Source organism: Lithobates pipiens, unplaced genomic scaffold (genome assembly GCF_037356315.1).
Source record: "Lithobates pipiens isolate NorthernLeopardFrog02 unplaced genomic scaffold, aLitPip1_a1.2 Scaffold_18, whole genome shotgun sequence".
NCBI lineage: Eukaryota > Metazoa > Chordata > Amphibia > Anura > Ranidae > Lithobates > Lithobates pipiens.
Window position 1 is genome coordinate 144,381,225 of NW_027507758.1, and position 1,153,433 is coordinate 145,534,657.

Sequence of the window (1,153,433 nt, forward strand, 5' to 3'; positions counted from 1 at the left end):
AGGTATTTTAGTTTTTGTTTTGACAAACGATAACGAAAGCACAGAATCCGAAAAATGAAAGATCCAACATAAATAAATGCTTTATTTTCGTTTTTGTTGTTACAACAGTTCGATATAGAATAGGAGATTCAACGTGACTCTGACAATAATAATCTGTCTATAGAACCTGTGGTCGAATGTGCCTAACCTTAACTCTATTAGTCCAAGATTATATAGACAAAATATTCGACAAAGAAAAAAGATTTGACAGAGAGAAAAGATTCTGCAAGTTACTGTCCTAAAAAGTGTTTGGGTACCTGGATCCTGCCCCAGGGGACATGTATCAATGCAAAAAAAAGTTTTAAAAACGGCCGTTTTTTTGGGAGCAGTGATTTTAATAATGATTAAAGTGAAACAATAAAAGTGTAATATTCCTTTAAATTTCATATCTGGGGGGTGTCTATAGTATGCCTGTGAAGGGGCACATGTTTCTGGTGCTTAGAACTGTCCCTGCACAAAGTGTCATTTATGCAGGAAAAAAAGTCCTTTAAAATCACTCGCAGCTATTATGAATTGTCGGCTCCGTAATACAGAGAACACTCATTGAAAGTCATTGATAAAAAAAAAAAAAAAAAAAAAAAAAAGCGTGGGGGTCCCCCCAATTCAATTACCAGGCCCTTCAGGTCTGGTATGGATATTAAGGGGAACCCTGCGTCAAATTGAAAAAAAAATTGACGTGGGGTTCCCCCTAAATATCCATACCAGACCCTTCAGGTCTGGTATGGATATTAAGGGGAACCCTGCGTCAAATTAAAAAAAAATTGACGTGGGGTCCCCCTAAAAATCCATACCAGACCCTTTATCTGAGCATGCAACCTGGCAGGCCGCAGGAAAAGAGAGGGGGCGAGAGAGCGGCCCCCCTCCCTCCTGAACCGTACCAGGCCACATGCCCTCAACATTGGGAGGATGCTTTGGGGGTCTGTGACCCCTCAAAGCACCTTGTCCCCATGTTGATAAGGACAAGGGCCTCATCCCCACAACCCTGGCCGGTGGTTGTGGGGGTCTGCGGGCGGGGGGCTTATCAGAATCTGGAAGCCCCCTTTAACCCCCCCGTTTGAAATGGTAAGGGGGTACAAAAATACCCCTACCATTTCACAAAGAAAGTGTAAAAAATAGTTAAATAAGACAAACACACTTTTGAAAAATTCCTTTATTAAAAAAAAAAAAAAAAAAAGATTCCAGCGGTGGTAATCCACTTTTGCTATCCAGCGACGGATGTCCAGCGATGGCTGATCTGATCCAGCGCAGCAAATCCATCCATCTTCTGTCTCCACAGAGGAGACACTGCGGGGATCCCGGCGGCCTGACGTTTGTTATATGTGGAGGGCGGGGCCACCTGTCACCTGACCCCGCCCCCCTCTGACGCAAGGGGATCAGGTGACGGGTGGCCCCGCCCTCCACATATAACAAACGTCAGGCCGCCGGGATCCCTGCAGTGTCTCCTCCGTGGAGACAGAAGATGGATGGATTCTCTGCGCTGGATCAGATCAGCCATCGCTGGACATCCGTCGCTGGATAGCAAGAGTGGATTACCATCGCTGGAATCTTTTGTTTATTTTTAATAAAGGAATTTTTCAAAAGTGTGTTTGTCTTATTTAACAATTTTTTAACACTTTCTTTGTGAAATGGTAGGGGTACTTTTGTACCCCCTTACCATTTCAAACAGTGGGGGCGGGATCTGGCGGTCCCCTTGTTAAAGGGGGCTTCCAGATTCTGATAAGCCCCCCGCCCGCAGACCCCCACAACCACCGGCCAGGGTTGTGGGGATGAGGTCCTTGTCCTCATCAACATGGGGACAAGGTACTTTGAGGGGTCACAGACCCCCAAAGCATCCTCCCAATGTTGAGGGCATGTGGCCTGGTACGGTTCAGGAGGGAGGGGGACCGCTCTCTCGCCCCCCCCCTCTTTTCCTGCGGCCTGCCAGGTTGCGTGCTCGGATAAAGGGTCTGGTATGGATTTTTAGGGAGACCCCCACGTCAATTTTTTTTAAATTGACGCGGGGTTCCCCTTAATATCCATACCAGACCTGAAGGGTCTGGTATGGATATTTAGGGGGAACCCCAAGTCAATTTTTTTTTTATTTGAGGCAGATTTCCCCTAAATATCCATACCAGAGCTGAAGGGCCTGGCAATTGAATTTTAAAGGACTTTTTTTCCTGCATAAATGACACTTTGTGCAGGGACAGTTCTAAGCACAGGAAACATGCGCCCCTTCACAGGCATACTATACACACCCCCCCCCCCCAGGTACGAAATAGGAATATTACACTTTTATTGTTTCACTTTAATTATAATTAAAATCACTGCTCCCGAAAGAACGGCCGTTTTTAAAACTTTTTTTTGCATTGATACATGTCCCCTGGGGCAGGACCCAGGTCCCCAAACACTTTTTAGGACAGTAACTTGCATATTAGCCTTTAAAATTAGCACTTTAGATTTTGAACGTTGGAGTCCCATAGACTTTAATAGGGTTTTAAAGTTCACACGAAGTATGCTATATACTAGCTCCGTCAAATCTTCTTTATACATTCGATAGACACCATAAGCCTTTAAAGACAGATTCGACCGTAATTCATGTGGATTTTCGGACGAATGCAATTTTTGAACGAAAAACTAAATAAATAAAAACGAATTTCGGGAGTAACTAAATAAATTAATTTTTCGGACGAAAACGAAATTAGGAAACAAAATATTTTACTATGCATATGTCTACTGTTTAAGTCTTTTTACGATGTGCATGACTTCGAGGCTGCCTAGCTTTGAGGGTGTTCAATCATTTCATCTGGAAGAATGTTTTTGGTATAGGTTTCATGGGCACAATGAACACCCAAAGAACAATTTTTCTGCACCTGTTTGACAGGTGCATATCATTGCAATTTTTTACAGCTAGGCCAAATCTTGCTTTCATCAAGATTACCTCTATAGGGTTACAGTAGGAAGGCGCCATGACACCAAAAGACCAATTTTTATGCACCCGTTACTTCTATACAAAGTCAAAGTGACACCAGAATGTATCCAAAAAATCTCTAATCTTGTTCCCAGTACACTACATTGTGGCCTCATCATACTCACTGGCACCCCAGCTGTTGCTGAGCAAAATAAAGGCAGCTTGGAGGGAATATTTCATTTTTTTGGGCTTTATAAATGCACTATATTGGAAGAATTTTTAATTTTTAGGCTTTCACTTTAAAAATCAAAAATCATTGCTCATTTAAAAATTTTTCACAAACTTTTTTTTTTTATTGATACATGTCCCCCAGGGCAGGACCCAGACCCCTATAACCATTATATCCCCAATTACTTGCATATAAACCTTGAAAATGGGCACTTTTGATTTTTGAAATTCGGGTCCCATTGACTTTAATGGGGTTCATTATTTGGGTCCAAACTTTTGCAGTGTTCAGAAGTTCTGGTGCAAACCGAACAGGGGTCCATTCGGCCCATCGCTAGTTGGGATGTTTCACAACTTAAAGTGGAAGTAAACCCACTTTTTTAACTTTTACCTACAGGAAAGCCTATAATAAGGCTTACCTGTAGGTAAAAAAAATATCTCCTAAACCTGTACGGTTTAGGAGATATTCCCCTCGGTATGCGCCGCTGACTGCAGCGGCGCATGCGCACAAGGGGGTTCTCTCCGCGAAAATCCGGCAGCGCTCGTCCGGCCGGATTTAAATCTCCCGCGCGCATGCGCGGGAGTGACGATATCGCGGCTCCGGCCACTCACAGCGCCGGAGCCGCGATACCCGGAAGAGACGCCGAGGGAGCATGTCGGCTTCCTCGGCGTGGATCGGGCGAGATGTCGGGGCCTCGTTCTAAGGTAAGTATTTCATAATGAGCTAGTATGCGGTGCATACTAGCTCATTATGCCTTTTGCTTTGCAGGTTTTAAAAAAAAAAAAAAAAAATGCGGGTTTACTACCGCTTTAAGCCATCAAGGGATAAAGAAAAAAGCCAAGCGTACTTCAACTTGCCAGCCGCTACACACAACAGAAAGTTAAATGAGCTAAAGGGAGGAAGGAATCCAATAGGAGACAATGATAAACAAAGTTATACACACAACCACCAATTGTAAGCTTTCTGGAACAGAAAGGTCAGCTCCTCAAAAAAGGGGGAATAAAAAGGGGAATTTTTGGGACTTTAAATGAGGTATATGGTCAAACGAGCATACACCTCCATCCCTATTCATTGTTAAGAAAAAAAAAGGGGGGGGGGGGTTGGCCTATGAGTGAGATGTGGTTCTGGACAAAAATAAACAAATTGCACAATAAAGAGGAAGTTTATTTATGTAAATACACACGGGACATGGCACATAGCAGATATGATGAGCTGATTCGCATATAATAGACAAAAAATAAAAATGCAATAATAACGGCACATGATACATGAAATAAAAAAAACAGGGTATGATGTACCGTATTTATCGGCATATAAAACGTGCCAGCGTATAACACGCACCCCAAGTTTAGGAGGGAATTTTAAGAAAAAAACTTTTAGGAGGGAAGTTTAAGGAAAAAAACTTACATTTTAATGCCCATCAATGCAGCCTTATCAGTGTCCATCTACAGCCTTGTCTATCACTGCAGTCTTGCTCATTGTCCATCTGCAGCCTTGGCCAGTGCCTTTGCAGCCTTGCCCAGTGCCTTTGCAGCCTTGTCCAGTGCCTTTGCAGCCTTGCCCAGTGCCTTTGTAGCCTTGCCCAGTGCCTTTGCAGCCTTACCAGTCTCTTTGCAGCCGCTGATTATTTAAAATTGGTGCCGATCTCCGCTGACTGTGAGTGGAGATGAGCGAGCGCCGCCGACATACAGAAAGCAGAGTGTACTCGGCTAGACTCGGCTCCTCTCACAGTCCCGCCCATCTCTGCTGACTGTGAGGGGGCGGGACAGCGAGAGGAGCCGAGTCTAGCCAAGTCGACACCTCCCATCTCTCCCCTCAATTGTGGTGTTTTCCCCCTTGGCTGGCTGCAGTTTTATGCCCCCACAGCTCCCGGAAGGGATATTTCCCAGCTTTCCTCAAGTATCAGGTTTTAACGTTAGAGCTGATATGTAAGTAACTTTGGGGTGTTTAGTTTTCTCCTCCTCTTACATCCCTATTTAATTTCCTTTGAGTAGTTTGAAATATTTTTTTATAGATGTGCACTCTGCACTTGCTTCTGAAGAAGTGGAACTTCATCCACGAAATGCGCCAAGCTTTTAAATGCAGTTTTTTCATTCAATCATGTGTTTACATCATACCCTGTTTTTTTTATTTATTTCATGTATCATGTGCGATAATGGAATTTTAATTTTTTGTCTATTATATGCCCATCGGCTCATCATATCTGCTATGTACCATGTCCCATGTGTATTTACATGAATAAACTTCCTCTTTATTGTGCAATTTATTTATTATTTATATTTATTTTTGTCCAAACACAAATCTCACTCAAAGTCCCAAATCCTCCCCTTTTTCTTAATATACCGTATTTTTCGGCGTAAAACACACGCCGGTGTATAACACGCACCCCAAGTTTAGGAGGGAAGTTTAAGGAAAAAAACTTTTAGGAGGCAAGTTTAAGGAAAAAAACTTACATTTTAAATGCCCATCAATGCAGCCTTCCACTGTTCACCTGCAGCCTTGCACTGTCCCCCTGCAGTCTTGAACTGTCCTCCTGTAGCCTTGCACTGTCCCCCTGCAGCCTTGCACTGTCCTCCTGCAACCTTGCACTGTCCCCCTGCAGCCTTGCATTGTTCCCCTGCAGCCTTGCACTGTCGCCCTGCGTCCCCCTGCAGCCTTGCACTGTCCACCTGCAGTCTTCCCCAAAATTGCAGTTTTAAATTTACCGCCAATGAGATTTTCGGCTCCTCCTGCTGCCGCCGAGATTTTCTGCTCCTCCCACCACCGACATAGACCAAGCTGAGCTCGCAGTAACACCCCCGTCCCGCCTCTTGTCCTGGCTCCTATGATGGACACAACACCGGGCCAATGGCGGGACATAAAGGCTAGGAGGCGGGACTGGGCGTGACTGCGAGCAGAGCCGAGTACACAGTACACTCGGCTCAGCTCGGTAAATGTCGGCGGTACTCCACAGACAGAGCAGATCAGCGGGGGATAGGCTTATAGCACGCACCCACGATCTTCCCCTGATTTTAAGGGGGAAAAAAGTGTGTGTTATACGCTGATAAATACGGTACATAAAAAACTGTGCACATATAGTCTCAAATGCTTCTGAATAACATTTCAGTTATGGATTGCCAAAACCACATGTCCTGCATACTAGGAACATATGCAAAACTAACAAACATACAGCTTGTTCTCATGATACACTGTGGCAGCATTAGCGTGTCATAGGAACATACACGAGATGATTTTAGTGCTAGTTATGCCCCTGGATTTGATATTTCTTACCTGAAAGACACATGGGACATACTGTACATTACTCTGGGGGAACAGGGTGCAACTGAATGGAAGTTCCCACCAGAAATGTGTTACTTCTGTTTCCTTTCCAACTACTGTGCAGGCAGTGTTCTAGAAAAGGTGTCCCCTTTTCAGAGCAGGATTTTAGTTCCATGCTGCGGCTTAAGGTATCATATAAACGATACAATATAAACTTTATTTTTAAAGGGGTGTCTATTTTTATACATTCTTTACATCAATGGTGCTCCTAAGTAATAATAATAGTATTATTGGGGGGCCACATTTTGCAAACAGCACCCCTACTTCCCAAATTGGTTTTGTTTATGACTGTTTTACATGCAGAGTAAAGGTATGCAATGTTATTTGTTTCCCAATAGGGAAGAAAAACCTGTATCGGATATTTCTTATTATACTGTTGTCATTACGATTGTGTTGTTTACTATTATAGAGCTTGAATGTTGCTATAATCCTGATGAAGCGGCCATGAGCCCGAGAAAGTATCAAAGTCACAGAAATACTGGGAATGATGAGTGATGATATATAATAGTTTTTCATGTACTTACAATGTTTACATGTAATATCGTTGTCTTCTTAAAACATTATATATATATATATATATATATATATATATATATATATATATATATATATATATATATATATATATATATATATATATAAATATATATATATATTTTTTTTTTTTTTGTTTGTTTTTTTTTTGTTTTGTTAATATTTGTAGAATAAAGCATTGACTTCTTTATACAAATATATTGTACCTTTAAAGTCCTCTTTTCTATAGCTAGGTTTTTCTTTGTATACACACAACAAAAATGAATTTCAGGTTTAGTAAGTCTCTAAAATGTGTCTCTAGCCACAACATTTTTCTTGATATTGAATAGATTGAGGAAGGATTACAACTCCAGTGCGGTTTTAATGTCATTGAAGACTCTGTTGGAGAGATTTCTTCACTTTCTCTCTGGTAAAATGGTTGTCCCCAGGACAGAAAGTGAAGGGAAATATCTCTAACAACAATAGAGACAAAAGATTTTTTTTTTTAAAGTTAAGTAGGGGAATGTTATAACTTCTATAACTTTTGATGTTGCCTGTCTCTCTGTTGCATATTTACCCATACGTTGTACCCAAAACAGAAAGCGAAGAGAAAAGTCTCTAACAGAGCCCTGGATAGCAGTAAAACCTAACCTATCAAAAAAAAGAAAATAAAATTGTGGTACAAACACTTTAAATTGCTCTTAATGTAGTGGACCTATCTCTAATCCAACTTAAATTTATTCTAACAATAATTATGCATGAATAAATTCCTGGCATAGCATATTGAACAGCAACATTACAGATCACAGTAGTATCACAAATACTACTACATAAACATCAGAATTCACATGATTGTGACTTTATGGGAAGGATTTTTTCCAGGAAAAAGATTCTGCCCCTGGACTATCCCTAAGCCCAGCCTTTTAAGTAGAAAAAAGATGTAGGCATCATCAGGAAGAATACTGTATTTTCTTTGAGTCGTTAGAAATACACTTTATGGCCAAAGATTTGTGGACAACCCTATTAAACACCCCCAGGACACACTGAATCATCATTTGCAAGTCATGTCTTCCTGTCAACGTCAGTAACTGACTCACAAATGCTATTCCAGCTGAATGGACACACATTATCATGGACACACTCAAAAGAGTGGAAGCTTCTAAAGCCATGGGGGTTGGGGCACCATATTGTTGCTCATGGTTTTGGAATAGGATGTCAAACAAGCTAGCGTAGATTGGAATAATCAGTTGTATACAAACCTTTGGTCAAATAATACACAGTACCTGCAAGGGCTAGATGTACACATTACTTTTAACATAGGGAAATATATCCTACTCTACTAGGTTTATTTAGAAAGTAGTATAAAGAATGTAGTAATGGTATTTTTTAACGTCCTACAGTTTATACAAATTATTCACCTAGTTCAGTTGGATACATACAAAATAAGTTACATTTATGGCACCATTTGCTGCACTTTGTGATTTTATAGCCATATCTTACGCATGTTTATATTGAGAAATTTTACTGTCTCTCCTGGTAAGAACATTTATTAATCTGAGAATTTTTGGCACTTTATTATTCATTGTATTTATTAAAAAAAAGTACATAAAGTAATCCAGTTAAGGTTGAACTGGATGGACTGATGTCTTTAATAAACCTTACCAACTATGTAACTATGTAAAATATTTGAAAGTAATAAGGCATATTTATTCAAGCATTAGTTTGCATTTATTCTACCGCTGTCAATTGTTTGGTCACTTATAGTTTTTAATGTACAGTACATATCATCATGTTTAAAGGGAGATCTTTAATAAGTAGTCATGGAAAATGTAGCGAGAACCTCTGGTACCTGCTTTTTTATACCTAGTGGTTGCAGTGAAAATCTTGGGACTGCCATATGCAGCCACTAATTCCACTCATAAAATTGCATGGTTGAGGATGCATCAGAGAATTGTATAGGGCCTGGGCGCAGTGGCTAGAAAACATCTTTACTGGGATGATTCCAAACTCTTTTTCATGCTGAGTTGTTGCTTTTGTATTATGAAACACTACTTTAGCCCAGAGGTCCAATGTGTTATTTAGACACAATAGTTGCCCACAGGGCTATACTTTTATAGCCTTCTAATTAAACACGGGCCATGCACATGAAAATACTGAAGACATGTGTAGATCTGTTTTTTTGTCTTATGTTGTTAGTTTTGCTATTATATACTTAATTTGTACTTGGGGCTAAGTCTATTAGTGGCACTGGCTACACCACCTATTTCTCCACATGCTAGTTGAAGATTGACTGGTGTTCCCCTGCATAGGTTACACCACCTTATTGGAGTGTGTTTCAGTCCTTTATTTTGGCACTGTTTGTATAAAACCTTAATAAACAGAATTATTAAAAACAAAAAAAAGCACACAGACTGCAAGAACCAAGGTAATGATATTGCTGCACCCTCCACCCAGTTTTCAATGATCTCTGCCATTAAAAGGAGAGCATGGAGGAACAGAACTTTTAACAAGCCCATTGCACTCACCTCCCCCTGTCCTCTCCAAAAATGATTACTGGATATCTCCTTTAAAAACATTAAAGTTCTTATCTCGTATGTTGTTACAATTTAATTTTGCAATACCATTTTAATCTTTGGTCCTTACGTTACACACGCTCTTCTAATCTGAACCATAAAGAGAAGACTCAAATTTCTAGGTCACACTCTGAAATAAAATCATAAGCAATAATAAAATAGGTTATTACTACACGTCACTTTCTGTTTTACACACTTTCAGTCATTCCAACAGGCTCCCAGTGGTATCAGAGATAAAATGAAGCAGGGCTGAGCCACTCTAAAGCTTGCAATACGTTAGATTTAAAGGATCAGTAAACTCTACATTTAAACCATGAGATATGAACAACCAGAATGTTTTCAGTTAGGATATTTCGAAAATGTTTTAACACAAATCTCATACAAAGTGAATTCTTCAGTCCAGAATGCTGAGGACTCATATGTTGAAGAAAGCATCTTAATGGTATTGTACGCTTTCAAATGTTTTTATTTTAACTAGGTATTAGTGTAGTTATGTTCCTTGCGTTGTTTGCCTTTCTACAATAATGAGTGGCTCACATGTTATGGCGGCAGTTTGTGGAGTTATGTCTAATCCATTCCCCTATGTCCATGTATTCATTCACCTAGCCTGTCCCTAATTACCAAGGGGGTTAGACAACTTTCTGTTTCAGGTCACACAGCATCTAGTGCATGTGCTGCCAATCACTTTGTATCATATTACAAATGGGAATACTATTGTACTGTGTCAGTAAATGCTCTGCCTGCTTGTAGCTATGTCAGATCTAATTATTGTTTGACTCACACCCGCCCCAGCACTAGACTGAGAGACCCAAGGATAGTGGAATATGTATTTTGTTCACAGGAAGTGTCAGTTCTTAGACTAAAGACAGAGGTCATCCCGTCTTCTTCGCCCTTCGAATGATGATGAAACATGTTAGGGCGTGACCATGCGGCTCTCCTGTCAGTCAGTCTCAGTGTATGTCTTCCCGGTTTCCATCGTAGCCAATACCATCTAGGAGGCAGTGAGATTGACACATGCTGTGCCATACAGACGTTTTAATCACATTCTGTTTTATTCAGTGTTTCTTGTAAGCATATATTATTGTGTGTGCGGGTGATTTCCAAAATAAAAAACAATATTATGCTATTTTAGCCCCCTTCTTGTTTTGCATGATGCACCTTATGAACTGCCCTATGAATGAACCAGTTTAATCCAGGGACAGGAGTCCTCCCCAAGTACAAGAAGATAATAGGCTCTAGTGATTCTAATATTGTACCATTCCTGGAGGAATCTAAGGACAGGTGATCATCGAACAGTGTATTGTGATACAAGGCTCCTTTATCATTTACTTGTGGTGAGTTTATTACCAATGGGGATTATGCGTGCACGAGGTGTCTTCTGGTGATGGTATTCAGATGAGGAGTCTTTTGATTTGCTACTGAGGGGATACAGAACACCACTTATATTATAAGAACTTTACATGTTTTTCTGCATCTCGACATAGAGAACATGCAACTAATGCATTAGCAGCCAGCCTCTTGGACTTTTTAGGCAGAAAAGAGTATAAAGGTATGGAAGTATATAAAAGGTAACTTCCGTATTTATCGGCGTATAACACGCGCCAAGGTATAACGCACACCCCAAGTTTAGGAAGGCATTGTAAGGAAAAAAACATTTGGGAGGGAAGTTTAAGGAAAAAAAACGTACATATAAATGCCCATCAATGCAGCCTTATCAGTGTCCATCTGCAGCCTTGTCCATCATTGCACCCTTGTCCGTGTAATTTTTAGCCTTGTCATGCAGCCTTGTACATCGTTGCACCCTTGTCAGTGTCATATGCAGCTTTGTCATGCAGCCTTGTCCATCGTTGCACCCTTGTCAGTGTCATATGCAGCTTTGTCATGCAGCCTTGTCCATCGTTGTACCCTTGTCAGTGTCAAATGCAGCCTTGTCCATCATTTGCAGCCTTGCTAGTTTTATTTGCGGCTTTTCTTTTAAAAATGGCGCCGCCGAGATACACAGCTGGATGTCCTGTGTATCTCGGTGGCGCTCGGTAGTTCAAGGTGGCTTGCAGTTGCCTTCAGCTGTTCTCGGCAGCTTTCGGCCACCTTCGCCCGTTCTTGGCAGCTTTTGGCCACCTTCGGCCATTCTCAGTGGCCGAAAGCTGCCAATAAGGACTGAAGGCGGGCAAAAGCCGCTGACGAGGGCCAAAGGTGGCTGAAAGCCGCCCAGAGGCTCACAAAAAAATAATAATAATATTTTTGAATTGTTTTACATTTTATTCTTACTGTAATTTTTTTTTTTACATACTGTGACCAGAACAGTACAGTATTACCATATTGACACTGTACTGCTCTGGGGGAGGTGATACGGATTTGTTTTACAATATGATTACTTATTACAGTAATGCTCACTGTTAAAGGCAATTATTTTGATGAATGGCATTCAATCATTTGCCTTTGTGTGCTATTGTGCTAGCTATGATTGGCCACAGCTATCACATGGTACAGGCCCCTGTACCATGTGATCACTGTGGCCAATCACAGTGGAATGACCAATCACAGAGATCCCAATAGTACACAATGAATGGCAATGAAGAAAATACATTGGGGCTGATTTATTAACATGAATGCGCTGAGCCGGTTCATACCTCCATTTGTGCGTCAGGTAAATTTTCAAGTGAGCGCATGAACCGGCGCATGCATAAGCGCAACACAGAATATGCCGGCGCAATTTATAGTAGTGAGTGACGTATCATTAACCCCCCTGGCGGTATTCCCGAGTCTGGCTCGGGGTGGAATTTTCATACCAAAAGCGGTATCCCCGAGCCAGACTCGGGACTGCATCGCTGGATCCAGGAGGAGGTTTACTTACCTTCTCCCTCGGATCCAGCGTTGTCTCCCCGCTGTACGAGCGAGCCGTGTCTCGCTCGATGCATCACATCGCCGATCTCCGTGCCCTGCGAGCGTTGCGACGCACGGGGACGGAGATCGGCGCCAAATTCAAAAAGTGAAACAAACAGTAAACATACAGTATAATGTAATCTTACAGATTACATTGCTGTATGTAAATATTTCACATCCCCGTTGTCCCTAGTGGTCTGCCCAGTGTCCTGCATGCAGTTTTATGTAATAAAAACTGTTCTTTATGCCTGGAAACTGGAGATTGTCCATAGCAACCAAAACTGTCCCTTTACATCAAAAATGGTTTTAGACCAGCTAGAAAACAGCGATAATAAATTGTAATCACTCGCAGAATTGAGCGATAGTGATTTGTGGGGAGATCCGTCATCAAATACTGAAAAGTAATGACAGTGACAGTTCTGCAACTGAGCAAATTTCAGTGTTTTTGATTTGATTACATTATTGAATATTTTTTATTATTGTTATATTATTTGGTACAATTATTTATAATTATTTATTATATTATAATTTATGATTTCATTTTTCAAACTTTATTATACCCGGGATGTCTGCTAGACTCTGGTTTGGACAGATTTAAGTGAGTTATTCCTAAGAATTGCAGGACTACAATATAAAACACCAAATTTTCATGCAAAATAATGGTACCGCTTTTAGCACCTAAAATCCGAAATAATCGTACCGCCAGGGAGGTTAACAGTGCATTCACGCAGGGGCAACACGACTTCCAGTGCGACTTTGGGAGACAACTTGGACACGACTTGAGTGTGAATCACAGAGCGACTTGCGGCGACTTACAAAATAACTTTAAGTCGCCCCAGGCCAGGCGACTTTAATTAAAAAAAAAATGGCATGGGTTCCCCTCCAAGAGCATACCAGGCCCTTCAGATCTGGTATGGATATTAAGGGGAACCCAGCGCCAAGAAAAAACAAAAAATGGTACGGGGGTCCCCCTCAAAATCCATACCAGGCCCTTCAGGTCTTGCATGGATATTAAGGGGAACCTCGCGGCAGAAAAAATGGAGTGGGCCCCCCCCTCAAAATCCATACCAGACCCTTATCTGAGCACGCAACCTGGCAGGCTGCAGGAAAAGAGGGGGGACAAGAGAGCGCCCCCCCTCCTGAACCGTACCAGGCCACATGACCTCAGCATTGGGAGGGTGCTTTGTGGTAGTGCCCCCCTGAAAGCACCTTGTCCCCATGTTGATAAGGACAAGGGCCTCATCCCCACAACCCTGGCTGGTGGTTGTGCGGGTCTGCGGGTGGGGGGCTTATCGGAATCTGGAAGATTTCCCCAGATCCCGGGTCCCCCCATGTGAAGTGGTAAGGGGGTACCCTACCATTTCACCAAAATAGTGACAAAAGGGTTCAAAATGACAGGAGACGATCTTTGACAAGTCCTTTATTAAAGTCTTCTTCCGTCTTCTTTTCTTTATCCTTCGGTTTCTTCATCTTCTTCCTCCATCTTCTTCTTCTTCCTCTGATCCACTTCTTCTTGCTCCGGTGTTCTCATCCGGCATCTTCCTCCATGGCGTCTCTTCTTGGTTCTCGGGCCACTCCGCGCAATAGGAGGCTCCCGCTGTGTGACGCTTCTCTTCTTCTGACAGGTCTTATATAACGGAGGGTGCGGCCACCCGGTGACCCCACCCCCTCTGACGCATGGAATGTGCAAATAGCCTTAAAAAACCCATAGAAGTTAACCAGCGCAAAAAAAAAGTCAAGTTGAGTGGTGCGCCTGTTCAACTTATGCAAATTAACCTATGTGACTTGACATTTACTAAAATTTTGCGGGCGCAGTGAACCAGAGCACTTGAACGGGCGCAAATGCCGTTTGCGCATTCGCAGTGCATAAAAGGATCTCACGCAGTTCCAGTGTATTTGCAGGTGCAGTAGGCTTGCTCAGAGAAAGTTTATATTCCAACCTATTTTGGCCATATTTGTTACTTGGACAGTCATATCTATACTTCCTCACATCACCCCACATCACCCCCATAATATTCGCACTTCCAGCTTCTTTTAATACTAAGTTGAAGATGCCGTTCGCCAGGTCTATAGCGGTGCACAGATCGCGGCCGCCCGTGCGCCGGCAACATGATAGTAAATGGGGAATTGCACTGTGTTACAGGCGCAAATGCTTTGTGAATACAAAAACGGACGTTGTGTATCAGCGTGCGTCGCTACTCATGGCGCAAATGCTTTGTAAATCAGTCCCATTGTGTACAACTGACATGTGATCATTGTGACTGTTCACAGTAATCACATAGTACCAGAGCCAGCCTGGTACAATGATCTTCCAAAGTGTCCGGTGAACACAACAAGTGACAGATCACGTCGCTGCATAGCACAAGAGGTGAGTGCCTGGAGGTTGTCATATGACCAACCAGGATAGTGGCGCTCTTGCCTGGCCATATTATTATAATAGGCCCAGAAGAGAGGTGGTCATTGGTTAATTCTGTAAGGTTTAACCTCCCTGGCGGTACGATTATTTCGGATTTTAGGTGCTAAAAGTGGTACCATTATTTTGCATGAAAATTTGGCGTTTTATATTGTAGCCCTGCAATTCTTAGGAATAACTCACTTAAATCTGTCCAAACCAGAGTCTAGCAGACATCCCGGGTATAATAAAGTTTGAAAAATGAAATCATAAATTATAATATAATTAATAATTATAAATAATTGTACCAAATAATAATATAACAATAATAAAAATTATTCAATAATGTAATCAAATCAAAAACACTGAAATTTGCTCAGTTGCAGAATTGTCACTGTCATTACTTTTCAGTATTTGATGACAGATCTCCCCACAAATCGCTATCGCTCAATTCTGCGAGTGATTCCAATTTATTATCGCTGCTTTCTAGCTGGTCTAAAACCATTTTTGATGTAAAGGGACAGTTTTGGTTGCTATGGACAATCTCCAGTTTCCAGGCATAAAGAACAGTTTTTATTACATAAAACTGCATGCAGAACACTGGGCAGACCACTAGGGACAACGGGGATGTGAAATATTTACATACAGCAATGTAATCTGTAAGATTACATTATACTGTATGTTTACTGTTTGTTTCACTTTTTTTTTTTTTTTATTCCTTTATTCAGTTTTCAATGCAGGACAGATACAGTAAACAGAACAATCGCAGATAAACCTGGTCCTGCACATCCTTACCATAAACATATACTAGAAAGAAGTATGCATGTACATAAACAGTCTCACATATAAGAGGTATTTGTAGTCGTTAACCTATGATGACAAACAATACCCTCCTACGCGTTTAGAGTAACAGGCCGAGGGGGGTGTACGTGAACCACGCGACACCCCTCTCGTAAACATCCACCGACCTTCGCCATTGTAACGGCTATATGGACACTATGGGTCCGCAAGACACACCACGGACCTATTCAGGTCAAAATTGAGTCAGTCAGAAAAGAAAGACAGAGAAAGAAGAGGAAAGAAAAGAGGAAAGAAAGAGAAAAAAAAAAAAAAGGGGGGGGAGCAAATATTAGGGGGCCCCACGAAAGCCCATCCCTACCTACAGGGCTAGGGCAGCACACCCATCTCCGCATGCTCTAACAATGACAGGAGCCTCTAATCGGCCCCCGAGTCGGCAGAAGATACCCTCTCCCGCAAGTACTCCGTTGTACCCGTAAAGTACCTCCATGGTCTCCATTTCTCGCGTAATTTTTCTTCTGTATTGTGGAGGGTGGCAGTCAATTCCTCCATACGGAGGATACAATTAATTTTGGAAAACCACAGGGCCCTGGACGGGGGCCGAGATTGCCTCCACATTGCAGGGATGCATACCCGCGCTGCGTTCAAGAGTTGCATTGTCAAGGTCTGTTTATATTTTTGCACAGGTCTATTCGTCAGATGGAGTAGGCACGCCGCCGGGTCTCCCCGTAAGTCCACCGACGTTAGTTTCTTAATTGTCGCCGCCACATCATTCCAGAATGCGCCTAATGCAGGGCATGACCAGAAGATATGGACCATGGACCCCGTCGCAGATTGGCATCTCCAACAACTGTTGGGGATTGAGTTGTTCATCTTGTTCAGGAGATATGGGACCCTATACCATCGGGAGACTATTTTGTATCCCGACTCCTGAATATAACTAGCGATGGAAGCCTTGTGGGTCAAAAGCAATATCTTCCTTATCTGCTGTGGGGTGAAGCGGGTACCCAGATCCTTTTCCCACTGGTGAATGTATGCAGGTGGTGATCCCCCATCTAGAGAAGCCAGTAGATTATATAGCAAGGAGAGTGAGTGCCGCACAGGTTCCGCTTCATGACACAACGTCTCGAAAGAGGTAAGGCCTCTGGGCACATAGGGGGTCTTTTGGATCGCCAGCAAGAAGTGCCGGAGTTGGTATGCGCTGAACGCGTCGAGTGGTGGCTCTGTAAGTCTCGCCACAGCCTGTAGACTCGGGAGATCCCCAGCAGGCCATGCCCCTCGCTTACCTGAATCCACCAGCTGCCGCAACCGTTTGTTGGTGAAACCCGGGGGAAAGTCCGGGTTCCCCACTATCGGGGTCATTGGGGAAGGGAGGGGCGAGATATCGGTGGTACGGAATAACCTCCTCGTCACTGCCAGTGTTGCCCCGATGAGCGGGTGGTCCCGCAGATCCCTGGGTGGGGATGCCAGAAGCCACGTGGAGGTCAAGAGAGGGATGGGCGCATCTTCCATCTCCATCTTCACCCACTGTTTGTGTGGACCGTGGCAATGCCAATCCACGACCCTGGTCAGCAGAGTCGCCCTGTAATACCTACACAAATCGGGGAGACCCACCCCCCCTTGGTTTTTGGGTCTAGCAAGGGTCTGGAGTTTGGCCCTGGGAGGCTTCCATGCCCAGACGAATTTCCTAAGGAGGATCTGCAACTGCACAAAGAATTTCGGAGGAACGCGAATAGGTACAGTCTGGAAAATATATAGGATCCTAGGCAGCTCCGTCATTTTAAAGGCGCTGCAACGCCCAAACCAGGTTAACGCCAGGGAGTGCCATCCCTCCAGGTCGGACTTCAACCGGTGCAACAAGGGGGTATAATTATGCAGGTACAATTGCGCTGGGTCCGAAGTAACATTGATCCCCAAATATCTAATAGAATCGGCTGCCCAGTGGAATTTGAAAGCTGAGCGAAGACCACGAGTCTCCGCTTCTGGGACAGAGACGTTCAGGACTGCGGACTTGGCGCAATTGACCTTGTAATTCGACAAGGCTCCGTACACGCGGAGTGCTTCCAAAATATTCAGAAGGGAGACATGGGGAGTGGAAACAAAAAAAATTAAGTCATCCGCGTAGGCCGCGAGCTTGTGGTGGGCCGAGGGCTTCCGAAAACCTGTTATGTTTGGATCATTGCGTATATGGCACATGAAGGGTTCTAGTGTCAAAATAAAAATAAGGGGGGACAGGGGGCAACCCTGCCTCGTCCCATTCGTAATTGGAAAAAAGTCAGAGCGCCAATCGTTCACGCGCACAGCCGCCGAGGGTTTGGAATATAACGCCAATATCCAGCCCTGCATGCATGGGCCCAGGCCTATATGTGACAGAGTGGCCCGCAAAAAATGCCAGGCCACTCTGTCAAAGGCCTTCTCCGCGTCGGTGGAAAGCAGTAGAAAGGGCCTCCCCCCCACTCGAGCTGCATGAATCAAGTTGATGATCCGGGTCGTATTGTCTCGGGCCTCTCGCATGGGGACAAACCCCACTTGATCGAAGTGTATTAAATTCAGGATATGAGGTGCTAGTCGGTTGGCCAGGATCTTTGCGAAAAGCTTCAAATCAACGTTCAGGAGTGCAATTGGGCGGAAGCTCCCACACTGCGACAAGTCCTTGCCTTCCTTGGGAAGCAAGGATATGTATGCCCTAAGCGAGTCCATATGCAGTCCATCGCCCCCCTTCGCTGCATTAAACGCCCGCAGGAAGTGCCGTGCCAGAAGGTCCGTGTAAGTGCGGTAGTACGACAAAGTGAGGCCGTCAGGACCTGGTGCCTTCCGAGGCTCCATCTGAGCCAATGCCACCTGAAATTCCTCTGCGGAAATGTCCACCTCCAGGGAGTCACGGACCTCCGCAGGAAGGGTCGGCATACCAGAGGCCCCGACGTACCCACCTGCCGCCACCTGTCTAGACGCGATTGCTTCTGCGCTCTCCCCCCGGTGGAGATTATAAAGGTCATGATAATAGTCAAAAAACTCCCTCGCCATGTCCTTAGACGTATTAACCCTAGAGCCCTGTCTAGTAGTAATATAGGGGATAAAGGTGCGCTGTCTCGGACCCCGAAGTGCTCTCGCCAGCATCGCACTGGGCTTTTTGGAATATTCAAAGAATGAACGTTTCGCCCAAGCCAACCGAGAGACCGTCTTCTGATACAGAAGGCCCCGCAGGTTCTCCCTGGCCCGGGCCAGAGCCTCCAGATGAGTCGCCGCTAGAGACCTCTTATGCAGAAGTTCAAGAGAGCGCACCTCCCTGATCAATGCTTCAATTTGCCTATTTCTCTCCCGTTTTTTCTGCGCTCCAATCCGAATCAGCACCCCTCTCACTACGCACTTATGTGCCTCCCACACGCTCGAAGGGCTCACGGCCGGGTCTACGTTCTCCCGAAAGTAACACTTAAGTGTCTCCCCTATCTCTGTCCGAGTGTCGGGGTCCTGCAGCAGGGATTCATTGAGCCGCCAAGTGGGGGGCGAGCGGACGTCTAAGTCCCAAGCCAGAGTCAAATGTATTGGGGCGTGGTCCGAGAAAGAAATATGGTCAATCTGGGCAGAAGTCACCATGGAGAGGTCTTTATGTCGGATCTGAAAGCAATCAATCCTGGAGTAAGTATGATGCACCGGGGAGAAGTAAGTATAATCCCTCTCCGCCGGGTGCAGGACCCTCCAAGGATCAATCAAGTTCAGACCATGCAGTTCCGCCCTCGGTTTTTTGAGGCAGGAATAGGTAAGATGTGACGCCCCCCTGGACACGTCCACCAGTGGTTCCTGAGCGTAGTTGAGATCCCCACCCATCAAGAGTACCCCCTCACTAGCCTCCAGGAGTATAGGGGCCAAGGCTCTCATAAAACCTAAGTGGTTCGAGTTCGGAAAGTAGACATTCAGCATGGTAATAATATCATCCCTAATTTTACCCTTTACCAGTAGGAAACGGCCCTGCGGGTCCACCCGCTGTGCCAACAAGGTCCAGGGCACCGACTTCGCAATCAGGATGCTAACCCCTTTAGATTTCGAGATGGGGGAGGGTGCATGGTACACCGTGGGGAAGCCTCTGTTACCCAACTTGGGGACCGCCCGTTGCCTGAAGTGCGTCTCCTGTAAAAACGCTATTTGGGTGTGGGACTTTTTCAGATCTGACAGGAGCCTGGACCGTTTTTCAGGGGTAGATAAGCCCCGTACATTTAAAGACGTAAATTTGACCCCCTGGGGTAGACCCCCCAATCGTGGACTGCAGCCTGGGCGACATATTGCCCCAGGCGGACCCTGGGGAAAGAATGTAAAAAAAAAAAGGGGGGGGGGAAGGGAGGAAGAAGAAGGTAAGTAAGAGAGAAAGAAAAGCTGGCACCAAAGAAGTGTGGTGACTTAGGCAACCACATCGGCGCCCTTCTAAATCACAAGGAAAAAATCTTGCGCGCACTAGCGCAACCTATTGGTGGAGTGTGGGAGACTGGCACGGTCTAAAAGTTGGGAGACGTGCGGACCAGCCCAAATCACCGGTTTTAACGAGCACAATGAACATAACAAACCAGAAGCCTATACCCATTCCGGGACTACCCACAAACCCCGCCCACCCGACCCCCGGCACTCATCCTCCCCGCTTCCTGCGCCCGCCCCCACCAATCGCCACCAGTGAGAATGCCGGGGCGCACCCCTCCACCCGCCCCGTGGGACTAGGCCCAAATCCAGTACAGCTAATTTAGGACTAGCAGAAAAAGCAAAAAACACAAACCCCAAAAGTAACTTCACTGTAATCAGCCCCCGGGGAGCAAGAAGTCCCAACCTCCCCCCAGGTGCACCCGGGTAGGCTCCCCCTCATGAGCCCCAATCCTGTGTAACAAATATAATAAGAAAGTCCACTTATCAACAGTAGTCCACCAGCTGGGTACTTCAAGGTTCCGGAGAAGCAAAGTCGGCCCTGGGGGCCTGCTGAGATCTGGAGCGGCGGCGTCTCCTGCCATTCTGCTGAGGCCTAGGTGGAAGGGTCAAGGGGCTGTCCGAGAGGGGCAAGCAGTCCAGCCAGTTCGGGACAGGGGATGCAGGCACCCCCAGAAACGTGAACAGGTCCGGGAGTTGGTCAGGCCATCTCAAAGCAAAAGAGTCGCTCCCCTTAATGACGATTAGGTGAAAGGGGTGCCCCCATCTGTAGGTAGCCCCTATCCCCCGAATGGAATCCAACAAAGGGCGCAGCACCCCCCGCATCTTCAATGTCAGACGAGACAGGTCTGGGAGCACCTGTACAGTGGCACCATCGAAGTCCATCTGGCCTTTAGCCCAGGCCTGACGCATAATCTGCTCTTTAACAGAATAAAAATGGACCCTGGCTAGAACATCCCTCGGGGCAGCAGGATCCCCACCTCTAGGGCCTTGTGCGCGATGGACCCGGTCCAGCTCCAATTCCTCCGCCGGGGGCATGTCACGATAAGCATTCAAAATGGCCGTCACTGTGGATTTCAGGTCACTGCCCGTAGTCGCCTCGGGGAGACCACGGATCCTCACATTATTCCGTCGGCTACGGTTTTCCCCATCATCCATGGACAACTGCAGCGAGATCAAGCGACGAGCATGGGACCCTTGGGCGTCCTCCAGGGCCTGTACCCTGGCTTCCAGCGTGCCTGTAACCTGCTCCACAGTGGTCACCCGTGCGTCTACTGAGTCTATATGTTGCTTAAGCTCATTAATCTCCCTGGACAGGGTACTCACAATTGTAGCAGTAGACTCTGCAATGTCCTGTTTCGTGGGGAGAAGCGAGATCAGCTCTCTCCAGGCCTCCGGCGGTGGTTGGCTCTGGGAGGCGAACCCTGTCACTGCATGCGGCCCCTCCGTGAGGATGTCTGGAGAGGGGATCGGGGAGTCAGCTCTCGGCTCCGGTGACCGCTGTCCCGCCTGTGCGTGCTGTGATCCTTTACCCGTCTTCCTGCTGTGAGATGCAGAGGCCGCAGAGGTGCGCGGCGGCGCCATGCTGGCTTCCGCGGCCTGAGGCAATGCGGCCGGATTGCGGAGGAAATACGCCGCGATGTCGGCAGATCTGCAGGCGGTCGGTGTCCCGGGAGCGAGGGCTGCTGCGGGCATAAGCTAGGCTGGTAAGCCGCCGACTGGATGCGGTGATCGGGCCGGTCTCGACATGGAGCTCCCTCTTGGCACGTCCTCACAGCGCCATAGTCAAGCCACGCCCCCCCTTGTTTCACTTTTTGAATTTGGCGCCGATCTCCATCCCCGTGCGTCGCAACGCTCGCAGGGCACGGAAATCGGCGATGTGATGCATCGAGCGAAACACGGCTCGCTCGTACAGCGGGGAGACAACGCTGGATCCGAGGGAGAAGGTAAGTAAACCTCCTCCTGGATCCAGCGATGCAGTCCCGAGTCTGGCTCGGGGATACCGCTTTTGGTATGAAAATTCAACCCCGAGCCAGACTCGGGAATACCGCCAGGGGGGTTAACAGATTTCACCACATGAAACACTATAGGATTGATTTACTAACAAAGGATAGTGCAAAATCTGGTGCTGCTCTGCACAGAAACCAATCAACTTTCAGTTTTTTTTTTTGTCAAAGCTTAATTGAACAAACTGAAGTTAAAACCTGAATGGCTTTCATGCACAGCTCACACATATTTTACACTCTCCAGTTTTAGTAAATTAACCCCTTTAAGTTTAACTACTAAAGGATTTGAGAATGTTCACACAATAATAATGTTCATACATAATGTGAAAAGCAAATTCCCATATACATACAGTATTTCATCTGCACATTATTGGATAACGTAAAGTGGTTCTAAAACCTTAAAGTTTTTTGCATTCTATGCATTAAGGTACAAAAACATTTGTGCCAGAGGACCTCTCCCCTAGCCGCCGCTTATACTTACCTGAGCATGATATCGATCCAGAGATGTGCACAAGAGCAGCAATTCTCTCAGCTCTCTCCAACTTCACTGGGCAGATTGATAGCAATGGGAGTTTTTGACTTCCACTGTTGTCAATCAAATTTTGTGAGGAGGGGGCTGGGTTGAGCCACACTGTATCTATAGATGCAGACAGGGTGGCTCTGGAGAGAGCCCACAGAAAGGCCCCCATAGAAAGCGGTTTTCTATGGAAGGCACTCACTGAAGAGGAGGATCCAGGGTACCCCAGAAGAAGAGGATCGGGGCTGCTCTGCACAAAACCATTTCACTGAGCGGGTATGTGTAGCTTGTTTATTATTTTAATAATAAGAATATAGCTATAAGTGAATCTTCATGCATTTGTATCTCAAATCCTTTATTAACCACTTTCAGACCGGACCGTTTTGCAGGACGATGACCAAACCACTTTTTGCGATTCGGCACTGTGCCGCTTTAACTGACAATTGCGCGGTTGTGCGACATGGCTCCCAAACAAAATTGACATCCTTTTTTTCCCACAAATAGAGCTTTCTTTTGGTGGTATTTGATCGCCCCTGTGGTTTTTATTTTTTGCGCTATAAACAAAAAAAAGAGCGACAATTTTGAAAAAAAAGCATTATTTTTTACTTTTTGCTATAATAAATATCCCCCAAAAATATATAAAAAAAAACATTTTTTTCCTCAGTTTAGGCCGATACACATTCTTCTACATATTTTTGGTAAAAAAAATTGCAATAAGCGACTATTGATTGGTTTGCGCAAAATTTATAGCGTTTACAAAATAGGGGATAGTTTTATGGCATTTTTATAAAATTTTTTTTTTTACTAGTAATGGCGGAGATCAGCAATGTTTATTGTCACTGCGACATTATGGCGGACACATCAGACATTTTTGACACATTTTTGGGACCATTGTCATTTATACAGCAATCAGTGCTATACAAACGCACTGATTCCTGTGTAAATGACACTGGCAGTGAAGGGGTTAACCGGGGGGGGCAGTGTAGGGGTTAAGTGTGTCCTAGGGGCATGTTACTAACTGTGTGGGGCTGGGCTGTGTGTTAGTGAACACTGATCTCCGCTCCAATCACAGGAAGCAGAGATCAGTGTCACTTGTTGCTAGGCAGAACAAGGAGATGCTGTTTACAATGGCATCTGCCCGTTCTCCTTCCCCGTGAGATGATCACGGGTATCTCCTCGGCGTTTGAGTCCATGGGACCCGCAACCAGACTCACGGGGGTCCCAACCGACGCGCGCGTGCGTCGCCGGCAGCACGCATGCAATGGCAGGGTGGCAAATTCAACTGGACGTACCTGTACGCCAGTTTGCCTGCCCGTGCCATTTTGCTGACGTACATCATCGTGCGCCGGTCGGGAACTCGTTAAATAAGTCTCCCTATATTTAAATAAGTCTCCATATATTTTTTTCTTGTTATTGAAATGTTTGATACATTTTTGGGTTCAGGTTTTATACTTAGTAAAATATCTCTCATTATTTCCATTAGAAACATGTCATATGGTGGACACATTTGTAGATTTTAAAGTGGCCCTGTTAGTATAAAGACATTCCCAAAGAGGGCTATCTACAAAAAGAGAGTTAATACTTACCTTTCCCACTGCTTGTTCTGCCAGAACTCCACTCAATTCTAGTTATACAGTATCTCTCACTGGGAAACCTGCACTTGAATTTACTTTGAATGGTTCAACGTATGGTGGCACAGGCAAAGGTATATACACTAGATTGTCAAAAGTATTAGGATCCCTGCCTTTACACACACATGAACTTTAATGGCATCCCAGTCTTAGTCTGTAGGGTTTAATATTGAGTTGGACCACCCTTTGCAGCTATAGCAGCTTCAACTCTGCCAGGAAGGTTGTCTACAAGGTTTAGGAGTGTGTCTATGGAAATAATTCTGGAAAAATTGTCAAATATTCCTATATACACACTCCTAAACCTTGTGAACAGCCTTCCCAGAAGAGTTACAGCAGTTATAGCTGCAAAGGGTGGGCCAACTCAATATTGAACCCTATGGACTAAGACTGGGATGCCAGTAAAGTTCATGTGCGTTTAAAGACAGCTGTCCCAATACTTTTGACAATATCATGTATTTACTTTCTTCTTTTGTAGTTAGCCCTGTTTGTGGATATTTTTTTACTGACATGGTCGCATTAAAGAAAACTTTAGCATGCTGTTCTTGATGATACCTGTGTTGTAACCATAAGCAGCCTCATAGTAATGTCTGAATTCTATACAATATCCAGAATAGGTATAGAAAAAAATAGGCCCAACTCTTGCCCTATCTCAGTATGCAATTAGAAGAAGCCTCAGCGCTATCACTTGGTATGGTGTCTAAACCTATGAAAATATGACTTTAGTCATAGACTTTATTTGCATAGGAACTATGTGGGACTTCAGCACTGCTGTGAGATACCATCTGGCAACTCTCAGAGCCTACTGTTTAGCAGTAATCTTAGTTAGAAAGATATTTTATAACTATGGGTTTCTTTTGAAGTGGATGCTACCAAATGGTGAGGTCATACTATTTATGAAAAAAATTATGTAAAAGCACTGTCGCTGAGAACTAGAGTCTGGGGAATAAGATAGCAGAAAGCAGAAGTAACAAATGAGCTGCCAGCTGGCCAGAATTTTTTGGACAGGCCATAGATGACAAGGACTAATTAAGGCTGTTTCTTTTTCCCTGTATTTGTTAGCCAGGCATAATGTTTATACCACAACTTAATAAGATGCTTAATATAAAATACAGTAAATTTGAGAATAGCCAGCCAAATAAAATTGCCAAGCTCTCCACAACCTGCCTAGGCACTGAAAAACATAATAGTTATATGTTATAAGATCATTAGTAACATCCTGCTTATAAAGGTATTCTGCTAAAACTAATATCATATCATCATTGCAGCCATTATAATATTTCTATTGTTATGTGTATGTGATATTTTTGGGCATTTGTCCAAAAATAAATGTATATTTTCTTTGGGCATCCTGAAGGGGCCTAAACCTCTACAATGACGTGAACCGAAAGAGGGTGGGACTTTATATGAGGCACACGGGAGCAAATCAATAGATCGGATATATGAAAAAGGAAATATTTTTATTGGTTAATACTGCTATATAGTTCCATATCTAAATAATTTTTTATTTAATTGTTTTTTATTACTTTGAAAACACATGGTTGTTTTTTTGTTGGCCCTACTGATCTTTTTTTTGTTTCAAAATATTTTATTGAAGAAAACAAGCAAATTGACATTGTACATAGTTATTTTTTCAGCATGAATGGTACATCAACAGTGGATAAAGGTATGTATATGAACAGTCAACTTCCCTTTTAGGTTACCCAGCATTACTCTTGGCATTTTAGATCTCACGACAAGACCTTAGTTGAGCTGTGTCTGATGTGTTTGGCAATATTTCCCCCAATTACATGTCATTATTGCAGTTGCGCCATTGCGCGCATATATGAGAGAAGATAGTTCACTCTCATAACTAACTGGTAGGTTCGGTGTACTAGCTAAAGTATCTTTCAGCTGTAGTGAAGGGTTTAATGTCTTAAGGGTCTGTGGTATGTGTTGGGCGGCCCTCAAGATAGTGAGGTGCATGTATTACTGTATCAAATCACATGAGAGGTACTTGCCTCCTCCAAGACGTCATTGTTATGCTACTTTGTATCTTGTGTTTGAGTGGTCGAGGCATTCAATTGGGCAAATTCCATTGTTGTATGGAAGTGTGTCCAGCATGCCCATTTTATTCCAAATTTTTTGGTGTGTCCTGTGCAATTTGGATCAGTTCTTCAATTTCAGCTATTCTTTTAATTCTATTAAACCATTCTTTGAGTGATGGGATGGTTTGGGATTTCCAGTGTATTGGGATGCATTGTTTTGCCATGTTAATTAAGTGCATCGCCAGTGATCTGCGGTAAGAGTTGTGCCATATGGGTGAGTGGTGCAGAAGGAACTGAGCTAGAGACAATGCCAGATCATAGGATGTGATATGTGAGGTTATACAGTGTACCTCTTTCCAAAAATTGTGGATATGTGGGCATGTCCACCAGCTATGTATCAGTGTTTCACAGTCATTGAGGCATCTCCAACATACATCTGGTATTGTGGATTTGAATTTATGGAGTAGGGCCGGTGTGCGCTACCAGCGCGATTGAATCTTGTACCCATTCTCTTGTCCGGAGACATTGGTAGCGCCCTTGTGTATGTTAAGGTAAATTTTTGTCCCAATCTTCTGGTGTCAGGGGTATAGATAGATCCTTTTCCCATGCTTTACATGCTGCTGAGTTATTGAATTGGTGCTCCGAGAAGAGAAGGAAGTGAACAGTGGAAATGAGATGGTTTTGAGGAGGTGTTTGTGTACATAGCCATTCGAAAGGCGTTAGTTATCGTAAGCATGAAGATTTTTTGTCTAGCAATCTGAGATAGTGTGAGATCAGTAGATATGTCCATGCTGGGATAGAGGGTTTGATGGTTAGTGTGGCAAGATAAGGGGCTGAACAAGGCTTCCCTTGATCATAGAAGTGATGTGCCAGGATGTGCTCTTGTGACCAATACTGTTGGAAGAAGCTATTGCTCAGACCTGGGGGAAAGTCTGGATTCTGTGTTATCTCAGTCATCGGGCCCTGTTTGGACTATAAGGAGGTATGTTTACATACTCTGTGAAAGCATAGTATTGTAGCTCTGATGAGTGGGTGCGAACCTATCTCTGGGTATGAATGATTTCCTTGCATCCATGGGAGAGAGTGAAGAGACAAGCTTGTAAGGGATGCCTCCAGACCGACCCAGTCTTTGGTGGATGCTTGTATATTCCAATCAATTATTCTGATTAAGTGGACCACAGTAGTTCTGGGAGACTTATCCCACCTAAGTGTTTGGGTAGAGAGAGTTGTGCATAACTAATTCTTTGTTCCCCCCAAATGAATTCTTATAGAATTCTTGGTAAGGCATTCATTTTCAGGATCGCTGCTCTGCCAAACCATGAAAAGAGTGTTTTGTGCCAGTTTTTCAGGTCTATAGTCAGTTTGTTCAGGATAGGTAAGTAATTTTTCGCGTATATATCTGTTAGCTTGGCGGGATTTGTAGTCCTAGATATGTAATCATGTCTGATTTCCAGAGGAAGGGGCTCAAAAGGGATGGTTACAAATATAGTTCTTCAGCTTTTTATACAGATAAAGTTAAAAATGGCAGTCTATGTATGGCATGTCCCCAACAAACAAGTCACCTCCTACAAATCATCTTTAACTAATTATTTCTACATTACATATAGCCATACTGACCTCTAAATTATATTGTCATAATTAATCAATCTTATAGTGGCACATAGGGTGCTTTCCAACTAGGGTTGTTATTGCATTTTGTTCTTTCCGAGAAAAAGGGTCAATGTACCGCCAAGCTGTCCAGACATCAATTGGCAGGACACTGCCTTTTCGCAATATTTTGAAATATTTCCTAATACACAAAAACTGTTTGGAACATATGAGAGGGGGAACTCCAGACTCCTAAGAACCACTGAAGTATATATAGTTCAATAATAAGAGGAACTCCAGACTCCAGAAATTCGATATCCTAACACTTTACACTGTGTTACTAGTGGCGAGGGTAGGGAAATGTTCAGGGCAAAGGGTTTGGAAAAGTTTATTTTGAGGCTGGAAATCAAATTATAGTGCTTGAACTCTTCTAATAATACTGGTATTGTGGTATGTGGGTTTTTGAGAAATAGTAATATATCGTCTGCAAAGGTAACGAGTTTGTATTCTCTCTTATCGGTTTTAATGCCTTGAATGTCAAGGTTTTGTCTTATACTACATAGGGAGGGTTCCAGGGTGAGGATAAAGAGGAAGGGAGACAGGGGGCATCCTTGTCTTGTCATGTTATGGATGGGGAAGGCATTTGACAGGGTGTTATTCACTCTAATCTTCGCTGAAGGATTGGTGTATAAGGAGTGAATGAAGTTGAACATTTGAGGGCCTATGCCCATAGTTTGAAATACCGCCATTGTATAGTCTCATGCTACCCTGTCAAATGCCTTCTCTGCATCTAGGGAGAGAAAGAAACCTTTTTGCTTGAATGTCATTGTTTGGTGGTGTAAGTTGATGGCCTTTATGGTGTTGTCTCTGGCTTCACGGCCAAGGACAAAGCCCACTTGTTCATGTGAGATAATGGGGGGGAATAGTGGAAGGAGTCTGTTGGCTAGAATTCTTCGTTAAGTAGTGATATAGGCCTATAATTTGTGGCTTGCGTAGGGTCTTTGTCGTCTTTGGGGATCGCTACTATATGGGCTTCCAGCTTCCCAGGATTTAGTGGGTTGGAGAGAGATATGGAGTTGAAGGCCCTCTGGAATAGGGAGTGTTTCCATAAACGTTTTGTAATATATGACCGATAGGCCATCAGGGCCTGGGCTTTAGCCAGTTTTTATTTGTTTTAATGCTACATCCCATTCAAGATTGGGTGATCGGGCCTTCAAGGTTATTAGTAAGGTCTGAAGAGGGTATCTTGGGGAAAAACTTGTCTAAGAATGTCTTGATTTTGATGGCTCTGGTCACTTGGGATGAGGCGGAGGGGTCAGATTTGTCAATGTTATATAGGGTTGTATAAAATCATTCGAACTCCTGTACAATGTCTCTATTTTTCGTGTAGGTTGCTCCCGTAGAGGAGTATAGTTTGTGATTGGTTGTTTTCGATTTTCTCGAGTGTAGTGCCTGAGCTAGAAGATGTCCTCTTTTATTTCTAAATTCATAAAAGTGTTTTTGTGAAAGTGTAAATTTCTTCCTGATGTTTTTACCTACCTCATCTTGTATTAGTGTGCGTATCTCAGTAAGTTCCCTGTGGGATTGTTGGGCCAGAGTTTGTTTGTGTAGGGCTTCTAAATTCTTGAGTTTGTCGAACAGTTCTTATAGTCAAATTTTTTTTTTCGTTTTTGATTCTGGCTGCCAATGAGAGAAGTTTTCCTTTTATTACACATTTATGCGCTTCACCCTGGGTGATGCTTGATGTGTCAGGTGTGTCATTTTATGTAAAATAGTTTATCAGGCATTTTTCTGTTGTACGCATTGTGTCGGTCAGTATGGTGGGGTCTAGTCTCCAGATTTGGGAATGTGCAATCCTTTCCTGGAAAATCAGCTTTATAGAGATGAAGTGATGGTCTGACAGAGTCAATGGTTCAATTGTTGCTTTTGTCAGAGAGGGGAAATCGTTTTGTGTCAGAAAGAAGTAATTGAGTCTAGAATACCTGTTGTGTGGTGTTGAAAAGAACATAAAGTATTTTTCTTTGGGGTGGAGTGTGCGCCAGGTATTGTGAAGCAGGAGGTTCTGTAAGTACAGTCTTATTTGGTTTAACGCCCTACATGGTAAGTGTGAGGTTCCTGCGGACGTATCGAGAAGGGGGTCTAAGGGGACATTAAAGTCTCCTCCTAGGAGTAGCACTCCCATCTGGAAGGGGGATAATCATTGAGTTATGCCATGGAAGAATGTAACTTGGGACGTGTTGGGACTGTAGATGTTGACAAATGTAATGGGCCTGTTGTGCCATGTGCCTTTAAGGAAGATGTATCTTCCTTGTTCATGAATAAGTTTGTCAGTTACGTGGAAGGGTATATGCTTGGAGAAGTGGATCCTGACCCCTTTAGATTTAGAGCTTGGGGAGGTTGCAAGATAGAATTGTGTGTAGTAGTAATTTAATAGTTTTGGCACAGCATGTGAGCAGAAGTGGGTTTCCTGCAAAAAGACTATGTCTGCCCCCATACTCTTCATACTGGTTAGGACTCAAGAGCGTTTCTCTGGTATGTTAAGGCCTTTGACATTTAGAGAGTTAATTTTGAGGGTGGGGTATTTGGATTTAGTCTTAGGTGAGGCCATGATGGAGTAGAATAAGCAGTCTCTGGGGGGAGAGCTCATCTGGGGAGCAAGAAAGGGTGCTTAAATGTGATAGTAGTAGAAGGGTGAAAGGAGGGGATAGGGAAGAAGAAAGAAAGAAGGTAAGGGGGAGACCAAGAGATGGAGATCTCTTGGGCTACCAGGGGCTGGGATGTGTGGTTTCAGGGGATTGTGGGGGGGTAGTTATGTCAGCTGGAATCGGGTACAGACCGCTGGTTCCACTCGAGAAGGACAATTCCAGAAGGGGTCAATTGGATCTCACAGAGTCCACTGTGTGTGATGGCAGTTGGCAACAGTTCCTAGAGGGAGTCAATCTCGTGTTCCTGAGAGGTATGGATGGTGTAGAGCAGTGTTGGGTAGTTCAAGAGGGGTATGGGGTAGACATGTGCACCGTCAATAAATTTGTTTCGTATTAGAAGTCCTGGGTTGGGCTGGGTTATACACACAGGACAAGCTAATTTCTGTCTCACCTTGGTACACCATGCACTATTGGATCATCGCTCTCATTCATTCAGCAACAGGTATCTATTCACTCACACTATTCATTGGAGTTTGGTTCTTCTTCACTTTTTTTCCCTCCTAGTCCTTCATTTTCTCCTTTCTTCCTCCTTTTTTCCCTCTTCTCTTATTTTCCTGCACTTCACATTCTACTCTTATACTTCAAACACACTGGTCACATAATTTCATACACATTTTTTCTGTTGCACGCCTTTTTTCACAGAGGTCCTGTTTGGGTTCACTAGTTCAAGTGCACAACCGGATTATATAATACACCCTGACTCGCCTTGGATGTTGTTTATGTTGGTTGTTGTCACCCTGCACGCCACCTCAGCTCCCGGAGATGATGTCCTTGGCTGGTTTGCGATCCTTATTGCCGCACTACCAATACATAGATGTGTCTGTAAGTTTTGTGCAACTAAGCGGATTCTCCCACGCTATAAATATTACAACACAATTATAATTTTTTGAGCACCTTTTTATTTTTCTGATTTTGCTAGATCATTTAGACATGATTGTCCTTTCTATTCATAGATAATCACTACGGTTCTGCTCCTGATGAGTGGCTAAAAGGCTACGAAAAGCATTGAGCTAACATCTACCGTATCCAGTATCAATTATCGTAATTCTAAAAATCTATTAGGTCAACAGGTTGCATGGGTATCAACTGCAATATGTGTAAATTATGTCTATACTGTATGTATCAACTATCCTATGTGTCTGTAAATATGAGTTTTTATTGGATTGTCAACCGGTATGTAATATTAATTTCAAATGTAATGTAAAGACTATTAATACAAAACAATGTGCTAAAATAATTTAGATATGGAACTATACAGCATTATTAACCAATAAAAATATTTACTTTTTCATATATCCAATCTATTCATTTGCTCCTGTGTCCCTCATATAAAGTCCCATCCTCTTTTTGTTCCCTTTCAATAATGTTAGGGATGGAGGCACAGGCCTATTAGGCTCTTGCTTCATATAAAGTCCCAAACAACCCTCCTTTTTCACTACTCTACAATGATGCATATTAACATTTAATATTAACATTAATATTAACATTTGTATATTACTCATTTTGTAAATGGTGCCTATTTAATCTCCAGATAGGTGCACTTCCTCCAATGGAATGGTAGCGGTTCTGTCCTTGTATTATATTGAAGCATAAAAACATTAAATAGTGGAATCTTCTGCATACTTACAGAGGTAAAGAGATAAGGGAAGACAGTTATAGGCAATAGGGCTTTAATTACTGGAGCAACACAAATGCGTTGCTCCAGTAATGTTAAAGACTTAAAGGCATTAAAAAACCTCTTATCTGCACCTCGTGGTTTTCACCTGCACAAGAGGTGCATTGATCATATAGTTTAATGGTGTCATGTACTGCATTGCATGCACAACCTATAGTAGAGTAAATCTTAACATTTCTATGTCAGAACTTTCAGTTTGTATTCAAACATGAGGCATGTGGAACAGCACTGCACAAGTTAATGCATAACCTCTGTCTGTAGTGTGAGATCTGACACTTCCTGTGAAGAATCTGCATATTGCACAATCCCTGGATCTTTCAGCTTAGTGTTCTGAAGGTTAGAACTACATAGGGACTAGGTCTGAAAAAGGCAGAGCGTGAATGGAAGAGATGTGTTTCATCACATTATCACTCCAACATATGTGATGCAACACAGGAAATGGCGAGGCATCGACTGGGCACTGTGTAACCCAGAACGAGTCGTTTCCTGTTCCTTAACAACTCACAGCTGGCACCTGCCAGCCCTTTAAGGGCTTTCGAATGCCAGGAGGTGGGGCAGGGCTTATGGTCATTTGAGCGCTGTGATCGACTGTCATGGCAGTCACATGATCCAAAAGCTCTCGATTACAAGCAGCAAACAGGAGCTTTCAGTTAGGCGCCGGTAGCTGTATCAGGAGTGCTCAGGATTTCCGTTCTTGGCACAGCTCTAACAGTGCTATTGTGCTATTGTGCCAAGGCCTGGCCGCCAAGATGCAGCATATTTAAGTGCGCTCAGCATGAAGCGGCTAGGCAAATAGGGGCAATCAAGATAAATAAATGCATGGACACAATGGGATCAATCAGCCATGATACTACAAACTGCAGCCAAAACATGTGAGCCCATCATTATAAGGTAAGGCAAACACAGGACACATGGAACCTAACTATACCAATTCCTAGTTAAACAGCAAAAATATTTGAAAGGGTACAATGCCTTTAACATTCACATCTGTGTGTTGTGGTGCACTAAAATGCATGTGTGTTGTGGTGTACAGACAGGGAGTGTTGCATAGGCATTCAAAATACAATCAGTTTAATAAATATACTTATTAAAGCGGGAGTCCACCGGGACTCCGCGTTTTTTTTTTATTTTTTAAAAGCCAGCAGCTACAAATACTGCAGCTGCTGACTTTTAAATAGTGACACTTACCTGTCCAGCGCGCCCGCGATGTCGGCACCCGAAGCCGATCGCTCGCTCGGCTGCCGGGTCCCGCCGCCATCTTGGGTATGGGAATCAGGAAATGGAGCCTTTCGGCTTCATTTCCCGGTTCCCTACTGCGCATGCGCGAGCCGCGCGGCGCAATCCGGACGGTCCCCGCTGCCTCTGGGAGCTGTGTGTTTCCCAGCAGGCAGCGGGGCACTTGCTGAAGGGGGCGGGCGCTTGCGGAACGGGGCGTAACGTACGCCCCGTTCCGCAGAGAGCTAGCCCGGAAGTGGGTGCAGTTACCTGGATTATCCAGGTAACTGCACCCCCCTCCCCCCTGAAAGGTGCCGATTGTGGCGCCGGAGGGGGGGGGGATTCCGATGAGCGGAGGTCCATTTTAGGGTGGACCTCCGCTTTAAGTATCATTGGAAATGAGGTGGAGACACAAATTTCTGTGTGGAAACCTCAACCCTAGTATCTCCAACATAAAATAATATACAAGGGGAACCACCATCTTTCGACTTGAAACACAAATAGCAATTTTTTGGCTAGCTGAGCTTTTTGGATTAAAGTAAACAATGTGTGTGTGTATGTGTTTCAAGAAAGAAATTCATAAAACCTACAAAATACAAATTTCGTTAAAAAAAAAATAATGTTCTTGATTTGCTTTAGCCTGACGCAAATCCATTATCATAAGGAAACGAGAATTCTCTTTTCTTTTGTTACCTGTCATGTCATCCTGTAATTAATTCTGAATACTCTCTTTTTATTTCACACAACAAATTGAAAAGACAAAATTTTTAAAAAAAAAATCTTAAGGGGGATCTATATATTGTGATGAATTTCAATACCCAAGATGTGTGTCTTCATCAAAGACCATCAACGTTGAGAAGAAAGGAGCAGAGGATTAAAAAAAAACGGTTTTTAGACAACCTGAAATAGAATTTGCCTTGCCTTCCCACTGGAAAACAACAATAGAAGATAAATGTCAATTATTTCCCTATTGTCGTTTTATTTTGAAAGCAGAGATAGATCATTAGGGCAAATACAACGATCAGATTATCATATGACTGTTTTTCGTGACAGGAGAACAGTCAGAATGTTTATCATTGGGAATTTTTAAACATAGCATTCGTGTTCTGATTTCAATTTTCCCCTCATAAATGCATAATCAAACAGTTTACCAGGTGGTGTTTCCTTGGAGGAGAAGGTTTTTTTTTTCTGTTATTGTTACATTGAGATATGGGATGTATTGCTTTGTGTCAAAAATAAAAAGTAGAACTGGAAGGCAATAGGAATTGTCTGCCATTATAGATAGACATTATATTTTGCTATAGCCACCTGTTTTCTCTTAATAATGAATGTCAGTCCTATTTGTAGAGATTAAAATAATCTAATATTTGATCTGATGGATAGCAGATCTCTAGGCAAATAGCTAAATACACAATAAAAATACACGTTTACCCTTTTACCTTCCAAAGAATGTGTAATTCCTTTTGATTTACACATCTGTGCCACACCACGCAGTCAAGCAGATGACCCCCCCCCCCCCCCCCCACAGCCTCCTCCATGACCTCATCATCTCCAACCTGCAAAATATTGGCATCATAACATCCCGTGAGCAATAGCTGACTCGGTACGAAGTAATGCTAAATCAGGAAATAGCAGACTGATCTTCCTATCCAGCAGAGACATGCATTATCTCATAAATGGCTTAAGACTTGGTAGGCAAAGCAGAATTTAAGTGTATTTGAGTTGGTTGTCTAATTTCCTCTATAAATATATCCTAAACATTTGAAAAAGATCATATTTAGCAAAAGAGTGGGACTGCTTGTGGGAATTAGAGTTGTACCTTCACTCCCAAGGACACAGAAATGCCACGTACACGCGGTACGATTTTCCGACGGTAAATGTTGGATGTGAGCTTGTTGTCTGAAAGTCCGACCACGTTTATGCTCCATCGAACATTTGCTGTCGGACTTTCCGCCAACAAATGTTGGCTAGCAGGTTCTCAAATTTTCCTCCAACCAAACTTTGTTGTTGGAAAGTCCGATGTACGCGGCATAACAAGATAACTTATGGCACAAAGACAGGGTGTAAATTCTAAAAAGGAAGGCTTTTCCTATGTGTATTTGCTGTATGCAGCTGATTCCACTATGTAATGTGTTTATGCTTCCAGTTTAATCCAAGCACAAAACCACTACCATTCCTTTGGAGGCAGTCCGCCTACCTGGAGATTAAAAAAGGTACCATTTTCAAAATACATAAAAAAACATACATAATTGTAGCGATTTAGGCCCCTCCAGAATGCCAAAAGAAAATTTAATTTTTTTTGGACAAATGTCCAAACATATCACATACACATAACAAAAAAAATATTATAATGGCTGCAATGATGGTATAATATTAGTTTTAACAGAATGCCTTTATAAGCAGCACGTTACTAATGATCCTATAACATATAACTATTGTGTGTTTCAGTGCCTAGGCAGGTTGTGGAGAGCTTGGCGGTTTTATATGGTCGGTTACCCCAAGTATACTGTATTTTATATTTAGCATCTTACAAACAGCCTGTCAGATCTTTCTACATGCAAATACTGCTAGTGACTATAGCCACTAGAGGTAATCATTGCGTTCTGCCGACCCGCCCCCCATCAGCAGAACACAATAGCACTGCAGGAGGCATTCCCCAATCATCACTGACTGTGTACAACCACTTATGACTGCTAATGTTCAACTAAAGTGTTTCTGTCCTGTCCTTCTCTAAAGAGGAACTGCAGTCTGCTCACAAAATTAGTAATAAAAACATCTTTACCATTCTGAAGCTTCCCTCCGACCACTTTGCATATTATTTTATATATACTGTTATTCTGTACTTGCCAAATATTCTGCAGATATCTCCCTCCACTGAGTCAAGCAGCAACCATTTTTACTGTGGATAGCTGAAGCTGCTGCCTGTTCATTTCCTGGATTAACACAGACACACACCTCCAGCTCTGCAGCTCTCATTGGCCCTCTTATGACTCATCCTCCTCCCTTCCTGGCAAACTCTCACGAGAGTGAGAGAGGGAGAGCTGTGTATGATGTCATACGCCTAGGCTTTTTTCTAGACAAGAAAGGTTATTTACTGGCAGAAAGAGAATGTTTCACTATCCAAAGTTAATACAACAAGAGCAGAAGATTTAATAGATGGAAAGATAAAAAAAATAACTGAAGTTCTGCTTTAATGAAACTCCAATCAAGGTTAAAATCACCACTAATACCTTAAATCTATATGTATAAGATATTCAATTTGAGTTTAAGAAGCTAGACTGTATAAAGCAGGGGTGTCCAAAATTTTTTCAAAGAGGGCCAGATTTGATGAAGTGAACATGCGTGAGGGCCGACCATTTTGCCTGACATTCTTTGGACCATTAAAATGCGGTCTAAGTGTGTTTGTTTGAGCACTAATACACTGCCAAACAAGAATTCTCTTGCCTTTGTGGGCTATGTGTGAGTAAAGAGAAGAGCTCAGGCGTATTATTTGGTGTATAACATGCACCTTCACTTTAGGGATGCTTCAGGAAAAAAAAATGTAGTTTTAAATAAAGAACTGTGAAGCAAAATAAGTCAGTGCCCCAAATTGCCATGAATACAGCACCACCAATTGCCAGGAAAGCAGAACCCACCATTGCTAGGAATGCAGCACCCACCATTGCCAGGAATGCACTCACCATCGCTAGGAATGCACTCACCACCGCCAGGAATGCAACATCCATCATTGCCAGGAATGCAGCACCCACCATTGCCAGGAATGCAGCCCCACCATTGGCAGGAATGCCCTCACCATTGCCAGGAATGCAGCACGAACATTGCCAGGAATGCACTTACCATTGCAAGAAATGCAGCCCCACCATTGCCAGGAATGCACTCACCATTTGCCATCAGTGCAGCCTTGGAGGGGACATGGAGGGGGCAGGACGAGCGCCAAAGATATCCTACAGGAGAATCTCCTGTTTACACAGCGGCCTCTTTAAGTGAAAGTCCCGCCTCCTTTGATGGACAGAACAGTCGTCCAATGGCAGCGCCGGAGAAGGGACTTCCTCTTACAGAGGCTGCCGTGTAAACAGGAAATACTCCTCCTCTGTGCACGGTGCTTGTCCCACCTCCTCCCTCCGAGGCAGCCAGACTATTTATCTTTTGTAGCCCCGGCGCTGGGAGATGGTCGAGGCCGCAAAAGATATATATCTTTAGATAACCAGGCGGGCCATTCAAAACTGGGCCGCGGGTCGCGATTGGCCTAAAGATTGACACTGAGGACTCATAAGAAGACTGCAGGTATAGATGAAATTCGATTGAAGAATCCTCTGGTTTCAAGTAAATGTGACCACATAAAAGACAAGCTAGCCAACCAATCCATGTTGTCCATGTTGTCAGATGCTCCATTAGTGCTTATCAACCTCTTGGCAGTTTGCAGTGACTTCTGAAATACAGAAAAGACTTTCTCTAACAATTCCCCTAAAAAAAATGGCCTCTTGGAAGCTTGTAAAAATAGTGACAGCATTGTCCGTATGCTGCTGTTACCAATTTTTTCTAAAGCCCCGTACACATGATCAGAAATTCTGCCAGCAAAAGTCGGATTTAAGCTTTTGGTCAGAATTTCCGACCGTGTGTATGCTCCATTGGACTTTTGCTGGTAGAATTCCAGCCAGAAAAAGATTGAGAGCAGGTTCTCTATTTTTCGGTTGGAAAAAGTTCAGATCAGAAATTCTGATCGTCTGTACAAATTCCAACGCGCAAAATTCCTACGCCTGCTTGGAAACAATTTGACGCATGCTCGGAAGCATTAAACTTAATTTTCTCGGCTTGTTGTAGTGTTGTACGTCACTGCATTCTTGATGTTCGAAACTTCAGAGAACTTTGTGTGACCAAGCGTATACAAGCTAAGCTTGAGCGGAATTCCGTCAGAAAAACCATCCAAGATTTTTCAGACAGAAGATCCGCTCCTGTGTTCGGGGCATAAGCCACTGATGATGATGCTAGCTTCCCCACTGTCACACACCCTTAAAGGTTAATCAAATCCACAAGTGCTTTTTCATCCCACTACTATTCCTTTATATTGGCTTTTAACATTTACAAATGCAGCCATTTAAAATTTGGATGAAAGGTTTAGCACTGGGAAATACTTTTTGAAAGATAAAAAAGTGCATTTTATATACAACTATATAGATCAGACCAAAATGAGGGACACATGAGGAGGAAAGAGGGACAGAAGGACTTTGTTCCAAATCAGGGACAGTCCCTCAAAATCGGGGACAGTTGGGAGCTATGTTATTGCTATCACAAGGTATGAACAACAGGGCTTACGTGCCCTGTAGAAGTGATCGGGTGGCTGGGGTGCCACTTGGATCACTTCTACACTAAAGCCCTGTGTGAACATTTTTATACTGTAGCTGAAGCTGCAGCCATGATCCGGTGTAAACACTTCAATCTGAGGTCGTATAGGTATGTCCTAAGGACGTGAATTGGTTAACGTGTGATATTCAGCTTCTTTTAAAGCCATATCCCCAACAATAAAGCCACACCCCCATTAAGCAGCATACAATGAAGGATCGGCCACATACTGATAAGTTAATCGGCTCTGCATTTACCATAAAGAACATAAAGGAATGGCGCTACTTGCATATAACAAACAAGCGACACGTCCGGTTGTGTATCTGTGGTATCTGGAATGCATGCCGACTGGGCTATTACAGAAGAGCTGCCTGTGATGGTGCTCACCTAAAGCACTGTCAAATCTAAGTGGATTACTTGCGCTTTTTTCTATTATTTTAATCTTGATTGGAGTTTCATTAAAGCAGAACTTCAGTCATTTTTTTTATCTTTCCCTCTATTAAATCTTCTGCCCTTGTTGTTTTAACTTTGGATAGTAAAACATTTTTTTTTCTGCCAGTAAATACCTAAGGCCGCGTACACACGGGCGGACTGTTCGTCCAACTTTGTCCGCTGAACAGTGTTTCAGCGGACAGTCCGCTCGTGTGTGGGCTTCAGCGGACAGTTTCAGCGGACAGTCTGACGAACAAAGTTTTTCTGAATTTCCGTAAGACTGTCCGCTGAAACTTGGTTTGAGCGAACAGTCCGCTCGTGTGTAGGCTTGTTCGGCAAACTAAGTCTCGCGCATGCTCAGAAAGAATTTACACGGCGAAGGTTGCATTGCAGTGTATCGGACGCCGAATTTCTCGTCCCGTCGTACGTGCCGTTCACGTCATCGCGCAAGTTTTCAGCGGACTGTTCGTTCGTCGTGTGTGGTCAAGTCTGCTCATGCTAATTTTGAGCGGACTGTTTGTCAAACTGTTTGACGAACAAAGTTGGGCGAACAGTCCGCCCGTGTGTACGCAGCCTTATACAGCCCACTTGCTGTTTCTTGTTTAGAAAAAAAGCCTAAGCTTATGATATCATGTACAGCTCTGTCTCTCACTTTCGTGAGAGTTTGCCAGGAGGGGGAGGGGGGTGAGTCATAAGAGGGCCAATGAGAGCTGCAGAGCTGGGGGTGTGCCTCTTTTTAAATCCAGGAAGTGAACAGGCAACAGCTTCAGCTGCCCACAGTTAAAATGGTTGCAGCCAGACTCCGTGGAGGGAGATTTCTGCAGCATATTTGGCAAGTACAGAATCGCAGTATATACTGTATAAAATAATATGCAAAGTGGTCGGAGGGAAGCTACAGAATGGCAAATATATTTTTATTACAAATTATCTGAGCAGACTGCAGTTCCTCTTTAAGTGAATTTATATGAGCACATTATCTGTTTGAGGCAAGGTGATTGGAAGACACTTGGAGGACTTAAAGCTGGAGTCCGCCGGGACTCCGCGTTTTTTTTTTTTTTTTAAGTCAGCAGCTACAAATACTGCAGCTGCTGACTTTTAAAATGGTGACACTTACCTGTCCAGCACGCCCGCGATGTCGGCACCCGAAGCCGATCTCTAGATCGTCACTCAGGTGCTGCCGCCGCCATCTTGGGTATGGGAATCAGGAAATGGAGCCTTTCGGCTTCATTTCCCGGTTCCCTACTGCGCATGCGCGAGCCGCGCGGCGCAATCCGGACGGTCCCCGCTGCCTCTGGGAACTGTGTGTTTCCCAGCAGGCAGCGGGGCACTTGCGCAAAGGGGCGGGCAGTTGCGGAAAGGGGCGTAATCTACGCCCCTTTCCGCAGACAGCTATCCCGGAAGTGGGTGCAGTTACCTGGATTATCCAGGTAACTGCACCCCCCTCCCCCCTGAAAGGTGCCAATTGTGGCGCCGGAGGGGGGGGATTCCGATGAGCGGAGGTCCATTTTAGGGTGGACCTCCGCTTTAATGTATGGACCTATGGTACGAGTTTTAGATTTTCACATATATGCTTTTTTACACTTTTACACTTATCCACATAGAGATGAGGCTGTATCTTTATCACAATATATTACTATGGCTCTGCATTTTTGCTGTTAGCACATGTACATAAGACCAAGGTCTGAATGCCGCTGTGCAAGGGACGACAGGAGGCTGATATCAAGACAGATTCAGGTACCTATGCTAGTTGTGTGTAAAATGCATTTACATCTTTTTATAAGAAGTTCAAAGCTGCATTAAATTGTGTTTTTAATATCTGCCTGGAGATCAGTTTTAACAAGGTTGCAGAAAAAAATATTGAACTTCAAGCAAGTGAGTTGATAACTCACAGGCAAGACAAATCCAAGATAGCTAGAGATCAGCATGCCAAACACAAACTAGCAAAATGCTTCAGAAAACCCCTGGATCAAAGAAAGGGAATAAACACCCAGGAGATCCCAGGAGATAGAAGATCAGACACGAGTAAAGAGAGGCAGACAACCAGAACAAGAATGCCAGAGAATACGCACTTAATAAATAGATAAAGGCTACCTTAGGATACGCAGGTCCCCAGGCCCAGGACCCACCCTACAAGTGCACCCTTTTTATAAAAAAAACAACCCTGTCATACATCCTCCATGTGAAGAAAACATTCCCCAACATGCAGAAAAATGCACTACAGTGAACACAAACACATTATTAATGTTCAGCAAGACTAAACACTACAATTAGTGTCATAATAGACCCGCTCAAATGCACATTTTAGGATTTTTTTACAAAAGACAAATAGGCTCTTCACTTTTTTTAATTACATACATGGGAAAAAAAAACATTTTGATTGCACATGATTGGATGATAGGTGTTAGCAGAACCCTACCACATTCATTAAGCTCTGGGGCAAAGTTCAGTTTCCCTTGCAAAATAATCAGCCTTTTTGCTTTATTATATCAAAACCTCGCTCTTTTACTGAAAAAAAAAAATCTGAAATGGCTAAAACGCATATAGCTTTAATAAGAAAATAATTAAAGTGATATTAAACCTTTTTTTTCAATAAAAATAACAAACATGTCATACTTACCTGCTCTGTGCAAAATGATTCTCTACTTCTGTGGTCCCCTGAAAGCATTTCAGCACCTTCCTCTTAGGCGAGCACCCCCACGGAAACCCGCTTTCCATCAGTAGTGGTGTGGCTGAGCCAGTTTGCACCTTCATTTGCACCATAATTTGCTTGTTGAGACTAATGTCCCATAGACACGGTTGGACATTCCAACCACAAAATCCGTCTAATTTTTTCTGACGGATTTTGGGCCAAACTTGTCTTGCACACACATGGTCGCACACAAAGTTGTCGGAAAATCCAAACGTTCAGAACGCGGTGACGTCAAACACGTACTCCGGGAGTATAAATGGGCCAGTAGCCAATAGCTTTCGTCTCTTAGTTTATTCTGAGCATGCGTGGCACTTTGTCCATTGGAATTGTCTACACCCGATCGGAATTTAAACGATCGGATTTTGTTGTCGGAAAATTTTAGATCGTGCTCTCAAACTTTGTGCGTCAGAAAATCCGATGGAAAAGTCCGATAGAGCTCACACACGATTGGATTTTCCGACAACATAATCTGATCAGACTTTTTCCGTCGGAATTTCCAACCGTGTGTATGGGGCATAAGAAATGCTTTAGGTTGAAGGATGGTGTGGCAGTTGTAAGCTGATGGTGTCAGGCAGGGGTCCCTAAATAGGCAGGACAACAGTCACACATTGTACCTGATGTCCTTCTGTCCTTATAGTTTCACAGAGTCACATTGTGAAGCAGGCACCAGCAGGGACTGACTAAGGAACTGGGATCAAGGATGAGACTTAATGTGAGTGGGTATAATTAGGCATGGTTTAATAGCAGAGGCTTATTGTCAGCATAGAAAAGTAGGACCAGATTGAGGAACATATTTTTCCATGAAGGTTTTTCAGAAGCATGTTTGTTGACCCTAACTGCCATCTCCTGTTACTATTTACATGTTATAAGAAACTAAAAGTCGTTGAGTTTTTAGAAGCCTAACTAAGGAATTATCAAGCTATGCTGGGCATCTGTTTTGCCATTTTTCCCAAAGCAGATAGTTTCCCTTCCTGCCCTTGATAGGCAAGTCTCTCTCTCCTATCCAGTTAAGCACAGTTCAACCACCTCTACCACCTCAATTATATCCTTTAAAATACAAATAAAAATACAGTGATGGCTTGCTTGGATCACTCTATGGCTCCAGAAAATGTAACTGATAAGCCCATAAGGATGCAAACTAGACCAGTTACTTGATCTCACCTAGCCTAAAGCCCGGGTGCTCGCATGCTCTCCTGCCAATATTCTTTCTGAAATAATTTATAGCATGGCAGGAGGCATTGACAGACAAAACCAAACAATGTATTTTCCAGTCGTGGTGGACAGCCTCAAGGACCTATAATGGTATGAGGAGAAGGTGGGCTGCCTTGGTAACTAAGCAAGGAACTATCTATTCAAGTATTTCAGGATTTGGGGTATCTGGGCTTTAGGAGATTAGCAGCTTTTTAAATAAACAAGCATACTATAACTGCCAATTTGTATTAAGGCAGCCCTACACTGTATTTGAGCACTACAAACCAAAACTACTATTTAATTGTTAATATTTAATGCAATCTCCCCCATCCATTAATGTCTGCATATAAATACCCCTCTAACATTGCTGGTTGTGGCCATCTTGAGTAAGGGCACATGATTCATGTACTGTTTACTTCCTTAATTCCATCTACCCTTAGATCAGGCATGCAGGCAGGAGTTTGTGCTTAGCAGAGAAAACTCCCCCTCCCTCCTGAAGACTCCTAGGATATATGACATCATTTTCTTAGGTCTGAAAACCAGGAAGTAACTGAAGTAATGTAAAAAAAAAAGTTTAAAACAAGTAAATATGATATACTTACCTATCTATTTACTAATGCTAGCAGCATAATAACTAACTAACTAACACTTTAAGTTGATGATGTTCATGTTGTCAGTGTATGTTGCTGATCATAACTCAGGAGGCAAAGGGAATGTATTTACAAAGTTGCTTGGGCTTCCAAAGAAAAATATTAGGCTAATACTGCACCAGTATTACCTTATTCCAAACCTTTACTTTGCCTATGCAGGGTATAGTCACCGATTTGTGACTTTGAATACCCAGTGTTCCCAGGTATAAAGGAATATGTGACTTACTACATAAGACAAGAAGCACCAGGGAGTCAAAATTAGACAGGCAGCTTTTCCTGCTACTAGCAGCAAAAATGAGATGCGGGGGAGCAACAGGATACTGGGGAGGCGGGCAAATTCGTGTGTGTCCATTCTTTGCATGGGAAAAACTCAGGTTGACTTTCATTAAACAATCAGTGCAGGGAAATCAATCACTTTTTGTCATTTAAAACACATGTACTAGGAAGATTTACCTGAAATTAATATTTGATAAAAGTCATATTCACTGTTTAATAAATAAAGCTCTAAACTACACACTTTTGATGTTTTCACCATCAGATTGTACTTTATTCTCAATTTTCATTACTATTTTATTCTGTTTGCAAACAAGTTTTTTTTTTATTTAACACAATGATCTGATCCTTCCTGGTCATTAAAACAATAAAACCGCATGCATGTGAATACCAAAAAACAAAGCAAACACTTTTATGCAGGAACACTTTCATTTTAAATCTGAAGATCTTCAAATCTGAAGATTTGGTAAATATATAAAAGTCTAACAAAACATTCCCTTCCTAGATTAATTCTCAAGTTCCAACAATGATGTTTAATGAGATGAATGCACTCAGGGGCGGACTGGCAACTTATGGGGCCCCCGGGCAATAGGAGATTAACGGGGCCACACAGTATACACACACACAGTATACAATCACACAGTATACACATACATGTACACACAGTAGACATAGACATGTTTCTATTGGCTGAGAAGATACTGGAGAGGTGGGCCAGCTATAATCTCAGGATTTTTAGACCAAAAGGATGTCAGTAAGGGACATTTTAGAGATAGATGTAAAAAAAACACAGATTTTTACATACTGTCCCTGGTTTTACTGAGGCTGGCAACCCTGATGGGGCCCCCTAGTGGCTCGAGGCCCTCGGGCAGTGCCCGAGTGGCTGAATGGTCAGGCCGCCCCTGAATGCACTACATGAGTGTTCAATATTCCTGTAAGCACATAGAATTTAATTTTAAATTTTAGTGATTGCAAATCTATGAAAATGTCTATTTGTGCTGATTTCTGTCCTTGCCAACCCAACCCAACCTGTCTTATCTTAATGTTATACTAGCAATTTACGCAAAGCAATTTTATTTTTCCTGTATTCTTCGCATTGTAGCGTTGAAAGGGAAATATAGCTCTAGTAATGAAACATTTTCTTAGAGATTTACCATTCAGCAATGCTACATGAAAACAGCACTTATGTAATATAAGTTTATTCAGGAGAATTTGCAGTTAATTTAGTAAAACTGGAGAGTGCAAACTCTGGTGCAGCTGTCATAGAAGCCAGAACCAAAATCAGCTTCCAGTTTTTTTTTTGTCAAAGCTTAAAGTGAAAGCACCACGGATCTAACATTATCCTCTCTATCCCTGTAAAGAAAAAATTAATATACATACCTTTTTGGAAGCCGATCTGACCCACTCCAACACGCCCATACAGTGAAGCCATGGCTGACAGCTCAGTATTGGATCCGGTCAGAACAGGTTAGATCGGCTGCCAAAATGGTATGTATACTACTTTTTTCTTTACAGGGATAGAGAGATTAGTGTTAGATCTGTGGTGTCTATAGATGCAGGGAATTTCGTTTTTTGCATGGACTTTAATTAACTAGTTGCTGACCGCCGGCCGTCAAATGATGGCCAGGCGGCGCACCTATTGTGGCGGGAGGCCGTCATATGACGGCCTCCCGTTTAAACAGCGATCGTGCGCGCGCATCCCTGTTTCTTCGGTGGCGGCGTGTCACGGAGACACCGCTCGCCACCGAAGGGGGTGAACAGCCATTCGTTATGGCTGTTTACCACGTGATCGGCCGTGATGAAGTCACGGCCGATCACAGATGGTCACACCCCGAACGTGCACGGCGCATGTGCGCGATCGCGAGCGCGCTGCGCGTGCACGCCGGTGGTGGCGTGTTCCCCGGGAACACTGCTCGTCACCGACTCTGGTAAACAGCCATTGGCCGGCTGTTTACCCACGTGATCGGCTGTGATCCTTTCACAGCCGATCACAAAAATGTAAACAAACTGCGGTAACGGGATGTTACCGGGTTCTCCTCCTCACACACCGATCGTGTGTGAGGAGGAGATTGCGGTAACATCTCGTTACCGCATACAGTGTACACCAATCATACTGATTGCCCCCCCCAACAAAGAGGACCTGTCACCACCCCTCATAGTACCTGTCAATCACAGTCCATCAGAGTACCTGTCACAGTCCATCAGAGTATTTGAGTACCTGTCACAGCCCATCAGAGTACCCGAGTACCTGTCACAGCCCATCAGAGTACCCGAGTACCTGTCACGGCACATCAGAGTACCCGAGTACCTGTCACGGCACATCAGAGTACCCGAGTACCTGTCACGGCCCATCAGGGTACCCGAGTACCTGTCACGGCCCATCAGGGTACCCGAGTACCTGTCACGGCCCATCAGGGTACCCGAGTACCTGTCACAGTACATTAGAGTACCGAGTACCTGTCACAGTCTATTAGAGTACCGAGTACCTGTCACAGTCCATCAGGGTACCCGAGTACCTGTCACAGTCCATTAGAGTACCGAGTACCTGTCACAGTCCATTAGAGTACCCGAGTACCTGTCACAGTCCATTAGAGTACCGAGTACCTGTCACAGTCCATTAGAGTACCGAGTACCTGTCACAGTCCATCAGGGTACCCGAGTACCTGTCACAGCCCATCTGAGTACCCGAGTACCTGTTCCAGTCCATCTGTGTACCAGAGTACCTGTCACAGTCCATCTGAGTACCCGAGTACCTGTCACAGTCCATATGAGTACCTGTCACCGCCCTTCAGAGTACCCAAATACCAGTCACCAAACCATCAGAGTACCTGTCACCAGGCCATCAGAGTACCCGAGTACCTGTCACCAGGCCATCAGAGTACCCGAGTACCTGTCACCAGGCCATCAGAGTACCCGAGTACCTGTCACCAGGCCATCAGAGTACCCGAGTATCTGTCACCAGGCCATCAGAGTACCCGAGTATCTGTCACCAGGCCATCAGAGTACCCGAGTATCTGTCACCAGGCCATCAGAGTACCCGAGTACCTGTCACCAGGCCATCAGAGTACCCGAGTACCTGCCACCAGGCCATCAGAGTACCCGAGTACCTGCCACCAGACCATCAGAGTGCCCGAGTACCTGTCACCAGACCATCAGAGTACCCAAGTACCTGTCACCAGACCATCAGAGTACCCGAGTACCTGTCACCAGACCATCAGAGTACCCGAGTACCTGTCACCAGACCATCAGAGTACCCGAGTACCTGTCACCAGACCATCAGAGTACCCGATTACCTGTCACCAGGCCATCAGAGTACCCGAGTAACTGTCACCAGGCCATCAGAGTACCCGAGTACCTATCTCCAGCCCATGTCTCATAGAATATACGTTGGGGTGTTTGCTTTCCAAAATGGGGTCATTTTGTGGGTAATTTCACTGTCCTGGTGGTCCAGGACCTTCAAAAGTGTGATGGGTAGGAATGAAATGAGATGTGTCATTTATGCTCCTAGAACGCCTGAACGTACTACTTCAATGTTCGGCCTCTCTATGTGGCCAGGCTGTGTAAAAGTCCTACACATGTGGTATCGCCATACTCGGGAGGAGTAGCAGAATGTATTTTGGGGTGTAATTTTTGCTATATACATGCTATGTGTTAGAAATATCTTATAAATTGACAATTTTGTGTAAAAAAAAAATGCGTTTTAATTTTTTTCCACATATTCCAAAAACTTCTGGAAAAAAATGAACCGATCAAAAGACTCATTATGCCTCACAGATTATACGTTGGGGTGTTTGCTTTCCAAAATGGGGTAATTTTATGGGAAATTCCATTGTCCTGGTACTCCAGGGCCTTCAAAAGTGTAATAGGTGGTTGAGAAATGAGATGCGTAATTTTTGTTCGTAGAACGTCTGAAGGTACTACATCAATGTTAGTGCTCTGTATGTGGCCAGGCTGTGTAAAAGTCATACACATGTGGTATCGCCGTACTCGGGAAGAGTAGCAGAATGTATTTTGGGGTGTAATTTGTTGTATACATATGCTGTGTGTGAGAAATAACCTGATAATATGACAATTTAGTAAAAAAAAAAAAAAAAAAAAAAAAAAAAAAAAATCTTCATTTTGCAAAGAATTGTGGGAAAAAATGACAACTTAAAAAAACTCACCATGCTACTTACTTAATACCTTGGGATGTCTACTTTGTAAAAAGGGGTCATTTGGGGGGTATTTGTACTTTCCTGACTTGTTAGTGTCTCAAGAAATGAGGTACACCTGATGTACTGAAGGCCTGATCAGAAGTGATCAATTTTCAGTGATTGGCACCATAGTTTGTAGACTCTATAACTTTCACAAAGACCAAATAATATATACTAATGTGGGTTATTTTTACCAAAGATATGTAGCAGTATAAATTTTGGCCAAAATTTATGAAGAAAAATTACTAATTAGCAAAAATTTATGGCAGAAACGAAGAAAAAGGCATTTTTTTCACAAAATTTACGTTTTATTTTATTTATAGCACAAAAAATAAAAAACCCACTAGTGATTAAATACCACTAAAAGAAAGCTCTATTTGTGTGGAAAAAAGGACGCAAGTTTCATATGGATACAGTGTAGGATGACTGAGTAATTGTCATTCAAACTGTGAGAGCGCTGAAAGCTGAAAATTGGTCTGGTCAGGAAGGGGGTGTAACTGCACTGTATTGAGGTGGTTAAACAAGCTGAAATTATAAGCTAATTGGCTATAATACACAGCTGCACCATATTTCGGAAGCTCTAGTTTTAGTAAATCGACCCCTTTGATAGTATTTTATTGCAGAATGCAGAAAAATGTTTTTTGTTTTTTTTAATTCACAATTTCTTCTAAATAAGAACCTAGAAAGTAAAAATATGTGCATGCAAATCTGCTGCTAAAATTCCTATCTGTTTCTATCTATATAATATTTTAGGGTAGACTACAAATGTTAAAAGGCAGAAGATAATGTACAAACCAAAGGGTTCATAAAAAAGTTCATAGGGAAGATTTTCCTTTTTCTTCTTGAAATCGATTGTCTACGAACCTGGAAGAAGATGCCCAGGAAGTTGCTGCTCAGGGACAAGGATGTCACTATTTACCAGTAGAGATGGGCCAAACACCCCTTGTTCAGTTCGTGACAGAACTCTTGAACATTGCAAAAGTTTGGTCGGAATCGTGACCCAAATGTGAAAAATAAAAAGTCCCCATTTTAAAGGTTTATATGCAAGTTATTGGCTATAAAAAGGGTATTGGGGCCTGGGTACTGACCTGGGGGATATGTACCAATGTAAAAAAAAACATATATTAAAAATATAATTTTTTCCCCCTCTCTGTAGGCTCATGTATTCCCTTCCTCTACCTCAGAACCAACATCAGAATCAAGTAATGTGTGTACATCCTCAAGAAGCAAGTGGCTGATGCTGTGTTCAAATAATTCAGCTGACTCCTCCATGCATGATGCTGGGGCTATGGTAGGAGTAGCTGTGGACAAGGAAGCAGAATAAGCCTCTCTGGCTTTGGTGGACTGTGCACTAGTAAGCCAGTCCACCACCTCCTCTACATGTTGTTGGGGGATAGCATGGGCAACATCATTAGAGACACATGTGCCCTGCTTGAGGACAGACCACATCCACTAATGCCTGTGGACACAGACTCTGACGGGCAGAAATGTATACAACATGAGGGAAACTCCCCTTGGAAACTTGTCACTGAAACAGGTGTCAGGTGCAAGATTTACCCTCACCTCTTGAACTAATGACAACTGTTTTATAGATTTTCCATCACTTTTTGCCTCGTGACAATGGCCACAAGGATAAATAATGAAGGCAAATCTACCCAGTGAAGACACAGTAAAAAATAAAAAAATGACCTGGGTTCTAACCCTTATTATTTCAAACTAAGCTATACCTATACATATGCTTTATTGAAAAAGGGTTATTGAGCTGTTTTGCTGGCTTCCAAGTACATGTCTCTTTTTATTTCATGGAGACATTTTGTGGTAAATTTCATGGTAAATTTTGATTTAGGCCGTGTTCAGAAAGACACACTTAAAGGACAAGTTTACCTTTTGAAACATGTTACACCCATATTCAGGGTGTAACATGCCACATGTTACATGTGCACCAGGCCCCGTTCTTCCCTGATCCTCCATTTGGACAGCTTGCAGGGTATCTTCTCCCCCAGCTAGTCGTCACAATCTAAAAAAGTTCCGCCTGCCTGGCCACGTCACCCATTCACAGTGCTCTGTGAATGGGAAAACTACAAGGTCTGACAGCCTTTGCGGATGTTGACTTATAGTTCTCAATATACTACCATGGCACTGGGGTAATTCAGTAAGCTTGCTGTCTCAAGTGTAGGGATGAGCCCCCCAGTTCGGTTCGCACCAGAACTTTCGAACGGACCCCAAATTCGTACGAACGTTAGAACCCCATTGAAGTCTATGGGACTCGAACGTTCGAAATTAAAAGTGCTAATTTTAACGGCTAATATGCAAGATACTGTCCTAAAAAGGGTTTGGGGACCTGGCTCCTGCCCCAGGGGACATGGGTCAATGCCTAAAATGTTTTTAAAAATGGCCGTTTTGGCAGGAGCACTGATTTTAATGACGATTAAAGTGAAAAAAAAGTGAAATATTCCTTTAAATATGGTGCTTGGGGGGTGTCTGTAGTATGCCTGTGAAGTGCCATGTGTTTCCCGTGTTTAGAATAGTCCCTGCACAAAATGACATTAAATGGAATTAACACCATTTAAAACTGCTTGCGGTTTTAATGTTATATCTGGTTCCTGCAATATGGTTGAAAATCATTGAGAAAAATGGCATGGGTAGCCCTCCCTGCCCATTACCAGCCTATTTGGGTCTTGTACGCATATTAAGGGGAACCCTGTACCCATATTTAAAAAAGGAAATGCGTGTGGCCCCCAGGCCCTATATACTCAGAACAGCAGTATACAGGCGGTGCAAATAAGACAGGGACTGTGTAGGTTTGTTGTGTTAAGTTGAATCTGTTTGTAATTTTCAACTGGTACATTTTTAAAGTGTAGCTCCAGTCAAAAAAACTTTTTAAGCTTTTTGGAAAACATAGGGAAGGGTTATCACCCCTGTATAATTTGTTTTGTCGTCCATCTTTTTTCATCTCACTTGCTGTTGTCTCCTTCCGTTTGTAAGTAGGAGATGTTTGTAAGTTGGATGTTTGAAAGTAGGGGCCTGCCCTATATGCTCTGCAGAAATGGCGTAACAAGGTGTTGGTTTTGCCACAACATTGTAAGCCCTCAAAGTGACTCTTGGTGGGCGCTGGAGTGCCCTGCTGTGAACGATTATATCAAGAATTGTAATTACATGCCATTGTTGAACAGTGGTAGAAAAATTGACCTTTGGTGGTTGTGGTGCTGGTGCCACAACACTATAAGTCCTCACCGTTACTCTGGGTGGGCACAGGAAGGGGCCCTCCTGTGAAATATTATATCAAGAATTGTAATTACATGTCCCTGTTAAACAGGGGCAGAAAAATTGGGCCTTAGGCACTGGTGCTGGTGCCACCACACTGCAACCTCTCCCATATACTCTAGTTTTATTGCAGGAATTAGCCCTGCTGCAAAGCATTGCATCAAAAATTGTAATTAAACGCCCCTGTTAAACAGGGGCAGAAAAATTGGGCCTTAGGCACTGGTGCTGGTGCCACCACACTGCAACCTCTGCCATATACTCTTGTTTTATTGCAGGAATTAGCCCTGCTGCAAAGCATTGCATCAAAAATTGTACTTAAACGCCCCTGTTAAACAGGGGCAGAAAAATTGGGCTGATGGCATCACCCAGAACCAGAAATGTTCTTCCAACATATCAGCGGAGGAGGAAGAGGATAGACAATCAACATAACAGTACAGTCACTCAGCATAGGCAGTCTTGAAGGGATGTGATATTTCAAAACAAATTATTCTGTTACATCAGCTTCAGGTGCTTGGTAGCTGTGGGTGATCCAAGACTGATTCATCTTGATGAAGGTCAGTCGATCAACTGATTAGGTGGACAGGCACACCCTGTGATCGGTAACAAAGCCACCAGCAGCACTGAAGGTGCGTTCCGAAAGAACGCTGGATGCAGGACAGGCTAGTAGCTCAATTGCATACTGTGCAAGCTCTGGCCAGTGATCCATCCTCAAGACCCAGTAAGCCAGAGGATTTTCGGTGGGAAAGGTGTCCAAGTCTGACCTTGCCCCTAGGTATTCCTGCACCATGTAAATCAGACGCTGGCGATGGGTGCGGGAAACCGATCATACCTTGGGGCTGCGGACTAAAAAATTGTCTGAAAGCATCAGTCAGACGGCCACCTTCTCCACCGCTCCTTCTGACCGATGCCTCAGCAACACGTTGTCCAGGACCAGGAGTTTGTAACCTCCCAGTCTCTGGGAACGCGTTGCACAGACCTTTCTGCAAGGCCTCCCGGAGATGTCTCATCCTCTGCTCCCTCTGCGATGGCAAGATAAGGTCGGCAACCTTACCCTTGTACCGTGGATCAAGGAGAGTGGCCAGCCAGTAATGGTCCCTCTCCTTGATCCGAAGAATGCAAGGATCCTTCCGCAGGCTTTGCAGGATCAGGGAGGCCATGCAGCGTAGGTTAGCTGAGGCATTCGGTCCAGAGTCCTCTGGGTCACTAAGGGCAACATGATCAACTTTAGGTGGATAGCACAAACTATTATGCTGATACTAATTAAATAAGTAGAAGGATTATAAGAAATGATTTATAGCACATTTTAAAAATAATTGTAGTACTAAGTTTAGAAGTCATCCAATTTATATACATAAAAATGAAAAAGATGTGTTTTCATTAGCCCAGAATTCTATTATAACGTTACTTACATAGTTGGTTAGGCAAAAAAAAAATATTCATGCAGCTGATGGATTTATGCTGTGAGCCATTTCAGAGAAAAGGATGAGCGAGGCTGACAGTGTTCCGTCCAATGGCCGCAATCTCCTTTGTGTCTATATTTGTACACCTGCATTCAGGCAGAGTGTGGCTTCATGCATATCAATGAGTAGTCTGTTTTAGAAATGTTTTATTGCTATACACTACAGTTAAAGAGAAAAAATATTTTTTTATAAAGTCTATTGATCCCTGATTGTATCAACTTTGGTGCCCTTAGATACAATCACACCCCATAAATTAGAAAAGTCAGCCACTAGACCTTGGATTAATTGGTGTTGATTTACTAAGGATGTTTGTTGCCTCGCCAAGCCATTTATTTGCTGTAGCACTGAAGGGAAACCTTCTCTGTTCTACCAAAATTGAATTTGACACTTGCATTAAAATAGACATGCATACCTGGCTTGGGACTGTACAGTGTGTATACAAGTTCACTTTAAGTGAAAGTGTACTCTATGTTAAAGTTCTGCTTTAAGGGAATATGTCACAAAAATTGATGTTAAAAAAAAAAAGTGTCCCTGCAAAAGGAGACATTAACCACTTCAGGGCTGGCATTTTACACCCCCTTCCCTTTCAAGGGCAATTACAGTAGAGATGGGCTGAACTCCCACCCCCCGTTCGGTTCTATCCAAAACTCTTGAACATCGAAAAAGTTCGGAACTGAACCGCAACCCCTTTTAAAGTCTATGGGACCCGAATTTGAAAAATCAAAAGTCCTAATTTTGAAGGCTTATATACAAGTTATTGGCCATAAAAAAGATATGGGGGCCCATGTACTGCCCTGGTCAACATGTACCAATGCAAACAAACCTAAAAAAAATAGTTTTTAAAGGAGCAGTGATTTTAATGATGTTTAAAGTGAAACAATAAAAATCAAAAATGTCTTTAAATATAGTGCATGGGGGTCCCCTTAATCTGTGTCAGGGCTGGGCTCAGCCCTTCCTTCCTCTGAGCTGGCCACTCAGCTGTCCACTAATTGCCAGCTCCTATCTCTCCACAGTGACTCACCTGTTTATATCCTGCTCGTTAGTCCTGCCTACTTAAGCTGTCCAGCCCCTATGATCTCTACCTTCACCTTGGTCAACTTCACAGAGACTATCTCCTGTGTTTCTGTTAAGACTTGCTTGGCTGACATTCCTTCTGGCTCCAGATCCTGCTTGAGGTTTCACTATGCTGATCTCTGGCTTCCTGACTTTCTAGCTTGTCTGAATATCCGTTCAGGTTACCGAACTTTGGCTATGTTTTTACTACGTTTGTTCTATTTACTTGTATCATTAAACAAGTGTGATTTAACTTTACTTCTGTCTTGGTCTGATTCTGACAGTGGGCGAAGACCATGAATTCAGAAGATGCAATCCACTTGTTGGTAATATTATTTCCAGAATGGATGAGCAGGATCACCACATGGATCAGTTTGTCATGGCATTACGAATGCTCCTGAGTCGCACGGCTCACCTGGAATCTCCCACTGTGGCTGCTCCAGTACAACCTGTGTTGCAGGCTGTCCCTGCTGCTGTGCAGGCACCCGCCTCGAGTATTACCTTTATAAGAGGTATGTCTGGTTCCGCTCCGCTTCCCCACAGTTTGGGGGAGAACCAGTCCAATGCAGAGGGTTTCTCAACCAGGTTGAGATATACTTTGAGATGCTGCCCCAGGCATTTCCCACAGACAGAAGCAAAGTAGGTTTTGTGATATCTTTGCTTTGTGAGAGAGCCTCGGCCTGGGCAAACCCTCTATGGGAAACACAAAAACCTGTTGTCTTCCGTTACCCTGAGTGTGTGGCTTCTTTTAAAAGGGTATTTGACATTCCCGAATGCTCTGCTTCTGCTGCCAAGTGCCTCATGTCCAAAAAGAGTACGAGAACTGTTACCGATTCGATTACACCATTAAATTCTGTACTCTGGCAGCAGAGGTTGCTTGGAACAATGAGGCCCTCGTGGCTGCTTTTTCTCATGATCTCTCAGATACCAGTAAGGATGAGATACAGTAGCAGCCTGAGATATACCCATTGAGCTGGAGGAGTTGATCACGTTTGCCATCCTCATTGACTCAAGACTCAGAGAAAGACTCTCTTTTAGGCGGGGTTCACACTATAGCGATGCGGGAATGCCGCGAATCCGCTGCGTTTACCCGCATCGCACACCTCCCGCCGGCAGTTCACACTGCCCTATGCGGACGGCTGGGAGTGTCAATGATATGTTAATGACACCCCCAGATCCGTCCGCATATCGCAGTGCGATCTGCCGACTCGCACAGGAATCGGATCGCATGGTGTGAACCCCCATGCGATCCGATTCTGTTGCGGACCCAAAAAAGGGTCCCGTGCGAGTTTGCTGCGGGAGCGCTGCGAATTCAGCCATACTATCTGTATGGCTGAACTCGCATCGCTACGGAGATCGGATGTGATTTGCTGTGCGAATCACATCCGGATCTCCCCCCGCAGCGGTGTGAACCGGGCCTTAAGGAGCACTTGCGGAAGCCTCCTGTACATTTGTTTCCAAGCATTGCAGTCCCAACCATGCCTCCCTCACCTCCCATGCCTCCTGGTACCGAGTCAGTCAGGGAAGGTGAACTCTTAGGAGGAGGGAGAGATTGTGCCTTTATTGTGGCCAGGCAAGTCACTTTTTGAAGTCTTGTCCTACCTGTCCAGGGAACGCCCGAACCTTGAGGTCCTGTCACGGACAGACCTTAGGTGGCATTGTTTTGTCCCCAGTTATCCAGAAGGCTAAGCCCCTGGTTTTGGTTACCCTTTCTTGGGTAGTTTTCTGTTGAGATACAGGCTTTACTCGAATCTGGGGCTGCAGGCTTGTTCATTGATGCTGCCTTTGTATGAAAGCACTCGATTCCGCTGCAGCTGCGTGACACTCCACTTGTCATTGAGGCTCTTGATGGGAGACCTCTACAGCCTGCCCATGTGACTCATGATACTGTTCCGATGTCCATGGCTGTAGGGGCTCTTCACCATGAGATAATCCAATTTCAATTTATTTCCTCACCTAACCTCACCCTGTGCTGGTTATTGGTTATCCTTGGTTACAGAGGCACGACCCCTCTTTTGATTGGCTCCTTGCTGAGGTTCTCTCCTGGTTGCCACAATGCAGTAAGACGTGCTTCCAGAAGGAAGCCAAGGTTCTTTGCACCTCTTCATTCTCCTCTTTGCCAGAGGAGTACCGTGATTTTGCTGGTTTCTTCTTTGTGAAGAGGAAGAGTGGTGAACTGAGACCTTGTTTTGATTATAGGGGTCTCAATAATTTTATGATTAAGAATGCCTATTTGATTCTGTTGATTACGGAGTTATTTGACCACCTCAAGGTAGCAACGGTTTTGACAAAGCTTGATTTGAGAGGAGCATACAATCTAGTGATGATTAAGGAGGGCGACCAGTGGAAAACTGTGTTTAATACCAGAACAGGCTATTATGATTACCTCGTAATGCCTTTTGACCTTTAGAATGCCCCAGCAGTTTTCCAGGAATATATTAACAATGTCCTCCGAGATACAGTTATATGCGGTGGTTTATCTTGACAATATCCTCATATTTTCAAAGTCCCTGGAGAGCCACCACACAGATGTCTGTCGTGTGCTTCAGAAACTAAAGCCGCGTACACACGGGCAGATTGTATGGCCTACTTAGTCCGTCATACAATCCGACGGACAGTCCGTCCTACTTTCGAATGAACGGACTTGACCACACACGGATGCACAAACAGTCCGTCGAAAGCTTGCGCGATGACGTGTACAGCACGTACGATGGGACTAGAAATAGGAAGTCGAATACACAGCAATGCAACCTTTCGCCGTGTAAATCCTTTCTGAGCATGCGCCATTCTTAGTCCGTCGAACTAGCCTACTGACGAGCGGATTGTCCGCTGAAACCAAAGTATGACGGACAGTATTTCGAAAAATCCGAAATACTTAGTACGCCAGACTGCACGCTGAAAAAGTCCGCTGAAGCCTACACACGAGCGGACTGTCCGCTGAAATGTGTTTAGACGGACTAAGTAGGCCATACAGTCCGCCCGTGTGTACGCGGCTTCAGAGAGAACCATCTCTAATGTAAATTGGAGAAGTGTGAATTCCATTGTGAATGGGTTAAATTCCTGGGTTATGTCATTTCCACTGCTGGTTTTTTGATAGACCCAGAGAAACTTTCAGCAGTCCCACAATGGCCTTTGAGAGTCTCAAGGCTGCCTTTGTTTCTGCTCCTGTGTTGGCACATCTGAATCCTCCATTACCTTTTATCCTTGAGGTTGATGCTTCTGAGACTAGAGTTGGTGCCCTTGTGTCTCAACGTCCTAGCTCTGAGAGGGGTATGCATCCTTGTGGCTACTTTTCCAAGAAATTGTCACTTGCGGAGTGAAATTATGAGGTTGGTGACAGAGAGCAGTTGGCAATCATTTTAGCCCTGAAAGAATGGAGACATCTTCTCGAAGGTACCACTGTGCCAGTTCTCATTCTTACTGACCATAAGATTCTCACATTCTTGTCTGAGGCTAAACGCCTCTCTCCCAGAAGGGTACAATGGGCTCTTTTCTTGTCAAGTTTCAATTACATTGTCTCATTCTTACCAGGTACTAAGAATGTAAGGGCTGGCGCTTTGTCATGACAATCTTCCTCCACTTTCAAGATGGAGTCGGTTCCTATTCCTGTGATTCCTCCTGATCGTATTTTGGCTATGGTTTGCACCAGTCTCACTTCTCCTTTGGGTGACAAAATTCTTGCTGCTAGGGGTCCATGCTCCTCCTGAGAAACCTTGTGACCACTGCTTTGTCCCAGAGGGTCTCCGTATTGCCTTGCTCCAGACTTACTATTCTCCCAAGGCTGCTGGCCACCCTGGGAAGAATCAACTCTTTTGGGACATTTCCCAACAATTCTGGTGGCCTAGTACGTGCTGATTCAACCGCCTTCGTAGCTGCCTGTTCCATGTGTGCTCAGAGCAAGACTGCGACACCTTCCAGTGGTCCTCCTACAACCCATTCCCAATGGAGAGAGGCCCTGGACCCACCTGTCTATGGATTTAATTGTGGAGTTACCCAACTCCCAGGGCAACACAGTTATCCTTATGGTGGTTGTAATGTTCTCAAAAATGTCTCATTGTATTCCACTTAAGAAGTTGCCCACTTCTAAGGAACTGGCTTCCATTTTTGCTCAGGAGATCTTTCACTTACACAGGCTACCCAAGGTGATTGTCTCGGACAGGGGTAGTCAGTTTGTGCCCCGGTTCTGGGTGAACCTTTTGTGCACAGTTGGGAATTCAGCTTGCTTTCTCCTCTGTGTATAACCCGCAATCTAATGGGGCAGCAGAACGAGCCAATCAGTCCTTGGAGCAATTCCTATGTTGCTATATTTCTGACCCTCATAACTGGTCAGACCTCTTACCATGGGCAGAGATTGCTCACAATAGTGCCTTGAATTCTGCTTCCCGATTGTCTCCGTTTATTATGAACTATGGTTTCCAAGCTTCCATGTTGCCTGACTCATTTGTTCCACAGAGTATTCCTGCTTTAGAGGAGAATCTCCGTGGTCTTCATTCCACTTGGGCACAAATCCATGCTGACCGAAGATGCTTCCTGCGCCTTCCTACCAGGTTGGGAACAGGGTCTGGCTGCCATCTTGCAACCTCCGACTTCGTGTTCCCTCGCTCAAGTTTGCACCTTGGTTTATGGGCCTTTCTCTATTCTTCGCAGGATTAACCCAGTGGCTTACGCATTAGACTTTCCTTCTAATATGCATATCTCAAATGTACTTCATGTCTCCTTATTAAAACCTTTGGTCTGCAATCGCTTTACCACCTTGGTGCCACATCCTTACCCTGTACAGGTTGAGAACCATGAGGAGTATGAAGTACTCTATTTACTTTTATTATTAAACAAGTGTGATTTAACTGTACTTCTGTCTCAGTCTGATTCATGGTTTCTGACAGTCTGTCTGTAAAGTGGCACATTTGTACCGTGTATAGAACCTGCTGCAGCAAGACTGACTGATTTATAAAGAAAAAAAATTACATATAAATTGATTTTCCCTGTAAGCTTTCTTTATTTTGACAAGCTGGAATTTAGATGCTGGGCATGTGATGTGGGTAGCAGGGAGTATATATTTTTTTTCGATTCTGCAGCTGGGACAAAGAAATTTGCCTGCAATTTTCTACAACTGGTGGTGTGCTGCTGACAGATGTGTTGCAAGGATCTGTGACACAATTTTCTATACCATAATCTCTGTCAGTGGAGGCTGCTGAGAGGTCATGAGATATAGTGGGGGTAGACATGAAAGGTGAGGAGCGAGGAGGAGAAGAATTGTGTCCCTTTTGTGTGGCTTTTAGGTGCTCTTGTCAATGGGCTGAGTGGTGAAAGTTTAAATGCCTTGTCAAGCATATGGTACCCAAATGGCTGTTGTTTCTGCCACGCTTGATCTGCTTGCAGCAGAGATTGCAATTGCATGATGGAATAGAGTGGCTGCTCTATACTCTTCTATGATAGCTGCCTCTGGAGGATGTCCTGCCTCGTTGGAGTTATGCCTCCCCCTCACTTTCCTGCTCTGCTCTATCCAGCACCCAAGTCACGTCAGTGACCTCATGATCATCATCTCCTCCATCCTCATCATCACTGGAGCCAACTTAGCAACACGCTGAGGCTGGGGAAACATGACTGCCAATTTGTTGTTTATCAGTGTTCTCCCCTCTCTGTTGTCTCATGTTACTCCCTTCCTCTACCTCAGAACCAGCATCAGAATCAAGTAATGTCTGTGCATCCTCAAGAAGCAAGTGGTTGGCACTGAAATCAAATAATTCAGCTGACTCCTCCATGTATGATGCTGCAGCTATGGTAGGAGTAGCTGTGGACAAGGAGGCAGAATAAGCCACTCTGGCAGCTGTGTTGGACTGCATACTAGTGTAAGCTTGGGTCATAGAGGATGAGGATGGTTTAGTAAGCCAGTCCACTACCTCCTCTGCATGCTGTGGCTGGATAGCATGGGCAACATCACTAAACAGAGACAAATGTGCCTTGCTTGAGGATGAACCATGTCCACCTTTGACTGTGGGCACAGACACTGCTGCCCCCCTCATAGTGGCATGGGAACGCCTGTCTCTCCTTGTTGGCCTCCCAGACATGATGAGGGACTTACTACCCAAATTTAATAGAAACTGGGAAATGTGTGATTGGATGCACTTTATTGAATGAAAAGTGGTGTTTGGTGCACTTTAAATTGAGGTAACAGAAATGTAAAAACTATAAGAAAAATAAAAAAGAGGGAACACCAGCATCGCAGTCAGAAAAACTGCATCTGACAATATTTTAAAAAGGGGGCAGGCAGGGGACAAAGAAAAAAAGACAAAAAAAAAACACTCAGCAACCAAAAAAAAAAAGATATACAGCACTGTATACAGCACTACATGTTTGTAATGCTGTGTTAAACACTGCACTACACTAACACACTACACTATACTCACACTATAGTCACACTATACACTATACTAATGGCGTGTACATACGACCAGACTTTCCGGCAGACTAGGTCTGATGGAATCAGTCCATCGGACATTCCGATCATGGGTGGGCTAATCCAATCGTTTTTCACAAAAAAAAATCAGATGGACCTAGAAATAGAACATGTTTCAAATCTGTGCTACGGACTCAATTCCTATCGGGAAAACCGTTCATCTGTATGTTGGTCCGACGGACCAAATACAACGCAAGGGAAGCTATTGGCTACTGGCTATTGAACTTTCTTTTTTAGTCCCGTCTTACGTCATCAAGTTCAAAGTGAACGGACTTTCGAACGGACTTAGTCCATTCGTGTGTGGGCAAGTCCTTTAGTTTGGAAGTCCTTCGGGAACTCTGCCGAAAGTCCGTCAGGAAGACTGTCAGACCTTTTCCGCCGGAAAGTCTGGTCGTGCGTACAGAGCATTACACTCTACACTCAGAGTCACAATAACTCGCTAGTAGCGAACCGAGCCCCGCTCTATTTATCTCCACTCCAACTCCGCTCTATCTATCTTCACTGCAAAAGCTTCCTGTGGGATGGAACCTTTTATAGTGTAGGGTGGGACTATGAGCACTGAGCCAAGATTGGACAAAGTCATCATCACTTTGTCCAATCAAGGCACTAACAGTGCTCTGTGTCCTAATTGTCAAAACCTTGCATTTGATCAGCAGTCAGGTGCAAGATTTCATCCAATTAAGGTCCTAGAATGCAGGTGAACATCCCGCTGATCGCCCCGTAAATTCGTGTGATCAAGTTTTGTTGTCAGAAAATTTGAGAACCTGCTCTCAACATTTTTTTGGCGGAAATTCCGCCAACAAATGTTCTATGGAGCATATACACAGTCGGACTTTTGGACAACAAGCTCACATCCAACATTTGTTGTCGGAAAATCCTATCATGTGTACAGGGCATGAATGTTCGAGGTCTTAATTTCCCTCTTAAACGCACGAAAGCTTTACGCTCTTTTTCCAAACTCATGGGTCATGGGGTTTGCTTACAGGAAACACACTTCACAACACAGTCCTCTCCCAAATTCTTTAGTTGTGCTTACCCTAAGGTATACACAGCTTCAGCTGACACAAAACAAAGAGGCGTACTGTTTGCTTTCCATCGCACGACTCCATTTACCCTCAGTAAGGAACTCAAAGACCCTGAAGGTTGATACCTAATATTATCTGGTCTTCTGTTAGACAACAAAGTTATGATTGTCTCCTTCTACACCCCTAATAGAAACTCAACATAATTTCTATCTCATTTATTATCTGTAGTGGAATCCCATAAAATAGGCACCCTCATACTTGGGGGAGATTCCAACCTAACATTATACCCTTTTTTGGACAAATCCCCAACTCCGATTGCCCACCGCCTTTCTTACCAACTACTTCTCAACCAATATTCCCTCATTGACTCATGGCATGAACAACACCCAGCTATACATCAATATACCCATTATTCCCATCCCCACAATTTTCTAGAATAGATCATTTATTTGTGAGCATGGGCTCCTCAGCACTCATCTAAGATTCACTTATTATACCTTTCTCTTGGTCTGACCATAATATGGTCTTGACTACCTTTTCATCATTAATCCCAAGGCCCAATCTCTGTACCTGGTACATCAATGATATTTTGTTGGCTAACCCTACCTATCATTAGGATGTTGAAAGGGCTATCAAGAATTATCTGGTTGATAAAAAAAAAGCCACTGATACAGGCCCCCTGACTCACTGGGAAGCACTCAAGCCTTATATTAGAGGTGTCTGTATCAGTCAAGCATCTCACTATCGTAAGCTGAAGAGGCAGCTTCAAAAATGATTAGAGGATGCTTTTTATTTGGCTTCAGAGAATTTTCAAGCCACATCCTCTCCGTCTAATAAAATGTTGTATGATAAAGCACATTTGGAAATTGATCTTTTCTTGACAGAATCGACAAAAAAGATACTCCATAAGTTTATACGTGATTTCTATATGAAAGTGAACAAACCAGATACCTTTTTAGGCTTGGCTCTATGTAGGGCAGCCTACAATCCGAAACCTATCCACGTAAAATTAACTAAAGATAATTACACTAGTAACCCACTAAAAACCATGTATGAATTAAAAAGAAAAATCTCTGAACTATATAAACACACTAATGAGTTTGACCAATCCAACCTAGATACACTCCTGTCCACAATTAATCTCCACGCCCTCTCCTCATCCCATCAGGAATCTCGAGAAGATCCTATCACAGAAATTGAGATTCAGAACACTATAAGGTGATTGAAACCTCGCAAATGCTTATCCGCCACCTATTATAAACACTTTGCAACATTTTTGTCCCCTCTCATGGTTGCAGCCTTTAATCCCCTCATCCAAGGTCACTCATTCTGTACAGAATTTCTCACATCCTCCATATCTATGATCCCAAAACTGAATACAAATATTACATCCTGGTCCAACTACAGACCAATATCAATTCTCAATATAGACATTAAAATATTAGCTAAAATTCTTACTACCCATCTCCATCCTATTATTGGTACCCTGATATACAAAGATCAAACTGGGTTTATCCCCTGTAGACAAGCAGGTGACAATATCCACTGGGCTATACTCCTAGCTCATGCAGCACAAACTCACTGCAACCGTGTCTGTTTCCTCTCTCTTGATATAAGAAAGGTGTTTGATTCATTAGTCTGATCCTATCTAAATTCTTTCCTTCGACATTGGGGGTTTAGTACTAATTTCCTAGGGTGGATTGCTGCCCAATATCACCATCCTAAAGCTTATTTATCCTACTCTGGTTATTGCTCTGACGCCTTTACCATTGAGAGAGGAACCCGACAGCGTTGCACCCATCCCCTATCCTCTTTGCGCTAGCAATTGAACCCCTAGCCCAACTTATCCGGTCCAACTAAAATATTAAAGCTCTAGAGCTTGGAGGCTATTACCATACAATATGCATGTTTGCGGATGACGTTTTGATATTTCTCACAATTCCTTTATTATAATCACCGGCTCTGATGGATATCCTTTCTAAATATGGACAATATCGGACCTAATGATAAATCCACAAAAATCCAAAGCCTTAAACATATCAATCCCATCTGCTCAAAACCAACTACACAATTCTCTCCCATTCGCCTTGGGTATTAACTTTACAGCAAACCCAAAGGATCTCTATTGCAATGAATTACCCTCCTTTATTAACTTAAATTTCTAAACTCCTTACAATCGGTCATCCTTGCCATTAGCATGGATAGGTAGGATAACAATAATCAAAATGTTTATCCTTTCTAAAATTCTCTACCCGTTTAGAGTACTCCAAGTAATGATTCCTTCACATTTTGTACGCATTTTACAACGCAAAGCCATACAATTTATTTGGGACAAACTCAGACTATGTTTACCTAAACCAGCCCTATATACCCCCTGAATTTGGGACAAATTAAAAACCCACTTCGGTCTTTAATCCAAGCATAACCCACTCCTCTACTTCCTCCATAATCCATGATTTGTGCCCACCATTTCTTTCAATCTCATATTATTCCTCCCTTCCCTACCTTCCCTGTGATCTCCCTTCTTTAGAAAACTTCCGTTATTTATACTTTTTTTTTTTAAGTTATTACACCCCCCCTAACTTGACAACCCCTGATTTCACAGTCTTTGAAACACAGCTGTATATCAGACCCACATAGACAAGGTCTTATTTCAGATTTATATGCACAGCTACTCTCACACACTACCTCCTCTCCCCTATCTTACACAAGCAAATGGGAGACTGACCTCCATCTCCAACCAGAAGAACTGAATTGGGCCCAGATCTGGCAGGCAACTAAATTGGCCACTCCAAACATAGTGGCTCTTGAAACCAACTATAAAGTTCTTACCAGGTGGTATTTAGTCCCTGGCAGGATAGCCAAATTTTGCCCCCATTAATCCTCTCACTGCTTCCGTGGTTGTATTACCCCAGGCATACATATCCACATCTGGTGGGAATGCCCCATTGTCAGTTCCTTTTGGTTGGAGGTTTTTCAAATCCTTTTTACTTTGTTTTCTACCACCTTACCTCCTGACCTAGCTGTAGCACTCTTGAATAGCAAACCACATCCCGTTACTCACCGTCAATTTAAACTTCTGCTCTTTGTAACCACGCAGCAAAAAAATCATAGAGAAAGCATGGGAAATACAGACTAATGCAAGCCATGATGCATGCAAAAACAGAAGCTATTCTTCTTAGAATTGAATCTTTGAATTAATGTGGAAACCTTGGGTTGACCATTACCTACCCTCAGGCTTCAACAATTCACTGCTACTACCCTGAATGCAAGTAATATTCTCCTCCCTGTTACACTTACCATATGAGTGGATATCTTTACTCTTTTACCTCACGGGAGACTTCTTTCTCCCTTCTCCCACTATATTATTTGATTTCAGTAGGGAACATTAGGTACGGCTTAGGTTATTGATCCTCTCACTGGGATAAGCCAGGCCATAGTGTTGGAACCTGGCCCTGATGAGATCTGACAACCTTCCATTCTGTCCCCAATTAACTTCTCCTATACACCCACTGGCATCTTTGCCTTCTTAATGTATTTGTTTTGCATATATTTACAATAGTTTTTTTCCATGCTCATTGTTAACACATTTCGGAACCACAGCTCACAAAGTTCCCAACTGATATTCTATTATATCACGATATTATATTCATTGATTTAGCTTGTTAACTCACCTCTTTTCTTGTTCCTTGTAAAACTCAATAAAATATTTGAAAAGGAAAAAAAATAAAAATTTAGGGTAAAAATTGTAAAAAATAAATAATTACAGACAACACATCTAAGTATGAGTACAGTAAGTAGAAATATATTACATTTCTGTTCTTGGGTTAAGATACCGTATATACTCGAGTATAGGCCGACCCGAATATAAGCCGAGGCCCCCAATTTACCCCCAAAAAAACTGGCAAACTTATTGACTCGTGTATAAGCCGAGGGTGAGACATGCCTGTCCATCCCTGTGTGTGTGTCCGTCCATCCCTGTGTGTCCGTCCATCCCTGTGTGTCCGTCCATCCCTGTGTGTCCGTCCATCCCTGTGTGTCCGTCCATCCATCCCTGTGTGTGTGTGTGTCCATCCATCCATCCATCCCTGTGTGTGTGTGTCTCCATCCATCCATCCATCCATCCCTGTGTGTGTGTGTCTCCATCCATCCATCCATCCATCCCTGTGTGTGTGTGTCTCCATCCATCCATCCATCCATCCCTGTGTGTGTCTCCATCCATGTGTGTGTGTGTGTGTGTGTGTGTGTGTGTGTGTGTGTGTGTGTGTGTGTGTGTGTGTGTGTGTGTGTCCAGCCTACCTTTGTCCCGAGCCTCCGTCCCGTGCCTTGCCTCCTTGCCTCCGTCCCGTGCCGTGCCTTGCCTCCTTGCATCCGTCCCGTGTCGTGCCTTGCCTTGCCCCCGTCCCGTCCCGTCCCGTGCCGTGCCGTCCCGTGCCCTCTTCGTCGGCGGCCATTGTAAAGTTCAAAAGCTGCGCCGCCGCCTTCGCCTGTGATAGGCGGAACACTGAATTTCCCAGCAGCCTGTGTTCCGCCTATCACAGACGTCGTATCATCCTCGTCCGTAGTACGAGGATGATACGATGTCCGTGATAGGCGGAACACAGGCTGCTGGGAAATTCAGTGTTCCGCCTATCACAGGCGAAGGCGGAGCCGGAGGCGCGGCTTTTGAATAGAATGGCCGCTGTCTGTCTGCTCGACACGCTGATCGAGCGGGCAGACAGCGATGACTCGAGTATAAGCCGAGGGGGGCACTTTCAGCCTCAAAAAAGAGGCTGAAAATCTCGGCTTATACTCGAGTATATACGGTACTCTATAAATATAGTCAATTCTCCTGCTGCCTGCTGCCGGCTGAAGCTTCTGCAGAATATGATAGACATGTGTGCTTCGTTTTGTTCCGAACTGAAATTTGGACGAATTTTCATATTTTGGAAAATTTTTTATTTGGGTGTAACTGAATTTCCGAATTACAATAGTACCAAATTTAAACGAATTGGAAAAAAATCTGTATGAAATTCGAATCGTTTTCAAATTCGAATCATTTTCAAATTTGAATAGTTTTCAAATTTCCAAAGTAGTGAAACAGAAAATAATAGACTAGAATATAATAGAAACAAATAGAATAGAATAACATAGAAAGAATATAACCATCTTCTGAAATTCGAATCTCAAATAGAATACATTTGAATTTGAATACATAACAAAAAAATTTGAACAGAAAATAATAGAATATAAAAAGGAAAAGAATAGAATAGAAAATACTAAAATAAAATAGAAAAGAAAAGAATAAAAAAATTTAATAGAATAGAATGAATATAACCATCTTCCAAAATTATAATTTCGAATAGAATACATTTGAATAGAAAAAATAGAATAGAATAGAACAGAAAATAAAATAGAATAGAAAAGAATAGAACAGAATGGAATAGACAAATAGAAACATAATATAATTAAAAAAAACAATAGAATAGAAAGAATATAGCCATTTCAAATTTGAATAGATTATATTTGAATTTTGGAAAATTGTTATTTTATTTATTTTCTATTCTATTCTATTTTTTTTAAATTCTATTCTTTACTATTCTATTCGAATTCCAGACTATGGTTATAATCTATTTAATTCTATTTTTTTATTCCTTTCTATTCTATTCCATTCTCTTCTTTTACTTTCTGGGTTTTTTTTCTATTTTTTTCCTTTATTTTCTATTCTATTTTAGTCTCTTTGGAAATTGGAAAACGATTTGAATTTGAAAACTTTTTCAAATCGATCCAATTTTGAACTAGAAAATTCAAATCAATTCACATATGAATAAATTAAACAAATTCCTCAAATGAAATAAATGGATTAAAACAAATTTAACTAAACCAATTTATGTAAATTACAAATTGAAACAAAACAAAACAAATTCTTTCATTCTGCACATGTCTAGAATCCGACACTTCCTGGAGTGTCGGATTCCTGGTCTCTCACTGTTATCAGTGGTTTGATATGATGGGGCCTATGTACAGCAGTAACATGGGGGCTGCTGGCAGGAATCACAGCACTCAGCAGGGACCAGAAAAAGATTTACCAACCATCACGAGATTCAAGGACAGTTTGTAAAATCCAAGATTTTTACATTTGTCCATAAATGTTCATTATGGGCATGTAATCTGCATGTCCATAATAGACATTCACAGGCAAATGTAAAATCTGTGATTTTACAAACTGTCTGTGAATTTACTGACAGCTGGCAAACCTGACTTCTGGGAGCGCCAGAGTCTACAGGATTGTGGTTTGCTTATCAGCAAGAGGGGCAAGCAATAAATATTTTCTTAGCAGCAAACATTTTTTTTCAAACATATATTTTAGCAACAGAGTTGCATTAAGACCCCTTTCACACTGAGGCGTTTTTCAGGCTAAAAATAGCACCTGTAGAGCGCCTGAAAAACGCCTCCCCTGGAGGACCAGTGTGAGAGCCAGAGGGCTTTCACACTGGAGTGGTGCGCTTGAAGGACGTTGGAAAAAGTTTTGCAAGCAGCACCTTTGGGGCAGTGGAGGAGCGGTGTATACACCGCTCCTCCACCGCCCCTGAAATGAATGAGCACCATTGCTGAAGCGCCTGCAAAGCGCTTCAGCAGCAGTGCTTTTCGGGCACTATTAACCCTTTTCTCGGCCGCTAATGGCCAAAAAGCGCCGCTAAAATGATGGTAAAGCGCCGCTAGAACTAGTGGCGCTTTACCGCTAATGCGGCCGCGCTAGCGGTGTGAATGGGGTGTAGTGTAGAAACCACAAGATGTTCGTTTTTACCTTTATTAGCTCCTCTCTTATTTAAAGGAGAAGTACAGCCAAAGCTCGTTTGACTGTGCTTCTCCTGTGGTTCGTTCTGACATCACAGAGCCGGTCCAGGCTCAGGAAAGATCTCAACCATATGATGGGGATCTGCTCACATGCCTGGACATCTGGCTCAGTCTCTTAGCAAGCTACTGAGGGTCTGAGCCAGATACTCCCACCCCTTCCACAGCCCAGTGCTCGAGTGAGTGAGGGAGGGGGTAGAGCAGAGAGTAGGCGACTGACTGTCACCAGCTCTCTGATCAGGGAGCACTGAGAACCATACGAGCGCTTGGTTGTCAGCCTTAGACCGGCGGTGGGCAAATGCAGCATTTACGTAGGTAAGTATGATTCAAATATAAAAATAATTCCCATTCTTCTCTTTTAACTTTGTTTAACTGTGTAACAGTGTCCTGATTTTCCCTGATTTCACAGGCTTTACTAGCTGTCATTCGCTTATCCAATAAGAATATCCCTCACTGGGCACTGCAGCACATCACTGGACAGTGGAAAAGCAGTTGGCAGGACATGAAAAAAATCAGAGGGAGGCACAGAAAACATTGTTCTGACTAATAAAGGGAGGAGCAGGCATTTTGTTGTTTCTGCTCTTATGTAGGACTTTTAAAGTTCTTTTAAAGGCTTAAAGTGTGCATTCACCTTTACATAAAATCTGTAATGCCGCGTACACACGATCAGACTTTCCGGCAGACTTGGTCCGGTGGACCGGAATCCATCAGACAATTCGATCGTGTGTGGGCTCCAGCGGCTATTATTTTTCCCAAAAGTCAGACGGACCTAGAAATAAAACATGTTTCAAATCTATCCGACGGACTCAAGTCCGACGGACTAAAAATCAGGAAACCATTTGTCTGTGCGCTAGTCCGACGGACCAGATATGATGCAAGGGCAGCTATTGGCTACTGGCTATTGAACTTCCTTGTTTAGTTCCGTTTACGTCATCACGTTCAAAACAAACAGACTTTCGAACGGACTTAGTCCCGTGTGTGGCCAAGTCTGTTTCGTTTCAGAAAGTCCATTGGACCTCCGCCGAAAGTCCATCGGGAAGACCGTCGGACCTAGGACATTGAAAAGTCCGGTCATGTGTATGCGGCATTAGGTGAACTTGGACACTGGACCACCTCCCTATCCCCCCCCCCATTTCTGCTGTACTGGAGTCCCACAATCCCCCGCTGTCAGGCACCGGGACACTGCTTCACTGGTCTGGGGATTTGAAATTCCTGCGGCATTCTAGTTGGTCAGAACGGTCACATCAATGGCGCTGATCAATCAGAACCTACCTAGCCCATCCTGTCAGTGCTGGAGGAGAGAAGAGAAAGCCAGGGGGATTTCAAATCCCCAGACGGGTAAAGCAACGTCCTGGTGCTCGACAGTGGGGGATTGTGGGACTTCAGTATTAATATAAAATATAAAATATTAATATAAAATATTCCACGATCATCTCCTTCAAAGCCCCTTATAAATACTTAACTGATACAAATCTCTCATTCCTTGCTGAATGTGGAGGCAGCAATGAGAGCCACTGGCTTCTGCTGTAGTCAATCAAATCATGTGAGTAGGGAGCAGGCACACACAGCCCAGCTCAGAATCGAGCCTGCACAACCGCCTACATAGCAAGCTCTTGCTATGGGAGCCAGACAGAGAAAAGGAGGAGCCCAGAAGACTGGCAGGGAACCCCAGAAGAGGAGGTTTGGGGCCAAGTTGTGCAAAACCATTGTACAGAGTAGATAAATGTGGCATGTTTGTTATTTTAACTATTGCTTTTTTTTTTTTTAAATGTACAGGTTCAATTTAAGTCCAACAGGCATTCCTATGATCATAGCGATAACCTACTTCCAGAGATATACCTCTATGCCTCAGAAGAGCAGGCAAGTAGGGATTTTTACAATATGCTCATGCAATTTTAATCTTGGATATTAATTTTCATGGTTATTATCAATTATTTAGAAGAAAAACTGTGTCATTAGAAAGAGTTAGAAGTTTACAAGTAAATAGCACCTCATGTGTAATTTTAATTACCATTTGTTATCATTCTACAAAATATCTAAAGACAATGACTACAAATGGGGGAACAGGATTTTCTTGGTACCGTCCTAAGACATTACAAAAAAGGAATATTAAAATTAACAATTTTTTATTTTGTATATATCGTTTTATAAAACAATATATAAAAAGATCATGTAAACATACAAAATATAGACTAGTTTTTATCCCTCGTGATGGTCACTACATCCCCAGGGTAGGAGACCCTTTTACCTGGGAAATACTCCAAAGGAGATCAAAAAGTGTAGGCCGACATGTTTTGAGGTGGAGGGAGCAGGACACTAATAGAATACATAACAAAGTCATAGTATCAAGGGTAACAAGAACACCATAGTATCCTAAATAGCAGAATATCACAACAAAGAAGAGGTACAGGGAATGCTTACCCCAAGATCAGGCTGGGTTCACCTGTAGCAAACATGGAGGCACCAAAGGATAAGTCATCGGGCGAGCAAGAGAGCAAAGACAAAATGGCAACTGAGAGATCTATATATGTATAGATACATGAAATATAGATTCAGTCTCAATCTATTCATATATATAGATATCTCAGTTGCCAATTTGTCTTTGCTCCCTGATGACTTATCCTTTGGTGCCTCCATATTAGCTGCCGGCAAACCAAACCTGATTTTGGGGTAAGCATTCCCTGCACCACTTTTTTGTTGTAATATTCTGCTATTTAGTAGGGTTGAGCTGAACACCCCCTGGTTCGGTTCGCACCAGAACATGCGAACAGACAAAAAATTTGTACAAACAAGCAAACACTGTTAAAGTCTATGGGACACGAACAATCAAAAGTGCTAATTTTTTTGTTTACAAACTATTTTTATTATGTAAAAGGTCAAGGTAAAAGACAATTACAATGATGGTACTGGTATAAATACAAATATCTTTGACAGTGAATGTTGTACAGGAAGAGACAAAGGGTAATGGTTAGTCAGGTAAAGGAAAAAAAAAAAAAATTTGCACAGTGCTATAATCGAGTCATTCGAGAGTAGTAGTGGAGGGAAGAAATAAATAACAACCAATGCGTATATGTTAGGAAGGGGAGGCAAGAGAAAAAAAAAGATCAGAATCAAAACTCCCCCTTCCCCTCTCTCCCCCTCCCCTCCACACCCCACACCTCCATCCCCCCTCCTAAGTCAAAGAGGTAGTATCCCATAGAATCCATTTTTTTTTTTGATAGAGGGGCATTGAATCATATAACATGTGGTGAATTCTTTCTAAAAGTTTGATGGTCGTCATGCGGTTCAGAATTTGTGGCCAAGGTACTGTAGTAGAGCGCCAATTAAAGGCTATGGCCCAATGTATAGAACTAAGGAATGTATGGATTAGGCTTGTGTTAATCTTTGGAATATCTTGTATAGGGGAGAATAGGAGACATATTTGGGGCGTAAGAGCAAACTTTCTACCGGATATTTTTTCTATAAATGTGCTGGCCTTGTGCCAGATGTTTTTTTATGTGGGGACAATCCCAAAAGATATGTAAACGTGTTCCCTGAGAAGGGCAACACCTGAAGCAGAGTGGGGAAAGTGAGGGATAAAATGAGTTAAGTTTGGCAGTGGTAAGATACCATCTATATAGCAATTTGATGGCTGATTCTCTGATCGAGGTAGTTTTGGTACATTTATGTAGATTTGTAAAAATAGAGTCCCATTGCTCAAGAGTAAATGAGGTATTAAAATCAGATTCCCATTGTAGCATGGGGCATGTTTTCTCGGGCATATCGGTCTCATTTAAACACTTATATATTCTGGAGATTAAACCCCTATCTCGAGGGGAGGAGATGGAAATTTGTTCAAATTGTGTATATGGGGGATGGAGTGTAAGTGAATGATATTTCTGATAGAATTGTCTTATATTTGTATAGTTTTCTAGTTCAGTAGATGGGAAATCATATTTTGTTTGTAGACAAAAATGTAAAGGTGAAGAATTAATTATTGTGAGAGAGAGATTTTAAATGTGTTATGTTATGTAATTTCCAATTCATTAGAAAGTTTTGATCTTGAGCTCTGTCTGGGGGGGGCGGGGGGGACGAGGTTCCCCCAGAAAGGAAGCAAGGGGGGAGTGTCAGAGAATAACTTGAATTTAGTGACTTGTCTGTTCCATAGTTGAAGGGTGTGAGTGACGATAATGTATTAGTGTCTTAATTTCTGTGGTGGGATAGTCTTGGACCAAAGGAGTCCTTGTAGATTGTAGGGTAGGATAGATTCTTCCTCAAAATGGAGCCAAGGGATATGGAGTGAAGGGGCATACCACTGGGCTAATTGGGTGAATCTGGCCGAAAGATAATAAAGCCAAAGGTTGGGGATGCTGAAGCCTCCTTTTATTTGGGGTCTAAACATAAGGGAATAGCTAAATCTGGGTTTCTTGTTTAGCCAGTTAAATGTGTTGATGTCTTTCTGTAAGGATTCTAATGTTTTATAGATAGAATAAGAGGAAGGGCTCTAAAGAAAAACAAAAGTTTTGGTAATATCATCATTTTGACAGCCACTATTCTGCACAAGAATGAAATCTGGTATAATGACCAAAGTTTAAGTAGATTTTTAATACTGTTAATTAAGGGAGGGTAGTTTGCTTGGTATAATGATTTATATAATGGTGTAATCTGGATACCTAGATATCTAAACGAATCCGCATTCCAATTGAATGAGAATTTATCTTTAAGTGACGATATTAAGGCTGGGGGAATATTGATCGGTAAAGCCGAGCATTTAGATAAGTTTACACACAGACCTGTCAGGTCATGAAAGATGTCAAGGGTTTTAGTTAGATTGGGTAGGGAGATGAGAGGGTCAGTTATAAATAGAAGCACATCATCAGCATAAAGACTTAATTTGTATTCTCTGGATCCCTAATGCCCCGTACACACGAGCGGACTTAAGTCCGACAGACTTCCAAAGGAGTTCCGTCGGAGTTCTGCTGGAATTCCGACGGAGTTCTGACAGACTTTTCGGCCGAACGTACTTGGCCACACACAATCACACTAAACTCCGACGGATTCGAACGTGATGACGTACGACTGGACTCGAATAAGGAAGTTCATAGCCAGTAGCCAATAGCTGCCCTAGCGTCGGTTTTAGTCCGTCGGAGTAGCATACACACGAGCGGAGTTTTCGAAGGGGACCGGGTCCGGCGGAGTTCCGTCGGGAAAATTTGAAGCATGCTTCATTTCTAAAGTCCGTCAGACTTTGGCGAATCAAAAGTCCGTTGCAGCCCACACACGATCGGATAGTCTGACGGACTCGGTCCTTCGGACTTTGGATGTTGAAAAGTCCGCTCGTGTGTACGGGGCATTAAAGTATCCTTTAATGTGTTGTTTCTAATAGCGCAGGCTAAGGGTTCTATCGCAAGTGCAAAAAGTAGAGGGGAGAGGGGACAACCCTGTCTGGTGCCATTGGTCAGGGGGAAAAAGTCAGAGTTGTTGCCTGAGAGTTTAATATGTGTTTATGGGCTGCGATAGAGAGCCTTAAAGCCATGTAAGAAATCATTGTTAATGCCATATTTGGGGAGTAGAGTGTCAAGATATGACCAGGAAATGCTATCAAAAGCTTTGTGTATATCAAGGCTAAGTAGTAGTGTGGGTTTGGAATGTATGTTGGAGTCTTGAATGATGTTTGAGGTCAGTCGTATATTATCTGTTATTTGTCTGTTTGGAATGAAACCTGTTTGATCGGGATATACTAATGGAGATAAGAGTAGATAGTCTGTCTGCCAAAATACGGCCAAATATTTTTAAGTCGTTGTCAATAACTGATATTGGGCGGTAGTTTTGGGGGGTGGTGTGGTCTTTATTTGGTTTGGGGAGAAGGGACATATTGGCTAAAAGCCTTTCAGATGGGAAATGGCCGCCTTGTAAGATATTATTGTATAGTTTAGTAAGGTGTGGAGTAATAGTAGAGGCAGATTTTTTATAATAGGACGTAGAAAAGCCATCCAGGCCAGGGGCTGTGGATATCTTTAATGTTCCAATGATTCTGTTAATTGTGTCAGTACATGGGGCATTGAGGGATTTGATTTGTTCCCTAGAAAGAGTGGGTAGAGTAATATCGTTGAGCCAGTCTAAGGAGGATTGTTTGGGAGAGGAAAGAAGATTTTTATAGAAGTCTAGAAACAGTTTCATGACTTCTTTGGGATGAGACACTGTATGTGTTCTTCAATTTGTATGTGTGGGGTGGTTTCATGGATTGATTTAGTTTTCTAGCGAACATGGTGGAATATGAATTGCTGTTGAGTACAAATCTAGCTTTAGACCATCTGATTGCTTTTTCGGTCTCCGATGTTAATATTGCGTCTAAAGTAGTGCGTTTCTCTTGAATTTGTTTAAGAAGGTCACTAGATGGATTTTGGTTGTTTCTGTGATATAAATGGTCTAGATCAGGGATATGCAATTAGCGGACCTCCAGCTGTTGCAGAACTTCAATTCCCATGAGGCATAACAAGACTCTGACAGCAATAAGCATAAAACCCAGAGGCAGAGGCATGATGGGACTTGTAGTTTTGCAACAGCTGGAGGTCCGCTAATTGCAGATCAGTGGTCTAGATCCTTTGTGTGGGACCTAATGGCTGCGAGTTTGGATTTGTTTTTGATTGAGGCAATGTTTATCAAATGGCCTCTCATCACCGCCTTATGCGCCATCCATATATTTGTAGGAGACATGTTCAGTGTTACGTTATGAATAATATTGCTCAAGGTGAGATAGTATTTGCTGGTTGCTTGCCGGATCAGTGAGCAAGGAATCGTTAATTCGCCATGAGTGTGTTGTATTGGCTAGACCTATGCATGAAGTGTCAAAGGAGACTATGTGGTTGTCAGACCAAGGTCATGTATGTATATCTGCCTTAGAGGAGTTGGCAAGTAGGACCGGGGTGCAGAAGATATAATCCAGTCGGGCGAAGCTGTTATGCGAGTAGGAATAGAATGTGTAGGATTTGACGCCTATGTTATGGGCTCTCCAAGTATCTACTAATTGATGATTATATAGTGATCTGTTCAGAGATTTTGGAAAAACTTTAGAGGATGGGACAACTCTACTTCTGTTCAGAGCCGAATGAGCAGCTAAATTGAAATCACCACCCACTATTAAATGCGTGGAATAATAATTGCCTAGAATATCAAAAAATTTGTTGAAAATGTTTGAATGGGCATCATTTGGAGCATAACCGAGGCGATAGTGACTGATTGTCCTTTAATTGTGCCTTTCAAAATCAAATAACGACTGTCTGGGTCTTTATAGACTTTCTGAATCTCAAAAACTACCAGGTTCCTGATGAATATAGCGGTTCCTATTGATTTTGTGTTGTAAGTAGTACAATAAAATTGGCTGAAACATTTGTCAAAGAATTTAGGGTGTTTGTCTGTAGCGAAGTGGGTTTCTTGCATTAAGATTATATCCGCTCCCAATCTTTTATTGTGGCGAAAGGCTTTCCTTCTCTTGTGAGGTGAATTAATGCCCTGGGCATTGTGAGAGATCACCCTAAGATCCATTGTAGCAGTGAAAAAAGGCAACAATGGTTATGAGGTAGTGAGGTAGAAAATGGATCACAAGGCCCAGGGCAGGGCATATAGTAGAGTTGGTGTGGTGTTAGTAATATGATTGACACCATTAACATTAAAAATAAAAAATTACCTGAGATAGAGAAAAATCTGGTGATCTATGTGTTGCCATCCATATTTTCAAAAATACCATATATCAAAGTATACATCAAAATCTTGCATATGTATTTACTAGTTTACCTTTTTCTAATGAATAACATATTGTACCTATTGCAGTGAACATTGGAGATTGTGGAACTGTAGAACCCTAGGAATAATCAACTCCTAGAAAGTGGGAGTGCTGCATAGCACAATGACGCACCATCATAATGCCTTAAGTAAAATAGAGAATATTTGTTTGACCTTTTCAAAAATATGTAAAAATAGAGTATTTTAGTATAATTATAAGAAATATTATTAATAACTCGGGTATTAGTGTGAGAAGCACTAACTGAACAAAAAGAATTTTGTTGTGGACAATACTGTCCGTTACTCACAAATGGAGCATCCACCAATAAAACAATGGATAGCAGGATCAGCCGTAGAAGTGTATCCACTAGTTGAACCATGCTTTAGGAGTCCTTTGCGAGTAGGGGAACAAACTAGCAGAGGCGGAGTAGAACAACCTCAGCGAGGAATCTATAAACAAAAATATAAGACCATGCTGTAACGTGTTGGAAAAATTAGTAGGGGAGAGAGAGAAATTTTTTTTTTTAAATAAAACCCTCATCAGCGTGAAAAAGAAAAAAAAAGTTAGGTTTATAAGATCACATGAGATCACATAGAAGGAATTATGTTATACCAACCCAATACCTTTTAAAGGTGTAGAACTGCTGTGTACTAATCACAATAAGTCGAACTTGTAAATGTTTAAAACTATAAAAATTGTTCTTAGGATCATGTGAAAGACAACAAAAAAAGGAGAAAAAAAAAAGCATGGAATAAGGGTGAAGTTTTAGCCACCGTTAAGCGGCAGATATATAGCTTCAGGCATCCAAATTTCTGATTGATGGACGCCATCTTCCTTGTCCGCGACGTGTGGCTGGGGTGGCCCAGATAGGTGAAGTATGAGGAGTGGCAGGAGGTCTTGCAACTGTACCTGGATCCAGGAGACCCAATTTTACAAGGAGATCTTTACCTTCCGAGATGTTGAAGACTGTATAAGTGGTGCCATTGTGTGGTACTGTTAATTGAAATGGGAAACCCCACCGGTATCTAATATGAGCCGATTGTAATACCGCAGTTATCGCTTTCATTTTGCGTCTCCTCTCCAAGGTAGCTTGTGAGATATCTGGAAATATTTGAATTCTTGTGCCATTCAATTCAATGTTATGCATATTGCTAGATGCTCTAAGTATGCTTTCTTAGGATGCATTAAGGTGAAAAAATGCAAACCTTTACAACCCCTTTAAGTTTCAATCCAGAGAATTCCACTGCAGTACATTTTCTGCCACTAGATGGATGAAAGCCCCATACGCACTATCAGATTTTATGCTGATTTTTTCCTTCAGGTTTGCCAAAACCATATAATATGAGGTCATACCTTAGGAGTTTATCTGTAGTAATACTTAGGAGTAATCTGTATGCTTCACAAAGGGTCAAGAAGGGGATAAAGGATGAAGAATTTACAAATTTATGCATAGTCAGAATATTCAGGGTTGCCCATGCTCTGAAAGATCTGGGAGAGACCCATGCAAGGTAAAAGGCAGGGTTTTTATAGAATGAAAGTAGAGGATTGTGTAAGGATTGAAAATGATTTCAGACTTTGAATCTATCCCAAAGGGAAACAAAGTGTTTGGTAATAAGGTTACGTAAACCTCTACGGTCTTTTGGTGAAATCCAAAGTAGGTTGGAAATTGATAGGGGGTCACATTTGGTTGCTTTGGTTGATATCCATAAAGGGGATTCTTGTTGTGCGTGATATTTAGTTAAACTTGCTATATGTGCTGCTCTATAGTAAGATGCAAAATTGGGGCAACCTAGACCTCCATTTATCTTGGGAAGGTAGAGTGTGTGTAGTTGTATATGTAGTTTAGAGGAACCCCATATAAATGTTGTTGCATTTTTCTGTATAATTCTCAGGTAATATGCAGGAATCAGAATTGGTAGGACTCTGAATAAATATAATAGTTTGGGTAGGATCGTCATTTTAATGGCGTTCATTCTTTCAAACCATGATAATGGGAGGTGGACCAAGATTTCTTTAGATTCGTTATAGTTTTCAGCATCGGAGGGTAATTAACTGAAAAAGTTCCGATAAAGAGGCAGTGAGATGCATCCCTAAATATGGAATAGATCTATCTGCCCAGGTAAAAGGAAGACCTACTTTTGCTGAACTTAGTTCCAAGTTTGAAAGAGATATGTTTAGTGCTAAACATTTTTTAGGATTAATGGATAGGCCAAAGAAAACAGCAAAATCGTTAAGGATTGGAATGAGGTTAGGGCCCGAAACTTGTGGGGATGAGAGAAATAGAAGGATATCATCCGCAAACAAACAAAGTTTATGTTTGTATCCCCTAATTTCAATTCCGGTAATGATGGGGTCTGATCTGATAAATTCTGTTCTCATTTGAGTATCCCATATTGTTGCTGGAATACTCCTCTCAAGATAAGTTTGTGTGCTTCTCAGAGTGTTAGTGGGGAAATTTCTGAATTTATATTGTTGTGTGTTAAATATTCTTTCCAGGCTTGTTCAGTTGTAGGGCGATATGTTGGGTGTTTAAGTAGTATATCTGGGAGGTTCCATGTTGGATGCGCCTTAGGTATGGTAGAGGCAATGGTGGTAAAGACTGCATTATGATCTGACCATGGGATAGGGATTATAGTTGATGTGAGAATTTCTGGTACCATTCCTATGGTTAGAAATATATGATCAATATGGCTGAATGTTTGGTATGGGATGCATTAAAGTGAAAAAACGCAAACCTTTACAACCCCTTTAAGTTTCAATCCAGAGAATTCCACTGCAGTACATTTTCTGCCACTAGATGGATGAAAGCCCCATACGCACTATCACATTTTATGCTGATTTTTTCCTTCAGGTTTGCCAAAACCATATAATATGAGGTGTTTGCTAGACCACGTGTCTGTGGTCAGATATATCTTTGGCACCGACAGTGTGTGTCAGAGATACATTCACTTGCCACTGAATATGGCCATATAGCTCTGGGATGCCCTTCTGTGAGAAATACTTCCTTCCTGGGACCTTCCATTGTGGTATTCCAATGGCCACACATTTTTGAAAGGCCTCCGAGTCCACCAGTTTATATGGCAGTAGTTAGCGGGCTTTCAGTTCTGACAAGCCAGCCATCAACCATTGGGCAAGAGGGTTATCCGGCGTTATCATTTTTTTTTTACGCTCAAACATTTGGCCCACGGAAGCCTGCCTTTTTCCACAAAAAAGTGAGGATGGCATGATGGAAGGTGGAGTGGAGGACAATTGTGAGGAGAGAGGAGAAGGAGAAGTAGAAGGCTGGATGGTGAGAGCCTGGAGTGTGGTTTTGTGGGTTCCGTTGCTCCCACTGGGCTCGGTGATGGCAGCTCATGTGCCTTCTTAAGGCGGTCGTCCCTAGGTGAGTGTTGGGCTTACCACGACTTATGCATTGACTGCAAAGATTGCAGATGGCAACACTATTGTCAGCAACGGACACGTTAAAAAAAGCCCACACTGCGGAACCATGTGCTGGCATCCTGGGAGCGCCAGATGTGACTGTACATGGTTGATGCCTCACTCCTTATACATTAGCAGTCTGCTTTGTCCCTCCTGTGCAATGTAAGTTGCGCCTGCTTCTCCTCCCTATCTGCTGGTCCATATCTCCCTCTGAACTCCCCTCCTCTTCCTCTCTTGTGGGCACCCACGTGACATCACTAGACACGTCATCATCGACGTCACCTTCCCCACCACTATAATTAGAGATCTCGGAGTAGGAAGCAACACTGGGGACCAACCTCCTCCTTGGGCTGATCTGGGTACTGTCGTCAGACTGCTGAGTGGCGGTTGTTGCTACCTCCGCTTCCTGATCCAATGCCAAGAGTGTCTGCGCATCAGCAATGTCTTGTGATGAAACGGAAAATAATTCCTGTGACTCAAGCGGAGGGTATATGGTGGTGGTGTTGGTGGTAGTGTCTTTGGGGGTGCACACAGCAGAGAGTGAAGAAGAGGGTGCAGATCGAGAGGATGAGGAGGGTGCAGAACAGTAAGGCTGAGTGAGGCACTCAACCAAGTCTGGTACGTCCTTTGACGTAATCGAACGCACCTTCTGCAATTTCCCACTTTGGCTCAAGCCTGTTGCTCCTGCCCTACCCCTACCACCCCTGCGGAAGGGCCTGCCTCTTCATCTGCCTGTCATTTTTTAAAGACCCTGTGACAAAAGTCTCTAGAGAAGTTCAGTATGTATGTGGAAGAAGGTATATAACACCCCGCTTCAATCGGTCGTTTTGGGGGGGGGCACTGGTCTATCACACCATTTATAATATTTTTATTTTTATTTTTGTTTGTCACTCTTTGTAGTATTGCTGCAGAACCGCTCAGCAGTCACAATGCTGCACAGTGGAAATGCACTATAGTATGCTTTCTATATTTGCAAGTATTTTATACGTGTATTACACCCCTATATACTGCACACCAAATAGTACACCTATACCAGTCCATAAAAGGACCTTTGTGGACCTAATAGTAGCTAGCTAGTAGCTAGTGAATTGCAGACTGTCCCTGCTCCAAACACCAAACTGTCTCTCCCTACACTAAGAAACGACAGCTGCAGAATCAGTCAGCAGCACAGCAGTGCAGTGCTCTATAATATGCTTTCTATATTTGAAAGAAAGTATATTATTTGTGTACAATCTTATATAATGTACACCTATACCAGTCCTTAAAAGGACCTTTGTGGACCTAGTAGCTAGTGATTTGCAGACTGTCCCTGCTCCAAACACCAAACTGTCCCTCAGTCCCTACACTGATAAAAGACAGCTGTCAAATCGGTCAGCACTCAGCAGTCAGCAGTGCACCATAATGTACTTTGTATATTTGAATGAAAGTATATTATTATACGTGTACAACCCTATATACTGTACACCTATAGCAGTCCTTAAAAGGACCTTTGTGGACCTAATAGTAATAGCTAGTGATTAAACTGACCGTCCCTGCTCCACACAGCGTCCTTTCCCTAGACTGACAGAAGACAGCTGCAGAATCGGTCAGCAGTGCACTCAGCAGCACAGCAGTCAGCAGCATTGTACCAGAATATACTTTGTATATTTGAAAGAAAGTATATTCTAAGTGTATTACAACTCTATATACTGTACACCTATACCAGTCCTAAAAGGACTTTTGTGGACCTAATAGTAATAGCTAGTGATTAAACTGACTGTCTCTGCTCCACACAGCGTCCTTTCCCTACACTGACAAAAGACAGCTGCAGAATTGGTCAGCAGTGCACTCAGCAGCACAGCAGTCAGCTGCAGCGCAACAGAATATATTTTGTATATTTGAAAGAGAGTATATTCTAAGTTTATTACAGCCCTATATACTGTACACCTATACCAGTCCTTAAAAGGACTTTTGTGGACCTAATAGTAATAGCTAGTGATTAAAGTGACTGTCCCTGCTCTACACAGTGTCCTGTCCCTACACTGACAAAAGACAGAATGTAAAATGGCCGCCAGATCAGGTCTATTTATAAGGTGGGGGTATGTCCAATTGTCCATGTGCTAAAATGTCTCAATTGGCTGTCCTGTACCCCATGATGGATGTGTCATCATGGGTCAAAGTTCTTCACAATGTAAACGCATATGTCCGCCGCGCGAACAGTGCCAGAAATCCGCCGGTTTGGCGAATCGCGAACAAGCAAAATTTGCGGCGAATCGACCGCTGGGCGAACCACAAGGCCATCCCTACACAGGATCACGTTATATTGCACCATTAGTATTTCTTGGTGTTGAAAGAACATTTGTGGGCACTCTTTTATGCATTCACCGTCTAGTACGGTGTGACATTTTATATATATTTTTTAATTTTTCTTTCTGTATTTTCACTTGGGAGACGAGCACTTGGTTTTTATGCACCAATATTTTGCAGCTATCATTATTTGCATCATTTGCACTTATATTTTGGATTCATTGTATACCTTTTAAGCTTACATGCAATATGTAATGTTTATGGACACTTCTATTTTGTATTTATTTTATTGATGTGATATTTTTAAATTTTTTTCTAAAACTACACTTCTTGACTATAGGAGCTGACAATTATTCATCATAAACTCTCATTTGTCACTATCATTTTAGTACCTCTCTGGGACTTTTGCACAGCATGTATTCCTCTCTGCCGTGTATACTGTATACCTTTGTGTTAGAAGCATATTAATCTTCTAGCACAGCGCACCACTACTTCTTTTAACTATGTTTCTATTGGGCTCAGATATTCCCCTCAGTGTGTGCAGCAGTACGCCAGGTTCTACCATTTGTGTTGGCGCAGGAATACCCTTTTACTATTTTCCATTAGCAATACACATTGCCGTCTTCCTTCCCTGGTAGAATCAAGAATTTCATAACTTCTGAAAGAATTACAGTACAGCCAGGATAAGGAATTGTTCACCTCTATCAGTTAATTAGTAGTGTTTTCAGATACAAGTTTAACAATATTATAATGGGGAAGTTATATATATTCTGGGCGTTATGTCAGATGAATTGCGGTTAGTAAAAAAAGGAAGTGATTTAAAGTTGCATAATTCTATGCACTAGAATGACACACATGTTTACTGATTTGGGTATTAGCATGCTGAACAAAGTACACAAACACGCCGCATTTGGCTCAGGTCTTAAAGTGTCAATCAAAAAGGGTCTGCTCCTATCACACATAGAGTATAGAGTAATGGAGCTTGAGATGTTGTTATTAGGCCCAGAATCCTCACAGGACAGTAAAAAGGTAGCTCCTCTCATGATGGCCTCTGACACACTGCATCTGTGCCCACCAGTACCAGCTCCACTTGTCTGCTACAACTGTGGAAGGCCCGGCCAACCCAGAAGGGAATGCCGAAGCCCCCGGAAATTCACCCACAGTCAACCAAGCCCCAACCGTGGTCCACATGAAAACTCTCAGTACCAGGGAGATGACACCACACCTCACCTACACGCCCGCTCTTCTCCGGATCACATGGACCTTCTCCACTAGGATTCAGGCAAGCCTGTGTCACCTGCCTGACTGTTATGCCACAAGGTGCCCAGAACTCCCCCTCCCAATTTGCCAAGGCAATGGCCCTCATTCTGGACACCTGGATGCATTTACACCCAGACATTGTACTCCTTCAGTATGTAGATGACCTCCTGCTTTGTGCAGATACACTTGGTGTTGCCTTAATCTTCTCTGAAAGCCTCCTCCACTACCTGGCTGAGTGGGGATGTAAGGCCTCAAAGCAAAAGGTCCAGTGGTGCAGAGAGAAGGTTTCCTTGGCCACTGCATCTCCCAAGGCACCCGACATCTCACTGAAGAAAGAGTTGCTGCAATCAAGGCCATCCCTTTGCCTCAAGGTCAAAAGCCCCTTCATATCTTTCTAGAATGAATCTCCTACTGCCGTTCTTGGATCCCAGCAGCCTCCCTCTTGATGCAACCCCTCTACGATTGCCTGAAATCTGACCCTTTCCTGCTTTCCCCAGAAGCTGTGGACAATTCTGAAGTTCTGAAGGAGATCCTCTCAACAGCCCCTGCTCTGGGCCTCCCAAACTAGGAAAAGACTTTCAAACTCTTTGTCTCAGAGAGACATGGACATGCCACAGGAGTTTTGGCTCAGGCCCAACTTGTATCATGGCAACAGACTCAGACCCACCTTGCCCCTCATGACATAACTGCCATACTAAACCAAGTACAGCCCAAACATCTGTCCTCACAGAGGCACCTCAAAATCCAGTGTGCCTTGCTTCTCCCTGATAACATCACCATCCTCCGAATTGATACCCTTAACTCATCCACTCTGCTTCCTCTTCTCGAGGGGGGGAACCTCTTTGGAGAATGACCCTCACCGTCCATGACTGCTTTGAAGTGATGAAGATGGACATCACACCTGCCGACAGTCAGTGAAACAGCCATTAAGAATCCTGAATTGACAGTTTTTGTGGATGGTTCCAGGTATGGCCCTAACCATGGTATGTATATTGGCAGAAGGAAAAAGAGCCACCATTTATACAGACTCAAGATATGCCCTTGGTGTGGTCTGCGATTTCGGTATCATCTGGAAAACCAGAGGGTTCCTGGCAATAGCACCTGTAAAACACAGTTCAGCTATCAAGGACTTAATGGATGCTTTACTTCTCCCAACGCAAGTGGCTATACTAAAGGTAAAGGCAGATAGCAAATTGGTATCCCAAGAAGCACTGGGCAATCACCTGGCAGATACCGCTGCAAAAAACGCTGCAAATGGAATGCGAGAAGTGGTCAGTAGAGTGAATGCACCCATCCTGGATGACCCAATAGATATACCTGAAGAGACTGTGCAAACCACCATGATTCTACAAAACCCTCCTGCGGACAGGACTCTGCAAGAGAAACAAGTGTGGATCAAAAAGGAGCCACAAAAGTTGAAAGAATCATTGAATTAAACAAGAGACCGTGTCTGCAGTGGTACAGTGGGCCCACAGTGCCGCCCATCTGTTGAGGCCTATCCTGTCACCAACATGACAGCAAAGAACACAGATTAAAGACTTCAAACAGAAATAGCATGCAGATATGGTGTCCCAGAGGTTATAGAGAGTGACCGGGGGCCGGCTTTCACGGCCTCGAGGAACCAAGGAAATATGGGCAGTTTAGGGGTCACACTAGCTTTCCACATCCCATACCATCCTCAGAGCAGTGGAAAGATTGAATGGCACAATAAAATCTAGAATGCTAAAAATGTCTCAGGAAACAGGAATGAGTTGGCCAGACTGCCTACCCATTGCCTTATTCAATGTTAGGTACACTCCAAGGGGAAACCAAGGCTTGTCACCCTATGAGATATTGTTTGGTTCAGCCAGCAGACTGGGTTGTTATTTCCCACAGCAATTACAGCCCCAATCTGATGTAATAACTTATTATGTTACTGCTTTATCTTGAGAATTAACCCGTATCCATTCGCAAGTGTTTTCTTCCATTCCAGATCCTGAGCTAGATACAGGAACACACAATCTGGTCCCCGGTAATTGGGTCCCGATAAAGAAGTTTGTGAGAAAACATACTCTTGAACCCAGATATGATAGTCCTTTCCAGGTCTCCTAACAACTGCCACATCGGTCAAGGTGGCCGAGAAAAACATGTGGATACACACCTCCCACTGCAAGGTAACAACTGTGATTCCTGGGGAGCAGTGGGATGCAACACCATAGGATTACAGGGACAGACAGTACCTGACTGCCCTTCTCTAACCTGTATGGCGGGGGATAAGGAGTTAGTCGCTGCTCTCCTCTATATACAGCCCAAAAGAGTTACTGAAAAAGAATGGGCCAGGTGAGTAGGAACTTCAGTATGAGGGAGAGTTTGAATAGTTGAATAGACACTTCAAGGGGGGACTGTAATGGATATGATTAAGAGAATAATGAAATGTCTACCCCAATGTATACAAGAGAACATGTTTTATATATTATGCCTGGCATATCAGCTTCAGTTTATCAGCCTTAAAAGACATATTCATATATTTTGCAAAAGCTCACTCTTGCCTAGGAGCTGCAACAGTTAACAGAAACATTTGCGCCTGCTTCCGAGAATACATTCAAAATATAACAAGATAACACCAATGTTTTAAAAGAAGCAAAGAACATTGCAAGGACATAGCTACTTCCTCATATAGATGAGCCAGCTAAAGCCAATATATGTATTTATATATGTGTGGTTGTTTTGTGGCTTCAATGCGTTTGTTTTATTGACGTATCTTAATCTTTAACGAAATTGAATAAAAACTCTGAAAAAAGAGGAAATAAAGGCAAAAAGTATTTTACTCTGAACTGAGTGTCAGCGTATTACTTCAGCGCGTGCACGCTTTATATTTAATTTGACCAGGGGCAGAAATAATAATACCGGACTTTGGTTCTGGTTCTGTTCCAAAACAGGTATTCAAATATATTGATACCTATAGTATTAGCGGCCCATCCATAGGGGGCGCATGGGTGCCACCCCACCCTGATCCCAGTTGTTCACAAAAAAAATGTGATCACGTTAGGAGTGACCAGGCACTGGACACACAGTGGCCTCTGGGAAGCTTCCCAGCCTGCAATCAGCTAGGGATTTTTCAGGGTGCAAGCTATGCGCCCGCAAACACTCCCATTCTCCGATCATTTGTCTCTGGCCCCCTGTGATTTATTTTTATCGGCGGGGGCCAGAGAACGATGGGCGGTGCTTTTGCAGCACTTCCGGTTTCCCGGATCACTGTGCTGTGGACTGTAAGACGGACTGTACTCATGGTGTATTAGGAAGCTAAGTTGTGTGATTCCGGGCAAGGTAAGGCTAATTTAAGTGTGCCGTGGGACTCAGTCTCCTGACTGACACACTCTGACAGCCACAATCCGCCCCCGCTGACACTTCCCTGCTCGCCTCTCACTCATTCTCCAGTCTTCACTTAGACAGCGCACACTGCAGACTGGGCAACATGAAGGATATGAAAAAAGGATTCACCTGGAGTAGGGTTGCCACCTCATCCTTTAAACCCGAACACACATGAATTACACAGGTTCTGTGGCTGATTAAGGTGGTAATTAAACTCACTTGGTGCCTTATCAGCATCAAATTAGCCTCAGAATCTGTGTAATTAATATGTGTTCGGGTTTAAAGGGATGAGATGGCAACCCTAACCTGGAGCTGAGGAACAGAACGTTGTACGATGTAAGATCTGCTGATTCCACTCACATGGCACACACAGTACACTGTGAGGATGATGGTCAGCAGTAGAAGCTGCACAGTACACAGCTCACTGTCTAGCACATACATGGGCCGCTGTTTTTTTTTTTTTACTTTGCCAGGCACTGTGACAGCATGGGCTTGCTTTATTTCTTTCTTTATTTATTTAGTCTTTTCTGACCGTTGCCCTGACCAGAGGTTTTACATTTCTGATTTATTGGTGGGGGAGGGAGGATATATAGGAGGCACTGTTCTCCACCTGCAGAGCCTGTTTCCACTCATAGTGTAATGTGAACTCTCCCATTGGGGGAATGTCAGGTGTTACATGGGGCAGTAATAAAAATAAAGAAATGTGTGCTTTGGTGGTGCTTTGCACAGGCTGAAGTGTGAGGAGAAGTGTGGAGGATTGAGCAGTGTTCCGGAATCAGATTGTAGAGTATTATCTGTGTATGCATGTTACTTCAGGATTAGGGCACTGCCATTGTGTGTGGACCCTGTTTTCACAGACAGCCTGTGTATAACACCCTCTTTGGCCCGTGTATGTATGCCATCCAGAGTGTATACCCCTTGTCTTCAAAGACATGCTATGTGTGGCACCTGTTTCCAGACATGGCACATGGCACCAGTGTGGTATCTGTATATATGGGACCCAGTGTAGCCCCCATTTTCATAGACATTCTATGTATGACACCAAGCGTGACCTCTTTTTTCATAGACATCTTGGGTATGATATCAAGTGTGGCCCCTGTTATGTACTGTACCCAGCTTCCATAGATTCTAGACATGCGCACACTGAAATATTTTGATTCGGAATTTCCTTTTCATCCGAAAAATAAAATGTATTTAGTTACTTATAAAATTTGTTTTTATTTATTTTGTTTCGTTAAAAAACGCAGTTGTCCAAAAATCCAAAATAATTTAGGTTGAATCTGTCATTGAAGGCTTATGGTGTCTGTCAAATGTTCTAAGAAGATTCGACGCAGCAGCTAAACTGTACGATGCTGCCATCGTACATTTCCGGCCGAATGTTCCGCCTACAAGCTATAGTAGAATTCTAATGTTGTATGACACTAGCAATAATTATATTTATTTATTATTACTAGTCAACCAACATTAGAATTCTTCTATAAACTATGGGCGGAGCATTTGGAATACAGGGGACGGAGTGGGTGGATTCTATAAGGGGTGGGGCTTATGAGAAATGGGAGGGGTCAAAAAGGAAGGTTGGGGTCCGGCGCCCCCCCCCCCCCCATCCTTTAACTTCACCAGCCGCCACTGATCTATAGAAAACTGTATCTGGGACATAGTAGTAAACTGATAACATCCCATGGCCATTCTGCTGCTTAATTGGTCAGATCCTTTCTGTCAACACCCCCTCACATACAAGAAAAGAGAAACTGCCCTGCAGTTGACAGCCCTTGTTTAACCATCAAAAGAAGGAAAACCATCTTCCTTATTGGATTAATGAGTAAAAAAAAAGAAAGGTCCCTTTCACATGGGTGCCTCTGTTTTGCGGAATCCGATTGCTCAGTGGGGGATCGCTCCACTGATCCCCGCTGAGCAGATGGATGACAAGTCCGTCTCCGCTCACTGTGCAAGGCAGACATGGACACAGCCCTGCTCTCCTCCTTGGGGAAATTGGGTGGATATGGACTGCCAGTCCATTTTCATCTGATTCTATCCAATCCAAACTGCCAGACGGATGGAAAATAGGACCACCATCTGTCTGGATTTTTCAGGCAGGATCAGATCAGATACTTGATAAGGTATCCGCCACTTCATAGGGGAGACTGCAATGTCCTGTCAGTTTTTCAGATGGACCTGATCGGAAAGCTTGTGTTAAAGGACCCTAAGGAAAAGAAAAGATTTTAGGAAAAAAAAAATGGTATTTCTATATAGTATATAAGCCATGGCGTAAAATTACTGGAATGACAGTCATAGTTCTGGAACTTATCCTGACAGTTGTTGATGGCTGAAATGAAATTCTAGCACTGATATACACTGTATATAAATTCCAGAACAACCAGGAGGTGGTTAGGAAATTCTCTCAGCATCCAATAGCAAATTTAGATGTAAATGACATCGGAAGCCCCCTTCCTAGGCTCTATAGCAGCTGCAGCCCGGAAAGATCAATTATATAACAAAGAAGTACACAAATCAAACATTATTTCTTTCATTAGCACCATTGTCATTTGTTCTTGAACAGTTCTTGATAAACCCCTGCAAATACGTTTAATTGTATGTGCTGCTTCCAGCCTAATGCTATATCAGAAAGTGCAATCCCATCAATAAGGCAGTAAGCCACGACTGCTATAATAAACAAGACAGCACTTTGCAGGATATTATATTGCTTTAATCAGTTTTAGAACTGCATCTAGTACTTGTACTATTTTGGTATATTTGTTGCATTACTTATTACAAAAGCAATATTCTATTTAACAGGTTGTATGGGAGCTTTTATATGTTTGTTCATAATACACCAGCAATATGAGCTGACTGTTAAGGTGCCTGCAACTTTCCTGAAATAATATATTTCTTTCATAAAAAAAAAGGTAAAGCCAGTTTAAACTAAATTGCCTAGATTTGGCACTATTCACCAAATTGTAAGATGTTTAATGTCAAAATAAAAGGACTTGCAAGCAAAAATAATAATCTCCAAGATCCTGTCAATCTTTTGTTATATGCTATATTGTAAAAACAATTAAAGAAATTTTGAACAAGAAAAATAATAAACTCCTTCTCTTCATTTAATGCTTTAATTCAACAACCCTTCTACCAAGTTTAAGGGCTTATGCACACAGGATGTTTAAAAAAATGCCAGGGCTGCTGCCAGGAAAAAGCAATGTTAAAAACACAGTGTTAGCCATGTTTTTGAATAATGTTTATGGGCATTAGCGTTTTTTGGCAGTAAAAACACCCCCCTATATTGTTAAAATGCCTAAAAATGCTAAATGTGGCTAACAGCTTGTTACAGTGTTTAGCAGCGTTTAGGGGCGTTTTTGGGCGTTTTCCATTTTTACAGCTCGTTTTTACTACTCCTAGAAGCACAGGCTGTTTTTTTTTTTTACTGCCCCTAAATGCTTATGCCTCCAAAGGCCTCTGACAGTTTATGTGTGCATGGACACATAGACTAACATGGAGGGGCTTTTAGAGGCAGTTAAAAAAAAAAATCAGACGCCCCTAGCAGCAGCTGTAAAAATCTCCTTTGTGCATGAGCCCTTAAACTTGTGCACTCAGGATTTGGTAGGAGCCAATCAGCTTCTAAATTCAGCTAGTTCAAATAAGCTTTGACAATAAGGCTTCATTCACACTTGAGCCGCGATTCTGTCCAGGATTCAAAATCGCGAGACACTTGCGCAATGCCATTACGTCTTAATGGCACCCTAATTGCGGCGCTTGATAAACTGTGGAGCTTGACAAACAGCGCTGCAATTGCAGCAAATCACAATGCGTGAAGGAGGAGCTACTTTTGAGTGACAGCAACACACGCTGCAATTGCAGTGCAATTTATCGAGCGACAATCGCAGCAAAATGGCAATGCACAAGCCTCCCGTGATATGCAGCGATTCCACCTGCGATTTGGAACATTCAGCTGTAAATGGAGCCTAAAATCTGGAATCTGATTGGTTTCTATGCAGAGCTACACTAGATTTTGCAAGCTCCAGTTTTAGTAAATCCCACCTTAGAGTAACGGGTAACATACACATACATGTTACTAAAGGAATAATGTTAAAGTTCAGCTTTCTTAGCCACCACTTCAACCTGCTTATTGGACCAATGGGCTGCAATTTAACAAGATCTCCCCTCTCTCCTCCTCTAAGCCTGTTTAGTGTTAGATTGACAAGCACTGCTCAAAGCAATAGATCCCTGTTTGACTGAGAGTTTTGCCCATCTATCTTTCAATAACTAGGGATGAGCCCTATGTTTGAGTCGAATGTAAGTTCGACTTGAACATCTGGTGTTTGCCTTTTCGCCGAATAGCAATTTGGAGTGTTTGCGGCAAATTTGAAAGCCACGGAACACCTTTTAAAAGTGGGAGAAATCAAAAGTGCTAATTTTAAAGGCTTATATGCATGGTATTGTCATAAAAAGTGTTTGGGGACCTGGGTTCTGCCCCAAGGGACATGTAACAATGCAAAAAAAAGTTTAAAAACTGCCGTTTTTTGGGAGCAGTGATTTTAATAATGCTTAAAGTGAAACAATAAAAGTGAAATATTCCTTTAAATTTCATACTTGGGGGGTGTCTATAGTATGCCTGTAAAGTGACGCATGTTTCCCGTGTTTAGAACAGTTCCAGAGCAAAATTACATTTCTAAAGGAAAAAAAGTAATTTAAAAGTACTCATGGGCACAGCTATAATGAATTGTCGGTCCCAGCAATACACATAAAACTCATTGAAAAAAATGGCATGGGATTCCCCCACAGGGAAACCCCAAACCAAAATTTTTTAAAAAAATGTGTGGGGGTCCCCCCAAATTCCATACCAGGTCCTTAAGGTCTGGTATGGATATTAAGGGGAACCCCGCACCAAAAGTAAAAAAAATTGAGTGGGGGTCCCCCTCAAAATGGTATGGATTTTAAGGGGAACCCTGTAAAAAAAATCCATGCCAGACCCTAATCTGAGCACGTAACCTGGCAGGCCGCAGGAAATGAGGGGGGATGAGAGAGCACCCCCCTCCTGAACCATACCAGGCCACATACCCTCAACATGGGGAGGGTGCTTTGGGGTAGCCGCCCCCCCAAAGCACTTTGTCCCCATGTTAATGGGGACAAGGGCCTCATCCCCACAACCCTTTCCCGGTGGTTGTGGGGGTGTGAAGGCAGGGGGCTTATCAGAATCTGGAAGTTCCCTTTAACAAGGGGACCACCAGATCCCGGCCTCCCCCTGTATGAAATGGTAATGGGTACAAATGTACCCCTACCATTTCACAAAAAAAAGTGTCAAAATAATAATTAAAAAAAAAACACAAGACATGGCTTGGGACAATTCCTTTATTTAAAAAAAAAAAGTGTCCCATAAATTCCATTCATCTTCTTCTCTCGCTCCGATGGACCAAAAAGAAAAAAGAAAAAGCTGCACACTGCCACCGATCTGCCTCCCGCCATTATGACAGCCTCTCAGATGACAACGTGGGGCCACACGATGACATCCCTAAGGCTTTCCCATAGCGTCAGAGGGGTCGGAGCCACCCGGTTACATTTTTTAGTTTGGCTCGATTCACATTAATGCTTTTTTTATGCATTTTGCATTTTTGCAGAAAATTGTTAAAGGGGGCTTCCAGATTTCGATAAGCCCCCTGCCCGCAGACCCCGACAACCACCGGGCAAGGGTTGTCGGGAAGAGGCCCTTGTCCCCATTAACATGGGGGCAAGGTGCTTTGGGGCAGGGAGGGAGAGCCCCCCCTGTCCCAAAGCACCCATTCCCCCACGTTGAGGGCACGCGGCCTGGTATGGTTCAGAAGGGGGGGGACGCCCGCTCGTCCTTATCCGACTGCATGCTCGGATAAGGGTCTGGTATGGATTTTGGTGGTCACTTTTATTTTATTTTGGTGTGTGGGTGTCCCTTCCAAATCCATACTAGACCCAAGGGCCTGGTATGGACCTGGGAGGGACCCCACGCTGTTTTTTTTCACAATTTTTTTTGTAGCCTGCATTTTTTTTTTTACATTAACCGGGAAGCCAGCTGACAGCTGACGACTCATCAGTTGTTAAGGATGTAGCGGCCAGCTTCCCGGCCCCCTCCTTAGCAACCGGCTATATACAGTGTAAAAAAAATAAAAATAAAAAAAAACACAAATCGCAGCAAAATCACGACATACGAGTCCATTGAATTCTATTGCATGCAAAACGCTGCATTTTGCGGGGAAAAAGTCCCTGACCCTTTACAAAAAACGCAGAGGCACAAAAATGCATTGATCTGAACATGTTCCATAGGAGCACATGTTAAAAATTTCCTTAAATTTATGCAAAAATGCTTTTAAAAAAATGCATTAATGTGAATCGAGCCTAAGGCTGGATTCACACCTATGCATTTTTAGTGCTTTTTGCATTTTGCAGATTTACTCTACAGAACATGTTCCATAGGAAACCATGTTAAATGGACTGCAGTGCAAATCTGCAAAATGCAAAAAGCACTAAAACTGCGTAGGTGTGAATCCAGCCTAAGTCCTAAAAACATTGTAAGGCCTGGTTCACACCTTTGCATTTTTTTAGTGCATTTTCAGTTTTGCCGAAACACACTACAGTTCATTTATCATGGTCTCCTAGGGGTCACGTTCACATTTGTGCATTTTATGGAAAGAGCCAGGTACTTTTTTCTGGTTTTTGGTTCCATAGACTTCAATGGATCAAAAATAGGCTCATTCACACCAGTGAGTTAGAAAATGTACAGGTTTTAATCAAAGTGCATGATGCATTTTGATGCCTGATTCACACCTATGCAGATTACACTTTGCATATTCCAGGTGCATTTTTCAATACACATTTTTGATCCATTGAAGTCTATCTAACCAAAACCAGAAAAATTCCCCTGGCCCTTTCTATAAAATGCACAGATGTGAACTACATGCATAGGAAACCATGTTAAGTGGACTAGTGTGTTTCTGCAAAACTGAAACCACACTAAGGCTGGATTCACACCTATGCATTTTTAGTGCTTTCTGCATTTTGCAGATTTGCACCACAGTCAATTTAACATGATTTCCTATGGAACACGTTCTGTAGTGCAAATCTGCAAAATGCAAAAAGCACAAAAAATGCATAGGTGTGAATCCAGCCTAAAAAAACTATTTTTCAGAAATAAAAAACTGATAATTGACATGTGCGTATATTCACCCCCTTTGTTATGAAGCTCATAAAAAGCTCTGGTGCAACCAATTACCTTCAGAAGTCACATAATTAGTGAAATGATGTCCACCTGTGTGCAATCTAAGTCTCACATGATCTGTCAGTACATATAGACACCTTTTTGAAAGGCCCCAGAGGCTGCAACACCTAAGCAAGAAGCACCACTAACCAAACACTGCCATGAAGACCAAGGAACTCTCCAAACAAGTAAGGGGCAATGTTGTTGAGAAGTACAAGTCAGGGTTAGGTTATAAAAAAATATTCAAATCTTTGATGATCCCGAAGTGCACCATCAAATCTATTATAACCAAATGGAAACAACATGGCACAACAGCAAACCTGCCAAAAGACAGCCGCACACCAAAAACTCACGGACCGAGCAAGGAGGGTATTAATCAGAGAGGCAGCACAGAGACCTAAGGTAATTCTGGAGCAGCTACAGAGTTCCACAGCAGAGCCGGGAGAATCTGTACATAGGATGACAATAAGCTGTATGCTCTATAGAGTTGGGCTTTATGGCAGAGTGGCCAAAAGAAAGCCATTACTTTCAGCGAAAACCAAAAATGGCATGTTTTGAGTTTGTAAAAAGGCATGTGGGAGACTCCCAAAATGTATGGAGGAAGGGGCTCTGGTCTGATGAGACTAAAATTAATCTTTTTGGCTATCAAAGAAAACGCTATGTCTGTCGCAAACCCAACACATCACATCACCCAAAGAACACCATCCCCACAGTGAAACATGCTGGTGGCAGCATTATGCTGTGGGGATCTTTTTCAGCAGTCGGGACTGGGAAACTGGTCAAAGCTGAGGGAAAGATGGATGGTGCTAAATACAGGGATATGCTTGAGCAAAACCTGTACCACTCTGTGTGTGATTTGAGGCTAGTACAGAGGTTCACCTTCCAGCAGGACAATGACCCCAAACACACTGCTAAAGCAACACTTGAGTGGTTTAAGGGGAAACATGTAAATGTGTTGGAATGGCCTAGTCAAAGCCCAGACCTCAATCCAATAGAAAATCTGTGATCAGACTTAAAGATTGTTTTACAAGCGCAAACCATCCAACTTGAAGGAGCTGTGGCAGTTTTGCAAGGAGGAATGGGCAAAAATCCCAATGGTAAGATGTGTCAAGCTCATAGAAACGTATCCAAAGCGACTTGGAGCTGTTATAGCCGCAAAAGGTGGCTCTACAAAGTATTGACCTTAGGGGGCTGAATAGTTATGCACATTGACTTTTTCTGTTATTTTGTCCTATTTGTTGTTTACTTCACAATAAAAAAAATAAAAAAACATCTTCAAAGTTGTGTGCATGTGCTGTAAGTTAAATGATGCAAATCCTCAAACAATCCATGTTAATTCCAGGTTGTGAGGCAACAAAACACAAAAAATGCCAAGGGGGTGAATACTTTTGGAAGGCACTGTAGTTAACCTAATACCAACACAATATAAAAACTACATAAAAAATCTGCATCATAAACCAGCTTATGGGACATTGTACTTGAAACACATGGTAATTAAAATATTTGTTGCATTTAAGCTCAAAGCAGAACTTAAAGACTGGGCCCTACACAAATTTTCCTGGCTAGGAAGGATAAACACGATCAAGATGATGCTTCATCCCAAATTACTATATCTCTTCAGATCCCTCCCGATTCCCTTGAGGAAAGATCACCTATGAAAATTTCAAGGCAAACTTTGAAATTTATCCCAGGAACCTTGGACCACCTTCTCAAAGAGAACTCTATATAGATCAAGAACACAGAGAGGATTGGGGGTTCCTAACTTACCGTGGTACTACCGAGCTGCATGCTTGGCACAACTATCAGTAATCTATATGTGCCTAGAAAAACCTGATTGGGTACATATAGAGCGACAAGCAGTTCCAACTCACATGTTGAATTTTCTTCTATGGTGTCTTCCAACACACCGCCCACCAATTATGTCTCCAGTGCTGTCTAACTCAATAGACCTTTGGGATAGCCCAAAAAACCTCCCCTTTCTAACTTCAGATATTCAACTGTTAGCACATATTTTTCATAACCCCAAATCTACCCCTGGTATGAACATACAGGCCTTACGCTGGTTGTTGGATGAGGGGTTATACAGCATTAGACACTTTCTAACTCCTAAGGGTCTGCTCTCGCTTAATAATTTAAAAAAGAAACTGGAAATGCCAGAATTGGAGCGGTATAGATTTCTACAAATTTACTATTTCCTAATTTCCCTATGGAAAAACAAATCAGAATCCCCAAGATGAATGACATATGAACAATGGTGTGGCCAAGTCTTTTGATTTGTATTTTGATTATTTATCTGTCACTTTCCACGCATAGCACCAAACTACCTTACATGCACGCATGGGATAACGAAGTCCAATTCTACTGGAATATCGAAACCTGCAATAAAAACTTTCTTCGAGCCTACAGAGGCATACGATATATCGCTCTTATAGAGGCGAACCTCAAAGTGATTACTAGATGGTACTTAGTCCCAACTACATTAGCGAAAATGTTTCTGTCCTCCTCACCTCACTGCTTCAGAGACTGGGCATCATCAGGATCAATGATCCACCACTGGTGGGAATGCCCCAAACTGAGGGGATTTTGGAACAGAATCTTCCATATGATCTGAAAGGGAGCAGGATACTAAATCCCCAAGAGCCCCTCTATAGCCTGGTCAATGAGCATTTACCTGACAACAATAGAGCTACCAGGGACTTAATCTTTGTCTTTTTGGGTGCTAAATTTACCATAGCAAGAGCGTGAAAACAACCAAATGTCCTTTTTTTCAGCAGCTAAAGGGAAAATTTCCTGGATAATGGTTGGTAGCTGGGACTCCTGGGCGACCCACATAGATATTTCAGGATGAAATGGTACGCTTCAGAAAATGTGGAGTGCTCATGACAGATTAGCTGAATTGCTTCCTTTTTTCCTTTTTCTTCTTCTCTTCCCCTTTTTTACCTTCTGAAAATCTCCTTTGTACTCTTGTACTGCACTTCAGTAATTGATCTTACATGTAAAATCAAAGATCAATCTTACAGCAGCATTCCTAATGTAGCCCTATTGCCATACAAGTTTTGTTCATTAATTTTCTTTGTTAGTTAGTATTTTCTTTATTATTGAGCAAGGAGATACTCACCTCTTATTACAGATAGTCTAGGCAAGTTGCCTAACATGCGAGAGTAAAGATGAGACATGTTGACTGAAATGTTCTGTATATCTTGATCCTCTTTAATGTCACATGTGACCCGCAGGTAACACCTATAGTATAACCTCTTCTCTAACCTAACACACTGATGTGAACAGTGCGATAGCTTTAAAGAATACTTGGTAACCTGCTTTCATCGGTATTTAACCACTTAAGGACCGCCTCACGCCGATGTACGTTGGCAGAATGGCGCGGCTGGGCTCAAGCACGTACCTGTACGTTGCTTTTTAAGTGCCCAGCCATGGGCCGGGAGCGCGCCGCCAGAGGCGCGCTCCCGACCCGGTCCTGTGCTCCATGACTGTGGCCGCGGGACCAGCAGACCCGATCGCCGCTGGTGTCCTGCGACCGGGTCACAGAGCTGAAGAACGAGGAGAGGTCTGTGTAAACAAACCTCTCCCCGTGCATCCCTGTGTGACTGTCAGAAATTGTTGCTCTATTTTTGTTTATAACGCAAAAAAATAAAAACCGCAGAGGTGATCAAATACCACCAAAAGAAAGCTCTATTTGTGGGAAAAAAGGATGCCAATTTTGTTTGGGAGCCACGTCGCATGACCGCGCAATTGTCAGTTAAAGCGACACAGTGCTGAATCGCAAAAAGGGACTTGGTCCTTTGGCTGCAAATTGGTCCGGGGCTTAAGTGGTTAATGATCCTGAATTGTAGCACACATAAAACACATTGGTATGAACAGATCCTAAGGAATAGCAGCCCAAGTGTTTCTTTCACGACAAGTTTCTATTAATGCAGCAACTAGAGGCACAATCATCTGCCAACACATTTGCATGTTTGTCATGGGGAAAAAACAAAACTGTCGCAGGTAAAAGAAAATAGAGACAATGAGATGTGTCTGCACTTTTATGCACCACTGTCACAAGCCCCCCTGTCATGGCTGATTGCTGTTTTGATGGGTCAAGGCATGTCACTTTCTAAAAGTGCCAAAGCTTCCTTGCCCCTTCCTGTAAAGTCCAAATGGCCAGTGAGGCTGACAATCATAGATATGGGTAAATAGGAATATACAGGGGTGAGACTAATGCCGCGTACACACGATCGGACTATCCAGCGGACTTATTATACTTTGCAGTGGAGGTCCGCTGGACTTTCCGAATGAGTGGACCTGCCCACACACGACCGGACTTTTCAGTTTGTTTACGGCCCCCCAAAAATTAGAAAGAAATTTTGACTCAAAATTGTCTGCCGGACTCGGCAGTCCGGCGGACAATACACCCATCTGTGTGCTAGTCCGCCGGACTTTTGAAATGAACGGACTTGTCTGTTAATTTTGAACGTGGCTCCAAGTAGACGGGACTAACAAAGGAAGTCAATGTCGCCACCTCCATCGGCGAGATTCACACCTCGCTAGCCCCCTCACCTGGTATGGAAAAAAACGGCGTGCCCCCCCAAAGTCCATAGCAGACCCTTATCTGAGCACACAGCCCGGCCGGTCAGGAAAGGGGGTGGGGATGAGCGAGCCGTGTGCCCTCAACATGGGGGGGGGGGCTTTGGGGCCCCCCACCCCAAAGTACCTTGTCCCTATGTTGATGAGGACAAGGGCCTCTTCCCGACAACCCTGGCCATTGGTTGTCGGGGTCTGAGGGCAGGGGGCTTATCAGAATCAGGAAGCACCCTTTAATAAGTACCCCTACCCATTCAACTGGGGAAAAAAAGTGTACATTAAAAAAACACAACACAGGTTTTTAAAATACTTTATTAGACAGCTCCGGGGGTCTTCTCTTCTTTTGTCTTCGGGGGTCTTCTTGCCGGACTGCTCCGCTATCTTCTGCTCTTTTGCTAGCTCTTTTACTAGCGGAGGAGCCCGGATTTCTCCTTCATCGCCGCCGCTTTCCAGAGGGTCTTCTTCCAACTTCAGGGTCTTGTCCCGCTCTTTGGGGGTCTTGTTCCACTCTTCGGTTCTTCTTGCCGGACTCCACTTTCTTCTTCCAGCTCTTTAACTAGCTTTGGCCTGGTCTTCTGTCACTGTCGCCGACGCTACCACCTTCTGCTTCTTCTTCCTCCTTCTTCCGATGTTGACACAACGCTCTCTCTGGCCGCAATGGCAGGGACGCGTTGTGCGACGACTTATATAGGGACAAGGGGCGGGGTCACCGAGTGATGTCACGTGGTGACCCCGTCCCTTATGATGTCACAGTCCCAGAGGATGCTGGGACCGTGGAGATGAAGGGGAAAGCCGGGCTTCTCCACTAGTAAAAGAGCTAGCAAAAGAGCAGAAGATAGTGGAGGAGTCCGGCGAGAAGACCCCTGAAGACGGAAGAAGAAAAGACCCCAGGAGCTGTCTAATAAAGTATTTTAAAAACCTGTGTTGTGTTTTTCTTTATGTACACTTTTTTTCCCCAGGTAAATGGGTAGGGGTACCATGTACCCCATACTCATTCACATAGGGGGGGCCGGGATCTGGGATCTGCCCACAGACCCTGACAACCAATGGCCAGGGTTGTCGGGAAGAGGCCCCTGTCCTCATCAACATGGAGACAGGGTGCTTTGGGGTGGGGGGGCGGCCCCCCTTCCCCAAAGCACCCCCCATGTTGAGGGCACGTGGCCTGATATGGCTCGGGGGGGGGGCGCTCGCTCGTCCCCACCGCCTTTCCTGACCAGCCGGGCTGCGTGCTCAGATAAGGGTCTGCTATGGACTTTGGGGGGAACCCCACGCCGTTTTTTTGCCGTAGGCTTTCCCTTTAAATCCATACCAGGTGACGGGGCTAGCGAGGTGTCAATCTCGCCAATGGAGGCGACGACTTTGATTTCCTTCGCTAGCTCTGTCTACCTGGAGCCGCGTTCAAAATGACTTTACTCAGTGTGTGGGCAAGTCCGTTCATTTCAAAAGTCCGGCCTAGCACACAGACAGGCGGATGGTCCGCTGGACTGTCGAGTCTGGCAGACAATTTCAAGTCAAAACTTCTTAGTTTCTAAACTTCTAAGTCCGCCGGACTTTTGGGAAGAAAAAATCTGTCGGAGTGTCTATTTAAATGCCTATTTAAAGCCTATTTAAAGCCTATTTAAAGCCTTCCTGATCACTTTTCATTTGACTTCACGTTGGTCACATCACAGGGAACCATCTCCAGCTGTTTGTTTCAAGACTGGCTTGCTGACATCCCACCTGGCTTCTTATCCTGCTTACGGTTGCTCTCCATGGATCCCTGACTACCGGCCTGGCTGATTACCCGATCTGGTTAATGAACTTTGGACTGGCTGACTACCCGATCTGGCTACAGGACTCTGGCTATGCTTGACTACGATTTTTTCTATTTACCTTTTATTTTTATTAATAAACAAGTGTGATTTGATTGTACTTCTGTCTGTTTCATGGTTTCCGACACGGAGCCCACACACGGCGGTTTGTCCGGTGGACTCTGGTCCGCCGGATAATCCGATCGTGTGTACGCGGCATTAGAGCTACTTGGGATCTGAGCGTTACAGGAGGGTTAAAGTGGCTTGTGCAGACATTTGCAGGTTTCCTTAGGTCAGTGGCGGCTGGTGCTCAAAATGTTTGGGGGGGCGTAAACAAACTGAAAATTCAAAAAAAAAAAAAACATCAATTGCAACCTCACTGTGCCCATCAAACGCTACCACTGTGCCATCAAACACAGCCACTGTGCCCATTAATTGCCGCCACTGTGCCCATCAATTGCCACCTCTCTTTCCATTCATTCCTATAGCAACAAATACGTAACTTCTTTATCCTTATACTTAACACGTTCTGTAGAATGCACAGGCGCTGAATGACTTTACATTAGACACCAATTAGTAGGTCTGGGACATTGATGAACAACCTGTGATAAATATCCCCTAAGGGGACTTTTTCATCATAAAATGTAATGTCTTGTATTGATAACATTACTTAACCAAGAAAAATGTCAATTAAGCTATGTTTTCTTCCAAACCTAGCTTTTAAGTGCCACATGAGTGTAACCACATTCATTCACTACATCAATAAATGTCATAGGTACCACAGAGATTCATTAAATTTGACAATGATGGAGACACTGAAAGAAATGGAAACAAGAATGTAATGATTCTACACATGCACATGCAATCTATGGTCTTAGTGTCAAGGCCCTAGGCTTGTCAAGGCTTGACACAAATCTCAACAATAACGTATTGCAGAGCTTGTTTGGTGGGTTACTACTGTAGTTCAATGACAGTAGACATCACTCAAGAGATTCATTCTTTCTTGTACTTCTTTAAGACTGAACAAAAATTGGACTTGAGAGATGTTTGAAATACACATCGAAAGATCAAACTAGCAACAAAAACATGTTCTTAGAGGCCTTACATCTGATAGTCATATGTTTCTGGTTTCCAATCTTTCTTGATAAATGGTGGTGCAGTGAGCAGTATTGTTACTATCAAGTGCAGGGACTGTAAGCTCAGTTCCTTGTCTACATTATATCTTTGGGGTTCCTCTGAAGGCACATGTTCCTTCCTCTGATTACTAGAATATTTGATTTTGGTTTTGTTTCATCCCTACTACAAATAGCATTAATAGTTTGTATATCCTGTAGCCCCGCAATTACCATGAAAGGCTGGGATGCTGAGGACTCACACATCAAGCAGCCACAAAACAGATATTTCAGATACTGAGTACAGCTCAGTATAGTTGAGTACAGCTCAGTTTCTAGTTCAATGATAATTTGTATATTACTAGCCATAGTGTCATTGTGACAGTGTTGGTTAAAGAATATGTAACCCCAACATTTCACATTCCTGATATATGCCTGCTGTACCATGTACTTGTATGAAAAAGTATCCTGTTCTTTTTGTATTCCTTCCTTTTGTGAAATAATTTATGTTCCTGCCATTTCCTCTGCTTTCCTGTTGACAACTGACCACACTAAGCATGAAAGAATAGTGTGGTCTGTTATCTAGCTGTGCTGGGAACTCATTGTGCTCTCCTCCAATGATCAGGCTTATGCTGATAGCAGTATAGTCAGTGTTTATCTGGCACTCCAAATAGAGTAACGGTGGGTATAGTCTGTGGCTGTAATAGCTGGATGGTGATGTATCCATAGGTTGGGTGGTTGGAAAAGAAAGGGATACTAAGGGTTAAAAAGGAAGGCAACCATCCTTTAGAGTGTGTCCAGAACTCTGCAAGACATGTAAGGAAAAAACAGGGAGGGGGACACGCCGACCTGAGTGTAGTATTAAAATGATGACTTTAATAGGATAAGGCCGCGTACACACGCGGGGACTGTTCGCTCAACTTTGTCCGTCAAACAGTTTCAGCAAACAGTCCGCTCAAAATTAGCATGGACGGACTTGCCCACACACGACGAACGAACAGTTTGCTGAAACCGTGCGCGATGACGTGAACGGCACGTACGACGGGACTAGAAAACGACGTCCTATACACTGCAATGCAAACTTCGGCGTGTAAATCCTTTCTGAGCATGCGCGGAACTTAGTTTGACGAACAAGCCTACACACGAGGGGACTGTTCGCTGAAACAAAGTTTCAGCGGACAGTTTTTCGGAATTTCCGAAAATCTTTGTTCAGCAGACTGTTCGCTGAAACTGTCTGCTGAAAGCCCACACACGAGCGGACTGTCCGCTGAAACACTGTTCAGCGGACAAAGTTGGGCGAACAGTCCCCGCGTGTGTACGCGGCCTAAGATTAAAAACACTTACAAGATGATAGAAGATGAATGCTCGTTAAAGTAAAGTGCAGTTCCAGCATTCCACATGGCTCTGTGGGTCTCACCACTGTTCTGGATAGCTGGAAAGGATTGGGCAGCTGACTGGAATGGATCACAATGTTCTAGAGGCCAATAAAAGGAGCAGCGAGCTCCGAGCGCATAGCCTTCACCACTGCAGCCCTGATTGACAAGATTCCAGCCCTGCCTTGGTCCAATCAGATACCGATGACATCACATCCTGTTCCGCGGTCCATGCTGGTCAGTGTGGAGCTTCTTGGTTCCTTTCTCCTGGAGAAACACTGTGATCCATTCCAGCTGGTTGCCCAATCCCTTCCAGTTATCCGGAACAGTGGTGAGACCCGCAGAGCCACGTGGAATGCCAGGACTGCACTGGCCGTGCTAAGAGTGGAAATATTTTTAAATTGGACTGTGTCACTGTGAAGACTGCCGCTGCTGACCAAGAAGTAATCAGGCAGGCAGACACATTTTCTGACACTGCGTCTGTAGTTCTAGCTGGTGGCTGAAGCAGCTCTGACAGTCCCCTTGGAGTGATATTCATCTGCTCGCTGCCTCTCCACATATCTCTGCCTGCAAAGGACAGCCTTCACTCTGTTTTACCCACCCAAGGACATCCTGTAATTCTGTATAGAGTAGGGTTGCCACCTGTCCGGGATGGAATCATGTGTCCGGGTTTCAAACTGCTTGAAACCCGGACACATTATTCAGACTGGACTATGGCTTGACAGCAAGGTTGCTGGCTGCAGTTGTCCAAGCCAAGAGTGTCTGTTATGCCGCGTACACATGACCAGACTTTCCGGTGAAAAAGGTCAGACGGTCTTCCTGACGGACTTTCGACAGAGTTACGATGGACTTCCGAACGAATGGACTTGCCCACACACGAGCGGACTAAAGTCCGTTAGAAAGTACGTTCATTTTGAACGTGATGCCGTATGACAGGACTAGAAAACAAAGTTCAATAGCCAGTAGCCAATAGGTGCCCTTGCGTCGTATTTGGTCCGATAGACCAGCATACAGACGAATGGTTTTCCCGATAAGAATTGAGTCCGTCGGACAGATTTGAAACATGTTCTATTTCTAGGTCTGTCTGATTTTTTTAAAGAAAAACGATCGGATTATCCCACACATGATCAGACTATCCAACGTAATGATTCTGTCGGACCTAGTCTGCCAGAAAGTCCAGCCGTGTGTACGCGGCATAACACTCTCTTTCACACTGCCCAAAGCCAGCACTAACAGTTCCCCCCACATACAGATGGGCTCGATTTGCTCCTCTTCCTCCTGCCCCTACCCCTCTGTGTCTACTCACACTCCAATCTGAGCACTGTGCCTCAGAAAAGGGAAGTGGGGGGAAATTTGAAGCCCAGCAGGCTCACCATCCATCCCTGTCTGTGACTGAAGTCTCCCCCTTCTCTCTCCTGCCTTAGGGTTCTTAGAGCACACCCTCTATCACAGTTCCCCTTTACACCAGAGGCCACAGTGTTCCCCCTACATCAGAATCCTCACTGTGCATCAGAGTACTCAGTGTTCCCCCTTAAATCAGGGTTCCCAGAGCATCCCTTATGTTAGAGTCCCCAGAGTTCTCCCTTACATCAGAGTCTGCAGAGTCCTGCCTTACAGTGTATGGGAACTCTGCAGTTTCAGATGTAAAAGGGGAACCCTGTGGACTCTGATGTAAAGGGGGACTCTAGTGATTAACTTCATATGATTAGAAATGTTATTTAATTGCAAAATATATGTAAAGTTTTCCCCCAAAAAAAAAAAAATGCTGTGCATTTTTTGGGTTTGACTTGAAGAAAAGGTGGCAACCCTAATATAGAGGTGAGTGGAAATGCAAATTAAATGGAGTGACAGGCATAACGTTTTGATCAATGAGGTGCCCCTTCTATTTAGCAGGGGCCCAGCATTGTAAAAGCGATGGGGTTTTGTCTGAGCTGCCATCATGGACATGCAGGAATATGTACGGGTTCGTTCACAGGTGCATTGATTTCTGAATTGCTCTTCAGAGAGCATTTGACAGGTGATGAGGAGGCATTGTCCCGCCTTCTCACCGCCTGATTTAAACCATTGAACTTCATACTAGCATCCTGCAACCACATGCAGTGCACAGGGTTGCGGGGCACTTGCAGATCAACCCCATTCACTACCCCTGCCAACAGCAACAGAGGGTATAAATCCTGCAGCTGCATGTCTAGATCTCTGACTACCTTTCTCTGTTCACAATCAATATTCCAGAGCCCTGCAACCACCCACAGTCAAAACACACTGCTAATCAACAATGCGCTGGGCTGCCATTCGTTCTTAATGGTACCCCCACGCATCTAAAAATGAAGCTTGTTTGGAGGTGCAACAACCACAGGGAAATCGCATACTGCAAAAGATCCACATGATTTTCCAGCAGCTGTTTTTTTAAAATGCTGCAGAAAGTTTTTTCCTGCGTGAAATGCAAGCACAGCAGCCCATTCAAATTAATGGGCTGCCGTACCCACGCAAATGCAGGCCTAATACAGCAATTATAAACACTGTCCACAAGTTAGATCGATTAAAGTGAATTGTTACTTTTCTTTCTTTAGTCTGAATATGAGGTCAGTTAAAACAATATGACAAGTAAAAATATATATATATTTTATTAACTACACTTGGTACCTATATAACTGATAATTAACATTTGATTTATCCGATTCAATTTCCACTAACTAAAATTTTCTTGCCACATTAATAAAATGTGCAAAATTGTGTTTCATTTGTAAACAAAGTTGTAGTGCTTTGTGCTAGAATCCTATTTTTATATACATTTTTTTGATCAGTACTCACCTCTCTCCGCCAGCTTCCAGGTCTCCAGGGAGTTCCGTCGGAGATCCGGAGACGTCACGGACATCGACATCACTGGACTCCTCCCCACTTCCCCAAGTGCCTCCTTCTGCTAACAAAGGGAAGGGGGGAGGAGTCCAGTGACGTTGAAGTTCTGACTGAATGTAACGCGTACAGGGAGGAGCTACGCATATCGTCACCCGCTGCTGCCCTACGGAACTAACACGATTGTCGGCTTTACATGCTGTGTTTTTATCATCTTTATGTGAGTAGTTTGTGTTTTAACACAAAAATTAAATCTTATACTTAAGCAGTGATCACTTAGATCTTTTCTTTCTACCCATGACCTGCTGAGATCTAAGGAGATGTGAGAGAAGTTTATGGTCCGTGTTAACCCTTTTGATACCCGCTTGCATGACCACCTGTTTGCACAGGGGTCCATGCCATAAGGTGAGAGTGATTAGTTAGACCGGAGGTGGAGGGATTGTCACGCTACTGTGGAAAAAGAAATTAACTTACGTCAGTGCTACAGTTTGAATTTAAAACGTATTTGTGTGAACTGTGAAGTTAAGTCATGGATTGTGGAAACTAACTAGTGTCGGGTGATTGTATATAGTATATACCACGTTTACCACTGACTAATAAATTGCAATGCAAGGAGATCAGCTAAAAGTAGTTGGATCTGTATGTGCGTTCTAATTAATCGAAATTAGTCAATTAATCGATAAAAAATGATTACGAACACAAACATTTTAATCAGTAACAGCCTTAATACATATATATATATATATATATATATATACATATACAGTGCCTTGCGAAAGTATTCGGCCCCCTTGAACTTTTCAACCTTTTGCCACATTTCAGGCTTCAAACATAGAGATATAAAAATTTTATTTTTTGTGAAGAATCACCAACAAGTGGGGCACAATTGTGAAGTGGAACGAAATCTATTGGATTTTTGAAACTTTTTTAACTAATAAAAAAATGAAAAGTGGGGCGTGCAAAATTATTCGGCCCCCTTGTGTTAATACTTTGTAGAGCCACCTTTTGCTGCGATTACAGCTGCAAGTCGCTTGGGGTACGTCTCTATCAGTTTTGCACATCGAGAGACTGAAATTCTTGCCCATTCTTCCTTGCAAAACAGCTCGAGCTCAGTGAGGTTGGATGGAGAGCGTTTGTGAACAGCAGTTTTCAGCTCTTTCCACAGATTCTCGATTGGATTCAGGTCTGGACTTTGACTTGGCCATTCTAACACCTGGATACGTTTATTTGTGAACCATTCCTTTGTAGATTTTGCTGTATGTTTGGGATCATTGTCTTATTGGAAGATAAATCTCCGTCCCAGTTTCAGGTCTTTTGCAGACTCCAACAGGTTTTCATCCAGAATGGTCCTGTATTTGGCTGCATCCATCTTCCCCTCAATTTTAACCATCTTCCCTGTCCCTGCTGAAGAAAAGCAGGCCCAAACCATGATGCTGCCACCACTATGTTTGACAGTGGGGATGGTGTGTTGAGGGTGATGAGCTGTGTTGCTTTTACGCCAAACATATCATTTTGCATTGTGGGCAAAAAGCTGGATTTTGGTTTCATCTGACCAGAGCACTTTCTTCCACATGTTTGGTGTGTCTCCCAGGTGGCTTGTGGCAAACTTTAGACGAGACTTTTTATGGATATCTTTGAGAAATGGCTTTCTTCTTGCCACTCTTCCATAAAGGCAAGATTTGTGCAGTGCAAGACTGATTGTTGTCCTATGGACAGACTCTCCCACCTCAGCTGTAGTTCTCTGCAGTTCATCCAGAGTGATCATGGGCCTCTTGGCTGCATCTCTGATCAGTCTTCTCCTTGTCTGAGCTGAAAGTTTAGAGGAACGGCCAGGTCTTGGTATATTTGCAGTGGTCTGATATTTCAAAATGATCGCTTGCACAGTGCTCCTTGGGATGTTTAAAGCTTGGGAAATCTTTTGGTATCCAAATCCGGCTTTAAACTTCTCCACAACAGTATTACGGACCTGCCTGGTGAGTTCCTTGGTCTTCATGATGCTCTCTGCGCTTTCAACAGAACCCTGAGACTATCACAGAGCAGGTGCATTTATACAGAGACTTGATTACACACAGGTGGATTCTATTTATCACCATCAGTCATTTAGGACAACATTGGATCATTTAGAGATCCTCGCTGAACTTCTGGAGTGAGTTTGCTGCACTGAAAGTAAAGGGGCCGATTAATTTTGCACGCACCACTTTTCAGTTTTTTATTTGCTAAAAAAGTTTAAAATATCCAATAGATTTCGTTCCACTTCACAATTGTGTCCCACTTGTTGGTGATTCTTCACAAAAAATTAAAATGTTATATCTTTATGTCTGAAGCGTGAAATGTGGCAAAAGGTTGAAAAGTTCAAGGGGGGGGGGGGGGGGGGGCGAATACTTTCACAAGGCACTGTATATATATATATATATATATATATATATATATATATATATATAAAACCTTGTTATCTTAAAATAGAAATCCAAGCTTTTCCTAAGCATACTTAAACCTTCTCACTCCCAGGGCCGATCCTATTTGCAGTGCCCCCACATGGGTGTGGTCATCGTACTAACTCCTCCCCTCTACAAATGTTTCTATGACAATCGTACTAACTCGTACTAACTCCTCCCCTTTACACATGTTTCTATGACAATGACTCAAACACAGAGATGTTTGTTATCCTGGGATCCTTCTATGATATCTTAACAATAAAAAAATACAGGAAGATAAGCAGGGTACTCTAGTGGGACCTGGAGGGAGGGGGAGTCTCTCTAGTGGACAGAGAAAGGGTTTATATTAGAAAGTCTGTTAGATAGAGCCCCCAGACATACTACAGACCTGCTACAGGAGATGGTTAGAGATCACATACATGATACAGAAGATGGTTAGAGACTGCAGACATGCTACGGGAGAAGGTCAGAGACTGCAGACATGATACAGGAGATGGTCAGAGACTGCAGACATGATACAAAAGATGGTCATAAACTGCTGACATGATACTAGAGATCAATGCAGCCTCACCAGTGCCTGTCAAATGAATCCTTATCAGTGACCACCAAATGCAGCCTTATCATTGCCCACCAAATGCAGCCTTATCATTGTCCACCAAATGCAGCCTTATCCTTGCCCACCAAATACAGCCTTATCATTGACCACCAAATGCAGCCTACCAGTGCCCACCAATTGCAGACTCATCAGTGCCCACCAAATGCAGCCTACCAGTTTCCACTGTCTAAAACCAAGCTTGTACCTCCTTCACAGTGAGCCTGTAATGTGATGGGGCACAACGTGAAGGATGTCACATACCACTGAAAATGGAACTGTGCTGAACTTCCACTAAACAGCAGTGTGCAATGAGGGGGTGGGGTTAGGCATTCCTCACTTCCTCTCTCTGCCACAGGCAGCTGAGGCCAACTAAAACTTCCAATGGCCAGGTCCCCCCCATAAGAAAACTCCCAGATCACACCCCACAGATACACCTACTTTGATCACACCTCCCCAGATACTTCCACCCTAATTATACTCCCATATACCCCCCATCCTGATCACACCTCCATGAATATTCCTACCCCGATTACAACCCCAGATACCCCCCACTCTGATCTCACACACCCAGATACCTCTACACTGATTACACCCCCAGATACCCCCCACTCTGATCACACCCCCAGATAACCCATCCCACCCTGATCACACCTGCCCAGATACCACTGATTACACCCCTAGATACCCCTCTACAAAATGCAGAGCACTCCATCTATATTGAAGGGGGCTAAGAGAGAGGGGGTTGAGAGAGAGAGAGGGGGCGAGAGAGAAAGAGCGGCTGAGAGAGAGGGGGGCTGAGAGAGAGGGGGGGTCAGTGAGGGGGCAATGAAGGCACAGAGCGAGGCCACAGTACCCTCAACTGACGTGCGCTCTAGGCAGCCAGAAGCAGCTGCTGCTGGCCATACAATACTAACTTGGCTCGAGGCAGCACACTGGGACTGATGGTGCCCCGATATTTTGGCGTCCCCCCTCCTGCAGTGCCTGGGTGCCACCGCGCACCCGCCCAGGATAGGCCATGTTCACGCCCCCCTTTCTAACTCCTATTCTAACTAGCCTTTGAAAAGAAGATGTTTGCATTTACCTTTTCACATAGAACTCTAGTCTGGTCATATGATCTCCTCAGTGGCCAGCTTCGGGGAAGAGGAGAGATCCCCAACAATGGTTGAAAGGCCTGGGAGGTGACATCACTGATAAGCTTGCTATGGGATGTCCCTTGTTGGCTGTCCATCCACCTCCTCCAAAAGCCACCACTGGGAGCAACCAGACCAGCGTGCCCTCAGAATAAACAGATCTTTCTTTCACAGGGTAATAAGACTTGGAGTTAAAACGGGGATGGGAGCAGGTTTTAGGCATAGTTAGTAAAAGCGTGGACTTCCACTTTAAGCATTGCAAAGTTATTGCTGAATCAATAGGTCCATAGTAATGTAAAAAAATTCTCTGGTCTAGAGTGTCTGCAGGTTTGGGAGCTGATGTGGTTAACCTACATTAAAAGTATAGTAAGCAAAGTACAGGTTGGCATTAAAGTGTTACTAAACCCAGGACCCTGCATTCACTAAATATGGTCTCCCACGGTACATAGAACACAGAAATGCAATTATTTTAATAAATTTAAACTGCTAAATACCTTTTCTCTTCAAAAGTATATAGCAATCTTGTGATTTCAATAATTTCCTGGTAAAGCTTATAGGAGGTGTTTTTATACTGCACTAAGCTGTCGAGATCTAGGACACCTGACCCTCTGTGTGGACAGTGCTGATTGGTCCTTTGCTGATCAGATGCACTCTCCCAAGAAAAAACTCTCTAGCAATACACACCAAACTGAGCATGTGCAGCCTGACTCCAAAGGCTCTGTATTATTTGGACATGTTCTGGAGTCAGTGGAAGAAGAGGAGGGTCTGTGCATACAGGAGCAAACAGCCTTTTTACACAATGTGGGGGATTAACCCCTTAGGTTTCACAGTGAGTATAACAAGCATGCTTTACTGCATATACAGACTGATTTTACTGTTGTGGGTTTAATAACACTTAGAATAAACAATTAAACCATGAATTTAGAGAAACACGTTAACCACTTCAATACAAGGCATTTATACACCTTCCTGCCCAGACCAATTTTCAGCTTTCAGTGCTGTCGCACTTTGAATGACAATTGCGCGGTCACGCTACACTGTACCCAAACTAAATTTATTTATTTTTTTTCTCAAAAATAGAGCTTTCTTTCAGTCGTATTTGATCACCTCTGGGATTTTTATTTTCTGCTAAACAAATTTAAAAAAAGACTGAAAATGTTGAAAAAAATTTTTTTTGGTTTCTGTTACAAAACTAAGTAAGTTTTCTCCTTTACTGATGGGGCTGCACTGACTGTCATATGACTTCCGGTCAGGATATCGCAACCACTTTGCTGACATCATATTGCTATATGGTGGGCAGCAAGTAGTTAAAGTAGGAAGGCTGCACACCCCTATTCTCTGGCCAAGCAATCAAATCAACCCCCCCAAATTAGTCCATCAGTTAAGTCACAATCTATAATAGGAAGCAATAATTATACTCTGGAAAGATAAAACACCTAATTTTAAGAGAGCTTAAGAGAGTTGCACTCCAAGACTTAGAGCCGGTTCATACAACATTGCACGCTTTCGAATATGTGTGTTTTTGAGCATTCCTGTGCATTTCAATATTCACAGCACATTCATTTCAATTTTCTGCCAAACACACAGGAATGTGCAAAATGTTTTGCAGGTACTTCTTTTACAAATCATGCCACACAAAACAGCATGGTACTGCAGTGCCATGTGGTTTGGTGGCTGCAAATACTCCACGTTTGCTAAATGCATTTTCATGGGCAGCGAGTTTGCATGCGGTGTGAGAAATGCACAGAGAAATGCAACTTTTCTGCAACACATTCTGGTGTGAACAGGCCCTTAGATTGGGAGGGAATATTGTCATTGAAGAGCACACAACAGAAGTTATAACAGAAGTTATCACCATTTAAAAGTTAAAATAATATAACACAATGGGGGTTATTTATGAAAGCAAAATCCACTTTGCACTGCAAGTGCACTTGGAAGTGCAGTCGCTCTAAATCTAAGAGGTAGATCTGAAATGAGTGGACGCTCTGCTGATTTTATCATCCAATCATGTGCAAGCTAAAATGCTGTTTTTTTATTTCCCTTGCATGTGCCCCTCAAATCTACAGCGACTTTACTTCCAAGTGCACTTGCAGTGCAAAGTGGATTTCCCTTTAGTAAATAACCCCCAATATGTGAAAAGGAAATCATGGCTGCATGAATTCAGAATAACAGGTTGCAAAAGAGAGTAGGACAAGCCAACATTTTTTTTCAACTGTATTAATAATAAATAGACTGGGTCTGAGCATGTAAGCCTTTTATACGATAATTTAGAGTTTGTGACTGGGGACAAAGAGAAGGCAAATTAAAAGGCATGGAGGAGTTCTGCTATGAGGAAAGATTTTAAGGCGGCTATGAGGACACTCTTAAAAAAAAGCAATTAGGTGGTACCATGTGACCGCTCTAACCAATCACAGCAGGTCACATGACAGTTGTATACAATAAATGGCTTCCTTTCAAGCCATCCATTGTGTACAATTGCGTTGCTAGATGTGATTGGTCACTTTAATCACATGGTACAGACTGGGCTCATCTGCCCATCTATTCCATGTGATCAGCTGTGGCCAATCACAGTTAATCACAACCAAACAAACTAAATTAAATGATTTCATTCAGTAAAATGCTTGCATATAGCAATTAAATTCAATGCTATAAGCAAACATAAAATGTGTAAAAAAAAAAAAAAAGAAAAAAAAAGGTGACTTCCCCAGAGTAGTACCACTGTAGTACCATGTTATTATGGTAAAATTATATTGCTCTGGCCAAAGTGTGTTTTAAAAAAATCATAAAACAAAAAGGGGGTAATTTGGAGGATATCTCAAGAAATGAGACGGGATTGATACATTTTCAGATAAATACCATAGTTAGCCTAAATGTTTTAAGAAAAATAATTTATTTGCAACATTGTATAACAGAAACAAAGATTTTTTCCTTTATCTAGCAAAACAAAACAAAAAAAAAAACAGTGGTGATTAAATACCACCAAAAGAAAGCTCTATTTGTGTGGAAAACAATATAAAAATGTAGTTTGGGTACAGTGTTGCATGACCGCACAATTGTCATTCAAAATGTGACAGCGCTGAAAGCTGAAAATTGGCCTGGGCAGGAAGGGGTTAAAAGTGCCCTGTATTGAAGTGGTAAATACATAAGTGACATCTTATGAAATTTGTGTAGAGTTATTCATTAGGTCATCACAAAAGATAAGGAGGCACTCTTTACATCTGGAGGAAAAGAGATTTAACCTCCACATACAGAAAGGCCCCCACTTGATAATGTCCTATTTGACTAAATGCATTGGGAAGGAGTTGCTAGTGCTGGCGTGAGGCCACTGTCTGGTCAGAAGCAGCTTTTCATGTAAGATTCTGACTGTTTTTTAAATGGCTGAAATATTTTATTGTTACACATTAAATATTGCACTATCAAAGTATCTTCTCAGGTATTAGTGAGCTTTATTTTCTGCAGCTTGGCTGTAGGGATGGCCGAACTGTTCGCCCGACGGTCGTTTCGCAGCGATTCGCCTGATCGGCGGACTATTGCCGCTGTTCGCCCGGTCATATGTGTTTACAGTGTGAAAGAACTTTAACCCATGACACATCCCTCATGGGGTACAGGACAGCCAATTGAGACATTTCAGCACATGGACAATTGGACATTCCCCATACCTTATAAATAGACCTGATCTGGCGGCCATTTTACATTCTGTCTTATGTCATTATAGGGAGAGGTTGCTGTGTGGAGCAGGGAGAGAGTGTAGTGACACAAATCGCTAGCTATTAGGTCCACAAAAGTCCTTTGAAGGACTGGTATGGTATAGGTTTAGTACAATATATAGGGTTGAGTGCACTGCTGTGCTGGTGATTGCAGCAGCCTGTCTTTTGTCAGTGCAGGGAGGGACAGGACGCTGTGTACAGCAGGGACAGTCAGTTTAATCACTAGATATTACTATTAGGTCCACAAAGGTCCTTTGAAGGACTGGTATAGGTGTACAGTATATAGGGTTGTACACGTATAATATACTTTCTTCCAAATATAGAAAGAATATTATACTTGACTGCTGCCCTATTCTGCAGCAGCCCTTTATCAGTGTAGGGATTGATGTACAGTCTGCAAATCCCTAGCTACTAGGTCCACAAAGGTCCTTGTAAGGACTGGTATAGGTGTGCATTATATAGGATTGTGGTGCACTGCTGCCCTATTCTGCAGCAGTCCTTTATCAGTGTAGGGACTGAGGTACAGTCTACAAATCACTAGCTACTAGGTCCACAAAGGTCCTTGTAAAAACTGGTATAGGTGTACAATATATAGGATTGTGGTGCACTGCTGCCCTATTCTGCAGCAGTCCTTTATCAGTGTAGGGACTGAGATACAGTCTACAAATCACTAGCTACTAGGTCCACAAAAGTCCTTGTAAGGACTAGTATAGGTGTACAATATATAGGGTTGTGGTGCACTGCTGCTGACTGCTGCCCTATTCTGCAGCAGTCCTTTATCAGTGTAGGGACTGAGGTACAGTCTGCAAATCATTAGCTACTAGGTCCACAAAGGTCCTTGTAAGGACTGGTATAGGTGTACAATATAAAGGGTTGTGGTGCACTGCTGCCCTATTCTGCAGCAGTCCTTTATCAGTGTAGGGACTGAGGTACAGTCTGCAAATCACTAGCTACTAGGTCCACAAAGGTCCTTGTAAGGACTGGTATAGGTGTACTATTTGGTGTGCAGTATATAGGTGTGTAATACACGTATAAAATACTTCACATATAGAAAGCATAGTATAGTGCATTTCCACTGTGCAGCATTGTGACTGCTGAGCGGTTCTGCAGCGATACTACAAAGAGTGACAAACGCAATAAAAAAAAGTATTATAACTGGTGTGATAGACCAGTGGCCCCCAAAAACAACAGATTGAAGCGGGGTGTTATATACCTTCTTCCACATACATACTGCACTTCTCTAGAGACTTTTGTCACAGGGTCATTTAAAAAATGACAGGCAGAGGAAGAGGCAGGCCCTTCCGCAGGGGTGGTAGGGGTAGGGCAGGAGCAACAGACTTGAGCCAAAGTGGAAAATTGCAGAAGGTGCGTGCGATTACGTCAAAGGATGCACCAAACTTGGTTGAGTGGCTCACTCAGGCTTACTCTTCTGCACCCTCCTCATCCTCTCAATCTCCACCCACTTCTTCACTCTCTGCTATGTGCACCCCCAAAGACACTACCACCAACACCACCACCATATACCTTCCGCTTGAGTCACGGGAATTATTTTCTGATCCATATCAAGACATTTCCGATGCGCAGCCACTCTTGGCATTGGATCAGGAAGAGGAGGTAGCAACAACCGCCACTCAGCAATCTGACGACAGTACCCAGATCAGCCCAAGGAGGAGGTTTGTCCCCGCTGTTGCTGCCTACTCTGAAATCTCTAATTATAGCGGTGGGGAAGGTGACATCGATGAAGACGTGTCTAGTGATGCCACGTGGGTGCCCACAAGAGAGGAAGAGGAGGGGAGTTCAGAGGGAGATATGGACCAGCAGATATGGAGGAAAAGCAGGAAGAACTTAGATTGCACAGAAGTGACAAAGCAGAATGTGAATGTATCAGGAGCGAGGCATCAACCATGTACGGTCACATCTGGCGCTCCCAGGACGCCGGCACATGGCTCCGCAGTGTGGGCTTTTTTTAACGTGTCCGCTAATGACAATAGTGTTGCCATCTGCAATATTTGCAGTCAATGCATAAGTCCCGGTAAGCCCAACACTCACCTAGGGATGAACGCCTTAAGAAGGCACATGAGCTTCCATCACCGAGCCCAGTGGGAGCAACGGAACACACAAAGCCACACTCCAGTCTCTCACCATCCAGCCTCGTCTTCTACTTCTCCTTCTCCTCTCTCCTCACAATTGTCCTCCACTCCACCTTCCATCATGCCAAGCTCACGTTTTACTGCAAAAGGGCAGGCTTCCGTGGGCCAAATGTTCGAGCGCAAAAAAAATGATGACGCCGGATAACCCTCTTTCCCAGCGGTTGACGGCTGGCTTGTCAAAACTGATAGCCCACCAACTACTGCCATATAAACTGGTGGAGACGGAGGCCTTTTCGAAAATTTGTGGCCATTGGAACACCACAATGGAAGGTCCCAGGAAGGAAGTATTTCTCACAGAAGGGCATCCCAGAGCTATAGGGCCATGTTCAGCGGCAAGTGAATGTATCTCTGGCACACAGTGTCGGTGCCAAGATACATCTGACCACAGACACGTGGTCTAGCAAACACGGGCAGGGAAGGTATATCACTTTTACTGCCCACTGGGTGAACCTTCTGACGGCCGTCAAGCATGTAACCCGTGGCACCCGTGTAGATTTGGTTTTACCGCCACGGATTGCATGCAGGCCTGCCTCTTCTTCTCCTCCTACTCCTACTCCATCCTCCTCCTCTCCTCCTCAGCTGACTCCTCCTTTTCCGCTGCTAGCGTCTCTTCCGCTGCGCTGCCCAACCTCCCCAGAACCTATTTGACATGTCAGGTGAGACATTGCCATGCCGTGCTGCGTCTGTTGTGCCTGGAAGCCAAGAGCCACACTGGCCCGGCACTCCTTTCAGCTTTGCGTTCACAGGCAGATCAGTGGCTAACACCGCTCAATTTGACAGTTCGTAAAGTGGTGTGTGACAACGGTGCCAATCTGCTTAGCGCATTGAAACAGGGCAAAATTCCGCACATGCCATGCATGGCATACGTCTTAAACTTGGTCGTGCAGCGATTCGTTGTCAAATTCCCTGGGGTCCAGGACATCTTACGGCAGGCAAGGAAAATCTCGGCCCATTTCAGAAGATCTTATACAGCCATGGCTCGTCTTGCTGACATTCAGTGGTGACACAATCTGCCGATCAGACGTCTTATTTGCGATTGCCCGACGCGATGGAACTCAGCCTTCTATATGCTTGATAGGCTGCTCCAGCAGAGACATGCAGTTAACGTCTACCTGTATGACCTCTGCGGCAGAACAGGTTCTGGGGAGCTGGGTTTTTTTCACCGCGCCAGTGGCTTCTCATGCGCGACACATGCAGACTTCTGCGGCCATTTGATGAGATCACCAAACTGGTCTGTCGCAGCCATGGTGCCATCAGTGACATGGAACCTTATGCCTTCTTTATGGAGCGTGCATTGCGTCGTGTCATTGATCAAGCCGTGGAGGAGCAGGAGCAGGAAGATGAGGAAGTCGCAATGCTGGATGAATTCCCAGGGGGGGCTACTCTATCTGAGACAAGTCAACAACAGGAGTCTGAAGAGGAGTCAGAGGAGGATGGTGCCGGGGCGGATGAGGAGGAGCAAGAAGAGCATGCTTTAAACCTTTCTGGGATCCCTGTTGTTGTGCATGTTCTGGGATCCCTGTTGTTGTGCATGGATGGGGAGAGGAGAACGAGGAGGACGACATTATCCTGGATGATGAGCAGGAGCCTGGCCACCACACCGCTTCCAGTTTAGTGCAAATGGGGGCCTTCATGCTCCAGTGTTTTAACAGGGACCCCGTATAAAAAGCATAAGGGTCAAGGACCAGTACTGGGTGGCAATGTACTTAGACCCCCGGTACAAACACAAAATAGCAGAAATGTTACCACCGTCACAGAGGGCTGTCAGAATGGAGCACTTCCAGGCCTTGCTTCAAGAAATGCTGCATTCTGCTTTTGCATGCGCTGGCAGAGCAGCAATTCCCACTCCCAGAGAAAGAGTTGCGGGTACCAATCCAACAGTGCCTGCAAGAAGAGGGCGGTTTGAAGATGTGTTGGTGACTTCTGATATGAGGTCATTCTTTCAGCCGACCCATCGACAAGTCTCATCCGGATCCAGCATCAGGGAACGCCTTGGCCTGACAGGTGTCCGACTACATCGGGTTAACGGACGATGTGGATGCTCTGAGGAGTGATGAACCCCTGGACTACTGGGTGGGCAGGCAGGCTTGACCTCTGGCCAGAGCTTGCCCAATTTGTCCTGTCCGAAAGGACGTTCAGCGCAGCAGGGGGGATCATGACCGATAAGCGCACTCGCCTAGCTCACGACAGTGTTGACTACCTCACATTTCTAAAAATGAATGAGGCATAGATCTCGGAGGAATTCAACACATGTGACCAGTAGACCATGTATATCTCTATAAACTATTTATTTAATCGAGCACACAGACCTTTTTTCTACATTTGGCTCACTTCCTTATACAAAAAAAGCACACCGTACTATATGCCCGTACTCTCCTGTATGAAGAGGTATAGCGGTGTCATATTTTTGGGGCCCAGCAGCGAGTTGCTGGTATCAGTGCTGCTGTTAGTGCTCTCTATCTCGGTGCTGGTGTCAGTGCTCTATATCACAGTGCTGGTGTCAGTGCTCTATATCACAGTGCTAGTGTCAGTGCACTCTATCACGGTGCTGGTGTCAGTGTTCTATATCACGGTGCTGGTGTCAATGCTCTATATCACAGTGCTAGTGTCAGTGCACTCTATCACGGTGCTGGTGTCAGTGCACCCTGTCACGGTGCTGGTGTCAGTGCACTCTATCTCGGTGCTGGTGTCAGTGCTCTATATCACGGTGCTGGTGTCAGTGCTCTATATCACGGTGCTGGTGTCAGTGCTCTCTATCTTGATGCTGGTGTCAGTGCTCTCTATCTCGGTGCTGGTGTCAGTGCTCTATATCACGGTGCTGGTGTCAGTGCACTTTATCTCGGTGTTGGTGTCAGTGCTCTCTCTCTCTGTGCTGGTGTCAGTGCTCTATATAGCGGTGCTGGTGTCAGTGCACTCTATCACAGTGGTGGTGTCACTGCTCTATATCACGGTGCTGGTGATCATCTCCTGCACCATCTTCATAGCCTACCCTGACCTTTCCTCTCCTCCATTGCCTTCTTGCGCTCCTGAGTCCTGAATTGTCAAAATTTCACATATAAAAAAAGAATGCTTGTAGTTGTCGATCCCAGATTCACTTCATACATGTGTTATGTCAGTGGCCATGTGGTGGGACTATGTGTGCACAGCTAGTAATTATTTTGTGGCTGCAAATATGACCTGTAGGTTTTTAAAGTTTGCCTGCCATTGTAGTCAATGGGGCCCGACGCGAACTTTGCGGTCTGCTAACTTTCGGCCGCGTTTGCGGTTCGCGAAACATCCTGTCGGAAGTTCGTCCATCTCCACTTGGCTGTATGGAGGAGAGTCTCAGAGGTGGACATCGCATGAAGCTCTTAGACCTGCTGTGGACCTCTGAACACTCTTTTCAAATAACCTTTTAATCTCACCTGGGAAGGTGTTGGATCTTTTCTACACAATTTCTGTTCACTAGATGAGAGATTAGAATTTTGGACTTTTTCTATATTTATTATTGCAACATTATTATTATTAATTATTGCAACATTGTAAGAATATTTGCACATGATGTTTTTTGTCACTTAATACTGTTATGCATTATTGTTTAACCACTTGCCGACTGCTGTCAGCAAATATAAGTCAGCAGAATGGCACGGCTGGGCAAAGTAAGGTACCCCTAAGTTACTTTGAATTCCCCGCCGTGCGCGCGCGCCTGCTGCAAGCTCCGTGACCGTGCCCGCGGGACATCCCTTCTTAACCAATGACACCACAAAGCTTCTAATTCATTCCCTGGTTATCACTCACCTCACGTCGACTACCTCAATTCCCTTTTCGTTGGATTACACAGGTTATCCCCCCCTGCAGTCCATCATAAATTCCGCTGCCAGGCATTTTTACTTTATCAACTGTTCAGTGTCTGCTACTCCTCTCTGCTGAACTCTTGAATGGATTCAGCTCACCCAACAAATGGAATTCAAACTACAAACATAAACTTACAAAACCATCCACAACTCTGCCACAAGCTACATCAACAAACAACCTTGTCTCAAAATACCAACCAAATCTTTCTCTTCATTCCTCCCAAGAACTTCTATGCTCTAGCTCTCTTGTCACCTCCTTCCATGCTCACTTCCTGGACTTATCCAGATCCTCTCCCATCCTCTGAAATTCCCTACCCCAATCAATGCAATTATCTCTTGCTCTGTCTACTTTTAAGTGACCACATATCTTTAGAGAAGCCTATCCTGCCTCCATGTGACAACTGTACTTTTATTTTGTCCATCAGCTCATGCCCCACAGATATTACCTTTTGTATCTCCTGACCCTTCCTTTTAGATTCTAAGCTCTAATGAGCAGGGCCCTCTGATTCCTCCTGTATTGAGTTGTATTGTAACTGTACTGTCTGCCCTTATTTTTCAATGTGCTGTGCAAACTGTTGGTGATTTATAAATGCTGAATAATAATAATAAAAATATAAAATGGGCAATAATTTCACTTTTGCTTGAGTTTTCCTTTTTTGTAGACAGCCCCTTAATTTGTACATTTTGGATGGAAATTTTCAAATACAATATTTTTAATGAAACAACTTTGATTTAAAGTTTTATTACACCCACGAGGTATCAAATCTAATGTAGCAGCATCACTCACATTGTTTCTGAAATGCTGGTTTGTTTTTTTCTCTGCATCCTTTTGAAAAGGAGAGCTAGAACTGCTTGCCAAGAACACTTCAGTCTATAGGGTGGCCATGCTGCCTTTTATGGTCTCCTTGGAGTCCCAGTACAGCAATCCAATCGTGCGCGTGCCAAGCCAGGTCAATGCCTGCTTATGATTACATCAATTTGTTGGAGCACTGTACAAAAAAAGTAAAGTAAATTTTAAAAGTTTATTGGAAAAAATATTGGCCACCACTAGGCAAACTAGGCAGCTGCCTAGGGAGGAGGCATGGCCTCTTGCTGACCAGTAATTTACCCATACATCGCTAGACTTCAAGCAGTTATATTGGAATGATCACTCTGGTACCGTTTTTTAGAGCCGGCAGTCGGCTCTCTTGTAAAAGCAAACCTAGCTGCTAACTAGGCGCTGGATTGCAGGAAGCAGTGAAAGGGGGCACCCCCACTTCCACCACCTTCCGAGGCTTGCTCTGGCTGTCCTGTCCCACCGGTAAACCCAATCGATCAGCCAGTGGGTCTGCCAGGTGGTCGGACAGCCAAACAAAGCTAGGGTCAACTTTGATCAGCTTTCCACTATGGTAACCTGGAAGCAATGATATCACATCACTTCCGGTTTACCAGGATGTCAACGGCGCTATTTTTCAAAAATAAAAATTATTCAAAAACACAGATCTTGGTGTCTTGACTTCTTTTAATTGCAGAGGAGGGATTTGGGGTTTGATAGACCCCAGATCTATCCATAAAAAGTACCTGTCTATTGCTGTCACAGGGATGTTTACATTCCTTGTGACCGCAATAAAAGTGATTTTAAAAAATGTAAAGCAAGAGTGTAAAAATAAAAAACTAAATAAATGAATAATTAAAAAAAAATTCAAGTCCCCCCATACTCACGTGCATTGAGATGGAGCCACCTAGGGTCAATCCCCAACTTTGATTGGCAGAGGGCAGGCCTCCTTAAATACCCAGGGTTAGCCCGGCTGGGGAGGAGTTGATCAGGTGGAAGAATGGAGATGGAGTGTTACGCTGTTGGGGCCTTTGAGGGAGCTTCCCAGTCTGGGGGGTGACTTGGGGCCTGGGCTTGGTGTGCGGACGGGTACCTCTAAGAAAACATGGAGGTGTCCTGGACAGGAGGCACAGCGGGAGAGAGAACACAGAGGAAGAAAATTTTCAGGCAAGTCTCCAGGAGTTCCACAGCAGCAGCCAAGAGGGCTGGTGAGTGTTCACATAATTGGCGGGGACTAGGAGGCATGCCTGAGAGGACTGTTGTGGAGCAGTCTGGGATGGGTGCAGAGCCAGTCTGGAAGATTGGGGTGGCACGGGCAGTGGAAAAGTCCAGCTGCAGCCAGGAAGGCTGGCAGTGCCTGAAGAGGGGTTGCTGAGGGCAGTGACCACAGGGACAGCTAGCACTGGGACTTTCCTATTTTTCTACACCATAGGGCCCTGCCTGTAAAGGGCATTTGCTTTAGGCCTGGCTAAGCCAGTGTCAGGCCTACCAAATCAGTACTAGCTAGTCTGGAGAGGAAAAGAGAGGAAGTGATGTGCAGGAGGAGAAATGGAGTGATGTATATACCGGATGTATATAAAGTCCCAAATTGCAATGTTTTGATCACCCAGGCATCTCATCCCTATCCAAGTTTAATATCCCTCAATAAAACAAACAAAAAACAAAATGCAAGGACTGCTTTCTTTTTTCTGAGGAGTGAAAAAAGTGTGTGCCTGACTGGGCAGGGTGACAGACAGACCACAATACTCGAATGGCTCCTATGGGGGCACCACTACATACACAATACTTCACCCACAATTGATCCAGAGGCAAACAATCCCAGCAAAGCACGATCCAATTTGCTACAGCAGGGAAAAAAATCCTCCCTGATCCCCTGAGAGGTAATCAGATTTTCCCTGGATCAACTTTACCTATAAATGTTAGTACCCAGTTATATTATGTTCATTCAGGAAAGAATCCAAGCCTTTTTAAAAGCAATCTTCTGATCTGGCAAGAACCACCTCTGGATGGAGTCTATTCCATATTTTCACAGCTTTTATTGTGAAGAAACCTTTCCGTATTTGGAGACAAAATTGTTTTTACTCTAGACGTTAAAGACCTTAAAGTGAATAACTCAACATCAAGTTCACTATATGGACCACTTATGTATTTATACCCGTTGATCATATCCCATTTAATCTCCTCTTCTCAAGAGAGAATAAATTCAGTTCCTCTAATCTTTCCTCATAACTGAGTTCCTCCATGCCCCTTATCAGTTTGGTTCACATTCTCTGTACTTTCTCCAGTTCCCCAATATGCTTTTTGAGAACTGGTGCCAAAAACTGAACTGATTCCAGATGAAGTCTTACTAATGATTTGTACAGGGGCAAAATGGTATCGCTCTCTCTGGAGTCCATACCTCTCCTAATACAAGAAAAGACTTTGCTCGCTTTGGAAACTGTAGCTTGGCATTGCATGCTATTATTAAGCTTATGATATACTAAAACCCCAAGGTCCTTCTCCACTATGGATTCCCCCATTTGTACTCCCAGTAGTATGTATGATGCATGCATATTCTTAGCCCCCAAGTGCATAACTTTACATTTATTAACATTAAACCTCATTTGCCACACAGATGCCCAATTAAACAGTGCATTGAGGTTGGATTGTAAGTTGGAGACATCCTAAATGGACATTATTTCACTGCATAGCTTGGTCATCTGCAAACACTGAAATGGTACTTTTAGTCCCAGACCCTATATCATTAATAAAGGTATTAAAAAGTAAGGGTCCCAACAATGAACCCTGGGGTACACCAGTGATAACCTTAGACCATTCAGAGTAAGAATCATTAACCACTACTCTTTGAATTCGGTCTTTTAGCCAGTTTTCTATCCATTTACAAATTGATCTTTCCAAGCCTCTAGACTTTACCTTATCTATTAGCCAGGTAAAATGGTTAATAGAGGAAAAGAGGGGAAAGGTGCTTCTAAGTGCAGACAGGTAAAACATATTTACTGGGTGAAGAAAATTCCAAAAATGGCAACTCAAGGCTGCATTAGCAGATTTGTTAAGAAGTTTATCAGTAGTTGGACTTGGACTGCAAAGCATATGATAATTGTTTCATCATGGTAATATATTTTTATTTTTTTGGAGGGGGGGATGCATGTAGCTGGTCTTGCCTAGGGTGCAAAATAATCTAGATCTGGCCCTTCATAAAGGTATTTACTCATTTGACACATAATACAATCATTAGCTGATCATATGCACAGTGTGTGCCCTCACCGGCAATTCGGGGACACAGCTGGGAGAGAGAGATACCGGCAGTCAAATTTTAAAGTGGTAAAAAAAGCTTTGGGCAAAAAACATAAAAATAAAACCTTGAAAATATAGCTAACAAAGTGTAGCTAGGCAGAGTCATACATTAATAACAGAGGGTTTATTACTACTTTAAATGTCATAAATAATTCCTCCGCTCATCAATCTTCTCTATATGCAACTCCGCAATCTTGTGATGTTTATTAGCAAAAACCGCTGAAGTAATGCTAATGAGATCACCAATTTCATTTATTCTCAAACAGCGTAGATTGTACACAGTGTTTTTTTTTTTTAAACCAGTGTTCTTTAACCTTCTTAAGGCTTGGACTGCATTTTTCATGGTAAAGAAAAAACGCATTTAGTAGCACTATCTTTATATAGAAGCATGAAAACTATTTAGCATAGAAATGTACTTTATGCACTATTTATAGTGCTTTCTAATGTTTGCATACTCAGTGAGGTGACTGAAATCCCATTGCTTTACCTGCAGTCTAATTCATTTGGGAACATCTGGGATAACGTTACCAGGCCAGTGATCTGTCTCTCTAGTATTGGTTTTTAATTGTAATATTCTCACCACCTGCCATTGCCCTCTACCAGACTTCGGATCTCTTAATGTGCATATACATGCACACTACATATAGAATATGAGAAAAAAAGCACTGTAATGTAGCAACTTTGTCTGATCGGTAAAAAAATACCCACTTATCAAAACCCCATTTGCAGTTTTTGTAAAGTAGTAAACCTATAAAAATCAGTGAGTTGCAGAAGAGTTCACACAAGCATCATGTCTGTGTGGCTTCCCTCACCTTGAGCAAGTTAGCGCAGGCAGTTCAGAGTCATATGGATTCTGGTCTTTATTCACTGCAGGTGTAAGCCCCTGTACACACGGTCGGAGATTTCCACAACCAAATCCGTTGGATTTTGCCGTCGGATTTTGTCTGTCGGATCTTGTCCGAAACTGTTGCATACACACGGTCGGACAAAGTTGGCGAAAAAATCCGATCTTTCAGAGCGTGATGACGTAATTTTGTTACGATGGGACTACATTCAGGCTAGTAGCCAATAGGTTTGATGTAGGAATTTGATCTGAGCATGCGTGGCACTTGGTCCGATCAAAATTCGCTACACATGATCGGAGTATGTCCGATCGAACCAGTTGGTCGGGAAATATTTCCAACATGTTGGAAAATTGGGTCCGATGGATATTCGGACGGAATCAGTCCGATGCATACCACACACAGTCGGATTATCCGACGACACGGTCCGATAGGACACATTCCGACGGATTCTCCGACCGTGTGTACAAGGGCTTAGACTTCTTGCACATGGGCATGTGAAAATATGCTGCATTTGTTATGCCAGAACTTGGCAGAAAAAATGCCTATTTACACAAAATGTAACTGTAAAGCAAAAAAGCAGCTGGCACAACATTGATATAAATTGTGTATAAATAAATAGTAAACCCAAAGTGCTGCAATTAACCACTTCAGGACCGCCGTATTGCCATTGTACGTCAGCACAATGGCACAGGCAGGCAGAATCACGTACATCTACGTGATTGCCTTCCAGCGGGTGGGGGGTCCCATCGGACCCCCTCCCGCTGGTTACGGCGGTCCGATTCGGTGCAGGAGCGCTCCGTGATGAGGGGATGGCCGTTCGTTTTCGGCCACCCCCTCTGGATCGCTCCTGGCCAATGAGAAGCTTCCTCCCCTGTGTATTGTTTACACAGGAAGGAGGAAGTGATGTCATTCTCCTCGGGGCGGTCTTTTTGACCGGACTACGAGGAGAAGAGTAAAAGTAAGTCTGCACGAACACTACACTGACATGTAGGTACACACAGGCACACAAACCCCCCCCCGATCCCCCCCCCGATCGCCCCCCGATCCCCCCCCCGCCCCCCCTCCCCCCCCAGTCACAGTGTCACTGATTGCATTGATCATTTCTTTACTGATCAATGCATTCAGTGTCAGTTGTGACAGTAAAAACTGTCAGGACAGTTAGTGTTAGGTCCAGGGTAGCCCCCTATCACCCCCCAATAAAGATTTAACCCCCTGATTGCCCCTAGAGTTAACCCTTTCACCCCCTTTTGCCAGTGTCACTAAGCGATCATTTTTCTGATCGCTGCATGTGTCGCTAGTGTCGCTAGGTAGCTAGTTATTTTTTTAGGTTCACCGCCAGGTTTTTATATCGCTAGGTACCCCGATATACTACCCAATAATGTTTTTAACCCCCTGATTGCCGCTAGTTAACCCTTTCACCCCCTTTTGCCAGTGTCACTAAGCGATCGTTTTTCTGATCGCTGCATTAGTGTCGCTACAGTCGCTAGGTAGCTAGTTATTTTTTTAGGTTCACCGCCAGGTTTTTATAGCGCTAGGTACCCCGATATACTACCCAATAATGTTTTTAACCCCCTGATTGCCGCTAGTTAACCCTTTCACCCCCTTTTGCCAGTGTCACTAAGCGATCATTTTTCTGATCGCTGCATGTGTCGCTAGGTAGCTAGTTATTTTTTTAGGTTCACCGCCAGGTTTTTATATCGCTAGGTACCCCGATATACTACCCAATAATGTTTTTAACCCCCTGATTGCTGCTAGTTAACCCTTTCACCCCCTTTTGCCAGTGTCACTAAGCGATCGTTTTTCTGATCGCTGCATTAGTGTCGCTACAGTCGCTAGGTAGCTAGTTATTTTTTTAGGTTCACCGCCAGGTTTTTATAGCGCTAGGTACCCCGATATACTACCCAATAATGGTTTTAACCCCCTGATTTCCGCTAGTTAACCCTTTCACCCCCTTTTGCCAGTGTCACTAAGCGATAATTTTTCTGAACGCTGCATCAGTGTCGCTAGTGTCGCTAGGTAGCTAGTTAACTAGGCTCCCAAAAAGTCCCCCACATGTGGTATCCCCGTACTCGGGAGAAGCAGCAGAATTTATTTTGGGGTGTAATTTGACTTCTGCCCATAGCATGTGTGAGCAATATATCATTTAGTGACAACTTTGTGCAAAAAAAAAAAAGTTTGTAATATTCCCGCAACTTTTGGCAAAATATAAAATATTCCATGGACTCAACATGCCTCTCAGTAAATAGCTTGGGGTGTCTACTTTCCAAAATGGGGTCATTTGGGGGGGTTTTGTGCTATTTTGGCATTTTATGGCCTTCGAAACTGTGATAGGTAGTGAGGAGTTAAATCAAAAATTTGCACCCTTAGAAATCCTGAAGGTGGTGATTGGTTTTCGGGGTGCCGTGCGCGACTAGACTCCCAAAAAGTCCCACACATGTGGTATCCCCGTACTCGGGAGAAGCAGCAGAATGTATTTTGGGGTGTCATTTCACATATAACCATGGCATGTGTGAGCAATATATCATTTAGTGACAACTTTTTGTAAAAAAAATTTTTTTTTTTTTTTTTTGTCATTATTCAATCCCTTAGGACAAAAAAAATAAATATTCAATGGGCTCAACATACCCATCAGCAATTTCCTTGGGGTGTCTACTTTCCAAAATGGGGTCATTTGGGGGGGATTTGTACTGCCCTGCCATTTTAGCACCTCAAGAAATGAGATCGGCAGTCATAAATTAAAAGCTGTGTAAATTCCAGAAAATGTACTCTAGTTTGTAGACGCTATAACTTTTGCGCAAACCAAAAAATATACGCTTATTGACATTTTTTTTACTAAAGACATGTGGCTGAATAAATTTTGCCCTCAATGTATGACTAAAATTTAGTTTATTCGATTTTTCTTATAACAAAAAGAAGAAAATATCTTTTTTTTTTCAAAATTTTCGCTCTTTTTTCATTTATATCGCAAAAAAAAAAAATCGCAGAGGCAATCAAATACCATCAAAAGAAAGCTCTATTTGTGGGAAGAAAAGGACGCAAATTTCGTTTGGGTGCAATATTGCATGACCGCGCAATTACCAGTTAAAGCAGCGCAGTGCGAAATTGCAAAAAGACCTCTGGTCCTTAAGGTGTTTATTGGTCCGGAACTGAAGTGGTTAAAGTGAAACATATATAAGGTATAAACATACAATATATGTGAAATTAATCCAGTGCTAATATAGAATTAGATAATAAAATCTCTTACCAGAATTAGTGGAGAAAGAGTCAAACAGGCACATAAATCTCAATGGTCACCAGCATGGGAGATAGACATCTTCTGAGTCACCACCATATCCTTATAGCCATCACATCAGCAAACAGAGATACTCCATGTCATCATGTAAAGAAGACGGGGAAACCACATAGCATAAAACTGTATATAATATTTATTAAAAACATGTACAGACTAGTTAAAAATTCAGAGGTAAAATGTGCTTAAACAATCATTCCCGGGAGATGATCGAGTCACTTCCTGCTTTTGAAAACTGTCATAACGTCAAAAGTTATAGCTCCATCCTGTGCGTTTGGTCACATCTGATGTCATCATGAGGGCATGGGAGCTGGGCTCCGTGATCACACTATATATATGTGTATATATTATATGTGTGTGTGTGTATATATATATATATATATATATATATATATATATATATATATATATATAAATCAAACAGGGGGTAACTGGAAGGGGAAGTAAAACCACATGCGATCCAAGCCTCTCTTCGAATATTCAGACTACATACATATATACTATACTGACTGAATCATCGGTTGATGAGTATAACATTGAAGAGACACCAGAGACAAAAAAAAAAACATTGATCACAAACACTATATAAACAAAAATACTAGTGCGCTCCACTTGCCTATTATCCTGATTCCCTTCCTCATAAACTATAATGTCACAAAATGTAAATAAGAAATAGTGATAAACCTATGTGCAAAAAAAACAATGTGCAAATCAGCAAAACCAAAATAACAGCAAAAACAATACTGTGCAATATAATGCAATCAATAAAGTGCAAATGCAATATAATAAAAATAAAAGTGCAATATAGTCCATAAAAACCACACAAATGATCAGTGCAGTGCAGTTTCCAATTGGCAGCAGCGTTCATAAAAGTACAAAAAGTGCAAATGGTTTATAAACCACACAGGCAATCAGTGTTATCAGTGTGTACAATAAATTCCAATATAAATGCTGTGATCCTATGGTAAATCCATGCAGTGGAATAAAAATTAAAGCTGCTCCAAATCATGTGACAGTGCTCCATTAATTCAATGCTAAACTTGTGCACCACCTGTTTCCCCCAGCCTCTCACCTCCAATGGAGACCATCAATGGCCAAATCAAGCGTAATACAGGGGACCCACTGGCTATTTTCTCCTCTCCTCATAATATCAGCCCATCAATGTAGATAGTTCACCAGCCATACACCGGATAATAAAAAACAAGAGGGGGACTCCCATATGTAGAACGTAATGTAAAACACTTTATTCAAACAATATCCACACTTACAGTTAGGTAGTAACATTCGCGAAATAGTAAACACAGGAACTTCTGGTCTCGGCCGTGACCGGAAGTGACGATCGTGACACCTGGCTCCTCCTTGACGCGTTGCGTCACATCCACGTGACTTTTTCAAAGTGTGAACTATGGCTGGTGAACTATCTACATTGACGGGCTGATATTACGAGCAGAGGAGAAAATAACCAGTGGGTCACCTGTATTACGCTTGATTTGGCCATTGATGGTCTCCATTGGAGGTGAGAGCCTGGGGGAAACAGGTGGTGAACAAGTTTAGCACTGAATTAATGGAGGACTGTCACATGATTTGGAGCAGCTTTAATTTTTATTCCACTGCATGGATTTACCATAGGATCACAGCATTTATATTGGAATTTACACTGCACTGATCGCCTGTGTGGTTTATAAACCATTTGCACTTTTTGTTCTTTTATGAACGCTGCTGCCAATTGGAAACTGCACTGCACTGATCATTTGTGTGGTTTTTATGGACTATATTGCACTTTTATTTTTATTATATTGCATTTGCACTTTATTGATTGCATTATATTGCACAGTATTGTTTTTGCTGTTATTTTGGTTTTGCTGATTTGCACATTGTTTTTTTTGCACATAGGTTTATCACTATTTCTTATATACATTTTGTGACATTATAGTTTATGAGAAAGTGGGGTAGCGCCGCATATTTCTTTTTATATATTGATCACAAACACTACAGTAGACCAAAACAGGGCTTTTTTTTCTCAGAAAATAGGTGCAGGAACTTAACCACAACAACCCAAAGCCCCCTTCCCCCTACACACACACCCTCCAATCTTGATCAAATAGTGGGTGTGGTCAAATTTCACTAACAGTGGGAGGGTCTTAAGGGGCATTAACTACCAGGAGTGTATTATCTACAGAGTGCAGAGTTTGGGGGTGCGCTATGTAAATAGTGCAGATTTCACTGGTGCGCTACATACAGAGTGCAGAATTTAGCCTTCTTTCACAGCTGCTTACCTCTGCATCTCCCATCCACATCCCACTTTCAAACCTCTTCAGCTCTCACTTCTCCATGCAACCCCCTCCCCCTCACTTAAAAGCTCCACCCTTGTTTGCATGTCTTACTTTTGTAGCTGTATTAGGCAGAAGCACCCAGCTGGCTTTAGTACCTCCCCACACAATGTAGGTCTCTCTGCTTCTCTCACTTGCAAGGAGATTATCCAGTGGGGGTATCGACATCTGTACTGCACCCCAGGCACCTACATCTCCCTTGTCCCCATCCTGCTCAGGAGTTCAGATCTGTGGGAGCCGTTGAGAGACAAGCTGTCACTTGGAAAGACAGAATCCAGACTTCTGTGTTTACAAGTGATAGTGGTAGTCGGGAGAAGAGGGCCTGAGCCAGGGGTGTTGGAACTGAGTTCGGCTAGCTGAAAAAAATCCCTGCACCAAAATATTCTAAAACATGAGTAATCAAAAATTAAAATGTATAATATAATAACTACGGAGGTAAGTGAATATAAATGTGATCAGGTAAATATTAAAACAATCTATAAGACATAAATTTTTTTTTTTAAAAACGTTGTCCCCTATTGTTAAGAAATTACAATGAAAAATTACAATAGAAAATGGAAAAACCCCAGTCGTGCATAACATACATGGGGCAGATAGAATACAACAGAATAAGCAAGGTAGTATGGAGAGAAAGGACTGGTAGTGTCTCCAGCTGCAATGTGAAGATGACAGCTGGCAGAATTCAGGGGGCACATGGGCAGCACGATCATGGAAGCCCGTACTTTTGGCTATAGTGTGGGCTGCAAGCAGTTAAAGGCTTGTCTTTTAAAAAACAAACAAAAACACGTTATACTTTCCTGGTTTCGTGGTTTTGCACAGAGCAACCCCGATTCTTCTCTTCTTGTGTCCTCTGTCAGCTAGGGTTTCCAACTTATCCTTTTAAAAATTATTTTATAGGTTCTGTGGCTGATTAAGGTGGTAATTAAACTCACAGTGCCTTACCAGCATTAAATTAACCTGTGCAATGAATATGTGTTTGGTTTTAAAGGGATGAGGCGGCAACTCTACTGCCGGCGCTCCTGGCTCCTCCCACTTGCCGAGTGCCCTCAGAGCACCTGAGCAGGGTCACTCTGGCGCTTCTGCTCTGTGTGCCCATTCACACAGAGCCGAAGCTAGGCCACAACCCCACTATCTCCTCATTGGTTCACTGGCTTTGATTGACATCTGTGATTAATACCTTTTACCAACAGATCTATGGCTAGGATTACAGTAAGGATAGGATTATTAACAGAGCTAAAATTTGAGTTGCAGGTAGGGTTAATACTAGTAGGTAGAGTGAGCTGCAAGCAAGAGGAAGATGTGAGAAAAGCACCACCGCAAGCATTGTCTTAAAAGCAGAATTGATATATTTCCAACAATTTAGGCAGCACTTTACTGTACATACATTCACCTTAGTCCCTGCCTTTAAGGCGCTTACAATATAAAGTTTATATCTCACATGAATGCATACAAATACACACATACTGGGGCCAGTTAAGACAGGAGCCAATTAGCCACCAGCCTTTTTTTTGGAGTGTGGTTGTAAACCCACACAAGCATAGGGAGAACATGCAAACTCCATGCAGGCAGTGTCCTGACTGGGATTCAAACAGGAGACCTCAGTGCTACAAGACAGAAGTGCTAGCCACTCAACCACTGTGTTGTACTTTATTGTAAAACACAACATAACTCCTTGCTCATTAAAACAGAAAATGACCAACTATCGCCACCTTCCCTCCTAAGATCCTCTTCTCCTACTGATAAAACTACATAACAACAGTCAGAGGTGTAGCATAATGGTAACTTGAACACTACTGAGAGCAATAACAGATGTAATACAAGTCTCTGACTCTTTCCACATCACAGAATTCCAATATCACTAGAGTTACTGCCACGTTGTTCAGATTGTATATATCTCTGAAGAGTGTTCTCATAAATTATCCACAAACCTCTGATCTCAGCAGGTTATAATTTTTACATATCTCAGAGTATGTAATTCAAATAAAGGGAAGTAATATGCATGGAACCTCCACTGACAGCTATTGCAATCAGATAACTGCAGCAGGTTAAAGAGGACGTAAACCCTGATGGGTTTACTTCCTCTTTGTTTCCCTGCAAAGGCAAAGCATAATGGGCTACTATGCATCGCATAGTAGCCTATTATGTGTCACTTACCTGACACAGGAGCCAGCGATGTTACCGATTTCCTCGCTGGCACGAAGCGTCCATCTTCCTTCCGGGGTCACAGACTCCGGCTCTGTGACTAGGCCGGAGTCGCGTGACGTCACTCCCGCACAGGAGCCGACAGTCACGGCATTTCGTTTAATGAAAATGGCACGCAGTGACCCTTCTAAAGTGCGCATGCGCCGAGTACATCGGCGCATGCTCAGAAGAAATCCTTGTACAGGGAAATGTAAATATCTCCTAAACCATGTAGGTTTAGGAGATATTTGCAGCACCTACAGGTAAGCCTTAATCTAGGTTAAAGTGTGTTGTAAGGGTTTACAACCACTTTAAGCTAACAATTTTCCACCTTTGAATTTTTCCACATGGTCATTGCAACCACAACGCAAATCACCACAGGTGTCTTTGCGAAGCTTCCAATCCCTTCGCTCCCTTCAGGCACAACACTTTCAGGAGGTTTCTACAGGATGAGCAGGAAGGCCACGATGATTTAAGTTTTTTTTTTCGCTTTGACTGGGCTTCACTTTTGGTATTTGAATTTGAGTCGTTGGTTGTGAGGTATCATCCGCAAATTTGGACTGTTAACCCTTTTGCCCTGACCTACACCGTTATGACTTTAATATTACTATATTTTTTTTCCCTACTGGTTTCACTGGTTTTACTCCTCACTGGCCAGGCCCTTGCCACAGACTTTTGTTGCTTTACTAATGCTTGCCCTTGGCGGACCTGTTCATGTTCCCTAACTGTTTTCAGTATGAGCCCACAGTTTATTCATGTTATAGTTCATAAATCCCTTTCTAATGGCCACCTTGTCCTGCGTTGTAGGCTTGCTTTCATTGCTGCACTACAGGTCCCACCTGCTCCCTCATTTCTCTTCCCAATTGCTTTTGATTTTATTTTTTTAAGCTCAAGTAGAGAAGAGGAAGATGTATGTACAGGTGAAACTCGAAAAATTTGAATATCATGCAAAAGTTCATTTATTTCACTAACGCAACTTAAAAGGTTAAACTAATATATGAGATAGACTCATTACATGTAAAGCAAGATAGTTTGTGATTTGTCAAAATTGTGATGATTATGGTTTACAGCTCATGAAAACCCCAAATCCACAATCTCAGAAAATTAGAATATTACATGCCATCAATAAAACAAGGGTTGTACATAGAACAATATCAGACCTCTGAAAAGTAGAAGCATGCATATGTACTCAGTACTTGGTTTTGGACCCCTTTTGCAGCAATTACTGCCTCAATGCAGCGTGGCATGGAATCTATCAGCCTGTGGCACTGCTGAGGTGTTATGGAAGACCAGGATATCTCAATAGCGGCCTTCAGCTCTTCTGCATTGCTCAGTCTCATGTCTCTCATCTTTCTCTTGGCAATGCCCCATAGATTCTCTATGGGGTTCAGGCCAGTTTTCTGGCTAATCAAGCATAGTAATCCCACAGTCATTGAACCAGGTTTTGATGCTTTTGACAGTGTGGGCAGGTGCCAAGTCCTGCTGGAATATGAAGTCAGCATCCCCATAGAGCTCATCTGCTGAAGGAAGCATTAAGTGCTCCAAAATCTCCTGGTAGACGGCTGAATTGACTCTGGACTTAATGAAGCACAGTGGACCAACACCAGCAGATGACATGGATCCCCAAATCAACACAGACTGTGGAAACTTCACACTGGACTTCAAGCATCTTGCAGTGCGTGCCTCTCCATTCTTCCTCCATACTCTGGGTCCTGAAAATAAATTGTACTCCAATGGCCTCCACATTCACCAGATCTCAATCCAATAGAGCACCTTTGGAATGTGGTGGTATGGGAGATTTGCATCATGGGTGTGCAGCCAACAAATCTGCAGCAACTGTATGATGCTATCATGTCAATATGGACCAAAATCTCTGAGGAATGTTTCCAACACCGTGTTGAATATATGCCACCAAGAATTAAAGCAGTTCTGAAGGCAAATGGGGTCCAAACTAGTACTAGCAAGGTGTGCCTAATAAAGTTGCTGGTGAGTATATATATATATATATATATATATATATATATATATATATATATATATGTATATATATATAGTCACACACACAGCATCTCACAAAAGTGAGTTCACATTTTTGTAAATATTTTGTTATATCTTTTCATGTGACAACACTAAAGAAATTACACTTTGCTGCAATGTAAAGTAATGAGTGTACAGCTTGTATAAGACCCCTTTCACACTGCGCTTTACAAGTGCTACAGCGCTAACGCCTGCATAACGCCTGTAAAGAGCAGCTCCTGTCTCTCCAGTGTGAAAGTCTGAGTGCTTTCACACTGGAGCGGTGCACTTGCAGGACATTAAAAAATCTCCTGCAAGCAGCATCTTTGGACCGATGAAGGAGCGGTGTATACACCGCTCCTAAACCGCTCCTGTCCATTGAAATCATGGGGCAGTGTGGCTATACCGCCAGCATAGTGCTGCAGCAGCAGCACTTTGCAGTGGTTTTAACCCTTTCTCGGCCCGCTAGCGGGGGGTAACTGTGCCTCGCTAGCAGCCGAATATAAATGCGAAATTGACAGTAAATCGCTGATAAAAATAGTGCCGCTTTACTGTTGATGCACCCACCGCCCCAGTGTGAAAGGGACCTTACAGTGTAAATTTGCTGTCCCCTCAAAAAACTCAACAAACAACCATTACTGTCTAAACCCATGGCAACAAAAGTGAGTACACCCCTAAGTGAAAATGTAAAAATTGGGCCCAATTAGCCATTTTCCCTCCCCGGGGGCATGTGACTCGTTAGTGTTACAAGGCTTAAGGTGTGAATGGGGTGCAAGTGTGTTAAGTTTGGTGTTATAGCTCTCACTCTCTCATACTGGTCACTGAAAGTTCAACATGGTATGGAGTACAAAGACAAGTGTGTCTTGACTACAGTCAAGCGAGGTGGTGGGAGTGTGCAAAAATCCTACCAAGCAGTGTAGAATGAGCGGCGCTAAATACACAGTGAATATGCTAATAATACACAATCTCAACTCAAATGTATCCAATAAAGTATACACATAACATAAATAACATCGATTGTTACCACTTTAAACTATAATAGCAACACCGTGTGAAGTGAATAGTTGCAATAAATTCTATGAATGAATAAATAAATAAAGCGTCCAGTTTTTAAACAGAAAGTCCAACGTTTATTAGATAGTGACCAGTGAATCAATTATAATTATAATTCATAAAGACTTCCAGAAACACTCCTCCACCACACCACTGTGACTTCAATCCCCTTATGTGCACACACTCACCAGCTGATTATGCCTCACACTGCCGTGTTTGGCTATAGACGCTTAAACCCTCTTTTCACAGGGATGAAGAGTGACAGATCTTCAGGTGTCAGTCAGAGGCAAATACACAGCTCCCGATTAATCCTCTTTACACACAGCTGTTTATGCCTCACACTGCCGTGTTTGGCTTTAGACGCTTAAACCCTCTTTTTACAGGAATGAAGAGTGACAGATCTTCAGGTGTCAGTCAGAGGCAAATGCACAGCTCCCGATTAATCCTCTTTACACACTCCACATGTAAATGAAAAAAACACAGCCTCTGATAGTGTAAAACCTTTACACACTTTAATCTCATAAAATTTCACTGCATTGCACTCACATGTGGAATATCAAAGGCACACCATAAACAAATTGCACAGCACTCCAAGACCAAAGTAGCTGGATAATGGATGGCCACAACAGACCCAGTGCTAACGAGATAGCAAGATAGCAGCTGTAAGACTCACCACTCCTCGTCCCAGCCCAGTAGCCACTCTGTGTATGTTGGTCAGTGTTCCGTGTCTACCTCATTGATCACTCTGCAGCCAAGCCCCTGACATGTTTCGTCATAAAATTGACATAATAATGGGATTGGCTACCCACCAGAGCAATCCCTCTTTATCCCATAACCCCACCCCCTGAGCGGAGAGAACACATCACACACAAGTGCATTTCCTGTGTTCCCGTCCCATCAATACACCAGCCCTTGGCAGATCCAGTGTTATTGAGTGCATAAGCAATGTAGCAATAGATAATATAGGAACATACTAAAGCTATAAACTCCCACACAGTCCCTCAGCGCATAACAAACAGTAGTGTCCCCATACATTAAACAGCTACAGCGCCTGCCTTAAACAGTTCCCACAGGTTTGATTATACAGAGATTTGGACATAACATCCTATCAACCTGCATATTAAACCAGTTAAAATAATCCTAAACAATTGCAAAATAAAATCTTAAAAGGATATTTTAAAATTATATTTTAAAAGGCTTGATGCACCAGCACACAAGCACACAAGCACACATCTCCTGTGCCTCAGCGTGACCCCACCAGTCATACAGTGCAGACATGCTGATCAGCACAGAAAATGATAATAAGAAAGCTGAATGGTTAAACAGAGAGAGCTCAATATAACAATACTCATGCAGCCTTCATATTATATGCATATAACCCAAAATGAATTGCTTCAAAGTGCCATAACAAAATTTAGACATACATTAGGTGGTGGGAGTGCCGTGGTCTGGGGCTACATGAGTGCTGCCGACACTGGGGAGCTACAGTTCATTGAGGGAGAGTATGGATGGTGTAGAGAGCCCGGGGGCAGCAGTAATAAGCAGGATAGGAGGAGCGGTGGGGGTGGCTGCATATAGAACAATCATTCTCTCCATCTTCCTCCTGCAGTCTCCTGCTTCTCCTCTACCTCTCGCAGGCATTCCGATACTGCAGGAGGAAGATAGAGTGAATGATTGTTCTATATGCAGCCGCCTCCACCACTTACTGTTTTCCGGTGTTCTGCTAGGACTCAGCAGCAGGTGTCTGCTCTGGCTCCTCCCCCTTCACAGTCACGCCCCCTGTCAGGCTGGCTCCGATGGCCGACCTATACGGCCGAAGGCTTCACATCTAGCTCCACTCCCTCTATGTTTACATCCTCCCGATGCCGATGGGCTGAGTTTCGCTGGCAACTCTGCGGCCGCGGAGAAGCTGCATGAGCGGCGCGGGCTCAAAGAGCCCCGATTTGTACTTGCAGCATGGTGGCCCCGGCGGCCGCGGCCCACCGGCCAATTGCCCGGTTTGCCCTATGGCCAATCTGGGCCTGGCCGCAGGGCAGTATTCCAATATGATAACGACCCTAAACACACCTCCAAGATGACCACTGCCTTGCTAAAGAAGATGAGGGTAAAGGTGATGGACTGGCCAAGCATGTCTCCAGACTTAAACCCTATTGGGCATCTGTGGGACATCCTCAAACAGAAGGTGGAAGAGTGCAAGGTCTCTAACATCCACTAGCTTCATGATGTTGTCATGGAAGAGTGGAAGAGGACTCCAGTGGCAACCTGTGAAGCTCTGGTGTACGCCAGGCCCAAGAGGGTGCTAGAAAATAATGGTGGCCACACAAAATATTGACACTTTGGGCACAATTTGGACATTTTCACTTAGGGGTGTACTCACTTTTGTTGCCAGCTGTTTAGACATTAATGGCTGTGTGTTGAGTTATTTTGAGGGGACAGCAAATGTTTGCTGTTAGGCAGGCCATACATGGGTCGAATTTCGAAACAATTTCCTTTCGAAAACCTTATCTAAGAATTTTCATTCGAATTTCGCACCATTAGTGGGCAGCAGCAACAGCCGATTTTTGCGCAGCCATTGAATTTGAGTAATCGGGCATTTTGGAAATTGTTTGAAAAACTTACGATTTTCTAATCAATGATGGGAGAATCGTGCGAGAAATGTAATTGAAAAAGAAATATGCATGTGCAAGAAAAGAAAATTCCCAGAAAGAATGGAAGATTCACATTCTTTTCTTTTCAAATGTTTTTATTGAGATTTTTAGCAGAGTTAGTTACAACAAGGGTTACAAAAAAAAAAAAAATAATATATAGTAATAAAAGTAACATAACACAGTATAATGTAGTGACAGGGTTTTCTCAGCATAATATAGCATAGAAACAAATAATCCACAATAAAGAATAAAGTAGTATTCCTAAGTATCTAATATTCATAGTCATAAAGGGACTCGAACAAGAGTAAGTCTCTTAAAATTTGTATAATAAAGTCTGTAATATAATTATTGTAAGATTTATAAATAGCGATATGGATAATGGCCACTTCTGGACCCCAAGACACCCCTCACAGGGATCTATCTGTGTCTTGGAGTACCTAGGCCAACATCCTAAAGGAAATTCAAACACAGTAGTTATCTTTTATGAAGGAAAATAAAGATCTATTCTTACTCCGCAGCTCAATTCAGATAAACAAATATGTGATATATTTGTCACTTTGCTTTGAAATTATTTTTAAAGCCATCCAAAAAAAAAATATTAAAACGCACAGGAGTTCTTTCTTCTATATGATTAAAGAATCAGCATTATCTAAATTGTGGAAGTATAATTTTTGTACCATGTACTCCAAGGTTCCCATAGTTGTTGTTCCTTAATATATAGGGATTTGTCATTAGGAAATAATTCATAGGAGTGGTGGAGTTGGGTTAATTCTATAACTTCTGTCATAGTAGGAAGAGAGTCAGTTTTCCATTTTCTAGTTATGGATAGTCTCGCAGCTAAAAGTATATGTGTTACTACTTTACGATATTGTTTGGGAATCGTATGTAAATTCATATTCAGAATGGCTAGTTCTCGTGAAAGTTGAAGGACAATACCTGTTACGGAAGTGAGTAAATGGGAGATTGCCTGCCAGTAGTTATGTAAGCTTGGGCAGTCCCACATAATATGAAATAGGGTCCCCAATTGGGTACAATTTCTCCAGCAATTAGGTGACGAGTTCCCCTTGAATTTTGCTAGGATATGTGGAGTCAGGTATTGTCTTTGAACAATTTTTTGTGCCAGTTCCCATAGTGTAACACATGCAGTGGCCCTATATATGCTTCGTAGGGAAGCCATCCATTGTTTAATTGAAAAGTCTTGCCCCAAATCTTGTTCCCATTTAAGGAAGGAAGGTAGTTTGCTGGGTATGTTTTTTTCCCCTAGAATTGGGTATATTGTAGCTACTCCTTTCTGTGAGGTGGCATGGTTATTGAGGAAAGACCATATTTTAACCGGGATTGAAGCTCTGAGTTGTGGATTGTGTAGCAGACACTTTTCTATTTGAATATATGTAGATCGCTCAGAATTCGGAAGCTGTAATTCATTACTTAACTGAGAAAAAGACTTTAATGAGCCCTGTTGGAAGAAGGAACTAAGTTTGATATCCCCACCCAAATTCCAGTCGTGTATTTGTACGCCAGGAATTAATGTTGGTATAATTGTTAGAGGAGGGTTTAACACCGTGATTGGAGTTTTATCCCATTTGTATGTGATGATTCTCTGCCAAGAGTGTAGCGTCGTTTTCACCGTTGGTGGGTATTGAGCTGTAATTGTGGACTTAATTTTCCTACTAAGTAACCAGAATTGCATATTAGGCTGTCGTGTGATGTCTTTCTCAATTTGTCCCCATAAAGTTTTAGGAGTAGGCAAGAACCATTCTTGCAATTGGGTCAAAAGAGTTGCGTCATAATAATCCTGTAGATCAGGTACGGTCGCACCACCTATATTTCTATGTTTAATTAGTATATGGTATGCGCAACGGGATTTTTTGCCATTCCATAGATATTTTCCCAAACTGCTTTGTAAGGATTTAAAGTAGTATTTAGGGATACATATTGGAAAGGACCTGAGTTGATATAATAATTTTGGTAAGGTCATCATTTTGAAAGCTGCCAGGCGACCAGCCCATGTAAATTCGAATTTACTAAGTGTTGTCAGATCTGTTTCAAAATGTTTCTTAAATGGTAAAAAGTTTGTTTTAAATAACTGTTTTGTTTTGTTAGTGAGAGTGATTCCTAAGTAAGAAATCCCCTCGTCTTTCCAGTGGTAGGGGTATTTATTAGACAATAACTGCCTGGTTGTGTTATCTAATCCTAGGTCTAAAATATTGGACTTAGTTTCATTGATTTTATAATATGATGCTGCTCCAAATGTCGTTAGTATATTTTGTAGATTCGGGAGAGATGAAATAGGATCAGACACTATAAGCACTATGTCATCTGCGAACAGACTTATTTTATTATCTATTTGCCCAATTTTTATACCAGATAGTTTTGTGTCAGATCGTATACGTTCTGCTAGAGGTTTGATGGCTAAATTAAATATTAAAGGAGATAAGGGGCAACCTTGTTGTGTTCCATTCGAGATGCCAAAGGGCCTAGACATCATATCATTTGTGTATACTCTCACTGAGGGGCCCTTATACAGTGCAAAAATTGCCGATAAAATATTTCCACGAAAGCCAAATTTTAAAAGCACTGACTGTAAATAGCCCCAATGGACCCTATCAAACGCCTTCTCTGCATCCAAAGAAAGGAGCAGAGAAGGCGTTTGATGTCTCTCAGTGAAGTGTATAATATCAATTAGACGTCTTGTTGCATCTGAAGATTGTCGACCTTTAGTAAAGCCAGATTGATCTTTGTGAATGAGGTCTGGTATGTAGTTCATCAGTCGATTCGCTATTGCTTTGGCGTATATTTTGATGTCAATGTTCAATAATGAAATCGGTCTGAAATTTTGGGGAGCATTGGGATCTTTGCCTGGTTTCGGCAGTGTTATGATCAGCACAGATCAGCACAGAAAATATATTTTCAGAAAATGCACCTTTTCGGCATTTACCTATTTTTCTCATCAGGCCATTCAGAAAATGGGATTGCCTTTTATTAGGCGCATACACATTTACCAATGTAGTAAGTGTATTATCAATGGTACATATTTTTCTCAGCCGGAAATTCTGATTTGGATGCCGCTTCGTTAAAAAGTGAGCATAAGTGGGGAGCCAGTATATCTCGAAGTAATTTATAGTATTCTCCTATCATTCCATCTGGGCCCGGAGATTTATTGTTGGGCAGGGAGTCTATAGTTCTAGCAATTTCTTCCACTGAAAATGGGACGTTAAGATCAGATATTTGATCAGTAGTTAATGATGGGAGACTAATAGTATCTAAGAAATCACTTATTATCTTTGGGGTAGGTGTGGGAGTTTGAGAATCATCTTTAAGATTGTAAAGGGAGCTATAATAACAGCTAAATGCATTCGCTATGTCTTGGGGGTCTTGCAATTTTTCTCTAGTAATAGGGTGGTATAGATATGGAATCTTTGATTTGGAATATCTGCCTTTGATCCGAAGTGCCATGTTTTTTCCTGCTTTGTTGCTAGTATGGTAATATTTAGCTTTAAGTTTTCTAGTATGTTTTTCAAATGTATCCAATAAAGTCGTTCTGAGTTCCTGTCGTAATATTTGTAGTTTAGTTTTCAGTTGTTGTGATGGGTGAGATTGGTTTTGGGAATCTAATGTTTTAATGTCAGCAGTAAGTTTCTCAATGAGTTTCGTTTTATTTTTCCTGAATTGAGCATTCAGTTGCATTAGGATTCCCCTACTAAATGCTTTATGAGCACCCCATAGGGTGGCGGAGTCTGACACCGATCCCACATTATATTTAAAGAATTCAGTTATCTGGTTTTGTATAGCTGTAGCATAGGTAGGCATTTTGATAAGATATGCATTTGTTCTCCATAGAAAATGGGTCGTTTGAGAGTGTTTAGGTAGAATAGTCATACTAATTGGGGCATGATCAGTCCAAGTGATGGGTGCAATGTCAGACTCCCTCACCCGCTGCAATAACCACTTATCCGTAAAAATATAATCGATACGAGTATAGGTATTATGTACCAGGGAATGATATGTGTATTCACGATCTCCAGGATGATGGCATCTCCATACATCATAGAGATCGCTTTTATTCAAAAAAGTTTTAAGTGCACAGTTGGTTCTGGTTTTGGGATTAGAAGTGTCTAGTTCTTGTTCATGTATTGTGTTGAAGTCTCCACAAATTATTAAGGCACCTTTTCGGCATTTACCTATTTTTCTCATCAGGCCATTCAGAAAATGGGATTGCCTTTTATTAGGCGCATACACATTTACCAATGTAGTAAGTGTATTATCAATGGTACATATTAATATGAGGTATCGTCCATTGGTATCTACAATAGATTCATGCAATTGAAAATTAACTGAATGATGTATGGCAATAAGTACTCCTCTTTTTTTCTGTTGGCCTGATGCTGTAAATATTTGAGGAAAGTTCTTATGGGTGCAAGTGGGAGTAGCGCCTGTTTTGAAATGGGTTTCTTGTATACACAATATTTGACATCGCTGGGTGTTAGCCATTTGCCACATCGACGCTCTTTTTGCTGGATGGTTAAGACCATTAGTATTTAAAGATATTAACTTTATACTCATAAAAGGATATTAATAAGATGGAAAAAGTAAGTACATACTACCCTGATAATAGCTTTAAATTCTACTTCCATGTGAACAATCTGTAGTCTGAAATGACTATGAATGTCCAAAAATTTAGTGACTGAAAAGTTTTGATTCAAATTTTGTAGGTTCACAACATACATGTCCCTTTGAATGCTATGAGTTGTGTATAGGATACTGTGAAGAAAAAATAAAAGTAAAAGCACAAACAAAAATATAACCAAACATTAAACTTAACTTGCAGTGGTAAACATTTCAATGTATACTGCAACATTAGAATGGGGAATTAGTTCAAAGGTCAGCTGTTCCAAAGATTTAGTATCGCACGGCACGGCGGGCAAGCTGATACATCGGTTTCCTATAGATAGGATTGTATTTTGACCGGATCTAGTCAATGAAAGCTAATGCCATTGTGGCGTAAGTTTCTCCAGATTCTTATTAGCTCCGATAGGTGGAGTTGGTTCGGGGATAATACCCCATGCGTGAAGTAACTTAATGCCTTGTTCCACAGAAGTGATTGTATGGTAGGTGTCGTTCTTCTGTATCAGTAGTTTAGATGGTTGTTTCCAACGGTATTCAATTTTATGATTACGCAGAGCTTTTGTAATCGTGGAAAGTTGTCTTCTCATATCTAGAGTATGTTTAGACAAGTCAGCATAAATCTGGATTGTATTATATGGTTGTGGAAGTTGTCCTAGATGTTGCACTTTATATAGGATTTGTTCTTTAACATGGTAGAAGTGTACTCTAAGGCCTCGTGCACACGAGACGCAGTTAAACGCGCGTTCAGATGCAGTTGGACAGTTTTTTCAACTGCTCCTGAACTCATTCAATGTTATCCTATGTGTCCATGCACACAGTCTCGTTTTTTTCCGTTTTTATGCAGTTGCGTTTAATCTCGTTTTTCCAGAAGCAAAAAAATGCGTTCAGAAGCAAAAATTTCCATGTTTCAGACGCAAAACGCGGCAAAACGCGGTAAAACGCGGCAAAACGCCGCTACCGCGTTTAGCCGCGTTTGCGTTTATATGCGTTTTTAAAGGTGACCTTTTTTTTTACATTAAAAATCTCAAAAATGATTGCAAATGATGAAAAACCATTAGAAAAATATTTTAAACAATTGCAATTGCAAGTGGACAATCCACAACGTGTGGCAAGTGACAAGGCAGGTGGCAAGTGACGTGGCAAGTGGACAATCCACAACTTGTGGCAAGTGACGTGGCAGGTGAAGTGGCAAGTGACGTGGAAAGTAGACAATCCACAACTTGTGGCAGGTGACGTGGCAAGTGACCTGGCAGGTGACGCGGCAAGTGACCTGGCAGGTGACGTGGCAAGTGGAAAATCAACAACTTGTGGCAGGTGACTGGCATGTGACGTGGCAAGTGGACAATCCATAACTTGTGGCAGGTGACGTGGCAAGTGGACAATCCACTTGTGGCAGGGGACGTGGCAAGTGACATGGCAAGTGGACAATCCACTTGTGGCAGGGGATGTGGCAAGTGACGTGGCGAGTGGACAATCCACAACTTGTGTCAGGTGACGTGGCAAGTGGACAATCCACAACTTGTGGCAGGTGATGTGGCAAGTGATGTGGCAAGTGGACAATCCACTTGTGGCAGGGGACGTGGCAAGGGACGTGGCAAGTGGACAATCCACAACTTGTGGCAGGTGACGTGGCAGGTGACGTGGAAAGTGATGTGGCAAGTGGACAATCCACAACTTGTGGCAGGTGATGTGGCTGGTGACGTGGCAAGTGGACAATCCACATCTTGTGGCAGGTGACGTGGCAGGTGACGTGGAAAGTGGTGTGGCAAGTGGACAATCCACAACTTGTGGCAGGTGATGTGGCTGGTGACGTGGCAAGTGGACAATCCACAACTTGTGGCAGGTGGCATGGCAGGTGACGTGGAAAGTGGACAATCCACATCTTGTGGCAAGTGACGTGGCAGGTGATGTGGCAAGTGACGTGGCAAGTGGACAATCCACAACTTGTGGCAGGTGACGTGGCAGGTGATGTGGCAAGTGATGTGGCAGGTGATGTGACAAGTGGACAATCCACATCTTGTGGCAAGTGACGTGGCAGCTGACGTGGCAAGTGACGTGGCAAGTGGACAATCCAAAACTTGTGGCAGGTGACGTGGCAAGAGACGTGGCAGGTGACGTGGCAAGTGACGTGGCAAGTGGACAATCCACATCTCGTGGCAAGTGACATGGCAGGTGATGTGGCAAGTGACGTGGCAAGTGGACAATCCACTACTTGTGGCAGGTGACGTGGCAGGTGATGTGGCAAGTGATGTGGCAGGTGATGTGACAAGTGGACAATCCACATCTTGTGGCAAGTGACGTGGCAGCTGACGTGGCAAGTGACGTGGCAAGTGGACAATCCACATATCGTGGCAAGTGACGTGGCAGGTGATGTGGCAAGTGACGTGGCAAGTGGACAATCCACAACTTATGGCAGGTGACGTGGCAGGTGATGTGGCAAGTGATGTGGCAAGTGGACAATCCAAAACTTGTGGCAGGTGATGTGGCAAGTGACGTGGCAGGTGACGTGGCAAGTGACGTGGCAAGTGGACAATCCACATCTCGTGGCAAGTGACGTGGCAGGTGATGTGGCAAGTGACGTGGCAAGTGGACAATCCACAACTTGTGGCAGGTGACGTGGCAGGTGATGTGGCAAGTGATGTGGCAGGTGATGTGACAAGTGGACAATCCACATCTTGTGGCAAGTGACGTGGCAGCTGGCGTGGCAAGTGACGTGGCAAATGGACAATCCAAAACTTGTGGCAGGTGACGTGGCAAGTGACGTGGCAAGTGGACAATCCACATATCGTGGCAAGTGACGTGGCAGGTGATGTGGCAAGTGATGTGGCAAGTGGACAATCCAAAACTTGTGGCAGGTGACGTGGCAAGTGACGTGGCAGGTGACATGGCAAGTGACGTGGCAAGTGGACAATCCACATCTCGTGGCAAGTGACGTGGCAGGTGATGTGGCAAGTGACGTGGCAAGTGGACAATCCACAACTTGTGGCAGGTGATGTGGCAAGTGATGTGGCAGGTGATGTGACAAGTGGACAATCCACATCTTGTGGGCAAGTGACGTGGCAGCTGACGTGGCAAGTGACGTGGCAAGTGGACAATCCAAAACTTGTGGCAGGTGACGTGGCAAATGACGTGGCAGGTGACGTGGCAGGTGACGTGGCAAGTGACGTGGCAAGTGGACAATCCATATCTCGTGGCAAGTGACGTGGCAGGTGATGTGGCAAGTGACGTGGCAAGTGGACAATCCACAACTTGTGGCAGGTGACGTGGCAGGTGATGTGGCAAGTGGACAATCCCCAACTTGTGGCAAGTGACGTGGCAAGTGACGTGGCAAGTGACGTGGCAAGTGGACAATCCAAAACTTGTGGCAGGTGACGTGGCAAGTGACGTGGCAGGTGATGTGGCAAGTGACGTGGCAAGTGGACAATTCACAACTTGTGGCAGGTGACGTGGCAGTTGGACAATCCACAACTTGTGGCAGATGACATGGCAAGTGACGTGGCAGGTGATGTGGCAAGTCACGTGGCAAGTGGACAATCCACAACTTGTGGCAGGTGCCGTGGCAAGTGACACGCTAAATACAAGTACACTGCAGCTCTCACAGCTGCTGCTACTCACTCTGGTCTCACAAAATTGCTGAAATAGTTAATTTTTGAGCTGGGGAGGGTCTATGATGTTAGCTTAACTAAACGCTTCTAGACGCAAACGCGGTAAAACGCGGTAAAACGCCGCTAAATCGCGGTAAAAATCGCGGCAAAACGCGCGTTTCTAAACGCCGGTTTCAACATGTGTCCAGCAGCGTTTGCATCTGCGTCTCGTGTGCATGAAGCCTAAGTAGTACATCACGTGGTATCTGTGGAGGGAGAAATGACGGTTTCGGAATCCGATGGATACGATCAATTGTGAGCTCTAAGGCTGGTATAGCTGGCAGCAAGTTGGAGAATAAGTCAGTGGCATATTTTTTAAGATCAGACTGCTGTATATTTTCAGGGATACCCCTGATTTTGAGATTGTTCTTCCTTGAGCGGTCTTCTAAATCTGCGATTTTAAATTTAAGCCACTCTTTTTCAGCTTTATTTTCTTCATGAGCATCTATTAAATCATTAATAGTATTGGTCATGTCTCCCATAGAGTTCTCAATAGTGTGTACTCTTTCACCTAAGGAGTTCACTGCTTTGAAGAATTGATTTGTGAGTTGTAAAATATCCGTATGAAGCGAAGTATGTAAAGTTAATAGCATTTCTTTTAATTGGGTGTCCAGAATAGGCTGGTTATTAGTGGGGAATGCGGCTATAGGTGAAGCTATAGGAGTTATGACTGTGTTATCTTGACTAATATGAGGTATTTTATAGCTTACCTCCTGGCCTGTGAAATCCAGTTTGATACGAGTTTTAGCCGGGCTGCGACATGTAGGACTGAGGTAATCTTCCTCATGAGGAGATTCCAGATATGTTTTCTGAGGTGATTCCTCTAGAGCAGCATCAGGCCTGTCAGTGTATTGCGCTCTCCCTGAGGAGGCTGTTGCTGGTACAGCAACTGTGAGAGGATCTGTGCCATCTTTTTTTCTCCCTCCCGCTGACTGAGAGGAGAATGTCGTTAGTTTTTTCATTTTCCGTTCGTCTTTCCGCTTTTTTGACATCACCTTCGGATTCAGGAACTCTTCCGTTGTCTGTTCGTATCTTTTTTACCGATATTCGCTGTGAATTGTCGCTAATATGCCCGTTCGTGTCACAGAGCTCTCTCACAGAGCTTCCATTCAGCTCATGCGCTGGCCACACCCCCTCGATTCACATTCTTTTCTGTAGCAACAGGAGGTGAAATTGAAGGCTTGGTTTCCCGAATTTCGAAATTAATGGTGGCACCATCAGATCAAAAAACGCACAAAATTTCTGATTTTCAAAAGAAAATTCTTTCGAAATTTAACCATGTATGGCCAGCCTTGTACAAGCTATACACTACTTTACATTGTAAAAAAGTGTAATTTCTTCAGTGTTGTCACATGAAAAGATATAATAAAATATTTACAAAATGTACTTTTGTGAGACACTGTATATATATATATATATATATATATATATATAGGGATGAGCCGAACACCCTCAATTCGGTTTGCAGTAGAATAGGGATGAGCTTCGAGTTTGAGTCAAACTCATGTTTGACTTGAACATTGCCTGTTCGACCATTCGCCAAACAGCAAACAATTTGGGGTTAGTTAGTAAGGTTGAATAAAGACACCAGTCCATCCTGAGTGAGTGTCAACAATTATCCCTATCCCTGCACATTCACATAATTCCTTACCCTCAAGGAGCCCACAAACCAAGGCCCCCATTCATATACTAAGGCCAATTTTTGGACAGAAGCCAATTAGCCTACCTGCATGTCTTTGGAGTGTGGGAGGAAACTGGAGTACCTGGAGGAAACCCACATAGGCACAGGGAGAACATGCAAACTCCAAGCAGGTAATGTCATGGTTGTGATTCAAACCAGCGACCCTTTTTACTGCTAGGTGAGAGTGCTAACCACTACACCACTGTGCCACCTTGAAAAGCTGCGGAACACCCTGTAAAAGTCTATGGGAGAAATCTAAAGTGCTGATTTTAAAGGCTTATATGCAAGTCATTGCCATAAAAAGTGTTTGGGGGACCCGCGTACTGCCCCAGGGGACATGTATCAATGCAAAAAAAGTTTTAAAAACTGAAATTTTTTCGGGAGCAGTGATTTTAATAATGCTTAAAGTGAAACAATAAAAGTGTAATATTCCTTTAAATTTTGTACCTGGGGGGTGGGTATAGTATGCCTGTAAAGGGGCGCATGTTTCCCGTGCTTAGAACTGTCCCTGCACAAAGTGTCATTTCAGCAGGAAAAAAAGTAATTTAAAAGCACTCACGGCTATAATGAATTGTCGGCTTCCCGTAATACAGAGAACAATCATTGAAAGTCATTGATAAAATAAAAAAAATATGTGAGGTTTCCACCAAATTCAATTACCAGGCCCTTCAGGTCTGGTATGGATATTAAGGGGAACCCCACGTCAAATTTAAAAAAAATTATGTGTGTCCCCCCCAAATATCCATACCAGACCTGTCTGGTATGGATTTTAAGGGGAACTCCACGCCAAATGTAAAAAAAAAAAATGGAGTGGAGTTTCCCCCAAAAATCCATACCAGACCCTTTATCCGAGCACGCAACCTGGCAGGCCGCAGGAAAAGAGGGGGGGACGAGAAAGCGCCCCCCCCTGAACCGTACCAGGCCTCATCCCCACAACCCTGGCCGGTGGTTGTGGGGGTCTGCGGGTGGGGGGCTTATCAGAATCTGGAAGCCCCCTTTAACAAGGGGACCCCCAGATACCGCCCTCCCCTGTTTGAAATGGTAACGAGTACATTGTACCCCTACCATTTCACAAACAAAGTGTAAAAAATTGTTAAAAAAAGACACAGACACTGTTGGGATAAGTCCTTTATTAAAAATAAAAAAAATGAAAAAAAAAGATTCCAGCGGTGGTAATCCACTCTTGGTATCCTGCGATGGCTGATCTCTTCTCCGGGGTCCAGCAATGGGTGATCTCTTCTCTGGGGTCCAGCGATGGGTGATCTCTTCTCTGGGGTCCAGCGATGGGTGATCTCTCCCAATGATGTCCAGCGCGCGCATCCTGTCTCCACCGGAGACACAGCGGGAATCCCGGTAGCCTGACAGGTCTTAGCTGAGGTGGACAGGCCATCCGTCACCTGACCCTGCCCCCCTCTGACGCAAGGAGAAACCCGGACTTCCCCAGTGACGTGCGGGTGACCCTGCCCCCCTCTGATGTAACGGAAACCTGCGTTACATCAGCGTGGTCCTTGATCCGTGATCCATAGGACCCAGTGGTCACAGATGTTCTTGTGTGCGTGGGGGAGCGCAAGAGCGGTATTATCGGAGGACATCACTGTACACCCTCCCAGAGTTAAGCAACCCCCCCTGTAGCCTTCATTCGGCTATGGGCCAGTTGTTAAGTGGTGAAATAATCAGATGACACCCATTTTGGAGTAAATTGGCCTCAACGGCTATTTTATTAACATAACAACATAACCTTTATATATATATATATCAACTATGTTGAGGATTATTGGAGGCCCAGACCAAATTTTCTTTGTGTCAGCGTGTTCACACAAGGCCCCCAGTCGCAGCTTGCTGACTCGAGGACAAAACCGCTCTGCACCTTACAACGCTGACACCCATCTCCCAATGCCAGTTAAACCTTGGTTAACTGGCATCACCAGAGGTTCCCATACCATGATGGTTCCCCAATTATGCCATCTTGTACTTACTTTTTAATGCCTCCAAAGATCCCCAACTGCCACAGACCACAGGTGTGACACCTTACACCTGAGGACGCCCCAAACAACGTAATGCTCTCTGAATGCCATCCTGCAGTCCCAAGCACCACATATCAATGCCCACTACATTAAGATGAACACCATCCCCTCTGAGATACCGACTAGTCTCCACCTCTAACTCATGGTCAACGTACCACTAAGCCTCCATTCCTGACAATAAATCTGCCCACCTCCTTGTTCACTTTTATTTGGGTCTTGTTGATTTATTCCACTGACCTTGCCCATCGCCAGGACGTGCGGCCAACCATATCAGAGCACACAACCACAGTTTGAGGGAATTCTGTGCGAATTCTCAGACAATCAAACTTGATGCCCCTGATCAAGTGCCTCATGGACCTAACCCCCATGTCATTACCCCCAACATGTAAAAGAAGAACATAAGGGGCATGATCCAAACAGGCATATTTATGAACTTCAGGCAACACCCTGCTCCACGGCATGCCCGGCACTCCAATCCACCGGACCACAGCTGTGTACTTGTTCGGCCATACATCAGCCCACTTTGCCCCCCAAAAGACAAAAGAGTGTCCCATGATCCACACAAGACCAGCCGCATCATCTGAAAGAAAAAATGCAGCACATAGCACAAATAACTCCAATAACCAACAGAAAGGCATAACACATTACACTCATTCTTTCTTTACACCAAATGGGGACGAACATAAAGCCTAAATCTGTCCGACTCCCACCGCCATATGCTCTTGATTACCGCTGTGTCCAATCCCCATCTGGCTGCCTCAGTAGCAGCCCCAATGCGGAAGAAATTAGATGTGTAACCAGATGGATCGTGGCCCACCGACATCAAATACTTATGAAAAACAGAACAAAATTGAAATACTGGCAATGACATCCCATCTTGATGAACCAAAAATGAACCCCCACTTGGACAACCAAGAAGTCCTGAACAGCTGTCACTGGACAAACCACCTCCCCCAGGATTCCATACACATGTATATACTTACCTTTTCCCGTTTTTGACCGACAGAGGAATATGGCCACTGAAGAACTGCTACAATGCACATCAGACACCTGGATACCCCCCGTAGTGTTCCTAGCTGGACTGACCAGTTCCCCCAAACTGAAGGTCCCATAAAACGCCAATGAGAATGCTGCCTTAAATAGACTGGCCTCGTAAATGGAAGTACACACGTACTCATTTGTAACATCAACTCTCGCAACATGGCAAAAGTGACTGAGCGCCTGTTGTCACGTCTCTTATTGCCATTCTTCAAGGCTTGTCTGACCATGAATTCTTGTGTAACATCCCTGCTCCTTGTCAATTTAAACCAAAAGACCAACCCTGCCATTTTACGGTCAATTAATGATACTCATGTTCCCTGTTCATAATTTAAACCAATAAAGTATAAAAAAATAGTGACAACTCCTTCTCCCATCACTTGTCCCACCCGTCCCAGCAAGTCACACCATTCCTGCCAAACTTTTGCATACGCTGACCAAGTACCCTAGCTTACGGACTTCCTGATCAAACCCGTGATGACTCCAATGCGACTTGCCACAGCTGTGGGGGGACAAGGACTCCTGTGTTGCTCTGCTTCCAGTGCCAGCTCTTGGAATTTTTCGCACTGAAACCGAGAAAAAGCATCAGCCATTGCGTTAGTCGTTCCTGGAATGTGCACTGCATACATAAAAATATTTAATTGCATACAACGCAACACCAAATGACGCAACAATTGCATCACTGGTGCAGAAAAGGCCGTCACATGGTTGATGACCTGAACTACCCCCATGTTATCACAATGAAGCCTTATCTTCCTGTCCCAGAAGATGGACCCCCAAATCTCCACTGCCACAATCACCAGAAACAGTTCCAGAAATACCAGGTTCTTGAGGAACCCCGCCCAGTGCTAAGACTCATGCTACTTCTCTGCACACCACTGCCTCCCAACATAAGCCCCAAGACCGGTCGACCTGGCCACATCGGTATAAAAAATCAAGGTGAAAGTTGCTCACCGGCCCCTCCATCCACAAAGAACAAACACTATAAGAGTGCAGGAAGACCCACCAAACTAGCAAGTCCTCCCAGTGCTTTCATGTCAGAGTAATAAAATGCTTGGGAGAAGAAACGCCCGCAGTCGCAGCCGACAAGTGCATAATTCTGCACACAAAATTCAACTTACCTTGCAAGGACTCCAGCTAAGTTGAATTTTCCGTTTTCCCACCACTAAGCCGATCTCCACTTGTAGTGCATGTAACTTGTCTTGTGGTGTTCAACACTCCATAGCCAGTGAATCAATTATTATACCCAAAAAATGAATCTCAATCACCGGTTAACTGTTTTAACCGGTGCCAGTGGTGTAACGAAATGTTCAGCAATATGCTGCAGCATAGCTAGCAAAATCCAGCCACTAAAGCAAATAAACCAGATATGACGCTGGCCAAAAGTTTGCATACTTTTGCTCCCAAATTTACGTTTTGACCGCCAAGATTGTGATGCTTCCTAAACCTGATTGTGACCATTCCTCTTGGGCTAATTTTAGGTCTATCTCTTTAATTAATAATGATATGAAAATCCTCACAAAAATCCTAACCAATTGTTGAAACTCTTTTTTGACTTGTTTAATCAAAAAAAGAGCAAGTTGGCTTTCTTCGGCAATGATAGGCCAGAGATGCTATTCGCCAAGCCCTCCATTTGCAACATTTGGCCTAAAGTGGCTCAGTTAAATCAAAAGTTAAAAGGAAATTTTAACACAGCAATAAAAACTTGATGAGAGATTGGACTTATTCCAACTCTATTCAAATTCTTGAAAAATCATAATATCTGTAAATGTATTAAAATGCAGCTTCAATTTTGAGCGCACATTCCCCCACCCTGCCGACCCTTGAGGACACCTTAAACCTAGGATACGTGTATGACCCACAAGAAAATTAGCATGGGGTACCACTGCTAACAAACAGCTCCATTTTGAACGCAAGGCTATCAGCAAAACCTACTTAATTATTGAGACATGGTAAATAACTCTACAGAATTACAAGAGCCCGGTGAATTATTCTAAGTGACAAATGATGCTGTCTAAATAAATTATATTCAACTTTTACAAGAGGCACTGTTGAGTTATATCCCCCACAATGCACATCTATCAGCTGGCATGGCTCCAGTTACTCCCTTGACTGCAATATTATATAAGTTGTCTAAGCAATGCACACTTATCACACTAAATTTAGCAAAAAAAGCAATAAATAGTAGATTGCTTTTGTAATGGCATAGAAGAGATGGCGCAAAAGAGAAAATTAATGGGGTTTCTAATACATTTCCAAAGAAAGGGGTCGGTATTGATTAGACTGCTGTATTCATAAATGAGAACACTAGAACACAGCAATATAACACAAATCAATCAATACAAGTTCACATCATATAATATCTCAGATATAGAAGGCATCAGAATTCTTAAGTAGATACAAAAATTAAAAAGTATGACTCATGTAAAAGGCTTCTAGTTCATCTCTTCTATTAACTTTTCCATGTGAACAAAGCACTACAGCCCTGCGTGACTTATCAATGCCACTGTCAACATATTTTTTTATTTCAAGCCTGCGTGCTGGAAATTTATCGTCCCCACCTACTAACCACACACTGCTCAGCGCTTGAGGAAAAGAAAAATGTAGCAAACTTTAGACTAAACCTTAGGATTGCTAAATTATTCTATCAATTAAACTAATAATAATAGTAGCTGCTGCTTGTTAAAAATAGCACTTCATATAGAATATATACATAAGAAAATGTATAGATAAAACTTCAAAAAGTCCACAATTCAAATATATATATAGCAGCGCTCAATATGCAAAATCTTATTCAGATGTTTGTTCATATGTGCTCTTGAAAGAATGGTGATAGAGTCCAACACGTGAAGAGAAGAAAAGAGATCAAAGCCACTTTCCACCTGGCGTTTCTCCACCTTATGTGCTCTCCAAAAACGAACCCCCCAAGGGGATGCACTCACCAGAAAATCAAGGATATATGAGCCTTCAATATACCAGACCACTGAATTTCTTTAGTCATGGGAAATCAAAGATATAGGAGCCTTCAAAACTTTAAATTCTTTGGTCGCTTGATGTCACCATAATAGGGTGGTCCAAAGCACATAAAGGAAACAAGATCGTACTGACATAGTGTGATACTGTTTTAAAACCTTTATTATAGACCCCCCATACAAAATAGGCGTACCAAATATAATCAAACAATTCGCATAGAATAAGTGTACTGTGCCTGTGTTACTCGTGGTGAGCCCCTTCGGTTACCGCGAACGACCGTCCTGTACGTTCGGCTTACTTCCTGGTACCTTGGTAGGTTCACGATCGAGTCACTGGAACGCACACGAAACTTCCGGTGTGTGTTACGCCCTGACGCGTTTCGTCATTTCCGACTTCGTCTCGAGGGAGTAACACACCACGCCGGAAGATGATACATATACACATCGGGAACCAATGAAAACGAGTATTCGTTGAGAGCGACAAGAGCCAAGATCCGCCCAGACTAACCTACTGTGATCTGGGTTTTTCGTCACTCTGCAGTCACCATTCGACATAATCACTGAACCCGATGCGTGGTTAAATAACATGCAATACGATCTCATTAGACCCGATGTGCAGTTAAATGACATGCAATAAATACAATCTCGCAAATGCATATATATACACCAGGATCATAATAAAACCAGGTTAACAGGACCATGCTTATCAGTATGCCAATAAACTAGCAAATAAAATAGCAAATAAAACCATGATCCATTAATGCGAGTTTCTTAACATATAAATATATAATATCTTAAAATCTAAAAACATAGAGACCAATAAGTAAAAACATCCAACAATGCTTAATAGATATATCACGTTATATCCTATACCTACATGTATAGATATATGCGCCAATTAGTGTCCTATATTTAGCTCCTAAAATGATCTAATTTTTATTCTACATGGGGCATGCTTAATCAATAAGATAAAAATTAATAAGGTAAAAATTAACCCTTTTATAAAACCGGAAAAATGCCCATTAAAAATAAAAATAAAAATAAAAATAAAAATAAAAATAAATAAAAATAAAAATAAAAATAAAAATAAAAATAAAAATAAAAATAAAAAAATAAAGAATAAAAATAAAAATAAATAAAAATAAAAATAAAAAAAATGAAATTCAAAATAAATAAATAAAAAAAAAAAAAAAAAAAAAAAAAAAAAAATAAAAATAAAAATAAAAATAAAAATAAAAATAAACAAATAATAATCAAATAATGATAAATAAACCTAATAAAATCTACAGGAGACAATCAGTTAGAAGCTTAAATAAACCTAATAAAATCTACAGGAGACAATCAGTTAGAAGCTTAAGTGTCACTGATAAAACAGTTTATATCTAATTCAATGTTTAAACCCTTAGGATTTAAAACGTCAGTTAAAAATATCCAATGGGTTTCTTGTTTTGACAATTCGCGAACTCTATTAATTCCCCTCCAATAGGGTTTAACCTGTTCAATCCCCCAAAAACGCAATTCAGTTGGATCTCTATTGTGCTGAAGATTAAAATGCAGGGATACATTATGGTCTTTATAGCCTATCTTAATGTTATGTATATGTTCTGCTATCCTAACTTTCAATTTCCTCTTCGTCCTCCCAATGTACATCAGGCCGCATGGGCACATAAGGGCATACACAACATGAGTACTATTGCATGTAATGAATTGATTCAGGGTAAATTCTCTGTTGTTCGAGGTAGAAGTAAATTTAACAAGATTTCTAGTAGGGTTCCTAATTTCCCGACATGCTTTGCACTTACGACATGCAAAGAAACCATTTTTATCCCAGAATGTACGAGGAGGAGCCGGTGGATCTACAACTTTTTTTATTATTTTATCGCCGAAACTCGGCGCTTTCCGATAAATGAATTGTGGTCGAGTTGGTAGTACTGGATTCAGCTTTTTATCCAATAAAAGAACAGGCCAATGTTTTTTAAAAATATTTTCTACTTCTTTATATTGTATGTGGAAATTAGAGATAAAACCCCATTCTTTATTATTTAAAGGGTTCATTCTCTTGTCAACCACCGTCGACAACGGCCTTAGATGTTGTTCTTGCAGACATTCTGTTCTTGGAATCTGCCCCACATCTTCAATAATTTTTTGCATGTCATGGGGATTATATCCTCTGGCAATAAATTTATTACTCAGAACAGTGGCCTGAGATATATAGTTATCGAAATTGGTACAATTCCTGCGGACCCTCATTATTTGACCCTTAGGAATATTTCGTAGCCAATTTGGATGATGTCCACTAGATATGGGCAGATAGCTGTTCCGGTCTGTTTTCTTAAAGAAAACCTTTGTTTCAAGTTTATCTCCCTTACGATATACAGTCACATCTAGGAAATTAATCTCATTTTTATTAGAATCTGAGGACAGAACAATATTGTGACTATTATTATTTAAATTATTGAGAAAACCATCTAATTGGGCTTGGTTACCGTTCCAAATGAAGAACAGATCATCTATGTACCGTTTGTAAAAAAGTAATTCCACGGGTCTATTATTAAAAATAACCTTATCCTCCCACTCTGACATGAAGAGTTTAGCTATGCTCGGTGCGAATTTTGCCCCCATAGCTACCCCTCTTTTCTGTAGATAAAATTCTCCATTATATCAAAAATAATTATGATTTAGACAAAAGTCCAAAGCATTTCTCAAAAAAACTTTCTGGGCATGAGGGAGATCATCCCTTTGACATAGTGCCCAGTTTAATGCCAATAGAGCATCATCGTGCTGGATAATGGAATACAAGGATGATACATCCGCTGTTACCAAGAGAATATTATCTTTAGCTTTAAGGTCTACTACATCTATGAGGTTTAAAAAGCTTTTCGTATCCTTCAAATATGCCTTAGTGCAAGTAACGCTTTTTTGTAAAAAATGAGATTAATTTCCTAGATGTGACTGTATATCGTAAGGGAGATAAACTTGAAACAAAGGTTTTCTTTAAGAAAACAGACCGGAACAGCTATCTGCCCATATCTAGTGGACATCATCCAAATTGGCTACGAAATATTCCTAAGGGTCAAATAATGAGGGTCCGCAGGAATTGTACCAATTTCGATAACTATATATCTCAGGCCACTGTTCTGAGTAATAAATTTATTGCCAGAGGATATAATCCCCAGGACATGCAAAAAATTATTGAAGATGTGGGGCAGATTCCAAGAACAGAATGTCTGCAAGAACAACATCTAAGGCCGTTGTCGACGGTGGTTGACAAGAGAATGAACCCTATAAATAATAAAGAATGGGGTTTTATCTCTAATTTCCACATACAATATAAAGAAGTAGAAAATATTTTTAAAAAACATTGGCCTGTTCTTTTATTGGATAAAAAGCTGAATCCAGTACTACCAACTCGACCACAATTCATTTATCGGAAAGCGCCGAGTTTCGGCGATAAAATAATAAAAAAAGTTGTAGATCCACCGGCTCCTCCTCGTACATTCTGGGATAAAAATGGTTTCTTTGCATGTCGTAAGTGCAAAGCATGTCGGGAAATTAGGAACCCTACTAGAAATCTTGTTAAATTTACTTCTACCTCGAACAACAGAGAATTTACCCTGAATCAATTCATTACATGCAATAGTACTCATGTTGTGTATGCCCTTATGTGCCCATGCGGCCTGATGTACATTGGGAGGACGAAGAGGAAATTGAAAGTTAGGATAGCAGAACATATACATAACATTAAGATAGGCTATAAAGACCATAATGTATCCCTGCATTTTAATCTTCAGCACAATAGAGATCCAACTGAATTGCGTTTTTGGGGGATTGAACAGGTTAAACCCTATTGGAGGGGAATTAATAGAGTTCGCGAATTGTCAAAACAAGAAACCCATTGGATATTTTTAACTGACGTTTTAAATCCTAAGGGTTTAAACATTGAATTAGATATAAACTGTTTTATCAGTGACACTTAAGCTTCTAACTGATTGTCTCCTGTAGATTTTATTAGGTTTATTTAAGCTTCTAACTGATTGTCTCCTGTAGATTTTATTAGGTTTATTTATCATTATTTGATTATTATTTGTTTATTTTTATTTTTATTTTTATTTTTATTTATTTTTTTATTTTTATTTTTATTTTTATTTTTATTTTTATTTTTATTTATTTTTATTTTTATTTTTATTTTTATTTTTATTTTTATTTATTTTGAATTTCATTTTTTTTATTTTTATTTTTATTTATTTTTATTTTTATTCTTTATTTTTTTATTTTTATTTTTATTTTTATTTTTATTTTTATTTTTATTTTTATTTTTATTTATTTTTATTTTTATTTTTATTTTTATTTTTAATGGGCATTTTTCCGGTTTTATAAAAGGGTTAATTTTTACCTTATTAATTTTTATCTTATTGATTAAGCATGCCCCATGTAGAATAAAAATTAGATCATTTTAGGAGCTAAATATAGGACACTAATTGGCGCATATATCTATACATGTAGGTATAGGATATAACGTGATATATCTATTAAGCATTGTTGGATGTTTTTACTTATTGGTCTCTATGTTTTTAGATTTTAAGATATTATATATTTATATGTTAAGAAACTCGCATTAATGGATCATGGTTTTATTTGCTATTTTATTTGCTAGTTTATTGGCATACTGATAAGCATGGTCCTGTTAACCTGGTTTTATTATGATCCTGGTGTATATATATGCATTTGCGAGATTGTATTTATTGCATGTCATTTAACTGCACATCGGGTCTAATGAGATCGTATTGCATGTTATTTAACCACGCATCGGGTTCAGTGATTATGTCGAATGGTGACTGCAGAGTGACGAAAAACCCAGATCACAGTAGGTTAGTCTGGGCGGATCTTGGCTCTTGTCGCTCTCAACGAATACTCGTTTTCATTGGTTCCCGATGTGTATATGTATCATCTTCCGGCGTGGTGTGTTACTCCCTCGAGACGAAGTCGGAAATGACGAAACGCGTCAGGGCGTAACACACACCGGAAGTTTCGTGTGCGTTCCAGTGACTCGATCGTGAACCTACCAAGGTACCAGGAAGTAAGCCGAACGTACAGGACGGTCGTTCGCGGTAACCGAAGGGGCTCACCACGAGTAACACAGGCACAGTACACTTATTCTATGCGAATTGTTTGATTATATTTGGTACGCCTATTTTGTATGGGGGGTCTATAATAAAGGTTTTAAAACAGTATCACACTATGTCAGTACGATCTTGTTTCCTTTATGTGCTTTGGACCACCCTATTATGGTGACATCAAGCGACCAAAGAATTTAAAGTTTTGAAGGCTCCTATATCTTTGATTTCCCATGACTAAAGAAATTCAGTGGTCTGGTATATTGAAGGCTCATATATCCTTGATTTTCTGGTGAGTGCATCCCCTTGGGGGGTTCGTTTTTGGAGAGCACATAAGGTGGAGAAACGCCAGGTGGAAAGTGGCTTTGATCTCTTTTCTTCTCTTCACGTGTTGGACTCTATCACCATTCTTTCAAGAGCACATATGAACAAACATCTGAATAAGATTTTGCATATTGAGCGCTGCTATATATATATTTGAATTGTGGACTTTTTGAAGTTTTATCTATACATTTTCTTATGTATATATTCTATATTTTTTTATTTATGTAGGTTCCCCAATGCAGTGGAAAAATAATATACACCATATATCGTGATATACTGTATGTAATGTAGATATTCTATATACCCTAAAATGTATGTAAAAAACCCTAATGCCGCATACACAGCAGCACACTGAGTATCCCAGTGAAAGGCTGTGCAGGAGGAGGTGTGTTAGGACAAGTCTGATCATTGGAGGAAAGCACAGCTAGAGAACAGATAAAGGTGTGTTCTCCTGCTTAATGTGGTCAGTTTTTAATATGAAAGTGGGGGGACTGGCAGGAACACCAGGGATTTCACATAAAGAAAGCAATACAAAGAGAACAGGATACGTTTACATGCAAGTACATGGAACAGCAGGCACCTATCAGGAATGTGAAATGTTGGGTTTACATACCCTTAAATTGAGGCACAGAGAGCAATACAAACTGACATCCAAAACTAAAAAAAAAAGTTTTGCCTTTATTTATACTTTAATCACTTGCTGACTGCAATACGTATATATACTGTAAGTTGCAGTTTGCAAGTGGTTTACCAGGGGTATGGTTGAAGCTGTCAGCCATAACCGCCATGGGCGTAGCATAAGGGGTTGCAACGGTCACAACTGCAACCCCAACCTAGCTCCAGGGGGCCCCTGCAGCCTCCCTGACATATTATCATATCCTCCACAAAATCCAGCTCCAATCTGCCCTAGGGCCCCACAGCCACGCTCTAGCACTGGGCTTCTACTTTGCCACACCCCTCTGTTCCCATTGGCTGGGGAGAAGCTGTGAGCCATTTCCTGAATAGAGAGGAGCATGAGGTGAGAACAACCCAGGATGAGGAAGTGTCTGTGCTGTGTGCTGGCAACATGGAATGGTAACCAAGCTCAGCAAGACAAGAGGAGGAGAGTGCTGCCCTACAGCCACGATGGGACCAAAGTCACTGGTGAGGTATGACACTGCTCAGTGTCTCCTAGTCATCAGCTGGGATTCTCTGTACCCCCCCCCCCCCACCCGGGGATGTCTACTTACCCCACTTCCCTGACAATTGGGGAAAAGACACATACCTCTGGGAGGTGACCTTCCAACACCTGCCAACACTGACAGAGAAACCTTCATAAATTGCTAAAATAATCCCTTAACACCTCTGCGTGGGGCCCCTGAAGGGCTGCAGGCTTCAGATTTTGTGTCACATTGCTTTGCCCTCCCAGATCTAAGTTGCCCCCCCCCCCCCAAAGCCCCCTGACCACCCCCTCCACCCTGCATGTTATGCCCGGCTGCTGAGCTTCTTTCCAATTACAGCACTCTATACTGTTCCTCCTCCGCAGGGCTAAAATCCCATTACTTTACAACACAGCCAGTTAGCCATAAATCTGCACAGGGTGTATCTGCCTACTGCAACTACACTGTCGTTCTGACCAGAGAATTTCACAGGTCAGAAGAGCAACATAAAAGCCAGATATACCCTGTGAAGACTAACAGACTGTGTGTAAAGGAATGTGATTTCAGCCCTGTGCAGGGGCGTACCTAGAGTATTTGGCACCCGGGGCGGATCCTACATCTGGCACCCCCCCCCCCCCCATTTAAAATGAAAAAACACCCACGATTTATTTTCCATTTTCTCAAGAATATTTATTGTATACAGCACACGCCTGGATTCTGCACCCTGTATATAGGACATATCTGCATTCTGCACCCTGTATATAGGACATATCTGCATTCTGCACCCTGTATATAGGACATATCTGCACCCTGTATATAGGACATATCTGCACCCTGTATATAGGACATATCTGCATTCTGCGCCCTGTATATAGGACATATCTGCACCCTGTGTATAAGACATATCTGCATTCTGCGCCCTGTATATAGGACATATCTGCATTCTGCGCCCTGTATATAGGACATATCTGCATTCTGCGCCCTGTATATAGGACATATCTGCATTCTGCGCCCTGTATATAGGACATATCTGCACCCTGTATATAGGACATATCTGCATTTTGCACCCTGTATATAGGACATATCTGCATTCTGCACCCTGTATATAGGACATATCTGCATTCTGCGCCCTGTATATAGGACATATCTGCACCCTGTATAAAGGACATATCTGCACCCTGTATATAGGACATATCTGCACCCTGTATATAGGACATATCTGCATTCTGCACCCTGTATATAGGACATATCTGCATTCTACACCCTGTATATAGGACATATCTGCATTCTGCACCCTGTATATAGGACATATCTGCATTCTGCACCCTGTATATAGGATATATCTGCACCCTGTATATAGGACATATCTGCACCCTGTATATAGGACATATCTGCATTCTGCGCCCTGTATATAGGACATATCTGCACCCTGTATATAAGACATATCTGCATTCTGCGCCCTGTATATAGGACATATCTGCATTCTGCGCCCTGTATATAGGACATATCTGCACCCTGTATATAGGACATATCTGCACCCTGTATATAGGACATATCTGCATTTTGCACCCTGTATATAGGACATATCTGCATTCTGCACCCTGTATATAGGACATATCTGCACTCTGTATATAGGACATATCTGCATTCTGCGCCCTGTATATAGGACATATCTGCACCCTGTATATAGGACATATCTGCACCCTGTATATAGGACATATCTGCACCCTGTATATAGGACATATCTGCATTTTGCACCCTGTATATAGGACATATCTGCATTCTGCACACTGTATATAGGACATATCTGCATTCTGCACCCTGTATATAGGACATATCTGCATTCTGCGCCCTGTATATAGGACATATCTGCATTCTGCACCCTGTATATAGGACATATCTGCATTCTGCGCCCTGTATATAGGACATATCTGCACCCTGTATATAGGACATATTTGCATTTTGCACCCTGTATATAGGACATATCTGCATTTTGCACCCTGTATATAGGACATAACTGCATGCTGCGCCCTGTATATAGGACATATCTGCGCCCTGTATATAAGACATATCTGCATTCTGCGCCCTGTATATAGGACATATCTGCATTCTGCACCCTGTATATAGGACATATCTGCATTCTGCGCCCTGTATATAGGACATATCTGCACCCTGTATATAGGACATATCTGCACCCTGTATATAGGACATAGCTGCATTCTGCGCCCTGTATATAGGACATATCTGCACCCTGTATATAGGACATATCTGCACCCTGTATATAGGACATATAACTGCATTTTGCACCCTGTATATAGGACATATCTGCATTCTGCACCCTGTATATATATAGGACATATCTGCATTCTGCACCCTGTATATAGGACATATCAGCATTCTGCACCCTGTATATAGGACATATCTGCACCCTGTATATAGGACATATCTGCACCCTGTATATAGGACATATCTGCATTCTGCACCCTGTATATAGGGCATATCTGCACCCTGTATATAGGACATATCTGCACCCTGTATATAGGACATATCTGCACCCTGTATATAGGACATATCTGCATTCTGAAATCCCCCCTCCCTATCAGGTCAGCTACACTATACACATGCCAGGGGGAGGGGGTGATGGACACAGCAGTCACCCCGACTCCCCTCCCCTCAGACCAGCACAGGTTAGACACAATACTCCAGCCTCTTCTTACATCAACCCCCCCCCCCCATCAGCTACACTATACACATGGCAGGGGGAGGGGGACACAGCAATCACCCTGACCCCCCCCAGACCAGCACATGGCAGGGGTAGACACACTCCTCCAGCCCCTTCTTACATCAACCCCCCCCCCCCCAATCAGGTCAGACAGCTACACAATACACATGGCAGGGAGAGGGAGTGGTGGATATAGCAATCACAGTCGCTGACCCCCCACCATAGACCAGCACAGGGGTAGACACAATTCTGCAGGCTGCAGCCTCTTCTTACATCAACCCCCCCCTCCACTCACCACCTCAGGCTCTCAGTCGGCTAGGGAGGACTCTGTATTCACTGTGTGGTAGCAGCCGCCCCAGCGGAGAGAGATGAGACAGACACACACAGGCAGCAGCAGTGGTGGGTGGAGGCGGAGCTAGCAGGAGGGAATACAGTCACTCACTGAACAGTCTGGAACAGTCCATTGTGGTCATGGCAGGGGGGTGTTCTAAAAAAAACTAAAGTGAAAATGAGCAACCAGAGACAGCAGGGATGCCCTTGAGATGATCTGATGGTGTCACCCCGACTTGGGTGCAGAATTCACCCCCATATCAAAGTCACTTGGCCACTGACACCCCCCCAAAGTGTGGCACCCGGGGCGGACCGCACCCCCGCCCCCATATTGGTATGCCCCTGGCCCTGTGTAGTGTGTGGGGGGGGAGCTGTATACAGTACTGGGATGGGAAAGGAGCTCTGCCAAGTGACCTGCTAGGGGTCCCTGTTAGTGATGAGCCGAACACCCCCGGTTCGGTTCGCACCAGAACTTTCGAATGGACCCCAAATTCGAACGAACTTTAGAACCCCATTGAAGTCTATGGGACTCAAACGTTCTAAATTAAAAGTGCTAATTTTAACGGCTAATATGCAAGATACTGTCCTAAAACGGGTTTGGGGACCTGGCTCCTGCCCCAGGGGACATGGGTCAATGCCTAAAATGTTTTTAAAAATGGCCGTTTTGGCGGGAGCACTGATTTTAATGATGATTAAAGTGAAAAAAAATAAGTGAAATATTCCTTTAAATATGGTGCCTGGGGGGTGTCTGTAGTATGCCTGTGAAGTGCCACGTGTTTCCCGTGTTTAGAACAGTCCCTGCACAAAATGACATTAAACAGAAATAACATCATTGAAAACTGCTTGTGGTTTTAATGTTATATCTGGTTCCTGCAATATGGTTGAAAACCATTGAGAAAAATGGCATGGGTAGCCCTCCCTGCCCATTACCAGCCCCTTTGGGTCTTGTACGCATATCAAGGGGAACCCTGTACCCATATTAAAAAAAGGAAATGCGTGTGGCCCCCAGGCCCTATATACTCAGAACAGCAGTATACAGGCGGTACAAACAAGACAGGGACTGTGTAGGTTTGTTGTGTTAAGTTGAATCTGTTTGTAATTTTCAACTGGTACATTTTTAAAGTGTAGCTCCAGTCAAAAAAACAATTTTTAAGCTTTTTGGAAAACATGGGGAAGGGTTATCACCCCTGTATAATTTGTTTTGTCGTCCATCTTTTTTCATCTCACTTGCTGTTGTCTCCTTCCGTTTGCAAGTAGGAGATGTTTGTAAGTTGGATGCTTGAAAGTAGGGGCCTGCCCTATATGCTCTGCAGAAATGGCGGAACAAGGTGTTGGTTTTGCCACAACATTGTAAGCCCTCAAAGTGACTCTTGCTGGGCGCTGGAGCGCCCTGCTGTGAACGATTATATCAAGAATTGTAATTACATGCCATTGTTGAACAGTGGTAGAAAAATTGACCTTTGGTGGTTGTGGTGCTGGTGCCACAACACTATAAGTCCTCACAGTTACTCTGGGTGGGCACAGGAACGGGCCCTCCTGTGAAATATTATATCAAGAATTGTAATTACATGTCCCTGTTAAACAGGGGCAGAAAAATTGGGCCTTAGGCACTGGTGCTGGTGCCACGACACTGCAACCCTTTCCCATATACTCTAGTTTTATTGCAGGAATTAGCCCTGCTGCAAAGCATTGCATCAAAAATTGTAATTAGACGCCCCTGTTAAACAGGGGCAGAAAAATTGGGCTTCAGGCACTGGTGCTGGTGCCACCACACTGCAACCTCTCCCATATACTCTAGTTTTATTGCAGGAATTAGCCCTGCTGCAAAGCATTGCATCAAAAATTGTACTTAAACGCCCCTGTTAAACAGGGGCAGAAAAATTGGGCCTTAGGCACTGGTGCTGGTGCCACCACACTGCAACCTCTCCCATATACTCTAGTTTTATTGCAGGAATTAGCCCTGCTGCAAAGCATTGCATCAAAAATTGTACTTAAACGCCCCTGTTAAACAGGGGCAGAAAAATTGGGCCTTAGGCACTGGTGCTGGTGCCACCACACTGCAACCTCTCCCATATACTCTAGTTTTATTGCAGGAATTAGCCCTGCTGCAAAGCATTGCATCAAAAATTGTACTTAAACGCCCCTGTTAAACAGGGGCAGAAAAATTGGGCCTTAGGCACTGGTGCTGGTGCCACCCCACTGCAACCTCTCCCATATACTCTAGTTTTATTGCAGGAATTAGCCCTGCTGCAAAGCATTGCATCAAAAGTTGTACTTAAACGCCCCTGTTAAACAGGGGCAGAAAAATTGGGCCTTAGGCATTGGTGCTGGTGCCACCACACTGCAACCTCTCCCATATACTCTAGTTTTATTGCAGGAATTAGCCCTGCTGCAAAGCATTGCATCAAAAATTGTACTTAAACGCCCCTGTTAAACAGGGGCAGAAAAATTGGGCCTTAGGCACCGGTGCTGGTGCCACCACACTGCAACCTCTCCCATATACTCTAGTTTTATTGCAGGAATTAGCCCTGCTGCAAAGCATTGCATCAAAAATTGTACTTAAATGCCCCTGTTAAACAGGGGCAGAAAAATTGGGCTGATGGCATCACCCAGAACCAGAAATGTTCTTCCAACATATCAGCGGAGGAGGAAGAGGATAGACAATCAACATAACAGGACAGTCACTCAGCATCAGCATAGGCAGTCTTGAAGGGATGTGATATTTCAAAAAAAATTATTCGGTTACATCAGCTTCAGGTGCTTGGTAGCTGTGGGTGATCCAAGACTGATTCATCTTGATGAAGGTCAGTCGATCAACTGATTCGGTGGACAGGCGCACCCTGTGATCGGTAACAAAGCCACCAGCAGTACTGAAGGTGCGTTCCGAAAGAACGCTGGATGCAGGACAGGCCAGTAGCTCAATTGCATACTGTGCAAGCTCTGGCCAGTGATCCATCCTCAAGACCCAGTAAGCCAGAGGATTTTCGGTGGGAAAGGTGTCCAAGTCTGACCTTGCCCCTAGGTATTCCTGCACCATGTAAATCAGACGCTGGCGATGGTTGCTAGAACCGATCATACCTTGGGACTAAAAAATTGTCTGAAAGCATCAGTCAGACGGCCACCTTCTCCACCGCTCCTTCTGACTGATGCCTCAGCAACACGTTGTCCAGGACCAGGAGTTTGTAACCTCCCAGTCTCTGGGAACACGTTGCACAGACCTTTCTGCAAGGCCTCCGGAGATGTCTCATCCTCTGCTCCCTCTGCGATGGCAAGATAAGGTCGGCAACCTTATCCTTGTACCGTGGATCAAGGAGAGTGGCCAGCCAGTAATGGTCCCTCTCCTTGATCCGAAGAATACGAGGATCCTTCCGCAGGCTTTGCAGGATCAGGGAGGCCATGCAGCGTAGGTTAGCTGAGGCATTCGGTCCGGAGTCCTCTGGGTCACTAAGGGCAACATGATCCGCAGCTACCTCCTCCCAGCCACGTACAAGTCCATGTGTTTCTTGGGACTGTAAATCATCCCTACAAGACTGCTGATGCTGAGTGCCAGCCTCCACCTCCATGCTGACACAATCATCCTCCTCCTCCTCTTCCTCCTCCTCATCCTCTTCCTGTGTGATGGGTGGCACAGCAGGAACACTGTCTAGATAAAGGGGGCCTTGAGAGGCAAGGAAGTCCTCCACTTCCTGCCTCTGTTCTGCCTCAAGTGCCCTGTCCATTATTCCACGCAGCGTATGCTCCAAGAGGTGGACAAGAGGTACAGTGTCACTGATGCATGCACTGTCACTGCTCACCATCCTTGTGGCCTCCTCAAACGGTGACAGGACAGTGCATGCATCCCTGATCATGCCCCACTGGCGTGGTGAGAAAAAACTGAGCTCCCCTGACCCTGTCCTGGTGCCGTAGTCGCACAGGTACTCATTGATGGCCCTCTGCTGTGTGTGCAGCCGCTGCAGCATGGCCAACGTTGAGTTCCACCTGGTGGGCATGTCACATATAAGGCGGTTCTTGGGCAGGTTCAACTCCTTTTGGAGCTCAGCCAGCCGAGCACAGGCATTAAATGATCGGCGGAAATGCACACAGACTTTCCTGGCCTGCTTCAGGACATCCTGTAAGCCGGGGTACCTGCCCAAGAACCGCTGCACCACCAGGTTAAGGACGTGAGCTACACAGGGCACATGGGTCAGTTGTCCCTGTCGGAGGGCGGAGAGGAGGTTGGTGCCATTGTCACAAACCACCATTCCTGGCTTAAGCTGGCATGGCGTCAACCACCTCTCGGGCCTGCCCCTGCAGAGCTGACAAAACATCCGCCCCAGTGTGGCTCCTGTCCCCCAAACAAACCAGCGCAAGCACGGCATGGCATCATTTTGCCTGCGTACTTGCGTAGTCCCTGGAACGCCTACGGAGCACCGCTGATTCTGAGGACAGAGCACTGGAAGAGGCCATGGAGGAAGAAGAAGAGGAGGGGGTGGAGGCGAGAGGTGTGTCACAACCAATAGTAGCATTTTGGAGGCGTGGTGGCGGAACAACCTCCAACACTACTGCACCTTGTCCTGCATCCTTCCCAGCTGCCAGAAGAGTGACCCAATGGGCCGTGAAAGACAGGTAACGTCCCTGTCCATGCCTGCTGGACCATGAGTCAGCGGTAATATGCACCTTACCGCTGACCGCCCTGTTCAGCGAGGCAAGGACATTGCCTTCCACATGCCGGTAGAGAGCTGGAATCGCCTTCCGTGAGAAAAAGTGGCGTTTGGGGACCTGCCACTGAGGAACCGCACATTGTACAAACTCACGGAAGGGGGCCGAGTCTACCAACTGAAAAGGCAGCAGTTGAAGTGCTAGCAATTTAGCCAAGCTAGCATTCAACCGCTGGGCATGTGGATGGCTGGGAGTGAACTTCTTTCGCCGGTCCAGCAGCTGGGGCAGGGACATTTGCCTGCTATAATCAGACGTGGGTGTACTGCTAGCAGAGTGCCCGGAAGCACTTGGCTGTGACACACCTAATTCTACACCTTCATTCCTCTCAGAGCAGGTTTCAGAGAGGACTGAAGGTCTAGTGGGGTTGGAGATGCCAGCTGATGAGGAGCAAGGAGAGGTCCGCTTTGTTCTTTGGTGTGGGTCTTTGAGGTACGCTTGCCAACATATGTCTGGTCAAGCATGTGGTGCCCAAGCGGCTGATGTTTTGGCCACGCGAGATACGCTTGAGACATATGTTGCAAATAGCAGCGGTGCGATCTGATGCACTCGTCTCAAAAAAGGCCCACACCAAAGAACTTTTAGAATAATGCGCAGAGGCAGCGCCCTGCACAGGCGGAGCTCTGCGGTGTGATTCAGTCGGTGTGCTGCCCCTAAGCTGGCCCCCGGAGGGCATCCTGCCTCGTTGGAAATGTGCCTCCTCCTCCTCCTCCTCCTCTCTCCTACCAGGCACCCACGTGGAGTCAGTGCCCTCATCATCCCCTCCCTCTTCATCGCTGTAGCAAACCTGGCAGTATGCTGCAGCTTGTGGAACATGACTGCCAGATTGCTGTCCTTCTTGAGCATCCCCTCTCTCTGCGCTCACGCTACTGCCTTCCTCTAGCTGAGTGTTATCATCAGAGCCTACAAAACACTGGGCATCCTCCTGGAGCATGTACCCAACACTGTGCTCAAAGAGTTCCGGAGACTCCTCAGGAGGATGTGGTGGGTCTAGGGAAGGAGTCACTGATGATGACATTGAGAGGAGGGAAGACGATGCGTTGGCAGCTGCTTTGCTAGTACCCTGAGACTGGGTGAGAGAGGATGAGGAGGATGAAGAGGGCTTGGTCATTCACTCTACCAAGTCGTTGGCATGTTGCGGTTCAACATGTCCAGCTGCCGAAAAGAAGGACAAGCGTGTCCCATGGCCACGTGCTGATGACAATGCACCGCGTCCACGACCAGCACTGTTGTCTCTAGACACAGAGCCTGCTTGCCCTCTTTTATCGGCTCGCGCCTGTCTGCCTCTCCTTGCTGGCCTTCCAGACATGTTAATGGCCTGAAGGGAGTTGGGTAAAACAGCAGTGTAATGGAGTCACACAACACCCACTAAGCCCTGCAGATGGCTCTATTAGAGAACAGCAATAAACGGTAGATACAGGTGTATATTGTGCTGGAGTCACACAACACCCACTAACTCCTGCAGATGCTTTATTATAGAACACCAGAGATAAAGGGGTATACTGTAATTGAGTCACACAACGCCCACTAAGCCCTGCAGATGCCTCTATTAGAGAACAGCAATAAAGGGTAGATATAGGTGTATATTGTGCTGGAGGCACAAAAAACCCACTAACTCCTGCAGATGCCTTTTTTATAGAACACCAGAGATAAAGGGGTATATACAGATGTATACTGTGCTGTGCTGGAGGCACACACAACTTCCAATAACTCCTGCAGATGGCAAGTGGGCTCAAATAGAGAAGAGCTATGTAGGTGGATATAGCGGTGTGTACTGGGTACAGAGCACGCAGACAGCACGCACAAGCTCCTAACACTACTGACTGCAAGCTCTATTATAAAAGATAGATCACTAGCTATATAGGTGAGGTGAATATAGCGGTGTATACTGCGGTCAGGGCAAGCAGACAAAAACCACTACAGAAGAGCAAGATCGAAAATCGGCAGATAACGATCGGTGTGTACTGTGTTGAAGGTACACAGAACACCCACTAACTGCTTCAGACGCCAACACACTACACTAGGCCGCCGCGCTGGCGGCCTTATATAGTGTGGGGCGTGTACTACACAGCCAGAGCTATGATTGGCCACGGGCATCCTGCCTGTGGCCAATCATGGCTCTCCTCGCTGCTGGCGCTGTGATTGGCCAAGCATGCGGGGTCACAGTGCATGCTTGGCCAATCATGAGCCAGCAATGCACTGCGATGACGCAGTGCATTGCGGGCCATGAGCGCCACACGAATTTGGCGCGAACGGCCCATAACGTTCGGAATTCTCCGAACGGGCGAACAGCCGATGTTCGAGTCGAACGTATGTTCGGCTCGAACACGAAGCTCATCCCTAGTCCCTGTCCTCTGATTCTCCAGCGGTAATCCCTATCCTCTGATGTAAAGAGGAACTCTGGGAACTCAAAATTCTTAAGCCAATTTGAGTATCTTTGCATGCAGTGGATGTATCTGCATGCATATTGGAAGTAGTGGGGGGGGACAGGTCAACTTTTGCATCAGGGGCCCACAAGCTTCAAGCTATGCCCCTCATGACCCCAGTATTGTTTTTTTCAGCCGGTGGCTGGCTTTCTCAGGAAAGCGATTTGAGTGGCTCATTAGCCACTTGATCCCTTTCCGAAGTGGCCGGAGGGGGCTCATCTCCCATCCCTCACCCATCACCGCCGCTCACCGGTGTTTTTCGAGCTTACCGCTTACACATGCCTGGGAAGCGATCAGACGGTGTGGCTACCTGGTCACAGAGACAATGAAAAACTTTCATTGCCTTCTATGACCTTGGAGGACCGGAGTAACATCTTGATGCTCTGGTCAAGGGGTGGAAGTAAAAAAATTTTTTAAAGGTAAAGAATAGATATGTGCTATTTTTGAGCTCCACATCTCTCCATCCAGAGGACCTGTCACCCTTTTTTCTATTATTAGGGATGTCTACATTCCTTGAAATGGGATTAAAAGTGATAAAAATAAAAATAAAAAATTAAATAGACAGTGTAAAAATAAATAAGAAAAAAAAACATTTGAATGTGCCCCATCTCTCTGTGCTCAAGTTCATAAGTGAACGCATACATAAGTGATGCACGCATATGTAAATCATATTTCCACCACGTGTGTAAGGCATCGCTGCTAATGTTAGAGCAAGAGCAATAATTCTAGTGCTAGATTGTGTGCAATTTTAAAGTGTAAAATCATCTTTCATATTTTACAGAAAAAACTGGGTATATATATTGTGTTTTTTTTTGTTTGTTTTTTTAAATTCATTAAAGTGTATCTTTTCCAAAAAAAAGTGCCTTTGAAAAACCACTGCACAAATACCATGTGACTTAAAAAATTGCAACGAACGCTGTTTTTTTCCCTAGGGTCTCTGCTAAAAAAAATATATAATGTTTGAGACTTATAAGTAGTTTTCTGGCAAAAAATACTGATTTAAACTAAAAATTGTATTTCCACTTTTGCAGGCAAATTTGAGCAAACACTACTTTATGTTTGTTATGTGTTCCGGTTCACGCAACATACTATTTTTTAAGTATTTTTTTATCTTTTAGATGATTCTAAGGAGAAGATGTCAGGAATGATTTTAAGAATTTCTGCATATTTTCACAGTGGCTCTGTCCTGGTTGTATTAGCAGACATTGCAGAAGAGTGGTTTCTAACTTTGTAAACCTTTGTTAGGACAGATAGTAGTCAAATCTGATAATGAAGACCTACAAACAGAGTACAGCCAGGGTAAATTATGTTAAACATACTCCACAGCCCCCTCCTTAACATCACAAAAATTGGAGAGCATGTAGGGATTTTTAGGCAAGTAAAAAGCACGTAAATGGTAACCACCAATTTCTAATGATATGTTAAGGAGAACATGGACCACATATAAAGCATCCTAATTTGGCTGCAAAAGTGGAAATACACTTTGAAGCAGAAGTAAATGTGCAATCTTTGCCACTTCTGGTGCTACCACAGCTCAGTGTGCACTGGATGTAGAACCCTTCAGTGTTGTTCATGTCATTCTGTGCATTGTTGTGGTACTTTCTATTATGGGGTGACAATGCTCTCCCTCTTTTTCAGTTGTGATCATGTTACAATTCTCCAGTGGAGACTACAAATAGTCATTTTAACACACCTTATGCAGGCATGGCTCATTATTGTTATCGTCAAGTATTTTATTAAAAATGTATAAATGGTGATTATTTTTTATACAAAGTGCTTTGAAAATGTAATATAATTCAGTTAGGGATTAAATCTACTTTAGGTCCACCTATTCCCACCTCCCATCCCTCAGTCTTTATCAATGAACCTGTCCGTTCCTGTGATTATTCAATATGGACCTTTTACTAGCGGCTTGGGGAGTGTATCATCACAAGCCCTGAGCCCTGAGCCCAGGCAGGAAATAGGTGTATTATATGGTATATTTGGCCAATGTAAACTATTGGTCAGGAGGATGCACATTTTTTGCTCTTCTCATTGCTTCTGGTCAAACACTGGACCTTAGCTATGTATATAAGAGCCAATAATAGCTTGCCCTTTTGACATATTTAACCATACTACATTGCAATCTAGAGTTTGGAAATATAAAAGCTTCCCTCATAGAAACGGAAGTGCTCCTACTTATTTTCAAATGTTGGCAACTTTGACAAACACATAAACACACCTACCGGTATGTATGCACTTATGTTTATGTGAAAGTATGCTAATAATAATAATTCAAATTCAGAATACTAACTTATTAAAATACAATTATACTCAATGAAGAACAAAGTAAAACCCTGTAACAAACAAAACTAAAAAACAATAACAAACATAACATAAATCACCACTAACAACAAATTAATATATACCGTATATACTCGAGTATAGGCCGACCCGAATATAAGCCGAGGCCCCCAATTTACCCCCAAAAAAACTGGCAAACTTATTGACTCGTGTATAAGCCGAGGGTGAGACATGCCTGTCCATCCCTGTGTGTGTGTCCGTCCATCCCTGTGTGTCCGTCCATCCCTGTGTGTCCGTCCATCCCTGTGTGTCCGTCCATCCCTGTGTGTCCGTCCATCCATCCCTGTGTGTGTGTCCGTGTGTGTGTGTGTGTGTGTGTGTGTGTGTGTGTGTGTGTGTGTGTGTGTGTGTGTCCAGCCTACCTTTGTCCCGAGCCTCCGTCCCGTGCCTTGCCTCCTTGCCTCCGTCCCGTGCCGTGACTTGCCTCCTTGCATCCGTCCCGTGTCGTGCCGTGCCTTGCCGCCGCCGTCCCGTCCCGTCCCGTGCCGTGCCTTCCCTTGCCTCCGTCCCGTGCCCTCTTCGTCGGCGGCCATTGTAAAGTTCAAAAGCTGCGCCGCCGCCTTCGCCTGTGATAGGCGGAACACTGAATTTCCCAGCAGCCTGTGTTCCGCCTATCACAGACGTCGTATCATCCTCGTCCGTAGTACGAGGATGATACGATGTCCGTGATAGGCGGAACACAGGCTGCTGGGAAATTCAGTGTTCCGCCTATCACAGGCGAAGGCGGAGCCGGAGGCGCGGCTTTTGAATAGAATGGCCGCTGTCTGTCTGCTCGACACGCTGATCGAGCGGGCAGACAGCGATGACTCGAGTATAAGCCGAGGGGGGCACTTTCAGCCTCAAAAAAGAGGCTGAAAATCTCGGCTTATACTCGAGTATATACGGTACTATATAATAATAACTATCCAAATGTAGCACTAACCCCCGAATAGGGATGAGCTTCGAGTTTGAGTCGAACTCATGTTCGACTCGAACATTGCCTGTTCACCTGTTCAGCGAACAGTGAACAATTTGGGCTGTTCGCGGCAAAATTACTGTCCTAAAAAGTGTTTGGGGACCTGGGTCCTGCCCCAGGGGACATGGATTAATGCAAAAAAAAGTTTTAAAAACTGCAGTTTTTTCAGGAGCAGTGATTTTAATAATGATTAAAGTGAAACAATAAAAGTGTAATATTCCTTTAAATTTCATACCTGGGGGGTGTCTATAGTATGCCTGTGAAGGGGCGCATGTTTCCCGTGCTTAGAACTGTCCCTCCACAAAGTGTCATTTCTGCAGGAAAAAAAGTCTTTTAAAATCACTTGCGGCGTAATACAGAGAACACTCAATGAGTGTTCTCTGTATTACGGGAGCCGACAATTCATTCATTGATATAAAAAAAAAAAAAAAGCGTGGGTTCCCCTAAATTCAATTACCAGGCCCTTCAGGTCTGGTAATTGAAAAAAAAATTACGTGGGGGTCCCCCTAAAAATCCATACCAGACCCTTTATCCAAGCACGCAACCTGGCAGGCCGCAGGAAAAGAGGGGGGGACGAAAGAGAGCCCCCCCCCTCCTGAACCATACCAGGCCACATGCCCTCAACATTGGGAGGATGCTTTGGGGGTCTGTGACCCCTCAAAGCACCATGTCCCCATGTTGATGGGGACAAGGGCCTCATCCCCACAACCCTGGCCGGTGGTTGTGGGGGTCTGCGGGCGAGGGGCTTATCAGAATCTGGAAGCCCCCTTTAACAAGGGGACCCCCAGATCCCGGCCCACCCTGTTTGAAATGATAAGGGGGTACAAAAGTACCCCTACCATTTCACAAAGAAAGTGAAACACACTTTTGAAAAATTCCTTTATTAAAAATAAAAAAAATTAAAAAAAGATTCCAGCGGTGGTAATCCACTCTTGCTATCCAGCGATGTATGATCATCTCTCCGGGGTCCAGCAATGGCTGATCTGATCCAGCGATGGGTGATTTTCAGTCCAGCGCAGTCCATCCATGCATTCATCTTCTGTCTCCACTGAGGAGACACTGCGGAGATCCCAGCGCCTGACGTTTCTTATATTAGGAGGGCGGGGCCACCCGCCACCTGACCCCGCCCCCATACATCATTGGGTAACCCCTGGCTTCCCTCGCTAGCTTCAGGGGGGGGCCCAGGTGCCGGTTGCCCCTGCCCTCCTAATATAAGAAACATCAGGCGCTTGGATCCCCACAGTGTCTCCTCAGTGGAGACAGAAGATGGATGCACAGATGGACTGCGCTGGACTGAAAATCACCCATCGCTGGATCAGATCAGTCATCGCTGGACCCCGGAGAGATGATCATCTGTTGCTGGATAGCAAGAGTGGATTACCACCGCTGGAATCTTTTTTTTTTTTTTCTTTTTTTTTTATAAATTCATTTTTCAAAAGTGTGTTTATCTTATTTAACCATTTTTTACACTTTCTTTGTGAAATGGTAGGCCATTTCAAACAGGGGGGGCCGGGATCTGGGGGCCCCTTGTTAAAGGGGGCTTTCAGATTCTGATAAGCCCCACGCCCGCAGACCCCCACAACCACCGACCAGGGTTGTGGGGGTGAGGCCCTTGTCCCCATCAACATGGGGACATGGTGCTTTGAGGGGTCACAGACCCCCAAAGCATCCTCCCAATGTTGAGGGCATGTGGCCTGGTACAGTTCAGGAGTGGGGGGCGCTCTCTCATCCCCCCCTCTTTTCCTGCGGCCTGCCAGGTTGCATGCTCGGATAAAGGGTCTGGTATGGATATTTAGGGGGACCCCCAGGTAAATTTTTTTTAAATGTGATGCGGGGTTCCCCTTAATATCCATACCAGACCTGAAGGGCCTGGTAATTGAATTTAGGGGAACCCCACGCTTTTTTTTTTATCAATGAATGAATTGTCGGCTCCCGTAATACAGAGAACACTCATTGAGTGTTCTCTGTATTGCGCCGCAAGTGATTTTAAAAGACTTTTTTCCTGCAGAATTGACACTTTGTGCAGGGACAGTTCTAAGCACAGGAAACATGCGCCCCTTCACAGGCATACTATAGACACCCCCCCAGGTATGAAATTTAAAGGAATATTACACTTTTATTGTTTCACTTTAACCATTATTAAAATCACTGCTCCCGAAAAAAACTGCCGTTTTTAAAACTTTTTTTTGCATTGATCCATGTCCCCTGGGGCAGGACCCAGGTCCCCAAACACTTTTTAGGACAGTAACTTGCATATTAGACTTTAAAATTACCACTTTAGATTTTGAACGTTCGAGTCCCATAGACTTTAATAGGGTTCTAAAGTTCACATGAAGTTTAGATCTGTTCACAGGTTCTGGTGCGATCCGAACAGGGGGGTGTTCGGCTCATCCTTAGCCCCCGAAGGAGCTGCAGGTTATTTTTTTGGGCTTACTGTTACCTTTCCGCTCTCCTTGTTGCACATCTAGGGGATGTCCCGTGGTAGATGACCCAGTAACTTGAGACTGACAATAAATCTACTTAAATGGATTTTACTTGCAAACTTAAACCAAGTCTTTTAACTTGGGATCAGAGGGTTGGAAAGGAAGTTCAGTTACTCTCAATGTCAAAGTCCAAAAACGTTAAAGAACTTGCTTACTTTGACTGCATCCAGAGAATAGCCACTCGCAGCTGGATGAACACTCAGGTTGGACAGTCCCTCTCTCACAAGGCCTAGCAGCCAACAAGGTGCTTACTCAGGAACAAAGTCTTTGTCACAGACGTTGTTGCAGAACACGTAGGGAAACTAAGCTTTAGAACACTTGTAGGATACCTGGATTCAGCCTGCTTGGGGATATCCACAAAACCGGATTCTTTCGGTAACTTCAGCCCTTTCAGGCTCTTATTAAGCAAAACCAACCCATACGTGGTGTTCTTCTAAAGAGTCCTCCCCTGGAATGCTCTAAGTACAATGGGTCTCTCCCGAACTGGAGACGGCACCCAACCACCTCAGAATCCTCCTTTAGTTTCTTTGCCCTGGGCTAGCCAGCCCCGAGGCATTACAGTCGGGTAGATCCGCACCTCAGGCCATAGTCTTCTTGGGGGCTGGTCAGGAGGACCAAGTTCAAGTAGTCAGCACATCATACTGGACTGGAACCCCGAACCACGTGAAGTCCGCATCTTAAATGCCCTCTAACAGAGAGCAATCAGCACAGTGGGAGGGCCACTCCCACTGACCTGACTCCAAGGGAGAGAGTAATTTAAACACCTGACCAGACCATAGTTCCACGCCTGCCAGAAGAGACAGTGCCCCCTGTGGCCAGGCTGAACATTTCACAGTCCAGTCAGACTAATACAGAAGTCAAATTTAGACAAATAATACCCAGACCTAACTGCAGTTTTGGTAGAGTTTCATTTTGAAAAACACATAGCGCCTGCTCTTCAGGAGCCCACCGCTACACTAATAAAACACTGCATTGAATCAATAACACCGTTGAAAAAAATAAAAATAAAAATCTCACTACAAAAATGCAAATATTCAAAAATGCAAATGATAATATACAGGTAATATTAATGATGATAATATAAGGTTTAAGAATAGAAATATATCCATAAAATACATTTCTTACTACAACGTACTACTGTATGTCATGATGGAGCTAAGACCAGCTCCCCAGTATTTGTCAGTCAGCATCACTCCTGGTCTGCTTCTCCACGCTCATTGGAGTGATGAGCTGTAAAGGGGCGGGCAACGGCCATCTCAGCATCACAGTGGCTCGCTGAAATTGCCATCAATCAAGGTAGCTGGTGGATCCAAACTTGGGAAGTCGGGATAATGCACTGCCTTGACTGATAGCAGTGACATCAGCGGAAAGCGGATTTCAGACAGCTCTCCACTGAAAACTGTTCATAGGAGTGCACTCCTGTGACCCTTAGGAGAAGCCCAGCCTAAAAAGATCTGGCTGGACTTCTCCTTTAAGGGTACTAGTAGTATTTCCAATAAGAAATCATAAAATGGAGTTGATGATGTCCAGGGCTATTTTTGTTTGTAATACATCACACATAAATAGGGAATGTGTATATTGTGTTGCTTGCTTACTTATATATAAATAATTAAAAGAGAAAATTCACGAATGTCTCCAGAACTCATTAGCCAAGCACAGTACGCTGATTGCTGGAGGGTCATTGCAAAAACATAGCAGGAACCCGTATTTTATTGATTACCATTCTCTTTCAGTGGCTGTGTAATGAGAAGCGAAGGTATGCATTTCACGGCTTGTTTATTCTACAAATGCTGACTCAAAATTACACTGCTGATTATGACTTGGAAGTCAATGTAATGATAGTGTCATAAGTATAATAATAGCTCTGTTTAATCATAAAACTACTGAAAGGCCAAAGCTAGGCTCAGTGGGTGGTTTTGTCACCACAAATAATTGTATAATGCAGTTTTCATAACATTTTCAGACAAATTTTAGACAAACAAGTGACAGTAACAAGACAGGTGCAAGGCTGAATCAAAGTATAATTAGAATAAGGCATACTTTACCTCTGCTCCACTTTTATGGGTTTTTTTTTTTATATTGTTTTTATTAAAGTATTTTGTATAATACAACACACAGAGTACAAGTAGTACAAAAGATACAAAAGGTATACATTCAAAATATATACATGGGTAAAGTTATGCTCATAGGTCACAAATGTGAAAACATACAACAGATATAGATTTACCTACATCTAGAACCAAGTAGGTGCAGTAGGGGCATTAAAGCTGAGGGGAGGGAGCTGGTGATAAAAGGGAGGATGCATACCTGAAAATGATAATCGCAGATTAGCAATAACAAAATAAGAAAATGGAAAGTTAATAAAATAAAACATAGGTTAGGGTGTAAACAAAATTGAAATGGAGATATACGTTGGTCTGACATCTACATGAGCGAAGAGAAATAGGTAAGAAATTATTATCAGAAGGGGATAAACTATCAGTTTACTTTAAACCATTCTTTTCATTCTTTCAATTGCATATCAAACTTTTTACTGGTACCACATTTACTAGCCAGTAATGATTCATAAACATAGTGAGACTGAGTAGTCTTTAATACTTCGGAAATATTGGGTGCCCTGTCAGATTTCCAGTGTTTCGCTATCAAAGATCTAGCAACTAGAAGAACATGTGTAACCGCAGTGCGGAGGTCCAGGGGGAATCTTCTCAATGCCTATGTTTAGCACTGCCAAACTTGGATCGGGGATGTCAAGATTCCGGTGATGTTCGAGATACATTGGAATATGAATGCCAGAAACCGGTCAGGTGTTTGCAGGACCAGAACATATGTAGAATGTTGCCTATTGCTCCATAGTTCCTCCAGCATAAGGGGAAGTAAGTTTGGCAGAATTTGGACAACCTGTAGATCGTAAGGTACCACCATAGGGCTATTTTTTTGCGATAGTTCCCAGTGGTGTACGCATTTAGAGGCCTTGAAAAAATTGTTTTGAATGTGTGTTGCCACTGGGAAGAGTTTATGCTGGAAGAAGTTGTAAAAGAAGGAAATACCCTTAAGAGGCTTGGGGAACGTAGTATAGAGTTGCCATATTGCATCTGGCAGATATATATGATGGGTTTTAATAGATCTCAAAAGGTGCGTAATTTGATTGTATTTGTAGCAATCTGTGGACATTAGGTTGAATTGTTTCCGAAGTGCACTAAACGGTTTGAGGGTGTTGTTGTCGTACAGATCGACAATCCAAGTTATGCCTTTAGCCTGACAGTCTGTGCTTGGGAAGTTTGGAATTGCATTTGCAAGGATAGTAATGGGTATAGGGACATCTGAATTATTAGATGTTAAGGGCGGTAATTTGCGAAGGTCTCTCCAAGCCAAAAGAGAGGCTTGTATAGTGGGTGGGAGGTGTTGTATAGGAAATGGTTTCCATACATCCAAGAGCAAGAGTCCATACTTGGGCTTAGAACCTGCTCAATTCTACTCTAAAGAACATCAGGGGAGGGAGTGAACCAGTTTTTAAGTTGGGTGATGATGGAGGCACAAAATTAATCCTGAATGTCAATTAGTCCCATACCTCCCGCAAGTCTGTGTTTGATCAAAAGGGTTCTGGAGCATCGTGATCATTTTGAGAACCAAATAAATTGTGTAAGAAGGGAATTTAAGGATCTAAGATGGCTACTACGTGGGATGGGGAGTGTTCGGAAAATATACAATATTTGAGGAAGTTAAAGAATTTTGAACGAGGCTAAACAGGCAGACAGGATAGTTCCACTTAAGCTCATCTCTTTGTCTCTTAACCACTTGACCACTGGGCACTTATAACCAGACCAATTTTCAGCTTTCGGTGCTCTCAATTTTGAATGACAATTACTCAGTCATGCGACACTGTACCCATATGAAATGTTTGTCCTTTTTTCACACAAATAGAGCTTTCTTTTGGTGGTATTTAATCGCTGCTGGGTTTTTTATTTTTTGTGCTATAAAAGAAAAAAGACAGAAAATTCTGTAAAAAAATGAATTTTTCTTTGTTTCTGTTATAAAATTTAGCAGATTAGTAATTTTTCTTCATACATGTTGGCCAAAATGTATACTACTACATATCTTTGGTAAAAATAAGTACAAATTGGTGAATATTATTTGGTCTTTGTGAAAGTTATAGAGTCCACAAGCTATGGTGCCAATATCTGAAAATTAATCACACCTGAAGGACTGATGGCACATCTCATTTCTTGAGACCCTAACATGCCAGAAAAGTACAAATACCCCCCAAATGACTCCTTTTTGGAAAGAAGACATGCAAAGGTATTTAGTAAGAGGCATGATGAGTTTTTTGAAGTTGTCATTTTTTCCTACAATTCTTTGCAAAATCAAGATTTGTTTTTCCTTTTTTTTTTCACAAAATTGTCATATTATCAGGTTATTTCTCACACACAGCATATGCATAACACAAATTACACCCCAAAACACATTCTGCTATTACTCCCAAGTATGGCATTACTACATGTGTGAGACTTCCACACAGCCTGGCCACATACAGAGGCCCAACATGCAGGGAACAACATCAGGCCTTCTGGAGCACCCAGGCCAATTCTGACATTTCTCTCCTACATGTAAAAATCATCATTTATTTGCTAGAAAATTACATAGAACCCCAAAACATTACATATGTTTTTTTTAGCAAAGACCCTATAGAATATAGTATTGCAGGGTATCGCAGAGTATTGGCAGGATATTGGGTATTGCAGAGTATTGGCAGGGTATTGGGTATTGCAGAGTATTGGCAGGGTATTGCAGAGTATTGGCAAGGTATTGGGTATTGCTGAGGATTGCTGGGTATTGCAGAGTATTGGCAGGGTATTGGGTATTGCATAGTATTGCAGCCAGGGTATTGCAGAGTATTGGCAGGGTATTGCAGAGTATTGGCAGGGTATTGGGTATTGCCCAGGGTATTGCAGAGTATTGGCAGGGTATTGCAGAGTATTGGCAGGGTATTGGGTATTGCAGAGTATTGCATGGTATTGGGTATTGCAGAGTATTGAATAAAAACCTAAAAAATACAGCGCTGTTCCTATGTAAACTTAATGTGAAGTAATGAAACAAAAAATAAAATAAAATAAATTGTGAATTATAAACGCAGCAGCAGCTTTAACCGTGAGATACCCACAATTCAAATAATTATTCCCAAATAAGCTGCGCTATACTGATCCGATAAATGCTATGTGAAGCAAATGAGTGAATAAATAAAGCATGAAATCAAAAAATATTAACAAAGTGCAGACAGGGAAATGCATATACTAATGTTCAAATATTAGTCCATCATCCCATCAACAAAAAACGTTTTGCTTGTAATCTCCAACGTGTTTTAAACACACCACACCGATATAGGAAAAGTGTCATCAGAGTTTGCAGGAAAAAAGAGGACTTCCACCACCAACACTACTGCCGCTTACCAGCTACACTGATCCCATCTCAGAGACCAGATATCGCCAAATCAAAAACGCTTCCTCTGAGTCAGGACTGCATGGAGGGTGTATCCTCTTTAAGCGCTTGGTTCAAATGGTTAGAAGAATCCTACGGCCACACCGCTTATTCCAATGGTTAGAAAAATCCTACGGCCACACCGCTCATTGCCCAGCACATATAATAAAGAAAGGAATCGCCATAGTGTGATATAGTCACGAAATTTAATATAATAAAAAAGATTGCACTTACATCAAGTAGAAAAAACTTTGCTTTGTAAAACAAACAAATTCGCCGGCCGGCTTAGTAACGCTGCCCGTCGCTTCCGGGTCCAGCGTAGATCGCGGTGACGTCAGTACGTCGCTCCTCCCTACGCCGTTTCGTTATAGGTAACGTCTTCCAGGGGCGTACTGACGTCACCGCGATCTACGCTGGACCCGGAAGCGACGGGCAGCGTTACTAAGCCGGCCGGCGAATTTGTTTGTTTTACAAAGCAAAGTTTTTTCTACTTGATGTAAGTGCAATCTTTTTTATTATATTAAATTTCGTGACTATATCACACTATGGCGATTCCTTTCGTTATTATATGTGCTGGGCAATGAGCGGTGTGGCCGTAGGATTTTTCTAACCATTGGAATAAGCGGTGTGGCCGTAGGATTCTTCTAACCATTTGAACCAAGCGCTTAAAGAGGATACACCCTCCATGCAGTCCTGACTCAGAGGAAGCGTTTTTGATTTGGCGATATCTGGTCTCTGAGATGGGATCAGTGTAGCTGGTAAGCGGCAGTAGTGTTGGTGGTGGAAGTCCTCTTTTTTCCTGCAAACTCTGATGACACTTTTCCTATATCGGTGTGGTGTGTTTAAAACACGTTGGAGATTACAAGCAAAACGTTTTTTGTTGATGGGATGATGGACTAATATTTGAACATTAGTATATGCATTTCCCTGTCTGCACTTTGTTAATATTTTTTGATTTCATGCTTTATTTATTCACTCATTTGCTTCACATAGCATTTATTGCAGAGTATTGCAGGGTATTGCAGAGTTTTGGCAGGGTATTGGGTATTGCAGAGTATTGCAGGGTATCGGGTATTGCAGAGTATTGGCAGGGTATTGGGTATTGCAGAGTATTGGCAGGGTATTGCAGAGTATTGGCAGGGTATTGCAGAGTATTGGCAGGGTATTGGGTATTGCAGAGTATTGGCAGGGTATTGGGTATTGAAGAGCATTGCTGGGTATTGCAGAGTATTGGCAGGGTATTGCAGAGTATTGCCGGGTATTGCAGAGTATTGGCAGGGTATTGGGTATTGCAGAGTATTGCAGGGTATTGCAGAGTATTGGCAGGGTATTGGGTATTGCAGAGTATTGCAGAGTATTGGGTATTGCAGAGTATTGCAGGGTATTGCAGAGTATTGGCAGGATAATGGGTATTGCAGAGTATTGGCAGGGTATTGGGTATATCAGAGTATTGCAGGGTATTGGCAGGGTATTGGGTATTGCAGAGTATTGCGGGGTATTGCAGAGTATTGGCAGGGTATTGGGTATTGCAGAGTATTGGCAGGGTATTGGGTATTGCAGAGTATTGCAGGGTATTGCAGAGTATTGGCAGGGTATTGGGTATTGCAGAGTATTGCAGAGTATTGGGTATTGCAGAGTATTGCAGGGTATTGCAGAGTATTGGCAGGATAATGGGTATTGCAGAGTATTGGCAGGGTATTGGGTATTGCAGAGTATTGCAGGGTATTGGGTATTACAGAGTATTGGCAGGGTATTGGGTATTGCAGAGTATTGCAGGGTATTGCAGTGTATTGGCAGGGTATTGGGTATTGCAGAGTATTTTAGGGTATTGGGTATTGCAGAGTATTGCAGGGTATTGGGTATTGCAGAGTATTGGCAGGGTATTGGGTATTGCAGAGTATTGCAGGGTATTGCAGAGTATTGGCAGGATATTGGGTATTGCAGAGTATTGGCAGGGTATTTGGTATTGCAGAGTATTGGCAGGGTATTGGGTATTGCAGAGTATTGCAGAGTATTGGGTATTGCAGAGTATTGGCAGGGTATTGGGTATTGCAGAGTATTGCAGGGTATTGCAGAGTATTGGCAGGGTATTGGGTATTGCAGGGTATTGCAGAGTATTGGCAGGGTATTGGGTATTGCAGAGTATTGACAGGGTATTGGGTATTGCAGAGTATTGGCAGGATATTGGGTATTGCAGAGTATTGGCAGGGTATTGGGTATTGCAGAGTATTGGCAGGGTATTGGGTATTGCAGAGTATTGCAGAGTATTGGGTATTGCAGTGTATTGGCAGGGTATTGGGTATTGCAGAGTATTGCAGGGTATTGCAGAGTATTGGCAGTGTATTGGGTATTGCAGAGTATTGGCAGGGTATTGCAGAGTATTGGCAGGGTATTGGGTATTGCAGAGTATTGGCAGGGTATTGGGTATTGAAGAGCATTGCTGGGTATTGCAGAGTATTGGCAGGGTATTGCAGAGTATTGCCGGGTATTGCAGAGTATTGGCAGGGTATTGGGTATTGCAGAGTATTGCAGGGTATTGCAGAGTATTGGCAGGGTATTGGGTATTGCAGAGTATTGCAGAGTATTGGGTATTGCAGAGTATTGCAGGGTATTGCAGAGTATTGGCAGGATAATGGGTATTGCAGAGTATTGGCAGGGTATTGGGTATATCAGAGTATTGCAGGGTATTGGCAGGGTATTGGGTATTGCAGAGTATTGCGGGGTATTGCAGAGTATTGGCAGGGTATTGGGTATTGCAGAGTATTGGCAGGGTATTGGGTATTGCAGAGTATTGCAGGGTATTGCAGAGTATTGGCAGGGTATTGGGTATTGCAGAGTATTGCAGAGTATTGGGTATTGCAGAGTATTGCAGGGTATTGCAGAGTATTGGCAGGATAATGGGTATTGCAGAGTATTGGCAGGGTAATGGGTATTGCAGAGTATTGCAGGGTATTGGGTATTACAGAGTATTGGCAGGGTATTGGGTATTGCAGAGTATTGCAGGGTATTGCAGTGTATTGGCAGGGTATTGGGTATTGCAGAGTATTTTAGGGTATTGGGTATTGCAGAGTATTGCAGGGTATTGGGTATTGCAGAGTATTGGCAGGGTATTGGGTATTGCAGAGTATTGCAGGGTATTGCAGAGTATTGGCAGGATATTGGGTATTGCAGAGTATTGGCAGGGTATTTGGTATTGCAGAGTATTGGCAGGGTATTGAGTATTGCAGAGTATTGCAGAGTATTGGGTATTGCAGAGTATTGGCAGGGTATTGGGTATTGCAGAGTATTGCAGGGTATTGCAGAGTATTGGCAGGGTATTGGGTATTGCAGGGTATTGCAGAGTATTGGCAGGGTATTGGGTATTGCAGAGTATTGACAGGGTATTGGGTATTGCAGAGTATTGGCAGGATATTGGGTATTGCAGAGTATTGGCAGGGTATTGGGTATTGCAGAATATTGCAGAGTATTGGGTATTGCAGTGTATTGGCAGGGTATTGGGTATTGCAGAGTATTGCAGGGTATTGCAGAGTATTGGCAGGGTATTGGGTATTGCAGGGTATTGCAGAGTATTGGCAGGGTATTGGGTATTGCAGAGTATTGGCAGGGTATTGGGTATTGCAGAGTATTGGCAGGATATTGGGTATTGCACAGTATTGGCAGGGTATTGGGTATTGCAGAGTATTGGCAGGGTATTGGGTATTGCAGAATATTGCAGAGCATTGTGTATTGCAGAGTATTGGCAGGGTATTGGGTATTGCAGAGTGTTGCAGGATATTGCAGAGTATTGGCAGGGTATTGGGTATTGCAGAGCATTGGCAGGGTATTGGGTATTGCAGAGTATTGGCAGGGTATTGGGTATTGCAGAGCATTGGCAGGGTATTGGGTATTGCAGAGTATTGGCAGGGTATTGGGTATTGCAGAATATTGCAGAGTATTGGGTATTGCAGAGTATTGGCAGGGTATTGGGTATTGCAGAGTATTGGCAGGGTATTGGGTATTGCAGAGTATTGCAGGGTATTGCAGAGTATTGGCAGGGAATTGAGGGGTTAATTTTCGGTGAGCAGCACTGTGGGCACTGCAGATGCAGCCCACAGCTCTGCTGACACCGTTCTCTTTCCCCTCCGCTGTACCGATTGGTACAGAGAGGGGAGGGAGGAACCAGCGTCATAACATGACGCGGGTTTGTTTACAAGTGATCGCTCCGTCATTTGATTTGAGCGGCCGATTACCGTGATCTGTGATGCAGACCCGGCGGTCATGGATGCTCTCGAGTGCGTGCCCCAGGGGGCGCGCAAGAGCGGAATTCTGGGAGGACGTCATATGACGGCCTCTTAGAGTTAAACAACCGCCCTGTACCCGTCATTCGGCTATGGGCCGGTTGTTAAGTGGTTATGCTATTTTATCTATTAAGGTTAAGTAGTTGGCATCTGCTAGTTTCAAGGAGTCTGCTGTTAATTGCAATCCTAAGTATGATATGCTTGACTTACTCCATGCGTAGTGGAGGGAGGATTTTAGTTGAGATTGGAGTGATGAAGAGACCTAATTCCAAAATGAGTGACTTTGTGAAATTGATGTTGTAGAAGGAAATCTGGCTGAACTCATTGAGGATGGCATAGGCATGAGGTAGGGATGTAGAAGGGAAAGTGTCAGGAAAGGTTTCACCTGCTTGTGGTGCTGTCAGATCTATTGGCCGCAATACTGGTGTCCGCCAGTGGGTGGCCCCCGGTAGTCTGGAGTCTCCTGCAATTAGGCATCACCTGAGGCTGATTGCAGGAGGTGTAGTTATACCCAGCAGATGCGTACACTCATCGCCTTGGTATTGTTCCTTGAGTCTTGACCTGTGTTGCTATCCTGAAACTCGTATGCCTGTATCCTGTGATTCTGTTATCCTGAAGTCTGTATCTGTTCCTGGACTCCTGCCCTGCAGCCTTCTCCCCTGTCTCCTGTTACCTTCTCCCTGTCCTGTTTTGCTCCATGTGCTTGATCTCCCATGTATGATCCTGGCTTGTTTATGATTAGGATTGTATCTTTCACTTGTATATACATTTGGTTTGGGTAGCTATTTGTGTGTTTCACTGTGGTTGGTTGCCGGTTTATTTTATTGTTGGTCACATCAGAGGTGAGTTTACTTTGGTGTATTACTTATCCTCATAATAAATCATATTATTATTACTTTACATGCGTTTGGTCTTCCCTATCACAGTCCACACATTTCTGGTCACACCAGTTTATGACAGGAAGTTAGGAACAGAATAATGTCATCAGCAAATAGGTTTATATCGTGGGACCTGTCATGGAAGGGGATATTGTTATATTGGGATGTTATATTGGAATGAGATCTGACCTATGAGGAGGTTGAAAATCGAGATGGGCACCCTTGTCTTGTGCCATTGGATATGGTAAAGGGAAGCAAAAGCATGTTTGATGTGTACAGGGAGATGAGAAAAGAGCCAGAATGGCGGAGAGGATCAGTCCTGTGAAGACAAATTTTTGGAGGGTGCGTGTCATGTAGCCCCAAAGAGAGGAGCAAAGAAGGTATCCATTAAGATTTAGAATATTGTATAATGTATTGTATATATTGTATAATGTTGATGACTCTCCTTGTGTCATCAGATGCCTGTCAGATGCCTGTCTACCTGAAGTAAAGCCAGTTTGATCAGATTTGATGAGAGTAGGCAGGATGGGAAGGAGTCTGTGAGCTAAGATCTTAGCACACAGTTTGACATCTGTGATTAGCAATGAAATGGGTCTAAAAATCGAAGGACTAGTAGGTTCCTTACCTGGTTTAGGGATGTTAACAACATATGCTTTAAGCATTTCAGAGAGGAATAAGGCAGAGACAATGCATCAGAATAGATTGCCTTTAAGGTTGGGGAGAGTATGTTTTAGAAGGTTTTTAATAGTCATTTGTCAACCCATCAGGTCCTTGTTTTTATCGCTTTTATGATCTCAGGCTCAGTAATGGGAGTATTGGGAAATGTTAGTTGTGTGAGAGAGAAGGGAGATTGATATCTGTCAAGAAAGTGTGTATGGCATCATCAGTGGGTTGTGAGGTGTTAGGATCATCTTTAAGATTATACAATGAGGACTAGTATTCAGCAAAGGGATTCGCTGTCTTTTGGATTGGGATGAATTAAATAGGAGATGTTTGTTTGGGTTCTATGTTCTTTGAGCTTCTGAGCAAGAAATTTGCCTGCTAGGTTTCCAGATGAGTAATGGGACAATTTGAGGGAGTGTCTGTTGTACTGTCCTGGCATGCGCTGTAGACATCGGTGGCCTATTTAGGAAAATATCTCCTTAAACGTGTAGGTTAAGGAGATACTTCTTGCACCTACAGGTAGGCCTTAATCTAGGCTTACCTGTAGGTTAAAGGGGTCTGTAAGGATTTACAACCACTTTAAGTACCATAGGTGATGGGTAAATAGAAATGATACTACCTTAGCGGATCCATGGTGGTTCCAAGAGGGGCCAATTAGATAGGGTGAGCATTTTTAGACAGTTTCTGGTAGTTGTGAAGTCCATCTCAGATAGGTCAGACCTGTGAGAAATAGGAGAGGAAAAAAAAAGGAGGGAACAAGATAACAAAATCAAACAAAATGAATATGGACAGTTTGGTAAAAAGGTAGATTCAAACATGAATCTGGAGGCAGAATTACAGCCTATTACTCAGGAGGGGAAAGTTTGTGCACTGTGGGCTCCATAGTGCTTCAGGAATCAAGTAGGTTGATAATCATTTAGTGGATGGGGTATTTATGTATTGTGCTTTTTGTTTTTTTTTCCTATGTGATACCACTTGCCAATTGCCCTTGGTGTTCAGCCTGGTAGGGGAGGATGAGCTCTTGGGGGCTTGGTCAGGTAGATTGTCCCAGGAGCGGAGCATTGTGTGAGGCCTTCATCAAGGCTTGTTATTGCTGATGAGTTTCCATTGCGAGTAATAGTTTTGTTGGGTAGCCCCAGCGCTAGACGTTGTCATGGTTGCATAATGCTTTCATCACAGGTAGTAGGGATTTGCATTTTTGCATCGTATATTGCAAATGGTCCACATATAGCTGAATGCATGAGTATTTCTCAGAAGGTTTGCTAGTTTTTATGAAAATCTACCATGAGCTGCTCCTTCATATGAACATCCCTGGGGATGTTATCTGGGAGATGGGATGGCTTGGGTAGCAGGTGGATTTGATCAACAACCAGATCTGACTCAAATACTGAAGGTAGGAAAGCTTTCATGAGGTCACGGGTATATTGCTGTAATTGCACAGGTTGTACAGTCTCAGAGACCCCACATATTTTTTTTACGTTGTTCCTATGTGACCTGTCCTCCTTTAGCTCTAAGCCAGGTTATGTCATCGGACTGGTCATTGTGGGCATCCACCAGCAAATTATGAGAGGAGGAAAATTCCTCCATTTTCTTTTCAATATGATTAATCCTTCCTCCCAATTCCCCCCTTCAGCTTTAAAGTTGCTCATGCATTCCATCATGTCTGCATGCAGGGAGCTGCAGAGGGCGATAAGCTGGTTGGTAGTGGGGAAAGTGATTGATATCGGCAGCCATGTGTGGTTTGGATTTTGCTGGGCTGCAGGAGAGTGGCGTAGAGGCATCAGGAGAATGTTGGGTTGATCCGCCTTCTGAGCTTGGACTCGGTGTGGCTGGGAGAGAACCGCCAGAGGAGGCTGGGGATCTGTCACCGGCACCATCTTGGGCAGTGCTTCAGGCCGCTGGCATGAAGAAGTGTTGTAACTTCTTCAGCTAAGACGCCTCTTTTCTCTTGCGGGTCATCTAGGGTGCAAGGCTGATCCTTCAGGCAGGTGTTGGTGTATGTAGGATCAGTCATGGATACCCCAGGATGTGTAGATTCCTGTCTCTGGAGCGGAGCTGTGGATTCAGACATCTATGCAGCAGCACGGTAGCCAACCCCCCCACACACACACATATACCCACAAACTTTTATGTTTTGAAGTACAAGAGCTGCATAAATGAAGACACCACACAATACCCAATTTATTACCCAGAAAAGTTTCTTCTATGATTTTTTTTATTTACATTTATTATAAATATTTATTAACGTGATTTATATATGATTTGGACTTACATTTATTACCCAGAAAAGCTTCTTCTATGTTTTTTACTCTGAGTTTTGTTTGCTACCAGAGCTCAACTTCCTTTGACTAAACTGGTGTAAAAAAAAATAACATTCTATTCAAGTATGTAGTTTTAAAGTGTTTGTTACCCTAAAAAAAAATGGATCCTGTTCCCTTAAACCATGTTATACAGCACAGTGCTTGTGGTGTGTAATTTGGCCCCTTGTATAAACTAAAATGCCTGGCTAATCCTGTCTGGTTCTGCCCTCCCCCTTGTAAACTGACCACGGTTTATCATGGCCCTGACACCGTGGTCAGTTTATGTGCCTCTCTGTCATCCGCAGCTCTCCTCTCTGCTCTCCCTCGTCCTCTACCCCTCCCTCCCTGACAATAATCTTGCTACAATCCCCTCTGCTATATTAAATAATGTCCCCGGTGCATGTGTTTTTTTTTTTTAATGCCGCTTTGTACTTCATTTCAGAGCAGCGAATGGTGCTCACATGACCAGCTGTCTCTCTCCTCCTCTCCTCCTCCTGGCTGACATCAGCCCTGCCTGCTTTGCTGTCAGATTGAGAGAGGAGAGAGGCGGCTGGTCACGTGAGCGCAGATTGGTGTTCAGAAACAAGGTACACAGCGGAATTTAAAAAATCAAACAAATGCACTGGGGACATTATTTAATATAGCAGAGGGGATTGTAGCAAAGCTGTTGAGTGGCTTAACAACCACTTTAACCCAGAAAAGTACCATGTATTGCTCTCAGTCTACTCTGAAAATCTGAAATCCTCTTTTTTTGGCTTCTGTGATCTGGCTTCCTCCTTTGCCTTCCCCCGAACTGGGCTAAGGACTGTGGACTATGGGATTTGTAGTGTGCATAAAGCACTGCACATGACTGCGTGTGTTTCGACTGTAGTTGTTTTAATATACAAGTGTTGACTTTCGATTCTTCCTTGTCCCCTACCCCCTCTATGACAAGGCTGAGAGGAGTGTCTCTAACTGTGTTTAAGGTGCATGTTTGGTTTTAAACAGTTTATGCTTTGGATGTTTAACCCTCAACACCTGTGTGGCTTGTCTCGTGATTGAGGGGTTAAAGGCTGGTTATGGTGAGTCTGCAGGCTGCGGGTGCGTTTGGAGGACAGGAGACACAGGTCTGGCAGAGATGCTCAGCAGGGGTATCTGAGATCCATCAGTGGTGGCAGCCGTAGGATGTCTACTGCAGTCTGGGACATCCAAATCACCGCTGGGATTCAAGATCCGGGCAGCCGCCGAGGAGCGATATGGGGACCAGCCAGCATGAGAGCAGAGTTCGGGAGGAGGCTGCAAGGCATGTGGAAGCAACATCGGGGACCAGCGACAGAGCACACCATCCTCGGTTGGGAGGATGTGATCTGCCGGCAACTCTGGCAAGAGACACTAAGCCACGAGTGGCACCATCAGGGGAAGATCCTTCCCTCCTCGACAGAGATGTGCTGGACGCATTACCGTGCGCGGGAGGTGTTCCTGAGGGAACAACCGCAAGATGAGTGGAAGACGGAGCTCGGAAGATTGGTCTAGGAGGAGATGATGCTGGATGCCAGCTACAGAGCCCTCCGGTGGTTCACGGCTCAACTGTGGCCAGGTACAGCAGATGGCAGCCCGACAGAAGGTGCTGGCTACGGCGGCGTGGGGCTGCTGTATAAAAAATGTATGGAGACCCAGGCTTTGGGAGCATCGAGGAGTGGCGGCTGGAAGACATCCTGGACTTCCGAGATAAGGAGCTGGACCTCCCAGAAGAGGCATGTAACCTGGAGGAATTGAAGTTCCTGGTTGAGCAGGAATGGGAGCTCGAGATTGCCTACAAGCGGCTGTTTGACGGTGATCAGCAGCCCGCCATGGCTCCCGTTGCCTGGGACTGTCCGGGAGAAATAGCGGACAGTCGCGAAGATGCGGAGCAAATGGGGCCAGGGGTGCCCCTACGTTTTCCCGTCCTAACCGCAATGGAAGAAGCAGCGATGATACAGCAGGCTTCGCGAGTGCTAGAATGTCTGAACGCATCCGGGGTTCCTCAGGCAGCGAGACAAGCTAATAGCATAAAAGTCTCAGAAGGGGGAGTTGAGACGGTGTTGGAAGGCTGGTAGAAGTGCTGGCTACAAGGCAGAGTGTCGCTGGCCGCTGGCCCCTGCCCACCCTCAGAGTTAGATCCAGGGTGTCCGAGGGATGACCTCAGTGAGCTGTTTCCCCAGCAGCAAATATTCCCACTGGTAGTGACAAAAGCAATTCTCCCTCCCAAGCACTTGGACCCTACCCCAGTGTTTATATCCCCAACAGAAGCGCTGGCGATGGAGCAGAGCGCCACTGGCCTCTACCCACCCTTTAGAATTGGATCCGGAGAAACTGAGAGATGATCTTCGGGAGCTGTTTCCCAAGCAGCGGATATCCCCACCGGGAGTGGAGAAAGCCATTCTACCTCCCCAGCACTTGGACTAAAAAATAAAACAAAAGCGTGTGGTTCCCACGCTGTTTAGGGCATGTGGCCTGGTACGGTTCAAAAGGGGGGCGCTCTCTCATCCCCCCCTCTTTTCCTGCGGCCTGCCAGGTTGCGTGCTCGGATAAAGGGTCTGGTATGGATTTTTAGGGGGAACCCACACATCAATTTTTTTTTTTTACATTTGACGCGGGGTTCCCTTAATATCCATACCAGACCTGAAGGGCCTGGTAATTTAATTTTTTATCAATGACTTTCAATGAGTGATCTCTGTATTATGGGAGCCGGCAATTCATTATAGCCACGAGTGATTTTAAATGACTTTTTTTCCTGCAGAGATGACACTTTGTGCAGGGACAGTTCTAAGCACGGGAAACATGTGCCCCTTCACAGGCATACTATAGACACCCCCCAGGTATGAAATTTAAAGGAATATTACACTTTTATTGTTTCACTTTAATCATTATTAAAATCACTGCTCCCAAAAAACGGCCGTTTTAAAAAAAAAAAATTGCATTGATACATGTCCCCTGGGGCAGGACCCAGGTCCCCAAACACTTTTTAGGACAGTAACTTGCATATTAGCCTTTAAAATTAGCACTTTAGATTTCTCCTGTAGACTTGTACAGGGTGCTCCGCGGCTTTTCGAATTTGGCGCGAACACACCAAATTGTTCACTGTTAGGCGAACAGGCAATGTTCGAGTCGAACTCGAAGCTCATCCCTACTCAACACCTGTGTGGCTTGTCTCGTGATTGATCGGTTAAGGGCTGGTTGTGGCGAATCTGCAGTCTGTGGGTGCTTTTGGAGGACAGAAGACACAGGTCTGGCGGAGATGCTCAGCAGAGGTATCTGAGATCCGTCACAATTTCAGTATGGAGTGAAGGTATTTACCCCATGACTATGATAACCTGGTTTACAGGAAGTGGGTTGAAGAGCACTTGCTGTCATTCTCCCTGGAAGAAAAACACAGTCTTGGAGCCAAGTTTCTGTAGGCAACAGTGCTAGAGACAAGTTGAACATTCCAGCAAGAGTTGCATTTATTATTTAAAAAATGGTTTTGCAATAGAGAAATCTAAAACTGCAGTTGAGCTTTAAACTTTCTCTATGCAGTGAGGGGGCAAGATGGCAGCATTCAACAGGGTAATAACTGGATCTCAAAGAGACAAACCTAAAGCAGAGCTCCGCCCAAAAGGGAAAGCTCCACTTGTTTGCTTCCTCTCCCACTCTGTTGCCATATTTGGAACATTTGGAGGGAGGGGGGAGTGGGTACCAATTTTTGATAGGTACCCGCCTCCACTTCTGGGAGACCTCACCACAGCGAGATAGCCTGGAAGTTCAGCCCCCTCCTTCCACCACCACCAGGCTATTCAGAAAGCGCAGCACACTCTGCAAATGCACATGCACAGTAGGCAACCAGCTGTGAAGCCGCAAGCTGTGAGTAGTATGTACATGAGAGGGGTGCAAAGTGTATGATGGGTGGGTAGTATGATATGAGAAGGGTGCTGAGTGTATGGCGGTGAATAGTATGTACATGAGAGGGGTGCAGAGTGTATGGTGGCTGGGTAGTATGTTATGAGAAGGGTGCTGAGTGTATGGCGGTGAATAGTATGTACATGAGAGGGGTGCGGCGTGTATGGTGGTGGGTAGTATGTACATGAAATGTGTCCGGAGTGTATGGTGGTGGGTAGTATGTACATGAAATGAGTGCGGAGTGTATGGTGGTGGGTATTATGTACATGAGAGGGGTGTGATGTGTGTGGAGGTGGGTGGTATGTACATGAGAGGGGTGCACCATATATGGAGGTGGGTGGTATGTACATGAGAGGGGTGCCCATGATAGGAAAGTGGTATATGGTGTGAATGAGTCCTAATTTATTGCTCCATCACTACAGAGACCACCTTGCAGTGGCATGCATGGAACAACTGAAGTTAGCAGTACAGCACCAGAACTTGCCTCCCACCCTGCTGCAGACACTGCACTGACCGCTCCCTCCCACATCTTAAGTCCCTGCACAATGCACACAAGTCTCAAGTTCTCCCACAAAGCTGTCAGCTCACCTCTCTCCACACATCCGGTGTCCTGTCGCAGAACAAACTTCTGCATGTGCATGCATCCTTTTTTGGTTTTGTAGCGGCCTGCAGCTCCGCCTCCACCTCTACAATCTGTCTGCAGGCGGCGCTGGAGGACACTGAAAGGGTGGCGCTGGAGAGTGCTAAGAGAGAAGACTTCAGGTCGGCATGGTGCTGGTGATATAGAAGTGCTGTAGCTTGCTCAGCCATCCAGCTCGCTCAGTTCTCGACACTGACCGGGGGACATTCCCTCACATACATGTCAGGCAAATTAGGTGGCTTTGAGGTCCAAGGGGACTGCCTCATTTGCCTAATTAGAAAGCCTCTGCTCAGGGTGCAGTGCTTTGCACTCTGCGCTCACCCTTTTCTGAAGCGTGGCTCTAATCACGTGGTAAAAAAAAAACAATCCTCATTGGAATCCATGCGTCCAACGCACTGCATGTAGATGGATGGGCCACCACTGGTTACATGGTAGAAATAGCTTCCATTTTCCCTCAAGGGGTTTTTTAGCAGCAAAATTTATGTTTGAAAAGAGAAGAAATACATTTTTCATAAAAATATATATTTATTTATTTGTGTCATGGTATCAAAAAGTATGTCCATAAATACACAGGAAATACATTTTGATACCATGACACAAATAAATAAATATTAGTTTTTATGAAAAATGTATTGCTTCTCTTTTCAAACATAAATTTCGCTGCTAAAAAACACCTTGAGGGATTTTCCATTTAATACAACAAAATGGGGCGTGCAGCACCTACAACTCATGTATATGTGTTATCTATTCGAAATAGCTTCTATCTCCTTAACATGTTTCACAGGATAACGTGCTTTCTCAGGAGCAGATATTAGTTTAGATGCTAAACCTGCAACAGACTAGATGTATGAGTAAGCAATAAGTAAAAAATTCACGTAAGAGTCTTACAACCAAATCTATAGTGTGCATAGTATGCATTTAGTTATTTGAATGTGCCGCCATGTGTTCCCAATCATATGTTTTCCTAGTGGCTAAAGAACTATTGGTTGCCTTGGTTACATATTTGCAGAGGATTAAAGCCCAAAGGATAAATATTGTATAGTGTTCCTTATAAAGTAAGATAATATAATAAGTAATATGGGTATTCACTTGCAGAGCTGCTGTTAGAAATCATGGGGCCCCATACAGCCCCCCCAACCACACCTACACCCCACCTACCCCAAGTATGGGTGAGGGTGTGGTCTAGTAAAATCCATTTATTAATTTAGCAGACATGAACAATGAAGCTGCCCTGGGCCCACCTCTTTAGCTGATGGAGCCTGGGCCCAGTACAATAGGACTGGTTGTATTGCCTTATTAGTGGCCCTGCTCACTTGGATATAGGAGACTACCACAAATCCTATATAGTAACTGTTAGTTAGCCTTTTACACATATACACTGTATGTGTCCTAAGTAAAGTAATATAATATCATCTCAGTTGGGAAATAACCCAAACTTATCAAGGTTCAACATATTGTAACATCCCAGTTCTCACATAAAAAAGTTGCATATGTACTGCGCTACACCGGCGGGGAAGGTAAACCGCAGCACATCAGTGTGAAAGCAGCCTTATAGGGGGCTCAGAACAGTAAGGGTTCATTTACATTAGCAGTTTGGGAGGTGGTAAAACCCCATAGTTAAGATGTGCTTTTACCATTCCCACCCCAACCGCATCCCCTTTAGCTTCAGTGGCCAGGGGTGTACACATGTTGCATCAGAAGTTATATGCCCTGTCATGGTTGGTAGGTGCCAAGCATGACCCATTCGAGTGGATGAGGCCACTCTGTAAGTGCCCTGCAACCTTGTGCAGTACAGTAAACAAGGGGATAAAGAAGCCAGCATTGTGTTGCTTTCTCATCACCTGCTTTAACTTCTTGGACCCTGCAGAAGCATGCAATTGCATGGCATTTGCAGAGTGGGTCGTGAATGGCAGGCGGTAGCACCCATCAAAAGCAACAGGGGGTTTCATGCTGTGGCATGTATACAGGTTTTGCTGCTGCCGCAGCAGCTAATTGGAGTGGGGGTTGGAAGCAGTTTTACCACCTTCCAACTTTAGGTATGAACGAACACTAAGGGTGGCCCTGCGGAATGTAACTAAGGGCTTATTCACAAGTTCAACAGACACTACTGTGCCTCTGAAAAGTGATCTGAGTGTTTGAATCAGACTGATCAACTTTCCTATGTCGAGCCCCTCCGGCGCAGTTTGTTCCCAGATGGGGCTTGGAAGCGGCGAGACAGGGCCATAAGTCTCGTTACTTATCTTTGTTTTGGACAATGATACTACCTAATAACATTGCATTATAACACATTTAAGTATGATTGTAATATGTCAAAGACAGTACAGTGGTTGTTTGTTGATAACTGTTACTAACTGTGTTAAAAGACACTGTATTGTATTTGTTAAAATTCCAATAAAAAATATATATATTTTAAAAAAAAGTGATCCGAGTGTGCTTGACAGGTGGTGAAGAGGCGATATGTGGCCTCCTCACCACCTGATTTGTCGTGATTGTGACACGGTAGTGTGGCAATTAGAGGATTAAATAAGGTGTAAGGAGGCGACACTGGGCAATACTGTGCCTGGTGATCTGTGACTTCTCCCATGTTGCTCAGGTAGATCTCCACCCCTTTAAGGTTGCCTACCCCTGATCTACAACATATTACTTTTTTTGGGGGGGGGGGGGGGGGGTAATACCATAATAATTTTTCTAAGCAGTAAGTTTTAACACAATAATTTTACCCTTAGTCAAGTGTGTAATTCCCTAGGGGCTAACTGAATATAAGAATATAAGTATATAAAGAGCTAAAAAAGAATGTGAAACTGGTTAATGTGTAGTGATTTTACATCAGATTTTTGTAGCTACTATCATAAAAATGTTCTAACTGCTGTAGTCGTTAATGAAAGGAAAATGTCTTTTACCGGAGCAAAGAAATTTCACAATTTTCTTGCATGGTCTGCAGAAAATTACAGTTTAAAGTTTACTAAGCCCTATTAAATAATATTGCTTCCACAGGAACAGTAGCAAATATCCAGTAATACAGCCTATGTAAGTGCTTTGTCAGCAATTTGGAGTATACCTGTCCATATTCTCAGATCAAATCCCTTGACAAATTTGGCTTTAAGTCAATCTGCCTGAGTAAAACACAAATGAAGCCTGTTACTTCACTTGTAGGTAGCCGATCTCCGGATGTACACCTCCTATTTGTGCTATAATCAACAGCCCCTCTATTGATTTAAATGCATTTTCTGTTACATTTCAAATATTTTTTATTCTTTTAAAAAGACACAGTCACAGTCAGGCATATAGCAGATTGAAAGGAGCAGCGTTATCACAGGCCCAACATGACTTTAATAACATACAATGTATAGGATGTCATCCACAAAAAAATCAATGAAACATCAATGGCACATAAGGGAATGATAGTTCCAAGAAAAAATATAGTCAACTCCTCTCTAGAAATAACACAAAAATGTGGCCTACGTATCACAAACACGTCACATGGAGGAACTTTTCAACTGAGGTGAGTCAGCAAGGAAAAAAACATAAGAGAGAGTAAAAAGGAAATACAAGTATAAGGGAGGAAGTAAGAAAAGAGAATAGAAGGGGGGCAATTGGGTGGAGGGGAACAAGGGACAAAAAGTAAATTAAAAATGTCACGTCATAGGTGTTGGTAGAAATAAATCAGCCTATGGCCATTTGCAACCTTATTCCCAGGCACATGAAAAAACTGACAATCAACAAATGCTAAGGCATAACTGAGATAAAACATGAACAGTATTCCTTAAAGAGCCATGTATGTTTCTCATATATCAAAAAAGAATGAGATGTATTAAGCCACAACTGAAGGGCTTAGAAAACTGAGGGTCATAGACCATTTAGGCAGCCAAAACTGTGAGCTACAAAATGGTCTATGCAAGAGAGACCATCACAGCAAAGTAAAGTCACCCATAGGGTAAAACAGTCCAAGCCCAAAAGGCACTTAAATAAGGAGAGGGCACAGGTAAACCAGGTTGCTCATGAAGTAGTCCCGGAAGAGGACTTTTGCATCTGGATGGAGTGACTGAAGCCCATTGATCAGGGACAGAAAGCTCTTGGAGCTGGGAGGCTGGTGGGTCCAGCCACGGCTCCAAGTCCACAGACCCCAATTGAAGCTTTTTGGTAAAGACAGGTAGATCCTCAGATTACCAGAGGAAGGTCATCTTGCCATTTCTACAGACTCTTAGCTGGAAGGGATAACCCCAGCTGTAGGGTATGCCCTTCACCCTCAACAACGATGTAAGGAGGTGCAGGGCTCTGCACTTGCTAGAGTCCTCCTTGATAGATCAGGTAAGACAGTGACAGTGGCCTCATCAAAATCCACCAAGCTCTTTTCATGTGCTTTACTCAATACTCATTCCTTCCTCTTGAAAAAATGGATCGGTGGAGGGCGGCTCCATCCCCTGTTGCTCTGTTGCCATCTTGGAGCCACCTGCCACTACTTCAGACTGTCTTCCAGTGCTGACACTGGGGGGCATAGCCTTGTGTTGTTTTGAAGGAGGGCACTTTTTCCTTTTTTCACAAATTTTAAAATGGAATTTTATTCATTCTTGTTGACCAGAGCAGACCTGTGGTACAAAAAATGGATGGCGATTTCAGGTGAGCTGTGGTGCACTGCAGAAAAATGCAGCACATCTGCATTTTTCCACAACCAATAATTATTAAAAAGTGCAGCGCTCAAAAATAAGCTACACACAAGTTCATATAAACATAAATACATACATTAATATAAAGAGCTCAATTATCATGTGAAAAAAATATTATATCCATAAAGCAAACAAAATGAATCGCAAAAAATGCACCTCACGGCCATGCAACAAGACCACTCCCCCGATGACGTCCGCTGTGATGAAACATGTCGGGCGGGCCAGTGAGAGTGACACCATCATGCCAGCTGGGACCCGGAAGTGGATGTATTGCACGAGGAGAGAGTTCCCATGACTTGCAACATACAATGTCGCTTGTTTTAACATTTGCTTTGTAAATAGTTTTAATTGTTTTTATTAAATTGGTTTATCTATATACTACAACATGAGTGTTTCTTTCCATTTCTCCTGACCTTTGACGAATGATTTTGAGTGATACAAGGAAGGTCTTTCTTTGAGGTCCAGTGACTCCCTTGCCATATGGAGTAAACATACACAGAGCATGTTTGACCACCTGACATTGATGGTCTTACCTTCTGGTAAGGTGCATTTATTCACAAGAGCACTTTTTCTGGTGGAGGCTTTTCTTTTACCACTTCGCTTGCCAAAAGGGATTTTGTCTCTGAGGATTCACTACTTTTTTGTTTTGTTGTTTTTTTTGTTGTTTTTTTTACTATTTATTTGTGTGGACTCATCACATATATTAACTTATGCTGTATATTTTTTCACATTTGTGGAGGTGCATTTCTCTGTATGAATATAATATTTTTTCACATGATAATTGATATTTTTGTATCAATTAATGTAATTATGTGTATATGAATTTATTTTTAGTTTATTTTTGAGCAGTGCACTTTTTAATAATTATCTGATTTTGGGTTAGTATCAAGGCCTATAGTGCTGACAGCTATTTTCACTATATTTACACCTGAGCACATAGTTTTTATTTTTATTTTTCCACAACAAAGTACTTGAAGGCAGTGTTGCAGTGTGAATGGTTTTAAAGCCCCATTCACACTAGCCATATGTTACAAAGATCAGTTTTAGCACGTGGCCTATTGTATGTTTTATGTCGGTGTTGGGAAGCAATGCTTTGGATGGCTAAAATGCAATGCATGTTTTACTCTTTTTTTCTAGTTTTATTAAAATATCAAAACAAAATTAGTTTTCATTGCAGTGCACCTCAGCGGACCTGCAGTGTGAAAATGAATAGTGACTTTGGGTGAACTCTGGTGTGTTGTAGAAAAATGCAGCATGGCTACAACTCTCCTGAAGACAGCTGTACAGGAGCAGGAAGGCAAGGGAGCTTAAAGTGGGGACAGCATAAATAGAATATCATTGTGGCTGGGGATAGGCTTTTAAGAAACTCTAATGCCGAATACACACAACCAGACTTTCCGGCAGACTAGGTCCGAAGGGATAAGTCCATCGGACAATCCGATCGTGTGTGGGCTAGTCCGATCGTTTTTTGAAAAATAAATCAGACGGACATAGAAATAGAACATGTTTCAAATCTATCCGATGAACTCAATTCCGACGGGCTAAAATCGGGAAAACCATTTGTCTGTGTGCTGGTCCGACGGACCAAATACAATGCAAGGGTAGCTATTGGCTACTGGCTATTGAACTTCCTTGTTTAGACCCGTTTACATCATCGCATTCAAAACAAACGGACTTTCGAACGCACTTAGTCCGTTTGTGTGTGGCCAAGTCCGTTCGTTCAGAAAGTCCGTCGGAACTCCGCCGAAAGTCCCTCGGGAAGACCGTCGGACCTAGTCTGCTGGAAAGTCCAGTCGTGTGTATGTGGCATAACACATTTTCGTGTATAAATCATGCATTCAGAAACCCGGGTAACTTATAATTGTTATAACAGTTCACATCTGTAGATAAGATGTTCCACCTGTGCATGTGTGGGTTTCCTCCTGTTCTACCTGTGCCCGCATGGGTTTCCTCCGGGTACTAAAGTATATCACCCATGCTCCAAAGACATGCTGATAGTTTTAATGGCTCCTGTCTAAATTGGCCCTATTGTGTATACATGAATGTGAGTTAGGGACCTTAGATTATAAGCTTCTTGAGGACAGGAACTAATGTAAACATACAATATATATGTCAATCACTGCATAATTTGTAGCTGCTTGATAATTACCTGTAAATATATAGACAGACCAATATTTAATATATATCATGAGACAGAAATAATTTTTTTTTTTAATAATCACAGCAGCCTGCTTGGTAGGCAACTTGAAAATGTAATGAAAAGAAGAGGTTATTTCTTTCTGTAGGTTGCTACAAGCAAATATATATTGAGGAGTCTTGTCTTTCTCACTAGGCAGCTCCTCCGCCCTCTCCAACGCAGATGAATGAAGAAGGCATTTGAAAAGACAGCGTCCCTGTCACACAAAGCTGAGGCAGCACATGCAGGTTTTTTTAGATAGCAGTTAAGAAAAGTAGAGACTGAAAAGCTTATTAGAAAGATAATTGTATATTTCAAATGTGTTAATATAACCAGGTACACCAATTACCTCCATTCACACTTTGTTTTTCTTAAAACCTGCAGAAAACACACAGTTTTTTTAGAAACACCCTGCCAACATGCATCGCACTTGCGGTGCCATTAATTGTTAATGGCACCACAAACGCGGTTAGCAGACATGCATTTTTCCTGCTATGTGTAGGTGTGAATGAAACCTATGATACAACAGCTTAAATGGGTTGCAAACCCTTAAGGTATTTCACCTTAATGCAATCTATGCTTTAAGGTAAAAAACCTCCTTTAACGTAGCAGCCCCCCAGTACCCCCGTTTTACTTACCTGAACCCTGTCTTTCCCATGCCAAGAATGAGCACACAGCTCCAGCCAGTGGCTTGTGTCCTGATTGGATAGATTGATAGCAGCACAGCCATTCATTCCTGTTGCTGTCAATCAAATTCAATGCTGCGGGAGCTGGGGGTGGGGCATAGTCCTGCTGTCTGTGTCAATAGACGCAGCAGCAGGACACCGGAGCATGCCTGCATGGGTGCCCCGAGGGGGAACGCTTCACTGACGGAGCACTCGAGAATAGGAGGAGCCAGGAGCACCGCTGAGGGACCCCAGAGGAGGAGGATCAGGGCCACTCTGTGCAAAACCAACTGCACAGAGGAGGTAAGTAAAAACAAAATTTCCTTTAGATATCCTTTAACTCTGATTTTCTTTTCAAATGGTTTGACAACTGTAATCCCAGACCCAGTCAAGTATAATCATTACTTGTTTACATTCAGCTTTTTTTCAGACTAGGTGATCTACACAGCGTAAAGAAAAAAAAAGCTCAGACGAGGACTAAGTAGAAGGATCTAATCTGAAAATACTCTAGATATGTATTCTGCTGTCTACATTTGGCTGAATCATGTGGGGATAACAGATTTTGAGAATTAAACAGATGCAGGTTGCCTTTTTCTAGCAGTTAGTGGTCTCTTTCTCTAGCGATTACATATGTGCAGCACTGTGTAGATATATATTCTGGTTCCTGGCATAAAAAAACATTTGGGGTTATTAACTAAAACTGCATGGTGTAAAATATGGTGTAACTTTGCAGAGAAACTAATCAGCTTCCAGGTATTATTGTCAAATAAAAATTTGGTGTAAAATCTTGTGTAGCTTTGCAGAGAAATCAATCAGCTTCCAGGTTTCATTGTCAAAGCTTAAAGTGATTGTAAAGGCTCAAGGTTTTTTACCTTTATGAATTATATGCATGAAAGTAAAAACCTTCTGTGTGCAGCTACCTAACCACCCCTCCTCAGAGTGAGTAGGCAACGGGAGCCATTGGATCCCGCTACTGTCAATCACAGCCAGTGAGCCAATGAGGAGAGAGAGGGGGCAGGGCCAAGCCGCAGCTCTGTGTGTGAATGGACCCACAGAGCCACGGCTTGGGATCATGCCTGCTTAGGTGCCCCCATAGAAAGCTGCCTGCTGTGGGGGCACTCGGCAGGAGAGAGGGGCCAGGAGCGCCGTGGGGGAATCAGAGAAGAGAAGAATCTGAGCTGCTCTGTGCAAAACCACTGCTCAGAGCAGGTAAATATAATATGTTTGCTTTTTGTTTTTTAAACAAGCCTTTATTATCACTTTAATTGACAAGCTGGATTTTGATGCTGATTGGTTACTTTTCTGCCCCAGATTTAGTAAATCTCCCCCAATGAATTGTACAGTTTGCTGCTCTCTATGCTTTATGTTGATCCTTTGCTTACACTGGCCTGTGAATAATAGTGTTCCTGCTTCTGGGCTGGTTCGTCTAGTAATAATGAGATGGATGCTCGGGTAAATGCCATTTTGACAAATGTAAACCACAAGCAGACAGCGTATTTACAAGCCTTAATGCTGGTGTGAGATAACCAAGGAATAAAGCCATCTGTTAATATTTTCAGCTATGAAGATATATCATCAGCTGTGTCACTTGAGCATTAGTTTTGACTTCATTGGTCTTGTCAGTGTTGAAGATGATGTACAGTATTTTCAAAAGCCTATAATACAGTCACATTGGTTAGGAAAGCTGAACTGTTCAGTGTCCAAGTGGCTATTGAACCCACCAGAGGTAGCTCTGATGAGCCCTAATGAAGAGCAACATTGTGGAATTTTGGCACAGTTAAAACATAGAACATCGCATTTGAATGCCTACTGCTATAATAAAAATGTGAAATAAGTGCATTAGTGCATAAGTGCATTAGTGGTAAATGACAATGCACATTACTAATCAGAATAGTAAAATAAACTTAGAGGGGCGCCAGACTAAGTGCAGCATGTTAGTAAAAGATCAAACTGGCATGTGTAGAATCTCGTGGCCAACCTTACAAGTCTAACCGGCATCAAGATAGTGGAGCGGTGATCCTGGATTGCAGCAGGAAGTGGCCAATCGCTGCATTAACCAGCATGGAACTGGACTCGATGTTACTTGAGAGACAGTGCTGACATGTAGGGGGTGGTAACGCGCTTTGAAGCTTCCACTTCTTTGTCAGATGGTGTCAGGTTTTATTTTAACCAGGATGGTTTTACAGGTCTTGATTTATTATTGGGTCAATACTCTTGACACTGGACCTGCCTAGAGTGTATATAAACCCTAATGCCCTTGTCACGTACCTGATGGTTGAGCCCACGGATGCAAGGAGCGGTTTCTCGTATTCCTCTGGCTCGAGAACTCCTGATAGAGCAGCCAGAGGTTCAAGAGCGCAGAAGGGGCACAAGTGCCTGACAGGTCACAGATGCAAGGGCTGGTCCAGACTCCAAGAAGCAGAAGGAGAACCAGATGCCAGCTGGAACTGGGACCAGTGGTGAGCAGGAGCAGCAGGAACACTCAAACCGGATCAGAGAGAGAGGTGTCTTGTAGATTAGGATACCAGCGGATCTCAAACAGGCCAGGTCGAATACTGGCAGGCATCAACAGTATCAAGGTGGCAGGCAAGGTGTTGTCATCGTCAAGCCGGGTCATACACAGGCGGGCAGGATCGGTACCAAAGCAGCAGGCAGAAGAATAGTCAAGACAAGCCGGGGTCGGTGGCAGGCAGCAAACACAGAGTAGTCAGAGGCAAGCCGGGTAACAGGTATCAGGTAACGGACAAGGTAATAGCAGGAGGTCTCTCAGGAATGCTGTAGACCAGACAGCAGGGAGGCAAGGTGACAGGATCCTTTAAATAGCCCCTTTGGTGGCAAGATCCGTCATACTGCGCATCCGCGCACGTTTGCGCAAACCCACGCATGCCTGTGAGCACGCGCGCATACTCGTGCGCATTCGCACGCTCTCATTAACGCTACCACGCACACACACGTGTGCCCATTAGCGTCAGCGTGCATCCACGTGCGCCCATTAGCATTAGCACTCACCTGTGTGCGCCCAACAGCGTTAGCGTGCACCGGAATACTCCCGTATGTGCCCTCGTGCACCTGCGTGCGCCCACCTGCGTTAATGTGCACCAGTGTGCGCTGGTTGGCTCTTCTGCTGGGGATTCTATGGGTAAGACTTCTGGAAACAGCTGGGTGATCAGAACGTCCTTCTTGACAGCCCTGTACACACAACCGTTTTTCCAGTTGGAATAAACTCTGAAGGTTTTTCTGACGGAGTTCCAATGGAATTCCGCTGAAACTGTCTTGCATACACACGATCAAACCAAAGTCCAACCATCAAGAACGCGGTGACATACAACACGTACGACAGGACTAGAAAAGGGAAGTTCAATAGGTTCAATAAGTTCAATAGGCAGTAGCCAATAGCTTCTGTCTCATACTTCAGAGCATGCATCATTTTTGGTTCGTCGGAACAGCATACAGACGAGTGTTTTTTCCGATAGGAATTGGTTCTGTTGGAAATATTTAGAACATGTTTGATTTCTAGGTCCGTCAGAATTTTCGACGTGAAAAGTCAGATGGGGCATATACATGATCAGAATATACAATGAAAAGCTCCCATCAGACTTTTTCTGTCGGACATTCCGCTCATGTGTACACAGCATAACTATGACCTTTTCCTATTTTGGTCTGTTAACATAGGTGTGCGCAGCATATTGCATTAGGATGTGCACTCCAAAGCTCAAACACACATGCGTGCGTGTATGTGTGTGTATATATACACACACACACTTTTTATATATATTTTTATAAATAAAAATGTATTAAGACATACTGTGCATGCACAATTAGCGTTGCTTTTTTGTTTTTGTGTCAGTCAGTAGAGCAGTGAATGGTGTCAGTTGTGCAGAGGTTGGTGTCAGTAGGACAGTGGATGGTGCCAGTCAGTAGAGCAGTGGATGTGTCAGTAGGGCAGAAGCTGTAGGACAGTGGATGGTTATGGTGTTAGTTGGGCAGAGGTTGGTGTCAGTAGGACAGTGGATGGTGTCAGTCAGTAGAGCAGTGGATGGTGTTAGTTGGGCAGAGGTTGGTGTCAGTAGGACAGTGGATGGTGTCAGTCAGTAGAGCAGTGGATGGTGTCAGTCAGTAGAGCAGTGGATGGTGTTAGTTGGGCAGAGGTTGGTGTCAGTAGGACAGTGGATGGTGTTCCGGGAAATTTTATAGATAGACAACTCCTAGCCTCATATTGACTAGTGGTTTCCTTCCAAAATGTGCTAGTTTCCATTGGACTGATTGTATCATCGACATTATACAGGTGATGAACAGCACATTAATTCAATTTTGAGTTTTAGGTATTGCTTGATCCATATGTTTCTCTGCTTCGCTCTTGACTATTTGACACATTGTCGGACATCAAACAAATAGAATGCAACTTTAATCTGTTAAGTTTTGTGCTATGTTATACTGTAATGCCATTTGGGCATCTGTGAATGCCTTATACATTTTTTAGATCATATGCTCTTACAATTGATTCAAGTATGTATCAATATTTATCTATAACCTTGTCAATATTTCATTTATAGGTTATTATAATATTTGTATCAAATTTGTGCTACTTTAAGGCCCTGACAAAGAGTGGCTCCCCGCGAAACGCGCAGGCCATCTGTTTTGATCCTTTCTGCCAGGATCAGCACCTTTTGGACCGAATAAAATAGTAAACTTTGATTTTAACCTGTTATAGTTGTAGAATGTTTTTTTATCTAACCATTGATATATGGTAAATAAAGTATAATTATTTTTATTATTTGGTATATATCTTCATTTAAACCCTAAAGGGGTACATACAAAGTCCCACTCCACTTTACTTTTGCTATTGATTTTTTTTTAAGTTTCTCTTCTTAGCTTCATTTTGTTCTGCTAAAAACACTGGAGAAAGTATTTTGTTTTATTTGCTTAATAAGTATAAAGAATACCCATTCCTGTCCTGTCAGAAATCCAGTGAGCTTGTAAATTCCTGTGCACTTTGCCTCTGCTGCAGTTCTTGCAGTGTTCACTTCATAGTTTACCATCTCTTCTTGCACCTTTCTATCTTTCCACCAGGTGAGAATAAAGGAAAAGAGAAAATAAATGCAGTCACCATATCACAGGACTGGTAAGATACAATAAATCAAATTTTTGTTTACATTTAGATACACCTTAGGCTCATTGTTGAGTGAAATGTGTCAGATGGAGGAACCCAGGTTGGTAGAGCATGATCCCTGGATCAATAAAGTTTTATTACAGGAGTTTGGTATGGGATTTCTATTTTTCTGTTTTGTCCTTCCACCAATAAAGATGCCCAAACTATGCAGACCGGGTGGCTGTCTGGAGACTTTTATTATACACAGGAATGTGAATGTGACTGTCAATGTTTTCTCCAAAAAGTAGTGCAAACCTTAGAGTGATTGTAAACAATCACCTTGTAAAACAACCTATTCAGTTTAAAATAGAAATGAAAGGCAAAACATTTTTTATAGACACAAAAAAAACCTTATAAATACCTTTCCCCCCATTTTTCATAAATGATCACATTCCATCTTTTCTCAGCTACATAAGAGCTGGGGGGAGGAGAAGCAGCGGCACACTGAGCCGTGAATGGCTGTGCAGCAGGGGCGTGTCAGGACAAGTCTGATCATTGGAGGAGAGCATACTGATTTCCCAGCATAGCTAGCAAACTGACCATGCTGTGCTCTCCAGCCTAATGTGGTCAGTATCTAATAGGAAAGCAGAGAAACTGGCAGGGACACCAGGCATTTCACACAAAGGAAGCAATACAAAGCAAACAGGATACTTTCTCATACAAATGAATGGTACAGCAGGCACATATCAGGAATATGAAGCGTTGGGGTAACAAACACTTTAAGAAATATGTGCCTGGTGCCTTTGTGAGGGGTCATTGTCATTTGTTCTCCAAAATTGTAATATGCAAACAGGTCTTTTGAATAATAATAATAGCTCTTTTATTTTTGTTGCAATAGGATATTATTGTTGATATGGAAAATTTAACAACGCAAAATATCTTGCTGGTTAGATTTCCCATAGAAGAGCCACTTGTTTATGTTTCTGGGGCAGCATGGATCTGCGTGCAGTCAGACTGTGTTAGTCAATTGAGATGCAGCATCTGTACAGACTTACCCACACATCTGAGTTTGACAGATACACAGAAATGGCCCTGAATGTGAACTGCATTCATGCAGGGAAGTACACCTATCTGTGCATACCTGGCAAACTTGGATGTGTGGGTTAGTTCATTCAGCTACTATATGTCAATTGACTAGCGCAGACTGACTGCATGTGCAGCTCCACACTGCTCTGGAAACATAAACAAATGGCTCTTCATGTTGTTCAAGCCTCTGCGCCTGTATGAATGAGCCCCAGCAGGTGACACCAGTTGGGTATGGGGTCTATAAACATAACACATCTACAAAATTTGCTTAGAACAGGTATTAAAAGGGCTACCCTCTAAATTTAGTAATGATTGGGGGGAGGGGGGTAGACAATCCAGCTGATTTATAGTCTACTTGTTCATTTAGTTGCCCCCTAAATTCAGTGAACCTGTGGTTTCTCCCTTCGGCCAGTAGGTGTCCCTGATATATCTTGAATGAGTAGCTACACTAAAACTGATATTGTGTAATTATGGGATTTTTTAGGTGCAAGCTCAATATATCCATAAAGATTTAATCAAAATATATACATTTTATTGATAACAATTAAAAAGGTAAGTATTCCATAAAAGCAACATTACAATAGACTCATACAATACAGTCCTTGTGGGTACAGCAAGGTAGCATAGTTCCCAACATGTTTCGCCCTACAGATGGGGCTTCTTCAGGTGTTGCTGTCCACTTGAGCCTTCTAACAAGAGAAACAAAAGAATACATATATTGTCACAAATTAATTTCACAGTTACATTATTTTAACATCAAAGATAAAGAGGATGTAAACCCTGATGGGTTTACTTCCTCTTTGATTCCCTGCAAAGGTAAAGCATAATGGACTACTATGCATCGCATAGTAGTCCATTATGTGTCACTTACCTGACACAGGAGCCAGCGAAGTCATAGCTTTCACCTTGTGTACGGAGCCTCCATCTTCTTGGTGGGTCTCGCTGCTCCGGCGCTGTCATTCGACGAAGCCGTGATGACGTCACTCCCACGCATGGGAGCCGCCACTCGCGGCATATCGCCGTTGACAGTGGCGCGCTCAGTGCAGTGCCTGTGTTTTGGTAAATATCTCCTAAACGGTGTAGGTTTAGGAGATATTTCTTGGACCTTCAGGTAAACCTTAATCTAGGCTTACCTGTAGGTCAGGCATGTCCAAAGTCCGGCCCGCGGGCCAGTTGCGGCCCGCGGTCCGGTTTTGAACGGCCCGCCTGCTCTTTCTCAATTTATTGTGCCATGGGAGCAGGGCTGTCAGATCAGCCGATCCCTGGCACTGTGAGAAGCTCCGTGAGCTTCAAAAGTGAAAGTAAAGTGCAGAGGATTGTGCTGTGCTCTCTGCTTCCCCCTACAGTGCAGTACCCGGCTGAATGAGGAAGCTGCAAAGATACTGTACTACAAGCTAGATTAGTGTTAAAAAGGCCTTTATTCATGTGTGTGTATGTATGTATGTGTATGCATGTGTCTGTATTTGTGTGCATGTATGTCTGTATGTGTGTGTGTGTGTATGTGCACATGTGTCTGTATGTGTGTGTGCACATGTGTCTGTGTGTGTGCACGTGTCTGTATGTGTGTGTGCACATGTGTCTGTATGTGTGTGTGTGTGTGTGTGTGTGTGTGTGTGTGTGCACATGTGTCTGTGTGTGTGTGCGCACATGTGTCTGTGTGTGTGTGCGCACATGTGTCTGTATGTGTGTGCGCACATGTGTCTGTATGTGTGTGTGCACATGTGGTTGTGTGTGTGTGCGCACATGTGTCTGTATGTGTGTGCGCACATGTGTCTGTATGTGTGTGTGCACATGTGGCTGTATGTGTGTGTGTGCACATGTGTCTGTGTGTGTGCACATGTGTCTGTATGTGTGTGTGTGCACATGTGTCTGTATGTGTGTGTGTGTGTGCACATGTGTCTGTATGTGTGTGTGTGTGTGCACATGTGTCTGTATGTGTGTGTGTGTGTGCACATGTGTCTGTATGTGTGTGCGCACATGTGTCTGTATGTGTGTGTGTGCACATGTGTCTGTATGTGTGTGTGTGCACATGTGTCTGTGTATGTGCACATGTGTCTGTGTGTGTGTGTGCACATGTGTCTGTATGTGTGTGTGCACATGTGTCTGTATGTGTGTGTGTGCGCACATGTGTCTGTATGTGTGTGTGTGCACATGTGTCTGTATGTGTGTGTGTGCACATGTGTCTGTATGTGTGTGTGTGCACATGTGTCTGTATGTTCGCGCGTGTGTGTGTGTATGTGTGTGTGCGCGTGTGCGCACATGTGTCTGTGTGTGTTTTTTTTTTTTTTTTTTATTGCACTGCACCAAAAGCACCCTACATTTTCCAATGTGTGGGGTACCATTAAGAATTAACGGTGCCCCCTAAAGTGCAGAGCATTCGTCTGTGTGTTGGGAACGAGTGCGACAAAGGCAAGAGAATTCTTGTTGGGCCGTGTATTAGTGCTCGGATGGACACACTTAGACCGAATTTTCAATGGTTCAAAGAATGTCAGGCAAAATTGTCGGCCCTCAGGCATGTTCACTTCATCAAATCCGGCCCACTTTGAAAAAAGTTTGGACACCCCTGCTGTAGGTCAAAGTGGTTTGTAAGGGTTTACAGCCACTTTAATGTTACCACATGTGTGCGTGTATATCTCAAAGAATCCCCACTTACCACAGAATATAGCGTTTGCAGTTATTGATGGTTCAGGGAGTCAAACCGACACCATATGACCAGACAACTAATTGCACTTAAACATAGGAGACATTAAAGGACCAACTACAAAAAATAATATTTTAATCAAAAAAAGGCAAAATGTTAGTGTATCGATAATATTGATTATTACAGCAAAAAATGCCCCAAATTGAGTCAAATTTGCAAAAACAGAAGAATGGTGTAGATATAGGATACTCCAAAATGCCCAGCACAATAAGTAAGGGGCATTTTTCTGTCAGTAAAGATAGCAAAGTTTGGCTCTCACAGCTGGGAACCATTAGATTGCTTCAGATTAAAGTCTCACAGCTGGGGACCGTGAGATAGATTAACCACGTCAATACAGGGCACTTATACACCCTTACTGCCCAGACCAATTTTTAGCTTTCTCGCACTTTGAATGCCAATTACTTAGTCATACAATATTGTACCCAAACAAAAATGCTATAATTTTTTTCACACAAATAGAGCTTTCTTTTGGTGGCATTTAATCACCGCTGTTTTTTTTTTTATTTTGTATGACATACGTGGAAAAAGATTGAAAATCTGGGGGAAATTTTTTTTTTTTTCTATGAAAATTTTTGCAAATAAGTAATTTTTGTTCATATATTTGGGCCAAAAATTTACACTGCTACATATCTTTGGTAAAAAATAACCGAAATAAGTGTATATTATTTGATATGTGTGAAAGTTTTATAGTCTACAAGCTATGGTGCAAATCATTGAAATTTTTTTTTTTTTTTTTCAACAAATTTTTATTAGGATTTTTGTTTACACAGAAGGACAAAAGTTACATATAATAATAGACAATTGTTGCATTGGTAAACAGTAAAATCAGAAAAACAAGGAAGAAAATACCAATGAGATCCCATAGCAAAGACAGGATTGCAGGGGAGCAAATTACAGACAAGATATCCTAGAGTCCATTAAGGGTAAAAACCTATGAAGATATACTAGATAGGGAGAAAACTAACTTCTGCTATGTCTAGAAGTATCATAAAAGAGGGCTATGAACGCTTGAAATGAAGAAGCTATTCTCTATACGCCCATTTCCAGTCACCCCTAGAGGGATCTGACTGTGACCGGAGGATAGGTATTGAGAAGCACCCTGGGTTGGATATAAGTTGGTACTACAGTAAGAGGCAAAGGGGCAAAGGGGCGTCATCTTTAGGTCAGTGGCTGAAAAGATGTTAGCTCTTGATGTATATATAAAAATAACTGTAAAGATGTCCCGTCGAAGACCGCCAAAGTGGGAGGATTATCGTGTGGTACTGAAATTGAGAAGAACGCCAAAGAGTGGGCATCCTACCGGCGTGGGGAACAAAGGCATTTATGAAGCTGTGGGGATTGGTGGGATGGTTAGTGTTCTCACCATCCCGGCGTCAGTGGGATTACTAAACAAGGTGGAATTTTGGAAATGTTTCCAGCACGCCCAGGTTTTCCCATATGCGGTCGGGGTATCATGAGCCTGATGTATAAGTTCTTCTATTTTGGCTATGGTGTCTACCCGTTTCATCCATTCAGCTAGCGTGGGCAGTGTGGTACTTCTCCAGTGTACAGGGATGCATTGATTGGCCGCATTAATGAGATGTATGGTCAATGTTTTGGTGTAGGCATGTTTAGTAGTGGGGGTGTGGTGTAGTAGGAATTGGGCAGGAGTGAAGTATGGGGTATATGTTGTGATTTTAGTAATCAGGCTATGGATTTCTTTCCAAAATGTTAGTATGCTAGGGCATTCCCACCAGATGTGAAGTAGTGTCCCAATGGGACCGTGGCATCTCCAACAGGTAGGGGAAGTTGTGGGGTGGAATTTAAGAATTTTATCCGGGGTCCTGTACCAGCGCGAGAATATTTTGTATCTGCTTTCTTGTGTGGTGGCGTTTACAGAAGCTTTGTGAATGTTGTGATACATTTTTTCCCATTCATCAGTGGTAAGGTCTAGATTGAGGTCAGATTCCCAACGTTTAACTAAACTGACTTGTTTGATGTCATGTGTTGAGAAAAGGAGTGAGTAAGCCGCCGATATAACGTGTCTTTGGGGTTCATGACTGTTACATAAGGTTTCAAAAGGTGTGAGGTCTCTATGTCAGCTTGTGCTGTGGTTGGAATCTTGAAGGAAGTGTCGAATTTGTAAGTATTTGAAGAAGGGGATGTGGTAATCCGGAAACTTTGAGGACATATTTGGGTGTGAGAGTAGTTTCCCATTTTGGAAAAAGCTGTCCGGAAAGGACTTGTAGGGAGGTCCATAGTGGTCCACGAACCCTTCGGTGACTGGGACAGCTGAAACTACTGCTGCTTTCCGGATCATCTGAGATAGAATGACGCAAATCCTTAATGAGGTGAGTGGGGCTGTGCGGTGGTGTATTCAACGATCGGTTGTTCCGCAATACGGACATCAGGGTATATGGCGGCCTAGTATGAATATGGCCGTGTCCATTTTGGTGCTCAGAGAGCAGGGTCTAGGAGCTGTTATGTTTCCGGAGCAGCACATGTACTCACTGATCGGAACCTGCCGATGACCTCCTGCGTGGTGCGTAGAAGCAGCCGCACGGGATTGTGGGGATTGTAGTAAGGAGCGTCCAAAACCGGAGTCTTAGGGAGAGCGATCAAAAGACTGAGTTGTAGTAATCTGTATGCAGCAGTGAAAACACACGCAGAGTACAGGATAAGGAGCTGTTAACAGTGCCATTGCAGAAGGTATAAACGGCTTCTTATATGTCCTGCGGAGCTTTGCTATAAGTAAAGGCGTATCAATATCCAACAGTAACATGGAGAAAAACTGAAAACTGTAACTCGTGAAGCTCAGTCAGATTTAAGCAATAAGGATAATAAAAGATAAGAATAAAACAGAAAAACTGGGAAACAAGGGAAATTCATCCAGCCGAAATGGTGTTCCGAAAGACAGGAACAGATTACCTGGGGATGTAATCAGCGGTCCCTTCTAGCTCTCTGGGAACTGGGAGTGTAGCACGGGCTATGGTTGCGGCGTGAGCCCCTGGGTGAGTTATAGTTGTCTGTGGCAGAAGGCGATCTGCGCCGTCGTAAGCTACCTTCTTGAGCTTCCATGGGGTCCGCCCTAGGTAGGTCCTTCTTCACTGCCGAGCGACGGAAGTCAACGAGTGGAATATTGAGAGTGCAGCAAAACTGAGGTAGGTCTTCGGGCACTTTCAGGAGTGCAGTACGACCCAGTGCTGATGCTGAGAGACAGAATGGAAATTTCCATTTGTAAGCAATGCCGTTGGCACGGAGCACATCTAGTAAGTGTCTCAAGTCCCTCCGGTGTTGTAAGGTGATGCTGGAGAGATCCTGATAGATTTGGATCGCTGAACCCGCAAGTGTAATTTGTGGTACCCCTCTGGCTTGTTTGAGGATTTCTCCTTTTAATTTAAAATCCGAGAGACAGCATACTATATCTCGTGGGGGGTCCGATTCCCTGCCTCTTGGTTTCAGGGCATGGTGGATCCTATCCATAATTATGGGGGTCTGTGGAGGCCTATTCAAGAGGGTGTTAAAAATGCCAGTCACTGAGGGCAAGATCTGGTCCCCTTCAATCGTTTCTGGAAGGCCTCTGACTCGTAAATTGTGACGTCTTCCTCTGTTATCGATGTCTTCCATATGGATGTGTATTGCTCTCAATTGCAGGGTGTGTGTGTCTACATGATGAGTCGTCTTCCGAAGCTGTGAATCTTGTTTGGACACTACATCCTCTATCACTCCCACCCTGTCAGTCAGGGAGCGAATATCCAAGCGTAGTTCTGAAATGGCCGCCGAAAGCGTGTCCTTAATGTCCGCCGCAATGGTCCTCAGATCGTGAATGCTGAGTTGCGGTTGTGAGGGCGGAGAGGCATGGTGTAAACTCTCAGTCTCCACAGTTAGTGCTGAGGTGGATGTTAGTGGCGTACCGTTCAGGGCAGGCGCCAGATCCTGTGAGTGCCTGTTAGTTGCGGTCGCCATGTTCCCTCTATTGGAATTCCCCCGGGGAGAGCGGGAACGCGATGCAGACTTCCGTGAAGCAGTCCCCATCAGCAAGCAAGCTTAAGGTGGCGGTTATCTCCGATAGTCAGCTAGCTTGTCGCGATACGGCTGGAGCTGTGGAATTAAGCGTCCATTTTCCAGTCAGGCCAGGCCACGCCCCCCATTGAAAATTGATCACCACACCTGGTGTACTGATGGCCCTGAAACACCGGGAAAGTACAAATACCCCCCAAATTACCCCTTTTTGAAAAGTAGACTGTCCAAGGTATTTAGTAACAGGCATGCTGAGTTTTTTGAAGTTGTAATTTTTTCCCAGAATTCTTGGGAAAATGAAGACATTATTATTATTATTATTATTATTTTATTTTTTTTATTTTTTTTTACACAAAATTATCATAATAACAAGTTATTTCTTACACACAGCATATGCTTCCAATTACAACTCAAATACATTCTGCTACTCGTCCTCAGTATGGCGATACCACATGTGTGAGCTTTTTCACAGCCTGGCCACACAGATAGGTCCAACATGCAGAGAGCGCTCTCAGGCATTCTAGTAGCATAAATGACACATCTAATTTCCTAATGACCTATCACAATTTTGAAGGCCCTGGAGCACCAGGACAATGGAATTACTTACAAAATGACCTCATTTTGGAGAGCAAACAGCCCAACATGGCTAGTAGGGTAGTTATTCCTGCGCTGCCACTATTATGAGATAGATCGAGGAACTGCTGCGTTCACCGAGATGGATCAAACCAAATCCACTTAGTTAAAACGTGAGGGTAGGTTTGTGTCTTGCTGTTCTGGTTTAAGGTATTACACGGGAGGGGATAGTTCCCTATATTACTCACTCAACAAATATGAGTGGGAGAGGTATTTCTCACTCAAAGATATGGGGGAGGGGTATTATCCCTTAACACAATATGAAACTCTTCCCCTCTAGCTAGAAGTGCATATAATATAGTTATATTTATATAAATTATCAGACACTGAAATAAACCCAGGCTATTAAAAAAAGAAAAGATTTTTTTTTTAATTAGTAAATGCACTACAGGGGTGCCTGCAACAAGCATTATATTTCTTGTGTGGGGTCTAGGTGCGGGCACCCCTGTAGTGCATTTACTAATTTAAAAAAATAAAAAAAATAAAAAATAAAAATCTTTTAATTTTTTTAATAGCCTGGGTTTATTTCAGTGTCTGATAAATTATATAAATATAACTATATTAAATGCACTTCTAGCTAGAGGGGAAGAGTTTCATATTGTGTTAAGGGATAATACCCCTCCCCCATATCTTTGAGTGAGAAATACCTCTCCCACTCATATTTGTTGAGTGAGAAATATAGGGAACTATCCCCTCCCGTGTAATACCTTAAACCAGAACAGCGCGACACCAAACAGCCCAACATATATTCTATGAGGCATAATTAGTCTTTTGAATGGTTCATTTTTTTACAAAAGTCTTTGAAAAACATGGAAAGAAAATTAAAACTTTTTAAACTTTTTTTACACAAAGTGGTCAATTTACAAGATATTTCTAACACACCGCATGTACATAGCAAAAATTACATCCCAAAATACATTCTGCTACTCATCCCGAGTATGGCGATACCACATGTGTGAGAATTTTTCACAGCCTGGTCACATAGAGAGACCCAACATGCAAGGAGCACCATCAGGCATTCTAGGAGCATAAAAGACACATTTAGTTTCCTGACTACCTATAACGCTTTTGAAGGCCAGGACGATGGAATTAACCACAAAATTACCCATTTTGAGAAGAAAACACCCCAATTGGTAACAGGTACTCGGGTACTCTGATGGGCTGGTGACAGGTAATCGGGTACTCTGGCGGGCTGGTGACAGGTACTCGGGGTACACTGATGATCTGGAGATAGATACTCGTTTACTCTGATGGGCTGGTGACAGGTATGCGGTTACTCTAAAGAGCTGGCGGCAGGTATTCGGGGTACTCTGATAAACTGGTGATAGGTACTCAGATGGGCTGTTATGGGTACTCAGATGGGCTGTGACTTGTACTCAGATGGGCTGTGACAGGTACTCAGATGGCCTGTGACGGGTACTCAGATGGGCTGTGACAGGTACTCTGGGGCTGGTGACAGGTACTCAGATGGGCTGTGACAGGTACTCCTGATGGGCTGAGACAGGTACTCCTGATGGGCTGTGACAGGTCCTCTTTATTTGGGGGTCAATCGGGCACATTCCAGCACTTTTTCAGCCAGGTCTCCTCCTCACACACTGAGGAGGAGAACCCAGAAATGGCGCTACAGCTATTTGTTGACATTTGTGATTGGACACAGCTGGTCACGTGGTAAAGAGCCAATTTAATTGGCTCTTAGCATAGGAAGGACACATGACAAGAGTGATAGTGATGCTGCTGCCCCAAATGAATTACAATATGGGAAGAGCTCCCCCCAGTGGGGGTTTTTCGCAGCAAAAATACAATTGATTGGAAAAATAGTTAAAAATAATTATTTATTGAAAACTGACAACGTAACATGGACACATAGGTGTTTAAAATATGAGCTCTGGCCGGGGGATGTAACACCATTCAAAATTCTACAAGAATATGGAGACATACAATAGTACACAGCATCATGTTACGTTGCCAGTTTTCATTAAAGAATTATTTTTAACTATTTTTCCAATCAATTGTATTTTTTTGCTGCGAAAAAACCCCCACTGGGGGTGATCTTCCCATATTTCATTGGCTTTTTACCCTGATCGGGGACGCTGCACACCCCCCGGGGGAGCGCACGAGCGGTGATATTGAGCAGAATAAGTGTGACCGGTGTGATTGGACACAGCCAGTCACCTGGCTCTTTATCCTGATCGAGGAGGGGCTGTGTCCCAAGGGACACGCCTGATTCCCCTGGGGGCCCGCAGTAGAGGCGAGAAACTGAGGCTGTCATATGATGTCCACCCGAGATGGCAGGGTGTTTTTGCAGACGTCATTTGACAATGGCCCGGTATGTAAGGGGTTAAGGAGCAGTCAAAAGCCTTACTGCTGGGAACCATAAGGCAAATCTCACTGGCATCTAACAGTAGGAAAAGTAATGATTTTTGGGTGCTGTACAGCTGCAGAAAGTCCAGAATTTCAAAACGACTATATCTACAGACTCGATCCTCTGGTAGAGAAGTCCAGCACTCAGATTCAGGATATTCCCAGGCCTCCAGCCCAGCAACAGACAAGGTCCAGTAGAACAGCAAATCAGTCCAAAAGCAGCCCTCTGAAGCTCAAGGAACCATTCCTGACAAAGAAGTCTCCTCTGGGTTTCAGGCTAATTAATACCTTCTGGGCCACCTCCCCAGGGATTGGCCAGGGCATAGTAAATATTCAGGCCAGTCATTGAATTCTCCTCCTCTAAGCTCTGGAAGCTTCTTTCTGAGACAGGGGCAAATTATCAGCCTGTGAAACCATGATCAGACTACAGCAACCCAGATAAATTCTCAGCCTGTGAAACCATGATCAGACTAAAGAAACCCAGTTCAGTTCAGTTGTGGGCCCCAATTCACAAAAAGGATATCAGGGAACTGGAGAAAGTGCAAAGAAGAGCAGCCAAACTGATTAAAGGCATGGAGGAGCTCAGCTCTTGGGAAAAGGAGATTAAGGGGGAATCTGATCAACATGTACAAATACATAAGTGGTCCATATAGTGAACTTTATGTAGAATTATTCACTTTAAGGTCATCACTGCGGACAAGGGGGAACTCTTTATGTCTGGAGGAAAGGAAATTTAATCTTCAAATACGAAACTTCACAGTGAAAATGTGGAAAAGAATCCCTCAAGAGCTGGTTCTGGCCAGCTCAGTAAATTGCTTTAAAAAAAGGCCTGGATTCTTTCCTAAATGTACATGATATAACTGGATACTAACATTTGTAGGTATAGTTGATCCAGGGAATATCTAGTTGCCTTTTGGGAGATCAGGAAGGATTTTTCCCAATGCTGGATTTGCATAATTGCATTATGCTTTGCTGTTTTTTTTTTCCTTCCTCTGGATCAACTGAGTATAGGATTGTGTATACAGGATTGTACTTTTTTCCTTTTATTGGTTGAACTGGATGGACTTGTGTCTTTTTTCAACCAGACTAACTATGTAACTATGTAACCAATCCCTGTTCCTCTAAATTGCAGAGTGAGCCAAACTAAATTTACCTAACATCCTATACTAGGAAAGATACTAAGAGTGGGATACACCAAATTAACCAAACATTGCTAAATATTAGGAATGCACCAATACCATTTTTTTTACTAGCACAAGTACAAGTACAACTTCCGATACTTTTTTTTTTTTAGCGCTTGCCGATACCAATTACCGATACCTGAGGAGAAAATTTGATGCACAGAGCTTGAACTTTTTAGGCAAGACAAAGCATAATATACAAAAATAATTTTATTATAGAAGAGCAGGGAACAAACATATATTAAAGTGGTTGTAAACCCTTACAGACCACTTTGACCTAAAGGTAAACCTAGATTAAGCCATGCCTGTAGGTCCAAGAAATTTCTCCTTATTTTCCAAAAACTGGGCACCGACGTCTACGGTGCATGCGCATGTCTACGGCACAGGCGCACTGCACACAGCACAAGTAAAGCCGAAGATGCCATCAATGACGGCTCCCGCACATGCAGCGGAGTGACGTCATTGCAGCTCCAGCCAGTCACAGCACCGGAGCCACAATATCCGGAAGTCACTCCGGGTATCATGGCGGCGACGGAGGGGGTGGCCGAGGACCGCTGCGGGGGCTTCTATCTCAGGTAAGTAATTCATAATGAGCTAGTATGCTATGCATACTAGCTCATCATGCCTTTGCCTTGCAGGGTGTAATTTTTTTTTTTCTCCGACTTTACTTCCTCTTTAAAATACACATAGACCAGCCAGTGGTTAAAAATTGTTGCAAACTGTAACCTTCAATCTAAAATTCACAGTTGATAGCGACTCCCACCATTATGTTTCTGGATCTTACGATTTTCAAAGATCAAGACAACTGTCTAGCCTCTACGCTGTTTAGAAAACAGACAGCAGGTACATTGTTACACGCTGATAGTGCACATCCAGTGATATTCATTCCTAGCATTCCTAATGCTCAATATTTGAGGCTACGCCAAAATTTTACACACCTTGAAGATTTCAAAGCACAGGCTAACCTTCTCTGAATCCGACTCCGCTCTAGGGGTTACAGCAAATCACTGTTACGCAGTGCCTATAATAAACCACTGTGTCAGGCCCTCAGTTCACGTCCTTTTAAGCCCAAGACAAGATCTAGCTCTGCGATAAAATATATTACAAGATACTCTGATCAACATCAGGAACTACGTAATATGCTAACAAATCATTGGCCACTATTACAGGTGGACCCTATCCTCAGCACATATATTGGCCTATGCCCTGAAATTACTTTCAGATGGGATAGATCACTGAGAGACAAATTGGTGTCTAGTAACTATTCCCCCAATTCTATTTTCAGACAAGTTCAACATTAAAAAATGTGGCAAATGCTTCTTCTGCCCATGGATTTCCATGGGCACTAGATTGTTGCTCCCGAATGGAGACATTTTTCCCCCTATTGCAGACTGTGATACACAGGGTGTTGTATACCTCATGCTTTGCAAATATGGAGCCTTCTATGTGGGGAAAACAGCAAGGCAATTTCGTCAAAGAATGAAGGACCACATATATTATTCAGCTAATGTTAAAATGTTAACTGCCGTCAGCAGGCATCTGGATCTCTACCATAAAGTTGATGTCACCTTGGTTTCTTTAATTGCTCTGGCTGTAATCCCCAAAAACCCCAGAGGGGGCGAATGGGACAAACATAACCTCATAAGGAAACCATTTGGATTGAGCATCTTGATGCCACATATGCTTCTGGCATCAATGAGGCTCAATCATATAAACCCTTTTTATATATAAAATAAATTACCTTTATATAATTTTTTTGATCAAATCTGTAGGGTATCGTGTGCTTTTTTCTGTATCCACTTCAGACAATTTTTCCACCCCATTGTCTGTTGTTGTTGGTGCCTCTGATCTGTTATGAACCTAGCTTTATCTACAACCACTATTGGCTAGGTTTCCTAATTGCAATAATCTATTTCATTTGTTACATATTTTCTGTATCTATGCCCCTAAAAAGGGGCATAGATAATTACTTAACATTGTTCTTTATTCATGTCATTTTGTATCATTCTATAATTGTACACAGACTGCTTTATATGCATATATATGATATACAGGTTGTTTATTTCAATATTGGCCATTTTTCAGATTTTTCTGTTATTTGATATTTTCAGTAATTGTTACCATAAATATCTCTAAATAGTTTTACTGTTTTGTTTGGTCTCTGTTTCTTTCTTCCCTTGGTGGTCACTGCATAGGATTCTTCATTGGCTAATTCTGGCTTTATCCCATCACTATGCAGCCGCCCGGTGCCATATCCTGTTTACCTTTAGTATATGGGATGTGGCGCGTGGAAGACCAGCTAGAGGGCACTGTCCTCTCTCTTGGTCCTCATACATCACTGCTAGCCTGGATGTTCATGGTCTGCGCTATGCTATTACACCATCTGGCTAATGTGCAGGCGTGGGTCATGGCGCATGCACAGTGACGTTTTGCGGCCGGTCCGGATGACCTCATCCACGGCGCTCACCGATTGGTTGACTACGGGCTTGACGTACATACAAATGGATGCTGCTCCCAGCATCCTATTTGTTAACACTCATTTGGTGTGTCATTGCAGTGGCGGCTGGTTTATCTGGGGAGCTCTCGTGTCAGGTATTTTATATTGCAGCACCTTTACAACTGCTGTTATCCTTATGATAAGGTGACCATATTTTTAAAATGAAATCCGGGGACATTTTGTTTTTTTACTGGTAATGACGCCAATCAGCAACTCTCTGCCCATCGCCGCCGCCGCCCGCCTCACAGCGTGTCAAGGCTTACTCTCCAGGGCCCGGCTACTACTGGGTGGGGAGCAGAGGAAGATCACACCACCAGGGAAGGCAAGGAGATAAGCAGGCAGGTGACTGGCTGGGACTTGAGCCAAGGCAGAAGAACATGCGAGCAGAGCTGAATGGGCAAAACTGAAGAAATATTCCCTCCGTTCCGACCAGCACATGATCATCAGAAAGAGGCACAGATAATGGAAAAAAAATACACCCCCCTAAGCTAGTAGGAGTGGCAGAGCGTGTGTAATTCTGATTTTTTTTTTTTATTCGCACTGACTGTCTTTGAAATTGCCCCAGTCCCTGTTCAAATCCAATCCAGGGACAAAACCAGGGACAGACTTGGTCCAAGGACAGTGTCCTCAATCTGGAGACTGTCCCTGGAAACCGGGGATGTCTGGTCACCCTACCTTATGAATACTATGTCCATTTGCACTCGTGTGACAAACTCCCCCTTTTTCCTCTCTCATTCTCAGATGATATAGTGTCTGCCTGGTTGAATGAATGAATAATTTGTATAGCGCTACAATGTGAACTGAATCGCCTCAAGGCACTGTATTCGTGCTTTGTTGTCACGCTTCTTAGAAGAGGTAGGTCTTGAGTTTTTTCCTGAAGACCTGATGGTTTTCTTCCATGTGGATGTAGGTCGGTAGAGCATTCCAGAGCTGTGGTCCTTGGACAGCGAATCTCCGTTCCCCCTTTGATTTGTACCGGGATTTGGGAATGAGGAGGAGGTTTTGGTTAGAAGATCGTAGACTGCGGTTGGGAGTGTAGTGTTTTATTTTCTCAAGTATATATTGAGGAGCATCTCCATGAGTGCATTTGTGGGTGAGGCAGAGGGTCTTGAATGTGATCCAATTCTTTACGGTTAGCCAATTTAGGCTCCTCAAGGAAGGGGAGATGGGTTCCCAGGGTTTTTTTTCTGTTATCAGCCTTGCGGGTGTATTTTGGATAAGTTGTAAGCGCGCAAGTTGATATTGGGGTAATCCTATGTAAAGGGAGTTTGCGTAGTCAAGTCGTGAATTAATGACTGTTCCAACTACCACCGCTTTGTCCTCCTTTGGAATGAAGGGGATGAGTCTACGTAGTAGGCGGAGCAGATGTTGAGAATCACTGACTACAGCTCCTATTTGCACGTCCATTGACATTTCTGAGTCAAAAGGTGACCCCGGGACGCTTGGCCTTGGTCTTTGGGGAGATGGTCTGTCCGAAGATGGTGGGTGGTGTCCAATGGATCTTGGTTCAGGAATTTTGGTTTGAGTGTAGGATAAGAAGCTCTGTTTTCGATTCGTTGAGTTTAAGGGAGTTAGTGGTCATCCAGTCGTCTATCCAAGTGAAGCAATTTTCTAGTTGCTGATGATGGTCTTTTTGTCCAGTGATACGAAAGTAGAGTTGCCTGTCGTCAGCGTATGAGTGGAAGCAGAGGTCTGATATTCTGATGATTTTGAGGAGTGGACGGATGTATATGTTATGTTAAAGAGCACTGGTGACAAGGGGGATTCCTTGAGGGACTCTGCAAGAGACTGCCCGAGTTTCAGAGGAGAATGCTCCTAGTTTCACTGTCTGAGAATGATTTCCTAAGAAGGATGCGGACCATTGTAGATCTGAGTCTGCGACTCCTGCTACTTCAGTGAGTTTTAGCTGCATTTCCCATTTCTCTACTGTATAGTAAGTGTATGATTGGTTGATTATTATTGTATCTTTTGTATATATTCTATCTGCAGCCAAGACAATGGGCATTACTTGGTTGTCCCAAGGAGAGGACTTTATCATATATACATTCAATAGGTAATTTTGCCTTTGGCCCTTCCCCCCTTCTTTCCTCTCCCCCACTCCCCCCTTCTTTGTTTGCATTTTATCTCTCCCCCCCCCCTCCCCCACCCACTCTGGGAGTCACTGTTACTATGGAAAATTTTCTCCTCCAATATTCCATGTAGTTCTATTAAGATTATATACAATTGGCAACAATTCTTAACCATGGGCTGGTCTATCTATGTGGATATATGTTTGCTCCCTGCTCTTCTATAATAAAATTATTTTTGTATATTATGATTTTCTCCTCAAACTCAATAGGACATGGCACTTTTTACCTTATGTAGTATCGGCAGTACCACTCTGTGATGATACATAATTTGTCTAATTACCGATACCTATCGCAACTATTTTGTTTACACTTTAGCTGTCAGCAATGGTACAAAGCATTGAAAAATTGTTTACAAATTAAATAAAATTTTATTTATTTTTACATGTTGTGCTTTTATCAATGTGAAATGTGTGAACATATGTTAACAGTAGGGATGAGCTGCGTGTTCGAGTCAAACCCATGTTCGACTCAAACATCGTCTGTTCACCCGCTTGGCGAAATCCGAACATTATGGGCCGTTCGTGCCAAATTCGCAGCTCACGGCCCATAATTCACTGTGGCATTGCAATGCATTGCTGGCTGATGATTGGCCAAGCATGCACTATGACCCACATGCTTGGCCAATCACAGCGCCATCAGCAAAGAGAGCCATAATTGGCCACAGGCAGGATGCCTGTGGCCAATTATGGCTCAGGGGTTTAATACACGCCCGCACTATATAAGGCCTCCTGCGCGGTGGCCTTGCGTAGTGTGTTGCGTCGGGCAATTGCTAGTGTTCTGCTGGTCCTATACCACAGGCAGCTGCAGCAATTATAGTGAGTGTATTGTGCCACCTGCACAGTATACACCTAAAGATACCCCAATTGCTGGTGTTCTGCTGATTCTATCCGCAGGCAGCTGTATCAATTGCAGTCGGTGTACTCTGTCATCTGCACAGTTTGCACCTAAAGCTAGCCCAATTGCTAGTGTTCTGCTGATCCTATACCGCAGGCAGCTCCAGTAATTACAGTTGGTGTATTGTGTCATCTGCACAGTGTACACCTAAAGCTACCCCAATTGCTGGTGTTCTGCTGATTCTATCCGCAGGCAGCTATTGCAATTACAGTCGGTATACTGTGTCATCTGAACAGTTTGCACCTAAAGCTACCTCAATTGCTAGCGTTCTACTGATCTTATACCACAGGCAGCTCCAGTAATTACAGTTTGTGTATTGTGTGATCTGCAAAGTATACACCTAAAGCTACCCCAATTGCTGATGTTCTGCTGATTCTATCCGCAGGCACCTGTAGCAATTACGGTCGGTGTACTGTGTCATTTGCACAGTTTGCGCCTAAAGCTACCCCAATTGCTGGTGTTCTGCTGATCCTATACCGCAGGCAGCTCCAGTAATTACAGTTGGTGTTTTGTGTCATCTGCACAGTGTGCACCTAAAGCTACCCCAATTGCTGGTGTTCTTCAGATCCTATACCACAGGCAGACAGCTGCAGTAATTACAGCTGTATATTGTGAAATCTGCACAGTGTGCACCTAAAGCTACCCCAATTGCTGGTGTTCTTCAGATCCTATACCACAGGCAGACAGCTGCAGTAATTACAGTTGGTGTATTGTGCCATCTACACAGTGTGCACCTAAAGCTACCCAAATTGCTGGTGTTCTTCAGATCCTATACCACAGGCAGGCAGCTGCAATAATTACAGTTGTGTATTGTGCCATCTGCACAGTGTGCACCTAAAGCTACCCCAATTGCTGGTGTTCTGCTGATCCTATATGGCAGGCAGGCAGCTGCAGTAATTACAGTCAGTGTATTGTGGCATCTGCACAGTGTACGCCTAAAGCTACCCCAATTGCTGGTGTTCTCATAGTAATAATACTACAGGCAGACAGTTGATTCTGCTAGCTGCAGTATAATCAGTATATATGTCCCAGCTTTCTGCATCTACATCTCCCTGCAGGCCCTTGGTATGTCTGGAAGGCCAACAAGGAGAGGCAGAAAGTCACGAGCCAATAAAAGAGGGCAAGCCAGCTCTGTGTCTAGAGGCAACAGTTCTGGTCATGGACACAGTGCATCCTCATCAGCATGTGGCCATGGGACACACTTGTCCTTATTTTCGGCAGTTGGACGTGTTGAGCCGCAACATGCCGAAGACTTGGTAGAGTGGATGACCAAGCCCTCCTCATCCTCCTCATCCTCTCTCACCCAGGATACTGGCAAAGCAGCTGCCAACGCGGCCTCTTCCCTCCTCTCAATGGCATCAGTCATTCCTTCCCTAGCCCGACCATGTCCTCCTCCTGAGGAGTCCCCCGAACTGTTTGAGCACAATGTTGGGTATATGCTCCATGAGGATGCCCAGCGTTTCAAAGGCTCTGATGATGATACCCAGCTAGAGGAAGGCAGTAACGTGAGCCCAGAGACAGGGGATGCCCAAGAAGGACAGAAATCTGGCAGTCATGTTCCCCCAGCTGCAGTATACTGCCAGGTTTGCTCCAGTGATCAGGAGGGAGGGGATGATGAGGTCACTGACTCCATGTGGGTGCCTGATAGGAGAGAGGAGGAGGAGGAGGCACATCTCCAATGAGGCAGGATGCCCTCCAGGGGCCAGCTTAAGGGCAGCACACCGACTGCATCACAACGCAGAGCTCCGCCTGTGCAGGGCGCTGCCTCTGTGCGTTATTCCAAGAGTTCTTTAGCGTGGGCCTTTTTTGAGACGAGTGCATCAGATCGCACTGCTGCTATTTGTAACACATGTCTCAAGCATTTCTCACGTGGCCAAAACATCAGCTGCTTGGGCACCACATGCTTGACCAGACATATGTCGACCTGCCATGCAGTTAGTTGGAAAGCTTACCTAAAAGACCCACACCAAAGAACAAAGTGGACCTCTCCTTGCTCCTCATCAGCTGGGATCTCCAAACCCACTATACCTTCAGTCTTCTCTGAAACCTGCACTGAGAGGAATGAAGGTGTAGAATTATGTGTGTCACAGCCAAATACTTGTGGGCAATCTGCTAGCGGTACACTGAAGTCTGACTGTGCCAGGCAAATTTCCCTGCCCCAGCTGCTGGACCGTCAAAAGAAGTTCACTCCCAGCCATCCACATGCCCAGTGGTTGAATGCTAGCTTGGCTAAATTTCTAGCACTTCAACTTCTGCCTTTTCAGTTGGTAGACTTGGCCCCCTTCCGTGAGTTTGTGCAATGTGCGGTTCCTCAGTGGCAGGTTTCCAAAAGCGATTCCAGCTCTCTACCGGCATGTGGAAGGCAGTGTCCATGCCTTGCTGGACAGGGTGGTCAGTGGTAAGGTACATATTACCGCTGACTCATGGTCCAACAGGCATGGACAGGGACATTACCTATCTTTCACAGCACATTGGGTGACTCTTCTGCCAGCTGGAAAGGATGCATGACAAGGTGCAGTCGTGTTGGAGGTTGTTCCGCCACCACGCCTCCAAAATGCTACTACTGGTGATTGTGTCACACCTCTCTCCTCCACCCCCTCCTCTTCTTCTTCCTCCATGGCCTCTTCCAGTGCTTTGTTCTCGGAACCAGTGGTGCTCCGTAGGCGTTCAAGGGTCTACGCAGGTACGCAGGCAAAAAGATGCCATGCCTTGCTTGCGCTGGTGTGCTTGGGGGACAGGAGCCACAAGGTGGCAGAGATTCTGTCATCTCTGCAGGGGCAGACTGAGAAGTGGTTGACGCCACGCCAGCTTAAGCCAGGAATGGTGGTTTGCGACAATGGCGTCAACCTTCTCTCCACTCTCCAACAGGGACAACTGACCCATGTGCCCTGTGTGGCTCACGTCCTTAACTTGATGGTGCAGCAGTTCTTGGGCAGGTACCTGGGCTTATAGGATGTCCTGAAGCAGGCCAGGAAAGTCTGTGTGCATTTCTGCTGGTCATATAATGCCAGTGCTCGGGTGGCTGACCTCAAAAAGGAATTGAACCTGCAAAGAACTGCCTAATCTTTGAAATGCCCACCAGGTGGAACTCAAATTTGCCATGCTGCAGCGGCTGCACATGCAGCAGAGGGCCATTAATGACTACGGCACCAGGGCAGGGTCAGGGGAGCTCGTATCTTTTTCCCCACGCCAGTGGGCCATTATCAGGAATGCATGCACTGTTCTGTTATCAGTTAAGGAGGCCACTAGGATAGTGAACAGTGACAGTGCATACATCAGGGACACTGTACCTCTTGTTCACCTGTTGGAGCACACACTGCATGGAATAATGGACAGGCCACTTGAGGCAGAACAAAGGCAGGAAGAGGAGGACTTCCTTGCCTCTCAATGCCCCCTTTATCCAGACAGTGTTCCTGCTGGCCTACCAATCACACAGGAAGAGGACAAGGAGGAGGAGGAGAATTGTGTCAGAATGGAGGTGGATCATGGCACTCAGCAACAGCAGCAGTCTTTTAGGGATGATTTACAGTCCCAAGAAACCCGTGAACTTGTACGCGGGAGGAGGTGGCTGCGGATCATGTTGTCCTTAGTGACCCAGAGGACTCCGGACCGAATGCCTCAGCTAACCTACACTGCATGGCCTCCCTGATCCTGCAAAGCCTGCGGAAGGATCCTCATATTCAGCGGATCAAGGAGGGGGATCATTACTGGCTGGCAACTCTCCTTGATCAATGTTACAAGGGTAAGGTTGTGGACCTTATCTTGCTGTCGCAGAGGGAGTAGAGGATGAGACATCTTTGGGAGGCCTTTGAGAAAGGTCTGTGCAATGCGTCCCCAGAGACTGGGAGGTTACAAATTCCTGGTCCTGGACAATGTGTTGCTGAAGCTTTGGTCAGTCACAGAAGGAGCAGTGGAGAAGGTGGCCATCTGACCGATGCGTTCAGATAATTTTTTAGTCCGCAGCCCCAAGGTATGATCGGTTCCAGCAACCATCGCCAGCGTCTTATTTACATGGTGCAGGAATACCTAGGGGCAAGATCAGACTTGGACACCTTTCCCACTGAAAATCCTCTGGGTTACTGGGTCTTAAGGATGGATCACTGGCCAGAGCTTGCACAGTATGCAATTGAGCTACTGGCCTGTCCTGCATCCAGCGTTCTTTCGGAACGCACATTCAGTGCTGCTGGAGGCTTTGTAACTGATTACAGGGTGCGCCAGTCCACCGACGCGGTTGATCGACTGACCTTCATCAAGATGAATCAGTCTTGGATCACCACCAGCTACCAAGCACCTGAAGCTGATGTAACCGAATAATTCTTTTTGAAATGTCACATCCCTTCAAGACTGCCTATGCTGATGCTGAGTGACTATCCTGTTATGCTGACTGACTATCCTCTTCCTCCTCAATGATCCTGCTGATAGCTTGGAAGAACATTTTTGGTTCTGGGCGCCACCACCAGTGGCCAATTTTTCAGCCCCTGTTTAACAGGGGCGTGTAATTACAATTTTTGATGCAATACTTTGCAACAGGGCTCATTCCTGAGCTCCAACTAGAGTATCTGTGAGGGGTTGCATTGTCGTGGCACCAGCATCAGTGCCTAAGGCCCAATTTTGCAGCAGGGCTCATTCTTGCTCTCCAACTAGAGTTTCTGTGAGGTTTTGAAGTTGTGGCACCAGTGACTAAGGCCCAATTTTTCTGCCCCTGTTTAACAGGGGCGTGTAATTACAATTTTTGATGCAATACTTTGCAGCAGGGTTTATTCCTGCTCTCCAACTAGAGTTTCTGTGTGGTGTTGCAGTGTTGTGGCACCAGTGCCTAAGGTCCAATTTTTCTGCCCCTGTTCAACAGGTGCATGTAATTACAATTCTTGATATAATATTTCACAGGAGGGCCCATTTCAGCGCCCACCAAGAGTATCTGTGAGGACTTACAGTGTTATGTGTTTTTTCTACCACTAGTCAACAATGGCATGTAATTACAATTCTTGATATAATAGCTCACAGCAGGGCATTCCAGCACCCACCAAGAGTCACTTTGGGGGCTTACAGTGCAATACCGACACCTTAGGCCCAAATTTCTGCAGAGCATATAGGGCAGGCCCCTACTTTCAAACATCCAACTTACAAACGTCTCCTATTTGCAAACGTAAGGAGACAGCGAGATAAAATCTACCCCTAGGAAGGGAAATTCTCTCCTGTAAGAGTCGATACAGGAAAAACATGTCTCCTCTCCACTGATGCTTTATCCTAATCCTTGTTTTACTAAAAACCCCAAATTTTCAAAAAACATTTGTCATTGGGACAGAAAGTGAGGTGAAATCCTCTGAAGAGGTGCACAGACGGAAAAAAAAAATGTTTCAGGGGTGATAAGCCTTCCCTATGTTTTCCAAAAAGCTTAAAAATAGATTTTTTGACAGGATCTACACTTGTACCAGTTAAAAATTACAAACAGATTCTACTCAACAACAAACCTACACAGTCCCTGTCTTGCTTGCACCACCTGTATACTGCTGTTCTGAGTATATAGGGCCTAGGGGCCTCACGCCTTTCCTTTTTTTAATTTGGGTACAGGGTTACCCTTAATATCCATACAAGACCCAAATGGGCTGGTAATGGGCAGGGGGGGCTACCCATGCTATTTTTCTCAATGATTTTCATCCATATTGCCGGGACCAGACATTTCATTAAAACCGCAAGCAGTTTTAAATTACTTTTTTTCCATTATAAATGTCATTTTGCGCAGGGACTGTTCTAAACATGGGAAACACATGCCACTTCACAGGCATACTATAGACACCCCCCAGGCATGATATTTAAAGGAATATTTCACTTCTTTTTTTCCCTTTAAGCGTCATTAAAATCAGTGCTCCCGAAAAAAACTGCCGTTTTTAAAACGGGTCCCCAAACCCTTTTTAGGACAATAACTTGCATATTAAAGCGGGATTCCACCCTAAAGTGGAACCTCCACTGATCGGATCCCTCCCCCCCTCCGGTGTCACACTTGACACCTTTCAGGGGGGAGGGGGGTGGAGATACCTGTCAAAGACAGGTATTTTCACCCACTTCCGGGCATAGACTCCTGTGGGAGTCTACGCCATTTCCTGCCCTGCCGCGCTGTCTGCTGGGACACACACGGGTCCCAGTGACAGCGCAGAGATTTCCTATTGCGCGGTGCGGCTCGCGCATGCGCAGTAGGGAACCGGGAAGTGAAGCCGATTCGCTTCACTTCCTGATTCCCTCACCTAGAATGGTGACTGCAGCAGCCGAGAGCCGAGCGATCGATCGGCCTCGGCTGCCGGCATCGCTGGAACCCGGGACAGGTGAGTGTCGATTTATTAAAAGTCAGCAGCTGTAGTATTTATAGCTGCTGGCTTTTAATATTTTTTTTTTTGGTGGAATCCCTCTTTAAGCTTTAAAATTAGCACTTTTGATTTTGAACATTCGAGTCCCATAGACTTTAGTGGGGTTCTAAAGTTTTCGCAAATTTTAGGTCCGTTCGCAGGTTCTGGTGCGAACTGAACCGAGGGGTGTTCGGCTCATCCACAAATATTAACGAACAAAGCAAACAAAAAAAACTTTTAATTATTAATAATTTATAAAAAAAGAAGTGAAGTGCAAAAAAAATCAGCAGGAACATAATAATTAAATGGAGAAGAACAAGGAGTTAATTAAGGCAGATTAGAGAAAATTTAGGATTAGTAAGGGGTCAAACAGCAGAACATTTAATAAAAAACACACAAAAAATGTTTTTTCACTTAACAGTTTGCGTTAAACTGTCTTTATCTTTAGATTGAAGTTCTGTAGCTGAATAAACAGAAATGTACAAAAAGAAACAATGTTTCTTTTTATCTTAGTGTTTCAGCGGCTGAGCAAAGTTGTCAATAAACATTGCCCGGCTGCATTTTTTTGACAGATCCAATTACTTCATAAGGGTCCTTTTTTGGATATCCGTTTGCTCAGCGGGGATCACTCCGTCGATCCCCGCTGAGCAGGGAGATGACCGGTCCGTCTCTGCACACTGCGCAGGGACGGATCTGTCACAGCGCCGCTCTCCCCTATGGGAGATCGGATGACGACGGACCACAGTGCCCGTCGTCACCCGATCCGATCCGCAGACGGATGGAAAAATAGCTTTTTCCTCCGTTACACTTTTTCGGATCGGAGCGGGTCGGATGTCAGCGGACATGTCACCGCTGACATCCGACGCTCCATAGACCTCTATGGAGCACCCGTTCAGGTCCGCCTGAAAAACTGACAGGCGGGCCTGAACGGGACGTCAGTGTGAAAGAGGCCTAACACTTCAGCTGTCAGCAGGGGAACCTCACTTACAGCTGAATGACTTATCGGTTGTTAAGGACGCAGTGGCCCCGCTCCTTAACAACCAGTCATTTCCGTCATTTTGTTTTTCTTTACATTTCAGCCTTCAGTGGGGGAATCCTCGCTGACAGCTGAAAGTACCAAGTCTGAAAGTATTGGTTTCAGGTATCGGTGCATTTGCATGAGTAGCAATACTCGTCCAAATGCTTAGTATCGGCACTGATACCAGTCTCGGTGCAACCCTACTAAATATAACCAAACTTTGCTAAATAGCAGCAATGTTTGGTTAAACTGAGGAGGCATGCAGTGCATTATCCATAAATCCTTTTTTATTTATAACAATTTAAAACAGCAATGAATAGACATATTTACTGGATAAGCCATGCTTCAAGCCAATAACTGGCCCTTGCTCGAGCTCATAATTTTGGAGAGTTAGTGACAATCTGCAACATGACATGTTGGTGAATGTATGCTGTCTGTGGCTGTCTTAACACACTAGGGCTACAATCTATGTTGGCTATGTAGAAATCCATCCATGGCTACCCTGAAGAGCAATGGACACTGTGCACCTATATTACCTTGGTGACAATTGCTTATTTTATGCTAATACAATACATTTCATTCCACTGACAGAAGACTGAATAGCACCCACTACAATTACTCAACAAACAATTAGATTAATGTCACCAGCAGCAGTTGGTAGTGACCCTAGAGACAAGAAATGAGCACAGCAGACTCGCTTCCAAGTTCAGTGCCAATACACATCAGAGGTATATTCAGCCTCCTGGCACTGTGCCACCTTTACAAAGAGAATTTTCACTCTGCTGATAAGTGAACTGGCAATGTGCAGTCAAAGTCATTATCTCAGCTCCGATAAGGATGGTGACAACTATTTTAGGTGACTGCTAATATGCTTAAAGTGTAAAATTTTGCTGAGGAAATGACAGCGGCGGTACAAGTCATCCTGACATATCCCAGCCATGTCAACTCACCCTTGTTTTTTTACCCCCTCGACCTGCCACCCTGCGTGATGTACAAATCTCCCTTGATACCTGAACAGTAAAATCGCCAGTGCTAATTTAACTCTGTGGGAGTTATGTATATTTAATCCACACTGTTCAGAGTTAAATTAGCATTCATAAGGCCCCTTTCACACGATCGGACCGATTGGATCCGCCTGTCCATTTTTCAGGCTGATCTGAGCAGGCCACCCATTGACTTCTATGGGCAGGCAGATGTCAGTAGATATGTGACCGCTGAAACCCGCCTGCCAGCTGATCGGGAAATATTTGCTCAAAACAGACAGATGGTGATACATTCGCTATCCATCCAGCGGATTGGATGGGATCGGATGAAAATGGACAGGCTGTCCATTTTTATCCGATCTCCCCATAGAGAACAGCATGGGTCTGACAGGTCTGTCTCATCACAGCGAGTGAGGACGGACCTGTCATCCGCCTGCTCAGCGGAGATTAGCGGCGGAATGATTCCCTGCTCAGCTAGTGGAGTCTGTCCAGTGGATCTGCCCCATGTGAAAGGAGCCTAAAAGTTGTTAACTCTGTATTTTTACTGGATAGAGAGGATTGTTTGCACAAATTCCCCGTGTTTCACAAACGGGGAACATAGTTAACCCCTTGATCGCCCCCGATGTTAACCCCTTCCCTGCCAGTGTCAGTGCAATGTCAGTGCATATTTTTAGCACTGGTCACTGTAATAATGTCACTGGTTCCCAAAAGAGTTTCAAAAATGTCAGTTAGGTGTCCGATTTGTCCACTACAATGTCACAGTCCTGCTAAAAATCACTGATTGCCGCCATTACTAGTAAGAAAAAAATAAGAATAAAAATGCCATAAATCTATCCCCTATTTTGTAGGAGCTATAACTTTTGTGCAAACCAATCAATATTATTGGGATTTTTTTTTTACCAAAAATATGAAGAAAAATACATTTTGGCCTAAACCGATCAATACATTTTTAATACTTTTTTTTTTTATATGTATTATAGTAGAAAGTAAAAAATATTGTTTTTTTCTCAAAATTGGAGGCAAAAAATAAAAACCACAGAGGTGACTAAATGCCACCAAAAGAAAGCTCTATTTGTGGGAATAAAAGGACGTTAATTTTGTTTGGGTACAGCGTCGCACACCCGCGCAATTGTCAGTTAAAATAATGGAGTGCTGTATAGCAAAAAAATGGCCTGGTCATTAGGGGGGTAAATCCTTCCAGGGCTGAAGTGGTTAAGCAAAAGATGATTCTGATGTTAGCAGTAGCAGCACACAGTCACACACCTGTCTGTACTCACACCTGTCTGTCTTACACACCTGTCTGTACTCACTAATAACCTTGGATACAGTGGGGCAAATAAGTATTTAGTCAGCCACCAATTGTGCAAGTTCTCCCACTTAAAAAAAATGAGAGAGGCCTGTAATTGTCATCATAGGTATACCTCAACTATGAGAGACAAAATGTGGAAACAAATCCAATCACATTGTTTGATTTTTGAAAGAATTTATTTGCAAATGATGGTGGAAAATAAGTATTTGGTCAATATCAAAAGTTCATCTCAATACTTTGTTATATATCATGTTGGCAATGACAGAGGTCAAAGTTTTCTGTAAGTCTGCACAAGGTTGTCACACACTGTTGCTGGTATGTTGGCCAATTCCTCCATGCAGATCTCCTCTAGAGCAGTGGTGTTTTGGGGCTGTCACTGGACAACAAGGACTTTGAACTCCCTCCAAAGGTTTTCTATGAGGTTGAGATCTGGAGACTGGCTAGGCCACTCCAGGACCTTGAAATGCTTTTTACGAAGCCACTCCTTCGTTGCCCGGGCGGTGTGTTTGGGATCATTGTCATGCTGAAAGACCCAGCCACGTTTCATCTTCAATGCCCTTGCTGATGGGAGGAGGTTTGCACTCAAAATCTCAGGATACATGGCTCCATTCATTCTTTCATGTACATGGATCAGTCGTCCTGTTCCCTTTGCAGAGAAACAGCCCCAAAGCATGATGTTGCCATTCCCATGCTTCACAGTAGGTATGGTGTTCTTTGGTTGCAACTCAGCATTCTCTCTCCTCCAAACACGACGAGTTGTGTTTCTACCAAACAGTTCTACTTTGGTTTCATCTGACCATATGACATTCTCCCAATCTTCTTCTGGATCATCCAAATGCTCTCTAGCAAACCTCAGACAGGCCCAGACATGTACTGGTTTAAGCAGTGGAACACGTCTGGCACTAGCGGCGTAATGTGTGACTGATGGTAGACTTTGTTCCGTTGGTCCCAGCTCTCTGCAGGTCATTCACTAGGTTCCCTCGTGTGGTTCTGGGATTTTTGCTCACCGTTCTTGTGATCATTTTGACCCCACAGGGTGAGATCTTGCGTGGAGCCCCAGATTGAGGGAGATTATCAGTGGTCTTGTATGTCTTCCATTTTCTAATTATTTCTCCCACGGTTGATTTATTCACACTAAGCTGCTTGCCTATTGCAGATTCAGTATTTCCAGCCTGGTGCAGGTCTACAATTTTGTTTCTGGTGTCCTTAGACAGCTCTTTGGTCTTCACCATAGTGGAGTTTGGAGTGAGACTGTTTGAGGTTGTGGACAGGTGTCTTTTATACTGATAGCAAGTTCAAGCAGGTGCCATTAATACAGGTAATGAGTGGAGGACAGAGGATACAGATACAGGTCTCTGAGAGCCAGAAATCTTGCTTGTTTGTAGGTGACCAAATACTTATTTTCTACCATAATTTGCAAATAAATTCTTTCAAAAATCAGACAATGTGATTGTCTGGACTTGGTTCCACATTTTGTCTCTCATAGTTGAGGTATACCGATGATGACAATTACAGGCCTCTCTCATCTTTTTAACCACTTCCCACCCGGCCAATGCACATATACGGCCGGGTGGGAGCCGCCTACTCCTGATATGACGTTCAGGAACGTCATTCAGGAGTAGCGGGATCGCGCGCGCGCGCGCCCGCGCAGCGGCGCGATCCCGATGCGCCCGTGTCACCCGGACACGGCGCATCTCAGATCGGCAGGAGGGCTCTGTGATTGGCCCTCCTGATCACATGACGGCCGTGTCCAATCACGGCCGTCATGTGATGTAAACAAACAGCCGGTTGCTAGGCAATCGGCTCCTCCTCTCCTCACACAGAAGTCATCGCTGTGGAGAGGAGAGCAGATCGCTGCAGCCGGCTGCTGATCAGTGAGTATGGGCTGCTTTTTACAGCTTTTTACTCACTGATCACCAGTCTAGTGTACACAGTAAACACACCACACAGTAAACACATCACACAGTATAAACACAATGTCCCCACACATGTCCCCAAAACATACATGTCCCCAAATAATAAAAACACATGTCCCTAATAATAAAAACATGTCCCCCACATATGTCCCACTAAAATCACATGTCCCAATGATTATCTGCACACATATGTACGTGATCACCTGCACACATATGTACATGATCATTTGCGTACATATGTCCGTGATCACACAAACCAATTATTATACACTTAACGGATTTTTTTTTACCAAAAACATGTAGCAGAATACATTTTGGCTTAAATTTATGACAAAATTTGATTTTATTGGATTTTTATTGAAGTAGAAAAAAGAAAATCGTTTTTTTTTTTCCAAATTTCCGCTTTTTTGCGCTTATATCGCAAAAAATAAAAAACGGAGTCGTGAATAAATACCACCAAAATAAAGCTCTATTTGTGCGAACAAAATGATAAAAATTTCATTTGGGTACAGTGTAGCATGACCGCGCAATTGTCACTGAAAGCGCTAGAGCGCTGAAAGCTGAAAATTGGGCTGGGAAGGAAGGGGGCGAAAGTGCCCTGTATTGAAGTGGTTAAGTGGGAGAACCTGCACAATTGGTGGCTGACTGAATACTTTTTTGCAACACTGTAGCTGGATATCTCCTTCCAATATCTGCCAGATATGTTTCCTGTGCATTCTTACATTGGATATTACATACCTCCCAACTTTCTGAGATGGGAAAGAGGGACACCTATTAGAAAAAGTATGTAGACATAGGACAACCCCCGCCACGCCCCCTTAAAAGAGAAATAAAAGGTTGAAATAAAAATGATTAGTTAAATCCTCAAGTGCTTTTTTCCACCACTACTATTTCTTTATATTGGCTTTTGGAATTTACAAATGAAGCAATTTAAAAAATTGGATGAAAGGTTTAGCACTGGGAAACACTATAGATCAGACCAAAATGGAGGACATGAGAAAGAAAGAGGGACAGAGGGACTTTGTTCCAAATCAGGGACAGAGGGACTTTGTTCCAAATCAGGGACAGTCAGGGCTGCTATTAGAAATCACTTGGCCCCATACAGCCGACCTGACAGGGCCCAACCCCCCCGCTGGAAATGACTGAAGACACAGATTTATAAATCCCTTTCTTTGCGGCCTGAGCTGCACAGATTAAGGAATTATAAGCGCTCTGAGGCATCTTGATCATTCACAAACTGAAGCATAGTAAACTGAGTTTACTATGCTTTGGTGATGAATGGACACAGGAGTGATTGGTACCGATCACTCACTGTGTCCGTTCAGGAAAGGGCCAATACATTATATCTTTACCAGCCCCTTCCCCTGCTCTCCATCCTGAAACATCCCCTTGTGTGCCCGCAGAAGCTGCCAGCAAGAGAGGAGAGGAGAGAAGCTGGCAGCGCTCTGGTGGAAAGGGGCACACAGGAGGACCCGGACCGCAGACGGAAGGAGCACATATGCTAGAGCCAATCCCCTTAAAGTGAAGCCGGAGAAAGAGTAGGAGAAGCTGGCAGGGCTGCAGGGGGAGGCAGAGAAGGATTGGTGTCTGCAATAAGACAGTACATCAGGCGCCTGGGACCCCCCTTTTAAACTGATGTGGCACGGGCCCAGTACAGGAGGTCTGGCTAGACTGCCTTATTAGCGGCCCTGGGGACAGTCCTTCAAAATCAGGGACAGTTGGGAGTTATGCATCCAGTGGCGCCTGGTCTTCCTTCTGGGTTTGCAGACTTTGGCCATCTGAATGGGTGAGCCATGATTATGTCATGCAATGGTGTCATGCATGTCAGTCACAGAGACTTTTCATTTAGCGTATTTATCGGCGTATAACATGCACTTTTTCCCTTTAAAATTGGGAAAATCATGGGTGAATGTTATATGCCGATCCCCCACTGATTGTGAGCTTCTCGTGGCTTTTGGCCGGTTTCGGCTGCTCTCGGCCGTTTGGGGCAAGAACGGCCGAGAGTCGGTGAGAATGGCCGAAAGCCGCTGAAAGCCACGAGAGCTACCGAGCGCATCGCCATTTTTAGATGGCAAGGCTGCAAATGACACTGGCAAGGCTGCATAACAAGGCTGCAAATGACACTGACAGGGCTGCAAATGACACTGACAAGGCAGCAGGTGGACACTGACAAGGCTGCATTGATGGGCATTTAAATGTAAGTTTTTTTCCTCAAACTTCCCTCCTAAAAGTTTTTTTCCTTAAAAATTCCCTCCTAAACTTGGGGTGCGTGTTATACGCCGACGTGTGTTATACGCCAATAAATATAAGTGTTAAAAAGAAAACTGCGCTATTTTCACATCACCCAAACCCCACCATAATGCAGTGGGGTGAACAAGGCATACTGGAGACAAAGCAAGGAATAACTACCCAACACAGTTCCACTGCATCTGGGATGAAGATACCCTTATGCCGCGTACACACAATCAGACTATACGGCGGACTTAGTCTGGCGGACAAACCGACAAAAAGTCAGCCGGACTTTCCGAACGAGCCGACCTGCCCACACACGACCGGACTTTTTTCCGCCAGACTAGGTCCGCCGGACTATAGCGGGAGTCTGCCGTACTTTTGAAATGAACGGACTTGCCCACACACGAAGGAAAGTCCGTTCATTTTGAACGTGGCTCCAGGTAGCCAGGACTAGCGAAAGAAGTCAATGCCGCCGCCTTCGACGGCGAGATTGACACGTCCCTGGTCCCGTCACCTGGTATGGAATTAAAGGGGAAGCCCTATGCCGAAAAAACGGCGTGGGGGTCCCCCCCCAAGGTCCATATAAGACCCTTATCCGAGTACGCAGCCGGCCGGTCAGGAAAGGGGGTGGGGATGAGCGAGCGCCCCCCTCCTGAGCCGTACCAGGCCGCGTGCCCTCAACATGGGGGTTGCCTTGGGGAAGGGGGGCCACGCGGCCCCCCCACCCCAAAGCACCTTGTCCCCATGTTGATGAGGTCAAGGGCCTCTTCCCGACAACCCTGGCTGTTGGTTGTCGGGGTTTGCGGACGGGGGGCTTATCGGAATCCAGGAGCCCCCTTTAATAAGATACCGGCCCCCCACCCTATGTGAATGAGTATGGGGTTCAATGTACCCCTACCCATTCACCTGTGAAAAAAAATGTAAATAAAACACAACACACAAGGGTTAAAATAATTTATTGCACAGCTCCTGAGGTCTTCTTCCATCTTGGGGGGTCTTCTCGCCGGACTCCTCCACTATCTTCTGCTCTTTTGCTAGCTCTTTTACCAGCAGAGGAGCCCGGCTTTCTTCTTCGTCGCCGCCCGAGGGTCTTCTTCAGACTTCAGGGGTCTTGTCCCCCTCTTCGTTTCTTCTTGCCGGACCTCCGCTCCTTCTTCCAGCTCTTTTACTGGCGGTGGCCCGGTCTTCTTTCACCGCCTTCTGTTCTTCTCTTCTTCTTCCTTGAGATGTTGATTCATCGCTGTCTCTGGCCGTAATGACAGGGACAATGGGCGGGGTCACCGGGTGACCTCTGCGTGCTCGGATAAGGGTCTGATATGGACCTGGGGGGGACCCCCGCGCCGTTTTTTGGGCGTAGGGCTTCCCCTTTAAGTCCATACCAGGTGACGGGGCCAGTGACGTGTCAATCTCGCCGCCGAAGGCGGCGACATTGACTTCCTTCGCTAGTCCCGGCTACCTGGAGCTGTGTTCAAAATGAACTGACTTTCCTCCATGTGCGGGAAAGTCGATTCATTTCAAAAGAAGTGCGGCGAACTAGCACACACACGGTCAGTTTTTGGGTCAAAACTACTTTCTAAGTCCGCGGGACTTTTGGGGAAAAAAAGTCAGTCGGAGCCCAGACACGGGCGGATTGTCCGGCGGACCCTGGTCCGCCGGACCAAGTCCGTTGGATAGTTTGATCGTGTGTAAGAGGCATTATGCTACTTGCACATCCGGGATTTAACCCTATGTGTAAAATCCCAGCGTTTTCCTGCACCCGGGAGGCATAGGTGCAGCATCCAACTACACTGCCTGCCAAACTCGACGACAGGATAAAATATGTTGCCACTGGACGCTGTTCCATGCGGTACTCATGTGTATATCCCTATGAGCTCAGGGACATACAGTGGGCCTGGAATGCAGATATCTGCAGCCTTTTTTACTTACCTTAAAGTGGTTGTAAACCCTATACATATACTCAGTGAAGTGACTGGCCCCAGGTGATACACAGAGATGAAACAAATCCTCCTACATAAGTTGTACATGTTTACCTGCAGTCTTCTCTTCTCTACATCGGCACAAAAAGTACAGAATTTATAAGATTGATTGAGCTTTCCAAAAAAAGGGTGTGGAGAGCTGAAGTTACACTCTGCAGAGTTCAGTGAGGAGAGCTCTGAGAGCTGGTTGGAGGGAAGGGGCACACGCCCCTCAACACAGCAGACAGGAACAGAGCTGAGGCTGTCAATCAGCTGGAGATCCCTCCCCATCACCATTCTTCTCTTGGTGTCAGGAAAACTTGTCAGAAATGACTCATGCTGATAGCAGAGGAAGGAATCAGCAGATAGAAATTACCCTTCGTGTGCTTAATTGAGACTAACGATGAGCTGAAACACCCTCCTGTTTGGTTTGCAGCAGAACATGTGAACAGGCCAAACATTTGGCAGAACACACGAACACTGTTAAAGTCTATGGGACACGAACATGAAAAAACAAAAGTTCTAATTTTAAAGGCTTATATGCAAGTTATTGTCATAAAAAGGGTTTGGGGCCCTGGTCCTGCTCCAGGGAATATGCATCAATGCAATTTTTTTTTTAAATGACCGTTTTTGCCGAAGTAGTGATTTTTTTAATGCTTAAAGTGAAACAATAAAAATTAAATATTCCTTTAAATATCGTACCTGGGGGGTGTCTATAGTATGCCTGTAAAGTGGCACATTTAGAACAGTACCACAGCAAAATTAAATTTCTAAAGGAAGAATTGTAATTTAAAACTGATCGCAGCTGTAAGGAATTGTTGGATCTTGGCAATATAGGTACAACGCATTGAAAAAAAGAGCATGGGATCTCCCCCAGTCCATTATCAGGCCCTTTGGTTCTGGTATGAATATTACGGGGAACCTCAAACCAAATTTTTTTTTAAATTGCGTGGGGGTCCCCCTAAAATCCATATCTGGCCCTTTGGGGGAATTAAGGGGAACCCAGTGTCAAATTTTAAAAAAATGGCGTAGGGGTCCCCCCAAAATCCATACCAGACCCTTATCTGAGCATGCAACCTGGCAGGCCACAGGAAAAGAGGGGGGGCGAGAGAGCGCATCCCCCTCCTGAACGGTACCAGGCCACATGTGCTCAACATAGGGTGGGTGGATGGGGACAAGGGCCTCCGCCCCACAATCCTTGTCGGGTGGTTGTGGGGGTCTGCGGGGGGCTTATCGGAATCTGAAAGCCCCCTTTAACAAGGGAACACCCAGATCCCGCCCCCCCCCCCGTGTGAATTAATAATAAGGTACCCAATCGTACCCCTACCATTTCTCAAAAAAAGTGTCAAAATGGTAAAAAATAAAAAAACAGCTTGGGACAAGTCCTTTATTAAAAAAAAATAAAAAAAAGTCCCATGATGTAAGTTTACACCGCCCGATGGAGTGAAAAAGAAAAAAAAAAGTCACAAACGATCCGCCTCCATGGGAGTGTCATGAATTGGTATGACCAGACTGTGTGGATTGCACAAAGAGAACCAAAACGCATGTAACTGAATAATAAATAATATATATACCTTATTTGTATATACCTCATAGTCAGCACAGATTGCTTTGCTAGTGCATTAGTGCACACTAGACATGTGAGATTAGTTTCGTACGAATCGCAAATTCGTACGAATTTCCCTAAATTCGTACGAATTTCCCTAAATTCGTACGTTCGGGAGGATCCGGAATATGAATTGCCATACGTCCGAATTTTGTACGCAATACGAACTTTTGTTTACGAATTTTGGATCAGTTGTCGTCGAATCGACGACTCAGTCATTTTGCTTATTATGAGGGGCTCCCACCATCCTTGTGCTATGCTGACTTCCTCCTGGGGCTGTACCTCTGCTGTGCTCATTATGAGGGGTTTCCACCATTCCTGTGCTGACATACTGAGCACAGCAGGGGTACAGCCCCAGGAGGAAGTCAGCACAGCACAGGGATGGTGGGAGCCCCTCATAATGAGCACATGGCTGCCATGCACAGCTGCTCCATTTTTTATCCCCTGCACTGTACGGGGTCAGCGGGGATGTGCGAGGTCACTGGGAATTGTTTGGTGTTACCCCAAACAGTGTGGGGTGATCAAGCGAAAACTGGACCAGCGATGCATGGCAGACAATCCGCTTCTCTCTTGTATTTTCAAATCTTAACGGAACAAACTGAAGAGAAGCTGATTGGTTACCGTGGGCAACTGCTCCAGATTCTGTTCGCTTCAAGCTTGATCAATTTCCCTAAATGTCTTTTTATCTGTTCTAGCAGTCATATGTGTAAATGAGAAGAATGGTGGGGGCACATCAGGGCACATTGGAGCACATCAGGGCACATTGGAGCACATCAGGGCACATTGGGGCACATCAGGGCATATTGGAGCACATTGGGGCACATCAGGGCACATCGGGGCACATCAGAGCATATTGGAGCACATTGGGGCACATCAGGGCATATTGGAGCACATTGGGACACATTGGGGAACATCAGGGCACATTGGGGCACATCAGGGCACATTGGAGCACATCAGGGCACATTGGGGCACATCAGGGCATATTGGAGCACATTGGGGCACATCAGGGCACATGGGGGCACATCAGGGCATATTGGAGCACATTGGGGCACATCAGGACATATTGGAGCACATTGGGACACATTGGGGAACATCAGGGCTTATTGGGGCACATCAGGGCATATTGGAGCACATTGGGGCACATCAGGGCACATCGGGCACATCAGGGCATATTGGAGCACATTGGGACACATTGGGGAGCATCAGGGCACATTGGGGCACATCAGGGCATATTGGAGCACATCGGGGCACATCAGGGCACATTGGGGCATATCAGGGCATATTGGAGCTCATTGGGACACATTGGGGAACATCAGGGCACATTGGGGAAATTCAGGGCACAGCGTTTACCAGCCAGCATGCAGAGTAGCGCAGGAAGCGTGTGTAATAAGTTCTCTCTCCGCTCCTCCCTGGTGGCACCTCCTCTCTTCTCGTCCATCCCAGATGATGTCACAAGCAAATAGGGGTAGATGAGAAGCGAGGGGAGGGATTGTGTGGAGGAGGGACAGGGACCAACTACTAAGACCAAATGGCCATCTCTGCTGCAGACAGTCAGTTCAAGGAATGTTCAGAGTGAGGGAGGGGTACCTCAGCTTTGGCAAATTGATTTTCAAAAATGCTAACTGCTCCATTAGCTGGGGGGACAACTGGGATCTTTGGGGTGACAGGATGTTTCCTGTCACAGAAAACACCCGCTCACTCTGGACACTTGTCGGAGGGCAGGACAGTAGCTCCTTGGCAATATCTGCGAGGGTAGGCCACTCCTCGCTCTTCCCCTGCCAAAAAAACATTGGATCTGTGGTGGGGTGCACTGGTGGGGCTGACAAATAGGACATGACAACCTCCTTTGCTGATATGGGTTTCTTGGGGTGCACTATGCTGGAGGTTCCCATTAAGGTGTCAAGTGCCTCAGCCAAGACAGAAGATGCTCCGCTGGCAGGAGCTCTGCTCACTTCACTAGATGTAGATGATGCATGGGAGAGGGGGTCTTCAATATCTTCTTCCTCCTCTTCCTCTTCTCCCAGACTTACCATCTGCCTTTCCCTCTGACGCACCCTGTCGATTAGTCTGTCCAGCCATGTTGTCAGAGCACTACACTGCACAGCCATTTTGCCCTTGATGCGAGGGTCACACATGGCAGCCAGCATCAGTTCTGGGCAAGAGGCGGTCAACTCCTGCGTGCGCCTGCCCAACTCCATCAGAAATGTGTTTAGCAGAGCCAACACATCAGGTTCAGGGCCACCACCAGGCAAAGGTTCCTCAGCCGACTTGAACCGCTCCAATTTGCTCTGAAGGTGGTTGAAGAGTGGGAGCACATGACCAATGCTGGCATCCTCACGGCTTAGGTGTTCTGTGACAGAGAGGAAAGGCTTGAGGACTGCCACAATCTGCCCGATTATGGCCCAGTCCTCCCTGCCTAAAGGTCTCTCTATGCCAATGTTATGATCACAGGCCATGGCATGGAGAGCCTTCTGCTGCTCAAGGATGCGTTCCAGCATTGCTAGGGTTGAATTCCACCTAGTCCCCACATCCTGTTTTAGGCAGTGTTCTGGAAGGCCTGCCTTCCTCTGTTCCACCCTGAGGAGGTGGCTGTCCCTCACACTCCGATGGAAGTGGCCAGCCATCTTCCGACAAGAGTCCACCACTTTGGACAGCCTTCCATCGCTGCCAGAAATGGTCTCCACCAACTGAAAACTGTCAGTTACCACCTGATGGCCCCGCCGCCTGGTATGGACTTAAAGGGGAACCCCAACGCTGAAAAAAATCGGCGTGGGGGTCCCCCCCAAGTCCACAACAGACCCTTGTCCGAGCACGCTACCCGGCCGGCCAGGAAAGGGGGGCGAGCGAGCGCCCCCCCCTCCTGAGCCGTACCAGGCCGCGTGCCCTCAACATGGGGGTTGCCTTGGGGAAGGGGGGCCACGCGGCCCCCCCACCCCAAAGCACCTTGTCCCCATGTTGATGAGGACAAGGGCCTCTTCCCGACAACCCTGGCCGTTAGTTGTCGGGGTCTGCGGGCAGGGGGCTTATCGGAATCCGGGAGCCCCCTTTAATAAGGGGGCCCCCGATACCGGCCCCCACCCTATGTGAATGAGTATGGGGTACAATGTACCCCTACCCATTCACCTGTAAAATAAAAGTACAAAAAAAAACACAACACACGAGATAAAATACTTTATTGCACAGCTCCGGGGGTCTTCCGTCTTCGGGGTCTTCTCGCCGGACTCCTCCGCTATCTTCTTGTAGCTCTTTTGCTAGCGGAGGAGTCCGGCTTTCTTCCTCGCCGCCGGCCTCTTCTTCCGACTTCGGGGGTCTTGTCCCCCTCTTCGGTTCTTCTGCCGGGCCACCACGCCTTCTTATAGCTCTTTTACAGGCGGTGGCCCGGTCTTCTGTCGCCGCCGCCGCCTTCCGTTCTTCTTCTTCTTCTTCTTCTTCTTCTTCTTCTCCTTCTTCTCCAGGAGATGTTGACTCGACGATCTCTCCGGCCACAATGCCAGGGCCGCGCTGCGCGGCCACTTATATAGGGACAAGGGGCGGTGTCACATGGCTTTATGTTACATGGGTTGGTGTCACATGGTGACCCCGCCCCCTTACGATGTCATAGTCCCCATGTGACATCAACCCATGTGACCAACCCATGTGACATAAAGCCATGTGACACCGCCCCTTGTCCCTATATAAGTGGCCGCGCAGCGCGGCCCTGGCATTGTGGCCGGAGAGAGCGTCGAGTCAACATCTCCTGGAGAAGAAGGAGAAGAAGAAGAAGAACGGAAGGCGGCGGCGGCGGCGGCGGCGGCGACAGAAGACTGGGCCACCGCCTGTAAAAGAGCTATAAGAAGGCGCGGTGGCCCGGCAGAAGAACCGAAGAGGGGGGACAAGACCCCCGAAGTCGGGAGAAGAGGCCGACGGCGAGGAAGAAAGCCGGACTCCTCCGCTAGCAAAAGAGCTACAAGAAGATAGCGGAGGAGTCCGGCGAGAAGACCCCCGAAGACGGAAGACCCCCGTAGCTGTGCAATAAAGTATTTTATCTCGTGTGTTGTGTTTTTTTTTGTACTTTTATTTTACAGGTGAATGGGTAGGGGTACATTGTACCCCATACTCATTCACATAGGGTGGGGGGCCGGTATCCAGGGGCCCCCTTATTAAAGGGGGCTCCCGGATTCCGATAAGCCCCCCGCCCGCAGACCCCGACAACCAACGACCAGGGTTGTTGGGAAGAGGCCCTTGTCCTCATCAACATGGGGACAAGGTGCTTTGGGGTGGGGGAGGCACGCGGCCCCCCCTTCCCCAAGGCACCCCCCCATGTTGAGGGCACGCGGCCTGGTACGGCTCAGGAGGGGGGGCGCTCGCTCGCCCCCCTTTCCTGGCCGGCTGGGTAGCGTGCTCGGACAAGGGTCTGTTGTGGACTTGGGGGGACCCCCACGCCGATTTTTTTCGGCATTGGGGTTCCCCTTTAAGTCCATACCAGGCGGCGGGGCCAGCGACGTCTCCTTCGCGGGCCCCGCCTACCTGGATACCCGCTCGAAATGAGCGGACTTTTCTCCGGGCGGGAAAAGTCCGCTCATTTCAAAAGTACGGCGGACTGGCATACACACGGCCGGATTGTCCGCCGGAATGCGAGTACGACGGACAGAATTTCGAAAAAAACGAAATTATTAGTACGCCGGACTGCACGCTGAAAAAGTCCGCTGAAGCCCACACACGAGCGGACTGTCCGCTGAAATGTGTTTTTTCGGCGGACTAAGTAGGCCATACAGTCCGCTCGTGTGTACGCGGCATCAGATCTCCGTCACAGTGTACTCCAGCAAGATGTTCCAATATAGCTCAGAGAATAAGTATAAGAGCAACCATAGTGTAGTATGTTTTTAAAAATCACTACTTTATTAAAAGGTTAAAATTACTCACGAACGAAATGGGGTAAATAGGCAGCATTAGTAGAGTGGTGCCAGTGTCACTTCCGGTCTCCGTATCCAACGCGTTACACCACTTCCAGTGACTTCAGTTGAAGTCACTGGAAGTGATGTAACGTGTAGGATACGGAGACCGGAAGTGACGCTCGCACCAGAGTGGTCGATCTGAACTGTTTTGCTGCTAATGCTGCCTATTTACCCCATTTCGTTTGTGAGTAATTTTAACCTTTTAATAAAGTAGTGATTTTTAAAAACATACTACACTATGGTTGCTCTTATACTTAGGCCGCGTACACACGCGCGGACTGTTCGCCCAACTTTGTCCGTCCAACAGTTTCGGCAAACAGTCCGCTCAAAATTAGCATGGACGGACATGGCCACACACGACGAACGAACAGTTTGCTGAAACCGTGCGCGATGACGTGAACGGCACGTACGACGGGACGAAAAATACGACGTCCTATACACTGCATTATAACTTTCGGCGTGTAAATCCTTTCTGAGCATGCGCGGAACTTAGTTTGACGAACAAGCCTACACACGGGCGGACTGTTCGCTGAAACAAGGTTTCAGCGGACAGTTTTACGGAATTTCCGAAAAACCTTGTTCGTCAAACTGTCCGCTGAAACTGTCCGCTGAAAGCCCACACACGAGCGGACTGTCCGCCCAAACACTGTTCAGCGGACAAAGTTGGGCGAACAGTCTGCGCGTGTGTACGCGGCCTTATTCTCTGAGCTATATTGGAACATCTTGCTGGAGTATACTGTGACGGAGATCTGAGAGTGTCCCCCTGAGGCCCCCCCTTCCACCCCCTTTCCTGGGACTCCTGGTATATCCAAGAGGAGGCTGCATATATGCTATATTTTATATAGCGGAAAGGTAATTACCCAGTGTGCACACTTATGCGTGGAATCACTTATGTGGAGGAAGAACCTCTGAGATATTTCCCAGCACAGAATCACTTTAGATGTTTATGTGACATCATCACGGGACTGTGTTCACGTCATTAACAGCTGGATATAGTCCAATTTTTTGCACTCGGCACTTTCTGTTTATGGAGTTTTGTTCTATAGTTCGATTATTATATGTTTTTTATTAATATTTTGTGTTGCATTTTTTGCACTTTATTTTTGCTTGCTTGCATTTTTTGCACTGTAGTTTTGCATTTTTTGCACTTTATTATTGTCACTAGTTTGCGCTTACGTAGCCAGTTAACTGTTTATATTTCAGTCACTTTGGTTTTGCTATGATGCACTCAGCACTTTCTGTCATAGAAGTCTGATTTATAGTTAGACCACTGTATGTGGTTTTGCACTATTTTTATATCATAGAGATATAAGTTGCACTTGGGATTGTGACAGTGATTATTGTGTACACACTGTTGCAGGCACTATTGATAGAAGAATTTCTACATTAGGATAAGAGTTCTCCCTTACTACTTTACCATACTAGTTTGAATATATACCATCTGACATATCTCCATCTGAATAATTAGCTCTATAACATTTTCATGTAAGGTCCCCTTTTTTTGGAAGCGCAGCACCACCATTTTTTCTTTTAGTCTATATACATGAGCTGGTGTCTCATGAAAGTGCTTGCGGCATCCACTAAATAAGAGCTTTCCTCACAAATCCCATTTAAGCGCAGAAGTCCATTGAATATTTATTGATTCATGTATGGTCTCCCATTGACCAGGACTGTCAACTTGCATGCAGACTCTGGATATCAAATTATGGTTTGCAACAGTGAGTGGGAGGATACAGGACATTGCCTTTCATTCAAATCGCTGGCGTTTCATGCCGCATACATAATGTGACTGTACCTTTCAATTCCATATATCTCCCTCTAGACCACTGTTGACCCAGGGTGTCATCCCCTTCCCCTGTTCATACCTCAGCAATTGCCCCCTTTTGGATACATCAAGGTATTAACAACGTTCACCACAAACAATATGCCAACGTGCCTCTTTCCCAACATCCAAGCCTGATCTTCCTAGGATGTATTTCCCGTTGGGAGACAACTTAGCTCCACATCCTATTCACATGCATGAAATTTCTATGTTTCAATTTATTATTGCTGCTCAGGATTGAAGATATTGTACTTTCACATTCCTCAATATATATATATTACTGTCACTGGATAGGGGCAAGAATGGTGGACATTGAGTTTTTATCGCAGTATAATTGACACGTTGTGAATAATTCAGTTTTGTTTATTGGTTTGGTTATTCCATTTATGTGTTTTCGATATAATACATTTTGACTTTTTGTACTTGCACAGTGGGCTGTGTACTTCCTTTTCTCTTTTCCTTGTCCCCTTTATGTCATTGGAGTCAGTTGAGTCCAAAAAGGGTTTTTATTATGAGGTTTTTTTTTATGTCGCAGCTGTACTGATCATCAGGATTATCAGCATAGATGTCTCTTTTCACACTGTGACAGCATGTGGAGAGGAATGCCAATATCTGACAAGCAGTGGTGGCTGGTGCTCAAAAATTTTGGGGGTGCAAATAAACTTAAAAATTGTTAAGAAAAAAAACATCAATTGCAGCCTCACTGTGCCCATCAACTGCAGCCACTGTGCCCATCAACTGCAGCCACTGTGCCATCAATTGCAGCCACTGTGCCACCAAACGCAGCCACTGTGCTCATCAATTGTTCAGCCACTGTGCCCATAAATTGCAGCCACTGTGCCCATCAACATCCACTGTGCCCATCAAATGCTGCCACTGTGCCATCAAATGCTGCCACTGTGCCATCAAATGCTGCCACTGTGCCATCAAATGCTGCCACTGTGTCATCAAACGCAGCTGCTGTGCCCATCGAATGCTGACACTGTGCCATCAAATGTTGCCACTGTGTCCATCGAATGCCACCACTGTGCCATCGAAAGCTGCCACTGTGCCTATCAAATGCAGCCACTATGCCCATCAAATGCTGCCCCTGTGCCAATCGAATGCTGCCACTGTGCCATCAAATTCTGCCACTGTGCCATCGAATGCCGCCACTGTGACCCACCTGCCCACTCGCCATCTGCCCGACACTTACCTTGTCTTTGCGAGCGGTGTCCTCCATGCATTTCCTCCAGTCCTCTCCTCCTGATAGGTGTCCAATCACAGCACCTGTCCTTTCAGCCAATCATGTGACGGGTAGCAGACCTGAGCACCTGGCGGAGATGCAGTTCAGTGTTAGGAAAGTGAATATTCATTCGCTTCTCTAACACACCTGGGTGGACTGCGAGCATCAAGCATGGCGCTCGCAGTTCACCTGTTTTGAAGCCTATTAGAGCCTATGGTTCTAATCAGGTGCTTCAAAAACACCCTCCATCAGGCGCCTGAATAGGGGGTGGCAGTGGCGGCCATGGATAGATTCATGCTATGCATGAATCTATCCATTGGTCATATAGGGGTGGCTGGAGAGAGGGGGCGGCACCCGTGCACCCTTATGGACGCACCCCCGCTACTAGCAAGTGTGTTTACATTGTGATCAGCTGTGATTGGACACAGCTGATCACGTGGTAAAGGGCCAGTGATTGGCCCTTTACCCCCATCTGTGATCAGCTGTGATCCGCTGTGTCCATGCGGCTTGGTCTGGGACGTTAATAGACACCCTCCTAGAACTGGACAACCGCGCTGTAGCCGTCATTTGACTATAGCGCGGTCAGTAAGTGGCTAGAAACACATTTTCAGACAGGAGCTGAAGGACACTTTAAAGACTTATATTGCCTCCTCACCACCAGTTTTAACCATGTAAATGCTGCACCGGCATGCCGCTAACATGTGCATTACATGCAATTGCCTTATTCACTTGAATAGATGGGTGAACGTGACATGGGGTGTTATTTTTGTATGCATGCTGGCTACATTCCTAGCAGCAAAAATGTGGCTCAACCGCCTGTTCTCAACACCGCTGACTGCAAGCGTAAACAAGCGCTTACTGTGTGGGTTATTTTCTTGATAAATGCCCGCCCCTCCCCCCAGTTTGTGCCTCACAACCCATGCCCCTCCTTATCACCCCTCCTTATCGCCCCTTCCTTATCACCCTTCTTTATCACCCCTCCTTATCACCCTTCCTCATCACCCCCCCCCTCATCACCCTTTCCTTATCACCCCTCCTTATCACCCTTTCCTTATCACCCCTCCTTATCACCCCTTCCTTATCACCCCCCTCCTTATCACCCCTTCCTTATCACCCCCTCCTTATCACCCCTTTCTTATCAACCCTCCTTATCACCCCCTTCTTATCGCCCCTTTTTTTTGTCACCCCCTCCTTATCACCCCTTTCTTATCACCCCTCCTTATCACCCTTTCCTTATCACCCCTCCTTATCACCCCTCCTTATCACCTCCTCCTTATAACCCCTTCCTTATCACCCCCTCCTTATCACCCCTTCCTTATCACCCCCTCCTTATCACCCCTTTCTTATCACCCCTCCTTATTACCCCCTCCTTATCATCCTTTCTTATCACCCCTCCGTATCATCCCCTCCTTATCACCCCTTTCTTGTCACCCCCTCCTTATCACCCTTTTCTTATCGCCCTTCCTTATCACCCCTTTCTTATCACCCCACCTTATCACCCTTCCTTATCACCTCTTTCTTATCACCCCTTCCTTATTACCCCCTCCTTATCACCCCTTCCTTATCACCCCTTTCTTGTCACCCCTCATTACCCCCTCCTTATCATCCCTTTCTTATCACCCCTCCTTATCACTCCTTTCTTATCACCACTCCTTATCATCCCTTTCTTATCACCCCTACTTATCACCCCTCCTTATCACCCCTTTCTTATCACCCTTCCTTATCACCCTTCCTTATCACCCCTTCCTTATCACCCCTTTCTTATCACCCTTCCTTATCACCCCTTTCTTATCACCCCTCCTTATAACCTCTTTCTTATCATCCCCTCCTTATCACCCCTTCCTTATCACCACCTCCTCATAACCTCTTTCTTATCATCCCCTCCTTATCACCCCTTTCTTATCACCCCTCCTTATAACCTCTTTCTTATCATCCCCTCCTTATCACCCCTCCCTTATCACCCCCTCCTTATCACCCCTTTCTTATAACACCTTCTTATTACCCCCTCCTTATCATCCCTTTCTTATCACCCCTCCTTATCACCCCTTTCTTATCACACCTCCTTATCACCCCCTCCCTATCACCCCTTTCTTGTCACCCCCTCCTTATCGCCCCTTTCTTTTCACCCCTCCTTATCACCCCTTTCTTATCACCCTCCTTATCACCCCTCATTATCACCCCTTTCTTGTCACCCCCTCCTTATCACCCTTCCTTATCACCCCCTCCATATCACCCTTCCTTTTCACCCCCTCCTTATCACCCCTCCTTATCACCCCTTCCTTATCTCCCCTCCTTATCACCCCTTTCTTATCACCCCCTCCTTATCATCCCTTTCTTATCACCCCTCCTTATCACCCCTTTCTTATCACCCCTCCTTATCACCCCTTTCTTATCACCCCTCCTTATCACCCCTTTCTTATCACCCCTCCTTATCACCCCTTTCTTGTCACCCCCTCCTTATCACCCTTCCTTATCACCCCTTTCTTTTCACCCCTCCTTATCACCCCCCGTCCTTCCAGGCTACATGGAAGCTGGATGGAGTCCGGGGTGATCAGATCTGCGGCGTCTATGGATGGGAAGGTGGGACGTGCGCGGACTGAGGATTCGTTCTCCTCCATGACAGCCGCCTGTATACGGAATGCGGTGCCATAAAACAGCGATCTTATGACAGGCGATCACAGCGATCCTATGACAGGCGATCATAGCGATCCCCGGAGCCGGCAAATGACTGATCAGCTCGCTCTAAGACCGGGAAGGATCCTCCCTCGGAGTGAGTCTACCTCTCCTGTGCAGGGGCTGTAAATTACTGCTGGCTGCCCTCCTCTCCTCTCCTCTCCTCTCCTCTCTTCTCTTCTCCTACCTCCGACTCCTCCAGCATCCCCCTCCCCCTCTTCTCTGCTCAGCACCAGCAAATGTCCTGACAGCCAAGCAGGCTGCAGGGAAAAGTTGGCCTCGTCTATCCCAGCAGATCAGTGACTGCAGATCCCAGGAGTCTTCTTCCTTCTATGGACTGATCGCATGTACTCCGCTCCCTCCCTGCCAGCGCTATCTATCACCCCCCCTTGGTGTCATCTCATCCAACAAGTCCCAGGCTGACATCGCTTGCATGGATCGGATGGAGAAGTCCTGCCATCATTAGCACAAGTTTTGTCCCTTCTCCTGAGCTTTCACCTTGTCAAGGTAAGGTACCCCTGCACCCCCTGCACCCTATGCTGTCTATGATCCCCCATCAATGGACCTTTATGTTCAATGAAATCAGGATTTTTTATTTTTTATTGGATTGCACCAGATCAGCTGTGATGAGGATTGCTGTATGTGGATGCTGCAGCATGTTTTAGTGGGAGATCATACACCCCTGGAAGTGATCATGCAGCAGATAGGTTGTTTATAAGAGGAAGAAATGAATGGGGACATTGCATCTGCTGCTGGAGAGTGCAGGGGAATTCAATGACAGGACTGTCTGGATCGATGTCAGTGTGAGCAGGCAGGATTCCCCCTCTACAATAGTGCAGGCTGGAACATCAGCACTGCACTAAACTGCTACTATTTCATCCTGTTTGTATTTATATAATAGAGTGATTAATCAATTGATTCCTTTGGAGATGTTGACACTTTTTTTTTTATAAGTGTGTAGCTGTTTTTATAAGAAAAGTTTTATATTTGGATACTGCTTGCAAAACAACTTCATTAAACAGCTACTTAGCTACATATAGGAAATGCTGCACATAATAAGCTATGGGAAATGTGCAACACCCTATAGACTCGAGCAACTCTTCACCCATATTTTAGTTTCTTCATCTTCACATCAGATAGTTTAGTAGATCAATTTATACACTTTGCACTGTGTTGTTGTACTTTGTCTATGGCAAATGACATTGATTGCTGCAGTTTGCATGTTTTTTCTGCTGCACTTTTTTGCTACCTTGTCCGGCTTACTGCACTTTGCACAGCCGGTGCACTTTACACCACTTTGTCTTTGGCTAACATCATGGCTTACTGCACTTTGCACAGTGTTGTTGCGCTTTTTGCCATTTTGTCTTTGGCTAATGTCATGGATTATTTCAATTTGCACAGTCACGTTGCACTTTATACCACTCTTTCTTTGGCTAATGTCACGTCATACAGCAATTTTCATGGTGTTGTAGCACTTTATACCATTTTGTCCTTGGCTAACGCCAAGGGTTGCTGAACATTGCACAGTCTTGTTGCATTGTATACTGCTTTGTCTTTGTGTTGCAGGACGTTGCATGATGTAGCACTTTGTACCACAATGACCTTTGCTAATGCCATTGGTTACTGCACTTTGCACAGTGTTGTTGCACTTTATACCACGTTGTGTTTGGCTAATGCAATCGGTTACAGTAAATTTCATGGTGTTGTAAAACTTTATACAATTTTGTCCTTTGCTAACACCATACAGTAGGTTGATGACGTTTGCACAGTCTTGTCACACTTTGTATTGCTTTGTCTTGCAGCACTTTGCATGATGTAGCACTTTATACCACATTGACTTTTGCTAATGCCACAGGTTACTGCACAGTTTTGTTGCACTTTATACCACTTTGTCTTTGGCTACTGCCATAGGTTACTACGATTTTCATGGTGTTGTAGAACATTATACCATTTTGTTCTTGGCTTACGCCATGGGTTACTGCCCTTTGCATAGTCTTGTCCAGGGTTCAAGTCCTGTGGGAACGCATGGGAACGGAGTTCCTGTACTTTTTCCACAACAGGAACTCAGTTCCCGTTAGGAGCCATGTCCTGCAAGACTTTGAAATATGCGAGCTGTGTGACAGGTGCTACACCAGCAGCTGCCGACAAAGCTCACAATAGTAAGTTCCGCACACCTGACCATTCAGGCATTGCCAGTAGGGGGCCCCATGACAGCTTCCGCTTCGATCTACCTGTCAATCACCGCTAGCTGATGAGTAGATCAGGTCCCTGCTGCTAAGAGATTGTATTTAGTCAGACCTCTCGTGATACGATCCTCCCCGTCGGCCCCTCCTGATTTTCTGTCTCCTCATCTCCCCCCCCCCAGTCTCCTGCATACTTTCTCTGTGTGTCCCGCTGAATCCCCCCCCCCCCCCTCCTCTCCTCTATCTTCAGTGCCATATGATCAGAGAACCCAGAGGAGGAGCTATTCTGCTCACAGGACATGCAGGGAGAGAGGTGAGCTGAGGGAGAAACATCAGTTTGGGGTGGTAAGCTGAGCACAATACCTGGCATAGTTTAATGCCAGGAGGGAAGTTTATGTGGAAATATGTGAAGGGTTGGAATAGCAGCGAGTGTGTGTTAGAGCCCTGCAGAGTTTGCAGCCCCCCAAGCTAACATACATCTCCTAAGCAGGAACACATCACTAACTCCCTAAGCATATGTCCAGATAATGTGCAGTTCATTTATGACCTTTCCGTTTAACCCTGTGTTATCCAAACTCTGTTCAATGAAAAGTGTAAACTCACCACATAAACACTCTATATACAAAATAACATTCCCCAATAAAGATCAGAACATGATGTTCACATTTGCATGGAAGCACAATTGAATGAATGCTGATTATTCAGAGAATTACTGTATTTATGTTTATTGAGGATCATATCGTTCGTGCATATGAGCGTATAATTTTTTTTTTTTTTTGGTAGGCGAGTGGATCTTGGGTGGGAGTTCCCACACTTTTTTCCCCAAGACTTGACCCCTGGTCTTGTCACACTTTATACTGCTTTGTCTTTGTGTTGCAGAACTTTGCAAGATGTAGCACTTTATACCAAATTGACCGTTGCTAATGCCACGGGTTACTGCACTTTGAACATGGTTGTTGCACTTTATACCACTTTGTATTTGGCTAATGCCATGGGTTACTGTATTTTGCACAGTCTTGTCACACTTTATACTGCTTTGTTTTTGTGTTGCAGCACTTTGCATGATGTAGCACTTTTTACAGCATTGTCTTTTGCCAATGCCATGGGTTACTGCACTTTGAGCAGTCTTGGTGCACTTTATGCCATTTTGCCTTTGGCTAATGCCATGGGTTACTGAAGTTTTCATGGTGTTGTATCTCTTTACCATTTTTTTCCCTGGCTAGCACCAGGGGTTACCTCCAGGGGTTACCTGCACTTTGCACAGTTGTGTCGCAGTTTATACTGCTTTGTCTTTGGGTAATGCCATGAGTTACTCCCCTTTTGCACAGTGTTGTTGCACTTTATACTGCTTTGTCCATTGTTAATGTCATGGGTTACTGCGCTTTGAACACAGGCATTACACTTTGCTCTGCCATATTTAAAAAAAAATACGTAGTGATTATACTAAACAGTGGATTTTGCACAATATTGCACAATAGTGCAAAAATCTGATGCAACTTGGATGTGGTTTGCATATTCCATGGGACCAGAATCATGCTGTAATTGCACCAAAGTAGCACCAGACTCCAAAATCGTACTACAGTAATGTGGACAGGCATCATGGAAAATATTGTGATTTCCATTGTCATGTAATTCTGTGCGACATAAGTCAGATCTGAAATTGAACTAGTGTGAACCAGGCCCTAGTACAGGCCTTAGTACAGTGCTCATAAGTTTACATACCCTGGCGGAATTTATGATTTCTTGGCCATTTTTCAGAGAATATTAATGATAACACAAAAACTTTTCGTTCACTCATGGTTAGTGTTTGGCTGAAGCCATGTATTATCAATCAACTGTGTTTACTCTTTTTAAGTCATAATGACAACAGAAACTACCCATATGTCCCTGATCAAAAGTTTAAATACCCCAGTTCCCCGTGCATTGCCCCCTTTAACATCAATGACAGCTTGAAGTTTTTTGTGGTATTTGTGCATGAGGCTCTTTATTTTCTCAGATGGTATAGCTGCCCATTCCTCTTGGAAAAAAGCCTCCAATTTCCGTAAATTCTTGGGCTGTCTTGCATGATCTGCAAATTTGAGATCTCCCCTTTCAAGGAGTGGTTCAATGATATTGAGGTCAGGAGACTGAGATGGCCACTCCAGAACCTTCACTTTATTCTGTTGTAGCCAATGACAGGTCAACTTGGCCTTGTGTTTTGTATCATTGTCATGTTGGAATGTCCAAGTATATGCACAGCTTCCTGGCTGATGAATGCAAATGTTCCTCCAGTATTTTCTGATAACATACTGCATTCATCTTGCCAACAATTTTGACCAAATTACCTGTGCCTTTGTAGCTCACACATCTGCAAAACATCAGCGATCCACCTCCGTACCTTTCATCATAGGCCTTGTTGATGCCTCTCCAAATGTAGCATTTATGGTTGTGGCCAAAAAGCTCAATTTTGGTCTCATCGCTCCAAATGACTTTGTGTCAGAAGGTTTGAGGCTTGTCTCTTCACTGTTTGGCGTATTGTAAGCGGCATACTTTGTGGCATTTGTGTAGTAATTTTTTCTGGCGACTCGACCATGCAGCCTATCTTTCTCCAAGTGCCTCCTTATTGTGCATCTTGAAACAGCCAAACCAAATGTTTTCAGAGAGTCCTGTATTTCACCTGAAGTTATTTGTGGGTTTTTCTTTGCATCCCAAACAATTTTCCTGGCAGTTGTGTCTGAAATTTTAATTGGTCATCCTGACCGTGGTTTGGTTTCAACAGAACCCCTCATTTTCCACTTCTTGATTAGAGTTTGAGCATTACTGATTGGCATTCTCAATTCCCTGGATATCTTTTTATATCCCTTTCCTGTTTTATACAGTTCAACTACCTTTTCCCGCAGATCCTTTAACAATTCTTTCGCTTTCCCCATGACTCAGAATCCAGAAACGTCAGAACAGCACTGGATGAAAGATGCAAGGGTCTGTCAGGAGTCCAGAAACTCATTGACCTTTTATACACACACATATTTACACGCAAACAGGTCACAGGTGAAGATGGTTACCTTTAATAGCTATTCAATCCCCTTTGTGTCAACTTGCGTGCTTATTATCAGACCAAAATCACCAGGGTATGTAAACTTTTGATCAGGGTCATTTGGGTAGTTTCTATTGTCATTATGATTTAAAAAGAGTAAATACATTTGATTGATAATAAATGGCTTCAGGCAAACACTAACCACAGTTGAAAAATGTTTTTGTGTTATCAATCATATTCTCTGAACAATGGCCAAGAAATCATAAATTCTGTTAGGCCCCTTTCACACTGGCGCTTTACCGTAATTTTCGTGGCGGTCTACGACCACTAGTGGGGTGGTTTTAACCCCCGCTAGCGGCCGAAAAAGGGTTAAAAGCGCCACTGCAGCGGCGCTTTGCCGGCGGTATAGCCGCGCTGTGCCATTGATTTCAATGTGTAGGAGCGGTTTAGGAGCGGTGAATACACCGCTCCTTCACCACTCCAAAGATGCGGCTAGCAGGACTTTTTTCACTGTCCTGCTAGCGCACCGCTCCAGTGTGAAAGCCCCTCGGGCTTTCATACTGGAGTGAAAGGGGCCGTTTTTTCAGGCGCTACACAGGTGCTATTTTTAGCGCTGTAGCACCTGAAAACCGCCCCAGTGTGAAAGGGGCCTTAGGGTATATAAACTTATGAGCACAACTGTATATACTTTTTGCTGCTGCAGTGGTCCTGAAATTATATAGAGTAGCAATATTTTATTTTTAGTCAGTTATAATTGGTGTTGTTTGCATACAGTCCCCCCTTATTTAATGCGGAAAAAAAACTCCATCCCTGGACCTAGAACCTCCCATCCAGGCGTTTACTTACCTCTCAATGACTGATGTGACCTCCTCCATTGTTTATATCCTCAGGCGTAAACCTTCAATGGTATTGACTACACCTGCTTAATAACTACCTAAAGACTTGAAGGCAGGCATACTGCACCAAAGGAGGCCCCCACTATGGCAGAGAGTTAAATTAGTCCCTGGGTGTTTTGATTTCATTCGTGGGCTAGGAAGAGTGGTCTGTTTTTTTGTTTGTTTTGTTTTGTGCATATTTGTACTTTAATTCCTTACTAACTTACTAACTGCTCCCACAGGCTCTTAAGAGGTTCTTCATGCTGAAGGCATTACTTGGGCTTCCTGATCATACAATCATTGTGATTGGCTGTAACAATGATCATGTGCTTGGGAGCCTGTCCTACTGGCTTCTGATTTTACCCGAAAGTCATCAGCGTGCTCACAGTGCTGGAGGCACATCTTTGAACATACTCCCAGCACAAAACATATGCCAGCGGTACATACTGTATATATGTGGCAGCACAGCATAAAACCCAATTGTGTACTGCCGCATATACTGTATGGCCGCACCTGGCAACGAGAGGCTCAATGACAACTTCATCCTAAAAAAGTTGACTGTTAAGTATTTTACCAAGTGGACTGCACCCAAAGAAAAGGGCAGTTTCAGGTATGGGAAAACAGCAGCACTCTGGACTTGAGTGACCAATCACCAAACCACGGCTCTGTCACATAAAGGCATAGCATAGACTGTTACTGGTCATTATTTGTATTGTTTTAATATTTATCACAGATTTTATATACCTGTATACAATTGTACTAGCATGGCAGCTTGCAGTGAGGTGCATTTTGCTGTGAATAAATAAATGCCTAATGGAAAAAATTCTGAACATTTTGTTTTTGCTGCTTTCTGCTACCATATATCATATATCATACATCAGCTTTCCTAAATGTAATATACTTTATACTATTATTTACAGGGTTAAAGTACAGTAACCTATAACAATTAGAAATAATCTCTTATTTCAACAGTTCAGATTTAATGGGTTATGTAGCTCATTGCTTAAGTTGGCCATAGACATAACTATCGGATCTTTCAATGTGGTAGGTGCTACAGAGATCATTGGTGGCAACAGAAGACAATCGATCAATAAAGAATTGTTTTCATGGAAAAGGTAGGATCAGTTCTGGCAGAAAATCCAATCGAATTCAGCCACATTGATTTTGTTTGTCTTGTCAAATGAGCATTTTCAATGGTTCATTTATAAGGATTGACTCATTTATCTTTATGTCTGGCTAGCGAAAGCCATTGCATTTTACTTTGCTTTATTAATTAAGATGTTTTTTTATGGATTTAGTCACTTTAGAAATGAAAATCAGATTGATTGGCTTGTTGAAATTTATAGTGTCTTGGTATGTGACCAGTTTGTTAAATGCAACCCCATTGGTCACTGTATTAGCTACTCCTATCTAGTAACAGGTTGAATTGTCATTGCGTTGATTTAGAAAATAATTATATTGATTCGCATGGTATATGCCGCAGAGGCCACCATTATCATAAACATGACCGGCTCCTGAAGAGATGGATACCTCGGTTGTTACAGCAGCTGCTGCCGTTTCCGAGATATCCATCTTCAAAATGCCGACATATATGTACAGGAGCGGGTCGGCAAGTGGTTAGGGATTTTGGTCACTGCTGATCTGTCAATATACTACCATGACAAGCTTGAACTTTTGATCTAAGACAAGATGGATCCATGGATCCGTGATCCTTCCTCCTGTAATTGAGACTCACCAGACCAGACACTTTTTTTGCAGTCTTCAGTCCGTTTTGGACTTCCTATACCTATTTTGGGCTAATTTCTTTTTCTCAGCTCATAAGCATGGTCTTGAGGTTCAATAGCCCATCCACTTCAAGGACTTTCTGCAAACGAATATTGTACAGTCTGTTTAAAGAGGAACTACATTCTGCTCACATCATTTTTAATAAAAAAAAATCTTTGCCATTCTGAAGCTTCCCTCCAACCACTTTGCATAGTATATTTTATATATACTGTCATTCTGTACTTGCCAAATATGCTGCAGAAATCTCCCTCCACTGAGTCTGGCTGCAACCATTTTAACTGTGGGCAGCAGAAGCTGCTGCCTCTTTATTTCTTGGATTTACACAGACACAAAGAGGCACACCTCCAGCTCTGCAGTCCTGCAGCTCTCATTGGCCCTCTTATGACTCACCCCCCCTCCCTTCCTGGCAAACTCTCACGAAAGTCAGAGAGAGAGCTGTGCATAGGCTTTTTACCAGACAAGAAACATAAGGTATAAAGTATTGTATACGGTATTTAATGGCAGAAAAATACATATTTTACTATCCAAAGTTAAAACAACAATGACAGAAGATTTCATAGATGGAAAGTTGAAAAAATGATTGAAGGTTCGCTTTAAGCAGAAGTGTATGGACCCGATTCACCTGCTGGTGGCACTGTGCTTCCCAGAGTGGAAGGTTGTAGTTTTGGTGTCCACCAGCGGGTGTCTCCCAGCAACCAGCAGATCCCAGTAATAAGCTTCCACCTGAAGCTGTCTGCTGGGAGGGTATTTAGGTCCTCCCTGCTTTTCTCTGTTTTCATTTTTTTATATATTGTATATAGTTTATTGCTAGTCATGCTTTCTGTTTGTTTGGTCGTTTGGTTAGGTATTCTGTCACCGGGTTTTTGGTTCACTTATATCTTTATGTTTGCTGTGTGCTGGTGTTTGGATGGATTTTGGTTTACTGTAAATAAATCTTACTTTAAATATACATGATCTGGTCCCAGTTTCCTGAGTGTAGCTACGCATATTTGGCCATCGTACTGCTGATTTCCTGACAAGTGATTGACTTCCTATCAACTTTAACAAATCTGGTTGTTCCACTATGATACCTCTCACAAACAATTCCATTACATATTATTTTTTGCACCTACGCATACCTCCTAACTTTTTGAGATGGGACGAGGGACACCTATTAGCAAGAGTATATAGGCATAGGACACATCCCCTGCCATGCCCACTTAAAGGAGAATTAGGAGAAAAGAGGCTGGGACTTTAGATGAGGTGCGTGCGAGACAGTTGAGAAAAAATGTGGATGAGACACATAAGTGAATCATATGTATATATATAGTCAGATATCAATACATATAAAAGATAGTAATGTTGATGACTAGCACTGCCCAGGTCATGGTGCAGCTCCCCTCTTGTTGAGAATGCTAGCGCAACACTGGGAGGTACCTGTTTCCACACTATTGGCATAAATACCACTCTCTCAAAGACTTCAAATCTTGGCTTGCTTTCTTCCGTACTTCGTTGGGACATTTTGCACCATACCCTGGAATATGGTTACACCAGGTCTAATTAGGTATTCAAACTGGTTTCTGTTGTTTTCTTTTTCTTTGGGTTTGACATTTGTAACCCTTTATTTCTTTTCCCCTTTTTTACTCTGGTTATATGTTCACTCACATATATTTGGACTTTACTGTCATGATTGGTCTGATCTATGAGTATCGTTCATACTCCTGGTAAGTTACACTAGGTACATTCTTCCCATGGTGCTTTTTCTTCTGGGATCTAACCAACAGTCACATGATCTATGTTAACTAGCCATACTTTTATATTGATGCTGTATACATAAAACATTTTTCATAGACCTCTTTTGGGATTGTTGATTATGTCACCACTGGCTACACAATGGAGCTCTGCATTTCTTGTGAGGTCCTCCCATATATGCCTTGATGTGTACGGGCAGCACTCCCACAATTCCGGATACAGACGTCCGCAAATGGTCCTCTGTCTACGTGTTTACCTTTGAGCTGATGTGTGAGTTTATTAGGAAAAGGTACTCTTTCATTTGCGTGGGCTGTTCTCCTCTTCCCCCCTCCCTTTCCTCTGTTGTTGCTTAAACCATTCGATTACAATGTTATATATTGTTTTTATAGTTACATACGTTGCACTTGCTCCTGAGGAAGTGGAATGTACTCCACGAAACGCATTAAGCTTAAGCCTGCTAAGATGCAAGCATTACAACCATGCATATATACAGTTCAGTCCATATATATTTGGACACAGGCACAATATAAATTTTTTCAGGTATTTACCAAAACAAAGTCAAGCTATAGTTATATAATGGATATGGGCTGAAAGTGCACACTCTCAGGTATAATTTGAGGGTATGTACATCTAAATCGGAGGAAGGGTTTAGGAATTACAGCTCTTAAGAATAGCCATTGTTATTTATTTATTAATTAAGCAGGTTAAAAGTATGATATTTGCATTTGGAATCTGTTGCTGTAAACCTACATCGTGTGTTCAAGGGAGATGTCCATGCAAGTGTAAGGCTTCAAAAATTAAACAAATCCATCGAAGAGATGGCAGCAACATTAGGAGTGGCCAAATCAACAGTTTGGCACATTCTGAGGAAAGAAGAACGCACTGGTTACCTCAGAAATATAAAAAGGCCTTGATATCCACAGAAGAAAACAGTGGTAGATGATCGCAGGTTCCTCTTTATAGTAAAGAAACCCCCCATTCACAACATCGAGTCAAGTGAAGGACACTCTCCAGGAGGTGGGCATATCATTGTCAAAGTCTCCAGTCAAGAGAAGACTTCACAAGAGCAAATACAGGGGGTTCACCATGTGCGAACCATTCATAAGTATGAAGAATAGAAAAGCCAGATTAGACTTTGCCCAAAAAAATCTAAAAAAGCCAGACCAGTTCTGGAAAATCAATTATTTTTGATGGATTAAACTAAGATTAATCTGTACCAGAATGATGGGGGGGAATGTGGAGAAGCCTTGGAACAGCTCTTCATCCAAAGCATACAACGTCATCTATAAAACTTGGTGGAGGCATGGTGTGATGGCATGGGCATGCATGGCTTCCAGTGGCACTGATTCATTTGTGTTTATTGATGATGTGACAGAAGACAGAAGCAGCTGGATGAATTCTGCAGTGTTTAGAGATATACTGTTAGCCCAGATTCAGCCAAATGTAGCAGAGTTGATTAGACGGCGCTTCACAGTACAGATGGACAATGATCCAAAACACACTGCAAAAGCAGGATCTTTTGAAGGACAAGAAGTGGAATATTCTGCAATGGCCGAGTCAGTGATCTAATCTCAACCCAATTGAGCATGCATTTCACTTGCTGAAGGCAAAACTAAAGGCAGAAAGACCCACGAACAAAGAACAACTGAAAACAGCTATAGTTAGAGCCTTCCAGTGCATTAGAAAGGAGGAAACCCATAGGTTCCAGACTTCAGGCAGTAATTGCCAGTACATGATTCTCATCAAAATATTAAAAATTAACTAATTATTTATGATTATATTGATTTTACATTTGAGTCTCTGAAAATGGAGGGACTGTGTATAAAAATGGTTGCGGTTCCTAAAAGTTATACTTGATATTTATGTTCAACCCCTTGAAATAATGCTGAAAGTCTGCACTTCAAATCCATTTAGATTGTTTTGATTAGATTTTTCTTTTGGTGGCATACAGAGCAAAAAGTATGGAAATTAGGCCTATGTCCAAATATATGGACCTAACTGTATGTTTGATATTTTATACATGATTGTATCAAATCTACCTACATTGTCAGCTCTTAATCCAACATCCACACGTCATAGTGTGTTATGATCCTATTGAATCATCGAGGCAATGTTTTTATCACATGTGCAAATCACTGTAACTATGTATTTTTCTATATTCTGTAGATGAGACTGTCCAATAAAATCTGTTCTCAATGTTAATATCTTTTATATGTATTGATATATGACTCTACTATATATACATATGATTCACTTTTGTGTCTTATCCACATTATTTACCAACTGTCTCGCACGCACCTCATCTAAAGTCCCAACCTCTTTTCTTTTCTTGAATCCAATAGAGATGGAGGCCTAATGCGCTATGTTCTTCACTCAGATTCCCAAAAACCCGAATTAAACAAAAAGATTAGTTAAACCCAAACTGCTATTCCTTTATATTGGCATTTGAAACTTACAAATTCAGCAAATTCAGCAATTTAGAAATTGGATGAAAGGTTTAGAACTGTGAAACAATTTTTTAAAAATAGTGCATTTTATATACAACTATATAGATCAGACCAAAATGAGGGAAAAATGAGGAGAAAAGAGGGTGAGAGGAACTCTGTTCCAAATCAGGGACATTCCCTCAAAATCAGGGACCGTTGGGAGCTATGCTTATGTTAAAACTTTACAATGTAATGCGTGAAAATCCCAGGTCATAGCTTCAGAGATGCTGCAACTGCCTTATTTAGTGCCAAAAATGTTTCCTCAATCAAAGTCTCTTATATCACATATCTTCCTTCTTTATGTGTTCCATTACCCTTGTACTTTGCCCATTCAAAACAGAGTAACAGGTTACTGCTGATACTTGTAGTTCTTGCATCCACCTGATGCAGCCTCAAGAAAAAAACATGTATTTCTAGGTGGGTTTGACTTGGAGCTTACAAAAAATATAACCTCCCTTTTTCTCCTCGTGACAGATTGGGAAGGCTACTAGTGCTGCATTATGAAAGGTAGGGGAGAGAAACAAGGCTTTGTTGGAAGAACAGGTGGCGGAGTAACATGGGTAAATATCAGCATTGCAGCTTTGCTTTAAACAACATCTGTACTTGTAGTCCAGCCTTTCTCAACTTGTTCCTCCTCAGTGGAATCCCTAAAACAATTCCAGGTATTGAGGAACCCCTGTTTAAACCAATAAATCAGGGGATACAGTGAGAAAAATTCCCCTTACATTGATGATTAGTAGAAAAATGGTAACTCTCACATTGGCGGTCAGAATGCTACCCATGTAGGCAGATTAAAAGATAATTGGTGTCATGCTGCTGCCTCTGTCAACTTACATTGGCTCTGGACCTATGCAGGCACCAGCAAATGGGAGGTCAGTCAGCCATATCTCAAGGAACCCCCAACAACCTTTGACAGAACTGCAGGGCTCCACAGAACTCCAGTTGAGAATAGTTGCTCTAGTCCATGTCTGCATGTATTACTTTGCAGCAATAAGATTTGCTGTTTGGCAATTTGCATTAGTTAGTAGGGATGGGTGAACGGTTCGACCCGAGCATAAGTTCAGGTCGAACTTTCGTTGTTCGGTCTTTCAGGGCCCTGAACCAACCACAATGCATTGCGGTGCTGAACAGTGCATTGCAAGCCCCGATTGGTGGAAGCAGTGAAAGCTTCAGCCAATCAGGGCACAGGGCACTGTCAGAATCATGATTGGACACAGTCATCATGACTTTATCCAATCATGGCTCATTCCGCTCCACAGTATAAAAGTATTCTTTCAATGGCAGCCATTTTCAGTGTGATTTCGGCATGGAGAGAGATAGAACAGGGCTCTGTTCAATGCTATTAGTTAGTTAGTGTGCTATACTGTGCTATTTTGTTTTACTTGTGAGTATAGAATATTCATTTAGTGTCAGTCTAGGGATAGTGTGAGTGTAGTGAGGAGGACCATCATTCAACTTTGCATAGTGTGCAGCTAGAGTATGGACAGCTCCGATAGTTTCACTGTAGTGTAGTGAGACCGTGTCATTCATACATACATACATTAGTGTAGAGTTGGGACAGCTCAGATAGTTTCAGTGTAGTGTAGTGAGACCGTGTCAGCAATCTTTACATTAGTGTATAGCTAGAGTAGGGACAGTTCAGATAGCGTCAGTGTAGTGACATTTGAATACCGTCTATTTGATTGCGTTACTGCCAGTTTAACACCATTTACTTCTGTGTGCATTACTGCCAGTTTAACGCCATATAGTTTTGTGTGCGTTACAGCCAGTTTAACGCCATATAGTCTTGTGTGCATTACTGCCAGTTTAACGCCATATCGCTTTGTGTGCATTACTGCCAGTTTAATGCCATATAGTTCTGTGTGCGTTACTGACAGTTTAACAGCATATTGTTTTGTGTGAGTTACTGCCAGTTTAATGCCATATAGTTTTGTGTGTTACTGCCAGTTTAACTCCATTTACTTCTGTGTGCATTACTATGAGTTTAACACCATATGATTTTGTGTGCACTGCTGCCAGTTTAATGCCGTATAGTTCTGTGTGAATTACTGCCAGTTTAACACCATATAGTTCTGTGTGCATTACTGCCAGTTTAACGCCATATAGTTTTGTGCGTTACTGCCAGTTTAATGCCATTTACTTCTGTGTGCATTACTGCCAGTTTAACGCCATACCGTTTTGTGTACATTGCTGCCAGTTTAGCGCCATATAGTTCTGTGTGCATTACTGCCAGTTTAACGCCATATAGTTCTGTGTGTTACTGTACGTTTGATGCATTATATTGCAGTATATTAAAGTGTATCCGTGGAGTGTGTCTGTGTAGTGTGAGTACTCAAATTAAAGTGCACCAAACACCTCTTTACATTGATTAAAGTGCATCTTTCAGCACATCTGCAGCAGATCGCACTGTTGCTATCTGCAAACTGTGTCTCAGGCACATCACACGTGGCAAAAACACCAACCATTTGGGTACCACATGCTTAACAAGGTATTTAACGTCCAACCACTCAGCTCGTTGGCAAGAGCACCTAACAGCCACACAAAAGGGGCACAAATCAGTCCCTCCTTCTTACCCACTTCAGTCTGCCCCTGCGATACCGAGTCATTATCTCTCAGCAGCCTCCACTGATAGGCATGATGGTATAGAACAGGGTGTCTCAGGTCCTAGCAGCACATCTGCCAGCAGAACACCACCAGCTGTAAACTGTAGCGGGCAAATTTCTCTGCCCCATCTGCTGCAGCGGAAAAAAAATACAGTCCCTGCCACCCACATGCCCAGAGTCTGAATGCATCCCTCTACAATGACATGGAAGGGAATGTTCTGGCATCGTTCGGCAAGGCAGTCAGCCATATAATCCACCTTACTGCTGACATGTAATGTGACAATATATTTTGTACACAGTACACTGGGTAACGCTGCTTGCAACTCAAAATGATGCAGAACAGGGCTCTGTCCTGCAGCTTGTTGTGCCCCCATGCCTACATACAGCCCTCCTCCTCCTCCACAACCTCCATGCCCTTCTCTGCAGAAATGACCTATGAGCATCAAGTACCCCCTAAGCATTCAAAGGGCTATTCCCAGAGTCAGGCTGTTCGGTTGGCTTAAATTCAGCGGGAATTCCATCTGCCCATAAACCGCCTAATTTGTTATATGTCCACTAGGTGGAACTCAACTTTGGGAATGCTGCAGTGGCTATACATGTAGCAGAGGGCCATCAACGAGTACCTGTGCCAGTACAGCATGACGACAGGCTCAGGCTGCCTCGGCTTCTTCCCCATGCCAATGGCTGATCATTAAGGTTGCATGCACTGTATTGTCACCATTTGAGGATGCCACAAGGTTGGTAAGCAGTGACAGTGCATGCATCAGTGACACAATCCCTGTTGTGTTCCTGCTGGAGCAGACTCTGCATGGCATTATGGACAGGGCACTGGAGGCAGAGCACTGGAGGCAGAGCAGCAGGAGGAAGAGGTGAATTTCCTTTTTCTTTCCTTTCAAGGCCCACTTTATCCAGACACCATCATTCCTATGTCACAGAACACACAAGAGGAGAGAGGGGAGGAGGATGAGGAGGAGGATTCTGGCACTTTCATAGGCTTCGAAGAAGAAGAAGACATGCATCAATCTGTAAGCGATTGCTTTCCAACCCCAGGCTTTACAGCCCCAGGATCCTTGGGAGTAGTACGTGGCTGGGAGGAGAAAGTTCCAGATGCTGTTATCCTGAGTAACCCCGGGAGTCTGCTTCTCAAGCCTCTGCAAATTTGAGGCGCATAGGCAACCTCATGTTTCAAAGCCTGTGAAAAGACCCAAGAATTTATGGCATAAAGAAGAAGGATGATTACTGGTTGGCAACCCTCCTTGACCACCGTAATAAAGATAAGGTCTCAGAACTCATCCCGTCCCCACAGAGAGTGCAGAAGATAAAATCTCTTGAGGACACGTTAAACAGGATTTTATTACAAGATCTTTCTGACTCCAGTAGGTTACAGTGTCATGGAAAACGTTGTTTTGAGTCTTCTGTTGGTCAAGAGAGGAGCACTGGAGAAGACGTCTGCCTAAGTGAGGCATTTTGGATTTTTTTTTAGTCCTCACACACCAGGGTTGTCAGCTTTCACATTCCATTGGCAGCATCTACATCACATGGTGGACGATTACCTTGGGGCCAAAACAGAGATGGAGAGCTTTCCAGCTCATGATCCACTGACTTACTGGGTCATGAGAATAGACCACTGGCCAGAACTTGCCCAATATGCTATTGAGTTGGGCTGCCCTGCATCCAGCGTGCTTTCAGAACAGGCATTCAGTGCTGCAGGAGGTTTCATTACTGATGATTAGGGATGAGCCAAACACCCCCCGGTTTGGTTCGCACCAGAACTTTCAAACGGACCCCAAATTCGAACGAACTTTAGAACCCCATTGAAGTCTATGGGACTCGAAACGTTCAAAATTAAAAGTGCTAATTTTAACGGCTAATATGCAAGATACTGTCCTAAAAAGGGTTTGGGGACCTGGCTCCTGCCCCAGGGGACATGGGTCAATGCCTAAAATGTTTTTAAAAATGGCCGTTTTGGTGGGAGCACTGATTTTAATGACGATTAAAGTGAAAAAAAAATGAAATATTCCTTTAAATATGGTGCCTGGGGGGTGTCTGTAGTATGCCTGTGAAGTGCCACGTGTTTCCCGTGTTTAGAAAATGACATTAAACAGAAATAACATCATTGAAAACTGCTTGCGGTTTTAATGTTATATCTGGTTCCTGCAATATGGTTGAAAATCATTGAGAAAAATGGCATGGGTAGCCCTCCCTGCCCATTACCAGCTCCTTTGGGTCTTGTACGCATATTAAGGGGAACCCCGTACCCATATTAAAAAAAGGAAATGCGTGTGGCCCCCAGGCCCTATATACTCAGAACAGCAGTATACAGGTGGTGCAAACAAGACAGGGACTGTGTAGGTTTGTTGTGTTAAGTTGAATCTGTTTGTAATTTTCAACTGGTACATTTTTAAAGTGTAGCTCCAGTCAAAAAAACTATTATTAAGCTTTTTGGAAAACATAGGGAAGGGTTATCACCCCTGTATAATTTGTTTTGTCGTCCATCTTTTTTCATCTCACTTGCTGTTGTCTCCTTCCGTTTGCAAGTAGGAGATGTTTGTAAGTTGGATGTTTGAAAGTAGGGGCCTGCCCTATATGCTCTGCAGAAATGGCGGAACAAGGTGTTGGTTTTGCCACAACATTGTAAGCCCTCAAAGTGACTCTTGGTGGGCGCTGGAGCGCCCTGCTGTGAACGATTGTATCAAGAATTGTAATTACATGCCATTGTTGAACAGTGGTAGAAAAATTGACCTTTGGTGTTTGTGGTGCTGGTGCCACAACACTATAAGTCCTCACAGTTACTCTGGGTGGGCACAGGAAGGGGCCCTCCTGTTAAATATTATATCAAGAATTGTAATTACATGTCCCTGTTAAACAGGGGCAGAAAAATTGGGCCTTAGGCACTGGTGCTGGTGCCACGACACTGCAACCTCTCCCATATACTCTAGTTTTATTGCAGGAATTAGCCCTGCTGCAAAGCATTGCATCAAAAATTGTAATTAAACGCCCCTGTTAAACAGGGGCAGAAAAATTGGGCCTTAGGCACTGGTACTGGTGCCACCACACTGCAACCTCTCCCATATACTCTAGTTTTATTGCAGGAATTAGCCCTGCTGCAAAGCATTGCATCAAAAATTTTAATTAAACGCCCCTGTTAAACAGGGGCAGAAAAATTGGGCTGATGGCATCACCCAGAACCAGAAATGTTCTTCCAACATATCAGCGGAGGAGGAAGAGGATAGACAATCAACATAACAAGACAGTTACTCAGCATCAGCATAGGCAGTCTTGAAGGGATGTGATATTTTAAAAAAAATTATTCGGTTACATCAGCTTCAGGTGCTTGGTAGCTGTGGGTGATCCAAGACTGATTGGATTGGAGTGAACTTCTTTCGCCGGTCCAGCAGCTGGGGCAGGGACATTTGCCTGCTATAATCGGACGTGGGTGTACTGCTAGCAGAGTGCCCGGAAGCACTTGGCTGTGACACACCTAATTCTACACCTTCATTCCTCTCAGAGCAGGTTTCAGAGAGGACTGAAGGTCTAGTGGGGTTGGAGATGCCAGCTGATGAGGAGCAAGGAGAGGTCCGCTTTGTTCTTTGGTGTGGGTCTTTGAGGTACGCTTGCCAATGAACTGCATGGCAGGTCAACATATGTCTGGTCAAGCATGTGGTGCCCAAGCGGCTGATGTTTTGGCCACACGAGATACGCTTGAGACATATGTTGCAAATAGCAGCGGTGTGATCTGATGCACTCGTCTCAAAAAAGACCCACACCAAAGAACTTTTGGAATAACGCGCAGAGGCAGCGCCCTGCAGAGGCGGAGCTCTGCGGTGTGATTCAGTCGGTGTGCTGCCCCTAAGCTGGCCCCCGGAGGGCATCCTGCCTCGTTGGACATGTGCCTCCTCCTCCTCCTCCTCCTCTATCCTACCAGGCACCCACGTGGAGTCAGTGCCCTCATCATCCCCTCCCTCTTCATCGCTGTAGCAAACCTGGCAATATGCTGCAGCTTGTGGAACATGACTGCCAGATTGCTGTCCTTCTTGAGCATCCCCTCTCTCTGCGCTCACGCTACTGCCCTCCTCTAGCTGAGTGTCATCATCAGAGCCTACAAAACACTGGGCATCCTCCTGGAGCATGTACCCAACACTGTGCTCAAAGAGTTCAGGAGACTCCTTAGGAGGACGTGGTGGGTCTAGGGAAGGAGTCACTGATGATGACATTGAGAGGAGGGAAGACGATGCGTTGGCAGCTGCTTTGCTAGTACCCTGAGACTGGGTGAGAGAGGATAAGGAGGATGAAGAGGGCTTGGTCATCCACTCTACCAAGTCGTTGGCATGTTGCGGTTCAACATGTCCAGCTGCCGAAAAAAAGGACAAGCGTGTCCCATGGCCACGTGCTGATGACAATGCACCGCGTCCACGACCAGCACTGTTGTCTCTAGACACCAGAGATAAAGGGGTATACTGTAATGGAGTCACACAACACCCACTAAGCCCTGCAGATGGCTCTATTAGAGAACAGCAATAAACGGTAGATACAGGTGTATATTGTGCTGGAGTCACACAACACCCACTAACTCCTGCAGATGCCTTTATTATAGAACACCAGAGATAAAGGGGTATACTGTAATTGAGTCACACAACACCCACTAAGCCCTGCAGATGGCTCTATTAGAGAACAGCAATAAAGGGTAGATACAGGTGTATATTGTGCTGGAGGCACAAAAAACCCACTAACTCCTGCAGATGCCTTTATTATAGAACACCAGAGATAAAGGGGTATATACAGATGTATACTGTGCTGTGCTGGAGGCACACACAACTTCCAATAACTCCTGCAGATGGCAAGTGGGCTCAAATAGAGAAGAGCTATGTAGGTGGATATAGCGGTGTGTACTGGGTACAGAGCACGCAGACAGCACGCACAAGCTCCTAACACTACTGACTGCAAGCTCTATTATAAAAGATAGATCACTAGCTATATAGGTGAGGTGAATATAGCGGTGTATACTGCGGTCAGGGCAAACAGACAACAACCACTACAGAAGAGCAAGATCGAAAATCGGCCGATAACGATCGGTGTGTACTGTGTTGAAGGTACACAGAACACCCACTAACTGCTTCAGACGCCAACACACTACACAAGGCCGCCGCACTGGCGGCCTTATATAGTGTGGGGCGTGTACTACACAGCCTGAGCTATGATTGGCCACAGGCATCCTGCCTGTGGCCAATCATGGCTCTCCTCGCTGCTGGCGCTGTGATTGGCCAAGCATGCGGGGTCACAGTGCATGCTTGGCCAATCATGAGCCAGCAATGCCCTGCGATGACGCAGTGCATTGTGGGCCGTGAGCGCCACACGAATTTGGCACGAACGCCCCATAATGTTCGGAATTCGCCGAACGGGCGACCAGCCGATGTTCGAGTCGAACGTATGTTCGACTCGAACACGAAGCTCATCCCTACTGATGATAGAACGCCTCTCCCCACAGACTCTGTGAACCATTTGACTTTTATAAGAATGAATCAGTCCTGGATTACCAGCGGATGAAGGGGATGAAGCCCCTGATGCCGAAGGGGAATACTAGGGGATGAAGCCCCTGATGCAGAAGTCACTGATTAAGTCTTTTTGGGATGTGAAATCTCTGCAGGACTTCAAGGTTCTCTAGCTTCGATGTGCAATCATTTCATCTGGAAGAATGTTTTTGCCCAATTACTTATTAGCCTTCAAAATGGGCACTTTTAATTTTTGACGTTCGGGTCCCATTGACTTTAATGGGGTTCGTTATTTGGGTCCAAACTTTCACAGCATTCAAAAGTTTTGGTGTGAACCGAACAGGGGTCCGTTCGGTCCATCCCTATTAATGATTTTTAAATAAGTGGCTACAGTATTTATGCCATCAGAACATATGTAGCCATTAGCAAGTACTTTAGTTTGATTTTTTTTTTTACTTTTTTTATGCGTTTTGTTTTCTGTTTTAAGATAGATCTATAAGTCTGGGGTTACTTTACTCTGATATACATATATAGACACTGATGTAAAGGACATTTATTATAATTTTTTTCTGCACATAATTACTTGTTTGATGATGCTTTTTTCCTGGCATACACCAGCAATATACCATTTTCTCAGGGGAAATCATGAGTACAAAATCTATTCACTTCTTCACTTAGTAGAAATGCAAACCTGCCACTGTGTATATAGAGCTATGAGAATCCTATAATGTTGTCCCCTGAGAACCCCAGTTATGATGTCATTGATATGAACATGCTGTCTATTTTTTATAATGAGAGACCTCTATGTCACTGTTTTTTTCCTAGTGAAAGCTGCAGGTAAGAAGGTTACCAGCCATGACATTTACACACTGATGCTGTGACAATGATTACCTAGACATGTACACTTCCCTAAACTCTACATAAACTATATTGCCAAACGTATTGGGACACCCTCCAAATCATTGGATTCAGGTGTTCCAATCACTTCCATGGCCACAGGTGTATAACATCAAGCACCTAGGCATGCAGACTGCTTCTGCAAACATTTGTGAAAAAATGGGTCGCTCTCAGGAGCTCAGTGAATTCAAGTGGTACTGTGATAGGTTTTCCACTTGTGCAATAAGTCCATCCATGAAATTTCCTTGCTACTAAATATTCCAAGGTCAACTGTTAATGGTATTATAACAAAGTGGAAGCAACTGGGAACAACTCTGCCAGAAAGTGGTTGTAAAATGACAGAGTGGGGTCAGCGCATGTTGAAGCTCACAGTGCGCAGAAGTCACAAACTTTGTGTGGCAACAGTGCTAGAGAGCTTCATAGAATGGGTTTCCATGGCCAAGCAGCTGCATCCAAGCCTTACATCACCAAGTGCAATGCAAAGTATCAGATGCAGTGGTGTAGAGCACATGCCACTGGAGTCTAGAACAGTGGAGACATGTTTGGCAGTTGCCAGGAGAATGGTACTTACCTGACTGCATTGTGCCAAGTGTAAAGTTTGGTAAGGGAGGATTATGGTGTGGGGTTGTTTAAGGGATTGGGTTTGGCCTCGTAGTTCCAGTGAACACTTAGAGCCGGTTCACACAGGGGAGACTCAGATCCGACTTCAGGTCGCCCCTGGTCGCCTTAATTCGCGCTACATGTAAAAATCAATGTAAGTGAATGAGAGCCGTCTTAATGCACACTACTGAAGTCGCTCCTACTTCAGGAAAGGTTCCTGTACTACTTCAATCCGACTTGTAGGCGACTGGTACCCATTGATTTCAATGAAGGTCGCCTCCAAGTCGGATCTCCGTCTTACAGAGGCGACTCTCACAGAATTATCAGCTCTCAAGAGGGAACTTCACGCCAAATTTCTTTAAAAAATTTGGTGTGGGTTCCCCCTCCGAGAGCATACCAGGCCCTTAGGTCTGGTATGGATTTTAAGAGGAACCCCCTATGCCGAAAAAATGGCGTGGGGGCCCCCCCCCAGAAACCATACCAGACCCTTATCCGAGCACGCTACCCGGCCGGCCAGGAAAGGGGGTGGGGACGAGCGGCGTGCAGCGACTTATATAGGGACATCAGCGAATGATGTCCCTGCCCAGAGGATGCTGGGACTGTGACATCATAATGGGCGGGGACATCATCCGGTGATGTCCCTATATAAGTCGCCGCACGCCGCGTGTCCTGTCATAGTGACCGGAGACAGCGACGAGGCAACATCTCCAGAACAGAAGAACAGAAGACGGCGACAACGGCAGTGGCGACAGAAGACTGGGCCACCGCTTGTAAAAGAGCTAGAAGAAGGCGCGGTGGCCCGGCAAGAAGAACCGAACAGGGGGACAAGACCCCCGAAGAGGGGGACAAGTCCCCCGAAGTCAGAAGAAGAGGGCGGCGGCAAAGAAGAAAGCCGGGCTCCTCCGCTAGTAAAAGAGCTAGCAGAAGATAGTGGAGGAGTCCGGCGAGAAGACCCCCGAAGACGGAAGAAGACCCCCAGATCTGTGCAATAAACTATTTTAACCCTTGTGTGTTGTGTTTTATTTTTATTTTTCACAGGTGAATGGGTAGGCGTACATTGTACCCCATACTCATTCACATAGGGTGGGGGGCCGGGATCCAGGGGCCCCCTTATTAAAGGGGGCTCACGAATTCCAATAAGCCCCCCGCCCGCAGACCCCGACAACCAACGGCCAGGGTTGTTGGGAAGAGGCCCTTGCCCTCATCAACATGGGAACAAGGTGCTTTGGGGTGGGGGCCCGCACGGGCCCCCCTTCCCCAAGGCACCCCCCCATGTTGAGGACACGTGGCCTGGTACGGCTCAGGAGGGAGGGCGCTCGCTTGTCCCCACCCCCTTTCCTGGCCGGCCGGGTAGCGTGCTCGGATAAGGGTCTGGTATGGATCTGGGTCGGACCCCCAAGCCGTTTTTTCGGCATAGGGGTTTCCCCTTAAAATCCATACCAGACCTAAGGGCCTGGTATGCTCTTGGAGAGGGAACCCACACCGTTTTTTTTTTTTTAAAATTTGGCGTGGAGTTCCCCCTTGAGAGCTCATTCTCTGATTGGCCACGGCAAAAGTCGCCTGGCCTGGGGCGACTTACAGTCGTGTTGTAAGTCGCTCCAAGTCGTGTTGATAAGTCGTGTCCAAGTTGCCTCCAGAAGTCGTGTTGAAAGTCGTGTTGCCCCTGTGTGAACCGGCTCTTAAAGTGTCAGCATACCAAGACATTTTGAACAATTTCATGCTCCCAACTTTGTGGGAACAGTTTGGAGATGTCCCCTTCCTGTTCCAGCATAACTGTGCACCAGTGCACAAAGCAAGGTCCTTAAAGACACGGATGAGTTCTGACCTCAACCCAATAGAACACCTTTGGGATGAATTAGAGGGGAGAGTGCAAGCCGGGCCTTCTCGTTCAACATCAGTGCCTGACCTTACAAACTCACTTCTGTAAGAATGGTCAAACATTCCTATACACACACTCCTAAACCCTGTGGACTGCCTTCCTAGAGTTAAAACTGTTATAGCTTCAAAGAGTGGGCCAACTCTATATTGAACCCTACGGACTAAGACTGAAATGCCTATAAATTTCATGTGCCTGTAAAGGAAGGCGTTCCAATGCTTTTAGCAATATAGTGTATGTGAGTATCTTGAAGATTTATGGTTCCACTGAACATGAATCTACCTGAAATTGTATCTAAACCCCCCAAAAAACAAAAAAAGAACATATTGCAGCTAAGCAGTCTTTACATGTGGTGGTTGCATTTGTTTTCTTTTTTAAGGATGTTTTTCTTTTTTTTCACCTGATAATCCTGCCCCACTCAGACAGGCATGTGACCATTTCAGCACTGCCTCTTCTTTAAGGCGCTCTGGCTGCAGTCACAATCCAGCCCCTTTTATCAACAATGGGTTACAAGAGTTAATAACTCTGTGCTGCACATAATGGCATTAAGGGACCAACCGCAGACCACAAATAAAGCCTTTGCAATTTGACACTGAGCATGGAATTCAAAAAGGTAATCGTAGACCAGGGTTTCTCAACCAGGCGTTCATGGAACCCTAGGGTTCCTCCAGATGTCACCAGGGGTTCCTTGAGAAATGAACAAGTTCTGCCTTACAGATAAGTTGTCACTGATCATAAGTTTATACCACTGACATTTTTAGCTATCTATAAGGGGGTAATTATTCCCAGTGACAACAAGTGTAAGGGGCATTCTTCTCAATGACCAACCCACTAATGTATCATGAGTTGTAGATAGTCATTTTTAGGGGTTCCCTTACACTAGAAAGTTATTTAAAGTTATTTCAAAGGTTCCTCTGTGTTAAGAATGTTGAGAAAGGCTGTCACATCACATGTACATAAGTGTTCACAGCCTTCACTCAATTCTTTGTTGAAGCACCTTTGGCACCAATTACAGCCTCAAGTCTTTTTGAGTATGATGCTACAAGCTTGGCATACCTATTTTGGGCAGTTTCTCCCATCCTTCTTTGCATGACCTCTTAAGCTGCATCCGGTTGGTTGTAGAGCATCGGTGCACAGCCATTTTTAGATCTCTCCAGAGATGTTCAATTGGGTTCAAGTCTGGGCTCTGGCTGGGCCACTCAAGGACATACAGAGTTGTCCCGTAGCCACTCCTTTGTTATCTTGGCTGTATGCTTAGGGTCATTGTCCTCTTGGAAGATAAACCTCCACCCTAGTCTGTGGTCCAGAGCACCCTGGAGCAGGTTTTTTATCAAGGATGTCTCTTTACACTGCTGCATTCATCTTTCCCTCGACCCTGATTAGTCTCTCAGTTCCTGCTGCTATCACTGTAGGGATAGTATTGGCCAGATGATGAGCGGTGCCTGGTTTCCTCCAAATATGATGCTTATCATTAAGGCTAAAGAGTTCAATCTTTGTTTCATCAGACCAGAGAATTTTGCTTCTCATGGTCTGAGAGTCCTTCAGGTGCCTTTTGGCAAACGCCAGGTGGGCTGTTATTTGCCTTTTACTGGTTAGTGGCTTCTGTCTGGCCACTCTATCATACAGACCTGATTGGGGGAGTGCTGCAGAGAGGGTTGTTCTTCAAGTCTGGGCTCTGGCTGGGACACTCAAGGACATTCACAAAGTTGTCCCGTAGCCACTCCTTTGTTATCTCGGCTGTGTGCTTAGGGTCATTGTCCTGTTGGAAGATAAACCTTCGTCCCAGTCTGAGGTCCAGAGCACTCTTTATTTTTAATAAATTTGCAAATATTTCAAACAAACTTCTTTCACATTGTCATTATTTGGTATCATTTGTAGATTTTTTAGGAAAATAATGAATTTAATCCATTTTGGACTAAGGCTATAACATAAAATGTGGAAAAAGTGCTGTGAATACTTTCCGGATGTACTCTATATACCTCCACTTTCTTATCACTGTTATGGTCATATTTCTTAGTTTGTTGTACTCATAGCGCTGAAACGTAAAAGTGTCACACATACTGTAAGAACTAAATTAATTTGTTGCATTTGCCAGAAATAGCAAGAAAAATGTCACACAACTTTCATAAATTTGGCACAGGACTTTTTACAATGCCAGAAAAGTGTTGCAAAAGCTTTTTTGAATTGCCTCTTTTGTGTCTTCTGTGATTATTTGTAGTAAATACTCAGGTCAGTGATGTACCCAATACCTGCATTTATTGACCTTACCGAGAATCCAGGTCTAAAGTGCTTATTATGTTTATTTTCACCTCCCATAGATAAACTGTCCACCCAGTCTTCCCCCCAAGTAATGTAAATAGATAAAAGACTCTAGAACAGCCTTTCTCAACCTTTTCAACACAGAGGAAACCTTGAAATAAACAATTAAAAGGACCAATAGTGTCAGTGGGAACTTACCTGAGGGCATATATTTCCCATTGCTCAAGGAACCCCTGGCATCCTCTGGAGGAACCTTAGGGCTCCAATGAACATTGGCTGAGAAACCCTACTATAGTGTAATACTGTTAAAACCTCCCTTTATTAAATAAAAACCAAAAAGGTTACTCATTAAAAGGTGCTATAGACCACATTAGATATCAAAGGCTTAAGAATGTGGGAATCCCCTGCTGCTGATATTAATAATGTTGCTCCCCAAAGTCTCTTACCTGCGTGGTGAGACTGTACTGTAATAGCATTTGGCGTCCCCCTCAGCCAGCTGGGATTCTATACAAGTGCAAGTCCCTCCTCCCAATGCTTTCAATCTCTAAAGGACTTTTTCAAAGGATGGGGTTGCTTGAGCATGCTTTCCATATAAAACATTTAGCCAGACCACCTGCCTCACTTACCTCACTTCCTCCTTTATGACACAGTGGACATTGGTTCTGTTCAGCTACACATCATGCTTATCATTAAAATAGCGAATTAACAATACATACATTTTCTATAAAAACATCAGTAGAAATGTTGTCCCCCCCTAAGAAATTTACATGCCATATTCTAAAGAATAATAAACAAATAAAACAAGAAAAGAAAATTATTAAATGTTTTAAAATAAAATATAAGCGCACAGATTACAAAAAAATAAAATTAAAATGAATGTTAATACATCAAGGTCTGAGAAAAACAAAATTCTTAGGTGTCCGTTTAGTATATTTTGATATTTTACATCTCTGGAGTTCTCTGCTCTTCTCAGAGATATTTGTTCTCACCCATGTGGCAGTTTAATATATCATGTAGATCACTTCTCCCACTGAGAATAGAAGTGATCTACAAACGCTCTGAGAACCCTGAACGGCTTCTGTTTCTGTAATCTCACAATAGCTCAGGAGATTTCAGTATCAGAATCCCAAAGTGAAATACGAAGCCCTCCACATACACTGCACATATTAAGTTAATAATAAAGATATAATCCCCCTACCCAATAAACAGACACCCCATAACTGTAAAACATTCTAATTAATACATAACATATGTGCATACTTATGCGAATGGTGTATTCTGAAATGATAGTACCCTATTTGTCATGCAGATATGCACCATTCATATAAAAACAATAAATATATATATTAAATAGTTCAAAGTAATTTTAAAAAAGCATAACAATAAAAATATGAATTAATTAATATTATATAATTAATTTATATTAATATTAATTAATATTAAAAATATTAAATTAACAATTAAAATAATAATAAATAAATACATAATAATAATAAATATAAAAAATAAATAATACCGGCGTATTAACATATACACTTATGCAAACGCAGTGTGTACTGGACTCATCTGATGCTCTGAATTTTACAGCCACCTTGCGTTATCAGCGATGCATCATCTGCGCAGCTGTCAAAATTACAGCATCAGTTGTACTTCTGTAGCCACAACACTGCCTTTATATATATGCCTATATATATGTGTATATCTGTGTGAGTGTATGTGTGTGTGTGTGTGTGTGTATGTATATATATATATATATATATATATATATATATATATATATATATATTAGGGGTGCAACAGATCGTCACTGATCCGTGATTCGAATGGGTCACCCTGTTCGGATCGGCACACACAGCGATCCGCGGTCTCGGCCTTAGGAAAGGTTGTGGCTTCGGCCTAGCTCTGGAGCGGCAGCTATCTTGGTGCACCCATCAGCCGTTTACGATTCGATCACTCTGTCAAATGATGGAGCGATCACTTGTAAACAAACGTGGGTTCCTCTCTCCCTTCTGTAAAGTGGAGGGGAGAGATCGGATAGAAGCAGCACTGTGGGTAGGGTTGCCACCTGTCCAGGATTCACCCGGACAGTTCGGGTTTGGAATCATGCGTTCGGGTTTCAGACTGCCTGAAACCCGGACACATTATTTAAACTAGACTATGGCCTCCCAGCCGGGTTGCTGCATGTAGTTGTCTAAGCTGAGAGTGCCTGTTACACTCTTTAACACTGCCCAAAGCCAGCACTAACAATCCCCCCCAAACATACACAGGAGTGTCTGCCCACACTCCAATCCCTGGTGCTGAGCCCCAGAATAGGAAAGTAAGTCTGGGCCAGAAATTTGAAGTCCAGCAGCCTCAGATACATCTGGATGAGAGGTGGTGAGTGAGCTCACCATCCATCCCTGTCTGTGACTGAAGTCTCCCCCCTTCTCTCTCCTGCCTCTGAGTAAGTACACTAAGGCAAATCAGGGTTCTCAGAGCACCCCTTACATCAGATTTCCCCTTTACACCAGAGGCCACAGTGTTTCCCCTTTACATCAGAGTCTTCTCCGTACATCAGAGTTCTCAGGGTCCCTCCTTAAATCAGGGTTCCTAGAGCATCCCTTATGTTAGAGTTCTCCCTTACATCAGAGTCTGCAGAGTCCCCTATTACAGTGAAAGGGAACTCTGCGAGTTCAGATGTAAAAGGGGAACTATGTGGACTCTGATGTAAAGGGGGGGCTCTTGTTCTTAACTTCATATGATTAGAAATGTTATTTAATAGCAAAATATATATATATAGTTTATACTATAAAAAAAATTGCTGTGCGCCGCAAAAGTGTTCGGGTTTGACTTGAAGAAAAGGTGGCAACCCTAACTGTGGGCTGGATCTGTAGTGTCCACAGCGCTGCTCTGTAACAATTGCAGTCACAGTCATCCCTCCATACTCTGCCAATACTCTGCAATTCCCTGCCAATACCGTGCCAATAGTCTGCCATACCCTGTCAATACTCTGCCATACCCTGCCAATAGTGCTATACCGTGCCAATACCCTGCCAATACTCTGCAATGCCCTGCCATGCCCTGCCAATAACGTGCCAATACTATGCCAATACCGTGCCAATACTCTGCCAATACTGTGCCAATACTCTGCCAATACCGTGACAATACTCTGCCAATACCGTGCCAATACTACGCCAATACCGTGCCAATACTCTGCCATACCCTGCCAATACTGCCATACCCTGCCAATACCCTGCCAATAACGTGCCAATACTCTGCCAATACTCTGCCATACCATGCCAATAGTCTGCCATACCCTGTCAATACTCTGCCATACCCTGCCAATACTGCCATACCCTGCCAATACCCTGCCAATAACGCCAATAACGTGCCAATACTCTGCCAATACTCTGCCATACCATGCCAATACTCTGCCATACCCTGCCAATACTGCCATACCGTGCCAATACCCTGCCAATACTCTGCAATACCCTGCCAATAACATGCCAATACTCTGCCAATACCGTGTCAATACTCTGCCAATACCGTGTCAATACTCTGCCAATACCGTGTCAATACTCTACCAATACCGTGCCAATACCGTGCCAATACTCTGCCAATACCGTGCCAATACTCTGCCAATACCGTGCCAATACTCCGCCAATACCGTGCCAATACTCTGCCAATCCTCTGCCATACCCTGCCAATACTGCCATACCGTGCCAATACCCTGCCATACTCTGTCAATACTCTGCAATACTCTGCCATACCCTGCCAATACTCTGCCATACCCTGCCATACCCAGCCAATACTTGCCAATACCCAGCCATACTCGGTAATACCCAGCCATACTCAGTGATACCCAGTCATGCTCAGCCAATTATTATTTGCTGATCCGAAAAATTATCCAATCCGTGACTCTGATCCCAGGAACGATCTGTTTCGTGAGTTTTTTGAAAATATATATACACACACAAATATAAATATATACACACACAGATATATATATATATATATATATATATATATCTGTATGTATATATATATATACACATATAAATATATGTATATATGTGTGTGTGTGTGTGTATATATATATATATATAAATACACATATATATATATATATATATACATATATATATATAGATATATATACATATACATATATATATATATATATATATATATATATATATATAATCTCTGTGTGTAATTGTATAGTTATTGTATTTGTAACCTGCTGTTGGTGTATTTTTCACTGCAGTTAAGAAAGTTTTTACTTTCATTTTTGGCCACGGGAGAAGGAAAAAGCTATTCTCTGGCAGAGATCTCCTGATATCTCCACCTCTGGGCTGGAGAAGCCAGAAAGGAGAACTTGAAAGAGAAGCACAGAGAAAAAGTGGCATCTCTGTATACTAAACATGCCGTTTCTGTTGCAGTCAATGCAGCCGTTCTGTGTTCTGAGATGAGAAGAGAAAAAATAGTTCTCCAGCACTGATCTCGGTATATTAAACCTGCAATGCTCTGAGATAAGCAGAGATCATCCTGATCTCAGCTTATCAAAGTTTACTAAACGGACACCTTAACTAGGTAAAAGGGTCGAGTGTATACAGTATGTCCATTTTGTTCAGCTTGAGAAATAGCATGATTTAAATTTCCACCCCTCCAGCCCATTCCAACTTTTTCTCTACCTCAAGACTGATTTTACTAGCCTCCCAGATCCCAAGGGACATATGATGTACATTGGAGCAAGCCTCTTGGTTGGCAATTGATTGATGCACTGGTAAGCTACAGGATTGGATATACAGATTATATTTACAATTGTGCCTGTCTTGACCTCCTATGATCTGGAGGTCGGTTCCAGGGTGATCAGATTCCCAAACACGAATGTTTGAGGTGGTGTGACAGGAGGAGGCGTTCACTTGTTCACCAGAAAGATTGCGGTACATAAAGAGTGCAAATGATTTTGAAGGATCATAGAACATTTTTCTTTTCACATTTTTTCCACATTTTTGGAAAAACACGGACTTTAATGTTTTGGTTATAACGCACAGTATTTGTAGGTGTATGTACACACATGTTAATACGTATATTGTATTTAAATTGTGTATATTAGTAGTATTTAGCACTGCACAATTGTTTATATTTATTCAATTTAACCACTTCAAGACCGCTGCACGCCGATATACATCCTAATTTAGCTGCCATAACCTCAGTATTCTCTTGTTCGGCCAGCGGTCCGTTTTCTGATAATAGTGGTCTCTGCCGCGCATTCACCACATGATCACTTTTATTGGTGGCGGGAGAGGGGCACCCCTCCCGCCTCGCTCCGGTGCCCTCCGCCGCTTACCAAAGCCCTTGGCAGCGAAGGAGGAGATCGGATTCTTTCTCCTCTGTGGCATGAAGTTGAGTGAGGGAAAATGGCCCCCACCCGTCTCCATAGCATTGCAGGGCGGAAGCGACGTCAAAACGTCACTTATGCCCATGGCTTTTAAAGGGCCATATAAAAAAAATAAAAATTAATTACACATTTTTTTTAATTGTATTTTAGTGTAACTGTGAGATCTGTTTACATTCCTTGTAATAGGAATAAAAGTGACACCATTTTTTTAAAAATAAAATAAAAAATAAAAGGTAAAATAAATAAGGAAAAAAATATTTAAACACGCCCGTCCCGCCGAGCTTACGTGCAGAAGTGAACGTATACGTGAGTAGTGCCTGCATAAGAAAACTGTTTTCAAATCACACATGTGAGGTATTGCTGTGATCGGTAGAGCGAGAGAAATAATTCTAGCTCTAGACCTCCTCTGTAACTCAAAACATGCAACCTGTAGAATTCTTTAACCACTTGCCGCCCGCCCTATTACAAATTGACGGCGGCAAAGTGGTTTCATTATCCTAACCGGACGTCATATGACGTGATTAGGATAATGAGCCGCTGCGCGCCCCCGGGGGCGCGCATCGCGGCGATCGTTGTTGCGGGGTGTCAGTCTGACACCCGGCAACTACGATCTCGGTAAAGAGTCTCCGACGGAGACTCTTTACCATGTGATCAGCCATGTCCAATCACGGCTGATCACAGTGTAAATGGGAAGAGCCGGTGATCGGCTTTCCCTCACTCGCGTCTGTCAGACGCGAGTAGAGGAGAGCCGATCGGCTGCTCCTCTGACAGGGGGGGTCTGTGCTGATCGATTATCAGCACAGCCCCCCCGAGGATGCCCACACTGGACCACCAGGGACACCACTAGACCACCAGGGAAAAGGTAATAAAAATCCATAATCCTCCCTAGACCACCAGGGTGCCAGTCAGCACAATGGGTGCCAATCAGTGCCCATAATGGATGCCAATCAGTGGCCACAATGGGCATCACTGATTGGCATGCATTATTGTTTGGCACTGATTGGCATCCATTACTATAACACCGATGCCGCCTATGAGTGGCCCACCTGTGCCGCCTATGAGTGCCCACCTGTGCCGCCTATGAGTGCCCACCTGTGCCGCCTGAGTGCCCACCTGTGCCGCCTATGAGTGCCCACCTGTGCCGCCTATCCATGCCCACCTGTGCCGCCTATCTATGCCCACCTGTGCCGCCTATCTATGCCCACCTGTGCCGCCTATCCATGCCCACCTGTGCCGCCTATCCATGCCCATCCGTGCCGCCCATCCGTGCCAGCTATCAGTGCCAATTTGTGCCACCTATCAGTGTCCGTCCGTGTCGCCCATCTGTGTCGCCCATCCGTGTCGCCCATTCCGTGTCGCTCATCCGTGTCGCTCATCAGTGCCGCCTATCAGTGCCACTTCATTGGTGCCACATTGGTGCCCATCAGTGCCACCTTTATCAGTGCCCATCAGTGTAGCCCATCAGTGCCCATCAGTGAAGGAGAAAACATACTTATTTACAAAGTTTTGAAACTGAAACAAAAAAAAACATTTTTTTTTTCAAAATTTTCGGTATTTTTTATTTGTAGCGCAAAAAATAAAAACCGTAGAGGTGATCAAATACCACCAAAAGAAAGCTCTATTTGTGGGAAAAAAATGATAAAAATTTCATTTGGGTACAGTGTAGCATGACCCGCGCAATTGTCATTCAAAGTGCGACAGCGCTGAAAGCTCAAAATTGGTCTGGGCAGGAAGGTGTTTAAGTGCCCTGTATTGAAGTGGTTAAAGTTCACCTATGGAGATTTTTAAGGTAAAAGTCCACGAGTGGGGCGTAACTTTGAAGCTTGACATGTTGGGTATCAATTTACTCGGCGTAACATTATCTTTTACAATATATAGCTAACTTCACTGTTGTCTTATTTTTTTATTCAAAAAAGTGTATTTAAAAAAAAAAACTGGAGCTTGTAAGACTGCTGCGCAATACAGTGTGTCATAAAGTATTGCAACGACCACCATTTTATTCCCTAGGGTGTTAGAAAAAAATGTTTAATGTTTGGTAATTTTCTAGCAGAAAACCTGATTTTAACTTGTAAACAACACATCTCAGAAAGAGGCTTGGTCCTTAAGTGGTTAATATATCTGTGTGTGGTTCACAGAGTGTGCTGGCTTGCTTTTGATTTACAGCATTGATAACACTTTGTTGTGCGATGACATTTATTATTCATTATATGCTCCAAGACTGCAAACGTTCTGGATTTTTATTGGGAAATTTCCTATAATATGCAAAAACACTTTTATTCTTGTACCCCTTTTTATATTATAATTATGCTTTTGATAATCCTTTTTGCCAGGGCTCTCATAGTCCATCTGACATATTGGCACCCATACGGGCATTGTAGTCCACAAATCTTTGTATTGCAAGAAATTAATTGTCTAATCTTCTTTTTTTTTTTATCACCTTTGTTATAATACACATAAAATATAATACAATTAATTAACTAAGTAAAAAAAAGTAACCCCCCCCCCCATTTCCTGTGCATGCACATATGAGCACACAGATGCAGAAACAATTACTGTGCAACACATTAAGTATCGCCGCACATGAGCAAAACATTTTTTTTAGGGTCAGTATTTATGGTTAGCTCTGAATTGATGAACTGTAAAGATATTTTACATTTTGATTATTATACTCTGTTCCTGTTTCATGCTGTTGCTGTGCTCACAATATTTTAAGGTTCTGTTCACATTTGAGCGAATCGCTGTGGTGTTTGCACACAATTTCAAAATCGAGCCAAAACACACAAAGCATTTTTTTTATATTTATTTACCAAATTATATTCTATTTTATTTTACAAATGCTTGGAGATTTTATTGTGTTTGCTTAATGCAATTTGTACAGTAAAATATAAGTTTGATAAACAGCTTTCCTAATATTGTACGCCATAATAAAAATCCAACTGCCATCATTTTAATGTATGGGTCCTCTGCTTCTGAAAATATATGGTAAATCTTTTGGGGTTTTAAGTATGTTTTAATGGACAAAATGTATATTTAAATATGCGTATAGAAAATTACAAAAAAATCGCTTTGGCAGCGAGATTGTTAAAAGTTAAACCTTAACATAACAAAGTGGATCAATGCTACATACAAGGAGTTGGTTCAACTGATGTAAAAATAACAGATTTTTGGTTCCATCTTTTACTAATTGCTAAAGTGAACATTAAATGCCTTGATCTTGGATTATTTTTTTTGAGGTGCGGCTTCTCCTGGATGTATAAAATAACCAAGAGCATATCACATTCTTCTCTAAGGGCTCTTGCACATGGGCTTCCTGAGCCCATTCAGTGTAATTGCTGTTGAATTTTCTCAGTCCAGGCAGCTCAGAGGCAATGAACAGCCTGGCATTGACATGAATGGCTTTGTGCTGCTGTACTCATGTATATGGCAATACTCTTGTAATCAAGAGTACAGCATGTACTACTTATTGCATACGCCCACCATACGCTGTACTCATGTTTGGCACATGATTGCAGCAGTGAACAGCTATCCATGTCAGTGGAAGACTGTACGCTGCACCTAGGTTGCTGGGCAGAGGAAACATGCCGGCAATTACACTGAATGTACTCAGTCGGCCTGTGTGCATGAGCCCTAACAGCAGATTATAGTAAGCTACTAAGAATATCTTTCCAATCCCTTATCCTGGTAAGAATTGTAAACATGAATTTAATGTTCTTACCATCATGGTTCTTTTCTACCCCTGATATGTAACTGTATCTTATACAAGTTATATTAGCTAACTGATACCTGTCCAGATGAGATTGCTGGATTTTAATATAAAAAGAGATATGCAAAGAAAAGGTGTATGCAGTAAAATGAATATGCTCTATTTTATTTCAACATGAAACATTGACACAGCAGTAACATCTTTTCATTGCAAAATGCATTCACTGTAACGTATACGTATGTAACATCAATTCCCCCTGAACATGCCAAGAATCTTTAATTGATTTACCAAATTTTTATATATTACTTTATATCATTTGACTAAAAAGTGAAATTTAAAACAAGTGAAAAGGAGGGGTTTTGGGACTTTGAATGAGGTGGGTAGGTGGGGCCAAAGGATCAGTCACCGTTGTAAAAAATAATTTTATTGGTAAAAAATACCGTAAATGATGACATGATAAAAAAAACAAATGTCGGATAACAGTCACATAATGTATACGCAAGGATATATACGTTGTGGACAAGGTAACAACCCATATATGATGCAGGGCAATGATCCTTAATAGATTATAAAACCATTCTAAAATACACATAATCACAAAACTGCTGGATAAAACCATACTGATATAAAAGACCTTATTGGAAAAATGTATATTTTGGTGCATGGCGTAAGTTCAATGCATTTCATGTATCGAACACTCTTCCGGGGCTTTTTACACCAAAATCTACAAATAATAATATATATAGATAGATCAGTGGAGTACAGTGTGCATTGTTAAAGGGGAGGGTATACATATGGGGGAAGAGAAAGAATCACTCATCCAAAGAGGGCTCATTACCAATAAAATTAATTTTTACAATGGTGACTGATTCTTTGGCCCCACCTACCCAAAAAGTTCAAAGTCCCAAAACCCATCCTTTTCATGCATTTAATAGGGATGGAGACTTGCGTTTCATTTAAAGCCCCAAACCCTCCTCTGTAATGTTTAAAACAAGGAATTTTTAAACCAGTTGATTTTAATTAATGTGGTAATTATTTGTCTCCTAAGTGACTTTTTTTTTTTATCTGTAGTACAGAATAGGTAACTTAAAGTATACCTAAAATTAACTTTTTTGGTTTTGCATAGAATAAGGACCAGTAAAACCCCTGTTTTTCTTTTTATCTGTGCCACATTTAAGAGATGCTCCTTCTCTTTCTGACTTGTATACACGGCAGGGTGAGAGGACTTCTCTCTAAATTAGAAGAAATCTCCTGTTGGACAGCTGTATTGTGTACAGCTCTACTGGAACAAATGGCCTCATTTGAAGATTTTCCTCTCTCTTTCAGTTCTAATCACAGCTCAAAATTGTCCCGTGAGGGCCGCTTAAAGATTCTGTACCCCGCTGGTTGCCTTGACCTTGCAAGTTCTCTAACTCTTCAGATGCTCTGGGTTCTGACATTCTTGTTGTAAATAAAGGGACTTAAAGGCACACACATGCAAAGTAAACCAGTTAGATTTGTTTACTGTAAGATTAGTGGCAAATTAATTTAGCAACAGAAAATTGGCAACATGCAAGAGATAAGATACGGTTAATACACTTGATGACAAAGACAACCAAGAAAATAGACAATTATAACACTTTTAGGACATATAACAAGAAAAATAAACCCTGAACAGGGTCTATGGCTAGAGGCTGAAAAGGGAAGAGCAATGACTAAGCTTCCATCAGACCTCTCCCTTTTGTCCCTTGACACCACAGTCCCAAGAATATGTAAACTCGGAATTCAAATAAAACAAACAACTTTAGAGTCTTTGTCCCTATTCTCCAATAGGTGAAGTCCTTAGTTCCTGTTTTGGCCTAGGTAGTAAAAAAGTGAAGCGACCTGAAAGGCTTGCGTCTTCAGATAGCTCTTTAAGATAGGTGTCCTGGCAGGTAAGATGAACACTAGATTCTCTCAATGTGAAACAAAGTTAGCAAAAGTTCCCTCACAGGCTTTATGGAATGAATAAGGCTATGGTGTCTACATTCAGTGTCCTTTTGATATAAAGAGAAAAATGGGCAAGTGCCCGCTCACCAATCCCAGTGACCTTCTGTTTCAGAGAGTAGCGTCAAGACTTCACCACAGGCCTCTGCAAAGTTTGGCTCAAGGGACAGCATTTGACCCCATGTCACTCTGTGCTACCATCCAGCTGGATCTGAAGTGAATGTGATGAGGGTGACTTCCAGGCTGCCTCCAAATGATCAGTTGTTGCTGGCACCGGATGCACCCACACCCGCTCACAATGACTCTCTTTCCTAGCACAGGCCTCAATACAGCCACAGCACAATCTACTGTCCGGGTCACTGCTTGCAGACCTAGGCTTTGGTTCCAAGAGATAATGATCCCATGGCTTTATATTACCTCCCCCTGCATTCTGCTGTCCTTCCCCGGCCAGGTGGTACATGTAGAACCTGGCTCTTCGGACTACATGTCCCAAGATCATTTGCTCCACTCTGCATTCAGGACATGACACCATAGGATCCATGCTGAACATTAGAGTAAACAACCACGCTGTGGCAAGTGCTGCAGAGTATCTCTTGATCGCACAGGCAATTTTAGCCAGCTCCTGGCTACATTTGTTTAATTGCAGTCCCAGTCACAATGGTGGCCAGGAAGAAAGTGTGAATTTTGCCAGCAGGGACACTGGTGGCAATAAAAACTTGATAATGGCATATCTCTTCCATACTTTGTCCAAAACTACAAAAACTTTGTAATTTAAATCCTCGAACTGATTATGCTAATATAGACAGGGCTGTATTTGCTATAGGGAAGCCATAAGCCAATACCTAACGCAAGAGTGTAAGCTGAGGGCAAGACAAAGCCTTAACAATTAACAATTGTGATACCCTTTTCCTAATTTTGTTTCACTCTTCTGGCCTCCTCTGAACATTCGGCACTTGTTTGTTGTCTCTTCAATTAAAATGTAGCTATGACTATAAAGTAAACCACACACTTCTTCAGTAGTCATCCTTGCATTAATTGAAATAAAATAATTGTAAGATAAAAAAGACAGAGCTAGCACAAAGGGGTGTCATCATTCAAGTTCCCTGGAGTCTAGCACCTTGAAATTTTTACTGCAGATGAAATGGATGTTACTTTCAATGGCATTGATATGCTTTTGAGTCAAGCTTAGTACAGTGGTTGGCAGGTAACACCAGGTAGCTAATCTTTTATGGGCTACCTACCTTAGCTTTGTGTGGTTGCTTTCCATTTGAGTAAAGTAAAGTAAAGCTCCACCTTTAGTTGGGTGATTTCAAGTAATAAGAATGGTGCAGTTATGTTGAAATGGTTACTTGAGCCGAGTATATACATTGGGGGAATTCAATAAAGCTGCTGTACCACTTTTCTGTCATCAATCCTCCTTGATAATGTATTGTACCAAATTCAGGAAGCATTTGCATCACATCTGGTTCTGACAGCGACTCATGCACCAAATTCAAATAGTTCTAAAATGCGCTGTGTTGCATTGAATGATCCAAATGTAAAAGTGGAGCCAATTAAGGCCAACTATCTTTTGGCATAAAGAGAGAGAAACTGGCTCAGACAAATTTTGCTAGTTCTGGATAGGTACATGACTTTAGTGCATTGTTCACCACTTTTAGAATGCATGAGACACTTTTGCAAAATCTGTCTGAATCATTCTTTATGAATTCCAGGGATTACGTGGTGTCAAAATTGGGGCAAATTAACACTACAGAAAAAGTGGGGTGGCTGTAAGTACTGTATGTTCAGGGCCTCAGGAATCTACCTCCTTGCAGGATGAAGTGTGATTAAAGCTGATGTTATGGGAAAAGGGTATACAGTGTTTCAGAAATTTCATGCTGTAGGCAATTGTATTCCTCCATTGTGTGCTCGACACCCTTCTGGATGCACAGGATAAACAAGATTGAACTGTTATCGTACAAGTATTATGCAGAGCAGGAGACTGTCACGCCTTGTTAGAAAAGTGAGAAAAACTGTCTTTTATATCTCACTATCCAGTCGTGCCCCAGGAGCAGACTGTTGCTGTTTTGAGAGTATCAGCAAAGAAGGACTTTATGTCAGTTTTAAATGTTCATGCCCTCAAGTTGTGCATGTGAAAGTTCTTACTTTAAGTTGTACAGTAATTACTGTTACTTCTGCGTAATCCATTGGCTTCCACAGTGTGTACATTAGAATTTTCCCAGAAAGCTCCTTGTGCTGGGTGAATGTTAACTAATGTTTCTGCTATATTGCAGCTAAACAGTCCTTTATAAGCTGGGGAGCTAGGCTACTTTTACAAATCGTGAAGAAGAGATCTCAATCGCATTACTGAATGCTGATTAACCAATCATAATAACTTAAAATGTAACTGTCACAGACCCCCCCATCCTCAACAGGATTATGTCCACCATATAGGCTCCCTTCCCTGGTACTAGCACGATCCAAGGTCCCTTAGCCCACCCAATCACTTATCAAGACAGCAGTGTTGGGTGGAAAAACACGTTTATTTAAACACAGGCACAAAAGGATATATACTCAACAAAAAGATATATACTCAAGAGACACCCCCCCCCCCCTTCTTTGCATAATGACACAGGGTGAGCTAAACTTTACCTCCTCCGATAACAAGAGACAAACAGGTGTATTCAACTTTTCTACAGTAGACCTCCTTATCAGCAGGGAGGTGTCATGGTTATGCAGTAATCTTCCTCTGTTTGCTTACCTCTTCTCATGTGTTCAAACTAAGAGGCCAGCCACTTCTACCTGGTGGTTTTTATAAACTCTCCTCTAAGCAAGGCTCCACCCCAGGCCCTATCAGGGAACCCTATATTAACCCGTGCACTGTAAGCCAGCGGTGCTGATCAACCATTGTGTATCCATTGTGTGTTTGGCTTCCTGTTTCCTGCTTGCCGTTTGCTCTACGTTTGACTCTGCTACTGACCTTGGTGTGTTCTCAACGATTCCCGTCTGCTTGTGACCTTGACCTTTTGGCATGTCCCCGACCATCCCTGTCTGCCTGTGACCCTGAACCTTTGTGTACTCTGTTGTTCCTGTCTGCTAGTTGCCTTATCCCCTTACTATCCTTGTCGTTCCAGCCTACTGTGAGCGTGAGCTGTGAGACCCTAGGGGCCACGACCTGGAGCCAGACTGCAGCGAAGTCCATCCTCACCACTGGAGGCTCTGGCAAACACCCGCTGGCTCTTAGACTCCCTGCCCTGGGAAATCTATACTCCAGCTCCCATTGGGATCTGTGTTAGTGATCCTGTAGACCTGTGTCCTGAATCTCCCTGGGTACAATCCGCAGCAGTCAGTCCTGAGGTACACTACCTAGCAGTACACTTCCGACTCCTACCGAGTGCATCTGTCACCTGGTCTCAGGTGACCTGACAGGAGGGCTGCTGGAGGAATTCCATCCATCCTTTACATAATGACACAGGGCAGGTTAAACTACATTCAGTAACAAGAGACACACAGACAACCTTTAGGTGTGGCTGCAGGAGAACCATTAACATGTTTCATTAACATGTAAGCCAAGCCACCTAAGCATATACATCCCATAATACCTTTCTACCAAGGCAGACATAAACAATAGAACAGTGGGATACAGCCACACCTGAAACCATCTAGTAAAAAGTCTACAACAGTTTATGAAACCAAGGTCATACAGTATTCCAGCAGTTGGAAAGGTGGAATTTATCTTCATGTATTTCTTGAGGGATATTGTTCAGAAATATTACTGTTTAAAGTAAAAGAGCCCCTTCATTTTTTCAACACAAACCACACATATAAGACCCAGGATAACAGGGGTAAAAGGAAATGCTGAGTCTGGTGTGGTTGTACGGTGAGTCTGATTAGTGGGGTTCCCGGGGTGTCATCAGGATCACTAAATTTAGTGTCACAATTGTAAGATTTTCCCTCTATTAGAATTCTGACATCAACCCAAGATTTTCTTTTACTTTCTCTTTTGATGATAATGGCAAATAGGACAACGACAGAGGGTGAATCGCACTAATTGAGGCACAGACAGCAATGAAAAAATGACAGGTATTGTAATACCTCTCCACTCTGTCCAAAATGTTTTCAGCCTTTAGGCTTGGCAGTTCCATGTAGGCTTGGGTCCCGGGGAGATTGGTTATGCAAAACCATATAAAATCCTCCCAAAATGAGATAAGAAAGCAGGGTCCAGCATCAGCTCCTATGGATTTAGCTTGGATTTGGAAAGATGTTGCTTGGCATCTAGACTAGTGGATTGGTTTCATATGGATTTGGAGAAGATGAAATGTGCATCAGCGGCTGTTCAAAAAGCAAAGCAGAAACCTAGGCAAGTGGAGAATACTTGCCAGTCTTTTGAAAACCTAAGCTTTACATAAATGAGTATACAAATTGTTGTAAATATTAAAAAATGACTATACGAGTTTGCATTTTTTTTTTTACTTTTAGGTTATATAGTGCCATTATATGTATTATACCTTTTATCTGCACAGAGCATAGAAGCTTACAATTTATTCATTGGCTGGGATGGGGAAACAGACATATAAAACATTGAGGGGGAAAATATTACACATTTTTCATACAGTGTGTGCAAATTAAAGTTTAAAACTTAAAGAAGAACTTAATTTTTTCACACGCTTCCCAAATAAACTGTCCTCACTAACCTATGAGGCCGCTGGATGTGTGGTATAAACTGTATGTAGCTACATAAAACATACAGCGATGTGTTCTGGGTGTGAGACAAGATTTCCTGTCCCATACCTGGAACACAGAAGGTTCTACCATATTCTAGCAATGAATACAAAGCTTCCTTGCTCAGCCAATCAGAGGAAGCTTTGTATTCATTGATAGAATACATGGCTTGCCCTGAGTGGCTGAGCGCTGCTGCAGTAGACTTTCCTGTGTTGCAGATATGAGACAGGAAGTCTCGGCTCGCACCCAGAAAACAGTGTGGTATGCTGTATATAGCCACATTCAGTGGCCTCTCAGATTAGTGAGGGATTTAGTTTGTTGGTGCAGCTTGTCCCAAACAAACTATGGAAAGTAGGTCGAAAAATGGAGATCTTCTTTAAAGCTGAGGCTAAAGCAAACATCTAGCTAAAATACATATAAGGGAGCTGATTTACCTGCCAAAGTATTTGTATTTCTGTATATCCAATCCTTAGATTTACAAATCCCCCCCACATTCAGGTGAATAACACTACTTGCAATTAAGGAATACAGTGATGTCCTCTCTCCACCTCCAGGTTGCTGACTGGCAAGTGAAAGAGCAGCAGCAAAATGGTGAGATTACTCTTATACTTTGTCTGTACACTTCTCTCATCAGAATTTTTCTTTGCAGTATATTTGCATGCAACATAACTGATTGGCTGCCAGTCCTGTGACTCCCTCTCTCATTATGTTGCTGTATAGGGGATTGCAAAAGGCTGATACTAAGGCAAATTTAAGTATTTACATCAGCTGTATTTAACCACTTAAGGACCATCTCATATGTATGTCGGCACAATGGCACGGCTGGGCACAAGCACGTACCTGTACGTTGCTCTTTAAGTGCCCAGCCGTGGGTCGGGAGCGCGCCGCCGTCGGCGTGCTCCTGACCCGATCCTGAGCTCCATGACCGTGGGCTGGTGTCCCGCGATCGGGTCACAGAGCTGAAGAACGAGGAGAGGTATGTGTAAACAAACCTCTCCCCATGCTTCCTACTGTGGCTGTCACCGATCGTCTCTTCCCTTTTATAGGGAAAGACGATCAGTGACGTCACATGCCAGGCCACGCCCCCTACAATAAAAAACACATAACGTCATACATAACACCTACACTGCCCCCTAGTGATTAACTCCTTCACTGCCAGTGTCAATTACACAGGAATCAGTGCATTTAAATAGCACTGATTGCTGTATAAATGACAATGGTCCCAAAAATGTGTAAAAAATGTCCGATGTGTCCACCATAATGTTGCAGTCACAATAAAAATCGCTGATCGCCGCCATTACTAGTAAAATTATAAGTAATATTTTGTAAACGCTATAACTTATGCGCAAACCAATCAATAATCGCAAATTGCGATTTTTTTGTTACCAAAAATATGTAGAAGAATACGTATCAGCCTAAACTGAGGAATTTTTTTTTATATATATTTTTGGGGATATTTATTATAGCTCTATTTTTGTTTATAGCGCAAAAATTAAAAACCGCAGAGGTGATCAAATACCACCAAAAGAAAGCTCTATTTGTAGGAAAAAAAGGATGGCACTTTTGTTTGGGAGCCACGTCGCACGACCGCGCAATTGTCAGTTAAAGCAACGCAGTGCCGAATCACAAAAAGGGGCTTGGTCCTTTGGCAGCAAATTGGTCCGGGGCTTAAGTGGTTAAAAGTTACTTTTAATGACTTATTAAAGTGTAAAATAACTTTCCAACAAAGTTTCTTTATCCTTACCGCCACCCTCTAAGTGGGTCTAGCCCTCCATCCAAATTATTACACTTGAATTAATCTCACTCCAAGAACCGTGGCATTGTTTGTATTCCTCCACAGGCTTCTTAAAGCAGACCTTCAGTCATTTTTTCAACTCTCCATCTCTTAAATCTTCTGTCCTTGATGTTTTATCTTTGGATAGTAAAACATTTTTTTTCTGCCAGTAAATACCTGATACAGACCACTTCATGTTTCTTGTCTGGTCATTAGCCTAGGCGTATGGCATCATGAACAGCTCTCTTCCTCTCACTCTTGTGAGAGTTTGCCAGGAAGGGAGGGGAGTCATAAGAGGGCCAATGAGAGCTGCGGGGCTGCAGAGCTGTAGGTGTGTCTGTGTAAATCCAGGAAGTCAACAGGCAGCAGCTTCAGCTGCCCACACTTAAAATGGATGTAGCCAGACTTAGTTAAGGGAGTATTCTGCAGCATATTTGTCAAGTACAGAATCACAGTATATATGAAATAATATGCAAAGTGGAAAAAAAAGAATAGAAAAAGAGGGTGCATAAGCCTTGTGCATTATCCTTTAATATATTTATTAGAAGAAAAAATATTAAAAACTACTCACAAAGAAAACCACACTATAGCGATATTTGGCTTGTGACAATGAATGAATGAGTGACTTGTATAGCGCTACATATGCAAACTGAATTGCCTCAGGGTGCTTTCTTGCCACTGGTGTACAACTGCAGCTTTTATGTGGTCCTTTAACCTGTAGGGTCCCAACACACTTACAACATTGACATACACATATTATGGCCAATTGTTTTATTTAGTTTTTTTGGACAGGGTCTAATTAACCTACCAGCATGTCTTTGGAGTGTGGGAGGAAACCCACGCAGGCACAGGGAGAACATGCAAACTCCAGGCACATAGTGTTGTGGTCAGGATTTGAACCAGCAACCCTATTGCTGCTAGGTGAAAGTGCTAACCACTACACCACTGTGCTGCCCTTCTGTCTACTGATAGCAGTCTCCAGATCCTGAAGAGAGGACATGCGAACTGCTGCTGGCTGATGTGCTTCGAAGGATTACCTTCTTCCTCAGAGCCTGCTACTTTTAATATGCAAAGTGGTTGGATGGCAAAAACATGTTTTATTACAAATTATCTGAGCAGACTGCAGTTCCTCTTTAGTATGAGGTCTACATATGCAAAATTTGATCTTGTAGATCTCTACTGAAGCTGCTGGATGGATTGAATGCAATTTGTTTAGATCTAGGTAAACATAGTGATATGGGGGACGGGTGGGCTAGATCTACATATCCTACAGCTGCATTAATTTGTGTCTTTCGTTTCTGCCCAGAAATTGGCTTTAAATTAGTATGAAAAAGTATGGATAGCACTTGGTCTGCTATTTTTACAGCTGACAAATATTTTAACCTTGGTTACTTAGAGAAGTCCAGAAAATTTGTAATGCCTCCCATGATAAATTTAGAAGACCTGTAGTTCACTGTCTCAAAGCAATTGCATAATCTCTACGCAACACCGAAGGTGATTCGCTAACCACCAGCCTAGAAGCCAGGAAATGTCTACTTCAATTCATCTTCTCCACTCTGTAAAGCTTATTGCAATATTTTTTTTTCTGCCTTGACATAAGGTAAGACTTATTACTTCATGTATCATACAGTACGTAAAGCAAGAAATACCTTTGATGAATGATGTTCCATCCCAGAGTATAAAAAGGACTTGGTAGTAGTTTTAGAACAAGCATAAATGCACTTGTTGGCCTAAAAGAGAAATTCAACTCTGTAAGCTGGTCCCAAAAAAGGCAGCCAAAACACTAGTCACTAGTATTGTGTGTGATTTCCATGCAGCCGATCCTTCACCCAGTACTGACTTACATTGCTTTGTTCTATACTTATACTCTATTACACTGCGTGGAAGTGGCCAACTTGGTAGAGGCAGGTTTTTGCTTCCTCACAGGGGCGTAACTATAGGGGGTGCAGCAGTCACGACCGCAACTGGGCCCTGTGCTGCAGGGGGCCCATGCAGCCCCCTCTACATATGGCCGGCAGCAGCATAGGCAGCTAGGGGTACCAGTGCACCATGCACTCGGGTGGCTGGAGGTGGAGGGTGACTAGCAGAGCTCCATGCTCGACTATCACACTGGCTGCTCTTTAGTTGTGCATTCCCCGCATGACCTGTGTCCTCGGCTGGCTCCTCAGAGTACCGCGGCCGCCCCGGCCTCCAGGAACCCTCCACGTCCCGTGCCAGGCTGGCCTCTCTTGCTCCATGCATTGCCGCTCAGTCCGATGTCTGTTCTGCCCAGCCAGAGTCCCCCCCCCCGAGTCCGGCCCACACTGCACTGCATACTTCTCCCGGGTAAACAAACTTTAAGCACACAGATGCAGTGCAGCCCTATGAGAGCCGGCTCCCCGGAGGACACTGCAGGCTTGTCTGCCAGCACCCCTGCTCCCCCGTCATATACAGATGATGAAAGGTCTTTCTGGGAGATATGCTGATCACCCGTCCAGCACACTGGATGGAGCCCAGGCCAACATGGATGAGTGCGCGGCCTGCAGCTTGGTCATGGTGATTGAGAGGACCCCATCCCCCACACACCATTACTTACCCCCTCCATCTCCCCCTGGGGACAGGGGCCCCTTCTCACGTGGGGACAGGGACCCCATCTCCCCTGGGGACAGGGACCCCTTCTCACCTGGGAGCAGTAACTTCATCTGCCCTGGAGAAAAGGACCTCATCTCTTCTGGGGACGGGGACCCCATCCTGCCTAGGGACAGTCCCCCAATGGGGCACCTAAAAATAAAAAATAAAAATAATAAAAAAAAACTACTGATGCCAGTGGTGGAACTACAGGGCTCACAAAGGTCATACCTGTGACCATGCCCTGGAGTTCCACTGCCGAACTCGGAGGGAAGGGCCCTGGCTGGGGTTCAGGGGGGCCCTTCATGGTTTCTTGCATCAGGGCCCTGAAGGTTCTAGTTATGCCACTGCTTCCTCATGATTGAGCTTCAAACAAGGAGAACTGTGGACAGCACAGTATTGACATCACCAAATCTCACATGACATTTGTATTGTCTGACACTTCTACCCTTCCATATCTCCAAACCCTTCCCCCCCATTAACCAGACCAGACTGAGTTTGGAGTAAATGGCCAACGGCCTTGATTTATTAACCAAAATGTATAAATAACAAATATATAAACTTTTATAAATAACTTTTAATAATAACACCTTGTAAACTTTCCCTTTAACACTGGAACATGGGTCCTTAGCATATCAAGGACCCTACTGGTCACTGCACCATCTATTTTACCTCTTGACCTCCAGACGGTATCCCCTGTCTCGGAGGCTAAACCCAAACCAAGCAGTGACCCACCCCTTTTCTCCTCCGGTTACCCCCTTGTAACCAGGAAGTACATCAACCACCATCCCCATCCCCCTGGATGGGTACAACCTAATTACCACTAAACTGACCCCCCAAACAACCAGCACACCCCTACACCAACCTCCTACCAAACCCCAGGGGAGGGTGGGTGGGAATCGCTTCCTCCTCCGCTCCACGAGTGGCCTAGCTTCCGCTCGGCTTCCCGCTGTACGCCTAGGCTCCGCCCCCTGCTGCCCCGCCTCCCGACTTCTTAAAGCGGCCCCTTGTAATATGTTAAAAGCGGCGACAGTGCATGCAAACGAAATGTCATGCTGTCCCTCCGCTTAGCAGCCTACGGCTGCTGCTCCGTGCCTCTCTTGACATTTGTATTGTCTGACACTTCTACCCTTCCATATCTCCAAACCCTTCCCCCCCATTAACCAGACCAGACTGAGTTTGGAGTAAATGGCCAACGGCCTTGATTTATTAACCAAAATGTATAAATAACAAATATATAAACTTTTATAAATAACTTTTAATAATAACACCTTGTAAACTTTCCCTTTAACACTGGAACATGGGTCCTTAGCATATCAAGGACCCTACTGGTCACTGCACCATCTATTTTACCTCTTGACCTCCAGACGGTATCCCCTGTCTCGGAGGCTAAACCCAAACCAAGCAGTGACCCACCCCTTTTCTCCTCCGGTTACCCCCTTGTAACCAGGAAGTACATCAACCACCATCCCCATCCCCCTGGATGGGTACAACCTAATTACCACTAAACTGACCCCCCAAACAACCAGCCACAGCTCGAAAGGTGGTAAAGCCTTACCCTTTCGAGCACCGCCACACACACAGTCCCCTCTGAATCCCCTCCTGCAGGCCCAACGCCCACAAGTCCGTCCCCACCTCATTTAAATGAACCCCGTCACTTCTCAAGTATCGCCAGATCTCACACTCCAACTCCCGATGCCTGATGGCCAACCCCCCGGTCCTGCCGAAAAACCTGCTGACCTCTTTGTTGACCTTGACCCGGGCCCTATCCACCTTCTTGTCTGACTGCGCCCACCTCCATGACATCCTGCCCACCATGTCCGACCATATCAAGACCATGCCTGGGTAGGCAGCCTTCAACCGAAGGCTGTCGCACTTGATATCCCGTATGAGGTCCCTCATGGACCTGACCCCCATGTCATTGCCCCCCACATGGAGGATCAACACGTCAGGCGGCCGGTCCAAGCGGGCAAACCTGTGGACTTCCCCCAGCACCCTGTTCCATCGCATACCAGGGACCCCAATCCATCGAACCTGGGCTTCTTGTCTGGGAATCCCAAGCTGTCTCCCGTTAGGACGAACATCAGCTCTCTTCACTCCCCAGAACACATATGAATGTCCCAGAATCCAGACCAAAGCCACCTCCGATCCTGTAAATAAAACCCAGTAAATACATGACAACCAACAACAGATGTGCTATGTCGAGTATGTCCCCCCCTGTTCCACCCCCCCCCCCCCCCCCCGCCTGATCCGGCCTAAACCAACAGCTGTGGCCGAACATACAGCCTAAACCTCCCAGATTCCCACCGTCCTATTCTCTTCACCGCCTCCGCACTGAGCCCGGCCCTGGCCGCCTCCGTAGCCGCCCCTATTCGAAAAGAGTGCGACGAAAAACGGCCCCGGTCAAACCCCGCTGCCGTGACGCACTTCTGCAATATGGCATTAAACTGAAACTTGGACAAAAAGGTACCATCCGCATGTATAAAAAAGGGGCCCGCCACCCGTGGCCGGACGCCCAGGAAAGCCGCCACCGTCCCCACCGGACATATGTCCCTCTCCGCAATGGGGGCCACTTCCACCAGTACCCCACTCCCCTCCTGATCCGTCTTTGACTTGCGCAACCAAATTCTGACCCCCTCCTGACCCCATTCCACATCGCACGCCTCCAACCCCCCGACCCGATACTTGGCCGGGCAGAACAGCTCCCCTATCCTGAAAGCCCCAAAAAACATCAAAGAAAAAGCCACCCTAAAGAGGCACTGTTCGTAATAGGACCCGCACACCGCCTCCACCACCTTGCACAGACCCCGAAGCATCTGAAAGGAAACCGGGCACCGCCCGTCCCTCCGTCTATGCTCCCTTCGATACCCCTTTACCGCCTGTCGCAGCCAAAACTCCTTAGTAAAATCCGGACTCCCTTCCCATTTAAACAAGAAGGCCAACCCCAGCCAGCTTCCTGTCTATGGATGCCGCCGAAACCCCCCTGTCCATATCCCTGCAAAGAAAGTAAAATACAGCTTGAGCCATGCCTGCCTCACCCGGGGCCATGCCGATCGCCGCAAGACATTCCAACCACTCCTGCCAAACCTTTGAATATGCCCTCCATGTTGCCTTACACACCGACCTCTCAATCAACCGCGCTGCAATTCCACTGCTATGTTCCACATCCAAGCCGGGCATGCGACCCCGTGACGCTCTGCCTCCGGTGCCAGCCCCCGAAACCTGTCCCACTGAAAACGAGACAGAGCGTCAGCCAAATTGTTCTCCACTCCCGGCAGATGCACAGCATAGATGAACGCATTAACCTGCAAACAACGCAAAACCAAGTGGCGTACTAGCCTGACCACCGGCCCAGAGGCCGCCGTCAGCCGATTAACCACATGCACCACCCCCAAGTTGTCGCAATTGAAGCGTACCTTCAAATTCCGAAAAGACTCCCCCCAAATCTCCAAGGCCACCACAATGGGAAACAGTTCAAGCAACACCAGGTTCTTCAGGAGCCCGGCATCCGCCCACTCCGCAGGCCACGGTGCTGCACACCACTGGCCCTTAAAGTAAGCGCCGAAACCCGACGACCCCGCCGCGTCAGTGAACAACTCCAGATCCCAATTGCTGATGGGACCCGACATCCACATTGCACGCCCGTTGAAGGAGGCCAAGAAGGCCTGCCACACCCCAAGATCGTCCTTGTGCTCCTGTTTTAGAGTCACGAAATGAGTCGGTGACCGGACCCCCGCCGTGGCCGAGGCCAACCGGCGGCTGAAACCCCGCCCCATCGGAACAATCCGACACGCGAAGTTGAGCTTGCCCAATAAAGATTGCAACTGCCGTAATTGCAGCTTGCGAACCCCAATTGTCGCCCGCACTTCCTCCTGCAAAGCCTCCAGTTTGTCCCGCGGCAACCTGCATTCCATCCTGTCAGAGTCGATCACGATCCCTAAAAACGTAATGCAGGCCGTGGGCCCTTCCGTCTTCCCCGGCGCTAGAGGGACCCCAAAGCGGCCCGCCAAGTGTTGTAGCGTCCCCAAGAGGACGGCGCAAACGTTCGATCCGGCCGGGCCTATACACAAGAAATCATCCAAATAATGAATGACTGAGTTGATCCCCGACACGTCCCGCACGGACCACTCCAAGAAAGAACTGAACTGTTCAAACAATGCGCAGGAAATGGAGCAACCCATGGGCAGGCAACGGTCGACGTAGAACCCCCCCTTCCAACAGCACCCGAGAAGCCAAAAGCTATCCGGATGCACTGGCAAGAGCCGGAAGGCCGATTCGACATCCGCCTTAGCCATTAAGGCCCCCCGTCCGTACCTCCGCACCCAGGACACCGCCGCGTCGAAGGACGTGTACGTCACTGCACAGTCCTCCGGCGAGATGGCGTCGTTAACTGAGCCTCCTTTCGGAAAGGACAGGTGATGAATCAACCGGAACTTGTTGGGCTCTTTCTTGGGGACTACCCCCAGCGGTGATACCACCAACCGGGGGAGGGGCAAATCCGTAAACGGGCCGGCCATGCGGCCCAATGCCACCTCTTTGTTCAACTTGTCCGTCACCACCTCCGGGTGCTCCAGCGCGGACTTCAAATTATTGGCCACTGGAGGAGGGGCAGCCAACGAACTGGGGATCCTAAAACCGACCGTAAAACCCTCCTCTAGCACCCGTGCCCCCCCCCGATCTGGATATCTATTGAGGAAAGGCCGCATCTTTTCCACCCGCACCGGGGTCGTCCCTCTTCGGGACAGCATCTCCCGCGCGTCCCTTCCCTTTTTTAAAACATCTGGTGAGGGGGTGGGACCCACCGCAACCCGAGCACGAATGCTTGAAGCGGCAGGTGGGTCCAAATTTGCAGGTGCCCTCGTTGAACTGCCAGCAGTAACCCCAGCGCTTCTCGGTCGGCTGTCCGGGGGTAGCTGAACCTCCGACCCCGTGTTGAAAAAACGGGTTGGGAGCCCTCGCCGCCGTCATCAACTTCATCCACAGGCTGATGTCCTTGTGGTCCCAGCGAAGCGAGGGTCTGACCGCCATCCGTTGTCGGAACTGTTCGTCATACCTGAGCCATGCTACCCCACCGTACGTCCTATGCGCCTCACTGATAGCCTCCAGATACACGAACAACGCAGAGCAATGCTCCGGTGCCTTCTCTCCCACGACGCTCGCCAGAATGGCAAACGCCTGTAGCCAATTAGAAAATGTCCGCGGAATCAACCGATACCTCCGCTTCTCCTCGTCCTCCTTCTTCCGCTCCTCCGGCTTCAACCGGTCAAGGTTGAACTTTTCCAGAGGAAGCAGGGTAAAGATCTCGATGTACTCACCCTTCCAGATCTTCTCCTTCACCTCCTGCTTCAAGTGCGCCCCCAAGGGTCCCTCGAAGCAGACGTACACCTCGCTCTTAGCCGCGTCCGCCAACCTGACCCGGTCCGCGCTCTGATCCCCAGCCTTCGGCGAAACCCCTTCAGCGGCGGGGGCCGCCTGTGCTGCCCCCCCCGCTGCTGGGACCCCCAGAGCCACCGCCGGCGCGGACTCCGCGTCAGAAGAGACCGCCCCGGCGGTCGCCGAGGCGGCCGCCGGTGCCCACGCCTGGGCCGGCCCTCCCTCCAATCCCCCCTCAAATTTCTGAACCAGTGCCTTCAGGCCCGCCAACAACCCCCCTAGGCCCTCCTGCTGCCGTCCCGCTGCCGGCTCCCCGGGTTTTGACGCACCTGCCACTCTCGCAGACCCACTACCGGCCGCCGGCGCACCCCGTCCACCCCCCTGCCCCAACAAGTCAAGCAACAGTGTAGATATGGAAAAAGAAGAGTCACACTCACCGGGCTGCCCAGGACTGGGCCCTGCAGCCGCCGCTCCGGGACCCATCGCCGACTCCGCGTCACGGACCTCACCGCCATCGGACTCCGACAGTTCCCCTTCCGATCGGTCGCTGGCCACTGCCGTCTCCGGTCTGTAAGAAGGATACCCCGATGGGCCCGCTCCGCCATCCGGGGTTCTGCGATGCACTTCTCTAGGGGCCCGGCCCGCCCGACCGCCCGCTCCACCCACGGCGCTAGCTGAAGGGCTCCTGCAACGCACAGCTCGCCGGCTCCTCGTCCCCTGCCCCACGGCCAGGCTGCGTCCATCTTCCAGGCTGCCACCGGAAAGCCCTCCTTCTCCCCTGGGACTGGGGGCCGCCACGCCGGGCCGTACCCCCACCCGCTGTCCAGCCGAACGCTGGGGACCGACCTCTCTCTCCCCCCCGGCCTGGCCCATGCATCTACGTCGAGCAGGGGGCGCTGAATCCAGGGGCGATCCCCCTTGCCTCCCAGCCACGCTCCCCAGACCCCTCCTCCTGGCCCTGCTCCTGGCCGAGTACCTGCTGCTCCCTTCCCCCGATGGGGTGGAGGTCGCCGGCCCAGTCCTCCGCTGTGGATCCCGCTCGCCGCCATCCTCGTTCGCTGCAGACGTGGGCACCCCCCGCGGGGGCCCCACGCGGCCCGCTCCGGGACTGTACCGCTCGGGCGGCCTGGAACGCCGCGCCCGGGGTGTCACTGGCGTCCCCCCGTCCGTCGCCGACTCCCGCTCTGCCGCCAAGGCCGCCACTTGCCCCTGTAGCCATGCGGCGCCCTCCTGTGCTATAGCAGCCCTGAGCTGGGCCATCAACTCCGCGGACGCCATCTTGGATTAGCTGAGGAGCGGCGAGGGTACGTCCAATCGCTTCCTCCTCCGCTCCACGAGGGGCCTAGCTTCCGCTCGGCTTCCCGCTGTACGCCTAGGCTCCGCCCCCTGCTGCCCCGCCTCCCGACTTCTTAAAGCGGCCCCTTGTAATATGTTAAAAGCGGCGACAGTGCATGCAAACGAAATGTCATGCTGTCCCTCCGCTTAGCAGCCTACGGCTGCTGCTCCGTGCCTCTCTTTAGATCCCATGAGACTAGCAGTTAGAGGCAGCAGTGCCCTATTTCTCGCATTGCAGATATGTAACTGAGACTTCAGGCACAGGTGTGCCTAGGCACCTTCAAATACACGGAAGTGCACTGATATTTATTAGGAGGAATTCAAAATGAAAATGATAATTTTTCTGGGTACTTCTTAGGTACAATTACCATATCAATTTTCCCTAAAACATAGCAAATCTGCACTATAAATAGTGCAGATATTGCTGAATCCCAGTTCCAAAATGTGACAAAATGTCGCTGCAGTTGTGCATTGGAGGCAACTACAATGTAGATCTGCTGCAAACCATGTGACCTAAGGGTGAGACCTAAACTGACATGATCCCGAGTGCCACAGGACAGGGAATAGTTTGTGCTCATTCTTATACCCCAAACCACCATTTCCCACCTTTCTTATAAGTGAGGTTTAGTTAAAATATATGAAGTTAGAACACAAGAGACATAACTTACCTAATAGTGTACCCTACGTACTGCCGGCTGCCCTTTAAAGTAAATATCCTTCCTTTACTGTTGCCAGCTTCTCATAGCAGAGCACTTGTGGCACTTTGGGGGTTAAATTGCACCAGTTGTAATGATGAATGATTGCAACATTTGCCTTCCCCCTCCACCCTTCTCCACCATTCACTTTTTGTTTTTTTCTCGTAATAAAAAGCGTTTTTTGAATGGCTTAGAGGCAGTTGAATGACAGAATGACCCTCCTCCGATAACAGATTGCTTTGCATTCTGAGAAAATAATTCAGAGAGTTTTGTGAATGGAAGACAGTTGTGGATAAGGAAGGTGAGCCAAGACAAGTTAACACATACAGTAAATAGTAGCCAGCAGGTTGTAGGATTGTGTCTCTGGTGCTGTATCCCCCCAACAATTTAACTAATTTAATATTAGTATTATTATTTTAGGTAAGGTATAGGTGTATAGCAGGTACCATAAGGTTCCTGGTTTTGCCCCTACTGCACTTATTTTACCTGGATCTTTTGTCCTTCTCCAACCTCCCTCAGTCCAGTGCTAATAGCAATGTTTTGAAAGTTGCTTTTTGCATATGGCTTGCCACACTTTGTCCTTCCCATCCAGTAGGATGGCATTCAGGCCCAGCAATTGGCTACTCTTTTACCAAGTCTTGTAATTTGGGAGGCAGGGTAAGAGTATGACTGCCTTATTCTTTTTTTTTTTTTGACAGCAGATTGGGGTAGCTGGGGACAGGGCCTGGACAAGGGGTGGGCAGGAGGGGCAGCTGCCCTGGGCACTGTGGTATCATGTGAGGTGGGGGGGCACCACAAGGAGATTTGGGGGAAGGAATTTGTGTTGAGGGGCCAGTGTCAGGGTGTAAGAATTGTTCTAGGAGGGGTGTGCTAGGAGTTTTGATTTGGGGGGATTTTGTTGGGAGGGGGAATGGGTGAAGTGGATTTGTGCTAAGAGGGGGGATTTGGGGGCTATAGAAGGTAACATGGTGGGATGGGAGGGATTTGTGCTAAGTTCGGAATTTTTTGGGAGGGTTGGGGGTTTATGTTATTGTGTATTTGTGCTAGGAGGGGGGTTTGGAGTAGGGGGAGAGAATTTGTACTCACCAGGGAAATTTGAGGGGTAGTGGATTTGTGCTAGGAAGAGAGAGTTTTTTTTGGGGGGGGGGATTTGTGCTGGGGGCATATGTAAAAGAGAGAATTTGAGCTGGGGGGGAATATTTGTGCCAGGAAGGGGTATTTTAGCATGGGGATGGGTTTGTACTGGGATAAAGAAAGGGTTTATGCTTGGGGGGCATACAGATTAGTGCTCAACTTTTTTTTTGGGGGGGTGGGGGTTTATGTTAGTAGGGATGATTGAGGGGTATTTGTGCTAGGAGGGGGGGGGGGTGGAGTGGGAGGAGAGGATTTGTGCGCACAGGGGACATTTTAGGGGTAGAAGATTTGTGCTAGGAAGTGAGTTTTTTTTGGGGGGGGGGACTTGCGCTGGGGGCATATGGGACAGAGAGAATTTGAACTGGGGGGAATATTTATGCAAGGAGGGGGGTTTCAACAGGGGGGGTGGATTTGTACTGGGAGGAAGAAAAGAAGCATGCAGATTAGTGCTCAACTTTTTTTTTGGGGGGGGTGGATTGTTGCTGACACATAATCATTTATCTTGGGGGGAGGCATGTTCTCCCTGGGCTCTAGAAGATTCTGTCCTGGCACTAGCTGGGGAGATCCCTTAAAGTGATTGTATCACTTATAAAACAACCCATTCAGTTAAAAATAGAAATGAAAGTCAAACTGTTTTGTATAGATATGGAAAACATTATAAATACATTTTTATGCCTTTTTTTGATCACATTCCCTCTGTTCTCAGCTGCACGAGAGCTGGGGGTAGGAGGAAAAGCAGCAGCTAACTGAGCTTCCCAGCGACGGGCTGTGCCGAAGGGGTGTGTCAGGACAAGTCTGATCATTGGAGGAGAACAAGTTGAGTTCTCAGCATAACTAGAGAACTGACCAGGGTGTGTTTTATTGCGTAGTGTGGTCAGTTTTTAATAGGAAAGCAGATAGACTGGCAGGAACACCAGGGATTTCACATAAAGGAAGCAATACAAAGAGAACAGGATATTTTCTCATACAAGTACATGGTACAGCAGGCACATATCAGGAATATAAAATGTTGGGGGTAACAAATGTTTTAAGGTAAAAGCAGACATGCTGCCTGCTAAACACCTTCAGTTCCACCCTAAAATGTTCGTCCTCAATATAGTTTTACTTGAAGCAAACTCAAACTTCGACTTCAGGATCACTTTAAACTCAGATGCTTCAACGCTAGATTAATGCGGAGCTCTTGTTTCTCGCATGTTGTAAATACATCATTTATGTTGCAGTTATAGCTTCCTCTAAATGTGGATTGATCCTGCTATCAACAAATAAATGTCACCTTTAAGCAAACACAAATTCATGGCATCAAAGCTTTAAGAGTTACAGTGGCAGCCCACAGAAAACCAATATAAGATTTAACTAATATGCTGCCGCAATTTACCCAAAGCATCAAAACAGTGTTTTCTTGGAAGTACGTGGTTGCCATGGAAATAAGAAAGCCTGGAATAAATCACGTAGTCATCCTGATCTCTCACAGGGATGGGAGTTTCAGTATGATCCTTGCGAGTTACACGGGTCAAACTTTGCCGAATAAAGGCCATAGAATGCATTGAGCGCTAAGATTGCATCTGTTTAATGATCGCCTTATTTTCCTTTTTTTTTTCTTTCTTGTAGATAAGGAATCCCATTAAACCTGAAATGTGTTAAGATCTTGAGAGGTTTGAAAACATGTAGTAGAAATTAGGCAATTAGAAATAATTGCCGTATTATCCCCTTATTTTGACTGTTTTATGAAGACTTGGCCAGCATGTAGTATGCAATGCAGTTGCTTTGTCTGACATATTAAAGGAAACCTTAAATTAATAAAACGCTGATGGTCTCCTAAAAATGCTAGTTGTCTTCTGCAAATCTGTTTCTCCTCCATACAGGGCTGGTGCAAGGATTTTTGACACCTTCATTTTGCCGCCCCCCTCGGCTCCATCTCCGACTCCACCCCCTTTGCCCTGCCCATGTATACCCCACCTTTTTAATGAAGCGCTCATCAAATGCAGCCTTACCAACACCCATCAAATGCAGCCTTACCAACACCCATCAAATGCAGCCTTACCAACGCCCATCAATGAAGGTTTGCTTGCTTCCATTCCTCCACTGCTCCTCTAAAACTATGTGCAAATGGAGTGGCGGCTGCCTGCTGATGCTGAGGTTTAGTTGCTTGCTGCAGAGAGAAGAGAGTAGGAACCCCAGTGGCCGAGCACCCTAGGTGGCAGTGCGCCCTAGGTAACTGCCTGGTTTGCCTAGTGGTAGCACCGGCCCTGCCTCCATAAGCTTTGTTGAAGCAAGTGGTGAAGGCACTCCACCTAATTTCCTGTGTCTTTTGCCTCCTGCTGGGGCATAATTATAGAGCAGGAGACAAAACGAATCGGGGGGAAAAAAAAAAGCATGTGAAGTGTGTGTACCCCTTGCTTCAGTAAAGCTTATTGGAGAAAATAAATGTGTTATGCAAATTTATAGTGGGAGGATACAAACAGTAGAGTAGACATGGCACCTGCAGGTTGTGGGGCATTGGGACAACGGAGCACAGACAGAGGTGGTTGCATTTTCCTGGCTGTCATGTTGATCTCGTGGCTTTGACAACTACAGAGACACTAAGGCGCTTTTCACACTGGGGCGGTGCGGGCGTCGGCGGTAAAGCGCCGCTATTTTTAGCGGTGCTTTACCGTTGTTTTAGCGGCAGTCTGCAGCCGCTAGCGGGGAGGTTTTAACCCCCACTAGCAGCCGAAAAAGGGTTAAAACCGCCCACAAAGCGCCGCTGCAGCGACGCTTTGCAGGCGGTATAGCCACGCTGCCCCATTGATTTCAATGGGTAGGAGCAGTTTACGAGCAGTGAATACACCGCTCCTTTCACCGCTCCAAAGATGCGGCTAGCAGGACTTTTTTCACCTTCCTGCTAGCGCACCGCTCCAGTGTGAAAGGCCTCCGGCTTTCACACTGGAGTGAAAGGGGCTGTTTTTTCAGGCACTACACAGGCGCTATTTTTAGTGCTGTAGCGCCTGAAAACCGCCCCAGTGTGAAAGTGGCCTAACCCAGAACTCCTTAGTTGCTTTACTTCGTATTGAAAAGCATCAAAGCCTTTGTATCAATATGACAGCCAAGAAACCAACATTTTTTAGAAGGAGACGTTGGGACTGGAAACCTGTTTACTTCTTTCAGCACAGGTTTTCTTAAAGTGATTGTAAAGTCTCTTTTTTTTTATAACAAACATGTCATACTTATATGCTCTGTGCAGTAGGGCAACCCAGATCCTCCTCTTCTCTGGTCCCTCTTCATTGCTTCTGGCCTCTCCCTCCTGTTGAGTGCTCCCGCACCAAGCAGCTTGCTTTGGGGACACCTGAGCTGAGCTGAAGCGCCGAGTGTCCATTCAGACACGTAGCTGTGGTTCGGCCCCACCCCCTCTCTCTCCTGATTGGCTAACTGACTTTGATTGACAGCAGCAGGAGCCTATGTTGTCGCTGCTGTGTCTCAGCCAATCAGAATGGAGAGTCCCAGACAGTCGAGGGACTCGTGGACATCGCTGGATAGAGATGTGGCACAAGTAAGTATTAGGGGAGCTGAAGGGGGGCTGCTTCCCATAGAAGGCTTTTTATCTTAATGCATAGAACACATTAGGATAAAAAACCTTCTGCCTTTACAACCACTTTAAAGACTAAAGTCCGCTGTACTTATCTCTCCCCTAGCTCTTTTTCCACTGCTGACATCTTTACCTGGTCTACTTCCAAGTTCAGCTTCTTTGGCCACCTTGATTGCTCAGCCTTGTTTAACCACTTGCTTACTGGGCACTTAAACACCCTTCCTGCCCAGACCAATTTTCAGCTTTCGGTGCTCTCACAATTTGAATGACAATTACTCAGTCATGCAACACTGTACCCAAATGAATTTTTTGTCCTTTTTTTCCCACAAATAGAGCTTTCTTTTGGTGGTATTTGATCACCTCTGGGGTTTTTATTTTTTGCGCTATAAATGAAAAAAGACCGAAAATTTTGAAAAAAAACGCATATTTCTTTGTTTCTGTGACAGAATTATGCAAATTATTAATTTTTCTTCATAAATTTTGGCCACAATTTATACTGCTACATATCTTTGGTAAAAAATAACCCAAATCTGTGGATATTATTTGGTCTTTGTGAAAGTTAGAGAGTCTACAAGGTGTGGTGCGAATCGCACAAAATTGATCACATCTGATGTACTGGTGGCCTATCTCGCTTCTTGTGACCCGAACAAGTCAGGAAAGTACAAATACCCCCCAAATGACCCCTTTTTGGAAAGTAGACATTCCAAGGTATTTAGTAAGAGGCATAGTGAGCTTTTTGATGTTGTCATTTTTTTCCCACAATTCTTTGCAAAATTAAGATTTTTCATTTTTTTTTCTCCACAAAATTGTCATTGTAATAGGTTATTTCTCTCACGTGGCATGTGTATACCACAAATGACACCCCCCAAAAAATTCTGCTACTCCTCCTGAGTATTACAATACCACATGTGTGTGACTTTTTCACAGCCTGGCCACATAGAGAGGCCCAACATGCAGGTAGCGCCATCATGTGTTCTAGGAACATAAATTACACATCTAACTTGTTGACTATTTATTACACTTTTGAAGCACCAGGACAATGACACGTGACACTGATGACAGATGGCACTGATACGTGGCAATGATGACACTTATACGTGGCACTGATGACAGGTGGCACTGATGACAGATGGCACTAATATGTGGCACTGATGACAGATGGCACTAATATGTGGCACTGATGACACGTGGCACTTATACGTGGCACTGATGACATGTGGCACTAATACGTGGCACTGAAGACACGTGGCACTAATACGTGGCACTGAAGACACGTGGCACTAATACGTGGCACTGAAGACAGATGGCACTAATACGTGGCACTAATACGTGCCACCGATGACAGATGGCACTAATACATGGCACCGATGACGCGTGACACTGATGACAGATGGCACTGATAAGTGGCATTGATGACACGTGACACTGACAACAGATGGCACGTGACACTGACAGGTGGCACTGATGACAAATGGCACTGATACGTGGCACTGATGACAGATGGCACTATGTGGCACTGATGACACGTGGCACTGATGACAGATGGCACTGGGGGCAGGTGGCACTGGGGGCAGGTGGCACTGGGGGCAGGTAGCACTGGGGGCAGGTAGCACTGGGGGCAGGTAGCACTGGGGTGGATGGCACTGGGGGCAGGTAGCACTGGGGTGGATGGCACTGGGGGCAGGTAGCACTGGGGTGGATGGCACTGGGGCAGATGGCACTGCTGGGGGCGGATGGCACTGCTGGGTGAGGATGGCACTGCTGGGGGAGGATGGCACTTTTTATTTTATTTTTTTACTTTTTTTTTTTTTTTTTACTACAGGCAGAACGGCTGCCGCTGCAGCCGTTCATCTCTCCCCTCTCACACTGTCTGTGCGAGGAGGGAGAGCGGCGCTGAGAGATGATCTCATATGTTTACATATGAGATCATCTCCCATTGGACACGCCGATCACGCTGTAAACGGCCGCTGTGATTGGCCGTTTACAGCGATCTGTGTTTGCCTGTCCCCGGGGGACACGGCGAACACAGAACTTCTGCGATGCGCGCCTGCGGCGGCGCGCATTGCGGAAGTAAACATCAGGACGTCCAGGGACGACCACCCGGACGAACGCGCCTGCTCTACGGCCGTCATTCGGCCATAGGGCGGGCGCGAGGTGGTTAAAGTGGTAGTAAACCTCGTACATAAAATATAAACAAAGCATATCCCTTTATAGTGTGCACTTGTTTCAATTATGAGCACTAAGGGGTTAATTTACCAAACCTGGAGAGTGCAAAATTGGGTGCAGCTGTGCATAGAAACCTATCAGCTTCTGGGTTTTATTGTCAAAGCTTGATTGAACAAGCTGAATTTAGAAAAAGATTGGTTACAATACACAGCTGCACCAGAATTTGCCTTCTCCAGTTTTAGTAAACCAACCACTAAGTGCAATTTCTGTCTGCTGCTTTGTTCACCTGCTAACAGCCTGTGATTGACAGCCTCTGCTCTGTTCCTGTGAGCTATGTGGAGGGGGGAGGGGTGTGTGTCTCTTTTCTCCAATCAGCTCTCAGACCTCTCCTCACTGAGCTCTGCAGAGTGTAACTTCAGCTCTCCATCCCCTTTTTTCTGTACTCTCAGACAAGCTTTATAGTTCAGAACTTTGAAGGGATGATGAAAAGAGAAGACTGCAGACAAGCAGATAAAACTTATGTAGGATAATATGTTTCATCTCTGTATGTCACCTGAGGCCAGTCACTTCACTGGGTATATGTAAGGGTTTACAACCACTTTAACATAACCTCTGTGCATATGCATGAGAGTTAATTCATTCCTGCACCAAGAATGTACACATGGCTGTGCACGCGTACTCAGTGTACATTTGGAATAAACACTGCTGGTAGCAGAAGAGCTTTTATTGCAGATGAGACGCACAGCCACTTCTAAAACTATTTGCCAGTAACCTGCCTCATAAGGCCCTTCCTCTACAACAGTCTTTCTCAACCTTTTCAAGACAGAGGAATACACTTTCCGGTATCAGGGGACCCCAGCTAAAAATCACTATATCTACAACTCATGATACATTACATGGGAAGCAGGCTCCTTACATTTGTGGTCATTGGGAAGAATTGCCCTCTTACAGATAGCTAAAAAGATCAATGACGTCAGTGGGAACTTATCTAAAAGGTAGAAATTGCTCATTGCTCAGGGAACCCTTAGCACTCTCTAGTCTAGAGGGACCCCAGGGTTTAATTGAACCCTGGTTGAGAAACCCTGCTCTACAATTTTGTTCAAATGAAACTGCCTTTCTTACTTAGAGAAGGTAGGAGGGGGGAATAAGTGGCATATGTATGTATGTTGCAATACAGCATTTTGCGCCAGCATTGCATTGCAGTAAAGGGACTCTGTGTGAAATTATACCCGAGGTAAAAATGGCATCAAAGAAGGTGCCACAGGTAGAGTAGAGAGACACATATGAAGTGTGATACCAGGGTCTCAGCTGTGAAATAAGTATATTTTCCATCAATTTTACATCAAGGCATTTGGTGACTTTCTTTAAAGTCAAAAGTGTCCAAGCATACCCTACCTTTTCATCTTTTTCGAAATTACGATATAAAATAGGACATTTAAATCGTAATCTTCTTAAATGCTGTATAACTTTTTTTTAATATTGACTACTTGGTATACACAGGCTCTTTCATTATCCTTTGTGTTCATAGGGAATTTTAATTTTTCTATTTGTCATCACGGTCTTTATCCATATACAGTCATCTGTAGTTGGCTTTGGCAATTGTTACTATAAGTGTGCCATTCTGCCATGTATAAGACCTAAGCAACAGGTTATTCTCATATTCCATAATTCATTTCTTACAAATGACATTAGTAATTATTGAAAATATAGCATAGCTTTCAGTAGTAAACATAAAAAAGTTAAATTATCTGAATACTATGTTGACAGGATAATGGGCTTCCTAGATTTAGGATTAATAATTGAGTTTGTCCATAATCGCCATCCAGATTGTTCCTGGCATTTTTACAACATAATGTAGATTAGAAAAGAAATGAAATAATTTTTCTGTATTTGTGAAACAAATGGAGCTTGGATATCATCTTTATTATCATATACTACACAGTAGATTTAGATGTATATCTAAATTTGGGGCTGAGGATGGTTTGCTTGTTTGTGAGTTATGCCCCGTACACATGATCGGACTTTCCGAATGAGCGGACTTGCACACACATGACCACACACGAACGGAATTTCCGGCGGACTAGAGAAGGAAGTCAATCTTGCCACCTCCATCGACGAGATTGACACCTTGCGAGCCCCGTCGCCTGGTATGGTTTTTAAGGGTGACCCCTAGGCCGAAAAACGGCGTGGGGGTCCCCCCAAAGTCCATACTAGACCCTTTAGTCCCGTCGTACCTGGAGTCACGTTCAAAATGAACGGACTTTAGCCCGTGTGTGGGTAAGTCTGTTCGTTTGGAAAGTCCGGCGGATTAGCACACAGACGAGCGTATTGTCCGCTCAAAAGTCGGCGGACAATTTTGAGTCAAGTCTTCTTTCAAAGTCCGTCAGACTTTTGGGAAGAAAAAGTCAGCCGGAGCCCACACATGATCAAATTGTCCGGCGGATAGTCTGATCATGTGTACGGGGCATTAGACATAACCTTTGACAAATCAGTTCCTAAAAACCATTATATGACTTATTTCTGGACTCTGCAAAGGTGCCAAAAGGAGTAAGTTATAATGCTTGATATTTGATACAGGTATTTTAATAATATGAAAGGTTAAGGTTAGATTTCTACCTTTTGATAATACTGATATTCCACTTTGCATTCTGCACTATTCAAAATATATTTATTAACTTAGTGAAGCTCTACACGATGGAATGGCAGCAATTTCAACTGGACGTACCTGTATGCCAGTTTGCCTGCACGTGCCATTCCGCCGACGTACATCATTGTGTGCTGGTAGAGAACTGGTTAAATCATTTATTTCAGGTGTATCAAGTCACATACATTTACTTTGTATTTCATTATCACTCACCTGCCCTGTTTTGCCTTCACAGTCCTGATTTTTAAACCTAAGGGGTGCAGAATAGTTAAAGTGGCTGTGCACAAATGACATTTTAGTGATAAAAAGTTAGGCTTTTTTTAAAAAAAAAGTCTGCTGCAGTTATTTTTTGTAACATGTCTGGAATTTATTTGTGCAGGTTTGCAAAGTTATCAAAAAGTTAACTTTATGGAAGGGTTAACTTCAGTGACAACATTATAAGTACTTAATCGTTCCAGAGACATAAGCTGCTGAAGTCATTATCAGTTGTTTCTTTAAATAATATAAAATAATTATATAATATTATTATAATATTAAATATTAATATAGTCGTTGTTTCTTTAAACATTGACATGGCCCTTCTCCCTCCCACCCACCAAGCCTAATATTGATCATTAAGGGTGCCTATCACAAAAAATTAGATATATAAATGTAACAGCACTGCTAATGAATTAATAGATAAAAAAATATGACAATCACATTTGAACAGTGCATAAAATTGAATAAAAGTCCAAAGGTGACATAAAAATAATAATAAATCAAAGTGAAAAAATTGTGGGTAAATTGTGACTCCACACCACTTGTTAAGGTGCTCCCACCACTGAGTGCAATGCACGCTCACCTCCTGATAAGACCCTGCAAGGGGTCAAACACATCTTGCAATTCTCCTTTAAGGATGGCTCCACCCTGGTCCTCACTAGTTCCTGGTAAGCTTTGTAATGGTATAGCTCACTCTGCACCCAATGCAGTAGCCTGCCAATGTAGCTGCTTTAGATTTGGCTCCACATTATCCTCCAGCGAATTAAAATGACATGCTAAAGACAAAATTTCCTCCAATAGTGCAGTATCCTCAGTGTCTCATCAGAACCTCATCACTCCAGCTAATATTAAACTCACATTTATTTAAAAGTAATAAGCATAAATATAAGATCCAAACAGGTCTCACTTGTAGCAAACAAGGTTCCACCGCCAGACTCCACCTCTACTAGTTACGCCACCTACCTTGTGGCTTCATCTGGAGGGTAATGGTGATATACTGGCCAAGCATATTTCACACCTAAACCCTACCGAGCATCTGGGGCATCAATGCTCAAATAGAAGGCGGAGGAGTGCAAGGTCTCTAACATCCACCAGCTCCGTGATGTCGTTATGGGGGGGGTGGAAGAGGACTCCAGTGGCAACCTTTGAAGCTCTGGTGAACTACATGCCCAAGAGGGTTAGGGCACTGCTGGAAAATAATAGTGGTCACACAAAATATTGACACGTTGGGCCCAATTTGAACATTTACACTTAGGGGTGTACTCACTTTTGTTGCCAGCGGTTTAGACATTAATGGCTGTGTTGCGTTATTTTGAGGAGACAGCAAATTTATGTACTGTTATACAAGCTGTACACTCACTACTTTACATTGTAGCAAAGTGTAATTTCTTCAGTGTTGTCACATGAAAAGGTATAATAAAATATTTACAAATTTGTGAGGGCAAACATGACTATAACCACTGCTCATGATGCGATAGCATCATTCGTAATAAAATATTTGGCTTACGGTATTTAACATACAGAGAAGATACATTTTAATCTGCTCTGCTTTGTGGTCAATGAAATAAGGATCCAATTATATTGGCTGTCATTTGGAGAAGGACCCCCCTACATTTTTGGTCAGTCGGAAAAGGACCCCATTTACATGAGTGGTCCTTAGGAGAGGGACCCCCTCATGTTGGTCATTGGGTGAAGGGCCCCCTTACATTGTTGGTCAGTCAGGAAGGAACCTCTACCATAAACAATGATTGGAAATAATTCACTGTTACATTGGTGGTCAGTAGAGGAAGGACCCTCTTATGTTTGCTGGGTAGGGAGAAGGATGTCCATCTTAAAGTTAGCTAAAAAGATCATTAATGTAATTTGTTACTTACCTGAGAGATAGGAAAAAAGCTAAACTGTTTCCATGCCACCGACTTTTACAAGTGACATTGGTGCTGAAACTTAGAGGCATCCGAAGAAGGAACCCTATGGTTTCAAAAAAACTCAGATGAGAAGTCTACTATAGAATGGAAAGAGCTACACTAGCTAACTCGTGACAGCTATGTTTAAACTGAAGTTGACAGTTTGGCATTGTTGAATAAGTCAGTTCCCCTGCAGCAAAAATGTATTTTTTGGCTAGATATTCCAAATAGGAAATCATGTCTAAAGAGATGCAGACCCTGCAATTTTCCTTATTAGAGCCCTGCAGGTTCAGCAGCTGATTAATAATTATGAAACCACTCCCATAAGATACGCTTTTGCATGGACACAGACAAACACACAAGGATTTCTTCAGGAATCTGCAACAAAGTTTTTTTTAAATCCTTGTAATGTACCGTATTTATCGGCATATAACACAAAATTGTGGGTGCGTGTTATACGCTGATCCCCGCCGATCTCCCGCTGATTGTGAGTAAAGGAGCAAGCGGAGCCGAGATACAGAAAGTCAAGTGTACTTTGGCTAGACTCGCCTCCTCTCTCAGTCCCGCCCACCTCCACTGATTGCAAGAGGAGCGAGCGCCGCCGACATACAGAAAGCCAAGTGTACTTCGGCTAGACTCAGCTCCTCTTGCAGTCCCGCCCCTGACTGTGAGCAGAGCCAAATCTAGCCAAAGTACATTTGGCTTTATGTATATCGTTGGCGCTCGCTCCTCTCACAATCAGTGGAGATGGGCGAGACTGTGAGCAGAGCCGAGTCTAGCCGAAGTACACTCGGCTTTGTGTATCTCGGCTCCACTCGCTCCTCTCCGCTCAGTCGGCACCAATTTTAAATCAGGGCAATGCTGCAAATAGACTAGCAATGCTGCAAAGGCACTGGGCAAGGCTACAAATGACAGTGACAAGGCTGCAGATGGGCACTGGACAAGGGTGCAATGATGGACAAGGCTGCAGATGGACAAGGCTGCAGATGGACACTGATAAGGCTGCGTTAATGGGCATTTAAATGTAAGTTTTTTTCCTTAATATTCCCTTCTAAACTTGGGGTGCGTGTTATATGCCGGCGTGAGTTATACAACGATAAATATGGTACATAGATCACCCAGAGGGATTTTTTTTTCTCAATAAAAGTGGAGTTGCGCTTTAAATTAATTTACAAAGCTGAACGGGTAATGTCATTTATATAGTTTTGCAAGGTGTGCTTTAGTGCATGAAATCTTAATTGTCTCACACAGCCCTGGCATTTAATCAGTGCCATTTTAACAGTACAATAGCTGCAGTTTTTGGATTTTGTCTGTTATTTTTGTAAAAATGTATATACCTATCTCACTATGCAGTCATTTTAGAAGATGGAACTGTCTGGAGGCCCAGGTTTACCTGCTATTCCTTTTACATAGTGACATTGCTTTTCAATAAATTCAATTCATCTTCTGTCTTACTATCTACTGCCTGAACCTGTAGGTAGATAACTAAAAACAACAACAACAAAATAAAATAAAATAATGAGGAGCCCAAGGGCTGAAGGAACCTTTCAAGGTCTTTCTATAAGAAGGGATGAATCATATCCGACCTACTCCAAGGTTTGTGATTTGTATTTACAGCTTTTTCATTAATATGTACATATGGCGTTATGAAAAGTCTTTAAAAGTGACTTGTTTTTAATTAAAACATAAAATGTGCAGTAGTAAACAGTAGTCTATTTAGTAAAGTCTGTGGAAATATATTCAGTAGGGGCATGTTTTATAAGGACAGGGGCATTACTGTCCTAAATTTTAAAGTGTTTGTAAAGGCACAATGTTTTTTACCTTCATGCATTCTATGCATGAAAGTAAAAAACATTCTGTGTGCGGCAGAACCCTCAGACCCCCCCTCCCCCCTCAATACTTATCTAACCCCCTCTGGATCCAGTGATGTCCATGAGAGCCTTACCTCTCTGAAGGATTTACACTCCTGATTGGCTTTTGGCAGCAGCGGGAGCCATTGGGCACAGCCAGTGAGCCAATCAGGAGACAGAGGGGGTGGGGTCGATGTTTGAATGGACACACAGAGCTGCGGGTCGGGAGCATGCCTGCTTGGGTGCCCCCAGAGCTAGCTGCTTGCTGTGGGGGCGCCAGGTAGGAGGGAGGAGCCAGAAGCACATTGGCGAGGGACACGCGAAGAGGAAAAATTGGGGCTGCTCTGTGCAAAACCACAGCATAGAGGAGGTAAGTATAACATGTTTGTTATTTAAAAAAAAAATGGCTTTACTATCACTTGAACTATAAATAAACTATTGTAAACTGATGTAAAGCAACAACCTTTTTAAATTGATTGTTGGGCATAGGAAAGGGAAAGGAAAACTTTCTTCACTTTAAGTGGACCTCTGAAGTTGGGATATGGAATGACTTGCTGAACCTATGACTGCTGTTATTGGCTCTCACGGCAGTCACATGATTGGGAGCCAGGCTCGCTGCTTCCTGATCAAAAGCTGAGGATTCAGTCAGTCACACAACTGAGACCAACATGGATGCATAAACGTGTGGCTGGACGTTAAGACCCACTTTTCCGGTCGCCACAATAATTCATTACATGGTCAGGAAGAGGTTAAAGTTTTGACATATTCTAAACAAGCAGTAAAGGGGCTTTAAAACAAGCCCATCCCTAACATCTCCAGCTGCATGTACTGTGAAGTAATGCATCCTCAACGATCACAACAAAGGCTTATGCCGCGTACACACGACCGGTTTTCCCATCGGAATAAACTCCAAAGGTTTTTCCAACGGAGTTCCGACAGAGTTCTGCTGAAAGTCCGATCGTTAAGAACGCGGTGACGTACAACACGTACAACAGGACTAGAAAAAGGAAGTTTAATAGCCAGTAGCCAATAGCTTCCATCTCGTACTTGCTTCAGAGCATAGTTTTTGGTCCGTCGGATTAGCATACAGACGAACGATTTTCCCAAAACCGTTTGTTCCGTCAGAAAGATTTAAAACATGTTCTATTTCTAGGTCCGTCAGAATTTTCATTTAAAAAAGTCCGATGAGGCATACACACGATCGGAATATGCGATGAAAAGATTCCATCAAACTTTTTCTGTCAGACATTCCGTTCGTGTGTACGCGGCATAAGATGTCTAGTTTCACTAGCCACTTCCAAACAGCTTACAATGCCTACTGAATGTTTTACATTAGAGGGCTGCCACGTTTTTGCTCTGTACTGAAAGTAAGGGAAAAGATGTTAAAATCAAATTGCCTTTGTTGCAAACTTTGAAGATGAATTTCTCGACAATGCCTGAAGGTACTGAGGTGAATATAAGGGAAAATTTAAAAAAATAAATAAAATAATGTAGCTTCCACATCCAAGAAGACGTAAGCTTTAATATATTAAATCTTTTGTTTAGACCCAGTTTGAGTACCTTTTATGTTACTTCTTTTAACCACTTAAGCCCCAGACCAATTTGCAGCCAAAGGACCAGGCCCCTTTTGTGATTCGGCACTGTGGCGCTTTAACTGACAATTGCGCGGCCATACGACGTGGCTCCCAAACAAAATTGGCGGCCTTTTTTCCCACAAATAGAGCTTTCTTTTGTTGGTATTTGATCACCTCTGCGGTTTTTATTTTTTGCGCTATAAACAAAAATAGAGCAACAATTTTGAAAAAAAATGCAATATATTTTTACTTTTTGCTATAATAAATATCCCCCAAAAAATATATAAAAAACATTTTTTTTCCTCAGTTTAGGCCGATACGTATTCTTCTACATATTTTTGGTAAAAAAAAATCACAGTTAGCGATTATTTATTGGTTTGCGCAAAAGTTATAGCGTTTACAAAATAGGGGATAGTTTTATAGCACTTTTATTAATATTTTTTTTTTTTACTAGTAATGGCGGTGATCAGCAATTTTTATCATGACTGCTACATTATGGCAGACACATCGGACATTTTTGACACATTTTTGGGACCATCGTCATTTATACAGCAATCAGTGCTATTTAAATTTCACTAGGGGGCGGGGATGGATTAAGTGTGACGTGTGTGTTTTTTGTTTTTTTACTGTTGGGGGCGTGGCTTGGCATGTTTTGTCACTGATCGTCTTTCCCTATAACAGGGAACAGACGATCAGTGACAGCCACACTAGGAAGCACAAGGAGAGGTTTATTTACACAGATCTCTCCTCATTTTTCAGCTCTGTGACCTGATCATGGGACACCAGCAGCAGCCATCGGGTCTGTGGGTCCCACGGCCACGGTCATGGCGCTCAGGACCGGGTCGGAGCGCGCCGACGGTGGCACGTGCGCGACCCATTCTGCCGACGTAAATGTGCAGGAGGCAGTCCTTAAGCGGTTAATAATCATGCAGCAAGGGGAGTCTTACTGAATGCAAAACTAGTCAGAATATCCACATGACAGGTAAGCAATTAGCATATAAAGGACAGTTCAGTAATGGCTGCCTACATTTTTTTTTAGGACCTGCTTTTTTAATTTAACTACTTTCCACTTGGCCAATATATATATATATATATACGGCCAGGTGGGAGCCTCCTCCTTCTGACTGGACGTTCAGGACGTGCAGCGGCGCAATCCCGATGCGCTCGTGTCACCCGGACACGGCGCATCTCGGATCGGCAAGAGGGCTCTGTGATTGGCCCTCCTGATCACACGACAGCAGTGTCCAATCACAGCCGTCATGTGATGTAAACAAACAGCCGGTTGCTAGGCAAATGGCTCTCCTCTCCTCACACGGAAGTCGTTGCTGAGGAGAGGAGAGCAGATTGCTGCAGCCGGCTGGTGATCAGTGAGTATGAGCTGTTTTTACAGATTTTTACTCACTGATCACCAGTCTAGTATAAAACACACATGTCCCCAAAACACACATGCCCCCCACATATCTATAATAAAACCACATGTACCCAAATAATAAAAACACATGCCCCCCACATATGTCCCACTAAAATCACATGTCCCAATGATTATCTGCACACATATGTCCGTGATCACCTGCATACATCTGTACGTGATAATTTGCGTACATATGTCCGTGATCACACAAACCAATTATTATACACTTAACAGATTTTTTTTTTACCAAAAACATGTAGCAAAATATATTTTGGCTTAAATTTACGACAAAATTTAATTTTATTGGATTTCTTTTAAAATAGAAAGAAGAAAATATTGTTTTTTTTTTCCAAATTTCCGCTCTTTTTGCGCTTATATCGCAAAAAAAAAAAAACGGAGTCATGAATAAATACCACCAAAATAAAGCTCTATTTGTTCGAACAAAATGATAAAAATTTCATTTGGGTAAAGTGTAGACCGCGCAATTGTCATCGAAAGTGCGAGAGCGATGAAAGCTTAAAATTGGGCTGGGAAGGAAGGGGGCGAAAGTGCCCTGTATTGTAGTGGTTAAGTAACTTAATAATGTGACTTATGAAATTAGTGATTACACGAGGCACCTTCAAATAATGTAAGAGAAAGGAGGAGTATACAAAAATCAGTGTTACCAAGTTATTCAGTTTTAAATTTTATGTTCACACCAGATATACAGTAGTATAATAACTTATGAACATATGTACTTTTATATTAAATGAGCTTTCTTGTGTATTTTCTTTATATATTTTTGCCATATTGAAACAGTCTTGTAGAATTTCCATAATAAGCCCTGACTAACACAGAGAACTTCTGTGTTTAAGAAAGGCTTATTTTGTGCTTTCACATAGGAGACATCTGTCACTTGAACACAGATTATTATATAGAAAACCAGCATCTCAAATATTACAGGAATTGGCTTCTGCTAATCTAGTCAATCAAATGTCGTCACAAGGAATGAAATTGCTAAAAGGATGACTAATATGGAAATCCATTGTCAATGAAAAAAAAAAACACTCTTTGCTGTAACATTTAAAGAGAAGTTGTCACTTTAACCACATGCCAACCAGCGCACAGCAATATACGTCGGCACAATGGCACAGCTGGGGCAATGGGCGTACAGGTACATCCCCTTTAAGATGTGGCATTGTGGGCAGTGTGACCGGGGGTCCCGCAGACTTGATGTTCCTTTGGGCGCCCGCGATCGTGTCACGGAGCAGAAGAACGGGGAGATGCCTTTGTAAACAAGGCTTTTCCCCCTTCTGCCTAGTGACATGACAGAGATCACTGCTCCCTGTCATGTCAGTGGTAGCCCACCCCCCCCCCCCCACAGTTAGAATCACTCTCTAGGACATACGTAACCCCTTGATCGCCCCCTAGTGTTTAAGCCCTTTCCTGCCAGTTTCATTTACACAGTAATCAGTGCATTTTTATAGCACTGATCGCTGTATAAATAACAATGGTCCCAAAATAGTGTAAAAAGTGTCCGATGTGCCATAATATTGCAGTAACGATAAAAATCGCAGATCGCCGCCATTACTAATAAAAAAAAATGAATAAAGAAAATGCCATAAAACTATCCCCTATTTTGTAGAAGCTATAACATTTACGCAAACCAATCAATATACACGTATTGCAATTTTTTTTTTGTAAATATGTAGAAGAATACATATAGGCCTAAACTGAGGAAAAAAATGTGTTTTTTTTAATATATTGGGGGATATATGGGGATATATGGCGCAAAAAATAAAAACCGCAGAGGTGATAAAATACCACCAAAAGAAAGCTCTATTTGTGGGGAAAAAAAGAACATCAATTTTGTTTGGGTGCAACGTCGCACATTTGTGCAATGGTCAGTTAAAGCGACGCAGTGCCGAATCGCAAAAAGTGCTCTGGTCAGGAAGGGGGTAAATCCTGAAGTGGTTAAAAAAAGAGAGCTGCTAGCAAAAATATGAAAAAATGACCTAGAGTCAGCAGCTCTCATTTCCCTCTGTTATGTCCAAATGCTGGGCTGTTCCGAATGGGCAAAGTTCAGACCCTTCCCACTAGTCTGCCCATCACTATGATGCAGGGCCATCTTGATGCATGGACACCCCTGGGCACTATCCAGGGGTCCCATGATAATCTTGCATTACACCATATTTGCCAACTGTCCTGGATTTGCTGGGAAAGTCACGTTTTTTATTAGGTTGTCCCGGGATAGCTGTATCCCAGGCAATGTCCCAGAACCTGTACTGTGCAGTCTTGATCCCAGTATTGTGCCCTCATCAACCCCCCCCCCCCCCTTTTTTGCCTCCCCCTCTGTACTAGAGCTGCACGATTATGGCCAAAATGAGAATCACAATTTTTTTTTCTCCTTAGAGTAAACACATTCACGTTCACATTATACGAAAAAATTGGGCTAACTTTACTGGTTATTTTTTTTTTTTTATTCATTAAAGTGTAATTGCTTCCCAAAAAATTGCATTTGAACGACTGCTGCGCAAATACAGTGTGACATAAAATATTGCAAAAAACACGATTTTATTCTCTAGGGCAGTGCTGGTGAACCTTGGTACCCCAGATGTTTTGGATCTACATTTCCCATGATGCTCATGCACTCTGCAGTGTAGTTGAGCCTCATGGGAAATGTAGTTCCAAAACATCTGGGGTGCCATGGTTCGCCAGCACTGCTCTAGGGTCTCTACTAAAAAAAAAAAAATATATATATATATATATATATATATATATATATATATATATATATATATATATATATATATATATATATATATATATAATATTTGGGTGTTCTAAGTAATTTTCCAGCAAAAATTTTTTTTTTTACTTGAAACCAACAAATGTCAAAAAAAGGTTTAGTGTGTAAGTGGTTAAACTTCCCTCATTTACACACCAAATTGTATTCCTTTGATCTAAAGGACAAATCGTTACAATGTTTATAATTAAGTTCCACTGTTAAAGAATGTTGTGATTCTTGGCAGACTGCCCAGTTTTTTTTTCCTTTCGTTTGACTGCTGTCAGCTTTAGCAGAGCAGAGAGAATTCTCTACATAGAAAGAATCTGGAAATACTTTGTCAAGATCGCAACGTGGAACAAATCGCGATAATGATTTTTAACAATTAATCGTACATTTCTACTCTGTACGGTGCCCCTCGTGTTGGTTAGTGTTTGAGCTATTGCATGTTTTCTTATTGCTTACATTTGAAAGTACTAATAATATTTGTTTAATTATATCAGCTATTTATACTTTAATTCTTGGGAGTACAGCAGCCCGGTTGTCGAGGCGAGGAGTTCATTGAGGGGTCCTGTTGTTCCCCCTCTCCCTCAAGGATACCCTAAACTCTTGACTAGAGTTAGTGGAAAGACACTCTGGAATTTCTGATTGGATTAGTAGAAGATTACGGCTTATACCACTCTCTTCTCCTGCCTTATATATATATATATATATATATATATATATATATATATATATATACGCTTGAAGTTCTTTGCTCACTTGTGGGCTCCTCTATATACGATATTTTGACTACAATACCATATACCATTCTACTTTTGTTGAGACATCTTTTTTCCTTTCTTTTGGGCTATCCAAAGGGAATAAAAATGATAAGCTCCTGATGAAGCGTTATGATGAACGTGAAACATGTAGAGCAGGGGTCTCAAACTGGTGGCCCTCCAGCTGTTGCAAAACTACAAGTCCCATCAGACATTGCAAGGCTGACAGTTATAAGCATGACTCCCACAGGCAGAGGCATGATGGGACTTGTAGTTTTGCAACAGCTGGAGGGCCACCAGTTTGAGATCCCTGATGTAGAGCATCTAAATATGTTTGAGCTGATTCTTAATTGTTATACCTGTCTAAACAAACTATTTTCTGTATTGATGGTTAATCTTTCCTTAATGTTCCTATGTTGGATATGTATAGGAATATATATACAATATGATGTACCTCTAACACGCTAGACAGGATAAAAAATATTGAGATCTGGTGTGTTTTTCTCTTTTTAGAAAAATAAAAATTGTTTTGAATTTATTTACTTCCCCCCCTTCTTTTTTCTTTATATTTATATCTATGTCTAAAAAGTCCAGTATGGTCAACAATTTTTGTTGAGGTTTTGTGTTTTTCTTTAAAAAAAAAATTCTTGGGAGTAGGTGTGTAAATTGGGGCAGGCTGGTTGGGTTCCCAGTGCATTACTTTGCCCAGGGGCCCATGATGATATTACGACGGCCCTGCTATTATGAGCCACCTTGTTGGCTAGTAGGAACTTGTGTAGGGGATGAGAAAACTTTTGGATTGCCAGAAATTGCTGGAGCTTTGTCTGTTCTTAAGGTCTGGCATTTGATCATAATAGAAGGGAGTGAGGCTTTCACACTGGGGTGTTTTTCAGGCGTTTTTCAGGCGCTTTAACGTTTAAAAAAAAGTGCCTGTAAATCGCTTGAAAGAAGCCTCATCTGCAGTCCCAATGTGAAAGCCCAAGTGCTTTAAGAGCCCTTTCACACTTCCAGCGCCCAAAAAACGCTCGTAAAGCGCCGCTTAAAATGTTGGCGCTTTAGAAGCGTTTTTCGTGTGCTAGTGGGGCACAAAGCGCTGCTGCCAAAAGCACTTTCCAGGCGCTTTTCATGCGTTTTGCAGGCGCTTTCCATTGATTTCAATGGGAAGGGGCGCTTTAGGAGCGGTGTATTCACCGCTCCAAAAGCACTGCAAAGAAGCTGCTTTCACATTGGGATTGCAGTTGCGGCTTCTTTCAGACGCTTTACAGGCGCTTTTTTTTTAAAGCTAAAGCGCCTGAAAAACGCCCCAATGTGAAAAGGGTCTTACTGCAGGTGTTTGTAGGCACCTTGGGGGGCTCATTTTTGTACCTGCTGGCAGTTTTATTTTTATAAAAGTCACCAGGACAAATGGTGCATACAAACAGCAATAAATATCTGACCTACTAGGTTTTGACTAGAGATGCACTGTGACATGTTTTCCTAATAAACGACAAACACTTGGGACAACTCATGATAGCTAAATTGAGAGATCGATGTTGCCTATATTATTTTATGAGCCCCCCAAATAATTAAATTCTTGTATTACAGAAAGTAAAGATAAATATATTGCTTCTTTAAAAGAGATAGTAAAAACGAATAGACCTCTGACATCTCCAAATTTTCATACGTTGGAATGTCATTTGTTCTGCTTATGCTTCAAGCTATCTTCTCTATATCATATCATTTCTGCAACGTTTTCCCTGCAATATGTCTCTGGCAATGCTATAATCATATTTCTTTATGAATAACCAGGCAACACTTGACCCATGCATTAAAGGAAAAGCACACAGTAAAGATCCTGAAGAAAAATGACTGCAGGGTTCAGTGTGCAGTTTTTATTACACTGTTTGGCAGTTTACTGAAAATTTACTTTGAACCTTTGTGATATATTCTGTATATTTTATCATGACTAATGTTTCTTCATATAGCGATGAGTATGTAGGCCGCTATTATATATTATAGAAGACATTTAGTAATGCACATTTAAAATGATACTAAAGTCTTGTTTTTTGGGGTTTTTTTTTTTTTCTTTTTTTTGCTGGCTTAAGACCACAGCACTTTTTGCGATTCGGCACTCCGTCGCTTTAACTGACAATTGCGCGGTCGTGCAACGTGGCTCCCAAACAAAATTGATGTCCTTTTTTTTCCACAAATAGAGCTTTCTTTTGGTGGTATTTAATCAACTCTGCGGCTTTTATTTTTTGCGCTATAAACAAAAAAAGAGCGACAATTTTGAAAAAAAACGCATTCTTTTTTACTTTTTTGCTATAATAAATATCCCCCAAAAATATATAAGTTCAGGCCGATACGCATTCTTCTACATATTTTTGGTAAAAAAAAACGCAATAAGCGATTATTGATTGGTTGGCGTTTACAAAATAGGGGATAGTTTTATGGCATTTTTATTAATAATTTTTTTTTTTTACTAGTAATGGCGGTGATCAGCGATTTTTATTGTGACTGCGATTATGGTGGACACATCGGACATTTTTTACACATTTTTGGGACCATTGTCATTTATACAGCAATCAGTGCTATACAAATGCATTGATTCCTGTGTAAATGACACTGGCAGTGAAGGAGTTAACCAGGAGGTGGCAGTGTAGGGGTTAAGTGTGTACTATGGGGTGTGTATATAACTGTGAGGGGCGTGGCTGTGTTTTACAGATCACTGATCTCTGCTCCAATCACAGAGTGCAGAGATCAGTGCCACTTGTTCCTCCCCGTGAGACGATCGCGGCTATCCCAGCGGCGATTGAGTCGCGGGGCCCATGGTCAGACTCACGGGGGTCCCGACCGGCAAGGCGGCAAATTCAAAGGGACGTACCTGTACGCCCATTTGCCTGTCCGTGCCATTCTGCCGATGTACATCGTTGTGCACCAGTCGGGAAGCCGTTAAATAACAATCTAAAGCGTCATACACACGATTGGACTTTGTACAAACTTTCCCGTGGACTTTTGTACAAAGGGCGTAGTCCACAAGTTTGTATTGCATACACACGATCAGACTTTTTGACGACAAACACAAACGTAGTGACGTCACAACGTACTGACGACACTTCAAAAGAGGACGTTCAATTACTCCAGCGCCACCTTTGGTCAACTTCTGTATTGTTATCTGATCTTTTGCATTGGTTCTAAGCATGCGTGTTTGTACCTTGTACAAAAGTCCGATGGTTTTGCGTACACATGATCGGACTTTGCTCCATCGGACTTATGTTGTCAAAAAGTTTGTCCGTTTGCACAGCCAACAAAAGTCCGATGAAAACTGAAAAAGTTTGTCCAATGGAGCGTACACACAGTCGGATGTTGCTCCAAAACAGCTAATTTGCATGTTTGTTGTCAAAAAGTCTGATCGTGTGTACGGGCCTTAAGTAAGGCCTCATGCACACTGGGCATTATAAACATGCCAGTAACGTTAGCTGTAGAAAGCTGTAGCTGTAGAATGAGTTTTGCTGCGTTTTTGCAGCAGCATTTTTCAGTGTTTTTTAGCTGTAGTGTTTTTAAACTTTTTTTTTGCAAAACTATACTCCCACAAAAGCTTATGGCTCAAAAATGCTGATAAATCCAGAATAGCCATGTTTTTGGGCGTTTTTAAGCTTTTATCAGAGTAAGAGCATTTTTACAGCTGAAAAACTCCTCTTAAAACCTACTACTTCTGGGGGTTTTTTCAAGCCAGAAAACACCCCTGCTAAAAAACGCTGATAAAAGCCTATGTGTGCATGGACGCATGCTGGGGAGTTTACTGGCTGTAGAAAAAAAAAAACGAAACCAAAAAACATCAGCCATATATTAACGTCCAGTGTGCATGAGGCCTCATATTACCTGCTCTGTGCAGCCCAGATCCTCCTCTTCTCAGGTCCCTCTTTGATGCTCGTGGCCCCTCCCTCCTTTTGAGTGCCCCCAGAGCAAGCAGCTTGCAATGGGGGCACCCGAGTCGAGCCACAGCTCCCTGTGTCCGTCCAGGCATAGAGCCATGGACTGGTCCCGCCCCCTCTCTCTCCTCATTGGAACCCTGACTGATTGACAGCAGCGGGTGCCAATGGTGCTTCACTGCTGTCTCAGCCAATGAGGAGGGAGAGTCCCAGGCAGCTGAGTCTTCCGTGCAACGTTACTGGATCAAGATGGTGCTCAAGTGTTAGGGGGGCTGAGGGGAGCTGCTGGACACAGAAGGCTTTTTATCTTAATGCAAGTGTGGGCAACCTCGGCCCTCCAGCTGTGGGGAAACTGCAAGTCCTACAAGACATTGCAAGACCCTGACAATCACAGGCATGACTTCAAGAGGCAGAGGCATGATGGGATTTGTAGTTTCACTACAGCTGGAGGGCGCGAGATTGCCTACCTCTGTATGCATAGAATGCATTAGGATCACTAAAGGCAAAAAAAATTAAAATTAAAAATAACAAACATGTTATACTTACCTCCACTGTGCAGCTCGTTTTGCACAGAGTGGCCCGAACCTGCTCTTCCGAGGTCCCTCGGTGGCTGTCTCGGCTCCCTCCCGCAAGGACTCCACAACTTCATGTGAGCTCCCTCGCATAGTGTGGAGTGCTTGCGGGTGCATATTATGCATATTATTACATATTATGAGAAATTGTTATTTTATGTACTTTAAATCCAAGCTAAATTCAGTATTAATCAGCTACATACATTTTAAGTGCATTGAAACAAATGGTGTTCAAAGTAGTACAGTTAATTATACAAAGCAGCTGCAAAAAAAACTGTCCCCTGTCAGCATGCTGTAGAAAAGGATCCTTTCTCTCTATTAAAAGCAGTGGGCTCTCTGCAGAGAACCAGCATGGCCCCTGCTCAGGCAGAGCTAGTGCTTTACAATCGTTAGGAGACATGAGCTTTTTTGATTGTATTGCTATAGGTCTGACTGAGACCAAAGGCCCTTTTCTGAAGAATGCTGGCAGGGGACAGGCTTTTCTACACAGTCTGTTGCTTCCCTCTAGAAAAAAATAATAAAAAAGCATCCAAGAAGTTCTGGGACTTTGATGTGAGATCATACAAAATAGCGAGAGGGCAAAAATCATTACCAGAAAAGAACAGGCACAAATGGAAGGCGCGTCAGACCAAAGTATAACAGAATCCAAATTGAACCACTTGCGACCGGCTCACACCGATATACGTTGGCAAAATGCTTCTGCTGGGCGAAACCCTGTATGGGTAAGTTTTCCTCTTTAAGAGCCGAGTGGCGGGCACGATCACCACCAGCTACCCATGCTCGCGGGCAAGAGAGCCAGTATGTTCTGCACTAGAGCCTCCCTTGTTCTTTCAGGGGAGAGGAGACATATCGTTTGTTCCTACTAAGTAGGAACAGTGACATGTCTTCTCCCCCAGTCAGTTCTAACCTTACAGTTAGAAGCACTAACTAGGGAACACAGTTAACCCCTTAATCACACCCTAGTGTTAACCCCTTCCCTGCCAGTGACATTTACACAGTAATCAAGGCATTTTTATAGCTCCGATCGCTCTATAATTGTCAGTGGTCCTAAAAATGTGTCAAAAGTGTGTGATCTGTCCGCCACAATGTCGCAATACTGCTAAAAATCGCAGATCACTGCCATTACTAGTATAAAAAAAATTGTTTGTATAACTTTTGCGCAGACCAATCAATATATGCTTATTGCAGATATTGCAAAATTATGTAGAAGAATATATATTGGCCTAAACTGATGAAGAAATTTGTTTTTTTTAAAACAATTTTGGGGATATTTATTGGGGATATTTATTATAGCAAAATGTAAAAAGCATTGTTTTTTTTCTTTTCAAAATTGTCGTTCTTTTTTTGTTTATAGGGAAAAATAAAAACCGCAGATCAAATACCACTGAAAGAAAGTGGGAAAAAAAGGACGCAAATTTAATTTGGGTAAAGCATTGCATGACCGCGCAATTGTCAGTTATAGCGATGCAGTGCCAAATTGTAAAAAGTACTCTGGTCAGGAAGTACCGTATATACTCGAGTATAAGCCGAGATTTTCAGCCTCTTTTTTGAGGCTGAAAGTGCCCCCCTCGGCTTATACTCGAGTCATCGCTGTCTGCCTGCTCGATCAGCGTGTCGAGCAGACAGACAGCGGACATTCTAAAATTCAAAAGCCGCGCCTCCGCCTCCGCCTTCGCCTGTGATAGGCGGAACACTGAATTTCCCAGCAGTCAGTGTTCCGCCTATCACGGACATCCGCTCATCCTCGTACTACGGACGAGGATGAGACGATGTCCGTGATAGGCGGAACACAGGCTGCTGGGAAATTCAGTGTTCCGCCTATCACAGGCGAAGGCGGAGGCGCGGCTTTTGAATTTTAGAATGGCCGCCGAGGCGCCGACGAAGAGCGGCGATCCTGGCAAGGCACGGGACGGAGGCAAGGCAAGGCACGGCACGGGACGGAGGCAAGGCACGGCACGGGACGGAGGCAAGGAGGCAAGGCACGGCACGGGACGGAGGCAAGGAGGCAAGGCACGGGACGGAGGCTCGGGACACAGGCTCGGGACACAGGTAGGCTGGACACACACACACACACACACACACACATGGACACACACACACAGGGATGGATGGATGGAGACACACACACACAGGGATGGATGGATGGAGACACACACACACACAGGGATGGATGGATGGAGACACACACACACAGGGATGGATGGATGGAGACACACACACACAGGGATGGATGGATGGAGACACACACACACAGGGATGGATGGATGGATGGAGACACACACACACAGGGATGGATGGATGGATGGACACACACACACACAGGGATGGATGGATGGATGGACACACACACACACAGGGATGGATGGATGGATGGACACACACACACACACAGGGATGGATGGACGGACACACAGGGATGGACGGACACACAGGGATGGACGGACACACAGGGATGGACGGACACACAGGGATGGACGGACACACACACAGGGATGGACAGGCATGTCTCACCCTCGGCTTATACACGAGTCAATAAGTTTGCCAGTTTTTTTGGGGGTAAATTGGGGGCCTCGGCTTATATTCGGGTCGGCCTATACTCGAGTATATACGGTAAGGTAAAATCTTCCCTGGTTGTAGCAGTTAAAGAGTCCAGATACTGCTGATCAGCAACTATCCTGATTCAGCAATTGGCTTCCATACAACATAGATCCACACAGGAAAGCTCTGTTTTGAGTCCATTCAAGGTTCTTTTTTTAACTGAAGCGCTGATGAAGGGGGTTTCTCTGGTGCTGAATCGCGTTGGCTGTTTTTTTTTTTTGTATAAACTAATTTGCACTCCTTTATCCTTTTGTCAGGCGCTCTTTCCATTAGGCTCATACTTATGCAGTTTTAGTGCTTTTTGCATTTTGAAGATTTCTACTATAGTCCATTTAACCTGGTTTCCTATGGAACACGTTCTGTAGTGCAAATCTGTAAAATGCAAAAAGCACTAAAAATGCATAGGTGTGAATCCAGCCTAAGTGCATGTTCTCTAGACAAAATGAGCTGCAAAAACTTTAAACACTTTTTACTTTGATGTGCCTGCCATGTATTTAGCTGATTTAGGCTGGATTCACACCTATGCATTTTTAATGCTTTTTGCATTTTGCTAATTTTCACTATAGAACATGTTCCATAGGAAACCATGTTAAATGCAAATCTGAAAAATGCAAAAAGCACTAAAAATGCATAGGTGTGAATCCAGCCTTAAGCAGTAAATGCAATTGGGGTTAAAGTAATATTTGATAAGGCTTTCACATTTTAACACGCTTGCTCAATGGCTGCCAGTAAATTTACTCTTGTATTGACCCCCATGAGATTTTAGTGATTACGTTTATACATATACTTTAAGGCTGGATTCACACCTATGCATTTTTAGTGCTTTTTGCATTTTGCCAATTTTCACTACAGAACGTGTTCCATAGGAAACCATGTTAAATGGACTGTGGTGCAAATCTGCAAAATGCAAAAAGCACAAAAAATGCATAGGTGTGAATCAGGCCTAAGTCAAGCACGGGTTTAAAATTGATCATTAAAGACCACACACAAGTCACAAATTTGTTCATTATCTACAAAAAGCACCTGTGTGCCACGGCTCTAATACTGGTCAGTGTTATCTGCTGACAGGTTAAAGTAGTTATGTTGTACTGAGTGCATACAAGCAAGCAAACGCTATATGTTTTTTTAATCTCAGGGCTATCTCTATGAGAAGTGAGGTCTGCAGCAAATATGAAATGTGGAGCCTGAATGCAGTTTTTATTTCTCTGTGTGTTGCCAGCCTGTGGTGTCAGTGAAAATTCTGCTAGCCGGCTGAGTCTGTAAAATCCCATTGCCAGCTCTGATGTCAGTAAATGCATAAAGCCAACCCCTGGTGCCTGTAAAAATATAATGCTAATCTTCTAGCATCAGCAAGAAGATATTGAGATCCCTAGTGCCAGGAAATGTGTATAGTAATACCAAATTCTTATATATTGCAAAAATAATGTAAGCCATGATGCCAGTTACTTATACTTATTCTTTAATATAGCTGGTTACATATGCTTATATTGCAGTATTCCAAAGCCTGTTTAGAAAGAATGCAAACTTCTCATACTAAAGAAAATAGAATTCATTTTCCATGGTCGGTATACTCCCCCAGCCTTCATTTGCTGTCATTCTGAAATGTGTACCTCTGAGACCTAGGAGAATACAATGAGAGGCTTTGGTATCAGTATATACTGCAGGTCACCAGCGTCAGTACAGCTGAAGTACGGACCCCTGAGTGCTCATCTCTACTGTACTCACTTTCAAACTCTTTGTCAGTGAGTGACAAAGCAATATACCTTGCTACTGATGCGTGGCTGGCTTTTAAGCCCAAGTCAATTGCCGGTGTGACTTTGTCACATGAACTGAAAAATAAAGTTTTTCTATGTTATAGGAAACATCTGGAAGTTTTAATTGTACCCCGGCAGTACCATGATAAAAAAAAATGACCATATTGTTTGGACAAGCATTGCACTTTACGTGACTAAACACTCCAGTACTTCAAGTGTTACTAAGCCCACAACAGTAAAATCTGTCTGTATATGCAGAATAGCATTTTTGTTATACTCACTGTGGAACTTAAGGGGTTAATCCTCTGTATTGTGTAAAAAGGCTCTTTGATCCTGTATGGACAGATCCACCCCCTCCTGCAGGGTCTCTCTTGGCAAGGCCAGATAAGACAGTCAGAGTAGTAAAGCTGCACGTGCTCAATTTGGTCTCTGTTGCTAGAAAGAATATTTCCTTGTTGGGCTGAGCTTTTCAGGTCACATAGTATTGACATCCTACATGTTGGGCGTGTATACAGACCCTAAATGACAGCCCAGTCTCTTCATTCTCTTCATGCCCAGTAACTAAAAAAGAACACAGTGGGTGGGATGTTACATAGTGATTCATGGATGATCTGCCTCCCATAACAGCATGAGGTTCTGTAGTGGAAATCTCCTCCTACCTGAACGCTCAGCACTCAGGCAGAACCTGCAGTTTATCATATGACTGTGGTATACAGATCAGCTCAAAAAGTATATAGTGGCAGTATTTTAATGTGAAAAAGAAGATTTAAAAGCCGTTGACACTGCGGAAGCGGATTAACTATTTTCATATTACTGGGCTTAGTAACCTTTTCTTATAGGTCAGAGAGTATATTCTGGTATGGTTGATATGGTGTAATGTAAACAATAGTTGCTGCACATGTCTTCCTTGTTTCTCCAAAGAGCCCCTGATGAAGTAATGATGCAACGTGTAGGGCAGAGCAAGGTGTCACAGTACTTGGGACGTTCAGCTAACATGCCAGTAGTGGTGATGTCGCTCTGCAGAGTGAACCTTTAGATTTTTTTTTTTATGCTGTTAAGTATTTGGTACACGATCTGGTGCATAGACCCGTGTAGTTATATTACATATTTTAATAAATATGGTACCTACTTTATGGAAAGAGTTATGGGATCTCTGTTTTTTTATTTAATGACATTGTTTATTATTGTGGAGAAAACAGTGAATACAGCTGCCTGATTTTGAGTGTACTATACCAATTACCCCTATTAATGGGAAAAGTCTTCTAAGCCCTTGTACACACGGTCGGACATTCCAACGGAAAATGTCCGATCGGACCGTGTTGTCAGATAATCCGACTGTGTGTGGCTTTTTTCCGTCGGAATGTCTGACCAACAAAGTTTGAGAGCTGGATATAAAATTTTTCCGACAACATGATCCGATCGTTTGTAGAGAATTCCGATCGGGGCAAAGTGTGCCACGCATGCTCAGATAAAATTCCTAGACCAGAGCTATTGGTTACTAGCCTGAACGTAGTCCCGTTGTAACTAAATAACGTCATCACGTTCCGAATGATCAGATTTTCCGACAACTTTGTTGGACCGTGTGTATGTAGCACCAGTTTCAGACAAAATCCGTCGGACAAAATCCGACGGATTTTTTTGTCGGAATGTCCGATCGTGTGTACAAGGGCTAAGACCTTTTATCATATAAGGTCCATTTTAGAAGGTGAGGTCTTGTCCACTGGAGGTGTTTCATGGGATCACAGGATATTTTTACGCATTGTTTGAAGTTGACCACAGAATAATTTGTTGCACTGAGAGTAATGAGTAATTTTATTTGTGAAACTTTTTTTTTTCTTTTATTGCATGTAATTGATGATGGCTTGAAGTTTATTTGTTTCAGAATACAATATACTTTTATGGATAATTTAATATTTAGATAAATGCCTTTTTTAAGTATATATTTCATAGGTCTTCTTTTTTCTTACTATATTGTTTTAATTATATATATTTTTTTCACAGACACATTTAGTACTGGGATTGTATTCACCTTCTGTTTTTGTAGATGACAGCTGTATCTATTATTAGCTGCCTGTAGTGAATAAGAAAAACAAAATGACATTTTAAGGTTATCCGCATATTTGTCGCAAATATATCACTTGGCTACCTGTTGTGCAAATTAGAAAATTCTGTAATTAGTCAATAGATGTATTAAATTTGCCCTGCAGGACTTCAGTTAATCCTCCAAGACATACTTACTAAGTCCCACAATGTCTCACCCTTGCTTCTACTCAATCCCCAGTTGGTAAACCAAGTTTGATAGCCAAAATATCATCACGTGTGATGGAGCTGCTAACTGAAAGCTTTAGATATCACTTTTACAACTGGCTATCATTGATATTGATCATTGATAGAAACCATCTTACATTAAAATCGGTTGCAGCTGTTACATACAGATCACATGCTGTAGAAACCCGTTTAGTGAAATTAATTTTTTATTTATTTATTTTTTTACTTAAAATTTTTATTTGTTGTTACATTTAGAAAATACAGCTTTATTGATAACAAACAGTGCCGTACATATATTGCTTATCAGTGCTTATTATATATTGCTTATACTCAAATAAAAATAAACATATTGTGAAAGAGTAACAAGATAGTTTCATTTTTCTTGATAACCACGTCTTGCCTTTATAATTATTATTATATTTATTATTATTTATTTTTTAAATACATTTTTATTTAACCTCCTATACCCTTTATAAACATTTTTGTTTCCTTATTTGTTAGTGTTCTTCTGACCTCAATCACTTTTTCTATTTTATTGGGTGCTATATGTGACTAGTACTTACTACAAGGCCTGTGTACAGAATCATAGGATCATTCCAGACGGAGAAAAAAAAATGCCAGTCATGCACGCTGCGACCTCAGGAAAGAAGCAGTGGATGCAAGAAAGAATACAGTTTATGTTATATCACACCCACATAATACCAGAAGCAGAAAAGTTTGTATGCATAATATAGGGAATTTACTACTCATTGTGCGCTACTCATTTCCGCTATAAAATATGACGATTATTTTCTACAAACAACTTGTTTAACTGTGGTATAAATGGCATTTTCTTTACATTCCCGCATGTTTTAAAGCACTCTATTAGATGTAATGTCTTTTGATGCTACTGTGTAATATATGCTCTTTTAAAGTATGCCACTGCTACTAAATGCAAATGTAAAGGGAAAAGAACATTCTGATAAATATTCAAAGCCCACTTTCTGTCTCGTGTGCTGCAAAGACTGCTATGGTAACTGAGACGTGCACTTTATCATTTGATTTACTGTTTGTACGTGAATTCCATTTGGTTATTGTTCTGCCTTCATTTGCATACAACAATGCAAGTGCTATTAAAGTGGATGTTATGCCGAAGAAGACAAATTATATCATGATTCATATTGAGTTATCGTGAAAAAAACTTTTAATGTACCAATGAATTCTAAGTTATCAACATATCTTATCAAATTGCTACATTCTTGTTAGAAAGTAGTTTCTTTTTATTGAAATATCATATTTTTAAAGGCCTCTTGCACATGGTAGTGATGTCGGAGCATCTGTTTTTTTGGACGTAATTTCAGCATATCTACGTGCGGATTTGCGTTTATATAAGCGCTTGCGTATTTGCGCGCACAATATATTCCTAGTGAAAATTAATTAAAGCCCCATACACACTATCAGTTTTTCTGCTGAGTTTTTCCTTCAGGTTTACCAAAACCATGTAGTGCAAGGGCCTGCCTGATTGTATACAAATTGAAACTCCTAAGGTTTGACCTCATATTATATGGTTTTGGTAAATCTGAAGGAAAAACTCAGCAGAAAAACTGATATTGTGTATGGGGCTTTAAGAGTTATGATCATTTGCACGTATTTGCACACATTTCAGAGTATTTGCACGTACCGGTGCAAAATACTGATCGGGAAAGCAGATTTTTCTAGTTTTCTTTTTACTCAAGAATAAGCAGCGCTTGTTTATGTGTACAGGCACGTTGTAAACACATTGTAAATAATGGGTTGCATTTTAGATCAGTAGAAAAAAAAAAAAGCGCTGTATTGAGTTTTTTCAAGCTGCAATGTTTTGCAGTACACGCCTGTGGTCTATAGCACAGTGCTCATGGAAACCTGTGAGAACATTTAAAAAAAGAGTAGGGTATGGTAAAACCCCTATCAGCCAAATGTGTCCCTTTGGGAAATTTCCCTTCATTCCCTGACCTGTAGACATAACAGTTGTTCCTCAAACAAGTAAACTCATTGGAGACGTTCCCTTCTATTACTCTTCCAGTTATCATTTTGAATTTTTCCTCACTTTCATCCTCATTGACAATGGCCATCAGGACAAATAAAGAGAGTAAATATCCCTTAGATACAGGCAACAATAAAAAATTGGATTCTTATGGCTCACAACTCACAATGTAAAAATGATATGTTGGCTTTGGGTGAGCTTTAAAACCCAAGGCAGAAGGCAGAACTTTTTAGTTTTGGGTAGACTTTCAAAGAGTAAATACATAAATCAAGTTTTATTGCTCAAACAAGTTGAAATGAGGTGGTGGATTAAAATCTTTAGAAGATTGATCAGATGTAACAAGGCACAGAGGTTGATTTATTAGAACTGGAGAGTGGAGCTCTGCATAGAAACCAATCATCTACCAGGTTTTTTTTTTTTTTTGTCAAAGCTTAATTGTACTTGCTGACATTCAAAGCTGTTTGGCTGCCATGCAAACTGCACCAGAATTTGCACACTCCAGTTTTAGTAAATCAACCCGTCAGTGTCTCTGGTGAGGCAGCTCTCAGCCAAAATGGAGTGTCCCTCAAACAAGGAGTCCCACTTTAAAGATTCACTTATACAGAATCCAATGGGAGAGCCAATCAAACAGTCAGAGAGTCCAAAAACCTATGAGACCTTGCCTTCTTCAGGATAAGGACGCAGACATGAACACATATGAATCTCCATATAAATTATTTTAAAACTACAGTGGGTATAGAAAAGAAGCACCCACCTTTAAAAGAATTACATTTTGTTGATTTGCAGCCTTAAATAAAGATACACTCAGTTTTTGTTTTATCCAGCTGTATTTACTTTAGTGCAACTTATAACATCCAAGTGAAAGATACAACACCAACATGTCAGAAAAAAATACCATTAATTCAAAAACAGAATCACTGACTTAGAAAAAGGATCACTCCCTTTTGTCAGTATTTTGTTGAACCACCTTTTGCTTTAATTACAGCCTTTGGTCTGTTTTAATATGTCTCTACTAACTTTTCAAATCTAGACTACCCAATATTTGCACACTCTTCTTAGCAGAACTGCTCAAGTTCAAATTAAATATGATGGTGATAATTTGTGGAATGCAGTCTTCAAGTCATTCCACAGATTTTCAATGAGGTCTAAGTCTGGGCTCTGACTAGGCCATGCAATAACATTCACACTTTTCTCCTTTAACCACTCTGTGGTCATTTTTTGCCGTGTGCTTTAGGTCATTGTTATGTTGGAAGGTAAATCTTGTTCCCATTGACAACTTTCTGGCAGAAGGCAGCAAGTTTTCCTCAAGAATTTAATGGTATTTTGCCCCATCCATTTTTACTTCTATCCTGACAAATGCTCCAGTCCCTGCTGCAGAGAAATACCCCCAGTATATTTTTTCCATGCTTTACTATAGGAATGGTGAGCTGTACTGGATTTCCACCAAACATATTGTTTTGTGTTGGGGCCAATTCATACAATTTTAGTTTCATCTGACCATAACACCTTTTTACATGAGGCCTCAATCTTCAAGGTGCAGTTTGGCAAAACTCAGTCATGACTGCATGTGGTCTTTCTTAAGGAATCGCTTTTTTCTTGAAATCCTCCCAAACAAGCCACATTTGTGAAGAGTTTGTGATATTGTTATCTTATGCACATATTGACTTTGTCATAAATTCCTGCAGCTGCTTCACAGTAGCTGTAGGCCTTTAGGTAGTCTCTCTGACCAGTCTCCTCCTGGCTCTTTCATCCTGTTTGGAACAAAGTCCTGATCCAGGGAGGGTCTGTGCTGCCCCAAATACCTTCCAATTCTTAAAGAGGAAGTAATCCCTGATGAGTTTACTTCCTCTTTGTTTCCCTGCAAAGGTAAAGCATAATGGGCTACTATGAACAGGAGCCAGCGATGTCACCGCTGTCCCCTGTAGCATGAATCATCCATCTTCTTCCAGGTATCGCTGCTCCGGCCACTCACAGCACCGGAGCAGCGATAACATCACTCCCGCGCATGATCACGGGAGCCGCTACTAACAGCATATCGCCATTAGCAGCGGCAGGCTCAGTGTGCCGCTGTCTACGGCACATGCGCCATAGACAGTGGTGCCTGTCTTTTTGTAGATATCTCCTAAACCGTGTAGGTTTAGGAGATATTTCTTGGACCTACAGGCCTTAATCTAGGCTTACCTGTAGGTCAAAGTGGTTTGTAAGGTTTAAAACCACTTTAATAATAGACTTCACTGTGGTTCTAGGCCAGTGATGGCGAACCTTGGCACCCCAGATGTTTTGGAACTACATTTGCCATGATGCTCCACTACACTGCAGAGTGCCAGAGCATCATGGGAAATGTAGTTCCAAAACACCTGGGGTGCCAAGGTTTGCCATCACTGTTCTAGGCATTGCTAAACCTTTGAAAAAAAATGTTTTATCCATCTCCTGACTTGTGCCTGTCCACAACTTTATTCCGGAGATCTTTTGACAGTGCCTTGCCACCCATAGTTGACTGTTTGCTTCAGTTGCACTACCAGGGACGAAGTGCTTCAGGAAAGCTCTTTTCATGCTGAACTCATCAAAGTGACCACAGCTGATCACAGTTGAAAGTCAAATGGCTTTGTGTGCCATTGAGAAGGTGATTAGCTACACCTGATTGAGTTTACAAGTCATTTTAGGAGGGATTATCCTCTTTCCAACTCAGTGATTCTGTTTTTTATTTTGTTTAATTTTTTTTCTGACATGTTGGTGTTATATCTTTCACTTGGATGTTAATAGATGCACTGAGTAAATACAGTTGGATAAAACCAAAACTGTGTCTGTCTTCATTTTAGGCTGCAAAGCAACAAAATGTGATTATTTTAATAGGAGGTGATTCATTTCTATAACCACTGTACTGTATATTCTACTTTATTATGAACCAATATAGAAATTAATTTGTGTTTATTTCTGGTTAAAGCCCCGAAGATAGGGAAAATCACTGAGCCCCTGGAAACGTGTTAGCTTGTTTGTGAACCAATACTGTTATAAAAGGTTTTTGGTCTCTTGGACTGTTTGGTGCTCTCATTGGACTTTGTACAGGTTTTTATTGCTGTCTGTAATCCTATTGGGGGAAATCCCCTTACTTTTTGTCCCTGTGACATCCTGCTACCAGAGGACAAGAAATGGGGGGAGACAGCTGCAACTAGGAAAAAAAGACATACATAGATAGCAGTACTAACCCTAAGGGCTTTAATGCAGGGGTCAAGTCCTGGGGAAAAAAGTGTGGGAACTCCCACCCAAGATCCACTCCCCCACCAAAAAAATAAATAAATAAATAAAGGTACGCTCATATGCATATATATTTCACAGAAAATACAGTACATTTATTGTAAAGTGCCAGTTTACAAATACAAAATAAGTTAACTTGTCAAACAGAATAATCAACACAATGGGTGATGATATTTCCCTCGCAGGGAATTTCTAACACAAATACACCCTGTTTCAAATTCAAATACAGCAAATTAGAAAATATCACACAAACTGGAATAACGTTACCCTTGCCGTGCAAGATTATCGGCAACAGATCAAAAAACTCACGGATCGGATCATTCCTTGGATCTGAGTCACAGATCGGATCTTTTTTCGGATCAGCAAATAATAATTGTAATTGCAAAAACCTGTGAAAAATTTCACCACCATATAGTCCCCACTGCAATATACATCTCCCCTACTGTAATATCCACGTCATCTCCCCCAATAATATTTTGGCTGAGCATGGATGGGTATGGCTGGGTATTAGCAGAATATGTATTGGCAGGGTAAGTATTGGCAGGGTATTGCAGAATATTGGCAGGATAAGTATTGGCAGGGTATTGCAGAGTATTGGCAGGGTATGGCAGATTATTGCTGGGTATTGCAGATTATTGGCAGGGCATCGCTGGGTATTGCAGGGTAAGTATTGCAGAGTCTTGGCAGGGTAAGTATTGCAGAGTAAGTATCGGCAGGGTATGTATTGCAGAGTATTGGCAGGGTATTGCAGAGTATCGGTGGGGTATGTATTGCAGAGTATTGGCAGGGTAAGTATTGCAGAGTAAGTATCGGCAGGGTATGTAATGCAGAGTATTGGCAGGGTATGTATTGCAGAGTATTGGCAGGGTATTGCGGAGTATTGGCGGGGTATTGCAGAGTATTGGCGGGGTATTGCAGAGTATTGGCAGGGTATTGCAGAGTATTGGCAGGGTATGTATTGCAGAGTATTGGCAGGGTATTGCAGAGTAATGGCAGGGTATGTATTGCAGAGTATTGGCATGGTATTGCGGAGTATTGGCAGGGTGTTGCAGAGTATTGGGTAATGCAGAGTATTGGCGGGGTATTGCAGAGTATTGGTGGAGTAATTCAGAGTATTGGCAGGGTATAGCAGAGTATTGGTGGAGTAATGCAGAGTACTGGTGGAGTAATGCAGAGTATTGGCTGGGTATTGCAGAGTATTGGGTAATGCAGAGTATTGGTGGAGTAATGCAGAGTATTGGCGGAGTATTGGTGGAGTAATGCAGAGTATTGGTGGAGTAATGCAGAGTATTGGCGGGGTATTGCAGAGTATTGGGTAATGCAGAGTATTGGTGGAGTAATGCAGAGTATTGGCGGAGTATTGGTGGAGTAATGCAGAGTATTGGCGGAGTATTGGTGGAGTAATGCAGAGTATTGGCGGAGTATTGGTGGAGTAATGCAGAGTATTGGCGGAGTATTGGTGGAGTAATGCAAAGTATTGGCGGAGTAATGCAGAGTATTGGCGGAGTAATGCAGAGTATTGGCGGGGTAATGCAGAGTATTAGTGGAGTAATGCAGAGTATTGGCGGGGTATTGCAGAGTATTGAGTAATGCAGAGTATTGGCGGGGTATTTCAGAGTATTGAGTAATGCAGAGTATTGGTGGGGTATTGCAGAGTATTGGGTAATGCAGAGTATTGGCGGAGTAATGCAGAGTGCTAGTGACTAACCTGGTTTACTTCTCGGGAGAGCACTGGGTAGAGGGGAGGGAGGAGACAGTCCGTATCCCAGCGGCGTGTGTCTGTCGCTGGCTGCGCTGGAGGCCGTATGCGCACTGCCCACTGACTCCAGTGCGTGCCCACGTGTACGGCCGACGTCATGTGACCGGTTGCTAGACGCGGGGCGGCCCTAGCCTAGAAACCAGTTACTCGGGCGGCAGAGGAGCGGCGGACTACGCACTGGCGGCGGGCTACTCAGGCGGCTAATGGGAACGGCGTTCCCGTTGTGGAAATAGTACTGGAACGCCGTTCCCATGCGTTCCCGCAGGACTCGAGCCCTGTTTTAATGAATCATGTTTAAATGATAATCTGTTATTTCAAAATCCTTTGTAATTGTGTTAGAAGAACCAAAACCTGTTATTCTATTCAAAAGCAGGAACATGGGAGGGATTTACTAAAACTGGAGCATATAGAATCTGAAGCAATCAGCTTCAATCTTCAGCTTGCTCTGTTAAGTTAAAGCTGATTGGTTGCCATGTATAACTGCCCCAAATTCTGTCTGCTCTAGTTTTATTAAATCTCCAAAAGGTGTTTAATGTCTTGCAGTCTGGCTTCTTTCTAAAACAGCCACAACATGACCACTACCAGCATGCTGCAGAATTAGCTATATGTGCAGAAGCAGTGATCTCTACAGAGGTCCAAAATCTGCACAACTGAGGCAGAGCTAGAGGTCTCCAATCAGTGGGAAGCATGAGTTTTACTGATTGCAGTAAGCTCAGAGGGTCTGTCAGACATCTGCAATGAGACTGCTGCTTCCCTACAGATAAGAAGGATAATTTTCTGCAGCTGCTGTGAGGTAACAGGCTTTTCTACTCAGTATGTGCCTGCTTTAGGGCTGCATGCCACCCAACTCCTCATATTACTGCAGTGGGTATGATCAGGTGTGTCCACAGACTGGAAGCCTGAGTAAATCAATGACAGGCTGATAGTACCTGCAGATGTTTATATGTAATTGCACCTGAAGCAATCACTTGCATTTAGAGGATGTATGTATGCCCCTGAATGCACGCAGTTTGTGTCCAGGGGGGTACATTAAAATCAATGGCACCATGGTTCGTAGATTACTGTGCATGCATTTTATTGCACTTTATTTACTTATTTATTTATTTATTTACTGCAATGTGAGCTGCTGAATTTTATTTTTAGAATGGGAGTCAAAAAGTGGTGCAGTGGTGTGTCTGATTTGTAATGCTTTACTAAGATACATGTTAAATGTATTATGTGTGATAATGGTGATCTGTATAAGATAGTGTACTGTACTGTAAATGAAGAGGAACATAGTTTATCGGGCACTAATTATTTAGTTGTCTCCATCCCTGATACTTGTAAAAGAAGGGGAATAGGGGAAAATATATGTGGGACTTTATATGAAACACACCAGTAGAATATTATAAATCAATTAATTTAAATGACATTTATTTGATACAAATTGGCATACTGGGCAGTGAAAAATTCATCACAAGAAGTAGCGTAAGAATATAATGAACATGATTGGTAAATCACATAATATAACATAATTAATAATTGCTAAATAATAATAATAATTACATAATATGCATTAATGTACCCAAATATTTACATAATACAAATGGTAATAGACCCAAGTATCTACATACATGATTAACATGATAATATAAGGCCATGGTAAGGTATAATTGATTCATGATTCTGGGAGATAAAAATTAAATTACATGGTAACGCATAATTGCTGTGACACTATTGTGAGAAATCTCTGCCTAAGGTAAGAGGTCAGACCAGTTGCTATGGTAGTCAGAAATATAGCAATGTAGAAACTGCTCCAAGGCTTGGTTGGCTTATTCTGTGGTCCCATTGGACTGCGGGTGATATGCAGAGGAGCAGGAAAGTTGAATTCCTAACTGTGCAAAAAAGGCTTGCCAAAACCTGGAGACAAACTGACTACCCTTGTCCAAGATTATAACCTTGGGTAGCCCATGTAAACCGAAAGATCTTCCAAGCAAAAATGGATGCCAGTTCTTTGGATGTGGGCAACTTCTCCAGTGGAATACAATGAGATGTTTTCAAGAACAAGCCAACCACCATAAGAATAACTGTGTTGCCCTGGGAGTTGGTTGACTCCACAATAAAATCCATAGACAGCTGGGTCCAAGGCCTCTCTCCATTAGGTATGGGTTGTAGGAGACCCACTGGAAGGTGTCGTGGTATCTTACATTGAGCACCCACAGAACAATTGGCTATGAATGCAGTCACATCAGTGCGGAGACTAGGCCACCAGTATTGTTGAGAAATTGCCCAAATTAGTTAATTCTTCCCTGCCAGCTGTCTTGGGAGAATGGTAAGTCTGGAGCAAAGCAGTGCAAACATTCTCAAAGCAGCAGTCACCAGGTTTCTCGAGAGGGGAATGGATCTGAGAGGCAAGAATTCTGTCATCCAAAGGTGAAGTGAGACTAGTATGAACAGTGGCCAAAATACAATCGTGTCACAGGAACAGGAACCAACTCCATCTTGAAAGTGTAGGAAAACTGTTGAGACAATGTGTCAACCCTTACATTCTTAGTACCAGGTAAGAATGAGACTATGTAATTGAAGCTTGACAGAAAAAAAGCCCATTGTGCCCTTCTGGGTGATAAGCGTTTTGCCTCGGACAAGAATGTGAGATTATGGTTAGTCAATATGAGGACCAGCACAGTGGTACCTTCGAGGTGATGCCTCCATTCTTCAGAGCTAAAATAATAGCTAAAAATTCTCTGTCGCCTATAATCAATACTACAAGGTCTCAGTTTACCACTCTTCTTTTTCACAAAGAACAAACCAGCACCAGCAGGAGACGAGGATTTGCAGATGAACACTTGAGAAAGCGTGTCGGCAACATACTCCTCCATGGTTATATCCTCTGAGACAGACAAAGGGTACACCCGACTATGAGGAGGACATGGCACCAGGTTGAAGGTCAATTGTGCAATCATATGACTGGTGTGGAGGTAAACTACTGGCTTGACCTTTGTCAAAGTCATCACTAAATTTGCGGTATTCCTCTGGCAAGGAGGAGAGTGAAGAGGTGTACAAGACCTTAGCCACTTTCTGAAAACATGTTTTACTGCATTGTGGCGATCAGGAAAGAACCTCAGCATGAAACCAATCAAAAGAGGGGTTGTGCCTCTGTAACCAAGGATAACCAATAACCACTGGGAAATGAGGTGAGGAAATTTCTTGGAATTGGATTATCTCATGGTGAAAAGCCCCTACGGCCATGGTCAATGAAGCAGTCTCGTTAGTCAAATGGGCAGGCTGTAGAGGTCTTCCATCAATAGCCTCAGTGGGGAGTGGAGTGGCACGAAGCTGCAGCGAAATCGAGTGCTTAGACACAAAGGTACTATCTATGAACAGGAATGCAGCCCCAGAGTCAATTAGAGACTGTGTCTCGATGGATGACGCAGACCAAGAAATGTTAACCGGAACTAAAGGCTTATCCTTCAGGATAACTGGGTACATAACAATGCCACCTAAAGTCTGTCCCCTACAGGACCTTAGACTTATAGGACAAGACTTCAAAAAGTGACCTGCATGGCCACAGTAAAGGCACAATCTCACCCTCCTCCTAAAGTCCCTTTCATCTGCAGAGAGAGATGTGAAGCCCAACTGCAGGGGTTCTACCTCACTGGCGGACTCGGTACCAGGAGGAAAGGGAGGTGAGGGAGGCAATGGTGGGATTACAAATATTGGAGATAACTGTATAGGAGGCTTCCGCAAACGCTCCTTACAGGAAGGTCTCTCTCGGAGTCCAAAGTCAATGAGAATGGCAAACGTGATCAACTTCTGTAGAGCCGTAGGTATGTCTCAGGCTCCTATCTCATCTTTGATTTTATCCAAGAGACCATGTGAAAAAGCAGCCCCAAGGGCCTCATTGTTCCAAGCGACCTCTGCCAGAGTATGGAATTCATTGGCATTATCGGCAACAGTTCTTGTACTCAGTTTGATGGACATGAGGCTCTTGGCAGCAGAAGTGGAGCATGCGGGAACGTCACATTAAATCATTTTAAAGGAAGCCACAAACTCAAGACAAAGGGATTTTTGCATCTCCCATAGAGGGTTTGCCCAGGCCAAGGCTCTATCAGAAAGCAAATAAGTAATGAAGCCTACTTCACTTCTGTCCATAGGGAATGCCTGGGGCAGCATCTCAAAGTATACCACAACCGAGTTGAGAAACCCTCTGTATTGAACTAAATCGCTGGGGAAGCCGAGCAGAACCAGGCATACCTCTTACAGAGGTAATATTCGCCTGCACAGAGACTGGAGCAGCAGCAGTGATGGCCTACAACACTGTACTGGAACAGCCACAGTGGGATGATCCAGGTGAGCAGTACAAATCAGAAACGTCTGTAACCCTATGACAAACTGATCCATGCAGTGATCCTGCTCATTCAATCTGGAAAAAATATTACCAGTCAGTGGATTGCCTGCATCTTCTGAATTCATGGCCTATACCTACTGTCAGGAACCATAATCAGATGGAGACAGAAAATGCAGTAAAAATCACACCCTTCAATATAATGGTAAAAATGGTACATAGTCAAAACAGCCAGGGTACAGTAGCCAAAGCATGTAGTCAGAGCAAGCCAGTAAATCAGGAAGACAGAGATCAGCATAGTCAGCAGACAGGATCAGGAACCAGAAGGGACATAAGTCAGTCAAGTCTTTAACAGGGACACAGCAGAGAGTCTACAGATATGCTTGTCCAAGAGGAAGGCACGGAAAAACTGAACCAGGTAGTTTAAATAGCCCAGAAGGGTCTGGCTATAGACTGGACTGACGAGCAGGAAATTATCACCAGGTGAGCCACTGTAGAACAATGAGTAATGGCAATTAACCAATGGCACGCAACCTGAGCACTGAGAAGAGAAGGCTGAAAGCCCAGCCCTGACACCCATCTAGACAAAATGATCTTTATCTATCCCGAGTTGGGCTTTATAGCTACAACCAGACTAGAGTTAAAGGTTGAGCACCGTATGAGATAAAAGAGATAAAAAACCTTACCAACAGCTGTTTCATGTTTATGACATGCTTTTTTCAAGTCATGCATTGGACTTTTCTAGATCTGAAGGGTGCTTTAGGAAAGCAGCACCATTCTTTTTAATGTTATAACCCGTCAAATTCTCTATTATGTTTAAATATTATGACCTGTCAAAGTCACCATCTTTCTGCTGCAATAAGCATAGTGAACTCCATGGGGTATGCTCTACACCACAGCCCTCATTTTATTCATGAGATATAAAATTTGTGCCGTGATGAAGACCTGCACACTGGAGTATAACAGAAAGTTGATAGTGATATCTGCTCTATGTTATAAATTGACCCGCAAAGTGAAATTATTTTAATGTCAAATCTACTAATCATTACCTCCCAGATTCATTTGGCATCCAAAACATCCAGTGTTTTGTCTCCTCCATTATGAGACTCCAAAGACAGAAAAGAAGAAAGGCTCCCTCCAACTTTTTATATTGATGTACTTTTAAATTTCAAAGCTCTACATAGGGTAAACTTGTTACTGGGGTTGGGGGAATCAAATTGTCCTTCATGGGAGGTAGGTAGATTGCACATAAGCCCTTTCCCTCTTTTTTGACAACCTCTTCTGGGCACTTGGTATGTTAAAGAGCCTGGTGCCTGGCATGAGAAAGGTAGCTACACTTTTTATTTGCAATTTATTAAAATAAAAAATAGCCTTAGCCCTTGTACACACGGTCGGAGATTCCGACGGAATGTGTCCGATCGGACCGTTTTGTCAGATATTCCGACTGTGTGTGGTCTCCATCGGACTGTTCCATCAGAGTATCCGACGGACCAAGTTTTCCAACTTGTTGGTAAAATTTTCCGACAAAATGCTCCGATCGGACATACTCCGATCATGTGTAGACAATTCCGATCGGACAAAGTGCCACGCATGCTCAGATCAAATTCCTACACCAAAGCTATTGGCTACTAGCGTGAACGTAGTACCGTCATAACAAAATAACGTCATCACGTTCTGTTTCCGACAACTTTGTCCGACCGTGTGTATGCCACAGTTTCGGACAAAATCCGACGGACAAAATCCGAAGGATTTGGTTGTCGGAATGTCCGACCGTGTGTACAAGGGCTTAGAAGTGCTAAACATAGTGTAAAACACAGGTGTAGCCCTGTGCATAGACAATCCGATTTATTATAAATTGCATTGATTCAACCCTGGTGAATTGAATATTTAAATGTGTACTGAACTTCAAAAAAGGTAACATTCACCCTTTTCTAAACAAGACAAATGTTGGGGGGCGTGGCCTGCAGCGGCATGGAGTAGGACGCTCTTTCTGTGAGCTCCGGCTGCCCTTTATCCGTTCTTTCATCCTTGCGGACCCCATCGGTTCCTTCACCCGGTGAACTGCACTATCTCCATCGGGAGCACCGCGTGCCCGAATGTCGCCGCCGAAGAAGTCCCAGGGAGCCCTCGCGAAGCTGGGAAGGTTCCGTGCAGATGCCCCGGACCTCGTGGAGGAAGATGGCGTCGCTCCGGGCCCGGCTGCTGACAATCCTCCTTCGGGCGACACGGCACGTATCCTTGAGGCTGTAACCCTCTGCCGCACTTCTCTCACCTCCAGGATTGAGGAGGTGAAGGTCGACATCTCCCTCATTCGCCAGGATCTGCATAAGCTGCGCGAGAGGGTCGGGGAGACGGAGCGCAGGCTGGGACAGGTGGAGGATGACATCCCCCCCCTCCAAATATCCGCCGAAAGAATGCAGCACCAGCTCTCCGCTGTCCTAGCTAAGCAGGACGAGCTCGAAAACAGGATGAGACGTTCCAACCTTCGCTTTGTGGGGCTGCCTGAGAAGGCGGAAGGCAATGACCCCCCACCATTCCTAGAGCGTCTATTGATTGCCAATTTTGGTCGTGAGGCCTTCTCACTTACCTTTGCGGTCGAGCGTGCCCACCGCCTGGCCTCTAGACCCCCGCCTCCTGGTGCTCCACCACGCAATTTCATCGCGAAAATGCTCAATTACCGCGACCGGGACGCGGTTCTACGCCTCACCAGGGAAAAAGGTAACATCCCCTATGAAGATAAGCGTATCGCGGTGTTCCCGGATTTCTCCGCGGAGATCCAGAAGAAGAGGGCTCAGTTCACGGAAGTAAAGCGCCAGCTCCGCACCCGCCACCTGGTATATGCTATGATGTTTCCTGCACGGCTCCGAGTAGTGCGTGATGGCAAAGCTCACTTTTTTGAGGATCCCTCGGCTGCTCTTTCCTGGCTGGAACAACGCCCGGATGATGCCCCTGCTTGACTGATGGCCTCTGCGTGACTTTGCCCTGGCTGCGCTGTCTACTTATGATGGCCGGCTTTACCCCATGCAGTGAGTAACTTTGCACTTCTGCCACCTTCCCTTGTTTTGCTGGCCCCCTCCCTTTCCTTAATCCCTGGCTGCCTCGTTCATGCTCCTGTGTGCCTCTGATCAACATCTGCATGCCCACGCTTCAGTCGCATGTTCTCCCCTTTTTGTTTTGCTACACATGGGTCCCACTGTTCCCTAGACACTTTGGCAGCCGGGAAAATGGACACCGGTTTTGACTGAGACTTTTCCATGCCGTGTCCCCCTACCCGGCTGCACAGCACAGTTGACTCTTGTTCGCCCCTTCCCCCGGCTGGGAATGTGTCTGGCCACTCTCGCCCTGCGGATCTGGATTTTCCTCCTGTGGACCGAGATGGCCGGGCACGGCCCCTCCTGTCACTTCAAAGTGTGTTTCCCTGGCCGGCCTCAGTTCCCCTGTGGTTAGTGGGCTACTGTGTGTTCTGCCTGCCTTGCCGGTCCAGTGTAGGCACTGTTCTGCTCTATTTTACCAGTTTTAGTTTCTGTTTAATGTTTATGCACCATGCTTTTTTTATGTTTGTATTTTCTAATCCATGTCTGCCAATTGTCCCGCTGCTCGCCCCCGTGCCTCCAATACTGCGGAGGCTGTCCCTGACCTTGGTATATACTGAGCGGGCAGCCCCTGCGCAGGGTGGTGGTGGCGTGTCTGCCCTGTCTGCTTTCCCTCGCAGGGGCTCCCTGATGGGGGTTGCTGGGTCTGTATGGCCACCATCTGTCTCCTTATTCCTGCATTGCACCCTCCAGTTGTTATGGCGACCCTTAAGGTAGTCACGTGGAACGTGCGTGGCCTGCGGGAAAAATCAAAGAGGGTTGCGGTGCTCTCCCACCTCAAGCAGATGCGGGCTGACATCATGGTACTTACTGAGACACATATCACGGGTCAGTTACAGCTCTCCCTTAAAAAACCTTGGGTGGGGTGGATGTACCATGCCCCCTTTACTAATAATTCCAGCGGAGTGGCTGTCCTGGTAGCCAAGTCCGTTCAGTTCTGCCTTCACGATTTACACTCTGACAGGCGGGGTCGCTATTTATTTCTGCACATCACGGCAGGGGGTCTCGAATTTTTGCTATTAGCTTTTTACATTCCCCCACCCTTCCAGTTTGAGGTCCTCCAACATGGTGTTAATTTTATGTTGCGGCATCCCACGTTGCCGTCGCTATGGCTGGGTGACTTTAACTCCGTAGTGTCCCCTGCCTTGGACAGACTCACCCATTCCCAGGCCCCCTCCTCTCCCCCGGATCGGACCAGGTTCGGCAATTTTTTAGCCGAGTTTGCTCTGACGGATGTTTGGAGGTATAAACACCCCTCCCGCAGGGAGTATTCCTGTTTTACGCCAGCGCATGATGCAATGTCCAGGATAGACCTGATCCTGTTTTCCCCTACCCTGCTTCCGTGTCTTTTGGATGCGGGGATTGGGACTAGGGTCTTGTCTGATCATTCGCCGTGCTGGGCTCGGCTTCGCCTGCCCTCCGTACCGGCTTCCCGCTTGTGGAGGTTGAACCCGTTCTGGCTGACGGCTCTCCCCGATTTGGAGGCTGTCCAGAGGGAATGGGTTCATTATTTTCAGACAAATGCGGACTCTGCACCATTCGGGCTGGTTTGGGAGGCTTTTAAATTGCATGCCCGTATGTTTATGTCCATGCGCATTAACCAGTTTAAGAAATCCTCGGGGCTCGCTATCCAGCAAGCTGAAAAGCTGTTGGTGGAGCTGGAAGGCGCATTTTTGGCGCATCCCACCCCCTCCAATTCCTCTAAACTACGGCAGCAGTCTAGGCTCACTGACCAACTACACCTGGATAGAGCGGGGAGAAAGGTTTTTTTCACCAAACAAAAAGTCTATGAATATGGGGAGAGGGCAGGGGGTCTGCTGGCTTACTTGGCTCGCCTGGATCACGGCCCCCCGGTTGTGGTCCAGCTTATGTATGCGGCGGGAATCACGCTGTCGGATCCACAGGAGGTAGCTCAGGAGTTTCGGCGCTTTTTTGCTGACCTGTACACTTCTGAGGCCTCTGGCTCCTTGGACGACTTGCGTGCCCTGCTGCAGACGGTGGATTTCCCTGTCCTCACTGACTCGCAGGTGGAGCTTTTGGAGGCTCCCATTACCGAGGACTGCATAGCGGAGGCTATAGCATGCCTGCCACCTTCCAAGGCCCCAGGGTCAGACGGCCTCCCTCGGGAGTTTTATAATCAGTTTCAGGAGACCCTACTCCCTAAGCTCCGCCAGCTGTACGCTCACATTTTTGACACCGGTGTACTCCCCCGCTCCATGAATGAAGCGCTGCTTGTCCTCATCCCTAAGCCTGGCAAGGACCCTCTCTACCCTGACTCCTACCGCCCCATCTCGCTCCTGCAGCTGGACGTGAAGATTTTGGCCAAAATCCTCGCCCTCAGACTTAATAAGGTGATACTCCATCTCATACACACTGATCAGACCGGCTTTATGCCCCGCAAAAACACGGCCTTCAACTTACGCAGACTGTTTATGAATCTACAGGCTTCCCATGACAACGTGGGTACTAGGGTGGTTGTTAGTCTAGATGCCGCAAAGGCGTTCGACTCGGTGGAGTGGGGGTACCTGTGGGAGTGCTTACACAGCTATGGCTTTGGCCCTAAATTTGTGCGCTGGATACAGCTTCTTTATCAGGCCCCCACTGCCCGAGTTCTCGTCAATGGTCAGATCTCTAGTCCCTTCCCTTTGACAAGGGGCACCCGCCAGGGATGCCCCATTTCGCCCATGCTGTACACGCTGGCGGTGGAGCCCCTGGCTCTGGCCATCAGGGCACACCCGGATATCCACGGTCTCCGCAAGGGCCAGCTGTCGGAGGTACTTAGCCTCTATGTGGATGACATGATGCTATATCTGGAGGATGCCGGCCCCTCCTTGGCGGCGGTTTTGGAGGTGGTTGGTCGTTTTGGGGTTTTTTCGGGCCTCCGCATTAATTGGTCTAAATCACAAATTCTCCCTATCGACCTCGCCGCCCCTATGTGTACGCAGGCCTCATTGCCTCTCGAGCGCACGGACCGCATTAAGTACCTCGGCATTCACTGCTCTCGTTCCCTTACAGACTACATTAATCTTAACCTCGAGCCCCTTTTTCACCTGCTGAAGCGGAAGACCCAGGTTTGGTCCAGGCTCCCCCTCGGGGTCATGGGCCGCTTGGGTCTTTTCAAAATGATTCTTCTCCCCAAACTCCTCTACGTTTTTTGGCATGCCCCAGTCCGTATACCGTCGCGGCTGTTCCGAGATATGGAATCGATCCTCAACTCCTTTGTCTGGGGCTCTTCCAGGCACAAGCTGGCCTGGCAGACCCTCAAGTGTCCGGTCCGTCTTGGCGGCGCTGCGCTTTCCGACATAGAGACGTACTACCTGGCCTCCCAACTCTCTCATTTTTACTACCTGAACACGCATGACAAGCTGAGATACTCCCTCCTGGTGTGCACCTCGGTGGCGGATATCATTGCGCACCCCTTCCAAATACTTTTTTGCAAACATAGAGCTAGCCCTGTTACGAACTGTAAGCGTACCATGATTGCGCACCACTGCCGATTGTGGAGTGTGGCGCGGTCTAGGTCTGGGGCACCCCCTCTGCATGCACATACGCCTCTCTGGGATAACTATGATATCCCGGAGCTGCTGGGGATTCCGGATTATAAGCTGTGGATATGTAAGGGGATTATCTATGTATCTCACTTCTACACACCTCAGGGTATTAAGACCTTCCAGGCACTTAAAGACGAGTTTGGCCTCCCGAATCAGGTGTTTTTCCGCTACCTGCAGGTCTGCCACGCCTTGCAGGCTCAATTCGGGAATTGGCCTCCGCTCCTGGTGAGTACCCCCCTGGCGGGCCTGATTTTTGGCAATGACTCTTATAAGCTCACTTCCATTATTTATGCACTCCTCCTCACTCCTCGGGTTACGACCCACGCATATAGTCTCAAACCTAAATGGGAGGTTGATGTTGGCCCGATGGAGGATGAGCAGTGGGGAGAGATACTATCGGTATCGACGGAGGTGTCCCCCAAAATGTCGGATAGGTTGACGCACTTATACGTGCTTCACCGAGCCTATATCACCCCTGGGCGGTTATCTAAGTACAGACAAGGATTTGACCCTGTATGTCCCCGTTGTGGCGACCCGGCCAGTACATTCTATCATCTCATTTGGACTTGCCCCCCCATTCAGAGGTATTGGGCTCAAATAATCCAGTTCCTACATGACCATATGGGGTCCCCCCTCACGCTCTGCCCACGACAATGTATACTCGGTCTCCTTCCCCTTCAAGATGAAAGTAAATATCTTAGAATATTCTTACAGGAGACCCTCTTTGCTGCTAGGATGCAGATAGCCAGATTGTGGCTTAGACCTGATCCCCCAACGCTCCAGCAGTGGAAGAGGGCTGTTAACCAAACTCTACCCTATAAAAGACTAATTTATGCCAACCGAGGTTGCCCTATGAAATTTCATAAGATTTGGGATGAATGGATGAATAGTCCTCATTGCTGTACGGGATAAATGTTGTGCGCGGTTGGTGGCAGTATTCCCCTTTAATAAATTCGCCTAGAGACTCTGTTATATGTATATGTGTATTACCTGTGGTCATGCTACTGTGTACACTGTATTTTCTAGTCAATCCTGCTGGACATGGACTGTGTCTTTCTTCATGGTGCTTGGCGCTTGTTGCGCCTTCCCCCCCCCTTTTTTGTTTGAGTATTGCTATGTAGTCTTCTTTTTTATGTATGCTCAATAAACTTTACTCTGGTTAAAAAAAAAAAACGGGGGCGTGGCCTGGACAGAGACCGTGATGGACGCCTAACGAGTGAGCTCCTGCGTCCCGGGAATACTTTGCCTGCTTACACGGGAGCCTACCTCCTTTCCCTGCTATGAACAGGTCTACCAGGAGCTCGTCCACCTCCCGCACCCCTAAGAAGCCCAAGACCGCTCAGGGGAGGCACATCCCGGACATATTCCGGTCGCAGCGCTACCAGGCCCTCGAGCCTTCACAGGCCCAATCCCCGGCCTCACCTGACGGATCCTCGCCTGCCCACATGCCCGGGGCGTCCATACCTGGACCTGGGGGTTCCCAACCCCCGAGCCTCCTTGATCTGGAGAAAGTCGCCCAGGACATTAAGTGCACGGTGACTGCAGCGATCGCGGACCTCAAGACGGACCTACTGGCAGTTGCCCGCCGCATGGACAACGTGGAGCAGACTACTCAGACCCACGCGGCGGCCATCCGCCAAGTGCAATCCGCGTATGACTCCCAGCTTTCTCAAGTCTTCGAACTCCACAGACACGTCGAGGACCTGGACAACCGCGGTCGGAGGCATAACATACGGGTCCGGGGTGTCCCCGAAAGCATCGAGCCAGACGCCATTCAGCCGACCCTATGCGCCATATTTAATGATCTCATGGAGCGCCCCGCTGATTCCCCTATCGACATGGAAAGGGCTCATCGGGCCCTTCGCCCCCCACCCAGAGACTCTGAGCCACCCAGAGACATCATCTGTGCCATTGTCAACTACCCTTTGAAAGAGGAAATTCTTCGAAAAGCTCGCATGAAGGGGCGTATTGTGTACAACGGGGCAGATGTGAAGCTCTTCCAGGATCTCTCACAGATCACTCTCCAGAACAGGAAAGCGCTCCGTCCGTTACTGGAGGCCCTCCGCTCTAGAAACATCCAGTACCGCTGGAGATTCCCTTTTGGCCTCTCAGCCTCAGCCAGAGGGCGCTCTGCACTTCTTCGCACCCCAGAGGATCTCCCAGCCTTCTGCGACCAACTTGACCTGCCACTCATCGAACTCCCGGACTGGTATTCGACCTTTTTTCCGACGGAGCCCTGGCGTCCTGTGTCTCTCAATCCTTCACCGAAAGCCGCGCGTCAACGTTCGAGACATCGCCGCCTGGATCCGAGGTCTCCTAACGACCGTCCTCTCCGACGGGAACTGCGCCAACGAAGCCTCTCACCTTCGCTAGCACGAGGCGAAGCCCTGGAGGACTAAGAGAGATTTCAGCCGTTCGTTCTACGTTCTGAGTGAGTACCCTGCCCCGCTTCCCTCCTGCCCTTCCCCCGAGACTCACCTTTGTCCACCTCGCCCTCTCTCCTTCCTTCCCCGTGCTCCCTTAACCGACTGCTTTTGGCTTCCATACACCAAGCTCCATTGCGCCCTGCATGGCCCGCAGGTGTCTCCCTGGCCACCTCTCACCTACCTTTCTCAACACTCCTCACTCCAGAAATGGGACTTCTCGCCTCGACAAGGATCCCACGTCCCCTGCTGCCGTCCGGACTCTTGGAATCCATCGACTTTCCTCTGTGAAATAATCCTGCTCTGCGGGGATTCACCTATGCATGTGAGACCCCCCCCCCTTTTTTCTACTGTACCTTGATTTTGCCTCTAACCCCCGAGGTTTGCTTCCCTCCCGGCTCCAAATTCTCTAATTGCAGACTCCTTTCTCATCTGGAAGAGTAAGAGACGGACACGGACTTTGGCTTACTACGCTTGCCCCTCCTATACCGGGTACTATGTATCATTGCTTGGATGTGTGGGTGGGGGGAGGGGGGGGGAGAGGTTTTGAAAACCCTCTTTTTCTTTGGATCTCTCTGTTTTATACTTGCTGCCCTCCCCCTCCCTTCCCCTACCTCTCCTTCCTTCCCCCTCCCTACTTCCCCCCCTCAAACCCCTACCCCCCTCCTGCCCTCCTCCCCGTCCTCCCCTCCGTCCTCCCCCACCTCCCCCCCCCTTACCCTCCTTTCCCCCCCAACCCCCGCCTCATATGGGGTAGGTACTCGACCGAGACTTCTCTCTGGCTTATCAGTCTTAGGCTATTATACTGATGTTAATATTGTTTCTTTTTTATCTGTTAAGTTATGTTATTTGTGCATCCTTACTCCACTTTCTAGGATTTGAGACCCATGACATGCCTCTTTCACCTCCAGCCACGGCTCCATCACGTTCTATTACTCTCTGTATAGTCGCTAATACCTAACAGTAGACCCTCCTTCCCCCTTTTTTCTCCTATTCCCCTTTATTGTTGGTAGGCTCCCCTATACGCCTGGTCCCTCCCCAATACAAATGGGCGGGACCCCTTTCATACTCACCTAGATTCCCTGGTTCGCAAACGTCATGTTTCTCTCGTCTACCCCACTGTTCCCGCACAGCAGTCTCTCCTAGACTAGGCTGACACACCAGATTTCACCACCCGTCCCTCTAGGTAGATAGCTGGTCTAATTCTACCTCTGGTCTTTTTTTTGTCCTTTTCTTCCCCCCTGATCCCCTGCCCGTCCCTTCCCTTTCCTACCTTTCCCTAACTCCCTGTCCTCTCTCTCTTCATCTCTACTTCTCCGCCCCTTTCCCCTTTCTCTCCTTCCCTTGCCCCGGGGTCTGTGGTCTCCTGCCCCACGTCCCCCTCTATAAGCCTCTATTCCAGTATTCCCGGCACAAACCTTTTCCACCTGCCCAACCCCTCAGGATGCAGCCTTCATCCGCGAATAGCGTTCCCCTGCAACTGAAATGTGTTTCCCTTAACGTTAAGGGACTCAACCTACCGGAAAAAAGATCTCAAGTTTTATCCTCATTGACCAAGTTTAAAGCACACTTTGTTTTCTTACAGGAGACGCACTTCCGCTCTGACGCTATACCTAAACTCTCGAACCACGTATATAAGACGGCCTTCCATGCCACCAATCCTGCAGCAAAAACGAAGGGTGTGTCCGTCCTTGTCTCCAGGCACGCTAACTTTCATCTCTCCGACTCCCTGATAGACCCGGAGGGCAGGTATGTCTTCCTTAAGGGCACCTACGCTTCTACACCGATTACTTTAGCCAACATCTATTGCCCTAACGAACACCAGGTAACCTTTTTCCGCACGATCTGTACCCTCTTATCCTCCTTCCAGAGTGGGCTGCTTCTTTTAGCGGGAGACTTTAATGTCCCTCTGAACCCTCTTCTTGATACGTCCACTGGGACATCCTCGCTGACTTACAGAGCCCTCCGCCAGATTAAAGCGCAGCTCCAAGCTTTATCACTTCACGACGCCTGGCGTACGCTTCACCCCTCCTCCAAAGACTACACCTTCTACTCGGCTCCCCACCAAAAATATTCCAGAATTGATTTTTTCTTCTTGTCCCAGAGGGACCTCCCTCTCCTTCAACACTCATCCATTGAGCCCATGTTTCTCTCTGACCATCACCCTATCACCGTCACGCTCTCCCTCCCCGATTCTTGCCCCAAAACTAAAACCTGGCGCTTCAACCCGTCCTTGCTTAAAGATTCCCTCGCCCTGGAGCGTATTCGCTCGAGCATACGACTGTTCTTCCAGGAGAATTCGGGGTCCGTTGCTTCCCCGGTTTCTCTCTGGGAGGCCCATAAATGTGTAATTAGAGGGGAACTGCTGGCCCTATCTTCCCAAGCCAAAAAACTACACCAGGAGCGCGTGAACTCCCTTTTGACTAAGCTGAAGACGTTGGAAACGTCCCACAAATTATCTCAGGCCCAAGCTACCCTCAATGAGCTGATACACACTCGCACTCTGCTCACAGATGAGCTGGGCAAACGCACTAAAAGACGTTATGTCTTAGGCCAGAGGGTCTTTTACGAACACGGCAACAAATGTGGCCGTCTCCTGGCTCGGTCGGTCCAATCAGCTAAATTATCTCCCTCTGTCCATAGCCTGCGACATCCCTCGGGATCCTTACTTACTAAAAATGAGGATATTGCGAAGGAATTCGAAAACTTCTACACCAAACTTTATAACCTTCACCCTTCTCCCCTCTCTCAGACCGCAAGAGCGGCCCGGGACGCTCTTATCGCAGATTTTCTTTCGTCACATAGCCCCAGCCCTATCTCTCCCCTGTGTGCTCAATCTCTGGAGGCACGATTTTCCTCCCTGGAACTGGATACTGCACTGAAGCAGATGAAGGTTGGCAAAAGCCCGGGGCCAGATGGTTTTTCCCTCCAGTACTACAAATCTTTCCTGGACACCCTCTCCCCGCACCTTCTTCTCACCTTCAATGCCCTCGCGGACCCCCAGGTGAAGTCAGATCAAATGTTAAAGGCTCACATAACTGTGATACCCAAGGAGGGCAAGGATCCCCTCTTGCCAGCAAACTATAGGCCAATCTCACTGTTAAATGTTGACATCAAACTTTATGCCAAAATTTTAGCCAACAGATTGCTCCCCTTGATCCCCAGCCTAATCCCCAATGACCAGGTGGGGTTCGTCCCGGGAAGGGAGGCTCGGGACAACACTATCCGCGCCTTGAACCTTCACCATTGGCTCACTTCTTCCAAAACCCCTGGTTTCTTCCTCTCCCTCGACGCCGAGAAGGCGTTCGATAGAGTGGCCTGGGACTACATGCGTGCAGTCTTAACAGCGGTGGGCCTGGGCGACCGCATGCTAGCTTCTATAATGACCTTATACGCGGGCCCTACTGCAGCGGTGAGAGTCAACGGCCACCTATCGGACGCCTTCCCTATCAGCAACGGCACTCGTCAGGGCTGCCCCCTCTCACCACTGATATACATCCTCACTCTGGAGCCACTTTTGAATAAACTCAGAACGAACCCGGATATTAGGGGGATCTCGATTAAGGAGAGGGAGCTCAAGGTTTCGGCCTTTGCGGACGACATCTTGCTCTCTCTGACTGCGCCGCGCACTTCTCTTCCATCACTGCTGCAGGATCTAGAAGTTTTTGGTAAGATCTCCAACCTTAAGATCAACTACTCCAAATCCCAAGCCCTAAATGTCTCCCTACCCCCCCGGGAAGTATCCCATTGCCAGGCAGCATTTCCCTTCCATTGGGAACACACCGCTATCTCATACCTAGGCATCAAAATTCCTCGCCTCCTTTCTGACCTTTACTCCCTTAACTTCCACACGGTCCTGACCCACACCCAAACCTATCTTAAGGACTGGATCCACCTTAACGTGTCTTGGTTCGGGCGAGCGGCCTTAATTAAAATGATCATCTTGCCCCGCTTTTTATACCTGTTCCAGACCATCCCTATGGCCCTGCCCTGTAGTTTCTTTTCCTCCTACCGGAAGGTCTGCTCGTCCTTTTTGTGGAGAGACTCCCCCCCGAGGATCAAATATTCCAGGCTCACCCTCCCCAAATCCAAAGGGGGGATCGCCCTTCCAGACCTATACAAGTATTATGTCGCCTGCCACCTTACCAGGGTAGCGGACTGGCATATCCACTCTCTTGACAAACTGTGGGTATCTCTAGAAGATGCCTTCTCCACAGTCCCCATTCACCTCCTCCCCTGGTTGCTCCCAAAACAATGGCCCCTTTCCCTCGCAACACACCCATTTATCCACACTTCCCTGATGCTATGCAGAAAAATTTCTGCCTCCGTACCTATTGCGCCGTCCCCGGGCCCCTTAACCACACTGAGATTCAACCCTGACTTCCCCCCTGGTTACTCACCCAGCTTTCTTCGACAGGTCTGGCCTTTTGAGGACGTCCTGGCCCTTCATTTTTTCCAGGGGGGCAAAGTTCTCTCCTTGGACGCCCTTCGTAGCCTCCCGAACGCCTCCTCCTTCTCGTTTTGGACGTACCGCCAGGTTCACCATTTTCTTTCCACCCGGGCCCCTTTGAAGGAGTGGATACGACCACTCACCCCGTTTGAAGACTTATGCAACCGTAAGATACCCCAAAAACACCTTGTCTCCCTCCTGTATACCCTCATCGCGGACCCGGCTGCCCCGACCCTTTCCCCCTCTCAATCCTCCTGGCATAGGGATCTACCGACTCCTCTAACACCGTCGGAATGGACTAGAGTCCATGAATATACTCATAAAGGCTCGCTGAATGTAGCCATACAGGAGAATGGTTACAAAATTTTAACCAGATGGTACAGGACCCCCTCCCGCCTTCATAAGTTCTCCCCCTCCACCCCGAATGTCTGCTGGAGATGCAACGCTGATATTGGGACAATGCTCCACATTTGGTGGACGTGTCCGATCATCCAACCCTTCTGGAGGGAAGTCCACAGACTCATCCTAGCCGTTACTACTCTTGATCTTGATTACACTCCGGCACAATTCCTCCTCCATCACACCTCCCTTTCTCGGAGAACCTACTTGAAATCCCTGGCCATGCATATGGTCAATGCTGCCAGGTTGTGTGTTCCCAGACACTGGCGGTCTACGCGTGCCCCTTCATTGGCCGAATGGTTTTCGACTATCTCCAGGATTGCTGGCATGGAGGAGCTGATCCACATCTCCCAAGAGAGATTCGAGAAATACTCCTTCACGTGGGCCTGTTGGTCTCATTTCACAACTACTCCTGAGTATAAACAACATGTTCCTCCTGGCTGAAGGCTGACCTCCACCTGATTCTCTACCAACCGTCTATTACTTCCCCTGAGCCCCCCCCTGGGGCGGGAGGCCGCACACCCCACACACCCCCTTCCTCTCTCCTTCCCTCCTCCCTCACTTTCCCCCCTCTCCTTCCCTTTCTCCTCTCCCCCCACCCATTTCCGTCTTTCTCTCTCACTTCTTTGCTCCCTCCCCCCCCTCCTCTTCTTTCCCCAAGACCCCTCCCCTGTTGACACCTCTTCTCTCAGGTCTCCCTTTTTCTTTTTTCTCTCGACACTTACCTTTGCCCTTACCCTATACCCTTTGTTCTCCCTGGGGTTTCTCGGGTGGGCGCAGGTAGCCACCCGAGCTGTCCCCCTCCCGCGGCTGTGAAGCCATCATAATTAAACTTGATGTAGTACTGATATAGTGATTGGAACAGTATTCAAGCCTATTCTTCTGCTTAGTACCGTTGGGAGGTCCCTGTTGGCTGCTCCCCCACCGTGCATTATTTCCTTGGTGTGTTTGGCCTCTTGACGTGTACCTGTTCACTTATGTTGACCTGTTCCTGTAAACTGTTACACTTTTCAATAAAATCTTTATGGAAAAAAAAAAAAAAAAAAAAAAACAAGACAAATGTTACAAGAGGCAACTTTTCCAAAGTCAAAAACCAACTTCAAAGTCAAAAACCAATGTTTCCCAATGTCAGTGAATGTATTTTCACCAAAATTAAATGCAAAATTAAATGCAAAATTTAGCGAGTGTCGCTTGATAACTATACCCCTAAATTACAGTGGCTTGTAAAGCAATTATATAGGGTATATCAAATGTTTAACATAATTTTATCTAACAATATCCCCTTTTCTCTCATTTACTCATTTCTACTTACTTTAGCCTTCCTAATACTAAAACTAAGACTTTTTCTCTTTTGCAGAGGTTTTTAAATCAACACAAAATCATTCTCTTTTGTAAGATTTTATATTATGTCATTTGGTAAGGGTACAGAGGCCTTTACAATTAGTTAAGGTCAGTTTGAGATAAGTTTGTGCTTTGCCTTTATTTCTGAATTCAAGTGAATGAGATTACATTTCAAAGATTAAGTCTGATAAATAAGACATTTTCCATTAAAACATTTTATTTAAGTTGAGTTTAAAACCCCTGTAAAGTTTGTATTACTATGTGTTTCCTTGCTAGGGAGATTCGTCCTCTCTGTTATGCCGCATACACAGGATCGGAATTATGGTTGGAAAAAGCTCTGATGGTTTTCCCGATGAAATTCCACTCAAGCTTGTGTTGCCTACACATGGTCACACCAAATTCCCACAGTCAAGAACGCGGTGACGTACAACACTACGACAAGATGGGAACATGAAGTTCAATGCTTCTGAGCATGCGCCGAATTGTTTCCAAGCATGCGTAGGAAGTTTTTCGTGTCGGAATCGATACAGATGATCGGAATTTCCGATCAAAACTTTTTCCGTCTGAAAAATTGAGAACATGCTCTCAATCTTTTGCTGGCCGAAATTCCTCCAGCAAAAGTCTGATGGAGTCTACACACGGTCGCATTTTCCAATGAAAAGCTCTCATCAGTCTTTTGCTGGCCGATTTTCCGATTGCGTGTACGTGGCATTAGTCCTGGTATTCATTGTCACCAAGACAGAAAGCGAGGGAAAATCTAACATTTTAAAGTTCACCTGAACAAGAAGTGAGGGTAGCATCTGCTCTGGTGACAACTGTCTAAAAGAGGAAATGTCCCTCATGCTCTCATGCTCTTAGGTGCATTCATATTACCTTTGAGACCATTTTGAGATACCTGTGAGATCCTTGTGTGTTCCTTCTCTGGGGCTTCTGACCTTCTTCTAAGCTGTCTTTGAAATTCCTTTGACTTGTAATGGGAGAAAAGCAGTTCTGGCATTAAACAAATAACAAGCTTTAAAGCAACCCTGTTGTGTGGGAAACATGAAGGTTGCCAATGCCAGTCTTTTCCCTGAAAACGCTAGTTGTTTGACTCCCATGATTGCCCTCTTGACTTAGTACCCTTATCATGTTTGACAATAACAAGCAAGCAGTAAGGACTTGTTTTGGGTCAGTAGCTCAAAGAGTAAGGAAGTCAGAGAATCAGTATGAATACCAGGCAATCAGCATTTTCAAAAGCAGGTCAGCAATGTCAGCCCTTATATATCTTCAAAGACAAGTTTACTTAAAACAGAGGTCTAACACCTTTGGGATGAGAAGCTCCCATGATATGACCTAACATGAAAAGTTCCATGTCATACAAATTGCAAACTGCAATCTTTACAACAAATATGAATCAAAAAAGGCCTTATACCACAAAGGAAAACTGTGAATGTAATTAATCATCAAAATTGTCAGTTCTGGCCTTATAAAAAAGAAGAAAAGTTTGAGTTCATATATAGTCTGTGAAGATGACAGCTGTGTTATTTGAAGAGGAAAGATAGATGTGACAGGTCATAAGAAAAGTAAGGCATGCCTGTGCCGAGAAAAGAAAAATACTTAAAAAAGAAACATGAAAGGTAGGAGGAGAACAATTTGGTTTCTTCACTCTTTACTGAAATTTAGCGGATCATGCCAATCAAGAAGTGACAGTTACTTTCTTTTATGGTCGCCATTAATCCTAATACAGCACTGTGGCATTTTTATCAACTTTAAAATGCACAGAAAGTTTCCTATATATTTGTACTATATGTAGGAATTCTCGCATTTTTATATTTTTATAATACTACATTTCGGGCCCAAGCCCAAAATTCCTGGGTTGCTGGGCAGGTATTTTTAGGCATAGACTGCATAAAAAGCCCATTTAACCACTTACAGACCGGACCATTTTGCTGGTCAAAGACCAGACCACTTTTTGCGATTCGGCACTGCGTCGCTTTAACTGACAATTGCGCGGTCGTGCAACGTGGCTCCCAAACAAAATTGACGTCCTTTTTTCCCACAAATAGAGCTTTCTTTTGGTGGTATTTGATCACCCCTGCGGTTTTTATTTTTTGCGCTATAAACAAAAATAGAGCGACAATTTTGAAAAAAACACATTATTTTTTACTTTTTGTTATAATAAATATCCCCCAAAAATATATAAAAAAACATTTTTTTCCCTCAGTTTAGGCCGATACGTATTCTTCTACATATTTTTGGTAAAAAAAATCGCAATAAGCGATTATTGATTGGTTTGCGCAAAAGTTATAGCGTTTACAAAATAGGGATAGTTTTATAGCATTTTTATTAATAATTTTTATTATTATTTTTTTTACTAGTAATGGCGGCGATCAGCGATTTTTATTGTGACTGCGACATTGTGGAGGACCCATTGGACATTTTTGACACATTTTTGGGACCATTGTCATTTATACAGTAATCACTGCTATATAAATGCAGTGATTCCTGTGTAAATGACACTGGCAGTGAAGGGGTTAACCAGTGGGTGGCAGTGTAGGGGTTAAGTGTTCCTAGGGGTGTGTTACTAACTGTGGAGGGGTTGGGCTTTCATTTAGTGAACACTGATCTCTGCTCCAATCACATGGAGCAGAGATCAGCGTCACTAGTTGCTAGGCAGAATGGAGAAATGCTGTTTACACGGCATTTCCTCCATTCAGCCGTCCCGTGAGACGATCGCGGGTATGCCCGCGGCGATTGAGTCCGCGGGTCCCGCGACCGGACTCACGGGGGTCCCGACCAGCGCGGGAGCGCGCCGCCGGCGGCGCGCTCCTGATGGCAGGGCGGCATTGAAGATTGGACGTACCTGTACGCCAATATGCCTGCCCGTGCCATTCTGCCGACGTACATCGTCGTTCGCTGGTCGGGAACCGGTTAAAGTCCATTTCCCTCTTCCCTCCCCTGTTAAAAAGTGCCAAACTATACTCACCCTTTCCATTCTCATTCTTTATGGTTCTGGAGCTGGGGACTTCTTATCAAAATTATCACATAAAATAAAAACAGTTTTGTGCTTGTTTACGTATCTTCATTTGTAAAAGAAAAAAATAATAATCTTGGTTAGTAAAGCAAAGCTCTTTAATCTCAAATGTTCTCTTTATAACCTGTATTGGGTAGCTTAATGCAGCCTTTTTCAACCAGGGCATGCTGAAGTGCCTTGAGGTTTCTTCAGGGATGCCTTGGCAAAATGCTGAAAAATGTATCAAAAATTGTGAACAAGCCAGCAGGTGGATGAAGCCTGCCTTTAAGTTACACAAAGCCACGGGTTTGGTTTATGCACCATTACGACTTTCTAGACACTGGCATCCAAACAACCAATGATGTCATCAGTTAATAAGGAGGATGTCTGTTGCCTCCAAAGCATCCTTGTTTGACCCTCCTATGCCCCTCTTCTCAGCACTGTGGTAATATTAGCTGACTGACGGAGAGAAATTGAAGGAGAAGAGAAATATTGGAATACTAGTCAGCACCAGTATAAAGCGACTGGAATCATTTTTACATTTTAGAATGGGGTGCTTTAACCTCCCTGGCCGTATGATTCAGTCTGGAATTAGGTGCTGAAAGCGGTACAATTATTTTGCATGGAAATCTGGCGTTTTATTTTGTAGTCCTGTAATTCTTAGGAATAACTCTCTTAAATCTCTTCAAACCAGAGTCTAGCAGACATCCCGGGTATGATAAAGTTTATAATATAATAAAGAATAATAAAAATTATTCAATAATGTAATTAAATCCTAAAACACTGAAAAAGGGACACGTTTTGGTTGCTATGGACAATCTCCAAATTCCAGGCAGAAAAAACAGTATTTATAATATAAAAGTGCATGCAGGGCACTGCACAGACCACTAGGGATAAAGGGGGTGTGTATTTTGTAATACAGCACTGTAATCTGTAATATTACAGGGCTGTGTGTGTTTTGTGTCTATTTACTTTTTTAAATTTGCCGCCGTTCTCCTCTCCCGTGCGCCGTAACGCCGCAGGGAATGGAGCTCGGCGGCATTCGGCACTGTGAATCGAGCGGAGGACAACTCGATCACACAGCGCGGGGGACATCGCTGGATCCAGGGAACAAGGTAAGTAACTCTCCCTTTGTCCACCCCGGCATCCAGCGATGCGATCCCGAGTCTGGCTCGGGGTTACCGCTCCTATCAGTAAATTCCTAACCCGAGCCAGACTCGGGATTACCGCTAGGGGGGTTAAGACTGTCCATCATTTTAAAGAGATTGTCCATAATGTTAAAGGGTGCCTTGACTGAAAAATGTGGAGAAACACTGGCTTAGTGGTCAAGATTTTAGCTTTGCAAATCTGGAGTATGAGTTAAGTACCCATTTTTTTCATGGAGTTGATCCCACTATCCAACTTCATACTGATAGCTTAAATAATAATCTCTTAAATTTTATGACATCATCGATTATGACATTACAGGTCCTCTTTGGCTTCTTCAAAAAGGAAAGAGGGTGCCCAAAGGACAAGCTGAGCTAGCTGCACACCCCATAACAAACATGGAAGAAAGAGAAGAATTTCCCCGTGGGGTTTTTAGGCAGCAATGAGGATGCAAAAGATTCATAAAAACGTACTTGGTTTTATTGATCAAAAAACTAGTCATACCATATACAATACATGCAGGAATTAAAATGTGAGCTCAGGGAACTTTTTCTCTTTCTTCCCTCTTTGGCTTCTTCTTCCACTGGTGGGCAGATGTTAAATATAAAGACCTTGTAATGACCAGGGTACAGGAGGGAACCATGAGAACCTGGGCTCACAGGAATTAGGTTAAATGATGATGGGTGTCATTCACCCCAGAAGATATTTCTGAATCAGTGACTGGGTGACAGTGAAATACAGTTACATAGATTGGTTGGCTATAGCATCCAGAGCTGTGTTTTTATTTTTAAACTGTGCTGGGTAGACTTTTTTAAATTTAATTTAAAGGGGTTGTAAACCATTGTTTTAAAAAAAAAAAATAAAATAAAAAATGTCATACCTCCACTGTGCAGTTCATTTTGCACAGAGTGGCCCTGGTCTACCTCTTCTGGGGTTCCTCGGTGGTGCTGGTGGCTCCTCCCTGCATCAAGTGTCCATGTTGGAGAAGCACTCTCCTGGGTGGACACCCATGCGGGCATGCTCCCAAGTACCGCATCTGTGTCCGTTCACACAGAATGCAGGACTCGGCCCTGCCCCCTGGTGTTGCGTCATTGGATTTGATTGACAGCAGCTATCAATCTATCCAATCAGGAGATGAGACACCAGCTAGAGCTGGTGTGCTCGTTCCAGGGCAGAGAAGGATCTATGTCAAGTAAGTAAATCGGGGGCTTGGGGGGGCTGCAGCACCACAGAAGGTTTTTAATCTAGAATGCATTAAGGTGAAAAACCATAAGCCCTTGTACACACGGTCGGAGATTCCGACGGAATGTGTCCTATCGGACCGTTTTGTCGGATAATCCGACTGTGTGTGGTTTCCATCGGACTGTTTCCGTCGGAGTATCCGACGGACCAAGTTTTCCAACTTGTCTGTAAAATTTTCCGACAAAATGCTCCGATCAGACATACTCCGATCATGTGTAGCCTACTCCGACGGACAAAGTGCCACGCATGCTCAGATCAAATTCCTAGACCAAAGCTATTGGCTACTAGCCTGAACGTAGTCCCGTCGTAACAAAATAACGTCATCATTGTACAATCGGATTTTCCGATAACTTTGTCCGACCAAGTGTATGCAACAGTTTCGGACAAAATCCATTGGACAAAATCCGTCGGACAAAATCCAACGGATATGGTTGTCAGAATGTTTGACCGTGTGTACAAGGGCTAAGGGTTTACAACCCCTTTAAGCCAAAGATGAACTTGGGCTACCATGCTTTATTTTTGAGCCACAGCCTACAGTAGAGACGTTGTATAACCAATGTTAACATGCTGTAAGAAATTCAGAAGAGCAGCAGAATCGAATACCTCTTTCTTTACAGATTTCTGAGGAACTTGAGCATACTGAGCATACTGTACATTTATTCTGTATGTATTTTACACTTTTTTTTCTGTACTTTTTAAATCAAATATAATTTTTTTTCCACAAGACTACAATTGTATATTTATATTCTCAGCACTTTCTATACCAACCTACAAATGGCAGAGTACAAGAAAATCAGGACAAATTAAATTACTATTGAAAGACGCATTGAAAATTCTAGCCTTCTTGTAGAAAATGTATGATTCATTCTTTAATAATTTAATACTGCCATCCATTGTTTGAGAACAGAGAAAAAATGCTGCTGGGATAAAAAGAATCAGCATGGTAGATATTTACAAAATTACCTCTATGGAAACATTATTAACTAAGTGTTTCTGTATTGAACTAAATTGGCTGATTACCAGTCGCTGTTGGTGATAAAATTTTCGAGAATAAATTATCCTGACTGTGTCCAAACAGAGGGAGATTGTCATCTGATACAGATTATTTTAGTTCCTTCGCATAACATAGTATGTACTAGAAACCATGACATAAGGCTATCAAAGTACTTAGAAAAAGCACTGGCCATTTAGAAATGAGTTTATGGAAATAGAGTACCGGTAGTTGGCAATTAGATTGAATATTGATTTGTATTTGCACTTTTTTTTCTTATTTTACTGCCTCTGTTAATGGGAAAAATAAAATTAGGTATTAATGTTGCTGTTTGATTCACTAGTATTAAAGTGTATGTAAACCCTAATGATGAACTTCTCTTATTTAGTACTTTTTGGACTGTTAACTGTACAATTGAAAGTGTTTTATTATCTCTGTTTTATAAGTTTAAAAAAGTACTTGTTGATCTTATTGGAAATCTTGTGAGCTAATAGCTTTGTGTGTTCTTTGCCTGTGCTCACTGTTATCAGTGACATTGTTCTCTGCAGACCTCAGGACCCCTGTCTCTCTAGGGTAGTCCTATCTTGTTTCTGTTGTCCTGATACAGAAAGGTGAGAGAATGTTGTCAGCTTAGGACTGGAAATGTTTTTCTGCCTAATCAGGTGAAAATAAACAAACAAAAATAGCTTGATGACAGAAAACGAATGCATCAACCACATCTAAGATCTGGTAAGCTGCTGATCTGGTATATTATGTTGTACATTTTTGGTTTTGAGTTTAGATATGTTTTAACGCAGCCATTTTTGTTTTTCCCCATCCCTTTTATAGTTTTTTTTTTAGCAAAAAAGAAAAGAAAAAGAAAAAAAATGTTGCTGTAACTGCATAAAAATGTCATATGTGATGTATTCTGTCACTAATACAGCAGGCTTTGTTTTTCGATGTCGCCCCTAAAATAATTCCTGTAACTTGGTGATAATGCTGTATTTTCTGCAGTGCATTGTTGTCCCACTGTACAAAGGGTAGTCTTAGATGAACATATATTAATAAGCAGACTTTCATTGAAAAAAACATAAAATTATTACTCATTTCTAGCTAATATTTTTAACTACTTCCCGCCCACATAGCGTAATATGACGTCGTGGACGTGAAGTGCCTATATCTGGATGATGCCTGCAGCTACAGGCATCATCCAGATATCTTTGTTTTCAGCTGGTGATTCCCTATACTCTAAAAGCCATCCTAGTGGCTGATTAGCTACTGGGTGGCTTTTTCAGGCAGCCGGAGGGAATGACCCCCTCCCACTACCCATTGACTCCTCTCCTGGCTCTCCCATTCAATTGGGAAGCCACAGATCCGATCCGGCGAAGGCACCGGGTTACCACAGAGCTGACCAAGGATCGGATGGTCCCTGGCCATCTCTATGACCCTGGGAGGGCGGAAGCAACGTCATGACATCACTTCCAGTTCTGGCAGATGTAAACAGTGCCATTTTTCTCTCCTAGAAAGTAGCGATCAATGTGTTTTTTTTTTTTTGATCTCATGCTTTCCAGGGTAGAGGAGATATCTAGGTTCTTATAGACCCCAGATATCTTGATAAAGAGGACCTGTCAGGCATTATTTCTACCGCAAGGGATGTTTAAATTTCTTTTAATTGGAATAAAAGTAATTAAAAAATAATTAAAGGGACAGTGAAAATAAAAATAAAAATTAAAACAAAATAAAAAAGAATTTAAAAAATGTTTAAAGCATCCCCACCCCCTCGTGCTCCCCCGCAGAAGCGAACACAGAAGTTTGTATCACACATGTGAGGTATCGCCACAAACATTATAGTGAGAGCAATAATTCTAGCATGAGATCTGCTCAGTAATTCTAAACTGGTAACCTGTATACATTTTCAAAGTGTCACCTATGGAGATTTTCAAATTTCGTAGTTTGGCGCCATTCCACGAGAATTAGTAATTTTAAAGCTTGACATGTTAGGTATCTATTTACTTGAAGTAACATCATATTTTATATTTTAGAACAATTTGGTTATATATTGTGGGTTTTTTGCATGAAAATAATGAAAGTGTATTTTTTTTTTTTTTTTTATTGCATTTGAAAAAACTCTGCGCAAATACCACATCACTTAATAAATTGAAACAATCACCATTTTATTCTCTAGGGTCTCTGCTAAAAAAATAAATAAAAATAAATAAATAAATAAATAAAGGAAGCAGGAGATCAAAAGAATGACTTCTAAATGTCTGATTATTTTGAGGGCAAGACTCATATTCAGTCATTTATTACCAGTTTACTAGTGGTTTATTTCTAAAAGCAAAACTAAACTTTAGATTTTATTGCAGAGTGGAATAGTATTTTTACTGCTAGTAGTAAAAGGCATATGTTATTTATTTAATAACCAGGGGGTAGCTGTCCGATTGGACGCTGTTGTCCCATGTGACCTCGGCAGCTATCTTGGGTCAGGGCAGTGTCTATTTAGGACTCTGGCTCCTGGATTTGGCACATTTTCTGCAAGTGGCTAGTGTGGGGCCAGGTACCCCATCTGTCAGGGACATTGCATAGTGTGAGAGGAGAGGTTCCAGAGGAGTAGGGAAAGTGCAGGAGTTATGCTATCTCCACTTAAAAAACCTCTCATTTGGGTGTGGACCAGCCAGGCCGCATTCCCGCTTTTGCATAAGTTGTCAACGTCATCTCAGGATTCGCTCCTCTGCTACAGTTTTGTCAGTGGCTCTGGTCAGCTATGCCTACCCACCGACCTAGTTGTGCATTGTTGGGCCTTTCTTAATACAATGTTCTCAATCATCTTGGCCTCTGTGTGATCTCTGCTCGCAGACACACCATGCTGCACCCTACTCACAAGATGTCATACTGTAGCTATAAAACAAGGTTGAACTGAAAAATCCCTGTAGAAGCTGGAAATCACTGTAGTGGGCAGCTTCCGGTTCCAATGCAGAGTGGCTGCCTCGCTGTATTGTGAACAGAGGAGGTCACTTACTTGGCATGGGTGGCCTTCGGGGGAACAGTTTGCATTTTCTCTATGAATGCAAAGCATTCTATGATTGGATGAAGTGGAGAGGCAGAACATCAAGAATATTTTAAACCAATATTGTTTTTTTTCTAAAATAAGACCAGTGGCAAAGATGTGAGCAAATATCTCTCCACAGCATTAACCTGCTTGGGTAATACAGTAGTAGTGTTCTCTGAACATGGGGCTCATGCTGAGCGAGAAACCTCCTGTGTTCGGTAAGCAGCAGGGCAGCCATTTGGCACAAGACCTGGAAGCTAGCGGCAATCACTTTGGAAGCAGTGCCTACTACAGTGATTTCCAACTTCCCCAGGGATCCCACATCTATGGCACATACATACCTACAGCCATTTGGCACAGGACCTGGAAGCTAGTGGCAATCATTTTAGAAGCAGTGCCTACTACAGTGATTTCCAGCTTCCCCAGGGATCCCACATCTACGGCACATTCATACCTACTTATGATCTTATGATCACCCCACTATATTTCTTTGCTGTCATGTGCTTCATGTAAAGTCCCATCTGCCCCGGGTGCAGACCCCTTCCTCTCTTGACATACATACCTACAAATATCCAAGCTGGACCAATGTAACTTTGTAAAAATTGCCACACTAAAAACTTCAGCTTTTAGGAATAATTCTTAAGATATCTAGTATCATAAATAAAAATAATAATTTTAAATATAAGACACAATCCACATGCAAGCACCATTTTCTTGCTGTTGCTGGATTTCCCTTTAGTTCCCACTACAAATAAATCTGTCTTCACTTGTTATGTTCCCATACAATATATAGAATATACAATGGACTAATTAGCCTCTGACTAAAGCCTGGTACACGTTATGATTGAGTGGCATACACACAGCCGAATGTTAGCTGTTTTTTTTTATGATGATTCCCAACGGGGAGACGGGGCTTAAGTTTATCCTAGTGAAAGTGTGTGTGTGTATGCGTGCGTGTGTGTGTGTGTGTGTGTGTCTGTGTGTGTGCGTGTGTGTGTGACTTTATGGACTGTGGACTGTGGTAGGAACATAATAGGGTTATCAGATTATGAAATTCTTTTGGAAAAGAAAGATCTGCATGGCATTGTCTATTCAGGGTCAAGTTTAATGCTGAGCTCAAGGCAAACAGCTAAATATACAAATACAGTATGTTCATGTAGAGAAACAGATAATAATTAAAGGGGTTGTAAAGGTTTGTGTTTTTTCACCTTAATGCATCCTATGCATTAGGGTGAAAAAACACCTGTCAGTGACCAGGCCCCCCAGCCCCCCCCCCCTCCGTTTTATTTACCTGAGCCCTAGAACTTGTGATGTGCTCTGTCTCTGCCCAGGGTTCTCGGCTCTTGATTGGATAGGTTGATAGCAGCGCAGCCATTATCCTCTATGGATTCCGGGGAGTGGGGCCAAGTCCTGCATACGGCCTCTATGGAACCCGAATGCTGGACTTGGGAGCGCACCCGCAAGGTAACCCCCTGGGAGAGCGCTTCTCCCAGGGGGTTATCTGATGTGGGGAGGAGCCGCGAGAGCCACCAAGGGACCCCAGAAAAGCAGGTTTGGGGCCACTCTGTGCAAAATGAGCTGCACAGTGAAAGTTAGTATGATATGTTATTTAAAAAAAAAAAATACCTTTACAATCACTTTAAAGTGATTGTAAAGGTTCGTTGTTTTTTAAAAAAAATAATTATTTTTTAACCTCCCTAGCGGTAATCCCGAGTCTGGCTCAGGTTGGGATTTTAGTATCATAAGCGTATCATAAGCGGTAACCCCGTGCCAAACTCGGGATCACATCGCTGGATACAGGGAGGACACAGAGAGAAGTTACTTACATTGTCCCCTGGATCCAGTGATGTCCTCCGCGCTGTGTGAGCGAGCTGTCCTCCTCTCGATTCACACAGTGCCCGAATGCCGCCGATCTCCATTCCCTGCTACGTTACGGCGCACGGGAGCGGAGATCGGCGCCGAATTCAAAAAAGTAAAAACACACAAAACACACACAGTACTGTAATCTTACAGATTACAGTACTGTATAAAAAAATTAAACACCCCCTTTGTCCCTAGTGGTCTGTCCAACGCCCTGCATGCACTTTTATATTATAAATACTGTTTTTTTCTGCCTGGAATTTGGAGATTGTCCATAGCAACCAAAAAGTGTCCCTTTATGTCATAAGTGATTTTAGACCAACTAGAAAACAGCGATAATAAATTATAATCACTTGCAGAATTGAGCGATAGTGGTTTGTGGGGAAATTCGTCATCAAACACTAAATCTAATGACATCAACAATTCTGCAAATGAGCAAATTTCAGTGTTTTTGGATTTGATTACATTATTGAAAATGTTTTATTATTATTTATTATATTATAAACTTTATCATACCCGGGATGTCTGCTAGACTCTGGTTTGAACAGATTTAAGAGAGTTTTTCCTAAGAATTACAGGACTACAATATAAAACGCCAATTTTCCATGCAAAATAATTGTACCGCTTTCAGCACCTAAAATCAGAACTAATCATACAACCAGGGAGGTTAATAACAAACATGCCTATACTTAACTGCTCTGTGCAAGGTTTTTTTCACAGAGCAGCCCTACCCTCTTGGAAGAAGAAGAATTGTCTTGGGTCACACATAAAATACGCTAGCAATAAGGATAGCTGATGAGCAGAAAAAGTCAGATCACAGTTTAATGATTATGTACCTGAGTAAAAAAACTTAATTTTTTTCTATTTTGTTTTTATTATAAAAGTAAAAACTAGTGTAATATTTGACAATGTTTTTGATAAACTAACACATCAATATCTAGTTGGATGGATGTCGTAGCAATTCTCAATTAATTCTCAAGGTGCTTATCACATATTTTGATTTGATTTTGCACCCTGTATGCTTCATCCTCAAAAATAGTTTTTCCCAAATAATGGTGCTGAAAACTGATGACATGAATAAGGCCTGATTGTGAAAATATTTTTTTTGGGGCAGATAAAGCTTATAAAAGCCCAGTAAAGAGACACTATCAAATATTTCTTCAGCCACATGTGTTTGCTAAATGTAAATGCATTTTTAAAAATAAAAAGCAAAAACACACTTTTAAGTAAGTTTAAGATTTTGTGTTGGGCTGGAGGCTGGAGGGTGTGCTTATCTGATAAAAACCCTTTAACCACTTGCCGACCAGCACACGACGATGTACGTCGACAGAATGGCACGTGCAGGCAAATGGGCTCCCGCGCTGGTCGGGACCCCGGTGAGTCCGGTCGCGGGACCCGCGGACTCGATCGCCGTGGGCATCCCCGCGATCGTCTCACGGAGCGGCCGAATGGAGAAGTGCCGTTGTAAACAACATTTCTCCATTCTGCCTAGCAACTAGTGACGCTGATCTCTGCTCCATGTGATTGGAGCAGAGATCAGTGTTCACTAAATGAAAGTCCAACCCCCCCACAGTTAGTAACACGCCCCTAGGAACACTTAACCCCTACACTGCCACCCACTGGTTAACCCCTTCACTGCCAGTGTCATTTACACAGGAATCACTGCATTTATATAGCAGTGATTACTGTATAAATGACAATGGTCCCAAAAATGTGTCAAAAATGTCCGATGGGTCCCCCACAATGTCGCAGTCACAATAAAAATCGCTGATCGCCGCCATTACTAGTAAAAAAATAAAAAATAAAAAATTATTAATAAAAATGCTATAAAACTATCCCTATTTTGTAAACGCTATAACTTTTGCGCAAACCAATCAATAATCACTTATTGATTTTTTACCAAAAATATGTAGAAGAATACGTATCGGCCTAAACTGAGGGAAAAAAAATGTTTTTTTATATATTTTTGGGGGATATTTATTATAACAAAAAGTAAAAAATAATTTGTTTTTTTTCAAAATTGTCGCTCTATTTTTGTTTATAGCGCAAAAAATAAAAACCGCAGGGGTGATCAAATACCACCAAAAGAAAGCTCTTTGTGGGAAAAAAAGGACGTTAATTTTGTTTGGGAGCCACGTCGCACGACCGCGCAATTGTCAGTTAAAGTGACGCAGTGCCGAATCGCAAAAAGTGGTCTGGTCTTTGACCAGCAAATTGGTCCGGTCTGAAAGTGGTTAAACAAGTAAATATTGTATACCTTCTATCTATTTACTAAGGCTAGTAGCATAACGATTCAAATTAGTTAATGTTGATTAGAAGATTAGGAGAGTAAAGTTCCGCTTTAAGATATATATATATATATATTGTCATAGTTTCCAACATTGTAAAAAAAATTATAGGGACACTTTTTTGGCTGTAGGCGGAGTCTTATTATAATCAAGGGAATGCGTGTTGCAGGTGTGACATAGCAAAAAAAAGAAAAATGCGGTGTTCCCAGCACACCGCGCCGAACAATGGGGGTGGTTTATGTGAAATAGTGGGCGTTGCTTATATGGGCGTGGTTCAAATGGGAGTGTGGTTAGAGTCTGAGATGAATGCGAGATGGGGAAAGAAAGAAGAGGGAGGGAGGGAGAGAGAAATAAGGAAAGATGGAGGGAAGGAGAGAGAAGGAAGGAAAGCGGGATGAAGGGACAGCAGGCCCAGATCCTACTCCATAATAGAAATGTGTATTCCAGAGTTTAGCAAATCAGCAGATAAAGATAATCCAAACACCTGGTGTTAGCGCTTCAATCATCCCGGCACCATGGTTGTTATGGTATCAGGATGATTGAAGTGCATTATTTTTATTATTACATTGAAATATAAAATGAAATAGTTCAACTCACCATGATGCAGAATCTGTGTTAGCCTTGAGCATGTCACTTGTCACATCGCCTGCCACCAGATGCCATCAGGTGCCCCTAGCAGAGTCCCTCCTCACATCTGGTGTTCCCAGCAGTGGAGCCCCTCATCACATCTGCTGTCCCCAGTAGCGGAGCCCTTTATCACATCAGGTGTCCCCAGCAGTGGAGTCCCTCCTCACATCTGGTGTCCCCAGCAGTGGAGCCCCTCATCACATCAGGTGTCTCCAGCAGCGGAGTCCCTCACATCTGGTGTACCCAGCAGCAGAGCCCCTCATTACATCAGGTGTCCCCAGCAGCGGAGCCACTCATCACATCCAGTGTTCCCAGGCAGCGGAGATCCTCCTTACATCAAGTGTCCCCAGCAGCGGAGCCCCTCATCACATCAGGTGTCTCCAGGCAACGGAGTTCGTCCTTACATCTGGTGTCCCCAGGCAGTGGAGTCCCTCCTTACATCGGGTGTCCCCAGGTAGCAGAGTCCCTTCTTACATCTGGTGTCCCCAGGCAGCTTAGTCCCTCCTTACATCTGGTGTCCCCAGGCAATGAAGCCCCTCCTTACATCTGGTGTCCCCAGGCAACAAAGCCCCTCCTTACATCTGGTGTCCCCAGGAAACAGAGCACCTTCTTACATCTGGTGTCCCCAGGCAGCGGAATCCCTCCTTACATCTGGTGTCCCCAGGGAGTGAAGTCCCTCCTTACATCAGGTGTCCCCAGGCAGCGTAGTCCCTCCTTACATCTGGTGTCCCCAGGCAGCAGAGTCCCTCCTTAGATCAAGTGTCCCCAGGCAGTGGAATTCCTCATTACATCTGTTGTCCCCAGGCAGCAGAGCCCCTTCTTACATCTGGTGTCCCCAGGCAGTGGAGCCCCTTCTTACATCTATTGTTCCCAGGCAGCGGAGTCCCTCCTTACATCTGGTGTCCCCAGGCAGCAGAGCCCTCCGCATATCTGTGGTGTCCCCAGGCCGCAGAGCCCTCCCCACATCTGTGGTGTCCCCAGGCAGCGTAGTCCCTCCTTACATCTGGTGTCCCCAGGCAGCGGAGCCCCTTCTTACATCTGGTGTCCCCAGGCAGCGGAGTGCCTCCTTACATCTGGTGTCCCCAGGCAGCGGAGCCCTCCTCACATCTGTGGTGTCCCCAGGCAGCAGAGCCCTCCTCACATCAGCGTCCCCAGGCAGCGACGATCTCCTTCATTACAGTGTATGTCCCCAGCAGTAGCAGCTACAATTCCTTTCACGTGCGTTCAGTAGAGAGGGGTGGTGCCGTGCAGCCAATAGGCTTCAGTGTACAAGAGAACTGTCCATTGTACACTGAAGAGAGCAGCCAATTGGCTGCCCCTCCCCTCTCCACTGAACACAAGGGGAAATGCGGCGCCCCTGTTTTGTAGCCCGCCGGCCATCTTTTGCCTAAAACATTCCCGATTTTCCCGGGACAAAGGCAAAAACCCGGAAAATTAATCAGGACAAGCTCCGATTGGGACGAGGGTCCCAAAATCGTGATTGTCCCGGGAAAATCGGGACTGTTTGCAAGTATATATTGTACTAACTGCGTCCAGGTTCATAGTTTTACCTCCATTTTCAAGTTATAGCCGTTGTGGTGCCCGAATATGACCAAAAGGCCCTTGAGTGTGACCACACTGCCTTGTGCACCCAGTAACAAAACTAGTCAGACACATCCTCCATGTTCCTCAGCATTGTAGGGATGCCCCCCTGACAAGGGGTGTGGATGCCAACAGAAAGCACTGGAGTGGTAGTGCAGGTAGTGCATTTTCATAAGGACAAAAATAATTGCTAGAGAGTAATTTGTTTTTAAAGTCTTAACAAATGATTAGGCTTAGCGCTTCAATTATTTCTAAATGAAGATGAGATTTTGATGTAGCATATGTTGTTGAATTGAATTTTTATGTTTGTGTTAACACCCTTTCTGTCTCCATAGGTTTGAAAACTTGAATATGCTATGTCTTGATATGAATAAAAATGTATGATATCATAATTTAGAGCGTATATGTTATTTAAAGAATATTTATTGGATTAGCATGGAAGGGAAAAATCTAAAATATCAAGCTGAACACCAAGCAAATGGCACACAATTGATACATGTATATGATAGCCGTTTTAACTGCCAAAGGATTTGTAGTTTCATCTTGTCTTGGTGCTTACACATTCCTGATAGACCGCACTGCCAAAATACTATGACCCAACTTTTCTCTATGCAGTTAAGCAAAATAGCTTGGTCACCTCACTGTCCTACGCCTGTGAATGGACAATGAAGAGCTGATTGAGGAGCTCACCCCTCTATCTACCGTACTTACTCTGCTCTTTTCGCCTTTCACTTCACTTCACTTTTCTCTGGTCACTGTCAGAGCTTGTGTACTGCAGCATGCCTGATTGGCTTAGAGTACTGCCCTCTTCCTAATCTACTACAGGCATACCCCATTTTTAAGTACACAATGGGTATTATTTACTAAAGCTGGAAAGTGCAAAATCAGGCTCAATTCTGCTTAGAAACCAATGAACTTCTAACCCCAGCTTGTTCAATTAAACTTTGGTAATAAAATCTGGAAGCTCATTGGTTTCTTTCAGCCATGAGCCTGATTTTGCACTTTCCAGCTTTAGTAAATAAACCCCATTGTGTACATAAAAGAGGGGTATGCCTGTATGCAGCAGACAGCAGGAGCGGTGGCAGCCTGCCCATTGGGGGCACAACCCCCCTAATCTACATGCAGGGCACCAAACGCATGGATTTCAATGTGGGTTTTTTTTCTTTGAAGCACGTGATTAGAGCTTGAGGCTCTAATTGGCTTCAAATAGGGTGGGCTCGGGGCCACTGTACAGGAGGTCGATTCAAAATCAAATTCAGGTACTTGTTGCATTTAGTGATTCTTACATCTTACAGAATATATACGGTAACTGCATTCATTGGAGTTTACCTGTAGTTGTGCTTTAAATCAGTTTTAGCACTACGTTTTCTCAGATTTGCAAACAAGAGCATTCATTGTATGTTAATTTCAGTAAAGAAGTAATTAAAGTGGATCCAGGGCCTCAAGATATTCACCTTAATGCATTCTATGTTTTAAGGTGAAACAACTTCTGTGCTGAAGCTTCCCCACAGACCCCCCCACCCCCTTTCTCTTACCTGAGCCTGAACCGATCCAGCAATATGCACAAGCACAGCTGCTCTGGCTGCTGTCTTTCACCTCATTGGCTCCGGCTGCTGTCAATCAATACCTTTGACAAGGGAGTATGGGCGTCAAGTCCCACTGCCTGTGTCAATGGAAGCAGCAACAGGACTCGGGAGCAAGTCCGCATGGGTGCCGCCAGGGAAAGCGGCTTTCTGTGGGGGCACCCAATGACGAGGAAGGGCCTTGAGCGCCAGTGGAGGACCCCAGAAGAAGAGAACTGGGGCTGCTCTGTGCAAAACGATTGCACAGAGCAGGTAAATATAGGCATGCTTGTTATCTTTATAAAAAAATAAAAATCAAAGGTTTACAACCACTTTAAAGAAAAGTAATTAAGATTAACATACCTGTACATTGCCCTTTAAGAGGCGGCTTGCGGGCGTATGTGCCTACTGGGAGCTCCGTTTCACAGTGAGGAAGAACAGGGAGATGCTAATGTAAACAAGCATCTCCCCGTTCTGCCTAGTGACACCGTCACTGTCTGATCAGCGCTCCCAGTAATCGGGAGCGGTGATCAGTGATGTGTCACACACAGCCCCCCCCCCCCACAGTTAGAATTACTCCCTAGGACACACTTAACCCCTACAGCGCCACCTGGTGGTTAACCCCTTCCCCGCCAGTGACATTTTAACAGTAATCAATGCAATTTTTTAGCATTGATCACTGTATTAATGCCAATGGTCCCAAAAATGTGTCAAAATTGTCTGATATGTTTTCTATAATGTCGCAGTCCCGTATAACTTTTGCACAAATCAATCAATACACGCTTTTTGAGATTTTTGTTTTACCCACAATATGTAAAAGAATACGTATTGGCCTAAACTGTGGAAAAAAAAAGTATTTTTAAATATTTTTGGGGGATATTTATTATAGCAAAAAGTAAAAAATAATGTGTTTTTTTCCAAAATTTATGATAAAATACCACCAAAAGAAAGCTCTATTTGTGGGAAAAAATAGGACATCAATTTTGTTTGGGAGCCACTTCGCACGACCACGCAATTGTCAGTTAAAGCGACGCAGTACCTAATCGCAAAAAGTGGTCTGGTCAGGAAGGGGGTAAATTCTTCCAGGGCTGAAGTGATTACGGAAGTTGTGTCCACTCCTTCAGCAACTGCGTCTGTCACACTGACAGGTGCATGCTTGAGGAGTTTTGTTCTGGGGTGGAGATGAGAGACTAGTTCCCCATCAGGTCTGTTTTACTTCTAATTGACAGCGCACAGTAGAAGGCAGATCCATAGCCAAATAGGTCAACAATTCCCAGGCACCAGCCCAACTACCCACCTGATCTTCTCCCCCAATCTCTGCACTCAGCACCAGTACAAGGGGTGGGGGACAGGAAAAGTGTCAGTGGTAGAGAGGAGAGAGTTAGGAGGAGGTGCAGGCTCTCTGTGCTTTCTTTCATCCTGTCAGTCGAGCACTCGTCCATACAGCAGATTACACAGGATCGCTCTTAGTTAGAACGGTACACAGCTTAATTACCCGAGCTGGGGGCAGGTAATCACGATGTGTACCGTACGTTGTAAGCACCGCCTGTATAATCTGGAGCGCTGTTATGACAGATGGTGGGAGAGCACAGACAACCTACATCACCTCACTACTCCTGTAGTTTCCGCCTGTAAGACTGGAAGGGGGGCTTGTGGACGAGGAGTGATGGGGGGCTGTTTGTGCTAGGAAGGGAAGGGTAATGGGGGAGGGGAATTTGTGCTAGCAGGAGGAATGGGCAGGAGGGTGTGTGTGTTAGAAGGCAGGATTTGGGAAGATTTGTGCTAGTAGGGGGGAATTGGGGGGGGGGGGGTATTTGTACTGGAAAGGGTCATTTGGATAGGGCTGTGCTAAGAGGAGGGATGTGGAGGGTTTGTACTAGGATGAGGGATTTGGGAGGAGAGGATTTGTGCTAGGATTGGGAATTTGGTGATATGATTTGTGTTAGAAGGGGTATTTGAAGGGGGGTTTGTACTAGGAGAGGGGATTTGCGGTGAGAATTTGTACTAGGAGGGGGATTTGGGGGGAGGATTTACACTAGGAGTGGGATTTAGGGGGAGGATTTATTCTAGGAGTGGGGATTAAGTTGAGAGAATTTGTACTAGGAGCGAGGATTTGGAGGAGAGGACTTATGCTAGGAGGGGGGATTTGGGGGGGCTTTGTGCTAGCAGGGAGGATTTGGGGGGAGGAATTTTACTAGGAGGGGGATGTGGAGGATTTGGGGGAGGGCAATTAATGCCAGGAGTGGGGATTTGGGGGAGAGGATTTGAGCTAGGAGTGAGGATTTGGGGAGAGGATTTATGATAGGAGAAGGGATGGGGGGGTCTGTGCTAGGAGGAGGGATTTGTACTAGGAGGGAGGATTTGTACTAGGAGGGGGATTTGGGGAGAAGATTTACGCTAGGAGTGGGGATTTGGGGGAGAGGATTTGCACTAGGAGGGGGTATTCGGGGGGAAGAGTTACACTAGGAGGTGGGGTTATGGGAAGAGAATTTACGCTAATGCCATGTACACACAATCGGAATTCCAGCCAGAAAAAGACCGACGAGAGCTTTTCATCAGAAAATGCGACCGTGTGTATGCTCCATCGGAATTTAGCTGTACGAATTTCCGCCAGCCAAAAATTGATAGCATGTTCTCAATTTTGCAGACGGAAAAACTTTCTATCAGAAATACTGATCGTGTATGCAATTCCGACCCTCCAAAAATCGCGCGTGCTCAGATTCAACTACAAGATAGAAGCTACTGGCTATTGAACTTCCTTTTTCTAGTCCTGTTGTACATGTTGTATGTCACCGCATTATAAACGATCGGAATTTGGTGTGACTGTGTGTAGGCAAGACAGCTTGAGCGGAGTTCCGTCGGGAAAACCATCAGAGGTTTTTCCGACGAGAATTCCGATCATGTGTACGCGGCATTAGAGTGGGGATTTGGGGGAAAACTGGCTCCTAACTTTTTTAGTTGGCTCCTAGATTCAAAGTACATTTGTCAAGACATAAACAAGGATAGCAGGTCCTCACAGAGCGCTAATCAATCTGTCAGCGGCAGACCTCCTATGGAGCACGAACTGGCTAAGCATTGGTAAAACCCTATGCGGATAACAGCATAACCAGCAGCAAATGCTCCGGGGTGAGAATGTTTGGCGGCTGAAACTACACCATTTGGAAGTGACAGCATCAGAGTGCAAGGATTCCTTATACAACCAACTTGCTCACCGGCTGAATTTGATCTCTACTAATCAGCACCCACCTGGAGATATTCGGGAGTGGTAATGTAACCAATGAGACATCAGTTACACTTGTTATATCAAACACATGCTGACAGCGTATTAAATCTGTGGATATCAGCAGCATTTCATAGTGAGATCTGAAACAGCAATTTATGTAATTTTCTAATAATCTGAGTACAATGTATCTACCGAAGAAACTTACTAAACATATGTAGCGTGGAAAAACCTGATGAATGACTGAGCTATAAATTACGAAAACAATTAAGTGTTCACTACAAATTTAATACTGGTAGTATTATCCGGTTGCCTGTTCTTCTTGCATAGAGGTTTTTAGAAAAAAGAATGGTGTTTACTTCCAGATCTGTCATAGAAAACACTTCATGGGATTTCCAAACAAAGTACCATCACACCTGCAGAGAACATGGATTATGACTTTTAAGGAATCAGTTTATTACTTCTTTCAGATTCAACTTATTTAGCATGAACTCCTGCAAATACGTGTAGGATCTAATAGCTACCGATCCATTCAGGCAGCTCGCTTGAGAGATATAATCTGTAGTTTATCTACTCATTAATTGCAATTTCCATACTATTGATTACTGCTACCATAGGGACCACATACGTGTCGATTTCCCATTAACGTCATTTCGTTTAAAAATCTATACATGCAAGGTGGCATATCGGCATGTGTATGGTCATAGAGGCGCCTCATCCGTTCAATGTTGTATGTATGTCATATGTGTGTCTTTTGTGTCTGGTGATGTCAGTGTATATTGTCTATGTTGGTTGGGATGATTTAGTGTTATAGCGGATCATATTTTTGGAGCACCTAGGATCGACTTTTAACAAAGCTATTATGCTGGGTCAAATTTTTTTTTTATCTGTATATAATTTATTTTTGATAGAAATAAAATATTTGGATATAAATACTTTCCCAAATTTTTTATGTGTCCGCCAATGCCATAAGTAGCTACTGTTATCCTTCCCTGGACATCCTTTCTCTTAGCGCTGCCCAGGAGTGGGAGAAAAATCCTTCTTATATACATTTGTCAAGCCCTGACATATCCTGTATCCCCGTTTTACATTTATCTTTCGGCCGGGGAATCTCTCAGCCAACAGTTGAATGGGGCTGGGATACAGCACTGTACAGGACGCGGGCACATACATGACAGCTTCCCAGCACAGACACTCTTTCCTAATCTGAGAACCGAAGGTAATCCTTTAAGCGTAACTCCACTTTTGTTGAGAAAAAAACATTCCCCCCCGGGTGATCGCTATACATTGCAAGGATTACAACAACCTTAGTTGCAAATTCTTTCCTTTTGTTATTCTGATGAAATCAATGTGTGTTTGTCTGTACCTCTTTGCTAAGTGGGTCTAATGGGAGTGATTTCATAATTATCAGTCAGCTGTGGCAGCTGCAGAACACTGATGAGAAATTCTGCTGTGCCGGCATCCCTTTAGACGTGTACCTATTGGAAGTGTTGCACCAAAAATGACATATTTGTTGCAGGGGATGCCTGAAATCTGACTTGTATCTTAGGCAGACTTCAGGGAAAATTGGTGAGCCAATCACACAAGCAGGAAATTATGTTTCTGGGGGGTGGTAAACTCTGTGTACAGAACAACTCCATGTAGCCATATTGCATTGCATTTATTGAAAATTACAGTGGCTACAGATTGAAAAGAAAAGGTCATTTTTAATGACATTCAATTACAATATGACTTGTGTTGCAGTTGTACATGCTATATTATTTTTTCTTTATTTGCTACCCACAAAAGTGGAGTTACCCTTTAAGAATTTGTTGCTGCCATACCAACAAATTTGTAAAGTGGTGGTATTAAGAACTACCTGAATTTACTGTGTAGTAATGTTACTGACACTGGCAAAAATGTTTACCTGAATTAGGCACAGTTGTAGTGTTTTTTAAGGGAACTACAGTATTGCCATAAACGTGATATTAGGGCTGATCGTGTGCCCTTACCTCCTTTTTTGATATCACAACACACTACCCGGAATTTATAAAGACTGGTGCAGACAAATTTTGTGTCTCGAGTGTGTTTTTGGAACCAAAAGTATCGCAGATGCTTCATGGATTTGGTGTAACACATTAAGAGAGGGATTTATGCCAGAAAAGTGTTACAGCAGCTTTATTGAATTCCCTTACAACAGCTTTATTGAGTGATTTCAGCTTTGAATTTTAAATCGTGTTTTGTCAGCCCTGCCTGGTCCAATTCTGATGAAATATAGAGAACAGAGACATCTCCTCTTCCTCCTCATCACCATAACCTCTCCTTGTGCACAGGCAGAAAGCACTGGAATTTATCAGCTCACTAGATTTCTGGCAGAATCAACAGGATATTGAATTCCAATCAAATACTATTTAGAATTAAACTTGCTTCCACCCCCATTCGAAAAAGCCTATTCTATCCACCATGTAAAGAAAAAATTTCTATTTTTACCTATGCTGAGGGTGCTTTGTACCGGTCACATGATCTCTCCAGTTGCCGGATACAGTGAAGACGAGAGATCCCCAACAATGGTTGCAGACCTTGGGTGATGACATCACCTATAGGCTTATTATGGGACAACCATCATTGGCTGTTCCTCCTCTACACTGAAATCGGCACTGAGAGCTGATTATGTGACCAGACCCGGTGCACCCTCAGAATAGTAGACATCTTTCCTTTACATGGTAGTTAGAGACTTAGAATGGGGGTAGGAGCGGGTTTAGGCATAGTCAGTATTTTACTGGAATTCTACTGTGACGGAGGTGTGGAGGGAACAGAATTCACAAGGAGACCAAGCGGGATTTTAGGGCCCCTGACCAACTAGTTCTTTATTTTGGTGGTTAAAAAACAGGGAGTCAGATACGGGGAAGGCCACAGGGCAATAATTCCAACACCGTCAGGGACATTCAGAAAAATAACAGGGTGGTAATAGGGCACATACAGAAGTAAGTCCAGAGGCACAGGGCAGCAATCTAGTATAGCAGGGACTTAGTCCAGAATCACAGGGTACAGGTACAGTGAGTAGCAGGCTAGTCCTGGATCACAGGGCAACAATCTGGGCACAGTGAGTAGCAGGCCACAATCCAGTACAGCAAAGTTCAGGGGCACAGGGTAGCAATCTAGTACAGCAGAGACTTAGTCCAGAATCATAGGACACAATCCGGGTACAGTGAGTAGCAGGCTGCAATCCAGTACAACAAATTCCAGGTGCACAGGGCAGCAATCTAGTACAGCAGAGACTTAGTCCAGAATCACAGGGCACAATCTGGGCACAGTGAGTAGCAGGCCACAATCCACTACAGCAAAGTCCAGGGGCACAGGGCAACAATTCAGGGACTCACCAGCCAACAGGGCCTCATTAGAAGAAGTCGAGGCAGCTTGACAGGGAAAAGGAGGTCTTGGCAGGCAGAGGTCCTTCATAGGCACATCACGGGTCCTCAGGGGCTGTGTGTGCTGGGCACAGCATCTGGACCACACAGATAATGCAGGACTACAAGTCCCAGCAGTGCAGAAAGCAAAGCACAGCCCATATGGAACAATCAGTCTCCACAGTTCCATGTGTCTTTTAGCCTCCTAGTGAGACCTGCAGCCATGAGGTCCTCCGTCCATCACTGAAGAGACTCTCAACAGTCTAACCCTGTCTGCCAGCATAGGGAAATTAAATTGTACTTTGAATTCAGCTAAGACTAGCATATAACACCCAGTGCCAGAACATGTGGCTTCTCTAGCTACAGGACAGCATGTTGTCTATACTGCAGTGATCAACCTCATCTCCCACCACCTGTGGGGCACAGGAACTCATAGATTACTTAAGAAGATAAGATGACTGCTTACACACTGTTAATTTCAACAAAACAACACAAAAAAAACAATAATAATATTTTTCACCTCCGTTAAGTCTACTTTGGGTTTTTTCCTTCATCTTTACTTGGTGGTCCTGCCATAAAATATTCACTGTGCTAGGGTGACAACACGCACTCACTGTAGTATACCTATGAAAGAACAGGCTTGTTACTCTAGGACAGGAAATGTGTTAGCCCTTGTACACACGGTCGGAAATTCTGACGGAAAATGTCCGATCGGACCATGTTGTTGGATAATCCGACCATGTGTTGGCTCCATCTGACTTTTTCCGTCGGGATTACCGACCAACAAAGTTTGAGAGCTGGATATAAAATTTTCCGACAACATGATCTGATCGGACTTTGTCTGATCGTTTGTAGAGAATTCCGATCGGACAAAGTGCCACGCATGCTCAGATCAAATTACGAGACCAAAGCTATTGGCTACTAGCCTGAACGTAGTCCCGTCATAACAAACGAACGTCATCACGTTCCGAACGATCGGATTTTCCAACAACTTTGTCTGACCGTGTGTATGCAACACCAGTTTCGGACAAAATCCGTCGGAAAAAATCTGCCGTGTGTACAAGGGCTAAGGACTACAGAACCTGCCCCACCTCCATAACATAGTAGGGTTGAATTTTGTAGTGCACAGAGATGCTGATAACACTGCTAAAGATAACACTGCGGACTGCCCATAAATATCCAAGATCACTAGATTTCTGGCAAAATTAACAGTTTTTTTTCTTTTTTTGCACTTTGCACGAAACTGATTCTGTGGTTTATTTAACAGACCGCAAGGGAGCACATATGGATTTTTAGGGTTTACATAAACTTCTCAGCCAAGTTTTGTTCAGCTTTATGAAATAAATGCTGCCATTTATGTGTAGATTGGCTATACTGTATAACAAAGAGTCACTGAAAGTACATTTTTGTACAGTTCATGTTGTCTTACAGATATTTATATAGCTCTCTATCTCAAGCGCCATATATTTTGGAACTAAGCTCTAGGGTAGGTGACCTCCCATGCAACAATGGTACAGTGTACACTTCAGCATCCAGCAGAGCATGAAAGACTAAATGTTCACCTTTCTCTGAGCTGTAAAATGAAAATGCTAATTACAATAAGAATCGCTACAAAAATACTAAAGATTGATCAGCAAATACATCTAGTACATTTGATGACAATACAGTTCACTTGTATTCTACTGATCCTATTGTAATTTTAATTTTCATAGAAGAAGTAACATAGAAGAGTAATGGTATAAAAAAGACCAAGTCCATCATGAGTTTTGTTTCTTTGTTTAGTTTTTTAGCCTTTTATATCTGAGTATAGATTTTTGTCTCAAGTACATTTAAAGTGGTTGTAAAGCCTTCCATATACCCAGAGAAGTGACTGGCCTCAGGTGATGCACATAGATTAAACAAATCCTCCTACATAAGTTGTACCTGTCTATCTGCGGCCCTTTCTTCTCTACAGTCGTTCAAAGTGCTGAATGTTAAAACTTGTCTGAGAGCTCAGAAAAAAGGAGGCAGAGAGGGGCTCTGCAGAGCTCAGTGAGGTGAGCTTTGACAGCTGATTGTAAGGTAAGGGACACACCCCCCTCCACACAGCACTCAGGAACAGAGCTGAGGCTGTCAATCAGCTGAAGGTCCCTCCCCTGTCACCATTTTTCTCTTGGTGTCAGGAAAACTTGTCAGAAGTGATTTATGCTGATAATAGAGGAACAAAGCAGCAGATAAATGTGACACTTCATTGAGTGCTCTAAATTGAGGCAAGTACACACTATAGAGAGATATGCTTTGTTAATATTTCATGTCTGAGGTTTACAACCACTTTAAATTCACTTACTATTGACTGACTCACTACATCTGCTGGAAGCCTGTTTCAAGTATCAACTATTGTTTTGGGAAAAAAATTCTAACGTTGGTTTTGAACTTTCCTTCAGCTATTTTTTTTTTTTATCCTAAAAATGCATCTTTTAAAAAAGCTGGCAACTGTTTTAAAGTGGACCTTTCAGTAAGGCCCCTTTCACACTGGGGTGGTTTTCATTCGCTACAGCGCTAAAAATAGGGGCCAGAAAAAAATAGGGGCCTGAAAAAACCGGCCCCTTTCACTCCAGTGTGAAAGCCGGAGGGCCTCCACACTGGAGCTGTGCGCTAGCGGGACGGTGAAAAAAGTCCTGCTAGCCGCATCTTTGGAGCGGTGAAAAGAGCGGTGTATTCAATGCTCCTAAACCGCTCCTACCCATTGAAATCAATGGGGCAGCGCGGCTATACCGCCGGCAAAGCGCCACTGCAGCGGTTTATTGCGGGTGGTTTTAACCCTTGTTTCGGGCGCTAGAGGCCGCAGACCAATGCTAAAACGATGGTAAAGCGCCGCTAAAGATAGCCACGCTTTACTGCTGATGCCCGCACCACCCCAGTGTGAAAGGGGCCTAACTTTACAAATCTGCATGAATAAATTCTTCAAAAATACAGCAACAATATATGTATTTTTTTACTAAAAGAATCATGCTTTTTTCCATAGACAGCAGCCATTAAGACCCAGACAAGTGACTTTGCCAGGCTTAGATAATGTCATCAGTCTACTGCAAGCAGGATGAAGTATTTATTCACACACACACACACTCTGCAACTTTGTAGAAAGAACTGCACAGGCACCAGGGTTTGCATGATTGTTTCATCTCTGAGTCTGCAGCTCAGTGCGAAGACAGATCCATCTTTCTGGAGAGAAAAGCAGATTTATGGTGGCCATACATTATAAGAAAAATCGGCCAAAGCCATTTTTGAAAAATGAACATTCAGCCGTGAGCACAAACATTAGCGCCATCATGTAATGACCGATAAATCGTTCAGTGGACATAAATGAATCAATTTTTTTGCTCGTTTTTTTACATATACCTAGTGCAGACAGTTCGGAAAGGAAACACATTAACCTTTCAATTTATCGTAAAAATTTCCAAACTTGTCCTTCATTTTTTTTGTTTAAAAACGCTCCAATGATTATTGATTTTCTGCCCATTAACTGCCCGAAAAACGAACAAACTGTCTAAATGACCAAATTTCAGACAATTTTTTTGTATAGTGTATGGCCAGTATAAGACTTGCCAGGGAGTGTAGTGTGATCCCTATGAGGAGTAATAAATAGTAAATACATACAGGTGTTACTATTGTGCAAGACTTAGCATGCATGTAGATAACATACCGTATATACTCGAGTATAGGCCGACCCGAATATAAGCCGAGGCCCCCAATTTACCCCCAAAAAACTGGAAAACTTATTGACTCATGTATAAGCCGAGGGTGAGACATGGCTGTCCATCCCTGTGTGTCCGTCCATCCCTGTGTGTGTGTCCGTCCATCCATCCATCCCTGTGTGTGTGTCCGTCCATCCATCCCTGTGTGTGTGTCCATCCATCCATCCATCCCTGTGTGTGTGTGTGTGTGTGTGTGTGTGTGTGTATCCATCCATCCATCCATCCCTGTGTGTGTGTGTGTGTGTATCCATCCATCCATCCATCCCTGTGTGTGTGTGTGTGTGTGTGTGTGTGTGTGTGTGTGTGTGTGTGTGTGTGTGTGTCCATCCACTCCTGAGATTTTACACGGTTTTACCATATAGCGCAGACAGACTGGTGACCTGACATATATGTGTTGTAGTTAAGAAATACAGATAGGTCAACTTCCTGCCCTTAGCCTGTGAAAGGATTGTACAAAAAGCTGTAATAGTTCACGGTTCCTCCTGTTTTCTCCTCATCATATTTCTTTTCAGCACATGTACTGCTCACAACTCATTGGCTCTTAGTTCTACCCTTTCCTGTATCAGTCTGCAGTGCTGGGGACCACAAAATACCAATATCATGACCAATGCATGTACTTGCACATTGGTTGCATTTAAAAATACATCCATCCCTGTGTGTGTGTCCGTGCAGCCTTGTGTGTGTGTCCAGCCTACCTGTGTCCCGAGCCTCCGTCCCGAGCCTCCTCCGTCCCGTGCCTCCTCCGTCCCGTGCCTCCTCCGTCCCGTGCCTCCTCCGTCCCGTGCCTCCTCCGTCCCGTGTCGTGCCGATGGATCGCCGCTCTTCTCGGCGGCCATTCTACAATTCAAAAGCCGCGCCTCCGCCTCCGCCTGTGATAGGCGGAACACTCAATTTCCCAGCAGCCTGTGTTCCGCCTATCACGGACATCCTCTCATCGTCGTCCGTAGTATGAGAATGAGCGGATGTCCGTGATAGGCGGAACACTGACTGCTGGGAAATTCAGTGTTCCGCCTATCACAGGCGGAGGCGGAGAAGGAGGCGCGGCTTTTGAATTTTAATGTCCGCCGTCTGTCTGCTCGATACGCTGATCGAGCAGTCAGACAGCGGTGACTCGAGTATAAGCCGAGGGGGCACTTTCAGCCTCAAAAAAGAGGCTGAAAATCTCGGCTTATACTCGAGTATATACGGTAACTTTATTGGATTGTTTTCAAGTAAACCTGGAAATACATTGATAGTTTTTTTTTTTTGTTCAGCCCACTATACAACACAAATGGATGAACTACCCAATGCGGTTATTGCAGTTGGACAGCTGGCCTCGCCAAATCTCAGCATGCCCGAATAGTGGCTGAATCTGATTGGATGCAGCCACTGTTCAGTCCAACATTTTCTAGCAGGTTTCTTCACCAAACGTAATTAAATGATATTAGGACACCCACCAAGCAAATTTCCTCAAGAACTGGACACAATTGGCACAGTGTATGGCCGAATTTAGATGATAACAGAAATCATTGGTTAGTGATATGGCTAATACAAAGCTCCCAATTGTCCCTGAATTAGAGGGACTGTCCCTGATTTTGGAACAAAGTCCCTCCGTCTGTCTTTCCCCCTCATTTTGGTTTGATCTATGTAGTTTTATATAAAAGGCACTATTTATCTTTGCAAAAGTGTTTCCCAGTGCTAAACCCTTAATCCATTTTCTAAATTGAAGCATTTGGAAATTTCAAAAGCCAGTATAAAGGAATAGTAGAGGTAAAAAAAAAAAAGAAACACTTGTGGGCTTAACTAATCACTTTTTTTTTGTATAATTCTCTTTTAGGCCGGGTTCACACCGCTGCGATGCGGGAACGCTGCGAATCCGTGGCGTTTTCCCGCATCGCATTACTCCCGCCGGCAGTTCACACTGCCCTATGCGGACGGCTGGAAGTGTCAATGATATGTTAATGACACCCCCAGATCCGTCCGCATATCGCAGTGCGATCTGCCGACTCGCACAGGAATCGGATCGCATGGTGTGAACCCCCCATGCGATCCGGTTCTGTTGCGGACCAAAAAAAGGGTCCCGTGCGAGTTTGCTGCGGGAGCGATGCAAATTCAGCCATACTATCTGTATGGCTGTACTCGCATCGCTACGGAGATCGGATGTGATTTGCGGTGCGAATCACATCCGGATCTCCCCCTGCAGCAGTGTGAACCCGGCCTTAAGGGGGTATGGCAGGGTGTGTGTCCCATACTTTTGCTAATAGGCACCCCTCATTCCCATCTCACAAAATTAGTATGCATATATATTATGAAACATTAATACTGAAAGCCTTGTTTAGTAAAGTGTTGTGTTCATTGACCATCTTTTTTAAACTTTTAACAGTTCAGCAGTAGATTGTGATGTGTTACTTACTGTTGGATGAATTATCACTTTCCAGCTACCAATCAATTGTCAAAATATTTCATTATTTTTTTGCATCACAGCTGACAGTGATAGCTTGGGCATCTATCCAAACTGTCATCAACAAAGGAGAATTGTGAGTGACCTCATTTTAACATATCCTACCAAGGTTGTGACCTAGAGCTCTCAATGCCACAAGGACATCCACACATAACATTGCTGACCATTGAGGACCGTTGTTTTCCCATGTATAATGTGGAAAATATGCATGGGCTGCACGCTGCACTACCCAAAGATGTTAATAGTTGATAAGAGATCTATATATACAGTACTTTAAAATCTCTTTGTGTCCAGGCATTGTTGAAGGTACACAATAGTCTAGCCCTGATAAAGAAGGAGTTTGTGAACCCTAAAGCAGGTGCGGATCCAGAGTCTAATCTCGGGAGAGGCATTGTCAAAATTTTTGTGGCCAATTTGTCGGGGCAATGGCTGGTGTTGGCAAGTCAGTCATCACGGCATCATGGTTGATATGGTGTCAGGATGATTGAAGAGCATTATTTTTATTTATACTTTGTAATATATAATGAAATTACTCAACGTACCATAATGGAGAATTAGTGGGAGCCCTGAGCATGTCACTTTTCACCGTTGCCTGCCACCAGATGCCGAGTGTCACTTGCCACCGTCGCCTGCGACCAGATGCAGTGTGTCACTTGCCACTGTCGCATGCCACCAGATGAAGATTGTCACTTGCCACCGTTGCCTGCTACCAGATGCAGCATGTCACTTGCCACTGTCGCCTGCCACCAGATGCAGATTATCTCCTGCTATGTCCCTGCCAACAGATGCAGCTTGTCACTTGCCACGTCGCCTGCCTACAGATGCACTGTGTCACTTGCCACAGTTGCCTGTCACCAGATGCAGCGTGTCACTTGCCACCATTGCCTGCCACTAAATGTGGATTGTCACTTGCCACCGTTACCTGCCACCAGATTCTGATTGTCACTTACCACTTCGCCTACCATCAGATGCGGATTGTCACTTGCCACATTGCCTGTCATCAGATGCGAATTGTGACTTGCCATGTCGTCTGTCATCAGATGCAGATTGTCACTTGTCACGTTTCCTGTCATCAGATGCGAATTGTCACTTGCCATGTCGCCTGTCATCAGATGCAGATTGTCACTTGTCCCATTTCCTGTCATTAGATGCGGATTGCCACTTGCCATGTCGCCTGTGATCAGAAGCGGATTGTCACTTGCCATGTCGCCTGTCATCAGATGCAGCTTGTCACTTGCCACCATCACCTGTCATCAGATGTGGACTGTCACTTGCCAGTGGCCAGTGACAGTGTCCCTGTAGTCCCAGAGTGAGGGTGGGCAGTGAGAGATTATGTAATCTCTCTGCTGCCCGCACCTGCACAGTAATGGCAGTCTTCTTTTAGATGCAGAACTGCGGTGATGCAGGGGGGAGGTGAGAGATGATATGATTGCTCTGCTCACCTGCCCGCTCAGCAGCCTGCCAGCCTGCTCCATCACCCACTGGCCCACCAATTCACCCGCCTGTCTGCTCACTGACCAGCCCACTAGCATGCTCACTCACCCGCGATGCAGGCCCGCTCAGCAGTCTGTCTGTCCAGTCACCCGCTGGCCTGCTAAGTCACGTGATAGTCTGCTCACTATTTTTTCAGGGGAGGGGGGCAATTGCCCCGTTGCCCTCCGGATCAGCCTCTGCTCTGAAGCATGTTGACTGCTCTACTCTTCTAGCAATTGTTTCACAGAGCAGGCAAACTGGGATTGATTTACTAAATTTACTCACTGTTGATAGTGGCACCACTGGGTAGAAAATCCATGAATAAAGCCACGTTTGTCCCAGAAAACACTTGCCATCACTTTACCTGCAGATGCAATTATTTAAATTTATTTTGGTGGTGCTTTCAATGCGTTGATGCTTGTTTTAATTCCGGAGTGAAAAATCACATACCCAGATTTTGTCACGTGTAATAATGCGATCCAGAAAATCCTGGCCTTCCCTGTCAAAACGCTCCTTCAATGCTCCTTTAAAAGCGGAAAGCTGTCTTGATACGCAAGTTACACTAACTTTTTGAAAATCCACATATTCATGAATGATTGTGTTCACTGTTCCCACAGAAATATTTGTCTCTTGTGCAATTTAACCACAGATTATCCAGGATCAGCGATCCACATGCTGAATGTTCACAGGAATGAATGCTGTGGGCTGGGAACTGGCCATCTTTGAAACGTTTTCACCATTCAAATATCTTACTGCAGCTGAGCGTTTCATCACTGTACTGTCCTTGAAGTCTTCTGTAGATATCTGCGAGTTTTCTTCCTTTGTTCACAAGAAACTTCATCACCACACGCTGTTCCATGCACACACTAACACTGTTGTCTGCCATGCTGATTAACGGTCTCTGGACTGGCATGTGTGCCACCTATCAGTAATAGGACATTGCTAGGGGGTGGCTATTGGGGCTATAGTCCCGAATCTGGGGCCCATAGCCCCGAGTCTCTTGCTGCAGGGTCCCTGCCTAATCAGCAGGTTGTGGCTGCTGCGGCAGGCAGGCTGGCTGCATGAGAGAGGTGGAGGAGAGGAGAGTAGAGAGCGGGCGGAGGAGCAGAGATGACATCTCTCTCCACCCGCTCCACATCAGGGCTCTTCACAGTCGGGCCTCTTCAATTTGGGAGAGAGGTGCAGCAAACAGAAAAGAGATGACATCTCTCACTGACCGCCACACATCAGCAATCTTCCGCCCTCACAGCACGGTGGAGTGGAGGTCACGCGCTTCCTGTCAACGTGGAGCTCCACTTTGCAGCCAGAACCCCTTGCTTCAATGTCTGATTCCACAGACCAGCCATCCCCCGTGAAAAATTTCTTACCACCAGTCCCCCCAACGGGCATGCAAAAAAGTTGGTGACCGCTGCTGTGGGCTCTAGCCCCAGATCTTTTGCAGACCTAGCAACGCCCCTGACTGTAACTCTAGCATCCATTTTTATACCTGTAAAATTAAAAGTCCCAGTTTGACTTGAACGGCCCTCGTTGTAGATAATTAATTAATCTAAATAGTGGTTGGCAAGTATGTTGTTATATGTGAAATTTAACTAGATGTAACTTATGCATAGTGTATAGAACTTTCAAGTACAGTTGGGTAAGGCCATAATAAAGCCCTCAGTCAAGGAAATTGATGAACTTCCTACATAGGTTTTCATTATCCATTCAACAATAGATTTCCTATAATTTTATGTGTCACTGAACTTGGTGTGATTGGTTCTTAGTGGAGTGTGACTGGAGAGAAGTGTATTCCACTTCTCTGCATCTGTCTACAGATAGTGCTGCAGGAGGGCAATAAAAATGATGGATGAAGATGTTGCAGCAATATACAGCAGTCTGGATTTACTGCAGAGTGCATCATTCTCTGTTTTACAATCTACTTAGAAATTATATATGTCAAACAACTTCTATAACGCTTGCTGAAAAAGATCATCGGACTGTTTTTTTCTCCACCTCCACAGCCTTATTTCTCATTTACATTTAATGACTGGTAAAGTATTATGATTAGCTTCTGTACATCAGCTTTGAAGACAAGGCTTTCTTTATTAGCAATGACTGCAGTGATGGATCTGGTTTGTTGCATTATCTTCTTAAGTTAGACAATTATTCAAAGCCAGTGGCCTAAAGCATAGTATATATAGAACAGTATTTTGTGTACCAAGGATGAAGTGACTTTATTTATTAACATTCAGACAGTGTAATGAGTAATGTGCCAAATATAAGTAACCTATAATGGCCAATTAGAAATTATTTTACTGAAGTTGTCCAGCTGCACTTTGCAAGTTCTTGACTTTTTGCATTGCTGTATTGAAAAAGGCAATTTTTCTGTAAAGTGGTTCTAAAGACAAAAGTGTTTTTTTTTTTATCTTAATGCATTCTCTGCATCAATGTAAAAAATAACTATCTATGTCAGCTCTCCCCAGCCCCCCATTAAATGCTTGGTTATCTGAGCCCTCTCTTGATACAACGCTGTGCCCGTCTGCATCGCTGCTCCTTTCTCCCCTTCTAAAAGGAGGCTTGGCAGTAGCGGGAGCCATTGGCTCTTGCTGCTGTCAATCAAACCTGTGAGCAGAGAGCGGGAGACGGGGCTGAGATGCGCTGTTTGTGTCTCAGTGGAGACAGCACACAGCTCAGCTTGGGAGCTGGCCCACAAGTGTGCCCCAATAGCAATTGGGATGCTATTGGAGCACACTCAGAAGAGGGGGATCCCAACGCGCTGGCAGGGGACCCAAGCAAAGGAGGTTTAAGGCTGCTCTGTGCAATACCTTTGCACAAAGCAGGAAAGTATAACATATTTTTTTATTTTAATAAAAATAAAATACCTTTGCAATCACTTTAACGTGCAAGTAAACCCCCCTATTGTTTTCAGTCACGGAAGCTGCCATGTTTGACCCTGTTTAATCTTCAACTGCCATGGTGCTGCACATGTGATCAGTTATGACACCAGCCATTGGATGGTTTGATAGTTTGACTGAGAGCACAACCAATGTGCAGTTAGCATTCCTGGCATGCCGGGAACGTAACTGTTTTTTGAAACTGTTAAATTGATGGGTTTACTTCCACTTTCATCTAGATTTAATTGCATATTAAGCATAGCAAAACATTCTTAAAATGAACATGCCATCATAGTTACATAGTTAGTTACATAGTTAGTCAGGTTGAAAAAAAGACACAAGTCCATCTAGTTCAACCAATACAAGAGGAAAAAAAATCATACAATCCCATATACCAAATTCATTCACAACCATCACCTAATGTTGCAGCAGGATGATGCACGGCCCCATGTTGCAAGGATCTGTACACAATTCCTGGAAGCTGAAAACATCCCAGTTCTTGCATGGCCAGTACACTCAATGAACATGTCACCCATTGAGCATGTTTGGGATGCTCTGGACAACCTGATAAACTATATGTGAAGGAGATGTGGTGCACTGCATGAGGCAAATGGTGGTCACACTAGGTACTGACTGGTTTTTCAAACCCCCTGAACCCCCACAATACAGTAAAGCTGCACATTTTAGAGTGGCCTTTTATTGTGGCCAGCCTAAGGTACACCTGTGCAATAATCATGCTGTCTAATCAGCATATGGATATGCCACACCTGTGAGGTGGATGGATTATCTCAGCAAAGGAGAAGTGCTGATTAACACAGATTTAGACAGATTTGTGAACAATATTTGAGAGAAATAGGCCTTTTGTGTACATAGAAAAAGTCATAGATCTATGAGTTCAGCTCATGATGAATAGGGGCAAACACAAAAGTGTGGCATTTATAATTTTGCTCAGTGTATGTACATTTAGGAAAAATGGTTGCCCTTCTCTGCACTTTCTCTTTGGACTTTGCTCGCTTTGGATACTGCAGCTTGGCATTGCATGCAATTATTAAGCATATGTTTCTCCAGAACCCCCAGATCCTTCTCCACTATGAATTCGCCCAGTTGCACTCCTCCTAGTATGTATGATGCATGCATATTCTTAACCCCCAAGTGCATAGCTTTACATTTATTAACATTAAGGCTGGGTTCACACTATTGCAAATTGGATGTGGGTTTCCCTGCATCCAATTTGCATATTAGGGGATTGTGACCAGCTCTCTATGGAGCCAATTCACACATCTTCGGAATGGCTCTGGTGCAAATTGCAAGAAAGTCCTTTGTGTCTTCTGGCCCGTTTCAGGTCCGAATTCAGACAGAAATTCGCTCTGAAATTGGACCTGAAGCGGTGAACAGGGATGCACCGGACCCCTTCTGTGAGCCGCTCCATGCTGCGATGTGAACCCAGCATGAACCTCATTTGCCACATAGTAGCCCAATTAAACAGTGCATTGAGGTCTGCAGTGCTTGTAGGTTGGATACATCCTGTAGGGATGTTAATCTACTGCATATATGGTGTCATCTGCAGAGACTGAAATGGTCTTTTAATTGCAGACCCTATATCATTTATAAATATATTAAAAATTTAGGGTCCCAACACTGACCCTTCGGGTACACCAATGATAACCTTAGACCATTCAGAGTTAGCCCTTGTACACATGGTTGGACATTCCAACGGAAAATGTCCGATCGGACCGTGTTGTCGGATAATCCGACCGTGTGTGGGCTCCATCGGACTGTTTCCATCGGAATATCCGACCGACAAAGTTTTAGCTGGGCTATAAAATTTTCTGACAACATGATCCAATCAGACTTTGTCCGATCGTTTGTAGAGAATTCCGATCAGACAAAGTGCCACGCATGCTCAGATCAAATTCCTAGACCAAAGATATTGGCTACTAGCCTGAACGTAGTCCCGTCGTAACTAAATAACGTCATCACGTTACGAACAATCAGATTTTCCGACAACTTTGTCCAACCGTGTGTATGCAACACCAGTTTCGGACAAAATCCATCGGACAAAATCCGACAGATTTGGTTGTCGGAATGTCCGACCGTGTGTACAAGGGCAAAGAATCATTAACCACTATTCTGTCTTTTCAGCCAGTTTTCTATCTATTTACAAACTGATCTTTCCTATTCGGTAGACTTTACCCTACACATTAGCCGTTTGTGGGGAACTATGTCAAACTCTTTTTGAAAATCAAAGGATACGTGGTCTTTTATTAAACTCTCCAGTATCATCCCGACTATAGAAGTTAAACTAACGGGTCATCAGTTCCATCTTGTTTAACCACTTCAAGTTCATGGCATTTTTAAAATGGCCTAAGAAAGTGATTATATGAAGTGATTAAAGAGACCCTGTCACCACCTTGTAATCAAAGTAAAGGCAGAAAGGAAATCTGTTGTAGCAGTATTTACAGTAACACTGCCCACTTCAGTGATGTAACTGCAGTCATCAGACATATTTTTGTGTCAATCCTTCAAAATGTACACTTCTGAGAGTGTCAGATATAGGGGCCTCTGACCTTACTATACAGTGACAATCCTATGAGAGTTTTCTTCATGTGGTTAAAACACACTGATATAATGGTCAGGGTTTTTCAGCTGTAATAGATGCACTACATGTAAACTCACTAATAGAGAGAAAATAAATAGCCTAATAATTTAAATCAGCCAGGGCAAAGGAAATTATCTACATTGACTATTTACACCCCCAGATGATGTCTTATTAGACGAAACGTATCAGAACGGGCTCTGCTGCTGCCACTGTGTCATATTTTATATCAAGCATTTTTTATCTTCAAAAATGTCAGTGTTCCTTTTGTCCATTAAATAAGCGTTTTTTTTTAAACTAAATTACACTATGTGCCCCTTTCTTCTTCTTTTCTTATAACCACACTATTGGGAGCAACCATTCTTCTGCCCCCCCCCCCCCCCCCCCCCCCTCAAAAAAACCCTATTGTAGGCTAACGTCTGGAGAGTCACTGAGAGGGGCCATTGAAGCATATCTCCAAACCGGAGTTCGTGTTTGCTGTGGCTGTTTTTTCCTGGTGCATTACACCACAATATTGACATTAGGCGTATGCCTGTTTGAGTTCAATCGTTTTGGTAAGCCTTCTACTTATTGGTGGTGGATCATCTATCTGCAATTTTTCTTCACTTCAAGTCACATGATGAGTAGTTTATTCTCCAATGGATTTTGATTTACTTTTCACTGTTATATTGCCTATTTGCTTTGTTGGCTGCAATAGACTGTTTCACTCATTGGTGTTATGTTATGTACTCACTATATTTGAGTACAAAGTGTCCTTTTATTTAAGTTTTATTTTTTCACACTAGTTCACTACAATCAATGTGTTTGTAACTACATGTGTTGATTTTGTTTCTCCACTGTTTGCGCTGCATATCACAGTGTAAACTTGGCACATTTTTCGACCTCAGTTTATGCTGAGACCACTCATTAGCGCTGCATTTATTTTACACATATTTCACATGTTAAATTGGCCATACATGGATCATTTTTCTTTGATCAGCCAGCAGGATGATTGAAAAAAAAAAAACGGATTCCCCCATACACATGTAGCGCCGACTCCTGAAGAGCACGCGCTATGTGTTTTGTCATTTAACTTTTCCTGGAACCGCAGTTTGGTTTTGGGTTTAATTACTCTACATTTTGACCTCAGTACCAGTCTGGCTGGACTTCATGGTGTTCTGCCTGACCATAGGTGGCGCTGTCATCCCTGGCAGGGTCAAGAACGCAGTCTAGTTGGGTGCATTAAGGGTTTACTCTCTTGGAACCAGCCCAGTGGGAGTGTCACTCTTGCTGTGCATTCTGGGACAGGGTACTTAAGGTGCTTTGGGGTTCCTGTCCAGAAGTGCTTTCTGGTTGTTTGGTCCTGGTCCTCCTGACCAGCCCCTAGGGCTCTCATGGGCTGGGGTGCAGATCCACCCGACTACAAGTCTCGAGGCTGGCTAGCCTGAGGCAAAGAAACTGAAAGAAGGATTCAGAGGGTGTCCGGTGCCGTCTCGGTTTTGTGGAGAGGCCCAGCAACTGTGAAGGTATCCAGGGGAGGACTCTTTGGTAGAATGCCACGCAAAGGTTGGCTTCTCAGCAAGAGCCTGGATAAGTTGAAAGACCCACAAGTGAACCTAGTCTCGTGTGGTATCATCGGACCGGCTGCAAGACACTGGTACCACATGAGGGTTCTCTGAGTTGTCTACAGCTTTCAGTTCTGTTCAAGTGTTTTACAACAAGTCTGTGGCAAAGACTTTGACCAAGTGTTCTACAACAAGTCTGTGGCAGAAACTGTATCTGATTGAAAAACCCTGTTGGCTGCTAGGCCTGGTGAGAGGAGGACTATCCGATAAGAGTGAGGATCCAGTTGTGAATGGCTATTCTCTGGATTTCCTAATGGGAGACTTTTCCTATTTGGCTTAGCACTAAGTACCTGGACTTTCCTACCTAAGCCCTCTAACCCTATGTTGAGAGACTGTGTTCGTTAACTATTTTTGCAAATAAAAATCCCTCTAAGTGGATCTGGTGTCAGTTTCTACAGTTCTTGGGCCATCTACCTCAGGGAACCCCTAGACACACACAAGGTCAAGAAGGTAACAGTAAGCCCAATTAAATCAGCCGCTCCTTCTGGGGTCAGTGCTACACACACAATTGAGGTGAATGCAGGAATCCTGCCCGCTGCACTATTCTACTCTGCCAGTTAGATCTCCTTCATTGTCAGAAAACGATGATGAGGTCTGCAGTCCATTGGCTGCATGTGCTGATCACATGAAAATTTACTATCAGTCCCATTCAGGAGAAGTTAATCATTAGATTGACTCCTCTTGAACAGGAACGGCCATAGATGGGTCGAATTTACGCTGGTCCCTGCTGAACCGGACTATTTTGAAGGCAAATGGGCTGATCACTTTGCAAGGAAATTTTCATTTCGCTTAGTGAATCTGGTGAAAATTCAAAGAATTTACTAAGCTAGGGGAAAATTCCCTTGCAGAGTGAATAGCCTATTATCCTTAAGGATATTGATACCTTTTTATAATTATACATGTGTCTCAATGCCACCAGTAAAATTTAGAACTGTATTAAAAGCCTGAATGTGATTGGCGATGAAGGAAGCAGAAAAGGAAGAAGTTGTGAAGCACAATCTTCAAGAAATACACTCCTGATGCTCTCCTTTTGACCCTTTTAGATGATTATGTAGAACTCAGATTAAGACAATTTGAGTGAACCTTTTGATTTTATGACATTTGCTGTGTTAATTTGGTAGTGGCATATTGATTGCTTGAATCTATTACCTACATTTCTCTTTAACTGTGTAATATTCTTAAACAGTTATATCAAAAATAGCTTGACACACTGTTATTTTAATTCGATAAAGTTTATTTACCGTAGCTATAACTGCCAGATAACATTTTCATTTTTCCAGTGCTGAGACCAGTATCTTATTATTCAAATATCAATTGCCCTTACAGTGAGTACATGATATACTGTATATTCATTGAATGGCCATTTGCATGTCCCAGATACTTGTCATTTGAGTCTGCCACCCAATGGCTGGCTCCTTCAAAATTCATTGTTTTTTACATTATATTAATACTAGTACCTTATAAAGCATTATTGAGTTGATCATAAGGTAAAATGTAAACTTCATTCACATTTTTTTTGCATGTCTTATTTGTTAAAGTTTACTAGATTTCTTTGGTTAATAATTATGGTATTTCTTTATATGTGAACCGTAGCAAAATTTAATTCTATAATTGCATGTGGACTAAAATATAAATACAATGTAATTGATTGGAGTTACATGTTTATAATACAAAGTAGGTTATTACAGGATATCACAGAATAATTATTTTATATTACTGCTGGCCCTTTGACCAATTTACCTTGATATTGATTTTTTTGGGGGACACATGCCACAATTTTGCACAGAATTTCATCATGCTCCTGTTTTTGTAATGCAGCTCTTATCATGTCATTTGCTGTTGGATGCTTTTAATATCTCTAAATAATCAGATTTTTTTGCTGAAAAAACTTCCCTATAGATATATTTCCAAATTGTAGCAACTAGACTGACTTGCCAGCAGCCGATTTTCTCATCTAAAATCGCAAAGATTTGTTTGGATTACAGACATCCTCAGGTATGAGCCTGGAAAATACTGTCTTTTGATCTATTTAAAATCACTTTCCTAAAAAATACTGTAGACTGTTAATCCGGGGAGCATCATACTACCTTAAGAGATCGGGAAAGATATTTTTTCCTTTTGGGGCAAATTGGAGGACAGTTTAATAGTTTTTTTGCTTTGTTTTTGCCTTCCTCTGAATTATATGCCGGATTCAGGTTCTAAAGATGTGGGTTTTTAATAAACGTATTTTTGTATAATTTTGGTACATTTGATGGAAATGTATCTTTTTAAAACATGACTATATAATTATTCAACTAAGTACTGGCAAAGGGGTCTTTTTTAAACATAACTGTAAGTTAAGATAAATGTTTTGGATAGAGAGGGGAAAGGCGTAGAACTACTGTCAGGTTTTTACTGGTGTCTGGGACTCCGTTAGAGAAGTCCTGTCCTGCTGATAGAGAACGCTCCAACAGTAATAGAGATAGATATAGTATAGATACTTAGTATAGTAGATGAAGGCTGTAACGTCTATCAAATTTTTATTTTGGTCTGTGTTCCTGTTTCAGATTTTTTCTCACTTTCTATCTGGTAAAACCATTGTGTGCAGTACTAGAAGTGGTAGAAAATCTCTCTAACAGGAAAACAGGGTTCTAATACTTTCAAACTGTCTCTAAAACTAGAAAATAAAATAGCTTGATATGCACTTTAAAGCTTGGTCAAACTGGGAGCCACATATACTATCGTGACCACCTGGATTTATGGACCTAAGGACTAAGTAAATGATATTTTAAGCAGGTTCCTATGCTGCCACTTTGTATGGCAGTTTCACCTCCTTGGTGCCTGTAAATTGGAACTGCTGCATGGGGCTGGAGTCTGTGGTATCCAACCTATCTGTGAATAGTTCATTTTTCAGCCCCCACAATTTCAATTTTGTTTTATCAAGACATTTTACCCATTGTGTGCTCTGCCAGTGTTTGCTTTATATTATCCATTGTGACATTTATATAGCCATGTATAATGGACTAACTGATTTGTCCACATGAATGTGTTTGGTTGGAACACTAACATTTTCAAAAACTTTAGATAACTTTGCTATGAATTCCTCTTTTTTTCAACCATATCATATCCCAGTAAATGCTGAAGTTTGATATGTACTTTTGCATTCAGAATAAGTGTGGCATTCTTATTTGTGTAGAACAAAATGGTGGGATTACTTTCTGACCCTCTGCCATTACTGGTAACCTTTTATATCCATTAGAAATCCATTTGGCATTTCCATATGACCCTAAGGCTTGATCAACCTTTAAATTGTAAAAGGCAGTATTATAATATACGCAGTTCTGCCACCAGAAAACTGCCATGGACTACCCTTCAATAGTCCTAGTTAAACAATGTAGCTGAAATGGAAAATTCAAATAATCATTGGTTGTCCAATGGAGTGGAGTGGAGTCTGTGGCAATATTCTGGTGGCAGAGTCAAGTGGGAGCCCATTAAAATGCTGTAGGGATAGAATTTTAGAGATGTTGAGTGCTATGTATTTACTGATATCACTGGTAAGTGGCTGTTCTGCTGCAACAATAGTGCCGATATGTATAAATGCACCAGCTGGAGTGATGTGGTACTAGGCTAGTCTATGATTTACACTAGCATATAATACAGTAGAACCATTGGGCATGCTCACCTACCTTGGGTTTCCTTAAAATATCCCAGACATTTCATTGTTCCCCCAGGGAGCATTACTGGTCTGCAAATCTACCATGTTATATCTAAAAGGCCAAATGTGCAATATCAACCTTCTTCTACCCTCCTAAAGAAGCTTAAGTGTGAAACACATTAAGGCAAGAGACCACTCCCACCTAAACCTTTATATGATTTAATAGTTGAAGAACTGGAAAAGGGAATGGTAATTGATGTAACATATACTAAAGAGAGAGAAGAAATAAAAAAAGTTACTATGCATTTTATGACATACAGTGGTGTGAAAAAGTGTTTGCTCCCTTCCTCATTTCCTGTTCCTTTGCATGTTTGTCACACTTAAGTGTTTCGGAACATCAAACCAATTTAAACAATAGTCAAGGACAACACAAGTAAACACAAAATGCAATTTGTAAATGAAGGTGTTTATTATTAAAGGTGAAAAAAAAATCCAAACCATCATGGCCCTGTGTGAAAAAGTGATTGCCCCCTAAACCTAATAACTGGTTGGGCCACCCTTAGCAGCAACAACTGCAACCAAGCGTTTGCGATAACGTGCAATGAGGCTTTTACAGCGTCCTGGAGGAATTTTGGCCCATCGTGGTGTCCCTCTACCAATCTAAACACTCACCAGATGGCAAATCATAACAGGTCTTGAACCGCTAGTATGAAGCATGGTGACATCATGTTCAGGTATAGAGATCACTTGATGGACTCCAAATGGGAACAGATACTGTGCAAAAAAGCTCACCCTCAGGAGCCATATGATGCTCATATAGTGTAGAAATTATTTAAATTAAAGGGTACATAAAATTCTGCAGCATACAAATAAACATGTCCAAACAAAACTCACAAAAGATTGCCGCCGCTCTTACCACGAGGATGCGCCAATGATGACATCAGTGAATAGGTCCCTCCCGATGCATTGCATACATATTCTCAAGGAATCTGTCTATGTAAGTTGCTAATTGCTACTGCTTTTATAATAATTTTTACCATAACATCTACACTTAAAGGTGCCTCTATGTTTTTCTCTTTCTTTCTATTAAAAACTCGGAGACTGCTTCCGCTCCTTATGTGAGGCTTTCCCTAAGTGGCTGGACATCTATATTCTACAGTCCCCACTGAAGTATGGACTTTTTTTAATAACAATTGAGACTATTAATGCTGATTTTTTTTTCTACTCTACCAGCAAATGCGCCTTTTCCTTGTTTGTCCATCACATTTAGAGTAAGAAGTTGAATGGTTAGGTAGATTGTACTTATGTTCACTCTTGTTTTATTCACTTGTGGTTTTCTGTTAACTTTTACTACTGTTTGTAACATGCTTATCTTTGGCAGATTCTGTACTCTGATTAAAAGATACAACTTCATGTCTCTGATATATTTTTGTTTGCAAATGTTCTTTTTAATAAAAAAGTATAATCTCCTCGGCTTACTTAGAGTTCAGACATTTTCCATTAAATACCTGGCTGCATGTTGAAATCTATTTTAAAATACTATGTGGTTAAGTCATCTAATCTTCTGATATCATGTAGTATATTTCAGATTAGCATATTATATTCTGGAAGAATATACTCTATTGTACATCACTGTAGAATTAATAGGCTATCTGGAAATGTGAGTTTTGGTATTTTAGGAAATAAATGAATTATTGGAATGGTGGCAGAAGGTAATATCTCTAATGAAGTCCTCATATCAGGACATAGATTAAAGAGGAACTGAAGTCTGCTCACATAATGTGTAATAAAAACATCTTTGCCATCTTGAAGCTTCTCTTCAACTACTTTGCATATTATTTTATATATACTGTGATTCTGTACTTGCCAAATATGCAGGAGAAATCTCCCTCCACGGTGTCTGGGTGCAACCATTTTAAATTTGGGCAGCTGAAGCTGCTGTCTGTTCACTTCCTGGATTTACACAGACACATAGATGTACACCTCCAGCTCTGCAGCTCTCATTTGTCCTCGTATGGCTCACCCCCCCTACCTGGAAAACTCTCAGGAGAGTGAGAGAGAGCAATGCATGACATAATAAGCCTAAGCTTTTTACCAGAAAATAAACAGGAAGTGTGCTGTATAAGGTATTTGCTGTCAGAAAAAAAAAAAAAATTAGTATCCAAAGTTAAATTAAAAAGGGCAGAAGATTTAAATGCAAAAATGGGTCAAAATTCCACTTTAAACTGCAGGCACAAGAACAGGACGATGTAGAAAGCTCACAGCTATGTAACCTGTAACAAACTAGAGATTAATAGATTTTTTTTTTGTTCACAAATGTTTTTTTATTTATGAAATAAAATAAAGTATTGTATAAGTAGTTCGAACAGAAATTATACAATAACAATAGGTAGAACAAGGAAAAAGTACAGTCATAATCCAATCGACCATGGATAAACCTAATCAGTAGATCTAGTGTCAAGTCCTGTCTCTCGTCTACAAGGCAATATTTTGGTCAAGCATCCTGGGTAGTACTGTTATGTTGTCTTACTTAAGTGTAATAGGATATATCATAGCCCATTATCTTTGAGAGAATAACGTGTATGTGGAAGTCTAATGAAGCCTGAGTTGGCTCTCACTAGGAGGAGGGTTTTTTCTGTTGTCAGGGTATATGTGGTGTACGGCGGTGAGAGAATCTTATATGGAATATGCAAGGTATTTTATCAGTGATTGCTTGGTGGGATCATGAGATATCGGACAGGTAAGGGAAGAGAAAGTGGTGGGAGGGGGAAGAGGAGAGAAAAAGAGGATGGGGGAGAGAGAAGGAGGGGAAAAAAAATAAAAATAAAATAAAAAGGGGGGTGGTGTAGGGTATTGAGGTTAGTCGTCTCTTACTTTCCTCCCCAGGGATTGATTATTTGCGTATAGTTCCATCAGAAACTAAATTGTTGCACGGATGAGGTGGTCCTTAAGGGATTGGGATTGTAGGTCTCCAGTTTTAGATAATGAGAGGGGTGTATGTCTCTTCTGCAAAATAATTTATAGAGTACGATAACTCTAATATTTAAGTAGTTAGAGTATTTAGTCGGGAGAAGTCCGCTGTTGTCTGGAAGTGTATTCAGCACACCCATTTGGTCCCGATTTTTTTAGAAATATCACGTGCAATGTAAATCAGTTCTTCCATTTTAGCAATTCTTTTAATACTACTAAAGCATTCATTAATTGATTGAGTGCTGGGAGATTTACAATGTACACGGGATACATTGCTTTGCTGCATTAATCAGGTGCATTGCTAGTCATTTGTGGTAGGATTTGTGTGGTAGAGGTGAATGGCGTAGAAGAAACTGAGCTGGAGATAATTCCAAGTCATAGGATGTTACCTGAGCGGTAATGTGGCGTACTACCTTCCAGAAGGTTTGGATACGTGGGCAGGCTCACCAGATGTGTCACAGCGTGCCATGTTCATTGTGACATCTCCAGCATACTTCCGGGATTGTTGGCTTAAATTGATGTAGTAGGGCTGGTGTGCGATACCAAAGCAATTGGACTTTGTGTCCATTTTCTTGCGTGGAAACATTAATAGAGCCCTTATGGATATTAAGGTAAATTTGTTCCCAATCTTCTGGTGTTAAGGATATGTCCATTCCCCATGCCTTACAGGCTGTGGGGTTGTTGGGGTGATATTACGTGAAGAGAAGAGAATAGATGGTGAATATGAGGGGATTTTTGTGTACAGAGCTGTCTTGAATAGGAAGAGTTTTTGTCTAAGGATCCTAGGTAATGTGAGATCACCAGGTATGTCCACGGGGGGATAGGGGGTTTGTCCATTAGGGTGGATAGGTGAGAGACGGGTTGAAGCTTCCCTCGATTGCAAAAGTGGTGGGCTAAGATTTGATCATTTGATAAGTAAGGCGGTATGTTTACACACTTTGCAGAAGCATTGTATAGTAGGCCCGATTAGAGGGTGGGGGCAAAGACTTATGGGGAGGGCCTGTGAAAGATGCTTCTAGACTGACCCAGTCTTTGTTGGGTGCGTGTATATTCCAGTCAATTATTGTGGTCAAGTGCATGGCTTTGTAGTACTTTAGAAGATCCGCGAGACCTATCCCCCCTAGGTGTTTGGGTAAAGAGAGTTGAGTGTAGCTGATCCTAGGTTTATGTTCTACCCAGAGAAATTTTGAGCAGAGGCTTCTATAGGTTTTGAAAAAGGCCGGTGATATGTGTATAGGTACTGTCTGCATGATGTATAGCATTCTATACATCATTGGTATGTAGTTTTTCACGTATAAGTCCGATAATTTGGCAGGAAGTTGTATGCCTAGGTATGTGATTGTATCTGATTTCCAGTGGAATGGGAAGGTATCTTTGTATTGGTCAACCAAGTGTTGTGGTAAAGATATATTAATGGCAAAGGACTTAGAAAAGTTTATTTTGAGAGTGGAGAGTAGTTTAAAGTGCTGTAATTCCTCTAGTAGGACTAGAAGTGTGGTAAGTGGTTTCGTGAGAAATAATAAAATATCATCACTGAAGGCAGTGAGTTTGAATTCTTTATTGCTGGCTTGGATCCCTTAAATGTCAGGGTTGTGTCTTATGCAGCAGAGACAAGGTTCAAGGGTAAGTGCAAAAAGGGATAGGGGCAGCCTTGTCTTGTCCCTTTGTAGATGGAGAAGGCAATCAACAGGGTTTTATTAACTTGAATCTTGACTGAGGGATTGGTGTATAATGATAGAATGAGGTTTAGCATATATGGACCTATGTCCATGGTCTGTAAGAGCATAAGCTTTAATGTAGTCCCACACCACCCTGTCAAAGGCCTTCTCCACATCTAGGGAAAGAAAGACACCTTTTTGGTCTGACAATGTATTTTATGGTGTTGTCCCTAGCCTCTAGGGATGAGCTTCGAGTTCGAGTCGAACTCATGTTCAACTCGAACATTGCCTGTTCGCCTGTTCAGCGAACAGTAAAAAATTTGGGCTGTTCGCGGCAAATTCGAAAAGCCGGAACACCCTGTACAAGTTTATGGGAGAAATCTAAAGTGCTCATTTTAAAGGCTAATATGCAAGTTACTGTCCTAAAAAGTGTTTGGGGACCTGGGTCCTGTCCCAGGGGACATGGATCAATGCAAAAAAAAGTTTTAAAAACGTCAATTTTTTCAGGAGCAGTGATTTTAATAATGATTAAAGTGAAACAGTAAAAGTGTAATATTACACAAATTTCATACCTGGGGGGTGTCTAAAGTATGCCTGTGAAGGGGCACATGTTTCCCGCGCTTAGAACTGTCCCTGCACAAAGTGTAATTTCTGCAGGAAAAAAAGTCTTTTAAAATCACTTGTGGCTATAATGAATTGTCGGCTCCCGTAATACAGAGAACACTCAATGAGTGTTCTCTGTATTACGGGATACGAAATTGGTAGCTTTGGGCGTAGTAATTGTTTGATAGTGTGTTTGTGTAGTGGACATCGCCCGGCGCGTGCTGGTGCGCATGCGCGTGCACAAGGGACCACAGATACCCATGCACACTTATTGCGTGTGTGCAGCGTACATGCACAGGAGCGTGCCTTAGTGCCAGTTGGTGCCAGACGGCCTGGTTAAGGGGGGCCCCAGCAACTGATCGGTGCTGACTGGTCTTCAGCTGCGTTCCTGTTACTCTGAAACCTGCGTTTATCTGTTTGATTTCCTGTTGCTAACCTTGGCTCCTGTTGACCCCGCTCTGAACTCTGCTATACCTAATCTCTGGTTCCTGATCCCGGCTTCCCATCTGACCCATCTCTGTCCGATGTTCCAGTACCCTGCTGAATGCCTGTTGACAAACCCGGCTTCCCATCTGACCCACCTCTGCCTGATGTTCCGGTACCCTGCTGCCCGCCTGTTGACGAATACGGATATCCCTGTGACCTTGTTCTGGTGCTCTGCTTGGCCCAGAATTACTACCCAAGTGTCTGCAACTACAGTCCTGCGACCAGCTGCGACTTCCTGCTCTGCAAATACAGTCCTGCGACCAGCTGTAACTTCCTGCTCTGCAACCTCAGTCCTGCAACCAGCTGTGACTTCCTGCTACAGGATGCTGGTTCTCTATCTGCAGGCATTCGTGTGCCTCCTGTCCTTTGGCTCCTTCTGTTCCACTCTCAGCGGGACCTGGACTTGGCTTGAGATACAAAAGAGGCCGCCCTCGTCATTTCAGTCTCCCTTCAGGTATGTGACAGTACCAGTCAGCCAGTAATGGAGTCTGAAAGGGAGGTCTCTCTGCTGTCAACCCTCTGCCAGACTGTAACTGCCCTCTCCCACGTAGTGCAAGGGTTGGTTATGGACTTTTCCCGCATCCATAACCAACTTCAGTATACATCCAGCTTTACCCCCACTTCCGAGCATCCAAGAATCAAGGATTCCTTTGCTCAAACCATGACTTTTTCCCAAGCTGAACTATCTTACCTTCCTGAACCCAGGGTACCCTTGCCTGAATGGTTCTCTGCACTAAGCACTAAGTTACAGTCTCTGCACTAAGCACTAAGTTCCAGTCAATACCACACCATGCTGCCAGTTTCCCTTCAGTTAATCGGAAAGACTATTACAGTTTCTGCCATTGTGGACTCTGGGGCCTGTAGCTGTTTTGTGGATTCTGCCTTTGCAACCATGCACGCATTCCTGAGGACAATTCTTGGGAACCCTTCTCCAATGTGCACTCTCCACAACTGGTTCAAGCCTATATTCGCCTCCATCCTGAGAAGAAATCCTTAGTGGGCATTCGGAGGCTGCCCTTAAGGGGGGCAATGTAAGGAAACCAGTGGACATTGCCCAGAGTGCGCTGGTAAGCATGCGCGAGTGTGCACAGGGGACCTTGTGTGCCTCCTGTCCTTTGGCTCCTTCTGTTCCACTCTCAGCGGGACCTGGACTGGAGATACAAGAGTGACCAACCTCGTAATTTCAGTCTCCCTTCAGGTACGTGACAGTTTGGGGACAACTTTTGCGCAAAAGTGAGTCTCATGTAGGAAGACTATATCTGGCTTCATGCTCCGCATACTGGATAGGACTTGTGAGCGCTTCTCTGGTATGTTTAGGCTTTTGGCATTTAAAGAGATCAGCTTGAGGGTGGGGTTTTTAGACTTGGTTTTAGGTAAGGCCATGGTGAATTAGGATTGGTATGTCTAGAGTAGTTACTTGTTTGGGGAGGGAAAGAAGAAAGGGTGACTTGGATAGTTGAAGGAGGGAAGAGAGAAAAAAAAAGAAAAAAAGGGGGGGGGGGTGCTTCGGAGAGTGCTGGAGCAGGGAGAGAAGAAAGGTATAGAAGATGGAAGAACTCTTTTGAGGGTGGGGTGGGTGTGTTTGAGGAGTTGTGGTGAAGGTGGTTATGGTAGCCGGATGTGGGTATGGACCTGCAGTCCCACCTGTTAAATAGGAGTCAAGAAAGGATCAGCTGGAACTTCCTGAGTCCGCTGTGGGTGAGGGTAGTTGGCTACGGTTCCTAGTAGGAGTCAGTCTCGTGTTCCTATGAGGTCTGATTGGTTTAGAAAGGTGTTAAGGGCAGATAAAGATGGGGGTTAAAGGTAGGAAGTGTCTGGTATGGATATTTGGGGGGAACCCCACGTAATTTTTTTTTTAATTTGACGCGGGGTTCCCCTTAATATCCATACCAGACCTGAAGGGCCTGGTAATTGAATGTGGGGGGAACCCCACGCATTTTTTTTTTTTTTAATCAATGACTTTCAATGACTGTTCTCTGTATTACGGGGAGTTACAATTCATTATAGCCGTGAGTGCTTTTAAATTACTCTTTTTCCTGCAGAAATGACACTTTGTGCAGGGACAGTTCTAAGCATGGGAAACATGCGCCCCTTTACAGGCATACTATACACACCCTCCAGGTACGAAATTTAAAGGAATATTACACTTTTTTTATTTCACTTTAAGCATTATTAAAATCACTGCTCCTGAAAAAACTGCAATTTTTAAAAGTTTTCTTTGCATTGATACATGTCCCCTGGGGCAGGAGCCAGGTCCACAAACCCTTTTTAGGACAATAACTTGCATATTAGCCTTTAAAATTAGCACTTTTGATTTTGAACGTTTGAGTCCCATAGACTTTAATAGGGTTCTAAAGTTCACACAAATTTTAGGTCTGTTCGCCGGTTCTGGTGCGAACCAAACCGGGGGGTGTTCGGCTCATCCCTAGTCTAGAACAGAAAAGCTTGGGATTATCCAGTGGGAAATATTGGAGTAGTCTTTCTGTGAGCCGGGGTGTAGTTGACAGCCTTGGATAAGGTAGGTACTATTGCATTGTGAGGGGTAATAAGGGATGGGTCTCTTTTCTTCTTTCTTTCCAAGTATTTGGGGATACTGAGGTGAGTTTTGTGGAGTTGGGTCTGTAGAGTAGCTCCATGGGTATTGCAAAGATAAGAGGATATTGCTCACATTAGGGAATGGTCTTTTTCAAATGGGTGTGTTTGTTTCTAGCTGGACATGACAGTTTAACCGTGACGATCAGCAGTCCAAGACTGATTTTGGGATAAGTTCTGGGATAAAGTACAGGTGATGTGAGTAACCCGGGATAGCGAGAGTCTCATTCTCACTTCTGTACTAAAGAAATGGAGTTCCTACTAGTAACACATAGAGTATAGTGAAAGTTGGGGCGGGGCTCTTGGATTTACTTGCATATAAAAAGAGAAGGCAATATTTTTTGTGTCATGTTGAAAGCAGTGAAAGTAAAAGATCCACTGTACCAGTCGGGTAGATCGATCAGCGGGATGTTCAGAGTGGTACAGAAATGCTCCAAATCCTTGGGTACTCTAAGATTTGCTGTGTGTCCGTGTGCAGTTGCTGACAAGCAAAAGGGACATTTCCAGCGGTAAATTATGGATCTTGCTTTTAGTACATCAAGTAGTGGCCTCAGTTCTCTTCTCCTTTGTAGTGTAATATTGGAGAGGTCTTGGAAAATCTTTACTTCGGTGCCCTGGATTGAGGAGTGTATCAGATTTCTAGCTTTACTATGAATTTCTTCTTTTAAGAGGAAGTCAGTGAGACAGCAGATCACATCTCTGGGGGGGTTTGTGTCTCTTCCCCTCGGGTGTAATGGTCTATGTATTCATTCCAGGGTAACTGGTGTGTCAGGGGGCCTCTCCAGGAGGTCGTTGAATAGGCCAGTGAGCTAGTTAGATCTATGGACTCTGGGAGGCCTCTCACCTGAAGATTGCGGCATCAGCCACGGTTATACAGATCCTCCATGTGGCGGTTGATATCTCTGAGGTGGATGGCACGAGACTCTGTGACCTGCTGCACTTGGCACAGTGAGGCGTCATGAGGGGTTTGCATCTCCTCAACTTCCTCCACTCTCAGTACTATGGCCTGGATGTCTGAATGGCCGCACAGAGTGTGCTTTTTATGTTTGCTGCCACAGTGCGGAGGTCGGCTAGGCTCAGTGCAGAGGCTGAGCAGAATTTGCGGAGGCAGGGCTGTGGGTCCGGATTTGTGTTGTGCATCTCTGAGGCCTGCGATGCAAGCATGTTGTCCCTGGGCCACGTCTGGAATATCTCAGGATATGGTGGCTTATCTGTGTATCTTGGTCTCTGGAAGATCGCGACCGTGTTGCCGAGGTGTGCTCCGCATGGTGGATTTGTGTGCTGGCTTCTGTGGGCAGATAGCAGGACCTCGTGGAGCAGGAGCTCTGGGATTAAGCATCCCTCTTGAAACTGAACCAGACCACACCCCTTCCTAAATTTTATATTGCCAGTTTGTAATACATATTCCTTGTGCTAAATACAAGTCTCAGACCCAAGTAGAAGGTTAAAAGCAGTAGACATTGTTAGTATCAAATTAGAAATGTATATTATGTTTTTTATCAGTCTAACAATACTAATTATGTTATTAGGTTATAATGTTTACAAATATACTGTATATATGTTTGAATGAGAAGGGCCCTAAATTATTGGTCTCTGTAATTTTAATTTTTCCCAGGTTTGGAAAGCAAGATTAGACTATGTTTAGTCTATGTAAAATGTTTACATGGTATATAAGTTATGAATACTATTTTTTCCTAATTAGGCATACATATATGAAAGAACAGTATTTTGTGTACAACTGTATTGCTAAGTGTAATATTATGTAATGAGGCTGATACCTTCTCCCCATCCCTTTGTTTACTGGTTAACTGGTCCTTGAATAAAAAGATTGTAATTGACTGTTACATACAGTATATCTGCTCTGTACAAGCATTGTGTGGCACTACCACTCACGCACACACATATTTTTACGCATATCCTCATACACAAGTTGACCCTTTCCCACTTTTTACATGTATTATTTTATGTTTTTAACTATTTTATTTAACCTGTAATCATTTGCTGTTTGCTATTAAAACACATTTTTTTATTTTTATGAAAGTAAAGAAGTACTTTTCATCGTAGTGCTTCTTATTTTAGTATCAAGTGTACCAAAGATCATGTTCTTTTTTTCTTTAATTGGTTTCCCATCTGTTTAATCCTGTAGTGAACACAAAGGGGAAAGGCTAAAATGACTGACCCAGACTTAGCTTCAGAACAAACATGAATTCCAAGCTATACCCAGGACAGATAGGACATTTGATCATGCCAAAGTGTTCTAGCTTAGCTTCTGGTCTCCTTCATATTATACATGTTTCATAAGTTCTTAATTAGGCCTCTCAGGGGTATGCTCACCTTGCTCTTATCTTTTTGGTGGCTCAGGCATTTTGAGACAGCAAAACTTCCCACCCTATCAACAAAACTAAGTTAGAAACTACTGTATAAGGGGAAATATTGGTTTCATTTAACAAGAACAAAAATGAATGCTATCTATATGCTTGGAAACAATCACATTACTGAAATACAACATTGCACCAGATGGTATTTAATGCAGCATTTTAAAACTTGCTTTTATTTTATTTTATACCAACAAAACATGCAGTACATTGTTTTTTTTTTTTTTTTTTTTTCATTTATCCAGTTGTGAAAGATATATACAGTATGTTACTTGTATTTCTGGAATTTTTGGGTTTGTCACGGTCGGTATAGTCAAGATCACTGTTTACAAACTCAAAGCAAAGCAATCATTAATCATGCAAATTATACCTAATATGCATCTCCCCAGAGAGCAATCTAAAACAGTAGTCAATTTAAAGACAATTTCCGCTGCTAGAAGACTATTTATTTTTGCTTTACAGGTTACAATACCATATCAGTGAAAAGGTTATCAATGTGTACAACAGCTTGGAAACTACCTGTACTCACTGCTGTTAGATTATCTTTTTTCTTATGTTTGATATATAGAATCCTTATGTCTTTCCAGATTTTAATCAGTTTATTGCCAAGTAGCCATCTGTATTTAAGTTGAGGAACGTTGGTTTTGGACAGTTTGTATTAGCCATCTGTCAGCATTCTCGTCTGATTTTGGACATGACCTTCATCCCCGTTGTTAGGCTTGTAACAAAAACGAAGATAGAAAATTCCAAACCTTAAGTGAAATTTGTTTATTGCAATGTTTTAGATATACAGTATCTCACAAAAGTGAGTACACCCCTCACATTTTTGTAAATATGTTATTATATCTTTCCATGTGACAACACTGAAGAAATGATACTTTGCTACAATGTAAAGTTGTGAGTGTACAGCTTGTATAACAGTGTAAATTTGCTCTCCCCTCAAAATAACTCAGCACACAGCCATTAATGTCTAAACCGCTGGCAACAAACGTGAGTACACCCCTAGGTGAATATGTCCAAATTAGGCCCAATTAACCATTTTCCCTCCCTGGTGTCATGTAACGTGTTAGTGAATGGGGAGCAGGTGTGGTAAATTTGGTGTTATCGCTCTTACTCTCTCATACTGGTCACTGGAAGTTCAACATGGCACCTCATGGCAAAGAACTCTCTGAGAATCTGAAAAAAGAATTGTTGCTCTACATAAAGATGCCCTAGGCTATAAGAAGATTGGCAAGACCCTAAAACTGAGCCGCAGCATGGTGGCCAAGACCATACAGTGGTTTAACGAGTCCGATTCCACTCAGAACAGGCATTGCCATGGTCAACCAAAGCAGTTGAGTGCACATGCTCAGTGTCATATCCAGAGGTTGCCTTTGGGAAATAGACGGATGAGTGCTGCCAGTATTATTGCAGAGGTTGAAGGGATGGGAGGTCAGCGTGTCAGTGCTCAGACCATACGCCGCACACTGCATTAAATTGGCCTGCAGGGCTGTCGTCCCAGAAGGAAGCGTCTTCTAAAGATGATGCACAAGAAAGCCCACAAACAGTTTGCGGAAGACAAGTAGACCAAGGACATGGATTACTGGAACCATGTCCCATAGTCTGATGAGACCAAGATAAATGTATTTGGTTCAGATGATGTCAAGCGTGTGTGGCGGCAACCAGGTGAGGAGTACAATGACAAGTGTGTCTTGCCTACAGTCAAGCATGGTGCTGAGAGTACCATGGTCTTGGGCTGCATGAGTGCTGCTGGCACTGAGGAGCTACAGTTCATTGAGGGAACCATGAATGCCAACATGTACTGTGACATACTGAGGCATAGCATGATCCCCTCCCTTTGGAGACTGGGCCACAGGACAGTAGGGCAGTATTCCAACATGACGACCCCAAACACACCTCCAAGATTACCACTGCCTTGCTAAAGAAGCTCAGGGTAAAGGTATTGGACTGGCCAAGCATGTCTCCAGACCTAAACCCTATTGAGCATCTGTGAGGCATCCTCAAATGGAAGGTGCAGGAGCGCAAGGTCTCTAGCATCCACCAGCTCTGTGATGTTATCATGGAGGAGTGGAAGAGGATTCCAGTGGCAACCTTTGAAGCTCTGGTGAACTCCATGCCCAAGAGGGTTAAGGCAGTTCTGGAAAATAATGGTGGACATACAAAAAATGACACTTTGTGCCCAATTTGGACATTTTCATTTAGGGGTGAACTCACTTTTGTTGCCAGCGGTTTAGATATTAATGGCTGTGTGTTGAGTTATTTTGAGGGGACAGCAAATGTACCTGTTATACAAGTTGTACACTCACTACTTTACATTGTAGCAAAGTGTCATTTCTTCAGTGTTGTCACATGTAAAGATATAATAAAATATTTATAAAAATGTGAGGGGTGTACTGTAGGTAGATATGGTAATTAAGATTGCAGCAATTGTTTAATTATTTTCACATCATCTTATATAATAAAAACAATAAACTTGTATTTTGCCCATGCAACAAATTTGCCTGCCTTCCTAGCAGCACATACTGACATTTCCTATACTCTACCCCCCTTCAGTCAGCCACTCAGAGCTAAGAAAGACAGCCCTGTGTAACCTCTGAGTTGATCCAATTGGCGTTTCTACAGTACTGAGCAATCTTTCCCCATCCTCAGGTGACACCATTAAGATGATCACCAAACGCCAGTGTTGTCACTTAAATTCATATGCTTCTCCATACCCAAAAGTGCCAAGAATTTGCATGACTCCCAATGGCTAAAAAGAGCATTTGAAAAGAAAAGAAAAGGTAAGTTTGTATTGAAGAAGAGTGGAGACACTAAAGCAAACCTTTTGTTTGCCCTGCCTAGGCAAAGTACAGGTTTGCTTGTATATATCCTGCCCTCTTACCAAGAAATTCAAAACTTTTAGGATTATTTATTCTGCTAGATTTCTGTTGCCAAGACTGTAAGTGAAGAAACATTTATAGAAAAAAAAAAGAGGTGAATCTCCTTTTTATATATTGGCGAAACTTTGACCACTGAGAACGGAGACAGTAGAGAGACAGCTTCATAGAAGATTATGGGGTTCACTGCACAAGGGTGGGCAACATTGAAGACATAAACAAAGAAGTAAAACTGCTGTTCAGAGTAGGCCACAGCTGTCCTAAAAAAAGAAGCAGCTGGGGTTGATGTTTAATGGATAAAATAGATCAGGAGGTCTGTGAAAGCAGAGGGGGTTAGAATATTTGTATTAAATGCACCATTACCATTTAGCCTAATCATGTCATTCTGATCATAGGCATAAGCGTAAATAACCACAATTATGTTCAATGCCAAAATTTACATACTAGAATAAAAAAAGAATCTATGTTATGTGCACTGGTCATTTTATATATGCAGAGCTGAACATAAATCTAGTTAAGGTTCTTTGCCATTGTGGGTAATTACTGTTTTTTTTCCACAGTGGCTTAATTTGAAAATTCAGTATCCTACTGATGCTTTTACTTCCTTTCACTTCCTCATTATTTTAGCAATTCAGGATAATTTGAATGGAAGCAGAGGACGATGACTAAAGAGGAGTGGTATTGATTTAATGGTTGAACTATTCTTCAGCGACGGGATTTAAAATCACTGTGCTTCTGAATGCAATGACTGTCCCCAAAAAAATCTTGTTTTTTGAAAGTTCGTTTTGTTACAAAACATTTAATGTGACAATGACCGTTATTGCTTTAGACATTGGGTTATATGCATAACATGAAATACAGCCAACATATAAAATCCATTTAGTGTTAAGTTTTGCCTCATCTTGCTTCATACATTGTTGTGTGCTTTGGTGTGTTTATAACATGCGTGTTAACATGCATTAGAACATATTAAGCTATACAAAAAAAACAAAAATATGCTAGCTGAAATCAGGCAAGAAATAGCAAATTACTGAGTATAAATAGAGCTTAAAAAGTTGTGGTTGGGTGATGAAAAGGAGTGGTCAAAAAATGTGGTAAAGGAATGCACATACAGTATAGCCCAATTATAGTCTCAAACCTTCTTTATTCTTCTTAGTCCTGTAGTATTGGATTTAGGCCTTGATTCTTAATTATTTTGGTACTTAAAATACCTCTAATGCCACGTACACAGGAGCAGACTTTTTGACAGACGAGGTCTGACTTTCCGAACGAACGGACTTGGCCACACACAAACACACCAAAGTCCAACGGATTTGAACGTGATGGCATACGACCGGACTAGAATAAGGAAGCTCATAGCTAGTAGCCAATAGCTTAAAGTGGTTGTAAAGTCACATGTATTAATTACTTTGATTCTCTCAGATTTAGGTCAATGTTCAGTAAAAGTGTGTGTTTTCCTGTGCTGTCATGTGACCTCCGTCTGCTTCCCTTCCCCAGTAAGTGAGTAGAGTGGGAGGGGCTATTTCCCTTTGATGAATGCAAACTAGCAGAGGGAGGTCACATGTCTGCACAGCAGGGCTCTGCAAAGAAGGTATTTAGCAGTATTAGAAAAACACACACACTGTACTGAACAAGGACCTAAACAGAGAGGATCAAAGTAATTAATACTTTATTTTTTTACACAGGCATGACAGGAGAGGGGAGGAGAGGAGAGTGAAGGGGAGGGGCGGGGAAGAGAGAGGCTCTCACACAAACTAGGGAAGAGACAGGAAGAGAGGGAGAGGGAGTGGGGGAGATGCAGAGACACTGAGGAGAGAGCTGAATAACAGAGGCACATAAATGAACCACGCTATCAGAGATCAGCAGCCTTGATAAACGTGGTCAGTTTACAGAGGGGAGACTGGAATAGACAGATTCAGCCAGGTATTGTACAGCATAGAAAGGGACAATTGGCATGGCAAAAGCACTGTGCTATATCTTGTGCCTTATGGGGACTGGAGCATGTTTTTTTTTTTTTTTCAGGTTACAAACACTTTAATGTGTGCTTTAAATTGCCCACATTCCAAATGTAAAAAAAAAAATGTTGCTGAAGTTTTACTTTTGCTGTGATGATTCATATTCTGATCATTACATTGAAAGTGATTTTGTCTCATTTTGTCTTAGTAGTTCTTATCCTTGTGCCTCCTCACCTTAGATTCTCACAGCTGCCACAATATTGGCTCATGCACATTGGCAGGAGGTTCAGCAGCACATCAAAGGTGGTGCACTTTTGTGTTACTTTGATTCATATTTGAGTTACTTTGACCTTCTGTTGACTTGTCTCTGGACTTCTTATGATTAGCAAGTTTCTTCATTTTGTTGTTAATTGTTTAAGGATTTTAAAGGCAGAAGGTTTTTTTTTATCTTAATACAATCTATGCATTAAAATAAAAAGCCTTCTTTGTGCAGCAGCCACCCTCAGCCTGAGCTTACCTGAGCCCCCTCTCTATCAGCGATGTTCACGAGTGCCTCGGCCATCCGTGACTCTTCCTCCTGACTAGCTGAGACACAGCAGTGGTGCCACTGGCACCCGCTGCTGTCAATCAAAGTCAGTTAGCCTATCAGGGGGAGAGGGGGCAGGGTCGAACCGGGCCTCCTTGTTTGAATGGACACATGAAGCTGCAGTTAGGCTCGGGTGCGCCATAGCAAGCTGCTTGCTGTGGGGGCACTTGACAGGAGGAAGGGGCCATGAGAGCCAATGAGGGACCTGAGAAGAGGAGGATCTGGGCTGCCCTGTGCAAAACCACTGCACTGAGCAGGTAAGTATAACATGTTTGTTATTTTTATAGAAAAGAAATCAAGACTTTAGAATCACTTTAAGCTACTTCTGAGCTACATTTGAGCTTCTTTGAGTTGCATCTAGTGTGCTTCAAACCATTTTTATATTTTGATTAACTTATGTGAAGAAGGAAAGAAATTTAGGGATTTCTTAGTTATTTTCTTTTGTTTTCTCTTTTGCTCCTTCCATATAATAAAAGAAAAAAAAGAAAACCATGTTGTGTGCAAGCCAGAAAAAGTAACATGTTGTGAATCACCATAGACTTGTGAAAAGCCATATGTGCAGTCTAGAAGAAAAAAAATAACTACTGGCATTAGTCCCAAAATGCTGTGATATTTTACTTTTTGTTTTTCCAAGCAAACAAATACTTTTGATTAATAGTAGCAAAAAAAATCTACTTTGGTTTTAGGTAAAAAATTATTTAAAAGAAGAAACTCGGAAGCGCTCAGAAGTATAGTGAATAAAATAGCTGCCAACACTTATCGATTTTGATACAAAATCCTATACAAACATTCATAAAGATGTGTAGTGCTGATGAAAACATATGTGAGCAAACAAAATTAAAAAAAAAAAAAACATTTATAAATCAAGTGAAAAATAAAACGTGAGAAGAGATCTGTCCATCTAAGGAGAAAAAAGTACAAACTCCACAGAAGTTAAAAACAACGTGAAAAATTATCTACCGGTATATAAAGTTCATACATGTGATAAATCCATACAGATTGAAAATTCAGTTAAAGGAAAAGTCCAGCCAAAGCTTGTTTACTGGGCTTCTCCTACGGATCACAGGAGTGCACTCCTGTTACCCATTTTCAGCCGCTCTTTGCTGACATCACAGAAATCAGTCCAAGCACCGCGTAATCCCTACAATGGGAGTCTAGATCCACCAGGTGCCTGGACTGACACCCATCTCTGCCTCTCAGCAAGCTGCTGAGAGCCTGAGCGGGCTGTTCCCCATCCCTCTACAGCTCAGCGCTCCAGTGCACGAGGAGGGAGTAGAGTGGAGAGCTGCCAATTGACAGTCAGCAGCTCTCTGCTTGGGAAGCTGTGAGAACCAAGCCATTGGCGGTGTTTGATAGCTCAGTTCTCAGTGCAGAGGCGCTGGGGGACAGATGCAGCATCAGACCGATGCTGCATCCACCTAGGTAAGTATGAAACTGAAATAAAAATAATCTTTACTTCTCTTTTAAGGGAATATCCAGCAGATTAATAACAAATCTTCCAAAGCAGTTTCTCTGCTAGCAAATAAAGTGAAAAAGCCTCCATCACACAAAAGTGCTTTAGTTAATATATGCACCTTACCAGAATGTTTGACCACCTATAACAGATGGCAAAACAAGATTTTGTGTACACTCCAAGTAGTAGGGAATCATCAGACCTTCAGATAGCAGCTTTCCAGATAATCGCTCAAATGGAATCCATCCAGGTTAAGGGAAAAGCAAAAGAGCTCTCATGGTGTAGTACAGGGATATGCAATTAGCGGACCTCCAGCTGTTTCAGAACTACAAGTCCCATGAGGCATAGCAAGACTCTAACAGCCACAAGCATGACACCCAGAGGCAGAGGCATGATGGGACTTGTAGTGTTGCAACAGCTGGAGGTCCGCTTATTGCATATCCCTGGTGTAGTATTTTGTGTTACTCACAAGTCCAATATGACAAATGAGTGGTATATAATATCAAAACACAGGGATCCTGATTCCTTCCTCACATTGCGCATCAAACTTCTGGGCCTGGCATGATCGCGTCACTCTCGTTGGCCCAATCCAATGCATTTCGTCACCATGGACATCATCGGGGGAGTGGCCATGAGGAGGCGTAAGAATAATTTTACATATAAACAATTGAAACTATTTTAAAATATTGAGGTATACCAAGTACATTTGCAAATAATAAAGTTTATTCCTGGCAAAACTTTTTGTTTTATTTTTTTGTATAGTGGGAAGGGTAAAGTAGTGTATACACAGACAGAAAATTGGCTGGTTCAGCAGGAACCATCCAAATGTCACTGTCACTGTCTGTTCAACAGAAGCTGGTCCTTAGAAAACCAGCATTCATTCAGTGGGTGTAGCCAATGGCTTCTGCGCTGATCTATGTATTGGGACAGGGGGGAAGTACCTGCTGTCAAAATACAATAGCACAGTGGGAGAGATGTGGATATGGGGATCTGTGTGGCTTTTTTATATTGTTCACCCTGCTGGTAAAGCCCCTAAAAAAAAATTTAAGGTGTATATTCAGCTTTAGACCCTCTGTTAAGTTTTAAATGCTGTCTGTGTCCCCAACAGGGATATTCACCCTTAGTGATGGCCGAACGGTTCGCCCGGCGGTCGTTTCGCGGCGAATTTCCGACTTTCGCCGTCCGCGGGTTCGAACGCCTTTTTCCGTCGTTCGCCCCGGCGGACTTACGTGTTTAATGTATACAAGAACTTTAACCTTTCGTGACACGTTTATCATGTGTTACAGGACAACCAATTGAGACATGACAGCTCATGGACACTTGGACATTCCCCCTAACCTATAAATACACCCGATCCGGTGGCCATTTTACATTCTTTCTTCTGTCACTGTAGGGAAAGGATCCTGTGTGGAGTAGGGACAGAGAAAACGCTAGCTATTTGGTACACAAAAGTTCTTTTCAGGACTGGTATAGGTGTTAGGTCAGCAGCCTGAGTTTCTTTTGTCAGTTTAGATAAAGGGACAGAGCGCTGTATGCTGCTATTTTAGGGACAGCTCAGCCAGATTAGTCTTTCTTCATCATCATCATCATCATCATCATTAGCTGTTACTATCAGGTCCACAAAAGAGCTGTTCCAGCTAATCGTTCCAGCCTACTCTTTTTTGCCAATTTGTATAGGGACAGGCAGGAAGCAGTGTGTCAGGCAGTGAGGATAATTTTAAAGACTTGCTGTTACTATTAGTTCCACAAAGGTTCTTTTCAGGACTGGTATCAGTGGTACGGTAATAGGCTTGTACACGTATAATATTCTTTCTTCCAAATATAGAAAGAATATTATACTTGACTGCTGCCCTTCTGCTGCAGTCTGCTAATCATTCACAACTCACTTGTTCCACAAAGCTCTTTATCAGGACTGGTAACTTGGTCTGTCTAGGGTGCTACGGTACATAGGCTTGGGTGCGGTACAGTCTGCTGTTCTGTAAGGACCGCTATCGGTCCACAATACATAGGGTTGCCGTGCACTACTGCTGACCGCTGCCCTATACTGCAGCAGTCCTTCAGCGGTATAGGGACTGACGCACAGTCTGCTAAACACTAATACACAACCTGCTTGGTCCACAAAAGTTCTTATAAGGACTGGTAACTTGGTATAGGGTGCTACGGTACATAGGCCTGAGTGCAGTACAGTCTGCTGTTCTGTAAGGACCGCTATCGGTCCACAATACATAGGGTTGCCGTGCACTACTGCTGACCGCTGCCCTATACTGCAGCAGTCCTTCATTGGTATAGGGACTGACGTACAGTCTGCTAATCACTAACACACAACCTGCTTGGTCCACAAAAGTTCTTATAAGGACTGGTAACTTGGTATAGGGTGCTACGGTACATAGGCCTGAGTGCAGTACAGTCTGCTGTTCTGTAAGGACCGCTATCGGTCCACAATACATAGGGTTGCCGTGCACTACTGCTGACCGCTGCCCTATACTGCAGCAGTCCTTCATTGGTATAGGGACTGACGTACAGTCTGCTAATCACTAACACACAACCTGCTTGGTCCACAAAAGTTCTTATAAGGACTGGTAACTTGGTATAGGGTGCTACGGTACATAGGCCTGAGTGCGTTACAGTCTGCTGTTCTGTAAGGACCGCTATCGGTCCACAATACATAGGGTTGCCGTGCACTACTGCTGACCGCTGCCCTATACTGCAGCAGTCCTTCAGCGGTATAGGGACTGACGCACAGTCTGCTAAACACTAACACACAACCTGCTTGGTCCACAAAAGTTTTTATAAGGACTGGTAACTTGGTATAGGGTGCTACGGTACATAGGCCTGAGTGCAGTACAGTCTGCTGTTCTGTAAGGACCGCTATCGGTCCACAATACATAGGGTTGCCGTGCACTACTGCTGACCGCTGCCCTATACTGCAGCAGTCCTTCATTGGTATAGGGACTGACGTACAGTCTGCTAATCACTAACACACAACCTGCTTGGTCCACAAAAGTTCTTATAAGGACTGGTAACTTGGTATAGGGTGCTACGGTACATAGGCCTGAGTGCGTTACAGTCTGCTGTTCTGTAAGGACCGCTATCGGTCCACAATACATAGGGTTGCCGTGCACTACTGCTGACCGCTGCCCTATACTGCAGCAGTCCTTCATTGGTATAGGGACTGACGTACAGTCTGCTAATCACTAACACACAACCTGCTTGTTCCACAAAAGTTCTTATAAGGACTGGTAACTTGGTATAGGGTGCTACGGTACATAGGCTTGAGTGCGGTACAGTCTGCTGTTCTGTAAGGACCGCTATCGGTCCACAATAGATAGGGTTGACGTGCACCACTGCTGACCGCTGCCCTATACTGCAGCAGTCCTTCAGCGGTATAGGGACTGACGTACAGTCTGCTAAACACTAATACACAACCTGCTTGGTCCACAAAAGTTCTTATAAGGACTGGTAACTTGGTATAGGGTGCTACGGTACATAGGCTTGAGTGCGGTACAGTCTGCTGTTCTGTAAGGACCGCTATCGGTCCACAATAGATAGGGTTGACGTGCACCACTGCTGACCGCTGCCCTATACTGCAGCAGTCCTTCAGCGGTATAGGGACTGACGTACAGTCTGCTAAACACTAATACACAACCTGCTTGGTCCACAAAAGTTCTTATAAGGACTGGTAACTTGGTATAGGGTGCTACGGTACATAGGCTTGAGTGCGGTACAGTCTGCTGTTCTGTAAGGACCGCTATCGGTCCACAATAGATAGGGTTGACGTGCACCACTGCTGACCGCTGCCCTATACTGCAGCAGTCCTTCAGCGGTATAGGGACTGACGTACAGTCTGCTAAACACTAATACACAACCTGCTTGGTCCACAAAAGTTCTTATAAGGACTGGTAACTTGGTATAGGGTGCTACGGTACATAGGCTTGAGTGCGGTACAGTCTGCTGTTCTGTAAGGACCGCTATCGGTCCACAATAGATAGGGTTGACGTGCACCACTGCTGACCGCTCACCTATACTGCAGCAGTCCTTCAGCGGTATAGGGACTGACGTACAGTCTGCTAATCACTAACACACAACCTGCTTGTTCCACAAAAGTTCTTATAAGGACTGGTAACTTGGTATAGGGTGCTACGGTACATAGGCTTGAGTGCGGTACAGTCTGCTGTTCTGTAAGGACCGCTATCGGTCCACAATAGATAGGGTTGACGTGCACCACTGCTGACCGCTGCCCTATACTGCAGCAGTCCTTCAGCGGTATAGGGACTGACGTACAGTCTGCTAAACACTAATACACAACCTGCTTGGTCCACAAAAGTTCTTATAAGGACTGGTAACTTGGTATAGGGTGCTACGGTACATAGGCTTGAGTGCGGTACAGTCTGCTGTTCTGTAAGGACCGCTATCGGTCCACAATAGATAGGGTTGACGTGCACCACTGCTGACCGCTGCCCTATACTGCAGCAGTCCTTCAGCGGTATAGGGACTGACGTACAGTCTGCTAAACACTAATACACAACCTGCTTGGTCCACAAAAGTTCTTATAAGGACTGGTAACTTGGTATAGGGTGCTACGGTACATAGGCTTGAGTGCGGTACAGTCTGCTGTTCTGTAAGGACCGCTATCGGTCCACAATAGATAGGGTTGACGTGCACCACTGCTGACCGCTCACCTATACTGCAGCAGTCCTTCAGCGGTATAGGGACTAAGAGTTTTGTCACAGGGTCATTTAAAAAATGACATGCAGAGGAAGAGGCAGGCCCTTCCGCAGGGGTGGTAGGGGTAGGGCAGGAGCAACAGGCTTGAGCCAAAGTGGGAAGTTGCAGAAGGTGCGTTCAATTACTTTAAAGGATGCACCAGACTTGGTTGAGTGGCTCGCTCAGCCTTACTCTTCTGCACCCTCCTCATCCTCTCGATCTGCACCCTCTTCTTCACTCTCTGCTATGTGCACCCCCAAAGACACTACCACCAACAACACGACCACCACCACCACCACCACATACCTTCTGCTTGAGTCACTGGAATTATTTTCCGATCCATATCAAGAGGACATTTCTGATGCGCAGCCACTCTTGGTATTGGATCAGGAAGAGGAGGTAGCAACAAGCGCTACTCAGCAGTCTGACGCCAGTACCCAGATCAGCCCAAGGAGGAGGTTGGTCCCCGGTGTTGCTGCCTACTCTACTTATAGCGGTGGGGAAGGTGACGTTGATGATGACGTGTCTAGTGATGTCACGTGGGTGCCCACAAGAGAGGAAGAGGAGGGGAGTTCAGAGGGAGATATGGACCAGCAGATAGGGAGGAGAAGCAGCAATGACTTACATTGCACAGCAGGGACAAAGCAGACTGCAAATGTATCAGGAGCGAGTCATCGACCATGTACGGTCACATCTGGCGCTCCCAGGACACCGGCACATGGCTCCGCAGTGTGGGCTTTTTTTAACGTGTCCGCTGCTGACAATAGCGTTGCCATCTGCAATCTTTGCAGTCAACGCGTTAGTCGCGGTAAGCCCAATACTCACCTAGGGACGACCGCCTTAAGAAGGCACATGAGCAGCCATCACCGAGCCCAGTGGGAGCAACGGAACACACAAAGCCACACTGCAGGCTCTCACCGTCCAGCCTCGTCTTCTACTTCTCCTTCTCCTCTCTCCTCACAATTGTCCTCCACTCCACCTTCCATCACGCCAAGCTCACATTTTTCTGCAAAAAGGCAGGCTTCCGTGGGCCTAATGTTTGAGCGTAAAAAAATGATGACGCCGGATAACCCTCTTGCCCAACGGTTGGCGGCTGGCTTGTCAGAACTCATAGCCCGCCAACTACTGCCATATAAACTGGTGGACTCGGAGGCCTTTCGCAAATTTGTGGCCATTGGAACACCACAATGGAAGGTCCCAGGAAGGAAGTATTTCTCAGAGAAGGGCATCCCAGAGCTATATGGCCATGTTCAGCGGCAAGTGAATGTATCTCTGGCACACAGTGTCGGTGCCAAGATACATCTGACCACAGACACGTGGTCTAGCAAACACGGGCAGGGAAGGTATATCAGTTTTACTGCCCACTGGGTGAACCTTCTGACGGCCGTCAAGCATGTAACCCGTGGCACCCGTGTAGATTTGGTTTTACCGCCACGGATTGCATGCAGGCCTGACTCTTCTTCTCCTCCTCCTACTCCATCCTCCTCCCTCTCCTCCTCAGCTGCCTCCTCCTTTTCCGCTGCTAGCGTCTCTTCCACTGCACCGCCCAAGCTCCCCAGAACCTATTCCACATGCCAGGTGAGACGTTGCCATGCCGTGCTGCGTCTGTTGTGCCTGGAAGCAAAGAGCCACACTGGCCCGGCACTCCTTTCAGCTTTGCGTTCACAGGCAGATGAGTGGCTAACACCGCTCAATTTGACAGTTGGTAAAGTGGTGTGTGACAACGGTGCCAATCTGCTTAGCGCATTGAAACAGGGCAAAATCACGCACGTGCCGTGCATGGCACACGTCTTAAACTTGGTCGTGCAGCGATTCCTTGTCAAATACCCTGGGGTCCAGGACATCTTGCGGCAGGCAAGGAAAATCTCGGCCCATTTCAGAAGATCTTACACGGCCATGGCTCGCCTTGCTGACATTCAGCGGCGACACCATCTGCCGGTCAGACGTCTTATTTGCGATTGCCCGACGCGATGGAACTCAACCTTCTATATGCTTGATAGGCTGCTCCAGCAGAAACGTGCAGTTAACGTCTACCTGTATGAACTCTGCGAAAGAAACGGTTCTGGGGAGCTGGGTTTTTTTTCACCGCGCCAGTGGCTGCTCATGCGCGACACATGCAGACTTCTGCGGCCATTTGAGGAGATCACCAAACTGGTCAGTCGCAGCCATGGCGCCATCAGTGACATGGTACCTTATGCCTTCTTTCTGGAGCGTGCATTGCGTCGTGTCATTGATCAGGCTGTGGAGGAGCAGGAGCGGGAAGATGAGGAAGTCGCAATGCTGGATGAATTCCCAGGGGGGGCTACTCTATCTGAGACAAGTCAACAACAGGAGTCTGATGAGGAGTCAGAGGAGGATGGTGCCGGGGCGGATGAGCAGGAGCAAGAAGAGCATGCTTTAAACCTTTCTGGGATCCCTGTTGTGCGAGGATGGGGAGAGGAGAATGAAGAGGACGACATTATCCTGGATGATGAGCAGGAGCCAGGCCACCACACCGCTTCCACTTTAGTGCAAATGGGGGCCTTCATGCTCCAGTGTTTTAATAGGGACCCCCGTATAAAAAGCATGAGGGTCAAGGACCAGTACTGGGTGGCAACGTACTTAGACCCCCGGTACAAACACAAAATGGCGGAAATGTTACCGCCGTCGCAGAGGGCTGTCAGAATGCAGCACTTCCAGGCCTTGCTTCGAGAAATGCTGCATTCTGCTTTTGCGTGCGCTGGCAGAGGAGCAATTCCCACTCCCAGAGAAGGATTTGCGGGTACCAATCCAACAGCGCCTGCAAGAAGAGGCCGGTTTGAAGATGTGTTGGTGACTTCGGATATGAGGTCATTCTTTCAGCCGACCCATCGACAGGTGTCATCCGGATCCAGCATCAGGGAACGCCTAGACCGTCAGGTGTCCGACTACATTGGGTTAACGGCCGATGTGGACGCTCTGAGGAGTGATGAACCCCTAGACTACTGGGTGGGCAGGCTTGACCTCTGGCCAGAGCTTGCCCAATTTGCAATCGAACTGTTGGCTTGCCCCTCATCCAGTGTCCTGTCCGAAAGGACGTTCAGCGCAGCAGGGGGGATTGTGACCGATAAGCGTACTCGCCTAGCTCACCACAGTGTTAACTACCTCACATTTCTAAAAATGAATGAGGCATGGATCTCGGAGGAATTCAACACATGTGATCAGTAGACCATGTATATGTCTATAAACAATTTTTGGAATCAAGCACACAGACCTTCTTAATTCATTTGGCTCACTTCCCTGACCCAAAAAAGCACACCGTACTATATGCCCCTACCCTCCTCTTTGAAGAGGTTGAGCGGTGTCATATTTCTACTGGGGCTGCTTATTATGAGGGGTTCCCACCATCCCTGTGCTGTGCTGACTTCCTCCTGGGTGTTCTTATTATGAGGGGCTCCCACCATCCCTGTGCTGTGCTGACTTCCTCCTGGGGGTTCTTATTATGAGGGGATCACACCATCCCTGTGCTGTGCTGACTTCCTCCTGGGGCTGCTTACGGTGCTGCTGTCAGCGCTGTATGTCACGGAGCTGCTGTCAGCGCTGTATGTCACGGAGCTGCTGTCAGCGCTGTATGTCACGGAGCTGCTGTCAGCGCTGTATGTCACGGAGCTGCTGTCAGCGCTGTATGTCACGGAGCTGCTGTCAGCGCTGTATGTCACGGAGCTGCTGTCAGCGCTGTATGTCACGGAGCTGCTGTCAGCGCTGTATGTCACGGAGCTGCTGTCAGCGCTGTATGTCACGGAGCTGCTGTCAGCGCTGTATGTCACGGAGCTGCTGTCAGCGCTGTATGTCACGGTGCTGCTGTCAGCGCTGTATGTCACGGAGCTGCTGTCAGCGCTGTATGTCACGGAGCTGCTGTCAGTGCTGTATGTCACGGAGCTGCTGTCAGCGCTGTATGTCACGGAGCTGCTGTCAGCGCTGTATGTCACGGAGCTGCTGTCAGCGCTGTATGTCACGGTGCTGCTGTCAGCGCTGTATGTCACGGAGCTGCTGTCAGCGCTGTATGTCACGGAGCTGCTGTCAGCGCTGTATGTCACGGAGCTGCTGTCAGCGCTGTATGTCACGGAGCTGCTGTCAGCGCTGTATGTCACGGAGCTGCTGTCAGCGCTGTATGTCACGGTGCTGATGTCAGTGCTCTGTATTACGGTGCTGCTGTCAGTGCTCTGTATCTCCTGCACCCTCTTGTTTGCCTACCCTGGTCCCTGACCTTCCCTCTCCTCCATTGCCTTCATTAGCTCCATAGTCCTGAATTGTCAGAACAATTTCCCAAATAAAAAAAAAATGCTTGTAGTTATCGATCCCAAATTCACCTCATACATGTATTATGCTATTGTCCAGGTGGTGGGACTACGTGCTACCCCCTAATAATTACCCCGTGGCCGCAAATTCGACCTAAAGGTTTGCGAAATTCGCCTCCCATTGAAGTCAATGGAGCCCGCGGCGAACGGTCGTTTTCGCGAACGTTTGTGTCCGTTCGCGTTTCGCGTTCGCGAAACGTCCCGTCGGAAGTTCGTCCATCACTATTCACCCTTCTATTTTGCTGGTAAACATTGTCACCAAAAAGAAATTGAGGAGAAACCTTACATTTTAATATTGTCCCCAGAACAAGAGATAAGGGAATAATCTTCCAATGTGGACTCCTGATTCCAGGACAACTCCAGGACAACTCTTAGCCCTTGTACACACGGTCGGACATTCCGACCGTGTGGGCTTCATCTGACTTTTTCCGTCGGAAAGTCCGACCAACAAAGTTTGAGAGCTGGATATAAAAATTTTCCGACAACATGATCCGATCTGACTTTGTCTGATCGTTTGTAGAGAATTCCGATTGGACAAAGTGCCACACATGCTCAGATCAAATTCCTAGACCAAAGCTATTGGCTACTAGCCTGAACGTAGTCCCGTCGTAACTAAATAACGTCATCACGTTATGAACGATCGGATTTTCCGACAACTTTGTCCGACCGTGTGTATGCAACACGAGTTTCGGACCAGATCCGTCGAACAAAATCCGACGGATTTTGTTGTCGGAATGTCCGACCGTGTGTACAAGGGCTTTGAGGGGAATTCTTCTCACTTTCAGAGATTTCCTTTTACTTCTCGTTGTGTCTCCTGGACAGGACATGAAGGAAAATTTCTCCAAAAGTACACAGACAGCAATAAGACTGGGATTTTAACCCTTTACATACATTTTACCTTTGACTTTTCTTTCCCAGTTTTTGAGATGGCATTGCAGGTTTATGGCAGTGCAAACACGTGCTGTGTTTTAATTTAGTACAAATCCATCTGCACTGGAAATACAGAAAAGGAGTGAGAGCAAGGAAAGCATTCAGCTATTTATACATGTCTAGTATGTCCAAAGTCTGAAGAGAGTAAAACAAGCTCATGGCAGGCACTAGCAGCAGTGCTGTTTCTATCAGCAGATTCAGGGTTTTTATATAAAAACTGTCTTGTACCATATTCCAGGGTAAAACCTCCAATATCTCCTCTACCCCTCCACCAGGAGCTCACCGATAGCTGTAAGCATGGGAGCTCTACTCCTATCACAAAGGACAAGAAATGATGTGCTGCTCCTTCTGAATACCATTACTCCCCTGTTTAGGTTTCTGTTTAGAACTCCAGCTATGCATGCCATTAGGGATGAACCAAACACCACCCGGTTCAGTTTGCACCAGAACCTGCAAACGGACCCAAAAATTGTGCAAACTTTAGAACCCCATTAAAATCTATGGGACTCGAATGTTCGAAATCAAGTGCTAATTTTAAAGGCTAATATGCAAGTTATTATCCTAAAAAGGGATTGGGGACCCGGCTCCTGCCCCCGGGGACATGCATCAATGCAAAAAAAAGTTTTAAAAACTGACGCTTTTTCAGGAGCACTGATTTTAATGACGCATAAAGTGAAAAAAAAAGTGAAATATTCCATTACATATTGTGCCTGGGGGGTGTCTATAGTATGCCTGTGAAGTGGCACATGTTTCCCCTGTTTAGAAAGTCCCTGCACAAAATGATATTTCTAATGGAAAAAAAGTCATTTAAAACTGCTTGCGGTTTTAATGTAATATCTGGTTCCAGCAATATGGATGAAAATCATTGAGAAAAATGGCATGGGTAGCCCCCCCCTGTCCATTTTCAGCCCCTTTGGGTCTTGCACGGATATTAAGGGGAACCCCATACCCAAATTAAAAAAAGGAAAAGTGTGGGGCCCCAGGCCCTATATACTCAAAAAAGCAGTATACAGGCGGTGCAAACAAGACAGGGACTGTTAAGTAGAATCTGTTTGTAATTTTGAATTGGTACATTTTTAAAGTGTAGCTCCAAAAATGTTTAAGCTTTTTTGAAAACATAGGGAAGGGTTATCTCCCCTGTAACATTTTTTTTTCCTTCTGTGCACCTCTTCAGAAGATTTCACCTCACTTTCTGTCCCAATGACCAATGCTTTTTGAAAAATTTGAGTTTTTAGTAAAACAAGGATTGGGATAAAGCATCAGTGGAGAGGAGACATGTTTTTTCCCATATCAACTCTTACAGGAGAGAATTTCCCTTCCCAGGGGTAGATTTCATCTCACTTCCTGTTGTCTCCTTCTGTTTGCAAGTAGGAGACGTTTGTAAGTTGGATGTTTGAAAGCAGGGGCCTGCCCTATGCTCTGTAGAAATTTGGGCCTAAGATGTTGGTGTTGCCACAAGTTAACACTGTAAGCCCTCAAAGTGACTCTTGGTGGGCGCTGGAGCGCCCTGCTGTGAACAATTATATCAAGAATTGTAATTACATGCCATTGTTGAACAGGGGCTGAAAAATTGGGCCTTAGCCACTGGTGCTGGTGCCACGACACTGCAACATCTCACATATACTCTTGTTGGAGCACAGGAATGAGCCCTGCTGCAAAGTATTGCATCAAAAATTGTAATTACATGCCCCTGTTAAACAGGGGCTGAAAAATTGGGCCTTAGCCACTGGTACTGGTTACACTGACTGTAATTGCTGCAGCTGCCTGTGGTATAGGACCAGAACAACACCAGCAATTGGGGTAGCTTTAGGTGCACACTGTGCAGGTGGCACAATACACCGACTGTAACTGCTGCAGCTGCCTGTGGTATTGGACCAGAACAATACGAGTAATTGGGGTAGTTTCCGGTGTACACTGTGCAGGTGGCACAATACACTGACTGTAACTACTGCAGCTGCCAGTGGTATAGGACCAGAACAACACCAGAAATTGGGGTAGCTTCAGGTGTACACTGTGCAGGTGGCACAATACACCGACTGTAACTGTTGCAGCTGCCCGTGGTATAGGACCTGAATAACATGAGCAATCGGGGTAGCTTCAGGTGTACACTGTGCAGGTGGCACAATATACCAACTGTAACTGCTGCAGCTGCCTCTGGTATAGGACCAGAACAAAACTAGCAATTGGGGTAGCTTCGGGTGTACACTGTGCAGGTGGCACAATACACCGACTGTAACTGCTGCAGATGTCTGTGGTATAGGACCAGAACAACACCAGCAATTGGGGTAGCTTCAGGTGTACACTGTGCAGGTGGCACAATAGACCGACTGTAACTGCTGCAGCTGCCTGTGGTATAGGACCAGAGCAACACCAGCAATTGGGGTAGCTTCAGGTGTACACTGTTCAGGGGGCACAATACATCAACTGTAACTGCTGCAGCTGCCTGTGGTATAGGACCAGAACAGCACCAGCAATTGGGGTAGCTTCAGGTGTACACTGTGCAGGGGGCACAATACACCGACTGTAATTGTAATAGCTTCAGAGGAAATAAACACACTGTCTCTCCGTCTATCTCTCTCTATGAGCCGCAACACACTGCGCAAGGCCGCCGAGCATGCAACCTTATATAGTGTGGGGCGTATATTAAACCCCCCTGAGCCCTAATTGGCCACAGGCATCCTGTCTGTGGCCAATTATGGCTCTCTTCGCTGACGGCGCTGTGATTGGCCAAGCAGGCGGGTCATAGTGCATGCTTGGCCAATCATCAGCCAGCAATGCACTGCGATGCCACAGTGCATTATGGGCCATGAGCTCCACTCAAATTTGGTGCGAACGGCCCATAATGTTCTGGTTTCGCTGAACGGGCGAACAGCTGGTGTTCAACTCCAACACTCAGCTCATCCCTACATGCCATTTTAGCTGGGAAAAGTAATTATCCACATCTAATCTGCAAAAAAGGCAGTGTTATTAAATATGCCCCATTACCTCTACAAAGGGAGTATACACTGATCAGCCATAACATTATGACCATCCATCATAACCTGTTTAGGCATGGACTAGATCTCTGAAGGTATGTTGTGGTATCTGGCACAAAGCTGTCAAAAGCAGATACTTCGGGGGTCATTTACTATAGCGCCAATATGTGATCCTGCAGTCCATGAAAATACCACCCAGTTAAAGCCAATTAGGACTTCAACTCTCAGAAACTGGGCGGACATGCAAATGGCAATTGCACTATTGCTGGCGAACACACCTGTCAGATCAGCATATGCAGGAATAGTTGAAGTCAATGGGGCTCAAACCTGCAAAATCAAAAGTCCTCACTGAAGGCTTGTATGCAAGTTATTTGCCATAAAGAGTGTATGGGGACCCGAGTATTTTCCTAGGGGACATGTATCCATTAATATTTTTCTTTTACAAACAAACATTTTTTTCAGGAGCAGTGATTTTAATAATGCTTAAAGTGAAACAATAAAAATTAAAATTCCTTTGAATATCGTGCCTGGGGGTCCCCTTAGTCTGCCTGTAAAGTAGCATATCTGGCTGAAGTGTAGAACAGTGCCCCCCCTCCTGAACCATACCAGGCCACATGCCCTTTACATTGGGAGGGTGCTTTGAGGTCCCCCTAAAGCACCTTGTCCCCATTTTGATGGGGACAAGAGCCTCTTCCCGACACCCCTTGCCCGGTGGTTGTCAGGGTCTGCAGGCGGGGTCATATCGAAATCTGGAAGCTCCCTTCTTCCTCTGGTCTTCCTCCGGTCTTCTCCTTATTCCTCAAACTTCTTCTTCCCCCACTTCATTCTTCGTTTCTCTTCCTCCACCACCACTCTCACTGAAGATTCAAAAAACAAACGTCCTCTGCAGCTCCGATGGGGCAGATGAGGTCATTCAGAGACCCCACCTCTTGTGACTTCACCGCCTGGGCATGATGGGTCTGTGATGTCACAAGGGACGGGGTCTCGGGATGACGTCATCCAGTGACCATGCCCCATAGTTATATATGGGATGTGCACTATGGAAGCAAAGGATTGGCTGGCCGCAGCGTTGAGGGAGGGTCTTTTTTTCATGTTCAGCGGGTCGGTGGCGGGAGCGACAGTGGAGGAAGAAGAAGAAGACCAGAAGAAGAAGCTAGAGAAGAAAAAGCTGGAGGAAGACCGAAGGAAGCAGGAGAAGACCAGAGGAAGATGCTGGGAAGGAGAAACCAGAGGTGGCTCAGAGGAAGACCAGGGGAAGAAGGAGAAGACCAGGAGAAGAAGCGAGGAAGAAGACATTTTTAATAAAGGAATTGTCAAAAGCAGGCTATTGTCTTTTGTCACATTACACTACTTTTTTGGTGAATGGGTAGGGGTACAATGTACCCCATACTCATTCACATGGGGGGGTGGAATCTGGGTGTCCCCTTGTTAAAGGGGGCTTCCAGATTCCGATAAGCCCCCCACCCGCAGACACGGATAACCAGTGGCCAGGGTTGTCGGGAAGAGGCTCTTGCCCCCATCAATATGGGGACAAGGTGCTTTGGGGGGACTCCAAAGCACCACCCCTTTGTAGAGGGCATATGGCCTAGGATGGTTCAGGAGGAGGGGGTGCTTGCTTGTAGCCCCCTTTCTTGGCCTGCCAGGCTGATTGCTCAACTAAGGGTCTGGTATGGATTTTGGGGGGGACCCCATGTCAATTTGTTTTTTAATTTCGGCATGGGTTCCCCTTAAAGTCCATACCAGACCCAAAGGGCCTGGTATGTACTGAAGGGGGACCGATTAAGTTTTTTTCCTCGATGTTTGAATAGCTGGATTTTTGGAATTCCACACCATAATATTATTGAATAATTACATACCATTGCCTGCATTTGAAGAGTAAAAATTATGGAATAAATCAAACTGATGTGCATTGGCTAAATATAGAGTATAGAGTATAGAGTACTATGCACGTTTCCAAGAGGTGATGCTATCGGTTGTATGCGAGCCCATGGGCAGAACCTTGGAAGATAGCAGGGCATACTACTACGCTATGGAGCTGAGCACAATCACACATAGACAATACAATTACTAATGTTTGATTATTTTCATTCTATACAATAATGTTTTGCATTTGAGGCATTAATATTATGGTACCAACCATGCACATATGGCATTGGCTGTTAGACATTCGGATGTAAGCTTTGCGTTTTTTATTTTCACAGTATATAGCTGGTTGCTACGCATGGGGCTGGAAAGCCAGCTGCCATGTCCTTAACAACTGATGAGTCCTCAACTGTCAGCAGGGTGAATCTAAAAAAACAAAAACTTGCCCAAAAAAATGTGAAAAAAACGTCTTCTTCCCCAAACCATCTCCCCTGCCGCCATCTTCTCCTGCCGCTGTCTCTCCCATCACAATCTTCTCATGCCGCTGTCTTCTCCATCCACCATCTTCTCCCCAAGCTGTCTCTCCTGCCGCTGTCTTTTCCATCCGCCATCTTCTCCCTGAGTCATCTCTCCTACCGCCGTCTCTCCTGCTGCTGTGTTCCTCTGCGCCGCCGGCTGCGCGTTAATAAAAAAAAAAGCCGCTCTTCTTCTGTGCCTGTCTTCCTCGGCTGTGCTGTCCTCTGCTGTGTGGTATCTCTTACATATTCTTGAGGCATGGCCATCCAATGACATTACCCGGAGAGCCCGCCCCATGGCTATGTAAGAGACACCACACAGCAGGGGACAACCCAAAGCACCCCAGTTCTGGATTTGGTGAAAACCCACACTTGCTAGATCTATAATGCGATTTCTTGGGGTTTCATTATATGAAAACCATCAAAAATGTTAGCACTGGTGATAAAGAAAGTTTAACACCACAACATATAAACCTCTAGCCAGCTAGCAGGATATGGAATCAAACCAAGAAACCCAGTACTGCAAGGCTGAAGCTCTAGGCTGTGAGCCACCATGCTGTTTTCCATGTTATTAGGCTGGTGTCAAACTGCCCTAAGTCATAGGGGTTCAAGAAGTTATTCAGTGCAGATGTAATGTGGAAGGCCAGAGAGCCAGTAATTTTGTGGGTTTTGGATTTCTAAGATGCTGCAATTAGTGGTGAAGGGGAAATGTTAAGGCTGATTATAGTTCTTGCCCATGGAAAACATGACACAATTTGCAATAGTGGTGGAACTTTCACACATAAATACTACATTTAGACATATTTTAGGGAAGTCCCTGAGTCAGGAGTTATGTTTAACAATATAGGAAGAATAAAACTTTTTGCATGGAGTGGCATGTTTGTGATGCAAACCCAGAAACTCAATGCTGATAGGCAGAAATGCAAACCTCTAAGCCACTGAGCTGCCACATGTGGTTCCCTCCTACACATAAATACACATGTATTTATGTGTAATAATCGCTTTTTCTCACAGTTTAAAAGCAGGTTATCTTTAAACAATATAATGCATATTTCAATACCATTTAGGCAATTATATCATGCTCTAAACATTATTTCCATGTGCAATAGTCATGGTCCTAACAAGAGTAAGGGTTTTGTGATATTTGTTTTCAGGGAGCTATAGTAAATTTGTTTTTGAGAGTATTTTTGCACCAGGGCTATAGAGAATATCGGCATGATTAGCGCTATATAGCACAGGGTACTATAGTAAATGACCCCCTTTATGTCCTGTAATTTGTAAGGTATGGCTTGTTTTTCCAGCACAACCAACAGATGCTCAGTTGAATTGAGATCTGGAGAATCTGAAGGCCAAGTCAACACCTCAAACTCATTGTGTTCCTTAAACCATTTCTTATGCTCACATGCCCATTGTAGCCACTTTTGACTGTGGACATGGGTCAGCATGGGCACCCTGTCTGCTCTGCGACTATGTAGCCCATACACAACAAACTGCAATGCACTGTATGTTCTGACATCTTTCTGTTGGCAGCATTAACTTTTTTTTGCAGTATGAGCTACAATACCTCTTCTGTTCGATCAGACTACACAGGCCAGCCTTACCCCACCACATGCATCATTGAGCCTTGGCCACCAATGACCCTACCACCAGTTTTCCTTCCTTGGAACACTTTTGGTAGGTCCTGACCACTGCAGACTGGGAACATCCCACAATAGCTGCAGTTTTGGAGATGCCCTGACCCAGTCGTCTAGCCAATACAGACTTTCTGGAAGACCAGCATTCATCACTGTTGGCAGCCAATGGCTGCAGTGCCAATCAGTGTATTCTAATGTGAATGGGTGGGGGAGAAGCCCCACTGTCAGAATACAAAGACACAGCAGGAGAAATCAACATCGTTTGTGTGGATGAGAGAATCTGTGAGGTTTTTTTTTGTTCAACCCCACTGAGGCTGAATGCTCATGCTTGCTGACTCTTCTAAACATGTGCTTCTTAATCTTTTCAAGACCAAGACCCCAAATAAGCCATACTATTTAATGGAAGCCCACATTGCAATCTATTGGCAAACATTTTTAGAGCTATAGGCAAACCTTTTTTTACTTCCATTTTGGATGGAGTAAGGGAGGGTTATTACTCCTGACAGATTTTTTTTTCTCTTGCTGTGTTTGTCCCATTGGGGAGATTTAACTTCACTTCCTGTCCCATAGCCAAAACAGGAAGTGAGACATTTTGTAGATGTTAATGACATTTGTAATGCTGTGTTATTCCAAAACAGGAAGAAAGAGGAAGTACCTGCAAATTAAGGGAATACTCCCCCCCCCCCCCAGGTCACCAGAACTAATGTCTCCATTGGAAGTTTTCCCCTCTATTATTTTTTTTTGGGGACAACCCATTTTCTTTTGCTTTCACTTTCAATGTAAAAACAGTTTTCCTTTAGTTATACTTTAAAGAGAAATTGTTTTCCAGATTTAGATTTTTGCTCAGTAAATGATTAACAGATCTCCTGAAACTCCCGTCTTTATATGTACATAAACGTTAACAATGCTCTTCAACTTCCTCTTCCTCTCAAACTTCTCACATTATAGTTACACAAAAAGTTCCCACAGTGATTCAAGTGTCCTATTTTTTTGTTCTCCAAAGTCCCACTTTTTCCTTTCTAAACCGCCATTTCCTCAATCCTTTTTTCTGCTTGTTCCCCTCAGATGTATGTGTTGGACATTTTTTCTGCATGTACGCTACGAGCTTCAAAACCTGCAGGAAAAACACTGGATAAAAATGGTAAAAATGTGTGTTTTTTGCTGGTGTCTAGCAGTGTTTTCAGCAGTGTTTGTGAGCGGTAGCATTTTTGTTAAAGAGTGGGTGGCTGGCAGCCTCCTTAACCACTTACAGACCGGACCATTTTGCTGGTCAAAGACCAGACCACTTTTTGCGATTCGGCACTGCGTCGCTTTAACTGACAATTGCGCGGTCGTGCAACGTGGCTCCCAAACAAAATTGACGTCCTTTTTTTCCCACAAATAGAGCTTTCTTTTGGTGGTATTTGATCACCCCTGCGGTTTTTATTTTTTGCGCTATAAACAAAAATAGAGCGACAATTTTGAAAAAAACGCATTATTTTTTACTTTTTGTTATAATAAATATTCCCCAAAAATATATAAAAAAACATTTTTTCCCTCAGTTTAGGCCGATACGTATTCTTCTACATATTTTTGGTAAAAAAAAATCGCAATAAGCGATTATTGATTGGTTTGCGCAAAAGTTATAGCGTTTACAAAATAGGGATAGTTTTATAGCATTTTTATAAATTATTTTTTATTATTTTTTTTTTTACTAGTAATGGCGGCGATCAGCGATTTTTATTGTGACTGCGACATTGTGGGGGACCCATCGGACATTTTTGACACATTTTTGGGACCATTGTCATTTATACAGTAATCACTGCTATATAAATGCAGTGATTCCTGTGTAAATGACACTGGCAGTGAAGGGGTTAACCAGTGGGTGGCAGTGTAGGGGTTAAGTGTTCCTAGGGGTGTGTTACTAACTGTGGGGGGGTTGGGCTTTAATTTAGTGAACACTGATCTCTGCTCCAATCACATGGAGCAGAGATCAGCATCACTAGTTGCTAGGCAGAATGGAGAAATGCTGTTTACTCTGCATTTCCTCCATTCGGCCGCTCCGTGAGACGATCGCGGGGATGCCCGCGGCGATCGAGTCCGCGGGTCCCGCGACCGGACTCACGGGGGTCCCGACCAGCGCGGGAGCGCGCCGCCGGCAGCGTGCTCCCGATGGCAGGGTGGCATTGAATATTGGACGTACCTGTACGCCAATATGCCTGCCCGTGCCATTCTGTCGACGTACATCGTCGTGCGCTGGTCGGGAAGTGGTTAAAGTGGTTGTAAACTGTCCCTCACAACTTTGTCCGATGTAAATCACCATAAAACACCCTAATGAACACTGCTTGTAGATATCTCCTTACTTTCTTAATATTGTTATAATCCTTTTTGTTCTTTAGAATGATGTCACTGAGCATGCCCAGATCTCCCCTGATTTACGGCACACTCTCTATGTGCTTGTCTATCTGTTATCAGGACTTCCTATGGCACACCACTGATATCCCGGGAGGCTGCAGAATCATTCAGAGCTTCCTCCTACACGCCATGTGACCATGTGACATCACATGCAGCGTAAACCTGGCCATTACTGCAGTCTTATCAGCTGAAGCTGATAAGACTGACAAAGGCAAACATTAGACACTGGTTGCTAGGGATGCCGGCAGGCTGCCCACTAAGAAAAAAAAGATGCTGGAAACTGGCGCTGTGCAGTGCTTAGCAGTGTTTAGGAGCTTCTAGGAGCTGTAAGCTTTTTTTTCTGCTGGCAAATCACTCCCAAAAACGCAAAAAAAAAATACGCCTCTAGAGTAAAATAGCATGCATGGACACATAGGATAATACGATTTGCTTCTAGAAGCAGAAAAAAAATGCTCAAAAGCTTCTGCTAGGAGCATTTTTTTAAACAATTTATAAAAGTTAAGAGGCAACCAGCCTTTGAACTTTGACTATGATTTGCCATAAAGTTTTAGTTAAAGCCAACAGATTTGCTTTGGAATGCAATCGCAGCCTCACAGTGCATAACACCTTCAGTGCTGTGTCCAGCCTATAAAATTTGGGCTGTAAAAGGGGATGGAGCTACATCCAAGATATAGATATGCATTTTGGGGACCATGTTTCACTTGGTCTTCTAGGTTGGTAAAATGTTTTAAAAATTGTAACGATAGTTGTTTAAAGTGAAACTCCTGGCAAATATAAAAGACACTCAATAAATGTAATTTTTTTTTTTTTTATAATATAAGCCACGTCAGTACTTGTAAAAGTAGGGCTAGAAGAAGCAGGGCAGGAAGAAGCAGGGCAAAGAGCCAATTAGCTCATGTGGTGTCAAGAAGCATTCTGATAGGGAGAGAGAGCAGAGTAACACTGTCCGGTTACAGGCTAGGGTGGGTCCAGGACAATCTGAGATCAGAGGAAGTGGGTTGAATGATGCTGGCTATCAAAATGAGGACATCTAGTGGCAGAAAAAAAGTATTGAAGGGGAAATCTCTGAACTAAAGGTGAATATTGCAGTAAATGCTAGTTTTGTTATTGTATCTTAACCACTACGTCCCCTTAATGACCAGGCCCTTTTTTGTGATACGGCACTGCGTTGCTTTTACTGGCCAATCAGCACGCACCCATGCTGTCTATTGCACAAAATGTTGTACAGGTCCGTCATTTTGCACAATAGGGCCGACCTGCCACTGTATATGTTCCAAGGCCAGTCGGCAAGTGGTTAATGGGCTCTTCATTTTACATTCTGTTATTTTGGCTGTAAAAAAAAAATGATTTTGTATAATATACACATACAGGTTAAATGATCAAAATAGCAATAATCTTCAAACCATGTGGTCTCTGCTTGACTGAGTAATATTACAAAGAACCCTGTAGGACCTACTGTGTAAAAGTAAAGATGTGTATACTTGCCTATTCTGAAGCCGCTCTGGTCCGCTCACATGACTGGCTTCCAGTGTTGGCTTCCGTGTAGAGGAGGGACAGTCAAAAATGGACGACTCATAGTAAGCCTAAGGGTGACGTCATTATGCAGGCTCTGCAGCTGTTGTTGATGCCTCTCCTCTACACTGAAGCTGGCGCTGGGACCCGATCATGTGACCAGACCAGAGTGGCTTCAGAATAGGTAGGTATAGACATCTTTTCTTTTACAGGGTAGATAGAATAGTCTTAGAATGGGTGTGGGAGTAGATTTTACTCCAATTTAAGTTATATGGTTGTTAGGTCACTTTCAAAAAGTAGGCCGATTGTAGATGATTTGACAAGGATAATTTAGTTATAAAGTGTGGGTGATTAGCAGATTTTGGCTATCCCCAAAAACTTGGCAGATATATTACATTTGATTAAATTAACATAGAAATCATTTTAGTGAAATGTTCACTGGTGTATTAATAATGAGATTCATTCAGCCAGAATCTGTTTCAAGGGCACGAGCAATGTCTTACGTTAGATCATGTAATGATACATTAGTCATAATATATATATATACTAGCCTTTTCATCCTGCATATCACAAGGTCACTCATATCTGAACTTACTGTATATGCACTTTTTTTGACATGACAATCACGTCAAACGATTAGAATGATATTGATGGCTAGCAATTAAATCAGATATTTTGATCATAGTACTTTGTACATATGAATTGGTGAATAAACCATTTTATTGATTTTGTAACATGAATGGACATTTATCATAGATTTTATAGATATTGTCACAAGTATTGGTCATAGTAACAACCTTAAAGTAGTAATAAGTCCTCAGTTTTTTAGTTTAACACATTAAGCACAATGAAAAAAAACATTTCCCAGTAAACAATTTGTTAAAATTCTTATTCCAGCACTTTACAACTTTCATTGTTGCTGGCTCCAGCTCTCGCAGTATAGAGACATAAAGAGCAGTTGCGGCTGGTGCTCCATTTTTTGAGAATATGGTTCATCGGTTGCCCCCGGTCGATCGAACCAGGCTCCCCCCCATCACTTGATCTTCTGCCCACCAGCCTGGCACTTACCCAATCTAAGTCGCAGGCAGCGATTCCTCCTCGACGGCTTCCCCTGAGTCTCCTCCTCCTCAGTGGCCAATATAATCTGCTGGCAGCACATCTGTAGGAGTGTCAGCTGCTGTGAGAAGCGTGGTCCTGCTGTCCTCCCTAAAGCTGAGTGGATCTGGACATCCAGGATAGACAGGTGGCACCCCTGGTGCTGGGCTCCATGTTTTCGGTCTCCTGTCCTGATTGGCCGGGGCAGAAAGGCCATTCGCTTGGATCGCAGGGTGGGAGGGTCCCCCCCCCCCCCCCAAGGACAGCATAAAACTGCCCAATTGGGGCTATGGCTGTGGTCATGTGCCTGTGAGGGGGTGACGGACCAGGTAGAGCCCTGTTGGTCCAGCTTCCCACGCAGTGCATGGCCACAGAGATGGTGTGGCCACGGGGGCAGCACCCCTGCATCCCTTTTGGACTGGTCGCCACTGGTAGAAAGCTTTCCAGTGACTGCACACCATACCAAACTGTAAGTCAGAGAAATGGTAGCAACTTCAACACACTCTGCCTAGGCCTTGGCTCCAACATGTTTCCTCCTGTCCCCAGGACTTAGTCATGGAGGTTACCTCCATGACTAAGCCCCGGGGCTGGAGAGTCAAGTTGGGGCTTGCCATATATGGAGTGAGCTGAGGTTGTTACCATCTCTCTGACATACGGCTTGGTATGGTGTGTGGGTACCGGAAAGCTCTCTATGCCTCTATAGTATGATTTGAGTAGGGAAGGACTCGGTTCCAGTCTGCACCCTTCAGCAGAGCCTATTGAATGGGACTTGGGAAGCTGGAGCGGCGTTGCATTAAGGTTCTGCTCTCACAGTGTTGCTTCTCTGAGCTTTTGGTCTTCATAGGAAGGAGGTAATAGTGGACAGTGTAGGCTCCAGTAAGTCTGTTAGTTTGGAGGGGAGAAGTAGAGAGAATTTGGAAAGTTTCTTACCATCCAAGGTTATCTGAATGTGTGTTTCTATTGATGCACACAATGTAGGGAGACAAAACTCCCTGCATGACTCCATAGGACACTGCAAGAGAAAGCAGTCACCTTGAAACAGGAAACCTGTGACAGTAGTCATGGCACCAGCTTTAACTAAAACACAGATAATAATTAAAAGATGAAGAAGCTGCATACTAACTACGTTAATGAAATCAGCTGCTGAAAGTGCTTAAAGTGTAATTTCAACCAAATACTAACTAAGCCCAAACTTACTCCCACTCCCATTCTATGCCTATTCTATCTACCCTGTAAATAAAAGAAGTCCACACTTACCTATGCTGAGGCCGCTCCAGTCTTGTCACATGATTGGATCAAAGGACCAGCTTCAATGTAGAGGAGGGACAGCTGACTGCAGATGCCCCATAGTAAGCCTATGAGTGACATCATTGCCCAGGCTCTGTAGCCGTTGTCACTACCTCTCCTCTACATTGAAGCCAATGCTGGGACCCAATCATGTGTCTGGACCGGAGTGACCTCAGCACAGGTAAGTATAGACTTATTTTCTTTATAAGGTAGATAGAATAGGCTTAGAATGGGGGTAAGGGTAGGTTTAGGCTTAGTTCATATTGAATGGAATTACACTTTAAAAACTGAGGGTTTAATATCACTTTAAAGTTATTATCGTATTGCTCACTTATAATATATAAAAATACATATTTTTGCTATTTGTAATCAAAGTTAATTTTAAAGTTGAACCCCATGCAGATATAAACGCTACAAATGAATACAGCCCTGTAATCATTAATACATCATGAACAATATTTTTAATACTAGCAGGGTAAGTATCTGAATTTGGCTTGGTATCATCCTCTTCCATTCTATGTAGATGATGTAACAGGGGAGGGAGAAGCAGCACAAGGAGCCAATCAGTTGTGCCACAGTGCATGGAGCATCCTGACAGGAATGGAGAGCAGAGTCACAGAGAAATAAGCTTACCAGAGCACTGCTTCTTTTTTCATTGTTACAGGATAAGGCTTCATGTACACTTGGCTGTCATTTACTGCGACCACGGGAAATTGAAAAATGTGGCGCAATTTTGCCACGGTTTGTGTTTTCCCACGACGGGGGGTCAAAACGTTCCTCTCCTGAACCTGATTCTTCTGCATTCAAGAGAGGGAGGTTGAACCTCACATAACCGCAGCAGCTCCTAAACTCTGTTAAAAGCCTATGAGGCAGATTTACTAAAACTGGAGCATTCGGAATCTGGTGCAGGTGTGCATGGTAGCCATCAGCTTCTAACCTCAGCTTATTCAATTAAGCTTTGACAATAAAACCTGGAAGTTGATTGGTTTCTGTGCAGAGCTGCGCCAGATTTTGCACTCTCCAGTTTTAGCAAATCAACCCCTATGCGTACATTGACACATAGCCTTTTATGGAGTTGAGTTTAGGAGCTTTCACAAAAAAAGCTTCTAGTGTACATGAAGCCTTATGCCCTGTACACACGATAGGATTTTCCGACTGAAAATGTGCGATCGGAGCTTGTTCCGACCGCATGTAGGCTCGATCGGACTTTTTCCATCGGAATTTCCGACACATAAAGTTTGAGAGCTGGATCTAAAATTTTCCAACAGCAAAATCCATTGTCAGAAATTCCGATCGTGTGTACACATTTCCGAAGCACAAAGTGCCACTCATGCTCAGAATTAAGCAGAAGAGCAGCCCTGGCTATGGAACTTCATTTTTCTCGTCTCGTTGTACGTGTTGTACATCACCGCGTTCTTGACATTCAGAATTTCCGACCAACTTTGTGTGACCGTGTGTATGCAAGACAAGTTTGAGCCAACATCCGTCGGGAAAAAATCTGATGGATTTTGTTGTCGAAAAATCCTATCGTATGTACAGGGCATAAGGGTGGGGGGACCTGAAAGTGAAAATGAAACTGCAGCAGAGACAAATGAGGAGACCCTTCCCGTCTAGACAGGGCTGGACTGTGTACATATCAGGAATAGATGAGCACCAATACAATTCCTTTGGAGGGTAAAACAGTTCTCATATTTTTTTCATCTGTGTAATTTGGCTGTTTGCCTGGAGTTCAGCTTTGTTTCATTTCTTTACATGTTAGTAGAATCAATAGAATTTAGTCTTGTACAAGTGTACAAAGACTAAAATGTTTCCATCTAGCTGAGAAGAAAAAAAACCCATAATTTAGTTTAATCTTGTAGAACAAGAAAGAAAAGGCACAGTGAAGTAAAATGCAATATTGCTATAATTATTATTCCTAGAAACATTTGAATCCAGTAACGGTATTTCCCATAAAAAAGCAATATTTCAGATATATTATTGGCCATGTTTTACTGGGCAAAGCAATACATTATGTAAAAATTACTTTACTTTTGCACATTGTACTTTTGTGTGATTGCTTGTTTTTCCTAAAACTGCACCTTAAAGGGGGTAAATTAAACTCCTATACGCATTTAAATCTGTTGACAGTTCTCTTCCCAGAATACCAGTCATATGTTATAGCTACTCTTAGTGCTTGTACATAAATCACTTTATTAAATGAAGTAGCGTAGATGAAAGGTATGCATGTCTTTAACCCTATATACTGTAGGTGCTTTATCACGTAAATGTGTATAGGCTTCTCCTTTGGATCTCAGAAATAAATGACATTTGTTTCCTAGAGGCAAAGTCTATGAATTAATATCATATAAGTACAATTTCATCTTTGGTCGATTACACGAGAAAACTATTACAATCTCTGTGGGACATCATTCCTTTAATCCCTGTGGCACCCCCTGTCGCTTTAATCATAAAATTGCCAAACTAGATTTGCTGTGTTCCAGAATCCTTTGATGTTGATGCGAGTTTTCTGTCATGTGTTTGTATTGTGGTAATTTAATCCCTGGCCAAAGAGCACAGGTAGTATCTAGGATATACAGTAGATTCATTGAACTAGCAATAACTCAGTTATTCCTTAGAGCTACAATACAGCTAAATATTTTAGCAAATGCTTTAGGCAAATGCAATCATGCATCAAACCAAAATTTGTAAAACGAACTTGATTCGTTGGGAATCCGATCTGAGCACCTCTTTCACACAGAACCTATGACAAGTAGCCTTCCAAGAGATTCAAAAAGCTTCCCATTGCATTAACCATTGGGAGTTGATGTTTAAGATAATTAATAAATGGTATCTCATACCCTACAGGTTAGCTAAAATGTTTCCAGTTAACTCCCCTCTATGCTGGAGAGGCTGCGGTCAGGTTGGTAACCTACTCCATGCTTTTTGGGGTTGCCAAAGCTTGACAAGCTTGACAAGCTTTTGGAATCAAGTTTTCCAAGTTCTTTCTTTCTTAGCCCTTGTACACACGGTCGGAGATTCCGGCGGAATGTGTCCTATCGGACCATTTTGTCGGATAATCCAAATGTGTGTGGTCTCCATCGGACTGTTTCCGTCGGAGTATCCGACGGACCAAGTTTTCCAACTTGTCCGTAAAATACATACTCCGATCATGTGTAGCCTACTCCGACGGACAAAGTGCCACGCATACTCAGATCAAATTCCTAGACCAAAGCTATTGGCTACTAGCCTGAATGTAGTCCCGTCGTAACGAAATAACGTCATCACGTTACATACAATTGGATTTTCCAACAACTTTATCCGACCGTGTGTATTCAACAGTTTCGGACAAAATCCGTCGGACAAAATCCAACGGATTTGGTTGTCAGAATGTCCGACCGTGTGTACAAGGGCTAAAAGGGAATTCTCAGGCCACCCAACCAGGGTTTAGTCATACTTCATATTGGTATTGACACATATCCCCCGATCTTTTAGACAGGTAGTTACACACATACTATTATCAGCTCGCACACTCACTCTCAAAACATGGAATTCACAAGACTCTAGTAATATCTCAGACATTCTGGTTATGGTCCAACAAAATTATACCTTTGAACGCATGCTAGCTATCAACTCTCACACTACAGCATCCTTCAAGCATAACTGGGCAATCTGGTCGCATGAACCTATCTCTTATGCCACGTATACATGGCCGGACTTTTTGACAGCGAAGGTCTGACGGAACCAGTCCGTCTGACAATTTGATCGTGTGTGGGCTCCATCGGACCTTTGCTTGCCAAAAATCTGGCGAACTTTAGAAATAGAACATGTTTTAAATTTTTTCACCCGAACTCCGCCGAACCAAGAAATACGTTCGTGTGTATGCTAGTCCGACGCACAAAAACTGACGCTAGGGCAGCTATTGGCTACTGGCTATGAACTTCCTTATTCTAGTCCGGTCGTACGTCATCACGTTCAAATCCGTCGGACTTTGGTGTGATTATGTGTGGCCAAGTCCGTTCATTCAGAAAGTCCGTCGGAACTCTGCCGAAAGTCAATCAGAAAGACCGCCGAACCTAGTCCCTCGAAAAGTCCAGTCGTGTGTACGCGGCATAAGATTAAATGAGAATCCTCTTAGTCTGTTTGGCCTTCTTTCCATCTACCCCCTTGATGTAACTGGTGTTCATTCATTGTATGTTCGAATACTCCTTTGTTCTAAGTATTATTGGTTTCTTCTTTTTTCTGTAGAGTGACTTACATGTATGTTTAATTTCTTGATTTTACATCATTTTCAAAGTTCAATTGTACTTTCTTCTTATTCTCAATAAAAATGTTTTGCAAAACAAAAAACAAAAATATGTATCAGGTTTAGTGCAACTTCAAGGTCTGTAGTACTGGTTGTGCACATTTAGAAAGGCTAGCACATGCCTATTTGAAAAATATACCACACACAGAAAATTCTGCTAGTACCCAATATAGTAAGATTTAATACATTTAAAGCGCTAGTAAAGTCATTAAAGTCCAAAAAAAATGTTCTTCCGCAAGTTAATGTTACAGTGCGCTAGTCGCATCGTATACAATATCGCATACTTACCTTAAAACAAAGTCCTCCAGCAGAGCACTGTCTCCACTGCCAGGGCTTCCATCTTCACCCGGTCTTCCTTCCAGGTTTGCAAACTCTGGCTGTATAAATAGCTGAGCCGCAATGACGTCACTCCCACACATGCGATTGGGAGTCATAGCCGCGTCACTGAGTTCCGAAGGTACAGCACGGGTATGTCGTCCTTTCAGAATGCATGTGGCGGTGTCGTCACTGGCTGTATCCCATGTGAATATCTTCTAAAGAGTGCAAGTTTATGAGATATTCAGTGTACCTACAGGTAAGCCTTATTATAGGCATACTTGTAGGTACAAGTTAAAAAGTGGACTTTACTACCACTACCTGTACTTTACTGCTACTACCACTGCTGTACTACCATATAGCAAACTACTGATCCTAAGTGTCTGTGAAGGTTTTCATTTATCCAGGTCATGGAATATCTAGTAGTAGTTAGTCACAGTCAGCTGAGTTTGTTCTGTAATGTTGAAGATGTTTCAAAGCTTATGAAGCCACTTCTTCAGTTCTTATGTCGCGTACACACGATCAGAATTTTGGTCAGAAAAACTCTGATGGTTTTCCCGATGGAATTCCAATGGGATTTCACTCAAGCTGTCTTGCATACACTTGGTCACACCAAATTCCGACCTTCAAGAACACAGTACACACGACGTACAACACGTACGACGGGACTAGAAAAAAAGAAGTTCAATACCCAGTAGCCAATATCTTCCATCTTGTAGTTGAATCTGAGCATGCGTGAGTTTTTGCACATCGGAATTGCATTCACACACAAACACATTTTCAGATAGGAACTTTTTCCGACAGAAAAATTGAGAACATGCTCTCAATCTTTTGCTGCCGAAATTCCGCCAGAAAAAGTTAGATGGAGCATAAACACAATTGTATTTTCCAACGAAAAGCTCTCATCTGTCTTTTGCTGGCTGAAATTTCGATCATGTGCACGGGGCACTAGAGTATCAGGAAGACACCCCAGCATTTACACTATATTGTCAAAATAATTGGGATGCCTGCCATTACATGCACATGAATTTTAATAGCATCCTAGTCTTAGTCTGTATGGTTCAATATTGAGTTGGCCCACCCTTTGCAGCTATAACAGCTTCAACTCTTTTGGGAAGGCTGTCCACAAGGTTTAGGAGTGCAAATGTTTGACCATCAGGTATGAGGGTAGGACTCCGTGCAGGCCAGTCAAGTTCTTCCACCCCGAACTCACTCATCCATGTCTTTATAGACCTTGCTTTGTGCACTGGTCTAAATCATTTAGAGGAGGATTATGGTGTGGAGTTGTTTTTCAAGGGCTGGGCTTGGCCCCTTAGTTACACGGAAGGGAACTCTTAAGTTGTCAGTATACGACATTTTAGACCATTTTATGTTCCCAACTTTGTGGGAACAGTTTGGGGATGGCCCCTTCCTGTTCCAAGATGACTGCTCACCAGTGCACAAAGCAAGGTCCATAAAGACATGGAGGAGTGAGATTGGGGTGGGGGAACTTGACTGGCCTGCACAGAGTCCTGAACTCAACCCGATAGAACACCTTTGGGATGAATTAGAGCGGAGACTGTGAGCCAGGCTTTCTCCTCCACATCAGTGCCTAACCTCACAAATACGCTTCTGAAAGCATGGTCAAACTTTCTCATAGACACACTCCTAAACCTTGTGGACAGCCTTCCCAGAAGAGTTCAAGCTGTTAGAGCTGCAAAGGATGGGCCAACTCAATACTGAACCCTGCGTGTAAAGGCAGGCATTCCAATACTTTTGACAATATAGTGTATATTCACACCTTATGACACTGTAATCCAACACATGGAACATTATGAATGTCCAAGAGCAGGATGGGAGGTTTGCAATTGGTGGTACCATCCTATCCTAGTTATATAATCTCTTTGTGGTGTCAGGAAGCCTGTGTAGGTCTTAGTTCCTCAATTTACATAGCTAAAGGTTTGCGTTATTATCAATTCAGGGGGTGGAGATTGTAAAATGGCATTATATGGGGAAGAAAGATGGTGACAAAGACTGTCACCCGGTTCAGGGATGGCTGACCTATTTTGACATAGATGTTTTTTTTTAACCAGTTGTCCTCTCTGTAGAAAATATGCACTTCAGGATAACTAGCTGCATTCCTCACTATACTGTACTACACACTTGGTATATGCAGTACAATATGATGAGGAGTAAAAAGAACAGTTCATTGAGGAGAGAGCCAATCAACAAATTAATGGTCCAGTATAGAAGGTCAAATTATAAAGGCCAAGACTCAGCAGTCTTTCTACACCTTAAAACACTATTAAACCCAAAAGCAAATATTTATTATATTGCAGCTTACCGATCCTTAGATGTGTTTTGTGCATTTGCTTTCTTTTTTGTCTTTTTTTCTTTTATTTTCATCTGGTGATCCAACCAGTAGATCTGTTGTTTTTCAAAAGAACAAGCTCTCTTCCAGATGTATCAAGTTACAGAGGTGGGGCAAATCTTTTAACACTGGCAGCAATGCTTATAATGATCAGCTTTTATTTATGTAAAACTTTTATTGCAAAAGTGGAAACAAAAATGGTTACTGTAACAGATTACAAAGTATGAGCTGAAGTTTGGCTTCACTTTGTTAGTGTATTTAAGTCAGCTAGTACATCTAACACTGCCCTTCCCTTAGACTGACAATGCTGCTTTCTGGTATACCTCTGTGCGCATTCATCCAGGGTTGGGGGTGGGGGGCTGCTCTAATACAGGAGGTGTGTTACTGGCCAGATCACCAGGTGAAAACAGAGGGAAAAAAGGCCTAAAAAGATTGATTTTGGGTTTACTACTGCTTTAACCTCTTCATGCCAATCCAATGCACATATGCGGCCTCTCGGCATGTGGGCCTTCACACAGAGCGGCCACATATATGCGGCTCTGTGTAAACCACTTACTGTGCTGAGAGCGCGCTGCCTGCCCGCTCCCAGCACAGTAACTGGATTTTACTAGAAAGCTCCTGATGCATACGAGCGATGGGGAGCGTTCTGATCATGTGACCACTGTGACAGCCAATCACATAACCCAAATGCCCGCCTCTGCCTCCCGGCATTTAGAAACCTTAAAGGGTTGGAAGGCGGCCTGCGGAAAGGGGTTAAGGAAAAAGGGGCATTCTTTTGAGGGCAGTGAAATGCATCATTTTGTCAGAGGAGGCAACTGGTTCTACAGCAAAATGTTACTATTCCTGAACATGGGTAGGTGCCTTCATCACCAACTTTCTTCCACAGATAATGACATTATAAAATCTCTACCCCAGCGATATGACATCACTTGGCACCTTTAGCCATGTAAATTGGGGAACTTCTAATACCTATGTAGACTTCCTGACACCAATAATGCACTTGCACACTTCCCATCCTGCTAATCAACATTTACACATTCCATGATGAATGGATTAAGGTGTCCTAAAGTGTGAACATAACTACTAGAATATCTTTCTGACCCTCTAGGAACTGAAGAAGTGGCTTAATATGCTAAAAAACATCATCAACATTATAGAACAAGTCCAGGTTTGACTAACCATTACTAGATATACTCATCTTAAGAAAAACATGAACAAAAGTTTAAAAAAAATTGAAAATGTGTTAGGTCATCATGCAACCAATGCCATTACTGTATACTTAGGAGAGAAATCTTTGCCATGATGCATGTTGACAAGGACACGTTTGCACACTTGACTACTTGTTGCTGTCACGTACCTGGTTAGAGGCTGAAGTGATGAGAGGGCTTTTCTTGCTCTTCTGGCCTGAACACCCCTGGAGATAGTGACAGGGAGTGCAAGACGAAAAGTCTAGTTCACTGGTGGCTGCTCCTGGAGGTGGTCAGAGGGGTAGCCCACTAGCCAGGAGATGGGAGTCTCAGAGGGATCATAAAGAGACATTGTAAGGGAGGCTCAATAGCTGAAACCTGCGGTATAAAGGAATGATGCAGGATATGACCATCAGGGAAGAAATGGAGAGTATCGATGTCTAGTTCAAGAGCCAAGCTGAGGTCATGCACAATATAAGATAACACATGGGTGGTCAGTAGAGTTGGCGATAACGGAGTGGTCAGGAGCTAAAGTCAGGGTCATACGTGGTTAAAACAAGGCCCTAAATGAACCAAAATCATAACTAGGAATCAGACAGAGGGAATTTCAGGGGCAGGCTGAGTCAGTAACAGGAAATCAGGATAACCACAAGGATATATAGAAGGAGAAGAGGTAACGGACTAGCTGAAGATCATCCAGCTACCATCTATCACTACTCCTTTCTTTTGGGCTGGCTCACGCTAGAATGCAGTGCACGTTTCTGCCTTTGCAAGTTGCTGCGGATGCCAATACATTGTTATCTGCCCCAAACACAGATTACAAATGCTGTGTTTTTACCTGCACCAGATTGCATGGTACTGTGGATTGCATAGTGTAGTGCATGGGTTTTTGAATAGTAGTGCCTGCACTACTTTTTGTGCAATCCAGTGTGGTTTGCAGCCCATTCAAATAAATAGGCTGCAAAATTGCACCACACTGAATTGCACATGTTGAGGTTCAGGTGTGAAATGACCCTTAATTTGGGTGTTTGGCATCAGGTCTGGAATTAGATGTGTGCATACAAGCGCCTGTATACGCAGACATTCGTGCATGTTTTTGCACAAACGAGTATGCCCATGCAGAATACTAGTGGAAATTCCTAGCCTGCACATTGGCGCACACACTTCTCTGTTATGGAAGGCACCCTAATGCCGTGTACACACGACCGAACTTTCCGGCAGGAAAAGGTCGACGGTCTTCCTGACAGAGTTCCGACTGACTTCTGAACGACTAAAGTCCATTTGAAAGTCCATTCGTTTTGAATGTGATGACGTACGACGGGACTAGAAAAGGAAGTTCAATAGCCAGTAGCCAATAGCTGCCCTTGCGTCATATTTGGTCCGTCAGACCAGCATACAGACGAACAGTTTTCTAAATCTGTCTGATTTTTTTTAGAAAAACGATCGGATAATCCCACACATGATCAGAATATCCAAAGGAATGATTCTGTCAGACCTATTCTGACGGAAAGTCTGGTCGTGTGTACGCGGCATGACAGTTACATTAAATAATTATGTGTCTTGCATTTTCATACTATGTTTAGCAATCAGATTTTGTTAAACTTTGCCAAATTGTATTTGGAATTATTTTTTCCCTACATAAAAAAATATCTTCTTGGATACTTCTATTGTTAAGTTGTAATTATACCATTTAGTTCTACTAATGTCAGTGTTCTGTCAGTAGATGATATGCATACACAGGAAGTGACTGGATGATAATATCTCTCCAATACAGTTGAAAGCCCCCCATTAAAGTAAAGTGACACTTTGGATAATGGCCTAGTGAGCTTCACACCACCCCTGGACATGCAATGGTTAAAGTGTATCTAAAGCCAAAACTTTCTTCCTTTTCTTGTGATTACAGTGTGAAAGAATTAAAACCCTTTGTCAGGTTTTTATTGCTAACATTTACTATCCTGTCTGCACTGTTGCCCACAATCAATACAGAAGGGTGTGCAGCCAACGCACAGTATAAATTCAAATAAAAGGAGTACCAAGCACTCCTCGAACATGGTGTATTAGCCCTTTCATTGCCAAAGCCATTTTTGTATTTTTTGCACACATGTTAAATGCATATTTTAGGCCTGTAGATTAGTTCCAAACATTATATATTTTTCTAAAGCAGAGACCCTGGAGAAAAGTGGTAGTTTAAATGTTTTATGTCAGATGATAGTTCAGCCATTTATCAAATGTTTTTTTACACAATATTGTCCATAGGAAATGCTTTAAAAGGTCATTAGTTTAGAGTAAGGCAACTTTCACACTGGGGTGTATTAACGGTAAAGCACCCCTAGCTTTTTCGTTGCTTTACCGCTGTTATAGCAGCACTTTTCGGCTGCTAGCAAGGCGATTTTAACACCTGCTAGCAGCTGAGGAAAGGGTTAAAAGCTCCCGAAAAGCATCGCTGCCTAAACGTTTTGCATGCGCTTCGGCAGCGCTGTCCATTGATTTCAATGGCAGGAGTGGTTTCGGAGCGCTGTATACACCACTCCCACGCCGCCCCAAGGAAGCAGGACCTTTTTTCCCGTCCTGCAAGCGCACTGGCCCCAGTGTAAAATCACTTGGTCTTTCACACTGGGGAGACATGAGAGGCACTTTTCAAGTGCATTATAGGCGCGATTTAAGCTCTGAAACACCTGAAATGTGCCCCAATGTGAAGGGTCTTAACTGCTGCAGCCCCAGAAGATGTTACCCTTTCTTGACCAGAGCATTTTTTGCTATTCGGCACTGCGCTTTAACTGACAACTGTGTGACGTTGCACCCAAGCAAAATTGACGTCCTTTTTTTTTCCACAAATAGAGCTTTCTTTTGAGGGTATTTGATCACCTCTGCGGTTTTTACTTTTTGCACTATAAACAAAAAAAGCGACAATTTTGCAAAAAAAAAGCAATATTTTTTACTTTTTGCTATAATAAATATTCCCCAAAATGATATGACATTTTTTTTCCCTCAGTTTAGGTCGATATGTATTCTTCTACATATTTTTGGTAAAGAAAATTGCAATAAGCATATATTGATTGGTTTGCGCAAAAGTTATAGCGTCTACAAAATAGGGGATAGCTTTATGGCATTTTTATTATTAAATATCTTCTTTTTTTTTTTCAATAATAATGGCGGCTATCTGTGATTTTTATCATGACTGCAACATTATGGTGGACACATCGGACACTTTTGACATTATTTTGGGACCACTGTCATTTATACAGCGATCAGTGCTATAAAATTGCACTGATTACTGTGTAAATGGCAGAGAAAGGGTTAAACACTAGGGGGCGATTCAAGGGGTTAAGTGTGTCCTAAGGAGTGATTCTAACTGTGGGGGAGGGGCTTCCACTCACATGACAGCGATTACTGCTCCTGATGACAGAGAGCAGTGATCTCTGTCATGTCACAAGACAGAACGGGGAAATGCCTTGTTTACATAGGCACTTCCCCATTCTGCGGCTCCGTAACACGATCGCCAGGAAACCGCCCATTTGCCCACCGCTGCCATTGTGCCAATGTATATTGGCAGGCAGCGGTCAGCAAGTGGTAGAGTATAAGTTCATCTTCGGGATGACTTTCAGAAAATCCTCATATGCAATTTTAAATCCAATAAATAGTACATACCAGAGCTTCTTCTACTGGAAATGGTGAAGTTTCTCCCATTACAGATGTGGCTGTTTGGGTTCTCTCCAGAAAAATTGGTGGCCACTCATACCTCTTTTTGCTGGATGGTCTAAATATCACAATAATGTGCAGTCTAGCGGCCATTTACATTGCATGTGTGCGCAGTGTGTCCTCTCCTGGCTGCAGCTTAGTACATGGTCTCCTTTTGTAGCTGAGAAGTAGAGATCCTCATCTCTTGAACTCAGCATCTGGTCAGCTGCAGCCTGAATGGTTGTGCTTTCCACCAATCATCTTGAAGGCTGCTCAGGTGGTCCTTGATCCCCAATGGATTGGGTGTCCAAAAAGCTAGCATTCAGATTTAAAGCATAAGTCAAGTTCCTAACTGATTTTTCTCTCTCCATATGCAGTTTTTCATCTTTCCCTATTCTTTCACTACAACAGTTTCCAATACACTGACACAATGACTTCACTCTAACAAAAGAGAAGAGGGGAAGAAAGCTGCCAAGCCTCTGCCCACTCTTTTATAATGAGTAGGGTGGCTTATCCAAAAGTTTCCTTATTGGCTCTTCTAAGCCTTCAGGCCCTTGTTCAGGCCATGCAATGCACTATGGTCTTACTGTTTTTTTCACACCCATGATAGCAGTGAATGTTCTGCTTCCAGCAGGATATTGATTAAGTTGTTCTGCCTACAATATCAGATTTGACCACAAGATGGAGCTGGTGGTAAATTTACTGTTTTTGCAAAATCTAGAAACTGTTCAGCTTTAATAATATTTCCCATTATCCTTCAGTCAAGAAAAGAAAACAGGTGCATCCTTGGAGCTCAGACTCCACCTTAAAGACTAGCTAGAAGGAACCAGCTATCTGAGCACATGTTGGATTGGAACTTACATCTCTTTACATCCACTAATGGCATCATCGCTGGTGAGAATTACTGACATTCACAGCCTACTTGTTCATTGTATTTTCTGTATATTTCATATACTGATTATATGTACTTCACCCCACCCTGTTTTGTTAATAAAGCTTCAAGATTACATTCAATCTGGCTTATTGCAGAATAGGAGGGTTTAGCTGCATGTTGAGTTACACACAGGGAAACATGTAGGGAGGTCAGAACAGTGAACCCAAATCTGGATTGTTGTAAACACCCCTGTCTGTATTACATGGTTTGTCCCAACTCCTGTAACTCACTTTTTCTGGACAGTTTGGTCTGTATGTAAATGTGGAGGGAAAGAAATCTGAAAATGCAAAATAAAAACAGATATTGATAAAATACATATTATAATTGCAATTATTAACCCCACACAGTTATCAGAATACAGTCGTTTTTTTCATAGTGATCTGTTAAAGCATTTTTTCTTTTACAATGCAAACGCTGAAATTTCAAAATGAAAATTGTGCATGCATGCATAGTTTCCAATTTGTGGCATGTGTTGAATTTTTATATTTTAAATGATCAATATGCCATTGTGTTTTTTAGCAAGTGGAAGGTTATGAAGGAGTGGTACCACATGTGATGTAATCATTCTGTTAGGCCCCTCTCACACTGTCAGTTTTTTAGGTAGACCTGAATGGACGCTCCATGCAGGTCTATGGAGCGACGGATCTCAGCGATGACATGTCCGCTGACATCCGATCCGCTCTGATCCACTGAATCCAGACTGATGGAAACCTTATTTTCCATCCGTCTGGTGGATCGGATTGGATGAAAACGGACAGATTTTCATCTGATGTCCTATAGAGGAGAGCGGAGCTCTGACAGGTCTGCACAGTGAGCGGAGAGGGACCTGTCATCTGCCGGCTCAATGGAGCGATCCCCGCTGTGCAAGTGGAGTCCATCAAAATGCACAGCCCCATGTGGAAGGGGCCTGACAGAAACTTCTCTGTAGGAACTTTTTTCATTCTTTTTCCAGGATTACATTAGTATGTAATTTCTTGCTGGTTTACTATCAACAGATGCTAAGGTAGAACATAGGGCAAGATTGGGAAGGTCCACATTGTTCTGTGGAGTGATCGTCCAAAATGCCATATGTATATATATATATATATATATATATATATATATATATATATATATATATATATATATATATATTTATATTTATATATATATTTATATGTATGTATGTATATATATATATATATATATGTATATATATATATATATATATAGGGGGGGGTAAACGGCTATTTCATTACCACCACTAATATTTATTGGATCCAAAAGACAAAAACATACTCACAAAAATTAAAAAGGAAAACATTTCACATCACAACGCCAGTCGTGAGGCATGATGTCGTCTGTGTGTGCCACAGTAGGAAGGCTAATATACTAAGAGGAATAAGTGTAAAACCTATGACCTCTGACCTGTGTAGACTGCAGAGCTGAAGCCAAGTGGTCATATGGAATCTCAGATGCCCGCACAGCAGCTGGAAGTTCTTTTTGGTAAACAAGACATTTATTTCCTATGATCATCAGCTCCATATAATGGCCACAATACATTGTTTTCCTGATTTACTTTATTGTATATAAATGAATCACATTTAACGTGTAAAGAATATAGCCTAGTGACATTCAAATTTCCCCCCTATTCCTATTCCCCCACGCAGAACAAATATATTTGCAGTTTCTCAATAAAGACAGCTCTGCAAAAGCACAGCACATAATTCTGCAAGTGAGCATGCAAGCTATTGCAATCTTTTGCAAAGTGTTTACAGCAAAAAACAAAAACAAAACAACTTTAACTACTTCAGGTCCACCCTATAGCAGTTTTACTGCTACATGGCGACACCTGTGTGTCGGATCACGTATGTATCCAGGTAGAGGGTGCACATGTGCGCTACCGGCAACTCGCTTCCATCGATCCTCGAGCAGAGAGGCTGAACCAGCGGTCTGCCTATGTAAATAAGGCAGATCACCATTCTGATCGCTGTGTCTCTGCAAAGCAAGGACTAGGATCCATGTCCTTCCCTAGTAAAAGCACCTTCCACTATTTAGCAAAACACTGGCTAGGCATATATTTAACCCTTTGTTCACCCCCGATGTTGACCCCTTCCCAGCCAGTGTCATTAGTACAGTGACAGTGCATATTTTTTAGCACTAATCATTGTATTAGTGTCATTGGACCCCAAAAAATGTCAGTAAGTGTCAGACTGGCTGCCGCAATAGTGCAGTCCTGCTATAAGTCGCTGATCACTGCCATTACTAGTAAAAACCCCAAAAATGTAATATCCCATAGTTTGTAGGCACTATAACTTTTGTGCAAACCAATACATATTGGTCTAAACTTACAAAGAAATTTAATTTTTTCAATTATTTTATTGGATGTGTTTTATAACAGGGTGCAAAATATTGTTTATTTTTTTTTTTCAAAATTGTCGGAAGCTCAAAAAATAAAAATGCAAAAAAAGTAATCAAATACCACCAAAAGAAAGCTCTATTTGTGGGAAAAAAAAAGGACATACATTTTATTTGGGTACAGCATAGCATGACTACGCAATTGTCAGTCAAAGTAACGTAGTGCCATATCGCAAAAAATAGCCTGGTCATGAAGGGGGGTAAATCCTTCCAGAGATCAAGTGGTTAAGTTTGTATGAAAAGAAGTTTGTAAGAAAAGTTAAAGAGGAGGCAGACTAGAGACAAAGCTATGAATGAGTTAGGCCGGAATTAGGAATAGCAAGAGATTGTGACCAGCTCTCTATGGAGATGGCGCACATGTCTTTGATGCGGCCCTGGTGCAAATTTGCACCAGATCCCTGTGCGTCTTTTGATCCATTTCAGGTCCAAATTCAGCCCAAAATTTGGGTTGAAATCAGACCTGAAATGGTGGACCAGGACGCACAGGACCCCTGCTGTGTGCTGCATCGGCATGCAGTGTGACCCAGCCTTAACGTTGCTTTGATGGAAACAATTAATGTACATTTGCTGCATTATTTTGCTAGAGGTTAGTTAGGAGAACTGACTGTATAGGAAAAGCTCAGAGGAACTGTTTTTATGTTTTCCTGTCTAACATTTTGTTGAACTGTTTACCCAAGCCTGAAGCTGCTGTGGTATCATGGAACTGTGGATTGTCCACAATAAAGCACAGGTGAAGACCTGGCTTTACCTTGATACTGGTGGTATTGTCTCTTGTGTGCAGACTGATCCAGCTATATCTGCCCCATGACACTGATCTCTTACAATATATATACAGTATATATTGCGTCTAGTGTGGCTAAATAATTGCCAAAGGAAACTAGAATGTTTAGAGAGGGATGCTGTGTGAGTCTGTCTGTAAATATTCCTGGCATGCTGTAATCTTCTTGCTAGAGAAGAATAGAATTTCTGTTGCCATCGTATTGATTTTGTTTGAGGCAGGAGTGAAGGAGGAAGTGGTTTTATTAATGTCAGGCACCGCTTTCGATAACATTGATGAACGTTGTAATGCTTGAAGAGCTGAAAGGGATTGGATTGTGTTCACAGAGATAGATGTTTTTTCTATGTATTTCATAGATGGTCAGCAAAACACAAGGATATGAATAAAAAACAATGATCTTCTATTTTGTGATTGTTTTCAGTTTTATATTGCTAGTGATTTCAATGTTCTGCAGTTGTGATAGGGCCCCGAGAACTGGATAAACCCACAATGGACTATTACCTGTTATAAGCCTGGAAGCCATCATACATAATTATTTTGTCGATTGGGGACATCTGATGCTCAAATGCAGTGTAGTGTTTGATACGTTCTTAAAGGGAACATTTGCATTTTAACAATTATATAACGTCTTTCATCTCTGCATTGAAATCACAATTTTTCTGCCATGCTCAAAGATGCTTTAAGAAAATGAATAATCTAAGGCCGCGTACACACGCGGGGACTGTTCGCCCAACTTTGTCCGTCAAACAGTTTCAGCGGACAGTCCGCTCAAAATTAGCATGGACCGACTTGTCCACACACGACAAACGAACAGTCCGCTGAAACTGTGCGCGATGACGTGAACGGCACGTACGACGGGACTAGAAAACGACGTCCTATACACTGCAATGCAAACTTCGGCGTGTAAATCCTTTCTGAGCATGCGCGGAACTTAGTTTGACGAACAAGCCTACACACGAGGGGACTGTTCGCTGAAACAAAGTTTCAGCGGACAGTTTTTCGGAATTTCCGAAAAACTTTGTTCAGCAGACTGTCCGCTGAAACTGTCCGCTGAAAGCCCACACACGAGCGGACTGTCCGCCGAAACACTGTTCAGCGGACAAAGTTGAGCGAACAGTCCCCGCGTGTGTACGCGGCCTCAGAACTCTTTGAACCTTTCAATTCCCTGTAACCTCTGCTATTTATAATTCCTTATAAATAAAGGTGTGGCTATAACTTTGCTAACTTCTTTGAGAACCCTTGGGCGTAAGCCATCCAGTCTTGGTGATTTATTTACATTAGGTTTTTCTAGTCCTTGAACACTGGTCTCTGTCAGCCAGAAGGGTACATTCACTATGCTTGAATATGCTGTATATTCACTCAAGGTGAATTTTACAAGTTGAAGTTAAATGCTGATTGCTTGATTGGCCCAGCTGCACCCGATTCTCTGTGCACCAGTTTTATTAAATTTCCCTCTATGACATGTTGTCATGCACATAAAGCAGATAAAAAAATAATAAATAAAAAAAAAAATATATATATATATATATATATATATATATATATATGTATATATATGCATATATATATATATATATATATATATATATGTATATATATGCATGTCCCATGCAGACTTACCACTCTAAAATCTATTGCCGCTTGTCTTTGAGATTTCATGATGTCTGGCATCATCATACCCACTTTCCATGGTCCCTGACATGGACACAAACACCAGGGGGTACATCATCACGCAGCCAAGGCTCATAGTACCTCTGAACTGAGCGATGCTCACACATCATTACATGAACGCCACTAAGTAGAGTAAAGACTTATCACTAGCTTGACTTTCTTTTTTTTTTTAAGTATCAATGAAGGACTTCTTAAAGGGCAAAGGAGTTTAAAAAACTAGTTTTGCGCCAGCTCCTGAAGAGCATGCGTTATGTGTTTTTGTCATTTAACTTTACCCTTAAACCACAGTTTGGTTTTGGGTTTAATTGTTCTAAATTTTGATCTCAGCACCAGTCTGACTGGACTGCAGGGTGTTCTGCCTGGCCATAGGTGACGCTGTCACTTTTGGCAGGTATTGAAACACAGTCTAGTTGGGTGCATTAAGATTATTCTCTCTCGGAACCAGCCCAGTGGAAATGTCACTCTTGCTGTGCCTTCTGGGAGAGGGTACTTAAGGTGCGGATGTCACATGTTTCGGGGTTCCGGTCCAGAAGTGGTTTTTGGCTGATTGTCCTGGTCCTCCTGACCAGCTCCCAGGACTTCCATGGCCTGGGGTGCGGATCCACCCGATTTTATGTCTTGGGGCTGGCTAGCCCGAGGCAAGGAAACTGAAAGAAGGATTCGGAGGTGGTCCAGTGCCGTCTTGGTTATTGGAGAGGCCCAGCAACTGTGAAGGTATCCAGGGGAGGACTCTTTGGGAGAAGGCCACGCAAAGGTTGGCTTCTCAACTAGAGCCTGGACAAGTTGAAAGACCCAAGTGAATCCAATCTCGTGTGGTATCGCCGGACTGGCTGCAAGATACTGGTACCATACGAGGGCTGAACAAATTTTCATTTTACCAAAGTGATCTACATAAATTCTGTGGCAGAGACTTGTTTTTGATCTGAGCACCCTGTTGGTTGCTAGGCCTGGTGAGAGAAGGACTATCCATAAGGGTGAAAATCCAGCTGTGAATGGCTATTCTCTGGTATTTACTAATATGAGAGACTTTTTCATAATAGCACTAAGAGTACTTGGATTTTTCCTACCTAACCCTCTAACCCTATGTTGAGAGACTTTATTGTCAACTATTTTTTGCAAATAAAAATCTCTTTAAGTGGATCTGGTGTCAGTCTCTATAGTTCTTGGGCCATCTACCTCGGGTAACCCCTAGACACACAAGGTAATGGTAAGCTCAATAAAATGAAAGCCCAAACTAGTGTAGCGCTGGCACCTGAAGAGAATGCGCTATGTGTTTTTGTCATTTAACTTTACCCTTAAACCACAGTTTGGTTTTGGGTTTAATTTTTCTAAATTTTGATCTCAGCACCAGTCTGACTGGACCGCAGGGTGTTCTGCCTGGCCATAGGTGGCGCTGTCACTTTTGGCAGGTATTGAAACACAGTCTAGTTGGGTGCATTAAGATTATTCAGTCTCTAGAGTTCTTGGGACATATACCTCGGGAAACCCCTAGACACACACGAGGTGAAGAAGGTAACGGTAAGCCCAATAAAATCAGCCACTCCTTTGGGTGTCAGTGCTATACTAGAGTTATGCTATAAAAAACAAACAAAAAAAAACCCAAATGCCTTGCCTGTAGGTAATAACAAGACCCTCCTATATAGTCATATAGGAGAACATATCTATAGAAAAGAGTGTAAACATGTCTCTACAATTACTAGGGATGAGCTTCGTGTTCGAGTCGAACGTACGTTCGACTCGAACATTGGCTGTTCGTCCGTTCGGCGAAATACGAACTCTTGGTCCGTTCGAGTCAAAATTCGTGTGGCACGCACGGCCCACAATGCACTGCGATGGCGCAGTGCATTGCTGGCTCATGATTGGCCAAGCATGCACTGTGACCCCGCATGCTTGGCCAATCGCAGCGCCAGCAGCGAGGAGAGCCATGATTGGCCACAGGCATCCTGCCTGTGGCCAATCATAGCTCAGGCTGTGTAGTGCACGCCCCACACTATATAAGGCCGCCTTTGAGGCGGCCTCGTGTAGTGTGTTGGCATCTGAAGCAGTGGGTGTTCTGTGTACCTTCAAAACAGTACACACCGATCGTTTTTGGCTGATTTCCTATCTTGCTGTTGTGTAGTGGTTATTGTCTGTGCCCTGACCGCAGTATACACCACTATATTCACCTCACCTATATAGCTAGTGGTCCATCTTTAATAATAGAGCTTGCAGTCAGTAGTGTTAGGAGATAGTGCGTGCTGTCTGCGTGCTCTGTACCCAGTACATACCGCTATAATCCACCGACATAGCTGTTCTCTATTTGAGCCCAATTGCCATCTGCAGGAGTTATTGGAAGTTGTGTGTGCCTCCAGCACAGCACAGTATACATCTGTATATACCCCTTTATCTCTGCTGTTTTCTGGTTATTGTCTGCGTGCCCTGACCGCAGTATACACCGCCATATTCACGTCACCTATATACCTAGTGATCTATCTTTAATAATAGAGCTTGCAGTCAGTAGTGTTAGGAGATAGTGCGTGCTGTCTGCGTGCTCTGTACCCAGTACACACCGCTATATCCACCTACATAGCTGTTCTCTATTTGAGCCCAATTGGGGTTATTTCCTGCATATTCCTGCAATAAAACAGGGCTTATTCCTGCAATAAAACTAGAGTATATGGCAGAGGTTGCAGTGTGGTGGCACCAGCACCAGTGCCTAAGGCCCAATTTTTCTGCCCCTGTTTAACAGGGGCGTTTAAGTACAATTTTTGATGCAATGCTTTGCAGCAGGGCTAATTCCTGCAATAAAACTAGAGTATATGGCAGAGGTTGCAGTGTGGTGGCACCAGCACCAGTGCCTAAGGCCCAATTTTTCTGCCCCTGTTTAACAGGGGCGTTTAAGTACAATTTTTGATGCAATGCTTTGCAGCAGGGCTAATTCCAGCAAAAAAACTAGAGTATATGGAAGAGGTTGCAGTGTGGTGGCACCAGCAGCAGTGCCTAAGGCCAAATTTTTCTGCCCCTGTTTAACAGGGACATGTAATTACAATTCTTGATATAATATTTCACAGGAGGGCCCCTTCCTGTGCCCACCCAGAATAACTGTGAGGACTTATAGTGTTGTGGCACCAGTACCACAACCACCAAAGGTCAATTTTTCTATCACTGTTCAACAATGGCATGTAATTACAATTCTTGATATAATCGTTCACAGCAGGGCACTCCAGCGCCCACCAAGAGTCACTTTGAGGGCTTACAATGTTGTGGCAAAACCAACACCTTGTTCCGCCATTTCTGCAGAGCATATAGGGCAGGCCCCTACTTTCAAACATCCAATTTACAAACATCTCCTACTTGCAAACGCAAGGAGACAGCAGCAAGTGAGATGAAAAAAGATGTACGACAAAACAAATTATACAGGGGTGATAACCCTTCCCTATGTTTTCCAAAAAGCTTAAAAATAGTTTTTTTGACTGGAGCTACACTTTAAAAATGTACCAGTTGAAAATTACAAACAGATTCAACTTAACACAACAAACCTACACAGTCCCTGTCTTGTTTGCACCGCCTGTATACTGCTGTTCTGAGTATACAGGGCCTGGGGGCCACACGCATTTCCTTTTTTTAATATGGGTACAGGGTTCCCCTTAATATGCGTACAAGACCCAAATAGGCTGGTAATGGGCAGGGAGGGCTACCCATGCCATTTTTCTCAATGATTTTCAACCATATTGCAGGAACCAGATATAACATTAAAACCGCAAGCAGTTTTAAATGGTGTTATTTCCGTTTAATGTCATTTTGTGCAGGGACTGTTCTAAACACGGGAAACACGTGGCACTTCACAGGCATACTACAGACACCCCCCAGGCACCATATTTAAAGGAATATTTCACTTTTTTTTTCACTTTAATCGTCATTAAAATCAGTGCTCCCGCCAAAACGGCCGTTTTTAAAACTTTTTTTTGCATTGACCCATGTCCCCTGAGGCAGGAGTCAGGTCCCCAAACCCTTTTTAGGACAATATCTTGCATATTAGCCGTTAAAATTAGCACTTTCCATTTCGAACATTCGAGTCCCATAGACTTCAATGGGGTTCTAACGTTCGTAACGAAAGTGGGGTCCGTTCGAAAGTTCTGGTGCGAACCGAACCGGGGGGTGTTCGGCTCATCCCTAACAATTACCAATAGCATTGGTCAAAATTTGATTTTGAACAATGTTTTTAAAAAGCTTTAAGTCATTAATATACTGATCACTTCCAAGAATATCAAGGATATCCATATATAGTATATTAAGAATGTGAGTATGCAATGTATATTTCAATACTTAAATGAATTCTATAATGAAATTTGCTTGGCTTGTAGAATGTGACTTGCCACTGAACCATATGCCTTATTAAGGCTGAAATATCAAGCAAAGAACAGTTTTCAGGTGGCAATTCCATTATTCCTCAGATTAAAAGCAGTGATCCATTAAAGAGGCCCCGGCTCCCTTTTATTTGGCCATTATATTGGACATGGCTGCTAATCACAAGTTCTTCAGCATTATCAAAATATGAAAATCCTTTATGGGTCAAATATTCTAAGAGCTCCACACTATTTCTTTTCTGAAATATGAAAGGAATATAGAAACTGTAATATGCTTTAATTATATGCATAGAGTTATAATGCAACTTTTATCATTCAGTCACATGTTTACGCTGGAACAATTTAAAGATTAAAATGACATTAGGTTAAGCCATTTTGCAATTTCTTGCAATTTACTCCACAGTGACCTTCCAAGGATTGCCATGCATCAGTAGCTCAGAAAATAACAACATACTGCAGAAACAAAGCAGTGCAAACTACATAAATCTACCATATTGTACTTCATGTTTTTGACTGTGTGATATTGTGTTTAGGAACCGGAGAGCTGTTCTGTGTATACATGCTACCAGTTTGTAATGTGTAAGATCTGGAAACGTATCATTTCAAAGTGACAAAGGTTGGTTACGTTCTTTAGGGCTTTGCATCAAGACATGATTTCCATCCTGCCAAATGGGTTATTGGCCTTGGAGTCTTTTTCTACTAACTAGTCTGCCTTTGCTGCTTTCTTCTTTATTTTCATCAGGCTAGGGCTGGTTGTTATCACAGTAGAGTACGTTCACTGGTTTTCTGATCTGCTGTGGTGGTAATACCATGCCATCAATAGATGTATTCCAGTGCTTCAGCATGACATTGGATGGATCTTCCCCACTTTGCGTTTGCTAATCAAAGTAAACATTTAATAGTTTGTATCAGTGGCGGTGCGTCCATAAAGGGCTGCCTCCCCTCTCCTGCAATGCTGTAATCACCATGGTCGCTGCTGACACCCCCTATTCAGGTGCCTGGCCCATTTTCGGGCGCTTGGCATCTGAATTACACCAGCGGGGGTGTTTTTTTGGAAGCACCCGATTAGAGCCATAGGTGGGGATGAGCGAGCAACCCCCCTCCTGAGCCGTACCAGGCCGCGTGCCCTCAACATGGGGGGGTGCTTTGGGGAAGGGGGGGCGCGCGGCCCTCCACCCCAAAGCACCTTGTCCCCATGTTGATGAGTACAAGGGCCTCTTCCCGACAACCCTGGCCATTGGTTGTCGGGGTCTGCGGGCGGGAGGCTTATCGGAATCCGTGAGCCCCCTTAATAAGGGGGTCCCCAGATCCCGGCCCCCCACCCTATGTGAATGAGTATGGGGTACAATGTACCCCTACCCATTCACCTGTGAAAAAAAATGTAAAAAAAAAAACACAACACACAAGGGTTAAAATAGTTTATTGCACAGCTCCGGGGGTCTTCTTCCGTCTTCGGGTGTCTTCTTGCCAGACTCCTCCACTATCTTCTGCTAGCTCTTTTACTAGCGGAGGAGCCCGGCTTACTTCTTCATCGCCGCCCTCTTCTTCCGAGTTTGGGGGTCTTGTCCCCCTCTTCTGGGGTCTTGTCCCCCTCTTCGGTTCTTCTTGCTGGGCCTCCGCGCCTTCTTCTAGCTCTTTTACAAGCGGTGGCCCGGTCTTCTGTCGGCGCCACCTTCTGTTCTCTTCTCTTCTTCTCTTCTTCTGTTCTTCTGTTCTTCTCTTCTTGAGATGTTGCCTCGTCGCAGTCTCTGGCCACAATGACAGGCACGTGGCATGCAGCGACTTATATAGGGACATCGCTGGATGATGTCCCCGCCCATTATGATGTCACAGTCCCAGCATCCGGCAATGTCCCTATATAAGTCGCCGAACGCTTCCTTCCCTGGTCCCGGCTACCTGGAGCCGCGCTCAAAATGTACGGACTTTCCTCCGTGTGTGTGGGTAAGTTCGTTCATTTCAAAAGTACGGCAGAAAAGTCACGTGTGTGGGCAAGACCGCTCGTTCGGACAGTCCGGCGGACTTTACGGCGGTTTGTTCGCCAGACTAAGTCCACCGGATAGTCTGATCGTGTGTACGCGGCATTAGTCTATCGCTTTGGCTACGAATAGCTGTATTTTGAGAACTATATGCTTTGGTAAAACGTTCAAATTCCATTGCATCAAACTGAGGACCATTCTCTAATACAGTAACTTCTGGAATTATGAGAGCCGCGGTTTAGTTTTGTTTAAGGCCTTGTGGAAGGTGTCCTTCTTTTCCCTGTACTTTTTTCTCCCATTAACTAAAATGAAAGGGACTGTGCTGGCTTCAGAGTCCCATAGCAAGCAACGCACAAAGCACATTTATGAAGTACTCACAGTTCTTTTTAAATGTGTCAGAGTGAGAAAAGTAGCGGTATGGCCAGGGTTAGGGCACATTGCTTTACAAATTGGTCTTTATAGTTCTATAAATAAAAGCTTTCACTTTTTCAATGCCAGTGGATGTCAAGGTGTTTTTAAAGCATATCAAGCATTTCTATGGTCAAAATTTTAAAGCATATATTAATTTCCACATTATGTTTTAATTTACATTTTTATTTCTAGCCTACTTCCATATATTAACCTGAATGATCACGATGTTTATAAACTTACTTTGTGAGGATCCTCACTCATTTACGTCCTTGAATTCTGTGACACGTATTCACTATGTCGTGTGAGTAGGCCTTGCTGTGTCACATATTTCACAGAGCCTGCCTTCTGAACTGCAAAGGTCCTCAGAGGAGGAGTTTCAGGGGTCAGTACAGGAATCACTACTTGCAGGCAGCAAGGTACCATGGGATATGTAGTCCTTAGAAACTGAAAGTAAACAGCAGAGATGGCCAGCAAACAGGGAACACTCACAACATGAAAATAGATTTTCCAAGTAAGCTTATACTGGATTGTCAAATATAATTATCGTTTGTATTGCTATTACAACACTGATGTTATAAAATAAAAATATATGCTGTGACCATAGATTTGCTTTAACCGCTTGCCAACCGCCTCACGCCAGAAGCGCTTGTACAGGCAAACTAACTTACCTGCACGTTGCCCTTTAAGAGGCGGCCAGCGGGCACCCACAGCATGCTCCGTGAGTTGGGTCGTGGGTCCCGCGGACTCGATCGCCCCGGGGATACCTGTGATCGCCTCACGGAGAGGAAGAACGGGGAGATGCTAATGTAAATAAGCATCTCCCCATTCTACCTAATGACAGTGTCACTGATCTCTGCTCCCTGTGATAGGGTGCAAAGATCAGTGATGTGTTACACGTAGCCACGCCCCCCCACAGTTAGAATCACTCCCCAGGACATACTTAATCTCTACACTGCCCCCTAGTGGTTAACCCCTTCACTGCCAGTGTCATTTACACAGGAATCAGTGCATTTGTATAGCACTGATTGCTGTATAAATGACAATGGTCCCAAAAATGTGTCCCCTATATGTCCCCTATATGACAATGGTCCCCTATATGTCTGATGTGTCTGCCATAATATTGCAGTCACAATAAAAATTGCTGATCGCCGCCATTACTCGTAAAAAAAAAAATTATTAATAAAAATGCCATAAACCCCTCCCCTATTTTGTAGACGCTATAACTTTTGCGCAAACCAATCAATAAACGCTTATTGCGTTTGTTTTTTCCAAAAATATGTAGAAGAATACTTAACGGCCTAAACTGAGGGAAAAAATATGTTTCTATATATTTTTGGGGGATATTTATTATAGCAAAATTTAAAAAATAATGTGTTTTTTTTCAAAATTGACGCTCTTTTTTTGTTTATAGCGCAAAAAATAAAATCCAGGATTGCAGGGGCGATCAAATACCACCAAAAGAAAGCTCCCAAACAAAAAGAGGACATCAATTTTGTTTGGGAGGCACGTCGCACGACCGCACAATTGTCAGTTAAAGCGACGCAGTGCCAAATCGACAAAAGTGCTCTGGTCAGGAAGCGGGTTAATTCTTCCGGGGCTGACGTGGTTAAGGGATCCCTGTAAGAATTCAACTTCTTTTTTTGCTTTTCCACAACCAGAGAACAATTTACAATTCTTAACACAGGGCACGATGCTAATTTTTACCATGGTTATGAGATCTTGCTTATAGGTTTCCTTTGATAAGATGTTCCATGCTGGAATCTGTGGATGTTGCAGGACGATTTGTAGAATTTAAGCATTCATTGCTGGCCAGTAAAATATAGTCCATGCTTACTAAATTTTATATTTTTCAACTCCCAAGGGCTCTTGGTCTGATAAATTTAGCCTTTAGGTTTTGCATATCAGATCTTCCAAGATAACCAAACTCTCCAAAGTTGCAGATTTCTGCCACTCTTGGTACATGTGTTGGTATTTGGCATTTGCCAGCCAGTTAGTATTGCATTTTTCAGTGGTAACAAGTGCAGGTAATTAACACAAATCATGTTATTTTTTCTGAAATATGAAAGCTGGACATAATTAAATGCAGTTGAACCTCATCTCAACCTTAACCTTTCATCATCATTTCCCTTTGAATTGTGTGGTGACTGGAATCAAGATTACATTTCCAAGCTTGTGTAGCATTACAATATTACATTTTGTAAATGTAGCATCATCTTTTGTAGCGCAGCTGGGGCAAATCATGTAAGACTGTTTTTCATAATAACTTTCTAGGGCTTCTGATCTGATCCAGTTTTTCACTTATATATATGTAGCTATACTGATGTTCTCATACAGCAACAATGTTATGCATATATTTTTCTGATTAGGTATAATACATTTCTGTTACATAGAGCCATAGCCCAATATTGTAACAATAGAGCACCAAGTGCTTGTTCGGATCCACCATACCCCAATTGTCACTTCTGTTGACATGCCATAGTATAGTTTCAGTATTTGTAAGCAGTTGTTCCATTTTCTCAAGGGCATTATGCCCTTCATATTGAGTGAGAGGTCAGTTCTATGCATTTTAGTGTGAACCATTTAAGAAAAATCCATACGGCCACAATGGGGTTGATTTAATAAAAGTAAATAGGCTGTTCACTTAGCAAAATACATTTTCACTTTGCAAGCAAAATTTTCCCCAAGCTTAGTGAATGAGGTGAAGCATTGTAGAATCCAATCATGCCAGCAAAAAATTCTGTATTTACATTTTTTTTTGCTTCTAACACTCTGTGCAAAGTGAATTTTCAACATATATGCTAAACTAAGTGAAAATTCCCTTGCAAAGTGAATACTGATTTTACAAAGTGAACATGTTCCTCATTAACCAAAACTGCAATGTTTATCCTCAAGACACGTCACAGGAAGCACCCTTGTGGCTAACAGCAGGATAACATTCCGGCGTGCGCCCGCGGGGGCATGCAGCAAGGCGATCGGAGGTGCTGTGTGTGAGTCTGACACACTGCATCTCCGATCGTGGTATGGAGCCTCTGACGGAGGCTCCTTTCCACGTGATCAGCTGTAACCAATCACAGCTGATCATCACGTGAACCAGGAAGTGCCGGTAAACGGCATTTCTCAGTTCGCACTGACAGGGAGAACCGACTGGCAGTGGCGTCTCTTGCTTTCATATTTAGGGGGAGCACATGGGAGGATAAGGACAAAAGTAGGGGTGCCAACCATAAAATGGAAATTTTATACTGCGTAGAGGGTTCTTTACTGTAAGAGTGGCTAGGATGTGGAATTCCTATCCACAGGCAGTGGTTTAAGCAGGGAGCATCGATATTTTCCAAAAACTATTAGATATTAGATAAGCACCTGAACGACTACAATATGCAGTTTTCAGACATATAATCACACACATGTTGGACTTGATGGACTTGTATCTTTTTTCAACCTCGCCTACTATGTAACTAATTAGAAATGGGCCGAAACACTCCCTGTTCAGTTTGGATCTGACAATACAGGCATTACCTGCGTTGTAGCCCCTCCCTCGCTTTAAAGTCTCATCAATTCGCATCAAAGTAGTCCTTAAGTTGCATCAAGACTCCAGCAAATCGATGTGCCTGGCAAAGTCACACCCTAATGCCCCGTACACACGGTCGGAAATTCCGCCGGAAAAAGTCAGATTAGATTACGTTGTCGGAAAATCCGATCGTGTATGGGCTCAATCGTACTTTTTCCGATCGTATGTAGAGAATTCCGACGCACAAAGTGCCACGCATGCTCAGAAAAATTTTGGAGATGAAAGCTATTGACTACTGGCCTCTACCTAGTCCCGTTGTACGTTTTGTACGTCACCTCGTTCCGAACGATCGGACTTTGTGCGACCGTGTGTATGCAAGACAAGTTTCGGCCAAAATCTGTCAGAAAAAATCCGACGGATTTTGTGGTCGGAATGTCCGACCGTGCATATGGGGCATTCGTCTCGCAACATTTGGGTTGCAGTAGTGTGAACTGAGCCTGAGTGTTGTTTGGATGAGATCCAAATGATATTAGGAACTAAGCATATATTTCTTGTCACTTTCCTAATTGATAGAACGCTGCACCTGTTGGAATATTAACTATTATTATGTCATGTTCACCTGAGCGCAGATTTTTCACTCTTTGTTTCACTGTATTCTCAGCAGGCCAAGAATGATTTGGAATATACAGCGCATGTTAGACATGTGCATTCGTTTTCGTCCGAATGCATTTTCGTCCGAATTTCAGCTATTTTCGTTTTCGTTTTGAAAAACGATAACGAAAGCACAAAATCCGAAAAACGAAAGATCCGACATGAATAAATGCTTTATTTTCGTTTTCATTGTTACAACAGTTCGATATAGAATAGGAGATTCGACATGACTCTGACAACAATCTGTGTCTATAGAACCTGTGGTCGAATGTGCCTAACCTTACCTCTATTAGTCCAAGATTATATAGAGAAAATATTCGACAGAGAAAAAAGATTTGACAGAGAGAAAAGATTCTGCAAGTTACTGTCCTAAAAAGTGTTTGGGGACCCGGGTCCTGCCCCAGGGGACATGTATCAATGCAAAAAGAAGTTTTAAAAACGGACGTTTTTTCGGGAGCAGTGATTTTAATAATGATTAAAGTGAAACAATAAAAGTGTAATATTCCTTTAAATTTCGTAGTGGGGGGTTGTCTATAGTATGCCTGTGAAGGGGCGCATGTTTCCCGTGCTTAGAACTGTCCCTGCACAAAGTGTCATTTATGCAGGAAAAAAAGTCCTTTAAAATCACTCGCAGCTATTATGAATTGTCGGCTCCGTAATACAGAGAACACTCATTGAAAGTCATTGATAAAAAAATAAATAAATAAATAAATAAAGCGTGGGGGTCCCCCAAATTCAATTACCAGGCCCTTCAGGTCTGGTATGGATATTAAGGGGAACCCTGCCTCAAATTTAAGAAAAAATTTGACGTGGGGTTCCCCCTAAATATCCATAACCAGACCCTTCAGGTCTGGTATGGATATTAAGGGGAACCCCGCGTCAAATTAAAAAAAAAATTGACATGGGGTTCCCCCTAAAAATCCATACCAGACCCTTTATCCGAGCACGCAACCTGGCAGGCCGCAGGAAAAGAGGGGGGATGAGAGAGCGGCCCCCCCTTCCTCCTGAACCGTACAAGGCCACATGCCCTCAACATTGGGAGGATGCTTTGGGGGTCTGTGACCCCTCAAAGCACCTTGTCCCCATGTTGATGAGGACAAGGGCCTCATCCCCACAACCCTGGCCGGTGGTTGTGGAGGTCTGCGGGCGGGGGGCTTATCAGAATCTGGAAGCCCCCTTTAACAAGGGGACCCCCAGATCCCGGCCCCCCCCTGTTTGAAATGGTAAGGGGGTACAAAAATACCACTACCATTTCACAAAGAAAGTGTAAAAAAATGGTTAAATAAAACAAACACACAAAATTCCTTTATTAAAAATAAAAAAATAAAAAAGATTCCAGCGGCGGTAATCCACTCTTGCTATCCAGCGACGGACGGTCATCTCTCCAGCGATGTCTCATCTCATCCAGCGCAGCGAATCCATCCTTCTTCTGTCTCTGTGGAGGAGACACTGCAGGCATTCCGGCGGCTGACGTTTCTTATATACGGAGGGCGGGGCCACCCGTCACCTGACCCCGCCCCCTCTGACGCAAGGGGAAACCCGGGGTTCCCTGTGACGTATGGGTGACCCGCACTCCTCTGATGTAACACAGGCAGGTTTCCGTTACATCAGAGGGGGGTGGGGTCACCCATACGTCACGGGGAACCCCGGGTTTCCCCTTGCGTCAGAGGGGGGCGGGGTCAAAGTGACGGGTGGCCCCGCCCTCTGTATATAAGAAACGTCAGCCGCCGGAATGCCTGCAGTGTCTCCTCCACGGAGACAGAAGAAGGATGTATTCGCTGCGCTGGATGAGATGAGACATCGCTGGAGAGATGACCGTCCGTCGCTGGATAGCAAGAGTGGATTACCGCCGCTGGAATCTTTTTTTTATTTTTAATAAAGGAATTTTTCAAAAGTGTGTTTGTTTTATTTAACCATTTTTTACACTTTCTTTGTGAAATGGTAGGGGTACTTTTGTACCCCCTTACCATTTCAAACAGGGGGGGGGGGCGGGATCTGGGGGTCCCCTTGTTAAAGGGGGCTTCCAGATTCTGATAAGCCCCCCGCCCGCAGACCTCCACAACCACCGGCCAGGGTTGTGGGGATGAGGCCCTTGTCCTCATCAACATGGGGACAAGGTGCTTTGAGGGGTCACAGACCCCCAAAGCATCCTCCCAATGTTGAGGGCATGTGGCCTGGTACGGTTCAGGAGGGAGGGGGGCCGCTCTCTCGTCCCCCCCTCTTTTCCTGCGGCCTGCCAGGTTGCGTGCTCGGATAAAGGGTCTGGTATGGATTTTTAGGGGGAACCCCACGTCAATTTTTTTTAAATTTGAGGTGAGGTTCCCCTTAATATCCATACCAGACCTGAAGGGTCTGGTTATGGATATTTAGGGGGAACCCCACGTCAAATTTTTTCTTAAATTTGAGGCAGGGTTCCCCTTAATATCCATACCAGACCTGAAGGGCATGGTAATTGAATTTGGGGGACCCCCACGCTTTTTTTTTAATTTTTTTTTTTTTTTTTTTATCAATGACTTTCAATGAGTGTTCTCTGTATTACGGGAGCCGACAATTCATAATAGCTGCGAGTGATTTTAAAGGACTTTTTTTCCTGCATAAATGACACTTTGTGCAGGGACAGTTCTAAGCACGGGAAACATGCGCCCCTTCACAGGCATACTATAGACAACCCCCCCCCCCTACGAAATTTAAAGGAATATTACACTTTTATTGTTTCACTTTAATCATTATTAAAATCACTGCTCCCGAAAAAACGTCAGTTTTTAAAACTTTTTTTTGCATTGATACATGTCCCCTGGGGCAGGACCCGGGTCCCCAAACACTTTTTAGGACAGTAACTTGCAAATTAGCCTTTAAAATTAGCACTTTAGATTTTGAACGTTGGAGTCCCATAGACTTTAATAGGATTCTAAAGTATGCTATATACTAGCTCCGTCGAATCTTCTTTATACATTCGACAGACACCATAAGCCTTCAAAGACAGATTCGACCGTTATTCATGTGGATTTTCGGACGAATGCAATTTTTGAACGAAAAACGAAATAAATAAAAACGAATTTCGGGAGTAACTAAATAAATTACGTTTTCGGACGAAAACGAAATTCCGAAACAAAATATTTTACTCTGCACATGTCTAGCACTTGTGCCTTGCAGTGTATATAGATACAGAAAAATTGTGTGGAGCAAAGTTTTTTTGGAAGAAAGGGACTTTGCATGCCTCTTTTGCCAAAAGAACGCTCGCTCTCTCAGCTTTTTCAGAGTTGAACTTTAGTTCTGCATTATTTATGGGTCCTCTTTAAGTGAACCACTTTTATAACATCACCTATTGGTGTTTGAGGCTTTCAATAGAGTATGCACTATAAATAGCTATTGTCCAAGAAACACTTGGCTTTAGAATATACAGTGCTGGCAAAACATTGATTCTGGATATTCAGATGCAAATGTACCCAGGCAGAGCTTTCAAGTATTGGCAAGTGTTTTTCTCACCTCTGTCTCTTTTTTCTATTAATACTGACAAGTATACTTAACATTTTCTCTTAGAACTGATTACATTTTTATTTGTCTTTTACCTTGAAGACAAATAGTAAGTAAGATGAGCAGTCACTATTTGAATAGTTACAGTACAATAATAACACACATATTTTCTAGACTGTATAACACACATATTTTCTAGACTGCATAGCAGACTTGTGCTTAAAATGTAAATGTGTTTAAGCCCTTGTACACACAGTCGGAGAATCCGTCGAAATGTGTCCTATCGGACCGTGTTGTCGGATAATCCGACTGTGTGTGGTATGCATTGGACTGATTCCGTCGGAATATCCGTCGGACCAAATTTTCCAACATGTTGGAAATATTTTCTGACAAACTGGTCCGATCGGACATACTCCGATCATGTGTAGAGAATTTTGATCGGACAAAGTGCCACGCATGCTCAGATCAAATTCCTACACCAAAGCTATTGGCTACTAGCCTGAACGTAGTCCCGTCGTAACGAAATAACGTCATCACGTTCTGAATGATCAGATTTTCCGACAACTTGGTCCGACCGTGTGTATGCAACAGTTTCGGATACAATCCGTCGGACAAAATCCAACGGATTTGGTTGGCAGAATGTCCCACCGTGTGTACAAGGGCTAACAGGGATTCATTAGCAGAATTTAATGTGGCAAACCAATCAGTAAAAAATTTACCCTTAAGCCTCATACCCACGATCTGATTGTCTGCCAAAACAACCGTGGAATTTTGTCTGAATTTTGGCTCAAACTTGTCTTGCATACACAACAAATGGCCAACAATTACGAACATAGTGACAGACTAGACGTACTAAGTGTTTTTTCAGCTCTTTAGTGCCACCCTTTGGACTCCTTCTGCTAATTTTGTGTTAGTTGAAGCTTGGTGAGTGTTGATTCACTCTTTTCTTTTTGCGCTTTTCCTTTCATGCTTTTCAGTTTGTTTCTGAATGGCCGTTCGTCAACCAGACATGTTTCGGAATCGGAAGAGATAACATGTTATTTATTATTGGCCTTGGAGTTATTGCTTTGACATTATTTTTTTGGTTGAATAATGATTTGATTTTGTATATTTTCTATATTTTTGGATGCATAGAATGCACTTTTTGGTTAAGTTCTAATGGCAGATAGCATGTCTAATTTTATTTATTTTCTTTTTTTTTATGCACAATATAAAAAATTGTGGAGAATAATACTTGATATGTGTTTTACTTCAAAAGACAGTTTGGGAGTAGGCAGTTACATTTTAAAAAATACGATGTAAAATTGACAAGGGACAACAACATAGTTGTATCTTTGATCTTAAAAACTATGGTATAATGGTGTTGTGGTAACTTGCACCAAAAAAAAGAAAAAAGAAAAAAGCTTGATAATATTATACTTGATATCACTAAAAAAAAGCCTTTGAAAATTAGTTTGCAATAACTCCATCAGTATCACCAGCAAAGCAGCTTCATTATTATCCCATTAACCTCCCTGGCGGTATGATTATTTCGGATTTTAGGCGCTAAAAGCGGGACAATTATTTTGCATGAAAATTTGGCGTTTTATATTGTAGTCCTGTAATTCTTAGGAATAACTCACTTAAATCTGTCCAAACAAGAGTCTAGCAGACATCCCGGGTATGATAAAGTTTGAAAATGAAATCATAAATTATAATATAATAAATAACTATAAATAATTATACCAAATAATAATATAACAATAATAAAAATTATTCAATAATGTAATCAAATCAAAAACACTGAAATTTGCTCAGTTGCAGAATTGTCACTGTCATTACTTTTCAGTATTTGATGACGGATCTCCCCACAAATCGCTATCGCTCAATTCTGCAAGTGATTCTAATTTATTATCGCTGTTTTCTAGCTGGTCTAAAATCATTTTTGATGTAAAGGGACAGTTTTGGTTGCTATGGACAATCTCCGGTTTCCAGAGATAAAGAACAGTTTTTATAATAAAAAACTGCATGCAGGACACTGTGCAGACCACTAGGGACAAAGGGGATGTGAAATAATTACATACAGCAATGTAATCTGTAAGATTACATTATACTGTATGTATACTGTGTGTTTCATTTTTTGAATTTGGCGCCGATCTCCGTCCCCGTGCATTGCAACGCTCGCAGGGAACGGAGATCGGCTCCGTGATGAATCGAGCGGAGGACGAGCCGCTTGTACAGCGCGGGGTCATCGCTGTATCCAAGGGAGAAGGTAAGTAAACCTCTCCCTGCATACAGTGTTGCGGTCCCGAGTCTGGCTCGGGGTTAACGCTTTTGGTGTAAAACTTCCACCTCGAGCCAGACTCAGGAATACCGCTAGGAGGGTTAAAGAAGAAGAGAATTGTGAGCTGGTGGTTTCATAATTTGCCACGTCACAAATCTTAATTCTCCATTACGAATGCTAGTTTACAAGACCGTTTCTGCTTCTGAGCATGCGTGTTTGTACTTTGGACTTTTGTCTGATGCACTTGTGTACACACGCCCGGAAAATCTGACAACGCACATTTGTTGGAGGAAAAATTGAAAACCTGCTAGACAAAATTTGTTGGCGGAAAGTCAGACGACAATTGTCCTATGGAGCATACACGCGGTTGGATTTACCGCCAACAGCCTATCTTCGAACATTTCCCGTCGGAAAATCCAGTCGTGTGTACGTGGCTTTAGTATATTCACAAATAGATTTGTGAATATTGTAAATTCACAAATAGAATCAGTAGAGGATTTCTATATATGTGATAGTTACTCAGTATATTTCATTCCTCGAGCCCTGGAGTGAGCAATTCATTTTTTCATTGGACCACATGAGAAACTGTACTATTGTGGAGGGCGGAGCTTAATTCTGCTCAATATTACATTTTGACCTGGGAAAGTCTGTAAGTATGCAAATATATAGAAAATAAATACCTAGGAATAATAGGTATAAAATAGGTCATGAAATAGGTCTTTCAAATGGGCGGTCAGAGGGAGGTAAAATTACGTGGCGGGGATGCAAGCAATTAAGGCATGGTAGTGCAGAATTATCAGGTTACATCCAGCAGTGGGGTGGTGATATAACTCCTCCTCACTGCCTGCCAAATGCCTTCTGAAAAACACTGTGACGGGAAGGAGAGAGCCTGAATTGGTGGAGCGGGGATTTCTGTAGATGCTGACCTTGAGTGAAGAACAGGTGCACAGCTCCTGGGGTTTTGTAGCATGCAGATGCTAACACAGGAAGAACACAGCTGGGTAATAGAGTAGCAGGAGAGTCTTGTCATATAGTAAGGATGAGGAGTGATAATTATTATTATAATTATTTTTGTTGAGGCAAGAGTTCGCTAGCCGGTATGGAATGCAAAACTCCTCTATCCAAAAGTGAATTATTCCTGCAGCAGCTTGGTTCATTCAGAGAGATGCATTTATTTAGACTTCAGGACAGCCAACAGAGGTACAGACAAGGTAGATGACGGGATTATAATATATTAATGAATATGAATATTCATGCAGCAATCAATCAGACACCTTCAGAGAATCCAGTTTCTCCTGTCATAACTTAGCCAAAAGAACCTTTGCTAGTATACACAATTTCTTTATTCTGTAATAAGGTCAAGCAATCTGATTGGCCAGTTTTAGTAGCCAATTTAATCTTCTGAGTGACAGATAGTGCCTCTTGGATGTGGACAGCTGTAGCAGTGGCAGCCCGCTCATTAGGGGCGCTTCCCCCCTCATCCATGCGTCTGGCCCTTAATTTCTATTCAGAGTGCGGGACGCATGTATTTCAATGTGTTTTTTTTTTTTTCTTTTTTCGAAGCACATCATTAGAGCCTGTGGCTCTAATTGGCTTCAAAAAAGGGTGGAGAGCACTGCGCACCGAGCCCACCCACTTGTGTAATATGTTCAGAGGTGGTTGAAGTGGAAAAGTAGAGAGGAGGAGTAGAGGATCGGAGGAGGAGGAGCAGGTGGTGGGGGGAGCTGCTGGCAGCCAATGAGCGAGCAGTCTCCAGTGGTGTCATGTGCAGAGACAGAGTTGCCGTGCAGCCTAAGCTGGGAGAAGAAAGATGTCGATGTCTGTCGTTGGAGCGTGCAGTAGCCTGGCTCTGTCCACATGCTCTCCTACTGCTTTGTCCATCTGCTGTGCAAGGACTTCACAGTGGCTCAGAAGGAGGGGAAGCCGTGACCATGGATGGAGTAAGTGCAGACTCGGCAGCAGTCTGTTTGCCGCCCCTCCCCCCAAAAAAATGAAGCACCAGCCGCCACTGAGCTGCAGTCATAAAATCTAATCAAAGTTGTTCAGAAATGTCCTAACTTGCATTCATTTACTACTAATTAGATGAACACGTTACAATTGCTATTTACCATAAACAATAAATACTTACGACCCAACTTTTTTTTTTTTGTAAAATCTCTATTTTTCTTGCAACCCATTTTAAAGTTCAGTTATCATTATTAAATACTCACATTTATTGTTAATGGCCTAATTTCATTCCTAAACGAAGACAAACATTTTTTAACTTGTTTTTCTTAAACTTTACGATTCCTTTCAAGTCTGACAAGACCACCTGCAGTTCGCACCCCTTTGCAGATTTGCCAATCGCCTACCTTTGAACTGTTTAATTAGATTGGCCCTCAAGGGCCAAGGTGGTCTTGCATAAAATGAACACAGCGATAAGTCATTAGCTATCCTTTTGTTATGTAGAATATAGCTGGTTTGGTCAGACCCTGGCTTGGTCAATATGTCAGCTCTAATACTGTATTTGTTTGTAAAGATAAATAGAATGTCTTACAGAGAGCATCGGGACATCTCTTAGGCAGTGCTCCTCTGCCAGAACCGAGCCTCCCCGCTGCACAGATCAGTTTCTTAAGCCCCGTACACACGAGAGGACTTATGTCCGACAGACTTCCGAAGGAGTTCCGTCGGAGTTCTGCCGGAGTTCCGACAGAGTTCTGACGGACTTTTCGGCTGAGCGGACTTGGCCACACACAATCACACTAAACTCCGATGGATTCGAACGTGATGACGTACGACTGGATTCGAATAAGGAAGTTCATAGCCAGTAGCCAATAGCTGCCCTAGCGTCGGTTTTAGTCCGTCGGAATAGCATACACACGAGTGAATTTTTCGAAGGGACCGGGTCCGGCGGAGTTCCTTCGGGAAAATTTGAAGCATGTTCCATATTCTAAAGTCCTTCGGACTTTGGCGAGTCAAAAGTCCGTTGCAGCCCACACACGATCGAATAGTCTGACGGACTCAGTCCGTCGGACTTTGGATGTTGAAAAGTCCGCTCGGGTGTACGGGGCTTTAGGCTCTCTGCCTCAAGGTCTTATAGCTGTCCACACCGATATCTGTCAGTGTGATTTCTTGAGCCTATTAGCTTCCTCAAAGAGGCATGCTGATAGTGGAGGCATCGAAGGCCAGATAGACAGCTAAAGGGCCATCCATTCCTCTTTCTGATTAATGAATTACATTGAAGTTGTGACCGAAGGGGCTGGGTAAGCAAGCTCCTGGGCTAATAACAATTGTAGCAAGCCTGGTGCAAGGTGCTATGTCATTCACAACTGCTTTATCACACACTAATTAACCCTTTTACTGTCATCCACATAAGGCATATGGTGGAACAGAACTGCTTCCAGCTGGTCAGGCCAGTATGCTGCCTGACCAGTATGGCCAGATTCCCCACTCTGTGGTAGTGTTTGGTCACTTCAGGGACCATGAGCTTATATCAGAATGGTCCTTCTGACTGTCCTGATTAAATGAATAGCTGTTATCAGCAACTGACAAGCGGCTGATAGTAACTTTCGCCACTACTGCCAAGGTCTGACACGTTGTCATCATGGATCCTCCCCATTGGGTGCAGGCAATAAACATAATTCTGTCTTCCCTGCACTCATTCCCCTGCCATGCCCTTTAATTCCCCCACTGCTCTACACCACTTATAGCAGGGGAGACAGTTGTTCTTTTTTTACAGATCCTTTGTTCTAATGTCGGGTACACACGTCCGGAATTTTCAACGGACTAGGTCTGACGGTCTTCCCGACGGACTTTCGGCAGAGGTCCGATTAACTTTCCGAACGACTGACTTGCGCACACAGGAACGGACTTTCCAGCAGATAGTCTGCTGGACTTCCCGACGGACTTTCAAAATTAACAGACTTGCCTGTTCATTAATTTTGAACGTAAAACAAGGTACGATGGGACTAGAAAGGGAAGTCAATCTTGCAGCTTTCATCAGCGAGATTGACACCTTGCGAGCCCCGTCACCTGGTATGGATTTTAAGGGGAACCCCTACGCTGAAAAAACGTTGTGGGGTCCCCCCAAAGTCCATACCAGACCCTTATCGGAGCACGCAGCCCGGCCGGTCAGGAAAGGGGGTGGGGACGAGCGAGCACCCCCCGAACCGTACCAGGCCGCATGCCCTCAACATGTGGGGGTGGGTGCTTTGGGGAAGGGGGGTGCCCTGCGGCCCCCCCACCCCAAAGCACCTTGTCTCCATGTTGATGAGAACAAGGGCCTTTTCCCGACAACCCTGGCCGTTGATTGTAGGGGTCTGCGGGCGGAGGGCTTATCGGAATCCGGGAGCCCCCTTTAATTTAAAACATGTTCTATTTCTAGGTCCATCTGACTTTTGGGGAAAAAAAGTCAGACGGAGCCCACACACGATCGAATTGTCCGATGGATTCTGGTCCGCCGGACCAAGCCTGCAGGAAAGTCCGATAATGTGTATGCGGCATTAATGAACACCAGTCTGTTCAGTGTTGATCGCTTGCTGTTCAAATAAATGCTTACATTCATGTTTACTACATCATCTTTTGTGAATAAAAAGGAAGCGTTCTGTACAAAGCACCTTCGGTGTCTGGGTGCCCCTGCAGCTGCAAAGAAAAAGGAGATTGAGGACTCTCCTTCTCCTTTCAAAAGTAAAATATCAAGGGTTTCGTCAAAACCCTAATATGTCACTAAAGCTCCCAGTATTAACAAAAAAATAATTATTTACATATTTACAGGTGCGGCCGATATTGTGTCAATCTCGCTGCTTCTATTGACACCCTACGAGCTCTGTCGGGGAGCCAGCGCCGAGCTGGCTTGCATCTGGAAAGGAAAAATGTTTCTTTTCCTTTCCAGATAAGCGAAAAGCATCGCTGGCCGGGTTGACACTGGTGCTGGGATCCGAATTGGATTCCCACCAATACCAGGCACTGTTTGGTATGAATCCTAAGGGAGAACTCCACGCCAAATGTAAAAAAAAAACGGCATGGGTTCCCCCTTGGGATGCATACCAGGCCCTTAGGTCTGGCAGGGATTCCTGAGCCGTACCAGGCCATGTGCCCTCAACATGGGGGGGTGCCTTGGGGAAGGGGGGGCCGCGCGGCCCCCCCACCCCAAAGCACCTTGTTCCCATGTTGATGAGGACAAGGACCTCTTCCCCACAACCCTGGCCTTTGGTGACATCAACCAAAGACCCCGTCCCTTGTCCCTATATAAGTCGCCGCGCCGCGCGTCCCTGGCATTGCGGCCGGAGAGAACGTTGAGTCAACATCTCCAGGAGAAGAACAAGAACAAGAGTGGAAGGTGGTGGCGGCGACGACAGAAGACCGGGCCACCGCTAGTAAAAGAGCTGGAAGAAGAAGCGGTGGCCCGGCAAGAAGAACCGAAGAGGGGGACAAGACCCCCGAAGTCGGAAGAAGAGGGCGGCGACGAAGAAGAATGCCGGGCTCCTCCGCTAGCAAAAGAGCTAGCAGAAGATAGCGGAGGAGTCCGGCGAGAAGACCCCCAAAGACGGAAGACCCCCGGAGCTGTGCAATAAACTATTTTAACCCTGTGTTGTGTTTTTTTTACTTTATTTTACAGGTGATTGGGTAGGGGTACATTGTACCCCATACTCATTCACATAGGGTGGGGAGCGGTATAAGGGGGCCCCCGGATTCCGATAAGCCCCCCACCCGCAGACCCCGACAACCAATGGCCAGGGTTGTCGGGAAGAGGCCCTTGTCCTCATCAACATGGGGCCGTGCACCCCCCCCTTGCCCAAGGCACCCCCCCATGTTGAGGGCACGCGGCCTGGTATGGCTCAGGAGGGGGGGGGGCGCTCGCTCGTCCCCACCCCCTTTCCTGACCAGCCGGGCTGCGTGCTCGGATAGGGGTCTGGTATGGATTTTGGGGGGGACCCCACGCCGTTTTTTTCGGTGAAGGGGATTCCCCTTAAAATCCCTGCCAGACCTAAGGGCCTGGTATGCCCCCGAGAAGGCATGCAGGCTTCATGAGTGAAGCGACATTGTCGCCTCGCTCTGGCTGCTATAGGAAAATGACATTTTCCTATTGCAGCCAGCGCAATGGGATCGCGCTGGTTAGAGAAGCCTGCCGCCGGGAACCAGCGTGATACTGTCGTGCTGCAAAAACAATGTCGGCAGCACCTACTGTATGTGCAATGTGGGAACGCATGCAACATTGTGCACCTTGTTGCAGCAAAGCAGGGACACACTTGTTCTTGTCCTTGTGTGCTATGTTGCCATTCATTGTTAAGCGCTTCCAAACATGCTTTGCTAACACATGTGCATTACAGTGCACCATTACCACTTATTATCAAGTGTCATGGTGCACTACATTTAATGAAAGGCACAGTACCTTGCAAAAGTATTCACCCCTTGGCTTTTTACCTATTTTGTTACATTACAGCCTTCGGTTCTATTTTTTATTTTTATTTTGAATTATATGTGATGTATCAGAACACAATAGTCTAAATTGGTGAAGTAAAATTTGAAAAAATATATACATATAACTATATCCAGAAAGAAAAAACTGATAATTAGCATGTCCGTATGTATTCACCCTTTATTATGAAGCCCATAAAAAGCTCTGGTGCAACCAATTACCAAGTCACATAATTAGTGAAATGATGTCCACCTGTGTGCAATCTAAGTGTCACATGATCTGTCACTACATATACACACCTTTTTGAAAGGCCCCAGAGGCCGCAACACCTAAGCAAGAGGCACCACTAACCAAACACTGCCATGAAGACCAAAGAACTCTCCAAACAAGTAAGGGACAATGTTGTTGAGAAGTACAAGTCAGGGTTAGGTTATAAAAAAAATCCAAATCTTTGATGATCCCTAGGAGCACCATCAAATCTATCATAACCAAATGGAAAGAACATGGCACAACAGCAAACCTGCCAAAAGACGGCCGCACACCAAAACTCGTGGACCGGGCAAGGAGGGCATTAATCAGAGAGGCAGCACAGAGACCTAAGGTAACCCTGGAGGAGCTGCAGAGTTCCACAGCAGAGACTGGAGTATCTGTACATAGGACGACAATAAGCCATACACTCCATAAAATTGGGCTTCATGGCAGAGTGGCCAGAAGAAAGCCATTACAAACAAAATGGCACATTTTGAGTTGGCGAAAAGGCATGTGGGAGACTCCCAAAATGTATGGAGGAAGGTGCTCTGGTTTGATGAGACTAAAACTGAACTTTTTTGCCATCAAAGAAAATGTTATGTCTAGCGCAAACCCAACACATCACATAAACCCAACTTATTAGTCAAAGATTTAAATATTTACGGATTGGTCATACAATCAGTTCTGTTGATGACCATAATGCCATGTACACACGGTCAGACTTTCCGACAGAAAATCGGATCAGATCTTTTTGTCGGAAAATATGATTGTGTGTGGGCTCCATCAGACTTTTTCCGTTGGAATTTCCGACACACAATGTTTGAGAGCAGGATCTAAAATTTTCCGACAACAAAATCAGATCCTTTAAATTCCGATTGTTTGTAGACAATTCCGACGGACAAAGTGTCATGCACGCTCAGAATAAATTACGAGGCGATAGCTATTGGATACTGCCCTCTTTATAGTCCCGTCGTACGGTTCTACGTCACCGCGCTCAGAAAGATCGGATTTTCCGACAACTTTGTGCAACCGTGTATATGCAAGACAAGTTTGGGCCAAAATCCATCGGAAAAAATCTGTCGGATTTTGTAGTCGGAATGTCCGTCGGACCTAGTCTGCAGGAAAGTCCGGTCGTGTGTATGCGGCATTAAAGTTGATGAAGCAATATCAGTAAGAGGGATGCTAAGGAATAGTTTCCACATCTGACCATTAGTTGGCAGCACACTAAAATATAACAATGTATCAGAAAAGTTCAGAAAAGAGTATAAGGGAGCCCAGAGGATTGCAGCAAACAAAGTTAAAGGCCATAGCTGAGGAAAGCGAGTAAAGGGGCACTCTGCAACATTAATAAAAATCATGGGGTTTCATAGCAAGCAAAGAGCTGGCACTGATTACCTCTCTCTTCAGAGCCCAACATTTTACAGTGCTGGCCAGTGGTATGCTTATTGCTGCCCCTTTTACATTTGGTTATGTTGTTAGTTTTGCAACCCTGTAAGTCCCAACTGTACCCTCCACCATAGGATCTTGCATTAGCCAGTTGGACAGTGGCTATAATAATGTTTTTGTTAACTGTTACTTTCCAACTGTTCCATTAAAATGACTTTTTTTTAGAGGGCACGTTCATAAATGAGTGTGTGTCAGTGACAACAAACTAAAAAGTCCTTGTATAAAAATTCTGAATGCTGGCATAAAGTGGCAAAACAGTATTGTTGTCTGTATTTTATTTTCTGTATATAGCCTCATTGGCCTCACTTCACTATATGATGTTATTGTGACCATGGATATTACAGCACTGATTATTAGGGTGAAAAGAACATTTCAATGGATGACAAAATAGCTTTCTTCTGCAATAATATTATGTTAGTTTCTTTATAGTTATACTCCTTCATAAACTGAATGCAATATTCGCCTACAGTGTCCATCATGAAAAATATATTTGCTGTATTCTTCATAATGATTTGAAGGGTACTAGAAATTTTGAAGAACAATGGGAAGAAATATATCATCAGAAAAATATGCATATTTCCACTTTTGTAGTCAAATATGGAAAAACCCCACTATATGTTCCCATTCACACAGCATACCCCCCCCCCCCCAAAAAAAAATAAAAATAAAAAATAAAAATAATAATGACCTTACCTTTTGAATTTCTCAGAAGAATGTGTCATTGTAGGCTGTAAGGATTTCTGAACAAAGTCAGAGTGAGTCTGCCTGAATTGAAAAAAATGATATACCCCTGCATTCACATAGCCTTATATTCCCCATTAAGCTACTGCAATAGAATGGTCCACCCCTGAGCATCTGGATATAAACATAAACCAAAATTATTAATAATTATTAAAGAATAATTATTAAATGCGTGAAAAATGGCTCAGCTTATATGACCACAAATATCTCCTCAATTCTAATACCCTAACAAAAGCCAGCCATACATGGATCCAAATTTAGTGGGTTCAGCAGGGACTGGCCAAGTTTTGAATAATGTATGGGCACCCTGGTTGTACAGAAGTCGGTCTACCAATTGCCTTCTGTACAACCAGCCTGTTGTTTTTTTCCCAATCGATCAGTGTCGATGGCAGCACTGATCATTGTATTCTGACGGGCACTGTCAGAACACAATATCGTGGCGGGAGGAGTTCCACCATCCACATCAAGTGTGTGAATGAGGGAATCAAAGATAATGTATGCGCTGCCTAAATCGTTGTTTAAAGTGGTAATCAACTTGCTCTGTACAATACTCACATAAACTAATAATGCAATAATGATACAAATTATAACCGATATCCAAGTGCAATAAACAATATGTACCTCCGTGTTGTGTCAGCTACCATATGTGCTATCAAACTGCAAACTACAAAGACCTCGAAACACAAATCTTCTATGGATATTTGCTTAAAAACTGTGCCACACCTCACATCCATGATTTAAATATGATCCTTATGGTGACCCAAAATCAACCACCACTCACCAGATGTCATTGACCTTTTAAATAAATAGCAAGATCAGAATGTTGTTACTCCTTAGTGGAGGACAGTGTCCTAAGCTGAACCAGTATAACTGTAAAAATTGCCATACCTAAACTTCAGCTTTAAAGCTCAAAATCAGACAAAATTGTTTTTGCAGCTTTGGGTAGACTAGGGAAGAGTATTTTTTTTTCTGTCAAGCTTTTGTTGCTGTCTGTAGCCTCATAGGAGTGATTTCACCTTACTCACATCTATGATAGCAGGAAAATTATGAGGTCAACAATTGTCACTGGAGCAGGAAGACCAATCAGCCATAGCATTATGAACAGCTACCTAATATTGAGTAGGTCCCCCCTTTTCCTGCCAAAACATCGCTGATGAGGCAAGGACTCCAAAGTAACATCCACATAAATGGCAGGGCAGCAAATTTCCCCAAACCATCACACTGCCTCCTCTGGCTTGTCTTCTTCCCAGAGTGCATTCTGGTGTAATTTCTCGCCCAGGTTAGGGACACACACATACCTGGCCATCCACATAATGTAAAAGAAAATGTGATTCATCAGACCAGGCCATCTTCCTCCATTGCTGTGTGGTCCAGTTCTGATGTTTATGTGCCCATTGTAGGCGCTTTAGGCTATGGACATGGGTCAGAATTGGCACCCTGACCCGTCTGCAGCTCTGCAGCCCCATACACAAAAAACTGCAATGCACTGTGTGTTCTGACACCTTTCTATGGGAACCAGCATTACCTTTTTTCAGCAATGTGAGCCACCGTAGGGCCGCGTACACACGCGCGGACTGTTCGCCCAACTTTGTCCGTCCAACAGTTTCGGCAAACAGTCCGCTCAAAATTAGCATGGACGGACATGGCCACACACGACGAACGAACAGTTTGCTGAAACCGTGCGCGATGACGTGAACGGCACGTACGACGGGACGAAAAATACGACGTCCTATACACTGCATTATAACTTTCGGCGTCTAAATCCTTTCTGAGCTTAGTTTGACGAACAAGCCTACACACGGGCGGACTGTTCGCTGAAACAAGGTTTCAGCGGACAGTTTTACGGAATTTCCGAAAAACCTTGTTCGTCAAACTGTCTGCTGAAACTGTCCGCTGAAAGCCCACACACGAGCGGACTGTCCGCCCAAACACTGTTCAGCGGACAAAGTTGGGCGAACAGTCCGCGCGTGTGTACGCGGCCTTACTCTTCTATTGGATCGGACTACACAGGTCAGCCTTTGATCCCCATATGCATCAGTAAGCCATGGTCTACCATGATCCTGTTGACAGTTTGCCGGTGAGGAACGCTGCTCCACCTACACAGCTGTGTCATTCATTCACAGGAATCTTCCCATCTTCCACTGCGGTAAACAGATTGTAGCTATCAATTAATGCAGCTTTCAAACTGACAGCCTGTAGAGAGGTATGGTCTGAAAGCTGTGGGGCTTGTCTGCCGGAGCCTGCTATTGTACCTGTGATCTACTGATTGCAGGTGCAATGCTTTGCATGCTTCTGTGGGAACAAATAATAAATTAACTTTTCTCTGTAAAAATATGTGCATTTATTATTTTTTTCACAAACAGGGAACTTAGCCTTTATTCATTTCCCATTTTACTGAAAAAAATGTTTTGTGTAGTGAGGTGTCCCCACTATAGAGTTTTCCCATCGTTTACTGTCCTGAATAGAAATCTCATAAGTGGGAATACAGACCACAACTTAAAGCAGTAGTTGATACTGCTTGCTGACTTGTACCTACAGGTAAGCTTATAATAAAGGTGTACCTGTAGGTGCAAGCAATATCTCCTAAACATGCACCTTTTAGCAGATATTCACTACTTCTGTAGCTGGAAATGCATCTTAAGAACACTTGGAATTTTTTAGGTGTAAATGGATCCTGAGCACAAATGAGCCAACTTCCGTGAAGATATGTTATTTGCAGGGCGCATAAAATGTACTTCAGTCTTAATAGATTTTGTCATCTGCTACTCAGTACATAGCTTGGTATGAGGTATTCGAAAATAACAAAAGCTTATAATGTTTCTGTCAGAACAGCTTTACTGAAAGGGAATTAAAGATATCAGGAGTAATCCTTTGTATAAGGATAACCTCTGTGAGAAAAAAAGGGCTAATCTGCAGATGATTTTCCTTTACACTTCATATATCCTGCTGTGAGCTCACTGTTAATCTTTCATTTTGGAAATAGCGTGTAATATCATTAATTCTGAACTACTATGCAAATGTGAGTTAAACATATACATTTATTGTATTTTTTCAGTGTATGTATACACAAAACACAGTTTTTTCCAAAGCAGAAGAGCTTTTCAAAAGGGTACTATTAAGTCATTACTTTAAAATGTCCATGTATTTGTTGGAGTTGTTTTTTTTTTTTTTTGAGGGCTCACTATAAAAAAAAAAAAGGAAATCAGATAGCAATTCAAAACAGAAATTTGACAATCAACAGGAAATGTTTATATCATGCAGGCACTGATGGGGACACCTGAAGAAGGTCCCTTACAGGAAGTTAACAGAAGAGCAGAAGACTTGGGGGTTGCACTGGCACGTGACCGCCACTTAAAGTTGAACTAAAGTTCCCAATACTTACCTCTCCTTCAACTATCGTAATTCCCTCGCCAGTGCCGAAATCTTCTACCTTGATGCTGGGCTGTGACCCCCTTGGTTGACCATCATGGGATGACATTACTCTTGATGCGTGATCAGGAGTTCAGTCATCCTGGCAGACAGGATCTATGCTAGAATATAAACTGAGCTGCGCTTGTGTCTGGTGTGTCTGCTTGCCACTGTCTGGTTTGATACCGTTGGTTTTGTTGGAAGCATTGCTATATGGATTGTTGAGTAGCCTGGGTTAAAATTTTCCATGTTGCTGCTTGATCTTTGTTAGAAAACCATTTATCCAACCTAAACCATAAGGTCATATCATGACTTTGGTTTTGGACAATTACTGTTTAAAGTTGTATTCATTTACTGTAGCCTGGGGCACTACACAGTCTTAATATGACTTTGTAGCCATGTATTCATTTCTATAGTGAATTATTTAGATATCATAAATAAAATATGTTATAAGTGTTGGTAATGTTGTTATGTAGTCTTCAGACTGACAGTGAAGAAATGTTGCCACCTTATTAATTCACTGAAGATATATAACGGGTATATGTGCAGTTAACTCTTTAGTCTGAAGCTCAGCCTGCTGATTTAATGCAGACATTTTATGCATTCAATTAATTTAAATTTTCTTGGTTCGTTAGTGAAGAATTGTTAGTTCTATTAGTGAAATATATTTTGCTTCTACTCAGCATGTTAAGTTTAATTTATCCTCCTGTCAAATGTATACATTACAATTTTGACTTCTGAATAGTTTCTAATTATTAGTAAATGTGCGCGGCTGAGTGGAGGGTTACTAGTAATAAAAATGTTATGTGTCCTTTATTAAGCTACTGTGTATTTTTAGTATATAGTTTATTTCTTTTGTCATGTACTTATTGTTCATAATCTTTAATGCCCTGTACACATGGTCTGAAATTCCGATGGAAAAGTCCGATTGGATTATCTTGTCGGAAAATCCGATCATGTGTGGGCTCTATCGGACTTTTTCAGTCGGAAATTCCGATGGAAAAAATTTGAGAGCAGGATCTCAAATTTTCCGACAAAAAAATCTGATCAGACTTTTTCTGATCGTTTGTAGAGAATTCCGATCGGACAAAGTGCCACGCATGCTCAGATCAAATTACGATACCAAAGCTATTGGCTACTAGCCTCAACGTAGTCCCGTCGTAACGAACGAATGTCATCACGTTCCGAACTATCAGATTTTCCGACAACTTTGTCTGACCGTGTGTATGCAACACCAGTTTTGGACAAAATACGTCGGAAAAAATCAGACGGATTTTGTGGTCGGAACGTCCGACCGTGTGTACAAGGCATTAGGCTCACATGGGATGGATTCTGTTATGATCAGCAGGGGATCAATTTGCTGAGCCCCTGCTGATCAAAGAAGAGCAGGAAGATGACAGGTCCGTGTCTGCTCAGTTTCTGCCAAGGGGAAAAGGACAGAACCTGCTCTGCTCTAAGGGTGGCTGGGTGAAAACAGACTCTGTTATCCACCTAGATGGTGGAGGATGGAACCCCTTCAATTTTCTTTTGCAGACTAGACAGGATTGGAGGTATGCGGGTGTAAATGTACCATCTGATCAAGTCCACCTGAGATACTGACAGCAGGACCTGATCAGAACAGTTGAGTGAAAGGGGCCTAAAGATGATCATATGTAGAATGACCTTTCAGAAATGAATTGTTAGCAAAGATTCCTCCATCCATGCTGATTAGCATGGATGGGATAATTTATTTGATTCTCCCTAAGGATCTAAGCTGGCCATAGATAGATCAAAATTTGGCCAGTTCAATAGGGACCCATCGAATTCAAATCTATGTGTGACTGTCCACGCTCAACAGAGGTCGATCAATTGATCGACTTTTGACGAAAGCACAAGTTGGAATACGTTTGTCAATCAGTGGCTACAGCTTCTTGGAATAAAATGTCCCAGGGCAAGGGGATTTTTCTATCCACTTTATTTGTGTGGATGGAGGAATCTGTTGTTTTTTTTGTTTTAATTTGTATAGCCCTCATCTTTGGGCAGCTTTAGTCCATTATATATAAGGCCTCATTGGTCACATGCTACTACATTCCTGTATTTCTCTCCAGTAACAGAGAAAGTGGTATCATTATTTTGGTTTTTCTGAGGATCAGTGTTGTGTATTTTCTTTAGCATTTACTTGACAGTAAAACAGATCCTTTGGCAGGTAAAAAACTATATTATCTTTCATTTTAGCTGTTTGCCTGGAATTCAGCTTTGAACTTTTGTTTGTACAATTTTTTTTATAATAATAAAAAATGATATTAAATGCCAGTTTATTAAATTGTAAGCATTCCAAACAGAAAAGGAAAATCAATATGAGCCCCCAATATGAGCCCCCATGACCTTGGTTCCACTAAATGCTCAGTTTATTTATGTGCGTTACAGATTTACAAAAAAAGTCTGCTCAAAACCTTGTTTTGATTCTTGTCAAATTTGAGGTTTCTATGCATGTCGCCGATACAGTTGATCCATCAATTGATTTCAGTACAACCAGCCTGTTGGATTTTTGGCGATTACTGGCTGTGGTTATAGCTACTAGCAGTTATCATGGTGTTCTGAAGGTCGGGAAGGCTCCCCAGGTCCCAGATTCCTCCAGTTACAATACGTACTCACAGCCCCTTCTGCTCTCACAAAGGTCTTTTAACTTCTTGCCGACCACATAAAGCATATGTTTGGCTTTAATAGGAGTGTGCCATAAGCCACATGCGGAACACACTGCATGCTCCCAGCGAAGTGGTCAAGCTGTTATAGAAAGCTCCTGCTGATAAAATACAAACACATTCACATTTCTTTTTATATGTAAAGGATTCTCATAAAAGATCTTCACTTTCTATGCTTCTTAACTGTGTATTTCCAAAAGAGAAAGAATTCACCTGGAGGAAAACTGGAAAGATCCCCAGCAATCCTTCCTAGTCAGATAAGGAATATTGGTGAGTACGCTGATGCATAAGAATCCTTGATAGCATAAATCCATAGAGGGGCTCACTTTAAGGGCAACTCATAATTCCAGAGTCCTCTCACCTCAGTCACAAAATGATTATGGGTTCCGATCCATGGCCAGGTGGGTATTTTGATTGGAGAAGAGAAAATCAAAACATGATGGCAGCAGGTAGATTAGGTTGAAGTTCCACTTTAACTAATTTGACTTCTTTACATTTAATCTTATCGTGAGATAACTTAATTAAAAAAAGTGCACATTTTAAAAACAGGTAGCCTGATACCATGGTAGTATAGTATACACTGTATGCATCTAGTGGTTGGTTTATGAAAGTGTCTTTATGTAGTACTTAAAATGCAACAACCTTCGTTTTAGTAAATAAGCCAATAAACACCTGATGACAAGCAGTTTGCTAAGGTTGCAGAAATTTAGAGAAGGAGAGCTTTTTGCTGTAAGCTTAACCACTTTCAGACCGGACCATTTTGCTGGCTTAAGATCAGACCACTTTTTGCGATTCGGCACTGCGTCGCTTTAACTGACACTTGACGTTGCTCCCAAACAAAATTGACATCCTTTTTTTCCCACAAATAGAGCTTTCTTTTGGTGGCGTTTGATCACCCCTGCGGTTTTAATTTTTTGCGCTATAAACAAAAATAGAGCGACAATTTTGAAAAAAAGCATTATTTTTTACTTTTTGTTATAATAAATATCCCCCAAAAATATATAAAAAAAATTTTTTTCCCTCAGTTTAGGCCGATACTTATTCTTCTACATATTTTTGGTAAAAAAATTGCAATAAGGGATTATTGATTGGTTTGCGCAAAAGTTATAGCGTTTACAAAATAGGGGATAGTTTTATGGCATTTTTATTAATCATTTTTTTTACTAGTAATGGCGGCGATCAGCAATTTTTATTGTGACTGCGACGTTATGGCGGACACATCGGACATTTTTGACACATTTTTGGGACCATTGTCATTTATACAGCAATCAGTGCTATTCAAATGCATTGATTCCTGTGTAAATGACACTGGCAGTGAAGGGGTTAACCAGGAGGTGGCAGTGTAGGGGTTAAGTGTTCATAGGTGTGTATTACTAACTGTGGGGGGCTGGGCTTTGTGTTAGTGAACACTGATCTCTGCTCCAATCACATGGAGCAGAGATCAGCGTCACTTGTTACTAGACAGAACGGGGAGATGCTGTTTACAACGGCCTCCCCGTGAGACGATCGCAGGTATCCCCGCGGCGATTGAGTCCGCGGGACCCGCAACCGGACTCACGGGGATCCCGACGGCTACACGAGCGCGCTGCCAGCAGCGCACACACAATGACAGGGCGGCATATAAAACTGGACGTACCTGTATGCCAATATGCCTGCCCGTGCCATTCTGCTGACGTTCATCGGTGTGCTCCGGTCAGGAACTGGTTAAAGGGGTTGTAAAGGTAAAAAAAATTTCACCTTAATGCATTCTATGCATTAAGGTGAAAAAACATCTGGCAGTGCTGGCCCCCTCCCCCCCCCCCGTTTTACTTACCTGACCCCTCGAAAGTCCCGCACTCTCCTCCGACATCCTCTTAGCCTCTCAGCCTGGCCGTTGATTGGCCAGAGTGGATGGATTGAAAGCAGTGCAGCCATTGACTCACGCTGCTGTCAGTCACATACAGTGGAGTGGCGTGCTCACATGAACATGAGAAGTACTTAAGGGGGAAGCCGAGACAGCCGCCGAGGGACCCCAGAAGACCAGGTTCAGGGCCACTCTGTGCAAAACAAGCTGCACAGTGGAGGTAAGTATAACATGTTTCTTATTTAAAAAAAAAAAATGAAAAATTCCCTTTACAACCCCTTTAACACAATAAAAAAGATGAGATGCAATAACCCAGGAAAAAGGGTTACAGCAAACAATGTGCATTTGGATAAGGGCTGGCATGATAACTGCTGTGGATGATTTTTGACTAGTAAAGAGGAACAAAAGTAAAATGGTAAAAAATAGAAAGGTTGGGGTTCAGGTTAAACCGTTTTATCTTGTGATAGTTATAGTGATTGTAAAGTCTTGTTTTTTTTCTTAGAAAAATAACAAACATGTTATACTTACCTTCTCTGTGCAGTGGATTTGTACAGGGCAGCCTGGATCCTCCTCTTCTCGGGTCCCTCTTCTAGGTTCCTGGGCCCTCCCTCCTGTTTAGTGCCCCCACAGCAAGCAGCTTGCTATGGGGGCACCCGATCTGAGTCATTCAGACACAGAACCCTGCCTTGGCCCCGCCCACTCTCTCTTCTGATTGTCTAGCGGATTTTGATTGACAGCAGCAGGAGCCAATGGCGCTGCTGCTGTGTCTCAGCCAATCAGAAGGGAGAATCTCGGGTGGCTGAGTGGACATCACTGGACAGAGAGGGACCTCAGGAAGGTGTTAGGCGGGGGCTGAGGGGGGCTGCTGAACACAGAAGGCTTTTTATCTTAATGCATAGAATGCATTAAGATAAAAAACCTTTTGACTTTACAATCCTTTTAACTTAGCTCGTGGCACAGCTGTAACATGATATACCTTACAGTATGTCCTGTATATTGCTATATGTTGAATATATTAGGGCAGTAGTTTTCTATATCATTGTGTGAGGAAAAACAAAACAGGAATAAAGTTATAACTTAAAATTAAATTGCATAAAACCCAATGAAAATGAATTATATATAGGTATATTTAAATTAATTTTCTATATAACTACATATTTATTTGTGGTCATCAGACTTTTGTTCCATTGTTCACAGCTATTTATCATTTTTTTTAGGAATTCTTTTTGTGTTGTCTGCCATTAGGTTCAATTTAGTTGTGCTAGATACGCCAGATTCATTCAGATGTTATTTGGTGGGTAATTTAGGTATCATATCCCAGCATGGCAAACATTAACACCCCAGGTTGATACTTAAAGCTGCAGTCCAGGTAAAAGTAAAACTACAAAACATTTAATAGAGATCTGGTCATATTTGTGTTTACTAGAGAAAAATAATTTGCCAAGATTTTCCTATCATGTTTAACCACTTAAGGGCCGAGCCTCTTTCTGAGATTTAGTGTTTACAAGTTAAAAACATTTTTTTTGCTAGAAAATTATTTAGAACCCCCAAACATATATTTTTTTCTAACACCCTAGAGAATAAAATGGCGGCCGTTGCAATACTTTCTGTCACACCGTATTTGCGCAGCGGTCTTACAAGTGCACTTTTTTTGGAAAAAATACACTTTTTTTAATAAAAAAAATAAGACAACAGTAAAGTTATTTTTTTTATATTGTGAAAGATATAATGCTATGCCTAGTAAATTGATAACCAACATGTCACGCTTCAAAATTGCACCCGCTCATGAAATGGCAACAAACCTTTACCCTTAAAAATCTCCACAGGCGACGTTTTAAAAAACTCTACAGGTTGCATGTTTGGAGTTGCAAAGGAGGTCTAAGGCTAGAACTATTGCTCTCACCCTAACGATCATGGCGATAACTCACATGTGTGGTTTGAACAACGTTTTCATATTTCACGTATGCGTTCGATTCTGCATGGTGGGACAGAGCGTGTTTAAAAAAAAATTTTTGTTTTATTTCTTATTTATTTTACCTTTTATTTCTTATTTTTACACTGTTCTTTTTTTTCTTTTTTCTTTTTTAAATGGTGTCACTTTTATTCCTATTACAAGGAATGTAAACATCCCTTGTAATAAAAAAAAAAGCATGACAGGACCTCTTAAATATGAGATCTGGGATCAAAAAGACCTCAGATCTCATATTTACACTAAAACTATTTACGCTAAAATGTAATAATAAAAATAATTGTCATTTGAAAAAAATAAAAAAAGTCTCTATGGGCGGAAGTGACGTTTTTATGCTGCTTGTGCCCGGCAATGGTATGGAGACAAGTGGGGGCCATCTTCCCCTAACGCAGCTCCATAACACAGATGGGAGCAGACACAATCACCTTCGCTTCTGCCGGTCAGCTCCAGTAAGCGACAGAGGGCACCGGAGCATGGTGGGAGGGGGGCCCTCTCCCGTCACCCATAAAAGTGACCTCGTGGCGAAGACCATTTTTATCTGAAAGCGGACTGCCCACTGAAGAAGAGGATACCGAGGCTATGGCAACTAGCTGCTGCCTTAACAACGATATCCCTCTTCAAAGTACAGACATATATAATGACGGCAGGCAGTCCGTAGTGAATTTATAGTGTTACTAAACCCAGTAATATGAAAATAGTTAATCTGCCCCCTCACCCCCCCCCCCCCCCCCCCCTACAACAGTGGCCACAGATTATAAATCTTCTTTTTACATTAAAATATTGCCACTATATATCTTTTTGTCTGATCTGTACACCATGGTCAATGATAAACTGCACAGTTTCTCCTGTGCTAAGAGTTCAGGTAGGAGGAGATTTCCACTGCAGCCTGTATACACGCCCACATGTGTGATGTCAATATCATGGGACCTGGCTAGCTCTGAGAACAAGTAAATGTTCTCTCCAGCATAAAAGACACAACTGAGCATGTGCAGGTTGGCTACTGCCTGTGTGTTTGCTGGCCTTCTCAACATAGACAATGCAAGAAGGGAAGGATCTGTGCATACAGGATACAACAGCCTTTTTACACAATGCAGAGGATTAACTCCTTAAAGCGGGACTGCACTGCGGAAAAAATTATTAAAAGCCAAATACAAATACTGCAGCTGCTGACTTTTAATAAATGGACACTCACCTGTCCCGGGGTCCAGTGATGCCGGCAGCCGAGGCCAATTGATCGCTCGGCTCTCGGCTGCTGCCGCTACCATTCTAGGTGAGGGAATCAGGAAGTGAAGCGAATCGGCTTCACTTCCCGGTTCCCTACTGTGCATGCCTGAGTCGTGCAGCGCAATAGGAATTGTCCGCGCTGTCTCTGGGACCCGTGTGTGTCCCAGCAGACAGCGCGCAGGGACAGGAAGAGGCATAGACTCCCGTGGGAGTCTTTGCCCGGAAGTGGGTGTAAATACCTGTCTTTGACAGGTATCTGCACCCCCCTCCCCCCTGAAAGGTGCCAATTGTGACACCGGAGGGGGGGAGGGTTCCGATCAGTGGAAGTTCCACTTTAGAGTGGAACCCCGCTTTAAGTTGCACAGTGAGTATAACAAGCATGCTATGCTGCATACACAGACTGATTTTACTGTTGTGTGTAGTAACACTTTAAAAACAATATTTGGTTCATGTTTATACTGTATATTTCATGTTCACCAGTTTTCCTGAATGCAATAGGGTTCATTATTCATATCCACAAAGTTTAAAGAGATATCTAAATGTAAAACAAAATAAAAATAACACAGCAATTAAATAAATAATAATTATTTTCTAGAAAAGAATTATAAAACAAACTTATAATTGAAGGGTATAATGTATTTAGCTAAAGAGTTTATAATTTATGTTATAATAATTTATATTAAACACATCTGTAGTTGATGATGAAAAGTACACCTCCACGATAATATGACTTGACAAATGATTGTTAGGGCCGGTTCACACTGCGGCGCGAGGCGAGGCGACACGGCTCGCCTCGCCTCGCTCCCGCAAGTCGCCCCCATTCTGTACAATGGAACCGTTCTGAGAGGAGCGACTCGAGTCGCTCCGACTCAGAAAAAAGGTTCCTGTACTACTTTGGGGCGACTTCGGGGGCGACTTGCATTGACTTCTATACAGAAGTCCTCTGCAAGTCGCCGCTGAGGTCCGTGCAGGTCGCGGCGAGGCAAGTCGGAGACGCCTCGCCGCGCATCGCTGTGTGCACCGGCCCTAAGTTGGTTTATATTCACTTATGTACTTGTTTTATGTTCAGCTGTGATAAAAATAAATATTTTTTCCAAGTGAAACAATATAAAGTGACTAATCTTTCCTTGTGGTCTGTTTGCATTGCACAATTCACAAAATTGTTCTACTTCAGTATGACCTTGTCTTAGGTAATGGTTTACCAATTTGGCAGGTTCATGTTGGTTTTTAGGCGCACAAGTGGTTCGCAAATAGACCTAAATTTGGACCGACAATTATGAAGACAGTTGCAGAATTTGCATAATGAAATCTGGCAATGTATTCATTTGAGTTTTGTGTACTGTAAAACACAACAAGGCAATTCATCAAATGAATTAATAACTTCTTTTATCTCTTGTGTTTGCCAGCACAGTTACGCAGCAATCCCCCTATTTTTAATGTCATATGTTCATATGAGTAGCAGAGAATTTTTAGATTAAGTCATTTAATTCAATTAAGACATTAAATATCAGTGAGTCATAGTACAAGGGTCGTAGTTGTTAGAACTAACCGCAACTGAATTATGGGGTAAGGTTAAAATGCAACATGTGTTATCAAGCTTAATGACTAAATTATATTGACTTGACTGAATATTCATTTTGGCTCGCATTCCTGTTTTTCTTACATCATTTATTTTTACTGCTTTCAGGAAAACCAAAGCCATTAGGCAAATGTGACCTGCATTTCCCTCTATAACTGGAGCCACAGAAAAAAGCAAAACACATACGCAAAATATGGATGGTTTAATTGAACAGAACAGTGTGCTTATGCATAATAAAATCACAGAGGCTGGAAAAAGGAATGGCTTAATCAACACAAGAAATTTAATGGCAGAGAATAAGGATGGAATGGTGTCAGTTTATCCAACTCCCCAATATCAAAGTCACATTGTTGGAACTATTTCAACACAGACTGCTATAGACAACATAAAAAATGACCCAGTTCAACAACTGTTGGATCCTAACATGTTGCAACAGACTGTGGAGTCCCACTATCGCCCCAACATTATTCTGTATTCTGAAAACGTCTTACGTTCTTGGGGAGAGAATGTCAGCACGGAGTGCTGTGAAACCACGTTTATTGAAGACAGATCACCAACCAAAGACAGTCTTGACTACCCAGATACCAAGTTCATTGACCTTTCCTCTGAAGACATCAAAATCCACACCCTTTCCTATGATGTGGAAGAGGAGGAGGAATTTCAAGAGTTAGAGGTTAGTTTTATCCGTCAACAGGCCGCAAATCATATCAAAATAAGATTGATTACAGTTGGTAGGAGCATGTCTTTTACAATAATTATAATTATTTTATAGAGGTACAGATCATAAAAGTATTTTTTTGCTATTATATGGTTAAGCACATTTGTTTTAAATGTACTCCATCTATTTTTAGTCTTGGAAAAAAAAATGGCAAATTAGCACTGCTATATTGGGCTCTGTTAAAGGGATTTCCATCTCTAATGCCCTGTACACACGGTCGGATTTTCTGACAGAAAAGGTCTGATCGGATTATATTGTCGGAAAATCCGATCATGTGGGCTCTATCTGACTTTTTCCATCAGAAATTCAGACGGGAAAAAAATTGAGAGCAGGATCTCAAATTTTCCACCAAAAAAAATCCGGTCTGACTTTTTCCGATCATTTGTAGAGAATTCCGATTGGACAAAGTGCCACAAATGCTCATATCAAATTACGAGACCAAAGCTATTGGCTACTAGCCTCAAAGTAGTCCCTTCGTAACGAACGAACGTCATCACGTTCCGAACAATCGGATTTTCCGACAACTTTGTCCGACCATGTGAATGCAACACCAGTTTAGGACAAAATCCGTCGGAAAAAAATCAGACAGATTTTGTTGTCGGAATGTCCGACCGTGTGTACAGGGCATTACTGTGCCAATGGCAAAGATGCTACCAAACATGAAATGACAAAAAATACGCAGCAGAGACACAATCAACAAAAAAAAGCAGACAAAAGTGGCACTCCTGTGCTACTTAGTGTTTGCAAATACGTAAATCAAAAATAAAAGATACAAGGATAATAAGGCTGTCCAAGTGTAACTAAACAATAGCTAAAGTTCAAAGGATAAAGCTTCCATTCCCTGTAGTGTCCCCACATACAAACAGTAATAATCACAATGTATGGAAAGGCGCTAAATCTGCAAAAATATATAAAGTATTCACATGTAAACTATGAATAAGCAAAATATTAGCAGAAGAATAATATTTTATCAAGTGAAAAATAATCTTCATAAGTGGTCACCACAAAAATATTAAAAAAGATCCAGCAATTTGACACAAAGTGCCAAATACTGGTCAAAGGTGACTTTAAGTGAAAAATGCCAAATAAGTAAATAAATAAAAGCTCAGTGCAAAAATATGTGTCAAAAAGGCACAGTTCTAAGTGACAGTGCTGAAAAAGTTAAAAATCCGGAGATAAAATATTGTATAGTGCTTAATCCAGGAAAACAAGTGAAATCCACCAATATGTGCAATGACCGCTCACTTTAGTAAAAAGAATATCAGGCAATGAGTCAAACACTGATCTCTGTGCAATCTCCGTCACTCCATCAGGTGATCAATCCGCTTGCACATATGAAAAGCAATGAAACACCTTATGGTGTAGTATCAACAACTAATTTTGTAAAAAACAATGCAGAGACTTACAGTATACAATTATAACATACAGCAGGATCTGGGACCAAGGGGTTACACACAAGTTGGATGCTGACACAATCCGAACTTCCGGTCTCGACGTGAAGTCAGCTGCCTCCTCCTCATCACCGCTATTGACTTTATCAAGGGCTGGCCCTTGATAAAGTCACATGTTAGTGACGCAATACGTCAGAAGGAGTCGGGTGACGTCACAACCAAGATTTTTATTCTGCTTACATTATTTGGCTTATTCATATTTTACATGTGAGCACTTTATATCTTTATGCAGATTTAGCGCCTTTCTATATATTGTGATTAATAAAAAGCTGATGGTGGTTCTAACCTTTCCCTGCTATAACCAAAATTTAAAAAAAAGTTTAGTTGCACATACACTCTAGCCTTTTCGAAATGAAACATAGAGACTGATGTTGCTGGCCCCCTTCTGCAGTAACTAGTTGCTTGGCTATTATGTAAATCTTCTGGCATCAGTACTTTCACTACACTCCAGTGTTCTCTGCTTGCATGTTCCCATATATTCCCACATTCAGGCAGTGACTCTGAATTGAGCCCCTCGGGTTAAGAGAAGTTATTTTGGTAAAATTATAGAGATCTCAGACGATGAGCAATTGAGATGGGTACCCGGGCCCAGCTACTCTGCCTGTCACACATATACAAAGAATTAAAGCCACACCCCCTCAGCACAAGCTTCCACATGCACACTTGTAGTGCTGAACAATAGAAGGGATGTGGCTGACCAGATCTTAAAGATAATTAAGTGCACTTTACAGTGTGGTCAATCTCTGGTGCCTATGGGACTATGCACTCAGATATAAAAAGGTTGGTTTATCTTTACTGAAAAACTGCCTAAAAAACTGCCTATGCAGGTAAGGCATGCCTATAAATAAAAACAACCTGTACAACTCTGACTATAGATGAATAATGCCCTTGCTATAGGTGTAGGCCATAGACATACCTCCCAAAGCCTGACTGAAATATTCCCAGGACTTTGCTAGGTGAGGCCTAGTCATTAATGCTCACCTCCACCATCAGAGGAGTTAGCTCTCAAACTCTGAGCTCAGAGTTACCGCATCAGGGGAAAGAAAGCACATGTGAGGGGTTTGAATCAGAGAAAGAACGTACCCCTGTGATGGTGAAGGTAAACATTAACAGGTAGGCGTTCCTTAGCAACATCCTGGAAGTGTTCCAGTCAGGCTTCAGAAGGTATGTAAATGTCCTACACCTATAGCAAGGTCCTTATTCAACTTTAGTCAGAGCTGCACACTTTGTTTTATCTATAGATGTCCGGTACCTGCATGGGTTTTGTTTTTTTTTGGTAAAAGTGAACTAACCATTTCAGCTGGCTATGCACTGTTATTTATTTTTATTTTTTTTACCCCCATCCATACACACTATAAGATTTTCTGCTGATTTTTTTTCCTTCAGATTTACCAAAACCATATAATATGAGGTCAAACCTTAGGAGTTTCAATTTGTATGCAATCAGGTAGGCCCTTGCACTACATGGTTTTGGTAAATCTGAAGGAAAAAATCAGCAGAAAATCTGATAGTGTGTATGGGGCTTTAGTCTTTTTTTTTCATCCCCCTGTCTGGGCAAAAAAAATAAAAAATTAACAGTGGATAGCCAGCTCAAATAGTTCACTTTTACCAACAAAAAAAAACAACCCATACAGGTACCAGACATCTATAGATAAAATAAAGTGTGCAGCTCTAACTAAAGTTGAATAATGAAAAAAAAAAATGAAAGAAATCAGCAGAAAAATTGATAGTGTGTCAGGGGCTTAACAGATTCCTCCATCCACAGAAAATAAGATGGATGGAAGAATTCCTCTTGCCGGGACGCTGGCTGTAATTGTAAAATTTCTCCAATATATCCCTTCAATAGTCAATCAATTGATCAACTTCTGTCAAACAGGGACCACCACACAGTGTTTTAAATTTGTTCAGTCCCTGCTGAACCAGACTATTTTTGTTCAGTGTATGGCAAGCTTTAGGCTGCCCAATTGCTAGAACAGTTTAATGCTGGAAATAGTATATGAATGGAGTCTGTAAATACATTGTCTATATAACGGGATTGTGATCTTTGTGACTTCAGATGGGCTTTAAATACTTCCTTCCATGCTTTCTGTGTACTACAGTTGAACTATGGTTTGCTGTCCAATGCGAGGAAGTGTATTTAGCACAATGTTTTATGGCATTATTGATTTAAATATGTCATATATATCTGCAAAAAAATATTAATTGTTGACATATTCAAACCTTTTTCATAAAGTGAACAAACAACATATTGTAGTTGTGGCCTGGTGCAGCTTCATCACTGACGTACCCTACTGGATTGCTTTGCTATATTTGAACCAAATGTTATATTTAACTGCTGTATATTTTAAAGAAAATAATTGACATGAGATGATAATATGACATGGTTCTCCAGTAATTTTATTTAGAAATATAATGATGAGTTGAGGTTTGATGACTTGTCACTTCTAATAACACTCATCACTTGTCACTTATCATCTGCCACTTCTCATACTGATCATTGTTGTTTCTCTGTGACAAGTGATGTTGGACTGTAGAAAATTCCAAACTAAAATAGACACTGAGGCATAAGCCAAGGCTAGTTTCTAAGCATTTTAATTAATGTATTTCAAGATGCAGAATAGCATGGTTCTCTCTGAAAATTAACATTAGTGCAAAGGTTTGCTGTTAAATATAATTTAAGTTCTCATCCTTGCAATCTGGATTCTCACACAATATGGCCAGTGTCAGCATAGCTGTATAACATCATTAGTTAGGTGGGTTGAAAGAGATTAAATGATTGCAAGGTATAGCTACATGCACTGAATATTGTATAAACATGTCAGGGAAGGAAATAAACTTCTGAAGAACGTTGTTAATAGTTGCATGAAAAGTAAATAATCAGACGAGTCTTGGAATGGAGGAATACACAACATACATTTATAAACTCAATTGTAGCGCGGCGCTACCTACAGTTACCACTCTTGTGTATGTACCTTATTCCAACCTAAAAATGACATCAGCAAACAGAAAAAAAATGTATATTTTAAAAACAAAATGTTAAAACAATTTCCAGTATGATGGTAATTTGGACAACAATGTGAGCTTATAGTGATACACCTTTTTATCGTGAAAATATAATCAAAAATAAGTCCAAAAAAAAGTCCAAAATAAAGTCTCTTGATAGTGGTCCACCGTTGTCTTGAATATAATTTGGAACACCTCTTCTATATTCCCCTCGTGCCGATCACACCATGCTCTGTAAGTCTCATATTAAATTCTGACCCATACATCATACAGGGCAAATTAGCTTTTTACCCACTGCAGGGGGCAGAATGCCTCAGAACTCTTCCTCTCACACTCCCAAGGATGTACTATAGCCCCTTTAGAATTCCTCTGTTCAGAGTGCCTCCTGGTACTTCCTTCTCTTGTTGATGATTATGTTAGCTTCACCATGCAGCAGAAATGGAAAGATTGAGCATTTCTCCATTTCTAAAGCATGATGAAACTAACAGATGGTAAGGAGAGAAAGTAGTACCAGGAAGCATTCTGAATAGAAGAGCCCTGAAGGGGAATAATACATCCTTGGGAGTGTGAGAGGAAGAGTTGTGAGACATTTTGCCCTCCAGAAGGGAAAGATTTTTTTAACTATATGATATATGGGTTGACGTTTAAACGTGTTACTAATCCCTCCATTCACTATATCTGATCTCCCACAGTGCACAGAACAAGGAAATGTAATTATTTTAGTAAATATAAACTGATAAATACCTTATCTCATCACCTGTTGGAGCATTCTTGTGACTATCAGTTAAAGCGGGAGTCCGCCGTTTTTTTTTTTTTTAAAGCCAGCAGCTACAAATACTGCAGCTGCTGACTTTTAAAATAATGACACTTACCCGTCCAGCGCGCCCGCGATGTCGGCACCCAAAGCCTATCTCTCGATCGTCTCTCGGGTGCTGCCACCACCATCTTGGGTATGGGAATCAGGAAGTGGAGCCTTGCGGCTTCATTTCCCGGTTCCCTACTGCGCATGCGCGAGTCGCGCTGCGCAATAAGGATGGTCTCTGGGATCCGTGTGTTTCCCAGCAGGCAGCGGGGGAGCTTCGGAAAGGGGCGTAGATTCTGCGGAAAGGGGCGTAGCTTCTGCAGAATCTACGCCGGAAGTGGGTGCAGATACCTGTACTGTACAGGTACCTGCACCCCCCTCCCCCATGAAAGGTGCCAATTGTGGCGCCGGTGGGGGGGGGAGGGTTCCAATGAGCGGAAGCTCCACTTTAGGGTGAAACTCCGCTTTAAATATATAGGAGGAGTTTTCATTCTCCCCTGATTGTCCTATGAGGACCCCTGACCCTCTGTCTGGACAGTGCTGATTGGCCCTGTGCTGATCACATGCACTCTCCCAAGAAAAAAAAAACCTCTCTAGTGATACACAACAAACTGAGCATGTGTAGCTTGCCCCCAAAGTTTTGTTCTATTAGAAGTCAGAATCAAACAGCCTTTTTACACAATGGAGAGGATTAACCCCTTAGGTTCCACAGTGAGTATAACAAGCATGCTTTACTGCATATACAAACTGATTTTACTGTTGTAACACTTTAAGGTGAGAACATACAGAGCATGGTGCAAATGGCATGAGAGGCTACATTTTCACAGCAAAGGTATATCACTATTATGGACCAAATTACTTGGAGGCTGGAATTTTTTTTCACATTTTGTGCTTAAAATAATTTTTTTGCTTGTTTTCTGTTTGCTGATGTAATTAAGAGATTGGAATACAAACATATGAGTGGTAATTCTATTTACTTGGACAACAAGAGCACATTACATAATAATTATTTTATACAACATATGTTGCTGCTTTCTAAAACATAATAAAAAATTTAACTACTGTGTTACTGTGCAGAAGACGGTAGGATGCTAGTATATAGACAAAGTCAAGTAGCTTTACTAGATGTGTATTAAAATAATATTTTTTTTTATGAATACATTACTAAACCTACAGTATTTGTTTGGTTCAAAACGAGTAACCAAGAATCATCAGAAAAATACATAATCAAAGTGCACTGGGATACCCAGATTAATTTGGAAACACAGATAGTAAATATTATAGATACAATTTATATTTTTTCTGCTGTAAGAAAATTAAAACAATTATCCGGGCGGTTGCTGGGGACGTTAACCATATTTATTACCAGTGGAGGCCCATCCATTAGAGGCACAGGGGTGCCGCCCCCCCCAATTAATGCGCCCAGCCCCTAATCTACATGCAGGGTGTATCGGACGCATTGATTCCAATGGGGCTTTTTTTTAGGCATATGATTAGAGCCTGAGGCTCTAATTGGCTTCAAAAAAGGGTGGACTCTGGGTGCAGAGCACTAGACCCTGAGCCTGTCCAGTTATGTGACAATAGTGAATTAATATTTGCTATTGTCTTCCTGATTTACCTCTTGGCCAATCAGGAAGCTGGTCTTGTCATCCGATTGGCCAGGGAGTCTCAGGACTCACTTCCTGTTTGGCCAGAAGGAGAAGCCTCGGCTCTTCCCTTGTCATGCTCATGTCTTCATCTCGGCTCAGCTCAGATTCCATCTACCTCCTTACAGTAAGGCCTCCGATCACAGCCTCCCGTCTGTCTCAACTTTTTATTTTTGCTGTTCTACAAATTGCCAAAGCCAAAAAGTTGTCTCAGTTAACCATAATTTAGACTGCCCAAGACTGAACAGGGCTTTCAGAAAGCCCAGACCACTGCCTAACGTGTGTCATTCTGTTCTACATACAATATATTTTTTCTCGAAGCATCTAAAAAAATGTAACACGTAACCTATGTGTAATGACGCTTGTAACGAGAGTGTGGTGGTCAACTAGGAAGGTCAGGAAGAGAATTTTCACTAAGGGTAAAAGGGTATTTTTAGGCATTTCTACGTGACATTCAGTTCAATATCAAACATATACATAACATAGGTAATGAAGAAAGAAAAAGATGTGAGACTTCAATTTGATTTAAAGTGGAACTACACTGCATATGAGCACCACAACCCAAAAAGGCTATTTAATTAATTTGTTATATTCAAATTCATCCATGTCTCCATGCTTTATTTTGTTGAGAAATTATTTTGAAAAACACCCCCTTAGCATTTCTGGTCATGGCCATCCTGAATAAGGGCAGATGATTCTTGTAGCATTTACTTCCTGAAATCCATCGGCCCTTAGCTCAGGCATGCAGGTAGGAGAGTGTGCTTAGCTGAGAAAACCCCTCCTCCACTCTCGAAGACTCCTGGTATTTTAATATAATTTTCCTAGTAATGGAAACCAGAAAGTAGCTGAATAAATGTAAAAAAAAGTTTAAAGCAAATAAATATGCTTTACTTTCTTATCTATTTACTAATGCTATCAGCATAAGGATTAAAAATATTCAATGTTGATTGGCACTTAAATATAAGCCTTTTCCTTTGCATGTAATTCCATAATTAATATATGATTACAGGTTGAATATCCCATTATTTTTGAAAGAGAATTTGTCCCTATATAAATAAAAAAAACAGTTAATAATTGCAATGTAAGCTATTTGTAAGGGAATCTGACATCTATGAGATCTTCCAATGCCTAGGGAAGGGGTTTGGAGAAAATAAGATGTATTTCTCTGTATTGCCATAGCTTTTGTTAATGATAACAACAAATTATTTTTATTCAAAATTCTGATCTAACAATTATAAATTGCAATTTAAAATTTGGTATGCAAGCTCAAACAGTACAGAATCTTCATTCACAATATGTTGAAATATTTAAAAAAGATACCTTTTTTCATACTGTTATTATCATAAGTTTCAATATAAATAGCAATGCTCCCACTGTAGTGCTGCCTTATTATACACTTCTATAATGCCAACGGCATACATTGTATAATAACAAGAAAAAAGAAAAATGATCTGTCTATAGTTTCATAAAAATACAACTTCATGTATGAAAAATTCCAATAATAGATGTTTTTTTTTTAATTGTTCTGTGAAGCAGGAGTAGCATCAATATGCTTTTTTAACTATATCCTTCATCTGTATAGTAAAAATGAATTACCTCTGTATTAAAAGGAACTCTTCATGGCACATTGACAGATTTTGGCAGATCTTTTGACAGAACAACTCCACAATCCACTGATACTCACCAGCCCTGCACTTCCCTGTGGTTCTATTTACCTGTCACAGTTGGAAATCCAAGCCCTCTGTAGGCTCCATGTAGAACTTATGGAGAATTAATGACTTTACACTCTTCCTCGCGTTACAGTGTTCGAACCTGATTACTGCCTGCTCATTTCCAAGAACATCATCCTCTATGGTGTAAGAATTAATTTAGGGGCCTATGTTGATGGGCTTTTGTTCTCTTTGAAAGAGTTTTGTATTCCCAAAAGTCTGTGGGGAGAATGCAGGTGAAGTGCAGGCCAGGAGGAGGCCATTCTGAATTATATCAGAGACATTATAAAAACTGATGTCAGAGTAATGCCACCAACACAAACACAAAGCAAATCAGCACAGGTCCTAAAACAGACATTTTTAAAAAAGGTAACACATTAATGTAGAAGGGCATTTGGGCTTGTGTCAATGGCATCAGTTGACATCAGGCCCTTCGGGGATCATTCAGAATTCATTGACATGTGCATTTGAGCTGAAATTGGTTTCCTTCTGATCTGTATTTGACCTTTTTCCAGCTGATTTTACATCCCCATAGACTTGTATGGGAATGCAAAAAGCATCTGAAATAAACAAAAGCCCACTGAGACAGGGCTTAAAGTGTTTGTAATGTTTTTTTTTAAATAAAAATAACCAGGGTGGATTTCATTTAAATCAAGTAGATTTAAATCATGGGTTAAATCATGATTTAAATCACTAGTTAAAAGGCTTGATTTAAATCATAATTTTTAAAGCGCAATTGTCATCTCCTTTTAAACATTTTATTGAAGATAATACAGTACATATTATTTGTACATATTTTACAATAAAATACGATATATAATATGAATAGAGAAACTTCTCAACTAAACATATAAGAGTAAAAATAACAAATTCATGTCTTAAAGATAAGGTATATGAGTATGTGTAAACTTTTCTGCACTTTTCAAATTATAATTATTATTGTTAGTACAATACTTGGTGAGTTTAAGATTAAACTAGAAGAATAATAGTACAATATTTATAAAGATTGATTAAACAAAGTATTGTCTATTTATGACAGATCATCTATCTAGGGACCGTCAGGAAAGGAGTCCAAACGGGGCCAGGTTCCAGCTATTGGCCTGGTTTGTCCCATATGAATGGACAATGATCCCGGCCATCCCAAGTATGTCTTATGTAACTTTACCTATAGTAATAAATATAAATCTATAATCTACTATATGGTTGAATAATATAAGATGGAATTAAAGAGTTTAATGTAAAGTAAGAGAGGGGGTAGGGTGGATCTTCAGAAGAATCAATGAATCAATGATGTTATGGATCATATAGCAGTAATGGGGGTGAATATCAAGTGATCTCAAGGAAAGAGGAGGGAATTATTAAATCCTGGTGGTAGATAGTTTTTAATCCAGGGGGTGCAATTTTCATCTCTGACCCGCTGTTGACTCACCGACAGTCCCATTTCCTTTAATGGGACGGCTGGTGATGCGGCAGTGACACAACAAGGTGAGGGACGTGGCAGCAGCAGGTCAGTGGATGCCCACTAACAGGCACTGCCATGATGGATCTGAAATGACAGGTGCTCTTTAAATGTAAGGACTTATTCTTGCTGGTATTTAGAATATTTAATATTTGTAAACAAAATTAAGGTTTCCTATTTAGAATAATAAGCCGTCAGATTAGTAAAATATCGATATCAGAGCCGATTTTAGGTTAATAGGTTAATCACACATAGTTGGAGAACTACTCAAATTATTTTATTTTATTAAAACAATAACTTTATATTACATATTTTCATATTTTCTTAAAAATCAGTGTTTAGTAATTGAAGTGCATAAACAATAATATCTTTGAAAAAGAGAAAACAAAAAAAAAAAAAAAAACTTAAACTGAATATATCAGCTAGGTCTACAAAAAAAACTTCAAACATGGTCCTTTCATCAGAGCACTTCTTCTCATGATGTTGTTTCATTCAGACCACCAAGCCTTGCATCAATTTGTTGCACTGCTTGCATTTTGCACGCATACCTGCTTTACCCATGGGTAGAGGAACTTCATTAAAATATTCCCAAACTATGTCTCCTTTACGGTCTGCTGCCATTTTGCTCCTCAATGTGCAGAAAGATAACAAGGTTTATAAGCTGCTTAGAAGGTTTCATTTTTACTACTTGCTCTTCCTCCTTACATTTGGATCTTACAGTTTGCAATGTACATAGATTTGCAAAACAATGGGATATTCCTGAACTTTGTTTTATCTCATGGTTACTGTGAAATTGTGTGAATGCATCAAAGCAGTGCATGTTATCTCAGCTTACAGAGCTTGGATTTATTAAACGAGTTTTCCAAAAATGTAAATATTGCAGAATATACAGCTTCATGCTATATAACTAAGCTCCATCTCATGCTGAATAAACTAAATTATTAATGTATCTTAAATAGAAAACTATCTTTAGAAATAGTTTTACTCCAAAAGTATTTTATTAAAATACATTTTTTAAAAATCAAACAAAATCTGATTTAACCACTTGCCGACCACTGCACACCGATATAAGTCAGCACAATGTCAGTGGTGGGCAAATGGGCGTGTCTGTATGTCCCCTTTAATTGGCAGGGCTAGCGGGTGCACCCGCCGTATACAGGGTGACCATGCCTGTGGGACAGGCGGACTCGATGCCCGACGGTCTCCCGGTGATCGTGTCACGGAGCTGCAGAACAAGGAAGTGCCTACGTAAACAAGGCATTTCCCCATTCTGCCTTGTGACATGACAGAGGTCACTGCTCCTTAGCAGATAGATGAGCACAATTGTTTTTTTTAATTATAAACATGACTATCTGACCACATCTAAGCCCCCTACTCCCCAAAGCTTGCATCACCCCCACAGACCACTTTATACATCCAGCTGATGAACATCACTCAGACCCTTATCTACCCAACATCACTCCCTGGTCACCCCACAGCCTGCCATTAAAATAAATCCTTCCCCATTCTGCCACTGTCATACCCTCCACACTCCTCTCCTCTACATACTGGAGGGATTACACCAACTGGATTTGGGCTGTACTGATGGCACAGAAAGGATAGAAGGACTACGGAGAGAGGACACTGTGAGAGAAGACCGACATAGAGGGGAGATGAGACTGGAGAAGGATGACATGGGATGGGGTAGGAGGACATAGAATGAAGGAACAGGAGGACATGGGAAGGCGGAGATGGGACTGCAAAAGGAGGATGATGTGGAACGGAGGAGATGGAACTGGAGGAGGAAGAAGACATGGGATGGGGGACAAGGGACTGGAAGAGGAGCACATAGGAAAAGGAGGACATGTGATGGAAGATTTGGGAGTGGAGGAGGAAGAGGACATAGGATGGAGAAGGACATAGGATGGGGGGAGAAGGGACTGAAAAAGGAAGAGGAGCACATGGGATGGAGGTGAACATGGGGTGAAGGATATGGGAAGTGGAGGAGGAAGAGGACATGGGATGGAGGATATATTGGGTTGTAAGAGTATTAAAATAAAAGTGGGTGCACTGTAGGGGTTGATGGGATAGCCAATGGGTGGATTTGATGGGACAGACAGTGGGCAGTCTTGAGGAATGTTTGTGGTCAGGCCCGGGGGGGCCCAGCTGTGTAAGGGGCCCCAAAATTTCTGATGGCTGCCCTGCTTTCGCCCATAGCTCTTAAAGGGACATTTTTTATTTATTTTTTATTGCATTTTAGTGTAAATATGAGATCTGAGGTCTTTTTGACCCCTGATCTCATATGTAAGAGGTCCTGTCATGCTTTTTTTCTATTACAAGGGATGTTTACATTCCTTGTAATAGGAATAAAGGTGACACATTTTTTTTTTAAAAGAACAGGGTAAAAATTAAAAACAAAAGGTAAAATAAATAAGAAAAAAATGCGCCCCATCCTGCCGAGCTTGCGTGCAGAAGCGAACGCATACGTGAGTAGCACCAGCATATGAAAACGTTCAAGTGTTCAAACCACACATGTGAGGTATCACCATGATTGTTAGAGCAAGAGTAATAATTCTAGACCTAGACCTTCTTTGTAATTTAAAACATGCAACCTGTAGAATTTTTTAAACGTCGCCTATGGAGATTTTTAAGGGTAAAAGTTTGTCACCATTCCACGAGCGGGCGCAGTCTTGAAGCGTGACATGTTGGGTATAACAATTTACTTGGCATAACATCATAGTTCACAATATAAAAACTTTTGTCTTATTTTTTTAATTAAAAAAAGTGAATTTTTTCCAAAAAAGTGCGCTTGTAAGGACGCTGCACAAATAAGCTGTGAGATAAAGTATTGCAATGACCGCCATTTTATTCTCTAGGGTGTTAGAATATATATATATATAATGTTTGGGGGTTCTAAGTAATTTTCCAGCAAAAAAAACTGTTTTTAACTTGTAAACACCAAATCTCAGAAAGTGGCTAGGTCCTTAAGTGGTTAAGGACCGGGTGGTCCGTAAGTGGTTAATAAATCACTGGGACCAGATGGCTTGCACCCAAGGGTTCTTAGGGAACTCAGTCAAGTAATTGCCAGACCATTGTTCCTAATTTTTACTGACTGGAATGGTACCAGCTGATTGGAGAAAAGCCAATGTAGCACCAATATTTAAAAAGGGCCCAAAATACATCCATGGGAATTACAGACCAGTTAGCCTAACAACATCAATAGCATGCAAGCTCTTGGAGGGGATGATAAGGGACTATATATAAGATTTTAGTAATGATAATGGTATCATTAGCAGTAATCAGCATGGATTCATGAAGAATTGTTCTTGCTAAACCAATCTATTAACCTTCTATGATGAGGTGAGTTGCCATCTAGATAAAGAAAGGCCTGTAGATGTGGTGTATCTGGATTTTGCAAAAGCATTTCGCACAGTTCCCCATAAACGTTGACTGTACAAAATAAGGTCCATTGGCATGGACCATAGGGTGAGTACATGGATTGAAAACTGGCTACAAGGGCAAATTCAGAGGGTGGTGATAAATGGGGAGTACTTGGAATGGTTAGGGGTGGGTAGTGGGGTCCCCCAGGGTTCTGTGCTGGGACCAATCCTGTTTAATTTGTCCATAAACTACCTGGATGGGGTAAAAGGTTAAATCTCTGTATTTGCAGATGATACTAAGCTAAGCAGGGCAATAAATTCTCCGCAGGATGTGGAAACCTTGCAAACAGATCTGAACAAATGAATGGGGTGGGCAACTACATGACAAATGAGGTTTAATGTAGAAAAATGTAAAATAATGTTTTTGGGTGGCAAAAATATGAATGCAATCTGTACACTGGGGGAGAACTTCTGGGGGCATCTAGGATGGAAAAGGACCTGGGGGTCCTAGTAGATGATAGGCTCAGCAATGGCATGCAATACCAAGCTGCTGCTAACAAAGCAAACAGAATATTGGCATGTATTAAAAACGGGATCAACTCTAGAGATAAAACGATAATTCTCCCGCTCTACAAGACTCTGGTCCGGCCATACCTAGAGTATGCTGTCCATTTCTGGGCACCAGTCCTCAGGAAGGATGTACTGGAAATGGAGCGAGTACAAAGAAGCGCAACAAAGCTAATAAAGGGTCTGGAGGAAATTAGTAATGAGGAAAGGTTGTGAGCACTGAACTTATTCTCTCTGGAGAAGAGACGGTTGAGAGGGGATATGATTTCAGTTTACAAATACCTTACTGTTGACCCCACAATAGGTAGAAGGGAGTTTAACAAGACACGTGGCCACTCATTAAAATTAGAAGAAAAGGGGTTTAACCTTAAACTACATAGAGGGTTCTTTACTGTAACAGCAGCAAGGATGTGGAATGCCCTTCCACAAGCGGTGGCATCAGCGATGAGCATCAATAGTTTAAAAAAGGATTAGATGAGCACCTGAACGACCATAACATACAGGGATATACAATATAATACTGACATATAATCACATACATAGGTTGGACTTGAGGGAATTGTGTCTCTTTTCAACCTCACCAACTATGTAATTTCAGCGATCCCTTCCTCCAAGCTGCTTGGAGGATCGCTTCCTTTACAGTTTTGAAGTGGACCGGACATTTCTTGGTTCTATTTGAGAGGGATTGCGAGTAGTTGGAATTCCGTGGACACGATCTAGTTTGATTGCAGTATCTGAAAGGTTCTTCAATAGTGTGCTAAAGATAGCAGTTACAGTTGAATGTAGGTCAGCTCCCATTATAGCTTCTGGTATTCGCCAGAGCTTTATATTATTGTGGCAGCTACAGTTCTCTGCATTTTCTACCTGCACTGGGAAATAAGCCGCTTATGATGACCTAGCAATCTACTTTCTATTGCCTCCAAGCGTGATGATGACTCTGTATGTTAAGATTCAAGGGTTTGCATCCTCTGATCCACTATTGCTACTGTTCCTTTAACAGTCTCAATCTCCTCCCGTAAAACTCCCCAAGAGTGCCACCCTTGCTTTTGTTTTTTTGAGGATGACAGAATACTTTGTTACTTTGTGACTGAGTGAGCGTATCCATATCAATCTTCCCTGGAATCAAGTTTGGATGTAACATACCTCCTTTGTTCACTGCAGCCAGCATCGGGAGTAGCAGTACAACTGTACAACTACCTGGTCGGATGACACTGTAACCACCCCTTCAGTGCTGCCCTCTTGTTGGAAAGTCCCTGATCTTAGCGACAGCATGGCATTCGCATTATTCTGAACCGACTCTGGCAAAGGCAAGAGTGCAACAGGAAACTGTGTCTGTAACACAGCTTCTGAATTTACACCCCCGGGATGCAGCGGCTGTGAGAGCTCCGGTGAGTGCTTAGACTCTGGCGTTCCTGGCTGTGGCGCCTTATTTGAATCCCGGCTCGGACAAGCTGGGACTCTCCTTCCTGTAAGGTACCCTGTAATGTACAGGTGCTGAGGGGTACTGGCGGCGGGTCTCAAAGTCTTCCCCCACTTTCCCCTCCTCAGCATGGGGTGAGAGAGGCGAGGGAGGCCGATAGGAACGGCGGTCTGCTCTAGGAGCTATGTGGGAGTACGGAGCTCAGAACAAGCAGATCCTCATGCCGCCATAGTTAGGCCACGCCCCTCCCCTCACCATTTTTTCTATTCTCTGCTAAAAATATATATATAATGTTTGGGGGTTCTAAGTAATTAAAAAAAGTTTTAAATAAAGTAGATTTTTACATGTAGGAGCAAAGTGACAGAATTGGCCTGGATGGCAAGTTGTTAAAGTAGGATGGGGCTCAGTGGAGGAGAAAACTTACACTTAGGAGTTACTATGTTCATGGACAGTTTTTTTTTTTTGTTATTTCTACCACAAACCATATGAAACTTGCAAGGCTCTGATTTTTCCTGATTTAGAAAATTATTTAAAACATTATTTTGTAGTGTTTCGGCAATACATTAAAATCATATTTGTGTTATAATATGGCTATAATAAAGGCCTAGACTGAATAAAAACATAACTGTGCAAATCTTAATGGGTTTATTCTGCTTCTTAAGTTGTAAAATTAGGAGGCATATACCGTATTCTCTGTTCCGCATCCAAAAAATGAAGCATTGTGAGCAAACCTGCAGGGAATCTGCAAATTAGACTTCTGTTTTGCTGCCAGATATTAAAGAGCAATTCACATTTTTCTTAGTCATTTGTTGAAGTGTGACTTTTATCCTTTAGCTTCCAGGACTAGGTACTGCACAGTGGTGCTGATAAATGTCTTCTTTAAAATGAATAATCATTGCAGGAGGGGAAGCCCTAGGCAAGTCTTTTCTATTGTGATGCAAAAGGAAAAGGCTTGACATAGAATTTTCTTTTTAGTATAGTATAATCACCCAAAGTACATTTCTAGGACTAAAGTATTAATCTGCAAACCATTTGTCCAAAGAACTTGCACAGTAAAGGTTTGCTTGATATTTTTTGTACAAAGAATTCAAGCAAATGAATGTGTTGGGAGAAGATTGGATAGTAAAGAGGTAAATGGCAATCTTCATTATCCTTATTTTATAAGCGAATGAGGGACTAATAATTAAAGGGAATGTACACTGTTTGATATTTTTTGTATTATACATTATGGCCATGACTAAAATAAAATAAAATAATGGTTGAGCCTGCTCGTGGAATGGCGACAAACTTTTACCATCAAAAATCTCCATACTGTAGGTGACTTTAAAATTTTAAGGTTTATTAAGGTTAATATGAAAAATCACAATGCTCTTTAATTCATCCAGGAGGTGGAGCTCTAGGCTGCTTTATACATGATTTTTAGTTGCTCCACACTACAGTGTTGTAAAAAGCCTGAGCAACTTAGTGTAAGTTAACGCCAAAGTATTTTTTTATTTTATTTTACTTTTAGGAAATTCATAATTTTATTTTATAAAGCATCTATAACTTTATAGGCAATCTCTATTTGCCAGACAGAGTTGTATGCATCTTTGGTAAAGGACTGCTGCTGCAAAAAAATAAATAAAGTGAGCCTGTAACTAGGATAGGGACATTCACACATTTTCATATTTTTAACAAGCAGTAAATATGCTTTTAACAGCAGAAGCACTGAAGCAACCCATTCAAGTCAATGTCAGCAGCTGATCCAAATCTGTCTCTCCCTCCCAGAGCAAATGATCTGTGTTTGCACTAGAGATTATAAGGCTGGAAGGCTGCCAAGCTACTTCTGGGAGCAGAGTTGCTGAGAGGATGATTTGATTGGTTTTAGTTCTGAAGAATGATTTTTCCATATTGCCTGCAGCTATGGAGGTCAGTGAAAGCTTGTGCTTAAGCTAATTTACCGCTTGTTAAGAAAATGCAAATACTTGAATGTGTTTTGCCTGGCAACAGGTTTACTTTTAAATGAATGTGCTTTCCTTATATAGTACAAAACAACATGTTTAATTAACAGTTTCCCCAACAGTTGCTCATCTTTAAAGAGGAGGTCCAACCTCCTCACAAAAAAATAAAAGTCAGCAGCTACAAATACTGTAGCTGCTGACTTCTACTATATGGACACTTACCAGTCCAGGGCGCCCGCAATGTCGGCACCCCAGTCGATCTTCGGATTGGCTATCAGGTGCAGCCACTGCCATTCCTGTTAATGGAACCCGGCAGTGAAGCCTTTTGGCTTCACAGTCAGTTCCCTACTGCGCATGCGTGAAGCACGCTGAACTTTCTAATTGGTCTGGCGGTGGAGGCAGGAAGAGGGGGCTGAACTTCCGAGAGATGGCACCTCGGCCCCATCTCCCAGGAGTAGGGAATGGTACTTGTCAAAAACATATACTCGCCCCCGCATGAAAGGTGCCAAATGTGGCACCGGAGGGGGGGGGGGGGGAGACAGATTAGCGGAATTTCCACTATTAAGTGGATCTCTGCTTTAAGCTGGCCATACATGGGTCAGTTTTTTTGTTCTGACCCAAAAACTGACTTGATTCCCCCATCCATACATTAGAGTTGGATGGGTGGAATCCTCTCCACTGTGTCATTGTAGAAGCTCAGTTTAAGCACCAAGTTGCAACACTGATGAAGAACCTTTTGTAGGACAGTGTTAAGGGGCAGAACTTCTTTGATTGCTCACCATGGTGCTGTTGAGAGAACAAGCTATATAGAGTAAGGACTCTATGGAGTTGATTTACTACTATGCACTTTGCAAAGTACAGTTGAACTCTGCAAGTGCAGTTGCTCCAGAGCTTAGTAAATGAGCAGAAGCTCTGCTGACTTCCATCATCCAATCAAGCAAAAATGAAGTTTTTTTTAATTTTCAGTGCGTGTGATTGAGTATTCTTTGCAAAGTGAAGCTTTACCTCATTTACCAATCTCTGGAACAACTGCACTTGCAGACGGCACCTGCACTTTTCAAAGTACACAGTCTATTTGCCTTTAGTAAATCAACCCCTATATGTAGAGTCCGGCCATGCACAACGAAAATGGAGTCTATTTCTGTGCACATGAGTCAGAACTATGTGTGTTCAGCCACTTGTACATGTCAATGACAGGCTTTGGCTATAGATGGTAAATGCACATCTAAGCATTTATATGCATATAGGCAAGGCCATCTTTAAGGCAAGGCAAAGGGGCAGCCATGGGCCCCATTATTGTTGTAGGGACCAAAGCATCTGCTTCATACTTGCCAACTATTCCAGTTTAAATTCCCTTGTCCCTTGAAGTTTTAGTCCCGTGCTTTGTCCCAATATCTCAGTGAAAAGTTCTGTTACTAATGATTCCCAGCTTTGCCCTATTGCCTTGTATAGATGACTCACCTACAGACCCTGTGTTTACATGTAAATAACCGGCATTGATATGTAAATAGTGGCAGCATAAATATGTAAATAGCCACGGATCGGGGGGCGTGGCCTGACTGGGCATGTGAGCAGCGGTGTTTTACGGAGCTCCCGCTGGTGATCCTCTATTGATCCTCTCCCCGCCGACAATACAGCCGAAATCAGGGTGGATCTGCCGCACACTAACGCCCCGACCCTCAGGGACCACACCGCTGCTCGCAGAACGGACGGGATGACCCGCAAAAACCGGGGAGAAACCGCAGCTGCGGCCTCCGCACACAGCCAAGATGGCGCCTGGCAGTCACAGCCACACAGCACGCTGCGCGGCCAGGACAAGAAAGCTTCACAGGGGGGTAAGTCATCTAAACCCCCACAGGCTAAAGACCAGCCTAGGGACATGTTATATTACGCCCAGAAGCTTACAGGAACACAGGACATTTCCCCAGAAGCATCGCTGTGTTCAGCGTCCATTGCAGAACAGGCCTCCCCGCTCCATGCTGATGGGGATGACAGTGGTGCCCCTATGGATTCTATTCCTGACCCTATGCATGGTATACTTGAGGAGCAGACAGATGATGCACCCCAGCCCACACTAAGTGAGATTTTGCATGCAGTACAGAGATGCACAGCATCTGTGGATGACCTTAAGGAGAAATTTGGGGGGCTGAAAGAGACTGTGTCATTGCTGCGCCAGGATATACAAAAAATCAGGGAGAGAACCACGGCAGTTAAGGGGAGGGTGAGTGATATGGAAGACCAACTACCTCACCTGAACCGCGATGTGCGAATCGCAACGCAGCAAGCAGACTTAGCATTTGACAGAACAGACGACATTGAGAATCGCCTAAGACGCAACAATGTCCGGATAGTGGGGTTGCCGGAGAAGGTGGAAGGTAGGGACCTCACTGAGTTTATGGAAAACTGTCTGCAGGAAGTTTTTGGCAAGGAAGCTTTTTCCCCTTTATATGCAGTGGAGCGGGCGCACAGAGTCCAGCCGCAGCCCCTTCCGCCGGGCGGCCCCCCAAGAGCGATGATGGTCAGACTCCTGAACTACAGGGACCGGGAAGTTGTGTTGCGGTTGGCCAGAGAGAGGGGTTCGGTGCAATTTCAAGGCAGTAGAATATCCTTCTATCCGGACTTCTCTGCTGAAGTGCAACGCAGACGCTCTAAGTTCGTCAACGTTAAAAAGCGTCTGCAGAGGCTGCAACTGAAATACGCTATGCTGTTCCCGGCGAAGCTTCGTATCACCGCCATGGATCAGAACCATTTCTTTGAAAATGCGCAAGATGCTGCCCGATGGCTTGACCACAATGAGAACGTCATCCGTCACAGAGCAGAGGATTGATTTCACGATGTCTTTCTATGGAGGGTTCGGGAAGAGTTGACACGTATCTACCTGAGATGTTTTACACAGATACCAAGGGGACATTACTTGATGGTCGTTATCAGCGAACTTATCTCCATCCACGGTTTGCCTTAGACGGTGACGAGTTTTATGTTCGGTTGGAATGTGGTTTTACATCTGCTCCCTACAACCACGGTGGATGTCAAGCTGCGATGGAGCCCACGTGTGCCCGGCTGCCAAGCTGGAGGCGCACTTGGGTCACCCCTATGTTGTCAGGGTGAATGTTCATCCTGCCCGGTTGGCAGGAGCAAGATTACAAGTTGATCAGTACGTCTATTGTTGCTGCTTAGTCGGTACGGCTCGGCAGCGGAATTACAAGGTTTTTTACCACTCAGCATTACATATCCAGTGCACAGGATACACTCTTTTTGCCGTTACGGGCTACATTTTTTTTGCTACCATGGGCTTGACGCTCTTTGTACCAGTCCCTCCTGTCTGTTCGAGAGGTGCAAGTCTGGCTCCGGTGGGAGAGATGTTTGGAGGCTCGGGAACCCCCAGTAGGTACAGTAGATTCTACACAACTGGTTTATGTCCGCTACACCCATAGTGACTTGGAAGGTCCGGGGGGTAAATGATCCTCTGAAAAGGACCATGATTTCTGCAGGTTTACGAAAATTCCACCCGGCCATTGTAGGCCTTCAAGAGACGCATTTACAGGGGGACACGGTGAAGTTTCTCAACTATGCCTGGGTTGGGAAGGCCTATCACTCCACTCATACCTTGTTTTCTCGTGGGTTGAGTGTTCTGATACATCGGGCACTGGCATACCAGGAACTGGACTCACTTATTGATGTGTCTGGCAGATTTGTTTTTCTGTATTGTAAAATATATGCTTTTACTTTAATTCTTGCTTTTGTATATATACCCCCCCCCCCCCCCGTTTTCATGGGAGGTGCTTCAGCTGCTGATCTCATATCTGGCCAATAAATAGGAGGTCCCGGTTTTAATTTTGGGGGACTAACTGCTACCTAGATCCCAAAATGGACAGACACCCCCCAACGGCGCCTCCTGGGGGCAAGGGGGGTACTGCCCTTAGTAGATTGCTGACGGAAGTGGGGTGGGCTGACATATGGCGGATCCGAAACCCAGACTGTAGACAGTTTTCGTGTTTTTCCAAAACCCATGGATCCCTGTCCCGTATAGATCTCTGTGTGGGTACTCCCAACATGGTGGGGTTCACCTCGAGGGTGGAATACTTCCCTCGGGGAGTGTCGGACCACTCCCCCTTGGCTCTGTGGCTAACTACTCAACCCCCCAGTACGCTGCCCAGGGCCCCGTGGAAGCTGAATGCCTTCTGGCTCAAGCTGTTCCCCTTGCCGGATAGGATAGCATCCCAAATCCGGGGTTTCTTCCAGACACACCGCCACCCCAATGACCTTTTGACGTGGGAAACTTTTAAGGCATTTTTGCGGTGGGGGTGTTTGTCCATGAGATACACCTAGTAAAGCAGAACTCCACGGCACTGCTTGAGCAGGCGGGAGACTTGGTGAAAAGGTTGGAAATAGAGTATGTCACGGGGCCTACTGACTCGGCAAGGGAGGCATGGATGGCGGCACAAGATTCCCTTGACCGCCTGAGATCCTCCACTGCAGAGCGTAAATGATTCTTTACGAAACTGGCGTTTTATGAAACGCCAAAAACGGCAGGTGGTCAATTCTCAGGAGATCATTATATCCGAGCTGGCTGACTTCTACCAGGATCTTTACAGGTCGAGGGAAACCTACTCGGATGACGATCTACAATCATACTTGGCCACAATAAATTTACCCGGGCTCTCGGAAGAGGCCGTGCGTCATCTTGACGCCCCGATCACTCTAGAGGAATTGATGGCGGCCGCCGGCTCTTTCCCCACCTGCAAAGCGCCTGGGGCAGATGGTATTCCCATGGAGGTATATGTACAGTACGGGGAGGATATTCTGCCTGAACTGTTGAAGGTGTTTAATGCATGCTTGGAGGTTGGTGCCCTCCCCGAATCTATGTCAAAGGCTAATATTGTTTTATTGCTTAAGCCGAGGAAGGATCCAGTGGATCATATAGACCCATCTCTTTGCTGCAAAGTGATGTAAAGATCCTGGCCAAGGTCCTGGCACTCCGGGTAAACGGGATAGTGTCCACTATTATTCACCAAGATCAGGCTGGCTTTATGCCACATAAGTCCACGGCAACCAACCTTAGGAGATTATTTCTAAACATGCAGCTGCAGGCAGATGATGGGGAAAGTAGGGCCCTTCTGTCCCTTGACGCTAACAAGGCGTTTGACAGTATAGGCTGGAGGTACCTGTGGGCGGTGTTAGGTAAGTTTGGCTTCGGACAGCGCTTTATTGCTTGGGTTAAACTACTGTACGCCTCCCCAACGGCCAATATTAAGCCGCGTACACACGGGCGGACTGTCTGGCCAACTAAGTCCGTCAGACAATCCGACGGACAGTCCGTCCTACTTTCGAATGAACGGACTTGACCACACACGATGAACAGACAGTCCGTCGAAAGCTTGCACGATGACGCGTACAGCACGTACGACGGGACTAGAAATAGGACGTCCAATACACAGCAATGCAACCTTTCGCCGTGTAAATCCTTTCTGAGCATGCGCCATACTTAGTCCGTCCAACTAGCCTACTCACGAGCGGACTGTCCGATGAAACCAAAGTTGGACGGACAATATTACGGAAATTCCGAAATACTTAGTCCGCCAGACTGCACGCTGAAAAAGTCAGCTGAAGCCCACACACGAGCGGACTGTCCGCTGAAATGTGTTTCGGCGGGCTAAGTTGGACAGACAGTCCGCCCGTGTGTACGCGGCTTTAGGATGGCGGACAAGATGTCTGCCGATTTTGCCTTGGCCAGGGGGACGCGGCAAGGGTGCCTGCTGTCTCCCTTGCTTTTCGCAATCGTGATAGAACCTCTTGCCGCCCTTATAAGAGACAGCGTAGGAATACAGGGATTTCAGTATGGGGCTGTTCACGAAAAGATCATGCTCTATGCGGATGATATGCTGCTTTTCCTGGCCAACCCCAGCCAGTCCCTGCCGCAGGTGATGACCATAATAGAAAAGTTTGGAGGGTTCTCTGGTTTGACCATTAACTGGTCTAAATTGGCCATGTTGATGTTGGATGGAGGAGAGGTGGCGGTCCCAGAGTCCTGTCCAGTGCCAGTAGTGACTAGTTTTAAATACTTGGGGGTACAAATAACGTCCAAAGTAGGGGACTACTGCTCAGTGAATATATGCCCATTGCTGTCGAGATTCCGGGACAGGATAAATACATGGAACACCCTTAGGATGTCCCTGGCCGGGAAGGCCAATCTTATAAAAATGATTTTAATGCCCCAATTGCTCTATTTCCTCCACAACTCACCGGTTGTAATACATTTAAAAATCTTCAGAGTAGTGAATACGCTATTCCGGAAGTTGTTGTGGAACACGAAACCCCCTAGGATCAAGTTGGAACAGCTGCAGCGCTCCAAGGACAGCGGAGGGTTGGCGGTACCCAACCCTTGGCTGTACTATGTTGCGGCCCAGTTGCAACATTTGGTGGGCTCCATGTCGCATGAACCGGCGGGCTCATCAGCCAGGCTGCTGCTTCATGCGTCAGGGGCAGAGACCATCCCTATGGGACTGGAGGCCCAGATGTTTAAGAGCTCCAACAAACTAACCCCTACGCTGTCCATGATACAAAAAATATGGAACAAGAGTAGACAGCTGCAGGGGGTGCAGGGATTCACAGAATATAGTCCGATATGGGGTAATCATACATATGTAGAGATCGCTAAAATACAGCCTGACCCTCGATGGAGTGCCCATAACGTAAAAATGCTGTCCCATATATTTCAGGATGGAAAGCTTCTCTCCTTTGCAGCCATGCAGCGTAAATTTAACCTTACAGAGGCTATGATCTTTCCCTACTTGCGGCTAAGGCACGCGGTGGCCGTGCAGGGGGACTCGGGAGAATGGGTATTGTCGCCCACCCCGTTGTACCATGCATTGCCCTCTGCGGAAGGCACGAAGGGTATAATCTCACAATGCTATCAGATGCTGCTGGTGCGGCACCTGCGTGACCACCCGTGCAAAGCAATGCCGCTTTGGGAAAAGGATGTAGGTACACTCACGGGTGAGCAGTGGGAGGAGGCAATGCAGGCCATCACCTACTATTCACTGAATGTGGCGCAAAAAGTCTTACAACTTTATATCATACTGAGAGCGCATTACACACCGGTTAGGTTGTGTAGGATGGGTGGGACGGCTGATCCCTTGTGCGGTAGGTGCAGGCAACACGAGGGGGATCTTATCCACCTCATGTGGCGCTGTCCGAAGCTCCACAGATATTGGAAGGAGATAGTGGACACTGTCAATATGGTGTTTTACACGCAGATACCTTTGGATCCCATATGTTGTATTCTAGGGATACTGGAGGATGTGGTGTCTTTGGAACCAATCAGGGTGGCGGTCTCCAGGGCGCTATTCCAGGCTAGGAAACTTATTTTGCTGGGCTGGAAATCTGCGGAATCCCCAGCAGTGGCGACCTGGATAACCCATATGGGCAGGACCCTTATCATGGAGAAATACATCTATCAGCACAGGGGATGCCCGGGAAGGTTCGAGCGCCTGTGGTCACATTGGCTTGATACACCTGGGCTAAGCACAAATGAATTAATATTGTCCAGATTACTGTAAGACGTGTGGCAAAGGGCGGACAAGGGATGCTTAGTTCGGAAATGATATACCTGCTGGGGAACTTTGTGCAATCATGGGGTGGAGGGAGGGAGTCCTGGGCTGATGTATTGCCTGTGTGTACATTGACAATTGTGTATCAAGCGGCTGTAAGTGTGCACTGGAAATTGTTGTATACCTGTAACTTCAATAAACACCTTTTTGATAAAAAAAAATAAAATAGCCGCGGATCGGGGGCAATGATATTTAATTAGAGGCAACATTCATATGTATACCATGCCCCCTGAGGTCAAATTCACCTTCACTTCTACTGAATGCTGCCCACTGGGGAGATAAAGGGGCATGCTGAAAAGTCCTGACTACCATCAGCCTGTTCTACAAAGGTAAGCAAATTGGAGGTGGAACCCTCTGTAAAAATAATACGGTGCCACACCACTGTGAATGTGGTACATGTTAATACGCACCTCTCAGCAGAAGCATGAGGGTGTCATTAACAATTAATGGCACTGCTGTGTATCTGCTAAATGGCAACATGCTTCTTTGGTGTCAGGAAAGTGATTTTGCATGCATTCCCGACACACAAATGTGAAAGCAGGCTAAATGTCTCAGTTACATTGGTGATCAGTGTAAATCTTCTCACTGTTTTGGGGCTTGGTATACAATCCTTTCATTTACACTAGTGGCCAGTGTGAAGGTCCCCCTTACAGTGGGGGTCAGTGTAAATCCCTCCTTACATTGGTGGTTACTGTGAATGCCCCTATTACATTAGTAGTCAGTGTAAATCCCCATTACATTAGTGGTCCTTGTAAATCCCCCTTACATTGGTGCCCATGGTAGAAACTGCTCTTTATATTGCTAATCAGTAAAAAAAAATCAAACTTGTATTTGTGGTCACTTTTGAATCCTCCCTTACATTGGTGGCCCATGTAGAAGCACCCTTTAAATTGGTGGTGAGTGTGAATCCCCCCCATACATTGGTGGCCAGTGTAGAAATCCCTCTTTATTGGTTGTTGATGTAAAATCCCTCATTACATTGGTTGTCAGTGTAAATTCTTCATTACATTGGTGATCAGTGGACATTTCCCTTTACATTGGTGGTAAGTGCAGAATTGCCCTTACACGGGTAGTCAGTGTAAATCCCCCTTTACATTGATGGTCAGTGTAACTCCCCCCTAAAATTGGTGGTTGGTGTAGAAGTGTCACCTTACATTGGTGGTAAGTAAAAATCCCCTTGACAATGGTTGTCAGTGCAAATCCCCCCTCCCATTGGTGGTCAGTGTAAATCCCTCTCACATTGGTGGTCATTGTAAATTCCCCATTAAATTGGTGGTCGGTGTAGAATCCCCCACCTTATACTTGCCAAAGATTTCCAGCTTTGCTTTACACGATTCAGAATTTGCCACACTGTATTGCCTCCTAACTCCAACACCACTGCCACTGATCCCATCAACCCTCCAGAATTACCACTGATCACACACCCCCTCCCCCAGCATTGCCACCGATCCCAGGAGTCCTAGGATCCCTCACCTCCCCAGTCCATGGTGTGCAGGCAGTGAGGAGATGATGTGCTGTAACCTTTAGCAACCAATCAGTGAGCAGTAATGATGTGCACTAACCTCTTGCAACCAATCATTGAGTGGTAAGGATATGCAGTTAACTCTAGCAACCAATCAGTGAGCAGCAATAATGTGCAGTAACCTTTAGCAACCAATTAGTAAGTGGTAAGGATGTCCAGTAACCTCTAGCAACCAATCAGTGAGCAGCATTGATGTACAGTAATCCCTAGCAACCAATCAACAAGCAGAAATCATGTGTTGTAACCTCTAGCAAATAATCAGTGAGCCATAATGTGTTCTGTAACCTCTTGCGCCAGTCAGTGAGTGGTAAAAATACACTGTAACCTCTGGTGACCAAGCGCAATCGCTGCCTGATCTGATTCATTAAACTGATTTTGAGTCTGCTATTTATTGTTTTAGAGCAGGTGGAAAGTGAAATTGCATGGAAGGGGGCAACAATTTTTTTTTACCAAGGTCCAATCAATTATAAACATGATCCTGCATATAGGGATGGATGCTCGCTCCTGGACACAGATAGTTTCTGTCCATGGCTGTTTATCTATCCCTGTAAGCATGTGAATGCTCCAAACTGTGGTTACCAATGTTCAGCCTTAGTCTGTCAGTGATTTGTACAGACTGCTTCCCACATCTGTATGCAAACACCTGTGACTCCTGGTCATAGAGATATGCTCTTTTTTATGGTGTATGGCCCTCTGCACCCGTGTGAATGAGCGCTAAGAAAACCTAAGTACTTTTCAAGTACCAGCCAAATACAATAATTTTTACTCCACTACAGCATGCCAAACAAAGTGAGAATTCAAATAATACAATTCCCATACCTACTCATGTGAGAATAAACTATTTGCAGATTTGAGTTTCTTATAATTTAATTGACAGTGCATAATGTTAATGAGTTGGCGTGCAAGCCCTGTGACTTATAGGATATAATATCAACTAAATTCATTTTGGGTTTCTTAAGGGCATTAGTCTCAGCTCCTGAGTAAACATGATTTCTTTTCCATGGTACAGTGGGATCCCCGCAGTTTTACTTTGTGAATATAAATTAATTTTCATTCCAAACAAATGCCTACACTGACCGACACATTTCCCATTACATTCCCTTAGCTGAATATCTTTTCACGGCATGAATACTGTTTAGGATAATGTATTAAACCTCTGCTCGGTGCACTCAATATTTAAAATGTATAATTCAGTTTATGATTATGTGTAAGTATATAGCATTAGTCAGTTAAAACGCAACATGACTGTTTTAGCCACAGATGCCTTTCTAATTATATAGGGTAGTGAACAAGAATTTTCTATTTGCATGATTGGATAATTAAAGTGAATACTCACACAATTTTTTAAACGAAGATTCTCTGACATTTTTATAGAACTAAACTTTTTGACCCTTCTGTCACAACACAGGGAGGTAGATTTACTAAAGGCAAATATACTGTGCACTAGAAGTGTAAGTGTATTAGTAAATCAACCCCAATATCACATCAGCTACCCCTAAACCACACATAACATTCAGCAGAATGTTAAAAGTAGCAGCTGGTTTTGTACCCACATGGTGCTGTCAGCAAAACCTGAAGAAGTACCTATGCCATCTGTTTTAGGTCCCTGTTCAGTACAGTGTGTGTTTCTCTAAAATTATAATGCTAAATACTTTCTTTGCAGAGCTCTGCTGTGCAGACATGTGACCTCCCTTTGCCAGCTTGCATTCATAAGAGGGGAACCTCAGCCCCTCCCACTCTACTCACTTACTGGGCAAGGGAAGCAGAGGGAGGTCACATGACAGCACAGCAGGGCTCTGCAAAGAAGGTATTTAGCATTATAATTTTAGAAAAACACAAACACTGTACTGGACAGGGAACTAAAACAGAGAGAATTGAAGTATTTAATGCATGTGACTTTATAATCACTTTAAAGGATACAGCAAAAGTAAAATGTAAAAATGTTATAGTTAAAGTGTCACTAAACCCACCCACTAAACTATCAATAAATGGTGTATTACATGCTGTTCATACTCACTCGTGATCTTGCTCGTGATCTCCACCTTCTGTTCATGTCCCCAATTCAGCTAGAGATTTTGCAGCTGTAGTGGCAGCTCTGCTAGTGCTCAGTTTTCAGTGAGTTTCTATGTTGAGCATATCCTCCCTATCACATATGAGCAACCCATGAGTCACACATGTGGGTGTATACACATTTGGTAAATGACAGCCCACTCCCTCCTCCTTCTCCATGCCCATTAACTAGCTAAACACAATGGGGGTGAGATATTACTGTAGATTAAGCCCTTCCTGACCAGCCGCCGCAGTTGTACTGCGCCAGGTTGGCTCCCCTGGGTAAAATGTTGCTTTGCCTTTTTACCACTAAGGGGGCGTGCCCGTGGCACGCCGCTGGAGCCGATGTGAGCTTCCGGCGGACATAGTGACCGCCGGGCACCCGTGATCGCTCGTGACAGAGTGTAAACACACAGATCCTGGTTCTCTCAGGGGAGAGGAGACATCGTGTGTTCATACTAAGTATAAACACTGATCTCTCTCTCCTCCTAGTCAGTCCCCCCCTCCCCCCACAGTTAGAACATACACTAGGGAACACAGTTAACCCCTTGATCGCCCCCTAATGTTAACCCCATCCCTGCCAGCAACATTTATACAGTAATCAGTCCATTTTTATAGCACTGATTGCTGTATAATTGTCACTGGTCCCAAAAAAAGTGACAAAAGTGTTTGATGTGTCTGCCACAATATCAGAGTCCCATTAAAAATGACTAGTAAAAAAATAAATAATAATTAAAATGCCATAAATCTATCCCCTATTTTGTAGACGCTATAACTTTTGCGCAAACCAATCAATATCCACTTATTGTGATTTTTTTCTACCAAAAATATGTAGAAGAATACATATCGGCCTAAACTGAGGACAAATGTGGAATATTTATTATAACAGAAAGTAAGATATGGGGGGTTATTTACGAAAGGCAAATCCGCTTTGCACTGCAAGTGTACTTGGAAGTGCAGTCGCTCTAAATCTAAGGGGTAGATCTGAAATGAGTGGAAGCTCTGCTGATTTTATCATCCAATCATATGCAAGCTAAAATGCTGTTTTTTATTTTCTTGCATGACCCCCTCGGATTTACAGCAACTTTACTTCCAAGTGCACTTGCAGTGCAAAATGGATTTTCCTTTAGTAAATAACCCCCATTGCGTTTTTTTCTAAATTGCCGCTCTTCTTTTGTTTATAGCGAAAAAATGAAAACCGCAGAGGTGATAAAATACCACCAAAAAAAAGCTCTGCTTGTGGGAAAAAATTTGTTTGGGTACAGCGTCGCATGACCACGCAATTTCCAGTTAAAACGACACAGTGCTGTATCGCAAAAAATGGCCTGGTCATTGAGCAGCCAAATCTTCCAAGGGGTAAACTGGTTAATGCAGGCTTCTCCTCCCTGTTATTCTGGCAGAAATCTGCCCACAGCATGTTATTTCCAAAAAAATAATAAATATGTGGTTACAAATATATATTTTTATGCCAATTTAAAACAGTTTATTGATATAATAGTATTTGTATTTATTTTTACTCTGTATTCCAAAGGCGTATTTTTATTTATTTTTTGAACATGTAACCAGCAGTAAAAGATTAGAAGTTCCTCCTGCTTATGTTTCCCTGCAGACAGGCTGGGAAAGATCTGGGTCATGTGACAGCTGTATATCGATTAGGAAAAGGACTTTTTTTTTTTATTAAAATAATTACAGAACCATCATCCACTTCCAGAAATAGAAGGGGCAATGTAAATTAAACGGTGTGTGTTTAGTATCACTTTAAGGAGAAAATATATAATAAATAACTGCAGTCTGCCTGTCCCCATCATAAAGTCAGCATATGTCACAATTTTCCATAGAAAACCAAGGCACGCAGCAAGTAAACACTGTACTGGCCCGAGGCAGAATGGACAGTGGTGCATAATATTTCTTCAAAATAGAGGTGCACTTTTCATGTGCTTGAATGCTACAGAGAACAGAGAGGCCAAACTCATTTTTCCACTAAGGTGTACTTATCCTTTAAGTTGCTACCCAAACTGTCCTTTAGATTTTGCAGTGTGCAGAGCCATTTAATGTGTCATATGCACAGGGATGGTGAAAGGGCATATAACACCTAATCCTCACAACCTAAGCAAATCGTTTCTCATTCTTCCTCCTTGAAACATGTTATTAAGAGAATAATACATTGTGGTGCTCCTTCTGCTCTCATCCTTAACAAAAGCTATGAAGCTTTTGAAAGCAATTCCCTGAAAATTATTGCTGTTGTATGCAGCTCTGTTAAATGGAGGGAAAAATGATCTTTCAAAAAGAATATGAGCTAATCATTTTGCATGAGACATGGCAGAATGTGTGTGCATTGGTTGTCACTGTAACAGGAACCTGTGCTGAATCAGTTTATTTTAGAACGAATATCTGCTGCTTTATTATACCAGGAGTCTCCAAACATTCTGAACAAAGGGCCAGTTTATTGTCCATCAGACTTTTGGGGGGTCAGATTTTGGCCAGTGGGAGTGGAAATTTTCCTGGCATCAGTGGGAGTAAAAATCTGGTATTAGCGGGAGGAATAGTGCCCCATCGTTGGTATCATAGTGAGGAATAGTGCCTCATTAGTGGTGTCAGTGGGAGAAATGGTGCTCCATTGTAGATGTTAGATGGCAGAATAGGGTCTTGTATCAGTGGGAGAGATAGTGCCCCAAGGGCTGGATAAAGGCAAGCAAAGGGCCGCATCCAGCCCTCGGGTCGCAATTTGGAGACCACTGTATCATACCATTATGCAGCCAGAATGTTACATGAAAACTAAGTTCTAGAAAGATTTAAAAAAAAAAACAGTTTACAGCTTACAACTACAACTACAGCAACCATAAGGATCTTTATAACTTTTCCAGATCAGTTATTATAGCTCATTGTTACATGTTTATCTGCACCTAGGATTCTCACAGGGCATTGTAACAGAGGTTGGACAACTGTGTACAGCACCATATATGACAGTAGATGTAGCAAACAATATCTATTTACCTTTATATTAAAATCTACAGTGATGATTTAAGCTCCTCATTAAGGATGAACCGAACACCCCTCGGTTCGGTTCACATCAGAACCTGCTAACAGACCTAAATTTCTTGTGAACTTTAGAACCCTATTAAAGTCTATGGGACTTGAACATTAAAAATCAAAAGTGCTAATTTTAAAGGCTTATATGCAAATGATTGTCCTAAAAAGTGTTTGGGGACCTGGGTCCTGCCCCAGGGGACATGTATCAATGCAAAAAAAAAGTTTTAAAAACTTAAATTTTTCGGGAGCAGTAATTTGAATAATGCTTAAAGTGAAACAATAAGCCCATGTACACACGGTCGGAGATTCCGACGGAATGTGTCCTATCGGACCGTTTTGTCGGATATTCCGACTGTGTGTGGTCTCCAACGGACTGTTTCCATCGGACCAACTTTTCCAACTTGCCGGTAAAATTTTCTGACAAAATGCTCCGATCGGACATACTCCGATCATGTGTAGCCTACTCCGACGGACAAAGTGCCACGCATGCTCAGATCAAATTCCTAGACCAAAGCTATTGGCTACTAGCCTGAACGTAGTCCCGTCGTAATGAAATAACGTCATCACGTTATGTACAATCAGATTTTCCGACAACTTTGTCCGACCGAGTGTATGCAACATCACTTCCGGACCTCTTCCAGAATTAATCAGTCGGAATTACTCAGACGGATTTGGTTGTCGGAATCTCCGACCGTGTGTACAAGGGCTGAAAGTGTAATATTCCTTTAAATTTCATACCTGGGGGGTGTGTATAGTATGCCTGTAAAGGGGCGCATGTTTCCCGTGCCTAAAATTGCCCCTGCACAAAGTGTCATTTCAGCAGGAAAAAAAGTCATTTAAAAGCACTCGCGGCTATAATGAATTGTCGGCTCCCCGTTATACAGAGAACAGTCATCGAAAGTCATTGATAAAAAAAAAAAAATTTAAAAGCGTGGGGTTCCCCCCAAATTCAATTAACAGGCCCTTCAGATCTGGTATGGATTTTAAGGGAAACTCCATGCCAAATAAAAAAAAATGGCGTGGCGTTCCCCCCAAAAATCCATACCAGACCCTTTATCCGAGCACGCAACCTGGCAGGCCACAGGAAAAGAGGGGGGACGAGAGAGAGCCCCCCTCCTGAACTGTACCAGGCCACATGCCCTCAACATTGGGAGGATGCTTTGGGGGTCTATGACCCCTGAAAGCACCATCTCCCCATGTTGATAGGGACAAGGGCCTCATCCCCACAACCCTGGCTGGTGGTTGTGGGGGTCTGCGGGTGGGGGGCTCATCAGAATCTGGAAGACCCCTTTAACAAGGGGACCCCCAGATCCTGCCCCCCTGTTTGAAACGGTAAGGGGGTACAAAAGTACCCCTACCATTTCACAAAGATAGTGTAAGAAATTGTTAAAAAACACACACACACACAGTTGGGAAAAGTCCTTTATTAAAAATATATATTTTTTTAAAGATTCCAGCGGTGGTAATCCACTCTTGCTATCCAGCGATGGGGGATCTCTTGTCCTGGGTCCAGCGACGGGTGATCTCTTCTCTGGGGTCCAGCGATGGGTGATCTAATCTCTTCTCCTGTGTCCAGCGATGGGTGATCTCTCCCGATGGTCCAGCGCAGCGCATCCATCTTGTCTCCACTGGAGAGACTGTGGGAATCCCGTCAGCCTGACACGTCTTAGCTGAGGAGGACGGGGGCTTTCCCCCTGCGTCAGAGGGGGCGGGGCCAGGTAACGGGTGGCCCCATCCTCCTCAGCTAAGACGTGTCAGGCTGCCGGGATTCCCTGCTGGACCATCGGGAGAGATCACCCATCACTGGACCCCGGAGAAGAGATCAGATCACCCATCGCTGCCGCTGGACCCCGGAGAAGAGATAACCCATCGCTGGATAGCAAGAGTGGATTACTACCGCTGGAATCTTTATTTTTTATTATTACTAAAGGACTTTTCCCAAGTGTGTGTGTATGTGTTTTAACAGTTTTTTACACTTTGGTAGGGGTACTTTTGTACCCCCTTACCATTTCAAACAGGAGGGGGGGGATCTGGGGGTCCCCTTGTTAAAGGGGGCTTCCAGATTCTGATAAGCCCCCCGCCCGCAGACCCCCACAATCACCAGCCAGGGTTTTGGGGATGAGGCCCTCGTGCCCATCAACATGGGGACATGGTGCTTTGAGGGGTCACAGACCCCCAAAGCATCCTCCCAATGTTGAGGGCATGTGGCCTGGTACGGGGACGCTCACTCGTCCCCCCCTCTCTTCCTGCAGCCTGCTAGGTTGCGTACTCGGATAAAGGGTCTGGTATAGATTTTTGGGGGAACTTTTTAAAAAAAAATTGGCGTGGAGTTCCCCTTAAAATCCATACCAGACCTGAAGGGTCTTTTTCTCATTACATAAAAAAAAAAAAAAAAAGTAAATTTGAGGCGGGATTCCCCTTAATATCCATAATAGACCTGAAGGGCTTGGTAACTGAATTTGGGGGAACCCCACACTTTTATTTTTTTTATCAATGATGTTCAATGACTGTTCTCTGTATTACGGGGGGCCGACAATTCATTATAGCCTTGAGTGCTTTTAAATGACCTTTTTTCCTACAGAAATTACACTTTGTGCAGGGACCGTTCTAAGCACGGGAAACATGCGCCCCTTTACAGGCATACTAAACACACCTCCCAGGTACAAAATTTAAAGGAATATTAAACTTTTATTGTTTCACTTTAAGCATTATTAAAATCACTGCCCAAAAAAACTGCAGTTTTTAAAAGGTTTTTTTGCATTGATACATGTCCCCTGGGGCAGGACGAAGGTCCCCAAACACTTTTTATGACAATAACTTGCATATAAGCCTTTAAAGTTAGCACTTTAGATTTCTCCCATAGACTTTTACAGGGTGTTCCGCGGCTTTTAGAATTTGCCGCAAACACCCCAAATTGTTCGCTGTTCAGCAAACAGGCGAACAGGCAATGTTCGAGTCAAACATGAGTTTGACTCGAACTCGAAGCTCATCCCTACTCATTATAATGTCTCTAAAGCTAAGGGAACTGCAGGTTTAGAGATTACCTGCATCCCTGAATTCCACCTAGTGCCCATTTTGACTGAAAGGTTGACAAGTGGAACGGATTAAGCACCAAGATTATAGGAAGCATGTTCCATGTTGCCTAAAGCCCCGTACACACTATCAGATTGTCTGCTGAGTTTTTCCTTCATATTTACCAAAACCATATATTATGAGGACAAACCTTAGGAGTTTCAATATGTATGCAATCAGGCAGGCCCTTCTACTACATGGTTTTGGTAAATCTGAAGGAAAAACTCAGCAGACAATCTGATAGTGTGTACGGGGCTTTAGTTATTGCAGTGTCAATGTTCTACATGAGAATTGGAAAATCTGTGGATCGCTATGTGTTAAAATTAAAGGCATTTTCAAGGGAAAACAAAAAAACAAATAAAATAAAAAATATAGCATATACAATTGTGCCTCAAGTCATATTGTAATTGAATGTTATTAAAAATGACCTTACCTTTTTAATGCAACACTGTAATTTTCTGTAAAATGCAATGCAATATTACTACCTGGAGGTGTTCTGTACACTGAATGTGTACAGAGCACCCTTAAGCCGCGTACACACGGGCGGACTGTCTGGCCAACTAAGTCCGTCAGACAATCCGACGGACAGTCCGTCCTACTTTTGAATGAACGGACTTGACCACACACGATGAACAGACAGTCCGCTGAAAGCTTGCGCGATGACGTGTACAGCACGTACGACGGGACTAGAAATACGACGTCCAATACACTGCAATGCAACCTTCGGCCGTGTAAATCCTTTCTGAGCATGCGCCATACTTAGTCCGTCCAACTAGCCTACTCACGAGCGGACTGTCCGATGAAACCAAAGTTGGACGGACTGTATTACGGAAATTCTGAAAGACTTAGACCGCCAGACTGTCCGCTGAAAAAGTCCGCTGAAGCCCACACACGAGCAGACTGTCCGCTGAAATGTGTTTCAGCGGACTAAGTTGGACAGATAGTCCGCCCGTGTGTACGCGGCCTTAGAAACATAATTTCCTGCTTGTCTTATCGGCTCACTGATTTTCATAGAAGTCTGCACTAAGATTTAAGTCAGATATCAGGCATCCCCTGCAACAAAAATTTCATTTTTGGTGAGATACTCCCAATAGGAAATCACGTCTAAAAGGATACAGACCCTGCAAGTTTCCTCATTAGAGCCCTGCAGGTGCAGCAGCTGGTTGATAATTAAGAAACCACTCCCATTAGATACCACATGGACATAGACAAACATTCTTCAGAATAACAAAATGTATGAATCTGCAACAAAGTTTGCTAAAAGCCTTGTAATGAACACAGATCACCTAGAGGGGAATGTTTGTTTTTTTTCAACAAAAGTGGAGCTACTCTTTAACCACTTGAGACCCGCGCTATAGCCGAATGACGGCTACAGCGCGGATCTCCTTTTCCGGGACTACGTCTATTGACGTAGTCCCGTGCACGAGCGGCCTGCGCGCCCCCTGAGCTCTGTGATCGACGAGTCTATGAGACTCACCTGATCACCGATCCATGCAAGGGGTCGATCCCAACCCCTTATCACGTGATCAGCTGTCAGCCAATGACAGCTGATCATGTGATATAACAGAGACGGTAATCGGCTATTATTCCTCCTCGCGCTAACAGCGCGAGGAGAAAAAAAAAAGCCGATCACCGGCGGCCGTGATCGGGACGTCAGTCCCGATCACGGCCAGCCCTGCCAGTGCCCACCTACCCCCTGCCAGTGCCCACCTGCCCCCTCATAACTATACATAATAAAAAATTAGTGCCCCCCGTCAGTGCCACCCAGCAGTGCCCATAGTGCCACCCAGCAGTGCCCACAGTGCCACCCAGCAGTGCCCACAATCTGCCTCAACAAATGTGCTGCACCCCAGTGCCACATACCCGTGCCCATCTATGTCATCTACCAGTGCCCATCAGTGCCCAGCAGTGCCGCCCATCAGTGCCCAGCAGTGCCACCTATCAGAGCCACCTATCAGTGCCACCTATCAGTGCCCATCAGTCCCATCTATCAGTGGTACCTATCCGTGCCACCCATCTGTGCCACCCATCCGTGCCCATCTTTGCCCATCAGTGCCGCCTTATCTGTGCCCATCGGTGCCGCCTTATCTGTGCCTATTAGTGCCGCCTTGACTATGCCTATCAGTGCCCACCAGTGCAGCCTATCAGTGCCCACCAATGCAGCCTATCAGTGCCCACCAATGCAGCCCATCAGTGCCCACCAGTGCAGCCTATCAGTGCCGCCTCATCAGCACACTTCAATGAAGGAGAAAAATGACCTGTTTACAAAATTTTATAACAAACTATTAAACATAGAAAGGGGGGTGGTGTTGCGCTCCTATTTAATATGTTTAGTACAATATTAGCAAAGTAGTGCAATTAGCTACCTAATATATGTCGCAATAATAGGTAAAGTGCAAAACAAATTTCATTAATAAATAAATATATAAAAAAACTATAGTAATTATGACACTTGTGCAAAAATAAATAAAGCGATTATTAGGTGATATAAAAAATATATCCACATTAAAAGTGCAACTATAGGTGATTATATCACTGTGCAAAATGTATGGCGCATACGTGAATAATTCATATGGTGACTAATATAGAAATATATAAAACAAATTAGCAATAAAATTAAAAAACGACAGAAAAGTAGTAATTTAAATCATCTAGCTAGACAAATAGCCAGTGCGGTATTGGACTTTAAAATCCTTAGTCCAATGTGCAAAAAGTGCAAACGTGCAGAGTGTTTCGCTGGAACACTGTGTATCGCTGTCTCTGACTTATAGGTGACACTGTGCAAATACAAAAGGAAAATCTTCAGCGTCACTGACACCCGTGGTAAAAATGAATGGTTACCTTACTGCTGTAAGGTAAACAGCGTATAGCAGATAAAGGAGGAGGGGAAAGTTCCCTTCAGCTTGATCCTTTCCTGGATGTCCGTTTTCACTTTTAAGTGCAGACAGGGGAGGTGGGGGAGGGGGGTAAGGGTGATTCTTATCTTCCTCTCTTTCCACTGGGTGCTTCAGATGGTGTGGTTCTCAGTATACATTAAAAAGATAAAGGAGGTCCACCATAGTGTAGTATTTTAAAATGGGAATAAAGATTTTTATTTACATCTATAAAAAAAACACTCACATTTTTCAAGGAGTTACAGTGGTATTGTAAAAACGAGCACCGAGCTCGTGTCACAGTCTGAGCGTCTGTTCCGTTATCTGAATGGCCTCGGGTCCTACGCGTTACCTCACACACGTGACTTCAACTGGGATGCAGCACTTGTTTCTTTGCTATTTTTATATTCACAAATCCATTTTAGCGCAGGAGTACCCACTTTTACAAACTATTAAACATGATTTATTTTTTTTTGCATCTTTTTTTGTTTGTTTAGCAAAAAATAAAACTCCCAGCTGTGATTAAATACCACCAAAAGAAAGCTCTATATGTGGGAAAAAAATGATAAAAATTTCATTTGGGTACAGTGTTGTATGCCCGCGCAATTGTCATTCAAAATGCATCAGCGCTGAAAGCTGAAAATTGGTCTGGGACTGAGGGGGGTTTAAGTGCCCAGTAAGCAAGTGGTTAAGAAAAAAAATCAAACAAATTGGTATTTAGAAATGTAGGCTACAGAGCAGGAACACATGAGTCCAGGAGCTGCTCCACTTTATATGTCTTTTGATGATCTGTAACTTATATTGTTCATTTTGTCCTAAAGTGCACCTCTCAAGACTTAGGTACATTGACTGATTACAGAGGTATAAAACAAGCCATTTAATGGCCTTTAATGTGAAGTTATCCTCAAAAATCACAACATGGATTGCTTTGCAAAGTGAACAGGCAAGTAGGTTGTGCACTTTGAAAGAAAATGTTCCATTAGCTTAGTAAGTGAAGTGAAGTTCTTGACTTCTATCATCCAAATCATGTTCAAGCAAAAATATTGTTTTTCTTTGTTTTTGTTTTTTGCATGTGATTGGGTATTCTTTGTTAAGTAAATTTTCATTACGTGTACTAAGCTAAAGAAAAATTTTCTTCCAAAGTGAACAACCTTTTTGTCTTTAGTAAAGGAACTCTAAAGCAGGGGTCTCAAACTAGTGGCCCTCCAGCTGTTGCGAAACTACAAGTCCCATGAGGCATTGCAAGGCTGACAGTTACAAGCATAACTCCCACAGGCAGAGGCATGATGGGACTTGTAGTTTTGCAGCAGCTGGATGGCCGCCAGTTTGAGACCCCTGTTCTAAAGACTCTAGCGTTGGGCTTCATTTGGTTTTGGCAGCTTAGGCCTCATTCACATGGGATGGCAATTATATGCATTAATATGTATTTATAGGGCATTTTTAAATGTCCTATGAATGCATGTAATGATTTTAAATGGTATAATGCACACTGTGCATTTACTTGCATTCAGGTGTATTTGGTTAAAGCAGAATGAAAGCCTTTGATTTTTTCCCCAAAACAGTTACATTCAAGGCATGCCGTAAATGATCACAGTTGCCTGAGATCTTAACCCGAACTGTCAAGCCATCAAATGGCTGGTGTCATAACTGATCACATTCGCAGCACCATGGGAACTGCAAATCAAACAGTGGCTAAGATGGCAGTTTCCTTGGCGTAAAAGACAGATGGGTTTACTTTAATCTGCATTAAAAAATATTTAAGTCTGTTCATTTAGGGGCAGATTGGACATGCTGTACTTACTTGTATGTGTAAATACCTATACATTTAAACAAAGGAGTTCTTGATCTGGGAAGTATAAAGTTTGTTTATGCTTCCCAGCTCAATTTTCCTGCTTCTACATAAAACAAGTCTACTTTATTTTTAGAATGCAGGAGACTCACAGACTCAGATTTGATCTGTTTTGCAGGATAAATCAGGGGGTGTTCTTTTCGACAGTAGCAGTGCTCAGTGGCACAGAACCTCTGCCAGACTTTATTGTGTCAGGGCACCATGGAAGCCACTGTTGCTCAGAACGTGGGTCCTGGAAATGCAATCTTCATTTATTACTTTTTTTTTATCCTACATGTAAGTCTTTTAACTAACAGTGAAATGCAGAGGTAGCTCAAAATATAAATATGTGGTAAACATATGTCTTGCCTTTTATAAATTCTACAAAACATTAGGTTCAATTCATTAGATTCTACAGCATGTATTATTTGCCATAGAGGCCAATATTTTCAGACCCCATTGGCATTCACTGCTGAGAATAACAATCTTTCTTTAACCACTTGCTTACTGGGCACTTAAACCCCCCTCAGTCCCAGACCAATTTTCAGCTTTCAGCGCTGATGCACTTTGAGTGACAATTACGCGGTCATACAACACTGTACCCAAATGAAATTTTTATCATTTTTTTCCCACAAATAGAGCTTTCTTTTGGTGGTATTTAGTTACAGCTCGGAGTTTTATTTTTTGCTAAACAAACAAAAAAAGATGCAAAAAAAAAAAAAAAAAAAAAAAAAGTTTTAATAGTTTGTTATAAAATTTTGCAAACGGGTCATTTTTCTCCTTCATTGAAGTGCGCTGATTAGGCGGCACTGATAGGCTGCATTGGTGGGCACTGATGGGCTGCATTGGTGGGCACTGATGGGCTGCATTGGTGGGCACTGATAGGCTGCACTGGTGGGCACTGATAGGCATAGTTAAGGCGGCACTAATAGGCACAGATAAGGCGGCACCGATGGGCACAGATAAGGCGGCACTGATGGGCAAAGATGGGCACAGATAAGATGGCACGGATGGGTGGCACGGATAAGTGGCACGGATGGGTGGCACGGATGGGTGGCACGGATGGGCACTGATAGGTACCACAGATAGATGGGACTGATGGGCACTGCTAGGTGGCACTGATAGGTGGCTCTGATAGGTGGCACTGCTGGGCACTGATGGGCGGCACTGCTGGGCACTGATGGGCGGCACTGCTGGGCACTGATGGGCGGCACTGGGGTGCAGCACCTGAGGCAGATTTTGGGTGGCACTGTGGGTGGCACTGCTGGGTGGCACTGTGGGTGGCACTGTGGGCACTGCTGGGTGGCACTGTGGGCACTGCTGGGTGGCACTGTGGGCACTATGGGCACTGCTGGGTGGCACTGACAGGGGGGCACTTACTTTATTTCAGGATGGCACTGCGGGTGGCAGGTGGGCACTGGCAGGGGGCAGGTGTCCTTTTAACCACTTTCAGACCGGACCATTTTGCTGGTAAATGACCAGAGGTCTTTTTACACTTTGGCACTGCGCTGCTTTAACTGGTAATTGCGCGGTCATGCAATGTTGTACCCAAACAAAATTTGCGTCCTTTTCTTCCCACAAATAGAGCTTTCTTTTGATGGTATTTGATTGCCTCTGCGATTTTTATTTTTTGCGATATAAACGTAAAAAGACCGCAAATTTTGAAAAAAAATGATATTTTCTACTTTTTGTTATTAGAAAAATCCAATAAACTCAATTTTAGTCATACATTTAGGCCAAAATGTATTCAGCCACATGTCTTTGGTAAAAAAAAAGTCAATAATTGTATATTTATTGGTTTGCGCAAAAGTTGTCACATCTACAAACTAAGGTACGTTTTCTGGAATTTACGCAGCTTTTAGTTTACGACTGCCTATCTCATTTCTTGAGGTGCTAAAATGGCAGGGCAGTACAAAACCCCCCCAAATGACCCCATTTTGGAAAGTAGACCCCCTAAGGAAATTGATAAGAGGCATGTTGAGCCCATTGAATATTTTATTTTTTTGCCTCAAGCGATTGAATAATGACAAAAAAAAAAATTTTTTTTTTTTTTACACAAAGTTGTCACTAAATGATATATTGCTCACACATGCTATGGGCGTATGTGAAATGACACCCCAAAATAAATTCTGCTGCTTCTCCTGAGTATGGGGATACCACATATGTGGGACTTTTTGGGAGCCTAGCCGCGTACGGGGCCCCGAAAACCAAGCACCGCCTTCAGGCTTTCTAAGGGCGTAAATTTTTGAGTTCACTTCTCACTACCTATTACAGTTTTGAAGGCCATAAAATGCCAAGATGGCACAAAACCCCCACAAATGACCCCATTTTAGAAAGTAGACACCCCAAGCTATTTGCTGAGAGGCATGTTGAGTTCATGGAATATTTTATATTTTGCCACAAGTTGCGGGAAAATTACAAACTTTTTTTTTTTTTTTTTTTTTTAACAAAGTTGTCACTAAATGATATATTGCTCATGCATGCCATGGGCATATGTGAAATGACACCCCAAAATAAATTCTGCTGCTTCTCCTGAGTACGGGGATACCACATATGTGGGACTTTTTGGGAGCCTAGCCGCGTACGGGGCCCCGAAAACCAAGCACCGCCTTCAGGCTTTCTAAGGGCGTAATTTTTTGATTTCACTCCTCACTACCAATTACAGTTTTGAAGGCCATAAAATGCCAAGATGGCACAAAACCCCCACAAATGACCCCATTTTAGAAAGTAGACACCCCAAGCTATTTGCTGAGAGGCATGTTGAGTCCATGGAATATTTTATATTTTGCCACAAGTTGCGGGAAAATTACAAACTTTTTTTTTTTTTTTTCACAAAGTTGTCACTAAATGATATATTGCTCACGCATGCCATGGGCATATGTGAAATGACACCCCAAAATAAATTCTGCTGCTTCTCCTGAGTATGGGGATACCACATATGTGGGACTTTTTGGGAGCCTAGCCGCGTACGGGGCCCCGAAAACCAAGCACCGCCTTCAGGCTTTCTAAGGGCGTTACAGTTTTGAAGGCCATAAAATGCCAAGATGGCACAAACCCCCCCCAAATGACCCCATTTTGGAAAGTAGACACCCCTAAATTTAGGGGTACACTAGTGAGACTAGGTAATAAATGGCGGGTGCCCTGAAACTATAAAAAAATAACTAACCAACCAGCGTCACCTGTAACAGTTATATGGTGATCACTGGTGAAAGGGTTAACTAGGGGGCAATTAGGGGGCTTTATGCGGTAGTATATGGGGGTCCCTGGCGCTATAAAAAGCTGCAGCGAACCTAAATACCTACCTGCCTAACTAGCGTCACCTGTGACACTAATACAGCGATCAGAAAAACGATCGCTTATTAGGCTGGGTTCACACTGGAGCGATGCGGGAACGCCACGAATGCGCGGCGGGTTCCCGCATCGCATGCCTCCCGGCGGCAGTTCACACTGCCCTATGCGAACTGCTGGGAGTGTCAGTGAAATGTTACTGACACCCCCAGATCAGTTCGCATATCGCAGTGCGATCTGCAAACTCGGATCGCATGGTGTGAACACCCATGCGATCCGATTCTGCTGCGGGCCAAAAAAAGGGTCCCGTGCGAATTTGCGGCGGGTGCGGCGGGTGCGGCGAATGGCTGAACTCGAATCGCACAGAGATCGGATGTGATTTGCACTGCAGTGCGGTGCGAATCACATCCGTTCTCATAAACCGCTGCAATGTGAACCCAGCCTTAGTGACACTGGCGACGGGGGGTGATCACGGGGTTAAACCTTTATTGGGAGGGTTAGGGGGGTACCTTAGAACTAAAGGGGGCTAACCCTAACTGCCCTAACAGTTATTAGTCACAAATGACACCCGCCGGGTGATCAGGGGGTTAAACCTTTATTAGGTAATAAATGGCGGGTGCCCTGAAACTATAAAAAAATAACTAACCAACCAGCGTCACCTGTAACAGTTATATGGTGATCACTGGTGAAAGGGTTAACTAGGGGGCAATCAGGGGGCTTTATGCGGTAGTATATGGGGGTCCCTGGCGCTATAAAAAGCTGCGGCGAACCTAAATACCTACCTGCCTAACTAGCGTCACCTGTGACACTAATACGGCGATCAGAAAAATGATCGCTTATTAGGCTGGGTTCACACTGGAGCGATGCGGAAACGCCGCGAATCCGCGGCGGGTTCCCGCATCGCATGCCTCCCGGCGGCAGTTCACACTGCCCTATGCGAACTGCTGGGAGTGTCAGTGAAATGTTACTGACACCCCCAGATCAGTTCGCATATCGCAGTGCGATCTGCAAACTCGGATCGCATGGTGTGAACACCCATGCGATCCGATTCTGCTGCGGGCCAAAAAAAGGGTCCCGTGCGAATTTGCGGCGGGTGCGGCGGGTGCGGCGGGTGCGGCGAATGGCTGAACTCGAATCGCACAGAGATCGGATGTGATTTGCACTGCAGTGCGGTGCGAATCACATTCGTTCTCATAAACCGCTGCAATGTGAACCCAGCCTTAGTGACACTGGCGACGGGGGGTGATCACGGGGTTAAACCTTTATTGGGGGGGGTTAGGGGGTACATTAGAACTAAAGGGGGCTAACTCTAACTGCCCTAACAGTTATTACAGTCACAAATGACACCAATGCAAAAAAAAAAAAAAAAAAAAAAAAAATGACATTGGTGTCACTGTGACTGGGGGGCAGGGGTAATTGGGGGGGTGATCGGGGGGTAAAGGGGGGGTGTGAGTGTGCCTGGCATGTTCTACTGTGTGTGTGAGTGTTGGTGCAACTTACTGATCCGCTCTCCTCCGTGTCGCGAGGGGGTGGCCATGAATGAATGGCCGTCCCCTCGTCCGGGATCGCTCCCGTACGAATACCGACCGCCGCAGGCACCGGGCGGGGGCCCGATCGGGCCCCCGACCCGCGGGAGGCAAGGGACGTACATGTATGTCCTTATGCCTGCCCGTGCCATTGTACCGACGTACATCGGCGTGCGGCGGTCGGCAACTGGTTAAATTGCTGGCCGTGATCGGGACTGATGTCCCGAACACGGCCGCCGGCGATCGGCTTTTTTTTTTTCTCCTCGCGCTGTCAGCGCGAGGAGGAATACTAGCCGATTACCGGCTCCGTTTTATCACATGATCAGCTGTCATTGGCTGACAGCTGATCACGTGATAAGGGGTCGGGATCGACCCCTTACACGGATCGGTGATCAGGCGAGTCTCACGGACTCGCCGATCACAGAGCGCGCCGCGCGCGCCCCTCAGGGGGCGCGCAGGCCGCTCGTAACCGGGACTACGTCAATAGACGTAGTCCCGAAAATGTGGGTCCGCGCTATTGCCGTCATTTTGCAATAGCGCGGATCCCAAGTGGTTAAATTAATGACCATTATTGCTCAGTCAATTAAGCCTATTTTGTGTTTGCCTTTGCCATTCATGTATTGCTATCTATTTTATATTCACCCACGCAGCATCCCCATCAACCACACAACATCCCCCCTGTCAGATTGCGGCCATTTGTAAATTTCCTGTTTCCCATTACTGAAAAAGGTTATAAAGTCATGACTCTATGACCTGTTTGAGTCCCTGTTCATCTCTGGAAACTTAGCTATTTTACCAGCATTAACCAGCAAAAGTCAACAGATCATGACTATGTACACATGTTTTCAGTCCTCTCTTGGGGGATGCATTAACTGCAGATTTAAAATCAATCAAAATAAGTAGAGATAATTAACTCCACACAGTCCTTTGAGCTGTATGCATTCTTTCCCTCCTGTCAAAGGACCCCTTATGGTAAGTGGAAAACCATTCTAATCTTTAGCAATCTGTAATAATTATCACTGTACACATGAGTAATCACTAACTGGTCCTACATAGCTCCTTCATGTGGTCATCTGACTGTCATTTGACTACTTTTCTGCAATAAAAGTTCAAATGTTAAAAGTTAACCTGAATGGACAGTCATATTGCCTTTGCAGTTGCACGTGGGATAGCAAAAAGCTGGCCCATCAAGGGACCAGGAAACCTACATGAGAGGGGCAGAGTAAAAGGAAGATCGGACAAAAGAGGACATTGTTTTAATACCTTCTGCCTGATTGCCCCATTTATTTTAACCTTTCCTAAGAGAAATATTGGTGTTGCCATTGCTGATTTCTTCTTAAAGTGTGAGTTGCCTGTAATGCTTATCCTCTAGTACAGGGGTGTCCAAACTATTTTCAAAGTGAACATGCGTGAGGGCCAACCATTTTGCCTGACATTCTTTGAACCATTAAAATTTGGTCTAAGTGTGTTCGTTCGAGCACTAATACACTGCCCAACAAGAATTCTCTTGCCTTTGTGGCTGTGTGTGGTAAAGAGATGAGCTTGAGCGTATTATTTGGATATACCGTATTTATTGGCGTATAACACACTCCTTCACTTTAAGAGGGAAGTTTTTTTTTTGTTTTTTTTTAAATAAAGAACTGTGAAGCAAAATAATGGTCAGCGCCCATGAATGCAGCCTAATCAGTGCCCATCTGCAGCCTCACAAGTGCCCACCTGCAGACCCACCATTGCCATGGATGTAGCCTCACCATTGCCAGGTTGCAGAACCCACCAATGACAGGAATTTCAGAACCCACCATAGCCAGGAATGCACTCACCATAGCCAGGAATGCACTCACCATAGCCAGGAATTCCCCCACCATAGTCAGGAATGCCCCCACCATTGCCATGAATGCACACCCATAGCCAGGAATGCACAACCATAGCCAGGAATGCACAACCATAGGCAGGAATGCCCCCACCATAGCCAGGAATGCCCCCACCATTGCCAGGAATGCACCATCATAGCCAGGAATGCACCACCATAGCCTGGAATGCACCATCATAGCCTGGAATGCACTCACCATTGCCAGGAATGCCTCACCATTGTCAGGAACGCAGCACCATTGCCAGGAATGCACTGACGAGTGCCAAAGATTACTTACAGGTGAATCTCCTGTTTACACGGCGGCCTCTTTAATAGAAAGTCCCGCCTCCTTTGATGGACAGAACAGTCATCCAATGGCAGCGCCGGAGACGGGACCTCCTATTACAGAGGCTGCCCGTAAACAGGAAATTCTCCTGTGTGTGTACGGTGCTTGGTCCTGCCTCCTCCCTGTCCCTTCCAAGGCATACACATCTTTTGTGGCCCTGGCGCTGGGAGATTGTCGGGGGCCACGAAAGATATATATATACAAATATATCCAAATAACCAGGCGGGCCGTTCAAAACGGGAATGCGGGGCATGATTGGCCTGCAGGCTGGACTTTGGACATGCCTGCTCTAGTACTTTCTGATTCATTGGCCCAGAGCAAATATGCATATCAGGATAATCGGAAACGTTATTGACTTTAACTACTGAATTAAAAAGACCCTTTTACCAACTTTAAATTGCAATTAAAATCACAATGAAATCAAGTATATTACATTTCTACTTAGAGTGTTTTCCTTTCAATAAATGATTTTGTATTGACTTGTAATGTGCCTCTGAACTTCCTACGGAATTGACACTCCAGAACGTGTCAGTTTCTTGTCACGGCCCCCTCCTCTCATGCATGTCATAGCTTTCTCCTCTTTGAGTGTCTAATTAAAATCTGTGCTGACCAAGCCCATCTGACTGTCCCTTCACCTCCCTACCTAACCTTTTATGTGGTAACCAAGGGAGGCATGAAGGATAATACTGTAGAGTATCACTTGAGTGACAGCTCTGAGTCTTCTGGGGCTGTTGACATCCCATCCTAGCTTTTACAAGTAAATAACATGCCAAAAATATGTTAAATGCAGATATGATCTTTTTTTTTTTTAACAGTTTTTTTTTTATTTACAGTATCTCATAAAAGTGAGTAAACCCCTCACATTCCTCTCCAAATGCAATGCGATAAAAAAAGGGTCTTGTGTGATTTTACAGTGATGCGTTGCAAATTTAGTCTCCATAGACATCAATGTAAAGGTGGAATCACCTTGTTGGTTCAGATATCTGCGAATTCCACCACACTACTCTCCACAAAAAACAGGAAGTACACAGGAAGTTAACACCTTTTTTTTTTACATTATGATTCCATTGGCTAGAACATCAATCGCAGCTATGTCCAACTCCTGAAATTCACGGTAAAATCGCAGTAAAATCGCTGTAAATTCGCACCTCACACAGGGCAAAAAAAGGGAACAAATTCACAGTGCAGCAGTGTGAACTGAGCCTTAAGAAATGACACTTTGCTATAATGTAAAGTAGTGAGTATACAGCATAGTAGTGTATAACAGTGTAAATTAGCTTTCCTCTCAAAATAACTCAACACACAGCCATTAATGTCTAAGCCACTGCCAACAAAAGTGAGTACACCCCTAAGTAAAAATATCCAAATTGGGCCCAATTAGCCATTTTCCCTCCCCGGTGTCATGTAACTCATTAATGTTACAAGGTCTCAGGTGTGAATGGTGAGCAGGTGTGTTAAATTTGGTGTTATCGCTCTCACCCTCTCATACTGGTCACTGGAAGTTCAACATGGTACCTCATGGCAAAGAACTCTCTGAGCATCTGAAAAAAATAATTGTTGTTCTACATAAAGATGGCCTAGGCTATAAGAACATTGCCAAGACCCTGAAACTGAGCTGCAGCATGGTGGCCAAGACTATACAGCCGTTTAACAGGACAGGTTCCACTAAGAACAGGCCTTGCCATGGTCGACCAAAGGAATTGAGTGCACATGCTCAGCATCATATCCAGAGGTTGTCTTTGGGAAATAGATGTATGAGTGCTGCCAGCATTACTGCAGAGGTTGTAGGGGTGGGGGGTCAGCCTGTCAGTGCTTAGACCATACGTCACACACTGCAACAAATTGTTCTGCATGGCTGTCATCCCAGAAGGAAGCCTCTTCTAAAGATGATGCACAAGAAGCTTGCAACCAGTTTGCTGAAGACAAGCAGACTAAGGACATGGATTACTGGAACCATGTCCTGTTGCCTGATGAGACCAAGATAAACTTATTTGGTTCAGGTGGTCTTAAGCATGTGTGGTATCAACCAGGTGAGAAGTACAAAGAAAAGTGTGTCCTACCTACAGTCAAGCATGGGGGTGGGAGTGTCCTGGTCTGGGGGCTGCATGAGTGTTTCCGGCACTGGGGAGCTACAGTTCATTGAGGGAAAAATTAATGCCAACATGTACTGAAGCAGAGCATGATCCCCTCCCTTCGGAGACTGGGCCGAAGGGCAGTATTCCAACATAACGACCCCAAACACACCTTCAAGATGACCACTGCCTTGCTAAAAAAGCTGAGGGTAAAGGGGATGGACTGGTCAAGCCTGTCTCCAGACCTAATCCCTATAGAGCATCTGTGGGACATCCTCAAATGGAAGGTGGGGGAGCAAAAGGTCTCTAACATCCACCAGCTCCCTGATTTCATTCTGGAGTAGTGGAAGAGGACTCCAGTGGCAACCTATGAAGCTCTGGTGAACTCCCATGCCCAAGAGGGTTAAGGCAGTGCTTAAAAAAAATGGTGGCCACACAAAATATTAACACTTTGGGCACAGTTTGGACATTTTCAATTGGGGGTGTACTCACTTTTGTTGCCAGCGGATTAGACATTAATGGCCCTGTGTTGAGTTATTTTGAGGGGACAGCAAATTGACACTGTTATACAAGCTGTATACTCACCACTTTAAATTGTAGCAAAGTGTAATGTCTTCAGTGTTGTCACATGAAAAGATATAATAAAATATTTGCAAAAATGTGAGGGGTGTACTCACTTTTGTGAGATACTGTATTTAAGAAAATTTTCAGTACATATAAAGAGAAAGTGTTAATACATGGGGGGTGAAAAATGAATAAATACAGTTCTACAACGCTTCCTGGGGAAGGAGTAAGGCATAGTGATCAGTCCACAACAGTAACATATCATGTATATGTACAGAGGCAAGTGATTCAGTGAAATTTGGCGTTGAGTTGTAGACCTAGCCAGGACGCTGACAGGACAACAAGCATAATAAATGTTGGTTAGGAAAATAAAATTGTATTGGGAGTTTTAACTGAAGTGAGAGTGAATTGAGGGGGAAAAAAAGGAAGAAGAGAGGAAAAGAAGAAAATAGGAGGTGCGAGAGTATCCGATGTCCCCTGGGACCTGTTGGGATCCACAAATCCACCATCCAATCCTTGGGCAGAAATAGAAGCCCATGTTACTATCCAAGCATAGTCAAGGATGGTATTTCATGATATGCCACAGCTCCCATACTTTATTATGTTTGTCAGGAGAGTCATTGAAGATGGCCGTTAAGTATTTCATACTTTGGATATCTCGGATCCTAGCATGAAGCTCTGTCAGAGATTGTTGTTTCCATTTAAATGCTACCATGAGAATATGTGACAACAGTCAGTTAGATGTTTTAAAGTAATTAGTAGGGGGTAAACACAAGAGTTATATTTTAGGCGTGTTAAGGCACATATAATCTTATTGGCATATTGTTTTTAAAAAGAATGATCTGACTCTTCCGGGTAGGAGGCGAGCATGCGCACCGCCAGAACCTCGCTCCCACTGTGATTATATACAGCGGAAGCCAGTTGGCGGGCACTGCAGACTCAATGTCTACCTGGCACCCGCAGATCATCAGGCAGAGAGGCAGAATGACAGTCTGCCAAACAAGGCAGATCACCGTTCTGATCAGGGAACAAATTCCATCTCTTCCCCTACTAAAAACACCCCCCAAAGTGTAGTAAAACACTGGTTAGGCACACAGTTAACCCTTTGATCGCCCCAGATGTTAAGCCTTTCGCAGCTAGTGTCATTAGTACCGTGACAGTGCATATTTTTTAGCAATGATCACTGTATTATTGTCACTGGTCCCCAAAAAGTGGCAGAAGTGTCAGTTTCCTAATGTCCGCTGCTATATCGCAGTCCCACTATAAGACACGATTTACTGCTATTACTAGTAAAAAAAAAATGTAATAAATAAAAATGTCCTATAATTTGTAGACTCTATATATTTTGTGCAAACCAATCAATAGTGATGACCGAACGGTTCACCCGGCAGTCGTTTCGCAGCGAATTTCGGCTGTTCGCGATTCGCCCGATCGGCGGACTATTGCCGCCGTTCGCCCGGCGGATTTCCGTGTTTACTGTGTAAAAGAACTTTGACCTATGATGACACATCCATCATGGGGTACAGGACAGCCAATTGAGACATTACAGCACATGGACACTTGGACATTCCCCCTAACTTATAAATAGACCCGATCCGGCAGCCATTTTACATTCTTTCTTCTGTCACTATAGGGAGAGGTTGCTGTGTGGAGCAGGGAGAGATTGCAGTGACCCAAATCGCTAGCTATTTGGTACACAAAAGTTATTTTCAGGACTGGTATAGGTGTTAGGTGTATATAGATTTGCTGTGCTACTGATTGTTGCAGCAGCCTGAGCGTCTTTTGTCAGTTTAGAGAAAGGGACAGGACGGTGTGTCTGCTGTAGGGACAGTCAGTTTAGTCATTAGCTGTTACTATCCGGTCCACAAAAGTGCTATTCCAGTTATTGTTCCAGTAGCCTCTGTTTTGTCAGTTTATATAGGGACAGGCAGGAAGCAGTGTGTGAGGCAGTGAGGGTCAGTTTAATCAGTAGCTGTTACTATATTAGGTCCACAAAGGTTCTTTTCAGGACTGGTATCAGTGGTATGGTAATAGGCTTGTACACGTATAATATTGTTTCTTCCAAATATAGAAAGAATATTATACTTGACTGCTGCCCTTCTGCTGCAGTCTGCTAATCATTCACAACCTACTTGTTCCACAAAGGTCCTTTATAAGGACTGGTAATAGGGTGTAGGGTGCTATAGTACATAGGGTTGAGTGAGGTACAGTCTGCTATTCTATAAGGACTGGTATAGGTCCACAATACATAGGGTTGAGGTGCACTACTGCTGACCGCTGCCCTATACTGCAGCAGTCCTTCATCGGTATAGGGACTGACGTACAGTCTGCTAATCAGTCACAACCTACTTGTTCCACAAAGGTCCTTATAAGGACTGGTAAGGTATAGGGTACTACAGTACATAGGGTTGAGTGAGGTACAGTCTGCCATTCTATAAGGACTGGTATAGGTCCACAATACATAGGGTTGAGGTGCACTACTGCTGACCGCTGCCCTATACTGCAGCAGTCCTTCATCGGTATAGGGACTGACGTACAGCCTGCTAATCAGTCACACGCAACCTACTTGTTCCACAAAGGTCCTTATAAGGACTGGTAACTTGGTCTGTCTATGGTTCTACAGTACATAGGGTTGAGTGAGGTACAGTCTGCCATTCTATAAGGACTGGTATAGGTCCACAATACATAGGGTTGAGGTGCACTACTGCTGACCGCTGCCCTATACTGCAGCAGTCCTTCATCGGTATAGGGACTGACGTACAGTCTGCTAATCAGTCACACACAACCTACTTGTTCCACAAAGGTCCTTATAAGGACTGGTAACTTGGTCTGTCTAGGGTTCTACAGTACATAGGGTTGAGTGAGGTACAGTCTGCCATTCTATAGGGACTGGTATAGGTCCACAATACATAGGGTTGAGGTGCACTACTGCTGACCACTGCCCTATACTGCAGCAGTCCTTCATCGGTATAGGGACTGACGTACAGTCTGCTAATCAGTCACAACCTACTTGTTCCACAAAGGTCCTTATAAGGACTGGTAAGGTATAGGGTACTACAGTACATAGGGTTGAGTGAGGTACAGTCTGCCATTCTATAAGGACTGGTATAGGTCCACAATACATAGAGTTGAGGTGCACTACTGCTGACCGCTGCCCTATACTGCAGCAGTCCTTCATCGGTATAGGGACTGACGTACAGTCTGCTAATCAGTCACAACCTACTTGTTCCACAAAGGTCCTTATAAGGACTGGTAACTTGGTCTGTCTAGGGTTCTACAGTATATAGGGTTGAGTGAGGTACAGTCTGCCATTCTATAAGGACTGGTATAGGTCCACAGTACATAGGGTTGAGGTGCACTACTGCTGACTGCTGCCCTATACTGCAGCAGTCCTTCATCGGTATAGAGACTGAGAGTTTTGTCACAGGGTCATTTAAAAAATGACAGGCAGAGGAAGAGGCAGGCCCTTCCACAGGGGTGGTAGGGGAAGGGCAGGAGCAACAGGCTTGAGCCGAAGTGGGAAGTTGCAGAAGGTGTGTTCAATTACTTTAAAGGACGCACCAGACTTGGTTGAGTGGCTCACTCAGCCTTACTCTTCTGCACCCTCCTCATCCTCTCGATCTGCACCCTCTTCTTCACTCTCTGCTATGTGCACCCCCAAAGACACTACCACTAACAACACCACCACCACCACCACATACCTTCCGCTTCCGAATTATTTTCCGATCCATATCAAGACATTTCTGATGCGCAGCCACTCTTGGTATTCGATCAGGAAGAGGAGGTAGAAACAACCGCTACTCAGCAGTCTGACGACAGTACCCAGATCAGCCCAAGGAAGAGGTTGGTCCCCGGTGTTGCTGCCTACTCCGAGATCTCTACTTAAAGTGGTGGGGAAGGTGACGTCAATGATGACGTGTCTAGTGATGTCACGTGGGTGCCCACAAGAGAGGAAGAGGAGGGGAGTTCAGAGGGAGATATGGACCAGCAGATAGGGAGGAGAAGCAGGAATAACTTACATTGCACAGGAGGGACAAAGCAGACTGCAAATGTATCAGGAGCGAGTCATCGACCATGTACGGTCGTATGCTCCCAGGACACCGGCACATGGCTCCGCAGTGTGGGCTTTTTTTAACGTGTCCGTTGCTAACAATAGCGTTGCCATCTGCAATCTTTGCAGTCAACGCATTAGTTGCGGTAAGCCCAACACTCACCTAGGGACAACCGCCTTAAGAAGGCACATGAGCAGCCATCACCGAGCCCAGTGGGAGCAACGGAACACACAAAGCCACACTCCAGGCTCTCACCGTCCAGCCTCGTCTTCTACTTCTCCTTCTCCTCTCTCCTCACAATTGTCCTCCACTCCACCTTCCATCACGCCAAGCTCACGTTTTTCTGCAAAAAGGCAGGCTTCCGTGGGCCTAATGTTCGAGCGTAAAAAAATGATAACGCCGGATAACCCTCTTGCCCAACGGTTGAAGGATGGCTTGTCAGAACTGATAGCCCGCCAACTACTGCCATATAAACTGGTGGACTCGGAGGCCTTTCGCAAATTTGTGGCCTTTGGAACACCACAATGGAAGGTCCCAGGAAGGAAGTATTTCTCAGAGAAGGGCATCCCAGAGCTATATGGCCATGTTCAGCGGCAAGTGAATGTATCTCTGGCACACAGTGTCGGTGCCAAGATACATCTGACCACAGACACGTGGTCTAGCAAACACGGGCAGGGAAGGTTTATCACTTTTACTGCCCACTGGGTGAACCTTCTGACGGCCGTCAAGCATGTAACCCGTGGCACCCGTGTAGATTTGGTTTTACCGCCACGGATTGCATGCAGGCCTGACTCTTCTTCTCCTCCTCCTCCTACTCTATCCTCCTCCCTGTCCTCCTCAGCTGACTCCTCGTTTTCCGCTGCTAGCGTCTCTTCCGCTGCACCACCCAAGCTCCCCAGAACCTATTCGACATGCCAGGTGAGACGTTGCCATACCGTGCTGCGTCTGTTGTGCCTGGAAGCCAAGAGCCACACTGGCCCGGCACTTTCAGCTTTGCATTCACAGGCAGATCAGTGGCTAACACCGCTCAATTTGACAGTTGGTAAAGTGGTGTGTGACAACAGTGCCAATCTGCTTAGCGCATTGAAACAGGGCAAAATCATGCACGTGCCGTGCAAGGCACACGTCTTAAACTTGGTCGTGCAGCGATTCGTTGTCAAATACCCTGGGGTCCAGGACATCTTGCAGCAGGCAAGGAAAATCTCGGCCCATTTCAGAAGATCTTACACGGCCATGGCTCGCCTTGCTGACATTCAGCGGCGACGCAATCTGCCGGTCAGACGTCTTATTTGCGATTGCCCGACACGATGGAACTCAACCTTCTATATGCTTGATAGGCTGCTCCAGCAGAAACGTGCAGTTATCGTCTACCTGTATGAACTCTGCGGCAGAACAGGTTCTGGGGAGCTGGGGCTTTTTTCACCGCGCCAGTGGCTGCTCATGCGCGACGCATGCAGACTTCTGCGGCCATTTGAGGAGATCACCCAACTGGTCAGTCGCAGCCATTGCGCCATCAGTGGCATGGTACCTTATGCCTTCTTTATGGAGCGTGCATTGCGTCGTGTCATTGATCAAGCTGTGGAGGAGCAGGAGCGGGAAGATGAGGAAGTCGCAATGCTGGATGAATTCCCAGGGGGGGCTACTCTATCTGAGACAAGTCAACAACAGGAGTCTGAAGAGGAGTCAGAGGAGGATGGTACCGGGGCAGATGAGGAGGAGCAAGAAGAGCATGCTTTAAACCTATCTGGGATCCCTGTTGTGCGTGGATGGGGAGAGGAGAATGAAGAGGACGACATTATCCTGGATGATGAGCAGGAGCCAGGCCACCACGCCGCTTCCAGTTTAGTGCAAATGGGGGCCTTCATGCTCCAGTGTTTTAATAGAGACCCCCGTATAAAAAGCATAAGGGTCAAGGACCAGTACTGGGTGGCAACGTACTTAGACCCCCGGTACAAACACAAAATGGCGGAAATATTACCGCCGTCACAGAGGGCTGGCAGAATGGAGCACTTCCAGGCCTTGCTTCGAGAAATGCTGCATTCTGCTTTCGCGTGCGCTGGCAGAGGAGCAATTTCCACTCCCAGAGAAGGAGTTGTGGGTACCAATCCAACAGCGCCTGCAAGAAGAGGCCGGTTTGAAGATGTGTTGGTGACTTCGGATATGAGGTCATTCTTTCAGCCGACCCATCGACATGTGTCATCCGGATCCAGCATCAGGGAACGCCTAGACCGTCAGGTGTCCGACTACATTGGGTTAACGGCCGATGTGGATGCTCTGAGGAGTGATGAACCCCTGGACTACTAGGTGGGCAGGCTTGACCTCTGGCCAGAGCTTACCCAATTTGCAATCGAACTGTTGGCTTGCCCCTCATCCAGTGTCCTGTCCGAAAGGATGTTCAGCGCAGCAGGGGGGATTGTGACCGATAAGCGTACCTCCCTAGCTCACGACAGTGTTAACTACCTCACATTTCTAAAAATTAATGAGGCATGGATCTTGGAGGAATTCAACACATGTGACCAGTAGACCATGTATATGTCTATAAACAATTTTTTTAATCAAGCACAGAGACCTTCTTTCTTCATTTGGCTCACTTCCTTGTCCAAAAAAAGCACACCGTGCTATATGCCCGTACCCTCCTCTTTGAAGAGGTTGAGCGGTGTCATATTTCTACTGGGGCTGCTTATTATGAGGGGCTCCCACCATCCCTGTGCTGTGCTGACATCCTCCTGGGGCTGTACCTCTGCTGTGCATATTATGAGGGGCTCCCACCATCCCTGTGATGTGCTGACTTTGTCCTGGGGCTGCTTATTAAGAGGGGCTCCCACCATCCCTGTGCTATGCTGACATCCTCCTGGGGCTGCTTATTATGAGGGCCTCACACCATCCCTGTGCTATGCTCATTATGAGGGGCTCCCACCATCCCTGTGCTATGCTCATTAAGAGGGGCTCCGACCATCCCTGTGCTATGCTCATTATGAGGGGCTCCCATCATCCCTGTGCTATGCTGACTTCCTCCTGGGGCTGCTTACGGTGCAGGTGTCAGTGATGTATATCACGGTGCTGATGTCAGTACTCTCTATCACGGTGCTGCTGTCAGTGCTGTATATCATGGTGCTGGTGTTAGTGCTTTATGTCACGCTGCTGATGTCAGTGCACTCTATCACAGTGCTGTTGTTAGATCACTCTATCACGGTGCAGGTGTCATTGCTGTATGTCACGCTGCTGATGTCAATACTCTCTATCACGGTGCTGATGTCAGTGCTGCATTTCACGGTGCTGGTGTTAGTGCTTTATGTCACGCTGCTGATGTCAGTGCTCTCTATCACAGTGCTGTTGTCAGATGACTCTATCACGGTGCAGGTGTCATTGCTGTATATCACGCTGCTGATGTCAGTGCTCTCTATCACGGTGCTGCTGTCAGTGCTGTATTTCACGGTGCTGGTGTTAGTGCTTTATGTCACGCTGCTGATGTCAGTGCTCTCTATCACGGTGCTGGTGTCAGATGACTCTATCACGGTGCAGGTGTCATTGCCGTATGTCACGGTGCTGATGTCAGTACTCTCTATCACGGTGCTGCTGTCAGTGCTGTATATCATGGTGCTGGTGTTAGTGCTTTATGTCACGCTGCTGATGTCAGTGCTCTCTATCACGGTGCTGTTGTCAGATCACTCTATCACGGTGCAGGTGTCATTGCTGTATGTCACGCTGCTGATGTCAATACTCTCTATCACGGTGCTGCTGTCAGTGCTGCATTTCACGGTGCTGGTGTTAGTGCTTTATGTCACGCTGCTGATGTCAGTGCTCTCTATCACGGTGCTGTTGTCAGATGACTCTATCATGGTGCAGGTGCCATTGCTGTATGTCACGGTGCTGATGTCAGTGCTCTCTATCACGGTGCTGCTGTCAGTGCTGTATTTCACGGTGCTGGTGTTAGTGCTTTATGTCACGCTGCTGATGTCAGTGCTCTCTATTACGGTGCTGGTGTCAGATGACTCTATCACGGTGCAGGTGTCATTGCTGTATGTCACACTGCTGATGTCAGTGCTCTCCATCACGGTGCTGCTGTCAGTGCTGTATATCACGGTGCTGGTGTTAGTGCTTTATGTCACGCTGCTGATGTCAGTGCTCTCTATCACGGTGCTGTTGTCAGATGACTCTATCACGGTGCAGGTGTCATTGATGTATGTCACGCTGCTGATGTCAGTGCTCGCTATCATGGTGCTGATGTCAGATGACTCTATCATGGTGCAGGTGTCATTGCTGTATGTCACGCTGCTGGTGATCATCTCCTGCACCCTCTTCTTTGCCTACCCTGGTCCCTGACCTTCCCTCTCCTCCATTGCCTTCATGCGCTCCACAGTCCTGAATTGTCACAACAATTTGGCATATAAAAAAAGAATGCTTGTAGTTGTCGATCCCAGATTCACCTCATACATGTGTTATGTCATTGGCCATGTGGTGGGACTATGTTTGCACAGCTATTAATTATTTTGTGGCTGCAAATTTGACCTGTAGGTTTGCGAAGTTCGCCTCCCATTGAAGTCAATGGGACCCGCCGCGAACGTTTCGGTTCGCGAACTATCGGCCGCGTTCGTGGTCCGCGTTCGAGAAACGTCCCGTCGGAGGTTCGTCCATCACTACCAATCAATATATGCTTATTGTGATTATTTTTACTAAATATATGTAGTAGAATACATATTGGCCTAAGTTTTTGAAGAAATAAGATTTAAAAAAATGTTTTATTGGATCTGTTTTTATTGAATATATATATATATATATATATATATATATATATATATATATATATATTTTTTTAATTGTCTGCCTTTTTTAGATTACAACACAAAAAATAAAAAAAATCCAAGGGTAATCAAATACCACCAAAAGAAAGCTCTATTTGTAGGTAAAAAAAGGGCATACATTTTATTTGGGTACAGCATCGCACGACCCCACAATTGTCAGTTAAAATAGTGCAGTGCCATATCACAAAAAAAAGGCCTGGCTTTGAAGAGGGTAAATCTTCTGGAGGTCAATTGGTTAAGAGAGCTAGCATGATATTCAAGCAAGTAACAATTTTACAATTGAAAACTCTGCAGTGGCAGATTTTTTTTAGGAAAGGTTCCCTAGCTTGCTGGGAAAAATCTCGGGCTTAGAGGATTTATGAAAGTAACCAGGTGTGCCAATCATTATTCATTTTCCCAGAGGTAAGAGAACACTGGAGCTGTCTGCCCACAGTGTTCTCTCCTACTTTTTACATTTTGTTAAACATGCACGCTTGGGCATGAACACCCATTTGTGACATAAACAGTCGGAACAGTAAATTGGAGAACAGTAAGATCACGTAGGTAGCGTTGCATAATTCTATTTATTATACAAAAGTAACAGCATTCACAAAATACATTCTCCAGCAGTACAATTTGTTCAGTGTTGGATCTGTATCCAGGAATTCAAATGAATAGCTCTTTATGATATTTATTGAGGAGGAAGATCACAAAACACTTTTGCAGAAAATCTTGAGAATGAAAGTTTGAAATAATAAAATCGTCAAAGTGACTGACTGCCAGTCAAAATGTCAGCCTAATGATTTCATTATGCAACATATGTTGCTGGCAGTTTTATAAACATCTGTTCTATGTTTCTAATTTCATTTATAAGTAAATTTAGTGCCTGTAAAAAAAACATTCAAATTGATGGATCATCTTTTCAAAATAATTAGAAAGTAAGGCTTAATTTGCAGATCTAACGCTGCAGCTAAGATTAGTTTTCCCTTGATAATGACACTATGTCATCTATGTATCTAAAGATATGGATACACAAACACTCTGTACAATTACAGAATGTAGCTTTGGGATCTCTGCGCTAATTCACTCTGTTTTTTCTGAATGTAACTTTACAGGAAGTACTTGTGTTAGCCTTCAGAGGTCTTGTTTAAAGAAAAAAGAAAGTTTGTTGGTGCAAAGTGATTAGCTTCTTGTATTTTTGAGCTGCAAGAACAACAGAGTTCATTACTGGGAAAAAATAAAAAATTTTATATGAAGAACAAGCCCTGTGTTGAAATTTTTTCCCTCAACTTCTAGCTGGTAGAACATTTTAATTTTTGTGAAAGTAAAGCTGGCCATAAACTGACCAAATTTCATCCAAAGAGACTTTTGGCAAAAATATGAGCCATGGGTGGCTCTGCTAACCCCATCCATCTTGACAATATTTAATCGAGAAATCGAAGGAACCAGGCAAAAAAAATAAAAAATTGGCAAATTAGTTGCAGTCATTGGGTTTTTCTGGCACTGCTTAGCTTGGATGGGGGCTTTAGCCAGTTTAAGAATGGAGAATCTCTCTGTCAGAGAGCCCTGGATAGCAGAGTAAACCCAATATGGATTTAATGCTTTTCTGTCATCCGCCTATTTGGGTTTGTTTACCCTTCTTCTTCCTGTGGGTCTGTTGCTGAAATGTTGGTTGCTTTGTTGTCTACCCCTTGATTTATTGGTTGGGGATGTCCTATGACTGTGTTCTATACCATAATAATATAATATACATTTTTGCATACCTATATCCATACCTTGCAGTGCAGTTACTGCTCACAAAATTAAAAACTGGAGCCTCATGGTGATGGGAGTGTCTAATCACCTGGAAGTGGCATAGTATCCATGATCTAAGAAATAGAATTTACAGGTATGTCAAAATTCCCATTTTCTGGATAAAGTGTAGTGGCATATAAATATGCCCTTGAGAATAGTGTCTGCATTTGCTAATTGTGAATTATTGGGCTCTTACTTTTTGGGCTGAATCATATATGTCTAGACTATGTTCCACAGAAGTGGACTTCACTAATGCCCCTTACACAGCAGCGGAATTTCCGTCAGAATAATCTTGGATGTTTCTTCCGATGGAATTTTGCTCAAGCTTGGCTTGCATACACACAAAAGTTCTCTGGACTTTCAACCGTCAAGAACACGGTGATGTACAACACTACTACGAGCCAAGAAAATTAAGTTCAATGCTTCAGAGCATGCGTCGAATTGTTTCCGAGCATGCATAGGAATTTTGCATGTCGGAATTGGAACAGATGATCGGAATTTCCAACCGGAACTTCTTCCAACTGAAAAATTGAGAACCTGCTCTCAATATTTTACTGACGAGAATTGATGTGCGATCAGATCGCGTTGTCGGAAAATCCAATTGTGTGTGGGCTCCATCTGACTCAGAATTTCCGACAACACAATCGCGTGTAGACGATTCCGATGGACAAAGTGCCACACATGCTCAGAATAAGTTAAGAGACACAAGCTAATGGCTACTGCCCTCTTTATAGTCCCTTTGTACGTGGTTTATGTCACCTCGTTCTGAACGATCGAACGAAAGACAAGTTTGGGCCAAAATCTGTCGGAAAAAATCAGATTTTGCCGTTGGAATGTTCAACCGTGTGTACAGGGAATTACTCTTTACTTGACAACAAAGCTGAAAATTAATTATTTGGAACCTGATTTAGAACTGTGCATATACAGAAGTCCCAACATACTAACTGGAATTCCATAGGAAATGCCAGCAGAAAAACATTTTAACCTCTTGAGATCCGCGCTATAGCCGAATGACGGCTACAGCGCGGACCTCCATTGCCGGGACTACGACTATTGACGTCGTCCCGTGCACGAGCGGCCTGCGCGCCCCCTGAGGGATGCGCGCGGCGCGCTCTGTGATCGGCGAGTCAATGAGACTCGCCTGATCACCGATCCGAGCAAGGTGTCGATCCCGACCCCTTACCACGTGATCAGCTGTCAGCCAATGACAGCTGATCATGTGACAAAACAGAGCCGGTAATCGGCTATTTTTCCTCCTTGAGCTGACAGCGCGAGGAGAGAAAAAAAAAGCTGATCACCGGCGGCCGTGATCAGGACATCAGTCCCGATCATGGCCAGTGTATCAGTGCCCACCTGCCCCCTGCCAGTAACCCCCAGAGAATTAAAAAAGTGCCACCCAGCAGTGCCACCCATCAGTGCCCATAATGCCACCCAGCAGTGCCATACATCAGTGCCCACAGAGCTATACATCAGTGCCCACAGTGCCATACATCAGTACCCACAGTGCCACCTATCAGTGCCCACAGTGCCACCTATCAGTGCCCACAATCTGCCTCAACAACATTGCTGCACCTCAGTGCCACATATCCGTGCCCATCAGTGTCATCTACCAGTGCCCATCAGTGCCCATCAGTGCCGCCCATCAGTGCCCAGCAGTGCCACCTATCAGAGCCACCTATCAGTGCCCATCAATCCCATCTATCAGTGGTACCTATCAGTGCCCCTTAGTGCCACCCATCTGTGCCACCCATCCGTGCCACCTATCAGTGCCCATCAGTGCCGCCTTATCTGTGCCCATCAGTACTGCCTTATCTGTGCCTATCGGTGCCACCTTATCTGTGCCTATTAGTGTCGCCTTAACTGTGCCTATCAGTGCCCACCAGTGCCGCCTATCAGTGCCCACCAGTGCTGCCTGTCAGTGCCCACCAGTGCCACCCATCAGTGCCCACCAGTGCCACCTCATCAGCGCATTTCAATGAAGGAGAAAAATTACCTGTTTGCAAAATTTTATAACAAACTATTAAACATGATTTTTTTTTTTTGCATCTTTTTTTGTTTGTTTAGCAAAAAATAAAACTCCCAACTGTAATTAAATACCACCAAAAGAAAGCTCTATTTGTGTGAAAAAAAATGATAAAATTTTCATTTGGGTACAGTGTTGTATGGCCGCGCAATTGTCATTCAAAGTGCATCAGCGCTGAAAGCTGAAAATTGGTCTGGGCAGGAGGGGGGTTTAAGTGCCCAGTAAGCAAGTGGTTAAAGAACTAGTCAAGGAAATAATCCAAAAGCTAATTTGTGTGTGCATTGTACATTCTATAGCAGATTATTGTAAACGGAAATAAACAGAAAACCACAAGAGACTGCTGGGATGGTGTTTATTATATAATCAGTATTATATTAATTAAATCCAGTTCAAATGCATAAACCTTAGAGGCAGCAGTGTATAGTATATAACATTAAATTAGATCTCAAGGGAGAGCTGAAAAACTAGATTTATATGCATCACACAGCTATATACTGTAACCTAAATACCTAAAGGTGAAAAAGAATAGCTTGAGTGGGTGGGTGTTGTCATCTCAGAATTGTCAAACCAAAGCTTAAACTAACTTGCAGTAAGCACTGCTGTTTAACCCCTACAGCTCTGTCATAAATACTACGGCATCATAGTTATAGGATGTAAACAATAAAAAACGTGTAGCTCCACTATAAAAAGTGTACAAATTGCAACTTATAAAATAACAAAACACTGTGCAAAAATCAATCAGCAAATTATCTTTGATTCATTTGCTGATTGATTTTTGCACATTGTTTTGTTTTGTTATAAGTTGCACCTTGTACACTTTTTATAGTGGCGCTACACATTTTTTATGGGTTTGTATACTTGTGACGCATGCATGTCACATGCTTGTGTACCTTTGTCGGTCCCAGTTTTCCCAGCCACTCTATCCCATTCAGTCCTGTCTCTCACTTCAATTACTTGTCACATGCCTTCTGAAAGATGCCGCTAGAAGATAATTTACACGCCCATTGGCCCTTCTGTGTTTGCCAGTGCAATGGGATTGCGGTCAGATGACTGCATAAAAAAAGGTATAAAAGCAGTGATTTTTAGCTTTTGAACATATCAGAAAGGTTAAATGTTTGTAAAGGGTCACTTTTTTAAAAATAGCAAACAATTCATGCTTACATGCTCCTTGCAATCAGTGGCCACCAATGCTGCCAATCAGTGCCCACCAGTGCTGCCTATCAGTGCCCACCAGTGCAGCCAAGCAGTGCCCACCAGTACTGCCTATCAGTAACCAGTTCTGTCAATTAGTGCCAACCAGTGCTGCCAATCAATATGTTTAATAGTTTATTATAAAATTTTGCAAACAGGTAATTTTTCTGCTTCATTGATATGCACTCATGAGGTGGCACTGGTGGGCACTAATAGGCTGCACTGGTGGGCACCGGTGGGCACTGATAGGCTGTACTGATGGGCACTAATAGGCACAGTTAAAGCGGCACTGATAGGCACAGATAAGGTGGCACTGATGGGGACAGTTAAGTCTGTACTGATGGGCACAGATAAGGCGGCACTGATGGCCACTGATAAGATAGCACTGATGGGTGGCACGGATGGGTAGCACAGATGGGCACTGATAGATACCACTGATAGATGGCACTGATTGGCACTGATAGATGGCACTGATAGGTGGCACTGATGGGCACTGATAGGTGGCACTGATGGATGACACTGATGTGCAGCACTGTCCAGGCACTGATTATGGGCACTGACAGATGGCACTGTGGGCACTGACAGGTGACGCTGGTGGGCACTGACAGGTGGCGCTGGTGGGCACTGGTAGGCAGCACTTTTAGGGGGCACAGGTGGGCACTGAGGATCTGGGCACATCGCAGTGATCGGGACTGATGTCCCACTCACTGCCACCGGTGATCAGCTTTTTTTTTTCTTGCGCTGTCAGTGTGAGGAGAAAAAATAGCCGATTACCGGCTGTGTTGACATCACATGATCAGCTGTCATTGGCTGATCACGTGGTAAGGGGTCGGGATCCCTTACTCCGATCTGTATTCCAGCGAGTCTCACAGACTCGCTGATCACAGAGTGCACCGCACGCGCCCTTTAGGGGGCGCGCAGGCTGCTCGTGCATGGACGACGTCAATAGATGTCGTCCTGGCAATGCAGGTCCGCACTGTAGCTGTCATTCGGCTATAGCGCGGATCCCTAGAGGTTAAGTTAACTTTTTTTTTTTTTAAGTTCATAATTTTTTTAACTAGTTAATTCATTTTTTTTAAAGCGTTATTAAATTAAAAAGCAAAAATGTAATATATTACAGATTACCAATCCTGAAATCTGGTGGTTGCATTAGTTTTATTTTTTAGGCTTTTCTCTTTTTATTTTCACTTGGTGATGCTTCCTCTAACACTGGCTGTCTTTGGATGTTTCCACCCTGGATGGAGGAGCAACAAGGACACCTTTGGATAGCAGCAATGCAAATCTGGGGAGAGGAGAGTGTCAAATGTACTAGCAGATTTAGATGGACTTCACTATCAAATTAAGGCTAGATGTCAGCTGTAACTTTTTTTTTGGGGGGGGGGGGGTAGGGAATACTAATTTTACATAAATGAAATATGTGGACCATTGTAAGAATCCATGTCAGAGATAAATTAAATAAAAGAAAAAAATGAAATTAAAAAAGAAAACGAATGCAGCCACTACATCTATGAATTGGTAAGCTGCAATGTATAGAATTTTTGTTTTTAGGTTTAATACTGCTTTAACCACTTCAGCCCCGGGCCTATTTTTTACACTTGTTTACAAGTTAAAATATTTATTTTTTTGCTAGAAACTTACTTAGATGTCATGCTTCAAAACTGCGCCCGCTCATGGAATGGCGACAAACTTTTACCCTTAAAAATCTCCATAGGCAATGTATTTCTCCCACTCGAACAATTGTGGCAATACCTCACATGTGGGGTTTGAACACCATTTTCATATGCCGGTGCTACTCACGTATGCGTTCGCTTCTGCATGTGAGCTCGTTGGGACGGGGTACTTTAAAAAAAGTTTATTTTCTTTTGAAAAAAAAATAATTGAGTCAATTTTATTCCGTTCCATGTCCAAATGCAGCCCAAAATTCGGGCTGAAATCGGACCTGAAACGGTGAATGGAGATGCACTGGACTCCTGCTGTGAGCTGCTGTATTCTCTAATATCAACCCAGCTAAAATCTACTTACAATCAATAATAAATATCTGCCTTCACAGTACAGACAGGGTTAATTATGGAAAACACAGCTGACATAAACAAAGAGAACTATGTAGGATTTTCCTTCCTGTAGGGTCCAAAATACAGCATTTAAAAATGTAAGCTGCAAATTTTAAGTAATGCTATGTAAATAGGGACATGTAACAAATTGGTTGTTATCCCAATTTGGCTGCAAAAGTGGAAATACACTTTAATTTTTTACTTTTCACACTGGTTTTGTTATTATCTTACTGTTCGTATGAAAAATGTATTTAACAAACAAACATTTTACACAGCTGTGCACATATCATACTTGTATCATCTGTGACATCAGCTGACATTGAGCTTTAACTCATTTCCTTTTTTAAGTGATCACGTGATCTCTGTTCTCAGCTGCATATGAGACTTAGAGAGCTGGGAGTGGAGAAACAGCAGTAAACTGATCTTCCCAGTTAATGGTTGTGCAGGAGATGTGCCAACACAAGCCTAATAATTAGGGGACCATGTTCAGATGGATGTGCTCTCATGCCTAGCATGGTCCATTTTAAACAGGAAAAGAGGGGGGCTCCCAGGATCTCTGCATATATCACACTATTTTAACACAAAAACATGGCAGACACATATCAGGAATAATGAAATGTCAGGGTAACATAATCTTTAATGAAAATAAAACATAATATTGAATTACATTGTATCAGAAGAGGAGCAGCACACAGTTATACAGAGACAAGGATAACAACACTGAATGTATTGTACCACACTGTTATCTTCAGCTGTGCCCGTGTGCGTGTTGTTCATCTTCTGATACAATGTAAATGGATACTATCTTTTGTTTTTCATTAAAGTTGCATGACTCTGACATTTCCTTGCACCCTTGTCTTTCTTTCGTGTTGTTGAGCTGTCTGGATTCTCTCTAATACTGTTTGCAAGGTGCTACGGGTGATGTTAACCCTTCAGTTGCCAAAAGATCTTTATACTTGTTTGGTCCATAGCATACATGGTTGTATTCTTCAGCTCTGAGGTTAATAAAAAACGCAGAGGTGATCAAATACCACCAAAAGAAAGCTCTATTTGTGGGGAAAAAAGAACATACATTTTGTTTGGGTACAACATCGCACAACCGCACAATTGTCAGTTAAAGCGATGCAATGCCGTATCGCAAAAAATGGCCTGAAACTTTTTTTATCTTAATGCATTCTATGCAATAGGATAAAAAGCCTGTGTGCAGCAGCCCCCCTCAGCCACCCTAATATTTACCGGAGCCCCATCTCTGTCCAGCAATGCCCACGAGTGTCTCGGTTGTCCAAGACTCTCCCTCCTGATTGGCTCAGACACAGCAGTGGTGCCATTGGCTCCCACTGCTGTTAATCAAAGTCAGGCAGTCAATCAGGAGAAAGGGGAGGGGCCTAAATGGACACAGGGAGCTGTGACTCAGCTTGGGTGCCCCCATAACAAAATGCTTGCTGTGGGGGCACTCAACAAGAAGGAGGAGCCAGGAGCAGACAAGAGGGACCTGAGAAGAAGTGTACCAGGGCTGATCTGTGCAAAGCCACTGCACAGAGGAGGTAAGTATAATATGTTTGTTATTATATTGAAAAAAAAACAAGACTGTCGGAGTATAGATCTATGTTTGTCCCAAGCATGTTTGAAGCCATTTACTGTTGACTTTCTCACTACTTCTGCTGGAAGTTCATTCCAAGCATCAATTACACTCTCAGTAAAATATTCCTTTCTAAGATTAATTTTAAACTTCCCTCCAGTTAGCTTGAAGTCATGTCCTTGTGTTCTTGATTTTGGTTTCATATCGAAAATACTGCCCTCCTGAACCTCATTCACCTCCTTGATGTAAGTAAAGGATTCAATCCTGTCTCTCCTTTGGTTAAATGTGAGGGTTTACATCCACTTTAAGTTTCTGAAGTCTCTCCTAATCAGTGGCGGCCCGTCCATAGGGGGCGCCCGGGCGCCGCCCCCCCTGTGTGGTCACAAAAAAAAAAAAAAAAAAAATGTAAAAAAAAAAAAAAAGTTTTAAAACTGCCCCTTTAAAAAAAAAAAAAAAAGTTCTTTAAGGAAGTGCTCGAGCGCCGGTCACAGTGCACGCTGGGAAACGCCACGCCAATGCAATCATGAGATTGCAGGCGTGGCGCTTCATTTGCGGGCGTTTAGCCCGCCTCAGGGCGCTTTCTGAAGCGCTGAGTAGCTTCCGCCCGGCGCTGTAGTATGTGTTACTACGGCCGGGCGGGCAGTTTGATTGACATCTGAGTTGACTCAGATGTCACTTCCTGTCTTCTCTCTCCCATTTCACCTGAGAGAGGAAACAGGAAGTAAGAGGAGTAGAGCGGTGTGCAGGAGAGGAGCGGCTGCGGAGAACACCGGAGAGGAGCACACAGTCAGGTAAGTGGGCTTCGGGTGTGTGTGCGGGTCCTGGGCATACATGGGATCGTGTCCCACTTCCTGCTTGCAGCCAGCTGTGACTGGACCTTGCCCTAATTGAGATGTGACGTTAGCTGTTGGGGGGGAAAAGTGTGGACTTTGGATACTGAGTGGGTGTCTCTGAACTCTAGATGCCGTGTGTCTTGATCATCTGAAGCATTGCTGAAATACAGATGAGGGTGAAATCTGAAGGCTCAGAAATGCAGACTGTTGTGGCTCTGGGGCAACACAGAAGCAAACTGAATTTTACAATGAAGATTATGGGTTAAGTCAGTGCATGGTGGAGTCCTCTCCAGATTTAATTGAATGAGGTGCAAGAGCTGAGTGGTTGTTGCATTGACTTGCTATATTAAAGTAGACCTGCCAGGATATGTAGCCCCTGAAGAATTTGGACCTTTGTCATATTGCCTTTCCAGGAAGGTTGCTTTCTGCTCAATGGCAATGATTAGTGGGGGGAGGGGCACTTGTTTTGTCACTTGTCCATGGTGGGCTTTTCCCACAAACTGACAGGTTTTTCTAATCTGCCCAGGAAATCTAGAAATCTGGTCTGCCAAAACCTATTGTTCACACTTCACTGGCCACTCTGACCTGTCCTCCCTGTAATGTGCCTTGCGGAGGAATGGCCACAGGAGAGCAACAGCACACCTATGTGTAACATTATTCAGGATTACAGACTTCTGGATAGACATATCTGTGTGTATATATGTGTACCACTACCCAGGATTGCAGAGTGCTGTATAGATATATACTGTGTATTTATAGGTATACCATTATTCAGGATTGCAGACTTCTGTATAGCTATCTATGTATAGGTGTACTATTATCCAGGATTGCAGAGTGCTGTGTATATATATATCTATATATACTATTCATAGATATATATACAGCACTCTGCAATCCTGGATAATAGTACACCTATACATATAGATACCAATACAGCACTCTGCAATCCATGTGAGTCTGCAAAACCTGCATAATATCACATCTATACATAGATAGCTATACAGAAGTCTGCAATCCTGAATAATGGTATACCTATAAATACACAGTATATATCTATACAGCACTCTGCAATCCTGGGTAGTGGTACACATATATACACACAGATGTGTCTATCCAGAAGTCTGTAATCCTGAATAATGTTACACCTATACATATAGAACTCAGTAATTCTGAATACACAGCTACAATGTTACACTACTGTTTTAATATATACAGTTTCTATACAGCTCTCTGCAATTCTGGGGCAATGATACGCCTATACACAGGTATGCCTATACATAACCCTGTATTTCTGGATACATAGATAATGTTAGTACAGTATGTCTATGTACACAGCTACTGTATTTGCAGGACAATGAAATTCTGGATACACGCCAATATCATTCTACAAATTCTGGGTGTGGCTTATGAGAAGTGGGAGGGGCCAACCGTGGATGGGCGGGGTCTTGCGCCCCCCCATCCTAAAACTTCACCAGCCGCCACTGCTCCTAATATGTTTTATCCCCGAGACTATTCACCATTTTTGTTACCTTTCTCATTGAATCTTATCAATGTATTTTTGTAAGCGGGGTCTCCAGAACTGGACACAATATTCTAAATGAGGTCTCACTAAAGATCTACAAAGAGGAATCAGGACCTCCTTTCTCCTGCTGGTGATCCCTCTAGTGATGGATCCTAGAGTTCTATTTGCTTTTCCTACTGCATGGTCACACTGGGGAAGATTTACTAAAACTGGAGCACTCAGAATCTGCTGCAGCTGTGCAAAGTAGTCAATCAGCTTCTAATTGCAGCTTGTTAAATTAAGCTTTGACAATAAAACCTGGAAGATGATTGGTTTCTATGCAGAGCTGCACCAGATTTTGCACACTCCAGGTTTGGTAAATCTCCCCTCTGCTCATTTTGCAATCATCTGAAATAAGTACCCCGAAATCATCTTCATCTGCAGTGCTTCCCAACATTGTACCCCCAATACTGGACTCTCTCAAGGGATTATTTTCCCTAGGTGCATTATCTTAAATTTAGAAACATTGAACTGAAGTTTCCACTGGTTTGACCAATTTCCAGCAATGCCAAATCATGTTCCATGTTACAGACACCTGCAGGGATATCAAGCCTATTACACACCTTTGTATCATCAGCAAAAAGACGTACAGAGTACAGAGCTTTGTGGTACACCACTAGTGACAGGTCTCTGTTCCGAGTGAACCCCATTTACAACCACACTATCTTGTACAACTTTTGTTTTAGATCAGTATGTGGAACTGTATCAAATGCCTTGCCGAAATCAAGATGCTTTGTCCACAGCACCACCCTGGTCCAAAACATCAGTAATATAGTCAAAAACTCAATCAGATTAGTCTGACATGATCTGCCCTCAGTAAAGCCATGCTGTTTTGGGTCCACCAAATTGTATATTTTTAAGTTATTAATATGACGAATAGGTAGTATAAGTAGAATGGTATTGCCTACTATATTGTGCACACTTTGGGTAGTTTCATTTGTATATATTTAAATCAGTCTCCGGCAGGCAAATAATAGATGGAGAAAACTGTTTCAATGTAGTAGTTTCAACATACGGTAATGTCTTTATACTGGGTCCAGGATTCCAGGATACCAAAACTTGCATTAAAGCTGACATATTGCGATAATTTCAAGTTTAAAGCTGTGTTCCACCCAAAAAAAAAAAAATTAACCACTTAACAACTGGCCCATAGCCGAATGACAGCTACAGGGTGGTTGCTTAACTCTGGGAGGACTTCATATGATGTCCTCCCAGAATTCTGCTCTTGCGTGCCCCCTGTGCCCCCCTCATCGCGGATGTTTACCACGTGATTGCTCCATAAAATGACGGAGCGATCACTTGTAAACAAACCGGTGTCATGTTATGACGCCGGTTCCTCCCTCCCCTCTCTGTACCGATCGGTAGGGGGGAGAGATCGGTGTCAGCAGCACTGTGGGCTGGATCTGCAGTGCCCACAGGGCTGCTCACCGACAAGTAACCTCTCAATTCCCTGCCAATACTCTGCAATGCTCAGCAATGCCCTGCCAATAATCTGCAATACCCAGAAATAATCTGCAATACCCAGCAATACTCTGCGATAGCCTGCAATACTCTGCAATACCCAGCAATGCCCTACCAATACTCTGCAATACCCAGCAATACCCAGCAATACTCTGCAATACCCTGCAGTACTCTGCAATACCCTGCCAATACTCTACAATACCCTGCCAATACTCTGCCAATACTCTGCAATACCCAGCAATGCCCTGTCAATACTCTGCAATACCCAGCAATGCCCTGACAATACTCTGCAATACCCGCAATACTCTGCAATATCCAGAAATAATCTGCAATAGCCTGAAATACCCTGCCAATACTCTGCCATAAATTGCCATACCCAGCAATGCCCAGCCATACTCGGTGATACCCAGCCATACTCGATGATACCCAGCCATACTCGTTGATACTCTGCAATACCCAGCCATACTTGGTGATACCCTGCAATACCCAGCCATACTCGGTGATACCCTGCAATACCCAGCCATAGTCGGTGATACCCTGCAATGCCCAGCCGTACCCGGTGATACTCTGCAATACCCAGCCATACTCAGCCATGCTCAGCCATACTCGGTGATACCCTTTAATACTCGGTAATACCCAGCCATGCTCGGCCATGCTCGGCCATGCTTTGCTGTACTCAGCCTCTGTATGTAGCCAGGCTGTGGAAGTCTCACACACGTGGTATCGCCGTACTCAGGAGGAGTAGGAGAATCTATTTTGGGGTGTCATTTTTGGTATTTACATGCTATGTGTTAGAAATATTGTATAAATGGACAACTTTGTGTTAAAAAAAAAAATGCATTTTAACCACTTCCCGGCCGCCGGCCGTCATATGACGTCCTTGACTTTGTGCAGGGATATCTGAATGATGCCTGTAGCTACAGGCATCATTCAGATATCAGCTTTTTCAGCCAGCGATTCCCTACACCATAAGAACAATCATAGCGGCTGTTCCACTGCTTGATCATTCTTACAGGAGGCGAGAGGCTACATCCCCCCCCGCTGCCCTCTGGTGCTTCTACTGACTCACCAATACGATCAAAGCCAGAATAGTTTTTTTTTTATTATTTCAGGCTTCCCAGCCTAGAGGTGAGATGTGGGGTCTTATTGATCCCATATCTCTCTGTAAAGAGGACCTGTCATTACATATTCCTATTACAAGGGATGTTTACATCCCTTGTAATAGGAATAAAAGTGATCAAAAAATGTATTTTTGGAGACAAAATGAACAATGAACAATACATTTTTTTTTCTAAAGCACCCCTGTACCCATGTGCTCGCATGTAGAAGCAAACGCATACGTAAGTCCCGCCCACATATGAAAACAGTGTTCAAACTACAGATGTGAGGTATCGCTGCGAACGTTAGAGCGAGAGCAATACTTTTGGCTCTAGACCTCCTCTGTAACTCAAAACATGTAAAAACCAGTAAAAAAATGTCATGTGTCGCCTATGGGGATTTTTAAGTAGCGAATTTTGGCGCCATTCCACGAGCGTATGCAATTTTGAAGGGTGACATGTTAGGTATCTATTTACTCTGTGTAATTTCATCTTTCAGATTATGCAAAAACATTGGGCTAACTTTACTGTTTTGTTTTTTTAAAGTACAAAACAGTTTTTTTTTTCAAAAAAAAGCATTCGAAAAATTGCTGCGCAAATACCGTGTGAGATAAAAAGTTGCAATGACCACCGTTGTATTCTCTAGTGTCTTTGCTAAAAAAATATATAATGTTTTGGCTTTCTATAAAATTTTCTAGCAAATAAATGATGATTTTTACATGTAGAAGAGAAATGTCAGAATTGGCCTGGGTGCTCCAGAACGCCTGATGGTGCTCCCTGCATGCTGGGCCTCTGTGTGTAGCCACGCTGTGTAAAAGTCTCACACAGGTGGTATCGCCATACTTGGGAGTAATAGAAGAATGTGTTTTGGGTTGTACTTTGTGGTATGCATATGCTGTGTGTGAGAAATAACATGATAATATGACAATTTTGTGAAAAAAAATCTTGATCTTGCAAAGAATTGTGGGAAAAAAATTACAACTTCAGAAAACTCAGCATGCCTCTTACTAAATACCTTGGAATGTCTTCTTTCCAAAAAAGGGGTCATTTGGGGGGTAATTATACTTTTCTGGCATGTTAGGGTCTCAAGAATTGAGATAGGACGTTATTACTTCAGGTGTGATCAATTTTCAGATATTGGCACCATAGCTTGTGGACTCTATAACTTTCACAAAGACCAAATAATATGCACCAATTTGTACTTATTTTTACCAAAGATATGTAGTAGTATACATTTTGGCCAAAATGTATGAAGAAAAATTACACATTTTTTTTACAGAATTTTCAGTCTTTTTTCTTTTATAGCACAAAAAATAAAAAACCCAGCGGTGATAAAATACCACCAAAATAAAGCTCTATTTGTGTGAAAAAAAGGACAAAAATTTCATATGGGTACAGTGTTGCATGAATGAGTAATTGTCATTCAAAATGTGATCGCACCGAAAGCTGAAAATTGGTCTGGTTATTAAGGGGGTTTAAGTGCCCAGTGGTCAAGTGGTTAAAAGCCAGCAGCTACACATACTGCAGCTGCTGGCTTTTAACAATAGGACACTTACCTGTCCTGGAGTCCAGTGTTGTCAGCACCACAGCTGATGTTTCCATCAGCTGTCGGGTCCCGCCACCGACAATTGCAGGTAAAGGTAACCGGCAGTGTACCCTTACGGCTTCATGCTGGGAACCCTCTCTCCTACTGGCCCAGCGACAGGGAGAGGAGGAGGGAGCCCCAGCCTGGAATCCTGGAAGCGGGAACAGAATACCTGTCAGGAGACAGGTATCCTGTTCTCCCTCCCCCTGAAAGGTGCAAATTGCATCTTAGGGAGAGGAGACAAATGAGTGGAAGTTTCACTTTTGGTTGGAACTCTGCTTTAAATACAAAACCCTCAAATATCCTCTATGGTTAAGAGGTATAATATTGAAAAAGCTCCAATTTATAAGAAGTACCAATTTCAATAGTATCACTAGGCAAAAGTCTGTTAAAGTTGTTTGTGATATAAAGGTTTCTATATACATGTTAATTATCTGGTGTGAGTGTTTGGCAATACATATATATAGACATCACCATATGTGCACTCTAATTCCAATATCTATAAGCTGATCGAAACAAAAAAAAAAATCCTGTGTTCTATTCTCAATTCAAAACACATAGTGACAGTTGATTAAATGTAATTTCCAAAGTATTAACATGTGCCTATAAAAATTCCAGAGGGCATGGATATATCGATGTTGTCCGGTAGTTGTTTTAAAAAAAAAATACTAAACAAATAATTCCCACGGGAAAAAAATACGGAGTCCATTCTATAATTTACTGGACTCTCTCCCCTGGCTCTATATATTAGAAAAAATAAATCTGATTAGCTCCCAATTCTTTGCATGAGTTAAATAAAAATAGATGGAAGAAGAAGAGAAAAAAAAAAACTAATTTTAATTACCCTTTACCTTTTCTCTCCTTGTCCTCCTCCCTCACCCCTCTCCTTTACATTATAATCGTATTCTATTTATTGTAATGTCTGTCTAACCATTTAGTGGTGGCAAGTGGCGTATCAAAAAAATGAGCAGCTTCATTTGCTACCACTCTAAGTTTAGCAGGGTATAACATTGAGTATGACAATTGCAATCTCATTTTTTTCCACATTCTGAAATTTATAACGCTGTTTCTGTACTTCTGGGGAAAAAATCAGGAAAGAACATAACTTTAGTCCCATTGAAAAGAACTTCCTTTAGTAATCTGACTCTCTCAAATAAGATCTCTGTCCCTTTGATTAAGTAGCTGCACTAGAAATGGCCGTGGGGGGGCTCCTGATGGAAAAGGCCAGCTAGGTACTTGAGTGCTCTTTCAATCAAGAGGGCAGAGTGTGATGTGAGTGGACATGTGTTGGGCGTTCTCCGGATTTTTCATTCTGCTGATTATCCTGATTGACCTCCCAAGATCTACGCCCAGTGTGATTGGGGAGTAGCTGTCTTGTTCTGCCCCACCCTCCCCCAGCTCGAACAAACTCCTTGTTCTTAAAATGCAACCATATGCTAGTTATAAACTAATGTGGACACTGCAGGATAAATTGATTGGATTGTGCCTGACAATCTGAAAGTTTTTTCTTTTTTTTCTTCATTTGTTGCATACCATCTCCTTCCCCCTGCTTCTATCAAGTGCTGCCGCCGTTTCCTTCAAGTGGCTGTCCAGGGAGGCTCCATCGAACCTGCCCTCCATTCAAGGGTGCTGTCCTGTGGCTGGTGGCTATCTGTCCCTGTCTCTCTCCGTGGACTGTGCCCAGGACTGTGAAGCTTGGAGTGTCGGCGGTGCTCAGCTGGCGTTCAGCCAGCACTGGCTGGAATCAGCAGTGCTTGGGAACATTCCGGTGAGCCTCAGGAGACATCAGTGAGGCTCCAAGTGTCACATTGGTGCTCCCGCTATAGCTCGGTGGTGTCAGGAGCTGTGGCCGGCAGAGCTCGGCAGTGCTCGGCAGGGCTCGTGGAATCTCGAATGGAAAGACTGGTAACCTTTATAAGTAAAAATTTAAGAGTTGGGGAGAGCAGAGCTGCAAAGCAGCAGAGCAGTGGAACATTAAATAATGGAGAATTAAGAAAGGGGAAGGAAAAAGGAAAGAAAATAAAAAAAATAAAAAAGGGGAAATAAAACTATAAAAACTTTTTAAAAACTTTAAAAAGGATGAGGGGAGGAAAGAAGCAGAGGAAAAAAATTGCCTATATACATTAACATCACCATCAACATCTCTAGAGCCCACCTTATTAGATTTGCTAAAAGCAGTGCCAAATTATTTATGCAACTTAACCGGCCAAGTAAAAGGACTTAAAGAGGAATTTATCTTTCTTCATCAAGATGTACAGAAAATATGGGAATGAACACCTGCTCTGGAAGGCCTTATTAAAGAGCTAGAAGACACATCCCAGTCATTAGGTAAAGATGTCAGAGGCAAGAAAAAAAATCTGACATCAACGCTCATAAACTAGAAGACCTGGAAAACCTCCTTTGATGTAATAATATCAGACTGGTGGGTCTCCCAGAGCATGCTGAGGGCACTAATCCTATAGAGTTTGTGGAAACTTCGTTATGGGAGACTATTGGGAAAGACCACCTTACTGTGACCTTTTCGGGTGAAAGGGCACACCGAAAACTTTTATTTTTGGATATGATTTTTCTGTTCTTATTTTAATATAAAACCAAAGAAATTGGTTATCACCAGAACCCTCATTTTCTCCCACCTCATCAGACCTCATTTGTCAGTACTAAGTCTAGAGTATGATCACCTTGGGTTGGGCTTTTTACTGTTTTAGAGAAACACCATTTTATGTCTCCATTATATTGCTGTTCCTGCTTGTAATAGCAGTTTGACAATTCCAGTTAATGTCAGGCATGCTGAAGTCACCCATAATAAAAATGTCTCTCTTCATTGCCATTTGAGTTATCTCGATAATCAACAAGTTATCGTAATTCTCAGTCTGTCCTAGTGGTCTGTAAATTGTACCAATTTTAAGGGAAGATTCCTCTCTGTTTGGAAGGCAGAAGGGTTTTGAGTTATTTGTTTTTTTAAATAATGTTAGCGTTATGCTATTTGTGACGTATATGACAACTCTACCTCTCCTCCTCCCAACTCTGTCATTCCTGTATAGTATATACCCCGATATAGTTATTTTCCAGTCATTTGAATCCTTGAACCATGTCTCTGTAATTGCAACAAGGTCAACGTTGTCCCTAGACATAAGAGATGTTAGCTCACAAAGCTTGTTGCCTAAACTACAAACATTAGTGCACATGACATGACAAACACTACTATCCACTGCTTTATTTCTACCTTAGAAAACCTTAACTGAAGTGATCACCCCATCAGCCCAGTCCTTAGCCACACAAACCCTCACATTTGTTTCAGTCTGCTGGGGACAGAAATGCTCTTCGTCAATTACATCTCTGCCCCCATTTCTCAGTTTAATTGCATGTCCAAAAACTCATAATTCCCTACTAAGAATTTCATTGCCCTTGTGTGAGGGATGCAGACCATCTCTTTTACAGCTCAATGTCACACCACCTGATAGCATCTTGACTAACATTAAAACCTTCAACTTTGTACCATTCCTTTAACCAAACATTGAACTCTGTTGTACAAAGTATACTTTCTCTTGTTGTTTATTAACCATAGGTAAAACCTCTGAAAATGTAATAGTACACCCTAACTGTTGAAGATCCTGGCCAAAATTCTGAAATTCCTTCTGTACAGAATACAAATCATTTTGGGACAAATAATTTTTCCTAAGTGATCAACAACATCAACATTGCACTCTTCACTAGCTTTTTTGCAAATGATTAAAATGCGCCTTTTATCTGTTCTCACAGTAGCACCAGGTAAACACCTAACTTCCTTTGACATTGCCACATGATTTCCTGAAGAAAAACCTCTTACAATTTAGTCACCAACAAGAACGTGACTTTTCCTTTTAGGAGCCTTATCCACAACAATTGCCTGATTTGCAATCTCAGTTAAAAGTTACTTTTGGCATTGCAATTTTTTCTCAGGGTCACAAGCAGCTATATTTGCAACCTTTGTGTCTGCTTTTAGCTCAGAAAGAACACTATAGGGGTTATGCAGTGTCACACCAAAAGCTACATGTTTATGGTCCACATGCCTAACTCTTCCTGATTCAAGAGCTGTACACACTGGCCTTCTCCCAGGGGCGGACTGACCAGTCGGTCACTCGGGCACCGCCCGAGGGCCCGAGGTCATTAGGGGCCCGGTCTCGGCCACATTAGAGACCACTTGAAGCGGCTGTGCCCGTATCACATGCCGCGATCATGCCGATTACAATACGGCGCGCTGCTCCCCGCCGGCCCCTCCTTCCCTCCCGTCCGTCCCAGGTGATGTCACAACGCATACAGTACAAGCACCTGGGACGGACGGGAGGGAGCAGCGCGGAGTTAGCCGTATTGTAATCGGCATGAGATACGGGCACAGCAGAAGTGTGCAGGGGCCGGCGGGGAGCAGCACGGAGTTAGCCGTATTGTAATCGGCATGAGATACGGGCACAGCAGAAGAGTGCAGGGGCCGGCGGGGAGCTGCGCCGTTAAAAGTATTATCGGCATCCGCCGGTAAGTAAAGCCTGGGCCTGCTACAAGTTCTGGGGGGGTGGCGGTACAGATGCATGGGGCCCCGGATCTCCCCAACTCAGTGTCCCCCCTGTGTGTGTGTGTGTGTCCCCCGTGTGTGTGTGTCCCCCCTGTGTGTGTGTGTGTCCTCCCCTGTGTCCTCCCGTGTGTGTGTGTCCCCGTATGTGTGTGAGTGTCCCCGTATGTGTGTGTGTGTGTGTGTGTGTGTCCCCGTATGTGTGTGAGTGTCCCCGTATGTGTGTGAGTGTCCCCGTATGTGTGTGTGTGTGTGTGTGAGTGTCCCCGTATGTGTGTGAGTGTGAGTGTCCCCGTATGTGTGTGAGTGTCCCCGTATGTGTGTGTGTGTGTGTGTGTGAGTGTCCCCGTATGTGTGTGAGTGTCCCCGTATGTGTGTGTGTGTGTGTGTGTGTGTGAGTGTCCCCGTATGTGTGTGAGTGTCCCCGTATGTGTGTGTGTGTGTGTGAGTGTCCCCGTATGTGTGTGTGAGTGTCCCCGTATGTGTGTGAGTGTCCCCGTATGTGTGTGAGTGTCCCCGTATGTGTGTGTGTCCCCGTATGTGTGTGTGTGTGTGTGTGTGTGAGTGTCCCCATATGTGTGTGTGTGAGTGTCCCCGTATGTGTGTGTGTGTGTGTGTGAGTGTCCCCGTATGTGTGTGTGTGTGTGAGTGTCCCCGTATGTGTGTGTGTGTGTGTGTCCCCGTGTGTGTGTGTGTGTGTGTGTGTGTGTGTGTGTGTGTGTGAGTGTCACCGTGTGTGTGTGTCCCTGTGTGTGTGTGTCCCTGTGTGTGTGTGTGTGTGTGTGAGTGTCCCCGTATGTGTGTGTGTGAGTGTCCCTGTGTGTATGTGTGTGTGTGAGTGTCCCTGTGTGTATGTGTGTGTGTGTGTATGTGTGTGTGTGAGTGTCCCTGTGTGTATGTGTGTGTGTGAGTGTCCCCGTATGTGTGTGTGTGAGTGTCCCCGTATGTGTGTGTGAGTGTCCCTGTATGTGTGTGTGAGTGTCCCCGTATGTGTGTGTGTGTGTCCCTGTGTGTATGTGTGTGTGTGTGAGTGTCCCTGTGTGTATGTGTGTGTGTGAGTGTCCCCGTATGTGTGTGTGTGAGTGTCCCCGTATGTGTGTGTGAGTGTCCCCGTAAGTGTGTGTGTGTGTGTGAGTGTCCCCGTATGTGTGTGTGAGTGTCCCCGTATGTGTGTGTGTGTGTGTGTCCCCGTGTGTGTCCCCGTATGTGTGTGTGAGTGTCCCCGTATGTGTGTGTGTATCCCCCTGTGTGTTTTTGTGTGTGTGTGTGTGAGCGTGTATCCCCCTGTGTGTTTTTGTGTGTGTGTGAGAGTGTATCCCCCTGTGTGTTTTTGTGTGTGAGAGTGTATCCCCGTGTGTGTTTTTGTGTGTGTGAGAGTGTATCCCCGTGTGTGTGTATCACCCTGTGTGTGTGTGTCCCTGTGTGTGTGTTTGAGAGAGTGTGTCCTCCTGTGTGTGGCGTGTGAGTGTGTCCCCCCCTGTGTGTGTGTGTATCCCCATGTGTGTGTGTGTGAGAGTGTATCCCCCTGTGTGTGTGTGTGAGAGTGTGTCCCCCTGTGTGTGTTTGTGAGAGTGTGTCCTCCCCCCTGTGTGAGCGTGTGTGTGCTTGAGTGTATCCCTGTGTGTGTCCCCCCCCGTGTGTGGTGTGTGTGTGAGTGTCCCCGTGTGTGTGTCTCCCTGTGTGAGAGTGTGTCCCCCTGTGTGTGGTGTGTGAGTGTCCACCTGTGTGTGTGTCTCCCTGTGTTTGTGCGTTCTCCCTCCAGTTTCCCCCTGTGTGCTCCTCCTCCTCCCCTTGTCTCCCTGGCAAGGTGTGGCGCCCAAGGGGGCCCCATGAGCTTCTTTTGCCCGGGGGCCCCATTAGTTGTCAGTCCGCCCCTGCCTTCTCCTGTGCAGTCTTTGAGAAAGAAGTGGCTTTTTGCAGGGCAGCTCAACAGAACAAATTGTCTTAGACAGCCTCCTGATCTCAGACTGCAGGGCAAAAACCACGGAATTTAGAAAAGCAATGTCATCACCTAGACTAAAAATCTGCATACAAATGACACAGCATCTCAGCTTCCAAAATGTACCACAAAAAAAAACAAAAAACAAATGCCAAACAAGTACTGCACTGAACTAAACCAGACATTTAAAAAAAAAATCTTGAATTCAAACAGACACTAACCAAACATGGCTGTCTTCAACTCCTTCTGTTTTCAAACTACTGATATTTAAACTATACATTTCTGTCCTGCTGCACTTTGAAAGAGCAAAGTTTACAGAGTAAACGCTACAGTGTTGCTACCCCACTTACATACAACACTAATTAGGCAACCATTAGAACAAAAGCACACCTCTCTTACATATGCTAATTGATAACACCCAGTACTCAACACCTCAGCATCTAGTACTCAACACCTCAGCAGTACATAGTTACTCCCGTACTTAGTAAACAATCCCCAATGGCAACACAACCAAAATACCAATGTTAAAATAGTAAACATATTAAGAAAAGCAATTAGAAATACTTTAACGTGGTTGTAAAGTCAGTAGGTTTTTTATCATAATGCATTCTATGCATTAAGATAAAAAGCCTTCTGTGTGCAGCAGCCCCCCTAATACTTACCTGAGCCCATCTCTATCCAGTAATGCTGCACGAGTGCCTCAACTTTCTGGGACTCTCCCCCCTGATTGACTGAGACACAGCAGAGGTGCAATTGGCTCCTGCTGCTTTCAATCAAAGTCAGTTAGCCAATCAGTAGAGAGAGGGTGTGGGGAGGGCCAGGAGTGCCAGTTAGGAACCATAGAAGAAGAGGATCCAGGCTGCTCTGTGCAAAATCACTGTACAGAGCAGGTAACTATAACATGTTTATTATTTTTAAAGAACAATAGACTTTAGTATTGTTAAATCAGGTTAGGGAGTATTAAAACAAGATCTTTTAGATGAGACAATGAGTCCAAATTGATGAAGGAATAGGTGCAATTTATTCCATACTCTGCAGTGGAGAGACACAACACACAAAGAGACCCAGCTCCTTTGAGCCAAGTAAAAGGAAGTATCTCTGCCTTACAAACATCAAGTTAAACAATTTAGATTTATGAATATGCATAAGGTCTAGACGTGTTTTAGGCTGTAATCTAGGTGTGACCGTATAGTTATTGAAATCAGAATTCATATCTTCTTAGTAGCAAACGGACAGTTAAATGGGTGTTAACATCATGTGACTGATAGAAAGTGAAACTTGAAATTGAGGCCGTCATGACAGTTCTAGCTCAAACTGGTTAGATAAGAAAATCCATTCTCGGAGCAGAAGGGGAGTAGACTGTTACTCTTATCTGGCTCTGAAGGTCGTCCAAGGCTCAAAATGTTGCTTCTAAAAAGAGACAAGCAAGTGCATTATAAATTCTTAAGCCGCGTACACACGGGCGGACTGTATGGCCTACTTAGTCCGTCGAAACACATTTCAGCGGACAGTCCGCTCGTGTGTGGGCTTCAGCGGACTTTTTCAGCGTGCAGTCTGGCGTACTAAGTATTTCGGATTTTTCTAAATACTGTCCGTCATACTTTGGTTTCAGCGGACAATCCGCTCGTCAGTAGGCTAGTTCGACGGACTAAGAATGGCGCATGCTCAGAAAGGATTTACACGGCGAAAGGTTGCATTGCTGTGTATTGGACTTCCTATTTCTAGTCCCGTCGTACGTGCTGTACACGTCATCGCGCAAGCTTTCGACGGACTGTTTGTGCATCCGTGTGTGGTCAAGTCCATTCATTCGAAAGTAGGACGGACTGTCCGTCGGATTGTATGGCGGACTAAGTAGGCCATACAATCCGCCCGTGTGTACGCGGCTTTAAAGTGACAGTCTATATATATAACTCAACATTATCAGATCCCTATATTCCTACTCATTTCCCTCCTCTTGACCCCTATGATGGGGCACTACCATATCTTCCCTACCTAATCTGATACTAGAGGGTCCACAGTGCCACTTCACTACTAAGTGGAGCAAAATTATTTTTGGATAAATTATGTGGATACATATCTTTACTCGCATCATATCTTTATTCGCATCACCCATCTCGGCATCATATGAATCTGCTAATCTGACTATCAGATACTGTAACACCTTATCTCTTCCTTGGGGTCATCTTCCTCAGTTCTACTGCCATTGTAGTAATCTTTTGTATTTCACATTTAGCACACCTGAAAAACAAATAAGCATGCAATCCCATAACGATGATTCATATGAGGACAAAAAGAATTTGTTGAATCCATGAAAATTTACCATCTCTAAACCAAGTGTAATCTGGGTTTGTCATCATTTCTATCATAATGTCACATTGTATACTTTTCCCCTTACTAAACAAGAGGATATTCCCAAGGGCCTTAAGTTATATTGAGCATCAAATTTATTTTTACAATAATAGAACATTTGTGTTATCGCTTGACATACTGGTATTTGGGCAGCTTTGTATTGCTTAAAATCAGAATGAAGGTAAATAGGTTTAATGTCTGAGACCTTGTTAACCACTTAAGCCGCGGGCCATTTTTGCTGGCTTAAGATCAGAGCACTTTTTGTGATTCGGCACTGTGACCTTTTAACTGACAATTGCGTGGTCATGCGACGTGGCTGCCAAACAAAATTGACGTCCTTTTTTTCACACAAATAGAGCTTTCTTTTGGTGGTATTTGATCACCTCTGCGGTTTTTATTTTTTGCGCTATAAACAAAAAAAGAGCAACAATTAAAAAAAAAAAAAAATTTTGCTATAATAAATATCCCCAAAAAATATATAAAAAAATTATTTTTTTCCTCAGTTTAGGCCGATACGTACTCTTCTACATATTTTTGGTAAAAAATCGTAATAAGCGATTATTGATTGGTTGGAGCAAAAGTTATAGTGTTTACAAAATAAGGGATAGTTTTATGACATTTTTATTAATATTTTTTTTTACTAGTGATGACGGTGATCAGCATTTTTTATTGTGACTGCGACATTATGGCGGACACATCGGACATTTTTGACACATTTTTGGGACCATTGTCATTTATACAGCAATCAGTGCTATACAAATGCACTGATTCCTGTGTAAATGACACGGGCAGTGAAAGGGTTAACCAGGAGGTGGCAGTGTAGGGGTTAAGTCTGTCCTAGGGTCGTGTTTCTAACTGTGGGGGGCGTGGCTGTGATTTACAGATCACTGATCTCTGCTCCAAACACAGGAAGCAGAGATCAGTGTCACTTGTCCCTCCCTGTGAGATGATCGCGGGTATCCCTGCGGCGACCAAGTCCGCGGGACCTGCGGTCGGACTCACAGGCGTCCCGATCGGCAAGCGCGCACGAGATGGCACGGCAGCAATTTTAAATGGACGTACCTGTTCACCAATTAGCCTGTCCATGCCATTCTGCCGACATACATCGTCGTGCGCCGGTCGCGAAGCGGTTAAGGCCAATTTGTGGCTTGGCCCATAAAGATACAGTATCCAGGTGGTTAAATTAATGGGAATGGGTACCATGTGTATGCCTTTGGAACTGTCCGGTCTATGTTAACAAATCCAGCAATTACTCAAATGCCCCTTTGTGCCTGCTAGCATGTGTAATTTGTACAGGTGATTTTCCTCTATAGCCTTGACTGCTAGGATCAAGCAAAGGCATAACAGTAATTTACTCATCTGTTGAAATTGGCTTTTTCTTTCTTGAAATGGCTGGCATGTATCCACATTTATTTTCCTTAAAACTTTACAGCTATGGCAGTTGCCAGGAGCACTTGGTAGGGTCCTTCCAACTTTGGTCCCAAAGGTACTTTCACATGTTCTTTTGCTAGGACCCAATCACCTGGTTGTAAATCATGTGTTCCGGTTACTTGATCTGGATCTGGAATTCAATCAAAAACAAGCTTGTGCATCGTAGTTAGTTGATTGTATTAGACAATTACACAAAAAACAAAATCATTATACATTATAGCAGTCTGATGTGGAAAATACAACCCTGTCTAGGTCGGCCCCCAAATAAAATTTCTCAAGGGTTCAAGTTCTTTGACTTATAAGTAGGGGTAGCCTTGATGCTGTAAAGAACCAGAAGCAACAGTTCTGGCCATTGTTTCTTTACTGGCCCTTCCTCCCTTTCCTGCATTCATTTAGCTAGCCTCTCTTTAATGATTTCATTATATTTTTCTACCTACCCTGATCTCTGATGATGGTATGGGTATGGAAGGCCTGCTCAATTGCCAAGTCCATGCATATAATTTGCATGATTTGTCCAGTAAAATGTGTTCCACTCTATGGTTTCAGGGACTCCAAGCATATTATTTCAGAAAGGAGCTTTCTTGTTGTTGTCTTGGCATTTGCTTTATTCACTGGCCAGGCCCAAAAACATGTCTAGCACACCAAAGCATATTGGTATTGGCCTGGCCTGGGCAATTGGATGTAATCTAAAGTCTTTGGAAAGGGAAAAAGTGGTTTGGCTAAATGTCTTTGTGTTACTCTGGTCAGTTTCCCTGGGTTTTTTTTAGCACAGATTATGCATTCCTTAACAGAGACTTGACATGAGTTTCTGGCGTATTGAATAAACCATAGAGTAGGGATGAGCCGAACACCCCCCTGTTCGGTTCGCACCAGAACCTGCGAACAGACCTAAACTTCGTGTGAACTTTAGAACCCTATTAAAGTCTATGGGACTCGAACTTTCACAATCTAAAGTGCTCATTTTAAAGGGTAATATGCAGGTTACTGTCCTAAAAAGTGTTTGGGGACCTGGGTCCTGCCCCAGGGGACATGGATCAATGCAAAAAAAAGTTTTAAAAACGGCCGTTTTTTCAGGAGCAGTGATTTTAATAATGATTAAAGTGAAACAATAAAAGTGTAATATTCCTTTAAATTTCGTAGCTGGGGGGTATCTATAGTATGCCTGTGAAGGGGCGCATGTTTCCCGTGCTTAGAACTGTCGCTGCACAAAGTGTCATTTGTGCAGGAAAAAAAGTCTTTTAAAATCACTTGCGGCTAAATTGTCGGGTCTCCGTAATACAGAGAACACTCAATGAGTGTTCTCTGTATTAGCCGACAATTCATTCATTCATTGATTAAAAAAAAAAAAAAAAAAAAAAAAGCGTGGGGGTTCCCCTAAATTCAATCAAAAGGCCCTTCAGGTCTGACATGGATATTAAGGGGAACCCCGTGTCAAATTAAAAAAAAAAATTGACGTGGGGGTCCCCCTAAATATCCATAACCAGACCCTTCAGGTCTGATATGGATATTAAGGGGAACCCCGCATCAAATTTTTAAAAAAAATTGACGTGGGGGTCCCCCTAAATATCCATACCAGACCCTTTATCCGAGCACGCAACCTGGCAGGCCGCAGGAAAAGAGGGGGGGACGAGAGAGCGGCCCCCCCTCCCTCCTGAACCGTACCAGGCCACATACCCTCAACATTGGGAGGATGCTTTGGGGGTCTGTGACCCCTCAAAGCACCTTGTCCCCATGTTGATAAGGACAAGGGCCTCATCCTCACAACCCTGGCCGTTGGTTGTGAGGGTCTGCGGGCGGGGGGCTTATCAGAATCTGGAAGCCCCCTTTAACAAGGGGACCCCCAGATCCCGGCCCCCCCCCTGTTTGAAATGGTAAGGGGGTACAAAAGTACCCCTACCATTTCACAAAGAAAGTGTCAAAATGGTTAAATAAGACAAACACACTTTTGAAAAATTCCTTTATTAAAAATAAAAAAAATAAAAAAAAAATTCCAGCGGTGCTAATCCACTCTTGCTATCCAGCGACGGGTCTCCGGGGTCCAGCGATGGATGATCATATCCAGCGACGGGGGATCTCTCAGTCCAGCGCTGTCCATACCTCCTTCTTCTGTCTCCACTGCGGAGACACTGCAGAGAGCCGAGCGCTGACATTTCTTATATTGGGAGGGCGGGGCCACCCGTCACCTGACCCCGCCCCTCTGACGCAGGAGAGGGAAGCCAGGGGTTCCCCAGTGACGTGTGGGTGACCCCGCCCCCTCTGATGTAACGGAAACCTGCGTTACATCAGAGGGGGCGGGGTCACCCACACGTCACTGGGGAACCCCTGGCTTCCCTCTCCTGCGTCAGAGGGGCGGGGTCAGGTGACGGGTGGCCCCGCCCTCCCAATATAAGAAATGTCAGCGCTCGGCTCTCTGCAGTGTCTCCGCAGTGGAGACAGAAGAAGGAGGTATGGACAGCGCTGGACTGAGAGATCCCCCGTCGCTGGATATGATCATCCATCGCTGGACCCCGGAGACCCGTCGCTGGATAGCAAGAGTGGATTAGCACCGCTGGAATTTTTTTTTTATTTTTTTTATTTTTAATAAAGGAATTTTTCAAAAGTGTGTTTGTCTTATTTAACCATTTTGACACTTTCTTTGTGAAATGGTAGGGGTACTTTTGTACCCCCTTACCATTTCAAACAGGGGGGGGGCCGGGATCTGGGGGTCCCCTTGTTAAAGGGGGCTTCCAGATTCTGATAAGCCCCCCGCCCGCAGACCCTCACAACCAACGGCCAGGGTTGTGAGGATGAGGCCCTTGTCCTTATCAACATGGGGACAAGGTGCTTTGAGGGGTCACAGACCCCCAAAGCATCCTCCCAATGTTGAGGGTATGTGGCCTGGTACGGTTCAGGAGGGAGGGGGGGCCGCTCTCTCGTCCCCCCCTCTTTTCCTGCGGCCTGCCAGGTTGCGTGCTCGGATAAAGGGTCTGGTATGGATATTTAGGGGGACCCCCACGTCAATTTTTTTTTTAAATTTGATGCGGGGTTCCCCTTAATATCCATATCAGACCTGAAGGGTCTGGTATGGATATTTGGGGGGACCCCCACGTCAATTTTTTTTTAAAATTTGATGCGGGGTTCCCCTTAATATCCATATCAGACCTGAAGGGTCTGGTATGGATATTTGGGGGGACCCCCACGTCAATTTTTTTTTTTAATTTGACACGGGGTTCCCCTTAATATCCATGTCAGACCTGAAGGGCCTTTTGATTGAATTTAGGGGAACCCCCACGCTTTTTTTTTTTTTTTTTTTTTTTAATCAATGAATGAATGAATTGTCGGCTAATACAGAGAACACTCATTGAGTGTTCTCTGTATTACGGAGACCCGACAATTTAGCCGCAAGTGATTTTAAAAGACTTTTTTTCCTGCACAAATGACACTTTGTGCAGCGACAGTTCTAAGCACCAGAAACATGCGCCCCTTCACAGGCATACTATAGATACCCCCCAGCTACGAAATTTAAAGGAATATTACACTTTTATTGTTTCACTTTAATCATTATTAAAATCACTGCTCCTGAAAAAACGGCCGTTTTTAAAACTTTTTTTTGCATTGATCCATGTCCCCTGGGGCAGGACCCAGGTCCCCAAACACTTTTTAGGACAGTAACCTGCATATTACCCTTTAAAATGAGCACTTTAGATTTCTCCCATAGACTTGTACAGGGTGTTCCGGCTTTTCGAATTTGCTGCGAACAGCCCAAATTGTTCACTGTTCGCTGAACAGGCGAACAGGCAATGTTCGAGTAGAACATGAGTTCGACTCGAACTCGAAGCTCATCCCTACCATAGAGCCTTGATTATGTTTCTCTCCATTTCTTTAGGGCCTACATGACCTGCGCCATGGCCTAGTTGCATGATCATCTTCTTTGTTTGATGTGGGGAACATATTCCATTTTGTTTGCACAAGAGTCCATCTTGGTCTTTCTTTGCTCCATCCCTTTCCATGATTTCATTCCAATCATCAGGTGAAAATTCTTGCAATTTTTTAATCAATTATTTTTCTTTCTGTATTTGTTCTTTTCTTTGCTTCAGTCATTTACAGGCTTCTTCTTCTTCCTTTGAAAAATCAGTAATTAGGGTCATGATCGCTTCCACTGATGTTTCAGCAGTCTTCCTGGCAGTATTATCAGCCAGCTGGTTGCCTTTTTCTTCCATGGTTTGTCCTCCAGTATGTGCCTTGACCTTGGCTACTTCTTTTGGGAGGGCAACTACTTCAAAAGGTTCTTGAACATATTACCAGTTTTGAATTGGTTCTCCTGTAGCAGTTGTGAATCCTCTGTTCTTCCATATGGGTCCATAATCATGGACTATTCTGAGAGCATACCTGCTATCAGTGTAGATGTTGGCTGTTTGATTCTTTGCGGTCTCACAGGCCCTGGTGAGTGCTACCACTTTGGTAACCTGTGCTGAAAGAGATGAAGTGAGTAGTTGGGTCTCAATCACTTCCTCCAAGGTTTTCACCGCATATGCCGTTCTAGGGACTCCATCTTTGTACAGGCATGAAAGTCTACAAACCGGATCAGATCAGGATTTTCAAGAGGAGTGTCCTTTACTGGGGAGATTTGCTGCATTTCTTCTTCCATGAGTTCCAAGCAATTGTGGTCACCCTCCTCTTTGAGAGCTTCTTCTCTCTCTGTGAGAAAGCTGGCATGATTGATTGTAGTATATTTGTTTTCACTTCTATTTCTCCTGATTCAAGCAGGATTGCTTCATACTTGCTCAGCCTTGCTGATCTCAAATGTTTTGCCCTTTGCTCTTTTTAATGTCAATGTGTTTGCTTCCAGGGCCTAGACAGTGACCAAGGAATTCCACATGATGTCTGCATCATTGTACCTTGTCCTTTGACACCCTGCAATTCTGTTCACTGAGATATTTCAACAGAAAAAGAGAATCTTGTTCACAATATTGCTTTGTACATTTCCTGGTTTCTCTTTGAAAAACATTAGCACCTTGAACATCATCCTGAGCTATAAAAGCATTAAGTCTGTTGTCTTTTCTCTCAGATTTTTCTGTCAGTAAATAACTTGTGAAGATAACATGCTTTTTTCTCTTCTAAAGAAACTTGCCTTTCTGCCAAAAGCCTTTTAGTTACAGTTGATTCCTGGACAGAGACTTTTTTCTTATACAATTCACCTTCCAAGCCCTACATTCTGGACTCTTGAGAAGTAATCTGCTCCATCAGTCTATTCTTCTCCACTTTCATATTTGTTATCTGCTTCTTTAAATCATCAATAACCTTCTTATTTCTCCCTTCAGGTGTGTGTTTTCTTGTCCAACTACTGCTCTACCTCATATAGTCCCTTTAATATTCTGGCATGCTGAGGAACGAAATCAACCAGATCTTTATCAGTGGGTGGAACCTTCTCCCTTTCCATGCCCAGTAAGCTGGAATGGAGAACTGGGCTGCAGAGAAAGTTCATAAAGCACTTAGGCACTGATATAAACTTGTTCTTGGTGTTAAAGGAAGACAGACTTATCATACGTGAAATAGTTAAAACAGCCTATACAAGTTCTTTGAAAGAATGTGTAGTTTATAGAAAAACAGTTTAAAATGTACATGGTATCTGTCGAACCGAGTGCCAAAGTGTCAAACCACAGATGTAATATATCCATATGGTCCTGCCTGTTTCTGGATGGAAAGATCCCAGATATGTCACTGTGCGCCAGTAATGTTGCTGGTGTGGTAGTCAATAGCACAGTGGAGGAACCACTTTCTCTATCCTGGGTGGCTGTGAAGCCAACCGGAGCACCTGGGGATGTCTATACATGGAGACCATGCAGGGGCGGCGATGTGCTGACCACCGTCAACTGCAGGAAGGATGGTCAATGGAGAACCTCTGTATTGTGCACGATGTGACCTGTAACCCAGCTGGATTCTCCTCCTTGATCACCCCCTAGTGTTAACCCCTTCCCTGCCACTGATATTTATACAGTAATCAGTGGCTATTTTTAGCTCTGAGTGATGTATAAAAGTCAGTGGTCCCAAAAAAAGTGTCAAAAGTGTCCAATCTGTCTGCCGCAATGAAGAAATTTGTTTTTTAAATTTTTTGGGGGATATTTATAATAGCAAAAAGTTAAAAATATTGTTTTTTTTTCAAAATGATCATTCTTTTTTTGTGTATAGTGCAAAAAATCAAAACCGCAGAGGTGATCAAATACCACCAAAAGAAAGCTCTATTTGTGGGAAAAGTTTTGTTTGGGTATAACATTGCAGGACCGTGCACTTGTCACTTAAAGCGATGCAGTGCTGTATCGCAAAAAATGGCCAAACAGAGCTGTTTTTGATCTAAAGAGCACAAAATCTAAGGAGATTGTCCTGTATTTAGATGTACCATATCATCAATGCCTAAAAACTCAGTGTAGGTCATTGCCAGTTTTTGTGAAACTGCATCATGTAGCTGCATCCTTGTGTTCCCTACATTGTAGTAGTTGACTGACAGAGGATGAGATGGACAATTGATGGCATACAGATTAGTGTTGGTGTGTGAAAGTGATCATATCTGCATTGGGCAGGGACACATTTCATTGCCAGTGGGAAACTGTGTGCATCTATGTGTGTGGGCAGTGGGAAAGCTTACTGCATAAGGATTTCAGCTAACAGCATGGCTTGGGGAATCTTTGAGGCATGGTTGTGTAGCCTAGCTGCTACACAACCATTAGAATTCACCAGATTGTAAGTGCGATGTGTACTGCTTGTGTGTGTGTGTGTGTGTGTGTGTGTGTGTGTGTGTGTGTGTGTGTGTGTGTGTGTGTGTGCAACCAGCTAGATTTTAATAGTCTTCCTCTAGTGTTGGCTGGTGGTAAGAGATTACAAAAGTGTGTTTGCATTAACACTGTTAGCCCTTGTACACACGGTTGGACATTTCGACAACCAAATCCGTCGGATTTTGTCCAACGGATTTTGTCCGAAACTGTTGCATACACACAGTCGGACAAAGTTGTCAGAAAATCTGATCGTACTTAACGTGATGACGTTATTTCGTTATGATGGGACTACGTTCAGGCTAGTAGCCAATAGCTTTGGTCTAGGAATTTGAACTGAGCATGCGTGGCACTTTGTCCGATCGAAATTCTCTACACATGATCGGACAAAGTCCGATCGGAGCATGTTGTCAGAAAATGTTATAGACAAGTTGGAAAACTTGGTCCGTCGGATACTCCGATGGAAACAGTCCGATGGAGCCCACACACTGTCGGATTATCCAGCAACATGTTCCTATCGGACATTGTCCATCGGAATATCCGACTGTGTGTACAAGGGATAAGTGTTATTGCCTGGTTAAGCTAACCTGTAGTTAGTGAAGGCGGTTTGTGTATAGACTGCAAAAGCCAAAGTGTCTCTCCGCTGGAGAGCATACTGACTAGATATGTCAGTAACAATTGTAGCCCTGTTATAGGTGGGGGGCCGTATGAAGTTGTCTTCTCCACACAGGCAATGGTGCTAACCTGCAGGTAACCAAATGAGCCAGAGCCTTCGCTAAAGGAAGTGTGGACTATGAATATATAATTGACAGTGCCTCCACCTAGAACATGGCTCCAGCATATATAGAGATAATCCCTTTCTAGGACAATAACTAGTAACTCACCCAAAATAACTGACAGCAGTAGTACTTATACACCCAGCATAGATTTCTAAGGCCGCGTACACACGGGCGGACTATCCGTCCAACTAAGTCCGTCAGACAATCCGACAGACAGTCCGTCCTACTTTTGAATGAACGGACTTGACCACACACGATGAACAGACAGTCCGCTGAAAGCTTGCGCGATGACGTGTACAGCACGTACGACGGGACTAGAAATACGACGTCCAATACACTGCAATGCAACCTTCGGCCGTGTAAATCCTTTCTGAGCATGCGCCATACTTAGTCCGTCCAACTTGCCTACTCACGAGCGGACTGTCCGCTGAAACCAAGTTTGGACGGACAATATTACGGAAATTCCGAAAGACTTAGTCCGCCAGACTGTCCGCTGAAAAAGTCCGCTGAAGCCCACACACGAGCGGACTGTCCGCTGAAACACGTTTCAGTGGACTAAGTCCGTCAGACAGTCCGCCCGTGTGTACGCGGCCTAAGAGTAAAGATATATATACATACCAGCAGGTGACTAGTGTAACTTTATATATAATAAAGTGATGGCATTACATAGAACCAAATCAATAACAGGAAGAATGTACATATGTGTGAGAAGAACAGTGTATATATGTATCTTTATATCGGGATATATAACTAAAGGCCTTTAACAGCAATACCTTCAATTAGGCCCTGTGGCACAGTTTGGTTGCAGGGGCCCCTGATGAGCTGACTTGCATGGCGTAACACAATCCGGCTTGAGAGGATGAACGATGATGTTTCTGTGAAGTGGCTTTCTGGGGACACTTGTATAGACGAACACACTGAAGATGAAGAAGTCTGGAATGTACCACCTGCAAGGCAAATCAGGCCTTTTTTAGCCTATCTCTTGGTCCCTATCCTGACTATAGGCTATCAATGCCTCTACCCATCTAAATGGCCATCAGAACCCTATCCTGTGGATACCCTGAGATGTTTACCATTCCCTAGGCTAGTACTAGCTAGGAACCCCCAGGCTAAAAAGGGACACTGTTGCTTTAAATGATGAAATGGCAGATATACACTTCAACACAAACCAGTCACTTGATAGATTATAATCAAATGATCTTTGCTCTCATACACTTGAGAATAGCCCAAGTATATTGTAGTATGCAAATAGAACATTTCAGTGAATCAGAGAAACCTCTACCGGTATCTCTGATCCCCACACATGAGCGATCACATAGGAGTGACAGTAATATAACAAACAGTGAGCTATACAGGGCAGTAACACTTGCCTATTGTCTCTTTTCAGTCTGGATGGATACAACACAAAATCAGCTTTCGGCACCTCTGGCTTGCACAGTATGTGGCTGACCATACTCTCCTTCACTTCCTGTAAGACATCCATATACCTTCAGGGGTTTCCTGACCCTTAAGCAGGGTCAGGAAACAACCTCTTAACAGGAAGAATATGTTTGTAACAAGAACTCTGTGGTAGTTACCAGGCATGAATGTAAACAAACTAATAGACAGTGTACAAAAGAACACTTCCCTACACAAATTTTCTCAAAAGCCTATCATTTGTGTGTAATGTCAGCTTGGATATTACTGTGTGTCCATATTAGGGAACATTTGGTTGGAGTCATTTTATATTTCTCAATATGCTGGTCAATTTCTGAGAATGTGTAATAGACAGCAATAACTCAGGCATGTTTTGGCTTCTCATGTCCATGTACCCTCAGGACCATAATACTGTATGTGACAGATTTAAATATCAGCATCTTACAATATGGCTTATACTGTATAAATGAATGGCCAAGTTGACAATGTTTGTGCAGAGTCCACCATCCAACCATGTTATATTCAGCTCTTCAGTGCCTCATTGCTACTCTTTACTGTGTCACAGCTAATACCAAAATACCCAGTGTCAGCTGCTGTCTCAGCTCAGAGGGAGCTGTGAGAATACATTATGTAAGGAAATCAAATGCTCCCCTATACTCAGAAGCACTAGTATATGGTGGTCACTGATGAAAGAGCAGTGTCAGAGCATTGTAGAGGGGATATAATGTGGTCAGGGGTACACTTTTTGCAGACACTTTAATTGTACCCTAAGGTGAGACGGTTTCATCATGGTATGTTCTATAAGTTGGCTGGTGCCTTAGGTCTTTTGGGATCCTAGCAATATCTCTGATAATGCCAAAACAAATATGGAACTATTATAGTATCTAGAATTTAGATGACGGTATTCTTGCGTGGGGTGGGGTAGGGTACGGTGATCTCTGAGAAGCAATAAATACATGCAAGTATTGCACATTGTTACAGTGGGGATCGAAAGTTTGGGCACCCCAGGTAAAAATGTGTATTAATGTGCATAACGAAGCCAAAGAAAGATGGAAAAATCTCCAAATGGCATCAAATTACAGATTAGACATTCTTATATTATGTCAAAAAATGTTAGATTTTATTTCCACCATTTACACTTTCAAAATTACAGAAAACAAAAAAATGGCGTCTGCAAAAGTTTGGGCACCCTGCAGAATTTATAGCATGCACTGCCCCCTTTGCAAAGCTGAGGCCTGCCAGTGTCATGGATTGTTCTCAATCATCGTCTGGGAAGACCAGGCGATGTCAACCTCAAAGGTTTTAAATGGCCAGACTCATCTGACCTTGCCCCAACAATCAGCACCATGGGTTCTTCTAAGCAGTTGTCTAGAAAACTGAAACTGAAAATAGTTGACGCTCACAAAGCTGGAGAAGGCTATAAGAAGATAGCAAAGCGTTTTCAGATGTCAGTATCCTCTGTTGGGATTGTAATTAAGAAATGGCAGTCATCAGGAACAGTGAAAGTTAAAGCAAGATCTGGAAGACCAAGAAAAATATCAGACAGAACAGCTCGCTGGATTGTGAGAAAAGCAATTCAAAACCCACGTTTGACTGCACGATCCCTCCAGAAAGTTCTGGCAGACACTGGAGTTGTGGTACACTATTCCACTATAAAGAGATACTTGTACAAATATGGTCTTCATGGAACAGTCATCAGAAGAAAACCTCTTCCACGTCCTCACCACAAAAATCAGCGTTTGAACTTTGCAAATGAACATATAGACAAGCCTGAGGCATTTTGGAAACAAGTTATGTGGACCAATGACGTTAATATTTAACTTTTTGGGCCGGAATGAGCAAAGGTACGTTTGGAGAAGAAAGGGCACAGAATTTAATGAAACAAACCTCTATCCAGCTGTTAAGCATGGGGGTGGATCAATCATGATTTGGGGTTGTATTGCAGCCAGTGGCACAAGGAACATTTCACGAGTAGAAGGAAAAATGGATTCAATAAAATTTCAGCAAATTTTGGATGGTAACTTGATGCCATCTGTGAAAAAGCTGAAGTTAAAGAGAGGATGGCTTCTACAAATGCATAATGATCATAAACACACCTCAAAATCCACAGGGGATTACATCAAGAGGTGTAAACTGAAGGTTTTGCCATGGCCTTCACAATCTCCTGACCTCAACATTATTGAAAATCTATGGATAGACCTTAAAAGAGCAGTGCGTGACAGACAGCCCAGAAATCTCAAAGAACTGGAACACTTTTGTAAGGAAGAATGGGCAAAGATACCTCAAACAAGAATTTAAATACTCTTGGCTGGCTACAAAAAGCATTTACAAGCTGTGATACTTGCCAAAGGGGGCAGTACAAGATATTAACTCTGCAGGGTGCCCAAACTTTTGCAGACGCCATTTTTTGGTTTTCTGTAATTTTGAAAGTGTAAATGATGGAAATAAAATCTAACTTTTATGACATATTATAAGAATGTCTAATCTGTAATTTGATGCCATTTGGAGATTTTTCCATCTTTCCTTGGCTTCGTTATGCACATTAATACACATTTTTCTCACTGTACATAGTTAGTCAGGTTGAAAAAATACACAAGTCCATCCAGTTCAACCTTAAAAACAATAAATAAATAAAATAAAAAATATACCAATTTTATACCACAGTTGATCCAGAGGAAGGCAAAAATAAAACAGCAGAGCATGCTCCAATTTGCTACAGCAGGGGAAAAAAATTCTTCCCAACTATATAAGTTAAACTAACAGGTCTATAGTTACTTGGTAAAGACTTTGATCCCTTTTAAATATAGGCACCACGTTCGCCCTGCGCCAATCCAGTGGTACTATTCCCGTCATTAATGAGTCCCTAAAAATTAGATACAATGGCTCTGAAATTACAGAGATCAATTCTTTTAGGATCCATGGGTGAATGCCATCAGGGCCAGGTGCTTTATCCACCTTTATTCTGTCTAAATATTTCTGCACCATATCACTTTTGAGCCATTGTGGATCATTTGGGACTGTCACTACATTATGGACATGAGCTCCTCCATGCTCTTTTGTATACACAGAGCTGAAGAAAGTATTTAATAAATTAGCCTTCTTTTTGTCCCCAGTCACCCACTCTAGATTATTTTGTAAAGGACCTACATGCTCAGACCTGACCTTTTTACTATTAATATATTTGAAGAATTTTGGGGGGTTTGTCCTACTATCTTTTGCAATCTGTCGTTTGTTTTGAATTTTTGCATCCTTGATTTCCTTTTTACATATTCTGTTAAATTATTTGTAACATTTAAATGACACTAGTGTTCCTTCATTTTAATATTTTTTAAAAGCTCTTCTCTTATTGTTTATAGCTTTTTTAACTTTGGCCGTGAGCCACATAGGTTTTGATTTTAGCCTTTTAAACGTATTGCCCATGGGAATATATTTTGCAGTGAGGTCCCAAACAGTCTTTTTGAAGAACTCCCATTTCTGTTCTGTGCCCATTGATGCCAATATTCTCTCCAAGTCTAAGTCCTGGAGAGCAGCCCTCATCCTTGGAAAATTTGCTCTCTTGAAGTTAAGTGTTTTTATCTTACCCGTTTGAATTTCTTGTTTAGTGCTAACATCAAATAAAAAAATGTTATGATCACTGCTACCCAGGTGTTCCTTTATCTGGAAATTAGTAATAAGCTCTGCATGGTTTGAGATTACCAGGTCCAACAGAGCTTCATTCCTAGTTGGGGCCTTAATAAACTGGACCATAAAATTTTCCTGTAATAGGTTTATAATTTTTTCCCCTTTAACTGTCCCAGCAGTGCCATTACTCCAGTCAATTTCTGGGTAGTTAAAACCCCCCATTATTATCACTGTCCCAGCCCTTTCAGCCCTTTCCATCTATGCAAGGAGCTGAGTCTACACCTTCTCATTAACATTGGGCGGTCTATAACAAACTCCAATGATTGACTTTGAACTGCGCCCATCTATATGCAGTTCCACCCATAATGCTTCAGACTCATCACACTCTGTCAACCAGGTCCTCTTTCACACTTGCTTTGAGATCACTTCTCACATAGAGACATACCCTACCACCTTTCCTTTTTACCCTGTCTCTCCAAAAGAGTGCATAGCCAGGAATATTAATAGCCCAGTCATGTGAGGGTTGTACGCACATACATGCATACATTTAGCCAGTATTAAGTCCACTATAACATTACAACTTTTCATTTATTCACCAGTTATTAGAAAGAAATAAAAACATCAGTTGTTTATTTAAGACAGTTTACCATTTCATATTTTATGCTGCTTGATTTTGTCATAGTGTTTACATGCTTTGAAGCTTCAGTAGATTCTTTACCGCTCCACTAAGGGCCATAGAGACAGAAAGATGTCAGAAGGTTTCAGAAAATGTAGAGTTTAGCATTTTCCAAACCTCAGTGGGCTCATCCAATGCATGCACCAATGTTGATGAAACAACTTCTGACAGGAAGAGTTCACCAAACCATCAATCACTGCAAAGTAGCATTTTGCATTTGTAAGTAAAATTCTTTATATCAGGGTCAGAGTGACAACAGGAGAAAAGGGTGACATGGCTCCCTGACTGAAAGCTTCGAAAGGCAACATGAAGCTTGATTTTGTTATTTGCAGGAAAATCGTGTTTCTTTGGCCCTTAGGAATCATGATGTCCCTGTGCTATGGATTGGAGCTAGGAATTAGCCAGCTGAAACACTCCAGTATGCTTGATTAATGGGACTTTCTTGAGATTCATCCCAAAGGTTCTAACTTTGAAATGCCTTATGATATTTTACACTTGTGATTTCTGAACCCATATTGCATGGTTCATGAGTAAAGTTGATCAAAGTATAATCTCTTGATGTTAAAAATGTGTGAGGTTCTTGAACCAGCATAGAAATTACAGATTGCCAAGTGCTCTTGCCAACCCAGATACATCCCTAGCTGCAGTAATATATTACAGGAACACTATTTCACTGTATTTTACTTCTAGTTTCATAGAAAGCAGATGTTTCAAGTTCACTAACGATGCAGTTACTGTAAGAAAGTAAATCCTTGTATGATCACAATTCTGTGATTTAGCTGGATTATATAGAAGCCATTACATGATAAAATGTTTAGTACTGTAATCTTTCATAATGCCTTTTATGCTACTTTTTACCTTTAGTTTATTTGAGTTTGTGTTTTATTTATAAATTATTCTCTACCAGTCACAATTGCTTCACTTCTGTCAATTGCATATTCACCAATAAGGATAAGCTCCCAGTTCAGTCCAAACACAGAATCAGACCAAGCTTTTCTTTTTGGCGTTTGTCCATATGCAAGACCTTGAGCCCATTCAGCAGGAGCCGAACATCATATACTGCATAGTAGTGGGTTTTTCTCCCACTACTGTATACAACCCCAGTTCCCAAAAATATAAGAGGGGATGCTACTCCAGAAAACATGGCCCTGTACCAACTTAAGATTTGTTGTTGGCATCAATTTTAAAAGCACCCTATTTGTTTCCTAAAATGGTATATTTTCTTAGTTTAAACATTTAATAGGTTTTCTTTTTTCTATTGTAAATAATGTATGGATTAATGAGATTTGCAAATCATTGTATTCAGTTTTTATGTCCCAACTTTTTAGGAATTGGGGTAGTATAAGAGGTTCCACTGTCAAGATTATTAAGGAAGGGGTGCGTGTCAGTCCACCCTAGCAATGTAGGTACCCCTCCATGTTGAGGACATGTGGCCCAGTATGGTTGAGGTGGAGAATGCATGAAAATTGTGAAAGGACCCCATGCCCTTTTTTTGTTTTATGTTGGGTCCTCCTTAAAATTCATACTATTCGTTCCCCTGTCAGAACATAATAGCTCAGCAGGGAGAGTGCTGTACTAACATCAGATTGTTAGTACAGGATATCCTCCCAAGCTCTTCCGTTTTTTTACATTCAGCCCACTGGGTTTAACAAACAAACATTGTAGCATGTAGTAGGCTTTAGGGCAAGGGTCATGGTAAATAAGTAATTCCCCTCAAGCAAGGATGGGCAGATATCATCTCGTCTGCTGTTCTTTTGGAAGATATCTGCAATCGGGTTATCATTAATATTTGTCAGTGCAGTGATAAGAACTAGTATTTAGCATTGTTCAATATCTCATCTGTACATGTGCACTCTATTGAAGGGAAGCCCCTAAGTAGGAACATGCTGGAGATGAAATTTATTTAATTTCAATAGATTTTTATTGAAAGCTTAAATACAATAACAAATTATATTTTAATACAGTGCACACTTGTATTATAAAAGTCAATAGAATACCGAATCTACAGAAAATAAACCCTGATAGTTATTGAGCAAGGCAGAGCAGTATAAGGTATCTGGTGAGAATCAGGCAAAACTTGAAATAAACACTGTTTTCATAACAACATCTTCATAGCATTAGAACCAATGATTCCAGAGAACCCATAAATGAACTTAGAGGACGAGCCTCGTGGATCCGACACCCCATATGGGAACATTGCTGTGTCGGGACCCCTGAGACCCCAACTAACCCAGGCTTTGGGTTCCATGAAACCTCCTACTGAAAAATCAATATCGGTAAATGAATGCATCGAAATGGAGGACAATGAATAAAATTAAACTAAAGATAACTAATCCAAGTGAACCAGATAGGATAATGAAAATCAAGATACAGATCTGAAGCCAGAGGTTTATGATCTTAATGAGGGTTTAAGCCTCATGATGTACCTATACTAGGCCTGATAAGAAGCACTAAATCATAGGTAAAATATAACCAAAAGAAAGAAGAGAGAAAGAGAAGAAAAGAAGAGAGGAAAAGAAAAGGAGACAGAAAAATGATAGCTAAAAAGGAAGCAGGTCTCTCTCACCCTACAGCAGCCTGGATTCCCCGATCAAGATAGACACTTAGCGGTATAATTTATCCAAGGATCCCATATCGCTGTATGTTTGTCTACCGTATCAAGGAATATGCTTACTGTTTTTTCTTGTACCATGATCCAAGAAATTTTTCTTTTGACCACTCTCAGGGAGACCGTCGTTTTTTTCCAAGCCCTAGCAATAGAGATTTTAGTTCCGACCAGAATAAATCTAATGAGTTGTTGAGTTGATTTCGGGACCCCATGCAAGGGGAAATTGAGTAAAGCTATTTGAGGTGTTTTATGAACGGGGAAGGTTGTGATCTTCCGAATGATGTGGAAAACCTTGTTCCATATATGCCTAATTTTCGGACAATCCCACCAGATATGTAACATAGAACCTATATGGCCACAATTTCTGAAACAAAGGGGAGAGGCATTCGGATAGATTGTAGCTAGTCTCATGGGCACCATGTACCATCTCATAAGAATCTTCAAGTTAGCTTCCATGAGAGTCACATTCAGAAAGCCTTTGGAGGCCATAAGAGACGCCGTATGCCACTCCTCTAAGGACCATTGTTGTTGTAGATCTGTTTCCCATGCCCGCATAAAAAGTGTTTTACCTTCCGCCCTGGCAAGAGCGCGATAGATCACCGATATCCCTCCCTTCTGCTCCATGGCTTGTCCACACCAAAGTTCGTATTCAGTGATAGAAAGAGGGGGGTCAGTTGAAGACCGAAACGACTTTAGAAAGTGGTAAATTTGATTGAATCGGAATCTTTCAGTATCGGGCAGATGATGCTTTTTAATATAGTGTTCCAGAGAGAAAGGACCAGAGGGCGAGATAAAGTGACCAATCCTATATAAACCTTTATCTAGCCACCAACGGAAGGCCATAATATCCTGCCCCGGAGGGAAGAGTGGATTCCTAAAAATGTGGGAGAGTGGTTTCCAGTGTGAAGTGATATTATGATTATTTTTCAAAGAGTCCCAAAGTGCTATGGAGTGGGAAAGGGTAGGAGCCATCACGGCTGGTCTGGACTTAGGTGTGCTCCAGAGGAGGTAATCTAAAGTATGGTTAGGTACCGCCTGTCTCTCCATGTGAACCCAATCTGGCAGAGAAGTTTTAAAGTAAATAGTAGATAATTGTGAAAGCTGCGCCGCCTGATAATATGCAAGGATGTTTGGGACCCCTAGACCCCCTTGATTTTTATTGCGAAAAAGCGTATTTTTAGAGATTCTGTGACCCTTGGATCCCCAAATAAATTTCAGGATTCTAGACTGAAAACTACGAATGCGGTCCTTAGGGACAGGGATAGGTAACGACCGAAAGAGATACAATATCCTTGGAAGAAGCGTCAATTTAACTGAATTAACTCTTCCCAGCCAGGATAACTTAAGGGTATCCCAGAAGGCCAGATCTTCCTCTAACTTTCGGAATGTCTGGGGGAAATTATCTGAGTACAATTTGTCAATTGAAGCCGTAAGGAATATCCCTAAATAAGGGAGGTTCGATTCCGACCAATCAAAGCGGAAAGTATGTTTAAGGTGTGAAACTAGAGTAGGTGTAAGGTTGATATTAAGCACTAAGGACTTGGCATAGTTGACCCTTAACCCAGAGATATCGCCAAAATCATTAAGGAGTTTGCATATTACTGGGAGCGAGGTGGACGGAGAGGAAATGAAAAGTAAAACATCATCAGCAAATAGAGCACACTTGTGAGTTTTCGGTCCACAGCTTATACCCTTAATATCAGGGTTCGCTCTAATTGATATGGCTAGTGTTTCAATGACCATGGCGAAAATCAATGGAGACAAGGGGCACCCCTGCCTTGTGCCCCTGAGGATCGAGAAGGGGTTCGAGAAATATCCCTGCATCTTTATTCGAGCCTCTGGAGTCGAGTAAAGTGCGTGGATGATGTTCATGAAATATTGTCCAAATCCCCACTTTTCAAGAGTAGGGAACAGGAACGACCAGGAAACTGAGTCAAACGCCTTCATTAGATCCAGTGATAGGAGACACCCCTGTTGAGAAGGACCCCCGTCCCACTTGGACTGCATCAGTGAGATTATGTCCACGGCCCTCCTTATTTGATCTGGGCCTTGTCTCCCCGGGATAAAGCCCACTTGGTCAGCATGTACGTAAAAGCTAATGAATTTAGAGAGACGATTCGCCAAGAGCTTAGTTAAGATTTTAAGATCGTTGTTGATCAAAGATATGGGTCTATAATTAGACACGCAGCTGGGGTCCTTCCCAGGTTTGGGAATAACCGTGACAAAAGCTGAATTTAGGGCTTTATCCAAGGGAGAGCCAGATCTGAGGTGATTAAAGAAGCGTGCTAGATATGGGGCAAGAGTTTGCGAGAAATGTTTATAGTAAGGCACCGAGAAACCATCTGGCCCCGGTGCCGAATTTGACTTAAGGTCCTTAATGACCCCTTCTATTTCTTCTGCAGAAATTGGAGCTTCCAAATCGTCCCTGTGGTGATCCTTCAATGTGGGGATTTGAATTGACTGTAAGAAAGAATGAATGGCGTCGGAATGCGAGCCACTATCTGCCTTGCCATAGAGGGAGAGATAGAAATCATGAAATGCATCCAAAATTTTAGGGGGATTCTGGGTTAGTGAACCATCCTTCATTCGGATTTTGGGAAGTGAAAACATTTTGGTTTTAGGGGTAAGACGTCTAGCCAGACGGGTACCAAGACTATTATTATGTTGGTAATGGCGTCCTCCCTCCCATCTGAGTTCTTTTTCAGCCACCGCAGTAAGTGCAAGATTTAAAGCGTTGCGGGCTACATCCATCCTATCTAACGAGAGTTGTGTTGGGTTAGCTTTATGACTTCTGCTAAGGGAAGAAAATTCCCTTTCAAGATTGCGAATTTCTGCCTTACGAGCCTTGCGTAACCTAGAAGATATTTGGATGAGGACTCCCCTAATGGTGGCCTTATGAGCTGCCCATAGCATTGAGGGGGAAATGTCTTCCACATCATTGATGCGGAAGTAATCTTGGATATGTTGTTCTATTTCCGTAACATGTACAGGGTTGCTGAGAATGGAGGCATTTAAACGCCAATGAAACTCTGAACGAGGGATCGAACCTCCCTGAATGGATAGCAGGACCATGGAATGGTCCGAGTAAGCAGAGTCCCTAATGAAAGACCGACACACTAGTGGGATATGTTGTTGGAGGATAAAGAAATGATCAATTCTTGCAAAAGTTTGGTGAGGACTAGAGTAGTGAGTATAATCCCGAACCTTGGGATTAAGTTCCCTCCAGGCATCGATCAGACCATAGTGATATAATTGTCTGGCTACCTTAAGGCTCTGCTTAGTCGGACGAACCCTATCCCTTCCGTGGGGTCGTGATTTGTCCACCCCATAATCAAAAGCTAAATTAGAATCACCGCCGTAAATAACTATTCCTTCCGTCAGTGGAGACAAGGTGCTAAGCATGGATTGGAAAAACTTTGCTTGCCCCTTGTTGGGAGCATAGTATGAGATAAGAGAGTAAATTTGTTCATCAATAATTATTTTAAGAAGAAGAAATCTACCCCCTGGGTCTTTAAATTCGGAAACTAGAGAAAATTGCACCCTTCCGGAAAAGCAAATACCTACCCCCTTGGTTTTGTTGTCAGAATTAGCTAAGTAAAATTTGGGGAATTTTGCGTGAATGAAAGAGGGTTGATAAGATTTCGGGAAATGTGTTTCTTGAAGAAGGAGGATATCAATTTTTAGGGAGTGACAATGCTGGAAAATCTTTTTACGTTTGATTGGTGAGTTAAGACCCTGCACATTATGGGAGGCTAGTCGCAATATTGGTTTGTGGTGGGGAATGTTAGCCATGGAGCAGAAAGGTACAGAAGGTAGGGATATCCTTATGACCTACCTTCTCGCTTGTTACCAGCTGCAGACTGCGAAACGCCGGGGACAACCACCATGCTTCCCTAGGAACCATAAGGGAGAGAGAAACCGCTTCTTGAGCTATAGCATGGAGAGAAAGGAGGAAAAAGAAGAAAATGAAGCAGACAATAAAGAAAAACAAAAACAAAACATACACAATTTTCCCTGGTGGGGGATAATATCGGCTCCTCCCACCGAAGGAAGACGACATTTCTATCCTCACAACGGAGGAAACGTCCAGTCTAGATGCAACAGGCCCCTCAGGGACTGTCCCACCCAGAAAGGAAAGAGTGCTCAGTAGGAACGTCCCAGCCCCCACAACACCAATCTAAAAGCAAGCAGTATAAAATTAGCAGAGAAAACTGAACACCTGTAGCAAGCCATAACTAATGAATGTGATATATGACTTGGACACCACTTAGGCGTTGTAAAGGGGTAAAAACGATATAAAACAGCAAACCGAAGGTCCTGAAACCAAAGAACCTAAAAAGGTTCAGACTCCATCAAAAGAGAAGAAAAAACCACAAGGAGTCCCTTAGAAAAAGAAAATTTTTGTGCCAAAAATAGGACTATGTCCTTATCATGGAGGAAGACCATCTTTAGCTTTCTTGTGTTTGGGGGAGATCCAGAGTGAAGTGAGAGGGCTGGATGGTGGCGGACGTTTGGCCATCCCAGAAGAAGCAGTCTGCATGGGGGACGGTGGATCCGCAGGGAGGAGGCCTAGCTTGCGGAGCAGCAGTTCTCCTTCATGGAATGAGGTGAAGCGGTGAGGTTTACCGTTAAAATCAAACTTCAAGCCAAATGGGAATAACCACCAGTACTTAATGTTCTTCTGAGTCAGGATTGTCAGCAATGGTTTGAGTGATCGCCTTTTTTGGATAGTAAAGGGAGAAATGTCAGCATATAGTTGAATTTGGTGACCCAGAATTTGTAGTTGGGGTGATGATCGAGCTCTCTTCATCACCTCTTCCTTGACGCTGTAGTAGTGCGGTTTAACCACTATATCGCGTGGGAGCCCATCCTGACGTGGGGGGCCCAGTGCTCTGTGAGCGCGATCCAGCTCCATTCGGTGTGATCTGATATCAGGGATTAGGGTCTTAATGAGTGAATGAACAGCGTCATGTACATCTGTTACCGATTCAGGGAGCCCCCTGATGCGGAAATTAAGTCTGCGGGATCTATTTTCCAAATCGTCGATTTTGGCGTAAGCCCCCTCAAGTTGATCGTGTAGTTCCTGGAAACGATCGGAATTCTGGTTCACTCGATCGATCGTGGCATCCAATTTAAGTTCAATACTTTCAATGCGGGAGCCTAGCATATGGAGATCAGATTTAATATCAGAGGTAATTCTAGATGCCGTCTGCGCTAGCCCCTTATCAAGCAGCTCTGCAAATCTGGAGAACATAGCAGACATGTCCTGTGATTGAGGGGACTGGGATGGCTGAGGTATGAGCTGTGCTGCGTTTATAAAAGCTTCTGTATGTGGTGATCTGTGTTCCCCTTCAGGAGATAGGTTAGGAAAGTCCTCCAGTGTATGCTGAATGAGTGAAATTGTGGAAGCAGGGGACTGTGGACCTCCCTGGAGCTGTTGGGGGAGGCCCCCTCCACATACCTCTGCATGGAGTCTGTCCCTCCAGGGAGAAGAGCCTGTCGCTCCAGTGAGGGCCTCGTGAGGCGGCTGCTCCGCCGCCATCTTGGCTATGTCGGCCGCTCCGGGGAGGACAGCGAGACGGGTGCTCAGCCCTCTCCTCGCTTTCCCTTTAGGCATCCGCTAGTGCCCTTGTGTCGGTGGGAACCTCCGCCGTACAAGGCGCCGAGTTATTCGCCGGCGTTCAGCTGCTGGGCGAGCGGAAAGGCTGGGACGTTGCGGAGCCCTGTGTTCAGGCGACCATCACAGGGCGCCGCGCATGCGCACTTCCATGAAATTTATTTAAATTTCATGTTACATAGCATGATGACATAACAAATACTGTTATTTAATCCAGGTCAAGATCATTGATTAATGAAATAAAATGGCAGTATATTTTCAGTGAGCAAAGATTTTGAGTAATTATTGCAATTCTCCTCTTAAAGTAATTTTTGACGTGAATGTCACATTCTATATTTCTGCTTCTGTTCATAGTATTTTTGTCATTGTGCTATAATTGCATATTTGTATATAAGCCACTAAAGGAAACCCTGCATTAAACTACAGTCCCTCAAAAATCCTTTTATACCATTGTAACCCTCACCCCCCCCCCCCCCCCCCCACCAAATAAAAAAAAACAAAAAACTTTTTTTTTCTTGCTTTAGCCCCTCCCCCTTTCTCCATTCTCACCTAGGCAAGAATGACATGGACCCTGCTTCTGGGGCCTCTCGGGGATATACACGTTACATACCCACAAAGCATTGGCTTCTACACTAGGGCTGGAGGAGGCAGAATCCTGATAGCAGTGCAGGGCCCAGTATGTGGCAGCAGAGCAGAGGATCATGGCAGATCAATGCTGGATTTACTGGCCATGTAAGTATTTTTATAGTGGATAACCTAGGGAAAACGATCAGATTGGAGGATTATAAAAAATAAGAAAAAAAACACGAGGAGTGAAGTTCCTCTTTAAATGCAGTTACGATAAGATATCAGCCACATAGTGAATGTATTGTTTTCATTGGGTCTCCAGAGCTATAGACTTCCATTATAAGAAGGAGGAATAGAATAGAGCCTACATATACCATGAAAATATGGCTGACCCCAAGTACCTAAATAATTACAAACTATACATAGAGAGGACTTAAAATTTTTAACGCGTTTTGATAAGCTGATCTCTTTTACACATCTAACAAAAAATAAACTATACTTTCCCCTTAATAAAGTTATATTTTAAACATCTTCACCTTTATTGAGTACCTGCATCTTAAACGCTTATGCTACTGGATGCTTAATATACTTGGTTTAACATCTCCATCTCCATTGACGTGGGACAATTGACATACCGAATTGTTTTAGTGAAGTTACAAAGGAATGCGTGTTGCAAATCTGTCAATCACCCCCGTGCTTCTAAAACTTCCATTCTGCAAATCTTGGCATCACATGAGACGAACACTCTATGGCACAACTTTATAAGTCAAAGTGCTGACTGATAGGCACTTACAATGATTGCTTTCCTATTGCTAAGCCACAGACTGCAACTTCTGCCTCCTGACTCATCACTGTTTTCCGTTCTTTTGCTATTGTGCTTATCTCTTCTATTTCTTCAAGCATCTTCCTGTTCCAGCCAAATTTTCTTTATGTGCTTAAAAATACTTGCTTTAATAACTAATTATCCTTACAGTTAGAGAACCCACACACACCTCCTCCCTCCTGTCATCTCCTAGTTTTTCATTAAAGCTGAACTCCAGACAGATAAAAAAAATAAAAAAACAGCAATTCATGCAGCTATGTATTCATTAAAAGATTACTTTATTTTTAAATACAATTAGTGTTAGTACCCACATTTAACCACTTCAAGACCAAGCCTATTTGTGACACTTGTTTACAATTTAAACACTTCAATACAGGGCATTTTCACCCCCTTCCTGCCCAGGCCAATTTTCAGCTTTTCAGCGCTGTAACATTTTGAATGACAATTGCGCAGTCATGAGACATTGTACCCAAATGAAATTGTTATAATTTTTTTCCCCACAAATAGAGCTTTTTTTTGGCTGGTATTTCTCACCTCATTTTTTTTTTTTTGCGCTATAAACAAAAAAAAGAGTGACAAGTTTGAAAAAAACAAAATTTTTTTTAGTTTTTGCTATAATAAATATCCCAAATTTAAAAAAAAACTAAATTTTTTTTTCTGTTTAGGCCGATATGTATTCTTCTACATATTTTTGGTAAAAAAAAAATCACAATGAGCATATATTGATTGGTTTGTGCAAAAGTTTTAGCGACTGCAAAATAGGTAACAGGGAATAGATTTATGAAATTTTATATTTTTTTACTATTGATGGTGGTGATCTGTGATTTTTATCGTAAATGTGACATTGCAGCAGACATATCGGACACTTTTGACACTATTTTGGGACCATTGACATTTATACAGCGATCAGTGCTATAAAATATCCACTGATTACTGTATAAATGTCACTGGCAGGGAAGGAGTTAACACTAGGGGGCAACCAAGGGGTTAAGCGTGTTACCTAGGGAGTGATTCTAACTGTGGGGGGATGGGACTGACTAGGGGACTTGACCGATCTCCTTTTCCCTTGACAGGTCGTGGATCTGTGTGTTTACACACAGTTCCTGCTCTGTCATGAGCGATCGTGTGCACCCAGTGGACATCGCAGCCGTCTGGGAGTGCGCATCGACTCCCTGGTGAAGCGACAGTGTGCGCACCCCTATACCGCCGGGAAGCCGAGGACGTCATATGACGCCTGCTCAGAATGGGAGAGCCCTTCTGCGGATGTCATATGATAATGGGTGGGTAGTGAAGTGGTTAAAATCAGTATTCTTTGCTAGAAAATTACTTAGAACCCCCAGACATTATATATATATATTTTTAGCAAAGACCCTAGAAAATAAAATGCTGATTGTTGCATTATTTTATGTCGGTCTTTAAAATATTGGTAAAGTGGTGGTTTTTCAAATGCAATTTTTTGGGAAAAAATACAGTTCGATGAATAACAAAAAAAGAAACAGTAAACTTAGCCACTTTTTTTGTATATTGTGAAAGATGATGTTATGCCGAGTAAATAGATATCTAACATGTTACGCTATAAAATTGCACGCAGAATTATTGCTCTCAGTCTAACGATTGTGTTGATACCTCACATGTGTGATTTAAACACTATTTACATTTGCAAGTGTGACTTACGTATGCGTTTTCTTTGGTGCATGAGCACATGGGACGGGGGTGCTTTAAAAAAAAGTATTTATTTTTTTTATTTTTATTTTTTACACTATACCTTAAAAAAAGTTTTCTGATCACTTTTATTGCTGTCACAAGGAATGTAAGCATCCCTTGAGACAGCAATAGGCAGTGACAGGTACTCTTTATGGAGGGATATGGGGTCTAAAAACCCCAAACCCCCTTACCAGAAAGCAAGCAAAACAGGCATGTGACTATAGCCCTGCCAAGTCCTTTATGCTTACGTGGATGCTTATAAATGGAATTGATTGTGGCATGGATCGTTGTAGTGGGATCTCATACTCCTCACAACCACCGTGAAGACAGATCTTGTCCCAATTATCAGAGGCCCCAGAAAAAGAAGCTAACCCTAGTGTAATCCTGTCTAGGCTTTATTATACAGTATATATAAAAGTATTGCACTTACATCAATTATGTACAAAACTTCCATAAATTAACTTCTTGGCGTCTGCTGTATACACGAATGACGGCCACAGCATGGACTTGCCTCCCCATTGCATGTGCCCCCTGCAGGGCACGTGCGGCACGCCCTATGATCAGCCAATGGCAGCTGATCACATGATGTAAACAAAAGCTCGGTAATAGTTTTTTTTTCTCCTCACGCTATAAGCGCGAGGAGAAAAAAAGCCGATCACCGGCTTATGTGCAAGGGACATCGGTCCTGAAGAGGAAGAGGCAATTCTGCCTCATCTGTGCCACCAGTACCCCCTGCCAGTGCCCACAGTGCCACCTATCAATGCCCATGAGTGACACCTATCAATGCCTACAAGTGCCTTCTATCAATGCCCACCAGTGGTGCCAATCAGTGCCACCTAGCAGTGCTGCCTATCAGTGTAACCAACCATTGCTGATCAATGCCCATTATTGCCACCCATCAGTGCCCATCACTGCCACCTATCAGTGCCCATCACTATTAGTGCCCATCAGTGCCACCTCATCAGCGTACATCAATGAAGGAGAAAAATTACCTGTTTGCAAAATGTTATAACAAAATATAAAAAAATATAAATTTTGTTTTAAAAATTTGGTCTTTTTACATTTTTTTAACAAAAATAAAAACCGCAGAGGTGATCAAATACCACCAAAAGAAAGCTCTATTTTTGGGAAAAAATTCTAAAAATTTAATTAGGGTACAGTGTTGTATGACCGCGCAATTGTCATTCAAAGTGCATCAGCGCTGAAAATTGGTCTGGACAGGAGGGGGTTTTAAGTGCCCAGTAAGCAAGTGGTTAAAAGAGCCGGCAGGCTAAACACAGATCACTCATCCTCTGGGATGCAAAACAGCATGGTGACTTCAACACATCCCTCCTGCCGATGCGTTTCATCATAAGGTGACATTGTCGCTTTCTCCTGCAGGCTTTCACAGAGGGAATTCTGCTTCTGGACCTGGATTTTTCCACTAGATGTGCTCCTGGCCCCTCCCTCCTGTCAGGTGCCCCCACAGCAAGCAGATAGCTATGGGGGCACCCGAGCCGAACTGCAGCTTTGTGTGTCCATTCAGACATAGAGCTTCCATTTGGCCCTGCCGCCGCTCTCTCATGATTGGCTAACTGATTTTGATTAATAGCTGCGGAAGCCAATGGCGCATCTGCTGTGTCTCAGCCAATCAGGAGGTAGAGTCTTGGACGGCCAAGTAACTCGTGGGCATCGCTGGACAGAGATGGGGCTCAGGTACGTATTAGGGGGCTGCTGGGGAGGCTGCTGCACACAGAAGGCTTCTGCCTTTACAACCACTTTAAGCTTCTTTTTGCAGATTTCGAAGGCTCCCACCTGTTTCTCTGTTCACACGTTTGCAAGATTTTCTTCTGCTGCAGTAGTCTAGTTCCTAGTGTCCTAAACCCCTGTTTCATTTTTTTGTGGGCCTGTTGGCATTCATTTTCTTTTTTGCCCAAAATTAAAAATTAAAATATATGTACCCATAAAACAAAATTCTATACAACAAGCCAGCACAATCTGTGTATCACTCACAGATCTTCAAATCCATTAATAAACAGTAAATTGTGTGTAGTGCTAACCAATAAATATTTAAGTAAATTATACAAATGTGAAAATGCTTTCAAACCATATCCATAAAAATATATTTGCATATTTGTACAACATTAACACAAATTTGTATCTTGATAGTGATAAAATCATGCAAACACCAGTCCATTAATCTTCCCAAAATCATATGTGCAGGAAGTTGATCGGTGAACATTAGTCTTCAAAAATATGTGAACTCCAACACCACCTCGTGATCTTGTTACCAATATACTCCAAGCTCATTCACAAAGGGAAAAGGTTCCCATGTGCCCCTTGAAATAATAAGTTGATCTCAGTTAATTTTTTTTAAATGAGTAAATAAAGCCATAAAATCTACTTACAAATGTAAACGAAAGTGCCAGCATATGATGTCAAATGTAATAATTTTTCTGGAAATTGGGAAAAGCCTTGATATAGTCAAAGAAAGCCACTATACCCGGCTATACCTTAGGCTGTTTATGATTCCAGTGGAAGTGACACCATCTGGCAATATATGCTTATACAAATATAATAAAATATGCCAGGGCTTGGAGTTCTATGTGATGAATATATTGCAGTTGTAACATGTGTCATATGCTGTGCTGGGTGGACAGTGCATTCAATCTTTTTGTATGTGGCAGAACATTGGGGGAAATTTATGAATGGAGATGTGCTTTTTTTCAGTATGTGAAAGTAACATACAGGCCTCATACACCCTGGACATTTTTGGACTTTTTACAGCAGCTGTTTTTGGCAGTAAACATTTTTTTCTACAGTCAATAAACTCCCCATCAAGTTATCCTACTAATCCATGCACACATAGGCTGTTATCAGCAGTTTTTGGCGGGGTGTTTTCTGGCTTTAAAGGCTTCATGCCCGCATACATAGTACTGACGCCAGAAAAGCATTTCTCTGCCTCTATTCAAAATCAATGGTTCCCTATGGGAGCCCATTGATTTGACTAGAAGTCACACCAGAAGTCGGATCAAGATGATCCAACTTGCAGTGCCACTTGTGTGCTGAGAATCTTGAAGGGGAACCCCGCCAAAATCTAAAAAAAAATTATTTGCATGAGGTTCCCCCCAAGATGATACCAGAGCCTTCAGTCTGGTATGGATCTTAAGGGGAACCCCCATCTTAAGGGGAACCCCCACACCATTGGCAAGTGAGTGCTGCATCTGTGGTGACAAGTAAGCTGCACCTCTAGTGATAAGTAAGCTGCAGGCAAGTGAGTGCTGTATCACTGGTGATAAGTGAGCTGCATCTCTGGTGACAAGTGAGCGCTACATCTCTGGTAGCAAGTGAGCGCTGCATCCCTGGTGACAAGTGAGTGCTGAATCTCTGGTGCCAAGTAAGCCGCATCTTTGGTGACAAGTAAACTGCATCTCTGTTGACGAGTGAGTGCTGCATCTCTGGTAGCAAGTGAGCGCTGCAATCCTGGTGACAAGTGAGTGCTGCATCTCTGGTGACAAGTGAGCGCTGCATCTCTGCTGACAAGTGAGCGCTGCATCTCTGGTGACAAGTGAGCATTGCATCCCTGGTGACAAGTGAGCACTGCATCCCTGGTGACAAGTGAGCACTGCATCCCTGGTGACAAGTGAGCCCTACATCTCTGGTAGCAAGTGAGCTCTGCATCCCTGGTGACAAGTGGGTGCTGAATCTCTTGTGCCAAGTAAGCTGCATCTCTGGTGATGAGTAAACTGCATCTCTGTTGACAAGTGAGTTCTGCATCTCTGGTAGCAAGTGAGCACTGCAATCCTGGTGACAAGTGAGCACTGCATCTCTGGTGACAAGTGAGCACTGCATCTCTGGTGACAAGTGAGCGCTACTTCTCTGGTGACAAGTGAGTGCTGAATCTCTGGTGCCAAGTAAGCCGCATCTTTGGTGACAAGTAAACTGCATCTCTGTTGACAAGTGAGTGCTGCATCTCTGGTAGCAAGTGAGCGCTGCAATCCTGGTGACAAGTGAGTGCTGCATCTCTGGTGACAAGTGAGCGCTGCATCTCTGGTGACAAGTGAGCGCTGCATCTCTGGTGACAAGTGAGCACTGCATCTCTGGTGACAAGTGAGTGCTGCATCTCTGGTGACAAATGAGCAATGTATCTCTGGTGACAAGTGAGCGCTGTATCTCTGGTGACAAATGAGCACTGTATCTCTGGTGACAAGTGAGCACTGCATCTCTGGTGACAAGTGAGCGCTACATCTCTGGTAGCAAGTGAGCGCTGCATCCCTGGTGACAAGTGGGTGCTGAATCTCTTGTGCCAAGTAAGCTGCATCTCTGGTGATGAGTAAACTGCATCTCTGGTGACAAGTGAGCACTGCATCTCTGGTGACAAGTGAGCACTGTATCTCTGGTGACAAGTGAGCGCTGCATCTCTGGTGACAAGCGAGCACTGCATCTCCGGTGACAAGTGAGCGCTGCATCTCTGGTAGCAAGTGAGCACTGCAATCCTGGTGACAAGTGAGTGCTGCATCTCTGGTGACAAGTGAGAGCTGCATCTCTGGTAGCAAGTAACAAACTGCATCTTTGGTGACAAATGAGCACTGTATCTCTGGTGACAAGTGAGCGCTGTATCTCTGGTGACAAATGAGCAATGTATCTCTGGTGACAAGTGAGCGCTGTATCTCTGGTGACAAATGAGCACTGTATCTCTTGTGACAAGTGATCGCTGTATCTCTGGTGACAAATGAGCAATGTATCTCTTGTGACAAGTGATCGCTGTATCTCTGGTGACAAATGAGCAATGTATCTCTGTATCTCTGGTGACAAGTGAGCGCTGTATCTCTGGTGACAAATGAGCAATGTATCTCTGGTGACAAGTGAGCGCTGTATCTCTGGTGACAAATGAGCACTGTATCTCTTGTGACAATTGATCGCTGTATCTCTGGTGACAAATGAGCAATGTATCTCTGGTGACAAATGAGCAATGTATCTCTGGTGACAAATGAGCAATGTATCTCTGGTGACAAGTAAGCTCTGTATCTCTGGTGACAAAGTAGCAAGCTGCATCTTTATTTCTCTCTCCCTCTCTTTCTTCCTCCATCCCTCTCTTCATTCTCTCTCCATCCCTCTTTCATCTCAGACTCTAACCACACCCTCTTTAAGCCATGCCCAATATTTAGTTTAAAGCATGTTTCCTTCCCCTGCTATGTCCCACCCCTAATTATAATAGGACTCCACCTACAGACAAAAAAGTGTCCCTATACATTTTTTGACAATGTTGGCAACTATGAAGATGGTGAATGTCAGCTTGTTTTTGCATATTTGTTGTAAGTACTCTAAACTAGTTTTTGGCAAAACTTAGAACACTGATATGAAAAGCATTGTGACACATTGGTGTTGATTTGCTAAATCTAGAGGGTACAAAATCTGGTGCAGCAGTGCATGGTAGCCAATCAGCTTCTAACTTCAGTTTGTTCAAATAAGCTTTGACCTAAAAAAAACAAGGAAGCGGATTGTTTTCTATGCAGAGCTGCACCAGATTTTGTACTCTCCAGTTTTAGTAAATCAGCCCAGTGACTGTGACTTCATTAATAAGTTTACTTTATAACTTTATTATGGATGATGTGGGAGCAAATATAGACACAATCTATATCATAAACATACCTAGAACACCATATCTGCAGAGTTCTGCTTCATTAAAGCGGAGGTCCACCCTAAAGTGGACCTTCCGCTCATTGGAACCCTCCCCCCCTCCGGCGCCACAATTGGCACCTTTCAGGGGGGAGGGGGGTGCAGATACCTGTACAGTACAGGTATCTGCACCCACTTCCAGGATAGCTCTCTGCGGAAAGGGGCGTAGATTACGCCCCTTTCCGCAAGTGCCCGCCCCTTTCCACAAGTGCCCCGCTGCCCGCTGGGAAACACACAGATCCCAGAGGCAGCGGGGACCGTCCTTATTGCGCAGCGCGACTCGCGCATGCGCAGTAGGGAACCGGGAAATGAAGCCGAAAGGCTCCATTTCCTGATTCCCATACCCAAGATGGCGGCGGCAGGACCCGAGAGACGATCTAGAGATCGGCTTCGGGTGCCGACATCGCCGGCGCGCTGGACAGGTAAGTGTCACTATTTTAAAAGTCAGCAGCTGCAGTATTTGTAGCTGCTGGCTTTTAAAAAAAAAAAAAACGCGGAGTCCCGGCGGACTCCCGCTTTAAGGCTGCCCTTTCTGAAAAGGAGGTAAAGAATAGCTAATACCTTTGTTAGAAGCCTGAGAAGCGACAAAAGAGAGTGACATTGGTCCCATCATGGCTACAGGACCGCACTCTCCTCCTCTTAACTCGCTGAGGACAGTTACCATTCCGTGTTGCCAGCACACAGCACAGACACTTCACCATCCTGGGCTGTTCTCACCCCATGTTCTTCTCCATTCAGGAAATGGCTCACAACTTTTCCCCAGCCAATGAGAACAGAGGGGTGTGGACTGGGGAAAGCAAAGTGGAAGTCCAGTACTGGAGCGTGGCTGTAGGGCCCTAGGGCAGATCGGAGCTGGACTTTGAGGAGGATATGATAATATGACAAGGAGGCTTCAGGGGCCCACTGGAGCTAGGGGCAGGGTTGCGATTGTGACCCCTGCAACCCCTTATGCTATGCCCATGCATAGAGAAAGAATGTGTATGCATAGAGGAAGAACGTAGCCCACTCTCTAAAAGGATGATGAATCACAGCAGCATAAGAATGAAATATGAAGATTTGGTGGAGACTGAGAGCCATAGAAGATACTATTTGACTTAAGAATACATGCCTATATATTTGTTTTTTAAACCAGAGTTTAGTGCCACTTTAAGCTAGCCGCAAAGCATTAACAGTTTATATCTGTGTGTATGCTAAGTTAGTCATATGGCATTTAAAGGTTATACCTGTGTGTACTTGTGTGTATCCTATGCAAGTCAGTATTTAACCACTTCCCATCCGGCCAATGTACATATATGGTCTGGTGGGCGCTCTCTCCTTCTGAGTGGACGTTCAGGAACACGGCGCATCTCCAATCGGCAGGAGGGCTCTGTGATTGGCCCACCTGATCACATGACGGCAGTGTCCAATTCCAGTCATCATGTGATGTAAACACAGAGTCGGTTGCTAGGCAATTGGCTCTCCTCTCCTCACACGGAAGTTGTCGGTGAGGAGAAGAGAGCAGATCGCTGCAGCCGGCTGGTGATCAGTGAGTATGTGCTGTTTTCTACAGCTTTTTACTCACTGATCACCAACCTAGTGTAAACACACATGTCCCCACACATTGTGTCCCCACACAATGTCCCCAAAACACATGTTCTCTTAATAATAAAAACACATGTCCCCCACCTATGTCCCACTAAAATCACATGTCCCAATGATTATCTGCACACATATGTCCGTGATCATCTGCGCACATCTGTACATGATCATTTGCGTACATATGTCCGTGATCCACACGAACCAATTATTATACACTTAACGGATTTTTTTTTAACAAAAACATAGCAGAATACATTTTGGCTTAAATTTATGACAAAATTCTATTTCATTGGATTCATTTTAAAATAGAAAGAAGAAGATTGTTTTTTTTCAATATTCTGCTCTTTTTCCGCTTATTTTGCAAAAAAAAAAAAAAAATGGAGTCATAAATAAATACCACCAAAATAAAGCTCTATTTGAGTGAACAAAAAGATAAAAATTTCATTTGGGTAGAGTGTAGCATGACCGCGCAATTGTCATTGAAAGTGCGAGAGCACTGAAAGCTGAAAAATGATCTGAGAAGGAAGGGGGTGAACGTGCCCAGTATTGATGTGGATAAACTAAGAAGAAATTAATGGAAATTAACTCTCCTCCAGTTATTCTTAATGATGTTTCAGAACATTCCCAGTAATTTTGCTTACATGTGACAATAATTACAAAAGTACATTTGCTTTGAGCAGTGTATAGGGTTTGCCAAAAGTCCCTTGTTAGCAGACACATCTCGTTTTTTCATTAAAACCCTCTTGTCATATTCCCCTCTTATCCATAATCCTCAAATAATTAAAAGCATTAGCTGTGCAGTTTGTGCATGAATTCCCATACAGAACCGTTGATAATTCACATAAATTTATTTTCTTTTTTTTATGTGGCTGTGACTGGCAAAATACACAATTTTAATGTGATATTTTATCATAAAATGGGTATAAATATAATGCCTGCTGTAAAAAGAGAATCTTTTGGCGTCCTGTCAGAAACGAAATATATATATTTTTTTTTTACTGGCTTTTTGGAATACAGTTTATGGTTATAGAAGTGCACCAAAGAAAGAGATAAATTCCGTAACTGTCTGAATGTAATGTGATCAAACTCCCATTCACACACCTGTTGGGTGATCTTATCCAATCTATTCCTCCTATCCCCATGATTGAGTTATGTGGTTTCATTGCTGGCAACAAGATTAGCAGGAAAAAAGCTAATATTGAAAGGTGTAGATAATTCTGAATGAAATGAACAGTGGGCACTAATGATTAGTTAACATTTGCATTCATACAAAAAGTGATGGATGGCACCAACATTTCTTATACCTCTCTTTGCCCAGGGATAACAGGCGCTAACATATTTTAAAATCTGAGTGATGACTGGCACCAACCAATTTTATGTCCTCTCCTTCCCCAGGGATGACTGGCATCAGAATGTCTTACAGTGCCTTGAAAAAGTATTCACACCCCTTGAAATTTTCCAAATTGTGTCATGTTATAACCAAAAATGTAAATTTATTTTATTGGGATTTTATGTGATAAGCCAACACAAAGTGGCACATAATTGTGAAGTGGAAGGAAAATGATAAATGGTTTTCAACATTATTTTACAAATAAATATGTGAAAAGTGTGGCGTGCATTTGTATTCAGCCCCCCTGATTTAATACTTTGTAGTACCACCTTTCGCTGCAATTACAGCTGCAAGTCTTTTTGGGGATGTCTCTACCAGCTTTGCACATCTAGATAGTGACATTATTGCCTATTCTTCTTTGCAAAACAGTTCAAACTCTGTCAGATTGGACGGAGAGCGTCTGTGAACAGCAATTTTCAAGTCTTGCCACAGATTCTCAGTTGGATTTAGGTCTGGACTTTGACTGGGCCTTTCTAACACATTAATATGCTTTGATTTAAACCATCCCATTGTAGTTCTGGTTGTATGTTTAGGGTTGTTCTGCTGAAATGCGAACCGCCGCTCCAATCTTCATTTGCAGACTATAACAGGTTTTCTTCTAAGATTGCCCTGTGTTTGGCTCCATCTATCTTCCTATCTACTCTGACCAGCTTCTCTCTCCCTGCTGAAAAAAAGCATTCCCACAACATGATGCTGCCACCAACATGTTTCATGGTGGGATGGGGTGTTCAGGGTGATGTGCAGTGTTAGTTTTCGGACACATATAGCGTTTTGCTTTCAGGCCAAAAAGTTAAATTTTGGTCTCATCTGACCAGAGCACCTTCTTCCACATGTTTGCTGTGTCCCCCACATAGCTTCTCGAAAACTGCAAATGGGACTTCTTATGGCTTTCTTTCAACAATGGCTTTCTTCTTGCCATTCTTCCATAAAGACCAGATTTGTGGAGTGCACGACTAATAGTTGTCCTGTAGACAGATTCACTCACCTGAGCGTTGGACCTGCTCCTTCAGAATTACCATGAGCCTCTTCTCTGATTAATGCTCTCCTTGCCCAGCCTATCAGTTTAGGTGGATGGCCATGTCTTGGTAGGTTTGCGTTGTGCCATACTCTTTCCATTTTTGGATGATGGATTGAACATTGCTCCATGAGATGTTCAAAGCTTGGGATATTTTGTTATAACCTAACCCTGCTTTAAACATCTCCACAACTTTATCTGTGACCTGTCTGATGTGTTTTCCTGGCCTTCGTGATGCTGTTTGTTCACTAAGGTTCTCTAACAAACCTCAGAGGGCTTCACAGAACAGCTGTATTTAGACTGAGATTAAATTACACACAGGTGGAATTTATTTACTATTTAGGTGACTTCTGAAGGCAATTGGTTCCACTAGATTTTAGTTAGGGGTATCAGAGTAAAGGAGGCTGAATACAAATGCACTCCACACTTTTTAGATATTTATTTGTATAAAAAATTTGAAACCCATTTATCAATTTCCTTCTACTTCACAATTATGTGCCACTTTGTGTTGGCCTATCACATAAAATCCCAATAAAATACATTTACGTTTTTGGTTGTAACATGACAAAATGTGGAAAAATTCAAGGAATATCAACACTTTTTCAAGGCACTGTATATACTCTGCTTTCCCAGGGATGACTGGCACTAGAACATCTTATATCATCTGCTTATGCAGGGATAACCAGCACCAGAATTTCTTATACCCCTTCCTTTCCCAGGGATGAGCGATGTCAGAATGTCTTATATTCTCTCCCTGGGATGCCCAGCACTAGAACATCTTATATCATCTCCTTATGCAGGGATAACTAGCACCAGAATTTCTTATATCCCCTCCTTTCTCAGGGATGTAAGAATGTCGTATACTCTCTCCCTGGCATGCCCAGCACTAGATCATCTTATATCCTCTCCTTCCCCAGTGGTGACTGGCATCAGAATTTATTATATCCTCTCTTTTCCTGGTGATAACTGGCACTAGAATATTTTTTATCCTTCACTTTCCCAGTGATGACTGGCTCCAAAAAATCTTATATCCTCTCCTTCCCTGGGATAACTGGCACCAGAATTTCTTATATCCTCGGCTTCCACAGGGATGGCTGGCACCTGCATTTCTTATATCCTGTAATTCCTCAGGGATGACTGGCACTGGAATGTATTATTACCTGTCCTTCCCCTGGGGTGACTGGCATAACAATTTATTATATCCATTCCTTCCCTAGTGATGCCCAGCACCAGACCATCTTATAGCCTCTCCTTCCCTAGTGAAGCCCTGGCACAGTCTCATATCCTGTCCCCCCACAGGGGTGAGTCATGCAACAAGCCTGCCAACCTCTGCCGTCAGCCTTCTCTGCTTTTCAGCACTGCTTCCCCCTTCAAACTATTTAGAGTTTGACCTTTCAGGGTGTGTCTGATGCCGTGTGCCCTTTTGTACCTTGTGGTTGCAATATGCAACTCTTAACTACAGGACTGTACTGTAGAGCATGATATAGGGGTTGGAAGATGCTACCACAATGTACAACAGGGGACACAGGGAGTCGGCACTTCCCGGAAAGTCGAATCCTGAAGTGTCTAAGCCCTTGTACACACGGTTGGACATTCCGACAACAAAATCCGTTGGATTTTGTCTGAAACTGGTGTTGCATAGACACGGTCGGACAAAGTTGTCGGAAAATCTGATCGTACGTAACGTGATGACGTTATTTCATTATGACGGGACTACGTTCAGGCTAGTAGCCAATAGCTTTGGTCTAGGAATTTGATATGAGCATGCAATGGCACTTTGTCCGATCGGAATTCTCTACACACAATTGGACAAAGTCCAATCGGAACATGTTGTCGGAAAATTTTATATCCAGCTCTCAAACTTTCTTGGTCGGCCATTCCAACGGAAAAAGTCCGATGTAGCCCACACACGGTCGGATTATCCGACAACGCGGTCCGATCGGACATTTTCCGTCGGAATGTCCGACCGTGTGTACAAGGGCTTAGGCTGCATCACAGGAACTGTGGCAAAGTAAGACATAGATGCTGCTGGAGAGGTGAGTATATTATGTCTTCAATTATAAGGACTTGCTTTTGGGAATTTAAAATAAACTGACAGAGTTACTTTACATTAGCGTTTATATTGTTTGGCTTGTGTTCTAAAACATTCTGTCTTTTATAAATAAACTGAACAAGTTTTGTGTACAGGTTCCTCTATGTTAAAAGTTCTAAGCTGAATATGAAATCCTCGTGTTTGTTGGTTCGGTTTGTCTTTATTATACCTTGTATGTTCGTTCTCCACATCACATTAACACAGTTGTTTTTGTTCTATGCAGAGTGACTATTCAAGTGACACAGAAAGTGAAGACAACTTCTTAATGATGCCACCAAGGGACCACCTTGGCCTCAGTGTATTTTCCATGCTGTGCTGCTTCTGGCCTCTGGGAATAGCTGCCTTTTATTTGTCACATGAGGTAAGTTTGATTTTGGAGAAAATTCTGAAAACATAGCTGTCAAATACTGCAAATAATGAATCCCTCTATTTCATGTCTCACAGAAATCTTCCAACTTGCTACAACACATTAATACCATGCTCATTTTTAGCAGCAAGGCTGCTCTATCACAAGGATAAATTATTAATTCATGAAGCTTTCCGCTTTTAATTGTATGAAGATATTTTAGCAGCCCGAGTTTTGGTTGCCTATGTTTGAAAAACCTAATAGCCTCTATAACTCATTTTAGTCATTACCTGCATTTTCTTCACTTGGCGTACCCACATACATGGTTGAAACTGTTTATTTCCTAAAGAACAATGGAGCTGTGAATGGGAATCAATTACTGTCACATCCCCAACTGCTGGGAAGGTTTAGCTGTAACAAGAAAAATTCATTATTTCTTGGTCAAGGTTATAACACAGCTGTGTACATACAACCAGTATGTTTGTGTACCATCCACAAGGATTTATGAAGCATATTGAAGAAACCTTTTCCAATTTGCAGCCTGTTAACCCAATACCTTGGTAACAGTACTTTGACAGCTGCTTAGCACTATCCTGGCAATTGATGCCACTGAGGCTTTATTTCTAAGCCCTGGTAACTGTCATTTCTAGCTTTATTTAACATTGATTGCCTATTTACCCTCCCCAGATGTATGTTTTGGTGGTGCATTTTTTTTTTGTCTGGCTTCCTGGTTGTAACAAATTTACGAAATGTCATTTCATGTGTGCTTAGAGGTTACTGAGAATTCAGGAATTGAGATATATGACTTAAAACACGTTGCTCATTTCTCTGTATCTGTCTTAGCCAAGTGTATTCACAGTTCAGATCTCACATTTTCATATTTAGGGGCCATTGTAGTTGGCACAAAGCTGTTTAACTACAATAAATACATGGAATTAACTGCATTGACACTGACGCTCAGCCATCCTAAACAGCTTTGTTCTGGTCTCTACCTTTAGTTACATTTTTCAGAAACTTGCTTTTTTATTGACTTGTGGAGGCATATCTAAAATGGAGCACTGGCCCATAAAGTAGACATAAATCTTATATACTACTTTACCTTTCTTGACCCCATTTGCTTCCTCCTGAGTGTTAATAATTTGTCTCAATATTACACTTATAGACCTGGCTCCATCCAATTGTCATCAGCCTACATCTACTCTGATAATTTATTTTGTGTAAGGTAGAGGCACTGATTGGCTGCTCCCTTCCACAGCTTAGACCAAAAAAATACAAACATCAATAGACCAATAATTATAGATAGCCAGTCCTGCTAAAAATACACAGGAAGTATTTGAAGTAACATTACATTACCTACATGCTCGGTAGTTAATTGTTTCATCCAAGTATTGCTGTACTGCAATAGACTGTCCTCCTCCCTTTTGTCAGTTATTTCATGATCTGGAAACACATGATGTTTCTGAGTCAGGAAATTATAATTCCGAAGAGTTATTCTCAATCACTCCCACTGCAGTATTCCTACTGCTTGTCACATACAGAAAGTTAAAAAATGAGACATTTCTGACAGCCACCATACAGAAAGCAGAGGTAAATTACACAACACAGAATTCAAAATGCACTTCCAATGACCCTATTAGGTACTTGACTATTAGGCCGGGTTCACACCACAGCGATGCGGGAACGCCGCGAATCCGCGGCGTTTTCCCGCATCGCATTACTCCCGCCGGCAGTTCACACTGCCCTATGCGAACGGCTGGGAGTGTCAATGATATGTTAATGACACCCCCAGATCCGTCCGCATATCGCAGTGCGATCTGCCGACTCGCACAGGAATCGGATCGCATGGTGTGAACACCCATGCGATCCGATTCTGTTGCGGACCAAAAAAAGGGTCCCGTGCGAGTTTGCTGCGGGAGCGATGCGAATTCAGCCATACTATCTGTATGGCTGAACTCGCATCGCTACGGAGATCGGATGTGATTTGCACTGCAGTGCGGTGCGAATCACATCCGGATCTCCCCCCGCAGCAGTGTGAACCCGGCCTTAAAGAGGATTTGTCACCAATATTGCCTGACCACCACTCCACTCAGATTGCATAGCAGTTTTTTTGTAACAAAATGTATAGAACAGAATAACATTCAGTTCAAGGTCCTTGTAGACATCTCTACTGAATACCTACATAAACCCATAAGATGGGCCTCTAGCTGTACAACACGACTCAGAGGCATTGACACCCATACCCGCAGATGTGACCATGAATGACCCCCAATTAATTTTCACTGAACCATGCAAAATAAAAGAAGCCTTCCCTTATGCCGCGTACACACGATCGGAATTCCGGCCAGAAAAAGACAGATGAGAGCTTTTCATTGGAAAATGGGACCGTGTGTATGCTCCATCGGAATTTAGCTGTCCGAATTTCCGCCAGCCAAAAATTGATAGCATGTTCTTAATTTTCCAGACGGAAAAGCTTTCTATCGGTAATTACGATCGTGTGTATGCAATTCCGACGCTCATGCTCAGATTCAACTACGAGACCGAAGCTATTGGCTACTGGCTATTGAAATTCCTTTTTCTAGTCATGTCCTACGTGTTGTACGTCATGTGTAGGCAAGACAGCTTGAGCCGAATTCCGTCGGAATTCTGTCGGGAAAGCTAGCAGAGCTTTTTCCGACGAGAATTCCGATCGTGTGTACATGGCATAAGATGGGCCCCTGCCAAATTAAATTTGACCCTAACAACCACCTTCAATGACCTAGTATCTGGCCAGCTGCTGTGACATATCCGGATCAAATATGTAACTATCATCAGTAGAATGCAACAACCATCAACACAAACTTTTAGAGGGGAGGGAGAATGGGAAGTTTTCCTGACACCATCTTTCTTCCAACTGAAAACTTGGTGGAACCATCATTCTAAACATCCATTGAAGCCAGTTTCTGTCTGACCAAACAATCAGGTAAGTACATCTTAATTACTTATTACATTTTAAATTTCAAACCCTTTCTATGCCAAAACCCTATCAAACCCAGTCCTGTATGCCCTGTGTCCACTTATTTCCTTCTCACACTAAACTTAACTTTTTGGTGTCTGACTGCAGGGCAATACAGAGAACTTTAATTAGGATAAAATGTGTGAACACTGTTATAGCCCATCTGTAGTGTGCCGACATTAATAGGTCAATGCAATGATTGAACTACTTATACAGTAGTATGTTATAGCCATATAAATTAAAGATCATTTCTGATTTGTTGGGAGTAGCTGAGTGTTTTAAATAGGTATTAATGTACCTAGACTATAGATCTTAAAGTGGCTGTAAACCCTCTCATATACACAATGAAGTGAATAGCCTCAGGTGATACACAGAGATAAAACATATCTTCCTACATAAATTTTGCTTGTTTACCTGCAGCCATCTCGTTTCTACATCCATTCAAAAGTGCATATTTGTGTTAAACTCCTGCATCTGTGAGCAGATAAGCTACATTCTGAACTCCCTCCCCCATCACAAATTTATCTCATGTGTCAGGAAAACTTTTTAGAAGTGACTCATGCTGATAACTGAGGAACAAAGCACTAGAGAGAAACAACACTTAGAGCTTTGGAGAGAGACATGTAAACACTACAGATATATGTGCTTTGTTCAGATTTCATGACTGAAGTTTACAACCACTTTAAAAATTTGAATTGCAAACCACCTTTCTTTTAATCATGTATTGTACATTAGATTACACAAGCAGTCAGCATGTCTTGAAATGCAATTATAAGGCATATAGCGTAACCATGCTGGATGAATGTCGTACTTATGCACTGAATCTGTACTGTTTAACCCATTACTGCCCATCATAGGTTGGCCTCATAGTCTCATTGAGGTGCTAAGAACATGGGTTTCTTCCCTGGGCACCATGACAGAGAAAACTCCCAGGAGGCCCCGTAGCCTGATCTGACTAGCACCACCTAGTAGTATGTGTCATACCTTTCTCAGAAATAGATCTCAGCAGCAGCCTTTCCAGCACAGGTTTTATTGCCCGAAAAAGGCATTCCCTTTATAGCGTTCTGAGAAGGAAGAGTTTATGCAATGATAGTCTTTAACACTTTATTGGAACACAGTTGATGTCCATAATTACACCATATTGGTCTTCAGAATCCTTTAGTTACAAACAGATAACAGCAGAAGAGATGTAAGTAAAAGAAAAGTCAGTCGCTTCCTCCCCAAGTGGAAGCCCCAGAAGCTAGATCCATTAAAATTACATCTTTGCTTTTTCATGGTTCTTGACCTGCATCCCATAACCAACTGATGACCCCACGCAGACTCCAATATTTATGCAGGACTCTTTACCCAGGACACCCCAAACTGGCAAGGACAGGGCTTGCACTTACTCACTGTCTATGGTACAGCACATTCAGTAGTCTGGGGACCTCTAGCAGCTATCTTGACACCTACACTGCTTACTCTCACTATAGGGTTCGCAACATCTAGTGGCCACTAACTACCCTGGGCACCTCCAGGCTCCAACCCTACGGTGGCATACAGTATACAGACAGGGCCGAGTTTATCATAACTGGCCCTGTAGGCCAGATTTATTTTGCTGCCTCTTACTGACTCATACTGACTCATTTGACTGGCTAGCTTTTGTATCAGAGCTACAAATGCTGAAATAGTAATTTTCCCCACTCTGCATCAGTACATGTAGAAGGACTAGAAGATGACTTGAAGAGTATGGCATATTGTTGTCATGCTCAGCATTTTAGTTTGGTGAACTGTACATACAGAGTGCACTATATTATCAGCGGGGGCACATAAACTGTGCAGGATAGCAGTAATGAGAACCTCTCTGGATTGCTCTGGCAGCCAACACAGCAGTCTGTTACACAAGAATGTACATATACATATAAATGTCTTGATATGTTGCATTTAGTTGAGCTTCTGCATAATGCATCAATTTACTAAGCTAGTTATTTTAACTTTTTTCATTACCTTATCTAACCATAATTTCATCACAAAGTTCAATTCATGCACCTAAACACATGGTACACATGTGTACATGTCTTTCCATTGCTTGGAATAAGTTCTCAAATATTTTTATTATAAAATCTAGCCTTGTCTTCACTTTATGTGATCCTTTTTTCTGTTCCATTCAAAGACACCTCAGATGGGTTCACTAGTCAGAAGATATCAGTATTTTAATAAGACTAAAAAAATATATAGATTATTTTAAAATGATGCATTCCTTACTAAAATATCAGATGGCTGAAACAAGTGTGTGCATTGTATTTTAGTGAAATGTCATTTTAATTGTTTAGTCATGTTTTGAAAGGAGTTTTTTTATTGGCCTCAGGATGATTCGGACAAGTATGAAGGAGTTGCTGAGAAACTTTCTAAACTGCAAATGAAAAATAAAGCTGAGCTCCAGGCAAACAGCTAAATACACTGATGGAATACATATGTAAGAGCAGGTTTACCTGCCAAAAGAATTTATACTTCTTTTCATCTTGTTCTGAGATTTACACAGCTTTGCCAGACAGCACAGCCTCGCCTGACAGGCAAGAGACCTTATTTTTACCTGCTGCAGTTTAGTTAACAACCTACAGGTTTTGTCCTTGCCCCATCCCTGACTGGACAGCAAAAGGAGAAGCAGCACACTGATTAATGCCACTTTTCTGTCACTCTGCTCTCATTTCTTATTGGTGTGATCATTGTGTGCTCAGTCAGCACAACTCACTCTCTCCTTGCACTACTTCTCCCTTTCCTATTTTGAGCTCTGTTGTGCAGAAAATGCAAGTGATTGCATTCAAAATATATTTAATGATGAATTAATGAACACAGAACTATAATAACTTGTGTCTTTTATATTTGTCTGGAGTTCAAGTTTAATGACAACTCCTTATAATATATGAAGATTAGGACAGCCAACATTGCTGCATTAACCACTTCAACCCGTAAGGTTTTACACCTTATTGACCAGGACATTTTTTATGATACGGAACTGCGTTACTATAACTGACAATTGCACGGTTGTGTGACGTTGTACCCAAATAATATTTATGTCCTTTTTTCCCACAAATAGAGCTTTCTTTTGGTGGTATTTGATCACTTCTGAAGTTTTTATTTTTTGCAATATAAAAAAAAAAAAGAGCAACAATTAAAAAAAAAAAAAAAAAACAATATTTTTTACTTTCTGCTATAAAACATATCCAAAAAAAAAAAAAAGTATATTTCTTCATAAATTTAGGCCAATTTGTATTCTGCTACATACTTTTGGTTAAAAAAAATCAATCCAAATTAGTGTATATTGATTGGTCTATATAAAAGGTATCACGTCTGCAAACTATGGGATAGATTTAGGGACTTTTTTATTTTTTTTTTACTATTAATGGCAGCGATCAGCAATTTTTAGCAGGACGGTGACATTGCGGCGGACAAATTGGACACTAAGTGACACTTCTTGGGGACCAGTGACACCAATACAGTGATCCGTGTCACACTGTCACAGTATAAAAGACACTGGCAGGTAAGGGGTTAGCATCAGGGGCAATCAAAGAGTAAAAAGTGTTCCTTATGTGTGTTTTCTAACTGTGTGGTGGATGCTGACACTAGACGAAGTGAACAATCAGTGTCCCTGATTAGTAAGAATCACAAATTTCTGTCTTACTCTGTGACAAAACGACGGGCTGTCTTGTTTACATAGGCAGACCTCCATTCTGTCATTCCCCAGAACGATTGCGGGTGGCCAGCGCCCATCGCAGCTCCCACCCTGCTGATTGGCTCCCGCTGTGTCCAATCACATGTGCCCCAGATCAGGAAGTGTGAACAGTGTACAGGTACGTTTTTTCACACAGCCGGGCCGCCCTGCTACAGTAAATGTGTGGTGGGCAGGCCGATACTGGTTAAAGTACAGCCTTCACTCCATTTATTATATGTAAATTCACTTTTTCTTTCAAATTTGTGCTACATATAGAGATTAGCCACAAATGGGATTTTTTGTATATGACCCACTCACACTCCCTGATTCAAGTAAATGTTTAGACTTACTATTAGAAATATATGAACAATGTAATCATTATATAAATGTTATTTGCTTGGCTGTCGTGCCGATAAATTGACCTCAGTGCTTTCTGAGCCAGTGACCTGGAACGAGTATAGAAAAAAGACAGATAATTTGGACAATCATTTATAGCACATTTACAGGCTTATGATTGAAGAAGTATTGAAGAGAGAGCCCAAAAACAATATTTTTGGGAAAGAGGCCAGCAATGGTATCACCTGTAGGGCCGGTTCACACTGCGGGCGATGCGAGGCGACACGACTTGCCTCGCCGCGATCTGACAAGTCGCCCCCGTTCTGTACAATGGAACCGTTCTGAGAGGAGCGACTCGAGTCGCTCCGACTCAGAAAAAAGGTTCCTGTACTACTTTTGGGCGACCTCGGGGCGACTTGCATTGACTTCTATACAGAAGTCATTTGCAAATCGCCGCTGAGGTCGCGGCAGGTCGCGGTGAGGCAAGTCGGTGTCGCCTCGCATCGCCCGCAGTGTGAACCGGCCCGTACTTCTCTCATTACAAGCACATTTTAAAGTCTTTTTTTTTTTTCATTTTGTGTAAGTCATAGGATGGTTAATACCTCTATGAATTCTTTTTTTTTACTGTATGTGTCTGAGGGAAATGATGCTCTATGGGACAGATAGAATGAGCGTCCTCAGCAGTGACATTGACAGCAACAAATACCTGATTGGTTTAAACATAGTTACATAGTTAGTCAGGTTGAAAAAAGACACATCTAGTTCAACCAAAAAAAGGGGAAAAAAAGAAATAAATAAATATATATCTGCATATCATACAATCCCATATACACAATCCTTTACCCACAGTTGATCCACAGGAAGGCAAAAAAAAAAAACAGCAAAGCATCCAATATGCTTCAGCAGGGGGAAAATTCCTTCCTGGTCCTCCAAGAGACAAACAAATATTCCCTGGATCAACTTTACCTATAAATGTTAGTGTCCAATAATATTATGTACATTTAGGAAAGAATCCTGGCCTTTTTTTTAACACAATCTAGTGAGCTGGCCAAAACCCGCTCTTGATGGAGTCTATTCCTCCAGTTGTAAAGAGTGCCCCCTTGTTCCCTGTAATGGTCTTAAGAGTGAATAACAACACCAAGTTCACTATATGGACCACTTGTGTATTTATACATGTTGATCATATCCCCCCATTAATCTCCTCTTATCAATAGTGAATAAATTCAGTTCCTCTAATCTTTCCTCATAGCTGAGCTCCTCCATGCCTCTTATCAGTTTGGTTACTTGCCTCTGCACTTTCTCCAGTTCCCCGATATCCTTTTTGTGAACTGGTGCCCAAAACTGAACTGAATATTCCAGATGAGGTCTTGCTAACGATTTATACAGGGGCAAAATGATATCTCACTCTCTGGAGTCTATACCTCTCCTAATACAAGAAAGGACTTTGATTGCTTTGGAAACTGCAGCTTGGTATTGCATGCCATTATTAGGCTTATGATCTACCAAAACACACAGATCCTTCTCCACCATTGATTCCTCCAGTTGTACTCCCCCTAGTATGTATGATGCATGCATATTCTTAGCCCCCAAGTGTATAACTTTACATTTCTCAACATTAAAACTCATTTGCAACATAGTTGCCCAATTAAACGGTGCATTGAGGTTGGCTTGTAAATTGGAGACATCCTGTAAAAATGTTATTCAACTGCATAGCTTTTATATATTTCATCCAAAACTAGGAAACACGGTTGTAGGTGTAAATAAGCCCAGCTTTAGAGATCCTTGGCTGTTGCACTGTCTAACACCTGCAATGGCAGGAGGAAGCTCAGCTGCACTGAGAATGGAGTGTATGTGTGGATAATCCAGTCTCAATGTGCCTCTGTTCATGGTGCTTGCCACAAATTCATGTACCTGTTACACTATAACAGGTATATGAATTTTTGGCCTGCACCATCATTTGTCATGCGAAGGCACACTGGAATCTTAAGAATTTTTTTAGACACTTTATTAATTCCTCTGAGTTTCTGCAGAGCAAAAAAAAAAAAAATGTCATGATGGATTTTTATGGCAGTATAATGTTTGATACTATAGATTTTTGTATTTATAGTATGTTCCTGCAGATTATTGACCTGAGTCAATGACTTCCAGGAAAGTAAAAATTTATGCAGAAAAATGGCCATGAGCAATAAGCAACATAAGTTAAAGTGGCATAAATGTTAGAAAACAGCATTGTTCATATTACTGTGCACAATTTCCAAACTAATGAGCAGCGCAATTCTAAATGTACCAATTACAAGCCTAATGCTCTGCACGCAAGATTTAGAATGCAGGGCTCTAGGCAACCCTCGTACTCTGCTAAAGTCACAAATAGACTGAGTGCATCCTCCACCACTTCCAATAGGAAACATTAATTTACATTACATAACAAATGACACCATGTTCCAGTATCATATCTCTGAGCTTTCTGAAATGAGAAAGAGGAGCACCTTTAAGCGCAAAATGCAGCACACCGGTGCCAAGCTTGTAATTTTGCAGACCATTAAAAATGAATATGCAAAAAATTATTAGTTAAAACTACAAGTGTTTTATGCACCACTGCTTTTCCCTAAGACTGGACAATGATTTGGAGGTTGAATGAAACCTGTAGCAGTATAGCACTTTTCATATTTAAATAGTACATTTTTATTAGCGGTCTTCAGACCAGAAAGTGAGGCAGCTGTAAGAAGGACAGAGGAATTTGTTTCCAAAAGAGGGAAAATCCCTCAAAATGAGGGATAGTTTGGAGCTATGTAGCAAAATTTCACTGCTAAGGTTTGTTCCAGGTGGCCAAACCCATCCTTCTAGACTCACAGAGAGCTCTGGTGAATTTGCTCTGTATAGAACCTAATTGGGAAAAATTGGACCCCTTTCACAAGGGTGTTTCTTTGAGTGGATTGTACATAGCCAGGTGTAAACAGACAACGGAGCCCTTTTACTCCTAGCCACCCATAGAGCAGAGCAAGCTCTGTCCTTGTCCTCTCTGCAGAAACTGAGCAGACACCAATGTGTCATCCGCCCACTGTTCTCCGATCAGAAGGGGCTGTAGAAAGGCTGACCCAGTGGGAGGAGAACAAGAGAAGGCACAGGAAGAAAGCGATGCCCTTGATGCACAGCACCGACCACAGTGATCGCATGGCACCATTGCCACAAAGAGACCAGAGTGTCCTCTTACTTCCTACTTTCCACCACTTGATTCCAGAGGGATTTCAGAGGGAGAGAGCGGGGCATCCCATTTTCCAGAAAAGCTCACAGCTGCATTGCAAGGACTGGGGAGAGGGCACATGGCACATCATTTGCACTGTTAGCAGGACCTCATTGGAGGCAAAACATTAAATATATCACATCCACACTGTGCCAGTGCTTTACCTTATCTGCATTTATACTGAACACAACACCGTTAAAGTCTATATGTCACGAACATCTCTTGTGTTTTTTAATCCTTTTGACACTTTTTTGTGAAATGGTAGGGCTACATTTGTACCCCATTACCAATTCACATGAGGGGGGCCGGGATCTGGGAGTCCCCTTGTTAAAGAGGGCTTCCAGATTCCGATAAGCCCCCTGCCCCCAGACCCCCACAACCACCGGGCAAGGGTTGTGGGGATGAGGCACTTATCCCTATCAACATGGGGACATCCTCTGCATGTTGTGGGCATGTGGCCTGGTACGATTCGGGGGGGGGGGACGCTCTCTCGTCCCCTCTCTTTTCCTGCAGCCTGCCAGGTTGCGTGCTCGGATAAGGGTCTGGTAAGGATTTTTGTGGGAGCCCCACGCCATTTTTTTTAAATTTTGGTTCGGGGTTCCCCTGTGAGGAAATTCCATGCCGTTTTTATCAATGAGCTGTTATGTGTATTGTCGGACCCGACAATTCATTATAGCCGCAAGTAGTTTTAAATTACTTTTTTTCCTTTAGAAATGTCATTTTGCTGTCAGACTGTTCTAAACACAGGAAACATGTGCCCCTCTACAAGCATACTATAGACACCCCCCGGGTATGAAATTTAAAGGAATATTACACTTTTATTGTTTCCCTTTAAGCATTATTAAAATCACTGCTCCTGAAAAAACAGACATTTATAAAACTTTTTTTTGCATTGATACATGTCCCATGGGGCAGGACCCAGGTCCCCAAACACTTTTTATGACAATACCATGCATATAACCCTTTAAAATTAGCACTTTTGATTTCTCCCATAGACTTTTAAAGGGTCTTCCGGGGCTTTCAAATTTGCCGTGAACACCCAAAATTGTTCGCTGTTCGGTGAACTGGCGAACAGCCAAGGAGTCGAACTCATGTTTGACTTGAACAGAAAGCTCATCCCTAATTACCACACTATACTGTATGCTGGTTGATTAGGACAACCGATAAGTGCACCAATGCTTCTTACGATAGCCAGCACAAGAACAGTGTAAAGGGCTGCCCCTCCTGTTTAATCATCCTACAAGCCCCTCTTTGTTCCCCTTTCTACCGTTTCTCACAGACAGTTCCTAGCAGTCAGTCTAGGTCTAGCATGACGGCCATTAATGCACTCACATAATCTTATGTTTAGTCCTTGCCACCCATCATTCTGTATACTAAAAGCTGTTACTACCATGGTTGATTCAACGCTATGCTTAATTAGCTATATATATATATATTTCCTCTTTATTTGCGGTAAAATAGCTCATACATAGCATTTTTCTAAACTTTTTTGCAATTCACAAAAAACGCTACTAAAATATCACATGTGGTATTTCATTGAAATATGTGGTATTTATCTGGCAAAATGGCCAGAGAAAATAGATCTATTTCACTACATGTAATGGGGTGGATTTACAAACGGTACAGACTAAGGACTTTGCAAGTGCAGCTACTCCAGAGCTTAGGGGGATCTCTGCCAATATTGTGCAAGCAAAAATGCATTTTTTACATTTTCCTTGCATGTGATTAGATATTCTTTGTAATTAAAATTATTTTTTTTATTTATTGTTCATTAATTAATGAATGAAATATAGGTTAACATGTAAAATTTAAATTACTGAATGTCTCTCATAATTAGATCATATAATAGCGCAAATGATTATGTGTAACAGACCATGGTCATGTTTACAGTGAAAATTGTATGAAAGTCAATTTTTGCATGTGTTGCCTTGTATATATAGTGAGTTTTATAAAAAGTGTGTATCCCAAAAATTTTATGTTTTAAATTAGACAGTATTTTAACTTTAAAAAGTGTGTTCTGTGAAACTTTGTCAAAGCTCAAGAATAAATGAACAGGAGCATGTGTAAATAGAGATAAAAGTAATTTAAATGTATTGGTAAGGTTGATCTTGTTTTGGAAGCATCAGTACACACAAAGATAAACTGACTAAACAGGTACTTTTTAATATACATGAATAATTATATTTATAATATTTCTCTTCCACTCCAAAACCTTTTCACTTCTATGTGCCATTTTTTTTCCTGCCAAACTCTGCCCAACTCTAAAAAAAATAAAAAAATTTTTAAATAATTTTAACAGATGCTGAAATGTTAAAACACCTTTTCTCCAATGGTAAGATCTCAACCTTTGGTTCCTAGGCTTACACACCTGCCAAATCCATTATTTGGGGGGGTCACTATTGTTGCAGATTTAACGTGGAGTTCCCCCCAAAAGTGGAACTTCCGCTTATGTGCTTCCACCTCCCCTCCAGTGTCACATTTGGCACCTTTCAGGGGGGAACGGGGACCTGTTTTTGACAGGTTACCATTCCCGATTCCAAAGACGGGCTAATTAGAAGGCACAGCGCGCCTCGCGCATGTGAAGTAGGGAACCTGGCTTTGAAGCCGAAAGGCTTCACTGCCATGTTCCCTTAACAGGAATGGTGACTTTTCATTTTTTTCACCCAGGCTGGACCTCCTCTTTAACCACTTCCTGCCCGGCCTATAGCAGATTAATGGCCGGGAAGGGGTTCTGTTAACCTGACTGGGCTTTATATGACGTCCAGCAGGACAACATGTCGGCGCATGCCTGCAGGAGCGCGCAGCGTGGCAATCACAAGTGTCACGTGTCAGTCTGACACGCCGCATCTCGAATCATGGTAAGGATCTTCTGACAGAGGCTTCTTACCACGTGATCAGCTGTGACCAATCACAGGTGATCACAGCTGATCATCACATGAACCAGGAAGTGATGAAAGACATTCCTTAGTTTGCGCTGACAGGGAAAGCTATTCGGCGGCTGTCCCTGACAGAGTGGTGTCTGTGCTGATAATCAACAAATTGATTATCAGCACAGCCCCCATCAGATGTGCCCATAAGCTGCCAATCAGTGCCCAACAGCTGCCAGTCTGTGCCCCTCAATAAAGGCTCTCAGTGCCCACCACAGTGCCAATCAGTTCCCACCACAGTGCCAATCAGAGCCCTCCACAGTGCCAATCAGTGCCCATCACAGTGACAATCAGTGCCCAGCAGTAACACCTGTCAGCACCTCATCATCAGTGCTGCCCATCAGTGCCATCAATTAGTGTCCATCAGAGTCATCTGTCAGTGCCAATAAGTGCCACCTATCAGTGCCCATCAGTGCTGCCAGTCAGCGCCCATCAGTGCTGCATATCAGTGCTGCATATTAGTGCCCGTCAGTGCTGCATATCAGTGCCGCCTATCAGTGTCCATCAATTCAACATATCAGTGCCTCTCATCAGTGCCCATCAGTGCCACCTTATCAGTGCCAACTCATCAGTGCCACCTCATCAGTGTCCATCAGTGCCTTCTCATCAGCGCCCGTCAGTGAAAGAGAAAACAACATTTTATGACAGAAACTAAAAAAAAAAACGTTTTTTTTTTTAATTAGTTTTTTTAGTTTGTTTAACAAAAAATAAAAACCCCAGAGGTGATCAAATACCATCAAAAGAAAGCTCTATTTGTGGGAAGAAAATTATAAAAATTTTGTTTGGGTACAGTGTGGCATGACCGCGCAATTGTCATTCAAAGTGCAACGGTGCTGAAAGCTGAAAATTGTCCTGGGCAGGAAGGGGCGAAAGGGCCTGGTATTGAAGTGGTTAATCTACGTTTTAATACAGAGAATTTAACTGGACGATTGGGAACACCCCACAGTGGGTAAGAACATCTCATATTCTAAGTTGGGTAATAGAACCAGAAACAATGGCAAATAGATCTTGCTGTCTATAAAAAGTGCAAAGCTAGGGGGTGTCTCAGGCAACCAGACTCCCAGAAGTATATGTACATATTATATTTGGGTAGATTGGCATTTCAAATGTCTGAACTGAATCTTCAAAGATATTCTGAAGAGAAAAACCATTTTTAGGTTTTGCCTATGGTTTTAGTATTGTCATGTTTTATTGGCTAAACTTGTTTCATTATCCAATATGTCCAGCCCATGCTGCTCACCCTTATGTGGGGCAGTTCTTCAAAACTGACTTTGCAAAAAGAAAAAAAGTCCAATGTGCTAACACCTCTGTATGTTATTTACGCCTGCATTTGATGAATATGGGGATAGGGCACTTGAGCTGTTGCGCCCCGTTCTTTCAGCATATATATAATTTGACATACCGTATATACTCGAGTATAGGCCGACCCGAATATAAGCCGAGGCCCCCAATTTACCCCCAAAAAAACTGGCAAACTTATTGACTCGTGTATAAGCCGAGGGTGAGACATGCCTGTCCATCCCTGTGTGTGTGTCCGTCCATCCCTGTGTGTCCGTCCATCCCTGTGTGTCCGTCCATCCCTGTGTGTCCGTCCATCCATCCCTGTGTGTGTGTGTGTCCATCCATCCATCCATCCCTGTGTGTGTGTGTCTCCATCCATCCATCCATCCATCCCTGTGTGTGTGTGTCTCCATCCATCCATCCATCCCTGTGTGTGTGTGTGTCTCCATCCATCCATCCATCCATCCCTGTGTGTGTGTGTGTGTGTGTGTGTGTGTGTGTGTGTGTGTGTGTGTGTGTGTGTGTCCAGCCTACCTTTGTCCCGAGCCTCCGTCCCGTGCCTTGCCTCCTTGCCTCCGTCCCGTGCCGTGACTTGCCTCCTTGCATCCGTCCCGTGTCGTGCCGTGCCGTGCCGTGCCTTGCCGCCGCCGTCCCGTCCCGTCCCGTGCCGTGCCTTCCCTTGCCTCCGTCCCGTGCCCTCTTCGTCGGCGGCCATTGTAAATTTTAAAAGCAGCGCCGCCGCCTTCGCCTGTGATAGGCGGAACACTGAATTTCCCAGCAGCCTGTGTTCCGCCTATCACAGACGTCGTATCATCCTCGTCCGTAGTACGAGGATGATACGATGTCCGTGATAGGCGGAACACAGGCTGCTGGGAAATTCAGTGTTCCGCCTATCACAGGCGAAGGCGGAGCCGGAGGCGCGGCTTTTGAATAGAATGGCCGCTGTCTGTCTGCTCGACACGCTGATCGAGCGGGCAGACAGCGATGACTCGAGTATAAGCCGAGTAGTGATGGCCGAACGGTTCGCCCGGCGGTCGTTTCGCGGCGAATTTCCGACTTTCGCCGTCCGCGGGTTCGAACGCCTTTTTCCGTCGTTCGCCCCGGCGGACTTACGTGTTTAATGTATACAAGAACTTTAACCTTTCGTGACACGTTTATCATGTGTTACAGGACAACCAATTGAGACATGACAGCTCATGGACACTTGGACATTCCCCCTAACCTATAAATACACCCGATCCGGTGGCCATTTTACATTCTTTCTTCTGTCACTGTAGGGAAAGGATCCTGTGTGGAGTAGGGACAGAGAAAACGCTAGCTATTTGGTACACAAAAGTTCTTTTCAGGACTGGTATAGGTGTTAGGTCAGCAGCCTGAGTTTCTTTTGTCAGTTTAGATAAAGGGACAGAGCGCTGTATGCTGCTATTTTAGGGACAGCTCAGCCAGATTAGTCTTTCTTCATCATCATCATCATCATCATCATTAGCTGTTACTATCAGGTCCACAAAAGAGCTGTTCCAGCTAATCGTTCCAGCCTACTCTTTTTTGCCAATTTGTATAGGGACAGGCAGGAAGCAGTGTGTCAGGCAGTGAGGATAATTTTAAAGACTTGCTGTTACTATTAGTTCCACAAAGGTTCTTTTCAGGACTGGTATCAGTGGTACGGTAATAGGCTTGTACACGTATAATATTCTTTCTTCCAAATATAGAAAGAATATTATACTTGACTGCTGCCCTTCTGCTGCAGTCTGCTAATCATTCACAACTCACTTGTTCCACAAAGCTCTTTATCAGGACTGGTAACTTGGTCTGTCTAGGGTGCTACGGTACATAGGCTTGGGTGCGGTACAGTCTGCTGTTCTGTAAGGACCGCTATCGGTCCACAATACATAGGGTTGCCGTGCACTACTGCTGACCGCTGCCCTATACTGCAGCAGTCCTTCATTGGTATAGGGACTGACGTACAGTCTGCTAATCACTAACACACAACCTGCTTGGTCCACAAAAGTTCTTATAAGGACTGGTAACTTGGTATAGGGTGCTACGGTACATAGGCCTGAGTGCGTTACAGTCTGCTGTTCTGTAAGGACCGCTATCGGTCCACAATACATAGGGTTGCCGTGCACTACTGCTGACCGCTGCCCTATACTGCAGCAGTCCTTCAGCGGTATAGGGACTGACGCACAGTCTGCTAAACACTAACACACAACCTGCTTGGTCCACAAAAGTTTTTATAAGGACTGGTAACTTGGTATAGGGTGCTACGGTACATAGGCCTGAGTGCAGTACAGTCTGCTGTTCTGTAAGGACCGCTATCGGTCCACAATACATAGGGTTGCCGTGCACTACTGCTGACCGCTGCCCTATACTGCAGCAGTCCTTCATTGGTATAGGGACTGACGTACAGTCTGCTAATCACTAACACACAACCTGCTTGGTCCACAAAAGTTCTTATAAGGACTGGTAACTTGGTATAGGGTGCTACGGTACATAGGCCTGAGTGCGTTACAGTCTGCTGTTCTGTAAGGACCGCTATCGGTCCACAATACATAGGGTTGCCGTGCACTACTGCTGACCGCTGCCCTATACTGCAGCAGTCCTTCATTGGTATAGGGACTGACGTACAGTCTGCTAATCACTAACACACAACCTGCTTGTTCCACAAAAGTTCTTATAAGGACTGGTAACTTGGTATAGGGTGCTACGGTACATAGGCCTGAGTGCGTTACAGTCTGCTGTTCTGTAAGGACCGCTATCGGTCCACAATACATAGGGTTGCCGTGCACTACTGCTGACCGCTGCCCTATACTGCAGCAGTCCTTCATTGGTATAGGGACTGACGTACAGTCTGCTAATCACTAACACACAACCTGCTTGGTCCACAAAAGTTCTTATAAGGACTGGTAACTTGGTATAGGGTGCTACGGTACATAGGCCTGAGTGCGTTACAGTCTGCTGTTCTGTAAGGACCGCTATCGGTCCACAATACATAGGGTTGCCGTGCACTACTGCTGACCGCTGCCCTATACTGCAGCAGTCCTTCAGCGGTATAGGGACTGACGCACAGTCTGCTAAACACTAACACACAACCTGCTTGGTCCACAAAAGTTTTTATAAGGACTGGTAACTTGGTATAGGGTGCTACGGTACATAGGCCTGAGTGCGTTACAGTCTGCTGTTCTGTAAGGACCGCTATCGGTCCACAATACATAGGGTTGCCGTGCACTACTGCTGACCGCTGCCCTATACTGCAGCAGTCCTTCATTGGTATAGGGACTGACGTACAGTCTGCTAATCACTAACACACAACCTGCTTGGTCCACAAAAGTTCTTATAAGGACTGGTAACTTGGTATAGGGTGCTACGGTACATAGGCCTGAGTGCGTTACAGTCTGCTGTTCTGTAAGGACCGCTATCGGTCCACAATACATAGGGTTGCCGTGCACTACTGCTGACCGCTGCCCTATACTGCAGCAGTCCTTCAGCGGTATAGGGACTGACGCACAGTCTGCTAAACACTAACACACAACCTGCTTGGTCCACAAAAGTTCTTATAAGGACTGGTAACTTGGTATAGGGTGCTACGGTACATAGGCCTGAGTGCAGTACAGTCTGCTGTTCTGTAAGGACCGCTATCGGTCCACAATACATAGGGTTGCCGTGCACTACTGCTGACCGCTGCCCTATACTGCAGCAGTCCTTCATTGGTATAGGGACTGACGTACAGTCTGCTAATCACTAACACACAACCTGCTTGGTCCACAAAAGTTCTTATAAGGACTGGTAACTTGGTATAGGGTGCTACGGTACATAGGCCTGAGTGCGTTACAGTCTGCTGTTCTGTAAGGACCGCTATCGGTCCACAATACATAGGGTTGCCGTGCACTACTGCTGACCGCTGCCCTATACTGCAGCAGTCCTTCATTGGTATAGGGACTGACGTACAGTCTGCTAATCACTAACACACAACCTGCTTGTTCCACAAAAGTTCTTATAAGGACTGGTAACTTGGTATAGGGTGCTACGGTACATAGGCCTGAGTGCGTTACAGTCTGCTGTTCTGTAAGGACCGCTATCGGTCCACAATACATAGGGTTGCCGTGCACTACTGCTGACCGCTGCCCTATACTGCAGCAGTCCTTCATTGGTATAGGGACTGACGTACAGTCTGCTAATCACTAACACACAACCTGCTTGTTCCACAAAAGTTCTTATAAGGACTGGTAACTTGGTATAGGGTGCTACGGTACATAGGCTTGAGTGCGGTACAGTCTGCTGTTCTGTAAGGACCGCTATCGGTCCACAATAGATAGGGTTGACGTGCACCACTGCTGACCGCTGCCCTATACTGCAGCAGTCCTTCAGCGGTATAGGGACTGACGTACAGTCTGCTAAACACTAATACACAACCTGCTTGGTCCACAAAAGTTCTTATAAGGACTGGTAACTTGGTATAGGGTGCTACGGTACATAGGCTTGAGTGCGGTACAGTCTGCTGTTCTGTAAGGACCGCTATCGGTCCACAATACATAGGGTTGCCGTGCACTACTGCTGACCGCTGCCCTATACTGCAGCAGTCCTTCAGCGGTATAGGGACTGACGCACAGTCTGCTAAACACTAACACACAACCTGCTTGGTCCACAAAAGTTTTTATAAGGACTGGTAACTTGGTATAGGGTGCTACGGTACATAGGCCTGAGTGCGTTACAGTCTGCTGTTCTGTAAGGACCGCTATCGGTCCACAATACATAGGGTTGCCGTGCACTACTGCTGACCGCTGCCCTATACTGCAGCAGTCCTTCATTGGTATAGGGACTGACGTACAGTCTGCTAATCACTAACACACAACCTGCTTGGTCCACAAAAGTTCTTATAAGGACTGGTAACTTGGTATAGGGTGCTACGGTACATAGGCCTGAGTGCGTTACAGTCTGCTGTTCTGTAAGGACCGCTATCGGTCCACAATACATAGGGTTGCCGTGCACTACTGCTGACCGCTGCCCTATACTGCAGCAGTCCTTCAGCGGTATAGGGACTGACGCACAGTCTGCTAAACACTAACACACAACCTGCTTGGTCCACAAAAGTTTTTATAAGGACTGGTAACTTGGTATAGGGTGCTACGGTACATAGGCCTGAGTGCAGTACAGTCTGCTGTTCTGTAAGGACCGCTATCGGTCCACAATACATAGGGTTGCCGTGCACTACTGCTGACCGCTGCCCTATACTGCAGCAGTCCTTCATTGGTATAGGGACTGACGTACAGTCTGCTAATCACTAACACACAACCTGCTTGTTCCACAAAAGTTCTTATAAGGACTGGTAACTTGGTATAGGGTGCTACGGTACATAGGCTTGAGTGCGGTACAGTCTGCTGTTCTGTAAGGACCGCTATCGGTCCACAATAGATAGGGTTGACGTGCACCACTGCTGACCGCTGCCCTATACTGCAGCAGTCCTTCAGCGGTATAGGGACTGACGTACAGTCTGCTAAACACTAATACACAACCTGCTTGGTCCACAAAAGTTCTTATAAGGACTGGTAACTTGGTATAGGGTGCTACGGTACATAGGCTTGAGTGCGGTACAGTCTGCTGTTCTGTAAGGACCGCTATCGGTCCACAATAGATAGGGTTGACGTGCACCACTGCTGACCGCTGCCCTATACTGCAGCAGTCCTTCAGCGGTATAGGGACTGACGCACAGTCTGCTAAACACTAACACACAACCTGCTTGGTCCACAAAAGTTTTTATAAGGACTGGTAACTTGGTATAGGGTGCTACGGTACATAGGCCTGAGTGCGTTACAGTCTGCTGTTCTGTAAGGACCGCTATCGGTCCACAATACATAGGGTTGCCGTGCACTACTGCTGACCGCTGCCCTATACTGCAGCAGTCCTTCATTGGTATAGGGACTGACGTACAGTCTGCTAATCACTAACACACAACCTGCTTGGTCCACAAAAGTTCTTATAAGGACTGGTAACTTGGTATAGGGTGCTACGGTACATAGGCCTGAGTGCGTTACAGTCTGCTGTTCTGTAAGGACCGCTATCGGTCCACAATACATAGGGTTGCCGTGCACTACTGCTGACCGCTGCCCTATACTGCAGCAGTCCTTCAGCGGTATAGGGACTGACGCACAGTCTGCTAAACACTAACACACAACCTGCTTGGTCCACAAAAGTTCTTATAAGGACTGGTAACTTGGTATAGGGTGCTACGGTACATAGGCTTGAGTGCGGTACAGTCTGCTGTTCTGTAAGGACCGCTATCGGTCCACAATAGATAGGGTTGACGTGCACCACTGCTGACCGCTGCCCTATACTGCAGCAGTCCTTCAGCGGTATAGGGACTGACGTACAGTCTGCTAAACACTAATACACAACCTGCTTGGTCCACAAAAGTTCTTATAAGGACTGGTAACTTGGTATAGGGTGCTACGGTACATAGGCTTGAGTGCGGTACAGTCTGCTGTTCTGTAAGGACCGCTATAGGTCCACAATAGATAGGGTTGACGTGCACCACTGCTGACCGCTCACCTATACTGCAGCAGTCCTTCAGCGGTATAGGGACTAAGAGTTTTGTCACAGGGTCATTTAAAAAATGACATGCAGAGGAAGAGGCAGGCCCTTCCGCAGGGGTGGTAGGGGTAGGGCAGGAGCAACAGGCTTGAGCCAAAGTGGGAAGTTGCAGAAGGTGCGTTCAATTACTTTAAAGGATGCACCAGACTTGGTTGAGTGGCTCGCTCAGCCTTACTCTTCTGCACCCTCCTCATCCTCTCGATCTGCACCCTCTTCTTCACTCTCTGCTATGTGCACCCCCAAAGACACTACCACCAACAACACGACCACCACCACCACCACCACATACCTTCCGCTTGAGTCACTGGAATTATTTTCCGATCCATATCAAGAGGACATTTCTGATGCGCAGCCACTCTTGGTATTGGATCAGGAAGAGGAGGTAGCAACAAGCGCTACTCAGCAGTCTGACGCCAGTACCCAGATCAGCCCAAGGAGGAGGTTGGTCCCCGGTGTTGCTGCCTACTCTACTTATAGCGGTGGGGAAGGTGACGTTGATGATGACGTGTCTAGTGATGTCACGTGGGTGCCCACAAGAGAGGAAGAGGAGGGGAGTTCAGAGGGAGATATGGACCAGCAGATAGGGAGGAGAAGCAGCAATGACTTACATTGCACAGCAGGGACAAAGCAGACTGCAAATGTATCAGGAGCGAGTCATCGACCATGTACGGTCACATCTGGCGCTCCCAGGACACCGGCACATGGCTCCGCAGTGTGGGCTTTTTTTAACGTGTCCGCTGCTGACAATAGCGTTGCCATCTGCAATCTTTGCAGTCAACGCGTTAGTCGCGGTAAGCCCAATACTCACCTAGGGACGACCGCCTTAAGAAGGCACATGAGCAGCCATCACCGAGCCCAGTGGGAGCAACGGAACACACAAAGCCACACTGCAGGCTCTCACCGTCCAGCCTCGTCTTCTACTTCTCCTTCTCCTCTCTCCTCACAATTGTCCTCCACTCCACCTTCCATCACGCCAAGCTCACATTTTTCTGCAAAAAGGCAGGCTTCCGTGGGCCTAATGTTTGAGCGTAAAAAAATGATGACGCCGGATAACCCTCTTGCCCAACGGTTGGCGGCTGGCTTGTCAGAACTCATAGCCCGCCAACTACTGCCATATAAACTGGTGGACTCGGAGGCCTTTCGCAAATTTGTGGCCATTGGAACACCACAATGGAAGGTCCCAGGAAGGAAGTATTTCTCAGAGAAGGGCATCCCAGAGCTATATGGCCATGTTCAGCGGCAAGTGAATGTATCTCTGGCACACAGTGTCGGTGCCAAGATACATCTGACCACAGACACGTGGTCTAGCAAACACGGGCAGGGAAGGTATATCAGTTTTACTGCCCACTGGGTGAACCTTCTGACGGCCGTCAAGCATGTAACCCGTGGCACCCGTGTAGATTTGGTTTTACCGCCACGGATTGCATGCAGGCCTGACTCTTCTTCTCCTCCTCCTACTCCATCCTCCTCCCTCTCCTCCTCAGCTGCCTCCTCCTTTTCCGCTGCTAGCGTCTCTTCCACTGCACCGCCCAAGCTCCCCAGAACCTATTCCACATGCCAGGTGAGACGTTGCCATGCCGTGCTGCGTCTGTTGTGCCTGGAAGCAAAGAGCCACACTGGCCCGGCACTCCTTTCAGCTTTGCGTTCACAGGCAGATGAGTGGCTAACACCGCTCAATTTGACAGTTGGTAAAGTGGTGTGTGACAACGGTGCCAATCTGCTTAGCGCATTGAAACAGGGCAAAATCACGCACGTGCCGTGCATGGCACACGTCTTAAACTTGGTCGTGCAGCGATTCCTTGTCAAATACCCTGGGGTCCAGGACATCTTGCGGCAGGCAAGGAAAATCTCGGCCCATTTCAGAAGATCTTACACGGCCATGGCTCGCCTTGCTGACATTCAGCGGCGACACCATCTGCCGGTCAGACGTCTTATTTGCGATTGCCCGACGCGATGGAACTCAACCTTCTATATGCTTGATAGGCTGCTCCAGCAGAAACGTGCAGTTAACGTCTACCTGTATGAACTCTGCGAAAGAAACGGTTCTGGGGAGCTGGGTTTTTTTTCACCGCGCCAGTGGCTGCTCATGCGCGACACATGCAGACTTCTGCGGCCATTTGAGGAGATCACCAAACTGGTCAGTCGCAGCCATGGCGCCATCAGTGACATGGTACCTTATGCCTTCTTTCTGGAGCGTGCATTGCGTCGTGTCATTGATCAGGCTGTGGAGGAGCAGGAGCGGGAAGATGAGGAAGTCGCAATGCTGGATGAATTCCCAGGGGGGGCTACTCTATCTGAGACAAGTCAACAACAGGAGTCTGATGAGGAGTCAGAGGAGGATGGTGCCGGGGCGGATGAGCAGGAGCAAGAAGAGCATGCTTTAAACCTTTCTGGGATCCCTGTTGTGCGAGGATGGGGAGAGGAGAATGAAGAGGACGACATTATCCTGGATGATGAGCAGGAGCCAGGCCACCACACCGCTTCCACTTTAGTGCAAATGGGGGCCTTCATGCTCCAGTGTTTTAATAGGGACCCCCGTATAAAAAGCATGAGGGTCAAGGACCAGTACTGGGTGGCAACGTACTTAGACCCCCGGTACAAACACAAAATGGCGGAAATGTTACCGCCGTCGCAGAGGGCTGTCAGAATGCAGCACTTCCAGGCCTTGCTTCGAGAAATGCTGCATTCTGCTTTTGCGTGCGCTGGCAGAGGAGCAATTCCCACTCCCAGAGAAGGATTTGCGGGTACCAATCCAACAGCGCCTGCAAGAAGAGGCCGGTTTGAAGATGTGTTGGTGACTTCGGATATGAGGTCATTCTTTCAGCCGACCCATCGACAGGTGTCATCCGGATCCAGCATCAGGGAACGCCTAGACCGTCAGGTGTCCGACTACATTGGGTTAACGGCCGATGTGGACGCTCTGAGGAGTGATGAACCCCTAGACTACTGGGTGGGCAGGCTTGACCTCTGGCCAGAGCTTGCCCAATTTGCAATCGAACTGTTGGCTTGCCCCTCATCCAGTGTCCTGTCCGAAAGGACGTTCAGCGCAGCAGGGGGGATTGTGACCGATAAGCGTACTCGCCTAGCTCACCACAGTGTTAACTACCTCACATTTCTAAAAATGAATGAGGCATGGATCTCGGAGGAATTCAACACATGTGATCAGTAGACCATGTATATGTCTATAAACAATTTTTGGAATCAAGCACACAGACCTTCTTAATTCATTTGGCTCACTTCCCTGACCCAAAAAAGCACACCGTACTATATGCCCCTACCCTCCTCTTTGAAGAGGTTGAGCGGTGTCATATTTCTACTGGGGCTGCTTATTATGAGGGGTTCCCACCATCCCTGTGCTGTGCTGACTTCCTCCTGGGTGTTCTTATTATGAGGGGCTCCCACCATCCCTGTGCTGTGCTGACTTCCTCCTGGGGGTTCTTATTATGAGGGGATCACACCATCCCTGTGCTGTGCTGACTTCCTCCTGGGGCTGCTTACGGTGCTGCTGTCAGCGCTGTATGTCACGGAGCTGCTGTCAGCGCTGTATGTCACGGAGCTGCTGTCAGCGCTGTATGTCACGGAGCTGCTGTCAGCGCTGTATGTCACGGAGCTGCTGTCAGCGCTGTATGTCACGGAGCTGCTGTCAGCGCTGTATGTCACGGAGCTGCTGTCAGCGCTGTATGTCACGGAGCTGCTGTCAGCGCTGTATGTCACGGAGCTGCTGTCAGCGCTGTATGTCACGGAGCTGCTGTCAGCGCTGTATGTCACGGAGCTGCTGTCAGCGCTGTATGTCACGGTGCTGCTGTCAGCGCTGTATGTCACGGAGCTGCTGTCAGCGCTGTATGTCACGGAGCTGCTGTCAGTGCTGTATGTCACGGAGCTGCTGTCAGCGCTGTATGTCACGGAGCTGCTGTCAGCGCTGTATGTCACGGAGCTGCTGTCAGCGCTGTATGTCACGGTGCTGCTGTCAGCGCTGTATGTCACGGAGCTGCTGTCAGCGCTGTATGTCACGGAGCTGCTGTCAGCGCTGTATGTCACGGAGCTGCTGTCAGCGCTGTATGTCACGGAGCTGCTGTCAGCGCTGTATGTCACGGAGCTGCTGTCAGCGCTGTATGTCACGGTGCTGATGTCAGTGCTCTGTATTACGGTGCTGCTGTCAGTGCTCTGTATCTCCTGCACCCTCTTGTTTGCCTACCCTGGTCCCTGACCTTCCCTCTCCTCCATTGCCTTCATTAGCTCCATAGTCCTGAATTGTCAGAACAATTTCCCAAATAAAAAAAAAATGCTTGTAGTTATCGATCCCAAATTCACCTCATACATGTATTATGCTATTGTCCAGGTGGTGGGACTACGTGCTACCCCCTAATAATTACCCCGTGGCCGCAAATTCGACCTAAAGGTTTGCGAAATTCGCCTCCCATTGAAGTCAATGGAGCCCGCGGCGAACGGTCGTTTTCGCGAACGTTTGTGTCCGTTCGCGTTTCGCGTTCGCGAAACGTCCCGTCGGAAGTTCGTCCATCACTAAAGCCGAGGGGGGCACTTTCAGCCTCAAAAAAGAGGCTGAAAATCTCGGCTTATACTCGAGTATATACGGTATCTGTATTTTTTTTTATCAGCATAGCCTCTTAGAATGATTGAATTGTTTATAACTTCAAAGAATTTATATAAATAAGTACAAAGTAGTCTGATGTTTTTCTATTGCAAATTTGAGTAGATGATTTAAAAATGAGTCATCACAAGAGTGAGACCTGTTTATAGTGTGACTAGCGGAGTCAGAAATTGTGCTGTAATTTTCTTATCACGGGAAAGTGTCTGCTTCTTTTTATCATGTGCATTTATGCTGTACCTACAGAGATGAATAAGTGCATTTGTGTATAACACCTAATAGCCAAGATCCAATTGTTAAAAAAGCCTTTTAAACCTAAAAAACAAGAAGATACATTTTTACTGTTGAACTTTGATCATGTTATTTACTCAGATATAATGGAGTTAATTTGCTAAAGGCAAATAGGCTGCTCACTTTGCAACAGAATTTTCTCTTTGCCAGACTATTTTTCCTTAGCTTGAATGAGATGAAGCTCTGTTGGCTTCCATCTAATCACGTAAAAGCAAAAATCCTTTTTTTTCCTTGTATAGAATTGGGTATTCTTTGGAATATGAAATGTTACCACATTTGCTAAGCTTAGGGAAATTCCCTTACAAATTGAAGAGCCTATTTGTCTTTAGTAAATCAAACCCAATGCCTTCTTCTACAACCACCTTAAGTTTTACCAATCGCGTTTAATGTGTTACTAAACTCAGTACCCTGCATTCACTATATCTGGTCTCCCACAGTACAGAGAACATGGAAATGCAATTATTTTAGTAAATACAAACTGCTAAATACCTTTTCTCATCAGCGGTATATAGCAGTCTTGTGACTTGTATCAGTGTCTGGTAGAGTTTTCATTCTGCACTGAGCTTTCCTATCAGGATCCAGGACCCCTGACCCTATGTCTGGACAGTGCTGATTGGCTCTGTTCTGATCACATGCACCCTCCCAAGAAGAAAAAAAACACAATAGCAATACACACCAAACTGAGCATGTGCAGCCTGACTCCAAAGGCTCTGTCTTATCCTGACATGTTCTGGAGTCACTGGAAGAAGGGGAGGATCAGAGAAGACAGGATCAAGCAACCTTTTTACACAATACAAAGGATTATCCCCTTAGGTTCCACGGTGAGTATAACAAGTGTGCTTTACTGCATATACAGACTGATTTTACTGTTGTGCGTTTAGTAACCCTTTAGGCTCTAACAGGAGTAACCAATGAAACAATGCATGAAAAAGACATAAAGCAATAAGCCAATATTCATAGCAACTAATCAGAAACTTTTAGATACTTACTGGACTTTCCTATTGGTTGCTATGGGTTACACTTTGTTCTTTGTAGCAGAGATTAACCCTTTAAAGCCCACATTTTTCAATGAGTTAGCGTGACTCAAAATGTGCTCTACCAAACGGTGGAGCAGAATGTTAAAGGGTTAACATATTACTCAGCTATTAATCTCTTTGAAAGAGGAGGTGGGATCATAAAGATCAACTTACAAAACATATACATATTAAGTTGTCTCTTCTACTCTGAAAGTTTGATGAAAAAGTGCACAAAGACATTTACAGATGGTCAGATGTGCTGACTGAGGGTGTATTCCTAAATGTAAAGATTTAGCTTATATTGTCCAAAACAGATGAATCGGCTAACTGTCATCCAACGTCTATGGATATCTTTAAGCAGACCTCCAGCTTCATTAAACACACCTCCTTGCCAGTATTAGAAAAAAAAACATACATTGAAGAGAATTCGATAAAACTGGAGCAGACAGAATCTGTAGTAGCTCTACATGGCATCAGTTTTCTAGCCTTCATTTTTGTACGTTTCAATTATTTTTATTAAAGGTTTACAATACAAAGAACAAAGGTCTTGACTTTACATTGTGCAAAATACAACTTGTTCAGTGAGCTATACCTTAGTTATTCTGATTTATTGTTACATACATTTCTGATCTTAGTCTCTAGCGTATGCGCTACCCGCTGGGATGACCCAGCTCCCCATCTAACTATCGGGGAAGTGGGCCATCCCATCAAGCAGGTGTCTCCCTCCATGGCCTAAATTGGCCATGATCTGTCAAGGGTGAATAAGAACAATAATACAACAAATGAAATCAAGCGTGAGACCTAGTAATTAAGAATTATTAAAGAGAAGAGAATAAAAAAAAGGAAAAGGGGGAAATAAAACAAATTAGAGAAAAAATTGCCGGATAGACGGCAGAAGAGGGAAGGTCGAAAAAAAAAAAAGGGGTGGGGGGGGAGAACCGTGGCTCTGTGCCCGGAGACCCATTTCTCTAGGGTAGGTCTAGTATATGATTGTCCTGGGATCATTTGTCAAATATTTAATCCATGGATCCCATATTTTTTTAAATAACTTCATCTCATCCTGTACCATTGCTGTTAACCATTCATTCAACATAAGCCACGACATTTTATGTTTGACCTGTTCGAATGGCAGGGCAGTGAATTTCCAATTGCCAATTGCTATAGTTATTTTAGCTGAGGTAAATATGAATGTGAGAAGTCATCTTTGGAATCTTGAGGCCTCCACTATCCTGCCACCCAGAATTGCATGTTTTTCAGATTTTTATCAAGTTAATCTGGGTAAGGGTATGAATAAAGTTATACACTCTGATCCAAAATCTCCTGACCTTGGGGCATGTCCACCAAATGTGATAAGTGAATCCCACTTGACCACATCCCCTAAAGCACCTGGAGGTGGCACCAGGTACAAAAATGGCCAGTCTGGCCGGTACCACATACCACCTAAAGAGAATCTTGTAATTAGCTTCTATAATGGAGGTGTTGATGAGTGATCGATATGCTGTCTTGGAAAGTGTGTGCCATTCCTCGAGGTTAAGGGTTTCCTGGAAATCTTGTTCCCATTGGATCATATAGGTCAGTTTCGTCGAACTGTACATCATTATTGCATATATTGCTGATATATGACCTCTAATTTTATCATATTGTCTACATAAATGTTCCGTGGGAGTCAATGTTGCTAAATCTCCCTTATGAGCTACTGCTTGTATGTAATGGTGTATTTGAGCATATCTGTACTATTCTGCGGGTGGCATTTCATATTTATCTATTAGGGATCATTCGGATAGCATACCCTTGTGGTTGCAAAGGTCGGCTATTCGCATTAGGCCCTTGTTAGTCCACAATTCGAATGAGTGAGGCCTGGGGTGAACGCTTTATTTTTCAATAGAGGTGCTAATTGTGGGGTGACTTAAATTTCTGAGTCCTTGTAAGTCTGTCCCATATTTCTAACGAGAAGGAGAGGGTAGGACACAGTATAGTTGGTCTCTTTCATTGAGAGCCACATAATGTGTGAGATTGGTTCCGGGCGACAGGAATAAGATTCCATATTCATCCATATTGCGTGTGGTTGTTGGGAGTGAAACCTACAAAGTTGGGCCAACTGAACTGTGTTGAAGTATTTCTGTAAATTTGGCAGGCCCAGTCCTCCTTTCTGTTTTGGAGTGTACATTGTACCTTTGTTCACTCTAGGCCTCTTATCTCCCCAGATGAACTGGAGGATTTTGTTTTGAAATGTTTGAAGGTCCTTTCGGACCAATTTTACAGGTATGGTGTGAAACAGGTATAGTACTCTCGGTAACACATTCATTTTTATTGAGTGTAGTCTGCCGAACCACGATGGGGGTGAATTTCCCATCGAGCTAGATCTTCAGTCAGACGTTTGAACAGGGCAGGGTAATTTTGTTTGTATAGCGTTTGAATTGATGAGGTCATGACAGTGTTAGCAGTAGGTCAGCGGCAAAGAGTATTCATTTATGCTTGCTGTCTCCACATGCGATCCCCCTGATAACCTGGCATGCACGAATCGTGATGGCCAGGGGCTCTATTGCTAAAGCCAATAACAGCGGGGACAATGGGCATCCCTGCCTGGTCCCTCTCATAATAGCTAAGGGCTGGGAGGAGTAGCCCCTGAGCATCAATGAAACTGATGGAGTGTCATATAGTGTCAGAAGGAGGGTCAGAAAGCGCTTGCCAAATCCAAAGCGATGTAGTACATCAAACAAATATTCCCAACAGAGGGAGTCGAATGCCTTCTGAATATCCAACGAAAGCAGCATTCCTCTTCTAGGGCCCTTGCCATCTCAGTCTGACTGAATCGCTGATGTTAGATCAATTATTCTGCGAGTTTGGTCTGATGTCTGTTGATTCGGGTCAAAATTGGCCTGGTCTGGATGAATATAGTTGGGGAGAAAGGTATTTAATCTAAGGGCCAGAACGTTAGTTAATATTTTTAAGTCTGTGTTTATTAAGGAAATCGGGGGGTAGTTGGCACAATCTCCATGATCTTTCCCTGGTTTCGGTACTGCATTTAGGTAAGCTGCATTCTCGTGACTGGGTATTTTATTTCCCCGTCTAAGGTCATTAACCACTTGCCGACCGCCGCACGCCGATGTACGTCGGCAGAATGGCACGGGCAGGCATAAGGGCTTACATGTACGTCCCTTGCCTCCCGCAGTGCCTGCGGCGGTCGGTATTCGTTCGGGAGCGATCCCGGACGAGGGGACGGCCATTCATTCATGGCCACCCCCTCGCGATCGCTCCCGGCGAATGAAAATGTCCGGTGACATCACTTCCTCTCCTGTAATGTAAACACAGGAGAGGAAGTGATGTATTCTCTCCTCCGTGTCGGTAGTTTTCGTTCCGGCACCGAGGAGAGAGCATCGGTGAGTTGCACAAGCACTACACTACACAGTAGAACATGCCAGGCACACTCACACCCCCCCTTTACCCCCCGATCACCCCCAATTACCCCTGCCCCCCCAGTCACAGTGACACCAATTGCTTTTTTTTTTTTTTTTTTTTTTTTTTGCATTGGTGTCATTTGTGACTGTAATAACTGTTAGGGCAGTTAGGGTTAGCCCCCTTTAGTTCTAATGTGCCCCCCTAACCCCCCCAATAAAGGTTTAACCCCGTGATCACCCCCCGTCGCCAGTGTCACTAAGGCAGGGTTCACATTGCAGCGGTTTATGAGAACGAATGTGATTCGCACCGCACTGCAGTGCAAATCACATCCGATCTCTGTGCGATTCGAGTTCAGCCATTCGCCGCACCCGCCACACCCGCCGCACCCGCCGCAAATTCGCACGGGACCCTTTTTTTGGCCAGCAGCAGAATCGGATCGCATGGGTGTTCACACCATGCGATCCGAGTTTGCAGATCGCACTGCGATATGCGAACTGATCTGGGGGTGTCAGTAACATTTCACTGACACTCCCAGCAGTTCGCATAGGGCAGTGTGAACTGCCGCCGGGAGGCATGCGATGCGGGAACCCGCCGCGGATTCGTGGCGTTTCCGCATCGCTCCAGTGTGAACCCAGCCTAATAAGCGATCATTTTTCTGATCGCCGTATTAGTGTCACAGGTGACGCTAGTTAGGCAGGTAGGTATTTAGGTTCGCCGCAGCTTTTTATAGCGCCAGGGACCCCCATATACTACCGCATAAAGCCCCCTGATTGCCCCCTAGTTAACCCTTTCACCAGTGATCACCATATAACTGTTACAGCTGACGCTGGTTGGTTAGTTATTTTTTTATAGTTTCAGGGCACCCGCCATTTATTACCTAATAAAGGTTTAACCCCCTGATCACCCGGCGGGTGTCATTTGTGACTGTAATAACTGTTAGGGCAGTTAGGGTTAGCCCCCTTTAGTTCTAAGGTACCCCCCCTAACCCCCCCAATAAAGGTTTAACCCCGTGATCACCCCCCGTCGCCAGTGTCACTAAGGCTGGGTTCACATTGCAGCGGTTTATGAGAACGGATGTGATTCGCACCGCACTGCAGTGCAAATCACATCCGATCTCTGTGCGATTCGAGTTCAGCCATACAGATAGTATGGCTGAATTCGTGTCGCACCCGCCGCACCCGCCGCAAACTCGCACGGGACCCTTTTTTTGGTCCGCAGCAGAATCGGATCGCATGGGTGTTCACACCATGCGATCCGAGTTTGCAGATCGCACTGCGATATGCGAACTGATCTGGGGGTGTCATTAACATTTCACTGACACTCCCAGCAGTTCGCATAGGGCAGTGTGAACTGCCGCCGGGAGGCATGCGATGCGGGAACCCGCCGCGGATTCGTGGCGTTCCCGCATCGCTCCAGTGTGAACCCAGCCTAATAAGCGATCGTTTTTCTGATCGCTGTATTAGTGTCACAGGTGACGCTAGTTAGGCAGGTAGGTATTTAGGTTCGCCGCAGCTTTTTATAGCGCCAGGGACCCCCATATACTACCGCATAAAGCCCCCTGATTGCCCCCTAGTTAACCCTTTTACCAGTGATCACCATATAACTGTTACAGGTGACGCTGATTGGTTAGTTATTTTTTTTATAGCTTCAGGGCACCCGCCATTTATTACCTAGTCTCACTAGTGTACCCCTAAATTTAGGGGTGTCTACTTTCCAAAATGGGGTCATTTGGGGGGGGTTTGTGCCATCTTGGCATTTTATGGCCTTCAAAACTGTAACGCCCTTAGAAAGCCTGAAGGCGGTGCTTGGTTTTCGGGGCCCCGTACGCGGCTAGGCTCCCAAAAAGTCCCACATATGTGGTATCCCCGTACTCAGGAGAAGCAGCAGAATTTATTTTGGGGTGTCATTTCACATATGCCCATGGCATGCGTGAGCAATATATCATTTAGTGACAACTTTGTGAAAAAAAAAAAAAAAAAAAAGTTTGTAATTTTCCCGCAACTTGTGGCAAAATATAAAATATTCCATGGACTCAACATGCCTCTCAGCAAATAGCTTGGGGTGTCTACTTTCTAAAATGGGGTCATTTGTGGGGGTTTTGTGCCATCTTGGCATTTTATGGCCTTCAAAACTGTAATAGGTAGTGAGGAGTGAAGTCAAATATTTACGCCCTTAGAAAACCTGAAGGCGGTTCTTGGCTTTCGGGGCCCCGTACGCGGCTAGGCTCCCAAAAAGTCCCACATATGTGGTATCCCCGTACTCAGGAGAAGCAGCAGAATTTATTTTGGGGTGTCATTTCACATATGCCCATAGCATGTGTGAGCAATATATCATTTAGTGACAACTTTGTGAAAAAAAAATAAAAAAAAATTAAAGTTTGTAATTTTCCCGCAACTTGTGGCAAAATATAAAATATTCCATGGACTCAAAATGCCTCTCAGCAAATAGCTTGGGGTGTCTACTTTCTAAAATGGGGTCATTTGTGGGGGTTTTGTGCTATCTTGGCATTTTATGGCCTTCAAAACTGTAATAGGTAGTGAGGCGTGAAATCAAAAATTTACGCCCTTAGAAAGCCTGAAGGCGGTGCTTGGTTTTCGGGGCCCCGTACGCGGCTAGGCTCCCAAAAAGTCCCACATATGTGGTATCCCCATACTCAGGAGAAGCAGCAGAATTTATTTTGGGGTGTCATTTCACATATGCCCATAGCATGTGTGAGCAATATATCATTTAGTGACAACTTTGTGTAAAAAAAAAAAAATATTTTTTTTTGTCATTATTCAATCGCTTGAGGCAAAAAAATAAAATATTCAATGGGCTCAACATGCCACTTATCAATTTCCTCAGGGTGTCTACTTTCCAAAATGGGGTCATTTGGGGGGGTTTTGTACTGCCCTGCCATTTTAGCACCTCAAGAAATGAGATAGGCAGTCGTAAACTAAAAGCTGCGTAAATTCCAGAAAACGTACCTTAGTTTGTAGATGTGACAACTTTTGCGCAAACCAATAAATATACAATTATTGACTTTTTTTTTACCAAAGACATGTGGCTGAATACATTTTGGCCTAAATGTATGACTAAAATTGAGTTTATTGGATTTTTCTAATAACAAAAAGTAGAAAATATCATTTGTTTTCAAAATTTGCGGTCTTTTTACGTTTATATCGCAAAAAATAAAAATCGCAGAGGCAATCAAATACCATCAAAAGAAAGCTCTATTTGTGGGAAGAAAAGGACGCAAATTTTGTTTGGGTACAACATTGCATGACCGCGCAATTACCAGTTAAAGCAGCGCAGTGCCAAATTGTAAAAAGACCTCTGGTCATTTACCAGCAAAATGGTCCGGTCTGAAGGTGGTTAAAGTTAGAGCACAGGTGGAGAGCTATTATTTCTTGGTATTCTCTATAATAATGGCCAGTAAAGCCATCCGGTCTTGGGGCCTAACCTTCATTTTTACAGCTCAACTGGACAAGCTGAAGTTGGAAGGTGATTGGTTACTATGCCCAGCTGCTCCAGATTCTGTCTGCTCCAGTTTTCGTAAATTTACCCAATGTCTTGTTTCCTGCAGTCTGCAGATGGGTCCAATTAAATCATCACCCTTCCTTTTCATCTATTTCTTATTTGTCCAGTAAGAAGGACCAACAAATAAGAAATATGGTTTATAATTCACTGGCTGACATTCAACCTAAAAGTCTATTAACCACTTACAGACCAGACCATTTTGCTGGTCAAAGACCAGACCACTTTTTGAGATTCGGCACTGCGTCGCTTTAAATGACAATTGCGTGGTCATGCGACATGGCTCCCAAACAAAATTGATGTCCTTTTTATTCCCACAAATAGAGCTTTCTTTTGGTGGTATTTGATCACCTCTGCAGTTTTTATTTTTTGTGCTATAAACAAAAATAGAGCGACAATTTTGAAAAAAACACATTATTTTTTTACTTTTTGTTATAATAAATATCCCCCAAAAATATATAAAAACATTTTTTTTCCCTCAGTTTAGGCCGATACATATTCTTCTACATATTTTTGGTAAAAAAATCGCAATAAGCGATTAATGATTGGTTTGCGCAAAAGTTATAGCGTTTACAAAATAGGGGATAGTTTTATGGCATTTTTATTAATAATTTTTTTTTTTACTAGTAATGGCGGCGATCAGCAATTTTTATTGTGACTGCGACATTATGGCAGACACATCGGACATTATTGACACATTTTTGGGACCATTGTCATTTATACCGCAATCACTGCTATATAAATGCACTGATTCCTGTGTAAATGACACTGGCAGTGAAGGGGTTAACCAGTGGGTGGCAGTGTAGGGGTTAAGTGTTCCTAGGGGTGTGTTACTAACTGTGGGGGGGCTGGGCTTTCATTTAGTGAACACTGATCTCTGCTCCAATCACATGGAGCAGAGATCAGCGTCACTAGTTACTAGGCAGAATGGAGAAATGCTGCTTACAACGGCATTTCTTCCTTCGGCCGCCCCGTAAACGATCGCGGGTATGCCCGTGGCGATCGAGTCCACGGGTCCCGCGACCGGACTCACAGGGGTCCCGACCAGCACGGGAGTGCGCCGCTGGCGGCGTGCTGCCGATGGCAGGGCGGCAAATTTAAAGGGACGTACAGGTACGCCCATTTGCCTGCCCGTGCCATTCTGCCGACGTACATCGGCGTGCACTGGTCGGGAACTGGTTAACATCCATAAAAATGTATATATGTACTGCATGTATAATATAGATTTTACATATACAATAGGTAGATTTACGTAGACAGTTATCAACTAGGGTTAAGGTTACATTGTGGTTTAATAAGGTAATGAATGTGTCCCAATAGCTCATATAAAATATATACTTATTTTGAAACCTCTCTTCATCAACCTCTAAAACACTTCTACGAAACAGTTTTTAGATAATATGACTTTAGAACATGACAAGAAAAATGTATGGGCAAATGTCAGCAGTTCATAAAGCTTTTAGGCCTCTTTTCACAGTTTAGATTTCGGCTCTGTTCATCAAAAGGATATTGAATATTGGGTAAAGACAAGCTGATATCACAGTCCAGGGTTTTACTCGAGTCATCTACTGTATCACTATCTCACTGAATACCAGTTGTCACTAAGATCAGGATTTTCACTATTTTCAAGCTCAGGTGTTCATCTCTAAATGTGAATTGCTCAGCTTCAACAACCTTCATCACAAGCCCATGATGAAGCTTCTGCCAGCAGCCATTTGCATTTGCTTAAAAAAAATGTTACCCCACATTACCTTCAACAGAGCATTTCCTTGGAACTATCAGGAAATCAATCCCTTCCACAGGATCATAAGATGGTGTACATGGCAAGAGTGTGGCATTATTGTTAGCTGGAACTATTGATTGTAGACAGCTGAGCCCCCCCCCACCCCAGGTCACCTAGCAGTGGTAATGTTGCATAGCTTCTCTGTTGACATCTTGATCGGGATGTGATCCAGGTGATGCTCCTAGTAGGATCTAATAAGCACAGTATTTATTAGAATTAAGAGTGCAATCACATTTATATCAACCATTTGTTCAGCAGCCATGTGGGTTTCATCTCTGTAAGGTGGGGTCTCTGATCAGTAAAATCACTATCATATTTAAAGCGGTTCTTCACCCTAAAGGGGAAGTTCCGCTAATCTGATCCCTCCCCCCTCCGGTGCCACAATCGGCACCTTTCAGGGGGGAGGGGGGTGCAGTTACCTGGATAAACTAGGTATCTGCACCCACTTCCGGGCAGACCGCCGCAGACCCCCGCAGGCGCCCGTCCCCCGTTGTGTTGTGGGAAACACACAGTTCCCAGAACACAGTGGGGGACCAGAAGAGACGCGCAGCGCAACGCCCAGTAGGGAACCGGGCAGTGAAGCCGTGATGCTTCACTTCCCAATTCCCTGACAGAGGATGGCGGCAGGGGCAGCAGCGAGACGAGCGATCGCTCGTCATCTGCCGCCGACATCGCTGGACCCTGGGACAGGTAAGTTTGTTTTTTTTAAAAGTCAGCAGCTGCAATATTAGTAGCTGCTGGCTTTTAATATATATATTTTTTTTTTTAAATGTATATTTATTGAGAAAAAAATTTCATTTACAGAACAAAAATAAGATTGCTTCCAATACATACAGACAAAATTAACATTGCAAGTATAACAGCAAAAACCGCCACTGGCGGGATATCAAATGTTGGTATCTTGATATAAAACATTGGGGGGAAAGGAAAAAGGATACACCACAGGTCTGCAAATAAAGATGCAAAAGTAAACCAAATGCCGAAAATTATATAGGTGATGTAGGGATAGGATCCCGGGGGAAAGCCTCAGGGAGGCCGGCCCGGGGGCTCACATCCAAACAGTAGGGTGTTGCCTCAGGGTTCAGTATGGAGTTGTCCCATCTATCCCATATTTTAAAAAATTTAGGTAGGGAGTCCTGTGCCAAGGCAGTCATATGTTCCATTCTGCGTATGTTTGCCACCGCGGATATCAATTGTGAGTGATTGGGTGGGGAGGAGGACAGCCAAAGCGCAGGAATCACTCTCTTGGCAGCTAGAAGGACATATGCTGTCAGCTTCTTAGCGCTTTTAGATAGTGTTGCCACCGGCAAGCCCAGTAAATAATGCCTAGGATCCAAAGGGATATCAATCCCCAGCACCGTATGGAGCAGGGATTGGACCATAGATCAAAAGGGTACAATCATAGGGCAACTCCAAAAAATATGAAAATGTGTGCCCTCATGACGCAGACATCTCCAACACAGCTTAGATATAGAGGGATCGTATTTATGCAACATTTCAGGAGTCTTGTACCAGAACATCAGTATCTTATAAGCCGTCTCTCTCTGCTCCACACACCTAGAGACTTTGGAGGTAGACATCCAGATATCCTGCCATTGAGAGATAGTTAAGGGAGACTGCAAAACAGAGGTCCATCTCCTCATATAGAGGTGAGTGTCCGTGTTGGGGGTGGTTGAGTCATGAAGTATGCTATATATGGAGGATATTAGACCCTTCTGGCAAGGACCCTGGGAGCATAAGGTTTCAAAGGTACTAGGGTTGACCAAAGCCAGATCTGGGGATCTGGAATGAAAATAGTGTTTGAATTGAAGATATGAGAAAAGAAGTTGTTTCGGGATATCATACTTATTCTGAAGCTCTGGAAAGGATAGAAATTTACGGGATATCGGATGTACCAAGTGGCGAAGTTGGAAGACACCCGAACTAAACCAGGGGAACATGTTCTTCAGGGAAAGGCTGTCTGGAAGGTCTGGGTTGAAAATAACATTCACCAAAGGTGAGCATGGAGAAGAGAGAGAGAACCTTTTGTGACATTTTTTCCATATGGATAAAGAAAATAGCATCGGCCCCAGAAGTATGCGTTTAAGCTGGACCATAGAGGAGGGCAAATCTGACCACAGCATAGAGCACGGGTGAACCGGACTGACAACGCTCATCTCTAGCTCCGACCATCTACTGGTGGCGAAATACGACGACCAGGAGATAGCCGGTAGGAGGTGAGTCGCATAGAAATACTTCAATATATCAGGAGCTCCCAACCCCCCTTGGGATCGTGGGGCAAAGACCACGGTCTGGGCGATTCTGTGCATTTTATTTCCCCATATGAATTTGGTGAAGGCCCGTTGAATATTTCTAAGCTGAGGCATGGGTATAGCAATTGGTAACGTTTCAAAGAGGTATAAAAACTTAGGGAGTATGGCCATTTTTAGTACATTAATCATACCCAGGAGGGATAGCGGGCAAGTCGACCAGCTTCGGAGCAAGCTATGTGTTTCCGCAATCAGAGAAACAAAGTTGGCCACGTATAAGGAATTATATGTAGCGGTTAAATTAATGCCAAGGTACTTGAGGGAAACAGGGCACCAATGGTAGGGGAATTCATTTTTTAACGAAGCTAGAAGTGGGGGAGGGATGTGAATGGGGAGCGCTTCAGTTTTAGTCGTGTTGACCTTATATCCCGAGAGTCTACTGAATGCATCTAGGAGTGTATGAAGTTTGGGAAGGGAGATGTGGGGTGTCGTCAAGGTGAGGAGAATGTCATCGGCAAAAAGCGACAGCTTATAGTCCTTCCACCTGAGGGAAACGCCGCTTATGTCCGGATCATCCCTTATAGCTGCAGCCAAGGGCTCAAGGCATAATATAAACAACAGGGGGGAAAGAGGACATCCCTGTCTAGTACCATTACTATGCGTAAAGAGCGGAGACCTATAAGATGCCAGTTGGACCTGAGACGTGGGTAGCGAGTACAAGGCCTGCAGAGCTGATAGGAAAGAACCAGAAAATCCAAAACGCTGAAGTGTGGCAAACATATACGGCCATCCCAGCCTGTCAAAAGCTTTTTGTGCATCTAAACTTAAAATAATGGCAGGGCGGGATGTCTTGTCAAGCAGGTCTATGAGGTTGATGGTACGTCTAGTGTTGTCACCAGCTCGTCTACCCAGGACAAATCCCACCTGATCATTATGGACCAGGGCGGGAATCATCAAGGAAAGTCGATTAGCTAGAATTTTGGTAAAGATCTTATAATCGGAGTTAAGTAAAGCTATGGGTCTGTAATTATCCGGTAGGGTAGGGGATTTACCCGGCTTCGGGATAACCGTTATGTGCGCATGTAGAAACTGGGAATGAGGTACTATTCCTTTCTGTAAAGAGGAAAAAAGATTTAGTAAATGAGGGCTAAGCGTCGGGAGGAAAGATTTATAATAGATGTAAGGAAGTCCGTCTGGGCCTGGGGACTTGTGGGACGGGAGTGCCTTTACTACCGCTGCCAATTCCTCTGGCGTGACGGCAGCGTTCAGGGTGTCCACCTGAGAAGAGGACAACAATGGCAATTTCAAAGAGGTACAAAAGTCATTAAAGTGTTCTTGGGAGAACACGTGGTTGGGATCGGAGGTCAGGCAGTTATATAATTTTTTATAAAAAGCACCAAAAACTTTAGTCATTGTTAAGGGGCAGTAAGTCGGAGTGCCATCTGACTGTATAAGAAGATCAGGATAAGAGTGAAATGGGCGGGGTTTAAGCTTATTCACCAGCATCCTATGAGGCTTGTTGGCGAACTCATAAAATTTCTGTTTTGCCCAGAGTAGGGCTTTAGAGCATTTATGCATGTCCAGAGATTTTAACATTTCGCGTAAGGAGGTCACTGTGCCAAGACGGGACACCGAAGGGGAGGATAAGAGCAGAGCCTCAGCTTTTTGCAATTGCGAAAGGATGTCAAGTCTCTGCGCAGCCGAGTCTCGCTTAAGGCGGGAGCCAGCAGAAATACATATTCCTCTGAAGAAGGCCTTGTGAGCCTCCCATAAGGTGGACACGTCCCGCACAGATCCTACATTCAGTTGAAAAAAGTCAGTTAAGCTTTGGGACAAGTGAGCTTCAGTGACCGGGTCACGGAGAAGGAAATCATTAAGTCTCCAGTGGCAAGTCCGGGGTGTAGAAGTGGAGAGGGCAAGGTCAAGTTGAACCGAGGCATGATCTGACCATGTCATGGGATTCAACTCCGCGGCTACCGCCGACGTCCAAAGAGGTGCAGTTACAAAAATATAATCTAATCTAGAGTACATCTTATGGGGGGGGGAATAGAAAGAAAATTGCCGATGTGTAGGGTGTTTAATCCTCCAAATGTCTAGGAGGTTATGGGACCTAGTGAGTTTGCGAAACGCAGTGGATTGGCGTTCAGATTTACAGGAAGGGTTACCTGAAAATAGGGTTTGTCTATCCCTCCTAGCGGACATAGTCATGTTAAAGTCCCCGCCGATGATCATGAACGGCTGGGCATATGCGCCCAGCGCATCTAAGACCCCAGTGAGGAACTGAACCTGACCCGAGTTGGGGGCATAAATATTAATTATAGAAAGAGAGCGAGATAGGTAGTCACAGTCCAGGAGAATATATCTACCCTGCGGGTCAAGGAAAGAAGACTTCACCCGCAACGGACAGGTTTTTTTAATCAGTATCGCGACCCCGGCTTTACCAGAGGGGTCGGAGGCCATAAAAGAAACCGGAAAATGTTTGGCAGCAAATTGAAGAGAACCCCCTGGGCGGAAGTGAGTCTCCTGGACTAGGACCACATCTGCGTTGGAGGACTTGAACTCCTTCAGAGCCAACCAACGCTTATGAACAGAGTTCAAGCCCTTAACATTATAAGTAAGTACCCTCAAAGCCATTGTGCATGAAGTAATTGGAGCTTAAAGTACCCATAATTAACATACAGTAACCAAGTATACCTGTACAGACCAAGGAAATACTGGAAATCGTGGTGTATCCTAGGGATGAAAAGCACGTGAAAACATAACATAACAACAATGCATCTAATGAGTGATAAAGAAGGCATCCAAAATAAGCAAAAAATGAAAAAAAGGCCAAAAAAAAGGCCTAAAAAATGAAAAAATAAACCATAAGTAACAGAAAAGAGGCCTGGGGGGTAAAAACCACCCAGGAGTCCGCAGCCGAGGCAGCGGAACAAAAGGAGGCACATCAGGGGTTCCAGCTCATCTGGAGAGACCCCGCCACCTTCCAGCAAAAGTTACAAGCAATAGGAACAATATACCATAGTCCCAGGCAACCAAAAATGGGAAGAAAAGAAAAGTCACAACCTATAACTAAGGGTGCGTACATCCCCTGTCAAGGGGAAAAAGGGGAAAAAACATGGTGAAACAGGGACCGAAGTCGAGTCCAACCAGACCTGACGTTTGAGATTTCTCTTCAAGGAGGCAATCTGGGATGCAAGTTACGCTGGGGAGTAGAGAAGGGTTTCTGCGATTTCTGGCGAGCTGGTGTCCAAATCCGTGCCGGAATAGACGAGGGTCTGGGCGTCGTTGGAAGCGGGATGGGGTCCTCATCTGGCAGAGGTGGTAAACCCAGATTGCATATGAAAGCCTCGCTTTCCTGAAGATCTCTCATGGAGTATTGAGTCCCATCTTTAGAGGCCGAGAGACGAAAGGGGAAACCCCAGCGATACGGGAACTGGTGATTTTGCAGATGCGTAGTCACAGGACGAAAGCTGCGACGTTTGGCCAAGGTTATAGGGGATAAGTCGCTGAAGATTTGTATCTTGGCCCCTTTAAATTCCAGACGGGACTTGTTACGGGTGGCCATGGTCAGCGCTTCTTTGCTGTCGTAGTAGTGGAAGCGCACAATGATGTCTCTAGGGTTGGCCCCAGCTGGGGGCTTTGGGGCTAGAGACCTGTGGGCCCTATCCAATCTCCAATCTATGTCTGGAATTTTAGGGGCGACAACATTGAAGAGGCTGAGTAAGTATGGTTTAATCTCCCCCTCACTAACCGTCTCAGGGACTCCTCTGATGCATAGGTTTTGGCGGCGTTCCCTGTTCTTCAGATCCTCCTGTTGAGATTGGAGCTGCGAGACTGATTGCTTCAAACCGGCGTTGTCTTCTTCTAAGACGTGCACATATTGCAGTAGGTCGTCAAATTTGGTTTCCAGGACGTCAGTCCGTTCCCCAATCTGAGCAAGCTCCCCCCGCAATTCATGGGCGAGTTTACCCATTTCCTTAGAGACATTGCTGGTCAAGTCCTGCAGGAGAGCTCGCAGTTTATCATCCAGTACTTCGACGGTAACAGGGGCGGACATCGTGTCCAAGTGGCTCCTGGACAGAGGACTTGGGTTATCTGGTGCGGACAACTGGGAAGCCACTTGTGCATATGTAGAAGAGCCTGGAGTTGGAACAGGGGAGGCCGGCCTGCTTAGAAAGCGATCTAGAGTCTGTGAGGGCCGCAGATCAGGAGATAGCGACTGAGGGAGGTGTTTCGGTCCGTATTTCACCATGAGGCAATGGGGCTAGGCATACATTCAATTACACGTGGAGCTCCCCATGTGGAAGAAGCAACTGTAAGCGGTAGGGGAGCATTGGAAGGCGGGTAGGACTCGCAAAAAGTGATCACATGTCTGTCAAGCAGGGGGACCCGGGGTGTGACCCCGAAGTAGAATGTATCTGGTTAGAGAGCTAGTGGGGTGAGGGGGGGTCCATGAAACACTGCCACACTACGGTACAGGGAGAGTCCAGGCACTAAACAGGCTGTAAAATGGGCAGAAGTAGGCCTTAGGATGATGGAAGAGGGGACCGGGTGTACCAAGATGGCCGCCGATAGGGCCTAGAGTATATAAAGGACTCGAAGTAGAGGATGAACCAGGCAGGCAGCTATCCAGGGGGGGGACAGGCTGTGCTTAAACTGGGGTACTGTCCGCGTTGAAGGATTATGCAGGACAGCTGAGAGGAGGGGTGCAGAGAAACTGTAGCAGGCCTCAGGTGTACCAAGATGGCCGCCGGGTCTCACCTCTCAGCGCTGGTTCTCCTCCAGGCCCCAACGAACAATCCGCAGCTCCCTGTCCCCAGCGGGGGGGTCCCATGAGCCCAGCGGTGGGTGATGTCCTGGATGTCGGCCCGGGATGTGCTCCGCGAGGCGCCGTTCGGAGGATCAGTGATGTGGAGTAGGCCGCAAGATGGCGGCGGGGACCGGCCTGTCCCGGCGTCTGCGGCCCTGTTTACCGGCTCGGCGGTGAATCGGCCGAAGATAATGGCTCCGTCCGAAGCTATGACGTTCCCCCGGACAGATGGAGGGTCCGATGGGGCGAAAAAACGCCCGACGAGCGAGGATGGACAGGGATGCTGAGAGGCCTCGGCGGAGCTCAGCCCTGGCACGTCCGTCCACTTCGACTTCCGGTCATGCCCCCCAATATTTTTTTTTTAGGTGCAGAACCACTTTAATATTAGATCTGACTAGGAGCATCACCTGGATCGTATTCCAATCAGCATGTCAACAGGGAAGGCTATGTAGCATAACCACTGCTTGCCAACCTGTGGGAGGGTCAGATGTCTCCAACCAATTGTGCTGGCCCTCCTGAACATGTACCCATCAGCCTCATAAAGTAACCAGCACTGGGTAATATTACGCTGCCCGCCGCTGCCATGGAGACAGAGACCAGCGCTGTCAATAGCAGAAGCAGGACAGAAACCCTGGTTGTTCGGCCACTGGTGACTAATAGCTCCTTCACTGATCCACAGTGGGTGGATTCCCCAATCCACCTGGAATGTGTAACTGGATAATTTATTTTTTCAACCTAAGACCCCTTTCACACTGAGGTGGTTTTCAGGCATTTTAGAGCTATAAATAGCTTCTAAATAGTGCCTTAAAGCTGCCTCCCATTCATTTCAGTGTGTCTTTTCACACATAGGCGGTGCTCTTGCGGGATGTTAGGAAAAGTCCTGCAAGAATCATCTTTGGGGCAGGTTGGGAGCTCTGTATTTAATCTTCCCAAAATTGAAATTAAATGAATGGGCAGCACTTCCAAAGTGCCTGAAAAGCTTTTTGGAAGCGCCGCCCCTACTTTGGGGTTAAAAGTGCCCCGCTGGCAGCTGAAAAGCACCGCTTAAACAGCACTAAAGCTTTAGCACTAACGTGGCCACGGCCCCAGTGTGAAAAGGGTCCAAGGCTTTTAGATGGGGCAGACCCTGTCCAGTGGTTGTGCCTGCTCAGTGGAGATCTCTCCACTGGTCCCCACTGAGCAGGCAGATGACAGATCAGTGTCCATGACAGATCTAATGCAGAGTGGACACGGACACAGCCTAATGTTCTCTATGGGGCGGTTGGATGGAAATCGCCAGCCTGTCTGTTGGGTGGGGAACGGATCCTCATCTGTCTGTTTTTAGCTGATTGAATTGGATGATGGTAGGTGTTAGCGGACATAAAGAACAATGGATGGTCCAGTTGGGTCTGCCTGAAAACCTGACAGGCAGACCCAATTGGTCCGCTGGCGTGTAAGGGGCCTGATGGTTGAATGAAGAAAAAAAGGTGATCAATGTATGGGCTGCCTAAGTGCTAAGAAGGGAATTTTGAGAAGCTCTTGGAAGAACTGAGAGGAGGAGGGAGAGAGACAGGGGAAAGAGATATGGACAGTTCAGTGATCATATAGCAGAGCTCATCCACCCGTGGGGAGGTGGTCCGAGGCTGGTAGCTGGGGGCTCATCATTGACACAAAAAAGGAATGTGTCTTCTGTCTTCCATATTTCCCATACACATATCCTCCTTCTCTCAGGTACAGTGGCACATTGTGGATAGGAGAGTGGGCAGGCCAGGCAGACACAGAAGGAACAGGGGTTGGAGAAGGAGGGGGAGGTTGTATTCCTCTCTGCTCATCAGTCTGTGTGGGGGCGGGGGTGTGCTCGCTGGGCTGTCACAGACGCTCAGCTCAGCTGCAGCCACCAGTGATCGGTCTCTTAATTTACAAGCTGATTCTCCAGTCCTACGGATGGGAGAAGTCAGGCTGTTATTTCAAATTGATGGGAGGTTGGGAGCACTGCTTGGGCCCCCACGGGTGGAACTCTAGGGCCCAGTTGCACGTGTGACTTCTGTGACCCTGGTAGTTACGCTGCTGCTCAGATACCTTCTGAATGATGCTATATTATGAATTACCGTATGTAGCTGTAGTGTAGCATCTTAGGTTAGATCTCACATATATACAGATAGTATAGTGATGATTATTTGGTTTGAACACTTCTTTACTGTTATAAGAGAAATGCACAACAAATGAAACATAATGAAATAAAAAGGCAAAATAGATTGAAAAAAAGTAAAGTAAAGAACGAAAGAAAAAAACTTGCAGTCCAACGCGTGATAATTATAGAGAGAGTTCATCATTCTGAAAGCCTTTGTAATACTGGGGGTTATTTACGAAAGACAAATCCACTTTGCACTGCAAGTGCATTTGAAAGTGCAGTCGCTCTAAATCTAAGAAGTGGATCTGAAATGAGTGGAAGCTCTACTGATTTTATCATCCAATCATGTGCAAGCTAAAATGCTGTTTTTTTATTTTCCTTGCATGTCCCCCTCGGATCTACAGTGGCATTACTTCCAAGTGCACTTTCAGTGCAATTTCAAGTGCACTTGCAGTGCAAAGTGGATTTTCCTTTAGTAAATAACCCCCACTGTGTATAGTCGTATCTAGTAAATTGTGGCAGCACAAATTACCCATTTCTTTTTAACCAGGATTAGAGTACAGGCATCTCATTCCTCCTGTTATCTCCCCCACTAGCAATCAATGTCAGGCAAAATGTATAGACTTCTTCTGTAATTCACTGGTAAAATACGGTATTTTTGGCCACATAGTTTCATACATGTCTCCAACATGTCCTGAAAGACACAAACTCTTCACAAACTTCATTAGCAAAGTCCATAAAATTTGTGGTTTAAGTTAAAATAAACTGACTGTTTACATCTGTTACAGTTTTTTTTCTAATTTACCCCACTGCCATAGAGGAGTAATTTGCATATAAACACAGCAGTTAATGTGAAATGAATTCAGTGAGATTTGAAGGACCTCCACCTTCTGCTATCTTTGTATCTATGGCACCCTTTATCATCTATTAACCTCAGTCTCTGTCTTAATTTTGCCATATACAATTTTCAGATGGTCATGTTCTTATTTTAGCTGAGAAAATGGTATCCAGGTCTTGGACTTCTTGCGTATTATTATTTTGTTTAGTGGTGTTTTGCGCATTAAGATTATATGTTTTTGACCTGGTAACTCTCCCCTGGCTGTTCGGATAAATGTTTACCTGCTGATCTTTATTTTATCTTTTGTATTTCAGTTATCTTGCAAACCTGGCCTGTTTGTGGGTCCTGAGGATAGGAGTTAAGAACCACTGCTCTAAAACCATCCAGCCTTAAAGTGTTACTAAACCCACAACAGTAAAATTAGTCTCTATATGCAGTAAATATGCTTGTTGTACTCACTGTGGAACCTAAGGGGTTAAGCCTGTGCATTGTGTAAAAAGACTGATCCTGTCTTCTCTTATCCTCCCCTTTTTGCACTGCTCCCGATCCATCTGCTTAGTACTGTTGCCTAGGTTATGTGTAAATGTGCATACACCTCAATGAATGTAGAAGTATGTACATATATACATCTAGATCTGAGGGATCTTACACAAAAGAGATAGATAAATCCACATTTATTGATATGGTTACAAAATATATACAAATTAAACACCAGACCTGACGTGGAAATTTCACAATACGCTATGCGTAATCCATGTCTCCTGTGCTAATAAATCGCCCTTTCAGCCTTTTGGTATAATGCATCTTAGTACACCCCTGTTTCCCAAGTAAAACAGACACTGTCCTCACATCCTTAGCTCCACAGCCAGCAGCCTTGCTTTTTCGAGAGCCTGTGTTTTGTTTATTCATAGTACTTAATAGAGCTAGGTAGCTTCACAATCAGCCAATCAAGCACAGGCAAACATAAGGAGTTATACAAATCTCAACCAATTAACAATGACTAGGGTAGTGTATGGGCATGTCTATGCAGGGACAGTGTGTATAATTCTCTGCACCTTGTACCGCTAAGCTGTGCTCTCCAGTAAGACAAAGAAAGCCACATGGCTTGCTTTGAAATCATGAACACTGCCCCGACTACAACGCACACAAATATTCACGTTTTTTTACTTGAATGCAGTGTACTGGGATTAGTAACACTCTAAGCTGGACCAGACACCATTATTTCTTTAGTTAATTTTTTTTTTACTCAGTGGGCTCATCAAAAAAAAAAAAAAAAAAGATTTCTCCATCCAAACAAATCAAAATATAATGTTAAGTTGGTTGGCTGCAGTTGCTGATTGAGGGAACATTCTCCAACATGTCCCTTCAACTTTTGTCATAGTGACAATAAACAATCAAATTCTATTGAGCGGGAAAGCCCACACACTGATTTAAATTTTGCTGGTCTTGTCAATTTTCATCTGCCTTTTGGTTGGGTTTGTAGACAAAGGGTGGTTGGGTTTGTAAGGTGTGCTTAGCTGAAAAATCCCCTCCTATCCTCAAGCTAAAATAAAAAAATTGCCTATGAAGACTCCTGGGATGAATGATATCATTTTGGCCTAGGCCCAAAACCAGGAAGCAGTTGAAGAAATGTAAAAAAAATTAAATAAAAAAAATACCTTCCTATCTATTTATTAAGTTTAGCAGCATAAGTATTAAAAATAGTTAATTTTGATTGAGAGAGTAAAGTTCAATTTTAAGGGTTGCCAGAAAATTTGGGCAATTAGACAGTACAGCTCAATAGTCACATTACAGTACAGTGTGGGGTCAAACTGGTGTCACAGAGTCCAGTATTGAATGTTAAACATTGAAAATTATGTAGGTGGTGGTCAGTTTTATATATGGCAATATATAAATGTTTTATATATATATATATATATATATAGATCTCCACCTATTCCATACAAAATACATAGGACAGGTTTTCTATGAACAACGAGATAACGAAGGGGGTTGGAGTAAATCCATTTTTGGAGGATGGCTTTCTTTGTGAAATAGTGAATAACTGTTTCCAGTCTTTGGAGATCTTGGCTCTATTAGTCTGAAAAATGCGCACTCTGGGATTTAGGAGAGATAATTCACTAAGTGTGTGGTGGCTTATCTTACTACTGCGATCCAAATTGTTTGATTTTGGGGCACAGCCAGAATGCATGGAACGGGTTCATGTCTGGGTGTCTGCATTTAAGACAGCAGGAGAAGGAGCTTAGGCCCATGTGGTGTGATTGTGTGAGGACATGTAGTAGTGAAAAAATCTGAGTATCATTTTACAGCACATTACAGCTTTGATTGTCCTTAAGAACTGCAGCAACTTTAAATGGTCCCCTTGGGGGAAATATTGGGTCCATTTGTTAGGTCCAGTTGTGGAATTATAATCCAGGGGTTGATAATAGAAGTTGTATACCTATTTTATATCTGGAATTGGGTACCTCAGAAGTATGTCCAATGGGTTTTCTCAGTCTGTTTGAGAGAGTTTTTTTTACTAGTGGAAGCAATATAATCTGTTGCCTTTAAAAGAATTGTATTTAAGGGTATTAGCTGTTTGGTGTTGATATTGCAAAGTGTGTGCCATTTATTATATCCCAGAAACAGATGACAAGTCCAACAGAGTATATAGAAAGAATAATACAGTGATCCAAAGCTCCAGACCCTCCATAAAAAAAAAGTTTCCCTTGTTCAGTAAGGATACATGATACACTCCAAATATCCGGCATACAGTATGTCCAAACTATATATGCAGTGTCTTACATGTATGTTAATGTGTTCATATACACTATACCGTAGGCCATTCTTAAAATCCTCCCTTGTAGCAGTTAAATCTTCCCCTGATATACCCATTGTTCCACAATTGCAAACAAGTAGAGGAAGCTAGACATGTGCATTTGTTTTCATCCGAATGCATTTTCGTCCGAATTTCAGGTATTTTCGTTATCGTTTTAACAAACGATAACGAAAGTTCAGAATCCAAAAAATGAAAGATCTAACATAAACAAATGCTTTATTTTCATTTTCGTTGTGACAACAGTTCGATATAGATAGGAGATTCGACATGACGCTGACAATAACAATCTGCGTCTATCTAACCTGTGGTCGAATGTGCCTAACCTTAGCTCTATTAGTCCAGGATTATTCTACATAGAGAGAAATGATTTGACATAGAGAGAAAAGATTTGACAGAGAGAGAAAAGATCGCTGCTGGAATTGGGTGGAGGAAGTAAAATAAAAATAATGATGATGATGAATGTTTATGGCTGATTCTAACCATAGAGGAGGAGCAGTAAAATAGCTAGAACTAAGTACACATGTACAGTACAGTACAGCCAACTTACTTTCACTTACGACTGCTAGCAGAGAGAGACACACACACTGAATCATTTCAGAAGACAGTCAATCTTAGCTGGTCCGTTTGTCAGAGAACCTGAATTTTTTAGCAATTAAGCATAAGCACAGAAGCAGAACAATAGTTCAACTTCATAATAATCTGCTGCTATTGTGTTAGTGTTGTGAACTTGATAGTGATACTAGTGTTGCTAGTGTTGTGAGGCTGCCCGTGTTGTGGGGGGTGGGATTTCTTATTATAGATTCTATATTATAGATTGAGATTCTATATAGATTCTATATACCCTATCTTGTTACCTGTCTGATCAGTGATCACTATTACCAGTCCATTTTCTGTTTGAACTATATACATTCAACATGAACGACAAAGATTCGACAAAGCAACGAAAAACATACAAACGTCGAATCTTTGGCTTATGGTGTCTGTCGAAAGTTCTAAGAAAATTTGACAGAGCAACTAAACTATACGGTGTTGTACTGTTTAGCTGCTCCGTCGAATCTTCTTTGAATATTTGACAGACACCATAAGCCTTCAATTACAGATTTGACCTTAATTAATTTAGATAATTTGGATTTTCGGACGAATGCAATTTTTTATGAAAAACAAAATAAATAAAAACACATTTCGGGAGTAACGAAATAAATGTATTTTTCAGACAAAAAACTAAATTCCCGAAACAAAATATTTCAGTGTACACATGTCTAGAGGAAGCTGATTTGGCTGATTTAATTTTTTCTCTTGTATGTCTAGTTTTTCCTCAGTATGACCCAAAAGTAAAAAATGGTGCCCTTCCACGTGTGGCATGGCCGGAGTCTAGGCTGTGGATGCCACTCATTTTTTTTAAACGAGTCTGCTTTCTGATGTGCAGCTCATGTTCACATTTTCTGCTTTTATTTTACCTCAGGTTTGCATTTAAAATGCCTAAGACCCTTCCAGCTGTAGTGTTTACAACCCTAATTTTCTCTGTCAGCAAACGATTAACTATAACCTATTTGGCTAATTAACAAAAGGCTTGGGTGTTTTGACACTACAGTTTGCATTTTTCATTTGAATAGAATTAGCAGAAGAGTCTGTCAATTCTATTATATTAGTCCTGAGAATTTTTCTTTTAACCTCCCTGGCGGTATGATTATTTCAGATTTTAGGTGCTGAAAGCGGTACCATTATTTTGCATGGAAATTTGGCATTTTATATTGTAGGCCTGTAATTCTTAGAAATAATTCACCAAACAAGTCTAATAGACATCCCAGGTATGATAACATTTGAAATATATAATATAATATATCTATATATCTATCTATCTATATATATATATATATATATATATATTATAATAAATAACTATAAATAATTATAACAATGAATAATAATAAAAATTATTCAATAATGTAATCAAATCAAAAGTTGCAGAATTGTCACTGTCATTACTTTTAGGGTTTTTATGACAAATTTCCCTACAAATTACTATCGCTCAATTCTGCGAGTGATTCTAATTTATTATCGCTGTTTTCTAGCTGGTCTATAACCACTTTTGATGTAAAATGACATTTTTTGGTTGCTATGGACAATCTCCAGTTTTATGGCATAAAGAACAGTATTTATAATATAAAACTGCATGCAGGACACTGGAGAAACCACTAGGGACAAAGGGGATGTATAATTATTTGATACAGTACTGTAATCTATACTGTGTTTTTTACTTTTTGAATTTGGCGCTGAAATCTGTCCCCGTACGTCACAAAGCTCGCAGCGAACAGAGCTCTGCACTGTCACAGATCGAGCGAGACACGGTGGCTCGCTGATCACAGCGGGGAGACATCGCTGGATCCAGGGGATTAGGTAATTAACCCCTACATGGATCCTGTGATGGGATCCCGAGTCTAGCTTGGGAATACCGCTTATGGTACTGAAATCTCACCCCGAGCCAGACTCTGGAATACTGCCAGGGAGGCTACTAAGTAAATTGTATGCCCTTGCAGAATCATATAACGAGAAAATATAAATATATAACCTAGGCGTTCATTTTTGTACTTATTCTTTTCTCTTGTCCCTCCAGCCTACTCAAAAAATCAGTTGCACTGGATTCCAGATTAGTTATTTATATTAACACTAAATAATATCTGTATTCTCCAAAAACGATTCATACATCTACTACTTAATGGTCCTGTAATCTGTTTTCCATTAAATAGTTTGTTACTGTGTTGTTCTGCTTCCTTGTATCTTCCTCTGTGAGTTTCCAAATTTCCCCCTCACTAACATTTGTTCGTAGTGACAGTGCCTGCTGCAGAGGCAAGGAGGGAGCACTGAAAAAGAATGAGTCGTGGGAGCCTGTGGGTGATGTCACAGTTTTGGGAATTCAAAGTCATTGTTGAGTGTTCCCTTACACAGAGGAGCGGGAGCTACCAGGTCATGTGACTCCACAAAACCAAATTAACTACTTCAGCCCCAGACCATTTGGCTGGCCAAAGACCAGATCGTTTTTTTGTGATTTGGCACTGCAACGCTTTAACTCATGCGATGTGGCTCCCAAACTAAATAGGCATCCTTTTTTCCCCACAAATAGAGTTTTCTTTTGGTGGTATTTGATCACCTCTGCTTTTTTTTTATTTTTTACGCTATAAACAAAAAAGAGTGACAATTTTTTAAAAAACACAATATTTTTTACTTTTTGCTATAATAAATATAATTTATTATATTTTTTTTACATTTTTTTCCGCAGTTTAGGCCGATACGTATTCTTCTACATATTTCTTGGCAAAAAAAAAAAATGCAATAAGCGTTTATTGATTGGTTTGCACAAAAGTTATAGCGTCTTCAAAATAGGGGAGTATGGCATTCTTATTAATAATTTTTATTTTTTTACTAGTAATGGTCTGTGATTTTTATATTGACTGCGAAATTATGGTGGAAAGATGGGACACTTTTGGCGCTATTGTGGGACCATTAACATTTATACAGTGATCAGTGCGATTAAAAATGCACTGATTACTGTGTAAATGTGATTGGCAGTGAAGGGGTTTACCATTAGGGGCACTGCAGGGGTTAAGTGTGTCCTAGAGGTGTGTTCTAACTGTGGGGGGATTGGCTACGTATGTCACACTGATCACCATTCCCGATCACAGGGAGCTGTGATCAGTGTCCTGTCACTAGGAAGAATGGGGAAATGCTTGTTTACAACAGCATTTCCCCATTCTTCCTCTCCGTGAGATGATCGCAGGTATCCCTGCGGACATTGAGTCCGCGGGACCTGCGATCACACTGATGGAGCACGCAGCGGGCACGAGTAAAGTCGGCGGCACACGTGCACCTACAATGCTGCGTCTTAAAGGGCAACATACAGGTACGTTAATATGCCTGTACGTGTCATTCTGGCAATGTAGATCAGCATGAGCAGGTTGGCAAGGGGTTAAAAAAGGTACGCACATATGTTTTTATATAGGCTATGCAGGATACGTGAGAGGAGGGAGGAGGGAACATTTTTTTAAGAAAATGTATAGTTAGCCTTAACTATCACTTTTAGGCTGCTTTCACACTGGGGCGGTATTCAGGCGTTACAGCGCTAAAAATAGCGCCTGTGTAGCGCCTGGAAAAAACCGGCCCCTTTCCCTCCAGTATGAAAGCCGGAGGGCTTTCACACTGGAGCGATGCGCTGGCAGGACAGTGAAAAAAGTCCTGCTAGCCGCATCTTTGGAGCGGTGAAGGAGCGGTGTATTCACCGCTCCTATACCGCTCCTACCCATTGAAATCAATGGGACACCGCGGCAATACCGCCGGCAAAGCGCCGCTGCAGCGGCGCTTTGCGGGCGGGTTTAACCCTTTTTCGTCCGCTAGCGGGGGTTAAAACCACCCCGCTAGCGCCCGCAGACCGCCGCAAAAACGACGGTAAAGCGACGCCGCTCCCGCCCCAGTGTGAAAGCAGCCGAAGAATATATGGTTGAATCAATTTTTGTTTTTAAACCAGAGATTTGCATCCCTTTACTGGGGATTTTAAACATGGGAAGCCTGGAAGCAGTATGTTTACATCAGGGGTCTCAAACTGGCAGCCCTCCAGCTGTTGCGAAACTACAAGTCCCATCATGCCTCTGCCTGTGGGAGTCATGCTTGTAACTGTCAGCCTTGCAATGCCTTATGGGACATGTCGTTTTGCAATAGCTGCAATCCCTTCTTCCTACATCAGCTGCTCCTGAACACCACTAGAGGGAGCCGAAAGGAAGATAATAGATGGACTGCTCATTTATCCTCAATACAAAGTTATCCTATAGTCATAGACTCCCTCTAGTGGGGGCCAGCTGCAGCTGCTGCAAGAACAGACGATTCATACAAACCACTTACAGGCTGGTGTCCCAAACTCCTGTTTATTAGCAAAACAAGTACCCTTGCATTTACGTTTTGTGACCAGGGTACAGGGATAAAGAAATAAAAAAAATAACAATATGTGCTTTAATAAGTGCATTTACTCATTAACTAACCTAACCAACCCCTATCTCCATAAAGTTGTACTTTCCTGTACCAGCATTGGATGTCATTAGACTTATGTCCAATATTAAAACTGTAAGATGCTCTGTCTAAGTCTGGATGTAAGATAATACAAATTCCATACCAGACCTCAATAAATAGATCTGAGATTTCCAATATCTCTGAAAACCTTATTCCATTTTTATAAAGAAAGCAAACTTTATTCATTAGCTACGTTAACGTTGCAGATTGAGGTGTCTGCATTTCCATTTAATGCTCAGAGGACATTTTTTTCAACCAGTATAAAGCAGGTAAGCTTCTAATTTCTTTTTGCTTATTAAAGGTGCGGATGGCCGATAGTTGGATTTTCAGATGAAGAGGGCTTATGAATATTTATATAAACATTTTGAGAAGAATACCTTTAGCTTCCTAGACAAAACAAGCCTGGAGTGGCACTATGATGAGATTATATTTGCTGCAACCTAATGATCAGAAAAGTGGTATGAGGAGTGCCGCAGTTGTTTTCTGTGTTTATGGAAGTATGATGACAAATGGCATATCAGTGATTCACTGAGTTGCATCTTATCTTGACATTTGGCTTGCTCGCAATGCTTTTCAGAGGACAATCATTAATGCTCCAGAAAACCCACTACAGAGCAAACAATAGTACCGCTGAAGATGAGCTCATGAACACAAACTATATTTCTGGATGTGCATGCATGTGTGCCATTGAATTAGAGACTTTTACATCCAATACAAATACTCTATGTTGTTTATTAATTTATTTCTGCTTATAATGAAAACAATACTTTAGACATGATACATGTTGTAGATTGTAGTCTGCCTTAATAGTTTTTCCTTTTAGAGAAAAAAACTCAGCAGCCTCAAAAATACACAGCTGACTTACATACATGCTTTGCCTGTTAAAATATTTATCCAACCACTTTTGACATTCATGCATTTCTCCCACATTATATAGACAATTTGAAGTCAGCAGCCGTACAACCAGGGCTTTTTTTCAGCAGAAACGCGGGGGAACGCAGTTCCGGCACCTCCAGCTCTGAATGTATGTCGGAAGGTTTATTTATGCAGGCTGCTAGGGGATCTATTGTTGCTGGAGGGGATCTATTTTTACAGGGGTAGAGTCTATTGCTGCTGGGGAGGTCATTTTTCGCTGATGGGGGATCTATTGTTGCTGGTGTGGGGGGGGGGCTCTTATGCTACTGGGAGACAATCGCTTCTGGAAGTCTATTGTTGCAAGCTGTTCAGAGTCTATTGTTGCTGGCTACATGGGATCTATTTTACTTCCTATTATTAACAAATTACATACAAATTACTTAGCACCACAAATTGATACTTGGTTCTGTGTCTATTACTGAGAGGTGGGTAGGGGGTGGAACCAAGGAACAGTGCTCAGAGGTGGGTAGAGAGTGGAACCAGGGAATAGTTCTCGGGGGTGGGTAGGAAGTGGAACCAAGGAAAGGTGCTCAGAGGTGGGTAGGTGGTGGAACCAAGGAACGGTGCTCAGAGGTGGGTAGGGGGTGGAACCAAGGAATTGTGCTCAGAGTTGGGTAGGGGGTGGAATTAAGGAATGGTGCTCGGAGGTGGGTAGGGGGTGGAACCAAGGAATGGTGCTCGGAGGTGGGTAGTGGGTGGAACCAAGGAATGGTGCTCGGAGGTGGACACAAGAGGGGACTTGGAAGGAGGGAGTTCCTGCACCTATTCTCTGAGAAAAAAAGCCCTGCCTACAACTATACTTTACCATACTAAACCATGGGAAAACACCCTGTGCTTTCCTTCTCCTGTATGTCTGATGCCTACACACCACCTTGCTCCCTTTACCCAAAACATCTAAGGATGGCATCATCATCGTCATGATTATTATTATTAAAGCCAAACTCCAATCAGACAGAAAAACACCAAAGTTGCTGTTATGTATTCAATAAAAGCAATTGTTTAATGCATTTTTACTACAACTACAGAAATTACCTTAATTTCACATTGCATCATCCTTTTATTCTCTGTAGAGAAGTAGCTAGGCTGAAGGAGGATATAGACTAGGAACCATTCAGGCACTTTCTCCTGCCAGTAAATGACAGTGACAGGAAAAGGTTGCCAGAAACCATCTGAGTGCCTCCAACAGTGTGTTTGGGTGGCGCTGGCGGGGGGGGGGGGGGGGGGGGGGGCGGTTTCTGGTGGAGGCGGTGCCTAAGTGTGTCGTGTGATGGCATGGTGCATGGGAGTTGAGTGGAGTGGCCAGAGACTCTTGTTTCATTCTGCAGAATGGGAGCAAGGCAAACTAGGAGAAGTATACTAATGATAGGGGCGCTAGTGCAGATGTAAATATCAAAAAAGTGTGAAAAAAAAGTGACAATCATAAAACATCTAAAATAATCCACACCATATCACAAAGCTGCAATAAACAACAAAAAATGCAAGCAAAGTAAATAAAGTCCCACGTTCGGGTAATAGAACTCCAAAGTCCAAAAACAAATGTGATTTTTTCAGTGAAAAACTCCTTCTAAATCCATAAATCGGAAAAAAAAAATTTTTTTGAAATCTTCTATAACGTGATAAAACGTCCCTTCACCAAACAACTTATGGATAAGGAAAAACAACACCCCACTTTTGAAGATAAAGATGTCTTCTTACCAGATGCTGTTGACTACTTTAATTAAAAAGATAGTCAAATAGGCTTATGCAGGTTGATTCCCTGCTGACATGGAATGTGATGGACCTCATATGGACAGAAGCTTCTTCCTCATAGGCTCAGATAGGTCATAAAAAAAGCCAAACAAAATTCCATAGCATAATACCGTTTAATCATAAAATCAATTTAAAAACATAAGGCCAAGTGGCTGCTTACATGTGTAGGTGCCCAACCTGGCACTGGGACTGCTTGCTTAAAACAAAAATTTCGTAATGGATACGTAGTTCCTCGTGGTGCATTTTTCACTGATTATTGATCAAATTCACGATTATTTTTAGTGGCGCGGAGTTTAATAATCGCTGTTTATCAGCTATTTTGTTCACATTTAAACTAGGAGAAGGACTGTTAGTGCTGTTTAGACTGAAGTAGACTGAAGAGACCACCTGGCGTGGAGAGAAACTGTCACTGTGACTCAGGAGGGGATGTGTCATGTCAGTGAGGTGTCATCATCATCTGTACTGGTGTACACTGCTGTCAATGTCACTGTGATGCCCCATACACATGATCAGAATTTCCGTCAGATGGATGGATGGATGAGTATGCTGAGTATGGATGGGTATACTGAGCATGGATGGCTGGGTATGGATGGATGGATGGCTGGATGAGGCTGCAATGGGCATACACGCTGGATGTGTAGTACCCACAGTACTGCTGCCACTGATCTCTCCCCTCTCCCCTCACACTGTACCAGTAGGTACAGGAAGGGGAGAGAGGAACCTGATGTGACGCCTGTTTGTTTATTAGTGATCGCTCTATCATTTGACGGAGCGATCACATGGTAAACGGCCACTATCAGTGGCCATTTACCGTGAGGTGCTGGGTCCTCTGGACCTGGTGGTCATGGATGTTCCTGGGTGTGCACCCCAGGGGGCGTGTAAGAGCGATATTCTGGGAGGACATCAATGTACGCCCTCCCAGAGTTATCTGACCACACTGCTGCTGGCAAGTCGGCTATAGCACCGTTGGCAAGCGGTTAAGTATAGGAAATTCACAATTGTGGGAAAAAATTACAACTTCAAAATACCTTGGAATGTCTTCTTTCCAAAAAAGGGGTCATTTGGGGGGTATTTGTACTTTCCTGGCCTGTTAGGGTCTCAAGAAATGATAGGCCGTCAGTACTTCAGGTGTGATCAATTTTCAGATATTGGCACCATAGCTTGTGGACTCAATAACTTTCACAAAGACCAAATAATATACACCGATTTGGGTTATTATTACCAAAGATATGTAGCAGTATAAATTTTGGCCATAATATATGAAGAAAAATTTGCTAAATTTTATAACAGAAATAAAAATTTTTTTTTACAGATTTTTCGGTCTTTTTTCTTTTATAGCGCAAAAAAAACCCAGCGGTGATTAAATACCACCAAAAGAAAGCTCTATTTATGTGAAAAAAAGGACAAAAATGTCACATAGGTACAGTGTTGCATGACTGAGTAATTGTCATTCAAAATGTGAGAGCACCGAAAGATGAAAATTGGTATGGTTAGAAAGGGGGTTTAAAGCAGAGTTCCAGTCCCCCAATTCGATTTTTTTAAGACTCCACTCTATATGCAAGCTTTAAATTAGTGTTATTCATGGAGTCCTTATTATTTATGTTTAAATTTAATAAAAGTACCCGGATCTCTGAAGCAGGCAGGGTCCACCTCCACTGTGGGCATCTGAAGCCCTCTTCTATCTATTTCCGGGAATCGGTGCAGCTGGCTACCCAGCATGCACCTCCCGATCTTGCGCCTGCACAATAATGTAACAACGCAGCCCTCCTTCCTCCTGAGTTCTAACACGTTGCTATAGCGGCACTGGTGGACGTTCCCATCCATCATTGTGAGATCTCGTCACTAGGCGATTCGCAGGGACTCCTGGGATACATGACGCCGCCTAGTGACGTAATCAACTAGATGGATACTGCCGGAAGTGCAGTAGAAAGAAGGTAATTAACCACTTGCTTACTGGGCACTTAAACCCCCCTCAGTCCCAGACCAATTTTCAGCTTTCAGCGCTGATGCACTTTGAATGACAATTGCGCGGTCATACAACACTGTACCCAAATGAAATTTTTATCATTTTTTTCCCACAAATAGAGCTTTCTTTTGGTGGTATTTAGTTACAGCTCGGAGTTTTATTTTTTGCTAAACAAACAAAAAAAGATGCAAAAAAAAAAAATCATGTTTTAATAGTTTGTTATAAAATTTTTCAAACGGGTCATTTTTCTCCTTCATTGAAGTGCGCTGATTAGGCGGCACTGATAGGCTGCATTGGTGGGCACTGATGGGCTGCATTGGTGGGCACTGATGGGCTGCATTGGTGGGCACTGATAGGCTGCACTGGTGGGCACTGATAGGCATAGTTAAGGCGGCACTAATAGGCACAGATAAGGCGGCACCGATGGGCACAGATAAGGCGGCACTGATGGGCAAAGATGGGCACAGATAAGATGGCACGGATGGGTGGCACGGATAAGTGGCACGGATGGGTGGCACGGATGGGCACTGATAGGTACCACAGATAGATGGGACTGATGGGCACTGATAGGTGGCACTGATAGGTGGCTCTGATAGGTGGCACTGCTGGGCACTGATGGGCGGCACTGCTGGGCACTGATGGGCGGCACTGCTGGGCACTGATGGGCGGCACTGGGGTGCAGCACCTTTGAGGCAGATTTTGGGTGGCACTGTGGGTGGCACTGCTGGGTGGCACTGTGGGTGGCACTGTGGGCACTGCTGGGTGGCACTGTGGGCACTGCTGGGTGGCACTGTGGGCACTATGGGCACTGCTGGGTGGCACTGACAGGGGGGCACTTACTTTATTTCAGGATGGCACTGCGGGTGGCAGGTGGGCACTGGCAGGGGGCAGGTGTCCGCTTAAATTTCTGGCCGTGATCGGGACTGATGTCCCGAACACGGCCGCCGGCGATCGGCTTTTTTTTTTTCTCCTCGCGCTGTCAGCGCGAGGAGGAATACTAGCCGATTACCGGCTCCGTTTTATCACATGATCAGCTGTCATTGGCTGACAGCTGATCACGTGATAAGGGGTCGGGATCGACCCCTTACACGGATCGGTGATCAGGCGAGTCTCACGGACTCGCCGATCACAGAGCGCGCCGCGCGCGCCCCTCAGGGGGCGCGCAGGCCGCTCGTATCCGGGATGACGTCAATAGACGTAGTCCCGGAAATGTGGGTCTGCGCTGTTGCCGTCATTTTGCAATAGCGCGGTACCCAAGTGGTTAAAGGTATTGCCTTTAAAGGGGTTGTAAAGCTAAATGTTTTTTCACCTTAATGCATTCTATGCATTGAGGTGAAAAAACATCTGACAGTGCCTGCGCCCCCAGCCCCCCCGTTTTACCTACCTCACCCCTCAAAAGTCCTGTGCTCATCCCCCGACGTCCTTTCCACCTTTCAGCCTGGCCGCTGATTGGCTGGAGTGGATGGATGGAAAGCAGCGCAGCCATTGGCTCGTGCTGCTGTCAATCACATCCACTGACACAGAGCGCCAGGGGGGCGGAGCCGTGTGATACAGCGAGCCGCTATAGCCGCTAAGAAAGTGCTCCTAGTCTACAAGGGATTAAGATTTGGTGATGTCTGATGGCTGCTGACTGGAGATTAAGCTGTGCCTGAGGACCTGCAGGCAAGAATTTCTTAATCAGATCACCAGTCATGGGATGGAGGGGGAGCTTCTGACATGAGGAAGTAAAGCCCAGCCTCTACTAAGATAGCTCAATACAGACAAACAGCATGGAACAAGGCATAGTAAGTCAAAATCCAAAAAAGATCAACTGCAAAGGGACCACTGGCATAATGGCTGACTAGTTCTTTGCTTTCTGTTTGCCATTTGTACATTTGACATGTATTACATAAATACTGCTGTATTTATGGTTAAAGTAGACCTATTAGTAACTTTACAATTCTACGTAGATACATTTCTGATATGTGACATTGTACAGCAACAGTATAATTTTTACAAGCTGTACTTTTTATCAAAATGCTAGCCAGCATTTGTTGGCGGAAAGTCAGACAACAAATGTTTGATGGAGCATACACACGGTCAGACTTTCAGCCAACAAGCTCCCATCCAACATTTGTTCGTCGGAAAATTTGATCGTGTGTACAGGACATAAGCTTACACATAAATTAGCATGCATACACTTAATATACAAAAGTGTATCTGATGCTATGTTGCTAGGTCCACTTTAAATTATGGTTATAATTTTCACAGTAAAAAAATGCCTTTTTAAAAATGTTTAATACACAGAGAATCTAAAGCTCTGCAAAAATAGAAAACTGTGCCAACCCTATACTAATAAAAATAATAATAATGAAAAAACTAATAAATAAAAATAATAATAATAAAAATAAAATAAAAAAATATGAAATATATTATCGAAATGTGTAGGTGATTATCACAAATGATTATAACAATAAAAACACCTTAAGTGCAAAATAAAACACAGCAATGCATAAAGAAATAGTGTCATAAACAAAAGTCCAATCATGAAAAGTTCGTATGTGAATCCGGATAAGCGTTTGTGACACCACAGTGATTCAACACGATCCAAAAGCGCATAAAGTGCCCGTCACCGTATATTAAATGCGCTTACCAGAAAATAGGCAAGTTAGGGCGTTTTGTATATATTCAATGGGTCCCATCAGAAGATATCCTCCTTTTTAGTGGGTCAACTCTTCATCTCATATTAGTGCCCTCCAGATAATAATATACTTCGTGATCCCAAATGGGGTGCTCAGTAATGCCCAAAAAAGAAAGGAGCTAACATGGCATAATATCGTTTGGATAGTTTATTAAAAGAAAAAAAGGTAGCACACTTACATGTGTATGGATAATTTACAGCTTGTATAAACGGTACATGAAAAGCCGGCCGGCAGAAACAGGAGCCCGTCCTCCTCTCAAACAGCGTGGTAGCGTCACTGCGTGCCCTCCCAGACGCGTTTCGTCACATCTGACGTTGTCAATGGGGAACGGGCAGCGCAGTGACGCTCCACCTCATAAAGATCCTATAGCGTACCTATCTAAATCTAAAGCTCTAATTGACGTCCTGAGCTGTTTTTATTGATCATTATTTGAAAACTCCAAACATATTTTAAAATGTATTTAGTCTAGTTGTATAGTATAAAATAATTTTTTTTTAATAGTTCTAGTTAAATTGTTTCAAATGTATCTCTAAGTTATCCTCTGCCAATCTCTTGCACAACAGATATCAGACCAGGCTATGCACTGTGCAACATTAAACATAAAAGGAGAGATGGTACTATCACAAATATGTTTGTGTTTCATGTTCAGTAGTATGCCCAAATGTTCAAAATTTAGAATCTGAAAAGACAGCTTAGGCCTAGTATAGACCTGAATTAACATCTAATTGCTAATGAGTTTCTCTCAGGACCTTGTAGTCTTGGCTGTAGATAAAGTTAATCAACCATCAGCTCATAAACCATCAAAGAATCCTCATACAGTCTGTGACTGCAACTCAGCAGGGAAGTAGAGGTCTCTAAAATGTAAGCAATAGCTTGTAATTTTTCTGAAATCAAAGGGAATATATTTCATCTTTTTTTAAAGATTTAAATGTTAGTCATAGGGAGATGAGAGTTATTCCTCCTGAATGTAATCAATGTGGCTGAATGTGGCAACATGATATGTCCTGGGCTTAAAGAACAAACTCGGGACTGATTTCATGGACCCTGCTTATGGCAGCCATGTTGTGTTTGGACTTGCTGTGCTGGGGATGATGTGCTAATGTTGGAAAAACCAAACTCGGATGCAACCATTAGAACTGACCCATACACATGCCCATATGGTCACATCAAGAGGCAGAAACTGCAGCTTTGCTGCTTCCCATGAAAAATTTGCTGCAGTTTGGAATATGAGTCAGCAGCGTCACACTGCTGAGCTCCTCTCTGCCCTCTATCCACTTGTAAGATGTCTAAACACCCCCTTGCAGCAGCTCCCATTCTCTAAAAACAGTAAAGCAAGATTCTAACAGACATGTACCTATATGAAACAATATTCAGGGGCTAGTAACCTTAACAGCAATTATAATTGCAAGTAAAAGAAGTCTGCCATAACTTATTATCCCCAGCAGCTACACAGGAAAAATGCCAGGAGTGGTAAAAGGAAAAACATGTTCCAAATGATGTCAGGTCACCTGAGACCAGGTGACAGATGCACTCTGTAGGAGTCGGAAGTGCACCGATAGGTTGTGGACCTTAGGACTGACTGCTGCGGATTGTACCCAGGGAGATTCAAGACACAGGTCTACAGGATCACTAACACAGATCCCAATGGATACAGGTTGCGGACTCTAAGAGCCAGCAGGTGGCCTCCAGTGGTGAGGATGGACTTCACTGCAGTCTGGCTCCAGGTCGCGGCCCCTAGGGTCTCACAGCTCACGCTCACAGTAGACTACAGGAGAAGGGAGCAGCAGGCTGGAACAACAAGGATAGTAAGGGGATAAGGCAGAAGTCAGGGCAACTAGCAGACAGGAACAACAGAGTACACACCAAAGGTTCAGGGTCACAGGCAGACAGGGATGGTCGGGGACATGCCAAAAGGTCAAGGTCACAAGCAGACAGGAATCATTGAGAGCACGCCAAGGTCGGTAACAGAGACAAACGTAGAGCACACGGCGAGCAGGAAACAGGAAGCCAAACACACAATGGGTACACAATGGTTGATCAGCACCACTGGCTTGGAGTGCACAGGTTAATATAGTGTTCCCTGATAGGGCCTGGGTGGAGCCATGCTTAGAGGAGAGGTTATAAAAACCACCAGGTGGAAGTGGCTGGCCTCTTAGTCTGAACACATGAGGAGAGGTAAGGAAACAGAGGAAGATTACTGCATAACCATGACAAATGACAAGCGCTTAGGGGCAATCACATGGGATTGAGGTGCTAAGGTAAATGGTAATACGTCTATGGGAGAGCTACTAGATAAATCTTATAAAAAGTTTCCAATTTTATTGTGAATAAAAACAAACATCATCCATTAAACAAACATCAAGGCATCAATGTAGTTAGGATTGACAATAATTAGCACAAAGTGCATGGTATAATTTATGCTGTATATAAAGGAACATCCTGAAGTAAAATGTTTATATAGAACAGAAAGATCTAGCGGTGACCTGGCAATGTTGTGGTGGAACAGAAGAGGCTGATCCCATAAGTCAATGTCACTGTAATAAGCACGAGTTGTCAATGTGGGGAAGCAAAGTACCCAGACTCAGGAGCCACTATTGTTCCAGGTCCTTCCTGTAGATAAACTCATCAGCGGAAGTGACAGACCGGACATGAGGTCATCAGCCTCTGGAAAGAACACTCCTAACTAGAACTAGAAATCAGATGGAGCACAAGCAGAGCTACATACAGGATGTGTTGTTACAGTATGCTGTCTCCATGACAGGAACTTTGGTCTTATTAAGGATGAGAACCACTGCCCTGTACCTGATGTATTCATGACTGGCATGCCATTCATTATCAGATGCTAGAAGGTCAATGCACACTATTATACCATTGTACATATAACTAAAATAAAAAACACAGAATACATAAAAAAATACACAAAATAAGACTCAGTCATTCACTTAGTCTAATAACCATCAATGAAAACATGAAAAAAAAATAGTAGGGTCTAAAACTGAAATTATACATTAAGTTATTTTTGGGCATTTTTCAGAGAATATGAATGATAACATAAAAACATTTTTTTCACTCATGGTTAGTGTTTGGTTGAAGCCATTTATTATCAATCAACTGTGTTTACTCTTTTTAAATCAGAATCACAACAGAAACTACCCAAATTACCCTGATCAAAAGTTTACATACCCTGGTGATCTTGGCCTGATAATAGGCACATAAGTTGACACAAAGGGGTTTGAATGGCTATTAAAAGTAACCATCCTCACCTGTGATCTGTTTGCTTGTAATTAGTGTGTGTGTATAAAAGGTTAGTGAGTTTCATGGTTTTCTGACAGACCTTGCATCTTTCATCCAGTGTTACACTGACGTTTCTGGATTCTGAGCAGTGGCGGCCCGCCCTTAGGGGGCGCCCGGGCGCCGCTCCCCCTCTCCCTAGGTGTAAAAAAAATAAAAAGTTTAAAAAAAAAAAAAAAAAAAAAAAAACGGGCCCTTTAAGACATTTAACCACTTCCCACCCGGCCAATGCATATATACGGCCGGGTGGGAGCCGTCTACTCCTGATAGGTCGTTCCTGAACGTCATTCAGAAGTAGCGGGATCGCGCGCGCGCGTGCCCGCGCAGCGGCGCGATCCCGATGTGCTCGTGTCACCCGGACACGGCACATCTGAGATCGGCAGGAGGGCTCTGTGATTGGCCCTCCTGATCACATGACGGCCGTGTCCAATCACGGCCGTCATGTGATGTAAACAAACAGCCGGTTGCTAGGCAATCGGCTCTCCTCTCCTCACACGGAAGTCATCGCTGAGGAGAGGAGAGCAGAACGCTGCAGCCGGCTGATGATCAGTGAGTATGGGCTGCTTTTTACAGCTTTTTACTCACTGATCATCAGTCTAGTGTCAACACACAACACACCACACAGTACAAACACAGTCCCCACATATGTCCCCAAACCACACATGTCCCCAAAACATACATGTCCCCAAATAATAAAAACACATGTCCCTAATAATAAAAACATGCCCCCCACATATGTCCCACTAAAATCACATGTCCCAATGATTATCTGCACACATATGTACGTGATCACCTGCACACATATGTACATGATCATTTGCGTACATATGTCCGTGATCACACAAACCAATTATTATACAGTTAACGGAATTTTTTTTACCAAAAACATGTAGCAGAATACATTTTGGCTTAAATTTATGACAAAATTTGATTTTATTGGATTTCTTTTCAAATAGAAAAAGAAAATATTGTTTTTTTTCCAAATTTCCGCTTTTTTGCGCTTATATCGCAAAAAATAAAAAACGGAGTCGTGAATAAATAACACCAAAATAAAGCTCTATTTGTGCGAACAAAATGATAACAATTTCATTTGGGTACAGTGTAGCATGACCGCGCAATTGTCACTGAAAGCGCGAGAGCGATGAAAGCTGAAAATTGGGCTGGGAAGGAAGGGGGTGAAAGTGCCCTGTATTGTAGTGGTTAAAAAAAATGTCATTTAACAATTTAACACAGTGTACTGTGGCGCCGGTCACAGTGCACTATGAGAAGCGCCACGTCGATGCAATCACAAGATTGCATCCATGGCGCTTCATTTGCGGGTTAAAAACCCGCCTTGCGGCACACTGCAGAACGCCGACTAGCTTCCGCCCGTAAAATCACTGTGATTCTACGGGCGGGAGCATTGTCATTCTTAGACAGGCAGTCACTTCCGGCTTTCGGCTGCTTCACGAAACCCGGAAGTGACGTAGGCAGCTCCGTTCCTTAGCCCGAGCGGAGCTGCCAGACAGTCAGAGGTGAGTCACCGCATAAAGGCTTTCTAGCTTCTACTTTGTGGAGAATGTTCGTGCATTTAGCTGAATGAATGCAAAAAGCTTTCACAGCCAGAAAGGTTTCCCCAGGCCAGGCGACTTTTGCCGTGGCAAATCAGAGAATGAGCTCTGAAGGGGGAACTCCACGCCAAATTTCTGAAAAAAAATTTGACATGGGTTCCCCCTCCGAGAGCATACCAGGCCCTTAGGTCTGGTATGGATTCCAAGGGGAACCCCCTACGCCAAAAAAACGGCGTGGGGGTCCCCCCCAGATCCACACCAGACCCTTATCCGAGCACGCTACCCGGCCGGCCAGGAAAGGGGGTGGGGACGAGCGGGCTGCCCCCCCCTCCTGAGCCGTACCAGGCCGCGTGCCCTCAACATGGGGGGGTGCCTTGGGGGAGGGGGGGCGTGCGGCCCCCCCACCCCAAAGCACCTTGTCCCCATGTTGATGAGGACAAGGGCCTCTTCCCGACAACCCTGGCCGTTGGTTGTCGGGGTCTGCGGGCGGGGGGGCTTATCGGAATCCGGGAGCCCCCTTTAATAAGTACCCCTACCCATTCACCTGTGAAAAAAAGTACAAAAAAAACACAAACAGGGTTAAAATATTTTATTGCACAGCTCCGGGGGTCTTCCGTCTTCGGGGGTCTTCTCGCCGGACTCCTCCGCTATCTTCTTGTAGCTCTTTTGCTAGCGGAGGAGTCCGACTTTCTTCCTCGCCGCCGGCCTCTTCTCCCGACTTCGGGGGTCTTGTCCCCCTCTTCGGTTCTTCTGCCGGGCCACCGCGCCTTCTTATAGCTCTTTTAGAGGCGGTGGCCCGGTCTTCTGTCGCCGCCGCCGCCCGTTCTTCTTCTTCTTCTTCTTCTTCTTCTTCTCCTTCTTCTCCAGGAGATGTTGCCTCGACGATCTCCCTGGCCGGAATGCCAGGGACGCGCTGTGGCGACTGTGACATCAACCCATGTGACCAACCCATGTGACATCAACCCATGTGACACCGCCCCATTGTCCCTATATAAGTGGCAGCGCAGCGCGTCCCTGGCATTCCGGCCAGGGAGATCGTCGAGGCAACATCTCCTGGAGAAGAAGGAGAAGAAGAAGAAGAAGAAGAAGAAGAACGGGCGGCGGCGACGACAGAAGACCGGGCCACCGCCTCTAAAAGAGCTATAAGAAGGCGCGGTGGCCACAATATTTTAACCCTGTGTTGTGTTTTTTTTTGTACTTTTTTTCACAGGTGAATGGGTAGGGGTACATTGTACCCCATACTCATTCACATAGGGTGGGGGGCCGGTATCCGGGGCCCCCTTATTAAAGGGGGCTCCCGGATTCCGATAAGCCCCCCGCCCGCAGACCCCGACAACCAACGGCCAGGGTTGTCGGGAAGAGGCCCTTGTCCTCATCAACATGGGGACAAGGTGCTTTGGGGTGGGGGGGCGCACGCCCCCCCTCCCCCAAGGCACCCCCCCATGTTGAGGGCACGCTGCCTGGTACGGCTCAGGAGGGGGGGGGCGCCCGCTCGTCCCCACCCCCTTTCCTGGCCGGCCGGGTAGCGTGCTCGGATAAGGGCCTGGTGTGGATCTGGGGGGGACCCCCACGCCGTTTTTTCGGCGTAGGGGGTTCCCCTTGGAATCCATACCAGACCTAAGGGCCTGGTATGCTCTCGGAGGGGGAACCCACGTCAAAAAAAAATTCAGATTACATAAGGGGCGTGTTTTATGAGAAGTGGGAGGGGCCAAAATGATGGGCGGGGTCTGGCGCCCCCCCATCCAAAAACTTCACCAGCCGCCACTGATTCTGAGTCATGGGGAAAGCAAAAGAATTGTCAAAAGATCTGTGGGAAAAGGTAAACTGTATAAAACGGGAAAGAGATATAAAAAGATATCCAAGAAATTGAGAATGCAAGCAGCAGTGTTCAAACTCAAATCAAGAAGTGGAAAATGAGGGGTTCTGTTGAAACCAAACCACGGTCTGGTAAAATTTCAGCCACAACAAGGAAAATTGTTCAGGATATAAAGAAAAACCCACAAATAACTTCAGGTGAAATACAGGACTCTCTGAAAACATGTGGTGTGACTGTTTCAAGATGCAGAATAAGGAGGCACTTGAAGAAAGATAGGCTGCATGGTCGAGTCGCCAAAAGAAAGCTATTACTACGCAAATTCCACAAAGTATCCCGCTTACAATACACCAAACAGCACAGAGACAAGCCTCAAATCTTCTGGCACAAAGTCATTTGGAGTGATGAGACCAAAATTTAGCTTTTTGGCCACATCCATAAATGCTACATTTGGAGAGGAGTCAACAAGGCCTATGATGAAAGGTACACCATTCCTTCTGTGAAACACAGAGGTGTATTGCTGATGTTTTAGGAATGAGTAAGCTACAAAAGCACAGGAAATTTGGTCAAAATTGGTGGCAAGATGAATGCAATATGTTATAAAAAAATACTGGATGAACATTTGCATTCATCAGCCAGGAAGCTGCGCATGGGACGTACTTGGAAATTCTATATAATTCTGGAAATTTGACAATAAACCAAAACACAAGGCCAAGTCGACCTGTCATTGGCTACAGCAGAATAAAGTGAAGGTTCTGGAGTGGCCATCTCCGTCTCCTGACCTCAATATCATTGAGCCACTCCGGGGAGATCTCAAACGTGACATTCATGCAAGACAGCCCAAGAATTTATAGATGCTCAATAGGGTTTAGGTCTGGAGACATGCTTGGCCAGTCCATCACCTTTACCCTCAGCTTCTTTAGCAAGGCAGTGGTCATCTTGGAGGTGTGTTTGGGGTTGTTATCATGTTGGAATGCTGACCTGTGGTACAGTCTTTGAAGCGAGGGGAGGGGATAAAAAGGCACCTGTGTTTGTTGTCCATACCATACGCCTGTCCATACCATCAGCAAACCGCTCACCCACACAACACCATACATGCTGTCTGCCATCTAACCTGTACAGTGAAAACTGGGATTCATCCGCGAAGAGAGCACCTCTCCAAAGTGGCAGATACCATTGAATGTGAGCATTTGCCTATTCAATTCGTTACGACGATGAACTGCAGTCAGGTCGAAACCTCAATGAGGACAAAGAGCATGTAGATGAACTTCCCTGAGATGGTTTCTGACAGTTTGTGCAGAAATTGTTTGGTTATGCAAACCGATTCTTGCAGCAGCTATCCAGGTGGCTGGTCTTAGACGATCTTGGAGGTGAAGATGCTGGATGTTGAGGTTCTGGGCTGGTGTGGTTATACGTGGTCTGCGATTGTGAGGCCGGTTGGATGTGCTGCCAAATTCTCTGAAATGCCTTTTGCAGATGGCTTATGATAGAGAAATGAACATTCAATTCAAGGGCAACAGCTCCGGTGGACATTCTTGCAGTTAGCATGCAAATTGCACGCTGGAATTTTTCTGTGTGATAAAACTGCTCATTTTAGAGTGGCCTTTTATTGTGGCCAGCCTAAGGCATATCTGTGCAATATTCATGCTGTCTAATCAGCATCTGGATATGCCACACATGTGAGGTGGATGAATTATCTCAGAAAAGGAGAAATGCTCACTAATGTCAGAAACCATGAATCAGGCTGAGATAAAAGTACAGTTAAATCACACTTGTTTAATAATAATAAAAAAATGGTAAACAGAGTAACATAGTCAAAACATAGCCAGGATTCAGGAACCAGAACGGATAGTCAGACAAGCCAAAACGTCAGGGAGCCAGAGATGAGTGTAGTAGAAAAGCAAGCAGGATCTGGAGCCAGAAGGAATGTCAGCCAAGCAAGTCTTTAACAGGAACACAAGAGAGCATCTCTACAGAGGCACGAGAGGCACAGAGGTAGTAAAGCGGTGGCAGACCAAAGCTTTTAATAAGGATACATGAAATACATTCAAAATCCACATATTAGAAACAAGGTCTAATGCCTAAACCACTGGATTAATCCTGTGAAGAATACGGAAAGGCCCAATAAACTGAGGTGTGAACTTCAGAGAGGGAACATGAAGTCTGAGGCTTGCGAGATGACAGCCAGACCCTGTCCCCAACCTGGTAGGAAGGCGCAGGCAGGTGTTTGTGGTCAGAATGGAGTCTGTACCTATTATTAGCATGTCGCAATGCCTCCTGGACTTCTGCCCAAGTGGAACGAAGACCATGGAGATGCTCCTCTAATGCAGGAATGCTCTGCGGAACAAATGAGTCAGGCAACATGTAAGGTTGGAAACCATAGTTTGCCATAAATGGGGACATTCAGGAAGCAGAATTCAAGGCACTGTTGTGAGCAAACCCCGCTCATGGTAAGAGGTCTGACCAGTTGTTATGATGGTCAGAAATATTGAAATGTAGGAATTGCTCCGAGGACTGATTGGCTCGTTCTCCGGCACCATTAGACTGTGGATGATACGCAGAGGAGAAAGCAAGCTGAATTCCCAACTGTACACAAAAGGCTCACCAGAACCGAGACACAAAAAGACTGACTACCACTGGCCGAGACAATCACCTCGGGTAGCTCATGTAAGCAAAAGATCTCCCAAGCAAAAATGGAAGCTAGCTCCTTAGAAGTGGGCAACTTCTTAAGTGGAATACAATGGGACATTTTCAAAAAACAGTCAACCACCAAAAGGATAACTGTGTTGCCCTGGGAGTTGGGTAACTACACAATGAAATCCATAGACAGGTGGGTCCAGGGCCTCTCTCCATTGGGTATGGGTTGTTGGAGGCCCACTGAAAGGTGCAGTGGAGTCTTACTCTGAGCACAACCGGAACAGGCAGCTATGAAGGCGGTTAAATCAGCACATAGACTAGGCCACCAGAATTGTTGGAAAATGATCCAAAAGAGTTGATTCTTCCCAGGGTGGCCTACAGCCTTGGGAAAATGGTAAGTCTGGAGCACGGCAGTACGGAGATTCTCTGGGACAAAGCAGCGGTCACAAGGTTTCTCAGGAGGAGTATGGACCTGACCAGCAAGAATTTTGTCACCCAAAGGAGAAGTGAGACTGGTGTGAACCATAGCCAGAATACGATCAGGAGGAATCACAGGAACCGGACCCGACTCCATCTTGGAAGTGGACAAAGTGTCAGCCCTTACTTTCTTAGTAACGGGTAAGAATGAGACAATGCAATTGAAATTAGACAAGAAAAGATCCCATCGTGCCCTTGTGGGAGAGAGGCGTTTAGCCTCAGACAAGAATGTGAGATTCATATGGTCAGTAAGAATGAGAACCAGAACAATGGTACCTTCGAGGAGATGTCTCCATTCTTACAGGGCTAAAATGATCGCTAACAGCTCTCTGTCACCAATCTCGTAATTGTAATCCGCAGGTGACAATTTCTTGGAAAAGTAGCCAGAAGAATGCATAGCGCTCTCAGAGTTAGGACGTTGAGACAGAAGGGCACCAACTCCCGTCTCAGAAGCATCAACCTCAAGGATAAAAAGTAACGTAGGATCAGGATGTGCCAACACAGGAGGAGAAACAAAGGCAGCCTTGAAACTCTCAAAGGCCTTAATGGACTCTGGAGACCAACTCATGTGGGTTACCGTCCATTCTGGTCATATCAGTCAGTGGCTTGACCAGAGACGAGAAGTTACGAATAAACTTCCGATAATAGTTGGCAAAGCCAAGAAAGGTGCAGAGGATGTAAACCCACTGGTCGGGGCCACTGTAGGACTGCTGACATTTTCTCTGGGTCCATCAAAAAGCCAGCAGTGAAAATTACATAACCCAGGAATTTAACCTGTTCATGATGGAATTCTCACTTCTCCAGTTTACAATAGAGATTGTTCTCTCTTCGTTTCTGAAGCACACGACATACATCTGTGTGGTGGCACTCCAGGGACTTGAACAATATGAGTACTGTATTTATCGGCGTATAACACGCACTTTTTCCCCCCTAAAATCAGGTGTTATACACCGATCCCCCGCCATTCCTAACCTTCTCTGATGCTCTCAGCGGCTTTCAGGTATATTCGGCCGCTCTCGGGTATATTCGGCCGTTCTCGGCTAATTTCGGCCACTTTCGGACCAAATAGGCGAGAAGGGCCGAAAATAGCCGAGAATGGCTGAGTGTGACCGAAAATACCCGAAAGCCACCAAGAACGGCCGAGAACGAGCGCCGCCGAGATACACAGGACATCCGCTCTGTATCTCGGCGGCACCATTTTTAAAATGGCAAAGACACTGACAAGCCTGCAAATAACTGACAAGGCTGCAATTGACTGACAAGGCTGCAATGCAAGGCTGCAATGGAAGGCTGCAATGCAAGGCTGCAAATGACTGACAAGGCTGTAAATGACTGACAAGGCTGCAATGCAAGGCTGCAAATGACACTGACAAGGCTGCATTGATGGGCATTTAAATGTTAGTATTTTTCCTTAAACTTCCCTCCTAAAAGTTTCTTTTAAATTCCCTCCTAAACTTGGGGTGCGTGTTATACGCCGATAAATAGGGTATATCATTGAGATAAACCACCACACATAACTGCAACAAATCTCGGAGGACATTGTTAATAAATTCCTGGAAAACTGCCGGGGCATTACAAAGGCCAAAAGGCATTATGAGGTACTCATAATGACCTGTTCTGGCATTAAACACAGTTTTCCTCCACTCGCCACCCTCCTTAATCCTCGCGAGATTGTATGCCCCTCTCAAATCAAGCTTTGTGAAAACCATTGCTCCCTTGAGTCGGTCAAATAACTCTGTAATCAATGGAATCAGATAGGCATTCTTAATCATGAAGCGATTGAGACCCCTATAATCAATACAAGGTCTCAGTTCACCACTCTTCTTCTTCACAAAGAAGAAACCATCAGGGGATGAGGATTTGTGGATGAAACCTTGAGAAAGTGCGTCTACAATCATACGACCAGTGTGGAGGCAAACTACCGGCTTTACCTTTGTCAAAGACATCGCTAAACTCATGGTTCTCCCCCAGCATGGAGTGAAGAGGTGAACAGTCTCATGAGGCACATGGGCAGGCTGTAGAGGTCTTCTGTCAAGAGCCTAAATGGCAAGTGGAGTGTCACGCAGCTGCAGCGTAATCGAGTGCTTCAATACAAAGGCAGCATCAATGAACAGGCCTGCAGCCCCAGATTTGATTAGGGCCTGTATCTCAACGGACGACTCAGCCCAAGAAAGGGTAACTAAAACCAGGGGCTTATCCTTCTGGATAACTGCTGATGAAACAACGCTACCTAAGTTCTGTCCGTGATGACCTGCAACATAGGTTATACCAGTGCAGCCACAGTAGGAGGTTACAGGTGAGCTGTGCGACTCAGGAGCATTTCTAACATGATGGCAAACTGAACCATGCAGTGATCCTGCTCATCCAATCTGGAAAAAATATTACCAACAAGTGGATTGACTGAATCCATGGCCTTCACCTACTGTCAGAAACCACTAATCAGACTGAGACAGAAGTAGTTAAATCACACTTGTTTAATAATAATAAAAAAGGTAAACAGAGTAAACGTAGCCAAAACATAGCCAGAGTTCAGGAACCATAACGGATGGTCAGACAAGCCAAAACATTGGGGAGCCAGAGATGAACGTAGCAGAACAGCGAGCAGGATCTGGAGCCAGAAGGAATGTCAGCCAAGCAAGTCTTTAACAGGAACACAGGAGAGCCTCTCTAGAGATGTGACCAAGGTGACAGCAGAGATCATCTGGACTGGATGGCTTAAGTAGGCAGGACTGATTAGCAGGATATCATCAACAGGTGAGTCACTGTGGAGAGATAGGAGCTGGCAAGTAGCCGACAGCTGAGTGGCCAGCTTTGAGAAGGAAGGGCTGAGCCCAGCCCTGACACTAACACAGATTTAGACAGATTTGTGAACTATATTTGAGAAATAGGCCTTTTGTGTACATAGAACAATTTGAAGATCTTTGTGTTCAGCTCATGATAAATAGGGGTAAACACAAAAGTGTTGCGTTTATAATTTTGCTCAGTGTATATACAGTATATATGTATATACAGTATATATATATATATATATATATATATATATATATATATCTTCTTTGGGAAAAAAGAACAAGACTTTATTTTGGCAAAAATGTCTGCAAAAAAAATATTTCCTGTATATTCTAAAGATAAGAGGAATTTAAATTGATTTGTAGTGGAAGCGGAAACCTGCCGGTAATGGGAAGTACAACATTAAACATACCTAATATGTATGGTGCTGTATACAAAAAGGAAAAATACTAAATTTCAGCTTTGAAAAAGAGAGGTAAAGGAAACTACTTTTACTACAACCAACTTTATTTACTCTTGCAAGACTGCCAGAGCTTGGATCACATGAAGATTGAAGGACAAGCCTTTAGTTTGTACATAAGAACTACAATAAACTAGACTGTAATAATATTATAAAATGTGCAATCTGTTTGCAGGCTTTATTCACACAAGTACAGTGATGTGTCTTGGCCTAGGCTGACAAGGCCCAGGCCTAGGGTGTCACTTTGTGGTGGGGTGGCAAAAAAGACGCCCCTGTACGAAAATAAGCCCCCCACCTCCTCCTGAGTCCTGATCGCTGCACAAATACAGTCTCCCATAAAGCATCATGAAGTGACTGGCAGGGCGGTCTCCACTCGGCTGGGCTTGGGTGGAGGGAGGCAGTCTCAGCTTACCTCGGCTGGGCTTGGCTGTGCTCAGGCGGGATCGGTCTCAGCTCACCTCGGCTGGGCTTGGCTGTGCTCAGGCAGGGGCAGTTGTCAGCTCACTTTGGCTGTGCTCTGGTGGGGGAGTGGGCGGTCTTGACTCACCTCAGTTTGTCTCGGCCCGGGCGAGGGGGCAGTCTCAACTCACCTCGGCTGGGCTCAGCTGTGCTTGGGTAGGGGTGGTTCTCAGCTGAGCTCGGCTGTGCTCGGGCGGGGGATGGTCTAAGCTCACCTCGGCTGGGCTCGGGCAGGGGAGTGGGCGGTTATGACTCAACTCAGCTTGGCTGGGCTCAGGCAGGGGACGCTCACAGTGATGTTAGTAATAACCAGCAAATATATTAGAAGAAAGCCTCTGACCATGTCGGAAGCCTCTGACCATGTCGGCAGCCTCTAACCATGCCCACAGCGTTTGACCATGTCCGCAGTCTTTGACCATGTCCGCAGCCTCTGACCATTCCCGCAGCATTTGACCATGTCTGCAGTCTCTTACCATGTCCACAGCCTCTGACCATGCTCGCGATCTCTGACCACGCCTGCAGTCTCTGACCATGCCCACTGTATCTGACCATGCCCGCAAGCCTCTGACCATGTCCACAGTATTTGACCATGCCCACAGTCTCCGACCATGCCCGGAGTATCTGACCATTTCCAGGGCCTCTGACCATGTACGCAGCCTCTGGCCATGCCCGCAGCCTCTGACCATGCCTGCAGTCTCTGACCATGCCCACTGTATCTGACCATGCCCGCAGCCTCTGACCATGTCCGCAGTATCTGACCATGCCCACAGTCTCCAACCATACCTGGAGTATCTGACCATGTCCACAGCCTCTGACCAAGTCTGCAGCCCCTGACCATGCCCCCAGCGTCTGACCATGTCCGCAGCCTCTGACTATGTCTGCAACCTCTGACCATGTCCACAGTCTCTGACCATGTCTGCAGTATCTGACCATGCCCGAGGCCTCTGGCCATGTCTGCAGCATCTGGCCATGCCTGCAGCAACTGACCATGCCTGCAGTATCTGAGCATGTCCACAGCCTCTGACCATGCCCACAGTCTCTCACCATGTCCGTAGCCTCTGACCATGCCCAGAGTCTCTGACCATGCCCGCAGTATCTGTCTATGCCCGCAGCCTCTGACCATGTCCACAGCTTCTGGCCATGCCCGCAGAATCTGACCATGCCCGTAGTCTCTGACCATGCCCGCAGTATCTGAGCATGTCTGCAGCCTCTGAGTATGTCCACAGCATCTGACCATGTCCACAGCCTCTGACCAAGCAGACAGTATCTGACCATGCCCATAGTCTCTGACCATGCCCGTAGCCTCTGACCATGTCCGCAGCCTCAGGCCATGCCCACAGTCTCTGACCATGCCCGCAGTATCTGACCATGCCCGCAACCTCTGACCATGTCCACAGCCTCTGATTATCTCCTGTATCATGTCTGCAGTCTCTGACCATCACTTGTATCATGTTTGCAGTCTCTGACCAACTTCTGAGGTAGAGCTCTAATAGGAATATGTGGGGCCTAAAGAGGAAGGGGTGGAGTTTACATATGAAGGGGTGGCTCTTAAACAGGAAGGGGTGTGACAAATTCAGATGGGGCGCCTGATTTTAGTCTTGCCTTTGTCAGCACTAAAAAAAAATTAAGTAGTTAGTGCTGAACTCTAGTTACAGCTAAAGTTCTGCTACAAGTATTGTATACAATTTAATTTCAACCACTTACGGACCACCTGTTGTTGTGATACATCGGCTGTTTATAGAGGGGTATCGTTGTTATGGCAGTAGCTAGCTACCATAACCCCGGTATCCTCTTTTTCAGCGGGTGGTCCGCTTTTAGATAAAAGTGGTCTCTGTGGCGGATTCACCGCAAGATCACTTTTATCAGCAGTCTCCCGCCACTTTCCGGTGCCCTCTGCAGGTTACCGGAGCCACCGGTGTCCTTCTCCCTGTTAGATATGGAGATGAGTGAGGGGAAGATAGTCCCCACCCATCTCCATACCATTTCAGGGCAGATGTGACATCAAAATGTCACTTACGCCCATAGCTCTTAAAGCAATTTTTTTTCAAATTATATTTAATTATTTTTATTTATTTTTTATAGCTTTTTAGTGCATTTTATTGCATTTTGCGTTTTAGCATTTTGACCCCAGATCTCATATTAAGGAGGTCCTGTCATGCTTTTTTTCTATTACAAGGAATGTTTACATTCTTTGTAATAGGAATAGAAGTGACACTTTTAAAAAAAAAAAAGAACAGTGTAAAAATTAAAAATAAAAGATAAAAAATAAATACGATTTTTTTTTTTTTTAATGTGGCCCATACCTCCGAGCTCGCGTGCAGAAGTGAACGCATACATGAGTAGTGCCTGCATATGAAAACTGTGTATAAACCACACGTGTAAGGTATCACCATGATCGTTAGAGAGAGAGCAATAATTCTAGCCCTAGACCTTCTCTGTAACTCAAAACATGCAACCTATAAACATTTTTAAAGTTTGCCTGAGGAGATTTTTAAGGATAAAAGTTTGTCGCCATTCCACAAGCGGGTGCAACTTTGAAGCGTGACATGTTGGGTATCATTTTACTCGGTGTAGCATCATCTTTCACAATATAAAAAATGGGCTAACTTTACTGATGTCTTATTTTTTTATTAAAAAAAAGTGTTTTTTTTTTCCCCAAAAAAGCATGCTTGTAAGACTGCTGCGTAAACACGGTGTGACAAAAAGTATTAAAACCACTACCATTTTATTCTCTAGGGTATTAGAAAAAAATATATATAATGTTTAGGGGTTCTAAGTAATTTTCTAGCAAAAAAAAAAATATTTTAACTTGTAAACAACAAGTTTGAAATATAGGCCCTTAAAGTGTTTAAACTGCACCCCACGTTTACAAACTCATTATCATTATTTTGCAGATAAAGCCGTTTCACAGCATTTTGAATTTATTTTTTTCAATTGCATTTTATATATAAGAACATCTTAGCATTAATTATAATGAGCATTTTGTAACTGTTGTTACACAGCTAAACCCGGGAAAATTTACAATATAAACAAATGCACAAAACAAGGCTGCTACATTTCACATATCTCAACTTGACCTAACTATTGACATGTTCTCAAAATCTTTCCTTTAAAGAACTTACTTGCATCTGGCAGCTCCAGGACCTGTCGTTCTTGGAACGTGCATTTGTCCAAACATGAATAAGCTAAAATGAGTTTTACAGATTGCCATTTCAGTAAAAGCCATGAGAAAGAGTACCTACAGTGTGTAAATATATTCCTCACAGCAGTAAAATGCTCTATCCCACTGGCAAACCAACAAAGACCAGAAGAGGCTATCAAGTCATGCTGCCAGAATTGAATAGAGGAAACAGCTGACACTGGGGAGAAAGATGCCTAATAACTCAATCTTCTTTTGTGTTGTGAAAGTTTTTTATGAATATTATAAATCTGTCTAAAGAATACAACAACATAGTGCTCCCATACCACCAAATTATTGTCTCTTTTGAAAGTAAAACTTCATGTCATTACAGTAAAGGGTATTGCTTTTCTACAGTTGAATATATATATTTGTGTAATTGAGACACCAGTATATTTCTTCATTCTTTAACCACTTGACCTCCAGGCCAATTCTGACATTCATCACATACATGTAAAAATCAGCATGTTTGTGCTAGAAAATTACTTAGAGCCCCCAAACATTAAATCATTTTTGAAGCCAAGGCCCTGAATAAAGTAGTTGTTGCAATTTTTTATGTTGCACAGTATTTGTGCAACAGTTTATCAAATGAAAATTTTCTGGAAGAAATACACTTTAAAAAAATTTAGTGCACACAAAAACAATATAATATCAAATTTTTGATAAAATATAAAATATGATGTTACACCAAGCAAATAAATACCTAACATGTCAGGCTTTAAAATGTTGTATGCCGTGGAATGGCAACAAACTACAGTAGCCCAGTTTTATCAGCTGCTTTACTAGCTGATGACTGTTTTTAAATAAACCATAAATGATTAAATCCTCATCGCTTCTGATTTGTGGAGTCACAGAGGGGGAGGAACAACGTCCGATGTGGATTGGTCCACCTGCAAAAGTGATCGAGCAGCTGTGTAGCTGCTCAATCACTTTTACCTGATAGGGAATCGGCAGCTGAAGAAAACGATACCAGGATCATGGTTGTTGCCTCATCCATAATCCCGGTATAACCACCTCAATATGAGGTCATATACAGGCATACCCCACTTTTAAGTACACAAAGAGGTCTATTTAATAAAGCTGGAAAGTGCTAAATCAGACTCACTTCTGCATAGAAACCAATGAGTTTCCTGATTTTATTACCAAAGCTTAATTGAACAAGTTGGGGTTAGAAGCTCATTGGTTTCTATGCATAAGTGAGCCTGATTTTGCACTTTGCAGCTTTAGTAAATAAACCCCATTGTGTACTTAAAAGTGGGGTATGCCTGTACATAGGTATGGCGGTATTGAGGTGGTTAATATGTCTTATATCAAACACTCCATCTACCAGCTTCAATCAAAGCTAAAAGGGTGGACATTAGAATAAGCTAATATTTAAAATGTTATGAAAGGTTTTTAATGTTTTTTTTAATTAAAATAATAAACTCACCTGCTCTGTGCAGTGGTTTTGCAAAGATTAGCCCCAAACCTCCTCTTCTGGGGTTCACCAGCTGGCTATCTTGGCATGTCCTCTTTTCTGTGTACCCCCATAGCAAGTAATGGGGGCACACATGCATGCTCACTCCTGAGCTGTGTGTTTATGGAACAGCACTTCATAGACTCATACAGTGTAATTTTCTTGACAGCAGCAAGAGCCAATGGTCCCTGTGTGAAGAGGAAGAGAGAGGAGAGAAGAGATCCAACTGGATCAATTAGGGTCTCAAGCAATTATTTAGGAAGGTGGATGTGAACAGCAATGCAGTGAATGCATTAAGATAAAAAAAAATGGCTTTAGAAGCACTTTAAGGTTGTCATTTAATATCTTTAATTGTGTCTTTGATATGGTTTGTAAGCTCTGAACAAATAAACGGAATAGGGATAAGGTTTGGAATCACCACTGCAGTGAATTTGCAGAAAATCCCTGGGATTTGCAATTGAAGAACTGTAAACTTTCGGCTAAAACTTTGCAGGTTCACTGACAGAAATGAGTTTCAACCTATAATGCAATGCCCCTGATCAGCTGGTTCACCAGAGCCAATACACACAAGGAATGTGTATCCAAGGTTTTTTTTCTACAATAAAAGAATGAACATATAGCAACCATATTGTTAGTGTACTTTTGAGCTGTTAGAGAGAGATGAGAAATAGACTTAGGGAGAGATAATATTTTTTTATTATTTTTTTTTTTATTTTGACATTGGTGTATGTTCCCTATGGCAGTGCCTGACTACCCATGGCTTTGTTTGACAATAGCTTGCTTATTAGCCCTACATATGCCCAGAAATTAATAACAAGATTACTCCCTATAGACTTCAAGAGCTTTCGCAACTTTGCAAGTTTCCAAACTTGAGCAAGATTTACGAAACTGTTTGTAAACTGAACCCAGGCTTATCTCTACAAATGTATATGCACTTCTCACATTTCACCCTGACTGATAGACATATATACAATCCAAGAAAAATTGCATTTATGATGCAAGCCTACTCTTCTTAAAGCCTAATTTATTCACAAACCTATTGTAATAAGGGGTTAAATTATGTGTTACATTTAACCATAGGTTCATTCATATATTTACCCTTTCAGATATGTGGTCGGTAAATGCAAGGATTAAAACACACACAAAGAATGTAATAAAAAGGAGATTTACTTAGCTTTGATTAAAGATGTATACACATGCAGGATAAATACAGCATATTCAATCCAAGGGAGTCACTAGCTCATCCTGTATAATAATAATTATACATGAGCTACCTGGATAAGATAGTCAACATATTTCAAGCTTCAGTCTTGAATCAAACCTCAAACTCCAGACTGGTCTCCCAGTCATATTTGTATGGTAGTGAAGACAATAGCTACAACTGATGAAAAGAAAAGGTCAAAACTTCCCATAGCATAATGAAGCAGATGTCTCATGCATTAAACATGTTGTATATAGATATAAGTAATCACTTTTAACTATTCTTGTAATTCAATAACTAAAGTTATATATGAATATAGACCCATACTACACCTATATAAAATGCTCTTTAGAGATCCTATGGTGAAACAGGTGTACACATACAGTGCCTTGAAAAAGTATTCATACCCCTTTTCCACAGTGTCATGTTACAACAAAAAACGTAAATGTATTTTATTGGCATTTTATGTGATACACATAATGGCACATTGTTATGAAGTGGAAGGAAAATGATCAATGGTTTTCACAAATAAATATGTGAAACGTGTGGCGTGCATTTGTATTCATCCCCCCTGAGTCAATATTTTGTAGAACTACCTTTCACTGCAATTACAACTGCAAGTCTTTTTGGGTATGTCTCTACCAGCTTTTAAAATCTAGAAAGTGACATTTTTGCCCATTCTTCTTTGCAAAATAGCTCAAGCTCTGAAAGATTGGATGGAGAGTGTCTGTGAACAGCAATTGTCAAGTCTTGCCACAGATTCTCAAATAGATATAGGTCTTGACTTTGACTGGGCCAATCTAACACATGAATATGCTTTGATCTAAACCATTCCATTGTAGTTCTGGCCACATGTTTAATGTCCTGCGGTAAGGCGAACCTCCACTCCAGTCTCAAGTCTTTCGTAGACTGGTTTTCTTCTAAGATTGTCCTGTATTTGGCTCCATCCATCTTCCAATCAACTCTGACCAACTTCCCTGTCCCTGCTGAAGAAAAGCATCCCCACAACTTGATGCTGCCACCACCATGTTTCACAGTGGGCATGGTGTGTTCAAGGGGATAGTTTTCCGCCACACAAAGCATTATGCTTTTTGGCCAAAGGTATGTTTGCTGTGTCCCCCACATGGCTTCTTGCAAAGTGCAAATGTGACTTCTTATGGCTATCTTTCAACAATGGCTTTCCTCTTGCCACTCTTCCATAAAGGCCAGATTTGTGGAGTGCATGACTAAAAGTTGTCCTGTGGACAGATTCTCTCACCAGAGCTGTGGATCTCTGCAGCTCCTCCAGAGTTACCATGGGCCTCTTGGCTGCTTCTCTGATTAATGCTCTCCTTGCTTGGCCCTGTCAGTTTAGGTGGACGGCTATGTCTTGGTAGGCTTGCAGTTTTGGCATACTCTTTCCATTTTTGGCTGATGGATTGAACAGTGCTCTGTGAGCTTTTAAAAGTTTGGGATATTTTTGTATAACCTAACCCTGCTTTAAACTTCTCCACAACTTTATCCCTGACCTGTCTCATGTGTTCCTTGGCCTTCATGATGCCATTTATTCACTAAGGTTCTCAAACAAACCTCTGAGGGGTTCACAGAACAGCTGTATTTATACTGAGAATAAATTACATACAGGTGGACTCTATTTACCAATTAGGTGGCTTTTGAAGGCAATTGGTTCCACTAGATTCAGTTAGTTAGTTATTTGTAAAACAAAATTGAAAAACATTTGTTGTTTTCCTTCCACTTAACAATTATGTGCCAATGATGTGGTCTATCACATAAAATCCAAATAAAATACATTTAGATTTTTGGTTGTAACATAAAAAAATGTGGAAAGGGTGTGAATACTTTTTCAAGACACTGTACACTGAACCGTGGAGAAGTTTACATTTATGAGGTAAGTAAAAGAATAGAATGGGCAGCAGTTGGTACTTATATAGCCTTTATTTAACCTTTAAAGGTTAAGAGTGCTTTCAAGTAAGTTAAGCTTAATCGCACAACCTTCCCTCACCATTTTGTTTGTACCCTCCCATTAACTTCAGAGCATCGGACCCTTGACCAGGAGCCTGTCAGTTCACCTTATTCCTCCTGTGTGACATTTTTCGAAATGCCTTAATGGAAAGTAACTACTCATAGGTTTGCAGAGAGATTGATTCCCTCGAAGGACTTCTGAAGTAAATGCTGCACACGCACTGTATTGTGCAGCCCATTAGTTCAGGAAAAAGTGGAAGCAGGGCATGGTGTAGTGGGGTATAAACAGAATGGGAAGGTAGAGGGGGCAAATAGGCCTAAGTATTGATATTACTATACCTATAGTAAATTTAATTTTATTCAGTGACCCCAGTATCATTTTGATCGACAGTAGGCATGCCATCTTGTTGGTATTCAACTGGCATAGCTAGCAAAAACAAGACTAATAAAAGGAAAGAGATCATACTGTTTTAAAAAAAAAAGGTTCTAATATTGATCCAGTGATATAGCAATATAAATATCAATACAGTGAGCAGAAGCTCTGCATGGTTTTAGTACCAATTTTATATTTCCACAATTGGTGGCAAGAATCACACAAACATTTTTGTTGGTATATGTAGAACCAAGCAGGGTTTAATCCCCTGCCACGTCATGTTATTGTTGGTAACCTTGGAAGGGAGATCACTTCCCTCCTGCCAAGACACGAGAGCTAGAGTTCTGCTCCATTATAAACATTCTGCTACCCCTCTCTGGAGATTATTTTTAATTAATTACTATGAGGATTCCCTTAGGGGCTTGTGACAACATAAAGGGTTGTCATCTTTATAAAGGTCGGAAAAATAACTGTTTTTTATTTTTGAATGGTGAACAAAATAAAAAAATAAAAATAAAAAATGAAAAAACAACATGATAAAATATGGTGTAAAAGTCAAACAATGATGCCCTCTTTAGGAAAGTTCCCTCTGGCATTCCAAGTACCAATTAGTCAAATTCATCTGATTTTCCTTTAATTTTCAATACTCATACAAGTAGCTTCCTCAATTATATGGCAGTTACATACTCCAGCATTTGTGGGCACACAAATAACTTACAGTCACCTCAATCCAAAAACAATATTGAGAGGTTGTTTTGTTTCCCCATTGTACAGGTTTTTGCATACCTCACCGAGGAAGCTACTTAGATGAGTAATAAAATGTATTCAATATTACAAACCAAAGCCAGTTGATTGTGGCAACTACTAACAATAACAAATGGGAACGCTTTACAGGCATTGTTTTGCATCCAACCATTAAATGTAATGGATTGTGCCAGTTACTACAACTTACATTTACCGTCCTGTTATGCCAGTTAGGCTTCTTATTGTTTCCTACATACTGAGACTTCAACTGACCAAATCACCTGCTTCAAGACTCAACTAAAGACCTCCTATATAGATAATGACTGGCAATCCTACAGCATTGAAGATTCATTTTGATGCTTTTGCTCTAACGGGTCTTTAAATCTCCAAATGTGTTTTTCACTAAACTATGCAGACTACTTTAAAAAAATTAGCTTACTGATGTTGTTTATCTTATATCATGCACTTTATGCACTTCATTTGTACACTATAGCTTTCTGAATAACTTTGTATAGTGGCTTTGTATAGTGGCTTCCTGTTAATAAACTATTCATAGATATTTTGCACTTCACAATGACCATCCATGACTTTCCACAACTCCTTACTGAACTGATTCCATCTACAGACCCTTGGACTGCGCCCTACCTCCTACCTCCCTAACTCCAATTCACAATTCTCCCCTACTTGATGAGGAGAGTTCTTTTGACAACATCCAACCCAACTCGTAAACATTCTTGTACCCCTCCAAATTGATGATCACCTGCAAATCAACACACCCACGTGGTGACAGAATTCTGACTGCTGTATTCTGGTATAGAGAAAGATGTGGCATATTGTGGCATTGAGACAGGTATGACATATTGCAGTACAGAGACAGGTGACTTGTTTTTTACTTAGTATGGTATTCCAGAAATTTGGACGATGCACTTTTTTTGGTCTTTTGGCCTAATTTGCTTTCATAATTACAGCAGGGAGGTAGCTGATGGATCATTAACACTACAAGATAGGAAGAAACTAGAAACCTGTTGTTTTTTTAAACCCTTAAAAACTCGCCCTGATGATATGTTTTGAATAACACATGGGAAAAGATCAGACTGATTATGAGGTACAACTTGTGGGTGAAAACAAGTACAACTATTTTTGGCAACAAATGTTTTCCAACTTTCTGAAAAATCCCTGAGCAACCTGGCTGATGTTTATTAGCAGCGATTGAAGTGTGTGCCAATTCAACAGTTTTTTCAGCGGCAGCTCTTGATATGTTCAAGGACAGACAGTCATCTCCTGCTCATCTAACTGACATACATAACATAAACTCTTCAAATATAGGCTTGAAGTGACTGAAATTTGAAGATAAATGTATGGTTTTGATTATAGGAAAGATGTTTAAAGGGGTTGTAAATTCAGAATTTTTTTTTTTATATTAATGCATTCTATGCATTAAGATAAAACAAGCCTTCTGTGTGCAGCAGCCCTCCTAATACTTACCTGAGCCCCATCTATGTCCTGCGATATTGTAGGATTGTCTCTGTTGCCCGGGACACCCCTCCTCATTGGCTGAAACAGCAGTGTTGCGCCATTGGCTCCTGCTGCTGTCAATCAAAGTCAGTCAGCCAATGAGGAGAGAAAGGGGCAGGGTCAAGCTGCAGCTCCCTGTGTCTGAATGGACACAGGGAGCTGCAGCTCCGCTCGGGTGCCTCCATAGCAAGCTGCTTGCTGCGGGGGCACTTGTCAGGAGGGAGGCGCCAGGAGAGCCGAAGAGGGACCAGAGAAAAGGAGGATCTAGGCTGCTTTGTGAAAGTCCACTACACAGAGCAGGTAAGCATAACATGTTTGTTATTTTTAACAAGAAAAAAACAAGACTTTACAATCACTTTAACTTCATTGGTTTTCTTACTGTACTTTTGAAACTGTTTTATTAGTTTGACATTTCACTACACCATTCCTTATCTTTGCCAGTAAGTGGAACACTACTCACCCTTTACTTATCATTGTATCACTTATGTTAAAAGAAAACTGTTCTTAACAGCATTGGGAGCTGATCCCTTTTCAGAATGCAGTCACAGGTTTAATCAGATAAAATGAGTTGCAAAGCAAGCTTTTCTGTTGTGTTGTATTTTTAGCTAATCTGTAGTGCTTTGAGAATCCTTTGCAATGTATTAAATGCCTGTTGTAAAGCAAAGAATAAAACGTATATATAAGAACATTGTTCTCTGTGAATTTGAGTATATACAGGTGTTACAGGTGTGCCCATGCCTTATGTTACAGGTGTGCCCATGCCTTATGTTACAGGTGTGCTCATGCCTTATGTTACAGGTGTGCCCGTGTCCCTGTAGTGTCTCTTGAAATTAGTGCTTACATTGTCTGCTGATCACTGACCTAATTACCTGCTAACCCTGCTGTTGGCAGTAAAACAGATAAAAAAAAGACATATGCAAAAGGACAGAGGGGAAGGTCAATGCTCGCGTATATGTTATATACTTTGTATTATTTAAGTGTTAAATTTTACATTGCATATCAATAAAATCCAGTATATAAAAGTATCTAACATTTAACATCAAATAAACTTAAAAAACTGTCTTGATCTTTATAGAAGAACCTACGAAAAGCAACAAATGCGGAATAAGTATGTGTGAAAGCAGTTTAACAATGTAAACAAGATAAGACTAATTCGTTACACTGTTTTAAAATCCAAATGTAGAATTACATACAAGGAAATAGATATGTATATGGAGCAATTAAAAATAAATGTATGAATATCTTGTTTTTTTAGCATAAAAACAAGCCCTGGAGAAAACAAAAGTTCCTCTCCCCCAAGCAGCTCTCTGTTTTAAAGAATTGATCTCTTTGTAGAAGAGAACTGTAGCTAGGATGATAGCGCAATGTTAGACTGCTTCAGTGAGAAGACATAGGTAGTAGTGGTCTTATCTGCAGACAGCAGCCTTTGGGAGAGGAGTTTGTACTTTCATAGGGGCTGTTTTTTTTTTTTTTTTTTTTTTGTTTTTTTTTATTACTCTTTCAGTGTATCAATTTATTATAAAATAAACCTGCAACTGGGCTCTAACTAAAACCTATACATTTATATTATTATGTAAATATTAACTGTGCTAAAATCTTCCTACGTCCATACTGTTCCATCAAGTCAAGCTTGAAAGAAGAGCAAAAAACACATTTGTACCTTTCTACAAGCAAGTGAAATGACAGCGCAGGCTACAGTTCATGGGGATATTCCAAGTGTCTCTGCATTGCAGTTCCATTTTTATTCCTATCGATCTCTGCATGTACTTGATGCAGACAGGAAGCTTTTTATAGAGTTTGAGGAAGACACAAGAAAGCTGAAACAAGAATATACAAGAAAGGAGGATAATGGACTACGTACATGATCTAATATATCCATGAGGTACAGAATAATATATATTTTATACCATACTGCTCTGAAATGTGATTTGCTTTGCTATAACCTTGTTAAAGTAAACCTATCAGCAATTTTAAGCTTTAAAAATAAAAAGTCCTGCCAGAGCATGTACTAGAACAGAACTCAGGGCTAAGCCGGTTACAGGTCATCTCCCTGTCCAATATAGGTCATCAGATCACTCGTACTATGCAGGTACAGACAGGTCAATAGGGCTTTGGTCCCCACTAACAAATTCAAATGATATCAGTGATGCACACAGGAAAGTTTTGTTTTTAATATGAAGCACATTGGGGTTAAATTATTGAAATTCAAATAGGCTTTTCACATTGCAAAGGGAATTTGCCTCAGAACTGAGTGAATGAAGTGAAGCTGTGCTGACTTCCATCATACAATAATTTGCAAGTACTGTAAATATGCATTTTTTTTTCCCTTGCATTTGATTGGGTATCCTTTTCAAAGTGACATTTTATCACATTCACTAAGCTCTAGGGCAGTGTTTCTCAACTCCAGTCCTCAAGGTGGACCAACAGGTCATGTTTTCAGGTTTTCCATTATTTTTCACAGGTGATTTGATCAGTTTCACTGCCTTAGCAATTACCACAGCCATTTCATCTGAGGGAAATCCTGAAAACATGACCTGTTGGGGGGCCTTGAGGACTGGAGTTGAGAAACACTGCTCTAGGGAAACATTTCTTGCAAAGTACAATTTCCTTTGCAAAGTGAGTTTCTTTAGTAAATCATCTCCATTGCAGTGCCTCCTCTTAGGCTGGACTTGAAAGTGTAAACTGGCTGACAATTTCACTATACAATTATAATATACTAAAATATTTATATTTCAGTTGTTAGAGTTAGCTGATTTATAGTAGAAGTTATTGAAAGTTAACAATAAAGATTTAATGTGAAAGCTCACCTTTGCAGCTGAAAACTGGAAACAAATTGAGGCCTTATCGGAGACGTTATTTTTACATACAGTATGTATTTTAATTGTCAGTATACCTTATTTTGTATTTTAAATTATGTGCTTAGGTAGTTAAACATTTCTTTGTTTTAGTTACAATAATATGAATTAAAATTGTAATGCCAGGCATAAAGGTTAATACATAGTAAAATAGCATATACGGCCATGTGAATTAGATGCATCTGCCTATATGAACAGCTGGTAAGATCACTCTACTTCTTCCTAGTTGGTAATTGGGCAGAGGTGAGGATGTTGATTCATTGTCCAATGAATGGGCTAAGTCAGTTGACATAGGAAGCTGGATTTTTGAACAAGGAAATACAGCTGTGCAGAGTGGCAGATGTGTGATTAGTTGCAGAAAATGTACAAATTCTTTGGCAGCAAACCCATATGCTTTAAAACAGTGCATTAGGTCAAGTGCCCACTGTATCACTTAAAGTGGTTCTTATGGTTGAAGTTTTTTTTTTACCTTAATGCATTCTCTTCATTAAGGTTAAAACCCTTCTTAGTGCAGCTGATACTTATACTTACCTGATCCTGATCCAACACTGTGCACAAAAGCAGCATCTCTCTCCGCTCTCTATCTCCTCATTGGCTCCCACTGCTGTCAATCACAGCCAGTGAGGTGGAAACTGGGGGAAGGTGAGGCTGAGCCACGCTCTGTGTGTCAATGGACACTCAGAGTGGTGCTCAGTTAGCGAACCCACACGAGTGCCCCCATAGCAAATGGCTTGCTATCATGGGCACTTGGCAGGGAGGAGGATCAGGGCTGCTTTGTGCAAAACTATTGCACGGAGCAGGTAAGTATGACATTTTTATTAAAAGAAATATGGGCTTACTGTTATTACTGTTATTCTGTTATTTTTCTTCTGAGGTTTATGTAACCTGTATTAGCTATGCACAACGAACAGTTACAGTCAGGTTAGGATGGTTCCTGGAGCCATTTTGTTTGCTGACATAGAAAACCCATGGGTCAACAGTTCTCAACTGGTCAACAGAAGAACCAAGCAAGTGGAAGATCTTTTTTATTGGATTTTGTATGTGGTTGTGACCATGAAGAACGTGCCATAATTTTAGTAGAACTTTAGTAGTCAAAAAGATGAAATTGAATTTAATCATTAGTTGTAATAGAATGTGTAATAAAATGTGGCATCTGTCAAATATGGATTAACATGTAACAAGTAAAAAAAAAAAAAAAATGAATAAAAATGTATAAATAAATATAGTTTGCTTGAGCCCTAAAACGTGACCTACTCTGTATGATACAGGTCCACTGAGAGAAGTTCAGGATTTTTTTTGTATTGTGCATGTTTTATTATGCCAGAGGGGTTGACTACTTCATTACAAATCCTGAAATGGAGACTATTCTTCATTTATAATTTTCTGAGAAGAATCTTTTAATTTTTCTTCAGTAAACCTGGGATAGCTGTGCCTCCAAAACTTCAAGTCCCTAACTCTGTAAGTTGTACCCAAAAAAGACAGGCAGAAGGCAAAGGACTAATCAGCAATATTGCCTGTGATATCCATGATGAATGACTCTGTTTGGAGAGTGCAATCAGGGTAAAGGCAGGACTTTGCTTTTTTAAGTCAGAGCCTCCAGCAAGGTGAACGTCAAATTTCACTTTAAGACCCCTTTCACACCGAGGGCGTTTTGCAGGAGCTATAGCGTTAAAAAAAGCTGCACCATTGTCTCCAGTGTGAAAGCCTGAGGGCTTCCACACTGGAGCGGTGCGTTGGAAAGATGTCAGGAAAAGTCCTGCCAGCAGCTTCTTTGGAGCGGTGAAGGAGCGTTATGTTTACCGCTACTCCCCATTGAAATCAATAGGGCAGCGCAGCTATACCGCCGGCAAAACGCCACTTTTGCAAGCGGTTTTAACCCTATCTCGGGTGCTAGCCGGGGTTAAAAGCACCCCGCTAGCAGCCGAAATGCGCCACAAATCCGAAAGTAAAACGGCGCTAAAAATAGCGGCGTTTTACCGCCGACGCTATGGGTGGCGCAGTGTGAAAGGGGACTTACTCTCATGAAACTATCAGTCAGAGGCGCCAGTGCCATAGCTCTCATACTGCAAAAAATAAATTAAGGCTGTAGACACAGGCGTGCCTAGGCAATCTAACATACTAGAAAGCACACTAGCACTTTTAAAAAGGAATTCCAGACACATGTACAATGCTTAAGCACAATTAACATTTCTAGATGTCCCTATAAGATAGAAAATCTATCCAGGTCCAGGTCCATTTTAAACTTTTGTATGTTGGACTTTACACTGTAAGCAACATATATGCTAGAAACTGACAGTTTTGGGTGGGAAAATTTACCATATGGGCTTAAGAATTATTTGGATGGGTCATTCCACAAATACTTTAATACATTCCATTCCTCTTTTTTTTGGATTTGCAATATGTTAATACATTTATTTTTATATGGCTGTACTGTGCAATCTCTCCAGTGAAAGCCTTTTGCTTTGACTGCTCTCACTGAAACACGTTGGAATATTGTTCTATATGTCTGACTTACCTGTAAAGTGGTAATAAATGTTTTAATAATAACTGTTGCACTAGTCTTATATCATTGCTATTATATGGACTGGGCAGTAAATGAAAAGTAGCAGAGTGATAAGCTCAACTCTCTGTCACTTTGTTCTTTCTTCCTATCAACATGCTCCTTGCATTGCAGCACATCTGATTGGATCCTTCCCTCATACCCAGTCTAAGCTCTATACAGAGACTGCAAGAGGTTGATATCAGGTGAAATTCAGATACACTGCCATATTTAAATGATGTATTAATGAATACAAAGCTTCATTTGTATATTTTAAATCTTCCTAGTGTTCAGCTTTATGTGAGCCTAACCAAACAAAAGCACCTAACAAAGCTGCAGCTTTTGAAGACATGGCAGACTTAGCTGATAATGTTTGCTAGCAGTAGCGGTGCGTCCATTAGGGGCGCTCATGTGCTACCCCTTCTCTCTAGCCACCCCCTCTGTGTACTATGGATAGATTCATGCATTGCATGAATCTATCCACGGCCACTGTAAACACACCCTATGCAGGCGTCCGGCCCCTTTTCTGGCTCTGAACATCTGAATTATAGTGGCAGGGGGTGTTTTTGAAGCACCTGATTAGAGCCATATGCTCTAATAGGTGTCAAAAAAGGTGACCTGCGAGCACAATCCATTGCGCTTGCAGTGTACCCAGGTGTGTTAGCAAAGCAAATATTAATTTAATAACACAGAACCGCCTCTCAGCCAATCAGGAGGCCTGGATATAATACCAGGCACCTGATTGGCTGAAGGCCCAGGTGTTCCCATTGGTGCCAAGGAATACAGGAAGAAGACATGCACAGAGGACACACAGGAGCCATCGCAGTGCGACCGTCCCACAGCTCCCCTCCTGTCCCCCCACCATGATGGGGTAAGTGCCGGGCAGACAGTGAGCGGGCGGGGGGGCACAAAGGCTGCATATGATGGGCACAGTTGGCTGCATATGATGGGAACAGAGGCTGCATATTATGGGCACAGTGGCTGCATTTAATGAGCACAGAGGCTGCATATTATGGGTACAATTGGCTGCATATGATGGACACAGAGTCTGCATATGATGGGCACAGGTGGCTGCCTATGATATGATGGGCACAGGTGGCTGCCTATGATGGCAGAGTGGCTGCATATAATGGGCACAAGTGGCTGAAAATTATGGGCACAGGTGGCTGCATATTATGTGCACAAGTGGCTGCATATGATGGGCACATAGTCTGCATATGATGGGGACAGAGGACATATTAATGTTTGTTTCGCATTTGACTGATGTCCATACAGATGTGCAGGGCACACTTACTGCATGGTTGAGGAGCTAATACTTCATCCAAGAAGTATCTAACTTAATTAACTTTTGAGAGATGTTGTCTTTTCGGGCCTGCTCTTGACACCGTGATTAGCATGAGTGGCCAGAGTGTGCTCCTGTCTCAACTGAGGAGCTCTGTGTAAGGATTAGAGGAATCGCACTCTTCTTTTTTCTCTACTTTGGCAGTAAGTACTTGTAGGCCTGCAGAAGAACGCCACAGTTTTTCTGTCAGGGACCAGAGACTTCTCTGGTGGTTAACGTGGATGTTTTTTGTGCATCCTCTTGTTTTTTAGGCGTCTCTTGAACCAGTCAGGGTTTGTGGTATACCATGAATACCTTTCTACCCTTGGTGGGGTACCTCTTGTACAGCATACCTTCTTTTTTTCAATCATATGGACTTCCTTGTTGGTTCCCTTGAATTCTACCAGTTTTAGAGGTCATTTAAAGTGGTTGTAAAGGTAAAAAACAGCTCCTCTGTTCTTTTACTTTCAAAATATTTTATTTTATATTAAAGGCACTTACATACGTAAAACAGTACACAAACTAGCAGTAGCAGGGAGGGCCTGCTGTCACAATGTAAGTAAAAAAACATGAGACATTAGTGAAAAACAGACAATATCAAGTGAGTACAGTCTGCAAGCCCTTCCTTATCGAGGGGCTACATCAATAAGAGGTAAACGGAGGGTGTCCCCCCCGGGAGAGCCCCCCAGGTAGAACTATTAGGGTAACTCCCAGGAGCCCCCATCCCGACACCCCTAATAGGGAACTTGCTGTGCCAGGATGAGGGAGTGTCCTCCCAGGCCCCTCCCTCGCAGAGGGGAAAAATAGTCGGGGGGTCGTCTGCCGTGGGTACCGCAACGTTAAATTGGACTGTATGGTAAACTTGTCAATTACAGCTCTGTTGAGCAAACCAAAATCTTAGAACGACTAGAAGGACAGAGAAGAGAAGAAAGGAGAAGAAGAGGAGAACAGAGGGGTCGGGGGAGGTAAGCTATGTCCTGAAAGGGTGAAAGGATATAGCGAGGGAATGTTTCACAATCAATGTAAGGATGGGTGCTTTAGGGGTGAGGTCTGGTTCCTAGGGGAGGGCCTGGGGGTACCCCCGGCAGCAGAGAGATTCCCATGTAACGGGCCCATGGGTCCCACACCTTTCGGAATTTAGGTGTGGTGTCTGACAGAATACCTGATAGTTTTTCCTGGGACATTATCCACGATATCTTCCTCTTAACTGCGAGGAAGGAGGGTTTGGGTTGCTTCCATGCGGAGGCAATCGCAATTTTGGCTCCTAATAGAATAAAATAAGTTAGTTTCTGAATGTTACCAGACATCAAAGGAATCGGGGTATTGAGTAACGCAACCTCTGGAGTTCTCGAAACCCGGCAGCCTGTGACTAAGTAAATCAAGTTGAATATTTTAGTCCAGAACGAACGGAGTCTAGGGCATTCCCACCAGATGTGGATCATGGAGCCACGAAGTTGGCACCCCCTGAAACATAAGGGATTAGCCGTGGGATATATTCTGGCTAGCCTTACTGGAGTGAGGTACCACCTGGTTATCAATTTGATGCTAGCCTCCATTAGTGAGGTGTTCTGGATCCCACGAAAGGATCTGGCTAAGGCCAGCTGCCAGGATTCGAGACTCCCAGAGGTCTGGAGATCAGATTCCCAAGCCGTCATATAGGGGGATTTACCCGTTGGGGAAGTGAGAGCCGTGTAGATCACTGAAATACCACCCCTCTGCTCCCCGACTCCACCACACCAGGCTTCATATTCAGTAAAGGGAGGAGGAAGGGGTTTGTTTTTCCAAAGTGAGTTCAGGTAGTGAGATATTTGGTGGAAGCGAAACCTCTCTGTGTTTGGTAGCTCTAAGTGTTCGATACAATAAGCTAGGGAAATCGGACCCCTGGAATTAAAAAAGTGACCTATCCGGTATAGTCCCTTGTCCAACCACCATCTGAAGGCCTCAATGTTCAGACCGGGGGGGAAGTCATGATTACGGAACATGTGAGCAAGGGGTCTTATAGTGGAGACTAGGGAAGGCTCTTTGCGAAGGCCGTCCCATAGGGCACAGGAGTGAGAAAGGGATGGGGACATGATGGGCGGCCTGGCTTTGGGCGGGCACCATAATAAGTAATCTAGTGTATAGGAGGGTACCGCACAGCGTTCTATGGACTGCCAGTCCGGTTTCTCATATTTGGAGTAGATCGAGGAGAGTTGGGCTAGGCGAGCTGCAAGGTAGTATTTGTGGAGGTTAGGCAGACCCAGCCCCCCTCTGCGTCTATGCAGGAAGAGCGTGTTTTGCGGTAGACGGTATCCCTTATTACCCCAAATATATTTCAGTATTTTGCTTTGCAAAGAGCAAAGGTGGTCCTTCCGAACTGGTATTGGCAGGGCTCGAAAGTAGTAAAGGATTTTGGGGAGAAATGTCATTTTTATGGAGTTAATCCGGCCAAGCCAGGATAATTCATGTTTAGACCATGAGGAGAGGTCGGTTTCCAGCTGTCTGTATAATTTGGGGTAATTGTGGGCATATAGCATCTCTATTTTAGGTGTGAGGGAGATACCCAAGTATTGAATGGCAGTGTCACTCCATTGGAACGGAAAGGATTGTTTGAGAGAGAGGACTTGGTGAGTGGGGAGAGAAACATTCAACGCCACAGACTTGGAGTAATTAACCCTCAAGCCTGAGACCTTGGCAAAGTCGTCCAATACCCGGGATAAGTTGGGTAGGGTTGTGAGGGGGGAAGTGAGGAACAACAGTATGTCGTCCGCGAAGAGTCCACATTTGTGCGTTTGACTACCGCATTGGACACCTCTAATGTCCATATTGTGGCGGACTGCGATCGCCAGTGTTTCAATGGCTATTGCAAATATGAGGGGGGATAGGGGGCACCCCTGTCTGGTCCCCCTGGTGATGGGAATTGGCTCAGAAAGGTATCCCTGCATTCGAATTTGGGCCCTCGGCTGGGAGTATAAGGCCTGTAATAAGCCAAGAAAGCGAGCCCCAAATCCCCACCTGTCAAAGAGCTGGAAGATGTACTGCCATGAGACCGAGTCGAAAGCCTTTTGGATATCTAAGGAAAGGAGGAAGCCAGATTGTCCGGATCCCCCTTCCCAATTAGACTGCAAAATGGAGATAATGTCGATCGCCCTCCGAATTTGGTCAGGTCCCTGTCTGCCGGGAATAAAACCAACTTGATCCTTGTGGACATAGCGTCCAATAAAGGAGGCTAGCCTATTGGCCATAACTTTCGTAAGAATTTTGAAATCATTATTAATAAGGGAAATCGGTCTGTAGTTGCTGACATCTTCCAAGTTCTTACCAGGTTTGGGGATGACCGTGATATACGCCGTGTTAAGGTGGGGATCCAGGGGGTCTCCATTAGCTTTATGGTTACCGAGATTGGCCAGGTGGGGAGCTAGCGTGTTGGCAAAGGCTTTATAGTAGGGGATCGAAAGGCCGTCGGGACCTGGGGCGGAGCTTTTTTTAAGAGTCTTAATGACTTCCAGTATCTCCTCTGTCTGGAAGGGGGCTTCCATAACTTGTTTATGAACGTCCGATAAGACCGGGATGGGCAGACCCTCCAAAAACTTTGGGAGGAGGTTATCTTTGGGGGGTGGGGAGCTACTGTAGAGAGAGGTGTAGAATTTCTGAAAGGCATTCAGAACTGTGACCGGATTAGACGTGGGCGGGAGTCCCGCGCTTCTGATCCGAGGGAGGGTGCTCAGCTTAGTTCTAGGGGAGAGTCTATTGGCCAGGAGAGTGCCTATTTTATCCGCCTGTGAGTAAAATTTGTGGCCAGCCCACCTAACTGATTTTTCAGCTTTCGTGGTGAGGGCGAGATTTAGTTCTAAGCGAGTCCTGTCTAGTATGGCCGTGGGGGTACGGAGGGGGTCCTTTTTGTGAAGAGCTCTGAGTTTAGAGTATTCCTCTTCTAGCTTCAGGATGGTTGATTGCCTTTCCCGTTTTATTTGAGAACCCAGTTGCATGAATTTTCCCCTAATGTAAGCTTTGTGCGCCGCCCACAGGGTCTCGGGGGAGACATCAGGAGTCGCATTAATAGAAAAATATTCCTTCAATGCTTTGTCGAGATCTATAACTCGTGATGGCTCCGAGAGGAGGGATTCATTTAACCTCCAATGCCTAGGATGTCTCCCACTCGAGCCCCCCAGGGCCGCCACAATTACAAGAGAGTGATCTGAGATCACTGTGTCAGTGATGGAGGCTTTGAGCATCCTGGGAAGGAGCGAGGAGGGGACAAGTATGTGGTCTATGCGTGCATATGATTGGTGAGGCGCTGAGAAGTGAGTGTAGTCTCTCTTTGTGGGGTTTAATTCCCGCCAGACATCGGATAGCCCATGAGCGTGTAGCAATTTGGCAATCCGTAAGCTTGCCTTTGTGGGCCTGGTTAAGCGGGGACGTGAGGGGGAGGATTTATCAAGTCCTTGATCAAAGGCGACGTTAGAGTCTCCTCCGACAATAACCGTCCCCTCTAAAAGAGGTGCTAAAATACGTAGCATGGATTCGAAAAATTTGGCCTGACCCGTGTTTGGGGCATAGTAGGAGACTAAGGAGTACAGTTGGTCCCCCACAGTGCCCTTTACAAGTAAAAATCTGCCCTCCGGATCCGCTTTTTCAAAACTCTTATTGAATTTGCATGTTTTGGCCATCAAAATGGCCACCCCCTTGGTCTTGGATTCCGCGTTGGCTAAGAAGAACTGAGGGAAGTGGGCATGTAGGTACTTGGGACTATACCGGATAGGAAAGTGGGTTTCCTGAAGCAGAATTATATCTAGTTTCAGGGATTTGTAGTAATCGAGGGCTTTTCTCCGTTTGATGGGGGAATTAAGACCCTGAATGTTGTGGGAGGCTATCTTAAGCCTAGCAGCCTGTGGATCAGCCATGGAGCAGAGGGGGAGCACAGCATCTGAAAACGACCTCACTTACCCAATCTATAGCTGGGATCTTGGTAAGGGCAATGAGATCGGTGGCCCGAGGATGTCTCCCAGGAAACCATGTCGACTGGGTTGGCTCAGCCCAACCTGAGGAGAAAAAAAATAGTGTCATGCAAACAGTCAACGGGGGAAGCTTACCATCAAGGGGGAAGAGAAGGGGAGAAAGGGCAAGGAAAGAAAGGGTTCCTGAGAAGAGAAAGAGGAGATCAGGGCAGGAGACACCCCCCGAAATCCCAAGCAAACACAATGAAGACAACCGACCCATAAGGTCAGGAGTCCCGACCCTCAGACGCCTGGGGAAGGCCGAGGGAGGGAGAGTTACACATGTGGTCCCTCGCGGAACTGGGGACCCCTAGTCGGGTAACTACCCGAACTGTGAAATCAACTTTAAATAGTAATAACATAAAAGCTGCAATATACATAAAAAGGAACTTTTCTTTTGAGGCACGGCTAAACATAATGCCTAGAAGACACTGGGGCTAAGAAATGAACGCTGAGCTTAAGGCATAAGAAAGGATGGTACATCCAGGGGGGGTGCTGAGGAATGCAGCCCCCTGGGAAATCCTCAAAGCAACCTTGGGGCCCATTTCGAGGGTATGTAAACAAAAAAAAAAAAAAAAAATTATATACGGGGTTACGGGCAGTCCAGTAGATGGACAGAGTACTGCATAGCGTCCCGGATTATTGGAGGCAATGGGGATAAGGGTAGAACAAGGGTAGCACAAGTCCTAGGCACGGGGAGGGCAAAAAGGGTTGGAGGGCCAAACTTTCCAAGTTTGGGGAGCAGTCCTCCGGCCCTCTCCAGGACCCCGGACGGTCAGTCACAAAATGGAGAGATTGGTAATGGGACTGGAAGTTGCTCAGGTGGGTGCATTATCCTTGACCTTCTTGGCTCTTCCGGAGGTCCATAACGGGGATTGTGGGCTGTTAGGAGTGGGTCGTTTGTTAGATCCCTGGCTAGGGTTAGAAGTGTCCATGTCAGCTTCTTGAGAGATGATTTTCAGCTTGGTGAGGAGCTTTTCCCCCTCGGGAAAAGTGGAGAAGGTAAAAGACTTCCCTTTGTCCGTGAACCTGACCGCAAAAGGGAATGCCCATTTGTATTTTATGTCTTTGTGGGACATTGCAAGCAAGAGGGGTTTTAGAGCTCTTCGTCTCTGTATCGTGGAGGGGGAGAGGTCCGCAAAGATCTGAACCTGGTGTCCCTGGTAATTGACGTGTTGCAAGGATCTGGCTCTCTTCATGAATTCTTCTTTCACCGAGAAGTGATGTGGCTTGGCCAGAACATCTCGCGGGGTGCCATCCTTCCTAGGGGGGCCGAGGGTTCTATGGACCCGGTCAAGTTCAAGCTTGGTAGCTGGGATGTCTGGGATTAGCTGTTGAATGAGGTCTTGCACCGCCCTGGACACATCAGTTATTGATTCTGGGAGCCCGCGAATTCTGACGTTATATCTGCGTGACCTATTTTCGAGGTCATCTATACGGGCCATGGCTATGTCCAATTGCTCCTGTACTGAGTATATGTGTCTGGAGTTTTGGATGGATCTGGCTATGGTATCCTCCATTTTATGTTCGATCGTTTCGATCCGGGAGCCTAGGTTAATAAAATCAGCTTTCAATTCCCCCGTGATTTGCAAGGCAGTTTGGGAGAGGCCCCTCTCTAATAATTCAGAGAATTTGCCAAACAAGGCATCCATGTGGGAGACTGGGTCTGAATGAGCAGCCTCGTGGGGGGCCATGGCGGTCTGGGTTACTCTGTAGGTCCCCGCTGGGGAGGGAGAGAACTCCTGGATGGTGCGTTCCAGCAGAGAGACCGTGGAGGCCGGGGACGGTGTGGCTTCCTTGGGGAGACCCCTGGGGTTGCCTGGGGTGGCGTGGAGAGGAGGAAAGTCTGTATCTGACCTGAAATCCACTGTGCCTGCGGATCTGTGATCCTGAGACAGGAGCTGTGCTGCGGTGGCCATCTTGGATTTCTCCCTCACGTCCAATGAAGCGAACAGCGGGCCGAGATTGCGTTTAGCCAGTCCACCGGTCATTCAGAAATGTGCCCCAACACTTCGGGATTCCGCCCCTATAACTCGGGAAGCGGAAGGGTAGCCGTGCCGTGCGGTAGGGGTTCCGTTGTTCCGCGAGGCAGCGGAGCTTTAGATGATCGCGGCCATCTTGGAAGCCTCGCGCATGCGCACTCCTCTGTTCTTTTAATCTCTCCTACACTGTGTAATTGCTTTTTTAAAATGATACCTGTAAATACCTTATTTTTGCTCTTTTATGACCATTTACGTGACCTCCGGCTGCTGTATTCCTCTAATCTACAGCTGCAGAGGGAGATCCCCCTCCTACATTAGTCAGGAAGGTCACGTGACCGCTGTGACTGGCCAGAATAGATCAAAGATAAGGGATTTGCAGGCTTTGTTTTACAAAAACATTTACACAGTGTAGGGGAGATTAGTATAACAGAGCTGGCTGTAATTGTTCTTTTATTTTACTGCCAGCTACTAATAGGACCAGGAGGGGGGCTGAGAGCGGGAGAGACACATACAGGAGCTGACAAGGAGGGAGGGAAGAGAGAAGAGATGTGGATGATGGAGGCCCATAAACTGACCACGGTAATCAGGGCAGCCATGATTACCATGGCCAGCACACAGAGGGGGACACAGCAGCTTAGAGAGGGGCAGATTAGACAGTACAAGCACTGTGCTGATTATTTTTTTTTAGGGTTACAACCACTCTCTTTATCGGATATTTCACTGTGAGGATTCCATCATTTTTTGGATATGTTGTTTGTTATTATGGTTACCTGGCTATACAACCTAATTATTTTAACGTAACTTTGATTTCCTGAAACTTATGTTTTGGGAGTGCAAGGTTTGTAGACCTGCTTTTGACAAAGTTTCCCTCTAGGGAACTTGCATCAGGTTTTTTTTTTTTCCTGTTTATTACCTCCTGTTTCTGAATTCCTTTGTTTCTCAATGGACTCCAATAAATAGATTTTATCATAAGTACACAAAAATTATTTTTTCTTTAAGTTTCTTGACATCTTTTTTACTTAACCCATAGGTACTCAAAAAAGTTAGCTGGAAGTCAGCCATTTACAAATAATCTGACTGGCAAATGATTTTTAAGGGATAGAAATAAAGGAACATTAGGCTGGTAATGAAAACTTTGATAAGAAAATAAAGACTGTTTACATAGCAAAGTTAATATTCCCTGCGCTTAGTAAATAAGATAAAATTATGTTCACTTAAATCAACTGGTCATGTACTAGCCATTTTGTTTCCTTGCCCAGATGCCTTACACCGGGGTGTCCAACCTACAGCCCAAGGGCAGCATGTGGGCCAAGATAGCTATGAATTTTTATTTTTTTGTAAATTCTTGTAAGAATGCTTTTACCCTTAGCAAACACATGTAGCCAAAGTAAAATTTGACAATGTCTCTTTACTGGACTCTTACAGTATATGTTTTATCTTCCCAAAGAAAAATCTCCCTCTCTTCACAATCATGCCTTATTCATGTCAACAGTTTTCATCAGCGCCTATATTTGTGAGCAACTATTTTAAAGGATGAAGCATTTCAAGGATTTTAGAGGATGAAGCACACAAGGGGCAAAATGAGAACCAAAATAACTGATGGGCACCTTGAGAATTCATTGAGAATTGCTACAACATCCATAAAACCAGATATTGATGATATCATACTAGTATTACAAAAAAATGAAGGTTTAATACTCATATAGGTACATTATCTATATCAGTGATTGTTAACTTGTGATCTGACTGACTTTTTCTGTTCACCAGCTATCCTTATTGTTAGTGTATTTCATGAGTGGCCCAAGACAATTCCAATTTTCCAATGTGGCCCAGGAATTTCAAAAGGTTGGACACCCCTGCCTTACATCTTTGATCAGTAGTGTTTTGGGCAGTAGTTTGACTGCTTGGCTTTAGAGTACAAAGGACATTACATTAAGTTTTGTTTTTAGTAATTTTAGTTATTGGCAATGTGAGGGTACATTTTTTAACCTGATTGTTGGCATGCTACTACAGTTAACCAGGGTTAAATTGGTTGTTAAGTCACTTTATAAACTATACACAATCCCCTGTTATAAGGCCTTCTATGGTGCAGTGTATGTTCTTTGTTAAAAAAAAATGCCTATTTCTACCTGAATTCACAGTGCCGATTGGTGGTCACGTGACTCCTCGAGGCTCCCTCTCCCGATCTGACAGCTAGAGCTGGAAGGGCTGAGATTCCCCACTGACATCAGTCGGGAGGAGGAGAGAGACGAGACATCAGCCCTTGACGAGACACATGACTGCTGATCGGTGCTATGAATTTAGGTAGAAATAGGCATCTTTTTTTACAAAAAAACATACACTGCAGCAAAGGAGGCTTTATAACAGAGGGGATTGTGTGTAGTTTATAATTTCAGCAGCAGGTATTTCAGCAGCAGGAGGGGGGCAGGATTGGTAAGAGCTGACAGGCAGGGAGGAGAGGAGAGGACAGGGGAGGACAGAGGAAACCTGCGGATGATGGAGGCGCGTACACAGAACATGGCATCAGGGCTCAGCAGTAATGATAAACTGTGGTCAGTTTACAGAGGGGAGGGCAGAGCCAGGCAGGGTCTGGCTAGCCAGATATTTCAGGTGTTACAGGTGTCATGAAAAGGATGCAGTCGCAGTGAGTTTCTAACAGTTTAAAAACATCTCCTGTTTGTCTACATTAGAGGACTTGCAGGCTGCCATGTTTCTGGTGCAGTAGACAGTAAAATAAGTAACAAAGTTGTGTTTTCAGTGAATTTACTGATTGTTTAGAATATCTGAATATTTCAGTGTGTATTTCTGAGTGCAGCTTCACTTTAGGGAAGGAAATCAGAGTTTTAATACCTTGCTGTCCCTTTACAGTCTTGTAGAGCCAAACCACCCACAGAATATTCAATTTCCAAAACATTTCCAAGTATCTTAAATGCATCTGCAGTGCTATGGTTTCACCTGCTGGATACTATGTCAGTATGGGTCCCAAGGAGAGAGTAATCATTTAGGGGCCAGCAGGTGAGAATTATAGTGGGGAAGGCAGACATCCTACACACTTGAAAGTGTTGAATGCTAAAGATTCTGTCAGCAGCCAAAACTTAAAAAGAAAGTGTTTCCATTAAACAGGCAGGGGTTGCAGAAAGTATAAATACTCTTCTTTTCCAGGATGTATTTTTTAAATTGATGACAGGACTTTTTTTTTTTTTTTGTGAAAAATTACTCTTCCGTTGCCTTATCCTCCAAGATTGACAAAGGTTAAACTCAGCCACAAGGGGGTATTGCACCAGTTTGAAGGTCAATTGCGCAATCATACGACCAGCATAGAGGGAAACTACCGGCTTGAACTTTGTCAAAGATATTGCTAAAATCACTATACTACTCCAGCAGAGAGGAGAGTGAAGAGGTGAACAGGACCTTGTCTACCTTCTGGAAGCATGTTTTACTGCATTGTGGCGACCAGGAGAGAACCTCAGCATGGACCCAATCAAAAGAGGGGTTGTGCCTCTGTAACCAAGGATAACCAATAACCAGCGGAACCTTAGGTGAGGAAATAACTTGGAATTGGATTATCTCATGGTGAAGAGCCCCTATGGTCATGGACAATGGAACAGTCTCATGAGCCACTTTAGCAGGCTGTAGAGGTCTCCCCCATCAAGAGCCTCAATGGCAAGTGGAGTGTCACGCAGCTCTAGCGGAATCACGTGCTTCGATACAAAGGCAGCATCAATGAACAGGCCTGCAGCCCCAGAGACGATTAGAGCCTGTATCTCGACGGACGACTCAGCCCAAGAAAGGGTAACCAAAACCAGGGGCTTATCATCCTGGATAACTGGAGACGAAACAACGCCACCTAAGGTCTGTCAGTGACAGGACCTCAAGGGTCATGCATTCCCCGGTAGGACAAGACTTCAAAAGTGACATGCCTGGCCACAATAAAGGCACAATCTCTCCCTCCTCCTAAAGGTTCTCTCATCCGCAAAGAGACACGTGAAGACCAAGTGCATGGGTTCATCATCACAGACTGACTCGGTACCAGGAGGCATGGGAGGTGAGGGAGGCAAGGGTGGGACTGCAAAGTTTGGAGACAAATGTACAGGAGGCTTACATAAGCGCTCCTTAAAAGGGAGTTTTTCTCTGAGTCTGGAGTCAATGAGGATGGCAAATGTGATCAACTTCTCCAGCTCAGTGGGTATATTTCAGGCTGCTATCTCATCCTTGATGGTATCCGAGAGACCATGAGAAAAAGCAGCCACAAGGGCCTCATTGTTTCATGCAACCTCTGCTGCCAGAGTACGGAATTCAATGGCGTAATTGGCAACATTTCTTGTACTCTGTCTGATAGACATGAGGCACTTGGCAGCAGAAGAGGAGCATGCGGGAACTTCAAATACCCTTTTAAAAGAAGCCACAAACTCAGGGTAACTCAAGACAACAGGTTTTTGTGTCTCCCATAGAGGGTTTGCCCAGAACAAGGCTCTCTCAGAAAGCAAAGATATCACCAAACCTACTTTGCTTCTGTCTACGGGAAACACGTGGGGCAGCATCTCAAAGTATATCTCAACCTGTTTGATAAACCCTCTGCATTGGACTGAATCACCCCCAAATCAATGGGGAAGCGGAGCGGAACCAGACATACCTCTTATAGAAGTAATATTCGAGGCGGGAGCAGCAGCAGGGATGGCCTGCAACACAAGTTGTACCGAGCAGCCACAGTGGGAGATTCCAGGTGAGCCATGTGACTCAGGAGCATTTGTAATGCCATGGCAAACAGATCCATGCGGTGAGCCTGTTAATCCAATCTGGAAAAAATATTACCAACAAGTGGATTGACTGCAGCTTCTGAATTCATGGCCTTTGCCTACTCTCAGAAACCATGAATCAGACTGAGACCGAAGTACAGTTAAATCACATTTGTTTAATAATAATCAAAAAATCACATTTGTTTAATAATAATAAAAAAAGGTAAACAGAGTAAACGTAGTCAAAACATAGCCACAGTTCAGGAACTGGAACGGATAGTCAGACAAGCCAAAACATCAGGGAGCCAGAGAGGAGCATAGTAGAACAGCAAGCAGGAGCTGGAGCCAGAAGAAACATCAGCCAAGAAAGTCTTTAACACAGGAGAGCGTCTCTAGAGATGTGACCAAGTCAAAGGCAGAGATCATCTGGACTGGACAGCTTAAGTAGGCAGGACTGATGAGCAGGATATCAACAGGCGAGTCACTATGGAGAGATAGGAGCTGGCAATTAGTCGACAGCTTAGTGGCCAGCTTTGAGAAGGAAGGGCTGAGCCCAGATCTGACAGTCGGCAGCTACAGTATTTTTTACAAAGAGAAGAAAGAAGGATATTTGTGACTTTAAATGAGGTAAAAGGGGCTGTTCGGGTCCCCTCCTCCATCCCGATTCAATATTTAAAATTTAAAAAGGAGGGCAAGAGGCGGGACTTTGCATGAAGCACACGGAAGCAGATGAAGAAATTGGGTAAAAAAACTGCTTTTAATTGGTTCAAATTGTCATATATTTGCATATTTAATTGTTAGCATTTTTCTATATATCAGTATTTTTACATTTCATTAGAACCAAATGTTGCACATTAGTTAACATTCCAAAGAGGAAATTACATATTTTTACAAATACATGGAGAAGTTGATGCATATTTACACACATAGCAGTTGATACCTTTACAGATAAGTGACCTGCTGAAGTATCATTTATGGGAGATGAAGAGAGATGAAAAGGGTTAAAAGGAACGTCCATATAAGGTTGATGAATATATACACATATCAATAGTTATTAACTCTACCCGTTTCGGGGCCTTTTAGCCACTCATCAGGAGCAAAACCGTAGTACTAGTGTTCATCTATAAATAGGAAAAACAATCATATTTAAATAATCTAAAGGAATTGTGGGAACAAGTGGGCAAATATAGGATATGAGAGACCCGCCTATATATACATTTGGCCCACAAACTTACATATACATTTGTGCAATGGCGGTGCAGCCATGAGAAATAATCACAGACCAGCCAAAAACATCACTGGTGGCCTCCCCTCTGCCTTGTTCTGATCAGGGATGGGCGGGGGCTCTACCGCTGTGCGCCGGCATCACATTCCTAATGCCGGACGTGTGGCATCGGGGGTTGTTTTGTTTGGTTCTAATGAAATGTAAAAATATTTATATATAGCAAAATGCATAACAATTAATTATGAAATTATATGACAATTTGAGCCAATTAAAAGCTGTTTTTTACCCAATTTATTTATCTGCTTCTGTGTGCTTCATGCAAAGTCCCGTCTCTTGCCCTCCTTTTTAAATTTTAGCTACGGTATTTGTAGCTGCTGACATTTTTTCTTTTTTTTGGGGGGGGGGGGGGGGGCAGAACTCCTCTTTAATTCTAGCCAGCTCTGTGGATTGCTTGAAGTGTTTCTTAATGCAGAAAGAGTAATGGATATTTATAGCACTTTATATTGTTGATCCAGGAATTATTTCTCTTTAGAGAATTTATAGAAATTATAGTCGTCTTTAGAGAATTTTTTCCCTGCTTAAGGAAATTTGATTATGCTTTATAAGGTGTTTGCCTTCCTTTGAATAAACTGTGGGTTTGGAGTTTTGGGAATGCAAGGTTTTTAATTTATTATTATTTTTTTTATCTTTTGGTTGAACTTGATGGACATGTATGCAACTAGTACAACAAATTCTAGTTATTGTACATTAATATACATGTACAAAGAATTCTGTTTGTTTGCTATGGGTTTTGTACTTTGTCCTGTGCTGTTTACAGTTTTATTGAGTGAGATGGGAAGATGTTCTCTTTTTTTTGTTGCACAATAATTCTGCACACTAATAGTAGCCCAATAATTGTGCACACATAGATATTCTCCTAAGAAAGCCAAAACCTCACTTTTACTTTCTGAAACATTCAGGTTTGAGTATTGACTTTAGGGGGTGAATGCTTATGCACATTGACTTTTTTGTTATTTTTTCCTATTTGTTGTTTGCTTAACAATGATAAAAAAAAACTTTAAAAATATCAGCATGTTCTGTAAATTAAATGATGCAAATCCTCAAACAATCCATGTCAATTCCAGGCTGTGAGGCAACTAAACAAGAAAAATGCCAAGGGGGTGAATATTTTTGCAAGGCACTGTGTATGTGTGTGTGTATGTGTGTGTGTGTGTATATATATATATATATATATATATATATATATATATATATATATATATATATATATATATATAAATAACAATTTTTATTTATTCAGCGACTTATAGCAGGACTGCAATATTGTGGTAGACAAATCGGACATTAAGGGGGTTATTTAGGAAATGCAAAGCCACTTTGCAGTGCACTGAAAGTGCTTAATGTTTTGGATTGACCGAGAGCACTGTAGGTATTCAATAATGAAATGAATCCTCAATAATACAACTTGGCTTATAAATGTGCATACAGTGTATATGTATATATATATATATATATATATATATATATGGAAAGGCCAGTATGGTGGCCTGGAATTATGGGTGGAGCCCGGTGGTGTATATAACCAGCCCGTTCGCCTGGCTCCCTCGTCGGTTCCGGTGCGCGATCTCTGATACGTCAGAAATCAAGGGCCGACTATCCACAAGACTTTACAGTGAGCCGGGTTCGTGAGTTCCACGTTTTCGTCCGCCTCGTGTCGACAAAGCCTTGTCGTTCGTCAGCGTCCGTCTGGTTGCCGTCTGAGTCGCTATACTCTAAATCGAATTTTCCGTTGTCGTACAACACGTCTGGGCCGGCTGTCGCAGGTAGGGCTTCGGCACCCTTTTCGTTCATGTGTTATTTAGTCACGTAAACTAGATTCTTGAACTCACGAACCACTCACTTAGGTTACACGAACGTCTTAACTTATATTCGATACCTCATGTCACTACCCCTTCTTCGAAGAAGTCGTTGTCACCTTTTCGGTACTTGTCGTTCGTGCCGACAGGCACTTCGTTTCGTAGCACGTCATTGCTAAACCGAACGACTCATTTCGTCGTGTTCGAATCGATCGAACCGTTTCGAAAGCACAGCTGTCTGCTTGTCACGCTAAATTGAGCAGTCCGGGCAATGTCAATCTCAGGTTGTTCAAAAAAAAAAAAAAAAAAATCATTTTCATACCGTTTGTACTATGTCCGTCAGGTCATTTCTTTCCATGTCAATCATTGCAGTCATTTCAATCTTGCCAGTCGGTTATGTCGGATCATTTCATTTTCTGCCACTTCTAACCATGTTATCATTTCTGTCACTTACCACACTCCGATTCGAATCCCGTCGCATCTCCAACGCACCGATTCGCTTCGAAGTGCCCCAAGGTTCGCCCTCATTTCTGTACATGCTCCAGAGACTGAGTCACTCGCAGGTTCAAGCATGGTCCTTGATTCTAGTCTTTGTCATGGCATATCATTTCTGTCACTTATTACGCTCCAACTCGAATCCCACCGCATTCCTTATGCATCGATTCGTTCTGGTGCGCCCAGCTGCTACACCTCATTCCAGTACCCCCCCCCTTGCCTGAGCTCCACGTGGCAGGCTCCCCCCCTGCCGAGCTCCACGCGGCGAGGTCCCCTTCCCCCCCCCCCCTGCCTGAGCTCCACGCGGCGGGGTTCACCCCCCGCCTGAGCTCCACGTGGCGGGGTTCCCCCCCCCCCTGCCTGAGCTCCACGTGACGGGGCCACCCCCCGCCTGAGCTCCACGCGGCAGACCCCCCCCCCCCCCGCCTGAGCTCCACGTGGCGGGCTCCACCTCCGCCTGAGCTCCACGCGGCAGGCCCCCCCCCCCTCTGCCTGAGCTCCACGTGGCGGGCTCCTCCTCCGCCTGAGCTCCACGCGGCAGGCCCCCCCCCCCTCTCTGCCTGAGCTCCACGTGGCGGGCTCCACCTCCGCCTGAGCTCCACGCGGCAGGCCCCCCCCCCCCCTGCCTGAGCTCCACGTGGCGGGGTTCACCCCCCTGCCTGAGCTCCACGTGGCAGGGTCCACCTTCGCTTGAGCCCCACGTTCTATGTGCAAGTTGCGTTGGAAACAAAAAGGAATAAAAAATGGGGAAAGGGAAGGAAAGGAAATTTTGCATCTGCGGCGCAACCAAGTCACGTCTCTGTCGCCATATGCACGTTATTCTAAATTCAGTTGTCTGCTCGTTTTTATGTAGCTTGTTTCAGTTATGTCTTCCATCACATTTCAAGTCTTACCTCCACTATTTAGCTAGACATCTCTCTGCAGGTATAGGAGTCTCATACAAACTCACCTTCATCTCCTCAGATCAGTCGAGTTTTCAGTAGGTCCAACCTGCACCGGGTCGGACGGTGCCTCCTTAGGTAAGAGAATCTTCTGGGAAGGGAACGCTCACAAGCGGTAGTATCCTTCTCTAAAAAAAAAAAAAAAAAAAAGAAATGTTTGCTTAGGAGTCTCCTACGAGTCTTGTAATCCATGTCACCCTCTTAGGTTCCGTATAGGAGAAAAACCCGGACCCTAGGATTAATAGGCTCACCAAGCCTGGATTTTGCCACCATGTCCCAGGCTGGCAGCGAGGACTTCACGGCTCCGTTGTCCCCGTCTCTCGTCTCAGAGAGCGGCAGCCAAAGGTCCTTCAGATCATGGACCATTCCAAGGCTGACAGCCGAGTTGAGGCGTAGGGGTGTACCCTTCCCAGCTACAGCCAGAAAGGCCGAGCTCTTCAGGCTCCTTTTTCCTCCCCCAGCCGCGGTCGAGGATAGCGTCCAGCAGGCCTCCCTGGGCTCTATCGCTGCTTCCATCACGCAGCTTCACACGCTGGTGTCATCCCTGACGACCTCAATGTCAGAGGTTCAGAGTCGGGTGGCCCTCCTCGAGACCCGCCCAGTTGTTTCTCCTCCTACACCAGCTTTACAAGCAGTGGAGAACACCAGCGCAGGTACCCCCGGGTGTACACCAGTAGTGTACCCTTCTCATTTAATATCAGCCAACATCAGGAAGGACATCCTAGAGGGAAAGGACGTCAATCTGGCTTCACTCCTGATATCCATTCATGAGCTGGCAGAAAATAAAGCTTACACTTGGGGGGACGTGTCGGTGGTCCTCAAAGCCAAAGACCCCAGGCTGGACAGGAAGCTTTCAGTCACCGAGTTCACCTTGGCCTTCGGCATGCTGAGGGATGTCATCTGCTCGGCCTCCCCCGGCAGGAGGGAGGAACTGGATCGTTACCTCCATGTAGTAGTTGACCTGGGGTACAAATACGGCGGTTTTGCATTTTATGACTATCACCGCTCCTTCTCCGCTAAGGCGGCCGCCAGGCTCTCCCAATTTCAGACACCTACGGATTGGAGTGTCTTGGACACCGAGTTGTTCTGTCGACACTTCGCAGGGCTGCGGTCTCCTCTTTGTGCCATTTGCCAGTCGGCTACTCACACCGCGACTTGGTGTGCCAGCTCAGTGGCAACCCCAACCGTAGACGGTCCATCGACCTCAGGCACTGCCCAGGCCCTACCGGCGCTGGTACGCCTGCCGCAGACGGATAAACTGGGGCGCCCGGTCAAGACCTTGGGGGGCGCAGCCATCTGCAACAACTACAACAGTGGGTCGTGCAATTTCAGCCAGTGCAGGCTGCTCCATGTATGCTCACGATGTAATAGAGCGCATCCCAGGCTCATGTGCGAGGTCAAGCAGGCTAGAAAATCTTGACTAAGCCGGGTCAACGTGTCGTGGCTCAGCGTCTACCTCGCCAATCATCCCACCCCCTCACTTGCCACCTACCTAGTCCAGGGCTTTACTCAGGGCTTTCATACAGGACTTATTTCCCTCCCTCACCTTACACACGAGTGCCAGAACCTGCGGTCAGCAGCCACGGACGTGCAAGCCATCGACCAGCTATTACAGGCAGAGCTAGACCGGGATTTCATCGTAGGCCCTTTCACGAAGCCCCCATTTAACACCTGGCGAGTCAGCCCTATTGGGCTTGTCAAGGGCAAGTTCTCCAATAAACTTAGGTTGGTCTACGATTTGTCAGCGCCTTATTCTTCCTCTGTCCCCAGTCTCAACTCTCTTATCCCCTCTGAGGAGTTCTCCCTTAAGTACGCGTCCGTAGACATGGCCATCCAGGCCATTCTCAAGTCAGGCACAGGAACATGGCTCTCCAAGGCCGACATCTCGGACGCCTTCAAGCTCCTTCCTATCCACCCATCTCTCTGGTGCTGGCATGGCATCAAATGGAGGGAGCTCTACTATTTTGCCACTAAGCTAACCTTCGGGTCCAAGAGTAGCCCCTGGCTCTTCGACTCGTTTGCGCAGGCTCTCGAATGGATCTTGCTGCACGTAGCCCAGTGCCAGGGAGTCATACACTATTTGGATGACTTCCTGCTGGTCGAGTCACCTGGCTCCCTTCCAGGGGATTTGGATAAACTAAGGGTGGTCTTCAATAACCTTGACGTCCCGATTGCTGAGCACAAGGTGGAGGGCCCTGCGCAGGCAATCACCTTCCTCGGGGTCAGCTTAAATACCAGCTCTATGCAGGCCAGCCTCCCCCCGGATAAACTAAGCCGCATCAGGTCGGTCATGAGGGACTTCACCCACACCAGAACTTGTACCAAGAGGCAGTTACAGTCCCTTCTCGGTATGCTTAATTTTGCCATGCGCATCATCCCTCAAGGTCGCGCTTTTATATCACGCCTGTTAGTCCTACTGTCTCATTCACAAGACCCGGAGCATATCCTCAGCCTGGACCCCGCAGCTATAGCTGATCTTGCCATGTGGGAGGAATTCCTGACGTCCTGGAATGGTGTGTCCCTATTCATTCCCTCCGTGTCCTCCTCGTCACCGCAGGTCGTGACCGACGCAGCGGCCTCTACAGGTTTTGCGGCAATTTTTGGCCACCTATGGCTCGCAGCCCCTTGGCCTCCTCAGATACTGGCTATTCCGGGCTTCACCGAGACGTCCTCCCTATTCGAGTTGTACCCCATCGTAGCCGCTGCCCATACGTGGGGCCGCAGTTGGTCCGGTCAAACAGTGACCTTTTCAACGGACAATCTCGCCACTGCGGAAATCATTAACAAAGGCAGGTCCAAGTCTCTGGAGATTATGTCCTTCCTGCGGCGGCTGGTCCAGCTCTCGTTATTGTTTCAATTTAATGTTCATTGTGCCTTTATCCCCGGTAAATGTAATCGGGCAGCGGACGCCCTCTCCCGCTTTAACTTAGTTTCCTTTTTCGATCAGGTGCCCGGAGCCGGACCAACGTCAGCAGTTATCCCGGACTGGTCTCAACTGACCCTGGATTAACCCCTCACCTAGTAGCCGCGACGCAACTCATCAATCACTCCCTCGCAGACAATACCCGCAAGGCCTACCAAACAGCCTGGAGGGCCTTTAACCGTTTCTTAACGTCTCGCTCCACAGAGACCTCCCGGGTCAAGCAAGTTCTGGCCTTCATTGCCCATTGCCACTCGGACTTGGCGTTATCCTTCAACACGATCCGACTATATCTGGCCGGGGTACAACATTTTACGTCCCTCCAGGACCCTGCTGAACCCTCCTTGTTCACTTTTCACGCCATTCGGGCCGTCATGCGTGGCATCCAGAAACGCCAGCCTGCGGCTTCCCTCAAACGCCTGCCTATCACAGGAGACGTTTTCAGAAACATGTCCGATATTCTGGCCACTGCACCTTTCGGACTCCACACTAGTACCATTATACAAGCAGCCATACACCTGGCCTTCTACGGCTTCTTGCGGCCAGGCGAGTTTACCTCCAGCAGCCCCTCAGCTCGCACGCTATGCAAGCACCACCTGGTCAGGCACGGAGACCATTTCATCCTACATATAGCAGTATCCAAGACGCAGCAGCTCGGCCCAGGGACGGACATACATTTTTATAAAACTAACAACCGCTGGTGCCCGGTCGCCATGCTCACCCGCTTGTTGACCCTTCTGGCCGATCAACCAGGAACTGGCCCGCTTCTGCCATTCCACGGTAAGCCACTGAACGCAGCCCAGTTCATGGAGCATGTCAGGATACTCCTGGGCATCCTTCACCTCAATCCGGCTCACTACTCCGGACATTCATTTCGGATCGGAGCGGCTTCAACTGCCTCCCGCCAAGGGGTCCCGGTCCACGTTATCAAAAAGTTGGGTAGGTGGAAGTCCACCTGTTTCGCCCGTTACATACCCAATCCGCAAGTAGAGATGGCCCAGGCCTTTGTCAAGCTCACCCAGTAACAAACTTGAATCAATAAAGGCATTTCCCTACCTGTGTGTTTTTGCCCCCTTATTTTGGTATACCCTACGTTAGGCCAGGGCACACTTTCAGGTCCGGTTCAAGTAAGCGAGTTTGTGTTAACCTTGTTTGTCATCCTTATCCGTATCGGTCAGAGGGCTCTGGGCCATAAATGGAAAGGCCAGTATGGTGGCCTGGAATTATGGGTGGAGCCCGGTGGTGTATATAACCAGCCCGTTCGCCTGGCTCCCTCGTCGGTTCCGGTGCGCGATACCCACCCACCCATCCCCTGTCAAGGGCATTTCTCAAGCATTTTACTCCTCGAGCGAGTACTCATTTCACTTCATTTCATTTTCATTTCATTTATTACTCATTTCTCTATCAAGGGTATGCCCCCTTATTTTGGTATACCCTACGTTAGGCCAGGGCACACTTTCAGGTCCGGTTCAAGTAAGCGAGTTTGTGTTAACCTTGTTTGTCATCCTTATCCGTATCGGTCAGAGGGCTCTGGGCCATAAATATATATATATATATATATATATATATAGCCAGTATGGTGGCCTGAATTTATGGGAGGAGTCCGAGGGCTATTTAAGCAGCCCACTCATCTGTGGTCTTTGTCGTTTCTGATGCTCGATACTACACGTCACTGGGCCGACTCTTCCAAGCTCCCCTCATGTTCGTGGGTCTGTGCATTTGATCGCAGGTGCATTGCGGCTTCTCCGTTCGTGGTCTTTCGTCGTCGGTTCCGGCTCACTGCAGATAATATTCAAACCTTCGAGTTGTTGTAGCTCATGTCCCGACATCATTCGGCACAGGAGTAGTATATTTGTAAGTTCCTTCTGCCAAACATACGATTCATTTGTAAATCCAAGCCTCCGAACCTCTGTCGGTCATTGTCCACTACCACAAGCCATAGGTCTTCACTGGTTATAAGATGCACAGTCCATAGGGTTGCCATCTCATCCATTTAGAGATGAGTATGTATTGTTTGTACGGGTTCTGTGGCTGATTGAGGTGGTAATTAAACCCACCTGATGCTTTGTCTGCGCTTGATTAGCCTGGGGGGCTGGGTGGTTGGTAGGCGTTTGGTTTTATAGTAAGGGGCGGCATACACTCTATAACCAATTCTTATCAGATTAATTTAATACTCCTTACTACCAATTTGTATTGGATTAATTTCATACATTTTACCAACTGATTCATATCAGACTAATTTCTCTTACAACCGATTTGTATCAGATACATTGCATGCTTTCTACTGTTGCCATTCGCCATTTCCCCCATGCTGTATTTTAGTTCCCGCAGCGGAACTTTCGAATCATTTGTACACTGTTCTTCTTTGATTTATTTACCAACCCAAATTTATTTTCTGTGCGTCATGCATGAAGGCACACCACGTTCTTCGGATGTGTTGTACACCCACAGACCAATGTGAACCCAGTCGCGACACTCTGTGTTTGTGAGTTGTGTGTCCGAACTTTCAGAGGCTTTCGGTTCTCCGTTCGTGGTTTTCCATAGATGGAGTCTTTCTCAAACTGAGGTTGGATTTGCATATCACTTCTTCATTTCATGTACCGTTGTTTGGCAGATAGCCCGTGTCACCGAAACCCCGATATGGAACTTGCGAGTCATTTGTTAAAGTCTCCGTTTGCAGCTTTATTTTAGCCTCATGCAAACCACAAACTTGTCGCTCAGTTTGTGAGCACAAACACCGAGCTGTTTTTCATCGGTTTCATTCCTACATTCTCGTACTTTGTTGTTTCATGCCACGTAGTAGGCCCATTGCACTTTAGAAACACACTGTCTATCATTTCAGTTATTTTATATCACATTACCCTCCATTCCGAATCTAGTCACATCAGCATCTCACTGGTTCATCCCGACTAATTTTGTCATCTCATTCCATGTCATGCTCCACAGTCCAGCTCGTTGTCAGTCGCAAATTGATTTGTTACGAAAATGAATTTGTTACATTTCACATACTGATTTGAATCCAGTCGCATCTGCGACACACCGATTCGTGTTGACTCGTGCCAGTCATTCCATCTCATGCATTTCACGCCCCACAGTCCGGTTCGTTATCAGTTTCAAATTGCATTACACCGATTCATGCCATTGTCATGGCAAATATTTCATTCATTCATTTAGTATACCCTAAATCCGATTTGAATCCAGTCGCATTTGTGACACACCGATTCGTACCGGCTCGTTCTAGTCATTTCATCTCATTTCATTTCATGCTCCACAGTCAGGTTTGTTGTCAGTCGCAATCGAGGCACACCAATTCATGCCACTGTCTTGGCAAACATTTAATTTGTTCATTTCACATACCCTTCGATGCAATTTGAATCCAGTTGCATCTGCGATGCACCGATTTGTACCGGCTCATTCTAGTCATTTCATCTCATTTCATTCCATGCTCCATAGTCCAGTTCATTGTCAGTCGCAATTTCGGCACACAGATTCGTGCCTCTGTCATGGCACTCATTTAATTCGCTCATTTTGTATACCCTTCACTACGATTCAAATTCAGTCGCATCTGCTAAGCACTAATTCAAGTTGACTTGTGTTAGCCATTGTTATTTCCTTATTCCACAGACAGGTTTGCTGTCAGTCTCTATTGCGACAGACTGAATCGTGCCTCTGTCATGGCAATCATTTTGATCATTTCATTTAAAAAAATAAAAATAAAATAATTTCACTCATTCCATTTCGCCCTCATTGCATCCCATATTCCACAGTTCGATTCACTGTCAAGTCACACTTACAACACATTGATTTGTGCCGCTGTCAAAGCAAACATTTTGGTCATTTAATTTCATATACCCCACACTCCGGTCCGAGTCCAGTCGCTTTAACAGCACTTCATTTTCGCTCATTTCATTTCGGCTTCATTTTCATCCCATATTCTACTGTTTTGTTACTGTCAAGTCACAGTTACGGCATCCCGATTCGTGTCACCATCACTTCAATCATTCAATGGTCTTATTTCGTATGTTGCCTGCCATGTTCTCCTTAGGTCCAGCAGTCAATTCACGTCGGGCCATTCGTGCATTTTTGTTTCTTTTATCCCATCATACACTCTACTGTTGTTCGATGTCGGTCGCCTCAGCAATGCAATGGTTCACTTTAAATTCAGATCACTGTATGATTTGTCATGTCATTGACAGACACCTCTCAGTATGGCTCACCCCACGATCCAGTTCAAATCCAGTCGCAACAAGGCACATCGGCCCACATAGCTTCAGACCAACTGTTCTCAAAGCCTTTTTCCTTCAAATTCAATTCAGGGTTTTAAATTAGTTTGTTTAACCATCATTTTTTCTCCTGATAAGGTTTGCCTTGCAGGCAATATAAGCGCATCTCAAAGTCGCGTGACCCAACCACTCATTCACCTTCTAATGGCATAAAGCCAATCTCCGTTGTCCATCTGTCATTTCTCCTCTAGCTCAGTCGAGTTCAGGTAGTTCCATCCTGCACCAGGTTGGACGTTATTTCCCCAGGTTCCGGTCGACTGAGCTTTTGACCTCAAAAACCAGGACTTCACAACTAGGGCACAAGTCAGCCAGAGCCATGTCACAGGCCGGCAGTGAAGACCACACATCTGTCCCTCTGTCACCCTCTCCGTTTTCAGAGAGCGGCAGTATGGAGTCCCAAGTTAACAGCGGAACTAAGGCACAGGGGCGTGCCCTTCCCCGCTACAGGCAGGAAAGCCAAACTCTTCAGGCTTCTCTTCCCATCACCAGCAACAGAGGGGCCCAGCTTCCAGCAAGGGTCTCTTCAGTTCATATCCTCGGCCATTTCTCAGCTTCACATAAAATTTTGTTTGGTGTACGACCTGCCTGCGCCTCATTCTTCCCACATCCCGACTTTGAATTCCTTTATTCCTTCAGAAAAAATTCTCCCTGAAATATGCTTCAGTCGACATGGCAATCCAGTCCATTATCAAAATAGACACAAGCGCCCGACTCTCTAAAGCTGACATATCTGGCTCTCTAAAGCCGACATATCAGACGCATTTAAGCTTCTACCCATCCAACCGTCCCTCTGGTGCTGGCACGGCATTAAATGGAAAGAGTCATATTACTTTGCCACTTAACTGACCTTCAGCTCTAAAAAAAAAACAAAGAAAAACAGCCCGTGGCTCTTTGACACCTTTGCACAGTCCCTCAATTGGATCCTGTCGCACCAAGCCCAGTGCCAGATGGTCATTTATTGTCTGGATGACTTCCTGCTAATCAAACAGTCCAGTGTGCTCCCAGTAGACGTAGATAGGTTAGGAGTGGTGTTTGGGTTTCTCAGTGTGCCCATAGCAGAACACAAAGTGAAAGGCCCAGCACACCAGCACACTCAATCAGCTTCCTCGGGGTCAACTGTGACACTCGCTCCATACAGGCCGGCCTGCCCCCCAACAAACCTACCACTACCAGTATCAGGTTGGTACTTCATGACTTTACCTGTGCACAGGGGTGTACTAAGAAATAGCTTCAATCCCTCTTAGGGATGCTCAACTTCACAATGAGAATTATTCCCCAGAGACAATCTTTTTTTTCGTGCCTCTTGGCCTTACTCTCTCAGACACAGGACCCCAATCAAATCCTTAGACTAGACACAGCAGCAGTAGTGGATTTGTCTATGTGAGATGAGTTCCTTTCTAGTTGAAATGGCATATCCATGTTCATACTGTCAGTATTGCCTTTATCACCGCAGGTAGTAACGTATGCTACAGCCTCCACAGGCTTCATGTAATTTTGGACCATCATTGGTTTGCAGGACCGTGGCCTCCTGAAATACCCCTAATCCCCGGGTTCATCCAGTCTTCCTCATTTAGAGCTATACCCGATCGTAGCAGTCGATCGGGTCTGGAGACAAATGGGGGCCTTCGCCACCAAAAACCAAATCACGGCCGATATCGTTCACAAGGGCAAGTCCAAGTCGCTCCTTGTTATGTTCTTCCTACGCAGGCTGGTACAATTATCCCTGCAGCATAGTTCAATGTGCACTGCACATACATCCCGGGCAAGTGCAACGTCGCAACAGATGCACTGTCCTGTATTAACTTTATTTCATCTTTACAGCCAGACCCCGGAGCTGACCCAACATCATCTCTTATTCCACCTTGGTCTCAGCTGATGTTGGGCAGTACCCTCACATCGTGACCCAGCTCACCAAATAAATACTTATCCCGCAACACACTCAAGGCTTACCACACAGCTTGGAATGCCTTCTGCAAGTTTCTGGCATTTTGCCCCGCTGCAACGTTAACAGACACTAAGCAAATACTAGCCTTCATTTCATATTGCCACACCCAATTGACTCTATCACACAACGCCATCAGACTATACTGGCATCCAACACTTACTGGCCCTACAGGATCTTGCAAAGCCATCCTCCTTCGCAACCAATGTGATTCAAGACATTTCCATGTGGCACTCAGAAGCAGCAGCCTCATAGCCAACTCCAAGCACTTGCCCATCATGAGTACCCTCTTCAGAGACATATCACCCATCCTCTCTCATTCCCCATTTGGCTTTCTTCCCAGTTTGGTAATTCAAGCGGCCATCTACCTGGCCTAGTGTGGTTTCTGCAGCCTAAGTGAGTTTACCAGTAATAGCCCTGCTGGCCAGGTACTGTGTAGACGTCACCTGGCTTGCTTCTAAGATCATTTCATTCTCCACCTCGCAGTATCTGAAACCTAGCTGGCCCCGGGATTTCACATCCATCTTTTCAAGACAAACAACAGTAAATAACACTAAACCAATAAAGAGCTTTCAATCCTACCTGATTGTTTTTGCCCCCTTTTTTGGTATAACGACCAGCAGACTGGGGCACACTTCAGGTCCATTTCATGATTTAAGTCTTGTGGCGCGTTCATGTGGTTCACATCCGTCCCGGTTGATGACTTTGATCATAAATAAGAAGGCCAGTATGGTGGCCTGAATGTATGGGAGGAGTCTGGGGGGGGGGTAATGTAAGCAGCCCAGTCATCTGTGGTCTTTGTCGGTTCTGGTGCGCGATACCCTCCCTCCCATTCCCCTTTTCAGGGCATTTCTTAAATTAATTTCTCTCCTCAAACATCCATCACTTATCTTGGGTACTTATCCCCTTATTACTTATCCCCTTTTTTGGTATACTGACCAGCAGACCAGGGCACACTTCAGGTCCATTTCATGATGTAAGTCTTGTGGCGCGTTCATGTGGTTCACATCCATCCTGGTTGAAAGGCTTCGACCATAAATAAATATATATACATATATGTATATATATACATATATATATATATATATATATATATATATATATATATATACATATATATACATATATATATATATATGTATATGTATATATATATATATATATATATATATATATATGTATATGTATATGTATATATATATATATATATATATATGTATATGTATATATATATATATATGTATATGTATATATATATATATATATATATATATATATATATATATATATATATATATATATATATGTACTGGTAATTCCTTACATTCATAATTTTTCAAAACAATTAAACATTACAAAGCAATTCCTTAATGTTTCCATGGTCTAGTTAGCTCTACATACCATCCATATTTCACATGTGACTAGTTATATTGCTTTTGGTGCTGTTCAAAGTAGAGGTGAAAGTATATCCCTGTGTCCCAGAGCATAGGGTGCAGTCTTATTCTGATACCAATCCAGAGGGCTAGTAAATGCAAAGAGGAAAGGATTGCCACTACTCCTGACTGTGGCTGAGGCTGCTTATAGTGTATTCCCCTGGGCTGGTCATGAGTAGCAGTGATCATTTCCTCTTTACGTCCATATTTCCCATATTGATGTTTTATGTGACTCTGATAGTCCATAGACTTGAAAAATGTTTCTTTGTTTCATGAACAATGTTCTCTTTTACCAGAGAACGTTAACAGTAAATGTAGATCTATAATATACAATGATAAACATATTATAATACATCAGTACGTTTGAATTCTTATTCAAATCTCAACTGATTAGCAAAGTATCTGCAATTGTATCCCAGCAAGTATAAAAACAAGTGCCACACTTTTGTGAAAATGGCTGATGAACTGTAAAGGATGAGGAGAAGATGGGAGAAGAGAACCCACATACAATGTCACATCCAAGGTGAACAAATCACTTATACTGCAATAAATCTATAAAAATAATATGTCATCCAACTCATTTTAGAAACTACATAATAGTTCCCATATCTCAAAGAGTTATAAAGGTTGAGCATCTGTACCACTGAGGGGCATTGTAAAAACATGTCAAAGAATACCTAATTTGGCTCTTAAATGATCCACTTGTTGACTCTTATATTAAAATATATAAGAATTCCCAGATAGCTAAAAGAAAAAGAAGAAAAGAGGAACACACCATATATATTGTATGCATGAAATAAACACAAACATCACTACCAAAACAAAGCTGTGAAATAATGATCCTCAAACAACTATTCCTGACAGGTACAATGCTGCTCCAGTAAAGCATGAAAATGTATTATAAATGTGTACTGTACACTGTATATACACAATATCCTGACTCCACCTATTGTGTTTTTGAAGGAATATAGCATTAAAATTAAAATTTTCAATACATGCACCTTGCACTTACCTCCCAAAATCCAAGGATCCAAGAAGGTCCAAACATGGCCTTATATATGGATAAATCACTAACTAGACATCAATGAAAACATATATATACCCAAGTCAAATAAGAGAAGTTCTGTTTTCATAAGGTCAACATGCATTCGACATAGGGTCCTGTAATGTACCCCAATTATGATCCACCACTATGCAGGACTTTATTGAATAAGGTAATGTTGTGTTCCTTCAAGAAGACACTTGGTAGAGTCAGAATCGAAGGGGGTTATTTACAAAAGGTAAATCCACTTTGCACTACAAGTGCACTTGGAAGTGCAGTCGCTGTAGATCTGAGGGGGACATGCAAGGAAAATAAAAAAAACATCATTTTAGCTTTCACATGATTGGATGCTAAAATCAGCAGAGCGTCCCCTCATTTCAGATCTTCCCCTCAGATCTACAGCCACTGCAGTTCCAGCCACTGCACTTGTAATGCAAAGTGGATTTCCCTTTTGTAAATAACCCCCTAAGGGTTCTAAGAATAGTTGGAGCACATTTCCTCCTTATGGATTTATTGCAGTATTGGATGTATTGCAGTATTGTAATATCAGGGGATGAGTCCATCCTGGATGTGGCATCCTCTGTGGGTTCTCTTCTCCCCTCTTCTCCTCTTTCTTTAGACTAGTTAGACATTTACAGAACAGAGTATCACTTGATTTTATACCTGTTAGATGCATCTTCAGGTACGTGGAATTTTGTACAATGTACAGATGTATTATAATGTTTTCCATTTGATATTATAGATCTACAACTATTGTTAATTAGTGATGGACGAACTTCCGACGGGACGTTTCGCGAACGCGAAACGCGAACGGACACAAACGTTCGCGAAAACGACCGTTCGCCGCGGGCTCCATTGACTTCAATGGGAGGCGAATTTCGCAAACCTTTAGGTCGAATTTGCGGCCACGGGGTAATTATTAGGGGGTAGCACGTAGTCCCACCACCTGGACAATAGCATAATACATGTATGAGGTGAATTTGGGATCGATAACTACAAGCATTTTTTTTTTATTTGGGAAATTGTTCTGACAATTCAGGACTATGGAGCTAATGAAGGCAATGGAGGAGAGGGAAGGTCAGGGACCAGGGTAGGCAAACAAGAGGGTGCAGGAGATACAGAGCACTGACAGCAGCACCGTAATACAGAGCACTGACATCAGCACCGTGACATACAGCGCTGACAGCAGCTCCGTGACATACAGCGCTGACAGCAGCTCCGTGACATACAGCGCTGACAGCAGCTCCGTGACATACAGCGCTGACAGCAGCTCCGTGACATACAGCGCTGACAGCAGCTCCGTGACATACAGCGCTGACAGCAGCACCGTGACATACAGCGCTGACAGCAGCTCCGTGACATACAGCGCTGACAGCAGCTCCGTGACATACAGCGCTGACAGCAGCTCCGTGACATACAGCACTGACAGCAGCTCCGTGACATACAGCGCTGACAGCAGCTCCGTGACATACAGCGCTGACAGCAGCACCGTGACATACAGCGCTGACAGCAGCTCCGTGACATACAGCGCTGACAGCAGCTCCGTGACATACAGCGCTGACAGCAGCTCCGTGACATACAGCGCTGACAGCAGCTCCGTGACATACAGCGCTGACAGCAGCTCCGTGACATACAGCGCTGACAGCAGCTCCGTGACATACAGCGCTGACAGCAGCTCCGTGACATACAGCGCTGACAGCAGCTCCGTGACATACAGCGCTGACAGCAGCTCCGTGACATACAGCGCTGACAGCAGCTCCGTGACATACAGCGCTGACAGCAGCACCGTAAGCAGCCCCAGGAGGAAGTCAGCACAGCACAGGGATGGTGTGATCCCCTCATAATAAGAACCCCCAGGAGGAAGTCAGCACAGCACAGGGATGGTGGGAGCCCCTCATAATAAGAACACCCAGGAGGAAGTCAGCACAGCACAGGGATGGTGGGAACCCCTCATAATAAGCAGCCCCAGTAGAAATATGACACCGCTCAACCTCTTCAAAGAGGAGGGTAGGGGCATATAGTACGGTGTGCTTTTTTGGGTCAGGGAAGTGAGCCAAATGAATTAAGAAGGTCTGTGTGCTTGATTCCAAAAATTGTTTATAGACATATACATGGTCTACTGATCACATGTGTTGAATTCCTCCGAGATCCATGCCTCATTCATTTTTAGAAATGTGAGGTAGTTAACACTGTGGTGAGCTAGGCGAGTACGCTTATCGGTCACAATCCCCCCTGCTGCGCTGAACGTCCTTTCGGACAGGACACTGGATGAGGGGCAAGCCAACAGTTCGATTGCAAATTGGGCAAGCTCTGGCCAGAGGTCAAGCCTGCCCACCCAGTAGTCTAGGGGTTCATCACTCCTCAGAGCGTCCACATCGGCCGTTAACCCAATGTAGTCGGACACCTGACGGTCTAGGCGTTCCCTGATGCTGGATCCGGATGACACCTGTCGATGGGTCGGCTGAAAGAATGACCTCATATCCGAAGTCACCAACACATCTTCAAACCGGCCTCTTCTTGCAGGCGCTGTTGGATTGGTACCCGCAAATCCTTCTCTGGGAGTGGGAATTGCTCCTCTGCCAGCGCACGCAAAAGCAGAATGCAGCATTTCTCGAAGCAAGGCCTGGAAGTGCTGCATTCTGACAGCCCTCTGCGACGGCGGTAACATTTCCGCCATTTTGTGTTTGTACCGGGGGTCTAAGTACGTTGCCACCCAGTACTGGTCCTTGACCCTCATGCTTTTTATACGGGGGTCCCTATTAAAACACTGGAGCATGAAGGCCCCCATTTGCACTAAAGTGGAAGCGGTGTGGTGGCCTGGCTCCTGCTCATCATCCAGGATAATGTCGTCCTCTTCATTCTCCTCTCCCCATCCTCGCACAACAGGGATCCCAGAAAGGTTTAAAGCATGCTCTTCTTGCTCCTGCTCATCCGCCCCGGCACCATCCTCCTCTGACTCCTCATCAGACTCCTGTTGTTGACTTGTCTCAGATAGAGTAGCCCCCCCTGGGAATTCATCCAGCATTGCGACTTCCTCATCTTCCCGCTCCTGCTCCTCCACAGCCTGATCAATGACACGACGCAATGCACGCTCCAGAAAGAAGGCATAAGGTACCATGTCACTGATGGCGCCATGGCTGCGACTGACCAGTTTGGTGATCTCCTCAAATGGCCGCAGAAGTCTGCATGTGTCGCGCATGAGCAGCCACTGGCGCGGTGAAAAAAAACCCAGCTCCCCAGAACCGTTTCTTTCGCAGAGTTCATACAGGTAGACGTTAACTGCACGTTTCTGCTGGAGCAGCCTATCAAGCATATAGAAGGTTGAGTTCCATCGCGTCGGGCAATCGCAAATAAGACGTCTGACCGGCAGATGGTGTCGCCGCTGAATGTCAGCAAGGCGAGCCATGGCCGTGTAAGATCTTCTGAAATGGGCCGAGATTTTCCTTGCCTGCCGCAAGATGTCCTGGACCCCAGGGTATTTGACAAGGAATCGCTGCACGACCAAGTTTAAGACGTGTGCCATGCACGGCACGTGCGTGATTTTGCCCTGTTTCAATGCGCTAAGCAGATTGGCACCGTTGTCACACACCACTTTACCAACTGTCAAATTGAGCGGTGTTAGCCACTCATCTGCCTGTGAACGCAAAGCTGAAAGGAGTGCCGGGCCAGTGTGGCTCTTTGCTTCCAGGCACAACAGACGCAGCACGGCATGGCAACGTCTCACCTGGCATGTGGAATAGGTTCTGGGGAGCTTGGGCGGTGCAGTGGAAGAGACGCTAGCAGCGGAAAAGGAGGAGGCAGCTGAGGAGGAGAGGGAGGAGGATGGAGTAGGAGGAGGAGAAGAAGAGTCAGGCCTGCATGCAATCCGTGGCGGTAAAACCAAATCTACACGGGTGCCACGGGTTACATGCTTGACGGCCGTCAGAAGGTTCACCCAGTGGGCAGTAAAACTGATATACCTTCCCTGCCCGTGTTTGCTAGACCACGTGTCTGTGGTCAGATGTATCTTGGCACCGACACTGTGTGCCAGAGATACATTCACTTGCCGCTGAACATGGCCATATAGCTCTGGGATGCCCTTCTCTGAGAAATACTTCCTTCCTGGGACCTTCCATTGTGGTGTTCCAATGGCCACAAATTTGCGAAAGGCCTCCGAGTCCACCAGTTTATATGGCAGTAGTTGGCGGGCTATGAGTTCTGACAAGCCAGCCGCCAACCGTTGGGCAAGAGGGTTATCCGGCGTCATCATTTTTTTACGCTCAAACATTAGGCCCACGGAAGCCTGCCTTTTTGCAGAAAAATGTGAGCTTGGCGTGATGGAAGGTGGAGTGGAGGACAATTGTGAGGAGAGAGGAGAAGGAGAAGTAGAAGACGAGGCTGGACGGTGAGAGCCTGCAGTGTGGCTTTGTGTGTTCCGTTGCTCCCACTGGGCTCGGTGATGGCTGCTCATGTGCCTTCTTAAGGCGGTCGTCCCTAGGTGAGTATTGGGCTTACCGCGACTAACGCGTTGACTGCAAAGATTGCAGATGGCAACGCTATTGTCAGCAGCGGACACGTTAAAAAAAGCCCACACTGCGGAGCCATGTGCCGGTGTCCTGGGAGCGCCAGATGTGACCGTACATGGTCGATGACTCGCTCCTGATACATTTGCAGTCTGCTTTGTCCCTGCTGTGCAATGTAAGTCATTGCTGCTTCTCCTCCCTATCTGCTGGTCCATATCTCCCTCTGAACTCCCCTCCTCTTCCTCTCTTGTGGGCACCCACGTGACATCACTAGACACGTCATCATCAACGTCACCTTCCCCACCGCTATAAGTAGAGTAGGCAGCAACACCGGGGACCAACCTCCTCCTTGGGCTGATCTGGGTACTGGCGTCAGACTGCTGAGTAGCGCTTGTTGCTACCTCCTCTTCCTGATCCAATACCAAGAGTGGCTGCGCATCAGAAATGTCCTCTTGATATGGATCGGAAAATAATTCCAGTGACTCAAGCGGAAGGTATGTGGTGGTGGTGGTGGTGGTCGTGTTGTTGGTGGTAGTGTCTTTGGGGGTGCACATAGCAGAGAGTGAAGAAGAGGGTGCAGATCGAGAGGATGAGGAGGGTGCAGAAGAGTAAGGCTGAGCGAGCCACTCAACCAAGTCTGGTGCATCCTTTAAAGTAATTGAACGCACCTTCTGCAACTTCCCACTTTGGCTCAAGCCTGTTGCTCCTGCCCTACCCCTACCACCCCTGCGGAAGGGCCTGCCTCTTCCTCTGCATGTCATTTTTTAAATGACCCTGTGACAAAACTCTTAGTCCCTATACCGCTGAAGGACTGCTGCAGTATAGGTGAGCGGTCAGCAGTGGTGCACGTCAACCCTATCTATTGTGGACCTATAGCGGTCCTTACAGAACAGCAGACTGTACCGCACTCAAGCCTATGTACCGTAGCACCCTATACCAAGTTACCAGTCCTTATAAGAACTTTTGTGGACCAAGCAGGTTGTGTATTAGTGTTTAGCAGACTGTACGTCAGTCCCTATACCGCTGAAGGACTGCTGCAGTATAGGGCAGCGGTCAGCAGTGGTGCACGTCAACCCTATCTATTGTGGACCGATAGCGGTCCTTACAGAACAGCAGACTGTACCGCACTCAAGCCTATGTACCGTAGCACCCTATACCAAGTTACCAGTCCTTATAAGAACTTTTGTGGACCAAGCAGGTTGTGTATTAGTGTTTAGCAGACTGTACGTCAGTCCCTATACCGCTGAAGGACTGCTGCAGTATAGGGCAGCGGTCAGCAGTGGTGCACGTCAACCCTATCTATTGTGGACCGATAGCGGTCCTTACAGAACAGCAGACTGTACCGCACTCAAGCCTATGTACCGTAGCACCCTATACCAAGTTACCAGTCCTTATAAGAACTTTTGTGGAACAAGCAGGTTGTGTGTTAGTGATTAGCAGACTGTACGTCAGTCCCTATACCGCTGAAGGACTGCTGCAGTATAGGTGAGCGGTCAGCAGTGGTGCACGTCAACCCTATCTATTGTGGACCGATAGCGGTCCTTACAGAACAGCAGACTGTACCGCACTCAAGCCTATGTACCGTAGCACCCTATACCAAGTTACCAGTCCTTATAAGAACTTTTGTGGACCAAGCAGGTTGTGTGTTAGTGTTTAGCAGACTGTACGTCAGTCCCTATACCGCTGAAGGACTGCTGCAGTATAGGGCAGCGGTCAGCAGTGGTGCACGTCAACCCTATCTATTGTGGACCGATAGCGGTCCTTACAGAACAGCAGACTGTACCGCACTCAAGCCTATGTACCGTAGCACCCTATACCAAGTTACCAGTCCTTATAAGAACTTTTGTGGACCAAGCAGGTTGTGTATTAGTGTTTAGCAGACTGTACGTCAGTCCCTATACCGCTGAAGGACTGCTGCAGTATAGGGCAGCGGTCAGCAGTGGTGCACGTCAACCCTATCTATTGTGGACCGATAGCGGTCCTTACAGAACAGCAGACTGTACCGCACTCAAGCCTATGTACCGTAGCACCCTATACCAAGTTACCAGTCCTTATAAGAACTTTTGTGGAACAAGCAGGTTGTGTGTTAGTGATTAGCAGACTGTACGTCAGTCCCTATACCGCTGAAGGACTGCTGCAGTATAGGGCAGCGGTCAGCAGTGGTGCACGTCAACCCTATCTATTGTGGACCGATAGCGGTCCTTACAGAACAGCAGACTGTACCGCACTCAAGCCTATGTACCGTAGCACCCTATACCAAGTTACCAGTCCTTATAAGAACTTTTGTGGAACAAGCAGGTTGTGTGTTAGTGATTAGCAGACTGTACGTCAGTCCCTATACCGCTGAAGGACTGCTGCAGTATAGGTGAGCGGTCAGCAGTGGTGCACGTCAACCCTATCTATTGTGGACCGATAGCGGTCCTTACAGAACAGCAGACTGTACCGCACTCAAGCCTATGTACCGTAGCACCCTATACCAAGTTACCAGTCCTTATAAGAACTTTTGTGGACCAAGCAGGTTGTGTATTAGTGTTTAGCAGACTGTACGTCAGTCCCTATACCGCTGAAGGACTGCTGCAGTATAGGGCAGCGGTCAGCAGTGGTGCACGTCAACCCTATCTATTGTGGACCGATAGCGGTCCTTACAGAACAGCAGACTGTACCGCACTCAAGCCTATGTACCGTAGCACCCTATACCAAGTTACCAGTCCTTATAAGAACTTTTGTGGACCAAGCAGGTTGTGTATTAGTGTTTAGCAGACTGTACGTCAGTCCCTATACCGCTGAAGGACTGCTGCAGTATAGGGCAGCGGTCAGCAGTGGTGCACGTCAACCCTATCTATTGTGGACCGATAGCGGTCCTTACAGAACAGCAGACTGTACCGCACTCAAGCCTATGTACCGTAGCACCCTATACCAAGTTACCAGTCCTTATAAGAACTTTTGTGGACCAAGCAGGTTGTGTATTAGTGTTTAGCAGACTGTACGTCAGTCCCTATACCGCTGAAGGACTGCTGCAGTATAGGGCAGCGGTCAGCAGTGGTGCACGTCAACCCTATCTATTGTGGACCGATAGCGGTCCTTACAGAACAGCAGACTGTACCGCACTCAAGCCTATGTACCGTAGCACCCTATACCAAGTTACCAGTCCTTATAAGAACTTTTGTGGAACAAGCAGGTTGTGTGTTAGTGATTAGCAGACTGTACGTCAGTCCCTATACCGCTGAAGGACTGCTGCAGTATAGGTGAGCGGTCAGCAGTGGTGCACGTCAACCCTATCTATTGTGGACCGATAGCGGTCCTTACAGAACAGCAGACTGTACCGCACTCAAGCCTATGTACCGTAGCACCCTATACCAAGTTACCAGTCCTTATAAGAACTTTTGTGGACCAAGCAGGTTGTGTATTAGTGTTTAGCAGACTGTACGTCAGTCCCTATACCGCTGAAGGACTGCTGCAGTATAGGGCAGCGGTCAGCAGTGGTGCACGTCAACCCTATCTATTGTGGACCGATAGCGGTCCTTACAGAACAGCAGACTGTACCGCACTCAAGCCTATGTACCGTAGCACCCTATACCAAGTTACCAGTCCTTATAAGAACTTTTGTGGAACAAGCAGGTTGTGTGTTAGTGATTAGCAGACTGTACGTCAGTCCCTATACCGCTGAAGGACTGCTGCAGTATAGGGCAGCGGTCAGCAGTGGTGCACGTCAACCCTATCTATTGTGGACCGATAGCGGTCCTTACAGAACAGCAGACTGTACCGCACTCAAGCCTATGTACCGTAGCACCCTATACCAAGTTACCAGTCCTTATAAGAACTTTTGTGGAACAAGCAGGTTGTGTGTTAGTGATTAGCAGACTGTACGTCAGTCCCTATACCGCTGAAGGACTGCTGCAGTATAGGTGAGCGGTCAGCAGTGGTGCACGTCAACCCTATCTATTGTGGACCGATAGCGGTCCTTACAGAACAGCAGACTGTACCGCACTCAAGCCTATGTACCGTAGCACCCTATACCAAGTTACCAGTCCTTATAAGAACTTTTGTGGACCAAGCAGGTTGTGTATTAGTGTTTAGCAGACTGTACGTCAGTCCCTATACCGCTGAAGGACTGCTGCAGTATAGGGCAGCGGTCAGCAGTGGTGCACGTCAACCCTATCTATTGTGGACCGATAGCGGTCCTTACAGAACAGCAGACTGTACCGCACTCAAGCCTATGTACCGTAGCACCCTATACCAAGTTACCAGTCCTTATAAGAACTTTTGTGGACCAAGCAGGTTGTGTATTAGTGTTTAGCAGACTGTACGTCAGTCCCTATACCGCTGAAGGACTGCTGCAGTATAGGGCAGCGGTCAGCAGTGGTGCACGTCAACCCTATCTATTGTGGACCGATAGCGGTCCTTACAGAACAGCAGACTGTACCGCACTCAAGCCTATGTACCGTAGCACCCTATACCAAGTTACCAGTCCTTATAAGAACTTTTGTGGAACAAGCAGGTTGTGTGTTAGTGATTAGCAGACTGTACGTCAGTCCCTATACCGCTGAAGGACTGCTGCAGTATAGGGCAGCGGTCAGCAGTGGTGCACGTCAACCCTATCTATTGTGGACCGATAGCGGTCCTTACAGAACAGCAGACTGTACCGCACTCAAGCCTATGTACCGTAGCACCCTATACCAAGTTACCAGTCCTTATAAGAACTTTTGTGGAACAAGTGAGTTGTGAATGTTTAGCAGACTGCAGCAGAAGGGCAGCAGTCAAGTATAATATCCTTTCTATATTTGGAAGAAAGAATATTATACATGTACAAGCCTATTACTGTACCACTGATACCAGTCCTGAAAAGAACCTTTGTGGAACTAATAATAACAGCAAGTCTTTAAAATTACCCTCACTGCCTGACAACACTGCTTCCTTCCTGTCCCTATACAAATTGGCAAAAAAAGAGAACGATTAGTGGTTACTGGAACAGCTCTTTTGTGGACCTTGATAGTAACAGCTAATGATGATGATGATGATGATGATGATGAAAGACTAATCTGGCTGTCCCTGTAGCATACACCGTCCTTTCCCTTTCTCTAAACTAACAAAAGACACTCAGGCTGCTGCAAGAATCAGCAGCACAGCAAACCTATCAACACCTAACACCTATACCAGTCCTGAAAAGAACTTTTGTGTACCAAATAGCTAGTGGTTTATCTCTCCCTACTCCACACAGGAACCTGTCCCTATCTTAACAGAAGAAAGAATGTAAAATGGCCACCGGATCGGGTGTATTTATAGGTTAGGGGGAATGTACAAGTGTCCATGTGCTGTCATGTCTCAATTGGCTGTCCTGTATCACATGATAAACGTGTCACCAAAGGTTAAAGTTCTTGTATACATTAAACACGTAAGTCCGCCGCGGCGAACGACGGAAAAAGGCGTTCGAACGTGCGGACCGCGAATGTCGGAAATTCGCCGCGAAACGACCGCCGGGCGAACCGTTCGGCCATCACTATTGTTAATATTCTCCTGAAGAAATGAATGTTGTTCATGAAAAGTGTTGTGTAAGAAAAATGCTGGGTCTGTGGAATTTCAAAATCACCTACAACATCAATATGTGAATTATGGATATGCAGTGCTAACTAATTTTTAGTGTTTAATTGTTTTGAACAAATATGAATGTAAATGGTATTACCAGCTAAGATATATGTTTTTAATATGTGTAATTATTTTATATGACACATAAATTAAAGGTATTCAACTTTAGATTTTACTGCATCCTACAGTATCTCACAAAAGATAGTACACCCATCAAATTTTTGTAAATATTTTATTATAACTTTTCATGTGACAACACTGAAGAAATGACACTTTGCTACAATGTAAAGTAGTGAGTGTACAGCTTGTATAACAGTGTAAATTCTCTGTCCCCTCAAAATAACTCAATACACAGCCATTAATGTCTAAACTGCTAGCAACAAAAGTGAGTACACCCCTAAGTGAAAATGTTGGGCCCAATTATTCATTTTCCCTCCCCAGGGTCATGTGACTTGTTAGTGTTACATGGTCTCAGGTGTGAATAGGAAGCAGGTGTGTTAAATTTGGTGTTATTGCTCTCACTCTCTCATACTGGTCACTGGAAGTTCAACATGTCACTTCATGGCAAAGAACTCTCTGAGGATCTGAAAAAAAATTGCTGCTCTACATAAAGATGGCCTAGGGTATAAGGAGATTGCCAAGATCCCAAAACTAAGCTGCAGCATGGTGGCTAAGACCATACAGTGGGTTAACAGGACAGGTTTCACTCAGAACAGGCTTTGCCATGGTTGACCAAAGAAGTTGAGTGCAAGTGCTCAGCATCATATCCAGAGGTTGTCTTTGGGAAATTGATGTATGAGTGCTGCCAGCATTGCTGCAGAGGTTGAAAGGGTGGGTGGTCAGCCTGTCAGTGCTCAGACCATACGCTGCACGCTGAATCAAATTGGTCTGCATGGCTTTCATCCCAGAAGGAAGCCTCTTTAAGATGATGCACACGAAAGCCTGCAAACCATTTTCTGAAGACAAGCAGACTAAGGACATGAATTACTAGAACTATGTCCTGTGGTCTGATGAGACCAAGATAAACTTATTTGGTTCAGATGGTGTCAAGTGTGTGTGGCAGCAACCAGGTGAGGAGTGCGTCTTGCCTACAGTCAAGAATGGTGGTGAGAGTGTCATCCCAGTGTGGGGCTGCATGAGTGCTGCTGGCACTGGGAAACTACAGTTCATTGAAGGAACCATGAATGCCTACATGTACTGTGACATACTGAAGCAGATCATGATCTGCTCCCTTCAGTGACTGGGTAGTGGGGCATTATTCCAACATGATAACGAACCCAAACACACCTCCAAGACGACCACTGCTTTGCTAAAGAAGCTAAGGGTAAAGGTGATGGACTGGCCAAGCAGGTCTCCATACCTAAACCCTATTGAGCATCTATGGGGCATCTTCAAATGGAAGGTGGAGGAGCGCAGGGTCTTTAACATCCACCAGCTCTGTGATGTTGTCACGGAGAAGTGAAAAAGGACTCCAATAGCAACCTGTGAAGCTCTGGTGAACTCCATGCCCAAAAGGGTTAAGGCAGTATTGAAAAATAATGGTGGCAACACAAAATATTGACACTTTGGGCCCAATTTGGACATTTTCACTTAGGGGTGTACTCACTTTTGTTACCAGCGATTTAGACATTAATGACTGTTTGTTGAGTTATTTTGAGGGGACAGCAAATTTACATTGTTATAAAAGCTGTACGCTCACTACTTTACATTGTAGCAAAGTGTAATTTCTTCAGTGTTGTCACATGAAAAGGTATAATATATTTACAAAAATGTGAGGGGTGTACTCACTTTTGTGAGATACTGTATATTGATTATGAGGTATCTAAAAGTCACATTCATACCATTAATCTAATCACAAAAAAGGCATCTGCATGTGATTAGGTATCTAAAGAGAAAATTATTTAATTTCCATATGATTGGATAAATGAGGTAATTATTCACACAATTCTGAGTCGTAATATGTCTATACAAGTTATAGGAGTATGAATATCTAGGTTAATATCAGAAACACTGGGGTACGTTCCTGTCTTTGACAAAAGCTAATCAGTCTTTCCCCTTAATGATATCTTCTGAGGGTGTTGGCTGAGATGTTTGCCAATCCATAGTCATAGTGCTGTTTGCCCAATCCTACTCTTTTAATCTGTGCTGTCCTTACTGTTGTCAATATGATTCAGTCAAAAAAAAAAAGTTTGCAGGCTCCTCTTTTTTTCTACAAATGGAGCAGAGGAGGCACACGGATGTATTGAGGGAGGGCTGCAGGACTTAGAGGAGGTCTGTGGCTTCAGTGCTGCTTGTACCTCACCCATAGGAACTCCTACAATTTGGGCTTCTCCTTGGGGGGGGGGGGGGGTCTACAGTTAGCATTGACAATAATAAAAACTGAACTTTATTTCTTCAAAACCAGCATCAATTTAACCAAGATGAGGGTTATACCCAATATAGGGTCCCTTGGGGAATTTAACAAGACTTTCTAATGTCATGTATGTAAACCCAAAATCTACATTTCAGCATGTTTAGCATTATACCTCACTGTAAGCAGTGTTCAAATCGTTCTGTGTGAATCTGGTTCAAAGTCTCTTTGGAGAGTGTAAATAATAATTGGAGACTGTCAATAATAACGCTTCCTGCGGGCTAACAATGCTAAGCCACTTCTCACATTTAAAAGCAACCATGTCAGTTTGTTATGCAAGCTCCTTCAGTTGGCCTTGGGTTTGTCTATCTGACAGACCCAGTCGGCAGCCCATGGCCAACTGAGGAACACATGGCAGGCTGACAATACTGCTTCTGAGTGCAAGACAGTGGCTTGACATAGTCAGCCTGCAACAGGATGTGCTGCTACTGATTGCATCTCTATTAAAAGAAAAAAACTAGTTCAACAGATTGACAATTTATTTTTATTTTTTTAATAAAATTGTATACGATATCTTATAATGCCAAACATACTGAACAAAATATTTAGGCTTTTCTATGCAATTCAAATGTTTGTCTTTAAAGAAAATCAAAATAAACTATCTGTTAATAAAAGCATTTCAATTTCTGTATATCCACAAACAGTAAAAAGCAATTACTTGTTATACATGTGCACAGTTTAGAAGGCCTGGCTGCAATTATAAAAGTAAGATTTAAAAAGAGGGAAAATGAATCCAAATGGTAGTCTATTTACAATTCCAAAAATGTAATGCAAAACATAATTACCTGGTAAAGAGCAAATTTCGCTACTTAAAACATTATCTTTATAGTGTTTAAAATATATAACATTTATTTTAGAATGTTAGACTATAAGTCAAATCGCTGAAACAATAAAGCCTGTAATAAAGTATATAGTTGCCAGTCTGTTCATTAAAGTGCATTTCACTGAATAATATATTCACTAAAACCCCACAACATATGATTTGGACCTTATTTACCAAAAAAGGTCCCACCCCGTAGCTGGTATAAAACAATTGGAAGCCTATTTATGATGTGGATTGCTGTCACCCTAGTCTATTTAAATACTCAGTTAGGTTTAAAGAAATTTTTAAAAATATGAAATGTGCTCAGAACCTTACTTGGTTTACAAAGAAACAGGCCCTGTACCCCCATTAGTTATACTTGTGTTAGGTTTATAAGAGTTATTTTAAATAACTTTACAAGAAAACTTTAATGATTTGCTAACATTTTACAATTTACATCCATGTATAATTTTTCAAATAAATACATTTTAGTATTAAAAGCAGCCCTAAAATTCCAGTCAAGCTATTTGTCTAGCTAGGCTCAAGCTAGGCTCAAGTAATGTTACCAGTCAAAGATTGAAGGAGTTCACCACGCCAAGGTAATCACCTCTCCTAGAATCAGCTGTCTCCACAATCAGGCTGGCTCTAACAGAGGTAATAGAAAAAATGAATAGCTGGATAGCCGCACTCCAAAAAGATTCACCTTTATTGTATAAAAATAGATATCAACCCATCACGCATGGTTACAGACTAGCTGCACAGCAGCTGACGCATTTCACACCGACTGCGGCGCTTAGCCATAGCAATTGACTAAGCACCGCATTCGGTGTGAAACACGTCAATTGCTATGCAGTTAAGCTGTACCCACTTGTGATGCCTTGATATCTATTTTTATACAATAAAGGTGAATCTTTTTGGAGTGCGGCTATCCAGCTATTAATTTTTTCTAATGTCACCAGTCAAGGTTGGATAACTGTAAGTTATACTTATGGATTACTTTGTTTTCATGTTTCTAACATAAGAAAATATAATTGTCGCTGGAGCGCAGAGAGCTGTCTAGCTGCTTAGTGATTTGGTAGCAATAGCATTTGGCAAATATATTTGGATGAAATACAGTTTGTATACCTCCATGTGAAAGCATTTACTATTTTGTATTAGAAATTAGAGCAGAAGGGATGCTTTTGCAATGTGTCCCCACTACACATAGTAATATAGCAAAATAGTAACTATTTACCTTTTTCTTTCATAATTTGCAGTCTGGCCTCAGTAGATGTCCTCTACTTGTACTATGCACAGACAGGGATCGGTATCCATGGAGAGAGAGATAGTCCAGTGTGCCTGAAGGTGGATAGGCAGCAGAGGGTACTGACACAGAGCAGGTCAGACAACTGTAGGGCATGCTGGAGGCTGTGTGGTACACAAGGGCACACTTGGAGATGCAGGGGTATATAGGTGTATATTTGGAGTTGAGGGCACTGGAGAAACACAGGAATCACTTTAGACACAGGATTGTGCAGGTTTAACTGGAGATATGGGAGTCACTGGAGACACAGAAGCACACAGGGGACACTGGAGTCCCAGAAGACAGGCACTGAGGACTGCAGCAACCAGGAGAGCTGTCTCCTGAAACCCAAAATTGCAGGTGGATGTCCACCAAGGAGAAAAATTGAAACCAAATCCCTGGAGAGGTGAATGTAACAGTTCTACAGCTCTCCAATCAGCAAAACTTGTTGAGGAGAGTACAGTGCCTTGAAAAAGTGTTCATACCCCTTAAAATTTTCAACATTTTGTCATGTTACAACCAAAAACGTAAATGTATTTCATTGGTATTTTATGTGATAGAACAACACAAAGTGGCACATAATTGTGACGTGGAAAGAAAATGATAAATGGCTTTCAAAGTTTTTTACAAATAATATCTGAAAATTGTGGCATGCATTTGTATTCAGCCCCCTTTAATCTGATACCCCTAACTCTGATACCCCTAACTAAAATCTTAGCCTTGAGGAGTCACCTAGTTGGTAAATCAAGTCCACCTATGCATAGTTTAATCTCAGTAAAATACAGCTGTTCTGTGAAACCCTCAGAGGTTTGTTAGAGAACCTTAGTGAATAAACAGCCCCATGAAGGCCAAGGAACACACCAGAGAGGTCAGAAAAAAACGTTGTGGAGAAGTTTAAAGCAGGGTTAGGTTATAAAAATTATCCCAAGCTTTGGACATCTCAAGGAGTATTTTTTAATCCAGGGCATAACTGCAAACCTACCAACACATGGCTGTCCACCTAAACTGACAGGCCTGGCAAGCAGAGCATTAATCAGAGAAGCAGCCAAGAGGCCCATGGTAACTCTGGAGGAGCTGCAGAGATCCACAGCTTAGGTGGGAGAATCTGTTCACAGGACAACCATTAGTCGTGCACTCCACAAATCTGGCCTTTATGGAAGAATGGCGAGAAGAAAGCCATTGTTGAAAGAAAACCATAAGAAGTCCTGTTTGCAGTTTGCAAGAAGCCATGTGGGGGACACAGCAAACATGTAGAAAAAGGTGCTCTGGTCAGATGAGACCACAATTGAACTTTTTGGCCTAAAAAACAAAATGCTATGTGCTGTGGAAAACTAAGGCCGCGTACACACGCGCGGACTGTTCGCCCAACCTTGTTCGGCAAACAGTTTGTCAAACAGTCCGCTCAAAATTTGCATGAGCGGACTTGCCCACACACGAGCGGACTGTTTGACGAACAAGGTTGGGCAAACAGTTCGCTCAACTTTTGAAATGAACGGACTCGCCCACGTAAGGCGGAGGCAAATCCGCCCATTTCGAGCGCGTGTACAGGTAGGCGGGGCCCGCGAAGGAGACGTCGCGGGCTCCGCCGCCTGGAATGGGCTTAAAGGGGAACCCCAACGCCAAAAAAAATCGGCGTGGGGGTTCCCCCCAAGTCCACACCAGACCCTTGTCCGAGCACGCTACCCGGCCGGCCAGGAAAGGGGGGCGAGCGAGCGCGCCCCCCCTCCTGAGCCGTACCAGGCCGCGTGCCCTCAACATGGGGGGGTGCCTTGGGGAAAGGGGGGCCGCGCGGCCCCCCCACCCCAAAGCACCTTGTCCCCATGTTGATGAGGACAAGGGCCTCTTCCCGACAACCCTGGCCGTTGGTTGTCGGGGTCTGCGGGCGGGGGGCTTATCGGAATCCGGGAGCCCCCTTTAAGAAGGGGGCCCCCGGATACCGGCCCCCCACCCTATGTGAATGAGTATGGGGTACAATGTACCCCTACCCATTCACCTGTGAAATAAAGTACAAATAAAAACACAACACAGGGGGAAAAAATATTTTATTGCACAGCCGGGGGTCTTCCGTCTTCGGGGGTCTTCTCGCCGGACTCCTCCGCTATGTGTGTGTAGCTCTTTTGCCAGCGGAGGAGTCCGGCTTTCTTCCTCCCCGCCGCCGGCCTCTTCTCCCGACTTCGGGGGTCTTGTCCCCCTCTTCGGTTCTTCTGCCGGGCCACCGCGCCTGGTCCGGTGGCCCGGTCTTCTGTCGCCGTCTTCCGTTCTTCTGTCGCCGCCTTCGGTTCTTCTGCCGGGCCACCGCGCCTTCTTGTAGCTCTTTTACAGGCGGTGGCCCGGTCTTCTGTCGCCGTCGCCGCCTTCCGTTCGTGTTCTTCTTCTTGTTCTTCTTGTTCTTCTCCTGGAGATGTTGACTCGACGAGCTCTCCGGCCGGAATGCCGGGGACGCGCTGTGCGGTCACTTATATAGTGACAATGGGGCGGGGTCACATGGTATATGTCACATGGGTTGGTCACATGGGTTGATGTCACATGGGGACTATGACATCGTAAGGGGGCGGGGTCACCATGTGACATCAACCCATGTGACATATACCATGTGACCCCGCCCCATTGTCACTATATAAGTCACAGCGCAGGGCGGCTCTGGCATTCCGGCCGGAGAGAGCGACGTGTCAACATCGCCTGGAGAAGAACAAGAAGAAGAACACGAACGGAAGGCGGCGGCGGCGACAGAAGACCGGGCCACCGCCTGTAAAAGAGCTACAAGAAGGCGCGGTGGCCCGGCAGAAGAACCGAAGGCGGCGACAGAAGAACGGAAGACGGCGACAGAAGACCGGGCCACCGGACCAGGCGCGGTGGCCCGGCAGAAGAACCGAAGAGGGGGACAAGACCCCCGAAGTCGGGAGAAGAGGCCGGCGGCGGGGAGGAAGAAAGCCGGACTCCTCCGCTGGCAAAAGAGCTACACACACATAGCGGAGGAGTCCGGCGAGAAGACCCCCGAAGACGGAAGACCCCCGGCTGTGCAATAAAATATTTTTTCCCCCTGTGTTGTGTTTTTATTTGTACTTTATTTCACAGGTGAATGGGTAGGGGTACATTGTACCCCATACTCATTCACATAGGGTGGGGGGCCGGTATCCGGGGGCCCCCTTCTTAAAGGGGGCTCCCGGATTCCGATAAGCCCCCCGCCCGCAGACCCCGACAACCAACGGCCAGGGTTGTCGGGAAGAGGCCCTTGTCCTCATCAACATGGGGACAAGGTGCTTTGGGGTGGGGGGGCCGCGCGGCCCCCCCTTCCCCAAGGCACCCCCCATGTTGAGGGCACGCGGCCTGGTACGGCTCAGGAGGGGGGGCGCGCTCGCTCGCCCCCCTTTCCTGGCCGGCCGGGTAGCGTGCTCGGACAAGGGTCTGGTGTGGACTTGGGGGGAACCCCCACGCCGATTTTTTTCGGCGTTGGGGTTCCCCTTTAAGCCCATTCCAGGCGGCGGAGCCCGCGACGTCTCCTTCGCGGGCCCCGCCTACCTGTACACGCGCTCGAAATGGGCGGACTTTCCGAGCGGGAACAGTCCGCTCATTTCGAAAGTACAGCGGACAAGCCCACACACGGGCGGACTGTTCGCTCAAACACAGTTTCAGCGGACAGTTTTTCGGAATTTCCGAAAGACTTTGTCCGTCCAACTGTCCGCTGAAACTGTCCGCTGAAAGCCCACACACGAGCGGACTGTCCGCCCAAACACTGTTCAGCGGACAAGGTTGGGCGAACAGTCCGCCCGTGTGTACGCGGCCTAACCCTGCACATCACCCTGAACACAGCTTTCCCACTGGGAATCATGGCGGTGGCAGCATCATGTATCGGGGATGATTTCTTCAGCAGGGACAGGGAAGCTGATCAGAGCTGATGGGAAGATGAATGGAGCCAAATACAGGGCAATCTTAGAAGAAAACCTGAATCCAATTGAGAATCTGTGGCAAGACTTCAAAATTGCTGTTCACAGACACTCTCCATCTAATCTGGCAGAGCTTGAGCTATTTTGCAAAGAAGTGTGGACAAAAATGTCACTCTCTAGATGTGCAAAGCTGGTGGAGACATACCCAAAAGGACTTGCAGCTGTAATTGCAGTGAAAGGTAGTTCTACAAAGTATTGACTCAGGGGGGTTCAATACACGCCACACTTTTCACATATTTCTTTGTAAAAACTTTGGAAAACCATTTATCATTTTCCTTCCACTTCACAATTATGTGCAACTTTGTGTTGGTCTACCACATAAAATCCCTTTTATGTGAAAGAATACTTTTTCAAGGCACTGTATATACAGCCCAATAAAGAGCACATTTTAACAATTAGGGCTGAAGCTTCATTTGGGCTTTAGGGTGCATCATCCTCCATTCCCCAAAATAAAAACAGTTCTCCTTTAAATAACTCAAACATTCTTTTTTCATAATTTCTCTTATTTTAGAAATTTGAGCTTATCAATTTTCCAACAGTATTTAAAATGCAATTAAGTATTTCCAACTGCGTGATAAGTAAAACGTTGCACCAGATAACATAAATTTAGTGAAGCAGTGGAATCTAAATTAAACATTGTTATAATGACTGAATATATAACTCCCACATGCATTTTTTTTTCTGTTCTTTCTTACAGAAAGAAGATGGATCGGCAGAAAAAATGCTCTTACTGAAACAAGAAAAAGAAAATAACTTATTGATTGTGTAGAGCTAGCTCTGTTCATGATCATTAGAACTGCATGGTGGGATTCTGCTCATTATCCTAATGTGTGCATGTTTTTTCATCCCACTGGATTGCTTTGTGTTGTAAAAGTAGACAGGCACTATCAGAAACTAAATCCCAGAATTGAAATAATGTGGTTCCATCAGAGATTACATCACTGTTGAATTTTGTGGACAAGGACACATCTTCATCTATAAACAGTATGCTAGGAATTACTGTACAAAAATTTTGTACAAGTAACTTTAGAGTCGTAGATTCTGTTGATTTCAAAATACCTGATACCATAGATATGCTGAAATGTCTGACCCTGTTTCAGGTGAAGTATTAAGCTGAATTTTTATTATATACTCTCAGCACAAAATAAATGCTTACAAAAGCTTATGCAATAAGAAAGTGCAAAGAGCAGTGAGGATGTGTAGTAACGCATAGCAAATCTCTTTTTTAATGGAGTCACATCAGCTAAGTGAATGTTCTTATGGCACATTACAATGTTCTTAACGGTGCAATACTGAACAGTACGTGGTGTCAAAGTATGACTTTGGACCTGGTGGATCATAACTTTAAGTTGGTTTCACAATGCTGTCAGCACATCAGCACTAAAAGCCTTTGTTTTCACACTGCTTATTAAAAAAAAAAAAAGAAGCTTGTCGTGATTGGTTATGCCTTTGTAAGCATAGTAATAGCATGGAGAGGCTTTATAAGGAGTCAGACTTCCTTCCCGAAATGGGCATCAGAACATTTGAGAACCATCTAGTCTTTAAGCTTAGCCTCATTTACAATAATGATATTTAGTACCATTCTACTTTGTAGATGGCATTCACAGGTATTCAACTGATGTATGCATTTTTTCCTAACATACCTATGTAAATTCAGACTAAATGCAATCCAGTAGTTATCTGCAACTGTCTAAAAAATTTCAAATGGATACTTTAAAATTTGTGAACTTGCCAGTTGGGAGCTGGAATATTCACTAAACTCTAAATAAAATTTAAATATTTTGTTATCGGAATGTAAAGAACCATGAGAACCATCAAGTCTTTAGGCATAGTCTCAGTTACAATAGTGATCCCTATTATTATTATACTTTGTAGAAAGCAAGTAAACATTCATAGGGATTCAGCTGATGTATGTATTTTTTTCAATGTATATATGTACATTTAGACTGAATGCAATCCAGTAAGTATCTGTAATTAAAACTATTTCATATGGATACTTTAAAATCAGTGAATATGCTAGGTTGGAGCTGGAATATTTAATAAACTCTAAAGTAAATTAAAATATTTTGTTATTGGAATGTATAAAATGTTTAGGGAAATTCACTGAGGGGAAGATCTGCTTTAGTATACTCTAGCATGTCACTGATTTGATGCTGAATTACATACAGTAGTATATAATATCACTATTACCAATTGTACAGCACCTGTTGCCACATATGGAGACGTTATAAAATTGTAAGAAAAGAGTCTTGGGTATTTTTTTTTATTGTGTCCAAGTGCTTGATCTTTTATGTATCCGTTTTGTATTCCCTGTATTTTTATGTAATATTTAAGTACGTCTTAGCACATCTATTTTCAGATTTGTCTGTTAACCGATTACCGACGGTAAAACTTACATATACAGCGGCAAGGCGGTACAAATTTTTGCATATTTTTAGCACTGATCCCTGTATTAGTAACACTGGTCCCCAAAAAGTGTAAAAAATGTCAGTTAGTGTCCAACTTGTCTGACGCAATATTGCAGTCCTGCTATAAGTTGATCGCAGCCATTACTTGTAAAAAAAAAAAAAAATTCCATAAATATATCCCATAGTTTATCCCATAGTTTGTAGACTCTATTACATTTGCGCAAACCAATCAATATATATATGCTTTATTGGATTTTTTTTAACAAAAATATGTAGTAGAATACACATTGGCCTAAATGAATAAAGACATTTGATTATTTTCATTTTTTTATTGGATATTTTTTTGGCCAAAAGTCAAATATGTAGGTTTTTTTTTGTATTTATAGTGCAAAAAATTTAAAATGCAGAGGTGATTAACAGACCACCAAAAAAAAGCTCTGCAGGAAAAAAAATACATACATTTTATTTGAGTACACAGTCGCACGACTGCGCAATTGTCAGTTACACAAGTTACAGGTGTCAGTTACAAGTAACAGGGAAGGTTTTGCAAAAAATGGCCTGGTCAATCTGGGGGGGGAGGGGTACATTTTTCCAGAGGTCAATTTAACCACTTCCCACCCGGCCAATGCATATATACGGCCGGGTGGGAGCCGTCTACTCCTGACAGGCCGTTCAGGAACGTCCTTCAGGAGTAGCGGGATCGCGCGCGCGCGCTCGCGCAGCGGCGCGATCCCGATGTGCTCGTGTCACCCGGACACGGCACATCTCAGATCGGCAGGAGGGCTCTGTGATTGGCCATCCTGATCACATGACGGCCGTGTCCAATCACGGCCGTCATGTGATGTAAACAAACAGCCGGTTGCTAGGCAATCGGCTCTCCTCTCCTCACACGGAAGTCACCGCTGAGGAGAGGAGAGCAGAACACTGCAGCCGGCTGATGATCAGTGAGTATGGGCTGCTTTTTACAGCTTTTTACTCACTGATCATCAGTGTAGTGTAAACACACAACACACCACACAGTACAAACACAGTCCCCACATATGTCCCCAAAACACACATGTCCCCAAAACATACATGTCCCCAAATAATAAAAACACATGTCCCTAATAATAAAAACATGTCCCCCACATATGTCCCACTAAAATCACATGTCCCAATGATTATCTGCACACATATGTACGTGATCACCTGCACACATATGTACATGATCATTTGCGTACATATGTCCGTGATCACACAAACCAATTATTATACACTTAACGGAATTTTTTTTACCAAAAACATGTAGCAGAATACATTTTGGCTTAAATTTATGACAAAATTTGATTTTATTGGATTTCTTTTCAAATAGAAAAAAGAAAATATTGTTTTTTTTCCAAATTTCCGCTATTTTTGCGCTTATATCGCAAAAAAAAAAAAACGGAGTCGTGAATAAATAACACCAAAATAAAGCTCTATTTGTGCGAACAAAATGATAACAATTTCATTTGGGTACAGTGTAGCATGACCGCGCAATTGTCACTGAAAGCGCTAGAGCGCTGAAAGCTGAAAATTGGGCTGGGAAGGAAGGGGGTGAAAGTGCCCTGTATTGTAGTGGTTAAAGATCATTGACAACATGCAAAGTGCAGTAACAAGATTTCAAAAAGCTGTGGTCAGATTAATTAAAAAATGTCTGCAAAATGGTTCCCATACTGTAGAGAGATAGAGCACTTTGCAGCTTTACCTTGACCGTAGCCAAAAGTACATGTAATCAATACATCCTAAGAGTAACACAAAATCAACTGAAAAAAAATAATTTTACGATAGCAGACATAAATAATTTCATGTTATTGACAGCATACATTGTGCTGATTAGTATACTACCTGTTCAGCTTCCTTTTAATTTAAGGTACAGGAATTGTTTACACACTTTACCAAACATTTAAAATAACGAATTGCCTTGCAGATCTACTTTATTTTGGATGAAAATTAAATGTTGGGGCACATATTACTCCTGTATTGGATTGGATTGTAACTGTATTGTCTGCCCTCATGTTGAAAATCGCTGATCAAACTGTTGGCGCTATATAAATCCTGTATAATAAAAATACTAATAATATGTATGAAAATATTTTTTTCTAGAGATCTCATTCTTTGTTTTTGTTTTTTTTTAATATGTTAAATATAACGTTAATGGTCATGAAAAAACATAATAATAATAATAGTGACACTTTTAAACCATTTAACTTCTGTTCAAAACATTTACTAAGTCTGAGCTCATTTTCGTTTTTAATGTGAGCAGATATAATGAATATATGTTCTTCATGCAATATTAAAACCCTGTATTACGTCTTTCTTTTAAATATGCTTTAAGCACAATGTTTAAATTAATTGTGTTATTTGCTTGGACAATGGATTAAATCTTTAAGCGAGCCTGAAAACTGTTTAGGCAATTTATCATTATATGACTAAAAAAAAACAAAAAAAAAACTTCAAAATGATGTGTTATTTGAACAACCTAAAGCATAGAATTGTGAATGTCCGATTGTAAAACACTGTACAAAATAAAAATAAACCTGTTTCTCATCCAAGATCTGGTGTCTTTTCTTTACATTGCTGCTTATATGCCATAGTTATTTACATGTCACTGCATCATTGTAACATCGATTGTGAATGTGGTGTACAGCTGAGCTGAGCACAGAATTCCATTTTCAAAAAAGAAACTGCATTTGTCAGTATTCAATAACAGAAATACCTAGCAGAAAACAAACATTATAAAGATAACTTAACTTACACATACATGTTGCTCACAATTTATTATTATTAAGTAGAAACATTTAGATAGACTCATTATGTTGCCTATGCCTAAAGGATAAATTAAATTTTGAGATGTAAAGTGGACCCAGCATCAGTAAAAAAATGTAACAATGTGCATATACATTAAATAGTGTGTAAATGTAACACGTGCAGGTATTCATTACCTATCTAGGGTTTAGAGTATGCCTCCCAGCAATGCCTTTGCCACCACCCTCTTTGTTTTGGTCGCAGTCAGGGTCAGCATCTGGGCAAACAGTCTTCAACTACATGATACAACCATATAAACCAGGGGTTGGCAACCTACAGTCCATGGGCCGCACCCAGCCTACCGCCCCTAAATGTCCGGCCCATGTCAGGCTGGCGCCCCCCGCAAATGAAGCCGTGACAGCGGGGTAGGCTCAGGCAGCACAGCGGTGCTGTGACAGGGCAGGGAGAGAGAGGTGAGCTGTGACTGGGTGCCTGGGCCAGATGTGGACCGTACCAGTATTTAGCTGACACCCAAGGCCAGCCATCAGATTGACTTTGGCGCTCACAGCAGAGCAGAGCAGGAGCCAGAAAACACTGTCTCTTGTACAGCAGGGGAGAAAGAAAGTGACAGAAGAACAGTGCTTAATAGAGGACTAGAATGGAAGTTAACTTTCTAGGTCCAGCAGTTCCCAACATCTGTTCTGCGCTGCTGTGTCTCCTGCTGTGTCTCCCCCTCTGCATGAGTAAGGCAGGAAGGGCAGAGCTGGGGGGCTGTGTAACATGCAAGTGTCCAGAGCTGGGGGGGCTGTGTAACATGCAGGTGTCCAGAGCAGGGGGGCTTTGTAACATGCAGGGGTCCAGAGCTCCAGGGGGCAGTGTAATGTGCAGGGGTCCAGAGCTCCGGGGGAGCCTGTGCAATGTGCAGGGGTCCATAGCTCTGAGGGGGTTGTGTAATGTTCATGGGTCCAGAGCTGAGGGGCTGTGTAACATGCAGGGGTCCAGAGCTCCGGGGGGCTGTGTAATGTGCAGGGGTCCAGAGCTCCGGGGGCTGTGTAATGTGCAGAGGTCTAAAGCTCTGAGGGGGCTGTGTAATGTGCAGGGGTCCAGAGCTGGGGGGCTGTGTAACATGTAGGGGTCCAGAGCTCTGGGGGCTGTGTAATTTGCCGGGGCACAGAGGTACGGGGCCGTGTAATGTAAAGGGATCCAGAGGTATAGGAGCTGTGTAATGTAAAGGGGTCCAGAGATGGGGGATCCAGAGATCCCCCCTTTCCTGTTCTGTGTAAGGCCCTCAAACATTTAAGAAATTAAGGAAAATTTACCTAACAGGAGCACAAATAGCAATAAAAAATCAAAAAGGGTCTAACCCTCATTGTATCCAAAACTAAAGATAAAGTTTTGAAATGGTGTTGGACTTGTATAATAATGTATTATGATTTTAAAAAGCTGTTCTTGTACAAGGGACTTTAGAGAACATGCCCTAATGTCTAAGGAGGACCAATATTGAAATGTAATGCCGCGTACACACGATCACACATTCCGACAACAAAATCCATGGGATTTTTTCCGACAGATGTTGGCTCAAACTTGTCTTGCATACACACGGTCACACAATGTTGTCGGAAATTCAGAAAATCAAGAACGCGGTGACGTACGACGCGCCAAGAAAAATTAAAGTTCCATAGCCAGTGCGGCTCTTCTGCTTGATTCTGAGCATGTGTGGAACTTTGTGTGTCAATATTGTGTACACGTGATCGGAAAATCTGACCGTGTGTACGCGGCATAATGGTGGGATATGAGAACAAAGAAAAAGACCTACCATGTTTGTTATTTACTCATTGTTTGCTTCGGGGTTGCCAACTGTCAGTAAATTGACTGACAGTTTATAAAAAAATCAGGGATTTTGACAGCTGTCAGTAAATGTCTGTTAAATAAATTTTATGTCAGTAAAAATCAGTCCAGCAGCCACTTGTCCAGTGAGAGTCTGGAGCCAGTTGGGATTTATTTAAAAATAGAACCAGGTGTGAGCTGGGGGCAGATGGAGTAGGTGGCCACATTTGCCAATCCGGCTCCTCTAGTTCCATCTGCGGAGTGATCTCAACCGTAACCTTTATGGCTCTTCTGCAGCTGCAGTTCTCTATCAGGTACTGTCAATAAGGGGGATTTGGGGGTGGGAGTAGAGCCCTGTACTGGGGGCGATTTGGGGGAAAAGGGAGCACCCCTGTACTCTGAACTTTGTACCCAGTGCACCCATAAATCCTGCACTCTGTACACAGTTCACCCATAAATTCTGCACTTTGTACGCAGTTGACCTATAAATCCTGCACTCTGTACGCAGCACACCCCTGAAGCCTGCCTTCTGTATGCAGTATGCCCCTGAATCCTTCAATCTGTATGCAGCACACCCCTGAAACCCTTCCACTTAGTACAGGAAGTGATACCGCTGCTTTCTGAGTGTGGTTTTTTTTTCAGCCAAATGGGATATTTGCATTGAAATTCTGTGTTACAACCACAAACCAAGCTTGTAAGGTAAGCTAAGTCAGTGTTTCTCAACTCCAGTCCTCAAGGCGCCCCAACAGGTCATGTTTTCAGGCTTTCCATTATTTTGCACAGGTGATTTGATCAGTTTCACTGCCTTAGTAAATACCACAGCTGTTTCATCTGAGGGAAATCTTGAAAACATGACCTGTTGGGGCACCTTGAGGACTGGAGTTGAGAAACACTGAGCTAAGTTACCTTAAGGTAAGTTTGACAGGCGATGATGATTGTGAAACTTGACATTTTGAGTTAAAATTGCCACACTATGAAGCTATGTGTACTCACTCAAGCAGCTACTATGTTCATTTTGAGGTAGGCGGTCAGGGAGCGGGTCTGTTTAATCATTCTCTTTTAGGCCACTCCCACTATTGGATGCAATCTGGTCATGCCCATTGCTCTCTTTGGCATGCATAACAGAACTTGTTTTTCAACTGTATCTTAGCAGGGTGGCTGATAATTTGTCATGCTGTGTTGACTTTTTAAACATAAACCAGGCCAACTACCTGTTATGGCTAGTGTCAATGTTTACAGATTATATTTACTATTGTCAAAATATCGATTGTTTATGAGCTCTATCATTTTTTCAGGTTCTCTATAAAAAAACGTGCTCTGTCAGTAGATTTTGCATGTTCTGTCAGTAAAAAAAGTTGCGGGAGGTTGGCAGCCCTAGTGTTCTTGTGTTTTTTATACGTAAGATGATTTCACATTTGACTTGAAACTGAACTTTTCCAATATGCACAACACGGGCATAGCGGGCTAAAAGGGAAGATACTGGGTGTGGGGCTTACCATAACAGGACAGCTAGGATATTTAAAATTGTATTCTGTAGGGTATTTTACCCCCTCCAATAAGTTTAAGTGTATCTTTTTTTTTTTTGCAGAAAGTAATACTTTTTGCAAAGTAACGCTGTTTTTGCAAAACTGTGATGCATTATTTGGCACAAGACAGCAGCAGAAATGACCTAATTGTCCCCAGTGGCCTTGGTTATCTAAAATTTTATTACAATAATAAGCCAGCTGAGAAGCAATATGAAATATTTTGTGCGTTATAATGTTAATGGAATTTTTTATGTGCTCTTTAAAGTGTCTTAGTCACCTCAGTGCTACAGATTTTCCTATGTGACATTAAAGCTTATTTATTTATAATAGATTTCAACAAGGAAAGTGCATCAAGAGCTGTCTTTTTCATTACCAGTTCCACCCTGCGTAAAGAATATTAATCTGCGCTTGTTTATTGATATGCATGATAGAGTCTGCTTTGTGTCTGGGACTTTTGTTGACAACTGACATTCATAACATAAGAATCTTTTCTACCAAATGCTTACATCTTTAAATTGTACTGACTCTTATGCCGCGTACACACGACCGGACTTTTTGAGGGACTCGGTCCGACGGTCTTTCCGACGGACTTTCGGTGGAGTTCCGACGGACTTCCCAAATGAACGGACTTGGCCACACACAATCACACCAAAGTCCGAAGGATTCGAACGTGATGACCAGACTAGAATAAGGAAGTTCATAGCCAGTAGCAAATAGCTGCCCTAGCGTCGGACTAGCATACACACGATTGGATTAATCGGTCCGGCGGAGTTGCGGTGGAAAAATTTAAAACATGTTCTATTTCTAAAGTCCGCCGGATTTTTGGATAGCAAAGGTCCGATGGAGCCCACACAAGATCGAATTGTCCGACGGAATAATTTAGAACATGTTCTCTTTCTAGGTCCGTCAGAATTTTCGACGTAAAAAGTCCGATGGGGCATACGCACGATCGGTATATACAATGAAAAGCTCCCGTCTGACTTTTTCTGACGGAAATTCTGTTCGTGTGTACACAGCATAAAAGTCAGACCAGCCACCTCCTGCCTTCTGAACCTCCCTATTGGTAATTGAGATCACTGATCACATTAAAGGATAACTAAACCTGAAAACAAAAATGTATTGTATTGCAGCTTACCAATGCTCAGATTAATACCATGCACTGAATATACCAGTTGGTCTTTGCTGATCAACCAAGAGAGACATATTTGTAGTCTGGTCTAGGTGGCAAACACGGCTCCATCTATAGATTAGATGCAGTGAAGGAGTATGCATTGCCACAAGGGGCCAGAAAGTAGGTTATTAGGAAAACTTTAGGTGAAAATAAAGGGTAAAAGCCTGAAAAAGAAATATAATGCAACCACTTGCAAACTGCAAAGTTTATTTCTTTTTGCTTTTGGGGTTAGACAAGCTTTAAATAATCAACAAGAATCATGACTGTATTTCTGAGCTGTGGTTAGAATATTAACAGGTAGAGAAGTGATAATCTCTACCTGTTCATATTCTAACCACAGCTCAGAGATACAGTCATGAATCTTGTTGATTCTTTAAAGCTTATCTAGAGATGAGCTGAACGCCCCCCGGTTTGGTTCGCAGCAGAACATGTGAACTTGCAAACAGGCAAAAAACACGGTTAAAGTCTATGGGACACGAACTTGAAAAATCAAAAGTGCTCATTTTATATGCAAGTTATTTCCATAAAAAGTGTTTGGGGACCCGGTTCCTGCCCCAGTATCAATGCAAAAAAAGTTTTAAAAAGGCAGTTTTTTTCGGGAGCAGTGATTTTAATAATGCTTAAAGTGAAACAATAACATTTAAATATTCCTTTAACCTGTTGTCGCCCACCCACCGTCATATGATGGCAGGGTGGTGCGACTCTCGGAACACAAGTAGAAAAAACATTTTAATAATATATATAGATCAACTCACATTTAGCAGAGGTAAAACAAGCATGGTATTGGTATCACAATGACGTGTTTCCGAGTCCTGAGCCATGTAGGGTTCCTTGATGACAAGAATAGGATCTTCTGGCTGATGGAGAACGCCGGCTCCGGAGAGCGGCCTCAGTGAGAGGCGTGGAACGCAAAGGATGGCTGGCTGCGGGCGGATGACGTCATCAAAGCTGGATGCGTTTCAAGAGCGTGCGCATGAACATGTCATTGTGATACCAATACCATGCTTGTTACCTCTGCTAAATGTGAGTTGATCTTTATATATTATTAAAGCGTTTTTTCAAAACTACTGCACCCAGAGGCGCCTCTCTACTTGTGTTCTGTTGCAGCTGTGGAATTTGGTTTCTACCCTCCCATGATGGTAGCCCTGTTTGCATTTTTTGGAATGCTTTTTTATCCCTGTTATCATCTCTTAACCCCCCTAGCGGTAATCCCAAGTCTGGCTCGGGTTGGGAATTTACTAGCAGGAGCGGTAACCCCGAGCCAGACTCGGGATCGCTTCGCTGGATGCAGGGGAGGACACAGTGAGACTTATGCCACGTACACACGTAGCGGACTATCCGACAGACTTAGTCTGGCAGACTTCCCGCCAGACTGCCCGTCCGACTTTTACAGGCAGTGGCCCGGTCTTCTGTCACCGCCGCCGCCTTCTGTTCTTCTGCTCTTCTCTTCTTCTCTTCAGATGTTGACTCGTCTTTCCCTCTGCTCACAATGACGGGGACCGGGCGCGCGGCGACTTATATAGGGACATCACCGGATGATGTCCCCGCCTATTATGATGTCACAGTCCCAGCATCCTGTGGGACTGTGACACCATAATGGGCGGGGACATCATCCGGTGATGTCCCTATATAAGTCACCGCGCATCGCGTCGGAGCTATTGTGAGCGAAGCATGTGACGAGTCAACATCTGAAGAGAAGAACAGAAGAACAGAAGGCGGCGGCGACAGAAGACCGGGCCACCGCCTGTAAAAGAGCTATAAGAAAGCGCGGTGGCCCGGGAGAAGAACCGAAGAGGGGGACAAGACCCCAGAAGAGGGGGACAAGACCCCCGAAGTCGTAAGAAGAGGTCGACGGCGAGGAAGAAAGCCGGGCTCCTCCGCTAGCAAAAGAGCTAGCAGAAGATAGCGGAGTCCGGCGAGAAGACCCCCGGAGCTGTGCAATAAACAATTTTTATCCTGTGTTGTGTTTTTTGTACTTTTTTTCACAGGTGAATGGGTAGGGGTACATTGTACCCCATACTCATTCACATAGGGTGGGGGACCGGTATCCGGGGGCCACCTTATTAAAGGGGGCTCCAGGATTCCGATAAGCCCCCCGCCCGCAGACCCCGACAACCAACGACCAGGGTTGTCGGGAAGAGGCCCTTGTCCTCATCAACATGGGGACAAGGTGCTTTGGGGTGCTTCCCCAAGGCACCCCCCATGTTGAGGGCATACGGCCTGGTATGGCTCGGGGGGCAGCTCGCTCGTCCCCCCCCTTTCCTGGCTGGCTGGAAAGCGTGCTCGGACAAGGGTCTGACGTGGACCTGGGGGGAACCCCCACGCCGATTTTTTCGGCGTTGGGGTTCCCCTTTAAGTCCATACCAGGTGGCGGGGCCAGCGACGTCTCCTTCGCGGGCCCCGCCTACCTGGAGACCCACTCGAAATGAGCGGACTTTTCTCCAGGCGGGAAAAGTCCGTTCATTTCAAAAGTACGGCGGACTGGCATACCCACGGCCGGATTGTCCGCCGAAATGCGAGTCCGGCGGGAAGATTGGAGTGCAAAACTACTTTCTAAGTCCGCCGTACTTTCGGGTCAAAAAAGTCTGCCGGAGGCTACACACGGGGGAATTGTCCGGCGGACTTGAGTTTGCCGGACTTTTCCACCCGATTGTTTGATCGTGTGTACGCGGCATTGCTTACCTTGTCCCCTGGATCCAGTGATGTCCGCCGCGCTGTGTGATCGAGCTGTCCTCCGCTCGATTCACAGTGCCGAATGCCGCCGAGCTCCATTCCCTGCGGCGTTACGGCGCACGGGAGCGGAGAACGGTGGCAAATTCAAAAAAGTAAAAAGACACAAAACACACACAGCACTGTAATCTTACAGATTACAGTACTGTATTAAAAAATTACACACACCCTTTGTCCCCAGTGGTCTGTGCAGTGCCCTGCATGCACTTTTATATTATAAATACTGTTTTTTTTCTGCCTGGAATTTGGAGATTGTCCATAGCAACCAAAAAGTGTCCCTTTTTCAGTGTTTTAGGATTTAATTACATTATTGAATAATTTTTATTTTTATTTATTATATTATAAACTTTATCATACCCGAGATGTCTGCTAGACTCTGGTTTGAACATATTTAAGAGAGTTATTCCTAAGAATTACAGGACTACAAAATAAAATGCCAGATTTCCATGAAAAATAATTGTACCGCTTTCAGCACCTAATTCCAGACTGAATCATACCGCCAGGGAGGTTAATAGACTCTTTTAAGCCTGTATATATTATATGGACTGTTTAGATTCTGTTTTAGTTTCCTTTTTTTTAAATATTCTTCGCTAGCAGATTTGTATCTAAATGTGTATGACCTCTGAGTTGTTTGCGCCTACACTTGGTATATTGGTGCGACTCTCATTCTGGGCCGATGTCATATGACATGGGCCCATTCAAACAGGGCATGCGTGCGATTACGGCGCGCAGCCCTGCACTGTCACAGAGCGTCACCGACAGGGGTGAACAGCCATTGGGCATGGCTGTTTACCACGTGATCGGCCACGATTATGTCATGGCCGATCATAAATGGTACTTCCTTCTTAAGACCGTGCATATGAACGATCGGGAGTGCATAGCCTGGTCATGTCGGTGGCGGCAGGTTCCCAGGAACACTGCTCGTCCTCAACAAAGGTAAACAGCCAATGGCTGACGGCTGTTTACCACGTGATCGGCTATGATCCATTCACAGCCGATCACTAAATGTAAACACAGAGCGGTTACTACCTGTTACCAGCTCTTCTCTCCTCACACACTGTTTCCATTGTGAGGAGAGAAGAGCCAGGAGCAGTGAGTTACCGATATGTGTAGTGTCAGTGTCTGCACCAACACCACACAGTAAAGAGAACCTGTCACATCGCACCCCCCCCCATTGCAGCTGTCACCCAACAGTCACTACATAAGTGCCCATCAGAGACTGCCATCAGCGGTGCACCTGTCACCCATCAGTGACCATCGCCAGTGACCTTCATCAGTGACCCATCCGTGACCCTCATCTGTACTTATCAGTCCCTTAAAGTGCACCAGTTACCATCAGAGACTGCCATCAGTGACTGTCATCTGTTACCCATCAGTGACCGTCACCCATCACCTGTCACCTGTCAACTATCAGTGAACATCACCTGCCACCCATTTGTCACCCATCACACAGCCCATCAGTGATTTTCACCTGCCAACCGTTTCACAGCCCATCAGAAAAATGTCCAAAAGAGTATATACCAGTGAGGAGGCATTCCAGATCCTCTCCTTGACTGATGAGAGCAGAGGGGAGTTTTCATCAGATTCAAATGCCAATTCCAATTCTGAATCAAAATCTACATTTGAACTGATCGATAGTAGTAGATCGACAAATGAATCAGAGAAAGAATGGATCCCTCCTAAAAGGGCACGGCGCTCTGGAAACCAGGCAGCCACCAGCAATATACCCCAGGATCAAATTCCCAGGCCCAGTACCAACGCTTCCGCCAGGGATAGACCCCAAGAACAAAGGCCCAGTACTAGAGCTGCCTCCAGCGATAGACCCCAAAACCAAAGGCCCACTATCAGCGCTGCCGCCAGCGAAAGACCACAAGAAATGCCCAGACCCAGTACCAGCACTGCCGCAGCATCACGCCAAATGCCAGCAGAGGAACTTCCCAAATCCCCCAACTATCAGCACTGGAGTGCCACGTCCCCACAAGAGCCAGGGCTGCTACTCATCTTCCAGCTGGTCCTGCAAACCCAACGTGGCTGCCTTCTGACTCAGGATCAGCAAGAATTCCCCCTTTGACCACACAGCCTGGTGTGCAGACCAATACCCCAAATTTTACAGAAATCGATTGTTTTTATTTATTTTTGCCCAACACTTTGCTGCATCATGGACCAGACCAATTTATATGCCCAGCAGCATATTGCCAATAACCCTCAATCATCATACGCCCATCCGTTTAAGTGAAAGAATTTGACTCTGGAGGAATTCAAAGTGTTTATGGGCCTCACCATAAACATGAGGCTTCCAAAAACAAATGAAGGACATGCCTATTGGTCCACCAACCCCATCCACCACATGCCTATTTATTCTGCCGTAATGCCCAAGTCCCGATATGAGATGATTCGCTTCCTTCATTTCAGCACACTACCCAGTGCCCTCCTCGCAATCATCCAAATTACAGTTATATAGAATTTTCCCAACGATTTGCAGAACTCTATGTCCCCGATCAGCATATATGTGTAGATGAGTCCCTGGTACCCTTTTCAGGCCGGCTAGGAATAAAGCAAAAGGGCCAAATACGAAGTGAAATTTTATAAGCTTTGCGAGAGAGTCACGCGATATCTGTATGCGTTCTGCATATACAAAGAAAGAGATTCCCAGCTCCAGCCCCCTGAGTGCCCCGGCCTAAATGAGCACAACTTGTAAAATTTTATGGGGCCTGGCATACCCACTGCTGAAGAAAGGTTACAACATATACCTGGATAACGTCTACGCCAGCCTGCCCCTTTTCAAACACCTATACCTTTATTTTACTTATATGGACTTTTTTGTTTATATATGCTATACACGGATCAATTATATATTTATTCACAGTAGCCACTGGGTCGCACTGTTCACTTTGATTTAGCAGTACAATTTTACTGATCAAGAGGCAGCGCTTCACGTTTACATAATTTTTCAGTATGTCACAGTACATGTTGGCATTCATGGTTCCCTCAATGAACTGTAGCTCCCCAGTGCTGGCAGCACTCGTGCAGCCCCAGACTATGACGCTCCCACCATCATGCTGTCCTTGTACTCTTCACCTGGTTGCCACCACACAAGCTTGACACCATCTGAACCAAATACTTTTATCTTGGTCTCATCAGACCACAGGACATGGTTCCAGTAATCCATGTCCTTAGTCTGCTTGTCTTCAGCAAACTTTCTTTCTTGTGCATCATTGGGCTTCTTGTGCATCATCTTTAGAAGAGGCTTCCTTCTGGCACAACAGCTATGCAGACCAATTTCATGCAGTGTGCGGCGTATAGTCTGAGCACTGACAGGCTGACCCTCCACCCCTTCAACCTCTGCAGCAATGCTGGCAGCACTCATATGTCTATTTCCCAAAGACAACCTCTGGATATGACGCTGAGCATATGCACTCAACTTCTTTGGTCGACCATGGCGAGGCCTGTTCTGAGTGGCACCTGTCCTGTTAAACCAGTGTATGGTCTTGGTCACCGTGCTGCAGCTCAGTTTCAGGGTCTTGGCAATCTTTTTATAGCCATAGAGCATCTTTATGTAGAGCAAAAATATATATTTTTTAGATCCTCAGATCTTTGCCTTGAGGTGCCATGTTGAGCTTCCAGTGACCAGTATGAGAGCGTGAGAGAGATAACACCAAATTTAACACACCTGCTCCCCATTCACACCTGAGACCTTGTAACACTATTGAGTCGCATGACACTGGGGAGGGAAAATGACTAATTGGGCCCAATTTGGACATTTTCACTTAGGGGTGTACTCACTTTTGTTGCCAGTGGTTTAGACATTAATGTCTGTGTGTTGAGTTATTTTGAGGGGACAGAAAATGTATACTGTTATACAAGCTGTAAACCCACTACTTTACATTATAATAAACTGTAATTTCTTCAGTGTTGTCACATGAAAAGATATAATAAAATATTTACTAAAAATTTGAGGGATGTATGCACTTTTGTGAGATACTGTGTATGTGAAAAAAATGCATCCCTTGCCACCCTGCTAATGTTGTTGGGCTAGGCTATGCTTCACCCCTTAGGACACTAGGTGGTCCTGAGCATACAAGAATATGATCAGCAGTACTAAAATAAAATAAAAATTTAACAGAGATGTGGAAATATATATAACTCCCTCCTGGCACAGGTCAGTGACTCATAACAGACATTTAATTATAGTGGTCTCCGGACTTGTCAGGGGAGGCCATTTGTGTAATGAGGACTCAGAAAATACATTTTTTTTGTTTACTTCCATCTGTTGACAATATGTTCATGCACTTTTGGCTGAATCTGGAGTTCACTAAATAATGGAAAGGTAAAATATTTACCACACTAAAATTAGTTTCAAGATATAATTAACACAGAAAATTACCATTGTTTATGCATGTTTGCATTATATGTCTAATGTTAATTGCCCAAGTTTACTTTAGAAGGAATGCTTTTGTATATCTTTTCTTTCTTTATTTATCACGTTCATTACTCAAAAACATTTTAAAAACATATTTTCAGTTTAGTTATTATATATTTGCGTATGAATATTTTATATTTCCATTTTTAGCCAGCCTATGCTATCCATGACATGTTTATCTATCTATTTTTTAACAAGTAAGAAACGTTACAAAATGACATATTATTGAATAAAACCAATTACGGTTTACCTATAAGCTTACGAGAACTTTTATGCAGGATTCTACATGGCAGGAAAAACGTACTGGAAAATCTTGCGGCCTTTAAATTGCTGATCTCTATCAAGTTTATTTAAACATTTTACTTCATCCACAGATTATCACAGTATTTTCATATATTCAAATAGATGCCAAAGCTGATAAATAAAACACGTAAACACATTTTTGGTTCTGGATCCTGAAAATTTAATAGTAAAATAAGATTAACAATACAGTGGCAGTATATACATTTAATTTCCCTAGATAAAGATCATCATTATTATACAGGATTTATATAGCGCCAACAGTTTGCGCAGCACTTTTACAACATGAGGGCAGACAGTACACTTACAATACAAATCAATACAGGAGGGATCAAAGAACCCTGCTCGTTAGAGCTTACAATCTAAAAGGGAGGGTCAAGTGGAAACAAAAGGTAATAACTGTAGGGGATGAGCTGTTGGAGAAAATGTAAATACAGTTAGGTGTGGGTAGAGTGGGCTTCTCTGAAGAGAAGGGTTTTCAGGGATCGTCTAAAAGCTAATAAAGTAGGAGATAAGCGGACAGATTGGGGTAGGGCATTCCATATGATTGGCGAGGCTTTGGAAAAGTCCTGGAGGCGAGCATGGGAGGTGGTGACGAGGGAGCTAGAGAGCAGGAGGTATTGAGAGGAAAGAGTAACTTGGTATTTAGAGACTAAGCTAGTGATATAGCTGGGGGCGAAATTGTGGATGGCTTTGTATGTAGTTGTTAGTATTTTGAATTTAATTCTTTGGCTGAGCGGAAGCCAGTGGAGGGATTGACTGAGAGGAGTGGCAGACACAGAGCGATTGGTAAGATGGATGAGTCTGGCAGCAGCATTCATGATGTATTGAAGAGATGATAGACTACGTAGAGGTAAGCCAATGAGAAGGGAGTTGCAGTAGTCGAGGCAAGAGATGAATTAAGACTTTTGTTGTGTCATTGGTTAGAAAGGGGCGTATTTTGGAGATGTTGCGGAGGTTGAGGCGGCAGGATTTGGACAGTCATTGGATGTGATAGCTTCTTCCTAATAGACACGTGTATAAAATGTGTGTGTATTATAAATGAAGATGATGTATATGGGAGCATTTGTATGATTTAATACAGTTCACTGTTTACAAAATTAAACCCCGGACAAATAACAATCAATAACAAGGCTTAAGAAGTGAAAAGAGATTACTATCCATTGTTTTGGCAGGGTTATATTTTTAAGAGAAACTAGAAAACATGAAAAGAAGTCTAAGCCCTTGTACACACGGTCCGACATTCTGACAACCAAATCCGTCCGATTTTGTCCGATGGATTTTGTCCGAAACTGTTGCATACACACGGTCAGACAAAGTTGTCGGAAAATCTGATCGTTCAGAACGTGACGGGACTACCATCAGGCTAGTAGCCAATAGCTTTGATGTAGGAATTTGATCTGAGCATGCGTGCCACTGTCCGATCGGAATTCTCTGCACATGATCGGAGTATGTCCGATCGGCGCATTTTGTCGGAAAATTTTACCAACAAGTTGGAAAACTTGGTCCGTCGGATACTCCGACGCAAACAGTCCGATGGAGACCACACACAGTCGGAATATCCGACAAAACGGTCCGATCGGACACATACTGACGGAATCTCCGACTGTGTGTACAAGGGCTAAGGCTCCACCTGCAGGCTTATGCCTCGTACACATGATGGGAATATTGGATTAATGATTGTTCATTTTTTTTGTAGCATACTAGTCTCATATTGATAATGAAAAGGTTAATCAACATACAATAGAATACAACTTCGGAAGTAATGTAATGTGTTGAATTGTATTGCAATGTATTCTTATGTTTCCAAATTTGTTACAACTAAAAACGTAAATGTATTTTATTAGGATTTTATGTGATAGACCAACACAAAGTGGCACATAATTGTGAAGTGGAAGAAAATGATAAATGTTTTTCAAATTGTTTTACAAATAAATATGTGAAAAGTATGGTGTGCATTTGTATTCAGCCCTCTTTACCTTCAGAAGTCACATAATTAGTAAATAAAGTCCAGCTGTGTGTAATTAAATTTCTGTATAAATACAGCTGTTCTGTGAAGTCCTCAGAGGTTTGTTAGAGAACATTAGTGAACAAACAGCATCATGAAGGCCAAGGAACACACCAGACAGGTTGGAGATAAAGTTGTGGAGAAGTTTAAAGCAGGGTTAGGTTATAAAAAAATATCCCAAGCTTTGAACATCTCAAGGATCACTGTTCAATCCATCATCCGAAAATGGAAAGAGTATGGCACAACTGCAAACCTACCAAGACATGGCCATCCACCTAAACTGACAAGCCAGGCAATGAAAGCATTCACCAGAGAAGCAGCCAAGTGACTCATGGTAACTCTAGAGAAGCTACAGAGAGCCACAGCTCAGGTGGGAGAATCAGTCTGAAGGACAACTAGTAGACGTGCACTCTACAAATCTGGCCTTTAGTGAAGGATGGCAAGAAGAAAGCCATTGTTGAAAGAAAGCCATGAGAAGTCCTGTTTGCAGTGTGCGAGAAGCCATGTTGGGAACACAACAAACATGTGGAAGAAGGTGCTCTTGTCAGATGAGACCAAAATTTAACTTTTTGGCCTAAAAGTAAAACGCTATGTGTGGCTGAAAACTAACACTGCACATCACCCTGAAGAGGGAAGCTGGTCAGAGTGGATGGGAAGATGGATGGAGCCAAAAACAGGGCAATCTTAGAAGAATACCAATTAGAGTCTGTAAAAGACTTGAGACTGGGGTGGAGGTTCACCTTCCAGCAGGACAACTACCCCCAATCATACAGGCAGAGATACAATTGAATGGTTTAGATCAAAGCATATGCATGTGTTAGAATGGCCCAGTCAAAGTCCAAACCTAAATCCAATTGAGAATCTGTGGCAAGACTTGAAAATTTCTGTTCACCGATGCACCCCATCCAATCTGACAGAGCTTGAACTATTTTGCAAAGAAGATTGGGCAAAAATGTCATTCTCTAGATGTGCAAAGATGGTAGAGACATTCCCAAAAAGACTTGCAGCTGTAATTGCATTGAAAGGTGGTTCTACAAAGTATTGACGCAGGGGGGCTGAATACAAATACACGCCACACTTTTCAGATATTTATTTGTAAAACAATTTGAAAACCATTTATCCTTTTAACTTCCACTTCACACTTATGTGCCACTTTGTGTTGGTCTATCACATAAAATTCCAATAATTTTTTTTTACGGTGGAAACTTTCAAGGGGTATGAATACTTTTTCAAGGCACTGTATATTTCATTCTTCAGATTATAAGTGTTATGAGATACATGGATTGAAAACTGGCTACAAGGGCGAGTTCACAGGGTGGTGATAAATGGGGAGTACTCGGAATGGTCAGGGGTGGCTAGTGGGGTCCCACAGGGTTCTGTGCTGGGACCAATCCTATTTATTTTGTTCATAAACAACATGGAGGATGGGGTAAACAGTTCATTCTCTGTATTTGTGGACAATACTAAGCTACACAGGGCAATAACTTCTCCGCAGGAGGTGGAAACCTTGCAAAAAGATCTAAACAGATGATAGGCTCATCAATGGCATGCAATGGCAAGCTGCTGCTCACAAAGCAAACAGAATATTGGCATGCATTAAAAACAGGCTCAACTCCAGAGATAAAACGATAATTCTCCCACTCTACAAGACTCTGTTCCGGCCACACCTAGAGTATGCTGTCCAGTTCTGGGCACCAGTCCTCAGGAAGGATGTACTGGAAATGGAGCGAGTACAAAGAAGGGCAACAAAGCTAATAAATGGTCTTGAGGATGTCAGTTATGAGGAAAGGTTGCGAGCACTGAACTTATTCTCTCCGGAGAAGAGATGCTTGAGAGGGGATATGATTTAAAGCGGAGGTCCACCCTAAAGTGGACCTTCCGCTCATTGGATTCCTCCCCCCCTCCGGCGCCACAATTGGCACCTTTCAGGGGGGAGGGGGGTGCAGGTACCTGTACAGTACAGATATCTGCACCCACTTCCAGGATAGCTCTCTGCGGAAAGGGGCGTAGATTACGCCCCTTTCCGAAAGTCCCCACACAGATCCCAGAGGCAGCGGGTCCATCCTTATTGCGCAGCGCGACTCGTGCATGTGCAGTAGGGAACTGGGAAATGAAGCCGAATGGCTCCACTTCCTGATTCCCATACCCAAGATGGCGGCGGCAGCACCAGAGAGAAGATCGAGATATCGGCTTCGGGTGCCGACATCGCGGGCGCGCTGGACAAGTAAGTGTCACTATTTTAAAAGTCAGCAGCTGCAGTATTTGTAGCTGCTGGCTTTAAAAAAATAAAAAAACGCGGACTCCCGCTTTAAATTTATAAATACCATACTGGTGACCCCACAATAAGGATAACACTTTTTTGTGGAAGGGAGTTTAACAAGAAATGTGGCCACTCATTAAAATTGGAAGTAAAGAGGTTTAACCCTAAACTACGTAGAGGGTTCTTTACTGTAAGAGCAACAAGGATGTGGAATTTGCTTCCACAGGCGATGGAATCAGCGGGGAACATCGATAGTTTCAAAAAACTATTAGATAAGCACATGAATGACCACAACATACAGGGATATACAACGTAATACTGACATATAATCACACACATAGTCTTCAACCTCACCTACTATGTAACTATGAGATAAAAAAGCAATCCTATTTATCAGTGTAAAGTGACTATATGCATTGGTATGTTCAGACAACATAAAGATTTAAGTTATAGCATTTTAAGGGAAGATAATTAAAATACAACTTTTCACTAGTTTTGAATACAGCAAGTGTTGCATTACCCAAGTCTAGGTATTTGGGCTCCAATGCAGGTGAAATCACTCCTGCCTTATTTTTTCAACCACAGCCCACAGCATCACACATCATCATGGTATTCTGCTGTGCATTGTGCATGTGCATTGGTGCACCATTCCAAGTGAACAGAAACACACATGCAGTACATAAGGGGCAAAGATACTGGTACCATGTGCATTAGAACAATGCCCTATATGTAAACAGTTCCTCTGCTGTACATTATTGGTAAAGTGCAGGGACCTTGTGGTGCCTAAAATAAATTGTGCAGGTCTTCAGATCAGTTTTTTTGGGCTTGGACTATATACAAGGCCTTGGTTTCTCTATTTAATATTCATGTTAAGATGACCCCCTTTGTTATGAAGCCCATAAAAATCTCTGGGGCAACCAATTAACTTCAGAAGTCACATAATTAGTGAAATGATGTCTACCTTTGTGAAATCTAAGTGTCACTTGATCGGTCATTACATATACACACCTTTTTGAAAGGCCCCAGAGGCTGCAACACCTAAGCAAGAGGCACCACTAACCAATCACTGCCATGAAGACCAAGGAACTCTCCAAACAAGTAATGGACAATCTTGTTGAGAAGTACAAGTCAGGGTTAGGTTCTAAAAAAAATATCAAAATCTTTGATGATCCCTAGGAGCACCATCAAATCTATCATAACCAAATGGAAAGAACATTGCACAACAGCAAACCTGTCAAGAGACAGCCGCAAACCAAAACTCACAGACCGGCAAGGAGGGAATTAATCAAAGAGGCAGCACAGAGACCTAAGGTAACCCTGGAGGAGCTGCAGAGTTCCACAGCAGAGACTGGAGTATCTGTACAAAGGACGACAATAAGCCGTACGCTCCATAGAGTTGGGCTTTATGGCAGAGTGGCCAAAAGAAGAAGAAAACCATTACTTTCAGCAAAAAACAAAGCAGCATGTTTTGAGTTTGCCAAAAGGCACGTGGAAGACTTGCAAAATGTATGGAGGAAGGTGCTCTGGTCTGAGGAGACTAAAATTTAACTTTTTGGCCATCAAAGAAAATGCAATGTCTGCCACAAACCCAACACATCACATCACCCAAAGAATACCACAGTGAAACATGGTGGTGGCAGCATCATGCTGTGGGGATTTTTTTCAGCAGTCGGGACTGGGAAACTAGTCAGAGTTGAGGAAAAGATGGATGGTGCTAAATACAGGGATATTGAGCAAAACCTGAACTACTCTGTGTGTGATTTGGAGCTAGGGCGGAGGTTCACCTTCCAGCAGGACAATGACCCCAAACACTCTGCTAAAGCAACACTTGAGTGGTTTAAGGGGAAACATGTAAATGTGTTGGAATGGCCTAGTCAAAGCCCGGACCTCAATCCAATAGAACAGCTGTGGTCAGACTTAAAGATTGCTGTTCACAAGCGCAAACCATCCAACTTGAAGGAGCTAGAGCAGTTTTGCAAATGAAGAAAGGGCAAAAATCCCAGTGGTAAGATGTGGCAAGCTCATAGAGACTTTTACAAAGCCACTTGGAGCTGTGATAGCCGCAAAAGGTGGCTCTAAAAAGTATTGCCTTTAGGGGGTGAATAGTTATGCACATTGACTTTTTCTGTTATTTGTTGTTTGCGTCACAATAAAAAAAAAAACTTCAAAGTTGCGGTTATGTTCTGTAAATTAAATGATCCATGTTAATTCCAGGTTGTGAGGCAACAAAACACGATAAATGCCAGGGGGGTGAATACTTTTGCAAAGTACTGTATATCCAAAATTAAAAAAAACACATAATAAACTATAATATAATAATAAACTAGTGAAACATACATATGCTATGCTATAAAAAATGTATTAGAGTTTGCATTCCAAAATAGAATTGAAATGGAAAAAGATACTACAGTACATTACATGAAAATAAGCATAGTCTTTATTTGTAAAAGCTCGGGAATTTCACTTGTAAGGAGTTACCTTGAGCAACAATTCCAGTTTATGTAGAGTGATACAAATTCATTCAGTTTACCGTTAAATAGTCCATAGAGACTGACGATTAAAGCTGAATGGTTGTATATGCTATGTAGGAGTTTATGCTTTGTAGGAACCTTTATAGCTCAGTAAAAGATAATTAAAAACAAGGCAATTGATAAAACACATGATCATTCACTACATGTGCCAATTTATAATATAATGCTGGTTACATGCGGTAAATGAGAAAGAGTAAATCATGCTTGTTAGATAGTTTAAAGCCCATCTCTTTGTTTTGTTACATTGTAACAGGAAGTGAGGGAAAATACCTAGGGGATCGCACTGAAACAAAGACATGAAACTTAAAGCGGACCTCTAGCCCCTCCCCCAACAAATATTTAAAGTCAGCAGCTACAAATACTGCAGCTGTTGACTTTTAATATTAGGACACTTACCTGTCCAGGGAGCCCGTGATGTTGGCACCCCATCTGATTCTCCCCATCTTCTCGGGTGCTGCCGCTGCCATTCCTTGTAAGGTAAGCGGTAAACTGGCAATGAAGCCTTGCGGCTTCACAGCCAGTTGCCGAACTTCGGTGGCAAGGTCTCCCGGAAGTGGGGACAGGTACTTTTCAAAACAAATGTGGCAGCGGAGGGGGGAGGAGGCAAACAAGCGGAGCTTACCCTTTTGGGTGGAGCTCTGCTTTAATCAAATTCTTGCCTAATCTAAAGGTGGCCATACATGTAACAATCTGATCAAATTATTTTTCACCAAATCAGACAATATGATTGAATCTATGAATTATAGAAAATACATAAACTGCATCATCTATTTTGTGCAAATCCGATTGCTTTCATTCAAATTATTCTAAAATGCTCTGGATGGAAGATCAGATCATAGGAAAGTAGATGTGATAGTCAAAATGTAAAATCATATATTCATTTCCAGATTGAATTTCAATTAATTCTAGCCTATTCCTATTAATCTTTACTTCCTTGAATTCTCTGACATGTATTTACTTTACCCTGTGGGCAGGCACTGCTGTATCACACATATCACAGAGCCTGCATTCTGAACTACAGAGGTGGTGAGAAGAGGAATTTCAGGAGGCGGAGTCAGTACAGGAATTACTGCTTGCAGGCAGCAAGGTGCCATGGGATATGTAGTCCCTAGACATTTAATGAAAGAGTAGAGGAGAATCTGCAAAGCATGCAGAGAAGTTGTGGAAAGAGTTGACCAGCAGACAGGCAGAACTCCCAACATGAAAGGATATTTTTAAAGTACGCTTATATTGGATTGTCAAATATATCTATTTTTTTGTATTGTTCTGTGATCGCTGCATACTTAGTACACAGCTGATCACAGATTGGGGTAAAGGGCCAATCACAGTGGCACTTTACCATGGGATCAGCTGTGTCCAATGACAGTTGTTCACGATGTAAACCAAGCCGGTTATCGGCACTTCTTTCCTCACGCTGACAGATTGAAGAGATGCGATATTTGGCTTGTGCAAAGGGACATGTACACTCATAATCAGTGCCCACCAGTGCTGCCAATCAGTACTCATAAGTGCATCCTCATCAGTGTCAGCCTATCATTGCTCATCAGTGCCACCTACCAGTGCACATCAGTGTTGCCTATCAGTTCTACCTATCAGTGCCCTTCAGTGCCGCCTATTACTGTCCATCAGTGCCGTCTATCAGTGCCACCTATCAGTGCAGACTCATGAGCGTCTCTTCTTTAGTGCTCACCAGTGCCACCTCATCAGTGTCCATCAGCGCAGACTATTGGTGTCCATCAGTGCAGCTTCATCAGTGAAGGAGAAAAAAATTCTGTTTGCATAATATTATAACAAACTACAAAACCCTATTTTTTCAAAATTTTTGGTATTTTTTTCATTTGTTTTAGCAAAAAAGAAAAAACCTGGTGGTGATCAAATACCACCGAAAGAAAGCTGCATTTGTGTGAAAAAATTGTAAAAATCTCATTTGGGTACAGTGTAGCATTACCGTGCAATTGTCATTTAAAGTGTGACAGTGCTAAAAGATGAAAATTGGCCTGGGCAGGAAGGGGGTAAAAGTACCCAGTAGGCAAGTGGTTAAACCCGAAGTTTAAGCATAAAATAATTTTGCTCCTATAGCTGCAGTCATATCACTTACCTATAATGAAGTATGTCCTATGCCTGTCAGATGACAGATACAAGAGCTGAGTGATTTAATAGCTCAGGGACTTCTGTGAGCTGCAGAGAGAAAAAAAATCCCAACAAGCATCCACTCCCCTCCCGCCTCTATGGAGAAAAGCCCAAGCATTGCATGTAGCATGATCTGTGCAAGGAGGAGAGTCTGATCAATGAAAAGATTCTCCCCTCATTCACAGACTGTGTAATCAATGCACTGACCTTTCTCAAAGGAGGAGGAGGGAGGAAGGGGCGGGTCCTCGTCGGGAACTTTTCTGCTGCAGCTCCCAGAAGACTCCCTCATCGCTGGAAGTTCAGCAGCGGGGAGAGTATCTGTCATCACTGTACAGATTTTTTTACAGGATCCTTTATTACAGATAGGAGATGTGACTACATCTATGGAACGTTATTATTATTTTTCGACAACACATTTGGTTTAAAGTGATTGTAAAGTCTATTTTTTTTTAAATAAAAATAACAAAACATGTTATACTTGCTCTGTTTCAGTGGATTTGCACAGAGCAGCCGCAATCCTCCTCTTCTTGGGTGCCTCTAGGGCACTCTTGGCCCCTCCTCCTTGTTGAGTGTCCCAACAGCAAGAAGATTGCTATGGAGATACCCGAGCTGAGTCACAGCTCCCTGTGTGCATTCAGATACAGAGCCGTGACCCAACCCCACCCCCTCTTTCTCCTGATTGGTTAGCCAAATTTGACAGCAGTGGGAGCCAATGGCATCGCTACTGTATCTCAGCCAATCAGGAGGGAGAGTCTCAGATGGCCAAAATACTCGTGAACTTTGCTGGACAAAGATGGGGGCGCCGGGTGCGGCTTCTGCACACAGAAGGCTTTTTATCTTAATGCATAGAGTGCATTAAGAGAAAAAACTTTCTGACTTTACAACCACTTTAACCACTTCAGGACCGCCGTATTGCCATTGTACGTCAACACAATGGCACAGGCAGGCACAATCACGTAGATGTACGTGTTTGCCTTCCAGCGGGTGGGGGGTCCGATCGGACCCCCTCCCGCTGGTTACGGCGGTCCGGTTCGCTCCAGGAGCGCTCCGTGATGAGGGGATGGCCGTTGGTTTTCGGCCACCCCCTCTGGATCGCACCTGGCCAATGAGAAGCTTCCTCCCACTGTGTATTGTTTACACAGGAAGGAGGAAGTGATGTCATTCTCCTCGGGGCGGTCTTTTTGACCGGACTACGAGGAGAAGACTAATAGTAAGTGTGCACCAACACTACACTGACATGTAGGTACACACAGGCACACAAACCCCCCCCCGATCCCCCCCCGATCGCCCCCCGATCCCCCCCGCCCCCCCTCCCCCCCCAGTCACAGTGTCACTGATTGCATTGATCATTTCTTTACTGATCAATGCATTCAGTGTCAGTTGTGACAGTAAAAACTGTCAGGACAGTTAGTGTTAGGTCCAGGGTAGCCCCCTATCACCCCCCAATAAAGATTTAACCCCCTGATTGCCCCTAGAGTTAACCCTTTCACCCCCTTTTGCCAGTGTCACTAAGCGATCATTTTTCTGATCGCTGCATGTGTCGCTAGGTAGCTAGTTATTTTTTTAGGTTCACCGCCAGGTTTTTATATCGCTAGGTACCCCGATATACTACCCAATAATGGTTTTAACCCCCTGATTGCCGCTAGTTAACCCTTTCACCCCCTTTTGCCAGTGTCACTAAGCGATCGTTTTTCTGATCGCTGCATTAGTGTCGCTACAGTCGCTAGGTAGCTAGTTATTTTTTTAGGTTCACCGCCAGGTTTTTATAGCGCTAGGTACCCCGATATACTACCCAATAATGGTTTTAACCCCCTGATTGCCGCTAGTTAACCCTTTCACCCCCTTTTGCCAGTGTCACTAAGCGATCATTTTTCTGATCGCTGCATGTGTCGCTAGGTAGCTAGTTATTTTTTTAGGTTCACCGCCAGGTTTTTATATCACTAGGTACCCCGATATACTACCCAATAATGGTTTTAACCCCCTGATTGCCGCTAGTTAACCCTTTCACCCCCTTTTGCCAGTGTCACTAAGCGATCGTTTTTCTGATCGCTGCATTAGTGTCGCTACAGTCGCTAGGTAGCTAGTTATTTTTTTAGGTTCACCGCCAGGTTTTTATAGCGCTAGGTACCCCCATATACTACCCAATAATGGTTTTAACCCCCTGATTTCCGCTAGTTAACCCTTTCACCCCCTTTTGCCAGTGTCACTAAGCGATAATTTTTCTGAACGCTGCATCAGTGTCGCTAGTGTCGCTAGGTAGCTAGTTATTTTTTTAGGTTCACCGCCAGGTTTTTATAGCGCTAGGTACCCCAATATACTACCCAATAATGGTTTTAACCCCCTGATTGCTGCTAGTTAACCCTTTCACCCCCTTTCACCAGCGATCACAGTATAAGTGTCACTGGTGACGCTGGTTAGCCAGTTAGTTATTTAGGTTCCCCGTCAGGTTTTTATATAGCGCCAGGGACCCCATATACTACCTAATAAAAATTTGAACCCCCTGATTGCCCCTAGTTAACCCTTTCACCACTGATCACCGTATAAGTGTTACGGGTGACTCTGGTTAGTTTGTTTTTTATAGCATCAGGGCACCCACCATTTATTACCCAATAAAGGTTTAACCCCCTGATCACCCGGCGGGTGATATCAATTAGGTTTTAGGGTCAGGGTCTGCGTCGCCCCAGGCAGCGCTAGGTTAGTGCCAGTACCGCTAACACCCACACGCAAAGCATACACCTCCCGTAGTGGTATAGAATCTGAACAGATCAATATCTGATCTGATCAGATCTATACTAGCGTCCCCAGCAGTTTAGGGTTCCAAAAAAACGCATTGTTAGCGGGATCAGCCCAAATACCTGCTAGCACCTGCGTTTTGCCCCTCTGCCCAGCCCACCCAAGTGCATTATCGATCGATCACTGTCACTTATAAAACACTAAACACATAACTGCAGCGATCGCAGAGTCAGGCCTGATCCCTGCCATCGCTAACAGGTTTTTTGGTAGCATTTTATATTCAAATCCGGAAGGCAGTGCTTGGTTTTCGGGGTCCCGTACGTGGCTAGGCTCCCAAAAAGTCCCCCACATGTGGTATCCCCGTACTCGGGAGAAGCAGCAGCATTTATTTTGGGGTGCAATTTGACTTCTGCCCATAGCATGTGTGAGCAATATATCATTTAGTGACAACTTTGTGCAAAAAAAAAAAAAGTTTGTAATATTCCCGCAACTTTTGGCAAAATATAAAATATTCCATGGACTCAACATGCCTCTCAGTAAATAGCTTGGGGTGTCTACTTTCCAAAATGGGGTCATTTGGGGGGGTTTTGTGCTATTTTGGCATTTTATGGCCTTCGAAACTGTGATAGGTAGTGAGGAGTTAAATCAAAAATTTGCACCCTTAGAAATCCTGAAGGTGGTGATTGGTTTTCGGTGGTGCCGTGCGCGACTAGACTCCCAAAAAGTCCCACACATGTGGTATCCCCATACTCAGGAGAAGCAGCAGAATGTATTTTGGGGTGTCATTTCACATATGCCCATAGCATGTGTGAGCAATATATCATTTAGTGACAACTTGATGCAACAAAAAAAAAGTTTGTAATATTCCCGCAACTTGTGGCAAAATATAAAATATTCCATGGACTCAACATGCCTCTCAGTAAATAGCTTGGGGTGTCTACTTCCCAAAATGGGGTCATTTTGGGGGGTTTTGTGCTATTTTGGCATTTTATGGCCTTCGAAACTGTGATAGGTAGTGAGGAGTTAAATCAAAAATTTGCACCCTTAGAAATCCTGAAGGTGGTGATTGGTTTTCGGGGTGCCGTGCGCGACTAGACTCCCAAAAAGTCCCACACGTGTGGTATCCCCATACTCGGGAGAAGTAGCGGAATATATTTTGGGGTGCAATTCCACATATAACCATGGCATGTGTGAGCAATATATCATTTAGTGACAACTTTTTGTAAAAAATTTTTTTTTTTTTTTTTGTCATTATTCAATCCCTTAGGACAAAAAAAATAAATATTCAATGGGCTCAACATACCCATCAGCAATTTCCTTGGGGTGTCTACTTTCCAAAATGGGGTCATTTGGGGGGGATTTGTACTGCCCTGCCATTTTAGCACCTCAAGAAATGAGATCGGCAGTCATAAATTAAAAGCTGTGTAAATTCCAGAAAATGTACTCTAGTTTGTAGACGCTATAACTTTTGCGCAAACCAAAAAATATACACTTATTGACATTTTTTTTACTAAAGACATGTGGCTGAATACATTTTGCCCTCAATGTATGACTAAAATTTAGTTTATTCGATTTTTCTTATAACAAAAAGAAGAAAATATCTTTTTTTAAAAAAATTTTCGCTCTTTTTCCATTTATATCGCAAAAAAAAAAAAATCGCAGAGGCAATCAAATACCATCAAAAGAAAGCTCTATTTGTGGGAAGAAAAGGACGCAAATTTCGTTTGGGTGCAATATTGCATGACCGCGCAATTACCAGTTAAAGCAGCGCAGTGCGAAATTTCAAAAAGACCTCTGGTCCTTAAGGTGTTTATTGGTCCGGAGCTGAAGTGGTTAATTCCAGGGGAGGTAAAAAAAAGATGTATTAATACTTTTCGAGGCACGAGTCTTCTTCTTCCAGAGTGTATTAGATCTAAAATATATTTATCACATCAACATCATCATCAAGTTATATTCATAAATCCAATTGTTTTCATGAATAGTACATGGATCTGTCGGTGGAGTAGAGAGGTCACAGATACATCTATGATTTATGAATTTGCCATTTTTGGTGATATTAATATAACCATTTGATGTGTTTATGTGATAAACTACTATCCCTGAGAATATTTAGGACTGAACAAACAGAAATACAAATGATTTTGCAGGCAAAACAACTCTTATACAGTATATGTAATTCATTTGAGTATTTAGCCGTTTCCCTTGCTTTCAGCTTTAAGCATTAGGCCTTAGCATGCATTTTAAATACATTTTAAAAAGTCTGTACAATTGATTTTATAAATATGTTTAACCTATGAGTACCTTGAAAGGCCCTTTATCCATTTTAGCTCTGGGAGGATTTACCCCCATAATGACCAGGCCATTTTTTGCGATATGACAATGTGCCGCTTTTTAACTGACAATTGCGCTGGTGTGCAACGTTATACCCAAGCAAAATGTATGTTTTTTTGTTTCCCATAAATAGAGATTTCTTTTGGGGGTTTTTGATCACCTCTGCTGTTTTTCTTTTTTGCGCTATAAAAAAAATAGAGCGTCCATTTTGAAAAAAAAAACAATAATGTTTACTTTCTGCTATAATACATATCCCCCAAAAATATATAAAAAAATGTATTTATCAGTTTAGGTCAATATGTATTCTGCTACATATTTTTTGTAAAAAAAAATATTGCAATAAGAGCATATTGATTGGTTTGTGCAAACACTATAGCGTCTATAAATTATGAGAGGTTTATGGACTTTTATTTTTTTTCATTGTTTTTACTGTTAATGAGGGCATTCTGTAATTTTTTTTCGGGACTGCGACATTGCGGTGGACAAATCTGACCACAAGTGACACTTTTTTGGGGACTGGTGACATTATTACAGTGATCAGTGCTAAAAAAAATGCACTGATCAATGTATAAATGACACTGGCAGGGAAGGGGTTAACACTTGGGGCGATCAAGGGGTTAACTGTGTTCCCTGGGTGTGTCCTAACTGTGTGGGGGATGGGCTTACTGGGACAACATAGAGATTGCTGTTCCTGATCACTAGGAACAGCCAATCTCAGTGCTGTCTCCTATAGAACGGAGACTTGCCTTGTTTACGTCCCCATTTTGCCTCTCTTTACCGCGATCGCAGGTGGCCGGCAGACATTGAGTCTGCCACACTCATGGGCGAGCTCACGCGGCGGGTGCACGCCCACTGTATCTAATGCACAGACCGACGTACAGGTATGTCGGTTGGCGCAGCCAGGCCGCCCTGCCACAGCATGTGGGCGGTCCAGAAGTGGTTAACCAGCATAAGAGATTGGGTTGTAGTTGAGCTCTAAAGGTTTTAATTTGTCCTTCAGCTTTAGCCAACACCCTTCTGAATGCTCTGTTTAAATATACACTATATTACCAAAAGTATTGGGATGCTTGCCTTTACACTTACATAAACTTTAATGGCACCCCAGTCTTAGGGTTCAATATTGATTTGGCCCATCCTTTGCACCTATAACAGCTTCCACTCTTCTGGGAAGGCTGTCCACAAGGTATAGGAGTGTGTCTATAGGAATGTTTGACCATTCTTCCAAAAGCACATTTGTGAGGTCAGGCTCTGATGTTGAACGAGATCTTTAAGAGGAAAGGGACCGTGGCATATGTTGAAATTACTTAAATTAGCCATGCACTAATCAAAATTTAGCTGGGGGCCAGCAGAATTTAAATTCATGTGTAGCCGACCCTGCTCAACAGAAGTTTAATTGAAGAGACACGCTTAAAAACTGTCTGTGACCACCTTAAGCCAAGATAATATCTTAACCTAAAGATTACTCAAGCCTCATAAGTGTATTGTAAAGCTTGAGACTTGCCTTGAAATAAAGGCAAAGAGCTTACCAATTTATAACTAGCCAGGGAGGTGCACATGTAAGGAGCTAACCACTACAGATGTAAAATAGAGGGTCTCCAGCACTCATAGCTTGCCAGCCAGAAAAAATGGACAGAGCAAAATATAAGTAATTGGTGTATAGCAGGCCATAGACCTAAGGATGGGCACAAACATTGCAATCTGATTGCACATTTGCCTCTTTAGATTTACCAACAACTATGTATTTTAACAACCTACCCAACTGGATGTAATTTGAATTAAATGTTTAAGTAGGTTCTTGCACTTCATAGAGTGGGATTAACATTAACATTTCTATCAAGTTTCTGTTTCTGTCTTTATGTGCTATTTGATAGGTATGTATACTATTTATTTATCATATTATTTATTTATTTATAGTATTTATTTCTAAAAATTGACAAATTATAATGAGTGGAGTAATATTTTAGAGAGTTCTGAGAGTTGTGGCCTTCTGGCAACATGAAAGGTAGTTGATCATCCATCTTTGGTTTTATTATTTCCTGTCCAGTTGCGCCCATAAATACCTATTTAACAAATTACTCCCCACTAAGTAAAACTATAATTTGCATTGTGAAAAATCTGAAATGTGTAAAACTGTATGTGTACAATATAGACAAAAATCATAAAAACTCAAGAATGAAAAAGATTACTCTAAGCAGAATGTTTTTTTAAAGGAAGAAAGCACCGCATAATTACTTTAGGGCTTCCTATTGAAGATACCCCTAGCTCTTTTGGTCCCTAATTAATCAGGAAATATGGCTTATAACTATGATAGAGAGGCAGCTTGTCCTATTGAGGAGAGCAGTCATCCAACCCAGCTATTGGTGTGCTGGGTGCACTGGGGGAATGGTCTACTCTAAAAACCCTCACTAGGTCTACAGGGCATGCTTCAATGAAGTAGGGTTTCTTGCAGACTTTGTGCACTGCTGGAAGAAAGGAATCTTGAGATTGAATTCAACTTATAATATTATTCTGATCATATTGTTAACCCTTTACATTATTTATAAAAACCTACCTGTTATGCACATAGAATATATTTTATAACAAAAATTGCTTTTGACATCTACATGACTCCTAGGATCTTACATTGTTCCAGCTGTGATTCATCACCTGATATTTTTTGCAAAAGGTACCCTTCCTCATTTATATGTGCTAACTCATATAATGTGCACTCTGTAGTAATTGCAAAGTTCTAAATTATTGAAGAAAGGTGCATGTTTTTCTTAATGTGTTGTTTTATGCTAGTGAAGAGGAAGAAAATACAGTGTTTCTGAATTCCATACTGTATAATGTTAAATTATTAAGATATGTTAATAATTGATAACAGTATAACAATATCACAAAGGACTACGTAGATTTGTTTCTCTCTTTTCCACATCCTTGAAAAATAAACAAATGTAGAGGTTGCTATGCAGAAAAGTTTTAGAACATTTTATAGTAAAACAATACAAGTGTACCCTGCAGTTAAATACTAGGACCGGAAAATTAATGGTTGTAAAACATGCAGTGTCAGAATATATTTATTTAAAGCATAATATACAACACCAATACCAATAATATCTGTGTGAATTATGTAGGCACAAAATAAAAAATAACACATTTTAGTATGAGAAAAACAAAACAGTGTCTATGATTTGTAATAAAAAGGTGTGAACTTATACAAATAAATATATAACCTGGTTATGGGCATATCTTTGGTACTTATTAAGCCCCATACACACTATCAGATTATCTGCTGAGTTTTTCCTTCAGATTTACCAAAACCATGTAGTAGAAGGGCCTGCCTGATTGCATACACATTGAAACTCCTAAGGTTTGTCCTCATATTATATGGTTTTGGTAAATTTGAAGGAAAAACTCTCAGATAATCTGATAGTGTGTATGGGGCTTTAGAAGTAATTGCAATTGTAATTTAGGGATTTAGGAATAAGGCGTGGGTGCTCTTCAGTTAGATGATCGGCAGTCAATTATCTGGTGAGGAAGCCATGGGTGCTATTCATATAACAGGTGAATGGTGTGCATTGGTATGGGGTAGCCCACTGGTCATTAATCGGTGAAGGGAGGTGTAATCAGTTGGAGAAGGGTAATCATACAAAATGGGTGCTTGGAGTTTATAGGCAGCAAAAGTCATCTCTCCAGTGGTGTGGAATTGGGGCTGCTTATCAGTCTGGTGGGGAAAAAGACATGATCATCACTTCAGGGCAGGAAGGATAGATTCTCAGGGTGAGAGACAGGCACTGATCGTGATACATACCAGCACATGGAGGGAGAAAGAATCATCTTATAGAGGGAGTTTGTTTGATGCTTAACTAATTATTGACCATGCATGTTGTGTGTTCTATAGCAGTGTTTCTGCCAGCACGTATGTCTGAAAGAGGAACTAAGCCCACCAATTTTACCAAAACAGTTGTATTCAATGCATGTCTTGAATGATAATTGTTACAGTTACTAGTGTGCTTATGTTAGCTCTCAACTGAACTGTCAAGCCATCAAATAGCTGGTGTCAAAGTTGGTCACATGTGTCGCAACTGTAGATCAAGCAAAGGTTAAGATGGCAGCTACCTTGGCTGTAAAGGATAGGAGGGTTTAGTTCCACTTTAACTGCAGGCTGCATAAACACTTTTACAAAACAAACAGCCTTATGGCCAGTGTAGCTATGACTGAATCACGTGTTCTGTGTTAACTTGGCATCCCCTCCCTTTTTAAGAATGGATTCCTTGCTATGTTTGGGCAGAGAAGGTCGTTGGCACCACTTCTTGAATATTTATCCACAAGCTATAGTTCCTTAGTTACTTTTTCAATGCATCTCTGAATTCTGAACTTCATATAGTATACTATAGTCAATATTACTGTAGTAATTTTGGGTTAGAAATGTGTTATTTTGTTGTACTTCTAAAATGTATTTTTCTTTTATTTACAGACAAACAAAGCGGTAGCCAAAGGAGACTTTCATCAAGCAAGTTCCAGCTCCCGACGAGCACTCTTCTTAGCAGTATTATCCATCACTATAGGAACAGGAATATATGTTGGAGTGGCTGTAGCTCTCATAGCCTATCTTTCCAAAAATAATCATTTATGAACCAGTCAAAGCATATCTATGAACCAATTTACGCAAGGCCTAAATGATGAAAAGGCACAAGACTGGACTAGGAAAGTTAATACTGTCAAGACATGGAATATTTTAGGATTGGTCTACTGTGGGAATGATTTTAAACAGTCTTGAATTGGAGTTTCCCTGGATGTACCCTCTGTTTGGATGTATCTTCTGTTTTTATCAGGAGTTTCTTTGTTCTTTATTCATTCGTCTTGCAATCATGCTAAGCATTGAAACAATTAAAAAATTGCCAAGACTTTTTTTTTTACTTATGAAATGTCAAAAGGCAACCATTAAAGTGTAAATTCACCTCTTGGCTGTAACTGCAAGTATGACTTTATGACACACAACTCATGCATTTCAGTGTAAACCAGCATTTCTGCCTTGTGATCTTAGAATAACAGCAATATATAAATAGTGGACTTCATGATTTATTCTCATAGGCTGACGAAATCAATTATTATCTGGCCTGGCGCTAGTTACTGTATGAAGCAACCTTTCATTCAGTAAATCAGCATGATGTATTCTGGCCTTTTTTACTTAATCTCAACTGTATAAGTTCCTTTGACATTGACTGTTAAGTGGGCTGAATTGAAATGATACTGAGCATGTTCGGAAACAAAAAAATGTCATTGCTATGTTATCAGATATCTATTTTGAAAAGAAATAATAGGCATGGACTTTCAGTTTTTTTTCAACAGAAATTCTATGTATTTGACAATTTCCAAAAATAGTTATTTTTTTTATTCACATATACATATGAACTAAAAAAAGTATTGGCAGTTGTGCACCTAAGGGCCCTTTAACACAGGCTGTTCAATCAGGTCTGCCTGTCGGTGTTTTAGGTGGACCTTATCGGACCATCCATTCACCTCTATGGAGCAACAGATGTCAGCGGTGACATGCCTGCTGACACCTGCTGCTATCTGATCTGATCCTGTCTGCCAAATCTAGATGGATGGTGGTCCTATTTTCCATCCATCTGGTGGATCGTATAGGATCGGATGAAAACAAACAGGTGGTCGGTTTTAATATAATTTCCCCATAGAGGAGAGTGAAACTCACTGTGCAAGCAGAGTCCGCCAAACGGAGGCCCCCATGTAAAAGGGGCCAAACAGAAATAAATTGCTACACAGTCTGTCCAAAATACAATGTATAATACAAGAGCAAAATTGAGACACCTCATTGTGGTATAAGAAACCTATTTCCAGGCACATTGTATTTTGAAGAGTAGTTGTCTAATAAGCCATTATCATCTACACAACTGTTTAGGTCATCCTATGCTTGGAATTTGGTTGCAAGGAGGAGGTTATGGGTTTTACTAACTGTTCTGATATTCCTATTGTAAATTAAAAATAACAAAGATATTTTTGTCTCCTCACTCCAAATCGTTAATTTTCAGGAAAAAATATGCATTTATTTTGTATGTTTTTAATTATATTTTTAAGGTCATTTTAGAGTTGCCACATTCTGACAGAAGAAGGCAGGAGAGCATTGGTCACAAACTGACAACGGGTTCATAGTAAGGAAAAACAAATATGTGCCCTGTGAATAACTGGTATCAGAAGGAGTGTCCATTACACAGAAATAAGCTACTTTTTTGTTACAGTCATGATTTTGTTAAATTGTTATTATAGGCCCTCTTATAAATTTCCACGCTCTCAAGATGTGACATACGAATTAGCATGTTCAGGGCTCCAAAGTACACAGCCAGCTTTCTAGTGGTGGTCCACACCAGGTAATTGCTTAAGACTCCTATTTTCTGAACCCTGTTTCCCCTTCCATCCCAGGAAGAAGTGATCCAAGTGTTTGCTGCCACTTTTCGCCCCTTACATTTGCTTCTCTGTCTCAATTCTGGACAAAGTTCATGGCATGGCTACACCGTTGCAAAATACAGATATCAGATCATCTCCCACTGACAACTATTGATAAAGTGTGCATTGTGTAGCTTTTGTCAGCTGTCTACCAGTAAAGGGTTCACAAAGAAGTTGAGGTTACACAAAGGGAGTACTGCTATGCTGAACATTAAGGGATGTTCTGATATCTGCAGACCAAAGTTGAATTTATCACTTCTATGGCTCTTGCAGAAGAATGCAGGTAGTGGAGCAGAGATGAGTGGAGGGGATAGCTTGCACGTATCTGGCACTCTGCAGTCTAGGAAAGGGATTTTAAGACAAAGGGTTCCTGGAACACTGCTGATATAACACCCCAACAGTATGCAAGTTTACAGAACATCACAGTTGAAAGTGAATATCTCAGGATAAATAAAATATATGGAAACAATAATTATACCTTTTTGCAAAGTTTTGGCTCTGAAGCTATGCTTGTGTCACTACTTAGTGAAGTTCTGATATGCAGCAAGCATGCATCAAAGGTATCGAGGTACCTGATGCATATTTTGAATAAAGTCATTGACTTCAATGACTTGCCAAGTAGTGATGAAAAGACGAGTATGATAACTATGAGCTGCCATAAATAGCAATTCCCATATTCCCATACTGTTTCCTTTTAAAATGCACACACTAATGATGAAGACTGAAAAATACGTAATAATAAGTACATTTGTTGGTTGAGTTTGCAAATAATGTTTTGATCTATTGGCTATATGACTTTTGTGTTTAGATGTATGCTTGATCTGTATTGAATCTGCTTCTGCAGACATGGATTAAGACATGAGGTAAGGCAACCTAGGTTCCTCAGGTTAGCCGATGCCCAAGAGCAATCCTCTCACACATTTTGTTTTTTGCAGGAAAATATAAAGGAGGTAAGTATTGAAATTTGATTTGGTATCAGCTTTAATCACCCATACAGCAAAATGCAGACTGTGAGAGGATATGGTAGGACTGGGAGCCAATCTGATGTGTTGCCTATATCTGTAATAACAAGGAGCATGCAGGTAGGAGTGGAGGGATGACTTTAACAAACGTCTGCTGCACTTCTCTGGAGAGGTCACCCCTGTATAGCTTATTTCAGTATAAAAATAAATCATTCCCTGATCATTTGTTTAGGTTCTGATAACTTTCTAAAGAATATTTAAATTATTTTAGCAAATTGCATTGGGGATTATTGCCTTTTTCTGTTGTGAATACATTTATTTTATTCTTGCCATCTATCTGCATCTATTTAGAGTTTTAAAAATATATCAACAAAAATTAAAGGAAACCTATGCTCTTTGAAATATTCAAGCTGCTATTACCGAGCTCTGTTTGAAAATTCTGGATGCCTAGTAGTCATGCTGGTCTAGAATCTTCAGTAATTTGTGAGTCACTGACTTGGGACATGTGTACATCTGTGGTTATTACTTCACCCTGACTTAAACGTCATTTTGGGGCCAGTGACTTAGAAAGTACTGAAATGGGAGAGAGCTATGCAACTATCAATTTCTTAGCAAATTAACAATAGTATGTGTATTTCTGTTACCTACATATTTTCTCAGTTCAGGTTTCCTTTAAACTTTTTTTTTTTTTTTTTGCAGCTGATGCCCCTAATTAGACTTCAAACTCTGTGCAAGCTTCTGATAACAGGCATGAGCCAGTCAGATCAGCAAGGAATTTGATTCCTAGGGGCATTGTGGATACAATATACAGATTGAACTCATGTTTCCATATTACAAGAAATTATCTGCTTAGTGGCATCAGACTGAAATAGAAAAGTAATGTTTTAAAAATATTTAAATGCAAAATAGTGTAATAATTCTACATATATTGTTTTGAGTGAACATGGAAATTTCCTTTAAGGTGTTGTTATAGCCATTTATCATTCAAAAACAAAGGATGCGACAAACTGATCTATATAGTCTGATAAAGGAACATATTATGCCATTTTTTTGTACAAAGGCAAGAGCTTCAATATCGTAGACATACTACCATTGGTAACACAACTGTAAGTAAGTTATAGCAGTAGTGCTGGGATTTGACTATAGCGGGGCACTTGATTTTCTCATGAAACATGGCAACATGGCACTGAGTCTTTTTTCAAAGCTGCTCACCACTAATATTGAAAAGTCAGATAGGGAAGCCACTTTAATTTTGGTTCAGAGCCCCATTCCCTCCATAATTAGCCTTGCAAAGGTTGGAGAGTCCCTGTCCCAAATTAATTAAATAGGAGTTCCCAAACTGGAAACCCCCTTTTTATACGTTTTGTTAAGGCGATGGCCACTTGCGCTATCAAGCTTGTTTAATTACCAGGCAAGTACAGTGAAGAAACGTCAAACATTTTTTTTTCTACATAAAATATTCAACAAAGATGTGCTTGATATAGGCATTTGTAAAGAATGAAACTAAATGTGTAAATATAGAACTAGAAATGGTTTCATTTAATATACCATATTTTCTGTTCTCTAAAACTTTTCATGTGCCAAACTTAAAATTTAGTAGACCAATGTATCTCTACTTTTCTAAACATGTCATTTTTACTTTAGGTACAATTTTTTTCCAGTTTCAAGGTAATGTGTATCATTGTAATGCAAAATTGATATGATTCCTACTTCAGCTGTTTCACCAAATTCAATGAACCCATGTAATATACTCTTGATTTATTATGAGGTGTCTGTTACCGGATACCAAGCATCTGTATTTATTGTACATTAGTGTATGTTATGTGTTGTAATAAAGACAATGTTTTGTTTGTTCTTTATTTTTTATTTAATGATCTCAAATTTGCATTCTTGATTATAAACTATATATACATACAGTATATGGCTATCTGGTTCTTAAAATTTTTCAAAATAAAAAAATAAAGCTTGGCTCCTGCATTAGAAGATACTAAATACTAACCTCTCTGGCTCATAGCTGGAGTTTGAACTCCACTGTCTTCAAGCAATACAACCTTTGGCACAGTCTTTAGCATTCAATACTTTCTGTAGTGTTGACTGCATCCTAAGCCACAACGTTGTAGGTCCTCCCACCTGCCCCTAGGTCATTTATTGCTGAGGACCCTGAAAAGACCAGATGGTTGGCATGATGATGGTCTGTGTGTAAAGGATAAGTGAAGATTCCTACTTCCATTTCCTGCATCTTTCTGTCTATTCAGCTTTAGGTTCAGACACTTTACTGTACTGGAGGCAGACACTGTGGGCCTGTGTCACATACCTGACTGTGGAGCACGAGATGATGAGAGTGGACTCTTGTGCAATTCCTGTCTAAGCACCCCTGGTGGTGGAGATTGGGACTGTTATGCCAGTGGAAGGGCGGCAGGTGTCAGGAAGCTGTAGTAGTGAGCTGAAGTTTGGAGATGCAGGTGTCCATACAGTGGTGGTAAGGAGTCTGGTCACAAGCTTTGTTCAGCATCAGCCAGGCAGAGAGGTGCAGAGTCGGAATCAGGTTTGAGGTCAGAAACAGGCAGAAGTCGGTAATGTGCTGGCAGCGGGGTACCAAACCAGGAAGCGGAGACGTAGTCAGAAATCCAAGCTGAGGTCAGTAACACTAGTGAGCAGCAGACATAACAGGCAGGGGTGATCCAAGAGAGGTGTCAGACGAGCTGGGTCAGGAACAAGGTTAGCAGACTTTCTGGAATCAGGAACACAGGAACCAGAGCTGAAGACAATCCAGCACTGAGGCCAGGCAGATTTTTTGTTTAAATTGGTTGCTGGGCACCAGAAGCTGTGGATGCGTGCACATGCCTACATGTAGGTGCTTACACATATGCACCAATGTGCATTCTAGTACTTGCTCATCTTGAGCTTCTATGCTCAAGACTCTGTACATGCACGTAAGAATGAGCACCTGCTGTACAGGAATGGCATGGGAATGAGCACCTGCTGCACGAGATCCCTGACCGCCTGATTTACTTAAAGTGGAAATAAAGTCTATAATCAAAAACCTAGTAACAGACAGCCTTTTAATGTAGAAGAGACAAATGCCTGCTCAGAGTCTTTTGTAGAGTGTACAGCCATGCCCAAAAGTTTCAATAATGACAAAAATATTCATTTTCACAAAGTCCGCTGCCTCAGTCTTTATGATGCCAATTTGCATATACTCCAGAATGTTATGAAGAGTGATCAGATGAATTGCAATAATTGCAAATTCTCTTTGCCATAAAAAAATTTACTCAATCACCTAAAAAAAAATTCCACTGCATCTGTGAAGAAGGCTCCAGGGTGCCCAGGAAAGTCCAGCAAGCACTAGAACTGTCTCCTAAAGTTGATTCAGCTGCATCTGCACGCACAGTGAGGCATAGACTTAGGCAAAAACCTTGTCCAGAGAAGAAAAGATGCGCTCTACTATCAGTCCTGTGTAATGCCAACAGTAAAGCATCCTGAGACCATTCATGTGTGGAATTGTTTCTCAGTCAAGTGAGTGGGTTCACTCACAATTTTGCCTAAGAACACAGCCATGAATAAAGAATGGTTCAAAAACATCCTCTGATGCCGCATACACACGACCGGACTTTCCGACAGAAAAGGTCCGACAGTCTTCCCGACTGTCTTTCGACATAGTTACAATGGACATCCGAACGAACGGACTTGCCCACACACGAACGGATTAAAGTACTTTGGAATGTCTGTTCATTTTAAATGTGACGGGACTAGAAAAGGAAGTTCAATAGCCAGTAGCCAATAGCTGCCCTTGCGTCGTATTTGGTTTGTCGGACCAGCATACAGACGAACGGTTTTCTCGATAGGAATTGAGTCCATCGGACAGATTTGAAACATGTTCTATTTCTAGGTCCGTCTAAATTTTTAAAGAAAAATGATCAGACTATCCCACACACGATCAGACTATCCGACAGAATTATTCTGTCGGACCTATTCTGCCGGAAAGTCCAGTCATGTGTACGTGGCATCAGAGCAACTTCTCCCAACCATCCAAGAACAGTTTGGTGACAAACAATGCCTTTTCCAGAATGATGGAGCACCTTGCCATAAGGCAAAAGTGATAACTTAGTGGCTTGGGGAACAAAAAAACATCAACATTTTGGTTCCATGGCCAGAAAAGTCCCCAGACCTTAATCCCCATTGACAACTGTGGTCAATCCTCAAGAGGCGGGTGAATGAAAAAACCCCGCAAATTCTGGAAAACTCCAAGAATTGATTATGCAAGAAGAATGGTCTGCCATCAGTCAGGATGTGGCCCAGAAGTTGATTGACAGCATATTAGGGTGAATTGCAGAGGTCTTGAAAAAGAAGGGTCAACACTGCAAATATTGACTCTTTGCAAAGCGGACCGACACCCTCAAGTGGAAGTTCCGCTCATCGGTACCCTCCCCCCCTCCGGTGCTACAATTGGCGCCTTTCAGGGGGGAGGGGGGTGCAGATACCTGTATAATCCAGGTATCTGCACCCATTTCCGGGAATAGCTAGCCGCAGCTAGCCTCAGGTGCCCTGCCCCCCATTGTGTTCTGGGAAACACACAGTTCCCAGGACACAATGGGGACAAGTGAAGACACGCAGCGCGACTCGCGCATGCGCAGTAGGGAACCGGGCAGTGAAGCCACAACACTTCACTTCCCGATTCCCTGAGAGAGGATGGCGGCGGGGGCAGCCAAGAGACGAGCGATTACTCGTCATCTGCTGCCGACATCGCTGGACCCTGGGACAGGTAGGTGTCCATTTATTAAAAGTCAGCAGCTGCAGTATTTGTAGCTGCTGACTTTTAATATTTTTTTTTCAGGTGGCACTCCTCTTTAATGTAATTGTAAATAAAAGCCTTTGACGCTTATGAAATGCTTGTAATTATATTTCAGTATACCATAGTAACATCTGACTAAAAGAACTAAAAACACTGAAGCAGCAGACTTTATGAAAATTAATATTTGTGTCATTCTCAAAACTTTTGGCCAGGGCTGTACACTGAGCTGCACATGTGCTGCCTTTAGTTTGTTGTCACCATTTTTTACTGTGCTGTGAAATGATGCTTTTACTTTTATTAATTTTCTGTTAATGAAGACCTTCAGGGATCATTATTTATATTCTAAACTTACAATTAAAAAAACAGCAACCAGCAACCATCTCTGTTTAAAAGAATTCTGTTTCCAGTAGCCACATGACAAGCCACAGTCACTGAGATGCAGAAAATTCCAAAAAGGTTTCAATCAGGTGTGGCTTCCCTTCTTCCTTTGTAGGCAGATCCGAGTAAAACAAAAATATATAAAACTCTGAATTCTTTACTTCCTGACAAACACAAAATTCCCATTACTTAGTTACATGGTTAGTCAGGTTTGGCCCAAGTATATGAATGGGAACCTTGGATTGTGGGCTCCTTGAGGGTAGGGACCAATGTGAGCATGCAATGTACAGGAATAGGGACAAGTGTAGACACTCACTCAGGTTGAACTGGATGGACTGGTGTCTTTATTCAACCTAACTAACTATGAAACTATGAAACTAGGTTGAAAAAAAGACACAAGTCCATCCAGTTCAACCACAAAAAAAAATGTTTTAATAAAAAATAATATCATACAATCCCATATACCCAGTATATAACCAAAGTTGATCCAGAGGAAGGCAAAAATCCCCAGCAGAGCATGATCCAATTTGCTAAAGCAGGGGGAAAAATTCCTTCCTGATCCCTCGAGAGGCAATCAGATTTTCCCCGGATCAACTTTACCTATAAATGTTAGTACCCAGTTATATTATGTACACTTAGGAAATAATTCAGGCCTTTCTTAACCCCCCTAGCGGTAATCCCGAGTCTGGCTCGGGGTAGGAATATACTGATAGGAGCGGTAACCCCCGAGCCAGACTCGGGATGGCTTCGCTCGATGCAGGGGAGGACACAGGGAGAGTTACTCACCTTGTCCCCTGGATCCAGCGATGTCCGCCGCGCTGTGTGATCGAGCTGTCCTCCGCTCGATTCACAGTGCCAAATGCCGCCGAGCTCCGTTCCCTGCGGCGTTACGGCGCACGGGAGCGGAGAACGGCGGCAAATTCAAAAAAATAAAAGCACACAAAACACACACAGCACTGTAATCTTACAGATTACAGTGCTGTATTAAAAAATACACACCCCCTTTGTCCCTAGTGGTCTGTGCAATGCCCTGCATGCACTTTTATATTATAAATACTGTTTTTTACTGCCTGGAATTTGGAGATTGTCCATAGCAACCAAAAAGTGTCAATTTTTCAGTGTTTTTGGATTTGATTACATTATTGAATAATTGTTATTATTCTTTATTATATTAGAAACGTTATCATACCCGGGATGTCTGCTAGACTCTGGTTTGAACAGATTTAAGAGCGTTATTCCTAAGAATTACAGGACTACAAAATAAAAGCCAGATTTCCGTGCAAAATAATTGTACCGCTTTCAGCACCTAATTCCAGACTGAATCATACCACCAGGGAGGTTAAAGCAATCTACTGAGCTGGCCAGAACCACCTCTGCAGGGAGTCTATTCCACATTTTCACAGCTATTACTATGAAATAACCTTTCCGTATTTGGAGATGAAATCTCTTTTCCTCTAGATCTAAAGAGAGCCCCCTTGTCCTCTTTGTTGACTGTAAAGTGAATAACTAAACACCAAGTTCACTATGTGGACCCCTTATATATTTGTACATGTTGATCATATCCCCCCTTAATCTCCTCTTATCAAGAGTGAATAAATTCAGTTCCTCTAATCTTTCCTCATAGCTGAGCTCCTCCATGCCTCTTCTCTGCACTTTCTCCAGTTCCCCGATATCCTTTTTGAGAACTGGTGCCCAAAACTGAACTGCATATTCCAGATGAGGTCTTACTAATGATTTGTACAGGGGCAAAATGATATCTCTCTTTCTGGAGTCCATACCTCTGTTAATATAAGAAAGGACTTTGTTCGCTTTGGAAACCGCAGCTTGGCATTGCATGCTACTATTGAGCTTATGATCTACCAAAACCCACAGATCCTTCTCCACTATGGATCTCCCCAGTTGTATGCCCCCTAGTATGTGTGATGCATGCAAATTCTTAGCCCCCCAAGTGCATAACTTTACAGTACCTTCTTGTGTCCCTAGAAGGTACTGTGCATACAGAAAGTATATGATCTTCAGAATCAATTAAAAAATGCAACATACTAGAGTTTCTGGGGCCTCCAGAATGTACCTAATCCATTCCTTCATCATCCTGGAAGGAAGCTTGGTGTCAAGGAATTATTTCGTTATGGGATTAGCCAGGGAGCTCTTTTGCATACTGAGGCTGATTTTTGCATGTACAAAAATGTTACTATATTTCCACATATTTCAACTATGGTCTAGTGTAGTCATGCAAATGTATAATGTGCTTTTACCTGAACCTGAATCTTTTTAAGTCACATTCTGTAGTGACTATTCTGTCATTTTGTAACATTTTGAGGGCAATTGCACATTAAATGTTTGTTGATTCGCAGTCCAAATTGTGTTTAAGCATTTGGGAGAAAACAATGACTACAAAAAAAAAATGTATAAAAAGGAAAATGAAATTGCTACTTCAAAGTGCTGTAATAATTGCTTTTAATTAGCATGGTGCTTAATTCCCACATGAAAGCATATTCATTAAAAGAACCCTTCTTATACTTCTGTAGACGCATCTCATTTCAAACAATATTGAGGTCAAACAATGTTGAGTGACAAATCTGAACAATACTCCTTGTCAGAAGGTCCCATATGCCGAACTGTGTTTGAAAACAAAATAATCACTCACCAAGCTAAAAAAATGAACTGCAATAATCTGCAAAGCTTGGAAAAGCTCTAGCTAATCCCAATGATTATTATTATTGTCTTTTTTTGTCTAAAGTAATTACAATTAGAAACCTAAAATAATGAATAATATACACTTAAATGAACCTACTCTGCACACTTAAATGATTCAAACTCCTACAGGATTATTATGCAGAGCAGCAGATGCAATCTGTATATATGGCTAAAATTAAAGCGGAAACTTGAATTCCATTTTTCTTCTTTTATTTCTCTCATTTAGCAACTATAAGGTGTTTACATCAAACGTGGCACATTTCTTCTTGTTCCTCTTTTTAGATTTGTGATCATTGGCACACAGCTGTATATAATTCTGGCTTTTGTATGGTATCTGTAGTGATAAAAGATGCCTACAGATATTAGAGAGCCTACGCCTAATTTAATTGGTAATAGTTGGACTGGGCAAGAGTTCTGCCCCATACACACGGTCGGACTTTCCGACGGAAAATGTACGATCGGACTGTGGTGGCAGAAATTCCGATCGTGTGTGGGCTCCCTTCAGACTTTTTCCATCGGAATTTCCGACACACAAAGTTTGAGATCAGGATCAAAAATTTTCCGACAACAAAATCCGATCGTTTAAATTCCGATTGCGTGTAGACAAAGTGCCACGCATGCTCAGAATAGATTATGAGACAAAAGCTATTGGCTATTGGCCTCTTTATAGTCCTGTTGTACGTGTTCTACATCCCCTCGTTCTCAATGACCAGATTTTCCGACAACTTTGTGTGAACATGTGAATGCAAGACAAGTTTGGGCCAAAATCCGTCGGGAAAAATCAGATGGATTTTGTCGTCGGAATAACAGGGCATTACAGTATGTCTGTAGGCCCTTCCCAACCAAGAAAGGCATTCCCTGGGATTGGTTAGGTATGTGTTTCCAGTATGAGAACCATTGTCTTTTCTCTGAAAAGGAGCAGATTGGCTGTAGAGTGCTTACTCTCCATTTTGTATATAGAAGTTTGCCTAATACACAAAATCAGGGGTAGGCAACCTGGGGCCCTCCAGCTGTTGCAGAACTACAAGCCCCATCATGCCTCTGGGAGTAATTGTAACTGCCAGCCTTGCAATGTCTCATGGGAAATGTAGTTCTACAACAGCTGGAGGGCCCCAGGTTGCCTACCCCTGCGCTAAATGATACATTTAGGCAGTTATATGGCTGTTCGTATTGAAACTAGAGGTTTTTTATTCTTTTTTTTTTTTCTTAAAGTGTTACGAAAGGCAAACCGTTTTTATTTTAGTTTTAAATAGAGTAAAGAGGGATTAGAACTGACGTCAGGTTTTTATTGCTATCTGCGGCCCCGTTAGGGATATTCAACCTTCTCTATTTGTCCTGTTTACCATTATCATTGGAAGTAAAAGTAAAGGGAAATCACAAATTGTGAGTTGACATCTGAACAGTAATAGAGGGGAAATTTTCAAGTAGGTACAAATAGGTAGGGGAAATTTACTAAAACGGGTGCACACAGAATGATCATTTATTTACTGAACACTGCATTTAGTGTCAGTTGTGACAGTAAAAAGTGTCAGGGCAGTTAGTGTTAGGTCCAGGGTAGCCCCCTACCCCCCTAATAAAGGTTTAACCCCCTGATTGCCCCTAGAGTTAACCCTTTCACCCCCTTTTGCCACTAAGCAATCGTTTTTTTTCTGATCGCTGCATTAGTGTCACTGGTGCCGCTAGGCAGCTAGTTTTTATTTTAGGTTCACCGCCAGGTTTTTATAGCAGTAGGTACCCCCATATACTACCCAATAAAGGTTTTAACCCCCTGATTGCCCCTAGAGTTAACCCTTTCACCAGCGATCACCGTATAAGTGTCACTGGTGACGCTGGTTACCCAGTTAGTTATTTAGGTTCCCTGTCAGGTTTTTATATAGCGTCAGGGACCCCCATATACTACCTAATTAAGATTTTAACCCCCTGATTGCCCCTAGTTAACCCTTTCACCAGTGATCACCGTATAAGTGTTACGGGTGACTCTGGTTAGTTCGTTTGCTTTTTATAGCATCAGGGCACCCACCATTTATTATCCAATAAAGGTTTAACCCCCTGATCACCCGGCGGGTGATATCAATTAGGTTTTAGGGTCAGGGTCTGCGTCGCCCCAGGCAGCGCTAGGTTAGTGCCAGTACCGCTAACACCCACGCACAAAGCATACACCTCCCGTAGTGGTATAGTATCTGAACAGATCAATATCTGATCTGATCAGATCTACACTAGCATCCCCAGCAGTTTAGGGTTCCAAAAAAACACATTGTTAGTGGGATCAGCCCAGATACCTGCTAGCACCTGCGTTTTGCCCCTCCGCCCAGCCCACCCAAGTGCAGTATCGATCGATCACTGTCACTTACAAAACACTAAACACATAACTGCAGCGTTCGCAGAGTCAGGCCTGATCCCTGCGATCGCTAACAGGTTTTTTTGGTAGCGATTTATATTTAAATCCTGAAGGCGGTGCTTGATTTTCGGGGTCCTGTATGCTGCTAGGCTCCCAAAAAGTCCCCCACATGTGGTATCCCCATACTCAGGAGAAGCGGCAGAATTTATTTTGGGGTGTAATTTCACTTATGCCTATAGCATGTGTGAGCAATATATCATTTAGTGACAACTTTGTGCAAAAAAAAAAAAAAAAAGTTTGTAATATTCCTGCAACTTGTGGCAAAATATAAAATATTTCATGGACTCCACATGCCTCTCAGTAAATAGCTTGGGGTGTCTACTTTCCAAAATGGGGTCATTTGGGGGGGGTTTGTGCTATTTTGGCATTTTACGGCCTTCGAAACTGTGATAGGTAGTGAGGAGTGAAATCAAAAATTTGCACCCTTAGAAATCCTGAAGGCAGTGATTGGATTTCGGGGGGCCGTACGCGGCTAGACTCCCAAAAAGTCCAACACATGTTGTATCTCCGTACTCTGGAGAAGCAGCAGAATATATTTTGTGGTGCAATTCCACATATAACTATGGCATGTGTGAGCAATAGATCATTTAGTGACAACTTTTTGTAAACTTTTTTTTTGTGTCATTATTCAATCACTTTGGGACAAAAAAAAATATTCAATGGGCTCAACATGCCCCTCAGCAATTTCCTTGGGGTGTCTACTTTCCAAAATGGGGTAATTTGGTGGGGGGGGGGTTGTGCTATTTTGGCATTTTATGGCCTTCGAAACTGTGATAGGTAGTGAGGAGTGAAATCAAAAATTTGCACCCTTAGAAATCCTGAAGGCAGTGATTGGTTTTCGGGGTGCCGTACGCGGCTAGACTCCCAAAAAGTCCCACATATGGGGTATCCCCGTACTCAGGAGAAGCAGCAGAATATATTTTGTGGTGCAATTTCACATATAACTATGGCATGTGTGAGCAATATATCATTTAGTGACAACTTTTTGTAAACTTTTTTTTTTTTTGTGTCATTATTCAATCACTTGGGACAAAAAAAAAATATTCAATGGGTTCAACATGCCACTCAGCAATTTTCTTGGGGTGTCTACTTTCCAAAATGGGGTCATGGGGGGGTAGGTTTGTACTGCCCTGCCATTTTAGCACCTCAAGAAATGAGATAGGCAGTCATAAATTAAAAGCTGTGTAAATTCCAGAAAATGTACTCTAGTTTGTAGACACTATAACTTTTGCGCAAACCAATAAATATACGCTTATTGACATTTTTTTTTATTAAAGACATGTGGCTGAATAAATTTTGGCCTAAATGTATGACTAAAATTTAGTTTATTCGATTTTTCTTATAACGAAAAGTAGAAAATATCTTTTATTTTTTTTACATTTTCAGTCTTTTTCCTTTTATATCATAAAAAATAAAAATCGCAGAGGCAATCAAATACCATCAAAAGAAAGCTCTATTTTTGGGAAGAAAAGGACGCAAATTTCGTTTGGGTACAACATTGCATGACCGCGCAATTACCAGTTAAAGCAGTGCAGTGTGAAATTGTAAAAATACCTCTGGTCCTTAGGCTGACAATTGGTCCGGGGCTTAAGTGGTTAAGTAAGTAAATCTGAAACGTGAGATACAAGGGTTTGTGTTTAAAAGTAATGCAAATAGAAATATAATGCTGTATAGTACTATATCTAACACTACTGTCTCCTACATAAGCAGTTTTGTTCTCTACATAAATGGCAGGTCCATTTTAAGGAAAACAAATCTGCTGACTCCTTTCCCCTGTAAATGGCTATTGTATTAATTATATACGGTATGCTGCTGATTACTTGGCTAGAGAACGTGGGCTGTTTGGTGACTGACTCTGGTATAAGATGGATTTGGCAGCCTGTATTTCAATGGACTGAGCTGTCTAATCTCGTCAGAGGCAAAGCTGTGTTCTGCATGAGATGACTAGTGTGCTTCATCAAAGTCGCATAATGAAACTCTTAGGCATTGCATCAACCCGAGCATGCATCTCACCCTAAGCATTAGCTGTTTATTCACTCAGCTCAGCAACTACAGCTGATCAACTAGACCGTGAAATGAATCCAAAAGACATTTTGATGCATGAGTCTAACAGCAAAAAATTAAGATATGGTGTTAATTTGTCACGCTTCCAGTTTACTACTATACACTAATTATCAAGACTGATTTCTGCTACTGCTTTTTCAGAACAATACTTAACGTGTTTTTACACTGCCAAGAATAGGATAACTGCTACCAAGCATGCTTTGTATATATATATATATATATATATATATATATATATATATATATATATATATATATATATATATATATATATATATATATATATATATATATATATAAACAGACATACAATGGGGTTTATTTACTAAAGCTGGAACGTGCAAAATCAGGCTCACCTCTGCATAGAAACCAATGACCATCTAACCCCAGCTTGTTCAATTAAGCTTTGGTAATAAAACCTGGAAGCTCATTGGTTTCTATGCAGAAGTGAGCCAGATTTTTCACTTTCCAGCTTTAATAAACAAACCCCATTGTGTACTTAAAAGTGGGGTATGCCTGTTTATATATATATATATATATATATATATATATATATATATATATATATATATATGCACACATATATATTTTTTTATATATACATACTTTTTTCATAGTCAGTGATACAGAAGACATCTAGGTGGCCTACATTTTCAGGAGATAAGTAACCACAGCCTACTGGGGGAGATTTACTAAAACTGATGCACATGGAACCAATCAGCTTCTTACTTCAGCTTGCTCAATTAAGCTTTGACAATATAACCTAGAAGCTGATTGGTTACTATGGACAGCTATACCAGATTCTGAGTGCTGAAGTTTTAGGAAATCTCCCCCACTATGCATCTCTCTCATCTCATCAAAATCCGTCTGAATTTTTCTGACGGATTTTGGCCGAAACTCGTGTTGCATACACACGGCCGCACAAAGTTGTCAGAAAATCCGATCTTTCGGAATGAGGTGACGTACAAAATGTACAACGGGACTACGTAGAGGCCAGTAGCCAATAGCATTCATCTCCAAATTTTTTCTGAGCATGTGTGGCACTTTGTGCGTCGGAATTCTCTACACGCGATCGGAAAAAGTCAGATCGGATTTTGTTGTCAGAAATTTTTAGATCCAGCTCTCAAACTTTTTCAGTCGGAAAAAGTCCGATAGAGCCCACACACGATCGTAACACCGACAACATAATACGATCAGACTTTTTCCATTGGAATTTCCGACCTTATGTATGGGGCATAAGAGTGTATGTAAATGCAAAACTTTTCTAGTTGTGAATGAAGTGGGAGATGTTACATGGGGAGCTGGGAATTGGTTGATCGTGATCTAGCCACCGATTGTGGCCATGCAACAGGTATTCCCGCTCTCGGCACTCAGAGTACAGATGTCCCACTCTGATTGGCTGGCAGGTGTTCACCTCACCTCTAGATTTTAACTGTCAGTAAAGGACAATAGCTAGTGATAATAAGGGGTAGTAAGAGCAGGATGAGGAGGATAAGGTGTGGGTGCTTTAAGGAATCACGGTGAGAGAAAGCGGTGGACTCATTGTTGGGTATCACCAGCACTGCATGGGGGAATTGATGAGAGATGTGTGCTATGTACTATTTGCCTTTTCCCTCTTTATTACTTTCACCTGCAATCTGCATTGCTCACTACTGACCCCTACATTGTGCTTTGAACAATAATGACCTTTGCACTCAGAATTACTTTCTAATGACCTCTGAACTCTGTGTTACATAGTACTGACTTCTGTGTTGCATACTACTGACTCTTGCACTCTGCTTTGCTTAATTCTGAGACCTGCACTCTGCATTACTCATTCCTGATCCCACTTTTAACCCCTGCACCATGTGTTACTTACTACTGACCCCTGCATTCTGCATTACACACTGCTGACTTCTGCTTTCTACGATACACACAACTAAAATCTGAACCCTGGGTTACATTCTACTCCCCCCTGCACCATGCGTTACTCCTGATTTCTACACTCTATGTTACAAACTACTGACCTCTGAACTCAGGGTAACGTACTCCTGACCTCTGCACTCCACACTGAATTACACATTATTGACCCCTGCACTCTACATTACTTACGCTTGACCCTTTGCTGTGCATTTTTTATTCTTGGACCTTTGCACATTTTAGAAGACAGATGTAGTAATCCAAATCACAATAGAAATAATTGTTGATATGAAATTTGTGACCCAAATGCAGGTGGTTAAATGCTGACCCACAGATAAAGGAACTAAGCACATTGATACTTATCTACTAGATCTACATATTATTCAGTGAATGACTGCAGCCTCTGCCATGAGGTCAAGGGATCACTGCTTCATGTTTACACACATGGTAGACATCTAAAGGATATTCTGGTCAGAGTAGGTCTGTGATGATTTGCAATTTTCTTGAAAACTGGGGAAATTGTGCGTTTGAACACAAGGAACCCTGTGTAACTTGGGAGTTTGGGGTACATTTAAATGAACAGTCTCTTCTCACTTGTGAATACTTGTCTACTTTGGGAGCTGGATAATCTCTTTTGAGGAATCTCTGGATCATCATTTTCAGGGGAAACAATACAATTACACCAGCAGCTGGAACTAATCTAGCTTCTCCAGGTGTGTATCTTAACAGTAAGTATAGGTAAACTAGTGCTTCGATATTAACTCAATAATACAGTTCCATATCATAAGTCATATTCTTCCTTTCAAAAGTTATTTTAAAGTAAAGTGCTGGGGAGTGTGCTGTGCTCTCTGCTTCCCCCTACAGTGCAGTACCCGGCTGAATGAGGAAACTGGAAAGGTACTGTGCTAGAAGCTAGATTTGTTTTAAAAGGGCTTTATACATGTGTCTATGTGTGTGTGCATGTGTCTGTATGTGTGTGTGTGCATGTGTCTGTATGTGTGTGTGTGTGCATGTGTCTGTATGTGTGTGTGTGCATGTGTCTGTATGTGTGTGTGTGCATGTGTCTGTATGTGTGTGTGTGTGCATGTTTCTGTATGTGTGTGCACATGTGTGTGTGCATGTGAGTGTGTGTTTGTGTGCATGTGTGTGCATGTGTCTGTATGTGTGTGTGCATGTGTCTGTATGTGTGTGCTCATGTGTCTGTATGTGTGAACATGTCTGTATGTGTGCACGTGTCTGTATGTGTGTGTGTGTGTGTGCACATGTCTGTATGTGTGCACGTGTTTGTATGTGTGTGTATGTGTGCAAATGTTTGCATGTGTGCAAATGTCTGTATGTGTGTGTACACGTCTGTATGTGTGTATGTGTCTGTATGTGTGTGTGTGTGTGTACAAGTGTCTGTATGTGTCTGTGTGCATGTGTCTGTATGCGTGTCTGTTACTTTTAATCCTGACTCCCCCCACCCATTCCTGTACCATCAGAACTGCTTTTCTAGGGCTTGTTTGTGATAGTAGCAAGGACTGCTGCTGCTCTGAAAAGCATACCATGCACATATCACTTTTCAGAGGCATTTGATGGACGGTAAAGAGGCAATATGTTGCCTCCTCACCACCTGTTTAAAAACAGCATCACTACACGGCAACCTTACACATAGTTGTGGGGTAGTTGCAGGGCAGCCCCATTCACCCTGGGTATACCTCCAGCTGAAGCCACAGCATGTGTACACCCCCAGCTGCTCCCTCTGCAGCTAAAGGGGAAGACCTTGGGGGTGGTAAAAACAGCTTAACCCCTCCAACCTGAAATGTGAACAAGCCCTTGGTTCACATCTGTGTGCTGCGTGTAGGGCAGCCCATTAATTTCTTGTAATAAAAATCCCCATTTTTTTTTAAAAAAAAAGCAATTTTTTTTTCTCAGTTCAGGCCAATATGTATTCTTCTACATATTTTTGGTAAAATAAATCGCAATAAGCGTATATTGATTGGTTTGCACAAAAGTTACAACATATACAAAATAGGGGATAGATTTATAGCATGTTTATTTTTATTTTTTTATTAGTAATGGCGGTGATTTGTATCATGATTGCGACATTATGGCAGACACATCGGACAATTTTTGACACATTTTTGGGGCCATTGCCATTCATACAGCGATCAGTGCTATAAAAATGCATTTATAAACTGTAAAAATGTCACTGGCAGTAAAAGGGTTAACACTAGGGTGCAATCAGGGGGTTAACTGTGTTCCCTGGGAGGTGATTCTAACTGAAGGGGGAGGGGACTGACCAGAGGAAGTGATGGATCGTGGTTCCTAGCTAATAGGAACACACGATCTGTCACTCCTCTCAGAACAGAACAGGAATTTGTGTGTGTACTTCCGTGTTCTGTCCCTCATGCTCATGATCGCTCGTGGCTGGCGGTCATCGCGACCATCAACCACGAGCATCGTCACCCCCGCAGTGCCATGGCGTGCCCGCCTGCTATCCCGATCCCACGAGCCAATGTATAACTATGACGGTTTGCGGGATTGTACCAACCTGCCACAGTAAAATGACGGCCGCTGGTCGACAAGCGGTTATACAGGCATAGTACAAAGTTGCCAGCATCAAGTAACCTGTCCTGGTAAATGGCATGCAACCATTTGCAACCAAAGCAGCTGCAGGAGATCAGCAACAGTAAGATGCAACAAAAGAAGGAAAGGGTTTACATTGTTAATTTAAAGCAGACCTTCGGTCATTTTTTCAACTTTCCATCTATTAAATCTTCTGCCCTTGTTGTTTTAACTTTGGATGGTCAAACATCTTTTTTTTATGCCAGTAAATATCTTATACAGCCCACTTCCTATCTTTTGTCTGGTAATTAGCCTAGGCTTATGACATCATGCACAGCTCTCTCTCACTGTCCTGAGAGTTTGTTGGGAAGGCAGGGGGGATGAGTCATAAGCGAGCCAATGAGAGCTGTAGGGCAGCAGAGCTGTAGGTGTGCCTCCTGTGTGCCTGTGTAAATCCAGGAAGTAAACAGGCAGCAGCTTCAGCTGCCCACAGTTAAAATGGTTGCAGCCAGACTCAGTGGAGGGAGATTTCTGAAGCATATTTGGCAAGTACAGAATCACAGTATATATAAAATAATATGCAAAATGGTTGGAGGGAAGCTTCAGAATGGCAAAAATGTTTTTATTACAAATTATGTGAGCAGTTCCTCTTTAATGTTAGTAAAAAACACACAGTAAGTTCATTGTCTACCCAGAAGTACAGCATGAATGGCTTGTATGTCTTATGCTGCTTAGAGAATAAATGCCACAGATGTTTCTGGCAGCCATCCTTGTCTAAATGGGGTCAATTTACTAAAACTGGTGCACTCAGAATCTGGTGCCATTGAGCATGGTAGCCAATCAGCTCTTTTCTTCAGCTTATTCAGTTAAGCTTTGGCACTAAAATCTGGAACCTGATTGGTTTCTATGCAGAGTTGCACCAGATTTTGCACTCTCCAGTTTTAGTTAAAAAAAAACCCTGTAACAGAAAATTTTCCACAACTGTGGCACAGTACAGCATTGAACCTTAAATTAAAAACAAAAATATTATTTCATATTGTAAAAAATCTGGCACTATTCCAATTTAAGACTAGCCCACCCATCCACTGATAAACAACTTGCTGCTCACCCTCAGTGCTCATTTGCCCAGTCGGAGTCCTGGATTTAAACTATGTATAAGTTAAATATGTATAAGACACTCTCACAGTTACATGGACTATGAAGAATTAATAAGCAAAAAACAGGTATGTGTGGATGGATTAATGTCATGGAACTCTTTTGGTAGTATTACTATAAGTATTTTTTTTTATATAAACATTTCTTATAGAGGCTTATCTGTCTAAAACAGATAGAGCAAGTGAGAAGAAGCGAGGGACAAAACAATTTGGTTCCAAAGGGAGGGACAGTCTCTCCAAATGAGTTGGGATGTATTGATGGTATCAGTGCCAACACCAGGTTCACACACAAATGGATTTGATTCCAAAGGGAGGGACAGTCCCTCCAAATTAGGTACAGTTGGGAATTATCAGTTGGGATGTACTAGTGCCAACACAGGGTTCACACACAAAGGAATTTGGTTTCAAAGGGAGGGACAGTCCCTCCAAATGAGGGAAAGTTGGGATGTATGGATGTATCAGTGCCAATACAGGGTTCACACACACAAAGGGATTTGGTTCCAAAGGGAGGGACAGTCCCTCCAAATGAGGGAAAGTTGGGATGTATGGATGTATCAGTGCCAATACAGGGTTCACACACAAAGGGATTTGGTTCCAAAGGGAGGGACAGTCCCTTCAAATGAAGGACAGTTGGGATGTATGGATGTATCAGTGCCAACGCAGGGTTCATGCACTAAGGGATTTGGTTCCAAAGAAAGGGAAGGTCCCTCCAAATGAGGGACAGTTGGGATGTATTGATGGTATCATTACCAACACCAGGTTCCCACACAAAGGGATTTGGTTCCAAAGGGAGGGACAGTCCCTCCAAATGAGGGACAGTTGGGATGTATTGATGGTATCATTACCAACACCAGGTTCACACACGAAGAGATTTGGTTCCAAAGAGAGGGACAGTCCCTCCAAATGAGAAGTAGTTGGGATGTACTTTATGGATGATAACAGTGCCAACGCAGGGTTCACACCGTCCCTCTAGTTTTACATTAGAAATTGGATAAGGTGTTTTACAAAATAAAAATGATACTTTCACTGCGATGCTGACTTTGTCTTCATGTCCTACACAAAAACTCCGGCCATAGCACTTCCTGTTTTAGGCTGACAGTATTAACCTCCCTGAAATTTGGCGTTTTATATTGTAGGCCTGCAATTCTTAGGAATAACTCATCCCGGGTATGATAGTAGTTTGAAACACAAAATCATAAATTATAATATAATAAATAACTATACATAAATATAACAAATAATAATATAATAATAATAAAAAATATTCAATAATGTAATCAAATCAAAAACACTGAAATTTGCTCAGTTGCAGAATTGTCGCTGTCATTAGATTTAGTGTTTGATGACGAATTTCCCCAGAAATCATTATCGCTCAATTCTGCAAGTGATTATAATTTATTATCGCTGTTTTCTAGCTGGTCTATAATCACTTTTGACATAAAGGGACGTTTTTTGGTTGCTATGGACAATCTCCAAATTCCAGGAAGAAAAAACTGTATTTATAATATAAAACTACATGCAGGGCACTGGACAGACCACTAGGGACAAAGGGTGTGTGTAATTTTTTTTATACAGTACTGTACATCTGCATGAGGAAGAGCACTCTAGGAAGCATATTTATTTTAACTATATTGATCTGACCTAGCCAGGTAAAGGTTGTCTTTGTCCAGCTTTGCAGATCTCTAAACACTGTGCTCAAGAGTGCAGGGTAATTGGCAGAGTACAGTGTCTCAAAACAGTCAGTAGTTTGAAGCCTGAGGTACCTAATGGAGGACTTAGCCCAAGTAATAGGGAGGGCCTCCCTCAAGTTAGAAGCCAGCGTTTCAGGTAAAGTAATAAGTAACATCTCAGAATTAGTGTAATTGATTTTAAAGTTCGACAGTCACCCAAAAAGCTGAAGTTCCTGCATAAAGTTTGGCAATAAGACAAGGGTGTCCGTGAGATGAAAGAGAACATCATCAGCATAAGCTGAGAGCATGTGTTCAGTGGACCCTACTGTTATCCCCTTAATGTCAGGATGTGCCCGAATAATCTGGAGAAATGGCTCCAGGACCAAAGCAAAAAGAGGGGGAGAGAGGGGACACATCTATCTTGTGACTGTATCGGGAACCCAAGGGAGAAGAGGCAGTTTACCCAAACCATCACACTTGGAGTGGTATAGAGAGCCATAATCCACAGTAGCATGTGTGGGCCTAAGCCCAGGACCTCTAGGACCGCTATAAGGTATGACCAGTCAACCCGTTCAAATGCCTTTTTGGCATCAGTAGACAAAATGAGGGTAGGGTAAAGAGTCTTGGCAAGAACGTGCCCAATGAATAAGCTGCCTGGCCAGGATGGAGTTGTCCCTAGCTTCCCGCCCCAATATAAAGCCCATCTTATTTGGGTGTACAATAGATGGTAAGAGCAGTTTGACAAAATTTTCCCAAAGATTTTGATATCTACATTGAGCAGCGATATCGGACAGTAACTTTGGGGGAGGGTAGAATACCTACCCTCTTTTGGGAGTACCGTTATATGAGCCAACAAGGCTTCAGGTGGAATCAGGCTACCATTGAGTTGAAGTACTTACATATTTAGCAGTAGAGGGAGAAATTTGGCATATTACGCTTTGGTATAACCATCCGGGCCAGGGCTTCTTCCATTGGGCAAAGAATTTACTGTAGCAACGATCTCCAGGGGGGAAAAAGGAAATTCAAGATCTGATTGTTGTTCCGACTTTAAAGAAGGGAGGTCCGTCAATGTGAGGTATTCGCTAATAGCATGTAGCTTAGAGGCGTTCTCTGTGGGGGGGTAGTCTTTTTCCAAATTATACAGATCTGTGTAATAGTCCCGAAATATTGAGGCAATCCTTGAAGTATGTAGGGTCGCCTCACCACCAGGGGATTGCAGTTTGTGTATGTGAGTGTTAGCATGCTTTTTTCGTAGCGCCCTGGTATGCATGTGGCCACACTTGTTGACATGCTCATAGAATCTGTGGGACAGATAGCGTAATTGTCCATTGGACGGTCCAAAAGGCATGAGAACAACTCCCTGAGATTGGTCAAACCTTTGAGGGCCTCAGCATCTCCCTGGTGTTTATGCTTGAGCTCCGCCTGCTGTAGAGTAGACAGTACTCTCTGAAAGTCAATCTACCTTTCTTTTTTGAGTTTAGTTCCTAATGAGATCAGCTCACCCCTAAGCACAGCTTTATGGCCCTCCCATACGACTCCCCCTGATAAATCATCAAATGTATTTTCGGTAAAGTAGTGCGAAATGGAGTAAGCCTGGATACCACTGAGATGTCATCTAGCAGATTTTGGTTCAATCTCCATGACCAGGCCCAAGGGGCCCTGTCCGGAACCCAGATCATAGTGGTGATAGGTGCATGGTCAGAGATAGTGATATTCTCTAACTCAGCTGAATGCAACAGCTCTAAGGTGTCACGATACACATACAAAAGGTTTATACGCAAATAGACATAATGCAACCCGGAGTAGTAGCTGTAATCTCTGTCTGAAGCATGCAACGCTCTTCAGGTGTCAATGAGGAAGTTATTCTGCAATGATTTACGGATAACATTGAAATCTTCCCCAAAAATCAGGAGACCCTCACGGAAGTCTGCCAGCTTCGCTAGGACCGTGTCTATAAAGGAGAACTGTTGGGCATCAGGTATTTGTTAGCTATGATCCCCATCACAAAGACATAGTGGTCTTGAGGGTCTATACAGCTTTCTGAAGGGTGGAATGGGCACAATTTATGGAACGCGATTGCTGTACTGCGGGATATGGCAACCAGGTAGTTACTAAAGAACCATTGGTTACAGGGATGGGTGGGCATCTTAGGGAGTGACTGCTGCCTGAAGTGTGTCTCCTGCAGGAACACTATCTGGGCACTAGGGTTGCATCAATACAATTCTTTTAACACAGAGTATGAGTATCAATGCTTTTTTTTTAAACTCACCGATACCAGTTACTGATACCTATCGCTTACAAAGAGTAGGTAAAGGGGTGGTTTAGGAGGTGGGGGGGGGGTGGAGTTGGGTGAGGCTGAGGTGAACAAGTGCTAGATGGGAAAAAAGGGAGGGCTGATAAGGTGGAGAGGGGAATCACAATCCTGGCTACTTCTCTCTATTCAAATAAAACAAGAAAAGTATGCACTGCCACTTAGGTAAATATGATTGAAAACATTCAGCTGGTGCAAGCACCCATTGTATGTTCCGCACCAAAAATAAGTATAAATATATGTACTGCGCTGATGTGTCAAATTCTAATTAGCTATATAGTGTTAATAACAAGAAAAAAAATTTCTGGCATAGAAAAGTGAACAATATCGATGTCTAATATATCTTTATAATATGAAAATCATCATATATAGTGTCCATGCATAAACAAAAGTTCATACATAATAGATATTGTTCTGAATCCCAACTTCCCGCTGGTTGGTGAAACCAAAACTCCAGTGCAAAACAGTCCTATTTGCTGTGATTTCATTAACACTATATATGCTAATTTTTAGATTCGAACACGCCAAGATATATTTAGGCATTGATAACCAAATGTAGTTCACTTTTCTATGCCAGTAATTTTTGTTTCATGTTTTTTCCACTATATAGATAATTAGTATTTGACACATCAGCGCAGTACATACCGTATATTTATATTTATATTGATTTCTATTCCCCAGGGAGCCCAAATTACCCTCACTTTGCAAGGGGGGGGGGCATCTAATTACACACTGACCTGCTTCAGAGGTGCTGGCTGTGTGTCTGTGCCTCTGCTTGCTGGTGTGGGAGCCTTGATGTGTGCAGAGCCAAACAGCTGCCAAGGAAAAGAACAGATCTGTATGGGGGCCACACAGGACTCACTCCTGCTTCCAACCAGACTGTGGCAGAAATAGCGGAGTCGCAATGAGCTAAGCTGAATGTGGGATCTGCGCCATGCAGGAGGGGAAGGACAGTGGGTTGGAGGGAGCTGGGCTTGCTCACCTCTAATGCAGGCTGTTTCCTGAACTGAAGGTCCATGGAAATGTGGGCCTGGGGACAGAGCCGGGGAGGGAAATCCTGAGGATATGTGATTGGTTGTTAAGTACGCGGCGACCTCCATTCTTAATAACCAATAATCTTCAGGGAATTCCCTCTGCCAGTTGAAAGTACTGAGCGTGAAGGTATCGGTTTTGGATATTGGGACATTTGCACGAGCACCGATACTCGACCAAATGGTTAGTATCAGCACGGTTACCGATATCGGTATAGGTGCAACCCTACTGGGCAACTAAACATTTCAGTTCTAACCATAGTTTGTTGCGCTTGTGTGGAGAGCAGAGGTCCCGTACATTATAGGACAGTACCTTAAGTGAAGCCATACCAGAAGCCAAGGGTGAACACGCCGACTATCCTTTCCAGAGGATCAAGTGTGGGTGAAGGTGAACTTGTGCAACCTAGAATCAAAACAAAGAAATAAAGAAAAAAATTAAATGAAAAACAGTAAAACACAAGAAAGCAAAAAATGATAACGTAAAACAGGCCAGACCAGAACTAACAGGTCCGGCACAATGATCAACTACAGGGCAGGCCCAGGCAGAATTCAAAATAGAAGACCCCCGGGCACTGGCCTGGTGCCCCATAAGGGGCAATCACCTAAATAGGTAAGGCCTGTATGGGGTACGTAGGCAACAACTAAGGTAACATGGGATCTGGTGCTCTGTCCACACCAGTCCTCGGGGCTGAAAAAAGGAGGGGGATCCTGATATGTGCCAATTGATAATGTGGGACAGTAGAAGCGCCCTGTGGGCCCTATTTATTTCAATTGGGGCAAAGGCTGGGAGATCCAGAATTTCACAGAACACTCCCTGCAGCGTGGGAACTATATCCTTGGTGTCACGGTACTACTTACAGTGAGCCCACAGGCAAGCAGGTGACACGGGATCCCCCAGGGCATGGAATCTAAGAGCCAGCTGGTGTTCCCGCCAGGGACCCCCTCACGACGGTTTAGGCTTAGCTGCGTGCTGACCCCAGGTAACGACCCCCGGGTTCACCCTGCTTGCTAGAGAAGTACCAGAAGACACTGTTAGACAAAGATGGATGGATGAAGCACAGGAGAGCCAGATAGTGAGCCAAGGTCAGGGCGGGCTGCAGACAACGTAATCAGAACAAGCCGGGTCGGTACACAAGAGATCAGTTCACGAGAGGTCAGGTAAAACAGGTTACACAAAGGGAGCTCAGAAACAAATGTTGCTCAAGCAATCAGTAGCTGGTTTGAAAGGGATTTAAATAGAGACGCACAATAGGGGCTGGACAGGAAGTAGCAGGAAGGAAACATATATTAGGCAACAGGTGATGGGCAGCGACACCCATAGCTGCAGAGTGCACAGAGCTGAACACCAGCTAGTGGAACAACAGATGCCAGCCGACCTACAGCAGTAAAGGTGAGACACAGATCAGCTCCGCAGCTGATCTGTGGCACTTAGGTGCTGTGGCCTCGGGTAGGCAATGAATCTGAATCTTTACCCACCTGCTGCGATTTTCAAAGTCATCCAGCTGGCAGAGGAAGGCCTCAATTTTCTGATCTTGAGCTAAGCACTGATCTTTAATCTTTAATGGAGATAGCAGGCAAAGCATCATCAAATTTTTGCTCTAGATTCTCAAGCTTGTGACCCATCTCTGTAGTGTCAGTTTTCAATTGCTCAATGTTCTGTTTAAAGGCCTGCTCAATCCTGCTAGTAAAGGGCTCTGAATCCTGTTTAGTGGGAAGAGACCATAGGTGTTGTCTAATTTCCCTGTCCCCAAACAGTTCAGCAATCTCAGAGCTCACGTGCCTTTTCTCTGAGCTCCAAAGCGGCCGCGAGTCACGTAACCGACCTGAACATAGTTCTAAATAAGCATTTAGAACACTCGTTTTTAGAAATGACTTACATAGTGTGGTATGCCAGGCTCTAATAGAAGAGCTGGCAGTGACCATTGTAAGGTTTTCATTTTTAATAATAGTGGCAGGGGGGCAGAGACAGAGACACAGAGAGGGAGCTGATGAGCAAGGAGGAGGGAGGGGGAGAGAGGAGAGCAGAGAGGACAGCTGCAGATGATGGAGGCATGCCCTCTGACCACGGTGGTCAGGGTTCAGCAACCCTGATTTTCGTGGTCAATACAGAGAGGAGATACAGAAAGTGGCAGGTTCAGGGAGGTTTTTTTTTACAGTTAAGAGGGGGCAGATTACACAACACAAACACTGTGCTGTTTAATCTGCTTTAAGGGACCAGGATATAATTTTTTTTTGTTGAGTTAACAAACACTTTAATGACTTTGGCTGTATGTTTGGGGCCATTGTCCTGCTGCAGAATAAATGTGGGACCAATCACATGCCTTCCTGATGGTATTGCAGCATTTATTAGTATCTGCCTATATTTCACAGCATTGAGGACACCATTGATCCTGACCAAATCTCCAATTCCATTTGTAGAAATGTAGCCCCAAACTTGCACCATGCTTCACGGTTGCCTGCAGACACTCATTATTGTACCACACTCCAGCCCTTCAAAGAGCAAAACTGCCTCCTGCTACAGCCAAATATACTAAATGTTGACTCATAAATCCAAAACACCTGCTACCATTTTTTTGCTAATTATATTTTTATACATTTTTTGTGCATAGTTGAATCACTTAGCCTTGTTTCTATGTTGGAGGTATGGCTTTTTGGCCACAATTCCTCCATGAATACCACTTCTGGCCAAACTTTTCCAGACACTAGATGAGTGTAGATGGGCCCCACTGAATTTCACCAGTTCTGTGCAGATGGCACGCTGGGCATTTTTCGAAGTCAAAGGGAAGTAAGCATTATGTGTCATTCATCTGCTGCATTAAGTTTCCTAGGCCAAACCCTGCATATATGGTCCTCAATTATGCTGTTTTCAGTGCTTCTTCAAAAGAGCTTGAACATCACATATTGAAACCCTAGCCTGCTTTAAAATCTTTGCCTGTGGGAGACCTTGCTGATGCAGTTTAAATACCTTGTGTCTTCTTGCTGTGCTCAGTCTTGCCATGGTGTATGTCCTGTGACATGAAACAATCTTCCACAACCTCACCTTAGTAGCAGAGTTTGCCTGTTCCTCACCCAGTTTTAAGCCTCCTACACAGTTGTTTCTGTTTCAAACAGGACAGTATAGATACCGCTTGTGGCTGTATTCTGGCTTTCCTGGCTCACCATCATCCAGCTCATCGATCACTCTCTTGGTTTGTGCTGCAGTGTTATGAATATACAAGCCTCTCTCTCTGTACTGCTCTTTGTTTGTTGTAAGTTTAGATATTTTGTGTAAAATAAATTCTCACACTTTTCACTGAACCAACGCCTTGGCACCTTTGTTCTTCTGTTTCGGTTAATGACTATGCTTTAATCTGTATATGAAATTGATGATCATTGGTGTTTGCTTGGTATAATTGATTAATCATGCACCTGACTCTAATCCTACAAAATCCCTGACTTTGTGCAAATGTATAAAGTGTGCAAGTGTAAAAACTGATGTAAGTTTGAAGCCAAAGTGTAGTCACAAAAAATATTGATTTAGTTGTTTTTTTTTGTTTGCATTTTGTAAACTCATAAAATAAACAATTAAGATATATATTTTTTGAAGTATTCTTACTTCTAGAGCATTTCTTCAAACCTGCTTAAACATTTGCACAGTACTATATTTTAAATCTGCCATTATGTATATTGTGCTATGCAGTCCCTATTCTTCACAACCACATTCTGAATACTGTGCTGTATATTCTTTATTTCACACCTCCCCATTATACACGCACTTTTTATTATCTACTATACCTTATGCTTTGGAAAAGAAAAATGGAAAATCCATTCATAATGTGCCATTTAATACTGATGAATAATGACACGGCTGCACCAATTTTATAGCATGGCTTTTTATCGCTACCGTATTGCTTTTCATAGAAATACATTGATAATCTCTTAGGCCGCGTACACACGGGTGGACTGTTCGCCCAACTTTGTCCGCTGAACAGTGTTTGGGCGGACAGTCCGCTCGTGTGTGGGCTTTCAGCGGACAGTTTCAGCGGACAGTTTGACGAACAAGGTTTTTCGGAAATTCCGTAAAACTGTCCGCTGAAACCTTGTTTCAGCGAACAGTCCGCTCGTGTGTAGGCTTGTTCGTCAAACAAAGTTGCGCGCATGCTCAGAAAGGATTTTCACGCCGAAAGTTATAATGCAGTGTATAGGACGTCGTATTTTTCGTCCCGTCGTACGTGCCGTTCACGTCATCGCGCACGGTTTCAGCAAACTGTTCGTTCGTCGTGTGTGGCCATGTCCGTCCATGCTAATTTTGAGCGGACTGTTTGCCGAAACTGTTTGACGGACAAAGTTGGGCGAACAGTCCGCCCGTGTGTACGCGGCCTTAGAGAGGAGAGATAAAAAACAGAAAACACTACATTAGCCTCCTCATTTTGTTTCACGTCTCCATGTTATTTTGTGGTATCTTCATTCCATTTCAAATCAATGTTGCATTTTATTGAATGCTTTTATTTTACTTCCACTACAATTTTCTTTAACATGAGATGATAATTTATGACGTCCTCCTAATTTCTAAATCAACCTATTATAGAGCTATAAAGCTGCTTTGCTTCTCACTGAATTAGCTATTGATCCATTTGTAATGTGTTTTAAAGCTGATACTTTCCATCTATGAAAGGGAAAAATGTCAGATGAATAGATTTACATACTGGGAGCAATTATAAAGTGACAATGGACCTATAATTCATTGTATGTGAGAAGGAAGTTATTTTTTTTTTCTTCCAAGCCACATTTTAACAAATCCAAGATGAAGCTTCAACAATCAATATCGTTGTAGCAACGAATCCATACAGTAATACAAAAATTCTTCTATGACTATGGGACCAGCTCACCACTATCCTGGAGTTGGTGAAAGATTTTAAGTGTTGCCTGCCTTATTGTGAATTTTCCAAATTGAGACAAACTGCACATAAATCGTTATCTTTATTCAGTTCAAAATGTTTAAACAGCATAAAATGCAAGGCTTTGATACAGCATAAGGGCCGGTTCACACTGCAGGCGCGGCGAGGCGTCTCCGACTTGCCTCGCCGCGACCTGCGGCGACCTCAGCGGCGACTTGCAGAGGACTTCTGTATAGAAGTCAATGCAAGTCGCCCCCGAAGTCGCCCAGAAGTAGTACAGGAACCTTTTTTCTGAGTCGGAGCGACTCGAGTCGCTCCTCTCAGAACGGTTCCATTGTACAGAACGGGGGCGACTTGCGGGAGCGAGGCGAGGCGAGTCGTGTCGCCTCGCATCGCCCGCTGTGTGAACCGGCCCTAACCATATGATTGTAGCAATAGAAACATTTGGAAAATAATTATATACAAATAGTCCAATTATGGCAGATAATTTGTACAGCAAGATTTCTGAGGAGAATTCCAAATACACTAATGTTATTACTATATGAACCAAAAGTTTTATAAAAAACAGGGACATCATATACAGGGATTGGCAGCTTAACCCTGCAGTAACTTGCCAACTCACTAATCAAGTAACCAGTGGGGCTCCATGGTCAACCTACTAGTATGCACAAAAAATGGCAGACAAGAGACTAATCAGCCAAAAAAAGGACCACTGGACCAAGGCTTAGGGGTAAAGGGAACCAAAATTATCAACAACACAAATCCAAAAAATATATATATGAAAACGATTTATATCAATTTACAAAGTAACAAATTAATAGAAAATAAACCACTTTCCACCACCATAAAAAAGACAATGTTGTCTTAGTACAAAAAATACATCTAGATGTCATGCGCACATTCATACACTCAAGATAATAGAATGCATACTATCAACATATGGAATCAGTATTGAAGTTTTTTCAACTTCCCACATATTAAATCTTCTGCCCTTGTTGTTTTAACTTGGATAGTGAAACTGTTTTTTTCTTCCAATAAATACCTTATACAGCCCACTTCCTATTTGTTTGTTATGTGGTTGCCTGTATACCCATCATTTTGAAGTAGAAAAACCTTTATTAATGGAATTAGTGGGGACTGCTCCTGTGCATGAATCTATGCAAGGATTCAGCAGAGCTGGTACAAGAAGAAGACAGGCACGGGCCAGGGATGGAACGGTTCTCTGCTCATGGCAGGCTAGGTTACCACCAGGTGCTCTGAGGAGTGTTGACTTTGTGTAGTGCTTAGTCTATAGGGGGCCACAAGTACAAAGGCCAGTCAAAGTATAATAAACATGTTGGAAGAAAATTAGGTACCAAGTCTCAACCCAATCAATCAGAGATAAAGGGCTAGCCATTTGTGTGATGGACTAATTTTCTTAAGAATGCAATCAACGATGTTTAATCAACTGTTTAATTGTTTAATCAACAACTGATCTTAGGTATGTTGCACAAAAAAATATGCTCATATTTAATTTGCAATGCATAGGGACCTTTTAGCTGTTAATACTCTTGAACTATCCCACATACTATATTCATAATAGCCAGAGCAAGCACAATACAGTGATCACGTTTAAAATCCTATAGTGAGAACCGGAGAAAGAAGTGGCCAAAGGGTCTGCATGACAAGGGGAGGAACTGGGTCAGGGAAGGGTCAGCTAGGCAGTCGGGCAAGGGGGGGCATGTAGACTTACCTCATTGGAGGCAGCAGGCCAGGGGTGTGGGATACTGCGGTAGGTGGTATGTGGCAGACAGGAAAATCAGGCATTCAGGGAGTTTACAGGCAGAGAAGAAGCTTCTCTCCCACCCCTGGGGGGAGAAGAATGGAAGTATGGTGAGGTCTTAACTTCCTTGAGCCAGTTGGGGTGTGGCTGAGGACATAGACGATTTGAGTAAAATTGTGCCTTATGGACACCCAAAGACACCTTGTTTACATTGTTAGAATTACATTGTTGAATGGTATCTTTGTTGTTATGTTATTTATTAAGTGTTAATAAATTAGCTGCTGTGGCCGTATTGAAACGCATGTCGCACAGTCTGTGTCTTTATTTTAGGGCAGGTTAAGACCAGGTTGACAAATCCATTAGTCTTGCTGTTCTCACTGCAGGTAATCTCCTAAAGTAATTATTATAGCTCTGGGATGCAGGATATTGATTCTATGAATATCCTATTGTTTCTTTAGAAGGAAATAAAGGAAGTAAAATGGATTTAATCCTGATATGCAGATTGCATATTGGTTGAATGGTTTTGGTGGTCACAATTACATGACCGATAAGGCTAGAAAAATATACTGTTTTGTCCAGTTCTGGGTGTGTGTGTGTGTATGTGGTTTTGAGTCATTAAAGCAATATTAAATTCAAAAACAAAAATTTATTATATTGCAGCCTTGCGGTCCTTAAATGTGGTGGCTGATCTTGTTTTCTTCTTTTTAGGCTTTTTGCCCATTATTTTCACTTGTGATCCAGCCAGTAAAACACTTCCTGTCTCAGCCCTTGTACACACGGTCGGAGAATCTGTCGGAATGAGTCTTATCGGACCGCGTCGTCAGATAATCTGACTGTGTGTGGTATGCATCGGACTGATTCCGTCCGAATCTCCGTCCGATCCAAATTTCCAACATGTTGGAAATATTTCCCGACCAACTGGGCCGGACGGACCTAATCCGATCATGTGTAGAGCATTTTGATCGGACCAAGTGCCACGCATGCTCAGATCAAATTCCTACATCAAAGCTATTGGCTACTAGCCTGAATGTAGTCCCATCGTAACGAAATTACGTCATCACGTTCTGAAAGGTCGGATTTTTCGCCAACTTGGCCCGACCATGTGTATGCAACAGTTTCGGACACAATCCGTCGGACTAAATCCGACGGGCAAAATCCGACGGATTTGGTTGGCAAAATCCGACGGATTTGGTTGACAAAATCTCCGACCGTGTGTACGTGGGCTTAGAGTGTCTCCACCATAAGGAGCAATGGGCAACCTTTGGACAGCATCAATGTCACCTTGGGGAGAGGGTAGTGCACTGGCAGATTTAGATGGACTTAACTAACACATTAAAGCTGAACTCTAGCTAACACTTTTTAAGCAGTTGCAACAACATTTTTTCCTCTTTGGAGATAATGGTTTTAAATAAATTTATAAAAGCTGACCACTGAAACAGGGGTCAGTGTTAGATGGTTTACCTCAGCACTAATGCAGTTTTTGCTGGAAAGCTTGGTCTAGTAAAGAAAGTTGCAACATACATGTAATAGATTTACTGGCAGGAACACCAGTTGAAAATAAAGGAAAAAAGACAAACAATCAAAACCAAAGCAGCCACAATATCTAAGGATCTGTTAACCACAATATATTCCATTTTTGTTTTTATGTTTAACACCGCTTTAAGATTTCCCATACCCCTGTATATTGTCTTTATTGAGAAAACATCTATGAGGTTTTTTTTATTTATTAACACTTCCAGATAATACCACTACCTGGGGAAGCTAGTTTCACATTTTAACTGCTCTTACTTTAAAGAACCCATTACATAGTTTAGGATTAAATCTCTTTTTGTCTAGTCTCAAACTGTGACTGCATGTCTTCCTCAGAGACCCTAGACTAAACAGTTAATTATCATTACTGCAGTCAACATTGATACATTTGTACATTGTGATCTTCCCTTAAACACTACTTCTCCAGGGTGAGTAAGAGTAATTATTGTAATTGTTCTACATAGTTGAGGTCCCCTAGCATGTTTTTTAACCTTGTTGCCCTTCACATTACTTTTTTTTAGCTCATGGATATCTTTCTTGAGGAATGGTGAGCAAAACTGAACCCATCCTCAAGATAAGGCCAAACTGGTGATTTGTAAAGGAGTAGAATTATTGATTTATCCATTGAGCAAATAACCATGTAATTGCATAAGAGGATTCTGCTAGCTTTGCTAGGTGCATATTGGCATTGTATACTATATTTGCTAAGGCTTTGATCTATAAGGACTGTCAAGTCCTTTTCTATCTGCCCCAGAGGAGCCCCTACTAATGGGTATTTTACATGCACATTTTTAGCACCCAAGACCATAACTTTACATTTTTCTGTATTTAACCTCATTCCTTTACTCTATCAGGGTCTTCCTGTAACATTTGCTATATCCTGTGGCTAGTGTTTTTGCATGCCTTATTTGGTATCATCAGCAAACAATTAAATTGAGCTCTTGAGCTCAAGCTAACTTTTATTTATAAACAAGTCAAACAGCATTTGCCCTAAGCCAGAAACCTGGGACACGCTGCTCTCAATTGTAGACCATTTGGAGAAAGAGACATTTATCACTGATCTTCGGACATGTTTGTGTAACCAGCTTTCTGTCCATCTACATACAATTTCTTCAACGCCAATAGACCTTATTTGTAAATTAAGCATTTATGAGGTACAGTATCAAATTCTTTAGCACAATCTAGAATATAGATAAACTACCTTCTACTTTCTTTTCAAATTACTACACATCTCTTATAAAAAGTTAATAGGTTGATCTGACAATAATCGTCTTTCATAAAACCATTCTGGTTATTACTTATGATACCATTTTTCAGATAAATTCTTAACCATTTCCTCAAATACTTTACATACTATCTATGCTAGGCTGAGTGGTCTGTAGTTTCCCGGTAGACATTTCTATTCTTTTTTAATACTGGGAGCACATTTTTTCAACTTCAATCATTTGGTATCATTTACATCAATAAGGTGTGTTTAATTATCTTTAGAAATAGCAGCTTGGCTATAATAGAGCTAGGCTACTTCAGGACTCACAGGTGTAAGATGTCTGGTCATGGTGATTTATTCTCATTAAGGTTTTCTAGCCTCATTCTGTCAGCAACAGGTGTACATTCAGTACATTGTTGATAATATTACTATTTCATCTGTTAAACCCATATTTTTCTTTTGTATATACCTATGCAAAAAATGTATTTAAGATATCTTCATTCTCTTTATCATTTGTGTCCATCTCCCTAAGCTAATCTTTTATGAGGCCTACATTTTCTATCTTTACCTTTCTTACTATTGATATATGTGGGGAATTTTGGGGGATATTTTTCTTTTACTTACTGTGGCAATATACTGTTTGTAACCTATTTTAGCTGCCCTGATTGCACTTTTGATTCTCTTCCTTGTAACTAGGGATGAGCTAAACACCCCTCGGTTCGGTTTGCAGCAGAACATGCGAAAAGGTAAAACATTTGTGCGAACACTGTTAAAGTCTATGGGACGTGAACATGAAATATCAAAAGTGCTAATTTTAAAGGCTTATATACAAGTTATTGTCATAAAAAAGTGTATGGGGACCTGGGTTCTGCCCCAGGGGACATGTATCAATGCACAAAAAGTTTTTAAAATGGCAGTTTTTTCAGGAGCAGTGATTTTAATAATGCTTAAAGTAAAAAAATAAAAAATATATAATTATTTAAATATTGTGCCTAGTGGGTCTCCTTAGTATGCCTGTAAAGTAGCACATCTTTCCCATATTCATAACAGTACCGCAAAATGAAATTACTAAAGGAAAAAATGTCATTTAAAACTGCTTACAGGTATAATGTATTGTCAGGTCCCAGCAATATAGATAAAAATCATTGAAAAAAACATTGTGGGTCCCACGCCATAATGATAAAAAAAATGGTGTGGGAGTCCCCCCAAAATCCATACCAGGCCCTTCAGGTTTTGTATGGATTGTAAGGGGAATCCCACACCAAAATGTAAAAAAAAATAGCATGGGGTTCCCTCCAAAATCAATACCAGACCCTTATTCGAGCACGCAACCTGGCAGGCTGCAGGAAAAGGGGGGACGAGAAAGTCCTGACCTCCTGAACTGTACCAGGCCACATGTCCTCAACATGGGGAGGGTGCTTTGGGGTCCCCCCAAACACCTTGTCCTCATGTTGATGGGGACAAGGGCCTCTTCCCCACAACCCTTGTCCGGTGGTTGTGGGGGTCTGCGGGCGGGGGATCTTATCATAATCTTTAACAAGAAGGCCCCCAAGATCCCGGCCCACCCATGTGAATGAGTATCGGGTACATTGTACCCCTACTCATTCACCAAAAAAAGTGTCAAAAAAGTAAAAATGACAGGAGACAGTTTTTGACAAGTCCTTCATAAAAAAAAGTGTCCCGTGATGCAAATCCATCTTCAATCACAGCGCTGACAACCAGAAAAAAAATGGAAAAACTCCACCTCCATGGGAGGTGTCCCGCTGACTGCAGCCTTTTTGCGATGACAGCTGTTATATAGCTGAGGGTGGGGCCACCTGGTGACATAAATGGGTGGCCCCACCCTCAGCTATAAAATAGCTGTCATCGCAAAAAGGCTGCAGTCAGGGGGACACCTCCCACTGAGTTTTTCCGTTTTTTCTTTTTTCTCTGGACAGTTGGATGCCGTGATTGAAGATGAATAGACATTGCGGGACACTTTTTTTAAATAAAGGAATTGTCCAAAACAGTCTCCTGACATTTTTACTTTTTTTGACACTTTTTTGGTGAAAGTGTAGGGGTACAATGAACCCAAAACCGATTCACATGGAGGGTGGGGATCTGGGGGCCACCTTCTTATATAGTTACATAGTTAGTCAGGTTGAAAAAAGACACAAGTTCATCCAGTTCAACCACAAAAAAAATAATAATATCATACAATCCCATATACCCAATTCTATACCCACAGTTGATCCAGAGGAAGGCAAAAAACCCCAGCAGAGCATGATCCAATTTGCTAAAGCAGGGGAAAAAATTCCTTCCTTATCCCCCGAGAGGCAATCGGATTTTCCCCTGTTCAACCTTACCTATAAATGTTAGTACCCAATTATATTATGTACTCGTAGGAAATAATCCAGGCCTTTCTTAAAGCAATCTACTGAGCTGGCCAGAACCACCTCTGAAGGGAGTCTATTCCACATTTTCACAGCTCTTACTGTGAAGAAACCTTTCCGTATTTGGAGAGGAAATCTCTTTTCCTCTAGACGTAAAGAGTGCCCCCTTGTCCTCTTTGTTGACTGTAAAGTGAATAACTCAACACCAAGTTCACTATATGAACCCCTTATATATTTGTACACGTTGATCATATCCCCCCTTAATCTCCTCTTATCAAGAGTGAATAAATTCAGTTCCTCTAATCTTTCCTCATAGCTGAGCTCCTCCCTGCAGCTTATCAGTTTGGTTGCCCTTCTCTGCACTTTCCCCAGTTCCTCAATATCCTTTTTGAGAAGTGGTGCCCAAAACTGAACTGCATATTCCAGATGAGGTCTTACTAATGAGTTGAACAGGGGCAAAATTATATCGCTCTCTCTCTGGAGTCGATACCTCTCTTAATACAAGAAGGACTTTGCTCGCTTTGGAAACCGCAGCTTGACATTACATGCTATTATTGAGTTTATGATCTACCAAAACCCCCAGATCCTTCTCCACTATGGATCCCTCCAGTTGTACTCCCCCTAGAATGTATGATGCATGCATATTCTTAGCCCCCAAGTGCAGAACTTTTATCAACATTAAACCTCATCTGCCACATAGTCGCCCAATTAGACAGAGCATTGAGGCTTGTAAATTGGAGACATCCTGTAAGGAAGTTATTCCACTGCATAGCTTGGTGTCATCTGCAAATACAGAAATGTTACCTTTGATCTCAGACCCAATATCATTTATAAAGATATTAAAAAGTAAGGGTCCAAGCACTGAACATTGGGGTACACCACTGATAACCTTAGACCATTCAGAGTAAGAATCATTAACCACTACCCTCTGAATTCCGTCTTTTAGCCAGTTTTCTATCCATTTACAAACGGATATTTCCAAACCTGTAGACTTTACCTTACACATGAGCCCTGTGTGCAGAACTGTATCGAAAGCTTTTGAAAAATCCAAGTATACCACGTCCACCGCCACCCCTCTGTCCAGGGTTTTACTTACCTCCTCATAAAAAGAAATCAGGTTTGTCTGACAACTTATGTCTTTCATGAATTCATGCTGTCTGCTGCTTAAAATATTTTTTTCCTGCAATAACTCATCTATGTGGTCTTTTATTAATCTCTCCAGTATCTTCCCAACTATAGAAGTTAAACTAAAAGGTCTATAGTTACTTGGTAAAGACTTTGTTCCCTTTTTAAATATAGGCACCACATTGGCCCTGTGCCAATCAAGTGGTACTATTCCTGTAATTAATGAGTCCCTAAAAATTAGATACAATGGCTTTGAAATTACAGAGCTCAATTCTTTTAGGATCCGTGGATGCCATCAGGTCCAGGTGCTTTATCCACCTTTATTCTGTCCAAATATTTCTGAACCATATCACTTTTGAGCCATTGTGGATTTGGGGCTGTGTCACTACCACCCCCATTATGGACATGAGCTCCCCCATGTTCCTTTGTATACAAAGAGCTGAAGAAAGTATTTAATAAATTAAAATTTATATAAAGTGGTGTTGCACTCCTATCGTGATGGTATTAATAAATACTGTGATAAAATATAAATTAATTTTAAATCCAAAGGGGGAGAGTTCTACAATATAAAGTGAATGGTGCTATTATATAATTTGCTGATGTGCTACTAGATAACCACAATATTCACAGTGATCGTATAAAAATAAGAATAAAAATAATGAGATCAATAATCAAAAAAATACATGAGGGTATCAGCATAAATAAAAAATAAACATGTGTGACACACTAATATAAATTAAGTGCGTGACCCACAAAAATGCATATAGCAAAATCTAAAGTGCAAAGTGCTACTAAAGTGAAAGTTTTAATATAGTGAAAAAATATTCAAGGCGAAGTGAAGCCAGTGGAAAATCACACACAGGTGGCAAATGGTGTTCAAAAAGCACTGGTGATTCTTTGGTGTCCACAGAGCCCGTAGGTGTACTAGATAATTACCTTACTGTTGTAAGGTGAACAGCGTAAACCATTAAAACCTCAAAATAGGCTGGCTCCTCTTTTTACTTCTCCTGTCTAGACCACTTTCTTTTTGCCCAAGGTAGAGATCGAGGATAGCTTGAAAATACACAAAATATGGGGCCTGCTATGGTGTAGTATTTTCCATATTCCAAGGTTTATTAAAAAGATTAAAATTCTACTCACATTTCATAAGATAAAGTCGCACAATACATAAATACGAGCAGCGCACTCGTGTGAGAACAGGATCCAACAATACATTACAGCCGTGAGCAGTTTTGAATGACATTTTTTCCTTTAGAAATGTAATTTTGCTGCTCTCATTCCATACACTACGTACGGCAGTTATGTAAGTGGCCTTACATAGTGTGGGGCGTGAACTTAGCCCCCTGAGCCATGATTGGCCAAAGGCACCTTGCCTTTGGCCAATTATGGCTCTCACAGCAGAGCGCGCTGTGATTGTCCAAAGCATGCAGGTCAGGTGCATGCTTTGGCCAATCAGCAACCATCAATGAACTGCGATCACGCAGTGCACTATGGGGCATTCCACAGGTGCTCAAATTTCCCGTGAATGCCTCATAATGTTCTAAATTCGGAAAACGGGCAAACACCCGATGTTTGAGTCAAACTTACATTCAACACGAACATCAGGCTCATCCCTACTTGTAACTGTGAAATGCCATAAATGACCCTTCAAACTTGACCCTTCAAACTTACACCTTCATTTTTTCTCATTAATTATGGATCATTGTAAAGGCACCCTGCAGCCGCAGTCGAGGCCTATCCCAGAGACCCCCAGAACCGGAACTAGAAGAAGGTGTCACTCCTGTAAAATCCACGTCAGGAACTGGTGAGAAATTTGGGACAAAGATATCAGTGGGGTCAATGTGTAAATATAGGCCCGCGGAAGAATTAAGGGATTCTGAGCTGGATTCCTTGTCTGATTTATCTGGCGATGATGAACTGTTTAAATCTATGTCACAAGAACTGTTGTGGGCTAATAGTGAGGATGTTGCTTCTGTCTTCACTTTCCCAGAATGGGCAGCTCTAGACTTTGGGGAGACATCAACCAGTGTGGAAACGCCAAGTGTTACTAGTGAGCCTCTGCCTAAAGTTATCAGTCCAGTTGAAACTAAAAAGTTGTCTGTTAAAGCTATGGTGCAAAAATCCCTGAATCCATGTGTGCTTCCTGGATTGGGGCATACCAGAGCCTTACCAAAGCTTGCTCATTTGCCAAGGGTGCTTAACAAAAAAGTTGCCACAGAATAAAGTTTGGAATTTCCATATGTTCCTTCAGAGACTATGCAAGAAATGTAATTAAAGCGAGAGGAGTGGTGCAGTGAAGCTATCTGGGAGTACCTGTCTGTAACAAACCCTTTCCAAAAAGCTGGCCATTCATCTGTCACGGATGAGCGTTATGATGGATGCATGCTTCAATGGAACTATGGCATATCTACTCTACTTGCATTTGAAATGTGGAAGAAAGTTTCATTCTCTTGGGAGTGAGGCTTTGCTCCCAGTTGATCGGTGATACTGTTATGTGTTTCTGTGTGCGTAACTTTTTTTTCAGGTAACAAAGATCTCCTATCAAGCTGCTAGCATGGGGGGCAGTTAGATAGATAGTGAGGTTACTGTAACATGTTTGATGTGAATATACTGTTGATTAATGTTTGAAACGGTAACATTCTTCTCTACTGTCTTTCCTTTCTCCCATCCAAGTTTTTTTTGGTTCAGATACCTACTCTCAGGCTTGAGGGTATTTTTTTTTCCGTACAGACACTAAGGACATTGTCTCCTTTAGTGGGGGGGGGGGGGGAGTGTGTAGCCCCCTGTTCCTTAAAAAATGGGGCTATAATGTAAATGTAGTTTTTGGCTGAACTGTAACCAGCTCAGATTGATTGTACATAGTTTATTTGGTTTTGTTCTAAACTTGACTGTGTTGTGCATTTCCCACTGTTGCCAGTTGGTGTTACTGGTACCACAGGACAGTGTTAGAATTTACAACTAGGTTGAGCTATAATGAATATTCTTTTTCCGGAAACAGCCCAGTGTATGCCGCTGTGCATTCTGGGAAGGGGTATTTATTGGACAGATGCCATGTGCTCTAGTCAGTCCTCACCTCGTGGCCCTTCTGGCCTGAGGCTACATTGCTGCAAGCTGTGCAAGTAGGCCCAGAAGCCTGTCTGGGGCCTACTACTCCTGAGGTGGTCCTTAGGCTGTCTTGCCTGAATTGAAGAAGGTGAGCCAAGCTGAGGAGATCCAGGGGAGGACCCTTGCTGGAGAAAGCCAGGATGAAGGCTGGTCTCTCAGAAGGGCCTGGTGGGAGGATGCACCTACATCTAAACTAGACTCACAGTATCGCCAGATGGCTTAAAGGTTCTGGTACTGTGAAGCTGTTCTACAATCTAAACAAGGTAATAATCTACTGGCTGCTAAGTCTGTGAGAGAGACTTATCCAGGCATCTACTAGCTGCTCAGTTTGTGAGAGAGACTTATCCAGGCACTTACTGGCTTCTAGGTCTGTGTGAGAGACCTACCCAGGTGTTCAAGATCTGCTAGAAGAAAAGCTGTTTTGTGCTTTGATTCAAGGAGTCTGTAAGTGATCTGCAAAATAAGAAACCTCCCCTCAACCTCTTTTCTATAACCTTTCTCAAGTTATAATTAAAGCATTGAAAAGTACCTAAAGTGACTGGTGCCTATATTCTGTTTAAACTTCCCATTATAGCCATGGACTCAGCCCTGGGGTGAATGTAGGCCCGCTACCTGTATCTGGAAGTACCTGTCTTCTCCCAGTAGACCCAGGGTGGCGCTACATATTTATTGATTTGTTTATTTATGGTGTATTAGAATTTTAATTTCACACATGTAGAATCTTATGGACACTTAATACATGATTATATATTAATGCTGAAGGTGTGGCATGGAATTGTATGGTGTTTGTTTGGTGTGTGGTACACTAGCGAATTTCAGTGGCAGCACAGTTTTCTCAACAATTTATGATTTTGTATGTATTTAATTCTTTTTTTTTTTTTTTTATTCCATAAAAGTTTTATTTTCGTAAAGGGAGAGAAAAAAAAAAATACAGATTGTGTTACATAGTATGCCAGAGGTACAGACAGGTATATGACAAACAAGTAACCATCCCATACATAAAAAACTATGAAGCAAACTTGTTACTGGGTATGTGGTCTGATGACGCTACAAAACATTTCAGCTGGAAAAGACAACAGATCCCCTAACCCCTAGAGCTCTGGCTAAAAAAAAAGAAAGAGTATAAACTTCGGAGGGGAGAAAGGAGAGAAGGTGACGCCAAGATGGCTGCCTTTGCGCCGAAAAGAATTCTATCCGGAGTTAGGGGAGAGAAAAAGGTACCTTGGCGCTTGGCTCATTCGGGGTCAAATTGGCCCTTTCCTTGGAGTAGGGTGAATTTCATTCTAATATTGATTATAACATTAGTGTGGCATGAGCAGGGGAATTTTTGGTTATTTTTGCATGGGTGGCACATATTGTTTTACAGGTTTCGGGGGGGTGAAGCATGCATGGTGCAAAGTCTGAAGCCGCAAATACTTACATCGTTCCAGCAATCAGCAATGCTGCAGGGAGCTCTGACTAATAAATAATGCAGAGGACACGAACAACTGATGATAATTAGATGATAAAAAATAGATAGGTATCAATTGTAATCAAAAGGGCTTCCACATTTTTTTTATAATATGTGCTTCTGTCAGAAAAGGCTTGCCCATAGTACAGATGAAGGTTCCAGGTGCATATGTATGTGCATGCACAGGCCGGCAACCAGCCAAATAGATGTGTATGGACGTGGGAATATGCAGGAGTGAATGCGCATGTGCACGCAAGTAGAGGCATGCGCTTGTCACCATTACTGGCGCAAAATGGGCTATTTAAACAAGGCTGAAGCATTAGTTCATTGGCCTGTGACCCGATTACTTTTCTGCCTGCCGTTTATGCCTGATCTTCCTGTCTGTTACCTACCCAGCTTGTCTGATCCTGCACCCTTCTCATCCAGCCTGCTTCAACTCCTTCAGTCCAGCAAGCTCACATCTGGCTCCTGCTACCTGCTGCACTTCCACAATCTGCCACCAACCAAACTCTGTGCCAGCTCCTTGGTCACTAGATGGTCCTGCTGCCACATCTGCCTACTAACAACTGCTACCATGCAGACTACTGGACTGATCACAGACACTCATACCCCACCATGCTCTCATGGCTGCTGTCCCACTACCAGTGGCCCCATGAGCAGGAGCTGAACGAGAGGCCTTCCTCTTCACGTCAGGCTCACTAACCAGGTACATGACAGCTGAATATTGTTTATGTGTCACGTATCTCTGCAGCATATGCAAAATAATTCAAAGGTAAGCTACGACATTTTCCCTTGGTTTAGATAGCCTTATGCTTTTATCCTTTGGTAGAGCATCTAAAATAGATTCATGTTTTTTAAGCTGAAATGTCAATTTTGCTGTGCAGAGTAATTTAGGTAAACCACAGATTGCAGGTGCCTATTATGCATGACAAGTAACAGTCTCAAGAAGCAAACATAGCCATCATATTGGATTACAAAGTGCTGTTGGTTCTCAAAAAAAAAAAAAAGGAAAGAAAGAAAATCAAGAAATTCCATTTTTTTTAAACCACAGGGTAAAATACAGCTGCCATGTATTGACACACACAGCTATATCATTTCTAAATGGCAATAGAGAACACCTCAATGCCAGGATGAGAAAATGACTAAAGCAAGGGATAATGGGAAAATGTGTCTGCCCTTTATTTTTGATTTATACGCAAATAAAATAATAAAACAAACTGTCCAAAGATAGAGGAGCAAATTGAAAATCCTCTGCAGTCAGAAGTACTTGTGTACATTTCTCTAGGAGGCACAGTTATTTCCTTTGCCCAATTACAACATTATATTTTGCGGGGCCATTTCATAGTGCTATTAAAATAATGATGCACTGATGGCTAACATTATGGCTCTGTAAAATTGGTTGGTAGAGAATCAGTTATTACACAGATTGCACATGGGTACATAAACTTTTTTATTTGTAATACTCTCTTTTTTTTTTTTGGTTTGGCAGGATCTTAATAAATACAAATGCTGCAGTAATCAGTATAAGAATACATGTATAAAACATATGTTTTCTGCTTGACCTCTAAGCTTTTAATTGGAGATAAGCAAATCTGCCCAGGTTTGAGATGAGTTAAAGCCAAAAAGTTCAATTGTGGTCTCATCTGACCACAGCACTTTCTCCCAATCATTCTCAGAATCATTTAGATGTTCATTGGCATGACTGTACATGTGCCTTCTTGAGAAGGGGGACTTGTCATGTTTGGAAGAAGAAAAATGCTGACTATGACCCTAAGAACACCATCCCTACAGTCAAGCACGGAGGTGGAAACATTATGTTTTGGGACTGTTTCTCTGCTAAAGGTACGGACTGACTTTGCTGCATTAAGGGGCCAATGGATGTGCCATGTATTGTAAAATCTTGAATGAGAACTTTCTTCCCTCAGCCAGAACACTGAAGATGGGTCATGGGTGAGTCTTTCAGCATGACAGTGACCCAAAACTTTCAATCACTTTAAGGATTTAGAAGATCTGTAAAGAAGAGGACTAAAATCCATCCTGAGATGTGTGCAAACCTGGTAACCAACTACAAGAAACATCTGACCTTGATACTTGCCAACAAGGGTTTCTCCACCAAGTACTAAGTCGTGTTTTGCTTGTGGATCATATACTTATTTTACACACTGAACTTAAACTCAATTAATAACAATTATATTATATGTTTTTTTCTTGATTTTTGGTCGATAATCTGTCTCTGTCATTAACCACTTAAGCCCCAGACCAATTTGCAGCCAAAGGACCTGGCCCCTTTTTGCAATTCGGCACTGCGTCGCTTTAACTGACAATTGCGCGGTCATGCGACGTAGCTCCAAAACAAAATTGGCGTATTTTTTTTCCCAGAAATAGAGCTTTCTTTTGGTGGTATTTGATCACCTCTGCGGTTTTTATTTTTTGCGCTATAAACAAAAATAGGGCAACAATTTTGAAAAAAAATCTATATTTTTTACTTTTTGCTATAATAAATATCCCAAAAAAATATAAAAAAACTTTTTTTTCCCTCAGTTTAGGCCGATACGTATTCTTCTACATATTTTTGGTAAATAAAAATCGCAATTAGAGATTATTGATCTATATAGATATTATATCTATATAGATATAGCGTTTACAAAATAGGGGATTGTTTTATAGCATTTTTATTAATATTTTTTTTTACTAGTAATGGCGGCTATCAGCAATTTTTATTGTGACTGTGACATTATGGCGGACACATCAGACATTTTTGACACATTTTTGGGACCATTGTCATTTATACAGCAATCAGTGCTATTTAAATGCACTGATTCCTGTGTAAATGACACTGGCAGTGAAGGAGTTAACCACTAGGGGGCAGTGTAGGGGTTATGTATGACGTGATGTGTTTTTTTTATTGTAGGGGGCGTGGCCTGGCTTGTGACATCACTGATCATCCTTCCCTATAAAAGGGAACAGACGATCGGTGACAGCCACACAGGGAAGCATGGGGAGAGGTTTGTTTACACAGACCTCTCCTCGTTCTTCAGCTCTGTCATCCGATCGGGTCCGCTGGTCCCACGGCCACAGTCACAGAGCTCAGGACCGGGTCGGGAGCGTGCCACCAGCATCACGCTCCCGACCCACGGCTGGGCACTTAAAGAATCACGTACCGGTACGTGATTGTGCCCAGCCGCGCCATTCTGCCACGTATATCGGCGTGAAGCGGTCCTTAAGTGGTTATAATTATAAACCCTTCATTTCTTTATAAGTGGGCAAACTTACAAAATATTCAGGGATCAAATAATTATTTTCCCCACTGTAGTTCTGGCAGCTTATGTACATTTGATGGAAGCTGTATTTCTCCACTATGCCAGGCTTTTTTCTGTCAATCTTAGATTGTAAATAGATACAAACAATCTTGAGCAATGATAAGAGTGCAGAGAGTTTGAGGGAAAAGGGGTTATACATTCCAATGTTATCAGAAATCAGGTTTTCTACAACTCAGTGATAATTTGAAGTTCTTCCACTTTTGCAGAACATAAAAAAAAAAAAACATTTTTGAAAGAGAAATGGTGAATGAGGTTACCTATTTTGACTCTTCGCAGACTATACCTTACTTATGCTGCTATACACATGATAATATCTTTCTAGTAATTGCATTGTTTCTACTTACAGTTGTAATATTACAGATGTTCTTACAGATCTGACATGTTGCATTGAGGACATAAAAGATTAGTGCAAACAGAATAGATTTCCCGTGTGTGTACTGAAAAGAACTTCAGGCATTTTATTTTCCAGAGCAGTTCTGTTTAGAAAAGATATTACAGAGATTTATCTCATGAATCTGCACTATTTCTGTTTGCAGTAAAGACTAAATGTGAACTTTCTTTTAATATGTGCAGTCTGCAGTGCAGCTCAGTACCCTATCACGAAATACATTTGTTTGAAGAATTATTTTCTTCAGGCAGGCTTAAAGGGTAACTCCACTGTTGTGCAAAAAATATAACAATTAAAAAAAATATATATATAGCGCATATATAATTGCTACACAAGCCATATTGCAAATTAATGTTCTTAAAAATCACCTTTCCTTTTCAATCTGGATTCATTGCAATTTTCTGTAAATTTCAATACCATATGACAATGTTCTGTACATTGTTAGTTTAACACTCACCGATGTACCCAGAAGTCTGCACAAGACACAATTACATTTTTAGTCATCCTTTGCAATAGATATTTTAGTTTTGGTGAGATACGCCCTAAGGACTAAATACTTAAAGGAATGCAGACACTCCTGACCCAGCGGAAGTGATGCCTTCGCCTCACGTATCGATCCAGCTAACCGGACGCCTAAGGACACTTTCTGCGCTATAGCACGGACGTGGATGTCTATGGTTCCGGCGGATAAAGATTGTTTTACAAGGCACAGTGCATGCTTATTATATTACATGCTCTAGGATTATTGTTTTTGGTACGCATATTTTAAAGGGGATAATGGGCGGTATAAATAAAAAATTTTAAACGGGTTCACACTATGTGGATTTTGTTATTATGTTTTATATATATCTTTTGGAGCCTTGAAAGAAATCAATCCTGACATCTAGTGGACGGAGGTGGATTTGTGGAGAGTGGTGTGTCCAAGCCTGGGTATTCAAGGTGCATTGACCCTTTGTGGTCTGGTGAGTGTATCCCCAAAAGGGGATTCGTTTATCCCACCTGGTGAATGGTGGTGGAAGCTACTTATATCACAAAGAGGCTGTTATTTACTGCATCGGATTACCTTTGTTCGAACACAGTTTATTTGGAAAAATGTATAGCGCTGCTGCAATTTTCATAGAGACTTCTTTACTACTGTAGACTCTGCGATTATAAGTTTCTTGTTTATTGCTATTATACTAATGCAGATACTGCAGCTTTTCTTGTAAGAACACAAAGTGCATCAGATGATTACAATGAGCCAGACTCTCCCATTTAGAATCAGTATACAAAGGACATATTGGAACAAACAATTTTTTTTCAGAGCAAAAAAGGTAGGACTCTGCAACAAAGTTTGTTAACATCCCTGAAATGTATATAGATCACCCAGGAGGAGTGTTTTTTTCCAACAAAAGTGGGGTTAGGCCAGCCATAGACAGTGAAATTTTCTTGGTGGTTGCAGGAAAGGTAGCAGGATGGTTTCTTGTGGTTGCAGGAAATAAATGTGCTTGATTTCCCCATCAACACAGACTTTATTGACAGGGGAATCCCTCCTGCTGAGCAATTGTCTGCTCCCAGTGAGGCGGGCTGAGAAAGCTGTCCTCATGGGAAAAAGACAGTGATTATCAATAGTGGATATAGCAGCCACTTGCGATAATCGCAAGCAAATCTGGCAGGCTGGTTGTACCCAAGTTGATCAAATTATCAACTTGGTGCATTCAGCCTGCCCATTAATGGTTTGAATCTCGGCCAGCTCCTGCTGAACCAGGTAAGATTCGAACAGTGTATGGCCAGTCTATCTCTTTAAAAGGAAATTGTAGTCTCTTTAAATTTGTTATATATACAGTATGTGACTATGATCATCTAAAAGTAATCTTAAAACATCTGTTCCAAAACCTCTAGTCCTGGATAGAGTGCTGAGAGAATAAAACGCTTGTCAGTTTTTAATGCTGTCTGTGCTCCCGTAATGGAGATTCACCCTCTCTATATGTCCTGTTTACCATTATCATTGACTGTGAAAAATGTTTTGAGTTGTCCCCAGAAAAATAATAGAGGGTACATTTTTCCAATGGGGACACTAGTTCTGGTGACCTGGGGGTCCCCAAGTCATTCCCATAAGTTGCAGGGATTTCTCCTCACTTTCTGTTTTGCTATGGGACAGGAAGTGAAAGGAAATCTTCACAATGAGACACAGATGAAATAAAATTCTGACAGGAGTTATAAACCTCCCTTTTAGTAACCAAAATGAAAAAAATAAGTTTTGCATTTAGTTCAACTTTAATAATAACTCTTTTTGGGGAGGGTTTACTTCAAGGCTGGAGCTGATGCCAATAGCTAATGAGACAGGAAATTAGGGGAAAACCTACTCAATTCAGATCAATACAGTAACACACAGATTTGGACCTTTCCAAAACTAAAATACATAATAATATAATGTGCGGAAAATACATAATAATATAATGTGTGGATAAAACACTGATGCAAAAAAGCATAGGTGTTTACACAAGTACAAGCACATACAGCATACCTTCCAACTTTTTTAGATGGGAACAAGGGGCACCTATTAGGAAAAGCATGTAGACATAGGACACACCCCCTGCACTTCCCCTTAGAGGAGAATTATCTAAAAAAAAAGATTAGTTAAACCCACAAGTGCTTTTTGTTACCACTACTATTCATTTATACTGGCGTTTTCAATTTACAAATGCAGCAATTTAGATATTGGATGAATGCCTGAAGAAGGGGGCTATGCCCTCATAAACTAGTTGCAGTATTCTCAGCATTTTGGAGTACACAGACTTGTGTTTCGTGATGCCCCCCGGGTTCTTCATTGCACCGCCATGGACTTCAGAGACGGAGTGTCTCCGTCCCGATTTCTGCAGCAGCCCTTGGCTCAGGCCCGCAGGCTGCAGAAGCACATTGTGGAGCAGCCATTCAGCTTGGTGGATAGATGGGATCACTCTGACTTCTTTTACACTGGGACAGGCGTGTTGTTTCCCTGGAACCATGCAAGTGCATCTTAACCACTTCAATACAGGGCACTTAAACACCTTCCTGCCCAGACCAATTTTGAGCTTTCAGCGCTGTCGCACTTTGAATGACAATTGCGCGGTCATGCTACACTGTACCCAAATGAAATTTGTATCATTTTTTTCCCACAAATAGAGCTTTCTTTTGGTGGTATTTGATCACCTCTACGGTTTTTATTTTTTGCTAAACAAATAAAAAAATACCGAAAATTTTGAAAAAAAAAATGTTTTTTTTTGTTTCAGTTTCAAAACTTTGCAAATAAGTAAGTTTTCTCCTTCACTGATGGGCACTGATGGGGTTACACTGATGGGCAATGATAAGGCGGCACTGATGGGCACCGATGAGGTGGCACCAATGAAGTGGCACTGATGAGGTGGCATTGATGGACACCGATATGTGGCACTGATAGGCAGCACTGATGGGTGGCACTGATGGGCGACACGGATGGGCACTGATAGGTGGCACAAATTGGCACGGATTGGCATGCATAAGTGGCACAGGTGGGTATGGGTTAGGCGGCACAGGTGGGCATGGGTAGGCGGCACAGGTGGGCATGGGTAGGCGGCACAGGTGGGCATGGGTAGGCACTGATAGGCGGCACAGATGGGAACTGATAGGCGGCATTGTATTATAATATATTGCACTAATGGATGCCAATCAGTGCCAATCAATAATGCATGCCAATCAGTGATGCCCATTGTGGGCACTGATTGGCATCCATTAGGGGCACTGATTGGCATCCATTGTGGCACTGACTAGAATCCCTGGTGGTCTAGGGTGGCATACCTTGTCCTTGCCATCCCTGGTGGTCTGGTGGCGTCCCTGGTGGTCCAGTGTGGGCATCCTCGGGGGGCTGTGCTGATAATCGATCAGCACAGACCCCCCCTGACAGAGGAGCAGCCGATCGGCTCTCCTCTACTCGTGTCTGACAGACGCGAGTGAGGAAAAGCCGATCACTGGCTTTTCCTATTTACACTGTGATCAGCCGTGATTGGACACGGCTGATCACGTGGTAAAGACTCTTTACCGAGATCGTAGTTGCCGGGTGTCAGACTGACACCCCGCAACAACGATCGCCGCGATGCGCGCCCCGGGGGCGCGCAGCGGCTCATAATCCTGATCACGTCATATGACGTCCGGTCAGGATTATGAAACCACTTTGCCGCCGTCCATTTGCTATAGGGCGGGCGGCAAGTGGTTAAACAATCTTTTTTATTGTGTCACAATAAAAGGAGATTTTACACTAGGGGGGCACTTCCCTTGTTTTTTTCCCCTTCTATCTTCCATTACAGATTGCAGCCCAGACCTTTGTTGGTAATCTCTTTAGGAGAGCAGCTATACCTAGTAAACCTCACCCATTTATTGGATGATTAGCTTGAAGAGCACAGGATAAGAATCCTTCCCTTCTGTGGTGATATTTAATAATATGTAAAATGTTCATAGTTTAGGCACAGGTGCACTGTAAGGCAGAACTCCAGACAGGTTTAAAGGAAATGCCAAATAACGCAACAAAATAAAAAATTATTAACCAAGATTGCAAAATCAAATGGAAAAATGGAATCAATGGAAAAATGAACTGTGAATGCAACTAACATACATACCTAAATTTGACTTGGTAATAGCCTCTTGTAATCCTTTGTATAGCTCAGACTGGGGATGACTGGGGAAGCACTAGGAGAAAATCAGACTCTGGGCACATGTGCTGACAGTTAACTGACTAACAGCAATAGAGTGAGCAGATATATACACTAATAAGTATGCTGCTGCTTTACTGTCCAATCACAGGCTGAGGTGGGAAGGTGACCAGCAGTGGCGGTGCGTAATACAGGGCACAGGGGTGCAGAGGCGACGCCCACCTATTCATGTGTCCGGCCCCCTAATTTACATGCGGGGCACCTGATGCATGGATTCCAATGTTTTTTTTTTTAAGCACGTGGGTTTTTGTTTTTTTGAGCATGTGATTAGAGCCTGAGTCTCTAATAGGCTTCAAAAAAGGGTGGGCTCGGGTACAGAGCAGAGCACCCAATTGTGTGACAATAGATTATTAATATTCGCTATTGTGTTTCTGATTCTCCTCCCGGACAATCAGGAAGCAGGTTTTGAGACCCGTCACCACATTGGCTGAAAGGAGAAGCAATACTATTTGCCCCCTATGTGGAGGAGGGAGGAGAGGCACGGCAGAAGGCGCCGTGATGCAGAGGAGATGGTGACCAGAAGAGTAGATGATATACAATATTTATTTTAGTGGGATTTTTTTGGTGCTAGGCATTAATACGCATTAATACACATAGATCACACAAAGATATTTTAAATTTTTAAGATTTTAGTTTTACATACATTTTAATCACTGTGTATAAGTACAATACAGTACAAATTGCTGCTTTAGAAATAGATCCTAAAAATTATATCCTCTGTGGGTTCCTATGTTATAAACCAGTTAGTATCTATAATAGCCATCTGTACATTTTCTTAGGATACGACCTGCACACAATATAATGCCTCTAGTAAGGGGTAAGGGGAGGTTCAAAAGATTTTCGTTATAGTTGATACATGAGGATCATACAATTATTATAATGTGTCCAACTGTAGGAATAAGTCATAGTTTGAAAATGTGTTATTTTTTTCTTGATTTACTAAATTATGCATCAATTTGGGTTCTGTTAAGATCCACCTAGACAATTAAAGTCAACAGCTTATACTAAGTGTTGTTTAAATGTTTCTCTTAATCCATTTCAAATAATCAACAGCTGGGGAAAGCAAAAGGATAAGGGACTAATATCACAGGCTTTGGGCAAGTGAAGAAGAGATAAAAAACATAAAGTTTTAAAATAGACTGAGAGTGGCTGTAGTAGAACATAAGCAGTTCCATGAATGCACTTGCTGAACTATAGTAACACATTAACAAAATCGGAAACAGCTTAGGCTGAATTGCACAATAGCACATGCAGCAAAGCAAGGCCAGCAATAAAAGTGAAAATGAAATATATGCATACTGACTAATGCAGTGCTGGCTTCATAGTTTTGTGGTTTTATGACCTGAAACAAAAATGTAGATTCTAAAAGAAAGAAGCAATTAAGTGCAGACTACTGAGCTGTCACAAATGTACTCATTTTATAGGATGGTAAGAAGCTACAGGAAGCTACAGGAAAAGGATCAGCTTTTGCTTAGCCTGTATACCCTATGCCACAAATATTTATGAAAACAATTCAACCATCTATAGACTCAAAAATTAGGTATGAAATACATCTACATTTTGCATGTTTGATGAACAGGTATATAATATATTTATTTATTTATAATTTATTATAATCTAGTGAAAACATTTACAAAACAAATATGTACTTGAGCTAACCCCTGGTGCTCTAGGAATCCTTAGTCATGTGTTACATGTTTATTTGTGAAATAAAAGATTTGGATACATAATATAAAAGCAGTTTAAAAAGAAAAGGTTTAAATATGTATAATCTTTAATACAAAAGAATAACTAAAATACAACTGACCTAAAACAGTTTTTTTCCCCCTAATATGTAGTCATGCGCTCTCCCCTTCTTTCCCCATAACTTTTTCATTTTATTTTAAGGTTCGATTCTGTAAGATGTTTTTATTAATTGGTTAGGATCCGTTTAATCAAATGATGTAATATTTCTCGCTAAGCATCTGTTAAAGCCAAACTCCAAAAAATCACTCTGTAAACCCCTTACCAGAAAGCAAATAACATAGGAATCATGACATTCTTTTTCACCTAAAAAAAATGTAAAAAAAATTAAAAAGTCCCTAAAAATTAAAGTTTGTTTAAAATTAGGCCCTGTGGTATCCTTAATTCCATCACTGGAAAGGGACTCATTTAAGGATACAGTGGGAGTTATTTACTAAAGGAAAATCCACTTTCCACTGCAAGTAAAGTCACTGTATATCCGAAGGGGGACATGCATGGAAAATAAAAACATGCATTTAGCTTGCACATGATTGGATGATAAAATCAGCAGAGCTTCCACGCATTTCAGATCTACCCCTTAGATTTAGAGTGCAAAGTGGATTTGCCTTTCATAAATAACCCCCAGTATGTTAGGACAACAGTTCTATAATGTTGCCACTCATCCCAAAACTATAGCTCCTGCAATACTTGTAACATGTGTTATATATGTAAGCAGGAATCAGCTGGGGTTGTTAGTAGTAAAATTTTAGCAAAGCCCACTCTTATGCCCTGTACACACGGTTGGACATTCCGACAACAAAATCCATCGGATGTGCCAAACTTGTCTTGCATACACACCCTCGGACAAAGTTGTCGGAAAATCCGATCGTTCTTAACGAGGTGGTGTAAAACACGTACGTTGGGACTATAAACGGGCCAGTAGTCAAAAGCTAATAGCTGTGGTCTCTTAATTTATTCTGAGCATTGGAATTGTCTACACACCATTGGAATTTTGTTGTCTGAAAATTTTAGATCCTGCTCTCAAACTTTGTGTGTCGGAAATTCTGACAGAAAAAGTCAGATTAAGCCCACACATGATTGGATTTTCTGACAACGCGATCCGATTGCACATTTTCCGTCAGAAAGTCTGACCATGTGTACAGGGCATAAGAAATGCCCCCCACTTCATTTATTGCTTTGTCACTAAAATCAAAGAGCTCCCTGCATCACTAACCTATTATGTGGTGATGTAGGGATTATCCGTTGATATTGACCATCACCACACCCCTCAGGCACTCCATTCCTTTATCAGAGGCCTAAGCAGGGCTTTTTTTTCAGCTGGAACTTGGTGGAACTCAGTTCCACCACCTCTGGCTCAGGCCCTCTGTTCACCACTATTACTTGAAAACACAAAAGTCCAGCTTCTAAGCTTACAAGTGAGAGCTCATTCCCCAACAGCTCCCACAGATCAGATCTCCTGAGTGCCTCCCAAGTGAGAGAGGCGGAACAAACTATTTGATGTGGTTTGGAAGGTTTGTGTAAGGGGGGTCATGATTGCGTTCCTGTACCTATTTTCTGAGAATAAAAGCCCTGGCCCCTAAGAAATATTCCAGGTACATCTGAGTAGGGGGGAGCAGATGATCTTATCCATGTTGGAATTAGAGCAAAAAATTGTTTGAATATTACCCTACTATTAGAATCCTCTTACTTTAACTACTTAAGGACCAGAAGAATTTCCCCCTTAATGACCAGGCCATCTTTTATGCGTCGTTTTAACTGACAATTGCGTGGTCATGCAACGCTGTACTCAGACAAAATGTACATCCTTTTTTTCCCACAAATAGAGCTTTCTTTTGGTGGTATTTGATCACATCTGTGGTTTTTATTTGTATGCACTATAAACAAGTAAAAAGCGTCAATTTTGAAAAAAAAAAATATTTTATACTATTTTCTATAATAAATATCCCAAAAAAATCATAAGCATATATTGATTGGTTTGCGAAAAAGTTATAGCTTCTACAAAATAGGGAAAAGATTTATGGCATTTTTATTATTATTTTTTTACTAGTAATGGTGATGATCTGTGATTTTTAGCGGGACTGCGACATTGCGGCGGACAGGTTGGACACTTTTGACCCATTTTTGGGATCACTGACATTTATACAGAGATCAGTGCTATAAATATTGCTGGTAGGGAAGGGGTTAACACTTGGGGGCTATCAAGGGGTTAAATGTGTTCCCTTCTAGGTGTTTCTAACTGTATGGGGATGTGTCTTAGTAGAGGAGGAGACATATCACTGTTCCTACTTAGTAGGAACAGACGATCTGTCTCTCCTCTCCTGACAGAATGGGTATGTGTGTGTGTGTTTACACACACACATCCCCGTTATGGCTCTCGTGAAATCACTCATGGCTAGCAGACATCGCGGCCACATGCATCGTGTCCCCCATTGTGCAGCGTTTCTTTTCCAGGGTGAATAAGTTTCAGTTGCTCACTCTTAAATTGCAATTACTGTATTTATCGGCATATAACATGCATTTTTCCCCCTAAAAATGGGTAGGAGGGGCAAATCATGTGTGCATGTTATACTTGATTCCTGGTTGCCTCGGAGTGGAAGGAGGGGGTGACACAGAGCTGCAATCTCATGTGTACCCAACGCTCAGTCACACACAGCCCCACCTCCTAGCCCTGCATTGGACCACTGTTCTGTCTATCATAGGAGCCGGGCCAAGAGGCTGGACTGTAAGTGACTGCGGGTGCTGGGTACACAGGAAATTTCAGCTCTGTGTAATCTGGCACTGGTGAGACTGCAGTGATGGGCAAAGGCAAGGCTGCAGATGGGCACTGAGCAGGCTGCATTGATGGGCAATGGAGAGGCTGCAGATGGGCACTGAGCAGGCTGCATTGATGGGCAATGGAGAGGCTGCAGATGGGCATTGAGCAGGCAGCATAGATGGGCAATGGAGAGTAGACATGTGCAATTTGTTTCGTTCCAAATTAGTTTTTTAACAAATTTCGACAAATTCGTAAATTTGTTAATATCCGAATAAACGAAAACACATAAATTAAAAAATTCAGAATTTCCAAATTTTCTAATTTTAGAATTTCTGGGTTTCGATTGATCGAATTTACGAATTTATGAAATTCGAAAAATTCGAAAATCTGAAAATTCGTAATGAATTAATAATAAATAATAATAAAAACGTTTTATTATTATTCATTATTAATTTGTTCTGTTCCATTTGTATAAATGCAACATTCATTATTACAGATACATCGTAACTTTGGATAAATTTGTATTCGTTACCTTCACCAACTGCCAAATTTAAACTGAAATTCCAATACCTATAAGTTAGTTATTATTTAGAATTTTCCAATTTACGATTTTTTGAATTTTGGATTTTCAAATTTACCAATTTACGGATTTTGGATTTTCAAATTTTCCGAATTTACGAATTTGAATTTTCGAATTTACAAATTTTCGAATTTACAAATTTACACATCTATGAATTTTGATCATAACAAATGACCAGAAGAACGTAAAAAAAATGAATGAAAGAAAATAAACAAATTTTTCGACAGTGTACATCTAATGGAGAGGCTGTAGATGGACACTGAGCAGACTCCAATGGTGAGGCTGCAGATGGGCACTGATCAGGCTGCATTGATGGGCAATGGAGAGGCTGTAAATAGACACTGAGCAGGCTGCAATGGTGAGGCTGCAGATAGGCACTAATCAGGCTGCATTGATGGGCAATGGAGAGGCTGCAGATGGGCACTAAGCAGGCAGAATTGATGGGCAATGGAGAGGCTGCAATTGGGCACTGAGCAGGACGCAATGGTGGGCAATGGTGAGGCTGCATTAATGGGCACTAATAAGGCTGCATTGATGGGCTATGACCCTTATTTTTCTTCAAAGTTATGTATTTAAAATATTTTTTTTTTCCCTGAAACTTCCCCCTAAAATTAAGGTACATGTTATACGCCAATAAATACGGTAAATTCTACAAGATTTTCTGCATTGGATTCAAAAATTTACTTTCACAACTGACCAATTTACCCCCCCCCCCCTCCCTTTCCCCTAATATTCTACCCATATTTATATCCAGTACTCACTTACCATTGGCCTATTGCTATGTTATATCCATTTCGGATCCCTCTCCCGATTCATATGTTTCTCATAAATTATTTGCTTTAAGACTTTGAATTCAAAGCATGGACATTCATTTTAGGAAATGATCTACATGCCATAAAAACAGATAATGATAATTTTTTTGCTCTTTTTTGATTTTTTTGCTCTCTATTTTGATCTCAGTAACAGATATGCTTTAAAGCCACCCACCCTTGAAAGATACTTTATCGCTCACTTTCCTTTTAAACCATCCAGTACTTCCATATATGGGGAAGTTCTATACTCGCTTTTGGCATTTGAGCAGTTCATTTTGAGGCCTGAGAGCTGTCACATGGGGTAGGGAAAAGGACATTTTTTTTTTTGTTCCAGCATATAGTCTCTAGTCTGTATAAGCTTTATCAATTTAGATCATGCCCATTAAGAGACCACAATCAGGGCACATAAAATAAAATACGAAAAACATATTGGTACAGTATGTAAAAAAAATATATATATATATTCTTCAAATATATCAATAATCATTTGTGTATTTTATATATGCCTAGAGTTCACTTTTAACCAACTTGGCAATACAAAAATCTGATAATCCTGGACTGGCTTCCTTTAGTGCTGTTGCAGGTAAATCTTCAAAATAACTAACTTAAAAAGTTAGGTAAGCTGTACAATGTATGAATTTCAGACACTAACCACCAGCATGAAAATAGAGTTTGACACTATTTCACTCTACAGCAACATTGCCACACACTAATCCAAAGCATTAACAGTCCATAGAACTATACATGACAGCTAGGAACTAAAAATGACATATAAAAAAATAATACACTACTTGCCGGTTTCCAACTGATACCTCCAGCTGTGATGAACATGAACATATAAAAATCTGCAAACAAATTTGAAATGCAAATTACATTTATCCTACTGTGTGTATTCACTATAAAGGAGGGGAAAAGGAACTTCACTTTTTTTCTGACATCTGAAGGCTAGCAAAAGGTTAAACAAAAATGTGTTATTAAGTTATGATTCCTAAAATGTTTTAAAGTATTTAAAGAATGTAAATAACTACAGGGCTCTGTTACTGGTTACTGCTACACACTGTGACCAGACTACGACCAGAGAACAAAGTGTGAGGTCAAGTGGTAGACAGGGCAGGCATTGCAAAAGTATATCTACAGTATTTTTACAGTTACTGTTTTATTCTATGGGAAGAATTATCCTCTCTAATTGTCGTGATTGCCATTGTCACTGGGACAGGAAGTGATGTGAAAACCCAAATCTTTAGTAGTCACTAGAACAGGAAGAAACAGGACAATGGAGACATCTCTTCTGATGACAAATTGCTTAAGAAGGGATTCCCCCCATTGTGCTTTTTTTGGTTTAGAAACAAGTATTAATGGGGAGAACCCCCCCCCTTCATTGGACATAGATATAAAAATAGCCTCCAACTCCAGAATGGGATTCCCCTGAGGAAGTCACACGACTGTTGATGAAACATATTAGGGAGGTGCCTGTGTGACATCATCAAATTGAACTGAATGAGGAAGTGGATTTTTTTAACGTGTTTGTATACTGATTGCTGGCAACCCTGAAAAAAACTTTTTTTAAAGGCGCTTGACATCTTTGGTGCACAAAGTGCATTTATACATGTGACTGAATATATAGTGCTTTGTAAAAGTATTTATACCCCCTGAAATTTTCCACATTCTGTCATGTCACAACCAAAAACGTAAATGTATTTTATTAGGATTTTATGTGATAGACCAACACAAAGTGGCACATAATTGTGAAATAGAAGGAAAATGATACATGGCTTTCCAAATTTTGTACAAATAAATATGTGAAAAGTGTGGAGTACATTTGTATTCTGATACCCCTAACTAAAATCTAATGGAACTAACTGAATTCAGAAGTCACCTAATTAGTAAATAGAGTCCACCTGTGTGTAATTTAATCTCAGTAAAAATACAGCTCTTTTGTGAAGCCCTCAGAGGTTTGTTCGAGAACCTTAGTGAAGGCCAAGGAACACACCAGACAGGTCAGGGATAAAGCCACTATTATTTTATTCTATTGTGTGTTATGTGTAAGAAGTGCTATGCAAAAACTATTTTATTTTACTTTTCTGGGATTACATCTTCAATGTCTATTATTAGTGGAGGTATCTATTTAGCCCAAATAATTTACACAGTGCTGTACATATTATAATATACATTCACCCCAGCCCATGCTTATAAACAAGTTAATAATTTGAGTTCCCTATCTCACAAGCATACATACAGTGCATTGAAAAAGTAGAGATTTTCCACATTTTGTCATGTTATAACCAAAAACTTAAAATTTATTTTATTGGGATTTTATGTGCTAGACCAACACAAAGTGGCACATAATTGTGAAGTGGTAGAAAAATGATAAATGTTTTTTTTTTTTTTTACAAATCAATATCTGAAAGGTGTGATGAGGATTTGTATTCAGCCCCCTTTACTATGATACCCCTAACTAAAATCTAGAGTAACCAATTGCCTTCAGAAGTCACCTAATTAGTAAATAGAGTCCACTTGTGTGTAATTCAATCTCAGTATGAATACAGCTGTTCTTTGAAGCCCTCAGAGGTTTGTTTGAGAACCTTAGTGAACAAACAGCATCATGAATGCCAAAGAACACACCAGATAGATCAGGGATACAGTTGCAGAGAAGTTTAAAGCAGGGTTAGGTTATAAAAAAATATCCCAAGCTTTGAACATCTCACGGAGCACTGTTCCATTCATCATCCAAAAATGGAAAGAGTATGGCACAACTGCAAACCTACCAAGACATGGCTGTCCACCTAAACTGACAGGCAAAGTGAGAGCTGACTGACAAGAAGAAAATTAATCAGAGAAGCAGCCATGCGCCCATGGTAACTCTGGAGGAGCTGCAGATATCTACAGCTCAGGTGGAAGAATCTGTCTACATTAGTCATGCACTCCACAAATCTGGCCTTTATGGAAGAGAAGCCATGTGGGGGACACAGCAAACATGTGGAAGAAGGTGCTCTGGTCAGATGAGACCAAAATTGAACTTTTTGGCCTAAAAGCAAAATGCTTTGTGTGGTAGAAAACTAACACCGCACATCACCCTGAATTCACCATTCCCACCGTGAAACATTGTGGTGGCAGCATCATGTTGTGGGGATGCTTTTCTTCGGCAGAGACAGTGAAGCTGGTCAGAGTTGATCGGAAGATGGAAGGAGCCAAATACAGGGCAATCTTAGAAGAAAACCTGTTAGAGTCTGCAAAAGACTTGAGACTGGACTGAGGTTCACCTTCCAGCAGGACAATGACCCTAATCATACAGCCAGAGCTACAATGAAATGGTTTAGATCAAAGAATATGCATGTGTTAGAATGGCCCAGTCAAAGCCCAGACCTAAATCCAATTGCGAATCTGTGGCAAGACTTAAAAATTGCTGTTCACAGACGATCTCCATCCGATCTGACAGAGCTTGAGCTATTTTGCAAAGAAGAATGGGCAAAAAGTTCACTCTCTAGATGTGCGAAGCTGGTAGAGACATACCCAAAAAGTCTTGTAGCTGTAACTGCAGCAAATGGTGGTTCTACAGAGTATTGACTCAGGGGAGATGAATACAAATGCACACCACACTTTTCAGATATTTACTTGTAAAAATTTGGAAAACCATTTATCATTTTCTTTCGACTTTACGATTATGTGCCACTTTGTGTTGGTCTATTACATAAAATCCCAATAAAATATATTTAAGTTTTTGAATACACAGAGACATTTTTTTTATTTCTTTTTTTTTTATGTTATATGCTTTTTATTATCATACTTAAATATTGTATGGTGTTATTAACCACTTCCGGACTGCCACATGCCGATATACATCCTGACTTTGAAGGAGGATATTGTTGTTTCATGGCAGCAGCTAGCTGCCATAACCCCAGTATCCTTTTGTTTGGGCCGGTGGTCCGCTTCAAGATAAAAGTGGTCTCTGCGGCGGTTCCCCACGAGATCATTTTTATCGATGGCGGAAGAGGTCCCTGTTAGGGTTAATCCTGTGTCTAGGGGGGTCCCTTCAACCTCTCAGACCTTAGATCCAATGTATTGTATAAATTCAGAGCGCTCTGGAATCAATTCTCAAAGGACAAATAAATTCACACACACACCATGGCGTCCTTCGAGAACTAATTGTATTGGGATATTACAAAGCAAATAATATAGGGTATTTTACGTCATACAGAATAAGACATGCGCAGTAGACATCAAGACGATTACAGCTGGTCAAGACAAAAACGCTATTGTTCTTTGTTCTAAGCTAGCTGAATTAATATAAGAAAAGATACATAATTCCTTCTGTAGCTAAAAAGATGCTGAGAAACAGTGTGAAGGTTATAGATAAGTGTGTGAGAACACACGGGTTAGAAGAATCTCATGTTGAGACAGTTATCTGAGAAGTTAAAGGGGTGTTCAAACTGTACATATTGTGAAATGGAAGTTTGTGAATATTAAGATGGCTGACAGAAACAAGATGGATGCTTAGCATAACCTTTCAACCCCCTCTTTAAGTCATGGAATGACTTCTACAGATCCGCAGCCTCCTGAAATCTACGGTTCTTGCTACGTTTGTTATATTCTTTTACATAAAGCTGCAGATATTGTGTATATGCGTGAGAAGGTTGGTCTGGTGTAGTACACTTGCTAATACAAAGTAGAATAAGCTTGAAAATCAAGTAGCCTATCAATCCTAACAATAGTACTATGATAATCATAATCACTATGTCCTTTAACCATGAAAACATTCCACCTAAACCCAAACTAGAAAAGGGGTTCCATCCATAATTACCTATGTCCCTTGCTTGTTTCATTAATTCATTTACCTGTGTTCGGTGTTGATTAATAACATCATAGTAGTCTGGGATTTCCAGGCTGGTATTGTGAAACCATGTACAACATTCATAATCTTGGGTCATTTCGCATAAACCTGTCAGAGCTGCACTCATGCTTTCAATAGCCAATTCGTGTAACTCTAGTTGTCTTCTAATTTCTTTGAGCTCGACATTGAGTAGTCCTATATCTTGGGAGTTTTTTTTCCATAACATAATTTATTAAACTAGTGTAGTTATTTAATTTGTCCATCATGGTTATGCCCCATCCTGTCCAGGATGGAAACCATGTCCATGACTTATCTGAAGTAGAAAACATAGGTGGGGCTTCTCTCTTGTATTTATAAGTTAACCTATGTACTGGACTTGAAGTAACTTGTATGTGATGTTCCTGATTCTGGCCTAGGGCTGACATGACTGGTACCAACTGTGCTAAATAACACCATCCTTTCACTCCTGCGGGGATCCATGGGTAACAAATTTTAGCACAGCATACATATGTATTGTTTCCCAATGAAAAACTTCTTAGAGAACTACGTTGGGGCTCAGTTCCAGCCTCAAATGTAGCACTAACAAGTTTACTCACAAGTATCCCAGAGGTTGTGTTCCTGTATGTAGTAAGTTCACTAATGGTGTTGTTAAGGGATTGATTTTTGTAACTACACATATGACCTATGATAATGTTACTGGTGTGGAAGGGAATACCCTTTGAAATGTTAAATACAGACTTGGAACACATACCTATTCCGTTGGATGTATTGCCTAACTTAACACACCACTCAGGTTCATGTGTCTTTCCTAAAGTGTAAAACATAATACTCTGATTGCGGTACCCTTCCGAGACATTCTTAATACTTAAGACTAGAGTATTTTCCAATAATGACTTGAGGTTCAGAGGGACAGCTAAGAGTGGGATTTTAGCAGCTTCTGGGTGCAACTTACTACAAATCCAGCATTTTTCATATCCTGACTTTCTAGCGTAAGCATATTTAAATTTTAACAGTAACATTTTTCCAGAAAAACTTTGATCAATTCATTAGAGACATCTCTTTTACTGCGATTTCTGAGGTGAAAGTCAGTATGGTTGGTGTGTATTTCGCTTTTACCACATATGAGTTTCAAGGCACCTAAGTCTTCAGGATGAAAAATACAGTTAGTTATTATCCACACTGGGACAAAGATCAGAAGTAGAAACATCACCAGAAGGCAAAAGGCCTTCCCAGAAGTCTGTGGTGAAATGAGTGACATCACTGTCCTTTATGTCTGTGCTTGTCTTTTGAGGACTTAAAACACCTGCTTCACCTCTTTTCAGCCTTTCTTGAATTCCTGGGCTTAGATCAACCTTCTTTACCCTGCTGGCATGGATCCAAGTAGGACTTTCCTCTGTAAGGATGGCGGTCCTGGTGACGGCTACCACTTTGGTCACTGGTCCGAATGGAACCTCTTGCGGCTTTCGACCTTTCTGAAGCCTCTGGACCACAACTTGATCACCGACCTGGAACGGGTGGGTTGGTATCTGTGAAGAAGAAGGAGAGGTGCGAGCAACTCTTCTTTCGACAATATCAAGAGTTTCAATCCGTTTTTTTACATATTCCTCCTGTATTTGTTCCAAATCACCTTTCTCTACCATCAAGGGATGATTAGCCCACGGTGTGGGGAATGGCCTACCCATGAGTACCTCAAAGGGGGAATAACCCGTCACACTGTGAGGGGTCATTCTGATTTCAGCTAATACAGCTGGGAGAACTTTTTTCCACTTGCCAAAATTCCCACCTGTAGCTTTCCTTATCCTGTCTTTAATTGTTCTATTCATTCTTTCTACAATTCCTGAACTCTGTGGATGGTAGGGGAGGTGAAATTTCCAGTCTATTTTTAGTACTTTTACAAGATCTTGGCATATTTTAGCTGTGAAAGCTGGGCCATTGTCTGAATTTATTTGCAATGGACACCCCCATCTAGGAATAATTTCCTGTGTGAGGATCTTCACTACAGTTTGTGCGTTTTCATTGTTGGTGACAAAAATTTCGGGCCAGCGTGACATTATGTCCACGATAACCAAAAGATATTGTTGTTTCTTTCCTTCTTTGGGCATATGTGTAAAGTCTATCTGTAAATGGGTAAACGGTGTTGTTGGGTATTCAAGATGTTCATGCTTTGATTTCTTTGGGTTTGTTGGATTGTTCCTAATGCAAGTGACACATCTCCTTACAAAAGCTTTGACTAGATTAGGTAATCCTGCAATGAAAAAATCTGCATCTAGAAGTTCACATGTGGCATGCCATCCCTTGTGACCCAGTCCATGGTATTGCGCAATGAACAGGGGGGCGCTAGCAACAGGAATACACGGCTTCCCCTCTTTGAAGATTAATCCTGTTTTAGGATCCTTTTGTATCATCCCATCACAGTTCCATTGCGCAATATCATCAGGGGTGGCAAAAGCCTGCAGTTCTGTGAGCCAATGTGTCTCTTTCAGGGAACATGGCTGAGGTGTCAGCATGGGCATTTGAATGTTTGCCTTTTGTGTAGATGCAGCTTCTTTAGCTATTCTGTCAGCTAGTGCATTACCTTTGGCTATATCAGTCATTTGGCCTGTATGTGCCTTACAGTGCATGATAGCTAGTTTTGAAGGCAACTGAATTGCATCTAGTAATGCTGTGACTAGGTCAGAGTGTGAGATGCTCTTTCCATCTGCTGCCACATATCCTCTGCGAAGCCATATCACACCATGGTCCCAAACCACACCATGAGCATACCTGGAATCAGTGTAAATGTTTACCTCTTTTCCTGCAAACAGCTGGCATGCACGGGTTAATGCTATCAATTCAGCAGCTTGTGCAGACTGATAGGGTATTGGATTGGCCTCGAGGACAGTATCCGGCAGTTGGACAACAGCATATCCTGCATGATAGACTTTATCACTCGGTCTGCTGCAAGAGCCATCAACAAAAACTGTTTGTGCAGTAGGAATTGGTACTGAAAGCATATCTGCTCTAGGTGAAGTGTCCTGATGTATTGATTGTGTACAGTTATGAGGTGGTGGTAAGTCATCCTGTTCTCCTTTAAGACCTAATAAGGCATTCAAAATTGGAGCTGGGCCAGAGTTTATGTTTGAACTTTTTATTTTCAGGTTTGGATTGGACAGGAGGATGACTTCATACCCACTCAATCTTTGTGCTGACATATGCTGAGTATGTAAAGTTTTGAGGAGTGTGGTAACGCTGTGTGAGGTGTATAAAGTAGTGTTATGGCCCAAGGTAAATGGTGCTGCCAACTCTGCGACCATAGAACAAGAAGCCAACGCTCTGAGGCAAGCAGGCATGCCTTGCACCTGTACTGGAACCACCTTTGAGAAAAAAGCTACAGGGCGCAGTCTCCCACCATGTTCCTGGGCCAGTACTCCTGCCATGGTTCTGCAATTTTCTCTAGCAAACAAGTGAAACATTTTGCTAAAATCAGGGAGGCCGAGGCTCGGGCTGGTAACCATTGCACTTTTCAACATGGTAAAAGCATTTAACATTTCATCAGACCATTTTACAATATCAGACATTTCAGAGAGGGTTGCTTGTCTCAATATATTGTCATAGAAAGAGCAGTCAGGTATCCATTGGCGGCAGTAACCAATCATTCCAAGAAAGGTTAGCAGGTTTTTCTTGGTAAGTGGGCGGGGCAGACCCACTATAGCAACAATTCTTTTGTGACTGACTTTCCTAACTCCCGGAGACAGCACAAACCCTAGGTACTCAACCTCCTGTTTACACCATTGTAATTTTTTCTTAGACACTTTGTGACCACACGTATGTAACCATTTCAATAAGGATAGGCTATCAGCTCGGCAGTCCTCCTCTGAAGAACTACAAATCAAAAGATCATCAACATATTGCAACAGTACAGAACCATGAGGGGCAGTCCAAGGCCTGAGGGTGGCTTGGAGTACTATAGAATAGACCACAGGTGAGTCTATATATCCCTGGGGCATTCTACACCAGGTAAACTGGCGATTGTGTTGGTCAATCGACACAGTAAAAGCAAAGAGTGGCCTTGTCTCCTTGTCTACAAGGACAGAGAAAAAAGCATTCTTTAAATCAATCACAGTAAAACATTTGGCTGTTGCTGGAATGGAGGACAGCAGAGATGGAACATCAGGTACAATGGGTGCTATTGGGACTATGAGGTCATTTATGGCCCTCAAGTCCTGTACAAATCTGAAGGAGCCATCCGGCTTCTTTACAGGGTTAACAGGTGTGTTGTATGGAGAAATAATTTCCTCCAGGATTCCATCCTGCAGAAACTTTTTCACCATTGGCACTATGCCATCCATCTTTTCTTTAGAGAGTGGATACTGTTTGTGATAGATAGGAAATGCACCTTCTTTGAGAGTGGCCTTGTATGGTGTGCATGAAACAAGTCCTACATCCAGATCTGATGTAGACCAGACCTGGGGGTCTATATCCTCAAAATCTTCTTCACTATTTTGTTGTGAAAGCATCAATGAACCTGGTTTGCATGCTACTATAGTGATTTTATCTGAGGAAATGTCTAGACCTCCTTCTGAGTTGGTTCTAATTGTGATTCCTAGTGGCCCAAACAAGTCTCTTCCCAACAAATTTACAGGACACCTTGGTATTATCCTGAAAGAATGTGTGCATATGGTGTACCCTTCATCATCTTCTATTGGTAGGGGTGGAGTCCTATATGTTTTTGTCAGTATCCCATTAATTCCCAAAGAGGGTTCCGCTGGTTCCCATTTGCCTCTGAAATGATCTTCACAAATAGTACTCCTAGTGGCCCCGCTATCAACGAGATAGGGGAGGAGTCTCCCATTTATTGAAATAGCAACCATTGGACTGTCAGTGAAATCATCTGAGACAAAAGGAAAAGCTGGGACACTACCCTCCGGGCCCCATCATTGTTGTTGATTTCCCCATTTGATTGGAAATGTTGGACCTTGTTGGATGGATGCCTGTGGTTGTTGTGTCTGGTTAGGGACAGAGCTGGAATCGGGAGTCTGAGAAGGGGTGGGGTGAGGACACTGACTCACCCAGTGATCCTCAGCACCGCAATTGAAACATCCATTGTTTCTAGAGCGACTCATCCCTCTTCCATTTCTGCCTCTAAATCTGCCTCTAAAATTTCCTCTGCCTCTAAAGTTCCCCTTCGTATTCCCTTGGAAATGTTGTGTGGAGACATCTTTCTGTGAAAGAGCTTTGCCAAAGTCAGTTCTAGAAAGTGTTGACCATTCAGTAATCATTTGTTTGACTGGGACCACTAAATGGGGTTTGAGATTACCCAGGAAAGTCTGGATCAATAATGGATCCAAAGTTGTCAGAATGCCCAAACCGGCTTTCTGTCCATCCTGCCATATGGTCCACCTAAGGGTTAACTAGGCATTGCTCCGTTTCATTTTCCTATGAAAGCAAAACAATTTATTTGCTTGACTGCCACCTAGCGGTGCAGACAATCAGACAACGGTGTGAATCAGACAATTAGGCAATACCTCAACCTAGATTCCTTTAACAAAAACTATCAGTACTGTCCGTGACACTTTTTTGTACTAATACAGCTACAATCACTTCAAGACTGTAACAGAATAAATTTGGAACAAGTTCAAGAGTATTTCAGACATACAATAAACACACAATCTTGCTCATGGACCTGCTGTTTTGTTTCAGACAAATTTAAACCACAGATGAATTTCACTTTGCAATGTACATTAATCTGTTTACCTTTCACAAAATAGCTTTACCCAAATTGTAACATTATAACCTCCAGGAATACTACTCACCAAGTATGCCTTTTGGTTCTGGAAACAAAATAGCAGTCCACATATACACACTCAGCGCAATTCATTCAGCGTGATACTTTTAAAGCAAAGCAGTTATACAATCATACACAAAGTTTACACAATACATTGATCGTCAGTCACCAGTTCTGTGCCGAACAGAACGAAAACTCTAGAGTACTCTGTAAATTTTTCCTAGGTCCCCAAAACCTATTCTTCTAAGATTACCAAAACCTTTTCTTTTAAGGTCACCAAAACCTTTACAAGTGTCCCCAAAACACTATATGACCTCCAAGGTCATGACCGGTCAACTTATGTATACTTATGAGAGGTTCTATAACCCAACAGCAATCTCTGTGGGATGGAAGCCAAGTCACACACCTGACACCTGGACTGCGGCAAGTCAATTTCACTCAATAAGAATAGAATTCACTTACCGAGCCGTTAGTAGCTTTCCAAGTCTATTAAGGGTTAACATCCATCCCGAGACGAGCCCCCAGTTCTGTTAGGGTTAATCCTGTGTCTAGGGGGGTCCCTTCAACCTCTCAGACCTTAGATCCAATGTATTGTATAAATTCAGAGCGCTCTGGAATCAATTCTCAAAGGACAAATAAATTCACACACACACCATGGCGTCCTTCGAGAACTAATTGTATTGGGATATTACAAAGCAAATAATATAGGGTATTTTACGTCATACAGAATAAGACATGCGCAGTAGACATCAAGACGATTACAGCTGGTCAAGACAAAAACGCTATTGTTCTTTGTTCTAAGCTAGCTGAATTAATATAAGAAAAGATACATAATTCCTTCTGTAGCTAAAAAGATGCTGAGAAACAGTGTGAAGGTTATAGATAAGTGTGTGAGAACACACGGGTTAGAAGAATCTCATGTTGAGACAGTTATCTGAGAAGTTAAAGGGGTGTTCAAACTGTACATATTGTGAAATGGAAGTTTGTGAATATTAAGATGGCTGACAGAAACAAGATGGATGCTTAGCATAACCTTTCAGTCCCTCCCTCCTACTGCACTCCGGTGCCCTCCGCCACTTATTGGAGCCATCAGCAGTGGCGGAGGCGATCGGATGCTTTCACTAGCTGAGCATGGAGAAGAGTGAGGGGAAGATGGCCCCCATTTTTTTTTTAAATGACAATTTTTTTTTTTTATTGCATTTATGTGTAAATATGACTTGAGGTCTTTTTGACCCCAGATCTCATATTTAAGAGGTCCTGTCGTGCAACCTGTAGAATTTTTTAAACGTCGCCTATGGAGATTTTTAAGGGTAAAAATTTGTTGCCATTCCACGAACGGGTGCAATTTTGAAGCGTGACATGTTGGGTATCAATTTACTCGGTGTAACATTATCTTTCCCAATATAAAAAAAATTGGGCTAACTTTACTGTTGTCTTATTTTTTAATTAAGAAAGTGTATTTTTTCCTGAAAAATTAGCTTGTAAGACCGCTGCGCAAATACGGTGTGACAGAAAGTATTGCAACAGCCGCCATTTTATTTTCTAGGGTATTAGAAAAAAATATATATAATGTTTGAGGGTTCTAAGTAATTTTCTAGCAAACAAAAATGTTTTAACTTGTAAACAACACATCTAAAATAGAGGCTTGGTCCTTCAGTGGTTAAAAGAGAAGTTCGGCATGATAAAAAAAAAAAAACGTATACCTTACCTAGGTGGATCGATACTGCATTTGTCCCCAGTTGCCTCTGAACTAAGAACTGAGTGATCAAACACCACTGATCGCTCAGTTCTCCCCTCCGCTATGAGCAGAGACTCGTAACTGTCGATTACGACTCTCTGCTCTGCCCCTCCAGTACTCACTGGAGCGCTGGGCTAGGGAGGGAGTGGCTGGCTCAGTCTCCCAGTGGCACAGCCTAGAGCCTGAGCCAGTTAGCAGCCCAGGCATAAGTGACGTCAGCCAGCAATGGGCTTTAGCCTGCTGTCGGAACAAACTGCACTCCTGTGATCTCAAGAAGAAGTATAGCCAAAACAGCTTTGTACATATACAGTATATAAGCCTTTAACCTGCCATCTTAAGGCTGCAGTGGCACTGCAGCATTAAAAAAAAAAGAATACATTAACAAAAAAAATTGATTCTTTAAAAACATTTAACCACTTGTCGACCAGCGCACGACGATGTACGTCGACAGAATGGCACGGGCAGGCAAATGGGCGTACATGTACGTCCCTTTAAATTTGCCGCCCTGCCATCGGGAGCGCGCCGCCGGCCGCGCGCTCCCGCGCTAGTCGGGACCCCCGTGAGTCCGGTCGTGGGACCCGCGGCGATCGTCTCACGGAGCGGCCGAATGGAGAAGTGCCGTTGTAAACAACATTTCTCCATTCTGCTTAGCAACTAGTGACGCTGATCTCTGCTCCATGTGATTGGAGCAGAGATCAGTGTTCACTAAATGAAAGCCCAACCCCCCCACAGTTAGTAACACATCCCTAGGAACACTTAACCCCTACACTGCCACCCACTGGTTAACCCCTTCACTGCCAGTGTCATTTACACAGGAATCACTGCATTTATATAGCAGTGATTACTGTATAAATGACAATGGTCCCAAAAATGTGTCAAAAATGTCCGATGGGTCCCCCACAATGTCGCAGTCACAATAAAAATCGCTGATCGCCGCCATTACTAGTAAAAAAAAAATAATAAAAAATTATTAATAAAAATGCTATAAAACTATCCCTATTTTGTAAACGCTATAACTTTTGCGTAAACCAATCAATAATCGCTTATTGTGATTTTTTTTACCAAAAATATGTAGAAGAATACGTATCAGCCTAAACTGAGGGAAGAAAATGTTTTTTTATATATTTTTGGGGGATATTTATTATAACAAAAAGTAAAAAATAATGCGTTTTTTTTTTAAATTGTCGCTCTATTTTTGTTTATAGAGCAAAAAATAAAAACCGCAGGGGTGATCAAATACCACCAAAAGAAAGCTCTATTTGTGGGAAAAAAGGACGTCAATTTTGTTTGGGAGCCACGTCGCACGACCGCGCAATTGTCAGTTAAAGCGACGCAGTGCCGAATCGCAAAAAGTGGTCTGGTCTTTGACCAGCAAATTGGTCCGGTCTGAAAGTGGTTAAAAAAATTGATAATTACGTATTAATTATTATTTACCTAATCAACCAATGCATTCTGGTGCTGCTACATTTGATCTGACCAAAAACCATTAAAGTTCCTAAACCCAAGAATCTAAGTGTAATGCATTACAGCTTACCAGTCCTTACATGTGTTAACTGCATTAGTTTTCATTCTGCAGTATTTTTTCAGGCCTACAGAACACCCCCCCCCCCCCCTTCAACTCCATAACTATCCAAGAAATGACTTGTAGGTCACAGAGATACTGTATGCACAGGAAGTTAAAGCTCACTCTAATTTTGGTAGGATCAGCAGGTATGTTTTGCACTTTTCAAACAGATGTAACAAAATGCTTCCAATGGTAAATTAAAGCAGTTCTAAAGGCTGAAGTTTTTTTTTACTTTCATGAATTCTATGCTTGAAGGTAAAAAAAAAACTTCTTTGTGCAGCAACCCCCCCTCCCTCTCGATCCTTACCCGAGCTCCCTCTGATCCAGCGATGTCCACAATAGCCTTGGCTGTATGGGGACTCTCTCTCCTCTTTGGCTAAGACAGCAGTGGGAGCCCATTGGCTCCCACTGCTGTCAATTACAGCCAGTGAGCCAATGATTAGTGGGCAGGGCCAAACTCCGGCTCTATGTGTCTTATAGACGCATAGAGCAGGGGCTCGGGAGCAAGCATGCCCCATGCAGCATTGCCGCCCCAGCAGATTTCTCTGGGAGGTGCACTGCTCGAGGGGTAGGAGACATGAGCACTGGTGGGGAACCCAAAAAGAAGAATATTGGGGCTACTGTGTGCAAAACCACTGCACAGAGCAGGTAAGTATAACACAAAGCTTTAATATAACTTTAAACCTCCCAAGCAGAAGTAAATACGATAAGTTCATTGTTAGAGCTTACATATACTTTCATAGTAAGTGAAAAAGGTGTTGTTGGTAAGTCATTTCCACGTGACAATTTATTTTAAGTATTGATCCTTAATACAATTATATTCTATGTAGGAAAACTGAATGCATCATATCAGATGCCTTGTTTTTCCTAAAGCTTATTAAAAAAAAATAGAAAAGAAAAAACATTTTGCTCCTTATGTTCTTTACAAACACCCCCACAATTTCACCAGTGACCAATTAGAATTTATTCATTTGTCCAGTTTCCCATTAGCTGCAGAGCAAGACTTTATAGATGTTCAATAACAAAAAAGTATTATGGCTGTGTGTCTGGATAAGTTATTACTAGCTCTACACTTCAGTACACAGAACAGGAATAACCATAAAACTCACTGAAATAAGAAATGATCGGAAAGACCATGAGCTCACTGCTGTATCAATTCATCAGTGTTATCCAAGGCTAGGAAGAATTTCACTTAAACCGGAAAGTATAATAGACTGGTATTGAAAGTTGCATTTAAAAGACCATACAAGAAAGTCATTTAAATAGAAAATAAATATTTGACTTTGAACAGTATAAGTAAAAAGCATTATCTGTTCGACTTTGTGCATCCTCAGATTCATTCTGTGAAAGTGTCCCCCAGATAACTGAGATATATGGCTGCCCATCAGCTTTGGTGTGATCACTCAAGAAAAGATCATGAGCACCAAAGCCATAACTGTCAATACTATATCCAGAGACACTTGACTGCCCAGCTAGTGCTTCTAAACCCATCATGATTTGGTTACATTCATAGCTTTACGTTCCTTGTCATGACATGGAAAATGGAAAATCTTTTTTACAGATACATTTATAAACATGGTCAGCTTAAGTCTGATTGCTAGGAAAATATAAGATGGAAAAAATGAATGTAAGCTCCTTAAATTGTCTTGCTATTAGCCTATGGTAAACCCATGTACAATAGAACTCAGATTAGGCGAGGGAGGGTCTGTTCTCCAAGTCAGCTATATGCACATCTGCTGACAAGGACATGTTGAGGGAGGTAGAGGGCAGAGTAATGACCGTATTTGTCTGCTGCTGTTTCTCCATTTTCCAATTATAGGCTGTGAGCACTGAGGTGGCTTGTACTCCCTCTAATTAGCTGATCTTCCCTATCTAGTAAGAACCCAGAAGCGTCAAAAGTTTTGGCCCCTTTTGTATGGGATGGGCACCGGCAGCGGATCCTCCTGTTCAGCAGGGGATCTCTTCGCTGATCCCTGCTTAGCAGGTGGATGACAGGTCCATGTCTGCTCTGCTACTGCAGAACGGACACAGACACAGCCTGCTGTTCTCTATGTCCATTTCCATCCGACTGTCATCCGATCCACTGGATGGATAGCGAACAGTTACCTATTGTCTATTTTTAGCGGACCGGATGGGATCGGATGCAGGCGGATGTCAGAGCTGAGACGTCTGCTGAGATCCATTGCTCAATAGGGAAGAATGGAGGTTCCTATCAGGTCCACCTGAAAAACTGACAGGCAGACCCAATCAGAACGTCCATGTGAAAGAGGCCTATATCACTTCCAGTTTCTGATGTCACTTTCCCCAGTTAGTGACCCAGTTTCTGCTGTCACTTTCCAACAGTGTGATCTTCATTAGCTTCTATGGAATGCAGGGGAGACATTAGGAATCTGATAGACTCCTGATGTCTCATTAACGAGAACTTATCAGTAAAAATGATGTCACATAGGAGGCTACTTATCCCCTATGTGACAGCTATAGGTTATGTGAAAAAAAATTAAATACAAAGAATGGAATTAAATTAGAAATGAAAGTGACACAAAAACGAGTAACCCTCCCCCTCCCAGAAAACTTTTTTTGAACCCTCCCACTCCCATGTACACACAGAGGGTGGTGATAAATGGGCACTACACGGAATGGTCCAGGGTGGAAAGTGGTCCCCAAGAGTCCCCAAGGGTTCTGTGCTGGGACCAATCCTATTTAATTCATTCATAAACGACCTGGAGGATGGGATAAACAGCTCAATCTCTGTTGCGATAATTCTTCCGCTCTACAAGATTCTGGTCTGGTCGCACCTAGAGTATGCTCTCCAGTTCTAGGCACCAGTCCTCAGGAAGGATGTATTGGAATTGGAGAGAGTTCAGAGAAGTGCAACAAAACTAATAAAGGGTCTGGAGATATTTCTTATCAGCTATCCAGAATTTCCATTAATACCACTCTTATAGAGGCCAACTATAAAACACTCCTACATTGGTGCTAGGTACCCACTGGGGTAGCTAGGATGCATCCTTCTACCTCACCAAACTGCTTCCACCAATGCGGACAGTTGGGGATGATGCACCATATCTGGTGGCAATGCCCCCTCGTAACTATATTTTGGATTCGGATTTTCAATTTAATCAACTCAGTAATGGGGGTGAACATTCGCAGATCTCCAGAAGTCGCTCTCTTTTAGAAATTACCTGACTAAACACCCAAAAAAAAAAAAAATCTGTAAAACTGGTTAATTATATATTGCTGGAGGCGAGAATCACAATCACAAGACACTGGAAACAGTCGATAACTCCTCTTGACCAGGTTAAAAATAAACTCAATTGGATTATGATTAATGATAAACTCACCCATATTCTTTGTAATAAAACCAAGAAATGTAATAAGATGTGGGACCCGTGGATCAACTACATTTCGACTCTGAAGTGAACTCCATGACAACCCTCTCTCTCCTCATCTCCCTCTTTTCCTTCGTCCCTCTCTTCTCTTCTCTTTTTTACTTGTTTTTTATTTCCAGAAACTATATACACAATACAGATGGTCACGCATGAGGCCTCATACGACCATGAGTCCTGAGGTTGTCCTGGAGATCACAACCGGGACTTCCCAGGACTCTGGATCTCTACCATCCCTTCATACAGGGGTTTTCCAGATCATAGCGGGGAAATTACTGTTAAACCCCATCAGTTTTTGGATACATACTACAGCCGTTACGTTCTGTTATTGTGATAGATGATAAATAAATATTATGGCCATACCTTTTATTTCTCTGTATTGTTATGTGATGATCTGAAAAATTGACACCAATCTGTCTATGTGTCTGGTTATTCTGAACTTTGTTATTTGGAATTTAATAAGACACATGGCCATTCCCTAAAATTAGAAGAAAAGTGGTTTGACCTTAAACTGCGTAGAGGGTTCTTTACTGTAAGAGCAGTAAGGATGTGGAATTATTTTCCACAGGCAGCGGTTTCAGTAGGGAGCATTGAGAATTTCAAAATGATTAGCTAAGCACCTGAACGACCACAACATACAGGGATATACAATGTAATACTGACAGAAAATCACACACATAGTTTGGACTTGATGGACTTAAGTCTTTATGTAACTATGTGACAATGTGACATATGTACATAAATGCACACGCCGGGGGTGCCTACATACAAAAAAAACACCTTTTGTCCAAAACACATGTTACAGTATATATTGTTGCACAAGCTAGAGTAAAAAAAAATATTCTAGGGCCATTATTCAAAGTTAACTCTAAACTGGTTCGCTTGTAAAGTTTTAGCTATGAAAATTTTTAGGTACCGAAGTTTGTCAGCATTTCATGGGTACATGCAATATTATGGCTTTACATGTTGGGTATCTATTTACTTGGTGCAACCTCATCTTTTTTATTTCACCATAAATAAAAAAAAAATTGTGCGCGTTAAAACTAACTTTAGTGTATTTTCTCTTGATAATCGGTTATGCTAATATTATGTGACATAAACAAATGGAACTTCGACTATTTTATTCTCTAGGGTCTCTGTGTTCATATTGTTTGGGGGTTATAACTAAGTTTGTGGCCTAAAATATTTTTTTTTACCATGTGCATGAACTGCTATAGTGGCTCTGGCAGCAAAAAGGTTAAAATACAAACACCTGAAAGATTCACCCACAATGAATGTTTCTTGGATGTCAGGTTTACTGCTTTATACATTTGTACCTTTAATTTTAGGGAGATTATGAAATGTTAGTGATAGCTGATACTTATGGGCCTCATGGTGCTTATAGTGAAATTCACACTGCACCCAATTTTACTATGTCAGAATTCCTTTAGACCAGAGCTCTCCAAACTTTCTAAACAAAGGGCTAGTTTACTGTCTTTCAGACTTTAGGAGGACCGGACTGGCCATTGAAAGTAGAAAAGTCAGTGGGAGGAATGGCACCCTATCGTTTATGTCATTGGGAGGAATTGTGCCCCATCACTGGCATCATTGGGCTCCATTGTTGGTGTCATTGGGAGGAATTGTGTAGTTTCATTGGTGTCAGTGGAGGGAATTATGCCCCATTGGGGGAAAACAGGTGTGTAGGTCAGTGGTGGCTGCTGAAGTTTTAGGATGGGGGGGTGTTAGACCCGCCCTTCCGTTTTGACTCCCTCCAACTTTGTGAAAACGGGCGTGGTTTGAGTGAAATAGTGGGCGTGGCTCTAAGGTGTGGTTGGCGTCTGAGATAAAAAAGGGATGGAGGGAGAGGGAGAGAGGGATGGAGGACAGCAGGCCCAGATCCTACATAACAATAGAAATGTGTATTCTAGAAAGTTTAATAATCAGCAGATAAAAATATTCCAAGCACCTGGTGTTCGCACTTCAATCATCCCGACACCATGGTTGTTATGGTGTCAGGATGATTGAAGCGCATTATTTCTACTATTACATTGTAATATAAAATGAAAACATTCAACTCACCATAATGCAGAATCAGTGGGAGCCCTGGGCGTGTCACTAGCCACAACGCCTGCCACCAGATGCCATCAGGAGTCCCCAGCAGAGTCTATCCTTAAATCAGAGGCCCCCAGCAGAGTCCCCCCTTACATGCAGCCTGTGTCACATCAAATGCAGCCTGTGTCACATCAAATGCAGCCTGTGCCCCATCAAATGCAGCCTGCGTCACATCAAATGCAGTCTCTGTCCCATTAAATGCAGCCTCTGTCCCAGCCTCTGTCCCACCAAATGCAGCCTCTGTCCCACAAAATGCAGCCTGCGTCCCTCCTAATGCAGCCTGCGTCCCTCCTAATGCAGCCTGCTTGATACCAAATGCAGCCTGCATCCCACCAAATGCAGCCTGAATCCTCCCAAATGCAGCCTGCATCCCACCAAATGCAGCCTGGGTCCCCTCAAATGCAGCCTCTGTCCCCCCAAATGCAGCCCCTGTCCCGATAATGCAGCCTCTTTCCCACCAAATGCAGCCCCTGTCCCCCCAAATGCAGCCTATGTCCCACCAAATGCAGCCGCTGGCCCACCAAATGCAGCCTCTGTCCCTCCAAATGCAGCCTCCATCCTCCCTAATACAGCCTCTGTCCCACCAAATGCAGCCTCTGTCCCCCCTAATGCAGCCTCTGTCCACCAAATGCAGCCTCCGTCCCACCAAATGCAGCCTCTGCCCCCCCTAATGCAGCCTCTGTCCCCCCAAATGCAGCCTCTGTCCCACCAAATGCAGCCTCTGTCCCCCCTAATGCAGCCTCTGCCCCCCAAATGTCCCCCTAATGCAGCCTCTGTCCCCCCAATGCAGCCTGCCTGTGTCCCATTAAATGCAGCCTCTGTCACTTCAAACCCCCCGTCCCATTCTCCGGACAGCGGTACTGCAGTGTCTCCTTCCACTGGCATCAACGATGGAGCGGCATACTTCCTGTTTCCCCTCTCGGGTGCAATGGGAGAGAGAAACAGGAAGTCACATCAAACTCTGATGTCAATCAAACCACCCGGTCGTAGTAATATATATTACAGGCACCAGGCGGAAGCTACTCAGGGCTTCAGAAAGCGCCGCAAACCAAGCTAAACACCCACAAATGAAGTGCCCGCAAATGAAGCGCCACGTCTGCAATCTCATGAACACAGCACTTAAAGACCTTTTTTTTGGATTTTTTTGTTTATGTGCAGCCTGTGTCATATCAAATGCAGCCTGCGTCCCATCAAATGCAGCCTCTGTCCCATTAAATGCAGCCTCTGTCCAAGCCTCTGTCCCACCAAATGCAGCCTCTGTCCCACAAAATGCAGCCTGCATCCCACCAAATGCAGCCTGCATCCCACCAAATGCAGCCTGAATCCCCCAAATGCAGCCTGGGTCCCCTCAAATGCAGCCTCTGTCCCCCCAAATGCAGCCTCTGTCCCCATAATGCAGCCTCTGTCCCCCATAATGCAGCCCCTGTCCACCCAAATACAGCCTCTGTCCCACAAAATGCAGCCTCTGTCCCCCCTAATGTAGCCTCTGTCCCACTAAATGCAGCCTCTGTCCCACCAAATGCAGCCTCGGTCCCCCCTAATGCAGCCTCTGTCCCACCAAATGCAGCCTCCGTCCCACCAAATGCAACCTCTGTCCCCCCTAATGCAGCCTCTGTCCTCCCAAATGCAGCCTCTGTCCCACCAAATGCAGCCTCTGTCTCCCCTAATGCAGCCTCTGCCCCCCCAAATGCAGCCTCTGTCCCCGCTAATGCAGTCTCTTCCCCCCAAATGCCGCCTCTGTCCCCACAAATGAGGCCTCTGTCCCCCCTAATGCAGACTCTGTCCCCCCCAATGCAGCCTGCTTGTGTCCCATTAAATGTAGCCTCTGTCACTTCAAACCCCTCCGTCCCATTCTACACACAGTGGTACTTACCTTGCTGTTGTCCTCTCCTGCAGTGTCTCCTTCCACTGGCATCGGCGATGGAGTGCCATACTTCCTCTCTCGGGCGCAATGGGAGAGAGAAACAGGAAGTCACATCAAACTCTGATGTCAATCAAACCACTTGGCCGTAGTAATATATACTACAGGCGCCAGGCGGAAGCTACTCTGCACTTCAGAAAGCGCCGCAAGCCGAGCTAAACACCCGCAAATGAAGCGCCCACAAATGAAACGCCACGTCTGCAATCTCGTGAACACAGTGCACTTAAGGACCTTTTTTTGGATTATTTTTTAAAGGGCCGGTTTTTTAAAAAAATATTATTTTATTTTATTCATAAATTTTTTTTGTGGCTGCCTGGAGGGGAGGTGGGGCCCATGTGCCCCCTATGGATGGGCCACCACTGGTGTAGGTGCTGACAGAGATACGTAAACTGACCATGGTAACATGGATCAGCAATGTTTGCAGGGGCAGACATGGGTGGAAGCAAAAAAAATGGATGGTTCATAGTTATAGGGAAAGAAACATCAACCTAGAGTTATCCTCAGTCAGTCAACCTCCGTTCCTAAACCAGTATGTTCAATCTGCTGGATATTTATGAAGCGACGCCTTGCTTTTCAGCTAAAATAAGACTCTGCTACAAACCATGATAAGAAAAGTGTTAATCTTCACTATGTGAGTGCCTTTCAAGTTTTCAAGTTTTCATTCTTTGTGTCACCAGACTGCATGTCGTCATTCATACAGGGCTCTCAAAAGCAAAATGTACAATAGTTACATTTCATTGTTATCGCTGTCATTATCAAATGAGCTGCTTCCGTGTACAATGGAGCGTCACTGCTTTCATAATGGCCAAGCAAATCTATATAGAGTGTGTTTGCTTTGGGCAGATGGACAATCTGTCAAGGTATATGGTGAACAATAAGTAGCTATTATTCTGTAATGAATACAGTCAATCAAATCTGCGTGTTTTGAAAAACTAATAAGCCTTTCTGAAGGGAGATAAAAATGAAGCTGCTCACTGTAGCTTCAAGTAAATTCTTCCTATAATACCAATCTATTGTATCCCAGAATCAATGTAACACGTTATACTTCATTCTCTCAATAGAGCTTTGTAAAAGCAAGATTGCATATGTCATCCTAACCTGCCTTTTAGATTATATGTGCTGAACATCAGTATAAATCATATACAATAACAACAGCATAATATATGTAAAATATTTAATTTCTACCAGGAGCTACTTACTCTACATTTACAATACATCAAGATGCCATTCCTTTGTACAACGGACTTCTCTTGTATCCCTAAACCACTGCTATTTATGGATTTTACTTTTTCTGGTCCATTACAGCTTCATTTTATTGAGAGCCTAAGAGAAAAAGCTTATCAAAAGCTTTTTTGAAAATCTAATTATAGCTTGTCAGCTGGTATTCTGTTAGTCATAGAGTAAGATTTTTTTTTTTCATTGATTTCCAACAGAATTAATCATAAGCAACATGCAAATGTACGCCAGTAAATCTCCAGCTCACTATGTTAAGTTATTCGAGCAAGCATATGTCTAATATAGGGTGAACAAGAATTTGCTCCAATGTATTGTCGCTGTGCTCAGCATTGTAGCTGGCCGCTTGCGTGCCCCACACTAAAAATTATGACGTTTTTCAAAGAAAACATTATCATAGTCTCATGAATAAGCCTCTATTAGATGCTAAAATAGTGCCTCTATGTTTTGGGTTTGCTGAAATGAATGCAGTGTTTGTATATTTAAGTCGCATTTAAATCCAAGAAGAAATATTTTACATATTGCAGCTTACCAGTCCTTTGAAGTGTCAGCATCATTCGTTTTTGTTCAGGCTTTTTTATCCCTTTATTTTTATGTGCTGAGCCTGGTAGTGATTCATTGCTTCTAGGGTGATGCGCTCCCTTACTTTACTGCACCTATGGAGAAGTAGAGTTGTAACAGTAGGACGTAGGACGAAACCTTTCACTTCTCCTCTTCTCCATAATGGGGTGCAGGAGGGTTTCTGTCACCCTCAATGATAGCTGAGAACAATGTAACAGATAAGTATGCAACAGAAACAGAAAGTTCAGCAATTTATCAGCTAACAAAGTGTAAACACATGCTCTTTTTGGATGTGTTGATTCTAAAAAAAGGACAACTAGGTCTTAAAGTGGTTTTACACCCTGTGCTCTAAAACATCTCCAATAAAATTGTTTATAAAATCAAATTTCTTAATCAATTTAGGCCAATATGTATTCTACTACATTTTTTTGGTAAAATAAAATCCCAATAAGCATATATTGATTGGTTTGTGCAAAAGGTATAGCATCTACAAACTATGGAATATTTTTATTGATTTTTTTTCTAGATTTTTTTTCTAGTTATGGTCACGATCGGCGACTTATAGCGGGACTACAATACTGCAGTGGACAAATCGGAGACTAACTGACACTTTTGATTCTTTTTTGGAGATCATTGACATGGGGACCATTTGCTCAAAATATTCAGTCACTGTACTAATGACATTGGCAGGGAAGGAGTTAGCATCGGGGCAATCAAAGGATTAACTGTGTGCCTAGCTAATGTTTCAGTGTAGTGTGGGGGGTGCTTTTACTACTGGAAGACATGGATAGGTGTTTCTGCTATACAGGAACACAGGATCTATGTCTTCTGTACTGCCAGAATGACAATCTGCCTTATTTACATAGGCAGACTGGCATTCTGTCAGTGTACCGAATGATCAGCGGGTCCTGGAGGACACTGATGTGGGACCCGCTGATCAGCTTTGGCTGTGTAAAATCAGCAGCAGCAGCAGCACACACTCGCGCCCAAAACCCAGAATTGTAGAATCACACACACACACACACACACATATATATATATATATATATATATATATATATATATATATATATATATATATATATATATATATATATATATATATATATATATATCACATACACATATACATTATGGTTATACATATACATTATATATATATATATATATATATATATATATATATATATATATATATATATATTACTGGTTGGTAATGCATAAAGCAAAACAAAAAAAGTCCAATACAAGCATCCCTTGTGCAGATAACATAAGAAATAGGCAGCACAGGGATTCCTTATGGAAATAAAATCATAGAAATTACATTGAAGCATCCAGCTCAAATATTCCCTTTTCTAAAAAATAAATTAGAAAAGATGTTAGCAGCTGTGTGTGCATTGCTATTGGTTGTCACCCAAGTAACAAAATATTCTCTATTAGATCCCTGGGGAGTTTGGTGGCAACTCCCCTGGTTAATTCTAATCTGGACATCTTTGGTCACCCTTAACATTATCCTCTCCTTGTAACATTTGTGAAGAGATTGTTCAGATAATGCATCCGGTGGGAGCAGAATGGTAATGATCAAGCCAGAGGAAATTATTATTTTATTACACAGAACTAGAATTGGCAATTTTTTTTTAGATTAAACTTTCATTTGCTAGCTAGAGGTCTTGTAGTTATAGACATACGGAATATTTTAGTATAAAAAGTGAACTATGCATAAAATGGTTATTTGAGATTTAACTGTATAATATTAATGTAAATATTAAGTAAGCTGATACATGATATTTTAAAGTGGACCTAGGCTCAGATAATTTTTTTCATGGTAAGTGCATACATGACAAGTAATGAATAAGTGTAACATATATGTACAGTATATAAAAAAATCTGCTCTAAAAGTGAATACAAAATAATAAGCAGTTGCAGCAGCTATGCACAATGTCCAGACACTTGTAAGAACTGGTAAGGGTTGCCCCAGGGATTTTATGGGCAGAATATAAGAAAAGTTTATTGAAACATTAAATACCATATAAAGAAAAAATATTAAATACACATCTAAAATAATAGACCATACAATAAAACACAGAATACAGCGGCTACCAAAATGTTGGAATACACAAGTATATCTGACATCAAGTCAGATATGGGTGATAGTCACAACAAATCCTGAGAATACAACCACAAGACTACAATGGTGGCATATCCAAGTCCTTCTTCAGGGGTTAGAAGATAGCCTGTTGGTGTTGTTCTATTAAAAGATGTAGATGTACAAAAGAAAAGAAACAAAAGTACAAAAGAAAAAAATATATATAATAAACATTACAAAATATTTACATTATCATTACAATAGATGCTTTTCATGACAGAAATCAAAAAGTTTCTCACATATTAGCGTACTTACAGATCATATGAAAGATATTGCTACCATGGATACAGGCTGATGGTCCCTCAGATTTCAGATATTGCTGAATTATGTGGTAAACACCATTGGGACAGCAAGAGGACAGACATATAAAGGCCCGTACACACGGTCGGACTTTTTGACAACAAACATGCAAATTAGCTGTTTTGGAGCAACATCCGACTGTGTGTACGCTCCATCGGACAAACTTTTTCTGTTTTCATTGGACTTTTGTTGGCTGTGCGAACGGACAAACTTTCTGGCAACAAAAGTCCGATGGAGCAAAGTCCGACCGTGTGTATGCAAAAGCATCGGACTTTTGTACAAGGTACAAACACGCATGCTCAGAACCAATGCAAAAGATCAGACTACAATACAGAAGTTCACCAAAGGTGGCGCTGGAGTCATTGAACGTCCTCTTTTGAAGCTGCGTCAGTACGTTGTGACGTCATTACGTTCGTGTTTGTTGTCAAAAAGTCCGACCGTGTGTATGCAATACAAACTTGTGGACCACGCCCTTTGTACAAAAGTCCACGGAAAAGTTTGTACAAGTCCGACCATGTGTATGAGGCTTTAGAGTTGTCCTCAAAAGCTAACCAGTGTGCATAACTTAGGCAGAATACTCTCCCAGGCAAACAGCAGAAAGCTAGTGCATACGGGGAAAGCCACAAAGAGAAGGCTATCCCAACAAAAAAGTAAAGCCAGGGCGCAATGCACTCTGCCAAGAGCAGAGGTAAAATACATCTGCTGCAATGCGAGGTAGTCGCAGGGGTGAAGAGCGACTGGTATAAAAAGCAAGAAGTTTATATGTCCTACCTTAGGGCTTTGCACGCTTGAGACAGCTCACTGAGATACACTATCTATCCTGGCTATGCAGAAAAAGCATGCTCAAAACTCACCTGATTATAAGGTAACCAAATATGGGAGTGATCATACAAGAGAGCCTATCAGAGTTGTAGTTAGATGAAACACCTGGGCTAGGTAACTAAGATTATGTGTTCAGGGCAGGCTGACACTAAGCAGTCTGTCCGAACATACACAGACAGACACGATCCGCCCATCAAGAAGGCCAATCCTAGCTCACGTGGTGCTGGGCGTCACCGGATCAAGTCCAGTGACATCAGGCGTCAACAGAGCCGCCGACACCGTACTCAAAGCGGCAACTACTGGCAAGGGACGACGAGCGCCATTGCGCAGACGCCAAGAGATGCGTATGAGTAGTGCATACCTAACAAGGAAGTATGCCATCTGGATAGGAATAAATACACCAAACCTGAGGCCCCTATGTGCCAAGATGAACCGGCATGCCATAATTGAAGAAGGGGAGAGTCACTGTTCAAATAATTACATCATAATTCCAGTTGAAACCAGTAAATATTAGTATATAATAAATTGTAATAGGAAATTCTAATATAAAATTCAGCAATATAAACAGGAAATCTCGGGACACAACTTTACATACACATAGAGCATACATAGTCAAAGACTCGACGGCAATGGTAAGCATACTCTAAACATATTATGATCGAGTATAGCTATACAAGGAGACATGCCTGTAAACTAATAATTATAGCATAAATTGTATGGTGTCTAATTGGAGAATATATGCAATATGAAACCGAACAAGAAACAAACGATTCAACAAATGAAATATGGTATACAAATATATGGACATAATAACCAAAGACCAGACTGCATATATAATGCTGAGATGTGTGTGAGAGAACCATGGGAGTGGAGAATGCATTAGGTACATAAGAATAATAAACTCATTACATCAACCACATAAATCATCCGCATAGTTACTGTTAAGATATTAACCTATTTTACAAATCCCTGTCAAAACCCCCTGTGGCAAAACCTGGCAAAAAGGGTTTCACGTTGAAAGCCTCATTTAAACCTGGTGGCTGGGTAGCATCTAAATTAAATATCCATTTAAGTTTGCGCTGTAATAAGTATTTATTGAAATCTCCACCTCGAGTACTGGGGTGTAAACGGTCCAGTACTATAACTGAAATCTTGGGGAAAATTCCATCATGTACCTGTGGGACATGTCTTCCTAGAGGAACATCAGGGTCACTTTTTTTCATGGCCTTGACATGTTGGTATATCCTCTGCCACAGTTTCTGGATAGTCTTACCTACGTAAAAGCATTTGCAGCTACATACAATAAAGTAGACTACCCCAGTGGTTTGGAAATTTGAATAGTGTTTTGGGGCATATCGTACACCATTTGGTAGATAGATAATCTTCTTTGAATCCATATACCTACAATATGCACAAGAACCACATGGGAAAGTCCCCACGGTCCTACAGGGATCCCCTCTTGCTAAACCCTTAAACTCACTCTGAATCAGAGGATCACCCACAGATTTAGATCGTCTGTAGGTGACCATCGGGCCCGGGGGGCACAAAAAGTCCTACTGTGGGATCAGAAGTCAAGATATGCCAATACTTTTTACAGATTGTAATTATTTTCTCATGATCATTAGTGTATGTAGTAATGTTTCTATGGCTCTCCTTGGCCCTTCTTTTTTGGGATGTGGTAGAAGTGATTAGGATTCCTCATGGATTGGTATTCTCTTTACTTCTCTAAATATCCAGACACAGAACAATCATAAATAGAAAATCAATAGTGCAGTGCTAATTAATAAATTAAAAATGGTCCACGTAGATAGCAATTCTAAACACTCAAGATTAAGAATCACACATGTCGTAAAAGTGGTGTCAGAGGTGTCACCAGCCAGTGAGTTCACACCACGCTTACCATGAGGTGTGTGACCCACGGATAAGAGGGGTTACATGTGCTTTCCTTTCAATATACAGAGCCAAAGATCTCAATCACTGGAACATCCTCCCTTGTATTCAGAATGAATAGCATCAAGGAACTGGATAAATGGAAGCTGCCCATCCGTATGTAATTATCCCACTGGGATGGACTCAGATCACCAGGTATGAAAGTAAAGAGGTAGCCAACAAAGCATAATACCATATGGGCTGATTTATTAATAAAAGAGAAGTAAACACTCAGATAAAAGCTTTAAAAAGCAGGTGTGTACATACAGCACATTAATCCAGGAAGCAAAATGGCCAACAATAACCGTGCATGCATGGTAGCGTGTATGCGTAGCTCAATCCAACGCATTTCATCATATGTGAGGTCATCAGGGGCTCAAGGACTGTTTTTTAATGATAAAAGGTGTTTTTTTTTTACAATTTAAATCTAAATTACATTGTTACTATATATAATGACATATCGGGAATTTATTAATGCTAACTTTTAAAGTTACTGAATGGTTCACTTTAACTTTGATGGTGAACTACATATAATATTATTATGTTAGGCTACTTTCACACTGGGGCGGCAGCAGTTTAAGCGGCACTTTTCGGATGCTAGTGGATCGCTTTTAACCCCCAAGAAGGGGTTAAGAAGGGGTTAAAAGTGCCAGTGTTGCGGCACTTTGGAAGTGCTGCCCATTCATTCCAAAGATTCTGCTTGCAGGACTTTTTTCCCGCACCACCCTAGTGTGAAAGCATTTGGGCTTTCACACTGGGGATGCATGAGAGACAGTTTTCAGGTGCTATTTTTAACACTGAAATGCCTGAAAACTGCCTCACTGTGAAATTGATCTAATATTTGCCTTTATATCCATTAACCTAGTATAATGTAGAATTATTTTGCATGCATTATAGCTATGTCCTAACCAAATTAATATATTGTCTCAGTGACAGCAAGGTATGCATGTCTTGGATTTTCCTGTAAGGCTAGGTTTCCACTATTGTGACCTGAAAGTGGTCCGATTTTGCCACGATTTTTTACAGCGAGTTTGCCATGATTTTGATGCAACTTGAAACAATGCCTGTGCATTTTTGATTTCAATGGACCTCAAGTCGCATCAAAGTAGGACCAAAGTAGTGCAGGGACTACTTTGAAGTCGCTGCGACTTGAAGTCACACAGATATGAACGGTATTCATTGGAAATCATGGGGTACGACTTGTCTTGCAACTTTGCAGTCCCAAGCCACATGACAAGTCACACTAGTGGAAACCAAGCCTAAAACCAATTTTGACATGTTAAAAACACATTAAAACATGTTTAAAAGAATGTTAAAAATAATTTTATTAATAATAGGAATCTGTGCTTATAAAAACCTGGAGGCTGCCACTGTGAATGTTCTTCTGAAATTTGGCTGGCAATCCTGCTGACCCTCCCATCTTCATTTCGGATCAGGCCTGGCTGCCATTCTTTAGCTTTAAATTCACAGAATTTCTAACCAAGAACAAGTTTGCAGATCATAAGCTCTGACTTCCCCTGCTACACACATGCTTGTTTTAGATCAGTGGCTCACAGAAGTATATGGCGTTAAACTGGCAGTAACACATGCAAAACTATATGGCATTAAACTGGCAGTAACACACACAAAACGATATGGCGTTAAACTGGCAGTATCGCACACACAGAACTATATAGTGTTAAACTGGTAGTAACACACATAGAACTATATGGCGTTAAACTGGCAGTAACGCATACAAAGCAATATGGAGTTAAACTGGCAATAAAGTGAGGCCCGGAACGGAAAAAGAGAAACAAAATAGTGCAGGGCCGGGCATGACTATGTGGAAAGGGAGACAACATGGGGTTAAAAGTGTGAGAGGTCTTAGGGGGAGGATTTAAGAAATAAAGGAATCTGAGGGGGAGGAGAGTTTATTTAAAGGAGAGACGGGGACTTCCGGGAACAGTCGGTGAGAGAGACAGAAGGAAGCCATTTTTTCTTTTACATGCTGCTCCTCTGTTAGAGCGATGGGGGGTCGATTTGATCCTGGCACGGGGCGGGCTGCAGCGGACAGCAGGGGAACAGGGTGGCTTCACGGCTGCGGCGGGCCATTCGGGGGATCGTGCGGATGGGTCAGCGCCATGGGGTGAGGGTCGCTTCGGCGCGCGGAGGTCCTGGATACAGAGCATTTCTCGCCCCTGCTCCTTTCCCCCCAGCGGTGATCAGCACCAATCCGGTGCCCCCCCCCCTCCTTTAGCGGTCCGTCTACCCCACCGGCGAGGTGCACACTGCATTCGGCATACATGTGATACGGGCGGACTCCTCGTCGCGAGGGGTGAGCAGGGGGTGGGGCTGTGGACTGTAATGGCGCCCGTTCCCTGCCTGCATCGTAAGACGGTGGAGATTGCGATCCCCCCCCTTCAAAAGTGCCGGCCGGGGGGAGAGCCAGCGGGGGAGGTGCGGTGTTACTCCGGGGCTCCACGGGGCCTGAGGGCAGCGAAGCATGGAGGAGGACAGTGGGTGCGGCCCGCCTGGCGACCGGCGAGCGTGGGGCTTGTGCAGCGGTGGACGGATCCACCGAGAGGGGGAGGCCCGCTGTGCAGCTGGGAATCTACGGCCCCGGGCAAGCTGCTCCTGGGAGGCTGCTTCCACCTATGAGCCCAGCTCATGGGGTGAGACCGGTTCGGAGGAGGAGGAGCAGCCTTGGGATCTAGCGTCGCTGGAGTGGCAGGAGCAGCGGCTGTGGGGCCATACCCGTCAGCTAGGTAAGCTTACACATTGTCTCACGTTGATTTTGTTGGTGCGCTTGGTCGGTTGCTGGAGGTGGGGAAAAGGGGTCCAAAGGGACGGGGGTGCTATGCTGGGGGGCGCATACGTATGCAGCGGTGGTCCCGGGGGCATCGGGCGTTTCGCCTGTCCCCTTTGGGGCAGTGGGGGATACTGCGCAGTTGTTGGGGAGGCTGGTAGGACCTGTTTTAGGAGGGGGCCCCCGCAGGTATTCCCATGGGTTGTCGGGGAAAAGAGCAGACAGGGCGCGGGGCCCCCTAGGCCTTGGCAAGGCCCCTTGCCAAGCATCCTGGTGGGGACGGCTGGTGCACTGAGGGGTGCAGGTGGTCCCGGGTAGGGCGGTGGGGGTTATGCTTGCAGAGGCCACGAGAGGTGTTTCCATATGCTCTGAGGGACTGTTGGGGCTCATTTACGGCAGGGATTCGGGTCTAGCTCAGGGGTGAGTATGGGGAGTTTTTCTCTTCCTGCCCCTGGTAGATTTTGCGTGGGAGAGGGTCAAGACCGTTTACTCCATCGGTAATGAGGACGGGGTGAAGGCGTATTGGCTGAGCCCGGGGACGTTGTGCATTGGCTGCAGGCATTTGCTGGGTGGGCGAGCGTGATCGGTCAAGGAAAATCAGGCACGTTGCTCGGCTCTAGCCTGTTACACTGCGGCCGTTGGGGAAGCACACGCGGTTTAGGGGGGGACAGCTGGGCTGCGGTATTGTGCTTGGTTTATATTGGGTAGGGTGGTTCGTCGCTCTCTCTGGCGGGATGGCGGGACGTCGGCCCCTGTGGGCGCTTGATGTTTTAGGCGTGGGCCCCCAATGCAGTTTCTTCAGGGGGGAGGGGGCTGGGGAGACACCCGCCTCGGTATTTATGAGAGCTACGGTGGGTTCGGGGGTTCCGGCTGTCGTAAGCAGGAATGCATCTGGTGGGGGTTCATATCCCCTGTCCCGGTGTTTTCAGAGAAGTTACGTGTGTCGGGGAGTTTACAAACAAGGGGGATGACAGCGGTGGGGGAAGGGGAAGGATGCGGCCTTTTCCAAAATAAGTACCAGGATCGGGGGGGGGCGGCTGGGCTGTTGGCTGATGGGTGTGGAAGTTTTCTTCGGATGCCGTTTTCCCTGGCGGGGGTGCCGTTTATGGTGCGGTATTTACGGTCTGCTCCACAACAGATCTGGGGGTGGTTTTGGAAAATGGAGAGGGTGGGGCATGGGGGAGGGCCCTTGTTATATATAAAATTTATATCTTAAATGCTGACCAAAAAAAAAAAAAAAACTATGGTGGGGTTTGGTTTGTTCACCAATAGGGGGGTCCTTGAGGAGGAACCAACTGTGTTTCGTCTTATGCCCAACTTCTCGTTTACATGCTGGGATTTGCTTAATGAGGCGAGGGACCCCAGAAGCTGGTACGGTGTCTTGTTCTTCCTTGACGCTGCTGACGGGTGGGTTTGGCGCTATGGGAAGGAACACTCAGGGCAAAGCCTGACATCGAGGTGGCTTTTCGTTTCAGTGCATCCAGTAAATTTTTTTTTTATTTATTTTTTTAGCTTCTGGGGTGCTGGGGCAAGGGACGGTTGCGTGGATAGCTGGCTGGCCATGGGTTGCTCCATGTCTTGCAAGGAGTTTCGTATGTTTAGTCATGGTGGAGTGGTTAAGACCGCGTTGGGCATGGATTTCCGTCATCCGCTATTTGGATGGCTTTCTTGGTGTGGGGCCACTGGCCTCGAAGGTGTGTGTGATTCTCTTGTCCATGTTACAGCACATTGCAGGTAGGTTCGGCGTGACATTGGTGGCGGTTAAAACTGTGGGCTCGAAGGCAGATATTACTTTTCTGGGAAATCAGGGTTGACCCCGGATCCTTAAGTGGCGGCGGTCAGGATCGAGATTCGGGGGATGCTGGGTCAGCGGGGTGTTTGGTTCTGGTTATTGCAGTCTTTGCTGGGCAGGTTTTAAGTTTGCATGTCACAGCAGTCCGAGGTGCGGGGATTTCTGCCGACGGCTGGCGGTGGCGGAAGCCAGGGTTCAGGCCCAGGCCCGATTTATACGTTTTTTCTGGGGAATACAAAGGGGTTCTAGATGTGGGGCACGTGTTGGAGAAGCATCATGGGCGATCGATTTGGGCTGGACCGGGGAGTACTTTGATGTTGAATGGTTTGCAGTGGTCCGGGCTACGGAGTTGTGGGGGAGACGTGTCGGAACTTGGAGAGTGGGTTGGAGTTCGACACGGTGTGGGGTGCGGGTTATCTAATGCATACCCGCGTCATAACCAATGGTGGTACGGTTGCTGCACCATTTGGTGTGGGCATTGCATGCAGTTGGACAATGCTCTATGTATGCTGTACACCTCCTGGGCAGTGATTATACTCGGTTTGATTTCCTGTCTCGGTTTCAGTGGGACGTGTTCGGGAGCTAGCTCCATCTGCGAAGAGGGAAGGGGTCCCCGGGGGGGGGGGGGGTTTGGTTTTGGGAGATTGTATTGGTGTCGCCGCAGGATGGATCAGGTGGACGGTGAGTGGGTCGGCCTGGTGGCTTACAACAAGGTATGGAGTGGGTGGCTGGTTTCTGTATGGCTTGCTGGGGCTGTGTTGGTTGGGTCAGGGGTCGGACTGTAGGTGGCGGATTTCCTTTCATGCACATGACTGTATGGGGGGGGGTCGGTGTCCGCCGTTTAGCGGCAACTGGCTGGTTTGGCTTTTTATCCAAACTTCGTGGGCCAGATGGCCTTCACGGAAGGAGCGCTGGGTGCAACACGCTTTTACAGGGGCTTCAGAGGTGTCGCAAGCCTACGGATCCTTGGCTGCCATTAGCTTTTCCATTCTTTGGGACTTGAGCGGCCATTGGGGTTCGATGTGTTCCTTGGCTTAAGGGATATTTTGTTTACAGCTGTTTTTACATAGCGTTTTTTGGCGCCAGTCGAGTGGGGGGGTGTTGGTGGGCCCCCACAGGCGGGTAGAAAGGGGGTTTTATGGCTATGGATGTGGGTATCGGGGAAGATAGTGTGGTGTTAAGTTTGCGCAGGTCTAGGACAGACCAGAGGGAAAAGGGGGTGAGTGTGCAGCTGTTTCCATTGCCTGGTTCCCGGGTTTGCCCTGGGGGGGGTGGTGATGGACTCTTTGAGGGTTCATTTTGCAGGGTGGTGGGCATTTCTGGTTAAGCAGGGATGGATCCTGGGTATCCACGTTCCAGTCGTGATAGTTTATCGGAGGAGCCTTGGGGCGGTGGGGTTGGACTGTCTGGGCGGCCACAGCGGTGCCAGGTGTGGGGCTGGATGAGGTGGCAGTTGTGAGGATTGGACGGTAGGTAGGTAGGTAATTCCGCACTGGCATTTGCCTACTAAATTGTTCCGCGATGGAGAGTGGGGTGCGGGGTTGGAGGTAGCTATCTAATGGGTAGCTTGTTTTAGTTCTGGAATGTGTTATGTGTTGGTGTTATCCTTGTTTTGTCCATTCTGTCCTTTCAGATGCAGTGCAAATCCGCCTGGTCTGGATATGGGGGCATCTCTGTCTGTTGGTGCTACAATTGTTTGTCGTGCTGTCCTTTCAGATGCAGTGCACATACGCCTGGTCTGGATATGGGGGCATCTCTATGTCTGTTGGTGCTACATTTGTTTGTCGTTCTGTCCTTTCAGATGAAGTGCACATACGCCTTGTCTGGCTATGGGGGCATCCCCGTGTCTTTGGTGTTTCCCTTGTTTGTTGTTCTGTCCTTTCCTATGCAGTGCACATACGCCTTGTCTGGCTATTGAGGCATCCCTATGTTTTGGGGGGCCAGGTGGGCGGAGGATAGCTCAGATAGCAGGCGGCTGGGTGTCTCTCGGAAGGGGGTGTATCCGCTGGCTGGGGATCCCTGGGATGGTGTGGAGCAGGGTGGTGCCGGAGGTACAACATTATGCTTGGCTCGGTCGGGCAACTGGACGTTCTGGTCTCTGGGTGGGTGAGAATGTTTAGGGGTCAGTCTCATCAGGGGGGTAATTTCGGCTGTGAAGTCAGAATGTTGACACTCCGCTCAGCCTTTCCCTGCCGGGTTAATGGGGGTCCGACATTGTTGCCCGGACTTCAAGGCTCATGGCGTGATCAGTAGCGAAGTATGTTAGAGCTTGCCTGTAGTGGACAAGGTGGTGGGTGAGTTGTTCATGTAAGGGGGTTTTGGGCAGTCATACACATGGAGTTGGAGCCTAAGGTGGGTATGTTCCGGTGGGGCGAGGGGATTCACCTCTCGGATGTGGGTATTGCCCTGTGGGCACTGGGTCTTTAGGAGGAGATTCAGCGGGCCCTGCGGGTGTGGAGGGGCCCTTAAGGATAAGGGGTTATCCTTGCGGGCTGTGGCGGTGTCTTTGGTCTTTGATGGTGGTAAAATCATACGTGATGGAAGTGGTGGGGGGCTCATCGGTAGTATGTGCCCCTCTGGTTTATTCCAGTGGAACGGTGTCTGCTGGAATACGGTAATGGTTGCACTGCGGGAAGGGGGTTGTCTCCAAGCTGATCACACGGCTGGAGGCCTGGTATGGTAAAAAAGGTCCTGCAGTGTAGTGGTGGAAAGTGTTAAGTTTGGGGTGCCATCATAGACCAATAGACTGTGATTTTTAAAAGTTGTTGTTACAAAGGTTATATGGTAAAATTGGAAAATATTTAATATTTGGTTAATAAAAGGCTGCTATGGCCATTTATACTCCAAACTCCTGTGTGGTCTCATTATTTTATGCGGGTAAAAGAAAAGAGGATGGGGGTAGTATGTATGGTCCAAGGACAGTAAAAGAAGGTTGGGGATATCTAGACTACACTAGTCAAGTGAGGCCCGGAACGGAAAAAGAGAAACAAAATAGTGCAGGGCCGGGCATGACTATGTGGAAAGGGAGACAACATGGGGTTAAAAGTGTGAGAGGTCTTAGGGGGAGGATTTAAGAAATAAAGGAATCTGAGGGGAAGGAGAGTTTATTTAAAGGAGAGACGGGGACTTCCGGGAACAGTCGGTGAGAGAGACAGAAGGAAGCCGTTTTTCCCACCCACCCTCCCTGTGTTTTTTGTTGTGTGTTGTCTGTTTGTTTCCTTTTATTTCAGGAACCATGGACTTGGGTCGTCATAGCAGCTGTGTAACGGCGGTGTCTTTGGTCTTTGATGGTGGCAAAATCATACGTGATGGAAGTGGTGGGGGGCTCATCGGTAGTATGTGCCCCTCTGGTTTATTCCAGTGGAACGGTGTCTGCTGGAATACGGTAATGGTTGCACTGCGGGAAGGGGGTTGTCTCCAAGCTGATCACACGGCTGGAGGCCTGGTATGGTAAAAAAGGTCCCGCAATGTAGTGGTGGAAAGTGTTAAGTTTGGGGTGCCATCATAGACCAATAGACTGTGATTTTTAAAAGTTGTCGTTACAAAGGTTATATGGTAAAATTGGAAAATATTTAATATTTGGTTAATAAAAGGCTGCTATGGCCATTTATACTCCAAACTCCTGTGTGGTCTCATTATTTTATGCGGGTAAAAGAAAAGAGGATGGGGGTAGTATGTATGGTCCAAGGACAGTAAAAGAAGGTTGGGGATATCTAGACTACACTAGTCACGTACACATAAGTAAATGCTGTAAAACTGGAAGTAACGCATTAAAACTATATGGCGTTAAACTGGCAGTAATGCACACAGAAGTAAATGGTGTTAAACTGTCAGTAATGCAATCAAATAGACGGTGTTCAGCTATGACTACACTGACGCTATCTGAACTGTCCCTACTCTAGCTTTACACTAAAGTAAAGTAAAGATTACTGACACGGTCTCACTAGACTATACTGAAACTATATGAGCTGTCCCTACTCTACACTAATGTGTGTATGAATGACACGGTCTCACTACACTACAGTGAAACTATCTAAGCTGTCCCTACTTTAGCTGCACACTATGCAAAGCTGAACGATGGTCCTCCTCACTACACTCACACTATCCCTAGACTGACACTAAACTAATATTCTACACTGAGAAGTGAAGCAAAATAGCACAGTATAGCACACTAACTAACTAATAACACTGAACAGAGCCCTGTTCTATCTCTCTCCTTGCCAAAATTACACTGAAAATGGCTGCCATTGAAAGAATACATTTATACTGTGGGGCGGGAATGAGCCATGATTGGATAAAGTCATGATGACAGTGTCCAATCCTGACTCTGACAGTGCTCTGTGCCCTGATTGGCTGAAGTTTTCACTGCTTCAGCCAATTAGGGCTTTCAATGCACTGTTCAGTGCTACAATGCATTGTGGTCAGTACGGGGGGCCAAACAAACGGTCGAACAACCCGTTTGTTTGGCTGTTCGTCGAACATCTGAACAAGGAAAGTTTGACCCGAACTTATGATCGGGCTGAACCATTTGCCCAGCCTTACCGGAGAGGGGAGAAGAACCCGAAAGAGGCAAAAGACATCAGCTGAGGACACAGAAGATTCAGAGAGGGCAGAAGGGATTGGAAGAGATGACGGAGCTGCCTTAATAAATTACTTTAAAAACCTGTGTAATGTGTTTATTTTTGACACTTTTTGTAGGTGAATGGGTATGGGTACAGGTGGGGGGTCGGGATCTGGGGGCTCCCTTGTTAAATGGGGTTTCCGGATTCCAATAAGCTTTCTGCCTGCAGACCCCGACAACCAATGGCCAGGATTGTATGGGAGAGGCCCTTGTTCTCATTAACATGGGGACAAGGTGCTTTGGGGTTGGGGGGAGCAGGGCCCCCCTTCCCAAAAGCACCTACCCCCCATCTTGAGGGCATGCAGCCTGGTACAGTTTGGGGGGTGCTTGCTTGTCCCCACCCTCTTTTCTGACCTGCCAGTCTGTGCGCTCGGATAAGGGTCTGGTATGGATTTGGGGGGACTCCCGCGCCATTTTTTCTGCATGGGGGTTCCCCTTAAAATCCATACCAGACCAAAAGGCCTGGTATGCTCTTGGAGGGGGAACCCATGCATTTTTTTTTTATTTGGCGTGGAGTTCCCCTTCAAAATCATCAGAGCACAAGTCGCATGCCAAAGTCGGATCAGTCAAGATGGCGATCTGACTTTGATCTGACTTCAGTGATATTCAGTGGGCTAAAGTAGGATCAAAGTCAGACCAAAGTAGTGCAGGGAGCATTTTCAAAGTCGGACCAATTTGTGTCAGACTAGTTTAGACGGCTCCCATAGTGACATGAGACATGTGACATGAGCTCGCAATGTCGGAGTGTTTGTCGTACCAGTGTGAACCCAGCCTGAAAGTTTGAAATTGAATAAAAACTGTTATGTATAAAATAACAAATAAAACCACTTTTTTTTAGATTTATATCAACTTGTCAACCTATAGTAAAATATATTAGCGAGTATTTATTTAAACAGTAATGTATAAAATAGTAGTACAAAATAAAAACAAATATGTCCTATGCAAAAATTAGTCATAGAGTTATTGTCAAGGTAACCAACGCATAATGACACTGCTAAATTTGGTTTGGACATCTGGATAACATCTTTAATAACCTTCCATCATGAAAGGGCAAAGTAACCCAGCGCTAGTATGCAGACTAGGCATTTTAGAGAAAAGACAGATGCCTTTATATATATCCTTTTTTTCAGGTCTTTGACTAGACAATGTACTGAGGAAAGAGAGACAACATAACAGACAAATATCTAGCATTTGCAGAATGCAAAGTTAGGAACCTCTAAGTTTCTTCAAGGAAAAGTTCCTGTTAAAAAATAAAGTTTACAATGGTTATGGAAGCTTTATAATGAAAAAGTGTTGATTTTTCATTTTCAATATTTGATGATACTGCCAGCATATACCTACTCTTCAACTTCCTGTATTAGGGTGACAATACTGCCTTTCTTTATGCCTATGCAGGAGCAGCGCTGTTACCCTTGTACCCATGCTCCTGCTAGGACCACAGGCTGCTCTGCCAATGCAGGAAAGTGGAAGGCGGTATGGAAGATGTAGTCCTCCCTGATCTGCACATGTGACTGCAAAGATACAAGCACCCATGGCTGTGATGCAGATGTTTAAACACAGGAACAGACATGGGCAGCTACAGAGCCAGGCTAATCTTCAGTTTAGAGGCTTCTGGCACAGGAGAGGTTTATACGCACACAAATGCTTAAATGTAATTATGATATATCCACATAGTGTCCCCAGAGCTCTTGGCGTAACATACAGGTATGCACAGCATACTTGGACATCATGGCAGATGTACTTTTTCTAGTGCCCTCCTTTAGTGATGTGAAATCTGGGCTTCCTCTTATCACTCTATTCACTTCTTGCCACTGCCATCTTTCCCCAGTCTTCTCCTTGGTCTAGTGTCTTCTATCTTTGTTTGGCACAGAAGTGACATTGCGGAAATAAGTTTATTTTAAAAAAGTTTTTTAAGGATCAAAGGAAAGGGATCTACCTTGACCAAAAATGAGTTTCATTCATAATAGGCATTACTCCAAAATGAGTTTCATCCATAATAGGCAATACTCCCCTTTCCCCCTGCGGTGACAAACATTTTCACAAGTGTGGGCCAAAAAATAAATAAAAGACCATAGTGTCTATGGTAAGAGTATAGGTTAGACAATGGGGAGATCTCTTCATCTTAAGGATGGGAGGAAGTTCTATACAGTCTCATTTGTCTCATCTCCAGCATGTGTCTTGGACATCTGGAGTGAATTTATGGAGGATCAAGGGCATGTGATACCAACTCAATCGTGTTTGTAATTTTTCTCTTATGGAGAAAAAAAAAAAGAAAACGAATGTAACCACCTCATCTAAGAACTGGTAAGTTATCAGATATGCTTTAAACTCTGAATTTAAATACAAAAATACAAAAATACAAAAAATACAAAAATAGAAGTTTAGTTTATCCTGTTTATACATATTTACAATGAATATACTGTATATTATAAATATATACTGCATATATATATATATATATATATATATATATATATAGGGCCTTGAAAAAGTATTCATACCCCTTGAAATTTTACAAACGGAGGGAGACAACAGGAAGTGAGAGGAAATCTACCCCTAGGAAGGGAAATTCACTCCTGTAGAGTTATATGGAGTTATTTAGAGAAAAAGGTATCTCTACTGATGCTTTATCCCCAAGGCTTGTTTCCACAACAGCCCAAGCTTTTAAAAATCCAATTGTCATTGGCACAGAAAGTGAGGTGAAATCTTCTGAACAGGGGAACGGCCAGCAAAACAAATGTTACAGAGGCATTAACCCTTCCCTATGCTATCCAAAAGGCTTAAAAATATATTTTTTTGTCTGGAGCTACACTTAAAAAATGTATCTGTTCTGACTTACAAACATATTAAACTTAAGAACTAACCTACAGACCCTACCTTGTTTGTAACTCAGGGACCGCCTGTATTGGGATTTTATGTAATAGACCAGCACAAAGTGATATATAATTGCAAAGTGGAAGGAAAATTATAAATGGTTTTCAAAAATGTTTTATAAATAGATATTTCGAAATGTGGTGTGCATTTGTATTCAGCACCCCTGAGTTAATACTTTGAAGAACCACCTTTTGCTGCAATTACAGCTGCAAGTCTTTTTTGTGTATGTCTCTACCAGCTTTGGACATCTACATAGTGACATTTTCCACATTCTTCTTGGCAAATACCTCAAGCTCTGTCAGACTGGATGGAGAGCGTCTGTGAACAGCAATGTTTAAATCTTGCCACAGATTCTCAATTGGATTTAGGTCTGAACTTTGATTGGGCCATTCTAACACATGAATATGCTTTGATCTAAACCATTCCATTGTAGCTCTGGCTGTATGTTTAGGGTCATTGTCCAACTAGAAGGTGAACCTTTGCCCCAGTCTCAAGTGTTTGGCAGACAGGTTATCTTCTAAGATTTATGTGTATTTGGCTCTCTCCATCTTCCCATCAACTCTGACCAGCTTCCCTGTCCCTCCTGAAGAAAAGCATCCCCACAACACGATACTGCCACCACCGTATTTCACAGTGGGAGTGGTGTGTTCAGGGTGATGTGCAGTGTTAGTTTTCAGCCACACATAGCATTTTGCATGTTAGGCCAAAAAGTTACATTTTGGTCTCATCTGAGTATCTTCTTCCACATGTGGACAGATTCTCCCACCTGGGCTGTGGATTTCTGCAGCTCCTCCAGAGTTATCATGAGCCTCTTGGCTGCTTCTCTGATTAATGCTCTCCTTGCCCGGCCTCTCAGTTTAGGTGGACGGCGATGTCTTGGTAAGTTTGCAATTGTGCCATACTCTTTCAATTTTCGGATGATGGATTGAACAGTGCTGTGTGAGATGTTCAAAGCTTGTTCAAAGCTTGGGATGTTTTTTAACTAACCCTTTAGCTAACCCTGCTTTAAGCTTCTCCACAACTTTATCACTGGCCTGTCTGGTGTGTTTCTTGACCTTCATGATGCTGTTTGTTCACTAAGGTTCTCTAACAACTTTATACTGAGATTAAATTATACACAGGTGGACTCTGTTTACTAATTAGGTGACTTCTGAAGGTAATTGGTTCCACTAGATTTTAGTTAGGGGTATCAGGTATCAAAGGGGGCTGAATACAAATACACGCCGCACGTTTCACTTACTGTTGTACTCACTTTTGTTGCCAGTAGTTTACAAATGAATGGCTGTGTGTAGAGTTATTTTGAGAGGACAGCAAATTTCCACTGTTATACAAGCTATACACTCACTACTTTACATTGTAGCAAAATTTCATTTCTTTATTGTTGTCACATGAGAAGATATAATAAAATATTTCCAAAAATGTGAGAGCGGTGTACTCACTTTTGTGAGATACTGTATATATATATATATATATCTATATATATATATATATATATATATATATATATATATATAATTATTATTATTATTATTACTATTATTAACAGTTTGAAATGTTGTACATTATCCCCAATTACATTTTAGATCTCTTAATTGTGCAACTTTTGGTTGCTATTTAAAGAGGGAAAAGGCATTCAGAAAATAAATTTGCCAATGTCAAAGTAAACTGTTTGACGGTTAAATATTGTGTATTTAGATGTAGCGTAGCATGATCAATCACAGCCAAAACCCTACAGGAAGCATTTACCAGAGCAGCGGGATTCTTCTCTTCCCCATGTGATCTTACAATATACCGTTCCATGAGAAAAGTCTGACCGAGCACGCTGCAGAGTGGCAGGTCTCATTTTTGCTTTAATTAAATCTGTTTAAGATAAATTCTTTGAAGACTTCCCATTCACCATGTGTATAAATCTATTAACAACTGCAAGCTGTGATGGGTAGGCATGTTAAGTAAGATCTTATTTGAATGGATTAAAAATGATGAACCTTCAATATTCATTCTGATGTACTAGAAACATTGGCTTGATTTATGTATAGAAAGACCATCGTGAAAGAACTAAATACAAATCTAACAGTATTGATATTATTTTGAAGGATTTTTTATTACTAAAATATATTTTTCCTAAAAAATTCCAATATATAATTATTTTGCATATTGGCAATAAGGTGGCTCACTATACAAGAATGGCAATCACCCCAATTTATAATTAGCTTTTGAAGTAAGCTGCACATAGAAGGGCATGGCACGGCACAAACAAAATGATTTCCCAACGCATTTAACAGCTAGTCTGCAATTAAAACAAAGTGACATTGGGGGTTATTTATGAAAGGCAAAGCCACTTTGCATTGCAAGTGCACTTAAAAGTGCACTGAAAGTGCACTTGGAAATGCCGTCACTCTAAATCTAAGGGGTAGATCTGAAATGAGTGGAAGCTCTGCTGATTTTATCATCCAATCATGTGCAAGCTAAAATGCTATTTTTTGTTTTTCCTTGCATGTCCCCCTTCGCATCGACAGTGACTTTACTTCCAAGTGCACTTTGAGTGCACTTTCAGGTGCACTTGAAGTGCAAAGTGGATTTTCCTTTAGTAAATAACCCCCATTGTCGAACAATGTACATTACAAACTGAGGTTTTAGTTGCACATATTTGCAAATATTGTTTATGTGGAAGCCACACTGCCTCGTCAAGGCATCTCTGTTAAGTGCAGTCCTAACTTTATGTTTGAGAGTCTTCATGTTGGAATATATATATATAATATATAATAACATGGCTTAATGGTTAGAAATCTTGCTATAATGTATTTGGGATACAAATTGGATACTGATCTAGAAATTCATATGGTACTTTTTTCAGAGGAATGAATACTAAAATTCCAGGATGTCTTCTATCTATGACTTGCGTCATGATCACCCAGAACTGAACTGGTTTTCTACAGTTTAGATGATACATAATTTCTGTTATTTGGGGTAAGTATTAGACATGTGCATTCATTTTCTTCCAAATTTCAGGTATTTTCGTTATCGTTTTGACAAACGATAACGAAAGCACAGAATCCAAAAAACAAAAGATCCGACATAAATAAATGCTTTATTTTCGTTTTCATTTTGACGCAGTTCGATACAGATAGGAGATTAGACGTGACTCTAACAATAACAATCTGTGCCTATTGAACTTGTATCATAAAAGTCCATTCATTCACACAGGGGCAACAACGACTTCCAGCATGACTTTGGGAGGCACGACTTGAGTGTGAATCACGGCCCGACTTACAACACGACTTTGATGTAAAAAAGAAATGGCATGGGTTCCCCTTCAAGAGCATACCAGGCCCTTTGGATATTAAGGGGAACCCTGCGCCAAAAGAAAAAAAATGGCATGGGGTGCCCCTCAAAATCCATACCACGCCCTTCAGGTCTGGCATGGATTTTAAGGGGAACCTCGCGCCAAAAAAAATGGCGTGGGGTCCCCCTCAAAATCCATACCAGACCCTTATCCAAGCACGCAACCTGGCAGGCCGCAGGAAAAGAGGGGGGGAACGAGAGAGCGCCCCCCCTGAACTCTACCAGGCCACATGCCCTCAACATTGGGAGGATGCTTTGAGGTAGCCCCTCAAAGTACCTTGTCCCCATGTTGATGAGGACAATTTCCTCATCCCCACAACCCTGGTCAGTGTTTGTGGGGGTCTGCAGGCGGGGGGCTTATCGGAATCTGGAAGCCCCCTTTAACAAGAGAACCCCCAGATCCTGGCCTCCCCCCCTTGTGAAATGGTAAGGGGGTACAAAAGTACCCCTACCATTTCACCAAAAAAGTGACAAAAAAGTGTTATGACAGGAGACAGTCTTTGACAATTCCTTTATTAATGTCTTCTTTTATCTTCTTTCTTCTGGTCTTCTTCCTTCTTCCTTTCTTCATCCATCGGTTTCTTCCTCCATCTTCTTCTTCCTTCAATCCTCTTATTCCTTCAATCCGCTTCTTCTTGCTCCGGTGTTCTCGTCTGGCATCTTCCTCCACGGCGTCTCTTCTTGGTTCTCGGGCCACTCCACGCAATGGAAGGCTCCCGCTGTATGACACTTCTTTTCTTCTGACAGTTCTTTTATAACGGTGGGTGGGGCCACCCGGTGACCCCCTCTGATGCACGGTTCCATGCTACCTCAAAGCACCCTCCCAATGTTGAGGGCCTGGTATGGAATTTCGGGGGACCCCCACGCATTATTTTTTCTTAATTTTTTTTTCTTAATGCTAATGCTAATGACCTGTGTGTAATGCAAATAGGCTTAAAAAAACCCATAGAAGACTTACAACATTAAAATCCTACTATAGCTTGTAGTTGAAATATTCGACCAGGAAAGTATGATTGCAATATCATAAGTGAGTTTCACTGCTCCGTCGAATCTTCTTTAAACATTCGACAGACTTCAATGACAGATTCGACTGTAATTCATTTGGATTTTTGGACGAATGCAATTTTTAGACGAAAAACAAAATAAATAAAAACTAATTTCGGGAGTAACTAAATAAATTTATTTTTTGGACGAAAAAACAAAATTTTTAAATGAAATATTTAAGTCTGCACATGTCTAGTAAGTATGGGTTTTGTTTTAATCATTCTGACTTTCACTATGACCATGTGCCTAATATGCCTGGGATTCCATTTGAGCTTTAAAACTAAATTAGTTGAAACAATGATGTGTCCAGTGCAGACAGCGGATGATAGATCACATTTCTGCGTGCCCCCCTAGGGCACGTACGAGATGTGTACTCACATGACTATATATGACCTCCACTCAGGATAGGAGCGCTCCCGCATCCTCATTTTACAATAGGCCGAGAGGGAAATGCTTAAAATTTTTGTATGAACATTCAAATGAAATTCCACTGGTGTTTGGCCATCTTTAGATAAACTGTAGTAGAAATTTTAAAATGTAAACTCTATTGGAGTAGGGACTGAGGTAAAGGATTCTGTAGAACAGAGTGGTACTATATAGAACATAAATAAATGATAATTTGAGACCCCAAAAACCTGAAGCATTTATTGACAATAACTGACAAATGCCTAGAAATTGTATCTACTGTACATCAGAATGAATCCAAATGCAGGGGTATCTTCAATAGGAATTTCAAAGTATCCCAAGCTCATTTTTAGACTAAAATAATCCCCTCACTCATTATAGCCCTTCACATCCATCCAAATTTTGATTATTGCAACTAACATACTGCTGACTGACTAAGAAAAGTTAGATTTGACCATATGCACCAGATGTCTTCATACATTATTCATTGCCAGTATTGTTTATTTTCATTTGCTTTATTTTCTCTTTATATGATGAAAATGTAATGCGGTTAATTTAATAAAGGCAAATAAATTTCACTTTGTAAGGAAAGTTGCACTTTGCAAGGACATTTTCCCTAGAGCTTAGTGAACATGGTTATACTTTGCTGATTTCCACCATCCAATCATGTGCAAGTCTAAATATTTTTTTATTTTTTTGTGTGTGGTTAGGTGTTTAATACAAAGTGAAACTTCACCACATTAACTGGGGCAAATTCCATTGAGAGTTGCAACTTTCCTTGCAAAGTGTACAGCCTTTAATAAAACAACCCCAGTGTTGGACAAGGACTTTCCAACCTCAAAGAAATTACTGAATGGGTACTACTTGTCATTTTCAATGAACTGTGGCAGGAAACCGAATTTGAATTTCTTCATAAGGCATACATTCCCTGTTTTATACAATATGGTACCGACCCATCTGAAATGTCCTCATCTTCTTGCCCTAAGTGCAATCAACCACGGCCCACTCTATTCCATTGTCTATACTTTGTTTTTGTTTTTAATCTTTTTTATTGAAAAAGATATAAAACATTGACACAGTAATTGAAATGCTCAACATGAGCATAGACAACAATGAGGTACATTACAGTACATAAGAGTATTTCCATAATAACAAATATGCAGCATTCGCCTTCTCACCAATCCTGATACATATTCTCAGTCTCATATAATCTCAAAATTATAAATAACTGTTACCTAATACCCTTAGCGATTCTCTCGAACGTTAGTTACCGTAATAGCAGAAGAACACCAAGCATCCCATACCTTATTATACTTAGCTGGGCAACCTCTGTGTTCAAAAATATGTTTTTCATAAGGAAATACTTAATTTATCAACTGAAGCCCCTTATATATGGATGGAGGAGTGGGCTGAATCCATTTAAGTGCTATAGCTTTACGAGCCAAAAATAGCATTTCCATTAACATAATCCCAGTAGTGTCTCAGCTACTGTTCCTCGTCCAAGACCCCTAGCACACATACTAGTGGGGTGCATGGAACAGGAACTGATGGAACTGCAGTCAAAACTGCCGTCACCTGTTGCCGATACCTTGCTGTGACAGGACATAGCCACATACCGTGCAAAGTCCACCGGTGGACAAGTACACCCTGTACATGCAGAGGTAGGCAAACAATGCATTGCATGCAATCTAACTGGGATCAGCTATGATTGATGCAACATATAAAGGTGAATCAATGTATTGTTAACAGCCGGGGATACAGATAAATGGAATGAGAATGCATTGTCTATGCTTTTAACCAAGTACTGGACTGACGTTGTGCAATACATCAACATGCTTCTAGAACTGATTCCATGCTATTACATTTTAGCTATGATACTTATTTCACTCTTCTGAGTCTGATGAAATCAACAGGGGGCATTGAATGGCTACGCATATGCCTCCTGACAGCTAGATGATGTACCATGCAGGACTGGATTTCTGCCGTTACCCAACAACCCTGAATGTGAACAAATTTTCTTTTGTGAAAAATTGAATGAAATTATAGGCATTACATACAGCAAGTGGTTTTTCAGGAGTTGGAAATGTTTAATTGAAATGTTTAATTGAGACAACCTTCAACAAAAGTGAGATTGAACAAATTATGCCTTCACTTCAATATAGAGGGGCATGCTAAGGCTCACTAATACGGTGGGAGTCCTGAGAATAGGACATAACAGGTAAGTTGTCTAACTAGCACTTGGTGACCTCCCTGCATATGAACTACCCACATTATTGTCTTGACTTTTTGTTGTTATTGTGTTTTGTTTGTTTCTTCCATTTTGTATAATTCCTTGCTCACCATATCTCCACTTGTATGTGTTCATATGCTAGACCTGTTTCTTGTGTGAACTCTCTTGAACACTGTGAACGTTGCTTCTTTGTTATTATACAGCCAAACATTCTCTGCTTTTGTAGTATTCAGTCATGGAATGCCTCTAGATGATTTGTTTTTGTACCTTGAATAAGAAATTGTGCAACAAAAATGGTTAAATGTTAGAAAAGTGTAATGTGACATCACTTATTTGCCTGACCAGATGGATGGTCATTGTGGAAATTCCTACTAATATAACATAGGGTATGTGATGTATGTAGGGTAAATATTTCCTTCAGTTATAAAAATCTGATACAAGAAGTATTTTAAAAACAGGAATTGGATTAGCTTGGAAGATGGTATTATTTGACCAGTGGCGTTCTCTGTAATTCAGTTCAAGTTATACAATAAATGAGTGCACAGAGTCTGATTGGAAAGTCTCATAATTCATAGATTGATTGTCTTGGGAATCAGTTTAGCTGCAGTCAAACATAAAGTAGATTGATTACTATAGCAGACAGGTTAAGGGTTAATGACTTCTGGGCCTTTGAAGGAATGGGAGAAGCCATTATATAACTGCTTTATAGTACAGAGATAGCATTTCATTAATGTGCAGACAATGCACCTGTCAATGAACAGTGGGCATAAATATGTTTTATGCTTTAAGTGGTCAACGCAAGCCACTATTATTTTATTCTATTGTGTGTTATGTGTAAGAAGTGCTATGCAAAAACTATTTTATTTTACTTTTGTGGGATTACATCTTCAATGTCTACTATTAGTGGAGGTATCTATTTAGCCCAAATAATTTACACAGTGCTGTACATATTATAATATACATTCACCCCAGCCCATGCTTATAAACAAGTTTATAATTTGAGTTCCCTATCTCACAAGAATACATACAGTGCATTGAAAAAGTAGAGATTTTCCACATTTTGTCATGTTATAACCAAAAACGTAAAATTTATTTTATTGGGATTTTATGTGCTAGACCAACACAAAGTGGCACATAATTGTGAAGTGGTAGAAAAATGATAAATGCTTTTTTTTTTTACAAATCAATATCTGAAAGGTGTGATGAGGATTTGTATTCAGCCCCCTTTACTATGATACCCCTAACTAAAATCTAGAGTAACCAATTGCCTTCAGAAGTCACCTAATTAGTAAATAGAGTCCACTTGTGTGTAATTCAATCTCAGTATAAATACAGCTGTTCTTTGAAGCCCTCAGAGGTTTGTTTTGAGACCCTTAGTGAACAAACAGCATCATGAATGCCAAAGAACACACCAGACAGGTCAGGGATACAGTTGTGGAGAAGTTTAAAGCAGGGTTAGGTTATAAAAAAATATGCCAAGTTTTGAACACCTCACAGAGCACTGTTCAATCCATCATCCAAAAATAGAAAGAGTATGGCACAACTGCAAACCTACCAAGACATGGCCATCCACCTAAACTGATAGGCAGGGCAAAGGGAGCATTAATCAGAGAAGCAGCCAAGAGGCCCATGGTAACTCCGGAGGAGCTGTGGACATCCACAGCTCAGGTGGGAGAATTTGTCCACGGATGGCAGAATTTGCTCTGGTCAGATGAGACCAAAATTTAACTTTTTGGCCTAAAAGCAAAATGCTATGTGTGATGGAAAACTAACACTGCACATCAAACTGAACACATCATCCCCACCGTGAAACATGGTGGAGGCAGCATCATGGTATGGGGATACTTTTCTTCAGCAGGGACAGGGAAGCTTGTCAGAGTTGATGGGAAGATGGATGGAGCCAAATACAGGGCAATCTTAAAAGAAAACCTGTTATGCCCCATACACACGGTCGGAAATTCTGACGGAAAAAATCAGATCGGATTATGTTGGTGCAAAATCCGATCATTTGTGGGCTCTATCTGACTTTTTTTGTCGGAATTTCTGATCTAAAATTTTTCCGAAAAACCAAATCCGATCTGGCTTTTTCCGATCATGTGTAGGGAATTTCGACGCACAAGGTGCCACGCATGCTCAGAAAAAATTTGGAGACTAAAGTTATTGGCTACTGGCCTCTACGTAGTCCCATCGCATGTTTTTTACGTCACCTCGTTCTGAATGATCGGATTTTCCGACAACTTTGTACAGCCGTGTGTATGCAAGACAAGTTGCGGCCAAAATCCGTCAGAAAAAATCTGACGGGTTTTGTGTGTATGGGGCATTAGAGTCTGCAAAAGACCTGCGACTGGTTAACCTTCCAGAAGGACAATGACCCTAAACATACAGCCAGAGCTACAATGAAATAGTTTAGATAAAAGCATTTTCTTGTGTTAGAATGGCCCAGTCAAACTCTAGACCTAAATCCAAATGAGAATCTTTGGCGAGACTTAGAAAATTGCTGTTCACAGATGTTCTCCCTCCAATCTGACAGAGCTTGAGCTATTTTGCAAAGGAGAATAGGCAAACATTTCGCTCGCTAGATGTGTAAAGATGGTAGAGACATCCCCAAAAAGACCTGCAGCTGTAATTGCAGCGAAAGTTGGTTCTACAATGTATTGACTCAAATGCACACTACACTTTTCACATATTTATTTTAGAATATTGGGGGGGTCAATCTGTACTAAGGGTTTGTGCAAGGGTGGGTGAGACGCGATCTGTGTTAGGGGGTTGGTGGTTGGTCTATGCTGAAGAAGTTGGTCTTATAAATGTCATCGGTTTATATTTAACCATGATAAATGGCCCTAGAAATATTTCTCTCATTTCAATGTGTGCTGATACATATGCAGCGCTGGTATCCTTGTCTACTAATGGGTATTAGCATTTATAATGGAAGTCTATGGAAGTTTCTGTGGCTTAATGTTTGGCACCATCTAGCGACCAACACTGATAATGGACTTAAATGATATTTGCTTTATCAAAGCATTGAACTTGGTACAGGAAGTGACTGTTATTTACACTGGAGAGTTGACCTTTTTACCCAGGATGCCGGGTGACCTACCCATGGACATCCTCTCTTGCACTGCATGCTGGGTAGGACATAAAAGCACCCCGAGTGGCCATCTCAGGTCTCTTGGGAACGCATGGCCTGCATGCGAGAACTTGTGAGGAGGCCTCCCGGAAGAAGCGGCCTATTGCCCTTGCAGAGCGCAACTCTGCTCGATTGTGTGAATGACCTGAAGTGCCAGAGACACAGTGATCAGATTGGGAATATCCAGAGACACTCGTTTGAGCATCGGAAGACCAGGTCCACCTATCAGAATGGAACGGAGTGACAGAGCCGGCCGACGTAGAAGCAAGCTGTAAACACCGGACCAAAGTTGCCATACCGAGCTTCCTATCCAGTTGGTGAGCGGGTTGCCGCCCACAGATTCCTAAACTTTGCACCTAGTCAGACTTATATACAGGCCTTGCTGGGATCCATAGTCCCACAGAGGAGGAGTATAGCAACTGACACTAGGCAGGCATAAGGCCTATTTACTATCACATCTCAAGTATTGTATTATAATTATGGAAGCAACACTAGGATCATCCTTAACTCAACTTTAATTACTTTAACCCTTGGATTACAAATTATAAGGAATTATCATTGCTAGCGAAGACAAGAAGACTAAAGACTTATTACTTTAAGTGAGATCTCATGCATAGCTATAAAATTAGGGGGAGCTCCCAGATATATATATATATATATATATATATATATATATATATATATATATATATATATATATATTGTTTATAACTGTTTTATCGAAATTCATTGTCCTGTCATTCTATGTTGGGATGATAGTACAATTGCTGTGATCACCTGTTTACCAATATATACAGTAAAATATACTTTGGTTAAGTATCACATTGTGTGGAGTATTGTTTTCTCCCAGCAGGTGGAACCAGTGGATCCTGAGAGGACAATACAGGTATATTGTGTTATATTATATTGTACTGTATTGTATTGCACCACAGCTGTGTCAAGGGGACTGAGGCAAGTTAGTGGGGTTTATTAGCAGAGTGCAGGCACAAATCAAACCAGCAGCTTCTTCGGGGGTCAGTGCTACACATAATAGAGTTGATTTAATAAAGACAAATAGACTGTGCACTTTGCAAGTGTAAAAAGCATTTTTGCTTACACATGATTGGATAATAGAAATCATCAGCGCTTCACCACATTCACTAAGCTCTGGGGAAACTGAGTGCAACTGCAATTGCAATGTGCACAGTCTATTTGCCTTAAGTAAATAAACCCCATAATGTATAGCACAATTGTCATTTTCATATGTGTCAGCACCCAACATGCGTGTTTGCATTTGTGCGTGTACATGGGGGGCCTTTAAAATTTTTGGGTGGGGTGTTTTTATTTATTTTATTTTCTCTTGAATTTTGTTCACCCCTGCATTCTGCTGAAGCTGATTAAGCACAGACTGTGCTCAATCAGCTTCTTTTCTGGCCAAATTCACCAGGATTTAACAGCTCTTAATCCGCAAGTGCTCAGATCTGAAAGCTTCCAGGTTCTGCATGTAGAAGTGATTGGGTGACTTTATACTACTATCAGAAAGCCTGCAATAGGCAAGTCAATTATGGCAATAGCAGCACAAGGTTTAAAAAAGATTTTAACCCAATCACTAAAATCGTCCGGTTTAACGTTCTTTGATCCAGGCCAATAAGTTATATGAACAACAATGGCCATGTGGTTTGACATGACTTTAAATACTTTGCTGTTCTTAGGTATTCAAGATTTTTGTGATCAGTAAAAAATAATCTTGGGTAAGCTGCCCCTTCAAGAAGATACCTCCATTCCTAATGAAGTCCATTATCATTCTTCTCTGCCAGGAAAAGTTTACTTGGGGATATTGCAACTGGGGACAACAAAGCTTTAGTCCCTTGCCCTTGTATAAAACAGCCACCACTGCAGTTTACAATGCGTCTACTTTCAGAAAATAGTATAGGGTAGGATCTGCATGGCTCAGGATAGGTGCTAAAATAAACAGTTCTTTCAGAGTATCAAAAGCAGACTGAGCTCAGTGGCCAACATAACTTGCTGATTTGCCTGGTCAGCTGTGTGATGGGTAGAATAATCCTGAAAATTCTGCATCCCACAAAACATTGTATGCCTTTTTTGTGGATGTCAATCCAAAATGGCAGTGACCTCTTGGAGGCTCATCTTTATTCCCTCCATGGAAATTATCAGTTCAAAGAATTGAATGCTCTGGCATTCAGATTCACACTTTTCAGACATGGCATACAAGTCATGCTGTTTCAGCAATCTAAGCCCTTTTCTTATGTTCCCCATTGTGTCATCCAGCTACACAATGGCAAAAAGATTTAAGTAGTCCCTGAAGATGTCATTGATAAAGTGCTGGGAAGTAGTAGAAGTGATACACAGTCTGAAGGGCATCACCAGATATTCAAAGTGACAGAATCAGATGCAGCAGTGGCGGAATTATAGGGGTAGCCTTGAGGGCCCCCTGTACTCTTCTATAGGAGGGGCGGCTGAGAGGAGCTCCCCGATCGTCAGCCAATGCGAACTGTAATCGGCACTGTGCGGGGAGCTCCTCACATTAGCCTCAAGTGAAAGCACAGTGCTGTGGTCTTTGTCTCCCCCTACAGTACAGTACCCGGCAGGAAGAGCCAAGGTAAAGGACTGACGTTTTTTGTGTGTTTATATGTGTGTGCATGCATGTGTGTGTGTGGGTGTGCATGTGTGTGTGTGTGGGTGTGCATGTGTGTGTGTGCATGTGTGTGTGTGCATGCATGTATGTGTGTGTGCACGCATATGCGTGTGGGTGTGCATGCGTGTGTGCATGCATGTGTGTGGGTGTGCATGTATGTCTGTGTGTGTGTGTGCATGCATGCATGTATGTGTGCGTGTGTGCATGCATGCATGTTTGTGTGTGTGTGTGTTCATATATGTATGTGTATGTATGCATGTATGTATGCATATGCATGTATGTGAATGTGCATGTGTTTATCAGTGGCGGTGCATCCAAAAGGGTGCACAGGTGCCTCCCCCTCTCTCCAGCCACTCCCTCTATGACCAATGGATAGATTCATGCATAGCATAGCATGAATCTATCCATGGCCACCGCTGCCACCCCCATATTTAGGTGTCCGGTCCCTTTTGTGGCACTGGGTGCCTGAATTACAGCGGCAGGGGGTGTTTTTGAAGCACCTAAATAGAGCCATAGGCTCTAATAGGCTTAAAAATAGGTGAACTGCGAGCGCAATGCTTGACGCTCAAAGTCCACCCAGGTGTGTTAGAAAAGTGAATTAATATTCACTTTCCTAACACTGAACCGCCTCTCCACCAATCAGGTGTGCGGGTCTGTTACCTGTCACCTGATTGGCTGAAACGATAGGCGCAGCTATTGGACGCCTATCAGGAGGAGAGGACGGGAGATTAGGATGGCAGGAGACGTGTGGAGGACCCCACTCGTGGCCGTCACCCGCTGCCCCACCAAGACAGGGTAAGTGCCGGGCAGATGGCGAGCTGGTGGTGGGGATTCACAGTGACAGCATTTGATGGCAAAATGTGTGTGTGTTTTTATATACGTGTGTGTATATATGTATATATATATATATATATATATATATATATATATATATATATATATATATATATATATATGCGTTTGTGTTTATATATGTGTGTTTACATGTATGTATGCACATTTTATTTAAAATACTGTTCCTCCAAAAAGCTATCAATGCTAGGGTCACTTTTCAGAGGCATTTGACAGCTGGTAGAGAGCACTGCCCACCTGTTTTAACCCCTTAAATGCATCATCACTATGCTGCAACTGCACGCAATGCACACAGTTGCAGGGGGGTTGACTGGAAAAAGATTGTGAAACACCTACATAGAGGAACCGGTCTCTCCATTTTCCTCCTGCAGCTGCTGAATGCCTGTGGGAGGGAGAGGAGGAGAAGCGGGGGGGAAATGGAGAAATCGGTTCCTTTATATGCAGCCACCCACTTGTGACCGGGCCCTGGTGTTCCGCCATCGGGCTCAGAGTAAAGAGCTTTGTCGGAGGTCAGGGGGGGGGGGGGGGGCGTCATGGTTTATTGCATCGGGGCCCTGAGGGTTCTAGTTACGCCACTGAAATGCTGTCTTCTATTTGTCACTACTCATATGCGCTCTAGGTTGTAAGTCCAACTCAGTAAAGATTATAGCAGACCTAACTTTTTGAAATAGTTATAGCATTCAGATTGGGGCTACAACTTCTAAATTTTAGTGGAGGCTTCTTCAGTTATAGTCCAGAAGAGAAGGACATTCAAACTTTTATGCCAACCAATGCAGGAAATGGGGATAAAAATATCAGAATCTTGCTTGCACTCGACTTCCATATGTTCATGATTACTCTTGTTTTTTCAATGCAGTGCTCTCTTGGTTCTACTTGCAGGATGTCTTTGTTTTTTCACTTCTCCATGGAATTGTTCTCTTCCTCTGTTGACTTCTTTCCTTCTTGCTCCTCTGTATGCCCCCCTCTGCCTCCACTGAAGGAGCTTGTACAATACTATGGAATGCAGATTGCTAGGGTAAGCTCTTTCAATTTACATTTCCACCATGGCTACCTTTTATACTTCTAGACCTATCTCCAAAAACTCTCATAACACTTAGGGCTTGGGCTCCCCGGTTAAAGACCAAAATACCTTTTAGTACTACCACTGCATGGAAGTGGAAGTGTTTTTTCTACAGGAGACCCACTTTTTTTCCCACATATAAGCCCCCCTTAATTCATAAACATTATCCCCCTTTCTACCTTGCTAATGTCCCAGACAAAACACAGGGAGTAGCAATTTGCATCTCGAAACGGCAGATGAAAAACAAAGTTTGTAAATTACCACAGAGACTCCAAACTATCACTCGTCGAGTGTCAAAAGCACTTAATAATTCCCTAATGTTGAACATGGAGATTGCTAGGATAGATCATACAATATAGAAGGCTTTTTTTCCGACAGTCTCACCTCACTGATGGATCAGTTGCTTTTCTGATTTTTGCATAAAGGTCTGAAAACAACATAATTCTAGCATTTTTGTAACTTTTGGGCAGCCAGAACCCTATCCCATATACCATAAGTATATTGTACATTGCAGTGCATTCGTGGAAGAACTTTATTTTTGGTCTTCCTTGCCATAGACTGCATAACTATTGTAGTTAGATACCCCCTAAGCTCAATGTCATCATAGTCATGTTTTCCATAACTTGCACTGATAGCATAAAAAAAAGCCATAAACTACTGTAATTAAGTGAGAATTAATATCAGTGCTACAAACTAGCGGCTCCAGATGTATAGCTGGCCACATGGAATGTTGCCCAATGAGTTTTGGATTTGTATTGAAATGATAACATGTAGATTTTAGTGCTTTATATATGTGTTTTTAGGCTCCTTTCGTCTTTTATACACCAGCTAAATATACAGTGGTAGTAGGCATTAACCACTTCAGCCCCGTAAGGATTTACCCACTTAATGACCAGAGTATTTTTTGCAATTCGGCACTGCGTTGCTTTAACTGAAAATTGTGCGGTTGTGCGACACTGTACCCTAACAAAATTGATATCCTTTTTTCCCCACAAATGGAGCTTTTTTTTTAGTGGTATTTGATAACCTCTGTGGTTTTTATTTTTTGAACTATAAACAAAAAAAGGATGACAATTATGAAAAAAAAACAATATTTTTAAATTTTTGCTATAATAAATATCCCACATTTATTTATTGTTTTAAAATGTCTTCATCAGTTTAGGTTGATATATGTTCTTCTACATATTTTTGGTAAAAAAAATCACAATAAACATATATTGATTGGTTTGCGCAAAAATTATAGCATCGACAAAATAGGGAATAGATTTATGGCATTTTTATGTCATTTTGATTATTTATTTATTTTTACTAGTAATGGCGGTGATCTGCGATTTTTATGGTAACTGTGACATTGCGGACAGATCGAAAACTTTTGACACTTTTTGGGGACCAGTGACATTTATACAGCGATCAGAGCTATAAATAGCCACTGATTACTGTGTAAATGTCACTAGCAGGGAATGGGGTTAACACTAGGGGGTAATCAAGGGGTTAAATGTGTTCCCTATGAGTGTTTCTAACTGTGGAAGGGTGGGCTTACTGGAACATAACAGCGATCACTGTTCCTGACCAACGTGAACAGTAGATCCCTGTCATGTTTCCTGTCAGAACAAGAAAATGCCTTGTTTACATGTTCTGCCTGTGTACGAGGCAATCCCGGCCTGCCGGAAGACATTGAGTCCTCCCGATCCACGGGAATGTTCCCGCAGCGTGCAGCGGGAGCTAGCACGAGCTGCCGTACGCCTACAGCGGTTCGCGCAGGAGAACCATTGTGCCACCGTCAAACTACAGGTGGATCAAGCCTGCCTTTTAGTTACACAAAGCCACAGGTTTTCATTATGCACCATTATGTCTTTCTAGACAACTTCTTAACAACCATTGACATCAGCAGTTGAGAAGGAGAATCTATGTTGCCCCCCCAGCATCCTTGTTTGACCCTCCTGTGCCCCTTTCCTCAGCACTGGGGTGACATTAGCTGACTGATGGAGAGAAATTGAGGGAGAAGAGAAACATTGGAATACTAGCCAGTACCAGTGTGCAAAAGGGTATTTGCTTTGGAAGAATAAATCACCACTAACGTTGGGTGTCCTACATGTGGATGTTGCTGCATTGTGTAAAGCTATTAGAATAGTTTTTTACATTTTAGAATGGGGTGTCTCTATACCATAATTTTAAAGGGTGCCGTGACTGAAAAAAGATTGAGAAACATTGCTCTAGGTAACGTCCACATGTGATGCTGAGGATCCATGATTGAACTAAAATCCAATGAATAAAGGGGATGGACAAAGGACAATAAGGCTCCACATCCTCAAGCCATAAAATAAGGAGGACACTTTCTTACTTGCTGCAGCTTTTAATGCACACTCTGGGAAGTTCAGTGAAATCAGAGTAATTTCAGCACAGGAGAGGAGCCTGTTCAACTGTGTAAGACTGGAGGTAAGACTTGAAATGGATATTTGTCATGGTTCAGCTCAGACATCACCAGGGGCGTTGATAATGTCGGGATCAGGGGTGTTCAAATAGGGGAAAAGCATGAAATTACTGTGAGGTCTCAGATGCCAGCAATTGACAGTGTACAGTTGTGGGAACTCCTAGACTCCTCCTCGAGGTATCATATGACACAGCCAAAGGGAGACTGTGGATGCAGAAGTTTTCCTACTTCTGTGCCGTGCTGAATCTGAGGTCTGGTAAGTGGGGAGGTATCAATTTTCTGTTTTAGGAAGGAGGAAGTAAGAATCCCAGTGTGAGTTTCTTTTGGTGGGGGGGGGTTAAGGAAAGGGGGGGGGGGGGGTTCTTGTAGAGAAGTTTACAGGAGGTGGTTAAGGACAGGGATTTGCTTCTGGAAGGGAGTTTGATTGGATGAAGGGAGATTTTCTTCATAATTAGAAATGTTTGCTGGGGGAGAGGATATTGACTGAGGGAGATATTTTTGCTTTGGTGGGTCAGTTTAGAGACAGGGGGTTTAATTTTTTTTGGGGGGGGGGGGTTATTTGAGGGAGGGAGATATTTTACAGTGGGAAGAGAGGGTTCTTAGGAGGGAGAGAGTTTTTTCCTTTAAAATAGATTTTTTTTTTTAATTATACTTACCTAGGTGGATGGAGCATCGATCCAATGTTGCATCTGTCTCCAGCTGCTTCTAACAACAGAGCAATAAAAAAATGCTGATTACTCAGTTCTCAGCCTTCAGTGAGCAAACAGTGGTGACTGTCAGTCCCTGGCTCTGCCCCCCTCCCTCAAGCTCACTGGAATGCCAGGTTGTGGAGGGGGCAGGAGTGGCTGGCTCAGGGTCACTGCAGCTCACTTAGAGGCTGAGCGAGCTGCTGGTCCGGGCATCTGGGTGAATCCTAAATTTAAAGTTAGGATCTTTCCACAGCCTGGACCTGCTGAGCGATGTCAGCTGACAGCCGGCTATAGCTGGGTGTCCGCTGAAAATGGGTCACAAAAGTGCAGAACGAACTGCACTCCTCCCTAGGAGAAGTACAACCAAATGGTATGCCGTCCCTTCACATCGCATGCACCAGTGACAACTGCGAACACCGAACAATATGCAGTGTTCAATATGCAAATTCGAAAGCCGCCAGAACACCGTTAAAGTTTATGGGACACTAACATGAAAAATCAAAAGTGCTCATTTTAAAGGCTTGTATGCATGTTATTGTCATAAAAAGTGTTTGGGGACCCGGGTCCTGCCCCAGAGGACATGTATCAATGCAAATTTTTTTTTTTTAAATCACCCATTTTTTCAGGAGCAGTGATTTTTTTTTAATGCTTAATGTGAAACAATAAAAATGAAATATTCCTTTAAATATCATGCCTGGGTTATGTCTATAGTATGCCTGTAAAGTGGCACATTTTTACCGTGTTTAGAACAGTACCACAGCAAAATTACATTTCTAAAGGAAAAATTGTCATTTAAAACTGATCATGGCTGTAATGAATTGTCGGATCTCGGCAATATAGATGAAACTCATTGAAAAAAAGAGCATGGAATCCCCCCCTCCCAGTCCATTACCAAGCCCTTCGGGTCTGATATGGAAATTAAGGGGAAACCAAAATTTTAAAAAAATGGCGTAGGGGTCCCCCCAAAATCCATACCAGATCCTGGCATGAGATGAGGCCCTCCCTCCAGTAGCGTACCAGGCCACATGCCCTCAACATGGGGAGGGTGCTTTGGCGTAGCCCCCCAAAGCACCTTGTCCCCATGTTTATGGGGACAAGGGCCTCATCTCCACAACCCTTGGCCAGTGGTTGTGGGGGATCTGAGGGTGGGGGCTTATCGGAATATGGAAGCCCCCATTAACAAAGGGACCCCCAGATCCCGGCCTCCCCCCGTGTGAAATGGTAACAGGGTACAAGAACCCCTACAATTTCACAAAAAAAGTCTCAAAATGTTAAAAACAGGATCCCATGCTCTTTTTTTCAATGGGTTTTACCTATATTGCCGAGACCTGACAATTCATTACAGCCGTGATCAGCTTTAAATGACAATTTTTCCTTTCGAAATTTAGAAATTTTGCTGTGGAACTGTTCTAAACATGGGAAAATGTGCCACTTTACAGGCATACTATAGACACCCCCTAGGCACGATATTTAAAGGAATATTTCATTTTTATTGTTTCACATTAAGCATTAAAAAAAATCACTGCTCCTGAAAAAACGGGTGATTTAAAAAAAAAAATTTGCATTGATACATGTCCTCTGGGGCAGGACCTGGGTCCCCAAACACTTTTTATGACAATAACTTGCATATAAGCCTTTAAAATTAGCACTTTTGATTTTTCATGTTCGTGTGCCATAGACTTTAACGGTGTTTGTGTGTTCTGCCGAATATTTTGCCTGTTCGGTATGTTCTGGTGTGAACTGAACCGGGGGTGTTCAGCCCATCCCTAATACCTACAGATAAGCATTATTATAGCCTTACTTGTAGGTACAATTTCAAAAGCTGGGTTTGCTAGAGTTTAAGACTAATAAAAGCCAACCACATTGACCAGGTGCAAAGGGCACCATCCCGTGGTAGGCAGTGCACAATTTTTTTTATTTTTTCATCCCTTAAAACATTTCATAAAATTTCTAAGGACACATTTTTTTAAGGTTTAAATAAATCGCTGAATTTACTGCCCACCACAATATGTTGCCTCTTGCACCTGCTCAACTTGCACAGTAAGGTGAGCTAAAATCCAGTCTTGGGTCTCATTCATATGTCCTACATGACCATGGTGCAGCAAGTATACTGCAAATACCTGCAATCGGGATCAGATGTTTTAATATCTGCTCAGCCTGTACACCTGAGTGATGGGCTGAAAAGAGCCAAGGCTGTCTGCTGCTGTAAACATGTATCCACCTGCATCTGCACATCCAGTGGTTACATGCAGGTAGGGATACATTTTTGCCCTTGGATAAAATCTCTCTGCATCCAGGGTCATAAATGTGTCCCTAACAGCAGGTAATCGCTGTGACCCCCGGTTTGTTATTGTGTCGCTCAGGCTCAATCGAAGTGGGGAGTAATGTAGATGATACCAAATGTGCTGCAGGAGTGTAGTCGAGGGATGGAGCTCATCCCAGCTCCTGTAGTCACTGAAGGGAAGAGAGAAAAAGAAATCCCATCCACGGAGTCCTATGATAATCTAGTAGTGATGGAAGAGACCTCAGCCTGGGCTCTCGCCAAGGCCACACCCCAATGTGTTTTGCTTTGTCCCCCAGAGCTTAAACACGGGGACCACTGGAAGTGCAGATACATGTTAACAGCAGTGGCTCTTTTCAGTCCATCACTCAGGTGAACAGGCTGATCAGCTGACAAAAATTGGAACATCTGGGATCCTGGCTGTAGGTATTCATGGTATATTTGCCATTCCATGGCCCTGGATATTACAGATACTGGTAAACTCTTCATGCCATCAGCAGTAGATCTGTTATCTTCATTGCACCTCAAAGCAGAATTGGACCTGCTGGCTGTCAATGCAGCCAATGGATGGCACCATGTCATACTGCCTTGATAATTGAATCCACTGTGGGTCTGAAACATTTCAGTTAATTGTGAATAATTCAATGATGCACAAATATAGAATATAAGAAAAATAAAAAATAAATAAAAATATAGTGGTTTGAACTGCATAGGTGACAACTCCCAACTTGCAGTTGTCAAGCCAGTCATTATTTGAAGGTTTTAAATAATTACATTTTTGAAGTGCCTGTTAACTCATGTTTTTTTTGTTTAATCTAATGTTTAATATGTTTTTCTCCATATGTGTCACTACACTTCCACTATGCAGAATTAGGTTCTGTACTAGACCTGGCATTTAATTGATTTATGGTATAGCATGGCAGTTTTACCGTAAACAGCTGGAACATGCAATTTTCTGTTTTACTCTGGAAGAAATGATCCACCCCCACATTTCCGCTTGATATTCAGTCCATTAATCTTCTGTATGTGTATGATCCTTCAAGTGCATTAACTATTTATTATTTACTGCAGAAAAATAAATTAACACAGAGAAACTGATTGTAAACCATGTAAAAAACAAATATCTAATATATTATTGCTTATTAAATGCAGGAAGTACTGTATGTACTAGAGAACATTTTTTTTACTACTGTTCATCTCAGAATGCAGGTAAATCCTATCTAAGCCCAAGAACAAAAATGTAATTTATTTCAGCTTACTAGTCCTTATACAACGTATTTAGTGGCTAGCTACACATTTTCTTTTCTGACAGTTACCCACTTTCTGTCCCTTTGTGGCTACTCTCACTTCTCCACTGTATCTTTGAAGGGAGCCATGTTAGTCACCCAGGCTGCACTCCTGATTTGGACTACAAGTGTGTCTTCTATTCATCTCTATTATATGGAGAGTAAAGGGATTCATTTTTTTTTGCAGAAGAAAGATAACATTGTACTTTCAGTTCAGCTCACAGGAAGTGACTTGGACACTGCATTTCTGGCAAGATGCAAATATTTTCGGTACTTGCTGAAAATGTTGTTAGCCTTAAAGTGGAGCTCCACCCTAAAGTGGAACTTCCACTCATTGGAACCCCCCCCCCCCCCGGTGCCACAATTGGCACCTTTCAGGGGGGAGGGGGTGCAGATACCTGTATAATACAGGTATTTGCACCCACTTCCGGCATAGATAGCCGCAGATTCTGTGGGTATTTACGCCACTTCCTGCGGGGCCCCCGCTGTCTGCTGGGAAACACACGGATCCCAGAGACAGTGGGGAGCATCCTTATTGTGTAGCCCGATTCGCGCATGCGCAGTAGGGAACAGGGAAGTGAAGCTGCAAGGCTTCACTTCCTGATTCTCATACCGAAGATGGCGGCGGCAGCACCCGGGAGCCAATCGAGAGATCGTCTTCGGGTGCCGACATCGATGGCGCGCTGGGCGGGTAAGTGTCCATATTTTAAAAGTCAGCAGCTGCAGTATTTGTAGCTGCTGACTTTTAAAAACAAAAAACGGCGGAACTCCCGCTTTAAAAAGGAAAACTCCACATCTAAGGACTAGAAAGCTGCAATCAATTGTTGTTCTTCGGTTTAGACAATGCATAAAAAAGAACAAACGGAAAAAATGTCAGAGTTTGAAGTTCAAGTGATACCCTTTATGGCTAACATAATTGATTAAAGATGCAATCTTTCGGGATGTCTTAGATCATCTTAGACATGCCCAAAGCATGCATCTCTAGTTATTATTATTATTATTATTATGCAGGATTTATAGAGCATCAACAGTTTACGCAGTGCTTTGCAATATAAAAGGGATACAATACAGTTATAACACAATAAAATACAAGAGGATTAAGGGGGCCCTGCTCAGAAGAGCTTACAATCTAATAGGGTGGGACAGGTGGTACAAAAGGTTGTAGCTATGGGGAATGAGCTGATGGAAGTGGTAAAAGATTAGTTGGAGATGTGATAAGCTTCCCTGAAGATATGAGTTTTCAGGGATCGCTTGAAGGTAGTAAGAGTAGGGGATAGCCGGACAGGTTGAGGTAGCGAGTTCCAGAGGATGAGAAAGGCTCTGGAGAAATCCTGGAGACGAACATGGGAGGAAGAGACGAGAAAGCTTGAGAGTAGGAGGTCTGGAGAAGAGCGGAGAGGACAGTTTGGGTGACATTTGGAGGCAAGGTTGGTGATGTAGCTCAGGGCAGAGTTGTGAATGGCTTTGTATGTTGTGGTTAGTATTTTGAATTTAATTTGTTGGGTGAATAATTTAAGTTAGCCAATAAAGGGTATCATTTAATTTCCAAACTGCATTAACCAATGGCTAACATTGTAATATACTCTACTACAACTAAAACATACCAGTTAAAACTTCAACAGTCAAATATATCAAGCAGAATGTAAATGTATAGTCCAAATCTAATCAAAATGTTTAACTTCATTTTAGGAAGAGTGTAGAAGGTTTGGAACCTGTGTCAAGTGTTTCTATGATTCATAGTATTAAGATTGCTTGACCAAAGCAATTTCAATGATCATGTACTGTATGAGCCTATGTTTATATGTGATCAGTAAAGGCCACCCCTTGGTAGACATGTGCGATTTGTTTCGCACGAATCTCAATATAAGCAGCCCCAGGAGGAGCAGGCGCAAACTGGACCAGCGGTGCATGGCAGACAATCCGCTTCTCTCTTTCTCATCTAATGAAACTTCGTATTTCGGATAGGAAATTCTTCAACGGAATTTCGTATTTCGGATAAAAACCAAACTTCTATCAGCATCGACTGTCATATTGAGGTATATTTTTGCCTTTAAATTCATCGCAAAGAACGTTCATACACGTTAACGAACCTAACAACAATTCGTATTTCGTACGAAACGAAGCGGAATTTCAGACACGAAATACGAAGTACGAATTAATTTTAATACGAATCGAAACGGAACAGATTGAAACGAATTTATTGACGGTGCCCATGTCTACCCCTTGGCACATTGATTATTATAATTTTTTTGTACTAGAAACTGTTCTGATGCAACAGATATGGAAGTTAAACTTCTGCTCTACATTCCAGCAGCTACTTGGTGGAGGCTAGACACTTGCATCCAATTATGGAAACAATTTCACCACAACTGGGAGTTTGGCAGTCTAGTAAGGCTCTTAAAATTTAATAATTGAGATGCCGGAAGTTGGGCTTTAAAATTGCCTTGGAAAAGAAACTTGGTGTGCTGATGACATATCACTTACTCTAGGTTCATATTGACAGCACCATCCATCATACTTATTGTAGCACCCTCTGCCTCGATGATCCTATTGCTGTAAGGAAATGCACCTGAAATTTACTTGAGTTACATCTTTACCACTTTGCACAATTCTGAAGCAAGGCACAACTTCCAAGTCTCTAAACATGTATGGTGCTACATACTTTTCCTCTGCAGCATTCTAAACAGGTTATTAGGTTGTATACCTATATTCAGTACTGCTAATCCTTGACTGATCATTGATATGACTGTTTTTCTTGATATCTGTTTCAGTTTTCCTAAATTTTGGTCACTAGACAGCAATGATCTTCTGTAGAATATGTGTGGTATCTTTCACACAGTTTGTAGTCCGCCCTTTCTTTTTGACATTTTATTATACTTATATATTGTGTATATATTTTTTTATCATTATGTATTTCTTAAACAATCCGTTCCAGTATTTCCTCTGAAATATATAGCCAGAGAATTTCACTTTCTTGTTGTAATCTTTATCAATATGGATTATGGAAGTCTAATATTCTTATAATGTAATTCTCAAACAGTAAGCCTCAACCCAGAGTACAATACCCCACACTAATAAGGTGGAACTTGGCAATCCAACATAAAAGTTTTGTATATATAGTTTCCTCTTTCAACAGCTGATTGCAAAGCCTCTCAAAGCAATGTGTACTAAAACACAAAACAAAAACAGGGCACATCTAAGAGTATCAGCATATGAACAGGAAAGCTTAAATCAATGTGTACAGCTCATCTTGGCAAGTAGCTTAGAAAACATCAATTTGTGTCCTGGATAACAAACCTACATACCAGGAATCCAGAATTGACTTTCAATATGCCAGCAACAACACATCCTAAAGCCCCATACACGTGGTCGGATTTTCTGAAGGGAAATGTTCGATGACAGGCTGTTGTTGGTAAATCCGACCGTGTGTATGCTTCATCGAGCAATTGTTGTGAGACTTTCCACCAACAAATGTTGGCTAGCAGGTTTTCAAATTTTCCACTAACAAATGTGTGTTATTGGATTTTCTGAGCGTGTGTACACAAGTCCAAAGTACAAACACGCATGCTCGGAGGCAAGGACAAGCCAGAAGCAGTCGGTCTTGTAAACTAGTGATTGTAATGCAGAATTAACGTTTGTAACATGGCAAATTATGAAATCTCCAAATGCAGCGCACAATTTTCTTCTTCTTTAATGGGATAATAATGAAGCTGCCTTGCAAGTGATACTGATGGCGTTATTGGAAGCAAATTTTCAAAGGATTTTTTTTCCTAGTGATTTCAAGAATAATATTATTATGCTTTTTATTATTATTTGGACAAGTTACCACAACACCATTATCCCTTATGCCGAGTACACACGACCGGTTTTCCCGTCGGAATAAACTCCAAAGGTTTTTCAGACGGAGTTCTGGTGAAATTGTCGTGTGTACACACGATCACACCCAAGTCCGATCGTTAAGAACACGGTGACGTACAGCATGTACAACGGGACTAGAAAAAGGAAGTTTAATAGCCAGTAGCCAATAGCTTCTGTCTCGTACTTACTTCAGAGCATGCACCGTTATTGGTCCGTCGAAACAGCATACAGACGAGCGGTTTTCCCGATAGAAATTTGGGTCTATTTTTAGGTCCGTCAGAATTTTTGTAAAAAAAAGTCAGATGAGGCATACACACGATCGGAATATACGAAGAAAAATTTCCGTCAGACTTTTTCTGTCGGACATTCTGCTTGTGTGTATGCGGCATTCGTTTTTAAGATCAAAATGTACAGCAATGTTGGTGTCCTTTGTCAATTTTACATTGTATTTTTTAAAATGTAACTGCCTACTCCCAAACTGTCTTTTGAAGTAAAACACATAAGTATTGTTCTACACAATTTTTTTTATTGTGCATTAAAAATATTAAAACAAAAAAATTAGACATGCTATCTGCCAATAGAACTTAACCAAAAGGTACATTCTATGCATCCAAAAATATAGAAAATATACCAAATAAAATCATTATTCAACCAAAAAAATATGTCAAAGCAATAACTCCAAGGCCAATACTAAATAACACATTATCTCCGCAACATGTCTGGTTGACGAACGGCCGTTCAGAAATTAACTGAAAAGTGCAAAATGAAAAGTGCGGAATGAAAAGTGTGAATCAACACTCACAAAACTTCTACTAACACAAAATTAGTAGAAGGAGACCAAAGAGTGGTCTAGTATGTCACTACATTCGTAATTGTTGGCCAACAATTGTGTGGCCGCGTGTATGCAAGACAAGTTTGGACAAAAGCCCTTCGGACAAAATTACACAGTTTTGTTGGCCAACAATCCAATCATGTGTACGAGGTTTAAGGTTGGGTGCACCACGTTCAACAAGTTTGTTGGGTGTTAAGGTGTCCACACAGTGCGGAGTAAAACAGTGGATCACAATAACAATAGATCAACTAAAGTATCAAATTGATTAAAATCAATAAAACTCAAGGATTTCTGGAGCATACATTGCTCCCTCCTCAGGAGTTGATACATATTAAAATAAAACATGAATGTATACATATAAAAACATTAAATGACACACCCCACTGTGATGGATTTATCAAGGAACACCTGCTAATTAACCTTGGTTATTCCAAAACATAATAAGGTAAACATCCAGCAAGCTGTCAAGCCCTTGTCAGCTTTAATTATCAAAAAAGTTTTAGATCAGCATAAATGACATCAAAAGCAATCCACTAAACATCCACAACATAAGTAATAAGCATATAGATTAACACCTTGGGGAACTAATCGGACAGTCATCCGCCACTTTATTAATATACACTCACCGGACACTTTATTAGGCACACCTCAATCGCTTGGGAACACAAATTGCTAATCATTCAATCACATGGCAGCAACTATCTAGGTATCTAGACGTGGTGAAGATGACTTGCTGAAGTTCAAAATGAGCATCAGAATGGGGAAGAAAGGGGATTTAAGTGACTTTGAACGTGGCATGGTTGCTGATGTCAGACGGGCTGGTTTGCTTTTTTTTTCCTTTTTTCCTTTAGAAATATCATTTTGTGCAGGGACTGTTCTAAACACGGGAAAAATTTACTACTTTACAGGCATACTATAGACACCCACCAGGTACGAAATTTAAAGGAATATTTCACTTTTCTTGTTTCACTTTAAGCATTATTAAAATCACTGCTCCCTAAAAAACGGCCGATACTCTGAGATGTGCCCCACTTTTTTTTGGTTTTCTGTGGTATCTCAACAAAATTTATATTTACTAAATTTGGACTAAGTCCAAAAGGTATTTTGACAGGTTAAAAACTCACAGACCTTATGTGACTTCTGGCCCTCGACATGCATATAAGGTTCAGGCTTATGCAAAGTAAAAAGTAATAAATAAGGGGGCATATATAAACCTTTAATAGGAACTCCGCATAGCTATTAAAAATGTGGGCATTAATACTAAGATTCTTCATAAAAGCAAGACTTTTGAAGAGCTTTCAGAAAATGCACCAAAACCACCCACTTTAATTAAGTCTCGGCTAAAGCATGGGTAGCCCACATGAAACACATGGTATACCACGCTGCACCTACACAGCAGTCAAACTGGAGTGAATTGGTGTGAAAGGGGCCTACCACCAGCTATTGCACAAATATGTCCATGGCAGGATGAGGGTGGACAATTCAGATGATGTGACTGCTCTAACTCAGGGGCATTAACACCCACTTAAAGGGCCACCTGTGCTTACTGTTTTTGAAGTTAGATTTATTTTCGTTTTTTAGGTGCAGGGGGTTTCTATTGTTTTTGTTTTGCCTTTCTTGAAGTTGGTTGAAGCTGATTCTCTGTAGTACTTGAATAGTGTTGCCTGTAGTTAGTCATATTTAACTGTGTTTATTCAGTAATGTTTCTCTGCTTATCCAAGTGTTAAAGCTCAATACCACCCTTTTGCACCTTGATCACCCATCCTAACTTTTGAAATAAAATGTTTATCCACAGTTTTATTCTAGGTGTCATTAATCCTTAGCATGACATCACAAGTACTCTCCCATGTAATGATGTGGAGCCATTCTCTGTAGCATTCTCCTGTGAGTACAGGGAGACCTGATAGTGTGGCCTCAGATGACAGGCCCTTGTTGCCCTGTATTCCTAGGAAAAGGGTGAGAAGTGGACAATAGTGGGGAGGAGATGAGTACTGTAGTGCAACCTGCTTTTTAATTTTACCAATGGCTGGGCTTTTTTTAGTATTTAGTTGAGAAAGACAATGTTGGGCTTTAGCCAATAGCCTCTCAAAAGCATAGGCAAAGCACACGGCAGGAACATATTAATGAAAAAGCTGAATGGATTTTCTAAAAACTTGCTAACCAAAATAAATATTGCTAACTTGTGGAATTCTACTGCACAACCTAGCATAGCAGATTTATTTGTAGACCTTAATAACCAATACAAAATGATGAAGATATTGGCCTCAACCTTAAAAGTCTTAATGAAGAGAATGCATTAGGGTAAAAACCTTCATGCCCTGTATACACGGTCAGAAATTCCGATGGAAATGGTCTGATCAGATCCGATCCTGTGTGGGCTCTATCAGACTTTTTCAGTCAGAAATTCAGAAGGAAAAAGTTTGAGAGCTGGATCTAAAATTTTCAGATAACAAAATCCGATCTGACTTTTTCCCATCGTTTGTAGAGAATTCCAACGGACAAAGTTCCACGCATGCTCAGAATAAATTACGAGACAAAAGCTATTGGCTACTGGCCTCTACGTAGTCACCGCGTTCAGAACAATCGGATTTTCCGACAACTTTGTCCGACCATGTGTATGCAACACAAGTTTCGGCCAAAATCCGTCGGAATAAATCAGACGGATTTTGTGGTCGGAATGTCCGACTGTGTGTACAGGGCATTAGGCTTTAGAACCACTTCAATCACTACTAAATGCTACACTCCATTGCTGCCTATATGTAGCAAGCCAAGCACTAGTAAATTTTAGTGGGGTGATCAAAGGTTATGATCGCTATAGCAAAAATTGCTTGTGTACTCTCAGGCTCAATAGTACATATCCCTTAAACCAAAAATGTTGGTCACTCTTTTAGCATGCATTGCAGACTGTAAACCAACAAAAACGAAGAAAAGAAAACTAAGCACGTGCCTTTTCCTGCAATGTAAAGTAACCAACACAAGGTGAACAAGAGATCTTTTAAAGCAATATTAAAGAATGAGTGGATTTTAAATGAGAAAAGAGAGAGAGAGGGGCGCCTCTGGGTGTAGATGTTTCAAAAAGTATTTAATTTAAATGCAGATGATTTATTTGCCTCTTCAAGCTGCCTGTGCAAAAAAAATACATGAGTCCATATTTTATTTAGCCCATGTTCACACTGAGCTGCAGGAATGAAGCCGTGCAAGTTCAGCTGAACTCGCATGATTTCACTTCTGCATGCCAGTCCCGGTTTTGGCTGTGATTTCACAGACATCTGTGTGGGTTTCTGACAAATGTCAATGGAAATCGCACCCCGAAATCGCAAAAAGTAGTACAGAAACTATTTTTTGAAATCGGTCAGGTGTCCCATGTTCGGCGTCGCACTGATTAGGACGGTGACGTTGCCAGCAATTGCCAACGATTTGACATGCAATTTGACATGTCAAATCGCACCAATGTGAACCAGGGCTAAATGAGATGAGTGCATTCTCCTCATTGTGGCCCTGCCTTTGATTTACATATTGTTGTAATGTAGAAGAAGCTTCTCCTCGAAAACTTCTACAGTAGAATAAGCTCTGGGAAAACCAGGCAAGAGGCTGCTAAATGAACCTAATGCAGAGCCCATCTCCTTTTTTTGCCTAGAGTTTAATTTGATGTGTGCAATAAAAGGGTGAAGGAAGACTTTTTCTGGTTTCAGGACCACGGACAGTGCTTTATATCCTCATAACATATCAGCACATTACAAGTGCAAACATTTCTGCACTCTAATTGTTATAACAAAAGATCATCATTTATCACACAATAACACCATGGACACTGCAAAAGCCTGTAAGGTATAATGGAATGAACCATTAAAGTGGAGGGCCGGTTTTAAAAAAAATATTTAAAAGTCAGCAGCTGCAAACACTGTAGCTGCTGACTTTTAATAAGCACACTTATCTGTCCAGGGCGCTCGCGATGTCAGCCGCCCGAGGCTGACCCGTCCCTCGGCTCTCGGGTCCCGGCGCTGCCATTTTGGCTAAGGGAAACTGGCAGTGGAGCCTTGCGGCTTCACTGCCCGTTTCCTACTGTGCATGCGCGAGTCGCGCAGCGCTTTGTGAATGGGGCGTGCTGTGTTCTGGGACACACAGTTCCCAGAACACAGCGTGACCCATTACCCAGAAGACGCCGCACGGAGGAGAGAAGACAGAAGATCTCCGCGGAGGAGGAAGAGGCAGATTAGGACGATGTGCCTAGCAACAGGCATTTCTAGTAAGTTAAAAAAAAAACATTTTTTTTTCTGATTTTTTTCAGGGTGGCCCTCCACTTTAACTGAATGTTTCGTACAATTTTTATAATCTTGATCTATTAAAAATGTTTCTGTTGTAATTCATTGCATGTGTGTAATCCATGTAATCACATTTTAACCACTTCCCACCCGGCCAATGCATATATACGGCCGGGTGGGAGCCGTCTACTCCTGATAGGACGTTCAGGAACGTCCTTCAGGAGTAGCGGGATCGCGCGCGCGCGTGCCCGCGCAGCGGCGCGATCCCGATGTGCTCGTGTCACCCGGACACGGCACATCTCAGATCGGCAGGAGGGCTCTGTGATTGGCCCTCCTGATCACATGACGGCCGTGTCCAATCACGGCCGTCATGTGATGTAAACAAACAGCCGGTTGCTAGGCAATCGGCTCTCCTCTCCTCACACAGAAGTCATCGCTGAGGAGAGGAGAGCAGAACGCTGCAGCCGGCTGATGATCAGTGAGTATGGGCTGCTTTTTACAGCTTTTTACTCACTGATCATCAGTGTAGTGTAAACACACAACACACCACACAGTACAAACACAGTCCCCACATATGTCCCCAAAACACACATGTCCCCAAAACATACATGTCCCCAAATAATAAAAACACATGTCCCTAATAATAAAAACATGTCCCCCACATATGTCCCACTAAAATCACATGTCCCAATGATTATCTGCACACATATGTACGTGATCACCTGCACATGATCATTTGCATACATATGTCCGTGATCACACAAACCAATTATTATACACTTAACGGAATTTTTTTTACCAAAAACATGTAGCAGAATACATTTTGGCTTAAATTTATGACAAAATTTGATTTTATTGGATTTCTTTTCAAATAGAAAAAAGAAAATATTGTTTTTTTTCAAAATTTCCGCTTTTTTTGCGCTTATATCGCAAAAAAAAAAAAAACTGAGTCGTGAATAAATAACACCAAAATAAAGCTCTATTTGTGCAAACAAAATGATAACAATTTCATTTGGGTACAGTGTAGCATGACCGCGCAATTGTCACTGAAAGCGCTAGAGCGCTGAAAGCTGAAAATTGGGCTGGGAAGGAAGGGGGTGAAAATGCCCTGTATTGTAGTGGTTAAATGTGGAGGAGGAGAAGAGGAGATGCAAGGAGTGCCAGCGGGGATCCTAGAAGAGGAGGATCTGGGCTGCTCTGTGCAAAACCATTTCACAGAGCAGGTAAGTATAACATGTTTATAATAATAATAAGTAAAATATATGTAAGGTTTATATTCATACTTCTTAGTACGACTTCTACAGCCTATGGCCTGTAAAACTTCTAAGCTATTCTCTTCCTTGGGTCTTTTTTTCAAGCAGTGACTCAAACATACCTTGAAGACTTGTGCAGCTTTTTCTTCTGCTTTGACTGCTACAGTCAGGAAACTATTATCTGTTCTCTGTGTCATTCTACTAGTTTATCATCCTAATATACATTTAAGTCTGAAATAAAATTTGTAATGCTTTACCAGTAGAGTGATATTATTGAAAATGTGTCAAAGACTTGATCACACACTGCACTTGTTTGTCTTGATAGGGTTTGGGAAGCCACTGGCAGCATGTATTATATGACCGTATCAGAGTCTACAAACATACACAATGTGGCCATTATATCACAATCTACTGATGTACAATATGACCAACTCAAAATATATGGACATGTACGATAAGACCATATCAGAATCTACTACAGATTCAATAAAGCCATTGCAGAATTTACTAACATGTACCAACGCCAAGTTACAATCTACAGACGTGCACAGTAAAACCATAGCATAATTTACTGACATCCACAAATATCATATCAGAATCTACAAACAGGATTAGTAAGGCCATATCACAATCTACTTATATAGACAATATGACCATTGTATAGAAGCATTGTTAACCTGGGCGGGGGGGTATTTAAGATGCACTGATAGCTTTAGATACACTAACAAATTGAAGCCAAACTCCAGCTCACTCATTTTAAGCAGTTACAACAACAGTCCTGTTCCTTTTGGGAATGAAGGTTTTATATAAATGAAAAAAAGCTGACCATTGTTAACCCCCCATGAGGGTTAAATGTTTTGTATCATCCATCTTTGCAGGTCAGCTCGTTCTGTTGGAAAAGAAAAAACAACAGACTTATTGGCAGGATCGCCAGGTAAAAAAAAAAAAGAAAAGAAAGCGTAAAAAAGAAAACAAATACAACCATCACATCTAAAAATTGGTAAGCTGCAATATAATAAATGCTTGCTTTTGGGTTTAATACCACTTTAATGACATAATAATATGTCAGAATCTACAAATGTGTATGATAAGGTCATAACAGAATTTGCAGACATGCACAAAAAGACTATATAATAATCTATGGACATGCACATTAAAATGACTTATGTTGTCATTCAAGACTGAAATAAAGTCACTACTTAATTACTTCAAAAATAATCATTGTTGCTCTATCTTCATAATACCTTTAAAGCCTTACAAAGCTGTGAACATCTAGAAAAATGTGTTTTTAGACATGTTCTTTTTTTTTAAATGTATAGAAAGACCTACTTATTACGTGTACAGTGCATTTATTGCAGGACTACATTTGTAACAATAACTAAAACACATTCTGTAGTATAAGTGTCAGCAGGTGAGTTGGTTCAACTCCCAGCAGGACCAACTGTAGGTGACCTAACTTTTTTTATGGTTGTTTGCAGGCCATGAGTAGAATGCATATGGCATTCCAGGCCAGGCCAGAGTCCTCAAAAGTGAGTACTAGTACACCTGGGAGTGAGAGTGTGAAATGGGAGCGTGCCTGGCTGGGCAGAGCTATGGAGGGGACATAGAGAGAGACTGATATACCAGCAATGACACCTTGTCTAGATTTGGTGATGGTAGTGGAGGGCTGTGGACATAGTATACATAGAGAAAGTGATCCCACCTCTGTGGTGCTTCCAAGGAGGGAAGTAGGAATGAGCCAAACACCCCCCCCCCCCCCCCAAGTTCGGTTCGCACCAGAACATGCAAATAGGCAAAAAAAATTGTGCGAACAAGCAACACCATTAAAGTCTATGGAACAAGAACATGAAAAATCAAAAGTGCTAATTTTAAAGGCTTATATGCAAGTTATTACCAAAAAAGTGTATGGGGACCCAGGTCCTGCCCCAGGGAACATGTATCAAGGCAAAAAAGTTTTAAAAACTGATGTTTTTTCAGGAGCAGGGATTTTAATAATGCTTAAAGTGAAACAATACAAATGAAATATTCCTTTAAATATTGTGCCTGAGGAGTGTCCTTAGTATGCCTGTAAATTAATGCATCTTCCTCATGTTTAGAACAATACCACAGCAAAATGTCATTTCTAAAGGAAAAAAAGTAATTTAAACCTGCTTGCGGCTGTAATGAATTGTCGGATCCCAAAAATAATTTCAATGATAAAAATCATTGAAAAAAACATCATGGGTTCCCCCCAGTCTATTACCAGGCATTTGTATCTGGCATGAATATTAAGGGGAACCCTACGCCAATTTTTTAAAATGGTGTAGGGGTCCCCCCAAAATCCATAGTAGGCCCTTCAGGTCTGGTATGGTTTTTAAGGGGAACCCTGCGTCAAAATGTAAAAAAAAATGGCGTACGAGCCCCCCAAAATCCATACCAGAGCCTTATCTAAGCACGCAACCTGGCAGGGTGTAGGAAAAGGGGGGGTGAGAGAGCGGCCTTCCCTCCTGAACAATACAAGGATACATGCCCTCAACATGGGGAGGATGCTTTGGGGTTCCCCCCAACATACCTTGTCCCCATGTTGATGGGGACAAGGGCATCTTTCCCGCAACCCTTGCCCGGTGGTTGTGGGAGCCTGTGGGTGGGGGGCTTATCTGAAGAAGGGGACCCCCAAATCCTGCCCCCTATGTGAATGGGTATCGGGTACATTGTACCCCTACACATTCACCAAAAAAAGGAAGAAAGGATAGGAGAATATGTCAGTTCTCTCAGTGGTGGTGGGCACCACTGAGAGGGCTTCCTTCTAATTTGAGTATTTCATAATGTGCTAGTATGCGATGCATACTAGCACATTATGCCTTTATCTTTCAGGTTTACTACCGCTTTAAACTATACTTTATTTACACAATATTGAATTCTTCTCTTCACAGTGCTACTCAAATTTTCCAAAGCTCTCCACTTCTTAAACTTCACTGTTTTTTACTTCCTTGGACTCCCCTACAAGTGTGTCTTGTACTTTTGTTAGCGTTTTAAAAACAGTTTCTTCTAACACTCATGTTGTGTTCACAGTAGGATGCAGGATATTCTTTCCTTCAGCTCTCCACACTTTATTGATGTTGCACTATTTATAGGACCCTAGCACCCCCTTCTCCAGTGTTCTCTGCCCAATCAGAATGAAGGCACTAGGAAAATGGTTCTTGGAGTCTAGGGATTAGGATTCTGCTCTCCAGCACCCTCACAGGCCAGTCTATAGCGATGAATCAATCTGCTTGTGTTCATTTCTCAAACAGTTTTGCGATTCCTGCTTGCAGTTTGCAAAATTTGCAGTGCACCCTGTTGAAGGCTATGAAAGGGGTGAATCATTTTATTCAATTCTGGCCATTTGTAGGGCTAATAAGCAAGGTATTGTCAAATAAAAAGGTACACAAAAACTGCCATGGAGGGCATATGCCAATGTCGACATTAAAAAAAACACCAGTCACCTACAGTATAATACTTTAATATATTATTATATTATTATATAATATTTAATATATTATTTTAAATATACTGTTTGTGTTCAATCTGCAGACTGCATTGGGTTCTTTGGATTTTTTTTCACAAAGTTCAGTCTGCATGCCTGTCACATTTATTTTACTACAAGGTTTACCGCTATAAAAAAAATCTGCGCGGATACATCAATATATCAGAATCAAAGACTTCTTACGGCTATGTTATGATAAAGTGTGCGCTTGTTTCTATTTCTCCATGAATGTCAAGCAATAATTGCATTTTTACTATTACAGTCATGTTATTTGTTGTAGTGTTTTTCTTAGATGTAAAATGGAGTATATTAGTATTAAATCATGCAAGACATAAAATGTAGAACTCCTAGCAATTAAAGGCAGATTTCCCAAACCAGAGAGTGGTTAATGTTCCCGAACATTCTACAGAAGTGTTTTTTATGATTTCTTGCATAGGTTTGTAAGATACAGATCTTTTATGATTATTGCTCATATAACCATTGTTGTAGGGTACACATTATATATGGAATATTTACCTCCCTTCAATAAACTCCAAGGATTAGTATAGGTCATTAGGAATTTTATGACCATAAAAGGGAAGGAGGCCGCTATCTTAAAAATGATGAAGACATTTACAACAATGATTTACCTTCTTCTTAAATAGATATATTCATGGAAATCAAACTAAGCTAATAAATCAGTATAATCGAGTTGGGTAATAATAAAAGTCAGTGTTGTGTTAGAATGAGATGATATTTTCTATGCAGTCTGTTACTTTTCATAAAAAGACATACTGTAAATCTGTATTATGTAGGCATCATTGATTATTTGTTAATAAACTAAACAATTAAGGGGGATTTTTCAAATATAATCTTTCTAAAAATGTTTCAGTGGAAGTGTACTTTGTTCTTAGCTGTTGGTTTAAAATGAAGAAAATAGAACTTAATGTGTTACTAAACCCTTGTTTTTTTTTACATTGAAATAAGAAACATGCTATACTTACCTGCTCTGTGTAATGTTTTGTACATAGCATCCTGGATTCTCCTCTTCTTGGGTCCCTCGCCAAAGCTCATGGTCCCTCTCTCTTGCCAGGTGCCCAAGGAGGTGTACTCCCGAGCTGCAGCCCTGAGTGTCCATTCACACATGGAGCCATGGCTTCTCCCCACCCCATCTCCTGATTGGCTCACTGGCTGGGATTAACAACAGTGGGAGTCATTGGCCAAAAGCCAATCAGGAGTGTGAGTCTCTGGGGAGCCAAGGCTCTCCTTGACATCGCTGGATCAAGAGGCGGCTCAGGTAAGTGTTGGGCGGGGGGCTGGGGGGGCTGCTGCACACAGAAGGTTTTTTTTACATTCATACATATAATGTGCATATGTGTTAAAGTAAAGCTTTCACTTTGCCATTCAAGGTAAAGCTTCTTCTTAATATACACTGTTACCTGGGGGTGTAAATTGGAAGTTAGCCCTGTGTATATTATGATACAGACCAATGCAGAGACAGCTGAACCGGAAGTAAGGGAACTTGGAGAAGGTAAGTATCAGCTGAAAAGGAGTGTGGGCTATAAAGGGAATCCATCACCCGAATGATAGTTTACTGTGAATAAACCTATGACTGTGTGTTAACCTTATTTAAAGCATACATCAATGGTTGCTTGTAATTACTTATGTAGAAGGGAGTTATTCTTTACATAAACATCTTCTGCTTCCTGGCTGAGCCTTGTTAATCTGAATTTACCCTCAAACAAAGCCCCAGGCTTTCTCTAATGTTGTGAAACACCCACCTTTGGCCCGGAAGCCAAAGACCTTCTTATCTTTGCTAGGCTTTAGATCAAACTTTAGAATTTAGATCAAACTTTAGAGTTCTGGGAACAGCGGTTGTTTTATTTATTACAATAGAGAGTATTTTTTCTCAAAATAAAATATAATATTTCATTAATTTGGATTGTACAGCCTGATGTTATGGAGAATTTTAATGAGTGTGCATGGAAAGAAAAACATGTGATGCCATTGGTGACCTCCTTTTTTTTAAAATAAATTTGTTGTTCTTTATGATAAGGTATACTTTTTAGGACAACCAATACTTTATTTTCTTGATCATACATCACGGGTAGGGATGAGCTTCGCGTTCGAGTCGAACATACGTTCGACTCGAACATCGGCTGTTCGCCCGTTCGGCGAATTCCGAACGTTATGGGCCGTTCGCGCCAAATTCGTGTGGCGCTCACGGCCCACAATGCAGTGCATTGCTGGCTCATGATTGGCCAAGCATGCACTGTGACCCCGCATGCTTGGCCAATCACAGCGCCAGCAGCGAGGAGAGCCATGATTGGCCACAGGCAGGATGCCTGTGGCCAATCATAGCTCAGGCTGTGTAGTACACGCCCCACACTATATAAGGCCGCCAGCGCGGCGGCCTAGTGTAGTGTGTTGGCGTCTGAAGCAGTTAGTGGGTGTTCTGTGTACCTTCAATACAGTACACACCTATCGTTTTCAGCCGATTTTCGATCTTGCTGTTGTGTAGTGGTTGTTGTCTGTGTGCCCTGACCGCAGTATACACCGCTATATTCACCTCACCTATATAGCTAGTGATCTATATTTTATAATAGAGCTTGCAGTCAGTAGTGTTAGGAGCTTGTGCGTGCTGTCTGCGTGCTCTGTACCCAGTACACACCGCTATATCCACCTACATAGCTCTTCTCTATTTGAGCCCACTTGCCATCTGCAGGAGTTATTGGAAGTTGTGTGTGCCTCCAGCACAGCACAGTATTCATCTGTATATACCCCTTTATCTCTGGTGTTCTATAAAAAAGGCATCTGCAGGAGTTAGTGGGTTTTTTGTGCCTCCAGCACAATATACACCTGTATCTACCCTTTATTGCTGTTCTCTAATAGAGCCATCTGCAGGGCTTAGTGGGTGTTGTGTGACTCAATTACAGTACACCCCTTTATCTCTGGTGTTCTATAATAAAGACATCTGCAGGAGTTAGTGGGTGTTGTGTGACTCCAGCACAATATACACCTGTATCTACCGTTTATTGCTGTTCTCTAATAGAGCCATCTGCAGGGCTTAGTGGGTGTTGTGTGACTCCATTACACTGCTGTTTTACCCAACTCCCTTCAGGCCATTACCATGTCTGGAAGGCCAGCAAGGAGAGGCAGACAGGCGCAAGACGATAAAAGAGGGCAAGCAGGCTCTGTGTCTAGAGAAAACAGTGCTGGTCGTGGACGCGGTGCATTGTCATCAGCACCTGGCCATGGGACACGCTTGTCCTTCTTTTCGGCAGCTGGACATGTTGAACCGCAACATGCCAACGACTTGGTAGAGTGGATGACCAAGCCCTCTTCATCCTCCTCATCCTCTCTCACCCAGTCTCAGGGTACTAGCAAAGCAACTGCCAACGCATCGTCTTCCCTCCTCTCAATGTCATCATCAGTGACTCCTTCCCTAGACCCGCCACGTCCTCCTGAGGATTCTACTGAACTCTTTGAGCACAGTGTTGGGTACATGCTCCAGGAGGATGCCCAGTGTTTTGTGGGCTCTGATGATGACACTCAGCTAGAGGAAGGCAGTAGCGTGAGCGAAGAGAGAGGGGATGCTCAAGAAGGACAGCAATCTGGCTGTCATGTTCCACAAGCTGCAGCATACTGCCAGGTTTGCTACAGCGATGAAGAGGGAGGGGATGATGAGGGCACTGACTCCACGTGGGTGCCTGGAAGGAGAGAGGAGGAGGAGGAGGAGGAGGAGGCACATGTCCAACGAGGCGGGATGCCCTCCGGGGGCCAGCTTAGGGGCAGCACATCGACTGAATCACACCGCAGAGCTCCGCCTGTGCAGGGCGCTGCCTCTGCGCGTTATTCTAAAAGTTCTTTGGTGTGGGCCTTTTTTGAGACAAGTGCATCAGATCGCACCGCTGCTATTTGCAACATATGTCTCAAGCGTATCTCGCGTGGCCAAAACATCAGCCGCTTGGGCACCACATGCTTGACCAGACATATGTTGACCTGCCATGCAGCTCGTTGGCAAGCATACCTCAAAGACCCACACCAAAGAACAAAGCGGACCTCTCCTTGCTCCTCATCAACTGGCATCTCCAACCCCACTAGACCTTCAGTCCTCTCTGAAACCTGCTCTGAGAGGAATGAAGGTGTAGAATTAGGTGTGTCACAGCCAAGTGCTTTCGGGAACTCTGCTAGCGGTACACCCACGTCCGATTATAGCAGGCAAATGTCCCTGCCCCAGCTGCTGGACCGGTGAAAGAAGTTCACTCCCAGCCATCCACATGCCCAGCAGTTGAATGCTAGCTTGGCTAAATTGCTAGCACTTCAACTGCTGCCTTTTCAGTTGGTAGACTCGGCCCCCTTCCGTGAGTTTGTACAATGTGCGGTTCCTCAGTGGCAGGTCCCCAAACGCCACTTTTTCTCATGGAAGGCGATTCCGGCTCTCTACCGAAATGTGGAAGGCAATGTCCTTGCCTCGCTGGACAGGGCGGTCAGCGGTAAGGTGCATATTACCGCTGACTCATGGTCCAGCAGGCATGGACAGGGACGTTACCTGTCTTTCACGGCCCATTGGGTCACTCTTCTGGCAGCTGGGAAGGATGCAGGACAAGGTGCAGTAGTGTTGGAGGTTGTTCCGCCACCACGCCTCCAAAATGTTACTATTGGTTGTGACACACCTCTCTCCTCCACCCCCTCCTCTTCTTCTTCCTCCATGGCCTCTTCCAGTGCTCTGTCCTCAGAACCAGCGGTGCTCCGTAGGCGTTCCATGGGCTAAGCAAGTACGCAGGCAAAATGATGCCATGCCGTGCTTGCGCTGGTTTGTTTGGGGGACAGGAGCCACACTGGGGCGGATGTTTTGTCAGCTCTGCAGGGGCAGGCCGAGAGGTGGTTGACGCCACGCCAGCTTAAGCCAGGAATGATGGTTTGTGACAATGGCACCAACCTCCTCTCCGCCCTCCGACAGGGACAACTGACCCATGTGCCCTGTGTAGCTCACGTCCTTAACCTGGTGGTGCAGCGGTTCTTGGGCAGGTACCCTGGCTTACAGGATGTACTGAAGCAGGCCAGGAAAGTCTGTGTGCATTTCCGCCGATCATTTAATGCCTGTGCTCGGCTGGCTGAGCTCCAAAAGGAGTTGAACCTGCCCAAGAACCGCCTTATATGTGACATGCCCACCAGGTGGAACTCAACGTTGGCCATGCTGCAGCGGCTGCACACGCAGCAGAGGGCCATCAATGAGTACCTGTGCGACTACGGCACCAGGACAGGGTCAGGGGAGCTCGGTTTTTTCTCACCACGCCAGTGGGGCATGATCAGGGATGCATGCACTGTCCTGTTACCATTTGAGGAGGCCACAAGGATGGTGAGCAGTGACAGTGCATGCATCAGTGACACTGTACCTCTTGTCCACCTCTTGGAGCATACGCTGCGTGGAATAATGGACAGGGCACTTGAGGCAGAACAGAGGCAGGAAGAGGAGGACTTCCTTGCCTCTCAAGGCCCCCTTTATCCAGACAGTGTTCCTGCTGTGCCACCCATCACACAGGAAGAGGATGAGGAGGAGGAAGAGGAGGAGGAGGATGATTGTGTCAGCATGGAGGTGGAGGCTGGCACTCAGCATCAGCAGCAGCAGTCTTGTAGGGATGATTTACAGTCCCAAGAAACACGTGGACTTGTACGTGGCTGGGAGGAGGTAGCTGCGGATCATGTTGCCCTTAGTGACCCAGAGGACTCCGGACCGAATGCCTCAGCTAACCTACGCTGCATGGCCTCCCTGATCCTGCAAAGCCTGCGGAAGGATCCTCGTATTTTTCGGATCAAGGAAAGGGACCATTACTGGCTGGCCACTCTCCTTGATCCACGGTACAAGGGTAAGGTTGCCGACCTTATCTTGCCATCGCAGAGGGAGCAGAGGATGAGACATCTCCGGGAGGCCTTGCAGAAAGGTCTGTGCAACGCGTTCCCAGAGACTGGGAGGTTACAAACTCCTGGTCCTGGACAACGTGTTGCTGAGGCATCGGTCAGAAGGAGCAGTGGAGAAGGTGGCCGTCTGACTGATGCTTTCAGACAATTTTTTAGTCCGCAGCCCCAAGGTATGATCGGTTCCAGCAACCATCGCCAGCGTCTGATTTACATGGTGCAGGAATACCTAGGGGCAAGGTCAGACTTGGACACCTTTCCCACCGAAAATCCTCTGGCTTACTGGGTCTTGAGGATGGATCACTGGCCAGAGCTTGCACAGTATGCAATTGAGCTACTGGCCTGTCCTGCATCCAGCGTTCTTTCGGAAAAACGCACCTTCAGTGCTGCTGGTGGCTTTGTTACCGATCACAGGGTGCGCCTGTCCACCGAATCAGTTGATCGACTGACCTTCATCAAGATGAATCAGTCTTGGATCACCCACAGCTTCCAAGCACCTGAAGCTGATGTAACCGAATAATTTTTTTTGAAATATCACATCCCTTCAAGACTGCCTTCCTGCAATAAAACTAGAGTATATGGGAGAGGTTGCAGTGTCGTTGCACCAGCACCAGTGCCTAAGGCCCAATTTTTCTGCCCCTGTTTAACAGGGACATGTAATTACAATTCTTGATATAATATTTCACAGGAGGGCCCGTTCCTGTGCCCACCCAGAGTAACTGTGAGGACTTATAGTGTTGTGGCACCAGCACCACAACCACCAAAGGTCAATTTTTCTACCACTGTTCAACAATGGCATGTAATTACAATTCTTGATATAATTGTTCACAGCAGGGTGCTCCAGCGCCCAGCAAGAGTCACTTTGAGGGCTTACAATGTTGTGGCAAAACCAACACCTTGTTCCGCCATTTCTGCAGAGCATATAGGGCAGGCCCCTACTTTCAAACATCCAACTTACAAACATCTCCTACTTGCAAACGGAAGGAGACAACAGCAAGTGAGATGAAAAAAGATGGACGACAAAACAAATTATACAGGGGTGATAACCCTTCCCTATGTTTTCCAAAAAGCTTAAAAATAGTTTTTTTGACTGGAGCTACACTTTAAAAATGTACCAGTTGAAAATTATAAACAGATTCAACTTAACACAACAAACCTACACAGTCCCTGTCTTGTTTGCACCGCCTGTATACTGCTGACCTGAGTATATAGGGCCTGGGGGCCACACGCATTTCCTTTTTTTATTTTGGGTACAGGGTTCCCCTTGATATGCGTACAAGACCCAAAGGGGCTGATAATGGGCAGGGAGGGCTACCCATGTCATTTTTCTCAATGGTTTTCAACCATATTGCAGGAACCAGATATAACATTAAAACCGCAAGCAGTTTTCAATGATGTTATTTCTGTTTAATGTCATTTTGTGCAGGGACTGTTCTAAACACGAGAAACACGTGGCACTTCACAGACATAGTATAGACACCCCCCAGGCACCATATTTAAAGGAATATTTCACTTTTTTTTTACTTTAATCATCATTAAAATCAGTGCTCCCGCCAAAACGGCCATTTTTAAAAACATTTTAGGCATTGACCCATGTCCCCAAACCCTTTTTAGGACAGTATCTTGCATATTAGCCGTTAAAATTAGCACTTTTAATTTCGAACGTTCGAGTCCCATAGACGTCAATGGGGTTCTAAAGTTCGAATTTGGGGTCCGTTCGAAAGTTCTGGTGCGAACCGAACCGGGGGGTGTTCGGCTCATCCCTAATCACAGGACACAGGAGCTTCATTAAATAGTGGGTTATATAGGCACCTCTGGTGATTGGACACTGGTTAACCCCCAATTAAGGATAATTCCTCCCCTATATAACCCCTCCTATATAGGAGGCACCTCAGTTTTTTTCACCAGTGTCTATGGTGATTGGTCACGTAAAACATGTGCTATGAAGAAAGCTCTGTGCAGGTCCCTGCGGGGGCCTAAGGGCTACAACAAACCGGATTCATATCTCTGGCTGATATTTTGACTCCCAAGGTGATATGGTACCCGGGCCTCGTCATCCGAAGAAACAAGGTTTTGCCTGTAAGTCCTCTCCTACTGGAAGACTGGGCTCTGGAAAAAACAGACTTAATGTACTATTTACATAGTGGCACAAAAGTTTCTGGCAGAGTCTTTTACAAGGTCCAGGTAGGAGGTTCCTCTGAGAAGGAACCCCCAAAAAAAACCTGAAGGTTGGCACAACTCTGCCCGCCGTGATGGGTGAAGGCTGGAATCTGTCTGTTTTCAGCAATTCCTGCGGCGAGGACAGGTAAGGGAAGTTAATCCTATATAAATTATATTATGGATTTCTTCATTGAAGAGTATGTCTTACCTGGTTTCCACCACTAGAGGAAGTAAGATGCATACCTACATGCCTTTCAGATACACACGCTCAGTGAAGCCTGGTTCTCCCAGATGACTCACGTCTCCACTGCAATCTCTGCCACAATGAAGGTAATACAGGGGTCCCACGTAGTCTGGGGGTCCCACGCAGCTCCGATGGCGATTCCCTTCCCCCCTGGATACCGGCGGTCCTCGTGCACATCAAGGATGCATATCTCCATGTGCCAATTTTTTCCGCACACCAAAAGTATGTAAGGTTCGTGGTAGCGCGGCGCCATTTTCAATTTGTGGCCTTGCCGTTCGGGCTCGATACGGCCCCTCGAGTCTTCACAAAGATTCTGGACCCTCTCTTGGCAAACCTAAGAGCTCAGGGTATAGCCGTCATGGCTTATCTAGACGATTTGCTTCTCATAGAGAAAACAGTAGCGCTCCTGAACCACAGTGTTACCAGAACGCTAGAACACCTGGAACGCCTAGGTTGGATTATAAACCTAGAAAATTCGTCCCTACAGCCTGCTACCAGGTTGAAATACCTGGGTATGGTTATCGACACCGCTCAGGGCAAGGTGTTTCTACCAAGGCCAAAAGCCTTGGCCATTGGGGATCTGGTGCGCCTAATTCTGGGCAGAAGATCTTCCCCCATTCGGTTGTGCATGAGACTGTTAGGGAAAATGGTCGCCTCCTTCGAGGCCTTTCAATTCCCCCAGTTCCACTCAAGGCCTCTGCAAAGATGCATCCTTGCGGCTTGGAACAGGAAGCCCCAGTCCTTGGATCTTCCTATGCGTCTATCCCCAGGGACACGCAAGAGTCTCGTTTGGTGGTTACAAACCGAGAATTTGCTGAAAAGCAAAACTTTTCTTCCTCTTCCATGGAAGATTATTACGACAGATGCCAGCCTGACAGGCTGGGGAGCAGTGTTGGAGGAGACATGCTCGCAGGGGAAATGGTCTGCGATCGAGAAGCTATTGCCCATAAATATCTTGGAGATCCGGGCAGTTTATATGGCTCTCATAAACTGGTCTTTCAGACTACGGGTTCTCCCTGTTCGGGTTCAGTCCAACAATGCCACAGCAGTGGCCTATATCAATCACCAGGGCGGTAGCAGGAGTCTGGTTGCGCAAAAAGAGGTGAATCGCATACTTGTCTGGGCAGAAAGGCATGTTCCATGCCTTTCTGCAGTCTTCATTCCAGGAGTGGAAAATTGGCAGGCAGATTTTCTGAGCCGCCAGCAGTTGTGCCCAGGAGAATGGGCTCTGCACCCCAACGTGTTTTGGAACATATGTCGCAGGTGGGGTACTCCAGACGTAGATCTGTTTGCGTCCAGGTTCAACAGAAAACTGGACAAATTCGTGTCAAGGACAAGAGATACACTCGCTCAGGGGTCGGATGCTCTGACAGTTCTCTGGGATCAGTACAATTTGATTTATGCCTTCCCCCCGTGCCCGCTTCTGTCGCGGTTCCTGGGAAGAGTCAAGAGGGAAACAAAGTCGGTTCTTTTGGTAGCCCCGGCTTGGCCCAGGCGACCGTGGTACGCAGAGATCATGAAGTTGGCAGTAGGCAGGCCATGGATCCTCCCTCTCCGGCCAGATCTGCTCTCACAGGGTCCAATTTACCATCCTGCTTTACACAGTCTGAATTTGACGGTTTGGCTGCTGAGACCCACATTCTGAGAGACCATGGCTTTCGGGGCCAGTCCTTTCTACTCTGGTCAATGCCAGAATGCCGGCCTCCAGGCTTATTTACTACAAAATCTGGAGGGCATATGTTTCCTGGTGTGAACTCAGGGAAGGGCATCCTAGAAAGTATGTCATTAGCAGGATCTTGGCCTTCCTCCAGTCAGGCCTAGAAATTAATTTGGCCATAAGCACTATCAAGGTGCAGATTTCGACCATGTCAGTGTTTTTTCAGAAGCCACTTGCATCGCATTCCCTGGTGCGGGCTTTCATCCAGGGGGCTATGCGGATAAGGCCGCCAGTCAAACCTCCGGTATGCCCATGGGATCGGAATTTGGTTCTCTCGGCTTTGCAGGGGCAACCTTTTGAACCTTTGCATCAGGCTTCGTTAGTTCTTTTGACTAAAAAAATTGGTCTTCTTGGTAGCCATATCCACGGCTAGAAGAGTGTCAGAACTAGCAGTTCTCTCCAGCAAAGAGCCGTATCTAATTATTCATAAGGATCGGGTGGTAATGCGTCCCAACAGGTCCTTTCTGCCCAAGGTGGTTTCAGGATTCCATTTGATTCAAGATGTAATCCTACCATCCTTTTTTCCGGACCCACAGTCTGCAGAAGAAGAATCTTTGTACACTTTGGATGTGGTAAGGGCGATCAGTATCTATCTTCAGGCAACTGCTCAGATAATGAAAACTGATTGCTTATTTATTTTGCCGGAAGGCCCTAGGAAGGGCCAGGCGGCATCAAAATCCACTCTCTCAAGGTGGATTAGACAGATTATTTCTCAGGCTTATAGTGTTAAAGGGAACATCCCTCCTTTTCAAGTGAAAGCGCACTCAACTAGGGCTGTAAGTGCTTCTTGGGCAGTGCATCACCAGGCCTCCCTGGCTCAGATCTGTAAGGCTGCAACTTCAGTCCACACATTCACCAGATTCTATCAGGTGGATGTCAGAGGGCAAGAGGATATCGCCTTTGGGCGCAGTGTACTGCAGGCTGCAGTTTAGGTCCTCTGGTCCATGGCGTTCTATAATTATGATCTGTGTCTCCCTCCCCTCAATCTGAGCATTGCTTTGGGACATCCCACTATGTAATGAAGCTCCTGTGTCCCGTGATGTATGATCAAGAAAATAGGATTTTTATATACAGCTTACCTGTAAAATCCTTTTCTTGAGAGTACATCACGGGACACAGCGCTCCCGCCCCTCTTGGGTTTTACGTGGTTTCCTATTGCTTTGCTACAAAACTGAGGTGCCTCCCATATGGGAGGGGTTATATAGGGGAGGAATTAACCAGTATCCAATCACCAGAGGTGCCTATATAACCCACTATGCAATGAAGCTCCTGTGTCCCGTGATGTACTCTCAAGAAAAGGATTTTACAGGTAAGCTGTATATAAAAATCCTATTTTAATGGCATTGTCATTTATTTTTCAATGCAATCTATGGACTATACTATATCATTTTTATTTTTTTGTTATTTCAGCACAATCTATAGACAAAATATATTAGAAAGAAATTTAAAAAGCGCCATTAATTTAATTTTGGCCATTGTTAATTAAAACAAAAATTAGTTGGTGTGGAAAAGTACCAGTTTTATTCTCTAATTTCATCATGTTTATAATGACACTAAATTTATATTTTTGGCACTACACATTAAAAAGATGTTTACAAATGAAATAAAAGCTTTTTTTCTGTATTTTTTGCACAATTTTTTAATGTGACACAAAAAAAATGAACAAAACAAAAATAGTTAATATATTAATGGTTTAACCACTTTCAGACCGGACCATTTTGCTGGTCAAAGACCAGACCACTTTTTGCGATTCGGCACTGCGTCGCTTTAACTGACAATTGCGCGGTCGTGCGATGTGGCTCCCAAACAAAATTGACGTCCTTTTTTTCCCCACAAATAGAGCTTTCTTTTGGTGGCATTTGATCACCCCTGCGGTTTTTATTTTTTGCGCTATAAACAAAAATAAAGCGACAATTTTGAAAAAAACGCATTTTTTACTTTTTGTTATAATAAATATCCCCCAAAAATATATAAAAAAACATTTTTTTTCCCTCAGTTTAGGCCGATACGTATTCTTCTACATATTTTTAGTAAAAAAAATCGCAGTAAGCGATTATTGATTGGTTTGCGCAAAAGTTATAGCGTTTACAAAATAGGGATAGTTTTATAGCATTTTTATTAATAATTTTTTATTATTATTTTTTTTACTAGTAATGGCGGCGATCAGCGATTTTTATTGTGACTGCGACATTGTGGGGGACCCATCGGACATTTTTGACACATTTTTGGGTCAATTGTCATTTATACAGTAATCACTGCTATATAAATGCAGTGATTCCTGTGTAAATGACCTTGGCAGTGAAAGGGTTAACTAGTGGGTGGCAGTGTAGGGGTTAAGTGTTCCTAGGGATGTGTTACTAACTGTGGGGGGTTGGGCTTTCATTTAGTGAACACTGATCTCTGCTCCAATCACATGGAGCAGAGATCAGCGTCACTAGTTGCTAGGCAGAATGAAGAAATGTTGTTTACAACGGTATTTCTTCATTTGGCCGCTCCGTGAGACGATCGCGGGGATGCCCGCAGCGATCGAGTCCGCAGGTCCCGCGACCGGACTCACGAGGGTCCCGACCAGCGTGGGAGCGCGCCGCCAGCGGCGCACTCCCGATGGCAGGGCGGCAAATTTAAAGGGACGTACATGTACGCCCATTTGCCTGCCCTTGCCATTCTGTCGACGTACATCATCGTGCCCTGGTCGGCAAGTGGTTAAAGATGGATTGAAAAATAGATAGCAAAAAAATTGAAAGAGTAATAGGCCAGGAGATAATGAGGGATAGAATTATTAAAGGCTGATTACTTTTAACTAAAAATAGGGAGTTAAATAGTAAACATTTTATTTGAAAATTGATTTTCTATGATGGTTTTATGAATATTATTGTTTTTAATATTTGCAGATTACAATAAAGCTTTGATGATTTTATGAACACATTGGGGGTCATTTACTTTAGCGCCAATATATGATCTTGCAGTCCCGGAAAATAGTGCCCAATTAAGGCCAATTATGACTTCAACTCTCAGAAACTGGGCGTACATGCAAATGGAAAATCACGCTATTGCCGGCGAACATGCCTGTCAGATCGGCATATGTGGGAATAGTGGAAGTCAATGGGGCTTGAACCTGCAAAATCGAAAGTTCTCACTGAAGACTTGTATGCAATTTCTTTGCCATAAAAAGTGTATGGGGACCTGGGTCCTGCCCCAAGGGGCATGTATCAATGGAATTTTTTAAAAATTTAAAATTCCTTTAAATATCGTGACTGGGGGTCCCCTTAGTCTGCCTGTAAAATAGTGCATGTTTCCCGTGTTTATTACTGTACCGCAGCAAAATGAAATTTCTAAAGAAAAAAATGTCATTTAAAATTGCTCACGGCTGTAATGTATTGCAGGATCCCGGCAATATAGATTGGAAATCAAAGAAAAAATTGGAGAGGGTTCCCCCCTGTCCATACCAGGCCCTTCTAGTCTGGTATGGATATTAAGGGGAATGGCAAAAATAAAAAAAATGGCATGGGGGTCCCCCCAAAATACACATCAGAACCTTATCTGAGCAAGCAGCCATGGAAGGCCAGGAAAGGGGGGTGAGACAGCACCCCCCTGAACCATACCAGGCCGCTTGCACTCAACATGGGGAGGGTGCTTTTGGGTCCCCCAAAGCACCTTGTCCCTATGTTGATGGGGAACAAGGGCCTCACCCCCACAACCCTTGCCCAGTGATTGTTGGGGTCTGTGGGTGTGGGCTTATCAGAATCTGGAAGCCCCCTTTAACAAGGAGGCCCCCGGATCCTCCCCCATGTGAATGTACATTGTACCCCTACCCATTCACCAAAAAAAGTAGAGATATGTGACAAAAGACAATAGCCAGTTTTCCAAACCTCCTCCAATGTTGCAATGGGGTGAATTATGTCATTCTGAGACCCCACCCCTTGTGACTTCACCACCCAGGGCATGATGGGTCAGTGATGTTTAAGGGGGCGGGGTACCCGGATAACGTCATCCGATGGCCCCACCCCATAGTTATATATGAACTGTGTGCTATGGAAGTGGACAGATCCGCTGGCCACAGTGTCGGAGGAGGGTCATTATTTTCATGTTTAGTGGGTTTGTTGCATGAGTGGCAGTGGAGAGAGACTGGAGGACAAAGCAGGGGAAGAGGAAGCTGGAGGAAGAAGAAGAGGACTGAAGGAAGACCAGAGGAAGAAGTGGTTGAAAGAAGAAGACATTATTAATAAAAAAATTGTCAAAAACCAGCTATTGTCTTTTGTCACATTTCACTACTTTTTTTTTGGTGAATGGGTAGTTGGTACAAGATACCCATTTACATGGGGGGGCCGGGATCTGGGGGTCCCCTTGTTAAAGGCGGCTTCCAGATTCTGATAAGCCCCCCCACCAACAGACCCCTACAACCACTGGGCAAGGGTTGTGGGGGTGAGGCCCTTGTCCCCATCAACATAGGGACAAGGTGCTTCGGGGGGACCCCAAAGCACACTCCACATGTTGAGGGCAAGTGGCCTGGTATGGCTCGCTACCCCCCTTTCCTGGCCTGCAATGGCTGCTTGCTTGGATCCGAAGTGCCTGGCATGCACGGGGGGGGAGATTTTTGGAATAGCTGGATTTTTGGAATTCCACACCATAATATTTTTGAATAATTACATACCATTGCATGCATTTGAAGAGTTAAAGTGATGGAATAAACCAAACTGATGGGCATTTGCTAATTATGCTGTGGAGTACAATGCACGTTTTTAGGAGGTGATACCATTGGTGGGATTTGAACACAATACTTAAGCCTTTGAAGGTAGCAGGGCATACCGCTACACTACAGAGCTGAGCACAATCATATGCAGAAAAATGTTTGATTACTTTCATTCTAAACAATAATGCTTTGCATTTTAGGCATTAATATTATGGTACCAAACATGCTCACGTGGCATTGGCTATTGAGTAGGGATGAAGCGAACACCCCCCCATCCCCCCGGTTCAGTTTGCACCAGAACTTGCGAACAGGCATAAAATGTGTGCGACCATGCAAACACCATTAAAGTCTATTGGACACGAACATAAAAAATTAAAAGTGCTAGTTTAAAGGCTTAATTGCAAGTTATTGCCAAAAACAGTGTATCGGGACCTGGATCCTGCCCCAGGGGACATGTATCAATCCCAAAAAAGTTTTAAAAACTGACATTTTTTTAGGAGCAGTGATAAGTAATAAAGCTTAAAGTGAAACAAAAAAAAATTATATTCCTTTAAATATCATGACTGGGGGGTCTCCTTAGTCTGTCTGTAAAGTAGCGCATCTCTCCCGTGTTTATAACAGTACCACAGCAAAATTAAATTTATAGCGGACAAAATGTCATTTAAAACTGCTTGCGGCTGTAATGTATTGTCGGATCATAAAAATCATTGAAAACAACAGCGTGAGTTCCCCCCCAGTTCATTACCAGGCCCTTTGGGTCTGGTATGAATATGAAGGGGAACACCGCACCAAAATTTTAAAAAATGCGGCCCTTCAGATCTGGTATGGATATTAAGGGGACCCCTGCACCAACATTTTAAAATAAAATGGCGTGGCCCCCCCCCCCAAAAAAATTAATATCAGACCCTTCAGGTCTGGTATGGATTTTAAGGGGAACCTCATGCCAAAATTTAAATAAAAATAGTGTGGGGGGTCTGCCCCCAGAATCCATACCAGACCCCTATCTGAGCACACAACCTGGCAGGCCACAGGAAAAGGGGGGTGATAGAGCGCCTCCCCTCCTGAACCATACCAGGTCACATGCCCTCAACATGGAGAGGGAGCTTAGGGGTCCCCCTAAAACACCTTGTCCCTTACACAGTGGTTGTGGTGGTCTGTGGGCGGGGGGGCTTATTGGAATCTGGAAGCCCCCTTTAACAAGGGGGCCCCCAGATCACCCCCATGTGAATGGGTATCGGGTACATTGTACCCTTACCCATTCACCAAAAAAAGCAGTGAAATGTGACAAAAAAACAATAGCCAGTTTTTGACAATTCCTTTATTGTAAAATAGCTTTGAGCAGTTTTCTTCTCTGAGCTGTGTCTCCCACCGTCATCTTCTCCTGGTGCTGTTTCTCTTGCTGCTATCTTCTGTCACCATTGTCTCCTGACACTGTCTCTCTCCACCACCTACTTCTCTTGCTGCTGTGTTCTTCCTTGCCGCTTTGTTCTTCCTCGCCACAGTCTTCCTCCATTGTGTTGTCACCCGCTGTCTAGTGTCTCTTACACAGCCATGAGGTGGGGCCATTCATTGACATCATTGAGCCTGCCCCTTTATTAAAAAAATGGGATGGGATTACAGTCTAAAATTTGTCTAAACCTTAGAGTGGACACAGATTTACTTTCAGTATATAACGGCCAACACATTTCATAGTACAAGATTATAGAAACATAGTTAACAGTCATTCTTACAAAGCATTCCAATATAATATAAAAAAGGCCACACATTCAAACTATAACACCCATCACCACCCCGCAATCCACACATATACATTGGTGAGCATGTTCTGCTGGAAACTGCCTTTCTGTGTACATAATTAAGCAAAGAGATCAAAGAGTAGAAGAAGGTCAGCAGATGCTTCCAAACTATGAATGCATGGTCAGGAATTCACACACAACATTGACAGCATGGCCACATAAACCAAAAAATGCACAAGAAGTTCAGCAAACAGCCCTAGTTGAGCATTTGTCATTATGCCCAATATCATTCCTTCTCCCCCACAAATTACAGCAAAAACTGGCTGCTTCTCAGGCCACACAACCCCCCCCCCCCCATGGCTGTCCTTTATATAAGACAGGTTGTATTGTTAGCACACTGACACACGCCCAATAGAAGTACACGAGTATCTTTCAATCTGTCTCTTCATGTATGTCTAAAGTGATTGCACCTGTTGAGCAGGAACACACAATATTATTTGCAACTGTGTTAGCCCTTGGCTACGTGCATCAAATCTCCAACTACAGGCCAAAGATTGAAGTCCATTTGCATGCACATAAACAAAGCAACAGTTTTCTAAGCATGTGCACCTGTGCATTTTAAACCAAGTCCCTGGGCATGATTAGTGCTAACAAAAATTAACATCAGTCCTTGGCTGCAATGAGCTTCCCATCTAAAGTCCAAAACAAACTTTCTTACATTAGAGACTATTTCAACATTAGAGAAATAAAATGCCAGCATGTCTTTGGATTGTGGTGAGAAACCTACACAGGGAGAACATGCTAGACAGAATTACTACCCACTTAGCCAGCAGGCAGCCTCACACATGTGGTCTGCATCTCTGTGGTGTAAACCAGCTCTACGTCCATATCCATGCTCAGTTTCACAAGCCATATACAATATATTGTCCTAACTATGGGACGCCTGCCTTTATACGCACATGAACTGTAATGGCATCCCAGTCTTAGTCTGTAGGGTTCAAAATTGATTTGGCCCACCCTTTGCAGCTATAACAGCTTCAACTCTTCTGGTAAGGCTGTCCACAAGGTTTAGGAGTGTATCTATAGGAATGTTTGCCCATTTTTACAGAAGACACACATAAATACTACATTTAGACATAGTTTTAGGACCTGGGTCAGGAGTTATGTTTAACAACATAGGGAGATAAAACAACTTCTCTACATGAGGCTGCATGCTTGGGTTTGGAACCCAGACCCACAGGTACACTAAGCAGAAGTTCTCACCTCTAAGCCACAGAGCTGTCACATGTGACACATAAATACACATATACTGCATTTCTTTGGCCATATAGGTGGTGGAATTACATTATTCAAAAGTTATTCTTCTTGATTTATTATGTGATATTTGGTGGTTCTTGGTGGGTTAGTGTAGAATAGTAATGTTACCCTCTAATTTTTGGGAATTACATTTTGATTTCTAATGTTGGTTTTAAAGTTTGGGGGTTGTTTAGCTCAAGTGTAGCACCTGCTAGTGAGAACAGTCCACACAGATGATTCCTTTTCAGTGTTTTTTGGCCCACTTTTATTAACCACTTCAATACTGGGCACTTAAACACCTTCCTGCCCAGACCAGTTTTGAGCTTTCAGCGATGTCGCACTTTGAATAACAATTGCGCAGTCATGCTACACTGTACCCAAATTAAATTTTTATAATTTTTTTCCCACAAATAGAGCTTTCTTTTGGTGGTATTTGATCACCTCTACGGTCTTTATTTTTTTCTAAACAAATAAAAAAGACTGAAAATTTTGAAACAAAATATGTTTTTTTTGTTTCAGTTTCAAAACTTTGTAAATAATATGTTTTCTCCTTCACTGATGGGCACTGATGGGGCTGCACTGACAGGCATTGATAAGGCGGCACTGATGGGCACTGATGAGCTGGCACCAATGAAGTGGCACTGATGAGGTGGCATTGATGGGCACTTATATGTGGCACTGATAGGAGGCACTGATGGGCACTGATAGGTGGCACTGAAGGGCAACACGGATGGATACTGATAGGTGGCACAAATTGGCACGGATTGGCATGGATAGGCGGCATAAATGGGCATGGATATGCGACACAGATGGGCATGGATAGGCAGCACAGATGGGCAATGATAGTTGGCATGGATGGCCACTGATAGGTGGCACGGATGGGCACTGATATGCGACATTGTATTGCATTGTTTTGTACTGATGGATGCCAATCAGTGCCAAACAATAATGCATGCCAATCAGTGAGAGCCCATTGTGGGCTCTGATTGGCATCCATTGTGGGCACTGACTGGCATCCCTGGTGGTCTAGAGTGGCATACCTGGTGCTGGGCATACCTGGTGGTCTGGTGGCGTCCCTGGTGGTCCAGTGTGGGCATCCTCAATCAATCAGCACAGACCCCCCCCGTCAGAGGTGCAGCCCATCGGCATAACTCTGAGCTGCCACTTCCTTGGACATCCGTTTGTCTTGCTTTGACTACCTGTCATGGGTGTCAATTTAATCTGGTGAGTAGGACATCTACCTAGAGGTTGGTAGAAGGAGATGCACTGGAAACATTAGCCATATATGTTTTCCACACCATCATGTTTGATGCATAGAAGAATTACTAGCACTTTATGTGGGTCTAACTAATCGGTCGTGGATTATTGGACTTTTCATTTTATATTACTTTCACTTGATAGTTATTTGATTATACATTTTGTTTCAGCAGGGTATGAAATCACAGTTGTTTTCCTTTACAACTTTTTACTGATATCTGGGACTGTAAGTGAGCGTAACAGCAACACAATCAGAATAACAATTATTTTCTTTAGTAAAGTAAGGAAAAGCCCCTGAAATAGAAGTATAAATCTGGCAAGAGTTTCAATCCTTCCCCACTCTATCCAAAACTACATTTAAAAAGTTTTTGGCTTGACATAAAGATAAAGTTTAAAACTTTAAATAAAAAAATGAAAAAAATATATGTTCCTGGTAATAATAAACCCCGTATGGTCATATCAACAAATATATTTTTAAAAAGTACAAAATTTCCTGTATAATGCAATATTGCAATCATCTCTCTTGCATATTGGATGGAAGAGTACTCAGTCCTGTGTAAGTTTCAAGTAGCAACTTGGAGATTACAGTGGGTTTCCTCTCTTCTCTTCCAACAGCCAGTTATGTGGCAGGGGTTGAAAGGTAGGTATGTATATGTAGCTGGGGAGAATGACAGTTAAGTGAACCTGTTGCTTTTCCCTGCATATGTAAGATTCTTGATTGTTTTATTGAAATGATGAAAATGACCTTAATAAAATAAATGCAGAGTGTAAGAGAATTGATTTTGATTTTTCTTTCCCAGTCAAACCTTTGATTATTCTTTTGTATAGAACAATATTTTTCTTTTTACTATCAATAGGTAATATGGATACTGTTATTTTTTTAAAGTACTATTTAGAAGCATTTTCAGCAGGTTGTCTAGCTTATTGTATTCTATGTTTTTAACCAATGCAAGAATTTCCATTGAGTGATATAATATTCTAAGATCCAAAGTAAATCCATTTATTCTATTCCCATGCTTACCCATACAGAAACACAAGATAATGAGATTGAAAGTGATGGGAGAAAATGTCTAGACAAAATGATGTAATGCTGACGACAGCACCAGCAGCTTTTCTTGAATCAACAAAGGTCACTTCCAGAAGGGCTTTTAAGATGTGATATATTGTTTTTGGCAATCTGCAAAGAGCAATATAATCTTCAAATAAGCTGGAAGCATGCAGCGTAAAATGCATCAAGCTAGAGAGGTGCAAAGAAGTTAATGGCACACAAATCCTAATAAATCTTACAGCAATAGCTTTTAAACCAGTTTACCAGAATGCACAAAAGTAACAAATGTTTTATGCCAGAGCTATGCAAACTGTGGATGGGTAGTGGTGCTCAACCTAAACAATTCACAAAGGCAGATTATGTTGAAAGAATGCTCTGTGAATGTTAAATAAGAGTGTATGGGCAGGACAAGATGACATCATCAACATTGGGGATGAGATTCAGGTTCAATATTATTATTGGTTTGAGGCTAATCCTACAGGTCTGAGATGCACACAACCAGCGAAAGGGTGCTAATGGATAGGCCATGCTCCTATACTGTAAAAGAAAGGGGGTGGGGGGAGGCAAGGAGCAGCCATAGTGTACTGGAAGCTGCTGTGGGGATAGAATGGGAAAATTGATAAACTGCATAAGGGTCGGTTAGGTTGGTTTAGCAACAGTCACTGGCAGCAGTCACCCCATCCTTTTTTTTATTAATTTTTTTTGCTGCATGCTCGATCTCAGAATGGTGCTCCTGTTTGGAAGGGTAGTATTTCCTTTTTTTTATTATTTTATTTTAGTGGTATATTATTTAAATATTAATTGGGAATTCATTTTAGGTTAAACAGATCCTTGCCGCCTATTAGTGCCGCCTATTAGTGCCCATCATAATTTTTATTTTATTTTTTGCGGAAAAGCTTCCCTTTAACCACCTCCCATCCGCCATATAGTAAAATGATGGGCGCAAGGTGGCTCTTTTGTTCTGGGATGATGTAATATGACGTAGTCCTAGTTTTGCCACGCTCTCAGTGGTGCACTGTATCCCTAAGACACAGCGCATCCCCAATCTCGGCAAAGAGTAGATGACGAGGCTTTTTGCCCATGTCCAATCACAGGTGATCACATGTAAACTAGGAAATGACAGTTATCGGCTTTCCTCTACTCACACTGACAGAGTGTGAGGAGAGCTGATCAGCGGCATTTCCTCACAGAGGAGACTTGGAGAGATAATCAGGGCACTGATTATCAGTACCCTGATTATCATTGCAGCCCCAATGGTGCCCAGCAGTGATGCCAATCAGTGCTGCCTTTCAGTGCCCATGAGTGCCGCCAATCAGTGCCTATCAGTGCCCCCTATCCTTGCCACCTATTAGTACCCATCAGTGCCACATATCAGTGCCCATCAATGCCACCTATTAGTGCCCATCAGTGCCGCCTATCATCCTGCATATCAGTGCCCATCAGAGCTGCTTATTAGTGCCTCCTCATCAGTGCCCTTAAGTGTCGTTTCACCAATCAGTGGCCATTAGTGCAGCTTTATCAGTGCCAATCAGTGAAGGAGTAAAATGACTTATTTACAAAATACAGAAACAAAGAAAAACATATTTTTTCAAAATGTTCTGTCTTTTTTAGTTCTTTTAGCAAAAATTTTATTTGTGTACAGCGTTGCATGACCGCACAATTGTCATTCAAAGTGTGACAGCGATGAAAGCTGAAAATTGGCCTTGGCAAGAATGGGGTGAAAGAATGCTCTGTGAATGTTAAATAAGAGTGTATGGGCAGGACAAGATGACATCATCAACATTGGGGATGAGATTCAGGTTCAATACTATTACTGGTTTGAGGCTAATCCTGCAGGTCTGAGATGCACACAACCAGCGAATTTATGTGAAGAATCGCCCAGGAGAATTTTTATTAAACTGTAATGCACTGCTTGGCCTTTGAACTATAGACAAAATGCTAAATGCTAATCAAGGGGCTTTTGGATAGGCCATGCTCCTACATTGTAAAAGGAAGGGGGGGGGGGGGGGGGAGGAGCAGCTATAGTGTGAGTGTACTGGAAGCTGCTATGGGAAAAGAATGTGAAAATTGACAACTTGCATTAGGGTCAGTTAGGAAACTTTAGCAACAGTCACTGTCAGCAGTCATCCCATCCATGTTTTTTTTTTGCTGCATGCTTTACCTCAAAATGGGGCTCCTGTTTTAAAAGGGTAGTATTTTCTTTTTTAAATTTATTTATTTTAGTAATATATATTTTTTTTATCTTAATTGGCCATTCATTTTAGGTTAAACAGATCTTTACGGCCTATTAGTGCCGCCATTATTGCCCATCACCATTTTTTTTTTTTTTTGCGGAAAGGCTTATCTTTAACCACCTTCTGCCCACCAAATGGTAAAATGACAGGCGCAAGGTGGCCATCTCATTCTGGGACTAACTAATATGATGTAGTCCTATTTCTGCCATGCTCTAGGGGCGATCGGCGGTGCACTGTATCCCTTAGACACAGTGCATCCCAAATCTCTGTAAAGAGTAGATGACAAGGCTCGAATTACATGTCGAATCACAGCTGATCACATGTAAACAAGTAAATACCGATTATCGGCTTTCCTCTACTCACGCTGACAGCATGTGAGGAGAGAAGAGCTGATCAGAGGTATTTCCTCACAGAGGAGGCCTGCACAGATAATCAGGGCACTGATTATCAATGTCCTGATTATCAGTGCAGCCCAACGGTGCCCAGCAGTGATGCCAGTCAGTGCCCAGCAGTGATGCCAGTCAGTGCCCAGCAGTGATGCCAATCAGTACCCATCAGTGATGCCCATAAGTGCCGCCAATCAGTGAAATCTATCAGTGCCCATCAGTGCCAGCTATTACTGCCCATCAGTGCCACCTATTAGTGCCCATCAGTGCCGCCTATCAGTGCTGCATATCAGTGCCCCCTATCAGTGCCCATCATTGTTGCATATTAGTGCCTCCTCCTCAGTGCCACCTCATCAGTGCCCTTCAGTGCCGTATCATCAGTGCCCATTAGGGCAGCCTATCAGTGAAGCCTTATTAGCGCACATCAGTGAAGGAGAAAAAGTACTTATTTACAAAACACAGAAACAAAGAAAAACATATTTTTTTCTAAATGTTATTGTATTATTTCATTTTATTTTATTTTTTGAAGTTGTTAAAAATGTAGGCTTATATTTTGGGGGGTAATATTGCAAAGTTTTCATTTATTTTGGGGGTGTATTGCTATTTAGTTTAACTTGAAAAACATTTTTTTTAGGATTACACAACTTTTTTTTATTTGCTGCAAGGTGGGATTTATTTCAGGTGTGGTATTTTGGAGTTTTCATTTCTTTTGGGCCTTTTTAAGCTTTTTATTTTTTTAAGTTGATAGGGGTTTTTTTTTTAAGATTGAGGTGCTCAAAGAGCAGCCTTCACTTGTTACTGGCTATCTGTTCTTGGTGTTTCTTTTTGTTTAAGCAAGCAGCTATACAGTATTAGTGGAAATAAATAAGACTAAGTGCAAGAACATTGGGCACCTCATGTTTTATCAGCCATGTTCACTGCATCCTCTATATCCACAAAAATAAAAGTTAGGTATACACTGGTTGGGCCTATTTGCCCTGTCTGGATGCTAGCCAATTTTACATGTATCTTATAAAGTGTAATAATTCTTTAGTAAACCCCTTGCTTGTGCTCTATGTCTCTAGTCAATTTTGGACCTAGCCTTGCTCATTAAAATTGGCCTGCTGATGGACAATTTTACACTGTTATTTTGTCTGTGGTCTCCTAACTCTCATAGTGAAACACTTGCCTATATTCTTTGTCTCTAGTACTGATGGCCGAACGGTTCGCCCGGCAAGCGTTTCGCTGCGGATTTCGTCTGTTCGCAATTCGCCCGATCGGCGGACTATTGCCGCCGTTCGCCCGGCGGACTTCCGTGTTTTCTGTGAAAAAGAACTTTGACCTATGATGACACATCCATCATGGGGTACAGGACAGCCAATTGAGACATTACAGCACATGGACACTTGGACATTCCCCCTAACTTATAAATACACCCGATCCGGCGGCCATTTTACATTCTTTCTTCTGTCACTATAGGGAGAGGTTGCTGTGTGGAGCAGGGAGAGATTGCAGTGACCCAAATCGCTAGCTATTTGGTACACAAAAGATTTTTTCAGGACTGGTATAGGTGTTAGGTGTATATAGGTTTGCTGTGCTACTGATTGTTGCAGCAGTGTCTTTTGTCAGTTTAGAGAAAGGGACAGGACGGTGTGTGCTGCAGGGAGAGTCAGTTTAATCATTAGCTGTTACTATCAGGTCCACAAAAGTGCTATTCCAGTAACCAGTTATTGTTCCAGCAGCCTCTGTTTTGTCAGTTTATATAGGGACAGGCAGGAAGCAGTGTGTGAGGCAGTGAGGGTCAGTTTAATCAGTAGCTGTTACTATATTAGGTCCACAAAGGTTCTTTTCAGGACTGGTATCAGTGGTATGGTAATAGGCTTGTACACGTATAATATTCTTTCTTCCAAATATAGAAAGAATATTATACTTGACTGCTGCCCTTCTGCTGCAGTCTGCTAATCATTCACAACATACTTGTTCCACAAAGGGTGCTATAGTACATAGGGTTGAGTGAGGTACAGTCTGCTATTCTATAAGGACTGGTATAGGTCCACAATACATAGGGTTGAGGTGCACTACTGCTGACCACTGCCCTATACTGCAGCAGTCCTTCATCAGTATAGGGACTGACGTACAGTCTGCTAATCAGTCACACACAACCTACTTGTTCCACAAAGGTCCTTATAAGGACTGGTAACTTGGTCTGTCTAGGGTGCTACAGTACATAGGGTTGAGTGAGGTACAGTCTGCTATTCTATAAGGACTGGTATAGGTCCACAATACATAGGGTTGAGGTGCACTACTGCTGACCGCTGCCCTATACTGCAGCAGTCCTTCATCAGTATAGGGACTGACGTACAGTCTGCTAATCAGTCACACACAACCTACTTGTTCCACAAAGGTCCTTATAAGGACTGGTAACCTGGTGTAGCGTGCAACAGTACATAGGGTTGAGTGAGGTACAGTCTGCTATTCTAAGAATGAATGAAATACTTGTATAGCGCACAATGCGAACTGAATCGCCTCTAGGCGCTGTGGCGAGCTTTGATCATCTGCTAAAAGAGGAAGGTCTTGAGTTTTTTCCTAAAAGCCAGGTGATTTTCTTCCAGGCGGATGTTGATTGGTAGAGCATTCCATAGCCGAGGCCCTTGGACAGCGAATCTCCGATCCCCCTTGGATTTATACCGGGCTTTGGGCACGAGGAGGAGGTTTTTGTTGGCTGATCGAAGACTGCGGTTTGGTGTGTAATGATTTATTTTCTCCATTAGGTATTGCGGAGCTTCTCTATGCACGCATTTGTGGGTGAGGCAAAGGGTCTTGAACGTGATCCGATTTTTTACGGTTAGCCAATGTAAGCTCCTCAGCGAAGGAGAGATGAATTCCCAGGGTTTTTTTCCTGTTATCAGCCTTGCCGCCGTGTTTTGGATCAGTTGTAATCGCGCAAGTTGATATTGTGGTAATCCTATGTAAAGCGAGTTTGCGTAGTCCAGTCGTGAATTAATGATTGTTCCAACTACCACTGCTTTGTCATTCTTTGGGATAAAAGGGATGAGTCTGCGAAGCATGCGTAGCAGATGGTGAGATCCACTGACTACAGATCCTATTTGCGCATCCATTGACATTTGTGCGTCTAAAATAACCCCGAGACTCTTCGCTTTCTAAGGACTGGTATAGGTCCACAATACATAGGGTTGAGGTGCACTACTGCTGACTGCTGCCCTATACTGCAGCAGTCCTTTATCAGTATAGGGACTGACGTACAGTCTGCTAATCATTCACAACCTACTTGTTCCACAAAGGTCCTTATAAGGACTGGTAAGGTATAGGGTACTACAGTACATAGGGTTGAGTGAGGTACAGTCTGATATTCTATAAGGACTGGTATAGGTCCACAATACATAGGGTTGAGGTGCACTACTGCTGACCGCTGCCCTATACTGCAGCAGTCCTTTATCAGTATAGGGACTGACGTACAGTCTGCTAATAATTCACAACCTACTTGTTCCACAAAGGTCCTTATAAGGACTGGTAAGGTATAGGGTACTACAGTACATAGGGTTGAGTGAGGTACAGTCTTCTAATCACAACCTACTAGTTCCACAAAGGTCCTTATAAGGACTGGTAAGGTATAGCGTACTAGAGTATATAGGGTTGAATGAGGTACAGTCTGCTAATCCTTAAGGACTGTTATAGGTCCACAATATATAGGGTTGAGGTGCACTACTGCTGACTGCTGCCCTATACTGCAGCAGTCCTTTATCAGTATAGGGACTGAGAGTTTTGTCACAGGGTCATTTAAAAAATGACAGGCAGAGGAAGAGGCAGGCCCTTTCGCAGGGGTGGTAGGGGTAGGGCAGGAGCAACAGGCTTGAGCCAAAGTGGGAAGTTGCAGAAGGTGCGTTCAATTACTTTAAAGGATGCACCAGACTTGGTTGAGTTGCTCACTCAGCCTTACTCTTCTGCACCCTCCTCATCCTCTCGATCTGCACCCTCTTCTTCACTCTCTGCTATGTGCACCCCCAAAGACACTACCACCAACAACACCACCACCACCACCACATACTTTCCGCTTGAGTCACAGGAATTATTTTCCGATCCATATCAAGACATTTCTGATGCGCAGCCACTCTTGGCATTGGATCAGGAAGAGGAGGTAGCAAGAACCGCCACTCAGCAGTCTGACAACAGTACCCAGATCAGACCTAGGAGGAGGTTGGTCCCCGGTGTTGCTGCCTACTCCGAGATCTTTACTTATAGCAGTGGGGAAGGTGACGTTGATGATGACGTGTCTAGTGATGTCCCGTGGGTGCCCACAAGAGAGGAAGAGGAGGGGAGTTCAGAGGGAGATATGGACCAGCAGATAGGGAGGTGAAGCAGGAATAACTTACATTGCACAGAAGGGACAAAGCAGACTGCAAATGTATCAGGAGCGAGTCATTGACCATGTACGGTCACATCTGGCACTCCCAGGACACCGGCACATGGCTCCGCAGTGTGGGCTTTTTTTAACGTGTCCGCTGCTGACAATAGCGTTGCCATCTGCAATCTTTGCAGTCAACGCATTAGTCGCGGTAAGCCCAACACTCACCTAGGGACGACCGCCTTAAAGCGGGAGTCCACCGGGACTCCGCGTTTTTTTTTTTTTTTTTAAAGCCAGCAGCTACAAATACTGCAGCTGCTGACTTTTAAATAGTGACACTTACCTGTCCAGCGCGCCCGCGATGTCGGCACCCGAAGCCGATCGCTCGCTCGGCTGCCGGGTCCCGCCGCCATCTTGGGTATGGGAATCAGGAAATGGAGCCTTTCGGCTTCATTTCCCGGTTCCCTACTGCGCATGCGCGAGCCGCGCGGCGCAATCCGGACGGTCCCCGCTGCCTCTGGGAGCTGTGTGTTTCCCAGCAGGCAGCGGGGCACTTGCTGAAGGGGGCGGGCGCTTGCGGAACGGGGGCGTAACCTACGCTCGTTCCGCAGAGAGCTAGCCCGGAAGTGGGTGCAGTTACCTGGATTATCCAGGTAACTGCACCCCCCTCCCCCCTGAAAGGTGCCGATTGTGGCGCCGGAGGGGGGGGGGATTCCGATGAGCGGAGGTCCATTTTAGGGTGGACCTCCGCTTTAAGAAGGCACATGAGCAGCCATCACCGAGCCCAGTGGGAGCAACGGAACACACAAAGCCACACTGCAGGCTCTCACCGTCCAGCCTCGTCTTCTACTTATCCTTCTCCTCTCTCCTCACAATTGTCCTCCACTCCACCTTCCATCACGCCAAGCTCACGTTTTTCTGCAAAAAGGCAGGCTTCCATGGGCCTAATGTTCGAGCGTAAAAAAAATGATGACGCCGGATAACCCTCTTGCCCAACGGTTGACGGCTGGCTTGTCAGAACTGATAGCCCGCCAACTACTGCCATATAAACTGGTGGACTCGGAGGCCTTTCACAAATTTGTGGCCATTGGAACACCACAATGGAAGGTCCCAGGAAGGAAGTATTTCTCAGAGAAGGGCATCCCAGAGCTATATGGCCATGTTCAGCGGCAAGTGAATGTATCTCTAGCACACAGTGTCGGTGCCAAGATACATCTGACCACAGACACGTGGTCTAGCAAATACGGCAAGGGAAGGTATATCACTTTTACTGCCCACTGGGTGAACCTTCTGACGGCCGTCAAGCATGTAACCCGTGGCACCCGTGTAGATTTGGTTTTACCGCCACGGATTGCATGCAATCCTGACTCTTCTTCTCCTCCTCATCCTACTCCATCCTCCTCCCTCTCCTCCTCGGCTGACTCCTCCTTTTCCGCTGCTAGCGTCTCTTCCGCTGCGCCGCCCAAGCTCCGCAGAACCTATTCGACATGCCAGGTGAGACGTTGCCATGCCGTGCTGCATCTGTTGTGCCTGGAAGCCAAGAGCCACACTGGCCCGGCACTCCTTTCAGCTTTGCATTCACAGGCAGATGAGTGGCAAACACCGCTCAATTTGACAGTTGGTAAAGTGGTGTGTATGTCACGCTGCTGGTGATCATCTCCTGCACCCTCTTCTTTTCCTACCCTGGTCCCTGACCTTCCCTCTCCTCCATTGCTTTCATGCGCTCCACAGTCCTGAATTGTCACAACAATTTCCCATATAAAAAAAGAATGCTTGTAGTTGTCGATCCCAGATTCACCTCATACATGTGTTATGTCATTGGCCATGTGGTGGGACTATGTTTGCACAGCTATTAATTATTTTGTGGCTGCAAATTTGACCTGTAGGTTTGCGAAGTTTGCCTCCCATTGAAGTCAATGGGGCCCGCCACGAACGTTCCGGTTCGCGAACTATCGGCCGCGTTCGCGGTCCGCGTTCGCGAAACGTCCCATCGGAAGTTCGTCCATCACTAGTCTCTAGTACATTTTAGCCTATTATCTCTGATTAAAACTGTCCTATGAGCCAAATTTACACTGTTGCACCATCAGCAGTCTCTTAACTCTTAGCAAGGATGGCCTCAGTGAACTATTTGAAAATTTCTTTCGGTTAGTCAAATCAATTAAATCAGTTTAGAGTTTGGTCCTAAAACTATTGTTTACATTTGTGCGCATTGGTACATGTCCCCCATGGCAGCGCCTAGCTTCACATGTCTATTTTTGACAGTAGTTTGCCTATTAGTCCTAAAATAGCATACTATGATATACCTCCAAAAGAATTCAATGGCACTTGTTGCTAAGTTCAACTTTGCCCCATTTCAAACAAGATTCAGTGAACCCTCAGTGCATTGAACCCAGCAGGAGTTTGCATGCAAGCTATCACTGCTGAAAAAATATTAAAATGTATGTGAAGCCAAAACTTTTTTAGTTTTTAATAAAGTAAGTAAAAGGTAAAACCTCAGTCAGGTTTTTATTGTTGGTTATGTCCCCACTGGGGAGATTCACCCTCAGTATTGGTCCTGGTAAAGTCCAGAAAGAGTGTAACACCACTCAGACTGTGGATAAAGAACTCCTCATGGGTGCTTGCCCTGAATCACCCCCGTCAATAGTAATTGAAGAAAATTGAAAATTGGTTTCACACCATAGAAGGGAGAACATCTGTAGAATAGTTACTTTATTGTCAAAGTGCCATAAGAAAAATAGGTAGGACGTTACAGGAACTATGGTGGACCGGTTTCACACAGATAACTCGTGCTTGTTTACAAACACGAGTTATCCGTGTGAAACCGCTCTACCAATGTTCCTGTAACGTCCTGTCTACGTCATCTGGCACTTTGACAATAAAGTAACTATTCTACAGAAAGTTCTTCCTTCCATGGTGTGCGACCAATTTTCCTTTTTCTTAAATTAGTCCTGGTAAACATAGTGTTTACTATGCCCTATTGTATCCAATTGTACAGCTGTACAAAACACGTCAATGTTTGTCATGACTGTAGTAGGATGAATCAACTCCCTGCCCTTTATCCCACAGTTAAATGATCCCAGATACTGAATTGAAACTTTGGAGCTCAAACAAAGTTGTCATTAGCTGATTGAAAATGATGTCTTGCAAATGTAAACCCTTTAAACCCCATAGAGCTTTCAGTTGAAAATGAGCTAAATACAGTCCACACATGTATTGAAACAAAAATTACGAAGAGTCTAGTAATTTTGGATCTTTTAAAAAGCATCCACGGTTTGAAAAGTAAAACCAGCATGCTGCAGAGAAATGGGATGGAATGGCAGTGGACTGTTTGGCATGCCTCTGCTGAGTCCAAACAATGAAGAGCATGAGCTTTGCTGCAGAGATATAAGTTTGACTCAGTAGTGGGCATGTTGAACCTCTATACTTTTTCCTCACAAAGAGCAAAAGAGCAAGGGTCCCTCTCTGCAGCTTCTAGCAGAAGGCAGGCTTTATACTAATAAAACTAACCTTAATACTTTGCACACCTTTTCTTTTGATGAATCTGGAAAGTATTTTAATTAGCGTATCTAAAATTCAAGGTTATTCAAAATTATTTAAACTCAAGGTTCCATTGGACTATGACTATTTTTTTTTTCTTTTTAGTTTTGGATAGCACGGAGAGAGATTGAAACAACTGTTAGATTTTTATTATTGCCTCTGTTCCATATATCTCTATTATTGAAATGGAAATTAAAAGAAAATCCTACATTTTGTGTAATAGAGAGGAAATCTTGTAATGGAGACACTAGTTCTAATTCTGGTGACCTTGGAGGAAACCAGCACTTCCTATTTTGGATATGGGACAGAAAGTGAAGGGAATTCTCCCCAGTGGGGAAACTAATTAGTGACAGGGGTTATAACCTTCCCTTACTCTATCTAAATAATAAAAGCTTGGCCTTTCGTTCTACTTTACTTATTAACCACCTCCTTACTGGGTCTATAGTCAAAAGACATACTCGGTAGGAGGTGGAATACAGGGTTAAAGCTGCAGCAGAATGCCATAACCCCAGTATTGTTTTTTCAGCCAGCGATTTTCTAAACAATAAAAGTAGTCTTAGCGGCGGATTTGTGGGTCGTCCCTCCTGCTGCTTTCTGGTGGTTTTCAGGCTTACCTGACGGAACAGGAAGCCCACAAAAATAACTGATCTGGTGGTTGCAACTGCAGGTCACAGAGATGAGTTGAAGAAAGATGGCCACCGTTCATCTCTATGGCCTAGGAGGACCAGAGCGATGTCTTGACGTCACGTCTGGTTCAGGCCCAATGTAATCAGGAAAAATAATAATTATAAACCCGCGCTATGGAGATAACAGTGCAAAAACTCAAACTTAGTGGAGGAGGATAGGAGAACCCAGTTCATGCCTATAGGATACACCAACCCACCCGGTGGACAACAATCATTATCTACAGGCTTTTTTCTCTGTTTCATCTCATGAGTGGGGTCCCAGGAGGGGAGCACAGATAGTCACCGTCACTGAGTTCTGCTGTCTACTAGGGATGAGCTTGGTGTTCCAGTCAAACACATGTTCGACTCGAACACCGGCTGTTCGCCCCTTCGGCAAAGCCAAAACTCTGTGGGCCGTTCGCGCTAAATTCGCATGGCGCTCACGGCCCACAATGTACTGCGCCATTACAGTGCATTGCTGGCTCATGATTGGCCAAGCATGCACTGTGACCCCCGCATCCTTGGCCAATCACAGCGCCGGCAGCGAGGAGAGCCAGGATGCCTGTGGCCAATTATAGCTCAGGCTGTTTAGTACACGCTGCACATTATATAAGGCCGCCAGCACGGCGGCTTTGTGTAGTGTTCCGGCGTCTGCAGGAGTTAGTGGGTGTTGTGTGCCTTCAGCGCAGTATACACCTGTATCTACCCTTTATTGCTGTTCTCTAATAGAGCCATCTTCAGGAGTTAGTGGGTGTTGTGTGCCTCCAGCGCAGTATACACCTGTATCTACCTTTATTGCTGTTCTCTAATAGAGCCATCTGCAGGAGTTAGTGGGTGTTGTGTGCCTCCAGCACAGCACAGTATACACCTATATCTACCCTTTATTGATAGTGTTCTATAATAAAGGCATCTGCAGGAGTTAGTGGGTGTTGTGTGCCTCCAGCACAGCACAGTATACACCTATATCTACCCTTTATTGCTGGTGCTCTATAATAAAGGTATCTGCAGGAGTTAGTGGGTGTTGTGTGCCTCCAGCGCAGTATACACCTGTATCTACCCTTTATTGCTGTTCTCAAATACAGCCATCTGCAGGAGTTAGTGGGTGTTGTGTGCCTCCAGCACAGCACAGTATCCACCTGTATCTACCCTTTAATTGCTGGTGTTCTATAATAAAGGCATCTGCAGAAGTTAGTGGGTGTTGTGTGCCTCCAGCACAGCACAATATACAACTGTATTTACCCTTTATTGCTGGTGTTCTCTAATACAGCCATCTGCAGGAGTTAGTGGGTGTTGTGTGCCTCCAGCGCAGTATACACCTGTATCTACAAAAAAACGTTCCCTGTGACACTGCGCTATCCAAAAAACAGAAAAAAGCTGCTAACACAATCACAAGGATAAAACAGTGAATAATTAACAAATATCAAATCATAGTGTAGCGCTTAACAAAATTATGAATGACCTAGTTAGTGCATCATCATACAATAATTAACCCAAAACACCTTAAGTGTGAAGATTCATAAAAAAATATATAGAAATAAAATTACAATTCCAAAAAATATAAATGAATTGAAAGTCTCTATGTAAAATGTTGATCCAATCCAAACGTGAAATAAGGGTCACCATCCACCTTCTTAAAATGAGGCTAGCATGCAGACACCCTGTGATATTCCCGTCACCTCTCGAAATAAAGGCTTACCGGATAATATGGATCCAAACGAATATATATTCGAAGGATCATGCAAGCTTGTACACTCAGAAGGCGAGATTACAGATGTAAATTGTCCAGGGAGGTAACAAGTCAGACTCCTCATATGGATGCCCCAACTAGTTGTTAAATCCTTATCGGTACACTCCAGCTCAAAATGTTGAACTCATACAAAGGAAAATAAGGAGCCACAATAGTGTAAATCCGTTTAAAAGAAATAATTTAATAAAAAAGTAATGAACTCACATGTAACCAAAGAAATCAAGCGCTTATTCCATAAAAACAGTGCTACAGCAGTAGTCCCGACGCGTTTCGTCCTCTACAGACGTCATCTGGGGTAGCACTCCACTGTAGCATCCTCACTTTTATAGCAAACAATCAATTTGGGCAAAAATTCCATCTGCCTGTGTCACCGCGTATCACTTCCGGTTTAAGATGGCGCCCGGCGTGCGTTCCACGCCTCAATATAATGCTACAGCATGAATTAGCAGGCAAACCATGCCATAACATATATGAAATAAACCAATAAGTAAAACATAAATTGGCCCAAACATTAGAAATATACCAAACGTTAAAATTAACCAAACATTAGAATTTATTCCCCTTTGTTATACCGTTATTAGCATTTCCGGGTCATGACTGAACAACTAAGGGGCGTGGATATGGTTCCAATCGTTATCTTACCCGGCCCCTCATGCCGACGGAGCCACCCCCACTACAGGAAAATACTCACATAGTGGGCGTATCGTATACAGGGACCACTGATGCTTCCGTCTAGCGGCGCTGGAACGCACCGCGTACCGGAAGCGCCAACATTGCCGATGCGTCCGACGTCAGAGGCGGCGTGAGAGGAAACACGTCACCTCCAATTCGAAAGCATCAAACATCGGAAGTGACGTAAACAAAAATACGTCACCTCCGGCCAGAATGTGTCCGACACCAGGAAGTGATGTAAAGAAAATACATCATCTCCGGTGTCCAGTGGGACGCGTGTAAACATACTCCGGACCATACATCATAAAAGGGCTGTGCATTTACGTACACCCCTACTCTCCAATGAAAAAAATATCATATTAATATGTATGGAGTGGGAGCAGTTGTATATAAGCAATAAGAAGTATATTTAAAAAATATATATACAAGATACGCATCAGCACCGATACAACGTATGCCCGAACGTACATTGTAACAAATACTGATAGCATCTAAGGCAGATAGAATTCTGTCCCAAGACTAATAATAATATTATACCATAAATAACAATGATAGAAAGACCTACCACTTACATGAAAATCGAAAAATATTAAAACAAATAAACTAAAATAAAACACTGAAATAAAATGTTGCCAATATACATATTATCCATTATTAATGAAGGCATTAATATCCCATTCTATATTTAAGCCAAATGGCGATTAAGATCGAATCGTATATATCCAGTAGGTTTCTAATCTGGAGACACCCCGAGTCATAGCACCACCCCTCCACGGGGGTGTGTACTTGTCAATAGCTAAAAATTGGGTACCTGTTGGGTCACTGTTATGATGTTCCCTGTAGTGTCTCGGGACAGTGTGTTTAGAGACCTTACCCTTTATTAAGGCTATGTGTTCCCCTACTCTAATCGCAAACGTCCTTGTCGTCCTCCCCACATATTGTTTGCCGCACGGGCAAGTGATCAGATATACTACATACCGGGTGCTACAGGTACAAAATGATTTTATAGTATGTGTTCTGTTAGTTGTTGTTGATGTAAACTCAGTTGTTTTGTGTCTACCGGCTACATTAAACTGACATACCACACATTTTTTACAAGGATAAAAACCTGTTAGATTGTGAAAAAATGATGGACGACAGGGTGGGTTAATAACATTGGGAGCAATACGGTTCCGTAGAGAGGGTGCACCCCTGAAAAGTACTTTCGCCCGTTCAGGTAACTTTGAGTTGAGGACTGGGTCACTTCTTAGTACATCCCAATGTTTATTAATAATGGTCTTAATTTGTTTATGCTGTACCGAAAAAGATGTAAGCATAGACCATCTATAAGTGTCCTCAGGTTCATGGCGCACTTTCTCAATCACAAGGCTCTCCCTGTTAGTGTCAATAACTTTCTGTATCTCTACATCAAGAACCCTAGCATCATATCCCTTATCCTCAAATTTTTGTTTAAGGATTACTGCTTGTGTCCTGAACATATCAAGGTCTGTGCAATTCCTTCGCAGTCGTAGAAATTGACTGCGTGGTATCGAACTCAACCATGATCTATGATGGCAGCTATCAAGGGGAATGAAGCTATTCCTGTCCGTCGGTTTGAAGTGCGTTTTGAACATAAATTTGTGTTCAAAACGCACTTCAAACCGACGGACAGGAATAGCTTCATTCCCCTTGATAGCTGCCATCATAGATCATGGTTGAGTTCGATACCACGCAGTCAATTTCTACGACTGCGAAGGAATTGCACAGACCTTGATATGTTCAGGACACAAGCAGTAATCCTTAAACAAAAATTTGAGGATAAGGGATATGATGCTAGGGTTCTTGATGTAGAGATACAGAAAGTTATTGACACTAACAGGGAGAGCCTTGTGATTGAGAAAGTGCGCCATGAACCTGAGGACACTTATAGATGGTCTATGCTTACATCTTTTTCGGTACAGCATAAACAAATTAAGACCATTATTAATAAACATTGGGATGTACTAAGAAGTGACCCAGTCCTCAACTCAAAGTTACCTGAACGGGCGAAAGTACTTTTCAGGGGTGCACCCTCTCTACGGAACCGTATTGCTCCCAATGTTATTAACCCACCCTGTCGTCCATCATTTTTTCACAATCTAACAGGTTTTTATCCTTGTAAAAAATGTGTGGTATGTCAGTTTAATGTAGCCGGTAGACACAAAACAACTGAGTTTACATCAACAACAACTAACAGAACACATACTATAAAATCATTTTGTACCTGTAGCACCCGGTATGTAGTATATCTGATCACTTGCCCGTGCGGCAAACAATATGTGGGGAGGACGACAAGGACGTTTGCGATTAGAGTAGGGGAACACATAGCCTTAATAAAGGGTAAGGTCTCTAAACACACTGTCCCGAGACACTACAGGGAACATCATAACAGTGACCCAACAGGTACCCAATTTTTAGCTATTGACAAGTACACACCCCCGTGGAGGGGTGGTGCTATGACTCGGGGTGTCTCCAGATTAGAAACCTACTGGATATATACGATTCGATCTTACTCGCCATTTGGCTTAAATATAGAATGGGATATTAATGCCTTCATTAATAATGGATAATATGTATATTGGCAACATTTTATTTCAGTGTTTTATTTTAGTTTATTTGTTTTAATATTTTTCGATTTTCATGTAAGTGGTAGGTCTTTCTATCATTGTTATTTATGGTATAATATTATTATTAGTCTTGGGACAGAATTCTATCTGCCTTAGATGCTATCAGTATTTGTTACAATGTACGTTCGGGCATACGTTGTATCGGTGCTGATGCGTATCTTGTATATATATTTTTTAAATATACTTCTTATTGCTTATATACAACTGCTCCCACTCCATACATATTAATATGATATTTTTTTCATTGGAGAGTAGGGGTGTACGTAAATGCACAGCCCTTTTATGATGTATGGTCCGGAGTATGTTTACACGCGTCCCACTGGACACCGGAGATGATGTATTTTCTTTACATCACTTCCTGGTGTCGGACACATTCTGGCCGGAGGTGACGTATTTTTGTTTACGTCACTTCCGATGTTTGATGCTTTCGAATTGGAGGTGACGTGTTTCCTCTCACGCCGCCTCTGACGTCGGACGCATCGGCAATGTTGGCGCTTCCGGTACGCGGTGCGTTCCAGCGCCGCTAGACGGAAGCATCAGTGGTCCCTGTATACGATACGCCCACTATGTGAGTATTTTCCTGTAGTGGGGGTGGCTCCGTCGGCATGAGGGGCCGGGTAAGATAACGATTGGAACCATATCCACGCCCCTTAGTTGTTCAGTCATGACCCGGAAATGCTAATAACGGTATAACAAAGGGGAATAAATTCTAATGTTTGGTTAATTTTAACGTTTGGTATATTTCTAATGTTTGGGCCAATTTATGTTTTACTTATTGGTTTATTTCATATATGTTATGGCATGGTTTGCCTGCTAATTCATGCTGTAGCATTATATTGAGGCGTGGAACGCACGCCGGGCGCCATCTTAAACCGGAAGTGATACGCGGTGACACAGGCAGATGGAATTTTTGCCCAAATTGATTGTTTGCTATAAAAGTGAGGATGCTACAGTGGAGTGCTACCCCAGATGACGTCTGTAGAGGACGAAACGCGTCGGGACTACTGCTGTAGCACTGTTTTTATGGAATAAGCGCTTGATTTCTTTGGTTACATGTGAGTTCATTACTTTTTTATTAAATTATTTCTTTTATACGGATTTACACTATTGTGGCTCCTTATTTTCCTTTGTATGAGTTCAACATTTTGAGCTGGAGTGTACCGATAAGGATTTAACAACTAGTTGGGGCATCCATATGAGGAGTCTGACTTGTTACCTCCCTGGACAATTTACATCTGTAATCTCGCCTTCTGAGTGTACAAGCTTGCATGATCCTTCGAATATATATTCGTTTGGATCCATATTATCCGGTAAGCCTTTATTTCGAGAGGTGACGGGAATATCACAGGGTGTCTGCATGCTAGCCTCATTTTAAGAAGGTGGATGGTGACCCTTATTTCACGTTTGGATTGGATCAACATTTTACATAGAGACTTTTAATTCATTTATATTTTTTGGAATTGTAATTTTATTTCTATATATTTTTTTATGAATCTTCACACTTAAGGTGTTTTGGGTTAATTATTGTATGATGATGCACTAACTAGGTCATTCATAATTTTGTTAAGCGCTACACTATGATTTGATACACCTGTATCTACCCTTTATTGCTGTTCTCAAATAGAGCCATCTGCAGGAGTTAGTGGGTGTTGTGTGACTCCAGCACAGCACAGTATACACCCGTATCTACCCTTTATTGCTGGTGTTCTCTCATACAGGCATCTGCAGTAGTTAGTGGGTGTTATGTGCCTCCAGCACAGTATACACCTGTATCTACCCTTTATTGCTGGTGTTCTATCATACAGGCATCTGCAGGAGTTAGTGGGTGTTGTGTGCCTCCAGCACAATATACACTACCCAATTGCTGGTTTTCCCATCTCCCTGCAGGCCATTACCACGTCTGGGAGGCCAACAAGGAGAGGCAGACAGGCACAAGCCAATAAAAGAGTGCAAGCGGGCTATGTGTCTAGAGACAACAGTGCTGTTCGTGGACACGGTTCATCATCATCAGCACGTGGCCATGGGACACGCTTCTCCTTATTTTCGGCAGCTGGACGTGTTGAGCCACATCATGCCGAAGACTTGGTAGAGTGGATGACCAAGCCCTCTTCATCCTCCTCATCCTCTCTCACCCAGGCTCAGGGTACTAGCAAAGCAGCTGCCAACGCATCCTCTTCCCTCTTCTCAATGTCATCATCAGTCACTCCTTCCCTAGACCCACCATGTCCTCCCGAGGAGTCCCCCGAACTGTTTGAGCACACTGTTGGGTACATGCTCCAGGAGGATGCCCAGTGTTTTGTAGGCTCTGATGATGATACTCAGCTAGAGGAAGGCAGTAGCATGAGCGCAGAGAGAGGGGATGCTCAAGAAGGACAGCAATCTGACAGTCATGTTCCACAAGCTGCAGCATACTGCCAGGTTTGTTCCAGTGATGAATAGGGAGGGGATGATGAGGTCACTGACTCCACATAGGTGCCTGGTATGAGAGAGGAGGAGGAGGCACATCTCCAACGAGGCAGGATTCCCTCCGGGGGCCAGCTTAGGGGCAGCACACCGATTGAATCACACCGCAGAGCTCCGCCTGTGCAGGGCGCTGCCTCTGCGCGTTATTCTAAAAGTTCTTTGGTGTGGGCCTTTTTTGAGACGAATGCATCAGATTGCACCGCTGCTATTTGCAACATATGTCTCAAGCGTATCTCGCGTGGCCAAATCATCAGCCGCTTGGGCACCACATGCTTGACCAGACATATGTTGACCTGCCATGCAGCTCGTTGGCAAGCGTACCTCAAAGACCCACACCAAAGAACAAAGCGGACCTCTCCTTGCTCCTCATCAGCTGGGATCTCCAACCCCACTAGACCTTGAGTCCTCTCTGAAACCTGCACTGAGAGGAATGAAGGTGTATCACAGCCAAGTGCTTGTGGGCCCTCTGCTAGCAGTACACCCACGTCCGATTGTAGCATGCAAATTTCCCTGCCCCAGCTGCTGGGCCGTAGAAAGAAGTTCGCTCCCAGCCATCCACATGCCCAGCGGTTGAATGCTAGCTTGGCTAAATTGCTAGCACTTCAACTGCTGCCTTTTCAGTTGGTAGACTCGGCCCCTTTCCGTGAGTTTGTACAATGTGCGGTTCCTCAGTGGCAGGTCCCCAAACGCCACTTTTTCTCACGGAAGGCAATTCTGTCTTTCTACAGGCAAGTGGAATGCAATGTCCTTGCCTCACTGGACAGAGCGGTCAGCGGTAAGGTGCATATTACTGCTGACTCATGGTCCAGCAGGCATGGACAGGGACCTTTCCTGTCTTTCATGGCCCATTGGATCACTCTTCTGGCAGCTGGGAAGGATGCAGGATAAGGTGCAGTAGTGCTGGAGGTTGTTCCGCCACCACGCCTCCAAAATGCTACTACTGGTTGTGACACACCTCTCTCCTCCACCCCCTCCTCTTCTTCTTCCTCCATGGCCTCTTCCAGTGCTCTGTCCTCTTAACCAACAGTGCTCCGTAGGAGTTCAAGGGGCTACGCAAGTACGCAGGCAAAAGGATGCCATGCCGTGCTTGCGCTGGTTTGTTTGGGAGACAGGAGCCACACTGGGGCAGATATTTTGTCAGCTCTGCAGGGGCAGGCCTAGAGGTGGTTGACGCCATGCCAGCTTAAGCCAGGAATTGTGGTTTGCGACAATGGCACCAACCTCCTCTCTGCCCTCCGACATGGACAACTGACCCATGTGCCCTGTGTGGCTCACGTCCTTAACCTGGTGGTGCAGCGGTTCTTGGGCAGGTACCCGGGCTTACAGGATGTCCTGAAGCAGGCCAGGAAAGTCTGTGTGCATTTCCGCCGATCATTTAATGCCTGTGCTCGGCTGGCTGAGCTCCAAAAGGAGTTGAACCTGCCCCACCAGGTGGAACTCAACGTTGGCCATGCTGCAGCGGCTGCGCACGCAGCAGAGGGCCATCAATGAGTACCTGTGCGCCTACGGCACCAGGACAGGGTCAGGGGAGCTCGTTTTTTTCTCACCACGCCAGTGGGGCATGATCAGGGATGCATGCACTGTCCTGTCACCATTTGAGGAGGCCACAAGGATGGTGAGCAGTGACAGTGCATGCATCAGTGACACTGTACCTCTTGTCCACCTGTTGGAGCATACGCTGTATGGAATAATGGACAGGGAACTTGAGGCAGAACAGAGGCAGGAAGAGGAGGACTTCCTTGCCTCTCAACACCCCCTTTATCCAGACAGTGTTTCTGCTGTCCCAACAATCAGACAGGAAGAGGATGAGGAGGAGGAGGAGGATGATTGTGTCAGCATGGAGGTGGAGCCTGGCACTCAGCATCAGCAGTCTTTTAGGGATGATTTACAGTCCCATGAAACCCGTGGACTAGTACGTGGCTGGGAGGAGGTGGCTGCGGATCATGTTGTCCTTAGTGACCCAGAGCACTCCGGACCGAATGCCTCAGCTAACCTATGCTGCATGGCCTCCCTAATCCTGCAAAGCCTGCAGAAGGATCCTCGTATTCTTTGGATCAAGGAGAGGGACCATTACTGGCTGACCACTCTCCTTGATCCATGGTACAAGGGTAAGGTTGCGGACCTTATCTTGCCGTCGCAGAGGGAGCAGAGGATGAGACAGTTCTGGGAGGCCTTGCAGAAAGGTCTGTGCAATGCATTCCCAAAGACTGGGAGGTTACAAACTCCTGGTCCTGGACAACGTGTTGCTGAGGCTTCAGTCAGAAGGAGCGGTGGAGAAGGTGGCCGTCTGACCGATGCGTTCAGACAATTTTTTAGTCCGCAGCCCCAAGGTATGATCGGTTCCAGCAACCATCGCCACTGCCAGCGTCTGATTTACATGGTGCAGGAATACCTAGGGGCAAGGTCAGACTTGGACAACTTTCCCACCAAAAATCCTCTGGCTTACTGGGTCTTGAGGATGGATCACTGGCCAGAGCTTGCACAGTATGCAATTAAGGTACTGGCCTGTCCTGCATCCAGCGTTCTTTCGGAATGCACCTTCAGTGCTTCTGGTGGCTTTGTAACAGATCACAGGGTGTGCCTGTCCACCGACTCGGTTGATCGACTGACCTTCATAAAGATGAATCAGTCTTGGATCACCACCAGCTACCAAGCACCTGAAGCTGATGTAACCGAATAATTTTTTTTTAAATATCAAGACTGCCTATGATGATGCTGAGTGACTGTCCTGTTATGTTGACTGTCTATCCTCTTCCTCCTCCGCTAATATCTTAGAAGAACATTTTTGATTCTGGGTGATGCCATCAGCCCAATTTTTCAGCTCCTGTTTAATAGGGGCGTGTAATTACAATTTTTGATGCAATGCTTTGCAGCATGGCTCATTCCTGCACTCCAAATAGAGTATATGGGAGATGTTGCAGTGTCATCACACTAGCACCAGTGCCTAAGGCCCAATTTTTCAGCCCCTGTTTAACAGGGGTGGGTAATTACAATTTTTGATGCAATGCTTTGCAGCAGGGCTCATTCCTGCACTCCAAATAGAGTATATGGGAGAGGTTGCAGTGTCGTGGCACCAGCACCAGTGCCTAAGGCTCAATTTTTCAGCCCCTGTTTGACAGGGGCGTTTAATTAAATTTTTTGATGCAATCCTTTGTAGCAGGGCTCATTCATGCACTACAAATAGAGTATATGGGAGAGGTTGCAGTGTCGTGGCACCAGCACCAGTGCCTAAGGCTAAATTTTTCAGCCTCTGTTTAACAGGGGCGTGTAATTACAATTTTTGCTGCAATGCTTTGCAGCAGGGCTCATTCCTGCACTCCAAATAGAGTATATGGGAGAAGTTGCAGTGTTGTGACACCAGCACCAGTGCCTAAGGCCCAATTTTATAGCCCCTGTTTAACAGGGGCATGTAATTACAATTTTTGATGCAATGCTTTGCAGCAGGGCTCATTCCTCCAATCCAACTAGAGTATCTGGGAGAGGTTGCAGTGTTGTGGCACCAGCAAGCAGTGCCTAAGGCCATATTTTTCTGTCCCTGTTTAACAGGGGCATGTAATTACAATTTTTGATGCAATGCTTTGCAGCAGGGCTCATTCCTGCACTCCAACTAGAGTATATGGTAGAGGTTGCAGTTTATAGGCCCAATTTTTCAGCCCCTGTTTAACAGGGGCATGTAATACAATTTTTCATGCAATGCTTTGCAGCAGGGCTCATTACTGCACTCCAAATAGACTATATGGGAGAGGTTGCAGTGTCGTGGCACCAGCACCAGTGCCTAAGGCCCAATTTTTCAGCCCCTGTTTAACAGGGGCATGTAATTACAATTTTTGATGCAATGCTTTGCAGCAGGGCTCATTCCTCCAATCCAACTAGAGTATCTGGGAGAGGTTGCAGTGTTGTGGCACCAGCAAGCAGTGCCTAAGGCCCAATTTTTCTGCCCCTGTTCAACAGGGGCATGTAATTACAATTTTTGATGCAATGCTTTGCAGCAGGGCTCATTCCTGCACTCCAACTAGAGTATATGGTAGAGGCTGCAGTTTATAGGCCCAATTTTTCTGCCCCTGTTTAACCACTTCCTGACCAGCGCACGCCGATGTAAGTCGGCAGAATGGCATGGGCAGGCATATTGGCATACAGGTACGTCCAATCTTCAATGCTGCCCTGCCATCGCGCTCGCGTGCCGGTCGGGACCCCCATGAGTCCGGTCGCGGGTCCCACGGACTCGATCGCCGCGGGCATACCCGCGATCGTCTCACGGGACGGCTGAATGGAGGAAATGCAATGTAAACAGCATTTCTCCATTCTGCCTAGCAACTAGTGACGCTGATCTCTGCTCCATGTGATTGGAGCAGAGATCAGTGTTCACTAAATGAAAGCCCAACCCCCCCCCACAGTTAGTAACACACCCCTAGGAACACTTAACCCCTACACTGCCATCCACTGGTTAACCCCTTCACTGCCAGTGTCATTTACACAGGAATCACTGCATTTAAATAGCAGTGATTACTGTATAAATGACAATGGGCCCAAAAATGTGTCAAAAATGTCCGATGTGTCCCCCACAATGTCGCAGTCACAATAAAAAATCGCTGATCGCTGCCATTACTAGTAAAAAAAATAATAAAAAATTATTAATAAAAATGCTATAAAACTATCCCTATTTTGTAAACACTATAACTTTTGCGCAAACCAATCAATAATCGCTTATTGCGTTTTTTTTACCAAAAATATGTAGAAGAATACGTATCGGCCTAAGCTGAGCAAAAAAAAATGTTTTTTTATATATTTTTGGGGGATATTTATTATAACAAAAAGTAAAAAATAATGCGTTTTTTTTTTCAAAATTGTCGCTCTATTTTTGTTTATAGCGCAAAAAATAAAAACCGCAGGGGTGATCAAATACCACCAAAAGAAAGCTCTATTTGTGGGAAAAAAAGGACGTCAATTTTGTTTGGGAGCCACGTCGCATGACCGCACAATTGTCAGTTAAAGCAACGCAGTGCCGAATCGCAAAAAGTGGTCTGGTCTTTGACCAGCAAAATGGTCCGGTCTGTAAGTGGTTAACAGGGGCATGTAATACAATTTTTGATGCAATGCTTTGCAGCAGGGCTCATTCCTGCACTCCAACTAGGGTATCTGGGAGAGGTTGCAGTGTTGTGGCACCAGCAAGCAGTGCCTAAGGCCCAATTTTTCTTCCCCTGTTTAACAGGGGCATGTAATTACAATTCTTGATATAATATTTCACAGCAGGGCCCGTTCCTGTGCCCACCGAGAGTAACTGTGAGAACACAACCACCAAAGGCCCAATTTTTCTACCACTGTTCAACAATGGCATGTAATTATAATTCTTGATATAATCGTTCACAGCAGGGCTCTCCAGCACCCACCAAGAGTCACTTTGAGGGCTTACAGTGTTGTGGCAACACCAACACCTTAGACCCCCATTTCTGCAGAGCATATAGGGCAGGCCCCTACTTTCAAACATACAACAGGAGACAACAGGAAGTGAGATGAAAAAAGATGGACGCCAAAACAAATTATACAGGGGTGATAACCCTTTCCTAAGTTTTCCTAAAAGCTTAAAAATAGATTTTTTGACTGGAGCTACACTTTAAAAATGTACCAGTTCAAAATTACAAACAGATTCTACTCAACACAACAAACCTACACAGTCCCTGTCTTGTTTGCACCGCCTGTATACTGCTGTTCAGAGTATATAGGGCCTGGGGGCCCCATGTCTTTCCTTTTTTTAAAATGGGTACGGTGTTCCCCTTAATATCCGTACAAGACCCAAAGGGGCAGGTAATGGGCAGGGGGGGGCAACCTATGCCATTTTTCTCAATGATTTTCATCCATATTGCCTGAACCAGATATTACATTAAAACCGCAAGCAGTTTTAAATGACTTTTTTTCCGTTAAATGTCATTTTGTGCAGGGACTGTTCTAAACACGGGAAACACGTTGCAATTCACAGGCATACTATAGACACCCCCCCAAGCACGATATTTAAAGGAATATTTCAGTTTTTTTTTCACTTTAATCGTCATTAAAATCAGTGCTCCCGAAAAAACTGCAGTTTTTAAAACTATTTTAGGCATTGAACAATGTCCCCTGGGTCAGGTGACAGGTCCCCAAACCCTTTTTAGGACAATATCTTGCATATTAGCCATTAAAATTAGCACTTTTTATTTTGAATGTTCAAGTCCCATAGACTTCAATGGGGTTCTAAAATTCACAGAAATTTTCAGTCCGTTCGAAAGTTCTGGTGCGAACCGAACCGGGGGGTGTTCGGCTCATCCCTACTGTCTACCCATCACAGATGTTATGAACTTTATGAACTTTATTTATCTGCACCATATTAGCACTGGAAGTGACCAGTAACGCATGCCATGTGTTTGTATTTTTTTTTATGAATTTTAATACTTATTAATTTTTTTGGCAATATTGTATGCACTTTATTGTCTATAAATACTGTATGCACTTTATTTACACAAAAATAGCACTTTAGTTGCGGATATTTGTATCATAGGAGCAGCGCTGAGTTATAAAAAAAAAAAATCCAATGTAAACAGGGCCATTTTTTTCTAAAGCATTAGATTCATGTTTTTTTTTTTTGTTTAGCTAATGCTTTACATTGTAGAGGAGAGTTATAGAGTCTTATTGACCCCAAATCTCTACATAAAGAGGACCTGTCACTGCTTATTTCTACCACAAGGAATGTTTACAATTTTTTTTTAAAGGGACAGTGTAAAAATAAAAAAAATTATTAAATAAATCGTTAAAAAAAAAAAAGAATTGAAAACTGCCCCCTGTCCCCATGCTCATGCACAGTGGTGAATGCATAAGTAGGTCACACCCACATATGTATATGTAAACATTGTTCAAACCACACATGTGGGGTATTGCCGCAAATGTCAGATTGAGAGCAATCATTTTAGAACTAGATCTCTTCTGTAACTCTAAACTAGTAACCTGTAGAACATTGTAAATTGTCGCTTATGGATATTTTGAAGTATCAAAGTTTGGCGCCATTCCACGAGCGTGCACAATTTTAAAGCATGATATTGAGTCAAATTCAGGAGCATGTAGAAAAGCCAGTCAACGCTGCAAATAAACTATGGAAGCATTGCTAATCTAGGAAAAAAGCTAGGTGTGGTTACAGCTTGCTAATAGCATTACCAGTAATGATTTATTTGAATGGGAAAACTACAAAAAAAATATTTTTTGACATTATAGTAACGTACAATAACATTTACTTTAAGTGTCTGGGTTTAGATACACTTTAAAGTCCACATAAAAATCTATCACATCACATTTTTACGACAGATTGCTTTGGGGTCCCTTAAATGAAAGAGAAGGGATTATTTATAAAACAATTACTAAACATAAGTTTTCCTTTCATTCACTGAATAGCACATGTAAATGGAACTAGTTGACTTCAGTTTGGTGGTTTGCAAGGACCTTATAACAAAATCTTGTTTGATTCTGGTTGTACCCTATGTTTTATGAATATTGTTTCCTGGCCTGTACTGTGAGGATGTGACACTGTTTTGCATTTTCATGTGAACTTTAAAATATAATTGGATTTTACTTGTAATTGGTATGCTGCTGTTCTGTACTGGGGAGCTATATAATTGTTGTTCACGACACCATTTAATATATTTCTCTTTAATATGAAAAATGTCCATCTAACCACAATCTTCACATATTTTCTGGTTCAAAAAGACAACCTGATTTGTACACAAGCAATTTGTATTTCTTTTGAATGTACATTTTACTTTTTACTTATTTTAAGACATACTGTACACTTACACTAGGAATATTGTTGAACGTTTTGTCTGGAATACAATGTACAAAGACAATTCATATTCACTATGAACATATTTTTAAGGTTAATACAGAAACAGGTAACACTAATATCTACTTGTAAGAGCTTGACAATTAGCAAATCGGAAAGATCTGAAAATACAAATACAAGGAGTTTATGGACAATGTTCATCTGCTTCTATAATATTTTATGACTCTGTATGGTGTTGCTTGGTTGCCTTTAATTTTTTTATGTGAATAAGGGTAAAGGTAAGGAAGCTGGTAGGACCAAAGGTCAAGGGGAAAGGAAGGTGGGGTTGGTTGGGGAGAAGAGAATTTTATTTCAAACTAATATGGCAATTAGTATACTTTGCAATAAGAGTGGGCAGGGTGTTAATATTCAGGATGTTCAAGCCATGAGTAAGGGTCAGTTTGCACAATCGGAGGTATTGTTTTTAGGTTGAATATAATTTTTATCAACAGATTTTCAGATTATTACAGAAATAGATATTCAAAATGAGTATGTTCAAATACACTTGAAGATTGGTAGTAGAACAGTAAGTAAATTTCAATAAGAAAATTCTCAATAAATGGGTCAATAATTGTCTCAAGGCACTGTTCGTGATAATTAACATGGTCATGAACTTACAAAGGATAACTGTTACACTATTAAACAAAACTGTGATGAAATGGGCAAAAGCTCTATCTTGAGCACTGCCCAGAATGCATGTATTCATTGCAAAATCAGGAGGCCCGTAAAGGACCCTTTCAGAACAATATTTATGGAAAAGAGGAAAGCGTAGATAAAGGTAAGAAGAAAAGGGAAAGAAAGAAGAGAGAAGAAGTGGAGACAAGTGCTCTTAGCTTTTTTTTTTTTAAGAAAAGAAAAAAGGGGGGGAGAGATTAGGGTTTATTGACTTTACTTGCTCAGTTTCTCAGATGAGGTGTAATGCATCCAAATGCACCACAGAGTTTCCCTCTTATCAAGCTCCCTAGCCTGCATCTTCTCCATGAGCATTATATCATTCATTTAGTTTACGGTACTGTTTTTAAAATGGATGGTAAGTTTTATTTAAAAAAATAATTAAACTCACATCTTTAACCACGTCAGCCCTGGTAGGATTTACCCCCTTAATGACCAGGCCATATTTTGCGATACGGCACTGCGTCGCCTTAACTGACAATTGCACGGTCGTGCAACGTTGTACCCAAACAAAATTGATGTCCTTTTTTTCCCCACAAATAGGTACCTCTGCGGTTTTTATTTGTAGCACTATAAACAAAAAAACAATATTTTTTACTTTCTGCATATACAAAAAAATACATATCCCCAAAAAAAAAAAAGGAATTTATCAGTTTATTCAAAAAAGGAAAAAAATATTGCAATAAGCATATATTGATTGGTTTGCGTAAAAGTTATCACGTCTGCAAACTATGGAAAAGATTTATGGACTTTTTTATGTTTTCACTGATAGTGGTGGCACTACAGCCACGTAATACATGATCAGACTATCCGGCAGACTTGGTCCGGCAGACCAGAGTCCGCCGGACAATCCGCCCCTGTGTGGGCTCCAGCGGACTTTTTCTTTGCAAAAGTCCAGTGGACTTAGAAAGACATTTTGACTCAAAATTCGGCCGCCTGTTTGCTAGTCCGCCGGACTTTTCAAATGAACGGACTTGCCCACACACGTGGCTCCAGGTAGACGGGACTAGCGAAGGAGGTCAATGTCGCCGCTTCCATCGGCGGCAAGATTGACACTTTGCTGGCCCCGTCACCTGGTATGGACTTAAAGGGGAAGCCCTATGCCGAAAAAATGGAATGGGGGTCCCCCCCAAGTCCATATCAGACCCTTATCTGAGCACGCAGCCCGGCCGGTCTGGAAGGGGGTGGGGACGAGCGAGCGCCCCCCTCCTGAGCCTACCAGGCCGCGTGCCCTCAACATGGGGGGGTGCTTTAGGTAAGGGGGGCCCTGCGGCCCCCCCACCCCAAAGCACCTTGTCCCCATGTTGATGAGGACAAGGGGCTCTTCCCGACAACCCTGGACGTTGGTTGTTGGGGTCTGCGGGCGGGGGGCTTATCGGAATCCGGACGCCCCCTTTAATAAGGGGGCCACCAGATACCGGCCCCTCACCCTATGTGAATGAATATTGGGGTACTATGTACCACTACCCATTCACCTGGTGAAAAAAGTGTAAAGAAAATAACACAACACATGTTTTTAAAATAATTTATTGGACAGCTACGGTGGTCTTCCGTCTTGGGGGGTCTTCTTGCCAGACTCCTCTGCTATCTTCTGCTCTTTTTCTAGCTCTTTTACTAGCGGAGGAGCCAGGCTTTCTTCTTCATTGTCGCCGCCGCCATCCGGGGTTTTTTTTCCAACTTCGGGGGGTCTTGTCCCCCTCTTCGGTTATTCTTGCCAGGCCTCCGTTATCTTCTTATAGCTATTTTACTAGTGGTGGCCCGGTCTTCTGTCACCGCCGCCTCTTCTTCCAACTTGGGGGGTCGTGTCCCCCTCTTCGGTTCTTCCTGCCGGGCCTCCACTTTCTTCTTCCAGCTATTTTACTAGCGGTGGCCCAGTCTTCTGTCGCCGCCTTCTCTTCTTCTCTTCTTCTTCCTTGAGATGTTGACTCAACGCTCTCTCTGGCCGCAATGACAGGGACGCGTTGTGCGGCACTTATATGCCGGGTGATGTCACATGGGACACCGCCCCATTATGATGTCACATTATCATTGATGGAGGCTTTACCTCCCTGTAATTCTAAACGCATACAAACAATGAGCGGAGAGGCATGAAACAGGTTGTGATTGGCAGAACCTTCCCTAGATAGCCCACACCATGTTTTTTTCACACAAATAATATAGATTTGAGTTCAAATATAGATTTTTATTATGTTTTAAAACATTTATAAAAATGTATTTGATGTTAATTATGTATTTTGTTTGTATTTCGGAAGCTTTTTTTTTTTTAACACATGATCGGCAGCAGAGGACTATTGGCTGGGTCACATGACAGCTGTATATCGATTATGAAAAAAAATACTTATTATTTTTATTATTAAAAAAAAATACAGTGCCATCATCCATATACAGTTATGCTCATAAGTTTACATACTCTCACAGAATGTATGATTTGTTGGCCATTTTTCATATGAATGATAACACAAAAACATATCTTTCACTCATGGTTAGTGTTTGGCTGAAGCCATTTATTACCAATCAACTGTGTTTACTCTTTTTAAATCATAATGGTAACAGAAACTACCCAAATGACCCTGATCAAAAGTTTACATACCCTGGTGATTTTGACCTGATGACATGTACACAAGTTGACACAAAGGGGTTTGAATGGCTAGTAATGGTAACCATCCTCTGTGATTTGTTTGCTTGTAATTAGTGCAGTGGTGGTTGGTGCACCATTTTTTTAGGGGGGCGCAAACAAAACCCCAACCAACCCCCCCCCAACGTCACTTGCCGTGATGGGGCCTATAGACAGAAAGAGAGAGGGATAGATTGGATAGGACAGACAGATAGACAGATATACAGATAGATAGATAGATAGATAGATAGATAGATAGATAGATAGATAGATAGATAGATAGATAGATAGATAGATAGATAGATAGACAGAGAGAGAGAACACTGACCTGGGGATGATGACTGTAGGACGCAGTGCTGGGAGCCCTCATTGTATACACATACAGGAGATGTGTAATGAAGGCTCCAGCAGATTGTCGGGTGAAGGGCTGGAGCAGAGGTGGATTCCAGGGCAGAGGGGAAGCATAGCACAGCTCCCTCCACCTTACGATCACAGACTGCAAATACATACAGCACAAGGTGCTGCTGTATATGTGTGGGGTGGACAGATAATTACAGGCTGTTACTAACATTAACTGGGCTTCTCATCCACACAGAGCCAAAACAAAAGTAACACGCTGCCCGTCCATGGCACCATAGACAGAAGGAGATGCAGGAGAATGAAGCGATTTGCCTGCAATCACGGGATTGCATTGGCATGACGCTTCCATAGTGCACTGTGACCGGCGCCCGCCAGAACACAGTGCACTTACAGGAACTTTTTTTTTCTTAAAGGGACCATTTTTTTTTTAATTATTATTATTATTTTTTTGTGTGTGACTGGCTTTGGAGGGGGGGGGGGGGGGGCTATGGACGGGCCTCCACTGAATTAGTGTGTATTTATAAAAGGTCAATGTTTCTGGACTCCGGACAGACCCTTGCATCTTCCACCCAGTGCTGCACTGACGTTTCTGGATTCTGAGTCACGGGGAAAGCAAAAGGATCCAAGGATCTGTGGGAAAAGGTAGTTGAACTGTATGAAAGAGATATAAGGATATCCAAGGAATTCAGAATGCCAATCAGCAGTGTTCAAACTCTAATCAAGAAGTGGAAAACTTCTTGTTAGATGAATTAAATGTGTTTATTAGCATACACAGTCATAACACCTAATGTTCAATTGATTATAAAGGCATCCTATTGGACCATCTTGGTGTAAATAAAGCATAGAAGAAGTTCCGACCAGAGCAGCAACAGAAAAGGTAGCACAGCAAGGAAACACAGGAGAGTAGGTACAGGGTCAGACTAAACAAACAGGAATAAACAGTATTGCCAGCAGACAGAAAAAGATCCTCACTGAGGTGCATATCCTGGAATATACAGTATGATGTTTACCAGTACCATTAAAAGTACAGATTGACTTGTGCAGCAGGATAACTCACACTAGGTGATCTACAGGATTGTCTAGCTGGACAACTGCTAAAACACAGACAGCAATAAAGAAAGTTCCTATACACATCAGGCAGCAGGCAGACAGGAAGAGAGTCCAAAACAATATAATAGGCTGGGTCATTGGCAGCTATCCCCTGATGAAGTTAAGTGACTGTGACGTAGCACGTAGGGTGTGAGCGGAGGCAGACGCAGGCAGGAAATGATCTATACGGAAGTGCATCCCGGTACTCTTATATGTTTTAATGCGGTTTTATAATTTTTTACAGTGTGAGTGCAATTTTAACTTTAATAAAGTGGTTGTTTGTAATTTACTACACTACAACACCCTGGTGAATAAATATCTTTTTGGAGGTGAGAGTTCTGTGAACGTGATTTATTTATAGACGCACATTGTGAAATTGCTATTGGTGTAGGTGATTTACCATCATGGAAAAAGACACCAAATATTTTGAAATTATAGAGACTGAATGTTATATAATATACGACGTGGAGCATAGATATTTTTGTTTTAATTTCTAATGTGTTTGGTGTTTATCGTGAGTGTGTGTAAATAGATACATTGTACACAGCTTTGATTATTAGTGATGTTGAATACCACTCCAATTCAATTTTATATATATATATATATATATATATATATATATATATATATATATATATGTTTATTCACAAGGGCGACACACACATATTCATTATTTATTTTACTGATTTTATTTGGCTAAAGTAATAGCAGTGCAGCATCACATTGTTTACTTTTATAGTATACAGCATAGTTGTGGGAACCCAATTCGGTGCTAACAGCAGCATTTTCACCTTTATTTTCACTTTAGTGCATTTATTTATTTGCACATCATTAGTAGTGCAGGAGTCACACTTTGTTCATACCTCCTGTATGCCCGCCAATCATGACCCAAATAAGTAAATGGGGTTGCCTATGTGGGGAAGGGGTGATAGAGTGCTTCCTCACTGTCTGTCAAATGCTTTCTGAGGAGTGATAAAAACATGTGAATAAATATATATGTTTTACTTTCTTCTAGAAAACATAACCAATAAAAAAATTCAAATTTCTTCATCAGTTTAGACCAATATGTATTCTGCTAAATATTTTTGGTAAAAAAATTCCCAAACGTATATTGATTGCTTTTCGCAAACGTTATAGCGTCTACAAACTATGGGCTATTTTTATTATTACATTTTTTTTTTTTTTTACTAGTAATGACGGCGATCAGTGACTTAAAGTGGGACTATGATATTGGGGTAGACATATCGGACACTAACTGATACTTCTGACACTTTTTGGGGACCAGTGACAGTAATACAGTGATCAGTGATAAAATATGCATTGTCACTGTACTGATAACACTGGCTGGGAAGGGGTTAACATCAGGGGTAATCAAAGGGTTAAATGTGTTCCTAGCCAGTGCTTGTGTACTGTGTGAGAGGTACTTCTACTAAGGTAAGGCATATATCCGTGTCTCTGCTATGCGGGAACACAGGATCAATGCCTTCCCTACTGACAGAATGGCGATCTATATTGTTTACATAGGCAGATGGCCATTCTGCCTGTGTACTGAACAATCGGGGGACATGGAGTCTGAGGTACTTGCCGTTAGGCTGCTGCTGTGTGTGATCACAGTGGGAGTGGACTACCGGTGGTGCGCATGCACGCCCCAAACCCAGAAGTGTCAGATCACAAGTGGAGACTTTCTACTTTAAAATAAGGGTTCCAATGAAATTCCAGGTATCTGGGATGATATGAGCAATTTTAATTATGTATGTATGACAACAACAAAAAATTGTCAATGTATTAGCCAATACTTGATAGGTTGTTGTACATGTATGTACATTTCTTCAGTTTTTCATCTCCCTTCTGCATATCAGTAGATTTTACCAGTAATTTTAGTGTAGCGACACCTCTGTAGGATCAAATTATAAATTCAAAAGAGAAGCGCTACCACCGTTATTGGGTAATTCTCCTGAATGGTGCCTTTGCTATGACGTGTATGTAAAATAATCAAAGAAAATAAAAAAATGTTTTATAAAAGGTTAATGAAATAAATCTAAATATAATAAAATTGGATGAATCAAACCAAGTACACTAGTACAGTATATAAGTACAGTCACAGACATCGATCCTTTCCACCCACAGCTACAGTCATGCTCGCAAGTAAACAGAGGAAGGGGTCACATGACTGTTGCCATTTTTTTTAAGTTACTAACAATGTAAATAAGAAGCACAAATAAGCAGTGTGTGTATATTATATACTGAAAAAGAAAGTGAGGCGCTTAATTTGAATAATCAATCTAAACATGTGTAAACATAATTATAAATATCATGAATATATATCTTAAGTGAAAAAACGAATTCACTCAAAAAGTGTATACAGTATTGAAAAATAAATAAATGAAATCCACCCAAAAATATAAAGTGGAAAAAAACAAAAGACAAACAAAAGTCTATTATTGTTTCTCCGGTGATTATGCAGAACGCTCTCCCAAGTGCACAATTAAACAAAGTCCAAAGTGAAGCAGGTGATTTAATACGCAAATTGTGAAAATCCAACCACTGGTGTAACCGTTTAGGGACTAGGAAGTTGACACCATCACCTTGATAAGGGAGGGGGCTTACCAGATAGTGTTGACCTAGTGAGGCTTACGCCACCCAAGTCAAAAAAGCTTGTTGGTTATGGTCAACCCAATGTAGATAACAGGTCCTATATTTCGTCCTCAGAATGACATCGAACCATCAAATCATCGATTGTAACCACCATAGGTATCCATACATCATGCGGGAGGTAGAAGCTTGGTATCATAAATCATAAACCATGCAAATAGAAAACCAGCATAGCGTGATACCGTTTCAAGAGTTTTTATTAAAGGAATATAAAATGAACACTCACATTTCAGTCTTAGGCAAAAAAGTATAAAGCAATGTCTGTAAGGATGGACACTTGGGAGAGTGCTCTGCATAATCACTTTTTTGTTTTTGTCCACTTTATGTTTTTGGGTGGATTTAATTTATTTATTTTTCAATACTGTATACACTTTTTGAGTGGATTTGTTTTTTCACTTAAGATATATATTCATGATATTTATAATTATGTTTACATGTGTTTATATTGATTATTCAACTTAAGCGCCACACTTTCTTTTTCATATCTATTTTGTTGCTGTTTGTCTATAGCAGTGTTGGCTGCTAAGTTGCACTAATAGTTCTTCAACAGCGCAGTACATATAATTTTCTCTCTATCATGTATACTATATACTGAATATTGCATTCATGATCAAAAAGGCAGAAACTAATGCACCCAAAAAAGCCAAATTCCACGCACCACGATCTTCAAAAAACAGCCAGCATCCTCACCATCATGGAACCCCATTTGCCACAAACCCATGGCTACTGGGCTATCCTTATCTCCAGGACTGAGTCTCTCCCAGGTTTTCTACTCAATGTCTGTTGGTGGGCACTGTGGACATTGGGGTGCTGGCATCTTGGCATAGAGTTGGGTGGACATGAATGATAAGAAAGGGAGTAGGGGAAAGCTGTATTTACATTCATGTTTATATTTATGATCACTGTGATTGATTCACAGTGATCATAAGGCACAGAACCATTCTGTTTTGCTCTGTGCATTTTGACTGTGTTCTGCTCTGTCTAATGGCAGTGCAACCACAGGCATTGTGAGCACGCCTTTATGTGCATGCATACTATATACAAGGTAATTTTAAAAGTCCAGTCAGAACAGCATGCCCTTTGACCATCTGTTTAATTACAATGGCCAGTGATGGGGTGGGTTAAACAGAACTACAGCCAAAAAATTGTGAGATAAAATGAATAGCTTTTGAGAAGATAAAATAACAAAGTCATCTTTTGCTACAATATTCCCCTTCAATCCAGAAAGTTCTCTACAGCACTTTTTTTGGCTGGCTGTCAGTCTGATGGCCAACATTATTCAACCCACTTTCTCTGAGCCCAGATCACGCTAGACCCACCCCAGGACAGTAAAAGAAGAAGCAGCTCATCTCACTGCCACTCTGCTTTATCTTCCTATCAGTGTGCTTCTTGTCAGTCCCAGCTCTGCTCTACAGGGGCTGATATAAAGACAAATTCAAGTACTTCCACTGTTTGCATTTAAAAATAAACTTATTGATATAGTAATGATTATAGAGTTCCATTAATTTGAGTCTTCTATATCTGCCTAGAGTTCAGCTTTAAACCATCAACTATTGAATTTTATTACAAACATAGACAAAAATGATAAAGGGATAAATAAATTACTACAGGTACTGCATCACTGAAAGGGCTTGTGAAAACATCAGCATAAGACAGAAGTCAAATGCAATGTGCTTTGAAATGCATCTTAAGCCTCGAACACACAATCGGATTTTCTGACGGGAATTGTGTGATGACAGGCTGTTGGCTTAAAATCCGACCATTTAAAAGCTCCATCGGAAAATTGTTGTCAGATTTTCTGTGGACAAATGTTGGATGTCAGGCTTTAAAATTTTCCACAGACAGTGGTCTGCTGTCGGATTTTCCAAGCGTGTGTACACAAGTCCGTCGGACAAAAGTCCAAAGTACAAACATGCATGCTCAGAAGCAGAGAGGAGCCAGAAGCGGTTGGTCTTGTAAACTAGCATTCATAATGGAGAATTAACATTTGTGACGCAGCAAATGATGGAATCTCAAAATGCAGCGCACATTTTTTTCTTCTCAAATGGGATAATGATGAAGCTGCTTTGCTAGTGATACTGATGAAGTAATTGCAAACACATTTTTAAAGGCTTTTTTTTCTAGTGATATCAAGAATAATATTATTATGCTTTTAATTTTTTATTTTTTATTTTTTTGGTGCAAGTTACCACAACACCATTATTTTCTAGTTTTTAAGATCAACGATACAACTTTGTTGGTGTCCCTTGTTACTTTTACATTGTATTTTTTAAAATGTAACTGCCTACTTCCAAACTGTCATTTGAAGTAAAACACATAGCCAAGTATTATTCTCCACATTTTTTTTATTGTGCATTAAAAAAAGAAAACAAATAAAATTAGACATGCTATCTGCCAATAGAACTTAACCAAAAAGTGCATTCTATGCATCCAAAAAGATAGAAAATATACCAAATCAAATCATTATTCAACCAAAAAATAAAATTAAAGCCTCGTGCATATGTCCTGCTTTTTAACCAGTTGCCGACCGCCGCACGCCGATGTACGTCGGTAGAATGGCACGGGCAGGCATAAGGACATACATGTACGTCCCTTGCCTCCCGCGGGTCGGGGGCCCGATCGGGCCCCCGCCCGGTGCCTGCGGCGGTCGGTTTTCGTCCGGGAGCGATCCGGGACGAGGGGGCGGCCATTCATTCATGGCCACCCCCTCGCGATCGCTCCCGACGAATAGAAATCCCCGGTGACATCACTTCCTCTCCTGTAATGTAAACACAGGAGAGGAAGTGATGTATTCTCTCCTCCGTGTCGGTATTTTTCGTTCCGACACGGAGGAGAGCGGATCGGTGAGTTGCACCAACACTCTACACACACAGTAGAACATGCCAGGCACACTCACACCCCCCCTTTACCCCCCGATCACCCCCCCAATTACCCCTGCCCCCCAGTCACAGTGACACCAATGTCATTTTTTTTTTTTTTTTTTTTTTTTTTTGCATTGGTGTCATTTGTGACTGTAATAACTGTTAGGGCAGTTAGGGTTAGCCCCCTTTAGTTCTAATGTACCCCCCTAACCCCCCAAATAAAGGTTTAACCCCGTGATCACCCCCCGTCGCCAGTGTCACTAAGGCTGGGTTCACATTGCAGCGGTTTATGAGAACGAATGTGATTCGCACCGCACTGCAGTGCAAATCACATCCGATCTCTGTGCGATTCGAGTTCAGCCATTCGCCGCACCCGCCGCACCCGCCACACCCGCCGCACCCGCCGCAAATTCGCACGGGACCCTTTTTTTGGCCCGCAGCAGAATCGGATCGCATGGGTGTTCACACCATGCGATCCGAGTTTGCAGATCGCACTGCGATATGCGAACTGATCTGGGGGTGTCAGTAACATTTCACTGACACTCCCAGCAGTTCGCATAGGGCAGTGTGAACTGCCGCCGGGAGGCATGCGATGCGGGAACCCGCCGCGGATTCGCGGCGTTTCCGCATCGCTCCAGTGTGAACCCAGCCTAATAAGCGATCATTTTTCTGATCGCCGTATTAGTGTCACAGGTGACGCTAGTTAGGCAGGTAGGTATTTAGGTTCGCCGCAGCTTTTTATAGCGCCAGGGACCCCCATATACTACCGCATAAAGCCCCCTGATTGCCCCCTAGTTAACCCTTTCACCAGTGATCACCATATAACTGTTACAGGTGACGCTGGTTGGTTAGTTATTTTTTTATAGTTTCAGGGCACCCGCCATTTATTACCTAATAAAGGTTTAACCCCCTGATCACCCGGCGGGTGTCATTTGTGACTAATAACTGTTAGGGCAGTTAGGGTTAGCCCCCTTTAGTTCTAAGGTACCCCCCTAACCCCCCCAATAAAGGTTTAACCCCGTGATCACCCCCCGTCGCCAGTGTCACTAAGGCTGGGTTCACATTGCAGCGGTTTATGAGAACGGATGTGATTCGCACCGCACTGCAGTGCAAATCACATCCGATCTCTGTGCGATTCGAGTTCAGCCATTCGCCGCACCCGCCGCACCCGCCGCAAATTCGCACGGGACCCTTTTTTTGGCCCGCAGCAGAATCGGATCGCATGGGTGTTCACACCATGCGATCCGAGTTTGCAGATCGCACTGCGATATGCGAACTGATCTGGGGGTGTCAGTAACATTTCACTGACACTCCCAGCAGTTCGCATAGGGCAGTGTGAACTGCCGCCGGGAAGCATGCGATGCGGGAACCCGCCGCGCATTCGTGGCGTTCCCGCATCGCTCCAGTGTGAACCCAGCCTAATAAGCGATCGTTTTTCTGATCGCTGTATTAGTGTCACAGGTGACGCTAGTTAGGCAGGTAGGTATTTAGGTTCGCTGCAGCTTTTTATAGCGCCAGGGACCCCCATATACTACCGCATAAAGCCCCCTAATTGCCCCCTAGTTAACCCTTTCACCAGTGATCACCATATAACTGTTACAGGTGACGCTGGTTGGTTAGTTATTTTTTTATAGTTTCAGGGCACCCGCCATTTATTACCTAGTCTCACTAGTGTACCCCTAAATTTAGGGGTGTCTACTTTCCAAAATGGGGTCATTTGGGGGGGGTTTGTGCCATCTTGGCATTTTATGGCCTTCAAAACTGTAACGCCCTTAGAAAGCCTGAAGGCGGTGCTTGGTTTTCGGGGCCCCGTACGCGGCTAGGCTCCCAAAAAGTCCCACATATGTGGTATCCCTGTACTCAGGAGAAGCAGCAGAATTTATTTTGGGGTGTCATTTCACATATGCCCATGGCATGCGTGAGCAATATATCATTTAGTGACAACTTTGTGAAAAAAAAAAAAAAAAGTTTGTAATTTTCCCGCAACTTGTGGCAAAATATAAAATATTCCATGGACTCAACATGCCTCTCAGCAAATAGCTTGGGGTGTCTACTTTCTAAAATGGGGTCATTTGTGGGGGTTTTGTGCCATCTTGGCATTTTATGGCCTTCAAAACTGTAATAGGTAGTGAGAAGTGAACTCAAAAATTTACGCCCTTAGAAAGCCTGAAGGCGGTGCTTGGTTTTCGGGGCCCCGTACGCGGCTAGGCTCCCAAAAAGTCCCACATATGTGGTATCCCCGTACTCAGGAGAAGCAGCAGAATTTATTTTGGGGTGTCATTTCACATATGCCCATGGCATGCATGAGCAATATATCATTTAGTGACAACTTTGTTAAAAAAAAAAAAAAAGTTTGTAATTTTCCCGCAACTTGTGGCAAAATATAAAATATTCCATGAACTCAACATGCCTCTCAGCAAATAGCTTGGGGTGTCTACTTTCTAAAATGGGGTCATTTGTGGGGGTTTTGTGCCATCTTGGCATTTTATGGCCTTCAAAACTGTAATAGGTAGTGAGAAGTGAACTCAAAAATTTACGCCCTTAGAAAGCCTGAAGGCGGTGCTTGGTTTTCGGGGCCCCGTACGCGGCTAGGCTCCCAAAAAGTCCCACATATGTGGTATCCCCGTACTCAGGAGAAGCAGCAGAATTTATTTTGGGGTGTCATTTCACATACGCCCATAGCATGTGTGAGCAATATATCATTTAGTGACAACTTTGTGTAAAAAAAAAAAAAAATTTTTTTTTTTGTCATTATTCAATCGCTTGAGGCAAAAAAATAAAATATTCAATGGGCTCAACATGCCTCTTATCAATTTCCTTAGGGGGTCTACTTTCCAAAATGGGGTCATTTGGGGGGGTTTTGTACTGCCCTGCCATTTTAGCACCTCAAGAAATGAGATAGGCAGTCGTAAACTAAAAGCTGTGTAAATTCCAGAAAACGTACCTTAGTTTGTAGATGTGACAACTTTTGCGCAAACCAATAAATATACAATTATTGACTTTTTTTTTACCAAAGACATGTGGCTGAATACATTTTGGCCTAAATGTATGACTAAAATTGAGTTTATTGGATTTTTCTAATAACAAAAAGTAGAAAATATCATTTTTTTTCAAAATTTGCGGTCTTTTTACGTTTATATCGCAAAAAATAAAAATCGCAGAGGCAATCAAATACCATCAAAAGAAAGCTCTATTTGTGGGAAGAAAAGGACGCAAATTTTGTTTGGGTACAACATTGCATGACCGCGCAATTACCAGTTAAAGCAGCGCAGTGCCAAAGTGTAAAAAGACCTCTGGTCATTTACCAGCAAAATGGTCCGGTCTGAAAGTGGTTAATATAGGGGGTCCACAATGCTAAGAGTTGGTGAAAGCAGAGGTCTGTCATCCAGAGATAATTTGGAAAATCATCTGGATTATTCTCCTGGAGCTCCCGCAGCAAAAGCATATGACATAATTGGTCACGATTAATATAGCAACCAATGTTTGGCCCAAGAAATCCTCCTTCTCCTGTTCCTGGACTGGACTTGGGTCAAAGCAATAACTCCAAGGCCAATAATAAATAACAGGTTATCTCCTCCTTGATTCTGCAACATGGCTGGTTGACGAACGGCCGTTCAGAAACATACTGAAAAGTGCTAAATGAAAAGCAAGAAATGAAAAGCACAAAATGAAAAGCGCAAAATGAAAAGCACAAATCAATACTCACCAAACTTCTACTAACACGAAAGTAGCAGAAGGAGTTCAAAGGGTGGCGCTAAAGAGATGAAAAAACACATAGTACGTCACTACATTCATGTTTGTTGGCTGACAATTGTATGCCATTTGTATGCAAGACAAGTTTGGGGCCAACGCCCTTCGGACAAAAGTCTGCAGTTTTTCCGCGGAAAATCAGATCGTGTGTACAAGGCTTTAGTTGCTTTGACCTTTTTGCTTCCATTTGCTTTTGCATCAGTCAAAGATTTGCACTATGGTGCTTCTGAGTTGCTTTGAATTGCTTCTTCATTCACTTTGACTTATACGAGGAAAGAAACGTTTATTTTTCACTGTGCACAGAAAGTGGTTGGAAGCCAGAAGATGTAGGTTGACAGTTTGGCTTCAGTTTCTGTCAGGAAAACAATATTTTCAGGAGCATCGCTGTTCAAATGAAATAATGATACTCCATAACCAACATATTTGGACATGGCTTAACTGGTTGTGGCCATAGATGTTATTTCCAGGATTTCCAATTATTATTGGATGTTATTTCTAGGTAAATTGTCTTGTTTTCTTCTAATGAATTATTTTGGTTCCATACATTCTAGATTGAAATATAAGCACTTATATACTCTAAGTGCTATGACACTGCTAAAAGGAATAGTAGATCTGTCTCTTGGTAGACCATAAAATAGAGGACTCTGATTCTTTTATGCTGCAAGAAATTAAATAAACTTTTTAATCTTGAAATACAAGTACCGTATATTATTGTCTGTCTGTTTATTTCCACACAAGCAGATGGTAAATTATGAGTCACTGTATCTCACTGGTTCAAAATGGCAACATTGATAAAGATTTGTTTGTGTTCATGGATTAAACAGATGGGTCTTTAACAGAACATCCTATTCTGCAACAAAAGACAATAACACTGAGGAATTTCAGTGCACAAAAACAGTCTTCAGTAAACAATGGAGTCAGGATCTGCCTTTTTAATGATTTTCATTTAGGGTTAAGAGTCTAACTACCTTAATAACCTAATGCAAAATATCAAAAGTGGTCTGTGATTTTTCTCCAAACTCTTTTAGCCTGTGATCTTTTTAGACATAATCATATGAAAATAAATATTTTAATTTCATTTAGAAGATTGATATTTCAAACAAGCAAACAAATTACTAAAAATATGACTGCTCGTTTTACCTCTTTTTTTAACTAACATAAACGTTGCTGATATTTTATTTTTAATTTAAGAGGCTTTGCTTTTTTGCATTTATGTTTGTTTATAATAATTAGTTCATTAGTCTAGTAATAGTTGTCTGGACTGACAATCAGATATTAGATTTTATTGGCTACACTAGAAAAATAAATATGCAATCTGGTTGAAATGAACTTTACCTCTTGTTTTAGCTAGGATTTTATCAAAGAGTTCACCTTTACAGAAAAAATGTAAAGATGAATTAACACAAGAAACCCTAACCCACTCCCAGTCCCCGCTGTACTTACCTCCGGGGTTGCTTAACTGTCAGCCCCCCCTGGCAGCTGCTCCAGTGGTTTCAAATCCCTGCTCCTGTCCCTTTTCTCTGTGCATCACTTCCAGCACAAACCAGATCGATTCTGATTGGACAGTGCCATAGCATTGAAGAGGGAGCGCCGACAACAGATGGCCCATAGGAGCCTATGGGTGTATGGGTAACGTCACTGCTTGAGGCTTTACCAGCCATTGTTGAGTCCCTCACCTCACTCCTGCAGCTGCCGTTGGCTGAAACAAAGGGAATCTGGAGCAAGATGAAAATAGGTAAGTATATACATCTTTCTTACACAGATTAGTCACCTGGGTTGTTAGAGAGTGGGGGGAGCATTTTTAAGATTAGTCAGGTTTATCCTGGAATTCTACTTTAACTTGGAACCTCCATCTTTTACTACACCCCGCTGAACCTATACATAGCAAGAGCAAGACCTTACCTGGCCTGTCTTTTTGTGCCTATCGTCTGTTTTATTTTATGGTACAAAAATCATGCTTTGCATTTCTCTGCTATGCCTGGTTTGTAAAAATATTTAGAGGATCATCATGACCAGGAGAACTGAGAAACTACATCTGAACATATAACTGTAATACTTTCACCTACTGTACTTATAAAATCAAAACAGTATACAATTTGTTTTTCATGGTATACAAACCAAAAATCATGAAACTTCCTAGGACAATAGTTGTGTTAAAAAGGAGAAAGGCTGGTGCCATGAAAGTTGGCAAAAACATTGTTTTACTATTGCATGTTAACAACAAAAAAAAAGCCAACGCATTTGGTCCATCGGCACTTAATCCTCTTTTGCATGGAGGTCTAAAGAGACTTCACGGGCTAAGTGCTGTGTTCTTGAGGGTTACCAGGCATTGCACAGGAGGTAGTATCTCAGATGCACCTGTTTTAATAGTTGTGTTAAGCTGGCCATACGTTATGTTTTTTTTTTTTAATTTAGCCTGTAAAACAATCAAAAACATTTTTGTGTTTGGAAGTAGTTCTAATGGAAAAGTATCTAAAATTAACAAGCAAAGCTATTTTTCTGCATATGGAAAAGTATCTGTTGATGCTGTTTCTTCTTGTATCAGTAATGTGAGGCAGAGATGTGACTTGGGTCATCTCAATGTGAGGCAGAGATGTGACTGGCCAGGGCTCTGTGGTTTGTGACAGGAGTAGCAGCAGGAAAGGATCATCACCATGACTGTGAGACAAGGTGTCTGGCCAAAGAGTGCCTTCCTTGCAAAAAAAAACACCCAATGTTGATGGCATGTGGCCTGGTATTGTTCAGGAGGGGGTGAGTTGCATGCTTGCTGTCCCTCTTGTACTTGCACATCTAGACAAGTTTATTATATGGATTATGGGGGACACCACACCATTTTTTTTGGTGGGGGGGGGGGGGCATGCTGGGGTTCCTTTCAAATCTACACCAGGCATTTTCTAGAAATGTCAGAAGTCAAACTTTTTTAGGCATCGAAGCCCCTGCTCAGAGGGCAATCAGAAGGTAAAAGAAGTGGAAGAGGCAGGCCAGCTTAAACATCTCCAAAGATTGTTTGAATTTACATAACAGGGAGCATTTGTTACTTTGCTCATCCAGGGCAAATTTATATGTTTTTGGATTGGTAACCCTACACCTACTTATAGTCACACTCCCTCATTAATTTGAGTTCAGAAAAGGCCCAGAATTCCTGTTATGGACAAGCATGCTACCCTCTCCCTTTCCACTCAGTACGCGGTGCTCAGGTCGGGGGGGGGGGGGCAATTATTAGACCCAAATACTGTTATTGGTGTAAGGAGGAGATTTTCATTAACCCTGGGTAAACTCTGACATCGACTGACACTGAACTTACACAGGGTTTGAACCCAGAAGTGCAGCGACCAGATAAGTGAGTGGGGCAGTGCCCTATCGAGAATACATATCACTTTGCACTGCATCTCATTTGTTTATGATCTAATAAATTTGAGGAACTGACAGTTTTTCTTTAAGACAGTTTTACATGTACAAAAGTATAGAAAACAAGTAATTACATTTTGTGCAAGTACCCTCTCGTTCGAAAACAAGTGGCACTTTGGTATTCCTATTATTATTAATAAAATAATTACTAAAACAGAAAAGAATCAATGCTTTTAATTCTCTTTTTTGATAATTACCGTTTCCCAGCAATATCAGTTATTTGAAAGTAGCATTTTTAACACTTACTCATGCTTTGTAATAACAGTTATGATCACAAAATAACAGAGTTTGGGTGGAAAAGATTATATTAATAGCTAGGACTTGCTGTTTGCTAATTAGCAAACTGTTTCATTCTTTCATCATGATACAGTTTCATGACTGGTACTGAAAAACAGATCTCTGACAAACAATCATATGGCTTCTTCCAATTTCTCTAGACTAAATATTCTGCCCCCAATGTTTTTGGAATGATTTGACAAATTAGAATACTTCAAAGGGAATTTAGAGTGGTTTATATACATTTTCTTTCCTTTAGTTTAGGATTAAAACATAATTGTTAAAAATGTTTTACTTTTATTCAGTTAAAAATATTGCATATGAATAGTTCATATTTACATTTCTAGCTAACAAGTGTAGCTCCATGCTTTTATTTTCACATTCTTTCCAGGCTGGCCTTAGCTGCTTTGTTGAAAACAAGCTAGCATACACATATCAATAGATAAAAATAAAAAACACTGTTGTCTTTGTTCATATTTCTGGTACTTGTAGTACCACGGGATGCAAGACAATTTAATCCCATAGACACTGTATACAGACACCTGTGCTTTTGCTCACATCTCTGGCACCTGTAGTCCTACAGGGTACAATACAATTAAACAAACACACATTGTGATTACACAGGCAGAGTCTCCATCTTCTTTGGGCTAACAACATACCAGGTAAATTGCTCTGCTGCTCTACCATCCAGGATTATTTCATCTACCATTCTTTGAGTGCTAGCTGAGGACCTGCAGAATTCCACTGAGTTACCTGTAATCTCTTTTGTCCCTTCTCAATCTTCACAAGTGACTAGTGTTTTTTAACTGAAGGGGTCTGCTTTCATCTAGCCAGCCAAGTTATAAATACAACAGTTTGCTGAAAGTTTTGCCAATTGCTCTGGTGTTAAGTGCCTGTGGGCTGAGGGAACAGAAAGGAGTGGTTCGACATAGTCAACAAAGTTCTGGTCCCCTACTTTTTTGCTGTCTGTTCACATAGGTTTCAATGACTGAAACAGCGTCTGATTGTATTTAACTACATTGTGTTTCTTTGCTTTCTGCCTTACTAAAAGAAATCCCTAGAGTGTATAATTGCATTTACTACTAGTGATTTGTCGCTTTAAGATAAGATATTCATATATTGTACAGTTTTATGTGATTCGCTCCTTTGTGTCATTCTTGCCACAGTAAAAAAAAAAAAACTGTTTCATCAGTATTGTGTAAGTCTCTTATTACTGGTTTCAATGGGTAATAATGACTGAACCCAGGGTGTCAGAGCTGTGGGAGGACTTGCAGAGTCGTAACAACCAGTGGTGTAGATATTCTATTGGTGGCCCTCATGAGGGTAGTGCTACAAATGTATTTTGCTTAACCTTTTTTTTTTTTACTTTTTTTTCACCTAGCTTTACTGATGTCATTTATGGCCATAGTCTGTTTCCAGGTTGTTGCTTATCCTAAATGATGTTGCATCTACATCACTGGCCAGAGGGATGTGGATGTCTGTATGGAGGAAGTCAAAATCTGAAAGACTCCTTCAGAATAATTGAGCCCCAGATATCCAGCCCCCCATGTGATTGAGTAAGGGGTACACAAAAAAACTTAAATAGTGAATTAAAACACAGACACCATACAAAAATCCCTTTAAGAGAATACACAAACAATGTCCTTGGATGTAAATCCAACATCGATTCCTTTTTCTGGTTATATAATTCCAGCATCAGTCATGATGAACGACACCTGAGTACGTTACAACAAGCTTCCACCACACTCTCATCTCTAAAAGACAGTACCCCTGTCTAATGCACCAATGGAAACAGAGTAGCTGGGAATTCTGGGGACATCATTGAACAAATATGGTTATGGCCTTTGGCATCTTCATATCCAATACAGAGTGTTAAGCAATTTTCGTTTCAAAATTTTTATTATCAATTAACAGAAGATTTACACAGTACGGTGCAATCAAAATTCAAATAGAACAATGGATAAAGAACAAAAGATCAATGATATTGCGACCTATTCTTAATAGAACAGTTTCAAGGAGAAAAGAAGGACGTGTCGCTCAAATCAAGGTGGAGAGTAATTGTTTAGTTAAACAATCGGGAACCCAAACATTCCGGAGTCGTTAAGCAATTTTAATGAAATCACAGATCCTTATACCACTAAGGTTTAGGGGAGAGGAGGTTGATGGGACATGTCTAACAGCACAGAGGTACCTACAGGAGCAGAATACTAGGTAAGTAAAACTGCTGTACCTGATGCTCCAAGACATAAATGAGCAGTTAATCCTTGCAGCGTAGGCACATGCCCACTGCAAGGCTTGGCTTTTAGTGGATTTAGGGGATCCCAGTTCCCATCATCTTTATCTTTATTCACAGTTTCCACATATATCCCTATGCAAGAAAAGGCTGCTGATGACTCTCACGTACATAAATGATGGGTCAGTTTTACACAGTCTTTATACAATGGTGTGGAATAACAAAAACTCAGATTCAGCCTAACATCTAGGGCAAGGATCATCTTAATTCCCTCTACCTTATTACTCCACTGGGTAGATCCAATTAAAAACAGCTGGATTCATCTACTGTTTAGGCCTGCTGTTATTACTTCAAAGTTATTTTATTTGACTAAATTACTGAACTTGCACTAGTTTCCTAAATTACCTGCCATAATAATTCAATTACCTTTTTTGATATTTTCCTATATCTATAGAACTGCATTTTCTCTGGCACATTAGGTTACCACATCCTGTGTTCTTTGAAATCTATAATAGACATAAAAGGCTGAATGAGAAGAATTACTGTGCATTTGAACTACCAAGTTACTGAGGTTGGAAAAAGACATAAGTGCACAAAGTTCAGCTCTTTATTCTGAATGATGGAGAAAATACTTACTAAAGCAATTTTAAGGTTTGCTTTAGAAGGGGAACAAATGTGTTCTCTACTCAAAGCCATAATTGAATTGTTCTCTTGTGGAACTTCTTTTCAGAACTCTGCTGCCCAAGAAATGGAATGTTTTTGTCAGTTTAAGGACCCAGATAGGCTGTTTCAAACTATAATGGCATCCTTGATTAGATACCCACTGTACGTCTGACCCACAGGGTCATGCCAAATAATGGTGCTCCGTTTACAGTAACATAAAATTGTATATTAAGAACCAATTTAAAAAATCACAGTAAAGTTCATAAGATATACATACAGTATATAACAAGAAAACAGCTGTTGACGCTGGCGATATAGCTCTTCATTTTAAAGCCATATTATAAAATTTTGGATTTTTTTTTTAGATGACGTCAGGGTGCTAAAAAAGGGAAGATTTCAAATGCCTTTTCTGGGTTTTTTTTGGGGGACTTAGGTCCCTTTTTAACCCCCTAATTCCTTGACAGAATGTTTAGGACAGATTAGGAACACTGCTGCTATGGGAACAGATATCTGGATCTCCAACGATCCAACACACCCCATGCACAGCTACAACTATTGTGTTCCATTTCTCAATGCTCACGTTACCTACTTACTCACTATTACTGTGTTCCAGTCAAAAATGCTCACACTTTCTCATTGAACATAATAGTTGTGATTGTGCAGAGTGGTGTAGGACTTCTGCACTCACACAGAAGATCAGTGCTCCTGATTTCCAACATGAAAGAAGACACAATAAGGTCCATAAGAGCGCTTGGGTGCAGGTATTACTGTATTAACTGTGTAATAACTAGACTAGCAAGATACCAGTATCCATAATTCAAGAAGTATTGTTTTATTAGACTAAAAAGTCATAACCTTTGAATAACATGCATGCAAACAATGGTGTCAGATGTTAATAACAATCTTCCCTGGCTAGGATCTGGCTAGGATCTGCTTACTTGTCCATAGTTCAAGAAATCCAGGATGTGTCTCAGCATTTGCAAGCTCCTGCGTTGATATATGACAGCTGGACTAGGCGAAAGCCAATAGAGGAAGGGACACTTGGAAAGCAAGCTGTTAGTATGGGTCCTGTCACTATGACGACATGTTTCACGCTCCTACGCTTTGTCAAGTCATGCAACAGGCAACGGACAGATCAGTGAGAATTAATAAGGCTGGAGACAGGAAGTGGACTGAGGGAGTTCAGATATTGCATTTGGCTGTAGACATATCTCTGACCTCTCCCTTTGGGAAAGTTTACCCTTTCAAAACCATCTTAATGCACCATATGACATAGCCAAATATAATTTTAAATTATATATATATATATATATATATATATATATATATATATATATATATATATATATATATATATATACACATATAATGTGTATGTAGAAGTGCCATACTTCCACACATTGTCTCCACAGGGAGACTGGTCACAGCCTCTGATGGTCGTTCATCACCAGCATCGTGTATGGCACTTTCACACATTGGCTCTCCATCAGCCCTGGACTCCTCTGTCTAGCTGTCATATGTCAAGGCTGGAGCTTGCAAGTGCTGAGACACATCCCAGATTTCTTCAACTGTGGACAAGTAAGCAGATGCTAGCCAGGGAGGATTGTTATTAACATCTGACACCATTGTTTGCATGCCTGTTATTCAAAGGTTATGACATTTTATTCTAATAAAATAATACTTATTGAATTATGGATACTGGTATCTTGCTAGTCCATGCTCGGTTATTACACAGTTAATACAATAATACCTGGATCCAAGCGCTCTTATGGACCTTATTGCGGCTTTCTTTATGCCCCCCCCCCCCCCCCCCAAGATGTCCTAGCAGCTACGGTCTACAAGATTGGTATTTTTTGTTGATCATTCTGCAATTGTTGTCATTTCCAGCAGGTGCCTGATCTTTTTTGTGGCTTTTTCTGATTTCCAACATGCTGCTGGGGAAAGGGAGGTTGGGGAGGCATAGGAAGGCTAGTAAATATAAAACAAAAAGCATTTAAAATCCTATTATTTTTAGCACCTGGACTTCACATAAAACATACAGTGCACCAAACTTAATTACTCAGTGGCCAGGATGCATATGGTTAATTCAACAGGGCTGCAATGATGTTTGCAATATAAAAAAAAAAAAACACAAGGAGCGCCGCCAACTAAGTGTAGATTATTAAAGAAAAAAAACAGGATAAATTAAAAAATTTACTCACATTTATTGGATGAACAGAAGCATGTAAAATACATTGTGGCAAATGGCAGGTTGGCAGAGCTCAGCCTGGAAGCATCTGGAGGAGGTATGCGGAGCAGGCTGTGGAAGTGCTGTTGAGATTGGCAATTCGATCATGGCAACCAGGCGTCAAGCACTATCCAAGGCCAAGGCGGAGCATGCCACCAGTCGGAGCCAGGACCATAGGGGAAATACAAGAACAACAGGAGAATGACGTGGAATGTGTGGTGGCATGGTTATGCATTTCAAAGCAACAAGGATCGTCCCTTTATCAAACCATCTTTTTGGTTCAATAATCTACGCTTAGTTGGTGGCGCTCTTTGCATTTTTTCTATATTACAGAGTGAGATCCAAAACTCTTTAAGGAAGCTGCAGCCACAATACAGTGAACCCCTGAAGAGAACCCAATGACCATTATGGTTTTTAATTGACCAGGCTTCTTTTTAGGACTTTTTATAGACTTACATTTATAAGACTTTTCCTCTGCTACTTTTTAGAGCCCTATTTTGCCACTCTGGCCATTCAAGCACCATATACCACATTTTTGCCTGCATTGATGTTGCCTTCATTTGCTTGCAAACTGCACATATCTGGGAACTGGCTGGCTTTTGGAAGCCCATGTATTATTAGGATTGATATTTTTTCATCATTGTCTTGTCAAGTCATCACTGTTTGTTTAGAAGAACATTATACAAGAGTTTAATCTCCTGCAAAGAGTTTACATTCACATTATCCCTCAAGGAAATTATGAAGTATTCAGAAGGATATTGAAATAGTTTTGTTAGTATATACTGTATCCAACTAAACAGAGGAATTATTTTTCCTACCTCTATAAATATCTACAGTATAACACATTTAAACAGTTTTTTTTAGTATTTATTTAAAAGTAGTCAGAACTGTAAGGAAGATAGAATTGATTTTTTATTTAAAAGATTTTTACACATTTACTGTCTGATCTTGCTTGCTCATTTGTTGAGAGTGTGTTTACTGGAAATCGGTAAATGTGCAGCTAATGTTTGAAATATACTAGCTGCTTTTTAGGCTATTGTAAGGCTGGTGAATATATCTTCCACATATCTTCATAGGGCTGAAACTGTGTTTTACTGGTATAGTTAAAGTTAGAACTTTTGACAATGCTTTCATTGAGGTCTGTGCGTTTCTGTACCAGTGACGACTGCTCCCTGCAGGGATAGCAAGTGAGATAAAATCTCTCCAACTGGGTTATATGCAGACATAAAAGAAGAAGAAAGTTAAAATAAATTTTCCCTATTCTAACCAACATTAAGAAAAACATGTATGGAATTAGGTTTTAACCCTTAAAGTGTTAAGAAAGGGTTACAAGGTATTACTTAAAGCGGTATTAAACCCAAAACCAAAAATATCATATATTACAGCTTACCAGTCATTAGATGTGGTGGCTGCATTCATTTTACTTTCTTTGGGTTACCTTCTGTACTAATGAGACATAGCTCTGGAGGAATGAGGAGGTGGGGGCAGTGTTAAATGTATTAACTGATTTAGGTATATTGACAAATTGAAGTCAAACTCCAGCTTACACTTTATTTATATTTATATTTTAATTGTTTTTTATTGAAATCTTCATGTTACAACATGTTGTACCAATAGTACAAAAGTACAAAAGTATAAAAATGTACAAGAAAAATACATTATGCAATATACTGTGATGTAGGTAGGAAAGTATATATTCTCCAAATGCACAGATAGGTAAGTAAGTAACATAACAAACTTAGGATTGTGTTTGATATCAATAACTGAGGGCGCTCTGGAAAATATGCATGAGAGGTAAAATGAAAATAACTTTCATTTTTTTTATTATTGTGGGGTAAACAGGGGGTGGGGGTATAAACAAGGTAGGGGGTAGGTGGGTTTTGGTCTGACCATCATGGAAGCGACTAGAGGCAGGTAGGAATGAGCGAGGTATATAGTTTAAGTCATTTTAAACCATTTTTTCCAGATTTGCCATTGGTTAGCAAATTGTTTGTTGGTGCCATATCTATTGGCTAGTAATGATTCATACACATAATGGGTTAATGGGTTTGAGTGGTTTTGAGTACTTCTGAGGCGTTTGGAGCCATATTGGACTTCCAATGTTGCGCTATTAATGTTGATACATTTAGAGGCATTTAGAGGCATTTAGAGGCTTTGTAAAAAGACTTATGTGCCTATTGCCATTGAGAATTCGTGATAGTTGTGTCAAGGTCAGCTTTACATTTTAGATAGGGGCGGGGCTTGGCAAAGTACAGTTTTCATTGGAAAAAATGATAGAAGAGAGATATGCCTTTGATAGGTATGGGGGTTGTATTGTAGAACTTCCATATCTGGTCTGTGAGGTATATGTGGTGTGTTTTGATAGCTTTTAGGAAGTAGGAAATTTGGTTGTATTGGTAGCAGTCGGCCAGAAGTAAATTGAATTGTGCTTGTAGTGTGGGAAACGATTTAATAATGTTGTCTTGGTATAGATCAGCAATTAGGTTTATGCCCTTGTTTTGCCACTCCGAAATTTTAAGATTTGGGATTGCATGTGCAAGGGTGTTGAGAGGTATGGGGATGTCTCTTCTGCTAGAGATTGGAGTTGGTAATTTACGAAGGTCTCTCCAGGATAGTAGAGAGGCTTGTATAGTAAAAGGGAGTTTTTGTATAGAGAGTGACTGCCAGGCATCAAGGAACAAGAGGGATTGTAAGTTTTTGGTCAGGCTTAGGGTCTGTTCAAAACTGCTCCACAGGATGTCTGGGGTGGGGCTGAACCAGGTCTTAAGTTGGAAAAGAATAGAAGCTCTGAAATAGTCCTGGATATCTACTAGCCCCATACCTCCCGCTAGTCTGTGTTTGACCAGGAGAGTTTTTGAACAGTGAGGCCATTTGGAGTTCCATATAAATTGTGGGAGTAGGGAGTTTAGAGAGCTAAGATGGTTATTGGGAAATGGGATGGTAAATGTACGGAAAATGTATAATATCTGTGGTAGTAAGAGCATTTTGAAAGAGGCTAGGCGGCCTGACCAGGACAGTTCTGTTTTGGCTAATCTCTTAATTTCTTTGGTTAACCTGCCTATTAAGGGTATGTAGTTAGCATCCACTAATTTATGGGCATCTTCTGTAATTTGTAGGCGTAAGTATGATATTTTGTAGTTGTTCCATGTATAGGGAAATTTCATCTGGAGCTGAGATCTGAGAGAGGGTGGTATATTTAATTCTAGGATGACTGATTTTGTGAAATTCACCTTATAGAAAGAGATCTGGCTAAACATGTGTAGGATCGCATGGGCATGGGGTAGGGATGTTTTTAGTGATTTTAGGAACAGGATAATGTCATCTGCAAACAAGTTGATGTTGTGGGATTGATTTTGGATAGCATATCCCATTATGTTAGGGTGAGTTCTTATCTTCTCAGCTAGTGGTTCTATTAGGAGATTAAAAATGTAAGGGGACGGGGGCAGCCCTCTCTGGTACCACTGTATATGGTAAAGGGGTTTGAAAGCATATTGAATGTGTAGACCTGTGCACATGGTGCAGAATAGAGGGCTAGGATGCAGAAAGAATGGGTCCTGTGAAGTCAAATTTTTGGAGGGTATGGGTCATATAGCCCCAGTGTATCCTGTCGAATGCCTTCTCCGCATCCAAGGAGAGGAGCAGAGACAGGCCCTGGCATATTGTGTAAGGTTGATGACTCTCCTAGTTGCATCTGGTGCTTGTCTTCCAGGGGTGAACGCATTTTGGTTGGGTTTTATTAAAGTAGGTAGTATGGGTAAGAATTTATGGGCAAGACTTTTAGCGTATAACTTGACATGGGTGTTGAGAAGGGATATGGGCCTAAAGTTCGAAGGAGTGTTAGGTTCTTTACCTGGTTTGGTAACCACATAGGCCTTTAGCATCTCTGGGGGAAAAGGGGCAGAGGAGATCGCATCAGCATAAACCAACTTTAGCTGTGGGGATAAGATATTTTGGAAAAGTTTATAATAGTCATTGGTTAAACCATCAGGGCCTGGTGATTTACCAGACGGTAGGGTCTTTATCACTTTTATGATCTCAGGCTCTGTAATGGGGCATTAAGAGACATTAGTGGGAGAGAGAAGGTAGGTTGATATCCACAAGGAAAGATTGTATGCGGTCTCTTGTGGGTTGGGGGGTATTGGGATCATTTTCAAGGTTGTATAAATTGGAGTAATACTCAGCAAATGAGTTTACTATTTCTTTTGGATTGACTAGATTTTTGTTATCCACAGGGTGGAGTAGATATGGAATTTTGGTTTTATTCCTTTGTACCTTGAGTCTGTGAGCAAGGAATTTACCTGCTCGGTTGCCTGAGGAGTAATGTGATCATTTGAGGGAATTGATATGTTTGCCATATTGTTCAATGAGAATGAGCCTGAGATCAGAGCGAAGAAGAGAGAGTTGGGATGCTGTGCTGTCATCAGCAGTTTGTTTGTTTAGGGATTCGAGACTTGATATCAGCCAGGAGCCTGTCTAATTTTTGAGTCCTCCACTTCTTCTCCAGCGAACAAATTTGTATGATAATCCCCCGAATGAAAGCCTCGTGTGCGCACCATAACATATATGAATTGGATACAGATTGGGCATTTAATGTAAAGAATTCAGTTAGGTTTTTGTTACTGGTGGCAGCATAAGAGGACATTTGCAGTATATGGGGGTTAGCATGACATATAAGCAGGGCTAGGAGTGAGCCCCTCCACCCCAGTAACAGAGGCAGGCGCATGGTCTGACCACGAGATATCATGTATGGTGGAGGAGAACACTGCCTGCAAAACCATTTATCGACTAGGATTAAATCTACTCTAGAATAGGAGTTATGCCTAGCTGAGTGGAAGGTAAAGTTCTGGTCACCTCCAAACATCGTATACATCCTCAGAGTGTAATAGAGGTTGAAGCTTTGGTAGAGGTCGTTTGGATCTAGAGGTGGTGTGCATGGTGTAGTCTACTGTTGCGTTGTAGTCTCTGCATACTAGTAGGGAACCTTTTTTTGGTAGTGGATATTTTGTGAAACAACTTCTTCAAGAAGCGAATTTGGTGAGAGTTGGGCGCATAAAGGCTCACAATGGTGTATAGCTTGTTGTTGAGTTCTCCTATTAAAATTAGGTATCGCACTTTCGGGTCAACCTGAGTTTCTTTTTAAGGCTACAGAGTCTTTGATGGCAATGATGACACCCTTCTTTTTTGTAGCTGCTGAGGCAATAAAGACATGGGGAAAGTCTTTGTGGTGGAAGTGGGGTGTATTGCAGGTTGAGAAATGGGACTCCTGTATGCAAAGAATATCGGCTTGTAGCTTAAGCGCTTCTTTCCATAACGAGGCCCTCTTAGCTGGGTGGTTTAATCCGTGAACGTTGAAAGAAACTATTTTAAGATTCATTGGGATAGGTAAAGAGAAGATGCTGACAGTACCTTATGGAGGGTTCTGTAGTGCCTTTGGCGGAAGGATCCAATGTGTAGAAAGGGGCTGAGGAGTCTTGCAGGCAGCTTCTGGTTGTGGAACTGTGCAGCTCATATGGGTCAGACCAATGGAACATGGGAGAGAATAGTTGTTAATTGAGAAAGGTCCGCATACAGTTGTATACATGAAAATCTTTCTGTCGATTGAGAGTTTTTAGGAAAGGCTTACATAAGCTGCTCTTTGGCATGGTATAAATGGACCTACATCAGAACATCTTTAGGGATGTTGTCAGGGAGAAGGGATGGCTTGGATTCAGTCTATGACCAGGTTTGTTTCAGGCACTGAGGGCAGGAACACTTTTATAAGGTCCCGGACGTATTGCTGTAATTGCGTAGGTTGTACAGCTTCCGGGATCACACAGATCTTTACATTGTTCTGTCTGGACCTGTTTTCGAGGTCTGCCACCTTTGCTTTAAGCCAGGTTATGTCATCAGACATAATGAGCATTGACAAGTGTATTGTGCAATGCTGCAAAGTTGCCCATTTTTTGTTCTATCCACCCTCCCACTTTAGTTTTGATATTGCTCATGCATTGCATCATGTCCACATGTAGTGAGCTGCGGAGGGAGACAAGCTTGTCTTTCAGGGTAGTATCAAGTACGGGCTTGTTTGCAGTGGGGAATTCAGGGTCCCTCGTGTTTTCCAGGGAGTACTGTCTTGTGCTCACCTGCTGTATGTCTTCAGCCATCCGTGCCTTGGACTTTGCTAGGCTGCGTGAGAGTGGTGTGGAGGATCCAGGGGAGTGCTGAGTGTGTCTGCCATGTGAGCCAGGGCTTGAAGAGGTAGAGAGAGAGCTGCCTGTGGAGGACAAAGATCTGTCTCCGGTGCCGGTGTCATCATGGGCCACCGGCGGGAAGAAATGTGGAAGTTTCTTTGGTTTTGTGGCTTCTTTTCTCTTACGGGTCATACCTGCAGGTGGAGAGAGCCTTCGGGCTTCTAATGGTGGGTGTCTTGTTGTCTGGAGTCACCACCGTTCGTGAGGATTCCCATCGCTGGAGCAGAGTAGAGAGCTCAGACGTCTATGCACCAGCGCGGTAGCCACACCCTGCCGACCCAGCTTACACTTTATAAACAGTTATAGCAAACAGTTATTTTTTTTCTTTTGTGATAAAGGTTTTGCATGAATAAATAAAAGATGATTGTTTTAATCACCCCTGCCAGTGTTACGTGGTTTGTCCCGTCCATGTAAATTTATACATTCGGCTGGTTAGCTTGAGCTTTAAAACACAACAGACTGGCTGGCCTGATCACCTGATGAAAATACTAAAAAGATGGCCTATAGGAGTGGACTAATACAGCCATCACATCTTAGGATTGGTTATTTGCAATATAATAAATATTTGCTTTTTGGGCGTTAGAATTTTAGGCATTTATCAGACAGTGTCTGGAGCAGCACCATTTGACTTACCAGAGGATTAACATTAAAAATCTAGAATACAATCATTGAAGCATCTCTTGAGAAAGGGTGCCTCCTTAGAACCTCAAAATGTATTTTCTTTTCCTTACTGTGGTAATTAATAAAGAATGTTTATTTTGGCTGTAAATATTGTTGTTTTTGTCCCTGCTGGGGAGACTCATTGGGGTTGATTTACTAAAAATGGAGTGGCAAAATCTGGTGCAGCTTTGCATAGAAACAAATCAGCTTCCATTTTTTATTTAATTTTTTTGTTTTGTCAAATCTTATTTGAACAAGCTGATTGGCTACCATGCACAGCTGCAACAGATTTAGCACACTCCAGTTTTAGTAAATCAACCCCTTTCTGTCTATTTGTCTGGGTGAACGTTGCCACACAGCAAATGATGAGTAAACTAAAATCTTTTGGTTGTCTTCATTTAGAGATTTGCACTCACTTTATGTTATATTTCCAGGACAAAACAGTGAAGGGAAATCCCCACACCAAGACATACAAAATAACAGGGGTCCTAATCAGGGGTGTTGCTAGGTCTAAAAAAGATCTGGGGCTAGAGCCCATAGCAGCGAAGTAAAGAAAGTCATATGCTTGGGTGAGCATACACATATATATATTATAGATGTATGTGTATATGTATATAATAAAAATATATAATACATATATATTTAATATTTTGATGGTACAGGAGTTAATACAGAGACCGCAGGCATGGTACAAGAGATGTCAGAAGCTGTGGGAATGGTACAAGAGATGTCAGAGGCTGCGGGCATGGTACAGGAGATGCAGAGGCTGCGGGCATGGTACACAAGATGTCAGAGGCTGCGGGCATGGTACAGGAGATGTCAAAAGCGGTGTACATGATACAGGAGATGCAGAGGCTGTGGGCATGGTACAGACCACCTCCTTCCATCAATACAGACCCTCCTCAGTGCAGACCAGACCCCTCCCTCAGTATAGAACTCCCCCATCAGTATAAACACCCCCCCTCAGTGCAGGCCCCCCATCAGGATAGACACCCCTCTCCCCTCCCATAGCCCCCCTCCTTCCCTGCACATGTCCACATACATACTATATAGTAAAGTGTACAGACCTCAGAACAGAGCGGACGGATATACTGTACACAGCGGTGTGTCCCTCGGGTTCCTCCTCCTTCTGTGTGGATGTAAACCGAGGGGAGGTGGCATCGGCCCGCTCCCCTCAGGGAGATAGCCATCAAAACTTGAGAGTGTAGGGCATTGGGCGGTGACCCCAGATTCAGGTCTATAGCCCCAATAGCCACCCCAAAAAACATCTTGGAAAAAATATAGATTACCTTTGGGTGTCTACTTTCCAAAAAGGGGTCATTTTGGGGGTTTTCCTACTGTCCCTGGCATTTTCGTTTGCTATATTTTTAACAGAAATTAAGATAAAGTGTATTTTTTTTTAAGTCTTTTGGTAATTTTTCTTTTATAAAGTTAAAGTGTAAATACCACAAAAAGACAGCTTTCTGTCTCCAAAAGAATATACAAAATTAATTTTGTTACAGTGTTGCATTTCCGAGTAATTTTCAATCAAATCCATATGGTTCTAAAAACTGAAAAATGGCCTGCTAATGAAGGGAGTGAAATGTGCTGGTACTGCACGGTGCACGTAAGGTTACAGAGCAATAAAATGTAACCCTTTTATGTGACTTATGTTTTAAATATGAGCTGGGGGCTCTGCAATTCAGCAGTGATAGCATTGACGCTACTAAATGGCAGATCCCCAGCTAGGTAGTGTTTATTAACAAACCAGCCGGGGATCCTGGTTGACCTTATTGATCAAACATGGTTATGAACATATGTAGTCATTGACATGACCCATGATCTTGGGGCCAGTTTGTTTAGCATTGTTGAGCAGCAGGTTGTTGTGGCAGCACGTAAACATCGTCGGGCAGCATAGAAACATGCCATTATGTGGCGTGGAAAAAAATTATTGTGTGGTGTGGAAACACAACGTGTCATATTCCTCAGGGGAGTGGGAATATTTGGTGGCTCCTCCATTCTAAAGGGAGCTTCTAGATTCTGATTACTTGCACGTTCTCCCTGGCAAACACCCACATCCTCTTCAGTTTGGGGTGGGGGGAGGCACGTGCTTTTAATTTTAAGGGGGCCTAACTTTTTTTGTTCTTTTTTTTTAAAGGGACAGTACATTTAAAACCAGACCTTTTTACAGGCATGCAGCCTGCATGGCCAAAAAAGGGAGGGCAAGTGAGTGTATGCTCCCTCCTGAAAAATACAATACCACATGCATTCAACATTGCTAAGGTACCTTGCCAAGGGCAGCAGTGAAACCCTCCCTCTAGAAAGGCACCTTGCCCCATGATGGAAGAAGGGTCCCATCCCTATATCCTACCTCACAAAGGGATGTCTGGATTTGGTGGGGTTAGGAAATCTGAAAGCCCCGTTTATTTTAATGGTGCGCCCAGATTTTAACCGCCCCAAGGGAATGAGTAAGTGGTATAATATTACCCTTTATTACTTGTTCCTCCAAAAAATTAAAAGTAAATAAAAACTTCCATAATTGTGAAAAGTTCTTTATTGGGAAAAAGGTAAACAATGCTCCCAAAATAAATCCAATGTCAATCATGTCATCCAGTGATAAAGATCCTTGTCAGTCACAATGACTCGACAACACGATGATCTGCTGTTCAACGATACTGACCAACACTAGCACCAGCTTGATAGTAGCACAAGTGGTAGTGTAGAATTAGTGCTACTACTGCTAGATAACCAGCAGATGGCCGGGGTTTTGTAAATTAGTAGTCTTACCACCATAAAATGACAGCTCTCAGACAAATGTCTATTAATGGGTTCCAGGCAGGTGAACTAATATTGGCAGTTTGTTTGGCCCTTCCCTGAACTACTAACAGACTGGGTTTGGCATGAACCTCAAAGCTCATCCCTAGTGATAACTTGATAGTGACAGGATCATTGCGGTACCACCATTGGTCCCTCTCTAGCTGAACTAGAAAGATGTTGTCTAGTCACTGCTCTTTTGCTAGCGAGAGCAATGCTGCAGTGTTCAAAGACAGCAAAGGAGTGACAGATAATGGGTGCTGGTGATGTGTTGCCAATGGCATAATCACGTGTGACATTAGCCTTAGATCCAAGCAAAGTATAATTAAATTTGGATTTTTTTTAGGAGATGATTGGGAAAAAAGTAATCTGTACATTTCCTCCTGGTTTCAATCTTCTTTTTTTTTTTTAAAATGACGAAACACAGATTATATGAAATATGTCAACAAAAACATTTTACTCTGTACAGACCTACTGTAATGTTAGGTATATATTGTGATTAATATATGCTTCTATAATGCTATTGTTCCAAGAGAATAATCAAAGACCATTGAAATTTTACGGTTTTTATTTATTTATTTATTTATCTAAGGCAGGAACATAGTAAATTATACCTTACAAAGCAATAAAGCAGCATGTAAATAATTTTGTATACTGTGTTCCGTAGATCAAGCTATAATATAGGTTAAGAAAATCCTGTAGCTGTAATATTAACATGCACCTGAAAGGGAAAGGGTGACCCCTCACCCCTTCCTTTAAAAGGGTATTTGGGGTGACAAACAAGAAAGGCACGCCCTTCAGTTAATCTCTGCTTTGTTGGGGAGGTCAACTTAATAGCATAGAGAAGTATGTTTAAGTACTAGAGAGCCAAGAAAGAGGTAGAACTAAAGTAAAGGGGTATTTTTGTTTTACATTAAAGTGACTGTAAAACCTTTTTTGTTTTGTGTTTTGTTTTTTTAGTTAAAATAAAAAAGAGGTTTATACTTAACTGCTCTGTACAATTGCATCGAGAGCAGTCCATTATCTCCTCATCTGGAGTTAACCACCAGTGGTGTCTACTCCTCACCTTCCTGAGCCAGCTGTGCGCATACAGTGACACACACAGTGCTGCTGGGGCAGGCCTCTTTCCCCCTCCCTACAAGATTTGACTGTAAGTAGCAGGCACCAATGGCTCCCGCTGCTGCCTGAGTCTCCTGTGAGACTAGAAAGAGGGGAGAAGAGAGCTGCTGCTGGGCACCGCACTGGGGCAGGAGAGGACTCAGGTGTTTTGTGGGGTGAGGGGTTCAAAACAAGTGGTAAAACTTTATTTACCTTAATGCAGGGAATGCATTAAGGAAAAAAAAAACGGACTTTAGAACCACTTTAAACTTTTTGCAGTTCATGTCCAGTTTCCCAAAATATAGTGTTTTTATTCAAAATAACCAACCAACAATTTTGATACAATAATGAGATGGTCATTGGTAAAAGGGCATACAGACTGGACTACGGTGACCTTTTTTTTAAATGTCATTGAAGTATTCCCCATTTTGACTATTATTGTGCAGTTGTCTGCCTAAGAAGTACCTAGTGGTTGTTAGAATTACAGGGTCTGGCCCTGTACATAAGTATGCCCTTGCCCAACTGTTATCAGCTTGAAAAAGTACCTAGTTGTGAAAAGAGTATCTCTTGAAATTCAACCTTTTTTTATCCTTTTATAAAGCATTTTCCTGAATTCAAAATAATTTTTGCTTTCATGAGAATGCATCCAGGGACTTGCTGAAATCTGTCTTCTTTCCCTGTTTATATTTTGAATTGTTCCAGTTTTTCCTTGCTTCATGAAGAAAGTAGGGGATCAAGAATCTCATATCCTCTTTGTATTCAAACTAGTCTGCCCATGTCACACTATACTGTCAATGCTGCACTTTTCCAAAGTTTTGCAAAAGGAAATGTTCAGCAAAACTTTCACAATTTGTTCCTTTTGATGCCTTCTGAAAAATTCTTCTTCCTTTCCGCATACAACATAATGAGCTACAGGATGCCATAAAAAATGACAACTCCATGAGTGATGCTAAGGCAGAGAACAGGCAAAGTGCTCATTGGACTTTACAAACACCTAGAAGCAGAGCGCGCAGCCAGATCAAGAATACTCTCAGAATCCCAACATTAATGAGGAATGAAAGTCAGATAAATCTGAGTCACCTCAGGGATCTAAGCAGCAAGTGAACTGTGTAAGATATATTGGTAAATAATTGTATGGCTGACTGGGAGTGGATAGGGATGCTGATTATCTTGATCTTCAATCTTATTTCTTTAGGTAGCCAGTAGGATCAGCACTAGTGCGTTTAAATGCTTTTGCATAGGGCAGTTGATGTTCAGTCAGGAATAATGTACTGACAATATTTTACTTTATGTTTTGTTTTTATATATATTTTATATATATGTATATGTTTTTTTATATACACTGTCTATATATATATATATATGACAGTGTGTATATATATATATATATATATATATATATATATATATATATATATATATATATATATATATATATATATATATATATATATATATATATATATATATATATATATATGCTACATTTTTAAATAATATTATGTGTTGTCTATATTTTTATTTTAGTCACATAACTTGGTAAGGGTGGTCTTTGACAGACTCCTATCTTTTCATGCTTTGAACTGTAGTGAATGCAGTGCTTGAAGGACAGCAGGTACATAGAGTAGTACTAACTACGAAAAATTCATTTCTGTACAAATAGTACAGATAAGGAATCTTTGATGAATGCTAAAGTTAAAAATAATGAACATTTCTCATTTAGTTCCCAATTGCAATCCTCTTCCTTCTTAGTATTTTTATTACTACACTATAGTATGCTTCACATGTATTGAGCCCAGGGCAACCCAAAGAACAAAGGCACATATGTGTAAGTTGCCTTTTTGTACAAGCCCATTCTAAAATGTTTCTGCAAGTATTTGCTAAGGTTTAGTATCACGTTTCCTTAAAATTCATTTGCAAATTTACCCATTCAATGCAAAATGATAGAGTCTCTTACTAACCCACCCCCTGTCCCACTTACAATCCCTTTTCCATGCTTCCCTGCTACTCCATTGCTTCATGGCAGTGTTTCTGAGTTTAAGGGAGCATATAACCCGCTTCCAGCTTGCAATGCTCCTACAAAGGGATCAACTAGCAGGGGAAAAGGATCAATGGGAAGCTAAGTATAGGTGTGTTTGGGTGGGGGGAAGGGGAGCACATTCTAGTAAAGGAAATCAAACATGCAACATTATAAAGTCTCTTTAAGAAATATAAAAAAAAAAAAAAATTGTAACCTATTCATTTATTTTTGTAACTTATTAAAATCTTTAATTTCATGCATTTTTATTGAGGTTTGGAAGTAATGAAAGTTAACAGTATTTGTTATACATCAAAACTTAAAAATGAGGTACATATTTAAGAATGTATATGGCAGAATATAAGTACCAATCATGGTCAATCCTTGTATCTATAACAAGTGCTGAATGTAAGGTGAGATGTGTAGTCCAATGCCAACAGCACCCCACTTGGAGCGCAAACTGTGTCATGGGGGGGCCTGGAACACATCTCCCCTGTAGATCCAGTGAGCTTTTAAGAATAAATTTAACAACTTGAAGAAACATTAACAACTTATATCAACATAAGATTACTTGGTATGTAGACTTATTAGTACATGCGTATATAGAAGGATGTGTGGGGTATTTACAAAATGATTCCAGTGTTACAAAGTTCTGTTAGTTCTGAATTAGTTATATCAGGGGGTGCTTGTTCTTTCATGCCACGCCACTCTTGCCAGTGTGACCATTTTTTGGAGATTGAAGGTAAGCGGCCTTTGTATGTAGCAAACAATCATTCATAAGACCCATGGGTATGTACTTTTTACTTGTACCAGGGTATTACTTTTTTTTAGTTTTTATTCAAGATATCTGAAGTTCTCCATGTGGTGGACAATAGTAAGTCTGGCAGCCAAAAGAATGTGAGTTGTTATAGTGTGGAAACAGTAAGGTATGTTTTCCATACCAGTGTTTAAGAGGGCTAGCTCTGGGGAAGGAGAAAGCAATAATCCTGTCACATCTGTGAGGATTCAGAATACCTTGTGCCAGAGTTTAGCTGTTTGAGTACATTGCCAAAGAAGGTGGAACAGATTTCCTATTTCTCCGCAGTTTCTCCAACACAGTGGTTGTGTAGTGGGGTCATATGTGCGGATCATAGAAGGAGTAATGTACCATCTAAGGGTAAATTTGTGAACTAGTTCCCAAAGGTTTGAGGATCTAGAGCAGTGATTGCGAACCTTGGCACCCCAGATGTTTTGGAACTACATTTCCCATGATGCTCATGCACTCTGCAGTGTAGTCAAGCATCATGGGAAATGTAGTTCCAAAACATCTGGGGTGCCAAGGTTCGCCATCACTGATCTAGAGGCTTTGTATTTGGTTTTTAGTGCCGTTCGCCATTGGGATTCACTAAAGAAGCATCCAATATCTTTTTCCCATGTTAATAAGGATAAGGATTTGCTAAAGGATGTTTTGTCTCCTAGCATGTTATAGATTAATATATATAGATATTTTTTACGTTTCGTTTGCTGTAGGTGATGAGAGATATTTTCATATGAGGGGATATATATCAGTATATAGGTGAGGATTGCGAATTAGTGTGTTATTGGTGTGTATTTATAGTAATCCTTCGGAGTGAGGTGATAAGAATTTTGTAGTGATGTGAAGGGTCTAAGGAGGTTATTAGAATAGAGGTCTGAGACAAAGAGAATGCCTTTTTTTTTTTGCCATGTTCATGTGGAGAGATTGGGTTTGAGCATGGAGAACACTGATATTGATAGCGGTATTCTATGGGGGAAGCTCCTTTGGAAGCATTGATTAGTAGGTATTTAAATGCCAATCTTGAGGCAACAATGGTGGGTGAAAAATTAATATTCCGTGAGTTCATTTGAAGTGAGCTGAGTAGCCAGATGTCAAGGGCTTGACCAGGGACTTGGTATGTGCTTGTGTATTCAGGTATGAACCATGTTTTAATTTGGGTAGTAGTGTAGCATTAGAGTAGTCTCTGAAATTGATAAGTCCTGTGCCTTCCACCAGTTTGTGTTTTAGGAGAGTGGCATGGGAGCATCTTGCTCTTTTTTATTGCCATATGTAGCATCCAAGTATATTTTGCAGAGAGGTAAAGAATGAGCTAGGGATCGGAATTGGTAGTGATCAGAATAGGTAGAATAATTGCGGTAGTTTAAGCATTTTAAATGCTGCTAATCTACTTGACCATGATAGGGCAAATTTGGGGAATTGTTCAAGTTATTTTGGGAGGTTGTTTAGGAAGGGAGTAAAGTTAGCTCGGTAGAGATAGGATGTTTCGTTGGTTAGTTTTAATCCTAAGTAAGAAATAGATGCTTTAGCCCATGCATGTGTATATTTGCCTTCTAATTCCAATTGGTGTGTTGTAGGAATTCCTAAAGGCAAAATAAATTATTAATGCCCTGTACACACGGTCAGACTTTCTGACAGAAAATGTGCGATTGGATCGTGTTGTCGGAAAATCCGATCGTGTGTGGGCTCCATCTGACTTTTTCAGTCAGAATTTCCGACACACAAAGTTTGAGAGCTGGATCTAAAATTTTCCGACAACAAAATCCGATCGTTTCAATTCCGATAATGTGTAGACAATTCCGACGGACAAAGTGCCACACATGCTCAGAATAAATTACGAGATGAAAGCTATTGGCTACTGGCCCATTTATAGTCCCGTCGTACGTGTTCTACGTCACCTCGTTCTGAACGATCGTATTTTCTTACAACTTTGTGCGACAGTGTGTATGCTGGACAAGTTTGGGCCAAAATCTGTTAGAAAAAATCAGATGGATTTTGTCTTCAGAAAGTCCGACTGTGTGTACAGGACATTAGAGTCGTTCACTTTATAATATGAGACCTCACTGAATTCAGATAGAGTTTTTTGTACTGATGCTAGAGAGGATGTGGGGTTGGTCAGTTAGAGGATCATGTCATCCGCGAATAGATTGATTTTGTGTTCAGTGGTTCCAATGTTAAAACCTGAGATGGTACTTTGGGTTCTTATTTTCTCTGTTGGTGGCTCCATAACTATGTTAACCAGTTCCCAACCGGCCCCTAGCCAAATGACAGCTACAGGGCAGTTGGATAACTCTGGGAGGGCGTACAGTGATGTCCTCCCAGAATCCCGCTCTCGTGCGCCTCCTGGGGCACACACCTGAGAATATCCATGGACCCGGCGCATCACGAATCACGGTAAACAGCCGCTGATCGTGGCCGTTTACCACGTGATCGCTCCATCAAATGATGGAGCGATTACTTGTAAACAAACCTTCCTCTCTCCCCTCTCTGTACTGATCTGTACAGTGGAGGGGAGGATGGAGGGGAGAGATCAGATGGCAGCAGCACTGTGGGCTGGATCTGTAGTGCCCACAGCGCTGCTCTGTGACAATTGCAGTCACATTCATGGATCCATCCATCCATGTTCAGCCTTCCCTCCATACTCTGCAATACTCTGCCATACCCTGCCAATTCTCTGCAATACTCTGCCATACCCTGCCAATACTCTGCAATACCCTGAGAAATACTCTGCAATACTCTGCCATACCCTGCTAATACTCTGCAATACCGAGCCATACTCTGCAATACCCAGCAATACCCAGCCGTACCCTGCAATACTCTGCATACCCTGCAATACTCTGCAAAACCCTGCCATACCCTGCAATACCCTGCCATACCCTGCAATACCCAGCCATACTCTGCAGTACTCTGCAATACCCAGCCATACTCTGCAATACTCAGTCATACTCTGCAATACTCTGCAATACCTAGCCATACTCTGCAATACCCTGCAATACTCTGCGATACCCAGCCATACTCTGCAATACCCTGTCATACTCTGCAATAGCCTGCCATACTCTGCAATACTCTGCAATACCCAGCCATACCCTGCAATACCCGGCCATACCCAGCCACACTCTGCCATACCCAGCTATACTCTGCAATACCCAGCCATACTCTGCAATACTCGGTGATACCCAGCCATACTCTGCCATACTTTGCCATACCCAGCCATACTCTGCAATACTCGGTGATACCCAGCCATACTCTGCAATACTCAGTGATACCCAGCCATACCCTGCAATACTCGGTGATACCCAGCCATACTCAGTAATACACAGCCATACTCGGCGATATCCAGCCGTACCCAGCCATACCCAGCCATGCTCAGCCATGCTCAGCCATGCTCGGCTGTACTCGGCCTCTATATGTGGCCAGGCTGTGAAAGTCTCACACATGTGGTATCGCCATACTCAGGAGGAGTAGGAGAATCTATTTTGGGATGTCATTTTTGGTATGTACATGTTATGTGTTAGAAATATTGTATAAATGGACAACTTTGTGTTAAAAAAAAAGGCATTTTAAAGTGGTTGTAAACTCTCCCCCACAACTTTGTCCCATGTAAATCAGCAAAAAAAAAACATAACGAACACTTCTTATAGATATCTCCTTACTTGCTTAGTATTGTTGTAATCCTTTTTGTTCTTTAGAATGACGTCACTGTGCATGCCCAGATCTCCCCTGATTTATGGTACACTCTCTATGTGCTTATCTATCTGGACTTCCTACGGTACAACACTGATATCCCAGGAGGCTGCAGAATCATTCAGAGCTTCCTCCTACACACCAAGTGACCATGTTACCTCACATGCAGTGTAAACCTGGCCATTACTGTAGTCTTATGAGTTGAAGCTGATAAGACTGACAAAGGCAAACATTAGACAATCGGCACAAGTAAATACTATGAAAGTCAGCTATGAGCAGGGAAGCAGGGTTGCCATAGAGATGTTGTATTGAGAAGGAGGCTTGGATATTAGTACAGGAAGTGCTCAAAGTAAGGACGGAAATACACTCCACTTTTCACTCAGAAAACAATACTTAAGATGGCGCTGCCTAACCCTTGGAAACAAGTTTTTTAAAGTTTCTTTAAACAGTAAGTAATATGCGATTTGGGCTGGATTACAGTGGCTATAGTTTGATAATTACTTATTATAATGGACTAAGAAGCATCAGAGTGGGAGTGTTTACTTCCTCTTTGACCACTTCCATATGACATCCTTGAATTTGTGTGGGGATATCTTAATGATGCCTGCAGCTACAGGCATCATTCAGATATCAGCTTTTTCAGCCAGCGATTCCCTACACCATAGGAATGATTGTAGTGGCTTTTCTGCTGCTTGATTTTTCTTATGGGAGGCGAGATGAGGTCCCCCCCCCCCAAGCCGCCCTCCGGTGCTTCTACCGACTCGCCAATATGGTCAAAGCCAGGATCATTTTTTTCTATTTTATGTCAGGCTTCCCAGCCTAGAGGTGAGATGTGGGGTCTTACTGACTCCATATCTCACTGTAAAGAGGACCCTCCATGACATATTCCTATTACAAGGAATGTTTACATTCCTTGTAATAGGAATAAAAGTGATCAAAAAAATAATTTTTGGGGAAAAAGTGTCAAACTAAAATAAATAAAGTAAAATGAACAATAAAAAAAAAATGTTTAAATCGCCCCTGTCCCCGTGTGCTCGCATGCAAAAGCAAACGCATATGTAAGTCCCGCCCACATATGAAACCGGTGTTCAAACCACACATGTGAGGTATTGCTGCGAACGTTAGAGTGAGAACAATAATTTTGGTCCTAGACCTCCTCTGTAAAAAATTTTAAAGCATCATCTATGGGTATTTTTAAGTAGCGAAGTTTTGCTCCATTCCACGAGTGTGTGCAATTTTGAAGGGTGACATGTTAGGTATCTATTTACTCGGCTATTTACTTCATCTTTCTCATTATGCAAAAACATTGGGCTAACTTTACTGTTTGTTTGTTTGTTTTTTTAAAGCACAAAACAGTTTTTTTCCACAAAAAATGCGTTCGAAAAATTGCTGCGCAAATACCGTGTGAGACCATCATTGTATTCTCTAGGGTCTTTGCTAAAAAAAAACATATATAATGTTTTGGGATTCTATGTAATTTTCTAGCAAATAAATGATGATTTTTACATGTAGGAGAGAAGTGTCAGAATTGGCCTGGGTGCTCCAGAATGCCTGCAGGTGCTCCCTGCATGTTGGGCCTCTGCATGTGGCCACACTGAGTAAAAGTCTCACACATGTGGTATCGCCATACTCGGGAGTAATAGCAGATTTTTGGGGTGTAATTTGTGGTATGCATATGCTGTGTGTGAGAAATAACCTGCTAATATAACAATTTTGTAAAGAAGAAAAAAGGGAAAACAAATCTTGATTTTGCAAAGAATTGTGGGAAAAAATTACAACTTCAGAAATCTCACCATACATCTTTCTAAATACCTTGGAATGTCTTCTTTCCAAAAACTGGTCATTTGGGGGGTATTTGTACTTTTCTGGCATGTTAGGGTCTCAAGAAATGAGATAGGCCGTCAGTACTTCAGGTGTGATCAATTTTCAGATATTGGCACCATAGCTTGTGGACTCTATAACTTTCACAAAGACCAAATAATATACACCAATTTGTACTTATTTTTACCAAAGATATTTAGCAGTATAAATTTTATCCAAAATTTATGAAGAAAAATTACTAATTTGCTAAATTTTATAACAGAAACAAAGAAAATGTAATTTTTTTTTTACAGAATGTTCTGAATTTTTTCTTTTATAGAGCAAAAAATAAAAAAACCCAGTGGTGATTAAATACTACCAAAAGAAAGCTCTATTTGTGTGAAAAAAAAGGACAAAAATTTCATATAGGTACAGCGTTGCATTGTAATTGTCATTCAAAATGTGAGCGCACCGAAGGCTGAAAATTGGTCTGGTTAGGAAGGGGGGTTTAAGTGTCCAGTGGTCAAGTGGTTAAAGAGAAGGGGAGAAATAGGGCCTCCCTGTCTGGCACCGTTACTTTTGTCAAATGTTTTGGATAGCATAGAAGAACAATATACTTAAGCTGAGGGGTGGAAATATAGTGCCATTATCGCTGAAAATATATGGTCCTGAAAACCAGATTTTTGTAGAGCCATGGTCAGATATTGCCAGTGTACTAAATCAAACGCCTTCTCTGCATACAAGGAGCAGAGAAGGCATTCTGTGCGTCTCAGCATGATGCAGATGTTAACCATCCTCCTGGTAGCATCTGAGGTTTGACGACCCCGACTGATTGGGGTGAATAAGGGTGGGAAGTAGGTCAACCAATCTGTTCACGATGATTTTAGCATATAGTTTTATGTCGTGATTTAACAAGGATATGGGGCAGAAATTTTTCAGGATATTGGGTTCCTTTCATGGTTTTGGTAGCGCCACAATCATTGCTTTTAGTATTTCTTGTAGAAAGTAGGCAGAGGAAGCATCATTGAATAGCTGGACTAGATATTTATTCAGGATAGGTTTAAATTTTTTGTCGTATTCCCCTACAAAGCCACCTGGGCCTGGGGATTTGTTGTTTGGTAAGCTGTTGATGGCTCTATCGACTGATATTGTGAAAGGAAAGTTTATTGTTTCTATTTGTCTGTCAGTTAAATGTGGAAGTTGTACTCAGTCTAAAAAAGATTGAACGGAGGTGAGGTTTTGTTGTGTTAGGGAAGGTTCATTTTTTAAGTTGTAAAGGGCACTGTAATAGGTGTTGAATGCATCAGCTATATCTTGTGGGTTTCTTTTGTGGTAGGGTGAAAGATGAAGGATCTATGGGCTTTAACACTTTGCCCTTTTATTTGCTGGGCAAGGAGTTTTCCTGCTTTGTTGCCAGAGCTGTAAAAGTGCATTTTGCAGCATTTCTGGACTTTGTAAAATTTTTCTAGAAGTAGTAATCTCCGTTCTAGGCGTAGTCGGATTAGTTTGCATTTAAGATCAGGGTATGGTTATTGATTGTTTAGTGAGCCAGTGTTTTGAATTTCTTTTAGCAATTTGTCAACCTGCTGCTGCCTTCGCCTCCTGTCCCTTGCACCAAGTTAAATAAAAATGCTGCACATAAAAGCTTTGTGCGAAGCCCACAATATCGAAGTGTCAGATACTGAGTTGTCATTCGTTAGGAAAAAGGATTTAAGCTCCTGGCAAAGGTGTGGTGAGTATTCAGGGGATTGAAGGATCCAGGTGTTTAGTCACCACAGATATGCTGGAGAAGGGCTGGCAATGTCCTCTATGGTAATGCTTACCGGTGAATGCTCAGACCATGTGGGAGGAAGGATGGTGGATTCTGATAACTTTTGTAAAGTCCATTGATTGTGGAGGAAGAAGTCAATGTAGGAGTAAGAGTTGTGGCAGGGTGAGAAAAAAGTATAGTCTCTTTCTTCTGCGTTCTGGCATCACCATACATCATACAGTTGGACTGTATGTAGGAGGGGTCCTAGAGAGGGTTTGCATTGCAGAGAGGAGGAAGCGCAATCTAGAATGAGGTCTGGGGTGATGTTGAAGTCGTCGCACCATATGGTTGCTCCCTGTTGCACAGTGCTGACTTTCTTGTGAAGTTTACACAAGAAGCGTAGCTGATGTGTATTAGTGTCAGAAACCATGACTCAAACTGAGACAGAAGTACAGTTAAATCACATTTGTTTAATAATAATAATACAAAGGTAAACAGAGTACACGTAGTCAAAACATAGCCAGAGTTCAGGAACCAGAATGGATAGTCAGACAAGCCAAAACGTCAGGGAGCCCGAGATGAGCGTAGTAGAACAGCAAGCAGGATTCGGAGCCAGAAGGAATGTCAGCCAAGCAAATCTTTAACAGGAACACAGGAGAGCGTCTCTAGAAATGTGACCAAGGCAAAGGCAGAGATCATCTGGGCTGGATGGCTTAAGTGGGCAGGACTGACGAGCAGGATATCAACAGGTGAGTCACTGTGGAGAGAAAGGAGCTGGCAATTAGCAGACAGCTTAGCGGCCAGTTTGAGAAAGAAGGGCTGAGACCAACAGTGACAATTAAGTGTATAGACCATAACGATGGTGTATACTGCATCATTGACAGAGCAAATGCGGATGAGGTATCTACCATCTCGGTCCATTATACAGGTATAAAGCTGAAAGGTAAGAGAATTTTTTATGGTGACAAGAATGGCTTTATTTTTGTTTGTGGCGCAGGCGTTGAAGGTGTTTTTTTTTTTTTTTTGCATGAAGCATGGAGGATTAGATGCCTGGAAGTGGGTCTCTTGTACACAGAGGATGTCACATTTTGACTCTTATTTGACTCTTGTAGTTTCCATAGAGAGGATCTTTTTGCAGGGTGGTTGGCATTGAGGGTTAGGATTTTAATGGTCATAGTGATAGTAGATAAAATGGTAATGCTGTGGTTTGGTGAAATTTGTGTTTTTTGAGGAGGTATCTTGCTGGAAATAGCGATATGCTCTGCTGGATTCTGTTGCTCCTGGGAGATGTTCTAAAAGTTTGTGGTTGGTAACCAGGTGTAGGTACTATGAAAAGTGTAAAATGAAAAAAAGAAAAAAAAAGAAAAGTTATAACAAAGGGTCTAGGTCAATAGCCTAGAAAATATTTCCTGAATGTAGGCACAACCAGTGCCAGGGAAGACAAAGAAAATTGGAGTGAAACGTTCCTGAGGCCTAATGTGGACTGGACACACAGGACCTATCAAAAGGTAGTTGTTCCTGTGGTTGCTGTTTAGTGAGGGTGATGACTGTTTGTTCTCTGAAGTAATGGATGGTTTTGTTGACTCTCTTCGTTGCGCTGATTCATGGGTGTTGTATCAGGTGGTTCAGGAATGATATGCCATCTTTGTAAGCGTAGACCTTCTTGGGTTGAGGTCACAATATGTTTAGATCCATTGTGGGTTACGGACATTTTTGCTGGCGCTACCCATTGGCATAGGATGCTGTGATTGCGCAGTTCCTTGGTGATGGTGATGAGTTGACCACTCTCAGTTGCTTTTGATATTAGAAGGCTCTTTGGGAGTCCATAAGTTGTGTTATACCGCGTACACACGATCAGACTATCCGGCAGACTTAGTCTGGCGGACAAACCGCCGAAAAGTCCGCCGGACTTTCCGAACGAGCGGACGTGCCCCCACACGACTGGACTTTTCCGGCGGACTAGCCATACTTTTGAAATGAACGGACTTGCCCACACACGGAGGAAAGTCTGTTCATTTTGAACGCAGCTCCAGGTAGCCGGGACTAGCGAAGGATGTCGCTGGCCCCTCACCTGGTATGGACTTAAAGCGGAAGCCCTACGCCGAAAAAACGGCGTGGGGGTCCCCCCAAGTTCCATATAAGACCCTTATCTGAGCACGCAGCCCGGCCAGTCAGGAAAGGAGGTGGGGACGAGCGAACGCGCCCCCCCTCCTGAGCCGTAACAGGTCACGTGCCCTCAACATGGGGGGTGCTTTGGGGAAGGGGGGCCATGCCCCCCCACCCCAAAGCACCTTGTCCCCATGTTGATGAGGACAAGGTCCTCTTCCTGACAACCCTGGCCGTTGGTGGTCGGGGTCTGCGGGCGGGGGGCTTATTGGAATCTGGGAGCCCCTTTAATAAGGGGGCCCCAGATACCGGCCCCCCACCCTATGTGAATGAGTATTGGGTTACCATGTACCCCTACCCATTCACCTGTGAAAAAAAAGTTTAAAAATAAAACACAACACATTTTTTTTAAATGATTTATTGCACAGCTCTGGTGGTCTTCTTCCGTCTTGGGGGGTCTTCTTGCCGGACTCCTCCGCTATCTTCTGCTCTTTTACTAGCTCTTTCACTAGCAGAGGAGCCCAGCTTTCTTCGTAATCGCCGCTGCCATCCGGGGGTCTTCTTCCGACTTCGGGGGTCTTGTCCTCCTCTTTGGGGGTCTTGTCCCCCTCTTCGGTTCTTCTTGCCAGGCCTCCTCTTTCTTCCTTTAGCTCTTTTACTAGCGGTGGCCCGGTCTTCTGTCGCCGCCTCTTCTTCCGACTTCGGGGGTCTTGTTCCCCTCTTCAGTTCTTCTTGCCCGGCCTCCGCTCCTTCTTCCAGCTCTTTTACTGGCGGTGGCCCGGTCTCCTGTCGCCGCTGTCTTCGCTGCCTTCTCTTCTTCTGTTCTTCTGTTCTGTTCTTCTTCCTTGAGATGTTGACTTGACGCTGTCTCTGGCTGTAATGACAGGGACGTGTTGCGCGGCGACTTATATAGGGGCAATGGGCGGGGTCACCGGGTGATGTCCCCGCCCATTATGATGTCACAGTCCCAGCATCCTCTGGGACTGTGACATCATAATGGGCGGGGACATCACCAGGTGACCCCGCCCCTTGTAGCCGGACTTTCCTCCGTGTGCGGACTAGCACACACACAACCGGATTGTCTGCCGGACTGCGAGTCCAGCGGTCAATTTTTGAGTCAAAACTACTTTCTAAGACTGCCGGACTTTTGGGGGAAAAAAGTCCGCCGGAGCCCACACACGGGCAGATAGTTTGATCGTGTGTACGCGGCACAAGAGTACAAGATTACAATAACATGATAACTATCACAAGCTTGAACTTGCCAACTCGATAACTTACTACAAACTTACCATAATGCCCTACTTTTCATTTTGATGTCCTATCTTCTGTCATCATTCTCCTTGCTACTAGCAATGTCCCTTTATTGCTACGTGCACAATTTATTGTTTAGTAGAATCCAATATATAGGGGTAACTAGATGATTAAGGATTAATATAATATTATTTTAACCACTTCCCAACTGGCGCACGCCGATGTACGTCGGCAGAATGGCACGGCAGGCAAATGGGTGTACCTGTACGTCCCTGTAAATTTTCCGCCCTGCCATCCCGAGCACGCCGCCGGCTGCGTGTTTGCATGCCAGTTGGGACCCCCGTGAGTGCTGTTGCGGGTCCCGCGGACTTGATCGCTGCGGGCATACCCTCGATCGTCTCACGGGGTGGTTAAACTAGGAGATGCCATTGTAAACAGCAGCTCCCAGTTCTGCCTAGCAACAAGTGACGCTGATCTCTGCTCCATGTGATTGGAACAGAGATCAGTGTTCACTAAAAGAAAGCCCAGCCCCCAAAAGTTAGTAACATTACCCTAGGAACACTTATCCCCTTCACTGCCAGTGTAATTTACACAGGAATCACTGCATTTGTATAGCAGTGATTGCTGTATAAATGACAATGGTCCCAAAAATGTGTCAAAAATGTCCGATGTGTCCGCCATAATGTCGCAGTCACAATAAAAATCGCTGATCGCCACCATTACTAGTAAAAAAAAAAATTATAATAAAAATGCCATAAAACTATCCCCTATTTTGTAAACGCTATAACTTTTGCACAAACCAATCAATAATCGCTTATTGCGATTTTTTTTACCAAAAATATGTAGAAGAATATGTATCAGCCTAAACTGAGGGAAAAAAAAGTTTTTTGGGGGGATATTTATTATAACAAAAAGTAAAAAATAATGTGTTTTTTTCAAAATTGTAGCTCTATTTTTGTTTATAGCATAAAAAATAAAAACCGCAGGGGTGATCAAATACCACCAAAAGAAAGCTCTATTCATGGGAAAAAAAGGACGTCAATTTTGTTTGGGAGCCACGTTGCACGACCGCGCAATTGTCGGTTAAATTGACGCAGTGCCGAATCGCAAAAAGTGGTCTGGTCTTAAGCCAGCAAAATGGTCCGGGGCTGAAGTGGTTGATATAAAATATATAATAAAGCCTTGCTGGTCATTTGTCCAAAGTGAGAAATTGATTTATAATGTCACACTTCAGTTTAATTTGCTCTCTCTTATGTAAAGCTTGAAAGTATAGAAACTGCATCGAAAATATTAATAAGTGAAGTAATAGGTACAACATGTTGCCTTCCAACAATAAGCAATATATATATATTTTTTTTTTTTTTACATTCCCTTGATGTCAATTAATTTATATCATTCTTCCAAAACCTTTCACCCATGCCATTTTGCCATTTTAAATGGATATTAAACCCTAATTTTTTAAGCACTTTCTTTACTATGTTCTCATTTAAGCTGGTACCATAAATGCTGACCCAAGTTTCTTGTTTCAGGTTGATTCCGTTCTCTTGCAGCCTCCTATGGAGCCATCCTTACATGCAGGGATGTGTGCCTCCCTACGCTGTTTTATCCGTAGAAATGCACAAATGCAAAAATTTAGAAATGGGCAGTGGCTATAAGTGTAGTATAGGAGTAGTTGCAGAGTGAAAGAGTTGGTGCACAACCCTTTGTTTTTTTGAACTGTAGTATTTGGGCTACTGACTCTTTATGGTTTTCCTCATATCTATCTGAGCTGTCCTTCAAGATTTCCTTTGATTTTCCTTTCCTTTCCTCTCTCCTCTCTATCCTACCAATCTAGGAAAACGAATGCCTTTAATAGATATTCATGTTACGTCTCCAGCTTTCTTCCACTTCTCCCTTTCTATAATTTGTATAGTATATATACATCAAATGAGATGAAATTTGAAAATTACAGTCACAAGGCGGAATATGCAGACACTTATCCTTATGTAAAGCTGTGTGGATTAAGCCTAATGTCCTTCCACTAAAGCTATACAACTGCTAAATTAGTTATTGTCTTGGTAAAAGAGAAATTTGGAATGCTATTATTCTATTGCTCCAGTTTTCATGCATACACTTGTCGATGACCTTTCAAATTGTTCTATTTTTTTGCATAGTAAAATGTCAGTCTGAGCTTTTTCTGCTTGCAAGTGAGGGGAAAAGCACAATTTTATTCATTGCAATCTTTTTTTTGCAACCTTTTTCATCATTCACAGTTATTATACTGTAACATGTTGAGACACATAATGGTAACTACCTGATCTTCTTCAACCAATTATACTTTATAGTTTTAAACGCTATATTATTAAGCATCCACGCCTGGTCTAGTCTCTTTAGTTTTGCCTTTAATATCTGCTTGCAGAGTTTGCATTGTGTGCTGAACATTTTTTTTTCTTTTAATTCATTCAATGGGATGAGATGAGATGAGATGGGATGAGATGAGATGATGGGTCCGACATTTAGTTACCAAGTAGTACATTGTGTCCATAATTATGGTCAGCACCATCCACATACTGTTCATTTAAAATACAACTATAAACAAGCACATTCAATGCAAAAAAGAAATGTTATAGTGAACTGATTAACTATATGAGTTTAACTATCATTAGTTATCATTGTTCAGCTGTCCGTATATATGTCTTTCTATATTTATATATACTTTATTTACTTGAACCCAAAAAGAAGCATATGATATGTATCCTAGTATATATACAGTAGATATCCTGTATATATATATATATATATATATATATATATACAGTATCTCACAAAAGTGAATGCAACCCTCACAATTTTGTAAATATTTTTTATCTTTTCATGTGACATTATCTTTTTATGTGACAACACTGAAGATATTACACTTTGCTACAATGTAAAGTAGTGAGTATAAAGCTTGCATGACAGTGTAAATTTGCTGTCCCCTCAAAATAACTCAACACACAGCCATTAATGTATAAACCGCTGGCAACAAAAGTGAGTACACACCTAAGTGAAAATTTCCAAATTGAGCCCAATTAGCCATTTTCCCTCCTTGGTGTCACGTGACTCATTATTTTTACAAGGTCTCAGGTGTGAATGGGGAGCAGGTGTGTTACATTTGGTGTTATCACTCTCACTCTCTCATATTGGTCACTGGAAGTTCAACATGGCACCTCATGGTAAAGAACTCTCTGAGGATCTGAAAAAAATAATTGTTGTTCTACATAAAGATGACCTAGGCTATAAGAAGAAATTCCTTTTACTCAAAAAGAGTGTATATCCTCGAATGGGAATTTAAATAGGGCTACTGCAAATAAATAATAGTGTAGAAGTAGAAAGAAAATTGTTTATATTAAAATTGATATTTATTTAGAAAAATTAGTGACTACTATGACATAAACCAACATAGAGTATTTACTATGGACACATGGACAAAAATGAAGGACAAAGCCTATACTATTGAAACATAGTCGTATGCAATAGATAGAACCCGACATTTCGAGGTGTTGATATGTGAACCTCTTCTTCAAGGGTAGTCGGCTTGGTCTCAACAAAATTATGTCTATAGTTCAAAAGGACTATAGACATAATTGTTGTTGCGACCAAGCCGACTACCCTTGAAGAAGAGGTTCACATATCAACACTAGGGATGAGCCGAACACCCCCGGTTCGGTCCGTACCAGAACTTTCGAACTGACCGAAAATTTGTGCGAACTTTAGAACCCCATTGAAGTCTATGGGACTCGAACGTTCGAAATCAAAAGTGCTAATTTTAATGGCTAATATGCAAGATATTGTCCTAAAAAGGGTTTGGGGACCTGGCTCCTGCCCCAGGGGACATGGGTCAATGCCTAAAATGTTTTTAAAAACTGAAATTTTTTCGGGAGCACTGATTTTAATGACGATTAAAGTGAAAAAAAACTATATTCCTTTAAATGTCGTGCCTGGGGGGTGTCTATAGTATGCCTGTGAAGTGGCATGTGTTTCCCGTGTTTAGAACAGTCCCTGCACAAAATTACATTTAACGGAAAAAAAGTCATTTAAAACTGCTTGCGGTTTTAATGTAATATATGGTTCCGGCAATATGGATGAAAATCATTGAGAAAAATGGCATAGGTAGCCCCCCTGCCCATTACCAGCCCCTTTGGGTCTTGTACGGATATTAAGAGGAACCCTGTACCCATATTAAAAAAAGGAAAGGCGCGGGGCCCCCAGGCCCTATATACTCAGAACAGGAGTATACAGGCGGTGCAAACAAGACAGGGACTGTGTAGGTTTGTTGTGTTAAGTAGAATCTGTTTGTAATTTTGAACTGGTACATTTTTAAAGTGTAGCAGTCAAAAAATCTATTTTTAAGCTTTTAGGAAAACATAGGGAAGGGTTATCACCCCTGTATAATTTGTTTTGTTGTCCATCTTTTTTCATCTCACTTGCTGTTGTCTCCTTCCGTTTGCAAGTAGGAGATGTTTGTAAGTTGGATGTTTGAAAGTAGGGGCCTGCCCTATATGCTCTGCAGAAATGGCGGAACAAGGTGTTGGTTTTGCCACAACATTGTAAGGCCTCAAAGTGACTCTTGCTGGGCGCTGGAGCGCCCTGCTGTGAACGATTATATCAAGAATTGTAATTACATGCCATTGTTGAACAGTGGTAGAAAAATTGACCTTTGGTGGTTGTGGTGCTGGTGCCACAACACTATAAGTCCTCACAGTTACTCTGGGTGGGCACAGGAACGGGCCCTCCTGTGAAATATTATATCAAGAATTGTAATTACATGTCCCTGTTTAACAGGGGCAGAAAAATTGGGCCTTAGGCACTGGTGCTGGTGCCACGACACTGCAACCTCTCCCATATACTCTAGTTTTATTGCAGGAATTAGCCCTGCTGCAAAGCATTGCATCAAAAATTGTAATTAAACGCCCCTGTTAAACAGGGGCAGAAAAATTGGGCTTTAGGCACTGGTGCTGGTGCCACCACACTGCAACCTCTCCCATATACTCTAGTTTTATTGCAGGAATTAGCCCTGCTGCAAAGCATTGCATCAAAAATTTTAATTAAAACGCCCCTGTTAAACAGGGGCAGAAAAATTGGGCTTTAGGCACTGGTGCTGGTGCCATCACACTGCAACCTCTCCCATATACTCTAGCTTTATTGCAGGAATTAGCCCTGCTGCAAAGGATTGCATCAAAAATTGTAATTAAACGCCCCTGTTAAACAGGGGCAGAAAAATTGGGCTTTAGGCACTGGTGCTGGTGCCACCACACTGCAACCTCTCCCATATACTCTAGTTTTATTGCAGGAATTAGCCCTGCTGCAAAGCATTGCATCAAAAATTGTACTTAAACACCCCTGTTAAACAGGGGCAGAAAAATTGGGCCTTAGGCACTGGTGCTGGTGCCACGACACTGCAACCTCTCCCATATACTCTAGTTTATTGCAGGAATTAGCCCTGCTGCAAAGCATTGCATCAAAAATTGTACTTAAACGCCCCTGTTAAACAGGGGCAGAAAAATTGGGCCTTAGGCACTGGTGCTGGTGCCACGACACTGCAACCTCCCCCATATACTCTATTTTTATTGCAGGAATTAGCCCTGCTGCAAAGCATTGCATCAAAAATTGTAATTAAACGCCCCTGTTAAACAGGGGCAGAAAAATTGGGCTGATGGCATCACCCAGAACCAGAAATGTTCTTCCAACATATCAGCGGAGGAGGAAGAGGATAGACAATCAACATAACAGGACAGTCACTCAGCATCAGCATAGGCAGTCTTGAAGGGATGTGATATTTCCAAAAAAATTATTCGGTTACATCAGCTTCAGGTGCTTGGTAGCTGTGGGTGATCCAAGACTGATTCATCTTGATGAAGGTCAGTCGATCAACTGATTCGGTGGACAGGCGCACCCTGTGATCGGTAACAAAGCCACCAGCAGCACTGAAGGTGCATTCCGAAAGAACGCTGGATGCAGGACAGGCCAGTATCTCAATTGCATACTGTGCAAGTTCTGGCCAGTGATCCATCCTCAAGACCCAGTAAGCCAGAGGATTTTCGGTGGGAAAGGTGTCCAAGTCTGACCTTGCCCCTAGGTATTCCTGCGCCATGTAAATCAGACGCTGGCGATGGTTGCTGGAACCGATCATACCTTGGGGCTGCGGACTAAAAAATTGTCTGAAAGCATCAGTCAGACGGCCACCTTCTCCGCCGCTCCTTCTGACCGATGCCTCAGCAACACGTTGTCCAGGACCAGGAGTTTGTAACCTCCCAGTCTCTGGGAACGCGTTGCACAGACCTTTCTGCAAGGCCTCCCGGAGATGTCTCATCCTCTGCTCCCTCTGCGATAGCAAGATAAGGTTGGCAACCTTACCTTTGTACCGTGGATCAAGGAGAGGGGCCAGCCAGTAATGGTCCCTCTCCTTGATCCGAAGAATACGAGGATCCTTCCGCAGGCTTTGCAGGATCAGGGAGGCCATGCAGCGTAGGTTAGCTGAGGCATTCGGTCCGGAGTCCTCTGGGTCACTAAGGGCAACATGATCCGCAGCTACCTCCTCCCAGCCACGTACAAGTCCACGTGTTTCTTGGGACTGTAAATCATCCCTACAAGACTGCTGCTGCTGATGCTGAGTGCCAGCCTCCACCTCCATGCTGACACAATCATCCTCCTCCTCCTCTTCCTCCTCCTCATCCTCTTCCTGTGTGATGGGTGGCACAGCAGGAACACTGTCTGGATAAAGGTGCCCTTGAGAGGCAAGGAAGTCCTCCTCTTCCTGCCTCTGTTCTGCCTCAAGTGCCCTGTCCATTATTCTACGCAGCGTATGCTCCAAGAGGTGGACAAGAGGTACAGTGTCACTGATGCATGCACTGTCACTGCTCACCATCCTTGTGGCCTCCTCAAACGGTGACAGGACAGTGCATGCATCCCTGATCATGCCCCACTGGCGTGGTGAGAAAAAACCGAGCTCCCCTGACCCTGTCCTGGTGCCGTGGTCCCACAGGTACTCATTGATGGCCCTCTGCTGCGTGTGCAGCCGCTGCAGCATGGCCAACGTTGAGTTCCACCTGGTGGGCATGTCACATATAAGGCGGTTCTTGGGCAGGTTCAACTCCTTTTGGAGCTCAGCCAGCCGAGCACAGGCATTAAATGATTGGCGGAAATGCACACAGACTTTCCTAGCCTGTTTCAGGACATCCTGTAAGCCGGGGTACCTGCCCAAGAACCGCTGCACCACCAGGTTAAGGACGTGAGCTACACAGGGCACATGGGCCAGTTGCCCCTGTCGGAGGGCGGAGAGGAGGTTGGTGCCATTGTCACAAACCACCATTCCTGGCTTAAGCTGGCATGGCGTCAACCACCTCTCGGCCTGCCCCTGCAGAGCTGACAAAACATCTGACCCAGTGTGGCTCCTGTCCCCCAAACAAACCAGCGCAAGCACGGCATGGCATCGTTTTGCCTGCGTACTTACGTAGCCCCTGGAACGCCTACGGAGCACCGCTGGTTCTGAGGACAGAGCACTGGAAGAGGCCATGGAGGAAGAAGAAGAGGAGGGGGTGGAGGAGAGAGGTGTGTCACAGCCAATAGTAGCATTTTGGAGGCGTGGTGGCGGAACAACCTTCAACACTACTGCACCTTGTCCTGCATCCTTCCCAGCTGCCAGAAGAGTGACCCAATGGGCCGTGAAAGACAGGTAACGTCCCTGTCCATGCCTGCTGGACCATGAGTCAGCGGTAATATGCACCTTACCACTGACCGCCCTGTCCAGCGAGGCAAGGACATTGCCTTCCACATGCCGGTAGAGAGCCGGAATCGCCTTCCGTGAGAAAAAGGGGCGTTTGGGGACCTGCCACTGAGGAACCGCACATTGTACAAACTCACGGAAGGGGGCCGAGTCTACCAACTGAAAAGGCAGCAGTTGAGGTGCTAGCAATTTAGCCAAGCTAGCATTCAACCGCTGGGCATGTGGATGGCTGGGAGTGAACTTCTTTCGCTGGTCCAGCAGCTGGGGCAGGGACATTTGCCTGCTATAATCGGACGTGGGTGTACTGCTAGCAGAGTGCCCGGAAGCACTTGGCTTTGACACACCTAATTGTACACCTTCATTCCCCTCAGAGCAGGTTTCAGAGAGGACTGAAGGTCTAGTGGGGTTGGAGATGCCAGCTGATGAGGAGCAAGGAGAGGTCCGCTTTGTTCTTTGGTGTGGGTCTTTGAGGTACGCTTGCCAACAAGCTGCATGGCAGGTCAACATATGTCTGGTCAAGCATGTGGTGCCCAAGTGGCTGATGTTTTGGCCACGCGAGATACGCTTGAGACATATGTTGCAAATAGCAGCGGTGCGATCTGATGCACTCGTTTTAAAAAAGGCCCACACCAAAGAACTTTTAGAATAACGCGCAGAGGCAGCGCCCTGCACAGGCGGAGCTCTGCGGTGTGATTCAGTCGGTGTGCTGCCCCTAAGCTGGCCCCCGGAGGGCATCCTGCCTCGTTGGACATGTGCATCCTCCTCCTCCTCCTCCTCTCTCCTACCAGGCACCCACGTGGAGTCAGTGCCCTCATCATCCCCTCCCTCTTCATCGCTGTAGCAAACCTGGCAGTATGCTGCAGCTTGTGGAACATGACTGCCAGATTGCTGTCCTTCTTGAGCATCCCCTCTCTCTGCGCTCACGCTACTGCCTTCCTCTAGCTGGTCTAGGGAAGGAGTCACTGATGATGACATTGAGACGAGGGAAGACGATGCGTTGGCAGCTGCTTTGCTAGTACCCTGAGACTGGGTGAGAGAGGATGAGGAGGATGAAGAGGGCTTGGTCATCCACTCTACCAAGTCGTTGGCATGTTGCGGTTCAACATGTCCAGCTGCCGAAAAGAAGGACAAGCGTGTCCCATGGCCACGTGCTGATGACAATGCACCGCGTCCACAACCAGCACTGTTGTCTCTAGACACAGAGCCTGCTTGCCCTCTTTTATTGGCTCGCGCCTGTCTGCCTCTCCTTGCTGGCCTTCCAGACATGATAATGGCCTGCAGAGAGTTGGGTAAAACAGCAGTTGGGTATTGTATATTGTGCTGGAGGCACACAACACCCACTAACTCCTGCAGATGCCTTTATTATAGAACACCAGAGATAAAGGGGTATACTGTAATGGAGTCCAGCAACACCCACTAAGCCCTGCAGATGGCTCTATTAGAGAACAGCAATAAAGGGTAGATACAGGTGTATATTGTGCTGGAGGCACAAAACATCCACTAACTCCTGCAGATGCCTTTTTTATAGAATACCAGAGATAAAGGGGTATATACAGATGTATACTGTGCTGTGCTGGAGGCACACACAACTTCCAATAACTCCTGAAGATGGCAAGTGGGCTCAATTAGAGAAGAGCTATGTAGGTGGATATAGCGGTCTGTACTGGGTACAGAGCATGCAGACAGCACACACAAGCTCCTAACACTACTGACTGCAAGCTCTATTATAAAAGATAGATCACTAGCTATATAGGTGAGGTGAATATAGCGGTGTATACTGCGGTCAGGGCAAGCAGACAACAACCACTACAGAAGAGCAAGATCGAAAATCGGCCGATAACGATCGGTGTGTACTGTGTTGAAGGTACACAGAACACCCACTAACTGCTTCAGACGCCAACACATTACACAAGGTCGCCGCGCTGGCGGCCTTATATATTGTGGGGCGTGTACTACACAGCCTGAGCTATGATTGGCCACAGGCATCCTGCCTGTGGCCAATCATTGCTCTCCTCGCTGCTGGCGCTGTGATTGGCCAAGCATGCGGGGTCACAGTGCATGCTTGGCCAATCATGAGCCAGCAATGAACTGCGATGACGCAGTGCATTGTGGGCCGTAAGCGCCACACGAATTTGGCGCGAACGGCCCATAATGTTCAGAATTCGCCGAACGGGCGAACAGCCGATGTTCGAGTCGAACGTATGTTCGAGTCGAACACGAAGCTCATCCCTAATGAGGAGTATGAGGTACAATCCATTGTTGACTCCTGTAGTTTCCGTGGACGCATACAGTACCTGGTGCATTAGAAGAGGAACGCTCCTGGGTTTCATCCTCTGACGTACATTCTCCTGTCCTCCTCCGCGAGGAGGGGGTACTGTCAGGGCTGGCTTTGCCCTTCCTTCTCTGGGCTGGCCACTCAGCTGTCAGCTAATTGCCAGCTTTCTTCCCTCTCCACAGTTACCAGCTGTTCCTGAGGATGCTCGTCTGACCTACCTACTGAAAGCCTTCAAGCTCACTTCACCTCTGCCTTCGGGTTGCTCATATCACTAGAAACCATCTCCTGCAGTTTGTTTAAAGACTGGCTTGCTGACATCCCTTCTGGCTCCTTTTCCTGCTTGCTGTTGCTCTACTTGGATCCCTGACTTCTGGCCTGGCTGACTATCCGATCTGGTTACAGGACTCTGGCTTTGCTTGACTACGCTTTTTCTATTTACCTTTTTATTTTTATTAATAAACAAGTGTGATTTAATTGTACTTCTGTCTCAGTCTGATTCATGGTTTCTGAAAGGGCCCTGCTGTGAAATATTATATCAAGAATTGTAATTTAATTTAAACAGGGGCTGAAAAATTGGGCCTTAGGCACTGCTTGCTGGTGCCACAACACTGCAACCTCTAACAGATACTCTAGTTGCAGTGCAGGAATGAGCCCTGCTGCAAAGCATTGCATCAAAAATTGTAATTACACGCCCCTGTTAAACAGGGGCTGAAAAATTGGGCCTTAGGCACTGGTGCTGGTGCCACGACACTGCAACCTCTCCCGTATACTCTATTTGGAGTGCAGGAATGAGCCCTGCTGCAAAGCATTGCATCAAAAATTGTAATTACACCCTCCTGTTAAACAGGGGCTTAAATATTGGGCCTTAGGCACTGGTGCTGGTGCCACGACACTGCAACCTCTACCATATACTCTATTTGTAGTGCAGGAATGAGCCCTGCTGCAAAGCATTGCATGAAAAATTGTAATTGCACACCCTTGTTAAACAGGGGCTGAAAAATTCGGCCTTAGGCACTGGTGCTGGAGTCACGACACTGCAATCTCTCCCATATACTCTATTTGGAGTGCAGGAATGAGCCCTGCTGCAAAGCATTGCATCAAAAAAAGTAATTAAACGCCCCTGTTAAACAGGGGTTGAAAAATTGGGCTGGTGGCATCACCCAGAACCAAAAATGTTCTTCCAAGATATCAGTGGAGGAGGAAGAGGATAGATAGTCAACATAACAGGACAATCACTCAGCATCAGCATAGGCAGTCTTGAAGGGATGTGATATTTCAAAAAAAATTATTCGGTTACATCAGCTTCAGGTGCTTGGTAGCTGGTGGTAATCCAAGACTGATTCATCTTTATGAAGGTCAGTCGATCAACCGAGTCGGTGGACAGGCGCACCCTGTGATCGGTTAAAAAGTCGCCAGCAGCACTGAAGGTGCATTCCGCAAGAACGCTGGATGCAGGACAGGCCAGTAGCTCAATTGCATACTGTGCAAGCTCTGGCCAGTGATCCATCCTCAAGACCCAGTAGCTGTAGCATGGCCAACGTTGAGTTCCACCTGGTGAGCATGTCACCTATAAGGTGGTTCTTGGGCAGGTTCAACTACTTTTCAAGCTCAGCCAGCCGAGCACTGGCATTAAATGATTGGTGGAAATGCACACAGACTTTCCTGGCCTGCTTCAGGACATCCTGAAAGCCCGGGTAAGTGCCCAAGAACCGCTGCACCACCAGGTTAAGGACGTGAGCCACACAGGGCACATGGGTTAGTTGTCCATGTCGGAGGGCGGAGAGGAGGTTGGTGCCATTGTGGCAAACCAGCATTCCTGGCTTAAGCTGGCGTGGCATCAACAACCTCTCGACCTGCCCCTGCAGAGCTGACAAAATATCTGCCCCATTGTGGCTCCTGTCCCCCAAACCAGCGCAAGCACGGCATGGCATCTTTTTGCCTGTGTACTTGTGTAGCCCCTTGAACGCCTACGGAGCACTGCTGGTTCCGAGGACAGAGCAATGGAAGAGGCCATGGAGGAAGAAAAGGAGGAGGGGGTGGAGGAGAGAGGTGTGTCACAACCAGTAGTAGCATTTTGGAGGCGTGGTGGTGTAACAACCTCCAACACTACTGCACCTTGTCCTGCATCCTTCCCAGCTGCCAGAAGAGTGACCCAATGGGTCGTGAAAGACAGGTAACGTCCCTGTCCATGCCTGCTGGACCATTAGTCAGCGGTAATATGCACCTTACCACTGACTGCCCTGTCCAGCAAGGCAAGGACATTGCCTTCCACATGCCAGTAGAGAGCCGGAATCTCGTTCCATGAGAAAAAGTGGCGTTTGGGGACCTGCCACTGAGGAACCGCACTTTGCACAAACTCACAGAAGGGGGCCGAGTCTACCAACTGAAAAGGCAGCAGTTGAAGTGCTAGCAATTTAGCCAAGCTAGCATTCAACTGCTGAGCATGTGGATGGCTGGGAGTGAACTTCTTTCTACGGTCCAGCAGCTGGGGCAGGGAAATTTGCCTGCTACAATCGGATGTGGGTGTACTGCTAGCAGAGTGCCCGCAAGCACTTGGCTGTGACACACCTAATTCTACACCTTCATTCCTCTCAGTGCAGGTTTCAGAGAGGACTGAAGATCTAGGAGCAAGTAGAGGTCCGCTTTGTTCTTTGGTGTGGGTCTTTAAGGTACGTTTGCCAACGAGATGCATGGCAAGTCAACATATGTCTGGTCAAGCATGTGGTGCCCAAGCGGCTGATGTTTTGGGCACACGAGATACGCTTGAGACATATGTTGCAAATTGCAGCAGTGCGATCTGATGCACTTGTCTCAAAAAAGGCCCACACTAAAGAACTTTTGGAATAACGCGCAGAGGCAGTGCCCTGAACAGGCGGAGCTCTGCGGTGTGAGTCAGCCAGTGTGCTGCCCCTTAGCTGGCCCCCGGAGGCCATCCTGCCTCGTTGGAGATGTGCCTCCTCCTCTCCGCTACCGGGCACCCACGTGGAGTCAGTGACCTCATCATCCCCTCCCTCTTCATCACTGGAGCAAACCTGGCAGTATGCTGCAGGTTGTGGAAAATGATTGCCAGATTGCTGTCCTTTTTGAGCATCCCCTCTCTCTGCGCTCACGCTACTGCCTTCCTCTAGCCAAGTATCATCATCAGAGCCTTCAAAACACTGGGCATCCTCCTGGAGCATGTACCCAACACTGTGCTCAAACAGTTCGGGGGACTCCTCAGGAGGACATGGTGGGTCTAGGGAAGGAGTGACTGATGATGACATTGAGACGAGGGAAGAGGATGCGTTGGCAGCTGCTTTGCTAGTACCCTGAGCCTGGGTAAGAGAGAGGATGAGGAGGATGAAAAGGGCTTGGTCATCCACTCTACCAAGTCTTCGGCATGATGTGGCTCAACATGTTCAGCTGCCGAAAATAAGGACAAGCGTGTCCCATGGCCAGGTGCTGATGACGATGCACCGCGCCCACGACCAGCACTGTTGTCTCTAGACACAGAGCCTGCTTGCCCTCTTTTATTGTCTCGTGCCTGTCTGCCTCTCCTTGTTGGCCTTTCAGACATGGTAATGGCCTGCAGGGAGATGGGAAAACCAGCAATTGGGTAGTGTATATTGTGCCGGAGGCACACAACACCCACTAACTCCTGCAGATGCCTGTATGATAGAACACCAGCAATAAAGGGTAGATACAGGTGTATACTATGCTGGAGGCACACAATACCCACTAACTACTGCAGATGCCTGTATGAGAGAACACCAGCAATAAAGGGTAGATACAGGTGACTACTGTGCTGTGCTGAAGGCACACAACACCCACTAACTCCTGCAGATGGCTCTATTTGAGAACAGCAATAAAGGGTAGATACAGGTGTATAGCGCGCTGGAGGCACACAACACCCACTAACTCCTGCAGATGGCTGTATTAGAGAACACCAGTAATAAAGGGTAGATACAGGTGTATATTGTGCTGTGCTGGAGGCACACAACACCCACTAACTCCTTCAGATGCCTTTATTATAGAACACCAGCAATTAAAGGGTAGATACTGGTTGTTAGGATTAAGTTCGCCTGCTGGTGGCACTATCCTGCTCTGGGCTGTTTGCTGCAGTTCTAGTGTCCTCCAGCAGGTATCATCCAGGAGCCAGCAGACTGGTGTAATCAGGTTAATTAATATTCAGCTGCCTGGGGGCTACTTAAGGCTTTTCCTCCTTTCCCCCGGTGTGTCACGATTCTGGTCCCTTCCTTGCAAGCTGTGCCTAGCTTGATCCAGTCTGTACCGCTCTGCTTTGTTCCTATTCGAGTACCCTATTGAGATCCCCCTTCCTTGCATTCCCTTATCATTGTCCTTTAGACGGTTTTGTATATAGTCAGTAGTTAGGTTCCTTTGTTATTTGTCTTTTGGGGTTTGTTTATGTTCACATTTACTGTCTGCTGTGTGTGCTGTGTTAATGGTTTGCTGTGTTTCACTATAAATAAATATCACTTTAATATATATATATATATATATATATATATATATATATCCTTTGTTTGGTCTCAGTTCCCTTGTGTAGCTATGTGTCTGGTCTCCCTAGCCGCTGATCCTGACATAATCGTGACGCCCACCAACGGCCAGATCAGCTACACTTGGGAACTGGGAGCCAGTTGCTTTGGATTTTTGCTTTTCCTTCACAATGCTGAGAGTGCAGGTTATTTGCCGTGTGCAACTTGCAGTAGAGAACAAGGATTTGTGTCATTCACTTTGGCAGTATCTCACTGAGGAAGAGCTGCTTGAAGGTATTTTGACTGCACATGCCTTAGGCGTTGAGGGTAGATTTTCACTTGGTGAAGTACAACCTTTCATTCAGGTCTGTTCTGAGCTACTATTTCAGGTTACCCCTCAGGGCCGTGATATTTTCTCTCCTCCATTCATTTTGTACCAGGCTGGATTTTTGGGATGGTTGCTAAAACATTGTGCAGGTGTGTTTCTCCAGCAGTATTCAGCCTATCCACAACAGGTGGTGTTGGAATGTATTGCTTCATTGCACTGTTTAATTGAGCAATGTGAGCAAGGGAGAGACAAACTAACTTTAGTTCAACCTCTACTACAAGCTTGGTCAGAGATCATATACCCAGTGCAACATGAGTCACATAAGTACCCTGCCACCAGTAAGCACACTTCCCCTGTGTGCAATCCATCGAAAGCTCCCCATGCAGTGCCGTTACCCATAGCAACATCTCAGGCCCCTTCCTGCAATTCTAATACTCTTCCCTCTATTCTTCCTATCACTACCTTCCCATCAGCAGTACAGTTTGGTCAGCATAAGGCAACTATGTGCAGGACTCCAATATCTAAGCCTAAGAAAAAGAAACAAAACTCATCTGCTGCTCTTATACCTGTGCCGCTATCCATGTTATCTGCTGATCCTGTTCTCACCGATCCAGTGCCTGATGTGATCCAGTCCTCCTCCATGCAGACGACTGCTGATGCGATCCAGTCCCCCTCCATGCAGACAACTGCTGATGCGATCCAGTCCTCCCTGGTGCATTTGGGGACCTGAGTGGGGTAACCTATGCACTGGGCAGACCTGAGGGACAGGTACCGTGCAGAGTGGTTACTAGCAACAAAGGGAGAGAAGGTCCAGTCGTGAAGGAATGCCCTGGTATCAGGGTACCTGCACAGACCAGGGACTCTGGCATTGGGTGGCCAGTGTCCTTTGGTGTCCCAGAATTAGGACACAGGCTGCTTTTGAGAATAAGCCTTTGGTGTTGCGCCTCCTTGGGAATCTGACCAGCAGAAAACCCAGCCAGTATTGGGACCCCGGCGGTGGGGTTCTAACCAGGCCTTCAGACATGGACAGTGGAGTGCTCAGTCAGCTTGCAGACCCTGATGGTGGGGCCCTATGGAGCATCCAGAGGCCGTTTCTTAAGGGGGGAAATCTGTTAGGATTACGTTTGCCTGCTGGTGGCACTATCCTGCTCTGGGTTGTTTGCTGCAGTTCTAGTGTCCACCAGCAGGTGTCACCCAGGAGCCAGTTGACTGGTGTAATCAGGCTAATTAATGTTCAGCTGCCTGGGGGCTACTTAAGGCTTTACCTCCCTTCCCCCGGTGCGTGACGATTCTGGTCCCTTCCTTGCCCGCTGTGCCTAGCTTGATCCAGTCTGTACCGCTCTGCCTTGTTCCTATTCGAGTATCCTGTTGAGATCCCCCTTCCTTGCATTCCCTTATCCTTGTCCTTTAGGGGGTTGTGTATATAGTTAGTAGTTAGGTTCCTTTGTTATTTGTCTTTTGGGGTTTGTTTCTGTTCACATTTACTGTTTGCTGTGTTAATGGTTTGCTGTGTTTCACTATAAATAAATAAATATCACTTTAATATATATATATATCTTTTGTTTGGTGTCAGATCCCTTGTGTAGCTACGTGTCTGGTCTCCCTAGCCGCTGATCCTGACACAGGTGTATACTGTGCTGTGCTGGAGGCACAAAACACCCACTAACTCCTGCAGATGGCTATATTAGAGAACAGCAATAAAGGGTAGATACAGGTGTATACTGCGCTGGAGGCACACAACACCAACTAACTCCTGCAGATGGTTGTATTACAGAACACCAGCAATAAAGGGTAGATACAGGTGTATACTGCGCTGGAAGCACACAACACCCACTAACTCCTGCAGATGGCTCTATTAGAGAACAGCAATAAAGGGTAGATACAGGTGTATACTGCTCTGAAGGCACACAACACCCACTAACTCTTGCAGACGCCGGAACACTACACAAGGCCGCCGCACTAAATAGTGTGGGGCGTGTGCTAAACAGCCTGAAATATTGACACTTTGGGCCCAATTTGGACATTTTCACTTAGCTTTTCACAAAACTGTACACTATACTGCACACATGCAGAGCACCCAAGCGGCTCCATTTTTGAACTGATGCACTGCACTGCACTGCAATGTTTATGGTGCCCAGCTCCTGGGGGCAATTTTTGAGATGCCCATTTTCTTAGGACAGATCCCTCACAATAGAGACTGTCTCTGGGAAACATGGATAGATAACCTAATTCCAAGCTCCTGTAAACTACATTGGATGCGCTGACGTAGAACACGTAAGATAAGCTGAGAAAAATGAAGTTCAATAGCCAGTGCATCTCTTCTGCTTGATTCCGAGCATGTGTGGACTTTTGTGCGTCGGAATTGTGTACACACCTCAGAATTTACGACAACGGATTTTGTTGTCGGTAAATTAGAGATCCAGCTCTTAAATTTTTGTTGTCAGAAATTCTGACAGAAAATGTCTGATGGAGCCTACACACAGTTGGAATTTCTGACAACAAGCTCACATCGAACAATTGTTGTCGGAAATTTCGATCGTGTGTACGCGGTCTAATGCCGTGTACACACTACTGGACTTTCCGGCAGGCTAGGTCTGACGGTCTTCCCGATGGACTTTCGGCAGAGTTCCGACTGACTTTCTGAACGAACAGACTTGGCCACACACAAACGGACTAAGTCCATTCAAAAGTCTTTGTTTTGAACATGATGACGTAAACGGGACTAAACAAGGAAGTTCAACAGCCAGTAGCCAATAGCTGCCCTTGCGTCGTATTTCATTGGACTAGCACATAGACAAATGGTTTTCCTGATTTTAGTCCGTCGAAATTGAGTTTGTTGGATAGATTTGAAACCTGTTCTATTTGAAGGTCCATCTGATTTTTTTTTTTTTTGTGGAAAAACGATCGGACTAGCCTGAAAACGATCGCATTGTCTGACGGACTGATCCCGTCGGACCTAGTCTGCTGGAAAGTCCAGTCATGTGTACGCGGCATTAGAGTACAGCCAAGAGGAGAGAGAGGGCTAGCTGGTACTTGGCTGTCAAGAAGGGGATTTGTGCTACTCCATATCCCAAAGTGTTGCATGCTTCAGAGGGGCAGGGGGGATCCCACACCTCAATATTGGTCAATGGTCACTAAGGCTGTTCATCACAGCTATTAACTAATACTTTTAGGGCATTGACAATACAGTACATGCAGTCATTTTTATATCCCTGCTTTATATAGTATACCTGCCAGCAGAGACAAGGTTCACTCCAAGGGCATATCTGGACAAGACAGAAAATTGTCTGTATGTGCTGATTGCCAATACCATGTCATATTTAGGAGTAAATATAGCTTTTGAATGCAGCTGAGTAGTGATGGACGAACTTCCGACAGGACGTTTGGCGAATGCGAACCACGAACGCTGCCAAAAGTTTGCGAAACGCAAAGATCGCGGCGGACCCCATTGACTTTAATGGCAGGCACCACACCAGCACCGTGATAGAGAGCACTGATACCAGCAGCGTGATAGAGAGCACTGGCACCAGCACTGAGATAGAGAGCACTGACACCACACCAGCACTAGTGATGGACGAACGTTTCGCCCGGCGGTCGTTTCGCGGCGAATTTCCGACTTTCGCCGTCCGCGGGTTCGAACGCCTTTTTCCGTCGTTCGCCCCGGCGGACTTACGTGTTTAATGTATACAAGAACTTTAACCTTTCGTGACACGTTTATCATGTGTTACAGGACAACCAATTGAGACATGACAGCTCATGGACACTTGGACATTCCCCCTAACCTATAAATACACCCGATCCGGTGGCCATTTTACATTCTTTCTTCTGTCACTGTAGGGAAAGGATCCTGTGTGGAGTAGGGACAGAGAAAACGCTAGCTATTTGGTACACAAAAGTTCTTTTCAGGACTGGTATAGGTGTTAGGTCAGCAGCCTGAGTTTCTTTTGTCAGTTTAGATAAAGGGACAGAGCGCTGTATGCTGCTATTTTAGGGACAGCTCAGCCAGATTAGTCTTTCTTCATCATCATCATCATCATCATCATTAGCTGTTACTATCAGGTCCACAAAAGAGCTATTCCAGCTAATCGTTCCAGCCTACTCTTTTTTGCCAATTTGTATAGGGACAGGCAGGAAGCAGTGTGTCAGGCAGTGAGGATAATTTTAAAGACTTGCTGTTACTATTAGTTCCACAAAGGTTCTTTTCAGGACTGGTATCAGTGGTACGGTAATAGGCTTGTACACGTATAATATTCTTTCTTCCAAATATAGAAAGAATATTATACTTGACTGCTGCCCTTCTGCTGCAGTCTGCTAATCATTCACAACTCACTTGTTCCACAAAGCTCTTTATCAGGACTGGTAACTTGGTCTGTCTAGGGTGCTACGGTACATAGGCTTGGGTGCGGTACAGTCTGCTGTTCTGTAAGGACCGCTATCGGTCCACAATACATAGGGTTGCCGTGCACTACTGCTGACCGCTGCCCTATACTGCAGCAGTCCTTCAGCGGTATAGGGACTGACGCACAGTCTGCTAAACACTAATACACAACCTGCTTGGTCCACAAAAGTTCTTATAAGGACTGGTAACTTGGTATAGGGTGCTACGGTACATAGGCCTGAGTGCGTTACAGTCTGCTGTTCTGTAAGGACCGCTATCGGTCCACAATACATAGGGTTGACGTGCACTACTGCTGACCGCTGCCCTATACTGCAGCAGTCCTTCAGCGGTATAGGGACTGACGCACAGTCTGCTAAACACTAACACACAACCTGCTTGGTCCACAAAAGTTTTTATAAGGACTGGTAACTTGGTATAGGGTGCTACGGTACATAGGCCTGAGTGCAGTACAGTCTGCTGTTCTGTAAGGACTGCTATCGGTCCACAATACATAGGGTTGCCGTGCACTACTGCTGACCGCTGCCCTATACTGCAGCAGTCCTTCAGCGGTATAGGGACTGACGCACAGTCTGCTAAACACTAATACACAACCTGCTTGGTCCACAAAAGTTCTTATAAGGACTGGTAACTTGGTATAGGGTGCTACGGTACATAGGCCTGAGTGCAGTACAGTCTGCTGTTCTGTAAGGACCGCTATCGGTCCACAATACATAGGGTTGCCGTGCACTACTGCTGACCGCTGCCCTATACTGCAGCAGTCCTTCATTGGTATAGGGACTGACGTACAGTCTGCTAATCACTAACACACAACCTGCTTGGTCCACAAAAGTTCTTATAAGGACTGGTAACTTGGTATAGGGTGCTACGGTACATAGGCCTGAGTGCGTTACAGTCTGCTGTTCTGTAAGGACCGCTATCGGTCCACAATACATAGGGTTGCCGTGCACTACTGCTGACCGCTGCCCTATACTGCAGCAGTCCTTCAGCGGTATAGGGACTGACGCACAGTCTGCTAAACACTAACACACAACCTGCTTGGTCCACAAAAGTTTTTATAAGGACTGGTAACTTGGTATAGGGTGCTACGGTACATAGGCCTGAGTGCAGTACAGTCTGCTGTTCTGTAAGGACCGCTATCGGTCCACAATACATAGGGTTGACGTGCACTACTGCTGACCGCTGCCCTATACTGCAGCAGTCCTTCAGCGGTATAGGGACTAAGAGTTTTGTCACAGGGTGATTTAAAAAATGACAGGCAGAGGAAGAGGCAGGCCCTTCCGCAGGGGTGGTAGGGGTAGGGCAGGAGCAACAGCCTTGAGCCAAAGTGGGAAGTTGCAGAAGGTGCGTTCAATTACTTTAAAGGACGCACCAGACTTGGTTGAGTGGCTCACTCAGCCTTATTCTTCTGCACCCTCCTCATCCTCTCGATCTGCACCCTCTTCTTCACTCTCTGCTATGTGCACCCCCAAAGACACTACCACCAACAACACCACCACCACCACATACCTTCCGCTTGAGTGCAAATGGGGGCCTTCATGCTCCAGTGTTTTAATAGGGACCCCCGTATAAAAAGCATGAGGGTCAAGGACCAGTACTGGGTGGCAACGTACTTAGATCCCCGGTACAAACACAAAATGGCGGAAATGTTACCGCCGTCGCAGAGGGCTGTCAGAATGCAGCACTTCCAGGCCTTGCTTCGAGAAATGCTGCATTCTGCTTTTGCGTGCGCTGGCAGAGGAGCAATTCCCACTCCCAGAGAAGGATTTGCGGGTACCAATCCAACAGCACCTGCAAGAAGAGGCCGGTTTGAAGATGTGTTGGTGACTTCGGATATGAGGTCATTCTTTCAGCCGACCCATCGACAGGTGTCATCCGGATCCAGCATCAGGGAACGCCTAGACCGTCAGGTGTCCGACTACATTGGGTTAACGGCCGATGTGGACGCTCTGAGGAGTGATGAACCCCTAGACTACTGGGTGGGCAGGCTTGACCTCTGGCCAGAGCTTGCCCAATTTGCAATCGAACTGTTGGCTTGCCCCTCATCCAGTGTCCTGTCCGAAAGGACGTTCAGCGCAGCAGGGGGGATTGTGACCGATAAGCGTACTCGCCTAGCTCACGACAGTGTTAACTACCTCACATTTCTAAAAATGAATGAGGCATGGATCTCGGAGGAATTCAACACATGTGATCAGTAGACCATGTATATGTCTATAAACAATTTTTGGAATCAAGCACACAGACCTTCTTAATTCATTTGGCTCACTTCCCTGACCCAAAAAAGCACACCGTACTATATGCCCCTACCCTCCTCTTTGAAGAGGTTGAGCGGTGTCATATTTCTACTGGGGCTGCTTATTATGAGGGGTTCCCACCATCCCTGTGCTGTGCTGACTTCCTCCTGGGTGTTCTTATTATGAGGGGCTCCCACCATCCCTGTGCTGTGCTGACTTCCTCCTGGGGGTTCTTATTATGAGGGGATCACACCATCCCTGTGCTGTGCTGACTTCCTCCTGGGGCTGCTTACGGTGCTGCTGTCAGCGCTGTATGTCACGGAGCTGCTGTCAGCGCTGTATGTCACGGAGCTGCTGTCAGCGCTGTATGTCACGGAGCTGCTGTCAGCGCTGTATGTCACGGAGCTGCTGTCAGCGCTGTATGTCACGGAGCTGCTGTCAGCGCTGTATGTCACGGTGCTGCTGTCAGCGCTGTATGTCACGGAGCTGCTGTCAGCGCTGTATGTCACGGAGCTGCTGTCAGCGCTGTATGTCACGGAGCTGCTGTCAGCGCTGTATGTCACGGAGCTGCTGTCAGCGCTGTATGTCACGGAGCTGCTGTCAGCGCTGTATGTCACGGAGCTGCTGTCAGCGCTGTATGTCACGGAGCTGCTGTCAGCGCTGTATGTCACGGTGCTGATGTCAGTGCTCTGTATTACGGTGCTGCTGTCAGTGCTCTGTATCTCCTGCACCCTCTTGTTTGCCTACCCTGGTCCCTGACCTTCCCTCTCCTCCATTGCCTTCATTAGCTCCATAGTCCTGAATTGTCAGAACAATTTCCCAAATAAAAAAAAAATGCTTGTAGTTATCGATCCCAAATTCACCTCATACATGTATTATGCTATTGTCCAGGTGGTGGGACTACGTGCTACCCCCTAATAATTACCCCGTGGCCGCAAATTCGACCTAAAGGTTTGCGAAATTCGCCTCCCATTGAAGTCAATGGAGCCCGCGGCGAACGGTCGTTTTCGCGAACGTTTGTGTCCGTTCGCGTTTCGCGTTCGCGAAACGTCCCGTCGGAAGTTCGTCCATCACTAACCAGCACCATGATAGAGAGCACTGAGACCACACCAGCACCGAAATAGAGAGCACTGATACCACACCAGCACCGTGATAGAGAGCACTGACACCAGCTCCGTGATAGAGAGCACTGAAACCAGCACCATGATAGAGAGCCCTGACACCACACCAGCACCGTGATAGAGAGCATTGACACCAGCACCGAGATAGAGAGCACTGACACCACACCAGCAACGAGATAGAGAGCACTGACACCACACCAGCACAGAGATAGAGAGCACTGACACCACACCAGCACAGAGATAGAGAGCACTGACACCACACCAGCACTGAGATAGAGAGAGAGCTCTGACACCAGCACCGAGATAGAGAGCACTGACAGCAGCACTGATACCAGCAACTCGCTGCGGGACCCAAAAATATGACACTGCTCAACCTATTCAAACAGGAGGGTACGGGCATATAGTACGGTGTGCTTTTTTTTGTATAAGGAAGTGAGCCAAAGGTAGAAAAAAGGTGTGTGTGCTCGATTAAATAAATCGTTTATAGAGTTATGCATATACATGGTCTACTGGTCACATATGTTGAATTCCTCCGAGATCCATGCCTCATTCATTTTTATAAATGTGAGGTAGTCATCACTGTCGTGAGCTAGGCGAGTGCGCTTATCGGTCACGATCCCCCCTGCTGCGCTGAACGTCCTTTCGGACAGGACACTGGATGAGGGGCAAGCCAACAGTTCCATTGCAAATTGGGCAAGCTCTGGCCAGAGGTCAAGCCTGTCCACCCAGTAGTCCAGGGGTTCATCACTCCTTAGAGCATCCACATCGGCCGTTAACCCGATGTAGTCAGACACCTGTCAGTCTAGGCGTTCCCTGATGCTGGATCTGGATGAGACCTGTCAATGGGTCAGCTGAAAGAATGACCTCATATCAGAAGTCACCAACACATCTTCAAACCGCCCTCTTCTTGCAGGCCCAACTCTTTCTCTGGAAGTGGGAATGTCAGCAAGGCGAGCCATGGCCATGTAAGATCTTCTGAAATGGGCCAAGATTTTCCTTGCCTGCCGCAAGATGTCCTTGGCCCCAGGGTATTGGACCACGAATCACTGCACGACTAAGTTTAAGATGTGTGCCATGCATGGCACGTGTGTAATTTTGCCCTGTTTCAATGCAATAAGCAGATTGGCACCGTCACACACCACTTTACCAACTGTCAAATTGAGCGGTGTTAGCCACTGATCTGCCTGTGAATGCAAAGCTGAAAGGAGTGCAGGGAGCTTGGGCGGCGCAGCAGAAGAGACGCTAGCAGCGGAAAAGGAGGAGTCAGCTGAGGAGGAGAGGGAGGAGGATGGAATAGGAGGAGGAGAAGAAGAGGCAGGCCTGCATGCAATCCATGGCGGTAAAACCAAATCTACACGGGTGCCACGGGTTACATGCTTGACGGCCGTCAGAAGGTTCACCCTGTGGACAGTAAAAGTTATATACCTTCCCTGCCCGTGTTTGCTAGACCACGTGTCTGTGGTCAGATGTATCTTGGCATCGACACTGTGTGCCAGAGATACATTCACTTGCCGCTGAACATGGCCATATAGCTCTGGGATGCCCTTCTGTGAGAAATATTTCCTTCCTGGGACCTTCCATTGTGGTGTTCCAATGGCCACAAGTTTTCGAAAGGCCTCCGAGTCCACCAGTTTATATGGCAGTAGTTGGCGGGCTATCAGTTATGACAAGCCAGCCGTCAACCGTTGGGCAAGAGGGTTATCCGGCGTCATAATTTTTTTTACCCTCAAACATTTGGCCCATGGAAGCCTGCCTTTTTGCAGAAAAACGTGAGGACGGCATGATGGAAGGTGGAGAGGAGGACAATTGTGAGGAGAGAGGAGAAGGAGAAGTAGAAGACGAGGCTGGACGGTGAGAGCCTGGAGTGTGGCTTTGTGGGTTCCGTTGCTCCTACTGGGCTCGGTGATGGCAGCTCATGTGCCTTCTTAAGGCAGCCTTCCCTAGGTGAGTGTTGGGCTTACCGCAACTTATGCGTTGACTGCAAATATTGCAGAGGGCAACACTATTGTCAGCAGCGAACACGTTAAAAAAAGCCCACACTGCAGAGCCATGTGCCAGCGTCTTGGGAGCACCAGATGTGACCGTACATGGTTGATGCCTCGCTCCTGATACATTAGCAGTCTGCTTTGTCCCTCCTGTGCAATCTAAGTTCTGCCTGTTTCTACTCCCTATCTGCTGGTCCATATCTCCCTCTGAACTCCCCTCCTCTTCCTCTCTTGTGGGCACCCATGTGACATCACTAGACACGTCATCATCAAGTCACCTTCCCCACCGCTATAATTAGAGATCTCGGAGTAGGCAGCAACAACAGGGACCAACCTCCTCCTTGGGCTGATCTGGGTACTGTCGTCAGACTGCTGAGTGGCAGTTGTTGCTACCTCCTCTTCCTGATCCAATGCCAAGAATGGCTGTGCATCGGAAATGTCTTGTGATGGATTGGAAAATAATTCCTGTGACTCAAGCGGAAGGTATATGGTGGTGGTGGTGTTGGTGGTAGTGTCTTTGGGGGTGCACACAGCAGAGAGTGAAGAAGAGGGTGCAGATCTAGAGGATGAGGAGGGTGCAGAAGAGTAAGGCTGAGTGAGCCACTCAACCAAGTCTGGTGCGTCCTTTGACGTAATCGCACGCACTTTCTGCAATTTGCCACTTTGGCTCAAGTCTGTTGCGCCTGCCCTACCCCTACCACCCCTGTGGAAGGGGCTGCCTCTTCCTCTGCCTGTCATTTTTTAAATGACCCTCTGACAAAAGTCTCTTGAGAAGTGCAGTATGTATGTGGAAGAAGGTATATAACACCCTGCTTCAATCTGTCGATTTTGGGGGCCACTCGTCTATCACACCAGTTATAATACTTTTTTTTTAATTGTGTTTGTCACTCTTTGTAGTATCGCTGCAGAACCGCTCAGCAGTCACAATGCTGCACAGTGGAATTGCACTATACTATGCTTTCTATATGTGCAAGTATTTTATACGTGTATTACACCCCAAATAGTACACCTATACCAGTCCTTTGTGGACCTAGTAGCTAGTGATCTGAAGACTGTCCCTCAGTCCCTACACTGATAAAAGTCAGCAGTCAAGTATAATAGGCTTTCTATATTTGAAAGAAAGTATATTATACACGTACAACCCTATATACTGTACACCTATACCAGTCCTTAAAAGGACTTTTGTGGACCTAATAGTAATAGCTAGTGATTAAACGGACTGTCCCTGCTCCACACAGCGTCCTGTCACTACACTGACAAAAGATAGCTGCAGAATCGGTTAGCAGTGCACTCAGCAATCAGCGGCACAGCAGTCAGCAGCAGTGCACTAGAATCCTATATACTGTACACCTATACCAGTCCTTAAAAGGACCTTTGTGGACCTAGTAGCTAGTGATTTGCAGACTGTCCCTCAGTCCCTACACTGATAAAAGACAGCTGCAGAATCGATCAGCAGTCAAGTATAATAGGCTTTCTATATTTGAAAGAAAGTATATTATACGTGTACAACCCTATATACTGTACACCTATACCAGTCCTTAAAAGGATCTTTGTGGACCTAATAGTAATAGCTAGTGATTAAACTGACTGTCCCTGCTCCACACAGCGTCCTGTCCCTACACTGACAAAAGACAGCTACAGAATCGGTCAGCATTGCACTCAGCAATCAGCAGCACAGCAGTCAGCAGCAGTGCACCAGAACCCTATATACTGTACACCTATACCAGTCCTTAAAAGGACTTTTGTGGACCTAATAGCTAGTGATTTGTGTCACTACAGTCTGTCCCTGCTCCACACAGCAACCTCTCCCTACACTGACAAAAGACATAATGTAAAATGGCCGCCAGATCAGGTATATTTATAAGGTAGGGGGAATGTCCAATAATCCATGTGCTGAAATGTCTCAATTGGCTGTCCTGTACCCCATGATGGATGTGTCATCATGGGTCAAAGTTCTTTCACAATGTAAACATATATGTCCGCCGCATGAACAGTGCCAGAAGTTCGCTGGTTTGGCGAATCGCAAACACGCAAAATTCGCCACGAACCAACCGCTGGGCAAACTGCAAGGCCATCCCTACAGCTGAGCACTTCTGCTGTGTTCAGGTTAACATCCTTCTATAATGTACCTATATGGATAGTGCCCATACATGCATGGAGCAATGGAACCAAAGTCAACCCTATTCCCCAATAACAATCTGAGGCATAAGGCCCACCCCACTCTGCTGAAAGCCGCTGATCTGCATATAGTCAGTCTTAGAAGATCCCCAGTGCCCTTGTGAAGGGTAAAGGGATTTATACTTACAGACCACTATTACCTTCTCTATTTTCACCCATATTCACAGTTAGCAAAGACTTTTTTAGACTGGCCTTTAAAGGGACTACAATGAATTATTTCTGCACCTTTATGACTACAAAAAAGTTGGAATACCATTTAATGTGAGTCTTTACATACGATTATAGGAATGGCTCCTATAGCCTATGACTTCTTTACACTTTTGAAAGCTGTAAAAATTATATATTTGTACTTTGAATAACTAAGTAGAAAAGTTGTAACTCTTCACAATCATCCAAAAGCTACATAATGCCAATGCACCATCTCAGAAATTTGACACTGAACATATATCTATCAAAATGTCATTTCATCAGTTTCTGTGAATTCAGGATCATCGGCAAAGAAATTAAATTTTTAACCAACAGGAAAATTTGATCAGCAACGATGTTTAACATTCAGTATGCGAACAAAATGAATAAAACAGCCTACTGCAATATATTAAAATGTACAGCACGACAATCACAATCTTATCAGATAATAAGATGCCAGTAACCATGACAACAAGCTTTGTTACTTTGCAAGGTTTTATCAATAATCACTTTAAAGGGGGCTTTCAAATAAGTCATTTTGTTCAGTCTAATGTTATGCAAAATATACATATATTAGTTGATCTTGTAAGTGGGATGAAATCGGGACAGCTTGAGCAGAATCAATTTTACACATTAATGTATAAAACCCACTCAGTTAAGACTCACTCTCTGCTTGAGATCATCATGATATGAGTCACTTTTTAAATTTTCACACTTGATGAAAAATACTACACATATTTGTCACAATTCCAATGCCGGCCTAAATATGTTATTTACTACTACAGAAGACGTTCTAAATCATAGGCTTACCACTGTAGATGAAGATATTGCAACACTTGTCATTTTATTATTTTAGAGCATTTAAAGGGGAACACTGGAGTAAGAGCTTTCTTTGTATTTCTTTTATTTATCATTATGGCTTCATTATCTTTCTTAGCACTGTGTAGAGTATTAGTTATAACCAATGTGAGTACAGATAAGGTAGTGTTCTGAAGACTAGTACATAGAGTTGTTCAACAACAGGCATTAGTAGCATAAAATAATAGTAAAGCAGGCCTTACCTTTATAAGCTTACAGTCTAGATAAGCCTTCTCAGCCTTTTTCTTCAGAGGAACAAATAAAATACTTTTTTTGTTGTTGGAGAACCCCAGCTTAAAATCAATTCATTCACCAAAGCAGAAAAATGCCTACCCTTATGCTGGCCATACACATATAGATTTTTGTTTGAAAATTTTTATTTTAAGAACGTTCATTTGATTTCCTAATCATGAATGGGTTCAAATCGACACTTGTTTTCTATAAAAGTGACAGGAAACTTCTAAGGGCACTTTCACACTGGCAGCGCCCGGGCGTCGACAGGAAAAGCGCAGACTATTTTTAGTGGCGCTTTACGGTAGTTTTTGCGGCACTTTTCAGCTGCTAGCGGGGCACTTTTAACCCCCGCTAATGGGCGAAAAAGGGATAATAGCGCCCGCAAGGTGCCGTTGCATCGGTGCTTTGCCGACGTTTCGGCGGCGCTGCCCATGGGCGCTTTAGGAGGGGTGTATACACCCCTCTTACAGCTCCTCAAAGATGCTGCTTACAGGATTTTTTTTGCATCCTGCCAGTGCACCGCTCCAGTGTGAAAGCACTTGGGCTTTCACATTGGAGTGAAAAGAGAGGTGCTTTACAGGCGCTTTGCAGGCGCTATTTTTAGCGATATAGCACCTGTGAAGCACCTCAGTGAAAGGGGTCGAAGAAGCAGAATAGCTTTTCTCAATCAATCACATTTTCAGCCAGTGTATGGTTTTCGCTCAGAAATTACATTCATTTTAAAATTGAATGTTAAAAGTAAGTGACATTTTCAAACATTTGTCCATTCATCGAATGTATGAAGAATTTTTGTACAAATATTCTCGTCCAAAAATCTACACATGTATAGCCAGCATAACAGTGGTTGTCAGAGTCCACCCCCCTCACAAACAGCTAAAAAGATCTCTGGTGTCATGTTGCTGGCTTTGCAAAGTGGTAATTAGCCCTAGAACTATGCAGGGACCACCAAATAAGAGGTCAATCAAACCACAGCTCAAGAAACCCCCAGCAACCACTGGAGGAACCCTAGGATTCCATAGAACCCTGGTTCAGAATGGCTGGTTTATATGGATGAAAGGAAGAAAACAGGAGTTAAGCCTATACAAAATCGGATTTTCCGCAGACAATACCTTTGACTTTTGTCCGAAGGGTGTTGGCCCCAAACTTGTCTTGCATACAAATGGCATACAATTGTCGGACAACAAACATGTATTGACATACCATGTAGTGACATACTACGTGTTTTTTTAGCTCTTTAGAGCCCCCCTTTGGGCTCCTTCTGCTAATTTCGTGTTAGTAGAAGTTTGGTGACTGTTGATTCATGCTTTTTATTTCGTGCTTTTCATTTCCCACTTTTCAGTTAATTTCTGAAGGGCCATTCGTCAACCAGCCATGGTCCTGAATCTGAGGAGATAACGTGTTATTTATTATTGGCCTTGGAGTTATTGCTTTGACCCAAGTCCAGTCCAGGAACAGGAGGAAGAGGATTTATTGGCCCAAAAATTGGTTGCTTTACTAATCATGACCAATTATGTCATATGTCTTTGCTGCGAGAGCTCCAGGAGAATAATCTGGATGATTTTCTGAATTATCTCAGAATGATGGACCTCTGCTTTCACCAACTCTTGGCAATGTTGACCCCCTATATTAAGAAGCAGGACACATGAGGCTTTTATTTTATTTTTTGGTTGAATAATGATTTTATTTGGTACATTTTCTAAATTTTTGGATGCATAGAATGCACTTTTTGGTTAAGTTCTATTGGCAGACATCATGTCTAATTTTATTTGTTTTCTTTTTTTTAATGCACAATAAAAAAATTGTGGAGAATAATACTTGGCTATGTGTTTTACTTCAAATGACAGTTTGGGAGTAGCCAGTTACATTTAAAAAAAATACAATGCAAAATTAACAAGGGACAGCAACATAGTTGCATCTTTGATCTTAACCACTTGCTTACTGGGCACTTAAACACCCTTCCTGCCTAGACCAATTTTCAGCTTTCAGTGCTCTCACACTTTGAATGACAATTACTCAGTCATGCAACACTGTACCGAAATTAATTTTTTGTCCTTTTTTCCCACAAATAGAGCTTTCTTTTGGTGGTATTTGATCACCTCTGGGGTTTTTAATTTTTGCGCTATAAATGAAAAAAGACCGAAAATTTTGAAAAAAACGCATATTTCTTTGTTTCTGTGACAAAATTATGCAAATTATTAATTTTTCGTCATAAATTTTGGCCACAATTTATACTGCTACATGTCTTTGGTAAAAAATAACCCAAATTAGTGGATATTATTTGGTCTTTGTGAAAGTTAGAGAGTCTACAAACTGTGGTGCGAATCATACAAAATTGATCACATCTGATGTACTGGTGGCCGATCTCATTTCTTGTGACCCGAACAAGTCAGGAAAGTACAAATACCCCCCAAATGACCCCTTTTTGGAAAGTAGACATTCCAAGGTATTTAGTAAGATGCATGTGAGCTTTTTGATGTTGTCATTTTTTTCCCACAATTCTTTGCAAAATTAAGATTTTTTTATTTTTTTTATTTTTTTTCCACAAAATTGTCATTGTAATAGGTTATTTTTCTCACATGGCATGGCACACCACAAATGACACCCCCAAAAAAATTCTGCTACTCCTCCTGAGTATTACAATACCACATGTGTGGGACTTTTTCACAGCCTGGCCACATAGAGAGGCCCAACATGCAGGGAGCGCCATCACCTGTTCTAGGAGCATAAATTACACATCTAACTTGTTGACTACCTATTACACTTTTGAAGGCCCTGGAGCACCAGGACAATGACACGTGACACTAATGACAGATGGCACTGATAGCTGCCAGTGATGATACTTATACGTGGCACTGATGACAGATGGCACTAATATGTGGCACTGATGACAGATGGCACTTATACGTGCCACTGATGACAGATGGCACATATACGTGGCACTGATGACACGTGGCACTAATACATGGCACTGATGACAGATTGCACTAATACGTGGCACTGATGACAGATGGCACTAATACATGGCACCGATGACAGATGGCACTAATATGTGGCACCAATGACACGTGACACTGGTGACAGATGGCACTTATAAGTGGCATTGATGACACATGACACTGACAACAGATGGAACGTGACACTGACAGGTGGCACTGATGACAAATGGCACTGATACGTGGCACTGATGACAGATGGCACTAATATGTGGCACTGATGACAGATGGCACTATGTGACACTGATGCCACGTGGCACTGATGACAGATGGCACTTATACGTGTCACTGATGACAGACGGCACTGGGGACAAATGGTACTGACAACAGGTGGCACTGGAGACAGATAGCACTAACAGGTGGCACTGGGGAAAGATAGCACTAACAGGTGGCACTGGGGGCAGGTAGCACTGGGGAGGATGGCACTGGGGAGGATGGCACTGGGGTGGATGGTACTGGGGAGGATGGTACTGGGGCGGATGGCACTGGGGGAGGATGGCACTGGGGAGGATGGCAGTGGGGCAGATGGCACTTTTTTTTACTTTTTTTTTTTTCACTTACGGCCGCTGCAGCCGTTCATCTCTCCCTTCTCACACGCTGTCTGTGTGAGAAGGTAGAGCGGCGCTGAGAGATGATCTCATATGTTTACATATGAGATCATCTCTCATTGGATAGGCCGATCGCGCTGTAAACGGCCGCTGTGATTGGCCGTTTACAGCGATCTGTGACTGGCTGTGTCCGAGGGACACGGCCAGCACAGAACTTTCCCGATGCACGCTCCCGGGAGCGCGCATTGTGGAAGTAAACAGGAGGACGTCCAGGGATGGCCTCCCGGCAGATGGCGTCCGCTCTGAAGCCATCTTTCGGCTATAGGGCGGGCACAAAGCGGTTAAAAACTACAGGATAATGATGTTGTGGTAACTTGCACCAAAAGAGAAATAACAAGCATAATAAAATTATTCTTGATATCGCTAGAAAAAAAAGCCTTTGAAAATGTGTTTGCAATAACTCCATCAGAATCACCAGCAAAGCAGCTTCATTATTATCCCATTAAATAAAGAAAAAGAGAATGTGTGCTGCATTTTGAGATTTCATAATTTGCCACGTCACAAATCTTAATTCTCCATTACAAACGTTAGTTTACAAGACCGGCTGCTTCCAGCTCATCCTTGCTTCCGAGTATGCGTGTTTGTACTTTGGACTTTTGTCCGATGGATTTGTGTACACACGCTTGGAAAATCTGACAACAGACATTTGTCTGTGGAAAATTTTAAAGCCTGCCATCCAACCTTTGTCTGTGGAAAATCCGAAAACAATTGTCCAATGGAGAGCACAAACAGTCAGATTTTTCACTAACAGCCTGTCATCACACAATTCCGATCGTGTGCATGAGGATTAAGATAAATGAGTGTTCTATATGTAAGGTTAGTACATCTTACTTATCAGATTAGGAAGTATTGAGGGGTCTATGACCAAAGAGAATAACATAACAGAAGAAAGTGCTACAGTTGTTGAGCTGAGATGGGATGTTGAACTGGGATGCCAACAAATTAGCTCATGTAACCAATTTTAATGGGCAATTTTCAAATATACACTACCGTTCAAAAGTTTGGGGTCACATTGAAATGTCCTTATTTTTGAAGGAAAAGCACTGTACTTTTCAATGAAGCTAACTTTAAACTAGTCCTAACTTTAAACAAATATACTCTATACATTGCTAATGTGGTAAATGACTATTCTAACTGCAAATGTCTAGTTTTTGGTGCAATATCTACATAGGTGTATAGAGGCCCATTTCCAGCAACTATCACTCCAGTGTTCTAATGGTACAATGTGTTTGCTCATTGGCTCAGAAGGCTAATTGATGATTAGCAAACCCTTGTGCAATCATGTTCACACATCTAAAAACAGTCTAGCTCCTTCCAGAAGCTACAAAACGGACCTTCCTGTGAGCAGATTGAGTTTCTGGAGCATCACATTTGTGGGGTCAATTAAACGCTCAAAATGGCCAGAAAAAGAGAACTTTCATCTGAAACTCGACAGTCTATTCTTGTTCTTAGAAATGAAGACTATTCCATGCGAGAAATTGCAAAGAAATTGAAGATTTCCTACAACGGTGTGTACTACTCCCTTCAGAGGACAGCACAAACAGGCTCTAACTAGAGTAGAAAAAGAAGTGGGAGGCCGCGTTGCACAACTAAGCAAGAAGATAAGCACATTAGATTCTCTAGTTTGAGAAACAGACGCCTCACAGGTCCCCAACTGGCATCTTCATTAAATAAATGAATAAGGAAGGCTATCACTCCATTTTGCAAGGCCATGCCATACCCAGTGGACAGCGCTTGATTAGAGCCAATTTCATCCTACAACAGGACAATGACCCTAAACACACCTCCAAATTGTGCAAGAACTATTTACAGCAGAAGCAGGCAGCTGGTATTCTATCGGTAATGGAGTGGCCAGCACAGTCACCAGATCTGAACCCCATTGAGCTGTTGTGGGAGCAGCTTGACCGTATGGTACGCCAGAAGTGCCCATCCAACCAATCCAACTTGTGGGAGCTGCTTCTAGAAGCGTGGGGTGCAATTTCTCCAGCTTACCTCAATAAATTAACAGCTAGAATGCCAAAGGTGTGCAATGCTGTAATTGCTGCAAAAGGAGGATTCTTTGACGAAAGCAAAGTTTGATGTAAAAACAATGTTATTTCAAATACAAATCATTATTTCTAACCTTGTCAATGTCTTGACTCTATTTTCTATTAATTTCACAACGCATGGTGGTGAATAAGTGTGACTTTTCATGGAAAACACAAAATTGTTTGGGTGACCCCAAACTTTTGAACAGTAGTGTATATTTTTGATATAGCCAGGCCTTGGTATTATCAAGGTTCCCAATGCTAAATTTTGTAGTTTATAAAGAGCAAAACTAGAGAGGCTGTTTATAAAAACTAGAGAAATGAGGATGTGAACAACTTCTTATATTCTCTGGAAAATTAAACAAGGATTGGTTACTATGGATCACAAATTTTACCCCACATATGAAAGAAGCCATGTTAGTCAGTGTAATGACAGCATCATCAGCAAACAGTCTGATCTTGTGGACGTACCCTGTTATAACAATACCAGAAATAATGGATCAACACATCCACAAAGGCTTCTATGTCCAAGGTGAGGATTAGAGGCAAAATAGGACATTCATGGCAAGTAACATTAGAGATGTTAAAGTGTTAGACAGCATATTTGAAGTATTAGAAGGAAAAGGGGAAGGGGAATATGGGACTTTAAATGAAGCCGTGGCCTGGTAAGGCCACGTGCTTCCATCTTTATGAATATGGTACAAAAAAGGAGAGCAAGAAGGTGGAACTTGAATGAAACACATAGCAGCAACTGAGTATTGGGTCATGTAAAAAAGTATTTATTGGTTCAAAACACTGATATACACACATAATATATATAGAGAGAAAAGTAGGGAAACGAATCCCACATATTAACCATGATAATAATATAGATATCAATTGCATTACATAATAAATCACTAGAATCCACCAAATTTGAAATGTATACAACATAATTTCATACAAGATAAAGCCTGCATTGCCCATGGCCTTACTATTCCCTGTAAAGTTGATACAGATAAACATGATTATAGAAAATTAAATTGACCACGTGATTGGTACAGTACACAGAATATATTGGCTCTATGCATTTCATGGTTTTTGAACCACTCGTCAGGAGCAGGCACGTGGTAAATCTACAATAAAAAATAGACCAAAAATTGGTCTAAATCTTCTGTCATATACCATTATGGGAGACATGGAATCCCCCCCACAACATGTTACTTACAGAAAACCTTGTACTGTTGGTGTAATGCTAGGAATTGCAGGTCACCTGGTGGCATCATGGCCGGAAGCTGTGGCGGGGACATATCCAGAGAGAATGCCCAACAATGCCCAGCATCCCAGGGGACTGTGGGTCTAGACATGTCCATGGTGCAATGTGGGATGGTGTGTGAACCAACCAAATGGGTTGCTGTAAAGGAATGGTGAAGGTGGTTAGAAATTAACCCTATCTAGTGGAACAGAATGAAAGTGTAAAAGGTGAAACCAAAACCTTTTTTGTACCATATTGATAGGGATGGAAGCATGTGGCCTTGCCAGGTCATGGCTTCATTTAAAGTCCTATATTCCCCTTCCCCTTTTCCTTCTAATATCTGAACCAGGGATGGAAACACATAGTTAGCTCTAAGTTGATATACCTCTTTATCTCATCTATCCTGCAACTAGTTGATCCCATGTTAGCCCTTTCCTATTTATTTTTTCATCTTTTAAAAGGTTACTAATGACATATATATGTCTAGGGACTTTTAGTTTTTTTATTCTATTTCTTTATTAGGTATTACAATTATTTATTTAATCAATCAGTTCTGGTGGCTGTGCTGTGGTCTTGTTGGGCCGCCTGTTTCTCATCGTATTCGGAATCTGTGTTGCACACTGCAGGCCTCCTCCCTCCCTCCTTTGTTTATGCTTGAGGGAAGCGGATCCACCGCACTGTGTTTTGACGTCACGCCTCCCACTCTGGACGTCCGGCGTCTCTTGTGACACCGCTATGTCGGGTGCCTGGGATGTCCATGGTGCATGGTTTTGGTTTCACCTTTGCACTTTCATTCTGTCCCACTAGATGGGGTCCAATTCTAACCACCTTCACCATTCCTTTACAGCAACCCATTTGGTTGGTCCACACACCATCCTACATTGCACCATGGACTTGTCTAGACCCACAGTCCCCTGGGATACTGGGCATTGTTGGGCTCTCTCACTGGACATGTCCCCATCACAGCTTCCGGCCATGATGCCTCCAGGTGAAGCACAATTCCTAGCATTACACCACCAGTACAAGGTTTTCTGTAAGTAACATGTGGCAGGGGGGTTCCCCCTCTCCCATAATGGTATATGACAGAATATTTAGACCCATTTTTTATTCTATTTTTTATTGTAGATCTACCACCTGCCTGCTTCCGACGAGTGGTTCAGACGCTACAAAACGCGTAGAGCCAATACATGCCATGTATTGTACCAATCATGTGGTCAATTTAATTTTTTATAATCATGTTTATCCATATCAACTTTACTGGGAATAGTGCTGCCATGGGCCATGCAAGCATTATCTTGAACCTATGTTGTATACATATCACATTTGGTGGATTATAGTGATGTATTATGTCATGCAATTGATATCCATATTATTATCATGGTTACTATGTGGGATTCATTTCCCTACTTTTCTCTATATATATTTTGTGTGTAGATCAGTGTTTTGTATCAATAAATACTTTTTTACATGTTCACCCAATACTCAGTTGCTGCTACATGTTTCATTCAAAGACCCACCCTCTTGCCCTCCTTTTTTGTACCATATTTGAAGTGTAGAGCATTATAATAGCAGAATATATAAGACCAGTAAAGACACATTTTTGAGTGTAACTGCTAGGTATCACCAATGCAGTTTACCAAATGCCTTTTTACATTAAAAGCCAGAAGCAGAGAAGGAAATTTGTAATTTGCAGCTTATTTACCAAAGCTGAGCATTCTTCTAGCACAATTGGGGGGGACACTTGATCAGGGATAATGAATGAAGGTGTAAAATTGACCAGTTGGCTGGCCAAACTTTTGACATAAATGTTGATATGTTGAAATCAGAATTGAGGAGGAAAGTTTTGAAAATAAGTGGCATGGTTTGAGCAAAGGTACCATTACTGCCTGTAACATTTCTGTTACAGGCAGTAATGAACTGTCCAAAGGAGCTGTGACTCGGCACGGGTGGCCCCATAGCAAACTGCTGGAAAGGGCCAGGAGCACTGAAGAGGGACCCGAGAAGAGGAAGATCAGGGCTGCTCTGTGCAAATCCACTGCACAGGGCAGGTAAGTATGACATGTTTGTTTCTTTGCCTAAAAAAAAAGAGACTTTACAATTACTTTAAAAGGCAGTAAATGAGTCATCACTGGCCTCTGTAGTTATGGTCACTGTGAAACCATAGTCACATGCTCAAAGTTTATAACAAAACCACCAAAGTCTTTCTCTGAGCAGCTCACTTCACCTTGCTTCCCCCTCCCAGTAGTTACTCAGCAGACTCCAATCTCTAATGTCAACACAGATAAACTTCAAGGTGAACTGGGCTACTGAGAGATAATTGCATGGGCTTCTGCTGTGAACCTTGAGGATAAATTGCTACAGAGTGCTTGTAGCTACAGAGGTCAGTGAGGTCTTCCTTTGAAATGTATTTACTGTCTTTGAACAAGTGAAATTATCTATTTCATAGACATAGTAAACAACATTGGAACTGGCAATATTTCACCAGGCTGAAACTGGTATGCTGTCAGATGCAAAGAAATGCTGACATTCTGTTTGTAATGTCACAGCTGACATGTTTAAAATGTGGTTGCCCCTTTCTCAAAGCTGTAGTATTCACTTTGAGTTTAGCAATAGGGGTAAGCTGAACATACAGTACCTAAGTTCAGTTTGTGGGAAATTCAGTGAACTTGTCCAAAGCTCAGACGTCAATGGGAATCTGATTGAAATCAATGGTAATTTGCCATTTTACAGGCTAATAGGCAAAGGATTATCAATAGAGCTGGTCGAACAGTTTGAGCCTTTGCAAAAGGTCAGCCCGTTTGGCAAACACCTGAATGTGCATGGCACTTGGAGGGATGTTCGACCGCCGAGCGCCCCACAATGCACTGAACCCTGCACAATTCATTCTAAGCCTCAATTGGGAAAAATCTTTGCCCAATCAGGGCATAGTGAATAGCTGGTTGTTAAGGAGGGGGCCAGGAAGCCCGCCCCTACGTCCTTAACAACAGATGGGTCATCATCTGTCAATGGACCTCCCCGCTGACAGCTGAATGAAAAAAAAACACTGCCGGCAATAGAAAAATGTAAAAAACAAATGGCGTGGGAGTTCCCCCAATCCATACCAGGTCCTTTGGGTCTAGTATGGATTTTAAGAGGAACTCCATGCCAAAATGTAAAAAAATACATTGTGGGTCCCCCCAAAACTCGATTAATCTCATAGAGATGCTTATGAAAGGTCAGATTCCAGCTTATACTGTGGCCCCAGAGGCATAACCTGTATCTCTCTGTATGAGATGATACAGCTCAAGTGACCAACAAGGGTAACAAACATAGACTAACTATGTTACTTAAAGTGGTTGTAAACCCTCACATATACCCAGTGAAGTGAATAGCCTCAGGTGATACACAGAGATGAAACAAATCCTCCTAAATAACTTTTACTTATTTAACTGCAGTCTTCTCTTCTTTACAACCCTTCAAAGTGATACAAATCCTTACGCATCTGTGAATAGTACAGAGCAGGAAGTGAAGAACTGCAGTTACAGCTCTGAGACACTGTGTGAGAGCTGATTGGAGGAGAGGGACACACGCCCCTCCACATAGGCAGAGGAACGAAGGAACATGCAGAGCTTTATTATGAATAGACAAGCTGTGTGCTTATCCCCCTCCCCGACACAATTGTTAGCTCATATTATCTTTTGTGTCGGAAAACTTCTCAAATGTGACTCATGCTCATAACAGAGGAACAAAGCACCAGAGAGAAATTAAACTTAGAGCTTTGGAGAGAGACAAGTAAACACTACAGATATATTTGCTTAGTTCAAATTTTATGACTGGGATTTACGATGAATTGTGCTATAAATAAAATAAAACGTAAATTTTGTGAAAAAAATGCCCTTTTCTTTGTTTCTTTCATAAATTTTTGCTAATTAGTAAGTTTTCTTCATAAATTTTGGCCAAAATTTATAGTGCTACATATCTTTGGTAAAAATAACCCACATTAGTGTATATTATTTGGTCTTTCTGAAAGTTTTTGAGTCTACAAACTATGGTGCCAATCACTGAAAATTGATCACATCTGATCAGGCCTTCAGTACATCAGGTGTATCTCATTTCTTGAGACACTAACTAGTTAGGAAAGTACAAATACCCCACCAAATGACCCTTTTTTAGAAAGTAGACATTCCAAGGTATTAAGTAAGTAGCATGGTGAGTTTTTTAAGTTGTAATTTTTTCCCACAATTCTATGCAACATTAAGATTTTTTTTTTTCTTATTTTTTTTTTACAAAATTGTCATATTATCAGGTTAATTCTCACACACAGCATGTGCATACAACAAATTACACCCCAAAATACATTCTGCTAATCTTCCAGAGTATGGTGATACCACATGTGTGAGACTTTTACACAGCCTGGCCACATACAGAACACCAACATTGAAGTAGTACCTTCAGACGTTCTATGAGCATTTCACAGCCACCTATTACACTTTTGAAGGCCCTGGAGTACCAGGAAAATGGAATTTCCCATAAAATTACCCCATTTTGGAAATCAAACACTTCAACGTATAATCTGTGAGGCATAATGAGTCTTTTGAACGGTTAATTTTTTTCCAGAAGTTTTTGGAATATGTGGAAAAAAATGAAAACGCTTTTTTTTTACACAAAGTTGTCAATTTATAAGATATTTCTAACACATAGCATGTATATGGGGGGGCGTGTCCGGACGAGGAGCGAGAAGGACGTGTGGTGACCGAGCTCCGTACGGGACGGGTGAAATCCACCGCCATCCACCGCCATCCACCCCTTAAAATCGGGAATAATAAGACACCGGACTTGTGTTGAGCCCGGGGACCACGGAACTGTCCCCCGGAGGCCATCTGACGGGACATATCTACCCGTAACGGCATACCCACACAGGCCGCATCGCGGAGCACCCGGCGCCATATTGCGGCCTACGAGGTCACCGGCCCACGTCAGCCTCTGCCGCAGCGCCACTATAGTAAAGAGGGAGCGCGCTCGGCGGGCAAGCAAGCACCGCCGCTCACCCGGAGACATTGCGGCCAGAACGGCAGGGCACAGCGTCCAGCGGACTCCCGGAGCGGCCATCCAGGCCCTGGAACCGGCCTACATCATCACCAGGCCGCAGTGAGTATAAACGCGGCCCCCCCCCCCCCTCGAGGCGGACTTAGTGGGCACATACAATCTATACTGTTCTGGGGAGCAGATACTGGGGGCATAGGAATTGAATCAAGCGGAACACAGCTACATGGCCACCAGAGTAAGGAAAGCCTGAGGCTCCGGCCTACTCACTGGAGACGACGGCCATCTTGCTACTCCAAGCACACCCTGAGTCTCCCCACCTAACACTAACTCTGTTTGGACTATAACCACCTAATCCTACCCTAGCATAACCCCAGCACTGGTGCATACCCCACTAGTAATACAGTTCTCCTACCCAAGAACTGGCAAACTCTATCACAGGGGCAGTGGCCTGGTGAGCAACACACATGCCTGTAATGTAGAAAAATCCTGGTGACCAGAGGGGCCTGTGCACTGAAAACAGACCTGATAGCCGAATATGTCCACGCAATCAAGGCGAAGCACACACAGCCATACTCTCCGTTCTCTGGGAACGCCCCAGAAGAAAAAAAAGAGCTCGCCAGCAAACCTTAGCAAGTTTAAATATTGTGGAGGGAGTAAAAGCTCCAAAATGGCACTGTCACAGAGAAACAGTATTGTCGAAGATATGGAAGATGACGAAGTCTCCCTACCAGCATCTGAAGACTCAGCCGCAGGGAGCGGTAGAAACGACCAACCTCTTACTTACGCAGCTATGGCGGACATCGCCGCTGATATCAAAAGCTCTTTTGCTGCAGCAATCACAGATATCAAAACCGAGCTAATGAGACTAACTGAGCAAATGGCAATCTCAGACAGAGCTGGGAAAAGGAGGGACAGAGCACTGGTCAGACTGGACGATATCACAAATTCGCACTCCCAACATTTGATCGATATGAACAGGCTGATTGAAGACCTGGACAACCGTGGTAGACGGAACAATATCAGGATCAGAGGAGTGCCTGAAACGGTATCCCCAGACCAAATTAGACCAGCCCTAACCGCTATCTTCAATACTCTAATCGAACGGCCGGAACAATCCCCCATCGAATTTGACAGGGCACACAGGGCTCTCAGACCCAGAGCGCAGGACGGAATCCCCCCAAGGGACATCATCTGCTGTCTAACTAACTTCAGCTTGAAGGAAGACATTCTCCAAAAAGCACGGATGAAGGAAAGGATAGTGCATGAAGAAGCCACGATTCAACTTTTCCAAGACCTTTCACCCATCACACTTAAAAATAGAAGAGCTCTACGTCCACTTTTAGAAGTACTGAAGCAAAAAGGAATCAACTACAGATGGAAATTCCCATTCGCACTACAAGCAAACTTCCTGGGGAAACAACATATGCTAAGAGTCCCTGATGACCTCAAAAAATTCTGTGAGGAGCTACAAATTACACCGATGGAACTCCCGGACTGGTATGCTGAATTCCTCACACCACCGGCAATCAACAATCCACAATTCACGGAGGGACCTCCTCACGCGCAATCGCCTTATCAGCTAGGCAATCATCGCAGAAGCACCGACAGACACAACTTTGAATCCCCAGCATCCTCTAAAAGTGCCAGGAGCCCGAGGGCAAGGGACCCAAGAGGCTACTGAAGTGGCTACAATTTCCACGATACACATCTTGGCTTGAAGCAAGTTACTATCCAGTTTCCTGGTATGGAACTTTGATATGGCGCAACCCACCTTGTTTTGTTCCATTTTTTGAGCGACTCACCCATTATCCCATCCGGCGGCTGTGACTATTTTTTCGCAACAGGGGAGCCAACAACCCTAAGAGCTCAAAGTTCACAAGCCACGGCTGCTCTCTGAAATTCACACCGGCAAATGACACGACCTGCCTATCTGGGGCCCCCTTTCCCCCCCCCCCTTTTTTCTCTTCCCTAACCATTGTTTGATCTACACATTCAGTGGAGAGACTATAATACCCTGCGACAACGCTGTTCACTTCTATCTTATTATGCTTTAACTTTTATCCTACATTTAGGTTCTGAAAACGGCAAAAGAGTTAAGCGTCTTACATGTCGCCACTTGCACGTGTGACTTTCCCCCATGTCCTCTGAGATGGTGTCTCTCTTTTGACTGCAGAACCGTGAGTAGCATTGCACGAGTCACCACTTTATATGTCCCCCCCCTCCCAACATAACAAGGGGGAAGGCATATCCTAGCGACTTATGGCAGGGAGCAGCGACTGGCTGACCCTACGGGCACTATTTAATATATCTTGACTGCACCTTCTTTATGCATAACCCAGGCAACCATCAGCGAAGTTTCTCCTCCCTAACCTGCTTAGACTTACCTTGCTTTGGGACTGTGAGAACGGGCTGGACCTTATATGGGAAGGACACCACACTGTGCCTTACTGTGGAAATAGACACACCTAACAATGATCTTGTGGCTCTCCTACTTGATGTGGGAAACTCACTGTCCTTGCATAGGGATAAAAATGCCCACAGGGTACACGGAGGCATCTAGTACTCAGTATGCAATACAGAAAGGTGAAAGTCAAATGCTCAGGATATGGGTTAAAAGTTTATAAGTTTTTGTTAAGCTAGTATTTGTTATACAGCCTGGCGCCCAGGCCATAGTTTCTTTTGAATGGTTTATTCTGTGTTTATAATGTTAATCTCTTCTGCGAACTGGTTAACGGCAACTCGCACATCCCCTTCCCCTCTCTCCCCCTACTACTCAAGTCTACTGTAGCTTATAATAGTTGCTAATAGATGGTCTCAGATACCTTACCTACAGATAACCTCTCGATGAGGCTTAGAACCGAAAGCTGTACAGGTCTCATCCACTGGTCACCTTCATCACTGTCATAGCACAGTCCAAAGAAACAGTCGTTGCTAGACTGTTTGTTGATCACCTCCCACTCTCCCCCAAAGGGAAAGTACTAACACATACGCACGTTAGTTATTTCCCAAACTGACCCACCACCAACTGGTGGCTGGTGGGTACTCCTCTTCTTATACCCTAACCACTTACGTCTTTTTTTTCCTCCTTACCCCCTAACCTAACGCCCCCTCCTCCCCACTCCCACCCCCCCCCTCTCTTACCCCCACGCACGCTCGCAATTTCCTTCTCAAACCCAAAGCATCGTATCCTAACACACTCTGTGTCACTAACATCTCTTGTGAACACCGTTCACACACGCAGTTTCTCCAGAACCTGCCCATCCTAGATTAAAAGACAGGATGGCATATGCTTTCTTAGGGAAAACACCGACCCTTATCTCACACAATGTAAATGGTCTGAATACTCCTGAAAAACGGTCTAAATTGTTTAGAGAACTTAAAAAAGTACGCCCCTTAGTGGTATTCCTACAAGAGACCCACTTCAAAGATAAGAGTATTCCTAAACTCACTGACAACGTATACACAAAAGTCTACCACTCTACCAACCCCCATGCTAAAACAAAGGGAGTGTCCATCCTTTTGAACAAAGATGCGCCCTTTGACCTGAAGCACCAACTTACTGACCCTGAGGGAAGATATTTGTTTCTGAAGGGCACATGGGAGGGATCCCCTATAACACTTGCTAACGTGTACTTCCCGAATACATCCCATGTGCCATTCTGTAGCAAAATAATTGAAGAACTTAAATGGTTTGCAGAGGGGTGTGTTCTTCTGGGAGGGGACTTTAACATTCCTCTTTCCCCCCTCAGGGATACCTCTTCTGGACACACCCACGTCAGTTACAGGCTTCTCAAACGAATGAAATCACTATTGCAGTCTCTGACTCTGGTTGATGCATGGAGATCCGTCCATCCATCAGAGAAGGACTTTACCTTTTTTTCCGCACCTCACAAACGGTACTCAAGAATTGACATGATCTTCGTCTCACAAAGGGACCTGGGCAATTTACTTGCAGCCGAGATAGGCATTATTGCCCTCTCTGACCATGCACCCACAGCTATCTCAATAGAACTGGGTGCACACAGCAAACCTGCGTTTAATTGGAGACTCAACCCTACACTCCTCACTGACCAAATAGTGAAAGACGACATCCACAACACGATTAGTGCATACTTCCACAACAACACTGACAATGATACAAACCCGCTAAACAACTGGGAAGCCCACAAATCAGTGGTGAGGGGTGAACTGATAAAGTGGGGCGCCAAGAAGAAAAGGGAAAGAGAGGGAGAAATCACAAAACTATCCCAGCAAATTGCTAACTTGGAATTGCAACATAAACAATCTCACTCTCTCCGGGTAGAAGAGCAACTGACCGAATGCAGAAAGGCACTACGCCTTATACTAGATCTCAAAATTAAAAGATCCCTGTTTTTCAAAAAAAATATTTTCTACGAGCAAGGAGACAAGAGTGGGAAACAACTAGCTAAGGCCCTGAAAGAAACAACACTATCAAGTCATATACACGCCATAAGGGACAAAGAGGGGACTCTGAAATATAAGTCTAAAGAAATGGCAGACCTGTTTCACAATTATTATGCCAAACTATACGATCTGCCGGCCCAACACAAACCATCCCACATAACTCACTCAAAACAAGAAGCAATCAAAGACTTTTTGGGAAATAGCAATCTACCTTCCCTGGCAAGTGAAGACGCACACAGACTGGATGACCCTATAACTATATCAGAAATCTCAGACGCAATATTAGATTTAAAAACAGGAAAGAGCCCTGGCCCCGATGGTTTTACATCACAGTACTATAAGACTTACACAATCTCCCTCTTGAAACCTCTCCAGTCTGCTTTTAACTTTCTAGCAAAACACAGAAACAACTCCAATTCATTCCTAATGGCACACATAGCTGTGATCCCCAAACCTAACAAGGACCATTCTGACTGCGCAAACTTCAGACCCATTTCACTCCTAAATGTTGACCTCAAGATCCTGGCCAAAATACTTGCCAATAGATTAAAACCCCTTCTGGCAAAGATCATAGGCCCGGAACAAGTGGGTTTCATGCCAGGTAGGGAAGCTCGTGACAACACTACTAAGGCATTGAATCTGATCCACTTTGCTCAAACCTCTAAAACAGCTGGAATATTGCTTTCCACTGACGCAGAAAAGGCTTTCGATAGGGTCTCCTGGGATTACATGATGGACACCTGTACCCATATTGGACTAAGGGAAAACATGCTATCATGGATCTCGGCACTCTATCGAAACCCCCAGGCCCAAATTAAAGTAAATAATATACTCTCTGACCCCATCTCGATCCACAACGGAACACGCCAAGGATGTCCTCTGTCACCACTCCTCTTCATCCTCACCTTAGAGCCCCTAATAAGAACAATCAATTTACACAGAGATATTCAGGGCTTCATAGTAAAAGATCGTGAATACAAAATAGCTGCATATGCGGATGACCTTTTACTCTTCATCACCAACCCACATATATCCTTACCAAACCTTCAAAAAGTGTTTCAAACCTTTGGGTTTATTTCTAATTTTAAAGTGAATCAATCAAAATCTGAAGCACTCAACCTTACCCTCCCATCTGATCAACTTAAGAGACTGAAAGACAACTACCCTTATAAATGGGAACAGACCACACTCAAATACTTAGGAATAAACTTAACTAGCAACATCGATGCTTTATACAACTCCAACTTTAAGCCTCTATTGTCCACAATAACGAAAGACCTGCTGAGGTTGCAACCGAAAAAATTCTCATGGTTTGGCAGGGCGTCTATTTTGAAGATGACAATACTGCCTAGACTACTGTACCTATTCAATGCTCTACCCATAAAAATTCCGGAAACCTTTTTTAGCACTCTTCTTAAAGCGCAGAGAAGCTTCCTCTGGGCAAACAGAAAACCCAGAATCAATTTCACTTTACTAACGCTTCCCAAAAGTAAGGGGGGTATGGGTCTTCCTGATTTTAAGAAATATTTTCAGGCTGCACATATCACCAGACTCATAGACTGGCACTGCCATGGCCACAATAAAGATTGGGTCCAATTAGAAAGCAACCTAACCTTACATAAAACGATATACTACCCATGGTCCATGCACTCCAAAAAAGACAAGCAGATAGGACACCCACTGATCGAAAACACAATCAATATTTGGCACAAAATAGCGAGTCTATACAAAATAGCTTCCATCCCGGGCCCACTGACACCGCTTGCCAATAACCCTGATTTCACGCCGGGTATGCATCACAAACTGCCATATGACCTTCTCATTCACCACTGCATGACAAACTCGAAAATTAAAACATTTGACGCACTTAGCTCCGAGGTGGGCGGGACATTTTCTGGCATTTGGTTTTATATGCAATTACGGGACTTTGTGGTAAACAGTAAGCACAAATCCAAATTTAAACTCCCGTTGACGCAACTGGAATCCACATGCTTAAAAAGATCACCAGTAGCCCACACCACGTCCCTTGCCTACTCATGGCTAATTTGCACGCCACATGCGGATAACAATAAACACAAAAAGAAGTGGGAACATGACCTTAAAATGAAAATCTCTGAAAAAGAATGGGAAAAGGTGTGTACTTTGACACACAAATGCTCGTTAAGCACCAAATACCAAGAGATTTCCTATAAGGTCCTCACTCAATGGTATATGACACCACAGAATGCTGGGAGATGGTCCCGCCCTACCTCGGATAAATGTTGGAGATGCAAAACTTGTATAGGCTCATTTATACATATTTGGTGGGAATGTCCCCTCATCAGCACCTACTGGGATGAAATTAAGACATGGATAAAACATATAACGGAAACTAATCTCGAATTGAACGCAGCCACATGCCTGATCAATTTAGCCCCAACTACCCTAAGTCGGTACAAAAAATCTCTCTCTAGACACCTACTCGTTGCTGCGAAAACACTCATACCTATCTATTGGAAATCCACCACAGTCCCAGGAGTCAAGGACTGGTTAAACAGAGTGCAATACATTTTCAAGATGGAGGAAATAGTGGCAATGAAAAAAGAGAACAGCACATCCTTTAACAAAACCTGCCAGCCTTGGCTGGCTTTTACCCTCTCTTCCGATTACCAATTACTTACTGGTTGAATTTCCCTTCCCCATTTCTCTATGAAGGAAAAGGAAATAGAAAGGAGAAAACAGACTGATTGAGTTATATATACTCCTATTAGACACACACCTAACCTAAAGAATTGAACCCTAGTGCGATGGCATCCCCCATTGGCCCCCAATTCCCTTTACCCTGTACCCTCTTCCACCCTTCCCCAAATACATATCCTATCCTATGGTATCACTAGTTTCTATCTTATCTATATGATTTGGTTTTATCTTCTGTTCCAATTGAGATAAATGGTTACAACATACATGCTACCTAATTGTATCAATGCTTGTATACATACCATTGTTGACAACATCTATAAATTTCATGCTAATTGTAAACCTGCATACTTTTTCAATAAAAACCTTTTTGATTGTGAAAAAAAAAAAAAAAAGCATGTATATAGCAAAAATTACACCCAAAAAACACATTCTGCTACTCCTCCCGAGTATGGCGATACCATATGTGTAGGACTTTTTCACAGCCTGATTACATAGAGAGGCCGAACATTGAAGTAGTACCTTCAGGCGTTCTAGGAGCATAAATGACACAACTCATTTCATTCCCACCTATCACACTTTTGAAGGTCCTGGAGCACCAGGACAATGGAATTACCCACAAAATGACCCCATTTTGGAAAGCAAACACCCCAACGTATATTCTATGAGACATGGGCTGCAAATAGGTACTCGGGTACTCTGATGGGCTGCAGATAGGTACTCTGGTACTCTGATGGGCTGGTGACAGGTACTTGAGTACTCTGATGGCCTGATGACAGGTACTCGGGTATTCTGATGGCCTGGTGACAGGTACTCGGGTACTCTGATGGCCTGGTGACAGGTTCTCTGATGGCCTGGTGACTGGTATTTGGGTACTCTGAAGGGCGGTGATATGTACTCAGGTACTCATATGGACTGTGACAGGTACTCGGGTACTCAGATGAACTGTAACAGGTACTCGGGTACTCAGATGAACTGTGACAGGTACTCGGGTGCTCAGATGGACTGGGACAGGTACTCAGGTACTCAGATGAACTGTGACAGATACTCAGATGGACTGGGACAGGTACTCAGGTACTCAGATGAACTGTGACAGGTACTCGGGTACTCAGATGGACTGGGACAGGTACTCGGGTAATCTGATGGGCTGTGACAGGTACTCGAGTACTCTGATGGGCTGTGACAGGTACTCGGGTACTCTGATGGGCTGTGACAGGTACTCGGGTACTCTGATGGGCCGTGACAGGTACTCGGGTACTCTGATGTGCTGTGACAGGTACGCGGGTACTCTGATGGGCCGTGACAGGTACTCGGGTACTCTGATGGACCGTGACAGGTACTCAAGTACTCAGATTGATCGGGACGGGTCCTCGGGTACTCTGATGGACCGTGACATGTACTCAAGTACTCTGATGGGCTGTGACAGGTACCCGGGTACTCTGATGGGCTGTGACAGGTACTCGGGTACTCTGTTGGGCGGTGACAGGTACTTGGGTGCTCTGATGGGCCGTGACAGGTACTCGGGTACTCTGATGGGCCGTGACAGGTACTCGGGTACTCTGATGGGCCGTGACAGGTACCCGGGTACTCTGATGGGCCGTGACAGGTACTCGGGTACTCTGATGGACCGTGACAGGTACTCGGGTACTCAGATGGACCGGGACGGGTACTCGGGTACTCTGATAGGCCATGACAGGTACTCGGGTACTCTGATGGACCATGACAGGTACTCGGGTACTCAGATGGACCGGGACAGGTACTCGGTTACTCTGATGGGCTGTGACAGGTACTCGGGTACTCTGATGGGCTGTGACAGGTACTTGGGTACTCTGATGGGCTGTGACAGGTACTTGGGTACTCTGATGGGCTGTGACAGGTACTCGGGTACTCTGATGGACTGTGACAGGTACTCAAGTACTCTGATGGACTATGACAGGTACTCTGATGGACTGTGAGTGACATGTAATATGAGGGGTGGTGACAGGTCCTCTTTATGGGGGGGCAATCAGTGTGTGTGTTGGTGTACACTGTAAGCGGTAACGAGATGTTACCACAATCTCCTCCTCACACACGATCGGTGTGAGGAGGAGAACCCGGTAACATCTCGTTACCGCGGTTTGTTTACATTTTAGTGATCCGCTGTGAAACGAGCACAGCCGATCACGTGGGTAAACAGCCGGCCAATGGCTGTTTACCAGCGTCATGACGAGTAATGTTCCCGGGGAACATGCCGCCTCCGACATGCACTCGCAGTGCGCTCGTGACCGCGCGCATGCGACATGCACAGTGGGGGTGTGACCCTCTGTGATCGCCCGTGACTTCATCACGGCCGATCACGTAAAAAACAGCCATGCGCAATGCCTGTTCACCCCCTTCGGTGGCGAGCGGTGTCTCCGTGACACGCCGCCACCGAAGAAACAGGGATGCGTGCGCATTCCCTGTTTAAACGGGAGGCCGTCATATGATGCCCTCTCGCCACAATAGGTCCGCCGCCTTGCCGTCATTTGGCTGCCGGCGGTCAGAAAGTAGTTAAAAACTGGACACTTTATTTATTCATTCATATAATTTGTCGCAATTATTCACCTCACAGGTAGGGATGAGCTTCGTGTTCGAGTCGAACGTACGTTTGACTCGAACATTGGCTGTTCGTGCGTTCGGCGAATTCCGAACGTTTTGGCCGTTCGCGTCAAAATTCCAGTGGCGCGCGCGCGGACCACAATGCACTGCGTTGGCGCAGTGCATTGCTGCCCGATGATTGGCCAAGCATGCACTGTGACCCCGCATGCTTGGCCAATCGCAGCGCCGGCAGCGAGGAGAGCCATGATTGGCCACAGGCATCCTGCCTGTGGCCAATCATAGCTCAGGCTGTGTAGTGCACGCCCCACACTATATAAGGCCGCCTTTGAGGCGGCCTCCTGTAGTGTGTTACTTAGCATCTGAAGCAGTGGGTGTTCTGTGTACCTTCAACACAGTACACACCAATCGTTTTTGGCTGATTTCCTATCTTGCTGCTGTGTAGTGGTTGTTGTCTGTGCCCTGACTGCAGTATACACCACTATATTCACCTCACCTATATAGCTAGTGATCTAGCTTTAACCACTTAACAACTGCCCATTGCCGATTAATGGCTTCAGGGCGGTTGTTTAACTCAGAGAGGCCGTTAATTAACGGCCTCCCAGAATTCTGCTCTCGCGTGCCCCGAGGTGTGCGCACTCGAGAGCATCCGTGACCGCCGGGTCCACAGGACCCGGCGCATCACGGATCACGGTAAACGGCCGCTCATAGCGGCCGTTTACCACGTGATTGCTCCGTCAAATGACGGAGTGATCACTTGGAAACAAACCGGCGTCATGTTATGACGCCTGTTCCTCCCTCCCCTTTCTGTACCAATCGGTACAGCGGAGGGGAAAGAGATCGGTGTCAGCAGCGATGTGGGCTGCATCTGCAGTGCCCACATCGCTGCTCACCGAATTTAACCCCTCAATTCCCTGCCAATACTCTGCAATACCAGTGCATACTCTGCAGTACCCTGCCATTACTCTGCAGTACCCCGCCATTACTCTGCAGTACCCCGCCATTACTCTGCAGTGCAGTACCCTGCCATTACTCTGCAGTGCAGTACCCTGCCATTACTCTGCAGTACCCTGCCATTACTCTGCAGTACCCCCCATTACTCTGCAGTAACCCCCATTACTCTGCAGTACCCCCCAATACTCTGCAGTACCCGCCATTACTCTGCAGTACCCCCAATACTCTGCAGTACCCTGCCATTACTCTGTAGTACCCCCCAATACTCTGCAGTACCCTGCTATTACTCTGTAGTACCCCGCCAATACCCCGCCAATACTCTGTAATACCCTGCCATAAATTGCCATACCCAGCCATACTCAGAGATACCCAGCCATACTCGGTGATACCTTGAAATACCCAGCCATAGACACCCCCCACCCCTCACCGCCCTCCGGTGCTTCTACCAACTCGCCAGTACGATCAAAGCCAGAATCTTTTTTTTATTTTTTATTTCAGGCTTCCCAGCCTAGAGGTGAGATGTGGGGTCATATTGACCCCCCAGATTTCACTGTAAAGAGGACCTGTCACCCCATATTCCTATTACAAGGGATGTTTACATTTCTTGTAATAGGAATAAAAGTGATCAAAAATATATTTTTGGGGAAAAAAATGTCAAACTAAAATAAATAAAGTAAAATGAACAATAAAAAAATAAAATAAAAATTAAAGCGCCCATGTCCCCATGTGCTCGCATGTGCCACACATGTGAGGTATCGCCGAGAATGTTAGAGCGAGAGCAATAATTCTAGTCCTAGACCTCCTCTGCAACTCAAAACATGTAACCAGTAAAAAAAAATGTAAAGTGTCGCCTATGGGGATTTTTTAAGTAGCGACGTTTGGCGCCATTCCACGGGCATGTGCAATTTTGAAGAGTGACATGTTTGATATCTATTTACTCAGCATAACTTCATCTTTCACTTTATGCAAACATTGGGCTAACAAGTGGTTAATAATAGAGCTTGCAGTCAGTAGTGTTAGGAGATAGTGCGTGCTGTCTGCGTGTTCTGTACCCAGTACATACCGCTATAATATAGGGCAGGCCCCTATTTTCAAACATCCAACTTACAAACATCTCCTACTTGCAAACGCAAGGAGACAGCAGCAAGTGAGATGAAAAAAGATGGACGACAAAACAAATTATACAGGGGTGATAACCCTTCCCTATGTTTTCCAAAAAGCTTAAAGATATTTTTTTTGACTGGAGCTACACTTTAAAAATGTACCGGTTGAAAATGACAAACAGATTCAACTTAACACAACAAACCTACACAGTCCCTGTCTTGTTTGCACCGCCTGTATACTGCTGTTCTGAGTATATAGGGCCTGGGGGCCACACGCATTTCCTTTTTTTAATATGGGTGCGGGGTTCCCCTTAATATGCGTACAAGACCCAAATAGGCTGGTAATGGGCAGGGAGGGCTACCCATGCCATGTTTCTCAATGATTTTCAACCATATTGCAGGAACCAGATATAACATTAAAACCGCAAGCAGTTTTAAATGGTGTTATTTCCGTTTAATGTCATTTTGTGCAGGGACTGTTCTAAACATGGGAAACACGTGACACTTCACAGGCATACTACAGACACCCCCCAGGCACCATATTTAAAGGAATATTTCACTTTTTTTTTCACTTCAATCGTCATTAAAATCAGTGCTCCCGCCAAAACGGTAGTTTTTAAAACTTTTTTTTGCAGTGACCCATGTCCCCTGAGGCAGGAGGCAGGTCGCCAAACCCTTTTTAGGACACTATCTTGCATATTAGCAGTTAAAATTAGCCCTTTCCAATTCGAACGTTCGAGTCCCATAGACTTTAATGGGGTTCTAACGTTCGTACCGAACGCGGGGGTCGTTCGCAAGTTCTGGTGCGAACCGAACCGGGGGGTGTTCGGCTCATCCCTACTCACAGGGTGTTGCTATTATAGTTTAAAGTGGTTACAATCAATGTTATTTAAGTTATGTGTATACTTTATTGGATACATTTTAGTTGAGAGTGTGTATTATTAGCATATTCACTGAGTATTTAGCGCCGCTCATTCTACACTGCTTGGTAGGATTTTTGCACATGTTGTAAGCACTGCCTGTCCATTGGCCAACTCATTCTACAACTTCCTGGATTTCCTGCATGCTTTGCAACTTCTCCTCTGCTCTATCCTTTGGTTTATTTTTGATCTAGAAGATCCCCTCAGAACCTATGTAGTTCAGAAGGTAGGCTCTCTGAAATGTGTGACACAGTAGTGAATAGTCACAGGGCATAGCGAGTATGTGTCATAGAATAAATGTGTGAGAGTTTTTATAAAGTAAGTTGAAGATCATTTAAATTAATAGGAATAAGAAATAATTGAAATGCAATGTGGAAATGAATATAACATTTTAAAATTGTGACCATGGATACATTTTAATTAGGTGTTGTTATTGTGTAGCTTGATCAGCTGCTTGGGGATTTTGTAATTGATCATTGTAGTGCCCTACCCATGTGCACCATTTCTTTGCTAGTTATAAATGTTTTGAGTAGCTGTTGAATTTTTTTTTTATAGTGTGTGTGTATATGTTATATAAAATAACTATTAATATTACACAAAGGTTATGTTATCCTGTCCTAGCGTAGAGTTATTCACTCTGTGTGTAATATAAATTGGGCTGAATTCTATTCTCAAGCTAACCTTGACTCATGGTTAAACAAATTGAGGCTCTGTTGTCTATTTATCTTAACTCGTTACAGTAACTGATTAAGAGCCTATGCTTCATGAATATTAATGTCGTTTAAAGGGCAGACATGTTGCAATTAATCTTTCCAAGGGATCCTTAATTTAAAATGTCAGTTATTGTTAACATTTTTCTAAGGTGTATTTGTAAAGAACAGAAGGTTACAGTTTGCAGATGTGTTCTTGTGGTGTTTTTGATAAATACATGCGTGATACCTTAGCAAACATTTTGATAAAGTGTATGAAGAAGGCAAACCAATCTGAAGGTCATGTCTTGGCACCTGTGATATTAGTGCAGCTCAGCATTTCCTTCATAAAAACAGAAGATATTTACAGTTTACATCATCACTTACATCACAAATTTAGAAATCAAAGAGCGTATTGCTTTATCGAGGACAAGGGGCAAATCATTCCTCTATGTGCCAATCAGGGCCACCATCGGGTGGGACAGTCAATATAAATGTACATGGTCCAGGCGTTCCCAGAGGCCCAGATGCCCTGCAGAGCACAGGAGAAGGCAAGAGCTAGTGCAGGCAAGCTGCTGTTCTTGTTACTATATACTATAAGGTTGCACGTGTATTATGGAAGCCTGAACTTGTTCTTTTCTATCTCTACAACAACCTGCACCTTTTTTTCCCACTCCCTGGTAAGCTTGCAAAGCCTTTCTACTTCTTTACATATATGTTTGAGAATTACATACTTGCTGCTAATCAGAGGACCTACAGCTAGAAAGCATGCTTTAACCACTTGAATACTGGGTACTTTCACTCCCTTCCTGCCCAGGCCAATTTTCAGCTTTGAGCACTGTCGCACTTTGATTGGCAATTACAAAGTCATGCAACTCTGTACCCATATGACATTTTTATAATTTTTCATAAATATAGAACTTTCTTTTGGTGGTATTTAATAACCACTGTTTTTTTTGTCTTTTACAAAAAAATGAAAAAAAGACCAAAAATTTGGAAAACCTCCCCAATGGTTCATCCATCAGAAGCTGGTGACATTTGTACACATTTGAGGAAATAAGGTGCGGATGCACAGATGTGTTGCTCATCTACGCCAGTTACCAAATGCCTGGAAGAGACCAGCATTTGTACATGCACAGGTTTTGTCATAATTAGGGATGAGCTTCGTGTTCAAGTCGAACGTACGTTCGACTCGAACATTGGTCGTTCGGGCGTTCGCCGAATTCCGAACGTTTGGGCCATTCGCGGCAAAATTTGTGTGGCCCACAATGCACTGCGATGGCGCAGTGCATTGCTGGCTCATGATTGGCCAAGCATGCACTGTGACCCCGCATGCTTGGCCAATCGCAGCGCCAGCAGCGAGGAGAGCCATGATTGGCCACGGGCGTCCTGCCTGTGGCCAATCATAGCTCAGGCTGTGTAGTGCACGCCCCACACTATATAAGGCCGCCTTTGAGGCGGCCTCGTGTAGTGTGTTGGCATCTGAAGCAGTGGGTGTTCTGTGTACCTTCAACACAGTTACACACCAATCGTTTTTGGCTGATTTCCTATCTTGCTCTTGTGTAGTGGTTACTGTCTGTGCCCTGACCGCAGTATACACCACTATATTCACCTCACCTATATAGCTAGTGATCTAGCTTTAATAATAGAGCTTGCAGTCAGTAGTGTTAGGAGATAGTGCGTGCTGTCTGCGTGCTCTGTACCCAGTACATACCACTATAATCCACCTACATAGCTGTTCTCTATTTGAGCCCAATCGCCATCTGCAGGAGTTATTGGAATTTGTGTGTGCTTCTAGCACAGCACAGCACAGTATACATCTGTATATACCCCTTTAACTCTGCTGTTTTCTGGTTATTGTCTGCGTGCCCTGACCGCAGTATACACCGTGATATTCACCTCACCTATATAGCTAGTGGTCCATCTTTAATAATAGCGCTTGCAGTCAGTAGTGTCAGGAGATAGTGCGTGCTGTCTGCGTGCTCTGTACCCAGTACATACCGCTATAATCCACCTACATAGCTGTTCTCTATTTGGGCCCAATTGTCATCTGCAGGAGTTATTGGAAGTTGTGTGTGCTTCCAGCACAGCACAGTATACATCTGTATATACCCCTTTAACTCTGCTGTTTTTTGGTTATTGTCTGCGTGCCCTGACCGCAGTATACACCACTATATTCACCTCACCTATATAGCTAGTGATCTATCTTTAATAATAGAGCTTGCAGTCAGTAGTGTTAGGAGATAGTGCGTGCTGTCTGCGTGCTCTGTACCCAGTACATACCGCTATAATCCACCTACATAGCTGTTCTCTATTTGGGCCCAATTGTCATCTGCAGGAGTTATTGGAAGTTGTGTGTGCTTCCAGCACAGCACAGTATACATCTGTATATACCCCTTTAACTCTGCTGTTTTCTGGTTATTGTCTGCGTGCCCTGAACGCAGTATACACCGTGATATTCACCTCACCTATATAGCTAGTGGTCCATCTTTAATAATAGAGCTTGCAGTCAGTAGTGTTAGGAGATAGTGCGTGCTGTCTGCGTGCTCTGTACCCAGTACATACCGCTATAATCCACCTACATAGCTGTTCTCTATTTGGGCCCAATTGTCATCTGCAGGAGTTATTGGAAGTTGTGTGTGCTTCCAGCACAGCACAGTATACATCTGTATATAGCCCTTTAACTCTGCTGTTTTCTGGTTATTGTCTGCGTGCCCTGACCGCAGTATACACCACTATATTCACCTCACCTATATAGCTAGTGATCTATCTTTAATAATAGAGCTTGCAGTCAGTAGTGTTAGGAGATAGTGCGTGCTGTCTGCATGCTCTGTACCCAGTACATACCGCTATAATCCACCTACATAGCTGTTCTCTATTTGGGCCCAATTGTCATCTGCAGGAGTTATTGGAAGTTGTGTGTGCTTCCAGCACAGCACAGTATACATCTGTATATACCCCTTTATCTCTGCTGTTCTATAAAAAAGGCATCTGCAGGAGTTAGTGGGTGTTGTGTGCCTCCAGCACAATATAAACTACCCAACTACTGTTTTACCCAACTCCCTTCAGGCCATTACCATGTCAGGAAGGCCAGCAAGGAGAGGCAGACAGGCGCGAGCCGATAAAAGAGGGCAAGCAGGCTCTGTGTCTAGAGACAACAGTGCTGGTCGTGGACGCGGTGCATTGTCATCAGCACGTGGCCATGGGACATGCTTGTCCTTCTTTTCTGCAGCTGGACATGTTGAACCGCAACATGCCAAGGACTTGGTAGAGTGGATGACCAAGCCCTCTTCATCCTCCTCATCCTCTCTCACCCAGTCTCAGGGTAGTAGCAAAGCAGCTGCCAACACATCGTCTTCCCTCGTCTCAATGTCATCATCAGTGACTCCTTCCCTAGACCCACCACGTCCTCCTGAGGAGTCTCCTGAACTCTTTGAGCACAGTGTTGGGTACATGCTCCAGGAGGATGCCCAGTGTTTGGTGGGCTCTGATGATGACACTCAGCTAGAGGAAGGCAGTAGCGTGAGCGCAGAGAGAGGGGATGCTCAAGAAGGACAGCAATCTGGCAGTCATGTTCCACAAGCTGCAGCATACTGCCAGGTTTGCTACAGCTATGAAGAGGGAGGGGATGATGAGGGCACTGACTCCACGTGGGTGCCTGGAAGGCGGGAGGAGGAGGAGGAGGAGGAGGCACATGTCCAATGAGGCAGGATGCACTCCGGGGGTCAGCTTAGGGGCAGCACACCAACTGAATCACACCGCAGAGCTCCGCCTGCGCAGAGCGCTTCCTCTGCGCGTTATTCTAAAAGTTCTTTGGTGTGGGCCTTTTTTGAGACGAGTGCATCAGATCGCACCGCTGCTATTTGCAACATATGTCTCAAGCGTATCTCACGTGGCCAAAACATCAGCCACTTGGGCACCACATGCTTGACCAGACATATGTTGACCTGCCATGCAGCTCGTTGGCAAGCGTACCTCAAAGACCCACACCAAAGAACAAAGCGGACCTCTCCTTGCTCCTCATCAGCTGGCATCTCCAACCCCACTAGACCTTCAGTCCTCTCTGAAACCTGCTCTGAGAGGAATGAAGGTGTAGAATTAGGTGTGTCACAGCCAAGTGCTTCCGGGAACTCTGCTAGTGGTACATCCACATCCGATTATAGCAGGCAAATGTCCCTGCCCCAGCTGCTGGACCGGCGGAAGAAGTTTACTCCCAGCCATCCACATGCCCAGCGGTTGAATGCTAGCTTGGCTAAATTGCTAGCACTTCAACTGCTGCCTTTTCAGTTGGTAGACTCGGCCCCCTTCCGTGAGTTTGTACAATGTGCGGTTCCTCAGTGGCAGGTCCCCAAACGCCACTTTTTCTCACGGAAGGTGATTTCGGCTCTCTACCGGCATGTGGAAGGCAATGTCCTTGCCTCGCTGGACAGGGCGGTCAGCGGTAAGGTGCATATTACCGCTGACTCATGGTCCAGCAGGCATGGACAGGGACGTTACCTGTCTTTCACGGCCCATTGGGTCACTCTTCTGGCTGCTGGGAAGGATGCAGGACAAGGTGCAGTAGTGTTGGAGGTTGTTCCGCCACCACGCCTCCAAAATGCTACTATTGGTTGTGACACACCTCTCTCCTCCACCCCCTCCTCTTCTTCTTCCTCCATGGCCTCTTCCAGTGCTCTGTCCTCAGAACCAGCGGTGCTCCGTAGGCGTTCCAGGGGCTACGCAAGTATGCAGGCAAAACGATGCCATGCCGTGCTTGCGCTGGTTTGTTTGGGGGACAGGAGCCACACTGGGGCGGATGTTTTGTCAGCTCTGCAGGGGCAGGCCGAGAGGTGGTTGACGCCACGCCAGCTTAAGCCAGGTTTGCGACAATGGCACCAACCTCCTCTCCGCCCTCCGACAGGGACAACTGACCCATGTGCCCTGTGTAGCTCACGTCCTTAACCTGGTGGTGCAGCGGTTCTTGGGCAGGTCCCCTGGCTTACATGATGTCCTGAAGCAGGCCAGGAAAGTCTGTGTGCATTTCCGCCAATCATTTAATGCCTGTGCTCGGCTGGCTGAGCTCCAAAAGGAGTTGAACCTGCCCAAGAACCGCCTTATATGTGACATGCCCACCAGATGGAACTCAACATTGGCCATGCTGCAGCGGCTGCACACGCAGCAGAGGGCCATCAATGAGTACCTGTGCGACTACGGCACCAGGACAGAGTCAGGGGAGCTTGGTTTTTTCTCACCACGCCAGTGGGGCATGATCAGGGATGCATGCACTGTCCTGTCACCGTTTGAGGAGGCCACAAGGATGGTGAGCAGTGACAGTGCATGCATCAGTGACACTGTACCTCTTGTCCACCTCTTGGAGCATACGCTGCGTGGAATAATGGACAGGGCACTTGAGGCAGAACAGAGGCAGGAAGAGGAGGACTTCCTTGCCTCTCAAGGCCCCCTTTATCCAGACAGTGTTCCTGCTGTGCCACCCATCACACAGGAAGAGGGTGAGGAGGAGGAAGAGGAGGAGGAGGATGATTGTGTCAGCATGGAGGTGGAGGCTGGCACTCAGCATCAGCATCAGCAGCAGCAGTCTTATAGGGATGATTTACAGTCCCAAGAAACACGTGGACTTGTACGTGGCTGGGAGGAGGTAGCTGCGGATCATGTTGTCCTTAGTGACCCAGAGGACTCCGGACCGAATGCCTCAGCTAACCTAAGCTGCATGGCCTCCCTGATCCTGCAAAGCCTGCGGAAGGATCCTCGTATTCTTTGGATCAAGGAGAGGGACCATTACTGGCTGGCCACTCTCCTTGATCCACGGTACAAGGGTAAGGTTGCCGACCTTATCTTGCCATCGCAGAGGGAGCAGAGGATGAGACATCTCCGGGAGGCCTTGCAGAAAGCTCTGTGCAACGCGTTCCCAGAGACTGGAAGGTCACAAACTCCTGGTCCTGGACAACGTGTTGCTGAGGCATCAGTCAGAAGGAGCGGTGGAGAAGGTGGCCGTCTGACTGATGCTTTCAGACAATTTTTTAGTCCGCAGCCCCAAGGTATGATTGGTTCCAGCACCCATCGCCAGCGTCTAATTTACATGGTGCAGGAATACCTAGGGGCAAGGTCAGACTTGGACACCTTTCCCACTGAAAATCCTCTGGCTTACTGGGTCTTGAGGATGGATCACTGGCCAGAGCTTGCACAGTATGCAATTGAGCTACTGGCCTGTCCTGCATCCAGCATTCTTTCGGAACGCACCTTCAGTGCTGCTGGTGGCTTTGTTACCGATCACAGGGTGCGCCTGTCCACCGAATCAGTTGATCGACTGACCTTCATCAAGATGAATCAGTCTTGGATCACCCACAGCTACCAAGCACCTGAAGCTGATGTAACCGAATAATTTTTTTTTTTAAATACCACATCCCTTCAAGACTGCCTATGCTGATGCTGAGTGACTGTCCTGTTATGTTGATTGTCTATCCTCTTCCTCCTCCGCTGATATGTTGGAAGAACATTTTTGGTTCTGGGTGATGCCAGCAGCCCAATTTTTCAGCCCCTGTTTAACAGGGGCGTTTAATTACAATTTTTGATGCAATGCTTTGCAGCAGGGCTAATTCCTGCAATAAAACTAGAGTATATGGGAGAGGTTGGAGTGTGGTGGCACCAGCACCAGTGCCTAAGGCCCAATTTTTCTGCCCCTGTTTAACAGGGGCGTTTAATTACAATTTTTGATGCAATGGTTTGCAGCAGGGCTAATTCCTGCAATAAAACTAGAGTATATGGCAGAGGTTGCAGTGTGATGGCACCAGCACCAGTGCCGAAGGCCCAATTTTTCTGCCCCTGTTTAACAGGGGCGTTTAAGTACAATTTTTGATGCAATGCTTTGCAGCAGGGCTAATTCCTGCAATAAAACTAGAGTATATGGCAGAGGTTGCAGTGTGATGGCACCAGTGCCTAAGGCCCAATTTTTCTGCCCCTGTTTAACAGGGACATGTAATTACAATTCTTGATATAATATTTCACAGGAGGGCCCCTTCCTGTGCCCACCAAGAGTAACGGTGAGGACTTATAGTGTTGTGGCACCAGCACCACAACCACCAAAGGTCAATTTTTCTACCACTGTTCAACAATGGCATGTAATTACAATTCTTGATATAATCGTTCACAGCAGGGCGCTCCAGCGCCCACCAAGAGTCACTTTCAGGGCTTACAATGTTGTGGCAAAACCAACACCTTGTTCCGCCATTTCTGCAGAGCATATAGGGCAGGCCCCTACTTACTAACATCCAACTTACAAACATCAGACAGCAGCAAGTGAGATGAAAAAAGATGGACGACAAAACTAATTATACAGGGGTGATAACCCTTCCCTATGTTTTCCAAAAAGCTTAAAAATAGTATTTTTTGACTGGAGCTACACTTAAAAATGTACCAGTTGAAAATTACAAACAGATTCAACTTAACACAACAAACCTACACAGTCCCTGTCTTGTTTGCACCGCCTGTATACTGCTGTTTTGAGTATATAGGGCCTGGGGGCCACACGCATTTCCTTTTTTAATATGGGTACGGGGTTCCCCTTAATATGCGTACAAGACCCAAAGGGGCTGGTAATGGGCAGGGAGGGCTACCCATGCCATTTTTCTGAATGATTTTCAACCATATTGCAGGAACCAGATATAACATTAAAACCGCAAGTAGTTTTAAATGGTGTTATTTCCGTTTAATGTCATTTTGTGCAGGGACTGTTCTAAACACGGGAAACACGTGGCACTTCACAGGCATACTACAGACACCCCCCAGGCACCATATTTAAAGGAATATTTCACTTTTTTTTTTCACTTTAATCGTCATTAAAATCAGTGCTCCCGCCAAAACGGCCGTTTTTAAAACCTTTTTTTGCATTGACCCATGTCCCCTGAGGCAGGAGTCAGGTCCCCAAACCCTTTTTAGGATAGTATCTTGCATATTAGCCGTTAAAATTAGCACTTTCCATTTCGAACGTTCGAGTCCCATAGACTTCAATGGGGTTCTAACATTCGTTTCGAACGCGGGGTCCGTTCGAAAGTTCTGGTGCGAACCGAACCGGGGGGTGTTCGGCTCATCCCTAGTCATAATTGGCAGCATGGAAGAGCGGAAGAGGGAGCTAAACCAGGAGCCACTCTGATCAGTCTGTTTGTCTTACCTACCCCATGTGCACACATGCCTGTTTGTGGTTCACCTCTGTCTGTCCCACTGGCTTCCTTCATTTTTTGTCCACACTCTCCCTGGCCTTGGTTTCCATGGGGTGGCTTTTCAGTTCCCAACCATTCTCCCTCCTTTCCCTCTCACCGCCAGTTTGGACATGGCTTGCCTGGCACCTGATACAGTAGAGAGGTTCACAAGGATAAGTGCACAAGCAGGTTAGGAAATATAGGAGCCAATAGGTTCCAAACCCATGCAAATCAATGACCAAAAAACAAATAAATTACAATTAAGTTGTAAAGTGTAAAAAAAATAAACTAAAACGTGAAAAGAAACTGTGCTCTTATATCATAAATAGGGATGAGCTGAACACCCCCCGGTTCGGTTCGCACCAGAACTTTCGAACGGACCCCAAATTCGAACGAACTTTAGAACCCCATTGAAGTCTATGGGACTCGAACGTTCGAAATTAAAAGTGCTAATTTTAACAGCTAATATGCAAGATACTGTCCTAAAAAGGGTTTGGGGACCTGGCTCCTGCCCCAGGGGACATGGGTCAATGCCTAAAATGTTTTTAAAAATGGCCGTTTTGGCGGGAGCACTGATTTTAATGACGATTAAAGTGAAAAAAAAAGTGAAATATTCCTTTAAATATGGTGCCTGGGGGGTGTCTGTAGTATGCCTGTGAAGTGCCACGTGTTTCCTGTGTTTAGAACAGTCCCTGCACAAAATGACATTAAACAGAAATAACATCATTGAAAACTGCTTACGGTTTTAATGTTATTTCTGGTTCCTGCAATATGGTTGAAAATCATTGAGAAAAATGGCATGGGTAGCCCTCCCTGCCCATTACCAGCCCCTTTGGGTCTTGTACGCATATTAAGGGGAACACCGCACCCATATTAAAAAAAGGAAATGTGTGTGGCCCCCAGGCCCTATATACTCAGAACAGCAGTATACAGGCGGTGCAAACAAGACAGGGACTGTGTAGGTTTGTTGTGTTAAGTTGAATCTGTTTGTAATTTTCAACTGGTACATTTTTAAAGTGTAGCTCCAGTCAAAAAAACTATTTTTAAGCTTTTTGGAAAACATAGGGAAGGGTTATCACCCCTGTATAATTTGTTTTGCCTTCCTTCATTTTTCATCTCACTTCCTGTTGTCTCCTTTCGTTTGCAAGTTGGAGATATTTGTAAGTTGGATGTTTGAAAGTAGGGGCCTGCCCTATATGCTCTACAGAAATGGCAGAACAAGGTGTTGGTGTTGCCACAACATTGTAAGCCCTCAAAGTGACTCTTGGTGGGCGCTGGAGCGCCCTGCTGTGAACGATTATATCAAGAATTGTAATTACATGCCATTGTTGAACAGTGGTAGAAAAATTGACCTTTGGTGGTTGTGGTGCTGGTGCCACAACACTATAAGTCCTCACAGTTACTCAGGGTGGGCGCAGGAACGGGCCCTCCTGTGAAATATTATATCAAGAATTGTAATTACATGTCCCTGTTAAACAGGGGCAGAAAAATTGGGCCTTAGGCACTGGTGCTGGTGCCACGACACTGCAACCTCTCCCATATACTCTAGTTTTATTGCAGGAATTAGCACTGCTGCAAAGCATTGCATCAAAAATTGTAATTAAACGCCCCTGTTAAACAGGGGCAGAAAAATTGGGCTTTAGGCACTGGTGCTGGTGCCACCACACTGCAACCTCTCCCATATACTCTAGTTTTATTGCAGGAATTAGCCCTGCTGCAAAGCATTGCATCAAAAACTGTAATTAAACGCCCCTGTTAAACAGGGGCAGAAAAATTGGGCTTTAGGCACTGGTGCTGGTGCCACCACACTGCAACCTCTCCCATATACTCTAGTTTTATTGCAGGAATTAGCCCTGCTGCAAAGCATTGCATCAAAAATTGTAATTAAACGCCCCTGTTAAACAGGGGCAGAAAAATTGGGCTGATGGCATCACCCAGAACCAGAAATGTTCTTCCAACATATCAGTGGAGGAGGAAGAGGATAGACAATCAACATAACAGGACAGTCACTCAGCATCAGCATAGGCAGTCTTGAAGGGATGTGATATTTAAAAAAAAATTATTCGGTTACATCAGCTTCAGGTGCTTGGTAGCTGTGGGTGATCCAAGACTGATTCATCTTGATGAAGGTCAGTCGATCAACTGATTTGGTGGACAGGCGCACCCTGTGATCGGTAACAAAGCCACCAGCAGCACTGAAGGTTAAACAGGGGCTGATAAATTGGGCCTTAGGCACTGGTGCTGGTACCACAACACAGCAATCTCTCCCATATACTCTAGTTGTAGTGCAGGAATGAGCCCTGCTGCAAAGCATTGCATCAAAAATTGTAATTAAACGCCCCTGTTAAACAGGGGCTGAAAAATTGGGCTGGTGGCATCACCCAGAACCAAAAATGTTCTTCCAACATATCAGCGGAGGAGGAAGAGGATAGACAATCAACATAACAGGACAGTCACTCAGCATCAGCATAGGCAGTCTTGAAGGGATGTGATATTTCAAAAAAAATGATTCTGTTACATCAGTTTCAGGTGCTTGGTAGCTGTGGGTGATCCAAGACTGATTCATCTTTATGAAGGTCAGTCGATCAACCGAGTCGGTGGACAGGTGCACCCTGTGATCGGTAACAAAGCCACCAGCAGCACTGAAGGTGCGTTCCGAAAGAACGCTGGATGCAGGACAGGCCAGTAGCTCAATTGCATACTGTGCAAGCTCTGGCCAGTGATCCATCCTCAAGACCCAGTAAGCCAGAGGATTTTCGGTGGGAAAGGTGTCCAAGTCTGACCTTGCCCCTAGGTATTCCTGCACCATGTAAATCAGACGCTGGCGATGGTTGCTGGAACCGATCATACCTTGGGGCTGCGGACTAAAAAATTGTCTGAAAGCATCAGTCAGACGGCCACCTTCTCCACCGCTCCTTCTGACCGATGCCTCAGCAACACGTTGTCCAGGACCAGGAGTTTGTAACCTCCCAGTCTCTGGGAACGCGTTGCACAGACCTTTCTGCAAGGCCTCCCGGAGATGTCTCATCCTCTGCTCCCTCTGCGATGGCAAGATAAGGTCGGCAACCTTACCCTTGTACCGTGGATCAAGGAGAGTGGCCAGCCAGTAATGGTCCCTCTCCTTGATCCGAAGAATACGAGGATCCTTCCGCAGGCTTTGCAGGATCAGGGAGGCCATGCAGCGTAGGTTAGCTGAGGCATTCGGTCCGGAGTCCTCTGGGTCACTAAGGGCAACATGATCCACAGCTACCTCCTCCCAGCCACGTACAAGTCCACGTGTTTCTTGGGACTGTAAATCATCCCTACAAGACTGCTGATGCTGAGTGCCAGCCTCCACCTCCATGCTGACACAATCATCCTCTTCCTCCTCCTCATCCTCTTCCTGTGTGATGGGTGGCACAGCAGGAACACTGTCTGGATAAAGGGGGCCTTAAGAGGCAAGGAAGTTCTCCTCTTCCTGCCTCTGTTCTGCCTCAAGTGCCCTGTCCATTATTCCACGCAGCGTATGCTCCAAGAGGTGGACAAGAGGTACAGTGTCACTGATGCATGCACTGTCACTGCTCACCATCCTTGTGGCCTCCTCAAACGGTGACAGGACAGTGCATGCATCCCTGATCATGCCCCACTGGCGTGGTGAGAAAAAACCGAGCTCCCCTGACCCTGTCCTGGTGCCGTAGTCACACAGGTACTCATTGATGGCCCTCTGCTGCGTGTGCAGCCGCTGCAGCATGGCCAACGTTGAGTTCCACCTGGTGGGCATGTCACAAATAAGGCAGTTCTTGGGCAGGTTCAACTCCTTTTGGAGCTCAGCCAGCCGAGCACAGGCATTAAATGATCGGCAGAAATGCACACAGACTTTCCTGGCCTGCTTCAGGACATCCTGTAAGCCGGGGTACCTGCCCAAGAACCGCTGCACCTCCAGGTTAAGGACGTGAGCTACACAGGGCACATGGGTCAGTTGTCCTTGTCGGAGGGCGGAGAGGAGGTTGGTGCCATTGTCACAAACCACCATTCCTGGCTTAAGCTGGCGTGGCGTCAACCACCTCTCGGCCTGCCCCTGCAGAGCTGACAAAACATCCGCCCCAGTGTGGCTCCTGTCCCCCAAACAAACCAGCGCAAGCACGGCATGGCATTGTTTTGCCTGCGTACTTGCATAGCCCCTGGAACGCCTACGGAGCACCGCTGGTTCTGAGGACAGAGCACTGGAAGAGGCCATGGAGGAAGAAGAAGAGGAGGGGGTGGAGGAGAGAGGTGTGTCACAACCAATAGTAGCATTTTGGAGGCGTGGTGGCGGAACAACCTCCAACACTACTGCACCTTGTCCTGCATCCTTCCCAGCTGCCAGAAGAGTGACCCAATGGGCCGTGAAAGACAGGTAACGTCCCTGCCCATGCCTGCTGGACCATGAGTCAGCGGTAATATGCACCTTACCGCTGACCGCCCTGTCCAGCGAGGCAAGGACATTGCCTTCCACATGCCGGTAGAGAGCCGGAATCGCCTTCCATGAGAAAAAGTGGCGTTTGGGGACCTGCCACTGAGGAACTCACATTGTACAAACTCACGGAAGGGGGCCGAGTCTACCAACTGAAAAGGCAGCAGTTTAAGTGCTAGCAATTTAGCCAAGCTAGCATTCAACCGCTGGGCATGTGGATGGCTGGGAGTGAACTTCTTTCCCCAGTCCAGCAGCTAGGGCAGGGACATTTGCCTGCTATAATCGGACGTGGGTGTACTGCTAGCAGAGTGCCTGGAAGCACTTGGCTGTGACACACCTAATTCTACACCTTCATTCCTCTCAGAGCAGGTTTCAGAGAGGACTGAAGGTCTAGTGGGGTTGGAGATGCCAGCTGATGAGGAGCAAGGAGAGGTCCGCTTTGTTCTTTGGTGTGGGTCTTTGAGGTACGCTTGCCAACGAGCTGCATGGCAGGTCAACATATGTCTGGTCAAGCATGTGGTGCCCAAGCGGCTGATGTTTTGGCCACGCGAGATACGCTTGAGACATATGTTGCAAATAGCAGCGGTGCGATCTGATGCCCTCGTCTCAAAAAAGGCCCACACCAAAGAACTTTTAGAATAACGCGCAGAGGCAGCGCCCTGCACAGGCGGAGCTCTGCGGTGTGATTCAGTCGGTGTGCTGCCCCTAAGCTGGCCCCCGGAGGGCATCCTGCCTCGTTGGACATGTGCCTCCTCCTCCTCCTCTCTCCTACCAGGCACCCACGTGGAGTCAGTGCCCTCATCATCCCCTCCCTCTTCATCGCTGTAGCAAACCTGGCAGTATGCTGCAGCTTGTGGAACATGACTGCCAGATTGCTGTCCTTCTTGAGCATCCCCTCTCTCTGCGCTCACGCTACTGCCTTCCTCTAGCTGAGTGTCATCATCAGAGCCTACAAAACACTGGGCATCCTCCTGGAGCATGTACCCAACACTGTGCTCAAAGAGTTCAGGAGACTCCTCGGGAGGACGTGGTGGGTCTAGGGAAGGAGTCACTGATGATGACATTGAGAGGAGGGAAGACGATGCGTTTTCAGCTGCTTTGCCAGTACCCTGAGACTGGGTGAGAAAGGATGAGGAGGATGAAGAGGGCTTGGTCATCCACTCTACGAAGTCGTTGGCATGTTGCGGTTCAACATGTCCAGCTGCCGAAAAGAAGGACAAGTGTGTCCCATGGCCACGTGCTGATGACAATGCACCGCGTCCACGACCAGCACTGTTGTCGCTAGACACAGAGCCTGCTTGCCCTCTTTTATCGGCTCGCGCCTGTCTGCCTCTCCTTACTGGCCTTGCAGACATGGTAATGGCCTGAAGGGAGTTGGGTAAAACAGCAGTTGGGTAGTGTATATTGTGCTGGAGGCACACAACACCCACTAACTCCTGCAGATGCCTTTATTATAGAACACCAGAGATAAATGGGTATACTGTAATTGAGTCACACAACACCCACTAAGCCCTGCAGATGGCTCTATTAGAGAACAGCAATAAAGGGTAGATACAGGTTTATATTGTGCTGGAGGCACAAAAAACCCACTAACTCCTGCAGATGCCTTTATTATAGAACACCAGAGATAAAGGGGTATATACAGATGTATACTGTGCTATGCTGGAGGCACACACAACTTCCAATAACTCCTGCAGATGGCAAGTGGGCTCAAATAGAGAAGAGCTATGTAGGTGAATATAGCGGTGTGTACTGGGTACAGAGCACGCAGACAGCATGCACAAGCTCCTAACACTACTGACTGCAAGCTCTATTATAAAAGATAGATCACTAGCTATATAGGTGAGGTGAATATAGCGGTGTATACTGCGGTCAGGGCAAGCAGACAACAACCACTACAGAAGAGCAAGATCGAAAATCGGCCGATAACGATCGGTGTGTACTGTGTTGAAGGTACACATAACACCCACTAACTGCTTCAGACGCCAACACACTACACAAGGCCGCCGCGCTGGCGGCCTTATATAGTGTGGGGCGTGTACTACACAGCCTGAGCTATGATTGGCCACAGGCACCCTGCCTGTGGCCAATCCTGGCTCTCCTCGCTGCTGGCGCTGTGATTGGCCAAGTATGCGGGGTCACAGTGCATGCTTGGCCAATCATGAGCCAGCAATGCACTGCGATGACGCAGTGCATTGTGGGCCGTGAGCGCCACACGAATTTGGCGCGAACGGCCCATAACGTTCAGAATTCGCTGAACGGGCGAACAGCCGATGTTCGAGTCGAACGTATGTTCGACTTGAACATGAAGCTCATCCCTAATCATAAATTACATATCATAAATCATTCTAGTGATATCATAAATTACCATAGTGGTCAAACAAATAAATCTTCATTTGAATTATAAAAAAATACATAAAAAATGTGAAGTCGATGTATAAATCCCCTTAAACAGGTTACCCTGGCCATTGATACAGGCTCACCTAGGGTACTGGTCTAAGCTCTAACCAGTCTTCCCAGAGCTCCTGAGGGGGGAGATAGGTTTTGCTGCATTCTAGGGTCAAGTCATGATTCTTAGGAATGCCCCACCAGGATGAATTAAGCAGAAGCATAGTCAGTAATTAAACCAAAGGTTGGTAACAAGTGGTTGCAGGTTGGCATCAAGCAGAAGCGTAGTTGAGGAACAAGCCAAAGGTCGGTAACAAATGGTAGGGAAGAAAAGGACAGCTAGAGGTACACAAAGAACAAGATATCTGCTAGAGATGACAATTTTCTAGCAAAGAGGAAGTGCAGAGACGTGGCTTAAATAAGCAAGTTCAAGGTTTAAGAGTTTAAGGTTCACCAAAAATAGAATAGAAGGCAGGACTATCAAAGGGATCAAACAGGGAGCTGTCCAGCATCTCAGGTAGCACCACAAGGAGAGCTACAATCAGACACCGCAGAAGTCCCAGGTTTAAATCTGGACAGATTCTTCCCTCTTGTCCTTTCAAATAATTGCAGCTTAAGCTGTGTAATTCCCATATTAAAGTGGTGTTGCCACCAAAAAAATAAAACTACTTAAAATTCGTAAAAAAAATAAAAATAAAATAATTGGCAAAAAAAAAAATTTTTACTCACCTCTAAATACGAGTTGCTAGGGGGTCCCTCGTAGTCTGGCTTCTTCATTGCCCGGGCTGGTGACATCACTTCCCCTCGCGCCGCACATTCACCTGGGACCTGTCATGTGTCCCAGGTGACTGTACGGCGTATCACGGCGCCCTGCGCCGCTCGCGCATGTGCCACAGCCGGGTGCCCACAGTATGCATGACGGCGCCGCGAGCGGAGCGGGGAGCGAGGGGGGGGGCTTCGTTCCCCCGCATCGCTGGACCCTGGGGCAGGTAAGTGTCCGATTATTAAAAGCCAGCAGCTGCAGTATTTGTAGCTGCTGACTTTTAATTTTTTTTTTTTTTTAGGGGGTACCCCACTTTAAAGAGACTGCCAGCTGACTTACACTAGTCTAGCTCTTGTGCCTATTCCACAGACAGATCCTTTGTGAAAGGGGGGTTGGACCCCATTTACTGTACTGGTTAGAAAAATGGTGCAAGAGAAGTTCAGTTTCAGCCTGGATCTCTAGTTAGAGTTAGGAAACCTGGTTTAAGACAGGAACAATCTAAATTTTCCAATCTTCTTAGAGTAATAAATCAACAATGACTTTATATCTATGAATGGCCTGATCGATGTATATTGAGTAATCATCTTGTATCTAAATGTCAAATTAAACTTCTGAAAATTGCATTTTCTTATTCCTACTGATAACAGCCAAACTGGTTACCAGGAACCAGAACCACCTAGATATGTTCAAAAAGAATCGGAAGACCTGTCAGGGACATGCTGGTCATAGCGCAACTGAAACTCCAAGGCAAAGACAAATGCGCATGCATAGACTTAGCCCTGCAGGTGCCCGTCTTGCTGGGCACAGGCACACGAATATGCACATGTGAACAAATATTCACACGCAGATGAAAATGCCTGCGTGTATGCGTGCACGTGTGTGCCATTATGGCTTGCACAAAATGGGCTATATCAGTGCAGCAGCTGCACTAGTCCATTGCTGTCTGACCTGCAGCTTTACCCATGTTCATGTTCCTGTGCCCTGTGTTTGACCCAGCTTATTCTGACCATGTTTGCACTCCTCCTATCCTGACCTCAGCTTGCCTTAAGACTTTGTTTATCTCTGCACATCTGCCTGTTATCCTATTGCCAACCTCTGCCTGAATCTAGACCATTCTCTGCCTGCTTATGCTTATACCTGATCATCCATTGCTGACCTGGCTTGTCTGTCCCTGCATCCAGTCATCCGTCTGTCCTGCTCTGCATTGTAAAACCACAAATCACAGCACAAACAAATCCAAAATAAAGTGCCAATTCCTAAAGTGCATGTGCTGTGCATATACCATACACTATGAATATCAAACCCATACAAATAATACAATCAGATAAAAAACAAACAAATGTGAACTGAAAAGCATGTAGCCAGTGAAAGTTTCTGTTGGAATTTTGAACCAATCCCAAAAACACAAATTTTCTTCAATTCTGCCAGTTTACCTTTGATCCTGGGATCACACAGGGTAGCCAGCATGAGTGCAGGGCTTCTGCGGACACGGTCATTTAGCCGATCTTTTAAATTGTCTTGTAGCTTTCTGATGAAAGACGCTACATAGGCATGAAGTGGGCTGCCACAAACAGGCTCACTGTTTTCTAGGAATGATCCCATCTTATCTATGAGATAGGTAAACAAGGGTATGACCTGTCCTAGGCTGGCATTGCTCTGACTTAAGTTTTCCGTCACATTACCAAAAAGGTTTTAAGACAGAAACAAGCTGCCCAATTATACACCAGTCATCATGTCCCAGTGTGGAATCAATCCCAATGCTGTGGTGAGATGATAGATTGTGGATGGCTGTCTTTTGCTCCAAAATCCGTTCCAGCATTTCCAGGGTATAGTTCCACTGGGTGCTGACATCTTGTTTCAGGTGATGTATGGGGAGCCCTGATTGTTCTTGCTCCTCCCTCAACAGTTGACTAGCAACTACACTGCGGTAGAAATGCCCTGCAATTTTCCTGCAAAGGTCCAAGATTTGAGCTATCTTGTTGTTTTTCTCTACTGGGATTGCACCCTTGACCACTAAATGCAGTATGTGTGCAGAACATCGCACACCGACAAAAGATCCATCTTGGAGAGCTTTGACCATGTTTGAACCTCCGTCTGTTACTATGAACCCAACAGAAACATTGGTGACTGCCCGCTCTCCAAACCAATTTGCCAACATAGCTCCAATTGCCCGTAATATGTTGGCAGAGCTGTGTTTATCATCACAGACTTCTGTGTGGAGCAGGAAAGCTTGATAACCCTACTGGTCTTGAGCTGCAGACCTGCTTCCTGATGAAGTTTGAGCTCTTGCAGTAGTGCCACCACCAGCAGGCACAGTGGCCTGCCACCAGTGTGCAGTCAAAGACAGGAAAGCATGTTGACCGCTGGGAGCTGTCCACAAATCAGTGGTCAAATGAATTGTCTGACCCTCAGCTTTGGCCATTTTTTCCTTTTAATAATGCAACACACGAATGGTATAGTGCTGGAACAATCTTTCTGCTGAAAGTTGTTCGTGCAGGAACAACGTATCGTGGAGCAAGGGCATGCATCAGCTGTTTAAATGGCTCCCCTTCAATAATGCGAAAAGAGGCTCCTCCAACAGCAATGAATTGGCCAATGAGGCGGGTGATCTTGTTGGTCTGCTGTTTTGACATGCCCTTGGAACTAAAGCCAACAAAACTGTCTAGGGTAGGCTGATAATGTCCTTGGGAGGATGAGGAGCCTGATTGGGTCTGCAGTGGAACTACTGCATGTGGACGGTTTGTCCTAATTGAACCCTCTCTATGGGCTGTGCTCTGAGTCTGTGGTGTGGTTGAGGAGGTACCACCAGTACAGTCAGAGTCTGTTATGCTGCTTCCTGCCCCACCATCTCTTTCTGCCTCTGCCCGCAGTAAACTAGAACTGTGGTGATTTCTGAGATGAAGGTTCATACCAGCGTTGGTTAAATGTCCCAACTTTTTACCCCTGCTGACTTGCTTCCCACACAACTTGCACTTTGCAAAGAACCCGCCTTCCAACGTTTGGAAGTATTTCCACACATTGCTGCGGCGGGATGCAGCCCCTTTACCCTGATCACTAGTAGTAGTAGTATGGGCTGATATAGCTGCAGAAGGTAGCACACCAGTGGTGGAAGCTGTTGCCACTACAGTTACACTTGGTGAACTAGTGCTAATGGCAAGGGTGCTGGGGAGGTCGGTGTTATCATCACAGGATTCTTCCTCCATAATAACAGAGGGAGAAGGGGAGTTAGCAGCAGATGAAAAAAGTGGACTGCTACCTGTCCTACTCCTCACAGAATATTCCTCTTGCATGTTCTCTTCGTCATGCTGCAACTCTTGTGGGGTAAGAGTGTATAAAATGTCTGCAGTGGTTGGGGAAAGAGGAGCATCACATTCAGAATCATTCTCTTGGGCCAATGACAAAAAAGTCTCACACTCTGTCTCTGCTGCTGTCTCCCTCAATTGCTTCTTTGGGGAGCTGGGCAGTGGCACTGGCGGTGTGATTGGTGGTTGTGAGTGTACAGGCAACTCCACTTGTTTTATACTAGGTTTCTTGCCTATCCCATAAAAATAAGAAGCCATGACACCTGTAGAAGTAGAAGGAAGCACTGCACTGGCAGTGGAAGCAGCAGCAGATGGTGGTCTGGCAGGAAAACTCCTAGTAGAACTGGTGGTGGTGGAACTAGCTTTGCTGGTGGCAGTGGTGGTGGCACCCACTGTTGTGAACAGCATGTTTGTGGCGGCAGAAGTGTCAGAGACACTAGTAGCAGAGACCTTGCCACTTTTTTTAGCAAGGTGTCCACCGCAACCGCGACCACGACCACTACCTCTACCTGCCTTCGCGTTTCCAGTAGAACGGTACATTGCTGTTTCTGTATATATATTATATACTCGTTCAAACAGAAACTGGTGGACTGGTGATAGCTATCACTGATCAGACAGGTAACAAGTCTAATAAATCCCCACACAACACAGGCAGACTGTGAGGCTATCACAGCAACACTAGCAGCAACACTAGAATCACTAAGGTTCTCACACTAACACTATAGCATCAGATTTTTAGGAAAAAGCTAAGTTCAACTGTAGCTTGCTTCACTATTGTTCTGCTGCTGTGCTTATGCTTAATTGCTAAATGATTCAGGAACACAAACGGACTAGCTAAGATTGACTGTCTTCTGAAATAATTCAGTGTGTCTGTCTCTCTCTGCTAGCAAATTGTAAGTGAATGTAAGTTGGCTGTACACGTGTTCTGTTAGTTCCGGCTATTTTACTGCTCCTCCTCTTTGGTTACAATCAGCCAATAACATTCATCATCATCATTATTTTTTTTATTTTACTTCCCCCACCCAATTCCAGAATCTTTTCTCTCTGTCGAATCTGTTCTCTCTATGTCGAATATTTACTCTCTGTCGAAGCTTTTCTATATAATCTTGGACTAATAGAGGTAAACGAAACTTAGGCACATTAGACCACAGGTTCAATAGACAGATTGTTAGAGTCACGTCGAATCTCCTATCTATATCAAACGGTCACGTCGAATCTCCTATTCTATATCGAACTGTTGTAACAACGAAAACGAAAAAAAGCATTTATTTATGTTGGATCCTTCGTTTTTCGTATTCTGCACTTTCGTCATCGTTTGTCAAAACGAAAACGAAAATACCTGAAATTTGGACGAAAATGCATTCGGACGAAAACAAATGCACATGTCTATCTGGGACATGTGTGTGTCCCAGAACACAATGGGGCCATTCACAAAGCACCATGCGACTCGCGCATGCGCAGTAAGAAACGAGCAGTGAAGCCGCAAGGCTCTACTGGCTGTTTCCCTTAGTGAAGATGGAGGTGCAGGGACACGATACGAGGGACGTATTGGCCTCGGCGGGGCCGATATCGGGGGTGCCCTGGACAGGTAAGTGTCTTTATTAAAAGTCAACAGCTACAGTGTTTGTAGCTTCTGACTTTTAAACATTTTTTTTAAGGCTGGAACACCCCTTTAATATGCCTGTACAAGCCCTTCTGCTGACATATATCAGCGTGAGCTGGTCGGCAAGGGGTTAACAGTTGTCACATCTATAATGCTTTCTATTATCTGTAAAAGTTACATTTCCTGTTCCTAATACTGTATGATATACTGAGAAGGCTGAAAATGTTTTATGGAATTCAAACTTGTTAATAAAGCACTCTATCACTGTCTTCTAGACTACAGGACACAACAGAGACAGTGAGAGCTTGCAGAGTCATTGAGAGGCGAAGAACTCTACAGGAACATAGGTAACAAATGACACTGACAGCGATGGGGGCAGCGTGCCTGCTCATTCAGTGTAGGCAAGAGTCCTTAAAAGAGCCAAGGTGCAGGGTCCATGTCAGAACACCCTGCAAGGGGTAATGGGTTTTGTTGGTGACAAAGTCCAAGTTGTGTCCTTGTCTCACCCAAGCAACGCTTCTGGAAACTGAATACAGGTATACAGGCAGGGCTCAAGTCCTGTGGGAACGCATGGGAACAGAGTTCCTGTACTTTTTCCACAACAGGAACGCAGTTCCTGTTAGCAGCCGCGTCCTGCAAGACTTTGAAGTATGCAAGCTGTGTGGCAGGTGCTACACCAGCAGCTGCCGACACAGCTCGCAATAGTAAGTGCCGCACACCTGACCATTCAGGCATTGCCAGTAGGGGGCCCCATGACAGCTTCTGCTTCGATCTACCTGTCAATCACAGCTAGCTGACGGGTAGATCAGGTCCCTGCTGCTAAGAGATTGTATTTAGCCAGACCTTTCGTGATGCGCTCCTCCTCGCCGGCCCCTCCTGATTTTCTGTCTCCTTATCCCCCCCCCCCCCAGTCTCCTGCGTGTCCCGCTGAATCCCCCTTCCTCTATCTTCAGTGCCATATGATGAGAGAACCCAGAGGAGGAGCACAGCTATTCTGCTCACAGGACATGCAGGGAGAGAGGTGAGCTGAGGGAGGGACATCAGTTTGGGGTGGTAAGCTGAGCACAATACCTGGCAAAGTTTAATAACAGGAGGGAAGTTTATGTAGAAATATGTGAAGGGTTGGAATAGCAGCGAGTGTGTCTTGGAGCCCTACAGAGTTTGCAGCCCCCCAAGCTAACATACATCTCCTAAGCAGGAACACATCACTATCTCCCCAAGCATTCTGTCCAGATAATGTGCAGTTAATTTATGACCTTTCCATTTAACCCTGTGTTATCCAAACTCTGTTCAATGAAAAGTATAAACTCACCACATAAACACTCTATATACAAGATAGCATTCCCCAATAAAGATCAGAACATGATGTTCACATTTGCATGGAAGCACACTTGAATGAATGCTGATTATTCAGAGAATTACCGTATTTATGTTTATTGAGGATTGTTTTTTTTTTGTATGTACTAACAGTTAAGCTTCATACACGCAATACGAAAATTGGATGAAAAATACCACTTTTGAAGCGTTCGTGCATATGAGCGTATCATTTATTTTTTTTGGTGGGCGAGTGGATCTTGGGTGGGAGTTCCCACACTTTTTTCCCCAGGACTTGACCCCTGTACACAGGTGAGAGATTATTGGGATGTCAGGAACGCAGGAGTGAACTAGTACAATCTATGGGAGGCAGGCCCAGATGCCCAGAACACAGGCTGAAGTGAACTGGAGCTGAGTACAGGCTGGTGTGCACTAGAATCGCACTGGAATACAGGATACAGTCAGAATACAGAATACAAACTTGAATGCAACACTGTACCCATATGAAATGTTTGTCCCTTTTTCACACAAATAGAGCTTTCTTTTGAGGATATTAAATCACCGCTTGATTTTTTTATTTTTTGTGCTATAAAAGAAAAAATTCTGTAAAAAAATGAATTTTCTTCGTTTCTGTTATAAAATTTAGCAAATTAGTAAATTTTTCTTCATAAATTTTGGCCAAAATTTATACTACTACATATCATTGGTAAAAATAAGTACAAATTGGTGGATATTATTTGGTCTGCGTGAAAGTTATAGTGCCAATATCTGAAATTTGATCACACCTGAAGTACTGACGGCCTATCTCATTTCTTGAGATGCTAACATGCCAGAAAAGCACAAATAACCTCCAAATTACCCCTTTTTGGAAAGAAGACATTCCAAGGTATTTAGTAAGAGGCATGAGTTTTTTGAAGTTGTCATTTTTTTCACACAATTATTTGCAAAATCAAGATTTTTTTTCTTTTTTTTTTTACAAAATTGTCATATTATCAGGTTATTTCTCACACACAGCATATGCATACCACAAATTACACCCCAAAACACATTCTGCTATTACTCCCGAGTATGGCGATACCACATGTCTGAGGCTTTTACACGGTGTGGCCACATACAGAGGCCTAACATGCAGGGAGCACCATCAGGCGTTCTGGAGCACCCAGGCCAATTCTGACATTTCTCTCCTACATGTAAAAATCATCATTTATTTGCTAGAAAATTACGTAGAACACCAAAACATATATTTTTTTTTTAGCAAAGACCCTAGAGAATATAATGGTGGTCGTTACAACGATTTATCTTGCACGGTATTTATGCAGCAGTTTTTTGAACGCTTTTTTGGGAAAAAAAACGTTTTGTGCTTTAAAAAAAAAAACAGTAAAGTTAGCCCAATATTTTTTGCATGTGAAAGATGAAGTCTGCCGAGTAAATAGATACCCAACTTGTCACCCTTGTCACTCTTCAAAATTGCACACGCTCGTGGAATGGCGCCAAACCTTGCTACTTAAAAATCCCCATAGGTGACGCTTTAAATTTTTTTACTGGTTACATGTTTTGAGTTACAGAGAAGGTCTAGGGCCAAACCAAAATGATTGTTCTCACTCTAACGTTCGCAGCGATACCTCACATGTGTGGTTTGAACAACGGTTTCATATGTGGGCGGGACTTATGTATGCGTTCGCTTCTACATGCGAGCACATGGGGACAGGGGCACTTTAAAAAAAAAAATATGTTATTGTTCATTTTACTTTATTTAATAAAAAAAAAACGATTCTGGCTTTTATTGTATTGGCGAGTCGGTAGAAGCACCGGAGGGCGGCGGGAGGGAGGTGTCCCCTCTCGCCTCCTGTAAGAATGATTAAGCAGTGGAACAGCCGCTATGATCATTCTTATGGTGTAGGGAATTTCTGGCTGAAAAAGCTGATATCCAAATGATGCCTGTAGCTACAGGCATCATTCAGATATCCCCACACAAAGTCAAGGATGTCATATGACGGCTGGCGGGCGGGAAGTGGTTAAAATGCTTTTTTTTTTTAACACAAAGTTGTCTATTTATACAATATTTCTAACACATAGCATGTACATACCAAAAATGACACCCCAAAATAGATTCTCCTCTTCCTCCTGAGTACGGCGATACCACATGTGTGAGACTTCCACAGCCTGGCCACATACAGAAGCTGAGTACAGCCAAGCATGGCTGAGCATGGCCGAGCATGGCCGAGCATGGCTGGGTATCACTGAGTATTGCAGGGTATCACTGAGTATGGCTGGGTATTGCAGGGTATCACAGAGCATGGCTGAACATGACCGAGTATGGCTGGGTATTGCAGAGTATCACCGGGTATGGCTGGGTATTGCAGGGTATCATTGACTATGGCTGGGTATGGCAGGGTATCACCGAGTATGGCTGGGTATTGCAGAGTATGGCTGGGTATTGCAGGGTATCACAAGTATGGCTGGGTATCACCGAATATGACTGGGTATTGCTGGGTATGGCAATTTATTGAAGAGTATTGGCAGGGTATTTCAGGCTATTGCAGAGTATTGCTGGGTATTCCAGATTATTGCTGGGTATTGCAGAGTATTGACAGGGCATTGCTGGGTATTGCAGAGTATTGGCAGGGCATTGCAGAGTATTGGCAGGGTATTGCAGAGTATTGGCAGAGTATTGCTGGGTATTGCAGAGTATTGGCAGGGCATTGCAGATTATTGGCAGGGCATTGCTAGGTATTGCAGAGTATTGGCAGGGCATTGCAGAGTATTGGCAGGGAATTGCAGAGTATTGGCAGGGTATTGCAGAGTATTGGCAGGGCATTACTGGGTATTGCAAAGTATTGGCAGGGCATTGCTGGGTATTGCAGAGTAGGGATGAGCCGAACACCCCCCAGTCCGGTTCGCATCAGAACTTTCGAACGGACCGCAAATTCGTACGAACATTAGAACCCCATTGAAGTCTACGGGACTCAAACTTTCGAAATAAAAAGTGCTAATTTTAATGGCTAATATGCAAGATACTGTCCTAAAAAGGGTTTGGGGACCTGGCTCCTGCCCCAGGGGACATGGGTCAATGCCTAAAATGTTTTTAAAAATGGCCGTTTTGGCGGGAGCACTGATTTTAATGGCGATTAAAGTGAAAAAAAGTGAAATATTCCTTTAAATATCATGCATGGGGAGTGTCTATAGTATGCCTGTGAAGTGCCACGTGTTTCCCATGTTTAGAACAGTCCCTGCACAAAATGACCTTTAACTGAAAAAAAGTAATTTAAAACTGCTTGCGGATTTAATGTAATATCTGGTTCCGGCAATATGGATGAAAATCATTGAGAAAAATGGCATGGGTAGCCCCCCCCCTTGCCCATTACCAGCCCCTTTGGGTCTTGTACGGATATTAAGGGGAACACCCCATACCCATATTAAAAAAAGGAAAGACGTGGGGCCCCCAGGTCCTCTATACTCAGAACAGCAGTATACAAGCGGTGCAAACAAGACAGGGACTGTGTAGATTTGTTGTGTTAAGTAGAATCTGTTTGTAATTTTGAACTGGTACATTTTTAAAGTGTAGCTCCAGTCAAAAAATCTATTTTTAAGCTTTTTGGAAAACAGGGAAGGGTTATCACCCCTGTATAATTTGTTTTGCCTTCCGTCATTTTTCATCTCACTTCCTGTTGTCTTCTTCCGTTTGCAAGTCGGAGATGTTTGTAAGTTTGATGTTTGAAAGTAGGGGCCTGCCCTATATGCTCTGCAGAAATGGCAGAACAAGGTGTTGGTGTTGCCACAACATTGTAAGCCCTCAAAGTGACTCTTGGTGGGCACTGGAGCGCCCTGCTGTGAACGATTATATCAAGAATTGTAATTACATGCCATTGTTGAACAGTGGTAGAAAAATTGGGCCTTTGGTGGTTGTGTTGTTGGTGCTGGTGCCACAACACTATAAGTCCTCACAGTTACTCTCGGTGGGCACAGGAACGGGCCCTGCTGTGAAATATTATATCAAGAATTGTAATTACATGCCCCTGTTAAACAGGGGCTGAAAAACTGGGCCTTAGGCACTGGTGCTGGTGCCACGACACTGCAACCTCTCCCATATACTCTAGTTGTAGTGCAGAAATGAGCCCGGCTGCAAAGCATTGCATCAAAAATTGTAATTAAATGCCCCTGTTAAACAGGGGCTGAAAAATTAGGCCTTAAGCACTGGTGCTGCTGCCACGACACTGCAACCTCTCCGATATACTCTAGTTGTAGTGCAGGAATGAGTCCTGCTGCAAAGCATTGCATCAAAAATTGTAATTAAACGCCCCTGTTAAACAGGGGCTGAAAAATTGGGCCTTAAGCACTGGTGCTGCTGCCACGACACTGCAACCTCTCCGATATACTCTAGTTGTAGTGCAGTAATGAGTCCTGCTGCAAAGCATTGCATCAAAAATTGTAATTAAATGCCCCTGTTAAACAGGGGCTGAAAATTGGGCTGGTGGCATCACCCAGAACCAAAAATGTTCTTCCAACATATCAGCGGAGGAGGAAGAGGATAGACAATCAACATAAAAGGACAGTCACTCAGCATCAGCATAGGCAGTCTTGAAGGGATGTGATATTTCAAAAAAAATTATTCTGTTACATCAGTTTCAGGTGCTTGGTAGCTGTGGGTGATCCAAGACTGATTCATCTTTATGAAGGTCAGTCGATCAACCGAGTTGGTGGACAGGTGCACCCTGTGATTGGTAACAAAGCCACCAGCAGCACTGAAGGTGCGTTCCAAAAGAACGCTGGATGCAGGACAGGCCAGTAGCTCAATTGCATACTGTGCAAGCTCTGCCCAGTGATCCATCCTCAAGACCCAGTAAGCTAGAGGATTTTCGGTGGGAAAGGTGTCCAAGTCTGACCTTGCCCCTAGGTATTCCTGCACCATGTAAATCAAACGCTGGCGATGGTTGCTCGAACCGATCATACCTTGGGGCTGCGGACTAAAAAATTGTCTGAACGCATCGGACAGACGGCCACCTCCTCCACCGCTCCTTCTGACCGATGCCTCAGCAACACGTTGTCCAGGACCAGGAGTTTGTAACCTCTCAGTGTCTGGGAACGCATTGCACAGACCTTTCTGCAAGGCCTCCCAGAGATGTCTCATCCTCTGCTCCCTCTGCGACGGCAAGATAAGGTCGGCAACCTTACCCTTGTACCGTGGATCAAGGAGAGTGGCCAGCCAGTAATGGTCCCTCTCCTTGATCCGAAGAATATGAGGATCCTTCCGCAGGCTTTGCAGGATCAGGGAGGCCATGCAGCGTAGGTTAGCTGAGGCATTCGGTCCGGAGTCCTCTGGGTCACTAAGGACATCATGATCCGCAGCTACCTCCTCCCAGCCATGTACAAGTCCATGGGTTTCTTGGGATTGTAAATCATCCCTACAAGACTGCTGCTGCTGCTGATGCTGAGTGCCAGCCTCCACCTCCAGGCTGACACAATCATCCTCCTCATCCTCTTCCTGTGTGATGGGTGGCACAGCAGGAACAATGTCTGGATAAAGGGGGCCTTGAGAGGCAAGGAAGTCCTCCTCTTCCTGCCTCTGTTCTGCCTCAAGTGCCCTGTCCATTATTCCACGCAGCATATGCTCCAAGAGGTGGACAAGAGGTACAGTGTCACTGATGCATGCACTGTCACTGCTCACCATCCTTGTGGCCTTCTCAAACAGTGACAGGACAGTGCATGCATCCCTGATCATGCCCCACTGGAGTGGTGAGAAAAAACCGAGCTCCCCTTACTCTGTCCTGGTGCCGTAGTCGCACAGGTACTCATTGATGGCCCTCTGCTGTGTGTGCAGCCGGTGCAGCATGGCCAACGTTGAGTTCCACCTGGTGGACATGTTACATATAAGGCGGTTCTTGGGCAGGTTCAACTCCTTTTGAAGCACAGCCAGCCGAGCACAGGCATTAAATGATCGGCGGAAATGCACACAGACTTTCCTGGCCTGCTTCAGGACATCCTGTAAGCCCGGGTACCTGCCCAAGAACCGCTGCACCACCAGGTTAAGGACGTGAGCCACACAGGGCACATGGGTCAGTTGTCCCTGTTGGAGGGCGGAGAGGAGGTTGGTGCCATTGTCGCAAACCACCAATCCTGGCTTAAGCTGGTGTGGCATCAACCACCTCTCGATCTGCCCCTGCAGAGCTGACAAAATATCTGCCCCAGTGTGGCTCCTGTCCCCCAAACAAACCAGCGCAAGCACGGCATGGCATCGTTTTGCCTGCATACTTGCGTAGCCCCTTGAACGCCTACGGAGCACCGCTGGTTCTGAGGACAGAGCACTGGAAGAGGCCACGGAGGAAGAAGAAGAGGAGGGGGTGGAGGAGAGAAGTGTGTCACAACCAGTAGTAGCATTTTGGAGGCGTGGTGGCGGAACAACCTCCAACACTACTGCACCTTGTCCTGCATCCTTCCCAGCTGCAAGAAGAGTGACCCAATGGGCCGTGAAAGACAGGTAATGTCCCTGTCCATGCCTGCTGGACCATGAGTCAGCGGTAATATGCACCTTACCGCTGACCGCCCTGTCCAGCAAGGCAAGGACATTGCCTTCCACATGCCGGTAGAGAGCCAGAATCACCTTCCGTGAGAAAAAGTGGCGTTTGGGGACCTGCCACTGAGGAACCGCACATTGTACAAACTCACGGAAGGGGGCCGAGTCTACCAACTGAAAAGGCAGCAGTTGAAGTGCTAGCAATTTAGCCAAGCTAGCATTCAACCGCTGGGCATGTGGATGGCTGGGAGTGAACTTCTTTCGACTGTCCAGCAGCTGGGGCAGGGAAATTTGCCTGCTATAATCGGACGTGGGTGTACTGTTAGCAGAGTGCCCGGAAGCACTTGGCTGTGACACATCTAATTCTACACCTTCATTCCTCTCAGAGCAGGTTTCAGAGAGGACTAAAGGTCTAGTGGGATTGGACATCCCAGCTGATGAGGAGCAAGGAGAGGTCTGCTTTGTTCTTTGGTGTGGGTCTTTGAGGTACGCTTGCTAACGAGCTGCATGGCAGGTCAACATATGTCTGGTCAAGCATGTGGTGCCCAAGCGGCTGATGTTTTGGCCACGCAAGATACGCTTGAGACATATGTTGCAAATAGCAGCGGTGTGATCTGATGCACTCATCTCAAAAAAGGCCCACACCAAAGAACTTTTAGAATAACGCGCAGAGGCAGCGCCCTGCACAGGCAGTGCCCTGCACAGGCAGACCTCTGCGGTGTGATTCAGTTGGTGTGCTGCCCCTAAGCTGGCCCCCGGAGGGCATCCTGCCTCCTTGGACATGTGCCTCCTCCTCTTCCTCCTCCTCCTCCTCCCTCCTACAAGGCACCCACGTGGAGTCAGTGCCCTCATCATCCCCTCCCTCTTCATCGCTGGAGCAAACCTGGCAGTATGCTGCAGCTTGTGGAACACGACTGCCAGATTGCTGTCCTTCTTGAGCATCCCCTCTCTCTGCACTCACGCTACTGCCTTCCTCTAGCTGAGTATCATCATCAGAGCCTACAAAACACTGGGCATCCTCCTGGAGCATGTACCCAACACTGTGTTTAAAGAGTTCAAGGGACTCCTCAGGAGGACGTGGTGGGTCTAGGGAAGGAGTCACTGATGATGACATTGAGACGAGAGAAGACGATGCGTTGGCAGCTGCTTTGCTAGTACCCTGAGCCTGGGTGAGAGAGGATGAGGAGGATGAAGAGGGCTTGGTCATCCACTCTACCAAGTCTTCGGCATGATGCAGCTCAACACGTCCAGCTGCCGAAAAGAAGGACAAGCGTGTCCCATGGCCACGTGCTGATGATGACGATGCACCGCGTCCACGACCAGCACTGTTGTCTCTAGACACAGAGCCTGCTTGCCCTCTTTTATCGGCTCATGCCTGTCTGCCTCTCCTTGTTGGTCTTCCAGACATGGTAATGGCCTGAAGGGAGATGGGAAAACCAGCAATTGGGTAGTGTATATTGTGCTGGAGGCACACAACACCCACTAACTCCTGCAGATGCCTTAATTATAGAACAGGAATTAAAGGGTAGATACTGGTGTATACTGTGCTGTGCTGGAGGCACACAACACCAACTAACTCCTGTAAATGGCAGATGGCTCAATTAGAGAAGAGCTATATAGGTGTATAATGGTGTATACTGTGGTCAGGGCACACATACAACACCCACAATCTCCTACAACTGACTGCAAGCTCTATTACAGAAGAGCAATATAGCTAGCTATATAGGTGGATATAATGGTGTATAGTGCGGTCAGAGCACGCAGACAACACGCACAATCTCCTACAACTGACTGCAAGATCTATTACAGAAGAGCAATATAGCTAGCTATATAGGTGGATATAATGGTGTATAGTGCGGTCAGGGCACGCAGACAACACGCACAATCTCCTACAATTGACTGCAAGCTCTATTACAGAAGAGCAATATAGCTAGCTATATAGGTGGCTATAATGGTGTATAGTGCGGTCAGGGCACGCAGACAACACACACAATCTCCTACAACTGACTGCAAGCTCTATTACAGAAGAGCAATATAGCTAGCTATATAGGTGGATATAATGGTGTATACCGTGGTCAGGGCACGCAGACAACACCCACAAACTCCTGCAGACTGCTAAAAGCTCAATTAAAGAAGAGCAAGAACGCAAAATCGGCCGATAACGAACGGTGTATACTGTGTTGAAGGTACACAGAGAACACCCACTAACTCCTACAGACGCCAACACACTACACAAGGCCGCCGTGCTGGCGGCCTTATATAGTGTGGGGCGTGTACTACACAGCCTGAGCTATGATTGGCCACAGGCATCCTGCCTGTGGCCAATCATGGCTCTCCTCGCTGCCGGCGCTGTGATTGGCCAAGCATGCAGGGTCACAGTGCATGCTTGGCCAATCATGAGCCAGCAATGCACTGCGATGGCGCAGTGCATTGTGGGCCGTGAGCGCCACACGAATTTGGCGCGAACGGCCCATAACATTCGGTATTCGCCGAACGTGTGAACAGCCGATGTTCGAGTCGAACGAAGCTCATCCCTATTGCAGAGTATTGGCAGGGAATTGCAGGGTTAATTGTCAGTGAGCAGCGCTGTGGGCACTACAGATCCAACCCACAGCGCTGCTGACACCAGACTTCTGACGGAGCGATCACGTGATAAATGGCCGCAATGAGCGGCTTCTTACCGTGATCCGTGATTCATGGTCACAGATGCTCTCGAGTGCGCGCCCCAGGGGGCACGCAACAGCGGAATTCTGGGAGGACGTTATAGTACGTCCTCCCAGAGTTAAGCAACCGCCCTGTAGCCGTCATTCGGCTATGGGCCAGTTGTTAATTGGTAATAAGGAAATATTTAACATGCAATTTCCCCATCAGGGTTATGCTGGAACTAAGGATGCCAGTGATCATACACACACAGAGGAAGACCCAGAGCTGTATGACACAGAAGATAGAGTATTTAGATGCCATAAATTCCATTACAAATCTAAATGTTAAAACCCCTTCGGTGTTTGCTTGAACTGATGAGGTTGATTAAACAAGTTGATGGAGGTCAAACCACTTTCTAAGAAACAGAGTACATACATAGGCGGAGGGAGAAGGAGGAAGCGGTGTATGATTGGCTGTGCGACAAGGAAGGACTGCAGCTGGTTGTAAAGCAGAGAGCAGTGGCAGACATGACCCATACATACCATCTTAATGAGAACCACTTATCAGGATACAAGGTTGGTGGATGATCTTATGTTATGTCACCTATAAGCCCTTGTACACACGGTCGGAGATTCCGACGGAATGTGTCCGATCGGACCGTTTTGCCGTATATTCCGACTGTGTGTGGTCTCCATCGGACTGTTTCCGTCGGAGTATTCGACGGACCAAGTTTTTCAACTTGTTGGTAAAATTTTCCAACAAAATGCTCCGATCGGACATACTCCGATCATGTTTACAGAATTCCGATCGGACAAAGTGCCACGCATGCTCAGATCAAATTCCTACACCAAAGCTATTGGCTACTCGCGTGAACGTAGTCCCGTTGTAACGAAATAACGTCATCACGTCGGATTTTCCGACAACTTTGTCCGACCATGTGTATACAACAGTTTCAGACAAAATCTGTCGGATTTGGTTGTCGGAATCTCCGACCGTGTGTACAAGGGCTAAGAAGCTATTAGTGTGATGCACTGCAAGACTCTGGATTTCCATTTTTTCAGTGGTAAGGTAAGGGGCCAATTCACACTGAGGTGTCATTTCACTGAAGAAAAGTCACAGTTTATATAGCTTTATTTTCACAGAGTGACAGAGAGACTGCAGCACCTTACCCATTCAGTTTTTTTCCACTATATATTAAGGATGTTTATTTACCTTGACATTATCCTTCTAGCATTGTCACTTTTTTGCACCAACACTTTATTCATTGATGTTTCACATTCTTTGGATTGTATTATATCCACAGAATCAAGTTAAGGGCTCAGCACTAAATATTGTGCATATGTTAATTGTTTAGTATCATTTAGAGCGCAGCACCATTCACTTTAATTATTTATTGATTATGGCTATGGATTGACCATCCCGGTGTTTGCAGCAACTAGTGCTTTTACTTTCCTAAGGCTAAACAGTGACCCCCTAATTAAAGAGATGTCAAATGAACTTTCAATCAGGCACTCAGTCTTGGATCACCATAAGGCTACTCCTTCGTCTCCCCCACTGGTGGATGATTGTGGTTTTACACTATCGGTGCATCTCTTGTGAGGCGTATCACATGCTTAAGAATATTTGAACACAGAAAAGGAGGATTTTTCTTTTGCACATTGGACTTCTTTTGTATTTGTTCACATGAAGTTATGTTTTTTTTGTTTTGGTCCACATATGTTTTATATCATGTGTAATATGATGTAAAATTAGCTTATCTAAAATAGACCAAACAGCAATGGTGTTGAAGTCAGAAAGTCCACACAGTGCAGCCTGCACTTGAAGTAGGGGAAGGAGGGGTGACGTTGTGCTGGAGCGGTGCTTGGGTGTGCTAGCACCCACAATGCACCCTCATTGGATTAGCAGATGAAAGCACCCTTATTCTTTTGTGAAATGCCAAATTTTTCAGCATCCTCTATTTAACTGTGCCACACAGCATCGTGTGTTTCCATGGTAGAAGTACATGAAAAGTGCTCTGTGAATGGAAGACGGGCAGATGAATGAAAGGACTGCCTCATCCATTCGTAGAGCACTTTCAGTACAGCTTTTATGAATAGATCAGGGGGTTTCAAAAGGCAGACATAATTCATACTTTTGATGAGGAAGTCACGTGACCGTGAAGATATACATAGTGTGGAGCCAGGTAGCGTTGCCAATACCGGAAGTGATGTGGGAGCCTCTGAGCCCCTCTGTCAGGCTGTTTAGGAGCTACTTGTTTTTAACTGTGAATGTAAGTTACTACTTTTTTTAATAAACCATTTGATCGAAACTACTACACTATGGGGATTCTCCCCCTATTTTACCAACTACTGGGATAATCACAGCATTATAGGGCCATATACCTAATTAAGGATTACAGCACCTAGGGTATCCAATGGAACTAAGGAGGAGGAGGAACCTAACATGCATATCCCAGCATAGGGGAAAAGTGTTAATTTACCTAGCAAGAGAGGCCAAAATAAAAGGTGAGCGCATAGATTGAGAGGTGGTTTGAGACATTGAAATATTTGTACTTTCACTTTGGATCTGTGGATTCACCTTCATAAATTCACGGCTTATGGAGTTTAATCTATAGGGATAATCAATTGTGATTCATGATCACTGGACTGTATTAGCACATTTATTATCAGATATTAATGTGAAAAAATTATTGCACTTTATTGGTTTATTGATTGTTTATATTATATAACTTTTACATTGAAGATACTGTGGATGAGTTACGTTTAGAACATTTATAATATTTGCACTTCACTTATGTGCATACTAATAGGGTAAGAGGCGCAACAACAAATATATTTTTATTTTTCATACACATCGGGACCACGATTAGGTTGTGTGCAGCCACCCATTATAAGATATAATATACCGCTTAATATATAACACACTACGAGGTAGCGGGGGATATCCATTCGCTTTTGATGATTGTCTTTGTCTAGTAGGTTGTATTTACCATCACAGCACTGGAAGATCCCAACTGCAGGGATATCGGTGGCAAGAGGGGGCAGATTTCAACTAAAATGGACACCATTTTTTACTAACCAAAGTATGCAAAATATCAAAGTGGTACATCATTATTTTGCTATTATTTGTTAAAATTCTTAATAGTCGAAGATATTGTAATTGCTAGTATAACGGGCCAATGTCTATAAGACAAGGAGAATTAAGACTTTGGGAAATGTAAATGATCTAAAAACATACTGTAAGCATCCCGACAAAGGGAATGTTCAAAGCACACTGTGCAGATCTGCCTTTGGCATATTGTTGACAAGTGAACTATTATTTTTTTTCTGTAAAGAAACCCTGTCAGCTAAAAAAAAGACCAGAAAGGACATCATTCAGATAATGAACCAGTAGGATTACCGCAGGTATCAAATCTTGCACATCTTGTATATTGTTGTACTATCTGCTGAATATATTTCAAACATTTGAGAAGCAACATCCAAGCAAGAAAGACAGCTATGTAATCATTAACGAATGTATTGAATCAGATTTTGTCGCCTTGTGTGCAAATGATTGTAAATAACTATAGAATGCCCAAAAACATGTTTTCAATAACTAGAACTCAGAATTCCTTAAAATTAACCTATTTTTACATATTGTTTTAAACCATAAGGTGTATTTACCAGAAAACTTAGTTTGGAGCTCCAGTATGCCCTGCGATTTTTTTTTAACCACACATACAGTAAATGTTGAATGTAAATTCTGTGTAGGCAAATCCCAACAATGATCTCCAGTGTACTCCCATTTGGACCATTTATCATAAATTAAAAATGCTTTTGTTACATCTGTTCAAAAAGTCCCAAAAATAACTGTTGACTTCTATAAAGGTTGAAGTTCCTGTGAATTCTGCATTGTTACCTCAAGCAGTGTAATTAGCCCTGCCAAGTTCTCCTATGTGAACTAGAGAACACCTGCGTTCTGTGTTATGGAGAGGAAGAAAGGGGAAGCTATCTGTTGTCCTAATTAATATCTAACTCTTCAGGTCTGGTCCCCCCAAAATTCTATACTGCATGGGAGAAAAAAATGATTTAATGAAGTTCTGCTAAGTATCCGTAAAAAAAATTGTAGTGAATTGACAATGCATTCACTACAATTTGTGACCAATCTCAGTGAACCTTTCAAAAAGTCCAAACGACATATAATCTCTAATGTGAACATAGCACCATGTAATTATCAACACAAAAGTGTGTTGTTCCACCTCCAGGGCTCGTAGACACACACAGCGGAGACACAGAATAGTGAACACATATTGCTGACCAGAAGATCATGGCACTCTATTCAGTGGGTAGCCATCAGTACTTGTGGGATCTGCCTCAATATACCACAGGAAAGGTTGCTCCAATCTCTAACCAAAGCAGGCTCATAGGAAAAGGAAATGTAGAAAAGAATGAAAACTCATAGGGGTTTATTTACTAAAGGCAAATCCATTTTGCACAACAAGTACACTTGGAAGTGCACTTGGAAGTGCAGTCACTTTAGATCTGAGGGGGACATGCAAGAAAAAAAAAATAGCATTTTAGCTTGCATATGATTGGATGATAAAAGCAGCAGAGCTTCCCCTCATTTCAGATCGTCCACTCAGATCTACAGCGACTGCACTTCCAAGTACACTTGGAGTGCACTTGTAGTGCAAAGTGGATTTTCCTTTAGTAAATCTACCCCATAGTGTAATGTGCAAAATAAAGTTGCTTATTAAAAAGTAGATTACGCACTCACATAAAAATTCTTGGTACCATTGGCTCATATACAACTGCAGTACAAATCGATCCAGTCCTTTGCATGATGACGTCAGATGCCGCCCTGGGGAAAGGACAAGCTGAATACCAACAGGAGCAGCATACACAGTAAGTCTCTATCCCAGCAGTAGAAACTGCTTGAAATATTATGTTTTTGGCTTCCAAGTCCGAGTTATCCCCTTCCCCCCTCTCTCCTTCTCTCTTACCTATGACCCTCTCTTCCTGCTTTTCTGCTCTGGCCATCCCCTGTTTTTGAACCAATGTCACTTTTGTTAATGTAATTATGATCTTTATTGTTCATTGGTGATGTTCACCCCTTTTCTAGCCCCTCTATGAGCGATTAACAAGCTTTCTTATGTAATCTCTTGTTTATGTCTAAAACCCAATAAACATATTGAAACATAAATATTAAGGCTTTAATATCACCTTAAGCATTCTGTATAAATATAGGGTTACAATAATATCCTGGGTACCATAATTGCATTTCTCTATAGTTTTTGATGTTTCATGTGCTCATTTTCTGTATGTTAATAAAATATTATATATTGCAAAGCATCAGCTCCAAGCTTGCTGCAGTGTAAATCAGAATGTATTACACACCACATGCTAGGTTAAGATAAAGGAAGACTTGCTTCTAATGATTCCTGTCTGCTTCACTTGTGCTTCCACACCAATCTCTTTGATCCTAGAGCATTTGTTCATTTGTCTTTATTCTTCCTTCATGCCCTGTGTACAGTGTATAAATACGACATGTCTTCTTCACTTCATTTTTAAGCTGCAAGGCTAAAAGACCTAGCTTCTTATAAAGCTTTTGATAATTGGCTATGGTGCTATTACTGCTATACCTTTGAAATCACTTTTTTTCATTGGTTCAGTGTGCTTTTTTTTATTTTCATTATCGCTTTCAATTCCCTCTTTTACAAATACCATTTTCTGAAAATCCATAATTCTTGCAGAAACATAGATAGATAGATAGATAGATAGATAGATAGATAGATAGATAGATAGATAGATAGATAGATAGATAGATACAGTAGATAGATAGATAGATAGATAGATAGATAGATAGATAGATAGATAGATAGATAGATAGATAGATAGATAGATAGATAGATAGATAGATAGATAGATAGATAGATAGATAGATAGATAGATAGAATCAGTCTGCTTTACTTACTTTAAAAGGTAATTCCATCTTTACATCAAAAAACTTAAAAAATAATTCCCAACACTCTATCCATTCCTCATGTTTCCACTGCTCTTTTGTTTTAGGGGTGGAATTTTTGGGTTTTAATTTATTTTGGTGATTTATTGATTTTATTTCGAATTGATAGGGCCTTTCATTTAGACTAAAGTGTTTCCTTTTTTATAGTTAGCTATAAAGCTGTTCATGTTTGGGCTGTATTAAGCCCATGTAGAGGCTGGTTGGGCAGAGGCAGTTTTGAGAAGCCTGTGAACCCTGAGCTAGCATGATCTACTATAAGCAATGCCAATTAGATATATTTACTGATGGTAAATAGGCTGTTTACATTGCAAGGCAATTTGCACTTTGCAAGGGAATATTCCCCAGAAGAGTGAATGTGGTGAAAATTCACTTTGCAAAGAATACCCGATTATGCACAAGTAAAATAAAATAAAGCACTTTTGCTTGCACATGATTAGATGGAATTCAGCTGAGCTTCAGCTTATTCTGCGGAAAATTCTCTTGCAAAGTGCCTTGCAAATTAAACAGCCTACAGTATTTGCTTGTATTGAATCAAACCCATTGCCCGCATCCCTGCATGTGAACTGCATACTCAGGCTTGCAACTAATCAGTTCATTGAATCATGGTCAGTGCTTGACTTTGTACTAAGAGAGCAAATTTAACAGTATAAGCTTTTGTAAGTAAGTCAAGTACAGGCATACCCTACTTTTAAGTACACAATGGGGTTTATTTACTAAAGCTGGAAAGTGCAAAGTCAGGTTCACTTAGAAACCAATGAGCTTCTAACACCATCTTGTTAAATTAAGCTTTGGTAATAAAACTTGGAAGCTTGTTGGTTTCTATGCAGAAGTGAGCCTGATTTTGCACTTTCCATCTTTAGTAAATAAACCCCATTGCGTACTTAAAAGTGGTGTAATGCTGTATATATAGACTTTAAGGATATGCAGACTTCCTAGTATTAACAATATATCCCTAGAACCAACCACTTGACCTCCAGAAGATTCCCCCCTCCATGACCAGGCCACTTTTTGCAATACAGCAATAGGTTACTTTAACTGACAATTGCGCGGTTATGCAATGCAGTACTCAAATAAAATTGATGTCACTTTTTTCCACAAATAGAGCTTTCTTTTGGTGGTATTTGATCACAATTGCATTTTTAATTTTTTTCTGCTATAAAAGACCAACATTTAAAAAAACAAAAAACAAAAGAAAAGAAAAAAAAAACAATATTGTTTACTTTCTACTATAAAAGATATCCAATATTTTTTTTTTCAGAAATTTAGGCCAATACGTATTCTGCTACATTTTTTTTGGTTTAAAAAAATCCCAATAAGCATATATGGATTGGTTTACACAAATGTTATAGTGTCTACAAACTATGGTATATATTTATGTACTTTTTTTATTTCTTTTATACTAGTAATAACCATGACCTATAGCAGAACTGCGATATTGTGTCGGGCAATAGGACATGAACTGACACTTTTGACACCTTGCGGAAACCAGTGACACTAAAATAGTGATTAGTGCTAAAAATATGCACTGTTACCGTACTAATGACACTGGCTGGGAATGGGTTTAACATCTAGGGCAATCAAAGGGTTACAGTGTGCCTAGCCAGTGTTTATGTGTACTGTATGTGCTGCTTTTACTAGGGAAAGAGACAGATGATCGCCGGGTGCCGTGGGACATCAAGAAAACATTGTGAAAAATCACAGCAGAAGCATCACGCCAGCAGCGTGCGCGCCCCCCACTGACAAAAATGCAGAATCACATATACAGGCATACCCCACTTTTAAGTACACAATGGGGTTTATTTACTAAAGCTGGAAAGTGCAAAATCAGGCTCACTTCTGCATAGAAACCAATGAGCTTCTAACCCCAGCTTGTTCAATTAAGCTTTGGTAATAAAACCTGGAGCTCATTGGTTTCTATGCAGAAGTGAGCCTGATTTTGCACTTTCCAGCTTTAGTAAATAAACCCCATTGTGTACTTTAAAGTGGGGTATGCCTGTATATACATGATGCAGAGCACAGCTTCCGCCGTGTTGCAGTAAAACTGCTATAGGGCGGTCAACAAGTGGTTAATATACAGCTAAAATGTAGAGGTCGACCGATATATCGGCCGGCCGATATATCGGCCGATATTTGCCGTTTTTTAAATAATCGGCATCGGCCGATTGTGCTGATAAAAAGCCGATTCAGAACTACAGCGGGACTTTGAAATGACTTCTGTATAAGAAGTCAGTGTAAGTTGCCTGAGTCGTCATAGCAACACTTTCCTCCTCTCTGGGCAGACTGCCAAGAAAAGAACTAAATGATACAATGTTTACACTTGAATGAATGAAATCATCTCTGTGTGTAGAAGTTCTCAGTTTAACCATTTAAAGACTAAATCTTTTCTGACACTTGTTGCTTACAAGTAAAAATCCTGTATTTTCTGCCAGAAAATCACTTAGACCCCCCAAAAATTATATATATTTTTTTAGCAGAGATCCTAGGGAATAAAATAGCGGTTGTTGCAATATTTTATGTCACACGGCATTTGCACAGAGGTCTTTCAAATGCATTTTTTTGGGGAAAAAATACACTATTTAAAAATAAAATAAAAACAGTAAAGTTAGCCCATTTTTTTTTTTTTTTGTCCAAAAGTTTTGACTACCTGTTTTTATTTAATACATAGGTTTTTTTTTTTTTTATCTAAATCATACATACAAGTAAACTGATTGGAGGTTTGTTTTGTTTAATAAATGTTTAAATGTAAGAAATTTTCTGTATCACTTATGAAGGCTGCTTTCACACTGGAGCGGGCAGGCGTTGATGGTAAAACGCAAGTTTTAGCGGCTCTTTACCATCATTTTAGCGGTGCTATTTGGCTGCTAGTGGGGCACATATAACCCAGCTAGCGGCCAAGGAAGAGGTTAAATGCGCCCATGAAGCACTGCTGCCAAATCGCATTGCATGCGCTTCGGCAGTGGTGCCCATTCATATCAATGGGCAGGAGTGGTGGAGGAGCGGTATACACCACTCCAAACGTGCTGCTTGCAGGACTTTTTTTTAAGATCCTGCCAGCGCATCGCCTCAGTGTGAAAGCACTCTGTCTTTCACACAGACTGCAGGGGAGCCATTTTGCAGGCACTTTACAGGCGCTATTTTTAGCCCAAAAGCGCCTGAAAAACGCCCCAGTGGGAAAGGTGTGTTAGATCAAGGGGGATTAAAAAAAAAAAAAAAAAAAAAAAGGAAAAAAATAAATAAATAAATAAAATCGGCCTAACATATCGGCCCAAAAAAAATCGGCATCATATATCGGCTATCGGCCACCATGATTTCTAAATATCGGCATCGGCATCGGCCAGAGAAAAACCCATATCGGTCGACCTCTACTAAAATGTAAACATTTTGACAAAATTTTGGTTAAATGCTTTGGAGTCAATGGGAGGAGGTAAAATTAAGTTTTTTTTTGTAGATTCTAAAAACACAGCGGGCTTTAAATTGCTCCTGAAGGTTACAGATGCCTTTTTTCAAACTTCCTGGAAATATTTTCATGCCCATATGTTTTCTTGCTTTACTTTTTTTTGCACAAAGAAAGCATACAGGCCATACATTAAAAAAAATAAACCCACATCTTCTAAAAAAAAAAAAGTTCTTTGTTTATCTTCCAAGCAAGTTTTACCTTAGAAGCTCAATGAGCGAAATCAAGAGTTTCTGCTTCAGGGAAATCAATAGTTTTACTGTATTCAAATTTGACTACATTTTTAATTCTTAATTCAACAGGTTTGGACCTGCACATTACTGAGATGTATACTTTAGGTAGATGTGTATACATTTTGAGGTACATCATTATTTAAATAAATGTCATCATTAAGTTTTCTTGAACATGTGCATTAATGTATTTTGATATGCAAGACAGCTAACCTCAAATGTTACAATTAAATAATCTGTAACTATTAGCAGTTTGATTTCTGCTGGGACCTTCTGTGTAATTAATGTTAAATTAACAACTACCATTCTTTAGGGGAATCATTTGATGTTTCATTTATACACATTTTAATTTTGCTTTGCTAAGAGTTTGTATTGATTAATGACAACTCATACAGAAACTCATCTACTGTACTCGATCCCTGCTGCTTGCACTGCTTATGTTGACAGTGTTGTGTGATATAGCACAGGTGCGCTCAGTTGGGACCCGAGTGAAACACAGCATTTGGATATGATTAGGAGGACTCATTAGGAACCACATTTAACTTAAAATAAATTCTATCATCACGCTTCTCTTAGCCCCTGTACACACGGTCGGAGATTCTGCCAACCAAATCCGTCGGATTTTGCCCGTTGGATTTAGTCCGACGGATTGTGTCCGAAACTGTTGCATACACACGGTCGGGCCAAGTTGGCGAAAAATCCAATCTTTCAGAACGTGATGACGTAATTTCGTTACGATGGGACTACATTCAGGCTAGTAGCCACTAGCTTTGATGTAGGAATTTGATCTGAGCATGCGTGGCACTTGGTCCAATCAAAATGCTATACACATGATCGGATTAGGTCCGACCAGCCCAGTTGGTCGGGAAATATTTCCAACATGTTGGAAAATTGGGTCGGACGGAGATTCGGATGGAATCAGTCCGATGCATACCACACACAGTCGGATTATCTGACGACACGGTCCGATAAGACGCATTCCGACAGATTCTCTGACCTTGTGTACAGGGCTTTAGGATGGTTTCTTAATCAAAACAAAGGAGAAGAGAAGTAGGGGATCAGTCAAAGGGTCCTGCAGACAGATTTTGATTTGAAAAATAAAAATAAACTGCGCTCAGGGAAAAAAATATAACAATTAAAAATAAAAAATAAAATAAAAAATAAAATATAAAAAATAAAAATAAAAAATAAAAAAATAAAAAATTAAAACATATATAAAATAAAGGCTGCAGCTCTAAGTGGGATACACACACTAGAATGAATATAAGAAAGTTTAGAAAGCTGCGCCACTAATCCTATTCGGTAATAAAAGACATCTCCAATGAAATATCAATAAGGAGTTAATGGAACACACACAAAATTAATATTTGTTGCCAATAAAATAGCATTAACATTACACAAATGAAACCACAAAAAAATGTAAGAAGTGTAAAAATAGCATATAACAGAAAAAACAGCTTGCAGAGAGCTGGGACTGGAAAATAAAGTCCAATATATCAGTGCTTATCAAGTCACCGCGGTGAGTCCAAACAAAGCTGCAAACCAGTGCCCATCACCAGGATTTTGATGCGCTTACCAGATGCAGATTAGATAGTAGCCTTAATGGTATTTATCCAAAACAGGTTGTAGTCTTAGTAATAAAACATCCGTGTCATAATTCTTGCATCACGATTCCACTATCACCGGTGTATGGCAGCATCACAGCACTAAAACTTCCACTATCAGCAATCGGGTATGTCACCAGCATCAACCCCAGAAAGAAAGAGATGCCTCCATAGCGTAAAACCATTCAAATATTTTATTAAGATATAAATATCACACTTACGTGAAGAATTCTTTAAAACAGCATCAAACTAGATCACAGAAAGCCGGCCGGCATTCAAAGAAGCGTCCCGTCCTCCCCTTGTAAAGCGTGGTGGCGTCACTGCGTACCTTTCCAGACACGTTTCGTCATAGATGACGTTATCAATGGGGAACGGGCAACGCAGCGACGCACCACCATTTATACCCAGACCTCATTCTGAGATGCAAGATCCGACCTACACCGCCATCTTAACTGATGGCAAAAAGCACTGATAAAAAAGGTGAACAAAAGGGCTATATTATAACATGGCTCATAATGACGAAATTATAATATACAATTATTAAAGGAAACACAATAAGTTCGATATTGGATAAGCCATGTCACAAATAGAAATCTGAAAATCGATGTATGTAAATAAGTGATGACTAAGTGTATATATATATATATATATATATATATATATATATATATATATATATATATATATATATATATATATATATATATATATATATATATATATATATATATATATATATAAAAAATTCTCTTTATAAAAAATTAATATATATATATAAAAAATAGCAAAATTAATTAAACGTAAATCTAGTGTAAAAATGTGCATATGTGAAAAATAGATATCCTCACATAAACATAATTATTTATATATATAAAAAATAAATACATAATAAATAAATATAAATTAAGTGAAAAATTAATAATACAAAAATTAATAGACAAAAAAGTGTAAATATAAACATACCATAAATTAAATATGTGTATGTATATACAATTTTAATATATAATAAATGAATATAGATTAAGTGAAAAATTAATAATACAAAAATCAATTGACAAAAAAGTGTGAATATACACATAATTTATATGTACAATCATTAACCCACACATTTTAACCATATATTACAATAGTTGTATTTGAGGCCCATCCCGCATCTCAGAGCGGGTTTACACAAACACAATAAAATTGAACATGCCCATATCACATTTAATAGTAATCAGAACAGGCCTAACTGATAAAAGAGACAGATTCAGGAATCATTATCTATGAAAGCATTGATATCGGTATCAATGTTCAATCCATATGGAATATATGATTTTAAACGATGGATCCAGGACATTTCAAGTCTTGAAATCCCTATCACCAAAGAACTACCGCGCCAATGGGGCTTAAATTTGTCTATTCCCAAAAATAGGGTATTCAAAGGATCTTTATTATGCGCCACCAGGTAATGCTTGGACACAGAGTGTTTGGGGAACCCTATCAGTATATTGGTGATGTGCTCATTCAATTGCACCTGTAATGGGTGCTTGGTCCGTCCCACATACTGTAGCCCACAGGGGCACTGCAGCAAATAAAATACCCCAGTAGTGGAACATGTGATGCAAATGAAGTAGTACGTCTACGTGGGCATGAGTTTAAGGAGCAGACTCTACATCTTCCACATTTGTAGAAGCCAGTTAACTGATCAAAAAAAACCCTACTCCTCGATGGTGGATCAATAACGTTAGGGGCCAAACGGTTTCTCAATGACGAGGCACCTCTAAAAACTATTCTCGGTCTCTCTGGAACCACCTGTTTCAATACCGTATTGCTGCTAACAATATGCCAGTGTTTGTTAACTAGTTGTTTTATATTCCTCTGTTGAATAGAATAAATGGTCACAAAGGGAACACACCCCTGGATATTGTTAGCTCGTGGACCTTTCTCAAAGAGTAATTCCTGTCTACTCATACTAGTCACTTTTCTGATAGTATCAGACAAAAAATCATAACCCTTCTCAAGGAACCTTGTGGTGAGAATCTCTGCCTGTGACAGAAATTCTCCTACCTCTGAGCAATTCCGTCTCAGTCTTATATATTGGCTTTTAGGGATTGACTTGAGCCAAGGGGTGTGGTGACAGCTATCAGTGGGAATGAAGGAGTTCCTATCCGTATCTTTGAAAAACGTAGAAGTGACAAAAAGTTCTTCTTTCACGGTAATAACAAGATCCAAGAAATGAATCTTAGATTGACTCATCTCGTAATTGAGTCGTATGCCCCTTTGGTTCCTATTTAAAGATTCTAAAAACTCTTTCAGGTCATGGTCACTACCATCCCATAGGAGGAGGACGTCATCAATATACCTAGCCCATAGGGCTATTTGTGGTATATTTTGAACATAGATGACGTCCTCCTCCCATTGGGCCATAAAAAGGTTTGCCAGACTGGGGGCATATTTAGCCCCCATAGCAACTCCCTTAACTTGCCTCTAGAATTGATTACCGAACCAAAAATAGTTATGTGAGGCCGCAAATTCAAGTAAACACATAATGAAAGTCACTTGCTCGCCAGAAAGGCCAGAATCTAAATATGTTTGAACTGCTTCAAACCCAAAATTGTGTGGAATGATGGTATACAGTGATGTAACATCAGCTGTAACCATCCAGATACCAGGTTTGGCAGAAATATTTGCCAACATATTAATAATGTGTCTTGAATCCTTAACATAGGAGGGCGTTTCCCGAACCAACGGTTGTAAATATGAATCTATATACCTGCCCACCCGGGACGTGATGGAATCAATCCCACTAACTATGGGTCGTCCCGGGGGCAGACAGGATTCTTGTGAAATTTGGGAAAATAATATAAAATTGGAGTACGCAGGGCCCTTGGGATCAAAAATAAACTCTCCTTAGTATCTAAAATCCCAGCCTCACGACCTGCAGCAACTATTTTTTCAAGTTCCCTTTTATATTGTGTCTTTGGATCGGAGGGCAGAACGATATAGGTGTCAGTATCACCCAAGATTCTACTAATTTCAGATAGATAATCTGCACGATCAAACACTACTATCGCACCGCCCTTATCAGCTGGCCTGATAACCAAATCCTTCCTATTGCACAATGAATCCAAACCTTCTTGCAAGCTTTTATTCATCCTGTTTTTTTTGACTTCCAATAAATCCAAATCCCTTAATAATACATCCCTAAACACCCGCAAAGCTGGTGGAAGTGTTCCTGGAGGGTTGAAAAGTGAGGCATTTGCTAGACCCGAATGGGCCACCTGAGTGCTTGTACTACTAAAATTACTCACATTGTTGTTATTGGAACGCCCAACCATATATCTTTTTATATTCAGTTTCCTCACAAACTTGTGGACATCAATATACGTCTGAAATGTATTCAGACTAGTGGGAGGCACAAATTTTAACCCTTTGTCCAAGATATGCTGTTCTGATGTTAACAGAGGTTTAGAGCTCAAATTGAAGATCCCCTTACCCACTACATCCTGGGCCTTTTTAGCTGCTCTGATTCTCCTCCCCCCTCGGGTTCCTCTCCTCTTTCTCCCAACCTTTTGGTACCCTGTGTGGGTTTGGGAAAACCCCAACTATTAGGTCCTGCCAGCCCCAGAGAACCTCTCTCCAATGGGTCCACACCAGGGACCCGTTGGGGTCCGACCGATGGGGCACCACCAATGGGGCACCACCAGCAGGTGGAAACGGAGGTTGCAAATTGTGTTCACGCTCTGGGCCATTAAGGTCCCTCAGTGGAAAGAATGCATTCCTAGTGGGGACATTGTAATCCCATTCAGAACAACCCCCTATATTTTCTTGGATGAAAGATCCATAACCATATTCATTACCGGTATGGTAATTCCATCCATCTTGATAATTTATAGGTGGACCCTGTCCTCTTTGGTTGGAGTATTGACCCCAATCTCTCCCACGTGGAGGATAATTTCTGATTTTGATTTGACTTTTATACCTATAGGTTAAATGCTGAGATTTTTAATGAAACTCTGTCACCAAACCATTCACCTCAACAAAAATCTGCACATAGGATTATATTTGCAATTAATGTATTTTATGAATGCTACTTACTTATAAAAATTTCTTCGGAAGTAATTTAAAGTCGTTTTTTTTTCACCCCCTAATGCCAGGTATACATGGTCACACTTTCCGGCAGAAAAAGTCGAACAGAATCGTTTCATCGGATATTCCGATCGTGTGTGGGCTTCATCTGACTTTTTTTTTTCAAAAATTCTGATGTACCTAGAAACAGAACATGTTTTAAATCTTTCCGACGGAATCAATTCCTATCGGGAAAACCGTTCGTCTGTATGCTGTTCCGACGGACCAAAAAACGATGCAAGGGCAGCTATTGGCTATTGAACTTCCTTTTTCTAGTCCCGTCATACGTCTAAATGAACAGACTTTGGTGTGATCATGTGTAGGCAAGTCTGTTTCAACGGAACTCCATCAGAACTCCATCAGAAAGACAGTCAGAGTTTATTCTGATGGAAAAACCGGTCGTGTGTACGCGGCATTATAGTTACTTGAGTCCATCTTGATCCAGTGCTGTGCCCAAAAACAGCAGCTCTCTCTCCCTCCTCACAGAGCAGATTGACAGCATTGGCTCTTGCTGCTGCCTATAGACACTGGCAGTGGGCCTCTGTATCACACCTGCACAAATGCCCCTATAGGAAGTGGCTTGCTATGGTGGGCACTGCCCGAAGAGGAGAAGCCAGGAGCATCGGCAGGGAACCCCAGAAGAGGAGGATGGGGGTGCTCTGTGCCAAACCATTGCACAGGACAGGTGAGTATGATTTGTTTATTATTTAAAAGAAAATAAGGTTTAGAATCACTTTAAGAACCAAGACACTGCTGCTAGATGCCGCAATTTCCAGTAAACTGGGGTGCCTTGACATGGCCACAGAACGATTCAAAGGGCCCATGCTCCAATTACAGTGAAACTTCACATCAAAACAACACTCCGTGCAGTGCTTGTGCACCCCACATGGATGTAGACTCACCAAATACTATTGACTCTCTTGTGCACAGACATGTTAAAGCATGCCAAGTATTTAAGCAATTCCTCCTCTCCTCCAATCCACCAAAGAGCAAGGCTCAGGGGTGAATGCCAATATCTTTGTATTAGGGCAGGAGATAGGAAAGCCCTGACACAAAGAATGTCATTGTGCACCTCTTTTTATTAATTAAAACCAGTGACATAACACATGCAATTCATTACATATTACTGTGCCTTCTTGGCACTTAGTATATCCAGCAGTATCATTACCCCGCGCTGTCTGCGTTCTGAGTGACCGGAACCAGTCTGCATTCCACAAGGAGGATGTGACGTCACCAGAAGTGACGCGTGTCCGGAAATCCCACCTCTATGCATTTTTCTCTACCATGAGCATCTTTAGGAAGCCCTGAATTTCAGAAAGAGGATCATAAATTCAGAAAGAGGATCAGCATTACAGCCTGACAACTACCATTTGCAGAATAGATTAGCAATGACTGCTGACATATTCATCCCAGGAAAAGATTTCTTAAATTCATTATTGAAAAAAATTATACAATCTATCAACATTTATTTTCTGTGAAAGGTTTCCATTTACCAGCATGCAAGGAAAAAAAAAGTGAACTAATCAGATTACTGCTATTGTTTTTATCAAGCAGGCAGGGAAAGAAAAATCTTTTTAGGGCTAAAACAGCTGTAGTGTTTCTATGTCTTTTTTTTTCTATTTTCCAACTTCAGACAATACCTTTTTCTTTTAGATGTAGTGGTGAAGGATTATAAAATTCTCCAAATTCTTGTGCAGTAAAAGGGAAAGGAAGTTAGAGAGAAACTTTCTCAGACGGGGTCACAGACAGAAATAAAAAACAGACATAATTTTAAATTCTACCCTATTCTATCAATAAAAAAATAATAAGCACCATTAATTTACATTAACACAGTGCTTTACATATACTATATATTATACATTCATATCAGTATCTGCCCTCAAGGAGCTTACGATCTAGGATTTCTAATTCACATTAAGGCCAATTTAGTCAGAAGCCAATTAACCTACCGGACTATCTTTGGAGTGTAGGAGGAAACCCACACAGGCACTACCTGCAAACTCTGTGCAGGTAGTGCCATGGCTGGGATTCAAACCAGTGACTCACGTGCTGCTAGGCAGAAGTGCTAACTACTGTGTTGTCCATATTGTTTTTAAATTGAAACAACATTTCAAATTCCAAAAATGCATGGGTTCATTGATAGTACAATAATTCAAATAAGTCTTGACTTTTTTTAAATAACATTAGTGATTTAACTGTACCATTCCATTTCCTTTACACAAAATACCCAATAATAAATTCAAGTGAAAATTGTTCACAGTCAAAAGCTTAACTGCATAAGGCCTCATGCACACTGGACGTTTTTTGACATTTTTACAGCAGCTTTTTTTGGCAGTAGACATTTTTTTTCTACAGTCATTAAACTCTCCATCATGTTATCCTTTGTGTCCATGCACACATAGGCTGTTATCAGCAGTTTTGAGCAGTAAAAAAACTCAAAGCTAGTGGGTTCTGAGAAACATTTTTCAGCAGTAAAAACGCTCTAACGCTGATAAACGCTGATAAACACTCAAAAACGTCGCTCATCAGTGTTTTGTAACATTTTTGATCCATTGAAAATAAAAAATAAATAAAAAAAATTCTTTAAAAAAACGCTAAAACGCTAAAGCGGAAAAACACAAAAAAACGCTATTGCAAAAATGTTGAAAAAATGTGAAAAACTCACTCCAAAGCTACTGACGTTTTTATAATGATATTTTAACGTCCAGTTTGCATGAGACCTAAATATTTAAAATGCATTATCATATTGCATGTTTTGTTTTATTCTGTGCATTTTTTGTGATTTGTGTTTTCAATAAATACTGTATGTAATATGTATATAGTATGGATGTGTGTGTGTGACTAAGAAAGGTTTAGCTTTGGGTATATATATGTTACAATTCTTTTGCCGTTGTTGCTAGGCGGGAAGAAAATGAATTATCTTTGCTCTTCAAAGAACCAGTAAGCGAAAACCTTCGTGATTTTACATGTTGAATATTTCATGCAGTAAATACATTGTAAGTAGAAATTACATGTTTTCAATATTGTTAGAATATTTACAGGGGAACCCCGAACCAAAATTTTAAAAGAAAATGCGTGGGGGTCCCCCCAAATTCCATACCAGGCCCTACAAGTGTGGAATGGATATTAAGGGGAACCCCGTGCCAATTGAAAAAAAAAATGGCATGGGGGCCCCCTCAAAATCCATACCAAGACCTTCAGGTCTGGTATAGATTTTAAGGGGGGCCCCACACACACATAAAAAAGTGGCGTGCCCCCCCCCAAAAATCCATACCAGACCCTTATCCAAGTGCTCAACCTGGCAGGCCGCAAGAAAAGAGGGGCGATGAGAGAGTACCCCCCTCCTGAACCGTACCAGGCCACATGCCCTCAACATGGGGAGGGTGCTGTGGGGTAGCCCCCCAAAGCACCTTGTACCCATGTTGACGGGGAGAAGGGCCTCATCCCCACAACCCTTGCCCGGTGGTTGTGGGGGTCTGCGGGCGGGGGCTTATCGGAATCTGGAAGCCCCCTTTAACAAGGGGACCCCCAAATCCCGCCCCCCTTGTGAATTGGTCAATAGTAATAAAGCATTCAAAGAAAAATCTATTTATTTTATTATTTTTATTTAGTTATTTTTTTTTATGTTCATTGGTATAACTTGGTTGGCTAACCAAAGTTAAGAATTCTGAAGATGGTAGTAATTAAAATGTTAATGAAGTATTAAAAATGCCACTAAATGGTGCAGCTGAGTGTTTGCTGTGCCAGTTCACAACTCTGGTTCCATTCTGCCAATTGTGTAGTTTTATTGGTGAGCATTCCTAAATAGGAAGTCTCTGACACCCAGTGGAAGAAGTAATACAACAAATAATTATGCACTTAGTGCTATGGAGTAATGCAAAAACAATATTATATGAAAAGAGTGTGTAAAACCACTAAATATAAAACTCAGAATAAATGTAAATTCAATACATAAATATGTGCAAAACACCAAAAAGTGACAAAGTAATTCACAAATATTAATGTGCATTATAAATCAATAAAAACTTGTGGTGAAACAATTCCATGTTGGGGCTAGCTGCCTATGACATCATTACACTCTGTGGTGTGGTGTTTGTTTGAACTGTTTTTAATCCTAATATGCTTGTGAATATGTTTGCTTACAATAAATGGGTGCTGGTCCTTTGTATTCTTTTCTGAGTTCCTTTATGGAAAATTGTAGCTCTCGCACAGCTAGAGGAAAACCTTGTGTGTGTTTAACCACTTCAGCCCGGACCATTTTGCTGGTCAAAGACCAGACCACTTTTTGCGATTCGGCACTGCGTCGCTTTAACTGACAATTGTGCAGTCGTGCGATGTGGCTCCCAAACAAAATTGACGCCCTTTTTTCCCCACAAATAGAGCTTTCTTTTGGTGGTATTTGATCACCCCTGCGGTTTTTATTTTTTGCACTATAAACAAAAATAGAGCGACAATTTTGAAAAAAACGCATTATTTTTTACTTTTTGTTATAATAAAAAATATATAAAAAAACATATTTTTCCCTCAGTTTAGGCTGATATGTATTCTTCTACATATTTTTGGTAACAAAAAATCAGAATAAGCGATTATTGATTGGTTTGCGCAAAAGTTATAGCGTTTACAAAATAGGGGATAGTTTTATGGCATTTTTATTAATATTTTTTTTTACTAGTAATGGCGTCGATCAGCGATTTTTATTGTGACTGCGACATTATGGCGGACACATCGGACATTTTTGACACATTTTTAGAACCATTGTCATTTATACAGCAATCACTGCTATATAAATGAAGTGATTCCTGTGTAAATGACACTGGCAGTGAAGGGGTTAACCAGTGGGTGGCAGTGTACGGGTTAAGTGTTCCTAGGGGTGTGTTACTAACTGTTGGGGGCTGAGCTTTAATTTAGTGAACACTGATCTCTGCTCCAATCACATGGAGCAGAGTTCAGCATCACTAGTTGCTAGGCAGAATGAGGAAATGCTGTTTACAACGGCATTTCCTCGTTCAGCCGCCCCGTAAGACGATCACGGGTATGCCTGCAGCGATCGAGTCCGCGGGACCCGCGACCAGACTCACGGGGGTCCCGACCAGCACGCCGATGGCACACTCGCAATGGCAGGGTGGCATTAAAGATTGAACGTACCTGTACGCCAATATGCCTGCCCGTGCCATTCTGCCGACGTACATCGGCGTGTGCTGGTCGTGAGCCGGTTAAGTGGACAAAATATCCCTAAGGGATTGGTAATGGTTATTTCTCTGTTGTAGATCTCTTATCATTTGGAGATTATCAGGGCAGTCTTTAATATTGATTGGACCCCGGGCAAAAAAAATTTTGGGGGCCCCCTCCCATGCAATTTCACTCTCCACCTGCTCTGAAACATACAATAAATAGAAGCTGGACTTAAAATTAATTTACTGTATCAGATCAGGCAACAATTATGATTGGTTGCCAGAGGTTACAGCATATCATTACTGCTTACTGACTGGTTGCTAGAAGTTACAGCACACATTACGGCTAACTGATTAGTTGCTAGAGGTCACAGCAAATGATTTCTGCTTGTTAATTAGTTGCTAGAGATTACTGTACAGTATTACTGCTCACTTATTTCTAGAGGTTACAGCACATCATCTTCTCACTGCAGGGAAGCATGATATACAAATGAATGCCGCCTTTATTTACATATCTATGCAGATGGCCACAGCTATTTGCTTAGTAATGCCGCTGCTATTTACATATGAATGCTAGTTATTTACATGTAAACACAGGGTCTGCAGGTGAGTCATCTTTACACAACAACAGGGCTAAAACTTCAAGGGACAAGGAAATTTAAACTGGGATAGTTGGCAAGTATGAGGCTATCTCTACTCTATCTATGTACATGTACAGCATTTATATTACTTTATAATGAGTTTTATATTTAGTGGCTTTGTGCACTCTTATTGCATAACCTATTAGAAGAAGACAGAGCTGTAGAGTTGAATATTAAAGTTCTGGGGGAAAGGAAATCAGAGAAAGTTTGTTACTTGTTTGCTACATATGACACAACAACCTGGACACTGACGTATTTAGCATTTAAAGTGGAACTTCACTCTCTCAATCAACATTGACTGTTTTTAATCCCTATACTGCTAGCATAAGTAAATAGATAGGAAAGTATATCATATTTACTTGTTTTGAACTTTTTTTTTACATTTCTTCAGTTACTTCCTGGGTTCTACTCCTAGGCAAATGATGTCATATATCCCAGAAGTCTTCAGGTGGGGAAGAGGAGTTTTCTCAGCTAAGCACAGCTTCATGCATGCATGCCTGAGCTTAGGGCAGATGGATTGCAGGAAGTAAATGTTACATGACGCCTCCTCCCTTACTCTAGATGGCCATGGCCATGAATGCTAGGGGGTTGTGATTTCTCAGAAAAACAAACAATGATAACATGGTGAGTTTGCTTGGAATAGTAAAAATTCATTAAATAGTATTTGTGGTTTTCAGTGCTCAGATGTATTGTAGTTTCCCTTTTTAAGATTTTCTCAAAAAGTGGCTTACTTTATTTTTTTGATGTTCCTGTACCTTTGGACAGAGCTCATTTTGGATTTAGTTTTAAAGAGGTTGTTGTTAACTTTCCTGGTATGTTTATACCTATAGGTACTGTAATCTCCTAAACGTGTGTGCTGTTTAAGAGATATTTACTGTATACTGCGCCAATGATGTCTTGAGGACGTGGTCTCCAAAAGAATGGCTGCCCGTGCCGTTTCTTAGGAAGTGTGTGCCGTGATGGCAACTCCCGCGCGCATGCGTCACAAAGCCGGAGTCCGTGGCCCCGGAAGGAAGATGAGTGAAGATGGATGCAGCCTCCAGTGGGGACGACAAGGGCTTAGTTTGCAGGTAAGTGTCACATAATGTGCTAGTATGCGATGCCTTTATAAAAGCATACAGTATATTTTATCCAGAAGTACCACATATCTTTTGCTAATTAGGCTGCAGTGACAAAAACTTTTTTTCTAACACTGTTTTAGTGAAAAAGACAGAAAATTTCCATGGACGTTGACAATAATATTTATTTATATTCAAATACTATTTATTGTTCTAATTGGCCAACACATACAAACCTTTCTGAGTGTTTTTCATAAAGGTTTAAAACAACACTAAAGCCTCATACACACGATTTGATTGTTCTCCAACAAAACTGTGTAATTTTGTCCAAAGGCCGTTGGCCAAAACTTATCTTGCATACACACGGCCACACAATTGTTGTCCAACAATTACGAACATATTGATGTACTAGACGTACTACGTGGTTTTTCAGCTCTTTAAAGCCACCCTTTGGGCTTCTTCTGCTAATTTTGTGTTAGTAGAAGTTTGGTGAGTGTTGATTTGCGCTTTTCTTTTTGCATTTTTAATTTAGCGCTTTTCATTTCATGCTTTTCAGTTCGTTTCTGAACAACCGTTCGTCGACCAGCCATGTTGTTAAATCAAAGGAGATAACATGTTATTTATTTTCTATATTTTTGGATGCATAGAATGCACTTTTTGGTTAAGTTCTATTGGCAGATAGCATGTCTATTTTTATTTGTTTCCTTTTTTTAATGCACAATAAAACAATTGTGTAGAATAATACTTGGCTATGTATTTTACTTCAAATGACAGTTTGGGAGTAGGCAGTTACATTTTAAAAAATACAATGTAAAATTGACAAGGGACACCAACATAGTTGTATCTTTGATCTTAAAAACTATGGGATAATGGTGTTGTGGTAACTTGCCCAAATAATAAAAAAAAAAGCATAATAACATTATTCTTGCTATCACTAGAAAAAAAGCCTTTGGAAATTAGTTTGCAATAACTCCATCAGTATCACCAGCAAAGCAGCTTCATTATTATCCCATTAAATAAAAAGAGAATTGTGCACTGCATTTGGAGATTTCATAATTTGCGACGTCACGAATGTTAATTCTCCATTACGAATGCTAATTTACAAGGCCGATTGCTTCTGGCTCATCCTTGCTTCCAAGCATGGGTGTTTGTACTTTGGAATTTGTCCGACGGACTTGTGTACACACGCTTGGAAAATCCGACAACATACATTTGCCCGCGGAAAATTTTAAAACCTGCTAGCCAACATTAATCTGCGTAAAGTTGGACAACAATTGCCTGATGGAGCATACACAGGGTCAGATTTACCGCCAACAGCCTGTTATCGAAAATTTCCTGTCAAAAAGTCATATCGTGTGTATGAGACTTAATGCACTCCACATACGAGATGGTATTAAAAAGTTTTGAGACTAGCTCTGTTTACAAGAAAGTACTTTATTTATCTATATTTACACACTATAACCTTCAAAGTAGTCCCCTTGCACAGCAATACAGTGCTCCCAGTGTTTCTGCCACTTATAGAATGTGTCCTGGAAGACCTCATTTCAAAGCACGTCAAGCAGCTTCCCCTATTTGTGCTGGATCTCCGCAATGGTGTCAAAATGGCTACCTTGAGCTGGATCTGCAACTCATTGCAGCATTGCTGTAAACTTACTGAATCATGTCAAAATCTCTGTGGCAGATTTGCCCACTTGCACTCAGAATTCCACATTTGTTCTTTGTTCTAACTTGCTGTCCATAATGAAATAGCAGAAGTGGTAACACACTTGGTCAGAATAATACCAGTCCCGATGTGCACAGGACGATGTCTTTTGGCAGACTGACTTATGAAGGTCAGTGCTCCTTGTGACTGTGCGTGCAGCCTTATGCTGCCATCTGTTGGCGTGTTACAAAACTAGTGTCAAAACTTTTTGATACCACCTCGTATTCAATTTCCAACTTTTAGTTCACAGTGATGAAAACTGTACACATACAGTGACTTGAAAAAGTATTCATACTCCTTGAAATTTTCCACATTTTGTCATGTTGCAACCAAACACGTAAAAGTATTTTATTGGGATTTTATGTGATAGACCAACACAAAGTTGCACATTATTGTGAAGTGGTATAAATAAATATCTGAAAAGTGTGTCTTTCACATAAAATCCCAATAAAATACATTTACGTTTTTGGTTGTAACATGACAAAATGTGGAAAGGGGTATTAATACTTTTTCAAGGCACTGTAGGTTTTCAGTGAAGAAAAAAACAGGAAGTCTCCCTTATAAATTGTCAATGCTGTTTTTCCAGTTAATTGCTCTTTCACTAAAAAAATAGAAACTAATTTATTCTGCTTTTTCCTTTATCTTGAATTCACTCTAAAGTAAAGAATAAAACTGTTACTTGCATGCCTAATTTCTTCTATTTCTTTCAAAAAAGAGATTCACCAAAAAAGAAACATATCATCGGTAAATAATGCTCTTATAAAGGCAAATGTGTCCCATACAACATTTTTATTGAAGAATAATTTAAACTGTATAAACATTTTTCTAATTGCAACACATAGTCACATTGTGAGTTGTGGGGATAAACTTGGTGAATTTAAAGCCTCATGCACAAGATCAGACTTTGTACAAACTTTCCCGTGGACTTTTATACAAAGGGCGTTGGCCCTGAACTTGTTAAGCATACACACGATCTGACTTTTTAGCCAACTTTCACCAAATCACGTGGTTTTTCTGCTCTTTACCGCCACCTTTGGTCAACTTTTGTATTGTTGTCTGATCTTTTGCATTGGTTCTGAGCATGCGTGTTTGTAAAGTCCGATGGTTTCTGTACACACGATCGGACTTTGCTCCATCGGACTTATGTTGTCAAAAAGTTTGTCCGTTCACACAGCCAACAAAAGTCCGATGAAAACCGGAGACATGGCCGGATGTTGCCTTAAAACAGCTAATTTGCATGTTTGTTTTCAAAAAGTCAGATCGTGTGTGCAGGCCTTAATAGCCTTAAAATATACAAATAAAGAAGAAAAAAAAAGTAAATATTTCTTGAAGTAAAAGGAGCTTGAGCTGAACATTTATTGGGACTGAAAACCGCCGTGCTATGTGACCTGTTTAATTTGAGCCTAGAAACTAAATTAGGTTTTCAAAAATATGTGTCATATCTTTTTAGACATTACATTGCCGTGAAAAATGTATTTGAGTCTAAAATATTTATATTTGTTTTTTTATTCTAGAGTTTGAATTTCATTTAAATTTCACTAAGTTAACTAAAAGATAATAAACACAAATCAAAATGTTGATCATATACAAGCTGTTGGTTTTACTGGAGCCTCCAGCACAATCTTTCTGTAAGTTCTACTGACAGAATGAATCAATATGGTTGCAGCTTGTGGAAAACATTACCTTATTTAACCCAACTAAGAGGTGATTTTATTTCTAGATGTAATTAGTAGGAGAGGCACATATAACTAAGAGAAAAATGCTACAATAACATGTAGCCCACACCAAGAGCTGGCTTAAGGTAACAGCGTGTCCTACAAATAATGGTCAAGTCTAGTAGCATATTAAAGTTAAAGCGGTTGTATACCCCTTTAGCACATTTATACCTACAGGTAAGCCTAAAATAAGGCTTAATTGTAGGTAAAATTAATATCCCCTAAGCCTGCATGGTTTAGGAGATATTCACCTTGAATGCAGCTGCTGACGTCAGCGGCACATACGCTCTGAAGGTCCGGCTCCTTGCCGGAACAAAGACTCCCGCACGCATGCGCAAGAGTGAAATCATCGCAGCTCTGGCCACTCACAGTCCCGGAAACCACAAACCCAGAACACAGAGGGAACATCTCAGCTCCCTTCCTTCTAAGGTAAGTGTGTGCGGTGCACACTAGCTCATTATGCATTTGCCTTACAGGTTTCTTCTTGTTTTTTTCCGTCCAGGGCATACAACCACTTTAACCACTTCCCACCCGGCCAATGCACATATACGGCCGGGTGGGAGCCGCCTACTCCTGATATGACGTTCAGGAACGTCATTCAGGAGTAGCGGGATCGCGCGCGCGCCTGCGCAGCGGCGCGATCCCAATGCGCCCGTGTCACCCGGACACGGCGCATCTCAGATCGGCAGGAGGGCTCTGTGATTGGCCCTCCTGATCACATGACGGCCGTGTCCAATCACGGCCGTCATGTGATGTAAACAAACAGCCGGTTGCTAGGCAATCGGCTCCTCCTCTCCTCACACAGAAGTCATCGCTGTGGAGAGGAGAGCAGATCGCTGCAGCCGGCTGCTGATCAGTGAGTATGAGCTGCTTTTTACAGCTTTTTACTCACTGATCACCAGTCTAGTGTACACAGTAAACACACTACACAGTAAACACATCACACAGTATAAACACAATGTCCCCACACATGTCCCCAAAACATACATGTCCCCAAATAATAAAAACACATGTCCCTAATAATAAAAACATGTCCCCCACATATGTCCCACTAAAATCACATGTCCCAATGATTATCTGCACACATATGTACGTGATCACCTGCACACATATGTACATGATCATTTGCGTACATATGTCCGTGATCACACAAACCAATTATTATACACTTAACGGATTTTTTTTTACCAAAAACATGTAGCAGAATACATTTTGGCTTAAATTTATGACAAAATTTGATTTTATTGGATTTTTATTGAAGTAGAAAAAAGAAAATAGTTTTTTTTTTCCAAATTTCCGCTTTTTTGCGCTTATATCGCAAAAAATAAAAAACGGAGTCGTGAATAAATACCACCAAAATAAAGCTCTATTTGTGCGAACAAAATGATAAAAATTTCATTTGGGTACAGTGTAGCATGACCGCGCAATTGTCACTGAAAGCGCTAGAGCGCTGAAAGCTGAAAATTGGGCTGGGAAGGAAGGGGGCGAAAGTGCCCTGTATTGAAGTGGTTAAATATCATATAATCTGACAAAACTTTCCTGGATCACTTTGCTTCCTGGAAGTGACAATGAACTTGGGACTGCTACAATCATGGGCATGTGGGCATGGGCATTTTTTAGGCAAGTTATGCTGAAACATCAGGCAAAAAAAAAAAATATCTATCTATATATATATATATAAAATTATAGCTATATATATATATATATATATATATATATATATATATAATATATATATATATATATATATATATATATATATATATATATATATAATTATAGCTATATATATATATATATATTGTAAGGGATCTTCCCGGGGTAGGGTGTGTTTGGACACAGTTCACAGCAGACTTGGAATTTGATAAAGCAGATCTTGGCGTTTATTCGTGGTACAAACAGTCCAGCAAACAAAATATACAGCAACACCGTGCTTTCTAAGTACAACAAAAATAAAAGTCCTAGCCCGGCTGGGCGCTTACTAACAGGTTCTGCTCACCTATCTGACACTTACAAACACAGCGTCTTTCGCCTGGATATCGCAGGGTGAGTTTTAGCTCCAGCAGTGGCTGTGCTTGCAGCTTCCTTCAACACACAGATTGTTCATTCCCTGGCTGAGAAGCAATCACCTGCAGACCCTACAGAGCCTTTAGCTTCCCAGGCTAATTAGGATCCAAGCTCACCTGATCCCAAACCCAGAACTGGATCGGGGGATGTGGAATGACAGGTCCCTCTACCAAACCTACCTGCCATTCCATATAAACCCAGGCCCGGCAAAATTAAATAACAACTCAGCAGCATATCGCTGCTGAGAAACTGATCCATCCTGGATTTACCATCTCACACTGTGTAGCAACCTAGGTGAGATGTACACCCCCTCGATCACTTCTCCAGTGACATGTCTACATATCCCCCCCCTCTTTTTCAGACCGGAGGGCTGAGCCTTTTGTCCCCACAGACAACTTACCCTTGACAATGCGTCAGCATTTGCCTGTAATTTCCCTGGCCTGTGTTCCACAGTGAAATTAAAGTTTTGTAGGGAGAGAAACCATCTAGTCACTCTTGCATTTCTCTCCTTGTTTAACTTCATCCATGTTAGGGGGGCATGGTCTGTCACCAACTTGAATTTCCTGCCTAGCAAGTAATACTTTAAAGATTCTAGGGCCCACTTCACTGCCAAACATTCTCGCTCCACAATGGCATAATTTTTCTCGGCCGGGGTTAGTTTTCTACTCAAGTACGTCACCGGATGCTCCTCACCATTCACTACTTGTGAGAGTACTGCACCTAAGCCTGTGCTAGAGGCATCTGTCTGGACCAGAAATTCTCGCCTGAAATCGGGGGTGACTAACACAGGTGGTTGGCACAAGGCAGACTTAAGGCTTTGGAAAGCCTCCTCGGCCTCTGGGGTCCACGTGACCATTGCTGTCTTTCCGCCCTTTGTCAAGTCAGTTAGCGGAGCAGCAACTGAGGCAAAGTTCGGCACAAATCTACGGTAATAACCCGTAATACCCAGGAAAGCTCTAACCTGTTTCCTTGTCAGGGGTCTAGGCCAATTCTGTATTGCCTCAATTTTATTTAGCTGTGGCCTAACCAATCCTCTTCCAACAATGTAGCCCAGATATTTGGCCTCTTCTAGGGCTAGAGCACACTTCTCGGCATTTATGGTCAACCCTGCATCACTTATGGCATCCAACACGGCCTGTACCTTACAGAGGTGACTTTCCCAATCAGGGCTAAAAATGACCACATCATCGAGGTAGGCGGCTGAGTAATCACGATGTGGTCGCAGAATCAAGTCCATCAACCTCTGGAAAGTTGCAGGCGCTCCATGTAACCCGAACGGCATCACTACATACTGGAATAGCCCATCAGGGGTGGAGAAAGCAGTTTTCTCTTTAGCCTCGTCAGAAAGTGGAATCTGCCAATAGCCCTTTGTGAGATCGAGGGTGGTTATGTACCTGGCGTTACCCAACTTCTCAATCAACTCATCTACCCTGGGCATAGGATACGCATCGAACTTGGAGATCTCATTCAACTTTCTGAAATCGTTACAGAACCTCCAAGTTCCATTGGGCTTTGGGATTAGCACAATTGGGCTGGACCATTCACTCTGTGACACCTCAATTACCCCCAGAGCAAGCATACGTTTTACCTCGGCAGATACGGCTTCCCTACGTGCCTCGGGTATCCTATAGGGCTTAAGGTTTACTCTGCTTCTAGGCTCAGTTTCAATGTGATGATGGATGAGGTGTGTACGCCCTGGGAGGTCAGAGAACTTGTTTTTGTTTTTCTGTAAAAATTCCTGAGCCTCCTGTTTCTGTGACACTGATAGAGTATCACCTACCTTGACTGGAGGGATTGGTTGTGACAAATTATTAACAGTATTTGTCGCCCCCAAGGATTCCCTGTCTTTCCAGGGCTTGATCAAGTTTATGTGATAAACTTGGAAAGGCTTCCTTCTACCTGGTTGGTGCACCTTGTAGTTCACCTCACTGATCTTTTCAACAATTTCATAAGGACCTTGCCACTTCGGTAAGAATTTACTCTCAACAGTGGGGACTAGTATAAGGACCCTATCGCCTGGGTTGAATGTCCTGATTCTTGCGGACCGGTTGTAAATTCTACTTTGGGCCTCTTGAGCTCTCTGGAGGTGTTCCCTTACCAGGGGCATTACAGTGGCTATACGGTCCTGCATTTGTGCTACATGCTCAATAACACTCTTGTATGGGGTGGACTCATTCTCCCATGTCTCTTTTGCAATGTCTAGTAGACCCCTAGGGTGATGACCATAGACCAACTCGAATGGTGAGAACCCTGTGGACGCTTGGGGCACCTCCCTAATAGCAAACATGAGGTAGGGTAATAAATGATCCCAGTCACGACCATCTTTTGCCACCACTTTCTTCAACATATGTTTCAAAGTTTTATTAAATCTCTCCACCAATCCGTCCGTCTGGGGGTGGTACACAGAGGTACGGATGTGTGAGATTTTAAATAGTCTGCATAATTCCTTCATTACTTTCGACATAAATGGCGTACCTTGGTCAGTTAGGATTTCTTTGGGGATCCCAGTCCTAGAGAACATATAAAACAACTCACGTGCAATTGTTTTAGATGCAGTGTTTCTTAAGGGTACAGCCTCAGGATAGCGGGTCGCATAATCCAGGACTACCAAAATATACTGGTGTCCTCTAGCTGACTTTACAATGGGACCCACTAAATCCATGGCAATACGCTCAAAAGGCACCTCTATAATAGGGAGCGAAACCAAAGGACTGCGAAAATGTGACACTGGGGCACTAACCTGACATGTGGGGCACGACTCACAGTATTTTTTAATGTCATCATATATGGCCGGCCAAAAAAACCTCTGGAGAACCCTCTCTCGCGTTTTGTCAGTCCCCAAGTGTCCCCCAAGAACATGGTTATGTGCCATGTCAAGCACCTGACGCCGGTACGGCTTAGGTACCAGAAGCTGTTCCACAATCTCATCTTTAACCTTATTGACTCTATAGAAAAGATCATTAGTCACCGAAAAATGTGGAAATCTTTTTTCAGCATCTGGTTCCTGAGGTACCCCGTTCATAACAGCAACCTGCTCTCTCGCATTTTTGAGAGTGGGGTCCTGTAATTGTGCAGTCCCAAAATTATCGCTAGACACCTCTAAGTCTAGTATATTTTGCTCAGTGGGAGGAGCCTCCTCCTCCCCAGCCAGGACCTGCAAAGGAAAACAATCATTTTCATCCTGCACATTTTTATCATTCACAGTGGACAAGGCAACCCCCTTAGAGGTATCCTCACTCCTTTTGGGGATTTTTCTTTTTTCCCAAAGAGCCCAGAATAATGGAAAATCGCGCCCCAATATTACATTATGCATGAGGTTTTTAACCACACCCACTTCATATTGTACGGTGCCTTGTTCAGTCCCGACTTTAGCCAGCACTATAGGGTACATTTTTGTATCACCATGTATGCACACAACACTCATATGCTTTTTAGACTCTAAGTCCCCAGTCACCAGGCTAGCATGCACCAAGGTTACAAGGCTTCCTGAGTCCATTAACGCTTTAACAGGAAAGTCATTGATTGTGATGTTGCAGATTTGCGGTTCAGTCTCTAGTCCAGGAACTGCAGCACAAGATGGTTCCGCAAATAGCGACTGACGCCTGCTAGCGTCACATTCCATGGGTTCAGAGGTAAGAGGGCAATGGGCCGACACGTGTCCCGCCTCATGGCATCTCCAACACTGGATAGGGCCTGGTCTCTTTGGCAAGGAGTCCTTTTCAGAGCCCCTTAGCCACCCGGGACCATCACCAGTCTTTTGTCCCTGAGACACCACTTGAGCCCTTTTCCCCCCATCAGCACCCCTCCACACTCCCCCAATAGATGGAAGTCTCTTACCAGCTGACGGCACAGATCTGGCGCTCCGGGGAGGTGAAGATGCTGCAGGAACATCACGGAGGTAGTCCTCAGTCGCCTGGAACCTCTCCACAAGGTTGACAAGTTCGTTTGCATTCTTAGGATCACCTTGTCCCACCCAGCGTTGCAAGTCAGTAGGAAGGGCTCGGAGGTAGCGATCCATCACGACCTTCTCTAGGATTTGTGCAGGAGTAGAAGTGTCTGGCTCCAACCACTTTCTTGCCAAATGGATTAGGTCATACATCTGGGACCTCGCTGATTTGTCCAGACTGTAGCTCCAGTTGCGTACCCTCCGGGCACGGACTGCAGTAGTAACTCCTAGTCGGGCAAGCATCTCCTCTTTTAGCCGAGTATAGTCCTTAACCTCTTGCTCACTGAGGTCATAGTAGGCCTTTTGAGGTTCACCTGTTAAATAGGGCGCAATTACCTCTGCCCACTCAGCGGCTGGTAACTTCTCTCGCTCAGCCACGCGCTCAAATACTGTTAGATAGGCCTCAACATCGTCCTCAGCAGTCATCTTTTGCAGCGCTTTCTGCACAGTCCTTCTCCCAGAAAAAATCTCTGGAGCGGCTCCCTCCATTGTGGGTGGATTAGCAACCACAGGCGCCTCTCGATTTACTATCAGGTGCTCGATAAGTTGTTGTTGGCTTTGGCGCAAAGCTTGCAACTCTTCCTTATGCATCCGCTGTTGTGCAGCCATCATCTGCTGTTGTGCAGCCATGGACTGTTCATGTCGTCTATTGGCCTCTGTCTGCGCCTGCTGTTGTGCAGCCATCATCTGCTGTTGTTCAGCCATGGACTGTTCATGTCGTCTATTGGCCTCTGTCTGAGCCTGCTGTTGTTGCAAACTCACTTGCATAAACTGCTTCAGCATCTCCTCCATGTTGCTGGACTGTTTTTGGAGTGTAGTTGCAGCTTTCACCCAGGACATCAGCAGCTGTAGCCAAGTCTGTCCACACCGTTGCCCCTAGCAACCGCGTTGCCCGCTACCTCCACCAATTGTAAGGGATCTTCCCGGGGTAGGGTGTGTTTGGACACAGTTCACAGCAGACTTGGAATTTGATAAAGCAGATCTTGGCGTTTATTCGTGGTACAAACAGTCCAGCAAACAAAATATACAGCAACACCGTGCTTTCTAAGTACAACAAAAATAAAAGTCCTAGCCCGGCTGGGCGCTTACTAACAGGTTCTGCTCACCTATCTGACACTTACAAACACAGCGTCTTTCGCCTGGATATCGCAGGGTGAGTTTTAGCTCCAGCAGTGGCTGTGCTTGCAGCTTCCTTCAACACACAGATTGTTCATTCCCTGGCTGAGAAGCAATCACCTGCAGACCCTACAGAGCCTTTAGCTTCCCAGGCTAATTAGGATCCAAGCTCACCTGATCCCAAACCCAGAACTGGATCGGGGGATGTGGAATGACAGGTCCCTCTACCAAACCTACCTGCCATTCCATATAAACCCAGGCCCGGCAAAATTAAATAACAACTCAGCAGCATATCGCTGCTGAGAAACTGATCCATCCTGGATTTACCATCTCACACTGTGTAGCAACCTAGGTGAGATGTACACCCCCTCGATCACTTCTCCAGTGACATGTCTACAATATATATATATATATATATATATATAAAATTATAGCTATATATATATATATATATATGCAATATATATATATATATATATATATATATATGCAAAGCTTCTGCCTAAAAAACAGTTGATTCTGCCATAAATCAAGTGAACTTCTATTTTCCTGTAGTGAGCTGACAACACTGCCTCTGCTACACTGAAATCTGTAGCAGTATTGACAAATTAGGTGTGGTCTTCATTGCGCTGAATATTTGCCATGGCTGGTCAGAACAGGAGTTCAATAGTAAGTAATGCAAAGATTCAAAAGTAAGTGAAGAGTTCAAGAGTAAGTGGCTCAGACTTCAGAGGTCAGTAGAGAGTGGCGCAGATTTCAGAGATCAGCAGTAGATGATGCAGTGTTCAGAGGTCAGGAGTAAGTGACGCAGAGTTTAGAGATCAGGAGTAAGTGATGCAGAGTTCAGGGGTCAGGAGCAAGAGGAGCAGAGTTTAGGGGTGAGGAGAAATTCACGCAGAGTTCTGAGGTAAAGAGTAAGTGACGCAGAGTTCAGAGATTAGTAGTAGTAGATGCAGAGTTATGGGGTCAGGAATAAGTGACACAGAGTGCAGAGGTCAGGAATAAGAGATGCAGAATTCAAGGGTCAGTAGTAACTGATGTAAAGTTCAGGGGTCAGTAGAAACTGACGCAGAGTTCAGAGGTCAGGAGGAAGTGATGCAGAGTTCAGAGGTCAGAAATAAAAGATGCAGAATTCAGGGGAGGAGACTGATGCAAAGTTCAGGGTCCAGTAGTAGCTAATGTATAGTTCAGAAGTCAAGAATAAGTGACACAGAGATCAGTAGTAAGTGGGATAGAATTCAATGTCCAGTAGTAAGTTATTCAGAGGTCAGGAGTAAGTGACAGAGTTCAGAGATTAGTAGTAGATAATGCAGAGTTTGGGAGTGAGGAAGTTATGCAGAGTTCAAAGGTTAAGGGGTCATAGGTCAGTGAAGCAGAGGGTTCAGGAGTCACTTTCTAGCCCAAAGTACAGGCACAGAGCCCTCCCCTACACAGCTCACCCCCATCCCTGGTCTTATGGTGGTCCCTTTTGTCCAGAGTGTGGGCTCTCTTGCACCTTTCCCTGAGGTCCAATGGGAGGGAGAAACTAGCAGGACTGTGACTGGTCTTAGCAGTGTCCAAGCACAGTTCTCCTCCCCCTAGAAACCGAAATCGCCACCTAGCATTTGACATTCACCCAATCTCCTCCCCATCACAGGTGCTGGAAGGTTCTGTGCTTTGACTGCAAGCGACAATCACATCTGCACCAAAGACAGAGAAGGGAATTGCATTTCCCCATGTTGTGCAATGTGTGAGGTTACAGCGTTGTTGCCAGCTTACTACAGGAAGTCAGGAGTTCATTGACTTTTGACAGCGTAGAAAGGTTTTCTGTATTTGAAAATATGTAGAAATGTGCCTGTATTGCAGAGATGTGCTGAACATTTTTTTTTTTATTATTTAATTATGACCAGTCATAAACTTTAACTAACAAGCTTTATTCTGCTTATAGACCAGGTTAACTATGCAAGAATATGTACATCATATATCATCTATGGGAAGCAACCATAGACATTGGAAAAAGAGAAAAAGTTCGTAAAAAAATATAGCAATGTCAAAGGATATTAGCCACACATCATGAAGCAAACCTACATGCATGGGGTGAGATAAATGTCAGCCTCAGCCGGACTCCAGCCAGGCCATGCCCCTAACATGTTTCACTCCGCACCTTGATTAAGCTCGAAGGGGTGGAGCGAAACACGTTGGGGGCCTGGCCTGGCTAGAGTATGGGCTTAAGCTGCCATTCATTTCACTTCATGCACATGGGTCTGTCTAGACGTCAATTGGTGATTGGCTTTCAGTAGGGGAGTTACTCTCTCTCCCAGCATATAAGGACGGTTCAATCAGCAGTAAATGTGGTCTGTGATGACGCCCTGAGGGAGGGCGAAATGCATTGACATAATTTCCTGTCTAGATTGACATCACTTCCGGTCTGTGGAACCCACGCTATGTATGGCCTGCATCTACAGCGTTTTATACACGCTTGTTTTTAAGCGTCTTTTTTGTAAGTACCGATCCCTATGAGCATTAAATAAATTTTTTAACAGTACTTCACTATTGGTCCATCCTCTTTTTATTTCTGGGTGCCTGCTTGTCCTGCTGAGAGCCTTCTATTGGAGATTTACCATCTGATGTTCCTACATCCATCCACCACCTGATGTTTTGACACCAATTCATGTGTATGGGATATCACTTATAAGCCTGAAGTGACCCCTGGACTGCAAAGCTGAGGGTCATCCTATTCTGGTGAGTGGGGACACAAAAGGGGGTGTCACTGTACTTCTGCAAGTTTATGAAGCATTTCTTGCACTGGCTCCACTGTGGATCAATACTTCAGTTTTATTTATTTGGACTTTTGTATGTTTTTTTCACTAATATTGTGTGTTGTCAGTGCTGTGTTTTTTTTCTTATCCACATTTGTTCAGGTGATTAGCACTTTGTGTACAGCAGCTGCAATTTATTATCACTTAGTTGTTACCATTAGCGCAAGATTATATTTAGAAATATACTGTCACATGCTTAATGATGTGCGGCTTATGGATCTTTTCCTTTGGCATTGCTGCAGCTTGGAGCTAGGATGAGCTCCCTGTCCCTGTGGCTGCAATTGATGGCACAGTGGCTGCATTTGAGCGCACAGTGACTGCATTTGATGGTCAGAGTGGCTGCAATAGATTTTTTTTTTTTCATTTTGTTTGCACCCCCCTCCCCAAGAATTGTGAGCACCAGTTGCCACTGATCTCTTGTATTATGTCTGCAGCCTCTGACCATCTCTTGTATCATGTCTGCAGTCTCTTATCGTCTCTTGTACTATGTCTGCAGTCTCTGATCATCTCCTGTATCATGTTTGCAGTCTCTGACCATCTCTTGTACTATGTCTGCAGTCTCTGATCATCTCCTGTAGTATGTCAGTACAGATTCTGACCATCATGTCTGCATGCAGTCTCTCACCATCTCTTGTACCATGTCTGTAGTCTCTGATCACCTCCTGTATCATGTATGAAGTCTCTGATCATCTCCTGTAGTATGTCTGCAGTCTCTGACCATCTCTTGTGCCATGTCTGCAGTCTCTGACCATCTCTTGTGCCATCTCTGCAGTCTCTGACCATCTCTTGTACCATGTCTGCAGTCTCTCACCATCTCTTGTACCATGTCTGTAGTCTCTGATCATCTCCTGTAATATGTCTGCAGTCTCTGATCATCTCCTGTACTATGTAAGCAGTCTCTGACCATCTCCTGTACTATATCTGGTGGCAAGTGACAATCTGAAAATAATGGCAAGTGACAATCTGCAAATGGTGGCAAGTGATGTGGCAAGTGACAATCTGAAAATAGTTTCAAGTGATGTGGCATGTGACAATCTGCAAATGGTGGCAGGTGACGTGGCAAGTGACAATCTGCAAATGGTGGAAAGTGATGTGGCAAGTGACAATCTGCAAATAGTGGCAAGTGATGTGGCAAGTGACAAACTGCAAATGGTTGCAAGTGATAATCTGCAAATGGTGGCAGGTGACGTGGCAAGGGACAATCTGCAAACGGTGGAAAGTGATGTGGCAAGTGACAATCTGCAAATGGTGGCAAGTGACAATCTGAAAATAATGGCAAGTGACAATCTGCATATGGTGGCAAGTGATGTGGCAAGTGACAATCTGCAAATGGTGGCAAGTGATGTGGCAAGTGATAATCTGCAAATGGTGGCAAGTGATGTGGCAAGTGATAATCTGCAAATGGTGGCAAGTGACAATCTGCAAATGGTGGCAAGTGATGTGGCAAGTGACAATCTGAAAATAATGGCAAGTGACAATCTGCAAATGGTGGCAAGTGATGTGGCAAGTGTCAATCTGCAAATGGTGGAAAGTGATGTGGCAAGTGACAATCTGCAAAAGGTGGCAAGTGATGTGGCAAGTGGCAATCTGCAAATGGTGGAAAGTGATGTGGCAAGTGACAGTCTGCAAATGGTGGCAAGTGAAGTGGCAAGTGACAATCTGCAAATGGTGGCAAGTAACAATCTGCAAATGGTGGCAGATGACGTGGCAAGTGACAATCCACATCCAGTGGCTGGTGACGGTGGCAAGTGACACGCCCAGGACTCCCACTGATTCTGCATTATGGTGAGTTGAACCACTTAATTATATATTATAATGTAACAATAGAAACAATGCATTTCGATCACCCTGACACCATATCAACCATGGTGCCATGCCATGATGATTGAAACACCAACACCAGCCTTACTTTGCTTGCAAAAAATTGCTTACCACCGGCGTGCCCCCCCCCCCCCCCCCAGGTTGGTGACCGCTGTTATGGGCTCTAGCCCCAGATCTTTTGACCTAGCAATGCCCCTGTATATATGTTATATATATATTTGATTAAAGAAGAATTGGTTAGATAAAATTTTATAAACAGTGAATTCATAGTTCATGGAATTTAAAACTCTTAATATATGCAATTTATACAGTTAATTTTTATCGCTTGAATTATTTTTCCCATTGTGGATGTGAATGGGGCCTCATGTCTCAGATTTGCCTAAGGTCTCACAAAGCCTAGAGCCGCCTCTGTTTCAGACTATAGTGCTGCCTCCAGACAAGACAATACTAAATATTCTCAAGGTAGCTTGATTCAGTGCTGAATGCTGCCTTTCCACTTTATTTGATTAAAGGAATTTTGTCGCCTGTTATGGAAGGATTTGCAACACTGATTGAATGTCTTAGCTGGAGCTAACAATCAAGAAAGGCCAAGTTCACCTCACCCAGTATTATGGCATTTTACTTTGATTTTATCCTGACTGGTTCTTTCATTTAAGCACTGTTTAGATTGAGTCTCGGTTCACACCGGAATCGGCTGCGTATCGCACAGGAATAGTGATGGACGAACTTCCGACGGGACGTTTCGCGAACGCGAAATGCGAACGGACCCAAACGTTCGCGAAACAGAACGTTCGCCGCGGGCCCCATTGACTTCAATGGGAGGCGAACTTTGCAAACCTTCATGTCGAATTTGCGGCCACGTGGTAATTATTAGGGGGTAAAACGTAGTCCCACCATCTGGACAATGACATAATACATGTATGAGGTGAATTTGGGATCGATAACTACAAGCATTTTTATTTTATTTGGGAAATTGTTCTAACAATTCAGGACTATGGAGCTAATGAAGGCAATGGAGGAGAGGGAAGGTCAGGGACCAGGGTAGGCAAAGAAGAGGGTGCAGGAGATGATCACCAGCAGCGTGACATACCGGAATGACACATGCACCGTGATAGAGGCATCTGACAGCAGCACCGTAATACAGAGCACTGACAGCAGCACCGTGACATACAGCGCTGACAGCAGCACCGTGACATACAGCGCTGACAGCAGCACCGTGACATACAGCGCTGACAGCAGCACCGTGACATACAGCGCTGACAGCAGCACCGTGACATACAGCGCTGACAGCAGCACCGTGACATACAGCGCTGACAGCAGCACCGTGACATACAGCGCTGACAGCAGCACCGTGACATACAGCGCTGACAGCAGCACCGTGACATACAGCGCTGACAGCAGCACCGTGACATACAGCGCTGACAGCAGCACCGTGACATACAGCACTGACAGCAGCACCGTAAGCAGCCCCAGGAGGAAGTCAGCACAGCACAGGGATGGTGTGATCCCCTCATAATAAGAACCCCCAGGAGGAAGTCAGCACAGCACAGGGATAGTGTGATCCCTTCATAATAAGAACCCCCAGGAGGAAGTCAGCACAGCACAGGGATATCATAAGCAGCCCCAGTAGAAATATGACACCGCTCAACCTCTTCAAAGAGGAGGGTAGGGGCATATAGTACGGTGTGCTTTTTTGGGTCAAGGAAGTGAGCCAAATGAATTAAGAAGGTCTGTGTGCTTGATTAAAAAAATAGTTTATAGACATATACATGGTCTACTGGTCACATGTGTTGAATTCCTCCGAGATCCATGCCTCATTCATTTTTAGAAATGTGAGGTAGTTAACACTGTGGTGAGCTAGGCGAGTACGCTTATCGGTCACAATCCCCCCTGCTGCGCTGAACGTCCTTTCGGACAGGACACTGGATGAGGGGCAAGCCAACAGTTCGATTGCAAATTGGGCAAGCTCTGGCCAGAGGTCAAGCCTGCCCACCCAGTAGTCTAGGGGTTCATCACTCCTCAGAGCGTCCACATCGGCCGTTAACCCAATGTAGTCGGACACCTGACGGTCTAGGCGTTCCCTGATGCTGGATCCGGATGACACCTGTCGATGGGTCGGCTGAAAGAATGACCTCATATCCGAAGTCACCAACACATCTTCAAACCGGCCTCTTCTTGCAGGCGCTGTTGGATTGGTACCCGCAAATCCTTCTCTGGGAGTGGGAATTGCTCCTCTGCCAGCGCACGCAAAAGCAGAATGCAGCATTTCTCGAAGCAAGGCCTGGAAGTGCTGCATTCTGACAGCCCTCTGCGACGGCGGTAACATTTCCGCCATTTTGTGTTTGTACCGGGGGTCTAAGTACGTTGCCACCCAGTACTGGTCCTTGACCCTCATGCTTTTTATACGGGGGTCCCTATTAAAACACTGGAGCATGAAGGCCCCCATTTGCACTAAAGTGGAAGCGGTGTGGTGGCCTGGCTCCTGCTCATCATCCAGGATAATGTCGTCCTCTTCATTCTCCTCTCCCCATCCACGCACAACAGGGATCCCAGAAAGGTTTAAAGCATGCTCTTCTTGCTCCTGCTCATCCGCCCCGGCACCATCCTCCTCTGACTCCTCATCAGACTCCTGTTGTTGACTTGTCTCAGATAGAGTAGCCCCCCCTGGGAATTCATCCAGCATTGCGACTTCCTCATCTTCCCGCTCCTGCTCCTCCACAGCCTGATCAATGACACGACGCAATGCACGCTCCAGAAAGAAGGCATAAGGTACCATGTCACTGATGGCGCCATGGCTGCGACTGACCAGTTTGGTGATCTCCTCAAATGGCCGCAGAAGTCTGCATGTGTCGCGCATGAGCAGCCACTGGCGCGGTGAAAAAAAACCCAGCTCCCCAGAACCGTTTCTTTCGCAGAGTTCATACAGGTAGACGTTAACTGCACGTTTCTGCTGGAGCAGCCTATCAAGCATATAGAAGGTTGAGTTCCATCGCGTCGGGCAATCGCAAATAAGACGTCTGACCGGCAGATGGTGTCGCCGCTGAATGTCAGCAAGGCGAGCCATGGCCGTGTAAGATCTTCTGAAATGGGCCGAGATTTTCCTTGCCTGCCGCAAGATGTCCTGGACCCCAGGGTATTTGACAAGGAATCGCTGCACGACCAAGTTTAAGACGTGTGCCATGCACGGCACGTGCGTGATTTTGCCCTGTTTCAATGCGCTAAGCAGATTGGCACCGTTGTCACACACCACTTTACCAACTGTCAAATTGAGCGGTGTTAGCCACTCATCTGCCTGTGAACGCAAAGCTGAAAGGAGTGCCGGGCCAGTGTGGCTCTTTGCTTCCAGGCACAACAGACGCAGCACGGCATGGCAACGTCTCACCTGGCATGTGGAATAGGTTCTGGGGAGCTTGGGCGGTGCAGTGGAAGAGACGCTAGCAGCGGAAAAGGAGGAGGCAGCTGAGGAGGAGAGGGAGGAGGATGGAGTAGGAGGAGGAGAAGAAGAGTCAGGCCTGCATGCAATCCGTGGCGGTAAAACCAAATCTACACGGGTGCCACGGGTTACATGCTTGACGGCCGTCAGAAGGTTCACCCAGTGGGCAGTAAAACTGATATACCTTCCCTGCCCGTGTTTGCTAGACCACGTGTCTGTGGTCAGATGTATCTTGGCACCGACACTGTGTGCCAGAGATACATTCACTTGCCGCTGAACATGGCCATATAGCTCTGGGATGCCCTTCTCTGAGAAATACTTCCTTCCTGGGACCTTCCATTGTGGTGTTCCAATGGCCACAAATTTGCGAAAGGCCTCCGAGTCCACCAGTTTATATGGCAGTAGTTGGCGGGCTATGAGTTCTGACAAGCCAGCCGCCAACCGTTGGGCAAGAGGGTTATCCGGCATCATCATTTTTTTACGCTCAAACATTAGGCCCACGGAAGCCTGCCTTTTTGCAGAAAAATGTGAGCTTGGCGTGATGGAAGGTGGAGTGGAGGACAATTGTGAGGAGAGAGGAGAAGGAGAAGTAGAAGACGAGGCTGGACGGTGAGAGCCTGCAGTGTGGCTTTGTGTGTTCCGTTGCTCCCACTGGGCTCGGTGATGGCTGCTCATGTGCCTTCTTAAGGCGGTCGTCCCTAGGTGAGTATTGGGCTTACCGCGACTAACGCGTTGACTGCAAAGATTGCAGATGGCAACGCTATTGTCAGCAGCGGACACGTTAAAAAAAGCCCACACTGCGGAGCCATGTGCCGGTGTCCTGGGAGCGCCAGATGTGACCGTACATGGTCGATGACTCGCTCCTGATACATTTGCAGTCTGCTTTGTCCCTGCTGTGCAATGTAAGTCATTGCTGCTTCTCCTCCCTATCTGCTGGTCCATATCTCCCTCTGAACTCCCCTCCTCTTCCTCTCTTGTGGGCACCCACGTGACATCACTAGACACGTCATCATCAACGTCACCTTCCCCACCGCTATAAGTAGAGATCTCGGAGTAGGCAGCAACACCGGGGACCAACCTCCTCCTTGGGCTGATCTGGGTACTGGCGTCAGACTGCTGAGTAGCGCTTGTTGCTACCTCCTCTTCCTGATCCAATACCAAGAGTGGCTGCGCATCAGAAATGTCCTCTTGATATGGATCGGAAAATAATTCCAGTGACTCAAGCGGAAGGTATGTGGTGGTGGTGGTGGTGGTCGTGTTGTTGGTGGTAGTGTCTTTGGGGGTGCACATAGCAGAGAGTGAAGAAGAGGGTGCAGATCGAGAGGATGAGGAGGGTGCAGAAGAGTAAGGCTGAGCGAGCCACTCAACCAAGTCTGGTGCATCCTTTAAAGTAATTGAACGCACCTTCTGCAACTTCCCACTTTGGCTCAAGCCTGTTGCTCCTGCCCTACCCCTACCACCCCTGCGGAAGGGCCTGCCTCTTCCTCTGCATGTCATTTTTTAAATGACCCTGTGACAAAACTCTTAGTCCCTATACCGCTGAAGGACTGCTGCAGTATAGGTGAGCGGTCAGCAGTGGTGCACGTCAACCCTATCTATTGTGGACCTATAGCGGTCCTTACAGAACAGCAGACTGTACCGCACTCAAGCCTATGTACCGTAGCACCCTATACCAAGTTACCAGTCCTTATAAGAACTTTTGTGGACCAAGCAGGTTGTGTATTAGTGTTTAGCAGACTGTACGTCAGTCCCTATACCGCTGAAGGACTGCTGCAGTATAGGGCAGCGGTCAGCAGTGGTGCACGTCAACCCTATCTATTGTGGACCGATAGCGGTCCTTACAGAACAGCAGACTGTACCGCACTCAAGCCTATGTACCGTAGCACCCTATACCAAGTTACCAGTCCTTATAAGAACTTTTGTGGAACAAGCAGGTTGTGTGTTAGTGATTAGCAGACTGTACGTCAGTCCCTATACCGCTGAAGGACTGCTGCAGTATAGGGCAGCGGTCAGCAGTGGTGCACGTCAACCCTATCTATTGTGGACCGATAGCGGTCCTTACAGAACAGCAGACTGTACCGCACTCAAGCCTATGTACCGTAGCACCCTATACCAAGTTACCAGTCCTTATAAGAACTTTTGTGGAACAAGCAGGTTGTGTGTTAGTGATTAGCAGACTGTACGTCAGTCCCTATACCGCTGAAGGACTGCTGCAGTATAGGGCAGCGGTCAGCAGTGGTGCACGTCAACCCTATCTATTGTGGACCGATAGCGGTCCTTACAGAACAGCAGACTGTACCGCACTCAAGCCTATGTACCGTAGCACCCTATACCAAGTTACCAGTCCTTATAAGAACTTTTGTGGAACAAGCAGGTTGTGTGTTAGTGATTAGCAGACTGTACGTCAGTCCCTATACCGCTGAAGGACTGCTGCAGTATAGGGCAGCGGTCAGCAGTGGTGCACGTCAACCCTATCTATTGTGGACCGATAGCGGTCCTTACAGAACAGCAGACTGTACCGCACTCAAGCCTATGTACCGTAGCACCCTATACCAAGTTACCAGTCCTTATAAGAACTTTTGTGGAACAAGTAGGTTGTGTGTTAGTGATTAGCAGACTGTACGTCAGTCCCTATACCGCTGAAGGACTGCTGCAGTATAGGTGAGCGGTCAGCAGTGGTGCACGTCAACCCTATCTATTGTGGACCTATAGCGGTCCTTACAGAACAGCAGACTGTACCGCACTCAAGCCTATGTACCGTAGCACCCTATACCAAGTTACCAGTCCTTATAAGAACTTTTGTGGAACAAGCAGGTTGTGTGTTAGTGATTAGCAGACTGTACGTCAGTCCCTATACCGCTGAAGGACTGCTGCAGTATAGGGCAGCGGTCAGCAGTGGTGCACGTCAACCCTATCTATTGTGGACCGATAGCGGTCCTTACAGAACAGCAGACTGTACCGCACTCAAGCCTATGTACCGTAGCACCCTATACCAAGTTACCAGTCCTTATAAGAACTTTTGTGGAACAAGCAGGTTGTGTGTTAGTGATTAGCAGACTGTACGTCAGTCCCTATACCGCTGAAGGACTGCTGCAGTATAGGTGAGCGGTCAGCAGTGGTGCACGTCAACCCTATCTATTGTGGACCTATAGCGGTCCTTACAGAACAGCAGACTGTACCGCACTCAAGCCTATGTACCGTAGCACCCTATACCAAGTTACCAGTCCTTATAAGAACTTTTGTGGAACAAGCAGGTTGTGTGTTAGTGATTAGCAGACTGTACGTCAGTCCCTATACCGCTGAAGGACTGCTGCAGTATAGGTGAGCGGTCAGCAGTGGTGCACGTCAACCCTATCTATTGTGGACTGATAGCGGTCCTTACAGAACAGCAGACTGTACCGCACTCAAGCCTATGTACCGTAGCACCCTATACCAAGTTACCAGTCCTTATAAGAACTTTTGTGGACCAAGCAGGTTGTGTATTAGTGTTTAGCAGACTGTACGTCAGTCCCTATACCGCTGAAGGACTGCTGCAGTATAGGGCAGCGGTCAGCAGTGGTGCACGTCAACCCTATCTATTGTGGACCGATAGCGGTCCTTACAGAACAGCAGACTGTACCGCACTCAAGCCTATGTACCGTAGCACCCTATACCAAGTTACCAGTCCTTATAAGAACTTTTGTGGACCAAGCAGGTTGTGTATTAGTGTTTAGCAGACTGTACGTCAGTCCCTATACCGCTGAAGGACTGCTGCAGTATAGGGCAGCGGTCAGCAGTGGTGCACGTCAACCCTATCTATTGTGGACCGATAGCGGTCCTTACAGAACAGCAGACTGTACCGCACTCAAGCCTATGTACCGTAGCACCCTATACCAAGTTACCAGTCCTTATAAGAACTTTTGTGGAACAAGCAGGTTGTGTGTTAGTGATTAGCAGACTGTACGTCAGTCCCTATACCGCTGAAGGACTGCTGCAGTATAGGTGAGCGGTCAGCAGTGGTGCACGTCAACCCTATCTATTGTGGACCTATAGCGGTCCTTACAGAACAGCAGACTGTACCGCACTCAAGCCTATGTACCGTAGCACCCTATACCAAGTTACCAGTCCTTATAAGAACTTTTGTGGACCAAGCAGGTTGTGTGTTAGTGTTTAGCAGACTGTACGTCAGTCCCTATACCGCTGAAGGACTGCTGCAGTATAGGGCAGCGGTCAGCAGTGGTGCACGTCAACCCTATCTATTGTGGACCGATAGCGGTCCTTACAGAACAGCAGACTGTACCGCACTCAAGCCTATGTACCGTAGCACCCTATACCAAGTTACCAGTCCTTATAAGAACTTTTGTGGAACAAGTGAGTTGTGAATGTTTAGCAGACTGCAGCAGAAGGGCAGCAGTCAAGTATAATATCCTTTCTATATTTGGAAGAAAGAATATTATACATGTACAAGCCTATTACTGTACCACTGATACCAGTCCTGAAAAGAACCTTTGTGGAACTAATAATAACAGCAAGTCTTTAAAATTACCCTCACTGCCTGACAACACTGCTTCCTTCCTGTCCCTATACAAATTGGCAAAAAAAGAGAACGATTAGTGGTTACTGGAACAGCTCTTTTGTGGACCTTGATAGTAACAGCTAATGATGATGATGATGATGATGATGATGAAAGACTAATCTGGCTGTCCCTGTAGCATACACCGTCCTTTCCCTTTCTCTAAACTAACAAAAGACACTCAGGCTGCTGCAAGAATCAGCAGCACAGCAAACCTATCAACACCTAACACCTATACCAGTCCTGAAAAGAACTTTTGTGTACCAAATAGCTAGTGGTTTATCTCTCCCTACTCCACACAGGAACCTGTCCCTATCGTAACAGAAGAAAGAATGTAAAATGGCCACCGGATCGGGTGTATTTATAGGTTAGGGGGAATGTACAAGTGTCCATGTGCTGTCATGTCTCAATTGGCTGTCCTGTATCACATGATAAACGTGTCACCAAAGGTTAAAGTTCTTGTATACATTAAACACGTAAGTCCGCCGCGGCGAACGACGGAAAAAGGCGTTCGAACGTGCGGACCGCGAATGTCGGAAATTCGCCGCGAAACGACCGCCGGGCGAACCGTTCGGCCATCACTACACAGGAATGCTGTGCGTCCCTGGTCTCTGGTCCAGGGACGAATCAGGGCCAAATCTTTGCCTGTATTCACCCCCCTTGTCTTTTTACCTATTTTGTTACATTACAGCCTTTTTTTTCTTTTTTTTTTTATCAAATTTTTTTTTTTTTTTACCTCTCCCCCCGACACCTTTCCTTCCCTGCTCAAACATGCACTTGTTACCCCCA

The 1,153,433-nt window shown here is 43.5% G+C and overlaps 1 protein-coding gene across 2 annotated transcripts; it reads left to right on the plus strand.

The window, feature by feature from the left end:
• The first annotated feature begins 252,108 nt into the window (after positions 1–252,108).
• On the plus strand, positions 252,109–801,012 carry SYNDIG1 (synapse differentiation inducing 1). Of its 2 annotated transcripts, none has more exons than XM_077486217.1 (4): positions 252,109–252,811; positions 502,284–502,848; positions 622,662–622,799; positions 796,209–801,012. In XM_077486217.1, exons 2-4 carry the CDS (start codon positions 502,369–502,371, stop codon positions 796,365–796,367), a joined length of 777 nt encoding a protein of 258 aa, XP_077342343.1. In that variant the 5' UTR covers positions 252,109–252,811; positions 502,284–502,368; the 3' UTR covers positions 796,368–801,012. The 2 variants fall into 2 exon arrangements, with proteins under 2 accessions (XP_077342343.1, XP_077342344.1); XM_077486218.1 differs by lacking the exon at positions 796,209–801,012 and adding an exon at positions 761,312–764,110 and having other exon boundaries at positions 252,112–252,811.
• The last annotated feature ends 352,421 nt before the right edge of the window (positions 801,013–1,153,433 follow it).

What these genes read in the sequence shown, in the direction of transcription:
- SYNDIG1 (XM_077486217.1), top strand. Translation starts at nt 502,369, where the DNA reads ATGGATGGTTTAATTGAACAGAACAGTGTGCTTATGCATAATAAAATC. An exon ending in AGGAATTTCAAGAGTTAGAG is followed by an intron (nt 502,849 to 622,661) that starts GTTAGTTTTATC and finishes TGTTCTATGCAG; the next exon opens with AGTGACTATTCAAGTGACAC. An exon ending in CCTTTTATTTGTCACATGAG is followed by an intron (nt 622,800 to 796,208) that starts GTAAGTTTGATT and finishes TTTTATTTACAG; the next exon opens with ACAAACAAAGCGGTAGCCAA.